The following is a 977,029-nucleotide window of genomic DNA, read 5'->3' as shown; positions in this document are numbered from 1 at the left end:
CTGTATTTTCCTGGACACTCCCTGAAAACGGTGAGTTGACACCCCCAGATGGCCTCCTCCTCTCAATCTTCTTGCGCTTTCTTTGTACAGTCCATCACTGCCCAGCAACAGCCGTCGTGCCTGCGCATCGCGGCCCACCTGGTTGCATGCGCTGTTCAGACCCGATCACACGGCTGCAAAAAAATGCAGCATGCGATCGGGACTGAATGACCCCCCATTTGCACTGCAGGTATGGCAGATATAACATGTGCAGAGAGAGTTAGATTTGGGTGGGTTATTTTGTTTCTGTGCAGGGTAAATACTGGCTGCTTTATTTTTACACTGCAATTTAGATTTCAGTTTGAACACACCCCACCCAAATCTAACTCTCTCTGCACATACTATATCTGCCCCCCCCTGCAGTGCACATGGGCCCTCATTCCGAGTTGATCGCACATAGCAACTTTTTGCTGCTCGTGCGATCAACTTGACGCCGCCTATGGGGGAGTGTATTTTAGCATAGCAGGGCTGCGATCGCTTGTGCAGCCCTGCTATACTAAAAAAGTTTCCTGCAACACAAGACCAGGGTCAGACCTACTTACCCTGTGCGAAGGATCCATCGACAAAGGTCCAAGAATTGACGTCGGACATACACCCTCCAAACACCTGGACACGCCTGCATTCACCTCACCACGCCTGGATAACGGTCAGTTGACGCCCCGGAACGCCTCCTGCCTGTCAGTCTTCTTGCGATCACCACTGCGATCACTTTTTCTGCTGGCGGCGTGGCAACGACGCACGTGCGCAATGTGGTTGCTACGCATGCGCAGTTCTGACCCGTTCGCACCGCTGCGACAAACTGCAGCGTGCGAACAGATCGGAATGACCCCCCATGGTTTTGCCCAACTGCTAACAAATTTGCTGCTGCGATCAACTCTGAATTAGGCCCCTTGTTGTTTTAGATTTTAGCAGCAAGATCTACATCCTCATACACTGTATATCTACTTCCTCGTGCTAACCTGCTAATCATTAATACAGAATATTGCCCATGTTGAAAACGGTTCAGTTTCAATATGAGAGATTGTTCTTGGTGACTACCCAGCAAAAAGTCATTTTCTATTGGCCCAGCTAACTAGATTAATTCACCTGTGCTTGATTAAAGAAATTCACAAAATAGGACCTGTTGGTGGCAATTGTGTATTGAAGTTGAGACCCCCTGACTACTCAATCTCCTAGATAGGCCACCCTCATTAAAGCATACATTAGGGTTGGTCCAGTGTTTCAAATGTTTTTTTGAATTTATGGGTCGGATGGGAATAGCATTTGGCACAAGTTCCTGTATTGTGCACATTCATATATTTCTGTGTATATCATCAGTACCTCATAGTGATGTGTAACAGCTTTATCTAGAGCAGAATTGAATAAGATGGATATATTGCCAGCTGAACTCCTGTGACCAACTGTACAAATACGAGCTTACATCTAATCCATACCAAGTATAGTAAAATGGGTACTGGAAATAAGGACTCAGTAGGCAGTGTGACGGTGAACCACAGTGTCTTTTTACCGGCAGCAGACATTGTAGAACAGCATAGCCAGACTTAGGCCTGGAAATACAGGCACATAAAATAAACAAACAGGTGAAACTTAAATGTTCCAGCACTAACGGTGCCTAATGGTCCATCTTCTGCAATACCATGTAACCACAATCTGCCATGCTCTACTGGCACAGCCAGTGTCATCAGTCCCTTGCACTATGGAGACTACGGCGTACTAACTGGCCTCGAGCAGGCATCGGTGCACCGTGCAATGGGCGTATGCAGTACTGCAAGTATGGTGGTACTGCGTACTGGTAAGACAGGTACCGGTAAGACATTGCCAGCCAGTACGCAGTACCGCCGGGCCGTCTACCATACCTGTAGCCGCTGCTATTTGAGGGGAGCACAGCGCAGCGCCTCTCCTGCCCCTCAATGCTCAGTGATGTCCAGTCTCCGGCGGCAGCGGGGTGAATCTCAAATGAGGCACTGGTTTGTTAGCCAATCAGAGCTTGCGGACCGGCAACCGCGGCTCCTGTTTGGCTGCTGATACGCGAACTCTGATTAGCTAAAGAATCATCGCCTCATTTGAGATACCCGCTGCCGGAGACTGGACTCACTTCACTCACTGAGCATTGAGGGGCAGGAGAGGCGCGTGCTGCGCTCTTCTCTCCTCACGTAGTAACAACAACAGAGGCAGCAGTGAGCAGCTGGGTGGGGGGGGGGGTGTCACTGTGGGGAATGTGTATCTGGCACTGTGGGGAAATGTGTATCTAGCACTGTGGGGGCATATCTGGCACTGCTGGGGGAATTTGTGTATTTGGTACTGTGGGGCATTTGCGTATCTGGCACTGTGGGGGCATATCAGGCACTGTAGGAGCATATCTGGCATGGTGGGGGCATATGTGTATCTAGCACTGTGGGGGCATATGTGTATCTGGCACCCACATATGTTTATCACGCCCCCATTTTCATTGGCCATGCCCCATTTGGCATTTAGCCACACCCATATTTGGCACGCACACAGTACCACTAAGACATTTTCTTCTACTTGCACTACTGGGTGCATGGGAATTTTAAACTCCTCTCCTGCTTCTGACCTCCTGCTGGTTCTGGGTGAGCTGGAAAACCCAGGAATTCCAAATTACTACTCCAGGTGCAGAATGTGTAGGTCTTGTTTTCCTCTCTCTTGGTGGGAGCTAATCCTACAGAAATATATATATATATATATATATATATATATATATATATATATAGAGAGAGAGAGAGAGATGGATGGCACTCGACGGGGAAATAACAACTTAGAAACCACCTTCAATATCGGGTCAGATCCGATATTGAAGGTGGTTTCTGAGTTATTTCCCCGTCGAGTGCCGTTCATCTACATTTTCATATCTACACCTGCTGAAGGGAAGGAAAGGCACCTGGAAAGCTGTTACATGTACTGGTGTGGTGAGTGCCGGGCATTTCTGTGTGTGTATATATATATATATATATATATATATATATATATATATAGTAGTGGGTCCGGCTCTCCCCGTAGTAAGCATAATGCACTGGGTGCCAGCATAATAGGGAAATATACACATGTGAGCAGGTGCAGCACTCCTGGCATCTTAAATAACTCAGGCTAGAACTAGCATGGATAACGGCAATGTTTCAGAGCCCTTTATTCCCGGCACTTTCGTCAGCTCCTGTTACCCATGCATGTTCTAGCCTGAGTCATTTAAGACGCCAGGAGTGCTGCACCTGCTTACATGTATAGATAAGGAGATTTATGGTAAGACTGACCATTAAATCTCTTTCTGCGAGGTACACTGGATTCCACAGGGAATAACATTGGCGTGTAGAGTTGGATCTTGAGCAAAGGCACCAACAGGCTAAAGCTTTGACTGTTCCCAAGATGCACTGCACCGCCTCTCTATATCCCCGCCTCCGGGCACTGGAGCTCAGTTTTGTTAACCAGTCCAATGCAGTAGCAGGTAAAAGACAACAGTAGTTAGTAGCCACATTCTCACGACAGGAGAAGGTACCAGTGGCTAATGCCATACAAACCCAAAGAAGATAAGTGCGTCAGGGTGGGCGCCCTGTGGAATCCAGTGTACCTCGCAGAAAGAAATTTTTAATGGTAAGTCTTACCATAAATCTCCTTTTCTGCAGCGGGGTACACTGGTATTCCACAGGGAATAACATTGGGGATGTCCTAAAGCAGTTCCTCATGGAAGGGGACGCACTGTAGCGGGCACAAAAACCCGGCGTCCAAAGGAAGCATCTTCGGAGGCGGAAGTATCAAAGGCATAGAACCTGATGAACATGTTCACTGAGGACTCCTTGCACAATTGTTCTAGGGATGCGCCACGGCGGGCCGCCCAAGAAGGTCCAACAGACCGAGTAGAATGGGCCTTGATAGTAGCAGGAACTGGAAGCCCAACCTGTACATAAGCTTATGCAATCACCATTCTAATCGACCTGGCCAGGGTCTGCTTATTTGCAGGCTAGCTACATTTGTGAAAACCAAAAAGGACAAAGAGAGAATCAGATCTCCTAAGAGAGGCAGTTCTCTTTACATATATACGGAGAGCCCATACCACATCCCAAGAACAACCAGGAGAGATAAAGGCCGGAACCACAATCTCTTGGTTAAGGTGGAAAGACGACACCACCTTAGGCAGATAACCAGGGCGAGTTCTAAGAACCGCACGGTCACAGTGAAAAATCAGAAAGGATGACCGACAGGATAAGGGACACAAGTCTGAAACCCGTCTAGCAGAGGCAATAGGCAGCAAAAATAAAACCTTAAGTGTCAGCCATTTAAGGTCCACAGACTCAAGAGGTTCAAACGGAGACACCTGTAGGGCATCCAGAACAACCAACAAATCCCAAGGAGCCACAGGAGGAACATAGGGAGGTTGAATCCATAAAACACCCTGAGTGAAAGTATGAACATCAGGCAAAGTCGCAATCTTTCTCTGAAACCATACCGACAAGGCCGAAATATGAACCTTGAGGGAGACCAGACGAAGGACGAAATCCAGGCCCTGTTGCAGAAAAGCCAAGAGTTTGGCAGTACTGAACTTGTATGCATCATAATTCTTAGCCGCACACCAGGTGAAGTAAGAATTCCAGACCCTATAATAAATCCGAGCCAAAGCTGGTTTACAGCCCGTAAACCATAGTTTGAATGACCGCCTCAGAAAATCCTTTGGCCCTCAGAACTGAAGCTTCAAGAGCCATGCCTTCAAAGCCAGTCGGGCCAGATGCTGGTAGACACAAGGGCCCTGAATGAGGAGGTCTGGGCGTTGCAGAAGTAGAAGAGGACGCTCTATCGAGAGACCCTGCAGGTCTGAGAACCAATGCCATCTGGGCCACGCTGGAGCAATTAGAAGTAGTAATCCTCCTTCTTGCTTGAACTTTCTTATTACCCTGGGCAGGAGTGAAACTGGAGGGAACACGTACGGCAGCCGAAAGTTCCATGGAATTGCCAGTGCATCCACGAACGCTGCTTGAGGATCCCTTGTCCTTGCTCCGAAGACCGGAAACCTTGTGATTGTGTTGAGACGCCATCAAGTCTACATCTGGTAGGCCCCACTTGTCCACTAGGAGATGAAAGACTTCCGGATGAAGGCTCCACTCTCCAGCGTGTACGTCCTGACGACTGAGGAAGTCCGCTTCCTGTGTTGTAGATTCCCCTCTAGAAGCATCTGCATCAGTGTCTGATGGGTCAGTATATACACCATCTTCATCGGATGAAGTAACCAAAACATGCGTGGATTGTGAGGTAGAAATGGCCTGCTTACATGACCCTTTGGTCCTAGGGGTGCGAGGGTCAGGCTTTTGTTTAACCAAAGACTGATTTAACTGCTGTAACTGAGTCGACAGAAAATCCACCCATGGTGGATTTACAACAGGGACAATATGTGATTGTACAGGCACAGGAGGTCCTACAGGGGGCACAAGTCTCGTTACTAGCGTAGTCAGTAAATTAGGGAAAGCAGCCCGAGGTGGGTCTTGGTGTGCCACCGGTGCTGCAGGCTGACCGAGGGGTACAGAAGCCCCACTACCTGGACCCTCAGCTGGAATATTTTCCGCAGACAAATCCGCGGCGTCAGCACTGCATGACGCAGGATCAGCCACAGATCTCCCGTCCTGTGACGCAGACATTATTGGAGAATGTAGCTCTAGGGCGTAACAGTACAATATAGCCAGACACAGTACCTGACAAAAAAACCCTGTGAAGTGTGATTGCAAATGCAGATCACAAACAGAGGATTTAAGTGGTATATGGTGATTGAAATACACAGAGAAAAATACCAAACTGTATATCCTGTGAAACACTATAAGACCCTGATGTACTTAGCCCCCGTCAGGGTACAGAATATAGGAATAGCAATGTGTGTGAGATACATGGAATAGGAACCACACAGCAGCTATTGGCACACACAGGCACATATACAATGCAGAAATTATTACAAACAACAATAAAACTGCACTGGACTAGCAATACTAAGTAAAGCTATATATGTATTATACAGATATAACAATGCACAGTAAAAACTGGATGTATATCACAGGATACTTGTACTAAATATCCCTATAGTTATGCACTTGTTCTTAACTAACACTGTCTAAATAACATGTAGAATACTTAAGTGTCCTGTAAATGCTAGAGATGAGCGGGTTCGGTTCCTCGGAATCCGAACCCGCCCGAACTTCAGCTTTTTTTACACGGATCCGAGCGACTCGGATCTTCCCGCCTTGCTCGGTTAACCCGAGCGCGCCCGAACGTCATCATGACGCTGTCGGATTCTCGCGAGACTCGGATTCTATATAAGGAGCCGCGCGTCGCCGCCATTTTACACGTGCATTGAGATTGATAGTGAGAGGACGTGGCTGGCGTCCTCTCCGTTTAGAGAAGAAATAGATAGGAGAGTGAGAGTGAGACAGTGACACTTCATTTACTGGAGCTTAGGAGGAGTACTCAGACAGAGAGTGCAGAATTTTGCTGATAGTATTAGTTAGTTATACTAGTGACAGAGTGAGACAGTGACACTTCATTTACTGGAGCTTAGGAGGAGTACTCAGACAGAGAGTGCAGAATTTTGCTGATAGTATTAGTTAGTTATACTCAGGGCCGGATTAACAATGGGGCGGATGGAGCTGCAGCTCCAGGCCTCCCCATGAAAATAGGCCCACATGAGATTGGCAGCTTTGACAGGAAAAAAAATTTCCTCTCACAATCTGCCAGCAGCCGGCCTTCCAGGCCCCCATGCAAACCCTGCAGAGCCACCACCTCCCCTACCTGCCCGGGAGAATACCTCCGTTCACTTGAAGCCGCGTCCCTGGCATTAAAAACAGCGGAGCTGTGAGGAGCTCCACACTCAGCCCTGCCTGCACTGTATGACGTCACATAGGGTCCACCCCGGGGGCGGAGATAGCAGGGGAAGCCAGAGTGGATGGAAGAATGTGCACAAACGGCTTAGCAGCAGTAAAGGAGTGATGAACTTTCAACTCTGCACTGTGAGCATCCGTGCAGAGAGGACACTGACACTGGACAGAGTGGAAAGAGTGATGTCATTTGTCCTCTGTGCTGCAGCTGATTTGATTATTTTATGGTTATAAAAAAAATGCTCTACGATGGGTGCAACACCGGGGACTTACAGAGGCTGTGTTACAGCACTGCACACATAGCTCCTACCTCCTCCTGGTGGCCCCCCTAATAGGATTAACATGATCTTCAACAGGTGAGGGGAATTTAATAGAAAAAAGCAGCAGTTTGTGAGCACCTGAGTGGGGGTGGCGGGAGAAGTATAATAAGGGAAATGCTATTGGGAATAATGGGGTTAGTTAGTTATGGTTAGACGCTCCCGGTATTATATGGCGTCACTGATTCTCTCTGTATTATATGGCGTCACTGACGCTCTCTGTATTATATGGCGTCACTGACGCTCTCTGTATTATATGGCGTCACTGACGCTCCCGGTATTATATGGCATCACTGACGCTCTCAGTATTATATGGCGTCACTGATTCTCTCTGTATTATATGGCGTCACTGATTCTCTCTGTATTATATGGCGTCACTGACGCTCTCTGTATTATATGGCGTCACTAATGCTCTCTGTATTATATGGCGTCACTGACGCTCTCTGTATTATGTGGCGTCACAGATGCTCTCTGTATTATATGGCGTCACTGACGCTCTCTGTATTATATGGCGTCACTAATGCGCTCTGTATTATGGCGTCACTGACGCTCTCTGTATTATATGGCGTCACTAATGCTCTGTATTATATGGCGTCACTAATGCTCTCTGTATTATATGACATCACTGACGCTCTCTGTATTATATGGCGTCACTGATGCTCTCTGTATTATATGGTGTCACTGGTGCTCTCTGTATTATATGGTGTCACAGATGCTCTCTGTATTATATGGCGTCACTGATGCTCTCTGTATTATATGGCGTCACAGATGCTCTCTATATTATATGACATCACTGACGCTCTCTGTATTATATGGCGTCACTGATGCTATCTGTATTATATGGTGTCACTGGTGCTCTCTGTATTATATGGCGTCACTGATGCTCTCTGTACTATATGGCGTCACTGACGCTCTCTGTATTATATGGCGTCACTGACGCTCTCTGTATTATATGGTGTCACAGATGCTCTCAGTATTATATGGTGTCACAGATACTCTCTATATTATATGACATCACTGACGCTCTCTGTATTATATGGCGTCACTGATGCTCTCTGTATTATATGGCGTCACTGGTGCTCTCTGTATTATATGGTGTCACAGATGCTCTCTGTATTATATGGAGTCACTGGTGCTCTCTGTATTATATGGTGTCACTGGCTCTCTCTGTATTCTATTGTGTCACTGATGCTTTCAGTATTATATGGCATCACTGTTGCTCTCTGTATTATATGGCATCACAGATACTCTCTATATTATATGGCATCACTGACGCTCTCTGTATTATAAGGCGTCACTGGTGCTCTCTGTATTATATGGCGTCACTGACGCTCTCTGTATTATGTGGCGTCACAGATGCTCTCTGTATTATATAGCATCACTGATGCTCTCGGTATTATAAGGCGTCACTGGTGCTCTCTGTATTATATGGCGTCACTGACGCTTTCGGTATATGGCGTCACTGATTCTCTCTGTACTATATGGCGTCATAGATGCTCTCTGTATTATATTGCGTCAGTGAAGCCCTCTGTATTACGTAGTGGTCACTGATGCTCTGTGTTGGGTGAGTTAGTGTAGTACAGGCAGCAATATTTACCTTTAAGTTTTGAGACGGGTGTGGTATGTTAGGTAGATTAGATTTAGGTCGACTGTGTCTAGGTCGACCACTATTGGTCGACATGGTTTCCAGGTCAACAGGGACTCTAGGTCGACGTGTACTAGGTCGACATGAGTTTTTTTTACTTTTTTGTGTCCTTTTCTCTGTACAGTGACCGGGAACCCTAATTAGTGCACCGTGTCTGTTCGCATGGCTCCCTTCGCTCGCCATGCTTCGGGCAAGGTGCCTTGCTCCGCTACCGCTGCGCTCGGCACATGTTACCATTCCCAATTGTAGGCCACGTGGATCGTAAAGTATGAAAAAGTTGTTGTTTTTTTTTAAATGAGAAAAAAAAATCAGAAACTCATGGTGACCTTTTGTCATGTCGACCTAGAGTCCCTGTCGACCTAGAAACCATGATGACCACTTACTGTCGACCAATAGTGGTCAACCTACTTACTATCGACCTAAAGACCAGATCCCCTTGAGACAGCGCTGACCGCAATGTTGCATTTAAAGAGAACACACCCTGGAACCACAGAATAAGTGCATCAGATGCTGGCACCTTCATTTAATACCCTCACTTAAAAACATCACAATGTAATTGTCTTTATGCAAGGTAACCACTATCTACAGGGAAAGGGGGGCGCAGCCCATACTTACCAGTGGCCTGAACACTGAGGACTGGGCTTTCCTCCTTTCTGCAACCACCTCACCTTAGGCTGCTGCTGCCACCAGACACTTACGTAGTTTGTTTGAAACAAGTAAGTGCGCATATAGCGCGCCAACTACATAGAACTGCTGCAACGCCCAGTCCACATGGTCTGCAGTCCAGCTACACATGATCGCCGTAACGCCAATACAGTAGTTCAGGAACAATGGTAAGAAGGGTTTTTTCCTACCTGCCACAAAAGGGACTCCATAGACTAGAAAGAACACTTGACTGGTATGTTCACGCTGCTTTCTATTTTGTTACCCAGTATGGCCAGCACTTACAGCTGCCGATGATTTAAAGCTGCTGTCCTTACTACTGCAATTTACAGTACTTCAGGAAACTGCGGTGATCTTTTTCGGGTGAATGGCTCAACCCTAGAATACTGTAAATGCAGGTTAAGCGCTTTGTATGGCATTAAACATACCAGGACCCTATATTCATTGCTTAAGATGGCTGACATTTTTTGAGATTAAAAGATCAATTTTTTACCACTTTTATGACCAAGTTTTATTTTATTTGTTTAATGCAGTATAATGTCATAGATTTGTTATTACTGTTTGCATTTAATTGTAAAATGTTATAAACATACATATGTTGTACTCATATTACTGTATCTGACATATTTCATTTTCAGTCACGTTAACAATCGGCATTTACTAGACTCACATTACACTGTTGATTTAAGGCAATTGCGGTGGCTGTAGAAAGGTACTAGCCACAGTCCTTAACTCAGACCACACCAGTGGCGTGCGGTGAGGTCAGTGGCTGGTGAGGCACTACAGCCATAATGTCATCCGAATCCTGCCGATGACCCCTACCGCCGCAGAGCCAATGCCCACTACTGCCCCTGCGCCGATGCCTGCTGCCACCGCCAATGACTTACAAACTCGCCCACCATCAACTGACCCAGCCCTCCGCCACTAATTTGCATCTCAGTCCGATGCCACCAATGCCCGCTGCCTGCCTGCTCATCATACTTGTGATATATTGTACATTTTTATAGAAAAAAATAATAATAATTAGTGTTTGGAACTGGGAAGGGAGTGGGAGGAGGACATGAATGCAATTTTGTTGTCCAGGGCTTCCATTAGTCAAATTACGCCGCATAGTAGCGCCACTTACACAAATTACGCCAGGCAGAGCTCCCTTTTACACATTACGGCAGGTATAGCCTCCTATTACACATTACGGCAGGTAGAGTTCCCTTTTACACATTACGGCAGGTATAGCCTCCTATAACACATTACGGCAGGTAGAGATCCCTTTTTTCAAATTATGCCAGGTACAGCCCCCTATTACACATTACAGCAGGTAGAGCCAGTGACGGAACTAGCGAGCGGTGGGCCCAGGTGCGACAAAATGCTTGGGACCCCCTTCCCCATCCCATCCAAGTCCACCCCCTCACCCCTGGAGAGGATATGGTGAGGGAGAACTGCTCAGGGCCAGGGAAATGGACACCTAGCAACAGTGCCGTAACTAGACATTTTAGCGCTGTGTGCAGGAAACGGCATCAGAGCCCCCCTTTATGTAAAACAGGAGCAACGTCCACCTTTTTACACGTTACGGCAGACAACGTCCCCCTTTTTACACATTACGGCGGACAGCGTCCCCTTTTTACACATTACGGCAGACAGCGTCCCCTTTTTACACATTACGGCAGACAGCGTCCACCTTTTTACACATCACGGCAGACAGCGTCCACCTTTTTACACATTACGGCGGACAGCGTCCCCTTTTTACACGTTAGGCAGACAACGTCCACCTTTTTACACGTTACGGCAGACAACGTCCACCTTTTTACACATTATGGCAGACAGCGTCCCCTTTTTACACATTACGGCAGAAAGCGTCCACCTTTTTACACATTACGGCAGACAGCGTCCTCTTTTAACACATTACAGCGGACAGATTGCCCTTTTTTACACATTATGGCAGACAGCGTCCACCTTTTTACACATTACGGCAGACAACGTCCCCCTTTTTACACATTACGGCAGACAGCAACCCCTTTTTACACATTACGGCAGACAGCAACCCCTTTTTACACATTACGGCAGACAGCGTCCCCTTTTTACACATTAAAGCAGACAGTGTCCCCTTTTTTTACACATTACGGCGGACAGCGTCCCCTTTTTACACATTACGGCAGACTGCGTCCCCTTTTTAGACATTACGGCAGACTGCGTCCCCTTTTTAGACATTACGGCAGACTGCGTCCCCTTTTTACACATTAAAGCAGACAGCGTCCCCTTTTTTTACACATTACGGCGGACAGCGTCCCCTTTTTAGGCATTACGGCAGACTGCGTCCCCTTTTTAGACATTACGGCAGACTGCGTCCCCTTTTTAGACATTACGGCAGACTGCGTCCCCTTTTTAGACATTACGGCGGACAGCGTCCCCTTTTTAGACATTACGGCAGACTGCGTCCCCTTTTTAAACATTACGGTAGACTGCGTCCACATTTTTTACACATTTTAGTAGACAGCCCTCCTTTTTTGTACACATTACGACAGGTAGAGCACTTTACACCCCCCCTTCCCCCCTCTACCCTTAGGGTGTGGTGTAGTGTAGTGTTGGTGCAGTGTAGTGTTGGTGCAGTGTAGTGTAGGTGCAGTGTAGGTGTGGTGTAGTGTAGTGTAGGTGTAGTGTCAGCCACTTACTTGATTTCTGCTTCTGGCTGCAGGCTCCTGACACGGCACTCCCCCGGTCTGTCCATTGCACTGCAGGCCAAAGGGAGTGGGGGGGGGGGGGGCAGGAGCTCAGCAGTGAGCACGGGGGTCCAGGAGAGGAGGCAGGCCATTGAGCACAGGGGGGACAGAGCGGGGGGGGCCGAGGCCGAAAACACGGGGGCTAAGGGAGCGGGGGGAGGGGGCGCGGGAGCACAGCTGAGTTTGCTGGAGTTTTAAGGGAGGGGGGGAGACAGCATCCCGCGAGGACACGCCCCTTCACGATAGGCCACGCCCCTTTTCAGCGCCATCTTCCAGCAATCCGAAAGTTGGGAGGTATGGTTAAGGGGGGGGGGGGGCGAGACAGCGCAGCACACAGCGGCTCCCACTGGTCCTGCAAGCGCGGACCGGGGACGGGAAGAGCGGCTGAAAGCAGTGTGGAGACGCAGCCACTAGGAATGGGGGAACCCGCTGCTGCTGTCCAATGATTGACAGAGGTGTGCCTTGATGTGAGCTCAAGGCACAGCCCCTGTCAATGAGGCAATTGTGATGGTGCCGCTTTCCATTCAATTTTTAATGGGTTTTTCCAGCCCGTGATTTGGCTCCGCCCCTTGCCCGCCCCCTCTTCAGACACTTTATCATTGTCACTGGGAGGCAGCGCTCTCGCTGCCTCCCATAGAGATTTAGCAGCATTGTCAGGTTAAAAATGATTAAAATAATACAAAGTATAATGTGTTATTATCTTTGTATTATTTTAATCATAATGACAGGGGAGGCACTGCCTCCCCTGACTGCACGTCCCTGGACCACACCCCCTTTTCAGACCACATCCCCACAGCACTGGTCATGTCCCCCACATCACTAGTCACACCCCCTGCGGCAGCACAAAATAGGCCCTTAAGAAATTTCAGCTCCAGGCCCATGTGGACCTTAATCTGGCACTGGTTATACTAGTGACTGACCAGTGACCACCAGTGCAGTTTTATATTATTTAATATAATCCGTTCTCTGCCTGAAAAAACAATACACAGTGACTCAGTCACATACCATATCTGTGCTCAGCCCAGTGTGCTGCTGCATCATCTATGTATAATATCTGACTGTGCTCACACAGCTTAATTGTGGGGGAGACTGGGGAGCAGTTAGGTTATAGCAGGAGCCAGGAGTACATATTAAAAAATTAAACAGTGCACACTTTTTTTCTGCAGGAGTGCCACTGCCAGTGTGACTGACCAGTGACCTGACCACCAGTATATAGTATACTATATTGTATTGTGAATGTCTGCCTGTAAAAGTTAAACACACGTCGTGTGACTTGTGTGGTGTTTTTTTATTCTATAAAATAAAAAACTCATTCTGCTGACAGACAGTGTCCAGCAGGTCCGTCATTATATAATATATACCTGTCCGGCTGCAGTAGTGATATATATATATTTTTTATATCATTATTTATCATCCAGTCGCAGCAGACACAGTACGGTAGTTCACGGCTGTAGCTACCTCTGTGTCGGCACTCGGCAGTCCATCCATAATTGTATACCACCTACCCGTGGTTTTTCTTTTCTTTCTTCTTTATACATACTACATCTCATTATCATCCAGTCTATATTAGCAGCAGACACAGTACAGTACGGTAGTCCACGGCTGTAGCTACCTCTGTGTCGGCACTCGGCAGTCCGTCCATAATTGTATACCACCTACCCGTGGTTTTTTTTTTCTTTCTTCTTTATACATACTACATCTCATTATCAACCAGTCTATATTAGCAGCAGACACAGTACGGTAGTCCACGGCTGTAGCTACCTCTGTGTCGGCACTCGGCAGTCCATCCATAATTGTATACCACCTACCCGTGGTTTTTTTTTCTTTCTTCTTTATACATACTACATCTCATTATCATCCAGTCTATATTAGCAGCAGACACAGTACAGTACAGTAGTCCACGGCTGTAGCTACCTCTGTGTCGGCACTCGGCAGTCCGTCCATAATTGTATACCACCTACCCGTGGTTTTTTTTTTCTTTCTTCTTTATACATACTACATCTCATTATCATCCAGTCTATATTAGCAGCAGACACAGTACAGTACGGTAGTCCACGGCTGTAGCTACCTCTGTGTCGGCACTCGGCAGTCCATCCATAATTGTATACCACCTACCCGTGGTTTTTTTTTCTTTCTTCTTTATACATACTACATCTCATTATCATCCAGTCTATATTAGCAGCAGACACAGTACAGTACAATAGTCCACGGCTGTAGCTACCTCTGTGTCGGCACTCGGCAGTCCGTCCATAATTGTATACCACCTACCCGTGGTTTTTTTTTCCTTCTTCTTTATACATACTACATCTCATTATCATCCAGTCTATATTAGCAGCAGACACAGTACAGTACGGTAGTCCACGGCTGTAGCTACCTCTGTGTCGGCACTCGGCAGTCCGTCCATAATTGTATACCACCTACCCGTGGTTTTTTTTTTCTTTCTTCTTTATACATACTATATCTCATTATCAACCAGTCTATATTAGCAGCAGACACAGAACGGTAGTCCACGGCTGTAGCTACCTCTGTGTCGGCACTCGGCAGTCCATCCATAATTGTATACCACCTACCCGTGGTTTTTTTTTCTTTCTTCTTTATACATACATACTACATCTCATTATCATCCAGTCTATATTAGCAGCAGACACAGTACAGTACAATAGTCCACGGCTGTAGCTACCTCTGTGTCGGCACTCGGCAGTCCATCCATAATTGTATACTAGTATCCATCCATCTCCATTGTTTACCTGAGGTGCCTTTTAGTTGTGCCTATTAAAATATGGAGAACAAAAATGTTGAGGTTCCAAAATTAGGGAAAGATCAAGGTCCACTTCCACCTCGTGCTGAAGCTGCTGCCACTAGTCATGGCCGAGACGATGAAATGCCAGCAACGTCGTCTGCCAAGGCCGATGCCCAATGTCATAGTACAGAGCATGTCAAATCCAAAACACCAAATATCAGTAAAAAAAGGACTCCAAAACCTAAAATAAAATTGTCGGAGGAGAAGCGTAAACTTGCCAATATGCCATTTACCACACGGAGTGGCAAGGAACAGCTGAGGCCCTGGCCTATGTTCATGGCTAGTGGTTCAGCTTCACATGAGGATGGAAGCACTCAGCCTCTCGCTAGAAAACTGAAAAGACTCAAGCTGGCAAAAGCACCGCAAAGAACTGTGCGTTCTTCGAAATCCCAAATCCACAAGGAGAGTCCATTTGTGTCGGTTGCGATGCCTGACCTTCCCAACACTGGACGTGAAGAGCATGCGCCTTCCACCATTTGCACGCCCCCTGCAAGTGCTGGAAGGAGCACCCGCAGTCCAGTTCCTGATAGTCAGATTGAAGATGTCAGTGTTGAAGTACACCAGGATGAGGAGGATATGGGTGTTGCTGGCGCTGGGGAGGAAATTGACCAGGAGGATTCTGATGGTGAGGTGGTTTGTTTAAGTCAGGCACCCGGGGAGACACCTGTTGTCCGTGGGAGGAATATGGCCACTGACATGCCTGGTGAAAATACCAAAAAAATCAGCTCTTCGGTGTGGAAGTATTTCAACAGAAATGCGGACAACAGGTGTCAAGCAGTGTGTTGCCTTTGTCAAGCTGTAATAAGTAGGGGTAAGGACGTTAACCACCTCGGAACATCCTCCCTTATACGTCACCTGCAGCGCATTCATAATAAGTCAGTGACAAGTTCAAAAACTTTGGGCGACAGCGGAAGCAGTCCACTGACCAGTAAATCCCTTCCTCTTGTAACCAAGCTCACGCAAACCACCCCACCAACTCCCTCAGTGTCAATTTCCTCCTTCCCCAGGAATGCCAATAGTCCTGCAGGCCATGTCACTGGCAATTCTGACGAGTCCTCTCCTGCCTGGGATTCCTCCGATGCATCCTTGCGTGTAACGCCTACTGCTGCTGGCGCTGCTGTTGTTGCTGCTGGGAGTCGATGGTCATCCCAGAGGGGAAGTCGTAAGCCCACTTGTACTACTTCCAGTAAGCAATTGACTGTTCAACAGTCCTTTGCGAGGAAGATGAAATATCACAGCAGTCATCCTGCTGCAAAGCGGATAACTGAGGCCCTGACAACTATGTTGGTGTTAGACGTGCGTCCGGTATCCGCCGTTAGTTCACAGGGAACTAGACAATTTATTGAGGCAGTGTGCCCCCGTTACCAAATACCATCTAGGTTCCACTTCTCTAGGCAGGCGATACCGAGAATGTACACGGACGTCAGAAAAAGACTCACCAGTGTCCTAAAAAATGCAGTTGTACCCAATGTCCACTTAACCACGGACATGTGGACAAGTGGAGCAGGGCAGGGTCAGGACTATATGACTGTGACAGCCCACTGGGTAGATGTATGGACTCCCGCCGCAAGAACAGCAGCGGCGGCACCAGTAGCAGCATCTCGCAAACGCCAACTCTTTCCTAGGCAGGCTACGCTTTGTATCACCGCTTTCCAGAATACGCACACAGCTGAAAACCTCTTACGGCAACTGAGGAAGATCATCGCGGAATGGCTTACCCCAATTGGACTCTCCTGTGGATTTGTGGCATCGGACAACGCCAGCAATATTGTGTGTGCATTAAATATGGGCAAATTCCAGCACGTCCCATGTTTTGCACATACCTTGAATTTGGTGGTGCAGAATTTTTTAAAAAACGACAGGGGCGTGCAAGAGATGCTGTCGGTGGCCAGAAGAATTGCGGGACACTTTCGGCGTACAGGCACCACGTACAGAAGACTGGAGCACCACCAAAAACTACTGAACCTGCCCTGCCATCATCTGAAGCAAGAAGTGGTAACGAGGTGGAATTCAACCCTCTATATGCTTCAGAGGTTGGAGGAGCAGCAAAAGGCCATTCAAGCCTATACAATTGAGCACGATATAGGAGGTGGAATGCACCTGTCTCAAGCGCAGTGGAGAATGATTTCAACGTTGTGCAAGGTTCTGATGCCCTTTGAACTTGCCACACGTGAAGTCAGTTCAGACACTGCCAGCCTGAGTCAGGTCATTCCCCTCATCAGGCTTTTGCAGAAGAAGCTGGAGACATTGAAGGAGGAGCTAACACGGAGCGATTCCGCTAGGCATGTGGGACTTGTGGATGGAGCCCTTAATTCGCTTAACAAGGATTCACGGGTGGTCAATCTGTTGAAATCAGAGCACTACATTTTGGCCACCGTGCTCGATCCTAGATTTAAAGCCTACCTTGGATCTCTCTTTCCGGCAGACACAAGTCTGCTGGGGTTGAAAGACCTGCTGGTGAGAAAATTGTCAAGTCAAGCGGAACGCGACCTGTCAACATCTCCTCCTTCACATTCTCCCGCAACTGGGGGTGCGAGGAAAAGGCTCAGAATTCCGAGCCCACCCGCTGGCGGTGATGCAGGGCAGTCTGGAGCGACTGCTGATGCTGACATCTGGTCCGGACTGAAGGACCTGACAACGATTACGGACATGTCGTCTACTGTCACTGCATATGATTCTCTCAACATTGAAAGAATGGTGGAGGATTATATGAGTGACCGCATCCAAGTAGGCACGTCACACAGTCCGTACTTATACTGGCAGGAAAAAGAGGCAATTTGGAGGCCCTTGCACAAACTGGCTTTATTCTACCTAAGTTGCCCTCCCACAAGTGTGTACTCCGAAAGAGTGTTTAGTGCCGCCGCTCACCTTGTCAGCAATCGGCGTACGAGGTTACATCCAGAAAATGTGGAGAAGATGATGTTCATTAAAATGAATTATAATCAATTCCTCCGCGGAGACATTGACCAGCAGCAATTGCCTCCACAAAGTACACAGGGAGCTGAGATGGTGGATTCCAGTGGGGACGAATTGATAATCTGTGAGGAGGGGGATGTACACGGTGATATATCGGAGGATGATGATGAGGTGGACATCTTGCCTCTGTAGAGCCAGTTTGTGCAAGGAGAGATTAATTGCTTCTTTTTTGGGGGGGGTCCAAACCAACCCGTCATATCAGTCACAGTCGTGTGGCAGACCCTGTCACTGAAATGATGGGTTGGTTAAAGTGTGCATGTCCTGTTTATACAACATAAGGGTGGGTGGGAGGGCCCAAGGACAATTCCATCTTGCACCTCTTTTTTCTTTTATTTTTCTTTGCGTCATGTGCTGTTTGGGGAAGGTTTTTTGGAAGGGCCATCCTGCGTGACACTGCTGTGCCACTCCTAGATGGGCCCGGTGTTTGTGTCGGCCACTAGGGTCGCTTATCTTACTCACACAGTCAGCTACCTCATTGCGCCTCTTTTTTTCTTTGCGTCATGTGCTGTTTGGGGAGGGTTTTTTGGAAGGGCCATCCTGCGTGACACTGCAGTGCGACTCCTAGATGGGCCCGGTGTTTGTGTCGGCCACTAGGGTCGCTTATCTTACTCACACAGTCAGCTACCTCATTGCGCCTCTTTTTTTCTTTGCGTCATGTGCTGTTTGGGGAGGGTTTTTTGGAAGGGCCATCCTGCGTGACACTGCAGTGACACTCCTAGATGGGCCCGGTGTTTGTGTCGGCCACTAGGGTCGCTTATATTACTCACACAGTCAGCTACCTCATTGCGCCTCTTTTTTTCTTTGCGTCATGTGCTGTTTGGGGAGGGTTTTTTGGAAGGGCCATCCTGCGTGACACTGCAGTGCCACTCCTAGATGGGCCCGGTGTTTGTGTCGGCCACTAGGGTCGCTTATCTTACTCACACAGCGACCTCGGTGCAAATTTTAGGACTAAAAATAATATTGTGAGGTGTGAGGTATTCAGAATAGACTGAAAATGAGTGTAAATTATGGTTTTTGAGGTTAATAATACTTTGGGATCAAAATGACCCCCAAATTCTAAGATTTAAGCTGTTTTTTAGGGTTTTTTGAAAAAAACACCCGAATCCAAAACACACCCGAATCCGACAAAAAAAATTCGGTGAGGTTTTGCCAAAACGCGGTCGAACCCAAAACACGGCCGCGGAACCGAACCCAAAACCAAAACACAAAACCCGAAAAATTTCCGGCGCTCATCTCTAGTAAATGCACAGCGCTGATGAGGCAGGCGGCTTTACAGAGGAGACAGTGCCCAGCAGTCCCACACGCTGACAGGGAGTGAGGGAGAGAGAGAGATGCCGCTCCAGGGCGGGAACATCTGCTGTACATGGCGCATGGGGGAGGGGATACAGGTCAGAGCCTTATCCCCTCTGCTGGACTTCACCACCGGGTACTATGGAGCCTATACTAAATGGATTTTAGTAAATCTGACCTGTGCTCCGTGCCCTGGTGGATATAGTGGGGTCCCTGCACGGCCACCGTGTCCACACCAGCGGTGCCTCCTCCCTATCATGCGGCCACGCGATCCTCGAGAGCAGCGGCGGTATGTGTGCCTGATGAGACCAGAGCGCCTCCGCTGTAAGTACCCGGCAACCAGGGCGTGGTATTATACAGCGTCGCTGGGGGAGGTGAGGGAGCCGCAGCACGATATGTCAGTATGACATATAGCACCAGTGCCTATGCTGCGGCCCTTTCTTTCTTGTCAGAAAAGCTCTTTTCAGGGCTGCCTAGCGCAGCCCTCCCTGTTAGCTGCCTGCATTGCAGGCACCAACTTACAAACTGAGCTCCAGTTCCTGGAGGCGGGGATATAGAGGAGGCGGTGCAGTGCATCTTGGGAACAGTCAACGCTTTAGCCTGTTGGTGCCTCGGATCAAGATCCAACTCTAAACCCCGATGTTATTCCCTGTGGAATACCAGTGTACCCCGCTATAGATAGATAGATAGATAGATAGATAGATAGATAGATAGATAGATAGATAGATAAGCAGGCTGTTGGGCCTCTGCTGCCTATCTATCTATCTATCTGCGTGGACTCGCAGCAGGCCCCATATTTCTTAGAAACGGGCACTTCGGGCGGCGGAGGGAGACAAACTACAGAGACAGAAGCTAAACACGGCCTACCCAGCTTCAGCCCATCGGCCCTTCTGGCACTATGTTAGGCACTATGGGGAGGTTTATTGTTAGCGGCTGGGATCAGCAGCGGCTCCTACCTTCTTGTAGGAGTACCGAATCATAACGATAAACCATCCACATCGCACAGCGTGTACGCACTATTGCAGTCGTATCTTCAGATCTGTTGTACATGCAGGCCAATCTGAAGTAGGGATGGCCATCAACCATCAATGATTACAACTCATCGATGGTTGATAGACAATGTTAAATAGTTTTGCCATTAATGGTAGAGAACCAATGGTTCTACAGCATTGATAGTAGATCAGGGACATGCGGTGAGGTTAGTGTCTGGAGAGGCGCACACGGGGGTGTAAAGGGGAGGGGGGTTATGCATTCACTTAACCAACTCCTCTGACATTCACTGACTTCCACTGTGTGCGGCTGTATGCTCCAGGGAAGGGTGATATCTGCTGGCCACAGCTGCATTCTCCGGTGTGTGGGGAGGGGGGTGTCGAGTCTTAGTACCTGCGGCTGCAAGCTTCGGTGTTGGGGGGGGGGGTCGGGTCTAAGTACCGGAGGCTGAAAGCTAAGGATGGGGGTCGGGTCTCAAGCTGCAAGCTCCGGCAGGGGGGAGTAGTGTCTGTAGCTCAGCAGCACTGACACTGGGGAGGAATAGAGCTGCCTCCCACCCTCATTTCAGGTCTTGTCAAAGTCAGAAAAATATCTCTATGCACACTACCATATTTGCACCTCACACAGGTCCGTGCTGCGCATGCGTACGCTCTCCCGTACGTGCGCATACTCACAGTCGCGGGCACCCGCAGGCGCACGGTATGCGTATTTACGGTAGAGTTTATGTGATCGTAGCGTGCGACTCAATCGTTACATATTTTCACTATATAATGTATTTTGTAGATCATGGTCCCTTTGATAGATTCTGAAAGTTTGGTTAATGTAGAATGTTCATGAACAGAGAAATCCCTCTTTGTTTGATACGAAGGGACAGACAGGAGTAATACAGTGGTGTTTAGTACCCATCGGAAGAGTATTTAATTAGCAATATTCCGGTGTTGGTTTGAAGCGGATTAATCGCTCGTGCGAATAGTTATGGACATAAGAAGTTTATGAACATTTACTGTATTTGCACTTACTTATCCATGCGGCGGGAAACCCAGTTTCCCTCCCACCTGAGCTGTTGAAAATAGTCACGGCCCACCTGTATGAATCAACCTATGACCTTTTGTTATAATGCGAGGAGGAATTCCTGTGTCCAATGAACAATGAGATTGTAGGGACCACTGAATTGTATTGTGTGTGGGGCATAAATAGACAAGCCGATCACATCCAGCTCTCACTCTTCAACGGTTATCATTGCTGAAAATCGGGAGCTGGATGTCCAGAGGCGCATGCGATCGTTTCCCCTTGTGCGTAAGTGTTTCTCCGCAACCATATTGTTCTTACTGTTATTGTGGGCCATTTCTCTCTCTCTCTCTCTTCTCCTCTTTCTCTCTTATTTTCCCTTAAAACGTAATTGTATTGTATTGTATTTCCTGTGTAGTTATCTGGTTAGGTAGTCTATGTTATATTGCAGTGTATGACTTGTATTGTGTTAATTCTTTTGCAAGTATATCATTCATAATATATATTTATTAGGCGTTGGACCCTAAGCCCAGGTATCTGTGTATTTCTTATAGTGTTTAGTATTCTCAGAGCGTCGGTGACGCTCGAACAGCATTTGGGTTAATAAGGTTACACTAGGTTGCATCTACACCCTATTTCTACACTAAGGCTTTACTGCATAATATACTGTTTATGGTTTAGATATAAAGGTTTAACATTGTGAGCGTCAGCGCCGCTGGTGATCTCCTCGTGGTCCCGAGCGTCCGCTACGCTATAGCGAATCATTACGTTAGACGGCAGCCAATAGCGTGCCTGCCTGTGATCTCTTGGCCGTGAGCGAACGTGGCGCTTGAGCGTCTCGACTACGGCTAAGCGATTGCTACGCAACGAGCGTACCCTTACGGTACTCCATACGTGAATAGCGTACAGTGTTCTTAGACCTCACAAAGGGTTTTATATAAGATAAATATCTAGCTTTATCAATTGGCGGCTCGCCCGTCCTTCACATATCTGCACTAGGTAATTTCAGCAGACATTATCCAGCAGCAAAGGGCGGGAGGTCATATTCCTCGTAGTGCTGTTTGGATAAGCGTCTGCTTCGCTTAGTAAAGGGTGCTGAAGGAATCCGGGACCGGAGGTAAGAACAAAACGATAGTGTCTTTTTAAAACTGTTTATTTCTGTCTTGCGTACACACGCACGCATATCTGCATTTCTTTTTCATTTGTGTATTTTCGTATATCACTCTCCTGTTTGCCAGTTTTATAGTTGATAAACGTACTAAGAGAGATTTGCCGCTATTCCATAGTTAAAGAGTAAAGGTAATACAGTTAAGGTATAGAAATACACACAGCTCTACCTAAAGGTAAAAGGAGAGATTGGTGTGGTGTGCGGTAGATGATCGAGGATCATCTACATTGATAAAACGTGTTAGTTGTGTTACGGTAGACAAAGACTGGTGTACACGTGTCTCTAACAAAGGGAGACTCGCGTACGCAAAGGCCGACGCACGCAGCGTAAATTACGCAACGGAGCGTCTGGGTACGCCCACGTAACTTAAGTCACACGATAGTGTTGATTTTTAAGTAACGCAACAGGCGATAAATAGCGCAAATCTACTTTAAATTCGAAATTTAAATTAACAGATCCTTCTCCTAATTTGTAACACATCTGGTCTAAAGAGAAATTTCTGCGCAGAAATAGAAATAGAAACAAAAGTGTACATGTGGTGAGTGAGTGTTTTTTACATACAATTTTGAGGTTGAACCAAAAGAAATCATCGAGTTCTCGTGAGGTACATACGTGTAAGTGACATGCACGGTGGCTAGGGAGGCATCCTTGGTTAAACATAAAATTTGAGCATTAGAGTATAGCAGACCAGGAGGTCATAGCAGACCAGCAGGTTCAGGTACAGCAGACAAGGAAGTCCGCTATACAGTCCACAGGCACAACACCAAAAAAAGGGTTGGTGCAACACCCATATAGGCCATACAAGCTCTTGCTGAAGGAATTCGCAGCCGCAATTTTCGATTCCGCTGGTCGCTCCGTACATAAGATTAGTTGCTTATGTGCTGAACGATTGTACCGCACGTAATTGTGTGCATTAGTAAACCTGACCGGTACTATTTGTGTACGAAGGTCATAAACGCTATTTGTACATTCTGACGTGATTTGTGTAATTTTTTATTTTTACAAAGGGAAGTTCGCTGGTCACTCAGGAATTATCCAACAACCTCACCTTTACTGGAAAGAGTAAGTGTTCTGCGGATATCCCTCGCATGTTCCAGTAAACAAAGGTTAATAGGTGCCCTGGGTCGAGTACGCCAGCACCATATCGGTGTGATCAGGTCGTATTGGTCGGCGTGGGCAGAGTGAGTAAGGTGCTCGGTAAACCTTACCGTCAACCTATCGTGAATATCTTGTTTTTTTGTAAGGGTCCGTAACACCTGCAAATTATGGGGGCCAGTTGTTCAGGAAGGGGGCGATCAACCTCGGTTCGGGTTGATTCCATAAACCGACCAGTCGGGTCGGCAAGGTACGTAATGTGTGAAAAGTACGGAAGTCACACAGAAGCTTTATGTGATGAATGGGAGAGAATGACAGTACATGACGGGGAGAAATTCCCAAGAGTAGGTAGCTTCAGCACAGAAGTGTTAACGAATTTAAGGAGAAGGATATGTCTCATTAAATCAGCAAAGAGACGAATCAAGCATTATGATTATTTGCAGTTGTGGCAACAGGAGGGTGACATACAGAGAGGATTGGCTCAGGCGGCGGGATCTGGCTCGATCAGGAAACTGATAGCCACGGCCCCACCGCCACCATACATATCAGGAGAGAAATTGGTTGCGGAGAATGACGCACTAAGGTGTAACAAACAAACACTTAGCAACTGTGTAAATGTTAAAGATAATGTTAACCAATTAACCAATGCAAGTATTAACCCGTGCAAGTTGTACCCTGTTTTGAACTTTCCTCAGGAGTGTGATCAAGAGGACGAATCGGCAACAATTTCAGCGCTCTCTCTAGCAGCCACCATAGCAGAGACCACAGTAGGCACAGCTCCACCCCCGAGATTAGTAACAAAGGCCCCTAGCGGAGGGATAGGTGAGGTCGTATCAACGGGTAAGTACGGCACCATACACTATGCTGAAACTATTTCACCACAGCCTGTAGAATCTACACAGAATGAGGTTGTTAGAGTTAATCCTGTTAAGGTAATAGTAGTTCCAAATGGGAAAACAGACACTTCAGGAGTCACTCCTGTTAGGAACATTGCCATGTATAGCCCATTTTCCCAAATGGAATTAAGGACCATAGTGTCTGAATTCCCTGACCCTAGAAAAGACTTAGTTGCCAGCCAAAAATACATCAGAGACCTAGGTAACACGTTAGAGCCCAACAACAAAGACTGGCAGATATTGCTGAGAGCATGTTTACCCTCCAATGTTGACGCAACTCAATTTTTAGCTGACTGTGGATTAGATCAGGATGTACCTCTTACAGAAGTGTACAACAAAGACAATGTAAAAAGAATAAGCTTACAGTTAAAAGAGTATTTCCCAGCGGTAGTTAAATGGAACAAGATATTCTCCATTAAACAAAAGGAGTCAGAAACAGCTACAGAGTATTTTCACAGAGCATTATTAGAGATGGCAAAATACACAGGCATAGAGGACATTAAAACAAACATAAACCATCGAGAGGTAGCAGTATCGGTACTGATGGATGGTTTAAAAGAGTCATTAAAGACTAGGGTACAGACCACACAACCATGTTGGCGAGGTCTGTCTGTGGCTACTTTGAGAGAGGCTGCTATTGATCACGATAGGAACATCTCCAGACACAGGGAACAACAAGGTGATAAGTTAATGGCAGTAAGTATACAGGCCTTGACCACAAAACAGCCTGTGTTAATATCACCAAACCCTGTGGGTAAGTCAAATGTGGTAACATGTTATTTTTGTCACAAACAGGGACACTTTGCACGAGACTGTAGATCGAGAAATATACAAAAATCTTATCAACCCCCTAGACAACGACACGACACACGACATTGGGATCAGGGTCCGCAGAAACGGAGTGTCAGGAATCGTCTTACCAGACTGGCATCCGTCCGCCGCTGCGGACTCCGTCCTGGCTCCCTGCGGTCACCTGTCACCTTTGCCCCTGCCATGGGACATCATCTGGATCCTGGGGGCACTCCTGAACCAGCGGGCGTGTGCGCGCCGCGTCCCCGCTAGGCCGCGGCGTGGGCGCCGCCATGACAGTCTCCAAACAGCTAGTATGCTGCGGCCAATCCGGTGCGTGGCCGCACCCACTTTCCTTTTCTCCATCCAATCCCTGCACACCATGGGGTATATAGGAGGCACAGTTTCACCTCACAGGCATCCTGGACTTTGTGTCATTCTGACTACCTGCATGAAAGGATCAGCTCCTGTCTCTCCTGAGTTCCTGCTAAGAACTTATACTCCTGGTGATTCTGCTTGCTCCCGTGGAACTTCAAGGCTCAGCAATACCGGCAACCTGCATTGGGCTTCACACTCATCACAACCTTGTGTGCTTCAGCCTGCGGTTGAAGACTAAACTCCAGGTGTGTTCATTCCTCCACCTGTGACACAGCTTGCTGCTGCCAGTGCCTGATCACCTGCACTGTGAGTTGGTCTCCTGCTAATGCTCAGGTTTGCAATTTCCATCAACTGCCTTAGTTCTTTGTTTTAAAACCCTGCTCTGGTTTCTAAACCAGTATCATTTCATTGACATTCATTCTGCTGTTTTATTTTCCGGATATGATTTCTCAAGTCACCTATCATTCATTGCCATAGACTATTTGTTACCATTTCAAGTATTTTCCATCTGCTATTATTTCTGCTGCATTTCTGTTATTATTTATCTGCTGAATAAATACCATTGCGCTCATGCGCAAGAACGTGATACAACCTCCTCGTCTCTTTCCTCCTACCTCCACTGACCCACTAGCGCCCCCTCCGGGGACACAGACCAAACACAATCTGACAGTAAGTCCAGGATCGATGGACTCGGATGGTGGACGGAGTGTGGGGTCAGAGGCCTTGCAAAATCTGGTCTCCCGTCTGGATGGTCAAGAGGTTGCGCAGCAGCAGATGCTTCACTTTCTACAAGGGATGTCCTCCCGATTGGATACACTGCAGCAGTCCCTGCCAAGTGTACTCTCACCTACTGTTACCCCAGCACCTGCCAGTGCTGTAAGTTCTTCTGTGTCGGCTGCATCAGCTCCAGTGTCACGTCTGCACTTGCCCGTGCCGAGCAAATATGATGGCAGTCCTAAATTATGTCGCGGGTTCCTTAACCAGTGCGAAATACAGTTCGAGTTATTGCCACATAACTTTCCTACACCAAGGTCCAAGGTTGCCTACATCATTTCCTTACTCTCTGGATCTGCTTTGAATTGGGTGTCTCCTCTGTGGGAACGTGCTGACCCCCTGATCAATAACTACTCTGACTTCGTGTCAACCTTTAGACGGATCTTTGACGAGCCTGGTCGTGCAACATCAGCTTCGGCAGACCTGATCCAAATTCATCAAGGTAACCGAAGCATGGGACAGTATGTCATCCAGTTCCAGACGTTGGCTGCAGAGGTCCAATGGAACAACCAAGCTCTGGTAGCAACCTTCTGGCACGGACTTTCGGATCGGATCAAGGACGAACTGGCAACCCGTGACATTCCTGTTCAACTGTCTGACTTGATCTCCCTGTGTATAAAGCTGGACTCTCGCATCCGCGAACGCAATAATGAACGCGCTCGGAGTGAGCCTCGCAGAATAAGGTTCATACCCCCTGTACAGTTCCAGCCTCCTTCTCCTTCTGACGAGCCTATGCAGGTAAATAGGTCCCGCCTAACCCATGAGGAACGGGCAAGAAGAATACGAGAGAGGCTCTGCCTATACTGTGCTGCTGCGGGTCATCAAATTAACTCCTGCACGATGCGTTCGGGAAACGCCAGATCCTGACTTGGAAGGGAGGAGTCAAGTTGGGATCATTCAGTCAAGCTCCTTCTCAACAAGATCTCATTATTCCAGTGACGCTAGAAACTTCCGTTGGGCTCCAGTCTGCGTCAGCATTAGTGGACTGCGGTGCTGCAGGAAATTTTATCACCCAAGCTGCGGTAAACAAATATTGCCTGTCTACCTGTGAACTTTCTTGTCCTGTTTACATTACTGCTGTGGATGGTAGTAGAATCTCCAAAGGGAACATTTCACATCAAACTACCCCAGTGGTTTTGGGAGTTGGATTTCTCCATTCAGAAATTATCAAGTTCCTGGTCATTCCTCAAGCCACCCAGGAGATTGTCTTGGGCATGCCTTGGCTCCAGCTACATAACCCACAGTTCGACTGGACAACGTTGCAGCTTACCTCATGGGGTTCACACTGTCATCATTCCTGCTTGGCCCAAGTGTGTCCTCTTAAGTCCACCGAAGTGAAGTCACAGCTAAGTCTCCCAGCAGTTTATCAAGACTTCGCAGACGTCTTCTGCGAAAAAGCTGCTGATATCCTGCCGCCCCATAGGGAATGGGATTGTCCCATTGATCTCCTTCCTGGCAAGAAGCCACCCAGGGGGCGCACCTATCCTTTGTCTGTTCCTGAAACAGAGGCGATGAGTAACTACATTAGAGAGAATCTTCAAAAAGGATTCATCCGTCCGTCATCATCACCCGCTGGCGCAGGTTTCTTCTTTGTCAAAAAGAAGGATGGAGGACTGCGTCCATGCATTGACTATCGGGGTCTCAACGACATTACCGTCAAGAATAGTTATCCTTTACCACTCATTACCGAACTGTTTGATAGAGTTAAGGGGGCTCGCATCTTCACCAAGTTAGATCTCCGCGGTGCCTATAATCTCATCAGAATCCGGAGTGGTGACGAGTGGAAGACAGCCTTCAACACTCGTGACGGCCATTATGAATACCTGGTAATGCCATTTGGGTTGAGTAATGCTCCAGCGGTATTCCAACACTTCGTGAACGAAATTTTTCGTGATGTCCTGTATAAGTACCTCGTTGTTTACTTAGATGATATTCTTATCTTTTCTCAAGACCTTCCATCTCATCGCCTACAAGTCTGTGAAGTTCTCCGACGTCTTCGTGAGAACCGTCTCTACGGGAAGTTATCCAAATGCACCTTTGAAGTTCCCTCTATACCCTTCCTGGGGTATATAATTTCCGGATCGGATCTTCAGATGGACCCGGCAAAATTGGAAGCCATTGCCAATTGGTCCATTCCAAACTCCCTCAAGTCAATCCAGCGATTCCTGGGTTTTGCCAACTATTATAGAAAATTTATTCGAGGATTCTCCACTCTCATCGCTCCCATTACCAACCTGACTCGGAAAGGGGCAGATCATTCCAACTGGTCAGAAGAAGCCTTGGCAGCCTTCCGGAAGATCAAGTTAGCCTTTATGTCTGCTCCAGTGCTGTCACAGCCAGATGTCAACAGGCCGTTCGAGTTGGAGGTAGATGCCTCTAATGTTGGGGTTGGAGCTGTTCTCTCCCAGAAGGGATCTGATGGGAAAGTCCACCCTTGTGGATTCTACTCTCGCAAGTTTCTTCCTGCAGAAGCTAACTACTCCGTGGGAGATCAAGAGTTATTAGCAATCAAACTGGCTCTCGAGGAATGGAGATATCTCCTAGAAGGGGCCAAACATCCGTTTAACATCTTCACGGATCATAAGAACTTGCTATACCTAAAAGCAGCTCAGTGCCTTAACCCTCGCCAGTCCAGGTGGGCTATGTTTTTCTCTCGTTTTAATTTTAGGCTTCATTTCCGCCCAGGTTCACAGAATGTGAAAGCCGACGCATTATCCCGGTCCATGGAATCAGAAGAGGGAACATCTGACTCTGTGCCACATTCCATCCTGAGTCCCGTGGTTTTCGCTACCTCTCAAGTCTCTCCAGCTCCACCTCCGGGTAAGACTTTTGTTTCCCCAGAACTCCGTCCCAAGTTGCTAGCTTGGGCCCACCAATCCAAGTTTACTGGTCATCCTGGTGTCCTGAAGACATTCAAGTTCCTTTCTGCGTCATATTGGTGGCCGAAGATGAAAGTGGACATCCAGGATTTCGTGGCATCCTGTCCTAAATGTGTGCAGCACAAGACTCCTCGTCAGTCTCCAGCAGGTCAGTTGCAACCCTTATCAGTCCCTAGTCGTCCTTGGTCTCATCTATCAATGGACTTTATCACTGATCTTCCACCTTCTCTGGGACATAACACTATTTGGGTTGTAGTGGACAGATTTTCCAAGATGGCTCATTTCGTTCCTCTCCAGGGTCTCCCTTCTGCCCCGAAACTAGCCCAGATCTTCCTACAGGAGATCTTCCGTTTACACGGGTTACCCTCCGAAATAATATCTGATCGGGGGGTACAGTTTGTAGCAAGGTTTTGGAGGGCCCTCTGTTCTGCCATGCAGATAAAATTGAAATTCTCGTCTTCATACCATCCTCAGACGAATGGGCAGACAGAAAGAGTCAATCAGGAACTTGAGACTTTCCTACGGCTATATGTGACATCCTCTCAGGATGATTGGTTTAATCTGCTCCCATGGGCCGAGTTTGCCCATAACTTTCGTTACCACACTGCTACAGACACGACACCGTTCTTTGCAGTCTATGGGCAACATCCCCGAGTACCTGAATTTCAAGAACTTCCTCACATAGATGTTCCTGCTGCCACTACTGCTTTGACCCAGTTTTCCTCCATCTGGAAAAGAATTCACGTTTCCCTCAAAAAAGCCTCCAGTCGATATAAGGTCTATGCCGACCGTAAAAGACGTGCGGTTCCCCATTTGAAACCGGGGGACAGGGTTTGGTTATCAACCCGCAACCTTCGTCTCAGGGTTCCATCCATGAAGTTCGCACCACGCTTCATTGGTCCTTACCCTATTGAGAGTGTCATCAACCCAGTGGCTTACAAGTTGAAATTACCACCTTCACTTCGTGTTCCTAATGCCTTTCACATTTCTCTCCTCAGACCTCTAGTCCTAAACCGCTTTCAGAATACTCTTCCAGCAGGTCCCAAGGTTCGAACTCAGCGGGGCGTGGAATTTGAGATCAACAAGATTCTGGACTCTCGTTGCCGGTATGGACGTCTCCAGTACCTGGTCGATTGGTTCGGTTATGGTCCAGAGGAGAGAAGCTGGGTGAATTCATCTGATGTCCATGCTCCTAGGTTGGTCCGTGTTTTCCACAGCACTCATCCCTCCAAACCACGTGGGTGTTCGGTGTCCACCCCTAAAGGAGGGGGTACTGTCAGGAATCGTCTTACCAGACTGGCATCCGTCCGCCGCTGCGGACTCCGTCCTGGCTCCCTGCGGTCACCTGTCACCTTTGCCCCTGCCATGGGACATCATCTGGATCCTGGGGGCACTCCTGAACCAGCGGGCGTGTGCGCGCCGCGTCCCCGCTAGGCCGCGGCGTGGGCGCCGCCATGACAGTCTCCAAACAGCTAGTATGCTGCGGCCAATCCGGTGCGTGGCCGCACCCACTTTCCTTTTCTCCATCCAATCCCTGCACACCATGGGGTATATAGGAGGCACAGTTTCACCTCACAGGCATCCTGGACTTTGTGTCATTCTGACTACCTGCATGAAAGGATCAGCTCCTGTCTCTCCTGAGTTCCTGCTAAGAACTTATACTCCTGGTGATTCTGCTTGCTCCCGTGGAACTTCAAGGCTCAGCAATACCGGCAACCTGCATTGGGCTTCACACTCATCACAACCTTGTGTGCTTCAGCCTGCAGTTGAAGACTAAACTCCAGGTGTGTTCATTCCTCCACCTGTGACACAGCTTGCTGCTGCCAGTGCCTGATCACCTGCACTGTGAGTTGGTCTCCTGCTAATGCTCAGGTTTGCAATTTCCATCAACTGCCTTAGTTCTTTGTTTTAAAACCCTGCTCTGGTTTCTAAACCAGTATCATTTCATTGACATTCATTCTGCTGTTTTATTTTCCGGATATGATTTCTCAAGTCACCTATCATTCATTGCCATAGACTATTTGTTACCATTTCAAGTATTTTCCATCTGCTATTATTTCTGCTGCATTTCTGTTATTATTTATCTGCTGAATAAATACCATTGCGCTCATGCGCAAGAACGTGATACAACCTCCTCGTCTCTTTCCTCCTACCTCCACTGACCCACTAGCGCCCCCTCCGGGGACACAGACCAAACACAATCTGACACGGAGTTATGAGCCACATGCAGGGGAAACAAAAAGATATCCCCCGAACAGAGACTGGCACGCCTCTGGTAGTTCCCAGCTAACTCCATCACAAGTAGTTGCTGCCAGCGGGATTCAGGGAGGTCACCATACCCAATAGGGGTGTGGCCATACCTGTAATCTGCAGCCAGTAAAATTGATTGCAAGTCTTGGGAGTGAACCAGAAATTGCAATCAATGTAGCTGGTAAATCATTAAACTTTCTTGTAGATACAGGGGCGGCCAAATCAGTGATAAATTCGACAGTGGGCATGAGAACCACTGGTAGGACAATTCCAGCCATGGGAGTAACAGGAGTAGTCCAGCATTACCCTGTTAGCAAACCAGCTGAGATTACAATAGGGCGTTTACATACCAAGCATTCCTTTTTGCTGGCTGCATCGGCACAGACTAATCTCCTGGGAAGAGACTTACTGTGTAAAATGGGGTGCGTCATTTATTGTACTCCTGAAGGTGTATTCTTGGACAAACCTGAGAATCACGCTCAGGAAGTGCGAGACATGTTAGACTCCCCATCAAAATTAATGTCACATACCATTATGACAAATAGGACTCCATCCCAAGTAGAAGAAATGACATCTCAGATACCAGAGTCACTTTGGACTAAAGATGGACAGGACACTGGATTAATGGCAAACGTAGCTCCGGTAGTTGTACAAGTAAAAGATGGTAGGATAGCTCCAAAAATCCCACAGTACCCTCTGAAGCCAGAGGTGGAGTTAGAAGTTTACCCAGTAATAGAGCGCTTGCTACAACAGGGCATTCTGGTAAGAACGTCCAGCACTGCCAATAGTCCCATCTTCCCTGTTAAAAAGAGTGGGGGGAGGGGTTACCGGCTAGTGCAGGATCTAAGGGGGATTAACAAAATAGTTGAGAGTCAGTTCCCCGTAGTGCCAAATCCAGCTGTCATCCTAATGCAAATCCCTCCCACTGCGAAATTTTTCACTGTTATTGACCTCTGCTCCGCTTTCTTTTCGGTACCTCTGCACCCTGACAGTCAATATTTGTTTGCATTCACATACAGAGGAGTCCAATACACATGGACTCGATTACCACAAGGATTCATAGATAGTCCAAGTATATTTTCCCAGGCTTTGCATGATTGTTTACAGTCTTTCCAACCAGAGAGTGGATCAGTATTAATACAGTACGTGGATGATCTACTGCTGTGTTCTGATTCATTGGAAGCATCCCTGAAGGATACGAAACAGCTCCTGTTTCATCTTTCAGACACAGGACACAAGGTTTCCAAAGACAAGTTGCAATTATGCCAAACTAAGGTAAAATATTTGGGACACTGTCTAACACAAGGACTGAGACACCTGACCGCTGATAGAATTCAAGCAATTAGAGACATGACTCTGCCACAAACCCAGCAACAGATCAGAACGTTTTTAGGAATGTGTGGGTATTGCCGTAACTGGATCCCAGGGTTGTCCATTCTAGCGTTACCTTTGCAGGAGATGGTCTCCTCAAACAAACCTGATCGGATTTCGCATACAGACGAGTCTGAGACAGCATTTGAGAGACTTAAACAGTGCCTAACGCAGGCACCAGCATTAGGTATGCCAGACTATGGGAAACCCTTTGAGCTATACGGAACAGAAAGTGCTGGTTGCGCGGCAGGCGTACTAACCCAAAAGCACGGTGATGCCAGCAGGCCAGTAGCATATTACAGCGCTCAGCTAGACACGGTAGCGCGATCCCTCCCCACATGCTTGCGAAGCGTTGCTGCGATAGCATTGCTAGTAACGAAAAGCGAAGATGTAGTGCTAGGTCACAACCTCACAATTCATACACCACATGCAGTGTCAGCCTTGCTGAATTCTGCCCAAACCAGGCACGTCTCATCAGCGCGGTTTACAAGATGGGAATTGGCACTAATGGCCCCCGTAAACATCACCATAAGGAGATGCAGTGCATTAAATCCTGCAACATATCTCCCAGGTGTGCCTGGACAGGCACAAAGGGTGGAGGATGAGAGTGGTGGGGAAGGAGGATTTAATACAAAGGAAGACACACATGATTGTATGGAATATTTGACCCAAAATTTTACCGCAAGGCCTGACATCAGTGACAACCCACTGGAAGATGTAGAACTTACGTTCTACACGGACGGTAGTTGTCATAGACAGTCAGACTCGGGAGACTTGTGTACTGGATACGCAGTCGTAGATGACCAAGGCACCATAGAAGCGGAACCGCTAGGCCCACCTCACTCAGCCCAGGTTGCTGAACTGGTCGCCCTAACCAGAGCATGTGAATTGGCTAAGGGCAAATCAGCCAATATCTACACCGACTCTAGATACGCATTCGGGGTAGTCCATGATTTCGGAGCCCTATGGCGCCTCAGAAATTTCATGACGGCAGCTGGTACACCGATAGCGCATGCAGCCCACATAAAAAGGCTTCTAACAGCGATACAGGAACCCGACAGAGTGGCTGTTATCAAATGTAAAGCACACACATATAGCCAAGACCCAGTATCACTTGGTAACAGCCGAGCAGACGAAGCTGCTAAGTTAGCAGCTGCTACCCCCAGACAGACAGACACCACACAACTGATGGTATTTAATACCATCAACACACAGAAGTTGTGTGAGATGCAAAATTTGTGTTCCACACAGGAAAAGGCAGTCTGGAAGGCAAAAGGATATGGCCAGGAGTCCTCAGGACTCTGGACGTATGGACACGGTAAACCAGTGGCCCCCAGAGCATACCTTCCATGTTTAGCTGAGGCAGCTCACGGGCTGACTCATCTGGGCAAGGAAGGGATGTGCAATTTGGTAAGAGCATATTGGTGTGCCCCAGGATTTTCATCTCATGCGAGTAAAAGAGCAATGTCATGCCTTACCTGTTTGAGAAAGAACATCGGAAAGGCAATACCTACAGAACCATCTCATATCCCACCTGCCGGCGGCCCTTTCCAGGTAATACAGATTGACTTTATTCAATTACCCCCTTGTCGAAATTTGAAATATGTACTTGTTTGTATAGATGTTTTCTCAAATTGGGTCGAAGCATTTCCGGCGGCCACAAATACCGCTATGTTTACTGCTAAGAAAATTGTGCAGGAATTTGTATGTAGATATGGTATCCCTAGAATTATCGAAAGTGATAGGGGTACCCATTTTACAGGTGATGTCTTTCAAGGAATGTGTAAATTGATGGGAATTGATAGCAAGCTGCACACTCCATACCGTCCACAGGCGAGTGCGAAAGTGGAAAGAGTGAACAGCACTATTAAAAATAAACTGAGTAAAGTGATGGCAGAGACAGGACTGACATGGCCAGAAGCTTTACCCATTGTACTGTACAGCATCAGAACCACTCCCAGGTCCCCTCTTAATCTGTCTCCCTTTGAAATCTTGTTTGGTCGACAACCGCATGTTATGATTAACCCTCAGGATGATTTGAAGTGTAACAATGAAGTGACTGTAAAATACTTGATTAACATGAGTAAACAGTTAAGGAATCAAAATGATAATCTGAAGCTAGTGATTCCTGATTTACCAGATAGTAATTGTCATGACATTGAACCTGGGGATTATGTAATGATACGGAATTTTCTACGCTCAGGTTGCCTTATTGACAGATGGGAAGGACCATACCAGGTCTTATTGACTAGCACTACAGCATTGAAGGTTGCTGAGAGAGAGACTTGGGTTCATTCGTCCCACTGTAAGAAGGTTGCTGATCCAGAGAGGTCCCGTGATAAGGAACAGACGGTAGAGGTTGTATCACTGGAGTGTCTGTTCCAGGAGGATTGAGGCGGCACCTGAGCATTGAAAATCACAAGACCATAAGCAGTTGTCGATCCCCTGTTCCCTTTTATTGTTTTTCTCCAACTTCCCATCCCCTCAAATTATTTTTTCCCCCTTCTCAATCTTCTCCGTTTCCTCCTACAAGATGGACTTGCCCCAAGAGACTGTGATCCGGATTTTCCTGTTGACCATGATGTTGACCAGAGCAGTCTGTTCCGGCGAGAGTACCATGGAGGTCGAGAGAGGTTCTGGAATGAGTTCTGATGATAAAGATGGAGGCGTAGTTTTCCAAGAACAACTTAACCAACAAGTAAAGGCGAGTATCAGAAAACGATCCGATAGCATTGACCATAGAAGGAATTGTGAAGGATTGTTAGCTGAAGAAAACTGTATCTGTCGGCTCTGTAACAATGTCATTGAGGATGGGTGCATAAAGAAATGCCAATCCAGTTTTAATATCCATATGGACCGGCATCCATTGAGCGACTATCACTATGGGTAGTGTGTTAAATAAAACAGATTGTTGGGTATGCTCTCAAGTACCTCAAGGTCATAGCAAATCAGGGCTAGTACCATTTCCTTTAACGTTAGGGGAGGTACTTGAGTTAAGTGGTGGGAGACCGGTGGACAGGAGGTTTAATATCTCCAGCCCTCCTAGTTTGAAGCTCCACCAATACCATGTGGATAGGTCCCTATTATGTTTTAACATCTCCAATCCCCGAAAGCCGGGAAATTGGGAAGTGTCATGGAGTAATCAAACCATGACCTTTTCGCATAGAGCAGATAGAATGCCTACAGATACAGAGCTTATACGCCACATAGCCAGTAGAGGAAAATCTTTCCGATATAGGTATACCTTAGGAAATAGGATTACGAGAGTTGGAGAGGTATCACCAGGATACTGTGCACATATCGTACAACCTGATACGTGTACTAAGCAGATGGAAGAATTAGGGTTAGGAGATTTCACATGGAAGGTGTGTAATATGGTTATGTCCTACTCCGTCCCATATGTTCTCCCCGATGATGCATATTTCATATGCGGGAGAAAGGCGTATAAGTGGCTTGCCCCAAACTCTGAAGGATTGTGTTATATTGGAAAAGTACTGCCTGAAGTAATGACTGTATCACATGACAAAATGAAAGACATACACCGTGTTGCCCAAACTCCTTATACTCACACCCATTACGAGCACGTAGTTAAACGGCACCTGATAGAAAGAACAGAGCATCCGGCCTCTGACATGATCCATGAATCCACCGGGATTCAGTTTCTAATCGCGTTAGACATCACTCGCACCGCCAGAGGAGTGTTGAATTATAAATACATATCTGCGCTTGCAAATTTGTTAGATAATATCACTGAAATGTATGATGACACGTTCAGGTATACTGGAAGAGAACTTCAAGCTTATAAAACAGAACTGGTACAGCATAGAATGGTTCTTAATTACCTCACAGCAGTGACAGGCGGATATTGTGTCACACTGGCAACACAATACGGCGTGAAATGTTGCACATATATTACGAATAGCACCGAGGACCCGGTCGAGGTCATAGACCAAAAGATGGACGATATTCTCCAACTGAAGTGGGAATTTCGCAGGAGACACAATCTCACTCTTGCTGCTGTAGGTAATGAGCTGACTGGTTGGGTGTCATGGTTGAACCCGCGAAATTGGTTCTCTGGTTTAGGAGACTGGGCTCAAGGAGTCATAATGGATGTTGGGAAGTTTCTCCTATGTATCTTAGGTGTTATCATAACGATTGGCTTGATATATAGATGCGGTCAGGCTTTAACGAAGTGTAAACGAAGTACCAGGGTGATGAGTTTAAGGAGTGAGGAAACTGTAATTCCAATGGATTTGATTTATGACCCAAATGTAGAAACAATGATGTGATGAAAATGCGATTTCTACGGTCCGTTTCTTTCACCTGTTTTTCCGTTTCCTCCAAGGTAAAAAGACCCACTTGGACGAGGAATTTGATGAGCCGATATACAGACAACAGATGGATTAAAGAAGAAGTTTTGACAACCTGATACACAGATTTTTGATGAACTTTGCCATAGATCCCCAGTTTCCCTAGAAATTTTAAAATTACGCTAGCCCAACACTTTTGTAAATCTATGGACATTGACAAAGCTTTTGCTCGCACCTTATGGGCAAAAGCACAAAGAAGACTGCATTCAACAGACACCAAACAAGACCTCAATCGACGAATGTACATTTACCTGACATAGAATACCACCGCATTTACCGTAATTATGTCTTTTCTTCATTTCTACAACCCTCAGGTAATGACACACATAGTCGATAGGGAATACAGGCACAGATATCAGCAATCACATATCTCCCCCATTCATGTATCATCAACTAAAATGTGCTCCCCCATTTTTTTTTTTACAACCAAAGCCGAAAAGAGCTCGGTAAAGTATGACAGCCCATCCACAGACCCGTACCACGGGATAAGAAGGAATTCAAATGTATACTTCGCAATGCCTCGAAGCTTGATGTACAAAACATACGGCACGATGATACATGACCCCCCCAAACATGGATTCATACACACATGCTTCTACTATCTCACTAGGTCATACCCTCTTCACACCTTCTCCACTCTCCTCCCTTACCCAACCATGGAAATGTATTAACCCCTGACATATATTTTTCTCTTTTTGAAATGTTTTAGAAGGTGGCAGTTATTGTTGACTGCCAAAGGGTGGACTGTCAAAGTCAGAAAAATATCTCTATGCACACTACCATATTTGCACCTCACACAGGTCCGTGCTGCGCATGCGTACGCTCTCCCGTACGTGCGCATACTCACAGTCGCGGGCACCCGCAGGCGCACGGTATGCGTATTTACGGTAGAGTTTATGTGATCGTAGCGTGCGACTCAATCGTTACATATTTTCACTATATAATGTATTTTGTAGATCATGGTCCCTTGGATAGATTCTGAAAGTTTGGTTAATGTAGAATGTTCATGAACAGAGAAATCCCTCTTTGTTTGATACGAAGGGACAGACAGGAGTAATACAGTGGTGTTTAGTACCCATCGGAAGAGTATTTAATTAGCAATATTCCGGTGTTGGTTTGAAGCGGATTAATCGCTCGTGCGAATAGTTATGGACATAAGAAGTTTATGAACATTTACTGTATTTGCACTTACTTATCCATGCGGCGGGAAACCCAGTTTCCCTCCCACCTGAGCTGTTGAAAATAGTCACGGCCCACCTGTATGAATCAACCTATGACCTTTTGTTATAATGCGAGGAGGAATTCCTGTGTCCAATGAACAATGAGATTGTAGGGACCACTGAATTGTATTGTGTGTGGGGCATAAATAGACAAGCCGATCACATCCAGCTCTCACTCTTCAACGGTTATCATTGCTGAAAATCGGGAGCTGGATGTCCAGAGGCGCATGCGATCGTTTCCCCTTGTGCGTAAGTGTTTCTCCGCAACCATATTGTTCTTACTGTTATTGTGGGCCATTTCTCTCTCTCTCTCTCTTCTCCTCTTTCTCTCTTATTTTCCCTTAAAACGTAATTGTATTGTATTGTATTTCCTGTGTAGTTATCTGGTTAGGTAGTCTATGTTATATTGTAGTGTATGACTTGTATTGTGTTAATTCTTTTGCAAGTATATCATTCATAATATATATTTATTAGGCGTTGGACCCTAAGCCCAGGTATCTGTGTATTTTTTATAGTGTTTAGTATTCTCAGAGCGTCGGTGACGCTCGAACAGCATTTGGGTTAATAAGGTTACACTAGGTTGCATCTACACCCTATTTCTACACTAAGGTTTTACTGCATAATATACTGTTTATGGTTTAGATATAAAGGTTTAACATTGTGAGCGTCAGCGCCGCTGGTGATCTCTTCATGGTCCCGAGCGTCCGCTACGCTATAGCGAATCATTACGTTAGACGGCAGCCAATAGCGTGCCTGCCTGTGATCTCTTGGCCGTGAGCGAACGTGACGCTTGAGCGTCTCGACTACGGCTAAGCGATTGCTACGCAACGAGCGTACCCTTACGGTACTCCATACGTGAATAGCGTACAGTGTTCTTAGACCTCACAAAGGGTTTTATATAAGATAAATATCTAGCTTTATCACTCTGTTTTCACAGCAAATAGGATTAGAAAAATAAGATATTTAGGACACAGAACATGTGTTAGAAATATCTTCTTTGTATTATATTAAACATTATGACAGGGGAGGTACTGCCTCCCCTGACTGCACGTCCCTGGACTAACATCACGATGCCCCCCCTCCCATCCCCTTCCTTGCTTAACGCCGGTACAGAGCCTAGCTCCACTCCCGCACAGACCTACGAAATCCCGCTTCCGGGTTCTGACTTGCTGCTTACTAATCTGTTGCACAGCGTGACCATTGCAGGTTAAAACCATCGATGGTCTACCTGTGAATAGTTTTATACCATCGAGGTAAACCACCAAAGTTACCATCGATAGCAACCATCAATCATTAACCTACCAATGCCCATCCCTAATCTGAAGATAGTCAATGATTTTCAGCAAATCCTGCAATGAGTACGCACTACCCGATATATATACAGTATACATATATATCATTAATGATCAAACGGCCTAATGATGCACGATACACCGTTTAGTTGTTTGTAAGATTGCACAGTGTGTATGCAGTATATTATCTTTCCGGAAATTCAAGGGAAATCGGGACATCCATTGCATCATTTTCACATAGGGGTAATTTAGACCTGGTCGCGCGCAGGCTAATTTTTGAACTGCTGTGATCAGGTAATCGCTGCCCACAGGGGAGGGGGTAAAAAAAGTTTGTGCAGTCTCTGCACAGCTCAGGACTTACCCGCTGCGATGATCCTGGACGGAGCGGAAGTCAGGATCCCTCCCTGGAAAGGGACGGGCACGCGTGCATTTTCCTCGACACTCCCAGAAAATGAGGAGTTGACACCCCCGGACGGCCTCTTCCTGGCAATCTTCTTGCGTTCACCGCTGCAAACGCTTTTTTAGTTGATTTTGACGCCACCCAGCGGCGCGCCTGCGCATTGCGGCCCCGACGTATGCGCTATTCAGACCTGATCGCACGGCTGCAAAAAACTGCAGCATGCGATCGGGTCTGAATGACCTCCGTAGGTTAGCTCTGTGAAAATCAGCTGCAGCATTAGCATAAGAGGTGACTGTGGAAAAAGACACAGCACATCTGAATAATACCCTGTACAGCAGCTCCCAAGCACGTTCTCAGTATTTAAATCTGCACTACATTGAATACTGATCACATACTGTAATACTGTGTTCTCCTATGAAAGATCTTTTATATAACAATTTACATATATTTAACTATGTAAACCCAAGTCCACATTAGACATACTGTACCAGAATCACAGGGCTTTAACAAAAGTGCATTACTATTTTAATATGCAGCATAAATTAGCAGTGTACACAGTATTATAATGTAATGTATCGGGGCAGCCACACTGGAGACGTTTCTTTTACGGTTGATTCTATTTCGGAGTGGGAGAAGGGACCTTCTGACGTATCTAGGGGAGGAGACACGTGCGAACAGGGTACCCGAAAAGTTCGCTCGCCACGCTTCGGGCTCGGTGGCTCGCTCCGCTCCGCTTCGCTCGCCACCTGATTACTAAAGGTAATAGTTGGTGGCGTGGACAGTAGAGGAATTATGCCGCTGGCCTAGCCCCTCCCCCTTGTGTCGTAACTCCTCCCCCTTACGAAAAAGGTCCCTTAGCCCACTTGATTCTAGCATCTACCTTTCTTTTTACTGTGGAGGCAACGTGACATTGCCGCTCACCAGCGCTAGAGCTCTGGCAGGCTTGCTGTGAGTCACACACGGCCAGGATTGCTATGGTGACCGGATTGTTGACATGATGGCGCCGCCGTCACAGTGAGGACAAGCAGTTAGTAGAGGATGCCAGAGAACGCCCGGGTCACCGTGCGGTTTGGCCCATATGTGACCGGCAGCGGTATAGTGGAGCACCGGGTGTCCCGGCTGCAGGGGATGCGAGGTAATTGGAGAAGGCACTGCATGCATGTATTTCACCTGTCCATTCTTTGGATAGAGCTGTCACCATTATTTTATGCAGTGCACGCCTACAGCGTTATGGATGCAACGTCTTGGAAACTAAATAGAGGCTAGATTCCAGCTACTCAATAATTAGGACATGATTGATTGATGATTGATCCCTGTATGATTAAGCTGAACTCGGTGCTTAATTAGGCGAACTCTTGTTGATTGTGACCAGATGGGATGAAGATCTAAGGCAAACGTCTCTGCAGCCCAATGAAAGCTGCTCTTATCAACTTAAAGTCTAAAGGCTCATACACACTAGGCGATTTCTGCCTAAAAAAGAAACGATAAATGATATAAATGTCGTTAATCGTCTATTTTTAGGCTTATATCGTCCAGTGCGCATGGGGGTATTATTGATGAACGATGCGCGCTCCCGTACGTCGTTCAGCGATCCCCAAAATTGAGATGACATACAGCTCAACGAGTCAATGTCGGGCTGAGCTGCAAGTCCGGGAATGCAAGCGGTGAGGTCACTGATCGTTAACGTTGAAAGATAACGTTCAGGGTGTACACGCTATATTGTTCAATGATATCATCGTTCATCGCCGGCATTTAAGCATCGCCTAGTGCAGGCCTGTCCAAACTGCGGCCCTCCAGCTGTTGAAAAACTACACATCCCAGCATGCCCTGACACAGCTTTTGCATTCTCTGACCCCAAAAGTGTGTCAAGGCATGCTGGTATATGTAGTTTCACAACAGCTGGAGGGCCGCAGTTTGGACAGTCCTGGCCTAGTGTGTACCCGGCCTTAAACAGACTTTTAGGGGTCAGTCAATCAGATGCAAGTTTGCAAATGCGAACTTGCATCATAAAACTCACATGCATTGCGTGCCTGCCCGCACCTGTGCAGTGCTACATTAAATTAGAAATGGCAATCCACAGAACTCACAGCAAGGCCTCTCGACTTTTCTAAGTAACATGGCAGAAGTGCTTGAAAAAGTGGGGAAATCATCCTGGACCCCAAAATAGTGGCAACTGAGATAGCAGGACCATACAGGCTGTTAGTTGTCATGAGGAAAGCATTGGAGGTTCTTAACTACTTACTGTAACTGGCAAAGTTTTTTTTCCAAAAACCCTTCAGAAATTGCCATTTTTTTAATGATTGAATTAGATCAACAATATTTATTTCAAATTTATCCAAAACGGTTTTATATATAAAAAAAAAAGTTTAGCATTTGTAAAATATTGTTGTTGTTTTTGTGCCAAACATCATAACATTGCGATAATCACCATGGGACCTTCAGGACCATTGTGACTTTTATTTCTCCAGCAGCTGCAGCCACCAGGTACACACCTGGGTGTTAACTTACATTTCCTGGGCAGCTGCTCCTCTGTACAGCCGCCAGGTGGGTGTCCTGCCATCCAGGTATAGTCACACCCTCTCACATTCAGGCCAAATACGTTTTATGGTCCTGATATGCAAGATCTAGAGGGAAGAAGATGTGAGCACCGTCCTTCTGACAAGTATACCGAATGCACCCCACCGAATTCAGCTTTCTTTCCAAATAGGGATATCAGGCTTAAGTGAAGGTCATCCTAGGCACTCTTGGTTTTAGAACTAGAATTTCACCTATTGGTGCTCGCACACCAGGTGGAAACTCAACAATGCACCGGAGTGCAAGGTCCACTGTCCGCCCAGAAGGAAGTTAAGATAGGTAAGAACAAACAGATGCAGATAGGGGCGAAGAGGCACAAGGTTCAAACTGGTGGTATTCTTGTACTGCATCTCGCTCACAGGTCTCTGTAGGAAGATACGAAACAACAGAACCATGCAGGGCCTAACAAAAACTTAAGTGTGTACACCACAACATCAACCTACCACTGTGTGCAGTGCGACACAAACTTTGAAAGATAAACAATACTAACAAATGTGCCCTGCTCAGCACAATAACACAACACAATAACAACCAACTGTACTGTTTATATAAACACCTGCCTATTTACAACTGTTCCTTAATGCCTACAGTACATAGAGCAGACCATCCCATTTCTAACATTGATGTTACGATACTGAGAGGAGAATTTTAGATTAGGTGGGGGCCTAACAGCCCTTTGTGGGAAGAAAAAAGGTTACAACTAAGTGTGTGGATCTGGATCGCTCCTCCACACTAGGGATATAACCGGAGGCTGGGAGCCGCAAAGCTTGCCACATCTGCAACCAATTTTCCATTTGGCCTGTTACCCAGGCCGCTGCAAAGACACAAGATTTGTCACTGTGGTCCTACTGGTCACACCTAATTTATCAGGGTGAAACTAATTTAATTATAGATTGAGCTGATGCATTCCTGATATTGTGGTAGTCTGTTGTAGCCTATGATCTACACTTCACAAATGTAGTTCTGGCAAGGTTCCCCAGCAACCCTTCATTGGAAATGGCTCCTGTGCATGGCAGTCTCTGTGACCATGCATACAGAGCCAGTGAAAGATCTCTCTGCACCCTAGGCAAATCTTCAGGCTAGTGCCCCTTAACCTGCAATCCTCCCCCCATCCCCCCCAATACCGCCACCACCTCTTGGAGGGGAGATGCAAGTGGCCACTAGGTGGGCTGTGGTGAATTTAATTATTATACATATACAGAGAAAAGGGACAATACTCAAGGACTTTTAAAGTGATAAAGTATATTGTAAACAAAGTCACAAAATGTTGTGACATTGTTCACAATATACTTTCACTTTAAAGGTCCATTCTTTCTCCTTCGTCCTAGAGGATGCTGGGGACTCCAAAAGGACCATGGGGTATAGACGGGATCCGTAGGAGACATGGGCACTTTAAGACTTTAAATGGGTGTGAACTGGCTCCTCCCTCTATGCCCCTCCTCCAGAACTCAGTTAGATTCTGTGCCCAGAGAGACTGGACACACACTAGGGGAGCTCTCCTGAGTTTCTCTGGAAAATACTTTTTTTAGGTTTATTATTTTCAGGGAGCACTGCTGGCAACAGGCTCCCTGCTTCGTGGGACTGAGGGGAGAGAAGCAGACCTACTTCTGTGAGTTAAAGGCTCTGCTTCTTAGGCTACTGGACACCATTAGCTCCAGAGGGTCTGATCACTTGGTATAGCCTAGCTGCTCGTTCCCGGAGCCGCGCCGTCGTCCCCCTCACAGAGCCAGAAGAAAGAAGCCGGGTGAGTAACCGAAGTACAGAAGACTTCACTAAAGACCGCAGAAGACTTCAGTCAGAGGTACCGTGCAGCAGTCGCGCTGCGCGCCATTGCTCCCACACACCAGCGGCACTACTTGGGTGCAGGGAGCAGGGGGGGCGCCCTGGGCAGCAATAAGACCTCAAATCAGCCTGACAACAATACATACAGTGCATAGGCACTGTATACTAACCCCCGCCAGTATAAAAAATAGCGGGACATAAGCGCGCCATTACGGGGGCGGGGCTTGGTTCTCCCAGCTCTAATCAGCGCCATTTTATCTCGCCAGTGAGCTGCAGAGACGCTGGTCCTGGCCTCCTACACTTCTGTGACAAGTAACAGGGTGCTAAACGGGGGGTGGCACAGCAAATTTGGTGTTGATTATTATTAAAAGCGCTGTCAGGTCGGGGGCATTATTATATATATATATATATATATATATATATATATATATATGTGCTTTCAGACTGGGATAGGTGCTGGGTGTGAGCTGGCAAACTCCCTCTGTGTTTCTCTAATAGGCCTTATTGTGGGTCTGTCCCCTATAGCCCAGTGTGATAGTGGTGTCGGTACGAGTGAGTCGACATGTCTGAGGCTGAAGGCTCTTCCCAGGAGGAGGCTGGAGTAGAGACAGAACAGTGTGGGGGAGTGAATCTGTCGGCACTGCCGACTGCTGATTGGGTAAATATGTTGAGTGCCTTGAATGCAAATGTGGCTTTATTAAATAAGAGATTGGATAAATCTGAGTCTCAGAACCAATCATGGAGATAATCCATGGAAGATGCTTTATCCCAAATGCAGGCTCCCTCAGGGTCACAGAAACGGCCGTTTACCCAAATAGTAGACACTGATACCGACACGGATTCGGATTCCAGTGTCGACTATGGTGATACCAGGTTGAATCCTAAACTGGCTAAGAGCATTCAGTACATGATTGTGGCAATAAAAGAAGTGTTACATATCATGAAAGACCCTGCTGTTCCTGAGACAAGGGTCTGTATGTTTAAAGGAAAGAAACCTCCAGCAACGTTTCCTTCCTCTCATGAACTGAACAATCTTTTTGAAAAGACTTGGGAAGTTCCTGACAAAAAGTTGCTGATTCCCAAGAGAATTATTATGGCATACCCGTTTCCCTCTGAGGATAGGAAAAAGTGGGAGTCGACTCCCAACGTGGACAAGGCTCTAGCACGGCTGTCCAAGAAGGTGGCGCTTCTGTCCCCTGACACGGCGGCCCTAAAGGATCCTGCAGATCGTAAGCAGGAAACTACTTTGAAATCTATTTATGTCACTACGGGTACACTGCTCAGACCTGCAGTGGCATCAGCATGGGTGAGTAGTGCAATTGAAAAGTGGGCAGATAACTTATCATCTGATTGGACACACTGGATAGGGATAGCGTTCTTTTGACCCTGGGTCATATCAGGGACGCTGCAGTCTATCTAGGGGAGGCTGCGAGAGATATTGGCCTCTTGGGTTCAAGGGCCAATGCCATGGCAATCTCGGCTAGGAGACCATTATGGACTCATCAATGGAATGGTGATGCTGACTCTAAGAGGGCTATGGAGGCTCTGCCGTATAAAGGTGGTGTTTTGTTTGGTGAGGGCCTCGTAGACCTGGTATCTACAGCTACCGCGGGTAAGTCATCTTTTCTACCGTATGTCCCTGCACAACAAAAGAAGACGCTTCCTTATCAGATACAGTCCTTTCGGTCTAATAAATTCAAAAAAGGACGAGGGTCGTCCTTCCTTGCTGCTAGAGGTAGGGGAAGGGGTAAAAATTCGCCGGCTGGGGCAAGCTCCCAAGAGCAGAAGTCCTCCCCGGCAGCTGCCAAATCCACATGACGCTTGGGCTCCGCTGCTGGAGTCCGCACCGGTGGGGGCACGTCTTCAACTCTTCAATCAGGTCTGGGCTCGTTCGGCCCTGGATCCTTGGGTGCTAGAAATAGTGGTCCAAGGGTACAAACTGGAGTTTCAAGACGTGCCCCCTCACCGATTTTTCAAATCGGCCTTACCAGCCTCTCTTCCGGAATGGTAGTATGCGCTGCGATACAAAAGCTGTGTCTGCAGAAAGTTATTGTCACAGTCCCCCCGTCACAGCGGGGAGAAGGTTTTTATTCAAGCCTGTTCGTGGTCCCAAAACCGGATGGCTCGGTCAGACCGATTCTGAACCTAAAATCCCTCAATTTCTTTCTAAAACAATTCAAATTCAAGATGGAATCTCTCCGAGCAGTGATCTCCTGTCTGGAAGGGGGGGATTTTGTGGCGTCAGTCGACATAAAAGATGCCTACTTACATGTCCCAATATTTCGGGAAAGGGGGGATGTTCCTGCACAACCTATCAGAAAATGATGACAAATATTGTAAACCAGCAATCTGGAAGACAATTAGGGAAAGTATTTCCAGAAACAGATCATCCTGCTGGCGGTGCACCCCGAGGTAAAAAAACAGCTAAATATTAGGAAAATTTGTTCCTTGAAAGAAGTCAAGAAAACAAGAAGTAAACCTCTTTGTGGGGGCACTCTTATTAAATAGTCTAATTTATTTAAAACATAACGTTTATTAAGTCAAGTAAAAAATGTTATTTATAGCCTTTCTCAAACAAAAAAAGATTTTTAACCTCTAAATATGGGTCACCCTCAGGTGAAAATATATAGTATGATGTAAGGTTATATCAAAGAACTTTTTATTTAAATAATTTAATTATAAAATAAAATAAACAAGGTCAGAAAGTAATACTCCGACCATAACGGCATATTAATATTTCTAACTGGACGATCTACCTGTAGTTAGTAGTTGATATATCACTTCTATTGAGGGAAATAAACCAATAACAGTTTTTTAACCAGAGATTATTCCTAGATACTTCTAAATAGGAAAGGCACACATCAATTTAGTTTGTAGCTGATCACTGTCCCTGCTAAGAACAAAATATATCAGAGCAGGCCTTATGGATCAGAACCTTATTTTGTTGAAATCCTGGTACATATGCAAATGGTAATAAACTTTCTTTTGTGAGTGAGTGTCTTCCTGAATGAGGCAGAAAAACCATATACTCCACAATAATTATGACAATTTGTTTATGACCACAATAAAAAGTACAAGTAACAAGAAATTTTCTCTGTGAGTAATTATTTCCCCAAACATGGAAACGAAAAAGCTCTATACTCCGCAATAGTTAGAACATTTTGTTATATGAACCCAGTTTACCCAAAGGGATGATATGTCCCCTAATATTGTACCATCAAAAGCTTTATGATAATGTGCGGTTTAAAGGTTAAATGTTTCACTGTGTTTGTAGCAATTCTATAGTTATTAAGAATAGTGCAGTATATGGCATGTATAGGGCAGTATATGGTGTCAGCAAAAGAAACTCCTCCGCAATAATTAGAACACTCAGTTATATAAACTCAGATCTAGCGGGGGATGGTGTATCTCCTGATATTGTACTGTCAATAGATTTTAATAATATATAGTTTGAAAATTAGGTACTCCACTGTGCTTATAGCAATTACTGAGGAGAAAACGGTATGTAATCTCACCAGAAGAAAAAGAAAAAACTATTGTAACAATTTCTTATGTGGACTCAGATCTCCACTATACTTGCAACAGTTTTGTTATTTTTCGAGCAGTATGTGACATCAGCAACAGAAACAAAGTTACAAAGAAATGTCAAACTTCCTGTGAATGAAATCATAGACAGAAGAAGAATTATATCAGGTTAGCTGAGTCAACTTATTAAGACTGTAAGTATAACTACAATAGACATGGTGGAGAAGATTAATTAAATTGCCAACAAAGGATATTTTTGTGGATTAAAAAATCCTCAGCTATGGACAGAAAAAGAGCCCGTCCCGTGTGTCCGGTCAACTTCTGCTGCCTTCCCATGTGTGTACAAGTACACAGTAAATGGGAGGTGAGAGAGTTGGCCAGACGGCAACAGGCTGAAGAAAGAAAGAGGTGTTTCTTGCTGTCATCCGCTATAGCGTCCCGCAGCCCTGTTGATATTTAATCAGCGCAGGGCTGGGAGGTGCCGCCAAGCGGATGATGAGAGCGCACCGAAATACCTAGCGGGGAGAGAGAGTCCCCGTATGCAGCGGTAGCGGCTGACGTCTCCGTTAGTGCCGTAGTCCGGGCCCCTGTCACGTGTCTCGGGATTCCGGAAGTAGCGTCATGTGACGCTCAAAGACAAGTACTGAACGTACGTTTCACCCTGAAAACGGGCTTGTTCACCATCTGTCATGAAGGTGTTTTCCTTCATGGGCATTTAAATGTAAAAGAACCAATCACAGTAACCATAAGGAATGAGTGACATTCAGACTAGCCAATGGAGGAATAATTGCTAACGATAAACCACTGAGGCTAAGTAGCTTGACAAAAAAAGGAAAGAAAAGAAAAAATCTCTTAGTCACATTAACTAGTTATGTGAAGATTAATGGGAAGCTTATGCCAAATATATTAATTGAATAAATCATAATAACAGTCATAATTGAAACTAATTGATGAGGAATGCAAATTAAAAAAGAGGAAGAATTAGTTTTAAAGAAATAAAATATTACATGAAAATTTATTAAGAATTTAATAATAATGATGAAGTGCACATAATAATAATTAATATATGCAGGTATATGTGTAAAAAACAATAAACAACTGATCCCCAAAGAGAGGGATTTAAATATCGGCAATAATTATTATTTGACATTTGATTAAATAAATCATGTTAATGGTCATAATTGGAACTAATTAATGAGAAATATAAAGAAAAGAAAAGAAAAATTTGGTAAAGTATGAAATAATCATATCATACATGGAATTTTGTTTGTTGAAAAATATATAATGATAATAATGATAATTAAATTATACATATATACGTGTAAACATCAAGGGTAAACGGCTGATCACCAAAGAAAGGGATTTAAATATCAACACTGATTATAATTTAGCATTTAATGTGTATGTGTATATATGCACATACAGGATGATAAGTGAAGAGTAGAAAAATTATAATACATATGTGGGGGTTAGAAAAGTGAAGTAGGTAGCACAATCTGGGTACACGTATATAGATGTGCATATCCACTATGTAATATAGATGAGTTAACATAGTTTATTGAGTGGGAGAAAAAGAAGGGAAGGTATAAGAAAATAAGAAAATAATAGAGGATTCCAAAGATAATGGTCAGATTGTAAAGAGAAAAGGCACTATGAAAATTAAAGGGTAGATAACGCTATCTGATATGTATACATGAATGTGCCCATCCACTGTATACATAAAATGAGTTATTGTCATTAGCTGTGGGAAAGGATTTAAATAGGATGGTTTAATTAAGTTGTTAAAAAAGCACTGTAATTGATATTCTCATTGAGGCCCATGGGGGAGGTTATGCCCAGTCTAAAAATCCACTGGCTCTCCCGTCTAAGGAGCTCTTTCTGAAGATCTCCCCCTCTTATTCCTAATCTAATTTTCTCAAGTCCAAAAACTTGTAGACAGTCTGAGGAATTCCCATGAACATTTAAGAAATGTGTAGCCACAGTTGTTAACGGTTTTAATTTTTTCCGGTCAGCTTCTGCATTTCTTATTGTCCCGATATGTTCCAAGATGCGATGTTTAAGCATCCTGGAGGTCATTCCGACATAGCGGATATTGCATGTACATGTGATACAATATATCACATTTTTAGTCTTACAGTTGAAAAAATCTGTGATGTTATGTTCCATGCCGTATTTATCCTGTATGGTTAATTGGGAATGAATATATTTACAGGCTTTACAGGACCCACATGGGAAACTTCCTCGTACTGATGGTTGTCTAGGGGGTTTATCCTCAAAGTGGCTTTTCACTAATCTGTCTTTAAGATTTGGTGATCTTCTCCAACTCATGGAGACTCGTTCTTTTAGCGCCTTGTTCAGATCATTATCTAGATGTAATACAGGCCAGTGCTTTTGAATAATCTGTTGTATTTCACGCCACTCAGTGCAGAAGTTACCAACGAACCTCACTTCTGTGTCTTCCTTCTGTTTTGTTTTTTCTCGGAAAATCAGAGTTTCTCTATCTGTATGTTCCACCTCCCTTCTAGCTTGCTTTATCAATCTGTGACTATATCCCCTGTTTTTGAGTCTGCTCGTAAGTTCGATACTTTGTTCCTGAAAGATACGTTGGTCCGAGCAGTTTCTTTTGAGCCTTAAAAATTCACCCTTGGGGATGGTTTTCACAGTCGATGGAAAGTGGGAGCTAGATTGATGGAGCAAAGAGTTCGTGGCTGTTGGTTTTCGAAAAAGTTCTGTGGCAATATGGCCGCATTCTGTACGGTATATAGACAGGTCTAGGAAGGAGACCCTATCTTTATTGGTCACGTATGTGAACCTCAGATTAAGGTCGTTTTTATGTAGATCTTGGACGAAATCTTCAAAAGATTTCTCGTCTCCATCCCAGATGACCAGAATATCGTCTATATACCGTAGCCACATCAAAACTCTTTGTGTGTGATGGTCATTAAGATCAGAGAAAACTCTCTCGCGTTCCCACCACCCGAGAAAAAGATTCGCATACGTGGGGGCACATGCTGCCCCCATCGCCGTGCCCCTTGTTTGCACATAGAATCTGTTGTTGAATGTGAAGTAGTTGTTATGTAAGACAAAATGTAGGAGGTCAAGAAGAAAGAGATGGAAATCACTAGTCCCCTCTATGTCTAAAAAGTATTTGACTGCATTGATTCCTTTGGCATGATCAATTGAAGTATAGAGTGATTCCACATCCATACTTATCAAGAGTTGGGTATCCTCTAATCGAACATCATGTATCTTTTTCAAGACATCCGTCGTATCTTGAACATAAGAGGGTAAAGTAATCACATGATGTCTGAGATGGATGTCAATGAATGTGCTAGCTTGTACCAAAAGGCCTCCAATCCCAGAGACAATCGGCCTACCAGGGGGATGAACCAGGTTCTTATGCGTCTTTGGGAGGAGGTAAAATGTGGGTACATTTGGGTTTGTAACTTTTAGATACTCATATTCGGTTTTGGTAATAGTACTGTCTCTAAGTGCCTTCTCCGTCAATCTGGTATATAGGATTAGAAGATTATCAGTGGGATTAAAGATGGATCTCTTATAGCAATCTGTGTCATTTAATTGCCTCATAGCTTCTTCAATATAGAGCTGCTTATCCCAGATCACTATATTGCCACCTTTATCAGATGGTTTAACAACCACATCTTCCCATGACTCAATTTCAGTAATAGCTGTCCTTTCTCTATAGTTCAGATTGCGTCGGCTGGGTCCTCTCCGTTTCTGATGTAGGCTATCAAAGTCTCGAGATACTAAACGCATAAAGACCTTGACCTCTGGACATATATTGTCCTGTGGGAAGAAATTGCTTCTTTTTTTGCATATAGGTCTATTCCTAGGTGTTTCTTCATGGGTTTCCAGATCGTCCTGGAGTTCTTCCAACATCCTAATCGCCCTCCTGTCGTCTTCCGATGTTATCTCCCATTGTCCAGCGCTATCCAGTACCGAGCTTACTGGTTGGCTCGTTTGTATTCCCTGATGTTCTCCTATTACTGGGACATCAGGACTGGTTTTATTTGCAAAAAACTTTTTTAGAAGCAGTTTTCTCCCAAACAGATTGAGGTCCTTCTCCCATTGGAAGCGATCAAATTTCTTTGTGGGTGCAAAAGTGAGGCCTTTGGATAGGACCTTTCTGTGATCATCAGTAATGGTGTGTTTTGATAAATTGATAATAGTGAGACTCATCTCTTCTCCTAGTACTTCCTCCGATTCCGTATTGGATAATGGGATGGAGGTGGGGAATCCCATCTTCGCTCTCCTCTTCCTCTTCCTACCGCCCCTCCTCGGCTTCCTTTTGGACGTCCTCTTTTGGGTCTCTGATTCTCTAAAAAAGAAGAGGAGGAGGAAGGATGTTGCACTTGATAGTTGTTAGTTCCGTCTCTGTTGTGGGGATAAGTCTCCCCTAAATCCTCATCAGTCCCTGATGAATCTATCTCCGTCGATGAGGGGTACCCTTGTAGATGTTGTGATCGTTCCACCTGAAGATTTTGCCTGAGGAGAAATCCTGTTTGTCACGTTGGAATTTTGATTTCTTCCGTTCTGTGATTACCTCCTCATATTCTTGTAAGGCTTTTTTCTCTAATTCAAATCTCGTTTGGAAGGAAAGGTCGTTCTCAAATACTTCCAATTTTTTACCTATGTTATCTATTTCTTTGCCTACTTCCTCTAGAATTAAATTATTGTGCTTGATCAGTATCAACAGCAAATCATTATAGCATTTCAGTAGACAGTTTTCCCAATCTCGTTTCAAAGTTTCACTAGCAAGTGGATAGGTCGGGAAAACCTTTGGACGTAAGCCTCGTGGAACTATCTTGTGCTTCTGATAGTTTTCTAGACTTATTAGGTCCCAATTAACCCTTGTTTGCCTTTGTCTTAACAATTTCAGTTTATGCATATCATCGTTCCAGCCAGTGGACGCAGTGGTAGATGTGGTAGGATCCGAAAAAATACCTCCAAGATCCTCAGTCCTTCGTTTATTTATTAGCTCATTCCTTAGACTAAAACTTGACACTCTATACTTCAATTGATCATGCCAAAGGAATCAATGCAGTCAAATACTTTTTAGACATAGAGGGGACTAGTGATTTCCATCTCTTTCTTCTTGACCTCCTACATTTTGTCTTACATAACAACTACTTCACATTCAACAACAGATTCTATGTGCAAACAAGGGGCACGGCGATGGGGGCAGCATGTGCCCCCACGTATGCAAATCTTTTTCTCGGATGGTGGGAACGCGAGAGAGTTTTCTCTGATCTTAATGACCATCACACACAAAGAGTTTTGATGTGGCTACGGTATATAGACGATATTCTGGTCATCTGGGATGGAGACGAGAAATCTTTTGAAGATTTCGTCCAAGATCTACATAAAAACGACCTTAATCTGAGGTTCACATACGTGACCAATAAAGATAGGGTCTCCTTCCTAGACCTGTCTATATACCGTACAGAATGCGGCCATATTGCCACAGAACTTTTTCGAAAACCAACAGCCACGAACTCTTTGCTCCATCAATCTAGCTCCCACTTTCCATCGACTGTGAAAACCATAACCAAGGGTGAATTTTTAAGGCTCAAAAGAAACTGCTCGGACCAACGTATCTTTCAGGAACAAAGTATCGAACTTACGAGCTGACTCAAAAACAGGGGATATAGTCACAGATTGATAAAGCAAGCTAGAAGGGAGGTGGAACATACAGATAGAGAAACTCTGATTTTCCGAGAAAAAACAAAACAGAAGGAAGACACAGAAGTGAGGTTCGTTGGTAACTTCTGCACTGAGTGGCGTGAAATACAACAGATTATTCAAAAGCACTGGCCTGTATTACATCTAGATAATGATCTGAACAAGGCGCTAAAAGAACGAGTCTCCATGAGTTGGAGAAGATCACCAAATCTTAAAGACAGATTAGTGAAAAGCCACTTTGAGGATAAACCCCCTAGACAACCATCAGTACGAGGAAGTTTCCCATGTGGGTCCTGTAAAGCCTGTAAATATATTCATTCCCAAATAACCATACAGGATAAATATGGCATGGAACATAACATCACGGATTTTTTCAACTGTAAGACTAAAAATGTGATATATTGTATCACATGTACATGCAATATCCGCTATGTCGGAATGACCTCCAGGATGTTTAAACATCGCATCTTGGAACATATCGGGACAATAAGAAATGCAGAAGCTGACCGGAAAAAATTCAAACCGTTAACAACTGTGGCTAGACATTTCTTAAATGTTCATGGGAATTCCTCAGACTGTCTACAAGTTTTTGGACTTGAGAAAGCACAATAATTTAATTCTAGAGGAAGTAGGCAAAGAAATAGATAACATAGGTAAAAAATTGGAAGTATTTGAGAACGACCTTTCCTTCCAAACGAGATTTGAATTAGAGAAAAAAGCCTTACAAGAATATGAGGAGGTAATCACAGAACGGAAGAAATCAAAATTCCAACGTGACAAACAGGATTTCTCCTCAGGCAAAATCTTCAGGTGGAACAGACCACCGAGGAGGGAAAGATCACAACATCTACAAGGGTACCCCTCATCGACGGAGATAGATTCATCAGGGACTGATGAGGATTTAGGGGAGACTTATCCCCACTACAGAGACGGAACTAACAACTATCAAGTGCAACATCCTTCCTCCTCCTCTTCTTTTTTAGAGAATCAGAGACCCAAAAGAGGACGTCCAAAAGGAAGCCGAGGAGGGGCGGTAGGAAGAGGAAGAGGAGAGCGAAGATGGGATTCCCCACCTCCATCCCATTATCCAATACGGAATCGGAGGAAGTACTAGGAGAAGAGATGAGTCTCACTATTATCAATTTATCAAAACACACCATTACTGATGATCACAGAAAGGTCCTATCCAAAGGCCTCACTTTTGCACCCACAAAGAAATTTGATCGCTTCCAATGGGAGAAGGACCTCAATCTGTTTGGGAGAAAACTGCTTCTAAAAAAGTTTTTTGCAAATAAAACCAGTCCTGATGTCCCAGTAATAGGAGAACATCAGGGAATACAAACGAGCCAACCAGTAAGCTCGGTACTGGATAGCGCTGGACAATGGGAGATAACATCGGAAGACGACAGGAGGGCGATTAGGATGTTGGAAGAACTCCAGGACGATCTGGAAACCCATGAAGAAACACCTAGGAATAGACCTATATGCAAAAAAAGAAGCAATTTCTTCCCACAGGACAATATATGTCCAGAGGTCAAGGTCTTTATGCGTTTAGTATCTCGAGACTTTGATAGCCTACATCAGAAACGGAGAGGACCCAGCCGACGCAATCTGAACTATAGAGAAAGGACAGCTATTACTGAAATTGAGTCATGGGAAGATGTGGTTGTTAAACCATCTGATAAAGGTGGCAATATAGTGACCTGGGATAAGCAGCTCTATATTGAAGAAGCTATGAGGCAATTAAATGACACAGATTGCTATAAGAGATCCATCTTTAATCCCACTGATAATCTTCTAATCCTATATACCAGATTGACGGAGAAGGCACTTAGAGACAGTACTATTACCAAAACCGAATATGAGTATCTAAAAGTTACAAACCCGAATGTACCCACATTTTACCTCCTCCCAAAGACGCATAAGAACCTGGTTCATCCCCCTGGTAGGCCGATTGTCTCTGGGATTGGAGGCCTTTTGGTACAAGCTAGCACATTCATTGACATCCATCTCAGACATCATGTGATTACTTTACCCTCTTATGTTCAAGATACGACGGATGTCTTGAAAAAGATACATGATGTTCGATTAGAGGATACCCAACTCTTGATAAGTATGGATGTGGAATCACTCTATACTTCAATTGATCATGCCAAAGGAATCAATGCAGTCAAATACTTTTTAGACATAGAGGGGACTAGTGATTTCCATCTCTTTCTTCTTGACCTCCTACATTTTGTCTTACATAACAACTACTTCACATTCAACAACAGATTCTATGTGCAAACAAGGGGCACGGCGATGGGGGCAGCATGTGCCCCCACGTATGCGAATCTTTTTCTCGGGTGGTGGGAACGCGAGAGAGTTTTCTCTGATCTTAATGACCATCACACACAAAGAGTTTTGATGTGGCTACGGTATATAGACGATATTCTGGTCATCTGGGATGGAGACGAGAAATCTTTTGAAGATTTCGTCCAAGATCTACATAAAAACGACCTTAATCTGAGGTTCACATACGTGACCAATAAAGATAGGGTCTCCTTCCTAGACCTGTCTGTATACCGTACAGAATGCGGCCATATTGCCACAGAACTTTTTCGAAAACCAACAGCCACGAACTCTTTGCTCCATCAATCTAGCTCCCACTTTCCATCGACTGTGAAAACCATCCCCAAGGGTGAATTTTTAAGGCTCAAAAGAAACTGCTCGGACCAACGTATCTTTCAGGAACAAAGTATCGAACTTACGAGCAGACTCAAAAACAGGGGATATAGTCACAGATTGATAAAGCAAGCTAGAAGGGAGGTGGAACATACAGATAGAGAAACTCTGATTTTCCGAGAAAAAACAAAACAGAAGGAAGACACAGAAGTGAGGTTCGTTGGTAACTTCTGCACTGAGTGGCGTGAAATACAACAGATTATTCAAAAGCACTGGCCTGTATTACATCTAGATAATGATCTGAACAAGGCGCTAAAAGAACGAGTCTCCATGAGTTGGAGAAGATCACCAAATCTTAAAGACAGATTAGTGAAAAGCCACTTTGAGGATAAACCCCCTAGACAACCATCAGTACGAGGAAGTTTCCCATGTGGGTCCTGTAAAGCCTGTAAATATATTCATTCCCAATTAACCATACAGGATAAATACGGCATGGAACATAACATCACAGATTTTTTCAACTGTAAGACTAAAAATGTGATATATTGTATCACATGTACATGCAATATCCGCTATGTCGGAATGACCTCCAGGATGCTTAAACATCGCATCTTGGAACATATCGGGACAATAAGAAATGCAGAAGCTGACCGGAAAAAATTAAAACCGTTAACAACTGTGGCTACACATTTCTTAAATGTTCATGGGAATTCCTCAGACTGTCTACAAGTTTTTGGACTTGAGAAAATTAGATTAGGAATAAGAGGGGGAGATCTTCAGAAAGAGCTCCTTAGACGGGAGAGCCAGTGGATTTTTAGACTGGGCTCAACCTCCCCCATGGGCCTCAATGAGAATATCAATTACAGTGCTTTTTTAACAACTTAATTAAACCATCCTATTTAAATCCTTTCCCACAGCTAATGACAATAACTCATTTTATGTATACAGTGGATGGGCACATTCATGTATACATATCAGATAGCGTTATCTACCCTTTAATTTTCATAGTGCCTTTTCTCTTTACAATCTGACCATTATCTTTGGAATCCTCTATTATTTTCTTATTTTCTTATACCTTCCCTTCTATTTCTCCCACTCAATAAACTATGTTAACTCATCTATATTACATAGTGGATATGCACATCTATATACGTGTACCCAGATTGTGCTACCTACTTCACTTTTCTAACCCCCACATATGTATTATAATTTTTCTACTCTTCACTTATCATCCTGTATGTGCATATATACACATACACATTAAATGCTAAATTATAATCAGTGTTGATATTTAAATCCCTTTCTTTGGTGATCAGCCGTTTACCCTTGATGTTTACACGTATATATGTATAATTTAATTATCATTATTATCATTATATATTTTTCAACAAACAAAATTCCATGTATGATATGATTATTTCATACTTTACCAAATTTTTCTTTTCTTTTCTTTATATTTCTCATTAATTAGTTCCAATTATGACCATTAACATGATTTATTTAATCAAATGTCAAATCATAATTATTGCCAATATTTAAATCCCTCTCTTTGGGGATCAGTTGTTTATTGTTTTTTACACATATACCTGCATATATTAATTATTATTATGTGCACTTCATCATTATTATTAAATTCTTAATACATTTTCATGTAATATTTTATTTCTTTAAAACTAATTCTTCCTCTTTTTTTAATTTGCATTCCTCATCAATTAGTTTCAATTATGACTGTTATTATGATTTATTCAATTAATATATTTGGCATAAGCTTCCCATAAATCTTCACATAACTAGTTAATGTGACTGAGATTTTTTCTTTTCTTTCCTTTTTTTGTCAAGCTACTTAGCCTCAGTGGTTTATCGTTAGCAATTATTCCTCCATTGGCTAGTCTGAATGTCACTCATTCCTTATGGTTACTGTGATTGGTTCTTTTACATTTAAATGCCCATGAAGGAAAACACCTTCATGACAGATGGTGAACAAGCCCGTTTTCAGGGTGAAACGTACGTTCAGTACTTGTCTTTGAGCGTCACATGACGCTACTTCCGGAATCCCGAGACACGTGACAGGGGCCCGGACTACGGCACTAACGGAGACGTCAGCCGCTACCGCTGCATACGGGGACTCTCTCTCCCCGCTAGATATTTCGGTGCGCTCTCATCATCCGCTTGGCGGCACCTCCCAGCCCTGCGCTGATTAAATATCAACAGGGCTGCGGGAAGCTATAGCGGATGACAGCAAGAAACACCTCTTTCTTTCTTCAGCCTGTTGCCGTCTGGCCAACTCTCTCACCTCCCATTTACTGTGTACTTGTACACACATGGGAAGGCAGCAGAAGTTGACCGGACACACGGGACAGGCTCTTTTTCTGTCCATAGCTGAGGATTTTTTAATCCACAAAAAATATCCTTTGTTGGCAATTTAATTAATCTTCTCCACCATGTCTATTGTAGTTATACTTACAGTCTTAATAAGTTGACTCAGCTAACCTGATATAATTCTTCTTCTGTCTATGATTTCATTCACAGGAAGTTTGACATTTCTTTGTAACTTTGTTTCTGTTGCTGATGTCACATACTGCTCGAAAAATAACAAAACTGTTGCAAGTATAGTGGAGATCTGAGTCCACATAAGAAATTGTTACAATAGTTTTTTCTTTTTCTTCTGGTGAGATTACATACCGTTTTCTCCTCAGTAATTGCTATAAGCACAGTGGAGTACCTAATTTTCAAACTATATATTATTAAAATCTATTGACAGTACAATATCAGGAGATACACCATCCCCCGCTAGATCTGAGTTTATATAACTGAGTGTTCTAATTATTGCGGAGGAGTTTCTTTTGCTGACACCATATACTGCCCTATACATGCCATATACTGCACTATTCTTAATAACTATAGAATTGCTACAAACACAGTGAAACATTTAACCTTTAAACCGCACATTATCATAAAGCTTTTGATGGTACAATATTAGGGGACATATCATCCCTTTGGGTAAACTGGGTTCATATAACAAAATGTTCTAACTATTGCGGAGTACAGAGCTTTTTCGTTTCTATGTTTGGGGAAATAATTACTCACAGAGAAAATTTATTGTTACTTGTACTTTTTATTGTGGTCATAAACAAATTGTCATAATTATTGTGGAGTATATGGTTTTTCTGCCTCATTCAGGAAGACACTCACTCACAAAAGAAAGTTTATTACCATTTGCATATGTACCAGGATTTCAACAAAATAAGGTTCTGATCCATAAGGCCTGCTCTGATATATTTTGTTCTTAGCAGGGACAGTGATCAGCTACAAACTAAATTGATGTGTGCCTTTCCTATTTAGAAGTATCTAGGAATAATCTCTGGTTAAAAAACTGTTATTGGTTTATTTCCCTCAATAAAAGTGATATATCAACTACTAACTACAGGTAGATCGTCCAGTTAGAAATATTAATATGCCGTTATGGTCGGATTATTACTTTCTGACCTTGTTTATTTTATTTTATAATTAAATTATTTAAATAAAAAGTTCTTTGATATAACCTTACATCATACTATATATTTTCACCTGAGGGTGACCCATATTTAGAGGTCAAAAATCTTTTTTGTTTGAGAAAGGCTATAAATAACATTTTTTACTTGACTTAATAAACGTTATGTTTTAAATAAATTAGACTATTTAATAAGAGTGCCCCCACAAAGAGGTTTACTTCTTGTTTTCTTGACTTCTTTCAAGGAACAAATTTTCCTAATATGTCCCAATATTTCCTCCACATCAGGCTTGCCTGAGGTTTGCTGTTCAGGATTGTCATTACCAATTTCAGACGTTGCCGTTTGGTCTTTCCACGCCTCCGAGGATTTTCACCAAGGTAATGGCGGAAATTATGGTGCTCCTGCGCAAGCAGGGTGTCACAATTATCCCGTACTTGGACGATCTCCTGATAAAGGCGAGATCAAAGGAGCAGTTACTAAGAAACGTTGCGCTCTCCCTGACAGTCCTGCAACAACATGGTTGGCTCCTAAATTTGCCAAAGTCACAGTTGGTTCCGAAAACGCGGCTGTCATTCTTGGGCATGATCCTAGACACGGAACTGCAGAGAGTCTTTCTCCCAGTAGAAAATGCTCTGGAAATCCAGTACATGGTCAAGGAGATTCTGAAACCGGCAAGAGTGTTGATTCATCAATTCACGCGGGTGCTGGGGAAGATGGTGGCAGCATACGAAGCCAGTCCATTTGGCAGGTTCCATGCCAGGGTGTTTCAGTGAGACCTGTTGGACAAGTGGTCCGGGTCTCACCTGCACATGCACCGGAAAATAAGCCAATCTTCCAGTATCTCTCCTGTGGTGGCTCCGAAGTTCTTACCTCCTAGAGGGACACAGGTTCGGGATCCAGGATTGGGTTCTGGTGACCACGGATGCAAGTCTCCGAGGCTGGGGGGCAGTCACACAGGGGGAAAATTTCCAGGGAAAATGGTCAAGCCAGGAAGCTTGTCTGCACATAAACATTCTGAAATTAAGAGCCATCTACAACGGCCTTCTACAAGCGGAACATCTTCGCGGTCTGCCCGTCCTGATTCAGTCGGACAACATAACAGCAGTGGCGTGCATAAACCGCCAGGGTGGAACAAAGAGCAGAGCGGCGAAGGCAGAGGCCACAAAAGTTCTCCGCTGGGCGGAAAAACATGCAAGCGCTCTGTCAGCGGTCTTCATTCCGGGCGTGGACAACTGGGAAGCAGACTTCCTCACCAGACACGATCTTCATCCAGGAGAGTGGGGTCTGCATCAAGAGGTCTTTGCAGAAGTGACAAGTCATTGGGGAATTCCTCAAATAGACATGATGGCGTCTCGACTCAACAAGAAGCTTCAGAGATATTGTTCCAGGTCGAGGGACCCTCAAGCCTGTGCAGTAGACACCCTGGTAACACCGTGGGTGTTTCAGTCGGTATATGTGTTCCCTCCACTTCCACTCATTCCAAAGGTGATAAGGATCATAAGAAGAACTAGGGTTCAGGCGGTACTCATTATTCCAGATTGGCCACGGAGGGCCTGGTATCCGGATCTTCAGGAATTACTCATAGGAGATCCCTGGCCTTTTCCTCTAAGAGAGGACCTATTACAGCAACGGCCGTGCATGTTCCAAGACTTACCGCGGTTGCGTTTGACGGCGTGGTGGTTGAACGCCAAATCCTAGCTCGGAAGGGTATTCCCGGTGAAGTCATCCCCACTCTGCTTAAGGCTAGAAAGGAGATAACGGCAAAGCATTATCACCGTATTTGGAGAAAATATGTGTCTTGGTGTGAATCCAAGAAGGCTCCAACGGATGAATTTCAGCTGGGTCGTTTTCTCCATTTTTTGCAAGCAGGTGTGGATGCGGGCCTAAAGTTAGGCTCCATTAAAGTGCAGATTTCAGCCTTATCGATTTTCTTTCGAAAAGAATTGGCCGCCCTTCCAGAGGTTCAGACTTTCGTGAAGGGAGTGCTGCACATCCAACCTCCATTTGTGCCCCCGGTGGCACCATGGGACCTTAACGTGGTGTTGCAGTTTCTTATGTCACACTGGTTTGAACCTTTACGAAAGGTTGAGTTAAAATTTCTCACTTGGAAAGTGGTCATGCTTTTGGCCTTGGCGTCCGCAAGGCGGGTGTCGGAGTTAGCGGCTTTGTCTCACAAGAGCCCCTATTTGATCTTTCATGAGGATAGAGCGGAATTGAGAACTCGTCAACAATTTCTGCCAAAGGTGGTTTCTTCGTTTCACATAAACCAACCTATTGCGGTGCCTGTGGCTACTGAAGCCTTGGCTGTTTCAAAGTCTCTCGATGTGGTCAGAGCTTTGAAAATTTATGTAGCCAGAATGGCTCGTATTAGCAAAACAGAAGCTCTGTTCATCCTGTATGCTCCCAACAAAATTGGGGCTCCTGCTTCTAAGCAGACTATTGCGCGCTGGATCTGTGATACGATTCTGCATGCTCATTCTACGGCAGGATTGCCGTTACCGGATTCGGTGAAGGCCCACTCTACCAGAAAGGTGGGTTCATCTTGGGCGGCTGCCCGAGGAATCTCGGCGGTTCAACTTTGCCGAGCAGCTACTTGGTCGGGTTCAAACACCTTTGCTAAGTTCTACAAGTTTGATACCCTGGCTGATGAGGACCTCATGTTTGCTTAATCGGTGCTGCAGAGTCATCCGCACTCTCCCGCCTGGTCTGGAGCTTTGGTATAAACCCCATGGTCCTTTTGGAGTCCCCAGCATCCTCTAGGACGAAGGAGAAAATAGGATTTTAATACCTACCGGTAAATCCTTTTCTCTTAGTCCATAGAGGATGCTGGGCGCCCGTCCCAGTACGGCCTCTATCTGCAGTACTTGTTCATAGTTATTGCTTTTGTAACACAAAGGTTGTGTTTTTGGTTTCGATCAGCCTGTTGCTGATTTTTTGGTTCATGCTGTTAACTGGTTTTAGTTCAATGCCATGTTGTACGGTGTGTTGTGGTGTGAGCTGGTATGTATCTCACCCTTGGTTAACAAAAATCCTTTTCCTCGAAATGTCCGTCTCCCTGGGCACATTTCCTATAACTGAGGTCTGGAGGAGGGGCATAGAGGGAGGAGCCAGTTCACAACCATTTAAAGTTTAAAAGTGCCCATGTCTCCTGTGGATCCCGTCTATACCCCATGGTCCTTTTGGAGTCCCCAGCATCCTCTACGGACTAAGAGAAAAGGATTTACCGGTAGGTATTAAAATCCTATTTCATGTATACACGCTAGCCAGCATGTTAGGAATCGTATAGAACACTGAGGCCAATTTTATATATATATATATATATATATATATATATATATATATATGCCGGTGGTCAGAATACTGACAGCAGCATTCCGACCACCATAATTAGCAACCGTGTGAGTGCTGTGTACAGTAGGGTTGGTTGTGTAATAGTGTTTGGTATATCTGTAAGGGGCATTATGTGTATAAATGCCATAATAATGTGTGGCATATGTGTAAGGGGCGCTGTGTGTGTCATTACGTGTATAAGGGCATTAATAATGTGAAGTATATGTGTAAGGGACATTATGTGTATTAGGGCATTAATAAAGGTTGGCATAATGTGTAAGGTGCATTATGTTTATAAGGACACTAAGGGGTATATGCAATTCACGGCGAATCGCTGCAATTTTTCGCCGTTTTTTAATTCGACTCAATTCGCCAGGTGAATTCCGGCAGGTGGCTGCCGAATTCACCATATTCAATGAAAAACGGATTCGCCAGAACCGCGGGCGAAAATCGGCCGATTTGGCGGATTTTGCCGCAATTTGAAAAAACGGGAAAAAACGGGAAAAATACGGGGGGAAAAATGGCGTGGGGTCCCCCCTCCAAAGCATAACCAGCCTCGGGCTCTTCGAGCTGGTCCTGGTTCTAAAAATGCGGGGAAAAATTGGGCAGGGATCCCCCGTATTTTTAAAACCAGCACCGGGCTCTGCGCCTGGTGCTGGTGCCAAAAATACGGGGGACAAAAAGAGTAGGGGTCCCCCGTATTTTTAACACCAGCATCGGGCTCCACTAGCTGGACAGATAATGCCACAGCCGGGGGTCACTTTTATGCCGTGCCCTGCGGCCGTGGCATTAAATATCCAACTAGTCACCCCTGGCCGGGGTACCCTGGGGGAGTGGGGACCCCTTCAATCAAGGGGTCCCCCCCCAGCCACCCAAGGGCCAGGGGTGAAGCCCGAGGCTGTCCCCCCCCATCCAATGGGCTGCGGATGGGGGGGCTGATAGCCTTTTGTGATAATAAAAAGATATTGTTTTTTCCAGTAGTACTACAAGTCCCAGCAAGCCTCCCCTGCAAGCTGGTACTTGGAGAACCACAAGTACCAGCATGCGGGAGAAAAACGGGCCCGCTGGTACCTGTAGTGCTACTGGGGAAAAAATACCCAAATAAAAACAGTACACACACACCTTGATAGTAAAACTTTATTACACACTACCGACACACACATACTTACCCATGTTGACACGCCGACTGCCACGGTCTCCGACGATCCGAGGTACCTGTGAAAAAATTATACTCACCTTCCAGCGTCCAGAGGTAAATCCAGGTCCAGAGATAATCCACGTACTTGGCAAAAAAAAAAAACGAACACCGATCCACCGGACTAAGAAAGGGGTCCCATGCTTTCACATCAGACCCCTTTCTCCCGAATCCCGGGACATCACGTGACTCCTGTCACTGAAGTCCCTTCAGCCAATCAGGAAGCGCTACTTCCGTGGCGCTCACCTGATTGGCTGTGCGCTGTCTGTGCTGTGACAGCGCATCGCAAAGCCGCTCCATTAGTTTCAATGGTGGGAACTTTGCAGGTAGCGGTGGGGTTAACCCGCGGTCAGCCGCTGACCGGCGGGTGACCTCACCGCTAGCCGCTAAGTTCCCACCATTGAATATAATGGACGGGGCTGTGCGATGCGCTGTCTGCTCAGACGCGCAGAGCCAATCAGATGAGCGCAACGAAGTTGCGCTTCCTGATTGGCTTTAGAGACCTTTCAGTGACAGCTGTCACTGACAGGTCTCTCTGCATTCGGGGTAAGGGGTCTCATGTGTCAGCATGGGACCCCTTTCAGTCCGTTTGGTCGGGTATTTGCGGTTTGTTTTTTTCTACAAGTTCGTGGATTTATCTCTGGACCCTGGTTGAGGTGAGTATATTGATCTTTTATTTTCAGGTACCCCTGGATTCTACATGGAGAAGAGGACCGATGTCGGCGTGTGAACATAGGTAAGTATGTGTGTGTCGACGTATGAAATAAAGTTTTACTGTCGACGGTGTGTGTGTCCTGTTTTTATTTGGGTATTTTTTTTCCAGTAGTACTACAGGTATCAGCGGGCCCGTTTTTCTCCCGCATGCTGGTATTTGTGGTTCTCCAAGTACCAGCTTGCGGGGGAGGCTTGCTGGGACTTGTAGTACTGCTGGAAAAAACAATATTCTTTTCATTATCACAAAAGGCTATCAGCCCCCCCATCCGCAGCCCATTGGATGGGGGGGGACAGCCTCGGGCTTCACCCCTGGCCCTTGGGTGGCTGGGGGGGGGGACCCCTTGATTGAAGGGGTCCCCACTCCCCCAGGGTACCCCGGCCAGGGGTGACTAGTTGGATATTTAATGCCACGACCGCAGGGCACGGCATAAAAGTGACCCCCGGCTGTGGCATTATCTGTCCAGCTAGTGGAGCCCGATGCTGGTGTTAAAAATATGGGGGACCCCTACTCTTTTTGTCCCCCGTATTTTTGGCACCAGCACCAGGCGCAGAGCCCGGTGCTGGTTTTAAAAATACGGGGGATCCCTGTCAATTTTTCCCCCGCATTTTTAGAACCAGGAACAGCTCGAAGAGCCCGAGGCTGGTTATGCTTTGGAGGGGGGACCCCACGCCATTTTTTTTAAGGATTTTACCGTTCCAGCAATAAAAAATAAAAATAAAAATATTTAAAAAATATATATAAATAATATTTGTGCCTCCCAAAAAAAAAAATAGTACCTAATCCCTTCTAATATAAATAGATATGCTATTCCTAAAAAAAAAAAAACACCAAAAAAAACATGTTTAAATTTTTTTTTATTGTTTTCACCCTCCAAAGTGTGGCGGATTGAAAATGACGAATTTGCTGTCTAAAAGCACTGCTGTCGAATTTCCAAACTTGAATTGAATATGCTTTGGTCGAATTGCAGCACTTGTATCATTGCAGAAAAGTCGAATTTGCAAAAATTCGAATTTCAAAAAGTCGAATTTTGAAAGTCCGTTTTTTGGTCGGAAAGCACTGAATTGCATAGGCAAATTTTTTTTTTTGGTCGAAAATGACCCGAAATTCGACAATTTCGGGAATTCGACCGCAATTGCATATACCCCTAATACTGTGTGTTGTATGTGTAAGGGGCATTACTGTGGTATTTTGTGTATAAAGGCATTACTAATGTGTGGCATTATGTGTATAAGGTGCTCTACTGTGTTTATGTAACGTATAGCAAGGGCACTACTGTGTGGTCTAATGCGAATAAAGAGCAATATGGTGTGGTGTAATGTAAATAAGGAGCAATTCAGTGTGATGTAATGTGAATAAGGGGCACTACTGTAAGGAGTAATGTATATAAAGTGGTGCTACTGTGTGATGTAATGTGAATAAGGCACATTATCGCATGATATAATGTGAATAAAGTTGCACTACTGTGTGGCGTAATTTGAATTGGGGGTACTATTATTGTGTGGCCATGCCCCTTGCCAGCAAGAAAACGCGCTTTTTTGGCTGTGTGCCGAATGTGCTCACTGTTCCTATTTAAAATATAGGGGGTAGGAGAACCAAAATGAGGACTGCTATGGGTGAGGGGTGATGGTGCTGGGAAAGGGGTGCAGGGTCAGAGGCGGAACTAGTGGCAGTGCTAGGGGTCACCAGCTAAAATCTTGCCTAGGGCATCATATTGGTTAGGGCCAGCTCTGCGTGTCAGTACGGAGGAAGCGGTGAGACACTATGTGGTTCAGCCTGGTAGCGGCAGCTGCACCTGATTAGACCCGCAGCAGCAGTCAGCGCAGAGTACAAGCAGGAGGCCGTATATAGAGACATTCTTCAGTTTTTCGGTAGAAGAAAATTCAGTGGCGCCTCTAGGCAGCTGCCTAAAGGTAGACCTGGCCCTAAACACATGTGCAGCAGCCCTGGCACCAGACTTAGCACATCACAGAGAGACCCTGTCCCCGCCTTTGCCAGGTGATACATACACCCAATGTGATCATATTCTGCAAAGTGATCTTGGGCGCTAATATTGCGCACAGATCGCATTGCAAATGCGATCATTGATCAACGGGTCCCATAGCCTTTTGCTGTATTAAGTGGTGATAAGCAATGAGACTTTGTGGCTAAGTACATTTTTTATTCCAGGAATGGAACTTGATGATACAAATTAGAGGAATAATCAGTAATCGTTAGAGATGAGCGCCTGAAATTTTTCGGGTTTTGTGTTTTGGTTTTGGGTTCGGTTCCGCGGCCGTGTTTTGGGTTCGAACGCGTTTTGGCAAAACCTCACCGAATTTTTTTTGTCGGATTCGGGTGTGTTTTGGATTCGGGTGTTTTTTTCAAAAAACACTAAAAAACAGCTTAAATCATAGAATTTGGGGGTCATTTTGATCCCAAAGTATTATTAACCTCAAAAACCATAATTTACACTCATTTTCAGTCTATTCTGAATACCTCACACCTCACAATATTATTTTTAGTCCTAAAATTTGCACCGAGGTCGCTGTGTGAGTAAGATAAGCGACCCTAGTGGCCGACACAAACACCGGGCCCATCTAGGAGTGGCACTGCAGTGTCACGCAGGATGTCCCTTCCAAAAAACCCTCCCCAAACAGCACATGACGCAAAGAAAAAAAGAGGCGCAATGAGGTAGCTGTGTGAGTAAGATTAGCGACCCTAGTGGCCGACACAAACACCGGGCCCATCTAGGAGTGGCACTGCAGTGTCACGCAGGATGGCCCTTCCAAAAAACCCTCCCCAAACAGCACATGACGCAAAGAAAAAAAGAGGCGCAATGAGGTAGCTGTGTGAGTAAGATTAGCGACCCTAGTGGCCGACACAAACACCGGGCCCATCTAGGAGTGGCACTGCAGTGTCACGCAGGATGTCCCTTCCAAAAAACCCTCCCCAAACAGCACATGACGCAAAGAAAAAAAGAGGCGCAATGAGGTAGCTGTGTGAGTAAGATTAGCGACCCTAGTGGCCGACACAAACACCGGGCCCATCTAGGAGTGGCACTGCAGTGTCACGCAGGATGTCCCTTCCAAAAAACCCTCCCCAATCAGCACATGATGCAAAGAAAAAGAAAAGAAAAAAGAGGTGCAAGATGGAATTGTCCTTGGGCCCTCCCACCCACCCTTATGTTGTATAAACAAAACAGGACATGCACACTTAAACCAACCCATCATTTCAGTGACAGGGTCTGCCACACGACTGTGACTGATATGACGGGTTGGTTTGGACCCCCCCCAAAAAAAGAAGCAATTAATCTCTCCTTGCACAAACTGGCTCTACAGAGGCAAGATGTCCACCTCATCTTCACCCTCCGATATATCACCGTGTACATCCCCCTCCTCACAGATTATCAATTCGTCCCCACTGGAATCCACCATCTCAGCTCCCTGTGTACTTTGTGGAGGCAATTGCTGCTGGTCAATGTCTCCGCGGAGGAATTGATTATAATTCATTTTAATGAACATCATCTTCTCCACATTTTCTGGATGTAACCTCGTACGCCGATTGCTGACAAGGTGAGCGGCGGCACTAAACACTCTTTCGGAGTACACACTTGTGGGAGGGCAACTTAGGTAGAATAAAGCCAGTTTGTGCAAGGGCCTCCAAATTGCCTCTTTTTCCTGCCAGTATAAGTACGGACTGTGTGACGTGCCTACTTGGATGCGGTCACTCATATAATCCTCCACCATTCTATCAATGTTGAGAGAATCATATGCAGTGACAGTAGACGACATGTCCGTAATCGTTGTCAGGTCCTTCAGTCCGGACCAGATGTCAGCATCAACAGTCGCTCCAGACTGCCCTGCATCACCGCCAGCGGGTGGGCTCGGAATTCTGAGCCTTTTCCTCGCACCCCCAGTTGCGGGAGAATGTGAAGGAGGAGATGTTGACAGGTCGCGTTCCGCTTGACTTGACAATTTTGTCACCAGCAGGTCTTTCAACCCCAGCAGACCTGTGTCTGCCGGAAAGAGAGATCCAAGGTAGGCTTTAAATCTAGGATCGAGCACGGTGGCCAAAATGTAGTGCTCTGATTTCAACAGATTGACCACCCGTGAATCCTTGTTAAGCGAATTAAGGGCTGCATCCACAAGTCCCACATGCCTAGCGGAATCGCTCCCTTTTAGCTCCTTCTTCAATGCCTCCAGCTTCTTCTGCAAAAGCCTGATGAGGGGAATGACCTGACTCAGGCTGGCAGTGTCTGAACTGACTTCACGTGTGGCAAGTTCAAAGGGCATCAGAACCTTGCACAACGTTGAAATCATTCTCCACTGCACTTGAGACAGGTGCATTCCACCTCCTATATCGTGCTCAATTGTATAGGCTTGAATGGCCTTTTGCTGCTCCTCCAACCTCTGAAGCATATAGAGGGTTGAATTCCACCTCGTTACCACTTCTTGCTTCAGATGATGGCAGGGCAGGTTCAGTAGTTTTTGGTGGTGCTCCAGTCTTCTGTACGTGGTGCCTGTACGCCGAAAGTGTCCCGCAATTTTTCTGGCCACCGACAGCATCTCTTGCACGCCCCTGTCGTTTTTTAAAAAATTCTGCACCACCAAATTCAAGGTATGTGCAAAACATGGGACGTGCTGGAATTTGCCCATATTTAATGCACACACAATATTGCTGGCGTTGTCCGATGCCACAAATCCACAGGAGAGTCCAATTGGGGTAAGCCATTCCGCGATGATCTTCCTCAGTTGCCGTAAGAGGTTTTCAGCTGTGTGCGTATTCTGGAAAGCGGTGATACAAAGCGTAGCCTGCCTAGGAAAGAGTTGGCGTTTGCGAGATGCTGCTACTGGTGCCGCCGCTGCTGTTCTTGCGGCGGGAGTCCATACATCTACCCAGTGGGCTGTCACAGTCATATAGTCCTGACCCTGCCCTGCTCCACTTGTCCACATGTCCGTGGTTAAGTGGACATTGGGTACAACTGCATTTTTTAGGAGACTGGTGAGTCTTTTTCTGACGTCCGTGTACATTCTCGGTATCGCCTGCCTAGAGAAGTGGAACCTAGATGGTATTTGGTAACGGGGGCACACTGCCTCAATAAATTGTCTAGTTCCCTGTGAACTAACGGCGGATACCGGACGCACGTCTAACACCAACATAGTTGTCAAGGACTCAGTTATCCGCTTTGCAGTAGGATGACTGCTGTGATATTTCATCTTCCTCGCAAAGGACTGTTGAACAGTCAATTGCTTACTGGAAGTAGTACAAGTGGGCTTACGACTTCCCCTCTGGGATGACCATCGACTCCCAGCGGCAACAACAGCAGCGCCAGCAGCAGTAGGCGTTACACGCAAGGATGCATCGGAGGAATCCCAGGCAGGAGAGGACTCGTCAGACTTGCCAGTGACATGGCCTGCAGGACTATTGGCATTCCTGGGGAAGGAGGAAATTGACACTGAGGGAGTTGGTGGGGTGGTTTGCGTGAGCTTGGTTACAAGAGGAAGGGATTTACTGGTCAGTGGACTGCTTCCGCTGTCACCCAAAGTTTTTGAACTTGTCACTGACTTATTATGAATGCGCTGCAGGTGACGTATAAGGGAGGATGTTCCGAGGTGGTTAACGTCCTTACCCCTACTTATTACAGCTTGACAAAGGGAACACACGGCTTGACACCTGTTGTCCGCATTTCTGGTGAAATACCTCCACACCGAAGAGCTGATTTTTTTGGTATTTTCACCTGGCATGTCAACGGCCATATTCCTCCCACGGACAACAGGTGTCTCCCCGGGTGCCTGACTTAAACAAACCACCTCACCATCAGAATCCTCCTGGTCAATTTCCTCCCCAGCGCCAGCAACACCCATATCCTCCTCATCCTGGTGTACTTCAACACTGACATCTTCAATCTGACTATCAGGAACTGGACTGCGGGTGCTCCTTCCAGCACTTGCAGGGGGCGTGCAAATGGTGGAAGGCGCATGCTCTTCACGTCCAGTGTTGGGAAGGTCAGGCATCGCAACCGACACAATTGGACTCTCCTTGTGGATTTGGGATTTCGAAGAATGCACAGTTCTTTGCTGTGCTGCTTTTGCCAGCTTGAGTCTTTTCATTTTTCTAGCGAGAGGCTGAGTGCTTCCATCCTCATGTGAAGCTGAACCACTAGCCATGAACATAGGCCAGGGCCTCAGCCGTTCCTTGCCACTCCGTGTGGTAAATGGCATATTGGCAAGTTTACGCTTCTCCTCCGACAATTTTATTTTAGGTTTTGGAGTCCTTTTTTTACTGATATTTGGTGTTTTGGATTTGACATGCTCTGTACTATGACATTGGGCATCGGCCTTGGCAGACGACGTTGCTGGCATTTAATCGTCTCGGCCATGACTAGTGGCAGCAGCTTCAGCACGAGGTGGAAGTGGATCTTGATCTTTCCCTAATTTTGGAACCTCAACATTTTTGTTCTCCATATTTTAATAGGCACAACTAAAAGGCACCTCAGGTAAACAATGGAGATGGATGGATTGGATACTAGTATACAATTATGGACGGGCTGCCGAGTGCCGACACAGAGGTAGCCACAGCCGTGAACTACCGCACTGTACTGTGTCTGCTGCTAATATATAGACTGGTTGATAAAGAGATAGTATACTCGTAACTAGTATGTATGTATAAAGAAAGAAAAAAAAACCACGGTTAGGTGGTATATACAATTATGGACGGGCTGCCGAGTGCCGACACAGAGGTAGCCACACCCGTGAACTACCGCACTGTACTGTGTCTGCTGCTAATATATAGACTGGTTGATAAAGAGATAGTATACTCGTAACTAGTATGTATGTATAAAGAAAGAAAAAAAAACCACGGTTAGGTGGTATATACAATTATGGACGGGCTGCCGAGTGCCGACACAGAGGTAGCCACAGCCGTGAACTACCGCACTGTACTGTGTCTGCTGCTAATATATAGACTGGTTGATAAAGAGATAGTATACTCGTAACTAGTATGTATGTATAAAGAAAGAAAAAAAAAACCACGGTTAGGTGGTATATACAATTATGGACGGGCTGCCGAGTGCCGACACAGAGGTAGCCACAGCCGTGAACTACCGCACTGTACTGTGTCTGCTGCTAATATATAGACTGGTTGATAAAGAGATAGTATACTCGTAACTAGTATGTATGTATAAAGAAAGAAAAAAAAACCACGGTTAGGTGGTATATACAATTATGGACGGGCTGCCGAGTGCCGACACAGAGGTAGCCACAGCCGTGAACTACCGCACTGTACTGTGTCTGCTGCTAATATAGACTGGTTGATAAAGAGATAGTATACTCGTAACTAGTATGTATGTATAAAGAAAGAAAAAAAAACCACGGTTAGGTGGTATATACAATTATGGACGGGCTGCCGAGTGCCGACACAGAGGTAGCCACAGCCGTGAACTACCGCACTGTACTGTGTCTGCTGCTAATATATAGACTGGTTGATAAAGAGATAGTATACTCGTAACTAGTATGTATGTATAAAGAAAGAAAAAAAAACCACGGTTAGGTGGTATATACAATTATGGACGGGCTGCCGAGTGCCGACACAGAGGTAGCCACAGCCGTGAACTACCGCACTGTACTGTGTCTGCTGCTAATATAGACTGGTTGATAAAGAGATAGTATACTCGTAACTAGTATGTATGTATAAAGAAAGAAAAAAAAACCACGGTTAGGTGGTATATACAATTATGGACGGGCTGCCGAGTGCCGACACAGAGGTAGCCACAGCCGTGAACTACCGCACTGTACTGTGTCTGCTGCTAATATATAGACTGGTTGATAAAGAGATAGTATACTCGTAACTAGTATGTATGTATAAAGAAAGAAAAAAAAACCACGGTTAGGTGGTATATACAATTATGGACGGGCTGCCGAGTGCCGACACAGAGGTAGCCACAGCCGTGAACTACCGCACTGTACTGTGTCTGCTGCTAATATAGACTGGTTGATAAAGAGATAGTATACTCGTAACTAGTATGTATGTATAAAGAAAGAAAAAAAAACCACGGTTAGGTGGTATATACAATTATGGACGGGCTGCCGAGTGCCGACACAGAGGTAGCCACAGCCGTGAACTACCGCACTGTACTGTGTCTGCTGCTAATATAGACTGGTTGATAAAGAGATAGTATACTACTAATATTATATATACTGGTGGTCAGGTCACTGGTCACTAGTCACACTGGCAGTGGCACTCCTGCAGCAAAAGTGTGCACTGTTTAATTTTAATATAATATTATGTACTCCTGGCTCCTGCTATAACCTATAACTGGCACTGCAGTAGTGCTCCCCAGTCTCCCCCACAATTATAAGCTGTGTGAGCTGAGCAGTCAGACAGATATATAATATATATAGATGATGCAGCACACTGGCCTGAGCCTGAGCAGTGCACACAGATATGGTATGTGACTGACTGAGTCACTGTGTGTATCGCTTTTTTCAGGCAGAGAACGGATATATTAAATAAACTGCACTGTGTGTCTGGTGGTCACTCACTATATAATATATTATGTACTCCTGGCTCCTGCTATAACCTATAACTGGCACTGCAGTAGTGCTCCCCAGTCTCCCCCACAATTATAAGCTGTGTGAGCTGAGCAGTCAGACAGATATATATAATATTATATATAGATAATAGATGATGCAGCACACTGGCCTGAGCCTGAGCAGTGCACACAGATATGGTATGTGACTGAGTCACTGTGTGCTGTGTATCGCTTTTTTCAGGCAGAGAACGGATTATAAAGTAAACTGCACTGTCCTCACTAGTAAACTCTCTCCACTCAGTCTCTACACTTCTACAGTAACAGTACTCCTCCTAGTCAGCTCCAGTAAATCTCTCTCAGTCTCTTATAATCTAAATGGAGAGGACGCCAGCCACGTCCTCTCCCTATCAATCTCAATGCACGTGTGAAAATGGCGGCGACGCGCGGCTCCTTATATAGAATCCGAGTCTCGCGATAGAATCCGAGCCTCGCGAGAATCCGACAGCGTCATGATGACGTTCGGGCGCGCTCGGGTTAACCGAGCAAGGCGGGAAGATCCGAGTCGCTCGGACCCGTGAAAAAAAACATGAAGTTCTGGCGGGTTCGGATTCAGAGAAACCGAACCCGCTCATCTCTAGTAATCGTGACGTAGGCTACTTGACCTAAAAGCAATTACATTTATCATTATAGTGTTTGCCTATTCCCAATTTGCTGACATTTGTGGCCAAATGAGATAGATCAGAATACAAATAGTCAGGCCTTATGGGTCATGTGAGAAAATTCTGTCCCAACCATCTCATTGGGATTACTGGTGTTTTTGCAACTAATTTAATCCAATTGGCTAGCAATGTTTGACTCCTTTGGCGATACTGTACTGTATATCCGTTTAGAGGTTACAAAACCTTTAATCAAGTTCCACTAAAGAGAAATGTTGCACTGAGAAGTAGTGCTGTAACAGAGCGGCTGAGCCGGTCCCACCCCGCTGCTCCGGGAAGTACAGCTCTGCCTGGAACGTCCTAAGGACACTCTCGGCAGCTCCACAGGCTGCAGGGTAACTGCCAGGAGCGTCCCTTGGATGCTCCAGGTGGCTTTCCAGTAGTGCTACTGGCTGCAGGGTTCCATTCCAAGCAAGCCACATCCAGGAGCCACGCAAGGGGCAGTGACAGTGCCAAACAAAGGACCCTGCACCAAACCATCTGTACACCATTGGTGTTTCTATGGGTGCAATGTGTGTGATGCACATGGGCCCCTGGGTCCAGGGGGGCCCACACCACACACACTGCACCCATTATTTTAATATTTACTTTTCCAGAGTTTTGCATCAGGCACGCAGTCGCGGTGAAAATCGCAGCCAAAATGGCTGCCGAGCATGCACAGTAGTCAAATTGGTATCCGGAACATGGTCGGCGTCATGTTTCTGCAGACCTGTGCATGCGCACTTGCGCAGTAGACTCCGACACAATGCCGGAGACTACTGCGCCGTACAGAGTAGGGGGACCACCCGGAGGTGCACACGGGCCCCCTCCTTTGTTAAAACACCCCTTCTGCACACCCCTAGCTTTAGCCCGGCTGTGAGGATTTAATTACAGACCGTTAAACATCCTGTGGTCTGCCTCAAAGGGGATTGTTTTAAAGGTTCATTTAATGCAGCAAGTAGAAAAACAATACATACAAGGTGAAAGCACTTAATTTCTACATGTAATTCAAAACTCCATTGCTGGCATTCCTCAAAACATAAGAGATAACATAATGCGTAGAGGATCATGTGCAAGAAATCTTAAGCTACATAATAAATGATAAACCTCTCATGGAGTCTCCTGTTTTGAAAGCTTATTATGCACTTATGCATTATTGATTTACACGTTGGTCAGTGAAAGTTAACCCTGTTAAAGCCAGAGGAACTGTAGCTCATGCCTACATAGGTTTGTGTCTTTACCAGTGTTAGCATATTCAGAGGGGTGCCTATAGTGAGCCAATCAGACGAGTTATCTTAAGGTCCGTACACACTGGACGATTTTGTAAGTGATATCGCTCAGTTTTACCTTACTGAGCGATATCGTTACAATATTACCCATTGTGTATGCTGCTGACGATGACTAATGCACGCTCTCAGGGCAGGCGTTAATGACCCCCCCTGCGTCGTCTGTAGATGCAGTTCAATCTGACAATATCTATTTTCACGCCGGCCGTGACATGACATTACTGTGCGACATCGCACAGTGGGTATGCACAATGTCAGCGGCCTAGACCGGAAAGAGAAACACTAAGCAATATCGCTCCTGGACCAAACTTCCTAGTGTATACGGACCTTTAGGCTGCAAATTTTAGTGCGCAATAAAATGAAGTATACGATATATATATAATTGATGAAGCACAAGAAATGGGTGACGGGAAGAAGGTGTGGGGGATGCCAGGGAGAGGGTAATGAAGAGAGGCAGTGGTTGACCAGGAGAGAGTAACGGAGAGAGGCAGTGGATGATGCCAGAAAGAGGGTGTGGGTGACGCCAGGGAGATGGTGACAGGGAGAGGTCGATGGAGATAGGCATTAGTTGATGCCAGGGAGAGGGTGATGGAGAGAGTCAGTGGGTGACAGGGAGAAGGTGACAGAAATAAGTAGAAGGAGACAAAGACATGTAGTGGGTGATGCCAGGGACAGAGTCAATAGATTCAGGTCCAGGCACCCACATAAGGCCCCGTGGGTCCCAAGGGGTCCTTGGACGGGCCCACATAGAAATCGGGCCGGTCCAAAATATTCCCAAAGTAGCACTGTGCGACTACCGTGTGACATCATGCAGACTCGCCCATACCCCCAGCGTCCAGCTGTCTGCACTGTGAATGTTATTCACTTGTAATATACGTGTAATATAAGGCAGTTCTGTCCACTTCCCACCTACCATAAAAAAATCACTCCTATAAGATGTGGGGGGCTGTGTATGCTTATACCGACATCTGTCAATTGCAGGGTTATTTAATTGGGTAGTCAGTGTCTAGCTTGTGAAATAACCCTGGCACCCCAGTAATGTCATTGTTATATTAGGCAGGTTTCATGACTGAATTGTAGGTTTTATAATACTAATTACTACTACTAATTACAATTCTACATGTTTTTCTTGTTTTTAGTGTATAATGCCCAAAACTTAGAAAATAGCTTTCTTGACTATGGTTACAAAGGAAATCTCTCTATCTTGGTACAATAAATTTCCTTTTTTTTAGTAAACAAATTATTTATGCCAATAATTAAGAAATGTGAAAAATAATGTGGCCATGTGATACGTGAAACCACTTTTACAAAAAATTGCTAATGTAGTAGTTATAATGAAAACAGGGTTGAAACAGTGCATTGCCTGGGCTCCACTCAAACTTTATTATACCACTTTCACACAGAAAAGGGTGAATATCCTGGCTTTTACCCAGCATTTGAATGCCGGGTCATTTTGCTGGTCCCAGTCTTAACCCACTTTCACACAGGAAAGCAAATTACCATGTGAAGCAGTTCTACCTGGTAATTGCCAATCAACCTGGGTATTTCTCCTGTGTGAAAGGGTCAACCCAGGTTGCACTTGCTAGGTCTTCGACCCTGGTAAAAACCAAGGTCGAAGTCCCGGGAGTTTCAACCTGGGTTGACCCTTTCACACAGAAAAAGGACTCATGATTAGAGATGAGCGGGTTCGGTTTCTCTGAATCCGAACCCGCCCGAACTTCATGGTTTTTTTCACGGGTCCGAGCAGACTCGGATCCTCCCGCCTTGCTCGGTTAACCCGAGCGCGCCCGAACGTCATCATGACGCTGTCGGATTCTCGCGAGACTCGGATTCTATATAAGGAGCCGCGCGTCGCCGCCATTTTCACACGTGCATTGAGATTGATAGGGAGAGGACGTGGCTGGCGTCCTCTCCATTTAGATTAGAAGAGAGAGAGAGAGAGATTGACCTGATTTACTGGAGCTTAGGAGTACTGTAGAAGTGTAGAGAGTGCAGAGTTTACTAGTGACTGACCACAGTGACCACCAGACAGTGCAGTTTTATTTAATATATCCGTTCTCTGCCTGAAAAAAACGATACACACAGTGACTCAGTCACATACCATATCTGTGTGCACTGCTCAGCCCAGTGTGCTGCATCATCTATGTATATATATCTGACTGTGCTCAGCTCACACAGCTTATAATTGTGGGGGAGACTGGGGAGCACTGCAGTGCCAGTTATAGGTTATAGCAGGAGCCAGGAGTACATATTATATTAAAATTAAACAGTGCACACTTTTGCTGCAGGAGTGCCACTGCCAGTGTGACTGACCAGTGACCTGACCACACTGACCACCAGTATAGTTAGTAGTATACTATATTGTGATTGCCTGAAAAAGTTAAACACTCGTCGTGTGACTTCACTTGTGTGGTGTTTTTTTTTTTATTCTATAAAAAACTCATTCTGCTGACAGACAGTGTCCAGCAGGTCCGTCATTATATAATATATACCTGTCCGGCTGCAGTAGTGATATATATATATTTTTTATATCATTATTTATCATCCAGTCGCAGCAGACACAGTACGGTAGTTCACGGCTGTAGCTACCTCTGTGTCGGCACTCGGCAGTCCATCCATAATTGTATACCACCTACCCGTGGTTTTTTTTTCTTTCTTATTTATACATACATACTACTACATCTCTTTATCAACCAGTCTATATTAGCAGCAGACACAGTACAGTACGGTAGTCCACGGCTGTAGCTACCTCTGTGTCGGCACTCGGCAGTCCGTCCATAATTGTATACCACCTACCCGTGGTTTTTTTTTCTTTCTTCTTTATACATACATACTACTACATCTCTTTATCAACCAGTCTATATTAGCAGCAGACACAGTACAGTACGGTAGTTCACGGCTGTAGCTACCTCTGTGTCGGCACTCGGCAGTCCGTCCATAATTGTATACCACCTACCCGTGGTTTTTTTTTCTTTCTTCTTTATACTTATACATACTACTACATCTCTTTATCAACCAGTCTATATTAGCAGCAGACACAGTACAGTACGGTAGTCCACGGCTGTAGCTACCTCTGTGTCGGCACTCGGCAGTCCGTCCATAATTGTATACCACCTACCCGAGGTTTTTTTTTCTTTCTTCTTTATACATACATACTACTACATCTCTTTATCAACCAGTCTATATTAGCAGCAGACACAGTACAGTACGGTAGTCCACGGCTGTAGCTACCTCTGTGTCGGCACTCGGCAGTCCGTCCATAATTGTATACCACCTACCCGTGGTTTTTTTTTCTTTCTTCTTTATACTTATACATACTACTACATCTCTTTATCAACCAGTCTATATTAGCAGCAGACACAGTACAGTACGGTAGTTCACGGCTGTAGCTACCTCTGTGTCGGCACTCGGCAGTCCGTCTATAATTGTATACTAGTATCCATCCATCTCCATTGTTTACCTGAGGTGCCTTTTAGTTGTGCCTATTAAAATATGGAGAACAAAAATGTTGAGGTTCCAAAATTAGGGAAAGATCAAGATCCACTTCCACCTCGTGCTGAAGCTGCTGCCACTAGTCATGGCCGAGACGATGAAATGCCAGCAACGTCGTCTGCCAAGGCCGATGCCCAATGTCATAGTACAGAGCATGTCAAATCCAAAACACCAAATATCAGTAAAAAAAGGACTCCAAAACCTAAAATAAAATTGTCGGAGGAGAAGCGTAAACTTGCCAATATGCCATTTACCACACGGAGTGGCAAGGAACGGCTGAGGCCCTGGCCTATGTTCATGGCTAGTGGTTCAGCTTCACATGAGGATGGAGGCACTCAGCCTCTCGCTAGAAAAATGAAAAGACTCAAGCTGGCAAAAGCAGTAGCACTGCAAAGAACTGTGCGTTCTTCGAAATCCCAAATCCACAAGGAGAGTCCAATTGTGTCGGTTGCGATGCCTGACCTTCCCAACACTGGACGTGAAGAGCATGCGCCTTCCACCATTTGCACGCCCCCTGCAAGTGCTGGAAGGAGCACCCGCAGTCCAGTTCCTGATAGTCAGATTGAAGATGTCAGTGTTGAAGTACACCAGGATGAGGAGGATATGGGTGTTGCTGGCGCTGGGGAGGAAATTGACCAGGAGGATTCTGATGGTGAGGTGGTTTGTTTAAGTCAGGCACCCGGGGAGACACCTGTTGTCCGTGGGAGGAATATGGCCGTTGACATGCCTGGTGAAAATACCAAAAAAATCAGCTCTTCGGTGTGGAGGTATTTCAACAGAAATGCGGACAACAGGTGTCAAGCCGTGTGTTCCCTTTGTCAAGCTGTAATAAGTAGGGGTAAGGACGTTAACCACCTCGGAACATCCTCCCTTATACGTCACCTGCAGCGCATTCATAATAAGTCAGTGACAAGTTCAAAAACTTTGGGTGACAGCGGAAGCAGTCCACTGACCAGTAAATCCCTTCCTCTTGTAACCAAGCTCACGCAAACCACCCCACCAACTCCCTCAGTGTCAATTTCCTCCTTCCCCAGGAATGCCAATAGTCCTGCAGGCCATGTCACTGGCAATTCTGACGAGTCCTCTCCTGCCTGGGATTCCTCCGATGCATCCTTGCGTGTAACGCCTACTGCTGCTGGCGCTGCTGTTGTTGCTGCTGGGAGTCGATGGTCATCCCAGAGGGGAAGTCGTAAGACCACTTTTACTACTTCCACCAAGCAATTGACTGTCCAACAGTCCTTTGCGAGGAAGATGAAATATCACAGCAGTCATCCTACTGCAAAGCGGATAACTGAGGCCTTGGCATCCTGGGTGGTGAGAAACGTGGTTCCGGTATCCATCATTACTGCAGAGCCAACTAGAGACTTGTTGGAGGTACTGTGTCCCCGGTACCAAATACCATCTAGGTTCCATTTCTCTAGGCAGGCGATACCGAAAATTTACACAGACCTCAGAAAAAGAGTCACCAGTGTCCTAAAAAATGCAGCTGTACCCAATGTCCACTTAACCACGGACATGTGGACAAGTGGAGCAGGGCAGGGTCAGGACTATATGACTGTGACAGCCCACTGGGTAGATGTATGGAATCCCGCCGCAAGAACAGCAGCGGCGGCACCAGTAGCAGCATCTCGCAAACGCCAACTCTTTCCTAGGCAGGCTACGCTTTGTATCACCGCCTTCCAGAATACGCACACAGCTGAAAACCTCTTACGGCAACTGAGGAAGATCATCGCGGAATGGCTTACCCCAATTGGACTCTCCTGTGGATTTGTGGCATCGGACAACGCCAGCAATATTGTGTGTGCATTAAATATGGGCAAATTCCAGCACGTCCCATGTTTTGCACATACCTTGAATTTGGTGGTGCAGAATTATTTAAAAAACGACAGGGGCGTGCAAGAGATGCTGTCGGTGGCCAGAAGAATTGCGGGACACTTTCGGCGTACAGGCACCACGTACAGAAGACTGGAGCACCACCAAAAACTACTGAACCTGCCCTGCCATCATCTGAAGCAAGAAGTGGTAACGAGGTGGAATTCAACCCTCTATATGCTTCAGAGGTTGGAGGAGCAGCAAAAGGCCATTCAAGCCTATACAACTGAGCACGATATAGGAGGTGGAATGCACCTGTCTCAAGCGCAGTGGAGAATGATTTCAACGTTGTGCAAGGTTCTGCTGCCCTTTGAACTTGCCACACGTGAAGTCAGTTCAGACACTGCCAGCCTGAGTCAGGTCATTCCCCTCATCAGGCTTTTGCAGAAGAAGCTGGAGACATTGAAGGAGGAGCTAACACGGAGCGATTCCGCTAGGCATGTGGGACTTGTGGATGGAGCCCTTAATTCGCTTAACAAGGATTCACGGGTGGTCAATCTGTTGAAATCAGAGCACTACATTTTGGCCACCATGCTCGATCCTAGATTTAAAGCCTACCTTGGATCTCTCTTTCCGGCAGACACAAGTCTGCTGGGGTTGAAAGACCTGCTGGTGAGAAAATTGTCAAGTCAAGCGGAACGCGACCTGTCAACATCTCCTCCTTCACATTCTCCCGCAACTGGGGGTGCGAGGAAAAGGCTCAGAATTCCGAGCCCACCCGCTGGCGGTGATGCAGGGCAGTCTGGAGCGACTGCTGATGCTGACATCTGGTCCGGACTGAAGGACCTGACAACGATTACGGACATGTCGTCTACTGTCACTGCATATGATTCTCTCACCATTGAAAGAATGGTGGAGGATTATATGAGTGACCGCATCCAAGTAGGCACGTCACACAGTCCATACTTATACTGGCAGGAAAAAGAGGCAATTTGGAGGCCATTGCACAAACTGGCTTTATTCTACCTAAGTTGCCCTCCCACAAGTGTGTACTCCGAAAGAGTGTTTAGTGCCGCCGCTCACCTTGTCAGCAATCGGCGTACGAGGTTACATCCAGAAAATGTGGAGAAGATGATGTTCATTAAAATGAATTATAATCAATTCCTCCGCGGAGACATTGACCAGCAGCAATTGCCTCCACAAAGTACACAGGGAGCTGAGATGGTGGATTCCAGTGGGGACGAATTGATAATCTGTGAGGAGGGGGATGTACACGGTGATATATCGGAGGATGATGATGAGGTGGACATCTTGCCTCTGTAGAGCCAGTTTGTGCAAGGAGAGATTAATTGCTTCTTTTTTGGGGGGGGTCCAAACCAACCCGTCATATCAGTCACAGTCGTGTGGCAGACCCTGTCACTGAAATGATGGGTTGGTTAAAGTGTGCATGTCCTGTTTTGTTTATACAACATAAGGGTGGGTGGGAGGGCCCAAGGACAATTCCATCTTGCACCTCTTTTTTCTTTTATTTTTCTTTGCGTCATGTGCTGTTTGGGGAGGGTTTTTTGGAAGGGACATCCTGCGTGACACTGCAGTGCCACTCCTAAATGGGCCCGGTGTTTGTGTCGGCCACTAGGGTCGCTTATCTTACTCACACAGTCAGCTACCTCATTGCGCCTCTTTTTTTCTTTGCGTCATGTGCTGTTTGGGGAGGGTTTTTTGGAAGGGCCATCCTGCGTGACACTGCAGTGCCACTCCTAGATGGGCCCGGTGTTTGTGTCGGCCACTAGGGTCGCTAATCTTACTCACACAGCTACCTCATTGCGCCTCTTTTTTTCTTTGCGTCATGTGCTGTTTGGGGAGGGTTTTTTGGAAGGGACATCCTGCGTGACACTGCAGTGCCACTCCTAAATGGGCCCGGTGTTTGTGTCGGCCACTAGGGTCGCTTATCTTACTCACACAGTCAGCTACCTCATTGCGCCTCTTTTTTTCTTTGCGTCATGTGCTGTTTGGGGAGTGTTTTTTGGAAGGGCCATCCTGCGTGACACTGCATTGCCACTCCTAGATGGGCCCGGTGTTTGTGTCGGCCACTAGGGTCGCTAATCTTACTCACACAGCTACCTCATTGCGCCTCTTTTTTTCTTTGCGTCATGTGCTGTTTGGGGAGGGTTTTTTGGAAGGGACATCCTGCGTGACACTGCAGTGCCACTCCTAAATGGGCCCGGTGTTTGTGTCGGCCACTACGGTCGCTAATCTTACACAGCTACCTCATTGCGCCTCTTTTTTTCTTTGCGTCATGTGCTGTTTGGGGAGGGTTTTTTGGAAGGGACATCCTGCGTGACACTGCAGTGCCACTCCTAAATGGGCCCGGTGTTTGTGTCGGCCACTAGGGTCGCTTATCTTACTCACACAGTCAGCTACCTCATTGCGCCTCTTTTTTTCTTTGCGTCATGTGCTGTTTGGGGAGTGTTTTTTGGAAGGGCCATCCTGCGTGACACTGCAGTGCCACTCCTAGATGGGCCCGGTGTTTGTGTCGGCCACTAGGGTCGCTAATCTTACTCACACAGCTACCTCATTGCGCCTCTTTTTTTCTTTGCGTCATGTGCTGTTTGGGGAGGGTTTTTTGGAAGGGACATCCTGCGTGACACTGCAGTGCCACTCCTAGATGGGCCCGGTGTTTGTGTCGGCCACTAGGGTCGCTTATCTTACTCACACAGCTACCTCATTGCGCCTCTTTTTTTCTTTGCGTCATGTGCTGTTTGGGGAGGGTTTTTTGGAAGGGACATCCTGCGTGACACTGCAGTGCCACTCCTAGATGGGCCAGGTGTTTGTGTCGGCCACTAGGGTCGCTTAGCTTAGTCATCCAGCGACCTCGGTGCAAATTTTAGGACTAAAAATAATATTGTGAGGTGTGAGGTATTCAGAATAGACTGAAAATGAGTGGAAATTATGGTTTTTGAGGTTAATAATAATATGGGATCAAAATGACCCCCAAATTCTATGATTTAAGCTGTTTTTTAGGTTTTTTTTAAAAAAACACCCGAATCCAAAACACACCCGAATCCGACAAAAAAAATTCGGTGAGGTTTTGCCAAAACGCGGTCGAACCCAAAACACGGCCGCGGAACCGAACCCAAAACCAAAACACAAAACCCGAAAAATTTCAGGCGCTTATCACTACTCATGATCCGCAAATTACCGGATAAAAGTGCTTTACCCGGTAATTTGGTTTTCTGTGTGAAAGAGGTGTTACTGTATGGGACTAACAACCCAGCCTCTTCCAAGATAAGCAGTCCAGCACATGCCTATTACACATGCACCACACAGAAGAGGATAATGGAGGGAGGGGGTGTTTCATGTGGAAGGACTACTAAAAAGGTTTAAGTGAAACTATCTCAACCTACAGATGTGTCCTCATGCATCTTTGTTGAAAAAGCCTGCTTGGCATGGCGTTGCCGGCATCGCGACAATGCACACCAATAGCAGTCCTTTGTTGTGCTACTAATCGTGGGTGCAAGCTTTCTACATGTAACTACAGGTAACAGGAGCATAACTTCCCGCTACCTGTGTCCATACCATGACGCAGACTCCTCCTCCCTATGTAGTGCTGCGGGAGCGTCTTACTCCCGCTGCCTGTGACCGCATACCCATTAACTGCGTACTGTATATGCACACACCCGCGAACGCCACATTTTTCCGAGACGCTGCCTGCGATGTAAATGCATCACAGGCAAAGATGTATAAGAACGCATCTACAGAACTGTTTGTGATCCAGTAGCTGTGAATCAGAAGCAATACACAGCCAGAATCAGGGGCAGAGCTGGATTAAGGCATTGATCCCCTGCATGGACCACTCCTAGATCAGAGGTGCATGTGGTATGTGACCACATTGTTAAAAAAAAAATCACAGAGGCTCACATTGTTTAAAAAAAAAATCACAGAGGCTCTGCACTCACCATAATAAAACACTGGAGTTTTGGTTCATATATTGATTTATACATTTAAGCTTACAACCCCCGTCAAGCGGCTCAAAGCTCACTGCAGATTGACTTTTAAAGGTGAGAAAGTCACCAATGCTGTCTATAGTATATGATGGTGACTAATACTGTCTGTATTATATGGTGGTCATGAATGCCGTTTGTGTGGGAGCGGTCAGGATGCTGGCAGTCAGGATCCCAGCTGTCGATGCCGGAATACCGACACTGATCAGAATGCCGGCATCGGCATCCTGATTGATGACTGCCGGGACTTTGGAGAGGTAAGCCGGGGAAGGGGGGGTAGGGCTAGGGGTTAGGTTTAGGCTGTGGGGAGAGCGTTAGGGTTAGGCACCCCCGGTGAGGATAAGGGTTAGCCTGGGGGGAAGGGGGGGATGTTGGACACCACCAGGGAGGGTTAGGATTAGGCTGCAGGAAGAGTGTCAGGATTAGGCTAGAGGGGGAGGGTTAGGGGTAGGCTCCAGTAAGTGTGGGTTAGGGGGTGAATGGTGGCTTCCTTCCCTACCCCTGTCAGGATTGTAAACAGTGGGATGCCACAGTCAGTATTCTGACTGCCGGCATCCCACCCGCCGGCATTTCAACCCCGTATTATATGGCAGTCACTAATGCTGTCAGTAGTATATGGTGTTAACTAATACTATTTGTATTATATCACAGTCACTAATGCAGTCTATAATATATGGCGGTTACTAAGGCTGTCTGTAGTATATTGCCGTCACATTCATGTATAATGCAAAATAGTCTTCAATCAAATCAGGCTTTTCAAGGGGTGCACAGAGTCCCTGATTTGGTATGGAGGGAGGGGACCAATGATGGTGGTGGTGGTGGTGTGGGGGTAAAGCATATTGTTGCACCTGAGCCCCACCACTTACTAGTTCTGCCATGAATATCCACAGACGTGAGAGGCCTAGCTATCGGCTTGATAGAAGTAAAGATGTGAGTTAGCATTCTGTATGTTTTTTTATTTTTATTTTATTTACTGAGCCCTGTGTTTTGCACCAAACATCTACTAACTAAAAAGCTTCTGCCTCCAAAGACAAACACAGGGGAGGGTTCCGGTTGCCCAGAAACCCCCCTCCTTTTGGCAAGTGGCTCAAATTCTGAAAACAATAGCAATGGTATATAATATGATTACTAGAGCTGCTGCCACATCATGCAGTTTAAGGGATAAAGCAGAGTTACTGCACATGCCCAGTGGCAGCAGCTCCTCCTACAGTACCAGGTTTGCTGTGTGTGGTGATCTGTGTGTGGGGATCTGATTCCTCAGTCAGTGCACTGGAGCAGAAAGTAGCTACCAAGAAGAAAATGACAGGAGCCTTACCATGAGGTGGGAGAAGGTCAGCGGTGCAAGTGGGTGGGTACGGCGTACCCTTAAGAATTTAGCCATGGGTACGCCGTACCCACCGCCACCGGTCCGCCGCTCCCTCCCTCCGCTGCTGCTCACCACCGCTGCTGCTTGAGGAGAGGAGAGCGCAGCATGCGCCTCTCCTCCCCACAGTGTCTACCTTCAATTCTGCGCCAGCCCGTGAGCCAGTCAGAGCTCACGGTCTGGCAGCCAAGGCTCCTGATTGGCTACCGGACTGCAAGCTTTGATTGGCTCACGGATCGGCGTGAATTAAAGGTAGACACCCGCACCGCCGCCGGAGACTGAGGGGCAGGAGAGGCACAGGCTGCGCTCTACTCCCCTCACATACAGGATCAAGACAGCAGCAGCGGTGAGCAGCAGGGGAGGGGGGGGCATGTGTACCTGGCACTGGGGGCATATCTGGCACTGGTGGGACAGGTGTATCTGGCACTGGGGGCATATCTGGTACGGTGGGCATATCTGGCACTGGGGGCATTTCTGTATCTGGCACTGGGGGCATATCTGGCACTGTGGGGGCATTTCTGTATCAGGCACTGGTGGCATATCTGGCACTGTGGGGGCATTTCTGTATCAGGCACTGGGGCATATCAGGCACTGGAGGCATATCTGACACTGTGGGGGCATTTCTGTATCTGGCACTGGGGGCATATCTGGCACTTGGGGGGATTGTGTATCTGGCACTGGGAGCATATCTGGCACTGCGGGGACATGTGTATCTGGCACTGGGGGCATATCTGGCACTGTGGGGGCATTTCTGTATCTGGCACTAGGGGCATATCTGGCACTGGGAGCATATCTGGCACTGTGGGGACATTTCTGTATCTGCCACTGGGGGCATATCTGGCACTGGGGGGACATGTGTATCTGGCACTGGGGGCAATGTATATCTGACACAGTGGGGGCATTTGTGTATCTGGCACTGTGAGGCAATGTATATCTGGCACTCTGGGGGCATTTGTGTATTTGGCACTGTAAGGCAATGTGTATCTGGCACTGGGGGCAATGTATATCTGACACAGTGGGGGCATTTGTGTATCTGGCACTGTGAGGCAATGTATATCTGGCACTCTGGGGGCATTTGTGTATTTGGCACTGTGGGGCAATGTGTATCTGGCACTGTGAGGCAATGTATATCTGGCACTCTGGGGGCATTTGTGTATCTGGCACTGTGGGGCAATGTATATCTGGCACTGTGGGGCAACATCTATCTGACACTGTTGGAGTCATATGTGTATCTGCCTCTCCCCCCATATGTGTATCACGGCCCCATTTTCATTGGCTATGCCCCATGTGGCATTTGGCCACATCCATTTTTTTGGGCACAGTACCTATAAGACATTTTTTATACTTGTACCACTGGAGAAGGTGTGCTTATAAAGTGCAGTACTGGATCTTTTATGTTTGTGTATTTATTTATTATGGTATGTTTAACCTTTTCCTGACAACTTATTTATATTATTTTAATGTTTGATACAGCCTGTACTATAGAACATCTATAATGTTAAACATTAGTACTGCATGCCATAATGATGTGCTCTATGAGCTACATCGCCTAGTGTTTCCCCTCCCGGGCCGTCGGCGGCAGTGGGTACACACTGAGCAGTATGACGACCATATCGATAGGTGAAGTCACGCTGCGGCCGGTCCGTGCATGCAGGTTTTGGACGAGTCGAAATTGAGCTGTATGCACAGCCGACAGTGAGGGTCGTTAATGACCCCTGGAGCTGCGCATCACTCAGCGGCAGCATATACACTGGCCAATATAGTAAACAACGTCACTAAGGAAGGGTGAAAATGATGCCATTTACTTTCTCGGCAAGTGTGTATGCACCTATACGGTATCCAGTGTACAAAAATACCAATGTTTACATTAATGTCCAGGGGCTTTACTAGGTTTGTCTACCTCTCCACCAGACTCCTGCACTTAAGTGCTCCAGTGTTCCTCAGAGTGGGAGATTGTGTACTGCATTTGGAAGCGCCCCTCTAGAAATCTTGCGTTTGCCACTGGCCTTGGGGCTAATCATGTTACAGTGCCCAAAGCTTTAGATGTTTTCTCTGGTGTACTTCCATCATTCTGGAGTGGCTTGTGGTTGTGGATGAAGAATATAAAAAGCAACACAAGGCTGGTAGACTGATTTAGGCTTAGCAGTGTCAATTAACAACTATATGTATGTAGGAGCCCATACTAGACATTTATACTTTTAGCCATACCCGCCATTCTTGAAAGTTCTACCATTAGCTCAGACCTGCTTAGAAACGTTAATAACTAGCAGGTATATTTATTATTGGACTATTAAAACAAAATATCTTTAACCTGTCAAACTTTTGCTTGAAGCCTATGGATAATTATCTTGTTAATTAGGATACTTGCTGAGACACGCGGTCTGCACAATTTATTTCAGAAGTTGTACTAAAATCCTGCAATCATTTTTTCACAGTAGGCTCTCATTTTCTAGAGCTAATTAAATGATAAGGAGTGGACACATGCCAATATTCCAAAAGGACAGAGTGACAAAGTAATTAGGTAAATTAGAAAGGCTTATTTATGTTTTTGTTCCATATTTATTATGTTATCATTGATTTTATTAATGATCCTTTTGTATTCCTACTTTTATAACATGGTTATATTTAATGTTAGATCTTGCTACATTGTATCTATATTTGTTTACTTGCATTATGTAACTATATCAGGATTAACGTATCTTTTATGCTAAACATACAATCCTATAATAACAGTTTCCAAAATGCTTAATCAAATGTTTCAAAGTGAACAGATATTTTCGATTTATCTTACAAGTAAGTACTACTACCACTAGAATACTAGTTTCTGTCCTTTTTTGTGTAAATCTACTATAATGCATGTAAATGGGGTGACATTAGAACCCATCGTTTCCAATGCCACCGTATACACTAACATTCATACGTTATTTGTCATGCAACTAAAAGCCACAGGTAAAACACTTTCACATTTAAAATGCAGTGTGAACTTTTTCAAAATGCCATTGGGCACCTGGCTCACACATAGAAACTAGACACAAACTGTTTTCATTGGAAAGTTGTCAAAAACTGGGGATTATTCCTTGACTCCTCCATGATGGCATACACAATGGGGTTAAATACACCTTTCCTGCAGGAGCTATGACAGTAAAGACCTCACACCTGGAAGATATATAGGGCAGCAGCTAATTCCAGCCTCTATCTTCTGACTCTCCTCAATCTTAGAAAAACAGATTAGTAATCATAAAATTTAAGGGCCCTACACACTGGCAGATAATACTGAAAGTTAATGAACGAGATACCGTTCATATCTTTGAGTGTGGAGGCACCAGTGATGAAAGATGCGCGGCCCCGCGCTCATTCATCGCTGGTGCCCCGTCGCCTGTGCATGCAGGCCAATATGGACGAGATCGCACATATTTGCCTGCACTGCTATGGAGCCGGGTGAAGTTTCTTCACTCCCCCCGTCACTGCCCCCCCACCGCCGGGCCGCACGTCGGCCGTATCCGCCGTCGGGCAGCTCGTGGCGTATCTATCAGTGTGTAGGGCCCATTAGGGTGGGTACAGTAGCATGCTCCTGTGGAGGAGTCAAGGAAACCAGATCAGTGGAGGGTAATAGTCTTACCAAACCCTCCTCTTCTATGGCACCATATACACAATATGGTGATGCCAAAGATTTATTTAGGGTGGGTCCCATAACTACTTGTAACTTGAATATTGATACGATATTGTTTAGTGCAGTACTACTCAAATCCAGGTCTCAGAACTGTTGCCTTATAGGTAATTGTCTGCACTTAGTATAATATTAGGGCAATGGATATTGTCTGAATTAAAATAATTCATTATAAATAAGTGATGTAACCATAGTGTATAGTGGATATATATAGTAAGGAATAGATATGAAATAAATTTGAATGTATGAGGTAATGTTTAGCTGATTTAAGAGATTAGGTTTGTGTATGTGTTTATATAGATATACTGTATATTTGTGTTTTACTGCAAGATGGTAAAACAGTGTAGGGAACAGGTTTATTCTGCTCTAGCCATAAATAAGGCTAGAGAGGTCACAGTAAGATCAAGAGTCATTGTAGAGAAAAGGTATTAGGCCATAAATGATAATAGGTGTGTGACAGAGCTCTGTTGGTCATTGGAATTCCCAGGTGTGAACTTGTCAATACAACAGAACTTTGGATGAAAAGACATTCCAGATTTTACAATACTATACTTGCTTAAGGCAGTGTGGACACCACACTTTTATGACACCATGCCTCTGTGAACAGGACACGACAGCCCAGTTCAATGTTTGTTTTATTACACCTTGGAATCTGACAAACCTATAATTACCTATTCCATTGGAAACTATGAGAATATGATAGTTTGAATTGGTAAAATATGGGATAAAAGGCAGCAGACTTTTTAGTTAGGAGTTAGAGGAGGAAGAAAGGAGGAGGAGAAGGAGAAGGAAGGAAGTCAGTCAGGAGGAGAAGTCATGGAGAACATGCAGAAGGAATGATTCTTGGGATGGCAATCTTTAACTTGCAAGTATAAATATGTTAGTAATTGAATTGTTTGTGAAACTTATGTCATGTTGTTTTATGTTATGTAATGAAGGAAGCATAGCATAGCTTAATATAATAATTAGTATATATATCACTACTGTGTATATCTTATTCTGTACGATTTGATCTGCCTGTAAATAAATAATCATATTAAAAGAGCGGTAATATTCAAGCTTGAACTCTCTTTAAGGAATCTTAACTTCATAATTTCATAAGTCATATATATATATATATATATAAGGACTGCATATATTTATCAGCCACTTAGTAAGCCTGACATAATATACTTGCAGATATATATGATAAATGCATATTAATTGAAATATATCAATATATTAAATACCATATATGATATATTAAATATTAATATTCATAAATATGATTCCATAAATCAATATTGGCGACCACGAAAGGGACTTGTTATTACTGAATCTGATTATCTGATTTATAATATTTATGAGGAGTAGCAAATGCTATAAGCTGGCTACCAAATCTACAGAATCACGGTGGGGATGTATCTATGAAAATTTATTACCATTGTGTAATGTCAATTTTGTATTCTGTATAACCTAGGATAAATGTGTTAGTGCAATATACATTATTCTAACTAACATAGGGGGTAATTCCAAGTTGATCGCAGCAGGAAATTTTTTAGCAGTTGGGCAAAACCATGTGCACTGCAGGGGAGGCAGATATAACTTGTGCAGAGAGAGTTAGATTTGGGTGGGTTATTTTGTTTCTGTGCAGGGTAAATACTGGCTGCTTTATTTTTACACTGCAATTTAGATTGCAGATTGAATTCACCACACCCAAATCTAACTCTCTCTGCAAATGTTATATCTGCCTCTCCTGCAGTGCACATGGTTTTGCCCAACTGCTAAAAACTTTCCTGCTGCGATCAACTCAGAATTACCCCCATAATATCTATTAGGAAGCAGCACCAATGGCTGTAAGCCTGCTGGCAAAGTACAAGATCACAGTGGAATAGGTTACAAATGAGAATAAAGAATTTAAAGGCCTAGAATAGAAAATGTGCACAGTGGAAATGAGTATTTCCAAATAAATGTATAAATGTACCAGGTATTAGAGTTTAACCTTAAGACACCGGTCAATCTTAAGGAGAGGATACCGTCAGTACAAAAACAAGGAATATAAAAATTTAGCATTGTAAAAGATTGCAATGTTAAAAATGCAAAAGTTTTCTGTAGCATTAAGAAAAATGCGCAGAACTGCGGCTTTAGAAGCCAAACAGAAATGTAAAGAAGAATCAGGTTCGCGTCTTCGTAAGGCGTGCCTGACCATTAATGCAAAAATGCATTCATTATTTAAGTCCCTTAAACAGAAAAATAAACAGAAAAAGTTTGGGGCAGAAGCAAAAAGCCTGGCAGATTGTAAGCAAACTGTCATGACCTCTCAGGAGGAGATAAAAGGAAGTACAAGGGAGAACATTGTAGATGTAGGTGAGACTCAGGACAGCATTGTCCATGTGCAGCACACAGAGTCTGCTATGGTCACACAGACCACCAGCAGAACAGCCTCTTTGGTAAAGGAAGAAAGTAGCAATGTGCAGGATGTGTCTATCATCAGACAGCACATTAATGTAAAGGAGGTAGCAGCAATAGGAGATGTCCCCTATACTGTTTCTAAGAAAGGGGAAGATCATTGTAACTCAGATTATGAGTATTCTGCTGAATACACTCTCAGAGTTCCCAATGTAAATGAAGAATTTGTTATGCCCTTAGGCAAAGGTGAATTGTCAGCAGATTTAAACACTGATAGCTGCAGTACAGTGCACACAGGGGTGGAGAAGTTCCCCATGGTGAAAACTCCCATGGCAACCAGAGTTGCAAACCTTGAAATGTATTCACCTGGAAACATGTTTAAAGGGAAAATCCATGAAATTAATTCAGGAATGCATGTTTACAAACAAAGTTCCCAAACTTTTGTAACCCCCACACAACACTCAGAGACATCTAGTGATGGTGCAAATGTTTTCAGGTCAGAGAGACCACATGCAGAGTGTCATTCTGCAAACCACACACCAATTAACAATGACAAAAAGGATCACCAGGATGAGAATGTTTTTATGCCCTGGTGCCATAACCATTTTATTACAGGTGTGGAAAGACAGAAAGCCCTGGGACCTGCAATACATATTTGGCAAAGTCTAACAAGTTTCTCTCCCCACAAGAATATTTTTCAGGAAATACAAGATGCTTCAAGACCAAGAAGCCATGCCAAGCAGCAAACGCTATGGTTGAAGACAGTCTGTGACCAGGCTGCGTCACAAGGGAGTATGGTCACAAGTGAATACGGTAGTATCATTCCTTTACTTGTTAGATCCAATGTAGCCATTGTTTGCTTTGATGTTCCAACAGCCACAGTTTCCAAATTAAACCTGCATCATATCTGCAGCGACAATTGTGCTGTCATTGACACACAATGTGACAGGAAAGATTGGCACAGGCCAGAAACAATTGTTTGTTTGTTATTCAATCTTTAAAGACACATTTGTAAATTCTGTACCTGATAACATGCAGCAGATAGGACAGAATGCATAGCACGGTATGTTAAATCACTCTATAAATATCTGTGATATTCATTGTATGTCTTTTTGTTTGATTCATAGTAATCCTGGCAACCTGTATACAGAATGGTGCAAGACTCCAAAAAGACTCCAATTTACAAGGGAAAAGGTCTTCATTAACCCTTTCATCGCTGCTATCCAGCAAAATCTACATAGCATCCCTAAAGACTGATATATGGACAAATCCTCAAGGAGTTTTCCAGTTTCACAAGAAAGGGGAAGGTTTTCATTAACCCTTTCATCACAAGTAATCATTACTTGTCTTTCAAACTACATGTACACTCCCACAACAGTGTACAGCACATCTCATCACTGTGATTATACAGAACTGTCTCATCCCTTCATATACCTTAATCAAATATATATGTAAACATTTGTCTGATAGAGATATATATATATATATATATATATATATATTATATCATGGTATTATATACCTTGTAAATATTTTATGTTTTTTTTTATATTACACAGTAGATACTACCTATGCTTCCTTCGTAAAAGCTTCAAAAGTAATTAAATATCTAATACTGGATGGAATTAGATTTAGTCAAAGCCATTCCTAAATGATATTTATTATCTGTTTGAAGCAAAATTGTATTCATTTATTGTATTGATAGGATGTTACTATATACACATCAAAAGCATTTTAAATAATTATTAGTCAAAATATAGGTAGGATAGAAAACGCCTTTATATGGGTTAAACTGGTATAGGGTTATTTAAGATTGAGATGTATAAATAGGTTCAAGGTAGAATAAGGAGACTTAAGACTGCATGGTAATTTATTCAGTGAGGAAATACAGAACAGAGTAGGTGTACTACTCACAGCCATTTGTGGTACTATTGCCCGAAGACAATTAAGACCTACTATTAACAAGAAAGAAAGAGAAGAAAAAAAAAAAAAAGACTGTTTCATATATGCCTGTTCTATTCAAAATCACAACCTGTTTGTGCAAAAGCAATATGGACACTTGTCACAACTGCGGCATTGGAAAAACATTTAAAGGACGCACAAGGCTAACGACCATTACTGAGGGTCGTCACAAGTACTGAATGTTCAAGACACAGCACTCGACGTACACAGCCCTCTGCCTCAAACAGCGAAATGGCAAGCAAAGGAGCAGCTGCTATGAAGAATTCTACTTCAACTGCCTCCATGATGCAAACGTAATACGTCTCCAATGGCAAGCAAACCACGCAGATGACATTACTCTCCCAGTAAATTGCTATAGCCAAGAACAGCAAAAATGTCCAAACGTACTGATCCAGATACAGAAAAAAAGGTCTACAATTGGGCTATGGTATTCCAAATGTCTGTAGAAATTAGTTTTCCTCATGAATACTGAATAAAAACCTCAGTCTTGTCTGCTTTAGTTAAAAGTAAAAGTAGAATAAGGTTAGGTAAGCTAAGAATTTTTAGAGATTTTTAAAATCATAATGGTTATTATTATTACACTTATGGTATATATTATGGTTACAACGAAAGTTATGTTTGAAGGAATATTTTGAAATGTATTTGGAAGCAATTACGCTAGTTTAATGTGTGGCCAATCAAAAGAATTTCTAATGGCCACAAGGGGGCGACTGTTGCCTTATAGGTAATTGTCTGCACTTAGTATAATATTAGGGCAATGGATATTGTCTGAATTAAAATAATTCATTATAAATAAGTGATGTAACCATAGTGTATAGTGGATATATATAGTAAGGAATAGATATGAAATAAATTTGAATGTATGAGGTAATGTTTAGCTGATTTAAGAGATTAGGTTTGTGTATGTGTTTATATAGATATACTGTATATTTGTGTTTTACTGCAAGATGGTAAAACAGTGTAGGGAACAGGTTTATTCTGCTCTAGCCATAAATAAGGCTAGAGAGGTCACAGTAAGATCAAGAGTCATTGTAGAGAAAAGGTATTAGGCCATAAATGATAATAGGTGTGTGACAGAGCTCTGTTGGTTATTGGAATTCCCAGGTGTGAACTTGTCAATACAACAGAACTTTGGATGAAAAGACATTCCAGATTTTACAATACTATACTTGCTTAAGGCAGTGTGGACACCACACTTTTATGACACCATGCCTCTGTGAACAGGACACGACAGCCCAGTTCAATGTTTGTTTTATTACACCTTGGAATCTGACAAACCTATAATTACCTATTCCATTGGAAACTATGAGAATATGATAGTTTGAATTGGTAAAATATGGGATAAAAGGCAGCAGACTTTTTAGTTAGGAGTTAGAGGAGGAAGAAAGGAGGAGGAGAAGGAGAAGGAAGGAAGTCAGTCAGGAGGAGAAGTCATGGAGAACATGCAGAAGGAATGATTCTTGGGATGGCAATCTTTAACTTGCAAGTATAAATATGTTAGTAATTGAATTGTTTGTGAAACTTATGTCATGTTGTTTTATGTTATGTAATGAAGGAAGCATAGCATAGCTTAATATAATAATTAGTATATATATCACTACTGTGTATATCTTATTCTGTACGATTTGATCTGCCTGTAAATAAATAATCATATAAAAAGAGCGGTAATATTCAAGCTTGAACTCTCTTTAAGATATCTTAACTTCATAATTTCATAAGTCATATATATATATATAAGGACTGCATATATTTATCAGCCACTTAGTAAGCCTGACATAATATACTTGCAGATATATATGATAAATGCATATTAATTGAAATATATCAATATATTAAATACCATATATGATATATTAAATATTAATATTCATAAATATGATTCCATAAATCAATAGAACACACTGCATGTTTTCTTTAATTACGGACATATTTTAAAAAAAACCACTTGGGATTCTGTGAGGGTACCAGGAAAATATGCAGTTAGTGTGTCTGGAGACTGTATTTGAGAAGCAATGATTTAGTAGATGTATGTATGTATGTATGTATATAGAATACCACACTGTAGGTTTGCAGATTATTTCCCTACACAAGACATTTCTTAGACTCAAATGGTTATTGTATGAAAATGTCTAAATCTAATGCCCCATACACAGGGCGATTTTTACCTATTTTGTAAGCGATCTCACTAGATCGCTTAGAAATTAAGCACAAATCGCTCCGTGTGTATGACCAATAATGATAGCAAGTCGCTATCGCCGGCTCAGATCATTCAAACATGCAGGCATGATCTAGTCAGATCGCCTAGCATATGTATACAGAACACTGGTTAGCAGAGATCGCTCAGCACACATCGCTGTGTGTATAGCGGTGTATAGCGATCTGTGACAACCTACATCGCTTAGCACACAGGCACAGGTCTCCCCGTGTGTACCTCGCATTAGTCCCAGGGTGCTTATGTGAGTGAAATGAAAGATATACAGGGATGCAGTGCAGGTAGGCGCTAGGCTGGAAGAGGCGCTCTCCCTGCTCTGCATCCCTGCTCTGCGCTTGGGCCACCTGCTGCTGCCGGCTGCTGTGCCTGTCACACAGTTTGACAGGCAGCGGTGCCGGCAGCTTGAAGCCTCCCCTTACCCCCCTGCAGTGTCCTCCGTATTCTGGCCACAAAGGGGGCAGGGCTACACGGCGCCGAGGGGCGGAGCTGCGCGGGACCAGGCTGCAGAGCCTGAGGAGCACAGAAACTGCGGCCAGCCAGATGGTATGTTGAGGGAAAGTGTGTGTATCTGTGTGTATGTGTATCTATGTGTATGTATGTGTGTGTGTGTGTATCTGTCTATGTGTATGTGTGTGTGGGTGGGGGGCATAAATTGTATAAATGGCACTTCTGAGGGCATTACAGTGGCCGAAGTGGGCCGGTATGCAACGGTATGGCATACCGGCACTTCGCCACTGACCCGGAAGTTTAAAAAAAAAAAAACCTAATAGCAGTATGCAGTGCAGACCATATGTGAGCGCATCCCCCACTCACACGCTTGCCGCCGATTAATGTCCCCCTGCTGCCGATTAGTGTGTCCCCCCCCCCTCGAAGGCGCCGATCAGGTCTCGTTCGTGTGCCGTGCAGTGTGGAGACGGAGGAGCGGGACACGGTGCCGCGGCTCCTGTGGTGAGGCTGCTGCCACCATCCACAGAGGGAGCAACGGCGGATGGGAGCTATGGAGAGCAGTGTCCACGGAGGGAACGACGGCGGCCAGGACCCAGGATCTACGGGGAGCAGGTGACATTCTTGTTTAACTTACCGAGCACCTTTCACTACCACACTGCCCCCCCTGCTCCGCACCACTGCTGCCATACTTCCCCCCCTGCTCCCCACCACTGCTGCCATACTGCACCCCTTGCTCCACACCACTGCTCCCATACCGCCCCCCCCTGCTCCGCACCACTGCTCCCCTGCTCCCATACTGCCCCCATCCTACCCTGAACTACTGCTCCCATCCTGTGCTATAATGCTATACCGTGTGCGATAATGTGAATTTTGCCTCATTCTATGTGCTATAATGTGAATTTCAGCTCATTATATGGGAGTCATTCCGACCCGATCGCTCACTGCAGTTTGTCGCAGCGATCGGGTCGGGACTGCGCATGCGCCGGCGCCACAGTGCGCCGGCGCATGCCAGCCGTTGTTGCCTAGCGATCGCCTCTGAGGCAGAGGCGCTCGCTGGGCGGGAGGGGGATGGACAACGGCGTTAAGCCGCCGTTTAGGGGGCGTGGTCCAGCCAACGCAGGCGTGGCCGGACTGTTGGGGGGCGGGCCGCGGTGGCTGCGTGTCATCACACGCAGCCGCTGCGGGCTGGGGAGCGACGAGTAGCTCCCGGCCAGCACGCTAAAGCTGCGCTGGTCAGGCGCTCCTCTTGAAGTGCAAAGGCATCGCCGCTGTGCAATGCCTTTGCACTTTTATGGGGGAGGGGGCGGCACTGACATGTGGGGCGGACTAGCCCTGTGCTGGACGTCCCCCCGCATGTCAGTGTGAATGACCGTAGCTGTGCTAAATTTAGCACAGCTACGATCAACTCGGAATGACCCCCTATGTGCTATAATGTGAATTTCATCTCATTCCGTGTGCTATAATGTGAATTTCGGCTCATACCGTGTGGCATAATGTGAATTTTGGCTCATACCGTGTGGCATAATGTGAATTACGGCTCATACCGTGTGGCATAATGTGAATTTCGGCTCATACCGGGTGGTATAATGTGAATTTTGGCTCATACCGTGTGCCATAATGTGAATTTCGGCGCATTCTGTTTGCCATAATGTGAATTTCGGCTCATTCTGTGTGCCATAATGTGAATTTTGGCTCATTCTGTGTGCTATAATGTGAATTTCAGCTCATTATGTGTGCTATAATATGAATTTCGGCTCATACCGTGTGGTATAATGTGAATTTTGTCTCATTCTGTGTGCTGTAATGTGAATTTTGGCTCATACCGTGTGCTATAATGTGAATTTCGACTCATTCTATGTGCTATAATGTCAATTTTGTCTCATTCTGTGTGCTATATTGTGAATTTTGGCTCATTCTGTGTGGTATAATGTGAATTTCGGCTCATACTGTGTGGTATAATGTGAAAGGGGCACCAATACTATATAGTATAGGGGTCCTACTATTGTGGTGCATAATGTGTATAAGGGGTATATGGTGTGGTACACTACACTTATGGACACGACCCCTTTTGAGTGGCCACGCCCCCTTTTCTGGAGCGCGCAGAATTGCAACCTTCACTTTTCCGTACTCCCACTTCAAAATTTCCACTTCGACCACTGGGGCATTATATGTAACCAGCGCTACTACAGGGGCTATTATGTGTATAACCAGAGCTACTACATGGGCTATTATGTGTATAAGCGGTACTGCTACAGGGGCTATTATATGTATAAGCGGCGCTACTAAAGGGGCTATTGTGTTTATAAGCGGCACTGCTACAGGGGCTATTATGTGTATAAGCGGTGCTACTACAGGGGGTATTATGTGTATAAGCAGCGCTACTACAGGGGGTATTATGTGTATAACCGATGCCACTACTGGGGACATTATGTGTATAAACAGCACTACTATGCGCGTGGTAATGTGAATAAGATTGTGCTTCTATGTGGCGTAATTTGAAATGGGGGTACTATTGTGTGGCCATGCCCCTTCCTTGTGAAATCACATCCCTTTTTGCCGCACGCTGTCCCTTTGTAAAATATGGGAAGGCACAAATTTATAGTTTGCAGGGGGACGCCGAACACCCTAGCACCGGCCCTGCATGTACTCATTAGCAGCGATCGTTTCAAAGCATCAATGATCTTAAGGGGGGTACACTTGTGGAGATGTGTGCTGAGCGATCTAGCACAGAACGTACAGCACACATCTCTACCCACACTCGGCACACAGCACGATGTGTGCTGAGTGAGGGGGGGGGGCTCACTTCATACAGCGGTGAAGTAAGCGATCTACTAGATTGTGACTGCATGCAGGCCAATCTATTACCGATGATAGCGACACACTGGGCCGCGTGGTACAGAAATAAGAGACAAAATAACAAGACACATAATGGGCACAATAAACATAAGTCCATGGTTGGTGCAGCTATTTTGGGTAATAACTTTCAATGGTTGCCTCGCCTGGTATACCCCCAAAAGATACCAGGTGAGGCAACCATTTCGGGCGCGCTACATAGGTTACCCTGGGTGGAATAGACAACCCTAGAAGACGTGATGCAAAATGGGGAAGTTGCAGTGTACTAATGCTAGATGCCAGGGCACTTACATAAAAATCAGTTACAAGTATTTTTTTTATCCCATCCACGGGTGTATCAGCCATTTTGGGCTCATTTCAAAGGGCCCATTGAAGTCTATGGATGCGGAAGTGCTGATTTGCTGAGAGACAGTCATTCACAGCCAATCAGCAGCCTGTTACTACGTTAGCAGCCTGTTACTATGACAGAACACATGTGGGTTCCACCAGATGCAGGAAGAAGAGTTTTATGTGTACCATGCATTTGTTTTCTTCAGTTTGTAAACCCTTTTTATACATTTTACACAGAATAACGGCACAGATCATACTGATCTGTGCAGGCTCCTCAAAACACACTGATCACAGGCACAAACACAACTGAACACGTACATTATTGCATACATCATCGGAAAACACAATTCTGTCAAACATGATTTACCCCTTGATGTTCGCAATATCCACCACAGCTGTGCAAAAATACGCAAAAGTCACAGCCACCTGGATTTGTACTGAGACGCCCACAGGGCAGTGTCGCTCGCAGATCAGTATATTATGGAGCTTCTGAGTGTCTCTGTGGTTGCGCAGCAAAGCCTCAGGAAGTGAGATGATGGCGAAACTGTTACTGCAGACGGGGTCGCAGCTGCAGGCATACCTAGAAAACAGCCATGACATGCCTGGGTTTTTGCCACCACTGCCCGTTATCTCCCTCAAAATGGTTCCTGACTGTCAATCACTTTGCAAGTGCCGTAACAAGACTATAGCAGTACATGCACAATGTGTGACTTAGATGCATGCGCAGGCCACTGATATGCGCTCAACTGCGAAAACAACATGTTTGCGTACAACTCTGAATCAGCCCTCAGCAGGGGTTAAAGTGGGCCAGAATGGGGCAGAACTGCGTTCCGTCACTTATAATTGGAGGCGGCACGCGTTCCGCCTCCGCTGGCCCACCTTGTCCAGGCACTGCAATTATCTATTAAAGGCACCGGCGGAAGCTGCGGTTGCTTGAAGGAGGAGGCCGGCGCCTCTCTGGCAGCTCTGCTGTGCACTTCCGATGCTACAGGCCGTCTCCTCCAGTCCCCCTCCTTTGCCTCCAGTAGCTGCGGAAGCGGGCATGAGACAGCACAGTGCATCTATCTACTAAGTCTGGCCACATGAAGCAGAACACAGAGCAGCTGGAGATTCAATCATGTAGGCGGACAGCCTCTACCTGTGAGTGAGTTTTGTACTGCAGCGGACTCGCTAGACACTAGGTTGTGCAGGCAATCAGTATGTGTGTGAGGCACCCAGTGTGTGTGTGTATGTGTGGCATCAAGTGTGCTTATGTGTGTGTGTATGGAACCCATTGTGTGTGTGTGTGTGTTTGTGTGTGTGTAGCACCCAGTATGTGTGTACAGTATTTGTCACCCAGTGTGTTTGTGTGTGGCAACCAGTGTGTGTGTGTGGGGGGAAAGGGGGGGCGGGGGCGCATCAAGTGTGTGTGAGGCATCCAGTGGATGTGTGTGTGGCACCCAGTGTGTGTATGTATGTGTGGCACCCAGTGTGTGTGTGGCTCCCAGTGTGTGTGTGTGTGTGTGTGTGTGTGTGTGTGTGTGTGTGTGTGTGTGTGTGTGTGTGTGTGTTAGGGCACCCAGTGTGTGTGTGTGTGTGTGTGTGTGTGTGTGTGTGTGTGTGTTGCACCCTGTGTGGGGGGTGGGGCATCCAGTGTGTGCATGTGTATGTATGTGGCATCCAGTGTGTGTGCGTGCAGGGCCGGCTCCAGGCATGTTCGACTAGAGCGGCCACGCGGGGCGCCACCCTTAATGGGCGCCGCGCGCAGGCGCCGCCATAGTCATACCTGGAGCTGGCCCTGTACGCTGCAGCTCTCCCCGCCGTCCCCGGCCTTTGACTGTGTGTGGGCTGCGCGGCGCCGGCGTCTGACTTCAGACGCCGGCGCCGCGCAGCGCGCATGTAGAGCGCTCAAGCGGCCGGGAACACTAAGACAGTCGGTGCCCTCAGACGGCAGCACTTCCCCCTCCCAGCGCCACCGCAGGTATTGTGGGGATCATCGGGCACTGTGTGGGGGCATATCTGTCACTGTGGGATCAGCTGCACTGTGGGGGCATATCTGTCAATGTGGGGGCACTGTCACTGTGTGGGGGCCTATCTGTCACTGTGGGGGCCTATCTGTCACTGTGGGGTCATATCTGCACTGTGGGGGCATATCTGGCACTGTGGGGTCATCTGCACTGTGGGGGCAAATCTGTCAATGTGGGGGCACTGGCACTGTGTGGGCATATCTGTCAATGTGAGGGCACTGGCACTGTGTGGGGGCATATCTGTCACTGTGGGGTCATATCTGCACTGTGGGGGCATATCTGGCACTGTGGGGTCATCTGCACTGTGGGGACACTGGCACTGTGTGGGGTCATATCTGTCACTGTGGGGGCACTGGCACTGTGTGGGGTCATATCTGCACTGTGGGGGCACTGGCACTGTGTGGGGGCATATCTGTCACTGTGGGGTCATATCTGTCACTGTGGGGTCATATCTGCACTGTGGGGGCATTTATGTATCTGGCACTGTGGGGGCATTTATGTATCTGGCACTGTGGGGGCATTTATGTATCTAGCACTGTGGGGGCATTTATGTATCTGGCACTGTGGGGGGCATTTATTTATCTGGCACTGGGGGCATTTATGTATCTGGCACTGTGGGGGCATATCTGCACTGTGGGGGCATATATTTATCTGGCACTGTGGGGGCATATATTTATCTGGCACTGTGGGGGCATATATTTATCTGGCACTGTGGGGGCATTTATGTATCTGGCACTGTGGGGACATTTATGTATCTGGCACTGTGGGGTCATTTATGTATCTGGCACTGTGGGGGCATTTATGTATCTGGCACTGCTGGGGGGCATATCTGCACTGTGGGGGCATATATTTATCTGGCACTGTGGGGGCATATATTTATCTGGCACCGTGGGGGCATATATTTATCTGGCACTGTGGGGGCATTTATTTATCTGGCACTGGGGGCATTTATGTATCTGGCACTGTGGGGGCATATCTGCACTGTGGGGGCATATATTTATCTGGCACTGTGGGGGCATATATTTATCTGGCACTGTGGGGGCATTTATGTATCTGGCACTGTGAGGGCATTTATGTATCTGGCACTGTGGGGGCAGCATTTATGTATCTGGCACTGTGGGGGCATTTATGTATCTGGCACTGTGGGGGCATTTATGTATCTGGCACTGTGGGGGCATTTATGTATCTGGCACTGCTGGGGGGCATATCGGCACTGTGGGGGCATTTATTTATCTTGCACTGTGGGGGCATTTATTTATCTTGCACTGTGGGGGCATTTATTTGGCACTGTAGGGGTATTTATGTATCTGGCACTGCTGGGGGGGCATGTCACGTGTATCTGGCACTGCTGGAGGGCATGTCACGTGTATCTGGCACTGCTGGGGGGCATGTCACGTGTATCTGGCACTGCTGGGGGGCATGTCACGCGTTGCTGGCACTGCTGGGGGGCATGTCACGTGTAGCTGGGGGGCATGTCACGTGTAGCTGGCACTGCTGGGGGGCATGTCACGTGTAGCTGGCACGGCTGGGGGGCATGTCACGTGTAGCTGGCACGGCTGGGGAGCATATCATGTAGTGTTCCCGCTAGGCGTCTGTGGCTAGGCAATGTGTCTCAGTGCTCTGCCTGGCGCAATGTGTCTCAGTGCTCTGCCTGGCGCAATGTGTCTCAGTGCACTGCCTGGAGCAATGTGTCTCAGTGCTCTGCCTGGCGCAATGTGTCTCAGTGCTCTGCCTGGCGCAATGTGTCTCAGTGCTCTGCCTGGCGCAATGTGTCTCAGTACTCTGCCTGGCGCAAAGTGTGTAGGAGGTTCTACCTGGTGCAATGTATATTAGCTGCACTACTGTGTGGTGTAATACGAATTGCCACTATTATGTGGCCACGCACCTTCCCCACGAAGCAACTGCTCTAAATTTTTGCGCGCACTGTCCATGCTCTAGCATATGGGTAGGTGAGCACCAAGCATTACAGTATGTACTGAATTTCGCCCTCCTAACTTAAAAATGTGCCCTCCCTGTGATCAGCACCCTGCCCTAAAAAGTGAGCACTATCATGTGTAGCTGGCACTGCTGGGGGGCATATTGTGTGTAGCTGGCACTGCTGCGGGGCATGTCATGTGTAGCTGGCACTGCTGCGGGGCATGTCATGTGTAGCTGGCACTGCTGCGGGTCATGTCATGTGTAGCTGGCATGGCAGCGGGGCATGTCATGTGTAGCTGGCACTGCTGGGGGGCATGTCATGTGTAGCTGGCACTGCTGGGGGGCATGTCATGTGTAGCTGGCACTGCTGCGGGGCATGTCATGTGTAGCTGGCACTGCTGGGGGGCATATTACGTCTATCTGGCACTGCACATTATGTGTATCTGCCACTATACTGGAGACTATGAGGTATATGCAATTGCGGGCGAATCGCGGCAAATTATCGCCGTTTATTTAATTCGACACAATTCGACAGGTGAATTCCGGCAGGTGGCTGCCGGAATTCACCATATTCAATGAAAAACGGATTCGACATTGCCGCGGGCGAAAAACGTCCGATTTGCCGGATTTTGCCGCAAATTAAAAAAAAGGGAAAAACCCGGGAAAAAATGGCGTGGGGTCCCCCTCCAAAGCATAACCAGCCTCGGGCTCTTCGAGCTGGTCCGGGTTCTAAAAATGCGGGGAAAAAATTGACAGGGGATCCTCCGTATTTTTAAAACCAGCACCGGGCTCTGCGCCTGGTGCTGGCGCAGAAAATACGGGGGACAAAAAGAGTAGGGGTCCCCGTATTTTTTACACCAGCATCGGGCTCCACTAGCTGGACAGATAATGCCACAGCCGGGGGTCACTTTTATACAGCGCCCTGCGGCCGTGTCATTAAATATCCAACTAGTCACCCCTGGCCGGGGTACCCTGGGGGAGTGGGGACCCCTTCAATCAATGGGTCCCCCCCCCAGCCACCCAAGGGCCAGGGGTGAAGCCCGAGGCTGTCCCCCCCATCCAAGGGCTGCGGATGGGAGGCTGATAGCCTTGAGGAAAATGTCAGAATATTGTTTTTTTCCAGTAGTACTACAAGTCCCAGCAAGCCTCCCCCGCAAGCTGGTACTTGGAGAACCACAAGTACCAGCATGCGGGAGAAAAACGGGCCCGCTGGTACCTGTAGTACTGCTGGGGGAAAAATACCCAAATAAAAACAGGACACACACACCGTGACAAGTACAACTTTATTACATACTGCCGACACACACATACTTACCTATGTTGACACGCCGACTGCCACAGTCTCCGACGATCAGAGGGTACCTGTGAAAAAATTATACTCACCTTCCAGCGTCCAGAGATAAATCCACGTCCAGAGTATAATCCACGTACTTGTTAAATAAACAAACCGCATACCCGACCATGCCGGATTGAAAGGGGTCCCATATTGACACATGAGACCCCTTTCCCCGAATGTGCCGGGACCCCACGTGACTCCTGTCACTGAGGTCCCTTCAGCCAATCAGGAAGCGCTACTACGTGGCGCTCACCTGATTGGCTGTGCGCTGTCTGTGCTGTGACAGCGCATCGCACAGCTCTCTCCATTACTTGCAATGGTGGGAACTTTGCCGTCAGCGGGGGGTTACCCGCGGTTAGCCGCTGACTGGTGGGTGACCCCACCGCTAGCCGCAAAGTTCCCACCATTGAATATAATGGAGAGGCTTTGCGATGCGCTGTCTGAGCTCAGACGCGCAGAGCCAATCAGCAGAGTGCAAGGACGTTGCACTCGCTGATTGGCTGAAGAGACCTTTCAGTGACAGCTGTCACGGAGAGGTCTCTGCATTCGGGGAAAGGGGTCTCATGTGTCAACATGGGACCCCTTTCAGTCCGCTGGCACGGGTTTTTGCGTTTTGTTATTTTGCCAAGTACCTGGATTATACTCTGGACGTGGATTTATCTCTGGACGCTGGAAGGTGAGTATAATTTTTTCACAGGTACCCTCGGATCGTCAGAGACTGTGGCAGTCGGCGTGTCAACATAGGTAAGTATGTGTGTGTCGGCAGTATGTAATAAAGTTGTACTTGTCACGGTGTGTGTGTCCTGTTTTTATTTGGGTATTTTTTCCCCAGTAGTACTACAGGTACCAGCGGGCCCGTTTTTCTCCCGCATGCTGGTACTTGTGGTTCTCCAAGTACCAGCTTGCGGGGGAGGCTTGCTGGGACTTGTAGTACTACTGGAAAAAAACAATATTCTGACATTTTCCTCAAGGCTATCAGCCTCCCATCCGCAGCCCTTGGATGGGGGGGACAGCCTCGGGCTTCACCCCTGGCCCTTGGGTGGCTGGGGGGGGGACCCATTGATTGAAGGGGTCCCCACTCCCCCAGGGTACCCCGGCCAGGGGTGACTAGTTGGATATTTAATGACACGGCCGCAGGGCGCTGTATAAAAGTGACCCCCGGCTGTGGCATTATCTGTCCAGCTAGTGGAGCCCGATGCTGGTGTAAAAAATACGGGGACCCCTACTCTTTTTGTCCCCCGTATTTTCTGCGCCAGCACCAGGCGCAGAGCCCGGTGCTGGTTTTAAAAATACGGGGGATCCCCTGTCAAATTTTCCCCCGCATTTTTAGAACCAGGACCAGCTCGAAGAGCCCGAGGCTGGTTATGCTTTGGAGGGGGGACCCCACGCCATTTTTTTCCTTGATTTTACCGTTCCAGCTATTTAAAAAAAAAATATATATATATATATATATATTTTTAAAAATATATAAATAATACTTGTGCCTCCAAAAAAGACAAACCAAGTACCTAATCCCTTCTAATATAAATAGATATGGTATTACCCAAAAAAAAAAACACCAAAAAAAACATGTTTTAAATTTTTTTTTATTGGTTTCACCCTCCAAAGTGTGGCGGATTGAAAATGACGAATTTACTGTCTAAAAGCACTGTTGTCGAATTTCCAAACTTGAATTGAATACACTTTGGTCGAATTGCAGCACTTGTATCATTGCAGAAAAGTCGAATTTGACAAAAGTCGAATTTCAAAAAGTCGAATTTTGAAAGTCCGTTTTTTTGACGGAAAGCACTGAATTGCATTGACGATTTTTTTTTTTGGCGAAAAATTCCCGAAATTCGACAATTTCGGGAATTCGACCGCAATTGCATATACCCCATTGTGTGTAAGGAACACTGCTGTGGCTGTTATGTGTAAGGCTGCTAATTGTGTGCATAGAGGGGGTGTGAAAATATATTTATAGTGTGATAATATGAGGCCACGCCCACTTTTCCAGGAGGCCACACCCACTTTTCATGGGGCGCGCGCATAGGGTTTGGGGGAGGGGGGGGCGCGCTTTTATATTTTCTCGCTCAGGGTGCTAGTAGGCCTGGAGCCGGCCCCGTGTGCGTGTGTGTGTGTTGCACCCTGTGGGGGGGGGGGGGGCATCCAGTGTGTGTATATGGCATCCAGTTTCTGTGTGTGTGTGTGTGTGTGTGTGTGTGTGTGTGTGTGTGTGGTACCCAGTGTGTGTTTCACACACTGAGCAAATAATCTTTTCTTATTAAAAATGCCCACCAGGTGGACATGAAGGGGTGGGCTAGGGGTGTGGCTTCAATGAGGGCGTGGCTGGGGGTGAGTTCGTGAACTCTCATGAACGGAGATTTAAAACCTAATTTGTGTGTTTTCACTAGAATGACAGAAATTACATAAAAAGCTGGAGATTCAATCATGTAGGCGGACAGTTTCTACCTGTGAGTGAGTTTTGTACTGCAGCGGACTCACTAGACACTAGGTTGTGCAGGCAATCAGTATGTGTGTGATGCACCCAGTGTGTGTGTGTGTGGCATCAAGTGTGCTTATGTGTGTGTGCGTGTGTATGTGCGTGTGTATGTGCGTGTGTGTGTGTGGCACCCATTGTGTGTGTGTGTGTGTGTGTGTGGCACCCAGTATGTGTGTACAGTATTTGGAACCCAGTGTGTTTGTGTATGTGTGTGGCACCCAGTGTGTGTGTGTGTGTGTGTGTGTGTGTGTGTGTGTGTGTGTGTGTGGGGGGGGGGGGTTACATCAAGTGTGTGTGGGCGTGGGATCCACCGTGTGTTTATATGTGGCAACCAGTGTGTGTGTGTGTGTGTGTGTATGTGGCACCCTGTGTGTGTGTGTGTGTGTATGGCACCCAATGTGTGTGTGTGTGTGTGTGTGTGTGTGTGTGTGTGTGTGCATGTGTGTGGCACCCAGTGAGTGTGCGTGTGTGTGGCACCCAGTGAGTGTGTGTGTGTGTGTGTGTGTGTGTGTGTGTGTGTGTGTGTGTGTGGCACCCACTGTATGTGTGTGGCATTCAGTGTGTGTGTGTATATGGCACCCAGTGTGTGTGTGTATATGGCACCCAGTGGGTGTGTGTATGTATATGTGTGGGGGGTGGGGCATCCAGTGTGTGTGAGCGTGTGTATGTATGTGGCATCCAGTGTGTGTGTGTGTGTGTGTGTGTGTGTGTGTTGCACCCTGTGGGGGGGAAATCAAGTGTGTGTGTATGTGGCATCCAGTGTGTGTGTGTGGTACCCAGTGTGTGTTTCACACACTGAGCGAATCATCTTTTCTTATTAAAAATGCCCACCAGGTGGACATGAAGGAGAGGGCTAGGGGTGTGGCTTCAATTAGGGCGTGGCTGAGGTGAGTTCCACCACATCCCTTGTACCACTTTAAGCACTGGCCTCAGTCATTCGTGAACTCTCATGAATGGAGATTTAAAACCTAATCTGTGTGTTTTCATTGGAACGACAGAAATGACATAAAAAGCAGGCATGGGGGATTTGGTTTAAATTGACTTTGTAACTAATGCAATTGAATGTGATGAGAGTTAAAAAGAAAGTACAGGTGTGGCCTCCTATATCCATCCTCAATATACCATGCAGTGCGAGACGCCTGAGTAAGCTGCCAGGTCCCACGCAATTCATGCTAACGTCAGGCATTTTGAAAGTGCATTTTAGATGCAACACAATGTATCTAGGGGTGTAGTATGAGTGGCCAGCGGCCGGGATCCCGACCGCTGGCATGCCGACAGCTGGGCGAGCGCTAATGAGCCCCTTGCGGGCTCGCTGTGCTCGCCATGGCATGGTGATTTATTCTCCCTCCAGGGGGGTCGTGGACCCCCAAGAGGGAGAATATGTGTCAGCGTGCCGGCGGTCGGGATCCCGGCACCGGTATACTGGTCGCCGGGATCCCTGCCGGCGGCATACTGAAGACCACCAGTATCTAGAACATACCAGGAGACAGTGCTGATTATATGACACATGTATATTGTATGTGTATATGGAGCAGAACAGAACTTGTATTGGAAAAAAGCTGCTGCTGCTACATTGTAGCACTTCATGTACAGATTCAGAGACTCAGTTGCACACAGCTATCCTGGAGCACCGAGAGGAAGTGTTTGGTGTGACTGCTGCAATAATGTATGAGGACACATCCATCTGTATGTATCATTACTATGAGTGCACTGATGTAATGTATTGCAATGATTTTCTTAACAGCTGTACTGATCTCAGATGGACACAGAGTTGTCTTGGAAGAAATCTCAGATCGGGACAGTGTGGAACTTATTGTGAATGGAGAGACTGTATTTACCTGTAATATCAAGGAACTCGACTTTGGTAAGGAAACAAAGATGTTTTGACATGTAATTTCCAGGACAGCAACTCTTCTGTCTCTCATAACTAGAGATGTGCTGCAGGCACTTTTCGTGTTTTGGTTTTGGATCTGGATCCCCGCTCGTGTTTTGGATCTAGTTTGGTTTTGCCAAAACCACCCATTCGGGTTTTGGTTTTGGATGATTTTTGAAAAAAACCACAAAAACAGCTAAAATTTGGGGGAAATTTTGATCCTTCGGTATTATTAACCTCAATAACATTAATTTCCACTCATTTCCAGTCTATTCTGAACACCTCACAATATTGTTTTTAGGCCAAAAGTTTGCATCGAGGTCGCTGGATGACTAAGCGACACAAGTGGGCGGCACAAACACCTGGCCCATCTAGGAGTGGCACTGCAGTGGCAGACAGGATGGCACTTTTAAAAACTAGGCCCCAAACACCACAAAAAAAAAAAAGAGGCGCAAGATGGAATTGTCCCACCCACCCTTATGTTGTATAAACAGGACATGCACACTTTAACAAACCAATCATTTCAGCGACAGAGTCTGCCACACGACTGTGGCTGAAATGATTGGTTTGTTTGGGCCCCCACAAAAAAAGAAGTAATTAATCCCCCCATCAAAAAAAGAATCAATTAATCTCTCCTTGCTATCCTCTGATTTCTCACCCCTTTCAGTGTGTACATCCTCCTCCTCACAGAGTATTAATTCGTCCCCACTGGAATCCACCATCACAGGTCCCTGTGTACTTTCTGGAGGCAATTGCTGGTGAATGTCTCCACGGAGGAATTGATCATTCATTTTGATGAACATCATCTTCTCCACATTTAGTGGAAGTAACCTCCTACGCCGATCGCTGACAAGGTTACAGGCTGCACTAAACACTCTTTCGGAGTACACACTGGATGGGGGGCAACTTAGGTAAAATAAAGCCAGTTTGTGCAAGGGCCTCCAATTGCCTTTTTATCCTGCCAGTATACATATGGACTGTCTGACATGCCTACTTGGATACTGTCACTGATATAATTCTCCACCATTCTTTCAATGGTGACAGTACCATGAGCAGTGACAGTAGACATGTCAGTAATCATTGGCAGGTCCTTCAGTCCGGACCAGATGTCAACACTTGCTCCAGACTGCGCTGCATCACCACCAGCGGGTGGGCTAGGAAATGTTATCCTTTTCCTCACAGCCCCAATTGCGGGAGAAAATAAAGGAGGAGCTGTTGATGCATCACGTTCCACTTGAGTTGACAATTTTCTCACCAGCAGGTCTTTGCACCTCTGCAGACTTGTGTTTGCCGGAAAGAGAGATACAATGTAGGCTTTAAACCTAGGATCAAGCATGGTGGCCAAATTGCACTGCTCTGATTTCAATAGATGGACCACCCTTGAATGACCTGACTCAAGCTGGCAGTGTCTGAACTGACTTCACGTGTGGCAAGTTCGAAGGGTTGGAGAACCTTGCACAACACGGAAATCATTCTCCACTGCGCTTGAGTCTGGTGCATTCCTCCTCCTTTGCCTATATTGTAAGTGGATGTATAGGCTTGAATGGCCTTTTGCTGCTCTTCCATCCTCTGAAGCATATAGAGTGTTGAATTCCACCTCGTTACCACCTCTTGCTTCAGGTGATGGCAGGGCAGGTCCAGGAGTGTTTGCTGGCTCTCCAGTCTTCGGCACGCAGTGGCTGCATGTCGAAAGTGGCCCACAATTTTTCGGGCCACCGACAGCATCTCCTGCATGCCCCTGTCATTTTAAAAAAAAATTCTGTACCACCAAATTAATTGTATGTGCAAAACATGGGACGTGCTGGAATTTACCCATATGTAATGCACGCACAATATTGATGGTGTTGCCCGATATCACTAATCCCCAGGAGAGTTTAAGTGGGGTAAGCCATTGTGCGATGATGTTCCTCAGTTTCTGTAAGAGGTTGTCAGCAGTGTTCCTCTTACAGAAACCGGTGATATACAGCGTAGTCTGCCTAGGAACGAGCTGGCGTTTGTGAGATGCTGCTACTGGTGCCGCTGCTGTTGTTGCTGCGGAAGGCAATACATCTACCCAGTGGGCTGTCACAGTCATGTAGTCCTTAGTTTGCCCTGCTCCACTTGTCCGTGGTTAAGTGGACATTGGGTACAACTGCATTTTTCAGGACACTGAAGACACTTTTCTTAATGTCCCTGTACAGTCCGGGAATCGCTTTCCTAGTGAAGTGGAATCTAGACGGGATTTGGTACCGGGGACACACTACCTCCATCAATTGTCTAAATCCCACTGCACTAATGGTGGATACCGGATGCACGTCTAACACCAGCATAGTTGTTATGGCCTCAGTAATCCGTTTTGCAACAAGGTGACTGCTGTCATATTTCATTTTCCTCGCAAAGGACTGTTGGACAGTCAATTGCTTAGTTGAAGTAGAACAAGTGGTCTTACGACTTCCTTTCTGGGATGATGATCGACTCCCAGCAGCAACAACAACAGCAGCAGCAGCAGTAGGCGTACCACTAAAGGATCCTCTGGAGGAATCCCGGTTAGGAGAGGACTCGTCAGTCATGCCAGTGACATGGCCTGCAGGACTACTGACGTTCCTGACTGAGGAGGAAATTGACTTTGAAGGAGTTGGTGGTGTGGCTGCAGGAGCTTGGGTACAACAGGAAGAAGGGATTTAGGTGTCAGTGGACTGCTTACACTCTTACTCAAAGTTTCTGAACTTGACAATGACTTCTGATGAATGCGCTGCAGGTTACGTATAAGGGAGGGTGTTCCTAGATGGTTAAAGTCCTTACCCCTACTTATTACGGATTGACAAAGGCAACAAACGGCTTGACACCTGTTGTCCGGATTTGTGGATAAATAATTCCACACCGAAGCAGTGGCTTTTTGGTATATTGCCCAGGCATGACAATGGGCTTTCTCATCCCACAGACAACAACTGTCTCCACTGGTGCCTTATTCAAACAAACCACATCACTATCAAAATTCTCATCGTCAACTTCCTCTTCAGCGCCAGCTACACCTATATCCTCCTCATCCTGGTGTACATCTATAGTGACATTCTCAATCTCAAGATCAGCAACTGGACTGGCGGTGCTCATCCCAGCACTTGCAGGGGGCATGCAAATGGTGGTAGGAGCCTCCTCCTTCCATACAGTCTTGGGAAGGTCAGGCCTAGACATCGCAACCGCGGACACACTTGGACTCTCCTTGGGGATTTGTGATATCTCTGCACAGTTGTATTTTCCTGTGCTTTAACAAGCATAATTTTTTTTATTTTTTCGAGAGGGAGGAGGGCTTCCATCCTCATGAGAAGCTGAGCCACCAGTCATAAACATAGGCCAAGGCCTTAGCCTTTCCTTGCCACTTTGTGTTGTGAATGGCATATTGCCAATTTTCAGTTTCTCGTTAGATAATTTCTTTTATTTTCCTGATTATTAATTTTTGCTTCTTGGATTTTACATGCCCTCTATGACATTGGGCATCGGCTTTAGCAGACGACGTTGATGGAATTGCATTGTCAATGTCATGACTGGTGGCAGCAGCAGCTTCAGCACTAGTACTAGGAACTGGAAGTGGTTCCTGATCTTCCACTATTTTATCCTCCAAATTGTTCTCCATTTCACAAGACAGCACCCCTTTATTATTACAGCACACAGAACTGTGCCCCTTTATTTTCTCAGCACCCCTGTATACTTACATGATACAGGGCCAGTGTAATGTTATTTGAACAGCATCAGCACCCCTATATTTTACAGCATACAGCAGTGTGCTTTTAATGTTTAACAACTGCACCTCTGACTTTTTACAACATAAAGGGTCAGCAGCAACCCTATATTTTACAGCATACAGCAGTGTGCTTTTAATGTTTAACAACTGCACCTCTGACTTTTTACAACATAAAGGGTCAGCAGCACCCCTATATTTTACAACATACAGGAGGACAGTGCCACTGTACCCTGTACAACACAGTGACAGCCAGGACAGCAACACTCATGTACAGCTGCAGCACATGAAACACCAGTGACAACCAGTACAGCACCCCTAACACAGCACAGGTACACCACAGTGACTGCAGCAGCACCCCTACAGAGCACACACTAACCTCACCCGATGCCACAACTCACATAGAGAGACAGAGGTCTGTCTCCCTCACTCTCCAAGTCCAGAGTGAAAATGGCAGTGACGTGCGGCTGTTTATATGGAATCCAAAACCCGTGAGATTCCAACAGCGGGATGATGATGTTTTGCCTCGTTCTGGTTTCCGAATCTGGTGGGAAGTCCCGAGCTGGACTCGTATCCGGGCTCGGGACGTGATGTTCTGGGGGGTTCGGTTCCCAGGGAACCGAATCCGCTCATCTCTACTAAAAGCACACTGCTGTATTTTGTAAAAAGTCAGAGGTGCAGTTGTTAAACATTAAAAGCACACTGCTGTATGCTGTAAATTATAGGGGTGCTGCTGGCCCTGTATGTTGTAAAAAGTCAGAGGCGCAGCTGTTAAACATTAAAAGCACACTGCTGTATGCTGTAAAATATAGGGGTGCTGCAGCTTTTTGAATAACATTACACTGGCCCTCTATGCTGTAAACATTCAGAGGCGCAGTTGTTAAAAATTAAAGCACACTGCTGTATGCTGTAAAATATAGGGGTGCTGCTGGCCCTGTATGTTGTAAAAAGTCAGAGGTGCAGTTGTTAAACATTAAAAGCATACTGCTGTATGCTGTAAAATATAGGGGTGCTGCTGCTGTTCAAATAACATTACACTGGCCCTGTATGTCATCTGCTAAGGCCGATGCCCAATGTCATAGAGGGCATGTAAAATCCAAGAAGCAAAAATTAATAATCAGAAAAAAAAAAATGATCTGACGAGAAACATAAAATTGGCAATATGCCATTCACGACACGAAGTGGCAAGGAAAGGCTAAGGCCTTGGCCTATGTTCATGACTGGTGGCTCAGGTTCTCATGAGGGTGGAAGCCCTCCTCCCTCTTGAAAAATTAAAAAAATTAAGCCTGTTAAAGCACAGGAAAATACAACTGTGCGTTCAGAGATATCACAAATCCCCAAGGAGAGTCCAAGTGTGTGCGCAGTTGTGATGTCTAGGCCTGACCTTCCCAAGACTGTATGGAAGGAGGAGGCTCCTACCACAATCTGCATGCCCCCTGCAAGTGCTGGGAAGAGCACCGCCAGTCGATTTACTGATATTGAGATTGGGGAGGTCACTGTAGACGTACACCAGGATGAGGAGGATATAGGTGTAGCTGGCGCTGAGGAGGAATTTGACGACGAGGATTCTGATGGTGATGTGGTTTGTTTGAATAAGGCACCAGTGGAGACAGTTGTTGTCCGTGGGATGAGAAAGCCCATTGTCATGCCTGGGCAATATACCAAAAAAGCCACTGCTTCGGTGTGGAATTATTTCTCCACAAATCCGGACAACAGGTGTCAAGCCGTGTGTTGCCTTTGTCAATCCATAATAAGTAGGGGTAAGGACGTTAACCACCTAGGAACATCCTCCCTTATACGTCACCTGCAGCACATTCATCAGAAATCATTGTCAACTTCAGAAACGTTGGGTAAGAGCATAAGCAGTCCACTGACCCCTAAATCCCTTCTTCCTTTTGTACCCAAGTTCCTGCAAGCTACACCACCAACTCCCTCAACGTCAATTTCCTCCTCAGTCAGGAATGTCAGTAGTCCTGCAGGCCATGTCACTGGCATGACTGACGAGTCCTCTCCTAACCGAGATTCCTCCGGAGGATCCTTCAGTGGTATGCCTACTGCTGTTGCTGCCGCTACTGTTGTTGCTGCTGGGAGTCGATCGTCATCCCAGAGGGGAAGTTGGAAGACCACTTGTTCTATTTCAACTAAGCAATCGACTGTCCAACCGTCCTTTGCGAGGAAGATAAAAATATGACAATAGTCACCCTGTTGCAAAACAGATTACTGAGGCCATAACAACTATGCTGGTGTTAGACGTGCATCCGGTATCCACCATTAGTGCAGTGGGATTTAGACAGTTGATGGATGTAATGTGTCTCTGGTACCAAATCCCGTCTAGATTCCACTTCACTAGGAAAGTGATTCCCGGACTGTACATTAAAGGTGCATTCCCGGGACATTAAGAAAAGTGTCCTCAGTGTCCTGAAAAATGCAGTTGTACCCACTGTCCACTTAACCGTGGTCATGTAGACAAGTGGAGCAGGGCAAACTAAGGACTACATGACTGTGACAGCCCACTGGGTAGATGTATTGCCTCCCGCTGCAAGAACAGCAGCGAGGGCACCAGTAGCAGCATCTCGCAAACGCCAACTCGTTCCTAGGCAGGCTACGCTGTGTATTATCGGTTTCCGTAAGAGGCACACTGCTGACAACCTCTTACGGAAACTGAGGGAAATCATTGCACAATGGCTTACCCACCCTTAGACTATCCTGGGGATTAGTGATATCGGACAACACCACCAATATTGTGCATGCATTACATTTGGGCAAATTTCAGCACGTCCCATGTTTTGCACTTACAATTAATTTGGTGGTGCAGAATTTTTTTTAAAATGACAGGGGCATGCAGGAGATGCTGTCGGTGGCCCGAAAAATTACGGCCCACTTTCGACATTCAGCCACTGCGTGCCGAGGACTGGAGCGCCAGCAAATACTCCTGAACCTGCCCTGCCATCACCTAAAGCAAGAGGTGGTAACGAGGTGGAATTCAACACTCTATATGGTTCAGAGGATAGTGGAGCAGCAATAGGCCATTCAAGCCTATACATCCACCTACGATATAGGCAAAGGAGAGGGAACGCACAAGACTCAAGTGCAGTGGAGAATGATTTCCGTGTTGTGCAAGGTTCTCCAACCCTTCGAACTTGCCACATGTGAAGTCAGTTCAGACACTGCCAGCTTGAATCAGGTCATTCCCCTCATCAGGCTTTTGCAGAAGCAGCTGGAGAAATTGAAGGAGGAGCTAAGACGGAGTGATTCCGCTAAGTATGTGGGACTTGTGGATGGAGCCCTTCATTCGCTTTGCCAGGATTCAAGGGTGGTCAATCTGTTGAAATCAGAGCACTGCAATTTGGCCACCGTGCTTGATCCTAGGTTTAAAGCCTACGTTGTATCTCTCTTTCCGGCAGAGTTGTGACTGAGGTGCAAAGACCTGCTGGTGAGAGAATTGTCAAATTAAGCGGAACGTGACCCATCAATAGCTCCTCTTTCATTTTCTCCCGCAACTGGGGCTGCAAGGAAAAGGATAACATTTCCTAGCCCACCCGCTGGTAGTGATGCAGGGCAGTCAGGAGCAAGTGTTAACATCTGGTCCGGACTGAAGGACCTGCCAATGATTACTGACATGTCTACTGTCACTGCATATGATGCTGTCACCATTGAAAGAATGGTGGAGGATTATATTGGTGACCGCATCCAAGTAGGCATGTCAGACAGTCCATATGTATACTGGTAGGATAAAGAGGCAATTTGGAGGCCTTTGCACAAACTGGCTTTATTTTACCTAAGTTGTCCCCACTCCAGTGTGTACTCCGAAAGAGTGTTTAGTGCAGCCGGTAACCTTGTCAGCGATCGGTGTAGGAGGTTACTTCCACAAAATGTGGAGAAGATGATGTTCATCAAAATGAATGATAAATTTACCAGAAATTGCCTCCAGAAAGTACACAGGGACCTGTGATGGTGGATTCCAGTGGGGACGAATTAATACTGAGGAGGAGGATGTACACACTGAAAGGGGTGAGGAATCGGATGAGGACGACATCATGCCTCTGTAGAGCCAGTTTATGCAAGGAGCAATTAATTGCTTCTTTTTTTTGGGGGGCCCAAACCAACCAATCATTTCAGCCACAGTTGTGTGGCAGACCCTGTCGCTGAAATGATTAGTTTGTTAAAGTGTGCATGTCCTGTTTATACAACATAAAGGTGGGTGGGAGGGCCCAAGGATAATTCCCTCTTGCACCTCTTATTTTTTTTCTTTGCATTATTTGCTCTTTGGCGCCTAATTTTTAAAAGTGCCATCCTGTCTGCCACTGCAGTGCCACTCCGAGATGGGCCACGTGTTTGTGCTGCCCACTTGTGTTGCTTGGCTAAGTCATCCAGCGACCTCGTTGCACCTCTTTTTCTTCTTTGCATTATGTGCTCTTTGGGGCCTAGTTTTTAAAAGTGCCATCCTGTCTGACACTGCAGTGCCACTTCTAGATGGGCCAGGTGTCTGTGCCCCTCACTTGTGTTGCATAGCTTAGTCATCCAGCGACCTCATTGCAGCTCTTTTTCTTCTTTGCATTATGTTCTCTTTGGGGCATAGTTTTTAAAAGTACCATTCTGTCTGACACTGCAGTGCCACTTCTAGATGGGCCAGGTGTTTGTGCTGCCACTTGGGTCGCTTAGTTTAGTCATCTAGCTACCTCATTGCATCTCTTTTTTTCTTTGCATTATATGCTTTTTGGGTCCTAGTTTTTAAAAGTGCCAGCCTGTGTGCCACTGCAGTGCCACTCCTAGATGGGCCAGGTGTTTGTGCCTCCCACTTGGGTGGCTTAGTTTAGTCATCCAGCGACCTTGGTGCAACCTATTGGCCTAAAAACAATATTGGGGGTGATTCTGACCTGTTCGCACGCCGACAGGCAAGAAGTGTGCATTCGCTGGTAGGCAGAGGCGGTTGCTGGGCGGGAGTGACGGAACGGCAGCGTTTGGCCGCCGTTTCGTGGGCACAGTCCGGCCAACGCAGGCGGGGGGGTGGCCCGCAGTGGCTGCGTGACATCCCACACAGCCGCTGCGAGACGAGTAGTGACGAGTAGCTCCCGGCCAGCACGCAAAAGCTGCGCTGGCCGGGAGCTACTCCTGGAGTGCAAAAGCGCTTTTGCACTTCTGCAGGGGGGGGAGGGGGGAGGGCCTGACATGCTGGGCGGACTATCCCTGTGTGGGGCGTCCCCCCGCATATCTGAGTTCCTGATCGTAGCCCTGCAGGGCTATGATCATCTCTGAATGACCCCCATTGTGAAGTGTTCAGAATAGACTGGAAATGAGTGGAAATGAATGTTGTTGAGGTCAATAATACCGTAGGATCAAAATTACCCCCAAATGTGATTTTAGCTGTATCTGTTTGTTTTTTCAAAAATCATCCTGATCCAAAACCCGAAAGGGTGATTTTGGCAAAACCAATCCAGATCCAAAACACGAGCGGGGATCCAGATACAAAACCAAAACACGAAAAGTGCCTGCCGCACATCTTCTCTACTTATAACGTTAACATATTTAAAACTAAAGTAAGATATATTTTATAGCTATGGTTTCCATTTGGGTGAGGTGGCACCCCGTGGTACCACAGGGCACTTACAGGGGTACCACGGGTTGATGGACCAAATCAAATTATTTAAAGTCAATGTTCGCTGTCAATCCTAAAATATGTAGTCAAGGAGAAGCACATCCCTGTCCATCAGCACATAACTGATAATAAGGATGACATTTAAGGACAATTTCCATAATTGAATTATGTTTGCTGATCTTCTAATTAAGAGACATTTGGACTATGGGTGCCTTCAAATTTGTGAACCACTGTGTTATAGAATTATCTGCTTTACACATAGCTATGTAAAACATAAGATTCATTTACAAATTGAAATAATGTAATCCTGCATCACTAGACTGAGTGAATGCAGCTACTGTCCACCTAGTGCATTCTAGGCTGCAACAGATGGACATTTTAGGGTGTCATTATTTCCACAGCAATCTGGTGCGAGGATACTTTGCCAGTGTAACATAAAAGCAAATGGGGAATGTTGTTTTACTTTCTCACCATAGTAATTCATGGTCAGAATGCTGCGTAAAGCTCCCATTTCACAGTAACCTTATAAATATGACTGAACCATGGTACATTGCTATTTCCTCTGTTGCAGGGGGTGATGGAAAGCTGGACCTACTTTGTGAGCAAGCAAGACAAGCTGTACTGAAAGCTTACTAATGGTTGTTATATTCACTTGTAACCTTACATTCCCTTTGTAACACATTGTTTCCAGTAAATACTGTCATAAACTGTACACTAGAATTGTGAATAAACAGGAAGTCTGACTTCTATTACAATGCAGAGGTTTGGATGGCATTTTCAGTAAGAGGTGCCTAAGAATTATTACATGATTGTGGCTGTGGTCATTAACAACTCTGTAATGTGGTATTCTGAACTATAGCAGCATTCATTAAAAAAAAAAAAGTTTCTCCACTTAATGATACACATAAGAGCTCTGTTTTTTATTACTGCAAAAAAAGCCTTTTCATTGTGAGACTATTAATATTTTCCTTCATTTATAAATGGCTGGCACATACCTCCCAACTTTGTAATCCTATGAAGAGGGAAATACGCGCGGCGAAGCTGTGCGCGCTCCCGAAAAGGGAGTATGGCCTATGAAAATGGGCGTGGCTTCGTGGAGGACCCGTCACTGAGGGGGCATGCCATCTCTCCCACTGTCTGCGCTGGATAGACGCTGTTTGCATGCGCACAGCATCTGTTCACCGCTGCTCTGCTAAGCAGGGCAGCGATGACAGGAGCCTCCCAGCTGCCCCCCCCCCCACCGCGAGACACTGCAGCCCAAAAAACGGGACTGTCCCGCGAAAATCGGGACAGTTGGGAGGTATGCTGACATATTACACAGCACTGCACATTGAGAGCTCATGACACAAAAAATATCAAATGACTAGGGCCAGATTAACAACGGAGTGGATCATGGGACTACAGTTCATACTTGCCTACTTCTAAAAAAAAGCATTTCAGGGAGATTGTGAAAGTAACACCTATCAGTGCAGACGTGTACTACTACATCTGAGAGGCGTGTCATAAACATGACTGACATCCAAATGTAAATGAGCCTCAAAGTTAGTAAGATCTACTTGATGAAGAAAAGACACTGATATTTTTCAGGAATTGTTTGTGTATTGTGTTTTACAAGAGGTTCCATATACTGTAAGTCGCCACGAGAAACCTTACTTAAAATGCATGTAGTCATAGGGATCAATGGGGCAGATGTATTAACCTGGAGAAGGCATAAGGAAGTGATAAAGCAGTGATAAGTGCAAGGTGATAAACGCACCAGCCAATCAGCTCCAATATGCAAATTGGCAGGAGCTGACTGGCTGGTGCATTTATCACCTTGCACTTATCACTTCCTTATGCCTTCTCCAGGTTAATGCATCTGCTCCATTGTGCCTTATAAACAATGCAGGGAAATGGTGCTGATGAGCCCATTTGAACTTATGTATCTCTGATTTCCCCCCCCCCCCCCCAAGAATGTAACAGTTACATAATGGGGGTAAGGTGCAATCAGGTGCGGATCTAGGCATTGGCAAGCAGGGCGGGCGCCGGGGCGCTGCGGCCAGCAGGCACGGTCGCAGTCACCCCACAGGCGCTTGCCGCCCACCCGCACCCTGCATCCCGCTGCAGCCGGCTACATTGTCAGACAGACGCTAGAGGTCATAGTTGACCTCTAGTGTCTGTGCGGCGCTGCTATGGTAGAGACGGCATGACGTCTCTCCAATAGATCCGAGGAGCGGGTGGCCGGAGACGGAGGTCTGCAGTGGTCGGGAAACAGGAGCGGGGCTGCTGAGTATTTATTCAGTTTTCATTATTATTATTTATTTATGTGTTTGAAAGCGGCGCTACAAGGCGGCATAACTACGGGGCACAGCTACGGGGGGCATAACTACAGGGGGCACAACTGTGAACACGCCCCTTCCCTATAAAGCCACGCTCCTATTTTTTATGCGCACCGAAGGCGTGCACTAACCCTATTTTACCTCTCGGGGGAGGGGGGGGGGGGTTGCCAAAGGAAACTTTCGACTTGGGCGCCACAAGGTCTAGAACCGGCCCTGGGTGAAATTACTGGTCTATTCAGGGAGTCAGGGAGATTGCTACTATTTCAGGGAGTCTCCTGCAGAACGCGGGAGGATAGGCAACTATTCTACAGTTCCAAGCCCGTACATAAAAATAAGCCCATAGTCATGATTGCAAGGTGATAACCAAATGACCAGCTTGCCACACAGTCGCCATGAATCATAATAATAAACTTGTAGTTTCTATGTTCCTGACAAATGTATGCAATTTTCTGATATTTCATAATTGGGGAGACACTGGGGCTGACGGTGCATTTTTTTTATTTATCTATCTATGGGGCTGATTTAGTCCCAGACACAATTGGTCACAATTGACTGACAGTGTTGTGTCTGCACATGGGGGGTAATTCCAAGTTGATCGCAGCAGGAATTTTGTTAGCAGTTGGGCAAAACCATGTGCACTGCAGGGGAGGCAGATATAACGTGCAGAAAGAGTTAGATTTGGGTGCGTTATTTTGTAGAGATGAGCGGGTTCGGTTTCTTTGAATCCGAACCCGCACGAACTTCACTTTTTTTTTCACGGGTCCGAGCGACTCGGATCTTCCCGCCTTGCTCGGTTAACCCGAGCGCGCCCGAACGTCATCATGACGCTGTCGGATTCTCGCGAGACTCGGATTCTATATAAGGAGCCGCGCGTCGCCGCCATTTTCACACGTGCATTGAGATTGATAGGGAGAGGACGTGGCTGGCGTCCTCTCCATTTAGATTAGATTTAGAAGAGAGAGAGAGATTGCTGTGATACTGTAGATTAGAAGAGAGTGCAGACAGAGTTTAGTGACTGACGACCACAGTGACCAGTGACCACCAGAGACAGTGCAGTTGTTTGTTTTATTTAATATATCCGTTCTCTGCCTGAAAAAAACGATACACAGTCACACAGTGACTCAGTCTGTGTGCACTGCTCAGCCCAGTGTGCTGCACATCAATGTATTGTATATAAAGCTTATAATTGTGGGGGAGACTGGGGAGCACTGCAGGTTGTTATAGCAGGAGCCAGGAGTACATGATAAATAATATTATATTAAAATTAAACAGTGCACACTTTTGCTGCAGGAGTGCCACTGCCAGTGTGACTAGTGGTGACCAGTGCCTGACCACCAGTATATTAGTAGTATTGTATACTATCTCTTTATCAACCAGTCTATATTAGCAGCAGACACAGTACAGTGCGGTAGTTCACGGCTGTGGCTACCTCTGTGTCGGCACTCGGCAGGCAGTCCGTCCATCCATAATTGTATTATAATATATACCACCTAACCGTGGTTTTTTTTTCATTCTTTATACCGTCGTCATACTAGTTGTTACGAGTATACTACTATCTCTTTATCAACCAGTGTACAGTGCGGTAGTTCACGGCTGTGGCTACCTCTGTGTCGGCACTCGGCAGGCAGTCCGTCCAACCATAATTGTATTATATACCACCTAACCGTGGTTTTTTTTTCATTCTTTATACCGTCGTCATACTAGTTGTTACGAGTATACTACTATCTCTTTATCAACCAGTGTACAGTGCGGTAGTTCACGGCTGTGGCTACCTCTGTGTCGGCACTCGGCAGGCAGTCCGTCCATCCATAATTGTATTATAATATATACCACCTAACCGTGGTTTTTTTTTCATTCTTTATACCGTCGTCATACTAGTTGTTACGAGTATACTACTATCTCTTTATCAACCAGTGTACAGTGCGGTAGTTCACGGCTGTGGCTACCTCTGTGTCGGCACTCGGCAGGCAGTCCGTCCAACCATAATTGTATTATAATATATACCACCTAACCGTGGTTTTTTTTTCATTCTTTATACCGTCGTCATACTAGTTGTTACGAGTATACTACTATCTCTTTATCAACCAGTGTACAGTGCGGTAGTTCACGGCTGTGGCTACCTCTGTGTCGGCACTCGGCAGGCAGTCCGTCCAACCATAATTGTATTATATACCACCTAACCGTGGTTTTTTTTTCATTCTTTATACCGTCGTCATACTAGTTGTTACGAGTATACTACTATCTCTTTATCAACCAGTGTACAGTGCGGTAGTTCACGGCTGTGGCTACCTCTGTGTCGGCACTCGGCAGGCAGTCCGTCCAACCATAATTGTATTATATACCACCTAACCGTGGTTTTTTTTTCATTCTTTATACCGTCGTCATACTAGTTGTTACGAGTATACTACTATCTCTTTATCAACCAGTGTACAGTGCGGTAGTTCACGGCTGTGGCTACCTCTGTGTCGGCACTCGGCAGGCAGTCCGTCCATCCATAATTGTATTATAATATATACCACCTAACCGTGGTTTTTTTTTCATTCTTTATACCGTCGTCATACTAGTTGTTACGAGTATACTACTATCTCTTTATCAACCAGTGTACAGTGCGGTAGTTCACGGCTGTGGCTACCTCTGTGTCGGCACTCGGCAGGCAGTCCGTCCAACCATAATTGTATTATAATATATACCACCTAACCGTGGTTTTTTTTTCATTCTTTATACCGTCGTCATACTAGTTGTTACGAGTATACTACTATCTCTTTATCAACCAGTGTACAGTGCGGTAGTTCACGGCTGTGGCTACCTCTGTGTCGGCACTCGGCAGGCAGTCCGTCCAACCATAATTGTATTATATACCACCTAACCGTGGTTTTTTTTTCATTCTTTATACCGTCGTCATACTAGTTGTTACGAGTATACTACTATCTCTTTATCAACCAGTGTACAGTGCGGTAGTTCACGGCTGTGGCTACCTCTGTGTCGGCACTCGGCAGGCAGTCCGTCCATCCATAATTGTATTATATACCACCTAACCGTGGTTTTTTTATACCACCTAACCGTGGCAGTCCGTCCATAATTGTATACTAGTATCCAATCCATCCATCTCCATTGTTTACCTGAGGTGCCTTTTAGTTCTGCCTATAAAATATGGAGAACAAAAAAGTTGAGGTTCCAAAATTAGGGAAAGATCAAGATCCACTTCCACCTCGTGCTGAAGCTGCTGCCACTAGTCATGGCCGAGACGATGAAATGCCAGCAACGTCGTCTGCCAAGGCCGATGCCCAATGTCATAGTACAGAGCATGTCAAATCCAAAACACCAAATATCAGAAAAAAAAGGACTCCAAAACCTAAAATAAAATTGTCGGAGGAGAAGCGTAAACTTGCCAATATGCCATTTACCACACGGAGTGGCAAGGAACGGCTGAGGCCCTGGCCTATGTTCATGGCTAGTGGTTCAGCTTCACATGAGGATGGAAGCACTCAGCCTCTCGCTAGAAAACTGAAAAGACTCAAGCTGGCAAAAGCACCGCAAAGAACTGTGCGTTCTTTGAAATCCCAAATCCACAAGGAGAGTCCAATTGTGTCGGTTGCGATGCCTGACCTTCCCAACACTGGACGTGAAGAGCATGCGCCTTCCACCATTTGCACGCCCCCTGCAAGTGCTGGAAGGAGCACCCGCAGTCCAGTTCCTGATAGTCAGATTGAAGATGTCAGTGTTGAAGTACACCAGGATGAGGAGGATATGGGTGTTGCTGGCGCTGGGGAGGAAATTGACCAGGAGGATTCTGATGGTGAGGTGGTTTGTTTAAGTCAGGCACCCGGGGAGACACCTGTTGTCCGTGGGAGGAATATGGCCGTTGACATGCCAGGTGAAAATACCAAAAAAATCAGCTCTTCGGTGTGGAGGTATTTCACCAGAAATGCGGACAACAGGTGTCAAGCCGTGTGTTCCCTTTGTCAAGCTGTAATAAGTAGGGGTAAGGACGTTAACCACCTCGGAACATCCTCCCTTATACGTCACCTGCAGCGCATTCATAATAAGTCAGTGACAAGTTCAAAAACTTTGGGTGACAGCGGAAGCAGTCCACTGACCAGTAAATCCCTTCCTCTTGTAACCAAGCTCACGCAAACCACCCCACCAACTCCCTCAGTGTCAATTTCCTCCTTCCCCAGGAATGCCAATAGTCCTGCAGGCCATGTCACTGGCAAGTCTGACGAGTCCTCTCCTGCCTGGGATTCCTCCGATGCATCCTTGCGTGTAACGCCTACTGCTGCTGGCGCTGCTGTTGTTGCCGCTGGGAGTCGATGGTCATCCCAGAGGGGAAGTCGTAAGCCCACTTGTACTACTTCCAGTAAGCAATTGACTGTTCAACAGTCCTTTGCGAGGAAGATGAAATATCACAGCAGTCATCCTACTGCAAAGCGGATAACTGAGTCCTTGACAACTATGTTGGTGTTAGACGTGCGTCCGGTATCCGCCGTTAGTTCACAGGGAACTAGACAATTTATTGAGGCAGTGTGCCCCCGTTACCAAATACCATCTAGGTTCCACTTCTCTAGGCAGGCGATACCGAGAATGTACACGGACGTCAGAAAAAGACTCACCAGTCTCCTAAAAAATGCAGTTGTACCCAATGTCCACTTAACCACGGACATGTGGACAAGTGGAGCAGGGCAGGGTCAGGACTATATGACTGTGACAGCCCACTGGGTAGATGTATGGACTCCCGCCGCAAGAACAGCAGCGGCGGCACCAGTAGCAGCATCTCGCAAACGCCAACTCTTTCCTAGGCAGGCTACGCTTTGTATCACCGCTTTCCAGAATACGCACACAGCTGAAAACCTCTTACGGCAACTGAGGAAGATCATCGCGGAATGGCTTACCCCAATTGGACTCTCCTGTGGATTTGTGGCATCGGACAACGCCAGCAATATTGTGTGTGCATTAAATATGGGCAAATTCCAGCACGTCCCATGTTTTGCACATACCTTGAATTTGGTGGTGCAGAATTTTTTTAAAAACGACAGGGGCGTGCAAGAGATGCTGTCGGTGGCCAGAAAAATTGCGGGACACTTTCGGCGTACAGGCACCACGTACAGAAGACTGGAGCACCACCAAAAACTACTGAACCTGCCCTGCCATCATCTGAAGCAAGAAGTGGTAACGAGGTGGAATTCAACCCTCTATATGCTTCAGAGGTTGGAGGAGCAGCAAAAGGCCATTCAAGCCTATACAATTGAGCACGATATAGGAGATGGAATGCACCTGTCTCAAGTGCAGTGGAGAATGATTTCAACGTTGTGCAAGGTTCTGATGCCCTTTGAACTTGCCACACGTGAAGTCAGTTCAGACACTGCCAGCCTGAGTCAGGTCATTCCCCTCATCAGGCTTTTGCAGAAGAAGCTGGAGGCATTGAAGTAGGAGCTAAAAGGGAGCGATTCCGCTAGGCATGTGGGACTTGTGGATGCAGCCCTTAATTCGCTTAACAAGGATTCACGGGTGGTCAATCTGTTGAAATCAGAGCACTACATTTTGGCCACCGTGCTCGATCCTAGATTTAAAGCCTACCTTGGATCTCTCTTTCCGGCAGACACAGGTCTGCTGGGGTTGAAAGACCTGCTGGTGACAAAATTGTCAAGTCAAGCGGAACGCGACCTGTCAACATCTCCTCCTTCACATTCTCCCGCAACTGGGGGTGCGAGGAAAAGGCTCAGAATTCCGAGCCCACCCGCTGGCGGTGATGCAGGGCAGTCTGGAGCGACTGCTGATGCTGACATCTGGTCCGGACTGAAGGACCTGACAACGATTACGGACATGTCGTCTACTGTCACTGCATATGATTCTCTCAACATTGATAGAATGGTGGAGGATTATATGAGTGACCGCATCCAAGTAGGCACGTCACACAGTCCGTACTTATACTGGCAGGAAAAAGAGGCAATTTGGAGGCCCTTGCACAAACTGGCTTTATTCTACCTAAGTTGCCCTCCCACAAGTGTGTACTCCGAAAGAGTGTTTAGTGCCGCCGCTCACCTTGTCAGCAATCGGCGTACGAGGTTACATCCAGAAAATGTGGAGAAGATGATGTTCATTAAAATGAATTATAATCAATTCCTCCGCGGAGACATTGACCAGCAGCAATTGCCTCCACAAAGTACACAGGGAGCTGAGATGGTGGATTCCAGTGGGGACGAATTGATAATCTGTGAGGAGGGGGATGTACACGGTGATATATCGGAGGGTGAAGATGAGGTGGACATCTTGCCTCTGTAGAGCCAGTTTGTGCAAGGAGAGATTAATTGCTTCTTTTTTGGGGGGGGTCCAAACCAACCCGTCATATCAGTCACAGTCGTGTGGCAGACCCTGTCACTGAAATGATGGGTTGGTTAAAGTGTGCATGTCCTGTTTTGTTTATACAACATAAGGGTGGGTGGGAGGGCCCAAGGATAATTCCATCTTGCACCTCTTTTTTCTTTTCTTTTTCTTTGCATCATGTGCTGATTGGGGAGGGTTTTTTGGAAGGGACATCCTGCGTGACACTGCAGTGCCACTCCTAGATGGGCCCGGTGTTTGTGTCGGCCACTAGGGTCGCTAATCTTACTCACACAGCTACCTCATTGCGCCTCTTTTTTTCTTTGCGTCATGTGCTGTTTGGGGAGGGTTTTTTGGAAGGGACATCCTGCGTGACACTGCAGTGCCACTCCTAGATGTGCCCGGTGTTTGTGTCGGCCACTAGGGTCGCTAATCTTACTCACACAGCTACCTCATTGCGCCTCTTTTTTTCTTTGCGTCATGTGCTGTTTGGGGAGGGTTTTTTGGAAGGGCCATCCTGCGTGACACTGCAGTGCCACTCCTAGATGGGCCCGGTGTTTGTGTCGGCAACTAGGGTCGCTAATCTTACTCACACAGCTACCTCATTGCGCCTCTTTTTTTCTTTGCGTCATGTGCTGTTTGGGGAGGGTTTTTTGGAAGGGCCATCCTGCGTGACACTGCAGTGCCACTCCTAGATGGGCCCGGTGTTTGTGTCGGCCACTAGGGTCGCTAATCTTACTCACACAGCTACCTCATTGCGCCTCTTTTTTTCTTTGCGTCATGTGCTGTTTGGGGAGGGTTTTTTGGAAGGGACATCCTGCGTGACACTGCAGTGCCACTCCTAGATGGGCCCGGTGTTTGTGTCGGCCACTAGGGTCGCTTATCTTACTCACACAGCGACCTCGGTGCAAATTTTAGGACTAAAAATAATATTGTGAGGTGTGAGGTATTCAGAATAGACTGAAAATGAGTGTAAATTATGGTTTTTGAGGTTAATAATACTTTGGGATCAAAATGACCCCCAAATTCTATGATTTAAGCTGTTTTTTAGTGTTTTTGGAAAAAAACACCCGAATCCAAAACACACCCGAATCCGACAAAAATAATTCGGTGAGGTTTTGCCAAAACGCGTTCGAACCCAAAACACGGCCGCGGAACCGAACCCAAAACCAAAACCCGAAAAATTTCAGGCGCTCATCTCTATTATTTTGTTTCTGTGCAGGGTAAATACTGGCTGCTTTATTTTTACACTGCAAATTAGCAGATTGAACACACCCCACCCAAATCTAACTCTCTCTGCACATGTTAAATCTGCCTCCCCTGCAGTGCACATGGTTTTGCCCAACTGCTAACAAAATTCCTGCTGTGATCAACTTGGAATTACCCCCATGGACCAGAGCTACAGTGCACATGTGTAGCAGTGGTGCTGCAGCGGTGCTGCAGCATGACAGACTGCAGGTGTTTTGGGGTGGTGATGGGGAGTGTTGTGAAAACTAGGGTGTAGCGACCTACAGTATGTTCTAGATGTGCTGAAGCCAGTGGCAACATCCTCATATGCAGTTTCAATAGCCCCAGCAGAGTAAATTTGGAAATGATTGTCAGCATTTTGCAGGTGTCAACATTAATTATGTTGCATAAACTCTAGATATTGGTCTTTTAATACTGTATATCCAAAAATATACAGACTAAACAAAAACATTAGCCTGCACATATCTCAGCACTTGTCCTTTTCCCGGCCCAGGAGAACCTTTACATTAAAAAATACATTTTTAAAAACCGGTATTGGATTTATTATCTGGATTATGTATTGGTGGGTTCTAGAAGAAACAAACTGTCATTTGGGCGCCATACATAAAATGTGCTAGTGTAAATAACATTCATAAAACTGGTAAGAATACAAGAAAACACTCTTAAAGGCAGTGAAAATTGTATACTACATTTTGTATCTACAGTATGATGAGCCAGTTTACTACAAAGGGAGTAATTTCCCTTTTAAAATTACATTTAAAACAATTGTTAGTATTTCACCACGAGTTAGTACTATGGGGGGAATTCAATTAGCTACTGGAATTTACTGCAGGCTAATTAGTCCCCCTGGGCTAAACAATTAGTACACGCACACATGACTGCTCTGATCACACTCACACAGCACTAGTCACAACTCCTTCCCTTCTAACTATACATATGTGTCCACGTACATCTAGCCTCCCTTCACGTTAAACAGCTCTTCTAGTCACGCCATGCCGTGGCGTGACTCGGTAGTGCTGAGCATCTTTACATGCACCTTTTTCCACTAAAATGCATCTTAATCGCAAAATGGTGACACACAAGCAGCTTATGCTGATTAATACATATGCTGTGTTTAACTAGAAAACACTGTGACATACCATTTCGTATGCAGATGCACAGAGAATATAAGCATGCTGCATATCTTTTTAATCAGTAGAGTCTGCTTGTGCGTACTATTCATATAGCAATGCAAATGAGATGCATTTTTGGCAAAAAAGACACCCGACTCTAATGGAGTTGCATGGGACCTGTCAGCTTACTCACGCCAGGCATCTCCTACTGTGTGGCGTACTGAGGCAAGATGTATCAGGACCTATCTGTAGGTTCCTTATTATTTGCAGCCCCAGCCCCATGTGTTCCTAATTCCATCTATCTATCTATCTATCTATCTATCTATCTATCATTTAGGCTAAAAAAAAACCTTACATTACATATTGACAGATATAGTTGATTGCGGCAATTAAACAGCAAGTCACATGATCAGCCTATTGAGGTTATAAATCACATCCTACCCGCATTTCACCATTGCTATCTGCCTGCTGCGTTTTCCCGGCAGTATGTTTCCCAGCCATCAGGGCTCCTGTTATGTGAGCTGCAGTCCTGGTCCTTACCAGAGGTGCTGCTCTTTGGATTTTGTTCTGCACTCAGGTGTTGGGTAATGGAGGATTTAATTACCAGCATGGACAACATCTGTCAGCTGCGTTTTTTTTTTTTTTTTTTTTTTTAAATAGAGTGTTTTTATTCAAAAAAGGATCAGTAGTACAGACATATAATTAAACATGAGAAATCAGGTAGTACAGGATAAGCATTACAGCAGTTTAGAGCACGTGTGAACCCCAGGTACATGATACAGTACATCACATGTATACTTGCTCCCGTATTGTCACCAAGCTCACGATGCTAGGAAGAACAGTTTATAGAACACATAATAGACATTTTTTATTTTTCTCCCCAATTATTTAACAGTAACATCTCCACCTAGTAGACCGTAACATATCCTACATAAACTCCTAAAACGCTAAAAAAAAAAAAACAGAAAAAGAAAGAAAAGGAAGAGAAAGAAAAAACAACAAGAGGCAGTAAAACGATAATATAAAATAAAATGTGAGATGTATAGAGTAGCGAGTAATATCACAGCCTGGTATTGCATAAACCCATAACGCACACCGCTATCATGGCGCAGTGCTTCTCATAGCGCAAGGCGGGGGAGGAGTATACAGAATTAATCCAAGGGGACCATATTTTCTCATATTTAGACATGGCATTATTTTTAATGTATATATAGTGGTCTTTAAGGAGAGTGTCATTGACCAGGGCCTTAAATGCCGATATAGAAGGGCAACGTGTGGCCATCCATGTCCATGCGATGCACACTTTGGCTAGGGCACAAATACTACGAGCATAAAGGCCTTCCCACCTGGACCCCGAGGCAGGACCCTCCATTCCCAGTATCCAAAATCTCGGAGTCAACACATTCCCAGGCATGCCCGTGTGTTCCAGAATCGACCCGACCCCAGACCAAAACACCTGAATGGACGGACATGTCAGCTGCGTATTTAGTTTGTCTAATCCCAGACCTCATGGCTGGGTCATTGTTGTTCATTGAAGTTTAATGATACCTATTCATGGTTTCTGGATCTGCCAAGCCAAGGAACTCATGTCCTGTTTGGACATTTGTTCCATGTTTTGACTTGCCAAGATTTCTGGATACCTGCACCTGTTTGCGTTCCTGTGAGTTTCTGCGGTTACCAAATTAAAGGTAATCAGTCATTAATTATGCGTTCATTCTGCTTTTTGTTTCTGGACTATTTGCTTCTGTCATTACTGCTCAAGTTTTCAGGTTCATCTGCTTTGCCAAGTTCATCAAATAGATCTGCAGTATTTATGCAGTTTCCAGTAACCTGTGTTTTCTAAGTTTGTCTGCATATCAAGGTTACCTGCACCCTCCTACCATTGTAATTTCCTACAATACACCTCATACTGTATTCACTGCTACAATCTGTAGTTTAACCAGCACCCAGGGGGTTCATAACCAGAGCCGGCCATAGGCAAACTAGGCAATAGCCTAGGGTATTTGATATGCCTAGGGGCATCAGCAGCTTCTGCTAATTAAAATGATATGCGGCATGCCTATATTCTGTGTGTAGCATTTCATATGCAGATACAGCCACAGTCTCACACAGTATATAGGCATGCCGCATATCATTTTACTCAGCAGAAGCTGCTTGTGCATCTTAGCCACATAGCAATGCAAATAAGATGCATTTTCATTAAAAAAAGGTGCCTGACGTTAGCATTGAGGCAAGATTTATGAGGACACATCTGTATCCAAGCAGAGGCAGAGTTCACAGTGTTAGTGGCAGTGTGAGTGCTGCGTGCATGTGAGTGGGTTGGTTGTGCAGTAGTGTTCGGAATATGTATAAGGAGCATTATGTGTGTCATGTAAAAATGCATTAATAATGTGCAACATATGTGAAAGGGGCACTATGCATGTCATTATGTGTATATGGGCATTAATAATGTGCAGCATATGTGTAAAAGGGTACTACTGTATGTGTGTCATTATGTTTCTAGGGGCACTAATAATGTGCAGCAAATGTGTAGGGGGCACTGTTTGTGTCATTATGTGTATAAGGGCATTAATAATGTGTGGCATATGTGTAACAGGGTACTACTGTATGTGTGTCATTATGTGTATAGGTGCACTAATAATGTGCAGCAAATGTGTAGGCGGCACTATGTGTGTCATTATGTGTATAAGGGCATTAATAATGTACAGCAAATGTGTAAGGGACAGAATGTGTAAAAGAGCATTAATAAAGGTTGTCATAATGTGTAAGGCACATTATGTTTATAAGGACATTAATAATGTGTCTCATGTGTAAGGTGCATTACTGTGTGGAATTAGGTGTATAAATGCATTACTAATGTGTGGCATTATGTGTATTATGTGCTCTACTATGTGGCGTTGCGTATAGAAAGGGCACTACTGTGTCATCTAATGTGAATAAAGAGCAATATGGTGTGGTGTAATGTGAATAAGGAGCAATTCAGTGTGATGTAATGTGAATAAGGGGCACTACTGTGAGGAGTAACGTTTAAGGTAAAGTGATACTACTGTGTGATGTAATATGAATTATGGACACTATCACATGATCAAATGTGAATGAAGTTGTAGTACTGTGTGGCGTAATTGGAATTTTGGGTACTATTGTGTGGCCATGCCTCTTGCCAGCAAAAACACACCCCTTTTTGGGCTGTGCGCCAAATGTGCAGACTGTTACTATTTAAAATATAGGGGGTACAAACACCAAAATAAGGACTGCTATGGGTGAGGGGTGATGGTGCTGGGAAAGAGGTGCAAGGTCAGAGGCGGAACGAGCGGTGGTGCTAGGGGGCACCAGCCAAAATCTTGCCTAGGGCATCATATTGGTTAGGGCCGGCTCTGTTCATAACACTATATATGTATATTCATCTAATATTATTATTTTTAATATAATACAGTAGGTTAAAATAGGCATACCTTATATTGTGAGATGTCATACCAGCAGATACAGTTGATGACTATTTTCTACACAGAGGTGGCCTTTCCATCAAAGCTGAGTGACATCACAAAGGCTGTTTATGATGTAATGAAGTCACATGGTTAGCATGCTGAGGTGAAAAAAATCTCATCCTGCCTGCATTTTTTTATTTATCCATGGGGCTGATTTAGTCCCAGACACGATTGGTCACAATTGACTGACAGTTTTGTGCCTACACATGGACCAGAGCTTCAGTGCACATGTGTAGCAGTGGTGCTGCAGCATGACAGACTGCAGGTGTTTTGGGGTGGTGATGGGGAGCGTTGTGAAAACTAGGGTGTAGCGACCTATGGTGGGGGTAATTCTGAGTTGATCGCAGCAGGAACTTTGTTAGCAGTTGGGCAAAACCATGTGCACTGCAGGGGAGGCAGATATAACATGTGCAGAGAGAGATAGATTTGGGTGTGGTAAATTCAATCTGCAATCTAAATTGCAGTGTAAAAATAAAGCAGCCAGTATTTACCCTGCACAGAAACAAAATAACCCACCCAAATCTAACTCTCTCTGCAAATGTTATATCTGCCCCCCCCCCCCCCCCCCCTGCAGTGCACATGGTTTTGCCCAACTGCTAAAAAATTTCCTGCTGCGATCAACTTGGAATTACTCCCTATGTTCTAGATGTGCTGAAGCCAGTGGCTACATCCTCATATGCAGTTTCACTAGCGTAATTTTGGCAGTGATTGTCAGCATTTTGCAGGTGTCAACATTAATTATGTTACATACGCTCTAGATATTGGTCTTTTAATGCTGTATATCCAAACATACTGTATACAGATTAAACAAAAACATTAGCCTGCACATATCTCAGCACTTGTCCTTTTCCCGGCCCAGGAGAACCTTTACATTAAAAAATACATTTTTAAAAGCAGGTATTGGATTTATTATCTGGATTATGTATTGGTGGGTTCTAGAAGAAACAATCTGTCATTTGGGCACCATACATAAAATATGCTAGTGTAAATAACATTCATAAAACTGGTAAGAATACAAGAAAACACTCTTAAGGCAGTGAACATTGTATACTACATTTTGTATCTACAGTATGATGAGCCAGTTTACTACAAAGGGAGTAATTTCCCTTTTAAAATTACATTTAAAACAATTGGTAGAGTATTTCACCACGAGATAGTAATATGGGGGGAATTCAATTAGCTACTGGAATTTACTGCAGGCTAATTAGTCCCCCTGGGCTAAACAATTAGTCCCCGAAGGTAGCCCGCAGGCTGTACTTAACATGGAATTATTTTCTGGTCTGATCAGACCTTTAAAAAAATCCCAATAAATAGCCTATTACCGGGTGCCGTGCACCCATTGACAAACAGGTATGGGAACTTATTCCGGATTCTATGTGTTAAGGTCCAAAAACAGATTAATTTAAGTGGTGAGAAAAAGGGTCTCTAATTGAATAGCCCCAGGCATTAAATCTCGAAGCAACCCCTTTTTTCATCCCTGTTAAATTTACAGGGCTAACTGAAGTTTAACATTTTGGCAGGGATGTGCAGTCAGGGGAGGCAGTGCCTCCCCTGTGATTAATTCTTAAAATAATAAAAAGAAGATACTTATGACACATATTCTGTGTCATAAGTATCTTCTTTATTTTATTCAAATAATTTTCCATGTTTAAATTAGTTTGGGAGGCACTGATAGCAGTGCCTCCAGTGGATAATGGGAACGGGGACAGAGCGGGGGGCGGGGCCAAGCACTGGGCTGTAAAAGCCCATTAAAACAGATCAGGAAAGCGGCACTGAAACAAGTGCCTCGCTGACAGGGACACCCAGGGCCGGCGCTACCACTAGGCAGCTTTAGGCAGCTGCCTATGGGCGGCAACCACTAGAGGGCGGCACCGCACAGGAGAATTCAAGGGAACACTTTCTTTATCAGCTGCCTCGCCCTCGTCTCAGCCCAGCCAAACTCCTCCTATTCTTTAAGAGAGATAGAGGAGCAGCTCGTGGGCGTCTGTACTGTATTTAATCAATGATCGAGTTGACTGTCTGTGTGAGTCCTGGCCTGATTCCTTCTTCAACCCTGCAGGAGCACATGCGGCAGGCGGCAGCAGCCTGAACATAACATTCCACTATGCGGGCTATCGCAGAGGTGAGGGGGGCGGCACGCCTCCCCCCACCTCTGCGATAGCCCGCATAGTTGAATCATGTTATGTTCAGGCTGCTGCCGCATGTGCTCCTGAGTCCCTGCAGTGCGCTATGTTATCAGTGCTGCCTGCGATGGTCTCCGGCTTCCACTCCCATCCCCCCCCCCCCCCCCCCCAATCTTTCCTGCATTTGGGCAGTGTGCTGTTTGGGCACATGACGAAGCAGTCACCCGCTGCCGCTGGCCTGGTCCGCTCCGCTGCCCGTCATGTTGCCGCTCCGGCGCCGCCTCCCCCATACGATCAACTGCATGTCATCTCATCCGCGCTCAGCCTCGACTGCAGTCCCGCGACTGGCACTGGCACTCACCAAACGCGACCTGCTGCTGCCTCCCTGAGTCCCCCCCCCCCTCCTGCATATTATTACCAGATTACCAGATCCTAGGTTCATCTCTTCTCTCTCTCTCCCCCCCCCCCCCCCATTTGGGCTCCCACATTTTGCCGCCCCCTTTCCTTCACCCTGTTACCAGCTCCCCCCCTTGATCAGGAGCACCCAGGGGCCAGGGCCAAGAAAGTACCAGGTGGGCGTTACCTTAATGTATATAATGTCAGTGAATACATATATTTCTTAACACTGACTGTTCTTCTGACATCTATCTTCTCCCTGCAATCCTGACGTGACCCCCCCCCCCCCACACACACACACACACACACATACATGGAGATTGGGCTCCTGCATGATGTTACCCGCTCCAACTCCCCCCACGATTGGGCTTCTGCATGTTACCCCCTCGCCCCCCTGCATCATTTTTCCCTCGTCCCCCTGGTGCATTTAGTCTCCAACGTGTTACCCACTGCCCCCGCATATTGTTACCTGATTCCCCCCCTACCCCCACGATTGGGCTCCCGCTTGTTTCCCACGATTGGGCTTCAGCACCATGTCACATACTCTTCCCCACCCACAATTATGCTCCTGCATGTTACCTGATCTCCCCGACGGGATTGGGCTCCCGCATGATGTTACCTGCTCCCCCTACCCCCACGATTGGGCTCCTGCATGTTACCCCCTCCCACCTCCATGATTGGGCTCCCACATCATGTTGCCCGCTCCCACCCTACCCTGCGATTGGGCTAGACATATACGGCAGTACCCAGGGCATCTTTAGGCAGCTGCCTATGGGCAGCAGCCACTAGAGGGCGGTCACGCTGCCGTTTAATGCTTCCATTCTTGTCCCTTGCAATATGTGGAATGTTACCGCGGCGCGGAGGAGAAGACAGTTGGTAGAAGCACTGTAACAATAGGCGGCAGTGCGCTGCTTATTCTATGTGCATAGAGTAGTGGAGCCGCTGCCGATGGGTTATATTCACACTGACAGCGCTGGCGGCTGATAACAGATGGGCGGCCGCGGTATCCGTGCAGCGCTGTCAGTGTGAATATAACCCATCGGCGGCGGCTCAATTACTCTATCCACATAGAATAAGCAGCGCACTGCCGCCTATTGTTACAGTGCTTCTAGCTCCTCTCCACGGAAACGATCCACATATTGCCGCCCCGCACCACAGACTCCCGCGATCTCACTCCACATGCATATGCCCACAAGATCTGCTGCGCTGCTGTACACAGGAATATTTTTTCTTCACTGTTACAGCAGCTGCCTAAGGCCCCGCCCACTGGAGCTGCAAACCCCCCTTACCCACTTTCCCGAGGTTGAAAAAGCGGACATGAGCATTTTGGTAATAGAGGCGCAGCGGAAGGTTTCACAGCCCTCCCAGTGCCGCACAGTACCTCTCTATCCAGCGGGGCAGCGCCGTGATGTCACATCAAACTCCGACATGTGACACGAAACCAAGCGCCGCCCCACCACATGTACTACAACTGCAGCAGCCATCTCAGCCTCAGCTCCGTGAAGGAGGCCTCTATGACCGAGCTACCCAGGCTGCAGCTGTCAGGGAAGGGGTATCAGCGTCCAGCAGTGCTTCCGTGAAAGGTATGTACTGCTGCTGACTGGACATGTGAATAATTATATATATATATATATATAATGTAGGTAGGTGTATATGTACATATATTATGAGTGTGTGTGGTTATATAAATATATATTTATGTATATACACTAGAGTAACAGTCCCCTCTCTGTCCGCCCCCGCTGTGGCTGGCACCATTCCCTTTCCTCTATAGCCCACTACTCCTTTCCGAGCCTTCCCCCAACTGCTTGATCCTGCATTGTCATCAAAAAGCAATGGTAACCATAGCAACCCAGCCGCACATGACGCTCCTACGTCGCCCCGAGGCTGGCGACCATACAGGGAGACACTGTGATAAAACATAAAAACACACTATGAGATAATAGACCCCACGAAAAAACATATATTAAACATGTTTAATATATATGTTTTTTTGTTGGGTCTATTTATGTAATAAGATTAATGTTGTGTGTTATGTTCATGTTTGTCTTATCTGAGCACTTGCAAAGCTTGATGAAGGGTCCCGCTGTGGCCTGAAATGCTGCATTGTGATTATGGTTGTGCTGATGTTACTACTACTTTATGCTACACATGAAATACACTCCTGAACTTGCAACCCTGGATATGTATACATGCTTTGCTGTTGTGGCTATTAAATCTGCTTATATGAAAGACCTGGAGTGCCGTGTCTGCTCTGAATGAGACATCGGAAATATATATACACACAAGGTATTGGATAAACAGCAGGCACGGGATGTAGTTATGTGACTGCTGGTCACAACACCTCCCCCTACATCCCACCCCTTGGGGGGGGGGGGGGGGCAGCAGGCTGAAGTTTTGCCTAGGGCGTCGAGAAACCTTACACCGGCCCTGGGGACACCACCCCCATGTCAGCGAGGCACCTGTGATTGGCCAGCGGATCCAGGGCTGGATCCGCTTGTCGAATCACCCACAGGCAGCGCTGGAGGCAGCGGGTCCCGGCGGTGATTGGCGTTGGAGGGCCTGCAGTATGTGCGGCTCTCCCCCGTCCTCCTCCGCCGGCTCCCGCTGACCTCACAGGCAACTGCCGTGGTCCTGCAGAGTGTGCGGCTCTCCCCCCATCCTCCCCCGCCGGCTCCGTCTTGCTGCTACCCTGACAGCCAGCAGCGGTGGGCCTGCAGTATGTGCGGCTCTCCCCCGTCCTCCGCCGGCTCCAGCAGCAGCAGGTTAGTTCTTGTGTGTGTGTCTCTCTCTCTCCTTTCCCCCTCCTATGGATGTGTAAGTGTAATGTTCATTTTTACAGGTACCCCTACCCTATTGGATTCTACTGGACAAGTGGACGCGTGATCGGCGTGGGATGTAGGTAAGTCATCTGTCTCTCATTTTTACAGGTACCCCTACTGGATTCTTCTGGACAAGTGGACGTGACCGGCGTGGGATGTAGGGAAGTATGTGTGAGTGTGTAAGTGTGTTTTAATAAAATTTTACTTTCACGGTGTATGTGTTGTGTTTTTATTTGGGTATTTTTGTTGTAGAACTACAGGTACCAGCGAGTCTGTTATTTCCCCGCATGCTGGTACTTGAGGTTCTCCAAGTACCAGCAAGCGGGGGAGGCTGGCTGGGCCTTGTAGTTCCACAACATAAAAACAATATTCTTTTTTTACACACATGGCTATCAGCCCGGCACCCACCGCCCAGGGGTGCTGTTGACAGCCTCAAGCTTGACCCCTGGCCCATGGGTGCCTGGAGGGGGGGGGGGACCCCTTGATTTAAGGGGTCCCCACTCATCCAGGGAACCCCGGCCAGAGGTGACTAGTTGGGGGGGTAATGCCACGGCCGCAGGGACCTACATAAAAGTGTCCCCCGGCTGTGGCATTATCTCTATGGCTAGTGGAGCCCGGTGCTGGTTTTAAAAATACGGGGGACCCCTACATCTTTTGTCCCCCGTATTTTTGGAACCAGGACCGGACTAAGAGCCCGGTGCTGGTTGTCTAAATACGGGGAACCCGTGTCCAATTTTCCCCCCAGTATTTAAACAACCAGGACCGGCTCAAAGAGCCCGAGGCTGGTTATGCTTAGGAGGGGGGACCTCACGCATTCTTTTTTAACCCATTCAGACCCTTCTCCATTAAGATAATGGAAGCCCTGGACAACATGTACAATATATCACAAGTATGATGAGCAGGCAGGCAGCGGGCATTGGCGGCATCGGACTGAGATGCAAATTAGTGGCGGAGGGCTGGGTCAGTTGACGGTGGGCGAGTTTGTAAGCCATTGGCGGTGGCAGCGGGCATCGGCTCAGAGGCAGTAGCGGGCATTGGCTAGGGGTCATCGGCAGGATTCGGCGGACATTGTGGCTGTAGTGCCTCACCAGCCACTGACCTCACCACACGCCACTGCATTTTGGGTATGATTTTTATGAGTGAGGCTGGAGGCAGATCTATGGTGTCATTTATAATAAGAGAGAGACCGTATACTTACGGAAAGTATTCACAGTGCTTCACTTTTTCCACATTTTGTTATCTTACAGCCTTATTTCAAAATGGAATAAATTAATTTTTCCCTCAAAATTCGACACACAATGGCCCTCATTCCGAGTTGTTCGCTCGCTAGCTGCTTTTAGCAGCATTGCAAACGCTAGGCCGCCGCCCTCTGGGAGTGTATCTTAGCTTAGCAGAAGAGCGAACGAAAGATTAGCAGAACTGCTACTAAATAATTCCTTGCAGTTTCTGAGTAGCTCCAGACCAACTCCTAGATTGCTATCACCTCAGTCCGTTTAGTTCCTGGTTTGACGTCACAAACACGCCCTGCGTTCGGCCGGCCACTCCCCCGTTTCTCCAGACACTCCTGCGTTTTTCCCTGGCACGCCTGCGTTTTTTAGCACACTCCTGGAAAACGCTCAGTTACCTTCCAGAAACGCCCCTTTCCTGTCAATCACTCACCGATCAGCAGTGTGACTGAAAAGCGCCGCACGAACACCAGCAAAATTACTAAGTTTTGTGTTAAATAACTTAGCGCATGCTCCACCTAATCGCTGCGTTGCGAAAAAAGGCAACGAGCGATCAATTGGGAATGACCACCCATACCCCATAATGACAACATGAAAAAAAAAATTTAAGATTTTTGCAAATGTATTAAAAATAAAAAACTAAGAAATCACATATACATAAGCTGGGGTGGATTGAGATAAAAAATCAGCCTGGGAAATTTATGGAAGCAGCCCTAATAGGTGTGGGGTCTGTTGAGGGGGTGGAGTATGTCAAGCGGGCAGGGTTACTGATCAAAAGGCCTGACTACATGGAGGAATAGGAAGTGCGCGTCGCAGGCGCTTCAATTTTTTAGGGTCATGGCTTCATTGGGAATGGGCGTGGCCACATAACAGTGCCAATTCACATTACATCACACAGTAGTGCCGCTTATACACATTGCACCAGGTAGAACCTCCTATACACCCTGGCCAGGTAGAGCACGGTATACTTTGCGCCAGGTAGAGCACATTATATACATTGCACCAGGTAGAGCACATTATACACATTGCACCAGGTAAAGCACATTATACACTTTGCGCCAGGCAGAGCACATTATACACATTGCACCAGGTAAAGCACATTATACACTTTGCGCCAGGTAGAGCACATTATACACATTGCACCAGGTAAAGCACATTATACACTTTGCGCCAGGCAGAGCACATTATACACATTGCACCAGGTATAGCACATTATACACTTTGTGTCAGGCAGAGCACATTATACACACTGCACCAGGTAAAGCACATTATACACATTGCACCAGGTAAAGCACATTATACACATTGCACCAGGTAACGCACGTTATACACCAGGTAGAGCATGTTATACTAATATATAAAATATATATGATGCAGCAGGCAGGCACATAGGCGTGCGCAGCACATTTTATTAGGGGGTGCACCGTCGGAGGGGGTTGTCTAGCACCACCTACTGGGCGTGTCTTGCACCGCCTGTCGGGCGTATCTAGCACCGCCTATTGACATTCCTTTTCATTCCATACGCACCTTACCTATATGGTGGCTTCTCACAACGGGGAACCTCTGAAGAAATGTCCTCCCTGGGCAGACGGTGTCTTCAGTCGGTATTCACTATTCATGTAGGATATCACATGGTACGGAAGATGCCTGATTGTGTAGGAATATAACCAATGTCACCATCATGCAACAGAGATTCAAGCAGACTTGTGTCACCTCCTGCTCCCTGCATCTCTCAGCCACACCATCATCCCCTCCCTGAGTCTCTCAGCCACAGCATCATCTCCTCCCTGCGTCTCTCAGCCACACCATCATCTCTTCCCTGCATTGTTTATCAGCCACACCATCATCTCCTCCATGCGTCTCTCAGACACACCATTATCTCTTCCCTGCATCATTTATCAGCCACACCATCATCTCCTCCCTGCATCGTTTCTCAGCCACACCATCATCTCCTCCCTGCATCGTTTCTCAGCCACACCATCATCTCCTCCCTGCATCGTTTCTCAGCCACACCATCATCTCCTGCCTGCATCTCTCATCCACAGCATCATCTCATCCCTGCATTGTTTTCAGTCACGCCATCATCTCCCGTCTGCATCTCTCACCATCCCCCTTCAATTCACACGTAACACCACATAGTAGTGGCCCTTACATTAAACTGCACAGTAGTGTCCATTGTTCACATTACACCGCAGAGTAGCATCCCTTATACATGTTACCCCTTACCAAATCCCTTCTTACTAGCCGCACTTGCAATAGGTATGGACAATGGACCGTTATAAAACATATTTGGGAAGGTGTAGGGTGCAGAGGTGGGCAGTTACAGGGTGCAGGGAGGGAAGGCGTAGGGTGCAGAGGTGGGCAGGTACAGGGTGCAGGGAGGGAAGGCGTAGGGTGCAGAGGTGGTCAGTTAGAGAGTGCAGGGAGGGAAGGCGTAAGGTGCAGAGGTGGGCAGTTAGAGGGTGCAGGGAGGAAGGCGTAGGGTGCAGAGGTGGGCAGGTAAAGGGTGCAGGGTGGGAAGGTGTAGGGTTCTGGTTGAAGGTGCATATTGTTGGTGGGTACATGTAGAGATGCAGGGGTGTCATTTGCAGGGAAGGCAGTTTCAAGGTGCAGGGGTCAGTTTCAGGGTGCAGGAGGACTGGTGCACAATAGGAGAGTGGTTAGAAGTGGGCAAAACAATACCTTAGAGGTGGTGTGTAGATAAGATAAGGGTCTGCCTGCAGCAACAGGAGCATTCCACAGCAGCAGCAAGAAGTCATAAGAAATGACCAGATGGGGGGTTTCTGCGCAGGGACCAGAAGCCAAAGTGTCCATTCACAGCAGCAGCCAGGAGATCAAAGGGGAGAGCTGCACTGAACAGACTCAGGCACAGCAGCATAGCCTGCCCTGACAGCGGGAGGTACCCGCGACCCCCCCCCCCCCTCGCGGGAAGAAGCCTCCGCATGGCAGGTACACTCACAGCTCTCCCCCCAACCACGCTGCTGTTAAGCAGGCAGGGAAAAGAGCCAATCTACCCGCCCCCCCCCCCCCATCCACTCCCTGCGCGCCAGCACCGGAGCCCGTCACCTGCTAGACTGAGGATCAGGGAGGACAGGCAATGAACGCCTGATGCTGCACCCCTTCCTCCCACTGTGAGTGCCGGCAATCACTACAGCAGGCGTGTGTGCGGGGGTGCCGGACATTAGGGGGTGCCTGTGCGCACCAGTCACCCCCCGTGCGCACGCCTATGGGCAGGCACACTATATAATTATTAAATGTAGTAGAGTAGACAGTACTTACTGACTGTCACACAACTGGTGTGTGACGCAGTCAGAATTAGCTGGTTTTTATCAGCAGCCGCTCCTTTGAACAGTTTGATGGAGGGGCTGAAGGGGAGGTGGAACACGTGATGCCGCTGGCGGGAGGCAGAGCTGTCAGTAATGTTTCCCCTCATTAGCTGGCCGTCACTCTGCAGCAAACATAGTTTTATATTTAATCCTTAATCATATATAAAATATAGCCCTCATTGGCTGGCCGTCACCCCCTATGCAGGCCGCCGCCAGCCGCTATCGTCACCCACTTAGCAGGCCGCCACCACCGCCGCTATCATCACCCCCTTAGCAGGCCGCCGCTATCATCACCCCCTAAGCAGGCCGCCGCCGGCCATCAGTCGCGATCACGGCAGCTGGGCAGCGTTTAGTGAAGCTTCTGCGCATGCGCAGAAGCTTTGTAAAGCATTTAAAAAATGTCTGCCGTCGGAGCAGCTGCGCATGCGCAGAAGCTCGGACGGTGGCCATTTTTAAAATGCTTCATTGGGCTTCTGCGCATGCGCAGAAGCCTCACTTAACACTGCCCGGCTGCCATGATCGCGGCTGCGGCTGGCGCGACTGCGGCCTGCATAGGGGGTGCGGGCAGCCAATGAGGGGACGCCGGACCAGCCAAACGGAATCCGGTCCGGCGTCCCGGCACACCAATCCACCCCTGTACATAAGTAGTCACAGCCTTTGCCATGAAGCTCAAAAGTGAGCTCAGGTGCATCCTGTTTCAACTGATCATCCTTGAGCTATTCATACAAGCTAATTGGAGTCCCCCTGTGGTAAATTCAGTTGATTGGACATGGCACACACCTGTCTATATAAGGTCCCACACTTGACAGTGCATGTCTGAGCACAAACCAAGCATTAAGTCAATGGAATTGTCTGTAGACCTCTGAGACTGGATTGTCTCGAGGCACAAATCTGGGGAAGGGTACAGAAAAATATCTGCACCTTTGAAGGTCCCAATGAGCACAGTGGCCTCCATCAATTTTAAATGGAAGTAGTTTGAAACCACCAGGACTCTTCATAGAGCTGGCTGGCTGTCTAAACTGAGCAACCGGGGGAGAAGGGCCCTAGTCAGGGAGGTGACCAAGAACACGATGGTCACTCTGTCAGAGCTACAGCATTCCTCTGTGGAGAGAGAAGAACCTTCCAGAAGGACAACCATCTCTTCAGCAATCCACCAATCTGGCCTGTATGGTAGGGTGGCCAGACGGAAGCCACTCCTTAGTAAAAAGCACATGGCAGCCCACCTGGAGATTGCCAAAATGCACCTGAAGGACTCTCAGACCATGAGAAACAAAATTCTCTGGTCTGATGAGATAAAGATTGAACTCTTTGGCATGAATGCCAGGCATCATGTTTGGAGGAAACCAGGCACCGCTCATCACCAGGCCAATACCATCCCTACAGTGAAGCATGGTGGTGGCAGCATCATGCTGTGGGGATGTTTTTCAGCGGCAGGAACTGGGAGACTAGTCAGGATAAAGGGAAAGATGAATGCAGCAATGTACAGAGACATCCTGGATGAAAACCTGCTCCAGAGCGCTCTTGATCTCAGACTGGGGCGACGGTTCATCTTTCAGCAGGACAATGACCCTAAGCACACATCCAAGATATCAAAGGAGGGGATTCAAGACAACTTTGTGACTGTCCTTGAGTGGCCCAGTCAGAGCCCAGAGTTGAATCCGATTGAACACTGACGCTTCCCATCCAACCTGATGGAGCTTGAGAGTTGCTGCACAGAGGAATGGGCAAAACTGCCCAAAGATAGGTGTGCCAAGCTTGTGGCATCATATCTCCAGCAGTATTCCGGCACTCACCCCTGCATGAATTACAAGTGCAATAAGCTCCGGCGCCCTCAGTATCACACTGCTGTAGAGGCAGTGTTACCAACACAAACTCACACTGCTGCGGCACTCAGAAATAAGAAAGACAATAGGAAGGTCTCCTGCCTATTGTCTTTCTTATTTCTGAGTGCCGCAGCAGTGTGAGTATATATATATATATATATATATATATATATATATAAATTAATATATACACACACAAACACAGAGTATACATGGAAACCGCTCTCTACCAAACTTGCGTTTGCCCCTGCTGTGCCGCCTCTATAAATGTAAGGAGGGGTTTGGTATGGTATCCCGGTCATCGGGATGCCATCGGTCACATGACCGACACTGGCATCCCGACATTGAAGATCCCGACTGCGGATGGGGGAAGTTTTTAAACCACACTCCCCTACCATAATCCTACTGGGGTGGCAGCTAGGGCTAACCCCCTTTTGTGCCTCTTCCTAACTTCCCCACCGCCCGGGCCCTAGCCCTAAAGTTCTCCCAGATACTTACCTTTGGGATGTCGGTCTTCCGGTACCGGTCTCCGGTATGGAGCAAGAGTACGATGTAACCTTCTCTGCACATAGACAGAGGAAGTGCCCATTCACAATACAGAAAATAAAAGATACAAACACCTCTACATCAGGCCCAATCGCTCTCATTCATAATTTGCATCTCTGTTGTACATATCCATAAACAGTAAGCTGCAGGATTGAGTTTTCTGTGTATCTTAATATTTATTGATTGGCTATATTGATTTTTACATGAATAAATAATAAATAGACAATATAATATTTATGTATACACTGGCTTCCCTTTTTCCTGCTGTAGTATTTGGGATATTTAGTTTATATATAGCATATTATCTCAGAGTAAGAGTAGTTTTCCTCTTTAAAAAGTGGTGTCTTATTACTAGTATAAGTATGGCTTAAGTATTTACAAGTGTAAAGGGCAGATTTATTAAGCATGGTGAAGTGATAAAGTGGAAGGTGATAATCAGCTCCTAACTGCCATGTTACAGACTGGGTTTGAAAAATGACAGTTAGGAGCTGATTGGCTGGTGTGTTATCACCTTCCACTCTATTACTTCTCCAAACTTAATAAATCTGCCCCTAAATCCCTAACTTATAGAGCTGGGGATGTTGCCAGTGAATATATATAGCCCTACTAAGGTCAGACTTATTATATGAATACTTCCCAACATTTTAAATGTAATTATTTGCTGCTTAGGGTGTGACCAAAATATTTTGGAGTTTTCTAAATCCCCAAGGGGAATGCCAAGTGCTTCTGATGTGCTATGCTGCTCCCGCTGCCCAGACCCTCTCTCTTAACATCATCCCGCAATGCTGCATCAACAGTGAGCATGACGCACTTCCCCTAATCCTGGCAATCAAGAGAGCTGGGAGGTGTGTTTTGCCGTTTGTATGCTGCTATACATTTTCCCATTTATCATTGTCAGATGTCCATGAAATAAAGCTTTATTTTATATATATATATATATATATATATATATATATATATATATATATATATATATATATTACATGGGTGCCAGAACGTTTTTAGACGTTCTGGTTTTTAGACGTTTTTTGGAGGGGGTGCACAAGATATAATTTCATTTTGGTTAGCAAAATAGCCAGCACTCCGTAGTCACCTCAAAGATATTTGCCCTGGTGTCCTCTTAGATGCCCATAAATGCCCATTTATCATGTATGCACAGTGGCACGGGTCTTCCAATAAAGAATTCATGCAACAAATTGTCTACTTGTCCAACATTTCAGTCTCCATGACTTATATCAAGAACTTGTGAGTGCCGCTCATGGTAACCCTAGATGACAGCTGTACTGCGCCCACGACCCTTTACATTGCCTGCACCTCACACATCCCCACACACACACACATTCTGACACGTGTGTGTGTGTGTGTGTGTGTGTGTGTGTGTGTGTGTGTGTGTGTGTATACACATAGTTACAGATAATCCCCCGTAGATCCTTCAATAGTATCTCTCCCAAGGGGGCAGTTGTGTGGGTTTGAAAACACAGAGGTGATCAATGTTATTGGTGGGGGCCCCCACAAACCTTAATCCGGCATACAGTACTGTGCAAAAGTTTTGGGCAGGTGTGGCAAAAAATGCTGCAAAGTAAGAATGCTTTCAAAAATAGAAGTGTTAATAGTTTATTATTATCAATTAACAAAATGCAAAGTGAATTAACAGAAGAGAAATCTAAATCGAATCAATATTTGGTGTGACTACCCTTTGCCTTCAAAACAGTATCAATTCTCCTAGGTACACTTGCACACAGTTTTCTCTAACGTCCTAAGTGAATGCTGGGACTCCGTAAGGACCATGGGGAATAGCGGCTCCACAGGAGACTGGGCACAACTATAAAGAAAGCTTTAGACTACTGGTGTGCACTGGCTCCTCCCACTATGACCCTCCTCCAGACCTCAGTTAGATTCTTGTGCCCAGCTGAGCTGGATGCACACTAGGGGGATGCACACTAGGGGCTCTCCTGAGCTCCTAGAAAGAAAGTATATTTAGGTTTTTTATTTTACAGTGAGATCTGCTGGCAACAGACTCACTGCAGCGAGGGACTAAGGGGAGAAGAAGCGAACCTACCTAACAGGCGGTAGTTTGGGCTTCTTAGGCTACTGGACACCATTAGCTCCAGAGGGATCGACCGCAGGACCCGACCTTGGTGTTCGTTCCCGGAGCCGCGCTGCCGGCCCCCTTACAGAGCCAGAAGCAAGAAGTGTTCCGGAAAATCGGCGGCAGAAGACTTCAGTCTTCAACAAGGTAGCGCACAGCACTGCAGCTGTGCGCCATTGTTCCTCATGCACACCTCACACTCCGGTCACTGATGGGTGCAGGGCGATGGGGGGGGGCGCCCTGAGGGCAATATAAGACACCTTGGCTGGCAAATATACACCATATATAGTCAGGAAGGCTATATAGGTGTAAAAATACCCCTGCCAGAATTCCAGAAAAAGCGGGAGAAGTCCGCCAGAAAAGGGGCGGGGCCATCTCCCTCAGCACACTGGCGCCATTTTTCCCTCACAGCTCCGCTGGAAGGACGCTCCCTGGCTCTCCCCTGCAGTGTACAAGCTACAGAAGGATAAAAAAGAGAGGGGGGGCACTAAATTTAGGCGCAGTATATATTATATAAGCAGCTATAAGGGAAAAACACTCATTTATAGTGGGATCCCTGTGTTATATAGCGCTCTGGTGTGTGCTGGCATACTCTCTCTGTCTCCCCAAAGGGCTTTGTGGGGTCCTGTCCTCTGTCAGAGCATTCCCTGCGTGTATGCGGGGTGTCGGTTCGACTGTGTCGACATGTTTGATGAGGAGGCTTATGTGGAGGCGGGGCAGATGCCGATAAATGTGATGTCACCCCCTGCGGGGTCGACACCTGAGTGGATGGTGCTGTGGAAGGAATTACGCGACAGTGTCGACTCCTTGCATAAAAGGTTTGACGACATACCAAATGTGGACAGCCGGCTTCTCAGCCTGTGCCTGCCCAGGCGTCTCAAAAGCCATCAGGGGCTCTAAAACGCCCGCTACCTCAGATGGCAGACACAGATGTCGACACAGATACTGACTCCAGTGTCGACGACGATGAGACTAATGTAACTTCCAGTAGGGCCACACGTTACATGATTGAGGCAATGAAAAATGTGTTGCACATTTCTGATGTTACCCCCGGTACCACAAAAAAGGGTATAATGTTTGGAGAGAAAAAACTGCCAGTAGCTTTTCCTCCATCTGAAGAGTTAAATGAAGTGTGTGAAGAAGCGTGGGCTTCCCCTGATAAGAAAATGGTAATTTCTAAGAGGTTACTAATGGCGTACCCTTTCCCGCCAGAGGATAGGTCACGTTGGGAAACATCCCCTAGGGTGGATAAAGCGCTCACACGCTTGTCAAAGAAGGTGGCACTACCGTCTCCGGATACGGCCGCCCTGAAGGAATCTGCTGATAGAAAGCAGGAGGCTATCCTGAAGTCTATATATACACACACAGGTGTTATACTGAGACCAGCTATTGCTTCAGCATGGATGTGCAGTGCTGCAGCTGTGTGGTCAGATTCCCTGTCGGAAAATATTGATACCCTAGACAGGGACACTATATTGCTAACCGTAGAGCATATTAAAGACGCACTTTTATACATGAGGGATGCACAGAGGGATATTTGCCGGCTGGCATCTAAAATAAGTGCAATGTCCATTTCTGCCAGGAGAGGGTTATGGACTCGGCAGTGGACAGGTGATGCAGATTCTAAAAGGCACATGGAAGTTCTGCCTTATAAGGGTGAGGAGTTGTTCGGGGATGGTCTCTCGGACCTCGTTTCCACAGCAACAGCTGGGAAGTCTACATTTTTACCCCATGTTCCCTCACAGCCAAAGAAAGCACCGTATTATCAGGTACAGTCCTTTCGGCCCAATAGGGGCAAGCGGGTTAGGGGCGCGTCCTTTCTGCCCAGAGGCAGAGGTAGAGGGAAAAAGCTGCAGCATACAGCCAGTTCCCAGGAGCAAAAGTCCTCCCCCGCTTCCTCTAAGTCCACAGCATGACGCTGGGGCTCCACAGGCGGAGCCAGGTACGGTGGGGGCCCGTCTCAAATATTTCAGCAATCAGTGGGCTTGCTCACGGGTGGATCCCTGGATCCTTCAAGTGGTATCTCAGGGGTACAAGCTGGAATTCGAGACGTCTCCCCCCCGCCGTTTCCTCAAATCTGCCTTACCAACCACTCCCTCAGGCAGGGAGGCAGTGTTACAGGCAATTCACAAGCTGTATTCACAACAGGTGATAGTAAAGGTGCCCCTACTTCAACAAGGACGGGGTTACTATTCCACAATGTTTGTGGTACCGAAACCGGACGGTTCGGTGAGACCCATTTTAAATTTGAAATCCTTGAACACATATATAAAAAAATTCAAGTTCAAGATGGAATCGCTCAGGGCGGTTATTGCAAGCCTGGACAAGGGGGATTACATGGTATCACTGGACATCAAGGATGCTTACCTGCATGTCCCCATTTACCATCCTCACCAGGAGTACCTCAGATTTGTGGTACAGGATTGTCATTACCAATTCCAGACGTTGCCGTTCGGTCTATCCACGGCTCCGAGGGTCTTTACCAAGGTAATGGCCAAAATGATGATACTCCTTCGAAAGAAGGGAGTTTTAATTATCCCGTACTTGGACGATCTCCTGATAAAAGCGAGGTCCAGGGAGCAGTTGTTGGTCGGGGTAGCACTATCTCGGGAGGTGCTTCAACAGCACGGCTGGATTCTAAATATTCCAAAGTCACAGCTGGTTCCTACGACACGTCTACTGTTCCTGAGGATGGTTCTAGACAGAGAACAGAAAAAAGTGTTTCTCCCGGAGGAGAAGGCCAAGGAGTTGTCATCTCTAGTCAGAGGCCTCCTAAAACCAAAACAGTTGTCGGTGCATCACTGCACGCGGATCCTGGGAAAGATGGTAGCTTCCTACGAAGCAATTCCATTCGGCAGGTTCCATGCAAGAACTTTTCAGTGGGACCTGTTGGACAAGTGGTTCGGATCGCATCTTCAGATGCATCGGCTGATAACCCTGTCTCCAAGGACCAGGGTGTCTCTGCTGTGGTGGCTGCAGAGTGCTCATCTTCAAGAGGGCCGCGGATTCGGTATACAGGACTGGGTCCTGTTGACAACGGATGCCAGCCTTCAAGGCTGGGGGGCAGTCACACAGGGAAGAAACTTCCAAGGACTATGGTCAAGTCAGGAGACTTCCCTGCACATAAATATTCTGGAGCTGAGGGCCATTTACAATGCCCTAAGTCAGGCAAAACCCCTGCTTCAAAACCAGCCGGTACTGATCCAGTCAGACAACATCACGGCGGTCGCCCATGTAAACCGACAGGGCGGCACGAGAAGCAGGACGGCGATGGCAGAAGCCACAAGGATTCTCCGATGGGCGGAAAATCACATGTTAGCACTGTCAGCAGTGTTCATTCCGGGAGTGGACAACTGGGAAGCAGACTTCCTCAGCAGGCACGACCTCCACCCGGGAGAGTGGGGACTTCATCCAGAAGTCTTCCAACTGATTGTAAACCGTTGGGAAAGGCCACAGGTGGACATGATGGCGTCCCGCCTCAACAAAAAGCTAGAAAGATATTGCGCCAGGTCAAGAGACCCGCAGGCGATAGCTGTGGACGCTCTAGTGACACCGTGGGTGTACCGGTCGGTTTATGTGTTCCCTCCTCTTCCTCTCATACCAAAGGTACTGAGGATAATAAGGAGAAGAGGAGTAAGGACTATACTCATTGTTCCGGATTGGCCAAGAAGAGCTTGGTACCCGGAACTTCAATAAATGATCTCAGAGGACCCATGGCCTCTGCCGCTCAGACAGGACCTGCTGCAGCAGGGGCCCTGTCTGTTCCAAGACTTACCGCGGCTGCGTTTGACGGCATGGCGGTTGAACACCGGATCCTGAAGGAAAAGGACATTCCGGAGGAAGTAATTCCTATGCTGATTAAAGCTAGGAAAGAAGTAACCGCAAACCATTATCACCGCATATGGCGAAAATATGTTGCGTGGTGTGAGGCCAGGAAGGCCCCAATGGAGGAATTTCAGCTGGGCCGTTTCCTGCACTTCCTACAGTCAGGGGTGACTATGGGCCTAAAATTGGGTTCCTTTAAGGTCCAGATTTCGGCTCTATCGATTTTCTTCCAGAGAGAACTGGCTTCTCTACCTGAAGTTCAAACTTTTGTTAAGGGAGTGCTGCATATTCAGCCCCCTTTTGTGCCTCCAGTGGCACCTTGGGATCTCAACGTGGTGTTGGATTTCCTAAAATCACATTGGTTTGAGCCACTGAAAACCGTGGAATTGAAATATCTCACGTGGAAAGTGGTCATGTTGTTGGCCTTGGCTTCGGCCAGGCGTGTATCAGAATTGGCGGCTTTGTCATGTAAAAGCCCTTATCTGATTTTCCATATGGATAGGGCAGAATTGAGGACTCGTCCCCAATTTCTCCCTAAGGTGGTATGAGCTTTTCATCTGAATCAACCTATCGTGGTGCCTGCGGCTACTAATGACTTGGAGGCTTCCAAGTTGTTGGACGTAGTCAGGGCCCTGAAAATTTATGTTTCCAGGACGGCGGGAGTCAGAAAGACTGACTCGCTGTTTATCCTGTATGCGCCCAACAAGTGTGGTGCACCTGCTTCAAAGCAGACTATTGCTCGCTGGATCTGTAGTACGATTCAGCTTGCACATTCTGCGGCTGGACTGCCGCATCCTAAATCAGTAAAAGCCCATTCCACGAGGAAGGTGGGCTCTTCTTGGGCGGCTGCCCGAGGGGTCTCGGCTCTACAACTTTGCCGAGCAGCTACTTGGTCGGGTACAAACACGTTTGCTAAATTCTACAAGTTTGACACCCTGGCTGAGGAGGACCTAGAGTTTGCCCATTCGGTGCTGCAGAGTCATCCGCACTCTCCCGCCCGTTTGGGAGCTTTGGTATAATCCCCATGGTCCTTACGGTAATTCTATTTCTCATAGTCCGTAGTGGATGCTGGGCGCCCATCCCAAGTGCGGATTGTCTGCAATACTTGTATATAGTTATTGCCTAACTAAAGGGTTATTGTTGAGCCATCTGTTGAGAGGCTCAGTTATTGTTCATACTGTTAACTGGGTATTGTATCACGAGTTTTACGGTGTGTTTGGTGTGGCTGGTATGAGTCTTACCCGGGATTCAAAATCCTTCCTTATTGTGTCAGCTCTTCCGGGCACAGTATCCTAACTGAGGTCTGGAGGATGGTCATAGTGGGAGGAGCCAATGCACACCAGTAGTCTAAAGCTTTCTTTATAGTTGTGCCCAGTCTCCTGCGGAGCCGCTATTCCCCATGGTCCTTACGGAGTCCCAGCATCCACTACTGACTATGAGAAATAGAATTACCGGTGAGTAAATTCTTATTTTTGAAGGCACTCGGTAGGGAGGTTGTTCCAAACATCTTTGAGAACTAACCACAGATCTTCTTTGGATGTAGGCTTGTTCAAATCCTTCTGTCTCTTCATGTAATCCCAGACAGACTCGATGATGTAGAGATCAGAGCTCTGTGGGGCCATATCATCACTTCCAGGACTCCTAAGTTCTTAATGACATTGGCTGTATGTTTGGGGTCCTTAACCTGCTGCAGAATAAATTTGGAGCTATTCAGATGCCTCCCTTATGGTACTGCATGATGGATAATTATGGGTGTGTTGGAGAAGCAGCTAAGCTATTATTTCTCTTACGTCCTAGAGGAAGCTGGGGTCCACATTAGTACCATGGGGTATAGACGGGTTCATTAGGAGCCACTGGCACTTTAAGAGTTTGAGAGTGTGGGCTGGCTCATCCCTCTATGCCCCTCCTACCAGACTCAGTTTAGAAAATGTGCCCGGAGGAGCCGTTCACAGCTAGGGGAGCTCCTAGAGCTTCTTTAGTTTTATTTTTTTCTAAGAGTTAGTTTAGGCACAGGGAGGCTGCTGGCAACAGCTTCCCTGCTTCGTGGGACTAAAGGGGGGTGAGCCACTATCTCCGCTGACAGGACACTGAGCTCCTGGGGTGCTGATCGTTAGCCGCTCCAGGCGACCGCTCACTCCCGCACCATGCCGCCACCCCCTTACAGAGCCAGAAGAATTCGGTGGCGAGTGAGTCACCGGCCCCCCTGGCAAGCGGGGAGCCGGTGTGAAGATGGCGGCAACAGGGTAGGGAGCGCAGTACTAACTGTCCTCCGGGACTCAGCGGTACATAGTGTGGCACTGTGAGCGGCGCCCTGAGCCAGCGCCTATACCCTACACTGGTCAGCAAGCCTGTCAGGGTCCCCGGATCGCTGCCAGCAGAAATCCTCAGGCCAGTATAATATAATGAAGAACGGGAAGCAGCGCCATGTTCAGGGGGCAGAGCTTCTCAGAGCGGACCCAGCAGCGTTCAGCGCCATTTTCCTGCCTGCTGTTCCTGTACAACAGATGCTGACAGGGAGAGCGGTTTCTCCAAGCAACTCCAGCTATCCTGTGTGGTACCAGGGGGTTGTAGAAGGGGAGGGGGAGGCTGTGTAAAGTCTGTGCAGTCTATTAAAGTACACAGATAGTGCTGGTAGTTTATTAGTTATACCTCAAAAAGCGCTGTGTGTGGGTTGACTCCAATCTCTGTGTCTCTCTGTGGCATACTTGGGGGCAGGCCCGGCGCTACCCGCTCAGCGAAGGGATGCAAAGCAGGTAGGCACTAGGTTAGAGAGAGGCGCTCTCCCTGCTTTGCTTCCCCGCTGCTGCGCTGCCCTCCCCCCCATGCTGCTGCTGCCGGCTACTGTGTCTGTCACTGTATGACAGGCAGCGGCGCCAGCAGCATGAAAAGCCTTCTCCCCCCAATCACCTGTGACAGCGGCTGTGTGTGTGCAGTGCGAGTCCTGAAGAGGGGGCGGAGCTACGATGGCACAAGGGGCGGAGCTACATGGGATAGAGGGGCGGAGCTACACGGTACCAGGCAGCTGAACAGTAGGAGAGTAAGCACTGCAGTGACGGCCAGCCAGACTTGGTAAGTGGAGGATGAGAAAAAAATGTTTGGGTGGGTGTGTGTGGAGTGTGTATGTGTTTGTGTGCGGTGTGTGTGGAATGTGTATGTGGTGTGTGGAGTGTGTATGTGGTGTGTGTGAGGTGTATATATGTGCGTGCATTGTGGCGGGCATTATGTATAAGGACACTACTACTGGCGGGCATTACTGGCAGGCATTACGTATAAGATGCTACTACTGGGGGGCATTACGTATAAGGACGCTACTACTGGAGGGCATTACTTATAAGGACGCTACTACTGGCAGTCATTACGTATAAGTATGCTACTACTGGGGGGTATTACGTATAAGGACGCTACTACTGGGGGGCATTACGTATAAGGACGCTACTACTGGGGGGCATTACGTATAAGGACGCTACTACTGGGGGGCATTACGTATAAGGACACTACTACTGGCGGGCATTATGCGCTGACCCTTTGTGAAGTATGGGAGGGCGCAAATTTATAGTTTGCAGGGGGACGCCAAACACCCTAGCACCGGCCCTGCTTCAGGGGAAACTGTGTCTGACATTTCCGTGTGTGTGTGTGTGTGTGTGTGTGTGTGTGTGTGTGTGTGTGTGTGTGTGTGTGTGTGTGTTTCATATCTCACATAGCCATGTCTAGGGACTCTGTGTCATATGCTGCAGAAGAGGGTTCCTCTCAGGAAAGATCCATTCCATGTACACAGGATTGTAATGCTTCGTCTCAGATCCCTATTGTTGAACCTGAGTGGTTAACTTCTATTAAAGGAATGATCTCTCAGATCTCTACTAGGGTAGCTAATACTGAGACTGAAACTCAGGTGTTAAAGAAGTCTATTGCAGTTTGGTCAGGCTCTGTCCCTATTCCTGCAAAATCCCCTAGCATGTTCCCACAGAAGCGCGCACTTGCCCAAATTATGCAAGATGACACGGATACCGATTCTGATACTGCAGATGGTGATGGGGATGTGCTGGGGGGGTGGGGGTGGCATCCCTTGCTAAGGGGCTGCAGCTCATCATTGAGGCCATTAGAGATGTGTTAAACATTGATGACACACCACCTGAGCAGGTTGAGGAGACTTACTTCACTGACAATAAGAAAGCCTCGCTAACCCTCCCTGAATTAAACGCTATATTTGAAAAATCCTGGGAAAACCCGGAGAAAGAATTCCAGAACCCAAAACGGGTTCTGGTTGCTTTTCCCTTTCCTGAGGAAGATAGGAAAAAATGGGAAAACCCACCCATTGTTGACGCATCTGTTTCCAGACTGTCTAAAAAGGTGGTTTTACCTATCCCTGGATCTACCGCGTTAAAAGTACCGGCTGATCGTAAAATTGACACTACGCTCAAATCCATTTACACTGCTTCAGGAGTGGCGTTAAGGCCCACTGTTGCCTGTGCATGGATTTCTAAAGCCATAGTAAAGTGGTCAGGCACATTACTAGAGGATTTGGATACAATGGACAGAAGTGACATTGAATTGTTTTTACTTAACATACAGGATTCTGCGGGGTTCATGGTGGAATCCATGAAGGACCTGGGTACGCTGACTGCAAGGATATCTTCCATGTCGGTCTCAGCCCGCAGGGGACTCTGGCTATGCCAATGGTCTGCAGACGTGGAATCCAGGAGAAGTGTGGAGAACCTACCCTACACAGGTAAGGCTCTATTTGGGGAGGCGGTGGATGCGTGGATTTCCACGGCAACCGCAGGTAAGTCACCTTTCCTTCCATCTGCTACACCTTCTACGAAGAAACCATTTTCTTCAGCTGTGCCGCAGTCCTTTCGGACCGCTAAGACAAAAAAGTCCAAGCCTCCTACCACTTTCTTTAGAGGTGGTCGTGCAAAATATAAAAAGCCTGCACCCGCAGGCTCCCAGGACCAGAGGCCTGCTTCTGGTTCCTCAAAATCCTCAGCATGATGGTGGACCGCAAAGCCAGGAGGACGGGCTGGTGGGTGCGAGACTCAGACGTTTCAGACACGTCTGGGTGTCGTCCAGCATGGATCCCTGGGTACAGGATATTGTGTCCCAGGGGTACAGACTGGAGTTTGAGTTTCAAGAACTCCCGCCTCACCGGCTCTTCAAATCAGGCTTACCAGCTTTGCTCACAGACAGGGGGGGAAAAAACGACTGCGCAACATAACAGGGAAAAGTAGAAGACTGAGAGCCGACGTGTATAAATAAAAGATTTATTTAAACAATAAAGTTAAAACATATATATAAAATCAATTTCTAAGGTTTGGTTAGTACCATAAATTGAATAGCTTAATACTCTAATGGTATACCTATGGATACTATGAAACCAGAATTATGACTCTACCGGCAGCAATGAAACAATGTATCCAATGTGTGTGTTTAAGTAAAAGTATCTGTTAGAATAATGTCCACAGTCACATTATACAAGCACAGATCAGCTGTCCACTAATTAGGCAATGTGCAAGTGTAGCAGTCCCAGGGTGATGGTAGGCTTGCCGTTCTGTATTATAAACTCAATGGGTTAAGCAAGAAGAAATACCTCTCTGGTGGGCTGGTCTAACCGAGCGTCCTCGGTTAAGATATCCTGCAGTGCCCACAATGTTGCTGTGCGGAGAGGAAAGTGATGTTGTACCGCCAGGCGGGTATTGGAGGCTGATAGCCGCGTGCTGAAGAACGGCAGCCTGCGGGAATGACAATGCCGGTGTGGGTCACGCTGATGTAGTGCTGATTGCTGCTGTAGCGAGTACCTGATGCAAGGTATGAACAGAGACGGGATCCTAACGCGTTTCGTCACGCCCCACGTGACTTTTTCAAAGGTGTATTCCCACATCTATGGGTGTCGGTATTTAAAGCCAAAGGCCAGAACAAACAGGTGTAAGAAATAATTAATTAATTAAAAAGTTTTTTTTATGTATACTACATGTCAGCTCTCAGGGAAATAAATATATTGGTAATCCAAAGTATATATAACCAGCAGAATATATAAACTATATTAAGAAGATGTAGCAGTATTTTTGCTAGGCAATATATAAATGCCGGGGGGAATGAATATGAATAAAAGCATTAATTCTATCAAAGAACCAGAATAGTCACATATGATCTAAAGGAGACCAGAAGTCAGAATAATATATAATATAATAATAAATGGTATAAGTATAAGTATAGAAAGGTCTATATGTACAGGTTGAGTATCCCTTATCCAAAATGCTTGGGACCAGAGGTATTTTGGATATCGGATTTTTCCGTATTTTGGAATAATTGCATACCATAATGAGATATCATGGTGATGGGACCCAAGTCTAAGCACATAATGCATTTATGTTACATATACACCTTATGCACACAGCCTGAAGGTTATTTTAGCCAATATTTTTTATAACTTTGTGCATTAAACAAAGTGTATCTACATTCACACAATTCATTTATGTTTCATATACACCTTATACACACAGCCTGAAGGTCATTTAATACAATATTTTTAATAACTTTGTGTATTAAACAAAGTTTGTGTACATTGAGCCATCAAAAAACAAAGGTTTCACTATCTCACTCTCACTCAAAAAAGTCCGTATTTCGGAATATTCCGTATTTCGGAATATTTGGATATGGGATACTCAACCTGTATATACAAAGCATCTAGACCCTATATTTTACTCAGTGTCGAATTACGTATATAGAGCTATATTATCAAAAAATAACAATAATCATATTAGCAAAAGAAAACAGAACCAGTCGAACATACTGTATAAAAAATAATAATGGTAATTAGTTGATGAAAAAACTAAGTCTACATATAGTGCCACGCTGGGGCTAGAACCTGGGGTTTCATGCGTACCTGGTTTGGCCAGTGTCCAAACCAGGTACGCCACAGGGCTTATTGCAGAGATGTATGCAGATTCAGCAGAGCAAATAGAGCAGAATGTTAGGTCTATGGTTAATGTGCACGTCACATTTACCATATAGTCGTGCAGATTAACATTCGAAAACAACTTGTCAGCAAAAAAGTGAACTAAATGTGAACAGCTTCAACAGATCAGATGAATAGAGATATTAGATCTGTGGTTAACATGTGCATTATATACTTTATTAAATCATACGGTTTAACCTTAAAAAATGGCTGATAGACAGGGTTGGACTGGCCCACAGGGGTACAGGGGAAACCACATGTGGGCTCTACTGCCTGGGGGCCAACCCCCTCCTCTAGGGATCAGGTTTCAGACTGTACTGTTACTAATCTAGTACATTATCATGCATGCACTACAGTATTTACTGTATCTATTTATCTAGGGGACCAACACTTGCAAAATGGTTAGGCAAACCAATGTGGTGACTGGGCACACCCCCTTTAGACACTGGCCACAACCCTAAACATGGGCCCCTACCACTGTATTCCCCTGGTGGGCCCTACATGCCACAGTCTGACACTGCTGATCGATAAATATGAACTAGGAGTAAACGACAAAAGATTTTATGGGGATAAACAGACACAGCTATCCTACAGGAAGCCATCCAAAAATGTGAAAAGTCACAGGTCATTGTCCCAGTTCTACCTCATATGCAAAACAAGGGTTATTATTCAAATATTTTTGTGGTTCAGAAACTGGATGGTTTGGTCAGGCCAATTTTGAACTTGAAATCGTTGAACCCTTACCTGAGGGTGTTCAAATTCAAAATGGAGTCTCTCAGAGCAGTGATTTCAGGTCTGGAGGAGGGAGAGTTTCTGGTATCCCTGGATATCAAGCATGCGTACCTCCACATTTCGATTTGGCTGCTGCACCAGGTTTATCTCAGATTTGCACTGTTAGACAGTCACTATCAATTTCAGCCACTGCCATTCGGCCCTTTCCACAGCACCGAGGGTGTTCACCAAGGTGATGACAGAGATAATGGTTCTCCGCAAAAAAGGGGTGAACATAATCCCATATCTGGACGATCTGCTGATAAAGGCATCCTCCAAGGAGACGTTGTTGCAGTCCATTGTTCTCACGACTCATCTGCTCAGGGAACACGGTTGGATCCTGAACCTTCCAAAATCACATTTGGAGCCGACAAGGAGGTTGTTTTTTCTGGGACCGATCCTCGACATGGAAGTGCAGAGGGTGTTTCTGCCAGAGGAGAAAGTGTTGGTGATTCAAACAATGGTCCGGGACGTCCTGAAGCCACCCCGGGTATCGGTTCATTAGTGCATTCGCCTTCTGGGGAAGATGGTGGCCTCTTACGTGGCCCTCACCTTCTGGAGGGCCGCAGGTTCGGGATTCAGGACTGGATCCTTCTGGATCCTTCTAACCATGGATGCAAGTCTTCGGGGCTGGGGCGCAGTCACTCAGGGGGAAACCTTCCAAGGAAGGTGGTCAAGCCTGGAATCCAGCCTTCCAATAAACATTCTGGAACTAAGAGCCATCTACAACGGTCTTCTCCAAGCGGCCCATCTTCTGCGAGATCAAGCCATTCAAGTGCAGTCGGACAATGTAATGACATAAACCGACAGGGCGGAACGAAGAGCAGAGCTGCAATGTCAGAGGTAACGAGAATCATCCTCTGGACAGAAAAACACGCGTTGGCGCTGTCAGCAATCTTCATTCCGGGAGTAGACAACTGGAAAGCGGACTTCCTCAGCAGACACGATCTCCATCTGGGAGAGTGGGGACTCCATCCGGAGGTGTTCAAGGAGGTAATAGATTTTTGGGGTGTACCTCAAATAGACATGCTGGCCTCTCATCTCAACAAGAAGCTTCGGCGGTATTGTTCCAGGTCGATGGACCCACAGGCCGTGGCGGTGGACGCCCTAGTGACTCCGTGGGTGTTCCAGTTGGTGTACATGTTTTCTCCACTTCCACTCATTGCAAGAGTTCTAAAACTCATAAGGAGAACAAGAGTTCAGGCAATCCTCATTGCTCCGGACTGGCCAAGAAGGGCTTGGTACACGGATCTTCTGGATCTACTGCTAGAAGACCCAAGGCCTCTTCCTCTTCAGGAGGACCTGCTGCAGCAGGGGCCGTTCGCTTATCAAGACTTACCGTGGCTACATTTGACGGCATGGAGGTTGAACGCCAGATCTTAGCTCGGAAGGGCATTCCGAACAAGGTTATTCCTACCCTGATACAGGCTAGGAAAGCAGTAACATCTAAACATTACCATTGCATTTGGAAAAAGGTCCAGATTTCGGCGCTATCCATTTTCTTCCAGAAACAGTTGGCTTCCTTCCCTGAGGTTCAGACTTTTTTGAAAGGGGTTCTGCACATCCAGCCTCCCTTTGTGCCCTACGGCACCCTGGGATCTTAACATGGTGTTGCAGTTCCTCCAATCGGATTGGTTCGAGCCTCTACAGGAGGTTGAGGTCAAGTTTCTCATGTAGAAGGCTGTCACTTTGTTGGCCTTAGCTTCTGCTAGACGTGTGTCAGAGTTGGGGGCTTTGTCTTGTAAGAGCCCCTACTTGATCTTCCATGAGGATAGGGCTGAGCTCCAGACACATCAGCAGTTCCTTCCAAAGGCTGTGTCGGCATTTCATATCAACCAACCTATTGTGGTGCCAGTTGCTACTGACTCCTCAAATTCTTTAAAGTCCTTGGATGTTGTAAGGGCTCTTAAAATCTATGTGAAGAGGACTGCTCATCACAGAAAATCGGACTCTCTGTTTGTCCTGTATGATCCCAAGAAACTTGGGTGTCCTGCTCCTAAGCAGACGATCTCTCGCTGGATCAGGTTCACTATCCAGCATGCGTATTCTACGGCAGGTTTGCCGTGTCCTACGTCTGTTAAGGCCCACTCTACTCGTAAGGTGGGTTCTTCCTGAGCAGCTGCCCGGGGTGTCTCGGCTTTACAGCTTTGCCGAGCGGCTACTTGGTCTGGGTCGAACCCGTTTGCAAAGTTCTACAAGTTAGATACTTTGGCCTCTGAGGCAGTGGCGTAAGTTTGACCCAGTTGCCCGGAGGCAAGAAAAATATTGGTGAACCATATATATATATATATATATATATATGCACTGCTCAAAAAAATAAAGGGAACACTAAAATAACACATCCTAGATCTGAATGAATGAAATAATAAGAATTTACTCACCGGTAATTCTATTTCTCATAGTCCGTAGTGGATGCTGGGGACTCCGTAAGGACCATGGGGATTAGCGGCTCCGCAGGAGACTGGGCACAACTACAAAGAAAGCTTTAGACTACTGGTGTGCACTGGCTCCTCCCACTAAGACCCTCCTCCAGACCTCAGTTAGGATACTGTGCCCGGAAGAGCTGACACAATTAGGAAGGATTTTGAATCCCGGGTAAGACTCATACCAGCCACACCAATCACACCGTATAACTCGTGATACAATACCCAGTTAACAGCATGATAACAACTGAGCCTCTCAACAGATAGCTCAACAATAACCCTTTAGTTAAGCAATAACTATATACAAGTATTGCAGGCAATCCGCACTTGGGATGGGCGCCCAGCATCCACTACGGACTATGAGAAATAGAATTACCGGTGAGTAAATTCTTATTTTCTCTAACGTCCTAAGTGGATGCTGGGGACTCCGTAAGGACCATGGGGATTATACGAAAGCTCCCAAACAGGCGGGAGAGTGCGGATGACTCTGCAGCACCGAATGAGAGAACTCAAGGTCCTCCTCAGCCAGGGTATCAAATTTGTAGAATTTTGCAAACTTGTTTGCCCCTGACCAAGTAGCAGCTCGGCAAAGTTGAAGAGCCGAGACCCCTCGGGCAGCCGCCCAAGAAGAGCCCACTTTCCTCGTGGAATGGGCTTTTACTGATTTAGGATGCGGCAGTCCAGCCGCAGAATGTGCAAGCTGAATCGTACTACAGATCCAGCGAGCAATAGTCTGCTTAGAAGCAGGTGCACCCAACTTGTAGGGCGCATACAGGATAAAAAGCGAGTCAGTCTTTCTGACTCCAGCTGTCCATAAATTTTCAGGGCCCTGACTACATCCAACAACTTGGAAGCCTCCAAGTCATTTGTAGTCGCAGGCACCACGATAGGTTGGTTCAGATGAAAAGCTGATACCACTTTGGGGAGAAACTGGGGACGAGTCCTCAATTCTGCCCTATCCATATGGAAAATCAGATAAGGGCTTTTACATGACAAAGCCGCCAATTCTGAAACACGCCTGGCCGACGCCAAGGCCAACAACATGACCACTTTCCACGTGAGATATTTTAAATCCACGGTTTTCAGTGGCTCAAACCAATGTGACTTTAGGAAATCCAACACCACGTTGAGATCCCAAGGTGCCACTGGAGGCACAAAAGGGGGCTGAATATGCAGCACTCCCTTAACAAAAGTCTGAACTTCAGGTAGTGAAGCCAATTCTCTCTGGAAGAAAATCGATAGAGCCGAAATCTGGACCTTAATGGAACCCAATTTAAGGCCCATAGTCACCCCTGACTGTAGGAAGTGCAGGAACCGGCCCAGCTGAAATTCTTCCGTCGGGGCCTTCCTGGCCTCACACCACGCAACATATTTTCGCCATATGCGGTGATAATGGTTCGCGGTTACTGCTTTCCTAGCTTTTATCAGCGTAGGAATGACTTCCTCCGGAATGCCCTTTTCCTTCAGGATCCGGTGTTCAACCGCCATGCCGTCAAACGCAGCCGCGGTAAGTCTTGGAACAGACAGGGTCCCTGCTGCAGCAGGTCCTGTCTGAGCGGTAGAGGCCATGGGTCCTCTGACATCATCTCTTGAAGTTCCGGATACCACGTTCTTCTTGGCCAATCCGGAACAATGAGTATAGTTCTTACTCCTCTTCTCCTTATTATCCTCAGTACCTTTGGTATGAGAGGAAGAGAAGGGAACACATAAACCGATCGGTACACCCACAGTGTTACCAGAGCGTCCACAGCTATCGCCTGCGGGTCTCTTGACCTGGCGCAATATTTTTCTAGCTTTTTGTTTAGGCGGGACGCCATCATGTCCACCTGTGGTTTTTCCCACTGGTTTACAATCATTTGAAAGACTTCTGGATGAAGTCCCCACTCTCCCGGGTGGAGGTCGTGCCTGCTGAGGAAGTCTGCTTCCCAGTTGTCCACTCCCGGAATGAACACTGCTGACAGTGCTAACACGTGATTTTCCGCCCATCGGAGAATCCTTGTGGCTTCTGCCATCGCCGTCCTGCTTCTCGTGCCGCCCTGTCGATTCACATGGGCGACTGCTGTGATGTTGTCTGACTGGATCAGTACCGGCTGGTTTTGTAGCAGGGGTTTTGCCTGACTTAGGGCATTGTAAATGGCCCTTAGTTCCAGAATATTTATGTGCAGGGAAGTCTCCTGACTTGACCATAGTCCTTGGAAGTTTCTTCCCTGTGTGACTGCTCCCCAGCCTCGAAGGCTGGCATCCGTGGGCACCAGGACCCAGTCCTGTATGCCGAATCTGCGGCCCTCTTGAAGATGAGCATTCTGCAGCCACCACAGCAGAGACACCCTTGTCCTTGGAGACAGGGTTATCAGACGATGCATCTGAAGATTCGATCCGGACCACTTGTCCAACAGGTCCCACTGAAAGGTTCTTGCATGAAACCTGCCGAATGGAATCGCTTCGTAGGAAGCTACCATTTTTCCCAGGATCCGCGTGCAGTGATGCACCGACACCTGTTTTGGTTTTAGGAGGCCTCTGACTAGAGATGACAGCTCCTTGGCCTTCTCCTCCGGGAGAAACACTTTTCTCTGTTCTGTGTCCAGAACCGTCCCTAGGAACAGCAGGCATGTCATAGGGACCAGCTGTGACTTTGGAATGTTTAGAATCCAGCCGTGCTGTTGCAGCACTTCCCGAGATAGCGCTACCCCTACCAATAACTGTTCTCTGGACCTCGCCTTTATCAGGGGATCGTCCAAGTACGGGATAATTAAAACTCCCCTCCTTCGAAGGAGTATCATCATTTCCGCCATTACCTTGGTAAAGACCCTCGGAGCCGTGGAGAGACCGAACGGCAACGTCTGGAATTGGTAATGACAATCTTGTACCACAAACCTGAGGTACTCCTGGTGAGGATGGTAAATGGGGACATGGAGGTAAGCATCCTTGATGTCCAGTGATACCATGTAATCCCCCTCGTCCAGGCTCGCAATAACCGCCCTGAGCGATTCCATCTTGAACTTGAATTTTTTGATATATGTGTTCAAGGATTTCAGATTTAAAATGGGTCTCACCGAACCGTCCGGTTTCGGTACCACAAACATTGTGGAATAGTAACCCCTTCCTTGTTGAAGTAGGGGCACCTTTACTATCACTTGTTGTGAATACAGCTTTTGAATTGCCTGTAACACTGCCTCCCTGCCTGAGGGAGTGGTTGGCAAGGCAGATTTGAGGAAACGGCGGGGGGGAGACGTCTCGAATTCCAGTTTGTACCCCTGAGATACTATTTGAAGGATCCAGGGATCCACCCGTGAGCGAGCCCACTGCTTGCTGAAATGCTTGAGACGGGCCCCCACCATACCTGGTTCCGCCTGTGGAGCCCCAGCGTCATGCTGTGGACTTTGAGGAAGCGGGGGAGGACTTTTGCTCCTGGGAACTGGCTGTATGCTGCAGCTTTTTCCCTCTACCTCTGCCTCTGGGCAGAAAGGACGCGCCTTTAACCCGCTTGCCGCTATTGGGCCGAAAGGACTGTACCTGATAATACGGTGCTTTCTTTGGTTGTGAGGGAACATGGGGCAAAAATGTAGACTTCCCAGCTGTTGCTGTGGAAACGAGGTCCGAGAGACCATCCCCGAACAATTCCTCACCCTTATAAGGCAGAACTTCCATATGTCGTTTGGAATCTGCATCACCTGTCCACTGCCGAGTCCATAACCCTCTCCTGGCAGAAATGGACATTGCACTAATTTTGGATGCCAGCCGGCAAATATCCCTCTGTGCATCCCTCATGTATAAAAGTGCGTCTTTTATATGCTCTACTTCAGCAAAATAGTGTCCCTGTCTAGGGTATCTATATTTTCTGACAGGGAATCTGACCACGCAGCAGCAGCGCTGCACATCCAGGCTGAAGCTATAGCCGGTCTCAGTATCACACCTGTGTGTGTATATATAGATTTCAGGATAGCCTCCTGCTTTCTATCAGCAGATTCCTTCAGGGCGGCCGTATCCGGAGACGGTAGTGCCACCTTCTTCGACAAGCGTGTGAGCGCTTTATCCACCCTAGGGGATGTTTCCCAGCGTGACCTATCCTCTGGCGGGAAAGGGTACGCCATTAGTAACCTCTTAGAAATTACCATCTTTTTATCAGGGGAAGCCCACGCTTCTTCACACACTTCATTTAACTCTTCAGATGGAGGAAAAGCTACTGGTAGTTTTTTCTCTCCAAACATTATACCCTTTTTTGTGGTACCGGGGGTAACATCAGAAATGTGTAACACATTTTTCATTGCCTCAATCATGTAACGTGTGGCCCTACTGGAAGTTACATTAGTCTCATCGTCGTCGACACTGGAGTCAGTATCCGTGTCGACATCTGTATCAACCATTTGAGGTAGCGGGCGTTTTAGAGCCCCTGATGGTTTTTGAGACGCCTGGGCAGGCACAGGCTGAGAAGCCGGCTGTCCCACATTAGGTATGTCGTCAAACCTTTTATGTAAGGAGTCGACACTATCACGTAATTCCTTCCACAGCACCATCCACTCAGGTGTCGACCCCGCAGGGGGTGACATCACATTTACAGGCATCTGCTCCGCCTCCACATAAGCCTCCTCATCAAACATGTCGACACAGCCGTACCGACACACCGCAAACACACAGGGAATGCTCTGACAGAGGACAGGACCCCACAAAGCCCTTTGGGGAGACAGAGAGAGAGTATGCCAGCACACACCAGAGCGCTATATAACACTGGGATCCCACTATCAATGAGTGTTTTCCCTATAGCTGCTTTTTATATATATTACATATATATATATATCTATACTGCGCCTAAATTTAGTGCCCCCCCTCTCTTTTTTACCCTTCTGTAGTTTTCTCAGACTGTAGGGGAAAGCCAGGGAGCTTCCTTCCAGCGGAACTGTGAGGGAAAAATGGCGCCAGTGTGCTGAGGGAGAAGCCCCGCCCCCTTTTCGGCGGACTTTCTCCCGCTTTTTCTGTTATACTGGCAGGGGTAATTTTACATCTATATAGCCCCTGGGACTATATATGATGTATATTTTGCCAGCCAAGGTGTTATCTATTGTCCTCAGGGCGCCCCCCCCCCCAGCGCCCTGCACCCATCAGTGACCGAAGTATGAGGTGTACATGAGGAGCAATGGCGCACAGCTGCAGTGCTGTGCGCTACCTTGGTGAAGACTGAAGTCTTCTGCCGCCGATTTTCCGGACCTTCTTCGTGCTTCTGGCTCTGTAAGGGGGACGGCGGCGCGGCTCCGGGAACGAACACCAAGGTCGGGTCCTGCGGTCGATCCCTCTGGAGCTAATGGTGTCCAGTAGCCTAAGAAGCCCAAACTACCACCTGTTGGGTAGGTTCGCTTCTTCTCCCCTTAGTCCCTCGCTGCAGTGAGTCTTGTCAAAGTCAGAAAAATGTCTTAATGCACACTGCCATATTTGCACCGCACACTGGTCCGTGCTGCGCGTGCGTACGCTCTCCCGTGGAAGCGCATACTCGCAATAGCGTGCACTCGCACGCGCAGTATGCGCATTTACGGTAGAGTTTATGTGATCGTAGCGTGCGACTCATTCGTTACAAATGTTCACAATTAATGTAGTTTATAGATCATGGTCCCTTTGATAGTTTCTGTAAGTTTGGTTAAAGTACAATGTCCCAGAGCTGAGGAATCCCTCCTTATATCGTACGAAGGGTCTAACAGGAATCATACAGCAGTGTTTGGTACCCATCGGAAGAGTATTTAATTAGCAATATTCCGGTGTTGGTTTGGAGCGTATTAATCGCTCGTGCGAATAGTTATGGACATAAGAAGTTTATGTCCATTTCTATTAATTACACATACTCAGGTATGCGGCGGGAAACCCAGTTTCCCACCCACCTGAGCTGTTGGAAATCGTCACAGCCCACCTGTATGAATCACCCTATGACCTTTTGTTATGATACAGGGCCGAATTCCTTCGGCCAATGGACAATGGGATTGTAGGACCAGGAGATTGCATTGTGTGTGGGGCATAAATAGGCAGGCCGACCACATCCAGCACTCACTCTCTCATCAACGGTTATCTGCTGATAATCGGGAGCTGGATATCGAGGCGCAGGCGATCATACCCTTTGTGCGTAAGTTCTCTCCATAATCATTGTCTTTCTGCGAGCCAATTTCTCTCTCTCTCTCTCTATCTCTCTCTCTCCTCTTTTTCTCTTAAATACTTCATAGTAGTATTGTATTGTATTGCATTTAGGTCAGTGTAGTATTGTCTTTTTGTATTTATTGTTTAGTTCTGTGGTTAGGAAGTCTCTGTTATATTGTAGTGTATCATATGTACTGTTATCCCCTTTTACAAGTATATTAGACATAATACAGTTAATAGGCTTTGGAAACCTAAACCAGTATCAGTGTATTTACTATAGTGTTAAGTGTTCACTTGAGCGTCGGTGACGCTCAAACAGCTTTGTAGGTAGTCAGGTTACACAAGGTTGCATTTACACCCTGTACTCACATTAAGGTATTCTGTGTGTTTCATCGGTATAAGGTTTAATATCAAGGTATAGTGTTGTGAGCGTCTGCATCGCTGGTGACCTCCTCGTGGTCTCGAGCGTATGCTACGCCATAGCGAATCCTTCCCCTAGACATAACCAATAACGTGTCCTGTGATCACTGGGCCGTGAGCGAACGTGACGCTTGAGCGTCTCGCCTACGGCTGAGCGATCGTTACGCAAATAGCGTATCATTACGGTATTTCTTAAGTAAACAGCGTACAGTGTTCTTAGCTTCATAAGGGTTGTTTATACGACAAGGAATTTAGCATTGTCAATTGCGGGCTCGTCCGGTCCTTTTCACATCTGCACTAGGTAGATCAGCAGACATTATCCCTCCAGCAAAGGGTGGGAGGTTGTCTCGCAGTTGCTGACGGGATAAGCGTCTGCTTCGCTTAGGTAAAGAGTGCTGAAGGAATCCGGTAACCGGAAGTAAAGAACAAAACGCTTGTGTCTTTTAAAACTGTTTATTTTTCTTTTGTCTTGCGTACGCATACATTTATCTGCATTTCTTTTTCAAATTTCGTATATCACTATTCCTGTTTGCCAATTTTTATAGTTGATAGAAAGTGCTAAAAAGAGATTTGCTGTTATTTAATAGTAGAGGTAATAGTTAAAGTATAGAACAAACACACGGTTTGTCTGAGATACAAGGCAGTCAGTGTGGATTGCGGTAGATGATCAGGGATCATTTACATTGATAAAAGTATATATATTGTGTTACGGTGGATCCTTTGCATTGCGTACACGTGTCGCTAACAAAGACTAGCGTACGCAATCCAAAAGGCAGACGCACGCAGCGTTCATTACGCAACGTAGCGTCTGGTTACGCCCACGTAGCCCAAGTCACGAAAAGTTGAATTAGCGCAAAGCGATAATTAGCGCAAAAGCGATAAGTAACGCACAGCGGTAGATAACGCGACGCGGTAAATAACGCAAATCTATTTTTGGAAAAATCTGAAATTTAGTTTAACAGATCCTGCTCCTAATTGGTAACACTCTTGGCCTGAAGACAATTTCTGCGCAGAAATAGATATAGAAACAAAAGTGTACTTGTGTTGAGTGAGTGTGTTTTGTATACAAAAGTTTATATAACTTTAAGGTGGAACCAAAAGGAAAGCCGGGTACTCGTCAAGGGACATACGTGTAAGTGACATATACGGTGGCCAGGGAGGCATCCCTGGTTAAATAATATTTGAGCATTAGAGTATAGCGGACCATAAGGTAACAAGACCAGGAGGTCATAAGGAACAAGACCAGGAGGTCGTAAGGTAAAAGGTCCGCTATAAAAGTCCAGTGGCACAACGCCTGGGGTGTTGGTGCAGAACCCATATAGGCCATAAGCTCTTGCTGAAGGAATCGCGGCCGGAAACATCGATTCCATTGGTCTTTCAGTACATGACAAGTAGTGCTCGTGTACTGAACGATTGGACCGCACGTAATTGTGTGCAGTAGTTAGTAATCTGACCTAATACCATTAGAGTAAAGTGGTCACAAACGCTATTTGTACATTCTGACGTGATTTGTGTAATTTTTTATTTTTGGAAGGGAAGTTCGCTGGTCACTCAGGAACTATCTAACAACCCCACCTTTACTGGAAAGAGTAAGTGTCCTGCGGGTAACCCTCATATGTTCCAGTAAACTGAAGGTTCCATAGGGGCCCTGTATCGAGTACGCCAGCACCACGTCGGTGTGATCAGGTCGTATTGGTCGAGGTGGGCGAGTGAGTGGGGTACTCGGTAAACCGCCACCGCCGGCCTACTGTGGAGTAATTTGGTTGTCTGAAAAGGCTTGCTGAAAACCTTGATACAGAGATCCAAGGAGGACTAAGCAACACCTGCAGACTATGGGGGCCAGTTGCTCAGGTAGGGGGCGATCAACCCTGGTTCAGGTTGATTCTGTGAACCGACCAGTTGGGTCGGCACGATATGTAATGTGTGAAAAATATGGAATTCACACCGAATCTTTATGTGATGAATGGGAGAGAATGACTGTACAAGACAGGGACAAGTTCCCAAGAATAGGTAGCTTCAGTCCAGAGGTGTTACAAAATTTAAGGAGGAGGATATGTCTCGTAAAATCAGCAAAGAGACGAATTCAGCATCATGATTATTTACAGTTATGGCACCAGGAAGGTGAGATACAGAGAGGTTTGGCTCTGGCGGCGGGATCTGGGGCAGTCAGGAAGTTGATTGCCACAGCTCCTCCTCCACCATACATTGCAGGAGAGAAGTTGATTGCGGAGAGAAACGCACTGGGTTGTAAAACACAAACTCTTAGTAACACTGTAAATGTTAATGATGTTAACCAAATAACTCATGCAAGTATTAACCCGTGCAAGATGTACCCTGTTTTGAACCTTCCTCAGGAGTGTGATCAAGAAGACGATTCAGCAACAATTTCAGCTCTCTCTCTTGCAGCCACCATAGCAGAGACCACAGTAGGCACAGCGACACCCACGAGATTAGTGAAAGCCCCTAGCGGAGGGATAGGTGAGGTCGTGTCAACGGGTAAGTACGGCACCATGCACTACACTGAAACAATTGTACCACAACAAGCTGTAGAATCTACACAGGAAGAGGCTGTTAGAATTGCTCCTGTAAGGGTAATAGCAGTTCCCAATGGAAAAACAGATGTGTCTGGAGCCACTCCCATAAGGAACATTGCCATGTACACTCCATTTTCCAGAATGGAATTAAGAACAATAGTGTCCGAATTTCCTGACCCCAGGAAGGATTTAGTTGCTAGCCAAAAATACATCAGGGATTTAGGTAACACGGTAGAACCCAACAACAAGGATTGGCAGATACTGCTAAGAGCTTGTTTACCTTCCAATGTTGATGCAACTCAGTTTTTAGCTGATTGTGCATTGGATAAAGATGTACCGCTTACAGACGTGTACAACAAGGATAATGTAAAAAGGATAAATTTACAGCTAAAAGAGTATTTCCCAGCCGTTGTTAAATGGAATAAAATATTTTCCATTAAGCAAAAGGAGTCCGAAACGGCAACAGAATATTTTCACCGGGCACTATTAGAAATGGCAAAGTACACTGGTATAGAAGACATTAAGACCAACCCAAACCATCGAGAAGTAGCAGTATCTGTACTGATGGATGGTTTGAAAGAAACATTAAAAGCTAGGGTACAGACCACGCAGCCATGTTGGCGAGGTCTGTCAGTGTCCACCTTGAGAGAGGCTGCTATTGATCACGACAGAAATATCACTAGGCACAGGGAGTCGCAAAGTGATAAGTTGATGTCCGTAAGTATACAGGCGCTGACCACAAGGCAGCCTGCGTATGTACCACCGAATCCTGTGGGTAAGGCAAGTGTAATAACATGTTTTTCTTGTAATAAACCAGGACACTTTGCACGAGACTGTAGAGTAAGAAATGTACAAAGATCTTTTCAACCCCCTAGACAACAACACAACACACGACATTGGGAGCAGGGTCCACAGAGGCGGAGTTTTGAGCCACATACAGGGGAAACAAAAAGATATCCCCCAAACAGAGATTGGCATGCCTCTGGTAGTTCCCAGCTAACTCCCTCACAAGTAGTTGCTGCCAGCGGGATTCAGGGAGGTCAGCATACCCAATAGGGGTGTGGCCATACCTGTAATCTGCAGCCAGTTAAATTGATTGCCAGTCTTGGAAGCGAACCAGAGATTGCAATCAATGTAGCCGGTAAAACTTTAAATTTTCTTGTAGACACAGGGGCGGCCAAGTCAGTGATCAATTCGACAGTGGGCATGAGAACCACTGGTAGGACAGTTCCAGCCATAGGAGTAACAGGAGTAGTCCAGCACTACCCTGTTAGCAAACCAGCCGAGATTACAATAGGGCCTTTGCATACCAAGCATTCCTTTTTGCTGGCTGCATCTGCACCAACTAATCTCCTGGGTAGGGACTTACTATGTAAAATGGGTTGCGTCATTTATTGTACTCCTGAAGGTGTATTCTTGGACATCCCTGAGAATCACGCTCAGGAAGTACGAGACATGTTAGACTCCCCATCAAAATTAATGTCACATTCCATTATGACAAATAGGAATCCATCCCAAGTAGAAGAGATGACATCTCAGATACCAGAGTCGCTTTGGACAAAAGATGGACAGGACACTGGATTAATGGCAAATGTAGCTCCAGTAGTAGTACAAGTAAAAGATGGTAGGATAGCTCCAAAAATCCCACAGTATCCTCTGAAGCCAGAGGTGGAGTTAGGAGTTTTCCCGGTAATAGAGCGCTTGCTACAACAGGGCATTCTAGTAAGAACGTCCAGCACAGCAAATAGTCCCATCTTCCCTGTTAAAAAGAGTGGGGGGAGGGGTTACAGGCTAGTGCAGGATCTAAGGGGGATTAACAAAATAGTTGAGAGTCAGTTCCCCGTAGTGCCTAATCCAGCTGTCATCCTAATGCAAATTCCTCCCACTGCCAAATTTTTCACTGTTATTGACCTCTGCTCCGCTTTCTTTTCGGTACCTCTGCACCCTGACAGCCAATATTTGTTTGCATTCACATACAGAGGAGTCCAATACACGTGGACTCGGTTACCCCAAGGTTTCATAGATAGTCCAAGTATATTTTCTCAGGCTTTGCATGATTGTTTACAGTCTTTCCAACCGGAAAGTGGATCAGTGTTGATACAGTATGTGGATGATCTACTACTGTGTTCTGATTCATTGGAGGCATCCCTGAAGGATACGAAACAGCTCCTGTTTCATCTTTCAGACACAGGTCACAAGGTCTCCAAAGACAAGTTGCAATTATGCCAAGCTAAGGTAAAATACTTGGGACACTGTCTAACACAAGGACTGAGACACCTGACCGCTGATAGAATCCAAGCCATTAGAGACATGACACTGCCACAAACCCAGCAACAGATCAGGACGTTTTTAGGAATGTGTGGGTATTGCCGTAATTGGATCCCAGGGTTTTCCATATTGGCGCTACCTTTGCAGGAAATGGTCTCTTCAAACAAACCTGATCGGATTTCGCATACAGACGAATCTGAAACAGCATTTGAGAGACTCAAACAGTGCCTAACGCAGGCACCAGCACTAGGTATGCCAGACTATGGGAAACCCTTTGAACTATACGGAACAGAAAGTGCTGGGTGCGCAGCAGGTGTACTAACACAAAAACACGGTGATGCCAGCAGGCCAATTGCATACTACAGCGCTCAGCTAGACACGGTAGCGCGATCCCTCCCCACATGCTTGCGTAGCGTTGCGGCGATAGCATTGCTAGTGACAAAAAGCGAAGATGTCGTGCTAGGCCACAACCTCACAATCCATACACCACATGCGGTATCGGCCTTATTGAATTCTGCCCAAACCAGACATGTCTCATCAGCAAGGTTTACGAGATGGGAATTGGCATTAATGGCCCCAGTAAACATCACCATAAGGAGATGCAGCGCATTAAACCCTGCAACATTTCTCCCAGGTGTGCCTGGACAGGCACAAAGGGTGGGAGGTGAGAGTGATGGGGAAGGAGGATTTAATGCAAAGGAAGATACACATGATTGTATGGAATATTTGACCCAAAATTTTACCGCAAGGCCTGACATCAGTGACAATCCACTAGAAGATGCAGAACTCACGTTCTACACGGACGGTAGTTGTCACAGACAGTCAGACTCGGGAGACTTGTGTACTGGATACGCAGTCGTAGATGACCAAGACACCATAGAAGCGGAACCGCTAGGCCCACCTCACTCAGCCCAGGTTGCTGAACTGGTCGCCCTAACCAGAGCATGTGAATTGGCTAAGGGTAAGTCTGCCAATATCTACACCGATTCTAGATACGCGTTCGGGGTAGTCCATGATTTCGGAGCCCTATGGCGGCTCAGAAATTTCATGACGGCAGCTGGTACACCGATAGCGCATGCAGCTCATATAAAAAGGCTTCTAACAGCGATACAGGAACCCGACAGAGTGGCTGTTATCAAATGTAAAGCACATACATATAGTCAAGACCCAGTATCCCTTGGTAACAGCCGAGCAGACGAAGCTGCAAAGCTTGCAGCTGCTACCCCCATACGGACAGACACCACACAACTGATGGTATTTAATACCATCAACACACAAAAGTTGTGTGAAATGCAGAATTTGTGTTCCACTCAGGAGAGAGCAGTCTGGAAGGCAAAGGGATATGGCCAGGAGTCCTCAGGGCTCTGGACGGATGGACATGGTAAACCAGTGGCCCCCAGGGCATACCTTCCGTGTCTGGCTGAAGCAGCTCACGGGCTGACTCATCTAGGCAAGGAGGGGATGTGCAAATTGGTAAGAGCATACTGGTGCGCCCCAGGATTCTCCTCTCATGCTAGTAAAAGAGCAATGTCATGCCTTACCTGTCTGAGAAAGAATATTGGAAAAGCAATACCTACAGAACCATCCCATATCCCACCTGCCGGCGGCCCTTTCCAAGTAATACAAATTGACTTCATTCAATTACCCCCATGTAGAAATTTGAAATATGTACTTGTTTGTATAGATGTTTTCTCGAATTGGGTCGAGGCTTTTCCAGCAGCTACAAATACCGCTATGTTTACAGCTAAGAAAATTGTGCAGGAATTTGTATGTAGATATGGTATCCCTAGAATCATTGAAAGTGATAGGGGTACCCATTTTACAGGTGATGTCTTTCAAGGAATGTGTAAGTTGATGGGAATTGATAGTAAGCTGCACACTCCGTACCGTCCACAGGCGAGCGCGAAGGTCGAAAGAGTGAACAGCACTATTAAAAATAAATTGAGTAAAGTAATGGCAGAGACAGGATTGACGTGGCCAGAAGCTTTACCCATTGTTTTGTATAGTATCAGAACCACTCCCAGGTCCCCTCTTAATCTGTCTCCTTTTGAAATTCTGTTTGGTCGACAACCGCATGTCATGATTAACCCTCAGGATGATTTGAAATGTAACAATGAAGTAACTGTAAAGTACTTAATTAATATGAGTAAGCAGTTGAGGAATCAAAATGATAATCTGAAGTTGGTGATTCCTGATTTACCAGATAGTAATTGTCATGACATTGAACCTGGGGATTATGTAATGATACGAAATTTTCTACGCTCAGGTTGTCTTATTGATAGATGGGAAGGACCATACCAGGTCTTATTGACTAGCACCACAGCATTGAAGGTTGCTGAGAGAGAGACTTGGGTCCATTCGTCCCACTGCAAGAAGGTTGCTGATCCAGAGAAGTCCAGTGATAAGGAACAGACGGTAGAGGTTGTATCACTGGAGTGTCTGTTCCAGGAGGACTGAGGCGGCACCTGAGCCTTGAAGACCGGAAGCAGTTGTCGACTCCCCTCTCCCTTTTATTGTTTTTCTCCACTTCCCATCCCCTCTCCCTTAAAAATTTCTTTTTCCCCCTTCTCATTCTTCTCTATTTCCTCCTCAAAGATGGACTTGCCCCAAGAGACTGTAATCCGGATTTTGATGTTAACCATGATGTTGACCAGAGCAGTCTGTTCCGGCGAGAGTACCATAGAGGTCGAGAGAGGTTCTGGAATGGGTTCCGATTATGATGATGGAGGCGTAGTTTTCCAAGATCAACCAAGCCAACAAGCAAAGGCGAGTATCAGAAAACGATCCGATAGAAGAAATTGTGATGGATTGTTAGCTGAGGAAAATTGTATCTGTAGGCTCTGTGATAATCTGGTTGAAGATGGATGCATAAAGAAATGCCAATCTAGTTTTAATATCCATATGGACCGGCATCCATTGAGTGACTATCACTCTCTAGTGGGTAACGTGTTGAACCAAACAGATTGTTGGGTATGCTCTCAAGTACCTCAGGGTCACAGCAAATCAGGGCTAGTACCATTTCCTTTAACGCTAGGGGAGGTACTTGAGCTAAGTGGTGGGAGACCGGTGGACCGGAGGTTTAACATCTCCAGCCCTCCTAGTTTGAAGCTCCACCAATACCATGTGGATAGGTCCCTCATATGTTTTAACATCTCCAATCCCAGAAAACCGGGAAATTGGGAAGTGTCATGGAGCAACCTTACCATGACCTTTTCACACAGAGCAGATAGAATGCCTACAGATACAGAGCTCGTACGCCACATAGCCAGTAGAGGAAAATCTTTCCGGTATCGATATACCTTAGGAAATAGGATTACTAGAGTTGGAGAGGTATCACCAGGATACTGTGCACATATCGTACAAACCGATACGTGCATTAGGCAGATGGAAGAATTAGGGTCAGGAGATTTCACCTGGAAGGTTTGTAACATGGTCATGTCCTTCTCCGTCCCTTATGTTCTCCCCGATGATGCATATTTCATATGCGGGAGAAAGGCGTACAAGTGGCTTGCCCCAAACTCTGAAGGATTGTGTTATATTGGAAAAGTATTGCCTGAAGTGATGACTGTTACACATGACAAAATGAAGGACATACACCGTGGTGCCCAAGCTCCTTATACTCACACTCACTACGAGCACCTTGTTAAAAGACAACTGTCAGAAAGGTTAGAGCATCCGGCCTCTGATCTTATCCATGAATCCACCGGGATTCAGGTTCTGGTGGCGTTAGATTTCACTCGCACCGCTCGAGGTGTGATGAATTATAGATACATTTCCGCACTCGCCAATTTATTAGATAATATCACTGAAATGTATGATGACACGTTTAGATACACTGGAAGAGAACTTCAAGCTTACAAAACAGAACTAGTTCAGCATAGGATGGTTCTTAATTATCTTACAGCAGTAACAGGCGGATATTGTGTTACATTGGCAACACAGTACGGCATAAAGTGTTGCACGTATATCACAAATAGCACCGAGGATCCGGTAGAGGTCATAGACCAAAAGATGGACGATATTCTCCAACTAAAGTGGGAATTTCGTCGAAAACACAATCTCACCCTTGCTGCTGTAGGTAATGAGCTGACTGGTTGGGTGTCATGGTTGAACCCGCGAAATTGGTTCTCCGGTTTAGGAGACTGGGCTCAAGGAGTCATAATGGATGTTGGAAAGTTTCTCCTATGTATTTTGGGTGTCGTTATATCTATTGGATTGATATTTAGATGCGGGCAGGCTTTGATGAGGTGCAAGCAAAGTACGAAAGTGATGAGCTTAAGGAGTGAGGAAACTGTAATTAACCTGGATTTGATTTATGACCCAATGCTAGAAACCACGACGTAATGATGTAATGAGTATACGGTCCGTCTTTCACCCATTTCTATGTTTTCCTCCGAGGTACAAAGACCCACGTAGACGAAGGATTTGATGAGCCAAGGGGCCGACAACGGAAAGATGGAAAGAAGAAGAGCAGACGACCTGATATACAAGATTTTGATGGACAATGCCATGGGTACCCCAGTTTCCCTAGGAACTTTAAAATCACGCTAGCCCAACATTTTTTGTAAATCCATGGACGTTGTTTGCTTTACTCACGATTTATGAGCAAAAGCACAAAGAAGAAGACTCCAATCAACCGACACCAATCAAGACCTCAATCGACGAACGTACATTAACCTGACATAGAATATCATTGCATTTTCCATAAGTGTTCTTTATCTTCATCTCTGCAACCCTCAGGTAATAACACACATAGTCGATAGGGAATACAGGCACAGATAGCAGCAACCACATACCCCCCCAATTCATGTATCATCAACTAAAATGTGCATCCCCATTGTGTTACAACCACAGCCGAAATGAGCTCGGTAGAGTTTGACAGCCCATCCACAGACCTGTACCACAGGATAAGAAGGAATTCAAATGTATACTTCGCAATACCTCGAAGCTTGATTTACCACACGTACGGCACGATGATACATGACCCTCCAAACATGGACTCATACACACATGCTTCTACTTTCTCACTAGGTCATACCCTCTTCACACCTACTCCATTCTTCTTCCTTTCCCCACCATGGAAATCAATTAACCCCTGACTTACATTTTTCTCCTTAAATATTTTGTGGCAGTTATTATTGACTGCCAAAGGGTGGACTGTCAAAGTCAGAAAAATGTCTTAATGCACACTGCCATATTTGCACCGCACACTGGTCCGTGCTGCGCGTGCGTACGCTCTCCCGTGGAAGCGCATACTCGCAATAGCGTGCACTCGCACGCGCAGTATGCGCATTTACGGTAGAGTTTATGTGATCGTAGCGTGCGACTCATTCGTTACAAATGTTCACAATTAATGTAGTTTATAGATCATGGTCCCTTTGATAGTTTCTGTAAGTTTGGTTAAAGTACAATGTCCCAGAGCTGAGGAATCCCTCCTTATATCGTACGAAGGGTCTAACAGGAATCATACAGCAGTGTTTGGTACCCATCGGAAGAGTATTTAATTAGCAATATTCCGGTGTTGGTTTGGAGCGTATTAATCGCTCGTGCGAATAGTTATGGACATAAGAAGTTTATGTCCATTTCTATTAATTACACATACTCAGGTATGCGGCGGGAAACCCAGTTTCCCACCCACCTGAGCTGTTGGAAATCGTCACAGCCCACCTGTATGAATCACCCTATGACCTTTTGTTATGATACAGGGCCGAATTCCTTCGGCCAATGGACAATGGGATTGTAGGACCAGGAGATTGCATTGTGTGTGGGGCATAAATAGGCAGGCCGACCACATCCAGCACTCACTCTCTCATCAACGGTTATCTGCTGATAATCGGGAGCTGGATATCGAGGCGCAGGCGATCATACCCTTTGTGCGTAAGTTCTCTCCATAATCATTGTCTTTCTGCGAGCCAATTTCTCTCTCTCTCTCTCTATCTCTCTCTCTCCTCTTTTTCTCTTAAATACTTCATAGTAGTATTGTATTGTATTGCATTTAGGTCAGTGTAGTATTGTCTTTTTGTATTTATTGTTTAGTTCTGTGGTTAGGAAGTCTCTGTTATATTGTAGTGTATCATATGTACTGTTATCCCCTTTTACAAGTATATTAGACATAATACAGTTAATAGGCTTTGGAAACCTAAACCAGTATCAGTGTATTTACTATAGTGTTAAGTGTTCACTTGAGCGTCGGTGACGCTCAAACAGCTTTGTAGGTAGTCAGGTTACACAAGGTTGCATTTACACCCTGTACTCACATTAAGGTATTCTGTGTGTTTCATCGGTATAAGGTTTAATATCAAGGTATAGTGTTGTGAGCGTCTGCATCGCTGGTGACCTCCTCGTGGTCTCGAGCGTATGCTACGCCATAGCGAATCCTTCCCCTAGACATAACCAATAACGTGTCCTGTGATCACTGGGCCGTGAGCGAACGTGACGCTTGAGCGTCTCGCCTACGGCTGAGCGATCGTTACGCAAATAGCGTATCATTACGGTATTTCTTAAGTAAACAGCGTACAGTGTTCTTAGCTTCATAAGGGTTGTTTATACGACAAGGAATTTAGCATTGTCAGTCTGTTGCCAGCAGATCTCACTGAAAATAAAAAACCTAAATATACTTTCTTTCTAGGTGCTCAGGAGAGCCCCTAGTGTGCATCCAGCTCGGCCGGGCACAAGAATCTAACTGAGGTCTGGAGGAGGGTCTTAGTGGGAGGAGCCAATGCACACCAGTAGTCTAAAGCTTTCTTTGTAGTTGTGCCCAGTCTCCTGCGGAGCCGCTAATCCCCATGGTCCATACGGAGTCCCCAGCATCCACTTAGGACGTTAGAGAAATTCTTATTAAATACTTTGTACTTTACATAGTTGAATGTGCTGACGACAAAATCACACAAAAATGATCAATGGAAATCAAATTTATTAACCCATGGAGGTCTGGATTTGGAGTCACACTCAAAATTAAAGTGGAAAAACACACTACCACAAATGTACCACAAATGTACAACCAAAATTAATCTTATTCTCATCATACAATGCCGGAAACAGGACCAAACAAATTTATAACACTATAATATTACATCATATTTTATAATGGACTGCCCATTTACTTGACGGAAGGCATCAAAGTACCACTCTGTTAAACATATACATGAATCCTCCTACTAGTTAATCAAAGAAAACACGACAGGCTCAGGGATTCATTTAAACCCCTAGGGCTGACCGTGTCCAAAGTGAAAATCCATTTTGCTTCCAGTTTCAACAACTTTTTTGCTCTGTCTCCCCTTCTCAAAGAGTTGGGGACCTGTGAAATCATCCTATATCTTAACAAGGCCATGTTATGTCTGGCCTGTGTAAAGTGCCTAGCAACTGCTTGATTACTATTCCCAGAGATCAACACACAAGCAAGGACTGTGAGTAGGGTTCAACTGCCCTGTTGGAGTGCCGGGTTGGGATTACTATAAAGCAGGCGTTTGGCACTCCAGAAATACCGTAGCTATGCTAGTTACCCGGTGCCATCCAAAGCATAGGAATGCAGGATACAGGAAAACAGGCGGCACTCACAGAATCACAGGCAGTCCTGTTGCAGTAATGGCATTGTGTTGAGCATTTATTCAGACCGCAAAGTGACGATTTTCGTGATGTGTATATATATATATATATATATATATATATATATATATATATACAGGTTGAGTATCCCATATCCATATATTCCGAAATACGGAATATTCCGAAATACGGACTTTTTTGAGTGAGAGTGAGATAGTGAAACCTTTGTTTTTTGATGTCTCAATGTACACAAACTTTGTTTAATACACAAAGTTATTACAAATATTGTATTAAATGACCTTCAGGCTGTGTGCATAAGGTATATATGAAACATAAATGAATTGTGTGAATGTAGACACACTTTGTTTAATGCACAAAGTTATAAAAAAATATTGGCTAAAATGACCTTTAGACTGTGTGTATAAGGTGTATATGTAACATAAATGCATTCTGTGCTTAGATTTAGGTCCCATCACCATGATATCTCACTATGGTATGCAATTATTCCAAAATACGGAAAAATCCCATATCCAAAATACCTCTGGTCCCAAGCATTTTGGATAAGGGAGACTCAACCTGTAGTATATACATGCAATGATACTATGCTGTATATTGAAAACTGAAGCATTTGTCAGTCATGGTTACTCCTATATATGTATAAGTTACTGTCAATGTTATCTGTATGTATGATGCATTATGATGTCATTGCTTATATAGTAATTGATCTCATCAATTCAGTGTTCATTAGGAAAATAATATGTATTTCAAGCAATTATGGGCCTAATTCAGACATGATCGCAATAGCAAAATTTTTCTCTAATGGGCAAAACCATGTGCAGTGCAGGTGGGGCAGATGCAACATCTGCAGAGAGATTTTGATTTTTGTCGCAAATAAAGCGGATGTAACGCTAGTTGTGGGACTCTGGAGAGGTAAGTATAAACAACATGGGTTCAGTGTATGCGGTGTGGGACCCAGGCGCCCGTGTGCACTGCGCACATTGTACCCATGATAGAAACGCCAAAGCTTATATTTCTATACATAAAAGCACATTGAATACAGCTTTGTGTTTTTACATGGTCACAAAACTCAGTGACTGATCATATTCACATCATGTACAGCAGGGAGCTCATTATCCCATACATAATTTAAGACAATAAGTTATTGTTATTAAAAACAGTTGTATCTCAAAACATTCTCTACAGTGTTATTTATCTAACCTTGCTCAACGCGTTTTATGGCCATATACTTGTGGTCAATGATTATAAAAATAACGTTATTTTTTCCCCATGTATTATTTTTTATTTATTTATTTAATTAGCATTTTTGGTGGTTTGGATCCACTTTAATACAAATTCTATAAAAACAAAAGCTAACGCAACAATTGCAATTCAAGAATTACTCAACATGATTTATTTACCAGACAGAAAGTTATTATTTAGCGCTACACTATGTCATGCTGCCTTATCAAGTCTGTCTTAATGCTATTGTTTCCCGGCTGAAATTTACTACTGTCAGTCTCTATTATTGATTTTCATGTTTGTTTTTCTTCTAACATTTCCAGACACACAAAACAATGTGATTCATGGACAGTAAAACAAGGGTTCTTTCAGATGAACTGAAAATAACCAACCATACTTCTAAAGCACAGTGTCGGGCTAGAAAAGACCTTGTTGTGGACAGAACGCTGGACCGATTCCAGTATATATCATGCCACCTCAAACACAGCAAGCAACCAACAGAAACACGGACCATTGTGAATCATAGACCAGCGAGAGCATATACACTCCCCTCCAGCATAATCATGAAATAAGCCCCCCTTTGCTCAGTACATCTGTCTCCCATGCTACATCATCCTCCATACCAGGGGTGGCCAACCAGTCAGAGACAAAGAGCCAAAAAATCTTGTTAGGTACGTCAAAGAGCCGACATCAATCCGAAGGCACGTGCGCAAAAATGGGGTGTGACCTTGTGCCTGCTTGGCCACACCCCTAGTATATAAGACAATGAAAATGCCAGATACACATAAAATACATTGAAAAAGACACTTCCACATAAAATAATAAAAAAATCCAGATCCACATAAAATATATTGAAAAACCCATATTCACATAATACACTTGAGCTCCTCCATGTGTCACTCCAGCCAGCCCATGTGTCACTGTGTCACTACAGCCAGCACCCTCGTGTCACTCCAGCCAGCTCCCCCATTGTGTCTCTCCTGCCAGCACCCTCCTGTGTCACTCCAGTCAGCTCTCCATTGTGTCTCTCCTGCCAGCACCCTCCTGTGTCACTCCAGCCAGCACCCTCCTGTGTCACTCCAGTCAGCTCTCCATTGTGTCTCTCCTGCCAGGATCTTTATGTGTCACTCCAGCCAGCTCCCCCTTGTGTCACTCCAGCCCACCCTCATATGTCACTACAGCCCATTATCTGGCTCCCTCAGTTTTCAGTTGCCATAGTGCTGCTGTGTGTCTGGTTGGAGTGCACCAGTTTCCAGGATCTGTTGCGGTCAGGTGACTGAGTGTCGGGAGCCACATTTGAATAAAGAAAGAGCCACAGGTTGGCCACGGCTGCTCCATACATTACATTCCGCTCAGAGCCGGCCATAGGCATAGGCAAACTAGGCAATTGCCTAGGGCATTTGATATGCCTAGGGGCATCAGCAGCTTCTGCTGATTAAAATGATATGCGGCATGCCTATATTCTGTGTGTAGAATTTCATATGCAGATACAGCCGCAGTCTCACACAGTATATAGGCATGCTGCATATCATTTTAATCAGCAGAAGCTGCTTGTGCATCCTAGCCACATATCAATGCAAATAAGATGCATTTTCATAAAAAAAGGTGCCCGACAATAGCATTGAGGCAAGATGTATGAGGACACATCTGTATCCAAGCTGAGGCAGAGGTCACAGTGTTAGTGGCAGTGTGAGTGCTGTGTGCATGTGAGTGGGTTGGTTGTGCAGTAGTGTTCGGAATATGTGTAAGGAGCATTATGTGTGTCATGTAACAAATGCATTAATAATGTGCAACATATGTGTAAAGGGGCACTATGTGTGTCATTATGGGTATAAGGGCATTAATAATGTGCGGCATATGTGTAACAGGGTACTACTGTATGTGTGTCATGTGTATATGGGCACTAAAAATGTGCAGCAAATGTGTAGGGGGCGCTATGTGTGTCATTATGTATATAAGGGCATTAATAATGTGCGGCATATGTGTAACAGGGTACTACTGTATGTGTGTCATTATGTGTATAGGGGCACTAATAATGTCCAGCAAATGTGTAGGGGGCACTATGTGTCATTATGTGTGTAAGGGCATTAATAATGTGCGTCATATGTGTAAGGGATATTATGTGTAAAAGGCCATTAATAAAGGTTATCATAATGTGTAAAGTACATTATGTTTATAAGGACATTAATAATGTGTCTCATGTGTAAAGGGCATTACTGTGTGGAATTAAGCACATAAATGCATTACTAATGTGTGTCATTTTGTGTATAAGGTGCTCTTCTGTGTGGCGTAACGTACAGAAAATGGCAATACTGTGTGGTCTAATGTGAATAAACAGCAATATGGTGTGGTGTAATGTGAATAAGGAGCAATTCAGTGTGATGTAATGTGAATAAGGGGCTCTACTGTGAGGAGTAATGTTTATAAGGTAAAGTGATACTACTGTGGGATGTATTATGAATTATTGACACTATCGCATGATAAAATTTGAATAAAGTTGCAGTACTGTGTGGTGTAATTAGAATTGGGGTTACTATTGTGTGGCCATGACCCTTGCCAGCAAAAACACCCCCCTTTTTGGGCTGTGCACCATATGTGTGAACTGTTCCTATTTAAAATATAGGGGGTACAAACACCAAAATAAGGACTGCTATGGGTGAGGGGTGATTGTGCTGGGAAAGAGGTGCAAGGTCAGAGGTGGAATCAGCGGTGGTGCTAGGGGGCACCAGCCAAAATCTTGCCTAGGGCATCATATGGGTTAGGGCCGGCTCTGATTCCGCTAATGGTTCTTTCTCTCATACCCTCACCCCTTCCATCCCTAAAATACTCCCTTGAATAGATTGTCACTGTGTGCTCCTCCAGGAATAAAACTGTCTCTCTACTCTTATTCATGGCCATGTGCTCCTGAAGCATAACAGTCCATTCTATTGTTTTTGTACCCTTTATTTCTTACTACCGGGTTGACCAGTAGATCCGGTACTCAATTACTACAGCTGTAGGTTTACTCAAAAGGTCAAGTATCATCCAATGTGCTTCCAATGGTTGTGTCTCAGTACAAATCCCGGCTGTTGCTACATTTTCATAATTTCTCATCAACAATGGGTTTGCAGCTGCAAAGGTACTTGTTTCCATTTCTGAATCAGGCCAGCAGTGCACAGGGTGTGCAGGCCAAGCCTATTCCCCTGTATTAATGTATGTAAAGTGCACCTGGAGCTAAAGACTAATTTCTGCTTGGTACTAGCAACCTTCTTATCTAACCTATGTTATGTGCAGGCTTCTTAGGGTTAAAAGTAAAGAGAGTTAAAAATGGAAACTCTTCTTAGATGGGTTTTCTGTCTTTTGAATGGGTTTGCTGTCATGTTTGAGCTTCTATTTGCTGTTGGTTGTAAACTGAAAGATAAAACAGACGGCATTTACACCTGCACAATCTGCCTGACATTGATGTCAGGTTTCAATTACCGTTGAAACCTGACAGATGATAAATACATTTATGTGGATTATGCAGAAATCCATCAATTTAAATTGATTCTAAAATTGAACTTTCAGTACATTTGCCCATCTGTTAGGATTAGCAGTGTTAGGGACCTACCTGGTGGGGTCCACTGGGCTTGGTGGATGGCCTCTTGTATTTGGCCAAATATACACTAAGAACCATTATTTATACTATGTTGTTTATCATAATTGTTTTTACAATCAGTTTTCTTAGTGCTTAGAGTGGGCACCTGCATCTTCTTTTTCCAGTGAGTTTAGACTGTACGCTCCAATGGAGTAGAGATTTATATGAATGATTACATATCCTTAGTAAAGTTTCCATCTTGTATTACATGTAGGTGCTGTCACATACATATCTGAAATCACAGGGCTTAGTGCCAACAGTCAACACGCTTGTTTACACAGTATACTTTCTTTAGTGTATACAACATATACCAAGATGATGAAATGTGATACCATCAGCAGCGACTGCTGCCCCTGGGCAAGCACATATGAACATACATGCATGTAAAGTTGTATGTAACATATGTGCTTGCTTTCTTACCTGGGATTGGCAGACGCCGCACGCATTGAAGACAGTCACACAGTGCTCAGCCTGTATATCATCAATATGCCCACACCCAGACTCCCATTGGCTGGTTTCACAGGAGTCTGAGGATGGGCTTATTGATGATAGACAGGCTGAGCAGTGTGTGTATGTCTTCCATGTCAATCCACAAGTAAGGAAGCCAGCACATACGTTACATACAACTTCTCATGTATGTTCATATGTGCGGGCCAGCTCCCCCCTGCATACTTTGGACGGCGATGCAGCCACCGCTAGATACCATAGCAGAAATTCGCTATAGAGAAGCATCATCATCATCATGATTCATAAGCTGTAATGTGAAACAGATTTAGATGAAGGAGGAGACTACATTAGTAAAGAAATAATGTTAGAATGGATTTGAAATAAGTTTTACAGTATTTGGACATTTAAGTACACACGTTTAATCTCAATTTTTGCATATTGCTGGTCAAATTAAGTATATCCAGCCTTGTAATGTTGGAAGTTATTTTTTTCAAGACTTTGGTAAATGGTGATTTTGGGGGTGATTGGGTAGGTTTAATCCGAGTTCTGAAAAGTTATTACACTTAACAGTAATTACAAGGCATATGCTCACCTAGCATTATACACCTATCAGTTTCAACATTAAAACCACCTGCCTAATATTGTAAAGGTCTTGTGCCAACAAAACAGCTCTGACCCATTGAGGCATGGACTTCTAAGAGAGCTCTGAAGGTGTCCTGTGGTATCTGGCACCATGATGTTAGCATCCGATCCTTTAAGTCCTGTAAATTGCAAGGTGAGACCTTCTTTGCTCTGACTTGTTTTTCCAGCACATCCCTTAGATGCTCCATCAGATTAAGATCTATGGAACATGAAGTCAACACCTTGAACTCTTTGTCATGTTCCTCAAACCATTCCTAAACAATTTTTGTAATGTGGCAGGGCACATTGTCCTGCTGAAAGAGACCATACCATCAGGGAATACTGTTGCCATGAAGGGGTGTACATTGTACATGGCCTGCAACAACATGTAGGTAGGTGATACGTGGCAAAGTAACATCCACACTAATGCCAGGACCCAAGGTTTCCCAGCAGAATATTGCCCAGAGCATCACACTGACCCTGCCGGCTTGCTGGCTGCCTCTCTTCCCCAAGTAAACGATGCATGCACACAATCAGCTGTCCACATGAAAATATGATTCATCAGACCAGAACACCTTCCTGCCCGTTGTTGGCAGTTTCAACAGTGGTCAGCATGGCACTCTGACAGGTTTGCGGCTATGCATCCTCATACATAGCAAGCTGTGATGCACTGTATTCTTGGTCATAACCCCATTACATGACCAGGAATATTCCTATTGCTGATTATTAGAGGGTACACCAGGAATATTACGTTGATACATGATTGATCATCTTTTATCTGGTGGACAGTACATGACTGTACATTCATGATTTAAAAGTCATATGCAGTACTAAACTATATTGCGTCTTTACAGATAAAGCTCCCAGAAACAACAGGACCTAATTTCAATCAATTTTTCATCACTTACTGGTATATATATCACTTACTGGTGTATATATATATGTATGTATATATATATATATTTTTTTTATTTTTTTTTTATTTTGGTACACACACACACTGTACATCACTGAAAACCTTAATCCACTGTTACCAGTATCTACTACACTATGAGGCACATGGTTTTTATCACCCCTTCAGAAAAGGATTACTTGGTAAGGAAAAACCTGAATCCACCTCCTCTTCGCTACCTTATCAGTTGGAGGTAGTCTTAGGTCCGTTGTTTTTCTCAATCTATACCAAAGGAGGGAGTAATGCTGCCCGAGTTCAGCCGACGTACGGGATTCTAGCTGAACTCTGACTTTTTTAAATGGGGAAATAACTTACAAGGCATTACATCCTGCCCCAAGTCTCTTGACAAACTTGATTAACTATGCTGAATTTCAGTATCATCTGTTTGGAAATAATACTCAAATCTACCCATCTTCCCCAGATTTGTCCCCATCTGCACTGATCCCCAATACTTAATGTCTTTCTCCTGTTTTACCTTGGATGTCACCTCAAATCTAATATGTCCAAAACAGAATTGATGATAATTCCACCAGCCAATGGCATTTACCAAGGGGTGTGGTTCATAGGGTCGACCACAGTAAGTCAACACCCAAAATAGGACGACATGAGCAAGGTCGACATGACAAAAGGTCGACATGAGGTTTTTTGTTTTTTTTTCCAATGTAATTTTCTTCGTAGAGTGACCGGGAACCCCAATTAGTGCATCATGTCCCCTCGCATGGCTCGCTTTGCTGCGCTCAGCACAGGTTACCGTTCCCAATTGTAGTTCACGTGGATCGTAAAGTATGAAAAAGGGGAAAAAAATCATGACGACCTAGTGACCATGTCGACCTAGAAACCCTGTCGACCAATAGTGGTCAACCTAATGACTGTCGACCTAAGTGTGGTCGACCTAGAGACCGGATACCGTTAACAAGATGATATCTCTATCACTGTTGAAAACTTGACAATCAATCCTACCTCACAAGCTAACTTCCCAGGTGTTATCCTTGACTCTAAACTAGAGATGTGCACTTGAAATTTTTCGGGTTTTGTGTTTTGGTTTTGGGTTCGGTTCCGCGGCCGTGTTTTGGGTTCGACCGCGTTTTGGCAAAACCTCACCGAATTTTTTTTTCGGATTCGGGTGTGTTTTGGATTCGGGTGTTTTTTTTAAAAAACCCTAAAAAACTGCTTAAATCATAGAATTTGGGGGTCATTTTGATCCCAAAGTATTATTAACCTCAAAAACCATAATTTCCACTCATTTTCAGTCTATTCTGAATACCTCACACCTCACAATATTATTTTTAGTCCTAAAATTTGCACCGAGGTCGCTGGATGACTAAGCTAAGCGACCCTAGTGGCCGACACAAACACCGGGCCCATCTAGGAGTGGCACTGCAGTGTCACACAAGATGGCCCTTCCAAAAAACACTCCCCAAACAGCACATGACGCAAAGAAAAAAAGAGGCGCAATGAGGTAGCTGTGTGAGTAAGATAAGCGACCCTAGTGGCCGACACAAACACCGGGCCCATCTAGGAGTGGCACTGCAGTGTCACGCAGGATGGCCCTTCCAAAAAACACTCCCCAAACAGCACATGACGCAAAGAAAAAAAGAGGCGCAATGAGGTAGCTGTGTGAGTAAGCTAAGCGACCCTAGTGGCCGACACAAACACCTGGCCCATCTAGGAGTGGCACTGCAGTGTCACGCAGGATGGCCCTTCCAAAAAACACTCCCCAAACAGCACATGACGCAAAGAAGAAAAAAAGAGGCGCAATGAGGTAGCTTTGTGAGTAAGATAAGCGACCCTAGTGGCCGACACAAACACCGGGCCCATCTAGGAGTGGCACTGCAGTGTCACGCAGGATGGCCCTTCCAAAAAACACTCCCCAAACAGCACATGACGCAAAGAAAAAAAGAGGCGCAATGAGGTAGCTGTGTGAGTAAGATAAGCGACCCTTGTGGCCGACACAAACACCGGGCCCATCTAGGAGTGGCACTGCAGTGTCACGCAGGATGGCCCTTCCAAAAATTTTTACATGCTCTGTACTATGACATTGGGCATCGGCCTTGGCAGACGACGTTGCTGGCATTTCATCGTCTCGGCCATGACTAGTGGCAGCAGCTTCAGCACGAGGTGGAAGTGGATCTTGATCTTTCCCTAATTTTGGAACCTCAACATTTTTGTTCTCCATATTTTAATAGGCACAACTAAAAGGCACCTCAGGTAAACAATGGAGATGGATGGATACTAGTATACTTATGGATGGACGAGCGACTGCCGACACAGAGGTAGCTACAGCCGTGGACTACCGTACTGTGTCTGCTGCTAATATAGACTGGATGATAATGAGATGAAATCAATATATATATATATAATATCACTAGTAATGCAGCCGGACAGGTATATATATTTATTATGTAATGACTGATGACGGACCTGCTGGACACTGTCAGCTCAGCAGCACCGCAGACTGCTACAGTAAGCTACTATAGTAGTATGTATAAAGAAGAAAGAAAAAAAAAAACCACGGGTAGGTGGTATACAATTATGGATGGACGAGCGACTGCCGACACAGAGGTAGCTACAGCCGTGGACTACCGTACTGTGTCTGCTGCTAATATAGACTGGATGATAATGAGATGAAATCAATATATATATATATATAATATCACTAGTACTGCAGCCGGACAGGTATATATATTTATTATGTAATGACTGATGACGGACCTGCTGGACACTGTCAGCTCAGCAGCACCGCAGACTGCTACAGTAAGCTACTATAGTAGTATGTATCAAGAAGAAAGAAAAAAAAAAAAAACCACGGGTAGGTGGTATACAATATTATATATATATTATATACAATTATATATATATATATATATATATATTAAACTGGTGGTGATTATTAAACTGGTGGTCAGGTCACTGGTCACACTATCAGCAACTTGCAAGTAGTACTCCTAAGCAGACAATCACAATATATATTATACTGGTGGTCAGTGTGGTCACAATGGCAGTGTGGCACTCTGGCAGCAAAAGTGTGCACTGTACGTTATATGTACTCCTGAGTCCTGCTCTCAGACTCTAACTGTTCCCCACTGTCAGTGTCTCCCCCACAAGTCAGATATACATTATACAGTCACACTATCTATCACTTCAGCAAGTAGTAGTACTCCTCCTAAAGTACTCCTCCTAATGCTCCCCAAAATTACTACTGTGTCTCTCTCTACTCTAGTCTCACTCTCTTCTCTATAAACGGAGAGGACGCCAGCCACGTCCTCTCCCTATGAATCTCAATGCACGTGTGAAAATGGCGGCGACGCGCGGCTCCTTATATAGAATCCGAGTCTCGCGAGAATCCGACAGAGGGATGATGACGTTCGGGCGCGCTCGGGTTAACCGAGCAAGGCGGGAAGATCCGAGTCGCTCGGACCCGTGTAAAAAAACCTGAAGTTCGGGCGGGTTCGGATTCCGAGGAACCGAACCCGCTCATCTCTACTCTAAACTGTTCTTATTTGCTGACAATTCAACCTGTCTCCAAATCATCTTACATTCTTCTAAACAAATAAACAGAATTTTACCATATCTTACAGAAGAAACTGCAAAAACTGTAATTCATCTGCCACATTGATCATTGCAATAGTTTCAGTGATCTTCCCAAATACTGACTCTCACCATTACAATCCATTTTGAATGCCACTGCAAGGCTTATCTTCCTCGCTAAACATTCATGGCCTGCTGCTCTGCTTTGTCAGTCCTGCCATTTATTAACTGTATTTGACCAAATTCAATATGGAAACTTTTATATACACATAAGGCTATTACACAAACATATCACTTATCTCAAAAGACAAGCTTTTCAATTTCAGAATTACTCACATACTGTAGCCTCCATAAGTTATCCTATCCAATTACATCCCCTCCACACATAAACATTACATACAGTATTTTCTTAATTTCCATTTCACATCCTCCTGACCCTAGGCCAAAATTGTTATGTGACTGGGTCATACAGCACACCGACGGACCAATATGCAGTTGGTAACAGTTATCCTTGTGTATTGATTCCTATTTCCCTATAGCTTGTAAACTTGAAAGCAGAGCCCTCTTACCTCTTTGACTGTCTAATATTACCCAGTCTCAAAGCCAGATTAAGAGGGGGACGCAGGGCATACTGTACCCCGGGCCCCCCAGCCAGAGTATATTGAAATCACTAGCTTTCCCATTTATGCAACCACAGAACCATGCAGCCAGAATGCTAGCAGGACAGTATGCAGTTCAAGCAGAGACACAGGAGTATCAGGTTTCATGAGCCACCTATTGAGCTTTACAACCAGAGGAGAGATAGGAGGGTGGAGAGAGCTGTAAGGGACTCAGGGATCACTGCTTTTCCTTCTCCCCACCTGGGTGTCTGGGCCCTGCGTAACCTGTTATTTACAAGGCTCTTGAGAAAGACCTCCTGAGTCCTGTCCCAATGTGTAAGTAGTATAGAGGCTGCTGCTATACTTGCATGTGACTAGAAAATTCTAGATTTTATTTTTCTATGTGTAATTTAAGGTTGTTTAAGTTGTCTTTGATCCACTACAAGAAAATTTTATAAAATAGTTTTCTTTCAATAAGGTGGCACTATAAACATTACCCAGGCATTATTAAAATATGAGCTTAAATCTAATATACTCCATTGGTTTAAATGTAAACATACACAATCCATACATCCCAACATGACCCATTCCAGGAGCGACAAAATGCTCTCTACCTGGACTTCCCTAAATTATGATTGCAATCACCTGTGTTGAAAAACAACAACTTTCTTTTCAGTTAGATAGTCCAACACAGGTGACTACAATCATATATTATGATGGAAGTCCAGGTAGAGAGCATTATGTACCTCCTGGAATGGGTCATGTTGGGAGGTATACACAATCTAATATACACCCCCCCTCTCCCGTCCCCTGGGCCCCCCTGTCCTAAGTGCCCCGAGTACCCACAAGGCTTAATCCAGTCCTGCCCAGTCTTGCTTTATTACTGTTTGTTCCCACTTGAAATGCGCAATAGCATATGCTGGTGCTATATAAGTATCAGTTAATAAATGGGCAGGACAGTACAAATGCCACACGCTGGTCATGAAGCAAATAAGCACTGTAATAAAACATATAAGAATGCCCAGCTGGTGAAAGTATTATTTTATGGGGAGGTTTTTGTACTATATGGCATCTAACTTCCACAGCACACAAACAAAACAAAACAAAACTAGTTAGCTGTTACTTTAAATAATGTGTCTGCTGAAGCAAATGTATCAAGGCGCATAAAAAATTACTACGTGTTTTGCTTCCGAAACTGGGGCTGTCCTGATCCCAGGGTAAAGGCATAATTAACATTGTCTCAGCAGCATAACACCATATGAAGCACATTCTCTTCAGAGTAATTTATAATTTGTCAGCAACAAAAAGTATTATTAAACATATTCTTCAAGTTTCTTTTTCTCCAGGAGGAAAATGTAACTTTAGTCCATGTAATCTTTCATGCTGGTGATTATACACAGTCTCTGCAAAGTAATTACCCTATAAAAAAAAAACAATGTTGATGTGCCAATGTTTCTCCTACTGATGGATTCAGATTACTGCCAGGCCGGAGAATTTCCAATTGAAGTTTTCTCCATAAAACTAAACAAACATATAACATGAAGTAGGTGTATAGCGGAAATTAGGCCTATAGCTATAACAATTTCTTTTTGATAATAAGTCCCAGCAAATTAGGTTCTTTCACATTTTTAGTAAATGTACTGTTATTAGTTTAATGTTTACTTAGCTAAATTATGTGATTATCATAGATCTAACCCAGATTCTACAAAATGTCATTTATGTTTGGCTCATAAAAGCACAACTTACAATGTTTATTGTTTTGTCCTGTATATGGCATGTTGTTATTACAATGGTTTATCTTCCTGTCTTAATTCTGTGTTTGTCAGTCATATAATTGTGTATCATCAGGGAAAGTTATTTCTATCCTCTTGAATCGGTTACCCATATTTAAGTTTATCCATTGCACAGGCCTGTGTTGTAACCAAGGGGGGAAAACATGTGTTGGGTGAAATGAACATATAGTTGACATTGACAAGTAGAGATTCAGTACAGATGATAGAATTATCTGTACATGTGATTACATTATTTATGTCCATACTTGTGAAAAAGTACTGAGGCAGACAATCCTCTCACGGAATTCTATCTAGATCTGTTATATGACTATCCATCCCTGATATAGTATAATATTTTAAGTGACATGGAGTCTCCTTATACAATCACGCAGAGCCTCAGAGGCCAGTAGGGAGGTGCTTTCTTGTAATACTGGGTCGTGCCGATGGATCAAGGGAATGTGTACTCCGGTGTGGGATCACCATATACACTCACACAATCGGCTTTCAAGGTCCTTTGCTTATGTACAGTATATCATATAGAAATACATTTATACTCATCAATATCAGTACTTAAATATACAGATCAAACAAAATACACAAAAATATCTCCACATCTTCGCTGTGAATAAGGTTGTGTATAATAAGTATGGTTCAAAACCCACATCAAAATAGGTATCCCAGCAGTATATGCTGCTAACACATACTGTAGCTAAATATCTAGGAACAAGCAGTATGTTTGGCAAAAGCTTACCTTGTGTATGCCCATGGTCTGCTCTTACCCTGTCTCACAGGGTTTCACGTCCAGATGTTTGTGGCTGTTGAGATCCCGGATGAGCCCCCAATTAAACAAAGCAGACTCATTCTATTGAAATGGAAACACATGGAATGTAATGAAATGAAATAAAGTTACAGTTTCAGTGATGGAAATCAAAGTTAGAATACAAAGACAATCCCTTAAGACAGTTTTTACAGCAAGTCAATAAAATAATCAGCAAACACACAGGGGTCATTCCGAGTTGATGGCTAGCTGCCGTTGTTCGCAGCGCAGCGATCAGGTTAAAAATTTGCATATCTGCGCATGCACCGCAATGTGCAGGCACGTCGTACAGGTACAATGAGCATCGTGGGTTTGCACAGAGTCTAAAGAAGATTCCTGTCGCACGGCCGAACGCTGGAAGATTGACATGTAGTGGGCGTTTTTGGGTGGCAACTGACCTTTTCAGGGAGTGGTTGGTAAAACGCAGGCGTGGCAGGGTGTTCGCAGGGCGGGTGTGTGACATCAAAAGCTGTCCCTCCATTGTTAGAATCAACGCACACGAAGAGTAACTACAGGGCTGGTTTTGTTTTGCACAAAAAGATTTTGCAGGCGCTCTGCTGCACAAGCGTTCGCACTTCTGTAAAGCGAAAATACACTCCCCAGTGGGCGGCGACAATGCGTTTGTATGGCTGCTAAAAACTGCTAGTGAGCGATCAACTCGGAATGACCCACACTATCTAGATTTGTGAAGAGATTCTGCAGTGAAGATCTACCTGCTGCTGAAGGACAATATTCTCACAGACAACACACTTTAAGAAAAAATAAAAAAGGGACACACAGCCCTCCACAGCAGCACAGCCCAATGGAGAAAAAATATAGTACTAAGAACCCTTGGTGTTGCATTTGGATCTATTTTCCTGGTTATCCTTTAAGCGGCTGATCTAGCTACCCTATCTGTGGCTCTCCTGCATATGGAGGAATATTTTTAATAATATGCAGAAAAGAGTAGTACAGTCATGCAGTTCTGCCAAAGAGTTAAACAGAGGCATTAACTGTTTGAATTACTATACAGAATTTAAGATCTTATACAAGTATATATAATCATAAGGCAATGGGGGTCATTCCGAGTTGATTGCTCGCTGACGTTTTTTGCAGCGCAGCGAACAGGTTACTACTGCGTATGCACTGCAATGCGCAGGTGCGTCGTACGGGTACAAACCAGATCGTTGCTGGGCGATGGATTTAATGAAGAATCCATTTGCACAGCCGATTGCAACTCTGCCATCCAGTGATGCTGTCATGGCTACATGGTTATATCACTTGTGCTGCCCATTTCAGGCCACTTCTACAAAATCTTACAGGACCACTTTTAGTTCCCAATCTGCCCCTGGTTCCAGACACAACTGCAGCAGAAGACGCAAAGAAGGCAGCAATTGTGCACAATCAGGCCCTATAAGGAGGGATCCTACACCCCTCAACAGACCCCACCCCCTCATCAGACCACACCCCCATTAGGGCTGCTTCCATAAATTTCCCGGGCTGGTTTTCCATCCCAATCTGCCCCTGACTATAAACCTCCCAATTTATAGAGTTTTCTAATTGGGACAGTGAATATACCCACGAGATGTGCCAGGTCTCAGGAGATGATCCTAGCACTGACAGTCACAGTCCCCTCTATTTTAAATACAGTGTTAGAGTTCTAGTAATAACATAACTCCATCGAATGAAATGGACTGCCTTTTATGGTTGCTCAATGATGACATTATCCAGCCTACAGATAATTATACCATCATTATACAGCAATTATATGGCAGTGGCTATGCAACCCAACATCTTTTAACCCACACAATTACAGAATCACATGTATCCTCTATAAAGACAGATTTGGCAGTTATTTGGTGCATAAGTATAAGAATAATTTTCTTTCTAGTGGTTTAGGATTATACTGTACACCCAAGGTTCTATATTGGCATAGTTACTCGCAATTTGACATCATTTCCAGGGACACTGCTGCTAAGCAGGTACTAGGTTAGGCTGTGCAGGGTATATGTCTGTACTTTAAAAAAAAAATTAACTGAGAGCCCACCACAGCTGTATATGCGCAATTCCTTCTGGAACCTGAGCTATGCATCCGTATTGGTGTCATTGAAAATCAGCAAATCTAGGCATCGGAGACCTTGTGTCATCACAGCCAGACATCTGACACCCTGTAAAGTGCTTTGTGTGCAAATCACCACCGGACTCTGGAGAGCTGCAGAAGTGTGACTTTACTAACTGTATGTTATGCTGAACAACCATGGCTGCAGAAACACTTTTTGATAACAAGAGGATAGCAATGGTGCCACTTTCACTATTCACAGCATACATCTACATTAGTTTCACTTTATCTAATCCATTACAGATCACCTTATTTATTTAAAATAGGCACAGTGCATCCGTAAAGTATTCACAGCGCTTCACTTTTCCACATTTTGCTTTGTTACAGCCTTATTCCAAAATGGAATAAATTCATTTTTCTCTCAAAATTCTACACACAATACCCCATAATGACAATAATGACAACATGAAAAAAGATTTTTTGAAGATTTTTGCAAATTTATTAAAAATAAAAACCTAAGAAATCACATTTACATAAGTATTCACAGCCTTTGCTCAATGCTTTGTTGATGCACCTTTGGCAGCAATTACAGCCTCAAGTCTTTTTGAATATGTTGCCAAAAGCTTGGCACACCTATCTTTGGGCAGTTTAGCCCATTCCTCTTTGCAGCACCTCTCAAGCTCCATCAGGTTGGATGGGAAGCGTCGGTAACAGCCATTTTCAGATCTCTCCAGAGATGTTCAATCGGATTCAAGTCTGGGCTCTGGCTGGGCCACTCAAGGACATTCACAGAGTTGTCCTGAAGCCACTTGTCAAAGTCGAAAAATATCGTAATCCACAATGCCTTATACTAACCCCAATGCACATGCCCGCTGCACGTGCACCCAGTCTGCGGTGCGTGTGCATATCCGCAAATTGCGTAAGATCGCTCCGGCGATCACGCGCGTGTTATGCTCATTTACGGTAGAGTTTGTGAGCGTGTAGCGGGCGACTCGATCGTAACATATTTAACCTATATAGTGTGTTTTATAGTGATTATTTCCCCTTAACAACGACAGTAAAAATGTTTAGTTTAAATGGTTTGTGGACATGGGGATTCCTCTTTGCATGATATGAAGGGTCAGACAAAGGTTGAATGGTGGTGTCTAGTGTCTAACTAAAGAGTATTTTATTAGAAACATTCCGGTGTTGGTTAGGAAGAGATTAATCGCTCCTGCGTATAGTTATGTCTATAAGAAGTTTATAGACATTCACTGTATTTGCAATTCATTACACATGCAGGGGGGAATCCAGAGGATGCCTCCCACCTGAGCAGTTTGAAATAGTCACAGCCCACCTGTTCAAATCCACCTATGACCTTTTGTTATAATGCAGAGACACATTCCTGTGTCCAATAAACAATGAGATTGTAGGGACCATTGTATTGTACTGTAGGATGTGTATATAAAGACCACCATAGCTAGACCAGCACTCACTTCTCTCTACAAAGGTTTTCATGGTGAAAAGCTGAGGGCTGGTTTCCAGATAGCGCCTGCGTGTCATTCCCACGTGTGTAAGTTTCTCTGTGGCCATTTCGTTACTCTGTGTGTATGCAATTGTTCTCTTTTTGTTATCCTCTAAGTGTTTGCCATTTACTCTCTTTCTGTTTATGTGTATTTGCGATCGTTCACTATTGTTTATGTTTCTGTTTAGTTATTCTGTTTAGTTATTAATGTTAGGTCTGTAGTGTATGAGCTGTAACTGTTTTCCCCTTTTTACGTACGAAATATCATCTATAAAGGTGTTGGAACCTTAGCAAGCAGTGTGTGTTTCACCAGTCATTATAAAGGGTTTCTGAGCATCTCAATCGCTCAAACAGCTGGCTTAAATACTAAGGTTAATCAGTGTTACATCATTACAGTATCACGGTATTAAGGTTTACAGTGTAAGCATATTCTGTTTAAGGTTTAAAAAGGTTATTGTCTGTGTGTACGCTCGCTGTGTGTATTCTGTACACCCAGCGCAGCGTGTGTACGTAACTTGCGTACCACGTGCGAGGTCTTTGTACGCAAATAGCGTACAAAGTGCGTAGCACGTGCACGTGGTTTAGCGGCCATTACGGCTACACGGTATTAGTAAATAGCTTATGTTAAAAGGTAAATATTTGACTCTATCACACTCATTTGATATCTTGGCTGTGTGCTTAGGGTCATTGTCCTGCTGAAAGATGAACCGTCGCCCCAGTCTGAGGTCAAGAGCGCTCTGGAGCAGGTTTTCATCTAGGATGTCTCTGTACATTGCTACATTCATCTTTACCTCTATCCTGACTAATCTCCCAGTTCCTGCTGCTGAAAAACATCCCCACAGCATGATGCTGCCACCACCATGCTTCACTGTAGGGATGGTATTGGCCTGGTGATGAGCGGTGCCTGGTTTCCTCAATACATGACGCCTGACATTCACACCAAAGATAATTTTGTTTCTCATGGTCTGAGAGTCCTTCAGGTACATTTTGGCAAACTCCAGGCGGGCTGCTATGTGCTTTTTACTAAGGAGTGGCTTCCGTCTGGTGGATTGTTGCAGAGATGGTTGTCCTTCTGGAAGGTTCTCCTCTCTCCACAGAGGAATGCTGTAGCTCTGACAGAGTGAACATTGGGTTCTTGGTCACTTCCCTGACTAGGGCACTTGTCCCCCGATCGCTCAGTTTAGATGGACGGACAGCTCTAGAAGGAGTACCGGTGGTTCCAAACTTCTTCCATTTACGGATGATGGAGGCCACTGTGCTCATTGGGAACTTCAAAGCAGCAGATATTTTTCTGTGCCCTTCCCCAGAATTGTGCCTCAAGACAATCCTGTCTCGGAGGTCTACAGACCATTCCTTTGACTTCATGGTTGGTTTGTGCTCATACATGCACTGTCAAGTGTGGGACATTATATAGACAAATGTGTGTGCCTTTCCAAATCATGTCCAATCAACTGGATTTACCACAGGTGGACTCCAATTAAGCTGTGGGAACTCTCAAGGATGATCAGTGGAAACAGGATGCACCTGAGCTAAATTTTGAGCTTCACGGCAAAGACTGTGAAAACTTATGTACATGTGATTTCTTGTTTTTATTTTTTATTTTTGTTTAAATTCAATAATTTTTATTTGAGTTTTTTTGATTTTGCATTAACAACTTACACAAAAAACAAACTTATTATTATTATTATTATTATTATTATCCTTTATTTATATGGTGCCTCAAGGGTTCCGCTGCGCCCAATTACAGAGTACATAAACAAATAACCAAGCAGAAAAACAGCAACTTACAGTTGACAATATAGGACAAGTACAGGGTAAATAAACATAGCTACATCAGCAGATGACACTGGAATAAGTATCAGGTGGCAGAAGACTGCTGGATTTGGTGCAGTTGAATATTATTAAAGTAAGAAAAGGATAAGGACATGAGGGAAGAGAGCCCTGCTCGTGAGAGCTTACATTCTAAAGGGGAGGGTAGACACACAGGGGTGAGACAGATGGGGTACATAGAGAGCGTGGAACAGAGGTTTAGGATGAGATTTGTCTGGGTTTGGTGAAGAAGTGGGTCTTGAGAGCTCGTTTGAAGTTTTGTAGAGAGGTGGAGAGTCTGAGGGGGAGAGGTAGGGAATTCCAGAGAAGTGGTGCAGCACGTGAAAAATCTTGGAGGTAGGAGTGAGAGGAAGTAATCCGTAGGCAGGAGAGTCGACGTGCATTAGCAGAGCGAAGAGGACAGGTGGGAGTGTAAAGGGAGATAAGGTCAGAGATGTAGATGGGAGAGGAGTGGGTGAGGGCTTTGTAAGCAAGTGTGAGAAGCTTGAAATGGATTCTGAAAGGGAAGGGGAGCCAGTGAAGGTCTAGTAAGAGAGGAGAGGTGGACGTAGTGCGTTTGGTGAGGAAGATGGGCCGGGCAGCAGCATTGAGTATAGATTGGAGTGGAGAGAGGTATTTGTCAGGAATGCCAGTTAGGAGGAGATTACAGTAGTCCCATCTGGAGATGACCAGTGAGTGGATAAGAGTCTTAGTAGCATCCTGGCTCAGAAAGGGTCTGATCCTGGAAATATTTTTTTGATGAAAACGGCAGCTTTGTGAGAGGTGCTGAATGTGTGGTTTGAAGGAGAGGGAGGAGTCCAGGATTACTCCAAGACAGCGCACTTGGGGGCTAGAGGAGATAGTAGTGCCATCAATAGATAATGAGATTGTAGGAGGTGAGGTTATGCGGGAGGGAGGGAAGATAATCAGCTCGGTCTTAGACATGTTAAGTTTAAGAAAGCGCTGGGACATCCAGGAAGAGGTAGCAGAGAGACAGTTGGAGATACGAGTGAGGAGAGCAGGGGAGAGGTCTGGAGAGGAAAGATAGATTTAAGTGTCATCAGCATAGAGATGATATTGGAAACCAAAAGAACTAATGAGCTTACCTAGTGAGGACGTGTAGAGAGAGAAGAGTAGAGGACCAATGACAGAACCTTGGGGTACCCCTGCAGTTAGTGGAAGTGAGGGGGAGGTAGAGTCACAAGAGGAGACAGAGAATGAACGGTCAGAAAGGTAGGAGGACAGCCAAGAAAGGGCAGTGTCACGCAGACCAATGGAGTGAAGGATTTGCAGTAGGAGAGGATGGTCCACAGTGTCAAAAGCAGCAGAGAGATCCAGTAGAATAAGTAGAGAGTAGTGTCCCTTAGATTTAGCAGCATGGAGGTCATTGCATACTTTTGTAAGGGCAGTTTCAGTGAAGTGGAGAGGACAGAAGCCAGACTGGAATGTGTCAAGCAGTGAGTGTGAGGAAAGAAAGGAAGTAAGGCGGTTGTAGACAATACGCTCAAGGAGTTTGGAGGCAAAAGGGAGAAGAGAGATGGGTCAGTAGTTGGAGAGAGTGTTGGGATCAAGGGTAGGTTTTTTTTTTTTTTAAATAAAGTATTTTTATTTCGAAGGAGAGTAGTTTGCATACAGACATTGCATAACAGGAACACATTAAACACGTAATGACATGTCCTCATCGGGGAACAGCATTCACTTTCGACTTATTTTCAAACTATGTAATTTGCTCATAGGCGCATAGGAATGTACAGTTATATATACCATTATTTTGCATATCCGTATACTCTAGTATTCATGAAATCACATTATACTTTGTTTTGTTCCCCCCCCCCCCCCCCCCTCAAATATAACTCTTACGGACAATCCGTCCGAGTAAAACCCTTTAAAAGAGAAGAAAACAATCAGAAACCAAACACAGAGAACCCCAGAAATAAAAAAAATTAAAAAAACAAAGAGACAAAAAACATTATGGGGAAGAGGACGCATTGGGGGATACTAGCACTCTAAATCCTACCCTGTCCAGATGGGCACAGAGCCACTCTCTCATTCACAACCCATTGGGTGAGAGGGAAGCCTATGGCCCTAGAAGATCATAACTTGGCAAATCCAGGACCTGTTAGTAACCCTATCACCATTAAGTTGTAGGGTCTGGGACGGAGTATATGGATTCCAGCCATGGAGACCAAATTCTTTCAAATTTAGCGGAGGCATTGTGTTTCATATAAATGTATCGTTCCTTAAAAACAGTGTCGTTTATTAGTGCCTTAAGAGCGGGGAGTGTAGGGCCCTTAGGGGCCATCCATAGCCTCGCAATGCTCACCTTCGCCATTGCACATATGTTGCGAGCATATAGGCCCTCTGGACCAGACACAAAGTCAGAGCTACCCATTCCCAGGATGCAAAATTGCGGAGTAAGCATGGCCTCGTCCACCCCTGTGTTCCCCAGAATCGATCCGACCCCCGCCCAGAAAGCCCGCAACACCGGACAATCCCAAATGAGGTGCCAAAAAGTACCTGCAGTCATCCCACACTTAGGGCAGTCACCCACACGACCCGTCCCGAATTTGGCCAGTCTGGCCGGGGTCATATATATTCTATGCAAAAGGAAGTATTGTATCTGTTGATACCTGATGGATTTGGTAACCGTGCACGGAGTTTCCAAAGCAAGGGCCCAGTTCTCTTCATCTATGGGGCCCAGATCCTGCTCCCATTTGACACGGAGACGTGTCAAAGGATCTATATGGAGTTTGGCGAGTAGATAACCATAAGCATGGGAAATCATCTTAACTCGACCCAGCATACTTACAAAGGTCTTAATGGGAAATGGTATAATTTTAGGGGGGGAATTGGCGAATTGGGACTGCAAGGCATGTCTGAGCTGGAGGTATCTAAAAAAATAGGAGTTAGGCAAATTAAACTCATCTTTTAGTTGTTGGAAGGATTTGAGCGTATTATCCGTATAAAGGTGATTTATGGAAATCACTGAATTAGGGGCCCAAACTTCCCTCCCCTCGAGCGCATACAGTTCAGGGAGCCATTTAGAATACCAGAGGGGGGTGTCCGGGTCCAATCCATCAAATTTCAAAAGAATTTTTAGTGCCTGCCACACCTTCATGGCTTGGTATATAAGAGGAGGGAGGAACCGGGCCAAGCTCCCACTCAGCAACACCTGCAGGGGGGATAAGTCGGGGAAGTAGCATTGGACAAATACCCAGTGTAGAGAAGTGACGCCAGTATCCTGCACCCATGCACTAATGTGAGACAGCTGAGCGGCATAGTAGTACATCTGAAAGTTTGGCAAGGCCAGACCTCCGTCGCTGCGCAGCCTGGTGAGAGTGTTCAGTTGTATTCTAGGACGTTTGCTAGCCCATATTAAAGAAGACAGGACACTATTCAATTTTCTAAAGAAGGATGGATGAATATATACAGGGGATTGCAGAACCACATATAGAATCTTAGGTAGTATTATCATTTTTACGAGGCTGACCCTGCCAGATACAGTCAATGGAAGCTTACACCAAGTCTTGGATTTACGAGTAATTTGTTGCATGATCGGATCAAGGTTCAAAGGTGTAAAGTCAGAGGGGTCATTGGTTACCTGAATCCCAAGATATTTAAATTTTGCCGTCAAACATAGCGGTAGGGAGATTTTAGGAGCAGCAGGGGGGGGGGCCAATCACAGGCATAATAGAGGACTTAGACCAGTTAATATGAAGGCCTGAATATACACCGAACTCCTCAATCAATTGCAACACTGTAGGCATAGACCCGGTGTAATCCTGCAGAAACAACAGCATGTCGTCAGCGTAAAGGGCAATCCTATCCTCACGAGGGCCGGTATGAATGCCCACCACGCCTGGGTGGGACCTTATTAGACAGGCCAAGGGTTCGATGGCCAGGGCAAACAAGGTTGGGGACAGAGGACATCCCTGCCTGGTCCCGCGAAACAGGCGGAACGAGGGAGAGATATAGCCATTCACTGAGATCCTGGCAGTCGGGTGCTGATAAAGCAATTTAATCCATTTTATAAAATTAGGCCCGAAACCCATAGCTGTCATGACCTCCCATAGATAGGACCACTCGATACTGTCAAATGCCTTGGCGGCATCCAGTGAGACCACTACCGAGTCAGAGGGGAAGTCATATGGGATTTGTAAGATGGTATATAATCTACGTAGGTTAATAGAAGTGGACATCCCTGGCATAAAGCCGGTCTGGTCGGAGTGGATAATGGAAGTAATTACGGTGTTGAGTCGAACTGCTAAAATCTTTGCCAGGATCTTAGCGTCAGTGGGAATCAATGATATCGGTCTATAGGATTCTGGGGATCTAGGGTCTTTTCCGGGCTTCGGGATCACTATAATAATCGCCTCCGCCATAGAGGGGGGAAGTTGATCATTAACAAAAATATCAGAATACAGGGCGTGAAGCCTAGGACCGAAGAAATCAATGTGGGTCTTGTATACCTCTGAGGGGATGCCGTCATAGCCCGATGCCTTGCCGCTGGGAGACAAGCCAATAGCCGCCGTTACCTCTTCCAGAGTTAAGGGTGCCTCCAGCATCTCAGAGGCCTCCGGGGGGAGTGTGGGTAGGGGAATATTACTTAAATAAGCGGAGAGGTCTGATGTCGAGTCTACCAGTTGTGAACTGTAGACCTCAGCATAGTAGGAGCGGAATAGCTGCGCAATTTCTGGCGTGGTGTTCACAAGGGCGCCATCGCTACCGGTCATCTGAGCAATTGTAGAACCTGGGCGGTCACTGTGCACCAATCGAGCCAACAGGCCACCTGGCCTATCGCCCTGCATGTAAATATTAGTAGCCTGAAATAGAAGCAAGCGCGAGTTTTTATCAGACAGATGAGCCACCCATGCCGACTGGGCCGCAAGCCAGCGTACCTTCAGCGCAGGGGTGCCATCCACCAAGTATCTAGATTCCAAATCCCTGGCGTCACTCTCAAGGGCTCGCTCTCTCTTCCTGCAGGACATTTTGAGGGCAGAAATACATCTAATATACGTTCCCCTTAGGAATGCCTTAAATGAATCCCAAACCACTGTTCCGGGGGCCGAGCCTACATTGTCAGTAAAGTATCCCTCCCACTGAGTCACCTGGTCAGAGCAGTAACCTATTTGCAGCAGCCAGGAAGGATGCAGTTTCCAATAAGATTGACCCCTCTGGCTCACCATAGCGAGAGTCAACACCATAGGGGAGTGATCAGATATACCCCGGGCCTCGTATTGGACGTCAACCACCCTAGGGAGAAGAACGGAGGAGAGTAGGGTCAGATCGATCCTGGAGAACGAACCATGCGTGCCAGAGAAGCATGAAAACTGTCTAGTCGTAGGGTGCCGAGCTCTCCACACATCCACCCACTGCAAATTATTCAGAAAATCAGCAAATTTAGTAGGACTAGAGCGGACCCCAGCAGCCTGCGGAGAGCGCCATCTGTCTAAAGCTAAATTCATGACATTGTTAAAGTCACCCAAGCAGATTACCGGGGTGTCCGGAGAGGAGGCTATGAATGAAGCGAGAATGGGGGGGGGATATAAACCGCCAGTATGTAGTAGGGTTGGGAACTTAGTCTACATTCAAGGAACACAAATCGACCGTATTTGTCAGTCTTGACCGATACCAGCTCAAATTGGACCGATTTCTTTATCAGGATTGACACACCCCTGGAGGAAGAGGAGTGAGAAGCGTGATAGGCCCAGCCCACCCAGGGTCTTCTAAGTGACAGTAACCTATTCCCCTCCAAGTGAGTCTCGCAGAGACATGCAACATCCGGGCCATATTTCCGAAGTGTAGTTAATACTAAGGAACGCTTTATCTTATTATTTAAACCTCGAACATTCCATGTCAGAAATGTCAAATTAGCCATAGATCTGGTAATATTCTATGTAGTAACCTAAAGATACAGTCCAGCGAATATTCCTGGAAATTGTTAGTGAGGGTAATAACAGTGCTATACTACTCAATCCCTGATTCTTAATCGACAGTATCCAATGCATCAGACATACTTCCCACATCAAAATTAATGTACTCCAAAACAAATTTAAGCATGAGAAAAATAACAAACTATAGAAAGAAAAAAACTTGTGTAAGGCACAGCAACAAGCTGTTCGCTGAACTCTCCCCCCCTCCCCGTATACCACCCCTAACTTCGGCATACTTAAATCCCAAACTATCGTTTCTATCTCTCAAGGGCTAAATACTAAACAAAACCCTTAACCAAAGTCAAGCGATCAAGAGAAAGAAAAGAAAAGTCCTGAGCCACCAACGCCAAGGGGGGGCTCCCTGGACAATGGGTAGATGCCTCTGGTGGTCCCAACCGATCATTAGACAGTGCAGGGCCTCAATCCGGGGCCATCTGGCGCGCTCCCGGAGCATATCTGTCCAGCCATTGGGCCGCCTCTCTAGGGGAATTGAAGAATTTGGTTTCCCCGTCCGCTACCACCCGGAGTCGGGAGGGGAATAGCATAGAGTAGGAGACGTTCAGGTCTCTGAGGCGCCTCTTGATAGGCATAAACTGGGCTCGATCCTTCTGGACTTCCGCGGCAAAATCAGGAAAAGCAGACACGGTAACGCCGTTTCTGGTAAGGGGGCCTTTTGTGCGTCCCAACCGGAGGACCGAGTCACGGTCCTTATAATGCAGAAATTTGGCGATGAAGGTGCGCGGAGGGGCGCCAGGAGGTAGAGGACGAGATGGTATCCGGTGTGCACGCTCCACCGTAAACTGTGCCGTGAAGGATTCAGCGCCGTACAGTTCCTTAAGCCATGACTCCAGGAAGACCTCAGGCTGGGAGCCCTCCTCCTTCTCCGGCAGGCCCACAAATCGCACATTATTTCTACGCAGCCGACCCTCCATGTCTAGTAATTTGGATTGAAGGGATGTTACTTGCTGGGTTACCGTGGAAATAGATTGTTTCATAGGACCGCACATATCCTCCAGATTCGAGACACGGGTTTCTGCCTCTCCCACTCTCTCTCGTATGCGCTGGACGTCCTGCCGAAGCAGTGAGAGATCACACTGCACTTTCTCCATCTTATCTGAAAGACGCTGTTCCGATCCAGCTATTGCCTCCAGCACTTGTTGAAGAGATGGAGCTGCGGGTGTGTTAGGGGATTCAGCAGCTGTTGCAGATGGGGAGTAGGAGTGGGACGGAGAGGCCCCCTGCGAAGCGGCCTGCGAGGCCCGTTGGTTTAGTGGGTTAGGTTGTCTGGCAAATTTCTCCAGCTTCGCCGCAGCCGTGCGCTGGCCGTCCCGAACCATGACGGACAATAGGTAGTAACAGACACTCCGGTATAATCTCAGGTCAAAAGCGTAGAAGGAGACTTCAGCAATGAGTGAATTTTAGGGTTGTAATAAGCAGAAACACATCCGCAGCTGGTCTCCAAAGTAGTAGGCAAATGTAAAAGAAAGTACTGGCAGCGTCCCAGAATATAGGTGAGAGCAGGAGCGATGCAGTTATTTAGTATGTAAAATAAGACAGCAACTGAAGTCAAAGTGTAATTTGATCCCAGGAGGTAGAAGTCACTCACCAGTTACATATCAGTCAGCCTTTAAGTGAGAGTGTTCCCTCTATGACTGGAAGCAGCAGTCCAGAGCAGTGGGGCCGGGAATCTCCAAAATTGAGGCCGGGGATCCGGAGGAGGTATAGGCCGCAAATCCGGAAGTATGTCTCCTCGGCCGTACAGACCCCGGGGAGAGCGGGGAAATCGCCTGCCGGTGCCCTGCAGCGTAGGGAAGAAAAGCAGGGTATTCAGGCACACCAAAGGGGCCAGGATATTACAGGAGGATGTTTAATCCAGGGAGCTCCCGGGATCTGCTTCCTACTCCTGTGCTGCCGTGGCCACGCCCCCCAAGGGTAGGTTTTTTAAGAATAGGAGAGATGAGTGCATGCTTGAAGGCAGAGGGGACAGTGCCTGATGAGAGGGAGAGATTGAGAAGGTGGGAAAGATGGGAACAAGCAGAAGAAGAGAGGTAGCGGAGGAGGCGGGAGGGGATAGGGTCAAGTGGGGAGGTGGTGAGGGGACAGGAACGAATGAGGGCCATGACTTCCTCTCCAGATGCATGGGAGAAAGATGTCAGAGTTGGTGCGAGGGATGGGGAGGGTTGGTAAGGGATGGGAGGAGGCTGGTTACTGATGGTCTGGTGTGATGTGATGTCCTGACGTATGGAGTCAATTTTGGATGTGAAGTAAGTGGCAAAGTCAAGAGCAGAGAGTGAGGAAGGGAGACGAGGTGGAGGTGGGCAGAGGAGTGAGTTGAGAGTGGTAAAGATGCTCCAGGGGTTGGAAGACTGGGAGGAGATGAGGTTCTTGAAGTATGACTGTTTAGCAAGAGAAAGGGCAGCACTGAAGGATGAGAGCATAAGTTTGAAATGGAGAAAGTCTGCCTTAGAGCGTGATTTCCTCCAGTGTCGCTCAGCAGTACGTGAGCATTTTTGCAGATATCTGGTGCATTTGGTGTGCCAGGTTGAGGTGTCAATTTGCGAGGGTGAATAGTAGTTGGTGGAGCAACAGAGTCAAGAGCAGAAGTAAGGGATGCATTGTATGTGGAAGTGGCTTGTTCAGGGCATGAGAGAGCGAGAATAGGAGAGAGAAGTGAGTCAAACAAGGAGGAAAGGAATGTGGTGTCAATAGCTTCAATGTTACTCTTAGTGATGGCAGCCTTAGGAGGTAGAGATGGGGAAGTCAAGAGAGATAGGTTAAAGGAGAGCAAGTGGTGGTCAGAGAGGGGAAATGGGGAGTTGGAAAAATCAGAAATATCACAACGGTGAGTGAAGACCAGATCCAGTGAGCTACCATTCACATGGGAGGGTGAGGAGGTCCACTGGGAGAGACCAAGTGAAGAGGTGAGGTTAAGGAGTTTAGAGGCAGGGGATTGTGTGGGGATGTCAATAGGGATGTTGAAATCACCTAGGATAATGGAGGGAATGTCAGAAGAGAGGAAGTGAGGAAACCAGGAAGCAAAGTTGTCGATGAATTTGGAAGCAGTGCCAGGGGGGGCGGTAAATGACAGCTACTCTAAGATGTACTGGTTGGAAGAGGCATATAGTATGGACCTCAAATGTAGAGAATGTAAGGGATGATTCTGGTGGTATGAGTTGGTAGGAGTAACTAGAAGGTAAAAGGACCCCAACACCACCCCCATGGCAACCCCCAGGTCGGGGTGTGTGTGTGAATGTGAGGCCCCCAGCAGAGAGAGCAGCAGGAGAAGTAGTGTCAGAGGGCGTAATACAAGTTTCAGTAATGGCTAGTATGTGTAGGGAGTTGGAAATGAAAAGGTCATGAGTGGGGACCAGTTTGTTACAAACAGATCTGGCATTCTAGAGGGCACAGGATAGGGGGTATGAGTTTGTGGGAGAGATGTGAATGAGATTTTCAGGGTTGCTGTAGCGATGAGGTGAGATTAACTTTGAGGGCAGGGATGATGAGAGAGTGGTAATGGTGCGGGTGCCTGAGCTAGGAGGGGAAACTGCAGGAGGTGGGCAGGGAGGGAGGTCAGTGTGATGTGGATGGTGGTGTGGGGAGGTGACAGGGAAGGGAGAGAGGGAGCAGGGCTGAGTTGTGGGGTAGCAGGACCATGGGGCATAGGTGAATGAAAGTGGGGTAACAGGAAAGGAGGGGGAAGGAAACAGAGGGATGGAGGGGAGATAGAGGAGGGGAGAGAGGAGGAGGTGTAGGAGACTAGGGGGGAAGGATAAAGATACATTATTAGGTAGACACTTAGTGATGTGGGGAGTATAAGAAAACCTTGACATAGTGTTAAGTAGGTAAATAGGTTGAGGAAAAGTGGAAGTAGGAGAGGAGAGTGTAAGGCAATCCGAGCAGAAGAATTGCAGAAATGCAGGTGATAAAAGCAGTGTAGGCTTAATGGGTATAGATTTCGTATGAAATGAGTCAAATGCGTAGATAAAGTGGGTGCAGAAATGTATCTGGAGTGTAAGAAATGAAAGGATTGTGAGAGGTTTAAGAAGCGATGGTAATTATGTTAGATGTTTTAAGTGTTTGCAGGTAAAATTGCATTGGTGCAGCTGTGATTAAAAAACAAAATTACAATAATACAGATACAAGCATTTGTAGGTGAAATGGACTTAAGACTACAAACATACACAAAGAACACATAAACAGCTGTACATTTATAAGACCCATGGTACAACAAGCGGATGAAATGTCTCATAAATCATACATTCGCAAAGCGTCGGCGTCTGGGAGTAACACAACCCAAACAAGCCACTTCCAATATAAGCATAAGCATAGCAGAGTAAGCACAGTATATCGAAATACAACATAGCAAGGCCGCGGGGGTATCCACCTCCAAAACATCCCAGAATAAAATAAGGAAATAAATACAAATCTAAACTTTATTTATCCTTAAAATATCTAGAGTCCATACACCTGCCCCATATTGTAAACAATTTTCTTTCCACCTTCCTAGCCAGGAACACAAATTTTTCGTGTGCAATAGTTTAGTTGACCAGAGATATCCAAGCCTTAGGTGCCGGGGCCTCACCAGCCAGCCACAGCCGAGCTATGCAGACCCTAGCCAGGGCACATAAATTGATGACATATCGCCTGCTGGGCGGATCTAAAGTTTCCTCGTCCACAATCAGCAATGTACACAGCACAGGCGTAAATATGGGAGAGGGAATACCTGTATCAATTATGGTACGTATAACTGCCTTCCAGAACAAAGATATGCTAGGGCACAACCAAAGCAGATGCCAAAAGTCGGCACCCATGGCTCCACACTTAGGGCTCCGTGAGCTATGAGACCCCCCAATATGCGCTAACCTCACCGTGGTCATATACACCCTATGCAGTATATATAATTGTATTTGCTGGTATCTAACAGAGGAAGTGGAGATCCGATGGGATCCCATAGCAGTGTTCCATGCATCATCTGATAACAGACCCACATCCGACTCCCACCTACCCCGAAGAGAAACTAGAGGGTCAGTATGGTGCATCTGGAGAATGCGACCATATATCTTAGAAACCAGGTGTCCTGAGTCCAGCGTCCGCAGCATTAATTTGACCGGGGAATCGACGAGGACCGGGGGGCCATTCGGAAACTGGGCAGCCAGAGCGTGTCTCAGCTGAAGGAACCGAAAGAAAAACCCTGAGGGGACATTGTGCGCTTGTTGAAGTTGTTGGAATGAGTTAAGGGTCCCACCACTATATAAATGGCCCAAAGAATACACTCCCCAGTGTCCCCAGACTTCCCGGACTTGAAGTTGACACAGTTCCGGCAACCTGTAAGCATTATCCAGTGGGGTATCAGGATCAAGAGTGCACCAATTTCCATATCAGGATGGACTGTTTAATCAGTGGCAGTGTGGATATTTTGACGCTACCGCAAAGGAGTAGCTGTAATGGGGAGCCACCAGGATAGTCATGGTGCATCATCAGTGAGTGCAAAGCCAGGGCATCAAGGTCGTTAACCCACTTCCAGACATGTGTCAGTTGCGCCGCATAGTAATAAAAATGGAAGTTGGGGAGAGCCAAACCCCCAATTCCCGTGACCGGGTCAGGGTATCCAGTCTCAAACGTGCCCGCTTACTAGCCCACACCAAGGAGGAAAGCAACCCATTTATTTGTTTAAAAATCTTCTGCGGAATATAAACGGGAGAGTGCTGCAAAACATATAGAAGTTTGCGCTGGAAAACCATTTTTACCATGTTAACCCTCCCCGTGACCATTAAAGGTAGCTTCCCCCAGGCCTTCACCCGGCTACGAAGATACGTTATTTGTGGAGTAATATTAAGGGAGGAAAATTTCTGAGGATCATTAGACACCCAAATGCCCAGATATTTCAAAGAGTCCACCCACCGCAGTGGGAGAGCTACGAACGGGGAGGCAGGAACTTCGCCCCGGAGTGGGGTAATAAAGGATTTCTCCCAATTAATCAGGAGCCCAGAGTATCGCCCGAACTCAGTAATAATTTCCAAAATCCTAGGCACAGACTCAGCATAGCGATCCACAAACAACAAAAAGTAATCGACATATAAGGCCACCTTGTCCTCTCGTGCACCCATCTTAAACCCAGAGATCCCCACAACCGCCCTCAGGAGCCATGCAAGGGGTTCAATGGCCATAGCAAACAGAGTAGGGGACAGTGGGCATGCCTGTCGTGTACCCCTAGATAGGGGAAAGGAGTGAGATACGAAACCATTTACCGCCACCCTCGCCGAAGGAGAATACATCAATCGAACATATTTAATAAAGTTTGGGCCTATACCAAATCTACGCATAACTTCCCACAAATAATAACACTCCACAGAATCAAAAGCCTTAGCGGCATCCAACGAAACAACTATGGAGGAGGAGGAGGAGGGGTCCTCGCGGGGGATTTGTAGGTGAGTAAACAGACGTCTAAGGTTAATGGAAGTCGATTTATTGGGCATAAATCCCGTCTGATCCGGGTGTATTATGTGAGAAATAACTGCATTTAATCTGCCAGCCAGCACCTTAGCCAAAATTTTAATATCAGTGGGTAAAAGGGATATAGGGCGATAGGACTCAACTTTCCTAAGATCCTTGTCAGGTTTAGGGAGAACCACAATCACTGCCTCCGCCATAGACGGGGGGAGAGACTCCTGTGCAAAGATTTGGCCATACAACTCAAGTAGGTGAGGGACAAAGAAATCCAAGTGTTGCTTATAGACCTCAGAAGGTATGCCATCCAAACCCGAGGCTTTACCACTAGGGGAGGCCTTAACAGCGGCCATAATTTCATCAGATGTGATAGGTGCCTCCAAAAGGTCACAAGCCTCACTGGATAAAGTGGGGAAACAAACACTGTCTAAATAATCGTTCAGTTGCGACGAAGTACAAATTCAGACGCAATTTGTGGAGTCTGTGTCAGGGGAACACCATCAGGGGTCACAAACTCAACCATAACACTAGTAGGTCTATCACCCCGGGCCAGGGAGGCCAGGTATGTCCCCGGCCTATCACCAGTAGCGTAAAAGGTATGGGAGGAGAAAAGGAGTCTATGCTGAGTCTTTTCCATTAGGTAATCTTTCCATTCTCTCTGAGCCGATAACCAGGCTAGCTTAGAACTGTTCAATGAATCCTGTAAGTATTGTAATTCTGCAGCGACACTCTGGGCCTCCAGCTCAGCCTCCCGTCGCCTATAAAAGGACTTCAAATTAGACACCCGTTAAATCAAACTCCCCCTCAGAAAGGCCTTGAATGTGTCCCATAAATTATTGATAGCTTTTTTGGCACTGTTCATTACAAAGAATTCCCGCCATGCAGCCACCAAATCAGAGCCGTCCCCCATGTGTACGAGCCAAAACGAATTAAATTTCCATACGGCCTGGCCCCTAGAGCAGTTAAAGTCTAAAGTAAAGGTCAAGGGGGAGTGATCTGAAATACCCCTAGTCTCATATCTGATACCACCAACCCGGGGAACCATGTTGCTCGAGAGGAGGGCCAGGTCAATCCTGGAGAACGAAGAATGAGAGTGAGAGAAACAGGAGTATTGTTTAAGAGACGGATGTCTCAACCTCCAAGGATCGACCAGGCCCAACCCCGACACCACATTTGCAAAGGTGAACTTCCCAGGACACGCAGCAGATGGAGATATAGAGAGCCTGTACTTCTCCGCATCTAGCACATTATTGAAGTCCCCAAGGCAAATAACAGATATCCCAGGGAATGGGACCATGAACCCATCAGCCTTCTTAAGGACATCAGGAGAGTAAGGAGGGGGCACATAAACAGCTAGAAGGAGGACAGGGACATAAAATAATCTACATTTCAAGAACACATATCTCCCCCAGGGATCCGTTTGTATAGACTCCAGCACGAAGGGGACGGTCCTCCTAATAAGGACCGAAACTCCACGAGAGGCAGACGTGTGCATGGAGTGGTACGCCCATCCCACCCAGGGTCTTTTCAAAGAGAGAATCCTACACCCACCAAGTGAGTTTCCATAAGGCAGAAAATATTAGCGGCATAATGTCTAATCTGTCGGAGTACCAGAGACCTCTTAACTTTATCATTGAGCCCTCTCACATTCCACGATAACACTTTAAGCCCAACCATAGGACGTCAGAAGTATAATAAGCACAACACCCCGCGGCCAGCCAAGTCCGCCATGCCTAAGTTCAGTTACCGGACACCATTGCTTAAGTAGTACAGCAGCAAACCATGTACATTCAAAACATAAACTTCCACACAAAAAATAAGTACAACCCAAAACCTTCCCTCGCCCCCCTCCCTGTATACCACCCCCAACATGCAGCATACTTGGATCCCAAAACTGAGTGCAAATACCTAGAAACAAAAATAAACAAAACTTCCAGCCACCAACCACAGCCCCCCCCCCCCCCCCCCCGAAAAAAATGGGGGGGGGGGAAATCATAGAGATCCACCCCCTAGGTTTATCCAATACACAAAGTGAAACATACACGGATATCATAGAACCAGATATTTCAAGCCATATATATAACCCCCCCACCCCCTAGAAAAACAAAAACATAACAGAGATATCAGAGCAGTCAAGCGAATAACTATATAACCTGTCTAAACTGCGGAAGCAGAATAGCGGGGGATGAAATAGATATCAACATCAATCAAACACTCCCGCATCCTGTCGCCGCGCAGTAAATTACTTATATAATCACAGCAGACAGAATAAATAACAAGGAAAACAAAAAAAAAGGGGAATTCTGCCTCCAGAGCTATACTGGAAAATCAAGGATCCGCAAGGGCACGCCTCGCCGGGAATCGTCTGTCTAGCCATACCATGGCCTCACGAGGAGTTGCGAAAAACTTTGTTTCCCCATCAGCCACCACCCGCAGTCTAGATGGGAAGAGCATGGCATATGGCAGGTCAAGTTCACGGAGTCTCCTCTTAACAGGCAGGAATTGAGCCCTATCTTTTTGTACATCCACCGCGAAATCCGGGAAAACCGATATGGGCGACCCATTCCATTTTAAAGGGCCTTTGGTACGAGCCAGCCTCAAAACTGTGTCACGGTCACGGAAGAGGAGGAACTTAGCAATAAAGGTGCGGGGTGGAGCCCCTGGAGGCAGCTGGCGCATCGGAACTCTATGAGCCCGTTCAACGGTGAAGTAAGGTGAAAATTCCTCAGATCCAAAGGCATCCCGGAGCCATTTTACGAGAAACTCTTCAGGAGCTGAGCCCTCTTCCTTCTCGGGCAGGCCAATGAAGCAGACGTTATTGCGCCGCAGACGTCCCTCCATATCCGTCAGCTTTTTGTGCACATCAGTCCTGTGAGATTCCAAAGCATCAGTGCGATGACCCAGCGGGCCGACAGAGTCTTCAACATTGGATATATGGGTCTCATCCTCTCCCACTCTCTCTCTCACCCGCTGAAGGTCCTGATGAATAATGGAGAGATCAGACTGCACTTGCCCGATTTTATCAGCCAGACGCGCCTCACTGGCAGTCACCGCATCCAATACTCTCTGCAGTGCAGCATCCGGAGGGTCAGAGGAGGTGGAACTATACGCGGGAGATGGGGGCGATGCCTCAGATCTTACAGTCTCTCCCCTCTGCTGCTGAGGACCAGGGTTACGGACAAACGTATCCATCGCTCCCGCCGCCGCACTATTTTGGCGGCCTCTCACCATTTTGGACAACACGGTGTCGCTCCTTCCAGCCAACAGGATATATCAAAGCAAATACAGGCAAGAGGGGGGTGCCCGCACCAACACCTTACGGAGAGGCCAACGGGTGCGAGAGAGTATATAGATATGTGTAGATAGACAACAGGACCAGAGTCTCCGGTTATAATGCAAAGTGTCCGCCTAATGGAGCAGGGGAGTAGGGAATGTCACCCTCAAACAAAGCCGTGGGGTACAGAGGATCAGTCCCCCAGCACTAACTTCCAGGCACAGCAGGGAAGCTCGCGCCACATAGGATGAGGGCAAGGTCAGCGAGCCAGAGGAGTAAAGCAGGAGGAGGGGGGAAAGGGTATATGCAGCCCAATGGCCACCCAGCCAGCTTAATTGAAGCCCCAAATATTAGTCCTCCCAGCAGCAGTGGACCTGCGCACCGTGTACCTGGGTCCCAGTCAGGATGGGGACATGCAGCAGCAGGGGGTCCGGAAAATGGCCGCTATGGCAGGCAGTAGACAATGCTCAGGGTGGCCACGCTGTGATCCCTCCAGGCTCGCTCACAGCAAGAGGGGTCGGTTGATGCAGTTACCCACTCCATTCGTCAGTGTCCCGGCCGGCTGCAGCGGGCGGCGGTAGACAGCGGGAGCCGCACTTCCGGTTTCCCGGGCAGTGTGAGTCCACGGCAGTACAGGGTGGTCCAGGCAGCCCCACACAGGACACCCCCCGGACACTCCAGCAGGCTGACGGGGCGGCAGATGAGAGCCCCGCACTCCCGTTCACCAGGGACACGGCTGGCCGTAGCGGGCGGCGGCGAGTAGCAGGAGCCGGACTTCCGGTTAGAGGAGAGCGCGAGGCAGCGGCTTCACACGCTGGCCCAGCGCAGATCAGGGCCCGCCAGGCAGATAGGGCTCCAGGAGCACAGGAGACAGCGGCAGCCGGATCAAACCTGCTCCAGGGGGGGCAGGAGACGTTTATAGAGCGATGGCCCCGGTATTAGACCCAGGGGGGGAGTACAGGATACTAAAACAGGATTAAGTGGCTGGAGAGCTGCACAGTGCAAGTGCTACTCCCTGCCCGTCCAGGCCACGCCCCCATGTTTTTATTTTTAATTAATTTGCAAAAATCTGAAGAAAAAAACATTTTTCATGTTGTTATTATGAGGTATTGTGTAGAGAATTTTGAGGGGGAAAAATGCATATATTCCATTTTGGAATAAGGCTGTAACATAACAAAATGTGGAAAAAATGAAGCGCTGAGAATACTTTCCGGATGCACTGTATGATGACCATGCTTTTCAGTATATTTTATACCTTGTTAAAAGTTTCACTGTTGATATTAGTTGCTGGTATAATTCCAGAAGCTAGGTGGTCAGTGTGCATACCACAATTATGGGTTCAGTATGGTATGCCGGCGGTCGGGCTACCGGCGACCAGCATACCGGCGCCGGGAGCCCGACCGCCAGCTTACCGACAGTGTGGCAAGCGCAAATGAGCCCCTTGCGGGCTCGCTGCGCTTGCCGCGCCACGCTATTTTATTCTCCCTCCAGGGGGGTCGTGGACCCCCACGAGGGTAAATAAGTGTCGGTATGCCGGCTGTCGGGATTCCGGCACCGGTATACTGTGCGCCGGGATCCCGTCAGTCGGCATACTGAAGACCACCCAACAATTATAACTACTGCCCAATTTTTGGAAATCATTTCTGTTAAAGTCAAGGGATACATACAGTATCTGACTCCTTATAATCTGTTAGGGATTGGATTTGACCAACTAGCTTCTAAATTCTACAGTCTATTATAAGTATAGTCAAAAATGAAACATTTACAACTACTACGGACGCAGCGCTGATTGCAAAATGGGTGTATATCACTCTTAAATAAGAAAAACGGAAAAAAAACCCACATGAAACAATAGCAGGTCTCTACCCATGGGGGTCATTTTAAGTTGATTGCATGAAGCAACCTTTTGCTGCCCGTGCGATCAACTCGACGCCGCCTTTGGGGGAGGGCTTTTTTGCATAGCAAGGCTGCGAACGCTTGTGCAGCCCTGCTATGCACAAAAAGTTGTGTGTGGAACTAGACCAGGGTAACAGTTACTTACCTTGTGTGATCGATCCAGCGATGCAGGTCCCGGAATTGACATCAAACATCCGCCCTCCAAACGCCTGGACACACCTGCGATGGACTCACCACTCCCAGAAAACGGTGAGTTGACGCCCCAGAACGCCTTCCTGCTGTCAATCTTCTTGTGATCACGCCAGTGATCGCTTTCTACGTTCTTCTGGTCGTTGCGGGCAACGGCGTGTGTGCGCATTGCGGCCGCTGCGCAGGCGCAAAACCGATACGTTCACACCGCTGCAACAACCAGCAGCGTGCGAACGGGTCAGAATGACCCCCCATATACGGAGCTGAAGATGTGTTCTCCCACCAGGAGCATATGCGTCTTTTATACTGTATTCATGGCACACATCGCAGACATATTTACTAGGGTGGCCATTCCCAGGATCGGCAGGATCCCAGGATTTAGGCCTAAAATTGGCCAGGAATTTTGGGATTAGAAAGCCCCCTTGTTTTTTCATTGCCAGCGTTGAGCATCCTCAGGAGGTTCAGGCGCTACCCAGCTCCCTTCTTCTCCTGCCCCCGGCTGTGTGCATTGCGCAGCATGAGGAGAAGTCAGAGGTCACGCTGCGCAGTCTGACGCCAGCCATCCGTGCTGCCTGGACTGCACCTCTCCGCCCACAGCCTACAGCAAGTAAACCCGCCCGCACTCTGAGGATGATGAGTAGTTCTGTGGGCTGGGCGGGTCTGGGAAAGGGGGGCACTGAAGATTTTAATTTTAAAATCTTCAACCCAATCCCGGGTATCCCAGGAAACCCTGGGATTGATCATTTTTCAATCCCAATACCCGGGTAAAAAAGGCCCGGGATTGGCCTTCCTGATATTTATTTTATCTGCTACCAATGAATTAGCTAACAGACATCAATTAAAACTATAGAAAACTTTCTAATACAGCACAAACAACCCCTCGCCTCGGATACATGGGGATAGAACACGCTCACACAAGCATAATCTATGCCCCAGTAAGGTAGCAATGAAGAAAACATCAATGTCAGCTGGTTTTTGCAAACAGCCAATCAAAAGCAGTTTTCTAGTGCTGGCAACAATCATCAACTGTCATTTGCACCTGTCCCTGAATACATGCACATAGCGCCTAATTCAGCATGGTTTGCTATGTAGAGAAATTGAAGTTGTCTGCGAGTAAAAAGGCCCGCCCCGACAGGAAGAAAAAACACTCCATGCAAAATTGCGAAAACATCGCAGATCGCTATCCACTCACAGATGCATATGCCATTCCCTGAACATCGAAGAAACTTTGCCGCCTGAGCAAATGTTAGTAGGTCTGAGGCTGCCACTAGTCTGCAACTGCGACGGCTTGGAAGTGGTATGTGCTGACGACAGAGACCCTTCCCAAATACGCCTGGCATGCCTGCGTTTATTCTGACACACCCAGAAAATGGCAGGTTTTCGCCCAGAAATGCCAGCATCCTGTCAAACAGCGACTACATTGCGATTGCGATCTGTACACATTTTCTGTCGCTATTACTCCTCGTGTATGGGCAATTGTTCGATAAACCCTCGATTTGCTATTTCTCTGAATAGCAATCCATGCTGATTTAGGCCCATAGTACAGCTTTCACATGCATAAGCATCTTTTTTCTGTACTGCAATTGATCCCCATAGGGCAGTAACTAGGGAAGTACAAGCTGTACTGCCACCTAGGTCCTATTCGGCGGTCTCACTTTTGTTGTGGTGTCATGATGTCACATGTTCGTGGACAAGTTCAGCACCAGACAGTTTATAGCAAGACTACAGCCATGGTTATCGACTGCATGCACACAATGTAACTATAATCAGCCAAAGTTAGAAAACCCACACTCCTTTCAGTCACTTTTTGAAGGCAAAAAAACCCATCTTCAAATAATTCTGGATCAGGAAAGCATGTATTGCTAACTGCATACTGAGAAGAGTAAACACACTTTTTCAGTAACAGTAGCTAAAGTTCTAGCTTTCCCTAACCAAGTTATAATAATCTTCACAGGCAAATAACGTTGGAGCTCTTTCTGAATCCTGTGGTGCCACAGCGTTGCAATGGAGGGAAACGGCACACAGATACACAAATAATCCTGGGCTGTAAGAATGTCACTGTGTCTCATTCCAAAGAAGATGTAGCTAGCAAATGGATTGTAGTGTACCTGGAGAAATGTAGCTTACTTGGCAATAACGGTTTCTTGGGTAAATAAACTCAGTCTCTGTCTCCAGATAAAGTAACTCATTTTCACTTGCATAAATAACTCAGGGGGTTATTCAGGTTTGTTAGCAAACCAAAAAAAGTTAACAATTGGGCAAAACCATGTTGCACTGAATATGGAACAGATGTAATGTACACAGAGATTTAGATTTGGATTGGTTATATTGATTCTGGGCACGGTAAATACTGGCTGCTTTATTTTTATACTTTATTTAAGGTCCTCGGTCTCTTATTTCCTTATTATGTTTAAGCATGAGGTGGTTGTCTTTGCTATTGTACAACAAGGATTAACTTGTAAAATGTTGCGCTATGCTGTCTGAGCTCTTTATACTGCACAGTGTGTGACAAATTGGATACTGGGGGCTGGGTGTTTGGTTTGCCATGTTTGGTTCATGTCAATGTACTCACTCAGAAGTCAGCGGTTTAGGTGTTCACTATCTGGACCTGTTTCAACGATTCCTCCCTGTACTAGATGACCGCGGTGTCTGCGCCTGTCACTAGGCCAGCCGGTGTCTGGTCTCAAGCTGCAACATCTCACACTCGCTCACCCGGCTCTCTGCTTCCTGGTAGCACCTCACTGCTTCTGCTCTGCAGCTCTGTTCTCACCACCCAGCGTGTCCATGCGGTTGGCATCCTGTACTTTGCTCCGCTCCTCACTCAGCATTTCCAGCACCTCTCAACAGTTCTCTTCGACTCCTCCTCCTTCTTCCAAAAAGGTTCCCCTGCTCCCAGACTGCCTTGTTCAATCCCAAATCAGCATCAGGACCATGTGATCAAACCAGGGTTTGTGCTTAACCCCTGCTGTGCCAGTGCTTCACCTTCACTGCTGCGGACGCTGTTATCAAACTTATAAAAGCGCACTTTCTGGAGTGCCATATAATATTCTCCAAACATTCTCATTGTTAGCTATATGTGACATTTTAGTTCAGCGTTCAGAATAGTTTCAGATGCTGCGGAATATAAAGTATCCTTTAAGTCAAAGGGGTGTATTTACAGAATGGCTGCATTTGCAAGCAGTAACTTCTCAGCGGGTTTGACTTTGATATTTAAAGCAGAGGTAACATTAAATGCAAAACACGCAAGGCATTGCATGTAATATTAATTTAGATTTACGCTTCAAACTCCAAACCTTTACCCCAAAATGTGTACCCTTCAGTGTCATAAGGGATCTGTGATAGAATATTAGCTGAGTCAAGAACAACAGAAACATAGAGCTCACACACAAGATAACAATGTACTTTATAAATCTCTACCCAACTGACCCCTTTACCTCATGGTTGGCTACAATAGTCATATTTATAGAGCTGGGATGATTATAGCTGAAGAGGCTGACCAACACCTATAGTGATGACAGCAATGGAGGCAGAGTTTCAGTCTTACTTCCACATTGGACATAACTCTTCGACACTCCAGGACCTGCAGAATTATCAGCATGAATTATTAGGTTATCTTGTAGGAATATAAATTTTGGTAGAATGGAAAGGAAAGCACAGTAGCAACAGATGGAATAAGTATGATATGAGTTTTACATTTCAGACATCCACTCCCAGCACACAGACAGAAAAATCGTTAGGGACTAATACAAAAATGTTAAGTCCCCAGTAACAGTATAAGGGTGGATGTATAACAGAGCGAGAGATAAAGTGCCAGCCAATGAGCTCCTAAGCATAGGCTTTTCTATAATGAGTGCAGTGTGTGCGGGGCACATGGGCCCCTAGGTCCGAGGGCCCCACACCGCACCCATATATTTTATACGTACCCTTCCAGAGTCCTGCGGCGGGCACAAAACACTTGGAAAATGGCCAACGCGACTATTTCCGAGTGATTTGCGCATGCACACTGGAGATGTCCCCGGGAACATGGCATGGGCGCCATTTTACCAGAGACCTGTGCATGCACAGTAGACTCTGGCATTATGCCAGAGTCTACTAGCTGCCAAAGAGGAGGGGCCCCTCAACGGAAATTGCACACGGGTCCCCCCTCTCTTAAAACGCCCCTGCTCCTACTTGCCATATATCAAACACAGCCTGCAACATGACAGACACTGATTGGTTGGTACTTTATCTCTCTCCAAGATTTGATACATCTCCCCCAAAGTATTCTTCCTCCCTTCTAACTATACACTCATTAACAGTCTTTATCCTAGCTCCCTCCAGGAGAACCCCTACCCTTTTCTGGATTATTATTATTTATAAACAGCAAGTATGTCTGTTGCAGTTTGCAGACATTGCCCCCCTAACCACTGTAATTGACTAGCATTTCGGATTCTTTTGTCTCATTTTGTAGCTTTCCTGTGATAATGTCGATATTATCTTAGACCGTAAAGCTATACCTCTAGATACACTTTTACCGTGAAGCCGCTATGGCCGCTAGACTGAATACACGTGCTACGCACTTTGTACGCTATTTGCGTACAGAGTCCTGCACGTGGTACGTACTAGGCGTACACACGCCGCGCTGAGTGTACAGAGTACACACAGCGTGCGCACACACAATTGATAACCTTTAAACCTTGTTAATGATATAATGCAATGATATGATTACACTTTAAACCTTATACAGCAAAGCTCTGCAATGATGTTACACCTTAAACCATAAGTAGCGCTGACGGTATAAAGTACCCGCAGTGCGTACACCTTATCAATACTTATAAACCTTATACAGTTAAATACGCTTTAAACCCTTGCAGGAAAGTGAGGACACAACACCGGTTTGTAGTTGAAACCACAGGGTTCTAAGGCCACCGTGGATTATTTCAAAAGGTAACACAGTACAAATTATACACTACAGGCTAACAAAATAAATCTACAACAGAGTAAATGGCTACAGTCAATGTACATACGTGTGAATACTCGCAATCGCTTCCCGGTTCCGGTCCTCCGCTAATCAGGTTGAAAGCGTTAAGAGTCTGTGATAGTGACCTGGCCTGCAGCTCGCTCTTTATTCAGTAGATCAAGACATAATACAATAGACACTGTGTGCTCTTCTTCCATTGGTTAGGGGGTGGGACATGTCCTGTGCACCGGGGACCATTGGTCAGTTCAAGAAGTGGGCGATGGCTAGGACTTGAGATGTGGTTTCTGTTGTTTACATCTGAGTTCCCGCCCCATGATCAGTTAAACCCATCATATTAATCATAAATCTGGTATTATTAATAACTTAATGAGGTCAATTTTAATAATGTTCTTATTCCCACCAGATTAATGTCTACGTGTCTCTAAACAATATGATCCCACACATGATATGGTTATCTATTTCAATCGTCAAGATATACATATATCCACATATTCATATATATATATATATATATATATATATATATATATATATAAAATATAAGTATAGTTGATGGGAAGATTGTTACTAGGGTTTTTTTATAAACCAACCGATCGTAATACCATCCTTATGGCTTCTAGCCACCACCCCGAAGCCCTAAAGAAGGGGCTGCCACGCTCACAGATGATGCGTGTAGCTCGCATTACTAGTGATTGCACAGTGTTGTCCGGTGAGCTTGACAATATGATTGTCAAATTTGTTAATCGAGGACATGATGCCGATATTCTGAGGAATCAAAAAGATGAGGTTCTAGCGATGTCTAGACAATCTTTATTAGATTCAGTTAGTAATAAACGAGAAAATAAGATTCCGTTGCCCCTTGACTATACTACAGCAAGTCCCGTTATTAGGAGAGCAACCAAAGCATTATGGCCGATCATATCATCTGACCCAGATCTACATTCATTTAGATACACTACACCTATGGTAGCTTTTAAGCGGGGTAAAAATATCAGGGATAGAATTGTGAGAACGGATATCTCTGGCATGGGTATTCCTAGGACCCCCAATGTGTATGTTAAACCGCCTGGCTGCTACCGATGTAGTGGATGTACGACTTGTCACTATATGTTTAATTGTAAGGCATTTAAACACCCACATAATCCCAAAAAATATGATATTAGGTTTGTTCTATCTTGCTCTACCACATATGTTGTTTACATTATAGTTTGTCCATGTGGACTCTATTATGTAGGGCAGACTATCAGGATATTTTCTGAAAGAATGGCAGCACATAGGTCAGCAATTAAATTAATTTTGGAAGGAAAAAGCGTAGACCAGCCGGTTGCTAAACATTTAAAAAAAGCTAATCATACTCTGGAAATGTTACGCTATTTTATCATTGACCATGTGCCTGTCTCTCAACGTGGAGGTGATAGAGCTAAAACGTTATTAGTGAAGGAAGCGCGATGGATCACTAGGTTAGGTACTACTAGCCTGGCAGGTTTAAATGAGAAAATCAATTGGAACTCTGTGGTTTAAGTATCTAGTTCTTTTCCTTATCTAGAGTGTGGTGTATTTGGCTACATTCCTTTTCCTTTCTCTACTTATTGCACTTTGTGCCTATCATAGATATATAGGCATTAATATTGTGTATTTCTATGAATATGTCTAGCTGCTTTTTCCATGCTTATATGTGTATATGGTTTTAAATTTTGTTATTGTTTTTAATCATGTATCTCATGTCAGTCTCTTCGTTATTCATACAGCTACCTAATGACTGCAGTACCCGCCCCCTGGTGATCATGGACCGCATGCCATTTGCTGGGTGGAACGCATGCTGTGGTCTCCCAGACAACAGGCCTAGCGACGACCGGAACCCGAGGTGCGGAAGTGACGTGGTGGCGGGGACGCTGTACAGAGCGGGAGATGCGGCGGAGATCAATCAAGGTGGGGTATTTAGTGGGGTAAGTTTCACTGTTTGCTATGTATGCTGTTTACTGTCCTGACGACGGGGGAAACCCCGAAACGTTGACTTACGGATAAAACTTTGTTTTTCACCACGTGTTGCCTCCGAGTGCCAAATTTTTGTGGACTGTATATATATATATATATATATACACATATCCTTGTTGCAAACTCCGGCACTCCTGTACTAGCCGCACATACCTTGCTCCGGTGCCTTCCACCAGGGGGGCTGCCCCAGAATATAAACGTGACACAAATGAGGCGGCACTCAGAGACTGATGAAAAAGTGATCTTTGTATTAGCAAAAGGTTAACCTTTTGCTAATACAAAGATCACTTTTTCATCAGTCTCTGAGTGCCGCCTCATTTGTGTCACGTTTATATATACACATATATATATATATATATATATATATATATATATACATATATATATACAAACGCTCGGCTCCGGCACTCCAGAATACCATAACCTGCTAAGGTGCCTTCCCTGTGGGACCAGCCCACTATGCATACAGACCGGATTAAGGCGGCACTCAGAGACTTAGTGTATTGGTGAAGCAGGCATCCAAGCTCGGATGCTGTTTTTATTAGTGTTACGTTTCGGGGACGTATCCCCTTCCTCAGACGAAAATACAGTGCATCAAACAAGTATACTTGTTTGATGCACTGTATTTTTGTCTGAGGAAGGGGATACGTCCCCGAAACGTAACACTAATAAAAACAGCATCCGAGCTTGGATGCCTGCTTCACCAATACACTAAGTCTCTGAGTGCCGCCTTAATCCGGTCTGTATACATATATATATATATATATATATATATACATAAATGTAGAAATCGGCGGCACTCACGGCTCCCAGTCAGGGAATGAAAGAAGACACAGGCGTTGTGTACCAGTCAACGTTTCAATGTTATTTAGGTAAACATTTTCCTCAGGACATAAAAAGACAATGACAGTACATACCTTTATACCTGTCTGAAGTCCTCCATGGCGCCCGCCGTCCGTTGTGTCTCAGTCAGCCAAAGATGACGTCACGGATACGCGCCGGCCGCAGCGTCACGGGGGACATCAGAACACCTGTGTTACAATGAATCAAACAAACCAGTGTAAAAATAAATTATATACAAGTGACAAGATGACCATGACTGAAATTAATGGTTCATACCACATCATTATAATCACAAATTGATGGGAGATCAAACATTATATAACACATGATTTATAACTATACAAATTTGAGCTTTAAATCATTTACTAGCATAGGACACTTTGATAGACATGGCTAAAGTATGGACCTAGTTTATAAATAGCTAATGCTGAATAAGAGCTTAAAGCTAATATACTAATGAATCACAATATGTTTAACTAGTGTCCGGCCAGTAGTTAAAAAAGTGAAAGGCAATAAAAAGGATGAGAAATCAGTAAGGCAATTTGATAAAGGGAACCTGGTAAAGGTAATAAAGAACAATTACATATTTAAATATTTACATATTTAAATTTTTATTTAAAGAAAGCAATGCAGACCAGAGTGTTCATTAAGGCCTCTAGGTGACATTGTGTCAAGCAAGAAAATCCATCTTGCTTCAGCCTTAAGTAAGATGAGTCCTCTATCACCACCCCGTTTAAGGGGGGGGACATGATCAATAATCTGATGTTTGAGTACCGCAAGTGAGTGCTTAGCATTCACAAAGTGACGTGCGACTGGTTGGTCGCTTTTCCCAGTTGTTAGCGCTGCTCTAATAGTGGTACGGTGCCCTGCCATGCGTTCCTTAAAGGTGCATTCCGTCTTGCCTACATAATGTAGGCCACACGGGCAACTAAGTAGGTATACAACAAATCTGGTGGAACATGTAAGTCTGTGACGAATTTTATAGCGCTTACCAGTATAGGGATGGCTAAAGCTACTACCCACTATCATGTGGTGCATCCTAGGCATTTCAAACATCCCGTTTTTTGGGGGTTTAAAAAAGATTTTATTACTGGTGCAGCCGGAGGAAACTGGACATTGGTCTTAACTAAATGGTCGCGTAAATTACGCCCCCGTTTATATGCGGGCATTAAACGGGAATTGGATAGTGTACTCAGTTGTTTGTCCGACTGAATTATGGGCCAAAAGTTTTTACTAATGCTATTAATTTCTTGACTTAAGGTATTGAATTTATTAACCCAAATAAATTTCTCCTGCGCTGTTTTTTTCTTAGTCTGTTGTAGTAGTTTAAAACGAGGTATTTTCATAACCTTTGTTTTTGTGGCTATCAGCTCAGAATGATGATACCCCCTATCTACAAATTTTTGTATCATGTCATCAAGTGCTAATTCAAGTCTGGCCTCATCACTTACAATGCGGCGCACCCTAAGCATTTGTGAGTACGGGAGCCCCCTGCATAGTGGTGCAGGGTGATGACTGGATGATAAGAGGATGTTATTACGATCTGTGGGTTTTACAAAGATGTCAGTAACAATCTTAGTGTCTCTAATGCTGATCTGTACATCCAAATAGTTGACACTAGTTTCATCAATACAATATGTCAATTTTATCGGGGTAGGGGAATCATTGTGTGTATCAAGTAACGCGACTAGGGCATCTTTTGTCCCTGTCCATAAGACCAATAGGTCATCGATAAACCTTAAATATAATAGCACATTGGAACGAACTTCGTTTTTGGAAAAAAACAGCTCATCCTCGATTTGGAACATGAAGCTGTTCGCAAATGAAGGAGACACATTGCTGCCCATGGAGCAGCCCTGTAGTTGGAGGAAAAATTGGTTATTAAACATAAAATAATTGCGTTGAAGAGTAAGTTGCAATAATTCCATGAATGTGTCAACATTGGGACCCCTATAATGTGTACTCTCAGTGATCAGGGTTTTTACTGCCACCAACCCCTGATCATGAGGTATACATGTATAAAGGTTACTGACATCAATGGTAACCAGCAAACAATTGGGGGGAACTGTTGCAATGTTCCCTAGTTGGACCAATAAATCTGTGGTGTCCTTTAAACAGGATTTTCTGGCTTGGATACAGGGCTGTAAATAAAAATCCAGAAAGATAGAAACACACTGGTACAGGGAACCCATTGCCGAAATAATCGGACGTGCTGGTGGATGAAGACTGTTTTTATGAATTTTTGGCACAGAATATAGGATGGGTATAACAGGGAAAGGTGTAGTTAATGCATCACACTGCTCTTTAGATAGATGTCCCTCATTTAGTGCTCTCGTCAAGATAAGGTCCAATTCTCGCTTAAATCTTGCCGTGGGATCTTGAGATAATTTACGGTAAGTGTGGCTGTCTTGTAGATGTCGGTTAAGTTCAGCCACATAATCCTCTGTGTTCTGGATCACAAGGGCTCCCCCCTTATCGGCGGGTCGGAACACGACATCAGTATAATTGCCCAGTTTGATGAGTGCATCCCACTCCTCTTTTGTGAGGTTGGAATGAATCGGGGCTTCTTGTTTAATACTGCTTTGTATCTTATGATCAATAGTTCTGCAGTATGTACGTATGGCCTGATTTTGGGATGGTGGGTCAAACCTGGATTTTTTTCGTAATGAGGGAGGGAGAGTTGCGTTGTCAATTGCTGTAAATTGGCTGGTATTGAAGTACTCCTTTAAACGTAATTGGCGTCCCAATTTATATTGTTCCACTTTCCACTCAAAGGGATCGATCCTATTGGTGGGAACAAAATTGATGGCACCGGCTGTATTTTACTATTTATGAATGAATGGAGTGCTGCTGACTACTACACTATATATATATACATACATATATATATATATATATATATATATATATATATATATATATAAGTCCAGAAATGAAGCGCACACACTTAAATGAAATCCAGGGGTGCCGTGTCAATTCCTAATAATACAATCGTTCCTAATGTTTACCCAACAGGGTCATACATAAGGAGACCAGCACACCACCAAAAACATCCTATCCTGGAATACACCTAGAAGTCCTTCACGCCTGAAACGGGGAACTTGTTGGTGTCCGCAAGAGGAGTACGAGACCATGCTTTCAATAGGACTTTAACTGTCCATAATCAAGCTTCAAAGGCTCTCCATCCACTCCGTATGGACTTTACATCTCCACAAGTGTTATATACACCCCTTGGACTGTGGCAATATTTTCCAAAGGATTCTATACAGGAGACTGTGTTTGGCCTCTACAAGTGGTAATATACCGAATGAAGTGCTGTGCTGTGTTTGCACTATTTTATATATATATTTTTTACATTTCTAATTATATTTATGGTTGCAACCAAGTATCTAATTTTGTAAAATAAAAAAGTTATATTGTCTTTATCCAGTGTATAGCGCTGTATATCTTTTCCTAGTATTTATCCTCAGGGATTAACTATCTCTGTAAACAGCTGCTTGGGCTAAACATCACATTTTGAAGCGCCGGGCTCATTACCTTGGTAATTTTTCCTTTGCATATTATCTATCAGGTTCGCTAGCGCATGGATATACCTATAATTTATAATTCCTCTGGCGGTACGGGTGATGTCTAACGCGAGTAGGAATTGAATCCCGGTGGATTCGTGGATTAAATCAGAGGCTGCGTGCTCTGTCCTATCTATGAGGTGTCTCTTAACGATGTGTTCATAGTGAGTATGAGTATAAGGAGCTTGAGCACTGCGGTGAACGTCTTTCATCTTATCATGGGTTATGGTCATTACTTCTGGCAACACTCTTCCAATGTAACACAATCCCTCTGAGTTTGGGGCAAGCCACTTATAAGCCTTCCTCCCACATATGAAATAAGCATCATCGGGGAGAACATATGGGACAGAATATGACATTACCATATTGCAAACTTTCCAAGTGAAAAATCCTATCCCTAACTCTCTCATCTGTTCAGTACACGTATCAGGCTGTATGATATGCGCACAGTACCCTGGTGATACTTCTCCAACCCGCATGGTCCTACTTCCTAGAGTATACCTGTACCGAAAATACCTTCCACCGTCGGCTATTTGGCGTATAAGTTCTGAGTCTACGGGCATTCTGTCGGCTCTGTGTGAAAATGCCATGGTTTGGTTGTTCCATGTCACTTCCCAATTTCCCGGCTTTTGGGAATTGGAAATGTTGAAACATACTAAGGATCTATCCACATGATATTGGTGGAGCTTCAAACTAGGGGGCCTAGAAATATTAAATTTCTTGTTCACCGGTCTCCCACCCCGTAATTCAAGTACCTCATCTATTGTTAAAAGATACGGTACTAGTCCAGACTTGCTGTGACCTTGAGGTACTTGTGAGCACACCCAGCATTCTGTTTGGTGTAAAACCTTACCCACTAATGAGTGATAATCACTCAATGGATGACGGTCCATGTTGATATTAAGGCTGGACTGACATCTCTGGATGCACCCGTCCTTAACTATGTTTTCACAATTTCTACAGATACAATTTTCCTCAGCCAATAACCCTTCACAGTGCCTCCTAGTTTCTTGACTACCAGATCGTTTTCTGATACTCGCCTTTGCTCGATGGATGTGTTGCTCTTGGAATTCTACAAATCCGTCCTTGTCATCAGAACCCATTCCAGATCCTTTCTCGACCTCTCTGGTACTCTCACCGAAACAGACTGCTCTGGTCAACAACAGGGTCAACAGGAAAACCTGGAACGCAGTCCCTTGGGGTAAGTCCATCTTGTTAAGGGGAGAGAAAAGGGAGCAAGAAGGGGGGGGGGGGGAAGGAGGGTAATGGGAGATGAAGAAAATACTAAAAAGGAAAAAGAAATTTGGTGCGACAACCTCCTCTGGTCTTGTTGTTTTCCGTGCTTCAGGTGCCGTGACAACAGTCCTGCCTCTCAACCTTCCCGGAACAGACACTTCAGTGAAACGATGTTCTCTCCGAGTCAGCGACCTTTCTGTAGGGAACATAAATCCTGCATTACAATGTGTTTAACTGTTGTGTGAAGTAAACCATCCATGGAAAATGAAAGAGAGAGAGAGAATAATAAAAAGAAAATTTGTCAGATTTGCTTTCACCATCAGGCTGTCACACCATCATGTCTATCGGTATCTCTGCACAGTCTCCCTTCACCAGTATTTCCACTCTCCACCCTCTGTGCATGGCCAGGCACAATGATGCTGGTGAGATATACTGGGGTTGGGCAGACCTCTGAAAAGACCGAGTAGACATGTGACGTTTGAGCTGTAAATCTGTTGGTGAACGTCAGAATGAAGAGGAAACTTTAAAAGATAAATCACAGAGTTTATCTGGCCGCCCCTGTATCTACAAGAAATGATCTACCAACTACATCAACTGTGACCTCAGGTTCACTACCAAGGCTAGCAATCAACTTCACTGGCTGCAGACTACAGGTGTGGCCCAAAATTTTTCCTATGTGATCCCTGATCCCAATTACATGTATCATAACTTTGCTCGTGTTCTTGTCTAGGGGGTCTGAATTTATGTGTGCTGTTACAATTGCTGGCATAATGCCCTTCCCTTTTACACAGATAACAAACTCTTGGCTTCCTCCACATGCCAGGGGCCTGGGGTTTTGGTCGAGTTGATGCTTCCAGTGCTTTGATGCTCATCACCATCAACCGATCTCCCTGTGCCTCTCTGGTTCTCTGGATATTACGGTCGTGCTCGATAGCGGACTCTCTTAATGCAGCCACCGAAATACCTCTCCAGTTAGGTAGAGAGGTTTGTACCCTGGTTCTTAGTGTGTCTTTTAACCCGTCCATTAATACGGACACAGCTACCTCTCTATGATGTACATTTTCCTTAATGTCCTCGATCCCAGTGTATCTAGCCATTTCCTGCAGTGCTCGATGGAAATATTCAGAAGCAGTTTCACCTTCTTTTTGTCTTATGGAAAAGATTTTATTCCATTTGACAACAGTAGGGAAATATACTCCTAATTGTAGATTGATCTGTCGTACATTCTCCTGAGTGTATTCATCAGTGAGAGGTACTTCTACATCTAATTTACAATCATTAATGAATTTCGCAGGGTCAATATTGGAGGGTAAACATGCCCGTAGCACTGTTCGCCAATCTTTGTTTGTGGGTTCGGTGGCGTTACCTAATTCTCTAATAAACCTCTGACATGCGGCTAGATACTTTCTGGGATCGGGAAATTCAGACATAATTGTCCTCAATTCTGTCCGGGACCAAGGACAATGCATAGCAATGTTCCTGATGGGAGTGATTCCCTGAGCGTCAGTCCTCCCATTGGGGACTGCAATCACCCTGACAGGATTTAGTTCAATTACACCATTTTGTGTTGACTCTACAATGTGAGGTGCTATTATCTCTGCATAATGTACAGTACCGTACTTACCTGTGGACACGACCTCACCTGTCCCTCCGCTAGGGGCCTTTGCTACTGCTCTTACCGGTTGGGCCGTGCCCACCTGGGTGTCTCGTATGGTGGCTGCAAGAGAGAGCCGATATCGTGCTAGGCTCATCTTCTTGCTCGCAGTCCTGAGGGAATTTTTAAATGGGATACAACTTGCACGGGTTAGCATTAATACATTTATCAGTTTTACTCTTATCATCATTAATACATTTATCAACTTTACTCTTATCATCTATCAGTATGCCATTGTCTGTAGCCACTTTCTTCCCTGTAATATACGGTGGTGGTGGTGCGGTTGCCATCAGTTTCCTGCTAGGTTTGGAACCGGCTGTGTAAGCTAGTTCCCTCTGCATATCGCCCACTTGCTGCCATGAATGTAAACAGTTTATGTGTCTGATCCTTTGTTTTTGGGACTTTAACAGACATATCCTAACCCTTAAATTCTGCAATACCTCTGGATTAAAACTGCCTACCTTATGGAATGGTTCCCTATCTTCCGCAGTCATACGTTCCCATTCATTGCATAAAACCTCTGCGTGTGATCCATATTTCTCACACATTATGTACCTCGCCGACCCCTTGGGCCGCAGAATATCAACCTGAACCCTGGTTGATCGTCCCTTACTTGAGCAACTGGCCCCCATCTTTTGCAGGTATTGCCTTCTCAGCTAATTCCTACAAAAAACCAAAATACTCAATTATAAGGCAACGGTCAAAGTCCTCCGAGTGCTCTCACCCACTCACGCCCAGGTTGGCCAATACACCTAAACACTGTCGTCAGCGCCGGTACGTACCCAACCTAGGGCCCCTGTGTAACCTCTATTTACTGGAAATGTGTGGGAGTGACTTACCCTTCCCAGTAAATATTGGTCGTTGGAGATTTCCTGAGTGACCAGCGAAAACTCCCTTAAAACAAAAAAATTGTTACACAAATCACGTTGCGTGTGCTACACCTAGCGCTTATGAGCCCGCGATTTTACGCAAAGGTCGTAAAAGGGTGTCACGTTGAGCTAAATTTTGCACCCACGAACGCGCGGTCCAATCGCCCAGCGTATAGGTAACTGTTACTTATCCGCCGTGCGACCAATGGAATCGTTTTTCAGGCTGCGAAACCTCAGCTGGAGCGTATCTGAACGGGCCTATATGGGTTCTACGCCAACCACCTGGGCTGCGCTCTCTAAACAAAAACCTTGCTGACCTTTGGTCTGCAGTACTCTATACCTTTGCTAACCTTTGGTCTGCGATATCTACTACTTTGCTCCTTTGTACCTTAATCAATGTTAACGTGAGCAAGCCACTCTCACGCCACCAAGTGTCCACTCACCTGGTGTGGTCTCCTACGGGATCCCGAATTCCCTGGCTCCACAAAACCTTTATTGTTTGCACACTCACGCTCGTTCACTCATATACACTTTGTTTTTTTCTGTACAGAAAATTAACTTTCATTCAGATAAAACAGCCTTAGTTCCAGAGGTAATACAGTAAAAAAGGTTTTTAAACTAAATATTGGAAACTGATCAATTTGTGCTATTATCGCGTGGTTACCGTCTCGCGCCTAAACTAAAACAATGCTATTGTGTAATTTGTACTTAGCGGTCGTACCCTTTACGCATGTTGCCTTTACGTAGCGTACGCAGTCCCGTACTTTGTCTGAGACACGTGTACAAAAGACCGTACGTCCGCAATAGTACAAATCCCACACTTCTATCAATGTAAGCGATATTTAACTATAATCGCTCACTTAACAAAACACACAGTTTCTACTGTATAAACCTTTACAACTAGGCCAGGCTGCGTGTGCGTCTTACACTTACTTCCTTAACTATTAACTCTATATTTAAACTAAATAGCAACAAATTTTTCAGTACAGGTCAAAATGAATCTAATAATCATCAATAATTCAAATGGTATGATTCAGATTGGATAGCTATCTTGCAGAACATACACTGATATAAATATACACATAATTATAATATTATATATATGTACCATTCACTGGTCTCCTGAGACTCATTTATCCATTAAGTGCTTCTAATTTGCATATGAATGCTATGTGCTATTGGTTGCCTGTAAAGGTGGTTTTTTTTCACTGTTAGGAAAAAGCAGTTACACAGGTTAATTTGCATTTCAATGGCTATCTTATAGCAAGCAGAGTTAACTGAATCTTAGAGACAAAAAAAACTTTTTTTTTATATCTGAGTGTACTTCTTACATCAAGTATTCATCTTACTATTAACTTTCATTAAGCCCCATCTGAAACTATTTGTAATTGACTATGGCATGGGTTAAATAAATGCATTGGTAACTCATAAATGGTGATTTCTTTTTGACCAAGGACAGCTGATTATTCCGGGCAGTGAAAATCAGCCATTTAGAAAAAATGACCTTCCCAACATGGCCGCTGCTCCTCCCCTTCCACATTCCTGAGGGTTACACAAAATGGTGGACAAGCCATGTGGTTAGTCCAAAATGGAGGACAGACCATGCGGCTTCCTTTGTCACAAAGAAATAACACACCATGCAAGCCCCTGAAGTTATTTTAGGCCTGAATTAAAAAAAAAAACACTTTATCAAGGCTTTTGCAGCAACTTTTAAATGTACTTTTACCCTACTTAACAGATAAGCAATCCAATCTGAATCAAACACAATATGACTCATTTGAACCTTTTTTTGCAACAATATGATCAGATATGCAGAGTACAGGTGTATGCTTGTATTGTGTGCGCATTTGGCGCCAAACAGAAATTCACAGACTTTAAAAATAGTTTTGCGTTCTTACCTTCCGGATTCCACCAGCATCCCAACAAACCATGCAGAGTAGACGCTTATCTTATCAGCACTTGAGAAAGAGTTTACCAGAGTATCCACCAACCAGGAGAAGGCTTACATGGATATCTGTCCGCCCTTTGATGATAGATAAAGTCTGCTGTACCCTGCTAGGCTGTGGGTATGAGGAAAAACAGGACGATGCCCCCAATTGATAATGTCAATATTATCTTAGACCGTAAAGCTATACCTCTAGATACACTTTTACCGTGAAGCCGCTATGGCCGCTAGACTGAATACACGTGCTACGCACTTTGTACGCTATTTGCGTAGAGTCCTGCACGTGGTACGTACTAGGCGTACACACGCCGCGCTGAGTGTAGAGTACACACAGCGTGCGCACACACAATTGATAACCTTTAAACCTTGTTAATGATATAATGCAATGATATGATTACACTTTAAACCTTATGCAGCAAAGCTCTGCAATGATGTTACACCTTAAACCATAAGTAGCGCTGACGGTATAAAGTACCCGCAGTGCGTACACCTTATCAATACTTATAAACCTTATACAGTTAAATACGCTTTAAACCCTTGCAGGAAAGTGAGGACACAACACCGGTTTGTAGTTGAAACCACAGGGTTCTAAGGCCACCGTGGATTATTTCAAAAGGTAACACAGTACAAATTATACACTACAGGCTAACAAAATAAATCTACAACAGAGTAAATGGCTACAGTCAATGTACATACGTGTGAATATTCGCAATCGCTTCCCGGTTCCAGTCCTCCGCTAATCAGGTTGAAAGCGTTAAGAGTCTGTGATAGTGACCTGGCCTGCAGCTCGCTCTTTATTCAGTAGATCAAGACATAATACAATAGACACTGTGTGCTCTTCTTCCATTGGTTAGGGGGTGGGACATGTCCTGTGCACCGGGGACCATTGGTCAGTTCAAGAAGTGGGCGATGGCTAGGACTTGAGATGTGGTTTCTGTTGTTTACATCTGAGTTCCCGCCCCATGATCAGTTAAACCCATCATATTAATCATAAATCTGGTATTATTAATAACTTAATGAGGTCAATTTTAATAATGTTCTTATTCCCACCAGATTAATGTTTACGTGTCTCTGAACAATATGATCCCACACATGATATGGTTATCTATTTCAATCTTCAAGATATACATATATCCACATATTCATATATATATATATATATATACATATATATATATACATACACATACGTACACACATACTCCTGCTATTACAATTTGTTAGGAGTTATATATTTATTCATTCATATATATATATATATATATATATGAATACCTATATTTCCATGGGTTTTAGACTAGGAATGTTAATATATTAAATTTCTATCTGTCTGGTCTTGTTGTGGTTAGCTATTGTTTCTGATCTTCCAAACAGCCTCGGCTCCTGGGCATTGTCAACCTGTTTGTCCCTTCCTTTTAGGTGAGACAATGACAACTCAGCACACATTGTTCTAAATAGAAACCTGGCCATCTTAGTAAAGAAAGGTGTTTGCCCTCTTCATAGAATCTCAAAGCTTAGTGAAAATAAGGCCATTGTATTCTAGTCTATGGGAGATTTAATTTATGTGTGACTGATTTTCATTCTCTTTCCCTCCACATACAAAACATACAGTAAACACAGTTCATATCTATATTCCACTTCTGCATCTAACTATCCTTAGGAACATGCGATCTTCCTCAAACCAACACCAGAATGTTTCCCTTAAAATACCCTACAGCTGGATACCAAACATCACCTTATAGCTTTAGTCTGTCCCCTCTTATCCTGCAAAGGTGAATCCCTTTGTTCTGGAATCATTTAAACTGTTGATACTTGCTGATGTGGTACAAGGGAGCTATATCTAAAATGTACACTATTTGGGTTAAATATGTAATGTTCTAATAACCCTCTATGCGTTCACAAACTCTACCGTAAATGCGCATACCACGCGCTAAGGCGCATGGCCATGGGGAGCTACTTTACGCAAATTGCGGATATGCGCCCTCACGGCGGAATAAGTGCACGCGCAGCGGGCATGTGTGTGGGGTTAGTACATGGGGTATGCATTACAATATTTTTCGACTTTGACACCTGTTTACTGCTTACCATGGAGAACTAACAAAGTACTGGATTATTGTATAGTACAGCCAAGGGCAGCAGCCGGCTTCACCTCATTGACCTCAGCTTTGGCGTTTGCTGAAGTACCTGGTTGAAGAGGAATTCTCCTGTCTTAGAGATCATGTACTGTGTGTACAGTTGATTGTAATAGATGCCTTACAGGTAAGATAGCTGTTACAGTCAACTGTACTGATGTCAAAATCTGAATCTCATAGGATTCCTAAAACATGATAAGACGGCAATGGGAAAAGATAAAAAAACAGTCACTGGCTTATTTTACACACCCACCATGCTGCGGTTGAAATGTTATTCCACTGAATTTTGGTCTTTAGAAGCCGTTATGGCCTCATGAATAGCCTGAAATTTAGGATATTGATTTAGGGCTGCCTGGATTAATAGCATGTTCTCCATAGAGGTTTCATCGCCAAGCAGCTCTCCATCAATGATATCACAATTTTAGCAATCTACTGTTTAGTCCTAGTCCTCTAGCATTTATCTCAAGGTATGTGTTATGATTCCAGCACTCTGGTCTGAGGAGATCTTTTGCGAGGACCGGAGCACTGGAACGAAATGCTGGGGAAGGGAGCGGGAATGGAAAATAGCCCCTGGCGCCCTAACTCCGTTGTCTCGCCCGTGCTGTCAGAAATCCCCTGCGAGACTATGGTTGCTTGAGCCCATGGCAGCCGCGTTTGAAGGGCGGATTATGTCTGCCCAACTCCGATGCCCCCTCAGGTCTTAATGGGAGACAAAGGGAAATCCGAGACAGGGTGATAACAAGGGGCCCTCTGACTAAACAACCAGGCCAGGGGCTACAAGAAACTAAAAACTAGAATATGTGCGGAAAAACCGCCAGGGAAAAGGACAACCAAAATATCCACTTGTCCACTCTCCTACCCGGCACCGCCGAGTTCCGGAGAGGACTTGTGGAAGCGGAACCCTCTGCAAATGCTCCGAAACAGAATATAAAGAAAAAGCAGCTGAGCCGCAACATACGGCAGAGCCGTAACTCACGAACACCACACGATATTCTCTGGTGATCGTTGAGGACAACAGGGGACCAAACGACTTCTTGGGATGAGATGACAACTCCAAGATACAGAACTTCTGATGACAGGAATGACCGGATACAGCAGGACAGGAACAGACGTTCAGCAAACCAAGGCAGCATGCAGGAAGCTATTACCGGCGTCTGTGTGCAGCACTGGGCAGGTATTTAGCAGGGAGTCCTCCAATCAGCTGTTCAGAGCCTGATTGGTATTAATGCCGTGCAGCTGCCTTGCTGCACGGCCAGAAGACAAGTGTGTGTGCAATTAGACCCTGCAACGGGAAACGCGGTCTGCCCGTGGCGTCCCCGTTGCTAGGGTCCGTGCGGCTCAGCGCGCCCGGCGTCTAGCGTTGCTAGGAAGCCGGCGGCTGAATGCGCACGGCGTCCCTAGTTGCTAGGCGCCGGGCCGCGCGGACATTGCGGACCCCGGCGCCTAACAGTACCCCCCCTTGAGGAGGGGTCAAGGAACCCCTAAAGCCAGGTTTCTGAGGAAATTCCCGAAAAAATGCCCTCTTGAGCCTAGGGGCATGAAGATCCTTATCTAGGACCCAAGACCTTTCCTCCGGACCATAGCCTTTCCAGTGAACTAAAAAATAAAGCCGACCCCGGGACAATTTGGAATCAAGAACTTTCTCTACCAAGAACTCCTGTTGTCCCTGTACATCCACTGGAGATCTACCCTGAGAGATCCTCCGAGGAAATCTACTGGAAGAAACGTATTGTTTCAACAGGGAACAGTGAAACATATTTCCAATCTTGAGAGATCTTGGTAAACGTAGCCGAAAGGCAACTGGGTTGACTCTTTTAATAATAAGAAATGGTCCAATAAATTTGGGTCCCAGTCTAGCCGAGGATTGTCGAAGCCTGATGTTGCGAGTTGACAACCACACCTTATCTCCCACCTTAAAAGTGCAAGGACGTCGGAGCCTGTCAGAAAATTTCTTCTCTCGAAAGGCCGCTTTTCTGAGAGCAAGGTGCACTTTTTTCCAAATTGCTCTGAGATGGGAGGTTAAAGTCAGCGAGGAGATTGGAGAATGATGAAAAAAAGAATTAGCTCTGGGGTGAAAACCAAAAACTGAAAAGAAAGGAGACTCTTTAGTGGAGGAATGACAAGAATTATTGTAAGCAAATTCAGCCAAAGGAAGAAACTCGGACCAGTCATTCTGGAGTTTGTCTGAATACAAGCGCAGATATTGTTTCAATGACTGGTTAACTCGTTCGGTTTGCCCGTTGGATTGTGGGTGGTAACCGGATGTTAACGACAGTTTCATCTTTAATGAAGCACAAAAACATTTCCAGAATTGTGCGACGAATTGTGGACCCCGATCAGAAACAATATCAGTGGGCAACCCATGAAGCCTGAACACATGGCGGAGGAACAAAACTGCCAACCCTTGAGCAGAAGGCAATCGGGGAAGAGCAATAAAATGAGCCATTTTACTAAAACGGTCCACTACCACCCATATGACTCGGAATCCGGCTGAAAGGGGAAGGTCAACCACAAAATCCATGGAAATATGAGACCATGGCCTGAGAGGGACACTTAAGGGCATAAGTTGCCCTATAGGCAAGGAACGGGGAACCTTATGCTGTGCACAAACCTGACATGAATAAACAAATTCCCTAACGTCTTTAGAAATACTAGGCCACCATACTGAGCGAGAGACTAACTCCAATGTTTTAGTGATTCCCGGATGCCCTGAAACTTTGTTGTCATGGAATTCAGTTAAAACAGTAGCTCTCAAAAATTCAGGAACGTAAAGACGACCAGCAGGAGTAAATCTAGGAGCTTGATGTTGAAGTTGGTTTAACTGGGTAAATAAATCCTGTGTGAGGCCTGCCCGGATGACCGAAGATGGAAGTATTGGGGTAACAACAGGATGGTTATTGTGAACCGGAAGAAAGCTACGTGACAGGGCATCAGCTTTAGTATTCTTGGAACCAGGCCTGAAAGTGATTATAAATTTGAAACGAGTAAAAAATAATGCCCAACGTGCCTGCCGGGCATTAAGCCGTTTAGCTGATTCAATGTATTGCAGGTTCTTATGGTCAGTCAATACCGAAATAGTATGCTTCGCTCCTTCCAGCCAATGCCTCCACTCCTCAAAAGCCCACTTTACCGCCAGTAACTCCCGATTACCAACGTCATAATTGGATTCAGCGGAGGAGAACTTCCTGGACATAAAGGCACAAGGATGTAAGTCCAAAGACACCGGATCCTTATGAGAAAGGACAGCCCCCACTCCAACCTCTGAGGCATCAACCTCCACAACAAAGGGCAATTCCGGATTAGGATGTCTGAGGACTGGAGCTGAGACAAAGGCTTGTTTCAGAGCCCGGAAGGACAACTCAGCTTCATGCGACCAGTTGGTAGGATCCGCTCCTTTCTTTGTCAGAGCCACAATGGGAGCAACCAGGTCAGAAAAAGAATGAATGAACCTCCTATAATAATTTGCAAACCCTAAAAAGCGCTGAATTGCTTTTAAATTGGTGGGTTGCGCCCAATTAAGGATGGCCTGAAGCTTCTTAGGTTCCATGGAAAATCCCTGAGGGGAAATTATGTACCCTAAAAAAGATACTTTCGTGACGTGAAATTCACACTTCTCCAGCTTGGCATATAAACGATTCTCACGTAACTTTTGAAGAACCAGACGCACCTGGGTGATATGTTGTTCCATTGATTCAGAAAAAATCAAGATGTTGTCTAAATAAACGACCACAAATTTCCCTAGGAAGTCATGGAGCACATCGTTAATGAGGTCTTGAAAAACTGCTGGAGCATTAGACAGGCCGAACGGCATCACCAGGTATTCGTAGTGACCCGACTGAGTACTGAAAGCCGTCTTCCACTCATCTCCAGATTTAATTCGGATGAGGTTGTAAGCTCCTCTCAGGTCAATTTTAGAAAAAATCACAGCAGAACGTAACTGATCAAAGAGTACAGAAATCAACGGCAAAGGATAAGTGTTTTTGACTGAGATTTTATTCAAGGCTCTAAAATCTATGCATGGTCTAAGCGAGCCATCCTTTTTCTCCACAAAGAAAAAATCAGCACTTAAAGGGGATTTTGATGGTCTAATAAAACCTTTCTGTAAGCTCTCCTGAACATAGTCATTCATAGCCGAAGTTTCTGGCCCGGACAATGCATATAATCTCCCCTTTGGCAATGCGGCACCAGGGATTAGCTCAATAGCACAATCATAAGGCCGATGGGGAGGCAGAATGTCCGCATTGCCTTTGGAGAATACATCGGCAAACTCCTGGTATTCCACAGGAATGAGTTCTGGAATGATAGCTGCTATTCTAACTGGAAACGAAATACATTCCTTAGCACAAAAAGTACCCCATTGTGAAATCTCCCCGGACCGCCAATCAATGGTGGGATTATGGAAGGCCAGCCAAGGGTGACCCAGAACAACTGGAACTGCTGGGCAATGTGTTAGATAGAACTCGATCTTTTCGGAATGTAAAGCTCCTACTGTAAGTACTACGGGAGGTGTACGGTGAGTAATAACCCCGTTGGAAAGCGGACTCCCATCTAAGCCATGCATGGTGACACACCTACCCAATGGTAACTGAGGAATGCCTAAGGCCTTAGCCCAAGTTAAATCCATAAAGTTTCCTGCAGCTCCACTGTCAACAAAAGCCGACACCAAAGAACTGAGGCTGTCAAAGGAAACCTTAACTGGAACTAAAAGAGAGTTATTCGAGGAGATAAGCTGCAGACCTAGGTCAACCCCCTCACAATTCACCTGGTCAAAGCGTTTCCCGACTTGTTCGGACAGTTACGAGCAAAATGTCCCTTACCACCACAGTACAAACAAAGACCGGAATTTTGCCTTCTGGTCCTTTCCTCAGGAGACAGCTGGGAGAGACCCATCTGCATGGGCTCCTCGACGTCTTCTGGAATGGAATAAACACAAGGACTTGACCTTACAGATGTTCCTCTTTCAGCTCTCCGCTCTCTGAGACGACGATCAATCTTAATAGAAAGCTCCATGAGTTTATCGAGAGTCTCAGGAGCGGGGTACTGGAGGAGACTGTCTTTAATAGACTCTGATAAGCCGAGGCGAAACTGACTGCGCAGGGCTGGGTCATTCCAGCCACAGTCGTTCGACCAATGGCGAAACTCAGTACAATAAACCTCTGCAGGATTTCTACCTTGTTTGAGAGCGCGCACCTGACTTTCAGCGGACGCCTCTCTATCTGGGTCATCATACAAAAGCCCTAAAGATTTAAAGAAAGCGTCTACTGACAACAACGCAGGATCCTCTGCTCTCAAACCGAATGCCCAGGTCTGAGGATCCCCCTGGAGCAAAGAAACAACAATCCCAACCCGCTGAGATTCAGTACCAGAGGAAGTAGGTCTTAAACGAAAATAAAGTTTACAGGACTCTTTAAAATTAAAAAAATCTTTTCTATCACCAGAAAAACGGTCGGGCAAATGCATCTTTGGTTCAGGGACCACCTTTGGGGAGGCTCGCAAAAGATCTTCCTGCGACCTCACCCGAAGAGAAAGATCCTGAACCATCTGAGTAAGTTCTTGAATCTGATTGACTAAGAGCTGGCCAGGATTTGGCCCTAAAGCTGTCGGATTCATGCGGCCAAAAAACTTTAACAAAAACTGAATGAGAGGAAAAGATTAAAGCCCTGTATAATTTTAATTTTTTGGTTTGGCCGGTAATAATGTTATGATTCCAGCACTCAGGTCTGAGGAGATCTTTTGCGAGGACCGGAGCACTGGAACGAAATGCTGGGGAAGGGAGCGGGAATGGAAAATAGCCCCTGGCGCCCTAACTCCGTTGTCTCGCCCGTGCTGTCAGAAATCCCCTGCGAGACTATGGTTGCTTGAGCCCATGGCAGCCGCGTTTGAAGGGCGGATTATGTCTGCCCAACTCCGATGCCCCCTCAGGTCTTAATGGGAGACAAAGGGAAATCCGAGACAGGGTGATAACAAGGGGCCCTCTGACTAAACAACCAGGCCAGGGGCTACAAGAAACTAAAAACTAGAATATGTGCGGAAAAACCGCCAGGGAAAAGGACAACCAAAATATCCACTTGTCCACTCTCCTACCCGGCACCGCCGAGTTCCGGAGAGGACTTGTGGAAGCGGAACCCTCCGCAAATGCTCCGAAACAGAATATAAAGAAAGAGCAGCTGAGCCGCAACATACGGCAGAGCCGTAACTCACGAACACCACACGATATTCTCTGGTGATCGTTGAGGACAACAGGGGACCAAACGACTTCTTGGGATGAGATGACAACTCCAAGATACAGAACTTCTGAGGACAGGAATGACCGGATACAGCAGGACAGGAACAGACGTTCAGCAAACCAAGGCAGCATGCAGGAAGCTATTACCGGCGTCTGTGTGCAGCACTGGGCAGGTATTTAGCAGGGAGTCCTCCAATCAGCTGTTCAGAGCCTGATTGGTATTAATGCCGTGCAGCTGCCTTGCTGCACGGCCAGAAGACAAGTGTGTGTGCAATTAGACCCTGCAACGGGAAACGCGGTCTGCCCGTGGCGTCCCCGTTGCTAGGGTCCGTGCGGCTCAGCGCGCCCGGCGTCTAGCGTTGCTAGGAAGCCGGCGGCTGAACGCGCACAGCGTCCCTAGTTGCTAGGCGCCGGGCTGCGCGGACATTGCGGACCCCGGCGCCTAACAGTATGTCTGGTAACCTAAGGAGTTTATTTCAGATTTAACACATAAATGGTGTATATCGTGTGCATGCAAGTCGTGGCTTTCCATTTGTTACAGAGGCCAACACACTGCTCATTACAGCTGTTGCCCCATCTAGAACTCATTTTTAGTGTTGTCTATTGTGTCCTTATTTTACTCCCACTCCCTGCAGCAGCAGCGTCCCCAGCTCCTTGTTTGCAGGCTAGTGGAGGTAGCAGTTCAGAGGACAGTCAGTGTGTATAATTGGTTAACCTGCTGTAAATCCTGTACAGAAGTTATACCATGGTTTTGTGCTGTTTAAGAACAATTTAATGTGTGACACTTTTTACAGATTCCGTTTTAAACAATGACAGTACAAGAATACATTTTTGTTTGTTTTGCAAGTTTACACTCCTCGCATTTATGCATATATGTTGAACATTTTATTAAGATCTATAAATATATTCTAGGGGCAGGCTTTATCACCAGGAGTCTTACTCTTAACAGCACGGTATATTTGGATCCCACACATTGATTGCGCAGATACCCAGATGGAGTGTGCAGACTACAACATGTCCACTCCTATCATGTTCTATGCTATTACTTCAGTTACTTAAATTTACTTGAGGTCAATTGCAATCTGCTGACCAGTCGTACCCCATGTACAACGCTCCCGAGACCTGGACTATTCCCGTGTCGCCCCATTTCACACTGCATCTCTGTGGAGTGTTTGTGTTCTGTCGGTGCTTGGAGATGACATCATCTTACAATAACCATGAAATCTTTCAACACTACAACTATAGCTATAGAGGTAATTGGCATCTAATCCATCTTTCTTAAATTGGTCTTCCCTGGTCGCCAAACCAGAGGCATCTCTCAGAGGGATGCAGTCAATTTGCCGGCGGTAGGGATCATGTCATTCGGGATACAGACGTCAAAATCCCGATTGCCAGCGATACCGACAGCCGACCAGGGCTATTCCCACTTTTGGATGTCGATGACACCCATAGAGTGGGAATAGATCCTGTGGCAATCGCAGCGAGCCACCGACCCTGCAGCATGGCAAGCGCAGCGAGCCCCCAAGAGGACTCTTAGTGCTCACCCCTCTTAGTGCTCATTTTGGTGGGTGGGATGCCGTTACCGGGATATGGACAGCCGGCATCCTGTCCGCCAGTAATACATACCGAATCCCTCTCAGAGACATTGGCAAGCCACCATGCAATACACATCCTCCTCCTCTAAAGAGATCAAGCCATACACAGACCAATACCTGTATGGTAAAAAACTCTTACCTGATTTATATGCTGTGAGAGCAGGAATAGTGGTACATCCCGAGTTCAGAGAGAGTATAAGAATCACAGCAACAAATTATGCGGGAACATTCTCCTAAAGAGGGAGAATCGCCATCTAAATTTGTATTATACCAAGTGGGTATTAAAAAGATTATATATACTCAGATGCAATGATTCTTCTCGGGAGTCTGTTTTACACTACACTACACCGATTAGTCATTACAATCTAACAAATGGAAAGCACCACATTTTCCACATAGGAATGACAGATACCCACACATTTTGAAACCCACCAAACAGCACACACAGATTATTATGCGATCCTGGCAGATGGGATGCCGGCAGTCACATACCGATGCAGGGATCCCGATGGTCCCCATCCCAACAGGGGTGAGGTAAGTATTCTACCTCCCCCCTTAGTGCCTAAACCTAACTCCCCCTATCTGTAACCTAACCCTCCTCCATTAGTGTCTAAACCTAACACCCCTCCCCCAGTGGTGCCAAATCCTATTACCCTAACCCCCGCACAGCCTAAACCTAACCCGCCCCAACCACAGTCAAATCCTAACACTCCCGGCTATACTTACTGTTAATGCATGCTGTGCATCATGGGAGATGATGTCGTGCCGAGGTGACTCACTTCCTGTTTGTCTCCTGTTACTTCCACTTGGTGTCTGACTCATGCGGAGTAAAGACCTGTATTACACAGATGCTGCAAGTGTTGTCCTGATTGTTGTTGTTACACATGTACACTTACCTTTGGGATCCTTGCATCAGGATTCTGACCTGGTCAGGATTTCACCGTCGGTGTTCTGATGGGTGTCGGTATTTAGGCTGCCAGGATCCTGCCAGCCGGGATCTTGAACATATACCGAAATGTAGTATATTACATGACAAAATGTATGGGTTATTTCTCAAACACTACACAATCCAAAAATGTGGGACCCACAAAAAGATTGAGGTTAGGGGCATTTTACGCTTGGCAAAATAGAATTTTAACTTATATATCAACAAACAGTAATATGCAATACACTTGAAACGGTATGTATCATTGTTAAGAACTGTTGCTACTACGTAGATGTAATTAGAAAGAGAAAAACAAACCAATTCCACTAATTACTGTTGTGCCCTGGTACATTAGACCCATTACACTTTCCCATCACATTGTTTGCAACAAATAATCCAATTTGAGCCAACTCTTAATAGCTTAGGTCTAAACTTTAGAAGTTCAAATTCAAAACAGTTGCACTGAAGATGTCCGTTAACCCAGAAGCCATTCATTTGCTGTATTGTCTTTCATTTCCATTTCTACAATTTCCTTCAGTAAGGTTTTGATTGCGAATAATTCTATTAAAGCAGTTACATTACATTTCTTATGCCAAATTGACAACATAAAGATGGTGTCATTATACTATGTTAGATAATTTGTAGTCAACTTATTTTATAATTCCATTAACCTAGAGCGGCATATTTATCTATCTTTTATTTTTTCTGTATGCTCCCCACATTTGCCATATCTCGGCCAAGATTTAACAAACTGTTTTCGGATCAAGTGTGCCCAGATAGCCCTTGATGTGCACCCTGCCCACGGAGACCAAATCTACAAGCTCAACCCCCCCCACTGCTGAATGAGGATACAGAGGAGTGGGTGTTTACAGCAATGGACATATCCCCTGACAGCCGCTTCCTCAAGTGCAGACCTTTCTCTCCAGGTGAGCTAGGAGCAGAGGGAGAGAGCTCAGGGATCGGTTGGTGGCCGCCGCCATCTTGCCACGCACATGTTGACCTTGCTGCTGAGGGGTCACCATCTTGCCATCCACTCCCCTGCTTAAATGCTTCCCTGCTCCTGGGCCACTTGACCTGCCCAGACACTTGCAGGTCCCCCTCTCTATTTGTGGCCCGATACCCCACATCTTCACTGCATGGGATAGTGAGTGATGCACTGGCCGTGCTGCCGGGATACATATTGATGCTGGAAGAACGCATTCCTGAGGCAGCCGCAGGCATTCCTTTTCTCTTTAATATGTTTTACTCCCCTGTCAACCATCTGGCCTCCATATATGCCCCCACTGTTTGGTTTGGACATATTGCTCGATTCACCTCTATGGCCCCCACTGTATTTTGTACGCATGGTCTGGCATACTACTGTATGCCAGTGTTTGCTCTGCCATTTGCATCATTGTTCTTTTTAATAAAAAGCTAATTTCTTCTTGTTTTCTTTTTTCTTTGCTATGTCTCTTGGGTCCTTGTACAGCTTATCTCTCCCAGTGTCACCTTCTTGGTGTGCCTGACATGACTGCCTCACCTGGTACATGCATGGATGGGATAGAAAATACATGAACCTGACTGTTGGGACCCTACTGCGATCAGCCTGTGTAAGACAGGACACAGGCTGCATGCAGAAAGAGAATAAAAAAATTCTATAACCGAAAATAAATATAACTTACCTGCATTCGGATCGGTGAGCTGTTTCAGTAAACCGATTAGCTGCTGAGGTGCAGTTAACATCCCGGCCTGCAGCTCAGCTGATTGGGTTACAGAAGTAGCTCACTGATCAGAGTACAGGTAAGTTATTTATGTTTTATTATGAGCATCTTTATTCTAGTGTCGGTCTGCAGCAGCTCTGTGACCTCCCCTCTCTGATAGCTGAGGGTGATAGGATCAGGGAGACCTGTGCCCACTGGCTCCACACATCCAGCATATGCAGCTGTCAGACTCTGAAGGATCCCGCCCCCGTTCGCCTGCTGTGTTGGGTAGGGAGACTAAGTATCTTGAACTTTGCAGATCCCTCCCTTGTTCTCCTGCTGCAGCTGTGCCCGACAGGTAAAATGAGGAGAGGGATCTTTGCAGATCCTTTCCCATTCTCTCCCTCTCCGCTGCAGAAACCATGACACAGGCACAGCTAATGACAATGCTGGGACTGTGTCACTTTGAGCAGCAGAGGTCCGTACAGCACAGGTCAGGTGCAGCCTACAGTGGTGGCGCTGGGCAGCTGGGGGGCACAGCAGGGTGCTCTGCAGACCTAATGCCGACATAGGAATACTGCAATTGTGAAAGCTGGATGCCGGCAGAGAACAAGCTTCGGAGGTGAATAGCCGGGACAGAGCTTTCTTGCAAGTTCTTTCCAGATACTCGATTATTGATACATTCATTTGATACTTAAAACTATCACACTGTCAGTCCAGGTGTTAGGGTCTCCTGCTCTGTGCTGCCACGTCGTCATGGCAACCGGGAGACAAGTGCTAGCGGAGTAACCTGAGCGTAGCTGATACTCCGGTTCAGGTCTTTTGCTGTGCAGTGGTTACAGGCTCTGTGCACGGCAGGGGATCCGGTGCTGGTTTTTGTGCTCACAGTCTGTGAGGTCTGAGTGGGGCGTGGACAGCACCTGCTATATAAACCCTCTTCTCAGGTTAGGCAGATGCTGCTGAATCTTTGTTGGTTAGTCAGTTCCTGAAAGCTAGCTAGTACTGTGTAAACTTTGTATTTGTTTGTTGCTTACTGCAAATAGGCCTTGGGATTTGGTATTACACACTGCCAATCCAGACCTAGCAGTAAGACTGGAGTCAGTCGTTTAACCTGCTGGGGTTCTTTTGCTACTCTGTGAACCTAGCAAGTTTGCGGCTGTATTCTCAGACTTGCCTGCCAAAATCCTTTCTCACTGTGCAAGGTGTTCAGGTGTCAGTTTAGTGGCAGTAAGCTGAACCAGTGCACTGCAAGTGAAGACTAGGATTGTGGAGACTCTCCTTGTGTCTATTATTCCATCTCTGACCAAGGAGTTTACTGCCACACCCGTTGGTAACCCTTTAGGGTTTTGCTGTTGCCCCTAGCAACAGCATTTCGGGTTCTCTACGTATTAAATCACAACATCTCGCTTCTTTCCATATGAGCATTCCTAATACTAGGGAGACACCCAGTTCCTTAGCCTTTGGGCATCTCTGTTCACTTTGTGTTTATTTTGTTACCCTATCACCTTCTGTGTATGTAATGTCATATTCCCCAGTCTGTCTGTGAGTTCATTTGTTTTGCATCCCTCTCCATTCAGACACCAGTACATTCCTGCTGGCACTGGTGTGCATAACATATTCAGCAGCCAATACTCCTGTTGAAATTTTGTGGGAATATGGAGCATACCCCTCAAAATACTTTGCAACAGGTGGTCGATCAGGTGCAGGTCCTGACTCGACAATTTAATGATTTGTCCATTAAAATGCACACCTCGCAGGCCGCTGGCAGAGCTCCCGCAGCAGCAGTACCTTCAGGGGTTAAGGAGCCAAAAGTAAATCTCCCGGATCGTTTTTCTGGAGATCGCTCGCAGTTCTTTTGTTTCAAGGAGAGCTGCAAGCTATATTTCCAGCTTAGGCCTCAGTCTTCTGGGTCGGAGATTCAGCGGGTGGGCATAGTGATTTCCTTGCTACAAGGAGACGCACAGGTCTGGGCATATGGGTTGCAGCCTGACTGTCCGTCGCTTAAAAGTGTTGATGTTTTTTTTACGGCACTGGGCATGTTGTATGATGACCCTGACAAGACGGCCTCAGCCGAAGCTCAGATTTCGATCCTTAAGCAAGGGCGAAGGCCAGTTGAGGTTTATTGTACGGAGTTTCGGAGGTTGGCCCATGATACCCAGTGGAATGACCCAGCCCTGAGACACCAGTACCGAAGAGGTCTTTCTAACCAGTTAAAAGACCAACTGGTACAATATCCCTTGCCTGATAGCTTGGATCAGCTCATGCAGTTATCCATTCGGGTGGATAGACGGCTGAGAGAGCGCAGGCTTGAAAGGGAGACTGAGGTTTCCTTCTTTCTCAAGGGAACCTCAGACTCTGAGGAATTTTCCGAGGAGCCTATGCAGATTGGGGCTACCCGCCTCTCCTCGCGTGAGAAGACGCGGAGGAGACAGCAGGGGTTATGTTTGTACTGTGGGAATAAAGGTCATGTGGTAGTATCATGCCCAGAAAAGCCGGAAAACTTCAGGGCCTGAGGGTGATGGGAAATATCCTGTCAGGCCAGAAGTCAGAATTTCCCAAGAAGACTTTTATCATTCCGGTAACCTTGAAGATCCTCGGTCAAACTGTCAAGACTGAGGCCTTTGTGGACAGTGGGGCCGACGGGGTTTTTATGGACCGCCAATTCGCCCTGAAACACTCTGTTCCCTTAGTACCCTTGGCATCGGAAATTGAGATTTGTGGGTTAAACGGGGAACCATTATCCTAGGGTAAAATTACCTCTTGCACTAGCCAGATTTCTTTGTTTATTGGAGCCACACACTCTGAAAAATTGTCCTTTTATGTGACTGTCTGTACTTTTGCCCCATTGGTGTTGGGGTTACCCTGGTTAAGGGCCCACAATCCTCAATTTGACTGGGTCTCTGGGGAGATTCTTAGTTGGGGTACTGATTGTTTCAGGAGTTGCTTGAGCCTTCCAGTCAGGCTTTCGCAGCTAAGTTTGCCAGGATTGCCAGGATGTTATGCAGATTTTGTGGACGTGTTCTCCAAAAGAGTTGCAGAGGTACTACCTCCCCATCGCCCCTATGACTGTGCCATTAATTTGTTGCCGAATGATAAGCTTCCCAAGAGCAGGTTGAACTCCCTGTCACGTCCTGAGACTCAGGCTATGGCAGAGTACATTCAGGAGAACTTGGCTAAGGGATTTATCAGACCTTCAGAGTCTCCAGTTGGGTCGGGGTTATTCTTCGTGGGTAAAAAGGACGGTTCGTTGCGACCCTGCATCGACTTCAGGGAATTGAACCGTATCACGATTAAAAACTCATACCCACTGCCTCTCATTTCGGTCTTGTTTGACCAGCTTCGTACTGCCACCATTTTTTCTAAGATTGACCTACGCGGTGCGTACAATCTAATCCGAATAAGAGAGGGGGATGAATGGAAGACTGCCTTTAATACCCACTCAGGGCATTATGAATATTTGGTGATGCCTTTTGGGCTCTGTAATGCCCCGGCAGTCTTCCAGGACTTCATGAACGATGTGCTCAGGGAATATTTGGATAGATTCTTAGTTGTATACTTAGATGACATCCTAATCTTCTCCCATTCCCTGGAGGAACATCGGAAGCATGTACGCTTAGTCCTCCAGAAACTCAGAGACCACCGGCTTGGGGCGAAGCTGGAGAAGTGCGAATTTGAAGTTCAGCAAATCGCATTTCTAGGATATATTATCTCTCCAGAAGGTTTCCAAATGGTGGGTTCCAAGGTACAGGCAGTCCTGGATTGGGTGCAGCCCACTAGTTTGAAGGCGCTTCAGCGTTTTCTGGGCTTTGCGAATTTTTATAGACGATTTATCGCTGGATTTTCGTCTATAGTGGCGCCCTTGGTGGCACTCACTAAGAAAGGGGCGGATGTTGCTCACTGGTCTTGTGAGGCCAAAGCGGCTTTTGCCCGTCTCAAAAGGGCATTTGTCTCGGCCAAGGTGCTGCGACACCCAGATCCAGAGCGTCCTTTTGTGGTGGAGGTGGATGCCTCTGAGATGGGTATTGGGGAAGTGCTCTCTCAGATGGGGGTGTCTGATAATCGCCTTCATCCCTGTGCTTATTTTTCCCGTAAATTTTCGCCTGCCGAGATGAATTATGACGTGGGTAACCGGGAATTGTTGGCTATTAAGGATGCACTCGAGGAATGGAGACACTGGCTTGAGGGGGCTAAGTTTGTGGTCTCAATTCTCACCGACCATAAGAATTTGGCATATTTAGAGTCAGCGAAGCGCCTCAATGCCAGGCAGGCACGATGGGCTTTGTTTTTTGCTCGCTTTAATTTTTTGATAACATATCGCCCTGGGTCAAAAAACATCAAGGCTGATGCGCTCTCGCGGAGTTTTGCTCCAATCCAGGAGACCACCAAGGAGCCATTGCCCATTGTGTCCCCATCATGTATTAAAGTGGGCATTACCCAGGACCTCTTGTCATTAGTCCTTAGAGCACAGGAGCAGGCTCCTCCAGACCTTCCGGTAGGTCTTTTGTTTGTGCCTCCTAGGTTAAGACAGCGAGTGTTCCTGGAATTCCATGCCAAGAATTCGGCAGGTCACCCGGGTATTGCCAGAACTCGGGAGTTGCTATCTAGGGCGGTGTGGTGGCCCTCGGTGGCTAGGGATGTGGATCAGTGGGTTCGGGCATGTGACATCTGTGCCCGAAATAAGACTCCTAGAGGGGTTCCTGTTGGCCCATTACATCCACTCTCTATTCCATCTAAGCCATGGACCCACATTTCAATGGATTTTGTGGTGGACTTGCCCAAATCCTCGGGGATGACAGCCATCTGGGTTGTCGTCGACAGGTTTTCGAAGATGGCGCACTTCGTTCCATTGGTTGGGCTGCCATCGGCCAGACGCCTGTCTGAATTATTTATGCTGCATGTTGTGCGCCTCCACGGGTTGCCACTTGATGTGGTCTCTGACCGCGGATCCCAGTTTGTGGCCAAATTCTGGAGGGCATTTTGTTCCGATCTCCAGATTTCTGTCAGCTTGTCGTCAGGCTACCATCCGCAGTCTAATGGGCAGACTGAAAGGGTGAACCAGTCCTTGGAGCAGTTCCTCAGGTGTTATGTCTCCAAGTGTCAGACTGACTGGGTTGCTCATCTGTCCATGGCGGAGTTTGCCTATAACAACGCGGCTCACTCTGCTACAGGGATCTCTCCCTTCCTTTGTGTGTATGGGCATCATCCTAAGGCCAATTCTTTTGACCCCCTGGACTCCACGCCTGGTGGTTCCTCTGTGGTTTCGGTCCTTAGAGGTATTTGGAGGAAAGTGAAGAAAGCCCTTGTGTCTGTGTCATTAGTGACCAAAAGGGTTTTTGATAAGCGGAAGAGACCCTGCAGCTTCAAATTAGGAGACTTCGTCTGGTTGTCTACCAAGAATTTGAAGTTGAGACAGCCATCTCATAAGTTAGGCCCCCGGTTCATCGGTCCTTATAAGATCACTAGGGTTATCAATCCGGTGGCATTTCAGTTAGATCTACCCCGTTCTTTGGGTATCAATAAAACATTTCATTGTTCCCTTTTAAAACGGGCGATTAGTAATCCTTCTTCCAGTGGAAGACCTTCCCCTCTTCTGATACGTGGCCAGAGGGAGTTTGTTGTTGAAAGGATACTTGACTCCAAGATGGTTCGGGGTCGGCTGTCATTTTTGGTGCACTGGAAGGGGTATGGCCCGGAGGAGCGGTCGTGGGTGCACAGTTGTGATCTTCATGCCCCCAGACTGTTACGCTCTTTCTTCTCACAGTTCCCCGATAAACCCGGTGGTAGGGGTTCTTTGACCCCTTGTCAGAGGGGGGGTACTGTTAGGGTCTCCTGCTCTGTGCTGCCATGTCGTCATGGCAACCGGGAGACAAGTGCTAGCGGAGTAACCTGAGCGTAGCTGATACTCCGGTTCGGGTCTTTTGCTGTGCAGTGGTTACAGGCTCTGTGCACGGCAGGGGATCCGGTGCTGGTTTTTGTGCTCACAGTCTGTGAGGTCTGAGTGGGGCGTGGACAGCACCTGCTATATAAACCCTCTTCTCAGGTTAGGCAGATGCTGCTGAATCTTTGTTGGTTAGTCAGTTCCTGAAAGCTAGCTAGTACTGTGTAAACTTTGTATTTGTTTGTTGCTTACTGCAAATAGGCCTTGGAATTTGGTATTACACACTGCCAATCCAGACCTAGCAGTAAGACTGGAGTCAGTCGTTTAACCTGCTGGGGTTCTTTTGCTACTCTGTGAACCTAGCAAGTTTGCGGCTGTATTCTCAGACTTGCCTGCCAAAATCCTTTCTCACTGTGCAAGGTGTTCAGGTGTCAGTTTAGTGGCAGTAAGCTGAACCAGTGCACTGCAAGTGAAGACTAGGATTGTGGAGACTCTCATTGTGTCTATTATTCCATCTCTGACCAAGGAGTTTACTGCCACACCCGTTGGTAACCCTTTAGGGTTTTGCTGTTGCCCCTAGCAACAGCATTTCGGGTTCTCTACGTATTAAATCACAACATCTCGCTTCTTTCCATCTGTGCATTCCTAATACTAGGGAGACACCCAGTTCTTTAGCCTTTGGGCATCTCTGTTCACTTTGTGTTTATTTTGTTACCCTATCACCTTCTGTGTATGTAATGTCATATTCCCCAGTCTGTCTGTGAGTTCATTTGTTTTGCATCCCTCTCCGTTCAGACACCAGTACATTCCTGCTGGCACTGGTGTGCATAACACCAGGTGAAACCTTCGAATCACAACTACGATTCATATGTGGAGTGTGATAAATGGTCCCCTAAGTAACTACAACTTAGACAGAGGTGATTTAATGGAGGGTCATACATGCTGTAAGAATTACCTTTTGGATGCATAGATAGCACAACAATCAAGTACACTTTTAGTGAATAGGTAGATTGATCAGCTGGATTCCAGTTGGTGCCCAAAGTAGGCTGAAGGAGGTAAGAATTGGTAGCATCTGGCATTCATAGTAAGGTATGGAGAGAGCAATGGGAAGGGAAGGTTCAGTATTGGGTTAGAGGTGCCCAGTGGAAATAAATGTAATCAGATGCCAAGGCCTTTAATGCTCACCCTGAGATTAAGGTCAGGAAAGCCAAAAAAAAACCCAACAGACCAAACAGTAGTAACTAGATCTGTAGTCTTAATGGAACAGCATAACCAGTATGAAAATAATAGATGAAGACCATGCACAGTGAAAAAAGTTGCTTCATACATTCAGAAAATGTTTAAATATCTCAAACAATGAAATAGAATGAAATTGAAATGCAGCAAGTACAATGTATCAGCCCTTTTAGTCTATAGTATACATTCCCCTCCTCACGATCCTAATACGCTGGATTTGTGATATACACCGATATTCAGTAGTAAAAAAAATGATCCCTGAACATTTTAATAAATTCTTTCCCTGTATGGACATTACTGCATTACCATTCTGACATGTTTTGTGTACGAAATAGTTTATAAAGAGAAAAAGAAGAAATTGGACTTGGAGTGGCGCACTATAAAGGATTATATAACTTATAAAATTTAACTTTTATTAGTATATTGTAAAAAGCCTATAACTGTGAAATATTAAAACCACATACAAATAGACAGACAAAGTGTAACATAAATCTTAAAACCACACACTGCGCTCTATGTGTTGTGCAATATTTTGACCTCAGGGTACACTGGTCTCAGATAAATTTGATATTTTAATCATTACTGTGCCGCGATTGGACTACCAGGTCACGTGATCGGACGAGTACTGACGCTACACCGCGTCAGATGGCAGCCGCGACGTGATAGGATCCCTGTATCACGTGAGGGAAAAATCTTCCTGTGATTGGCGCGGCTCCCTTGTTAAATTCCGGCTATCAGAGGCGCTCTGGTTAGCCTCGAAAAAACGTATCTGTGAAACGCGCGTCGGCGGTTCACATTGCGCTCATGTGTTTTAATAAGCGCATGTAATAATTGATCACTGTGTAAAAGCTGCATTACCAACTAAGATATGGGGGACATATTCTTTGGGGAGCTAAGGAGTTAGGATAAGAATCCAACCACAATATATAACAAGCCCAGGTGTCCTCCTCAACAGAATTGGTTAATAAATAGTAACAGCATAGGAATACACAGACTGTGACCTCATAGGGCTTAATTGAATCTTGAATAGCCATTTGTCATGTGTCTCTGGATAAAGAGTCTAGCAACATTATAACAGGGTATATACACAGACTGCTACTGTTGTAATGAATTGTCAGACCTTACAAACAGCTACATATATTGCAGCATCAGAAGTAATAGCTTCACAATAACAGTGAGGGGAAATGAATACTTCATAGACTAAAAACTAGATGCTGAGCACATGCAACATAATATCATTGTATGCTACATATTTATATTTTTATTTAAGAGGTAGCACATGATATTATTGAAAGGGTCAGCTGTAAATTGAGACAAATGTATTGAATGCACTAAATCTATGTTTTTACAGTTAATATATATCAGACAGGTCTCAGCCACAATATTGAATTATTTAACAGCAGTGTATAAGATATGGTTAACTGATTGAGATCAGAAAAATTAATTGAGGTTAATGTGTTTATTAATTAATCAGTCAGAAGAATATACAATTTACTCCAGCAAGATAAAATAAAATAAAATATAACATCCACTACATGAGGCGTGATAATTGTATTTAACCGTAAGGGTTTAAGGTATTCTACCTATACTAACATTTAAGATCTGAGCAATATCTTTATTATGCATTATAATGTCGTGTAAATAAATGGATAATACAATATAATCCACTGTGACAATCGCATATAGAAAATCATAGGCGATTAGGGCAGCGTGGACAGTACTGACTGAGAACGCTTGTACTCTGCTACAGCATACATTGGAGTATTTACAGGCAGATTCTGCCAATATTAGTAAATATATTAAGGGTGGTATGAACCATTAAAATTCAGTGGTATGACAATAAGTGCATAAAATCCATGTAGATATTCACATGTAATTTGGGCAGCGTTGACAGTAGTGACTGAGAGCGTTTATGCCCTGTTATAGTACTCACTGGTGTATTCATAGGCAGATTTTGCCAGCATCAGTGACAAGTGCATAAAATCCATTTTGTTAATCACATGTAGACATTCACATGTGATTTGGGCAGCGTTGACAGCAGTGACTGAGAACGTTTGTGCCCTGTTATAGTACTCACTGGTGTATTCATAGGCAGATTTTGCCAGCATCAGTGTATATATTAAAGGACTATATGAACTTACAGTTTCATTGAGCGACATTGACAGCATTGACTGAGAATGTATGCTCACTTTGAATAGATATAGTGGATGCCATGGTGATGGAACATCAATTATTACTAATATAAACACGCTGGAATTTATTACCAACCTGACCAATACTTTCTGATTAATTATAACCTTCTTTGATCTGATAAAAGCATCAATACACTATCTGATAGATATCAGTAATGATTAAAATATCAAATTTATCTGAGACCAGTGTACCCTGAGGTCAAAATATTGCACAACACATAGAGCGCAGTGTGTGGTTTTAAGATTTATGTTACACTTTGTCTGTCTATTTGTATGTGGTTTTAATATTTCAGTTATAGGCTTTTTACAATATACTAATAAAAGTTAAATTTTATAAGTTATATAATCCTTTATAGTGCGCCACTCCAAGTCCAATTTCTTCTTTATCTCTTTATAAACTAGTTCTAATTATTGGCAACAATACATCCTGTGGCAGCACCCCCATAAAAAGTCTAATTTATGACAGGTGATGCGATATGGGGTCTAAATGAATTGAAAAATACACACAAGATTACACTAGTGCAATAGCCATCCCCTTACCCTTTTTCCTATTCTTAGTTTGTGTACGAAATCACTTACTGTTTATGTATTGACTCCCAATCAGCTGATATCCATGCTTTCTGATGCTAAAAGCAACACTCAGTCTACTGTATCAATGATTCTGACCTTAAAGGGCCGGAAGGCTGCTCTTGCATATAAATAAAATGACAGGCAAGGAGCTGGAAATTAACCGCACAATTTAACAGCTGTTCAAAAACACGACTGGTCTAACAAGGTACAGTAAGTCAGATCCCACAAAGAGTGGTCTCTCTCTTTACATTGAAAAGGTTAAGTCAATTTGTAGCCTACATTAATTGTAAGCGAATATAGGCAAAATAAATCCAAAAACCTCCCAGAAAAAAATATTAGAGAAAATAAGATTTTACTCACCGGTAAATCTATTTCTCGTAGTCCGTAGTGGATGCTGGGAACTCCGTAAGGACCATGGGGAATAGACGGGCTCCGCAGGAGACTGGGCACTCTAAAAGAAAGATTAGGTACTATCTGGTGTGCACTGGCTCCTCCCACTATGACCCTCCTCCAGACCTCAGTTAGGATACTGTGCCCGGAAGAGCTGACACAATAAGGAAGGATTTTGAATCCCGGGTAAGACTCATACCAGCCACACCGTATAACTCGTGATACTACACCCAGTTAACAGTATGAAATATAACTGAGCCTCTCAACAGATGGCTCAACAATAACCCTTAGTTAGGCAATAACTACATACAAGTATTGCAGACAATCCGCACTTGGGATGGGCGCCCAGCATCCACTACGGACTACGAGAAATAGATTTACCGGTGAGTAAAATCTTATTTTCTCTGACGTCCTAGTGGATGCTGGGAACTCCGTAAGGACCATGGGGATTATACCAAAGCTCCCAAACGGGCGGGAGAGTGCGGATGACTCTGCAGCACCGAATGAGAAAACTCAAGGTCCTCCTCAGCCAGGGTATCAATTTTGTAGAATTTAGCAAACGTGTTTGCCCCTGACCAAGTTGCAGCTCGGCAAAATTGTAAAGCCGAGACCCCTCGGGCAGCCGCCCAAGATGAGCCCACTTTCCTCGTGGAATGGGCTTTTACTGATTTAGGATGCGGCAATCCAGCCGCAGAATGCTCCAGCTGAATTGTGCTACAAATTCAGCGAGCAATAGTCTGCTTAGAAGCAGGAGCACCTATTTTGTTGGGTGCCTACAGGATAAAAAGCGAGTCAGTTTTCCGGACTCCAGCCGTCCTGGAAATATAAATTTTTAAGGCCCTGACTACGTCCAGTAACTTGGAATCTTCCAAGTCCCTAGTAGCCGCAGGCACTACAATAGGTTGGTTCAAGTGAAAAGCTGATACCACCTTAGGGAGAAACTGGGGACGAGTCCTCAATTCTGCCCTATCCATATGGAAAATCAGATAAGGGCTTTTACATGACAAAGCCGCCAATTCTGACACACGCCTGGCCGAAGCCAAGGCCAATAACATGACCACTTTCCACGTGAGATATTTCAAATCCACAGTTTTAAGTGGCTCAAACCAATGTGATTTTAAGAAACTCAACACCACGTTGAGATCCCAAGGTGCCACAGGAGGCACAAAAGGGGGCTGAATATGTAGCACTCCCTTTACAAATGTCTGAACTCCAGGCAGTGAAGCCAGTTCTTTCTGGAAGAAAATCGACAGAGCCGAAATCTGGACCTTAATGGAACCCAATTTTAGGCCCATAGTCACCCCTGACTGTAGGAAGTGCAGAAAACGACCCAGCTGAAATTCCTCTGTTGGGGCCTTCCTGGCCTCACACCACGCAACATATTTTCGCCAAATACGGTGATAATGGTTTGCGGTTACTTCTTTCCTGGCTTTTATCAGCGTAGGAATGACTTCTTCCGGAATGCCCTTTTCCTTTAGGATCCGGAATTCAACCGCCATGCCGTCAAACGCAGCCACGGTAAGTCTTGGAACAGACAGGGCCCCTGCTGTAGCAGATCCTGTCTGAGCAGTAGAGGCCATGGGTCCTCTGATATCATTTCTTGAAGTTCTGGGTACCAAGCTCTTCTTGGCCCATCCGGAACCACGAGTATCGTTCTTACTCCTCGTTTTCTTATTATTCTCAGTACCTTTGGTATGAGAGGCAGAGGAGGGAATACATAAACCGACTGGTACACCCACGGTGTCACTAGAGCGTCCACAGCTATTGCCTGAGGGTCCCTTGACCTGGCGCAATATCTAGTTTTTTGTTTAGGCGGGACGCCATCATGTCCACCTGTGGCCTTTCCCAACGGTTTACCAACAGTTGGAAGACTTCTGGATGAAGTCCCCACTCTCCCGGGTGTAGGTCGTGTCTGCTGAGGAAGTCTGCTTCCCAGTTGTCCACTCCCGGAATGAACACTGCTGACAGTGCTAAGACGTGATTTTCCGCCCATCGGAGAATCCTTGTGGCTTTTGCCATCGCCATCCTGCTTCTTGTGCCGCCCTGTCGGTTTACATGGGCGACTGCCGTGATGTTGTCTGATTGGATCAGTACCGGCTGGTTTTGAAGCAGAGGCCTTGCCAGACTTAGGGCATTGTAAATGGCCCTCAGTTCCAGAATATTTATGTGTAGGGACGACTCCTGACTTGACCAAAGTCCTTGGAAATTTCTTCCCTGTGTGAATGCCCCCCAGCCTCGAAGGCTGGCATCCGTGGTTACCAGGACCCAGTCCTGTATGCCGAATCTGCGGCCCTCTTGAAGATGAGCACTCTGCAGCCACCACAGTAGAGATACCCTGGTCCTTGGAGACAGGGTTATCAGCCGATGCATCTGAAGATGCGATCCCGACCACTTGTCCAAGAGGTCCCACTGAAAGGTTCTTGCATGGAACCTGCCGAATGGAATTTTGCTTCGTAAGAAGCTACCATTTTTCCCAGGACTCGTGTGCAGTGATGCACTGATACCTGTTTTGGTTTCAGGAGGTCTCTGACTAGAGATGACAGCTCCTTGGCTTTCTCCTGCGGGAGAAACACTTTTTTCTGTTCTGTGTCCAGAACCATCCCCAGGAACAGTAGGCGTGTGGTAGGAACCAGCTGTGACTTTGGAATGTATAGAATCCATCCGTGTTGTTGTAGCACTTCCCGAGATAGTGCTACTCCGACCAACAACTGCTCCTTGGACCTCGCCTTTATAAGGAGATCGTCCAAGTACGGGATAATTAAAACTCCCTTTCTTCGAAGGAGTATCATCATTTCTGCCATTACCTTGGTAAAGACCCTCGGTGCCGTGGACAGTCCAAACGGCAGTGTTTGGAATTGGTAATGGCAATCCTGTACCACAAATCTGAGGTACTCCTGGTGAGGATGGTAAATGGGGACATGTAGGTAAGCATCCTTGATGTCCAGGGATACCATGTAATCCCCCTCCTCCAGGCTTGCAATAACCGCCCTGAGCGATTCCATCTTGAACTTGAATTTTTTTATGTATGTGTTCAAGGATTTCAAATTTAAAATGGGTCTCACCGAACCGTCCGGTTTCGGTACCACAAACAGTGTGGAATAGTAACCCCATCCTTGTTGAAGTAGGGGCACCTTGACTATCACCTGCTGGGAATACAGCTTGTGAATTGCCTCTAGCACAGCCTCCCTGCCTGAGGGAGTTGTCGGCAAGGCAGATTTGAGGAAACGGCGGGGGGGAGACGCCTCGAATTCCAGCTTGTACCCCTGAGATACTACTTGAAGGATCCAGGGATCCATCTGTGAGCGAGCCCACCGATCGCTGAAATTTTTTGAGGCGGCCCCCCACCGTACCTGGCTACGCCTGTGGAGCCCCCTCGTCATGCGGTGGACTCAGAGGAAGCGGGGGAAGAATTTTGATTCTGGGAACTGGCTGACTGGTGCAGCTTTTTCCCTCTTCCCTCGTCTCTGTGCAGAAAGGAAGCGCCTTTGACCCGCTTGCTTTTCTGAAGCCGAAAGAACTGTACCTGATAATACAGTGCTTTCTTAGGCTGTGAGGAAACCTGAGGTAAAAATTTTTCTTCCCAGCTGTTGCTGTGGATACGAGGTCCCAGAGACCATCCCCAAACAATTCCTCACCCTTATAAGGCTCTATGTGCCTTTTAAAGTCAGCATCACCTGTCCAGTGTCGGGTCTCTAATACCCTCCTGACAGAATGGACATTGCATTAATTCTGGATGCCAGCCGGCAAAATATCCCTCTGTGCATCCCTCATATATAAGACGACGTCTTACGTTCGCAAAATAGTATCCCTGTTTGACAGGGTTACAGACCACGCTGCAGCAGCACTAAGTGCAGGTCTCAGTCTAGTACCTGAGTGTGTAAATACAGACTTCAGGATAGCCTCCTGCTTTTTATCAGCAGGTACCTTCAAAGTGGCCGTATCCTAAGACGGCAGTGCCACCTTTTTTGACAAACGTGTGAGCGCCTTATCCACCCTAGGGGATATCTCCCAGCGTAACTTATCCTCTGGCGGGAAAGGGTACGCCATCAGTAACTTTTTAGAAATTACCAGTTTCTTATCGGGGGAACCCACGCTTTTTCACACTTCATTCACTCATTTGATGGGGGAACAAAACACTGCCTGCTTTTTCTCCCCAAACATAAAACCCTTTTTTTAGTGGTACTTGGGTTAATGTCAGAAATGTGTAACACATTTTTTATTGCCGGGATCATGTAACGGATGTTCCTAGTGGATTGTGTATATGTCTCAACCTCGTCGACACTGGAGTTAGACTCCGTGTCGACATCTGTGTCTGCCATCTGAGGGAGCGGGCGTTTTTGAGCCCCTGATGGCCTTTGAGACGCCTGGGCAGGCGCGGGCTGAGAAGCCGGCTGTCCCATAGCTGTTACGTCATCCAGCCTTTTATGTAAGGAGTTGACACTGTCGGTTTATACCTTCCACCTATCCATCCACTCTGGTGTCGGCCCCACAGGGGGCGACATCACATTTATCGGCATCTGCTCTGCCATCACATAAGCCTCCTCATCAAACGTGTCGACACAGCCGTACCGACACACCGCACACACACACAGGGAATGCTCTGACTGAGGACAGGAACCCACACAGCCCTTTGGGGAGACAGAGAGAGAGTATGCCAGCACACACCAGAGCGCTATATAATTTTGGGATTAACACTATATTGAGTGAATTTTTCCCAATAGCTGCTTGTATATACAATATTGCGCCTAAATTTTGTGCCCCCCCTCTCTTTTTAACCCTTTGAGCCTGAAAACTACAGGGGAGAGCCTGGGGAGCTGTCTTCCAGCTGCACTGTGAAGAGAAAATGGCGCCAGTGTGCTGAGGGAGAAGCCCCACCCCTTTTTTAACTGACTTTCTCCCGCTTTTTCTGGAATACTGGCAGGGGTAATTTTACATCTATATAGCCTCTAGGACTATATATGATGTAGATTTGCCAGCCAAGGTGTCATATATTGCCCTCAGGGCGCCCCCCCCCAGCGCCCTGCACCCTCAGTGACCGGAGTGTGAAGTGTGCATGAGGAGCAATGGCGCACAGCTGCAGTGCTGTGCGCTACCTTGGTGAAGACCGAAGTCTTCTGCCGCCGATTTTCCGGACCTCTTCTTGCTTCTGGCTCTGTAAGGGGGGCGGCGGCGCGGCTCCGGGAACGAACACCAAGGCCAGTTCCATGCGGTCGATCCCTCTGGAGCTAATGGTGTCCAGTAGCCTAAGAAGCCCAAGCTAGCTGCAAGCAGGTAGGTTCGCTTCTTCTCCCCTTAGTCCCTCGATGCAGTGAGCCTGTTGCCAGCAGGTCTCACTGTAAAATAAAAAACCTAAAATAAACTTTCTTTCTAGGAGCTCAGGAGAGCCCCCCCTAGTGTGCATCCAGCTCGGCCGGGCACAGAAATCTAACTGAGGTCTGGAGGAGGGTCATAGTGGGAGGAGCCAGTGCACACCAGATAGTACCTAATCTTTTCTTTAGAGTGCCCAGTCTCCTGCGGAGCCCGTCTATTCCCCATGGTCCTTACGGAGTTCCCAGCATCCACTAGGACGTCAGAGAAATAGAAACAAACAAATACAATAGACTACAGTATAGGACATACTCTACTACTATTATCAGCTAACTAATACAAGTAACTGATAATGGAACAAATTCCCAGCAAGAACCTGCACATGAATCAAGTAATGTATAAATCGTACTGTGCCATATAAAAACAACATGACACAAAGCTACAGTTCCTAAAATGATTTATTTAGAGGTTATGAGGTATTCTATTACTGTAATACTCTGTTATACTAATTATTCTCCTGTATCAGAAGGTTTTCCCATCAAAACACTCCAAACTGAAGGCTGTGTCCAAAAATCTCTTTAGTTCCATATGGTGAGTGTTTTTATTGCCAGTGGCTGGAGCAGCTGCCGGGTCGCGTCCAACATACCTATAATACAAACATGTAGGTCAATTACATGTATGACAATGTTCTGTCAGCAGGTGTAACAAATCCTCCAATCAACAAACTAAATGCAAAAAAGTCATTGCCCAATCAAGTGCAGCTACATGCATGGCTGCAGGGGAGCACCATTAATGGGAAAGTAGGAGCTGGTCCTAATGGCAGGTCCTGTGAGATACTTTAGTTTTATAGCAAATCAATGCACTAGAGCAGGGGTATAACGAGAACTTTGTGGTCCCCAGCCCCACTGCTCTAACACAACACCTCGCTCCCTGCTCATTTCACAAAGGCCCTGCTCATTTAAAAAAGGTTGTAATCAGGGTCAGACTGGCCCATAGGGGGATAGGAGAAATTCCTGGTGGACACCACTTCCTGGTCCTCCTCCTCCTTCCTTATAAATCTAGTTCAAGATTGCACACTCAAATAATACATTGTTAATCTACTAATGGGTCTGTTATTTGGCACAGTAGGACCTTGGACTGGTGGCTGACATGGGTCCCTATCATTGCATTATCCATACATCCCAACTGTCTGGATTTTGATGGGGCAGTCCTGTTTTTCACGATCTGTCCTGCTGTCCCACTCGCGGGTCGCAGTGTCCCACAGTGGGGGCAGTTGGGAGATGACAGGGAAAGGGGGCATAGCCAGCAGCTCACTGAGCACTGTCCACGCCCCCATAGTGGCAACAACGATCACAACGCTTGGCATGAGGCTACACCCCCTTAAAAGGTCACGCCCATTACCGCAAGGACACCCCCCAATATTAGGCGTGCGCTATTGGTGTCCCTCCTCCAGTGTCACAGAAGTTGGGAGGTATGCATTACCCACAGTGGGTCATTTGTGCCCCAGTCCAACAGTGTCTGTAATCAAGGAGAAGCCTACTTTACAACAGTACCAGAATTGCTCAGATGTGCTTGTGAAGCTGAAATGAAAGTGTCACCTAAAAGAGCACTGATGAGTCTCCCTTATCAGGCTGGGCAAAAGGCCAGACCCAATTGCTTAGCAGACATTTCCGGAATCTTGGTAAACAATGACCTCTTTAAAACACTAAAAGAAAACAACGGACCTTATTCAGGTTTGGTTGCAAAGCACAAAAAGCACACTAATGTGCAAAACCATGTGAACTGCAGGTGGGGCATGTGTAACATGTGCAGAGAGAGTTAGATTTGGGTGGGTTGTGTTCAAACTGAAATCTAAATTGCAGTGTAAAAATAAAGTAGCCAGTAACTACCCTGCACAGAAACAATATAAGCCACCCAAATCTAAATGTCTCTGCACGTGTTACATCTGCACCCCTGTAGTGCAACATGATTTTGCACATTAGTGTGGTTTTTTGGTTTTCTAACAAACCTGAAAAACTCCATAGTTCAAGGATTAAAATTAGCATTTTAAAAGTAAATATTCTATAAGCATAAAATTACCAAATTGGTCTGGTGTGGTTCAGAAGGGTGAGGAAGCGTGGTTTAACATAGTCATAGTAACCCATATTCTTGTGCTCCTCCTGGCACCACACTAATTCTGCCCTGTGATATTTCTCTACCTCTTCCTTCACCAAGTCATACGGAAATGGAGCTATCTGTAACAAACAGTGTTAGACAACATCACTAAGATACCAAAAATAACCACACGTTTACTTACAAACCATATTTCTAATGGGTCAATGTTATGGAAAATTGTACTGTCTCTAGCAATATTACAATAAAATGTGAAAGCCAACTCAGTTCTTTCTAATTTACTAAGCAGTGCGTTTCCAAACCACCACTTATTCTGCAATTTCAGGCGCTGCATTTAAAGGGACAATATTATTAAATACAAAACACGCCTGGTTTTCTATTTAATATTCTTGTCTTATTTAATCCAATGGCCGACACCACCAAAGTAGTCGTGCTTTCAAATAGTGCTGCTTAATAAATTTAGACCCAAGACTCACAGAGTGTTTGTATAAAGACAGCTAGGACTCGCTGTGATATGTTTTAGCACAGTATTAACTCACGCAGTCTGGCTCAGCATATAGAAGATGTGTTCATTTGTGCTATTGCTAAGTGCTTGCAGCATGCTAAAAGTGTGAGACCATGGTGGTCATTCCGAGTTGATCGCTAGCTGCATTTGTTCGCTGTGCAGCAATGAGGTAAAAAAACGGCACTTCTGCGCATGCGGCGCAATGCGCACAACGGCGTTCTTTTACAACGGCCAATGTAGTTTTACACAGCTCTGCATATGGGTGGTCATTCCGAGTTGTTCGCTCGCTAGCTGTTTTTAGCGGCCGTGCAAACGCTATGCCGCCTCCCACTGGGAGTGTATTTTAGCTTAGCAGAAGTGCGAACGAAAGGATCGCAGAACGGCTACAAAGTTTTTTTGTGCAGTTTCAGAGTAGCTCAATACCTACTCAGCGCTTGCGATCACTTCAGACTATTCGGTTCCTGTTTTGACGTCACAAACACGCCCTGCATTCGCCCAGTCACGCCTTCGTTTTTCCTGGTACACCTGCGTTTTTTCGAACCCTCCCTGAAAACGGTCAGTTGACACCCTGAAACGCCCACTTCATGTCAATCACTCTGCGGTCAGCAGTGCGACTGAAAAGCTTTGCTAGACCCTGTGTAAAACTACATCGCCCGTTGTAAAAGTACGCTGCGCATGTGCATTGCGCCGCATACGCATGCGCAGAAGTGCCTTTTTTTTGCCTCATCGCTGCACAGCAAACGAATGCAGCTAGTGATCAACTCGGAATGACCACCTTTATCACTTCACCAGGCTTAATAAATCTGCCCCTCAGTGCCGGGGATCTTTATTGGCGAAATTGCATTTTAGTCACAATGCAGCTAGGACACATCATGACGCTGTGCGGATTAATTTGATATGTGACACGTGTATTTCTGTGTGCGACCAAGGGCCTAATTCAGACCTGATCGCGACTGCGCATGCATGCAGATCATAATGCGCAGGCGTGAGGCCAAACTGGGTGTGGTAACTGGACGTTTTGTGGGAGTGTCAGGAAAAACGCAAGCATTCCCAAGTGTTTTCAGGGCAGATGTGACATCAGCTCCGGCCCGATCAGCCCGTTTCTTTCGCAATGTAGGAGTAAGTCCTGGGCTATGGACAGACTGGAAAAAAACATTAGATGGTGAGTGAGTTGCAAATGGATTTGCAGGTGACCGGCTTTTGCACAACTTTTCGCACAGGTACGCAGACTTGCACGGGGCGGTTTTTCACTCTGTCTGGGCGACGACTATCCAATAGCAAACCCATGCAAATTCACAGAGGAGCGGTCAGGTCTGAATTAGGCCCTGAGACTCTGAATCTGTAAATTAAGTGCTACAATGTAGCAGCCGCAGCTTTTTTCCAACAAAAGTTCCGTTGGTCTCTGTACAGACTACTTCCGACACAATATACAAGTGTTGTATATCAAATTAATGAACACAGTCTCCCGGTACATCCTAGCTGAATCTCGCTGCAACTATGACTCATCTCCGGCAAAAAACCCAAACACTGGATTATAGTGGAGTCGCACAGGACCCGACGGCTAACTTGCACCAGGCATCTTATGCTACGTGGCTGAGGCTAGATGTAGGAGGACACATCTGTACATGAGAGAGCCCTTTCACACCCCTGTTCTGACACATCCACAGTGTGAATTTGCACTACGCAAACTGCTCTGCATCAGACTCTGTGTACACTATTTTATCCACATAATACAGCCACCAAATATATTACTCTATATGTTGTTTACAAATAAAATGTAATTTTACAATGCCCCTATATCCTTGTAGTACACCAATTCAGAAGAGACTATGGTCCCCTTACTTCTTTATGCAGTGTGATGAATAACGGTGTTTAGGGATTCCCTTATAAAGCCCATCTGTTCATCCTCTCCCCTGACAGACTGACCAGTCAATGATAAATGAACTTTCTGATTGGTAGTGTGTTGCTGCCTCATCACTAATCAGGGCAGATATTTTGTCCACATTTGTATTGGTGTGACAGGAAGAATATCCCCCTTTGTGGAAGCGTTTTCTGGCCATTCATTTTGTAACAAAACCGCCTGTCAAAATAATCTGTGGCAAACAGATTAAGGCTGAGAAATATGTTACCTGCTCCAGCCTTGTGATTGCTACTTGGCTTTCCAACTGTTTTTGATGCCTTTCCTTGACAAGCTCGTAATAAACCTTCCCAGTGCAGAAAATGACCCGTCTCACATTGTGAGGATTCTGACAAGCTGCTCCACTTTCAGAAATCAGGCGGCGGAAGATGGTACCTTAAAGTTACAGAATAAGACAAATGGTTAATGTTTTAGCATAAGCAAAGCCCCAGACATGTTTTTTTTTTTTTTTTAAATGACAAATATGACAAAAATGTCATTTAGCAAAACCCGTGGCTAAAATAAAAGGTATTTTAGCCACAAACCACACTCTAGAATTAGCCATGTAAAGGACGGCAACGTAGATTTATAGGAGTGAATTGCTAGATAGTTGTAGTGTAAAATAAGCTCAAGTGATCATCACCTACCAGCCAATTAATTCCTATATTTATTTTTCCTTTTATTTTATATCTCTAAATTTTATATTTTTTATTATTTTTTTCATACCATTTGAGCTTATTTTACACTACTCTAGCACTTCATTCATATAACTCTAAATCCACATCCATTATATGGCTGCTGTTACACACTGCATAATCCGCCATACTTTATACAGCACATTTATTTATATTACTCAGTTTCATTTATTTTTCATCTACCTCCACTAGCGTTCCCATTTGTTATTTTAATCGAGTTTATTAGAGGGAAGCTGCTTACACAATACATTAGTAGCGTTCTTATTTCCATTCCGAAATTTGATGGGAATAAATAGCCCCTAATCCTTCTCATGAACTAACCCCATGTTTTTATATTTCTTTTTGTTTATTCTAAATCTAATTTCCACTGCATTTATGCAGATTTTTATGTTTTTCATATCTTATTTTTTTCCATTTATCATTATCTCGTAATGCCAGTCAGTATTTGTACCCACGTACTGTACTTTTGACGCATTAGCAATGTGGATAAAATGTATATTTTAAGAAAAGGTCTGTGGCTGGACGCCTGACGTTGGTAAATTACAAAGTATGTGGCACACCAAACTGGACTATTTGGCGCAATTTGAGTAAAGGTGTACGTGAGCCCATCTGTATCACTACACCACTGTATTTAGATTATTTAATACTTTTCGCCATTAACGACAGATGTGTCCTCATACATCTTTGCTGTAGTCACGCCAAACTCTTGGCACTCCAGGTCACGTGAGAATCTTCTAGCATCTGCATCTTTTTTGCTGACAATGTGTCATATTTACAACGCAATGCGATTAGCACCGACGAGGAGACTGTGCTGATTAATTTGATTTATGACACTTGTATATCTGTGAGCGACTGAGTCTAATCTGCACATGAAGTGCTACAATGTAACAGCCACATCTTTTTCCAATACAAGTTCTGTTCTGCTCCGCATACAGACTCAGTCACACACAATATACAAGTTATATATCAAATTAATCAGCAGAGTCTCCTGGTGCATCCTAGTTGAGACTGAGAAACACTTTCGGCAAAAAGAGACGCCTGACGCTAGCAGAGTCGCATGGGACCTAGCGGCTCACTCACGTGTGACATCTCATGTTGCATGGAGTATTGAAGCTGCATGTATGAGGACGCATCTGTATGTAAGAATCAAAATCTCCCTAGGTTAATTTATACCAATACATGATTTTTTAAATTTTTCTGTAATTTAGGCAGAAATATGTAAAACAGCAAGTCTTTAACAATTCTAAATCACATTAAGGGGCTTCTCCATATGTCTGAGGCAGGCTGCTTATTAGCATATGTGGGAAAACACCTGTGTGTGCCGCAAATCCATGTGGAAGTCCATCCCGCACACTATTTTTACAACCGCACCCATCATCATTAGTAGGGTTATTTGCACCCACCCCAAGCTGTGTGCATCTCAACTTACATCCGCATGCTACAAACGAGCATGGCAGAAGGCCCACACACCCATGCTAACTCCGTGAGACTGCCCAGTTCAGTGCATCTGCATCCTCACAGCACCAAGGGGGTAATTCAGATTAGATCGCTGCAGCGGCCGCAGTTTGAATTTCTTTGTGAAGTGCGCCCACGCACCTCGGGAGCCCAGTGAGATGCTAAAAGCAGCTCAGGGCTGCAATCGCCTCTGCCTGATTGACAAGCAGAGGAGGTAGCGGGGCAGGAGGGGCGTTAGAACGCCATTGGCGGGGCGTGGTCTGGACAACGCAGGTATATCCGGACCATTGCGGGGGCGGCCCGCGGCGGCTGCATGACGTCACACGCAGCTGCTGCAACCCAGGAAACGGCGGGTAGCTCCCTGACAGCGCGCAGGAGCTGCGCAGTCAGGGAGCTACTCGCTGGGTGCAAAAGCATCGCCGCCGTGCGATCCTTTTGCACCCATGCGGGGCGAAGGGGGGCAGAGCATGACATGCGGGGCGGACTAGCCCTGTGCTGGAGCCCGCATGTCTGAGAAACTGATCATAGATGTGCTAAATTTAGCATATCTACGATCAGATCAGAATTAGGCCCCAAGTTACTGCCCATTTCACTGACAGCGGGCATTCAAAGGAAGGATCTATCGGCATGCACTTGCTAATGCCATCCGTGTGTATATGCATTATTGCCCAGTTCATACAAAGGCATTCATTTCTTCAGCGCATTATGTTGATTTCCGTGTCCACATTTTTATTTGCATCCAACAAAATCAGCAATTAATCTTATCAACAGCCTTACCCAGTGGCCCCATATCTTTACACTCTTACCCCATTACTGCACTTAATCCCTCATCCAACTGATAGTCACCATTAACATAGATAGTATGACACATACACAACCTAATGGCCCCATACATCTATGCAGAGATTCCTGACCCTGCTGAAAACGCCAATCAGCCAACTGAATCTGCCATCAATGATCCTTGATCCATCAGAAATGTCTGATTCCCTGATCCGGAATGAAAATTGTTGGGATCGGGATTTTTAAACTTGTTTAATATCCCCAATCCTGCAATGGGGGGATTGGGGCATTGCCCCAACATACTGCATATGTATGGGGGCCTTAAGATTTACTTTTTGATATACCTGTAGATATACATTTAGGAAAATAGCCAACCGCTGGAGAAACAAATACATTTTATACCAACCTGGCTTCATTTCTTCAAAACTAGACTTTGCTTCAGGGTGCCGCAGCAATGACTTTGGTGTAAACACAATCAGCTGAAAATATAGCAAGTGACAAAGGTTATATAGTAAACCACCAACACACCATTTGCTTTTCACCATCATGAAATTCACTTTACCGGTTTGCGGAAGGGCAATAAAATCTGTCGTCTGAGAACATGGAAGTAGTTGCCTGGAGTGGAACAGTTCACTACGATCCAGTTGCAGTCATACAGCTGGGTAACGTCATAATCTTGTGTAAATTCCTGGGGATATACGATGACCCAATCATAAACCCATCCTACTACTGACCGATGCAATAACATGTTCCCACTAATGTGTAGCTTTTTCAGAGGAAAGATAAAATGGCTCAGAAGACTTAAACAGATTTTTTTTTGTTTGAGAAAAAAAATATTTTATAAAATTTAAGGGGCTATATTTACACAGTGGCGGCTTTTGTAAACTGATACTTATCAGTGGGTTGGAGTTGAAAATTTAAAGCGGCACTCATATGCAGTATAAAGTACGCCGGGAAAAAGCTTGATAATGATCTAAGTGGTGTGACAAATGAGTTAGTTGATACAATTAATTCTACTTTATTTTTGCACTAGACTTACTAGTATTTATTTTCAATTCTGTATTTTATGGTCTCACATATATGGGTGTTAAAAATCAGGTTTTTGACAGGTGTGAATGGTACCTAGAAAGTGCTCTCTGATGTCAGTGCTCCAATGATGTGCGCAAACAGACCTGTACTCTATGGAAATAGGCTCTTAGAGCACAATGGGGGGAGCTTTATCAAACCTTCTAAAGCGGACAAGAGGAGGTCTTACCCATAGCAACCAATCAAATTCTTGCAATCATTTTATAGCAAGTACAGTAAGTGTAAGCTACAATCGAATTGGTTAATATGAGCAACACGTCCATTTTAGTAGGTATGAGAAATCTCCCCATATACTGTATAAGGTGCATAGTATATTATGCTGCAGCACCACTCTGAGATCCGTTAAATGATTGCAGGCAGAATGTACTAAAGTCTAAGGTTCGGTACAAAACAAGAAAATCCAGTTTTCAGGTTTTTTTTTTTACCACATTTCCATATTTATCAAGATCCAGAATGTGATGCATTTCGAAGCTTGGACCCGATGGGTAACAACATCTTTTTTTTTTTTTTTTGCAATAGAATTTACTGCGATCAACTGAATTCCCCGTGTTTGAAAAAATGACAGGAGCTGATTGGTTGGTACTTTATCTCTTTCCAAGCTTTGATAAATCTCCCCCTTACTTTGTTTACATCTAACAACTATGTGGGAAGCTGGAATAATTATATATTTAAAACAAATATTGCTGAATAAAAAAAATCATATCATTATAATGATTCTTTAAGCAAGACATTATTTTTAGTGTTGCTCAATTGCACTAGATTGTGCCTAATAAAAACAGAAAAGTTTAAGCTTTACTTTTTGGATGGGTGAAAAAAAAAGGGACTTGCTACAGAACCTAACTTCAAAGGCAAACTATGCTCTGTTTTCCAGATACACACTGGTGTAATATGTTTGCATTAGCTTGGTTAAAATTGCATAATATAATACATCTATCTGGACACGAGTCATAACCATTATTTCATTATGTACTAACCAGAAGGAAAGCAGAAAAATAATGAGCACACAGACCAATATAAAAATGGATTCTCTAACAGGTACATTTGGAAAAGAAGGTCAAGATGGAGTAAGGCATAGTGTTAGACAAATCAACTTACAGGATAAGCATCGCAGTCATCATTGCTCATCTGCAGGAACCTTTCAGGTCTGGCTGAAGAATGCTCAGGACCCTGGTAATAACATTAGGCAGAAGAGTTTAAAAAAAATGCTTGTCTGAGAATTACATTACTGATAGCCAGGGAGAAGCAGCAGCATTAAAGGCCCCTGAGAAGCAATTTATTCTGCTGCAATAGGAAATGTCCCTCATGAAATATGAAATACCGACTGGAAAGGGCGGTCAAAGTTATCATTTAAAAGAAAGAAGAAAAGGACAAATGAAAAACTAGACCACGTTTTTCAGAGGAAACTTAGTGGACTGAATTTAACGGAGTCACATTTGGACAGACAACATGAACCGGACTTATATTGAGGTAAGCAAACTGCAACAAAGGACATGGAATACACCTTACGATAAACTATTCATTTTCTACTATCAAAGTACATGGAAAAATGGCAGTTTCCCAGGCTAAGGGTCTTACGGGAGAAGTGCTGGCCATAATTTGATCTTGTTCTAAACCAGCAAAACATGCTTAAATGACATATATTCCTCATTTAACATTGGCTGTAAAAACGCAGCACGAATGTAGGTATAAACCTATCACCACAAAACAGTGGTTTTAAGTGTTTTGAATCACATGTACTGTACAGTATCTTAATATACATGCAACTTAGAGCATATAAATGTGGCTGTGGGTAATGTACACTATTGTGGGTGAAGACTGCTTTATACTTTTCCCCCCTGAACAATGAAGATATAGGGATATATTCAATAAAAGTCAGGTCCATTCCGTCATGCAGTTGTCGGAATGGACCCAACAACCCCTATTCAAAGAGCGGCCAAATCAGACTGTCGGATTTAGCCGTTCCCTGTGTCCTGTCCTCCCGCTGGGTGTGCTGACAGCAGCGGTGGGGGGAGCAGAGAGCGGCGACCGCTGGGGGTGCAGTGTGAGGCGGCCGGCGGGGGGAGCAGCAAACCCCTTCCGACCTATTCCAGTCGGAAACTGACAGCAGTTTCCGACTCTTATTGAATATACCCAATAGATAATAATAGTAATTTGCTTCCAAATGTCAAAAACAGGCGTTCAAAGAAGTTGGTACAACGAGTTTTATGGTAAGAACTTAACTTTGTTAAAACTCTTTCTGCGAGGTACACTGGGCTCCACAAGGAATGGACCATGGGGTGTAGAGTAGGATCTTGATCCGAGGCACCAACAGGCTCAAAGCTTTGACTGTTCTCAGAATGCATAGCACCGCCTCCCATATCACCCCGCCTCCCTGCACAGGATCTCAGTTTTTAGTTAACCAGTCCAATGCAGTAGCAGGAAAAGAGACGACAACGGTTAGTAGCCACAACACCGCATTCTCACGACAGGAGACGTGTCAGCGGCTAATGCCATACCAACCCAAAGAAGCTAAGTGCATCAGGGTGGGTGCCTTGTGGAGCCCAGTGTACCTCGCAGAAAGAGTTTTAACAAAGGTAAGTTCTTACCATAAAACTTGTTTTCTGCTGCGGGGTACACTGGGCTCCACAAGAAATGGACAATGGGGATGTCCTAAAGCAGTTCCTTATGGGAGGGGACGCACTGTAGCGGGCACAAGAACCCGGCGTCCAAAGGAAGCATCCTGGGAAGTGGCAGTATCGAAGGCATAGAACCTTATGAACGTGTTCACAGAGGACCACGTAGCCGCCTTGCACAATTGTTCAAGGGTCGCACCACGTTGTGCCGCCCAAGAAGGTCCAACAGGCCGAGTAGAATGGGCCTTAATGTGATCAGGAGCAGAGAGACCAGCCTTCACATAAGCATGTGCAATCACCATTCTAATCCATCTGGCCAAAGTTTGCTTGTGAGCAGGCCAGCCACGTTTGTGAAATCCAAACAGTACAAAGAGAGAAACAGATTTCCTAATAGGAGAAGTTCTCTTCACATAGATACGGAGAGCCCGTACCACATCCAAAGACCGCTCTTTGGGAGACAGATCAGGAGAAACAAGTGCCGGAACTACAATCTTCTGATTAAGGTGGAACGAAGAAACCACCTTAGGTAGATAGCCGGGATGGGTCCTAAGAACCGTCCGGTCACGGTGAAATATCAGATATGGGGAACTACAGGGCAAGGCACCCAAATCCGACACTCTTCTAGCTGAAGCAATAGCCAGCAGAAACACCACCTTAAGGGAAAGCCACTTAAGGTCAGCTGAACCAAGAGGTTCAAACGGAGACTCTTGTAATGCATCCAAAACCACCGACAAGTCCCAAGGAGCCACAGGCGGGACATAGGGAGGTTGGATATGCAACACGCCCTGAGTAAAGGTATGCACATCAGGTAAGGTCGCAATTTTTCTCTGAAACCACACCGACAAGGCAGATATTTGAACCTTGAGGGAGGCCAGACGCAGGCCTAAGTCCAGGCCCTGCTGAAGAAAAGCCAACAACTGGGCTATACTAAACTTGGAAGCGTCATAATCGTTAGATGCGCACCAAACAAAGTAAGAATGCCAGACCCTATAGTAAATCCGAGCCGAAGCCGGTTTCCGGGCCCGCAACGTAGTTAGAATGACCGCCTCAGAAAACCCTTTAGCCCTTAAGACGGAAGCTTCAAGAGCCACGCCGTCAAAGACAGCCAGGCTAGGTCCTGAACGAGGAGGTCTGTGCGTTGTGGAAGTAGAATTGGACGCTCTGACGATAGGCCTTGCAGGTCTGATAACCAGTGCCGTCTGGGCCACGCTGGAGCTATGAGAAGCAGAATTCCTTTTTCTTGCTTGAACTTCCGAATTAACCTGGGCAGGAGTGACACCGGAGGGAACACGTACGGCAGCCGAAACCTCCACGTTACCGCCAGCACATCCACGAATGCTGCTTGAGGATCCCTTGTCCTTGCTCCGAAGACCGGAACCTTGTGATTGTGTCGAGACGCCATCAGATCTACGTCTGAAAGGCCCCACCTTTCCCCTAGGAGTTGAAATACTTCTGGATGGAGGCCCCACTCGCCGGCATGCACGTCCTGACAACTGAGAAAGTCCGCTTCCCAATTCTGGACTCCCGGAATGAATATTGCCAATATGGCCGGTAGATTGCGTTCTGCCCACTGTAGAATCCGTGAGACTTCCTTCATTGCTAGGCGGCTTCGAGTGCCGCCTTGATGATTTATATAAGCCACTGTGGTGGCGTTGTCCGACTGTACTTGAACAGGACGGTTCTGAATTAAATGCTGGGCTAGGTTCAAGGCGTTGAAGACCGCCCGCAACTCTAGAATACTGATCGAGAGGAGGGACTCCTCCTTGGTCCACCGCCCCTGAAGGGAGTGTTGCTCCAGCACCGCACCCCAACCTCTTAGACTGGCATCTGTCGTCAACAGGACCCAGTCGGATATCCAGAACGGATGGCCCCTGCACAGTTGTTGGTCCCGGAGCCACCAGAGCAGCGATAGACGGACCTCCGGAGTCAATGATATCATTTGAGACCTGATCCGGTGAGGCAGGCCGTCCCATTTGGCTAGAATCAGCCTCTGGAGAGGGCGAGAGTGAAATTGAGCGTACTCTACCATGTCAAATGCTGACACCATGAGGCCCAGCACCTGCATCGCCGAATGTATCGACACTTGCGGACGAGATAGGAAGCAACGAATCCTGTCCTGAAGTTTCAGGACTTTCTCCTGAGACAGGAACAACCTCTGGTTGTGAGTGTCCAATAGTGCTCCCAGATGCACCATGCTCTGAGCAGGGATCAGGGATGACTTCTTCCAGTTGATGAGCCACCCGTGGGCTTGCAGAAACTGGACCGTCACATCTAGATGACGCAGGAGAAGTTCTGGGGAATTTGCCAGGATTAACAAGTCGTCCAAACACGGCAGTATCCTGACCCCTTGACGGCGGAGTACCACCGTCATCATCGCCATGACTTTTGTAAAGACTCGCAGAGCCGTTGTTAAACCAAAAGGTAATGCCCGAAACTGGTAATGGCAGTTGCCAATCGCAAATCTCAGGTATTGCTGATGAGACACTGCTATAGGAATATGCAGGTAAGCATCCTGTATATTCAGGGAGACCATGAAGTCCCCAGGTTCCAAGGCCAGAACTATAGAGCGAAGGGTTTCCATCTTGTTCAATGCCTTGAAGTTGAGAATGGGCGAGGAAGATCCATTCGGTTTTGGGACTAGAAACAGCGGAGAATAGTACCCCCGGCCCCTCTGCGCAAGAGGCACCTGTACCACGACTCCTGTATTCAGGAGGGTCTGTACCACCGAATGTAGAGTTCTTGCCTTTGTCTGGTCCAACGGGACGTCTGTCCAGCAAAATCGATGAGGAGGTCGGTTTTTGAAGGCTATGGCGTAACCTTGAGTGACGACTTCCCGTACCCAGGCATCTGAAGTGGTCTTCAACCATTCCTGGGTATACCCTAGAAGCCGGCCCCCCACCCTAGGATCCCCCAGGGGGAGGCCCGCACCATCATGCGGCAGGCTTATCGGTCTTGGAAGCTGGCTGACGGGCCACCCAGGCTCTTTTGGGCTTTGGCTTACCAGGTTCGGAAGTGCGGGCCTGCTTATGGTACGCCTGACCTTTTGCTTTACCTGAAGGACGAAAGGGGCGAAAGGAAGTACCTTTAGCCTTCGACACAGAAGGAGCAGTACTTGGCAGACAGGCAGTTTTGACAGTAGCCAAGTCAGCCACAATCTTATTTAAATCCTCCCCAAACAGAATATCTCCCTTAAAGGGAGTACCTCCAGGGTTTTTCTAGAGTCCAGATCCACAGACCAGGATCTCAGCCACAATATCCGGCGAGCCAGGACTGACGTAGTAGAGGCCTTGGCTGCCAGGATACCGGCATCAGAAGCCGCCTCTTTAATATAACGAGAAGCTGTGACAATATAAGACAAGCATTGTCTAACATGGTCAGAGGAGATTTCAGCATCTAACTCCAAGGCCCATGATTCAATGGCCTCTGCAGCCCAAGTAGCTGCAATAGTGGGCCTTTGTGCAGCACCCGTGATGGTGTAAATCGCTTTCAGACAACCCTCCGCGCGTTTATCCGTAGGCTATTTCAGAGACGTGACGGTGGTGACCGGTAGAGCTGAGGAAACCACCATCCTAGCCACATGTGAGTCCACTGGAGGAGGCGTTTCCCAATTCTTAGACAGCTCCGGCACGAGGGGATAGCGAGCCATCATCTTCTTTTGAGGCACAGACTTCGTACCCGGGTTTTCCCAGGGTTCCTGACGTATATCAATTAGGTGGTCAGAGTGAGGTAAAACTTGTTTAATCACCTTCTGACGCTTGAACCTATCTGGTTTCTTAGGAGGAACGGATGGCTCGGGATCATCCGTAATCTGTAAAATTAACTTAATAGCCTCCAAAAGATCAGGAACATCCACATGTGAACCACCCTCCCCATCAGCCGTATCTGAGTCAGAACCTGTGGGGTCAGTGTAAGTGCCGTCTTCATCCGACGAGGTGTCAGTGACAGCAGTGGATTGTGAGGAGACAAGCGCTCGCTTAGAGGACCCCTTGGACGTAGGCGAGCGACGGTCAGACTTTTTAGTAGTCAGGGACTGGTTCAACTTCTTTATTTGAGCAGATAAATCGTCCGCCCACGGCGGGTTAGCTGCAGGGACCACAAACGGTTGACCCGGCATTGGGGGTCCCATAGGGGGTGTTAGTTTATGAACTAGCGTATGCAGAAGCGTGGAAAACGCGGCCCACGGCAGGTCATTATTTGCCCCCGTCCCACTGGGGGGCAAGGAGTCCCCAGAACTAGTGCCCAAAGCTGCTATATTCTCCTCATAGGTATCTGCGGCTTCAGCAACACCGGCAGTGTGTTCAGCCCCAGACCTGTTACCCTTATAAGCAGACATGATATAACTTGCAGTATCAGGTAACACAGTACAATTTGTCAGCAGCACAATAGCCCTAGCCCAAACCCCTGCGCAGTGTAGTTAGCACCAGCAGAGATAAAGGAGAGATATGGTGACTAAATCACAGAGAAAAATACGTAATACAGTCTATCTTTGTGAAAATCCTATATTAGCTAAAACCTGACGCACCAAGCCCCCTCAGGTTATAGAATATAGGGATAGCAGGTTGAGTGAAAGACACGAAATGGACACCACTCAGCTATCAAATGCACACACAAATAGTCACAGTCTGTACAATGCAGAGGTTATTACTAACAATAATACTGCACTGGACTAGCTTACACAGCTATATAACAATAGATATAACAGTACACAGTAAGAACTGGATGTATATCACAGAGTAATTGTACTAGGAAACCCTGACTAAATGCACTCTTTCTTACTAACACTGACTAAAAAAGACAGGTAGAATACTTAAGTGTCTTGTAAAGTCACAGCACTGACAACCAGGCGGCTTTACATAGGAGGATTTGCCCAAGCATTCCCAGGAACAGTGAGCTGAGGGATAATGGCGCCGCAGACACTGCCAGGGAGTGAGGGAGAGACAGATATGCAGCTCCAGGGCGGGAACATTTGCAGTAAATGGCGCCCTGGGGCTGGGGGAGGGGCTTCAGGTCCAAGCTCTATCCCCCTGCTGGCAAAACCACCGGGTACTGCGGGCTCTAATTAAACGGCTTATAGAGAAAACCTGACCTGTCCCATGCCCTGGTGATTTAGTGGGATCGCCTGTACCGCCACAGTGTCCACCGGCAGCCCGCGCGGCCCGCCTCCCACTGACCGCGCCGGATCGCGATAAAGACCGGGTCCCGCAAGCGGGACCCACTTACCACCTCCCGAAGCGCGGCCACGCGATCCCGGTGAGCCCCCGTCGTGTGTGCCTGACAAGAAGAAAACCGGAGCCTCCTGCAGTAGTTACCCGGCAACCAGGGCTCGGGAGTGTACAGCGCCGCTGGGGAGAGCCGGAGCTGCAGCCGTGAATGTCCACTGACATGTAACACAGCTGCTGCCCTTGAAGTCTTCACTTTTTTTCCTCAGAAAAAAAGCTCTTCTTAGGGCTGCCTGGAGCAGCCCCTCTGTTAAGTGCCTGCTACTGCAGCACCAACTACAAAACTGACATCCTGTGCAGGGAGGCGGGGTGATATAAGAGGCGGCGCTATGCATTCTGGGAACAGTCAAAGCTTTGAGCCTGTTAGTGCCTCGGATCAAGATCCTACTCTACACCCCATTGTCCATTCCTTGTGGAGCCCAGTGTACCCCGCAGCAGAAAATCTGTTTCACTTAACCAATTTGCCTGAATGGGTTGGTTTTGATATGCCAGCGGTCAGATTACTGACAGTGGCATCCTGATCGTGAGAATCCAGACAGGCGCAAGGTAAGTATTTTTACCTTTCCCCAATGCCCCCATAGCCATACCTTTCTGCAGCCTAAACCTAACACCCCCTTCCCCAGCCTAACCCTCTCTGTGGTGCCTAAACATAACCCCCATTCCTGCAGCCTAACCCTACCCCCACCCCCTGCGACTTACCTCTTCGGCAGCCTGGTAAACACTCGTTCGGGATCCCGGCAGCCGGGGTTCCTACAGCGGTACTGTGATCCTAGCCGGGATGCCTGAGCCAGCATTCCAGCATCGGCATTACGACTTCCGGGATCCCGACCACCGGATCCTTTCTGAACTACAGTTTTTGTCCATTTTCAAGTGTTCGGGAGCAAATAACTGATTGTTATTGCTCCCAAACACAACAAGATTTTCAATGGTTGGATGAAAGTTGAACAGGTGTATGGCCAGCTTTAATGTGTAACTATAACATTTTAAGCCAATAGCAAAATTTTTCAAGGATCCCCCATGTTACTCCCAAGAGCGAAAAGAACACATATGCCATACCTCGACAGGGGTAGTTGGCTCCTCCTCCCTCCCCCCCTTCCCAATCCAACCTGAAGTTAAAATGTCAATAAGTAATTAACATAACTGGTGACATCACCAAAGTAAATAAAAGCATCTTGTTACATTAGTTACCATAATAATAATAATAATACTAAAAAAAAAATTTGTTGAAAAAAACCTTTTAGCAATACTATAGTTAGAAGTATTTCCTGCTCCCAGTGTACTGTGAACAATGAGAGAAATGGCTGTGTATAAACACAAGAAAGCAGAAATTATGAAAGAAGTGCTGGGCTTGTAATAACATTTACAATGAGAATATTCACAATAGAAGATAACACTACTTACATACATAAAATAAGGGAGTTTTTCATATTTTGTCACATTGATTAGTCACATATATATGCATTATAAACTTTTCTCAAATATCTGAACTTAATACATTCTTGTTTATAGGCACAGCTCATTTAACTTCTTTAAGACACTGAATAATGAATGTGAGTCTGGATAAACAGTAATTCCTCATTCAGTCATTATGTATGAGTTTCCTCTCCTGGGGCACTGGATATTTCTTAACCTTCCCACTGTACAAACCAGTCAGTTACTCATTGATGAATAGCTGTGAGATTAGCATGCACTTACCATTCCTTCCATTCCATGGGGTAAGAGCAGCACAATACCATTGTGCCGGACCCACTTGGCCTGTCCAGAGCTGATAAACTGGTCAATTATGCATTGTGCTGTGTTGTGGAAATCACCAAACTGAGCTTCCCACAAAACCAAGGCATTGGGGCTTGCCATGGCAAAACCAAGCTCAAAACCTAAAAAAATCAAAACAAAAAACCCCACAGAATTACGGCAAGCAGAGGGTGCTATTATTTGTGTGCAATTCATTAATACAGTAACATGTATCTGTAGGAGTGATAGGCAAGATGTTCGTAAGCTGTGTACACACTAGACCAGTGATGGCTAACCTTGACACTCCAGCTGTTGTTGAACTACACATCCCAGCATGCCCTGCATCAGTTTTAGCATGGCCAAATAGCAAAACTGTAGCAGGGCATGCTGGGATGTGTACTTCAACAACAGCTGGAGTGTCAAGGTTAGCCATCATTGCCCTAGACCATCGTGGATCGAGGCCTACAGCAAGGAACGACGCACAGGAGTGCACAATAGTGCTACACACTAGACAATGTAGACAATTTGACGTTCCACTTTGGCTCAAAAGGACAAGTTGTCCAATATATCGTTTAATGTGTACCCAGCTATAGACAAGCAAATGATGAGATAGAAGGAACTGGGAACACACTGAATAGATGCTAAGAAAAGCAGCTGGGGGCTTGTTTGGTGGAGGAGAGACCCATATGATAAAACAGGTTATTACATATAAAAGACTAACTGGTAGCAATTAAAATATATAAAAATAATGTGTCCATGTCTAATCTTATATAAAAAAAATAATCATAAATATCTCATTTTATCAATCTCCTTGTTTCCACCTCACTATTTACTATGTAAAACCTCTCAAATATTATGAAAAATAAATTGCTCTATGGAAAAAGAATGATAATAATGGTTATTTATTGATGACTTTTTTTACAATTACACATTAGATTAACTCATAATTTAAGAAAAGGCATCTTGCTGAGAATACAGCTGTATCATTTTTAATTAGTGCCATCTTCCAACGTGTGCAGAGCGTGCTGGCTGAGGTGACAGGCAGGGTCTGAGCTCCTTGTTATTCTACACGCACAGCCGGACGCCATCAGAGGCCACCACTAAGCGCTCACTGGCAGGTGTCATGTACCTGTCATTTCTACTATTACCAGGTCACATTCCCCCTGGAAGAGAGACCTGCAAGAGTTTATCTTTACCGTCAAGACTGCAGAAGATTTATTAAGCACAAAAGGATGGATATAGAGAAGAGCAGAAATAAAGCAAATCCCTTTATTATCCAGCATACTCTAAAGTAGGCACAAAACAAGCAACGCACAATATGAAAAACAAAAAAATCACTTTAAAACGAACTGAAACATGTACAGTATATAAAGCTGCTTGGCTAAAGTAACAAACTCAATATATAGAAGTGCTGCTAAATGATTCTGCACAATGTGAGTGAGCTGGACAGGAAACACTACATGTGTAACTGACCCTACCTGTGACAATGATGTCTGCCAGTACAGTACACATGCTTGAGCCTTAAGCTGAGGTTTCAGACACTATTACATGCCTTTGAAACGGGATGCGGTCAATTTACCTACAATCAAAATCCCGACAGTCAAAATACCGACAACCATTGACCGACGGTCAAAATCCAGACTAAGGGAGCATGTTGTTATAGCAACATATGTATTTTGCCCTTGTCCTCATAAAACTGTTGGGTACTAGGTAGTGATGAGCGGGTTCGGTTCCTCAGGATCCGAACCCCCCCGAACTTCACCCATTTTTGCACGGTTCCAAGCAGACTCGGATCCTCCCGCCTTGCTCGGTTAACCTGAGCGTGCCCGAACGTAATCATCACGCTGTCGGATTCTCGCGAGATTCGTATTCTATATAAGGAGCAACGCGTCGCCGCCATTTTTCACTCGTGCATTGGAGATGATAGTGAGAGGACGTAGCTGGTGTTCTCTCAGTTTCTGTGTTCAGTGTGCTGCAAATATCTGTGCTCAGTGTGCTGCAAATATCTGTGCTCAGTGTGCTGCAAATATCTGTGCTCAGTGTGCTACAAATATCTATTTTCTCTGCCTGAAAAACGCTCCATATCGGTGCTCAGTGTGCTGCAAATATCTGTGCTCAGTGTGCTTTATTGTGGGGACTGGGGACCACCAGTATTATATAGTAGGAGGACAGTGCAGAGTTTTGCTGACCAGTGACCACCAGTATTATACGTTCTCTGCCTGAAAAACGCTCCATATCTGTGCTGCATTGTAGTATATAGTAGGAGGACAGTGCAGAATTTTGCTGACCAGTGACCACCAGAATTATATCAGTACGGTACAGTAGTCCACTTCTCTACCTACCTCTGTGTCGTCAAGTATACTATCCATCCATACCTGTGGTGCATTTAAGTTTTTGTGCGCAGTATATATATATAGTAGTAGGACAGTGCATAATTTTGCTGACCACCAGTATATAATATATAGCAGTACGGTACAGTAGGCCACTGCTCTACCTACCTCTGTGTCGTCAAGTATACTATCCATCCATACCTGTGGTGCATTTAAGTTTTTGTGCGCAGTATATATATAGTAGTAGGACAGTGCATAATTTTGCTGACCACCAGTATATAATATATAGCAGTACGGTACAGTAGGCCACTGCTCTACCTACCTCTGTGTCGTCAAGAATACTATCCATCCATACCTGTGGTGCATTTAAGTTTTTGTGTGCAGTATATATATAGTAGTAGGACAGTGCATAATTTTGCTGACCACCAGTATATAATATATAGCAGTACGGTACAGTAGGCCACTGCTCTACCTACCTCTGTGTCGTCAAGTATACTAACCATCCATACCTGTGGTGCATTTCAGTTTTTGTGCGCAGTGTATATATAGTAGTAGGAGTGCATAATTTTTCTGACCACCAGTATATAATATATAGCAGTACGGTACAGTAGGCCACAGCTCTACCTACCTCTGTGTCGTCAAGTATACTAACCATCCATACCTGTGGTGTATTTAAGATTTTGTGCGCAGTGTATATATAGTAGTAGGACAGTGCATAATTTTTCTGACCACCAGTATATAATATATAGCAGTATGGTACAGTAGGCCACTGCTCTACCTACCTCTGTGTTGTCAAGTATACTATCCATCCATACCTGTGGTGCATTTAAGTTTTTGTGCGCAGTATATATATAGTAGTAGGACAGTGCATAATTTTGCTGACCACCAGTATATAATATATAGCAGTACGGTACAGTAGGCCACTGCTCTACCTACCTCTGTGTCATTAAGTATACTATCCATCCATACCTGTGGTGCATTCAAGTTTTTGTGCGCAGTATATATAGTAGTAGGCCATTGCTATTGATATATTACTGGCATATAATTCCACACATTAAAAAATGGAGAACAAAAATGTGGAGGATAAAATTGGGAAAGATCAAGATCCACTTCCACCTCGTGCTGAAGCTGCTGCCACTAGTCATGGCCGAGATGATGAAATGCCATCAACGTCGTCTGCCAAGGCCGATGCCCAATGTAATAGTAGAGAGCATGTAAAATCCAAAAAACAAAAGTTCAGTAAAATGACCCAAAAATCTAAATTAAAAGCGTCTGAGGAGAAGCGTAAACTTGCCAATATGCCATTTACGACACGGAGTGGCAAGGAACGGCTGAGTCCCTGGCCTATGTTCATGGCTAGTGGTTCAGCTTCACATGAGGATGGAAGCACTCATCCTCCTGCTAGAAAACTTAAAAGAGTTAAGCTGGCAAAAGCACAGCAAAGAACTGTGCGTTCTTCTAAATCACAAATCCCCAAGGAGAGTCCAATTGTGTCGGTTGCGATACCTGACCTTCCCAACACTGGACGGGAAGAGGTGGCGCCTTCCACCATTTGCACGCCCCCTTCAAGTGCTGGAAGGAGCACCCGCAGTCCAGTTCCTGATAGTCAAATTGAAGATGTCACTGTTGAAGTACACCAGGATGAGGATATAGGTGTTGCTGGCGCTGGGGAGGAAATTGAAAGGAGGATTCTGATGGTGAGGTGGTTTGTTTAAGTCAGGCACCCGGAGAGACACCTGTTGTCCGTGGGACGAATATGGCCATTGACATGCCTGGTCAAATGACAAAAAAAAATCACCTCTTCGGTGTGGAATTACTTCAACAGAAATGCGGACAACTGGTGTCAAGCCGTGTGTTGCCTTTGTCAAGCTGTAATAAGTAGGGGTAAGGACGTTAACCACCTAGGAACATCCTCCCTTATATGTCACCTGGAGCGCATTCATAAGAAGTCATTGACAAGTTCAAAAACTTTGGATGACAGCGGAAGCAGTCCACTGCCAACTAAATCCCTTCCTCTTGTAACCAAGCTCCTGCAAACCACACCACCAACTCCCTCAGTGTCAATTTCCTCCTTAGACAGGAAAGCCAATAGTCCTGCAGGCCATGTCACTGTCAAGTCTGACGAGTCCTCTCCTGCCTGGGATTCCTCTGATGCATCCTTGAGTGTAACGCCTACTGCTGCTGGCGCTGCTGTTGTTGCTGCTTGGAGTCGATCGTCATCCCAGAGGGGAAGTCAGAAGACCCCTTGTACTACTTCCAGTAAGCAATTGACTGTCCAACAGTCCTTTGCGAGGAAGATGAAATATCACAGCAGTCATCCTGCTGCAAAGCGGATAACTCAGGCCTTGGCAGACTGGGTGGTGAAAAACGTGTTTCCGGTATCCACCGTTAATTCACAGGGAACTAGAGAATTGATTGAGGTACTGTGTCCCCGGTACCAAATACCATTTAGGTTCCATTTCTCTAGGCAGGCGATACCGAAAATGTGCACAGACGTCAGAAAAAGTGTCACCAGTGTCCCAAAAAATGCAGTTGTACCCAATGTCCACTTAACCACGGACATGTGGACAAGTGGAGCAGGGCAGACTCAGGACTATATGACTGTGACAGCCCACTGGGTAGATGTATTGCCTCCCGCAGCAAGAACAGCAGCGGCGGCACCAGTAGCAGCATCTCGCAAACGCCAACTCGTTCCTAGGCAGGCTACGCTTTGTATCACCGCTTTCCATAAGAGGCACACAGCTGACAACCTCTTACGGAAACTGAGGAACATCATCGCAGAATGGCTTACCCCAATTGGACTCTCCTGGGAATTTGTGACATCGGACAACGCCACCAATATTGTGCGTGCATTACATGTGGGCAAATTCCAGCACGTCCCATGTTTTGCACATACATTGAATTTGGTGGTGCAGAATTATTTAAAAAACGACAGGGGTGTGCAAGAGATGCTGTCGGTGGCCCGAAGAATTGCGGGCCACTTTCAGCATTCAGCCACCGCGTGCCGAAGACTGGAGCACCAGCAAACACTCCTAAACATGCCCTGCCATCATCTGAAGCAAGAAGTGGTAACGAGGTGGAATTCAACCCTCTATATGCTTCAGAGGATGGAGGAGCAGCAAAAGGCCATTTAAGCCTATACAGCTACCTACGATATAGGCAAAGGAGGGGGAATGCACCTGACTCAAGCGCAGTGGAGAATGATTTCAACGTTGTGCAAGGTTCTGCAACCCTTTGAACTTGCCACACGTGAAGTCAGTTCAGACACTGCCAGCCTGAGTCAGGTCATTCCCCTCATCAGGCTTTTGCAGAAGAAGCTGGAGAGATTGAAGGAGGAGCTAAAACAGAGCGATTCCACTAAGCATGTGGTACTTGTGGATGGAGCCCTTAATTTGCTTAACCAGGATTCACGGGTGGTCAATCTGTTGAAATCAGGGCACTACATTTTGGCCACCGTGCTCGATCCTAGATTTAAAACCTACGTTGTTTCTCTCTTTCCGGCAGACACAAGTCTGCAGAGGTTCAAAGACCTGCTGGTGAGAAAATTGTCAAGTCAAGCGGAACGTGACCCGTCAACAGCTCCTCCTTCACATTCTCCCGCAACTGGGGCTGCGAGGAAAAGGCTAAGAATTCTGAGCCCACCCGCTGGCGGTGATGCAGGGCAGTCTGGAGCGAGTGCTGACATCTGGTCCGGACTGAAGGACCTGCCAAAGATTACTGACATGTCGTCTACTATCACTGCATATGATTCTGTCACCATTGAAAGACTGGTGGAGGATTATATGAGTGACCGCATCCAAGTAGGCACGTCAGGCAGTCCGTACGTATACTGGCAGGAAAAAGAGGCAATTTGGAGGCCCTTGCAGAAACTGGCTTTATTTTACTTAAGTTGCCCCCCCTCCAGTGTGTACTCCGAAAGAGTGTTTAGTGCAGCCGCTCACCTTGTCAGCAATCGGCGTACGAGGTTACTTCCAGAAAATGTGGAGAAGATGATGTTCATCAAAATTAATTATAATCAATTCCTCCGTGGAGACATTCACCAGCAATTGCCTCCAGAAAGTACACAGGGACCTGAGATGGTGGATTCCAGTGGGGACAAATTAATAATCTGTGAGGAGGGGGATGTACACAGTGAAAGGGGTGAGGAATCGGACGATGAGGAGGAGGTGGACATCTTGCCTCTGTAGAGCCAGTTTGTGCAAGGAGAGATTGATTGCTTCTTTTTGGTGGGGGCCCAAACCAACCAGTCATTTCAGTCACAGTCGTGTGGCAGACCCTGTCGCTGAAATGATGGGTTTGTTAAAGTGTGCATGTCCTGTTTATACAACATAAGGGTGGGTGGGAGGGCCCAAGGACAATTCCATCTTGCACCTCTTTTTTCTTTCATTTTTCTTTGCATCATGTGCTGTTTGGCGACTATTTTTTGAAGTGCCGTCTTGTCTGACACTGCAGTGCCACTCCTAGATGGGCCAGGTGTTTGTGTCGGCCACTTGGGTCGCTTAGCTTAGTCACACAGATACCTCATTGCACCTCTTTTTTTCTTTGCATCATGTGCTGTTTGGGGACTATTTTTTGAAGTGCCATCCTGTCTGACACTGCAGTGCCACTCCTAGATGGGCCAGGTGTTTGTGTCGGCCACTTGGGTCGCTTAGCTTAGTCATCCAGCGAACTCGGTGCAAATTTTAGGACTAAAAATAACATTGTGAGGTGTTCAGAATAGACTGGAAATGAGTGGAAATTATGGTTATTGAGGTTAATAATACTATGGGATCAAAATGACCCCCAAATTCTATGATTTAAGCGGTTTTTGAGGTGTTTTTGTAAAAAACCACCCGAATCCAAAACACACCCGAATCCGACAAAAAATTTTCAGGGAGGTTTTGCCAAAATGCGTCCGAATCCAAAACACGGCCGCGGAACCGAATCCAAAACCAAAACACAAAACCCGAAAAATGTCCGATACACATCACTAGCTAGTGGTCCTGCTTACAGTGAGTTGTATGTGCATTGTTTCAAAGGGATCAGTATGAAATGCCTACATCAAAATTCATCAGGGGCCCCTGATGAAAACCAGAAAGCGTTGAAACAGCTGTTGGGCGGATCGTAGCAGTGGGTATTTCCAGATGGATTGTCAGGAATAAAAAACCCTTTTCCTTCTTTCAAACGTGAGTGCTGGTCTAATTTCTTTTTTCCATTGTGGAGGAAGTGAGTGTTTGTATATATATATATATATATATATATATATATATATATATATATATAGGGCTACAAATTCCTTTGATACAGATGTGTCCTTTTTCATCTTTCCTCTGTGCGCTATAAGGCACGTTACATGTAACGCATGAGTGCCATGTGACTCGGTAGCACTGAACGTCTTTTTTTATTTATTTTTCAGCGAAAATGCGTCTTAGACTTCTGCTGATTAATATGATCTGCAGCATACCTATATTCTGTTTGTATCTGTGGCTGTATTAGCATACAAAATGTTATGCTACAGTGTTCTCCTGGGAAACACTGTAACGTGGCATTTCAGATGCAGATAGATCCGCAATAACACATGCTGCATATAATTTTAATCAGCAGAAGCTATTCATGCATCCTATTACATTACACTGCACCTAAGCCGCATTTTTGCAAGGGAAAAAAATCACCAAAAAAGACATTCAACACTACAGAGTCTCGCCACGTCATGGTGCGACTTGAAGGGCTGTTTAGTGTGACTGCAGCAAGGATGTAAGAGGACACATCTGTATATACTTGTGAGATTATGCAAACTCCCACCAATGCCGGGTACACACGGTGCTATTTAAAGGCTACCTACGATATCAACTATACTATCTGCCCGGAGGTATTAACCTCCTATATAGTCAATATTGGCCTGCCTTCACAGTCTATATTTCCTTTCGATGCCAATCCCGCGGGACCACGCATCAGCATCGTAAGGTGCTTCCACGCAGTGCAACATGCACTATGTTTTCTACCGACATGGACTACATAGTCCATAACGGTATGTTAATATCGCACCGTGTGTACGTCCCTTCAGGGCCATCACAGACTCTCACTGAGAGATGTCCTACGTCAGTGGTATGGAAGGCTGTATTTTTTTTGGAGACAGATAATGGGGTCCAGGCTTATTATAAGCGTTCTTTCTTACTATGAAAAACACTCTCATGTTTAGTGGACATAAAAATAATAGAACTCGTAGCGTAAAGCCACCACTGCTTCTTTACCAGCATGGCATATTTTCACATAATGTAACAGTGCAGCACTCGGCTCTTGTCACTGAGCAGGAGCCGGTATTTTGGTGTCACCCCTCGGCGGGTGACACCCGTCTGCAGATCTGCACCGGAACACCCCCCCCCCTCCCCCTTCTGACGCCACTGGTGGGGTATAAGTATGGAAACTTTGGTGGCCATGATATGAAGACTATCTACGGTCTTACTATTTTCCTCAAAGGTAGTTCTGACATAGCCTGGGGGTATGTTTTGGTTCATTAACTTGTTGTAGGATAAATCCTTTGACCAACTAGGCAGAGACCAGATGGTATTACATGGTGCTGCAAAATGCTTCAGAGGCTGAAATAATAGTCTATTTCAACACTACTTTTATACAGATAAGGAGTCTGTAATCAGTATTTTTCCCTTCACCATGACCCTCACAGCCAATACTACTCTCGTCTTTGGCGCGATACAGTTTTTTTTTTGTCGCTGAAGAGATCCAGCACAGTAACTCTATTGGAAAGCATTCCTTTCCAGCTCCACACCAGGTATCACTAGTCACTGCTACTTATAAAAAGGGGAGTGTTGAAAAAACAGGGGGCGTGAACCAAAGTTGGGAATCATTAATCTCGTAGGGGTTCCAGATGCTGGTAATAACACTAAGCAAATACGCATGTTAAACACATTTGTGTTTGACGTATAATTCCACTAGCAATATTATTAGCAGCAAACAAACAAACAGAACCATAACACCAGTGGTTATTTGGCAAAATATTTTTTTTAGAAAAATCACATAAACAAAAGTGTTTCTTATTAATTTGTCAGATTTCATTTTCCATGAGTTCCATACACTACTTGCAGTGTTCTAGTCCTGTTCTTTTTCTCATTAGAAAATATTAAACAGATTTTTTTTCTATATGTGTAGATGCAGTACACAATATAGCTCATCAATTTCCCAGAGTATACAAAGTGAAATTTCCCCTGGCAGCTCTTAATCCAATTCTAATTTTAACTTCAACATTACAAACCCATTTGTGACGACTGGGAGACATGGCTCAGGAACTTTCAATATGATTCATTTGTTTAAGGCTTATCTGCACATATGTTGCTCTTCATTTAGGCACTGTGATAAATGCTAACTTTTCAAGGTGACAATTTACAATCTTTTTCTGGCATGAGGCACAATGGTAGAATAAAATGGCCTACATTTTCCTATACAATGGGTCCTCCAGACATTTTGAAGGAAACTTGATTGTGTACTATTAAAATGACTGGATGTACTGTACTGCACTGTAAAATGCAGGGAAAAAAATAACACGTCTTTAGGTATGGCCAGGGAGTGCTGGCTGACGGGGTGCCCTATTTGCTTCCCAGAAGGACATGTTAGATTAGACAACCCATTTAAGGAATGTTTTATACCCCTTTCAGATTAAAATGCCAGGATTTTGTATACGGGTCCAACCTCCCTGGGTGCAGCCTGGCTGAGACCTTTTTCAGACTCGCAGCAGGACCCGGACTATTGCTGGGTCGATGACATCACTGCTTACATGTCCAGTGCCGGCACATAACCAAGCGCCAGCTCTTCCTATAGTGTAAACGGGTCCCAGGTTTTTACTTATGAGAATGTAATTGCAGGACAAGCAGCACAGGCTCTCAGAGATTAAATGTCAGATACATCAAGTGACCTACCTCAATTTAGAGGCTGAGCACACAGAACGAGTAGGGGATGATTTTTAAGACATTGCTAATTTAAAATATGATTACACCAAACTGCAGAAATCTAAAATTTCAATTATGGAACAAAACTGATGACCTGGACAATAGATCCAGGTTGAATAACATTTGTTGGTCTGCCAGAATCTCTTATACCTCTTTCACACAGCAAAAATAACCCTGTATCGACCTGGTATATTGCCGGGTCGACGCGGGTTACTGTGCAGTGTGAAAGGAGTCACTCCCGAATTCCCAGGTCCCCTGACCCAGTAATGCAACCCAGTAATAAAGCAGGGTTATTCCAGAGTTAAATACCGGGTCAGGTGCAGTGTGAATGGGTTGCCGTGTCGATGCGACCCGGCCCGTTTACTATATAGAGAGAGGCAGTTGTTGCGACCCGTCCACTGTATAGAGAGAAGCAGCACGGAGATGATGTCATCCCCAGCGCTGCCCCTGCACCTGATGATACCGCCCCCCCCCCCCCCCCCCCGCCCCCATGGCAACCCGTCTCGGAATATTGCCGGGTCAGGGAAACCAATGTGAAAGGTCCAATGCCGGGTCCCACCCGAGAAGGACCCGTTTCGAATTCCCAGGTGGGACCCGGCATTGCGATGTGAAAGGGGTATTAAAGGTTCTGCACTCTACACTTTTATTTGCTCTACTTTGCATGATCCATTGGAGAACCATGACCATTGTGAAGACTATGTTCTAGAATGTGCTCATATGCCGGGTACTCAGAGAGCAAGGATAAATAACAGCCCCTTGGTAGACATATTTTGCTGTTTAAACTACATTAGAAAGGAAGGTATCTGGGCATTCTCCAGGAAACACTGCAATCTTTTATGAAATCACAAGGGGCCTGATTCAGTGGTGTATGCAATGCTGATTTCCTCCACTAGGGGGCACAAGGAGGATGGTGGAGATGAGAGCCTCAGCACCAAACAGTTAATTTTAATTATCCAGCAGCCCACTCTCCCCTATAACCCGCATATCTCCCAGCATGATCCTCTCCAGGAGGGACACAATGCTCTGCTCCTGGATTTCCCTATTAATTTATGATTGCCAGCACCTGTGCTGAAACACCATTCTTATCCATTAACCTGTTCAAATCAGGTGACGGCAATTATCAATTAAGAGAAAAGTCCAGGAGCAGAGCATTCTGTTCCTCCTGGAGAGGGTCATGTTGGGAGGTAAGACCCCGGCCAGCAAGTTTCAGTTTGCTTCCGGCAAGAGATGGCACCATTTTGAGGGAGGCTGCTTTTAAGTGATTCCCCATTATTTTTATTTATTGTAATCAACTTTTTAAAAGAGCAAGCAGTGAAAGGCATTCTATAGGACACCGTCACTACTGCTCCAACTACCCCAGCCCTGGTGGCAGCAGCTCTGGCGAGCAGGTCCGTGTCTTCCGTCGGATTCCAGGAGGGGACTGCACATACATCTCCCGCAGCCACACCCGGAAGCACAGGTGACAGGTAAGGTAGCTCCCCGCTTGCTGCTATACACCGCTGGTGTGGAGACCACTGTCAGTACTGGCAGTGTTGGTCCAGGGGTCCCTGCTCTATTCACTAGACCACCAAGGCATTTTGAATGGGAATACAGCTTGCAGCAGTGACAGCATTTCCTGGGGTCCAAACCAGAGGGGGAGAAAGACTCCACCTGTTAGCCCCTTTCCCACTCCTGAGCTCACTCCCTCAGTGCAGACAGCCCATCTCAGGTCTTTTCCTCCCCTTTCTCCACCTCCTAATTAAAGCTAAGTGGCCAATTTAAATCTGCCTGCCTCAGCACAGGATGTAGTTTGCATCCAGATAATCAGGATGCAGGCGGTCAGACCAGCATCAGACTCCCGAAACCGCTCAGTATAATGACACCGGAATTCCAACGGTCACAATCCCAAATGTAAGTGAACACCACCCTTCATACTTTGCCGGCGGTCGGGCTCCCGGCGACCAGCATATCGGCGCTGGAATCCCGACAGCCGGTATACCGACACTTCTTCTCCCTCTTGTGGGTCCACGACCCCCCTGGAGGGAGAATAGATAGTGTGGAGCGCAAGGGGCTCATTTGCGCTCGCCCAGCTGTAGGTATGCTGGTGGCCGAGAGCCCAACCGCCGGCATACCATACTACACCCAGTATGATGGGGAGGGTTAAGGATAGGCTGCAGGAGGGGATGTTAGGGTTAGGCACTAGGGGGAGGATTAGGGTAAGGCTCTCTGAGGGATCCCACAGCTAGGAAGCTGGAGACCTTTCTTAAGACAGCTTATAACAAAGCGGGGGCTTTGGCCTGGGTGGCTAAGGCCGTTGTCGGCAGGCCAGACTCACCTCTAGTCTCCAAACCTTCAAGCGTTCCCTGAAAACTCACCTCTTCAGAAAATCTTATCAAATTCTGGACCCACTCACAAAACCTTCAATGCCTCCCTATCTAATTACGTGTTCTCTATACAGTCCACACATAACCTCACATATTTTGGCTTTCTTCACTTTCACATCCTCCTGACCTTTGGCCAACATTGCTAGGTGACCATATCATACAGCCCAATAAGAACATTTGCAATCTGGGAGGACCATTATGCAACAATAGGTAGCCAGGGCCGGCGCTACCATTAGGCAGCTGCCTATGAGCGCCGGCCACTGGAGGGTAGCACTACACGATGAATAGAAAATGCTTTCTTTATTCCCTCCACCTAAGCTCACCCAAGCTCCTGCTCTTCCTTAAGAGATGAGGAGCAGGGATGTTGTAGCCACTCAATTGTTATCAATGGTGAGTGTAACCCATCGGGTGATAAGCCAGCTCTTTTTATGTGCAGAGTTTTTAATGCCTTGTAAGACTGGAAGTTCCTCTCCCTGCATGCAATTCTGCCGACTCCCCCCCCCCCCACCCCAGTGATAGCACCTTGCCTTGCATATTCCTGACCTGGCCCTCGCTCCATTACAACACTCTGGAATTGATCCCTGCACCCCCTACCCCACCCACCTCAATCTCGAGCATGATGCCCACACTCCCCTTGCAGGCTCGGGCATGTGTCCCCCCCGTGGCGGATTGCGGACTCAGGGGGTGCAGCAGGCTCCTGCCGCCCACATACTACTCCTAGCCCCCCCCCCCCTCCAGCTGCCCAATGGTGACAAGATGACAAGGCTGTAACAAGATGTGTACTTTGCTTGTGAGGCAGTCGCTCCATGATCACCCATGTTGAATCTACCGGGCCATGGCTGGAGCCGCATGTTCTGCCTCTCCTGCTCTGCTCGCCCCCCTTCCCTCGACCCCATGACTGGAAAGAAGAGCCACTCCCTCAGACTTGCGGGGAGCTGCTGGAGTCCAAGGAAGAGGCCATGACCGGGGGCAGCACCTTCACCTGGGGTGGCAAGGGCTTTGTGAAACACCAGATGATCCCCTCCCCCCAACCCCCCCCCCCATCCTCAGCCGTCCCTGACAGACACCGGTGACAGGGTGTCCAAGCCCGGCAGTCTCTACCCCGTGCACAAGTGCATTTTAAGGGGCACTTTGAGGCTGTCCACCCTCATCCAGAGCCACAGCATTAACCAGGAGGACAACCAGGAGGACAACCACGGTCGCCTCACACCTGAGCTGTCTGCCATTCATTTGACCAGCAAGGGATTTGCAGCGGCAGCGCCTTTCTAGTACTGTGGATGGCCAAACTAACATGGCAAAACATTAAGATGTGAATATAAATATATATTATAAGTGGCACTTATAAGACGCTGACTTCACACTTTTTCACCTGAGGGGCTGGGTACTGAGGAAGGGGGCAGCTGACAATTTGCCTAGGGTGCTGAGAAACATTGCACCGGCCCTGTAGGTAGCATCTATCCTTGTGTATCAATGCCTATTTCCCTATAGATTGTAAGTTTGTGAGCAGGGCCATTCTATCGCTATATCGGTCTGTTATTACCCAGTTTTGTTCTATATACTGCTTAAATTGTAAAGTGAAACTAAATATGCTGCGCTATATAATAAACCATTTATAAATAAATATATAAATTAGGAGGCTGGTCTTAGCTCTGGCACCAGTAGAAAGGAATTATTGCCTCTAGTGGGGCATATTAAGCAGATAGGTTCCTACCTGGGTGAGGCGGCCACTGACACTGGAGTATTAACCTCTAGGGTATCGGCATCTACTGTTATGGCCATGAGAGCCCTCTGGCTACATTCCTCGCATGCTGATACTGACTCTAAGATAGCATTAGAGGTGCTTCCAAAATTGAGCGACATCATCTTTGGGCAAGAGTTGGAAAGGATAGTTACTATAGTGGCAACATCCACAATGGCCTTACTTCCTTCAGCGACACGTTCAAGGACCAGAACATCTATCTTGTATTCATTTCGTCCATAGGGCAAGGCCAGAGGTCAGGCATCATCTAGAATCCAGAACTCATCCTCCAAGGAATCTAAGTCTTGACGTAAGCTGTTTTTGTCCACATGATAACCAGCTCCCAAGCCAGCTGACAGGCCTGCTGCATGACGGGGCTGGCCTTGTCAGGGAGCCAGTGTGGAAGGCTGTTTTTTGCTGAAGTTTGGATGGGAACATGACAGTCGCTTGAGTCAGAAGCACTGTCTCAGAGATACGCACTATTCTTTCAGATGGATCCTCCGGCGTGGTTCTTCTCCACAGGATTTCCTGCAGATCCAGGAAAAGCAAGAGCTCTCAGGGATTAGTTCGCTATCTTCTGGCTTCCAAAGTCATCATATTTGCCCCCAACTCTCTCAAAGAGGTACGGGTTTCTACGGCAACCCCTTACTGGTCCCAAAGCCGGGTGGCTCATTTTGTCCAATCCTCTATTTGAAAGCGCTGAACAGGTATCTGTGGATACCCTGATTCCGCATGGAGGGCCCGATTCAGCTTGAGCTGTAGTTTTGCAAAAAAATCACAAGACTACAACTCCGTTTTCTAGTATGCAGGGGACCGCCCAGCACAGGGCACGGCCGCCTCGCATGCCGGGTGCTTCCTCCTGCTAAAATGCAAGTGCATCGCTAAACAGCAATGCACTCGCATCTTTAGGGTAGCCCACGAAGGCAGTCACCAGGCTGCCACGATTTGGGTCACAGTGGCTTCATGTGGCATCATGCAGCCGCCGCAGCCTGTCCCGCAAACGGTTCAGACACACATCCGTGGTCTGGACTGCGGCCACCCCCTTCCCTCCCCTCAACGCTGGGATGATGCCCCATCACTGCCCCTCGCTGGGACATAGATTGCGACTGCAATCTATGCCCTCATGAGTGCATGTTTAGAAGTGCACAAATTGGCAAATAGCGTTTTCCGCACTTATGCGATCCAGCCTGAATTGGCCCATGAGTCTCGTCGCTCCATCATTCTGGCTATGGAACTGCGGAATTTTATGGCATATTTTGACATCCAGGATGCCTATTTCCTTTGTAGTACGGTCAGAACACTACCAGTTTCAGCATTACCACTTGGATTGTCCACGGCTATGCATGTGTTGACTAAGGTCAAGGCAGTCATGACAGCGCAGATTCGTCAAAGGGGCATCAGCATCTTGCCTAATCTTGACAATCTCTTTATCCTGGCCCAGTCTCTGGATGTTCTAGTGGACCACATTTATCTGACAGTGGATCTTCTAGAATCACACAGTGATTGATCATTTGGCGAAAAATTTACATTGATGCCTTCTCAGGAGATACTGCATTTGGGAGCTCTGCTGGATTCCAGGTTCAGCGGGTCTTCCTTATGGCAGAAAAGATTCATGACCTGCAATCCAAGGTTAGCACATTCCTCAGTCATCATCAGAGGTTGATCCACTCATGCATGCAGATCCTGGGATACTTACTCAATCTCCACATTTGACATGGTGGAGTATGCCCAGTTTCACTCCTGTCCTTTTCAACTGGTTCTTGATAAGTAGAACAATTCCCATCGGCACCTCAGGGCTGCCCCTTTTGGATCTAGGATTGAGTTCTGCTCACCAACGATGCAAGTGTTTGGGCGCGGGGGGCGGTGTCTTGTCAGAAGTCAATGTATGGTTTAGGAGAGCTGACTATTAATCAATGTTTTGAAACTCAGGGCGGTGTATAGAGCTCTTGGTTGCCATGAAGGAGGTCAGTTGCATCCTCCACTGGACAGAGTCCCTCCAGCTCTGTCAGCAGTCTTCATTCCCGGTGTACAAAATTGGGAAGTGGGCTTCCTAAGCTGTCAGCATGTTATTTTAGGTGAGCAATCAGGCATCTTCCTGTTACTGGTCAACCATTGATGCCTACCAGGGATCCAAGTATTAAATCCTTTTCTTCGACTCCATCGAGGGCACAGGGGACCCAACTGACACACCTGGCTTGCGGTGGTTAGTTTCTGTGATACCGGTTCTCTGTGCACCTGGCCTTCCTTCTCCCTCTCCTTGCCACGGGCTTGCTAACTTAACTGGCTGGCTGTGGTCTGGTGGAGGGGTATATGGGAGAGGAGCCCTGGGCTGCTGGGTAATTAAAATTAACTATTTGGATCCCAGGCTCGCCTCTCCAGGCTATACAAGCGTCCTCCCTGTGCCCACTATGGATTCGAAGAAAAGGATTTCACAAGGCAAGACCATAAATCCTACTTTACTCACTGTGCGCGTGTCTAAGTTGCACTGTGCATGTGCCGTGATAACTTTGCAACAGCGGTCACAGAGAGCACTTATTTGCAAAGTGAATGTTCTGAGCCACCCGGCCCATGTCTCCGGCAGGTCAAAATAGTTGCTAAGCGACCAGGACGTCACATCACTTTCACACTAGGCCTGGCGGTCTCCGCTGGTTGCTAGGCAACCAGGACACCAGGCGGCCATGAGGAATCCTGGGGCTGCTTTCACTGACAACTGGCATGTGTGTGAGACAAGCAGCGCTGCTGCTGCATGGAGTTATTCATTAAAATGCCCTTTCTCCTCCAGTGCTGCTGGTTCTTGTGTCTATGCTTCTGTGTAAGCTGCTGGTCCATGTCCCAGGTTTCTGCATCTTGTGTCTATTGTGTGGATACTCTGGCCCATCTGCCAGATTTTCTAGCCCTTGCCTAAATCCTCATTCTGTTCCAGTGTTTATTAACCTCTTATCTGCTTCTTCAGTGTTTACGTTCTGCTCAACCTACAAGATATTTGCAAACTGCACAGTGCTCTTATTCCAACTCACAGTTCCTCCTCCACCCTTGCTGAGATCCTGACCCAGTCCTGACCTTAACCCTCTGTGTTCCTGACTTATCCATTACTTGTTCCTAATCTACTACTCCAGCATATTATCTTGTGGTCACCGACCTATTGTGTAAGCCCCTACTGCTAGAAGACGTTTAAGTATTGGCAGCATCCTTAGTACTGATGTGTACATCATACACTAAGGGAACAATAGTGGGCTGTTACAAGCAGAAGATCCTCTCACTGGTTATAGGGGTCTCACAAAATAGTGCTGGAGTTTACTCACAGTGATTTACAGTTTGGGGCCCTTTGTTCTTAGTTATGTACTGCGTTATTACTTGGTTCAGTAATGTTATTCAGCTGTTGCTGAGTTTTCAAGCTAGTTAGCTTGGTTTGCCTTGTTTGTGTGAGCTGGTGTGAATCTCGCCACTACCTGTGTAAAATCCTTCTCTCGAAGTTGTCCGTCACCTCGGGCACAGTTTTCTAGAGTCTGGTAGGAGGGGCATAGAGGGAGGAGCCAGCCCACACTAGTAAACTCTTAAAGTGCCAGTGGCTCCTAGTGGACCCGTCTATACCCCGTGGTACTAATGTGGACCCCAGCATCCTCTAGGACATTCGAGAAATAAATATATATATATATATATATATATATATATATATATATATATATAGAGAGAGAGAGAGAGAGAGAGAGAGAGAGAGAGAGAGAGAGAGAGAGAGAGAGAGAGAGAAGGGGTTTCTATATACATGGAGAAATAGAGAAAGACAGACAAATGGGGTGAGAGGACAGAGAGAGAGGCCACATGAAGAACAGGCAACACTGGGCACAATTACTAGTAGTAATCAGAATAATAACATCACTCTGCAGTGCAGTAGCTAATCATGGCAATATTTGTTAACACTAAGGAAACCAGCATGAGATATTACGTACCCAGAACGCCATATTCCGATAAGGAGCTGTTACACACAGTATATGAAGCTTGGCCTTCCCAGAGGTGATTCATTGGGACACAGGTTCTGCGGTCAACATCTTGGTCATGTAAAACATGATGACGATGGCTTGTGGGGAAAAAGAAAATGATGTCACTATATACAACTTTACCTATTCCCAAGAATAATTTTCATTTTGAGAGTGTTTTTTTAAATGTTTCCAGTTGCTACCTTAGAGAAACAAAGTTGACCTTACTGTAAAAGCCAGAATTTCCAGTAATTACTATACCAGCCAGAACGACTGTTGTGTGAAGGACAATGACACTGTGGGACCCAAGCAGGAGATAACTTCAGGCTGATTTTATTAAAGTTGCTTTTAGAGTATTCACACCAGTTCAATATTCATCACTATTTGCCAGTATCATACTGGCTACATGGATCAATTTCAACACCTGCATTTACATATTTTGCATCTTTAGGTTTTCTAGGAAATGCTGCCACTTGTGATCAGCCATCCTGGTCTCCCTTAGGCGTTCTCCAATTATTTTACTAAAGCTAACACAATTGAAAAAAAAAAAAATAGTGTTTTAGAAGCTTAGTTAATACTAGTGATGTGCACCGGAAATTTTTCGCGTTTTGTGTTTTGAGTTCGGTTCCGCGGCCGTGTTTTGGATTCGGACGCGTTTTGGCAAAACCTCACCGAAATTTTTTTGTCGGATTCGGGTGTGTTTTGGATTCGGGTGTTTTTTTCAAAAAACCCTAAAAAACAGCTTAAATCATAGAATTTGGGGGTCATTTTGATCCCATAGTATTATTAACCTCAATAACCATAATTTCCACTCATTTCCAGTCTATTCTGAACACCTCACAATATTAATCTTAGTCCTAAAATTTGCACCGAGGTCGCTGGATGGCTAAGCTAAGCGACACAAGTGGCCGACACAAACACCTGGCCCATCTAGGAGTGGCACTGCAGTGTCAGGCAGGATGGCCCTTCAAAAAAATAGTCCCCAAACAGCAGATGATGCAAAGAAAAAAAGAGGCGCACCAAGGTGGCTGTGTGACTAAGCTAAGCGACACAAGTGGCCGACACAAACACCTGGCCCATCTAGGAGTGGCACTGCAGTGTCAGGCAGGATGGCCCTTCAAAAAAATACTCCCCAAACAGCACATGATGCAAAGAAAAAAAGAGGCGCACCAAGGTGGCTGTGTGACTAAGCTAAGCGACACAAGTGGCCGACACAAACACCTGGCCCATCTAGGAGTGGCACTGCAGTGTCAATCAAGACAGGATGGCACTTCCAAAAAATTGTCCCCAAACAGCACATGATGCAAAGAAAAATGAAAGAAAAAAGAGGTGCAAGATGGAATTGTCCTTGGGCCCTCCCACCCACCCTTATGTTGTATAAACAGGACATGCACACTTTAACGAACCCATCATTTCAGTGACAGGGTCTGCCACACGACTGTGACTGAAATGACTGGTTGGTTTGGGCCCCCACCAAAAAAGAAGCAATCAATCTCTCCTTGCACAAACTGGCTCTACAGAGGCAAGATGTCACTGTGTACATCCCACTCCTCACAGATTATTAATTCGTCCCCACTGGAATCCACCATCTCAGGTCCCCGTGTACTTTCTGGAGGCAATTGCTGCTGAAGAAATGTCTCCACGGAGGAATTGATTATAATTCATTTTAATGAACATCATCTTCTCCACATTTTCTGGAAGTAACCTCGTACGCCGATTGCTGACAAGGTGAGCGGCTGCACTAAACACTCTTTCGGAGTACACACTGGAGGGAGGGCAACTTAGGTAGAATAAAGCCAGTTTCTGCAAGGGCCTCCAAATTGCCTCTTTTTCCTGCCAGTATACGTACGGACTGTCTGACGTGCCTTCTTGGATGCGGTCACTCATATAATCCTCCACTACTCTTTCAATGGTGAGAGAATCATATGCAGTGACAGTAGACGACATGTCAGTAATCGTTGGCAGGTCCTTCAGTCCGGACCAGATGTCAGCACTCGCTCCAGACTGCCCTGCATCACCGCCAGCGGGTGGGCTCGGAATTCTTAGCCTTTTCCTCGCACCCCCAGTTGCGGGAGAATGTGAAGGAGGAGATGGTGATGGGTCACGTTCCGCTTGACTTGACAATTTTCTCACCAGCAGGTCTTTGAACCTCTGCAGACTCGTGTCTGCCGGAAAGAGAGATACAACGTAGGTTTTAAATCTAGGATCGAGCACGGTGGCCAAAATGTAGTGCTCTGATTTCAACAGATTGACCACCTGTGAATCCTGGTTAAGCGAATTAAGGGCTCCATCCACAAGTCCCACATGCCTAGCGGAATCGCTCTGTTTTAGCTCCTCCTTCAATGTCTCCAGCTTCTTCTGCAAAAGCCTGATGAGGGGAATGACCTGACTCAGGCTGGCAGTGTCTGAACTGACTTCACGTGTGGCAAGTTCAAAGGGTTGCAGAACCTTGCACAACGTTGCAATCATTCTCCACTGCGCTTGAGTCAGGTGCATTCCACCTCCTTTGCCTATATCGTGGCCAGATGTATAGGCTTGAATGGCCTTTTGCTGCTCCTCCATCCTCTGAAGCATATAGAGGGTTGAATTCCACCTCGTTACCACCTCTTGCTTCAGATGATGGCAGGGCAGGTTCAGGAATGTTTGGTGGTGCTCCAGTCTTCTGTACGCGGTGCCTGAATGCCGAAAGTGGCCCGCAATTCTTCGGGCCACCGACAGCATCTCTTGCACGCCCCTGTCGTTTTTTAAATAATTCTGCACCACCAAATTCAAGGTATGTGCAAAACATGGGACGTGATGGAATTTGCCCAGATGTAATGCACGCACAATATTGCTGGCGTTGTCCGATGTCACAAATCCCCAGGAGAGTCCAATTGGGGTAAGCCATTCTGCGATGATCTTCCTCAGTTGCCGTAAGAGGTTTTCAGCTGTATGCCTATTCTGGAAAGCGGTGATACAAAGCGTAGCCTGCCTAGGAACGAGTTGGCGTTTGCGAGATGCTGCTACTGGTGCCGCCGCTGCTGTTCTTGCTGCGGGAGGCAATACATCTACCCAGTGGGCTGTCACAGTCATATAGTCCTGAGTCTGCCCTGCTCCACTTGTCCACATGTCCATGGTTAAGTGGCATTGGGTACAACTGCATTTTTTAGGACACTGGTGAGTCTTTTTCTGAGGTCTGTGTACATTTTCGGTATCGCCTGCCTAGAGAAATGGAACCTAGATGGTATTTGGTACCGGGGACACAGTACCTCAATCAAGTCTCTAGTTGGCTCTGAATTAACGATGGATACCGGAACCACGTTTCTCACCGCCCAGGCTGCCAAGGCTTCAGTTATCCGCTTTGAAGCAGGATGACTGCTGTGATATTTCATCTTCCTCGCAAAGGACTGTTGGACAGTCAATTGCTTACTGGAAGTAGTACAAGTGGTCTTCCGACTTCCCCTCTGGGATGACGATCGACTCCCAGCAGCAACAACAGCAGCGCCAGCAGCAGTAGGCGTTACACTCAAGGATGCATCAGAGGAATCCCAGGCAGGAGAGGACTCGTCAGACTTGACAGTGACATGGCCTGCAGGACTATTGGCCTTCCTGGGTAAGGAGGAAATTGACACTGAGGGAGTTGGTGGTGTGGTTTGCAGGAGCTTGGTTACAAGAGGAAGGGATTTAGTGGTCAGTGGACTGCTTCCGCTGTCACCCAAAGTTTTTGAACTTGTCACTGACTTATGATGAATGCGCTGCAGGTGACGTATAAGGGAGGATGTTCCGAGGTGGTTAACGTCCTTACCCCTACTTATTACAGCTTGACAAAGGCAACACACGGCTTGACACCTGTTGTCCGCATTTGTGTTGAAATAATTCCACACCGAAGAGCTGATTTTTTTTGTATTTTGACCAGGCATGTCAAGGGCCATATTCCTCCCACGGACAACAGGTGTCTCCCCGGGTGCCTGACTTAAACAAACCACCTCACCATCAGAATCCTCCTTGTCAATTTCCTCCCCAGCGCCAGCAACACCCATATCCTCATCCTGGTGTACTTCAACAGTGACATCTTCAATTTGACTATCAGGAACTGGACTGCGGGTGCTCCTTCCAGCACTTGCAGGGGGCGTGCAAATGGTGGAAGGCGCAAGCTCTTCCCGTCCAGTGTTGGGAAGGTCAGGCATCGCAACTGACACAATTGGACTCTCCTTGGGGATTTGTGATTTTGAAGAACGCACAGTTCTTTGCTGTGCTTTTGCCAGCTTAAGTCTTTTCTTTTTTCTAGCGAGAGGATGAGTGCTTCCATCCTCATTTGAAGCTGAACCACTAGCCATGAACATAGGCCAGGGCCTCAGCCGTTCCTTGCCACTCCGTGTCGTAAATGGCATATTGGCAAGTTTACGCTTCTCCTCAGACGCTTTTAATTTTGATTTTTGGGTCATTTTACTGAACTTTTGTGTTTTGGATTTTACATGCTCTCTACTATGACATTGGGCATCGGCCGCATTTCATCGTCTCGGCCATGACTAGTGGCAGCAGCTTCAGCACGAGGTGGAAGTGGATCTTGATCTTTCCCTTTAACCTCCACATTTTTGTTCTCCATTTTTTAATGTGTGGAATTATATGCCAGTATCAATAGCAATGGCCTACTACTATATTTACTGCGCAAAACTAAAATGCACCACAGGTATAGAATGTAGATGGATAGTATACTTAATGGATGACGAGTGACGACACAGAGGTAGGTACACAGCAGTGGCCTACCGTACTGCTATATATAGTATACTGGTGGACACTGTCAGCAAACTGCAAAACTGTCTAAAATGCACCACAGGTATAGAATGTAGATGGATAGTATACTTAATGGATGACGAGTGACGACACAGAGGTAGGTACACAGCAGTGGCCTACCGTACTGCTATATATAGTATACTGGTGGACACTGTCAGCAAACTGCAAAACTGTCTAAAATGCACCACAGGTATAGAATGTAGATGGATAGTATACTTAACGGATGATGAGTGACGACACAGAGGTAGGTACACAGCAGTGGCCTACCGTACTGCTATATATAGTATACTGGTGGACACTGTCAGCAAACTGCAAAACTGTCTAAAATGCACCACAGGTATAGAATGTAGATGGATAGTATACTTAATGGATGACGAGTGACGACACAGAGGTAGGTACACAGCAGTGGCCTACCGTACTGCTATATATAGTATACTGGTGGACACTGTCAGCAAACTGCTAAACTAGTCTAAAATGCACCACAGGTATACAATGCAGATGGATAGTATACTTAATGGATGACGAGTGACGACACAGAGGTAGGTACAGCAGTGCACTCTGCACTGTACTACTCCTATATAATATTAATTATACTGGTGGTCCCCAGTCCCCACAATAAAGCAGCACACTGTGAGCACAGATATGGAGTGTTTTTCAGGCAGACAACGTATACTGGTGGTCACTGTCAGCAAAACTCTGCACTGTACTCCTGCTATAGCTGCTCCCCAGTCCCCACAATTAAGCAGTGTGAGCACTCAGCACAGATATATCATGCAGCACACTGAGCACAGATATGGTATGGAGCGTTTTTTTCAGGCAGAGAACGGATAAAAACTGGTGGTCACTTATCAGCAAAACTCTGCACTGTACTCCTCCTAACAGCTGCTCCCCAATCCTCCCCACAAATAAGAAATAAAGTAAACCAATCAACTTCTACAATAAACGGAGAGGACGCCAGCCACGTCCTCTCCCTATCATCTCCAATGCACGAGTGAAAATTGCGGCGACGCGCGGCTGCTTATATAAAATCCGAATCTCGCGAGAATCCGACAGCGGGATGATGACGTTCGGGCGCGCTCGGGTAAGCCGAGCAAGGCGGGAAGGTTCTAACCTGCCTCGGACCCGTGTGAAAAAGGTGAAGTTCGGTAGGGTTCGGTTTCGGAGAAACCGAACCCGCTCATCACTAGTTAATACTAGTATCTCATATGTATACTGCCATGATAATTCCCTAACACTGGGACAACGGGATCCGGGATCTAGGTCGACAAGACTTAGGTCGACCACTATTGGTCGACAGTATGTAGGTCGACATGACAAAAGGTCAACATGAGTTTTTCACTTTTTTCCTTAATTTTTTGACCTTTTCATACTATACGATCCACGTGGACTACAATTGGGAACGGTAACCTGTGCCGAGCACAGCGGTAGCAGAGCAAGGCACCTTGCCCGAAGCATGGCGAGCGAACCAAGCCATGCGAGGGGACACGGTGTACTAATTGGAGTTCCCCGTCACTGTACAAAGAAAACGACACCACCCAAAAAAAAACTCATGTCGACCTCTTTTCATGTCGACCTAGAGTCCCTGTCAACCTACTTACTCTCGACCTAAGTATAGTCTAGTCTAACATACCACACCCGGGACAACGCGTACAGAATGCCATAGGTGGAAATGGACCAGCTTCTAATAAGGTCTTCAAATGCACTTATTAAGTGGACAGAAACACTTTCTCTAATAAAAAGTCTGTCTTCACTGGCAATAGGGATTCTGCTTACTTATTAAAAGCTGCCACCGGCAGTGGCTATAGACAGGTATTGCCACCATATCACAACAGCTGTCCCAGCTGACTAGTGAAGGCTTCCTCGTGCAAAGCATTTGGAATCCCATTTAACAAGGACAGCAGCGCAATACTCCGATCTCTATTGCATTCTCATGATGAGGGTATAAGAAAAAATACCTTATAACTTAAGTAAAGCATATTTTCATACATTAAAATAATTGAATTACATTTTTTGAAACGTAATAATCGTATTAATGAAAGTGGAATTGGAACTGGTTTGTGTATGGGTGGCAAGTCACCCGTATACAAACTAGTCATAGAAACATAGAATTTGATGTAAGAACCACTTGGCCCGGGAGGAAGTTACATGACCGTAGAATGTCGGTCAAAATATCGATGCCCGAATCCCGCCCCCTTACTGTCCCTATAGCTTGCATGCCAATTAACAGGGACTATTTCCACTTGTGGGCGTCCACAACACCCATAGAGTGGGAATATAACCTTCGTTGCCCCCCGCCGGGCATCTAATAGGCAGAATCCCGGCGGTCACGCATACCCATCCCCTTGGCCCATCTAGTCTGCATTAATTACATGCACACGCATACATTTACAAATGGGTAAAAAAAATTTGTCAGGAGCCAATTAACCACAAGTATATTTTTGGATAGTGAGAGGAAACTGGAGTACCCGGAGGAAACCCACGCAAGTACGGTGAGAATATACAAACTCCAGTTACGGTCATGGCAGGTATCAAACTCATAACCTCAGTGCTGTGAGGCAGTAATGCTAACCATCACACCATTTGTACTGCCCATCTATAGGTTCTTAGTAGTATTTAGGTTCCAGCTTGTTGCGCTGGAAACACACCTAGGTGGCAAGTCACCCAACACAAACTAGCAATCTATAGGTTCCTGCTTGTGGTGCTGGAAACACACCTGGGTGGCAAGTCACCCATACATAAACTAGCAAGCTATAGGTTCCAGCTAGTGGCGCTGGAAACACACCTAGGTGGCAAGTCACCGATACACAAACTAGCAATCTATAGGTTCCAGCTTGTGGCGGTGGAAACACACCTACAGTAGGTGGTAAGTCACTCATACACAAACTAGCAATCTATAGGTTCCAGCTTGTGGTGCTGGAAACATATATGGGGTGGCAATAGGTGAAGCATAGGCAAGTATGTAATAGTATATATTTATTTGCAGGCAGTGCATTGTGCAGTGTTACTGGAAGTAATATACTATAATAGTACTAGACTCTTGTCAAAGTCGGAAAAATATCATGCTACACGTTGCCATATATTCACCCCATGCGCTTGCCCGCTGCACGTGCACATTCTCTCCCGTGCGTGCGCATATTCGCAGTTGCGTAATGGAGCTTCTACGGCTGTGCGCATTGGCGCGTGGTATGTGCATTTACGGTAGAGTTTGTGTGCGTCTAGCGGGCGACTCAATCGTTACATAATAAATTCAAATAGTATGTTTTATAGGTAATGTTCCCCTTAATAATAACTGTAAGTTTGTTTATTGTAACTGGTCCCTGGACAGAGGAATTCCTCTTTGCATGATACGAAGGGTCAGACAGGGTTTGAGCAGTGGTGTTTGGTACCTAACTAAAGAACATTTTATTAGAAACAATCCGGTGCTGGTTAGGTAAAGATTAATCGCTCCTGCGTATAGATATGTCTATTAGTAGTTCCTGGACATTTACTATATTTGCGGTTCATTATCCATGCGGCGGGAATCCTGAGATTCCCTCCCACCTGAGCAGTTCGATATAGTCACAGCCCACCTGTTCAAACTAACCTATGACCTTTTGTTATAATGCGGGGAGACATTCCTGTGTCCAATGAACAATGAGATTATAGGTCCCTTTGTAGTGTACTGTACGCAGTGTATATAAGAACAGCCAGCCTGGCCAGCTCAGTCTTCTCTCCACAACGGTTTTCATCATTGACTAACTAGAGAGCTGGTACCAGGACTGCGCAGCGATCGTTCCCAGTGTGTAAGTCTTTCTCTGTAACCAACTTATTCTCTGTTTGTATTTGCCATATTCTCTCTCTCTCTCTCTGTTATTGTATAGGATTAAGACGCTATTGTATATTTATGTGTAGTTATTCTGCTTAGATATTGATGTTAGTCTGTAGTGTATGAACTGTTAACTGTTTTCCCCTTTTTACATAGCTAGATATTGTTAGTAAAGGTGTTGGAACCTTAGCAAGGTATTGTGTGTTTATTACATTACTGAGGGTATTCGGAGCGTCTCAATCGCTCAAGCAGCTTTTGTATTAACAAGGTTAAGCAGCGTTATATCGCTACGGTATTTCAGTAGTAAGATTTACAGTACAAACCCAATCTTTCAGTGTGTTGCATACAAGGTTTACTGAGTGTCATCCCATGAGCGTCTGCGCCGCTCGTGTTCCCCTTGTGGTCACGAGCGTCCGCTACGCTGGTAGTGTAGCATTACGGTATTCGGCCGCCTATAGCGTGCTCGACACCAAGCGTTAAGCTGTGAGCGAGCGTGCCGCATGTGCGTCTCGACCACGGCTAAGCGTCTGCTGCACTAAGTGCGTACCCTTACGGTACCCCATACGCCAATTGCGTACTGAGTCTCTTACCCACATATAGTGAATGTTATAAGATAAATATTTAGCTTTATCACTCTAATAAAGAATAAGAGCGTTTTTACATCAGTTACTGCTAGGGAGAACAACTCAAGCACATATGTTCTAGATATAGCGATCAAATCAAGATTTGTCATGTCAGGCTGTGTCACCAGCAGCTTCCACCCACAGAACCATTTATTTATTTATATATTTATTTATCTATTGCTAATGTTAATTTATTAGCCCTCAAGTGGATTCACATTATTTTATTTTTCTATTAACGTTTAAATGACCTTTAGAAATCCCATAATATAGTTTCTAAAATGGTGTTGCAAACCCAAGAAAACTAAAAAGCAACTCCACAAACTGGGAGCATAAATAGCATAAGTAATGAGGTTATTACATTTGCAGTTTGCTTAATAAATCATAATATTGTAGTCTATGTAAGGAACTGTGTTTATCAGCAGCCTGGTGTTCAACATTATAAATAATCCTAGTTAATGAAATAAAACTCTGCCCAATTACACCGTAACATACAACAGAGAAGCTAGTATTACATTAACCAGCAGCCCAATATTACAAGCATATTGCCAGTTCTTTTACAGTGCATGGTAGGGATATATCATAGCTATGGATATTTCCCCCCACCTCCTCCCTGCAGAGCGCAGAGTGTTCATTAATCAGCATTAGAATGGGAGGCAGAGGCACATTATGAAAACAGAGATGACTGAAGCAATTACTGTAATCCATTAACTCTCTGAGTAATGAGCGAAGCTAACTGACTGAATCACACCAATATGTTCACCTCTGCAAGTGCCCAGGCAAAATGGCCTATTACACTGATAATACCTATTATGTGCATTACTTGCTCCGTAGCTGCCAGTGTCAAGCACAGTGAAGCGACGTCTCCACACCCCCTCCGCAGCTGTAATGTGTGTCAGGGAAAAATTGCTCTCTCAAACATGTGACGATTGCTAACACAATTAAAGACAGGTGAACTGGTAAAGGGGTTAAGTAAATGATAGCTATGGCTCAGTAGATTAGAAGATTGTCAACCAACAGAAATGGAGGTGTAATTCACATCATCAATGTAACATGACTTGGGAAGTTAAAATTCTACTTTTAATATTCATTTAAACTTCTGTAAGTCTGTAACAGCGCTCAACAGTTACGCAAAGAAAATTACAACAGGGGCTCTTTATGCCACAATTTCATAGGCAAGCGTAAGAATACTGTAGCTGCCTCTACTATTGTGCAGACAACGAGTTTGACTGTACTCCGTAGTATTTTATATTGGAGTATGTTGGGGTTTTTAAACATCCTCAAAGAAATAAGATTGAAACAGAAATCAAACAAGTTATATTTATACATTGCAGCACAATATTTGTTACCAGGGGAAGAAAATGCAAACAAGTTGAAAATGTGCATATTAAAGTGTTTTCTAACCTACTTGTCAAATGGACATTTCAGATGAATTCATATTAGTCCCATCTCTACCTTTTACTGATCACTACAGTAAACAGGATAAGTAGTCAAGATGAAAAAAAAAAGTAACATTAGGTCATACTTGCCTACCTGACCCTCTCCATGAGGGAGAAAATGCTCTGTTCCTGGACTTTCCTGGTAATGTATGATTGACATCACCTGTGGTGAAACACCTTTCTTATCAATTAACTAGTTCACCACAGGTGATGGCAATCATACATTACCAGGAAAGTCCAGGAACAGAGCATTTTCTCCCTCATGGAGAGGGTCAGGTAGGTAAGTATGCATTAGGTATAGGGGAACACTGTTCCTTCCCCAGTACGCCAGAGACACAGGTAAAATAACCTACTATAAGATAAAGGGGGGTATTCAATTATCTTTGGCAATTTTTAAAATTACCCTGCTGAGTATTCATTTGTGAGCCGTTTTCGCCTTTTTTAAGTGAAAAGGCAGTGGTGAAAAATGCCTCAAAATCGGTGTCTGTGTCTTCGCCAGTGCAGGTGCAAAAACATGTCGATTCATGATCCACATGTTTTTCGCTCCTGCCGAATGTTTCGCCCAGGTGAAAAAACTAACCTGATATTGCATAAGGTGAATCCCCATTTGCCCTAAAAAATAGCGAAAAGTGACGTTTATTCGCCTAGCTGAAAAACATCACTAATTTAATACCCTCCAAAGGCTCCTAGGGCTACTATGAAGTCCCAAATCCCAGACTCAGAGGAGTTGGATATGAATAAACACTTATGCCCCTACAGCTATACGAGTACTAGAGTAGGGTCCCCATACAGGGATACACAAAAGCATTTTACCCTGGTGGTACAACTGGCTGATCTTGTCTAGCCGCACATATAGTAGATTCCCTCCTTAGCCCCAGACAAGAGTCTGCTTAGCCATTCATCTGCCTGTGGCTGCCTTTCCTCTCAAACTATCAATAAAATCTGTATATAAGAGATGTGCCAAAAATATTGCTGTCTGTAAGCATTATTAGATCTACCAAGAAGGTAAATACTTCTAATTTTAACACTTTGGGCAGCAGCACCTGTATTTGCACCTTTTGCTGCAGTCGCGTCTGTGACTTTATATTAATATGCATATAAGCCCTTCCCTGGGGGCATCAGTGCAATGTTCACGAACCGGTATGCCCATTTTGTGTGTCCTTATATGCAATAATCCCGCTTGGTGCATCTTTAGATGCAACCATAGGACGCAGCCCCATGCTATTTGCAGAATCTCCGTAGAACATGGCCTCCGATGTACGTGATTAAGCATCCGAGTTCACAGCTACTTCCATAACACACCCGTAAGATAGTACATCTCTGTGCGTCTGAATAGCCACTTCCCAGTCACCACCTAACACATTTCCGACTGCATGTGAATTGGTCCTGTAACTATGTACACTCACACCACAGGACACGTGCGCTGCGCCACTTTTTCGCTACTTGCAAAACACTAACAATGTGCGTCCGACTCATAATCAGGCCCTTTACATCAAAACTGGATTTTTTGGGAAATGCCTTCACTTCAATTTACTGCAATTGCTGCCAGAGACACTTGTCTAAGGTTTCCTCAGCATAGGCACATACCAGCCCACTGAGTATCTACGGTGGCTCCCAGTAATGTACAGTTCTGGCCGACACTTTTGTTAAATCATAACTCTCCTATAAATATTTTTGTGAATTTGAGTGTTGGTCTGCGAGCAATGCTAGACGCTTCCACTGGAAAGCAATGTAGCCAGTGTTGCACTGGCCACCAAGGTGCTGAGGTAATCCTTGGTGGGCCCCACTGTCTCAGAGCTCTGCCCCCTAGCATACCCCCTATAGCTGCCTAAGTGGAGGCTGGAGAGGTTAAACATTTTGTATTGTTCAGACACATGGGGAGCTGTTCAATCAGAGATAAACACTATTTAAAGGAGCTGTGAACAAACACTGGGAGTACACAAAGCAATAAGATGTGCCCATGGCTGTAAGATATGGGTACAGATGTGTCCTCTTACATCCAGCCTCAATTTGCCATGTAGCGCGAGATGCCTGGCATGAGTGAGCCGCCAGGTCCCATGCAATTCTGCTCACATTGGGGGTCATTCCGAGTTGATCGCTAGCTGCCGTTGTTCGCAGCACAGTGATCAGTCAAAAAAATGGCTAATCTGTGCATGTGTATGCACCGCAATGCGCACGCGCGATGTACGGGTACAAAGTGCATCGTCGTTTTGCAGATGTTCTAGCGAAGCTTTCAGTCGCACGGCCGAACGCAGGAAGATTGACATGAAGTGGGTGTTTCTGGGTGTCAACCGACCGTTTTCAGGGAGTGCTTAGAAAAATTGCAGGTGTGTCGGGAAAAACGCAGGCATGGCTGGGTGAACGCTGGGCGGGTGTATGACGTCGTTAGAATCAACGCAGAGTAACTACAGGGCTGGTCTTGTTTTGCACAAAATTATTTTACAGGCGCTCTGCTGCATAAGCATTCGCACTTCTGCAAAGCGAAAATACACTTCCCGGTAGGCGGCGACAATGAATTTGCACAGCTGCTAAAAGTAGCTAGCGAGCGATCAACTCGGAATGACCCCCATTGTGCGTCTTTTTTTTGCTGAAATTGCATCTTACCTGCAATGCAATGCCCAAGGAGACACTGCTGATTAATGTGATATAGTTACATAGTTAGTAAGGTTGAAAAGAGGCAAAATGCCCATCGGTTTTATGCTGTAATCTGTCTTAAGCTGTTCATAATATAATGCGCCTGCTGAAGTAATGGTTTAGTACCAATTGACAACTATGATTCTTACCACTCCCAGATATTAATGTCAATATGTTAAATGCTATAGCCCTGGATATATTTTCCCAATCCATTTTTAAATGCATTTACAGAGTCTGCCATTATTACCTTCTCTAGTAGGGAGTTCCAAATCTTTATTGCCCTTACCATGAAGAACTCTTTCCTACGTTGTGTACGGAAATTTCTCTCCTCTAGCCTCAGCAAGTGGCCAAGGGTCCTATACAGAGTTCTTTTAATAAACAAAATCCCCTGCTAACTCCATGTAATGACCCTTTACATATTGAAGATATTAATAATGTTTCCTCTTAGACGCCTCTTTTCTAGTGTATACATATTTAACCTAGTAAGCCTTTCCTCATACTCCAGTGTCTCTAACCCTTTAATCAATTTAGTAGCTCGCCTTTGAACTCTTTCTAGTTCCCGATATCTTTTTTATAATGTGGTGCCCAAAATTAAACACAATATTCCAGGTGCGGACGTACCAATGATTTGAACAGCGGAAGGATTACATCATCGTCCCTTGTCTCAATGCCGTTTAATGCACGCAAGTACTTTACTTGCCTTCTTTGCTGAGTTTTGACATTGTGCACTGTTATTAAGCCTATTATCTATGAGCACCCCCAAATCTTTTTCCACCACAGTTACCCCTATATTTTCCCCATTTAGAGTGTAGGATGCAAGTGGGTTTTTTTTGTCCCAAAAAGCATAACTTTGCATTTGTCTATATTAAACCTCATTCTCCATTTAGATGCCCAGGTTTCAAGTTTGAATAAGTCATTATGTAGAGCAGGGGTGGGGAACCTGCGGCCCTCCAGCTGCTGCTGAACTACCAATCCCAGCATGCTCTGCAACAGTTTTAGCACGGCCAAATAGAAAAACTGTAGCAGAGCATGCTGGTATGTGTAGTTTAACAATAGCTGGAGGGCCAAAGGTTCCCCACCCCTGCTGTGGAGACTCCACATCGCTTTCTGAATTAATTACCTTACACAGTTTAGTATCATCTGCAAAGATTGACACTGTGCTTTCCAGGCATATTCCTAGATCATTGATAAATATATTGAACAGTTGCAGGCCAAGTACGGACCCTTGTGGTATTCCGCTGACTACTGGTGCCCAGCTGGTGAACATCCCATTGAACACAACTCGTTGTACTCTATTATCCAGCCAATTACTTATTCATGTACAAATGGCATATCCTAGACCAAGTTCTCTTAATTTGATGATCAGTCTCCTGTGAGGAACTGTTTTGAAGGCATTTGCAAAGTCTAAATACACCATGTCCACTGCTTTTCCCTTGTCAACATTCTGGCTCACTTCCTCGTAGAAGCTAATTAAGTTAGTTTGACATGATCTGTCCTTTACAAACCCATGCTGACTTTTACTAATAAACTTAGTAGCCCGCAGATAATCGTCTATGCTATCCCTCTAAATGCCTTCCAATATTTTACCCACTATAGAGGTTAAACTAACTGGTCTATAGTTACCAGGATTATTTTTAGTTCCCTTTTTAAATAAAGGCACTACCTCAGCTGTGCGCCAATCCTTTGGAACCATGCCTGATTTAACTGAACTATGGAAAATCAAGTATAGGGGTTTTACTAGCTGTGACCTAAGCTCCATAATAACCCTCGGATGAAAACCATTTGGGCCTAGTGATTTATTAATCTTTATGTTGCTAAGTCTCTCTAGGACTGCTTCCTCACTTAAACAAGCATCAAGCCAAGAGTCATTACCTTCACTATCATTATGCTCTACTCTCACCGTCTGATCCTCCCTGGTGAATACTGAGGGAAAATAATTGTTCAGTATTTCCGCTTTTATTTTGTCATCATTTATCAAAGCTCCCAATTCATTTTTTAATGGGCCTACATTCTCCTTCTTTAACCTTTTACTGTTTATGTATTTATAAAACTTTTTAGGATTGGTTTTACTCTCTATAGCGATTATCTTTTTGTTTACAATTTTAGCTGCTCTTATTACTTTTTTGCATCTTTTATTGCATTCCTTATAGTACACTTGTATATTGTGCGTGACTGAGACTGTATACGGAGCAGAACAGAATTTGTATTGGAAAAAAGCTGCGGCTGCTACATTGTGACACTTCGTATACAGATTCAGAGACTCAGTCGCACACAGATATACAAGTGTCATATCAAATTAATCAGCACAGTCTTCTTGAACATCCTAATCACATTGAGCTGTGACTAATAAGACATTGATTGGCTGGTACTTTATCTTCGTCCACTTTATCACCATCCAGGGTTTCTTAAATAGACCCCTAAGATGCATATTTGTAAAAAACCAGAAGCAAAAAAGATGTCCGCTGCTAGAAGATTCTCACACGACCTGGCCTGCCAAGAGGGGCTCTTTGGCGTGACTGCAGCAAAGATATATGAGAACATACAGTATCTGTACCACATTACCTGGTTGTTATTATGGGTAAACGTATAAAGGTGCGATATGGGGGAGAAGCGGTATCAGCGCACGTTATGTGCTCTATACCACTTCTCCCCCATGTAAGAAGGCTGCGGTGCGGGTATAACGACAGGGGTGCTATGTGCCCATGTCCATATCGGCGCTGCTATCTATAAGACAGCAGGCCGATATGTGAGAGCAACTATTTGAAGGTTCAGCATCGCTGACCGTTCCGACAGCGGCAGGTGGCGATGCCCATACACCACAGCAGGCACAGAGCTGTCCCTGGCTGTGGCGGGTGCCGACTCTGGAGTGCGCTGGGGATCTCGTGTGAGTAGCGAGATCCTGTGCATGCGCAGAGGATTTGTCGGGACAGGGATACACAGTGCTTCAGCACTGTGTACTCAGGGGACATCGCCAGAGGGGGGAGCGAAAGGCAGACAAAATGTTAATACATCTTGTCAATGTCCCTTCCTGCTTCACCTCGGTAGTGAGGCGAAGCAGAAAGTGTTATAGCGGCATGACCCATATAGGTGGGTGAGCAGGAAATCACACATGAGAAGTGGGCAAGTGACATGGACTGAACTAGATGAATAGCACAGTAAAGAAGAGAAAAAAAAAGATAAACACGGGGGGGGGGGGGGGGGGAGACGTAGAGAGATAGAACATACTGAAAGCAGAGATTACAGGGGTGTCTATTCATGAAGCAGTGAAAAGAGTGGTGAAATGAGACAGTGGAGAAGTTGCCCATGCTCTGAAGCTGCTCTGTGTAATTTTATAGTATGCAAATTATAAATGTTACGTCAATGCTGATTGGTTGCCATGGACAACTTCTCCACTGGCTCACTTCTCCACACTTTTCACTGCTTCATGAATAGACCCCTAAGTAGGAGAGCACAAACATGAGAGAGCTGCTATTATACAAAGAGAGTAACCATATAATACAATAGGTAGTGCACAAGGGTATCAGGGAGGTCTCATGTTTACACCGCGGATTGTCCTCTATGGGGTATTTATCAGAATGGAGGTTCCGTCACCCTGTGCAGAGTGGTCCCTGTAGTACGAAATCTTGGTAGGTTCATAAATAATGCACGTGCAGGTGACAAGCTCCAGTTACTGTATAGGCATGTCTGGTTGTATTACAGCAAAGTACAGCTATATAAAACTGCTGATGGATTCCATAATGCTCTTGTACTGGGTACACAGATTTGAGGGTCACTTTTGCTGCACATAATGTAGTGTTGTGTGTTTCTGTAGCATCATATTAATAATAACGCTCATGGTTTTAAGGTTTTGATAATGTGTGAGTGAATTATGATGTATAATAGAGGATTTCCTAGTGACTAGTCATGGCTCTTTAGCAGCCGTAAGTAGTCCCCTCAGTGGTTTGTTATATCATGGGTCACAAAAGCTGCATTCTACTGATGGGCCTGTCATGCCCCAGACCGACACTGAACATTACCCTTTCCAGCATTGCATTTGCTTTTGCTCATTTACAAAAAGAATCACTGATCACATAAACTACAGGTATACTTAATAAAATAGTTACCTAAAGGTTCCCCTTTCCACATCCTGTCCGCTTAGTCTAACATGAATTCCTTCTTTTAGCAAAGAGCCAAATGCCATGTACTCAGCCAGTGCCCAGTCTACCAGGCGATTCTTTGTCATTTCCAATCTGCCCTTCAAGATCCTAGAGAGTCCTGGAAAAGAACATTACGTTACTGACAACTGAAATAACTTTTCCTATTCCTCATGTCTCATGTCAGCTGTAAAACAACAGATTTAATTAGTCTAAAAGCTTGCCAGTTCTAGTCTTTCTGTTATCAGATCAATGTGATCACATGAGACATTAGCTTCTGTAAGGAATCTGGGGGCTGGATGGGCTTTTTATTTATTTTTTCTATACTACTATTTGAGCAGTGATATACAGTAGGCAATGGCATTTGAGAATGCTGCAGCAGATTTTCTAATCAGACTGCTGTAGATTCCACATAAAAGAATTCAACAACCCAAACCCCTGCTGTGCTGCCACCCAGAGGAATTAAAAGGCTAGCAGGATAGCAATTCCCACAGTACCTGTCACTGTGACAATAACTACATAGCAGACAGATGTGTCCTCATACATCATTGGCACGCCAAGTCACATGAGAATCTTCTAGCACTGGGCGTCTTTTTTTTGCTGAAAATGATTAATTTGGCAAATGCATATCTGTGTGCAATACAAGTTTTCCAATACAAGTTCTGTTCTGCTCCATGGTGGTCATTCCGAGTTGTTCGCTCTCTGGTAATTTTAGCAGAATTGCTAATAGGCTAAAATCCGGCAGTTCTGCGCATGAGTATGCACAGCGCACGCGCTAAGCAATTTTACACAAAACTATGCTATTTTACTCACAGGCGAACAAAGCTTTTCAATCGCTCTGCTGATAGTAGTGTGATTGACAGGAAGTGGTTGTTTCTGGGCGGAAACTGGCCATTTTCAGGGAGTGTGCTAAAAAACGCAGGCGTGCCAGCAGAAAACGCAGGAGTAGCTGGAGAAACGGGGGAGTGGCTGGCCGGACGCTGGGCGTGTTTGTGACGTCAAGCCAGGAACTAAACGGACTGAGGTGATCGCAATCTAGGAGTAGGTCTGGAGCTACTCAGAAACTGCAAAGAATTATTTAATAGCAGAATTGCTAATCTTTCATTAGCAATTCTGCTATGCTAAGATACACTCCCAGAGGGCGGCGGCTTTGTGTTTGCATTTCTGCTAAAAGTAGCTAGCGAGCGAACAACTCGGAATGACCACCCATATACAGACTCAGTCACACACAATATAATCCTATATCAAATTAGCATAGCCTCTAGCATCGTGCGTCTTAGTTTGAGTTTGAGTTTGAGTTGCGATTTAGAAGCATTTTCTGCAAAAAAAAACGCCCGACGTTAGCAGAATTGCACGGGACCTTGTGGCTAACTCATACCAGGCATCTCGCATTGCATGACGTATTGAGGGCAGATGTATGAGGACGCATCTGTATCTGTATCTTACAGCCATGGGCACATCTGATTGCTTTGTGTACTCCCAGTGTTTATTTAGAGATCCTTTAAATAGTGTTTATATCTGACTGAGCAGCTGCCCGGGTGTCTTGCAACTAAGACGCATTTTCAGCGAAAAAAAAGATGCCCAACGTTAGCAGGGATGCACAGGACCTGGCTGCTCACTCACGCCAGACATCTTGTGATGCATGGCGTATTAAGGCTGGATGTATGAGGATGCAGCTATATTACATATACCACTACTGATCTGTAAGAATCTACACCATAGGTTCTCAAACTCTGTCCTCAGGACCCCACACAGTGCATGTTTTGCAGGTCTCCTCACAGAATCACAAGTGAAATAATTAGCCCCACCTGTGGACCTTTTAAAATGGGTCAGTGAGTAATTAATACACCTGTGCACTTGCTGGGTTACCAGCAAAACATGCACTGTGTGGGGTCCTGAGGACCGAGTTTGAGAACCCCTGATCTAGAACAATGTTAGACACACACAAAGTACTGGACGGATGTGGTATATTTTGTCGAAATGATCATAATGTAAATATGCTCGCATTGCAATCATGTTTAGCATGTTGACAAAATGTCCCTGGTGGTCTAGGGGTGACTTACCGGTACAGTAGGTTCAGTGGCTCCAGCGATGTCTTCCAGGTCCAACACTCAGCTAATGAGGACTTCTGACAGATGTATTGGTGCTTCTGGCAGTATTGCTAACCCTAAATCTCCCTCTAGTGCCTACCCTTAACCTCCTTTCCCGTAGCCTAACCCTATATTCCTACCATTTCAGGTCATAAGTACAGTATTATTCTGTAATATCCTCACGTGCTTTGACAACAAAATGGTGGTATGACCTAACATAATGTTACACCTCTATCAATGTCTTCCTTTTGGAGGCCTGATCTCCTTACAGTCCCCAGCAAATCAAGTATTGAGGTGGGTGGCAATAGATTTTAAATGTATTGTTAAAAAGTTAGCATTTAACAATTTGCGAACAATGGCCGACTTTTAAAGGTACATACTATTTTTGTAGATCTGAATGGGTGCACCTTTGATTTCTAAATCCTACTATATGAAATATAAATACCAAATGTATAGCCTCTCAACATCTGGGCCTGATAAGAGGGTGTGGTCACAAGCCACAGGACGAGGCCAGCACTCCCGACATGATAGGCTGGACTTCAACCCGTTCCCTCCTTTTCAATGTGACACACACAATGGCAGTGTGAACAGGACTTACCTTCCCCAACTGCTTGGCTAATTGGGACAATGCTGTCCTGAATGGGAAGTCAGGACAGAGCCCTAAAATCTGGACTGTCTTGCTGAACTTGGGACAGTTGGGAGGATTGCAAATGCAGCAATGACTAACAAAAATATCATGCATTAATTATTATTCATTGTAATGTTTTGTTTGAACGATAAGGTTAATAAAAAAAGTTTTCTAATCCTGTACTATTTGTTGGTTCTGATATTTTGGTATAATCACATTTACATTTTATTTTGACTACAATAAACAGTTATATCTTTCCAATAAGAAAAGTCATACATGTCAAGCACTAATAAAATGTTCATATCTCGCAATGGGAATACATACTTTTTACCGGCGGCCGGGATCCTGGCTGTCATGATCCAGACACTGGAATTCCGGCCACCAGTATGCTGGTAGCGTGGCGAGTGATAGAAAGCCCTGATTCCGCGACCCCGGCAATGCCAAAAAGGGGAATTGGTGCTGTATGGGTCCCATTAATTACATATGATTATGTTTTATGATAATATCATTAAAATAGAACATTGTTTGCCAGTATGGAAAACTCCATTTAAGCATAGTACTAATTACACATCTAAATATGTAATTGTGTAATGGTGTAAGTGTGTTGAAGAACCCCAGATTATAGGAGCATCTAAACATTTTAGAAATAAAACACTGCAAAACCAAGATGAAAGTAGTGTATTCAATAACCTGTACTTCAATGTAAGCGGAGGAGAGCATACGTTTTATTTGGTTCATTTATAATCAGACTCACATGCTGTGTTATACACCCACTCTGTTTATTGTTCAAATTATACTTCATCACTAGTAAAAGGCCACAGCTGTTAAAAGGCTCATAAAACTTACATGTTTTATAATTAATAGTACACGGAAGCAGTTCTATTAAATAAACATGTATGGTGATCTCCAATCTATTACAGTACTTAATAAGCCTGAGGACATTCTCGGAAAAATGTGCTATCAGATTAGTACTGTGTAACAACTTATTTGTCCTCTTGCTACAATGTAGCAGCGGAACCTGAATTTTACTGCAACGTTACACCTCTGTAATAATTATTACTCTTCTATGATCATATACAGTAAAACGCACATTGCCAAAGCCAAGTGAGTGGACATCTAGCTGATTCCGTATACGGTCAACATGAGTAATGTGTACACAGTGACTTGTGTACCTGCTGTTTTTACAAGCATTAGCATTAAAACTATATTAAAATGCCTTGCACGTAGCTTAGTGGATGATGTATAATGCACAATACAATTAAAAAAAAATGTTTTTTGACTATATGAAAACATAAGATTAAATGCCAAGTTCTTCATACAGATTCTGAAAAAAAGAGTTATGGTAGAACCTACCTTTGGTGACTCTTTTTCTTCAAAGTCCATGAGGGACGCTAGTCGAAGACCAATCCTGCTTGAAGGAAGGCATGAACTCTTGCAACACTAAAAGTAGAAGGATTGTAGCTCCTGAGCGAGCACCACTGGAAGTACTGTAGGTGTGCCAAATCCTGCAAAAGATCCTTCCTGAAACAGGCTTGCAGGCTTTAGGCATTGCTTTTACAACCCCACCCGAGAAGCCCCTAGACCAGTGGTTCCCAAACTGTGTGCCTAGGCACCCTGGGGTGCCTCAGGACACTTGCAGGAGTGCCTTGGATTGGTGGTCCAGGATCAATCAAAATTATTTCTGGTCAATGTAATAGGCAAAACCAGTGCTGGTGGCTGTCAATCATAAAATATGTGGACAAACAGAAGCAAATCTTGTTCCTCACCACATAATGGAACCTAAAGATGACATTAAAACACAATTTTTGATTTAATATTTATTTCAAAATTTCTCGCTAATACATTTTTGGCCTAAGGGTGTCATGCATAAAATTCTGATACTCTAGGGTGCCATGATTCCAAAAAGTTTGGGAACCACTGCCCTAGACTTTAAAAAGGGATGTCACAACAGCTACGCTGTCAAAGACAGCCAAGCCAAATCCTGTTGTAGACACGGACCCTGCCTTAACAGATCTTGCCGTAGAGGGCGTCTGAGAGGAGTGTCGATTGACAGACCCTGCAGGTATGCGAATCAAGGACGCCTCCGTCGGTCTGGAGCTTGAACTTGTGAAGAACTCTTGGAAGGAGTAGAATTGGAGGGAACATATATGCCAGACTGAAGATCCACCGCACTGCCAGAGGGTCCACAAAGGTGGCTGCGGGATCCCTGGTCCTGTACCCATATACTGGAAGTTTGTGGTTGTGGAGTGTCGTTATCTTGTCTGCTGGCAGGAAAATACTCTGTACCTGCGAATCTAGGATGGCTCCCATATGTAATATACTTTGGGACGAAGACAGGGTGGACTTCTTCCAATTGAGGATCCACCCATGTGTCTACAGGAAGACGATAGACAGAGATGATGTTGCAAAACCTCCAAAGACTGAGCCAAGGTAGGTACAGATGGAGAATTGCAGGCGTGGGTGAGCGGTGAACCTAGGCGCGCCTGCACCTCGGCACACCGTAGAGCGCACAGAGACGCTCACATTCACTTTGAATGGGGGGCGTGCGCATCTACGACGCACGCACGTCCCGTTCATTTCACGGCAGTATGCTCAGCCGGAGCACCTAGTCGCAGACGGAGTCACGATTAGCGTGGCTCCATCTGAAGGTATGGGAAAATTCTGACGCCTGAGATATGTAGAGATGACTGCCATAATCTAGGTAAAAACTTGAGGGGCTGTAGACAGTTCGACAGCACCTGGAACTGATAATGCTGGTGAAGGATAGCAAACCTGAGATATCAGTGATGGTTGTCATAGAAAGGTACATGCAGGTATGCATCCTGAATGTCCAGGGAAGGCATAAATTCCCCAGGTTCCAATGCCAGCGCAATGAAATGGAGGGTCTCCATTCGAAACCTGAGCATTCGTATAAATTTGATGAGAGCCTTGTGGTTGAGTATGGGTCAAAAAGAGCCGTTTGGTTTGCAGACAAGGGACAGTGTGAAGTAAAAGCCTGTCCATTGTTGTAGTGGGGCACCGGCATTATAACACCTGATTGTAGAAGGGCATGAACGGCCTGTTGCAGAGCCAACTTCTTGATAGGATCTGCAGCAAGACCTGTACTAAAGAACTGTTGAGAAGGATGGCTCTGAAAAGAGAGCATAACCATGGGAGACCACGTCTTGTACCCAGGTGTCTGTGGTATTCTGATGCCAGATATCTGCAAACTGAAGAGAAAGAGATAGCCCAGGGGGCGGCCCGTCCCACCAGACAGAGGACTTATACTCTGTCCGGCATCCAAAGGGATGCAGACTCTTTAGAAGCCAGAACACCTGTATCCAGGGCTCCTTCACCCAGGTTGGAGGCCACTTCCTTAATATGCGAGATGTGTACCAGCGGCTCTCTAGAGGAATCTGAAGGGACGGTATTCTAAAGAGCACCTGACCAGGCCTCAATAGCCAAGCCTCAGTCATCGCTGGGCACACGTGTAATGGCACCTGCATGCAAAAAATGGACATTAAAGTCGTCTCTATTTTTCGGTCAGTAGAATCCTTGAGTGAGAATATGGGAATATGTAATGTAGAACTCCTTACCAAACGAGCCACATGCGCACATACTGATAGAGGTACCTCCCACTTAGTACATTCCTTATTTGAAGGAGGGTAAAAAGATTTAAGCCTCTTTGGTATCTAGAACGCTTGGCAGCATAATCCAGGCTTCCTGCATCCATTCGGAAAGATGATTCGATGGAGGAAATTCTATTTTAACAACTTTTTGTTGTTTAAATAGTGGATCTCTAGGTCTAGAAGCTAGCTCCTCCTCAAATTCCAAAATTGCTTTTACTGCACATACTAAAGTAGGAACATCCACTTTAGAACTGTGTTCCTCCTGAACTGAGGCAGACTCGGGATCTGAGGCATCAGTATCCTTCTCCTGATCAGATAATGATTCAGAATCCGACGCGTGCAGACTGTGATGAAGGAGCAGCACGTCTATGCGCCTTAGCCATGAACTGTCTGTCGCCCTGTAACATTTGTTGAAAAGCAACAGAGGTTTGGGCTAAACTCTGACCGGGTGGTCTTCAGTTTGCCGGCTGTTGGGATCCCGGCACACAGTATACCGGTGCCGGAATCCCGACACCCGGCATACCGACACCTTTTCTCCCTCTTGGGGCTCCACGACCCCCCTGGAGGCAGAATAGATAGCGTGTCGCGAGTAGTAAGGGGCTCATTTGCGTTCGGCCAGCTGCCAGTATGCCGGCGGTCGGTATTCCATCACCGGTATGCCGGCCGCTGGGAGCCCGGCCGCCGGCATACTATACTACACCCCTCTGAACAGAGTAAGAAAAAGTATCCATCCATGGAGGCTGTTACTGGGGGGGCAGCAAATGCAGGTTGTAATTGCTGAGGAAAACCCATAGTAGGAGGCAGAGTAGGAGTAGACAAATGATCTACTAACTGTGCCATTACCTGAGATAAGGAACACACCCACGGTGGTTCCTGAACAGGTTCTGAGGCAGTCTGTTGTTTCAGTGGAACATAACATTTTAAACTCAGACCATCCTGCACAAAATCCTGAGGAGATAACCCACGAAAACAGGATCTACACATAATCATGGTAGGAGCCTCAACCTCCTTCCCCTTGTCTGTAGCAAACATGGTGTCAAATACACAGTAAAGTTCGACAATGCAATGTGACACCCTTCAGAGATACAAGAAAATGTGTCAAAGCACAGGGATAGATAAAGAGGACAGTTGGGAAAAACAGTATATCACAAGGGCAGATACTGTATATTCACAAGTCACACACAATGCATTAATAATTTGGGCACTTAATCAACTACGTAAGCCTCAAAGGCTGGTAGGATCACATACTGTATAAACTTGGCCCAGACGTATGACTTAGATCAGCGTTTACAACACAATGGATGTATGACAACCCTAATGGCTGATAAACACAACATCACCACCCATGGTTGAGAACCTTGACGACATCACCATCACATCGAATAACATCACTAATAACCTCCCTCACCCAACAGAGGAATTAACTAATGACATCACCACAAAGTAGTACCATCTACAGTATATAGACATCACCACAAAGCAGTGGCACCTGGAAGCAAGTCTGTTCCCACAGAAGCCAAGATCGCCCCATGGAGACAAGAATACAGTGCATCCAGAAAAAGTATTCACAGCGCTTCTTTTTTTTCCCAAAATTTTGTTGTTACAGCCTTATTCCAAGATGGAATAATTAAATTTTTTCCCTCAAAATTCTATACACAATACCCCATAATAACAATGTGAAAAAAAGTTTTTTGTTTTTTTTTTAGATTTTTGCAAATGTATTAAAAACTAAGAAATCACATGTACATAAGTGTTCACAGCCTTTGCCATGAAGCTCAAAATTGAGCTCAGGTACATCCTGTTTCCACTGATCATCCTTGAGATGTTCCTAGAGCTTAATTGGAGTCCACCTGTGGTAAATTCAGATGATTGGACATGATTTGGAAAGGCATACACCTATCCTTTCTTCACAGGTAAAAACACCATCCTCATGCTTGTATATCCGAGTCTATCATCTCTCTCTGGCTTCACTTTTCACACCCCAAGAAAGTTTGTCTGCAAATGTCTGTGATCTGTCTTCAATGCGAAATCCCCTGTGTTAATTAGCTGAACTTCTGATTGCACACCTCCCCCTTTGCCAAGTGATATAAGGGGTCATTCCGACCCATTCGCACGCTGCTGTTTGTTGCAGCGGTGCGAACGGGTCAGTTCTGCGCCTGCGCGGTGGCCGCAATGCGCACGCGCGTCGTTGCCCAGTGACGGCAGTTGCTGGGCAACGACCAGAAGAATAAAGAAAGTGATCGCTGGCGTGATCGCAAAAAGACTGACAGCAGGAGGGCGTTCCGGGGCGGCAACTCACTGTTTTCTTGGAGTGGTGAGTCCAACGCAGGCGTGTCCAGGCGTTTGGAGTGTGGATGTCTGACGTCAATTCCGGGACCTGTATCGCTGGATCGGTCTAGTTCCACACAAACTTTTTTTGCATAGCAGGGCTACACAAGCGTTCGCAGCCTTGCTATTCAAAAAAGCCCTCCCCCATAGGCGGCGTTGAGTTGATCGTACAGGCTGCAAAAAGTTGCTACGTCCGATCAACTCGGAATGACCCCCATAGTGTGTAGCATTTAAGAGCAATATCATCAAGGCCTGCAGTCAGGACTTGGCCTGCTTGCATTTGTGAAGTATGCATTTGTTAAGGATGTATTTTAAGGATGAGTTAGAACCAGAGTTTAAACTGGACTTGGACTTTGGACTACGCTAGAATCTCTAATTAAACTAGTTCCCCAAACACTGCAACTCAGGACCATTATGTGGCCTCTCCTCACCTCTGCCATGAGAACACCAGGACCAATGCCTACTAGCCCTCTGTCTAAAAAACCATGACTGCCCCCGGGACTACCCCTCAAGCTGAACAGGGAACTGAGGGGCGTGCGCACGAGGATCAGACTTTGCTGGGTCTTTTCCATTGGACATTAGTGTGCTCCCCACATTCTCACACCCACCCACACTGTTCTCATAAGTCCAGGAAATGTATCATTTTCGCAAAATAATGTTAGTACAGATATCCGGCAAATGTGTTTTTCTCTTCTTTTTCTTCTTACAGCGTACTTCCACCCCACTGTGTGCTATTTCTGTAATGTTTACCCCCATTGATTGCACACCCTGCCAGCAGCAACCTATGCACTGTGCCCCACATGGCTGCCTCGGATGGTTCCTCCGTGGGCAGGGCGTGCTTCATTTGGATCTTTCCGTGCAGGGTATAGCATAATCCTACACACGTGTCAGTTTGCCCATACATGCATTTGGCCCTTGAATGGCTCATTTCCCACTGTGTAACCTTCGTAGTGCGCCCAACATGGTTGCCTCATCTGGTACGCTTGTGGGGAGAATAAAAAATACATGGACCTGATGGTTTTGTTGGAGCCCTACTCTGAACTTTAGGACTCTGCAATCTCCCTATTTTGTGTTATCTCTTCTAGGGTGGACTATTCCACCTTGGGTAATCCTACGCAGTGCGCCCAAGATGGCTGCCGCACCTGGTACCTTGTGAGGGTGGAATACACAACCCTTGGAGGTTATTACCCAAAATGCCTGCACCAATCATGCATTATGCTTTCTGTGTGCTCAATGCTTTTATTTTGTTTTTATGTCTGTGTGGTTAATCTTTTGATGTATTACTTAAATCTTCTGTATTCTGTGCATTGTTTGAGTTCAAGATGGTGCTGCGGATGGTTGCCTCAGTGCTGCTCTGCCAAGCAGCCTTCGTTTTAAGTTTTACATGTATAATATATCTAATATGTCGAGTCTATCGTACAGTTGCAATGTGCAGTATGAACTCATATGTGTAAGGTTTGTAATGTATGCTACGTTATTCCCCCTCCTTATGCTATGTATTCCCCCTTCATGTTGCTGCTTGGCAATGCATTGTACCACAAAAAATTCCTAGTGTACATGAGTACACATGGCCAATAAAGCTGATTCTGATCTATATAAGGTCCCACACTAGACAATGCATTTCTGGGTACAAATCAAGCATGAAGTCAAAGGAATTGTCTGTAGACCTCTGAGACAGGACTGTCTCAAAGAACAGATCTGGGGAAGGGTACAGAAAAATATCTGCTGCTTTGAAGGTCCGATGAGCACAGTGGCCTCCATCATCCGTAAATGGAAGAAGTTCGGAACCACCATGACTCTTCCTACAGCTGGCCATCCGTCTGAGCGATCGAGGGAGAAGGGCCCTACTGATGGAGGTGACCAAGAACCCGATGATCACTCTGTCAGAGCTACAGAATTCCTCTGTGGAGAGAGGAGAACCTTCCAGAAGGACAACCATCTCTGCAGCAAATCCACCGATCAGGCCTGTACGGTAGAATGGCCAGACGGAAGCCTTTTCTTTGTAAAAATCACATGGCATGAGAAACAAAATTCTCTAGTCTGATGAGACAAAGATTGAACTCTTTGGCGTGAATGCCAGGCGTCATGTTTGGAGGAAACCAGGCACCGCTCATCACCAGGCCAATACCATCCCTACAGTGAAGCATTGTGGTGGCAGCATCATGCTGTGGGGATGTTTTTCAGCAGCAGGAACTGGGAGACAAGTCAGGATAGAGGGACAGATGAATGCAGCAATGTACAGAGACATCCCGGATGAAAACCTGCTCCAGAGCGCTCTTGACCTCAGACTGGGGCGACTGTTCATCTTTCAGCAGCACAACGACCCTAAGCACACAGCCAAGATATCAAAGGAGTAGATTCAGGACAACTCTGTGAATGTCCTTGAGTGGCCCAACCAGTGCCCAGACTTGAATCCGATTGAACATCTCTGGAGAGATCTGAAAATGGCTGTGCACTAATGCTTCCCATCCAACCTGATGGAGCTTGAGAGGTGCTGCAAAGAGGAATGGGTGAAACAGGCCAAAGATAGGTGTGCCAAGCTTGTGGCATCATATTCAAAAAGACTTGAGGCTGTAAATGCTGCCAAAGGTGCATCAACAAAGTATTGAGCAAATGATGTGAATACTGTACATGTGATTTCTTAGTTTTTTATTTTTAATAAATTTGCTAAATTCTCCAAAACACATTTTTCACGTTGTCATTATGGGGTATTGTGTGTAGAATTTTGAGGGAAAAAAATTATTTATTCCAGTTTGGAATAAGGCTGTAACATAACAAAATGTGTAAAAAGTGAAGCGCTGTGAATACTTTCCAGATGCACTGCATCTCCCCCAAGAAAATCTTCTCCTGCTTTAACATACTGGTTATAAAATTGCACTAGGTGATAACACTTCAGAAATTACAATGTGGAATCACGATGTGGCAATATCAGTGACAACATTAAGGTCACTTAAGTAGATGACATGACATTGAATGACTAGATGACACTGCAATGAGGGACATCAATGTTGACATCGTGATGAGGACCAATAAAAATGATTACTTGTCTTGTATCCTGTCTGCCTCCTCGATATAAAACCAACTTGATTATGGTGAACCAATTGGGGTTCAAAAATTTGCATGAATAAAGCCTATTACACAATACAACATAAAGCATGAAATACTGTATGACGGGTATCTGTGTTATAGATGCTGCAATCGACAACAGAATTATGGAGCTATAGCATGAACTTCGGCAGCTCTGTACCAATACCTGACTCCACTAAATCAGAAACCTTTGAATTAGACTCACCGCCATGAATTTTAAATTTCTCCACTGGCACAGAGCTGGCTACATTGCCAATGTGGGATAGCATATCCTCAGGAATACCCGTGGGGGGGCAGGTCATGCTTTTAGGTTCTCCCTCCAGTGTAAAGAAGCCTACAAAATAAATAAGAATAAACTGTGTTATTGTATTTGGCACATGCACACATGGCCTTTCCACAGATACTCTCTTACCAGGCCAAGGAGAGTCCAACCAATGCTTTATGTTAAGGATTTTCTTGTCCTTGGATTGTGTATAGGACTCTTCACAAATCTTGTCATACATGGCAATCTCTTCCTGTAACAATGTTACATGTGATGGGACAGTGTATGGAAATAATTTCACTTACTACAGTACATAACCTGACCAACCCCCACAATATGCTCATTATTCTTTACTAATTATATTGCCTGTTGCTGCTGCACAAGCTCAATAATGTAACTTTTATGGACTAATAATTTCCAGAAGATGAATAGAATATACAATGTGATTCAACCGCTTGTTTTATGGGCTAGAAAGTTTTACTAGACAGCTGGAAATTTATTGCCAACACCCACCTTAGACAATGTCTAAATTAATACAGTTCAACTTTCAAGCAATATACAGTGTGCCTGATACTCATATGCAAATGCAACAGCAAATTCCTTCCCTTAATCTATACAAGTCACTCCAAAAATAACAATGTTCTGGGTTGTCAAATAAAATTGAAATATTGCTTCCTTTATTCACCTACATCCTCTGTTTCCCTCATTTATTAATGATAATTAATAAATGAAGCAATAGCAAACCCATGACGAATCCCTGAGTCACCATAATACAAATAGTTTTCCAGCTTGAAAACAATCAATTTATAATTACCTGGCATAATATTTTTTCAGCAATTTTCTGAAGACAGTTACAAATGAATCAGCAACAGAATGTACACTTTAATTTACAATCGTGGTCCCAAGTGACAGATACGGTTGTATACATACCTGTATATACATGTGTTTTGTCTGTGATCCATATAGAAGAGTCGGATTCTCACCTAATTTATATTTAGCAGACTACGGATACCAGCCATAACACTAGACATGCAGGTGGAGATTCCAGACAGTGTTAACAGTGAGAGGAAGCCTGTTCTGTACTTAAACACGAGTGCAAGGCTCTAGACTAAAGTGCATTGTATGAAACGTTTCATCTTTAATGTCTATTGCCCAGTATTATTCCTGCCAGGAGAGTTCCCTAAAGGATGAGGTTATTTGCATCACTGATACTGCATGCCTGAGGTATAATAATATTAGAAATATAAAAAGCACATTGATTCCTGCAGTGGAAAGACAAAGCTGGTTTATGTAACCTTTCTAAAAACATTTGCACAGGGAGTCCTATTAGCATCTCTTCAGATAAGAGATTACCTTGGTAACGGAATTCCTGGCACTGCTGGAAGCCTTTTGTTTACACGTTTGGCTGCTTAAAAAAATGGACTGGAGTTTCCCCGGGATATTGCATATCCTCCAACTGTACCTTCTTAATAGGTACAGTACCTTTTATTTATGGTCTGTACCGATTTTTAGCTCTCCAAACCTCCATTGAAAGAATAGGAAAAGAGGTGTGACCACGCCCCTTTACCCGTGGCCACGCCCCTTTTTCTAATTTGTACCGGTTTTTATGTGTAAAATGTTGGAGGGTATGATATTGCTTTGGGTTGGCTGACAGATTACTGTATGTTTATTATAGGTTATTGTATTATATCGTTTTAATTGTAATGTTAGATAAAATATTGCTCTCAGAATTATCTGCTTCTACACATTTACATGTAATAATCCCTGTGTTAAACTACGATGTGCTGTTTTTAAGGATAAGGGGTCTGTCCTTTTTGAACTCCAGGGAATATAGGCAGAGTGGCAGCAGGGTACAGGGCAATGTAGCAGTTACTGGGAGCAGGGTACAGGGCAGAGTGGCAGCAGAGGGAGCAGGGTACAGGGCACAGCAGAGGGAGCAGGGTACAAGGCACAGCAGAGGGAGCAGGGTACAAGGCACAGCAGAGGGAGCAGGGTACAAGGCACAGCAGAGGGAGCAGGGTACAGGGCACAGCAGAGGGAGCAGGGTACAGGGCACAGCAGAGGGAGCAGGGTACAAGGCACAGCAGAGGGAGCAGGGTACAAGGCACAGCAGAGGGAGCAGGGTACAAGGCACAGCAGAGGGAGCAGGGTACAGGGCACAGCAGAGGGAGCAGGGTACAAGGCACAGCAGAGGGAGCAGGGTACAAGGCACAGCAGAGGGAGCAGGGTACAAGGCACAGCAGAGGGAGCAGGGTACAGGGTAGAGTGGCAGCTGGGGGAACATGGTACAGGGCAAAGTAGCAGTTATTGAGAGCAGGGTACAGGGCAGAATGGCAGCAGAGGGAGCAGGTTATAGGGCAGAGTGGCAGCAGGGGGAGCAGGATACAGGGCAAAGTAGACGTTATTGAGAGCTGGGTACAGGGCAGAGTGGCAGTAGGGGGAGCAGGTTACAGGGTAGAATAGCAAAAGTAATAAAAGGGTACAGAGCAGAGGGACAGCTGAGGCAACAGGTTACAGGGCAAAGTGGCAGCAGGGAGAGCAGGGTACAGAGCAAAGTGGCAGCAGGGTATAGGGAAGAGTGTCAGCATAGGGAGCAGGGGGTACAGGGCAGAGTGGCAGCAGGGTACAGAGCAGAGTGGTAGTAGGGCAAGCAGGGGACAGGGCACAGTGGCAGCATGGCACAGGACAGAGAAGCAGCAGTGACAGCAGGATACAGGTCAGAATGGCACAAGGGGTTGCTGGATGGCATGCATGGGCTATGGCCACTTACCATTCATGAAGGGATACTTGTGCAGGTCCACCTGGATGAGCAGCAGGGCACAGGGAGATGAACAGAAGCATCCTCTGTCACGCTGCCACTCCTGCTTTTCCCGACTCCTGTAGGGATCACTCATGGACTTCTGACTTGGTGGCTGCTGGAGGCAGAGCCGTGAGGTAAGACTCATGAGCTCCGCAAAGGCCCATGGGAGTAGCTGCTGCAGCTGGACATGCTCAGCAACAGACCCCAACGGCCATTTTTATTTTGCCTCAATGTGCTTCTGCGTATGCGCAGAAGATGTTTGCTAAAGCTGCCCTACATGAGTTTAGATTGCAGCAGCTGGCCGGTGAAGAGGTGCCAGCCCGTGTGAGTGAAAGGCGACGGCTGCTCAGGGGACAATGGGACCGGCCCAGCTGCAAGGATGGCAGCTACCAGCAAACCTTCACTCTTCATCTCCATAGGTCTTGTGGACCTGCGTGTGGTGTGACCGCAGACTGATGTCAAATATGATTAGAATAATACAAGAAGGTATTTATATTTCAAATTCTTGTATTATTCTAATCATTTATAGTCGAAATTTGCCAAATTTGCAGCGCTTTGCTGCAAATACAGGGGGAGATGTGAGGCGATGGTTCATTTGCAGCGCTCTGCTATATATTCTCTGTGTGACTGCGACTGTATTTGCATACAACATCCTATGCAATGTTTTCCTGGAAATCACTGAAACATGGCATTTCGGACGCAGATAGAGCCACAATTACACACAGAATATATAATTTTAATTATCAGCAGCTGATCGTGCATCCTATTACATTACTTTGCATTTAGGACGCATTTCTGCAAAAAACAAAACAAAACAAAAAAAACGCTCGGCGCAACGGCATGGCGCGTCTTCAAGGGCTCTTTAGCGTGACTGCAGCAAGGATGTAAGAGAACAAATCTGTACAGGAAGAGGCGAGGCAGCTACAGTATTAGAAGGTAATCCCATATCATTGGCGAGTGACACTGGTAGGTGTATTTGTACTGGCCGGGGTGCCTGTCAAACATGTCATTGCCAGGGTGGTCTGTCAAGGTAAATATCATAGCATTTATAGTCATATTTGCAAATACAAATTGTAGAAGCTTTACCAGTGATTGTGTTATTGTATTCCCTATCCTATTAGAGAGATACAATTATGACCTTTTACATACAGTACAGTTCGACAGGCTGTAATTATCACATGCAATGTTACATTGGTGATCAAAATAACACCTAGCTTAAAAGTGCTACAAGTGCCGTCTTGGTATTTACCCTTGTTCCCCAATATTACTTTCTCCCCCTTTATATTAATACAATTACATTTACTGGATATTTTCTTGTATGTGAAGTGTTTCCATGTTCACAATACTAGGGGGAGAGCACAAGGTAACCCTATAAGCACCAACCTAGTGTGGGAGTCATTACAGTTGTCCCTGGCAGTCTCTCGGCTGAAAGTCAAGGGCAATATAGGCAAAGGCTGGCCCGGTATCATAACAACGTAAATTGTTTTCTAATTGCATCTCTAAGTAATGGGCCTCTCTCTTCTTTTAGTTTGGGAGTTACAACTGGAACAACATACTGCACCTCAAACGCCTGCAAGGACACAATCCCTTGGGAGATCAGCTTGTCAGCATACTTCTTCATGACTGGAACCTGTTTGTGGATCTGTTTGTACATCAGAGGCTGGGTAAACATCGGCTCATCCATTTCATTGTGCCCGCTGCGGCGGTAGCAAACCTGTAGAAGTACATAATAGGCTACCGTTATTATAATATTGAGTACTATATGCAGATGTTCGAACACAACACAACATTCTAAGGTGTTGGCATGTTATCCCGGCGGTTGGGATACCGGCGGTCACATCATCGACAGCGGCATCCTGACACTGATGATCCTGACAGTGGATGGGTTAAGTATTATACCTCTCCCTGTCTCCTACGCTAACCGTCCTGGGGTGGCAGCTAGGGCTAACCCCTTGGGAGTGGTGGCTACGGCTAACACTAGGGGGGTGGTAGCTAAGGCTAACCACCCCCCCGGTGTCTAACCCCAACCCCTCCCCAGTGCCTAACCCCAATCCTCATCTCACTCCAGGGCCCTAACCCTAACCTGTTCCCCGATACTCACCTTGGGGATGTCGGCTGTCTGTGTTTTGGCACCTGTCTCCTGAGTGGTGTCGGAATTCCGGCATCTGTTACATGACCGCCGGCATTCCAATTGACGAGGCACGGAACGTACAGTAATTTGCCTATAAAGAAACTTGAACCTCATCACTGCTGAGGGTTTCTCACCCCTGCGGTGAGGCTATTTTTTAGGTTTGCTCTCATCACTTTTAAACATCGATATCACAATTTCTAAATAAATTAAATGTATTTATTATTATTTAGAAACAACACGCAAATTCTTTGTCATTCTTGCTTTGGTATTACTTGTAATCAGCAGGATTCTACATGTAGATCTTCACAAGAACATCAGCACTTGAAAATGATAATACATTATTTTATTTCTTTTGCAAATTTTCAATGCTGTTCGATTATACGCTAAACATGTACAAGAATAATATCATAACCCAACAAGGTCTACCATTTTTTAATAAAAGAAACCTTGAGTACCGCATTTTTTCCCCACACAATATAGGGGAGACCTGAGCTTCAGATCCCCCTATTTGTGGATTTTTTGTGTGTGTGCTGTGTGTCATTGTCTGGTGATCCAGACAATAGATAATATGGGAGTATATTGTTTTAAAGGGGAGACATTCCGCTTTTAAAAAAAGGTGCCTCTACGTCTATACAGGGGAGTTAGGGCACAATATGCCCCCCACCCATCTATGGAAAAATACATTATTTTGTAGTGCTGGGTGATACTGTCTGGTGACTGTAGGTGAACTCCAGACAGTAGCTGCTTTGGGGGCACATCTATCCATGGGTATACTCAAAACATTTGATTCATTGCAGTAACCACATTACAATTATTGCTATCACTTATCTGTACATTTACTAAAGTATAAAATGCAAAACGCATGTTGTCTGTCCAACTACTCTACGCTTTTCCTCCAGATATCTGGTGATGTTTAGAACCACTATGGCAAACTATCATACAGTTTTTCTTTACTCTCGCTAGGTAAAGTACTGCAAAGGCCACTTTCAGACACTAGCAAGACTGCCCATGTTCAGATTGCAGAGCTGAAATAAGTCCCTATATGATATACATCATTTACTTTCATGTGTGAGGATATGTGTATCCTGCAAAGAAAAAGGCATGTTAGCATTTTAGTGAGTTTAATTTACGTCTTACAACTGTTGTACTCTATTTCTTTACAGGACACGTACCAGATCCACCACCACATCTTTATTAAAGGTGTTCCTCCACTCCGCAGCCACACTGCATACATACATTACAGCTTCAGGATCATCGGCATTCACATGGAATATGGGTGCATTAACCACACGAGCCACATCAGTAGGGTAAGGAGAAGAGCGGGCCATACGAGGATCTGTGGTAAATCCAATCTATAGAGGAACACATGGGTGTCAGAGATATTCAAAAACATAATATTACTAATTACAATTATAATATATTCAAAGATCAAACAAAAAGATTCTATTTATGACAATTACAATTTGTTTGGTGTTCATTCATTAATGTCTTGTTGTTAATTACCTGGTTATTGACTACAACGTGAATGGTTCCATTGGTGGTATAAGAAGGAAGGTCACTGAGATGGAAAGTCTCATATACGACACCTTGTCCAGCAAAGGCTGCATCCCCGTGGACAAGTATGGACATCACCTAGAGCAATGAAACAAAGTCGTATGGTTTAGTACTGTGAGCATACACTCATCACTGTTATGTTTTGTAGCTGAGAACGCACCTTTTTTCCTTCATTGTCTCCCCTATAAAACTGCTCTGCTTTGGTCTTTCCTTGAACTACGGGATCCACAGCCTCAAGATGAGAAGGATTTGCAACCAATGACAGGGTGAGTTTCTTATTGGTGGCTCGGTTAATGCGCTCATGGTACATTCCCAAATGATACTTCACATCCCCTGATCCCTGAAGATCAACACAAATAAGGGTTAAAATCTAATTTGATTTAAATTCATGTTTACTGATACAGCATATTAACCACATGTTTGGTAACAGAGATGCATACAGTACCTTGAGTTTAATTGTTACTGCAGTGTCTCCTAGCTTCTTCCAATGCTTCTATATGTTGTGTATTGTATAAGAAACTGTAAACATAATGTCCAAGCAACGGCCTACCTTTCTCTAACTGTTATCACACTAGGCAGTGCCAGTTTTATTTGTCCAACTTTACTTAAATACAAAAGTGATGGAATTGCCCTAAGGCTGGGTACACACTATACGATATATCATTTGTACAGCCGAAGACCGAAACATCGCTAAGTGCATTGGTTCGTGTGCACAGCCAACATATCACTTAGGTTGTGCAGCATGGAAAATCACAATATATCTGCCTGTGTGTAGGGGTAACCCACCGACTGACCCATATGCTGGCTGCAGGTACTGCTGGCAATGATGTCACTACCAGTTTCTGAGGCGAGCAAGTGTGTATACACACATTTTTGATGTAGACCAGTTACTAAATTGTTGGATCGGTCGGCCGACCAATCCATCATTCAGGTACCCAGTCTAAGTGATGTGAATTCTGGAAAACAAAGTATGGTGGAATTTATGTAATATGATTTGAAAGTTATCAGCAGCTGTTGGCACCTTTGAAGGTTTCCAACCAGAACGGTAGAGAAGGAAAGCATAGAAAGACCTGCAATATTACAGCCAATAACAATATGGTTTCTTTGTTGAGAAGGGATGATTTTTTGCAAAGCAGTCCTTTCTTATCCCAGGATGATATATCGGCATATTGGTAGGAGCATTTTAGCAATACGTGCCAAGACTTCGCTCATGATAATTTAGTACTCTGCCATTGTAGAGTGTGACTGTGGCGGACTCAACCAACCATGTTACACAACAAACTAAAATAAAGCAACTTCAGGCCAAGTAACTTTATAAATGTTGACATAAAAATTGCTGTTGCCAATTTGCATTCATCTCCTATAAAAATCTCCTGCACCAATGCCATCAAACGTTCAATTCTGGCAAAAAGTTATCTTCTTAACAACTTTTTGGAACTCCATTATGCTCGATTCCAAAACCGAAGTACTGGGTTACTGGTTGATCGCCATCTACTCAATCACTCTTCTGTAAGATCGATCTCACTGTGACAGAAAGTCCATTATATAATGTTGGATGTCTGATGAAACCCTTCTGCCTCTGAATGGTTTTTAATTATCAACCCAAGCCTACCATTTAAAACCTATTATACAACTAGAGTACCATAAATGTCTGGACATGATTTATACAATAGACAAGGCTTAGTTACAGTGTATAAGGCCTGGAGATAACATTGTCCCAACAACTGGTTATAAATTCCCAGCTGGTATCCTATTTCTCCACAATGGTTTCACATCTCTACCTTCATTTTGTAATTTTTCCACAGAAAATTGCTTTTTAAAAGAATTTCAACTATCCGCATCTGAAGTATCAAGCACGCTTTGCACCCCAATATTTATACACCAAACACAAGCTAAATATCCCCTTTCTTTTACTTAACTCAATGGTAGTAAATTATAGGTCTGTGTCATGCATAGGTGCCTTCCTTGCTGCACCCTTCTCCGGGAGGTGGCAGCGTGGTAGGCTAATGGGGGTGTGGCTGGCAGCAATGTGGGCGGACCGGGGGCAACGCTGGCGGGGGGTGGGGAGGGGGTGAGTGGGCAGTCCAGGGGCGTGGCATCACGGTCGCGTCATCATGGCCCCGCCTCTGCTAGACAGTGCTGAGTAAACAGGCACTGTATAGCCGGGGCGGAGCTAAGATGATGCGATTCAGTGTTCCCTGGGGGGCTGAGGGGGTGGGGGCTGCCAGCAAAAGCTGGAGACTTGCCCACCTTTACAGGTGGCCAGGAAGTTCCCGGCCAATCCGGGAGGGTAGGTAAGTATAGTGTCATGTCACCTGAGTGGTAATTTAAAACTGTAAATGTAGTAGTGATTTACAAATGCTGGGGTGCTTGTCTGGTACAACCTGCACATGTAATATTCCTTTTTTCCACCATAGTTTAATGGTTAGCTTATACAATGCCTCCTTTTAGTGTCAAGTTTCGCTACTATGTTTTCCCCAGTCTGTATACATTCAATGTCACTATTTTGATTCTACCTTTTAAGAATTGTTTTAAATATGCTGTTATAAGCTGCTATGAATATTACTGTAACAACATATACTAGCTGATGTGCCTAGTTTCAATGGGGCACAGATTTGCTGGGTGGCACATTTTACCCCAAATCCCTGCTTAGTGGGTGGCTGCAAATCACTGTCACAGTTTCCAGACCATCCAGCTAGTCACATGTTCCAGGTCATCCCACAGGTGCATAGTGACTTCACCAACTGACATTTTCCAGAGCACAATGGTGATGCATTGTAAATGGCAGGTGGACGCTTTGCCACATAACTCTGAAACAAAGCAACTAAATACGATGGAAATATGTTCTGCAAATCTATAGACCAAGACCTTTTATTTGGTATATGATGTGTCCTGCTCAGACAATGGCATCAAAGAAATATGTCACTCATAAAAGTCATCCTTCTGCTATTAATATATAGATGATGTACCGTACATGTTTGAGAACACTTTAAATAAAGCTCAGAAATAAAAGAACCATACAAAGGTCACATAAGGAAGGCTTACCTCATCTGAAGCTTCCAGTTTAGGGTCAAACTGACAAAAGATCTGTTCTAAATCTTTACGTATCACATTTGCCAAAACATTTAGTCTGCCTCTGTGAAATAAAACATAACTGTATAATGTGTCCCAAAGATAACTTGCATTAATCTATGCTATTTAGAATGTATTTTCATATTAACACTTTCATATTAACACTATCATAGTCAAAAACAATTGAAAATAAACGGTATACCATGCACTTGTAGATTATGTACTAAAACTGTGAATAGCATTTGCCATACCTTTTTTGTTAAAATTTTAAATCTGGGAGGTTTTGCTGCCTCACCCTGTATGATGTGTACTATATTATATTATTTAGCAGCACAGTATTTAGTTTCACAGCCCTGGCACTTGATTCCAAACTGTGTGTAGCGTTTATGTTCTTCCCACATTGATGTAGGTTTACTCACACAGTACAAAAACATTACGATAGCTTAAATGGTACCAAAATTGGGGGTAATTCCAAGTTGATCGCAGCAGGAAAAATTTTAGCAGTTGGGCAAAACCATGTGCACTGCAGGGGGGGGGCAGATATAACATTTGCAGAGAGAGTTAGATTTGGGTGGGTTATTTTGTTTCTGTGCAGGGTAAATACTGGATGCTTTATTTTTACACTGCAATTTAGATTGCAGATTGAACATACCACAGCCAAATCTAACTCTCTCTACACATGTTAAATCTGCCTCCCCTGCAGTGCACATGGTTTTGCCCAACTGCTAAAAAATTTCCTGATGCAATCAACTCAGAATTACCCCCATTGTGTCTGTGTGATAGGAAATTTAGATTGAAAATTCCAGTGGGGCAGGAACTGATGTGATGATTCAATATTCTATTTTAATTAATATGGTAACACTATACAAATAAACAATAAAAATAATAATAATAATAATAATTTACTTAATTATTGTTATATCGTATTTGCCAAATTTCGCAATCCACCATCTGCGGATCATGGAGGGTAAGCTCAAATGTCAAGTGCAGTAGGGATGTGATATGCATCATCATGGGCTGACACTCATGGTATAATGACTCGTAGAATCAAATCACGGGGGCAGGGCTGTGATGACACTACTTGCAGAAAATAGCGCCATCAAGCTGGCACCCACTTCGCTACATTTTGGAGTATCTCGGACATTCCAGGAGTGTAGGCAAGTATGATATCCATGCTTTATATCGCCTAACCTGTTCTTCTTAACATGGTGAGGAGTTTATCAATTTAGCTACAATACACCTACCTATGCGGCATTCCAAGTATCACATACTCCAGACCCATCTCACTGGACTTATCAATGATGGCTTTCAAAGCTGGGATCATCACTTCACAACCTTCCAAGCCAAACCTCTTCTCTGATGACCATTTGCGAGCCAGGAAGTCCTCAAACCTTTAAAAACAAATAGGGCATTATTGTATGAAAACTCTCAAATTTACCAACATGTAATACATATATTTTTAGTAATATATAAGTTGACATGGAATGCTTCCATAGATGGTGACAATTTTTTACATATCTGGAAATGATTACATCTTCCTACAATCAGAAGCAACATGGACAAACAGAAGTGCAACTGTGTCCAACAACACATAACTGACCCTAAGGAGGGTAGGGCAGCACAGTAAACCTTTGGTCATGATGTGACTGGAACAAATTGCTGTGGCACACGGGCGCTGTGATCCGAGAAAGATTGAGAACCACTAGCCTCCATGGCTTATTCACCAATAATACTTCACACTGCCAGGAGCTTGGGCAATTACCAATCATTTCACCTGCTATGCTATATTTTTCTACATTATCAACATACCAATCATTATGCAGGAGATAAGTTACAAAACCCTCATATTTGAGGAAACAAATATAGAAACTGTATCCAGTATAGATTCTGTTATGCAATCCCATGAATGTTATCCGGTCACATGGCCGACAGTAACCACGTCTACATTCAAAATGCTGATACCACGTTAGAAGGTCGACCGGGTTGATAGCAACCATGTCGCCATGTGAAATGTGGACATTCTGAAAATGTCAACGGTTAGGGTTAGACTGCAGGGGAAGGTAAGGGTTAGGCTGTGAGGCGAGGAGGTTAGATTTAGGCACTAGAGGGAGGGTTAAGGGTTATTGACTAGGGATAGTGGTGAAATACTTACAAACCAGTCCCCCAGAGGTCTGATCCGGAAGTGACGGTCACATGACCACTGGGACCCAGAAGCTGCTCTGGAGCAGCTTGTAGAAGGTAAGAGGCAACCAGGAATAGTTTGTCGACAGTTAAATCATATTGACATATCACCAGGGTACACCAGATGAATGTTGATGTCGTGCCTGTCAACATGCTGCATGTTGACAGTTCACTCTTCTTTAGTCGACCTGAATACTATTGACAAATCATGACAAACCCCCTAGAACAGGTATCCAGCAGTCTGTGGCAAAATCTAGAGATTAGCAATACTCCATAGATACATTTGTTTATATGTGTAGAGGCAATCAACCTACACAATGTAGCATTAGAATAGATTTCTTATTAATGCACATTTAGTGCTACACAGTATAGTCAAAGTTTAGTACCTGGTGGAACGCACTAATCTCGCTAGCAGTGTTCTTTTTTCATCAGCAGTAAACCTCATGATACCAGGAGTCTCAAACTTTTGTCTGATCCACTGGCACTGTTCAACATCATTGATGAACATAAACTCCAGCCCAATGTGTTGACAATATGAATTCTGAAAGGCACAAGTACAGACACAGTACACTGAGCAAGGCAATGACATCAAAACTACTCATATACAATCAATGGGAATTATACTGTACCAAAATAGTTTCAATTGAAATGCAAAGTAGTCATTGTGTATAAATCCAGTATATTACTATACAAATTGTAGGGGAGTACTGTATAACTGATGTAGACACATGAATCATCTAAGTATTTATATTATATTTATATACAGCATTTCGTTAACATGAAGGTCATATTCCTTAGCCAACTAACCTCCAGTCTGCCAATGATTTCTCGCAGAGACAGGGCGGTTTCATTACCTCCAATGTAAGTGGTTGTTGGCAGTCGGAAAACTTTATCGAGATCCCCCTCGTGCAAACCATAGAAACCTGTTTTATGAAAATAGAGCAAGTACTGTATAATAATAAAAGTGAGTAATCTGTTAAAAAGGCAGGAAAGAAACTACAGCTAGCCATGCAAATTGGGTAAAGTGATCTTATTTAGTAAATCACAAAAATGAGGAACATGCCCATTAGAAACATGCATTTTTTTATATTGTTAATAAAATATAATAGTAAAATGAGCCACCAATTTCAGTGAAGAAAGGACCTAATATAGGATTGCACAGTACGGCCGGCATCCAATCGTTTTTCGGGCAATAAAAACGGACTAATAGAGCGATTTTTGATTGATGGTCATTACTGGCTTTCCAATTATATAGCCCGTTTTTATCGCCCCAAAAATGCCTCATTTTCACGCCCATAACAAGAGATCCGGGGTAGGTATCTGCACCCATGTGTTATTTTGGAGAAAAGGGTCTCTTATCGGGGATTATGCTTCGCATATCCTCAATAAGTGCCGGCATCGGGGATAAGCGGCGCCAGCATCGGCCCAATAGGACAGCCCCGGGAGAATCCATTAGCAACAGTAAATTATCCCTGCTAACTGGATATCTTCCTAAGTATTTAGGGGAGAAAAAAGTGAACCATTTAATTCAAAGGTTGAACCTACAGTATACTGACAGCATCTTTCTCTATAAGTTATTAGTTTGGCTACTTAGATGTTGCTAGGTGCTGTTGACTATCTATGTGCTGAACATGCTTGGAATATTAATATCGGCATCTATGCAGTTATGTGCACGTGGCAGGGGGCAGAAAGGAATTTCAAAAGTACAAGAACAGGTTTCCAGCTTTATAAGTCAAGGACGAGGAGGGAGAAAAGAAGGAAACATGTAAGGTCAACGTCTAATGGAAGCGGACTGAGTTTGACAGTTTAAATACACTGTGAATTACTGTCCTCCTAAAAACCAGCACAAAACGATCAATATTTGGACGACTTCGCTCACAGCTTCTGTATTTAAAAAACGAAGATAATAAGCAGAGATGACACGGCGTGTATTAAATTACCAGAAATGTAAAGTAACATTCTGTAAAGATGATTTCACAAACTGTGATGTATTTTGGAGGCAGTGTAACTAAATGTACAAATGATGGAAACATTCAACTGACCCTGACAAGATACAACCCATCAAATAGTAACTTGTGTTTTAGCTGTGTCTTTTCATCAATTATTAATTTGCTGTGTGGCAATAGGACTTCCAAGGCCAGCCGTGCAAAATGAGTACATAAAAAAAAAAAAACTCCCATTTCTACAGTTAAAGGTGTCATGTTAAATGGAGTCAATTTAAAAGCTAAAATGTAATTTTTATTCACCTGAAATTTTAAAATACATGTCATGTTCTAGATATGTACAATGACTTACCAATCTAAGCAGTAACACTATACGGCAACTCATTTATCAAAAAAATAAATAGATTAAAAGTGGGTAAAATGAAAAACAACTAAGCTCCTTGAAGCATTGTAAACAGCTGGAGTTCATTAATCCAAGGCTTTATAATGTGCAATACCTTTCAGCTGCTGCAGATCATCCAACTCTGTATGACAGATGCAATACCTTACACTCAGAAACACAGCCATCAATCAGTCACACACACTTCTGAGAATGAGACAGTTCGTAGCCCTGAGAAATAATAGAAAGCAGCCTATGGAAGAACCGAGTATTAGGAAATATTTTAATAACCAGGAATCCCCCCCCATAAAAGAACGGTGTAGGAACATTGAGCTGCTTGGTAAAGCCCAAACACACTGAAGCACCGAGGTACAGTAAGTGTAACAATGGGCCTAATTCTGATGTGGTTGGAGTGAGCATCGCTGCTGCGTGATGCTCTGATATGGGAATGCAGCAGGAGGCGTCTAGTTAAGTAGACTCCTCCTGCACGCATTAGTCATTTATCATGCGTCCTAGGATGCATCATTGGACCACCTGCAGCACCATCGGTTGGCTGTTTGAACCATGAGGTCACGCAAGCCAGCCACCGCTGCTCTGACCAAGAGGCCAGGAGATCTCTGTTTTCTGACAGATCCTGGCCTCATCACTCCAACATGGAGGTGACACGCCTCTGTTTTGGGAATAGGAACCCGTTGCTACTCCTTCCTGCCCGCTAACAGCTGTAGACTGTCAATCTCTTGACGAATGTGATTGTAGTGTGTCCAATGATGCAGACCGGCACATGTGCAAAGTAACGAACATGGGTACTCTGCACTATGGGGCTAATTCAGATGTGGATGGAGGTCCTATCGCTGCTGCTTCCTTGAAAGCAGCAGTGATAGCGCTGTATGGTGATGCAATAGGAGGCATCTATTACAAGGAGATGCCTCCTGCTGCAGTATTGATCCGACCTGCATCTTAGAACGCAGCATCGGATCACTGCAACAAAACCGAGTGGCTTGTGGCACCCATGTGGTCACACAAACCATACGTTGCAGATCCTTGTAAGAAGCCAGCAAATCTCCGTCCAACAATGGAGATTATAGCCTCTTCCCTTCCCCTAAACTGTGGCAACACACCTCTGTTTTCAAAAATCTAGCCCCCCAAACAGCAAAAGACTGTCAATCAGACAGAGAGAGAGAAAAGAGAGGGAGAAATACGGATACTTGGCTAAAAAATTTATAATATAAATATAAAGAGAACTTGCCAACCATGTATAGATACTCTATAACCAAACATAGAAAACCTATATAGACAAGATAACTCAGTGGTTATTACCAGGACTAAGAAGAGGAAATTTGCTAAATTGTAAGGACTTTTTATAGCAATTAGTAAATGTATTTTTAAATTTACCCTAAAAATGTTTTGGAGGTAAAACAAGGTGTGTGCAAAGTAAAACATTGGAAAACAAAAGTGAAACATACTCAGCAAAGCCAGACACACCTAGAACCAAGGGAAGCCTAAATCACACCACAATACAGTAAATATTTATAAAGCCACTGGCTAGTTATACCATATACTGTAGCATTACTCAATAGTGTTGCAATCAGGGACGGACTGGTGTTCGAATTTGGCCGTGGCATGTGCGGGCAATAAAGTCAGGGGCATGCCACAAGTCGTGTGGGGGGGGGGGGGGGAGCATGTCCTTATTTCCATGGAGATGGGCGAGGCACGCGACAGCACACGGGGGCGTGCCACGAGTCATGGGGGCGTGGACTTGCGGCACGCCTCCATTTCTATGGAGACGGTGGGGGGAGGCAGGGGATCGGCCCGAGCAGAGAGCCAGAGTCTGTCTGACAGGTCAGCCCACAAGCCCATCGGCCCTCCTGGCATTTGCCAGAAGTGGCAGATAGGCAGTCCGGCCCTGGTTGCAATACACACTGTATAAGCAGAAAACACTGTACAACACTAGATGTGCTCAGTGATGAATGGTAGTGGTAAGTAGGGTTGGGCTGGTCCAGAGGGGTACAAGGGAAATCCCCGTGGGCCAAACAGCCTGAGGTCCCCAACCCTTCCTCTAATGTCAGATTCATATTATACATTGTCACTCTATCAGTGAGTCAGTTACATGGTCACTAATAGCTGGCTAAGTCTCTGCGGAGTCAGGCCACACGCCACTCTAGTAACTAACCACATCCATAAAGCATGGGCACCTACCACAGCATACTCCTGTTGGGCCCTTCATACCTCAGTCTGACATTAGCAGTAATTACTTTATTTCAGAAAAAGAGTACCTTTACAGATTTATCTTAAAATAAAATGTGCCTGTTCTTCTTTCTCTACAATTCATTTAATATTACTGTATAGATGGTGACAACCAGGGCTTTATTGTTTTCTGCTTTTCTCTAAACAATCACGTTGCTCATTTTTTCAGAATTGAGAAACTTTCAATTCTCAAATTAACAAGATAGTGAGATATAAAACTATTTCACTTTACCCAAAGACCAACATGGAAATATGGGAGGATTTTATTATATGGAAAAAAATAATATGCGGACCGCTTATCAACCTTTACAGATTTTAAAGGCTAAAAAAAACTAAAAATAAATAAATAAATCCCCCAGCACACTGCAATAGGCCAGATAAAGATACTTGCATCCTACATAATAATAGAATGCAGAGGACTCGGGGGAGGGGGGGTAATTCATATCTGATCGCTGCTGTGCATTTTCGCACAGTGGGCGATGAGATCCGAACTGCGCATGCACCGCAATGCGCAGGCGCAACGGACAGCTGCAAAGTGGATCACCGGTCAGTGACGGGTTTGTGCGAAGGATCCATTCACACAGGCATTCGTAAGGAAGGGGGCGTTTGTTGGTGGCAACTGATCATTTTCAGGGAGTGTCTGGAAAAACGCAGACGGGACCAAGTATTTGAAGGAAGGGTGTCTGACGTCAAATCCGGTGCAGAACAGCCTGATATGATTGCAGCGGCTGAGTAAGTCCTGGGCTGTGCAGAGACTGCACAAAATCAGTTTGTGCAGCTCTGCTACACATGCGTTCGCACACTTGGACAGCGAAAATACAGTCCCCCTGTAGGCGGCGACTATCTGATCGCAGGACAGCAAATATCGCTGCCTAGCGATCAGATCTGAATTACCCCCTCGGTGCCTGGATCAGATCTGCAATGTCAGACACAGTGGAGATATTTTTTGCCACTGTTAATGCGCCAAAGCTGCACTGTACAGTTCAGTGATTAATTAATGATAGTGGAAGCACAGAGACCTTATTTGCAGAGTGAGTGACAAGTAGTCAGCATTTGGGGAAACATTGGGTGGTTAGAAAGATACAAGCATGTCGGAACCATTTTCTGGTCCCTGTTCAGACACTAGAAATTAATTTGCAGTTGGAGAGGCCCCAGCATCTTAGGGGAGACACTCTGTCTGAGACAACATAGGGTTACTGATAGGTCCGATAATACAACCGATGAGTGTTCGATATTCCTGCTTACTGTATATACGTGAGCACCGGATGTGAGATGCTTGTAGTGGGCGTCTCTGTGCACAAGACAGCAGGTAAGAAATTAGCATATTTTTACAAGTTCCCTGCAAGCGTAATCGCAACTGCGCATGCAACTGAGTACACCTCTGAATCAGGTACTCCGTTACATAAATTTGGGCAAAAATATGGTTAGCCATGTCAAGGAGTCACTGCTCTGGTGGTCCTGCACTACATGATAATAGCACCAGTTTGGATTAACTATTTTTCTCTAACGTCCTAGTGGATGCTGGGGACTCCGTAAGGACCATGGGGAATAGACGGGCTCCGCAGGAGTACTGGGCACTCTAAGAAAGAATTAGGACTACTGGTGTGCACTGGCTCCTCCCTCTATGCCCCTCCTCCAGACCTCAGTTAGAATCTGTGCCTGGAAGGAGCTGGGTGCATTTTAGTGAGCTCTCCTGTGCTTGCTATTAAGAAAGTATTTTAGTTAGGTTTTTTTATTTTCAGAGAGCTTCTGCTGGCAACAGACTCTCTGCTACGTGGGACTGAGGGGAGAGAAACAAACCTACTAACTGCGGCTAGGTTGCGCTTCTTAGGCTACTGGACACCATTAGCTCCAGAGGGATCGAACACAGGAACCTAACCTTGGTCGTCCGTTCCCGGAGCCGCGCCGCCGTCCCCTCGCAGAGCCAGAAGACAGAAGCCGGCGGGTTGAAGCAAGAAAACGTCAAAATCGGCGGCAGAAGACTCCTGTCTTCATATGAGGTAGCGCACAGCACTGCAGCTGTGCGCCATTGCTCCCGCACTAACCCACACACTCCGGTCACTGTAGGGTGCAGGGCGCAGGGGGGGGGCGCCCTGGGCAGCAATTGAGTACCTCCTGGCAAAAAGCAGCATATATACAGCTGGGCACTGTAATATGCATGAGCCCCCGCCATTATTTTTACACAAAATCGCGGGACAGAAGCCCGCCGCTGAGGGGGCGGGGCTTCTTCCTCAGCGCTCACCAGCGCCATTTTCTCTCCACAGCTCCGCTGAGAGGAAGCTCCCCAGGCTCTCCCCTGCAGAAGAGGGTGAAAAGAGAGGGGGGGAGGGGCACATAAATTGGCGTAAAAACAATATATACAGCAGCTACTGGGTTAACACTAAGTTACTGTGTGATTCCTGGGTCATATAGCGCTGGGGTGTGTGCTGGCATACTCTCTCTCCGTCTCTCCAAAGGGCCTTGTGGGGGAACGGTCTTCAAATAGAGCATCCCCTGTGTGTGTGGTGTGTCGGTACGTGTGTGTCGACTTGTCTGAGGTAAAAGGCTCCCCTAAGGAGGAGATGGAGCAAATATGTGTGTGTGAGGGTGTCTCCGTCGACAACGCCGACACCTGTTTGGATATGTGTAATTAAGTGCTAAGGTGAATTTATTGCACAAAAGATTAGAGAACAGACAGGGAATCTACCCATGTCTGTCCATATGTCGCAGAGACCTTCAGTGTCTCTCAATGCTCACTATCCAAAATAATAAACACTGATGTCGACACGGAGATTGACTCCAGTGTCGACTACGATAATGCAAAGTTACAGCCAAAATGGCAGAAAAGTATTCAATATATGATTATTGCAATAAAAGATGATTTGCATATCACTGATGACTCATCTGTCCCTGACACAAGGGTACACATGTTTAAGGGGAAGAAAGCCGAGGTAAATTTCCCTCCTCTCATGAGGAAAAAGAGCGGGAATCTCCAGACAAGAAACTGCAGTTTCCAACAAAGAATTCTCAGGCAGTATCCTTTCCCCACTAGGGCCAGGATACGATGGGAATCTTCCCCTAGGGTGTCACCTTTGCCCAAAAGGTAACCTGTCGTAACAGCTATTCTCAGGGATCCTGCAGATAGCGTGCACATTCTGGTACACTACTCAGGCGGCGATTGTGTCGGCATGGGTTTATAGCGCTGTGGCAGCATGGACAGGTACCTTATCAGTAGAGATTGAGACCCTAGTATGTATATAGATATACATATGTATATATAGAGATATATATATATATTTATATATATATATATATATATATTAAAGATGCTGTCTTAAGAGATGTGTATATATGAAACATGCCCAAAGAGACATGAGTATACTGGGTCCTAGAGTCAAAGCTATGTCGATTTCTGCTTGACGTGTCCTGTAGAATATGCAATGGACAGATGATGCCGACTTAAGAGGCATATGGAAGGCTGAGGATTGTGTGGAGAAGGGTTCTTGGACCTGGTCTCCACAGCTATAGCTGGTAATTCTGTTGTTTTGCCTTATATTCCTGCACAGCCTAGGAAAGCACGACATTATCAAATGCAGCCTTTAGAACAAAGAAACAAGAAAGTCCGAGGTGCGTCCTTTCTTGCCAGAGGCAGGGGCAGAGGAAAGAAGCTGCACAACACAGCTAGGTCCCACCGCATGTCGCTGGGGCTCCACAAGGCGGAGCTAGGCCCGGTGGGGGCACGCCTGCGTAAGTTCAGCCACAAGTGGGTTCACTCCCTGTTAGATCCCTGGGCAATAGATATTGTGTCTCAGGGATGCAAGCTGGACTTTGAGAAGATGCCACCTCACCGACGGCCCTGCCGGTTTCCCCCCCACGAGAGGGAAACAGTGTTAACTGCAATTCACAAATTGTATCTTCAGCAGGTGGTGGTCAAGATTCCCCTCCTTCAACGAGGAAAGGGTTACTATTCGACCATGTTTGTAGTACCGAAACCGGACGGTTCGGTCAGACCCATATTAAATTTAAAATCCCTGAACATATACCTGAAAAGGTTCAAGTTCAAGATGGAATCGCTCAGAGCTGTCATCGCAAGCCTGGAAGGGGGGGATTTTATGGTGTCTCTGGACATAAAGGATGCATACCTTCATGTCCCCATTTATCCACCTCATCAGGCGTACCTCAGATTTGTGGTACAGGATTGTCATTACCCATTCCAGACGTTGCCGTTTTATCTGTTCACGGCACCGAGAATATTTACCAAGGTAATGGCAGAAATGATGGGCTTCTGCGAAAGCAAGGAGTCACAATTATCCCATACTGGGACGATCTCCTCATAAAGGCGAGGTCCAGAGAGCAGTTGCTGATCAGCGTAGCACACTCTCGGGAAGTGTTGCAACAGCACGGCTGGATTCTGAATATTCCATGGTCGCAGCTGATTCCTACGACGCGTCTGCCCTTCCTGGGCATGATTCTGGACACAGACAAGAAGAAGGTTTTTCTCCCGGCGGAGAAGGCTCGGAAGCTCAAGACTCTGATCAGAGGCCTCTTAAAACCAAAACAGGTGTCGGTGCATCAATGCACGCGAGTCCTGGGATAGATGGTGGCGTCTTACGAAGCCATTCCCTTCGGCAGGTTCCATGCAAGGAACTTTCAGTGGGACCTGTTGGACAAGTGGTCCGGATCGCATCTTCAGATGCATCGGCTGATCACCCTATCCCCCAGGGCCAGGGTGTCTCTTCTGTGGTGGCTGCAGAGTGCTCATCTTCTCGAGGGCCGCAGGTTCGGCATACAGGACTGGGTCCTGGTGACCACGGATACAAGCCTCCGAGGATGGGGGGCAGTCACTCAGGGAAGAAACTTCCAAGGGTTGTGGTCAAGTCAGGAAACTTGTCTGCACATCAATATCCTGCAACTAAGGGCCATATACAACGCCCTGAGTCAAGCGGAGCATCTGCTTCGCAACCAACCGGTGCTGATTCAGTAAGACAACATCACCGCAGTGGCTCATGTAAACCGCCAGGGCGGCACAAGAAGCAGGGTGGCGATGGCAGAAGCCATCAGAATTCTTCGCTGGGTGGAGAATCACGTGCAAGCACTGTCAGCAGTGTTCATTCCGGGAGTGGACAATTGGGAAGCAGACTTCTCACGTGGAAGGTGGTCATGCTATTGGCCTTAGCTCCGGCTAGGCGGGTGTCAGATTGGCGGCTTTGTCATGTAAAAGCCCCTATCTGGTTTTTCCATGTGGACAGGGCAGAATTACGGACTCGTCCGCAATTTCTGCAAAATGTGGTGTCATCCTTTCATTTGAACCAACCTATTGTGGTGCCTGCGGCTACTCATGACTTGGAGGATTCCAAGTTACTAGATGTAGTCAGGGCTTTGAAGATTTATGTAGCAAGAACGGCTGGAGTCAGGAAAACTGACTCGCTGTTTATCCTGTATGCATCCAACAAGCTGGGTGCTCCTGCTTCAAAGCAAACTATTGCTCGCTGGATCTGTAACACGATTCAGCAGGCTCATTCTGCGTCGGGATTGCCGCATCCAAAATCAGTGAAAGCCCATTCCACAAGGAAAGTGGGCTCTTCTTGGGCGGCTGCCCGAGGGGTCTCGGCATTACAACTTTGCCGAGCAGCTACTTGGTCGGGTTCAAACACTTTTGCAAAATTATACAAGTTTGATACCCTGGCTGAGGAGGACCTTGTGTTTTCCCATTCGGTGCTGCAGAGTCATCCGCACTCTCCCGCCCGTTTGGGAGCTTTGGTATAATCCCCATGGTCCTTACGGAGTCCCCAGCATCCACTAGGACGTTAGAGAAAATAAGATTTTACTTACGGGTAAAAATCTATTTCTCGTAGTCCGTAGTGGATGCTGGGCGCCCGTCCCAAGTGCGGACTTCTTCTGCAATGCTTGTATATAGTTATTGCTTACATAAGGGTTATGTTATAGTTGCATCAGGGTTGATCTGATGCTCTGTTGTTGTTCATACTGTTAACTGGGTAAGTTATCACAAGTTATACGGTGTGATTGGTGTGGCTGGTATTAGTCTTACCCGGGATTCCAAAATCCTTTCCTTGTAATGTCAGCTCTTCCGGGCACAGTTTCCTTAACTGAGGTCTGGAGGAGGGGCATAGAGGGAGGAGCCAGTGCACACCAGTAGTCCTAATTCTTTCTTAGAGTGCCCAGTCTCCTGCGGAGCCCGTCTATTCCCCATGGTCCTTACGGAGTCCCCAGCATCCACTACGGACTACGAGAAATAGATTTACCGGTAAGTAAAATCTTATTATGTATTTATAAATTGAGAGCCAACTCACCTAGAGGCATCCCAGGATCCTCTAATATGGCACTACAAGGATAAGAATAACCTACAGCTACTGATCACATTCATGTCTCTCAGAACAGTGATACGCAGAATGGAAGTTGTGCAATCATTTTTTTGATGGACCACAGTTGCATGTAAGGGAGTGGTTAAGATAGAAATAAAAATTCCCCCAGCACACTGCAATGGGCCAGTCAGGTGAGTTAGCTCTCAATTTAAAAATACATAAATATATGACCAAACGTGGTAATATCATGTAGTGTAGGACTACTGGAGCAGTAAACGTGGCTTACCGTATTTTTGTGCAAATGTATGTAACCAAGTTCTCTGCATTTTATCATCATGTAGGATGCAAGTCACTTTTGTTAGTCTATTGCAGTGTACTGGGGGAATTTGTTTTGTTTTGTTCTAGTCTAGATTAACCCCTCCATTGCATGCATTAGTGTTGGGCCAATACATTGATTGAGATTTAATGGATGTCAGTGTTCCCACAAACCATATGTTTCTAGCTACAACATATATAAACTAATACAAGCAGCCACTAGAGCACATTGAACCACAAACAGACAATACAACTTAGTATTACTTTATGACCTATAGATGCAGCTACAGTTCAAGGGAATTCAGTTTATTCGAAGACAGATTCATCTCATTTATACATATACGGGTTGATTCTGAGTGGAACACAATGCTGATGTTCACATAAGTCGCACAGGGCATTTGTCTCATGGTGTCTGCACAAAGAGTCACACAACCAATTGAGATGGCTAAACAGACGTACAAACATGCAGTTATATGGGTGCACTGAGAACCTCACTTGGTTGTTAAATGAAAACATTTACTTTTTATTTTTTTATTTAACATCATTTAAAATGATACAGACAATAAACCAGCTAATATGAAATATATGAAAAAATAAAAAGTAAAGTAAATTATTTAATATATTCGATATTGGCTGATATATTGTTTATATCATTTTAAATGACGTTAAATAAAAAGTAAATGTTTTAATTTAATAACCAAGTAAGGTTCTTAGTGCACCCACACAACGGCTTCTTTTTCTTGTGTGGATGTTATGGTCTTTTGTAGCAGTGGGTAGCACCTCTAACGTTTACGAAGTGTGTATTGAAATCAATACTTAAAATAATAAATATACATTAGAGTTGAGAACCGTTATTATAGAGGATATCTGACTGGTGCGGGATTACTTTCTGTGTACATATAAGGCGCACAAAGATATTTAGATTAATTGGTGTGTTATGGGAGTGTTGCGAGTGTGGCAGGGGTGGTTTTGGACTCAGACATTTAATCACGTACATAAGAGGCCATGCTCTGATAGGGATTCTGCGCCTGGCATGAAGCTAGTGCAAGTCCCCACTGGTGCTTCCGGTGGTTGCGACTGCAGACGCACAGAGTGTGGATTCAGACACACGGTTGTACACCAGAGGAAGGGATTATACTAGTATTAACATAAAGACAAAAACAGAAAGTGCAGTCATAGTAGTGTGTGACTTAGATTCAACCCCATAATCTGAATTTATAGACATTAGAGATATGTGGTGAAGGTTCATAAATTAACATACAGTAGCAAGTGGACATATATGTGGGCTATCTGAGATATGGCTGCATCTGTAGACATTAGCAATCAAGAAAAGTGATGTTGAAACAAAAGCACTGCAAGTGTGTGCAATCTAAAATATTATCCATATACATTAATCTATGCAAAGCACAAAAAAAGCAAGAAAAATACAAATATAGATGTGTCCTCATACATATTTGTTGCAGTTGCGCCAAGCAGCCCCTCTTGGCAAGTCAGGTCCTGTGAGACACTGCTAGCGTCGGGCAACTTTTTTGCCAAAAATGCATCTTGGTCGCAGCTAGCACGCACCAGGAGACTGCACTGATTAATTTGATATGTGACATTTTTATATCTGTGTGCAAAGGAGTCTCTGAATCTGCATACGAAGTGCTACGATGCAGCGCCCGTTGCATTTTTCCATGTCACAGACAAACAAGTGTCGCATACCAAATTAATCCGAATCTCATTGCAACTTAGATGCATTTTCTTCAAAAAAGACGCCCGACGCTAGCGGAGTTGCACAGGACCTGTCAGCTCACTGCCCCCAGGCATTTCCCAATGTGTGGCGTATTAAGGCTAGATGTAGGAGGACAAATCTGTTTAAAAAGGCACAATGACAACACATAAAGCCAGCAAATGACCACTATCTTCCAACAGGTGAAGGCAATCTAGAGCCTTGAGTTCTCACCAAGTTTATCAATAGTAGTGATAAGATCAGATGGAACAAAAGAGTCCAAATCTGCATCCAAGATTCCAAGAGGGTCCAGCTGAGCCACATGATGTCCACGGATCTGTCCGATTTGAAGTGGTAGGCCAAAGAAAAAGAAAAACCACAAGAAATAACTAAGATGTCAAATAAATTGCTCACCAATGTTTGTGTGTCCCACTGCGTCTTCATCCATGGAATCATCAAAAAAGACTTCATTAATTCCTAATGGGTCCAAACTTGCATCATGGTGCCCTCTGGTCTGCAAGTAAGGACAAGACTGCTGGCTCAAGCCACTGTGTTCTAGAGCTTTACTTACGTTGGTAAATCATTCCTTCCATAGTTCAGTACACATTTTACAAATGTCATAGTTGCTGGTATTTTTAAGTAATTAAGGTTGTTTAGCTGAGCCTATCATGAAAAATATCCAGTGTCTGTCTTGGTATTCCATAGAACACATACATCTCTCTTACCTACAGTATCATGTATTTGATGTGAGATTTTTGGGGCATTTTAAAAACTTATCTTCAACAAATTAACGTATAAAGCCTAAAAGGATGAGAATACATTTAAAACAAATCTATAAAAAGTATATTTGCTTAATGTGCACTTGGCCACTATATGGCATTGCTAAACCAATGTAGAATGTTACAGACTATGGTGTCTACTTACCCTTGGAGAGTGATAAAGTGGAGAGAGATAAAGTACCAGCCAGTCAGCTCCTTATCTGCCATGTTACAGGCTGTATTTGAAAAAATAAGAATTTACTTACCGATAATTCTATTTCTCGTAGTCCGTAGTGGATGCTGGGACTCCGTAAGGACCATGGGGAATAGCGGCTCCGCAGGAGACAGGGCACAAAAGTAAAGCTTTAGGATCAGGTGGTGTGCACTGGCTCCTCCCCCTATGACCCTCCTCCAAGCCTCAGTTAGGATACTGTGCCCGGACGAGCGTACATAATAAGGAAGGATTTTGAATCCCGGGTAAGACTCATACCAGCCACACCAATCACACCATACAACTTGTGATCTGAACCAAGTTAACAGTATGATAAAACGTAGGAGCCTCTGAAAGATGGCTCACAACAATAAACAACCCGATGTTATTGTAACAATAACTATATACAAGTATTGCAGACAATCCGCACTTGGGATGGGCGCCCAGCATCCACTACGGACTACGAGAAATAGAATTATCGGTAAGTAAATTCTTATTTTCTCTGACGTCCTAAGTGGATGCTGGGACTCCGTAAGGACCATGGGGATTATACCAAAGCTCCCAAACGGGCGGGAGAGTGCGGATGACTCTGCAGCACCGAATGAGAGAACTCCAGGTCCTCCTCAGCCAGGGTATCAAATTTGTAGAATTTAGCAAACGTGTTTGCCCCTGACCAAGTAGCTGCTCGGCAAAGTTGTAAAGCCGAGACCCCTCGGGCAGCCGCCCAAGATGAGCCCACTTTCCTTGTGGAATGGGCTTTAACAGATTTTGGCTGTGGCAGGCCTGCCACAGAATGTGCAAGATGAATTGTACTACAAATCCAACGAGCAATCGTCTGCTTAGAAGCAGGAGCACCCAGCTTGTTGGGTGCATACAGGATAAACAGAGAGTCAGATTTTCTGACTCCAGCCGTCCTGGAAACATATATTTTCCGGCCTTGACAACGTCTAGCAACTAGGAGTCCTCCAAGTCCCTAGTAGCCGCAGGCACCACAATAGGTTGGTTCAGGTGGACGCTGAAACCACCTTAGGGAGAAACTGAGGACGAGTCCTCAATTCCGCCCTGTCCGAATGGAAAATCAGATAAGGGCTTTTACAGGATAAAGCCGCCAATTCTGACACGCGCCTGGCCCAGGCCAGAGCCAACAGCATGACCACTTTTCCTGTGAGATATTTTAACTCCATAGATTTAAGTGGGTCAAACCAATGTGACTTTTGGGACCCAAAAACTACATTGAGATCCCAAAGGTGCCACTGAAGGCACCAAAGGAGACTGTATATGCAGTACCCCTTTTACAAACGTCTGAACTTCAGGGACTGAAGCTAGTTCTTTTTGGAAGAAAATTGACAGAGCCGAAATTTGAACCTTAATGGACCCCAATTTCAGGCCCATAGACACTCCTGTTTTCAGGAAATGTAGGAATCGTTGAATTTCCTCCGTCGGGCCTTACTGGCCTCGCACCACGCAACATATTTTCGCCAAATGCGGTGATAATGTTTTGCGGTTACATCCTTCCTGGCTTTGATCAGGATAGGGATGACTTCATCCGGAATGCCTTTTTCCTTCAGGATCCGGCGTTCAACCGCCATGCCGTCAAACGCAGCCGCGGTAAGTCTTGGAACAGACAGGGTCCTTGCTGGAGCAGGTCCCTTCTTAGAGGTAGAGGCTACGGATCCTCCGTGAGCATCTCTTGAAGTTCCGGTTACCAAGTCCTTATTGGCCAATACGGAGCCACGAATATAGTGCTTACTCCTCTCCATCTTATCAATCTCAGTACCTTGGGTATGAGAGGCAGAGGAGGGAACCCATACACTGATTGGTACACCCACGGTGTTACCAGAGCCTTTACAGCTATTGCCTGAGGGTCCCTTGACCTGGCGCAATACCTGTCGAGTTTTTCCCAACGGTTTATAATCATGTGGAAGACTTCTGGGTGAAGTTCCCACTCTCCCGGGTGGAGGTCGTGCTGAGGAAATCTGCTTCCCAGTTGTCCACTCCCGGAATGAATACTGCTGACAGTGCTATCACATGGTTTTCCGCCCAGCGAAGAATCCTTGCAGCTTCTGCCATTGCCCTCCTGCTTCTTGTGGCACCCTGTCTGTTTACGTGGGTGACTGCCGTAATGTTGTCCGACTGGATCAACACCGGCTGACCTTGAAGCAGAGGTCTTGCTAAGCTTAGAGCATTGTAAATGGCCCTTAGCTTCAGATATTTATGTGAAGTGATGTCTCCAGGCTTGACCATAAGCCCTGGATATTCCTTCCCTGTGTGACTGCTCCCCAGCCTCGCAGGCTGGCATCCGTGGTCACCAGGACCCAGTCCTGAATGCCGAATCTGCGGCCCTCTAGAAGATGAGCACTCTGCAACCACCACAGGAGGGATACCCCTGTCCTTGGTGACAGGGTTATCCGCTGATGCATCTGAAGATGCGACCCGGACCATTTTTCCAGTAGGTCCCACTGGAAAGTTCTTGCGTGGAATCTGCCGAATGGGATTGCTTCCTAGGAAGCCACCATTTTTACACAGAACCCTTGTGCATTGATGCACTGAGACTTGGCTCGGTTTTAGGAGGTTCCTGACTAGCTCGGATAACTCCCTGGCTTACTCCTCCGGGAGAAACACCTTCCTTCTGGACTGTATCCAGGATCATCCCTAGGAACAGAAGACAAGTCGTCGGAACCAGCTGCGATTTTGGAATATTGAGAATCCAATCGTGCTGCCGCAACACTACCTGAGATAGTGCTACACTGACCTCCAACTGTTCCCTGGATCTTACCCTTATCAGGGAATCGTCCAAGTAAAGAATAACTAAAATTCCCTTCCTTCGAAGGAATATCATCATTTCGGTCATTACTTTAGGACTGCGCCTGATAATTTGAGAGGCGACCTGGGGTACAAACGTGGATATCCCAGCTGTTGCCGTGGCCACCAGGTCTGAAAGACCGACCCCAAATGTCCCCTTTTTTAAGGCAATACTTCCAAAAGCCGTTTGGTAGAATTGGACAACGCACTTATACTTGATGCCAGTCGGCAAATATTCCGCTGTGCATCACGCATATAGAAATGCATCTTTTAAATGCTCTATAGGCAATAATATACTGTCCTTATCTAGGATATCAATATTTCCAGTCAGGGAATCCGACCACGCCAACCCAGCACTGCACATCCAGGCTGAGGCGATTGCTGGTCGCAGTATAACACCAGTATGTGTGTAAATACATTTTAGGATACCCTCCTGCTTTTTATCAGCAGGATCCTTAAGGGCGGCCATCTCAGGAGAGGGTAGAGCCCTTGTTCTTACAAGCGTGTGAGCGCCTTATCCCCCCTAGGGGGTGTTTCCCAACGCACCCTAACCTCTGGCGGGAAAAGGTATACTGCCAATAACTTTTTAGAAATTATCAATTGTTATCGGGGGGAAACCCACGCATCATCACACACCTCATTTTATTTCTCAGATTCAGGAAAACTACAGGTAGTTTTTCCTCACCAAACATAATACCCCTTTTTGGTGGTACTCATATTATCAGAAATGTGTAAACATTTTCCCTTGCCTCAATCATGTAACGTGTGGCCCTATTGGAAATCACGGTTGTCTCTTCACCGTCGACACAGGAGTCAGTATCCGTGTCGGCGTCTGTATCTGCCATCTGAGGTAACGGGCGCTTTAGAGCCCCTGACGGCCTATGAGACGTCTGGACAGGCACAAGCTGAGTAGCCGGCTGTCTCATGTCAACCACTGTCTTTTATACAGAGCTGACACTGTCACGTAATTTTCAACAGTACATCCACTCAGGTGTCGACCCCCTAGGGGGTGACATCACTATTACAGACAATCTGCTCCGTCTCCACATCATTTTTCTCCTCATACATGTCGACACAAACGTACCGACACACAGCACACACACAGGGAATGCTCTGATAGAGGACAGGACCCCACTAGCCCTTTGGGGAGACAGAGGGAGAGTTTGCCAGCACACACCAAAGCGCTATAAACTGTATAGGGACAACCTTATAATAAGTGTCTATCCCTTATAGCTGCTTATATATATTTTTTGCCAAATAAGTGCCCCCCCTCTCTGTTGTACCCTGTTTCTGTAGTGCAGTGCAGGGGAGAGTCTGGGAGCCTTCCTACCAGCGGAGCTGTGTGGGAAAATGGCGCCGTGTGCTGAGGAGATAGGACCCGCCCCCTTCTCGGCGGGCTCTTCTCCCGCTTTTATCTGGAAAACTGTCAGGGGTTAAATACATCCATATAGCCCAGGGGCTATATGTGATGTATTTTTTGCCATAGGAGGTATTTACATTGCTGCCCAGGGCGCCCCCCCCCAGCGCCCTGCACCCTCAGTGACCGCAGTGTGAAGTGTGCTGGGAGCAATGGCGCACAGCTGCAGTGCTGTGCGCTACCTTAATGAAGACAGGAACGTCTTCTGCCGCCGATTTCTGGACCTCTTCACTCTTCAGCATCTGTAAGGGGGCCGGCGGCGCGGCTCCGGGACCCATCCAGGCTGTACCTGTGATCGTCCCTCTGGAGCTAATGTCCAGTAGCCAAGAAGCCCAATCCACTCTGCACGCAGGTGAGTTCACTTCTTCTCCCCTTAGTCCCTCGATGCAGTGAGCCTGTTGCCAGCAGGTCTCACTGAAAATAAAAAACCTATTTAAACTTTACTTCTAAGCAGCTCAGGAGAGCCACCTAGCCTGCACCCTTCTCGTTCGGGCACAAAAATCTAACTGAGGCTTGGAGGAGGGTCATAGGGGGAGGAGCCAGTGCACACCACCTGATCCTAAAGCTTTACTTTTGTGCCCTGTCTCCTGCGGAGCCGCTATTCCCCATGGTCCTTACGGAGTCCCAGCATCCACTTAGGACGTCAGAGAAATGAGCGTTAGGAGCTGGTTGGCTGGTACTTCATCTCTCTCCATGGCTTAATACATAGACCCTTTAGTGTTTAAGCTTGTATGGAAACAAATTTCATGTGACTGTAGACTGTGCAGCTCTTCTAGCTCTGCTGCCTCTGCAACATACTATAATGTGTGGTATTTCATAGGCCATTATTGTGCTAGGTTGCTCTAGAGGAGTATACTCTCCTCTCTATTATGCTACTTTACTAAGCAGAGCTCAGTAGCACTGTCCCCTCATTTTCTGCATGAAACCTCTAAAAAGGGTCTACAATGACTGAAGGTTCTCATCCCAATTAAAACGTTAAGCCTCCCGCTGATAAAACATCTAATCATTATGGGCATGTCTTCTGTGGTTGGCAATCTTGAAGGACTGTATTTTATGACTATCAATCATGAGGGTCTTAGGGGGGACATTCAGACCTGGAAGCTAATTCAGCCTGCAGCGCAGTTTGCAGAAATCAGCAAACTGCTCACGCGCAGCGGCCACATGGCATGTGCGTGGGCACACAAATTGCAGTTGCATCCCCGATGAATGCGACCGCAATGTGATTGACATTGGCGGCTGGTCATCGTCGCGGCATTGCGGGGGCGGGGTGGGTCTAACAGGGGCGTGCTGGGACCACATTCAGGGCAGCTGCGTGAGATAACATGCAGGCGTTCCGATTAAATAAAATGGTGGCAGACCGCCTGAAAGCGCAGCCAGGCTGCACTGCCAGTGGTCAACCTTAGTTTCGATGCATTCGAAATTAGATTGCGAACACATTGGAAGGCAACCTTACACATGCTGGGCGTTCCTGCCCTGTGCTGGGCGGCCCTCAGCATGTGAGGAGATGGACGCAGCTCTGGGTGTGTATGCAGCGACCTGCATCCATATCTGAATAAGGCCCTTAGTACTGTACATTGTGTGTGTGGCTTGCAACATCTGCGCAGTGAGATTTATGTAATGTAACATCAATCGCCCAGGAATGAATCCAACCTTTGGATGAGGCTGTAAAAGGTCTAGGCAATGTATGGGGGTGAGGGAAATTAAGGGGCTCCCAGACATTTTATAACAGGGCCAAGTGTCATCGGTTAAAAGCATACAATTTACTGGTTATTACTGTATATTTTAAAAACAGTGTTATATGGTTCATTATTACATTATCAATTATTTAGCTTGTTACTTTCATGTTTTGCATAAAAATAATTAAAACAAAAAATGTAGTTTACTTGTATTTTACTACTGCAAGGGTCACAAAACAAACTCTGCTACTGTTTGAATATCCTCAGGCCTCCAGAGGTCTCCTTATACCTGTTTCTGGTGCTGGCTCTTTCACTGATGCCTTGGGGGTGAATTTGCTGGGGTCCAGCTGGTGTGTGCATCTCCCTGCCACTCCTGGTCCGGACACTGAGGTGGTGGTGGTGTTGTTGCCACCTCCACCGCAGTATGCGGGGGTCTCTCTTGGTGTTTATCCTCCTCTGATGGTTGACAGTTTCCTGGGACTCATTGCTGCCTGTCGGAGTTGCTCCTGGTACCCAACAGTGCCATCCCGTTGCATTTGACCCCCTGCAAGCCGTGGCTATCTTGGATCCTATCCTCCTAATTAGTGTGCTCCCTGCTGCTGTACCAGGCTCCCCTCCCTGCTAGGTTGGGGTACCTGTGCTCCGCAGCCGACCTACCCTGGCTTAAATCCCACACGGTCCTGAAGTCTACAAGACTGACTGTTCTCCCGGCTTCCCTTATCCAGACTGACCGCTTCGACCCCTGTGGGACCCCAAGAGACGAATTCTCTGCCATGTGGCACTGTCTAGATGCACTCTCCTAACCCCAGCTCCCTTCACTGCTGTAGTTCATCTTATGTAGCTGGTCTCTGCTGCTGATGTTGTTCCTCTCAGACTGCTACTTCTCCTCTGATATGCTGGACTCTCCTGGCTTTGCTGGTTAAAAGGAACCTTGCTGCTACCACTCTTGCTGTTCTAACCTACAATTCAGTGCTACCCTTTGGACTTTTTCTTTCCTGATAGATCCTTGGTCTGGGCCTTTTTGTGGAAATATGGTACGGTGCTTGTCCCTTGTGTTGCTCCCCTTGCAGCCTGATCTCCAGTTATACATTTCTATTTTATTGCAGATACTTACCTGCCGTTGATGACTTATTTTATTGCTGATATTCATCTCCTGCTCCAGTTTCTCCTGTTTCGCCAACCCCTTTAAGCCATAATCACCTCAGGACTGAGGGTGGCAGATCGGGTGTTGGTCCTGCATGCGGATTTGGCTCTTCTGCATCAGAACATGCAACGTTCATGGGTTTGGATTGCTGGGCTTGAGAACCGTATTTCCCTCTTGCGGCCTGTAAAAGCTTTTGTCGGTGCTTGGCTGGTTCCCTTGGACTTTCAGATGAGGGCACATCGGTACCAACAAGTACGAAGATGTCTCTCTAGCAGCCAGCTTTCCTGCTCCTTATTGTCTCTTAGTCAACTATGAGTGTTTCTAAGGAGCCGTAAATGTTTCCTTGATTTTTCCCAGGGGGTTTTGGTAGTTCTTGAATGGCGGACTTCAGGCTTGGATGATCCTCCTTGATTGCCATTGGTGTACCTGAATTTTTACCCATGTCTGATACTGTTTGCATGTATTCATGTTTTTATATCAGTGTATTTATTTTTTAGATTCTGTTTGATTATTGGATTATTTTCATCTCCTGTTCTTGACTTTTCCTTTATATGTTAACATTTAAAAACATTCCAGGTCTATTCATGCTTTTGAATTCTATTTGAATGCTTCCCCACTGTCATATCCTGAAAACTACAGTTTTTATACATTAGTACTTCATTGCCGTCAGGCCTACTTTGATTGTCTAGGTTTTATATTTGGTTAGGTTATTTAGTTTATTATTTTTGTGAGTCTCTTTAGTGAACCTTAGATTCTGGGATGTATACACCATGGCCCTAAGGTACATGAGAATAGTTGCCCCATGGTTTTTTTTTGTGTTGAGGGTGGAGGGGTCAGGTCTTTTAAGGGTATGGTCATACAGGGTTAAGGGACTTGGGAGGGTGGTTATTCTTTTACTTTTTAACATACAGTAGCTTGACCATGTTTTAGATATAACAGATAGTGTGTATTAGGTTTGGTTTGTTTTCTATATATTGCTCATGTGTATGCTTGCTTTAGGAATATATGATAACGACAGGTTCATATTGGACTGGTTCGATTTGGTGTTCAGTCTCCTGTTTATTCTGAATGCTATTTTTAATTGTGAGTGCTAATTTTAAAATGGCAAAAGTAAATGCAATTGAAATGGGTTTAATAGTATGATTCAAAATGTTGATATATTCATTAGGACTAAGCCTCTTATAAGTGTTCCTGGCTGCCGCAGGGCACATTTCCTCCACCACAGCATATGGTCTTTGAGTACAAAATACAGCTTTCCTAGCAGCCACATGACATAATGTAAAATATATTAGCCAGTTTTTTGTGGGATGAAAACTATAAATAGAGCATGGTAGTAGTATATAGGCCCTTGGTTTTACAGCAGGTGCACATGAAAAAGTATTTTTGAACAACTATACCTAATGCATTCAGAATTATTCACTGGAAAAGTCAGGTAAAATATTCTCTTGGAATGGTAAGTATTATGTACCACAATGCCTTCTCTTGGAATGCACTGTATTTTAAAAGTCCACTTAACCTAAAGTACAATATAGGTAAGAGATTATATATTATTTATATATATCCTTTCAGCAATTCCATTGAAAGATATTGTAGACAGTCTCGAAGACTGCTTTTCCAGAAAATAGCAGATAATGGAACAGCAAAGCAGATGTATATATAATGTCAAACATTAGTCCTGTCGAGGTATAGAAATAAACTATATACAGTACAGTATATACTAAAAGTGAAAATATGTATGTACTGTATGCATGTTTGTTCCTCATAGGCTCCTACATGGCTTGGTGGATCTGGACCAAACTTGGTACACCTGCTCATCGTTATCCAACTTAATATATTGACAGAGTTAAACAAAACAAAAAACAAAAAAAACACCCCTTTTAGGACCACGGCGACACATATATATATATATATATATATATATATATATACATACATACATACATACATACATACATACATATATGTATATATATATATATATATATATATATATATGTATATATATATATATATATCTTATGTATAAAACTAATTGGTCTGTTTGTTTGTCTGTTCGATCATGCATGCAGACACCCCTGCACTAATTGGAATTTTAAAAAAAAACGCAAGTTGGTCCCGTTGGATCATGGCCAGAATTTAGGTGGTTTAGGGTCCCAGTCGGACCTCATGGCGGAATAGGACAGGCAGAACTGTGACCCAGGAAGCCTGTTCCTGGACTTACACTGGATGGTTTTGGTAGAAAACTACACAGATTGGGATGAAACAATGTAAGGTGGTCCAGTTGAATTCTGGCCAGGTTTTAGTGGAGTAAGGATCCCAGTCGTACCTCAAGGTGGAATTGGATCCCAGAAGACATCCTATAGGTTTGGGGTCTCAGGTAGACGTTCAGTTGGTGTACACTGCCAGAACTTTGTCCTGGGGAGCCTGTTCTGGGTCGGCCAATGGATAAATTTGGAAGAAAATTTTACAGAGTGGAAACATTGCATCCCAGTAGACATACAGATGTGTCCTTTTCCATCTTGGCCTGTGATGTGTTCACATCGCGGGTTATTTGTCACGCTATAGCGTATTGTAGTGGGAGTGCGCGTACAAATGCTCCCACAATCGTAAATGGGAAGATCCGCCCGTGGTAGCGGGGAGCGATGCTGCCACTATCACCCGACAGAGATGCTATAGCAGGGTAGCGAGTTGATAAGCATTGTATAGCCAATACCGACAATGGGGCTGTGGACTTTGTGGGAGGTTGCATCGTGGCAGCACCAGGAAACACTGCCTTCCCTTGCAACAATACATGAGAACACATCTGTAATAGGGGGTTGGGGTCGGTCAGACGTTACACAGAATGCAGAACTGTGACCTAGGCAGCCTGTTCTGGGCCTTCCACAGGATGGATTTGGAAGAAAACTTCACTGAGTGGTAACACTGCATTCCAGAAGACATAGTAGGGGATTGGGGTTCCTGGTCGGACCTCCCGTTGGTGTATGCTGACCAGAACTTTGACACAGGGAGTCTGTTCTGGGCCTTTCACTGGATGGATTTGGTTGAAAACTTTAATGAACTGGAATAACTGACACAAATTATCATAAATTCAATTACCTGAAATAACTGACTGAAATAACCATAAATCAATTCATTGAGGTGAGAATGTTCTGCACCCAAAAGCCTTGGAAAAGCAACATTGATAATAGAAGGAAAATTTTAAACCGATCTTTCAATAGAAAAGTAATAAGAAAAAAATACTGGGTGTCAGGGCTACTGGCGAAACCCCAAAAACAAAAATGATACTGGGTAGCCGGCTCATGGGTGTGTTGGAAAAGCTACTAAGCAACTAATTATTTTACAATTGCATTCAACTCATCCTCCCAATCAAGTGATGGAACACATCATAACAAACAAATGGCAAAACAAAAAACAGCCATAACTTAAACAGAAGATAGCCCAGACAAAGCAGCGCAGGGAGGGCGTGTGCAGTGCCCGTGCGCCCCCCCCCCCCACCCCCCCACACACACACCCCCATCCCCAACTCCCTGAATATAATCACAGAAATGGATGTTACAAAGATCCTGTTTTATCTTACATCCACTAGGGGACACTGTAGTACATGGGAATCTCCAAAGCAGTAATCGTGACATCGTGAGAGGGAGCGCATTGTGGCTACACAAACCACCTCATTGGATGCAAAAGTGTAAAAACAGCAGAAAATAAGAATTTACTTACCGATAATTCTATTTCTCGTAGTCCGTAGTGGATGCTGGGACTCCGTAAGGACCATGGGGAATAGCGGCTCCGCAGGAGACAGGGCACAAAAGTAAAGCTTTAGGATCAGGTGGTGTGCACTGGCTCCTCCCCCTATGACCCTCCTCCAAGCCTCAGTTAGGATACTGTGCCCGGACGAGCGTACATAATAAGGAAGGATTTTGAATCCCGGGTAAGACTCATACCAGCCACACCAATCACACCATACAACTTGTGATCTGAATCCAGTTAACAGTATGATAAAACGTAGGAGCCTCTGAAAGATGGCTCACAACAATAAACAACCCGATGTTATTGTAACAATAACTATATACAAGTATTGCAGACAATCCGCACTTGGGATGGGCGCCCAGCATCCACTACGGACTACGAGAAATAGATTTACCGGTGAGTAAATTCTTATTTTCTCTGACGTCCTAAGTGGATGCTGGGACTCCGTAAGGACCATGGGGATTATACCAAAGCTCCCAAACGGGCGGGAGAGTGCGGATGACTCTGCAGCACCGAATGAGAGAACTCCAGGTCCTCCTCAGCCAGGGTATCAAATTTGTAGAATTTAGCAAACGTGTTTGCCCCTGACCAAGTAGCTGCTCGGCAAAGTTGTAAAGCCGAGACCCCTCGGGCAGCCGCCCAAGATGAGCCCACTTTCCTTGTGGAATGGGCTTTAACAGATTTTGGCTGTGGCAGGCCTGCCACAGAGTGTGCAAGCTGAATTGTACTACAAATCCAACGAGCAATCGTCTGCTTAGAAGCAGGAGCACCCAGCTTGTTGGGTGCATACAGGATGAACAGCGAGTCAGATTTTCTGACTCCAGCCGTCCTGGAAACATATATTTTCCGGCCTTGACAACGTCTAGCAACTAGGAGTCCTCCAAGTCCCTAGTAGCCGCAGGCACCACAATAGGTTGGTTCAGGTGAAAACGCTGGAAACCACCTTAGGGAGAAACTGAGGACGAGTCCTCAATTCCGTCCTGTTCGAATGGAAAATCAGATAAGGGCTTTTACAGGATAAAGCCGCCAATTCTGACACGCGCCTGGCCCAGGCCAGAGCCAACAGCATGACCACTTTTCCTGTGAGATATTTTAACTCCATAGATTTAAGTGGGTCAAACCAATGTGACTTTCGGGACCCAAAACTACATTGAGATCCCAAGGTGCCACTGAAGGCACCAAAGGAGACTGTATATGCAGTACCCCTTTTACAAACGTCTGAACTTCAGGGACTGAAGCTAGTTCTTTTTGGAAGAAAATTGACAGAGCCGAAATTTGAACCTTAATGGACCCCAATTTCAGGCCCATAGACACTCCTGTTTGCAGGAAATGTAGGAATCGTCGAATTTCCTCCGTCGGGCCTTACTGGCCTCGCACCACGCAACATATTTTCGCCAAATGCGGTGATAATGTTTTGCGGTTACATCCTTCCTGGCTTTGATCAGGATAGGGATGACTTCATCCGGAAATGCCTTTTTCCTTCAGGATCCGGTGTTCAACCACCATGCCGTCAAACGCAGCCGCGGTAAGTCTTGGAACAGACAGGGTCCTTGCTGGAGCAGGTCCCTTCTTAGAGGTAGAGGCTACGGATCCTCCGTGAGCATCTCTTGAAGTTCCGGTTACCAAGTCCTTATTGGCCAATCCGGAGCCACGAATATAGTGCTTTCTCCTCTCCATCTTATCAATCTCAGTACCTTGGGTATGAGAGGCAGAGGAGGGAACCCATACACTGATTGGTACACCCACGGTGTTACCAGAGCCTTTACAGCTATTGACTGAGGGTCCCTTGACCTGGCGCAATACCTGTCGAGTTTTTCCCAACGGTTTATAATCATGTGAAGGACTTCTGGGTGAAGTTCCCACTCTCCCGGGTGGAGGTCGTGCTGAGGAAATCTGCTTCCCAGTTGTCCACTCCCGGAATGAATACTGCTGACAGTGCTATCACATGGTTTTCCGCCCAGCGAAGAATCCTTGCAGCTTCTGCCATTGCCCTCCTGCTTCTTGTGGCACCCTGTCTGTTTACGTGGGTGACTGCCGTAATGTTGTCCGACTGGATCAACACCGGCTGACCTTGAAGCAGAGGTCTTGCTAAGCTTAGAGCATTGTAAATGGCCCTTAGCTTCAGATATTTATGTGAAGTGATGTCTCCAGGCTTGACCATAAGCCCTGGATATTCCTTCCCTGTGTGACTGCTCCCCAGCCTCGCAGGCTGGCATCCGTGGTCACCAGGACCCAGTCCTGAATGCCGAATCTGCGGCCCTCTAGAAGAAGAGCACTCTGCAACCACCACAGGAGGGATACCCCTGTCCTTGGTGACAGGGTTATCCGCTGATGCATCTGAAGATGCGACCCGGACCATTTTTCCAGTAGGTCCCACTGGAAAGTCCTTGCGTGGAATCTGCCAAATGGGATTGCTTCGTAGGAAGCCACCATTTTTACACAGAACCCTTGTGCATTGATGCACTGAGACTTGGCTCGGTTTTAGGAGGTTCCTGACTAGCTCGGATAACTCCCTGGCTTTCTCCTCCGGGAGAAACACCTTCTTTCTGGACTGTGTCCAGGATCATCCCTAGGAACAGAAGACAAGTCGTCGGAACCAGCTGCGATTTTGGAATATTGAGAATCCAATCGTGCTGCCGCAACACTACCTGAGATAGTGCTACACTGACCTCCAACTGTTCCCTGGATCTTACCCTTATCAGGGAATCGTCCAAGTAAAGCATAACTAAAATTCCCTTCCTTCGAAGGAATATCATCATTTCGGTCCGTACTTTAGTAAAGACCCGGGGTGCCGTGCACCATCCCTACGGCAGCGTCTGAACTGATAGTGACAGTTCTGTACCATAACCTGAGGTACCCTTGGTGAGAAGGGTAAAATTTTTTGACATGAAGGTAAGCATCCTTGATGTCCCGAGACATCATGTAGTCCCCTTCTTCCAGGTTCGCAATCACTGCTCTGAGTGACTCAATCTTGAATTTGAACCTCTGTATTCCAAGATTTTAGATTTAGAATCGGTCTCACCGAGCCGTCTGGCTTCGGTACCACAATAGTGTGGAATAATACCCCGTTTCCTTTTGCAGGAGGGGTACCTTGATTATCACCTGCTGGGAATACAGCTTGTGAATGGCTTCCAAAACTGCCTCCCTGTCAGAGGGAGACGTCGGTAAAACCGACTTTTGGAAACGGCGAGGGGGAGACGTCTCGAATTCCAATTTGTACCCCTGAAATATTACCTGAAGGATCCAGGGGTCTACTTGCGAGTGAGCCCACTGCGCACTGAAATTCATTGAGAACGGGCCCCCACCGTGCCTGAGCTTGTAAAGCCCTAGCATCATACTGAGGGCTTGGCAGAGGCGGGAAAGGGTTTCTGTTCCTGGGAACTGGCTCATCTCTGTAGCCTTTTTCCTCTCCCTCTGTCACGAGCAGAAAAGAGGAACCTTTTGTCCGCTTGCCAACAAAGGACTGCGCCTGATAATACTGCGTCTTATTTTGAGAGGCGACCTGGGGTACAAACGTGGATATCCCAGCTGTTGCCGTGGCCACCAGGTCTGAAAGACCGACCCCAAATGTCCCCTTTTTTAAGGCAATACTTCCAAATGCCGTTTGGAATCCGCCTCACCTGACCACTTTACTGGTAGAATTGGACAACGCACTTATACTTGATGCCAGTCGGCAATATTCCGCTGTGCATCTCGCATATATTTTAAATGCTCTATAGGCAATAATATACTGTCCTTATCTAGGATATCAATATTTCCAGTCAGGGAATCTGACCACGCCAACCCAGCACTGCACATCCAGGCTGAGGCGATTGCTGGTCGCAGTATAACACCAGTATGTGTGTAAATACATTTTAGGATACCCTCCTGCTTTCTATCAGCAGGATCCTTAAGGGCGGCCATCTCAGGAGAGGGTAGAGCCCTTGTTCTTACAAGCGTGTGAGCGCCTTATCCCCCCTAGGGGGTGTTTCCCAACGCACCCTAACCTCTGGCGGGAAAAGGTATACTGCCAATAACTTTTTAGAAATTATCAATTGTTATCGGGGGGAAACCCACGCATCATCATTTTATTTCTCAGATTCAGGAAAACTACAGGTAGTTTTTCCTCACCAAACATAATACCCCTTTTTGGTGGTACTCATATTATCAGAAATGTGTAAACATTTTCCCTTGCCTCAATCATGTAACGTGTGGCCCTATTGGAAATCACGGTTGTCTCTTCACCGTCGACACAGGAGTCAGTATTCGTGTCGGCGTCTGTATCTGCCATCTGAGGTAATGGGCGCTTTAGAGCCCCTGACAGCCTATGAGACGTTTGGACAGGCACAAGCTGAGTAGCCGGCTGTCTCATGTCAACCTTTTATACAGAGCTGACACTGTCACGTAATTTTCAACAGTACATCCACTCAGGTGTCGACCCCCTAGGGGGTGACATCACTATTACAGACAATCTGCTTCGTCTCCACATCATTTTTCTCCTCATACATGTCGACACAAACGTACCGACACACAGCACACACACAGGGAATGCTCTGATAGAGGACAGGACCCCACTAGCCCTTTGGGGAGACAGAGGGAGAGTTTGCCAGCACACACCAAAGCGCTATAAACTGTATAGGGACAACCTTATAATAAGTGTCTATCCCTTATAGCTGCTTATATATATTTTTAGCCAAATAAGTGCCCCCCCTCTCTGTTGTACCCTGTTTCTGTAGTGCAGTGCAGGGGAGAGTCTGGGAGCCTTCCTACCAGCGGAGCTGTGTGGGAAAATGGCGCAGTGTGCTGAGGAGATAGGCCCCGCCTCCTTCTCGGCGGGCTCTTCTCCCGCTTTTATCTGGAAAACTGGCAGGGGTTAAATACATCCATATAGCCCAGGGGCTATATGTGATGTATTTTTTGCCATAGGAGGTATTTACATTGCTGCCCAGGGCGCCCCCCCCCAGCGCCCTGCACCCTCAGTGACCGCAGTGTGAAGTGTGCTGGGAGCAATGGCGCACAGCTGCAGTGCTGTGCGCTACCTTAATGAAGACAGGAACGTCTTCTGCCGACGATTTCTGGACCTCTTCACTCTTCAGCATCTGTAAGGGGGCCGGCGGCGCGGCTCCGGGACCCATCCAGGCTGTACCTGTGATCGTCCCTCTGGAGCTAATGTCCAGTAGCCAAGAAGCCCAATCCACTCTGCACGCAGGTGAGTTCGCTTCTTCTCCCCTTAGTCCCTCGATGCAGTGAGCCTGTTGCCAGCAGATCTCACTGAAAATAAAAAACCTATTTAAACTTTACTTCTAAGCAGCTCAGGAGAGCCACCTAGCCTGCACCCTTCTCGTTCGGGCACAAAAATCTAACTGAGGCTTGGAGGAGGGTCATAGGGGGAGGAGCCAGTGCACACCACCTGATCCTAAAGCTTTACTTTTGTGCCCTGTCTCCTGCGGAGCCGCTATTCCCCATGGTCCTTACGGAGTCCCAGCATCCACTTAGGACGTCAGAGAAATTTACAAAACTTATACAAAACTGTGTATGGAGGCCCAGGTGTCAACCCGACGCAGCTAAGCAGCAGAGTCCCCATGCCTGCGTAGCTCAAGAGGCGTCCAGTGGAATAAGCCTAAACCTTGAAAGCTAGTTGTTGGTTATGGGTAATGTAAGCTGTTGTTGGTTATGGGCAACCCCGCTTGAGGAAATCACAGGTTTTCTATTTTGCGTAACACTGAAGTCCAGGAAACGTAAATCCGAAGGGCCCAACACCATATCCAAAGAATGACCAGAAGAACCTCATCTGAAAAGAACCAGACCTCTTCCTGGTCATCATGAAAAACCAGATAGGAAGAGCAACAGGACAGGGCACTTAGTTTAGAAACTTTTCTGGCAAAAATAATTGCTAGGAGAAATCCCTTCTTCTAAGTAAAGTATTTAAATTCCCCAGAGTCTAGAAGTTCTTACAAAGCTAAAAAAAACTGTAAGACAGATTCAAGCCCCACAGAGTCATGGGAGGAAGAATTGGGAGTTGTAGACCGAGGACCCCCTGCAAAAACTCTGCAATTAAGGAAGCTATCCAAACCAGCACTGGAAAAAGATGGATAATGCCGAAACCTGTACCGTCATGGATTCCAGGAGCAGATCTGCATCCAGACCTGCTGGTAAAAAAAAAAGACGACACGAGACACGAAAGGAAGAAGGAGGGAATGAATCTCACTCACACCAAGCCCAATATGGCCACCAGAAGAGTGGAGGGGGAGGGGCCAAGTTCAAATCGACTAAGATTTAAAGTGGCAGGTTCCACACACTAACATCTATACCCCAGTGTGTTCCAGTGTGCCCCCCCCTCCCCCAGTGGATAAAGCAGTAAATACAGTTAAAGCCACATGTCAGAATAAGTTTGACCTGTTTGTTTAAATCTGTAGACTTGTATACAGTATTAGAACATACCTGATATGCCCTGATTAACGACTGCACTGCAAGGTGGTCCTCCACCAGCTTCTCAGCTTTAGCCGGCGCCATAGCAAGACCTTGGCTTCGAAACAGCGTTACTTTGTTTTGTCTTTCAGCTATGTTAGGTAGCTGATGTGCTTCTCCAGGAGGGGACTCAGCATCAGCATTACGGAAGAAAGCATCCCAAGACTATATAAAAAAAAAAAAGGAGAAAAATATTAATGCTAGTGTAAGATCCTAAACCAGCGGCTCAGTGTACTTGGAAAAGTGGATTCATTAGCATTATAATGTTACATATATATTGTGTACATTATTTTCAGATGTTTCTTTGAATTAACAAAGTATTTCAACCAAATTACCATTTCTTGTAAATGTTAAGGGGCTACTAAAATAAGATTTTACTTACCGATAAATCTATTTCTCGGAGTCCGTAGTGGATGCTGGGGTTCCTGAAAGGACCATGGGGAATAGCGGCTCCGCAGGAGACAGGGCACAAAAAGTAAAGCTTTTTCCGATCAGGTGGTGTGCACTGGCTCCTCCCCCTATGACCCTCCTCCAGACTCCAGTTAGGTACTGTGCCCGGACGAGCGTACACAATAAGGGAGGATTTTGAATCCCGGGTAAGACTCATACCAGCCACACCAATCACACCGTACAACTTGTGATCTAAACCCAGTTAACAGTATGATAACAGCGGAGCCTCTGAAAGATGGCTTCCTTCAACAATAACCCGAATTAGTTAACAATAACTATGTACAATTTATGCAGATAATCCGCACTTGGGATGGGCGCCCAGCATCCACTACGGACTCCGAGAAATAGATTTATCGGTAAGTAAAATCTTATTTTCTCTATCGTCCTAGTGGATGCTGGGGTTCCTGAAAGGACCATGGGGATTATACCAAAGCTCCCAAACGGGCGGGAGAGTGCGGATGACTCTGCAGCACCGAATGAGAGAACTCCAGGTCCTCCTTAGCCAGAGTATCAAATTTGTAAAATTTTACAAACGTGTTCTCCCCTGACCACGTAGCTGCTCGGCAAAGTTGTAATGCCGAGACCCCTCGGGCAGCCGCCCAAGATGAGCCCACCTTCCTTGTGGAGTGGGCCTTTACAGATTTAGGCTGTGGCAGGCCTGCCACAGAATGTGCAAGTTGGATTGTGCTACAGATCCAACGAGCAATCGTCTGCTTAGACGCAGGAGCACCCATCTTGTTGGGTGCATACAATATAAACAACGAGTCAAATTTTCTGACTCCAGCTGTTCTTGCAATATATATTTTTAATGCTCTGACAACGTCCAGTAACTTGGAGTCCTCCAAGTCACTTGTAGCCGCAGGCACTACAATAGGCTGGTTCAGATGAAATGCTGACACCACCTTAGGGAGAAAATGCGGACGAGTCCGCAGTTCTGCCCTGTCCGAATGGAAAATCAGATATGGGCTTTTGTAAGATAAAGCTGCCAATTCTGACACTCTCCTGGCAGAAGCCAGGGCTAGAAGCATGGTCACTTTCCAAGTGAGATATTTCAAATCCACCTTATTTAGTGGTTCAAACCAATGAGATTTTAGAAAATCCAAAACTACATTGAGATCCCACGGTGCCACTGGAGGCACCACAGGGGGCTGTATATGCAGCACTCCCTTAACAAAAGTCTGGACTTCAGGGACTGAAGCCAATTCTTTTTGAAAGAAAATCGACAGGGCCGAAATTTGAACCTTAATAGATCCCAATTTGAGACCCATAGACAATCCTGATTGCAGGAAATGTAGGAATCGACCCAGTTGAAATTCCTCCGTCGGAGCACTCCGATCTTCGCACCACGCAACATATTTTCGCCAAATTCGGTGATAATGTTGCACGGTTACTTCTTTCCTTGCTTTAATCAAAGTAGGAATGACTTCTTCCGGCATGCCTTTTTCCATTAGGATCCGGCGTTCAACCGCCATGCCGTCAAACGCAGCCGCGGTAAGTCTTGAAACAGACAGGGACCCTGCTGAAGCAAGTCCCTCCTTAGAGGTAGAGGCCACGGATCTTCCGTGATCATCTCTTGAAGTTCCGGGTACCAAGTCCTTCTTGGCCAATCCGGAACCACTAGTATCGTTCTTACGCCTCTTTGCCGTATAATTCTCAATACTTTTGGTATGAGAGGCAGAGGAGGAAACACATACACCGACTGGTACACCCAAGGCGTTACCAGCGCGTCCACAGCTATTGCCTGCGGATCTCTTGACCTGGCGCAATACCTGTCCAGTTTTTTGTTGAGGCGAGACGCCATCATGTCCACCATTGGTCTTTCCCAACGGGTTACCAGCATGTGGAAGACTTCTGGATGAAGTCCCCACTCTCCCGGGTGAAGATCGTGTCTGCTGAGGAAGTCTGCTTCCCAGTTGTCCACTCCCGGGATGAACACTGCTGACAGTGCTATCACATGATTCTCTGCCCAGCGAAGAATCCTTGCAGCTTCTGCCATTGCACTCCTGCTTCTTGTGCCGCCCTGTCTGTTCACATGGGCGACTGCCGTGATGTTGTCCGACTGGATCAACACCGGTTTTCCCTGAAGCAGAGGTTCTGCCTGGCTTAGAGCATTGTATATTGCTCTTAGTTCCAGAATGTTTATGTGAAGAGACGTTTCCAGGCTTGTCCATACTCCCTGGAAGTTTCTTCCTTGTGTGACTGCTCCCCAGCCTCTCAGGCTGGCGTCCGTGGTCACCAGGATCCAATCCTGTATGCCGAATCTGCGGCCCTCCAATAGATGAGGACTCTGCAACCACCACAGAAGAGACACCCTTGTCCTTGGAGACAGGGTTATCCGTAGGTGCATCTGAAGATGCGACCCTGACCATTTGTCCAACAGATCCCTTTGGAAAATTCTTGCGTGGAATCTGCCAAATGGAATTGCTTCGTAAGAAGCCACCATTTTTCCCAGGACTCTTGTGCATTGATGTACAGACACCTTTCCTGGTTTTAGGAGGTTCCTGACAAGCTCGGATAACTCCTTGGCTTTTTCCTCCGGGAGAAAAACCTTTTTCTGAACCGTGTCCAGAATCATCCCTAGGAACAGCAGACGAGTTGTCGGTATTAACTGGGATTTTGGAATATTCAGAATCCACCCGTGCTGTTTTAGCACTTCTTGAGACAGTGCTAATCCCATCTCTAGCTGTTCTCTGGACCTCGCCCTTATTAGGAGATCGTCCAAGTATGGGATAATTAATACGCCTTTTCTTCGAAGAAGAATCATCATCTCGGCCATTACCTTTGTAAAGATCCGAGGTGCCGTGGACAATCCGAACGGCAGCGTCTGAAACTGATAGTGACAGTTTTGTACAACGAACCTGAGGTACCCCTGGTGTGAGGGGTAAATTGGAACGTGGAGATACGCATCCTTGATGTCCAAGGATACCATAAAGTCCCCCTCTTCCAGGTTCGCTATCACTGCTCTGAGTGACTCCATTTTGAACTTGAACTTCTTTATGTACAGGTTCAAGGACTTCAGATTTAGAATAGGCCTTACCGAGCCATCCGGCTTCGGTACCACAAAAAGAGTGGAATAATACCCCTTCCCTTGTTGTAGAAGAGGTACCTTGACTATCACCTGCTGAGAGTACAGCTTGTGAATGGCTTCCAAAACCGTCTCCCTTTCGGAGGGGGACGTTGGTAACGCAGACTTCAGGAAACGGCGAGGTGGATCTGTCTCTAATTCCAACCTGTACCCTTGAGATATTATCTGCAGGATCCAGGGATCTACCTGCGAGTGAGCCCACTGCGCGCTGTAATTTTTGAGACGACCGCCCACCGTCCCCGAGTCCGCTTGAGAAGCCCCAGCGTCATGCTGAGGCTTTTGTAGAAGCCGGGGAGGGCTTCTGTTCCTGGGAAGGAGCTGCGTGTTGCTGTCTCTTCCCTCGACCTTTGCCTCGTGGCAGATATGAATAGCCCTTTGCTCTCTTATTTTTAAAGGAACGAAAGGGCTGCGGTTGAAAAGTCGGTGCCTTTTTCTGTTGGGGAGTGACTTGAGGTAGAAAAGTGGATTTCCCAGCTGTAGCCGTGGCCACCAAATCTGATAGACCGACTCCAAATAACTCCTCCCCTTTATACGGCAAAACTTCCATATGCCGTTTTGAATCCGCATCGCCTGTCCACTGTCGCGTCCATAAAGCTCTTCTGGCCGAAATGGACATAGCACTTACCCGTGATGCCAGTGTGCAGATATCCCTCTGTGCATCACGCATATAAAGAAATGCATCCTTTATTTGTTCTAACGACAGTAAAATATTGTCCCTGTCCAGGGTATCAATATTTTCAATTTTACCCTGTTTCTGTAGTGCAGTGCAGGGGAGAGACTTGGGAGCCGTCCTGACCAGCGGAGCTGTGAGAGGAAATGGCGCCGTGTGCTGAGGAGATAGGCCCCGCCCCTTTTCTGGCGGGCTCATCTCCCGCTATTTAGAAACATTAGGCAGGGGTTAAATATCTCCATATAGCCTCTAGGGCTATATGTGAGGTATTTTTAGCCATTATAGGTAATCATTTGCCTCCCAGGGCGCCCCCCTCCCAGCGCCCTGCACCCTCAGTGACTGCCGTGTGAAGTGTGCTGAGAGGAAAATGGCGCACAGCTGCAGTGCTGTGCGCTACCTTTTGAAGACTGCAGGAGTCTTCAGCCGCCGATTCTGGACCTCTTCTGATTTCAGCATCTGCAAGGGGGCCGGCGGCGTGGCTCCGGTGACCATCCAGGCTGTACCTGTGATCGTCCCTCTGGAGCTTGATGTCCAGTAGCCAAGAAGCCAATCCATCCTGCACGCAGGTGAGCTGACTCCTTCTCCCCTCAGTCCCTCGCTGCAGTGATCCTGTTGCCAGCAGGCATCACTGTAAAATAAAAAACCTAGCTAAACTTTTTCTAAGCAGCTCTTTAGGAGAGCCACCTAGATTGCACCCTTCTCGGCCGGGCACAAAAATCTAACTGGAGTCTGGAGGAGGGTCATAGGGGGAGGAGCCAGTGCACACCACCTGATCGGAAAAAGCTTTACTTTTTGTGCCCTGTCTCCTGCGGAGCCGCTATTCCCCATGGTCCTTTCAGGAACCCCAGCATCCACTAGGACGATAGAGAAAATGTGTTTTAATGCTGACTTTTATCAGGAAGCTATAAAGTTTGTTGTAAAACTGTCCATTATAAAAATTATCCAAGGGAAAAAAATGCAAGAGCATTACTGGAGACATCTCAAAGTCAGGTCATAAAGGACTTAAATGTAATATTGTATCTGGAACTGCAATCCATTAAGATAATTAAAAGGGTTATGCACCTATACAATAGACTTGAGGAGATTTAAAGCAAAAATTGTCATTTGCAGTACTCAATTTTTTCAAGCTGGACATTTGCATTTTCATATCTATATAAATAATACAGTTCTGTAATGAAGCAATTTCATCTGACTAGATGATTTAGCCAAGACAAATTGTCATATTTGAACAATGTAAAAACAAAGAATCAATGAAATACCTCTACTCTACACTATGTGGTATATGTGATAGGGTCTGATTTTGCCTGAGGTGCGGGATGCCGGCCGATATCGGACATTTTTTTAAAAGTAGCAATCATTTACAAGGCAAAACTATGCCTCGTAAAGGGATGTAGTCAGGAGACCGCCGGTCACAATACCGACCCTGCCATCCCGCAGGTTCGGCATGCCGACTAGCAGGGACTATTCCCACTAGTGGGTGTCCACGACACCCATAGAGTGAGAATAGAACCTGTGGCGAGCGCAGCTCGCCACCGAGCCCGCAAGGGGCTTCTTTGCGCTCATCCCCCTGCCGGCATTCTGTGGCCGGGATCCCGGCGTCGGGATTCTGACCGCCAGGATCCTGCCAGCCACCGGTACAGCATACCCAACCCCTTGTAAATTATTGGCTCTTTCAAAAAATAAAACGTCCGAGATCGGCCGGTATCCCGCACCTCCGGCAAACTCAGTTGCTATTACATACAGTATGCCCCTAGATATACTTTACAATGCAACCATTTAAATTTTGTGAAAGAATGTTATTGTTGCTGAACTCATAATACCCATTCAGTCCTATTGTTACCAAGGGCAATCACACAACTTAATGGGGTTTTTCATGTTAACAAAAAAAATGTAAATAAATAATTAATAATTTAACGTAAGGGTCACAGTAAGATCTATTTATTTATTGGTGGACTGATGGTGGTGATGTTTGATAGTATGCACTACTGTATTTAATTCAATTTAATAGTCTGGTTACAGAGTGGTTTATTTATTTAAGGCTGGGCACGTCTTTCAATTCCAGTTTGTAACCTTGGGACACAATTTCCATCGCCCAAGGATCCACATCCGACTGAACCCAGACGTGGCTGAAGAGTCAAAGACGTGCCCCCACCGTAGCGGACTCCCTCCGTGGAGCCCCAGCGTCATGCGGTGGATTTAGTAGAAGCCGGGGAGGACTTCTGTTCCTGGGAACTGGCCGTAGCAGGCATTCTTTTTCCCTCTACCCTTACCTCTGGCGAGGAAGGAAAAGCCCCGACCTCTTCTGGACTTATGCGACCGAGAGGACTGCATCTGATACTGCAGCGTTTTCTTTTGCTGTGGGGGGAACATAAGGCAAAAAAGGTACATTTACCCGTGGTAGCTGTTGAAACCAGGTCCGCGAGACCTTCCCCAATTAAAAGCTCACCCTTGTAAGGCAAAATTTCCATATGACTCTTTGAGTCGGCATCACCCGTCCATTGGCGGGTCTACAGTATATATAAGACTGCGTCTTTGATGTGACCTAAGGTCAATAAACTGGTATCCCTATCTAGGGTATCAATTTCAGCTGACAAGGTATCTGTCCAAGCTGCTACCGCGCTACAAACCCAAGCCGATGTTATTGCCGGTCTGAGCAAAACCTCCGTATGTGTATAAATTGATTTTAAAGTAGTTTCATGCCTGCGATCCACAGGACCGTTTAGTGTCACCGTGTCCGGGGACGGTAGGGCCACCTTTTTGGATAAGCGTGTTAAGGCCTTGTCGACCGTGGGTGATGATTCCCACCGTAACCTGTCCTTTGAGGGGAAAGGATACGCCATAATAATTCTTTTGGGAATCTGCAGTTTTTTGTCTGGAGTTTCCCAAGCTTTTTCAAATAATGCGTTCAGCTCATAAGATGGGGGAAACGCTACCTCAGGTTTCTTTACCTTAAACCTGTGTACCCTCGTGTCAGGGACAGCGGGGTTATCTGTGATATGCAAAACATCTTTTATTTACAATAATCAAAAATGTAATACTTTTTGCCACCCTTGGGTGTAACCTTGCATTATCATAGTCGACACTGGAGTCAGAATCCGTGTCGGTATCAGTGTCTACTATTTGGGACAGGGGATGTTTTTGAGACCCTGAAGGGCCCTGTGACAAAGTCAAATCCTTGGACTCTGCGTTGTCCAATCTCTTATGTAATAAATTTACATTTGCATTTAAAACATTCCACATGTCCAACCAATCAGGTGTCGACGTTGTCGACGGAGACACCACAATCAACTGCTCCACCTCCTCCTTAGATGAGCCTTCCGCTTCAGACATGCCGACACACACGTACCGACACAACGCCACACACACACAGGGATATTTATATGTAGACAGATCCCCAATAAGGCCCTTTGGAGAGACAGAGAGAGAGTATGCCAGCACACACCCAGCGCCACTGACACCGGAAATAGAATTCCCAGATAAAACAGCGCTTTTATATAAATATATATATATAATCACATTATATACATTCACTGCTGCTAATAAGTGCCCCCCCCCCCCCCCTCTGTTTTGCCCTGTGTCTTCAGCAGGGGAGAGTCCGGGGAGCCAGCTCCATGCTGTGGAGAAAATTATGCTTTCCGTGCTGAGGGATCAAGCTCCGCCCCCTCACTGGCGGGCTTCGGTCCCGCTCATTTTTACAATACTGGCGGGGGGTTATGATATATAGTGCCTCTGTAGCCTATATATGTATGTTTGCCAGCCCTAGAGGTTTATTGCTGCCCAGGGTGCCCCCCCTGCGCCCTGCACCCATCAGTGCCTTGTGTGTTGTGTGTGGGAGCAATGGCGCGCAGCGTTACCGCTGCGCGCTTACCTCAGTGAAGATCTGAAGTCTTCTGCCGCCTTGAAGTCTTCTTTTCTTCTTATACTCACCCGGCTTCTATCTTCCGGCTCTGCGAGGAGGACGGCGGCGCGGCTCTGGGACGAACGGCAGGGTGAGACCTGCGTTTCGACTCCCTCTGGAGCTAATGGTGTCCAGTAGCCTAAGAAGCAGAGCCTATCACTTAAGTAGGTCTGCTTCTCTCTCCTCAGTCCCACGATGCAGGGAGCCTGTTGCCAGCAGTGCTCCCTGAAAATAAAAAACCTAACAAAATTATTTTTCAGAGAAACTCAGGAGAGCTCCCCTGTAATTCACAAGATCTAACTGAGGTCTGGAGGAGGGTCATAGAGGGAGGAGCCAGTGCACACCCATACTAAAAGTTCTTTGTAGTGCCCATGTCTCCTGCGGAGCCCGTCTATACCCCATGGTCCTCACGGAGTCCCCAGCATCCCCTAGGACGTAAGAGAAAAGGCCAACATCTGTAGTCTGTAGTCATGCACAACCTCTGATGGGAGCCCCAGAAAAATATTTTTCTTTACCATTTTTTTTCTGCACCAAAGACAGAAGAGAGTGGTCGGAATTACTCATTGGGGCGTGGCTCGACAGAGACATGCCTATGGCAGGCAGCCTGGCAACCAATCAAATTAGCTGCCATTTATCTGCCTTGGGGGAGCTCTCAGTCTTTATAACATAATCATTATGTATCGAGGTTGTCACCAAGCGCTTTCCCACTCACTGCTCTACTCCGACAGACAGACTAAGCCACAGCTTCTAGCCCAGGTAAGTAGATTTTTTTATGGATCTCAACATGTATTAAAGTTATGAAACGCTGCATTATTAAAAAAAAAAAGGCCAAAATGTTCAACGTGAATTTAGCATTGGTTTCTATTTGAATAAAAGTAAAGAAATTACAGAGTTAAGTAATTGCCTGCTTACTACAAATGTCTGTTTTCTGTGGCATTTGAGAGAATTTTGAAGAATTTATTTTTATTCCCATAGTCAGAGCCAGATTGGGACTTTAAAGCGTACTTTTGTATGGGAAGCACATAATCCCACATTTCTATACAGGTCTAAAGCAAATAGAAACAAAACAAACATCCCTAAATATGATGTTACAGGTAACTATTCTCTAAGAGCCTCAAGACTGCATCTGATGGCCCCACTACGAACAGTACAGTAATGGAAGCCAAATGGAGAGAGTACAGTGGCAGCGCAGGACGATGTGTTGCTATAAGGGTGATGATGTCGCTGTAAAGGTGAGCAAACGTGTTGCTACGGGGGGGAAAGGGGAATATCATGCTACATGGGATGGCCAGACTCCCGGTTGCGGCACATATTTTTTCGCTGCATTGCATTGCATTGCACACACTTCTGTCTCCATAGGGACCTTTTTTAAGCAAGAAAAGATTAATTGTGGACCTTCCACGAGTAAGATCTGCCAATGCGACGCCTGGACTAGAAAAGGTTGTGCACCGCTGATCTACAGTGATTTCCCCTTAAATGCTGGCCATGTCCACTCTCATGGCATGACATGCAAATAGTCATCTAGAAATAATGCGTTTGTCCTTATAGGGTTTCAAAAGGATCACTGCATAAAAAGAAAAATAAATCCTTCATAAACTGTATTGTAAGCCAAAAGAAATGCAAGCAGAGGTTCTACAACATAATTCAACTTTCTGTCCTAAACCTTTATGGACCAGTGTAGATTCTAAAAAGGTCCTAAAAACGTGTAGTTCTGGGCATTCGATATTCAATGACTGGGAGGAATATGGGGGGTAATTCCAAGTTGATCGCAGCAGGAAATTTTTTAGCAGTTGGCCAAAACCATGTGCACTGCAGGGGGGACAGATATAACATGTGCAGAGAGAGTTAGATTTGGGTGGGTTATTTTGTTTCTGTGCAGGGTAAATACTGGCTGCTTTATTTTTACACTGCAATTTAGATTGCAGATTGAACTCACCACACCCAAATCTCTCTCTCTCTCTGCACATGTTATATCTGTCCCCCCTGCAGTGCTCATGGTTTTGCCCAACTGCTAAAAAATATCCTGCTGCGATCAACTTGGAATTACCCCCATGGAATGTAAAAGCCCATAAGGATGAAAAGATTAAGGAGGGTATTCAATTAGTGCAGTTTTTTCGGCTTGTCGAAAAAACTGCAGTTTCCGGCAATTTGCAGGTCGAATTCACATTCGACCTATTCAAAGGCCAGCCCGATTTTTCAACTTGTCAAAAAATACCTCCAGGCGATAAGAACGTGGATCTGGCAAATTCGCAGCCGATCTACATGTTTTGTCGAAATTGCGGGCATTTTCAAAAAAAATTGGGTCGTTCTCGCCCATGCCGATTCGACAACATTTTTTATTTTTTTAAATAAAAAACGGAGCAAAAAACCTGTCGAAAACGCCCACGACTGAATAGCTGCTTTTCCGACTTTCGGAAAACTCAGCACTTACTGAATATCCCCTACTGCTCTTCACAGTTATAAAACAATCAGGCAGGCTGCCGGATGTGAAGTTACGGAAGGACAACGGCTATAGTAAGAAAAGCTGCTGGAAACACATAGCTTGTTTAACAGAAGAAGTTAATTAAATTATTATACTAAGGAAATATTGTTATTATCTGCAGCCCAGGTCGAGCAATGGAAACTTTATCAACAATATTTGGTCAGGTAAAGGTCAATAAAAAAAAAACCTATAGAGGTTAGGGGTGGTATTCAGTATGCTGGCTGTTGGGATCCCGGCGCTCAGTATACTGGCTCCGGAATCCCGACACCCAGCATATCGACAATTATTCTCCCTCTTGGGGGTCCTCGACCCCCCTGGAGTGAAAATAAATAGTGTGGCAAGCGCAGCGAGCCTGCAAGAGGCTCATTTGCACTCGCCCAGCTGTCGGTATGCCGATGGTCGGGATCCCGGCGCCGGTATGCTGGCTGCCGGCATAACCCAAAGGTTAGCTATCTTAACATTTTAAAACTAGAAATCAGAGAAAAAAAATGAGTTCTAAAGGCTGTCTCCCTGAGTTCTGCAACCAGCAGAAGGAAATGAAGAAAGTTTTGAACTGATTTTAGCAGGTAAACCTGGGTTCCACCATGAGCTGTTTTATGGTAACATTTGTAGCATGTCCCTAAGATGCCATTATGTGGAATAGGATGTTGCAGGACTAGTATATTATGCCACATAGAGAAAAACTAAGGGACACATTAGTATTAAAAATATAATTTTCTTTTTGCACATCCATGGTACACTTATGTTAATCATGCCCATAAGAACCCTCCTCTGCACCCATCTCACTCATTCTTTAATGACATGTCTCTGTCCCTTGCCTTACAATGCATTCTCTCTCCTCAGCACTTCCCTAATTATCAAACTCATTTTCTCTGTTCTCCCACCTGTTTCACTAATGAGTTCTCCCCTCCCACCTGTTCCCAAGCAACCAATGATCTGCCCCTCACTAATCAAATACTGTATCTCATTTACAGCAGTTCTAAAAGCACGACCTCTACATTTAGGCATTTTTTATTTCACTAGTAAATAGGTTGATGTACATAGAAAACACTGACTTTTTAATTTTTACCAATTTTTGTTTCATTTATATCTACCATTAACACAGACTTTTTGAGAACTTTATTAAAAGCGGAACTAAGTACTAAAACTTTATTGCTTCCTAATTTTTTGTGCTGTCATGCACAGCTTCAAATCTGGATGGCGCAATGGGAAATCTGTGGCAAGGCTCTCACAAGTCACTCGCCATGGAGGCCACACAATTTCTATACAGAACCATTGTACCTTCACGCAAATAGAATTTTCCTCTTTCATCGTCTGCTGTAGTTCACCTTTAGTTAGAGAACTTTGCTACTTTTTATCACCAGTAATCGGCCTCAAATCCTTTCCACCCAATCCCTGATGCCCTGCTGATTGCCAGTAACACCCTTTATGTAATTCATCTATTGTAGGTATACTTCAGTCACCTGTATTGGTGGCCTGCACAATAATTACAGAAAATTTCATACATTTGACTCTGTTTTTCATGCCATCAAGTCACTTTTAATTGAGAACGGCAACCTCAAACATAAACCACAAACGTCAAATGCAGTAGTATGAATAATACTTATATGTGGCTGTGGGCATTTGATGGTGGCACACCAGAAAGGACCTACACCTATATAACTGAAAGGAACTGTGAACTAAGAAAGCTCAGGACTCCTGGTCATTTTACAATATCTTGTATTCTGTACATCTGAAAGAAGTCTAGTAAAGAACTGAGAGAAGTCATTTAAGCAAAGCTCGATGTGCAACTATAGGCCAGTACTCACCAGCCCATGCGAACCGCCAATCTAGCACCAGCGATAGCGATGCTCGGGGCTGCACATCGCTATCGCTGTGGGGGCTACACACGGAGCGATCCTGCTTAGAATCTAAGCAATCTAGTCAGAGAGATAAAGGGTGGGATGCACTAAAGAAAAAATGTAGCAAGAACCCAGTTTATGGGTTTTTACCGCATTTGCACTGAGCCCTCTATTCCCAGGCTTCAGTGCAGAGGGTAAAACCAGCTGGTAATGCCATAGGAGCCTATATGCTTCTTTCTGCACTGCGCAGACGGACTCCCAGGGCCGATACCCGGAAGTACTAATTGCATATGTTAGTGCATATACTATTAGTACCACTGCGATGAAGATGCGATCGGGTGGCAGAATGCATTCCGCCTTCTTAGTGCATCCCACCCATTGTGTAGTAGTTGCCCAAAGCAACTATTCAGCTTCTGGGGGAGATGTACTAAGCCATGGCGAGTGATAAAGTACCAACCAATCAGCTCCGAACCACCATGTTACAGTCTTTGTTTGAAAAATGACAGGTAAGAACTGACTGGTACTTTATCTCTCTCCACTTTATCACTCACAAGGCTTAGTGCACCTGCCCCCTAATGAGCCAAAACATGAAGACACATTTTCTAATGTTTTAAAGAGTTCACTGATGTCATTGTTATGTCATACAAAGAAAATCTTTACGGTCTTGACATATTTAAAAGCTACTGTATAACAGGCTTGTTTTGAAGAAAGTACAATATGTACTTTTATGTCTATTTGTTGGAACTTTCTTGGAGTACAGGGGAGTATAAAGAATGTGTGTGATTCAAACATGAATTTTTATAGTTAGAAAGAGAAAATTTGTAATTATCCCTAAAATGTTTCTAAATTTGTTGCCTGAACCCTGCTCACATAAGTTACAGTACAGTAGACTACCAAGAGCCCGGCAGTTGCACTGCTTCATTGTTCACTCCAACACGTATCTACAGCTTGTACCCGGCTGCTGAAAAGCATATCTGCAACATGGCCGAATCATTAATAGGGAAAAACTGAAAGAAACCTGCCAACACTACCGCCCCCCAACCAGACTTGCTTTGATTCATCAACTGTAGTTAATAGCTTCTCTGGAATACCATCCAGAACAATCCTGTTCACAAATTTCATGTAGTCTGGGGTCCATGGTTTCAGTTTAGGGATTATCCACTTCCGGGGACACACTAAACATCTCTACTGATTCTTCTTGATTCCTAGACATATATGCAATTGCGGTCGAATTCCGGCTGGAATTCGACCGTTTTTTAATTCGACAGTCAGACACCCGGCCGCCGGGACCCGAATTCGACATATTCAATAAAAAACGGATTCGACAGTCCCGCTGTCGAAAAACGGACCAATTGACGGATAGTTTGCATCCTGGATTCGACTTTTTGGACATCCCAAAAGTGTTTAAAAAACCCAGAAAAATATTGCATGGGGTCCCCCCTCCTAAGCATAACCAGCCTCGGGCTCTTTGAGCCGGTCCTGATTGTAAAAATACGGGGAAAAAATTGACAGGGGATCCCCCGTATTTTTACAACCAGCACCGGGCTCTGCGTCCGGTCCTGGTGCAAAAAATACGGGGGACAAAAAGACATAGGGGTCGCCCGTATTTTTAACACCAGCACCGGGCTCCACTAGCTGGAGAGATAATGCCACAGCCGGAGGACACTTTTATACCGGTCCCTGCGGCCGTGGCATTAAATCCCGAACTAGTCACCCCTGGCCGGGGTACCCTGGAGGAGTGGGTACCCCTTAATCAAGGGGTCCCCCCCTCCAGCCACCCAAGGGCCAGCGGTGAAGCCCGAGGCTGTCCCCCCCATCCAAGGGCTGCAGATGGGGGGCTGATAGCCTTGTGTCAAATAAAAAAATATTGTTTTTTGTAGCAGAACTACAAGTCCCAGCAAGCCTCCCCCGCAAGCTGGTACTTGGAGAACCACAAGTACCAGCATGCGGGGTGGAAACGGGCCCGCTGGTACCTGTAGTTCTACTGCAAAAAAAATACCCAAATAAAAACAGTACACGCACACCGTGAAAGTAAAACTTTATTACATACATGCCCTTGGGTGGCTGGAGGGGGGGACCCCTTGATTTAAGGGGTCCCCGCTCTTCCAGGGTACCCCGGCCAGGGGTGACTAGTTGGGGATGTAATCCACGGCCGCAGGGACCGGTATAAAAGTGTCCCCCGGCTGTGGCATTATCTCTCCAGCTAGTGGAGCCCGGTGCTGGTGTTAAAAATACGGGCGACCCCTATGTCTTTTTGTCCCCCGTATTTTTTGCACCAGGACCGGATGCAGAGCCCGGTGCTGGTTGTAAAAATACGGGGGATCCCCTGTCACTTTTTTTCCCGTATTTTTACAACCAGGACCGGCTCAAAGAGCCCGAGGCTGGTTATGCTTAGGAGGGGGGACCCCACGCATTTTTTTTCTTGATTTTTAACCCATTCCCACCCCTTACTACTGAAAAACATGCTCTGATCTCTCCATATTATTTTAGTCAGTAAAAAAAATATATATATATATTCTTTAAAAAAATATATAAATAATACTTGTGGCTCCTAATAGACAAACCAAGTAGATAATCCCTTCTAATATAAATAGATATGCTATTAGCAACAACAAAAAACACACACAAAAACATGTTTTTAAAATTTATTATTAGATTCCTCCATCAAAATGAGGCGGACTGGAATTGACGAAATGACTGTCGAAACGCACTGTTGTCGAATCGACATTCTTCAATTGAATATACTTTTGTCGAAAAGCCGCATTTTTACCATTGCAGACATGTCGAATTTGACAACTGTCGAATTTCAAAAAGTCGAATCTGAAACGGCCGTTTTTTTGTCGAAAAGTACTGTATTGCATTGTCAAAAAAAAATTTTGTGTCGAAAATGCCCCGTTTTTCGACATTTGCAGAAATTTGACCGCAATTGCATATACCCCCTAATCTTTTGTCCTCCAGAGTCCTTTACTCTCTCTACTCTCCCTTGCAGATACCTTTTTTTTACTAGTATTATTCCACATTATTGTTGCTTGTGGTCCTCATTTGAGTGAACTGAAACAATGCAGTAAATGCGCACACACACACATAGGGTGCAAGAAGCCAGAGGTGTAGGCGTTTGTGTGAGAATGCACACATTTTTAAAGCGGCAATCATTTACAAGGCAAAACCAACCTAATTTTGCCTTGTAAATGATTTCCGCTTTAAAAATACGGGAATTTAACCCACACTGTAGGTGTAGAAGATGAACCAGGTCAGAGAGGTACTAAATCTGCCTAGCATCACTTAAGACTCCACAAACTCCTCCCTTAACAATTTCATAGGACTGGAGAAAACCACACCTACTGTAACATTCTTAATCTTAAAGGGTAAACACCTTCAACACATTAAAGAGGCAATACACAGAGAAACACCTTATGATTTAATCTTCCTCAGTCTTTTGGGGATGTCTTTAAGTGTACTTTGTAGGTTTTAATATATTTAGTCTATCTGCATATATTCAGATGTAAAAGGAATAATAAGCCGTAAAAATAGATACAGTAATTAAACAGGGTTGGAAAAAAAACTGTTTTTAAACCATTTATTTTTGCATTAATGTTTTAATGGAAAAACAAATGTTGAATCCCGCTTATTATATTAATACTGTGAAACATTGCTATGTATTAGAAACTTTGATCAACTATGTTTAATGGTTTCTAACATTAATAAGCCAAAGTTATTAGGTTTTGATATGTTTTAGTTTACTTCTTTCAATAAAAACAATATTTTATGCTATTATTGCTGTCCTAATTTAAATTTGTAAAACCCAAAAACAATCCCCCATTGTGCTTTTTGTTTATAATTGCATTACCTTTATTCCTATATTTTTGTCATGTGACCATTGTTAATCTTTCTGCTTTGTTATTTATCTGTGATTTTGCTACTTGGTCATTCTCTGTGCTTCATTGTTTTCATTTGCTGTCAAAAATAAACAGACTAAAAAATTTTTAAATATCGAAAGAAATATCAAAAGATATTTACAATACATAGATGATGTTACAACTATATGCAGGGCCCTCCATTTAAAATGGAAAATAAGTCCCAGAGCTTTGTGAGGGAACACAGACACCTGTACTGCACTCGGGCAGGACTCCCCTATGTCCTCTGTTGCAGTTTCCATGTTCTTCCCGTTCCATCTCCTCCCAGTAATGCAGCAATAGGAGGTGAAGTATCACATACTGTAGGTGGATGCTACTTGACAATCACCACAAGTGATGTGAATCCTCAGAATGCCATGTGCTGTACTCACGGAAGTAATCTGAGGTTCTGGGTCATTTTCTCGGAGATATGAAAATGCAGAATGTGTGCAGAGAAACAGGAATGACAGAAAGGAGGGTTATATAGGGGGCATGTGATGATCAGTGTTACGGACTTAACAACAAACAGCACAAAGAATTTGTACAACAAATTCACAGAAGTTATTGGTTTTTGTTACGTCACTTTTGGTTTGATATAAAATTATGGCAGCTAATTACTACGTACCATTTGTGGTCACAACAACTTTATGAGTGTTGCAGTGTGTGGTGTAGAATGTAAAGTTTGTCAGTGTAGTTGTGTGCTGCTTTAGTTTTCACCGTGTAAGGCATGAATGTAAAAAGGGGACATTGCACCTGTCGTCTCACAATGGGCCCATTACGGGATATAGTTATTATCCCAGCGGTCAGAATACAGACGCCGGGATCCCGGCCGCCAGAATGCTGACAGGGGGCCTAGCACTATTCCCACTCGTGGGTGTCCACGACACTCAGAGTGGGAAACCCATTAAACACAAACCTGCACTTAGGAGTTAGTAATAAAAGTCTCAGTTGATTAATAGTCAATCTTGACCCTGGCGTCATTATTCAAACCTAGAACTCACCATAAAGACATGGAATATTTGTGTAAACATACAGCATGTTTTAATGACACCTCCATGCAACGTTATCAGTTGAATAGTTTCAAGAGACACTGGCACAAAGTGTAGTACTATACTGAAAACCAAACAGAAATCTGAAGGCAGCATAAGGGAATAGCTACAAACTGCTGGGAATGCTAACAAGTTCAAAGTCCTTCAAAATGACTTTGCTGGGAAAAGCACATAAAAAAAACATTAAACTTAGCGGCAACCTATAAAAGCGGTTTATGATAAGCAAGCTTTTACTCAATTACACTAATTGCTGTACCCACTTCTGTGGCAAATGAGTCACAATTTATATGGCCTACTCGAAATATGGGTACTGTAATTAATGATACTTCAGAGAGATGGCATCCCTGTCCCCAAGAAATGTAACTCTGGCTTGTGACTATCCCAGACCTCTGCCCCCAGCACAAGAAGAACAAAGTCTTGTGTATATCAGTCAACTAAAGCGGATGTCAAGTTTAATATAAAACTGCTCAATGGTACTGGAGAAGGATCATTTAGCACATGTTCCTTCTCCAGGACTCCTCCTATAGCCACTCCCATTCCATGAATCAAGGAGTCACTAGTAGCTTGATCCTGAAGCAGCCCATGCCACTAGAGGCCTCAGTTCACCCAGTCCTCTTCAACAGAGCAGAAAAGAAGTTCTCTATTGGAAAGGACAGGAAAAAAGCTTGTGCTGGGTACACACTATCAGATAACATCTGCCGATTATTGGATGGGTGTGCACACGTACACACTGAGCAAATTCTAGATCACGGTGTACTTCCTTCAGATCTCTTCAACAGGATCAGGAGGTCAGGAACAAGATCGTGCAGCATACCAGATTCCGATCTAATTTTTGCAGAAGCGTTTGAAGCTGCTCATTGGCTATCACTCCTGCTTATAGACTGTCCAATTATGGGGCCGCTCAGTCAATTATCTACTGGTCGGCCCAAATGATTTGGTTGTTTGTATTCAGATTTAGTCTTCCAGCTCTGTGAGCTCAAAGTTCAACTTCAGGTAATGGAAGGGGTCCTGGTGGAGGGGCCCACCACATTCTTCGGATCAAAAAGTGAAAGTTGGACAAAAAACTGAACTTTGCTTTTACCTATAAAGACACAGAATCTGGACAATATTGCTCACTCCTCAATGGCAGAAATATATACACTGCTCAAAAAATAAAGGGAACACTTAAACAACACAATGTAACTCCAAGTCAATCACACTTCTGTGAAATCAAACTGTCCACTTAGGAAGCAACACTGATTGACAATCAATTTCACATGCCGTTGTGCAAATTGAATAGACAACAGGTGGGAGTTATAGGCAATTAGCAAGACATCCCCAATAAAAGAGTTGTTCTGCAGGTGGTGACCACAGACCACTTCTCAGCTCCTATGCTTTCTGGCTGATGTTTTGGTCACTTTTGAAAGCTGGCGGTGCTTTCACTCTAGTGGTAGCATGAGACGGAGTCTACAACCCACACAAGTGGCTCAGGTAGTGCAGCTCATCCAGGATGGCACATCAATGCGAGCTGTGGCAAGAAGGTTTGCTGTGTCTGTCAGCGTAGTGTCCAGAGCATGGTGGCGCTACCAAGAAAAAGAGGGGGAGGCTCGACATCTCCGTACTATCAAACCCGAACAAATTTGCCCGACTGGACGAGGAATCGGAGGATGATAGTGAAGAAATGACGGTGCCGGAGGAGACTGCTCCCTCTAGCATCCAGAGGAGCGGTCCCTCTGGCGCAGTTGGGATAAAAGATAATGAGGCACCTAGTCAGATGGTGGTGGTAGGGAAACAAATTTGCCCGACTGGACGAGGAATCGGAGGATGAGAGTGAAGAAATGACGGTGCCGGAGGAGACTGCTCCCTCTAGCATCCAGAGGAGCGGTCCCTCTGGCGCAGTTGGGATAAAATATAGTGAGGCACCTAGTCAGATGGTGGTGCTAGGGGATTCTATCATCAAGAAGGCAGATAGGGCAATCTGCTACCGAGAACCGTGATCGCCGTACAGTCTGTTGTCTCCCGGGTGCTCGGGTACGGCACATCGCGGACCGGGCAGATAGATTGTTGGGAGGGGCTGGGAAAGACCCGGCGGTCTTGGTGCACGTTGGCACCAATGACAAAGTTAGCGGGAGGTGGGATGTCCTTAAGAAAGACTATAGGGACTTAGGAAAGAAATTTAAGGCAAGGACATCTAAGGTGATATTCTCCGAAATATTACCCGTGCCACGCGCTAGTCCAGGGAGGCAGAGGGAGATTAGGGAGGTAAATGTGTGGCTTAGGGATTGGTGCAGGAAAGAGGGGTTTGTGTTCCTGGAACACTGGGCGGACTTCTCGGTCAGGCGCCATCTCTTTTGTCGTGACGGATTGCACCTGACTGAGGAGGGGGCAGCGGTGCTGGGGGGGGAAGAATGGTTAGAAGGTTGGAGGAGATTTTAAACTAGGAGCCTGGTGGGAGGGTTTAGCTAGAAACTACGGGGCGTGCAGTGAGAATAGTGGGTATGGCGGTGGTAAACGAAATGGGGGAGAAGTTGGGGGGAGGGTAAGAGCAGGTGGTAAGGTTACTAACATGGGTACTAAAAGAGATTTTACCAAAGCACTAACCAATGACGATTACAGGTCATCATTGCTACATAAGGTGAAAGATGTCCCTAACGCAAGGGAAAATACTTATCTTAGTTGTATGTATGTAAACGCTAGAAGCATTACTGGTAAAAAGGGCGAACTAGAAATACTTGCAGCAAGCAAACAGTATGATATTATAGGCATTACTGAAACTTGGTGGGACGAATCTCATGATTGGACAGTCAATCTAGAGGGCTATACACTGTTTAGGAGAGACAGACTAAATAAAAAAGGTGGAGGGGTGTGTCTTTACGTAAAGCCGTTTTTAAAACCTGATATACGGGAAGATATTCAGGAGGGGACTGTAGACACTGTCTAGCCATTATGGGTAGATATTGCATGCAGATGAAAGCAGGTTCTCACTGAGCACATGTGACAGAGTCTGGAGACGCCAAGGAGAACGTTCTGCTGCCTGCAACATCCTCCAGCGTAACCGGTTTGGCAGTGGGTCAGTAATGGTGTGGGGTGGCATTTGTTTGGGGGGCCGCACAGTCCTCCATGTGCTCGCCAGAGGTAGCCTGTCTGCCATTAGGTACCGAGATGAGATCCTCAGACCCATTGTGAGACCATATGCTGGTGCGGTTGGCTCTGGGTTCCTCCTAATGCAAGACAATGCCAGACCTCATGTGGCTGGAGTGTGTCAGCAGTTCCTGCAAGACAAAGGCATTGATGCTATGGACTGGCCCGCCCGTTCCCCAGACCTGAATCCAATTGAGCACATCTGGGACATCATGTCTCGCTCCATCCACCAACGCCACGTTGCACCACAGACTGTCCAGGAGTTGGCGGATGCTTTAGTCCAGGTCTGGGAGGAGATCCCTTAGGAGACCATTCGCCACCTCATCAGGAGCATGCCCAGGCGTTGTAGGGAGGTCATACAGGCATGTGGAGGCCACACACACTACTGAGCCTCATTTTGACTTGTTTTAAGTACATTACATCAAAGTTGGATCAGCCTGTAGTGTGTTTTTCCACTTTCATTTTGAGTGTGACTCCAAATCCAGACCTCCATGGGTTAATAAATTTGATTTACATTGATAATTTTTGTGTGATTTTGTTGTCAGCACATTCAACTATGTAAACAACAAAGTATTTAATAAGAATATATCATTCATTCAGATCTAGGATGTGTTATTTTAGTGTTCCCTTTATTTTTTTGAGCAGTGTATTATTTATATACAGTATTAGGAGAGACAGCAGCAGCCGCAGTCAGGTATGAGTATTAGCATAATGGTCTGCAGAATGCAGCATATTAATGATGTGATCACTGATGGGCTAAAACCAAACCTAGTAAGATGTGTGGCAGGTAGGCAAGGGGTGTACCTACAGTATATGACAAAGATCATTCCTGTTCCTCCCTGTGATGTCACACGTGTACTTGCTACTGCACACCTAGTCTCACTAATGACTCCCATTACCATTAAAAATAGTTGCCAGTGGTACACTTCCTTTAGTATCACTGCATCTCACAAAGATACTTTTACACTGCTAGTATTTACCATTACTTACCTGTCTGGGGAGGTCCAGTGGTGTCAACTCCTGTCTTGCCAGCAATGGGTTAATGTCAAATGCATATGGGCAGCTGCTGTCCACACATGTGCATAGCTTTTAAACCTGATGGAGATTCAGTAGATCCCAAAGTGCTCTCCACTGGCGGCAGGGAGGACCTGATCAGTAATGCCCTCTATAGATGGCATTACCTAGTGGCGAAAAGTGGAGCATGATAAATACAGTTAGGCTGCAATCCTCATAAGTACTAATAACTGATGGTACAGATGGAGCCTCGCTCATCTATACCGTCAATGGCATTTAATGGAGTCGCATTGTGCCTGGTCGCAGGGTGGCGCAGAGAGCTTAGTTTGCGTATGGCGTTACCAGTGAGTGTAATACTAGTGAACATACACCAGATGTCGCTTTGAAAATCACCATTGCGCATGCGTGAGTTGTCCAATAAAATACTATAGTGCAAGAATCACCGTTGCGCATGAGTGAGGTCTCCATTGAAATACACTATAGCACAAGAACTACTGTACTTTACTGTACATATCTGTGGCTATGTTGGCCTAGTGGTATTGCCGATGGTTACCATGCACTTCACCATTCTGAGTGTAATAGCGGCTCTATCTGCACTACTGTATGTATATTAATCGCTCCTGCTGGCTTTCATTGGGGGAAGGGAACACAGAGGGCACATTCATTTGTAAGGTATATTAGCATTGTGCATGCACCGAGACATCGAGAGATACCTGGCGTGAGTGAGCCGTCAGTTGCCAGACAGCTCTGCTAACGTTGGGCATCTTTTTGTCATAAATGCATCTTATACCGATTGCTATGTGAATAGGACGCACAAGCAGCTTCTGCTGATTAAAATTATATACAGCATGCCTATAGCGGCTCTATCTGCATCCAAAATGAAACGTTATAGGGTTTTCCAGGAAAACACTGTAGCCGCATTTTGTATGCAAATAGTCACACACAGAATATAGGCATGCTGCATATTATTTTATCAGCAGAAGCTGCTTGTGTGTCCTATTACATAACTTTACATCTATGAAAGAAAAAAACGTAAACAAAGATGATTGGCGCTACGGAGTCCTGCCGCGGCATGGTGTGACTGCAAGGGCTGTTTAGCATGACTGCAGCAAGGATGCAAGAGGACACATCTGTAGATTTGCTCAGCGTCTCCAATGCACACAAAGAAAAGCACAGTTCAGAGTTCTATATAGCTTGGCATAGTGGTATCACTGACGGTTGCCATGCCCATGAGCTAGGGTTCCATTCCCGTAAAGGACACACTTGTATTGTATATCTGTTTAAAAATTAGCATCCACAATTTTTTTCTAATTTTGCCAAAACAAGTCCTGTCATACTTTGTATACAGTCTCAGACATCAACACAGACATACAGTGAAAATTAGAAAAAAAAACTGTTGGTGCTACTTATTACACAAATATACGGGATCAGTACGAAATCCCGCCGGACGGATACCAACACCGGGATCCCAACTGGCACAATCCCAACAGGGGGGCGAGCGCAAAGCAGTCCCTTGCAGGCTCGCTGCGCTCGCCACGCTGTGGGCACTTATTTATTCTCCCTCTATGGGCTCGTGGACACCCACAGAAGGAGCATATGTCAGGATTGTGCCGGTAAGGATCCCGGTGTCGGTATTTCGACCGCCGGGATTCCGTCCGGCGGGATCTTGACCGCATCCCAAATATACAAGTGTAACTTTTGAAATTACAAGAACCTTATCTTTAGGAGACTGAGCAATGGACCATTGATTTAATACGTAAATTTGCGTCTGTATACACTATTTTTCTTTCTTTATTTATTTTTTTGGTCCCAACAGAGAATTAATATTTTCTACAGCGTCCCTTTATTTACAGTACACCCTATATATTTACGCTATACACTTCAAGTTCCTGATTGACTCTCTCCGTCTGACTGTTGGTCTGTGTGTATAACAGGGGTGGGGAACCTCCGGCCCGCGGGCCGTATACGGCCCGTGAAGCCGTTTGGTCCGGCCCACCAGCTTGTCTCAGTGAGACACGCTGCGTGTCTCAGCTGTCAGAACAGGGAGGAGAGCACGGCTGTCGGGTGGGAGCGGTGGCGTGTAGAACTTCAAACCAGCCGCCGGTCCGTGAGCCAATCAGAGCTCGCGGACCGGCAGCCAATCAGGAGCCGCGGCTGCCGGTCCGCGAGCTCTGATTGGCTCTCGAACCGGCGGCTGGTTTGAAGTACTACACGCCGCCGCTCCCACCCGACAGCCGCGATCTCCCCCGTGTCCCGCCGAAAGGAGCACGGTAAGCAGCACGGAGGGGAGAGGGGAGGGCATCTGTATACCTGGCACTGTGGGGGCATTTGTATACCTGGCACTGTGGGGGCATCTGTATAACTGGCACTGTGGGGGCATCTGTATAACTGGCACTGTGAGGGGCATTTGTATACCTGGCACTGTGGGGGCATCTGTATACCTGGCACTGTGGGGGCATCTGTATACCTGGCACTGTGGGGGCATCTGTATACCTGGCACTGTGAGGGGCATTTGTATACCTGGCACTGTGGGGGCATCTGTATAACTGGCACTGTGAGGGGCATTTGTATACCTGGCACTGTGGGGGCATCTGTATACCTGGCACTGTGGGGGCATCTGTATACCTGGCACTGTGGGGGCATCTGTATACCTGGCACTGTGGGGGGCATTTGTATACCTGGCACTGTGGGGGCATCTGTATACCCGTCACTGTGGGGGCATCTGTATACCTGTCACTGTGGGGGCATTTGTGGATCTGGCACTGCACTATTGGGGGCATATGTGTATCACGTCCCATTTTAACTGGCCGCACCCATTTTTTGGGCGAGCGCGCACACACAGTACCTCTAAGGGGCAGACCTACTGGGGGGCAGGGTAATTTTTTAAGTTGAGAATTTTTGTATGGCCCCCGAAGGATTTTATAAATATACAAATGGCCCTCGGTAGAAAAAAGGTTCCCCACCCCTGGTGTATAACATTGCAGTTGTCACTGGCCATTTGCCAGAGCTTGTTGAGAGTACACTATTACAGTACAATTACTGTACTGTATATCCATCTACTGCTATTCGCTACAGTACTGGATTAGTGGAGCATTAACCACCCAGTGGTGAAGATGTGTATTGCATGCTTTGTATGTTGTCGCACGTCAATGAGCCTCTCCGTGCAACACCTTAACAACCTGAGCTATAGCTAAGGCACGACAAATACTATATTAAGGCGGAGAAACTGCAACAATGAGGGAGGCTCCATCTGTAAGTGGATTAAGGCAAGATAAATCAGATTTTTCTGGTGGTAACTCTTTGATATATGGCTTATAGCAGTGAAAAGGCCAATTTTCTTCTTCATAAATAGAGTCCTAAAAGCGGGAAAGAGTATTCTCTGACTTTTTTTTTACCATCATTGGTCTGAAATACTTTATATTCCAGATATCTACAGCTGGGAGCCTTTCCTGGAGGTAATTAAATTATAAATATAAATAGATGATATATACAGTACACAACATATACTAAAGTTTATTAATATCTGGTGGGCCATTATGCAATAGGTAGCATCTATCCTTGTGTATCAATGTCTATTTCCCTATAGATTGTAAGCTTGCGAGCAGGGCATTCCTACCTCTATATCTGTCTGTTTTTACTCAGTTTTGTTCTATTACTGTTCTAATTGTAAAGTGCATGGAATATGCTGCACTATATAAGAAATTGTTAATAATAATAATAATTAATTAATTAATTAATATACCTGCTTTAAAATATGGAATCCCTGTTTGGGACAACAATTCAATAAAAATACTGTGTGTTAAAAAGTAGCCTAATGGGTACATGTCCAGCATTTCCTGAGGTAAATGCTGACCATGTACCCATTGGCAAAACTCAGTATTGCTTTGCTTTAACATATGCATGCAACATGCTTATGCTATATGCGCCATGGCTCCATGCTACCGATCAGCTTGCAGTGTCCCTGCTAGGGAACGAATCAGTCTGGAGATCTACTGTATATTAAAAGCCACCACCAATGGCTTTACAGAGACTACATAAAGAAGCAGAGAGAAAACCCCTCATTCTCATGCCATCTCCAAAAAGGAAAATTCACTTAAATTCAGAGCTTAAGTTAAAAATACAAGTATCACCCACAAGTAATAAATGTTTACATGTTTTGTGGGTAACATACAATATTTTAAGGAATGCTTAATTATCATTAACATATTGAGCAATGCTTTACATTGAATGTTTAACTCATCACATCAAAGCCCCAATGGAGCTTACAGTCTAAATGACCTAACACATAAACATACACACACACACACACACTGGTAGACTTCAACAGAACCAAATGAGTAGGGGGAAAGTAGCAATGACAGACACATTTTTGTCTGCTTCTGCTAACTTTTTCAAGCTGTATGTTAATTCATTTTAATTTTGCTCATAGACTGCTCAATATATATTATTTGACTATCTAGGTAACTACTAGCGCAGTTTATTTCTACTCTGGGATAAGTATGTGACATATAGGAACTGGATGTCAGGGAAGCAGAGGTTCCTGGTGTGAAAGCTATGGAACGGCATAGGACAGTTCAGTAGAGGAGGTACCTGGGTGTGCAGTGAAGAAAAAGAGGGAGATGGAGAAAAAAAAAGAAAAGAAGAAGAGGTGAGAGAGAGAGAAAATAGGGTCAGGTAGAGGGAGAGTTTCAGAGTGAGAGTTAAGGAGAGGGAGAAAGAGGTTGGTAAAAAAAGAAAGAGAAAGAGTGAAAAAAAAAAAAAAACAACGAGGAAACATAGAAACGGAATTTGACTCCTCATAAGAACCACTTGGCCCATCCAATCTGCCCATATTTTTAACCATATTGTTATCTCAAACCCAATTTGAAAAAAAATGGTAGCACAAGAGAGAAAAAAATAGAGAGAGCAAGATAAAAAAAGGGAGAGAGCAAGAGATAAAAAGAGGGAGAGAGCAAAAGAAAAAAAGTGGGGGAGAGCAAGAGAAAAAAGTGGGGGAGAGCAAGAGAAAAAAGTGGGGGAGAGCGAGAGGAAAAAAAAGAGGGAGAAAAAATAGGGGGAGGGGCGATTGAGAGAAGCAAAGAATCAGGGGAATGAAGGGAGGAAGGGAAATAGGTGAGAGAGATGGAGGAAAGAGTAAGTGACAAGGAAAGGAGGAGAAAGTGAGACCGGCAAAGAAAAAAAAAAGAGAGAGAGAGACAGTCGGGTTGGAAAAACTCAGAGGAGAGAGAGAGATCAAAGAGATGGAAAGGGGGGAAGGTTACAGAGATGTTGCCAGCACAACAGCTCAAGTATACATGCAGTTCATGTTTTTTATGCAGTTTGCATGCTTGTGACTCAGCAAATGATGCAATCAAAAGTTTAGCTCATAAACGACTGCAAAAAAAGGCATGAGTATCCTAAAATGCTATAAAAAATGCTGCATATTGTAATAAATATAGATCTTTCTTGCGTTGGGAGAAATTTATTCCAACACTTTGAGAGATGGCTTCTAAGTCATAAATCAGAACATACATGATGAATATGGATTTCTAAAATTGACGGAGAATAAAATGCCCCCCAAACCCCCCCCCCCCCCCCCAGACGCTAATAATGCAGTACTTCAATTTATAGCTAAAATTTACAAATCATTGTAATCACTTAATGTATCCCTAAGTGGATAGGGAGTATCAGAGGTTTATCCACTCAGAGGTGATTCCAATAGAAAACTCTGTATCTGTATCTTCAGCACCTATGGGCCAACGTATGGGACTACCCTGCTCTATTTTATACAAACATACAGTACAGTACATACTCTATATGCATGAACACTTGATTTACTATAGTTGTATATTAAATGATTATTCCTAATGCTTGACATAATGGAAAATGCTATACACTGGTACGTACATTAAATGTGTAAACTGCCTCCAATAACTAAGGCGTTAAACAATCTGCTTATGGCGGAAGGATCAAGTTGTAGAAGAAGGAGCAAATACTACAGACAAATTGAGGAGTTTACTGAGCTGCAAAGATTGATTACTGGATTGAATCATGTCTCCAAATAGAATTAATATGCCCCAGACAAAGGATCACTGGAATGAGACTGTATAAAGTCACATTGAGCAGCTCACAATACTGCAGCATCAGACAGAAATACATCACTGTCATAAATAGATTTAATGGAATATTTTGCCATTAGGCCTGAAATACTTTAAAAACAAGCTTTCAGGAAAATACCGACACTGGAAATGCCTCCAGAATATTAAAAAAAATAAATGAAAATAGTGAGAGAGGGAGAACACTGAACTTTAATCTCATTTCACAAAAGGTCAAAACAGGCTGTGATGGAAACTACTATTAAAATGGAAGCAAAAACATAAGCCCATAAATATACATAAATGCTTAGCAATGCTATGTATAAATCGAATTAAATACTTTAATTAATAGGTACCGTGTACAACGTTAGAGAAGTAGAAGACATGTTGGGTCCCGTAGTAAGTAAATTACTGGTCTGTGACCTAGTACCTTTTTGAGCTTCAGGAACCCCCTACAGAATTGATCATCAGGTAAGAACCACATTGCTAATCTAGTCTACGCATCCTTTATTTATTTTTCAACGACAACCTCAGAACCTAATTGTTCCTTAGATTTTGTTTCAAATTTAGGACTGCCTTGTGTCTAGAATTTAAATCCTCCTACCGCACTTTAAACATGCTTGAACAGACAGACTACAGAGGAAAACTCGCAAAATGATTGACGCAGTATTTACACATCATCAATATCGCCTTAATATTGATGTAAATCTTTAATATAAAATTGTATGTTCAAACCTATATACATACATACATACATACATACATACAATACATACACACACACACACACACACACACAAGGTGACACACATTGCTGAACAGGAAAAAGCGAATTTGCACTGTCCTGTCTCTTTGGGGGGAATTTAATTAGCTACGGTAACTTACCGCGGGCTGATTGACCCCATGGCTATTCAATTAGCTCCAAAGTGAGCCTGCCAGCAGTACTTAATGGTGATTTTTTTTTTTTGGACGTGTCTGAACACACACATAGAAAAATCCAAGATAATTAGGGTTTACGGGTGTCGCAACCTTGTTAACACACAAATCTGTGAACTTTTCATGGATTCTGTGTGTTACAGCCCATTAACATGTTGGCTCGTATAAAAAGTGGCTGGAATTGAATAGTCCCAGACACTAAAACCAGAGGCTACCACCCTTTTGCACCTGATTGAATTCCCTCCTATGTACATTTAAACTATAATAGTTGGTCTGGCACATAAATCTTTCACTGTATCTAAATTGTATTCAATAAAGAAATGTTAGGCAAAATTATATCAAATGTTGCAAGTAGTATGAAACACTGCTACAATTTAAGAACACATAAAAAGCAGCTACTAAGTAGTGAATATAAGAGTACGATACTCCTTGAACAGTCAACAGTCTAAAATGGTAATACGGTATTCACAAAAAATAGGTTCTCCCAATTGGAAGATTTACAGACAGTGAAATATTTATGTGCCAGACCAGAATAGCTGAAATACAGATACATGAGTTTGAGAGGCTTTGCCGTACCTCTAGGTGATTTTGCAGCAGAACTGTTTCTTGTTTATTTTCTTTTTTCTTATTTTGCTTTTATTGTATGAATTGTTTTTATTTCTTTGTAACAATTTGAGAGAGTGTGATTGGCGCAGTCAGATTCTCCCTTTTTGTGTTAGGATATATTAAAGAACAGCTATTTTACCTTTTAAACTTGCCAAACAGGTTCTAACAACCCAGGACTAGCAATTCTGTCTTACCTTAAATTGTGGTTATATGTGTACTGAAACGATAACCTTCGCTTTTAATGTGTTAACCTGTTTGCCATGTATACCAATGAAACAACCAATCCTTTATTTAAGGTAATTAAAAATACTGTATGTTTAACTATCAGACATTCCTCTCTATCGTGAGTAGGTGAATCCCTCGCATTGTCATTCTTCACTAACCCTTCTTCCTCCATCATAAATCCTGTATCCTTATATTATCCACGTGACTAACCCTCCCCGTGAGTCATCCAAGTTGCTGCTCCAGAGAGAAAATGACAATACATTACTTCCCTCTGCAGTACTTCCGCACTGAACCCTGGTCCCACCACTGCTTGACCATAGTTCTACTGATTAATTCCTCTATGAGCAATTTCAAATTTGGTGCTCTGGAATACTGGGCCAGATGCAAGGCAACCTGAGGCACTGACAGGCTATGTGTGTTGGTAGTTAGAGTAGAGTTGCTTATAATAAAGAGCTCAATTCAGTTGCTTAATTTCATTATAAAAAATTAATAAAATATTTGAAATGCTATCGTGCTGAGACTTGTAATCCCACACAGAAAAAAGAAAACTCTATACTCTATAGTACTAAGCACTGTTAATCAAAATAATTAATAAACTCTGAAATCTAACATAGAGCAAAATTTAGGTGTTTAGCATAATATTTGGGCAAAAATATATCGCCCCACCAACCGCGAGCAGGTGACCTCATCTGGTCAGTCCTTAAAAATAAGGTTCAAGTCCAAGGCACGGGACCCCCCAAGTCAGTACAGGACAACCGCCCCAAGACATCACACTAGTAAGAGGTTAAAGTACAGTATGTGTTACATAAATAAGAGACAGAAGTTACAGTAGGTGTTAGAAGTATTACATTGATGAGAAGTAATAATTAGAATTTCTAAAGGCGTTACATAGTTAGAAAATTAGCCCGGTCGCAGTTGGTGGGCCCATATATTTTTGGCCAAAAATATGCTAAGTGGCTCAGTTTTGTGCTTTGTTAGATTGCAGAATTTATTATAATTATTCAGATTAATAGTGCTTAGTACTACAAAGTGTGCATCTGCATTTTCTTTTTTTCTATTATATTTATTGCAAAGGAGGAGTCTTTTTCAATTGTTCTTGATTGTGTCACATAAGGGCAAAAAAGGTTCCTAACAGGGTTTATATGAACCTGGTTTATCAGTACTTAAAATATTGCACAAAATATTATATTAGTTAGGTTCAGCATTTACAATTGTGGTAAAGTTATGCTAGGTTATGCTAAATGGCGATTGTGAGTCACTGTTGCTGTGTTGCTAGAGGGATCCGCCCACACACAGGAAGAAAAATAAGGTGTGCTCACACCTAAATGGCCTGTATACAGAGCCTGGGTGGAGCTGAAGCAGCCAGAAGCCAAGCCAAGCTAGGAAGCCATACCTGTGGAGAGGCAGCCAGGTCTCTAAAGACTTTGAGACTTTGCAGGCAGACTAGCCGCCCATTATAGTCCGCCTATTATAGTGAGGTGTCAAGCAGTGAGTTAGAACCCTGCATGGTGGCTAGGCTTTTGTTATTTTCTGCTTATTTTGTGAAGACAACAATAAAATATGATCTTGTTTGTTTCATTGAAACCTGAGCAAGATGCAAATCCTTATTAAAAAACCTAGACATGGCACCACTGGCCTCCATAGAGCTACAAAAACCCAGATTATTACAGAATATAAAAAATGAACTAAATTAGGACACATCCTGATCCACTGATGCATTGTCAAATTTACGTAAGGTACATAGGGGGAGATCAAAGAAAGAGAGTGCTATATTGTGGTTGATGTGTGTATGATAAATTAGTGTGTAGGTAAAACCAATAAAAAAAAAAACAGAGTTAAAAAAAACCAAAACTATTTATTGAGCTGCTGAACACTACAAGCACAGATCATATTCTATATATAGGGGGAGATGTATGAAGTAGTGATAAGAGTGGAGAAGTGAGTCAGTGGAGAAGTTGCCCATGGGAACCAATCAGCATCTACCTATTATTTTAGAGTGTACTTGATAAATGTCACCTCAAAAGGATTGGGTCCTATGGGCAACTTCTCGACTCTTATCAATGCTTCATATGGGTTGGGAAGAAAGGGAGGGGGGGGGGGGGGGGGGGTGCGCTCGCAACAGGTTCTATTCCCACTCTATGGGTGTTGTGGACTAGAAGGGAATAGTCCCTTCTAGTCGGCATACCGACTGTCTGGATTTAGAGGGGGTGGGGGGGGGCAGGATGTAGCTGTCGGTAATGAGACCGGCAGTCTCCTGACCGCCGGTCACATAACTACATCCCCTCCATTCATCTCCCCTCATATTTACTATATTAACGGAATCAAGCTTATTTAACATTTAACACATAAAGCTCTGCTGTCATTATTCAGAATGTCTAGTGCTATGTGGGCTGCAGCTGTTGTTAAATGAGGTCTGCTGTAAATTCAACAAGGTGAGCTTCATTTCCCATTCAGGAAATGTCAAATTAGGCGTCTAATTACTAAGCTTTGTAGAGAGAGATAAAGAGGAGAAAGATAAAGTACCAGCCAATCAGTTCCTAACTGCCATGTTACAGGCTGTGTTTTTAAAATGACAGGAGCTGACTGGCTGGGCTTTATCTCTGTTCACTTTATGTTTCTCCAAGGCTTAGTACATATACCCGAGTGAGACCCATGGTCTCAGCTCTTCCCAAGCACACTGGACACTACTGAGGATGGGACAATGGATTTGTCCTACGGTGACGTAAATGTTGCAATGAAAAGTGTTTTATGGGCATCTTGGAAAGGACAATGATGTGCAGTTAAATTACCTTGTGGACACTTTTAGGATTCTCCAGCCATGCATAATACATTTCCTCTACATAACTGGAATTGGTTCCACTTAAGAAAGGCTCTTTGGCTCCAGAGGAATATACGCAGCATCTTGGTAGTAATGTCCTGAGGGTGGCTGTCTGCCTTACTAGCAAACCAATGCTACAAGGTTTTAGTTGAACAGCAAGTGACCAGAGGTAGCTCATCTTGTTTCATTTAGAAGCTCACCTGCAAAACAAATATAAATTATTTTGTATAGTCTAGCAAGATACTATATAAGAAAACCAAAAACCAGTTAACCATAACTATACAAAAACTTGCACATAAAAAAAATGTTTATTTACACAATATGCATTCACGTTGACTTTCTAAATAAAACTGTAAGAAATAATTTGTTAACATGTCAGGCCCCCATCAGCCACCATGGAATATATTGTCAGACTAACTTATTTTAGGATATGTTAACAGGAGTATTTTTAATTTCCTGAGAATCACAGAGGGCCGTTTACTAACATTACTGATCAAGGGTAAAATCGACACCATAACAGCAAATCATTAGCTTGTTTCCTGTCTAGTGCAAGTATACACAAAGAAAGCAAATACAGTGACTGGTTGATATTAGCGCAGATATGCTACTGAATAACATTCTCTTGAGCTAATGGCATACAGGTCCTTTAAGCTTCAGCATCTCTCATGGCCTGATTCAGAGTGGGCTGCATTGTAACCTCGGAAATAAATGCGGATCTCTGCCTCTACAAATAAATGTGTATTTTTGTTTGTCTGTCTGTTCATTCCGACATCATACAAAAGCAACTGGATGAATTTGGATGGCATTTTCACTATTGTATAGCTTAGTGACCTAGAAAGAAACTGAGGTATGTATTATCCTGATGTGCCATCAGGGAGAGGAGAAATAAAGGAAAAACCAGATGCTTGACACTCAGCGCATGCAGTGTGCAGGCAAGGGCCTGCTTCACTATGACGATCAACAAGTCACATGGACAGATGTTCAGGGCTGCAGGTGTAGATCTCAGGACCAGCTGCTTCTCCCATGGGCAGCTTTACGTGGCTTGCTTACGTGTCAGTAGCCCCAAGCCTCTTTCTGAGGTGCTCCCTGAAGGAAAAACTGTTTACAAAAAATCTTTTGATCAATGTGTACAATCTAAAATATACATCGCAATATTAGATGCCACTACTGTCTTTGGAAAATAATTTCTGCTGAGCAATAACCGACATCCACGCGAGCGAATATATATATATATATATATATATATATATATATATATATACATACACAGTAAAAGACCGGAAGGCCGGCACTCACTTAATGATCAGCATGGCGCCCCCGGTGCCCTCAGCAACGACAAAGTTAGACACATGAGAGAAGGAGAAGCGGCACTCACGGCTGGATATAAATAAGTACAGAGACCACAGCAATACGTATCAACGTTTCAATTCCAAAGAATTTTCGTCAAGATACAGATCTGTATCTTGACGAAAATTCTTTGGAATTGAAACGTTGATACGTATTGCTGTGGTCTCTGTACTTATTTAGATCCAGCCGTGAGTGCCGCTTCTCCTTCTCTCATATATATATATATATATATATATATATATATATATATATATATATATATATATATAATGGGAATAGTTGGCACTCGAAAAAACGTAAATACAGACCGGGGTGCCCTCCTAGGATGAATGCACGATGTGGGTGTTCATGATGACTGAAGCCACAATCCACTGACCCCCTCACCACAGAAACAGGCGGCACTCCACGAATTTGATGTGAGAGAAAAAATTTTATGGAACAAACTGCATGACGAGTGGCTTCAGTCATCATGAACACCCACATCGTATATATATATATATATATATATAAAAAACGACTTGGTGCATGGATTGGCACTCCCTCTCCATCTCACAAAACTGTAGCTCGTGCTCTCTGGAACTTGTAGTACAGCAGCAGAAAAGAGACAGTGGCACTCAGAGGCTTACTGTATATATGTGTATTCAAAACATCACCAAAATCAACTTTTTGGGGACGCAACACCCCTTTGTTACTCATCTTGACCCCCTTGAGTTGCAGCCCCGAAACGTCAGAGTTTGGTTGTGATGTATTGAATACACAGATATATTCTTTAAGCCTCCAAGTGCCGCTGTCTCTTTTCTGCTGATAGATAGATATATAAAATATATAAATATATAAGGTCGCACTCGCACGTCAGCAGTTAAGCAACAACTGGGGTGACTCCCAAGAAATCCAGAGTACAAGTCCGGACATCCACATATAGAAAACCAAGATAAGGGGGCACTCACCAGAAAAAAAGTTTTTTGGCACTTAAAAAAGCATTGATTTTAATTCAAACTTATCAGAACAACTGGAAAAGATAATTCAATCGACGTTTCGACCCATCTGGATCATCATCAGGATATACAGCAAAGACAGCTTTTGCAACAATGTGCATCTGTTCGCATTTACCACGGATGGATCGAAACGTCGATTGAATTATCTTTTTCAGTTGTTCTGATAAGTATGAATTAAAATCACATCACTGTATACACAATATGTTCCATTAGATATCTTTTTTTACACCTTGGTTGCATCCCATTTCTAAACCCTGCAATTCACAAGTTTCCTAAAATTTCATTTGAGATTGGAATATGTACAGTATATGGCTAGCAGATATTGTATTCTCACACTTTATCAAAGTACAAAGCACTCCCACTATCCTGCACTAGTAAAAGCAAACTTCATACCCACAAACTCAAACACATGCATCCTTTCCGTGTCTGCTGGTGAGATCTCACCAGTGGGATATATCTCATGTGGGCTTAAAACCACATGCGATCGCACTGCGATGCGAGAAATATTAAGTGCAGCACATAATATCTTGAGGCGCGATATTCGACCGGCATGCCCGCGCATCGCGTCTCAAGGTACTAAAATGTGCATACAATCCTTCGATTTCTCTCACAGATGTGGTCGAAATCGAAGGCTAGTACCGATAATCTCATAAGTGTATGGGCACCATAACTCTGTGTTCCTTATATGCTTCCACTCCTATACAACCCAAATCAATCCATCTACCTACAAGCTTATCCACATATCTCTACTAATCTTCCTCCTCTTTAATAGTGCATTTGGAAAGCATAATCGGTTTCTGAAAAACTAACTTGTAACCATCAATAATTTATTTGTTCAAGATGCATCAAACATGACATTACATCCTCTGTAGCTCTTTCCTATGTGAAGATCTTCTTCAGCCAAACACGTAGACTTGGACCCAGCCACGGCATCTTTTCTATACAGTCCTTCTCTTCCTTTGAAGTCCACACTCTCCATCTATACTGTCCTTTCAACTTTATGCTGCAGTCATTTATCCCGCTACTCCCCTACCTAGTATTCTAACTCCCAGCCAACTTTGCTGTCAGATTCATTTATTCTCCATCCTTTGACCTGCCTACTCTCATGCAAGGTGATTTAAGTGTTTAAGGGCGGGATGTACTAATGGTTACCGCCACGTTTTTTTCCCTATTTAACGCAGAGAGCTATGTACTAAACCTCAGGCACTGAGATGCCCTTCTCACTGTAATTCTGGGTAGCCGAGCCGGGCAGGGGGACAGCAAGCAGCAGCTTCCGCAACGCAGAGTTCGGGGGATGAGTGTCCTCTGCTGGATTACTGCAGCTCCGATGGTGTGGGCTCTGGAGGCTCTCAGCACTGTTGTACTGTATATCCAGATGCCTCGGGTATGTACAGCTCACACCCTCGGCTGTTCGCCGGCATGCTGCTCCTGTTGCTGCTGGCTGTCCCCCCGCCCAGTTCGGCTACCCAACATTACGGTGAGAAGGGCATCTCAGTGCCCGAGGTTAGGTACATATATCTGCGCTAAATAGCCTCTGTGGTAAATGGGAAAAACTGTGGCGGTAAGCATTAATACATCCCGCCCAAAATATTTCCACTGACAACACCGCTGCCACAAAGCTTATTTCACTTACTTATTTAGTGTTCACTCTAGGATTTTTTTAGGGCAGGGTGCTGATCACGGGGAGGGCACATTTTTCATTCGGGAGGGCACATTTTGAAGTTAGTAGGGCAAAATTAGGTACATACTATAATGCTTGGTCCTCCCATTACTACATGTGAAAGCATGGACATTGCGCGGCGAAGGCGTGCATCAAAAATTTAGGGCGTTGTTTCGTGGGGAAGGGGCGTGGCCACATAAAAGTGGCAATTCACATTACACCACACAGTAGTGCAGCTAATACCAAGTATACAACAAGTATATAACACCAAGTATAACCTCCTATACACACTGCGACAGGTATAGCACATTATACATATTGCGCCAGATAGAGCACGTTCTACACTTTGCGCCAGGCAGAGCACGTTATACACATTGCACCAGGTAGAGAGCACTGAGACACACTGCACCAGGTAGAGAGCACTGAGGCACACTGCACCAGGTAGAGAGCACTGAGACACATTGCACCAGGTAGAGAGCACTGAGACACATTGCACCAGGTAGAGAGCACTGAGACACATTGCACCAGGTAGAGAGCACAGAGAAACATTGCACCAGGTAGAGAGCACTGAGACACATTGCACCAGGTAGAGAGCACTGAGACACATTGCACCAGGTAGAGAGCACTGAGACACATTGCACCAGGTAGAGAGCACAGAGGAACATTGCACCAGGTAGAGAGCACTGAGACACATTGCACCAGGTAGAGAGCACTGAGACACATTGCACCAGGTAGAGAGCACAGAGAAACATTGCACCAGGTAGAGAGCACTGAGACACACTGCACCAGGTAGAGAGCACTGAGACACATTGCACCAGGTAGAGAGCACTGAGACACATTGCACCAGGTAGAGAGCACTGAGACACATTGCACCAGGTAGAGAGCACTGAGACACATTGCACCAGGTAGAAAGCACAGAGAAACATTGCACCAGGTAGAGAGCACGAGACACATTGCACCAGGTAGAGAGCACAGAGAAACATTGCACCAGGTAGAGAGCACTGAGACACACTGCACCAGGTAGGTCACATTTTTTATCTCCGCTTTTTGTGTGCTAACTTTACTTACTGGGGGCTGATGCTGCGGGAGTTGATCGCGCTGATTCCCCCTCACACACCGCGGAGCTTATTGAAAATGGCCGCCACACTGATCCTCCCCGGCGTCCTCTTTTATAGGGTCATGTACACAGAGGAGGGAGGGCTGGGTTTGCCTCGGCGGGAGAAGCAAACCCAGCCCTCCTCATCTTACCAGATTCCGAGCAGCCTGTACAGTCTTGCCTTCAGCGCATCAGCGCAACAAGCCTAAGGCAGCTGCTCTCGGCAGGGGGGAGTGACAGCACGGCAGGGGGACTGACAGCTCTGCGGAGAGGCATAACAGCTCGGTGGGACAGAGCGGCGGGGAGGAGTGACATTTTGGCAGGGGGGAGTGGCAGCGCGGCAGGGGGAGTGACAGCTATGCGGAGTGGCATGAGAGATCGGTGGGACAGAGCGGCGGGGAGGAGTGACATCTCGGCAGGGGGGAGTGGCAGCGCGGCAGGCAGTGTGGTGAGACAGAGCGGCGGGGAGGAGTGACATCACGGCAGGACGGCAGGGGGCAGTGACAGCCTGGCGCGGCAGTGAGTAGGCGGACCTTTAGTAATCGGCAGGGCGGGCACAAACGGGCAGGGCGCATTCTGCCACTCAGAAAAGGGGCAGGGCGCAGCGCCCCGTCAAAGAAGGCTAGAGTGAACACTACTTATTCTTTGGACAACTTGTTTTCCATCTACCATCATGTACACTAACTTGACCTCATTTTCTTCCTAATTCTGCTATATCTCTAGTTGCTCCAACTTAACCTTCCAACTCTCCAATAACAAGCACCTATCCTTCAGCTTCACCTTATGCTTCCCATACATCCTAAGGCTAACAGACACAGTAGCACGTAATACTCACCTGTCCAGCTCTCATTTCACTAGAGAAACTACTAATCTATAACCACACTATCATGGCATCATCACACTGCCGCTACTAACACACCATGGGCCTAATTCACAGTTGATCGTAGCAGCAAATATGTTAGCAGTTGGGCAAAACCATGTGCACTGCAGGGGGGGGGGGCAGATATAACATGTGCAGAGAGAGTTAGATTTGGGTGGGGTGTGTACAATCTGAAATCTGAATTGCAGTGTAAAAATAAAGCAAACAGTATTTATCCTGCACAGAAACAATATAACCCACACAAATCTGCAAATGTTATATCTGCCACACCTGCAGTGCACATGGGCCCTCATTCCGAGTTGTTCGCTCGCAAGCTGCTTTTAGCAGCTTTGCACACGCTAAGCCGCCGCCTACTGGGAGTGAATCTTAGCTTAGCAAAATTGCTAACGAAAGATTTGCAATATTGTGAAAAGACTTCTCTGTGCAGTTTCTGAGTAGCTCGAGACTTACTCTTCCAGTGCGATCAGTCCAGTGCTCGTCGTTCCTGGTTTGACGTCACAAACACACCCAGCGTTCGCTCAGACACTCCTCCGTTTCTCCAGCCACTCCCGCGTTTTTCCCAGAAACGGTAGCGTTTTTTCAAACACTCCCATAAAACGGCCAGTTTCCGCCCAGAAACACCCACTTCCTGTCAATCACATTACGACCACCAGAACGAAGAAAAAACCTCATAATGCCGTGAGTAAAATACCAAACTTCTTAGCAAATTTACTTGGCGCAGTCGCAGTGCGAACATTGCGCATGCGCAATTAGCGGAAAATCGCTGCGATGCTAAGAAAATTACCGAGCGAACAACTCGGAATGACCACCATGATTTTGCCCAACTGCTAACAAATTTGCAGCTGCGATCAACTCTAAATTACCCCCCCATAGACAATGTTGCTCTATGCACCAGTTTATGCCAATTCAAATCTAAACAAGGCTTACTAGAGACCCAACACTTGCAAAAAAATACTCCCATACTGCTGAGCGCAACTGGAGGAATTCCTGCATCATAAATTGAATATTTCAGATGAAATGTACTAGCAGGCTGTGCGGGACTTTGTGAAAGTACGCTCAGATTTTTAAAGTGGCACTCATTTACATGGCAAAACCAACCTAGTTGTCTAATTCACTTCCTACATGCTTTTATCAAAAAGTTATGTTAGTGACTCTTGGTCTACCATATGGCCTTCTTAATGCCCGCTTAGGTCCCACAAGGCTCTGTTCTCAAACTCAAACCTGTGCCCTTTAGATGCAGAAATCTAACCACATTACACATCTCAATGTTAGACCATGTTTCAGTCAACCCCGCCATCTTTCAGCCGATATTGGGACAGTATGACTGAAATGAGGTGCAGTCTAATGACCATAAGGGGAAGCAGTGGTCTACCTGCTCTGGCCCAGCAGGAAATTAGAATGAAATAGAGAACATTACACACGAGAGGTCTTGTTACCTTACTTACTGAACCACCCCCATATATTATACCAGCTAATTGATGTGTGCACTAGTAAGAGAGATCAGTCTGTTTCCCCTATATTATACACTCACCAGATAATGAGACTCTCGTTATCTCCACAGGTGGTCGCTTATCCATTATAGATATGAAGCCACTGATGGCCACTAAACTGGGTCCTTCATCCACCATTCTTGGTTATATACAGGACCCAGCCAGGCTAGAACTGGGTCAGAGATCTATCACAGCTAGTAAGTATGCACTATCTCAGATCTCCACTCAGCATCTGCATGGCTGTGTGCTGCAATACTAAGAGTGCACGTTAAAAATAGGATTTTGGTACTTACCAGGTAAATCCTTTTCTTTGAATCCATAGGGGGCACTGGAGTACTCTTGGGATATGGACGGTTTCCGTAGGAACAGGGCACTGAATATTTAAATTTAGAACACTCCACCCCTCCATATCCCCGAGTACCTCAGTGTTTTTTACTGAGCCGAACAGGAACTATAGAGAGGTTGACAATGGAGTATTACATATAACATAACGGACAACAACGAAGTTGACACATAACTTTACTGACAACTAAACAGTTGACACCATAACCGATAGAACTTGATAATTTGAACCAGTCGGTGAAAAGGTGTTACCATAAGATCCCCTGAGCTTACTACAAACCAGGTAAAACTGCTCTGGGTGGGCATCCAGTGCCCCCTATGGATTCAAAGAAAAGGATTTACCTGGTAAGTACCAAAATCCTATTTTCTTTTTCATCCACTAGGGGTCACTGGAGTACTCTTGGGACGTACCAAAGCTTCCCCCGTGGGCGGGAGAGCTGTTTGACACCTGTAACACTAGGCGGCCAAAGCTAGATGCTGATGCCGCAAAACGTATCAAACTTGTAAAAGCGCACAAACGTGTGCACTGAAGACCATGTAGCCGCACGGCAAAGCTGCGTCGTAGAAGCTCTACGACCAACTGCCCATGAAGTTCCCACAGAACGTGTGGGATGAGCTGTTACTGATGTAGGCGGCTGTAACCTAGCATTAAGGTAAGCCTGACGTATAGGCAAAGGATGTAGAACCAATCAAATTGGAAGGGGCGCTCGAGCTGTGTTTCCAAATAGTATAGTGATAAAAAATAATAATAAGCAGCTGTCTGAGTGGGCTAGTCACGCCCACTATATCATGCAAAACAGAAATAAAACAAAATAAGACAGCGCTAACTGAAGATGGATTGTGGATAATACAGTACTAATTTATTAAAATGACAATATTCAACTAAACATTTTTAAAAAATTCATAAAATCTAATTCACTGCACTTTTATATTGTGGTCACCATACGTGTACTTATTGATCATTTGTTGTTATGTCCAAAGTCCCCGTGAAGTCCGCTCATTTAATGTCCCATATCCTGGGGTTGTGGCACAATCCCTGGGCCGATAGTACGCTGGAGGAATGTCTTATCTCAATTCTTAAACAAGGCAAAAGGGAAGTGTCCTCACCAGTATTGCGTGTTGGTAATTCTCTTCGGTCCTTATTGTTGGATAGGGTGTAAAAACTTGCGTTATTCAGCGGATTCCACAGAGGTCCAGACAGTGTTGGGTGATCAGGGTAGGTGACACAGGTTACACCTGACGCGTTTCTCAGCTTGACTGCTGCTTTTTCAAAGGTGACTGTAGTCCTATCTGGCAGTGATATTTATACCTAACTCAATTACTCATTCATTACACCTGATTCTAAACAATCCATCTCTCAGTTTATGTGTAATTAATTAAAAAACATAGTTTATGTAGGATAGACTCGAAGGTACATAAGGATTCAACACAATTTATAAACCATGAAGTTTTATTCACTATAAAATACATTTTAACTTAGTCCGGTGGTGCTGGAACGCACGCGGACTCCCGAACTTCCGGTCCGTGGCACGCATTGTTTACTTTACACATGGGTTTCTTCCAATCTAATAGGTCAGGCTAACATTATATTCCGGCCTGTGACATGGTTACCATGGTGATAGCGGTAAACTTCCCGACCTAAGACCTGGTTACCATGGTAATAGGGGTAAACTTCCCTCGAATTACGGAGCAGATGCAGAGTCACATGATCGGCATCTCAAACATTCATCATTTCCGGTCTGTGACCCGCACAGATGACTATTTGGAAGCAATTTATTCTTTCTTCCTGTGATATTCTATATATGAGGCCACGTGATCGGCTTCTTTTGGAACGCATACTGAATTGACAGTTCACATAACTTATGTGAACGGACATTTCACATTAACAACATATTTATAATTTTAACATGGTGTTACATATTGTATATTATTTTCAGTACATTATTTCATTGTGCTTCTAACCTTTATTAGTCATTGGAATATCTCTTAATGAATTTAGTGGAGATCTATATAATCAATATGATTTACCTGGAATTCAGGAATATCCAGTTACTATTAGTATAATATATATGTGAAACGTGGAATAGAATTTTTTATATATATATCATTTAAACTAAACAGTCAGATAACAATCTACTTTAATATAATCATCGATATCCGTCAATTAAAGGGATTCTCACCAACTTAGATCAAAAATGGGTATCATTCTCAACAGAAGATCCATATTTAGTTTAGAAACAAAAAAAGATTTATATGAGATAATAGGGAATATTGAGGGGAAGAGGGGAGGGGGGGGGGGGGGGGAGATGAATTAACGTCAAATGTTTATAAGGCCATAAAAGAAAATAAATCTTAGTGTGTTATATCACACAATTCAGCTCAACTGACTCATTTAAGCCTGTGGGAAAAATGCTATTCATTTTTAGCATCCAAAAAACTTCTTGTTTGCAAAGAGTCTTATATCTGTCCCCTCCTCTTATTGTTTTACTAATAAATTCCAAACCTGTTATCTTCAAGCATCTAGGATTTCCTTTATGGAAATCCGCATAGTGTTTAGATACACTATGCGTTAAAACTTTATTCAAAATATTCCTACGATGCTCGAGGAATCTTATTTTTAAGGGGCGTGTAGTCCTGCCAATATATTTTAGATTGCATCCACATGTCAACATATAAATGACATGGGATGTATTACAATTAATATATGTTTTTATCTCGTAAGGAGTTTTTTCACCATCTATATTGATCATTAGGGTGTGGTCAGCTGTAAAGTCGCAGGTTATACATCTATTTCTCCCACATTTGAAGAACCCTTTTATTTTATTTCCCATTTGTGTGAGCCAGTTAATTTTTTCGGGATTTTTATTTGGGCTATTTTTCTCCTCAATTTTTTTCAAATGACTGGGAGCCAGTATGTTTTTAAGTGATCTATTTTTTCGAAAAATAAATTTAGGTGCATAAAGACGATTGCCAAACGACTTGAAAAAGATGGGGACCTCAGGGAGAAACACCAAAAGTTTATCTTGGATTCAATATCATTTATTCTAAAACACAATTATTTTTTATTTTTGGACACTTTTTTTCTTCAGGAGATGGGCACCGCCATGGGGACCAGGTTCGCGCCGAGCTACGCCAACCTCTACATGGGCGAGGTCGAGGACCAGCTCGTGTGGGGGGGCGGGTTCGACGCGCACCTGGTCCTCTATGGACGTTATATAGATGATTTATTTATCATTTGGGATGGTGATCACGCGTCAGCACTTTCTTTTTTTACACATTTGAATAGGAATCCCTTTAACCTCACCTTCACTCACTCTTTCAATACTACAAATATAAACTTCTTGGACGTTTCATTAGAAATAATAAATAATGAAATAGTTACGTGCAACCACATAAAAGAAACTGGCACAAATACTTATCTACACTTTAATAGTGCACACCATTCATCATGGAAAAAAAGCATCCCCAAAAGTCAACTACTGCGTATCAGAAGAAACTGTTCAACTATGACCTCTTTTGATAGTCAAGCAAAAATAATGCTGGATTCCTTTAGAGATAGAGGGTATCCAAATTATCTACTAGATAAATCATTAAAGGAAGTACAGAATACTGATAGAGATCAACTTTTAAATTCATCAAAAGGATTTCTCAAAAATAAAAATAAAAAAGAAAGTGAACAGAATATTTCTTCTGATATATCATTTATCTCAACTTATAATAATTGCCATAGAGAAGTAAGAGAAATTATATCAAAAAATTACAATATATTAAAACAGGATAACATATTAATAAATATTCTTCCAAAATCACCTAAATTTATTTTTCGAAAAAATAGATCACTTAAAAACATACTGGCTCCCAGTCATTTGAAAAAAATTGAGGAGAAAAATAGCCCAAATAAAAATCCCGAAAAAATTAACTGGCTCACACAAATGGGAAATAAAATAAAAGGGTTCTTCAAATGTGGGAGAAATAGATGTATAACCTGCGACTTTACAGCTGACCACACCCTAATGATCAATATAGATGGTGAAAAAACTCCTTACGAGATAAAAACATATATTAATTGTAATACATCCCATGTCATTTATATGTTGACATGTGGATGCAATCTAAAATATATTGGCAGGACTACACGCCCCTTAAAAATAAGATTCCTCGAGCATCGTAGGAATATTTTGAATAAAGTTTTAACGCATAGTGTATCTAAACACTATGCGGATTTCCATAAAGGAAATCCTAGATGCTTGAAGATAACAGGTTTGGAATTTATTAGTAAAACAATAAGAGGAGGGGACAGATATAAGACTCTTTGCAAACAAGAAGTTTTTTGGATGCTAAAAATGAATAGCATTTTTCCCACAGGCTTAAATGAGTCAGTTGAGCTGAATTGTGTGATATAACACACTAAGATTTATTTTCTTTTATGGCCTTATAAACATTTGACGTTAATTCATCTCCCCCCCCCCCCCCCCCTCCCCTCTTCCCCTCAATATTCCCTATTATCTCATATAAATCTTTTTTTGTTTCTAAACTAAATATGGATCTTCTGTTGAGAATGATACCCATTTTTGATCTAAGTTGGTGAGAATCCCTTTAATTGACGGATATCGATGATTATATTAAAGTAGATTGTTATCTGACTGTTTAGTTTAAATGATATATATATAAAAAATTCTATTCCACGTTTCACATATATATTATACTAATAGTAACTGGATATTCCTGAATTCCAGGTAAATCATATTGATTATATAGATCTCCACTAAATTCATTAAGAGATATTCCAATGACTAATAAAGGTTAGAAGCACAATGAAATAATGTACTGAAAATAATATACAATATGTAACACCATGTTAAAATTATAAATATGTTGTTAATGTGAAATGTCCGTTCACATAAGTTATGTGAACTGTCAATTCAGTATGCGTTCCAAAAGAAGCCGATCACGTGGCCTCATATATAGAATATCACAGGAAGAAAGAATAAATTGCTTCCAAATAGTCATCTGTGCGGGTCACAGACCGGAAATGATGAATGTTTGAGATGCCGATCATGTGACTCTGCATCTGCTCCGTAATTCGAGGGAAGTTTACCCCTATTACCATGGTAACCAGGTCTTAGGTCGGGAAGTTTACCGCTATCACCATGGTAACCATGTCACAGGCCGGAATATAATGTTAGCCTGACCTATTAGATTGGAAGAAACCCATGTGTAAAGTAAACAATGCGTGCCACGGACCGGAAGTTCGGGAGTCCGCGTGCGTTCCAGCACCACCGGACTAAGTTAAAATGTATTTTATAGTGAATAAAACTTCATGGTTTATAAATTGTGTTGAATCCTTATGTACCTTCGAGTCTATCCTACATAAACTATGTTTTTTAATTAATTACACATAAACTGAGAGATGGATTGTTTAGAATCAGGTGTAATGAATGAGTAATTGAGTTAGGTATAAATATCACTGCCAGATAGGACTACAGTCACCTTTGAAAAAGCAGCAGTCAAGCTGAGAAACGCGTCAGGTGTAACCTGTGTCACCTACCCTGATCACCCAACACTGTCTGGACCTCTGTGGAATCCGCTGAATAACGCAAGTTTTTACACCCTATCCAACAATAAGGACCGAAGAGAATTACCAACACGCAATACTGGTGAGGACACTTCCCTTTTGCCTTGTTTAAGAATTGAGATAAGACATTCCTCCAGCGTACTATCGGCCCAGGGATTGTGCCACAACCCCAGGATATGGGACATTAAATGAGCGGACTTCACGGGGACTTTGGACATAACAACAAATGATCAATAAGTACACGTATGGTGACCACAATATAAAAGTGCAGTGAATTAGATTTTATGAATTTTTTAAAAATGTTTAGTTGAATATTGTCATTTTAATAAATTAGTACTGTATTATCCACAATCCAAGCCTGACGTATAGTCAGTTTTATCCATCTGGATAAGGTCTGCTTAGAAGCTGGCCAACCCATCGTGGCATCATAGAAAACAAACAACGTATCCATCTTACGAACTGTAGACGTTCGGGATACATAAACGCGTAATGCGCGTACCACATCCAGAGTTTCAGAATGTGCTGTTAACACAGGAACTACTATTGGTTGATTGATGTGAAAAGATGACCCTACCTTTGGTAAGAAAACGGGATTCATCCGAAGTTCCGCTCTGTCATCATGAAACACCAAATACGGTGGCTTGCATGACAAGGCACCCAAATCTGAAACACGCCTTGCCGAAGCTAAGGCTAGAAGAAAAATTGTTTTCCAAGAGAAACTTTATATCCACTTGTTGTAAGGATTCAAAATATGAAGACTGTAAGAAATCTAAAACCAGATTCAAGTCCCATGGCGCTGTAGGTGGAAAGAATAGAGGCTGTACTCTGAGGACACCTTGCAGAAAAGTGTGTACTGACGGCAATAGAGCCAAACATTTTTGAAAATAAATTGACAACGCAGATAAACGCAGTCCTCCATCTAACCCCGTCTGTAGAAATAACAAAAGACGGGATAACTTGAAAGATGATGTCGGAAACCTCCGAACTTCACACCAACCTATATAGGCACGCCAAATTCTGTAATAATGAGCTGCCGTAACCGGCTTCCTAGCTCGTAACATGGTTGAGATAACCGATACTGGAATGCCCTCTCTTCTTAAGAGTGCGGTCTCAACAGCCACCCCGTCAAACGCAGCCGCGCTAAATCGGGGTAAAAGAACGGACCCTGTTGTAACAGGTCTGGACGTAGTAGGAGCGGGCAAGGATCTTATGCGAGTAGTCCGCGGAGATCCGAGAACCAAGCTCTCCGAGACTAATGAGGCACCACTAGTATGACTGTGACGGACTCTCTTTTGATCCGTTTTAGCAACGGAGAGAGCAGCGGAAACGGTGGAAATAGATACACGAGGCTGTACGGCCGCGCGATTGTGAGAGCATCCACCGCCACTGCCTTTGGATCTCTCGTTCTGGACACATACTGGGGCGTTTGGTAATTGTGGCGAGATGCCATCAGGTCCACCTGAGGGTAACCCCACCTGTGGACCAACATGTGAAACACCTCTGGATTTAAGGCCCAGTCTCCTGGATGAAAATCCAGACGACTGAGATAATCCGCCTCCCAGTTGTCCACTACCGGAATGAACCCTGCCGACAACATCACCTGGTGGTATTCTGGCCAATTGAGGAATCGAGCTACTTCCCGCATTGCCATGCGGCTTCTCGTTCCTCCTTGGTTGTTGATGTATGCGACTGCCGTCGCGTTGTCTGACTGCACTTGGACAGTCTGAGAGCGAAGCATGTGTACTGCTTGTCGTATTGCATTGTAAATTGCGCGGAGTTCCAGGACATTTATAGACAGCAATCTGTCGTGATCCTCTGCAGATGCGAGGCCGACCACTGTGCGAGCACATGCTGTTGAAAAGGACGCGAGTGAAATCTTCCGAACTGAAGCGCTTCGAAAGCCACCACCATTGTTCCTAATAGGCGAATACACAAATGTACCGAGAGTGTGCGTGGCTTGAGCACTAATTGTACCAGATGGCGAATAATCTGTACTTTCTGTTGCAGTAGGTAAATTCTTTGATTTACCGTATCGAGAATCATACCTAGGAATTGAAGTCGTTGAGACGGAAATAGATGCGATTTCTTGAAGTTGACACTCCAACCGTGGTGTACGTTAGCAGCGCAAGTTGGAGGAGCATCTTCTAAGTACGAAACGATTGTCACTGCCAGGGATCTGAGATGAGCTCTCATCACAGACATCACCTTGGTGAATACCCGAGGCGCTGACGAGATGCCAAACGGTAGAGCCTGAAACTGTTAATGGTTGTGGCGTATTGCAAACCACAAGAACCTCTGATGAGGCTGCCAAAACGGAATGTGTAAGTACGCATTCTTGAGATCTTGCGCAATCATGAACTCCCTTGGCTCTAAATTTGCAATCACTGAGCGCAGAGATTCCATCTTGAATCTGTAGTAAGTTACGTACCGATTGAGACCCTTTAAGTTCAATATTGGTCTGACTGAGCCATCCGGCTTCGGTACCACAAACAGACTGGAATAATAACCCTGACCCTGTTGGTGTACAGGGACCGGAATCAAAACTGCTGAATCCAGTAGGGACTGAATGGCAATTTGCAGAACCGCCCTCTTGTCGTCCGACAGAGGCAATCCTGTCTTGAAAAACCGCAGTGGCGGAAGACAATCGAACTCTATTTTGTAACCTTTTAACACTAAATTGCGGATCCACCCATCCGCGGATGTCTGGAACCACGCCAACTGGAACGTCTGAAGGCGTGCTCCCACAATCGGAGAACCGAGATGGGCTGGTAGCCCGTCATGCCACTGGCTTGTCGGTAACCTTAGCGTCCTGACGACTTGCGTTGGTTTGTTGGAAACCACGTCCACGACTACGTCTACCAGGCGTGGCTGTTGCTCTGCCACGTCCTCGAAAGGACTGAGGTCTAAAGGATTTGAACGAAGGTCCAGAGTACCTCCTTCTTGGTACCGGTGGAGGCAATTGTAAGAAAACCGACTTTCCTCCCGTAGCCTCAGAACTCCATGTGTCCAATTCAGGACCAAACAACTTCTTGCCATCGTAAGGTAACGCCTCTATACCTCGTTTGACCTCTGCCTCCGCTTGCCAAGAACGCAGCCAGAGTGCTTGTCGTGCCGTAACTAGCGACGATGAAATACGAGAAGTGAGCTGACAGACGTCCGCAGCCTCACACATTTGATTAGCAAGAAGTATAAGGTGTTCGTCATGTAGGGCAGTGTTATCCATACTATGAGCGCCTTAGTGACCCAGATACCAACCAAGCCAGGTCTCAGCAGCCATCCTGCTGCTACATACATGGACTTTAGCATAGTTTCTATTTTGCGATCTGAAGGGTCTTTAAGCGTAGTAGCTTAAACGTAGTAGCTTGACGAATCAACTATTGGTGGATTCTCCCATGTACATGTCACCGAGTCTGGAAACAGGTAACTAGACTTAAATCTGCGAGGTATAGAAAACCGTTTATCTGGAGTCTGTCGTGTTTCCACTAACATCTTATTAAGAGACTCCGACACAGGAAAACTTATTGGAGTTCTTTGTCGTTTAGTAAATACGACCTGATCATTTGTGAGAGGCTCCTCAGTTTCTGTAAACTTCAGAGACTGACGCACCGCTCGGATGAGATTATCAATACCTGAGCTGTTAAAATCCTCACTATCTGACTCCACTTCGCTCTCCTCACCCTCATCTTGTGCCGTGAGGTCTGGCATGGAATCGTCAGAATGCAACATAGCAGAAACTGGTAAATCATAAGACATATGAAATTTATCCCGTCTACCCAAAATGGATTTGGATCTTTCGCAAGGCTGAGACACCTCCGGTAGTTCTGGCGGTGTCACCCTAGACTCATATCTTGCCGTTTCCCGCTCCTGTCGAGTGGCGGTCAATTCTGATTGCAACCCAGCCAGTACATTGGCTAGCATTTCCCAAGGAGGGTCCGGGGAGGAAATTGGCTTTAAAACCGGAGCAGAATTTTTATGCGGAACCGAATCCACAAAACATACCGTACATGTGGTAGATTCATCCGGTAACACACTGCCACAGACTTTGCAATTATGCTTTTTAGTTTTTGCTGGTGCCTTACTCATTATGGCGACAGACAATACAATACACCAAAACAGACACTTGCACGACTCAGTAAAATAGTACTAAGGTGTCTCTATATATATATCTGGCCAAGTGCAGTACACGTGGCCAGTACTATGAAATGTGATCCCAAATTCCCACTAACACCCCTGCGCCTCCGGTGGAGTAGAGATGTAGTACTGGAACGTTCTGGAATCACAGCAGGAAGACACAGGAAGCATGTTTAACAATGGCTGCCATGCTCACACATATAATCACAGTGCAGGTTAAAGTGCCATTTATATGAAATCCTGTGTAAATCACCTTGCAGCCTAGCATACTGCTGTTGCTGCAGGTTTACCCTCTAATGCCGCTGTATTGCCCCCTCTGTGTAAATAACCCTGCTGTTACATAATCACCGTGCTGTAATGCCCCCCTCCCCCATGCATGCTCCGTTTCGGAAGCCGAGCGGGCGGGCAGCGCAGCGTGTGGGGCCGCCAGCGGGAGCCGTGTAGCGGGACGCGCAGGGACTGAGAGCGGGGAGCGCATCTTGAAGCGCTGTGAGCAGCGGCCGTGCAGTGGTGGGGGCCGGAGCAGCGGCGGCGGCCGGAGCCGGCGGCGGGCGTCTGCAGAGGGATCCGGCGTCAGTAACAATGTCCCCACACAGCGGGGCGGCAGCGGGAGCTGACCGCCCCGTTCAACATACCGTGACTCCTGCTGCTTCTGGTGAGGCTCCGACGGGACTTCTCTACAAGCGCCGGCCAGCCTGTGCAGGAGATCTGTGTGGCTGTGAGGGAGCTCATTCAGTGAGGACCGACACGCCACTGCTGCTATTAGCAGCTTGCACTATCCCTGACCCTGCCTTTTGGAAGGGGGAAAGGGATGTGTATGAAAAAAGAAAAGCTTAAAACAAAAATTATTCAAAAGAATCGTGGACCCAGCCACAATGACCTGTTGCTACTTCCAGCACAGAAAAAACACTGAGGTACTCGGGGATATGGAGGGGTGGAGTGTTCTAAATTTAAATATTCAGTGCCCTGTTCCTACGGAAACCGTCCATATCCCAAGAGTACTCCAGTGACCCCTAGTGGATGAAAAAGAAATGTGCATTCTCATGCTGAACCCAGCAGAGCACAGAGGCTTAGCACATGTCACTCTGCACTCAGGGGCAGAGCTGAACCTCACACAGTCACCAGTAGCACCGCAGATCTAAAAACGGAACAATCTTGAATCAATCGGGAAACAGCATTCTGCCTTAATTACAGTATGATACCATATTGTACATGACGGGTGGCAACCCTATTGTACATGACGGGTGGCAAACCTAGATGCTACTAGTGATGCCCATCTAAGCTGGGCACTGAATGTGTGCCTTTATATGCATATGGAGAATACTGTACCTCTTGCCAGATTTGGTTTAGTCTCTTTATCATGTCTAACTCTTCTATACTCCTCCTACTCCTCTTGTGTACTAATCTCCATATAACTCTGGAGGACCTATCTGGTCACAATGCGGGCCCTGGCTATTTCTATGTACTTGAGGGCATGGATTGGATTTTTTCTGACTTTGCTGCATTAGTGTTCATTCTAGCACCTGTCACAACCAGTGCAGTTCCTCTTTCATGCCTGGGGTGTTGCTCTCTGCTCTGGTGCTTCTAGCACACTCTGGTCCTGTATCTCAGTACTGAGATACAGACCACAGTGTGCTAGAAGTTCCAGAGCAGATAGTGACACCCCAGGCAGGAAAAAGGACCTGCACGGGTTGTGACCGTTGCCGGGTGCTAGAATGAACACTACTGCCTGCACCATGCTTTCCTCAACTTGTGCCCTCCATACAATAAGTAAAATAAAAAAAACAGTAGTTTCTGGTTTACTATTAAGTCATAAAAATGTACAATAGTTTTATGGGCCCACAACTTAAGGGACATTCTAAACAGGCACCAAGAAAACATTAGCAAAACTGTATATATATTTATTTAAACAACTGCAAAGTAAGTTTTGGTGTCGTTCATGTTTATAGAACCTCATATACATTGATATGTTACTTACTGAATGTCAACTTGAAAAAAGCCATATAATAAATATGTTTTACTGAGAACATAATCCATCTGCACTAATTAAAACTCTTTCATTTATATAGACAGTGCACCACTGCCAAACTAACCATTTTCATATTTTATTTCTGTTAAACAATTTTCTGGCAATGTTTTCAATTTCTCTGGAACGATGTGCTTAAAATAATAAAATGACACATATTCATTATGATAAAAAATAGAGCACAAAAATGTATTTGATTTCATTAACTAAAAGTTGCCAAGTCAGGGATCAGATAAGTGCAAGTGAATTTATTTCTTTTAGGGTAAACGGATGTTAAGTAGCGATGTCTCTTTTTCAAGGACATTTAGAAATGCCAGGAAATGTATATTGCAAGTACACTTTGCGCTCATTTCTCCACAACATGGCAAGCAACCAATTCAATAATATAATTAAAATATTCAGGTCTGTGGGACTAGGTACTAAAGCAAATCCATCTTTTGATCCACAGAGGAATTTAAAATGAAATAAAACCAAGCGATCCACTTACTTAATAAACAGTTTTATAACAGACATATTGGCCCTCATTCAGAGTTGTTCGCTCGTTATTTTCCTTCGCATCAGTGGGATTTTCCGCTAACTGCGCATGCGCAATGTTCGCACTGCGGCTGCGCCAAGTAAATTTGCTAAGAAGTTTGGTATTTTACTCACGGCATTACGAGGTTTTTTCATCGTTCTGGTGATCGGAGTGTGATTGACAGGAAGTGTGTGTTTCTGGGCGGAAACTGGACGTTTTATGGGTGTGTGTGAAAAAACGCTGCTGTTTCAGGGAAAAACGCGGGAGTGGCTGGAGAAACGGGGGAGTGTCTGGGCGAACGCTGGGTGTGTTTGTGACATCAAACCAGGAACGACAAGCACTGAACTGATCGCACTGGAAGAGTAAGTCTCGAGCTACTCAGAAACTGCAAAGAAAAGTATTTTCGCAATATTGCGAATACTTCGTTCGCAATTCTGCTAAGCTAAGATTCACTCCCAGAGGGTGGCTGCTTAGCGTGTGCACTGCTGCGAAAAGCGGCTAGCGAGCGAACAACTCGAAATGAGGGCCATTGTGAGTCTGATTTTGCAAAAATGTCAGGAACCCAACATTTTAAAGCATGTTTTTGACACAAGTCACTGTCCCTATTATTTCTCTATTCTGAACAGAAGTGAGCCAGATCTATTAAGTATAGCTTGCCGACAAGGCGGCAGATAGACTCGGCAAAAAATAGCGGTCCCTTAGGCAGAACCATCTTAACAGCATCGTAGGCCTTTTGGGAAAGCAATGCACTGGGGCCCCTACCCCATTTACGGGAATAAATAAAATCATAACTTACCTCTCCTGCTGTCTCTTGCCGTCTCTTCATATGCTTCCATACAGTTAATGGCTGTGAGCATGCTGCTTGGTGGATAGCTCCAGCCATTCATCAATCAGCATTCATTGACAGTTATTCATTGTCAGGCTGGGAAGCAGGTAGAGAATGTTGCACTCTGATTGGTGAATAGTCCCAACCATTCACCACTCAGCATGCTGACAGGTAAAAAAGTAAATAAAATTTTAAAAAAGTGTAGCCCTCTCATTCGTCAAATAGGTCTAGGCTAGCTTAAACATTGGATCTGATCCTCTAGGGAAGGGGAACTACATGAACATACTTACCCTTCCTAGAAATAACCCATTCAATGCCAAATAGATAGGTGTCAAATCAGCAAAAGACCTATTACTTATAGGATTGGGAAAAGGGGTGGGGGATCTTGGGACATGCAAACATTTGTCCTCCTTATTAGCCCTGGCCTACTCGATGAAGGGATGGGGGATGGGGGGCTGAAGCACTTATTTACTTTTTATTCCCATCATCGCAATGTCGAAGTCGGTGATGTGGGTTTTCAGCCTACAGCAAATTGCAGACAACTTGAGCTCTCACACTTCAAATCAACGGCTATGGCATCCAGTGATTTGGGGGCCAAAATTGCTGAAAATTCACTGCAAATCCAGAGTATATTGAATTTCAGTCCCTGTGTTAAATAGACCCTGGACTAGGCCATGAAAGGGTGTCTATAAAATAAAATGCTTATTTCAATATTAGTTACTTTAAAACCTTAAGATCAAAGTCATTTACCTGGGTTCATGCATTTTGTACCACCACAAAATATAGATAAACCTCTAAATTATGCCCTAGATACCTTACTATAGATGGCATTTATTTATTTAAGTCAGAACAGACTGTTTTCCCAGTTGCTGGCAGATGAAAGTGTGTAAAGGGCCCTATACACTAGAACGATAATGTATGATTTCATCCGATTTCGGGCATTTGGGACGATTAATCAGTGAAACCGGGCATTTTGGAGGTGTTTCCGATCCGAGGCGCGTTTCCGTGAGCATCGGATCAGATCCCCTAGATTGAACGTGCTGCACTAACGATCATGTCCGACCCCGCAGGCACGGCTGGGATCGCATACTATACATCGTATGCAAAAGGACTGCATACGATGTATTGCATGCGATCCTGCCACCCAGGAAGCTGCCAGGCAGTTCAAGGGAAATCTCCTCCGACTTCAGCCTCAGACATATCGTTGTAGTGTATGGGGCCCTTAAGATCTGACCAGCTACAGATCCAGTAACTTCCTTATTCTCACTGACTAATGCAGCCATACTTGAACTGATGAGTGTCATCGGCTGCTGTAACTGGATTCTCTATCCAAAAAATCTATTGCGATGTATTTGTATAAAGGCCCCCATCCACTAGTCCGATTTGGGCAGTTTTCTTCAGATTTCGACACATCTGACCGTCATATCTGAAGAAAAGTGTCACATCGGATGGCTCTTCCGATCCGATGCGCACTCCCGTGTCAGATATATCTGAACTACAGATCTCTGAGGCTGCCACAACTATTTATCTGAATCTGAAGAAAATAGGTACACATCGGATTGTTTTTTTTACTTCAGATGTATCTGATCAGATTCATCTGAAGCGTCACTTGACTGGCATCTCCCTGACCACTCCCACCCACCAAGAGTGGGAACAGCGGCAGCAGCAGCATCAGATCAATCGCATGTAGCATGTGTGCATCAGATATATCTGATGCGATCTGGCACATGATATATCGCATCAGATATATCTGAAGTGAATGTAATTAAAATTAAAGCCAGGGTCTGATCCAATTCCCGGGACTCTCCCGAGAGAGTTCAAGAGAAATCTAATGCTATCTGCAGTTCAGACAAGTCTGAGTAGTGGATGGCCACCTTAACACTTTAAATGGACGATCATCCAATTACCCGTGCACACTACAAATTTGGCATTGTTTACTTATTGTAGTTGTCTATAAAAACAAAGGTCTATCAAGTCTACTCTTTTTTATTTTTGTAGGGGGTTGCATTATTTATTTATTATTTGTGTACATTTGTCCCATACATTTCAATGTATTTTTCTTTACTGATCCCCACAACTGGTGGAAGACTTTTCCATGAATCTATAACCTTTTGTTAAGATTCCCTAATTTTACCATGTGACAGACAAGCTGTACAAGATCAGTTCAACTTATCTGATAAAGATTGTTATGCACAGTTTATACATTTCAAGAATACTGTTTGATCTAATTCAGGTGGCTGGTGCCACTGTAGTAGTGAAATCCGCAGTGTGAGAGATTACCCCGTTCCTAGTGCTAAACTTGTCCTAGGACAGACAGCACATCAGGGACCTTCCCTCACCCCTGGGCAGTGGGCATAGGGTAATAAAAGACAATTTTGTTTATTGATGTTGGCAAAACTACAGGTGAATACAGGGAATGCTGCATGGAACAAAGATACCCGTTCTCCACATAACAGCATGCCCGGGCAGCTATCAAACTTGGGCAAGATACACACACACATATATATCTATATATTACTGTATATACACCCACATACACAGATTGAGTATACCATATCCAAATATTCCAAAATACGGAATATTCCAAAATACTGAATTTTTTGAGTGAGATAGTGAAACCTTTGTTTTTCTGATGGCTCAATGTACACAATCTTTGTTTAATAGACAATGTTATTAAGAATATTGTATTAAATGACCCTCAGGCTGTGTGTATAAGGTGTATATGAAACATAAATGCATTCTGTGCTTAGACTTGGGTCCCATGAGGGACGTGCAGTCAGGGGAGGCAGTGCCTCCCCTGTCATTAATTATTAAAATAACACAAAGAAGATACTTATGACACATATTATGTGTCATAAGTATATGCTTTAGCTTTATATTATTTTAATAATTGTTATGCATAAAAAAAAAAAGTTTACATTTGTGTTTCGGAGGCACCACTCCAGGTGCCTCCCGATATCAATGAGACCGGGCCGGAAGCGGGGGGCGGGGTCGACCATTGGGCAGTAAAAGCTCATTAAAAATAGTAACGCAAGCGGCACTTAAACAAGTGCCTCTGTGACAGGGGCGTGCTTTCAGCCATGTGAAAGCACGCCCCCTGTCACTGAAACAGCTCTTATTGGGCAGTGGGCAGTTCTCATCTAGCCGAGCACTTGCTGCGCTCGGCACTTGCAGGCAGGGGGCAGATCGGCTTGTGACAAAACGGCAGCCGGTCCCAGCCTGACAGGAAACGACCCCGCTACCCGGTCCGGCTGCCACAAGCGTAAGTCACCCACCGCCGCTCAAACTATACAGCAGCGCCAGGGAGAGTACTGATTAGGGCTGCAACGGAGACAGCTTTCAGCACTGGTATAGGGGGTACTATGACCTCCGTTGCAGCCCTACTCTCCCTGCAAATGATGCAGCTTTAGCAGGAGAATGGCGGGGGGCGGGCGGGCGGCGGCCAGCAGCAGCAGAAGAGGGGTGTGGGGTTGTATGTTTCCAACATAACCTGTGTATTTTGAAAATGTGTCAGATGGTAATACATACAGCTATGCACCAGGGGATTTGTAAGGGATCCTTGACAAACCCCATTGCTGGTGCACAGGTGTACGTATTACCACCTGAAACATTTTCAAAATACACAGGTCATGTTGGAAAAATACCAACCCCCCCACTCCCCTCCACCACCATTCCCCATTGGAATATACAGCAGCGGCATTACCCCTTCTAAAGGTGCATCATATGCAGGGAGAACTGGGCTGCAACGGAGGTCATGCCCCCATCCCAGTGCCGATCATCTACAGCCCCCAACCCGATTGCAGGCCGCGTCCACCCCCGTGTCCAAGTTCCCCTGGATCACACAGGAAAAAGTCAGGTATGAGCTACCGGAGAAGAGGGACCCATCACTTCCACTCCGGATGTCCGAGTGTCTGCCGGTCCTGTGTGAGCCTGCTGTCAGTATGGAGAGAGCACCGGTGGCTGGGACCCAGGAGCTAAAGAGGAGGTAAGATCCTTGCTCAGCTTATTCTAAGTTATGCTCGCCGAGTCCCTTCCACTCTCATCCCTCCCACATCTTCCCACCACTACTCCCATCCTGCCCCCTTCTATTACTCCCTGCCTGCCCTCCTACTCTGCACTACTCTTACTCCCATCGTGTCTCCCACTTTCCACTAATACTTCCATCCTGCCCCCTGCTCCCCACCACTGCTCCTCACTACTACTACTCTCAGCCTGCTCCCTGCTCTTCACCATGACTACTCCCATCCCACCCCCTGCTCTGCACTTCTACTGCTCCCATCCTGCTTCCCACTATTCCTCCCACCCTGCCCCCCAGCAGTGGCGGAGAGTATGGAGCTTGTGCTCCATGTCTCACAGTACAGTACCCACCCAAACTAACACTCCTGCCTCTGGAACATACCCGTAATCCGCCCTCCCCCCCACATCCTCCCCCCCAGCCTCTTGAACATACAGTACACCCCCAGGCCAGCGGGTACATACAGTACACTACCCACCCTACCACCTCCTCCCCCTGACCCCAGGGACACTACCCTGTCCACTGGCCCCCTAGACACAGTACCCTCCCAAAATGGGGCAGCAGCAGTAGTCGGCATTGGCTCGGCGGCGGTAGGAGTCATCGGCGGGATTCAACAGACATTATGGCTGCAGTGCCTCACCAGCCACTAACCTCACCGCACGCCACTGGGTCCCATCACCATGATATCTCAATATGGTATGCAATTATTCCAAAATACGGAAAAATACGATATCCAAAATACTTCTGGTCCCAAGCATTTTGGATAAGGGATACTCAACCTGTATATACATATATATCTCCAAACGCCCAGACACTCCGCTGACCTATTCATGTATATCTGCACTCCGGTGCCCTCCTTAAGGGGATTGCACCCCTAAGTATGCAGAGTATGGAGAGAGGCGGCACTCTGGACACTGGACAAAGTTAAATATCACATGTCTTTTAACAAGGTGCTAGGCTATCTTGCTGGCCAGAGTAGATTTTGTTTTTTGTGGCATATATTCTTTGACTTTAAACATTTCAGCCAACTACATCTGGTGATTTTTACCTTCAACATGAAAAAAAAAACAACTTGTGGAGATACATAGGGGTATATTCAATTGGCGTCGGATCCATTCCGACATGTATTTGTCGGAATGGATCCGACAACCCCTATTCAATCTCATCTCAATTCGACTTTTTCAAGTCGAATTGAGATGAGGGACGCAGAGGAGGAGAGGGGGGGGGCAAGCTGCGAGGAGACCAGCGGGGACAGCCGGCGGGCATACAGGGAAGATCAGCGCTACAGTAGCGCTGCAGGAGGATGTCACACAGCCGCCCGACCTCATGGCAGTGTCCACCCGGCTCCAGCAAGCGTGACATCACTTGCTGGAGCCGGGTGAAAGCTGCCATGAGCGGCGCGGCTGTGTGACATCCTGCTGCAGCGCTACCGTAGCGCTGATCTCCACCGTATGCCCGCGGCTGACCCCCGTCTCCCTGTGGCGCCCCCATTCTCCTCCTCTCGGGTCCCACATCTCAGTCTGACATTTTTTTATGTCGGACAGAGATGGTCGAAAAGGGGGCCAAAACGGTTTTTGACACAAGCACGTGGATCGGCAGCTATTCCGCCGATCCACGTGCTTTTCGACAAGTCGAATTCCTCGACTTGTCAAATAGCACTGAATAGGTCAAATCACGTTTCGACCTTAAAAAGTCGAAAACTGCTGTCAGACGGACGGCAGTTTTCGACACCAATTGAATATACCCCATATTGTTTCTGGTGATTTTGTAGCTATTCATGAACCAATTACTTTTGAAAAACGGGTTGAAGACCCATGGTTTAGGATAAGTGATTCTGAACCTCCTAAAGATACTGGATATGCCAGGCAGACACATTAGGCCTCCGGGCTATCAAGTCAACTGGCACAGTAAAAGAGATTACATGGCCTGTATATTTACTTGCACAACTTGTAGAAAAATAATAAAACATTCCCATATTATTGGAGAATTACATCTGTACATACATTTTGGGTATTAATTTAATTCAGGGGCAAGTAACACGTGGCCCTCTCCAAGCTTTCATTTGTAGCCCCAAGTGCCTTCCTGTGTCATTATCATATTTATGTAAACAACTGGAATGGCAATGGTTACACTTCTACTGTGTAGGTAATGATGAGTCACCTGTCTCATAAATTGTATATTACATCAAAAGGTACCATAAGCAATTGCGCTATAACCAGTAAGAACACAGATATACATTAAACCCCGACGTCTTTTGCTGAAAGTCCACAATCCGTAAGTCCCATTGGTCACTTTTTCCAATGCGTTTTGACGCTCTTGGCATCTTTATCAATGAAAAAACTTTTTGGAAGAAGTGACAAGGGGACTAGGTACATCTGCCTTGCGAGCACGGTTTTAGTCTAGAACCATCAGGAATGTGGGATTATCCCGGGATTCCACTCTCCAGGAATTGGTGACTACGCTATAACTTGATCTAATTGAGCTGATGTGGAAAAGATGGAAATGTACCTGTTTTAATTTTTGAACTTGGTTTTAATTACTTGGCATTGGATACGTATATGTATGCATCTACCCATAAACCACTGATGGTATAGGAGTGGAAAAGATACCTTTACGTACATTTGCACAGCAGGATAAAGGGCCCTACACACAAAGATTTTACTGAAGGATATGAAATATCTCGTTCATTAATGAACGAGATACCATTCATATCTTTCAATGTGTAGGCACCAACGATGAACGGTGCGCGGTCCCGCGCTGGTTCATCGTTGGTGCCGGCTTGTTCATACCTGCAGGCCAATATGGACAATCTCGTTCATATTAGCATGCAGGGCTATGGAACCTGGAAGAAACTTCACTCCCCTGTCACCCCTCCCCCCCCCCCCCCCCCGTATCAGCCATCGGGGGCAGCTTGGCGGTCAGTTACTGAGTGTGTAGGGCACATTACAAGTAAGCGTCTATGAATGATTTTGGTACAAGTGGTGTATTTTCCTAGCGTCTGAAGGGGAGCAACAACTGGTGGAAGAAAATCTTCCATACAAGTGTTCACGATTTTTCCTCCTTTGTTCACTGACTGGTTTTCTATAATGGACAGTTTTTGATATTGGAAATACTACACTATATTGCCTTTATTGTTGTTTATTTTACATGTACCTGGGGCAACACTGTGACCAGGATTGTGGAATTTCAGCAAAAGACGGCTGGGTGAAAGTATATATGGATTTTTACTGGTTATAGCGCAATTGCTTATGGTACCTTTTTGATGAATTATCATCATATTTGTTTGTTATAGCATGTTACATTTAACATCTAATGAAGTGTCTGCTGACATGTAATTTCACATACAGTATATGTCTCTTTCTTTGTGTGCTGGCCCTATTTGTAGTTGAAATTACAAGTTTGCATAGCCTCAACTGTACAACTTTGCACTATGCATGCTCACAAACTTAATTCACACATCTGCAGACTTGCATCTCCTTTTGACTGGAGATACGGAACAGGGCAGGAAGTGGCATGCAAACGCAGGCTGAGTGCAGTAAAGTGAGGCTGCAGAAACATACATATAAAATAGGATTTTAAATACCTACCGGTAAATCCTTTTCTCGTAGTCCCTAGAGGATACTGGGGTCCACATTAGTACCATGGGGTATAGACGGGTCCGCTAGGAGCCATGGGCACTTTAAGAGTTTAATAGTGTGGGCTGGCTCCTCCCTCTATGCCCCTCCTACCAGACTCAGTCTAGAAACTGTGCACAAGGAGACGGACAATCTTAGAGAGAAGGATATACACACACAGACAGTGGTGAGATTTGAACCAGCACACACACGCACGCACACGCACACACACACACACACACACACACAACAAAAGGAAAGCCATGCTAACCAAACTTGAACATGAACAGCAACAGCTGAACCAAATACTTAACCAAGTAACGAAGCAGGAAACACGAAGCACTGGGCGGGCGCCCAATATACTCTACGGACTACGAGAAAAGGATTTACCGGTAGGTATTTAAAATCCTATTTTCTCTTATGTCCTAGAGGATACTGGGGTCCACATTAGTACCATGGGGTTGTACCAAAACTCCCAGTATGGGAGGGAGGGTGCTGAGGTTCCTGCAGAACTGATTGACCAAACTTTAGGTCCTCAGAGGCCAAAGTATCGAACTTGTAGAACTTAGCAAACGTGTTCAAACCAGACCAAGTAGCCGCTCGGTAAAGCTCTAGAGCCGAGACACCCCAGGCAGCGGCCCAGGAAGAACCCAATGAAACGAGTGGGCCTGTACAGATCTTGCAATCGGCAATCCTGCCATGGAATAAGCATGCTGGATAGTCAGCCTGATCAGGCGAGCAATTGTCTGCTTAGAAGCAGGACACCGAATCATGGGCTAAATTTACTAAGATGGGAGTTCTACTTAAGATGGGATGTTGCCCATAGCAACCAATCAGATTCCAGGGGGTTTATTTACTAAAGTCCCGATTTTGTCCAAATTTTTTTTTTCCTACGTGTCATCTCGGGAATTTACTAAGCACAAATCTCGGCAGTGTTGGGGCTATTCGTAATGGTTTTCACGGCAGAGGGCAGAAATATGAATGAATAGACCATCAGTCAAACGCAGCTGTTTGTTCATACAACACGGGAATTTACTATTCATTCGTGTTGTGGTGTTTGTCCCTGAATGTTCAATTGCGGTTGTATTTTTTTGCAAATCGTAAAAAAAAAACAGCAAAAAAAATAGACCTGCTTTTTCCTGGCGTGTTTGGATAGTCATGCACGGATCAGTGAGATCTGTGCATGCTTATCTGTGTGAAAGGGTCTGTTTAGCTTAAAAATGTAAAAAAAAATGCGTGGGGTCCCCCTCCTAAGCATAACCAGCCTCGGGCTCTTTGAGCCGGCCCTGGTTGTAAAAATAAAGGGGAAAAAAAATGCCTGGAGTCTCCCCATATTTATACAACCAGCACCGGGCTCTGCGTCCGGTCCTGGTTCCAAAAATACGAGGGACAAAAGATGTAGGGGTCCCCCGGAATTTTTTAAACCAGCACCGGGATCCACTAGCCAGAGAGAAAATGCCACAGCCGGGGGACACTTTTCTATTGGTCCCTGCGGCCAGGGCATTACCCCCCCCCCAACTAGTCACCCATGGCCGGGGTACCCTGGAGTGGGGACCCCATAAATCAAGGGGTCCCCCCCTCCAGCCACCCAAGGGCCAGCGATGAAGCCCGAGGCTGTCCCCCCCATCCCTGGGTGGTGGATGGGGGGCTGATAGCCTCTGTGTAAAAATAAGAATATTGTTTTTTGTTGAAGAACTACAAGTCCCACCAACCCTCCTCCGCAAACTGGTACTTGGAGAACCATAAGTACCAGCATGCGGGGGGGAAACAGGCCCGCTGGTACCTGCAGTTCTACAACAACAAAAAATACCCCCCCCCAAAAAAAAACACAACACACACACACACACAGTGACAGTAAAGCTTTATTTTACACACATGCACACTTACACACTCACATACTTACCTATTGTCCCACGGAGCCCCTCTGTCCCCTTGTCCAGTAGAATCCACGGGGTACCTGTCAAATAAAAATTATACTTACAAACAATCCAGTGTAGATCTGTCCTCTTCTTATCCAATGTAGTCCACGGATTTGAACAAAAAAACAAACCGGAAACCCGATCCACGCAACTAAAGGGGTTCCATGTTTACACATGGAACCCCTTTCCCCGAATGCCGGGACCCCCCGTGACTTCTGTCACTGAAGGTCCCATCAGACAATCAGGGAGCGCCACGTAATGGCACTCTCCTGATTGGCTGTGCGCTCCGAGCCAAGAGTGACCCTAATTAATTTTGCGGTTAACCGCAGACCGCAAAGTTCCCATCATTGAGTAGAATGGAGGAGCGCTCTCCTCCATACTAACCAGTGCGCTCCTCCTGACAGGCTAGGAGCGCAAAGCCGCAGGACCAGACGCAGAGCCCGGTGCTGGTTGTATAAATATGGGGGGACCCTACACAATTTTTCCTCTGTATTTCTACAACCAGGGACGGCTCAAAGAGCCCGAGGCTGGTTATGCTTAGGAGGAGGGACCCCACACAATTTTTTTCTTTTAATTTTAACTATTTCAACACTTAAAATAATGTACACAATGAAGCCGTGCACGGATCTCACTGATGGTGCTCGTCTTCCCACATTTTCTTTATTCTGGCCTGAGGCATTTTAGTGTCTGACAGCGGGTTAGAACCCGTCAGACGATTAGCCAGTGTAGGGTGTCAGCGGTGGCTCAGCGCGCCCCTCAGTAGCGTCTAACACACACACACACACGTGATTTCTGAGCCACCCGGCGCTGCGCTTCTACCCTTGTGCCGCCATACCCACCGGTGACCCACTAACTGGGACGCCGGCGCAGTACTCCCCACTCTTCATTTCTTCTGGTTCTGTTAGAGGTGGCGGCGTGCTGCGGGAGGGTACGCTCGCCGTGGTGGGGCTTGCGAATGACTCCCTCAGGAGCTCAGTGTCCTGTCACCAGAGTAACGGGACCATTAACTCTTTAGGAAGTTGGGCCGTTCTCCCCCCTAAGTCCTACGAAGCAGGCAGACTGGGGCCAACCAGCCTCCTGTAAAATAACAAACTTAAAATAATAAAACTAGAAAAACTCCTCAGTAGCTCCCCTAGCTGTGACCGGCTCCTCCGGAACACATTTTCTAAACTGAGTCTGGTAGGAGGGGCATAGAGAGAGGAGCCAGCCCACACTATTAAACTCTTAAAATGCCCATGGCTCCTAGTGGACCCCTTATAAAATGATCTATTCCTATGCATCAGCACTATTGTTTTTTAAATAAAAGGTAAACATCTGAGGGTTATATGGCCATCTAGGAGGTCCCAAAACGGGATATGACTATAATGAAAGTTTGTGACGTATTTTCTTCAGAATACAAAATCCATATTTAATATAAACTCGACTGGTAGTTCAATTTTAATAAATGTGCTAAAAAGTATCTACTGACACAATTTTCTGAAGGAAGGATAGATAAATTTCTGTTATATTGTATCTATATCATGTAACATTACACAGACTATGTGTTTTATGTATGAAGCAGTGCCCGCTTTTTGAGTTGGAGGTGAAAAAAAAGCACGCCAGGCTTCACACGGACTACGAGTGCAGTTTTAAATTTATGCAAATAAAGCCCGATGTAGCTTTTATTCCACCATACTCCCTATACAGAATATAAATTGATTATATTTATTCCAATGTATATTTTGAAGACATTCACAGTAGTCATAACACAGCCTCAACTAGGTGGGGGGGGGGGCTAAGGGGGCGCGAAATGAAAGGAGGCGCCGATGCAAGGCGATATGCAGTGCAGGACGGCGCAGGGAAGAGGTGCAGCCCCCGCTCCGCTGGGATGCTTTGGAGATCTGCTGACCAAAATTGGATACACACATAAACGGCGCAGCTACACACACATGCTATCCACTGTCAGTGTCGTGGGTGTGTATGCCGATTCAGAAACAGAGGAGGGGAGCCCTGGCTGACACTGTGGATCAACGCTGCAAGTCCGGAAAGGTAGGGGGAAGTCGGTGACAGATATACACGTACAGTAAGTGTGTGTGCAGTGTACTGTAACCCCGTGTGTGTGTGTTGGAGCAGTTCAGTGTAACCCGGTGCATGTGTGTGTACTGGAGCATTGCAGCATAACCCAGTGTATGTCTGCTGAAGCAGTGCAGTGCAACCCTGTGTGTGTGCTGGTGCAGTGTGATCCTGTGTATGGGTGTGTGCTGGAGCATTGCAGTGTAACCCAGTGTGTGTTTTCGAGCAGTTCAGTGTAACCCGGTGCATGTGTGTGTGCTGGTGCAGTGCAGTGTAACCCTGTGTATGGGCGTGTGGTTGTTCTAGAGCATTGCAGTGTAACCCATTGTGCGTGTCTGTGTGTGCTGGAGGAGTTCAGTGTAATCCGGTGCATGTGTGTGTGCTGGAGCAGTGCAGTGTAACTCAGTGTGTGTGTGTGTATGCTGGAGCAGTTCAGCGTAACCTGGTGCATGTGTGTGTGTCGGGCCAGTACAGTGTAACCTTCTATGTGAATTTGCTGGAGCAGTACCGTGTAACCCTGTGTGTATGCTGGAGCAGTGCAATGTAACCCTGTCTGTGCAGGAACAGAACAGTGCAGTGTGTGTGTGTGTGTGTGTGTGTGTGTGTGTTGGTGCACTGCAGTGTGTGTGTGTGTGTGTGTGTGTGTGTGTGTGTGTGTGTGTGTGTGTGTGTATGCACAATGCAAATATCGCTTAGACTCAGAGGTCACGAAGGGAAGGGGTTAACCATATGCTATTCCAATAGTTCTCTCAAGTAATGGTTAGCAGTTACAGCCAAGCTATCATTTAACCTTGAACAAGGAAACCCAGTAGTATTTCAAGCACTTATGCTGAATCTCTCCCGCAGCACACTAATGGGTATTAATATTAATTAATATTAGCTGCCACGTTTATCAACATAAACCTTTACAAAACCGCACACAGACACACTGATGCAAGTGGCAGGGACCAGAGTCATTCGATCATTTCCTGCCGTTTCTATGACTGGTTTTAAATAGTGAAAGCTAGAACACGGGGCATGCAAAGGGATAACGACGCTGGCCGTGCCCGGTAATATATGTCACGGTGACCCGGTTACCTGCGGTTTGCTCATGCGCTAGTGTAGCCAGGATCCCGCTGAAACGCACCGATTAGCAGCTTTGTGACGTCACAGAAACGAGCGTCTGGCGTATAGAACGGGGGGAGGAGTGCGGGAGGCGGGCGCAGCACGTTTACCTATTGGAGAGGCATGCTGCTGTCCCTGGTGCTGAAACCTTCTGCTTAGCACTGGAGCTGGATGGCTATCTCCAGACTGCCGGTCACGCAATACACACCCGGCTGGCTAATAGGATGAACATGTCCAATGAGCCAAAGGGCCTAATTCAGATCTGATCGCAGCAGCAAATTTGTTAGCTAATGGGCAAAACCGTGTGGGTCATTCCAAGTTGATCGATCGCTAGCTTTTTTTTTTGCAGCTGTGCGAACGCATAGTCGCCGCCCAGCGGGGAGTGTATATTTGCTGTGCAAGGGTGCGATCGCTTTTGCAGCTGAGAGATGCAAACACAATTTGGGCCATTTCTGAGTAGCTCAGCCCTTGCGATCACTTCAGTCTGTTCAGTCCCGGAATTGACGTCAGACACCCGCCCTGCAAACGCTTGGACACGCCTGCGTTTTTCCAAACACTCCCAGAAAATGGTCAGTTGGCACCCACAAACGCCTTCTTCCTGTCAATCTCCTTGCGATCGGCTGTGCGAATGGATTCTTTGTACAATCCATCGCACAGCAACTATCCGCTTTGTAGCCGTACGACGCGCCTGCGCATTGCGGTGCATATGCATGCGCAGTTCTGACCTGATCGCAGCAAAGCGAAAAAACCTAGCATGCGATCAGGTCGGAATGACCCCCCCATGTGCACTGCAGGTGGGGCAGATATAACATTTGCAGAGAGAGTTAGATTTGGGTGGGTTATATTGTTTCTGTGCAAGGCAGATACTGGTTGCTTTATTTTTACACTGCAATTTAGATTTCAGTTTGAGCACACTCCATTCAAATCTAACTCTCTCTGCACATGTTATATCTGCCCCCCCCCCCCCCCTGCAGTGCTCATGGTTTTGCCCATTAGCTAACAAATTTGCTGCTGCGATCAGATCTGAATTGGGCCCAAAATCCTAACAAAACTAAAATAGTGTACGTATACGTAGTAGCATAGACGGTATTAGGAGCTGCATTGCAGCATGACTGTGGATGTGCCTATACATCATTTATATTAATTTAAAATCAGAAAGAAAATGGTATCTGCGATAAAGCTTGCTTCAGACTATACCAGAGGTTCCCAAACTTTTTTGAATCACGGCGCCCTAGAGTATCAGAATTTTTTTCACGGCACCCCTAGGCCAAAAGTTTCTTATTAAGAAATTAGAAAAAAATATTAAATTAAGTACATTTTGTTTATATGTCATCCTTAGGTTCAATTATGTGGTGAGGGACAAGATGTGCTTCTGTTTGTCCATATATTTTATGATTGGCAGCCACCAGCACTGGTTTTGTCTATTACATTGACAATAAATAGTTTGAATTGGTCCTGCAACACCAACCTGAGGCACCCCTGCAAGTGTCCCGAGGCACCCCAGGGTACCACGGCACACAGTTTGAGAACCACTGGACTATACTGTAGTTTATGACATGGCCACTTTCTGTGGTGTACTTCACAGGTGTCCTAGTATTCCAAGCACGTCTTTTTTTTCCTTCACAATAATCTACAAGCAGTGTTTATTTTGTTGTTGTTTTTTGTGGCTGCGCTCATTAGTACTGTACGTGGTATCAGCTAATAAATAGGCTAATGTTTAATACTAATAACTAGTGTCAGAGATAGGAAGAAATCAATGAAATTATTTTAGAATTACAAAAATAAGTAATCTGCACATAGAGAGTGTGGAAGTTATTATACATGCTGTATCAACGTGTAACTGTAGGTGAGTACTGATACCTTTTTAGTACTGCCACCTTCTTTCATCCGCTGACAACCACGAATGTTTCTTTCCTTACAATTTAGATTCCAAATGCTTCTATATTATTGTGAATATGTTGCTATAACACTTTTACAGGATTGGTATGTTTTGTCGACAGTTTCGCAGTCAGTTAAAATGTCGACAGCATAAATGTTGAGTGCAAAATGCCATCACAGGAATAACATTATTTCAATCATTTTATTCTGTGTTGGCAATGGAAATTGAAAACATGGTGGCAAAACATAATGTTTACAGTTCTAATGTGGATGCCATAAAAAAAGCCTGAAATAACATATTCCAGACCAGTGTCCATAATCTGCACTCAACATTATACTGTTGACATTTTGACTATCGATAGCATAACTATCAACCATTTTATTACCTCCACAGGTTTACTACATTTGGAACCCAAAATTTAAGCTTGCCATACTCCAAATGGCAAACGTTCACAGACAGCTTGATCATTTAGTTTGGTTATCAAACTGTCTGATCCTACTGGCCATCATTCAGCTCACTTCATTGTGTTAAATTATAATCACCCTCATCTTGCAGTGTATTGATGCTCCACCCCAGTGGTTAGTGGGTGCATAATGTAATGTCAAGGATCATTACAGAACAGGTATATGAAAGAGATGTGGGCAAGATTTTCTTAATGTGGTGGGATTATTTTGGTTGAGGGGGGATTCTTTCTTCGCTGTCACCCCTGCCCCCTCTTAAAACTTTATATTATGCATTATACCAATGTCTTTATGCTAACTCCAATTATTGTTGTACGTTGTACCCTTTTTCCTTTGCCGTGACAATCTGAGTTAATGCCAGGTCTACCCAGGTAGTTCAGTGGAAAAAGATCCCTGAAAAATAACCCAGGCCCAATTACCTGGGAATCTGATCCAGGAAGCTACAAGGTTCAGACCCAGGAAGGATCCAAGCAAGGGTGCATCCGACGCGGGTCCCGTAAAAAACCCTATGGCGAGCAGACAAGATGATGTCATCTTCAAGTGCCTGCAGAGGGAGACCCACCACTAACTTGGGTCCAGCCTGCGGTGTGAATAGGGTTTCAAGCCATTGTGACATGGTTTGAAACCCGTATTCAGTTACCCGGGTCAAACACGGGTTTTAGGTGGCATAGGGGTAGAAGAGACATGAGCACCTCTCAGTATGTACAAGGCACACATGAACTTATAGCATTCAATAACACTGGAAAATGTAAAAAGCAGCATATCAGTTTGGAGTCGCTGGAAGTGTCACTGCTTTGAGTTTTCTAAAAATATTTAGCCCCATGTCTGTTTCTCAGGATTGTGTATAATGCAGAGAAGCACTAATGATTGTCCAGCTGACAAATCTATCATGTCATGCCACCGCACTTTGTGGCTCCTACCCTGCTCCCCCTCCTCCCTCCCATAGTACTTCACTCGGGGGGGGGGGGGGGGGGGGGGACGGAATTTTGCAGAATGACATGGTTGGGTTGTGACATCATAATGCAACTGTATAATTTCAAGAAACTCCGCCCCCGAGCTGAGTACTATGGGCGGGAAGAGGGGGAGCAGGATATTTATTTATATTTATTTATTAACAGTCTCTTATATAGTGCAGCAAATTCCGTTACGCTTTACAACTGGACACAATTAAAAGACAAAACTGGGTTAAAACAAACAGTCATAGAGGTAGGAGGGCCCTGCTCGCAAGCTTACAATCTATGGGAAATAGGCATTCATACACAAGGATACCAGATTGCGAAGGATCTTGGTGGGCTGCATGATATCACATCACAGCAGTGATGAACCAGGGTCAGAGAGAGTGAAGAAATAAAATATGTGTGGGATAGGTGTGGACTGTACTGTAAGGATATATCTATATATATATATATATATATATATATATAGGAAAGCTATGAAGGTAATGTGAGCGGTTCTGGAATTTGATAAACTTGTCTGAATAGGTGAGTTTACAGCGAACGTGGTAGGGCATTCCACAGAGTGGGTGCACCCCGAAGAAAGTCCTTTAATCGTGCATGGGCGCAAGTAATGAGTGTGGATGAGAGACGTAGATCTTGTGAAGAGTTAAGGGGCCGGGTTGGGAGATATTTTGAGATAAGCGAAGAGATGTATGGTGATGTAGTATGGTTAATAGCCTTGTGTGTAAGTAACAGTATTTTATATTGAATACAGTAGAAAACAGGTAGCCAATGGAGTGACTGACATAGCGGGTCTGCAGACGATGAACATCTAGCAAGGAATAATAGCCTCGCAGCTGCATTCAGAATGGATTGTAATGGGGAGAGTCTCTTCTTAGTAAGACCAGTAAGAAGACTATTGCAATAATCAATGCGGGAGATAATGAGAGCATGGATTACACTTTTAGCAGTGTCTTGTGTAAGGTATGATCGTATTTTAGATATGTTTCTTAAATGCACGTAACATGATTTTGAGACAGATTAATTGTGGAGAGCAAAGGACAGTTCTGAGTCAAGGATGACAACTAGGCAGCGAGCTTGTGGTGTAGGGTTGATTGTAGAGTTCTCAACAGTGAGATAAATATCAGGTTGGTAACTGCTATTGGCCGTTGTGTAAATGTAATTAACTCTGTTTTAGAACTATTAAGTTTGAGGTGGCGAAATGACATCCAAGATGAAACAGCAGAGACGCATTCAGTGACCTATCAGTATATCAGCAATCAGTATACACCAGCATGTATACATCCCTGGCAATGAGCATTATACTTGGCAATGAGCATGGAACCCAGAGCATGAAACTCCTGGCAACAAGCATGGCACCCAGCGCACGAAACCCCTGGCAATGAGCATGACACCCAGCACATGAAGCCCCTGGCAATGAGCAGGTAGTTTAAAAGTAATTAGAAGCTTTACTGTAGGGCATAATGTATCACGGGCAATATGTCTAAGGGGGTGGGGGCAATTTTTATAATGCTCGCACTGGGTGCCAAATTGTCTAGAAACAGCCCTGCAAATACACTGCTCAAAAAAATAAAGGGAACACTTAAACAACACAATGTAACTCCAAGTCAATCACACTTCTGTGAAATCAAACTGTCCACTTAGGAAGCAACACTGAGTGACAATCAATTTCACATGCTGTTGTGCAAATGGAATAGACAACAGGTGGAAATTATAGGCAATTAGCAAGACACCCCCAATAAAGGAGTTGTTCTGCAGGTGGTGACCACAGACCACTTCTTAGTTCCTATGCTTTCTGGCTGATGTTTTGGACACTTTTGAAAGCTGGCGGTGCTTTCACTCTAGTGGTAGCATGAGACGGAGTCTACAACCCACACAAATGGCTCAGGTAGTGCAGCTCACCCAGGATGGCACATCAATGCGAGCTGTGGCAAGATGGTTTGCTGTGTCTGTCAGCGTAGTGTCCAGAGCATGGAGGTGCTACCAGGAGACAGGCCAGTACATCAGGAGACGTGGAGGAGGCCGTAGGAGGGCAACAACCCAGCAGCAGGGCCGCTACCTCCGCCTATGTGCAAGGAGGAACAGAAGTAGCAATGCCAGAGCCCTGCAAAATGACCTCCAGCAAGCCACAAATGTGCATGTGTCTACTCAAACGATCAGAAACAAACTCCATAAGGGTGCTATGAGGGCCCGACGTCCACAGGTGGGTGTTGTGCTTACAGACCAACACCGTGCAGGACGTTTGGCATTTGCCAGAGAACACCAAGATTGGCAAATTCGCCACTGGCGCCCTGTGCTCTTCACAGATGAAAGCAGGTTCTCACTGAGCATGTGACAGACGTGACAGAGTCTGGAGATGCCAAGGAGAACGTTCTGCTGCCTGCAACATCCTCCAGCATGACCGGTTTGGCAGTGGGTCAGTAATGGTGTTGGGTGGCATTTCTTTGGGGGTCGCACAGCCCTCCATATACTCGCCACAGGTAGCCTGACTGCCATTAGGTACCGAGATGAGATCCTCAGACCCATTGTGAGACCATATGCTGGTGCGGTTGGCCCTGGGTTCCTCCTAATGCAAGACAATGCTAGACCTCATGTGGCTGGAGTGTGTCAGCAGTTCCTGCAAGATGAAGGCATTGATGCTATGGACTGCCCCGCCCGTTCCCAGACCTGTATCCAATTGAGCACATCTGGGACATCATGTCTCGCTCCATCCACCAACGCCACGTTGCACCACAGACTGTCCAGGAGTTGGCGGATGCTTTAGTCCTGGTCTGGGAGGAGATCCCTCAGGAGACCATCCGCCACCTCATCAGGAGCATGCCCAGGCATTGTAGGGAGGTCATACAGGCACGTGGAGGCCACACACACTACTGAGCCTCATTTTGACTTGTTTTAAGGACATTACATCAAAGTTGGATCAGCCTGTAGTGTGTTTTTCCACTTTAATTTTGAGTGTGACTCCAAATCTAGACCTCCATGGGTTAATAAATTTGATTTCCATTGATAATTTTTGTGTGATTTTTTGTTGTCAGCACATTCAACTATGTAAAGAACAAAGTATTTAATAAGAATATTTCATTCATTCAGATCTAAGATGCGTTATTTTAGTGTTCCCTTTATTTTTTTGAGCAGTGTAATACTTGTTCTGCAGTGTATTGCCCATTTACAGCACATACCTAGAATATTATGTGACTTTGTCAGTTTATTATATTATATAGCTTATCTATGGGTCTAATTCAGACTTGATCGTAGATGTGCGAGAAAATGCACATCTACGATCAATTTCTTTGACATGCGGGGGGACGCCCAGCACAGGGCAAATCTGCCCCGCATGACGGATCCACCCCCTCCCCTACAGACATGTGAGAGCATTGCATGGCGGTGATGCTTTCGCATGTTTCAAGTAGCTCTCTGTCTGCGCAGCCAAGCACATGGCTACCTGCCATGTTAAGGGTCTCATGTTTAGGGTGATGTCACACGCAGCCTCCGCAGCCTGCCCCTCCAACGCTCCGGACACGCTTCCATTGTCTGGACAGCGCCCCTTAAGGGGAGCAATGATACCCACAAAATGCTGCGTCAACACCCCGTTCCCAACCTCCCTCCAGGTCTTAAACTGCGTTCTTAAGAGAATGCAGTTTAGGACATTGTACATGTGTGTAACAGCGTATGCACTTGCGCAGATGTGCAGAAAATCGCTTCATAGCGATTTTGTCACGCTCGCCGTAAGTTGGGGTTCCGACAACCCAAGTTTTGGCTGAAGGGACAGCTACCTGTGAGGAGAGTAAACGAGGTGGCTGAATGTAATTCCTCCTCATGGGGTGGAAGCCAAACTAAGTGTTAACGTTGGCCGTAGGGCGTAAAGAAAAGGAGGACTCTGTAGGAATATAACTGTAGTGTAATGAATAATCAGGCTGTACACGAATTTTGGAGAAATAGAAGAAACTGGAATAATTAGAGTCTATGGTTAAATGACTTGAAGAGCGAAGCTGAAGAACTCCGGTAAAGAACTGAAGACTGTGTTTTATGATTGAAAGATGAGGCTGAAGAACTTGGACTTTGAAGAAATGAAGACTGTGGTTTGAAATTGAAAGATAAGGCTGAAGAACTTGGACTTTGAAGAAATGAAGACTGTGGTTTGTGATTGAAAGACGAGGCTGAAGAACTTGGACTTTGAAGAAATGAAGACGTCTGCGGGAACCGCCGTTAGCTCTTGGAGCTCCTCTATGACCTGGAACCCCGTGAGCGCTTCCACGAGCGGTCACATACTTAGACAGCAGGACTGCAGCAGCGTTTAGGTAACCGATAGATAAGAGCAACCAGGACCAGGGAACCAGAAGTAACCTGGGAGCACAGAGCTGGAGAACCTTTCACAAAGAGGTAACTTGAAGCACTGGCACTCTCCCTCTGAGCCAGCCCCCTTTTGTAAGGGGAGAACACGCAGGATTGGCTGTACACAGATTGGGAACTTCATTGGTAATACTCTGGTCTTCAACATGGCTGCCCCCAGCACAGGAGACATACTTAGCTGTTAGCACACAGCTTTAGCCAGCTTCTGTCTCTGACACACTAAACTGTGTCACCACTAGAGGACCTTACCGCAGTGATCCCCGCCGCAGCGCCCGGCTCTCCAGACCCTCAGCCCCCGGCCCTTGGCAGCCGCACATCCGTCAGGGAGATCCTGCCGCCGCAGCAGCGCCAACCAGCGGGACAGCAACCCACGGAAGCACCCGCCGGAGGTGAGGCTCCGGAGCCTGACAGATTTTTGCACATCAGCGTAAAGGTCTGAATCAGCCCCTATATTCTTTAAATAATTTATTCTTAGCTGTACTGGACAATTTGTTGTGTTTAATACGTTGGCCACAACAATTACAATACTTTCATTGCAGTGATTCATTGTAAATTAAGTACAGCCTTCAGCATAGCTATTAAATTATGCTTTATTTTTCATTTTAATGTTGAGAATATAAAACAAATTTGCTTGTCAAAAGCAGTCAGTAATAATTAGCAGAATTTTATTTCATGAAATATTATAAATGTTAAGGTCATAAATAAAACTATTTGCTTTCAGGACATGTACATTGTCTAGACAGATAAAGTTTATGAAATGATTTGTTAATGTGAAGTTACATGAAATGTGTATAAAATACCAAAACAACTAAGGAAAAGGGGAAAGGAAATATTCTGAAATGTCTAACACCTGACATACCAAACGTCTGGAACGCCTGCTGAGATGAACTATGGAAAATCTAGTATCTAATATATATAGAACCTATATTGAATTTACAGGTATAAGTGGATTGTGGCATGCCTTAAAAGGAAATTACAATGTTTGAAGCCATTTTCCTATAAATGATTTTGTTTTGGGAATCAACCTGTAATCTTAAATGTAACTATCCTTAAGGGAATATGGTTACAGTATATGTTGTTGTAAGGGACAGGATACTGCTGGGAGCAAGAGCACCTCCTAGTGCAAAATTCTGCAATCAACACCATGACATGTATTCACCTGAAAAGCGATTTAGCCCTGTACCAAAGGAAAAATAGGCTAATCTGAAACTAAAGGTCTGCCAACTCCAACAACATGTTCCAGAAAGAATTCTTCTTTTTCCACAGACAAATCTCAAAATCAGAAATATGAACAGGCAACATAATATAGTGTAATCCAGTTTGGTAAAATAATCTATGACACCATCCAGACTCAAGGAGCCAATACTGCAATCACCAAATCACCCAATCTGTTTCATCATATGTTCTGAACATCAAGGGTACCCCTGTAAGCAGGGAGCCGGCAGCCTGGATGCACACAATGGGTGCATGTGTCTGATTCTGCTGGTATATGAGCGAGGACACTGCTTCGTGATCCCTTGCTCTACGATCTTTCACATACAGCGTGCCCTGGATGTATTTTGTCACAGGGTGACAATAGATTACAACTCCCAGCAGAGTGCTCTCCAGTTGCAGCATAGAGCAGGGAGCTGGCAGCGTGATTGCCCAAAGATGTAGCAGCGTGTCTTTGAGCCTGTTCCTGACCTCTCTGCTAGTACTGGATTTGCAGAGGTTTCTGAGTTCCCCACAGCACAGGGGGGACTTTATTAAGTCATCTGCACAATGCACTACAGTACTTTCAGCTGGGCTTATGAGGCCTCAGAAGCCATCCTAGGTTTGTTTTTGTTAAGTTGGATGCCCTATAGACTAACAGTGATCTACCTTTTGGCCAGGTCTGCTGTGCAGAGTCCACAAGAAACCAATTTCCTTGACACAGAGTGAAAACCACACTTTAGTAAACATTTCTCCCTGTATCTCAGAAATATATTCTCACAATTTAAAGGCTGATACAATCACCATACACCAAACTGATCCTGATGTTCACAATCCTGACAGGGGTGAGGTACATACTGTACCTATTCCAGCTGCCGGTATCCCAGGATGCTGACCTGGTTGGGATTCCGGCATTGGTGTACTGACAGCTGTCGGGAATCAGGCGTTGGGATTTTGGCTCCCGGGATCCCGACAGCTGGGATCCTGAACGTATACCTCTTGGACTGCAAATGGCATGAGGAAATTGCTATGAAATACTATACATTAGAGAAAACTACGGGGCCTATGTAATAAGCCTTGGAGAGAGATAAAGTGGAGAGAGATAAAGTACCTACCAACCAACCAACCATCTCATATCAATTTTCAAACACACCCTGTAACATGGCAGGAGCTGATTGGATGGTACATTATCTCCGTCCACTTTATCTTTTTTTAAAGCTTAGTACATAGACCTCTGTATCTGTTGCCTTAGCTCCTGACCATCCAGCCACCAGTGGCTGAGAGATTCAAACAGAGATGTATCAAGGCCATGAGTATAGAGCTTGTGTTACTTCAGCATAACATTAATGACTTTCTGTTTATCATCGGCAACATGGTACACTCCACTGCTGGAAAATCACCCGCCATGTTGTTTCTATAGAGGAACTTGAGCCACAGTGGTGCAAGTAGAAATATTTTCTTAGTGGTAATGAGTGTTCGCAGCGGAAAATGGGCGTGGCCACATGCCATGAAGGGGCGTGCTTATTCACCACTATGGGGAGTGGCTACAAGACTGTAGGGCCATGGCCACAAGACACAGCCCCTTTTCTTTGCACCCTGAAGGCAAGGCTAGAAATATATAGTAATGCCTCCAGGATAACAGAAATATATAGTAAATCCCCCAGTATAATAGAAATATATACTGTAGTAGTGCCCCTGGTATAACAGAAGTAATGCCCCCAATTTAATAAAAACATACAGCAATGCCCCATTATAGTAGGAATTATACTGTAGTAGTGCCCCTGGTATAAGAGAAATAATAAGATTTTACACTTACCGGTAAATCTATTTCTCGTAGTCCGTAGAGGATGCTGGGGACTCCGTAAGGACCATGGGGAATAGACGGGCTCCGCAGGAGACATGGGCACTTTAAGAAAGACTTTGGATTCTGGGTGTGCACTGGCTCCTCTCTCTGTGCCCCTCCTCCAGACCTCAGTTAGGGAAACTGTGCCCAGAGGAGATAGACAGTACGAGGAAAGGATTTTGTTAATCCAAGGGCAAGATTCATACCAGCCACACCAATCACACCGTATAACTTGTGATAAACTACCCAGTTAACAGTATGAACAACAACATAGCCTCGGTTCAACCGATTAACCAACACATAACCCTTATGTCAGCAATAACTATATACAAGTCTTGCAGAAGAAGTCTGCACTTGGGACGGGCGCCCAGCATCCTCTACGGACTACGAGAAATAGATTTACCGGTAAGTGTAAAATCTTATTTTCTCTAACGTCCTAGAGGATGCTGGGGACTCCGTAAGGACCATGGGGATTATACCAAAGCTCCCAAACGGGCGGGAGAGTGCGGATGACTCTGCAGCACTGATTGAGCAAACAGGAGGTCCTCCTCAGCCAGGGTATCAAACTTATAGAACTTTGCAAAGGTGTTTGACCCCGACCAAGTAGCTGCTCGGCACAACTGTAATGTCGAGACCCCTCGGGCAGCCGCCCAAGAAGAGCCCAGCTTCCTAGTGGAATGGGCCTTAACCGATTTAGGCAATGGCAATCCTGCCGTAGAATGTGCCTGCTGAATCGTGTTACAGATCAAGCGAGCAATAGTCTGCTTTGAAGCAGGAGCGCCAACCTTGTTGGCTGCATACAGGACAAATAGTGCTTCTGTTTTTCTGACTCTAGCCGTTCTGGCCACGTAAATTTTCAAAGCCGTGACCACATCCAGGGACTCGTAATCCTCCAAGTCATGCGTAGCCACAGGCACAACAATAGGTTGATTCATATGAAAGGATGAAACCACTTTAGGTAGGAATTGAGGACGAGTCCGCAATTCCGCCCTATCCACATGAAAAAACCAGATAGGGGCTTTTATGTGATAAAGCCGCCAATTCCGAGACTCGCCTACCCGAAGCCAAGGCTAGCAACATGACCACCTTCCAAGTGAGATATTTTAACTCCACCGTTTTGAGTGGTTCAAACCAATGTGACTTAAGGAAACTTAACACCACATTAAGATCCCAAGGCGCCACCGGAGGTACAAAAGGAGGCTGAATATGCAGCACTCCCTTCACAAATGTCTGTACTTCAGGAAGAGAAGCCAATTCTTTTTGAAAGAAAATGGATAAGGCCGAAATTTGAACCTTTATGGACCCTAATTTTAGGCCCAAATTCACTCCTGTTTGAAGGAAGTGAAGGAGACGGCCCAAATGAAACTCCTCCGTAGGAGCAGTCCTGGCCTCACACCAAGAAACATATTTTCGCCATATACGGTTATAATGTTTCGATGTCACGTCCTTTCTAGCCTTGATCAGGGTAGGAATGACTTCCTCTGGAATACCTTTTTCTGCTAGGATCCGGCGTTCAACTGCCATGCCGTCAAACGCAGCCGCAGTAAGTCTTGGAACAGACAGGGCCCCTGCTGCAGCAGGTCCTGCCTTAGAGGAAGAGGCCACGGATCTTCTGTGAGCAACTCTTGCAGATCCGGATACCAAGTCCTTCGTGGCCAATCTGGAACAATGAGGATTGTTTTCACCCTTCTTTGTCTTATTATTCTCAACACCTTGGGTATGAGAGGCAGAGGAGGGAACACATAGACCGATCTGAACACCCATGGTTTCCCAAAGCGTCTACCGCTACCGCCTGAGGGTCTCTTGACCTGGCGCAATACCTCTTTAGCTTCTTGTTGAGCCGGGACGCCATCATGTATATCTGAGGCAGTCCCCACCGACCCACGATCTGTGCGAAGACTTCCTGATGAAGTCCCCACTCTCCCGGACGCAGGTCGTGTCTGCTGAGGAAGTCCGCTTCCCAGTTGTACACCCCCGGGATGAACACTGCTGACAGTGCGCTTACATGACCTTCCGCCCAGCGAAGAATCCTGGTGGCCTCTGTCATGGCCACTCTGCTCCTTGTGCCACCTTGGCGGTTTACATGAGCCACTGCCGTGACATTGTCCGACTGAATCAGAACAGGTTTGTCCCGAAGTAATGCCTCCGCTTGATGGAGGGCGTTGTATATGGCCCTCAACTCCAGGATATTGATGTGGAGACAAGTCTCTAGACTTGACCAGAGACCATGAAAATTTCTTCCCAGAGTGACTGCACCCCAACCTCGGAGGCTTGTGTCCGTGGTCACCAGGATCCAGTCCTGAATGCCGAACCTGCGACCCTCTAAGAGGTGTAGCCACCACAGGAGAGACACCCTGGCTCTGGGAGACAAGGTGATCTTTTGATACATCTGTAGATGAGACCCGGACCACTTGTCCAGTAGGTCCCATTGAAAAGTCCTCGCATGGAACCTGCCGAAGGGAATGGCCTCGTAAGATGCCACCATCTTCCCCAGGACTCGAGTACAGTGATGCACTGAAACCTTTTTTGGCTTCAACAGGTCCTTGACCAGAGTCATGAGCTCCTGAGCGTTTTCCATCGGAAGAAAAACCTTTTTCTGTTCTGTGTCCAGAATCAGGCCCAAAAAGGTCAGACGCGTTGTAGGAACCAGCTGGGACTTTGGAATATTGAGAATCCAGCCGTGTTGCTGCAACGTTCTCACAGACAGTGACACACTGTTCAGTAACTTCTCTCGGGATCTCGCCTTTATGAGGAGATCGTCCAAGTATGGGATAATTGTGACACCCTGCTTGCGCAGGAGCACCATAATTTCCGCCATCATCTTGGTGAAAATTCTCGGGGCCGTGGAAAGCCCAAATGGCAACGTCTGAAATTGGTAATGACAGTCCTGTACCGCAAATCTCAGGAACGCCTGGTGAGGAGGAAAAATCGGAACATGAAGGTATGCATCCTTTATGTCCAGGGAAACAATCCAATCCCCCCCCCTCCAGGCTGGCGATGACCGCTCTGAGCGATTCCATCTTGAACTTGAACTTTTTTAAGTACAGGTTCAGGGATTTTAGATTCAAAATGGGTCTGACCGAACCGTCCGGTTTTGGGACCACAAACAGGGTTGAGTAATACCCCTTTCCTTGCTGGAGAAGAGGAACCTTGACTATCAACTGCTGAAGATACAATTTTTGAATTGCAGATAACACCATCTCCCTCTCTGACGGAGAAGCCGGCAGAGCCGATTTGAAAAACCGGCGAGGAGGCATCTCTTCGAATTCCAGCCCGTATCCCTGAGAAACAATCTCTATTGCCCAGGGATCCACCTGTGAGCGAACCCAGATGTGGCTGAAAATTCGAAGACGTGCCCCCACCTGAGCCGACTCCCCCAGGGGAGCCCCAGCGTCATGCGGTGGATTTTGCAGACAGAGGGGAGGACTTCTGGTCCTGGGAACTAGCTGTGTGCAGCTTTTTTCCCTTGCCTTTACCTCTGGTAAGAAAGGACGATCCCCGTACCTTCTTGCTTTTATTTGAACGAAAGGACTGCATTTGATAATGAGGCGCCTTCTTAGTATGTTGCGGGGGAACATAAGGTAAAAAATTAGATTTACCAGCTGTAGCAGTAGAGACCAGGTCCGAGAGGCCTTCTCCAAACAACTCCTCCCCCTTGTACGGCAACGACTCCATATGCCGCTTTGAGTCAGCATCCCCCGTCCACTGTCGGGTCCACAAGAGTCGCCTAGCAGAAACAGACATAGCATTTATTCTGGAGCATCCTTGATATGCGCTAGGGTCATTAGAATGGTATCCTTATCTAGGGCATCAATCTCATTAGATAAGGAATCAGTCCATGCTGCGACAGCACTACAAACCCAGGCCGATGCCATCGCAGGTCTAACAATAGTACCGGAATGTGTGTAAATGTACTTTATGGTAACTTTCTGCTTACGATCAGCAGGATCTTTGAGGGTAGCCGTATCCTGGGAAGGCAGTGCCACCTTCTTGGATAAGCGTGTCAACGCCTTGTCTACTTTAGGCGAAGATTCCCATCGTATCCTATGCTTTTGTGGGAAGGGATACGCCATAAGAATCCTTTTGGGAACTTGTAATCTCCTGTCTGGAGATTCCCAAGCCCTTTCGCACAATTCACTTAGCTCAAATGAGGACGGAAAAGTGACCTCAGGTTTTTCCTCTTTATACATGTGCACCCTCGTGTCTGGGACAGGGGGTTCCTCAGTGATATGCAAAACCTCTTTAATCGCAACAATCATGTAACGAATACCTTTAGCCACATTTGGCTGTAATTTTGCATCCTCATAGTCGACACTAGAATCTGAATCTGTGTCGGTATCTGTGTCAGTGATCTGGGATAATGTGCGTTTCTGAGACCCAGAACGTCCCGGTGCCACTGGGATCTGATAACCCGACTGATCCCTAGCCTCAGTCTTGTCTAATCTCTTATGCAATAAATTTACATTAGCATTCAAGACATTCCACATATCCACCCAGTCCGGTGTCGGCAGTGCCGACTGCGACCCGACATTCATGCACTCCCCCTCCTCCTTAGGCGAGCCTTCATCGTCAAACATGTCGACACGTGCGTACCGACACACTCCCACACACACAGGGAATCTCTTTTCTGAAGACAGGAATCCCCTTAGGCCCTTTGGAGAGACAGAGAGAGAGTATGCCAGCACACACCCCAGCGCTATATGACCCAGGAGAAAAACACAGAATGTTTACCCAGTAGCGCTGTAGTATATATATTTGCCAATTATGTGCCCCCCCCTCACCCCCCCTCTACTTTAAAACCCTTCTGTCACCGTGTGTCAAGCCGGGGAGAGTCTGGGGAGCTTCCTCTCAGCGGTGCAGTGAAGAAAAAATGGCGCTGTGAGTGCTGAGGGAGAAGCCCCGCCCCCTCGGCGGCGGGCTTCTGTCCCACTCAAAGTTTGTAAAATATGGCGGGGGCTCTTTATATACATGTACAGTGCCCACCTGTACATATATATATAGGTTATTTTGCCATAGGAGAGGTATTTATTGCTGCCCAGGGCGCCCCCCCTGCGCCCTGCACCCTTACAGTGACCGGAGTGTGTGAGGTGTAGTGGAGCAATGGCGCACAGCTGCCGTGCTGTGCGTTACCTCAGTGAAGCACCCGAAGGATTCTGCCGCCTTAGACGTCTTCTTTCTTCGTTTCTTCCGGCTCTGTGAGGAGAACGGCGGCGCGGCTCTGGGATGAACGCCCAGGACGAACCTGTGTTCCACTCCCTCTGGAGCTAATGGTGTCCAGTAGCCGAGAAGCAGAGCCTATCATTTAAGTAGGTCTGTCCTCTCTCCTCAGTCCCTCGATGCAGGGAGCCTGTTGCCAGCAGTGCTCCCTGATAATAAGAAAAAATCCTAACAAAAATGCTTTCTTAGCAGGGAACTCAGGAGAGCTCCCTGCAGTGCACCCATCTTCCTCTGGGCACAGTCTAAAACTGAGGTCTGGAGGAGGGGTATAGAGGGAGGAGCCAGTGCACACCCAGAATCCAAAGTCTTTCTTAAAGTGCCCATGTCTCCTGCGGAGCCCGTCTAGTACCCAGCATCCTCTAGGACGTTAGAGAAATATAGTATGTCAACATAACAAAAGAAATATATAATATTGACCTCATGATAATAGAAATATATAGTTATATACCCCCGGTATAATAGAAATCTTTAGTAGTGTCCACATTACAATAGAAATATATAGTATTTCCCTCATAATGATAGAAATACATAAATGTGCGCAGGGGGGGTGCCTGGTGCGCACAGGCACCCCCTAATGTCTGGCAGCCCGATCTCACATGCCTGATGCAGCGATAGCCGAGCAGGCTGATTACTGTCCCCTCTGCGCTGCACCCTGTCAGGACTGCATTACTGACCGGACGCCTGGGTTAATGAAGGGTGCCACTGCCACCGGCTTTCAAACTCCCGACTCCACCTCCATGTACAAAGACAGCGTGATGTGACGTGATTACGTCATGCTGCTCGCACACCCACCCGTCACACCCGCTACATGCCCACCTCTCTCCTTCTATGCTATGCCAACGCCAGCCACTGATGAGAAGCAGCATGTAGCCAGCGTTCCTTTTAGGAAGACAAATTCAATACTGGCAGGAGGTCGGCAGCAGTATTGACACGTCACTCGTTTTTCCTGCAGCAGCAGTACTAGTCTGCGACTGTCAGTGTCAGTGAGTGACTGACTTGTAAATAAGCTGCTGCAGCTTGCAGGGGAAAGAGAGGGGGAGCCAGACCAGGCTGAGGAGGAGCACTGTAATTGCAGTGAGTGCCATCAGGGGTGTTTGTTTGGTGCACACCACAACATCTGACAATTTATCTGCTTTATTAGGATTGGTCCAAAGGTGGATATTTTATATTGCATTGACCGTCAATAGATGGTGCTAGACACGCCCAAAAGGCGGTGCTATACACACCCCTCCGACGGTGCACCCCCTAATAAAATGTGCTGCGCACGCTTATGTAGAAATATATAGTAGGGTCCACATTATATTAGAAATGAATAACCCCACACAGTAAAGTTGGAGACGCCCCAGCCTGTGAGGAACAACAGCTGCTCAGTGCCGATGCATCACACGAGCCGAGTGAAGGGAAACAGCTGCACTGAGGCGCCCAGCAGGGGACGCCGTCAAAAAGTGCACCAAGCCCAGACCCCAGGTTCTTCACGCCAGCCACAGCCGCCAGGAGAGGAAGCGTGTTGTGATGTCATGATGTCACCATCGTGCTCCCTGCAGCCCTGACAAAGTGGGAGGCACCGTCATGCTGCCGAGCACCATGGTGTTGTTGCTTGGTGGGGCAATAAAATTGCGGTAATGGCGGTTACTGGTGCAAGGTGTGCGTGCATGCATTGCACCAGAAGAACTAAAGGATGTCCTGCACAAAGAGATCATTTGAAACTCGTGGGATACAAATGTCTCAAGTCCCAGTGATGTCAACTTGTAGTGAATTGATAGGCTGCAATCTCATCCCCAAAAAATAGTACCTTGTTTTTGTGTAGGCATTGGATACTCTTTACTATAGGTTGGATGAGAAGAGATTTGTTTGGAAGTCTATAATACAAAATAAATAAAGTTATATTAGATACGATTTAGTCATCATTGTGCTGTACACATAATTTTCAGATGAACATTAATCAGAATATTCTCATATTATCTTGGTCTAAGATTCAATGTGGAAAAACAAACAGCCATTAAGTTGACTTATTTGCCAATGGAGTATTTAAGAAGGGCTCTTTGGGGGCTCTTATTAGTGAAGCTTTTGAAGTTCTTTCAGTGGCTGATTATAATTACTCAAAAGGTAGCTGTATTCACATGATTCCTTCACTAATCAACATCACGCAGTGATTAAAAGCTGATTTTCTCTCCCAGGTATTCCCCCTGACCGGGATGTCTACAATGCCTAAGGATCCACACTTGTTTACTTTCATGTTGTACAGTATTTATTTTATAGTCTTTTCAATATACTGTATGTTCTAGTTCTCCCAAGATAATATGAAAATGTAAATAATAATGGCCTATAAGCATATAACACTTTCACATTTTCCTCCCACATAACTTTGAACTGCAGCCTAATTATTGAAGAACTGACTAGAAAACTGGAGCAGTTTAAATAAGTACTTGAAAAGAATGTGTTTTCTGACTTCTCCAGTGAGGCATTAGTGGTTTAGCTTAGTACAGCGAGCGCCTCTTTGTAAATGTATTACAGAGTTTGGAGGTGTGTATCCTTAGTTTGGTTTTGTAATCTGTGATATCCAAGGCTCAATTTTGAGCTATAAAATTCAAAATAAAACAGTCTGAGTAGGAGCATTTTTAGTGAATGCTTAAATGGCTGAAGGGCTTATAATAGAGGGTTGGATACGTGATCCCAGCACTTGGGATGCCGGCTGTCTAAATACCAGCTGCATCCCGATGGTTGAGATCCCGACAGTTACAACTAACTAAGGTAACCCTGATCTCGTAATTCCCTAAACCTAACCCGCCTTTTCCGCAGACTGACCCTAACCCCCCCCCACCCCCTGCGCAGCCTAACCCTAACCCTCCCCGTTGGTGCCTAACACAAACCTCCCCTTCCCAAAGCCTAACCCTCCCTGTTAGTGTCTAACCCTTACCCCCCCTCCCCACAGCCTAATCCTAACCTTCCCACTCCCCCCCCCCCCCCCCGCATCCTTGCACTAACCCTCCCCCTGCAGCCTAACCCTAACCTTTCCCACCCACAGCCTAATTCTTTTTTTTCAACCTGGCAGTCCTTGTTCAGCATTCCGGTGGTTGGGATCCCGGCGCCAGCAATCACGGCGGCTGTCGGGATTCCGGCGTTGGTATTCTCACTGCCGGGATCTTAACCGCATCCCATAGTGGATGAGATTCTGCTATGATTACAGGTCTTCTGTAGTCCAAAATTTGTTACTGATGCGTATTTTCAAGGATCATGAAAAATATTTTCTAGAACTGGACTGAAGTGGTGATCGAGATGATTTACTTTTCTTAAGCCTAAATGGTCTTGATACCCAAGTCTGTAAAGGATCTAAAGTAGAGCCATGGGTGCTGAGAGGGAGGGAGGCGGGTACTTATTTCCAGGGCCTGGACCTGTTAGGGGTAATAGACATAAAAACACGGTTTGTTCCATGACCGGTAACTTTGTGCAAAGTGTTCCGAATTGACTAATATGCAGTGTGGGTCTGATGGAGTTCATTATTCTCCATGCCAGAAACTTGTAAATATACCATTGTGATCTTATGTTGTTGGAATGTAAAGTGGAAATCTGTTATATGGATAATGGTTTATACAGTGAGTTCAAAAAGTCCCTACTCAGTGAGCGCTGTCTTCTCTGCAGCCGTAGGAGCCCAGAGAGGAACAACCCCAGTGAGAAATTACAGAGCTCCATACACCATGCAGCACAAGTGTTTCTATTTTATTTCATGGAAAAAGTGTTTTAAAACAATTATGTTGTTATATTTCTTAGCACACATTCTCAGCTGGGACACTTGCTTAGCACACAGTCACTGCAGAGGAACTTTTTGAACTCATTGAATAATGTAGATACAGTAAAATGAATATATAGAATATGAAGATGTCTTATTTTATTCCATGATGTATCTGGTACCTTGTCATCATAAGGCAGCACATTTTCAGCAGTTAGGAAAAAAAAACATACTACAGTATATACATGGGTTGGGGATGGAATCTCGGTGGCCGGGATCCCGGCGGTCAGTATACCAACACCAGGATCCCGTCCATCAGAATGCCGGCAGCGGGGCATGCACTAGAAAGACCGTTGCGGACTTGGTGTCTCGCTGAACTCATCACAGGTTCTATTCCCACTCTATGGGTGTCGTGGACACCCACGATTGGGAATAGCCCTGGCGCAGCTGTCTGCATTCTCGGCGTCAGTCTTCTGACCACCAGGATTCCGATCGGCAAAATATTAACTACATCCATATACACATTACATTCACAGCAGAAAAGGAATATCTTAAATAACTTCATATTTCTGAAAAAATGGATGAACATCAAATATACACTGCCCCCAACACTGTCCCAACTTCTTGGTACATTCCCTCAGGCCATTTCCCTAAAAAGACATTTGCATTGCTGCAAGCACCTGGCAGCTCACCATATATATCTGCAGGCAAATCCTCTGAACCAGCCCACACACTGCAGCACAACCAGTAGCCGTTAAATGCCACATAGACCGTGATCCAGTGTACCACTCGTCCCTGCTGTCCATAGCATGAGGCAGCTCAGGATTTGGAGAAGGCGGCAGAATAGATGGAACAGCACATAGAGGGCCTGATTTCTCGGCACCACCTGTCCAGGATTGACAAGCCTCCATACTCATCCAGATGTAACCCTAATTGAGATTATTGTTGCATCAATTCTAGCTTATTATTATACAATGTATTTAATGTGAGATGATTTCAGAGTTTTCAAAGTTCATGATTGTAACTTTGCTTTAAATTTGTTCATCCATAGTTCCCATATTTAAATAATTATAAAACTTTGTATCTGTCCCTATAACTGAATACAGTATGTTGCATCAGTTACAGAGGACTGAAGGCTACCTGAAGGCTAAGGTTGTGGCAGGAAGAAATGATTCAGGAATGGTAAACAGGTTTGGGATCAGGATTATAAGCAAACAATAAGGCACAACAACCAACAGTTCTATCCGAGGGGCGACACTTGTTTGGGGGCGGCACTTGTATGCTTGTGTGTTTGTAGTGCCAGCCCAAAAAGTACTAGTAACTGCAAAATATATCCCCTGTACTCTACCATATGTCATCTTGAGTGCAAACGGGTAGGATATGCACATACTGCCCCTGTAGCTGTCCTACTAAATATGTATACATAATAAAAAATATATATATATATCATAGTAGCTTTTTTATTATTCTATTTTATTTGGTTATCATCATATGGGAGCTTATAACCAATCAATAAAAATATTAAAATTAGGCAGGTCGGGTGTGGCGGTTACTGTTGTGCCTCAGGGCACCCTCACCCCTAAATCTGACCCTAATGGCGAGTAGTTTATAGACTGTCCCTGTCACGATCCGGGTATCTGGACGCCATTTCTTACCCATCAGATGCCTCCTAAGGCTGGCTCAGCGCTCCAGGACCGGATTCCATCTGTTATCCTGATGTGTACATTCCTGTATCCTCTCCTGTCACTCTGGGACGCTGTCACAGTAAACGCCATATCACACCTGGCATGGCGTCTCCCGCGGCCTCCGCCGCCGTCCCTGAACTTCTGCATGCAGAGTGTCTGAGTGGCGATTACGTCAGCCGCGGCCTCCGCTGTGTCCGCGTGGTTGGATGTGCATCTGTCAGCCTGGCGCCTCCTGTCTCCGGTGGCCGGCGCCGCCATTACTGTTTTCATTGCCACATGGATTACAAACCAAACTTCCCTCCAAGTGTCTGCATGGGCGCAGCCATCTTGGATTCTGTCAGCTGATCATTTCCACCAATCTGTTCTCAGTATTGATAATCTGCATAATTGCCTAGCCAATCCCTTCCTTGCTGCAGGTATAAATACACTGTGCCTGAGCAAGGAAGGCGTCAGTGCTTTGGTTGTCAAACCTAGTTCCTGTTTGTCTCTCTCCTGTGATTGTCTTCCAGGTTCCAGCTCCTGTCTCAAGACTTCCACCATAGAGACCCGCACCAGCATTCCACCTGCGGTGTAGCCTGACTCTCCAATCCATTGTGGATTCATCTGTTTCCAGCTACAACATTACCTGCTTCCAGCTCAGCTTCCAGCAGAGTACAGCTTTCCTTAAAGGGCCGGTGTCCTTTCTACACTTTACCACTCTCCACCGGTATTATTATTTCTCCGCTCTCAAGTTCTACATTTCAGTTCATATTTCATCGCTCCCAAGTTCATTTATTATTTAACTGGTTCCAGCCAGTATCCACTCCGTGCTAACAACAGTCTGGTTCCAGCCAGTATCCACAGCAGCTGTTTTATCTTCAGCAACCCAGCTTTTCCTGGAACACCAGCTGGCACAATCCTGGGTTATCTCCATTGCTACAGTCGGGCCTGGTAAGGACTTTCCATCTAGAAGATCATAAGAACTATCTCACACTACCAGTGCCCTGTGGCTCCTGCCATCCTGTAGTACCCAGGAACTGTATTTATTCTTTGCTGACTTTTACGTTTTCTTTTACTGCTGCTGTGTTGCGGAGTTGTCATAATAAACATCATTGACTTTTATCCAAGTTGTCGTGGTCACGCCTTCGGGCAGTTATTATTCATGTTACTTACATGTCCAGGGGTCTGATACAACCTCCCAGGTTCCGGTACATCTCAGCCCCTACAACTGAGGCTGCCTCCCGTCAGCTCAGGCCCTCAGTTGTGACAGTAAGCACTGACCTAATGAATCCAGCCGGAGACCAGGATCAAGCGGCCAGGCCGATGCAAGAACTGGCAGCCCGACTAGAACATCAGGAGGCTGCACAGGGCCACATCATCCGCTGTCTCCAGGATCTCTCTACTCGGCTGGATGGGATTCAGACAACTCTCCGTGGATCAGGCGCGTCTGGTGCGTCAACCACAGTGACTCCAGCTATAACCCCACCCACCTTACCCATTTCTGCTCCACGTCTTCATCTTCCAACGCCAGCAAAATTTGACGGATCTCCAAGATTCTGCAGGGGATTTCTCAACCAGTGTGAGATTCAGTTTGAGCTACAACCTGGCAATTTTCCCAGTGACCGTACAAAAATTGCCTACATTATTTCTCTTCTCAGTGGCTCAGCCCTTGATTGGGCATCACCGTTATGGGAGAGGTCCGACACCCTGCTATCTTCCTACACTGCCTTCGTGTCAACATTCAGGCGCATCTTCTACGAGCCAGGCCGGGTAACCTCAGCTTCATCCGAGATTCTCCGTTTACGCCAGGGGACACGTACTGTAGGACAATATCTGATACAGTTCCAGATCCTGGCATCCGAACTGGCATGGAACGACGAGGCCCTGTATGCTGCATTCTGGCATGGCTTATCTGAGCGTATTAAAGATGAGTTAGCTACCAGAGACTTACCTTCTAAGTTAGATGAGCTAATCTCACTCTGCACGAAAGTTGATTTACGTTTCAGAGAGAGAGCAACTGAGCGTGGAAGATCATCTGCTCCAAAATCTTCTGCTCCTCCTCCTCGTCAACTGTCACCATCTAAAGATGAGCCCATGCAACTTGGCCGTTCCCGTTTAACTCCTGCTGAGCGCCGAAGACGTCTCTCCGAGTTTCTCTGTCTCTATTGTGCAGCTCCGTCTCACACCATTAATGCCTGTCCCAAACGTCCGGGAAACTCCAAATCCTAGCTCGCCAAGGAGAGGGCCGGCTAGGAGTAATGATCTCCTCTCCATCTCCTCAAGATTGTAATCTCCCAGTCTCGCTTCAAGTTGCTCAACGTTATCGGAACGTCATTGCCCTCCTTGATTCCGGAGCAGCTGGGAACTTTATTACCGAAGCCTATGTTAAACGGTGGTCCCTACCCACCGAGAGACTTCCTTCGTCCATTTCTTTAACTGCCGTGGATGGCAGCAAAATTTTTGATGCAGTTATTTCTTTAAGGACTCTACCAGTTCGTCTGAGAGTGGGAGTTCTTCATTCCGAACTTATTTCTTTTTTAGTGATTCCAAGAGCCACACATCCTGTGGTCCTGGGCCTTCCATGGCTCCGTCTTCACAATCCTACAATTGATTGGACGACTACGCAAATCCTGGCATGGGGTTCCTCCTGTGCTGAGACATGTTTGTTTAAAGTATTGCCTGTCTGTTCTTCCTCCCCCAGGTCGTCTGATGTTCCACCTCCTCCATATCAAGATTTCACGGATGTGTTCAGTAAAGCTTCTGCTGATATCCTTCCTCCTCATAGAGAATGGGACTGTCCGATTGATCTCGTTCCAGGGAAGGTTCCACCTCGAGGCCGAACTTATCTGTTGTCTCTGCCTGAGACGCATTCTATGGAGGAATATATTAAAGAGAACCTAGCAAAGGGGTTCATTCGACCTTCTTCTTCTCCAGCCGGCGCAGGCTTCTTTTTTGTAAAAAAGAAAGATGGTGGTCTGCGGCCGTGCATCGACTACAGAGGTTTGAACGACATTACCATCAAGAACCGTTATCCTTTACCCCTGATTACTGAGCTCTTTGACAGAGTTAGCGGAGCTACCATCTTTACAAAGCTGGACTTGCGAGGTGCATACAATCTCATCCGGATCCGTGAGGGTGACGAGTGGAAGACCGCCTTTAACACCCGTGACGGACATTATGAGTACCTCGTCATGCCCTTCGGATTGAGCAATGCTCCAGCTGTCTTCCAGCATTTTGTCAATGAGATCTTCAGAGACATTCTATACCGTCATGTCGTGGTCTATCTAGACGATATCCTCATTTTTGCCAACGATTTAGAGGAACATCGTTTTTGGGTTAAAGAGGTTCTGTCCCGTCTCCGTGTCAATCATCTCTATTGCAAATTAGAAAAATGCGTCTTTGAAGTCAAGTCCATTCCGTTTCTAGGGTACATTGTGTCCGGTTCCGGACTAGAGATGGATCCTGAGAAACTACAAGCAATCCAAAATTGGCCGGTACCCTTAACCCTCAAAGGGGTCCAGAGGTTCTTAGGGTTCGCCAACTATTACCGAAAGTTTATACGAGACTTTTCCACCATTGTGGCGCCTATTACTGCTTTCACTAAGAAGGGTGCTAACCCGTCCAAGTGGTCTGTAGAAGCCATGCAAGCATTTCATCTTTTAAAACAAAGGTTCATCTTTGCGCCTGTTCTGAAACAGCCTGACATCGACTCTCCTTTCATCTTAGAGGTGGATGCCTCCTCCGTTGGAGTAGGAGCGGTATTATCTCAGAGGGCTAAAGATGGCCATTTACACCCTTGCAGTTTCTTCTCCCGGAAGTTCTCCCCAGCTGAGCGCAACTATGCCATTGGCGACCAGGAGTTGCTAGCCATCAAGCTCGCTCTAGAAGAGTGGAGGTATCTGTTGGAGGGAGCTTCTCATTCAACCACCATACTTACAGACCACAAGAACCTTTTATACCTGAAGGGCGCACAATGTCTCAACCCTCGTCAGGCCAGATGGGCACTTTTCTTTTCCAGGTTCGACTTTAAACTCCAGTTCTGTCCGGGCTCTCAGAATCGCAAGGCCGATGCCCTTTCCCGCTCATGGGAGCAAGAAAATGAGTCAGAGTCTTCAGACAAGCATCCTATTATAAATCCGTTGGCATTCTCCACGGTAGGGATGGACTCTACGCCCCCATCAGGGAAAAGTTTTGTGAAGCCGATGCTAAGGAAGAAGCTCATGCATTGGGCCCATGCTTCCCGTTTTGCCGGACATACAGGTATCCAAAAAACCCTGGAGTTTATCTCTAGGTCCTATTGGTGGCCAACTCTGAAAAAGGACGTCTTGGAGTTTATTGCATCTTGCCCAAAGTGTGCCCAACATAAAGTATCCCGCCAGTCGCCTGCGGGGCAACTGGTTCCACTATCCGTTCCCCGTCGACCATGGACCCACTTGTCGATGGATTTCATTACAGACTTACCCATGTGCAACAAGTTCAATACCATCTGGGTGGTAGTTGACCGGTTCACCAAGATGGCACACTTCATTCCTCTCACCGGTCTTCCGTCAGCTTCCAAGTTGGCTCAAGTATTCATACAAGAGATCTTCCGACTCCACGGTCTTCCTGAAGAAATTATCTCAGATCGAGGAGTTCAATTCACAGCCAAATTCTGGCGAAGTTTATGTCAAGTCCTCCAAGTCAAGCTAAAGTTTTCCACGGCTTACCATCCTCAGACCAATGGTCAAACCGAGAGGGTGAATCAGGACTTGGAGGCCTTCCTCCGCATCTATGTGTCCTCCTCTCAAGATGACTGGGTTCAATTACTTCCCTGGGCCGAGTTCTGTCATAACAACCAGTATCATTCTTCATCTGCTTCAACACCATTCTTCACTAACTTTGGATTCCACCCTAAAGTCCCTGAGTTCCAACCGCTTCCAGCAACTTCTGTTCCCGCAGTGGATATCACCTTGCATCAGTTTGCCAATATCTGGAAGAGCGTACGATCAGCTCTGCTCAAGGCATCGTTCAGGTACAAGAAGTTTGCGGATAAGAAGCGTCGAGCAGTTCCTGCTCTCAAGGTGGGTGATCGGGTATGGTTATCCACGAAGAATTTGAGGTTAAGAGTTCCCAGTATGAAGTTTGCACCTCGCTATATCGGTCCTTTCAAGATTGAACAAGTCATCAATCCTGTTGCTTACAGACTCCAGTTGCCTCCCTTCTTAAAAATACCCAGGACATTCCATGTTTCCCTGTTGAAACCGCTGATCTTGAATCGGTTTCATTCCTCACTTCCTCCAACTCCGAAAGTCCAAACTCAACGAGGCGTTGAGTATGAAGTGGCCAAGATCCTGGACTCACGTCACCGTTACGGTCAACTACAATATCTTATTGACTGGAAAGGTTATGGTCCTGAGGAACGTTCATGGACCAATGCTTCTGATGTCCATGCTCCTGCCTTGGTCCGGAGATTCCATTCCAAGTTTCCTCAAAAGCCAAAGAAGTGTCCTGGGGCCACTCCTAAAGGGGGGGGTGCTGTCACGATCCGGGTATCTGGACGCCATTTCTTACCCATCAGATGCCTCCTAAGGCTGGCTCAGCGCTCCAGGACCGGATTCCATCTGTTATCCTGATGTGTACATTCCTGTATCCTCTCCTGTCACTCTGGGACGCTGTCACAGTAAACGCCATATCACACCTGGCATGGCGTCTCCCGCGGCCTCCGCCGCCGTCCCTGAACTTCTGCATGCAGAGTGTCTGAGTGGCGATTACGTCAGCCGCGGCCTCCGCTGTGTCCGCGTGGTTGGATGTGCATCTGTCAGCCTGGCGCCTCCTGTCTCCGGTGGCCGGCGCCGCCATTACTGTTTTCATTGCCACATGGATTACAAACCAAACTTCCCTCCAAGTGTCTGCATGGGCGCAGCCATCTTGGATTCTGTCAGCTGATCATTTCCACCAATCTGTTCTCAGTATTGATAATCTGCATAATTGCCTAGCCAATCCCTTCCTTGCTGCAGGTATAAATACACTGTGCCTGAGCAAGGAAGGCGTCAGTGCTTTGGTTGTCAAACCTAGTTCCTGTTTGTCTCTCTCCTGTGATTGTCTTCCAGGTTCCAGCTCCTGTCTCAAGACTTCCACCATAGAGACCCGCACCAGCATTCCACCTGCGGTGTAGCCTGACTCTCCAATCCATTGTGGATTCATCTGTTTCCAGCTACAACATTACCTGCTTCCAGCTCAGCTTCCAGCAGAGTACAGCTTCCCTTAAAGGGCCGGTGTCCTTTCTACACTTTACCACTCTCCACCGGTATTATTATTTCTCCGCTCTCAAGTTCTACATTTCAGTTCATATTTCATCGCTCCCAAGTTCATTTATTATTTAACTGGTTCCAGCCAGTATCCACTCCGTGCTAACAACAGTCTGGTTCCAGCCAGTATCCACAGCAGCTGTTTTATCTTCAGCAACCCAGCTTTTCCTGGAACACCAGCTGGCACAATCCTGGGTTATCTCCATTGCTACAGTCGGGCCTGGTAAGGACTTTCTATCTAGAAGATCATAAGAACTATCTCACACTACCAGTGCCCTGTGGCTCCTGCCATCCTGTAGTACCCAGGAACTGTATTTATTCTTTGCTGACTTTTACGTTTTCTTTTACTGCTGCTGTGTTGCGGAGTTGTCATAATAAACATCATTGACTTTTATCCAAGTTGTCGTGGTCACGCCTTCGGGCAGTTATTATTCATGTTACTTACATGTCCAGGGGTCTGATACAACCTCCCAGGTTCCGGTACATCTCAGCCCCTACAACTGAGGCTGCCTCCCGTCAGCTCAGGCCCTCAGTTGTGACAGTCCCTTTCTTACCATACCGATGTTATATGGCTGCAGGGGAGGTGGGCCACCTAAGCTTCTAAGCCCAATAGAATGGCACTCCCACTATATATAGAATAAAATAGAACCTGCAAACATATTTTAAAACCGTTTTTATGGGTTTCAAAGAACAAAATAACACTAGAATTTCGAAGAATAACAGCATGGATGCCATTTTAGGAAAACTTTGATTTGATAATAAACTATAATTTGCTAATGATAGAAATAGGAAATAAGGGACATAACCATTGTGGTAGATATTGACAACCTAGGTTCCAGATACTTAACTATGGCCCTCATTCCGAGTTGTTCGCTTGCTAGCTGCTTTTAGCAGCATTGCACACTGTCACACGCCAGAGGCGGCGTTCACCGCGCTTACCCCTGCGTGCCTGCTGGTCGGTGTTGCGGCCTCCGCCTTCGGTGGTCCACGGGCTCCAGCGTCTGGCTGGCGCGGCTCCCGGCGGTTCCCCGGGGCAGGGGCGCCGCCATGACACCCGGCATCACGTGGGCGGGGAACTGGTGATGTCATCAGACTGTTCTGCCAATCCTGCGGAGGCGGAAGATTCAAAGTCAGACACCGGGCAGAGCCTCGGCGCCTGAGGATCGTCTTTTCCTCTGAAGTGGATGCCAGTGCTCCTGTTCTCGGCGGATCTCTCTGCAGTAATATCCCAGTGTCTCCGGCATTTCCAGGTGTCAGTTGTTGCACAGCTTCCAGCGTTCCCAGCCGCGGCTGGGTTCCACTGCGCTCCAGTCACCAGTGATTCTTGGAGTCAGCGTGGGCTGCAGGTTAAACTCCGCTCTCAAGTTTTGCAAGTTACCAGTGCCTTTAAACACCGCTCTCAAGTTATACAAATCCTCAGCGTCCTTTAACCCTCGCTCTCAAGTTATACAAATCCTCAGCGTCCTTTAACCCTCGCTCTCAAGTTATACAAATCCTCAGTGTCTTTAACCATCGCTCTCAAGTTATACAAATCCTCAGTGTCCTTTAACCCTCGCTCTCAAGTTATACAAATCACCAGTGTCTTTAACCACCGCTCTCAAGTTCTTCAAATCATCAGTGTCTTTAACCAGCGCTCTCAAGTTCTTCAAATCACCAGTGTCTTTAACCACCGCTCTCAAGTTCTTCAAATCACCAGTGTCTTTAACCACCGCTCTCAAGTTCTTCAAATCATCAGTGTCTTTAACCACCACTCTCAAGTTCTTCAAATTATCAGTGTCTCTAAAACCATCACTCATAAGTTCTTCAGTCACCAGTATCTTATACCATCACTCACAAGTACTTCCTGGACATTTCTCCATACGTTCCTTCTCTGTTATGTGACATTGTGTTGTCCTTTTCCTGCAATAAAGTTCTTCAATAATTTCATCAAGCCTTACTGTCAGAGTCCTGTATGAGGAAGACCTGTATCAGGCCATCCCTGTTCCGACCCAACTGTGGTTCCTCTTCCTTACCATCGGAAAAATCCCCGAGTTCACAACACCCCCAACCTAGGTCAGTGACAGCACACGCTAAGCCACCGCCTACTGGGAGTGAATCTTAGCATAGCAGAATTGCGAACGAAAGATTAGCAGAATTGCGAATAGAAATTTATTTGCAGTTTCTGAGTAGCTCGAGACTTACTCTGCCACTGCGATCAGTTCAGTCAGTTTCGTTCCTGGTTTGACGTCACAAACACACCCAGCGTTCGCCCAGACACTCCCCCGTTTCTTCAAACACTCCCGCGTTTTTCCCAGAAACGGCTGCGTTTTTTCGCACACACCCATAAAATGGCCAGTTTCCGGCCAGAAACACCCACTTCCTGTCAATCACACTCCGATCACCAGAACGAAGAAATTTCTCCGTTTAGCAAATTTACTTGGCGCAGGCGCACTGCGAACGTTGCACATGCGCAGTGTGCGACTAATCGCACCGATGCGAGGAAAAATAACGAGCGAACAACTCGGAATGAGGGCCTATGAGTGATCAAGTACAGAGGAGAGTTAGGGATTTCTTTCTGTGATTTGTCAGGGGATTTATTCGTGATAGTGGTTCAGCTTTCAAAAAATCACATCATTTTTTTAAATTTAGTTATTCAACTCTGGCAATTGTGTGTGTATTGTTGACTATTGTGGGTAAAAGTGGTGCTTAAGCCAAAATACCACAATCTCATCCTGTGTAGGGTTAATTGAATACTTTGTTTTCACTTTAACCAAATGGATCCTAACCTATCAATCAATTGTCTGACAGAAGTGATTGAGCATCAACATCAAAACCATTAATGTATCAAGTTGATTGGATTAGAGAATCATTTATGGTGACATGCTCAATAAATCACCTCCCATTCCTACGCACTTGCAGTTTTTCTTCTCCATCGTGTTTCCGGAAAAAAAAGATACACAACCTTACTCAGTAACTAAAACACTCGCTAAGTACCTACAGTATGGGAGAGATCTAAATCATTTATAACCTTCTAATTATCTTGAGTAAACAGATCTTAGAAGAGTCTTCTCCTTGTAGATCGCTTAGGAATAAAATAATGGAGATACATCTAGTCACAGATTATTCTAAATGTTTTAATATATGTGAATTGTGCTGCAGACAAACAGGTTTCAATTCATTAGATGCACGTTATAGTCCTGTTATATCATTTAATTCATTGAGCCTGCACCGTAGAAAGCATTTTCTTGCACTGAGCACCAGTCAGTGCCTGTGGTTAGTACGCCATAGAGTAATATTAACACTATTTGACATCCAGTCTCAGCTGCATTCAGCAAGAGGGTATGGGGCGAATCCAATCTGCTGTAAATTTAAACCTAAAGGCCCGTACACACTGGTCGATATATCGGCCGTTCTCTTGAACGGCCGATATATCGCGGGTCCGTCGGCCAGTGTGTACGGCCGATACGTCTGTGAACTCCGTCGTTCACAGACGTATCGCGTTGGCCGCGCAGCACAGCCGACGGCCAATATATCTACCGATATATTGGCACGTCGCTGTGTGTGTACGGGGCGGTCGTCCGACTGCCCGTACACATGCTGCGGCGCCCGGCGGTGATTGACAGGTGAACTGGGTGGGGGGGGGCGGGGCCCGCCCAGTTCATGACGTCAGTCCCCCGACGGATCGGGCAGTGTGTATGCACAGCACACTGCCGGATCTGTACATAGATATCAGCATCTACCTATCATTTTATAGAGTGTACTTGAAAAATGCTACCTCACAGCTGATTGGTTGCTATGACCAACTCCTCCATTGGACCACGTCTCCACGTAAAAGCTAACTGCCCATTGGCCCAAAGCTAATTGCAACTTAAAGGTAAATTTACTAAAGCTTCTAAAAAAGAAAAGTATGATGTTGCCCATAGCAGCCAATCAGACTCTGTCTATCATTTTCTAGAATGCAATAGAGAAAATGATAGAATCTGATTGGTTGCTATGGACAACTTCACCACTTTTCATTTTTAGAAGCTTTAGTAAACTTGCCCCTAATTGTTTGCCTTGTTTTCCTTGAGCTAATGATCATTCACTTCTATCAGCAATGCTAGGAGATAACCATTACAGTTTAATTATTAATAGAGACCTATACTTTTACCCATACTTGTTACTTAAATGATGGTCTATTGCACATAACAGTCACTTAATAATGAAACATATTGATGTTAGCTATATGCCTGATCAGTGGAGATATGAGTGAGGGTGTGAATAATCATGGTTGTGGTCAGTGGTGCAAGTAGAAATATTTTCTTAGTGGTACTGAGTGCCGAAAATGGATGTGGTCATGTGTTGTGAGGGGGCGTGGCCACATGCCACAAGTGGGAGTGGCTGCATGACACTAGTGGTGTGGCGTCACTACAAAGCCCCTTTTCTTTGCACTCTAGAGGCAAGGCTAGAAATAATAGGATTTTGATAACCTACCGGTAAATCCTTTTCTCCTAGTCCGTAGAGGATGCTGGGGATGACATCAAGACCATGGGGTATAGACGGTATCCGCAGGAGACATGGGCACTCTAAAGACTTTTCATTGGGTGTGAACTGGCTCCTCCCTCTATGCCCCTCCTCCAGACTTCAGTTGTAGGAACTGTGCCCAGGGAGATTGACATTTTTCGAGGAAAGGAATTACTTAACTAGTGGTGAGATATCTACCAACTCACACCCTCAACCATGCCACACACATGGCATTCAACATAACACACGCCAACAGGCATGAACTAATTGCAGCAACATGTTGAAACCAAGATAACAAAACTTGTGTAACTCTAATAACTAAACTGCAGGTAAAGTACGCACTGGGACGGGCGTCCAGCATCCTCTACGGACTAGGAGAAAAGGATTTACCGGTAGGTTATCAAAATCCTATTTTCTCATACGTCCTAGAGGATGCTGGGGACGACATCAAGATCATGGGGTCTATACCAAAGCTCCAGTACGGGCGGGAGAGTGCGGATGTCCCTGCAGCACCGATTGACCAAACTTTAGGTCCTCATCGGCCAAGGTGTCAAATTTGTAGAACTTTGCAAATGTGTTTGACCCTGACAAAGTAGCTGCTCGGCAAAGTTGTAATGCCGAGACCCCCCTGGCAGCCGTCCAGGATGAGCCCACCTTCCTAGTGGAGTGGGCCTTTACCGACGTCGGTAACGGTAATCCAGCCGTAGTATGAGCTTGCTGAATCGTATTTCTAATCCAACGTGCAATAGTCTGCTTGGAAGCAGGGCAGCCAATCTTGTTGTGATCATACAGGACAAACAGAGCCTCTGTTTTTCGTATACGAGCTGTTCTAGCAACATAGATTTTCAAAGCTCTAACCACATCTAGAGACTTTGAATCAGTGAATGTGTCAGTAACTACTGGCACCACAATAGGTTGGTTTATGTGAAAAGCAGAAACCACCTTTGGAAGAAAATGTTGGCGAGTCCGCAACTCTGCCCTATCTTCATGGAAAATCAGGTAAGGGCTCTTGTAAGACAAGGCCCCCAATTCAGACACCCGCCTTGCGGATGCCAATGCCAAAAGCATCACCACTTTCCAAGTGAGAAACTTCAACTCTATCTTTTGTAGAGGCTCAAACCAATCCGATTGAAGGAATTGCAATACCACATTAAGGTCCCATGGTGCCACTGGAGGCACGAACGGAGGCTGGATATGCAGAACCCCTTTCACGAAGGTCTGAACCTCTGGAAGAGAGGCCAATTGTTTTTGGAAGAACACTGACGAGGCCGAAATTTGGACCTTGATTGATCTCAATCTTAGGCCCGCCTCCACACCATCCTGCAAAAAATTGAGAAAACGTCCTAAGTGAAACTCTTCCGTAGGAGCTTTCTTGGATTCACACCAAGACACATATTTTCTCCAAATACGGTGGTAATGTTTTGACGTTACTCCCTTTCTGGCCTGAATAAGGGTGGGGATGACCTCCTTAGGAATACCCTTCCTGGCTAGGATACGGCGCTCAACAGCCATGCCGTCAAATGTAGCCGCGGTAAGTCTTGGTACACACATGGCCTCTGCTGCAGCAGTTCCTCCCGACGAGGAAGAGGCCGAGTATCTCCTATGAGTAACTGCTGAAGATAAGGGTACCAAGCCCTTCTTGGCCAGTCTGGGGCAATGAAGATTGCTCGAACCCTTGTCTTTCTTATGATCCTGAGTACTTTTGGGATCAGCGGAAGTGGAGGGAAAACATACACTGATGGAACCACCCACTGGGTCACCAGTGCATCCACTGCTACTGCTTGAGGGTCTCTCGACCTGGAACAGTATCTCTGAAGCTTCTTGTTGAGATGAGACGCCATCATGTCTATTTGAGGAACTCCCCAAAGACTTGTCACCTCTGCAAAGACTTCTTGGTGGAGGCCCCACTCTCCTGTATGGAGATCGTGTCTGCTGAGGAAGTCTGCTTCCCAGTTGTCCACTCCCGGAATGAATATTGCCGACAGAGCTTGTAGATGTTTTTCTGCCCAGCGGAGGATTTTTGTCGCCTCTGCCATTGCCGCTCTGCTTTTCGTTCCGCCCTGCCTGTTTATGTATGCGACTACTGTTACAATGTCCGCCTGGATCTGCACGGGACGGTCTTGAAGAAGATGTACCACTTGTTGAAGGCCGTTGTAAATGGCTCTTAGCTCCAGCACGTTTATGTGAAGGCAGGCTTCCTGATGTGACCAACGTCCCTGGAAGTTTTCTCCCTGAGAGACTGCTCCCCAGCCTCGGAGACTTGCATCCGTGGTTACTAGTACCCAGTCCTGAATGCCGAACCTGCGTCCCTCTAGCAGGTGAGAGCTGTGCAACCACCACAGGAGCGAAATCCTGGTTTTTGACGACAGGATTATCTTTCTGTGCATGTGTAGGTGTGACCCCGACCACTTGTCCAACAGGTCCCACTGGAATACTCTGGCATGGAACCTGCCAAACTGTATGGCCTCGTAGGCCGCCACCATCTTCCCTAACAACCGAATGCACTGATGAATCGACACACTTGATGGTTTCAATATCTGTTTTACCATTTTCTGGATTTCCAGAACCTTTTCCAGCGGAAGAAATACTCTCTGAACTTCTGTGTCCAGAATCATCCCGAGGAAAGACAACCTTGTCGTCAGTTCCAACTGTGACTATGGGTAATTTATGATCCACCCGTGTTGTTGGAGTATTGACAGGGAGAGGGATATATTTTGTAATAACTGCTCCCTGGATTTCGCCTTTATCAGGAGGTCGTCCAGATAAGGGATTACATTGACTCCTTTTTGACGAAGGAGGACCATCATCTCCGCCATCACCTTGGTGAATACCCTCGGCGCCGTGGAGAGTTCGAAAGGTAACGTCTTGAATTGGTAATGGCAATCCTGAATTGCGAATCTCAGATAAGCCTGGTGAGGATGATAAATGGGAACATGCAGGTAAGCATCCTTTATGTCCACCGACACCAAGTAGTCCCCCTCCTCCAGACTGGCAATCACCGCCCGAAGTGATTCCATCTTGAACTTGAACCTTTTCAGGAAGAAATTCAGATTTTTTAGATTTAGGATCCGTCTGACCGAGCTGTCCGGTTTCGGAACAACAAAAAGGCTTGAATAAAAACCCTGCCCTTGTTGTGACAACGGTACCAGGACTATGACCTGGTCTTGACATAATTTTTTGATTGCCGCTGTTGCTGCTTCACTCTCTGGCGGAGAAGCTGGCAAGGTCGATTTGAAAAATCGGCATGGGGGAAAGTCTTGAAACTCTAGTTTGTATCCCTGGGATACTATTTGCAACACCCAGGGGTCCAGGCCAGACAGAATCCAATCCTTGCTGAAGAGTTTGAGATGTGCCCCCACCCGAGCGGCCTCCCGCAAGGGAGTTCCAGCGTGATGCTGGGGATTTGGCAGAATTAGGGGTAGACTTCTGCTCTTGGGAACCTGGAGCCGGTGTGGGCTTCTTTCCTCTTCCCCTTCCTGTAAAGAAGGGGGAACATCTCGTCTTTTTGTATTTATTGGGCCGAAAGGACTGCATTTGCGGGTGATAGGTCTTTTTTGCCGGTGCAGGCGCAGAGGGCAAAAATGTTGACTTACCTGCGGTAGCCGCCGAGACTAACGCACCCAGGCCATCGCCAAATAAGGCCTCACCTTTATATGGGAGAGCCTCCATGTTTCTTTTGGAATCTGCATCTGCGTTCCACTGGCGAATCCATAGCGCCCGCCTAGCCGATACTGCCATGGTAGCAGCTTGTGAACTCAAGAGTCCAATATCCTTCATTGCTTCCAGCATGTAGGCGGCAGCGTCCTTGATATTCCCTAACTTAAGGAGTATCTCATCTTTATCAATCATGTCAATTTCTGATGACACGCTTTCTGACCATTTTTCAATAGCGCGACTCACCCATGCGCATGCAATAGTGGGCCTGAGCAGTGTACCATTGGTAACATAAATGGATTTCAATGTCGTTTCCATTTTGCGGTCTGACGGCTCTTTAAGAGAAGCCGTGCCAGGAGCAGGGAGAATTGCCTTCTTTGTCAACCTGGAAAGTGCACTGTCTAACACAGGGGGTGACTCCCATTTTTTCCTGTCTTCAACCGGGAAAGGATAAGCTATGTGAATCCTTTTGGGAATACAATTTTTTTTATCAGGATTCACCCACATCCCTTCAAACAGAGCATTTAATTCGTGTGAAGGAGGGAATGTGACTTTGGATTTCTTTTCCTTACATAAATAAACTTTCTCCTGAGGTACAGGAGTGCTTTCTGTAACCTCCAACACGCCCCTTATAGCCACAATCATATATTGTATACTTTTTGCCAATTTATAATCTATCTCTCTGGATTCACTATTGTCGACACAAGAATCAGAATCCGTGTCGGTATCAGTGTTTACAACATTTGCAAATGGTCTCTTATGTGACCCAGAGGGGCCGCCCGCATAAGGAATAACAGCATCCTGAAAAATCACATCTTCCACAGATTTTCTCCAGCATGCAGCCTTAGATTCAGACTTATCCAATCTATGGTTAATCAGATGCATACTGTCACGTAGCTCTTTCACCCATGCAGACTCTTGGTGTGCCGGTAGCGCTACCACATTCCAACTCTGTGTCCCTAAAATGGCTTCCTCCGGGGGAGGAACGCCCTGCCTCAGACATGCCTCACACGTGTACACCACACTCACAGACACACTGGGACTTATTTTGGGGACAGACCAACAGTAAAATCTGTCAGAGGTACACAGGATAGGAGCAGCCAGTTCACAAACCCAGCGCCAGTATTGCCTGTGAACACAGTATGTCCACAGCCCAAAAGCGCTTTTAAATAGTAATATACACTATCAAATGCACCACAATCGCTTTGTGCCCCCCCTTTATAGCACCCTGTACTTGTCAGAAGTGGAGGAGAGGACCAGCGTGTTCTCTGCAGCCTGAGGAAAGAGAGAACATGGTGCTGAGTAGTGTGCGGGTTGCCTGAGGAAGAAGCGCCGCCCTTTTTATCTCAGAAACTTTTCATAATATTTATACTAGCGGGGGTAGGGCTGTGCCTGGGCATCTTATGCCCCCTTTTAGCCAGTTTGAGGTATTTTTCTTGCTGCCCAGGGCGCCCCCCCCCAGCGCCCTGCACCCTGCAGTGCCTGTGTGTGTGGGCAGCAATGGCGCGCTGTGCTCCCGCCAGCCGCGCCACACCTCAGCTGTCACGTACTTGACTGTAGATCATTCTTCTCATACTCACCTGTCTTCTGACTTCTGGCTCTGTGAGGGGGGTGACGGCTTGCTGTGGGAGTGAGCATCTAGACACGGCTAGCGTTCAGTTCCCTTCAGGAGCTAATGGTGTCCTGTCAGCCAGAAGCAGAGCCATGAAACTCTGAGGAAGTTGGTTCTGTTTCTGCCCCCTCAGTCCCACGAATAAGAGAGTCTGATGCCAGCAGATCTCCCTGAAAATAAAAAACCTAACATAAGTCTTTTCAGAGAAACTCAGTAGAGCTCCTCAGAGTGCATCCAGTCGACCTGGGCACATTTCTAAAACTGAGGTCTGGAGGAGGGGCATAGAGGGAGGAGCCAGTTCACAACCAATGAAAAGTCTTTAGAGTGCCCATGTCTCCTGCGGATCCCGTCTATACCCCATGGTCTTGATGTCATCCCCAGCATCCTCTAGGACGTATGAGAAATATAGTACTACCTCCAGTATAATAGAAATATATAGTGTGAAAGTCGAAATTGCATTTTACTCTCAGAATGCAATATTGCATTTATTAGCATGGGTACGTACACATTTTTGTGTACTATGGTACTTTGCGGATTACTGCATCTTACCCTTATTACGGTAGAACATACAGTTGCTAATAAAGTAAATAAACGCCATATTGTTACACATATTCATACTCCAAACTTACACATCATTTACATATAGTCTTAAGATGATTTAATAACAGACTTTAGTACCTAGCAACATTAAGGTTAGATCAGGAGAAAGCATTTCACATAGCACAGGTTTAGAAGCATAATATCACATATTATTTTATATCATCATGTTCAGCTCACCATTTGCTGCACCCCGGTATGTGCAGACAGAATATCGCATATTGAGGGCACACGCTATTGGAGAAATGTATTATAGGTGAAATATTGTGCATTGTGAGGGGCGTGTAACTAGCCTGTTTGAATTACCTTCACGGCGGTCCCGAGGGCATCAACAGTCATATTCCTGAGAACAATACCTTTGAATGGACCGATGGACCACCGAGTTATGAAAATGTTTACATCACGGACCAATAAGAACAGCGTGTTTATTATTGTATTGTGAGTGTTAGAAGCTACTGTATAAATACAGTTGCTTGGATCCATTCCAGAGAGCTCCTATCTCAGAACTATCACGGTTATCTGCTGACGACTGTTGCCTGGATCCAGGGTGGCGCTTGTGTATGTATATTTGCTGTAACTTATTCTGACGGTGTGTATAATACTTGCTGTTTACCTGTATTTCTGTACTTGTGTTATTTTACCTATTTTCTGTTAGTAATAAATCTGTATGTGCGTTGGACCACATTACAAACATAGATGTTTTGATATTGGGATTCCTTAAGGTATTTGCGTGCGCATAACCGCACTTAAGGTACGCTTCGTATTTCTACGCTAACCGCGTCTGCAACAATATACTTTGCTTTGTTATTAATATTTTTGAACTTAACAATAGTGATACCCCCAGTATAATAGAAATATATAGTAATGCCCCAGTATAATAACTATATATAGTAATGCCCACATATAGTAATTCCCATGTGTGTTTTTTGGTATGCAACCCTCTCAAGGTTGCTGTATAGGCATATACAGTATAGTAGTGCCCCTGGTATAATACACATGGAAGTTTACTTTTTTAGTTAAACTTGATCTGGAATAGTCAAAATAAGAACCAAGCCGTGTTGGCAGACAGTCTGCTTTCTAATAGAATTGGGGTTGCTATACCCCTAAAGAAAGCAATATTCTTTATATTTCTAGCCTGATCAAACAAGATCTAAGTATTAACGTGAATGTAGGTTGCTATACATGAGAATTGGAATTGCTATATTCCTCAAAGCAACTCTACCCATTGGTTGACCACTATTGGTCGACAGTAACTAGGGCGACAGGGTCTAGGTTGACAGGTGAAAAGGTCGACATGCTCCGGGCAAGGTGCCTCGCTCCGCTACCACTGCGCTCGGCACAGGTTACTATTCCCAACCATAGTCCACTTGGATCATTAAGTATGAAAAGTTCAAAAAAAAAAACAATTGTGAAAAACTCATGTCAACCTTTTGACCAGTCGACCTAGAGACCCTGTCGACCTAGTTACTGTCAACCAATAGTTGTCGACCTAGTTCATGTCGACCTAGAGACTGGATCCCGATAATCATATGTGAATAGATGATTGGACAAAAGATTCAGCAAGCCTATTACTGTATGTGACAGGGCCAGCCCAAGCTTATTTTTTTTGGTAAGTGAATGTAGATTTTGGCACCCCTTGATGGAATAAACTTTTTAAAGGGTCAGTACCTGGCAAAGGCAAAAGGGTGTGTGGCTTCACAATGAAGGGGCGTGGTCACACAATTGTAACCCCAAGGGTACAGGGAGGTAGTGGGTGACTGGGGAGTCAATGTAGCTAGCAACCAGCTTTAGGACCGACAGCGGAAGGAGTCCCAGTGGGATAGGGCCCTGGGAATTTCCTCCCAGGCCCGACACTGTTATAGTGGTAACCGGTGGCAGAAGCAGGCAGTAGTGTTCTAGCCTGCTCTGGTAGCCTCTGCTCCCAATATAACATCTCTTGCACAGTTACAGGTATCTAATATACCCCATATAACACATCACACACAGTAAACTCATACCACACAGGGGGAGAGATAGGGAGAGAACAGGCGAGAGTCACACAGTGGGAGAGATAGGGAGAGAACAGGCGAGAGTCACGCAGTGGGAGAGATAGGGAGAGAACAGGTGAGAGTCACACAGTGGGAGAGATAGGGAGAGAACAGGCGAGAGGCACACAGTGGGAGAGATAGGGAGAGAGCAGGTGAGAGGCACACAGTGGGAGAGATAGGGAGAAAACAGGCGAGAGTCACACAGTGGGAGAGATAGGGAGAGTACAGGCGAGAGGCACGCAGTGGGAGAGATAGGGAGAGAGCAGGTGGGAGAGATACAGAGAGAGCAGGTGAGAGGCAAATACGGGAGTGCAGGAGAGAGGCACACATGGGGAGAGATAGGGAGAGGCACACAGTGGGACAGATATGGAGAGAGCAGGCGAGAGGTACACAGGGGGAGTGCAGGCGAGAGGACTACGAGAAGAGATAGGGAGAGAGCAGGTGAGAGGCACACAGGAAGAGATAGGGAGAGAGCAGGTGAAAGGCACACAGGGGAGAGTTAGGGAGAGAGCAAGCAAGAGGCACACAGTGGGAGAGCTAGGGAGAGAGCAGGTGAGAGGCACACAGTGGGAGAGATAGGGAGAGAGCAAGCAAGAGGCACACAGTGGGAGAGCTAGGGAGAGAGCAGGTGAGAGGCACACAGTGGGAGAGATAGGGAGAGAGCAGGTGAAAAGCACATAGGGGAGAGCTAGGGAGAGAGCAGGTGAAAGGTACACAGGGGAGAGCTAGGGAGAGAGTAGATGAGAGGCGCACAGTGGGAGAGATAGGGAGAGAGCAGATGAGAGGCGCACAGTGGGAGAGATAGGGAGAGAGCAGGTGAGAGGCACACAGGCCCTCATTCCGAGTTGATCGCTCGCTAGCTACTTTTAGCAGCTGTGCAAATGCATAGTCGCCGCCCACGGGGGAGTGTTTTTTTGCTTTGCAGAAGTGCGAACGCATGTGCAGCCGCACGGCAGCAAACACATTTTGTGCAGAACAAGACCAGCCCTGTAGTTACTTATTCTGTGCGATGATTGCTGCGACGAGTGACACAGTAATGACGCCAGATACCCGCCCAGCAAACGCCCGGCCACGTCTGCATTTTTCCAAACAGTCCCAGAAAACGGTCAGTTGCCACCCATAAGCTCCCACTTCCTGTCAATCTCCTTGCGTTCGGCTGTGCGATTGGAATCATCGCTAGAACCAGTGCAAAACCACAAAGGACTTCGTACCCGTACAATGCACGTGCGCATTGCGGTGCATACGCAGATTAGCCGTTTTTTTCACTGATCGCTGCGCAGTCAACAACGACAGCTAGCAATCAACTAGGAATGACCCCCACAGTGGGAGAGATAGGGAGAGAGCAGGTAAGAGGCACACAGTGGGAGAGATAGGGAGAGAGCAGGTAAGAGGCACACAGTGGGAGAGCTAGGGAGAAAGCAGGTGAAAGTCACACAGGGGAGAGCTAGGGAGAGAGCAGGCGAGAGGCACACAGTGGGAGAGATAGGGAGAGAACAGGTGAGAGGCACACAGAGGGAGAGATAGGGAGAGTGCAGGTGAGAGGCACACAGTGGGAGAGATAGGGAGAGAGCAGGTGAGAGGCACACAGTGGGAGAGATAGGGAGAGAGCAGGTGAGAGGCACACAGTGGGAGAGATAGGGAGAGAGCAGGTGAGAGGCACACAGTGGGAGAGAGAGGGAGAGAGCATGTGAGAGGCACACAGTGGGAGAAATAGGGAGAGAGCAGGTGAGAGGCACACAGTGGGAGAGATATGGAGAGAGCAGGTGAGAGGCACACAGTGGGAGAGAGAGGGAGAGAGCATGTGAGAGGCACACAGTGGGAGAGATAGGGAGAGAGCAGGTGAGAGGCACACAGTGGGAGAGCTAGGGAGAGTGCAGGTGAAAGTCACACAGTGGGAGAGCTAGGAAGAGAGCAGACGAGAGGCACACAGTGGGAGAGATAGGGAGAGAGCAGGTGAGAGGCACACAGTGGGAGAGATAGGGAGAGAGCAGGTGAGAGGCACACAGTGGGAGAGATAGGGAGAGAGCAGATGAGAGGCCCACAGTGGGAGAGATATGGAGAGAGCAGGTGAGAGGCACACAGTGGGAGAGATAGGGAGAGAGCAGGTGAGAGGCACACAGTGGGAGAGAGAGGGAGAGAGCATGTGAGAGGCACACAGTGGGAGAGATAGGGAGAGAGCAGGTGAGAGGCACACAGTGGGAGAGATAGGGAGAGTGCAGGTGAAAGTCACACAGTGGGAGAGCTAGGGAGAGAGCAGACGAGAGGCACACAGTGGGAGAGATAGGGAGAGAGCAGGTGAGAGGCACACAGTGGGAGAGATAGGGAGAGAGCAGGTGAGAGGCACACAGTGGGATAGATAGGGAGAGAGCAGGTGAGAGGCACACAGTGGGATAGATAGGGAGAGAGCAGGTGAGAGGCACACAGTGGGATAGATAGGGAGAGAGCAGGTGAGAGGCACACAGTGGGATAGATAGGGAGAGAGCAGGTGAGAGGCACACAGTGGGATAGATAGGGAGAGAGCAGGTGAGAGGCACACAGTGGGAGAGATAGGGAGAGAGCAGGTGAGAGGCACACAGTGGGAGAGATAGGGAGAGAGCAGGCGAGAGGCACACAGTGGGATAGATAGGGAGAGAGCAGGTGAGAGGCACACAGCGGGAGTTGGAGACTAGGGGTTTAGGACTCATGCTGCAGCAGCCTGCCCTGGATAAAATTAGACAGTCAGACTGTAGTGTGGAGCCCAAAAGTTCATTGGCTAAGGCATCACAACCACGAAACTGAATAGTAATTAATAGGGATTAATGATTTTAATCATAAATCCTGGCTCAGCACCAGCAGCATACCTGAATAACTGGCCCCTGGGTTAAGATGACACCAGTGCGCAGGCGGGTAGGGCATGCTGACAGCTCAAACATGCTTCCTCCAGTTGAAGGTGACATCCTGCCACAGCACAGTTTCCGCATATTGTAATGAGTGACGTGACGTTATGATGCCCCATCGCTCATTACATATGCATTACAAGGAGGAGCTGCGTCCGCAGCAGCACTGATCAGTGAGTCCTTTAGTTATACAGAAGGGACACATGCTGCCGGCTCTATCACGTCTAGAGCACCCTCTATGTGCGGCGCCTTACTCAGCTGCGTAGTGTGCGTTATTATAGGGCTAGCCCTGGTATGTGCCACTTCTCATCTAGACCTCCTCCTTCGAATCTCCAGTGATCCATTTGTTGCCAATTACAGCAATAGTGCTTTGTGGAGGGTACAAAATCCCAACAAAACATAAGGAGTAACTGCCAATATTTAAAATTGCTATGGAGGGACAATTAGCACTGACATGGGCCATTTCGCTGGCTTCACTATTCACTGATGATATAATGGGGGAGATGTAACTCATGTAAGAAGAGGTTATTAGTGTCAAATGCGCTATAACCAGCGCTATTCAAGACTAACTAGGAGCCTCTGTATGTATGAAAGCAGATAATGCAAAGAAATATCACTTTTCACTACGGTATCTGCAAACATATAATGATTTTGCCGTCAGCATACTATTGTATGGTGACTGAAAATTATCCAGATGTATTGAAAAATGATGAGCGTACATTTGCTGCTTATCCTCTTTTTTACATACCGGCAGGTATTACTTGCCAGTATGTGTGCTGACCTGCGGCAGCTGCTGGGGGCCCAGGCTGCACATGGGAGATCTTGTGATGGTTGTAAAGCACAGTGGAGCTGGTCGGGAGGTGAGACACAGCGCATCAGCACAAGGCTGTGGCAGGGATCGCTGGAGAGGAGAGGTTTCACTTCCCCAGTCTGGCAGCCGATGATGTTAACACATCTCAGTGTTATAGACTCCATGATTCGTCTCAATAGGAAGCAAAGCAATAAGAGCTCTAGCGGCACAATAGTACATCTCCCCCATAGTATATACGTTGAAAGTGTCAACATTCAAAGTGTCTACACTGATAGAATGTCAACATTCACAATATCAGAAATGACATAAGGAGTGATGTTTCAAGCATTGGAGAGAGATAAAGTGGAAATGTTGCCCAAAACTGCCAATCAGCTTCCGTCATTCTAAAAATTGTGCTAGATAAATTACAGAACCTGACAGGATGCTTTGGCAACTTCTCCACTTTATCACTCTCAATGGACAGGATGTACTAATGGGAAAATATGGTAAAAAAAATTGTTTTGGGGGTTTTACTGCATTTCCCATATGTACTAAGCCCCTGGATGCAGGGCTTTGGTGCGGAGGGTAACGGCAGCTACAGAGGCCTATGTGCATCTTTCCACATCAGTGCTGTCAGAGGGATCCGATAATATCCCTCCAAGCATCATCTGCAACCACTGCAGCCTTCTGCGCATACTCAGACGGACTCCCAAGTCATAAACCTGGAAGTCCAGGGACCAGCGGCCATTGCAAAGGGCAGCTCTTATCAGGAGAGCTGCCCTTTGCGATACTAATGGCATATGTTAGTACATATGTGATTAGTATCGGCGCAGTAAGTAGTGGCATGTACCGCACAAGGTTGGTAGATCCCGCCTCAAGGCTTGATACATCTCCCCTATAATGTCAAAAATAGAATGTTGACAGACAATTTTTTTCACTATTTAAGGGTTGAGTTTAGGGTTAGGGATAGTTACTTCGCCAATACAAATTCACAGTTATTTTATTTTAACAGAGACCTATACTTTTACCTAGACTTGTTACTTAAAAAATAGTCTATTACACAGTCAATTGGGGGTAAATTTACCTAAGTTCGATTTGGTATTCGATTTTATGAATTGATAAAATCAACTGAAATCAAATAAAAATCTAACTGCAAAATCCCTTAACAAATCCCTCATTTTCTAATAATCGATTTTTGCATTTGATTTTCAAATCGAAATTCGATGTTGGTCAATTTTAAGAATTGATTTTGTGTTCAGTTTATGAAATCCCTTCTAAAATTGAATCTCAAATCCCCATTAAAGTTGAATGCAAAATTGAATTCAACTTTCTCATTACTTTCTATTGGGCCAAATATATCACATGCCACACTAATAAATGGGAAAAATCTCTCTTTATTTTGTTTTGCACATGAACACGTAGCCCTAATCTGCCTGCCTGCCTTCCACTTTCTGTGCTCATATAGTCAGCTGTTGGTAACAAAACCTCTGCCTGCTCGCTGTTTATTGCATAATCTGGGGAAAGTGGTTGATTTAATGCAAGATTATGCAAGAGACAGCAGCAGAGCACAATATTGGACACTTTTGTTGGATGATATAATAATATGCCTCCCGATTTATCAACCTTGTTTTTAATAGCCCAAAGGTTTATTCTGTCCTGGATTGTGTGGCTATATATGCCTCGTAATATTTATGTTTAGCAGGAGTTTGTGGATCTGACAATGGAGTCAGAAGCCAGGAGCAACAGACATAGCCTAAGTTACCTGTTGGGGAGGAAGGGGGGGAGGGCACACACACAAATTAAAACTATATAGTAACAAGTACTATTAACTGCTTCATTAACACATATAGGTAATTTACCCACCAATCATCCCTCTGGAATTTGACCCACCTCAAATTTTGCAGACAGTGATGAAGGCTTCATGGCACAAACCAGGATCAGTCGCAACACTCATGATTTTTAGTTTTGCATCACAGACCACCTGCACATTCAAGGAATAGGTATGATTCCTATGTCTATAGACATGTGCAGTATTCCTGGGTGGTCTCAGCCCATTGTGTGTGCAATCTAGAGATCGCAGAACATTAGGAATGTCTGAGAGACTGTAGAAAGCCACCTTAAAGGGGGGTACTCACGGTAAAGATGTGTGCTGAGCGATCTTAACACAGACCGCTCAGCACACATCTCTCACCCCGCTCAGCACAGCGCGATGTGCTGAGCGAGGGGGAAAGCCGACGGGGGGCCGCTCACTTCACACAACGGTGAAGTGAGCGACTCGCTAGATTGAGCCTGCATGCAGGCTCAATCTAGCATCGGCGATAGCGATGTGCGGGGCCGCGCATCGCTATCGCTGGAGGGCATAGACACGGCAGATCCGTGCTTAAAATCTAAGCAATCTAGCAAGATTGCTTAGATTTTAAGCACGGATCTCTCCGTGTGTACCCCCCTTAAGTTCATGCCTTATCTTGATGAGGTCATACAGCATTATTATGTTTTAATGTGACAGGCAGAACATCTGTATGACCTCACCAGCAGACAATGCATTGAGGTTTATCCAACAGTGAAAGAACCTAGGCCTGCGTAGGTTGCGGGGTAGCTTATGAAGCCGCTGATGGTGCTCTGATTGATGCTCCTGGGTTCTCTCAGTCAGGTGGTGATTTGCATACCGTAAGCAGGTGCACAGTATGGCATAACCTTGAGAAGCCATTATTCCTACAGCCACACTGCCATCCCCCACACTTTTGGGAACTTTTTAAGTCATCGCATAAATTTCCAACCAATAGAATGATGTTTAGAAGTTTAAATTGAATGTCTCTCATTATTGTATTCATTTGGGGATTTGGAGTTCGATTTTCAGTTCGTTTTGCGTTCGTTTTGCAAATCGAATGTTAGTAAATGATTGAATCCTATATTCAACTATGGGAAAACATCGATTTTTTCCAAAAATTCTATTTTAAGTGGGATTTGACATTCGATTTTGCTGTTAGTAAATCTCCAAAGTAAAAATCGAATAGAAACTGAATGGAAATCGAATGCCAAATCCCTCAAAACTGAATATCGAACATTAGTAAATATACCCCTTAATAATTAAAGAAATTCCTATCAATATGCTTGATCAGTTGATGCCTTGTGAATAATGGTATTATTATGTCAATGTTGACATTGTAAATTTCATCAATTTACTTGTCAACTTACTGTCCATGTCGATATCCTGAATGTCTGTAATTTGTACCACACCCAAATATACATATGATTTTATTTGTCACCATATTTTATGATTTGAAGTGAATGGTTAAAAACATTTCCTCAATAACAATAGCAAGGGGAGAACTGTAGTTTACCATGCCTAGAATACCAGTATAATCTCCATGGGACCTTGGATATGTCAGTTTGTTTACAGGCATAAAAAAAAAAATAGTTTTAAAGCTTGATTTGGATTGGGTTGTCTAAACTTGCTCACTCACTTGTACATGACTGCTGTAGGCAGCCCATATGCCAGATTCCAGGCTTCAGTGATCTGATATTTTTACACGATAATATAAATTATTCTCACCTCTCATTCTAACTCTTCACACTAAGCAAATATTTGAAAAGAATACTTGTTGACCTCAGAGGGAGGCAGGTCAAGCAATTATGAAAGAAAATGTCATTTTGTTTGTGTGACTCCTGTTTATGACAGAGATGAAGTTAAGAACCTCCCGTTTCTGGCATCTTATTAATTCTATTCTTTTTGAAGGCCCCTCGGGCAACCACAAGAGAAATGGCACCACAACTTCAGCAGAATAATTACCTTAGTGCATAAGCAGTTTGCTGATAAACAAGGAGTTTTGTTCTGCTAATGGAACATTTGATCAGTTTGTTTCCCTTTATGAAATAGTATGTGAGTTGTATAATTATTACCCTGATTTAATTTTAAACACAACATTTTACTTATGGCTAATCAATATCAAAATGAGCTTTATGATTTCTCACACCATTTGCAACTGAGACATATTTTAAGTATTTCTGTGTTTGTCATTCTTGCAGCATTTGGTGATATTGGTTAAAACTCATTTGCTATGTACAATAATCATGAAAATAAGCAATTGTTATGTGGTCAAAATATAATCATGCTCCAGCTCAAATAAAAACATGTTTGCTACAGCCTAAATATGAATGTTTATGAGAGTTACTTGCAGTGCAGGCAGAAAGGACACTTGTCTTGATATGCAAATGACAGCAGGTCTATATAAACTAGGACGTGTCTTGTACAGTGGTGCAAGTAGAAATATTTTCTTAGTGGTACTGAGTGCCGGAAAATGGGCGTGGTCATGTGTTGTGAGGGGTGTGGCCACTTGCTGCTAGTGGGAGTGGCTACATGACACTAGCAGCGTTGCCACACGACAGCCCCTTTTTTGGGGGGAATCTGGAGGCAAGGCTAAAAAATATATATTAATGCCTCCAGTATAATAGAAATATATAGTGATACCTCCAGTATAATAGAAATATATAGTAATGCCCCAAATTTAATAACAATATATAGTAATTAGAGATGAGCGGGTTCGGTTTCTCTGAATCCGAACCCACACGAACTTCATGTTTTTTTTCACGGGTCCGAGCGACTCGGATCTTCCCGCCTTGCTCGGTTAACCCGAGCGCGCCCGAACGTCATCTTGACGCTGTCGGATTCTCGCGAGACTCGGATTCTATATAAGGAGCCGCGCGTCGCCGCCATTTTCACACGTGCATTGAGATTGATAGGGAGAGGACGTGGCTGGCGTCCTCTCCATTTAGATTAGAAGAGAGAGAGAGAGAGAGAGATTGACCTGATTTACTGGAGCTTAGGAGTACTGTAGAAGTGTAGAGAGTGCAGAGTTTACTAGTGACTGACCACAGTGACCACCAGACAGTGCAGTTTTATTTAATATATCCGTTCTCTGCCTGAAAAAAACGATACACACAGTGACTCAGTCACATACCATATCTGTGTGCACTGCTCAGCCCAGTGTGCTGCATCATCTATGTATATATATCTGACTGTGCTCAGCTCACACAGCTTATAATTGTGGGGGAAACTGGGGAGCACTGCAGTGCCAGTTAATAGTTATAGGTTATAGCAGGAGCCAGAAGTACATATTATATTAAAATTAAACAGTGCACACTTTTGCTGCAGGAGTGCCACTGCCAGTGTGACTGACCAGTGACCTGACCACACTGACCACCAGTATAGTTAGTAGTATACTATATTGTGTGATTGCCTGAAAAAGTTAAACACTCGTCGTGTGACTTCACTTGTGTGGTGTTTTTTTTTTTATTCTATAAAAAACTCATTCTGCTGACAGACAGTGTCCAGCAGGTCCGTCATTATATAATATATACCTGTCCGGCTGCAGTAGTGATATATATATATTTTTTATATCATTATTTATCATCCAGTCGCAGCAGACACAGTACGGTAGTTCACGGCTGTAGCTACCTCTGTGTCGGCACTCGGCAGTCCGTCCATAATTGTATACCACCTACCCGAGGTTTTTTTTTCTTTCTTCTTTATACATACATACTACTACATCTCTTTATCAACCAGTCTATATTAGCAGCAGACACAGTACGGTAGTTCACGGCTGTAGCTACCTCTGTGTCGGCACTCGGCAGTCCGTCCATAATTGTATACCACCTACCCGTGGTTTTTTTTTCTTTCTTCTTTATACATACATACTACTACATCTCTTTATCAACCAGTCTATATTAGCAGCAGACACAGTACAGTACGGTAGTTCACGGCTGTAGCTACCTCTGTGTCGGCACTCGGCAGTCCGTCCATAATTGTATACCACCTACCCGTGGTTTTTTTTTCTTTCTTCTTTATACATACATACATACTACTACATCTCTTTATCAACCAGTCTATATTAGCAGCAGACACAGTACGGTAGTTCACGGCTGTAGCTACCTCTGTGTCGGCACTCGGCAGTCCGTCCATAATTGTATACCACCTACCCGTGGTTTTTTTTTTCTTTCTTCTTTATACATACATACTACTACATCTCTTTATCAACCAGTCTATATTAGCAGCAGACACAGTACAGTACGGTAGTTCACGGCTGTAGCTACCTCTGTGTCGGCACTCGGCAGTCCGTCCATAATTGTATACCACCTACCCGTGGTTTTTTTTTTCTTTCTTCTTTATACATACATACTACTACATCTCTTTATCAACCAGTCTATATTAGCAGCAGACACAGTACAGTACGGTAGTTCACGGCTGTAGCTATCTCTGTGTCGGCACTCGGCAGTCCGTCCATAATTGTATACCACCTACCCGTGGTTTTTTTTTCTTTCTTCTTTATACATACATACTACTACATCTCTTTATCAACCAGTCTATATTAGCAGCAGACACAGTACGGTAGTTCACGGCTGTAGCTACCTCTGTGTCGGCACTCGGCAGTCCGTCCATAATTGTATACCACCTACCCGTGGTTTTTTTTTCTTTCTTCTTTATACATACATACTACTACATCTCTTTATCAACCAGTCTATATTAGCAGCAGACACAGTACGGTAGTTCACGGCTGTAGCTACCTCTGTGTCGGCACTCGGCAGTCCGTCCATAATTGTATACCACCTACCCGTGGTTTTTTTTTCTTTCTTCTTTATACATACATACTACTACATCTCTTTATCAACCAGTCTATATTAGCAGCAGACACAGTACAGTACGGTAGTTCACGGCTATAGCTACCTCTGTGTCGGCACTCGGCAGTCCGTCCATAATTGTATACCACCTACCCGTGGTTTTTTTTTTCTTTCTTCTTTATACATACATACTACTACATCTCTTTATCAACCAGTCTATATTAGCAGCAGACACAGTACAGTACGGTAGTTCACGGCTGTAGCTACCTCTGTGTCGGCACTCGGCAGTCCGTCCATAATTGTATACCACCTACCCGTGGTTTTCTTTTCTTCTTTATACATACATACTACTACATCTCTTTATCAACCAGTCTATATTAGCAGCAGACACAGTACAGTACGGTAGTTCACGGCTGTAGCTACCTCTGTGTCGGCACTCGGCAGTCCGTCCATAATTGTATACTAGTATCCATCCATCTCCATTGTTTACCTGAGGTGCCTTTTAGTTGTGCCTATTAAAATATGGAGAACAAAAATGTTGAGGTTCCAAAATTAGGGAAAGATCAAGATCCACTTCCACCTCGTGCTGAAGCTGCTGCCACTAGTCATGGCCGAGACGATGAAATGCCAGCAACGTCGTCTGCCAAGGCCGATGCCCAATGTCATAGTACAGAGCATGTCAAATCCAAAACACCAAATATCAGTAAAAAAAAGGACTCCAAAACCTAAAATAAAATTGTCGGAGGAGAAGCGTAAACTTGCCAATATGCCATTTACCACACGGAGTGGCAAGGAACGGCTGAGGCCCTGGCCTATGTTCATGGCTAGTGGTTCAGCTTCACATGAGGATGGAGGCACTCAGCCTCTCGCTAGAAAAATGAAAAGACTCAAGCTGGCAAAAGCAGTAGCACCGCAAAGAACTGTGCGTTCTTCGAAATCCCAAATCCACAAGGAGAGTCCAATTGTGTCGGTTGCGATGCCTGACCTTCCCAACACTGGACGTGAAGAGCATGCGCCTTCCACCATTTGCACGCCCCCTGCAAGTGCTGGAAGGAGCACCCGCAGTCAAGTTCCTGATAGTCAGATTGAAGATGTCAGTGTTGAAGTACACCAGGATGAGGAGGATATGGGTGTTGCTGGCGCTGGGGAGGAAATTGACCAGGAGGATTCTGATGGTGAGGTGGTTTGTTTAAGTCAGGCACCCGGGGAGACACCTGTTGTCCGTGGGAGGAATATGGCCGTTGACATGCCTGGTGAAAATACCAAAAAAATCAGCTCTTCGGTGTGGAGGTATTTCAACAGAAATGCGGACAACAGGTGTCAAGCCGTGTGTTCCCTTTGTCAAGCTGTAATAAGTAGGGGTAAGGACGTTAACCACCTCGGAACATCCTCCCTTATACGTCACCTGCAGCGCATTCATAATAAGTCAGTGACAAGTTCAAAAACTTTGGGTGACAGCGGAAGCAGTCCACTGACCAGTAAATCCCTTCCTCTTGTAACCAAGCTCACGCAAAACACCCCACCAACTCCCTCAGTGTCAATTTCCTCCTTCCCCAGGAATGCCAATAGTCCTGCAGGCCATGTCACTGGCAATTCTGACGATTCCTCTCCTGCCTGGGATTCCTCCGATGCATCCTTGCGTGTAACGCCTACTGCTGCTGGCGCTGCTGTTGTTGCTGATGGGAGTCGATGGTCATCCCAGAGGGGAAGTCGTAAGACCACTTTTACTACTTCCACCAAGCAATTGACTGTCCAACAGTCCTTTGCGAGGAAGATGAAATATCACAGCAGTCATCCTACTGCAAAGCGGATAACTGAGGCCTTGGCATCCTGGGTGGTGAGAACCGTGGTTCCGGTATCCATCATTACTGCAGAGCCAACTAGAGACTTGTTGGAGGTACTGTGTCCCCGGTACCAAATACCATCTAGGTTCCATTTCTCTAGGCAGGCGATACCGAAAATTTACACAGACCTCAGAAAAAGAGTCACCAGTGTCCTAAAAAATGCAGCTGTACCCAATGTCCACTTAACCACGGACATGTGGACAAGTGGAGCAGGGCAGGGTCAGGACTATATGACTGTGACAGCCCACTGGGTAGATGTATGGACTCCCGCCGCAAGAACAGCAGCGGCGGCACCAGTAGCAGCATCTCGCAAACGCCAACTCTTTCCTAGGCAGGCTACGCTTTGTATCACCGGTTTCCAGAATACGCACACAGCTGAAAACCTCTTACGGCAACTGAGGAAGATTATCGCGGAATGGCTTACCCCAATTGGACTCTCCTGTGGATTTGTGGCATCGGACAACGCCAGCAATATTGTGTGTGCATTAAATATGGGCAAATTCCAGCACGTCCCATGTTTTGCACATACCTTGAATTTGGTGGTGCAGAATTATTTAAAAAACGACAGGGGCGTGCAAGAGATGCTGTCGGTGGCCAGAAGAATTGCGGGACACTTTCGGCGTACAGGCACCACGTACAGAAGACTGGAGCACCACCAAAAACTACTGAACCTGCCCTGCCATCATCTGAAGCAAGAAGTGGTAACGAGGTGGAATTCAACCCTCTATATGCTTCAGAGGTTGGAGGAGCAGCAAAAGGCCATTCAAGCCTATACAATTGAGCACGATATAGGAGGTGGAATGCACCTGTCTCAAGCGCAGTGGAGAATGATTTCAACGTTGTGCAAGGTTCTGCTGCCCTTTGAACTTGCCACACGTGAAGTCAGTTCAGACACTGCCAGCCTGAGTCAGGTCATTCCCCTCATCAGGCTTTTGCAGAAGAAGCTGGAGACATTGAAGGAGGAGCTAACACGGAGCGATTCCGCTAGGCATGTGGGACTTGTGGATGGAGCCCTTAATTCGCTTAACAAGGATTCACGGGTGGTCAATCTGTTGAAATCAGAGCACTACATTTTGGCCACCGTGCTCGATCCAAGATTTAAAGCCTACCTTGGATCTCTCTTTCCGGCAGACACAAGTCTGCTGGGGTTGAAAGACCTGCTGGTGAGAAAATTGTCAAGTCAAGCGGAACGCGAGCTGTCAACATCTCCTCCTTCACATTCTCCCGCAACTGGGGGTGCGAGGAAAAGGCTCAGAATTCCGAGCCCACCCGCTGGCGGTGATGCAGGGCAGTCTGGAGCGACTGCTGATGCTGACATCTGGTCCGGACTGAAGGACCTGACAACGATTACGGACATGTCGTCTACTGTCACTGCATATGATTCTCTCACCATTGAAAGAATGGTGGAGGATTATATGAGTGACCGCATCCAAGTAGGCACGTCACACAGTCCATACTTATACTGGCAGGAAAAAGAGGCAATTTGGGGGCCATTGCACAAACTGGCTTTATTCTACCTAAGTTGCCCTCCCACAAGTGTGTACTCCGAAAGAGTGTTTAGTGCCGCCGCTCACCTTGTCAGCAATCGGCGTACGAGGTTACATCCAGAAAATGTGGAGAAGATGATGTTCATTAAAATTAATTATAATCAATTCCTCCGCGGAGACATTGACCAGCAGCAATTGCCTCCACAAAGTACACAGGGAGCTGAGATGGTGGATTCCAGTGGGGACGAATTGATAATCTGTGAGGAGGGGGATGTACACGGTGATATATCGGAGGATGATGATGAGGTGGACATCTTGCCTCTGTAGAGCCAGTTTGTGCAAGGAGAGATTAATTGCTTCTTTTTTGGGGGGGGTCCAAACCAACCCGTCATATCAGTCACAGTCGTGTGGCAGACCCTGTCACTGAAATGATGGGTTGGTTAAAGTGTGCATGTCCTGTTTTGTTTATACAACATAAGGGTGGGTGGGAGGGCCCAAGGACAATTCCATCTTGCACCTCTTTTTTCTTTTATTTTTCTTTGCGTCATGTGCTGTTTGGGGAGGGTTTTTTGGAAGGGACATCCTGCGTGACACTGCAGTGACACTCCTAAATGGGCCCGGTGTTTGTGTCGGCCACTAGGGTCGCTTATCTTACTCACACAGTCAGCTACCTCATTGCGCCTCTTTTTTTCTTTGCGTCATGTGCTGTTTGAGGAGGGTTTTTTGGAAGGGCCATCCTGCGTGACACTGCAGTGCCACTCCTAGATGGGCCCGGTGTTTGTGTCGGCCACTAGGGTCGCTAATCTTACTCACACAGCTACCTCATTGCGCCTCTTTTTTTCTTTGCGTCATGTGCTGTTTGGGGAGTGTTTTTTGGAAGGGCCATCCTGCGTGACACTGCAGTGCCACTCCTAGATGGGCCCGGTGTTTGTGTCGGCCACTAGGGTCGCTAATCTTACTCACACAGCTACCTCATTGCGCCTCTTTTTTTCTTTGCGTCATGTGTGTCACAACTGAGGGCCTGAGCTGACGGGAGGCAGCCTCAGTTGTAGGGGCTGAGATGTACCGGAACCTGGGAGGTTGTATCAGACCCCTGGACATGTAAGTAACATGAATAATAACTGCCCGAAGGCGTGACCACGACAACTTGGATAAAAGTCAATGATGTTTATTATGACAACTCCGCAACACAGCAGCAGTAAAAGAAAACGTAAAAGTCAGCAAAGAATAAATACAGTTCCTGGGTACTACAGGATGGCAGGAGCCACAGGGCACTGGTAGTGTGAGATAGTTCTTATGATCTTCTAGATGGAAAGTCCTTACCAGGCCCGACTGTAGCAATGGAGATAACCCAGGATTGTGCCAGCTGGTGTTCCAGGAAAAGCTGGGTTGCTGAAGATAAAACAGCTGCTGTGGATACTGGCTGGAACCAGACTGTTGTTAGCACGGAGTGGATACTGGCTGGAACCAGTTAAATAATAAATGAACTTGGGAGCGATGAAATATGAACTGAAATGTAGAACTTGAGAGCGGAGAAATAATAATACCGGTGGAGAGTGGTAAAGTGTAGAAAGGACACCGGCCCTTTAAGGGAAGCTGTACTCTGCTGGAAGCTGAGCTGGAAGCAGGTAATGTTGTAGCTGGAAACAGATGAATCCACAATGGATTGGAGAGTCAGGCTACACCGCAGGTGGAATGCTGGTGTGGGTCTCTATGGTGGAAGTCTTGAGACAGGAGCTGGAACCTGGAAGACAATCACAGGAGAGAGACAAACAGGAACTAGGTTTGACAACCAAAGCACTGACGCCTTCCTTGCTCAGGCACAGTGTATTTATACCTGCAGCAAGGAAGGGATTGGCTAGGCAATTATGCAGATTATCAATACTGAGAACAGATTGGTGGAAATGATCAGCTGACAGAATCCAAGATGGCTGCGCCCATGCAGACACTTGGAGGGAAGTTTGGTTTGTAATCCATGTGGTAATGAAAACAGTAATGGCGGCGCCGGCCACCGGAGACAGGAGGCGCCAGGCTGACAGATGCACATCCAACCACGCGGACACAGCGGAGGCCGCGGCTGACGTAATCGCCACTCAGACACTCTGCATGCAGAAGTTCAGGGACGGCGGCGGAGGCCGCGGGAGACGCCATGCCAGGTGTAATATGGCGTTTACTGTGACAGCGTCCCAGAGTGACAGGAGAGGATACAGGAATGTACACATCAGGATAACAGATGGGATCCGGTCCTGGAGCGCTGAGCCAGCCTTATGAGGCATCTGATGGGTAAGAAATGGCGTCCAGATACCCGGATCGTGACAGCACCCCCCCTTTAGGAGTGGCCCCAGGACACTTCTTTGGCTTTTGAGGAAACTTGGAATGGAATCTCCGGACCAAGGCAGGAGCATGGACATCAGAAGCATTGGTCCATGAACGTTCCTCAGGACCATAACCCTTCCAGTCAATAAGATATTGTAGTTGACCGTAACGGTGACGTGAGTCCAGGATCTTGGCCACTTCATACTCAACGCCTCGTTGAGTTTGGACTTTCGGAGTTGGAGGAAGTGAGGAATGAAACCGATTCAAGATCAGCGGTTTCAACAGGGAAACATGGAATGTCCTGGGTATTTTTAAGAAAGGAGGCAACTGGAGTCTGTAAGCAACAGGATTGATGACTTGTTCAATCTTGAAAGGACCGATATAGCGAGGTGCAAACTTCATACTGGGAACTCTTAACCTCAAATTCTTCGTGGATAACCATACCCGATCACCCACCTTGAGAGCAGGAACTGCTCGACGCTTCTTATCCGCAAACTTCTTGTACCTGAACGATGCCTTGAGCAGAGCTGATCGTACGCTCTTCCAGATATTGGCAAACTGATGCAAGGTGATATCCACTGCGGGAACAGAAGTTGCTGGAAGCGGTTGGAACTCAGGGACTTTAGGGTGGAATCCAAAGTTAGTGAAGAATGGTGTTGAAGCAGATGAAGAATGATACTGGTTGTTATGACAGAACTCGGCCCAGGGAAGTAATTGAACCCAGTCATCTTGAGAGGAGGACACATAGATACGGAGGAAGGCCTCCAAGTCCTGATTCACCCTCTCGGTTTGACCATTGGTCTGAGGATGGTAAGCCGTGGAAAACTTTAGCTTGACTTGGAGGACTTGACATAAACTTCGCCAGAATTTGGCTGTGAATTGAACTCCTCGATCTGAGATAATTTCTTCAGGAAGACCGTGGAGTCGGAAGATCTCTTGTATGAATACTTGAGCCAACTTGGAAGCTGACGGAAGACCGGTGAGAGGAATGAAGTGTGCCATCTTGGTGAACCGGTCAACTACCACCCAGATGGTATTGAACTTGTTGCACATGGGTAAGTCTGTAATGAAATCCATCGACAAGTGGGTCCATGGTCGACGGGGAACGGATAGTGGAACCAGTTGCCCCGCAGGCGACTGGCGGGATACTTTATGTTGGGCACACTTTGGGCAAGATGCAATAAACTCCAAGACGTCCTTTTTCAGAGTTGGCCACCAATAGGACCTAGAGATAAACTCCAGGGTTTTTTGGATACCTGTATGTCCGGCAAAACGGGAAGCATGGGCCCAATGCATGAGCTTCTTCCTTAGCATCGGCTTCACAAAACTTTTCCCTGATGGGGGCGTAGAGTCCATCCCTACCGTGGAGAATGCCAACGGATTTATAATAGGATGCTTGTCTGAAGACTCTGACTCATTTTCTTGCTCCCATGAGCGGGAAAGGGCATCGGCCTTGCGATTCTGAGAGCCCGGACAGAACTGGAGTTTAAAGTCGAACCTGGAAAAGAAAAGTGCCCATCTGGCCTGACGAGGGTTGAGACATTGTGCGCCCTTCAGGTATAAAAGGTTCTTGTGGTCTGTAAGTATGGTGATTGAATGAGAAGCTCCCTCCAACAGATACCTCCACTCTTCTAGAGCGAGCTTGATGGCTAGCAACTCCTGGTCGCCAATGGCATAGTTGCGCTCAGCTGGGGAGAACTTCCGGGAGAAGAAACTGCAAGGGTGTAAATGGCCATCTTTAGCCCTCTGAGATAACACCGCTCCTACTCCAACGGAGGAGGCATCCACCTCTAAGATGAAAGGAGAGTCGATGTCAGGCTGTTTCAGAACAGGCGCAGAGATGAACCTTTGTTTTAAAAGATGAAATGCTTGCCTGGCTTCTTCAGACCACTTGGACGGGTTAGCACCCTTCTTAGTGAAAGCAGTAATAGGCGCCACAATGGTGGAAAAGTCTCGTATAAACTTTCGGTAATAGTTGGCGAACCCTAAGAACCTCTGGACCCCTTTGAGGGTTAAGGGTACCGGCCAATTTTGGATTGCTTGTAGTTTCTCAGGATCCATCTCTAGTCCGGAACCGGACACAATGTGCCCTAGAAACGGAATGGACTTGACTTCAAAGACGCATTTTTCTAATTTGCAATAGAGATGATTGACACGGAGACGGGACAGAACCTCTTTAACCCAAAAACGATGTTCCTCTAAATCGTTGGCAAAAATGAGGATATCGTCTAGATAGACCACGAAATGACGGTATAGAATGTCTCTGAAGATCTCATTGACAAAATGCTGGAAGACAGCTGGAGCATTGCTCAATCCGAAGGGCATGACGAGGTACTCATAATGTCCGTCACGGGTGTTAAAGGCGGTCTTCCACTCGTCACCCTCACGGATCCGGATGAGATTGTATGCACCTCGCAAGTCCAGCTTTGTAAAGATGGTAGCTCCGCTAACTCTGTCAAAGAGCTCAGTAATCAGGGGTAAAGGATAACGGTTCTTGATGGTAATGTCGTTCAAACCTCTGTAGTCGATGCACGGCCGCAGACCACCATCTTTCTTTTTTACAAAAAAGAAGCCTGCGCCGGCTGGAGAAGAAGAAGGTCGAATGAACCCCTTTGCTAGGTTCTCTTTAATATATTCCTCCATAGAATGCGTCTCAGGCAGAGACAACGGATAAGTTCGGCCTCGAAGTGGAACCTTCCCTGGAACGAGATCAATCGGACAGTCCCATTCTCTATGAGGAGGAAGGATATCAGCAGAAGCTTTACTGAACACATCCGTGAAATCTTGATATGGAGGAGGTGGAACATCAGACGACCTGGGGGAGGAAGAACAGACAGGCAATACTTTAAACAAACATGTCTCAGCACAGGAGGAACCCCATGCCAGGATTTGCGTAGTCGTCCAATCAATTGTAGGATTGTGAAGACGGAGCCATGGAAGGCCCAGGACCACAGGATGTGTGGCTCTTGGAATCACTAAAAGTGAAATAAGTTCGGAATGAAGAACTCCCACTCTCAGACGAACTGGTAGAGTCCTTAGAGCAATAACTGTATCAAAAATTTTACTGCCATCCACGGCAGTTAAGGAGATGGACGAAGGAAGTCTCTCGGTGGGTAGGGACCACCGTTTAACATAGGCTTCGGTAATAAAGTTCCCAGCTGCTCCGGAATCAAGGAGGGCAATGACGTTCCGATAACGTTGAGCAATTTGGAGCGACACTGGGAGATTACAATCATGAGGAGATGGAGAGGAGATCATTATTCCTAGCCGGCCCTCTCCTGGGCGAGCTAGGGTTTGGAGTTTTCCCGGACGTTCGGGACAGGCATTGATGGTGTGAGACGGAGCTGCACAGTAAAGGCAAAGAGACTCAGAGAGACGTCTTCGGCGCTCGGCAGGAGTTAAACGGGAACGGCCAAGTTGCATGGGCTCATCTTTAGATGGTGACAGTTGACGAGGAGGAGGAGCAGAAGATTTTGGAGCAGATGATCTTCCACGCTCAGTTGCTCTCTCTCTGAAACGTAAATCAACTTTCGTGCAGAGTGAGATTAGCTCATCTAACTTAGAAGGTAAGTCTCTGGTAGCTAACTCATCTTTAATACGCTCAGATAAGCCATGCCAGAATGCAGCATACAGGGCCTCGTCGTTCCATGCCAGTTCGGATGCCAGGATCTGGAACTGTATCAGATATTGTCCTACAGTACGTGACCACTGGCGTAAACGGAGAATATCGGATGAAGCTGAGGTTACCCGGCCTGGCTCGTCGAAGATGCGCCTGAATGTTGACACGAAGGCAGTGTAGGAAGATAGCAGGGTGTCGGACCTCTCCCATAACGGTGATTCCCAATCAAGGGCTGAGCCACTGAGAAGAGAAATAATGTAGGCAATTTTTGTACGGTCACTGGGAAAATTGCCAGGTTGTAGCTCAAACTGAATCTCACACTGGTTGAGAAATCCCCTGCAGAATCTTGGAGATCCGTCAAATTTTGCTGGCGTTGGAAGATGAAGACGTGGAGCAGAAATGGGTAAGGTGGGTGGGGTTATAGCTGGAGTCACTGTGGTTGACGCACCAGACGCGCCTGATCCACGGAGAGTTGTCTGAATCCCATCCAGCCGAGTAGAGAGATCCTGGAGACAGCGGATGATGTGGCCCTGTGCAGCCTCCTGATGTTCTAGTCGGGCTGCCAGTTCTTGCATCGGCCTGGCCGCTTGATCCTGGTCTCCGGCTGGATTCATTAGGTCAGTGCTTACTGTCACAACTGAGGGCCTGAGCTGACGGAAGGCAGCCTCAGTTGTAGGGGCTGAGATGTACCGGAACCTGGGAGGTTGTATCAGACCCCTGGACATGTAAGTAACATGAATAATAACTGCCCGAAGGCGTGACCACGACAACTTGGATAAAAGTCAATGATGTTTATTATGACAACTCCGCAACACAGCAGCAGTAAAAGAAAACGTAAAAGTCAGCAAAGAATAAATACAGTTCCTGGGTACTACAGGATGGCAGGAGCCACAGGGCACTGGTAGTGTGAGATAGTTCTTATGATCTTCTAGATGGAAAGTCCTTACCAGGCCCGACTGTAGCAATGGAGATAACCCAGGATTGTGCCAGCTGGTGTTCCAGGAAAAGCTGGGTTGCTGAAGATAAAACAGCTGCTGTGGATACTGGCTGGAACCAGACTGTTGTTAGCACGGAGTGGATACTGGCTGGAACCAGTTAAATAATAAATGAACTTGGGAGCGATGAAATATGAACTGAAATGTAGAACTTGAGAGCGGAGAAATAATAATACCGGTGGAGAGTGGTAAAGTGTAGAAAGGACACCGGCCCTTTAAGGGAAGCTGTACTCTGCTGGAAGCTGAGCTGGAAGCAGGTAATGTTGTAGCTGGAAACAGATGAATCCACAATGGATTGGAGAGTCAGGCTACACCGCAGGTGGAATGCTGGTGCGGGTCTCTATGGTGGAAGTCTTGAGACAGGAGCTGGAACCTGGAAGACAATCACAGGAGAGAGACAAACAGGAACTAGGTTTGACAACCAAAGCACTGACGTCTTCCTTGCTCAGGCACAGTGTATTTATACCTGCAGCAAGGAAGGGATTGGCTAGGCAATTATGCAGATTATCAATACTGAGAACAGATTGGTGGAAATGATCAGCTGACAGAATCCAAGATGGCTGCGCCCATGCAGACACTTGGAGGGAAGTTTGGTTTGTAATCCATGTGGTAATGCAAACAGTAATGGCGGCGCCGGCCACCGGAGACAGGAGGCGCCAGGCTGACAGATGCACATCCAACCACGCGGACACAGCGGAGGCCGCGGCTGACGTAATCGCCACTCAGACACTCTGCATGCAGAAGTTCAGGGACGGCGGCGGAGGCCGCGGGAGACGCCATGCCAGGTGTAATATGGCGTTTACTGTGACAGCGTCCCAGAGTGACAGGAGAGGATACAGGAATGTACACATCAGGATAACAGATGGGATCCGGTCCTGGAGCGCTGAGCCAGCCTTAGGAGGCATCTGATGGGTAAGAAATGGCGTCCAGATACCCGGATCGTGACAATGTGCTGTTTGGGGAGTGTTTTTTGGAAGGGCCATCCTGCGTGACACTGCAGTGCCACTCCTAGATGGGCCCGGTGTTTGTGTTGGCCACTAGGGTCGCTAATCTTACTCACACAGCTACCTCATTGCGCCTCTTTTTTTCTTTGCGTCATGTGCTGTTTGGGGAGGGTTTTTTGGAAGGGACATCCTGCGTGACACTGCAGTGCCACTCCTAAATGGGCCCGGTGTTTGTGTCGGCCACTAGGGTCGCTTATCTTACTCACACAGCTACCTCATTGCGCCTCTTATTTTCTTTGCGTCATGTGCTGTTTGGGGAGGGTTTTTTGGAAGGGACATCCTGCGTGACACTGCAGTGCCACTCCTAAATGGGCCCGGTGTTTGTGTCGGCCACTAGGGTCGCTAATCTTACTCACACAGCTACCTCATTGCGCCTCTTATTTTCTTTGCGTCATGTGCTGTTTGGGGAGGGTTTTTTGGAAGGGACATCCTGCGTGACACTGCAGTGACACTCCTAAATGGGCCCGGTGTTTGTGTCGGCCACTAGGGTCGCTAATCTTACTCACACAGCTACCTCATTGCGCCTCTTATTTTCTTTGCATCATGTGCTGTTTGGGGAGGGTTTTTTGGAAGGGACATCCTGCGTGACACTGCAGTGACACTCCTAAATGGGCCCGGTGTTTGTGTCGGCCACTAGGGTCGCTAATCTTACTCACACAGCTACCTCATTGCGCCTCTTTTTTTCTTTGCGTCATGTGCTGTTTGGGGAGGGTTTTTTGGAAGGGACATCCTGCGTGACACTGCAGTGCCACTCCTAGATGGGCCCGGTGTTTGTGTCGGCCACTAGGGTCGCTAATCTTACTCACACAGCTACCTCATTGCGCCTCTTATTTTCTTTGCGTCATGTGCTGTTTGGGGAGGGTTTTTTGGAAGGGACATCCTGCGTGACACTGCAGTGACACTCCTAAATGGGCCCGGTGTTTGTGTCGGCCACTAGGGTCGCTTATCTTACTCACACAGTCAGCTACCTCATTGCGCCTCTTTTTTTCTTTGCGTCATGTGCTGTTTGGGGAGGGTTTTTTGGAAGGGACATCCTGCGTGACACTGCAGTGCCACTCCTAGATGGGCCAGGTGTTTGTGTCGGCCACTAGGGTCGCTTAGCTTAGTCATCCAGCGACCTCGGTGCAAATTTTAGGACTAAAAATAATATTGTGAGGTGTGAGGTATTCAGAATAGACTGAAAATGAGTGGAAATTATGGTTTTTGAGGTTAATAATAATATGGGATCAAAATGACCCCCAAATTCTATGATTTAAGCAGTTTTTTAGGGTTTTTTGAAAAAAACACCCGAATCCAAAACACACCCGAATCCGACAAAAAAAATTCGGTGAGGTTTTGCCAAAACGCGGTCGAACCCAAAACACGGCCGCGGAACCGAACCCAAAACCAAAACACAAAACCCGAAAAATTTCAGGCGCTCATCTCTAAATTAGTAATGCCTCCATTATAACAGGAAAATACAGCCACTGTCGCACTCCCAGTAACCCTGACACAGTGGGAGTAGCCGTCATGCTACCAAGCACCATGGTCTTGTTGCTTTGTGGCACATTATAATTGCAGTAATGGCAAAGTGTGTGGCAGATGGTACTGCGTACCCGCTGCCAAATTCTTAAGGGTACTCCGTACCCGAGAGTACCCGCATACTTGCACCTCTGGTCTTGTATCATGCAAAAAAACGTGAAGTCTATTTTATAATTGTACACAGGGCTGGTTCTAGACCTTGCGGCGCCCGGGGCAAACTTTTTCTTATGCGCACCCCCCCGCCCCCATTAAAAACAGGGCCAGTGCATACTGAAGGCGTGCGCCAAAAGTATAGGGGCATGGCTTCATAGGGAAGGGGCGTGGCCACATAATAGTACCAATTTCCATTACACTTCTTCACAGTAGTGTCCGTTAGTCACATTACACTACACAGTAGTAACCCTTATATACATTATGCCATGTTAGAGCCCGTTACATGCATTACACCACAGTAGAGTAGAGCCCCTTATACACATTATGCCAGGTAAAGCCCTTACACATGTTACGCCAGGTAGAGCCTGTTATACAGAGCCGGCCCTAACCAATATGATGCCCTAGGCAAGATTTTGTCTGGTGCCCCCTAGCACCACCGCTGGTTCTGCCTCTGACCTTGCACCTCTTTCCCAGCACCATCACCCCTCACCCATAGCAGTCCTTGTACCCCCTATATTTTAAATAGGAACAGTTCACACATTTGATGCATAGCCCAAAAAGGGGCATCTTCTTGCTGGGAAGGGGCATGGCCATACAATAGTAACCCCAATTCCAATTACGCCACACAGTACTGCAACTTTATTCACATTTTATCTTGCTATAGTGTCCATAATTCATATTACATCCCACAGTAGTATCACTTTACCTTATAAACGTTACTCCTCACAGTAGAGCCCCTTATTCACATTACATCACACTGAATTGCTCCTTATTCACATTACACCACACCTTTTTGCTCTTTATTCACATTAGACGACACAGTAGTGCCCTTTCTATATGCAACGCCACATAGTAGAGCACCTTATACACATAATGCCAAACATTAGTAATGCATTTATACACAATTCCACACAGTAATGCCCCTTACACATATGAGACACATTAATGTCCTTATAAACATAATGCACCTTACACATTATGACAACCTTTATTAATGCCCTTTTACACATAATGTCCCTTACACATATGCCGCACATTATTAATGCCCTTATACACATAATGACACACATAGTGACCCCTACACATTTGCTGCACATTATTAGTGCCCCAATACACATAATGACACACATACAGTAGTACCCTGTTATACATATACCGCACATTATTAATGCCTTTATACACATAATGACACACATAGTGGCCCTTTACACATATGTTGCACATTATTAATGCATTTTTACATGACACACATAATGCTCCTTACACATATTCCGAACACTACTGCACAACCAACCCACTCACATGCACACAGCACTCACACTTCCACTAACACTGTGACCTCTGCCTCTGCTTGGATACAGATGTGTCCTCACAAATCTTGCATCAATGCTAACGTCGGGCATCTTTTTTATGAAAATGCATCTTATTTGCATTGCTATGTGGCTAGGATGCACAAGCAGCTTCTGCTGATTAAAATGATATGCAGCATGCCTATATACTGTGTGAGACTGTGGCTGTATCTGCATATGAAATGCTACACACAGAATATAGGCATGCCGCATATCATTTTAATCAGCAGAAGCTGCTGATGCCCCTAGGCATATCAAATGCCCTAGGCAATTGCCTAGTTTGCCTATGCCTATGGCCGGCTCTGCTGTTCTACACAGTGCACCAGGTAGAGCCCCTTTCACACGTTACTGCCACTGTCCCCGGCCTGTCACTCACCAGCTTTCTTGTCCAGCTGTGACACAGTGGGGGATATTTAATTTGGCCCGAAGAGACATCGGGAGTAAAAACCCCCGATGTTTCTTCGGTCGGGCTATTTAATTTGCTCGGCCGGTAAAACCTGCATTTTCATCTGTAAACACACAGGTTCAGTGAAACCTGTGTGTTTTCGTGTGAAATAGCCCCGTTTTCGGATGAAAATCGGGCTGTTATCGGGCATTTTGCTTCGCCTGCCGGAGGTCAGGGGGTAACTATGGGCAGGTGGGTATAAGGGGGGTCAAGGGGTTACTATGGATGGGGAGGTATAAGGGAGGTTAGGGGGTAACTATGGGTAGGGGGCCGGCCTGCTAGCCCACAGCAAATACCACCACTGATTGTACAGTATGAGTTAATAGCATTTAGCTAATGATTAATAATCCATGTGTTAGGTAAATATTAAATAAACTAACTTTATTCCAGTTGGCTGATCATTGGAGGCAGTTGACTAGCAGCAGCACTATTGAGATTTGTTTCACATATTTTAAGTACAGAAGCCCCTGAATGAAATACAGCGTTGGTACAGATGTCTTGTTACAGTCCACATGCACCTATCCCTTTAGTGCCATATGGCATGAGATTGCTAGCACGACAGACTATTCGCCACATGGTGCAATTTACAGACTTTCATAAATTTTTCTGAATTTAGGGGCTAATTCAGGATGGATTGCAACCTGCGGGCGAATGTGCAGGTCCCGTCCTGCGCATGCGACCGCATTTACTGCGAATGACCCGCAGTAATTACAAATGCCTCTGCCTGATTGACAGGCAGAGGTGTTTGTGGGGCGGCAATGCTCTGCTTCCAAGGCGGAGATAGAGCATTGCGGGGGTGGCGGCGGGGAAATGGAGGCGTAGCAGCACGAATGGGGGGGTGTGGTGTGGGCATGATCGGGGGTGGCTGCACCGGCAGGAGGCTTCCCTAATTTCTGCAACCACACACTAATTGCGGTGCAATCGCAAATAAGTGCGTGGTTGGAGATGGGGGGGGGGGGGGGGGAGAGCATGCTGGGCAGCATTGTCCTGCAATAGGCAGCCCCAGCATGTGAGTCAAAGGATTGCAAATTCTGATAAAAAAGGAGAATTTGCAATCTTTACTGAATGAGGTCCTTAGTGTCTTATTTGGATTGTAGCTGCATACTGTCGCTTTAACAGGAACATTTATTAACTTTTTTTTTTTTTTTTTAACTAAAATAATGAAAAAAAGGGTGTTTTCACCTTAATATATCTAAGGGTTTTTGGAGCAGTTTTCATGAAAAACTGCTCCTTTTTCATGAAAAAACTGCTCCAAACCCTTTTATTCACTTTTTTTTTTTTTTAGTAACCAGACCGCATATCCCATACTTACAATGGGAAATCTGATCTGACCAAATTTACTAAAACAAAATGTAAAAAAATACTGCAGTGAGCCCTGTGATAATTATGACATCTTCAGCGTAATCACAGGGCTCACTGCGGATTCTCTACTTCTGCAAGCTGATTACTGTGGAAAAAAACAAAAAACCTACCCATGGACCAGTGATCAGTGCTCCGCTGCGGGCTGTTGGCGGAGCTGGATTTAGACCTTATGGGGCCCTAGGCAAAATACCTGTTTGAGGCCCCCTCCTTCAAACAATCCATAGCACTATATTTTCATTCCTGATTGCGAAGGGCATCACAAAAGTACCTTGGTGCATGTGTAGTGTGACCATGGCACGCACGCAGTCTACCAATAATCGCTCAGTTGCATGATCCTGACTCATACCTAGCTCCAAATCTCACCCTAGCCATAACCCCTAACCCTAATACCCTAATGTCAGGCTCGGCTTGGAATTTGGATCCAGCGACTGAGGTTTGCCTGAGGAAGCGAACACTAGTGAGTGAAGAAGACAAGGCGGCTGGATATAGTTCCTTCTCATGGGATAGGAGCACCTAAAGAAGAGGACCTTGAGACTAGAAGAACACTGAAGATAACAAACTGAGGACTGTAAGCTGTGGTTAGAAAGACGAGGCTGAAGAACACTGAAGATAATGAACTGGAGACTGTGAGTTGTGGTTTGAAAGACGAGGCTAAAGAACACCGAAGATAATGAACTGGAGACTGTGAGCTGTGGTTGGAAAGACGAGGCTGAAGAACACCCAAGATAATGAACTGTGGGCTGTGAACTGTGGCTTGAAAGATGAGGCTAAAGAACACTCAAGATAATGAACTGGAGACTGTGAGCTGTGGTTTGCAAGACGAGGCTGAAGAACACTGAAGATAATGAACTGTGGCTTGAAAGATGAGGTTGAAGAACACGGTGACTGTCTGTGACCAGAGACCCTTTGATGGATCGGGGTTCCCGGGAGTGTCCCCACAGGTAATAGAAGGTTAGGAATGGTGGGACTACTGCAACTTGAAAAGCAAAGGCAGAGCAACACTAGAGAGTAACCAAGGTACCGGAGTAACCTGGGAGCACAGAGCTAAAGCACCTGCACTTAAGTAGTAACCTGAAGCACTGACACCCATATCATAAACCAGCTCCCTTTTATTAGGAGAGACCTCCCTGGATTGGCTGGACACAATGAGAAGACTGTGCTATTGGCCAGAACTTTGGTCTCCAACATGGCGGTCCCTGTGCAGCAGACACACCAAGTAGTGCTACAGAACCAGGCCGCCTCCCCTGGCCTCCCAGCAGTTGCATACCATGCAAGTGAGCCCACCGCAGCAGCCCTCTGCCACCGCGAACTGACCCGCTGCGGCAGCCCTTCGCCTCAGCAGCCAGGCACGGACGCTGCCCGTCAGCCACCTGATCGGCAGTCCCCGTGGCTCCAATCCCCTGGTAAGGCACCGGGTAATGACAACTAACCCCAAACCAAATCCATTAAACCCTACACAACCCTAATACCCTATTCCTAACCCAAAACCCTAAAAAGCCCTAATACCCTAACATCTAAATTAATCCTAAAACCCTAAACCAAACCACTACACCAACTCTAATACCCTATCCATATTACCTAACCCAAAACCCTAAACTAACCCTAACACCCTAATCCAAATTTGTTCCCTCTTAGCACCATAATGGTGGGTGGCCCTCTCCCCATTAGAAGGTTGCTACAAGGTGGCATCAGCAGTGGGGGCTGTGATGTGGACACAAGGAGCTGGTGGTGTGGTGGGTTAGGGTACATGCACAGTAATGTGTGCGACCGTGCCCTGCTTAGTACCTGTGACATATAACTATGGTGATAAGTCATCACCACTCACTATGTAGGACTTATCTCTCCCAGGCCACATGACACAGGGCTTTCATTTGTGTTTTCACACTGCAAGCACTGGGTGCCTGCCTAATATAACAGTGATATTACTGGGTGCCAGGGTAATTTAACAAGCTAGACACTATCTACCCAACAACCCTGCAATTGATAGATGTCGTAAAAGTATACGGGCAGACAGTCCCCCACCTGTTTTTTTTTTTAAATCTTTTTAAGTTCACTATAGGAGTTATTTTTTATGGTAGGTCTGAAGTGGACAGAACTGCCTTATATTACACGTATATTACAAGTACTTAACATACACAGTGCAGACAACGGGACTCTGGGTATATGTGAAAGTCCGCATAATGTCAAGACATTGCACGATAGTCGTGCAGTTCTACTCTGGGAACGTTTTGGACAGGCCAGATTTCTTCATGGGGCCCATCTAAGGCTCCCATGGGACCCACGGGACCCTAGGCGGGTGCCTAGGTTGCATTGTGGGAAATCCGGGCCTGGCTGTTGGTCATTGGGGCTCCCTGACTCTCCTGTGGTGTTGGTGGCACACACTCAGCACATACTCTGGGTATTTTTTGACCAAAAATATGCAGATAATGCTGCGGAGTGGCATCGCAGGGACAGAGCTTTCATGCAAGCTCTGTCCCTGCATACAATTGATACATCCATGCAATGTAATCAATAATCGCATTGCGAATTAGGGCAATTTTATCACATCACATCCACATCCTCAGAAGTGGATGGTGATAAATCGGCCCCATAGTGTCCTAAACACTTTGGATTTGTACTAATAAAGGGACCCTGGACGCATCAGTCTGTCCTCAGCCCTGCTCTGTACCCTCTCTGCCTGCTCCTCTTCCCCCTGCTCCATTGCGTTATATGTCAGCTGCTCTGTACAACTTATTTGGCCACTTTAATGAGCAAAAAGACTGATAGTATTTTCAGAAAATACAAAGCCTTCTAAAAAAAAAAAAAATCACAAACCCAACCCTATCATCCGGATACCAGAATTGTGTGGGTACCATAAAAATCAGTGATGTTAATGTTGGAATGTGATGAGCCCTAATGTTTAAAAAATGGCCTCAGAACTAGGGTGAAAAAAAGAGAAAGGGTTAATTAAAGATGAAGTTTTAGTAACATACAGTAGCCCCCTTTCCTGGTATCCTCTATCACTTAAACCCACAAATAAGTTATTCCCTGCTGCCAAACTACTTTGAAATTCCTTAGTATAGTAATGAAAACATCAGTAAAGTAAATCATGAAGGTTGGCTGCATGGTACAATGCAGTTGATCTTTCACTATGGGAGACTATTTCTATATAAATACAAAGATGATTGTGATGTGTATGAATGCCTGAACATTAATTTGAGGATCTGGGAAGAACTGTATATTTATCACTGCTGTTTCAAAACAGGCAGCCCCATGTACCCAGGCATTTTACTGTAAGAAGTAGCAATTAACTAGATTTACGGAGCTGTTCTATATTTCTGCTGTAAGATAAACTATGCAAACATCCTAATGTAAAAGCATCTGGTGGTTTGTGATATAAAATACTTTCCTTGCCTACTGTCACTTCATTTTAATCAATAAAGGTTATGTTTTCTATAAGTATAATTATATGTACATGAAAAACTGTCCACATATTAGATAAAGCGGACAATAGAAGAATAAATATGCACATGAAATGCGTGTCTCATATGACGTTGTACTAGGTATTTATCTTACTCAGTCTGTGGCATGTTTAAGACACAAGTTTTTGGTGATTTTTTATTTTTTCAAGCTTTTGCTTCATTTACCATACACGTGGTGTACGATTGAGAATAGTAACTGGTGTCGAGCGCAGCAGTATTGGAGCAAGTAACCTTGCCAGAAGCGTGGCAAACAAATCGAGCCTGTGAGGGACTACATTTGCACCAATTGTGGTTACAGACTGTTACATGGACAAATTTTGGCCAAAACGCATAAAAAAAAGTGTGTCGACCATTTCCATGTTGATATTTTATCCCTGTTGACCTTTTCTACCTGTCGTCCTTAAACACATTTGACCTGGTTACATTTTGTACCTGTTAACTTATTGTATGTCAACCATATGAGGTCAACCTATTGACTATCTAAGTTGCAAAGATCTATAAAACCACACCCCTAAAAAAAAAACCACAGAACTTTGGCTACAGTCCCATGAGATAAATCTCTTGCTTGTGCCCAAAATGTTGCTGCCCAGTTGCCACCTATGGCCCTCATTCCGAGTTGATCGGTCGGTATTTTTCATCGCATCGCAATGAAAATCCGCTTAGTACGCATGCGCAATATTCGCACTGCGACTGCGCCAAGTAATTTAACAATGAAGATAGTATTTTTACTCACGGCTTTTTCATCGCTCCGGCGATCGTAATGTGATTGACAGGAAATGGGTGTTACTGGGCGGAAACACGGCGTTTTATGGGCGTGTGGATGAAAACGCTACCGTTTCCGGAAAAAACGCAGGAGTGGCTGGAGAAACGGAGGAGTGGCTGGGCGAACGCTGGGTGTGTTTGTGACGTCAAACCAGGAACGACAAGCACTGAACTGATCGCACAGGCAGAGTAAGGTTGAAGTTACTCAGAAACTGCAAAGTAGTTTGTAATCGCAATATTGCGAATACATCGGTCGCAATTTTAAGAAGCTAAGATACACTCCCAGTAGGCGTAGGCTTAGCGTGTGTAACTTTGCTAAATTCGCCTTGCGACCGATCAACTCGGAATGAGGGCCTATGTCTCCTACTGTATGTCAAGGAAAGATATTCGGACAATAGCCATCCAATGTAGTTCATACAGAGATACTATAAAATGCTTACATTTGCATCTGCGTATGTGCAGTTTACTAATACTTGCTATTTGAGTCCGTTTACGGAATTGCATCCAACTTCACCCTTGCAAATTCTTTATTCTTTTATTTTATGGAAATACAGCTGTGTTATCCAAAACTTCAGTTGTCACATTCCTTTTCTCTAGATTATTTAGGTGTAAATAAGAATTCATTGTGGACTTAACCACGTAACTGACAAGTTTTTTTTAACAAATGGTACTGAAAAATTGTAATTTGTTTTTAACGTTAATTATGTTAAAACATATTTGTAAATTTTAATTATTAAGAGACCTTATGGAAGCACTCCGGGACTTGCAAAATACAGATGAAGCTACAAATTCCTGTGTGCCAGCATTTCAGACTCAGTAAGGATTTACTTTCATCAGGGATAAGTTTTACATACCAATAATAAACACTTATACTACTCACCACTCTGACTGCAGCTGCAACTGTTCAGTATAATCAGTGGTATATCCACCCTCCAGCTGTTAGTCAATGACAATTTAACCACTAAATTTGCCCTGCCGCAGGTACCTGGGATTCTCTATGGAAACTGACCACTGGGGCTCATGGGTAATCACATGGCCTCCACACAGTGTGTTGACATCACCTATCACCATGGAAACACAGAAACACATGAGTATTTAAAAGTGCAGCAGGTTATATCTTTAATAGTTTCAGTAAACAAGTAAAACTTTACATATCAAGGTCACTAAGGCTGATCTATGTTTATGCAGGTACAACCTTTATTGAAAATACTTAATGTAATACATAAATAAATGCATACTTGCCTACCTGACCCTCATAGAAAATTCTCTGTTCCTGGACTTTCCTAGTAATGTATGATTGCCATCACCTTTGGTGAAACACCTTTCTTATCAATTAACTAGCTCACCACAGGTGATGGCAATCATACATTACCAGGAAAGTCCAGGAACAGAGCATTTTCTTCCTCATGGAGAGGGTCAGGTAGGCAAGTATGAATAAATGTTATATCAAAACAATAGTGACAAGCATATACATACCCTCCAACATGACCCGCCCCACTAGGTACAAAATGCTCTGTTTCTGGACTTCCCTCTTAATTTATTATTGCCATTACCTGTGAAGAAACAGCTTTCTTATCATTTAACTAGTTCAACACAGGTGATGGAAATCATAAATTAAGAGGGAAGTCCAGAAACAGAGTATTTTGTACCTAGTGGGGCGGGTCATGTTGGAGGGTCTGGCATATACAGTATGTGATCACATTTAAAATAAGAATTTACTTACCGATAATTCTATTTCTCATAGTCCGTAGTGGATGCTGGGGACTCCGAAAGGACCATGGGGAATAGCGGCTCCGCAGGAGACTGGGCACAAAAGTAAAAGCTTTAGGACTACCTGGTGTGCACTGGCTCCTCCCCCTATGACCCTCCTCCAAGCCTCAGTTAGGATACTGTGCCCGGACGAGCGTACACAATAAGGAAGGATTTTGAATCCCGGGTAAGACTCATACCAGCCACACCAATCACACCGTACAACTTGTGATTTGAACCCAGTTAACAGCATGATAACAGAGGAGCCTCTGAAAAGATGGCTCACAACAATAATTACCCGATTTTTGTAACAATAACTATGTACAAGTATTGCAGACAATCCGCACTTGGGATGGGCGCCCAGCATCCACTACGGACTATGAGAAATAGAATTATCGGTAAGTAAATTCTTATTTTCTCTAACGTCCTAGTGGATGCTGGGGACTCCGAAAGGACCATGGGGATTATACCAAAGCTCCCAAACGGGCGGGAGAGTGCGGATGACTCTGCAGCACCGAATGAGAGACCTCCAGGTCTTCCTCAGCCAGGGTATCAAATTTGTAGAATTTTGCAAACGTATTTGCCCCTGACCAAGTAGCTGCTCGGCAAAGTTGTAAAGCCGAGACCCCTCGGGCAGCCGCCCAAGATGAGCCCACTTTCCGTGTGGAATGGGCTTTTACAGATTTTGGCTGTGGCAGGCCTGCCACAGAATGTGCAAGCTGAATTGTACTACAAATCCAACGAGCAATCGTCTGCTTAGAAGCAGGGGCACCCAGCTTGTTGGGTGCATACAGGATAAACAGCGAGTCAGATTTTCTGACTCCAGCCGTCCTGGAAACATATATTTTCAGGGCCCTGACTACGTCCAGCAACTTGGAATCCTCCAAGTCCCTAGTAGCCGCAGGCACCACAATAGGCTGGTTTAAGTGAAATGCTGAAACCACCTTAGGGAGAAATTGAGGACGAGTCCTCAATTCTGCCCTGTCCGTATGAAAAATTAGGTAAGGGCTTTTATAGGATAAAGCCGCCAATTCTGATACACGCCTGGCTGAAGCCAGGGCTAACAGCATTACCACTTTCTATGTGAGATATTTTAAATCCACAGTGGTGAGTGGTTCAAACCAATGTGATTTTAGGAATCCCAAAACTACATTGAGATCCCAAGGTGCCACTGGAGGCACAAAAGGAGGCTGTATATGCAGTACCCCCTTGACAAACGTCTGAACTTCAGGAACTGAAGCTAGTTCTTTTTGGAAGAATATCGACAGGGCCGAAATTTGAACCTTAATGGACCCTAATTTGAGGCCCATAGACAGTCCTGTTTGCAGGAAATGCAGGAATCGACCCAGTTGAAATTCCTCTGTAGGGGCCTTCCTGGCCTCACACCACGCAACATATTTACGCCAAATACGGTGATAATGTTGCACAGTTACATCCTTCCTGGCTTTGATCAGGGTAGGGATAACTTCATCCGGAATGCCTTTTTCCTTCAGGATCCGGCGTTCAACCGCCATGCCGTCAAACGCAGCCGCGGTAAGTCTTGGAACAGACATGGTCCCTGCTGGAGCAGGTCCTTTCTTAGAGGTAGAGGCCACGGGTCTTCCGTGAGCATCTCTTGAATTTCCGGGTACCAAGTCCTTCTTGGCCAATCCGGAGCCACGAGTATAGTCTTTACACCTCTCATTCTTATGATTCTCAGTACCTTGGGTATGAGAGGCAGAGGAGGGAACACATATACTGACTGGTACACCCACGGTGTTACCAGAGCATCCACAGCTATTGCCTGAGGGTCCCTTGACCTGGCGCAGTATCTGTCCAGTTTTTTGTTGAGGCGGGACGCCATCATGTCCACCTTTGGTTTTTCCCAACGGTTCACAATCATGTGGAAGACTTCTGGGTGAAGTCCCCACTCCCCCGGGTGAAGATCGTGTCTGCTGAGGAAGTCTGCTTCCCAGTTGTCCACTCCCGGAATGAACACTGCTGACAGTGCTATCACATGATTTTCCGCCCAGCGAAGAATCCTTGCAACTTCCGTCATTGCCCTCCTGCTTCTTGTGCCGCCCTGTCTGTTTACGTGGGCGACTGCCGTGATGTTGTCCGACTGGATCAACACCGGCTGACCCTGAAGCAGAGGCCTTGCCTGACTTAGGGCATTGTAAATGGCCCTTAGTTCCAGGATATTTATGTGAAGTGACGTTTCCATGCTTGACCACAAGCCCTGGAAATTTTTTCCCTGTGTGACTGCTCCCCAGCCTCTCAGGCTGGCATCCGTGGTCACCAGGACCCAATCCTGAATGCCGAATATGCGGCCCTCTAGGAGATGAGCACTCTGTAACCACCACAGGAGAGACACCCTTGTCCTTGGAGACAGGGTTATCCGCTGATGCATTTGAAGATGCGATCCGGACCATTTGTCCAGCAGATCCCACTGAAAAGTTCTTGCGTGGAATCTGCCGAATGGAATCGCTTCGTAAGAAGCCACCATCTTTCCCAGGACCCTTGTGCATTGATGCACTGACACTTGGCCTGGTCTTAGGAGGTTCCTGACTAGGTCGGATAACTCCCTGGCTTTCTCCTCCGGGAGAAACACCTTTTTCTGTACTGTGTCCAGAATCATCCCTAGGAACAGCAGACGTGTCGTCGGAATCAGCTGCGATTTTGGAATATTTAGAATCCATCCGTGCTGTCGTAGTACTACTTGAGATAGTGCTACTCCGACCTCTAACTGTTCTCTGGACCTTGCCCTTATCAGGAGATCGTCCAAGTAAGGGATAATTAAGACGCCTTTTCTTCGAAGAAGAATCATCATTTCGGCCATTACCTTGGTAAAGACCCGGGGTGCCGTGGACAATCCAAACGGCAGCGTCTGAAACTGATAGTGACAGTTCTGTACCACAAACCTGAGGTACCCTTGGTGAGAAGGGCAAATTGGGACATGGAGGTAAGCATCCTTGATGTCCAGAGACACCATATAGTCCCCTTCTTCCAGGTTCGCTATCACTGCTCTGAGTGACTCCATCTTGAACTTGAACCTTTTTATGTAAGTGTTCAAGGATTTCAGATTTAAAATGGGTCTCACCGAGCCGTCCGGCTTCGGTACCACAAACAGCGTGGAATAATACCCCTTTCCCTGTTGTAGGAGGGGTACCTTGATTATCACCTGCTGGGAATACAGCTTGTGAATGGCTTCCAATACCGCCTCCCTGTCGGGGGGAGACGTTGGTAAAGCAGACTTCAGGAACCGGCGAGGGGGAGACGTCTCGAATTCCAATTTGTACCCCTGAGATACTACCTGCAGGATCCATGGGTCCACTTGCGAGTGAGCCCACTGCGCGCTGAAATTCTTGAGACGGGCCCCCACCGTGCCTGAGTCCGCTTGTAAGGCCCCAGCGTCATGCTGAGGATTTGGCAGAAGCGGGGGAGGGCTTCTGTTCGTGGGAAGAGGCTGTCTGCTGCAGTCTTTTTCCCCTTCCTCTGCCCCGGGGCAGATATGAGTGGCCTTTTGCCCGCTTGCCCTTATGGGGACGAAAGGACTGAGCCTGAAAAGACGGTATCTTTTTCTGCTGAGAGGTGACCTGGGGTAAAAAGGTGGATTTCCCAGCCGTTGCCGTGGCCACCAGGTCCGATAGACCGACCCCAAATAACCCCTCCCCTTTATACGGCAATACTTCCATATGCCGTTTGGAATCCGCATCACCTGACCACTGTCGCGTCCATAACCCTCTTCTGGCAGAAATGGACATCGCACTTACTCTTGATGCCAGAGTGCAAATATCCCTCTGTGCATCTCGCATATATAGAAATGCATCCTTTAAATGCTCTATAGTCAATAATATATTGTCCCTGTCCAGGGTATCAATATTTTCAGTCAGGGAATCCGACCAAGCCACCCCAGCACTGCACATCCAGGCTGAGGCGATTGCTGGTCGCAGTATAATACCAGTATGTGTGTATATACTTTTTAGGATATTTTCCAGCTTCCTATCAGCTGGTTCCTTGAGGGCGGCCATATCAGGAGACGGTAACGCCACTTGTTTTGATAAGCGTGTGAGCGCCTTATCTACCCTAGGGGGTGTTTCCCAACGTGCCCTAACCTCTGGCGGGAAAGGGTATAATGCCAATAATTTTTTAGAAATTAGCAGTTTTTTATCGGGGGAAACCCACGCTTCATCACACACCTCATTTAATTCATCTGATTCAGGAAAAACTACTGGTAGTTTTTTCACACCCCACATAATACCCTTTTTTGTGGTACTTGTAGTATCAGAAATGTTCAAAACCTCCTTCATTGCCGTGATCATGTAACGTGTGGCCCTACTGGAAAATACGTTTGTTTCCTCACCGTCGACACTGGAGTCAGTGTCCGTGTCAGTGTCTGTATCGACCTGAGGTAACGGGCGTTTTAGAGCCCCTGACGGTGTTTGAGACGCCTGTACAGGTATTAACTGATTTGCCAGCTGTCTCATGTCGTCAACAGTCTTTTGTAAAGTGCTGACACTATCACGTAATTCTTTCCATAAGACCATCCAGTCAGGTGTCGACTCCCTAGGGGGTGACATCACTAACACAGGCAATTGCTCCGCCTCCACACCATTTTCCTCCTCATACATGTCGACACAACGTACCGACACACAGCACACACACAGGGAATGCTCTGACAGAGGACAGGACCCCACTAGCCCTTTGGGGAGACAGAGGGAGAGTTTGCCAGCACACACCAGAGCGCTATATATATATAGGGATAACCTTATCTAAGTGTTTTTCCCTGATATAGCTGCAATATATATTTATCTGCCAAATTAGTGCCCCCCCTCTCTTGTTTTACCCTGTTTCTGTAGTTCAGGACTGCAGGGGAGAGTCAGGGAGCCTTCCTCCAACGGAGCTGTGAGGAAAAAATGGCGCCAGTGTGCTGAGGAGATAGGCTCCGCCCCCTTTTCGGCTGCCTTTCTCCCGCTTTTTTATGGAAAAATTGGCAGGGGTTAAATGCATCCATATAGCCCAGGAGCTATATGTGATGTATTTTTTGCCAAAAAAGGTGTTTTTATTGCGTCTCAGGGCGCCCCCCCCCAGCGCCCTGCACCCTCAGTGACCGGAGTGTGAAGTGTGCTGAGAGCAATGGCGCACAGCTGCGGTGCTGTGTGCTACCTTATTGAAGACAGGACGTCTTCTGCCGCCGATTTTCCGGACCTCTTCAGTCTTCTGGCTCTGTAAGGGGGACGGCGGCGCGGCTCTGGGACCCATCCATGGCTGGGCCTGTGATCGTCCCTCTGGAGCTAATGTCCAGTAGCCTAAGAAGCCCAATCCACTCTGCACGCAGGTGAGTTCGCTTCTTCTCCCCTTAGTCCCTCGGTGCAGTGAGCCTGTTGCCAGCAGGTCTCACTGAAAATAAAAAACCTAAAACTAAACTTTTTTCTAAGCAGCTCAGGAGAGCCACCTAGACTGCACCCTTCTCGTTCGGGCACAAAAATCTAACTGAGGCTTGGAGGAGGGTCATAGGGGGAGGAGCCAGTGCACACCAGGTAGTCCTAAAGCTTTTACTTTTGTGCCCAGTCTCCTGCGGAGCTGCTATTCCCCATGGTCCTTTCGGAGTCCCCAGCATCCACTAGGACGTTAGAGAAAATATATCAAACATCAGACTACTAGCTGCCTGCAATCAGTTTATACTTAAAGAACTTGAGTCCTAATTTAAACCTTCAGGGCAGGGGTTCCCAACCACCATCTTTAAGGCACACTAAAACCCCTTTCAGACTGCAAGCAATAACCAGGGTTATTGCATGTGAACGCGCAGCAACCTGGGTGTGAACAGGTAAGCCGGGTCGATGTGACCCAGGACCCATTTACACTATAGGAAGAGGCAGCGCTTGGAAATCATGTCATCTCCAATTTCCCCCTCCAATGGGACACGGTGACAGCATCGACCCTGCAATATGCCGGGTCGGGGTCGCCGATCTGAAAGGGGTCTCTTCTGGGTCGCACCCGGGATGTACCCATGTGTAAATCCCAGGTGCGCCCCTGCATTTGCAGTCTAAATGGGTATAACAGTCCAGGTTTTAAGGCTAGCCATACCTGAGCACAGGTGACTGTATTAGTAGTAGTACCATCTGTGCTCAAGCATGGATACAGGGGCGGATCCAGACTTTTCTTTTAGGGGGAGCAGTTTATGAATGAATCCTGACTTCTTCCCCTCCACTCATTACTCCTCCCACTTCTCGAACCAGAGAGAGAGAGAGATGGGTCAGAGAGAGAGAGATCAGGGGTCAGTGAGAGACAGGGGTCAGAGAGAGAGAGATCAGTGAAAAGACAGACAGGGGTAAGAGAGAGAGATCAGTGGAGAGACAGACGGGTCAGAGAGAGAGAGAGAGAGAGATATAGAGATCGCTGAGTGAGAGAAAGAGAGAGAGATCAGGAGAGACAGACAGACAGGGGTCAGAGGAAGAGAGATCAGTGGAGAGACAGACAGAGGTCAGAGAGAGAGAGATCAGTGGAGAGACAGACGTGTCAGATAGAGAGAGAGAGATAGAGATCATAAGTGAGTGAGAGAGAGAACAGGAGAGAGAGAGCGAGACGGGTCAGAGAGAGAGAGAGATCAGTGGAGAGGTAGACGGGGTCAGAGAGAGACGGGTCAGAGAGAGAGAGATCGATCAAAGGAGAGACAGACTGGGGTGAGAGAGAGAGAGAGGGGTCAGCGAGAGAGAGAGAGAGAGAGAGATAAGTCTCCTGTATCTGCTGCAAAGACAGAGCTGGCAGCTACATTGTTCAGATACAGGCAGTCAGACCTAAAGATGAAATTGTATAGGCTAAATCCACCCCTACCTAAGCACATGTGCTGCTTGCCCCATGTTCCTTACCCACTGCTTCTCATATGGAGGCTTCCCGCAGCTGAGATGACATGTCTGGTAGAGACAGCAAATCCATATCCTCCAGCTCCGCAGTCACCAGCTTCTACCCCAGCAGCAGCAGTTGCCCAGAGTGCTCGCTCCACTTCTCCACTGGCAACTTACATACTGCTGAGCCTGTCACCCCCACTCTCCTGTGTGCTGGATCTGGCATCACAGACACGCTCCCCGGCGGCTGGACTGGGGTGAGCCGCCAGCGCCACATGAGCTAGGCCAGAGACAGTCGATTGGCTGCTGCTGCTGTGCAGTAGATTCGGTGGCGGCTGCACATGGGCACAGAGGAGGAGAATGAGGAGATCTGATACAGCAGCATGTGGTATGGAGCTGTAGGGGGGGGTGGGGGTGCAAATGGACTGTTAGTGTGCCTTGAGGACCGATGTTGGGAAACACTGCTTTAAGGGCTAGTATCTTCAACTTAAAAATCCATCTGGATTCACATTGTAGCAATTATTTTTTTTAAGGGGTGGGATGTGGTCAACTATTGTGTATCGTACAGATGCCAAATTATGATCCTTAAGGGCAAAATGCCGGGCCATAAGTTAATCGCTATATCCAGACACCTGGCAGATCTTTGTAATGACATCTTAAATTATTGTTCAGTTTTGCCGACAAAACGTAAGCCTCAAGGGCACCACAATACATACATTAGGATTAGCAAGTAAGATGGTGCTGAATCCGAAACGTTTTGCCTTGATATGGATGACAGAAATATGTACAAGCTGTCATGTAGTGACAAGGGGGGATGACAGAAATATGTACAAGCTGTCATGTAGTGACAAGGGGTACAACCTGGGCAATTAAAACATCACATTTTCTTTGTAAGAAAGTGGGTAGGTTATACTGTGCTTGAGGGCTAATTCAGGTTGGATCGCAAATAGCAATCCAACCTGAATGTTTACTATCGCTCCGTGGGCACATCCGAAGGGCCCATCCTGCCCATGCGCCCGCATTTACTGCAGGTGCCTCGCAGAAAATGCGAACGCCTCTGCCTGTCAATCAGGTATGGGTCGGGGGGCGGCAGCGCTTTATTACCTAGGTGGAAACGAAGCATTGATCTTGCTTGTAGTTTTCTTAATCGTGTTAATATTTCAGCATTCTCAAGTTTAGAATCAAATTTGTTTTGAAAATATTCTTTCACTGTAAATTGTCCGTGCAATCTTTATGATTCTACCTTCCACTGGAAGGTAGGTACAAAGCTCAGGTCTTTGCTTAGCAGCTGAGTTTCCATGGTGATTAATGGTGTCTATAATAAATTGATAACTAAGGGGCAGATCTAATAATGAGTGATATTCTTATCTCTCTTTAGTTGCTAAACCTAAATGGTGCCCCCTCCAATCAGCTTCTGACTGTCATTTTTCAAACACATGACAGCTAGGCGCTGATTGGACGGAGCACCATTTAAGATTAGTAACTAAAGAGAGATAACAAGAATATCACTCGTTAAATCTGTTCCGAAGTACTGTAGGATACTTTCTGCTTTCTGGCATTGCACTTTGTTTGCCCTCCTCATTGGCCTTCTATGGGATTGGTAACTTTTGCCTGGGTGCTCATTCATTAAGGGGTATGCGACTAGTGTATGATGTAGAGGTCTTATGCTAAGGTAGTTGAATAATCCTGCATTTTTGGTGTGTGGTTACTGTAAGAGTCTCTAAACACTGGACATTTTCTATTTGTAGTTTGTCCATAACACATCCAGTAAAAATTAATTGAAACAGTTTATTGGGGGGAAAAAAATATGACAGGGGTGTCTTGCACTCCCCTGTGTCCATAGCTCCACATTGTAAAATTGCATCCACCCCTAATTGTCAACAGAACCCCACCTCCCCATCCCCAAGTGGCAATAGATCTTCCATAACATTACAAGTTACAACCCACCCACTTAGTGGTAAAATATACCCCGTTGTGTAACCCCCCGGTTAATAATTACCATGGCTAATTGTATCCGGCTCTTACTACATTGAATAGAGGACTTTAAATCAGTGATGAAGCATTTGGGTTCTTCGTAATGTCTCAGATTATCACATAGTATGATTTATGGATGAGGTGGCTAAAATGCCCATTTATTTGCTGTCTTTATAAACAGTCTTTCTCATTGTACACCGATGGTTTTTAAATGGTCTGAAAATAGCCATATCATGATTATCAGACAGTATGTTTTCCGAGATCACTGCAGATGTCTTTCCTCATTAGCTTGTTGCTAACACCTGGATGCTCCAGACCAAACTGCCAAAGGTTCCACTTTTGTGTTGAGATGCTAACACTTTGTAAATATGAAATAATGAAGTGGAATTGATTAGCAGCACCTGGTAAAATTAACTTGTTTACTACTGACATTGGCGCAGTAAGATTGTAGCACGTGACTCCTTCATCTGTGATTTTTTTTTATTGCTGAATTAATAATTACAATGTAAAATATGTTATGGGTTATTTGTCACATGACATTAGATTTAAATTTGATTAGCTTAGACATTAGGAGACACCACTTGCCATTAATCAAGATGGCCAGTATTGGATCAGAGGATTCTTGGTTAAAGGAAAGTGGTATCCTCTAATGCAGTGGTTCTCAAACTCAGTCCTCAGGACCCCACACAGTGCATGTTTTGCAGGTAACCCAGCAGGTGCACAGGTGTATCAATTACTCACTGACACATTTTAAAAGGTCCACAGGTGGAGCTAATTATTTCACTTGTGATTCTGTGAGGAGACCTGCAAAACATGCACTGTGTGGGGTCCTGAGGACCGAGTTTGAGAAGCTGTGCTCTAATGGCTGGAGGTGGAAATACCAGATATTGGGGTCTATTTACTAAGCCTTGGATGGAGATAAAGTGGACGGAGATAAAGTGCCAGCCAATCCGCTCCTAACTGTCATTTTTCAAACCCAGCCTTTGACATGGTAGTTAGGAGCTGATTGGCTGGTACTTTATCTCTCTCCACTTTATCTCCATCCAAGGCTTAGTAAATAGACCCCATAATTCCTTGGTTCCTGTGACTAGTTTGGGCCTATATATAAGCAGTTCTGAATACATTTTTTTGCTTGTGTGTTTTCCTTGCTCTGCTCTTGTAATCTCAACATGCGCTGTTCGGATTTACTTCTACTGTCTATGAGGTGGCTGATAGGCCCTACACACTGGCCGATTTTCTGAAAGATATGAACGATCTCGTTTATAAATGAACGAGAACTCGTTCATATCTTTCAGTGTGGAGACTCCAGCGATGAACGATGCGCGTCCCCGCGCTCGTTCATCGCTGATCTCCCGTCGGCTGTGCATGCAGGCCAATATGGACGATCTCGTCCATATTTGCCTGCACTTCAATGCAGCCGCGTGACGGGGGGAGTGAAGAAACTTCACTCCTCCCGTCACTGCCCCCCCGCCGCCGGGTCGCTCGTCGGCCGTATCCGCCGTCGGGCAGCTCGGCGGCGGGTCGGCCAGTGAGTAGGGCCCTTTACTTTTGCCTCAAAGTTGTTTTAAGAATTTAATGATCTATTGTGCAATATTACAATCCTCCCTATAGGCATACATCTAAAAAAAAAAATAAATAATGAAAAATTGTGATGCAGCGATAGAATGGATGTCCAGCTTCGGAAACACTGACTCCCCCAGTCCCCTTGCCTCCCATCAATCACCCCTTCAATGTGCCATGCACCTGTATGAACATCTATTCTTTAAATTTAGACCATGGGTCTTGAACCTGCTGCAGAACTACACATCTCAGCATGACCTGCCTCAGTTTTAAGATGCCTTATTAGCAAAACTGTGGCAGGGCATGTGTAGTTCCACAACAGCTGGGGTGCCACAGGTTGAAGACCCATGGTATAGACTGAGGCATATAAGGGTTAAGTGTAATCAACATTTTTTCCAAAAAAAACGTTTATTTTACCTTGAGTTATCTTCTCTATTACAACCTAGAAGTTCAGCTTAGCAAATCATTTTGGAGTTAATTATCTATAATGCTGAGTATCACTTGGGAGTGCAATACCATCTGTAGTCTCTTCATCCAACTCATCTCCCTCATCTTTATCATCCCTAGTCCCTTTCTCGCACAGATAGCAGAAGAGCTGTATCATTGCACGGGAACACATGCAGGAACTCCAGCTCTTTTATTGCAGCTATAAAGGAAACAAGTGTCAAAGGGTCCACACCATGGGTGCAGGGTGAGTACATAGATCAAGGGGCTTATGCAGTCCATGTGCATTGCGCACTCTATAGAAGGTAAGCCCCTGTCCTGACTGATCATGATTGGACAAATGGCTCCATTACGAACAACAGATGTGGAAACTGCGACGCTATACCTGCCATTGATGTGAGTAGTGAACGTCGACTACGAAGGTGCGTGAGGGACAACCGACACACTACAGCGGAGCAGCTCACCATGAAAATGAACCAGGGGGCTATCAGACGTGTCTAAAATGACAGTTCAGCCTATCTAGCTGCCGTCTGTGCTGCACACAGAAGTTACTCTGGCTGTTAGCTGGTGGTCATAATACTGTGACTCGACCAGGTAAGACGATGAGCTGCTCCACTGTAGTGTGTCGGACGTCTCTCGCGCACCTTCATAGCCGACATTCACCACTCACATCAATGGCACGTGGTGCTCCGCAGTTTCCACGTCGATTATTTGCAATGGTGCCATATGTCCAGTCACGATACACCTTCACTACAGCAGCACACGAACAGTTCACAAACTGTTTCATAAACACTGCCACCCATGGCCTGAAAGCCGATAATCATCCTTTTTAGCAACTTGGATAAATCGTCCCTTTTACCCATGACAGCAACAAGTGATTTGTGCATATGGCCTATTGCACACCTTATATACTCACCAAGCCAGTGCACGACCCATGACGTACTTCATGAGCTACACAGAGGCAGAACTCTGGGAGGCAACGGAGTGAGCTGCCGCCGGGCTTCTGCTTTGAAGGGGGGCACCTCTCCTCCTGTTCCGTGTGTTCAGCGACATTAATAAATTAAGTTAAATGACAGCAGCCGGTATCTCTTCTGTAGCCGACTTCCCAACTAGCCACTACACCTTACAAATCACACCCTCTTTATTATAGATACACTGGAAGCAGACACCTTACTGATGAAGCTATTTGCTCCTATAAAGGAAGCATGAGAATTCTAACTATATGAAGTTATTTCTCTGACAATTACAAGTAACTTCATATACTGTAGTTAGAATTCTCATACTTCCCATGCAACAGCAAATATCTCCATCAGTAAGGTGCATGCTTCCAGTGTAATAGGTTGTGGGTTCTAATCCTGGTTATGACACTTGCAAACCAATTGTCGGAGAAATAATCAGCATTGTGAGTGACTGAGCAGATCTATGTAGTGTGTGGCTGGACCCCTACATAGATCTGCCTAGTTGCAACGGTTTTGTAGTAGCTTCATATAGTTAGAATTTGCAGGCTTGCTATGCAGGAGCAAATAAATATATATATATTAAATATATAAATGCACCAATATTTTTCTTGCCTCCAGGCGACTGGGACAAACTTACGCCACTGGAGCTACACACTGCCGAAGTCAAATGTAGGAGGTGGTCATAATAATGTGACTCAACTGTATGTATGTATATATATATATATATATAATATGTGTATGTATGTGTGTATACATACACACATCCACACACACACACACACACACACACACACACACACACACACACAGTGCATTTATACAAACAGAGACAGCAAGAGATATTCCTCCTCTGCATAGTTCGATCAGTGCCGAGGGATTTCACTTCAAATTTCTCATTATAGCCTAGGGACTGCCTACGTTTAGTGTGAATTGATGGTTCTGAAGTAATTGAGCAATCCCACAGAAACGCCTTTGGAATGTCTTTTAGGTCACACATACTTAAGTCATGATATATGGACAGGAGCATAAATAAGAAGGCACAGTCTATAAGGTATTTTATTTTACATTGCAATAAATTGTCATGAAGAGATGGTGCTGATGTCCAACTGCAGAACAATAATACGTAGACTATTCTTTGAAAAGGTAAAGTGGTAAATTTCCTAAGATGGGAGTTCTATTTAGTATGGGATTTTTCCCATAGCAACCAATCAGATTCTAGGTATTATCTTCTGGAATGTGATAATTAAATGAGAAGTAGAATCTGATTGCTTGCTATGGGCAAAATCCCATCTTAAATAGAACGCCCATTTTAGGAAATTTACCCCAAAATCTCTAATTAAAAAATTAACATTTGCACTATTGAATATGTCTAAACAACATTATTTTGTTATTAAGTGGCTTAGGAGGCTCACTGCAGAATTGCTCATGTGTTCGCTTTCTGTCATAATTGTGGAAAAGCTTAAGAGTAGACCGCTCAGGAACTGAGGACCAATGAACAGAAATAAGTTGTGTTGTTCTCTATGGGGGTAATTCTGAGTTGATCGCAGCAACAAGTTTGTTAGCAATTGGGCAAAACCATGTTCACTGCGTGTGAGGAAGATATAACATGTGCAGAGAGAGTTAGATTTGGGTGGGTTACTATGTTTCTGTGCAGGGTAAATACTGGCTGCTTTATTTTTACACTGCAATTTAGATTTCAGTTTGAATACACCCCACCCATATCTAACTCTCTCTGCACATGTTATATCTGCCCCACCTGCACTGCACATGGTTTTGCCCAACTGCTAACAAAATTGCTGCTGCGATCAACTCAGAATTAGGCCCTATGTATGCAATTTGACAAAAAAAAAAAAAAAACAACTCATAAAGGGAGGCTCTCCGTAGAACATGTTCATTATCAAGGAAAGCAAAGAAATGTATTGTTTAGTGGTTTCATAGTTGTGGAAAAGTTAAGAACTTACCACATGCTTTTGGAAGATATTACGCTTTTATTGCTGCTAGTGGTGCTGTAGTGAGACAAATGAAATAGAGAATCTAGGTTAATCGCCACTATTCATACAGCTGATACCAGGGTTTCCCACACCTGAAGGCACACTAACAGTCCACGTTTTTAGGATATTCACATTTAAGCACAGGTTACTTAATTAGCACCTCAGTCAGTTTGATTATATCTTCTGTGCATATATATGGATATGCTTAAAACCTGGACTGCCGTGAGGACCGAGTTTGGGAAATGCTGGTATAGGCTGTAGTGAAGTCTGAAAAAAGGAATTTTCTGTATCAAACATATTTATCTCACATACATAACATAAGAGGTAAGGAAGAGATTAAACATCCCATAATAAATATACATATGCTGTATAGACCATAAGTCTGCAAACTCAGTACTCATTACCCTACACCAGGCATTCCCAACCACGGTCCTCAAGGCACACTAACAGTGCAGGTTTTAGTGATATCCAGGCTTCAGCACAGGTGACATAATTAGTAGCTCAGTTATTTTGATTTAACCATCTGTGCTGCAGCCTGGATATCACTAAAACCTGCACTGTTGGCGTGCCTTGAGGACTGTGGTTGGGAATGCCTGCCCTACACAGTGCATGTGTTGCAGGTAACCCAGCAGGTGCACAGGTGTATTAATTACTCAGTGACACATTTTAAAAGGTCCACAGGTGGAGATAATTATTTCACTTGTGATTCTGTGAGGAGACCTACAAAACGTGCACTGTGTGGGGTAATGAGGACCGAGTTTGCAGACCTATGGTATAGACCACAGGTTCTCAAACTCGGTCCTCAGGACCCCACACAGTGCATGTTTTGCAGGTCTCCTCACAGAATCACAAGTGAAATAATTAGTTCCACCTGTGGACCTTTTAAAATGTGTCTGTGAGTAATTGATACACCTGTGCACCTGCTGGGTGACCTGCAAAACATGCACTGTGTGGGGTCCTGAGGACCGAGTTTGAGAACCCCTGGTATAGACATACCTCCCAACATGACTCTCTCCAGGAGGACAGAATGCTCTGCTCTTGGACTTTCCTCTTAATTTATGATTGCCATCACCTGTGGTGAAACACCTTTCTTATTCATTAACCTGTTAAAAATAAGTGCCAGCAATGATAAATTATATCTGCAACTTAAACACCATGGGCCGAATTCATGTTTGTACGCAATGGCTGATCATCACGCAACAGAGCGATTATCGGCAGACTGCCCATGTACTGCGATCGCAATGCGTATGCGCCAAAGTGCCGCTGTGAGTTTGCTCGCAATGAGGATTTCATGGAAAAGTGATTGACAGGAAGTGACCATTTGGAGGTGTTAACGGAATTTAGGGGGAGTGGTTGTTAAATCGCAGGCATGTCATGGCTGTTTTCGGGGCGTGTATCTGCTGTCAACTGTGAGCTCGTACGTATGTACAAAAACATGGACAAACGTGTACGTAATTGTAAATGAGTTTGAGATGGCTTCAGTGGGCGTCTCTTTTAATTTGTGGGCGGCAGCAGCACTTGCTAACATTAACAATTCCGTAGCCTAGAAAATCGCAATGGCATACAAACATGAATTAGGCCCTACGTACAGTACCATTGATATTGTTGTATATCTGGGCGAACTGGAACCTGAAGTATATACATTATTTGGATATACACAAAGATTTAGAATTTACTACCTTTACCCATTAACTCTGAGTTTATAAAGTATAAAACATTTTAGCGCAACACCAGCAATAATTAGTGGTACATTTGTAAATACTTGTACATACATACCCTATATTTTAACAAGGAGTTGAGCTGAGATTTACACTCACTGTTCCTTATGGAAGGACTGGAGATATTTTATGAGCAGTTATTGTCAAACGACATCCGCTATTGGAGTAAAAATGACTTATTGCAAGACAGCCACATTGCAACTGGAGCAGATTGATTGAAACTGGTTTTGCTAAATGCTGCAATATCTGGACAGCAGCAATGTTAAGCCAGGACCTTGAACTATATCTGGGAGTTGATTAAATGTGGAAATGCATCATGAATAGTCAAAGACAGTAGCAAATGGAAAGACTGTCAAGAAACTAAACAAATGGATCAAAGGTCCTTCCTTTAAGGTTATTTTGAAGCAACTCTCTTAAATATCATTATAATCCATTGCTACTGAACAGGACAACAGGAAATCAATTGGAGGATGAACAGATAACTGAAGATATAGTTTAGTAATGAAATTACTCTGCTACATTATTAATTTAGATTCCCCATCCCCCATCATAATTAATGGATAAGAGTGCACCTGTGTCTGAGGTGTAAATATTTAGCTGTCAGCTGAATGGGACAGGTAATATTGGTCAGGTTACTGTGCACACATAAATGTAACACTTGCTGCCCTTTACGTGCCTGACACACATCCCTGTGACTGGCTTCTGGGGAAATTACATTTCCCTTGAGCACCAAGCTCGGGCAGCGGTCAGAATCGTGGGGCTCAATACAACTGAAATTATTTCTTTCTTCTCTCCTCAAAATAATTGCTGTAAAATGAGGCCATTTGTACAGACTTAAAGGCTGGTGGTATAGCTTCAGAGAAATCCTAAAGCACACGCATATTACCTAACATATATATTATACTCATATAAAGCATAATATATAATAGATTTAAGAAATATTTGTTACATTCACATTGCACCCCATAACTCGTAATGAGGTCTGCAGTCCTCACCAATTTGGCAAGCTTTTCGAAGCTTGATACCCCAATAGCTAATGTCATCTTTTGGCTGCATCTGTTATGATTCCAGTACTCCTGACCGGAGGAGATCTTATGACAATGGCCAGAGTACTGGAAGGGAATGCTGGTTACGGGAGCAGGAAAAACTAGTTGCCCCTGGCGCCCTAACTCTATTGTCTCACCCGTGCTATCGGAAATCCCTTGCGAGACTATGGTTTCTTGAGCCCCTGGCAGCCACGTTTGAAAGGCGGATTATGTCTGCCCAACTCCGGTGCCCCCCGGTCTTAGTGAGAGACAAAGGGAAATCCGAGGCAGGATGATGACAAGAGGACCTCTGACTAACAACAGGCCAAGGGCAACAAGCTAACTAACCAAACCTGAAGTATGTGCGGAAAAACCGCCAGGTAAAAGGACAACCAAAATCCACTAGTCCATAACTCCTACCCAGCACCGCTGGATACCAGAGTGGATCTGTGGGAGCGGAATCCTCCGCAAAATGCTCCGAAACACAAATAATAAGTAATAAATAATAAAGCGGCCAAGCCGCAACACACGGCAACGCCGCGACTCACGAACACCACTGGATGTTTAAACGGTGCTCAGTCAGGACTCCAGGAACAAGATGACGACTTCCGAGTGCAGGACAACTGAGGACTGGAACGACCGGATACAGCAAGACTGGAAACACTCTCAGCAAACAGAGACAGCATGCAGGAAGCTATTACCGGCGTCTGTGTGAGGCACTGCAAGAGCATATAAACTGAAGCCCTCCAATCAACTGCTGACAGGGCTAATTGCGTGGATGCCGTGCAGCTGCCTTGCTGCACGGCCAGGAAACAGGTGCCCTACTTAATTTAAATGGACCCAGCAACGGGGAACGCGGTCCGCCAGTGGCGTCCCCGTTGCTAGGGTCCGTGCGGCTCTGTGCACCCGGCATCTAGCGTTGCCAGGGAGCTGGTGGCTGTACGCGTACGGCGTCCCTGGTTGCTAGGCGCCGGGCCGCACCGACGAGCGGACCCCGGCGCCTAACAGTACCCCCCCCTTGAGGAGGGTTCAAGGAACCCCTAAAGCCAGGTTTCTGAGGAAATTCCCGAAAAAATGCCCTCTTGAGCCTCGGGGCATGGAGATCCTTATCCAGGACCCAAGACCTTTCCTCTGGACCATAGCCTCTCCAGTGCACCAGAAAATAAAGCCGACCCCGGGACAATTTGGAATCGAGAACCTTCTCCACCAAGAACTCCTGTTGTCCCTGTACATCTACTGGAGATTTCCCCTGAGAGATCTTCCGAGGAAATCTACTGGAAGAAACGTATGGTTTCAACAGGGAACAATGGAACGTATTTCCGATCTGGAGAGCTCTTGGTAAACGTAACCGGAAAGCAACTGGGTTGATTTTTTTAATAATATGAAATGGTCCAATAAATTTGGGGCCCAATCTAGCTGAGGATTGTCGAAGTCTAATGTTACGAGTCGACAACCATACCCTATCTCCCACCTTAAAAGTGCAAGGACGTCGGAGCCTGTCAGAAAATTTTTTCTCTCGAAAGGCCGCTTTTCTGAGAGCAAGGTGCACTTTTTTCCAAATGACTCTGAGATGAGAGGTTAAGGTTAGCGAGGAAACTGAAGAATGTTGAAAAAAAGAATTAGCTCTGGGGTGAAAACCAAAAACTGAAAAGAATGGAGACACATTAGTGGAGGAATGACAAGAATTATTGTAAGCAAACTCCGCCAAAGGAAGAAACTCGGACCAATCATTCTGGAGTTTGGCTGAGTACAAACGCAAATACTGTTTCAATAATTGGTTAACTCGCTCGGTTTGCCCGTTGGACTGGGGATGGTAGCCGGATGTTAAAGACAATTTCATCTTTAATGAAGCACAAAAAGACCTCCAGAATTGTGCAATGAATTGTGGACCCCGATCAGAAACAATATCAGTGGGCAACCCATGAAGTCTGAAAACATGGCGGAGAAACAAAACAGCCAATCCCTGGGCAGATGGCAGTCGGGGAAGAGCAATGAAATGAGCCATCTTGCTAAAACGGTCCACTACCACCCATATGACTCGGAATCCGGCTGACAGAGGGAGGTCTACCACAAAATCCATGGAAATATGAGACCATGGCCTGAGAGGAACATTATTACCGGCCTATACCAAAACTTAAAATTAAAACAGAGTTTAATTTTTTCCTTATTCAGTTTTGTAAGAGTTATCGGCCTCATGAATCCCACAGGTTTAGGGCCAAATCCTGGTCAGCTCCTAGTCAGCCAGATTCAAGAACTTACTCAGATGGTTCAGGATCTTTCCCTTCGGGTGAAGTCGCAGGAAGATCTTTTACGAACATCCCCGAGGGTAGTCCCTGAACCAAAAATGCACTTGCCTGACCGTTTTTCTGGTGATAGAAAAGAGTTTTTTAATTTTAAAGAATCCTGTAAACTTTATTTTCGTTTAAGACCGATCTCCTCAGGTACTGAATCTCAGCGGGTCGGGATTATTATTTCTTTGCTCCAGGGGGATCCTCAGACCTGGGCATTTGGTTTAAAAGCAGAGGATCCGATGTTGTTGTTAGTAGACGCTTTTTTTGGGTCTTTAGGGCTTTTGTATGATGACCCTGATAGAGAGGCATCCGCTGAGAGTCAGTTGCGTGCTCTCAGACAGGGTAGAAATCCTGCAGAGGTTTATTGTACGGAGTTTCGCCGTTGGTCGAACGACTGTGGCTGGAATGACCCAGCCCTGCGCAGTCAGTTTCGCCTCGGCTTATCAGAGTCTATAAAAGACAGTCTCCTTCAGTATCCCGCTCCTGAGACTCTCGATAAACTCATGGAGCTTTCTATTAAGATTGATCGTCGTCTCAGAGAGCGGAGGGCTGAAAAAGGAGCACCTGTCAGGTCTACTCCATGTGTATATTCCATTCCTGAGGACGTAGAGGAGCCCATGCAGATGGGTCTCTCCCGGCTGTCTCCAGAAGAAAGAGCCAGAAGGCAAAACTCTGGTCTTTGTTTGTACTGTGGGGGTAAGGGACATTTTGCCCGTAATTGTCCGAACAAGTCGGGAAACGCCTCGACCAAGTGAATTGTGAGGGGGTTCACTTCGGTCTGCAGCTTATCTCCTCGAATAACTCCCTTTTAGTCCCAGCTAAAGTTTCCTTTGGCAGCCTCAGTTCTTCGGTGTCGGCTTTTGTTGACAGTGGAGCTGCAGGGAACTTTATGGACTTAACTTGGGCCAAGGCCTTAGGCATTCCTCAGTTAGCCTTGGGTAGGTGTGTCACCATGCATGGTTTAGATGGGAGTCCTTTCCTTTGTCCAATGGGGTTATTTCCCTCTGTACACCCCCTGTACTACTTACGGTAGGAGCTCTTCATTCCGAAAAGATCGAGTTCTTCCTTACCCATTGCCCAGCAGTTCCAGTGGTTCTGGGTCACCCTTGGCTGGCCTTTCATAATCCCACCATTGATTGGCGGTCGGGGGAGATTTCACAATGGGGTACCATCTGTAATAAGGAATGTTATGATTCCAGTACTCCTGACCGGAGGAGATCTTATGACAATGGCCAGAGTACTGGAAGGGAATGCTGGTTACGGGAGCAGGAAAAACTAGTTGCCCCTGGCGCCCTAACTCTATTGTCTCACCCGTGCTATCGGAAATCCCTTGCGAGACTATGGTTTCTTGAGCCCCTGGCAGCCACGTTTGAAAGGCGGATTATGTCTGCCCAACTCCGGTGCCCCCCGGTCTTAGTGAGAGACAAAGGGAAATCCGAGGCAGGATGATGACAAGAGGACCTCTGACTAACAACAGGCCAAGGGCAACAAGCTAACTAACCAAACCTGAAGTATGTGCGGAAAAACCGCCAGGTAAAAGGACAACCAAAATCCACTAGTCCATAACTCCTACCCAGCACCGCTGGATACCAGAGTGGATCTGTGGGAGCGGAATCTTCCGCAAAATGCTCCGAAACACAAATAATAAGTAATAAATAATAAAGCGGCCAAGCCGCAACACACGGCAACGCCGCAACTCACGAACACCACTGGATGTTTAAACGGTGCTCAATCAGGACTCCAGGAACAAGATGACGACTTCTGAGTGCAGGACAACTGAGGACTGGAACGACCGGATACAGCAAGACTGGAAACACTCTCAGCAAACAGAGACAGCATGCAGGAAGCTATTACCGGCGTCTGTGTGAGGCACTGCAAGAGCATATAAACTGAAGCCCTCCAATCAACTGCTGACAGGGCTAATTGCGTGGATGCCGTGCAGCTGCCTTGCTGCACGGCCAGGAAACAGGTGCCCTACTTAATTTAAATGGACCCAGCAACGGGGAACGCGGTCCGCCAGTGGCGTCCCCGTTGCTAGGGTCCGTGCAGCTCCGTGCGCCCGGCGTCTAGCGTTGCCAGGGAGCCGGCGGCTGTACGCGTACGGCGTCCCTGGTTGCTAGGCGCCGGGCCGCACCGACGAGCGGACCCCGGCGCCTAACAGCATCATTGATGAAGATGGAGCTTTGAAACTTATCTATCAATCTATACTTGTACACAGGTTGGAATGGTGCATGAAGGACCCACCAGGGGAATGCAGTGGTAGAAGTGCCTTCTAATGGGGTAGATGGGCATATCCAAACACACAGCAGCCAGGAAAACAGCGTACCAATCCAGGGTTTTTATGCAATCAAGCCGTGGCTAGGTTTATTGTGCAGTACATAAAACAAGACATCAAAATAAAACCTAGCCCATCTGGGCACTAAATAAACATAATAGATTCCATCTCTAAGGGTGGTAGTACCTAATACCCGTACTACAAACACAGCCATATGCACAGTTCTTACAGTCAGCCAATCACAGTGTCTCATAACAGGTCTATTTCCCCAGGAAGTGAGACCCTGAGGCAAGAGGTGCAGGCACTAATTTGCCTGCTTTCAGGCTGAAGGCCTAAAGACCTGAAATGGGCCTTGTGGATGGTACCTGCCTTGCTCTCTCACATCTATACCCCAGGAAGCCTTTTCCGGCTTCTACCAAAAGCCCAACAGCAGGGCCGTAACTACGTGTGTGCCAAGTGGGCTTGGCACGCAGCGCAGTTGCCCTGAGGGCGCACGGCCAGCGGCATGTAATGAGTTAAATTGACTCATTACATGCCGCCTCTGAAGTCCGCGCCGTGCGCCGCAGCCGCGCTGGAGGAGAGAGAAGCGCCGGAGGCAGCTGAGAAGGAGGAGGAGGGAGGGGGACTGGAGCCGCAGCAGCGCTATGTCATTGGTAGTAAGCGCCGCTGCAGCATCCCCCTCTCCTTCCGTATAGGCTGCCCGGCGCTGCTGTGGATGCTGGGATGCGGTTCCTCCATCCCAGCGTCCACAGCAGCGCCAGGCAACCAATACGGAAGGAGAGGGGGATGCTGCAGCGGCGCTTACTACCAATGACATAGCGCTGCTGCGGCTCCAGTCCCCCCTCCCTCCTCCTCCTTGTCCGATGCCTGCACACTGCACAGAGGGAGATGCCAGCACGAGGAGCCTGTCAGCGGGGAGAAGGTAAGTATATCCCTCTCTCTCTCTCTCTCTCTCTCTCTCTCTCTCTCTTTCTTTCTCTCTCTCTCTCTCTCTTTCTCTCTCTCTCTCTCTCTGGGGGACACCGTCTGCCATAATGTGTAAAAAGGGGTCCTTGCTGCCGCAATGTGTAAAAAGGGGGCCTGGCTGTCGCAATGTGTAAAAAGGGGGACTGGCTGCCGCAATGTGTAAAAAGGGGGCCTGGCTGCTGCAATGTGTAAAAAGGGGGACTGGCTGCCGCAATGTGTAAAAAGGGGGCCTGGCTGCTGCAATGTGTAAAAAGGGGGCCTGGCTGCCGCAATGTGTAAAAAGGGGTCCTGGCTGCCGCAATGTGTAAAAAGGGGGACTGGCTGCCGCAATGTGTGAAAAGGGGTCCTGGCTGCCGCAATGTGTAAAAAGGGGTCCTGGCTGCCGCAATGTGTAAAAAGGGGGCCTGGCTGTCGTAATGTGTAAAAAGGGGGCCTGGCTGCCGCAATGTGTAAAAAGGGGGCCTGGCTGCTGCAATGTGTAAAAAGGGGGACTGGCTGCCGCAATGTGTAAAAAGGGGGCCTGGCTGCTGCAATGTGTAAAAAGGGGTCCTGGCTGCCGCAATGTGTAAAAAGGGGGCCTGGCTGCTGCAATGTGTAAAAAGGGGGACTGGCTGCCGCAATGTGTAAAATGGGGTCCTGGCTGCCGCAATGTGTAAAAAGGGGTCCTGGCTGCCGCAATGTGTAAAAAGGGGTCCTGGCTGCCGCAATGTGTAAAAAGGGGACTGGCTGCCGCAATGTATAAAAAGGGGGACTGGCTGCCGCAATGTGTAAAAAGGGGGACTGGCTGCCGCAATGTGTAAAAAGGGGGACTGTCTGCTGTAATGTGTAAAAAGGGGGACGCTGTCTGCTGTAATGTATAAAAGGGGCTCTACCTGGTGTAGTGGCGCTACTGTGCAGCGTAATTTGAATAATGGAGACTACTGTGCACCGTAGTATGAATTGCTATTATTTTGTGGCCACGCCCCTTCCCCATGAAGCCACGCCCCTATATATTTTTCACGCGCCTACGGCGCGCACTGCCCCTATCTTGCATGGGGGGGCGCCAATGTCGTTTCTTGCACACAGCGCTAAAATGCCTAGTTACGGCACTGCCCAACAGTTCTCAGCAGACCAACCACAAACATCTTCCTGGGGTTTTAAAATACATAAGTCAGAAACCTGGAACAAGCATATCTGCCACTTACCAGTGTCTATCTATCTATCTATCTATCTATCTATCTATCTATCTATCTATCTATCTATCTATCTATCTATCTATCTATCAGCTGAAAAAGAAAGAAGGCGCATTCGGTAAGTCAAAGTATCAAGTAATTTTACTAAAGGTAACAAGCTCACGTACATCAAAAATTTAAAATCACCAGCGTGTAGATGGATTCCCTGCTGCCTCCGGAGCTGCTTGCAGCGGTTCGCCGGCGCTGCTGCCTGTCATACAGTGACCAGGGAGGCCAGGTGCAGCAGCGGGGATGCAGTGCAGGGAAAGAGCCTCTCCTCCCTGGCGCCTACCTGCACTGCATCCCTTTGCTAAGCGGGTAGCGCCGGGCCTGCCTATTTCAATATGCAGACAGCAATACAGGAACCCTAAGAGCCTCTATTATACTCTATGTTAATTTGCAGAACTTATTATAGTTATTTTGACTATCAGTACTATTAGTGCACCTGCATTTTCTTTTTCCTGTATAGTGGTGTGTGTATATTTATATAAATAATTTATGTAGTGCCACACAAAGGCACAGTAAAAAAATAAAAAATTATTTACACCTCCTCATCACATGTAAAATATAATGGTGTCAAATATACTGTTACGTTGTTACGTTTTTCTATAAAGATTCTACACAATATAATTCTTCCTACACTTTAGAGGGGTAGCACTCGATATACCGGCTGTCATGATCCCGGCGCTCAGCATGCCGGTGCCCTGAACTATTCTTCCTTTTTGGGTGTCCACGACACCCCTGGAGGGAGAATAAATAGCGTGGCACACGTAGCGCGCCACCGTGCCCACAGTGAGTGCAGCGAGCCCGCAAGGGGCTCTTTTGCGCTCGCTTAGGCAGCTGGCATTCCGGTGGTCGGGATCCCAGCACCAGTATGCTGGGCGCTGGGATTCCGACAGCCAGCCAGTCATACTACACCCCTTTAGAGTATACATTTAGTAATTTCTGAGCACATGGTGATGACATAACGTTCTATTATCTAAATGATATATATAAAAGCACTGTGCACAATGTTCATATACAGTGTTAACCACTGGGGCATGTTTTATTTATTTATTTATTGAAGAAGAACATCCCCAAAAAGGTCAGAGAGACAAAGAAGAGCATATTGCCTTATGGCCACACACAGCATCAGTGGGGAACACCCATTGTGACAAACACAGCACCACTCATTTAAAAGAGTTTGTTTTAAAGACCCCTCTCTGTTTAGCTTTCAAAGGTACAATGATTTATTCATAGAAAGCAGGAGATGCCAAACAAACTAATCATGGGAGGGGATTCCAACTGGAGGATCAATCAAATATGTTAGGTAAAACTTAGATGCAAACAACCAGCTAGTAACAATAATAATAAGCACTTAAAGGAACCTGAAATATCCCCTCCTAACTTCCACAGTCGACACAATTGATACCAACGTCAGAATCCTTACATTACTCGGAATGCCGACACCTGCATCCTGAATAGGGTCAACAGGCCGGTGCTGGAATCCTGACCGCTGTGATCCTAAACGACCACCCACCAGACCTGCGGGGGAGGGTCAGGGTTAGACTGCGCACTGGGGTGTTAGGTTTAGGCTGCAGAGAGGGGGGGAGTTAGGTTTAGGCAGCCCCAAGGGAGGGTTAGGCTGCTGGGGGGAGAGTTAGGTTTAGGCTGCGAGAAGGGGGGTTTAGGTTTAGGCACCACTGGGGAGAGTTTTGGGTTAGGCTGCGTGGTTGGGAGAGTTAGGTCTAGGCTGCTACAATGTGGGGTTAGGGAGCCGGGGGGAGGGAGGGGAGGTAAGTATACTTACCTTACCCTGTCAGGATTCTGATCATCGGGATGCCATCCGCCAGCATTTCAATCCCAACCCACACAACTGCATCAGGGTTTGCTTCAGAGAGCAGAGAGTTCTAAATATACTGTAGTGGAGTTGAGAAGACACTCATTGCTTTAGGGTACCCTGCATCTTTATGTCAAAACTGAACTCTACCAATTGGATCCAATATCAGATTATGACCCAATGATAGAAGGACTTTTAAAAAGAAATAGGATACAGGTTGAGTATCCCATATCCAAATATTTTCCGAAATACGGAATATTCCGAAATACGGACTTTTTTGAGTGAGTGTGAGATAGTGAAACCTTTGTTTTTTGATGACTCAATGGGGGAAATTTACTAAGCTCCCGATTTTGACCGAGATGCCGTTTTTTCATCAAAGTGTCATCTCGGTAATTTACTAAACACTAATCACGGCAGAGATGAGGGCATTCGTAATTTTTTGCAAGTCCAAGTAAAAAATTACGAATGAATACACCATCGGTCAAAACGCGGCTGTTTAAGTATGAATCTCGGTCATTTACTAAGAAGTGCAAAGCAAAAAAAAAACAAACACTGCCGTGAAAAATTACAACTCGTAAAAAAGTGCTAAAAAAAACCAGACCTTTTTTTTTTATTCGTGATTGGATAGGCATGCACGGATCCATGAGATCCGTGCATGTATATCAGTGGGAAGGGGTGGGAAAGTGCTTATTTTTTCAAAAAAAATTGCGTGGGGTCCCCCCTCCTAAGCATAACCAGCCTCGGGCTCTTTGAGCCGATCCTGGTTGCCGAAATATGGGGAAAAAAATGACAGGGGTTCCCCCATATTTAAGCAACCAGCATCGGGCTCTGCGCCTGGTCCTGGTCCCAAAAATACGGGGGACAAAAAGAGTAGGGGTCCCCCGTATTTTTAAAACCAGCACCGGGCTCCACTAGCTGGACAGATAATGCCACAGCCGGGGGTCACTTTTATATAGTGCCCTGCGGCCGTGGCATCAAAAATCCAACTAGTCACTCCTGGCCGGGGTACCCTGGGGGAGTGGGGACCCCTTCAATCAAGGGGTCCCCCCCCCAGCCACCCAAGGGCCAGGGGTGAAGCCCGAGGCTGTCCCCCCCCATCCAATGGGCTGCGGATGGGGAGGCTGATAGCCTTTGTTGTAAAAGAAAAGATATTGTTTTTAGTAGCAGTACTACAAGGCCCAGCAAGCCTCCCCCGCATGCTGGTACTTGGAGAACCACAAGTACCAGCATGCGACGGAAAAACGGGCCCGCTGGTACCTGTAGTACTACTACTAAAAAATACACAAAAAAAGACAAGACACACACACCGTGAAAGTATAATTTTATTACATACATACATACACACATACATACATACATACATACTTACCTTAAGTTCCCACGCAGGTCGGTCCTCTTCTCCAGTAGAATCCAAGGGGTACCTGTTGAAGAAATTATACTCACGAGATCCAGGGGTCCAGGCTCCTCGGGAAATCCAGGGGTAATCCACGTACTTGAAAAAAATAACAAAATGGTGTCCCGACCACGAACTGAAAGGGGACCCATGTTTGCACATGGGTCACCTTTCCACGAATGCCAGAAACCCACTTTGACTTCTGTCTAAGTGGGTTTCTTCAGCCAATCAGGGAGCGCCACGTTGTAGCACTCTCCTGATCAGCTGTGTGCTCCTGTCCTCACTGACAGGCAGCACACGGCAGTGTTACAATGTAGCGCCTATGCGCTACATTGTAACCAATGCTGGGAACTTTCTGCTCAGCGGTGACGTCACTTTAGGTCAACCGCAGGGCAGAAAGTTCCCATCATTGGTTACAATGTAGCGCATAGGCGCTACATTGTAACACTGCCGTGTGCTGCCTGTCAGTGAGGACAGGAGCACACAGCTGATCAGGAGAGTGCTACAACGTGGCGCTCCCTGATTGGCTGAAGAAACCCACTTAGACAGAAGTCAAAGTGGGTTTCTGGCATTCGTGGAAAGGTGACCCATGTGCAAACATGGGTCCCCTTTCAGTTCGTGGTCGGGACACCGTTTTGTTATTTTTTTCAAGTACGTGGATTACCCCTGGATTTCCCGAGGAGCCTGGACCCCTGGATCTCGTGAGTATAATTTCTTCAACAGGTACCCCTTGGATTCTACTGGAGAAGAGGACAGACCCTCGTGTGAACATAAGGTAAGTATGTATGTATGTTTGTGTGCATGTATGTAATAAATCTTTACTTTCACGGTGTGTGTGTAATGTCTTTTTTTGGGTATTTTTTTAGTAGTAGTACTACAGGTACCAGCGGGCCCGTTTTTCCGTCGCATGCTGGTACTTGTGGTTCTCCAAGTACCAGCATGCGGGGGAGGCTTGCTGGGCCTTGTAGTACTGCTACTAAAAACAATATCTTTTCTTTTACAACAAAGGCTATCAGCCTCCCCATCCGCAGCCCATTGGATGGGGGGGGACAGCCTCGGGCTTCACCCCTGGCCCTTGGGTGGCTGGGGGGGGGGACCCCTTGATTGAAGGGGTCCCCACTCCCCCAGGGTACCCCGGCCAGGGGTGACTAGTTGGATTTTTGATGCCACGGCCGCAGGGCACTATATAAAAGTGACCCCCGGCTGTGGCATTATCTGTCCAGCTAGTGGAGCCCGGTGCTGGTTTTAAAAATACGGGGGACCCCTACTCTTTTTGTCCCCCGTATTTTTGGAACCAGGACCAGGCGCAGAGCCCGATGCTGGTTGCTTAAATATGGGGGAACCCCTGTCATTTTTTTTCCCATATTTCTGCAACCAGGATCGGCTCAAAGAGCCCGAGGCTGGTTATGCTTAGGAGGGGGGACCCCACGCAATTTTTTTTTAAATATTTTGCAGTGTTTAATTTAAAAAAAAAAAAAAACCCCAGCACGGATCACACAGATCCGGCCGAGATTCATTGTAAAAAAGTCGGCAGTGTTTTGCTAATCACTGCCGTAAAAATAGAAAAGAAACCACGAATGACATCGACATCGGAACAAAAGAAAAACCCGAATACGACAGCTTAGTAAATTAGTCGTAATAAATTCAAAAAGTTGCAGTTTTACACTTTCGATGTCATTCGTGATTGAACTTTGACCTGAAACGGGAAAATACGAATCTTAGTAAATTTCCCCCAATGTACACAAACTTTGTTTAATACACAAAGTTATTAAAAAATATTGTATTAAATGACCTTCAGGCTGTGTGTATAAGGTGTATATGAAACATAAATGAATTGTGTGAATGTACACACACTTTGTTTAATGTACAAAGTTATAAAAAATATTGGCTAAAATGACCTTCAGTCTGTGTGTATAAGGTGTATATGAAACATAAATGCATTCTGTGCTTAGATTTAGGTCCCATCACCATGATATCTCATTATGGTATGCAATTATTCCAAAATACGGAAAAATCCGATATCCAAAATACCTCTGGTCAAAAGCATTTTGGATAAGGGATACTCAACCTGTACTAGAATGCATTATTTGACTGCATTCTCCTATTCAGGCACAACTATGAGCTATAGAATATGCCAGCGAGTACAGGTAAACTCATAACAATGAAAACCCACTGAATAGCTTTGATGGTGACCATCAAAGAGATCTACTCTATTACCAGTAGGAGGGTGGGGGAGATAATGCTGGGGAGTCTTTTTCCACTGGAAGGGCTATTTCTACTTCGGGGTGGGAAGTACTTTACAATGGGGGCCTATGGACACTATTTACAATGGGGCCTAAGTAAAGATTTTTTAAAGAAAATACATACTTTTTTAAAAATACTTTTTAAATACAAAAAAGCCCCCAAAATTTCAGACCATTTTTTTTCTTTAAATTGTTAGTTAAGTGGTTAAATAGTTAACACAGCTGCTTTGCAGAATGACTGTAGCTGGCCCGGTTATCACATACACGTTGCCATTCACACAAAAATAGACGTGAATAGTGCTGACTCTTGTGCTTTTAGATGTTCACTTTAAAACCTAAACATTTCGGGCAAAAAGCCAGAGTGACAATGATGATCGGAAATGTGGATGTAAATAGATACCTGTATCTGTGGTAACCAAAGGGTTTAGTTAATTTTTCAATACCTCTTAGAGCTCACCAATGTTCCAGCTAATAGGCGTAGGATTCACAGGAGTTTCAGTATAACTATTTTATGGTGTTATGACACAGGGCCAATAGGACATCAGATCACTGAGAGATGTATGGGTGAGAGTCACGCGTATACAGTACAAGTAACTTGCCCCACACATTGTTATGCTTATTCTGTCACTTATACCAGTGGTTCTCAAACTGTTTGTCGTAGCACCCTGGGGTGCCTCGGGACACTTGCAGGGGTGCCTTGGATCGGTGGTCCAGGACCAATTCTAATTATTTATGATCAATGTATTAGGCAAAACCAGTGCTGGTGGCTGTTAATCATAAAATATGTCAATGATCAAAAGCAAATCTTGTCCCTCACCACACAACTGAATCTAAGGATGGCATATAAACACAATTTACTTAATTTAATACTTCTTTCTAAATTTTTTAAAAAGAAACTTTTGCCTAGGGGTGCCGTGAAAATAAATTCTGATGCTCTAGGGTGCCGTGATTCAAAAAAGTTTGAGAACCACTGACTTATACAAATTTCTATGTGTTAAAATTAGTGATGAGCGGGTTCGGTTTCTCGGAATCCGATCCCCCCCGAACTTCACCCATTTTACACGGTTCCGAGGCAGACTCGGATCCTCCCGCCTTGCTCGGTTAACCCGAGCGCGCCCGAACATCATCATCCCGCTGTCGGATTCTCGCGAGATTCGTATTCTATATAAGGAGCCACGCGTCGCCGCATTTTCACTCGTGCATTGGAGATGATAGGGAGAGGACGTGCAGCGTTCTCTCAGTTTCTGTGTTCAGTGTGCTGCAAATATCTGTGCTCAGTGTGCTTGCAAATATCTGTGCTCAGTGTGCTGAAAATATCTACATTCTCTGCCTGAAAAACGCTCCATATCTGTGCTGCATTGTAGTATAGGAGGACAGTGCAGAATTTTGCTGACCAGTGACCACCAGTATTATATAGCAGTACGGTACAGTAGTCCACTGCTCTACCTACCTCTGTGTCGTCAAGTATACTATCATTCCATACCTGTGGTGCATTTTAGTTGTGTGCAGTATATATAGTGAGACAGTACAGAATTTTGCTGACCACCAGTATATAATATATATCAGTACGGTACAGTAGGCCACTGCTCTACCTACCTCTGTGTCATCAAGTATACTATCCATCCATACCTGTGGTGCATTTTAGTTGTGCGCAGTATATATAGTAGGAGGACAGTGCAGAATTTTGCTGACCACCAGTATATAATATATAGCAGTACGGTTCAGTAGGCCACTGCTCTACCTACCTCTGTGTCGTCAAGTATACTATCCATCCATACCTGTGGTGCATTTTAGTTGTGCGCAGTATTATATAGTAGGAGGACAGTGCAGAATTTTGCTGACCACCAGTATATAATATATAGCAGTACGGTACAGTAGGCCACTGCTCTACCTACCTCTGTGTCGTCAAGTATACTATCCATCCATACCTGTGGTGCATTTTAGTTGTGCGCAGTATATATAGTAGGAGGACAGTGCAGAATTTTGCTGACCACCAGTATATAATATATAGCAGTACGGTACAGTAGGCCATTGCTATTGATATATTACTGGCATATAATACCACACATTAAAAAATGGAGAACAAAAATGTGGAGGGTAAAATAGGGAAAGATCAAGATCCACTTCCACCTCGTGCTGAAGCTGCTGCCACTAGTCATGGCCGAGACGATGAAATGCCATCAACGTTGTCTGCCAAGGCCGATGCCCAATGTCATAGTAGAGAGCATGTAAAATCCAAAAAACAAAAGTTCAGTAAAATGACCCAAAAATCTAAATGAAAAGCGTCTTATGAGAAGCGTAAACTTGCCAATATGCCATTTACGACACGAGTGGCAAGGAACGGCTGAGGCCCTGGCCTATGTTCATGGCTAGTGGTTCAGATTCACATGAGGATGGAAGCACTGATCCTCTCGCTAGAAAAATTAAAAGACTTAAGTTGGCAAAAGCACAGCAAAGAACTGTGCGTTCTTCTAAATCACAAATCCGAAAGGAAAGTCCAATTGTGTCGGTTGCGATGCCTGACCTTCCCAACACTGGACGGGAAGAGGTGGCGCCTTCCACCATTTGCACGCCCCCTGCAAGTGCTGGAAGGAGCACCCGCAGTCCAGTTCCTGATAGTGAAATTGAAGATGTCACTGTTGAAGTACACCAGGATGAGGATATGGGTGTTGCTAGCGCTGAGGAGGAAATTGACAAGGAGGATTCTGATGGTGAGGTGGTTTGTTTAAGTTGGGCACCGGGGGAGACACCTGTTGTCCATGGGACGAATATGGCAATTGACATGCCTTGTCAAATTACAAAAAGAATCACCTCGTCGGTGTGGAATTATTTTAACAGAAATTCGGACAACATGTGTCAAGCCGTGTGTTGCCTTTGTCAAGCTGTAATAAGTAGGGGTAAGGACGTTAACCACCTAGGAACATCCTCCCTTATACGTCACCTGGAGCGCATTCATCACAAGTCATTGACAAGTTCAAAAACTTTGGGTGACAGCGGAAGCAGTCCACTGACAACTAAATCCCTTCCTCTTGTAACCAAGCTCCTGCAATCCACACCACCAACTCCCTCAGTGTCAATTTCCTCCTTAGACAGGAAAGCCAATAGTCCTGCAGGCCATGTTACTGGCAAGTCTGACGAGTCCGCTCCTGCCTGGGATTCCTCCAATGCATCCTTGAGTGTAACGCTTACTGCTGCTGGTGCTGCTTTTGTTGCTGCTGGGAGTCAATCGTCATCCCAGAGGGGAAGTCGGAAGACCACTTGTACTACTTCCAGTAAGCAATTGACTGTCCAACAGTCCTTTGCGAGGAAGATGAAATATCACAGCAGTCATCCTGCTGCAAAGCAGTTAACTCAGGCCATGGCTGCCTGGGTGGTGTTAAATGTGTGTCCGGTATCCAACGTTAATTCACAGGGAAATAGAGAATTTATTGAGTTAGTGTGCCCCCGGTACCAAATACCATCTAGGTTCCACTTCTCTAAGCAGGCGATACCGAGAATGTACACAGACCTCAGAAAAAGAGTCACCAGTGTCCTAAAAAATGCAGTTGTACCCAATGTCCACTTAACCACGGACATGTGGACAAGTGGAGCAGGCAGACTCAGGACTATATGACTGTGACAGCCCACTGGGTAGATGTATTGCCTCTCTCAGCAAGAACAGCAGCGGCGGCACCAGTAGCAGCATCTCGCAAACACCAACTCGTTCCTAGGCAGGCTACACTTTGTATCACCGCTTTCCATAAGAGGCACACAGCTGACAACCTCTTACGGAAACTGAAGAACATCATCGCAGAATGGCTTACCCCAATTGGACTCTCCTGGGTATTTGTGACATCGGACAACGCCACCAATATTTTGCGTGCATTACATGTGGGCAAATTCCAGCACGTCCCATGTTTTGCACATACATTGAATTTGGTGGTGAAGAATTTTTTTAAAAACGACAGGGGCGTGCAAGAGATGCTGTCGGTGGCCCGAAGAATTGCGGGCCACTTTCGGCATTCAGCCATTGTGTGCCAAAGACTGGAGCACCAGCAAACACTCCTGAACCTGCCCCGCCATCATCTGAAGCAAGAGGTGGTAACGAGGTGGAATTCAACCCTCTATATGCTTCAGAGGATGGAGGAGCAGCAAAAGGCCATTCAAGCCTATACAGCTACCTACGATATAGGCAAAGGAGGGGGAATGCACCTGACTCAAGCGCAGTGGAGAATGATTTCAACGTTGTGCAAGGTTCTGCAACCCTTTGAACTTGCCACACGTGAAGTCAGTTCAGACACTGCCAGCCTGAGTCAGGTCATTCCCCTCATCAGGCTTTTGCAGAAGAAGCTGGAGACATTGAAGGAGGAGCTAAAACAGAGCGATTCCGCTAGGCATGTGGGACTTGTGGATGGAGCCCTTAATTCGCTTAACCAGGATTCACGGGTGGTCAATCTGTTGAAATCAGAGCACTACATTTTGGCCACCGTGCTCGATCCTAGATTTAAAACCTACGTTGGATCTCTCTTTCCGGCAGACACAAGTCTGCAGAGGTTCAAAGACCTGCTGGTGAGAAAATTGTCAAGTCAAGCGGAACGTGACCCGTCAACAGCTCCTCCTTCACATTCTCCCGCAACTGGGGGGGCGAGGAAAAGGCTAAGAATTCCGAGCCCACCCACTGGCGGTGATGCAGGGCAGTCTGGAGCGAGTGCTGACATCTGGTCCGGACTGAAGGACCTGCCAACGATTACTGACATGTCGTCTACTGTCACTGCATATGATTCTGTTACCATTGAAAGAATGGTGGAGGATTATATGAGTGACCGCATCCAAGTAGGCAAGTCAGACAGTCCATATGTATACTGGCAGGAAAAAGAGGCAATTTGGAGGCCCTTGCACAAACTAGCTTTATTTTACCTAAGTTGCCCCCCCTCCAGTGTGTACTCCAAAAGAGTGTTTAGTGCAGCCGCTCACCTTGTCAGCAATCGGCGTTTGAGGTTACTTCCAGGAAATGTGGAGATGATGTTCATCAAAATTAATTATAATCAATTCATCCGTCGAGACATTCACCAGCAATTGCCTCCAGAAAGTACACAGGGACCTGAGATGGTGGATTCCAGTGGGTACGAATTAATAATCTGTGAGGAGGGGGATGTACACAGTGAAAGGGGTGAGGAATCGGAGGATGAGGAGGAGGTGGACATCTTGCCTCTGTAGAGCCAGTTTGTGCAAGGAGAGATTGATTGCTTCTTTTTTGGTGGGGGCCCAAACCAACCAGTCATTTCAGTCACAGTCGTGTGGCAGACCCTGTCGCTGAAATGATGGGTTTGTTAAAGTGTGCATGTCCTGTTTATACAACATAAGGGTGGGTGGGAGGGCCCAAGGACAATTCCATCTTGCACCTCTTTTTTCTTTCATTTGTCTTTGCATCATGTGCTGTTTGGGGACAATTTTTTGAAGTGCCATCCTGTCTGACACTGCAGTGCCACTCCTAGATGGGCCAGGTGTTTGTGTCGGCCACTTGGGTCGCTTAGCTTAGCCATCCAGCGACCTTGGTGCACCTCTTTTTTTCTTTGCATCATGTGCTGTTTGGGGACAATTTTTTAAATCGGCCATCCTGTCTGACACTGCAGTGCCACTCCTAGATGGGCCAGGTGTTTGTGTCGGCCACTTGGGTCGCTTAGCTTAGTCATCCAGCGACCTCGGTGCAAATTTTAGGACTAAAAATAATATTGTGAGGTGTGAGGTGTTCAGAATAGACTGGAAATGAGTGGAAATCATGGTTATTGAGGTTAATAATACTATAGGATCAAAATGACCCCCAAATTCTATGATTTAAGCTGTTTTTGAGGTTTTTTTGTAAAAAAAAAAAACGAATCCAAAACACACCCGAATCCGACAAAAAATTTTCAGGGAGGTTTTGCCAAAACGCGTCCGAATCCAAAACCAAAATCCGAAAAATTTCCGGTGCACATCACTAGTTAAAATAATGGTAATCCTAAATACAGGAGTTAGGGGGTAATTCAGAGTTGATCGCAGCAGCAAATTTGTTAGCAGTTGGGCAAAACCATGTGAACTACAGGGGGGATCAGATGTAACATGTGCAGAGAGCATTAGATTTGGGTGGGGTGTGTTCACACTGAAATCTAAATTGCAGTGTAAAAATAAAGCAGCCAGTATTTACCCTGCACAGAAACAAAATAACCCACCCAAATCTAACTCTCTCTGTAAATGTTATATCTGCCACACCTGCAGTGCACATGGGGCCTAATTCAGAGTTAATCGCAGCAACAAATTTGTTAGCAGTTGGGCAAAATCATGTGCACTGCAGGGGGGCCAGATATAACATATGCAGAGAGAGTTAGATTTGGGTGGGGTGTGTTAAAACATGAAATCTAAATTACAGTGTAAAAATAAAGCAGCCAGTATTTACCCTGCACAGAAACAAACTAACCCACCCAAATCTAACTCTCTCTGATGTTATATCTGCCACACCTGCAGTGCACATGGGGGGTCATTCCGAGTTGTTCGCTCGTTGCCGATTTTCGCTATACTGCGATTAGTCGCTTACTGCGCATGCGCAAGGTTCGCAGAGCGCATGCGCTTAGTTATTTTACACAAAAGTTAGGTATTTTACTCACGGCATAACGAAGCTTTTTCATCGCTGTGCTGATCAGAGTGTGATTGACAGGAAGTGGGTGTTTCTGGGCGGAAACTGGCCGTTTTATGGGAGTGTGCGGAAAAACGCAGGCTTTCGAGTTGTAAAACGCAGGAGTGGCTGGAGAAACGGGGGAGTGGTGGTTGGCAGGGTCGGCTCCAGGCATGTTCCAATAGAAGGGCCGCGCAGGACGCCACCCTTAATGGGCGCCGCATACTTGCGCCGCCATATTGGAACATGGCTAGAGCAAAAACCTGCAGCAGCAACACATCAGCGTCTGCCTAGAAGCAGTGGGCGGCTGTGTGTGCCTGTGCAGACGAGGGAGGGGGAGTCCTGTGGTTGGGCCGTGGACTAAATGTAAACTACTTTGTGCGCGCTATGCGGCGCCAGTGTCTGACGTCAGACGCCGGCGCCGCACAGCGCGCACTGCATAGTTTAAGAAGAGTCCGCCCGCGGCCCGGCCTCAGCACTCTCCCTCCTCACAGCAGGTACTGTGGGGGCATAGCACTCCCCACTGGCCCACTCCCTCCTTACAGCAGGTAATTTGGGGGCATTAATATATCTGGCACTGTGGGGGCATTTCTGGCATTGTGGGGGCATGTCTGGCACTGTGGGGGGCATTAATGTATCTGGCACTGTGGGGGCATATCTGGCACTGTGGGGGCCATTAATGTATCTGGCACTGTGGGGGCATATCTTGCACTGTGGGGCATTTATGTATCTGGCACTGTGGGGGGCATTAATGTATCTGGCACTGGGGGCATTAATGTATCTGGCACTGTGGGAGCATATCTGGCACTGTGGGGGGCATTAATGTATCTGGCACTGTGGGGGGGCATTAATGTACCTGGCACTGTGGGGGCCATTAATGTATCTGGCACTGTGGGGGCGTATCTGACACTGTGGGGGCATATCTGGCACTGTGGGGGCATTTCTGTATCTGGCACTGTTGGGGCATTTCTGTATCTGGCACTGTGGGGGCATTTATCTGGCACTGTGGGGGCATTTATCTGGCACTGTGGGGGCATATCTGCACTGTGGGGGCATTTATCTGGCACTGTGGAGGCATTTATCTGGCACTGTGGGGGCATATCTGCACTGTGGAGGCATATCTGCACTGTGAGGGCATTTATCTGGCACTGGGGGCATATCTGGCACTGTGGGGGCATTTGTGTATCTGGCACTGTAGGGGCATTTATGTATCTGGAACTGTGGGGACATATCTGGCACTGTGGGGGCATTTATGTATCTGGCACTGTGGGGGCATTTATGCACAGTTGGGGCATTTATCTGGCACTGGGGCATTTATCTGGCACTGTGGGGGCATTTATCTGGCACAGTGGGGGCATTTCTGTATCTGGCACTGTAGGGGCATTTATGTATCTGGAACTGTGGGGACATATCTGGCACTGTGGGGGCATTTATGTATCTGGCACTGTGGGGGCATTTATGCACAGTTGGGGCATTTATCTGGCACTGGGGCATTTATCTGGCACTGTGGGGGCATTTATCTGGCACTGTGGGGGCATTTCTGTATCTGGCACTGTGGCGGCATTTGTGTATCTGGCACTGTAGGGGCATTTATGTATCTGGAACTGTGGGGACATATCTGGCACTGTGGGGGCATTTATGTATCTGGCACTGTGGGGGCATATCTGGCACTGTGGGGGCCATTAATGTATCTGGCACTGTGGGGGCATATCTGGCACTGTGGGGGCATTTCTGTATCTGGCACTGTTGGGGCATTTCTGTATCTGGCACTGTGGCGGCATTTATCTGGCACTGTGGGGGCATATATGCACTGTGGGGGCATTTATCTGGCACTGTGGAGGCATTTATCTGGCACTGTGGAGGCATATCTGCACTGTGGGGGCATTTATCTGGCACTGGGGGCATATCTGGCACTGTGGGGGCATTTGTGTATCTGGCACTGTAGGGGCATTTATGTATCTGGAACTGTGGGGACATATCTGGCACTGTGGGGGCATTTATGTATCTGGCACTGTGGGCGCATTTATGCACAGTTGGGGCATTTATCTGGCACTGTGGGGGCATTTATCTGGCACTGTGGGGGCATTTCTGTATCTGGCACTGTAGGGGCATTTATGTATCTGGAACTGTGGGGACATATCTGGCACTGTGGGGGGCATTTATGTATCTGGCACTGTGGGGGCATTTATGCACAGTTGGGGCATTTATCTGGCACTGGGGCATTTATCTGGCACTGTGGGGGCATTTATCTGGCACTGTGGGGGCATTTCTGTATCTGGCACTGTGGGGGCATTTCTGTATCTGGCACTGCTGGGGGGCATGTCATGTGTAGCTGGCACGGTTGGGGAGCATATCATGTATTGGCTAGGCAATGAGTCTCAGTGCTCTGCCTGGCGCAAAGTGTCTAACGTGCTCTGCCTGGCGCAAAGTGTCTAATGTGCTCTGCCTGGCGCAAAGTGTCTAACGTGCTCTGCCTGGCGCAAAGTGTCTAGGAGTGTATTAACTGCACTACTGTGTGGTGTAATGCGAATTGCCACTATTATGTGGCCACGCACCTTCCCCACCTTCCCTTCCCCACGAAGCAACGCCCCTAAATTTTTGCTGCGCGACTTCGGCGCGCACTGTCCATGCTTTACCATGTAGGTAGATGAGCAACAAGCATTACAGCATTACATCATTTTGCCCTCCTAACTTAAAAATGTGCCCTCCCTGCCCTAAAAAGTGAACACTATCGTGTAGCTGGCACTGCTGGGGGGCATATTGTGTGTAGCTGGCACTGCTGGGGGGCATATCATGTCTATCTGGCACTGCACATTGTGTATCTGGCACTATACTGAAGACATTATGTGTATCTGACACTATACTGGAGACATTGTGTGTAAGGAACACTGCTGTGGCAGTTATGTGTAAGGCTGCTAATTGTGTGCGTAGAGGGGGTGTGAAAACATATTTATTTATAGTCTAATAATATGAAGTTATGAGGCCACGCCCACTTTACAAGAGGCTACGCCCACTTTTTCTGAAGCGTGAGTGCGCGCATGGGGGGGGGGGGGGGGGCGCTTTTACATGTTTTCGCTCAGGGTGCTAGTAGGCCTGGAGCCGGCCCTGGTGGTTGGGAAAACGCTGGCTGTGTTTGTGACTTCAAACCAGGAACGAAAAGGACTGAGCTGGTCGCAGTGGCTGAGTAAGTCTGGAGCTACTCAGAAACTGCTAAGAAATTTCTATTCGCAATTCTGCTAATCTTTCGTTCGCAATTCTGCTAAGCTAAGATACACTCCCAGAGGGCGGCGGCTTAGCGTGTGCATTGCCAACAACTCGGAATCACCCCCATGGTTTTGCCCAACTGCTAACAAATTTGCTGCTGTGATCAACTCTGAATTACCCCCATAGTATACCATTAGTGAATTAAGGAGGGTATTTAGAATCACACGGAATTGAGATGCGATCGCATCTCCCCATGTGCTGCTCCAGTGCGCACACGCAGAACCTGCACTGAGCGTGCTCGGGCTGGGGAGATCTGATCACTGATTGACAGGCAAAGGCATTCGTGGGGTGGTGATGCAGCGCTGGACGGGCGTGGCAACAAAAATGGGGGTGAGTTCAGGGCGGCCATGTGACCTGGAAAGTTACGCGCTGCGCTTCACAACTTGGCTGCGGAGGCAGGGGGGCTTCCACAAATCAGCCATGCAATCGTATCGCTGGAGGGTATTTGCATGCTGGGCGGCCTTGCCCTGTGCTGGGTAGTCCCCAGCATGTGATCACAGCCAGTTGCAGTTTTGCTAAAAACGTAAAACTGCAACTGAAGCTGAATGAGGGTCTTATGACCCACAATTAGGTAAAAAGTACTCAAGCACTGTCAATAACCGACAGTCTGATGCCAGATCCGTTCACGCATGCACAGTACAGTAGAATCCACACCTTCATTTTTTAAGATTTGTGCAGAAATCTTATTATTCTGGAAACTGGATAAGCTAATAAAGTGATGACACTTTTATAAAAGCGTAGCATCTAGCACTAGAAGATGTAGAGTTTAGGGTACTGTGGCTGTTTCACACAGATAATCATTCAACATTTCATATGAAGACTGAACATTATTCTTTATAGTAATGTTTTAAAACTGGACCTTCAATTCCCCTTGAGGAGGCTACGCTACTGTGGATAGTGTGACCTAGACCTGTAACCACTGTGTTGCATTGCTTGATAACCATTTCCAGTCCTTCATGGACTTCATATACCCCCACAATGATGGAATATTCCAGCAGGATAATGCACAATGTCATCCGTCCCAAGTTGTCCAGAACTGGTTTGGGGAGCATTCTGGAAAGTTATGACGAATGGTTTGGCCACCACGTTTACCTGATATGAACCCAGTTGAGCATTTATGGGATGTGGTGGAGAGGTCCATTTGCACCAAAGATCCTTCAACTACAAATATCAGGGAGCTGTGGGCAGCTATCCAGACGGCATGGGTCAACAGCTCGCCAAAAAGTCTTCCATCCACTTGTGGAATTGATGCCATGATGAGTTGCTGCACTTCGCTGGGCTAGAGGAGGCCCTACACGATACTAGGCACCTATCCCATTACTTTTTGTACTTCAGTGTAATTAGCCAATTTTGCATGCAATGTTGAAGTTATTATAACTGGCATGATATAAATACAGTGTGTGACACAATGTTATGCATTCGGAATAAAAAATATAAATCGGTGAAAGGCTACTCCTATTTATGCAATAAATTGCAAAGAAAGAACAGAAATAAAATAGGTGTTTGCAAAACCTCTTTCCCCTCAAAAATAAATCACACACTTTTATTACTGTATAGAGTTTTATTATTCATCAAGGCAGATTACACATTCTGTACCCTAAATTTAAACTCAGCGGCATGCCGTTTGCCATGCCAAGTGAGTGTCATAACTGCTTGTAATAGAGAGGTAAGCCCTGTATGTTCCAGATCACTGCCGCTATATCCACTGGAAGGATTGTACAGAAGGATGGGAAACTATAAGCACAGCTGCTTCTACTGAATGACATCACCCAATGATGGCCTGCTAGATACTGACTAGCTATTGTCAGCGATGGTATTGGCATACCTCCCAACATTGGGAGAAGTGGAAGAGGGACACTTGGCGTGGCGCAGCTGCGCCCGTCCGAAAAGGGTGCGTGACATATATAAAAGGAGGTGTGGCTTCATAGGAGTGCCACAATCGCGAGCCATGTCCCCTTTTTCGTCACTGTGGGGGCATGGCCAGCGCTCTATGAGCTGCTGGCATGCCCCCTGTCCCTCCGTCTCTAGTGAGTAGACACTGTGCACATGTGCACAGCGTCTATTCACCGCTGCTCTGATAGGCAGAGCAGTGACTGACAGGAGCCTCCAAACTGCCTTCCCCCTCCCCCACCACCACGGGACACTGTGGCCAGCGGGTAGGACAGTCCCCAAAATACGGGACTGTCTCGTGAAAATCGGGACAGTTGGGAGGTATGGTATTGGACACAGCTTGCTCTCATATGGTTTCCAACCCTGATACTGAGCCACTGCTGCATTATAGATTAGATTATACAGTGGCAGCAGCTAGGAACACACATATTGTGGACATTCAGTGGTTGGTGTGGCACAGTTATGCTCTCGTCCCTGTAAATAATCTAATAAAATAATTATGAACTCTGAAATATAAGAAAAATCAATGGGGAAAAAATATTCCAGAAAAGCGTAATATTAAATTATTAAAACACAGCCCTAATCGAAAACCACAGAAGACTAAAATGCATTGGTATCTACACCGGATATACAATCCATATCCATACGTCACTCCCAGCAGATTCAACAGGTTACTGTGGTGGATTACAGCAGTGATATTATTTCTTAATGGATACAAAAGTCTTTTGCCAGAATGCTTCAGGGATTGTTGTATATAAAGGTATACAGTTTTGGTTCTGGTCTTGTGGTAGAATATTTATTGCATACATCAGAATGGTAATTCAACAGCAACTTGTAAATGTCACCTGAAACCAAAATAAATAGGTTAAACTATACTCAGACTATACTTGTGATACATACAAAGACTAGGAGTTCCTACCCATTGTTCCCAAGTGATTATTCATTTTCTTCAATGATACATTTTTTTTCTTTCCCATTTTTTTAGTTCACTCATTTGTCTTAATATGTTCTGCAATAAAAATTATTTTTATTTTCTTACTGTTTACCAATTCCTTCAGTCTGTAAATACCTCGTTGTAAACCACATTATGGGCTAGATGCATCATCGCTTGGAGAGTGATAAAATGAAGAGAGAAAAAGCATCACCCAATCAGCTCCTAACTGCCATCTCACAGGCCCTGTTTGAAAAATGACAGCTAGGAGCTGGTTGGCTGGTACTTTCCATTTTATCACTCTCCATGCGATGATGCATCTAGCCCTATGTGTCTTATTACTGTCATCAATTATGGGTATGAGTTGATTGGTGGCATTACCGATACGGGAGAGACTCACGTATAACTGACCATGGGCGGGATGTACTAAGCCTTGAAAAGTGATAATTTCACTGTGATAAAGTACCAGCCAATCAGCTCCTAACTGCCAAGTCACAGGCTGTGTTTGAAAAATGACAGTTAGGAGCTGGTTGGCTGGCACTTTATCACAGTGAAATTATCACTTTTCAAAGCTTAGTACATAACGCCCCATGTGAGAAATTCTAACCGTCGGATGACAATAAAAAGGACTGGCCTTGTGCTTTGTTTATTGTCGTTCCAAAACATATCCTAATAGGAAATTGTAAGCACATATATTCAAACAGCAATAGGCGGATCAGTGGCGATGGGGCACCCTGGGCGTGCCTCCCCCCCCCCCCCCCCCCCCCACCTTCACCTGTCCTTTAGCAAGATTTTTATTTTACACAGTGTGCAAAGATGCACGCTGGTATGGGGGAGGGACAATGGGGTGCTTTCAACAGGAGGCACAGCCTGTCAGAACTCTGTGCAGCCAGTTGAAAGTCGCAAGATGGCTGCTACCCACCCGATTCTGCAGCTCTGCAGCCTGGGGCATGCAACGGTATTCGTTCCCTCAGCACACTGCATCCCATGACCCTAACTGGCGCACACCTTTGCACACTGTGTTTCTCAACTTAAATAACATGAAATAAAATGTTTCCTAATGACAGGGGGTGACCCATTACTAGAAATGAGCGGGTTCGGGTTTTACTCGGTTCTCAAAATGGCATCTTATTGGATATCCAAAACACGAGACATCCGTGAGCCAATAAGATGCCGTTTTTAGAACCGAGTAAATCCGAGTAAAACCTGAACCCGCTCATCTCTACCCATTACCCATGTGTGGGTCTGAACCCCGCATTACCTTCTCTGTGGCACGATAACAGAGACAATTCACTGCTTTGATGATTTTGTTAGCTAAGTAGCATGATAGCAAAATTATTTATAGTCTACATTTCCTGGAGGATCTCAAGGAACATTTCAGTGAAAACCCAATCAAAATTGGTTCAGTAGTTCTCGAGTTTACCTTGAACATACATACAAACAAAAATTGTATTAATAGTATAGATTGAGGATTTAGTACTGAATGCAGACTAGGCATACAGTTATCAGGTTGTACTCACCTATTGATTTGTCCTGCTCAGTAAGGAAGCGATGCATTTTGTAGACATCATGCATTAACTCCTTGTCCCCAAAGGTGAAATACACAACATCTCGCCCGGTTTCTGCAGCTGCCAGAAGCTGTATTAAGGCTGCAAAGTTACAAGATGACAACAAATGTTTAGCCAGTATATGATATTACCATGAGATTATCAACACAATCTAGGAAACGTCTGAAACTGGTGCACAGGGAAAAGGTGCTGTAAAACACTTCATCCAATTGAATGTTTGTAAAGTGTATTTGGAAAATGAAGGAAGCTGTAAAACTGCTATTGGTAACTGCACGTTTTCCTATTCACCAACATACCTGCCAATATTTCTCAATTGGAAATAGATCCATTTAATCCATGCCAAAGCACTTGCATGATCTTTCCAAAATACACCTGTGGCCTATATTTGGCGACAGAATTGGAGACTGCCCTGACATATAAAATATGGCGGTACTTTCACAAATATCCCCCTCAGAATCTCAACAGCACAGAGGAGGAGGTACCAGGGGAAATCAGGAAAAAGGGAGCTGGGGATGAAAATGTTTGATTTCAAGGTGGAACAAGCTTTGAGAAAGAATCAATAGCCAAAATATGACATGATGTAATACTACAGCAACATTAGTTAGGACTGATTTCAGCAATACATGTAGTTTGATTCCTATAATGAAAAGTTGCAAACGGTTATATCCCTAGAGGTAGAGACTGGTTAGTGATCTGTATGGGAAGAGTTACACTTTTTAAAAAAATTTTTTACGCAATCTGTTTTTTATTAAACAATAAAAAGGTATATACAGCAGGGATACAGAAAACAGAGAGTACAAGGCTATTGAACATCAAAATAATGAAGTGCATGGAACTCACAAATCCAGGGATATATCTGTAAATAATCCCTAGTCAGTACTCAGTACCTAGGAGGCAGTATAGTAAGTTAAAAAAAAAAGATACATTTGTGAGTGAACACACATAACCCTATACTGTAAATGCAAAGCAAGAAATAGAAAAAGAATAAGAAAAGAGGAAAGAAGTGAACAGTAGGGGGCAGGAAATGAAGAAGCCAAATAGTGACGCCAATAGATACAAGCAAATTAATTAAGCCTGAGCATTCACTGGAAGGGTGTGTATCGACACGGAGGGACAAGATGTAGGTCCCACTTTTCAGGAAGGGGTCGAAGGAATGCCCTATATCCAGCTGACTCCTTGAATCTTAACCAGTCATATCATGTGGCAGCAAAGTCTGTACTATTCACTAACACAGAAGATGTAAAATCCTACATGGTCATATAAAAGTCCACCCTCGGGAACCACTGAGAGATGGGGGTAAGGGAGATCAGGGTATAATAGCTCTTCAGAAGATGTCAACAGGGGCATATGTACCCCTTGGCCAGGATGGCTCTAGCCAGACAGGCTGCCACCTGTGGCCAGGGGGAAGATTACACCAAGGTGGTACAGACAGATGTCTAGGGACCAGCACGTGCCTGCCACCACCATAATACTTCAGGTAGCTGTTCAGGGACAAGAGGACTTGCTGTACGCTTGATGTGCTGGCTTGCTCAAGTACTTCTGAAAGTTGCTCACAGCTTAGCGGGGCCCGGCAAGTGATCTCACTCAGCCGGGGCCTTGCTTCTGCTGCTTGGATGACAACCCACACACCTGCCAACATCCAAAGCTATCCCAGCGCCCCCGAACTGCAGCAACAGCAGGTCCATGTCCTCCTCCACCTTTGCTGAATGCAGACAGGGCACAAGGTGAGGGAGCTGCAAAGGGGTGTGGTTCATCAAATCGACAGTATCTAGGTCAACAATGTTTAGGTCGACCACTATAGGTCGACAGTCACTAGGTCAACATGGATGGAAGGTCGACAGGGTTTCTAGGTCGACAGGTCTAAAGGTCGACATGAGGATTAATTTTTTTTTTGTGTGTCGTTTTCTTCGTAGAGTGACCGGGATCCCAAATTAGTGCACCGCTTCGCTCGCCATGCTTCGGGCATGGTGCCTTCGCTTCGCCCGACACAGATTACCGTTCCAATCGTAGTCCACGTGGATCGTTAAGTATGAAAAAATTAAAACAAAAGAAAAAAAATGTGAAAAACTCATGTCGACCTTTAGACCTGTCGACCTAGCACATGTCGACCTAGAAACCCTGTCGACATTCCATCCATGTCGACCTAGTGACTGTCGACCTATAGTGGTCGACCTAAACATTGTCGACCTAGATACTGTCGATCTTCAGACCGGATCCCGCTGCAAAGGGTGGTGTGGGGTTATGCCAACTGAGTAGTCACTTAATCAGGTGTAGGGGGACACAAACCGATGTAGTATGCAGCATCGCACCTGCTACTGCTGCACTGGGATCAGCTATGTCATGGGGAGAATCTCTGACCCACTCCTGGCAGTCCAGCACAGCCCAATCTGGTAATGATGAGGGAAGGGGGTGATGTGAGCTGGGTAATGATGGGGGGATGTGAGCTGGATAATTGCTAGGGGAAGCGGGGGGGGGGGGGGGGGGGGGGTGACGTGACTGTGTAAGGGGGTGCTTTTGGTGGGGTACTTGAGGAAATATAACAAGAAATGAGGTAGAATTTTTATTTTGTTCCACTGTGTGGGGTGTGGTATGCAAGGTCAACCACACTTAGCTCGACATTGTCTAGGTTGACCACTATTGGTCAACAGTAAGTAGGTCGACATGGTTTCTGTCGACAGGGACTCTAGGTCAACATGTACTAGGTCGACATGACAAAGGGCGACATGAATTTTTGCACTTTTTTTGGTGTGTCGTTTTCTCCGTACAGTGACCCCAATTAGTGAACCGTGTCCGCTCGCCAGGCTTTGGGCAAGGTCCTTCACTCCGCTACCGCTGCACTCAGCACAGGTTATCGTTCCAAATTGTAGTCCATGTGGATCGTAAAGTATGAAAAAGTGAAAAAAAAAGAAAAAAAAGTGTAAAATGCATGTCGAATTTTTGTCATGTCGACCTAGAGTCCCTGTCAACCTAGAAACCATGTCGACCTACTTACTGTGGACCAGTAGTGGCCGACCTAGACAGTGTTGACCTAAGTGTGGTCGACCTAGAGACCGGATACTGTGCGTGTGCGGGGGGGAATGTGAGACAGACAGTCCCTTATTTTTCCTGGGTCACACCCCTAGATACAGCACTGGATGTCAAATTACTGATTTCTTAAATTGGGAGAAGGTATATGATTAACAAGCCAAAAGTCAGGAATAAAAGGGAGCAGAATCCCAGTGATGTTCTCTGAAAGTCTCTGAACTGTCCACCAGTATCCAACCAGGGAAGACCATTGCCACCAAATATACAGTGGTGTACCCGGTGCCCAGTTACAATGTCAACAAAGGTATGAGACGCTCAGGTACATCAAACAGAGATTGGTAGGGCACCTATACCACCTAGACCAGAGGTTCTCAAACTCGGTCCTCGGGGGCACACACAGTGCATGTTTTGCAGGTAACCCAGCAGGTGCACATGTGTATTAATTACTCACTGACACATTTTAAAAGGTCCACAGGTGGAGCTAATTATTTCACTTGCGATTCTCTGTGAGGAGACCTGCAAAACATGCACTGTGTGTGCCCCCGAGGACCGAGTTTGAGAACCTCTGACCTAGACAGTATCTTATACTGCGTCTACAATATCTGGGGTGTGGTATGGAGGATCAACAGTAACTAGGTCGACAGTGTCTAGGTGGACCACTATTGGTCGACAGTAACTAGGTCAACAAGGATGCTAGGTCAACAGGGTCTGTAGGTCATGGTCTAGGTCGACAGGTCAAAAGGTCGACATGAGTTTTTCACGATTTTTTTGGTGTCGTTTTCTCTGTACAGTGACCGAGAACCCCAATTAGTGCACCGTTTCCCCTCGCATGGCTCGCTTTGCTCACCATGCTTCGGGCAAGGTGCCTCGCTCCGCTACCGCTGCACTCGGCACAGGTTACTAATCCCAATCATAGTCCGCGTGGATCGTTAAGTGTGAAAAAATTCAAAAAAAGAGAAAAAAATTGAAAAACTCATGTGGACCTTTTGACCGGTCGACCTAGAACATGTTGACCTAGAGACCCTGTCGGCCTAGAAACAACGTCGACCTAGTTACTGTCGCCCAATAGTGGTCGTCCTAGACACTGTCGACCTAGAGACCAGATACCCAATATCTGGATGGAAGAGGAGCTGGCTGAGATAAATTGAAAGATCTGGGACCACTGTTCTTTAGTGAGTTGAGTATTCAGATCTTTATTCCATGCCAGTGTGTAGGAAGTAGAGATGTGCAGCGGACACTTTCCGGGTTATGTGTTTTGGTTTTGGATCTAAATCTCCGTTCATGTTTTGGATCTGGATTGGTTTTGCCAAAACCACCGTTTCGGGTTTTGGTTTTGGATCTGGATTTTTCTGAAAAAAACAAAACATAAAAAACAGCTACAATCACAGAATTTGGGGGTATTTTTGATCCTAGTTTTAGTAACCTCAATTACATTCATTTCCACGCATTTCCAGTCTATTCTGAACACCTCACAATATTGTTTTTAGGCCAAAACGTTGCACCGAGGTAGCTGGATGACTAAGTTAAGCGACACAAGGGGGCGGCACAAACACGTGGCCCATCTAGGAGTGCACTGCAGTGGCAGACGGGACAGCAGTTTTAAAAACTAGGCCCCAAAGAGCACATAATGCAAAGGAAAAAAAGATGTGCAAGATGGAATTGTCCTTGAGCCTTCCCACCCACCCTTATGTTGTATAAACAGGACATGCAGACTTTAACAAACCAATCATTTCAGCGGCAGGGTCTGCCACACGACTGTGGCTGAAATTATTGGCTTGTTTGGGCCCCCACCAAAAAAGAAGCAATTAATCTCTCCTAGCACAAACTGGCTCTACAGCGGCAAGATGTCCACCTCCTCCTCAGATTCCCCAGACCCCCCATAGTGTTTATATCCTTATCCTCACAGTGAAATAATATTCAAACAAACCACATCACTTAGGTGTCAGTGGACACAAAGTTTCTGAACTTGACAATGACTTCTGATGAATGCGCTGCAGGTGACGTATAAGGAAGGATGTTCCTAGGTGGTTCCTAGGTACTTACTCCTACTTATTATGGATTGACAAAGGCAATAGATGGCTTGACACCTGTTGTCCGGATTTGTGGAGAAATAATTTCACACCGAAGAGGTGGCTTTTTTGGTATTTTGCCCAGGCATGACAATGGGCTTTCTGCTGTGGGGTACACTGGGCTCCACAAGGATAGACATAGGGGTGTAGAGTAGGATCTTGATCTGAGGCACCAACAGGCTGAAAAGCTTTGACTGTTCCCAGAATGCATAGCGCCGCCTCCTCTATAACCCCGCCTCCCTGCACAGGAGCTCAGTTTTGTAGTTGGTGCCGCAGGCACATAACAGAGGGGCTGCGCTAGGCAGCCCTGAGAAGAGCTTTTTAGAAGAAAAGTGAAGACTTCAAGGGCAGCAGCAGTGTGTATATGTCTTCTGACATTCACTGCTGCAGCTCTATCTCTCCCCAGTGGCGCTGTACACTCCCGAGCCCTGGTTGCCGGGTAACTACAGCAGGAGGCTCCGGTTTTCTTCCTTGGTCAGGCACACACAACGGGGGCTCTCCGGGATCGCGTGGCCGCGCTTCGGGAGGTGGTGAGTGGGTACCGCTTGCGGGACCCGTACTTTATCACGATCTGGCGCGGTCAGTGGGAGGCGGGCCGCGCGAGCTGGCAGTGGACACTGTGGTAGTACAGGCGATCTCACTAGATCACCAGGGCATGGGTGCAGGTCAGGTTTTCTCTTTAAACCATTTTAAAAGTAGCCCACAGTACCCGGTGGTTTTGCCAGCAGGGGGATAAGGCTTAGACCTGGAGCCACTCCCCCAGCCCCAGGGCGCCATTTCCCGCAAATGTTCCCGCCCTGGAGCTGCATATCTGTCTCTTCCTCACTCCCTGTCAGTGTCTGGGCACCATTTCTCTCAGCTACACTGTTCCTGGGACTGCTTGGGCAAATCCTCCTGTGTAAAGTCGCCTGGTTGTCAGCGATGTGCCTTTACATGACACTTAAGTATTCTACCTGCCTTTTTAGACAGTGCTAGTTAAGAAAGAGTGCATTTAGTCAGGGTTTTCATGTACAATTACCCTGTGATATACATCCAGTTCTTACGGTGTAGTGTTATATCTATTGACTATGTAGCTATATAAGCGGGTCCAGTGCAGTATTATTGTTAGTAATAACCTCTGCATTGTACAACTGTGACTATATGTGTGTGCATTAGCTTGCTGAGTGGTTTCCATTTCGTGTCTCTCACTCAACTTGCTATCCCTATATTCTATAACCTGAGGGGGCTTGGTGCGTCAGGTTTTATAATAATATAGGATATTCACAAGATATACTCTAATACGTATTTTTCTTTGTGATTTTAGTCAACATATCTCTCCTGTGTCCCTGCTTGTGCTGACTACACTGCGCAGGGGTTTGGGTAAGAGGTATTGTATTGCTGCCAATTGTACTGTGTTACCTGATACTGCAAGTTATATCATGTCTGCTTCTGACGGTAACGGTTCTGGGGCGGAACACACTGCCGGTGTTGCTGAAGCCACAGATCCATATGAGGAGAATATAGCAGCTGTGGGTTCAAGTTCTGGGGGCTCCTTGCCCCCCAGTGGGACTGTGGCAACGGTGGTCCATAATGACCCACCGTGGGCTGCTTTTTCCACGCTTCTGCATACGCTAATTAATAAAATAACACCCCTTATGGGACCCCCTGTGCCGGTGCAACCGTATGTGGTCCCTGCAGCTAATCCGCCGTGGGCGGACAATTTATCTGCTCAGTTGAAGAAGTTGAACCAGTCCCTGACTACTAAAAAGTCTGACACTCGCTCGCCTAAGCCCAAGGGGACCTCTAAGCGAGCTCTTATCTCCTCACAATCCACTGCTGTCACTGACACCTCGTCTGATGAAGATGGCACTTACACTGACCCCACCGATTCTGACTCAGATACTGCTGATGGGGAGGGTGGTTCACATGTGGATGTTCCTGATCTTTTGGAGGCTATTAAGTTGATTTTACAGATTACGGATGATCCTGAGCCATCCGTCCCTCCTAAGAAACCAGATAGGTTCAAGCGTCAGAAGGTGGTTAAACAAGTTTTACCTCACTCTGACCACCTAGTGGATATACGTCAGGAACCCTGGGAAAACCCGGGTAAGAAGTTTGTGCCTCAAAAGAAGATGCTGGCTCGCTATCCCCTCGCGCCAGAGCGGTCTAAAAATTGGGAATCGCCTCCTCCAGGAGACTCACATGTGGCTAGGATGGTGGTTTCTTCAGCTCTGTCTGTCACTACCATCACATCTCTAAAAGAGCCTACGGGTAAACGTGTGGAGGGTTGTCTGAAAGCGATTTACACCCTCACGGGTGCTGCACAAAGTCCCACTATAGCAGCAACATGGGCTGCAGAGGCTATTGAAGCATGGGCCTTGGAGTTAGAAGCTGAAATCTCTTCTGACCATGCTAGACAATGCTTGTCATACATTGTCACAGCTTCTTGCTATATTAAAGAGGCGGCTTCTGATGCCGGTATCCTAGCAGCCAAGGCCTCTACTACATCAGTCCTGGCTCGCCGGATTTTGTGGCTGAGATCCTGGTCTGTGGATCTGGACTCTAGAAAAACCCTGGAGGTACTCCCTTTCAAGGGAGATATTTTGTTTGGGGAGGACTTAAATAAGATTGTGGCTGACTTGGCTACTGCCAAAACCGCCTGTCTGCCAAATACCGCTCCTTCTGTCTCGAAGGCTAAGGGTACTTCCTTTCGCCCCTTTCATCCTTCAGGTAAAGCAAAAGGTCAGGCGTACTACAAGCAGGCCCGCACTTCCAAACCTGGTAAGCCAAAGCCCAAAAGAGCCTGGGCGGCCCGTCAGCCAGCTTCCAAGACCGATAAGCCTGCCGCATGACGGGGCGGGCCTCCCCTGGAGAATCCCAGGGTGGGGGTCCGGTTTCTAGGGTATACCCAGGAATGGTTGAAGACCACTTCAGATGCCTGGGTACGGGAAGTCGTTACTCGAGGTTACGCCATAGCCTTCGAAAACCGACCCCCTCATCGATTTTGCCGGACAGACGTCCCGTTGGACCAGACAAAGGCAAACACTCTACATTCGGTGGTACATACCCTCCTGGATACAGGAGTCGTAGTACAGGTGCCTCTTGCGCAGATGGGCCGGGGGTACTATTCTCCGCTGTTTCTAGTCCCGAAACCGAATTGGTCCTCCCGGCCCATTCTCAACCTCAAGGCATTGAACAGGTTTGTGAAGGTTTGCAAGTTCCGTATGGAAACCCTTCGCTCTATAGTTCTGGCCTTGGAACCTGGGGTCACATCAGCAATACCTGAGGTTTGCGATTGGCAACCTCCATTGCCAGTTTCGGGCGTTACCTTTTGGTTTAACTACGGTTCCGCGAGTCTTCACCAAAGTTATGGTGGTAATGACGGTGGTAATGACGGTGGTACTCCGCCGTCAAGGGGTCAGGATACTGCTGTATCTGGACGACTTGTTAATCCTGGCAAATTTCCCAGAAATTCTCCTACGTCATCTGCATATGACTGTCCAGTTTCTACAAGCCCACGGGTGGCTCATCAACTGGAAGAAATCCTCCCTGGTCCCTGCTCAGAGCATGGTGCACCTGGGAGCGCTATTGGACGCTCACAACCAGCGGTTGTTCTTGTCTCAGGAGAAAGTCCTGAAACTTCAGGACAGGATTCGTTGCTTCCTTTCTCGTCCGCAAGTGTCGATACATTCGACGATGCAGGTGCTGGGCCTCATGGTATCAGTATTCAACATGGTGGAGTATGCTCAATTCCATTCTCGCCCCCTCCAGAAGCTGATTCTAGCCAAGTGGGACGGCCTGCCTCACCAGATCAGGTCTCACATGATCTCATTGACTCCGGAGGTACGTCTGTCGCTGCTATGGTGGCTCCAGGACTGACAATTGTGCAGGGGCCGTTCATTCTGGATATCCAACTGGGTCCTGTTGATGACAGATGCCAGTCTAAGGGGTTGGGGTGCGGTGCTGGAGCAACACTCCCTTCAGGGTCGGTGGACCAAGGAGGAATCTCTCCTCTCAATCAACATTCTGGAATTGCGGGCGGTCTTCAATGCGTTGAGCCTGGCCCAGCATTTAATTCAGAACCGTCCTGTTCAAGTACTGTCGGACAATGCCACCACAGTGGCTTACATAAATCATCAAGGCGGCACTTGAAGCCGCTTGGCACTGAAGGAAGTCTCACGGATTCTACATCGGGCAGAACGCCATCTACCGGCCATATCGGCAATATTCATTCCGGGAGTCCTGAATTGGGAAGCGGACTTTCTCAGTCATCAGGACGTACATGCCGGTGAGTGGGGCCTCCATCCAGAAGTGTTTCAACTACTAGTGGAAAAGTGGGGCCTACCAGACGTGGATCTGATGGCGTCTCGACACAATCACAAGGTTCCGGTCTTCGGAGCAAGGACAAGGGATCCTCAAGCAGCATTCGTGGACGTGCTGGCGGTGCCGTGGAGGTTTCTGCTGCTGTACGTGTTCCCTCCGGTGTCACTCCTGCCCAGGGTAATTCGGAAGTTCAAGCAAGAAAAAGGAAATCTGCTTCTCATAGCTCCAGCGTGGCCCAGACGGCACTGGTTCTCAGACCTGCAGGGCCTATCGTCAGAGCGTCCAATTCTACTTCCACACCGCCCAGACCTCCTCGTTCAGGGCCCCTGTGTCTACCAGGACCTAGTCCAGCTGTCTTTGACAGCGTGGCTCTTGAAGCTTCCGTCTTAAGGGCTAAAGGGTTTTCTGAGGCGGTCATTCAAACTATGTTGCGGGCCCGGAAACCAGATTCGGGTCTGGCATTCTTACTTTGTTTGGTGCGCATCTAACGATTATGACGCTTCCAAATTTAGTATAGCCAAGTCGTTGGCTTTTCTTCAGCAGGGCCTGGACTTAGGCCTGCGTCTGGCCTCCCTCAAGGTTCAAATATCTGCCTTGTCGGTGTGGTTTCAGAGAAAAATTGCGACTTAACCCGATGTGCATACCTTTACTCAGGGTGTGTTGCGTATCCAACCTCCCTACGTCCCGCCTGTGGCTCCTTGGGACTTGTTGGTGGTTTTGGAGGAGCTACAAGAGTCTCCTTTTGAACCTCTTGGTTCAGCTGATCTTAAGTGGCTTTCCCTTAAGGTGGTGTTTCTGCTGGCTATTGCTTCAGCTAGACGAGTGTCGGATTTGGGTGCCTTGTCTTGTAGTTCCCCATATCTGATATTTCACTGTTACCGGGCGGTTCTTCGGACTCGTACATAGATACGTACGTAGATATTTACCTAAGGTGGTTTCTTCGTTCCACCTTAACCAGGAGATTGTGGTTCCGGCACTGGTTTCTCCTGATCTGTCTCCCAAAGAGCGGTCTTTGGATGTGGTACGGGCTCTCCGTATCTATGTGAAGAGAACTGCTTCTATTAGGAAATCTGATTCTCTTTTTGTGCTGTTTGGATTTCACAAACGGGGCTGGCCTGCTCACAAGAAAACTTTGGCCAGATGGATTAGAATGTTGATTGCACATGCTTATGTGAAGGCTGGTCTTTCAGCTCCTGCTCACATTACGGCCCATTCTACTCGGTCTGTTGGACCTTCTTGGGCGGCCCAACGTGGTGTGACCCTTGAACAATTGTGCAAGGCGGCTACGTGGTCCTCTGTGAACACGTTCATAAGGTTCTATGCCTTCGATACTGCCGCTTCCCAGGATGCTTCCTTTGGACACAGGGTTCTTGTGCCCGCTACAGTGCGTCCCCTCCCATAAGGAACTGCTTTAGGACATCCCCTATGTCTATCCTTGTGGAGCCCGGTGTACCCCACAGCAGAAAGCGAGTTTTATGGTAAGAACTTACCTTTGTTAAAACTCTTTCTGCAAGGTACACTGGGCTCCACAAGGCGCCCACCCTGACGCACTTAGCTTCTTTGGGTTGGTTTGGCATTAGCCGCTGACACTTCTCCTGTCGTGAGAGTGTGGTGTATGTGGCTACTAACCGTTGTCATCTCTTTTCCTGCTACTGCATTGGGCTGGTTAACTAAAAACTGAGCTCCTGTGCAGGGAGGTGGGGTTATAGAGGAGGCGGCGCTGTGCATTCTGGGAACAGTCAAAGCTTTTCAGCCTGTTGGTGCCTCAGATCAAGATCCTACTCTACACCCCTATGTCTACCCTTGTGAAACCCAGTGTACCTCACAGAAAGAGTTTTAACAAAGGTAAGTTCTTACCATAAAACTCTTTTTTTCCTCCCATGGCCAACAACTGTATCCACTGGTGCCTTATTCAAATAAACCACATCACCATCAGAAACCTCATCGTCCACATCCTCATCAGTGCCAGCTACACCAATATCCTTCTCATCCTGGTGTACTTCTACAGTGACATCCTTAATCTCAATATCAGCAACTGGACTGGTGGTGCGCCTCCCAGCACTTGCAGAGGGCATGTAAATGGTGGTAGGAGCCTCTTCTTCCCATACAGTGTTGTGAAGGTCAGGCCTAGACATCACAACTGCGGACAGTGTCAGCACCCCTGTATTTTTACAGCATACAGGACCAGTGTACTTTTATTTTAACAGCACCGCTGTATTTTTACAGCATACACGGCCAGTGTACTTTTATTTTAACAGCAGCACCACTGTATTTTTGCAGCATACAGGACCAGTGTACTTTTATTTTAACAACAGCACCCCAGAATTTTTACAGCATACAAAACAGGGCCAGTGTACATTTATTTTAAGAACAGCACCCCTGAATGTTTACTGCATACAAGACAGGACCAGTGTACATTTATTTTAACAACAGCACCCCAGAATTTTTACAGCATACAAGACAGGGCCAGTGTACATTTATTTTCACTGCACCCCAAAATTTTTACAGCATACACGACAGGACCAGTGTACAGTACATTTATTTTAACAACAGCACCCCAGATTTTTTACAGTATACAGGACAGGGCCAGTGTACATTTATTTTCCCTGCATCCCAGAATTTTTACAGGCAGCACCCCTATATTTTCACAGCATACTGGAGGACAGTGCCTCTGCCCCCTGTACAACACAGTGACAGTCAGAACAGCAACACCCATGTACAGCGGCAGCACCCCTAACAGCGCATGAAACACCAGTGACAGCCAGGACAGCACCCCTAACAGCACAGGGACACCACAGTGACAGGAACAGTACCCCTACAGAGCACACACTGACCCCACCCAACACCACCACCAAGTCCAGAGCGAAAATGGCAGCGACGCGGGGATCTTTATATGGGATGATGACGTTTTGCCTCGTTCTGGTTTCCGAGTCTGGCGGGAAGTCCCAAGCCGGACTTGGATTCTGGCTTAGAACGTGATGTTTTGGGGGGTGGGGGGTGAGGGGAGGTTCTCTGAGAACCGAACCCGCTCATCTCTAATTATTTAACTTGCAATCCTGTGAGCAGACCTGGAAAATATGAACTGTTGGGGGTACTTGAGGACCGCAGTTGGGAACCGCTGCCCTAAAGGGATGCACATGGTCAGCAACAATACTCAGGTAGGCTGTGGTATTTAGCATTAAGGAGCCTAATATGTAGCAAGAAAACATCCTCCACACCATACCTCCCCAACATGACCCTCTTACCCCACCACCAGCCTAAACCTTAGACAGATAAAGCCATAGATTTGTGTTGCTTAAGTCACATTCTGACACTACAATCTGTAAGTTGCAGCAGAAATAGAGCTTCGGCAGACCACACAACATTTTTCCAAACTTCAATTGACCAGGTAGCATCAGTTCTCAGCTGACAGGATGGGAACCCTGTGTGGTCTGCTGCTGATGTAGCCAACCACTTCAAAGTGTGTTCAGAAATGCTCCTCTGTATACCATTGAGGTAACACATGGTTTTTAATGTACTGTCATCTTCCTGTAAACTTGAGCCAGGCTTGTCATTCTCCTTATGCTCAGTTTGTTTTTTTTGAACTGTACCATAATTTGTAAACTCTAGAGATTGTTATAATTCAGTATTTTCTGAGACATTAAAAGCAACCCATCTGGCACTTCCGGGCACTTAGATCACAATTATGCCTGATCATGCTTGCTTACTCTCCCAGACGTTGCGGAAGGCTCACGGGTTTTTGGGTAGTCCCACACACCCCTGGGAGAGAAGGCACCCCTACCGCATTCCGTCCGCTTCCTAGCAAAGCATGCAGGATCAGGAGAATATCACAGAAATCGTGGATGTTGCATGGAAGCTGGACTTAAAGTTATTTGTGTGACAGTCTGGCCCTGTCCCCAGAACTGGGCTGCAGCATCTACTCTTCGGGCTTTTCCTGGAGAGGAGACCGTAAAGTAGGTATGTTCCTGATTCTGGTGTTTGGTCTAAACAGTGCAACTGAACCCCTTGACCATGTCTGCATACTTTTAGGCATTGAGTTACTGCCTCTTGATTGTTTAATTAGATATTTGTATTAAAGTTCAGGAGTACCTACTGACCACTGAATGTATGTAAGCACACAAGAGAGCCGTAAAGATCTTGATACAGGGTAAGCCTGCCAATAAGTTTCAATGTTTTATAAAATGCCATGTTACAACCAACACAACTGAACATCAGACCCTTCATTTGCAATTTGTATTGTTTTGGTTACGAAAATAAAAACTGAATGTTTTCCAGCTATTTGTTACTGTTTATGATGAAGATAAATCACCTCTAATCTCCCCCAAGATTGATATGTAATGATGATGATATTAATGGTAGTTGAAAGACGACATGTAAACAAGCTATTAATTTAGCCAAGCTTCATCACCTTCAAGTATAATCCCAATGGTGACGAACTGCATATGAATGGATGTTAAAGCCTTACATGCAATTTATCGTGATCATTTTAGCTTGTAAAATTATATAGAAACAAGGATTTCATAAAATAGTTAAGGCCCTCATACACTAGTGCGATATGACCAATTTTCATCCGATTCCGAGCTTTCTGTTTGATGGATCAGAAGAAAAGTGTCACATCACATGTCATTTTCCTCTGACTCTGATCCGAGGCGTATTCCCATGCTCCTTGGATCACAGTCGCAGATCTTCATGGCTGCCATGCTTATTTATTGCAGTTGGAGGTAAAAAGGTGCACATCGGAGTGCTTTTGTACACCTGTGATCCTACTGCAGGCGATAACTCAGAGGAGTCACTTGACTGGTACGTGGACACACCCATCCACACCAGGGACGTGCAGTCAGGGGAGGCAGTGCCTCCCCTGTCATAATGATTAAAATAACACAAAGAAGTTATTTATAACACAGATTTTGTGTCATTTATATCTTCTTTGTTTTATTCTAATAACTTCCTCTGTGTTGTTGCAGGAATAGCTGTGTGGGAGGCAGCGAGAGTGGTACTTCCCACTGACCATAGTGAACGAGCTGAGGCGGGAGGCGGTTAGGGGGAGGACGGGGGCGGGACCAAGCAATGGGCTGCAAAAGCCCAGTGAAAATGATATATAAGCGGTACTACTATAAGTGCCTCAGTGACAGGGGCGTGCATCCAGCCGACATGACAACACGCCCCTGTCACTAAGGCAGTTGTGATTGGACAGCCGGATCCAGCTCTGACTGTGACTGTATCCCGCTGTCAGCACTGTGCTGGTTGCTCACTTTCTCCCGCACTGCAGAAGTTGTGGGGATTGGCGACGGTAGCGGGTGGAGGCAGCAGCAGGTAATGGCAGCGGCGGTAGTGAGTGGCGGTGAGGGTAGCGGTATTGGTGGCGGGGGTAGCGGTATTTGTGGCGGGTTTGGAACCTAGACATTAGCTTGCGCACGGGGGGTGCCTGGTGCGCACAGGCACCACCCTCACACATGCAGCCCCGCAGATCACTAGACGCAGTCCGACTTTGTAGCAGTGCATGGCGTCAGCAAGGTTAAGCTGTGCAGCCAGCCCTTCAGCCACGACCGCTCGCCATCAATTTAAGCGGATTAGGAAGCCAGCGAGTCGCGTCGTGGATTGGTAGTGAGTGACAGAACGAGATGACACTACAGTGTGTCAGTGTCACTCACACTAGCAGCGCCTGGCCAGGCTGCCGCTACTGGCCAGAAAAGGGCTTGTTGCGGGCTCAGGACAGCGGGGAAGACCCTACTCGGCTGGTCACATACCCTCTTCTGCCGGGCCGGCCCAGCTGCCATTGCCTGTGATGGACTATTTAAAAGTGCGGTCGGCTGCCACACTCATCTGCTCCGGGTAGCACGTCAGGAGCCGTCCACGACAGGCTCCATTCCTGGCTGAGCCCTGTGATCTGTGTGTGTGTGTAGAGCACGTCGGGGAGAGAAAATACAGAAGTACAGAACATCTCGGCCGGACCAGTCCTGTAGTAGCAGATGCCTGGGAGAGGAGAAAGTGAAAGCAGGTAGACACTAGAGGCACAGTAACACAACGCAGCACAGAGAACTCCTTACCGGTAAGGGACTTTAGGAGCTGGACACTTGGGGGGTTAGACACACCTTTCTTTAATATGGGTGGACAGAGGGGTTGTCTGTATTGACACAGCGCAGTGAGAGCAGCTGCTCCAGGCACCAGGATCCTGCTGGTGACGCCTACGTTGGGACTTTGCTTGTTGATGTGAGGGGTGCAGGACCCACGCAGGCACTGACTACAATGAGGAAGATAAGCTAACTAGCCCTACCCCCTGGCCTTTCAGTTCAGTACCCACTCTAATCCCCACCCCAGCACTGGAACTTTCCCTATCCCTCTACTTCCCAGGCCTCAAGGACATACACTATCCACTCTACCCCCCACAAGTATTAGGTGTTTTGTCTAAATTTTAATATTTTCTTTACAGGCAGACTACGGGTGCCAGCGGGCCCTTTGTGTCCAGGCATGCTGGCACTTGTGGTTCACCAAGTGCCAGCATGCTGGGGCAGGCTTGCTGGGACCTGTAGGCTGCCTGTAAAGAACAATATTAACATACAATGAACCCTGCACCCACCGCCATTTCGAATGTATGCTTTCATCCTTTAGTGCTGCCCTTTACCTCGCTAAACAGTCATTCTTTAAGAACCTTATCTCCTCCAAGTCATCCAAAACTGACTCCATTACATCCCACTAGAGCATCAGCAACTAGTCACCTCCTTGCCCCTACCAACCCTCCCCATCCCTCTTAACAACTCTGACATCTTTCTCCCATGTATTTTCTGTCCCCCCTCCACCTCACCACATAACCCTATACCCTCCTACCTCTCTCCTTCAGCCTCTTCTCATCTCACCTGCCTCCTCAATCTCTCCCTCTCATCAGGCACTGTCCTCTCCACTTTCAAGCATGCACTCATCTCCCCTATTTGTTAAAAAACTTACCCTTGATCCAAACACTCTCTCCAACTACTGACCCATCAGTCTCCTCCCTTTTGCCTCCAAACTACTTGAGCATATTTGTCTACAACCACCTGCCTTTTCCTATATCCTACTCACTGGTTGATCCATTCCAGTCTGGCTTCCATCCTCTCCACGAAATCTGCCCTCACGAAAGTCTGCAATGACCTCCTTGCTGCTAAATCCAAGGGCCAATACTCTATGTTTATTCTTGACACCTTTGCTGCTTTTGACACTGTGGACCACCCTCTCCTTCTGCAAATCCTTTACTCCCTTGATCTGCATGATACTGCCTTCTCTTGGCAGTCTTCCTACCTCTCTGACCTTTCCTTCTCTGTAGCCTCTCATGACTCCACCTCCCCCCACTTCCACTAACAGTAGGTGTCCCCCAAGGTTCTGTTCTTGGTCCTCTCCTTTTATCGCTCTATAAGTTCTCTTTAGGTGAGCTAATTAGCTCTTTTGACTTACAATATCATCTCTATGTTGATGATACTCAAATCTACCTTTCCTCTGACCTCTTCCCCACTCGTATCTCCAACTGTCTCTCTGCTACCTCTTCTTGGATGTCCCAGCACTTTCTTAAACTTAATATGGCTAAGACTGAACTGATTATCTTCCCACTCTCCTGCACAACCTCACCTCCCACAATTTCACTATCTATAGATGGCACTACTGTCTCCTCTAGCCCCCAAGTGCGCTGTCTTGGAGTTATCCTTGAAACACATTCAGCACCTCTCAAAAACCTGCCATTTTAATCTCAAAAATATTTTTAGGATCAGACCCTTTCTGACCCAGGATGCTACTGAGACCCTTATCCACTCACTGGTTATCTCCAGACTGGACTACTGTAATCTCCTCCTATGTGACATCCCTGACACATGCCTCTCTCCACTCCAATCTATCCCCAATGCCGCAGCCAGGCTTCCTGGCTCCCCTTCAAGCATCTCACACTCACAAGCCCTCATTTCTGACCTTATCTCCCGGTACACTCCTACCCATCCTCTTCATGTCGCTAATGCACGCCGCCTGTCCTGGCCACAGATTACTTCCTCCCACTCCTACCTACAAGATTTTTCATGTGCTGCTCCCTATCTCTGAAATTCTCTACCTCTCCTTACCAGACTCTCCACCTCTCTACAAAACTTTAAACGGGAGGCATATGTAATAGCATCCGAGGTTAACGGAGGTGCGGAAAGCTGGCCAATCTCTGACTTTTGTTTGAAAGTGGCAATCATTTACAAGGCATGGTCTTGCCTTGTAAATGATTGGCGCTTTAAAAAAATGTCCGAGATCGGCAGGCATCCCGCACCTCCGACAAATTCGAAAACTATTACATATGCCCTGGGCTCTCAAGACACACTTCTTTGCCAAACCCAGACAACTCTCATCCGAACCCTCTGTTCCACACTCACTGTCTACCCCATCTGTGTCACCCCTGTCTGTCTGCCCTTCCTCTTTAGAATGTAAGCTCTTATGAGCAGGGACCTCTTCCATTATGTGCCTTTCCTTCTATTTCTTAAACCATCTTCTACTCCATGCTCCCTTTGATGATACCAGATCCCTCGGTTTTCTGCCACCTTAAATACTTATTTCGGTGTCGTCTGCTGATGCAGATATGTTTATATATCCTGTACTTGTCCTATATTGCCTTGAACTGTAAATCACTGTTTTCTTATTTTGCGTATTTGTTTATTTATGTACTCTCTTATGGTGACATATAAATAAAGGATATTATTAATAATAATAATAATAATAATAATAATAATAATAGTAATCAACAACTCTAAGGAAGGGACTTAAGGGTTCCATACATCAGCAATAACTAAAAACAATTCTCAGATTCTGTAATTTTTTCCACAAATTAAAGATTCCCCAATCCACCAATCTGTGTCCATATATTATATATTTTTCAGTGGTTTGCGATCATTTTCAGCAATAACAGATCTTCCAATCTTGTAAGGCTCCTAATTTTACTAGTAATGATCTGAAAACTTGCTGATTGTTACCATACACTAGCAATCTACAGCCTCAATTGATCTGTGAAATTTAACATGATGAAAAACCTGATTTTCTGTACCATTTCCATTTATTTTTTCGTCAGAATCTGAGATCTGTGAACCCCATACACTGCACATTTTTTCACACAATTATCTGCAAAACGTCAAATTGCCCCAGTTGATTACCGATGAACGTGGGCCTTTATAGGGCAATTGAACCTCTGCAGTGCTTAGGAATAATGACCTAATACACATACTGTACTTGATGATGTAAAAGAAGCATCATTATCTGACCTGGTCAGACTTTGATGATCAAAGTCACTGTAAAATCATTGTCAATTTGACAAATATAACCAAAGCCACATATTGTGGGATCACAGCATTAAAGATGAGATTACTTTTAAGACAAAGTGCAAACAATGAATCAGATGTGTTTCACCTGTATTGTTGGGATTTTTACACTTCAAACATAGAAGTTATTGAAGGTTTTTTTTTCATCTTTAAACAAACAGGAAGAAGTCAGCCTTTCCAAGAGTCATAACAAATTGTTTATAATAGATAATCCACTTCAAGATCTGAACAATGTACTGCTATGAAGGACAGAACTGCCACCCAGTGGAACCAAAGAATGTGCCAGTCTCATACAGCTATATCACTGGATTTCAAACTCTTCTTATTCTCACACCTGCTGAACTGGTTATATTTTTGGGGTAGCAGATATATTCTTTATTCTTTTCAAGATACAAATGAATAGAAAATGTACAGCACACATGTATTATATCAGTTGCAGGGCAGATAACTATGGCCCAAATGTATTAAGCCTTAACAAGAGATAAAGTGGCCACGGATAGAGTGATAAATGACCAGCCAACCAGCTTCCTAACTGTCATGTCATAGGCTGTGTTTGAAAAATGACAGTTAGGAGCTGATTGGCTGGTCAGTTATCTCTCTTTATCCGTCTACACTTTATCTCTTGTTAAGGCTTAATGGGCGGAAGTCAATTGTTTGAAAAGTCGGTTGGGTGTCTGTTTTTTCTATTAGATAGGAAAAAACAGACTCCCAACCGACTTTTCAAGCAATTGATTACCCCCCCCCCCCCCCCCCCCATGTATTTGTCCCTATATTACAGAAAAAAAGTATGAAGCTCTTGCCTCAGATTCTCACTATTTCATATTTCTAGTTACCAACAACAAGATCATTACCATGTTGATGCCTGTAATCCTCAATGCTTTATCACCAGCAATCTAGAAATAGACTCGTGTATCCCCTCTAGAGACTGTAATCATCCCTGTGGAATCGGTTTATGGTCCTCACTATGTTTGTGTCCCATGACCTTATTGAATGTTTTTACCTATAGTATAGCCTTCAGACTACATAAATACATTTTCATTTGGAATTTATTTCCATCGATTGGAAAGAAGATTGCATTACAAAACCACACAAAATTAATTTTTACTGTGCTTTAGAGACAATATATTTTGTTGAAAGCCATCCATTACCTGACCAATCTCTAGCCCCATTCTCATCACAACCTCACATGCAGCATCTCTGAGTGGCCTTAGGTACTGAATACAAAAGGTATCCAAAAACTAGTGATGTGCACCGGAAATTTTTTGGGTTTTGTGTTTTGGTTTTGGATTCGGTTCCGCGGCCGTGTTTTGGATTCGGACGCGTTTTGGCAAAACCTCCCTGAAAATTTTTTGTCGGATTCGGGTGTGTTTTGGATTTGGGTGTTTTTTTACAAAAAAACCCTCAAAAACAGCTTAAATCATAGAATTTGGGGGTAATTTTGATCCCATAGTATTATTAACCTCAATAACCATAATTTCCACTCATTTTCAGTCTATTCTGAACACCTCACAATATTATTTTTAGTCCTAAAATTTGCACCGAGGTCGCTGGATGGCTAAGCTAAGCGACACAAGTGGCCGACACAAATACCTGGCCCATCTAGGAGTGGCACTGCAGTGTCAGGGAGGATGGCACTTCAAATAAATTGTCCCCTAACAGCACATGATGCAAAGAAAAAAAGAGGCGCACCAAGGTCGCTGTGTGACTAAGCTAAGCGACACAAGTGGCCGACACAAACACCTGGCCCATCTAGGAGTGGCACTCAGGGACGGATCTAGACTTTTCTTTAGGGGGGGCGGTTTACTGTTTAATCTTGACTCCTCCCTCTACAGTCCCAACTCCTCCCATCTGCAATCCTAACTCCTCCTCTCTCAATTCTGACTGAACTTTTTGAGTGAGACTGAGATAGAGCTTTGTGATTGTTCTATGTACATGTGACTGTGCTATGGGGTAATTGTATTTATTAGCCCTAGTACCCACACACCAGAAAGTGAGGGGCACATGCTCTGTAACCCTTGCTCTCCTGGCTCCTCTGTGCTGCTGTGGTATAAGCTGCAGCACATCATTCTGCCCCAGGCTCTCTTCTGCTCAAAAGTGGGCGTGGCTATGACTGTGTTAGGGTTGGCGGTCGCCCCCTTCGTCCCCCCCCCTAGATCCGGCCCTGGTGGCACTGCAGTGTCAGGCAGGATGGCACTTCAAATAAATTGTCCCCAAACAGCACATGATGCAAAGAAAAAAAGAGGCGCACCAAGGTCGCTGTGTGACTAAGCTAAGCGACACAAGTGGCCGACACAAACACCTGGCCCATCTAGGAGTGGCACTGCAGTGTCAGGCAGGATGGCACTTCAAAAAAATTGTCCCCAAACAGCACATGATACAAAGAAAAAAAGAGGCGCACCAAGGTCGCTGTGTGACTAAGCTAAGCGACACAAGTGGCCGACACAAACACCTAGCCCATCTAGGAGTGGCACTGCAGTGTCAGGCAGGATGGCACTTCAAAGAAATTGTCCCCAAACAGCACATGATGCAAAGAAAAATGAAAGAAAAAAGAGGTGCAAGATGGAATTGTCCTTGGGCCCTCTTTAACGAACCCATCATTTCAGCGACAGGGTCTGCCACACATCTGTGACTGAAATTACTGGTTGGTTTGGGCCCCCACCAAAAAAGAAGCAATCAATCTCTCCTTGCACAAACTGGCTCTACAGAGGCAAGATGTCCACCTCCTCCTCATCGTCCGATTCCTCACCCCTTTCACTGTGTACATACCCCTCCTCACAGATTATTAATTCGTCCCCACTGGAATCCACCATCTCAGGTCCCTGTGTACTTTCTGGAGGCAATTGCTGGTGAATGTCTCCACGGAGGAATTGATTATAATTCATTTTGATGAACATCATCTTCTCCACATTTTCTGGAAGTAACCTCATACGCCGATTGCTGACAAGGTGAGCGGCTGCACTAAACACTCTTTCGGAGTACACACTGGAGGGTGGGCAACTTAGGTAAAATAAAGCCAGTTTGTGCAAGGGCCTCCAAATTGCCTTTTTTTCCTGCCAGTATACGTACGGACTGTCTGACGTGCCTACTTGGATGCGGTCACTCATATAATCCTCCACCATTCTTTCAATGGTGACAGAATCATATGCAGTGACAGTAGACGACATGTCAGTAATCGTTGCCAGGTCCTTCAGTCCGGACCAGATGTCAGCACTCGCTCCAGACTGCCCTGCATCACCGCCAGCAGGTGGGCTCGGAATTCTTAGCCTTTTCCTCACACCCCCAGTTGCGGGAGAATGTGAAGGAGGAGCTGTTGACGGGTCACGTTCCGCTTGACTTGACAATTTTCTCACCAGCAGGTCTTTGAACCTCTGCAGACTTGTGTCTGCCGGAAAGAGAGAGACAACGTAGGTTTTAAATCTAGGATCGAGCACGGTGGCCAAAATGTAGTGCTCTGATTTCAACAGATTGACCACCCGTGAATCCTGGTTAAGCGAATTAAGGGCTCCATCCACAAGTCCCACATGCCTAGCGGAATCGCTCTGTTTTAGCTCCTCCATTAATGTCTCCAGCTTCTTCTGCAAAAGCCTGATGAGGGGAATGACCTGACTCAGGCTGGCAGTGTCTGAACTGACTTTACGTGTGGCAAGTTCAAAGGGTTGCAGAACCTTGCACAACGTTGAAATCATTCCCCACTGCACTTGAGTCAGGTGCATTCCCCCTCCTTTGCCTATATCGTGGGCAGATGTATAGGCTTGAATGGCCTTTTGCTGCTCCTCCATCCTCTGAAGCATATAGAGGGTTGAATTCCACCTCGTTACCACCTCTTGCTTCAGATGATGGCAGGGCAGGTTCAGGAGTGTTTGCTGGTGCTCCAGTCTTTGGCACGCGGTGGCTGAATGCCGAATGTAGCCCGCAATTCTTCGGGCCACCGACAGCATCTCTTGCACGCCCCTGTCGTTTTTTAAATAATTCTGCACCACCAAATTCAATGTATGTGCAAAACATGGGACGTGCTGGAATTTGCCCAGATGTAATGCACGCACAATATTGCTGGTGTTGTCCGATGTCACAAATCCCCAGGAGAGTCCAATTGGGGTAAGCCATTCTGCGATGATGTTCCTCGGTTTCCGTAAGAGGTTGTCAGCTGTGTGCCTCTTATGGAAAGCGGTGATACAAAGCGAAGCCTGCCTAGGAACGAGTTGGCGTTTGCGAGATGCTGCTACTGGTGCCGCCGCTGCTGTTCTTGCTGCGGGAGGCAATACATCTACCCAGTGGGCTGTCACAGTCATAAAGTCCTGAGTCTGCTCTGCTCCACTTGTCCACATGTCCGTGGTATAGTGGACATTGGGTACAACTGCATTTTTTAGGACACTGGTGACTCTTTTTCTGAGGTCTGTTTACATTTTCGGTATCGCCTGCCTAGAGAAATGGAACCTAGATGGTATTTGGTACCGGGGACACAGTACCTCAAACAAGTCTCTAGTTGCCTCTGAATTAACGGTGGATACCGGAACCACGTTTCTCACCACCCAGGCTGACAAGACCTGAGTTATCCGCTTTGCAGCAGGATGACTGCTGTGATATTTCATCTTCCTCGCAAAGGACTGTTGGACAGTCAATTGCTTACTGGAAGTAGTACAAGTGGTCTTCCGACTTCCCCTCTGGGATGACGATCGACTCCCAGCAGCAACAACAGCAGCGCCAGCAGCAGTAGGCGTTACACTCTAGGATGCATTGGAGGAATCCCAGGCAGGAGAGGACTTGTCAGACTTGCCAGTGACATGGCCTGTAGGACTATTGGCTTTCCTGTGTAAGGTGGAAATTGACACTGAGGGAGTTGGTGGTGTGGTTTGCAGGAGCTTGGTTACAAGAGGAAGGGATTTAGTGGTCAGTGGACTGCTTCCGCTGTCATCCAAAGTTTTTGAACTTGTCACTGACTTCTGATGAATGCAGACCAGGTGACGTATAAGGGAGGATGTTCCTAGGTGGTTAACGTCCTTACCCCTACTTATTACAGCTTGACAAAGACAACACACGGCTTGACACCTGTTGTCCGCATTTGTGTTGAACTAATTCCACACCGAAGAGGTGATTTTTTTTGTATTTTGACCAGGTATACCAGATATACGTCCCACGGACAACAGGTGTCTCCCCGGGTGCCTGACTTAAACAAACCACCTCACCATCAGAATCCTCCTTGTCAATTTCCTCCCCAGCGCCAGCAACACCCATATTCTCATCCTGGTGTACTTCAACAGTGACATCTTCAATTTCACTATCAGGAACTGGACTGCGGGTGCTACTTCCAGAACTTGCAGGGGGCGTGCAAATGGTGGAAGGCGCAAGCTCTTCCCGTCCAGTGTTGGGAAGGTCAGGCATCGCAACCGACACAATTGGACTCTCCTTGGGGATTTGTGATTTAGAAGAACGCACAGTTCTTTGCTGTGCTTTTGCCAGCTTAAGTCTTTTCATTTTTCTAGCGAGAGGATGAGTGCTTCCATCCTCATGTGAATCTGAACCACTAGCCATGAACATAGGGCAGGGCCTCAGCCGTTCCTTGCCACTCTGTGTCGTAAATGGCATATTGGCAAGTTTCAGCTTCTCATCAGACGCTTTCAATTTTGATTTTTGGGTAATTTTACTGAACTTTTGTTTTTTGGATTTTACATGCTCTCTACTATGACATTGGGCATCGGCCTTGGCAGACGACGTTGATGGCATTTCATCGTCTCGGCCATGACTAGTGGCAGCAGCTTCAGCACGAGGTGGAAGTGGATCTTGATCTTTCCCTATTTTAACCTCCACATTTTTGTTCTCCATTTTTTAATGTGTGGAATTATATGCCAGTATCAATAGCAATGGCCTACTACTATATATACTGCGCACAACTGAAATGCACCACAGGTATGGATGGATAGTATACTTGACGACACAGAGGTAGGTAGAGCAGTGGCCTTCCGTACCGTACTGCTATATATACTGGTGGTCACTGTCAGCAAAACTCTGCACTGTACTCCTCCTATATAATACAGCTGCTCCCCAGTCCCCACAATTAAGCAGTGTGAGCACAGATATATGCAGCACACTGAGCACAGATATGGAGTGTTTTTCACAACGTATACTGGTGGTCACTGGTCAGCAAAACTCTGCACTGTACTCCTCCTATATAATATACTGGTGGTCCCCAGTGCCCACTATAAAGCAGTGTGAGCACAGATATATGCAGCACACTGAGCACAGATATGGAGTGTTTTTCAGGCAAACAACATATACTGGTGGTCACTGTCAGCAAAACTCTGCACTGTACTCCTCCTATATAATACAGCTGCTCCCCAGTCCCCACAATTAAGCAGTGTGAGCACAGATATATGCAGCACACTGAGCACAGATATGGAGTGTTTTTCAGGCAGACAACGTATACTGGTGGTAACTGTCAGCAAAACTCTGCACTGTACTCCTCCTATATAATACAGCTGCTCCCCAGTCCCCACAATTAAGCAGTGTGAGCACAGATATATGCAGCACACTGAGCACAGATATGGAGTGTTTTTCAGGCAGACAACGTATACTGGTGGTCACTGGTCAGCAAAACTCTGCACTGTACTCCTCCTATATAATATACTGGTGGTCCCCAGTGCCCACAATAAAGCAGTGTGAGCACAGATATATGCAGCACACTGAGCACAGATATGGAGTGTTTTTCAGGCAGACAACATATACTGGTGGTCACTGTCAGCAAAACTCTGCACTGTACTCCTCCTATATAATACAGCTGCTCCCCAGTCCCCACAATTAAGCAGTGTGAGCACAGATATATGCAGCACACTGAGCACAGATATGGAGTGTTTTTCAGGCAGACAACGTATACTGGTGGTCACTGTCATCAAAACTCTGCTGGGGCAGACTTACTGGGACCTGTAGGCTGCCTGTAATGAACAATATTAACATACCTGCACCCACCGCCATTTCGAATGTATGCTCTCATCCTTTAGTGCTGCCCTTTACCTCGCTAAACAGTCATTCTTTAAGAACCTTATCTCCTCCAAGTCATCCAAAACTGACTCCATTACATCCCACTAGAGCATCAGCAACTAGTCACCTCCTTGCCCCTACCAACCCTCCCCATCCCTCTTAACAACTCTGACATCTTTCTCCCATGTATTTTCTGTCCCCCTCCACCTCACCACATAACCCTATACCCTCCTACCTCTCTCCTTCAGCCTCTTCCCATCTCACCTGCCTCCTCAATCTCTCCCTCTCATCAGGCACTGTCCTCTCCACTTTCAAGCATGCACTCATCTCCCCTATTCTTAAAAAACTTACCCTTGATCCAAACACTCTCTCCAACTACTGACCCATCAGTCTCCTCCCTTTTGCCTCCAAACTACTTGAGCATATTTATCTACAACCACCTGCCTTTTCCTATATCCTACTCACTGGTTGATCCATTCCAGTCTGGCTTCCATCCTCTCCACGAAATCTGCCCTCACGAAAGTCTGCAATGACCTCCTTGCTGCTAAATCCAAGGGCCAATATTTTATGTTTATTCTTGACATCTTTTCTGCTTTTGACACTGTGGACCACCCTCTCCTTCTGCAAATCCTTTACTCCCTTGATCTGCATGATACTGCCTTCTCTTGGCAGTCTTCCTACCTCTCTGACCTTTCCTTCTCTGTAGCCTCTCATGACTCCACCCCCCCCCACTTCCACTAACAGTAGGTGTCCCCCAAGGTTCTGTTCTTGGTCCTCTCCTTTTATCGCTCTATAAGTTCTCTTTAGGTGAGCTAATTAGCTCTTTTGACTTACAATATCATCTCTATGTTGATGATACTCAAATCTACCTTTCCTCTGACCTCTTCCCCACTCGTATCTCCAACTGTCTCTCTGCTACCTCTTCTTGGATGTCCCAGCATTTTCTTAAACTTAATATGGCTAAGACTGAGCTGATTATCTTCCCACTCTCCTGCACAACCTCACCTCCCACAATTTCACTATCTATAGATGGCACTACTGTCTCTTCTAGCCCCCAAGTGCGCCGTCTTGGAGTTATCCTTGAAACACATTCAGCACCTCTCAAAAACCTGCCATTTTAATCTCAAAAATATTTTTAGGATCAGACCCTTTCTGACCCAGGATGCTACTGAGACCCTTATCCACTCACTGGTTATCTCCAGACTGGACTACTGTAATCTCCTCCTATGTGGCATCCCTGACACATGCCTCTCTCCACTCCAATCTACCCCCAATGCCGCAGCCAGGCTTCCTGGCTCCCCTTCAAGCATCTCAGACTCACAAGCCCTCATTTCTGACCTTATCTCCCGGTACACTCCTACCCATCCTCTTCATGTCGCTAATGCACGCCGCCTGTCCTGGCCACAGTTTCCTTCCTCCCACTGCTACCTACAAGATTTTTCATGTGCTGCTCCCTATCTCTGAAATTCTCTACCTCTCCTTACCAGACTCTCCACCTCTCTACAAAACTTTAAACGGGAGGCATATGTAATAGCATCCGAGGTTAACGGAGGTGCGGAAAGCTGGCCAATCTCTGACTTTTGTTTGAAAGTGGCAATCATTTACAAGGCATGGTCTTGCCTTGTAAATGATTGGCGCTTTGAAAAAATGTCCGAGATCGGCAGGCATCCCGCACCTCCGACAAATTCGAAAGCTATTACATATGCTATGGGCTCTCAAGACACACTTCTTTGCCAAACCCAGACAACTCTCATCCGAACCCTCTGTTCCACATTCACTGTCTACCCCATCTGTGTCACCCCTGTCTGTCTGCCCTTCCTCTTTAGGATGTAAGCTCTTATGAGCAGGGACCTCTTCCATTATGTGCCTTTCCTTCTATTTCTTAAACCATCTTCTACTCCATGGTCCCTTTGATGATACCAGATCCCTCGGTTTTCTGCCACCTTAAATACTTATTTCGGTGTCGTCTGCTGATGCAGATATGTTTATATATCCTGTACTTGTCCTATATTGCCTTGAACTGTAAATCACTGTTTTCTTATTTTGCGTATTTGTTTATTTATGTACTCTCTTATGGTGCCATATAAATAAAGGATAATAATAATAATAATAATAATAATAATAGTAATCAACAACTCTAAGGAAGGGACTTAAGGGTTCCATACATCAGCAATAACTAAAAACAATTCTCAGATTCTGTAATTTTTTTACACAAATTTAAGATTCCCCAATCCACCAATCTGTGTCCATATATTATATATTTTTCAGTGGTTTGCGATCATTTTCAGCAATAACAGATCTTCCAATCTTGTAAGGCTCCTAATTTTACTAGTAATGATCTGAAAACTTGCTGATTGTTACCATACACTAGCAATCTACAGCCTCAATTGATCTGTGAAATTTAACATGATGAAAAACCTGATTTACTGTACCATTTCCATTTAATTTTTCGTCAGAATCTGAGCTCTGTGAACCCCATACACTGCACATTTTTTCACACAATTATTTTCAAATTGCCCCAGTTGATTACCGATGAACGTGGGCCTTTATAGGGCAATTGAACCTCTGCAGTGCTTAGGAATAATGACCTAATACACATACTGTACTTGATGATGTAAAAGAAACATCATTATCTGACCTGGTCAGACTTTGATGATCAAAGTCACTGTAAAATCATTGTCAATTTGACAAATTTAACCAAAGCCACATATTGTGGGATCACAGCATTAAAGATGAGATTACTTTTAAGACAAAGTGCAAACAATGAATCAGATGTGTTTCACCTGTATTGTTGGGATTTTTACACTTCAACCATAGAAGTTATTGAAGGTTTTTTTTTCATCTTTAAACAAACAGGAAGAAGTCAGCCTTTCCAAGAGTCATAACAAATTGTTTGTAATAGATAATCCACTTCAAGATCTGAACAATGTACTGCTATGAAGGACAGAACTGCCACCCAGTGGAACCAAAGAACGTGCCAGTCTCATACAGCTATATCACTGGATTTCAAACTCTTCTTATTCTCACACCTGCTGAACTGGTTATATTTTTGGGGTAGCAGATATATTCTTTATTCTTTTCAAGATACAAATGAATAGAAAATGTACAGCACACATGTATTATATCAGTTGCAGGGCAGATAACTATGGCCCAAATGTATTAAGCCTTAACAAGAGATAAAGTGGCCACGGATAGAGTGATAAATGACCAGCCAACCAGCTTCCTAACTGTCATGTCACAGGCTGTGTTTGAAAAATGACAGTTAGGAGCTGATTGGCTGGTCAGTTATCTCTCTTTATCCGTCTCCACTTTATCTCTTGTTAAGGCTTAATGGGTGGAATTCAATTGTTTGAAAAGTCGGTTGGGTGTCTGTTTTTTCTATTAGATAGGAAAAAACATACTCCCAACCGACTTTTCAAGCAATTGATTACCCCCCCCCCCCCATGTATTTGTCCCTATATTACAGAAAAAAAGTATGAAGCTCTTGCCTCAGATTCTCACTATTTCATATTTCTAGTTACCAACAACAAGATCATTACCATATTGATGCCTGTAATCCTCAATGCTTTATCACCAGCAATCTAGAAATAGACTCGTGTATCCCCTCTAGAGACTGTAATCATCCCTGTGGAATCGGTTTATGGTCCTCACTATGTTTGTGTCCCATGACCTTATTGAATGTTTTTACCTATAGTATAGCCTTCAGACTACATAAATACATTTTCATTTGGAATTTATTTCCATCGATTGGAAAGTAGATTGCATTACAAAACCACACAAAATTAATTTTTACTGTGCTTTAGAGACAATATATTTTGTTGAAAGCCATCCATTACCTGACCAATCTCTAGCCCCATTCTCATCACAACCTCACATGCAGCATCTCTGAGTGGCCTTAGGTACTGAATACAAAAGGTATCCAAAAACTAGTGATGCGCACCGGAAATTTTTCGGGTTTTGTGTTTTGGTTTTGGATTCAGTCCAGCGGCCGTGTTTTGGATTCGGACGCGTTTTGGCAAAACCTCCCTGAAATTTTTTTGTCGGATCCGGGTGTGTTTTGGATTCGGGTGTTTTTTTACAAAAAACCCTCAAAAACAGCTTAAATCATAGAATTTGGGGTCATTTTGATCCCATAGTATTATTAACCTCAATAACCATAATTTCCACTCATTTTCAGTCTATTCTGAACACCTCACAATATTATTTTTAGTCCTAAAATTTGCACCGAGGTCGCTGGATGGCTAAGCTAAGCGACACAAGTGGCCGACACAAACACCTGGCCCACCTAGGAGTGGCACTGCAGTGTCAGACAGGATGGCACTTCAAAAAAATTGTCCCCAAACAGCACATGATGCAAAGTAAAAAAGAGGCGCACCAAGGTCGCTGTGTGACTAAGCTAAGCGACACAAGTGGCCGACACAAACACCTGGCCCATCTAGGAGTGGCACTGCAGTGTCAGACAGGATGGCACTTCAAAAAAATTGTCCCCAAACAGCACATGATGCAAAGAAAAAAAGAGGCGCACCAAGGTCGCTGTGTGACTAAGCTAAGCGACACAAGTGGCCGACACAAACACCTGGCCCATCTAGGAGTGGCACTGCAGTGTCAGGCAGGATGGCACTTCTAAAAAATTGTCCCCAAACAGCACATGATGCAAAGAAAAAAAAGAGGCGCACCAAGGTCGCTGTGTGACTAAGCTAAGCGACACAAGTGGCCGACACAAACACCTGGCCAATCTAGGAGTGGCACTGCAGTGTCAGGCAGGATGGCAATTCAAAAAAATTGTCCCCAAACAGCACATGATGCAAAGAAAAATGAAAGAAAAAAGAGGTGCAAGATGGAATTGTCCTTGGGCCCTCCCACCCACCCTTATGTTGTATAAACAGGACATGCACACTTTAACGAACCCATCATTTCAGCGACAGGGTCTGCCACACGTCTGTGACTGAAATGACTGGTTGGTTTGGGCCCCCACCAAAAAAGAAGCAATCAATCTCTCCTTGCACAAACTGGCTCTACAGAGGCAAGATGTCCACCTCCTCCTCATCATCCGATTCCTCACCCCTTTCACTGTGTACATACCCCTCCTCACAGATTATTAATTCGTCCCCACTGGAATCCACCATCTCAGGTCCCTGTGTACTTTCTGGAGGCAATTGAACATCATCTTCTCCACATTTTCTGTAAGTAACCTCGTACGCCGATTGCTGACAAGGTGAGCGGCTGCACTAAACACTCTTTCGGAGTACACACTGGAGGGTGGGCAACTTAGGTAAAATACAGCCAGTTTGTGCAAGGGCCTCCAAATTGCCTCTTTTCCTGCCAGTATACGTACGGACTGTCTGACGTGCCTACTTGGATGCGGTCACTCATATAATCCTCCACCATTCTTTCAATGGTGACAGAATCATATGCAGTGACAGTAGACGACATGTCAGTAATCGTTGCCAGGTCCTTCAGTCCGGACCAGATGTCAGCACTCGCTCCAGACTGCCCTGCATCACCGCCAACAGGTGGGCTCGGAATTCTTAGCCTTTTCCTCGCACCCCCAGTTGCGGGAGAATGTGAAGGAGGAGCTGTTGACGGGTCACGTTCCGCTTGACTTGACAATTTTCTCACCAGCAGGTCTTTGAACCTCTGCAGACTTGTGTCTGCCGGAAAGAGAGATACAACATAGGTTTTAAATCTAGGATCGAGCACGGTGGCCAAAATGTAGTGCTCTGATTTCAACAGATTGACCACCCGTGAATCCTGGTTAAGCGAATTAAGGGCTCCATCCACAAGTCCCACATGCCTAGTGGAATCGCTCTGTTTTAGCTCCTCCTTCAGTGTCTCCAGCTTCTTCTCCAAAAGCCTGATGAGGGGAATGACCTGACTCAGGCTGGCAGTGTCTGAACTGACTTCACGTGTGGCAAGTTCAAAGGGTTGCAGAACCTTGCACAACGTTGAAATCATTCTCCACTGCGCTTGAGTCAGGTGCATTCCCCCTCCTTTGCCTATATCGTGGGCAGATGTATAGGCTTGAATGGCCTTTTGCTGCTCCTCCATACTCTGAAGCATATAGAGGGTTGAATTCCACCTCGTTACCACCTCTTGCTTTAGATGATGGCAGGGCAGGTTCAGGAGTGTTTGCTGGTGCTCCAGTCTTTGGCACGCGGTGGCTGAATGCCGAAAGTGGCCCGCAATTCTTCGGGCCACCGACAGCATCTCTTGCACGCCCCTGTCGTTTTTTAAATAATTCTGCACCACCAAATTCAATGTATGTGCAAAACATGGGACGTGCTGGAATTTGCCCAGATGTAATGCACGCACAATATTGCTGGCGTTGTCCGATGTCACAAATCCCCAGGAGAGTCCAATTGGGGTAAGCCATTCTGCGATGATGTTCCTCAGTTTCCGTAAGAGGTTGTCAGCTGTGTGCCTCTTATGGAAAGCGGTGATACAAAGCGTAGCCTGCCTAGGAACGAGTTGGCGTTTGCGAGATGCTGCTACTGGTGCCACCGCTGCTGTTGTTGCTGCGGGAGGTAATACATCTACCCAGTGGGCTGTCACAGTCATATAGTCCTGAGTCTGCCCTGCTCCACTTGTCCACATGTCCGTGGTTAAGTGGACATTGGGTACAACTGCATTTTTTAGGACACTGGTGACTCTTTTTCTGAGGTCTGTGTACATTTTCGGTATCACCTGCCTAGAGAAATGGAACCTAGATGGTATTTGGTACCGGGGACACAGTACCTCAAACAAGTCTCTAGTTGCCTCTGAATTAACGGTGGATTCCGGAACCACGTTTCTCACCACCCAGGCTGACAAGACCTGAGGTATCCGCTTTGCAGCAGGATGACTGCTGTGATATTTCATCTTACTCGCAAAGGACTGTTGGACAGTCAATTGCTTACTGGAAGTAGTACAAGTGGTCTTCCGACTTCCCCTCTGGGATGACGATCGACTCCCAGCAGCAACAACAGCAGCGCCAGCAGCAGTAGGCGTTACACTCAAGGATGCATCGGAGGAATCCCAGGCAGGAGAGGACTCGTCAGACTTACCAGTGACATGGCCTGCAGGACTATTGGCTTTCCTGTGTAAGGTGGAAATTGACACTGAGGGAGTTGGTGGTGTGGTTTGCAGGAGCTTGGTTACAAGAGGAAGGGATTTAGTGGTCAGTGGACTGCTTCCGCTGTCATCCAAAGTTTTTGAACTTGTCACTGACTTCTGATGAATGCAGACCAGGTGACGTATAAGGGAGGATGTTCCTAGGTGGTTAACGTCCTTACCCCTACTTATTACAGCTTGACAAAGACAACACACGGCTTGACACCTGTTGTCCGCATTTGTGTTGAACTAATTCCACACCGAAGAGGTGATTTTTTTTGTATTTTGACCAGGCATGTCAATGGCCATATACGTCCCACGGACAACAGGTGTCTCCCTGGGTGCCTGACTTAAACAAACCACCTCACCATCAGAATCCTCCTTGTCAATTTCCTCCCCAGCGCCAGCAACACCTATATTCTCATCCTGGTGTACTTCAACAGTGACATCTTCAATTTCACTATCAGGAACTGGACTGCGGGTGCTCCTTCCAGCACTTGCAGGGGGCGTACAAATGGTCGAAGGCGCAAGTTCTAACCGTCCAGTGTTGGGAAGGTCAGGCATTGCAACCGACACAATTGGACTCTCCTTGGGGATTTGTGATTTAGAAGAACGCACAGTTCTTTGCTGTGCTTTTGCCAGCTTAAGTCTTTTCATTTTTCTAGCGAGAGGATGAGTGCTTCCATCCTCATGTGAATCTGAACCACTAGCCATGAACATAGGCTAGGGCCTCAGCCGTTCCTTGCCACTCCGTGTCGTAAATGGCATATTGGCAAGTTTCCGCTTCTCATCAGACACTTTCAATTTTGATTTTTGGGTCATTTTACTGAACTTTTGTTTTTTGGATTTTACATGCTCTCTACTATGACATTGGGCATCGGCCTTGGCAGACGACGTTGATGGCATTTCATCGTCTCGGCCATGACTAGTGGCAGCAGCTTCAGCACGAGGTGGAAGTGGATCTTGATCTTTCCCTATTTTAACCTCCACATTTTTGTTCTCCATTTTTTAATGTGTGGAATTATATGCCAGTATCAATAGCAATGGCCTACTACTATATATACTGCGCACAACTGAAATGCACCACAGGTGTGGATGGATAGTATACTTGACGACATAGAGGTAGGTAGAGCAGTGGCCTTCCGTACCGTACTGCTATATATACTGGTGGTCACTGTCAGCAAAACTCTGCACTGTACTCCTCCTATATAATACAGCTGCTCCCCAGTCCCCACAATTAAGCAGTGTGAGCACAGATATGTGCAGCACACTGAGCACAGATATGGAGTGTTTTTCAGGCAGACAACGTATACTGGTGGTCACTGGTCAGCAAAACTCTGCACTGTACTCCTCCTATATAATATACTGGTGGTCCCCAGTGCCCACAATAAAGCAGTGTGAGCACAGATATATGCAGCACACTGAGCACAGATATGGAGTGTTTTTCAGGCAGACAACGTATACTGGTGGTCACTGTCAGCAAAACTCTGCACTGTACTCCTCCTATATAATACAGCTGCTCCCCAGTCCCCACAATTAAGCAGTGTGAGCACAGATATATGCAGCACACTGAGCACAGATATGGAGTGTTTTTCAGGCAGACAACGTATACTGGTGGTCACTGTCAGCAAAACTCTGCACTGTACTCCTCCTATATAATACAGCTGCTCCCCAGTCCCCACAATTAAGCAGTGTGAGCACAGATATATGCAGCACATTGAGCACAGATATGGAGTGTTTTTCAGGCAGACAACGTATACTGGTGGTCACTGGTCAGCAAAACTCTGCACTGTACTCCTCCTATATAATATACTGGTGGTCCCCAGTGCCCACAATAAAGCAGTGTAAGCACAGATATATGCAGCACACTTAGCACAGATATGGAGTGTTTTTCAGGCAGACAACGTATACTGGTGGTCACTGGTCAGCAAAACTCTGCACTGTACTCCTCCTATATAATATACTGGTGGTCCCCAGTGCCCACAATAAAGCAGTGTGAGCACAGATATATGCAGCACACTGAGCACAGATATGGAGTGTTTTTCAGGCAGACAACGTATACTGGTGGTCACTGTCAGCAAAACTCTGCACTGTACTCCTCCTATATAATACAGCTGCTCCCCAGTCCCCACAAATAAGCAGTGTGAGCACAGATATATGCAGCACACTGAGCACAGATATGGAGTGTTTTTCAGGCAGACAACGTATACTGGTGGTCACTATCAGCAAAACGCTGCACTGTACTCCTCCTATATAATACAGCTGCTCCCCAGTCCCCACAATTAAGCAGTGTGAGCACAGATATATGCAGCACATTGAGCACAGATATGGAGTGTTTTTCAGGCAGACAACGTATACTGGTGGTCACTGGTCAGCAAAACTCTGCACTGTACTCCTCCTATATAATATACTGGTGGTCCCCAGTGCCCACAATAAAGCAGTGTAAGCACAGATATATGCAGCACACTGAGCACAGATATGGAGTGTTTTTCAGGCAGACAACGTATACTGGTGGTCACTGGTCAGCAAAACTCTGCACTGTACTCCTCATATATAATATACTGGTGGTCCCCAGTGCCCACTATAAAGCAGTGTGAGCACAGATATATGCAGCACACTGAGCACAGATATGGAGTGTTTTTCAGGCAGACAACGTATACTGGTGTTCACTGTCAGCAAAACTCTGCACTGTACTCCTCCTATATAATACAGCTGCTCCCCAGTCCCCACAATTAAGCAGTGTGAGCACAGATATATGCCGCACATTGAGCACAGATATGGAGTGTTTTTCAGGCAGACAACGTATACTGGTGGTCACTGGTCAGCAAAACTCTGCACTGTACTCCTCCTATATAATATACTGGTGGTCCCCAGTGCCCACAATAAAGCAGTGTAAGCACAGATATATGCAGCACACTGAGCACAGATATGGAGTGTTTTTCAGGCAGACAACGTATACTGGTGGTCACTGGTCATCAAAACTCTGCACTGTACTCCTCCTATATAATATACTGGTGGTCCCCAGTGCCCACAATAAAGCAGTGTGAGCACAGATATATGCAGTACGCTGAGCACAGATATGGAGTGTTTTTCAGGCAGACAACGTATACTGGTGGTCACTGTCAGCAAAACTCTGCACTGTACTCCTCCTATATAATACAGCTGCTCCCCAGTCCCCACAATTAAGCAGTGTGAGCACAAATATTTTTGCATCAAGAATTCAAGATTAATAAACAGAGAGGACGCCAGCCACGTCCTCTCCCTAACATTTCCAATGCACGAGTGAAAATGGCGGCGACGCGCGGCTGCTTATATAGAATCCGAATCTCGCGAGAATACGACAGCTGGATGATGACGTTCGGGCGCGCTCGGGTTAACCGAGCCATACGGGAGAATCCGAGTATGCCTCGGACCCGTGTAAAATGGGTGAAGTTCGGGGGGGTTCGGTTTCCGAGGAACCGAACCCGCTCATCACTACCAAAAACATAATACAAGTTTGTTTTATTTGTTCTTTTTAAAAAATGTACTTCTTGTTTGTTATGTCAGAGTAAGCATAAATTTGCAAGACATGTAAATGATCTGCTGGGTGACAATGGATAGCTTAGTTGTAGAAGGATGTTCATATTTTATAAGGAATTTTAAAGGTCATAGGATGAAAACCACAGGGGCAATATGTTACTGGTTTCTGAACAGGAAAAAACATTTCACAAAATCTTTCCCAGTCTGACAGTCATAAAGTGACTTAATGAAAATTAAGAGGAAATATAAACCCCACATTCTATTGGGAAAATCCACCATCATTTGGCATAAATGGCACAGGAGTCAATAAAACGTACAAAAATGTAGTACTATTACAAGAAAAACGACAATAATGCAGTGCATCCGGAAAGTATTCACAGTGTTTCACTTTTTCCACATTTTGTTATGTTACAGCCTTTTTCCAACCTGGAATACATTTTTTCCCTCAAAATTCTGCACACAGTACCCCATAATGACAATGTGAAAAAAGTGTTTTTGAGATTTTTGCAAATTTATTAAAAATAAAAAAAACTAAGAAATCACATGTACATAAGTATTCACAGCCTTTGCTCAATACTTTGTTGATGCACCTTTGGTAGCAATTACAGCCTCAAGTCTTTTTGAATATGATGCCACAAGCTTGGCACACCTACTGTATCTGGGCAGTTTCGCCCATTCCTCTTTGCAGCACCTCTCAGGCTCTATCAGGTTGGATGGGGCGCGTCGGTACACAGCCATTTTCAGATCTCTCCAAAGATGTTCAATCGGATTCAAGTCTGGGCTCTGGCTGGGCCACTCAAGGACATTCACAGAGTTGTCCTGAAGCCCTCATTTGATATCTTGGCTGTGTGCTTAGAGTTGTTGTCCTGCTGAAAGTAGAGATGAGCGGGTTCGGTTCCTCGGAATCCGAACCCGCCCGAACTTCAGGTTTTTTTACACGGGTCCGAGCGACTCGGATCTTCCCGCCTTGCTCGGTTAACCCGAGCGCGCCCGAACGTCATCATCCCGCTGTCGGATTCTTGCGAGGCTCGGATTCTATCGCGAGACTCGGATTCTATATAAGGAGCCGCGCGTCGCCGCCATTTTCACACGTGCATTGAGATTGATAGGGAGAGGACGTGGCTGGCGTCCTCTCCGTTTATAGAGAAGAGAGTGAGACTAGAGTAGAGAGAGACACAGTATTTACTTTAGTAATTTTGGGGAGCATTAGGAGGAGTACTACTACTTGCTGAAGTGATAGTGTGACTGTATATCTGACTTGTGGGGGAGACAGTGGGGAGCAGTTAGAGTCTGAGAGCAGGAGTACATATTTTAACGTACAGTGCACACTTTTGCTGCCAGAGTGCCACACTGCCATTGTGACCACACTGACCACCAGTATATATTGTGATTGTCTGCTTAGGAGTACTACTTGCAAGTTGCTGATAGTGTGACCAGTGACCTGACCACCAGTTTAATTAATCACCACCAGTTTAATATATATATATATATATATATATATATATATAATTGTATATAATATATATATAATTGTATACCACCTACCCGTGTTTTATTTTTCTTTCTTCTTGATACATACTACTATAGTAGCTTACTGTAGCAGCCTGCGGTGCTGCTGAGCTGACAGTGTCCAGCAGGTCCGTCATCAGTCATTACATAATAAATATATATACCTGTCCGGCTGCAGTACTAGTGATATTATATATATATATATATATTAATTTCATCTCATTATCATCCAGTCTATATTAGCAGCAGACACAGTACGGTAGTCCACGGCTGTAGCTACCTCTGTATCGGCAGTCGCTGGTCCATCCATAATTGTATACCACCTACCCGTGTTTTTTTTTTTCTTTCTTCTTGATACATACTACTATAGTAGCTTACTGTAGCAGTCTGCGGTGCTGCTGAGCTGACAGTGTCCAGCAGGTCCGTCATCAGTCATTACATAATAAATATATATACCTGTCCGGCTGCAGTACTAGTGATATTATATATATATATATATATATATATATATATTAATTTCATCTCATTATCATCCAGTCTATATTAGCAGCAGACACAGTACGGTAGTCCACGTCTGTAGCTACCTCTGTGTCGGCAGTCGCTGGTCCATCCATAATTGTATACCACCTACCCGTGTTTTTTTTTTCTTTCTTCTTGATACATACTACTATAGTAGCTTACTGTAGCAGTCTGCGGTGCTGCTGAGCTGACAGTGTCCAGCAGGTCCGTCATCAGTCATTACATAATAAATATATATACCTGTCCGGCTGCAGTACTAGTGATATTATATATATATATATTAATTTCATCTCATTATCATCCAGTCTATATTAGCAGCAGACACAGTACGGTAGTCCACGGCTGTAGCTACCTCTGTGTCGGCAGTCGCTGGTCCATCCATAATTGTATACCACCTACCCGTGTTTTTTTTTTCTTTCTTCTTGATACATACTACTATAGTAGCTTACTGTAGCAGTCTGCGGTGCTGCTGAGCTGACAGTGTCCAGCAGGTCCGTCATCAGTCATTACATAATAAATATATATACCTGTCCGGCTGCAGTACTAGTGATATTATATATATATATATATATATATATATATATTAATTTCATCTCATTATCATCCAGTCTATATTAGCAGCAGACACAGTACGGTAGTCCACGGCTGTAGCTACCTCTGTGTCGGCAGTCGCTGGTCCATCCATAATTGTATACCACCTACCCGTGGTTTTTTTTTCTTTCTTCTTGATACATACTACTATAGTAGCTTACTGTAGCAGTCTGCGGTGCTGCTGAGCTGACAGTGTCCAGCAGGTCCGTCATCAGTCATTACATAATAAATATATATACCTGTCCGGCTGCAGTACTAGTGATATTATATATATATATATATATATATATTAATTTCATCTCATTATCATCCAGTCTATATTAGCAGCAGACACAGTATGGTAGTCCACGGCTGTAGCTACCTCTGTGTCGGCAGTCGCTGGTCCATCCATAATTGTATACCACCTACCCGTGGTTTTTTTCTTTCTTTCTTCTTGATACATACTACTATAGTAGCTTACTGTAGCAGTCTGCGGTGCTGCTGAGCTGACAGTGTCCAGCAGGTACGTCATCAGTCATTACATAATAAATATATATACCTGTCCGGCTGCAGTACTAGTGATATTATATATATATATATATTAATTTCATCTCATTATCATCCAGTCTATATTAGCAGCAGACACAGTACGGTAGTCCACGGCTGTAGCTACCTCTGTGTCGGCAGTCGCTGGTCCATCCATAATTGTATACCACCTACCCGTGTTTTTTTTTTTCTTTCTTCTTGATACATACTACTATAGTAGCTTACTGTAGCAGTCTGCGGTGCTGCTGAGCTGACAGTGTCCAGCAGGTCCGTCATCAGTCATTACATAATAAATATATATACCTGTCCGGCTGCAGTACTAGTGATATTATATATATATATATTAATTTCATCTCATTATCATCCAGTCTATATTAGCAGCAGACACAGTACGGTAGTCCACGGCTGTAGCTACCTCTGTGTCGGCAGTCGCTGGTCCATCCATAATTGTATACCACCTACCCGTGGTTTTTTTTCTTCTTTCTTCTTGATACATACTACTATAGTAGCTTACTGTAGCAGTCTGCGGTGCTGCTGAGCTGACAGTGTCCAGCAGGTCCGTCATCAGTCATTACATAATAAATATATATACCTGTCCGGCTGCAGTACTAGTGATATTATATATATATATATATATATATTAATTTCATCTCATTATCATCCAGTCTATATTAGCAGCAGACACAGTACGGTAGTCCACGTCTGTAGCTACCTCTGTGTCGGCAGTCGCTGGTCCATCCATAAGTATACTAGTATCCATCCATCTCCATTGTTTACCTGAGGTGCCTTTTAGTTGTGCCTATTAAAATATGGAGAACAAAAATGTTGAGGTTCCAAAATTAGGGAAAGATCAAGATCCACTTCCACCTCGTGCTGAAGCTGCTGCCACTAGTCATGGCCGAGACGATGAAATGCCAGCAACGTCGTCTGCCAGGGCCAATGCCCAATGTCATAGTACAGAGCATGTAAAATCCAAAACACCAAATATCAGTAAAAAAAGGACTCCAAAATCTAAAATAAAATTGTCGGAGGAGAAGCGTAAACTTGCCAATATGCCATTTACCACATGGAGTGGCAAGGAACGGCTGAGGCCCTGGCCTATGTTCATGGCTAGTGGTTCAGCTTCACGAGGATGGAAGCACTCAGCCTCTCGCTAGAAAAATGAAAAGACTCAAGCTGGCAAAAGCACCGCAAAGAACTGTGCGTTCTTCGAAATCCCAAATCCACAAGGAGAGTCCAATTGTGTCGGTTGCGATGCCTGACCTTCCCAACACTGGACGTGAAGAGCATGCGCCTTCCACCATTTGCACGCCCCCTGCAAGTGCTGGAAGGAGCACCCGCAGTCCAGTTCCTGATAGTCAGATTGAAGATGTCAGTGTTGAAGTACACCAGGATGAGGAGGATATGGGTGTTGCTGGCGCTGGGGAGGAAATTGACAAGGAGGATTCTGATGGTGAGGTGGTTTGTTTAAGTCAGGCACCCGGGGAGACACCTGTTGTCCGTGGGAGGAATAGGGCCGTTGACATGCCTGGTGAAAATACCAAAAAAATCAGCTCTTCGGTGTGGAAGTATTTCAACAGAAATGCGGACAACATTTGTCAAGCCGTGTGTTGCCTTTGTCAAGCTGTAATAAGTAGGGGTAAGGACGTTAACCACCTCGGAACATCCTCCCTTATACGTCACCTGCAGCGCATTCATAATAAGTCAGTGACAAGTTAAAAAACTTTGGGCGACAGCGGAAGCAGTCCACTGACCAGTAAATCCCTTCCTCTTGTAACCAAGCTCACGCAAACCACCCCACCAACTCCCTCAGTGTCAATTTCCTCCTTCCCCAGGAATGCCAATAGTCCTGCAGGCCATGTCACTGGCAATTCTGACGAGTCCTCTCCTGCCTGGGATTCCTCCGATGCATCCTTGCGTGTAACGCCTACTGCTGCTGGCGCTGCTGTTGTTGCTGCTGGGAGTCGATGGTCATCCCAGAGGGGAAGTCGTAAGCCCACTTTTACTACTTCCACCAAGCAATTGACTGTCCAACAGTCCTTTGCGAGGAAGATGAAATATCACAGCAGTCATCCTGTTGCAAAGCGGATAACTGAGGCCTTGACAACTATGTTGGTGTTAGACGTGCGTCCGGTATCCGCCGTTAGTTCACAGGGAACTAGACAATTTCTTGAGGTAGTGTGCCCCCGTTACCAAATACCATCTAGGTTCCACTTCTCTAGGCAGGCGATACCGAGAATGTACACGGACGTCAGAAAAAGACTCACCAGTGTCCTAAAAAATGCAGTTGTACCCAATGTCCACTTAACCACGGACATGTGGACAAGTGGAGCAGGGCAGGGTCAGGACTATATGACTGTGATAGCCCACTGGGTAGATGTATGGACTCCCGCCGCAAGAACTGCAGCGGCGGCACCAGTAGCAGCATCTCGCAAACGCCAACTCTTTCCTAGGCAGGCTACGCTTTGTATCACCGGTTTCCAGAATACGCACACAGCTGAAAACCTCTTACGGCAACTGAGGAAGATCATCGCGGAATGGCTTACCCCAATTGGACTCTCCTGTGGATTTGTGGCATCGGACAACGCCAGCAATATTGTGTGTGCATTAAATATGGGCAAATTCCAGCACGTCCCATGTTTTGCACATACCTTGAATTTGGTGGTGCAGAATTTTTTAAAAAACGACAGGGAGAGATGCTGTCGGTGGCCAGAAGAATTGCGGGACACTTTCGGCGTACAGGCACCACGTACAGAAGACTGGAGCACCACCAAAAACGCCAGAACCTGCCCTGCCATCATCTGAAGCAAAAAGTGGTAACGAGGTGGAATTCAACCCTATATATGCTGCAGAGGTTGGAGGAGCAGCAAAAGGCCATTCAAGCCTATACAATTGAGCACGATATAGGAGGTGGAATGTACCTGTCTCAAGCGCAGTGGAGAATGATTTCAACGTTGTGCAAGGTTCTGCAACCTTTTGAACTTGCCACACGTGAAGTCAGTTCAGACACTGCCAGCCTGAGTCAGGTCATTCCCCTCATCAGGCTTTTGCAGAAGAAGCTGGAGGCATTGAAGGAGGAGCTAAAAGGGAGCGATTCCGCTAGGCATGTGGGACTTGTGGATGGAGCCCTTAATTCGCTTAACAAGGATTCACGGGTGGTCAATCTGTTGAAATCAGAGCACTACATTTTGGCCACCGTGCTCGATCCTAGATTTAAAACCTACCTTGGATCTCTCTTTCCGGCAGACACAAGTCTGCTGGGGTTCAAAGACCTGCTGGTGACAAAATTGTCAAGTCAAGCGGAACGCGACCTGTCAACATCTCCTCCTTCACATTCTCCCGCAACTGGGGGTGCGAGGAAAAGGCTCAGAATTCCGAGCCCACCCGCTGGCGGTGATGCAGGGCAGTCTGGAGCGACTGCTGATGCTGACATCTGGTCCGGACTGAAGGACCTGACAACGATTACGGACATGTCGTCTACTGTCACTGCATATGATTCTGTCACCATTGAAAGAATGGTGGAGGATTATATGAGTGACCGCATCCAAGTAGGCACGTCAGACAGTCCGTACTTATACTGGCAGGAAAAAGAGGCAATTTGGAGGCCCTTGCACAAACTGGCTTTATTCTACCTAAGTTGCCCTCCCACAAGTGTGTACTCCGAAAGAGTGTTTAGTGCCGCCGCTCACCTTGTCAGCAATCGGCGTACGAGGTTACTTCCAGAAAATGTGGAGAAGATGATGTTCATTAAAATGAATTATAATCAATTCCTCCGTGGAGACATTGACCAGCAGCAATTGCCTCCACTTAGTACACAGGGAGCTGAGATGGTGGATTCCAGTGGGGATGAATTGATAATCTGTGAGGAGCGGGATGTACACGGTGATATATCGGAGGATGATGATGAGGTGGACATCTTGCCTCTGTAGAGCCAGTTTGTGCAAGGAGAGATTAATTGCTTCTTTTTCTGTGGGGGTCCAAACCAACCCGTCATTTCAGTCACAGTCGTATGGCAGACCCTGTCACTGAAATGATGGGTTGGTTAAAGTGTGCATGTCCTGTTAATACAACATAAGGGTGGGTGGGAGGGCCCAAGGACAATTCCATCTTGCACCTCTTTTTTCTTTCATTTTTATTTGCGTCATGTGCTGTTTGGGGAGTGTTTTTTGGAAGGGCCATCCTGCGTGACACTGCAGTGACACTCCTAGATGGGCCAGGTGTTTGTGTCGGCCACTAGGGTCGCTTAGCTTACTCACACAGCTACCTCATTGCGCCTCTTTTTTTCTTCTTTGCGTCATGTGCTGTTTGGGGAGTGTTTTTTGGAAGGGCCATCCTGCGTGACACTGCAGTGCCACTCCTAGATGGGCCAGGTGTTTGTGTCGGCCACTAGGGTCGCTTAGCTTACTCACACAGCTACCCCATTGCGCCTCTTTTTTTCTTCTTTACGTCATGTGCTGTTTGGGGAGTGTTTTTTGGAAGGGCCATCCTGCGTGACACTGCAGTGCCACTCCTAGATGGGCCAGGTGTTTGTGTCGGCCACTAGGGTCGCTTAGCTTACTCACACAGCTACCTCATTGCGCCTCTTTTTTTCTTCTTTGCGTCATGTGCTGTTTGGGGAGTGTTTTTTGGAAGGGCCATCCTGCGTGACACTGCAGTGCCACTCCTAGATGGGCCAGGTGTTTGTGTCGGCCACTAGGGTCGCTTAGCTTACTCACACAGCTACCTCATTGCGCCTCTTTTTTTCTTCTTTGCGTCATGTGCTGTTTGGGGAGTGTTTTTTGGAAGGGCCATCCTGCGTGACACTGCAGTGCCACTCCTAGATGGGCCAGGTGTTTGTGTCGGCCACTAGGGTCGCTTATCTTACTCACACAGATACCTCATTGCGCCTCTTTTTTCTTTGCGTCATGTGCTGTTTGGGGAGTGTTTTTTGGAAGGGCCATCCTGCGTGACACTGCAGTGACACTCCTAGATGGGCCAGGTGTTTGTGTCGGCCACTAGGGTCGCTTATCTTACTCACACAGCTACCTCATTGCGCCTCTTTTTTTCTTTGCGTCATGTGCTGTTTGGGGAGTGTTTTTTGGAAGGGCCATCCTGCGTGACACTGCAGTGCCACTCCAAGATGGGCCAGGTGTTTGTGTCGGCCACTAGGGTCGCTTATCTTACTCACACAGCTACCTCATTGCGCCTCTTTTTTTCTTTGCGTCATGTGCTGTTTGGGGAGTGTTTTTTGGAAGGGCCATCCTGCGTGACACTGCAGTGCCACTCCTAGATGGGCCAGGTGTTTGTGTCGGCCACTAGGGTCGCTTATCTTACTCACACAGCTACCTCATTGCGCCTCTTTTTTTCTTTGCGTCATGTGCTGTTTGGGGAGTGTTTTTTGGAAGGGCCATCCTGCGTGACACTGCAGTGCCACTCCTAGATGGGCCAGGTGTTTGTGTCGGCCACTAGGGTCGCTTATCTTACTCACACAGCTACTTCATTGCGCCTCTTTTTTTCTTTGCGTCATGTGCTGTTTGGGGAGTGTTTTTTGGAAGGGCCATCCTGCGTGACACTGCAGTGACACTCCTAGGTGGGCCAGGTGTTTGTGTCGGCCACTAGGGTCGCTTATCTTACTCACACAGCTACCTCATTGCGACTCTTTTTTTCTTTGCGTCATGTGCTGTTTGGGGAGTGTTTTTTGGAAGGGCCATCCTGCGTGACACTGCAGTGCCACTCCTAGATGGGCCAGGTGTTTGTGTCGGCCACTAGGGTCGCTTATCTTACTCACACAGCTACCTCATTGCGCCTCTTTTTTTCTTTGCGTCATGTGCTGTTTGGGGAGTGTTTTTTGGAAGGGCCATCCTGCGTGACACTGCAATGCCACTCCTAGATGGGCCAGGTGTTTGTGTCGGCCACTAGGGTCGCTTAGCTTAGTCATCCAGCGACCTCGGTGCAAATTTTAGGACTAAAAATAATATTGTGAGGTGTGAGGTATTCAGAATAGACTGAAAATAAGTGGAAATTATGGTTTTTGAGGTTAATAATACTTTGGGATCAAAATGACCCCCAAATTCTATGATTTAAGCAGTTTTTTAGTGTTTTTTGAAAAAAACACCCGAATCCAAAACACACCCGAATCCGACAAAAAAAATTCGGTGAGGTTTTGCCAAAACGCGGTCGAACCCAAAACACGGCCGCGGAACCGAACCCAAAACCAAAACATAAAACCCGAAAAATTTCAAGTGCACATCTCTAGCTGAAAGATGAACCGTCTCCCCAGTCTGTGGTCAAGAGCACTCTGGAGCAGGTTTTCATCCAGGATGTCTCTGTCACACGCGCACGCAGGGGGGGTTTGAGTACCTAGAAACCCCCCCTGCCTGCCGATCTATCAGATCAGCTGTCCGATGTTTACTCAATTGTAAACAGTGCAGCCTGTGCGGCTGCCGGCAGCTGTCTCCTGCTCGGCCACAGAGACACAGGCTGGCCGATGGATCAGTCATGTGAATGTGGGGGCGGGAGCTAGCTGCAGAGGCAGAGAGCAGCTCCTCCCAGGCAGACCCCCATGTGACTTCAGGACAAAGCTGAAGGGACGGGAGATACTCCAGCGACTGTCCTCTGCAGCTGAGCAGCCAGGTGCTGGGGTTTTTTAGTTATTATGGTGTCTTGGTGTAGTAGTATTGATGTTTGGGGGGATGTATGCTATGTGTGTATGATATGTGTGTACAGTGTGTATGTATATACTATGTGTGTGTGTTTGTGTATATATGCTGTGTGTGTATATGGTGTGTTTTTATGCTATGTGTGTGTGTTTTGTATATGATATGGGTGTGTATGCTGTTTGTGTGCGTGTGTGTATGCTTTGTGTGTGTGTGTTTCTGTGTATGTGTGTGTGTATGCTGTTTGTGTGTGTGTATATGCTTTGTGTGTGTGTGTTTCTGTGTATGATATGTGTTTGTATGCTGTTTGTGTGTGTGTATATGCTTTGTATGTGTATATATGCTTTGTGTGTGTTTCTGTGTATTATATGTGTGTGTATGCTGTTTGTGTGTGTGTATATGCTTGTGTGTGTATATGCTTTGTGTGTGTTTCTTTGTATATGTGTGTGTATGCTTTTAGTGTGTGTGTATATATGCTGTGTGTGTTTGTGTGCTTGCATGCATATGCTGTGTATTTGTGTGTGTTTGCATGTATATGCAGTGTGTATATGCTATGTGCGGAAACTCCCCCCATGAAAATCCTGCGTTTGCCCCTACTGTATATTGCTGCATTCATCTGTCCCTCTATCCTGACTAGTCTACCAGTTCCTGCCGCTGAAAAACATCCCCACAGCATGATGCTGCCACCACCATGCTTCACTGTAAGGATGGTATTGGCCTGGTGATGAGAGGTGCGTGGGACTTTATATAGACAGGTGTGTGCCTTTCCAAATCATGTCCAATCAACTGAATTTACCACAGGTGGACTCCAATTAAGCTGTAGGAACATCTCAAGGATGATCAGTGGAAACAGGATGCACCTGAGCTCAATTTTGAGCTTCATGGCAAAAGGTTGTATGTGGTTTCTTAGTTTTTTATTTCTCTGACGTCCTAGTGGATGCTGGGAACTCCGTAAGGACCATGGGGAATAGCGGCTCCGCAGGAGACTGGGCACATCTAAAGAAAGCTTTAGGACTATCTGGTGTGCACTGGCTCCTCACCCTATGACCCTCCTCCAAGCCTCAGTTAGATTTTTGTGCCCGACCGAGCAGGGTGCAATCTAGGAGCTCTCCTGAGCTTCTTAGAAAAAGTTAGTTTTAGGTTTTTTATTTTCAGTGAGACCTGCTGGCAACAGGCTCACTGCATCGAGGGACTAAGGGGAGAAGAAGCGAACCTGCCTGCTTGCAGCCAGCTTGGGCTTCTTAGGCTACTGGACACCATTAGCTCTAGAGGGACCGAACACAGGCCCAGCCTCGGAGTCCGGTCCCAGAGCCGCGCCGCCGGCCCCCTTACAGAGCCAGAAGCAAGAAGAGGTCCGGAAAATCGGCGGCAGAAGACATCAGTCTTCACCAAGGTAGCGCACAGCACTGCAGCTGTGCGCCATTGCTCCTCATGCACACCACACACTCCGGTCACTGAGGGTGCAGGGCGCTGGGGGGGGGGCGCCCTGAGCAGCAATATAAACACCTTGGCTGGCAAAAATACATCATATATAACCCCCAGGGCTATATGGATGTATATTAACCCCTGCCAGATTCCATAAAAATGCGGGAGAAAAGTCCGCGAAAAAGGGGCGGAGCCTATCTCCTCAGCACACTGGCGCCATTTTTCCCTCACAGCTCCGTTGGAGGGAAGCTCCCTGGCTCTCCCCTGCAGTTAATACACTACAGAAAGGGTTAAAAAGAGAGGGGGGGGGGGCACAATTTAGGCGCAGTATACAACATATAGGCAGCTATAAGGGAAAACACTTTTTTATAGGTGCTATCCCTGTGATATATAGCGCCCTGGTGTGTGCTGGCATACTCTCCCTCTGTCTCCCCAAAGGGCTTTGTGGGGTCCTGTCCTCTATCAGAGCATTCCCTGTGTGTGTGCTGTGTGTCGGTACGGCTGTGTCGACAGGTATGCGGAGGATAATGAGGTGGAGGCGGAGCGAATGCCTGTAAATATTAGAGATGAGCGCCGGAAATTTTTCGGGTTTTGTGTTTTGGTTTTGGGTTCGGTTCCGCGGCCGTGTTTTGGGTTCGACCGCGTTTTGGCAAAACCTCACCGAATTTTTTTTGTCGGATTCGGGTGTGTTTTGGATTCGGGTGTTTTTTTCAAAAAACCCTAAAAAACAGCTTAAATCATAGAATTTGGGGGTAATTTTGATCCCAAAGTATTATTAACCTCAAAAAACATAATTTACACTCATTTTCAGCCTATTCTGAACACATCACACCTCACAATATTATTTTTAGTCCTAAAATTTGCACCGAGGTCGCTGTGTGAGTAAGATAAGCGACCCTAGTGGCCGACACAAACACCGGGCCCATCTAGGAGTGGCACTGCAGTGTCACGCAGGATGTCCCTTCCAAAAAACCCTCCCCAAACAGCACATGACGCAAAGAAAAAAAGAGGCGCAATGAGGTAGCTGTGTGAGTAAGATTAGCGACCCTAGTGGCCGACACAAACACCGGGCCCATCTAGGAGTGGCACTGCAGTGTCACGCAGGATGTCCCTTCCAAAAAACCCTCCCCAAACAGCACATGACGCAAAGAAAAAAAGAGGCGCAATGAGGTAGCTGACTGTGTGAGAAAGATAAGCGACCCTAGTGGCCGACACAAACACCGGGCCCATCTAGGAGTGGCACTGCAGTGTCACGCAGGATGTCCCTTCCAAAAAACCCTCCCCAAACAGCACATGACGCAAAGAAAAAAAGAGGCGCAATGAGGTAGCTGACTGTGTGAGAAAGATAAGCGACCCTAGTGGCCGACACAAACACCGGGCCCATCTAGGAGTGGCACTGCAGTGTCACGCAGGATGTCCCTTCCAAAAAACCCTCCCCAAACAGCACATGACGCAAAGAAAAAAAGAGGCGCAATGAGGTAGCTGACTGTGTGAGAAAGATAAGCGACCCTAGTGGCCGACACAAACACCGGGCCCATCTAGGAGTGGCACTGCAGTGTCACGCAGGATGTCCCTTCCAAAAAACCCTCCCCAAACAGCACATGACGCAAAGAAAAAAAGAGGCGCAATGAGGTAGCTGTGTGAGAAAGATAAGCGACCCTAGTGGCCGACACAAACACCGGGCCCATCTAGGAGTGGCACTGCAGTGTCACGCAGGATGTCCCTTCCAAAAAACCCTCCCCAAACAGCACATGACGCAAAGAAAAAAAGAGGCGCAATGAGGTAGCTGTGTGAGTAAGATTAGCGACCCTAGTGGCCGACACAAACACCGGGCCCATCTAGGAGTGGCACTGCAGTGTCACGCAGGATGTCCCTTCCAAAAAACCCTCCCCAATCAGCACATGATGCAAAGAAAAAGAAAAGAAAAAAGAGGTGCAAGATGGAATTATCCTTGGGCCCTCCCACCCACCCTTATGTTGTATAAACAAAACAGGACATGCACACTTTAACCAACCCATCATTTCAGTGACAGGGTCTGCCACACGACTGTGACTGATATGACGGGTTGGTTTGGACCCCCCCCAAAAAAGAAGCAATTAATCTCTCCTTGCACAAACTGGCTCTACAGAGGCAAGATGTCCACCTCATCTTCACCCTCCGATATATCACCGTGTACATCCCCCTCCTCACAGATTATCAATTCGTCCCCACTGGAATCCACCATCTCAGCTCCCTGTGTACTTTGTGGAGGCAATTGCTGCTGGTCAATGTCTCCGCGGAGGAATTGATTATAATTCATTTTAATGAACATCATCTTCTCCACATTTTCTGGATGTAACCTCGTACGCCGATTGCTGACAAGGTGAGCGGCGGCACTAAACACTCTTTCGGAGTACACACTTGTGGGAGGGCAACTTAGGTAGAATAAAGCCAGTTTGTGCAAGGGCCTCCAAATTGCCTCTTTTTCCTGCCAGTATAAGTACGGACTGTGTGACGTGCCTACTTGTATGCGGTCACTCATATAATCCTCCACCATTCTATCAATGTTGAGAGAATCATATGCAGTGACAGTAGACGACATGTCCGTAATCGTTGTCAGGTCCTTCAGTCCGGACCAGATGTCAGCATCAGCAGTCGCTCCAGACTGCCCTGCATCACCGCCAGCGGGTGGGCTCGGAATTCTGAGCCTTTTCCTCGCACCCCCAGTTGCGGGAGAATGTGAAGGAGGAGATGTTGACAGGTCGCGTTCCGCTTGACTTGACAATTTTGTCACCAGCAGGTCTTTCAACCCCAGCAGACCTGTGTCTGCCGGAAAGAGAGATCCAAGGTAGGCTTTAAATCTAGGATCGAGCACGGTGGCCAAAATGTAGTGCTCTGATTTCAACAGATTGACCACCCGTGAATCCTTGTTAAGCGAATTAAGGGCTGCATCCACAAGTCCCACATGCCTAGCGGAATCGCTCCGTGTTAGCTCCTTCTTCAATGCCTCCAGCTTCTTCTGCAAAAGCCTGATGAGGGGAATGACCTGACTCAGGCTGGCAGTGTCTGAACTGACTTCACGTGTGGCAAGTTCAAAGGGCATCAGAACCTTGCACAACGTTGAAATCATTCTCCACTGCACTTGAGACAGGTGCATTCCATCTCCTATATCGTGCTCAATTGTATAGGCTTGAATGGCCTTTTGCTGCTCCTCCAACCTCTGAAGCATATAGAGGGTTGAATTCCACCTCGTTACCACTTCTTGCTTCAGATGATGGCAGGGCAGGTTCAGTAGTTTTTGGTGGTGCTCCAGTCTTCTGTACGTGGTGCCTGTACGCCGAAAGTGTCCCGCAATTTTTCTGGCCACCGACAGCATCTCTTGCACGCCCCTGTCGTTTTTAAAAAAATTCTGCACCACCAAATTCAAGGTATGTGCAAAACATGGGACGTGCTGGAATTTGCCCATATTTAATGCACACACAATATTGCTGGCGTTGTCCGATGCCACAAATCCACAGGAGAGTCCAATTGGGGTAAGCCATTCCGCGATGATCTTCCTCAGTTGCCGTAAGAGGTTTTCAGCTGTGTGCGTATTCTGGAAAGCGGTGATACAAAGCGTAGCCTGCCTAGGAAAGAGTTGGCGTTTGCGAGATGCTGCTACTGGTGCCGCCGCTGCTGTTCTTGCGGCGGGAGTCCATACATCTACCCAGTGGGCTGTCACAGTCATATAGTCCTGACCCTGCCCTGCTCCACTTGTCCACATGTCCGTGGTTAAGTGGACATTGGGTACAACTGCATTTTTTAGGACACTGGTGAGTCTTTTTCTGACGTCCGTGTACATTCTCGGTATCGCCTGCCTAGAGAAGTGGAACCTAGATGGTATTTGGTAACGGGGGCACACTGCCTCAATAAATTGTCTAGTTCCCTGTGAACTAACGGCGGATACCGGACGCACGTCTAACACCAACATAGTTGTCAAGGACTCAGTTATCCGCTTTGCAGTAGGATGACTGCTGTGATATTTCATCTTCCTCGCAAAGGACTGTTGAACAGTCAATTGCTTACTGGAAGTAGTACAAGTGGGCTTACGACTTCCCCTCTGGGATGACCATCGACTCCCAGCGGCAACAACAGCAGCGCCAGCAGCAGTAGGCGTTACACGCAAGGATGCATCGGAGGAATCCCAGGCAGGAGAGGACTCGTCAGACTTGCCAGTGACATGGCCTGCAGGACTATTGGCATTCCTGGGGAAGGAGGAAATTGACACTGAGGGAGTTGGTGGGGTGGTTTGCGTGAGCTTGGTTACAAGAGGAAGGGATTTACTGGTCAGTGGACTGCTTCCGCTGTCACCCAAAGTTTTTGAACTTGTCACTGACTTATTATGAATGCGCTGCAGGTGACGTATAAGGGAGGATGTTCCGAGGTGGTTAACGTCCTTACCCCTACTTATTACAGCTTGACAAAGGGAACACACGGCTTGACACCTGTTGTCCGCATTTCTGGTGAAATACCTCCACACCGAAGAGCTGATTTTTTTGGTATTTTCACCTGGCATGTCAACGGCCATATTCCTCCCACGGACAACAGGTGTCTCCCCGGGTGCCTGACTTAAACAAACCACCTCACCATCAGAATCCTCCTGGTCAATTTCCTCCCCAGCGCCAGCAACACCCATATCCTCCTCATCCTGGTGTACTTCAACACTGACATCTTCAATCTGACTATCAGGAACTGGACTGCGGGTGCTCCTTCCAGCACTTGCAGGGGGCATGCAAATAGTGGAAGGCGCATGCTCTTCACGTCCAGTGTTGGGAAGGTCAGGCATCGCAAACGACACAATTGGACTCTCCTTGTGGATTTGGGATTTCAAAGAACGCACAGTTCTTTGCGGTGCTTTTGCCAGCTTGAGTCTTTTCAGTTTTCTAGCGAGAGGCTGAGTGCTTCCATCCTCATGTGAAGCTGAACCACTAGCCATGAACATAGGCCAGGGCCTCAGCCGTTCCTTGCCACTCCGTGTGGTAAATGGCATATTGGCAAGTTTACGCTTCTCCTCCGACAATTTTATTTTAGGTTTTGGAGTCCTTTTTTTTCTGATATTTGGTGTTTTGGATTTGACATGCTCTGTACTATGACATTGGGCATCGGCCTTGGCAGACGACGTTGCTGGCATTTCATCGTCTCGGCCATGACTAGTGGCAGCAGCTTCAGCACGAGGTGGAAGTGGATCTTGATCTTTCCCTAATTTTGGAACCTCAACTTTTTTGTTCTCCATATTTTATAGGCAGAACTAAAAGGCACCTCAGGTAAACAATGGAGATGGATGGATTGGATACTAGTATACAATTATGGACGGACTGCCACGGTTAGGTGGTATAAAAAAACCACGGTTAGGTGGTATATATTATAATAATAATACAATTATGGATGGACGGACTGCCTGCCGACTGCCGACACAGAGGTAGCCACAGCCGTGAACTACCGCACTGTACACTGGTTGATAAAGAGATAGTAGTATACTCGTAACAACTAGTATGACACTATGACGACGGTATAAAGAATGAAAAAAAAACCACGGTTAGGTGGTATATATTATAATAATAATACAATTATGGATGGACGGACTGCCTGCCGACTGCCGACACAGAGGTAGCCACAGCCGTGAACTACCGCACTGTACACTGGTTGATAAAGAGATAGTAGTATACTCGTAACAACTAGTATGACACTATGACGACGGTATAAAGAAAGAAAAAAAAATACCACAGTTAGGTGGTATATATTATAATAATAATACAATTATGGATGGACGGACTGCCTGCCGACTGCCGACACAGAGGTAGCCACAGCCGTGAACTACCGCACTGTACACTGGTTGATAAAGAGATAGTAGTATACTCGTAACAACTAGTATGACACTATGACGACGGTATAAAGAAAGAAAAAAAAATACCACAGTTAGGTGGTATATATTATAATAATAATACAATTATGGATGGACGGACTGCCTGCCGACTGCCGACACAGAGGTAGCCACAGCCGTGAACTACCGCACTGTACACTGGTTGATAAAGAGATAGTAGTATACTCGTAACAACTAGTATGACACTATGACGACGGTATAAAGAATGAAAAAAAAACCACGGTTAGGTGGTATATATTATAATAATAATACAATTATGGATGGACGGACTGCCTGCCGACTGCCGACACAGAGGTAGCCACAGCCGTGAACTACCGCACTGTACACTGGTTGATAAAGAGATAGTAGTATACTCGTAACAACTAGTATGACACTATGACGACGGTATAAAGAATGAAAAAAAAACCACGGTTAGGTGGTATATATTATAATAATAATACAATTATGGATGGACGGACTGCCTGCCGACTGCCGACACAGAGGTAGCCACAGCCGTGAACTACCGCACTGTACACTGGTTGATAAAGAGATAGTAGTATACTCGTAACAACTAGTATGACACTATGACGACGGTATAAAGAATGAAAAAAAAACCACGGTTAGGTGGTATATATTATAATAATAATACAATTATGGATGGACGGACTGCCTGCCGACTGCCGACACAGAGGTAGCCACAGCCGTGAACTACCGCACTGTACACTGGTTGATAAAGAGATAGTAGTATACTCGTAACAACTAGTATGACACTATGACGGTATAAAGAATGAAAAAAAAACCACGGTTAGGTGGTATATATTATAATAATAATACAATTATGGATGGACGGACTGCCTGCCGACTGCCGACACAGAGGTAGCCACAGCCGTGAACTACCGCACTGTACACTGGTTGATAAAGAGATAGTAGTATACTCGTAACAACTAGTATGACACTATGACGACGGTATAAAGAAAGAAAAAAAAATACCACGGTTAGGTGGTATATATTGTAATACAATTATGGATGGACGGACTGCCTGCCGAGTTCCGACTGCCGACACAGAGGTAGCCACAGCCGTGAACTACCGCACTGTACTGTGTCTGCTGCTAATATAGACTGGTTGATAAAGAGATAGTATACAATACATACAACAATATACTACTATACTGGTGGTCAGGCACTGGTCACCACTAGTCACACTGGCAGTGGCACTCCTGCAGCAAAAGTGTGCACTGTTTAATTTTAAATTAATATAATATTATGTACTCCTGGGGGCTCCTGCTATAACAACCTGCAGTGCTCCCCAGTCTCCCCCACAATTATTATAAGCTTTGCCTTTTATACATTGATGTGCAGCACACTGGGCTGAGCTGAGTGCACACAGACTGAGTCACACTGTGTGACTGGCTGCTGCTGTGTATCGTTTTTTTTCAGGCAGAGAACGGATATAGCAGAGAATGGATATATTATATTAAAATAAATAAAAGTTAACTAACAACAACTGCACTGGTCACTGTGGTAAACTCTGTCTGACTCTGCACAATCTCTCTCTCTCTTCTAATCTAATTTCTAATGGAGAGGACGCCAGCCACGTCCTCTCCCTATCAATCTCAATGCACGTGTGAAAATGGCGGCGACGCGCGGCTCCTTATATAGAATCCGAGTCTCGCGAGAATCCGACAGCGTCATGATGACGTTCGGGCGCGCTCGGGTTAACCGAGCAAGGCGGGAGGATCCGAGTCTGCTCGGACCCGTGAAAAAAACATGAAGTTCGTGCGGGTTCGGTTTCAGAGAAACCGAACCCGCTCATCTCTAGTAAATATGTTGTCACCCCCTGCGGGGTCGACACCGGTGTGGTTGAACTTATGGAAGGATTACGTGAAAGTGTCAACTCCTTACATAAAAGGCAGACGACACGGAACAGCCGGCTACTCAGCTTGTGCCTGTTCCAGCGTCTCAAATGTCATGGGGGGCTCTAAAATCGCCCGCTACCTCAGATAACAGACACAGATGTCGACACGGACACTGACTCCAGTGTCGACATCGATGAGACTGGTGTACCCTCCAAATAGGTCCACCCGTTACAGGATTGAGACAATGAAAAATGTATTACACATTTATGATTATACCCCAGGTACCACATAAAAGGGTATTGTGTTTGGTGAGAGAAAACTATTAGTAGTTTTTCCTGCATCTGAGAAATTAAATGAGGTGTGTGAGGAAGAGTGGTCTTCCCCCGGTAAGAAATTGATAATTTCTACAACGGTTATTGGCAGCGTACCCTTTCCCGCCAGAGGATAGGTCACGCGGGGAAACACCCCATAGGGTAGATACAGCGCTTACACGCTTATCAGAAAAGGTGGCACTACCATCTTCGGGTACGGCCGCCCTGAAGGAACCTGCTGATAGAAAGCAGGAGGTTACCCTATAAGATATGGTCACACACTAGGGCATTATATTGCGACCAGCCGTTGCTTCGGCATGGATGGGCAGTGCTCCCGCTGCGTGGTCAGATTCCCTGTCGGAAAATAACTATGGATAGGGACAATATTTTGCTGAAAATAGAGCATATAAAAGACGTGGTCTTATACATGCGTGATGCACAGAGGGATATTTGCCGGCTGGCATCAAAAATAAACGCTAGGTCCATTGCCGCCAGACGGGGGTTATGGACTTGGCAATGGTCAGGCGATGCCGACTCGAATCGGCACATGGAAGTTGCCCTATAAGGGGGTAAAACTGTTTGGGGATAGTTTTTCAGACCTCGTTTCCACAGCTACTGCTGGGAAATTAATTTTTTTACCACAGGCTACCCCACAACAAAAGAAAGCACCGTATCATCAAGTACAGTCCTTTCGGCCCCAGAAAAACAAGTGGGCTAGAGGCTCATCCTTTCTGCCGAGAGGCAAAGGTAGAGGAAAAAAGCTGCAACACACAGCTAGTTCCCAAGAGCAGAAGTCCTCCCTGCGTCTGGTAGGTCCACAGCATGGTGCTGGGGCTGCTCAGGCGGACCCGGGCACGGTGGGGGCCCGTCTCAGATATTTCAGCGGACAGTGGGCTCTCTCACATAGATCCCTGGGTCCTTCAAGTAGTATCTCAGGGGTACAGGCTGGAGTTCGAGACGTTCTTCCCCCCGCCGTTTCCTAAAATCTGCCTTACCGGCACCTCCCTCTGCCAGGGAGACGGTGTTGGTGGATATTCAACACTATAATCACAACAAGTGATTGTCAAGGTGCCCCTCCTTCAGCAAGGAAGGGGTTACTATTCCACAGTGGTTGTGGTACCGCAACGGTTCGGTGAGACCCATCTTGAAATTAAAATACTTGAACTTTTATATCAGAAGATTCAAGTTCAAGATGGAATCGCTCAGGGCGCTTATTACGAGCCTGGACGAGGGGGATTACAGGGTCTCCCTGGACATCAAGGATGCGTACCTGCATGTCCCCATTCCCCCCCCCCCCTCACCAGGAGTACCTCAGATATGTGGTACAGGACTGTCACTATCAGTTCCAGACGCGGCCGTTGGAGTTGTCCACGGCACCGAAGGTCTTTACCTAGGTAATGGCCGAAGTGATGATACTCCTTCACAAGAAGGAAGTTTTTATTATCCCGTACTTGGACGATCTCCTGATAAAGGCGAGGTCCAAAGAACAGTTGGTAGTGGGGGTAGCACTCTCTCGGGAAGTGCTACAACAGCACGACTGGATTCTCAATATTCCAAAGTCACAGCTGGTCCCGACGACACATCTTCTGTTCCTGGGAATGTTTCTGAACGCAGACCAGAAAAGAGTGTTTCTTCCAGTGGAAAAAGCCGAGGAGTTGTCATCTCTAGTCAGAGACATCCTAAAACCAGTACAGGTGTCGGTACATCAATGCACACGAGTCCTGGGGAAAATGGTAGCTTCGTACGAAGCATAATTCCATTCGGAAGACTCCACGCAAGGACGTTCCAGTGGGACCTGTGGGACTAATGGTCCGGGTCCCATGTACAGATACAACAGCGGATAACCCTGTCAGCAAGAAACAGGGTGTCGCTGCTATGGTGGCTGCAGAGGGCTCATCTACTAGTGGGCCGCAGATTCGGAATACAGGACTGGGTCCTGGTGACCACGGATGCCAGCCTTCGGGGCTGGGGTGCAGTCACACAGGGAAGAAATTTCCAAGGAGATTTCGCTTCACATAAATATTCTGCAGCTAAGGGCCATTTACAATGCCCTAAGACAAGCAAGGCCCCTGCTTCAGAACCAGCCGGTACTGATCCAATCAGACGACATCACGGCGGTCGCCCATGTACACAGACAGGGCGGCACAAGAAGCAGGATGACGATGGCAGAAGCCACAAGGATTCTCCGATGGGCGACCTACACCCAGGAGAATGGGGACTTCATCCAGAAGTTTTCCAAATGCGGGTAAACCGTTGGGAATGACCACGGGTGGACATGATGGCGTCCCGCCTCAACAAGAAGTTGAAAAGATATTGCGCCAGGTCAAGGGACCCTCAGGCGATCGCTGGGGACGCTCTAGTGACACCGTGGGTGTACCAGTCGGTTTATGTGTCTCCTCCTCTACCTCTCATACCCAAGGTACTGAGAATAATAAGAAGGCGAGGAGTGAAAACCATACTCGGGGTTCCGGATTGGCCATGAAGAGCTTGGTACCCGGAACTTCAAGAGATGCTGGCAGAGGACCCTTGGCCTCTGCCGCTCAGACAAGACCTGCTGCAGCAGGGACCCTGTCTGTTCCAAGACTTACCGCGGCTGCGTTTGACGGCATGGCGGTAGAACACCGGATCCTAAAGGAAAAGGGTATTCCGAAGGAAGTCATCCCTACCCTGATCATAGCCAGGAAGGATGTCACCGCAAGACATTATCGCCGCGTTTGGCGAAAATTTGTTGCTTGGTGGGAGGCCATGAAGGCCCCGACGGAGGAATTTCAACTATGTCGATTCCTGCACTTCCGGCAAGCAGGGGTGACGTTTGGGCCTCAAATTGGGGTCCATCAAGGTCCAGATTTCGGCTCTGTCGATTTTCTTCCAGAAAAAACTGGCTTCACTGCCTGAAGTTCAGACTTTGGTTAAAGGAGTACTACATATTCAACCTCCTGTTGTGCCTCCTGTGGCACTTTTTGGATCTCAACGTGGTGTTGGATTTCCTAATGTCGCATTGGTTGAGCCACTTAAAACCATGGAGCTAAAGTATCTCGCGTGGAAAGTGGTCATGCTGTTGGCCTTGGCCTTGGCCAGGCGTGTGTCAGAATTGGCGGCTTTGTCATGTAAAAGGCCTTATCTGATTTTCTGTATGGATAGGGCAGAGTTGAGGACTCGTCCTCAGTTTCTCCCGAAGGTGGTCTCAGGTTTTCACTTGAACCAACCTATTGTGGTGCCTGCGGCTACTGGGGACTTGGAGGATTCCAAGTTGCTGGACGTAGTCAGAGCCCTGTAAATTTTATTTTTCCAGGACGGCTGGAGTCAGGAAAACTGACTCGCTGTTTATCCTGATGGCACCCAACAAGCTGGGTGCTCCTGCTTCTAGGCAGTCTATTGCGCGCTGGTTTTGTAGCACTATTCAGCTGGCGCATTCTGCGGTAGGATTACCGCAGCCTAAATCAATAAAAGCCCATTCCACAAGGACGGTGGGCTCATCTTGGGCGGCTGCCCGAGGGGTCTCGGCTTTACAACTTTGCCGAGCAGCTACTTGGTCAGGGGCAAACACGTTTGCAAAATTCTACGAATTGATACCCTGGCTGAGGAGGACCTGGAGTTCTCTCATTCGGTGCTGCAGAGTCATCCGCACTCTCCCGCCCATTTGGGAGCTTTGGTATAATCCCCATGGTCCTTACGGAGTTCCCAGCATCCACTAGGACGTCAGAGAAAATAAGAATTTACTTACCGATAATTCTATTTCTCGTAGTCCGTAGTGGATGCTGGGCGCCCATCCCAAGTGCGGATTGTCTGCAATACTTGTACATAGTTATTGTTAACTAATCGGGTTCTTGTTGTGAGCCATCTATTCAGAGGCTCCTCTGTTATCATGCTGTTAACTGGGTTTCATATCACAAGTTGTACGGTGTGATTGGTGTGGCTGGTATGAGTCTTACCCGGGATTCAAAATCCTTCCTTATTGTGTACGCTCGTCCGGGCACAGTATCCTAACTGAGGCTTGGAGGAGGGTCATAGGGGGAGGAGCCAGTGCACACCAGATAGTCCTAAAGCTTTCTTTAGATGTGCCCAGTCTCCTGCGGAGCCGCTATTCCCCATGGTCCCAGCATCCACTACGGACTACGAGAAATAGAATTATCGGTAAGTAAATTCTTATTTTTTAATACATTTGCAAAAACCTAAAAGAAAAAATCTTTTTTCACGTTGTCATTATGGGGTATTACGTGTAGAATTTTGAGGGAAAACATTAATTTGTTCTTGTTTGGAATAAGGCATAACAAAATGTGGAAAAAGTGAAGCGCTGTGAATACTTTCCGGATGCACTGTATAAATAAACTGTGTAGCTGTAGCAACAATAAACAATCATAATGCACAATGAACAGTATACATAAGCAGCAGAAATATCAGCAAATCATGTGAAAAGTTTTAGTAATTTGTCCACTGTTATAGAACATACACAAATTCCAAGCAGTTAATGAGATTTGGGACTTTTAAGTGTATGATGCTTTTACGCATTTCTCCTGTGTGATCCTAGATATCTTCTTGGTGGGATATTTTGAGTGTGATCTTTTTGATTACCCTGTAAATTTCCCACACTGTCCGTGACGATGAGGAACTCCTCATTCTCACCACTACACCAATTGTGCCGGAGTCTACTGTGCATGCTCAGGTCTCTGGAAACAAGGTGCCCACCATGGTACACAGACTAATTGCCTGCTGTGCACATGCAGTGGCCATTTTGGCAGTGATTTCTGCCACGGCTGCAGCGCCCGTCGCAAGACTACGGAATGGTAAGTATTGACCCCTTCAGTGGCGCGTTTTTCGAATTTGGTCACACCTCCTAGGGCAGGTTTAATTTTTTTTTTTACCTGCGTGTTGCCAGGGGTTTCATGCACGTTGCCAGGGGTTTCACACGCTGTGTCATGCTTTTTGCCAGGGATTTTATGCTCTGGGATCCATGTCCATTGCCATGGGGAATGCCAGTTGCCTAGGGGATTCAAAATCATTGATGGTCTATGTCCGATGTCGAATACTTTTACCATCGATGGGGGAGAACCAGATGGTTTCCCACCATCGATGGTTCAGTGATACTGATTTTTTTTTTCTAAAAGTGTCAGGGCATGGAGCTTAGCTCCGTCTCCTGACACCCACTAAGCCATGCCCACCTGATCCGCCCTCATGTGTACTGTAAATGAGGGATGACCATCGATGGGTAAAACCATTGATGGATCCATTCCAGATGGTTTAACACCATGGAGGTTATCCATCAATGGATGGTGACCATCGATGGATAACCCACTGATGACCATCTCCTGGGCAGGATTTGCTGGCAGGCACAAGCCTGCCAGCACTGACATCCTCCCCCCCTCTTCCCTTGTACTCCGCTCGGCTGGTGGATGTTTGCGGAATGACGCTATCGTGTCATGATGTCACGACGCGATCATGTCATGACGCGATTGCATCATCCACCAGGTCAGCCGAGCGGAGTGTAAGGATGAGGGAAGGGGACAGGGGAAGCAGTGGCATACCCGGATTTCCAGTCTGCATAGCGCAGCTGGTCCCGGAAATTTTCCGGGCATACCACTGAAGCGGTTAAAACAACATGGGTGCACCCATGACAGAAACGCCAATGACACCAAGTCTGAATCTGGTGATACCTAATCAGTTCTATAGAATTTCAGGCTCCACATGAAGCTTCAGTGCCTATTAGAAAGGAAAGGACAACTAAAAAGTCACAGCACCCTTTTTTTTTTTTGAGAGAGTATAAACATTTAAGATTTGGATTTTACTTGCTAGTTCTATCATTAACATATGTACTGTACATAGGATTCCAAACATATATAGACGGTCTATGTCAGACCATTTAATACAGTTTATTTTAGTTTCTTTTTCCTGTACATGCTTAATTGCTAAAAAAAAATCTGGGTCGTAAATTTGCATCTTCACTACTTTAAGTACTAAGAAAACCTGACTCCCATATGTCTCAAAATTACGAACAAAAGTATAAAACAAAATACCAGTGATATAAAATAAGTAGGTCAATCCAATTAGCCGCGAAGGATGCGATGTGCGTTGCCTCCGCGTTTCAATGCCGGCAACTACACCTGATCTTGCACCCTTCGCGGACTGAAATCAGCCCTAATTCACAAAAATTGCTTGCACCGCTATGGGGTGGTGAGCACTTTTGTGTGAATTCGGGCCACCGTAAAGTGCGGCTGCTGCCGAGGCAACTCGCACCCGCAAGATCATCACGGCTAATTGGATTGACCACAAAGAGTAGATTGGATAGCAGATAGTTTTCTGAACATGACAACAGAGTAAATAATGCAATTTGCACCTGTATTCACTGTGATCAAAGTTTAAGGTCCAGCACATTTCAGTTTTGCCAAATGATTCAGGCACAAGGGGGCCCAGGAATGCATTTCCCCCATCGGTGTCATGCAATTGTTTGGGCACCTATTATTTCACCTTGCTAATCGCTCCCAGAAGTGTCAGGTTTAGACGTGAAAAATAGTTAAACCCGACTAAAGTACTGGGCGGGATGCGAAAAGTGCCATTTAGGTGTCCAAACTGGAATTTTTTTTCACATTTCTGCTCGCCAGTGCAGGGTACTGAGAGCAGAAATGTACTGTGCGCACCTGTCTGCAGATACAGCTGTGGCATGGGTGCGGGGGAGCATGAGAACAACTGAATTTCCCCAATGAAGACTAATAGAAAAGTATGATTATATAGGAGAATATCTATTCATCTTAGTCCTTACAAAGAATACACCGCAAGAGAAATTGACATTTTAAATTGTAAAATATAAAATTTCATTGATTACTCACCTTTTAACCTAGGATCTCCCCCAAGAACACCACAACCCCAATTGCCCGTTGCAACGGCTGACAGCTTCTCCGGATGGATTCCTTCACGGAAAAATCCACAATAGGCCTAATGGAAGTAATAAAAAATACAATCCTTTTGAAGTTGATAGTGTATGGTCTATGGTGCTGTCAGAAAAATGACACAAAGTTTTGTAGGTGCTTTTAAAGCAGACATACTACTAGGCTGACGTACTAGGTGGTAGATACGGCGACTGTGTGACTGGCCAGATCTGGACACATGGTAGCAGAAGTGTATTGGAGATGTTGTGTCTTATAGGAGTGTCATGGGCACGTCACCGATAGTGGTTACGGTCAGAGAAGCTGAATCATTCACATTGGAGGCCATAGTCACTCAGATGGATAATCTGCACCTGGCATAGGTATACTGCAGGTTTAGAGTTGCACCAATCGGTATAGGATATTCTAAGGATGCACGTTGGGGCACACGGATGTAAACCAGGGAAGGGCTATGTAGCGGCATTAGCAGACGTGACTGCAGCAAAAGACGTAGACACAGACACTGCTGCTTCTGACTCAGAATAAGGCCCTACGTCTCATTCAGTGGCTACAAAGTCAGTGCTAATGTGTATCATCCACACTGTATTATGTATAATCTGAAGAAAATTTCCAATTTGACCTTGATAATCTATACAAAAAATAAAAAAACAGGTGGCTACTCATAGAACAATCTGTGCCCAATAACCATTTAGCTATGCAGCTTTAGATCAATGGGGGTAGTAATTCCAAGTTGATCGCAGCAGGAATTTTGTAAGCAGTTGGGCAGAGCCATGGTGGTCTTTCCGAGTTGTTCGCTCGGTAATTTTCTTCGCATTGCAGCGATTTTCCGCTAATTGCGCATGCGCAATGTTCGCACTGCGACTGCGCCAAGTAAATTTGCTAAGAAGTTTGGTATTTTACTCACGGCATTACGAGGTTTTTTCTTCGTTCTGGTGATCGTAATGTGATTGACAGGAAGTGGGTGTTTCTGGGCGGAAACTGGCCGTTTTATGGGAGTGTGTGAAAAAACGCTGCCGTTTCTGGGAAAAACGCGGGAGTGGCTGGAGAAACGGGGGAGTTCCTGGGCGAACGCTGGGTGTGTTTGTGACGTCAAACCAGGACCGAAACTAACTGAACTGATCGCAGTGGCAGAGTAAGTCCCGAGCTACTCAGAAACTGCAAAGAAATTTCTATTCGCAATTTTGAGAATCTTTCGTACGCAATTTTGATAAGCTAAGATTCACTCCCAGTAGGCGGCGGCTTAGCGTGTGCAATGCTGCTAACAGCAGCTTGCGAGCGAACAACTCGGAATGAGGGCCCATGTGCACTGCAGGGGAGGCAGATTTAACATGTGCAGAGAGAGTTAGATTTGGGTGTGGTGTGTTAAATCTGCAATCTAATTTGCAGTGTAAAAATAATAGGGGCTGATGCAGTTAAACACAAGACCGCTTGGCAATAGTATCTTGCACTGTGCATTCACCATAACGTGGCATCAGCAAGGTACTATACAGTAAGTTCATGCTGATGGAGTGTACATATGATTACACCTGTTTTCAGGCAAGGCAGGCCTGGTGCAAGCACACAGGGATAGTGGTCATGGGTACCCAAAAAGAGTACGCATTTCGTTATGTGCACGCAAAGTGGGAGCACATATGTCCGACTTACATTCACCTCCGCATCAGCCCCAGTGAGTGTAAAAATGAGTACAACAGAACCAGAAACATTCCTGCTCCGGTATTTGTAGGCTATATCACACATAGGGCCTAATTCAAGGTTGATTGCAAAAGCAAAATCTTCCTCTAATGGGTAAAACCATGTGCACTGCAGGTGGGGCAGATGTAACATGTGCAGAGAGATAAGATTTGGGTGGGTTAAATTGTTTCTGTGCAGGGTAAGTACTGGCTGCTTTTTATTTACACTGCAATTTAGATTTCAGTTTGAGCACACCCCACCCAAATCTAACTCTCTCTGCACATGTTACATCTGCTCCATCAGCAGTGCACATGGGCCCTCATTCCGAGTTGTTCGCTCGCAAGGCGATTTTAGCAGAGTTACACACGCTAAGCCGCCGCCTACTGGGAGTGAATCTTAGCTTCTTAAAATTGCGAACGATGTATTCGCAATATTGCGATTACAAACTACTTAGCAGTTTCAGAGTAGCTTCAGACTTACTCGGCATCTGCGATCAGTTCAGTGCTTGTCGTTCCTGGTTTGACATCATAAACACACCCAGCGTTCGCCCAGACACTCCCCCGTTTCTCCAGCCACTCCCGCGTTTTTTCCGGAAACGGTAGCATTTTTATCCACACGCCCATAAAACGCCGTGTTTCCGCCCAGTAACACCCATTTCCTGTCAATCACACTACGATCGCCGGAGCGAAGAAAAAGCTGTGAGTAAAAAAACTATCTTCATAGCAAAATTACTTGGCGCAGTTGCAGTGCGAACATTGCGCATGCGTACTAAGCAGAAAAACGCTGCGATGCGAAGAAAATTACCGAGCGAACGACTCGGAATGAGGGCCATGGTTTTCTCCATTATGGCCAGTACACACTGGGAGATTTTATCCAGTGATATGAGCTGAGCGATTTAGCACAGAACGCTCAGCACACATCTCTTCCCTGCTCAGAACACAGCATGATGTGTGCTGAGCAAGGGGTTGGTAACAGGGGGGATGGCGCTCATTTCATCCAGCGGTGAAATGAGCAATGTGCGGTGAAATGAGCAATGTGCAATCTAGCACCGGCGATAGCGACGTGCGGGGCTGCGCATCGCTACCGCTGTGGGGCCTACACACGGAGAAATCCGGGGGTTAATTTCTAAGCAATCTAGTCAGATTGCATAGAATTTAAGCACGGGTCTCTCCATGTGTACCCTTTAGAGGAAGATTTTGCGATCAACCTTAAATTAGGCCCATAGTGACAATCAGTCCAATGAGCAGAACTAAGAAGATTTTTTAAGATCAATAAAATAGTTTGCTGTTTTCAGGTAATGGCTCAGTAGAAACAAGTGTTCATTTAAACAAAAGGATGTATTTGAAAGCGTGTGAGTCATACTGTATATACTCAGTACTGAGGCCAATCCATCCATTCTCTATCCTATCCTGCTCTGAATAAAGGGCCTGGTGATGACTACTATTACGTATAGAAGTTGTTAAGATGACGGAGTTCTCCTGGTCAGACCTGAAATGTAGTTACTGTCAGAGAATCTACTACTATGCCAATTAAGCTGTCACACACACTCCTAAAATGAATAAGTTGCTTGTATACCTATTTTGTTTTCCGCTATTTCTTTTAAGGACTATTTGTTGGATGACTGATGTGCTGTTATCTCCAAATTTATCTTAACCAAAGCAATAGCTGGAAAATGGAAATGTACTTCTCAGGCGCAGTTGCTGACTGATAAGAAGCCGCGCTCTACATTTTACATGGACTAATATTTTACCTGCGGAAAGGAGTAATGAAAATCAATATTTCCACACTGCACACAAAGCAGCTAGAAGACTGATTAAAAGGGGTCTTTACAACACAGTCATAAGAGTGGTTGCAGAGGAATGCCTTAGGGACATGATCAAGCTTTCAAGTTATTTAAACAATAATTAAGATGTGGGCGGAATCAATGACTTCATAGGTACAATAGTTCTAAATAAATGTAATAACAGACATGCTCCAGGGATACGGCTGCAGCAAAAAGTACACTAACTTCACTGAATGCAGTGCTTTTATTTTATCTAAAGGTGTCTCTGACATGAAGCAAAGGGCTCATTTTTGCTCCTGGTAAGCAGTGAAACACATGGGATGGGTATGTATTACACAGGATTTGACTGCATGCTATAGTTCATCCCCCATAATGCCACAGAGCTCCGTTGGAAGAACAGCAGTCTACTTGGATCCTGCTCTGAATCACACAGGTGCTGCTGTACATGCATGCAGGTACCCCTTCAGCAGTGGCGTAACTACCGAGGGTGAAGGTGGTGCACCTGCTATGGGGCCCTGGCTGCTTCCAGGGCCAAAAGCTCACCCAGCACCCTGCCACTGGGTACCTCTGAGGCCCGCCACTCCCCCTTCACCCCCGGCCGCAGGAAAGGATGTAGCGGGGCCCACACAACGGCAAACATCGTCCCAGCCTGTGCAGTCCGCTCTGCCCCGCCCCGCCCTGCCCTCTACCTGACCGTCAGCCGGATGTGCAGTGCCGCGATTTGCGGGTATTTAGGGGCGGGGCTTAATGGCATCAGAGGTCTGTGCAGTAATCAGGTAATGTCTTTCCTGCTCACTTACCCCTCCCTCTCTCTCTCCCCTGCGCACTCCCTCTTCCTCTCTCCTTTCTCTCTTTCCTGCTTCCTCCCCCTCTCTCTCCCCCACTCTCTCTCCTGCTAACTCCCCCTTTCCCTCCCTCCCCCGTCTCACTCCTGCTCACTCCCACTCCCTCTCTCTCTCCCCCTCTGTCTCTGTCTCCTGCTCACTCCCCCTCCCTCTCACCCCCTATCTCTCTCCTGCTCACTCCCCCTTCCTTTCTAACCCCTTCTCTCTCTCCTGCTCACTCTCCCCCCCTCTTTCCTGCTGACTCCCACCTTCCCTCCCTCCCCCATCTCACTCCTGCTCACTCCCACTCCCTCTCTGTCTCCTGCTCACTCCCTCTCTCTACTGCTCACTCCCCTCACTTTCCTGCTCACTCCCCCCTTCCCTCCCCCCTCTCACTCCCACTCCCTCTCTCACTCCGGCTCACTCCCACTCCCTCACCCCCTCTCACTCTCTCCTGCTCGCTCCCCCTTCCTTCTCTAACCCCTTCTCTCTCCTGCTCACTCTCCCCCCCTCCCTGACACTATCTCTCTCCCCCTCTGTCTCTCTCACTATCTCTCCCTGATGCTGCCTCTCTCGCTCTGACACTATCTCTCTCGCCCTGACACCCCTCTCTCTCTCTCGTGTTCCCCTCACTTTCGATCCCTCCCTAACACTCGGTCTCTCCAGCTCACTCACCTTCCTCTCTTTCTCTTGATTCCCCTATACTCTCTCTTCAACAATCTCTCTCTGCCCCTGGCAGTGTCTCTCCATCTTTCTCTCCCTGACTCTGTCTCTCCCTCTCTCTCCTCCTGACACTGTATTTCTCTCTTGCGCGTACTATTTCTCTCTCTCTCTGACACTGTCTCTCTCCCTTACTTTACCTGACACTGTAATTTCATCTCTCTCTCTCTCTCTCTCTCTGACACTGTATATCACTCTCTCCCTGACACTGTTTTTCTCCCTGACACCCCCTTCTCTCTCTCTCTTTCCTTGACACCCTTTATCTCTCTGTCTCTCACTGATGCTCTCATTCCCCTCTTTCTCTTGCCCCCCTCCTGACACATACACTCTCTCTCTTACTCCCCCAACCTCTCTCTCTCCCTGATGCCCTGTCTCCCCATATCAACCCTTTCTTTCTCTTTCTCCCTGACAACCTCTCTCTTGCTACTCTCATTCTCTATTTTTTCATGAAACTCTCCTCTCTCTCTTTCTTGCTCCTCTACCTCTTTTGCAGGTATTTAAGGGGCGGGGCCTAATATTGTGATGTGCCCACCAGCATCAGAGGCCTGTGCAGTAATCAGGTAATGTTTCTCTTGCTCATTTCCTCCCCCCCCCCCCCCCCCCACTCTCTCACTCCTGGTCATTCCCTCTCTCTCTCCTGCTCACTCCTCCTCACTCTCCCCCCTCTCTCACTCCTACTCACTCCCCCTCACTCTGTCCTGCTCACTCCCCCTTCTCCTCTCTCTCCTGCCCACTACCCCTCCCTATTTCTCTCTCCTGCTCACTTTCCCTCGCTCCTATCTATCTCCTGCTCACTCCACCTTACTCTCTCTCCTGCTCACCTCCTCTCCTCTCTCTCCCCCCTCTCTCTCCTGCTCACTCCCCCTCACTCTATCTCCCTGACACTGCCTCTCTCTCTCCTTATCTCTGTCTCTCTCCCTGATGCTGCCTCACTCAGACACTTTCTCTCTCTCTCTCTCTCTCCGACACTCTCTCTCCCTGCCTGATACACCCTGTCTCTCCCTGACACACTCTCTCTCTCTTGTTCCCAACTCTTTCTCTCCCTCCCTAACACTCAGTGTCTCTCTCTCCCACTCACTCCCCCCCATTCTCTCTTTCTCCCCCTTCTATCTCGCTGACACTGTCTCTCTCTCTCCCCTGACAATGTCTCTCTCTCTCTCTCTCTCTCTCTCTCTCTCAGACACTGTCTCTTTCTTTCTCTTTCTCCCTGACAACCTCTCTCTCTCTCTCTTGCTTCTATCTTTCTCTCATCCTTTATTTCTCTGACGTCCTAGTGGATGCTGGGTACTCCGTAAGGACCATGGGTATAGACGGGCTCCGCAGGAGACTGGGCACTCTTAAAAGAAAGATTAGGTACTATATCTGGTGTGCACTGGCTCCTCCCTCTATGCCCCTCCTCCAGACCTAAGTTAGTATCTGTGCCCGGCCAGAGCTGGATGCACCCTAGGGGCTCTCCTGAGCTTCCTAGAAAAGAAAGTATTTGTTAGGTTTTTTATTTTCAGTGAGATCTGCTGGCAACAGACTCACTGCTACGTGGGTCTGAGGGGAGAGAAGCGAACCTACCTGCTTGCAGCTAGCTTGCGCTTCTAAGGCTATTGGACACCATTAGCTCCAGAGGGATCGAACACAGGCCCAGTCCTCGGTCGTCCGGTCCCGGAGCCGCGCCGCCGTCCCCCTTGCAGAGCCAGAAGAACGAAGAGAAGTTGAAAATCGGCGGCTGAAGACTCCGGTCTTCATTAAGGTAGCGCACAGCACTGCAGCTGTGCGCCATTGCTCCCTTAGCACACCACACACTCCGGTCACTGATGGGTGCAGGCCGCTGGGGGGGGGCGCCCTGGGCAGCAATTAGATTACCTTACTTGGCGAAAAGCACATAATACAGTCTGATAAACTGTATATGTGCATTAACCCCCGCCATTAAAGTACATAAAAGGACAGAAGCCCGCCGCTGTGGGGGCCGGGCCTTCTTCCTCAGCACACCGGCGCCATTTTCTCTTCACAGCTCAGCTGGAAGGAAGCTCCCCAGGCTCTCCCCTGCAGTATCCTGGTACACAAAGGGTAAAAAAGAGAGGGGGGCACATAAATTTAGGCGCAAAACTGTGTATATAAGCTGCTATAGGGGAAAAATCACTCAGTATAGTGTACATCCCTGTATTATATAGCGCTGTGGTGTGTGCTGGCATACTCTCTCTCTGTCTCTCCAAAGGGCCTGGTGGGGGAACGGTCTTCAAATAGAGCATCCCCTGTGTGTGTGGTGTGTCGGTACGCGTGTGTCGACATGTCTGAGGTAAAAGGTTCCTCTAAGGAGGTGATAGAGCGGATATGTGTGTGGGAGGGTGTCTCCGTCGACAACGCCGACACCTGTTTGGATATGTGTAAGTGCTGAGGTAAAATTATTGCACAAAAGGTTAGGGAACAGAAAGGAAATCTACCCTGGTCTGTCCCTATGTCACAGAGTCCTTCAGAGTCTCTCTATGTTCACTATCCAAAATAACAAAGTATCGACACGGAGTTTAACTCCTCTGTCGACTACGATAATGCAAAGTTACAGCCAAGAGGGCTAAAAGATATTCAATATATGATTATTGGAATAAAAGATGATTTGCATATCACTGATGACTCATCTGTCCCTGACACGAGAGTACACATGTTAAGGGGAAGAATGCTGAGGTAAATTTCCCTCCTCTCATGAGGAAAAAGAGCGGGAATCTCCAGACAAGAGACGGCAGCTTCCCACAAGAGAATTCTCAGGCTGTATCCTTTCCCCACTAGGGCCAGGATGTGTTGAGAATCTTCCCCTTGGGTGTCCTGTTTGCACTAGCTATTCTCAGGGATCCTGCAGATAGTGTGCACATTCTAGTATACTACCCAGACCGGCGATTGTGTCGGCATGGGTTTATAGCGCTGTGGCAGCGTGGACAGGTACCTTATCAGCAGAGATTGAGACCCTAGTATGCATAAAAATATTTTAAGATGCTGTCTTAAGTGATAGATATATAATTATAAAGCATGTCCAAAGGGACATGAGTATACTGGGTCCTAGAGACAAAATCTATGTCGATTTCTGCTTGACGTGTACTGTAGAATATACATTGGACAGATGATGCCGACTTAAGAGGCATATGGAAGGCTGAGGATTGTGTGGAGAAAGGTTCTCGGGCCTGGTCTCCACAGCTATAGCTGGTAATTCTGATATTTTGCCTTATATTCCTGCACAGCCTAGGAAAGCACGACATTATTAAATGCAGCTTTTCGAATAAAGAAACAAGAAAGTCTGAGGTGCTTCCTTTCTTGTCAGAGCCGGGGGCAGAGGAAAGAAGCTGTACAACACAGCTAGTCCCCAGGAACAGCAGTCCTCCCCGGCCTCTACAAAAATCCACCGCATGTCGCTGGGGCTCCACAGGCGGAGCTAGGCCCGGTGGGGACACGCCTTCGTAAGTTCAGCCACAAGTGGGTTCACTCCCTGTTAGATCCCTGGGCAATAGAAATTGTATCGCAGGGATACAGGCTGGACTGTGAGAAGATGCCCCCTCACCGAGGACCCGGCGGGCTTCCCCCCAAGAGAGGGAGCCAGTGTTAAATGCAATTCGTAAATTGTATCTTCAACAGGTGGTGGTCAAGGGTCCCCTCCTTCAACAAGAGGGTGTTATTATTCGACCATGTTATAATCCCGAAACCAGACGGTTCGGTTAGACCCATATTGTATTAAAATCCCTGAACATATACCTGAAAAGGTTCAGGTTCAAGATGGAATCGCTAAGAGCGGTCATTGCAAGCCTGAAATGAATCGGGACATAAGGGATGCATACCTTCGTGTCCCCATTTATCCACCTCATCAGGCGTACCTCAGAATTGCGGTACGGGATTGTCATTACCAATTTCACCAAGGTAATGGCGGATATGATGGTGCTCCTGCGGAAGCAAGGTGTCACTATTATCACATACTTGGATGATCTCCTCATAAAAGCGAGATCAAGAGAGCAGTTGCTGGACAGCGTATCACCTTCTCTGGAAGTGAAACGGCACACGACTGGATTCTATATATTCCGAAGTCGCAGTTGGTTCCTACAGCTCATCTGCCTCGCCTAGGCATGATCCTAGACACAGACCAGAAGAGGGTTTATCTCCCGATAGAGAGAGCTCAGGAGCTCATGACACTGGTCAGGAATCCATTGAAAACCAAAACAGGTGTCAGTGCATCACTGCACTCGAGTCCTGGGAAGGATGATGGCATCATACGAGGCCATCCCCTTCGGCTGGTTCCATGCAAGGACAATGGAACTTACTGGACAAGTGGTCCGGATCACATCTTCAGATGCATCGGTTAATCACCCTATCCCCCAGGGCCAGGGTGTCTCTCCTGTGGTGGCTGCGGAGTGCTCACCTTCTCGAGGGCCGCAGATTCGGCATTCAGGACTGGGTCCTGGTGACCACGGATGCAAGCCTCCGAGGGTGGGGGGCAGTTACACAGGGAAGAAAATTCCAAGGTTTGTGGTCAAGCCAACAGACTTGCCTTCACATCAATATCCTGGAACTAAGGGCCATATACAACGCCCTAAGTCAAGCGGAGTTCCTGCTTCACGACCAACCGGTTCTGATCCAGTCAGACCGCAGGGGCTCATGTAAACCGCCAGGGTGGCACAAGGAGCAGGGTGGCGAGGGTAGAAGCCACCAGAATTCTTCGTTGGGCGGAGAATCAAGTCAGCGCACTGTCAGCAGTGTTCATTCCGGGAGTGGACACGACCTCCACTCGGGAAAGTGGTGACTTCATCAGGAAGTCTTCACGCAGTTTTGCAAATTGATGGAAACTGCCTCAGGTGGACTACATGACGTCCCACCTCAATAAAAAGATAAAAAAGGTTTTACGCTGGGTCAAGGGACTCTCAGGCGATAGCTGTGGTCGCACTAGTAACACCGTGGGTGTTCCAGTCGGTCTATATATTCCCTCCTCTTCCTCTCAGACCCAAGGGCTGAGAATTGTAATAAACGGAGGAGTGTGAACAATATTCTTTGCTCCGGATTGGCCAAGAAGGACTCGGTACCCGGAACTGCAAGAAATGCTCTCAGAGGACCCATGGCCTCTGCTTCTCAGTCAGGACATGTTGCAACAGGGACCCTGTCTGATCCAAGACTTACCGCGGCTGCGTTGGACGGCATGGCGGTTGAACGCTGGATCCTAGCGGAAAAGGGCATTCCGGATGCAGTTATTCCTACGCTGATAAAGGCTAGGAAAGACGTGACAGCAAGACTTTTTCACTGTATATGGCGAAAATAGGTTGCTTGGTGTGTGGCCGGGAAGGCCCTACAGGGGAATTCCAGGGGGGTCGATTCCTGCACTTCCTACAGTCAGGAGTGACTATGGGCCTAAAATTAGGATCCATAAAGACCAAGATTTCGGCCCTATCCCTTTTTCTCTCAAAAAGAACTGGCTTCACTGCCTGAAGTTCGGACGTTGTTACAGGGGTGCTGCATATTCAGCCCCTTTTGTGCCTCCAGTGGCACCTTGGGATCTTAACGTGTGTTGGATTCCTAAAATCCCACTGGTTTGAGCCACTTAAGATCGTGGAGCTAAAATATCTCACGTGGAAAGTGGTCATGCTTTTGGCCTTAGCTTGGACTAGGCGTGTGTCAGAATTGGCGGCTTTGTCATGTAAAACCCCATATCTGATCTTCCATATGGAAAGGGCAGAATGGAGGACTCGTTCCCAATTTCTCCCTAAGGTGGTATCATCGTTTCATTTTGAACCAACCTATTGTGGTGCCTGCGGCTACTAGGGACTTGGAGGATTCCAAGTTGCTGGACGTAGTCCGGGCCCTGAAACTTTATGTTTCCAGGACGGCTAGAGTCAGAAAAACTGACTCGCTATTTATCCTGCATGCACCCAACAAGCTGGGTGCTCCTGCTTCAAAGCAGACTATTGCTCGCTGGATCTGTAGCACGATTCAGCTTGCACATTCTGCGGCTGGACTGCCGCATCCTAAATCAGTAAAAGCCCATTCCACGAGGAAGGTGGGCTCTTCTTGGGCGGCGGCCCGAGGGGTCTCGGCTTTACAACTTTGCCGAGCTGCTACTTGGTCGGGTTCAAACACTTTTGCAAAATTCTACAAGTTTGATACCCTGGCTGAGGAGGACCTTGAGTTTGCTCATTCGGTGCTGCAGAGTCATCCGCACTCTCCCGCCCGTTTGGGAGCTTTGGTATAATCCCCATGGTCCTTACGGAGTACCCAGCATCCACTAGGACGTCAGAGAAAATAAGAATTTACTCACCGGTAATTCTATTTCTCGTAGTCCGTAGTGGATGCTGGGAGCCCGTCCCAAGTGCGGACTCTCTGCAATACATGTATATAGTTATTGCTTAACTAAAGGGTTATTGTATGAGCCATCTGTTGAGAGAGGCTCAGTTATTGTTCATACTATTAACTGGGTATAGTTATCACGAGTTGTACGGTGTGATTGGTGTGGCTGGTATGAGTCTTACCCTGGATTCCAAATCCTTTCCTAGTAATGTCAGCTCTTCCGGGCACAGTTTCCCTAACTGAGGTCTGGAGGAGGGGCATAGAGGGAGGAGCCAGTGCACACCAGATATAGTACCTAATCTTTCTTTTAAGAGTGCCCAGTCTCCTGCAGAGCCCGTCTATACCCCATGGTCCTTACAGAGTACCCAGCATCCACTACGGACTACGAGAAATAGAATTACCGGTGAGTAAATTCTTATTTTTTCCATGAAACCCTCCTCTCCCTCTCTTTCTCGCTCCTCTATCTCTTTGCGGGTATTTATGGGGCAGTGTCTAATGCCGTGAAGTTCCCACCCCCCACAGAGGCCTGTGTAGTGTGCAGTAATCAGGTAATGTCTCTCCTGCTCACATCCCCCTCCCTCTCCACCCTCTCTCTCCTGCTCATTTCCTCTCTCTCTCTCCTGCTCACTCCCCTCTCCCCCCTCTCTCACACCTTCTCACTCCCCATTCTCTTTCTCCTGCTCACTCCCCCTCCCTCTCTCCCCCTGCTCTCCCTCCTGCCCACTCCCTCTCCCCATCTCTCTCTGCTTACGCCCCCTACCTCTCCCCCCATCTCACGCCCTATCGCTCTCTCCTGCTCATTCCTCCTCCCTCCTATGTCTTGCTCACTACACCTCCCTCTCACTCTCCTGCTCACACCTTGCCCTCTCTCTTTCCTGCTCACTCCCCCTCTGTCCTGCTCACTCCCCATTTCTCTCTCCATTTCTCTTTGTCACTGTCTCTTTCTCACTGACGCTCTCTCTCACACACTCTCTCTCCCTCTCTCTCTGCCTGACACCCCCTCTGATACTCTCTCTCTTGTTCCCCTTTTGCTCTCTCGCTAACACTCTGTCACTCTCTTTCACTCCACTCCCACTCTCTCTCTCTTGCTCCCCTTGTTCTCTCTCCAACACTGTTTCTCTCTCTCTCTGACACTGCCTCTCCCTCCTCCTGACATTGTATTTCTCTCTAGTACGCACTATTTATCTCACTCTATGATATTCTCTCTCCCCCTCACTCTGCCAGACACTGTAATTTCATCTTTCTCTCTCACACACCCTCACTCTCCCTGATGCCCTGTCTCTCCCCTCTCATCCCTTTCTTTCTCTTTCTCCCTGAAAAAACTCTCTTTCTTTCTCTCATTCCCTATTCCATGAAACCCTCTTCTCTCTTTCTTTCTCGCTCCTCTATCTGTTACCCCCCTTGACACCATCTTTGTCTCTCTGTCACTCCCCTCGCACTCTTTCTTTTGCTCCCCTAAGAGGCATTGTAGTGACAAAGGGAGGGGGGGCCCTTTTAAGATTTTGCTATTGGGCCCACACAATTATAGTTACTCCCCTGCCCTTCAGGGCTTGGACCCTGGAGGTAGGCGTCTTCATTGCCTTTGAGAGTTATGCCCATGCTTGTTGGTATGAATGAGTCAACCTAGTTTATATGACTAATATATGGTAAATCATTCCTGTGTGGTGTAAATATATTAACCCCTAATTATAGTGCCTTGTTAAATGTCTTTCTGTAGTGCACAGTGAGTCCTCAACGTAGAAAATAACATCCATCTTAACACCTTCATTGCTAGATAATGAACAATATTAATTTTAGGGACATGAAGCTACTTAAATTAGGATTGTGGTTATAGATAATAAGGAAAAACAGAGGGGGTTATTCAGGTTTGTTAGCAAACCAAAAAAGCATACTAATGGGCAAAACCATGTGCACTGCAGGTGGGGTAGATATAACATGCAGAGAGAGTTAGATTTGGGTGGGTTACATTGTTTCTGTGCATGGTAAATACTGTCTGCTTTATTTTTACAGTCCAATTTTTAGATTTCAGTTAGAATACACCTGAAATCTAAATCTCTCTGCACACGTTACATCTGCCACACCTGCAGTGCACATATTTTTGCCCATTAGTGTGCTTTTTTAGTTTGCTAACAAACCTGAATACGGCCCATAGTCCTTCCACAAGTAGTACTTAGAATTCCGATAGAAAAATCAGTGATTTTTTTTTCCAAATAAAGTAGTTTTATTTAAATAAAAAATAAATAAATACCAATGTGAAGAAATAGGAATGCAGTGAAAATGAGCATTTAAACTGGGAACACACTGAAGCGACCGGCAATCGGGACGATTTCCCTTTAGCCTGATTGCCGGTACACACTACAAAATTTAATGAACGACAGAGCATCCTTCATTCGCATACACCAGGTCGCATGCCATATCGTCCGGTTGGCCATGCAGCACAGTTGACCAGACTACGATGCATGCAACGACGGGAGCATGCAAATCACCCATACACACTAGGTGATGTAAATGATTTCTCTTTACAAAACAGCAAATCATCCTGATAATGCTTCAGTAAATAAAATGTGTTGTTTTTTTTAATATACGGCAAACATTGCGTTTCAATTTCTGTACACACAAAAAACACAGAACACAAACAACAAAGTTTCCTACCTTGTTCAGCTCCCTTTTTAACATGTCTGGGGTAAATTGGTCAATAGATTGTCGGAAGTGGAAAGCGTCAATTGCAACAATTTCCGTAGTTAGTCTCCGCCAGTGGTCTCTGTGTAAGAGAAGAAGGAAAAATCTGGCTAGGTCACAGTGTAAGCAGCAGCTCTGCGAGTAACGCACAGTGGGTTGGATGCAGAGATGAATGCAATGTCAACGTTGGACGCAGTGGAGCATTTTATTGCCACTGCGTATGCTTCTAAGTCACAATGCGCATGTGCTGCAATGGTCTTGGGCTGGTGCTCACAGTGTTGATGTATTTGCAAAGTGATTGACAATCAGGAAGCATTTGCAAGCGGTAACAGGTGCGCTGGCAACTCAAACTTAGGCGCAGTTTATATGGCTCCAGTGCGCCTATCTTATGTCAGCCAAGCTGTGCTAGGGCTACTCAGAAGGTTAAATATCGCCCAATGTGCGTCTTATTGTTGCGCCTTTGCTCACAAGCGGCAGATCTCACCATTGTGCATTTCAATGCAAATCCCGCCACTGGCGACACTTGCACATTTTTGCACAACTGCTGTATACTGGATCTCAGCTGTGCAGGCTTTTGTATCCATCTCTGAATCAGGGCCAGTAACATCTACAGTTATATTTTCTAATTCGGTTTGAATATTATAAAAGAACTTGTTAACGTAAAGAAAACATAATATTTTCTTTTTGTTTTCTTTGATAAAGCTGTGAAGTAGAATACATGTAGAAACATTAGTCTGCACAAAACATAACCAAACAATCAGACAGAGCCTTCAGCTGCCGGATTTCAGCAATGTGCTGGATTACTGGCATGGAATTCCCAACCGGTAACTTATTATCTGATACAAAGGAGTAGATTTGCTTTAGTTATATGAATCTCCTTGACATGTTTAGGTTGTGGGATTTCAATTGTACTCTAAACACCATAAATATAAATTTAGAGCCTGCCAGATTTACTCCACGCGGAGAGATACACAAATAGCCACAGAAATACACAAAAATAAAATCTATAATTACAGAAAAAAAAATACTTGTGTCCACAACAGAGAGCGGTGGGAACAATAAACAGATTTCCAAAAATACATTGCTATATGCCTGTGAGGATATTAGGATAAGGGTGCCCTCTCCTGGAGTAGACGGGCATCTCCAAAAACACAGAAGCCAGGAAAACATCACACCAGTCCAGGGTTTTCGTGCAATCTAGCCATGGCTAGGTTTATTGTGCAGAACAAAACAAAACATAAAAGTAAATCCTAGCCTGTCTGGGCACTAACTATAGGTTTTCTCAGAGAGGTGGGACAAGCACAGGCATATGCACAGTACTTACAGTCAGTTAATCACAGTGTCTCTTAACATGCCTGCTGTCGGTTTCCCCAGGTAATGAGACCCCGAGTAAACACTCTGAGGCTGAAGGCCTAAAAAACCTGAAAAATGGGCTTCTCTCTCACACCTATACTCTAAACACACGTACACATGGGGAGAGTTCCCCATAGATGTAGCAAAGAACACTCAGCACACATCTCTCCCCAGCTCAGCACACTCTGTGATGTGTGCTGAGCAAGGGGGGTGGGGTGGGGTGAACGCTAATGAGTGATCTAACTAGATTTGCCCAGCGATAATGACGGGCAGGGCCGCACATCACTATCGCTATGGGGCATACACACATAGAGATACGTGCTTAATATCTAGGCAATCTAGTCAGATTTCTTAGAAATTAAGCATGGATCTCTCCGTGTGTACCCACCTTTAAGATCCCTTATTTGGCTTTTAGTAAAAGCCAACAACTCTAACCAAATCTATTTAGCAGAACAGACATTTCCTGGTGTTTAAATCACATACTGTAGGTCAAAAACCTTAGACAAACATATCTCCAGTTTATCACTTTATCAGTGCTTTTATCACAATGCCCGACACCTTTTCTCCAGCATCACAATATGCACATCTACATCATTACAATCAAATAAATATAAACTGCAAATGGTACGTCTCACTGTAAGCTACCTATTAGTGTACCACTAACAGAACAAGAAAACATATTATTAGCGTTACAGGATTAAACTTCTTTAACCACTTAGCCATACCTCCCAACATTGTTCATGGGCAAATAGGGACACATCTGCGCCCCGCAAAAAGGGGGCATGGCCTCTGGGAAAGGGGGCATGGCTTCATGGAAATGCCGGTGATCATGAGCCACGCCCCTGTTTTATATCACAATGGGGCCATGCCCAGCACTCTTCGAGCTGCTGGCCATGCTCCCAGCCTTTCTGTCTCCCATGAATAGATGCTGCACCCCCCCCCCCCCTGCCCCCACTACGACACTGCTGCCAGCGGGTGGGACAATTGGGAGGAATGACTTAGTTGCCAGTTGTTGGTTTTTTTTTTTTTTTTTTAAAACCTCTCTGAAATTGTCTGGGTTTTTTATGATTGAATTAGGTCAAGAATATATATTTAAAACATATCCAAAAATATTTTATAAAAAAATTAATTGTAAAGCAGACGTTATAGTATACTTACCATTATATAAAGGGGTTGATGCTTAGTTATGGTGCCTGTGCTTCAAGTTACAGTACTTGCTGCTGTAAGGTGCTCAAGCTCTGTGCTCTCAAGTTAACCCCTGGTATCCTAGTTCTGTTGTGGCCGCCCAGTGGTCAGTTCTGTTATTACAATCCTTTGCTCCCAGTCCACCTGCTCTTGCGGTTTAACTACTGGATCCTCTATCTGGTAGGGGGTCTCCGTTTGCTGATGGTGCTGGTGGTTTGCAGGTGGTCTACAATCCATGAGTAAAAACTACATTCAGCCACCTCGTTTCCTTCATTTGCCAATAACTGCTCCCTCAGTCAATTATCAGTCGTCAGATCCCCAACTCAAGCCAAGCGTGACAATACGAAGCCATCTAGCCAGTGTTTGTTTATTGGCAGGCCATCCCCTCTTGTGAAATCTGTACAGGACAAAAAGAGTGTCTGTTGCTTCTGATGGCACTGGTACGATCCACGTAGATCCTTAGAGCACAAACTATGTCCAATGATGCATCTCCCGCAGAGAGGTCCGGTACCTGAAAAGCTGGAACTACAATTTCTTCATTAAGGTGGAACTTAGAAGTCATCATAGGAAGATATCCAGATTTAGTTTGGAGAACTGCTCTATCTGGATGAAATACCAGAAATGGAGGACGACAGGATAGCGGCCCTAAATCTGATACTCTACTAGCTGAAACAATTGCTAGAAGAAACAACACTTTAGCTGTTAACCATTTGAGATACACACAATTCAGTGGTTCCCAGGGAGCTGTAGGGGGAACAAAGTGAAAATGAAGCAATCCTTGGAAAAAAGTGTGAACATCTTGTAGGTTTGCAATTTTCTTTTGGAACCATACAGCTAATGCCGACACTTGTACCTTCAAGGAACGGAGTATTCGTGGACAGCCTCTGCAGATCTGTGTAATCAGTTTCTTCTGGGCCACGCCAGAGCTATTAATATCACGGTGCCCCCTTCCTGTTTGAATTTTCAAATCACCCTAGTCACCAAAGAGATTGGTGGAAAACACATATGCCAGTCAAAAAATCCATCTCACTGATAGAACAGCCACAAAGCTTGCTTTGGGAGCCTTTGTTCTTGACCCTCATGCAGGTACTTTGTTGATCTGACGAGTGGTCATGAGGTCCACTTCCGGCAGTCGGCATTTGTTTACCAGAATCTGAAAGACCACTGGGTGTAAAGCCCATTCGCTTGCATGAATGTCATGCCGGCTGACAGAATCCGCTTCCCAATTTAAGTCTCCTGGTACGAATATTGCTGACACGGCTGGATGATGAAGTTCTGCCTACTTTAATGTGCGGCTTACCTCCTTCATTGCCATTCAACTTCGAGTGCCACCTTGGTGATTGAGGTACGCTACTGCTGTGGCATTGTCCGCGCGAATCTGAATAGGTTTGCCGTGTAGTATTTATTTTGCCTGAGTGAGAGCCATGTATATGTCCCGAAGCTCCAGAATGTTGGCAGATGACTTCCTTCCTTGCCACAGCATCACTGGAACGAGTACTGTTCTGTCACGGCTCCACAGCCCTGAAGGCTGGCGTCTGTTGTCAGAACCTTCCCATCTGAGATCCAAAAGGGTCGACCTATGGAACCCATATGGAATGTTTGAGCTACCAGGATAATGACCGATGCACTTCCTGAGGAAGAATTATTGTCTGAGTTCTAATCGTCTAATGCGGTCTGTTCCATTTGTAGAGATTCAGATGTTGAAGGGGTCTTGAATGGAATTAAGCATATTCTACCATATCAAATGTCGAGATCATTGACCCCAGAATTCGCATTGCTGCATGGATGGACACCCTCCGACTATGTAGCAATCCCTGAATCCTTGTCTGTATTGTGGTTATTTTGTTCAGAGGTAGAAAGATTCTCTGGTATCCAATACAGCTCCCACATGCGTCATCCATTGTAATGGGACTAAGGAGGACTTTTTCCAATTTATGAGCCAGCCGTGAGCCTGTAGGCAGGCTATTGTCACTTGAAGATGGCAGTGAAGAATTTCCTGGGACTGAGCCAGGATAAACAAGTCATCTAGATATGGGAAAATCCTTATTCCCTCATGACGCAAATGAGCCTCCAATACCACCATGATTTTGGTAAATACCCCTGTAGCCAGTCCAAAAGGTAGCACCTGAAACTGGAAATGTTGCTGGAGAATAGCAAACCTGAGATAGCGCTGATGAGAATATGCTATAGGTACACGTAGGTAAGCATCCTGAATATCCAGGGACACCATAAAATCCCCCAGCTTCATAGCCAGGATAATGGAACGCAAGGTCTCCATGTGGAATCGAGGCACCCAAATATACTTGTTCAGAGCATTGAGATTGAGAACGGGTTGGTAGGATCCATTTGGTTTCTGAACTAAAAATAGGTTGGGATAGAAACCTCATCCCCGCTGTGCTGTAGGAACCGGCACTATTAACCCTGACTGCAGTGGTTTCTGAACTGCATCTTCTAGGGCCCTGGCCTTCGATTCCACAGGAGACGGGCTGGTACAAAATAATTTTTAAGGAGGGCTGTTCTTGAGGGAAAAAGCGTAACCGTGAGACACACTGCTTCCTGAACCCAGGTATCTGTGGTGGACTGTAGCCAAACCTGTGCAAAAAGAAGAAGTCGGCCTCCCACCCTGGGATCCCCTAGGTGGAGGCCCGCGCCATCAGGCTGATGACTTGTCTTCTGGTTTAAAAGCTGGGCATCTGGTTGATAAGGCCTGTTTCATCTTAGCCCTACCCAATTTATCTGATTGAGACAGCTTGCTATAAACCTTTCGTCTTGCTTTACCTTGAGCCCGAAAGGGCTGGAAAGCAGGAAATCTGGGTTTATCCTTAGACAAAGAAGGAAATTTCACTTTTTTGGAGTCTGCTTCAGACACAAGGATGTTATCTAATTCTGTGCCGAACAGAATATTTCCAACAAAAGGCAAAGATTCCAGAATCTTCTTGGATTCTGAGTCAGCCCTCCATGCACGAAGCCAGACAGCTCTGCGAGCTACTACTGAGGAGTCTGATGCTTGAGAAGCTACTGTACCCATATTAAAAAAAAAAAAAACTTTTACCAGGCACTAGTAACATATATTTTAAAATACCTTTTGGATGATATCAATACAAATCAGCCGCAGGACGGTTTATGACCTGGGGTTAGCAAGTCAATCTATATGCACTGGAATTCTCAAGTGCAATAAACCACAAAACTCAAGCTATTACTCTCTTGCGCTATACTGAATATATGATATGGCTGACAATAATACCAAATCCTTTATTATATTAGTATATTAAAATTTTTTTATTCATATATGAAAAATCACAAATTATACAACAAGACCGTTCTTAATACCATACAAATCTTTGAAAAAGAGTAATACATATATATTTTACACTATAAGGAGGTGGACTTAAGCATAATCTATGCACAGAAGTGTGTATACTATCTCTGTAAGCAAATGACTTAGTCCATAGATAAAAGTCAATAAATATCTAATAACAGCTGCTAGTGGAACCCGTACATTAATTAGATATCCATGAATAGTTACTTTATATCACAGTTCCTTTTAAAAGTAACCATCCAGTGCAGCACAATTAGCTGTGTGAGAGCCGCTCCAAACGGAATCTTACGTGAGGCTTGAGCCAGTGATGTCAGCAGGAGAAAGTCCCGATAATTGCCAAGGTGGTTTCTGGCTGTGGGGAAACCGGCACCTGTGCTGGCGCCTGCTATAAGAAGTCCTGCTCGACTTCAATGCTCCACGGATCCACACCTCTACATGTCGTATGCAGGCACCGGTGAGCGGCTTCTCTCCTCCCAGCGATAATTCCAGCAGCAAATAAAATAAATAGCTGATATGGAGTACGGGTCCAATTCAAGCAGGGGTCCAAATGCAAAGCTTCTGACGCGTTTCGCTCCTCCCACAGGGGCTTAATCATAGCATCTATACAGGAGAAAGTTCAGTTTACAAGGCCTAATTGTGGTGCCTTATTCATGTTATATGTTGTTTTGTTTATGTGAGTTATTTGGAAGTCATATTAAAAGTTAAGTTTTTAATTTTATTAATGAGTGCCCCAACATAGAGAGTTGTCTTTCCTTCTTACTGTTACCTTATACAGAGGCAGAGTATTCAGATGCACAGCAAATAATACAGCAGTAAATGTTCACAATCGCTCATTTGCATCAGGCACTTATTCAACTACTCAGTACTGCCAAGATAGGCAGTAACTTAGGGGGTCATTCTGACCCGTTCGCACGCAGCGGTTTATCGCTGCGGTGCGAATGGGTGCGGAATGCGCATGCGCGGCAGCCGCAGTGCGCATGCGCGGTGGCCGCAGTGCACATGTGCGACATTGCCCGGCGACAGGGGTCGCCGGGTTACGTTGCAACTTACAAAGGAAGTGGTCGCAGAGCCGACCGCAAAGAAGATTGACAGGAAGGAGGCGTGCCAGGGCGGATCTGGACCGTTTGGAGACGTTTTCGGGGAGTGGTGAGTAAAACGCAGGCGTGTCCAGAAGAACGGAGGGCGGATGTCTGACGTCAAAGCCGGCTCCAGCATCGCAGGGATCGTCGCACAGGGTAAGTATGTCCAGGGCTAGTCTTCTTTTGCTTGAAATTTTTTTAGCTTAGCAGGGCTGCACAAGCGATCGCAGCCCTGCTAAGCTAAAATACACTCCCCCATAGGCGTGGACTAGTTGATCGCAGCAGCAGCAAAATGTTGCTGGCTGCGATCAACTCGGAATGACCACCATAGTGCTCAGGGCCGTTTCTTGGGGCAGGCGAGCAGTGCAACCGCACTGGGCGCCCGCCGCAGCACTAACTGTGGCTCCCTGCTTCCCCCTCCTATTTCTCCCCGAGTAACCCAGTCGGGGGGCGGAGTTTCACAGAATGACGCGGTTGCGTCGTTACGTCACGACGCAACCCCGTTACTCCGTGAAACTCCCCCCCCCCGAGCGGAGTACAGATGGGGATCCAAGTTAGGAAGAGGGAAAGGCCGGCGCGAGGAGCGACTGGTGAGGCGGGCCAAAGAGCGGTAATCGCCTCTGTAAGTATTCTCTCTCTCTCTCTCTCTCTCTCAATGTGTAAAATGGGGACACCTGCCGTAATGTGTGAAATGGGGACTTTTGCCTGCCGTAGTGTGGGGATTTAATGTATCAAGGGCATTGCGGTGTGTGGCATAATATGGTGCAGAGGGCATTACTGTGTGGGGCTTAATATGGTAGAATTTTTTTTCCTGTGGTGGTTGTAATCTGTTGGAGCAGGGTCAAAAACTAAATTGTGAGGTAGTCTTTTCAGACGAGGCCATGCCCATTTAAATGAGGCCACACCCATTTAGATGAGGCCACGCCCCCTTGCTGGGTGCGCGCACAAGGTTTTTTTTTATCTAGGTGGGGGGGGGCACATTTTTTTATGTCATGGGGGGGCGCATTTTTAAATCTCGCACTGGGAGCCAAATTGGCTAGAAACAGCCCTGATAGTGCTGTATAACCTGACTCAGGAGAGCGGGACACAGGGAAACTTAATCCCCGCTTCCATATTCGACCATGCTGCTAACAGACAGCTGAGAGAACATAGACGCACAGCGACTCTGACTGAACTGTATTGTAAAAAGGATCTCAGACGGAAGCGGAATATCAGTTTGTGGCGGGAAACTCGGATGAAACTGGTCATGAACTGGGGAGGGACAACCAGGGGAGCATGTTACTCCCCACTGCTGACATCAATCGCAGGGATTGTGGTCTCTACTGTTCCCCAGAACCTATGATCCCTGCGGCCAAGCGCTGGTGCACCTGAGGTGGCAGCCACGTCAGCGACTGTCTGGTAGTCTCCACCCGAGACAGTAAGGCTGTTATATGCATCTTAAACCGTTAACCAGAAAAGATGCCTTACCTTCTCCCCGTTCTCCAGCCACAGCCTGGGATTGTCAGTATGGACTTGCTAGCAAATCCAGCTGGCGCTCGCCGAAACAGCAGTGTACTTGGAGGTAACAGTTGTCGTGACCCGGCAGAGAGTTGTTGGAGCGACTCTTTCTATTACGCATTTAAGACGCATAGAAAGATCACTCAAAAAAGAAAAAAAGACTATATAAAATAACAAAGCTTGTGGCTGCAAAAAAATTAGCAGCCCAACCTTTCACAGTGGTCCGGCTCTTGCCGCACCAAAAAAAACCCCTGAATTTCCTGAGGCGGGGATATAGGGGGCTGACCTGTTGCATACTGGGAGTATGAAAAGCTTAACTGTTTGGTGCCCGTTCCGCTGTCCCTACCTAATATCCCAAGGTAGATCCTGTGGACTACTGTGGACCCTGATAAAGAAATATTGTTTTTTCAAGCATAGGAACATTGTGACCATCACCATTGGACCAACGCAACTTTGATTTCCCCAGTGGCTGCCAGGTACACACTGGGGGGTTGAGGGGGGTTTCATTTAAATTTCCTGGGCAGCTGCTCCTGTGAGTGTAGCTACCGGGTTGGGGGGTCCTGTTGTGGTGGCCGATCAGCAGTGATTGGCAACATAGCAGATACTGGGATAGTGCAGGTATGCAGAAGGGCCAGGGCATCCCTCTGTGATTGGCAGCTGCAAGAAGATTATCTTCTGGCAGCTGCCCACTCTGCGTTTCTGGCTGGTCACATTGTTTGCGACTATCTCAGAGAATGCACAACTTGGTGTGGTAGCAAACAATGTGACCACGCCAAGCAAATAGTTAAGAATTACACTGGGCAAATAACGGTTAACTTCTCCCACTTTTCTGACATATAGCATAGTACTGCTTAAGCGGTAAATGTAAGTGGCAAGAGGAGCATATTAATCAAGACAAGGAGATACAGTAGATTCTGTAGAGCACAACAAGAAACACCAGCACATAAATGAAAGTGCTACACGTACCGTGCAGTTTCATCTCTATGAGGACGATCCCATCTGTAGCTTTCAGCGCAACCTTTATACTCACTATACTGCTCTGCACCTACACATAGATAACCAGAAGATAAGATGTCACACATTTGTAACAAAGCTAAGAAATTTTTTTTTTCAGCATTATGTAAATATTAAATTACTGAGTGAACCTTAATTTAAACAGTTCAATAACAAAACATGTTTCTACTTGCATGATTAAGAATATTGAGTTTACACATACAGTATGTACATGGTGCCAGGAGGAACTGCAGTTTTATCTCTGAGAACAGTTTGGGAGAGAGAAGAACTCTGTAGTTGAGTGAATTCAGCGATTGAGTTTTAAGTAGAGATGAGTGGTTTGATTTCCTTGGAAACTGAACACTCCAAACTTAGAGGTTTTGAGTGTTTCTGAGCCCCGACTTGGGTCTTTCCGACAAATTTCCGATCCCAAAACGTAATCTTCCCGGCATCAGATCTTGCATGTTTTGGATTGCACATAAGTCCCTACCTTGGGTGCTCTTACACACAGGAGAGCAGAGGGAGAGTTTGGGGGACTGTGGGCTGGAGCACTGTAGAAAAAATGCATTAGCACGCCAGCAGTGTCCCATTAGGACTAGGAGGAGTAGGTAGGAGACGGATTGCAAATAGTTTTAATAATTATTATTAATAGTAGTAGCTGGAGTAGCTGTCTGGTGGAAATGGTCATTAAAGGCATCTTTATTTTCAGTGTGTTTGTTTTGTTTGTCATATAAACGGACTGCACTCTTTTTATTCCTCTAGGAAATACATCATTGCGCAGTATACTATTTTGTTTATCTGTCCAAAAAATAGCAAACATTCTGTCTACTGTGTCTGATACTGCTGCACTTCAGGATGACCTCTTTGTTTTGAATTTTTTCAGGTTAAATAATAAAAAAATAAAAAATTCCTGTTGTCTAAAACGAAATAAAATGCAGTCTTTCTTACTGAATTTAAAAATATTATTCTGTATTTCAAGTAGTGTGTGTTGAGATGAGTGACGCAGCATAAATTACTGTTCTGTGTTGTGTGCTATCCTTCCATCATCTGTAACCCAAAACAATTCTCACAAAGGAGACCTGTTCCTTTTAGTGCATGAAAACAAATTGCCAGTGTGTGTAAAAAAACTAAGGGGGACAGTTACTAAGCAGTGATAAAAGTGGAGAAGTGAGCTAGTGGAGAAGTTGTCCATGGCAACCAATCAGCTGCTCTGTATATTTTTAAAGTATGCAAATTATAAATGGTATGTCAATTCTGATTGGTTGCCATGGGCAACTTCTCCACTGGCTCATTTCTCTACTTTTATCACTGCTTAGTAAATATCCCCTTAAGAAATTAATGCCAATAAACTTGCAGTATGTTTTCTTTCCCATTATCTGCAACCCAAAAGAATTCTTAACTGTAAAAAAATAATTTCTTCAGAAGAGTATTAGCAGCAACCCAGTACTAGTGCTGCAGCCCAGTAACTGACCGTTTCCAAGAGACCCACTGGTGATGATCAGTCAACTTAGCGGTCCAGAGTGAAACACAACATTATGACATCTGGTCAGGCATAAAAGAATTAGCCACATATATTGACATTTCTACTGTGACTCAGTCTGATACAGTAAACATCATTAGAATGGCAGATGATTATTTTAATGATAATGTATAAATTAGCAAAGTACCTTTGAATACTTAGAACAGGGGTGGCCAACCAGTCAGAAACAAAGAGCCAAAAAATCTTGTTAGGCACATCAAAGAGCCGACATCAAGCCACAGGTGCACATGCAAAAATGGGGTGTGGCCTTGTGCCTGCTAGTCCACGCCTCTGGTATAAAATACATTTAAAAAGCCAAATCCACATAAAATACATTTTTAAAGCCCGATCCAACATAAAATACATTTAAAAAGCCACTTCCACATACCCTACTGTGTCACTTCAGCCAGCTACCTCATGTGTCACTCCTGCCAGCACTCTCCTGTGTCACTCCTGCAAGGACCCCTATGTGTCACTACAGCCCCCCCGAAAATACACCTCGTGCCGTTGCAGCAGCCCCTTATGTGTCCTCTGTTTGCCAGTGGGTGTCTCACCTCTAGTATCTGGCTCTCCCAGTTCTCAGTCTCCGTAGTGCTGCTGCTGCCTGTCTGGAGTGCAGCAGTTTCTGGATCTTTTGTGGTCATGTGACTTCGAGTGTTGGGAGCCACATTTGAATAAAGAAAGAGCCGCATGAGGCTCAAGAGCCACAGGTTGGCCACCACTGACTTAGAGGATCGAAAGGTAATTTAGAGCTCCTTGTACAAACTAACTTTGCTTTACTTAAGCTGCCCACCCTCCAGTGTGTGCTCAAAAAGCCAGGAACCCTGTGAGCGATCATCATAGGTGGCTACTTCCTAAATATGTGGAAAACCTGTTGTTCATTAAATTGAACTACAAATTCTATGAACAAGTCATTTGCCACCAATTACATCAAAGTACAGAGACTTGATTAATTCCAGTGAGGCTGAGCAAATATTGTGTGATGATCATGATATTAAAACTGATGAGAGTGAGGATGATAATTACATTTTACAACTGTAGAAATGATTAACAACACTGTTAGCCACCATAAGCCCTTTGGTACCTGGTTTTGTGGGGGCCCAAACAAACCAAGCACTTCAGTCACAAAAGTTGCAGTCCCTGTGATTGTCCCTTTTAATATACAACATCAGGCTGGGTGGGATAGCCCAAGGACAATTTCACTGTGCACCACCTTTCATTATAGTCTTTGCCCACCATGCTGTATTGGTTTAAAGACTACCAGCCTGTTACTCAATGTCTTTTGCGCTCTCTCTCTCCATGTCTCTCTCTTCCCCCATGTTTCTCTTCCCATATGTGTCTCACTCCCCCGTGTCTCTCTCCATGTCTCTTTCTTCCCATGCTTCTCTAACTTTCTCCCCATTCATCCTATATATATATCTCTTGCACATATTTGGAACCCCCTCCCTATAAATCCTGAGTTTGCCCCTTCCCCCATTACAGCTGCCAATAGGGTAGGAGCCCCTATGCATTGCCCAGGGGCCTACACTGCTGTGAAGATGGCCCTGTTAACAGCTGTAGCATAAATAGCACACTGGGTATGCTGAGAATCACAATCCCAGTTTATGACAAATCACAGCTTGGGGGCACATGACTCAGGCCCTGGATTAGAGTGGGCGTGCTGGTCACTTACAGCACCTGGCTGGCTGGACACATACAGCACCTGGCTGGACAGATAAGGAAAAGGAGTGGCGTAGGGTTTGTAGTTAATCTTTTACTGCTCAGACTCTGAGCAGTAAAAGATCAACTACAAATCCCATGAGGCATTGCACCCTTTCGAAGATGGCCAGCACTGGAGCTCCATGTACAGGGAGCTGTGGCCGCTGCCAGGACTAGGGCCACTCTGCTGTAGGGAATTGGAGCAAGCTGTACTCCTGAGTGAGCGACTGACGCTGATGTACCTATAACTCTCCAGTCTGATCCATGGGGAAACTGTTTGTACTGGTCACACTATAAGCACTACTACTGTGCGATTTAACATGAATATGGGGTACTTCTGTGGGTTAATGTGAATAAGGGTGTTGCGGGGGCGCCAAATTACTGCCTTTCCCTTAATGACAGAATCCTAGTTTCGGCCCTGCTGTAGCCACATGTGAGACTGCTCTGCCAGCTGTCTCAAATCTGCCTCTATTGAGACCCTCAGGGAAGGGATTCTGGCTTGCTTATGCAAAAGTCACATCACTTTCCAATTCTGTGTACATGTACTGTACACACTGGTTTACTAGGTGGTAGCTTTAACTGTGTCACTGCTAAAATGTATATCTCTGAAACAGACAATCTGCAAACACCACATAACTGGCATTAACACAATTTTTGTAGTCAATCAGCAATAGAAATGTATATAGAGCAAACTAATTAAACTTTGTACCTAAGCCCTTCAAGACAAGAAATTTGCCAGAGCTCCTGCTCAGTCATCCTGTAGCTGGAAATGTTTGAAAACCGACTCCTGTAATAACCATTACCCAGCTGATACTAAGCAGATGCAGCAAAAATCACAGGAAATGTAATCTCTTTCTAATATCTCAAGCTCTTGTGCAAATTAAAACTGCATAGTTCCATCCATTAAGCTTGAGTCACGAAGCTTCTGTCGTACAGAATGTGATTTATCGGGAAGACCAAGTGTGGCAGAAGGAGAGGATTGGCCAAAGGAGGCAGGTGGAAGCCAGCCAGCCACATAACAAGGTTGATGAAATGGCCATTTCCATTAATGGGACAGAACATTGCATCACTGTAATTCATTAACAAAACACTCTAATAAACTAAATTGAATTGAGAAAAAAAAAATAGTTTAAAGTACAAAAAACGAGCCATTTATATTACTGCAGTAGGTACAATGTCACCTAAAAATCAAAATGAAATCACAGTATCCAACTTTAGACTTAAAGGTAATGTCCGTCATTTATTTTTATTTTTTTTAGAAGATTAGACTCTCAAAGGACATTTACACATTTTTTTTTTCTCAAAATTGGTGACAATCAGAAAAACAGTATATATTACAGTACCTGAAGGTCATACAGTATCTAAACCACTCTTTCTACACAACTCATTCCGAGTTGATCGCTCGCTAGCTGCTTTAAGCAGCATTGCACGCGCTAGGCCGCCGCCCTCTGGGAGTGTATCTTAGCTTAGCAGAAGTGCGAACGAAAGATTAGCAGTTCTGCAATTAAATATTTCCCTGCAGTTTCTGAGTAGCTCCAGACCTACTCCTAGATTGCGATCACTGCAGACTGTTTGGTTCCTGGTTTGACGTCACAAACACGCCCTGCGTTCGGCCAGCCACTCCCCCGTTTCTCCAGCCACTCCTGCGTTTTTGGCTGGCACTCCTGCGTTTTTTAGCACACTCCCGGAAAACGCTCAGTTACCACCCAGAAACACCCACTTCCTGTCAATCACTCACCGATAAGCAGAGCGCCGGAAAAGCGTCGCTCGGCCCTGTGTAAAATTGCATAGCTTTGTGTGAAAGTACTTAGCGCATGCGCAGAACTGACGGTTTTTAGCCTGATCGCAATTCTGCTAAAAACGGCAGCGAGCGAACAACTCGGAATGACCCCCTAAACCAGTATACGGTATCCCTCTTTTTTCTTATGCAGATATAATTGTTCTCCCAATATGCACTGTCCTGATGTTGGGAGCCTGATATTGGGAGGACTGCACATCGTCCTGTGATAGTACTGGGCAGAGGATTTTCCATCTGTGTCTATAATCCAAGAATTTCAGAGAACCTCCAAGTTTTTGTTGTTCATGTAAGGGCATTTTATTATGTGATTGTACTTGTATATACAATATAAAACTATTGCACCTTTCTCTCAAATCCTGAGGTACATAAGACATGCTAAAGTAATTAAGAGGTGTAACCAAGAGTGTAGCTACCATAGGTGCAAGGAGGGAAGAGCTGAGAGGGGCCCACCTTCCCTGTCAAAGTTACATGTGTTATTTTTCACCATTGGTGGTACATAGGGGCCCTTACAAATGTTTGCCTTGGGGCCTACAATATATCTAGTTATGCCTCTAGACCTGCTCATTGTAATATGGTATAAAATTAACTAGAGGGCATTATAATGTTACATAATATGATCTGGGGTACAGTAATGTGGCACAGTATGATGTGGAAGCACTATAGTGTGGCATAACATGAACTGGGGGCACTGTGTTGTGACTAGAAATGTGCGGTGGGCACTTTTTTTCGTGTTTTGTATTTTGGTTTTGGTTCTAATTCCCTGCTCGTGTTTTGGTTTTGGATTGGTTTTGCCAAAACCACCCTTTCGTGTTTTGGTTTTGGATCTGGATGATTTTTGAAAAAAACATAAAAACGGCTAAAATCACAGAATTTGGGGGTAATTTTGATCCTACTGTATTATTAACCCCAATAACATTCATTTCCACTAATTTCCAGTCTATTCTGAACACCTCACACCTCACAATATTGTTTTTAGGCCAAAAGGTTGCACCGAGGTGGCTGTATGACTAAACTAAGCGACACAAGTGTGCGGCACAAACACCTGGCCCATCTAGGAGTGGCACTGCAGAGGCAGACTGGATGGCAGATTTAAAAAATAGGCCCAAAACAGCACATGATGCAAAGAAGAAAAAGAATTGCAATGAGGTTGCTGTATGACTAAGCTAAGCGACACAACCACCTGGCCCATCTAGTAGTGGCATGCAGTGGCTGAATGTCGAAAGTGGCCCGCAATTTTTCAGTCCACTGACAGCATCTCCTGCACGCCCCTGTCATTTTTAAAAAATTCTGCAATTGGTGGACTTATACAGCAGTACCCCTGGACTAACACAGCAGTACCCCTGGACTTATACGGCAGTGTCAGACAGAATGGCACTTTAAAAAATCACGCCCCAAACAGCACATCATGCAAAGATGAAAAAGAGGTGCACCAAGGTTGCTATATGACTAAGTTAAGCAACACAAGTGTGCGGCACAAACACCTGGCCCATCTAGGAGTGGCACTGCAGTGGCAGACAGGATGGCACTTAAAAAACTACGCCCCATACAGCACATCATGCAAAAAAGAAAAAGAGGTGCAATGAGGTAGCTGTATGACTAAGCTAAGCGACACAAACAATTGGCCCATCTAGGAGTGGCACTGCAGTGTCAGACAGGAGGGCAGATATAAAAAAAAGTCCCCAAACAGCACATCATGCAAAGATGAAAAAGAGGTGCAATGAGGTAGCTGTATGACTAAGCTAAGCGACATCAACAATTGGCTCATCTAGGAGTGGCATTGCAGTGGCAGACAGGATGGCACTTAAAAAAAAAAAAATAGTGCCCAAACAGCACATCATGCCAAGAAGTAAAAGAGGGCAATGAGGTAGCTGTATGAATAAGCTAAGCGACACAAGTGTGCGGCAGAAACACCTGGCCCATCTATGGCTGGCACTGCAGTCCCACTGCACTAATGGTGGATACCAGATGCACGTCTAACACCAGCATAGTTGTTACGGCCTCAGTAATCCGCTTTGCAGCAAGGTATATTTATATATATATATATATATATATATATATATATATACGCCAGTATCACTGGAATTATATGGCAGCACCACTGGACATATACGCCAGTACCACTGGAATTATACGGCAGAATCACTGGATTTATACGGCAGTACCGCTGGACATATACGGCAGTACCGCTGGACATATACGGCAGTATCACTGGACTGGACTTATACGCCAGTACCACTGGAATTATACAGCAAGACCACTGGAATTATACAGCAGGATCACTGGAATTATATCGCAGGATCACTGTATTTATACAGCAGTACCGCTGGACATATACCGCATTATCAATGGACATATACGGCAGTATCACTGGGCTGGATTTATACGCCAGTACCACTGGATTTATATGGCAGGATCACTGGGATTATACAGCAGAATCACTGGATTTATATGGCAGTACCGCTGGACATATATGGCAGTATCAATGGACATATACAGCAGTATCACTGGACATATATGGCAGTATCACTGGACATACAGTATATGGCAGTATCACTGGACATATACAGCAACACAGGGACACCACCACTGGACTGATGCAGGACAACACAGCACCACTTGACTGGACTTATACAGCAGCACTGGACATATGGCAGCAGAGGACACCACCACTGTGACTGGACTGATGCAGCACAACACACCACCACTGGATTGATGCAGCACAACACAGCACCACTGGACTGGACTTGTACAGCAGCACTGGACATACGGCAGCAGAGGACACAACCACTGTGACAGGACTGATGCAGCACAACACACCACCACTGGATTGATGCAGCACAACACAGCACCACTGGACTGGATTTGTACAGCAGCACTGGACATACGGCAGCAGAGGACAGATGCAGCACAAGACACTTCCACTGAGGACATTGAGGACGGAGACACGTCCTCTCTCTACACTCTCCAATGCTGGAGTAAAAATGGCAGGGAAGTGCGGCTCCTTATATGGAATCCAAACCCTGCGAGAATCCGACAGCAGGATGATGACGTTTTGCCTCGTTCTGGTTTCCGAGTCAGGCAGGAAAACACAAGCCTGACTCGGATCCAGGCTCGTAACGTGAAGTCCGGGGGTGGGGGGGGGGGTTCGGTTCTCTGAGAACCGAACTCGCTCATCTCTAGTTGTGACATAATATTAACTGGGGACGCTGTATGTCATATTGTGAATTGGGGGTACTGTGTTGCATAATGTGTACTGGTGTGGTACCCAGGTAAGTGTAAGAGTGATGGGATGTAGTAGATACATTTTCTTTTTCCTGGAGGTTGGGTTTCTTTATACTTTTCTGCAGGTCTCTTTGCTAATCCCTGGACAGGTGAGTAGATGAAGTCTACACCGGGAGACCTACTGCTACTTGCTAAACCTTCACTAGTTCATTAAAGTAAATTTTCAATCTTGGATAATAAATTATACAAATGTGACTAATAAATGCATTTTATTATGCCGGAACAGATGGTCTCAGGAGTCGCTCCTGCTGCAATTTAACTAAATGCGATTAGTTCAACAGTATCATCGTACTTTACTGTGACAATAAGGACTGAAATGTGGTACTCTTGTTAGGAACACTTCAATTAGCACATTGACAGGGTTGAGTGCTCAGCTCAACAATAGCAATTCAATAGTAAATTATACTAAGACTTCTTAAAAAAACAATTAACCTTTTACCATACACGGTAATGACCCTTTACCTCTCAGCCCCTTTTACCTTGCCCAATAACGTGCCTACCCCCAGTATTTGCAACCCACATAGTTAAGATGAGTAGCTTAAACTTAGTGCATGTTGGGCAGTGCCAGATTAAGGTCCACATGGGCCTGGAGATGAAATTGCTGAAAGGCCTATTGTGTTCTCCCACAGGGGTATGACCAGGGTGGCGTGACTAGTGATGTGGTGGTGCGACCTGTTCTGTGGGGTGGCATCCATGGGTGTTCTTATGTGGATATGCCTGTATGTGCTCCTCTATGTCCAAATGTGTTACACTATGTCTGTATGTGCTCCTCTATGTCCAAATGTGTTACTCTATGTCTGTATGTGACCCTGTATTTCTGTATGTACTCGTAGTATGCCTATATGTGCTCTGCTATGTCTTTATGTGCTCCTATATGTTCGTATGTGCCTATTTACGTATGTGCTTCTGTATGTCCTCTTGTGTCTATAGTATACCTATATGTGCTCTGCTATGTCTTTATGTGCCTATGTCTGAATGTGCTCCTGTATGTCCGTATGTACCTGTGTCTATATGTCCGAATGTGAATATGTCTATATGTGCCCCGCTATGGGTTGGGTATGGGATCCCAACAGTGAGGATGCCGGCGATCAAAATACACACACGTCTTGGTAAGTAAACTAACCTTACCCGTTACCCTCTCCCTAACCCTCTCCTCATGCAGTCTAACCCTAACCTTCCCCTTGCACAGCTAAATTCTAACCTCCCCCTCCCGTAGCATAACACTAACCTTCACCCTAGTGCCTAACCCTAACCTTCCCTGCCATACTTACTGTATATCAGTAAAAGGGAAGAGAGAGAGAGAGAAGGGGAGACAGAGAGAGATAGAAAGAAAGAAAGAAAGAAAGAAAGAAAGAAAAAGAAGGAAAGAAAGAAGGAAGGAAGGAAGGAAGGAAGGAAGGAAGGAAGGAAAGAAAGAAAGAAAGAAAGAAAGAAAGAAAGAAAGAAAGAAAGAGAAAGAGAAAGAAAGAAAGAAAGAAAGAGAGAGAAAGAAAGAAAGAAAGGAAAGACATGGAGAGAGAGAGATGGGGGAAGATACAGAGAGGTGAGAGAGAGAGGGATGAGGGGGAGAGGAGAGAGAGAAGGGGGAAACAGAGAGAAAGAAAAAATAAGAATTTACTTACCGATAATTCTATTTCTCGTAGTCCGTAGTGGATGCTGGGAACTCCGTAAGGACCATGGGGGATAGCGGCTCCGCAGGAGACTGGGCACAAAAAGTAAAAGCTTTAGACTAGCTGGTGTGCACTGGCTCCTCCCCCTATGACCCTCCTCCAAGCCTCAGTTAAGATACTGTGCCCGGACGAGCGTACATAATAAGGAAGGATCTTGAATCCCGGGTAAGACTCATACCAGCCACACCAATCACACCGTACAACTCGTGATCTGAACCCAGTTAACAGTATGATAACCGTAGGAGCCTCTGAAAAGATGGCTTCCAACAATAAACAACCCGATTTGTTTGTAACAATAACTATATACAAGTATTGCAGACAATCCGCACTTGGGATGGGCGCCCAGCATCCACTACGGACTACGAGAAATAGAATTATCGGTAAGTAAATTCTTATTTTCTCTGACGTCCTAGTGGATGCTGGGAACTCCGTAAGGACCATGGGGATTATACCAAAGCTCCCAAACGGGCGGGAGAGTGCGGATGACTCTGCAGCACCGAATGAGAGAACTCCAGGTCCTCCTCAGCCAGGGTATCAAATTTGTAGAATTTAGCAAACGTGTTTGCCCCTGACCAAGTAGCTGCTCGGCAAAGTTGTAAAGCCGAGACCCCTCGGGCAGCCGCCCAAGATGAGCCCACCTTCCTTGTGGAATGGGCTTTAACAGATTTTGGCTGTGGCAGGCCTGCCACAGAATGTGCAAGTTGAATTGTACTACAAATCCAACGAGCAATCGTCTGCTTAGAAGTAGAGATGAGCGGGTTCGGTTTCTCTGAATCCGAACCCGCACGAACTTCATGTTTTTTTTCACGGGTCCGAGCGACTCGGATCTTCCCGCCTTGCTCGGTTAACCCGAGCGCGCCCGAACGTCATCATGACGCTGTCGGATTCTCGCGAGACTCGGATTCTATATAAGGAGCCGCGCGTCGCCGCCATTTTCACACGTGCATTGAGATTGATAGGGAGAGGACGTGGCTGGCGTCCTCTCCATTTAGATTAGGAGAGAGAGAGAGAGATTGACCTGAGGCTGATACTGTAGAAGAGAGTGCAGAGTTTAGTGACTGACCACAGTGACCACCAGCAGTGCAGTTGTTTTATTTAATATATCCGTTCTCTGCCTGAAAAAAACGGTACACACAGTGACTCAGTCACATACCATATCTGTGTGCACTGCTCAGCCCAGTGTGCTGCATGCCTGCATCATCTATGTATATATTATATATCTGACTGTGCTCAGCTCACACAGCTTATAATTGTGGGGGAGACTGGGGAGCACTGCAGTGCCAGTTATAGGTTATAGCAGGAGCCAGGAGTACAAGACAGTCACATACCATATCTGTGTGCACTGCTCAGCCCAGTGTGCTGCATCATCTATGTATATATTATATATCTGACTGTGCTCAGCTCACACAGCTTATAATTGTGGGGGAGACTGGGGAGCACTGCAGTGCCAGTTATAGGTTATAGCAGGAGCCAGGAGTACATATTATATTAAAATTAAACAGTGCACACTTTTGCTGCAGGAGTGCCACTGCCAGTGTGACTGACCAGTGACCTGACCACACTGACCACCAGTATAGTTAGTAGTATACTATATTGTGATTGCCTGAAAAAGTTAAACACTCGTCGTGTGACTTCACTTGTGTGGTGTTTTTTTTTTTTATTCTATAAAAAACTCATTCTGCTGACAGACAGTGTCCAGCAGGTCCGTCATTATATAATATATATACCTGTCCGGCTGCAGTAGTGATATATATATATTTTTTATATCATTATTTATCATCCAGTCGCAGCAGACACAGTACGGTAGTTCACGGCTGTAGCTACCTCTGTGTCGGCACTCGGCAGTCCATCCATAATTGTATACCACCTACCCGTGGTTTTTTTTTCTTTCTTCTTTATACATACATACTACTACATCTCTTTATCAACCAGTCTATATTAGCAGCAGACACAGTACAGTACGGTAGTTCACGGCTGTGGCTACCTCTGTGTCGGCACTCGGCAGTCCGTCCATAATTGTATACCACCTACCCGTGGTTTTTTTTTCTTTCTTCTTTATACATACATACTACTACATCTCTTTATCAACCAGTCTATATTAGCAGTAGACAAAGTACAGTACGGTAGTTCACGGCTGTGGCTACCTCTGTGTCGGCACTCGGCAGTCCGTCCATAATTGTATACCACCTAACCGTGGTTTTTTTTTCTTTCTTCTTTATACATACATACATACATACTACGACATCTCTTTATCAACCAGTCTATATTAGCAGCAGACACAGTACAGTACGGTAGTTCACGGCTGTGGCTACCTCTGTGTCGGCACTCGGCAGTCCGTCCATAATTGTATACCACCTACCCATGGTTTTTTTTTCTTTCTTCTTCATACATACATACTACGACATCTCTTTATCAACCAGTCTATATTAGCAGCAGACACAGTACAGTACGGTAGTTCACGGCTGTGGCTACCTCTGTGTCGGCACTCGGCAGTCCGTCCATAATTGTATACCACCTAACCGTGGTTTTTTTTTCTTTCTTCTTCATACATACATACTACGACATCTCTTTATCAACCAGTCTATATTAGCAGCAGACACAGTACAGTACGGTAGTTCACGGCTGTGGCTACCTCTGTGTTGCTGATGTTACCTCTCTCTTGCTGATGATGTTCATTAAAATGAATTATAATCAATTCCTCCGCGGAGACATTGACCAGCAGCAATTGCCTCCACAAAGTACACAGGGAGCTGAGATGGTGGATTCCAGTGGGGACGAATTGATAATCTGTGAGGAGGGGGATGTACACGGTGATATATCGGAGGGTGATGATGAGGTGGACATCTTGCCTCTGTAGAGCCAGTTTGTGCAAGGAGAGATTAATTGCTTCTTTTTTGGGGGGGGTCCAAACCAACCCGTCATATCAGTCACAGTCGTGTGGCAGACCCTGTCACTGAAATGATGGGTTGGTTAAAGTGTGCATGTCCTGTTTTGTTTATACAACATAAGGGTGGGTGGGAGGGCCCAAGGACAATTCCATCTTGCACCTCTTTTTTCTTTTATTTTTCTTTGCGTCATGTGCTGTTTGGGGAGGGTTTTTTGGAAGGGACATCCTGCGTGACACTGCAGTGCCACTCCTAAATGGGCCCGGTGTTTGTGTCGGCCACTAGGGTCGCTAATCTTACTCACACAGTCAGCTACCTCATTGCGCCTCTTTTTTTCTTTGCGTCATGTGCTGATTGGGGAGGGTTTTTTGGAAGGGACATCCTGCGTGACACTGCAGTGCCACTCCTAAATGGGCCCGGTGTTTGTGTCGGCCACTAGGGTCGCTTATCTTACTCACACAGTCAGCTACCTCATTGCGCCTCTTTTTTTCTTTGCGTCATGTGCTGATTGGGGAGGGTTTTTTGGAAGGGACATCCTGCGTGACACTGCAGTGCCACTCCTAAATGGGCCCGGTGTTTGTGTCGGCCACTAGGGTCGCTAATCTTACTCACACAGTCAGCTACCTCATTGCGCCTCTTTTTTTCTTTGCGTCATGTGCTGATTGGGGAGGGTTTTTTGGAAGGGACATCCTGCGTGACACTGCAGTGCCACTCCTAAATGGGCCCGGTGTTTGTGTCGGCCACTAGTGTCGCTTAGCTTAGTCATCCAGCGACCTTGGTGCAAATTTTAGGACTAAAAATAATATTGTGAGGTGTGAGGTATTCAGAATAGACTGAAAATGAGTGGAAATTATGGTTTTTGAGGTTAATAATAATATGGGATCAAAATGACCCCCAAATTCTATGATTTAAGCTGTTTTTTAGTGTTTTTTTAAAAAAACACCCGAATCCAAAACACACCCGAATCCGACAAAAAAAATTCGGTGAGGTTTTGCCAAAACGCGGTCGAACCCAAAACACGGCCGCGGAACCGAACCCAAAACCAAAACACAAAACCCGAAAAATTTCAGGCGCTCATCTCTACTTAGAAGCAGGAGCACCCAGCTTGTTGGGTGCATACAGTATAAACAGCGAGTCAGATTTTCTGACTCCAGCCGTCCTGGAAACATATATTTTCAGGGCCCTGACTACGTCCAGCAACTTGGAGTCCTCCAAGTCCCTAGTAGCCACAGGTACCACAATAGGTTGATTCATGTGAAACGCTGAAACCACCTTAGGGAGAAATTGAGGACGAGTCCTCAATTCCGCCCTATCCGAATGAAATATCAGGTAAGGGCTTTTATAGGATAAAGCCGCCAATTCTGATACGCGCCTGGCTGAAGCCAGGGCCAACAGCATTACCACTTTCCATGTGAGATATTTCAAATCCACTGTGGCAAGTGGTTCAAACCAATGTGATTTTAGGAACCCTAAAACTACATTGAGATCCCAAGGTGCCACTGGAGGCACAAAAGGAGGCTGTATATGCAGTACCCCTTTGACAAACGTCTGAACTTCAGGCACTGAAGCCAGTTCTTTTTGGAAGAAGATCGACAGGGCCGAAATTTGAACCTTAATGGATCCTAATTTTAGGCCCATAGACAATCCTGCTTGCAGGAAATGTAGGAAACGACCCAGTTGAAATTCCTCCGTAGGGGCCTTCTTGGCCTCACACCACGCAACATATTTTCGCCAAATGCGATGATAATGTTTTGCAGTTACATCCTTCCTGGCCTTGATCAGGGTAGGGATGACTTCATCTGGAATGCCTTTTTCCTTCAGGATCCGGCGTTCAACCGCCATGCCGTCAAACGCAGCCGCGGTAAGTCTTGGAACAGACAAGGTCCCTGCTGGAGCAGGTCCTTCCTTAGAGGTAGAGGCCACGGGTCCTCCGTGAGCATCTCTTGCAGCTCCGGGTACCAAGTTCTTCTTGGCCAATCCGGAGCCACGAGTATCGTTCTTACTCCTCTCCTTCTTATGATTCTCAGTACTTTTGGTATGAGAGGAAGAGGAGGGTACACATATACCGACTGGAAAACCCACGGAGTTACCAGAGCGTCCACCGCTATTGCCTGAGGGTCCCTTGACCTGGCGCAATATCTGTCCAGTTTCTTGTTGAGACGGGACGCCATCATGTCCACCTTTGGTTTTTCCCAACGGTTTACAATCACTTGGAAGACTTCTGGATGAAGTCCCCACTCCCCCGGGTGGAGGTCGTGTCTGCTGAGGAAGTCTGCTTCCCAGTTGTCCACTCCCGGAATGAACACTGCTGACAGTGCTATCACATGATTTTCCGCCCAGCGGAGAATCCTTGCAGCTTCTGCCATTGCCCTCCTGCTTCTTGTGCCGCCCTGTCTGTTTACGTGGGCGACAGCCGTGATGTTGTCCGACTGGATCAATACCGGTTGACCCTGAAGCAGAGGCCTTGCTTGACTTAGGGCATTGTAAATGGCCCTTATTGCATGGAATCTTCCGAATGGAATCGCTTCGTAAGAAGCCACCATTTTTCCCAGGACTCTCGTGCACTGATGCACTGACACTTGTCCTGGTTTTAGGAGGTTCCTGACTAGCTCGGATAACTCCCTGGCCTTCTCCTCCGGGAGAAACACCTTTTTCTGGACTGTGTCCAGAATCATCCCTAGGAACAGTAGACGTGTTGTTGGAATCAGCTGTGATTTTGGGATATTTAGAATCCACCCGTGCTGACGTAGCACTACCTGAGATAGTGCTACTCCGACCTCTAACTGTTCCCTGGACCTTGCCCTTATCAGGATATCGTCCAAGTAAGGGATAATTAATACGCCTTTTCTTCGAAGAAGAATCATCATTTCGGCCATTACCTTGGTAAAGACCCGTGGTGCCGTGGACAATCCAAACGGCAGCGTCTGAAACTGATAATGACAGTTTTGTATCACAAACCTGAGGTACCCTTGGTGAGAAGGGTAGATTGGGACATGGAGATAAGCATCCTTGATGTCTAGAGATACCATATAGTCCCCTTCTTCCAGGTTCGCTATCACTGCTCTGAGTGACTCCATCTTGAATTTGAACCTTTTTATGTAAGTGTTCAAAGATTTTAGATTTAAAATTGGTCTCACCGAGCCGTCCGGGTTCGGTACCACAAACAGCGTGGAATAATACCCCTTTCCCTGTTGTAGGAGGGGTACCTTGATTATCACCTGCTGGGAATACAGCTTGTGAATAGCTTCCAATACTGCCTCCCTGTCGGAGGGAGACGTTGGTAGAGCAGACTTCAGGAACCGGCGAGGGGGAGACGTCTCGGTTGTACCCCTGTGATACTACCTGCAGGATCCAGGGGTCCACTTGCGAGTGAGCCCACTGCGCGCTGAAATTCTTGAGACGGCCCCCCCACCGTGCCCGAGTCTGCTTGCAGAGCCCCAGCGTCATGCTGAGGACTTGGCAGAAGCGGGGGAGGGCTTCTGCTCCTGGGAAGAGGCTGCATGGTGCAGTCTTTTTCCCCTTCCTCTGCCCCGGGGCAGGAATGAGCGGCCTTTTTCCCTCTTGCCCTTATAGGGACGAAAGGACTGGGTTTGAAAAGACGGTGTCTTTTTCTGCTGAGAGGTGACCTGGGGTAAAAAGGTGGATTTTCCAGCCGTTGCCGTGGCCACCAGGTCCGATAGACCGACCCCAAATAACTCCTCCCCTTTATACGGCAATACTTCCATATGTCGTTTGGAATCCGCATCACCTGACCACTGTCGCGTCCATAACATTCTTCTGGCAGAAATGGACATCGCACTTACTCTAGATGCCAGGGTGCAAATATCCCTCTGTGCATCTCGCATATATAGTAATGCATCCTTTAAATGCTCTATAGTTAATAATATACTGTCCCTATCCAGGGTATCAATATTTTCAGTCAGGGAATCCGACCAAGCCACTCCAGCGCTGCACATCCAGGCTGAGGCGATCGCTGGTCGCAGTATAACACCGGTATGTGTGTATATACCTTTTAAGATATTTTCCAGCCTTCTATCAGCTGGTTCCTTGAGAGCGGCCGTATCAGGAGACGGTAACGCCACTTGTTTTGATAAGCGTGTGAGCGCCCTATCTACCCTAGGGGGTGTTTCCCAACGTGCCCTAACCTCTGGCGGGAAAGGGTATAGTGCCAATAATTTATTAGAAATCAGCAGTTTTTTATCGGGGGAAACCCACGCTTTATCACACACCTCATTTAATTCATCTGACTCAGGAAAAACTACTGGTAGTTTTTTTACACCCCACATAATACCCTTTTTTTGTGGTACTTGTAGTGTCAGAAATGTTCAATGCCTCCTTCATTGCCGTGATCATGTAACGTGTGGCCCTACTGGACATTACGTTTGTCTCGTCACCGTCGACACTGGATTCAGTATCCGTGTCAGGGTCTGTGTCGACCATCTGAGGTAATGGGCGTTTTAGCGCCCCTGACGGTGTCTGAGACGCCTGAACAGGCACTAATTGATTTGTCGGCTGTCTCATGTCGTCAACAGTTTTTTGCAAAGTGCTGACATTGTCACGTAATTCTTTAATTACTACCATCCAGTCAGGTGTCGACTCCCTAGGGGGTGACATCACTAACACAGGCAATTGCTCTGCTTCCACATCATTTTCCTCCTCATACATGTCGACACAATCGTACCGACACCCAGCACACATAGAGATGAGCGCCTGAAATTTTTCGGGTTTTGTGTTTTGGTTTTGGGTTCGGTTCCGCGGCCGTGTTTTGGGTTCGAACGCGTTTTGGCAAAACCTCACCGAATTTTTTTTGTCGGATTCGGGTGTGTTTTGGATTCGGGTGTTTTTTTCAAAAAACACTAAAAAACAGCTTAAATCATAGAATTTGGGGGTCATTTTGATCCCAAAGTATTATTAACCTCAAAAACCATAATTTACACTCATTTTCAGTCTATTCTGAATACCTCACACCTCACAATATTATTTTTAGTCCTAAAATTTGCACCGAGGTCGCTGTGTGAGTAAGATAAGCGACCCTAGTGGCCGACACAAACACCGGGCCCATCTAGGAGTGGCACTGCAGTGTCACGCAGGATGTCCCTTCCAAAAAACCCTCCCCAAACAGCACATGACGCAAAGAAAAAAAGAGGCGCAATGAGGTAGCTGTGTGAGTAAGATTAGCGACCCTAGTGGCCGACACAAACACCGGGCCCATCTAGGAGTGGCACTGCAGTGTCACGCAGGATGTCCCTTCCAAAAAACCCTCCCCAATCAGCACATGATGCAAAGAAAAAGAAAAGAAAAAAGAGGTGCAAGATGGAATTGTCCTTGGGCCCTCCCACCCACCCTTATGTTGTATAAACAAAACAGGACATGCACACTTTAACCAACCCATCATTTCAGTGACAGGGTCTGCCACACGACTGTGACTGATATGACGGGTTGGTTTGGACCCCCCCCCAAAAAAGAAGCAATTAATCTCTCCTTGCACAAACTGGCTCTACAGAGGCAAGATGTCCACCTCATCTTCACCCTCCGATATATCACCGTGTACATCCCCCTCCTCACAGATTATCAATTCGTCCCCACTGGAATCCACCATCTCAGCTCCCTGTGTACTTTGTGGAGGCAATTGCTGCTGGTCAATGTCTCCACGGAGGAATTGATTATAATTCATTTTAATGAACATCATCTTCTCCACATTTTCTGGATGTAACCTCGTACGCCGATTGCTGACAAGGTGAGCGGCGGCACTAAACACTCTTTCGGAGTACACACTTGTGGGAGGGCAACTTAGGTAGAATAAAGCCAGTTTGTGCAAGGGCCTCCAAATTGCCTCTTTTTCCTGCCAGTATAAGTACGGACTGTGTGACGTGCCTACTTGGATGCGGTCACTCATATAATCCTCCACCATTCTATCAATGTTGAGAGAATCATATGCAGTGACAGTAGACGACATGTCCGTAATCGTTGTCAGGTCCTTCAGTCCGGACCAGATGTCAGCATCAGCAGTCGCTCCAGACTGCCCTGCATCACCGCCAGCGGGTGGGCTCGGAATTCTGAGCCTTTTCCTCGCACCCCCAGTTGCGGGAGAATGTGAAGGAGGAGATGTTGACAGGTCGCGTTCCGCTTGACTTGACAATTTTGTCACCAGCAGGTCTTTCAACCCCAGCAGACCTGTGTCTGCCGGAAAGAGAGATCCAAGGTAGGCTTTAAATCTAGGATCGAGCACGGTGGCCAAAATGTAGTGCTCTGATTTCAACAGATTGACCACCCGTGAATCCTTGTTAAGCGAATTAAGGGCTGCATCCACAAGTCCCACATGCCTAGCGGAATCGCTCCCTTTTAGCTCCTTCTTCAATGCCTCCAGCTTCTTCTGCAAAAGCCTGATGAGGGGAATGACCTGACTCAGGCTGGCAGTGTCTGAACTGACTTCACGTGTGGCAAGTTCAAAGGGCATCAGAACCTTGCACAACGTTGAAATCATTCTCCACTGCACTTGAGACAGGTGCATTCCACCTCCTATATCGTGCTCAATTGTATAGGCTTGAATGGCCTTTTGCTGCTCCTCCAACCTCTGAAGCATATAGAGGGTTGAATTCCACCTCGTTACCACTTCTTGCTTCAGATGATGGCAGGGCAGGTTCAGTAGTTTTTGGTGGTGCTCCAGTCTTCTGTACGTGGTGCCTGTACGCCGAAAGTGTCCCGCAATTTTTCTGGCCACCGACAGCATCTCTTGCACGCCCCTGTCGTTTTTTAAAAAATTCTGCACCACCAAATTCAAGGTATGTGCAAAACATGGGACGTGCTGGAATTTGCCCATATTTAATGCACACACAATATTGCTGGCGTTGTCCGATGCCACAAATCCACAGGAGAGTCCAATTGGGGTAAGCCATTCCGCGATGATCTTCCTCAGTTGCCGTAAGAGGTTTTCAGCTGTGTGCGTATTCTGGAAAGCGGTGATACAAAGCGTAGCCTGCCTAGGAAAGAGTTGGCGTTTGCGAGATGCTGCTACTGGTGCCGCCGCTGCTGTTCTTGCGGCGGGAGTCCATACATCTACCCAGTGGGCTGTCACAGTCATATAGTCCTGACCCTGCCCTGCTCCACTTGTCCACATGTCCGTGGTTAAGTGGACATTGGGTACAACTGCATTTTTTAGGACACTGGTGAGTCTTTTTCTGACGTCCGTGTACATTCTCGGTATCGCCTGCCTAGAGAAGTGGAACCTAGATGGTATTTGGTAACGGGGGCACACTGCCTCAATAAATTGTCTAGTTCCCTGTGAACTAACGGCGGATACCGGACGCACGTCTAACACCAACATAGTTGTCAAGGACTCAGTTATCCGCTTTGCAGTAGGATGACTGCTGTGATATTTCATCTTCCTCGCAAAGGACTGTTGAACAGTCAATTGCTTACTGGAAGTAGTACAAGTGGGCTTACGACTTCCCCTCTGGGATGACCATCGACTCCCAGCGGCAACAACAGCAGCGCCAGCAGCAGTAGGCGTTACACGCAAGGATGCATCGGAGGAATCCCAGGCAGGAGAGGACTCGTCAGAATTGCCAGTGACATGGCCTGCAGGACTATTGGCATTCCTGGGGAAGGAGGAAATTGACACTGAGGGAGTTGGTGGGGTGGTTTGCGTGAGCTTGGTTACAAGAGGAAGGGATTTACTGGTCAGTGGACTGCTTCCGCTGTCACCCAAAGTTTTTGAACTTGTCACTGACTTATTATGAATGCGCTGCAGGTGACGTATAAGGGAGGATGTTCCGAGGTGGTTAACGTCCTTACCCCTACTTATTACAGCTTGACAAAGGGAACACACGGCTTGACACCTGTTGTCCGCATTTCTGGTGAAATACCTCCACACCGAAGAGCTGATTTTTTTGGTATTTTCACCTGGCATGTCAACGGCCATATTCCTCCCACGGACAACAGGTGTCTCCCCGGGTGCCTGACTTAAACAAACCACCTCACCATCAGAATCCTCCTGGTCAATTTCCTCCCCAGCGCCAGCAACACCCATATCCTCCTCATCCTGGTGTACTTCAACACTGACATCTTCAATCTGACTATCAGGAACTGGACTGCGGGTGCTCCTTCCAGCACTTGCAGGGGGCGTGCAAATGGTGGAAGGCGCATGCTCTTCACGTCCAGTGTTGGGAAGGTCAGGCATCGCAACCGACACAATTGGACTCTCCTTGTGGATTTGGGATTTCGAAGAATGCACAGTTCTTTGCTGTGCTGCTTTTGCCAGCTTGAGTCTTTTCATTTTTCTAGCGAGAGGCTGAGTGCTTCCATCCTCATGTGAAGCTGAACCACTAGCCATGAACATAGGCCAGGGCCTCAGCCGTTCCTTGCCACTCCGTGTGGTAAATGGCATATTGGCAAGTTTACGCTTCTCCTCCGACAATTTTATTTTAGGTTTTGGAGTCCTTTTTTTACTGATATTTGGTGTTTTGGATTTGACATGCTCTGTACTATGACATTGGGCATCGGCCTTGGCAGACGACGTTGCTGGCATTTCATCGTCTCGGCCATGACTAGTGGCAGCAGCTTCAGCACGAGGTGGAAGTGGATCTTGATCTTTCCCTAATTTTGGAACCTCAACATTTTTGTTCTCCATATTTTAATAGGCACAACTAAAAGGCACCTCAGGTAAACAATGGAGATGGATGGATTGGATACTAGTATACAATTATGGACGGGCTGCCGAGTGCCGACACAGAGGTAGCCACAGCCGTGAACTACCGCACTGTACTGTGTCTGCTGCTAATATATAGACTGGTTGATAAAGAGATAGTATACTCGTAACTAGTATGTATGTATAAAGAAAGAAAAAAAAACCACGGTTAGGTGGTATATACAATTATGGACGGGCTGCCGAGTGCCGACACAGAGGTAGCCACAGCCGTGAACTACCGCACTGTACTGTGTCTGCTGCTAATATATAGACTGGTTGATAAAGAGATAGTATACTCGTAACTAGTATGTATGTATAAAGAAAGAAAAAAAAAACACGGTTAGGTGGTATATACAATTATGGACGGGCTGCCGAGTGCCGACACAGAGGTAGCCACAGCCGTGAACTACCGCACTGTACTGTGTCTGCTGCTAATATATAGACTGGTTGATAAAGAGATAGTATACTCGTAACTAGTATGTATGTATAAAGAAAGAAAAAAAAACCACGGTTAGGTGGTATATACAATTATGGACGGGCTGCCGAGTGCCGACACAGAGGTAGCCACAGCCGTGAACTACCGCACTGTACTGTGTCTGCTGCTAATATATAGACTGGTTGATAAAGAGATAGTATACTCGTAACTAGTATGTATGTATAAAGAAAGAAAAAAAAACCACGGTTAGGTGGTATATACAATTATGGACGGGCTGCCGAGTGCCGACACAGAGGTAGCCACAGCCGTGAACTACCGCACTGTACTGTGTCTGCTGCTAATATATAGACTGGTTGATAAAGAGATAGTATACTCGTAACTAGTATGTATGTATAAAGAAAGAAAAAAAAACCACGGTTAGGTGGTATATACAATTATGGACGGGCTGCCGAGTGCCGACACAGAGGTAGCCACAGCCGTGAACTACCGCACTGTACTGTGTCTGCTGCTAATATAGACTGGTTGATAAAGAGATAGTATACTCGTAACTAGTATGTATGTATAAAGAAAGAAAAAAAAACCACGGTTAGGTGGTATATACAATTATGGACGGGCTGCCGAGTGCCGACACAGAGGTAGCCACAGCCGTGAACTACCGCACTGTACTGTGTCTGCTGCTAATATATAGACTGGTTGATAAAGAGATAGTATACTCGTAACTAGTATGTATGTATAAAGAAAGAAAAAAAAACCACGGTTAGGTGGTATATACAATTATGGACGGGCTGCCGAGTGCCGACACAGAGGTAGCCACAGCCGTGAACTACCGCACTGTACTGTGTCTGCTGCTAATATAGACTGGTTGATAAAGAGATAGTATACTCGTAACTAGTATGTATGTATAAAGAAAGAAAAAAAAACCACGGTTAGGTGGTATATACAATTATGGACGGGCTGCCGAGTGCCGACACAGAGGTAGCCACAGCCGTGAACTACCGCACTGTACTGTGTCTGCTGCTAATATAGACTGGTTGATAAAGAGATAGTATACTCGTAACTAGTATGTATGTATAAAGAAAGAAAAAAAAACCACGGTTAGGTGGTATATACAATTATGGACGGGCTGCCGAGTGCCGACACAGAGGTAGCCACAGCCGTGAACTACCGCACTGTACTGTGTCTGCTGCTAATATAGACTGGTTGATAAAGAGATAGTATACTACTAATATTATATATACTGGTGGTCAGGTCACTGGTCACTAGTCACACTGGCAGTGGCACTCCTGCAGCAAAAGTGTGCACTGTTTAATTTTAATATAATATTATGTACTCCTGGCTCCTGCTATAACCTATAACTGGCACTGCAGTAGTGCTCCCCAGTCTCCCCCACAATTATAAGCTGTGTGAGCTGAGCAGTCAGACAGATATATAATATATATAGATGATGCAGCACACTGGCCTGAGCCTGAGCAGTGCACACAGATATGGTATGTGACTGACTGAGTCACTGTGTGTATCGCTTTTTTCAGGCAGAGAACGGATATATTAAATAAACTGCACTGTGTGTCTGGTGGTCACTCACTATATAATATATTATGTACTCCTGGCTCCTGCTATAACCTATAACTGGCACTGCAGTAGTGCTCCCCAGTCTCCCCCACAATTATAAGCTGTGTGAGCTGAGCAGTCAGACAGATATATATAATATTATATATAGATATTATGATAATAGATGATGCAGCACACTGGCCTGAGCCTGAGCAGTGCACACAGATATGGTATGTGACTGAGTCACTGTGTGCTGTGTATCGCTTTTTTCAGGCAGAGAACGGATTATAAATAAAACTGGTGGTCACTATCAGCAAAACTCTGCACTGTACTGAGTACTCCTAATGCTCCCCAAAATTAGTAAATCAAGTGTCTCTCTAATCTATTCTAAACGGAGAGGACGCCAGCCACGTCCTCTCCCTATCAATCTCAATGCACGTGTGAAAATGGCGGCGACGCGCGGCTCCTTATATAGAATCCGAGTCTCGCGATAGAATCCGAGCCTCGCGAGAATCCGACAGCGTCATGATGACGTTCGGGCGCGCTCGGGTTAACCGAGCAAGGCGGGAAGATCCGAGTCGCTCGGACCCGTGAAAAAAAACATGAAGTTCTGGCGGGTTCGGATTCAGAGAAACCGAACCCGCTCATCTCTAAGCACACACACAGGGAATGCTCTGATAGAGGACAGGACCCCACTAGCCCTTTGGGGAGACAGAGGGAGAGTTTGCCAGCACACACCAGAGCGCTATATATATACAGGGATAACCTTATATAAGTGTTACTCCCTTTATAGCTGCTGTATTATATATTAGCTGCCAATAGTGCCCCCCCTCTCTTGTTTTACCCTGTTTCTGTAGTGTAGTCTGCAGGTGAGAGTCAGGGAGCCGTCCTTCCAGCGGAGCTGTGAAAGAAAATGGCGCTTGTGTGCTGAGGAGAAAGGCTCCGCCCCCTTCACGGCGGCCTTTTCTCCCGCTTTTTTCAGGAAACTGGCAGGGGATAAATGCATCCATATAGCCCAGGAGCTATATGTGATGCATTTTTTTTAACCATATAAGGTTTTTATATCGTTTTTATTGCGTCTCAGGGCGCTCCCCCCCAGCGCCCTGCACCCTCAGTGACCGGAGTGTGAAGTGTGCTGAGAGCAATGGCGCACAGCTGCAGTGCTGTGCGCTACCTTATTTGAAGACAGGAACGTCTTCTGCCGCCGCTTTCTCCGGACCTCTTCGCTCTTCTGGCTCTGTAAGGGGGCCGGCGGCGCGGCTCCGGGACCCATCCAGGCTGAACCTGTGATCGTCCCTCTGGAGCTAATGTCCAGTAGCCAAGAAGCCCAATCCACTCTGCAGTCAGGTGAGTTCGCTTCTTCTCCCCTTAGTCCCACGATGCAGTGAGCCTGTTGCCAGCAGGACTCACTGAAAATAAAAAACCTATTTAAACTTTTACTTCTAAGCAGCTCAGGAGAGCCACCTAGCTTGCACCCTTCTCGTTCGGGCACAAAAATCTAACTGAGGCTTGGAGGAGGGTCATAGGGGGAGGAGCCAGTGCACACCAGCTAGTCTAAAGCTTTTACTTTTTGTGCCCAGTCTCCTGCGGAGCCGCTATCCCCCATGGTCCTTACGGAGTTCCCAGCATCCACTAGGACGTCAGAGAAAAGGGGGGAAACATGGAGAGAGAGAAGGGGGAGACAGAGGAGAGGGAGAAGTGGGAGACGGAGAGAGGGGGGAGAAGTGGTAGAGAGAAAGGGAGAGAGAAGTGTTGAGAGACAGAGGGAAGAGAGAAGGGGGATAGAGAGAGAGAGAGAGAGAGAGAGAGAGAAGGGGGGATACATATATAGAGAGAGACGTGGGGAGACACACGGGGAGAAGGGGGAGACAGAGAGAGAGAGAAGACAGAGAGGGGATGAGAGGGTGAGAGAAAGGGGGGACAGAGAAAATGGGAGGAGACAGAGGGAGAAGGGAGAGACACACAGAGATTAGGGAGAGAGAGAGGGAAGGGGGAAGATGCAGAGAGAGAGAGGGTGAGAGGGAGAGGAGAGAGCGAGAAGGGGGAGACACAGAAGAGGGAGAAGTGGGAGACAGAGAGAGGGGGGAGAAGTGCTAGAGATAGAAAGTGGTAGAGAGGAGTGATGAGAGAGAAGGGGGATAGACAGAGAGAGAGAAGGGGGATACAGAGCGAGAGAGAGAGAAGTGGGGAGACAGAGAGAGAGAGAGAAGTGGGGAGACAGAGAGAGAGAGAGAGAGAGAAGTGGGGAGACACACAGGGAGATAATGGGGAGACAGAAAGAAGGGGGAGACACAGAGAGAGAGAGAGAAGGGGGAGACACACACGAATAGAGAAGGGGAGACACACGCGAAGAGAGAAGGGGGAGACACACGCAAAGAGAGAAGAGGGAGACAGAGAGAGAGAGAAGGGGGAGACACACACGAAGAGAGAAGGGGGAGAAACACGCGAAGAGAGAAGGGGGAGACCCATGCGGAGAGAGAAGGGGGAGACCCATGCGGAGAGAGAAGGGGGAGACCCATGCGGAGAGAGAAGGGGGAGACCCACGCAGAGAGAGAAGGGAGAGACCCACGCAGAGAGAGAAGAGGGAGACCCACGCAGAGAGAGAAGGGGGAGACGCACGCGGAGAGAGAAGGGGGAGACCCACGCGGGGAGAGAAGGGGGAGACCCACGCGGGAGAGAAGGGGGAGACTCACGTGAAGAGAGAAGGGGGAGACCCACGCGGAGAGAGAAGGGGGAGACACACACAGAGAGAGACAGGGGCTACAAAGAGATAGAGAAAGAGAAGGGGGGATACAGAGAGAGAAGGGGAGAGGGGGAGACACAGAGAAGGGGGAGACAGAGTGAATTAAGGGGGGAGACAGAGGGAGGGACACAAAGAGAGAGGGAGAGAAAGGGGGAGACAGTGAGAGAAAGAGAGAGAAGGGGGGAGACACAGAAAGAGAAGAGGGAGGGACAGGGTAATGGGTTGAGACAGGCATCCCCTAACCCTGTACAGGTGGCACTTTGTTAGCAGGTGACCAGGCATCCCCTCCCTCTTCCTCTCCCTGTACAGGCAGCACTTTGCACCTTCGATAACAGCGAGTCCCCATCGTTGGTGGCAGCGTCTCCCCGTCATTTGCGCAGGCAGCAGCGGGTCCCGGTTATTTGCGCAGGCAGCAGCGGGTCCCGGGAATTTGCGCAGGCAGCAGCGGGTCCCGGGCATTTGCGCAGGCAGCAGCGGGTCCCGGTCATTTGCACAGGCAGCAGCGGGTCCCGGTCATTCGGATCTCGCGGCTTTGAGCAGCGTCCAAGAGGAGGGGGAAGAAACATAAGTGGAGGGGAGAGGCCGGACCGCCTCAGCCCGCGGCCAGCCTCTTAGCACTTCAGTGCATCTGCACAGAAAGGCGATTCAACTGTGCCGCACTAGTGCATGTGGAGTCGGACACCAGGAGGGGTGAGGGACATAGTGGGCGGGGCTTCGGACGGCCACTGACGGTGGTGACAGTGAGAAAATTATTTTTTGCTTGTCACCGATTTCTACCAGCACCATCTGGGTCTATTTTCATGGGGGGGGGGGAGCCCTGGAGCTGCAGCTCCACCCGCCCCATTGTTAATCCGGCCCTGATGTTGGGTACCTTATTCAGTCTGTCCCTAATAGGACTTTAGGGAATGGAACTAAGGTCCAGTGCCGTAACTAGACTTTTTGGTGCCCTGTGCCAGCGAGAGAATTGGTGCCCCCCCCCCCCATCCTTTTTCTAATAGGGACATAAGGCACATGCCTCGTGGTGAGATTGATCCCAGAGAAAACCCTTGCTATAATGCCCCTTCCCACATTTTATATACAGTATACACAAATCCTCTTTATACCACATTCATGCACTTAACTTGAGAGCTTGCTGTTATTCACTTATAATGGGTTCACTACGATATGCCGGCGGTCGGGCTCCCGGCGCTCAGAAACACCCACTTCCTGTCAATCACATTACGATCACCAGAACGAAGAAAAAACCTCGTAATGCCGTGAGTAAAATACCAAACTTCTTAGCAAATTTACTTGGCGCAGTCGCAGTGCGAACATTGCGCATGCGCAATTAGCGGAAAATCGCTGCGATGCGAAGAAAATTACAGAGCGAACAACTCGGAATGACCACCCATGTGCACTGCAGGGGGGGCAGATATAACATGTGCAGAGAGAGTTAGATTTGGGTGGGTTATTTTGTTTCTGTGCAGGGTAAATACTGGCTGCTTTATTTTTACACTGCAAATTAGATTGAAGATTGAACACACCACACCCAAATCTAACTCTCTCTGCACATGTTAAATCTGCCTCCCCTGCAGTGCACATGGTTTTGCCCAACTGCTAACAAAATTCCTGCTGCGATCAACTTGGAATTACCCCCATAGTGTCTGGCTGCAATGCCACAGACAATGGGTAACAATCCTGGGCATGTCAGCATCTTGAAATGTAATAAAGGATAGTGTGACTGAATAACAAAGAAATCTCAAGTTGAGTTCATGAATGTTGTATAGGTATTAGCAATAGAAGGGGTGGGGGTAGGAGAAAGGGGAGGTCAGGATATACTGGGCTTCAAAAAGGGGAAATCTGCAAGTGAAAGTAATTAAAACAGATGATTGACAAGTGCCAACGGCGCCCCCTATCCAGCAGCGCTATGTGCGGTGCCCCCTCCACACACACCTAGTTACGGCCCTGCAATGGTCACTAAGGGAAAAGGGGAATACTTTCTCCTGGCTGCTGCCTGTATACCTGCTCCTTTCTCTAAAGGAGGTATCCTAGCCAGGTGGTGAAGAAGTACTAAACAGCCAACGAGGCTGAGACTGTCTTTCCTTATAATTCCCTGAGAAAGAGGGGTTTACAGCGCTCTGATGTCTGGTAAGCTGAGGAGAAGTCTATCTAAATCCCTGAAGGGGAAGGCATAATGCGAAATATCCTCTTACGCTCCATCTTTATTAATGGTTCAGGTGCTGCGCTTAAATTCTCTCTCTCCCTTGCTAATGTTCAGTGTCGGCAATGCCCTACGCAGCAGCATTAGTTGACAGTCAGGCTCCACTAGGCTATGTTAACTTACTACCAGAAGAGAATTGAAATTAGCTAGTGGATGGAAGTGCTGTCTCTTTACGGTGACTGGCAGGTTAGTTAGGAGTTCATTCACATAGCCTGGACTACTACAGGCTTGAAACACTGGGTCCTCAACTCAGGTATAAGTACATGGTAGCGTCTAGATTCTCTTCGTGCAGAGGACCTTTTCCATAACCCCCTGGGTCCATGTCACAATCTATTTGGAATAGAAAAGTGTGGCGAGCGAAGCGAGACACCGAGCCCGATGCCCAATGCTGCATAGAAGAAAAAAAAATACCCCAAACGAACGGAGAACGAAGAAAACATTTAGGAGCTGTAAGGGCGGAAGTTCTCTCCTGCCCACTCGTTTTGTCACGTCCAGGTCCTTTGCACGAAGGCAACATAGACACAACCATGAGCACATACACTGTAGCTACTTTTGCAGGGAATCCTCTGATTAATATAAGGGATGGCAAATGTTCATAAAAATGCTGCCGGTACTATATGTCCCCTTATGTAGCCGGTGTCAGTTAAACTGAGGGCTCCTACATTGTGGTGGGAGCATGAGTTACCCAATACCTCTCCTGATGCTTGTGTAAGTCCTCTGAGCTGTCAGCAGCTGACAATTGCTGTCAGTATAAGTGGCTGGATATCTGGCTTTGGCTGGGGAGGTCCGTCCTGCCTCAAGGTGTTGGCCTCTGCCGGGACTCCACAACAGGCTCCACCCGCTGTTGCGTTATGTGCTGCTGCCTATGTCACTCCAACGTTGGCCGCCTCCCGGTCCTCACCTCCACTCAGGATGGACACAAGGAAGGGGCCGATTCACCACTCCCCAGGCTCCGTCTAGCACGTCTGCTTACTCCGGTGCTTTACCCGCAGCTGCCGCTTCCCCGCTCTTAACACACGCAGCCGCCGGAGCTGGGCAGAGGAACCGGTAAGCAGGGGGACAGGGCACTAGTCAAATTCCGGAGGATGGCAGTGCTTCCCTCACTCAGGGCCAGATGTACTAAGCCTTGAAAAGTGATAAATTGCACGGTGATAAAGTACCGACCAACCAGCTCCTGACTGTCATTTTTCAAACCCAGCCTGTAACATGGCAGTTAGGAGCTAATTGGCTGGTGCTTTAGCACTATGTAATTTATCACTTTTCAAGGTTTAGTACATCTCCCCCTCACAGCGCAGATCTGTCTTTTTTAGAAGTCTCCTCAGCACTCCTCCTAACGATCCCCAGCAGCCCCTTATATCAGCTCTGTTGAAGTCCCCGGATGCTTCCTGTCAGGACCACGAGCTGCCTTTCAGAGCGGGCGCGTGGGAAAGGATCCTAGTTCCCCACACGTTAGCTCTGCTCACCTTGCCACCAACGTCCTGCAGTGTAAGGCAGCAGCATAAGCTGCAGGTATTAGGCACCCAGTCAATGTCTCTCCATACAGTTTACATTCAGGGGTATATGGGGCTGTTTGGGGAGCAAGTTTACAGTGAGGCATCACACTGGCAGCCCTACAATGTGACATAACGTGAGCTAGGGCACTACTATGGTTCATAAAATAAACTAGGACACTATTGTGGGGCTTAAAATTAACAACTGCTGTGGAGAGGTGTCTCTGTAAAAGAATTTTGGACAGGGGTCCTCTAAAATGTTTTTATGGGGCCCACAAAGTTCTGACTATGCCTCTGGGTATAACCAATATTTAAGGGGTGTTTTGAGGTATTCAGAATAATTACCCACCATATTTAACCACTATGTTTTAACATATTTTATTTCTATTTTATGGAAATTACTTCTGAAAAAGAAACCACACACTGGAAAGAATATCATCTTCAAAATGTGTTTGAGAAGCACATTACTACCTACCCTGTGGTACACTTATACACAACTGATGTTTATAATTGGTTTTATTATTATTATTTTTAAATCAAGTATTTTTACTGAAGATTTTTTTGCATTACAAAATACATTAAAACCTCAAAAATAGAGCATGCATAAAGCAATGAGCATAGCAAAAGCTATGGGATACTACCAACAGAAAGTACAAGCACAATATAGTAACATTTGTATTGTAAGACACAATAATAACCACCCAAAAAATATACAGTACTTCTAGGGATAAGAGTAAATTCGAGACAGGAACAATCATGAAGAGTATAAATGATCAATAGTTGATAATTGATACAGTGCCAGCATTGAACAGGTGCAGAAAAAACATCAAAATCAGAAATATAGATCTCCGGGAGAGGTATTTTAGCAGAGGGCACCATGCGGAGATTAGGAGTGCTCAGGGGAAGGAGATTCAAAGGCATATCTAGATTCCTGCTAGAGGGTACATAATCTACCAAATTTTAGGGGGCACTTTTGCTTCTGATACATAAAGCATTCATGAGAAACTGTTACACTAACTAGGGACACCTAGGATGAAAAAGGAGGAGTATCAGGAGCAATCCATGTATGAGCAATACAAGCACGGGCTAAGGTAAATAGATTACTCACATATAAGCTAAGGACACATTAGGGTCAATTTACAAAGATGGGAGTTCTATTTAACATAGAATGTTGCCCATAGCAACCAATCAGATGCTACTTCTCATGTATCTAGCACCTTCTAGAAGAAAATACCTGGAATCTGATGGGTAACATCCCATCTTAAATAGAACTCCCATCTTAGTAAATTTACTCCACAGAGAGAATCGGCCAGGTCGAGGTTAAAGAGGCAAATACGGTGGTCTAGCTAGCAGGTATACTTGTTTTACTATTTACCACAGCTGTGTGTGGCTCCCCCTTGTCTTTTTGCATATATAAATATATGTTATAAGTAGGAACTTTCACAGAGCATATGCATTTAACTGCTGCGTGGACATCCAATGCAAGAGATATTAAACACATACAGATGTAGCCACACTCATCCAGTTTGCAGCTTGGCGTATTCACGGCAATGCAGGCGCTGCAAGTGTGCTAACGACTAGGACGCACTCGTGCGTCTAAGTACATGCGCCCTAAGGAATACTAAGTCACACCCGCGCCTAGCACGTGTACCCATGTGACCGTGTCGCTGGATGGATGAGTGTGGCTACATCTGTACATTATCAAAGAATGGTTCAGGCTATGCTAAGTGTAGTAACTCTGCTGCTATAAACATAAAACAATCTGGTTTCCCAATTATAGTATTAATACTCTGAGATGCAGCTGTAATATCCACGTAAACTTCAACAATGGTGATTGTCACTCAAATGTATTTTCTTAGACATGCTCAATTTCTATGGAACCCAGTGATGCAGACTGACCTGTTATAATAAGACACTCATTGGGCTCTAACTCTTCGGTAAAGAGGCGTGATACTATCAGCTCAGGATTGATGATGAAGCGGATCTCTTCCTGGACTAGACCTGAGTCAGTCACACCACCACCCACAAAGCGGTTGGCAAAAGCCACCTGTCCAGAAAAAAACAGAAGTAATCAGATTTAAGCTACATGTTATAAGCACAACAACCAGTGACGTAACTACCGGGGGTGCAGGGGGTGCAGCTGCTATGGGTTACCGAGGTGCTTCCAGGGCCCGCAGCTCCCCCTGCACCCAGCCAACTGTATGCCCCCCCATGAAGAAGTGTTGGGTGCTATCCATTCTCCCCACCCCACAGTGCCCCCCCCCCCCAATGCCGAAGCTGCAGTATTTCAGCTGCAGAGTGCCATGTAACCGGGGGAGAGGGCTGACCTCCATCTGCTCTCATTCTCTGCTCCCTGGCCGCCTCCAGAACACCTGCGCTACTTCCTACTTCCGGGCAGAAGAGGTGTCCACGGAGGAGTTGAGAGTGCTCCCAGTCCCTATGCAGGTACGCGGGAGGGGGGTGATCCTGGAGGGGGGGGGGGGGGGGCTTCCTCTATGCAGTAGGGAGGGGGTGCTTCCCAAGGTGGTCCCTAGCTGCACTATGGAGGTGCGGTTTGTAATGCCTCTTTGTGTCCCTACTCCCTGCTGCCTCTCTCTCTATGTCTTTGCTGCCTCTCTCTGTTACTACTTATGTCCCTGCTGCCTCTGCCCCTGCTGCCACTCTGTCCCTACTGTATGCCCCTGCTGCCTTTATCTGTCCCTACAGTCCTGCTGCCTCTCTCTCTGTCCCTACATCCCTGGTGCCTATCTCCGTACATCCTTGCTGCCCCTTTCTCAGTCCCTATGTCCCTGGTGCCTCTATCTGTTCCTATGTCCCTGCTGCATCTCTCTGTGTCCCTCCACCCCTGCTGCCTCTCTATCTGTCCCTGCTGCCTCTCTCTGTTTATACTGGCTCTATCTGTCCTTATCTCCCAGCTGGGTCTCTCTCTTTCCCTATGTCTTTGCCGGCACTCTCTCTGTCTGTCCCTGCCAGCACTCTCTTTGTCTCTATGTCCCTGCTGCCACTCTATGTGTTCCTACTGCCTCTTTCTGCCCCTAAGTCCCTGCTGCCTCTCTCTTTGTCTTTGCATCCCTGCTGCCTCTTACCTCTCTATTTGTTCATGCTGTCTCTCTCTTTGTCCCTATGTCCCTGCTGCCTCTTTATGTCCCTAAGTCTCTACTGTCTCTCTTTTTGTCCCTATGTCCTTGCTGCCTCTCTATCTGTCCCTGCTGCCTCTCTCTTTGTCCCTACTTCCTTGCTGCCTCTCTATCTGTCCCTGCTGCCACTTTCTGTCCTTAAGTCCCTACTGCCTCTCTCTTTGTCCTTAAATCCGTGCTGCCTCTTTATCTGTCCCTGCTGCCTATGATGGCGGATATTGTCAGAAAGTCACATTAAAGTTAATTCCACAAAAGGTAGAGGAATGAATATGGGAGGATGAAAGAACACCACTAAACAAGAAAGTATTCTGGGAAGTTAGGCAAGTATAGTTAACTGTAGGCTCTAAAAATCATCAGGGCTCAACCAGTGTTTTAATTTGTGCCTAGCAACAGTGAGAAGCAAAATGCAATGAGTAATTCCTGATGAGCCAGGGCAACTATGTGAGGCATTTAAATAAAAAAAAATTCTCCACAATTCCACCAAAACTTGTTTCCTCTGCTTGTCCCCACTACTGCTCCCTGCAAATGCAACCATCTTCTCTGCATAGACCGGCGCACCTCAGCGGAAATCTAGACACACAGCTGGTCCAAAGCTGCTTTTGCATTAATCAGCGGACAATTCACTCTCTGTACAATGATCTCCACTAGCAGATAACGAATATTTGGGTAGCTGGGGGAAGGAGCAATTGCTTGATGATGGCTGAGGCAGATTAAATAAACATACAGTCTGACAAAGCCAGCACCATCACCTGCAGGGCTAAATTAATGGCCACATGGGCCTTGGATTAAAAATATTCAAGGGCCTTTTGTGAGAAATGGGGGAAGAGTGGCCAGTGCTGTGTGGGTGTGGCCAGAACCATGTGGGTGTGTACACCCTCTACACCGTCAGCTCCAATGTCTCCCTAAATATGTAAAAAATATTTAAAAAAAGCAAAATTTTGTGAAAAAAATAGAAATACAATGTTAATAGTTATGATTTATCGCTGAACATGTGGCTAGCTGTTGGCTTGTGATCATCATGAGGTCATGATGATGGGCCTATTTTTATGTGGAAGCCTGGAGCTGTAGCTCCATCTGCCCCAATGTTAATCTGGCCCTGCACTTGGTAAAATCAAGGCAGTCTCTAGTACACAGCATTAATATATACTGTCCTAAAACAACAATGACTCTTATAAAGCTCATAATAAACAAAAATTAGTATTTTGGATTTCATGTTCTACATTTTTTAAAACATTTAAATCACTATAAAGTAATCTCAGCCCTTCCAACCAGAATATAATGAAGCATAACAAAACTTAGTCAGTAAATGTACCATGTTACTGAAACATCTAGGGCAGGAGTGAGATGCCACCCAAATCATATAATTCTAACAAAGGTGTCACGACATGCCAGCCAATTTCCCAGATACCTCAATCTGAAAATTGCTACCAGTGACTTATGGTTACCTTAGCATGTGAAAAACATGGTAATTGCCACCAGCAAAGGGACACAGAACCTCAATATATGGACACCAGATAGTACTTTGCAGCTATCTGCATCCAGAATTATTAATTGCAAACTCACTTAAACTTCATTAGTACCTTTAGCTCCACAGGCTCTCCGATTTACCAAGAAACACAGAGAATACACTAGAATTAATTATCTTTTAACTCGATCAAAACCGTTCAAGGTAAGAGTATACAAAAATAATTATAAATGTGGACAGAGATACAGTACATATAAATCTCAGAAAAATAAACAGGGTATGATAATGCAGATGCCTAATAATTATGCAAAAGTACTTAGGTGATTTCTGATGTGAGGGGACTTCACAATTTAGAATGCTTCATTTCCAAACTCTCGTGTCTGAATCCCCTAAGAAAATGAGTCCCGACTCTTGTGGGAGAAACCTAGTTATACCTGTTTGCAGGGCTACTCCATCCCACCTTTCTGATTTTTAACCAGCTCAATGCTGGACACTGGACATGAGCTTCCCCATGTTTTCTTGCAATAGATTGGAGAGGGGGGGGGGGGGGGGTAACATTCTATTCTCTTCAAGAGGTGAAATTCTACTTTGACTTTATGACCTAGCATGACTAGGCCTGGCTTGTTTGCCTGTGCGCGGCTGTATCGCTAATAGCCTGATCTCAGTGTTACTTTCTTTTGAACAACAGAGCTTCCGTAGTGTAGTGCTGTGACAATGCGATTATGCAGCCACAAATGCCGATGGTGACAGTTGGATCATGGCTGCATCACCCACTGAACCACCAGGGCTCTGCGGCCTGAGACACTAGCTGGCAGTGCGGCCTGAACAGCTAAATATTTACATTAGGTAACAATGTACTATAAGCAAAGTGAGTGCAACCCCCCCAGAAATATATACGTTATGGTAAGAACTTACCGTTGATAACGTGATTTCTCTTATGTCCACAGGTATCCACAGGATAACATTGGGATATTGTTGAGCGACAGCGGAAATGGCACCAACACGGTCACAAGCTTTCTGGCCTCCCAGGTGGCATCGGGGCCTTCACCATATAGTCCCGCCCACTGACTCAGTCAAATCAGTTCTTTCCACAGCGATTTTAGGCAGGAACATCAGGTAGAGACCTGTTTAGGCGATAAGAACACACATGCACACCCTTCCATACAAGAAGGAAGAGGTTTTAGTGATTGTCAAGATCCTCAAATCAGATGCGTCAGGGTGGGATCCCTGTGGATACCTGTGGACATAGGAGAAATCACGTTATCAACGGTAAGTTCTTACCATAACGTATATTTCTCTGGCTGGGTCCACAGGATTATCCACAGGATAACATTGGGATTCCCAAAGCCATTTTAGTGGTGGGGACGCTCCTGATTGCACAGGAGGACCTTTCGCCCGAAGTCTGCATCATGAGAGGCAAAAGTATCCAAGGCATAATATCTAATGAATGTGTTTATGGAAGACCATGTGGCTGCCTTACATATCTGTTCTGCTGAAGCACCCTGTTGTGCTGCCCAAGAAGGACCTACCTTACGTGTAGAGTGTGCAGAGACATTAGCTGGAGTAGGGAGATCTGCATGAGAATAAGCTTCTGATATTACCATTCGGAGCCATCTCGCGAGCGTCTGTTTACTAGCAGGCCATCCTCTTCTATGGAATCCGTAGAGGATGAAGAGAGAATCTGTTTTTCGGATGGCACTAGTACGATCTATGTAGATTCTTAAAGCTCGGACCACGTCCAGCGACGCTTCTCCCGCAGGTAGTCCCGATACCTGAAAAGCTGGGACTACAATCTCTTCATTCAGGTGAAACTTTGATACCACCTTTGGAAGATAACTAGATCTCGTTCTGAGAACTGCTCTGTCTGGAAAAAAACTTAGGAAAGGAGACTTACACGATAATGCTCCTAAATCTGACACTCTTCTGGCTGACGCCATTGCCAGTAGAAAAAGCACTTTAGCCATTAACCATTTAAGATCTGCTCTCTTAAGTGGTTCAAACGGAGGTCCCTGGAAGAACTTAAGAACTAAATTCAAATCCCAGGGAGCTGCAGGAGGAACAAATGGAGGTTGAATATGTACTATTCCCTGAAAAAAAGTACGTACATCCTGTAAATCAGCAATCTTTCGCTGAAAACATACCGTTAACGCTGATACTTGAACTCTCAAGGAAGCAACTTTCAAACCTTTATCCAATCCTACTTGAAGGAAATCCAAAATCCTGGACACTTTAAAGGATCTTGGATTCAAATTTTTTCCAGTACACCAATGAATATAGGCTTGCCATATTCTATGATACACACGGGCCGAAGAAGGCTTTCTTGCTCTAAGCATAGTTTGGATTACTTGATTCGAAAACCCTTTAGCCTCTAAGATAGAGGTTTCCACAGCCACACCGTCAAATACAGGCGATCCAGATGACTGTGACAACAAGGACCCTGCATTAGCAGATCTGGACGTTGAGGGAGCAGTATCGGTGCTTCCACGGACATTCTCAACAGATCTGTGTACCAATGCCTTCTTGGCCAAGCTGGAGCTATTAGAATTATTGCTCCTTTTGCTTGCTTTATTTTTCTTACTACTCTGGGTAACAGAGATATTGGGGGGAACAGATACGCCAGATTAAATCTCCATTCTACGGACAGTGCGTCTACAAGGACCGCTCCGGGATCCTTCGTTCTTGATCCGTACCTTGCAACTTTGTTGTTTAGGCGAGACGCCATAAGGTCTATCTCTGGTAGACCCCATCTGTTCACCAGTGTCTGAAACACTTCTGGGTGTAATGCCCATTCAGTTTCCTGAATGGTGTGTCGAATGAGAAAATCCGCTTCCCAGTTCAGTACACCCGGGACAAAAACTGCTGACAATGCTGGGAGATGGAGTTCCGCCCATCTTAGAATGGGAGTTACTTCCTCCATCAGTCTCTTGCTGTGAGTTCCTCCTTGATGATTGAGGTATGCTACTGCTGTTGCATTGTCTGAGCGAATCTGGACCGGTCTTCCTTGCAGACTGTCCTTTGCCTGAACTAGAGCCAAGTAAATGGCCCTTATTTCCAACAGATTTATTGGCAGGCGACTTTCCCTTGCGGTCCATTTTCCCTGGAACCACAGGCTTCCGAGCACCGCACCCCAGCTTTGCAGGCTGGCATCTGTTGTCAGGACTTGCCACTATTTTATCCAAAAGGGTCTCCCCTTGTTTAAATGGTCTGTCTGTAGCCACCACGCTAGAGACCTTTTTACGTTCACTGGAACCTTTATCATCTGCTTTTTTTATCGTCTGATGATTTCCATTCCATTTGGTCAGAATAAGGTGCTGCAATGGTCTGGAGTGGAATTGCGCATATTCCATCATGTCGAAGGTTGATACCATCAGACCCAACAGTCGCATTGCTGCATGGACTGACATTGTCTGGGCGTGCAACGCTTCCTGAGTCATGACCTGCACCTTGACTATCTTTTTCTCTGGTTAGAGAACTTTCTGTAGGTCTGAATCCAATATGGCCCCCAAATGAACCATCCGCTGTGACGGATTCAAGGACGACTTTTCCCAATTTATGAGCCACCCGTGTCTCTGTAAACAAACTATTTTCTGTTGAAGATGGTTCAAAAGTACATCCTGCGAATGTGCTAGGATTAACAGGTCGTCGAGGTATGGGAATATTCTTATCCCCTGTTTGCACAGACAAGCTGCCATAACCACCATGATCTTGGTAAACACCCTGGGTGCTGTAGCTAGCCCGAAGGGCAGAGCTTGGAACTGAAAATGTTCCTGGAGGATGGCAAACCTGAGGTAACACTGATGCGACAGTGCTATAGGCACATGTAGGTAAGCATCCCGTACATCCAGAGATACCATGTAATCTCCCGGTTCCATAGCCAACATTATGGTCGTAACGTCTCCATGTGGAACTTCGGGATCCATATGTATTTGTTCAACATTTTCAGAATGAGAATTGGTCGATATGACCCATTTGGCTTCTGGATTAGAAATAGATTGGAGTAAAACCCCTGTCCCCTTTGTGATGGAGGTACTGGGACAATCACACCTGACTGCTGTAATTTTTGGACTGCTTCTTGCAGTGCATTGGCCTTCGACTCTATACGAGACGGGCTGGTGCAAAAAAATCTTTGAGGAGGCTGCCTCCTGAATGGGAACCCATACCCCTGAGAAACTACCTTCTGCACCCAAGCATCTGCTGTTGACTGTTCCATATGTGTGCAAAATGAAGGAGTCGGCCCCCAACCCTGGAATCCTCCAGGCGGAGGCTCGTCTCTTCAGGCTGACGGTTTCTGTTCAGGCTTGGAAGCTGGCTTTTTGCTAGCCCACTGCTTCCTACCCCTGGATTTAAACTGGGGTTGCTTAGGCTCCTCTTTAGCTTTCGATTTGCTTTGCCAACGAGAAGAGCGAAATTTTAAACCCTTGGACTTAGGGTTATAGGTAGCCAGAAATCTGACCTTCTTTGATTCAGCCTCTGATTCTAGGATATCCAATAAAGGTTTTCCAAATAATATATTACCAACGAAAGGCAATGCTTCCAATTCTTTCTTGGATTCCGCATCTGCCTTCCAGGTACGAAGCCAAACTGCTCTGCGAGCGACTACTGTCAAGGCTGAAGCTTTAGAAGCAACTGTACCTACATGAATTGCTGCTTCTTCTAAGTACTGGCCAGATTGTCTTAAATGCCAAAAATGATCCTCTTGCTCCCTAGTAGGAGAAGGGATGTCATTCTCTAGTTCCTCTATCCATTCGCCCATTGCCTTAGCTACCCAGGCCGAAGCCATAGCAGGTCTTACCACTGCTCCTACTAGAGAAAATATATTTTTCAAAAGGCTATCTACCCTTCTGTCTGTGACACAATTTAGTGAGGTAGTGTTAGGGTCTCCTGCTCTGTGCTGCCACGTCGTCATGGCAACCGGGAGACAAGTGCTAGCGGAGTAACCTGAGCGTAGCTGATACTCCGGTTCGGGTCTTTTGCTGTGCAGTGGTTACAGGCTCTGTGCACGGCAGGGGATCCGGTGCTGGTTTTTGTGCTCACAGTCTGTGAGGTCTGAGTGGGGCGTGGACAGCACCTGCTATATAAACCCTCTTCTCAGGTTAGGCAGATGCTGCTGAATCTTTGTTGGTTAGTCAGTTCCTGAAAGCTAGCTAGTACTGTGTAAACTTTGTATTTGTTTGTTGCTTACTGCAAATAGGCCTTGGGATTTGGTATTACACTCTGCCAATCCAGACCTAGCAGTAAGACTGGAGTCAGTCGTTTAACCTGCTGAGGTTCTTTTGCTACTCTGTGATCCTAGCAAGTTTGCGGCTGTATTCTCAGACTTGCCTGCCAAAATCCTTTCTCACTGTGCAAGGTGTTCAGGTGTCAGTTTAGTGGCAGTAAGCTGAACCAGTGCACTGCAAGTGAGGACTAGGATTGTGGAGACTCTCCTTGTGTCTATTATTCCATCTCTGACCAAGGAGTTTACTGCCACACCCATTGGTAACCCTTTAGGGTTTTGCTGTTGCCCTTAGCAACAGCATTTCGGGTTCTCTACGTATTAAATCACTACACCTCGCTTCTTTCCATCTGAGCATTCCTAATACTAGGGAGACACCCAGTTTCTTAGCCTTTGGGCTTCTCTGTTCACTTTGTGTTTATTTTGTTACCCTATCACCTTCTGTGTATGTAATGTCATATTCCCCAGTCTGTCTGTGAGTTCATTTGTTTTGCATCCCTCACCGTTCAGACACCAGTACATTCCTGCTGGCACTGGTGTGCATAACAGGTAGATGACAGTGGTAAAGCAGATTTATGCACAAGTCACAGAACATGTGCATCTACTTTTGGAGGAACTTCTCTTTTCGAACAATCCACAGCTGGAAATGGATAATAAGAATCCCATCTTTTAGGAATCTTATACTTTTTACTGGGCTCCGCCCAAGACTCATCCATCATTTCCGTCAGCTCATCTGACGCTGGGAATTCAGCTTTCACTGATTTTGTTCATTTAAATACAGGTGCTTTAGCTTTTAACACTGTCTTGGCTGGCTCTTCCAAAGAGAGAACAGCCTTCACAGCATTAATAAGTTCAGTTACATCTTCTGAACTAAAACTTTGCCACTGATCATCATAACAATCTATTGTATCATCATCCGTTGTATCATCTTGTGTAGTCTGCCACATAGACGTATCTGTCTTAGTCTTACCTGTCCCTTGGTTGCTTGTAGAGGCTACTGGAACAAAGCCATAGGAAGGGAGCTGCATGTATGGGTTCATAGTGTAACCTAACCCTTGAGGTGGTGCTACCGAAGTTAACCTGTCCGCTATTGAAGATAGAGTCTTTGCGAACATATTCCATGGTGGCTCTGTTGGTGGTTGAACCAACTCCTGTTTTTTACTTCGCTGAAAAGCGAAACAGTTTGCACACAAACCCTCATAAGTGACCAATTGATTCATATCAATTACCCCTGACTTACAAGATAAGCATGTTAGGGCTGTAGGAGTGCTTGATAAATTCTCCTCGTCACTTTTGCCGCTCACAGACATGGTAATAATCTATTATTGACTACACAATTTGTGACTAAAAATCACCCTATATGTAAGTATATAGAGGCGAGATCAATCTGACCACATTGCATCTGATTTGAGGGTCAGAACAGGACTGACATTCAGAAAAGTCAGCACACATACTAGCAGTCAGTCACATGTTAAAGCATTAGACATTGTCATATGAGAATACAACCTCCATAACAACTTATACATAAGTAGGAAAATTGTACTTCTGTTTTTAACTGGTTCTTTTTTCAACATAACATGCAGAAAACACAGTAATATACAGGTCTCATATGCAATAGGTACTAAAAATTAACAATTCATACTAAGAAGTAGAGAGAATTTTTAGTACTATATACCCTGCCTCCGGAGAGCGGGATACAGGGAGACTCACCACACTTCCATATCCAAGCAAATACGCTCGTAAGACGCTGAGTGGATTCAGACGCTACTGATGTACACTACCGCTCTTGATAACTGATAACGGACACGGACGCTCACTGACGGACACGGACGCTGAGCGACTTCCACGTGTATGCAGACGCTAAGGCCTGCGACTCGGTCTGGGCGGGATCTCTAGTGTACACAACCGCAGCGTCTAAGCTGCGACCAAGTACCCTCGTGGTAGCGCCTGAGCCGGAAGTGAGGTCATTCAGTTCATGAAACGAGAGACGTGCGGAAACTGGCCATGAACTCTGAGGAGGGGTGGCCAGGAGAGCGTCTGAATTCCCCTGTTGACTTAAACTCCAAGGAGCGCGGCCTCTACCTAGTCCTGATGCCTATGATCCCCGGAGCGTAGCACTGTCGCACTCGAGATGTTCGGCGCATCAACACACTGTTTGTAGTCTCCACCAAATCAGTGTAGCTGTGTCCTGACCCCTCTAGTAAGAGGAAGTCCATAGACTCACCGTCTCCCCATGCTCCGGCCACAGCCTGGTTACGTCTGCTGGACCAGCTAGAACATCCGACACAGACGCCCGTCGAGACAGCACTAATACCCGAAGGTAAGCGTTGTTGCGACCCGGTGAGGAGTTGTTGGAGCGACTCTTTCTAGTATGCGTTTAAGGCGCTGTTAAGAGAAGTCGCTCAAAAAACCAATATAGTAAGTCTATAAAAATAAAATTATAAAAGCTTGAGGCTGCTACTCTCAGCAGCCCTACGACTATGCGGCTTCCTGCCGCACCAAGCAAAAAACTGATTTGACTGAGTCAGTGGGCGGGACTATATGGTGAAGGCCCAGATGCATCCTGGGAGGCCAGAAAGCTTGTGACCGTGTTGGTGCCATTTCCGCTGTCGCTCAACAATATCCCAATGTTATCCTGTGGATAATCCTGTGGACCCAGCCAGAGAAAAACTGAAATCTCCTCATCTAACTGACAGCAAAGTCTTTAAATTTCATAGCACAGTTCCATTCCCTGATGAACACAGTTTGCAAAGACAGATCTATCAATCTCACATCAACAACCAAACCTATTGGCCTTTAGCTGTCTATGCCATATGATTCTGTGTCATTTATAAGAAAAGGATCACTGGCCTACAACACACGGTGGGAGAAAAGGTCCCAGGGACCACTTTGCACCTGTCAAAACACTTGGAATGGGAATTTATTATTCTGTGCTGATGTACAAGGCATTACTAAATTACAGCAGCTGAGGGGAAGCATCAAATGTACAGATAGCTGCCAAGAAACTCAGATGTGAATGTGTTGTGGGCAGGGAAGATACAGGAAAAGGCTGTTCTTGACAATTACTTTTAACAACATTTTTAAAACCAAAGCATACTTTACATATTTGAGATTTATTCAGACACTGTTAGTATTGCTTCACTTCAGCAGCATTGTAGAATACAGATAGAAAACTCTTCTTAATGTGACTCAAAGACTCACCTATGGTCACTACTATTCAGTATTCAGGGGCAGATTGGCCATACCTCCCAACTGTCCCGTTTTTTGGGGTCTGTCCCGCTGTCCCTCCCGCGGGCCGCAGTGTCCCGCGGTGGGGGGAGGGCAGTTGGGAGGCTCCTGATCACTCACTGCTCTGCTCAGTTGAGAGCAGAGCAGCGGTGAATAGACGCTGTGTGCACGCGCACAGCGTCTATTCCAGTGAGTTAGAAGGAGAGGGCATGCCAGCAGCTCACAGAGCGCTGGCCATGCCCCCTCAGTGACTAAAACGGGGGCGTGACTCGCGTTCGCGGGCCCTCCTGCGAAGCCACGCCCCCTTCTACATAGGCCACATCCTCTTTTCAGTCGTGGGCGCGTTTCGCGCGCCAAGATGTCACTCCTTCTTCTACTTCAATGTTGGGAGGTATGGATTGGACATAGGGCTCACTAGGACACTGCATTTTCCCGATGCATTCTGTTATTCTATATGTGCAGTACAGCAGCTCTGCCATCCAGTGATGCTGCCATGGCTACACGGCAGGGCCGGACTGGGACTAAAAATAGGCCCTGGCATTTTTTAAGCAGACAGGCCCACCTCGGTGTCAGCATCTGACTCCTCCCCTTACTATTCCTGACTCCTCCTACTTAGTCTATGCTCTTACAAATATAATTAATATAACAACATACAAGCGTACATCGTTCTCTATTAAAATACACAGAACAAAGCTCATCTTGCAGGGGATTCCATCATGTGCCAAAGTCAGACATTTGGTTGGTTCTGTTAGGTAAAGCGGAGACTTCATTGGTGTAGATCACACAAAAAGAAAAGGGAATGCATTCCCCCCCCCCCCCCCCCCCCTCCACAAGTGCTATTAGTAAACCGACGAATCTGCGCGCGCCGCAAAAAGGGGCATGGCCTTGTTGAAATGGGTGTGGCTTTGCATAAAGAGGTGTGGTATTGCAGGGAAAGACTACCTTAAACCCCAGTTTTGAAACCTGCACGCCCAGATGTTGGCCACCACAGGAAAAAAAAATAATCCTGATTCATGCCCCTTATATTATTTGTCATTTTTCCTCCTTATAGTAATGCCCAGTATACATTATGCCACATACTGCAATGGACCTTAGACATTATGCCACACACCATAATGCCCCCGACACAATATGCCACACACCATAATGCCCCCGACACATTATGCCTCACACCATAATGCCTGTGACATATTATTCCATGATTACGCCACGCATCGCAATGCCTGTTATACATTATGCTACACACTGCAATGCCCATGATACATTATACCACTATGCCTGTGACACAGTTTACCATACAATGTCATGCCTGTGACACATTATGCCACACACCGTAATGCCTGTGACACATTATGCCACACACCCAATGCCCGTTATACATTATGCCACACACCGTAATGCCTGTGACACATTATGCCACACACCGCAATGCCCGTTATACATTATGCCACACACTGCAATGACCCTGAGACATTATACCACATACCACAATGCCCGTGATATAGTATACCACACATTGTAATGCCTGTGACACATTATGACACACACCGCAATGTCCGTGATACATTATGCCACACACCGCAATCCCCATTACACGCCACGGCGGGGTCTGCGGGGGCAGTAGTTACGCCAGTGTGGTTGACCACAGAGGAGGACACATCTGTGCATACCAAAGCAGAGCTGTAAGTATACATTTTTGTGCCCTGAGTAAATGAAGAGCATTGGTGTCCCTGTCCATACACTAGGCGGGGAGAGTGCGCGTCGTAGGAGCGCATCGAAAAATAGGGTTTGGTCTCACTAGGTAGGGGCGTGACCACACAATAGTACCCTAATTCAAATTATGCCACAGTAGTGAAGGGGGGTGGGGGGGGGGGAGAAAGAACAGAGAGAGGAAGAGAGAGGGGGTGAGGATATAGAGAGAGCGCAGAGAGGACAGACAGAGAGAGAGTGAGAGTCAACTATGATATGTCTACACCTGCACTCACCCTAGCTGGGGGGCAGCACTCTCCCTGCAGTGCTGATGCTGCAGATGTCTGTCTGCTGTGCTGCTGCCGGGATCCATGGACAGGGGCTCAGGCAGGCAGACTGGATGCTTGTGGCAGGTGAGTGGAGGAGGCAGGAGCCGGTGCACATGGTGAGCAGGATGCACGAGCACAGGCAGGCAGACACTTTCATCTGAGCATTGCACCTGCTGCTCAGCTCTCTGCCCGCGCGCGCCTTTCAATTCATACCCAGCGCGACTTAACATGGAACTCCGTCCACTCAGCTCCCCTCCTGCTCGCATGTTTCATACTCTGGCCGGCTCGCTCGCGTCATGACCACACACAGAGGCAGAACTCTGGGAGGCAACGGAGTCATCTGCCGCCGGGCTCCTGCTCTGAAGGGGGGCACCTCTCCTCCCATTCTGTGACACCAGTGAATTAAGTTAATTGATAGCTGCCGCTATCTTTTCAGTGGCCGACTTCCTCACTAGTCCCTGCACCTTACAAATCACACCCTCTTTATTATACACATTTTACAAGTGTCACACCCAGGATTAGAAACCACAACCTATTACACTGGAAGCACACACCTTACTGATGAAGCTGTTTGCGCCTGTATAGGAAATATGAGAATTTTAACTATATGAAGATACTTCTCTGACAATTACATGTAACTTCATATAGTTAGCATTCTCATGCTTCCTCTACAGGAGCAAATAGCTCCATCAGTAAAGTGTCTGCTGTGTCACACACACACACACACACACACACACACACACACACACACACACACACACACACACACACACACACTTATCTTGATATAGGAAATAGGGGGGCACCAATATTTATCTTGCCTCCGGGCAACTGGGACGAACTTACGCCACTGACCACACATGAAACTCCGTCCGCTCCGTCCCGCCCAGGACGTGGTGTTGCAGGACTCACATATGGGGTCTCACTGTGCGCTCAGCTCCCCCTACCCGCACCACTCGTACTTGACGCTCGGTCGCGTCATGACGCAGCCGCGTCATGACGTCACTATGCAAATGACGCGTCCGCTCAGCACAGTGCCGCCAAGGAGGCGGTGCTGCCAGGCCAGCCAAGACTCGAAATGGATGTATATATCGGCCCACCTGGCCATCGGCATGTGCCAGAAGTGCCAGATGGCCAGTCCGGCCCTGCTACACGGTCTTGTGTTGCCCATGTCGGGCCACTTCCACAAAATTTTACAGAGCCACTTTTAGTTCTCAATTTGCACCTGATCTCAGGCACAACTGCAGCAAATGACGCAAGGAAGACCACAATTGCATACAATCAGGACCCCGTCCCCCTCAACAGATCCCACCCCCTCATCAAACTGCACCCCCATTAGGGCTGCTTTCATTAATTTCCCAGGTTGGTTTTATATCCCAATCTGCACCTGCTATGGTTACTACTACTAGTAAATCTGGCTAATACTAGCCAGTGCCTCCCCAGCCATTCACCTCACTGCATGTCACTGCCAGGAGCTACCGATTATTTGTTACCCTCTCAGGTGCCGAATTCCCCAGCTTTAGTTAATCCAGCTGCAGAAGCAGCAGCAAGCGGGTGTTTAAATATTACAATATATTCTGGGCTACTAAAAATGCCACAACTCATTCTTAATTTAGCATGCATACTATAGAAGTCCACAGATGCATTAAAGGGACATAAGGCCTGATAATGTTTTGGAAATAAGGCATAAAAAGCAAGTAACTTAAGGCCTAATTCAGAGTTGACCGCAGCAGCAAATTTGTTAGCAGCTGGGCAAAACCATGGGGGTAATTCCAAGTTGATCGCAGCAGGATTTTTGTTAGCAATTGGGCAAAACCATGTGCACTGCAGGGGAGGCAGATATAACATGTGCAGAGAGAGTTAGATTTGGGTGTGGTGTGTTCAATCTGCAATCTAATTTGCAGTGTAAAAATAAAGCAGCCAGTATTTACCCTGCACAGAAATAAAATAACCCACCGAAATCTAACTCTTTCTGCACATGTTATATCTGCTTCCCCTGCAGTGCACATGGGGGGTCATTCCGAGTTGTTCGCTCGGTAAAAATCTTCGCATCGCAGCGATTTTCCGCTTAATGCGCATGCGCAATGTCCGCACTGCGACTGCGCCAAGTAAATTTGCTATGCACTTAGGAATTTTACTCACGGCATTTTCATCGTTCTGGCGATCGTAATGTGATTGACAGGAAATGGGTGTTACTGGGCGGAAACAGGCCGTTTTATGGGCGTGTGGGAAAAAACGCTACCGTTTCCGGAAAAAACGCAGGAGTGGCTGGAGAAACGGGGGAGTGTCTGGGCGAACGCTGGGTGTGTTTGTGACGTCAAACCAGGAACGACAAGCAGTGAAATGATCGCAGATGCCGAGTAAGTCTGAAGCTACTCAGAAACTGCTACGAGGTGTGTAATCGCAATATTGCGAATACATCGTTCGCAATTTTAAGATGCTAAGATTCACTCCCAGTAGGCGGCGGCTTAGCATGAGCAAATCTGCTAAAATTCACTTGCGAGCGAACAACTCGGAATGACCCCCATGGTTTTGCCCAATTGCTATCAAAAATCCTGCTGCGATCAACTTGGAATTACCCCCTATGTGCACTGCAGGGGGGCAGAAATAACATGTGCAGAGAGAGTTAGATTTGGTGGGGTGTGTTCAAACTGAAATCTAAATTGCAGTGTAAAAATAAAGCAGCCAGTATTTACCCTGCACAGAAACAAAATAACCCACCCAAATCTAACTGTCCCTGTAAATGTTATATCTGCCTCCCCTGCAGTGCACATGGTTTTGCCCAACTGCTAACAAATTTGCTGCTGCGATCAACTCTGAATTGCCCCCATTGTATCTAGAACATATCATGGCCCTCATTCCGAGTTGTTCGCTCGCTAGCTGCTTTTAGCAGCTTTGCACACGCTAAGCCGCCGCCTACTGGGAGTGAATCTTAGCTTTGCAGAATTGCGAACGAAAGATTCGCATAATTACGAATAGAAATTTCTTTGCAGTTTCTGAGTAGCTCGGGACTTACTCTGCCACTGCGATCAGTTCAGTCAGTTTCGTTCCTGGTTTGACGTCTCAAACACACCCAGCGTTCGCCCAGAAACTCCCCTGTTTCTCCAGCCACTCCCGCGTTTTTCCCAGAAACAGCAGCGATTTTCCTCACACACCCATAAAACGGACAGTTTCCGCCCAGAAACACCCACATCCTGTCAATCACACTGCGATCACCAGAACGAAGAAATTTCTTCGTTAAGCCGTGAGTAAAATACCTAACTTTTTGGCAAATTTACTTGGCGCAGACGCACTGCGAACATTGCGCATGCGCAGTTTGCGACAAATCGCTCCGTTGCGAAAACCACTAACGAGCGAACAACTCGGAATGAGGGCCCATGTTGCAATGCAAGTGGAGCAAATACATTTATATTTTTTCTGTACAGGGTAAATACTGGCTGCTTTTGCATGTAGACCACAAATGTTAGATTTCAGTTTGGGCACACCCTCCAGTGGCAAACACAGGATTTCTAGAGGGGGGTTTCCAAATGCAATCCACAATCTCCCACTCTGCAAGTGCGGGAGTATGGGGAAGCAGTAGAAGAACCTAGTACCAACCCTGGACATTAATGGAAACATTGGTGTTTTATACACTGGTTACTGTATGGAATACATTATTAATATCTAACACAATAGTATAGGCTGTAGCAAACATTTAAATAATACATGAATACACAAACATAATAGAACCAGTACTGCGCTTTCTAGGCACACATTCTCCCACCTCATGGTAAGGCTCCTTTCTCTTCTTCCTTGTAGCTACTCTCTGGTCCAGTGCGCTGATTGAGGACTCAGATCCACACGCAGCAAACTAGGTAGAATAAGCTGCTACCACTGGGTATATGCAGCAGCTCTGCTCTGTCCCTTAAACTGCATGATGTGGCAGCAGCTCTAGTAATCGTATTATATACTATTGCTATTGTCATAATTTGAGCCACTGGCCAAGAGGAGGGGGGTTTCTGGGCAACCGGAAACCCATCCTATGTTTGCCTATGCCCTCCCAAATGTAAATCTCTCTTACTCATGCCCCATCAGCATGGTTTTGCCCAGGTGCACAATTGCTTTTTTGCTTAACTACAATTTTTTTTTTGTTTTACTTCCAAGGGGGGTATTCAGTTAGGTGCAAAGAAACACCAAGAGCGAAAAACTGACTTTTTTTGTGAATTCTACCAATATTTTTTTTCCAGGTTATCCAATTTGGTCGCCTTGAAAAAAAAAAAAATTCTCCTGAAAACACACAGGTTCAGTGAGACCTGTGGGGTTTTTTGTTGTTGCTAGAAACAGACCCATTTTTGGACGAACATTGTGCTATTTTTGGGGATTTGGTTTCGTGGTTAATTGAATCCCACCCCCTTCCAAAATCAGAATCAGGCCCAAAGATAACTGTCAAAGAACCCCCAAGCACTCACCTGCAACATTCCATGTCCATTACCCTCAATCGTTCCTTCACATGTAATGTGGAGCTTTCTCAGCTTCTTGGGTGATCTGAATAAACATAATACAATAGGCAACAAATATTACATTTAACCGAAAAGTTCTGAAAGACAGTAAAATGAAAATAAATGTAAATAGTCGCTGCTGTTTGGTGAGAATATCTAAAGAAGCTCACACACATGGTAAGATTTTTAAATGATGAGGGCGTTTCTGACCGATTGGAATGACACATCGTTTAAAAATGGGTGGGCATGTTAACGATGCGATGCACGCACCTGTGGGTCATTCGTCGCCTCCTCAGATATTCTCAACATACAGAAAGATCAGAGGATGTTGCGTACAATGGAATGCTGCCAAATACCGTCGCTTGTTGTTGCCGGCATCGGCAACTGTGTGTATGCACTTGTCGATACCGGCTCCTCGCCAGGTCCCGTCGCTAGCAAAGTGTCGCAGGAGGACACATTACTTTGTGTGTGGGCACCCTTACACTCACATATGATCTTTAATTGCCACCAAGTGCAATCCCTGAGCGGAGTGCTGCTAAATAATCAAATCAAGAGGAGATTGTGAGAAAAGTGTGGGAAGTAGAGATGTGTGCAGACACCCAAGTGTTGATTTTGGTTTCTAAGTCATTGTCGTGTTTTGGTTTCTCAAGTGTTTTGGGTTTTTTCACTGGTATGCTACGCTGGGCTTTCTGGCTTATGCTGGTGTTTTGGGGTGCCACACCCTGCACCTAGATATAGCGCTAGGGACCCCAAATATACAGAGACGCCTTGATGCGGCTTTGGGGCTTAACCACACATTTGCGCAAATATGTGTAACGAAGATCTCTGAATTCTATTATTATGTGGAATTTATATCTGGTTACTGTTATCATTCAGGGTGCTGGGGGAAACAAAATGCCTTTTTTTCTTGCTCAGAAATACCCCTCCCTTTCGAGCACCTGAATGATATCACTAAGCTAATTGAGCATCTACCATTATATATGTCTGATCTTATAGAAAACAGGTCCCTCCCAAGCTCTGTGTATTGACCCCTTATATATTTGTAGATGTTGATCATGTCCCCTCTTAGTCTCCTCTTTTCCAATGTAAACATACCTAGCCTTGCAAGCCTTTTTTCATATTCCAGCGTCTCCATGCCCTTGATTAGTTTGGTCGCCCGCCTCTGAACCTTTTCTAGCTCCAGGATATCCTTTTTGTAATATGGTGCCCAAAATTGCACACAGTATTCAAGATGTGGCCTCACTAGTGATTTATATAATGGGAGTATAATACTCTCGTCCCTTGCATCAATTCCCCATTTTATGCATGCAAATATCTTATTAGCCTTCTTTGCTGCAATCCTACTTTGGGTACTACTGCTTAATTTGTTATCTATGTGAACCCCTAAGTCTTTTTCCAGTACATAATCCCCTAATATTACCCCATTTAGTATGTAGGTTTTATTTTTGATCTTGCCCCCACAGTGCATTACCTTCCACTTGTCTGTGTTGAGTCTCATTCTCCATTTTGCTGCCCATGCTTCCAGTTTAGTTAAGCCGTTCTGAAGAGACTCAGCATCCCCCTCCATATTTATAACCTTACACAATTTGGTATTGTCTGAGAAAATTGACACCATGCTCTCTAGACCTACTGTTAGGTCGTTGATGAAAATGTTGAACAAAAGTGGTCCGAGTACAGACCCTTGTGGAACACCACTTAGTACTTTAGTCCAATTTGAAAATGATCCATTGACCACAATGCGCTGCTCCCTATTATCTAACCAATTACTGACCCAAGTGCATATTGTGCTCCCTAGCCCTATTTCTTGTAGCTTATAGATAAGATGCATGTGTGGTACAGTGTAGAAAGCTTTGGCAAAGTCTTAAAAGATTACATCCACCTCCTTACCCTGATCAAGGTTCGCAATTACTGTTTCATAAAAGCCAAGTAAGTTGGTCTTACATGATCTGTCCTTCATAAATCCATGTTGGTTCCTTTTAATGACCTTATTTGCATCAAGGAACTTTTGAATACTGTCCCTTAGAATACCTTCTAATACTTTCCCCACTATAGATGTAAGATTAACTGGTCTATAATTACCTGGTTCAGATTTGCTCCCCTTTTTGAATATTGGCACTACCTCCGCTATACGCCAGTCTTTGGGAACCATAACCGATTTTACTGAATCCATGAAGATCAAAAATAGAGGTCTTGCTAGTTCAGCGTGCAGCTCCATAAGAACCCTTGGGTGAATTCCATCGGGACCAGGTGACTTATTAATCTTTAACTTTTTTAATCGGTCACAGACTACCTTCTCACATAAATAAGCATTTAGCAGTGGGACATTATCTTTGTTGAGATTTTGCGTTAGACCCAGCATTTGGTCCTCTCTGGTAAATACCGTTGAAAAAACTTGTTTAGTTTGTTTGCTATGTCTTTATCATATTTGATTAAGACTCCCCTCTTGTCCTTTAAAGGGCCTATACTCTCCTTCTTTAGTCTCTTGCTTTTGATGTACTTAAAAAAAATGTTGGGATTCGCTTTGCTTTCCTTTGCTACTAGTTTTTCAGTGTCTACTTTAGCCGCTCTTATTCCTTTTTTTGCATATTTTGTTACAGTCCTTATACTGTAGTGCTGAAATGACTCCGCATCCCGCTCAGATTTGTATTTTTTTAATGCTCATCTTTTTTTGTCCATTAATTCCTTTATATTTTTGTTAAACCACATTGGTTTGGGATTTTTACTCCTTTTTTTGCTGCTGGTGGGAATACATTTATGAGTATTATTAATTAGCAGTGATTTTAATACATTTCTCTGTAGTATTTTTTCTTTGAAACAGAATTTCCCATTCAATGTCCCTTAACGCTTCCTTCATCATGTCAAAGTTGACTTTGCTAAAGTTTAGAGTCCTAGTCCTCTGTGCACTCCTGTACAGAGTGTCCATGTTCTTATCCCCTTTACAAATATACAGTATATAGAAAACACTGCTAGTGCATAAATAATAATGCTCCAGAATAATAACATCAACACACTGTAGAAAATCCAGCAAAGTCGTGTGTAGCATGATGTAACATATGTTTAATGTATAATTCAAGACCACAGTCTGGACCCTGATCCCTAGAGGTGGTTTGTACAGGGGGCAGGGGCATGGTCCTCCTGTATGCTGTGAAAATACAGGGGTGCTGGCCCTGTCTTGTATGCTGTAAAAATTCAGGGGTGCTGTTGTTAAAATGAAATTACACTGGCCCTGTATGCTGTAAAAATTCAGGGGTGAAGTTAAAATAAAAGGACACTGGCCCTGTGTGCTGTAAAAATTCAGGGGTGCTGTTAAAATAAAAGTAAACTGGCCCTGTATGCTGTAAAAATTCAGGGGTGCTGTTAAAATAAAAGTACACAGGTCCTGTATGCTGTACAAATTCAGGGTTGTTGCTGTTAAAAAAAAATATTACACAGGCCCTGTATGCTGTAAAAATTCATGGGTACTGTTGTTAAAATAAAAGTACACTGGCCCTGTATGCTGTAAAATTCAGGAGTGCGGTTTTAAAATAAGAGCACATTGGTCCTGTATGCTGTAAAAATACAGGGGTGCTGCTGTGAAAATACTACTACACTGGCCTTGTATGCTGTAAAAATTCAGGGGTGCAGTTGTTAAAATAAAAGTACACTGGTCCTGTATGCTGTAAAAATTCAGGGGTGCTGTTGTTAAAATAAAAGTACACTGGCCCTGTATGCTGTAAACATTCAGGGGTGCAGTTGTTAAAATAATATTACACTGGCCCTGTATGCTGTAAAAATACAGGGGTGCTATTGTTAAAATAAAAGTACACAGGTCCTGTATGCTGTAAGAATATGAGGGGTGCTGTGAAAATAAAGGGGCACTATTCTGTGTGCTGTAATAATAAAGGGGTGCTGTCCTGTGAAATGGAGAACAACAATTTGGAGGAAAAAATAGTGAAAGATCAGAATCCACTTCCAGTTCCTAGTATTAGTGCTGAAGCTGCAGCTGCCACCAGTCATGACATTGACAATGCAATTCCATCAACGTCATCTGCTAAGGCCGATGCCCAATGTCATAGAGGGCATGTAAAATCCAAGAAGCAAATATAATCAGAAAAAAAAGAAATTCTCTGATGAGAAACGTAAAATTGGCAATATGCCATACAGGACACAAAGTGGCAATGAAAGGCTAAGGCCTTGGCCTATGTTCATGAATGGTGGCTCAGCTTCTCATGAGGATGGAAGCCCTCCTCTCTCTCAGAAAATTAAAAAAATTAAGCTTGTTAAAGCACAGGAAAAAACAACTGTGCGTTCAGAGATATCACAAATTCCCAAGGAGAGTCCAAGTGTGTCCGCGGTTGCGATGTCTACGCCTGACCTTCCCAAGACTGTATGGAAAGAGGAGGCTCCTACCACCATTTGCACACCCCCTGCATGTGCTGGGAGGCACACTGCCAGTCCAGTTGCTGATATTGAGATTGAGGATGTCATTGTAGACGTGCACCAGGATGAGGAGGATATTGGTGTAGCTGGCACTGAGGAAAAAGTTGAGGATTCTGATGGTGATGTGGTTTGTTTGAATAAGGCACCAATGGAGACAGTTGTTGTCCATGGGATAAGAAAGCCCAAGGTCACACCTGGGCAAAATACCAAAAAAGCCACCTCTTCAGTGTGGAATTATTTCTTCACAAATCCGGACAACAGGTTTCAAGCCGTGTGTTGCCTTTGTCAATCCATAATAAGTAGGGGTAAGGACATTAACCACATAGGAACATCCTCCCTTATATGTCACTTGCAGCGCATTCATCAGAAGTCATTGTCAAGTTCAGACACTTTGGGAAAGCAGTCCACTGACACCTAAATCCCTTTTTCCTGTTGTACCCAAGCTCCTGCAAGCCACACTACCAACTCCCATAAGTCAATTTTCTCCTCATTCAGGAAAGTAAGTAGTCCTGCAGGCCAAGTCACAGGCATGACTGATGAGTCCTCTCCTAACCGGGATTCCTCCGGAGGATCCTTGAGGTGGTATGCCTGCTGCTGCCGCTGCTGTTGTTTCTGCTGGGAGTCGATCATCATCCCAGAGAGGAAGTTGGAAGACCACTTGTACTACTTCAACTAAGCAATTGACTGTCCAACAGTCCTTTGCGAGGAAGATGAAATATGACAGCAGTCATCCTGTTGTGAAGCGGATTACTGAGGCCATAACAACTATGCTTGTGTTAGACGTGCATCCGGTATCAACCATTAGTGCAGTGGGATTTAGACTGCTGATGGACGTACTGTGTCCCTGGTACCAAATCCCATCTAGATTCCACTTCACTATCCATGCGATTCCCGGACTGTACAGGGACATTAAGAAAAGTGTCCTCAGTGTTCTGCAAAATGCGATTGTACCCTCTGTCCACTTAACCACGGACATGTGGACAAGTGGAGCAGGGTAAACTAAGGACTATATGACTGTGACAGCCCACTGGGTGTCACGTCTAGCAAAGTTTGAGGATCCAGCAGCTGAGACTTGCCCGAGGAGGTAGTTGGCTGTGGGTGAACAAGATGAGGGGGTCAGATATAGGGGGTAATTCTGAGTTAATCGCAGCAGGATTTTTGTTAGCAGTTGGGTAAAACCATGTGCACTGCAGGGGAGGCAGATGTAACATGTGCAGAGAGAGATTTGGGTGGGGTGTGTTTAATCTGCAATCAAAGTTGCAGTGTAAAAATAAAGCAGCCAGTATTTACCCTGCACAGAAACAATGGCCCTCATTCCGAGCTGTTCGCTCGTTCTTTTTCATCGCATCGCAGTGAAAATCCGCTTAGTACGCATGCGCAAAGTTCGCACTGCGACTGCGCCAAGTAACTTTACTATGAAGAAAGTATTTTTACTCACGGCTTTTTCTTCGCTCCGGCGATCGTAATGTGATTGACAGGAAATGGGTGTTACTGGGCGGAAACACGGCGTTTCAGGGGCGTGTGGCTGAAAACGCTACCGTTTCCGGAAAAAACGCAGGAGTGGCCGGGGAAACGGTGGGAGTGCCTGGGCGAACGCTGGGTGTGTTTGTGACGTCAACCAGGAACGACAAGCACTGAACTGTTCGCACAGGCAGAGTAAGTCTGGAGCTACTCTGAAACTGCTAAGTAGTTAGTAATCGCAATATTGCGAATACATCGGTCGCAATTTTAAGAAGCTAAGATTCACTCCCAGTAGGCGGCGGCTTAGCGTGTGTAACTCTGCTAAATTCGCCTTGCGACCGATCAACTCGGAATGAGGGCCAATATAACCCACCCAAATCTAACTCTCTGCACATGTTATATCTGCCCCCCCCCCCCCCCTGCAGTGTACATGGTTTTACCCAACTGCTAACAAAAATCCTGCTGCGATCAACTCAGAATTACCCCCATAGTTCCTTCGCATGGGATACGGAGCAATGAAGAACGTAGGCGGGGTTGAGAGTCAATGAATAGTATTTATTATGTACAGGGCTGAGGTAGAGAACTGTGGCTGGAGCACGATGGTTAAAAGACGTGGCTGGAGGCAAAGAACTGTGGACTGTAATTTGAAAGACGAGACTGTAGATAATGAACTGTGGAACTGTGGATGGTAGTTGAAGACATGGCTGGAGACAAGGACTGTGGACTGTGGTTTGGAGGATGAGGCTGAAGATAACATTGTGCAGATTGAGGTCGGTGGTATACAGACTAGAGATGAGCGGGTTCGGTTTCTCTGAATCCGAACCCGCACGAACTTCATGTTTTTTTCACGGGTCCGAGCAGACTCGGATCCTCCCGCCTTGCTCGGTTAACCCGAGCGCGCCCGAACGTCATCATGACGCTGTCGGATTCTCGCGAGACTCGGATTCTATATAAGGAGCCGCGCGTCGCCGCCATTTTCACACGTGCATTGAGATTGATAGGGAGAGGACGTGGCTGGCGTCCTCTCCATTTAGATTAGGGTTGAGAGAGAGAGAGAGAGAGAGATTGACCTGAGGCTGTGATACTGTAGAAGAGAGTGCAGAGTTTAGTGACTGACGACCACAGTGACCACCAGACAGTGCAGTTGTTTGTTTTATTTAATATATCCGTTCTCTGCCTGAAAAAAACGATACACACAGTGACTCAGTCACATACCATATCTGTGTGCACTGCTCAGCCCAGTGTGCTGCATCATCTATGTATATATTATATATCTGACTGTGCTCAGCTCACACAGCTTATAATTGTGGGGGAGACTGGGGAGCACTGCAGTGCCAGTTATAGGTTATAGCAGGAGCCAGGAGTACATAATATTATATTAAAATTAAACAGTGCACACTTTTGCTGCAGGAGTGCCACTGCCAGTGTGACTAGTGACCAGTGACCTGACCACCAGTATATATAATATTAGTAGTATACTATCTCTTTATCAACCAGTCTATATTAGCAGCAGACACAGTACAGTGCGGTAGTTCACGGCTGTGGCTACCTCTGTGTCGGCACTCGGCAGCCCGTCCATAATTGTATATACCACCTAACCGTGGTTTTTTTTTCTTTCTTTATAGTCATACTAGTTAGTTACGAGTATACTATCTCTTTATCAACCAGTCTATATTAGCAGCAGACACAGTACAGTGCGGTAGTTCACGGCTGTGGCTACCTCTGTGTCGGCACTCGGCAGCCCGTCCATAATTGTATATACCACCTAACCGTGGTTTTTTTTTCTTTCTTTATACATACATACTAGTTACGAGTATACTATCTCTTTATCAACCAGTCTATATTAGCAGCAGACACAGTACAGTGCGGTAGTTCACGGCTGTGGCTACCTCTGTGTCGGCACTCGGCAGCCCGTCCATAATTGTATATACCACCTAACCGTGGTTTTATTTTCTTTCTTTATACATACATACTAGTTACGAGTATACTATCTCTTTATCAACCAGTCTATATATTAGCAGCAGACACAGTACAGTGCGGTAGTTCACGGCTGTGGCTACCTCTGTGTCGGCACTCGGCAGCCCGTCCATAATTGTATATACCACCTAACCGTGGTTTTTTTTTCTTTCTTTATACATACATACTAGTTACGAGTATACTATCTCTTTATCAACCAGTCTATATATTAGCAGCAGACACAGTACAGTGCGGTAGTTCACGGCTGTGGCTACCTCTGTGTCGGCACTCGGCAGCCCGTCCATAATTGTATATACCACCTAACCGTGGTTTTTTTTCTTTCTTTATACATACATACTAGTTACGAGTATACTATCTCTTTATCAACCAGTCTATATTAGCAGCAGACACAGTACAGTGCGGTAGTTCACGGCTGTGGCTACCTCTGTGTCGGCACTCGGCAGCCCGTCCATAATTGTATATACCACCTAACCGTGGTTTTTTTTTCTTTCTTTATAGTCATACTAGTTACGAGTATACTATCTCTTTATCAACCAGTCTATATTAGCAGCAGACACAGTACAGTGCGGTAGTTCACGGCTGTGGCTACCTCTGTGTCGGCACTCGGCAGCCCGTCCATAATTGTATATACCACCTAACCGTGGTTTTTTTTTCTTTCTTTATAGTCATACTAGTTACGAGTATACTATCTCTTTATCAACCAGTCTATATTAGCAGCAGACACAGTACAGTGCGGTAGTTCACGGCTGTGGCTACCTCTGTGTCGGCACTCGGCAGCCCGTCCATAATTGCATATACCACCTAACCGTGGTTTTTTTTTCTTTCTTTATACATACATACTAGTTACGAGTATACTATCTCTTTATCAACCAGTCTATATTAGCAGCAGACACAGTACAGTGCGGTAGTTCACGGCTGTGGCTACCTCTGTGTCGGCACTCGGCAGCCCGTCCATAATTGTATATACCACCTAACCGTGGTTTTTTTTCTTTCTTTATACATACATACTAGTTACGAGTATACTATCTCTTTATCAACCAGTCTATATATTAGCAGCAGACACAGTACAGTGCGGTAGTTCACGGCTGTGGCTACCTCTGTGTCGGCACTCGGCAGCCCGTCCATAATTGTATATACCACCTAACCGTGGTTTTTTTTTCTTTCTTTATACATACATACTAGTTACGAGTATACTATCTCTTTATCAACCAGTCTATATTAGCAGCAGACACAGTACAGTGCGGTAGTTCACGGCTGTGGCTACCTCTGTGTCGGCACTCGGCAGCCCGTCCATAATTGTATATACCACCTAACCGTGGTTTTTTTTTCTTTCTTTATACATACATACTAGTTACGAGTATACTATCTCTTTATCAACCAGTCTATATATTAGCAGCAGACACAGTACAGTGCGGTAGTTCACGGCTGTGGCTACCTCTGTGTCGGCACTCGGCAGCCCGTCCATAATTGTATATACCACCTAACCGTGGTTTTTTTTCTTTCTTTATACATACATACTAGTTACGAGTATACTATCTCTTTATCAACCAGTCTATATATTAGCAGCAGACACAGTACAGTGCGGTAGTTCACGGCTGTGGCTACCTCTGTGTCGGCACTCGGCAGCCCGTCCATAATTGTATATACCACCTAACCGTGTTTTTTTTTTCTTTCTTTATACATACATACTAGTTACGAGTATACTATCTCTTTATCAACCAGTCTATATATTAGCAGCAGACACAGTACAGTGCGGTAGTTCACGGCTGTGGCTACCTCTGTGTCGGCACTCGGCAGCCCGTCCATAATTGTATATACCACCTAACCGTGGTTTTTTTTCTTTCTTTATACATACATACTAGTTACGAGTATACTATCTCTTTATCAACCAGTCTATATATTAGCAGCAGACACAGTACAGTGCGGTAGTTCACGGCTGTGGCTACCTCTGTGTCGGCACTCGGCAGCCCATCCATAATTGTATACTAGTATCCAATCCATCCATCTCCATTGTTTACCTGAGGTGCCTTTTAGTTGTGCCTATTAAAATATGGAGAACAAAAATGTTGAGGTTCCAAAATTAGGGAAAGATCAAGATCCACTTCCACCTCGTGCTGAAGCTGCTGCCACTAGTCATGGCCGAGACGATGAAATGCCAGCAACGTCGTCTGCCAAGGCCGATGCCCAATGTCATAGTACAGAGCATGTCAAATCCAAAACACCAAATATCAGTAAAAAAAGGACTCCAAAACCTAAAATAAAATTGTCGGAGGAGAAGCGTAAACTTGCCAATATGCCATTTACCACACGGAGTGGCAAGGAACGGCTGAGGCCCTGGCCTATGTTCATGGCTAGTGGTTCAGCTTCACATGAGGATGGAAGCACTCAGCCTCTCGCTAGAAAAATGAAAAGACTAAAGCTGGCAAAAGCAGTAGCACCGCAAAGAACTGTGCGTTCTTCGAAATCCCAAATCCACAAGGAGAGTCCGACTCCAATTGTGTCGGTTGCGATGCCTGACCTTCCCAACACTGGACGTGAAGAGCATGCACCTTCCACCATTTGCACGCCCCCTGCAAGTGATGGAAGGAGCACCCGCAGTCCAGTTCCTGATAGTCAGATTGAAGATGTCAGTGTTGAAGTACACCAGGATGAGGAGGATATGGGTGTTGCTGGCGCTGGGGAGGAAATTGACCAGGAGGATTCTGATGGTGAGGTGGTTTGTTTAAGTCAGGCACCCGGGGAGACACCTGTTGTCCGTGGTAGGAATATGGCCGTTGACATGCCTGGTGAAAATACCAAAAAAATCAGCTCTTCGGTGTGGAAGTATTTCACCAGAAATGCGGACAACAGGTGTCAAGCCGTGTGTTCCCTTTGTCAAGCTGTAATAAGTAGGGGTAAGGACGTTAACCACCTCGGAACATCCTCCCTTATACGTCACCTGCAGCGCATTCATAATAAGTCAGTGACAAGTTCAAAAACTTTGGGTGACAGCGGAAGCAGTCCACTGACCAGTAAATCCCTTCCTCTTGTAACCAAGCTCACGCAAACCACCCCACCAACTCCCTCAGTGTCAATTTCCTCCTTCCCCAGGAATGCCAATAGTTCTGCAGGCAATGTCACTGGCAATTCTGACGAGTCCTCTCCTGCCTGGGATTCCTCCGATGCATCCTTGCGTGTAACGCCTACTGCTGCTGGCGCTGCTGTTGTTGCTGCTGGGAGTCGATGGTCATCCCAGAATTGAAGTCGTAAGCACACTTTTACTACTTCCACCAAGCAATTGACTGTCCAACAGTCCTTTGCGAGGAAGATGAAATATCACAGCAGTCATCCTGTTGCAAAGCGGATAACTGAGGCCTTGACAACTATGTTGGTGTTAGACGTGCGTCCGGTATCCGCCGTTAGTTCACAGGGAACTAGACAATTTCTTGAGGTAGTGTGCCCCCGTTACCAAATACCATCTAGGTTCCACTTCTCTAGGCAGGCGATACCGAGAATGTACACGGACGTCAGAAAAAGACTCACCAGTGTCCTAAAAAATGCAGTTGTACCCAATGTCCACTTAACCACGGACATGTGGACAAGTGGAGCAGGGCAGGGTCAGGACTATATGACTGTGACAGCCCACTGGGTAGATGTATGGACTCCCGCCGCAAGAACAGCAGCGGCGGCACCAGTAGCAGCATCTCGCAAACGCCAACTCTTTCCTAGGCAGGCTACGCTTTGTATCACCGGTTTCCAGAATACGCACACAGCTGAAAACCTCTTACGGCAACTGAGGAAGATCATCGCGGAATGGCTTACCCCAATTGGACTCTTCTGTGGATTTGTGGCATCGGACAACGCCAGCAATATTGTGTGTGCATTAAATCTGGGCCAATTCCAGCACGTCCCATGTTTTGCACATACCTTGAATTTGGTGGTGCAGAATTTTTTAAAAAACGACAGGGGCGTGCAAGAGATGCTGTCGGTGGCCAGAAGAATTGCGGGACACTTTCGGCGTACAGGCACCACGTACAGAAAACTGGAGCACCACCAAAAACTACTGAACCTGCCCTGCCATCATCTGAAGCAAGAAGTGGTAACGAGGTGGAATTCAACCCTGTATATGCTTCAGAGGTTGGAGGAGCAGCAAAAGGCCATTCAAGCCTATACAATTGAGCACGATATAGGAGGTGGGATGCACCTGTCTCAAGCGCAGTGGAGAATGATTTCAACGTTGTGCAAGGTTCTGATGCCCTTTGAACTTGCCACACGTGAAGTCAGTTCAGACACTGCCAGCCTGAGTCAGGTCATTCCCCTCATCAGGCTTTTGCAGAAGAAGCTGGAGACATTGAAGGAGGAGCTAACACGGAGCGATTCCGCTAGGCATGTGGGACTTGTGGATGGAGCCCTTAATTCGCTTAGCAAGGATTCACGGGTGGTCAATCTGTTGAAATCAGAGCACTACATTTTGGCCACCGTGCTCGATCCTAGATTTAAAGCCTACCTTGGATCTCTCTTTCCGGCAGACACAAGTCTGCTGGGGTTCAAACACCTGCTGGTGAGTAAATTGTCAAGTCAAGCGGAATGCGACCTGTCAACAACATCTCCTCCTTCACATTCTCCCGCAACTGGGGGTGCGAGGAAAAGGCTCAGAATTCCGAGCCCACCCGCTGGCGGTGATGCAGGGCAGTCTGGAGCGACTGCTGATGCTGACATCTGGTCCGGACTGAAGGACCTGACAACGATTACGGACATGTCGTCTACTGTCACTGCATATGATTCTCTCCCCATTGAAAGAATGGTGGAGGATTATATGAGTGACCGCATCCAAGTAGGCACGTCACACAGTCCGTACTTATACTGGCAGGAAAAAGAGGCAATTTGGAGGCCCTTGCACAAACTGGCTTTATTCTACCTAAGTTGCCCTCCCACAAGTGTGTACTCCGAAAGAGTGTTTAGTGCCGCCGCTCACCTTGTCAGCAATCGGCGTACGAGGTTACATCCAGAAAATGTGGAGAAGATGATGTTCATTAAAATGAATTATAATCAATTCCTCCGTGGAGACATTGACCAGCAGCAATTGCCTCCACAAAGTACACAGGGAGCTGAGATGGTGGATTCCAGTGGGGACAAATTGATAATCTGTGAGGAGGGGGATGTACACGGTGATATATCGGAGGATGATGATGAGGTGGACATCTTGCCTCTGTAGAGCCAGTTTGTGCAAGGAGAGATTAATTGCTTCTTTTTTGGTGGGGGTCCAAACCAACCCGTCATATCAGTCACAGTCGTGTGGCAGACCCTGTCACTGAAATGATGGGTTGGTTAAAGTGTGCATGTCCTGTTTATACAACATAAGGGTGGGTGGGAGGGCCCAAGGACAATTCCATCTTGCACCTCTTTTTTCTTTTCTTTTTCTTTGCGTCATGTGCTGTTTGGGGAGGGTTTTTTGGAAGGGACATCCTGCGTGACACTGCAGTGCCACTCCTAGATGGGCCCGGTGTTTGTGTCGGCCACTAGGGTCGCTTATCTTACTCACACAGCTACCTCATTGCGCCTCTTTTTTTCTTTGCGTCATGTGCTGTTTGGGGAGGGTTTTTTGGAAGGGACATCCTGCGTGACACTGCAGTGCCACTCCTAGATGGGCCCGGTGTTTGTGTCGGCCACTAGGGTCGCTTATCTTACTCACACAGCTACCTCATTGCGCCTCTTTTTTTCTTTGCGTCATGTGCTGTTTGGGGAGGGTTTTTTGGAAGGGACATCCTGCGTGACACTGCAGTGCCACTCCTAGATGGGCCCGGTGTTTGTGTCGGCCACTAGGGTCGCTAATCTTACTCACACAGCTACCTCATTGCGCCTCTTTTTTTCTTTGCGTCATGTGCTGTTTGGGGAGGGTTTTTTGGAAGGGCCATCCTGCGTGACACTGCAGTGCCACTCCTAGATGGGCCCGGTGTTTGTGTCGGCCACTAGGGTCGCTTATCTTACTCACACAGCGACCTCGGTGCAAATTTTAGGACTAAAAATAATATTGTGAGGTGTGAGGTATTCAGAATAGACTGAAAATGAGTGGAAATTATGGTTTTTGAGGTTAATAATACTTTGGGATCAAAATGACCGCCAAATTCTATGATTTAAGCTGTTTTTTAGGTTTTTTGGAAAAAAACACCCGAATCCAAAACACACCCGAATCCGACAAAAAAAATTCGGTGAGGTTTTGCCAAAACGCGGTCGAACCCAAAACACGGCCGCGGAACCGAACCCAAAACCAAAACACAAAACCCGAAAAATTTCCGGCGCTCATCTCTAATACAGACGTGGCTGGTGACGTAGATCTGTGGAGTGTGGCTTGAAAGACGAGGCAGAAGACCCGGGGCCGACTGTACCCAAAGAATCTTACTGGACCGGGTTTTCCAGGAGCGCTTCCACAGGCAGTAGCAGGTTAGGAACGGCAGGACTGCAGCAGCAACAGAGAACCGACTGAGCAGGATCAGGAGTAACCAGAATACGACAAGGATCCTGGGAGCACAGGCTAAAGCACCTACAACAGGGTTGTAACTTGAAGCACTGGCGTCCCTGTCCTAAACCAGCCCCCTTTTATAGGGAGAGCTTCCCCTGGATTGGCTGGAAAAAACAGGAAACAGGAACTATGCTTAAAAATAAGAATTTACTTACCGATAATTCTATTTCTCGTAGTCCGTAGTGGATGCTGGGGACTCCGTCAGGACCATGGGGAATAGCGGCTCCGCAGGAGACAGGGCACAAAAGTAAAAGCTTTAGGATCAGGTGGTGTGCACTGGCTCCTCCCCCTATGACCCTCCTCCAAGCCTCAGTTAGGATACTGTGCCCGGACGAGCGTACACAATAAGGAAGGATTTTGAATCCCGGGTAAGACTCATACCAGCCACACCAATCACACTGTACAACCTGTGATCTGAACCCAGTTAACAGCATGATAACAGCGGAGCCTCTGAAAAGATGGCTCACAACAATAATAACCCGATTTTTGTAACAATAACTATGTACAAGTATTGCAGACAATCCGCACTTGGGATGGGCGCCCAGCATCCACTACGGACTACGAGAAATAGAATTATCGGTAAGTAAATTCTTATTTTCTCTGACGTCCTAAGTGGATGCTGGGGACTCCGTCAGGACCGTGGGGATTATACCAAAGCTCCCAAACGGGCGGGAGAGTGCGGATGACTCTGCAGCACCGAATGAGAGAACTCCAGGTCCTCCTCAGCCAGGGTATCAAATTTGTAAAACTTTTCAACGTGTTTGCCCCTGACCAAGTAGCAGCTCGGCAAAGTTGTAAAGCCGAGACCCCTCGGGCAGCCGCCCAAGATGAGCCCACCTTCCTTGTGGAATGGGCATTTACATATTTTGGCTGTGGCAGGCCTGCCACAGAATGTGCAAGCTGAATTGTACTACACATCCAACTAGCAATCGTCTGCTTAGAAGCAAGAGCACCCAGTTTGTTGGGTGCATACAGGATAACAGCAAGTCAGTTTTCCTGACTCCAGCCGTCCTGGAAACCTATATTTTCAGGGCCCTGACAACATCTAGCAACTTGGAGTCCTCCAAGTCCCTAGTAGCCGCAGGTACCACCATAAGCTGGTTCAGGTGAAACGCTGACACCACCTTAGGGAGAAACTGGGGACGAGTCCGCAGCTCTGCCCTGTCCGAATGGACAATCAGATATGGGCTTTTGTGAGACAAAGCCGCCAATTCTGACACTCGCCTGGCCAAGGCCAGGGCCAACAGCATGGTCACTTTCCATGTGAGATATTTCAAATCCACAGATTTGAGCGGTTTAAACCAATGTGATTTGAGGAATCCCAGAACTACGTTGAGATCCCACAGTGCCACTGGAGGCACAAAAGGGGGCTGTATATGCAGTACTCCCTTGACAAACTTCTGGACTTCAGGAACTGAAGCCAATTCTTTTTGGAAGAAAATCGACAGGGCCGAAATTTGAACCTTAATGGACCCCAATTTGAGGCCCATAGACACTCCTGTTTGTAGGAAATGCAGGAATCGACCGAGTTGAAATTCCTCAGTGGGGGCCTTCCTGGCCTCACACCATGCAACACATCCTCGCCACATGCGGTGATAATGTTGTGCGGTCACCTCCTTCCTGGCTTTGACCAGGGTAGGAATGACCTCTTCCGGAATGCCTTTTTCCCTTAGGATCTGGCGTTCCACCGCCATGCCGTCAAACGCAGCCGCGGTAAGTCTTGGAAACAGACATGGTACTTGCTGAAGCAAGTCCCTTCTTAGCGGCAGAGGCCATGAGTCCTCTGTGAGCATTTCTTGAAGTTCCGGGTACCAAGTCCTTCTTGGCCAATCCAGAGCCACGGGTATAGTTCTTACTCCTCTACGTCTTATAATTCTCAGTACCTTGGGTATGAGAAGCAGAGGAGGGAACACATACACCGACTGGTACACCCACGGTGTTACCAGAACGTCCACAGCTATTGCCTGAGGGTCTCTTGACCTGGCGCAATACCTGTTAAGCTTAGAGCATTGTAAATTGTCCTTAGCTCCAGTATATTTATGTGGAGAGAAGTCTCCAGACTTGATCACACTCCCTGGAATTTTTTTCCCTGTGTGACTGCTCCCCAGCCTCTCAGGCTGGCATCCGTGGTTACCAGGACCCAGTCCTGAATGCCGAATCTGCGGCCCTTTAGTAGATGAGCACTCTGCAGCCACCGCAGAAGAAACACCCTTGTCCTTGGAGACAGGGTTATCCGCTGATGCATCTGAAGATGTGATCCGGACTATTTTTCCAGCAGATCCCACTGAAAAGTTCTTGCGTGAAATCTGCCGAATGGAATCGCTTCGTAAGAAGCCACCATTTTTCCCAGGACCCTTGTGCAATGATGCACTGACACTTTTCCTGGTTTTCGGAGGTTCCTGACTAGCTCGGATAACTCCCTGGCTTTCTTCTCCGGGAGAAACACCCTTTTCTGGACTGTGTCCAGAATCATCCCTAGGAACAGTAGACGTGTCGTCGGAAACAGCTGCGATTTTGGAATATTTAGAATCCACCCGTGCTGTCGTAGAACTACTTGAGATAGTGCTACTCCGACCTCCAACTGTTCTCTGGACCTTGCCCTTATCAGGCAATCGTCCATTTTCTTTGAAGAAGAATCATCATTTCGGCCATTACCTTGGTAAAGACCCGGGGTGCCGTGGACAATCCAAACGGCAGCGTCTGAAACTGATAGTGACAGTTCTGTACCACGAACCTGAGGTACCCTTGGTGAGAAGGGCAAATTGGGACATGGAGGTAAGCATCCCTGATGTCCAGGGACACCATATAGTCCCCTTCTTCCTGGTTCGCTATCACTGCTCTGAGTGACTCCATCTTGATTTGAACCTTTGTATGTAAGTGTTCAAATATTTTAGATTTAGAATAGGTCTCACCGAGCCATCTGGCTTCAGTACCACAATATAGTGTGGAATAATACCCCTTTCCTTGTTGTAGGAGGGGTACTTTGATTATCACCTGCTGGGAATACAGCTTGTGAATTGTTTCCAATACTGCCTTCCTGTCGGAGGGAGACGTTGGTAAAGCAAACTTCAGGAACCTGCGAGGGAGAGACGTCTCGAATTTCCAATCTGTACCCCTGGGATACTACTTGTAGGATCCAGGGGTCCACTTGCGAGTGAGCCCACTGCGTGCTGAAACTCTTGAGACGACCCCCCACCGCACCTGTTTGTACGGCCCCAGCGTCATGCTGAGGACTTGGCAGAAGCGGTGGAGGGCTTCTGTTCCTGGGAATGGGCTGCCTGCTGCAGTCTTCTTCCCTTTCCTCTATCCCTGGGCAGATATGACTGGCCTTCAGATATGGACATCGCACTTACTCTTGATGCCAGAGTGCAAATATCCCTCTGTGCATCTCGCATATATAGAAATGCATCCTTTAAATGCTCTATAGTCAATAAAATACTGTCCCTGTCAAGGGTATCAATATTTTCAGTCAGGGAATCCGACCAAGCCACCCCAGCGCTGCCCATCCAGGCTGAGGTGATCGCTGGTCGCAGTATAACACCAGTATGTGTGTATATACTGTTTAGGATATTTTCCAGCCTCCTATCAGTTGGCTCTTTGAGGGCGGCCGTATCTGGAGACGGTAACGCCACTTGTTTTGATAAGCGTGTGAGCGCCTTATCCACCCTAAAGGATGTTTCCCAACGCGCCATAACTTCTGGCGGGAAAGGGTATACCGCCAATAATTTTCTATCGGGGGAAACCCACGCATCATCACACACTTCATTTAATTTATCTGATTCAGGAAAAACTACAGGTAGTTTTTTCACACCCCACATAATACCCTTTTTTGTGGTACTTGTAGTATCAGAAATATGTAACACCTCCTTCATTGCCCTTAACATGTAACGTGTGGCCCTAAAGGAAAATACATTTGTTTCTTCACCGTCGACACTGGAGTCAGTGTCCCTGTCTGTGTCTGTGTCGACCGACTGAGGTAAATGGGCGTTTTAAAGCCCCTGACGGTGTTTGAGACGCCTGGACAGGTACTAATTTGTTTGCCGGCCGTCTCATGTCGTCAACCGACCTTGCAGCGTGTTGACATTATCACGTAATTCCCTAAATACGCCATCCATTCCGGTGTCGACTCCCTAGAGAGTGACATCACCATTACAGGCAATTGCTCCGCCTCCTCACCAACATCGTCCTCATACATGTCGACACACACGTACCGACACCCAGCACACACACAGGGAATGCTCTGATAGAGGACAGGACCCCACTAGCCCTTTGGGGAGACAGAGGGAGAGTTTGCCAGCACACACCAAAACGCTATAATTATACAGGGACAACCTTTATATAAGTGTTTTCCCCTTATAGCATCTTAATATATAATCATATCGCCAAATAAGTGCCCCCCCTCTCTGTTTTAACCCTGTTTCTGTAGTGCAGTGCAGGGGAGAGCCTGGGAGCCTTCCCACCAGCAGTTCTGTGAGGGAAAATGGCGCTGTGTGCTGAGGAGAATAGGCCCCGCCCCCTTTTCGGCGGGCTTCTTCTCCCGTTTTTCTGACAACCTGGCAGGGGTTAAATACATCCATATAGCCCCAGAGGCTATATGTGATGTATTTTTAGCCAGTATAGGTATTTTCATTGCTGCCCAGGGCGCCCCCCCCAGCGCCCTGCACCCTCAGTGACCGTTGGTGTGAAGTGTGCTGAGAGCAATGGCGCACAGCTGCAGTGCTGTGCGCTACCTCATGAAGACTGAGAAGTCTTCAGCCGCCGATTTCTGGACCTCTTCTCTCTTCAGCATCTGCAAGGGGGCCGGCGGCGCGGCTCCGGTGACCCATCCAGGCTGTACCTGTGATCGTCCCTCTGGAGCTAGTGTCCAGTAGCCTAAGAAGCCAATCCATCCTGCACGCAGGTGAGTTCACTTCTTCTCCCCTAAGTCCCTCGTTGCAGTGAGCCTGTTGCCAGCAGGACTCACTGAAAATAAAAAACCTAATAAAACTTTTACTCTAAGCAGCTCTTTAGGAGAGCCACCTAGATTGCACCCTTCTCGGCCGGGCACAAAAACCTAACTGAGGCTTGGAGGAGGGTCATAGGGGGAGGAGCCAGTGCACACCACCTGATCCTAAAGCTTTTACTTTTGTGCCCTGTCTCCTGCGGAGCCGCTATTCCCCATGGTCCTGACGGAGTCCCCAGCATCCACTTAGGACGTCAGAGAAACTTGGTCTCCAACATGGCGGCACCCAGTATTGCAGACCTTTCTGCAAAGCCACATTGCTCACTGCCTCTGGTCTCCTAGCAATGGCTCAGCAAGAGCGACCCGCTGTAGCGGCATCCCGCCGCCACGAGCGAACCCCCTCACCGCCGCCACTGCGGCCCACGGACCCGGTGCAGCAGCCCACCTCCGCCTCTGCCTGCACACCGCCAGAGAAGCCAGCCCCGAAGCCCCAGCGTACCGTTAAGACTCCAGACGCTGACATTACCCCCCCCCCCCCCCTTTGCGGGTGGACTCCGGACACCTATATGGTTTAGTTGGGAACTTGGCATGAAATGTCCGAAGTAGTCTTGGAGCATGGACATCTTCTGCTTCTACCCAAAATACTCTCCTTTGGTCCATATCCCTTCCAATCAACAAGGTACTGGAGGCGACTATAACGTCTGCGAGAATCGAGGATCTTGTAAATCTCAAATTCGTCTCCTTGTGCTGATTGGATCTTGGGTGATTTAGGCAAAGCAGCTCTGAATTGATTAAGTACCAAAGATTTTAAGAGAGAAATATGAAATGCATTAGGGATTCTTAACTGCGGAGGTAATTTCACTTTATAAGCCACAGGATTCAAAACTTTTTCGATTGGGTAGGGCCCAATAAATCTGGAAGCAAACTTTTTCGTAGGAACCTCTAATCTTAGGTTACGTGTGGACTGGAAACCCAAACCCGATCTCCTTCCTTAAGGCTTGGTACAGCTTTTTGCTTTAGATCTGCATAGGTCTTATACCTCTTGGATGTCTTGAGTAAGGCCTTGTGAATTTGTTTCCAGGTTTCAGTAAATTGTCGAAGTGTTGACTCTGCGGCAGGAACCTCGAGCGTAGGCAGAGGTTGGAAGTCAGGAACTCTCGGATGGTAACCATAATTAATGAAGAATGGAGAAGATTTTGTGGCAGAGTGATAGAGATTGTTATGGGCAAATTCTGCGAATGGGAGGAAGTCCAGGCAGTCTTTCTGTGAGGAGGACATGAAAAAACGCAGAAAAGTCTCCAGATCCTGGTTCGCTCTCTCTGTTTGACCATCCGTTTGGGGATGATATCCTGAGGAGAAGTTCAATTTCACACCAAGAGCAGAACATAGGGATCTCCAAAACTTGGCCACAAACTGAGGACCTCTATCAGACACGATTTCCTGCGGTAGGCCATGAAGTCGAAAGATCTCTGCTATAAATAACAACCAACTGGGATGCTGATGGAAGATTAGCCAGAGGAACGAAGTGTGCCATTTTAGAGAATCAGTCAACTATGACCCATACGGTGTTCCGTCCACCAGACGTAGGTAAATCAGTAATAAAGTCCATAGAAATATGCGTCCATGGTCTTAGTGGCACAGGTAATGGATGAAGTAACCCGGCTGGAGGACCTTTGGGACCCTTATGCTGGGCACATTTTGGACAGGCAGCCACGAATTCCTGAACGTCAGTCCCGAGATGAGGCCACCAGTAGGAGCGCTGAATGAATTTGAGTGTTTTATGACCGCCTGCATGGCCCATGAAGGAAGAGGAGTGAGCCTATGTAAGAAGTTTTTTGCGAAGATTTGGTGCAACGAAGATCTTTCCTGGAGGAGGAAGTGGAGAGGTATTAGTTGCTGAAAAAGAGGTGGATTCCAGAATGAATTGCTCTTTTGAACGGTCAGAGGGTTCTTCAGAACTTAGGGAGCGAGATAATGCATCTGCCTTTTTGTTGAGGGAACCTGGTTGGTAACTAAGTTTAAAGTTAAAACGGGTAAAGAAGAGTGCCCATCTTGCTTGGCGTGGTTTCAGACATCGGGCTGACTGTAGATACAGGAGGTTCTTGTGATCCGTGGTTACCGAGATTGGATGCTGAGCTCCCTCCAACAAATACCTCCACTCCTCAAAGGCCAACTTAATCGCCAGTAATTCCTGTTCCCCAATAGCGTAATTCTGTTCAGCGGGGGGAAAATCTTCGCGAGAAGAACGCACAAGGATGGACCTTCTTGTCCTCGAAGAGCTGGGATAATACTGCTCCTACTCCTACAGTAGAGGCATCAACCTCCACCAAGAACGGACGGCTGAGATCAGGTTGTCGAAGAACTGGAGCGGTCATGAAGGCCTCCTTTAAAGACGAAAAGGCTTCCAAAGCCTCCGGAGACCACTTGGCAGGATCGGTTCCTTTCCTAGTTAATGTGGTTATGGGAGCTATGACAGAAGAATAATTTTGAATGAATCTTCGGTAGAAGTTAACGAACCCCAGGAAACGTTGAACTCCTTTAAGGGTAGCTGGAAGTGCCCAATCCTGAATCGCCTGGGCTTTAGCGGGGTCCATCTGTAACCTCTGCCCTGAAAGAATGTAACTGAGGAATGGAATCGTGGGTATCTTGAAGTTGCACTTCTCTAATTTACAGAATAACTGATTCCTTCGTAAACGAGTTAGCACTTCTTTGACTTATTCCCGATGGGTCTTCAGATCCCTAGAAAAAAAGAGGATGTCATCCAGATACACTACTAAGCAGTCACAGAGGAGGTCTCTGAAGATTTCGTTAACGGACTCTTGAAAGACAGCTGGGGCGTTACATAGGCCAAAAGGCATTACCAGGTATTCGGAATGGCTGTCGCGGGTATTAAATGCCGTCTTCCATCCGTCACCTGGACGAATACGTATAAGATTGTAGGCCCCCCATAAGTCCAGCTTAGTAAATACAGTAGCTCCTTTAACATTGTCGAACAGTTCTGGAATCAGGGGTAACGGATATCTGTTCTTAATTGTTATGTCATTGAGACCTCTATAGTCAATACAGGGCCGCAAACCCCCATCCTTCTTTTTGACGAAGAAAAACCCCACCCCGGCCGAAGATGTGGAAGACCTGATGAACCCTTTATCCAAGTTCTCCCGAATATACTTCGACATGGCCTGTGTCTCAGGGAAGTGAGAGAGGGTAGATTCGACCTCGGGGAGGAGTCTTACCAGGTACTAGCTCAATGGGACAATCCCAAGTACGATGCGGGGGCAAGGTGTCCACCCCATGCTTACTGAAAACATCTTGAAAGGCTTGGTATTCCACAGGAAGGCTGGAAGGACTGGAAGAACAGAGAGGTCAAACTGAAGGTAAACAGTTCTGGAAGCAGTCTTGTCCCCAAGAGAGAACATCCATAGTCTGCCAGTCTATGTTGGGATTGTGTCTGATTAACCGTGGAAACCATAGGATCAGTTTATGAGAGGCTTTAGGAATTACAAGGAAAGAGATTTTTTCTGAATGAAGAACTCCGACCTTCATCTTGAGAGGAATAGTACGAAAGGATATAATACCCTCAGGGATATAACTTCCATCCACCGCAGTAACAGAAATGGTCCGATCCAAAGGAACCGTTTGTATTACAGATCGTTTGACCAGAGCTGATGTAATGAAGCTTTCGGCGACTCCGGATTCGAGTAGTGCAGGGATGAGAAGAGAAGAAGAAGGGAGCTCCAATTGGGTTAACAAGACAGACTCTTTCTTGGTATGTAATTCTGAGAATTCTTCTAGCTTGACCTCTCCAGCACAAGCTAGGAGTGGGCGTTTCCCGGACGTAGATTGCAAGTTTTGACAAAGTGATCAGATGCACCACAATACAAGCAGAGGTTCCATTGTCGCAGTTTCTTTCGTTCTTTGTTGGAGAGGCGGGAGCGATTGATCTGCATGGGTTCTTCCGCAGTTGGTGATGATGGTGTTGGTGGAAGAACAACTCTAGGCTTAGGGCGATCTGACCGCGACCTCTCCATATAGCGTTCTCTGTACCTCAGGTCTAATTTATTGCATAAAGAAATTAATTTATCCAACTTATCAGGTACGTCCTGAGTTGCGAGGTCATCTTTGATCTTTTCGGAGAGACCGCTCCAGAAAGCTGCAATGAGAGCCTCCTCGTTCCAGTTCAGTTTTGAGGAGAGAGTACGAAACTGGATCACGTACTGACTGACCATACACGTGCCATGACGCAGGCGCAGGATCTCCAATGAGGCGGCAAAAGTCCTGCCCGGTTCGGCGAAGATTCTTCGAAAGGTGGCCACGAATTCTGAATAGTTAGACAGGAGGGGGTCCATCCTCTCCCACAAGGGTGAAGCCCATTCCAACGCTTGCCCGGTAAGTAAAGACATTATATAAGCTACTTTGGTTCATGCTGATGGGAAGTTGGCCGACTGTAGTTCGAACTGGATTTCACACTGGTTAAGAAACCCGCGGCATTTTTTTGGGGATTCCCATCGAACTTACTGGGAGATGGCAAATGCAACCGTGGAAGTGGTACTGGTACAGGAGGAAGTGGAACCGGGGGTGCTAATGTGGGAGCAGCTGTAGATTCTTGAGGGGCCGTCATGGCAACACAGAGAGAGTCGAGACGTTCGGACATATTCTGCATGAACTGCACAATTTGAGATTGTGTGGCCTCCTGCTTACTTAAGCGAGACCAGATATCTGCAGTTGAATCACCTCCTGAGGCCTGATCACCCGTCAAATCCATTGGGCCAGTGCTTACTGTCACGTCTAGCAAAGTTTGAGGATCCGGCAGCTGAGACTTGCCCGAGGAGGTAGTTGGCTGTGGGTGAACAAGATGAGGGGGTTGGATATAGTTCCTTCGCATGGGACACAGAGCAATGAAAAACGTAGGCGGGGTTGAGAGTCAATGAATAGTATTTATTATGTACACGGCTGAGGTAGAGAACTGTGGCCGGAGCACGATGGTTAAAAGACGTGGCTGGAGGCAAAGAACTGTGGACTGTAATTTGAAAGACGAGACTGTAGATAAAGAACTGTGGAACTGTGGATGGTAGTTGAAGACGTGGCTGGAGACAAGGACTGTGGACTGTGGTTTGGAGGATGATTCTGAAGATAACAATCTGCAGATTGTGGTCGGTGGTACAAAGACGTGGCTGGTGACGTAGATCTGTGGAGTGTGGCTTGAAAGACGAGGCAGAAGACCAGGGCCGACTGTGCCCAAAGAATCTTACTGGACCGGGTTTTCCAGGAGCGCTTCCACAGGCAGTAGCAGGTTAGGAACGGCAGGACTGCAGCAGCAACAGAGAACCGACCGAGCAGGATCAGGAGTAACCAGAATACGACAAGGATCCTGGGAGCACAGGCTAAAGCACCTACAACAGGGTTGTAACTTGAAGCACTGGCGTCCCTGTCCTAAACCAGCCCCCTTTTATAGGGAGAGCTTCCCCTGGATTGGCTGGAAAAAACAGGAAACAGGAACTATGCTTAAAACTTTGTCTCCAGCATGGCGGCGCCCAGTAAAGCAGACCTTTCTGCAAAGCCACATTGCTCACTGCCTCTGGTCTCCTAGCAACGGCTCAGCAAGAGCGACCCGCTGTAGTGGCGTCCCGCCGCCACGAGCGGACCCCCTCACTGCCACCACTGCTGCCCACGGACCCGGTGCAGCAGCCCACCTTCGCCGCTGCCCGCACACCACCAGAGAAGCCAGCCCCGCGGCCCCAGCGTACCGGTAAGACTCCGGACACTGACACTGGGCAGATGCATTGCCTCCCGCAGCAACAACAGCAGTATCTCACAAACGCCAACTCGTTCCTAGGCAGGCTACGCTGTGTTTCACTGGTTTCTGTAAGAGGCACACCACTGACAACCTCTTACGGAAACTGAGGGACATCATCGCACAATGGCTCTCCTGGGGATTTGTGATATCTGATAACGCCACCAATATTGAGCATGCATTACATCTGACAAATTCCAGCATGTCCCATTAATTTGGTGGTGCAGAATATTTTGAAAAATGATAGGGAGCGGCAGGAGATTCTGTCGGTGGCCCGAGAAATGTAGGGCTACTTTTGACATTCAGCCACTGCGTGCCGAAGACTGGAGTGGCAGCAAACACTCCTGAACTTGCCCTGCCATCACCTGAAGCAAGAGGTGGTAACGAGGTGGAATTCAACACTCTATATGCTTCAGAGGATGGAGGAGCAGCAAAAGGCCATTCAAGCCTATACATCCACCTACGATATAGGCAAAGAAGGGGGATTTGCACCTGACTCAAGCACAGTGGAGAATGATTTCCGCGTTGTGCATGGTTCTCCAACCCTTCGAACTTGCCACACGTGAAGTTAGTTCAGACACTGCCAGCTTGAGTCAAGTCATTCCCCTCATCAGGCTTTTGCAGAAGCAGCTGGAGAAATTGAAGGAGGAGCTAAGACGGAGCAATTCCACTAAGTATGTGGGACTTGTAGATGGGGCCCTTTATTCACTTTGGCAGGATTCAAGGGTGGTCAATCTGTTGAAATCAGAGCACTACATTTTGGCCACTATTCTCGATCCTAGGTTTAAAGCCTACGTTGTATCTCTCTTTCCAGCAGACACAAGTATGCAGCGGTTAAAAGACCTGCTGGTGAGAAAATTGTCAACTCAAGCAGAACATGACCCGTCAACAGCTCCTCCTTCATTTTCTCCCGCAACTGGGGCTGCAAGGAAAAGGATAACATTTCTTAGCCCACCCGCTGGCGGTGATGCAGGGCAGTCAGGCGCAAGTGTTGACATCTGGTTGGGACTGAAGGAGCTCCCAGCAATTACTGCCATGTCTGTCACTGCGTATGATGCTGTCACAGTTGAAAGAATGGTGGAAGATTATATGAATGATAGCAATAGGCATGTCAGACAGTCCATATGTATACTGGCAGGAAAAAGAGGCAATTTGGATGCCCTTGCACAAGCTGGCTTTATTTTACTTAAGCTGCCCCCGCTCCAGTATGTACTCCGAAAGAGCGTTTAGTGCAGCCGGTAACCTTGTCAGCGATCGGCGTAGGAGGTTACTTCCACAAAATGTGGAGAAGATGATGTTCATCAAAAAGAATAATAAATTCCTCCAGGAAGACCTTTACCAGCAATTGCCTCCAGAAAGTACACAGGGACCTGTGATGGTGGATTCCAGTGGGGACGAATTAATACTCTGAGGATGAGGATGTACACACTGAAAGGGGTGAGGAATTGGAGGATGAGGACGACTTTGCCTATGTAGAGCCAGTTTGTGCAAGGAGAGATTAATTGCTTCTTTTGTGGTGGGGGAAATGAATTTCTTCTTTGTTGGTGGGGGCCCAAACGAAGCAATAATTTCAGCCACAGTCGTGTGGCAGACCCTGTCGCTGAAATGAATGGTTTGTTAAAGTGTGCATGTCCTGTGGGTGGGAGAGCCTAAGGACAATTCCATCTTGCACTTCTTCTTTTTTCTTTGCATTATGTGCTGTTTGGGACCTAATTTTTTAAAACTGCCATCCTGTCTACCACTGCAGTACCACTCCTAGATGGGCCAGGTGCAGTGCCGTAACTAGACATTTTAGCGCTGTGTGCAAGAAACGCATCGGCGCTACCCCCATCATGTTTTGAAATTAATTTTACCTCTCGTCCAACCCCCGCCCCATCAATCACACAACACTAGTTACGGGCATCAAAAAATAGGGGTGTGGCTTCATGGAGCATCCATTAGTCACATAACACCGCATGGTAGCGCCCGTTACTCACACTACACCACACAGTAGCGTCTGGTACTCATATCACTCTGCACAGTAGCGCCCATTAGTCACATTACACAACACGGTAGCGCCCATTAGTCACATTACACCACACGGTAGCGTTCATTAGTCATGTTACGCAGCCTGGTGGCATCCATTAGTCACGTTACACAGAGCAGCGGCGTCCATTAGTCACGTTATACAGTGCGGCGGCGGCCATTAATCGCAATACACAGTGCGATAACTTCGGTCAATCACATTACACAGCGCTGTAACGTCCGTCAGTCTCATTACACAGCATGGCAGCGTCCGTCGGCCACATTACACAGCACGGCAGCGTCCGTCGGCCACATTACACAGCACGGTAGTGTCCATCGGCCACATTATACAGCACGGTAGCGTCCATTGGCCACATTATAAAGCACGGTAGCGTCTGTCGGCTACATTATACAGCATGGTAGCGTCCGTTGACCGCATTACACAGCACGGCAGCATCCGTCGGCCACATTACACAGCACGGCAGCATCCGTCGGCCACATTACACAACACGGCAGCATCAGTCGGTCACATTACACAGCACGGCAGCGTCCGTAGGCCACATTACACAGCACGGCAGCGTATGTCAGTCACATTACACAGTATGGCAGCGTCCGTCGGCCACATCACACAGCATGGTAGCGTCCATCAGTCACATTACACAGCACAGCAGCGTCCTATAGTCACAGACAGTAGTACTCCACATATAAAATTATATATATATATATACATACATACATACATACATACACACACACACACACATACAAACACATTAGATTAGTTTATGTGCAGTTTTTGGAGGGTTTTTGGGTTTTTTTTTTTACAAATCTTTACACTGTATTTTACACAGTGATTTATTTTAAAAGGCACTGAGATACAGTCCAGGATGAGCAAACACAAGGCCAGACTATCTTAATGTTATTTCGTTTACTGCCCGAAACATTAATAAACACATACTGTACAGTACCTTCATGATAAGCATGGAGTCTGCACGAGGGTAAAGAGAGGAGGTGTGGATCATTAGATCGACACTGTCTAGGTCGACAATGATTAGGTTGACAGGGTTTCTAGGTCGACATGTGCTAGGTCGACAGGTCAAAGGTCGACATGAGGTTGTTGTTTTTTGTGTCATATTCTTCGTAGAGTGACCGGGAACCCCATTTAGTGCACCGTGTCCCCTCGCATGGCGAGCGGCTTCGGGCAAGGTGCCTCGCTTTGCTCGGCACAGATTACCGTTCCAATTGTAGTCCACGTGGATCGTTAAGTATGAAAAAGTTAAAAAAAATAAAAGAATGTGAAAAACTCATGTCGACCTTTAGACCTGTCGACCTAGAACATGTCAACCTAGAAACCCTGTCGACCTTCTAACCCTGTCGACCTAGTGACTGTCGACCTATAGTGGTCGACCTAAACATTGTCGACCTAGACAGTGTCGATCTTCAGACCGGATCCCAGGGAGAGGAGAGAGAGAGAGAGACTTCACTCCTGTGAAGGCAGCACCAGAACCAGCAGCAGCAGCCGTCTATGCGTCTTCTCCAGGACCCGGAAGTGTGTGCACAGTGCTGAGAATAGCAGGAGGAGGGGGGCACACTGAACAGAGGGGGAGAGAGTCTACATTCGCAGACAGCCCAGCGCTGCGCCGCTGCCTGCTGTGACTGTAATGTAATGTATATTAGCAGCGCTGCTTCCGGCAGGGAAGGTGTCGGGCGCAGCGATACTAATATTACACTACCCTACAGCGGGCAGCGCTGCAGCTGGTGGGGAGCAATCAGTGTGGGTGCGGATGGTGCACCCACAGCTCAACTGCGCTGTGTGCAATGCCCCATCCGCCCACACCTACTTTCGGCACTGGCCAGGTGTTTGTACCGCCCACTTGTGTCACTTAGCTTAGTCATCCAGCTACCTTGGTGCAACCTTTTGGCCTAAAAACAATATTGTGAGGTGAGAGGTGTTCAGAATAGACTGGAAATTAATGTTATTGAGGTTAATAATACCGTACGATCAAAATTACCCCCAAATTCTTGATTTTTAGCTTTTTTATGTTTTTAATATTTCAAAAATCATCCAGATCCAAAACCTGAAAGGGTGGTTTTGTCAAAACCAATCCAGATCCAAAACACGAGCTGAGATCCAGATCCAAAACCAAAACCCGAAAAGTATCCGCCTCACATCTCTAGTTAAAATGCATTTCAACGAGAGAAGAACGATATTTTATTTAATTACCTATGACAAAAGCAGCCAGTAGCCAGAGTATTTTGAGTAATGGACCTCAATTAGAATTGATCTAGATTGGAATCTCAACAACTTAGTCAGACAAACATCTGGTATTTCCGTAAAATACTTGGGAAAGTGGTAATAGCACTGTAATCAAAGTTTCCTGTCTAGTCTCGTAAGACCATGCCTTTTACAGATATTAAATGTTTATAGTATGCTATATGCCTGCAGATAAAAGCAATATGTCATGGTATGAAAGCAGCCATGTATAACAGATATTGCTATGAAGAGGGGAAAAGGGTGTATAAAAAGTTTAACCTTTCTCAGATTCTGTTGAAAAATCATTACAAGCTTTGTGGTTTCCTAAACCTGAATTTGGATGAGGTCTAATCAGATTTATTTGCTAGGTTTTTTTCCAATGTAACCAGGGACGAATTTAGGGGTCAGTCCACCACTAGCTACAACATCATCAGTCGCCCCCCACCTAGGCACAACATTATCGGTTGCCCCCCCATCATGTCACAGCCCCCTTCATGTTGAGGCCTCCCAACTGCCAAAGCTGCACCAACCTTACCCCCCTCCACCACCACAATTTGCTTACCATTTCCCCTCCTCCCTCAATAATTCCAAAATAAAAAAACAGTCGTAATGACCCGTGGCGTTACTAACTTTTCTGACATCCGGTGTGGCAGCATGAATTCATACGGTAAAAGGGTGTGTGACCTTCCTGTAAGGGGTATGGCTTAGTGGAGGGGCATGTCTTTGTGTCCCGAACCTTGTTTCTGTCACTCTGGAGGTCCAGGATATGCAGGCTGCCATGGGAGACTGCGGTGGCTGCAGTGTTGGCTCCTACACTGTGACAGGAGTTGGGTGTAATGTTAAAATGCAGCACCCACCTCCTGTGACTAAGCAGGAGCCGACATTGTGGTGTCACTCCTCAACAGGTGACATCCGGGTGTAGCCCGCACCCCCCCTAGTGATGCCACTGGTAATGACAAAAACATTGATAATCGGCCTAGCAGGGCTCTCATTCAATTGAGCATGCTATGCCGCCCTCCAGCAAGTGTCACCCCTAGGCACATGCCTTACGAGGGAAATCCACCACTGAATGCGACCGAACTGTGTGTAGCCAAACTAGCCACAGATTAAATTATTAGCCATCAGGTCAAAGACATAAACATTAATTGGCCTGACTTGGCCATCTTCCATTCGACTGCAGGGTCCGCTACGTCAGTGGGGCTGGTAATGAGGAAATCCAATCTGCACAGGTGCAGAATGGATTTCCTCCTCCTGATCCAGCTCCCCGGCAGTTATGTAGCACTCTATGACTACCAACATCACTGCCAAAATGGTGCCCTAGAATGCTGACATAGTTCTTCTGTGAGCACTGATATGCTGAACTTTGAGTGTGCAGAGATCAACTGCAGCAGGAGGGACTGGTCAGTTCCCCATTCCCCGTGCTCCATTGTAAGGGGTAAGGCTATGACACGAGTAATGGTGGGGAGGGCATCTTTTGGCACTGGGAGGGAAGTGGGTTATGCCCAACAAAAAGGTTATTTGGTGGTGGGAATATATTAAAACTATACAATTGCATATACAGAGACACATGGGAAAGGATGCTCTCGGATTATCTACCAATTTAGGGGTCTGTTAACTAAGCCTTAGTACCAGCCGATCGACTCCTAACTGTCATTTTTCAAAAACAGCCTGTGACATGGCAGTTAGGAGCTGATTGGCTGGTACTTTATCTCCAGCGACTTTATCTCCATCCAAGGCTTAGTAAGTAGACCCCTTAATCTTGTGGCAAGAGACCCCGGCCCATGTCATGCGGGGGTGCAAGCTGTAAATGTAATAGCCATTGGCAAGGAGAATGCTTAGTCCAAGGCTGCAGCATAAGACTGGCCTCTGCATGATGCTGGGACATGGCATAGACAAGTGCCAGTGCTGGGGGCTGGGACTAGTGCCAACAATAATGCATATTATATATTTATATATATATATAAATAAACTCTATGCAGAATATATATTGCTGTAAAGCACTGCAGCTGCTGTGCATACCTCCCAACGTCTAGATCGGGACAAGCTGCATCGTAGGCGCGACCGGAAAGGGGTGGGGTCTCAAGTAGAGGGGTTGGGGCCTCGAGTAAAGGGGTCGGGTCCTAGAGCCCTTATCCCCATTTTTGTAATTTAGGGGGCCTGCCCAGCGCTCCACTCCCTACACTGATAGATGTATGGAGTGGAGATCACGGCATCTATTTAGTGATCCCCGTATGATTTGCATGTTTAAATGTATTTATATTCAAAATGTATTTTAAAAGTAAAAATGCACTTAGTTGACTGTACTAGATAAGGAATCACTATCCTATGTGACTAGGAAATGGGATGCTAGCAGAAGATCTGGTGAATGACAAAACTTTTGATATTGGCCAGCAGGGGCATCGGAATCTGTGTGTGTGTGTGTGTGTGTGTGTGTGTGTGTGTGTGTGTGTGTGTGTGTGTGTGTGTGTGTATGTGTGTGTGTGGGTGGGGGGGATAGGGATATGGGGGAGGGCAAGGGGGAGCATGCTCCCGTCAAACATGACAGAGGCGCAGGCGCTGGGGAGGGGGAGAACTTACCGGCAGATCACCGCCGAGACTCCAGTGTCACTTTGGAAAGTCTGCCGCTGCTGCGTGCTGCCGCACGTCCTGTGTGCTGGTCGGCTCTTCACACAAATGCATTATTGGGAGGAGGCGTGCCCTGGCTGAGCCTGCTGGGACATCTCCGCCTCCTCCCAGTAATGCATTTGTATGAAGAGCCGGCCAGGACACAGGACATGGGGCAGGACGCAGCAGCAGCAGACTTACCAAAGTGGGACTGGAGTCTCTGTGTGTGTGTGTGTGTGTGGGGGGGGGGGTTTAGGTGTAATTGTTGGGGGAGCGCCAAATGTTTTTTTCCACGCCCCCCCCCCCCCCCCCAACCATATAATGTTGTGGCACCCCTGTTGGCCAGTGTACTCAATCCAGGTGATGTGCCTGTACAGTATTTTGCAGTCTCCTGTGGTAAGATATTCATGAAGACTTAGTGATATATGGAAGGGAAGCAGGGAATTGCTTTATCCAGTTGTTTTACTCTTTTGAAATGGAATATGTATTTATTTATTTATTTATGTTTTGTAAGATACCAAGATTGGTTAAAAAGACCACACTACCCCCTGTGGTATTGTGTGTATACCTTCTGTGACATCATGAAGTGTTATTGCTGCTGTGAACATCTGTATGCTGTATTCCCCTTGCAAAAGGGGGAAAAAAAAATTAAGACTATTTGAGCAATAAATATCTTGCCATCAAGACGACTGCCTTCCATTTTGCGATCAACAGGAACGCAACAAATGCAATTCCGTTCTCCGGTTGTTCTGGGCTGAGCCAGTGTGTCTAAGCTCTGCCTTCTACCAGCTACCATGCAGGGCCTGGTCCATAGTGAGCGACCAGTGGGGAACCAGTGGTTGCCAACAAGAAGGTGTGACAGCAGTGCACCATAGCATACACAGCAGCGAGCTGTATCAGGTACCAGTGGCAGAAACATGAGTTTAAATCAATGGTTCCAGGGTGGTAGGACCTTGTGGGTGGAGTCAGCAACAGGCGGTTACTGACAGTAAGAGGGAATCCCCTATTGGCCCAGGTCCTGTGAGACCCAATTCAAATCTGTGATCGCTTGACACGGGCAGTGAGACGTGTCCAGTCACAGATCTATTACCACTAGGGTGGGGGGTTATAATGCTGGAGATCTTCTGCGATGGTGAGGGCTATATCTACTAGTGATTTTACAATCGTGGCCTATGGATATGGTGGGGAGTGTGCAAAACACCACCTTTAGGTATATTCTTTTTAAATAAAATATTGAAATATATTTAACAAAATACATTCTAAATGTATTTACATTATAAAAAAAAGAAATTTTCTGACCGTTTATCTGGGAAAAAATAGTCAGTTAAGTGGTTATTAGTACTCTACAGATGGGCATACTGAGATGTACTAACTTTAGTGACTGGATGCTGGCTGCCATGATGACAGTCCTCCAAACATTTCAACTAAGGATGGAGGCCTATATAAACACATGCAAATAGAAAAGGAAACCACTTACTTCTCCCACTCAGGAAACCGATTGAGGCTTTGCCTTGTGAATGTCACCAAACCTGTAGGCGCTGATAAAGAAAGCAATAGCAAATGTAAATATACAAAATGAAATACTTGCCAATACTTTTCTAGGATTGGAGAACCAAACTCACCTCTCTCTGTGACTCTCCGAAAGTAATAGAATAATGTTTTCAGCTTTTCTGCTTTCTTTGGACTTCTTCCTTCATACAATCTGAAATCAAAAGTATGAGTCTTATTTGTGCTAAAAAAAATTGTAGCCGGACAATGAACATATTATTCTGTTAACATTGGATGGGGTTGGGGCTGGGAGACCGGTGCTGGGGATCCCGGTGTTCAGCATACAGACCCCGACATCCCAGGCAGCAGAATGTCGGCAGGGGGGGTGAGCGCAACAAAGCCCTCGCCACGCTGTAGGCTCAGTGGCTCGCTGCGCTCCCCACAGGTTCTATCCCCACTCTATGGGTGTCCTGGACACCCATGAGAGGGAATAGTCCCTGTCAGTCGGCATGCCGACTGTCGGGCTGGTAAGCGGGCGGTATCCCAGCGTCAACATGACCGGATCCCCATTGGATGTTATCATTAAACACGGTTACATATGAAAATCCTTCCTATGAGAAAAAAGCCATAATATCAGACCCCAAATAAACATGTAATGCAGAGAGTGTGCCAATTATAGACTTACTGACAGTAGACTGCACATCCCCAGTAGGGAGAACAGACATCGTCAAATGAAAGCTATTTGTGCACTGTATTTTCTTTTAGGACCTGCAGGCCATTTGTGGGGAACAAACTAAACCAAACAGTAATGCTCCCTTGTAATAACAATATGTAGTCCACATTATGTGTTTAAGCCTAAAGCAAGATTAACCCAACACATTAATGGTGACATGCATTAGAACTAAAGTTTGCCCCAGGATTTTAGTAGGAAATAAAAGCATCATCCAAACACAGTAACATAAAAAGCCAGTATGTCTTTACAATGGTTTCAAACAATAGAGGAAAAAATCACTTTGGGCTACAGGATACAAAGCTTGTGATCAATTTACTATTACTTAATTACTCATGTACCCACAGTTCGATTGTTTGGATGGTTAAGTACAAATTAAAAGGGAAAATGATAAACAATAAAAGTCTGTACCCGTAATGAAAACTACTTGAAAGCATAAGATATAATTTAAAAATGGTGTTTGAGACCTCCATAGGAATTGCACATTTTTGGTCATGTGCAGAATGGATGGGGTAAAAAATGTGATAATGTTAATTGTAAGTGGCTGAGTGTGATTACTAAGTAAAAAGTGACTGCTCCTCATATATCTATACAAATACAACTCTCAGCTGTTTGCGGGCTTGCTGAGATATACTTTGCTGAGCAGGGGGAATTAGTAGCAGTAGGAGGCCAGAGAACGAGGAGCTGGAATGAAAGCTGTCAGAAAGAAAATCGAAACAGTTGGACAAAAAAATTGAGAACAGCATTAATCTTTAAATTGTGACCTGCAATGCTGGAAATTAGTAGTCCAAATGACAAGAATGGTATAAGCAAGCTGCTGCTTTTTGCTTGTGATGCAATTATCCTGGAGGGAAGAGGAACTAAAGGCATTCTTGTCAGCAAAGTCTACTAGCAATTGGGCCAGTGCTTTATTGTACTGCTCCCAACACATTGAATGGCTTGTATAATTTAATGCTGACTGAACCTCAACTTAATGTACTCATGGGAGCTATTTTTTTTTATTAATATGGTTTCTGGATGATAGGTCGACAGTAATAAGGTCAATAGGTTGACATGCATTAGGTCGACGGGTACAAAAGGGCGACAAGTTCAAATAGGCGACATGGCAATGATCGGCACAATAATTTTTTTTAATCAAATGTTTTTACTTTTTTATACTTTACCATCCACGAGGACTACAGTTTGGAATAGAGCAAAGCAAGACATGCAATGTCGTCCTTTTCAGGTGTCTACCTTTTCACTGTCGACCTACTGATCCTGTCGACTTTTTGACCATGTCGACCTTGTGTACTCCCTGAACTTTCTGCCAGCCCTACCTGGCTTCTAGGGGCTGCAACCGATGCAACCTGAAAAGCCAGTGTTTGTGTGCATGCGCTGGTTCCACAGTTGCTTGTGTGCATGCAGTGGGGTGGGGAGTGGATACTCTTTACCTGGGCCTGGGTATGTTGGAGGGTGGGCGATGCCAACCCCCCTTTCCCCTCTTCCCCCTCTTCAGACAGCGTACAGACAGGGAGAAAGGCTGGTTGCTTTACATCAGGCACCAAATGTGAATGAATATATCTAAATTAATTACATGGTAACTTCATACTTCAATTTCAATATTCAGCTTTAAAGAAAAATAGAGACGTAATTACCATATCTCCCAATAAGCTATTACATATAACGCCACACAAATGTATACAGGGAAATAATTCTATCCAGGAATTACTGACTTGTAAATGATAATGTTGCATGTAGGTGGCTTAAACAAAATATGCAAAGACAAAGGTGTAAATTCATCATTCTTCTGACACAGGTGTCTAACCTTATAAATGCCTGACTTTTTATTTTTTTTATTTAGATGTTTATATAGAATTTCTCCAAGGACATTGTTTTCCCATGTAATCAAAGACCCTGTTCAGCAAGTGAAGTACTTTTTGCATCTCACTTGAACTACTGTAGGCTCCACTAGACAATTTTACCAGTGTCCCCTCCATAGAACCATTGATCAAAGTTTGAATGTTCCTGTGAGTAATGGAATTTTCGGCACATACATATTGGAGGTGGTCTTATTTGGAAAAACAGCAGAAAATAAATAAAAAAAACATAATGGTGGTGCTACAATTTATTGTATCTATTTATTTGTTGAATTACTGTTTGCAGCAAGCAACATGGCAAAAACTATAGGACGCCTTTCTTACATACATTATGGATTCCGCAAGAACAGTATCTGACATAAACAATTGTTTTACCTCCCAGAACGCAGCTAGCAGCCACTGAAAATCTGCCCTGCGCTCCAGTGGTACGTGTATAATTCATATGCTGCATATGCAAGGCTTTTATGGCGCTTAAACATGGTTTTAAACATGAAATAAAAGGCACCCTGAGACCCTATCTTTGTGTGGCTACACACCCACTGCCATTAGACCAATTAGTTTAAGCCAAGGAATTGTGTAATTACAACACACTGTGACTGCATCGATGGAGAGCATGCGCCTAATTTCCACTGGAGTGTAGCTTGTGAAATGCACTTGTTCTATTTCAGTATGTTTGACACGCTTCAAAACAGTTGGACACTATAAATAACTGTTTCTACAGCACATATCAAATGAAATTAAGAATGTATACACAGTAGCCTAAAGTTATCTACTTACTGTTAGTTGTATTCTATTGGCAGAATACACTCCCCCTCCCATCCCCTGACAATTAGATGTGTGCACACATCTGCTCAGCTGGAGACGTGAATGAAGAAATTCAAATGTTCCGAATATTTCCAATTACAGGACATTGATAAATAAACTGAGCAGCAAGGCGAGGCTTTTTCTGAAATTAAGTCACTGACAAATTACTTGCAGGAGAGATTTTTCCTCCAGTGAGTCAGGTTTCTTTCATATTTATTTCTTTATTTTGTAAGAGCTACTGTCAAGCTGCCACATACCCATGCTATAATTTAACAGGAAGACAGATGCAGGCATCCCAACTGCCAGCCAAAGAAGAGACTGTTTATCCTCCGTGTTCCAACTTTTAGGGGATCAGTGCTAATCAAATCAGATCTTTTAATAGATATTTAGGCCTGCAGAATGCTGTAGTGCAGGCAGTACAAAGGTTTAGAAGCCTTCGAGTTTAGCTCAATATATATAATAACAGGCTGTGTTTTGATTCTGACGGTGGGATAACCCTTTCTCAGACAGAAGCACTGCAATAATAATCAAGATGCTCTCAGCATGCTTTACCAGCTGATCAGTGGGAGGGTGTGCTGGGGCTTGTAGTTTCACAACAACTGGAGAGCCACAAACTGGCCAGGCCTGATCTAAATCAATAGTTTTGAATCGTAATCCCCAGGTTTCCCCAACAGGTCAGGATTTCTGTCTGCAGAAGCAGTTGGGATAGAGACTGACCCTGCAATATAGATCACCTCCCCTGTGCATGATTAAAGAAATCCACAAAACATGGCATACACCCCTGCAACCCGGGAAATGCAGGCTTTATCAACCTGGCAATTTCCCGGGTCTCAGCTCTGTGACCCTGGTCGGGAGCAGGGTCGGAGACTGGGGAGTTGGTCCCGAGTAGTTTGCATTTACACTATCCAAAATCCTGTTTTGCAAGTTCAAATGCAAAAACCTGGGATTTTGAAGTTGGTGGAAAAGGGGTATTATTGGTAGTATTTGAGGAATGGAGTTTAGAACCTTTGTTCTAAAAGACACCAGCAGGGAAAACTGGCAAAAATTACAGAATGGATACAGTGATGTATCCAAGGGAAATTAAGATTATGCTGCAGCATATTATAATGTTTCTGATGATAGATTTAAGAGGTTTAGAGTAGGTATGTAAAAAATCACCATACAAAAAAAAAAAACATGGGCAGTAAATATAGAAATAGACTTCTCTTTTCAAGTTCCTTTAACCTTTAAATTAGTGGTTCTCAACTCGGTCCTCAGGACCTCAAGCAATTCACATTTCCAGGTCATCCGGCATGTTGCACAGGTGTATTCATTACTCACCAACACAATTTAAAACATCCACAGATAAAAAATAATTATTTAATTTGTGTTTTTGAGAGTCAGTGACCTATTTGGGGTCCTGAGGACTGGGTTTGAGAACCTGTGCATTAAATATTACTTCATCCACTACCAAAAAATATATGTATTTTAACATTAAAAAATGTCTGTGGATTTATTGTACAGTATTAGTAAAGAACCAAAACAGGCATCGGCATTAAATATTTCTAGATGTCCATGGGATATCAGTTGTACAGTTTCAGGTCATTAGTGAATATACTGTAGTTTCTGATGGAAATTTACAAACATGCCAAACAATCAAACACTAAAGGCTACAGTATATTTGTAAACTATTTATAAATAAATCATGTAGTGCTGAAACAATCAGTGATATGTGGACAGATATGCATTATCAAATAAGTTATATACATCATGCTGTCAATTATACCCCTTCAGACATACAGCAAAAAACAGTTTTTTTGCCCGTGAACATGCATGGACCCGTCAAAGTCCCAGGTCCACGAACCTACTCTCTACCAGGGTTTTTCCCGGGGGTGTGGATTGTTAGATCTACACTAAAAAGGTCTACAGTCAATAGGTCTACCACTAATGATAGACATGTCTTCTCATTACTACCTCCCACTCCTATCTCCAAGATTTTTCACGTGCTGCTCCCTTTCTCTGGAATTCTTTACTTCTCCCCCTCAGACTCTCCACCTCTCTACAAAACTTCAAACGGGCTCTTAAGACCCACTTCTTTACCAAACCCAGCCAAATCTCATCCTAACCCTCTGTTCCACGCTCTCTATGTACCCCATCTGTGTCACCCCTGTTTGTCCACCCCTCCCCTTAGAATGTAATGATAATGCTGTTTTATATACAGGAATGAAAAGCTATACCTTAAACACACTTTAAATACACTTTACCATGGAGCCGCTGCGGCCGCTATACTTAATACACACTCTACGTACTCTTTACGCGTAAGATGGACGATATCTTGCAGTTGAAGTGGGAGTTCAGTGTACGGACTTTGCGCACAAATGCCGCGCTGATGGTACAAAGTACACACAGCGCGTACACACCCAGAGATACACTGCAAACCCTTAACAGCTATGCAATGCAATAATAATACACTTTAAACCTTAGCAGGGAAAGGAAGACACGACACCAGATTGTAATTTAAGTGCTGGGTTCCGACACCACAGCATATTATTACTGAAAGGGGGTTACAATATATACAATACAATACAATACAATACAACAGAATAATGGCTACAGTCAATGGTAGGAGCTAGTGTGAGATAGTGCACCTGCTACCTTTTCCCTCTGTATACACTACTAAGTCTCAAGCAGAGTAGCACCTCACTACCTAATTAAGGTGTGCAAATTAGGGCCCTTTTCCCTCTGTAACTGATGTATTCATACATTTTTGAAGGTAGGAGACACCTTCACCCTAATTTAGCACCATGCCCCACCCACCCCTCTGATTTTAATTAGTCCAACACTCTAGCCTTTACATTTGGAATGAGCACACTGAGGTAAGACTCCTACATTCTGTTTAATATGGCAGTCCATAATGGGGGGAATTCTCTGGGGTGCGGGGCTCCCTGTGCCTGCCGTGGCTGGGTGTCCCTGGGGCATCGCAATTTAACACTATTTCATCACTCCATGTCACTTATAGTTTGTTTTATATATATGTAACACCTTCACATAATTTTCTTTTACTCCTCACATTATTCACACATGCAGCAGCAGCAGCTGCTCCTACCTCTTTAACCCTATATTTTTTTTATCACTCCTGCGATGCCCTGGGGTTGTCTGGCTGGGTGGCTCTGGGGTGTCCTGCCCCCCAGACCTGAACCCCTATAGTTAGTGTTAGGGACTTACCCAATGAGAGGCTACCTTGATGCGGTGGGTAAGCTCATAGCCCTGGCCAGGAATATGCTAAGTACCTCTGGTTACTACAGGTTGAGCTAGTGTGAGACAGTGCACTACTAAGTCTCAAGCAGAGTAGCACCTCACTACCTAATTAAGGTGTGCAAATTAGGGCCCTTTTCCCTTCGTACTGTACTCCCCTGTATGTAAAAGCAAAAAGGTATTGGCTGTCAGGGTGAAGAGGGACAGAAAAGAAAGCAGAACAGAGGTCAATGACAGTGAAAAATTTTGCCGTAGAGGGAATTTGCATGAGGATGACTGCTGGATTGGGAACTACGGGGAATTGGCTCTCAACTATCTTGTTTATCCCCCTTAGATCCTGCACTAGCCTATAACCCCTCCCCCCACTCTTTTTCACAGGGAAGATGGGACTATTGGCGGTGCTGGACGTCCTGACTAGGATGCCCTGCTGTAGCAGCCGCTCTATGACAGGGTACACTCCTAATTCTACCTCTGGCTTCAGAGGATACTGAGGGATTTTTTGAGCTATCCTACCATCTTTTACTTGTACTACTACTGGAGCTACATTCGCCGTCAATCCAGTGTCTTGTCCATCTTTGGTCCAAAGGGAACCCGGTATTTGTGAGATCATTTCCTCTACCTATGATGGATGCTTGTCTATAACAGTAGAATGCAACATTAGTCTTTGAGGGGTGTCTAGTATATCTTGTACTTCTTGAGTGTGGTTCCCAGGTATATCCAAGAAGACACCCTCAGGAGTACAGTATATGACACACCGCATTTTACACAATAAATCTCTGCCGAGTAGATTAGTCAGAGCTGATGCAGCCAGCAGAAAAGAATGTTTGGTTTGTAAATGCCCTATCATAATCTCTGCCGGTCTACTCAAAGGGTATTGTTGCACAGTTCCTGTTACTTCCATTGGCAAAATTGTTTTACCCTTGGTTTTTATACCTATCGTTGAATTTAACACTGACCTGGCCGCCCCTGTATCTACGAGAAAAGGTAATGGTACACCAGCTACATCAACCGTTACCTCAGGTTCACTACCAAGGCTAGCAATCAACTTCACTGACTGCAGGCTACAGGTGTGGCCTAACCCCTATTGTGTATTGGGACTCTCCCACAGCATATTGGCAGCTATGATATGTGAGGGGGGTAGCAGAGAATTTTCGGAGGTCTGCCAGTCTCTTCTTGGCGGGTACCTCCTTGTTTCCCCTGCATGTGGCTCGTAATTTCTCCTAAGTGGTCCAATTATGTGAATTGTAGTGTGGTTAATTTCCTGGTCTAGGGGGTCGGTATACATTATGTGTACCTTTATTCTTACATTCCCTCGAGTAATGTCCTACCTGGTGACAAGCATAGCATGTTACTATACGTGACTTACCATCAGGGGTCTGGGGTTTCGGTTGATATGGCTTTTTGGTAAGTGCATCTATATTCACTGTCATCAGCTTTTCCCCCTGAGACTCCCTGTGCTTACTGATGTTCCTGTCGTGCTCGATAGCGGACTCTCTCAATGCAGCCACCGAGATACCTCTCCAGTTTGGTAGAGAGGTCTGTACCCTTGCTCTTAATGCCTCTTTTAACCCGTCCATTAATACAGTAACAGCTACCTCCCTGTGATGTGCATTATCTTTTATGTCCTCGATTCCAGTGTATCTAGACATTTCCTGCAGTGCTCGATGGAAATATTCGGATGCCATTTCACCTTCCTTTTGTCTTATGGAAAAGATTTTATTCCATTTGACAACAGTAGGGAAATATACTCCTAATTGCAGATTGATTTGCAGTACATTCTCCTGATTGTATTCATCAGTGAGAGGTACTTCTGCGTCTAACTTACAATCAGTTATGAATTTTACGGGGTCAATATTTGAGGGTAAACATACCCGTAGCACTGTTCGACAATCTTTGTTTGTGGGTTCGTTGGCGTTACCTAACTCTTAAATGAACCTCTGGCATGCGACTAGATCTTTTCTGGGATCGGGAAATTCTGACATAATTGACCTTAACCCTGCTCGGGACCAGGGACCGTGCATGGCAATGTTCCTGATGGGAGTGACTCCCTGAGCGTCAGTCTTCCCATTGGGGACTGCAATCACCCTGACAGGATTTAATTCAATTACATCATTCTGGTTTGATTCTAGAATGTGGGGAGCTATTGTCTCTGCATAATGTATGGTACCGTACTTACCTGTGGACACGACCTCACTTATCCCTCCGTCAGGGGGCCTGACTACTGCTCTTGTTGGTTGGGTCGTGCCCACCTGAGTGTCCTGTATGGTGGCTGCTAGAGAGAGTGCCGATATCGTGCTGGGCTTATCTTCCTGCTCGCAGTCCTATGGAAAATTTAAAATGGGATACAACTGGCAAGGGTTAGCGTTAGTACATTTATCAATTACTCTCCTATCCTGTACCAATGTACCATTGTCTGTAGCCACTTTCTCCCCCACAATATATGGTGGTGGTCGTGCGGTCGCCATTGTTTTCCCGCTAGGTTTGGAACCTGCTGCGCGAGCTAATTCCCTTTGCACATCCCCCTACTGTTGCCATACATTTAAACAATCTGTATGTCTAATCCTTTGTTTCTTGGATTTTATCAGACATATCCTTATCCTTAAGTTCTGTAATACCTCTGGTTCAAAGCTGCCCACCCTAGGGAATGGTACCCTATCTTTGTCTGTCATACGTACCCATTCAGACAAAAAGTCTTCTGTGTGTGATCCATATTTACCACACATAACAAACCTCGCTGACCCCTTGGGCCGCGGCTCTTCAACCTGAACCCTGGCTACGAAACATCCACCGATTGTGCAACTGGATCCGATCGCAGACTTTTTCCTTTTTACGCAATCCCCAATGCACAATACGAATAGATGGTGAAAGTTCTTAGAGCACTTTCACCCACTACTTCTCTGCTGAGTACCACGACTCACTCCAATAGTGACCACCGTGAACCCAGTGAGGCCCCTATCTGGTTTCTATTCACTGGAAGTGTTTAGGAGTGACTTACCTATTCCAGTGAATATACACCGCTTGAAATTTTCCTGAGAGAGACCAGCGAAAACTCCCTATACACTTATACACAAATCACGTTTGCGTATGCTTTACACAGCGCTAATGATACTGCGATTTTACGCAAAAGTTGGTAAAGGGGTATCAAGTTGCGCTGTATATATCGCACCCACAAATGCGTGGTCCAATTGCACAGTGTATAGGTACTTGTTACCTATCTGCCGTACAACCACGGGTCAATGTACAAACTGTGGCCCTCAGCCTGGAGTGTAATACAAAAACCTTTTTACTTCAATACTTCGCAATACTTATGCACTATCACGCTCCTTTGCAAATCACCTCACGATTTGTGTATTAAACCTTATACTAACGTGAGTCAGGCACTTCACGCCACCAAGCCTCCTCTTACTTGATGTACCACACGACGGAATCCCGAATTCCCTGGGTTCAAATATCCACTCACTCCTACGTTCGCTCACTCAAATACACTTTGTTTTTCTGTAAAGAAAATTTGGATTCTTTCAGGTTGGCAGCTTTACCCCAGAGGCAATTTAAAAAAAATGTTTTTATACTAATCTGCTTTAGAAACCGGCCAGTTTTGTGCTATTGTAGCGTGGCTACTGTCCCACCTTTAAACTAAACGAACTACTGTGTGGTTTTATTAGGCGCACACAACCCCTTCGCAAGCTTGCGTAATTACGCAACCGTGCGTACCTCTATGCCACGTGTGCGGCCTTGCGCCACGTGCACGTTTTCACTTTCCGTACCACGTGTACCAATGTGCGTACGCAATAAAACAAATCACACAACTTCTATAAATGTGAGCAATACTAACTATAATCGTTCACTTAACACAACACAGTTTCTTTCTGTATAAACCTTTACAATCAGGCCAGACTGCGTTTGTGCTTTACACTTTCTTCCTTAAACATTTATTTTAGTTTTAACTATATAGCAACAAAATGTAACCGGTTTCACACAGATCTAAATGAATCTAACAGTTTGAGTCTTATGGCTACAATGTGAGAGGGTATACAAAGGGTATGGGTGCCTTTTGTTGTGTACGCTTTTGGCGCCAAAAAAATTCACAGATTTTTAAATAACTTTTTTCCTGTTTACTTTACGGGTTCTACCAGCATCTCTACAAACCAAACAGAGCAGACGTCATCTAATCAGCACACAGGGTTTTTAGTGTATCCACCGACCAAGAAAAGGTTACATAGGATACTTTCTGTCCACCCTTTTGCTGATAGATTAAGTCTGCTGTGACCTGTTACGCTGTGAGTATGTGGAATCCCTGACGGAGCCCCCAATCTGATAATGCTGATTTATATACAGGAATGAAAAGCTATACCTTAAACACACTTTAAATACACTTTACCATGGAGCCGCTGCGGCCGCTATACTTAATACACACTCTACGTACTCTTTACACTGTTAGCGTAAAGAGTCCCGTACTGCGTACGGACTTTGCGCACAAACGCTGTGCTGACGGTACAAAGTACACACAGCGCGTACACACCCAGAGATACACCGCAAACCCTTAACAGCTAGGCAATGCGATAATAATACACTTTAAACCTTGGCAGGGAAAGGAAGACACGACACCAGATTGTAATTTAACTACTGGGTTCCGACACCACAGCATATTATTACTGAAAGGGGTTACAATATATACAATACAATACAACAGAATAATGGTTACAGTCAATGGTACATACGTGATTGGATTCGCCGCGCTACCCAGCCTGGTCCTTAGTCATCTGATAGATAACTTTGTGAGTCTTGTGTCTGACCAGGCCTGCAGCAGGCTCTCTTTATACAAATCTTTCAAAACCTAACACAATGGATACTGTAATCTCTTTGTCCATTGGACACAGGGATGGTCATTTACAGTACAGGAGAGGTCATAGGTTGGTTTGAATAGGTGGGCGATGTCTGTTCCAACTGCTCTTGTTGGTGGTCTCCTCTGGATTCCCGCCGCATACATAATGTACAGTAAATACAGTTTATATCTATATTCTGCTCCTGCACATAACTATTCGCAGAAACATGCGATCTTCTTCAAACCAACACCGGAATATTACCCTTACAATACCCTATGGCTGGATACCAAACACCACCTTATAACCTTGTTCTGTCTCCTCCTATCCTGTAAAGGTGAATCCCTTTGTTCTGTTACCATTTAAACTGCTGTAACTTGCTGCTGTGGTGCAGGGAGGCTATGTGTAAAATGTGCACTATTTGGATTAAATATGTAATGTGTTTTGATGGCTTTCCATGCGTTCACAAACTCTACCGTAAATACCCATACCACGCACTAATGCGCAGGACCGCGGGAGTGACCATACACAAATTGCGGATATGTGCACGCACGGCAGAATAAGTACGCGCACGGAGGCCATCTGTGTGTAGTTTGTACTTGGTGTGTGTACTGCAATATTTTTCGACTTTGACAGTAAGCTTTCACGAGTAGGGCCCTCTTCCTTCATGTGCTTATTCTTTTCTTCCTTTAATAATCCTCAACTGCCCAAATCCCGCAGTTTTGTGGCCACCTTGGAACTTATCTCTGTCATTTACTAGTGTAGTTATGCTTAGTTACCCTGTACTTGTCCTATATTGTCTTCAACTGTAAGTCACTGTCTTCCTGTTTTGATTATGTGCATATGTACTCTGTAATTGGGCGCTGCGCAACCCTTGTGGCGCCAAATAAATAAAGGATAATAATAATAATAATAATAACATGCATGGTCAAACATTTGTTCGACATTGAACAGGTAGATAGTAGAAAAGGTCATAAGAGTCAAAAGGTTGACATGAAAATGGTCAACACAGAACAGATAAAACTATTTTTTTTTTGTTTTGCTGAGTGTTTTGTCACTCTTCTGCAACAAACAAGCTACATTGGTCTACCACGTCCCCTCCCACAGCTCGCTAACTTCGAGCAAGGTGCCTCGCTTCACTACCACTGCGCTTTGGAAACAAGTTACTATTATCAATCGTAATCCACATGGATGGTAAAGTATGGATAAGGTGAAAAAAATAAAAAAACTTGTCTACCATTTATGTGTCGACTATTGTCATGTCGATTTTTTACTCTGTCGACCTTTCAACCCGGTCAACCTTTTGAACTGTCTACCTTTTACATGTGGACCTTTTGACCCCGTCAAATTTTTTACCATGTCGGCCTAATGCATGTCTACCATTAGTGGTCTACCTACGGACTGTAGACCTTTTTTACTGTAGACCTATAGACCGGATAACTTTTCCCGGGTGCGACCCGGGTCGCCTCTAGTGTGAATGCATCCATCCTGGGTTTTTAGACCCAGGTTAGAAGAAAAGTGTCTGATTGGCTGTTTGGTCAATGACTATAACATAACCCAGCTAAGTTTACACTATTACATAGCAAACTATGCAAATACTGTATACTTACTGGAAGGTCACACATGAGAAGGACAGACCTGAAACTGAGGAATGGTAATTCTGACTGATAGCTGGGTGTGGGAGGGGGAATGTGAGTGGGAGCATCTTAGTAATAAAAAAAATGATCCTGTAAGTAGCAAAGCTTCAAAACACAATGGATTTAAGTAGGAAATAAAACCACAAATTTGCCATTAACAAATATTAAAGGCTAAATAACACACATGAAAGCGTCCCCTTTAAATACATATCAAATTCCAAGGCAGACCCAGGTTTAGTGTGAATGCATCTTTCCTGGGAATTTCCTAGGCTTTTGGTGTGGTGTGAATGGGGAACTCAGTCTGAGACCTGGGAAATTCCCGGGTTGATAGACCTGGGTCATACTCGCATATTTCCCGGGTCTTATGTCTGAAAGAATTATCAAGGAGCCTTTTCCTGTATTGTTCACCTCAGCCTCCCTCATGTTATTACCAAAGTGATGTAGAAGTTAGAAAAGTGTCACTAGCTTCTCAGATGCTATCAGAGACATTGCAAAATAATGATAACAATTAAGAAAAACATGTATATGATGAGAGAGTTCGAAAACTATACAGAAATGTGCAAAATAGAAGAATACAATTACAAACGTCCTATTGGCTCCCTGCAGTACTTTCTAATTAGCCTTCAAAACAGTAAATAGAAAGCATTGTAACTCCCATGGTAAAAACAAACACATTTCTGAATGCTATTAATAGAAGCTGTTTCCTATAAATGCACTAGAAGTCATGTAATGGGAATGCTCGTTAATAGTCTTATAAGCAGCCCTACATATATTTGCTATTTTGTAAACTTTTTTCAACTGTTTCAGTTCACAAAACTGATAAGCCAATTAGGTGTGAGGGCTTCACTTGAGCCTGCGCTCTGGTTGAATTTTTGAATTTCCTTTCAGATGATCCCTCTGAACCCAACAGAATAAAACACAACACACCATGGGTTGGGTATTCGTGACCAGCGGTCAGGAGACCGCCAGTCACCATACCGACAACAGGCTCCCAGCAGCAGCGCCGGCAAGGAAAGGGGGGGCAAGTGCAACAAGCCCCTTGTGGGTTCGCTGCACTTGCCACAGGTTATATTCCCACTCTGTGGGTGTCATGGACACCCACGAGTGGCCATAGTACCTGCTAGTCGGCATGCCGTCTGTCGGGATTGTAAGTGGTTGGGATGTAGGGGGAGGTAGAGACCACCCGTCACATAACTACATCCCCACACCATGGCTGGTGGAGAAGGTAGATTTTTTACTGATCACTTCCACAAAGTTGGTGACACAGGAACAACAATTGCAACCTACTATTCAAATTTGGTAATTAGGGTGGGTGTTCCTACCCACCCCATCCACAGGTAAACACTGATATGCCCACCCACCTTGCGGACTGGGTTCTCCAATCCTAATGATTGTGAAATCAGATCTTAGTCACTCCTCCCTCGCTAGTAGGGTGACAGTCTGAGTTTGAACCTGGGGAGACAGTCAATTGACCGCTTGTCGGGAATCCCGGCGGTCAGGATACCGACGCCAGAATTACAACACCAACTGAAATACAGGCGGTCAGGACTCTGGCTGGATACCCCTCATGGGTGGTGGTCCACACCACCACCCGGAGAGGAATAGAAACCTGTGACGACCAAAAGTCACCTCCGGGCTTGAAGTGCGGTGAGCGCAGCGAGCCCACGAGGGAACACACTGCGCTCGCCGTCAGGATCCCGGCTGTCGGACTCCTGTCCGCTGGGATCTCGTACTGATCTCTGAACCTGTTTCCCCATTAGCTTGGGGGATCAGCCTTCATAATCTAACATCTGACAATGGGGAAGTGACATTACTAGTAGCATCGCAGCCCACACCTGGCACAGATGTTATACACTGACACTAGGTGTATATTGCTCAGCATCTGGCAAACCATTCCATGAAGTGGCCCAAATCGCTACATAGCACCGGAGATCATATTATCATCCTCCCTTAACATTTGCTACAACATAATTTTATGTTTAGTTTGCAATTGCGTTTTCGTGGTGTCCAACTGCCAAAAGAAATGAATAAAAATCAAGCAAAGGGATTTTTTTTGTGTGTTAGTAGGAATTTCTCAGCAATGCTTTTTGCTCTCCCATCACCTCTCACATCTCGTCCTCTCTGCACCTTCCTTCCCCTGTGACTAACTTTTAAAACCTGTGCTGCCTGGGCTACAGTCTGCAGCCCCACATCCTCCATGTTTCAAAAGGTAAGCATCAGACTAATCTTCCATTTATAGCCCCAATACTGCATTGCTTAACTCCATCTCGCCTAGATTGCAGGCGCAAAGAAATATATTTCTCTCCACTCTTCACCCTTCACCAAAAATTGGGTGCCAATCCCGGCCCCCCGGAAAAGTTGGCAAGTCTTCCAAAGCACCACAGCCTCCCCCCCCCCCCCCCCACACACACACACACTCCTCATCTGCCCTCTTACAAGTGGGCAGGCCAGGGGGACTTGATGACGCATTTTTCCCTGAATCACATCATCATAGCCCCACTGTACAATGTTTGTAATATTGCCATTGTATAGCATGGGCATGGCAGCAATGACAAAACTGCCACTGCCATTGTGCTGCTTTCAATATGTAGCCACGCCCCCATTACGGCCCTATGCTGCACCACCCTGGCCCTCCCCACCACCTGTTGCGCCAAACGGGCTGTCCTCTCCCGGAGGGGGCAACCAGAAAGTTGGCAACCCTGCCCCAAGAATGTCCTAGCTCTGTAATAGTTGAAAAACACAGGTTACCAAAGTGAATTCTTCAGTTATTACCTGAATGAATGATTAAAGGCTTGCTTAACAATTACAATCAAAGATACATTCCCCCCAGACTTTTTGGAGCCATACAGTATATCAACTTGATCTCAACATGTTAATTATAGTCCAGTAGGATGTCACTTACAATTTTTGCTCAATCTGTGAAATCTCTTCTGTCAATTGAATTCTACAGCTCACTGGATACTGGACAAGCATGTAAATCAGACAGTCTCTCTCATCTGCATTGCAGAGCATTTCAGATGTAAAAGACTGTTGATAAATAACACTTTCCCACCCTTGGAAAAACAAATACTGTGCACAGTTTTCCAAAAATCCTTCCATAAATTTCTATTACTATTAATATGATCTAATCAAATTTACAAGTTGTTTTAGGAAGCATTACATTTGGCTGCCTGAGCCACGCCTATAAATCAATTTGACATTTTATTACCAAGTAATGCATTGTACCAGCTCCAGGAACTGTAACTGTGCGGAGCAGCAAAATCTATAACTTTATTAAATCCTCATGCTCAATACTGAATACACAAAATGGAATTAACTCCCACTGCTTTCAGCAGCATTGCAGGACATGATGTACCTGCATTTGTGTTGGAAAAGGTAAATAAGGTGTACCGAAACGTTGACCCCAGGGCCGCAACTAAGTGTGGATGGATGGTGCTTAGCACACAGCACACTTGTGCTGTGGGCACACCATCCGCATACACCCCGATTGGCCGCCGCCAGCACCGTAGAGCTGAACTGGCTCCCTCTCTGCTGGACGCTAGTTGTCAGTCTCCACCGTGTGCTCTGCCCAGAGCCGGCCCTAGCCAACAGGCAATTGCCTAGGGCATCTTGGAATCTGTGCAGGCTCCAATACATTGTGCCGGCTCCAGTTGTCTCTGGCCATGCCACTGACGAACCGCTGCCTCCTGTCACCGGCACAGCAGCTGACTAGAAGGAGACCCCCTCCCTACCTGCTGCAGTTTGGCATGTGGTCAGGACCCTCATGACACTCACCATTCAGACAGGAGGTGCTGTGCCTGAGTGGCACTAGATGGGTGGTGGAGCTGGAGTGCGGTGATCTGAGGCGGCAGGTGAACGGCTGCGGGCTGGCAGGAGGTGACGGAGCACGGCTGTAGAGCACGGCTGAGGCACAGGCTCGGGGAGGGGGAGCGGTATCGGAGCGGCCGGTGTGCTTGCTCAGGTGAGGGAGGGTGATGGCATCATGTGTCTCGTAGGCCGGGACTGGGCTGCATGGTGCCCTGTCATAGCCGAAATGTGGCCGGTCACATTGCCCCCTGCCTGTGTAGGTGCGGACTAGGCTGCATGGTTCCCAGTCATAGCCAGAACATGCCAGTACGTGGCCTGTCACAGTGCCCCCTGCCCGTGTAGGCACCTTATCCTCTCTTGTTCCCTCTCTGCTCCAGTCCCCCACCCATGGCACTCCCCTCCCCCTCCCCATCCCTTGCTCCTCTCTCATTCCCTCACTGCTCCAGCATCCCCCTCACCCCCATTTGCGGCACCCCTAGGCCGCTCCCCCGCACAGGCTCCTCTCTTGTTCCCTCACTGCTCCAGCATCCCCCTCACCGCCATTCGCGCCCTCCCCCACACAGGCTCCTCTCTCGTTCCCTCGCTGCTCCAGCATCCTCCTCACCCCCATCTGCTGCACTCCCCGGCCCACCCTACCCAGCACAGGCTCCTCTCTTGTTCCTGTACTGCTCCAGCCACCCCCATGCATGCCCCCCTCCCACACACAGGCTACTCTCTCCTCTCTGTTATTCCATCACTGCTCTAGTACCCCCCCTGCAGTCCTCTCTGTTCCCTCACTGATCCGGCACCACCCACCCCATCCGCCCCAGCCTCCACTATCTGCGGCACCCCCAATCTCACCCTCTTCCACATAGACACTTCTCTCCAGTCCTCTGTTCCCTCACTGCTCTCTCCCTGACACCCTCTATCTCCCTGACACCCTCTATCGCCCTGTCACCCAGTTTCTCCCTGTCACCCACTATCTCAGTCATCCACTATCTTCTGGTCACCCTCACCATGTCACCCACTATCTCTGTCACCCACTATCTCCCTGTCACCCCTGCTTGCCCAGTTACTCACTATCTCCCTGACACCCTCTATCTCCTTGTCAACTTTCCCATTCACCCACTATCTCCACGGGGGGCACCAGACACAATATTGCCTAGGACCCTAGGGCATCAAAATAGTCAGGGCTGACTCTGGCTCTGCCCCGCTCTACCTCTCTCCTCATCCATTCGTGCAGCAGCCCAGTGTCCTTCCAGTATATGGGCTGGTCCGGGGATGTGCCTCCTCTCAGTATGGAGCTGCCCAGGGGATGCTGGGAGGACGAGTATGAATAGTGACATCCCCCACCGCAGACAACGCCATGGTTGCCCACAGGAAGAGGAACCTATGCCACTGCCAGGTGAGTGTACTGCATGCCACCATTACATAGGTACCTGTGGCTCTCCCCCATGTGCTCAGGCTAGGCTCCGGGTACTGGAGCCTAGCTGCTGCTGCCTCCTGCCGCTCATCTCTATCCCTCTCCCACCTCTCTATCCCACTCCTCTCTCCCCCTTCCACCCCTCTCTGTCTCCTTCCCACCACACTCTGTCTCTCTACCTGCCACCTTTCTTTCTCTCTTTCTCCCTCCCTCTCTTTCTCGTGACTCCTCCTGCCATACTGTGTAAAAGGGGGCTCTACCTGCTATACTGTGTGAATGGGGACTACGTGCCGTAATGTGTAAAAGGGGACTCTGCCTGCCGTAATGTATAAAAGGGGGCTCTACATTGTGTAATGTGTAAAATTGGGCTCTACCTGGTGTAATGTGTGATAGGGGCTCTACCTGGAGTAATGTGTAAAATTGGGCTCTACCTGGTTAATGTGTGAGAGGGGCTCTACCTGAAGTAATGTGTAAAATTGGGCTCTACCTGGCGTAATATGTGACAAGGGCTCTACCTGATATAATATGTTACAGGGACTCTACCTGGTGTAATGTGTGTCAGTGGCGCCACTGTGCAGCATAATTTGAATAATGGAGACTACTGTGCAGCGTAATGTTATTATTACCAGTTATTTATATAGCGCACACATATTCCGCTGCACTTTACAGAGACTATTTGGCCATTCACATCAGTCCCTGCCCCAGTGGAGCTTGCAATCTATGGGGGTCATTCCGAGATGATTGTAGCTGTGCTAAATTTAGCACAGTTACAATAATTCAAAATGACATACGGGGGTGGGGCGCCCAGCACAGGGCTATCCCACCCAGCATGTCAGTGCCGCCCCCGCAGAAGTGCAAAGGCATCTCATAGCAGCGATGCTTTTGCACTTCAAGAGTAGCTCCCGACCAGCGCAGCTTTAGTGTGCTGGCCGGGAGCTACTTATCGCTCCCCGGTCCGCAGCGGCTGCGTATGACGTCACGCAGCCGCTGCGCCCCGCCCCCCGTTCTGTCCGACGATGACTGCTTTGGCTGGACTACGCCCACGAAATGGCCAAACGCCGCCTGTCAATCAGGCAGAGGCGACTGTAGTGGCCCAACGCCCTTCGGCCGTTTGGCATGCGCCAGCGCAATGCAGCGCCGATGCATGCACAGTTCTGACCCGATCGCACCGCTGCGATAAACTGCAGTGTGCAATTGGGTCAGAATGACCCCCTATATTCCTATCACATGTACACACACACATTCACACTAGGGTTAATTTTGTTGGGAGTCTGTAACTAGAAACATATCACAGAATACTAAATGCATGTCTGAATATCAGACAACGGGGCATATGCCTCAATGCTTAGAGAGAGATGAAGAGGAGAGAGAGTACCAACAATCAGCTCCTTTTATTTTTCAAACATAGCATGTAACATGACAGTTATGGAGCTGATTGGCTGGTCTCTCCACATTATCACTCTCCATGTGTCAGAATCGGAATTTATTTGTGGACACAGTAACTGGCACCACTGGGCTATATTGATGATGCTGATATGAGTTATGTGTAGTATATATCGAGCTTAAACTGTAATGAAGAACTGAGGAAGCAATGATTTGGTTGGCTGACTGGGAAGGATGATAGGGCCAGACTGGAACTGGTAACGTAGGCTGGACTGGAACCGGTGATGAGGCTGGACTGCAACTGAAAGTGTGAGCTGGACTGGAACCGGTTATGAGACCAGACTGAGACTTGTTATAAAGAGTACTAGGCTGGAACTGGCTATGCTGGATACCGGGACAGGACCGGCTAAGCAGGGTCCCATGCTGGGACCAGCTGAGTAAGGAACCGTCTGGGATGGGCTATGCAGGGTACCAGACTGGGGCATGCTAGGGCGGTCGGTATGGGATCCCGGAATACGCGATGCCTAATGTCACTATATCAACATCAGCATCCCAGGCGCCAGAATTGCGGCAGCAGGGCGAGCGCATCGAGGACCCTTGCGGGCACGCTGCACTCGCCATGCTGTAGGTGCGGTGGCTTGCTTCGCTCGCCACAGGTTCTATTCTCCCTCTATCAGTGTCATTGACACCCACAGAGGGAGAATCACCGACCTCGGCAGTATTCCGGAGGCAAGCGAGTACCCATCTCGGGATTACGGCATTGGTATTGTGACCGCCGGGATCCCGACGGGTGATATTTTAACCGCATACCCAGGCTATGTATTGTGGATATCAGGCTGGGACCAACAAAGCAGGGTGCCCTGCTGGGTCCGGCTAAGTAGGGTACTGGGCTGGGACTAGCCCTGCAGGTTACTGGGCTGGTACTGGCTAAGCAGTATACTTGTAAGAGTTTGAAATACTGCAGAAAATAACCAGGCTGGAACTGGTAGTTGATACACTGGCTAGGACCAGTGCTGAGGAGATTAGCCGGGCTGGAACTGGGAGTACTAGAGTAGCACTAGTTGGGACCAGTTGTGCTGGATACTAAGTACACACTAGGACACTACCAGTGTAAGTAAGTAGTGCTTGTACTATGGAAACGCTGAAGTAATGAACTCACAATTACATGTGCTTTACTGCTGAGGAGTATATGTGTAACTGAGGATATCTATGCTGATAGCACAGGGGAGATGTGAGAACAATAACCAGCTGGAATGAGTACTCTGCTGCAGTAGTGGAACTGACACAGGTTGCAGAAGATGGAACTTGCTTGTAGTAATATAGGGGCAGATTTATTAAGCTCGGTGAAGTGATAAAGTGGAAGGTGATAAAGGACCAGCCAATCAGCTCCTAACTGACATTTTTCAAATCCAGCCTGTGACATGACATTCAGGATTTGATTGGCTGGTGCGTTATCACCTTCCACTTTATCAGTTCACTGAGCTTAATAAATCTGCCCCATAATGTGTTAAACTGCGTACAAGGAATCATGGTACCACAGAATGCTGTTATGTGCTTGTCCTAAGGAGTGGAATGTGCTGGGTATATAGTCAGGCTGACACATTGCAGATCTTAAAGGCAGCAGACTGAAGCAAACTGGTGTTGATTGAAGCTGAAGCACCACACAGGTGGAAAGCACTTAAATGAGAGAGATTCTCAGCAAAGGAGAATCAAGAAATCACATGGAGACTATAGAGGAATCTAAAGCTCTCAGTAATGCTGAGGGCACAGATAAACATGTTGCTTGCAGAGAGAAATCCTAGGTAATGCGACCAGTTTATCTGGCAATCCACTGGTGAACTGGAAGGTTTTAAGTAGGCAGTTCTGGGAGTGGATAGGCTGCAGTGATCATGTGGAATAATGCAGGAACTGTATAGATGCAGTGAAAACTTGATGAGAGTCTAGATGGTTGCACCCATGCTGTGCTGGGCTTAGTCACAGAGTCAAACTGGAAATAGAGACAATCCAGGGAATGGCGTGCACAGAGTGATTCAGGAGACATGCCATGAACAGAGAACCACAGAGTACACCAGGAAAAAATATGAAGCTGGTGAGATGCTCTAGAGAAGCAGAACGTGACACCAAGCATTGATGCATATGACCCTGGAGTACCTCCCTACAGGTTCACAAAACCCACACAGTGTGTAATACCTAAAATTTATCAACCCTAGACCCAAAGATCTTTAATATAATAAAAACCTAAAGACCTCTCTGACCTAAGGGTGATTTCCCAACACTTAACTTAGCTAACACTAGGCAAAATTACTGCATGACCGGCAGGATAAGAAAGGAATCAAGAATATAAGTATGGATTCTTCCTCATTGAATTATTATAATAAGCATTTAAATTGATTACATTCCTTCAATCCATAAGAATTGTCAAAGCTATGTATGTTTTGGGGTCGAGAGTACTGGTTATATATTAGAAGCCAGTGGAATGCATAGTGGGGTCTGGCACAACACAGGACAGAAACGGATGACACTGTATTTCCAACCTGCACTGCTGGAAAGCATGCTTGTAACAGGTGGAATGCAGGACGTAAGTGCGCATCATGTGACTTCAGCCTAGTCACAGGGGATTGTTTAATGCTGCCTGACATACACGTTGATGCTGGATACAGGAAGTTACTTCTGATTATGGTGGCGGGCACAACTGATTAGATAAAGACTGACTCCTAGATTTATCAAGCCTTGGAGAGTGATAAATGGCACGGTGATAAAGTACCAACCAATAAGCTTCTAACTGTCATTTTCAAACAGCCTGTAACATGACAGTTAGGAGCTGATTGGCTGGTACTTTATCACCGTGTTATTTATCACTCTCCAAGACTTGATAAATCTGTCTCTCCGTGTGGAAAAAAAAGGCAAGATAGGAAAGGATTTAGGCTACATTTCATCTAAGGCCAGCATCTGATGTGTGACAACTACCTGTTGAAGTTTATGTCAGGGTATGTAGAGTACTCAGAATTTGTTTCTCTGGCATTCCGCCGTGGGAAAGTGCAGAAGAAAGCATTGGCCAGAAGACAAGATATCTGCTCCTGTGACATGGTGACTGAATGATTCATTCTTTTCTTCAGCAATGGAACAGGCTGCAAATATAGAAAAAAATGGTCAGTTATTATTACATTTAGCAATTTGAAAAACATGAACAGGGGACTGAACTGACCAAATAATAGTAAGAGCGGTTTGGTGTTTTTAGCCAGCCCTTAAATCCACAGCCCCATTAAAGTGGAAGTCATTTATCCTGGGTGATTGGTAAAGGGGGTTTTCTTTGACAGATTACAGATTTGCAATCAATAAAAATAATAAGAGGACCTTGGAGTTATAGATCACAGCAGACAATCAAGATCCAAGCAAATGTAGGTGCATTAATACATGAATATATTACATAGAAACATAGAATTTGACGGCAGATAAGAACCACTTGGCCCATCTAGTCTGCCCATTTTTTATTTTATCCTTTAGGTAATCTCAATCCTTTTTTAACCTTAATTCTTTGTAAGGATATTCATATGCCTGTCCCAAGCATGTTTAAATTGCCCTACAGTATTAGCCTCTACCACCTCTGATGGGAGGCTATTCCACACATCCACTACCCTTTCTGTGAAGTAATTTTTCCTTAAATTTCCCCTGAACCTCCCCCCCCTCCAGTCTCAATGTATGCCCTCGAGTTCTAATACTTCTTTTCCTTTGAAGAATGTTTCCCTCCTGAACTTTGTTAAGACCCTTGATATATTTGAAAGTTTCTATCATGTCCCCCCTTTCCCTACTCTCCTCCAAACTATACATGTTAAGATCTTTTAGCCTTTCCGGGTAAATTTTGTGATGTAGGCCATGCACTATTTTAGTTGCCCTTCTTTGTACACTCTCTAATGTATTTATATCCTTCTGGAGATATGGTCTCCAGAACTGGACACAGTATTCCAGATGGGGCCGTACCAATGACCTATACAGTGGGATTATCACTTCTTTATTCCTGCTACTGATTCCTCTCCCTATGCAACCAAGCATCTGACTTGCCTTTCTCATTGCTTTGTTGCATTGCTTTCCTGCCTTCAAGTCACTTGAAATAATGACTCCTAAATCTCTTTCCTCCTCAGTTTCCATTATAGTACCCTTGATACTATACTTAGCCTTTGGGTTTTTGAGACCCAAGTGCATGATTTTGCATTTTTTAGCATTAAACTGTAGTTGCCACGTTCTTGACCATTTCTCAAGCCTACCTAGGTCATTAATCATTTGTTTGAACCCTCCCGGTGTGTCTACCCTGTTGCATATCTTTGTATCATCTGCAAAAAGGCATACCTTCCCTTCAATACCATCTGCGATGTCACCAAGAAAGATATTAAAGAGAACTGGACCAAGTACAGATCCCTGGCGTACTCCACTGGTAACATTTCCCTCCATAGTTTGCACTCCATTAACTACGACTGTCTGTTTCCTATCCTGCAACCAGGTTCTTATCCATTTAACTGATTTATAATCCACCCCCAGGCTTTCAAGTTTATTTAGCAGTCTGCGATGTGGGACAGTGTCAAATGCCTTACTAAAGTCTAGATATGCTACATCTACAGCTCCCCCTTGATCTATTATTTTCATCACAGAGTCAAAAAAGTCAATAAGATTTGTTTGGCATGATCTCCCACCAGTAAATCCATGCTGTTTTGGATCCTGTAAGTGGTTTGATTTAAGATATTCCACTACTCTTTCTTTTAATAGTTTTTCCATTACTTTCCCTACTACTGATGTAAGGCTTACTGGTCTGTAGTTACTTGCTTCTTCCTTGCTTCCACTTTTGTGCAGTGGAACTACATTTGCTCTTTTCCAGTCCTCTGGAATAGCACCTGTATTTAGTGACTGGTTAAATAATTCTGTTAAAGGTGTAACCAGCACATCTTTTAGCTCTTTGAGTATCCTTGGGTGTATCCCATCTGGTCCCATTGATTTATCCACTTTTAGTTTTGAAAGTTCTGTTAGGACCTTCTCCTCTGTAAATGTATTTTCATCTACCTTATTTTTATGAATGTCCTTGCAACTTAACTGTGGCCCCATCCCTTCTTCTGTAGTAAATACTGAGCAAAAATAATTATTTAGGTGATCTGCTATTGCCTTGTCTCCGTCCACCAAATGCTCACTCTCTGTCTTTTTTTTTTTTTAATATTAGATTTTTATTGAAATTTTGTACAAATTATACGTACAATTGAACATGTAAGTGACAAAATAAAACAGAAATAGGGGAAAAGACAAGTACATCACATAACATAACTAATTAAGACAAGGGAAAGGAAGGTTAGGTATCAGGGACATCTGTGAATAGCAATAAAATCAGAGTGTAAACATAATGAAAGTGGGGAGATCTGAAACCCGTAATGAATTGAGTTAAATTAAGTTAGGAGCCATCTTGATTTGGGGAATTAAGCTCAGAAGGGTCTGGTGGGGCAGTCACGGTACCGGATAAACTACTTTGGCCCGATTTTTCTCTATATAGGAACCACTTATCCCATTTCCTACTCGTCCCGGGGGTCCCGGGGGGAAATCCGCCCTCCGACGTTTCAAACACATAGTGTTGATGAACTTTTTGTTCTATCATTAATAGCGTGGGAACGACTGCCGACTTCCATTTGGAGGCAATGGCGGCCTTAGTTGCTATGAGTATGTGACCTAAAAGATACCTGTCGTTGTTAGACATCTCACCGCTGTAGTAATGAAATAGTGCTATTAGGGGGTCAGGTGCAAGGGGAACTCCCAGGATAAGCGACATGAAAAGAAACACATCTCTCCACAGTGACCGGATTGTTGGGCATAACCAGAAAATGTGTAGAATATCCCCCACCATTCCACAGTTCCTCCAGCAACTGGCAGAGACCTCAGGCCAAATCTTGTGTAAGCGTTCCGGCGTAAAGTACACCCTGTGAACCAGTTTGTAATACATTTCACAGTGGTTTGTACATTTAGAGATTTTAAAGCAGGATTGAAAGATAGTTTTCCAAATATCCTCGGTGAAGACCGCAGGGAGGTCTTTTTCCCATTTGGTCTGTGAGGGGAATAGCCCACGCCGGGCCTCGGTCACGAGAAATTGGTACCATCTGGAGATACCGCCTTTATTTCTGACAGGCAATAGGAGTGACATCAGCAATTTAGAGGGGCCAGTATGGGGGACTCGGTTGGGAGAAAAACTTTGAAGCCAATGCCTCAATTGCAGATATCTGTGGAAATCTTGTTTAGGTACCTGGAATTGTTCCTGCAGTAGGGAAAATGGGACTAATACACCATCCCGCAGGACATCCTTCAAGGTGGTTAGGCCTCTATCACTCCAATGGTGTAGGTGAAGGTCTGGGATCATTGTGGCTATGGTGTGGAGAGATAATTGGGGGGAGGGAAGGGCTCCGGAGGGGAGGGATTTAGTTACGATTTTCCATGCTAACAACGTTGCCTGAACTGCCGAGCTTCCCAGCCCTTCTAGAGGGATAGAAGCTGTAGGCAGCCAAAGCAAGTCAGATAGTGCGAGGGGGGAGACAGCGCTCCGTTCCAGTAACACCCATGGTTTTGGGGCGTCTTGAGTGAACCAATCTCTGGCCTGAGCGAGTAAACAGGCATTATGGTATCTCTCTAGGTCTGGGTAGGCCACTCCCCCGTCACACTTCCGCGCAACTAGGGTGGATTTTGCTATCCTCGGTTTTGAGCCCCCCCACACATAGTTTGATAGTAAACGGTTAAATCTATTGCAAATATCTTTAGGGAAGGTCCTAGGGATGGTACGGAAAAGGTACATCAGTTTGGGTAAGAGCACCATCTTTGCAGCCGCTATTCGTCCGACCCATGAAACCTCCTGCATCATCCAGTCTTTAATGAATAGCTCGAATGTTCTAAAAAGGGGGTCATAGTTACATCCCATTAAATCTTGCCCTCTGGAGATTTGCACACCCAAATATTTAAGTGACCTGAGTTGCCATGCGTATTTGTAGGTCAACCTTAGACGCCTAAGAGCGACATCCGACATGTTCAGAGGAAGGGCCTCAGTCTTAGTGGTATTTAGCTTATAATAGGAGATCGCTGCATAGGAGTCCAAGAGAGAGTGTAAATGCGGTAATGACGATTCAGGGTCGCTGAGGCATACTAAGATATCGTCAGCAAAAAGACATATTTTATGGTGCGTCCCTTCCACCACAGGGCCAACAATGGGGTCTAGTGTCCTGATCTTCTCCGCCAAGGGCTCAATAGCCAGCACAAAAATTAGGGGTGAAAGGGGGCAACCTTGACGTGTCCCATTTGTGATATTGAATGTATATGACTTGCAACCATTGGTGAACACCGAGGCCGATGGGGAGGAGTACAAGGCCAATATGGAGTCGAGTATCCTGCCTGCAAATCCAAAGCAGTCTAGGGTAGCCCGTAGATAGTCCCAGTGCAGCCTATCAAAAGCCTTTTCCGCGTCTAGAGAGAGAAGCAAAAGAGGCTCGTCCCGGGCTTGGCAGCGTTCAATCAAATTGATAACCCTCCGTGTGTTATCGGATGCTTGCCGTCCAAGAACAAAACCTACCTGGTCAGGGTTAATTAGGTTGGGTAGGAGTGGGGATATCCTATTTGCAACTAGCTTAGCGAACAATTTAAGATCCGTGTTTAAGAGTGCTATCGGGCGGTAGTTCTGGACAACAGCAGGAGATTTACCCGCCTTAGGGATGGTAATTATACGGGCCTCCAACATCTCTTTCGGGAAGCATGTGGAGTCTGAGGCTTCGTTGAAAACTGACACTAAAAGCGGGGCAAGAGTAGATTTAAAGGTTTTATAGAAGTTGGCGGGGTATCCGTCTGGGCCCGGGGCCTTGTTTACTGGGCAGGATTCAATAGCTGCCACAACTTCCTCATGTGACCAGGGCAAACTAAGGGACTCAAGGGTTTGAGGGTCAATGGTGGGGAGGGACAACCTCTCCAAGAAGCCTGCAATATCTACCAGGGAAGGCTGGGGGGTATCGGGATCCTCTCTAAGGTTGTACAACTGTGCATAGTATTCGGCAAACGCATTTGCTATCTCTCCTGGGTCGGTTACTTTAACACCCGATGCGGTATATACAGCCTGTATGCGTTCTTTAGCTCTACGTCCCCTTAGTTTACGCGCCAGCAAGCGTCCCGCTCTGTTGCCAAGCCTATAATATTGTTGGTTGAGTCGCTGCAGGTTGCGATGAACCTCTGCTAGGGCAAATACGTTCACTTTGTCGCGGGCAGCAAGGAGTTCCTTAAAGAGGGCTTTATTATTGGGGTCACTTTTGTGTGCAGTTTCCAGGCGAGCAGCCTCCCGCTCGGCCGAGGCCTGTCTACTTTTATACTCCCGTTTAAGTCTAGCTGCTATTTGGATTGCAGAGCCTCTGACCACTGCTTTCAGAGAACACCAATGGTTGAAGACGTTTGTGTCCTTGGGGCAGTTAGTAGCTAAATATAGGTCTAAAGATTGCTGAATGGCCTGGCGGGCCTCAGGGCGGGATAGAAGGTGCGGGCCCAATCTCCAGGGGCCATGGGGGACCACTCTCTTGTCGGCTTCCCAGTTCACAACGAGTGGTGAGTGGTCTGACCAAGACATGGGTAATATATCCACCTTATTAATGGCAGCTAGTGTCCACTTATCAACTAACGCCAAGTCTATTCTAGAGTATGAACTGTGAACGTGGGAAAAGAAGGTGTAATCACGTTCTGCAGGGTGTTTGGCTCTCCATGCATCATACAGTGAATATTCAGCTAACAATTGGCCAAATCTGCCTGAAGGGTCTTGGGCCGGACTGCTACGTAAAAGTCGGGTTGGGCGAGAGCGATCTGTATTGGGGTCTAGCACCATGTTGAAATCTCCGAGGATCAACAGGGCTCCTTTCGTATGCTCTTGAAGAGTTTTACAGAAGGTTCTAAGGAATTTTATTTGTTTGGTATTGGGGGCGTAGCAAGAGACCAGAGTGGTCTCCACATTGTCTAGTCGACCTACTAAAATTAAATATCTCCCGTCAGGGTCTTCATATTTAGAGGACAGGACAAACGGGCAGTGTTGTGCTATGAGAAGGGCAACGCCGGCTTTCTTGGTGGGTCCATTTGCAGTGTAGCAAAGGGGGTAGCGTGCATTAGTGAAGAGGGGAGGATTGTGACTCTGAAAATGGGTTTCCTGAACAGCTACTACTTGTGCTCTTAGCTTATAAAAATAGTTCAAAGCTACTCTACGTTTTTGAGGAGAGTTAAGCCCCTTGGCATTAATGGAGACTATCTTCACCATTTTCAATTATAGGAGAAACTGATATCTCTGATGTCCAATATCTGTGTTGAGACCGGTATACCTGATAGGGAGGGGGAAACATATAGGAATACATGTGGGGAGACAAACATAAAATATAGGACAAAACTAAACTAAATTGATCTCTCGTGAGATCACGTCCAGTCGCCATACTAAGGCGACTGTGTAGGCTAAGGGAGGGGTTAGCGGCATAACTACCAGCCACTGCCATACTTATTCACTTTAAACCAAAGAATATAAGGACATCTTGATAACATAATAACAGATGTATGCACTTCTGTACATACGGAACCTGGAGAGCAAATACAGCGGAACACGAGTGCTCCAACATAAAAAGAAACAAGTAAAACCCAGAACTATTACTTCCAACATGAGAACTGAGCCAGCGGCTCGTGTAGCTTATCCCGCTTTAAGAACTAATCCCACAGGTCAGTATAATATAGACAGTCATATCCAGAGGCGCGCCAGGCACAGTTCCCCATAGAGAAAAAAGAGCAACTAATTTGGCCTAACAGGGCTTCAAAACACGCACATTACTTTCGCTATGTCTAGCGCCCCCCATCTCAACAGACTGTGGCCCCTTATACATGGGATAAAGTCTCTATCTGAAGAGTCACTGGGGTCGTAACATTATTACTATGATGGTAAAGTATCTGTCTCAGAGCCAGCATCCTCATTTCACCGACGACCAGTCCTGCTGAAGACGTCGGGGGGAGGAGCCCTCCGTGGGTTCCGTGATGTTCCAAGATTTAAGCAGCTTTTCTCCTTCATCTGCAGTGGAGACAGAGATAGTGGAGCCATCCCGGTGGATCAGCAGCTTGGTGGGGAAACCCCATCTGTATGGGATGTCAGCCTTTCTGAGGGCCGTAGTGATCTGGTGAAATGATCGCCGCTTATATAGAGTGGCCGCAGATAGATCCCCAAAGAGTTGAAGTCCTTGTAGGGCTGAAGATGTATCAGACGTCGGTCTGGATGCTTTCAATAAGGCCTCTTTAACATGGAAGTAGTGCATCTTCATGAGGACGTCTCTCGGTGCATCTCCTGGGGCCGCTCTGGCCTTCGGTAGACGGTGTATTCGGTCAATAATGAGGTCTGTAGATGTAAACTGAGGCATCAGGGCCTTAAAGATGGTCACCGTGTAGTCATGCAAACTACTGTGTGACACCGATTCGGGGACTCCGCGTAGCTTAAGATTGCTGCGACGCGATCTATCCTCCAGATCCGTGACCTTGTCCCGTAGAAGCTTCACCTCTGTCTCCAATGCGTCATGAGAGTCCAGTAGGTTGTTGTGGGACCCCACGACCTCTTCCATTTTAGTTTCCAAGTGGTCCGTACGACCACCCAGATCATCTATAGATTGTTGGCACGCCGTTAAGGTGGTGCGGAACTCAGCTGCAACTTCCTCTTTAAAGCGGGTCAAAAGCAACTTCATAGTGCCCACCGTAAGGGCCTCCCCGTCTCCAACCTTATCTAAGGACGTGGCTGACGGACGCACCTCCAGTGACGGAGGGGTCTGGGGAACTGTTCCTGCTGTAGAGGGCCCGGTGACTTTAGGGCCCGGCATTTTCGGGGATGATTTGAAAAAAGAAAGCTGCTGTGCCGGTTTTGACGTTTTGCTGCGCCTGGTGGGCATGGTAAAGCCCAGATGAAGATAGCTTAATGTATCCAAACACTGAGGATGGAGAAACCGGGAGGCTCCACTTTTCCAGAAGCTAATAAGACATCACATGGATAATGGCAGAGGTGGGAGAAATCTCTTGGTTTACATCGGTATGAGCGGTGCAGACAGGGCCATTACGCTAGTTGCCCTCACTTTAAGCAATGTATTCCTGGCCGTCTCAGGAGCAGGGTCAGGGGGTGTACTCCCCTCGTCTGGAAAGAATCAAACCGAGATAGGTATGAAGCGGTCGCGGTAGGGACAGGAGTCGCTCCCTTTTTATTTACCCCTTTTCTGCCTTGGTGTGTTAGGCCTTTATATTGCAGCCCCGTGGAGGCTGATGGTTGTGGGAGATCAAGCCGCTCCTCAGGCTCCTCCGGCCAGCTACCCACGGCCGTGGGAGGTCACTCTGGAAAGTGAGGGGCAAGGGTGTTCGCAGGGGGGGGGGGGAACCCTCCGCCACCCACCTAGGGCAGCACTCACTCCAGGGCCCGGACAGGTGGCGTAGGCAGGCCAGGTGCCTGCATGGAGCGCACCTGCAGCAGTTGTTGTCTCTCTCTGTGCCCCAGTCAGTCTGATGTCGGAGGGGGGAGGGCGCCCGCAGCGGCGCTAGGCAGACGCCGGGTAGAGCTTACGGGGAGGGAGGAGAGGCCCACCGTCTGCTCGTCCGAGCCGGGTCTGGGGTTCACACTCACCCGGGGGGCCGTCAGCCGTCTCCTCCTTTCTGCAGCCGGATCGCTTCTCCAGCTCCCGTCCCTCAAGATGGCCGCCGCTCGCGTAGTGGAGCTCGTCAGGCAGCTCCGATCCGGGACTCCCCTCTCCTCGTCTCCCGGCGATGGGCACTGGTAGGTTGCAGGGGATTCACCAAGGGGGTAGTGGTCGAGCGGGTCCTCCAGACGCCTCGGCGATGCAGCCGCCCAGCCGACGGATGCAATCCGAAATTGAGGTCCCGGCTTCGTGACAGGGAGTAGGCCGCAATCCGCGGGAGCCAGAAAACCGGCTCCCCGATTCCGCAGCTCTACTTCCCCGCTTGCTCACTGCTTCAGCTCACCAGCTAAATGTCCCAGGGTCTGATTTGGGAGGTTGGGGAGGTTTTATTCGGTTTTTAGCTCTCAGGTCCCTGAGAGCTCACTGAGATTGCTGCCTACTCGCTCAGCATCCAGGCCACGCCCCCCCCCCCCTCACTCTCTGTCTTAAGTCTTATTATTCCTCCATTTGATTTTCTCCTTTCACTTATATACTTAAAAAAGTTTTGCCCCCTTTATCTACTGACTGGGCCATTTTCTCCTCAGCTTCTGCCTTTGCACGTCTGATCACTTTCTTAGCATCCTTCCGTCTGTCAAGATACCCCTCTTTGTCGTTATTATTTTGAGTCTGTTTGTATTTCCTAAAAGCCATCTTTTTTGCTTTCACACTAGTTGATACTTCTTTTGTGAACCACACTGGCTTCCTTTTCCTGGTGCTTTTCCTAATCATTTTGATACAAAGGTCTGTTGCACTTAGTATTGCACTTTTCAGTTTTTTCCACCTCTCCTGCACTCCTTCCAAGTTCCTCCAGTCTGCCAATGAATCACTTAAACATCTCCCCATTTTTGCAAAGTCAGCGTTTCTAAAATCCAACACCTTTGTTTTTGTGTGACAGGAGTTGGATCCTGTCTTTAAACTAAACCATACTGCTTGATGATCACTGGATCCCAGGTGCTCCCCCATATATATATCAGATATCCTATAACCATTTGTAAGAATTACATCTAATATTGAGGGGGATATCCGATTAGACCCGGTAATTTACCGGGGCTAATTGTCCCGCCAGGGGCTATCTTATTAGCCCTGATAAGCCGCGGCACGCGCCGGCTTATCAGGGATTTTGTTTGGTATGAAATATGCAGGCATATACTGTGTGTACAGAGCATACATTATCATGATGTACTATGATACTAACAAACATAAAATGTAAATATATATATGTAAACATATATATATAGAAAAACACAGATTCCCAAGTGCGCTAGTGATGTAATGTAATTACACAATTCTTCCAGCGTTTATTTCATCAGAAAATGTGGACTGGAGGATATGTAGATCTGGGGACCTGTAACAGACACCCCTCACCAAAAAGTCACCCAAACAAGAGGCCAACAGGCCAATTAATAAAAGATTATTTTAATAACATATGATTTTTATACACAATGTAAAATTGTATCAATAAAACACAGCCACAACCAACATGTTTGTAAGATGGATTCTAGATACTCCCTCACCTTTTTCAAGGTGCGAGCTCGAAGGGAGTATCTTCACAAACTAGGGTGCGATTTTCTGACTGACAAACCCAACGCGTTTCGTCTTATCGACTTCATCAGGGGTAACGCATATAGGAAAAAGGCTAATTCACTCTCGATGGGTTTATATGGCAAAACGTAACCTCAAATGGGAATTAATACAGTCTCCTTTATCAGGATTTAATAGATGGAATTCCTATATTCAGGCTCCTAGCCAGAGTGGTAATTCTTTTTGGATATAGAAATCTTAAAACTAATTAAGCATGGTTCCTTAAAGGCCGTCTAGGAAATACTCTTGATTATAGTCCGTTGGAAATGCTGACAACTGTATGCCGGCGTTTTTACAAACTGCTAAAGTATGGTCTCCAGTTTTTATAATCAAGGTTATTATTGGTTCAAATGTTGACTTTCATGTGAGTCAACATTTGAACCAATAATAACCTTGATTATAAGAACTGGAGACCATACTTTAGCAGTTTGTAAAAACGCCGGCATACAGTTGTCAGCATTTCCAACGGACTATAATCAAGAGTATTTCCTAGACGGCCTTTAAGGAACCATGCTTAATTAGTTTTAAGATTTCTATATCCAAAAAGAATTACCACTCTGGCTAGGAGCCTGAATATAGGAATTCCATCTATTAAATCCTGATAAAGGAGACTGTATTAATTCCCATTTGAGGTTACGTTTTGCCATATAAACCCATCGAGAGTGAATTAGCCTTTTTCCTATATGCGTTACCCCTGATGAAGTCGATAAGACGAAACGCGTTGGGTTTGTCAGTCAGAAAACCGCACCCTAGTTTGTGAAGATACTCCCTTCGAGCTCGCACCTTGAAAAAGGTGAGGGAGTATCTAGAATCCATCTTACAAACATGTTGGTTGTGGCTGTGTTTTATTGATACAATTTTACATTGTGTATAAAAATCATATGTTATTAAAATAATCTTTTATTAATTGGCCTGTTGGCCTCTTGTTTGGGTGACTTTTTGGTGAGGGGTGTCTGTTACAGGTCCCCAGATCTACATATCCTCCAGTCCACATTTTCTGATGAAATAAACGCTGGAAGAATTGTGTAATTACATTACATCACTAGCGCACTTGGGAATCTGTGTTTTTCTTTGTATGTTCCTGAGGTCTCCCAACAAAGACCTCTCCCAGTGTGTCGCTCTTGAGTTGGCGCGAGATAAGGATACTTCTGTGTTTTGCTAAACATATATATATATATATATATATATATATATATATATACACAGTATATAATGACACTTCAGAAAATACATGACCAAGAAAGAATAATTGTCATCTTTTGCCCAAAGTGTCACCGAAACATCTGTATCTTTTACTTTTTTGTTTTATATTAGAGACATCACAAAATATATACTTTTATCATGATTGCCAGAGGGTCCGAAACTTTCTAGAATCATGGCACACTGGAGTACAAGTTGAGCCTCCTATATTCAAAATGCGTGGGAACAGAAGTATTTTGGATTTTTCTGTATTTTGGAATATTTGCATACCATTTTCCAGGTGATTTGTGCATGAGCACTGGAGATGTTCCCAGGAATAAGGTGTGGGCGCCATGTTCCCGGAGCCTTGCCTATACTCAGTAAGACTCTGGTACAAAGCCAGAAGAGGGGCTGGAGATAGCTGCTGCACTGCTGGAGAGAAGGGGGCTGCTGCACTGCTGTAGAGGAGGGGCCCTGCACAGAGCCCGCACATGGGCCCCCCTCTTGTCTTAAACCGCAACTGCACGTACTGTAGATCTTTTCCCAACGCATATGCGGTAACGAGCCCAAGCTGGATTATTTGTTGGGCATGAGCATTAGTGTAAGGGGATCAGATGTAATACAAAGAGATACACTGGCAAAATCTTTTTGTTTTTGTTTTTATTTGCTATGAAAACAGAACAAGCACAGAACAGCTATACTTAAAACAGTAAATGAGTAAATAACAATTCAATTAATCGCTCATAAAAATGATGTGCCCATATTGTCTGTACCAACAAGTAAACAGGATAGAAATAGGAATTAAGACCAGACCTTGTCCCTCACTGGGAATAAAACCATGAGACATTGACGGGAAGAGTGTATACATTATGATGCTGTGGCTGCAGAGCGGGTCCTACACTGTGACATGAGCTCCCGTCACTGAGCAGGAGTTGACATTTCGGTGTCATCCTTCAGCAGGCGACACCCGGGTGCATCCCACAACCCCCGCACACCTATAATGACGCCACTGGGGCATAGGTATCTTTGACACAGGGTACCGGCTTTCTATAACTGAGCTGTACATATAAAGGACAAGTTGCCACTTAAAATACCAAAATAAGAAAACAACAATATAACACAAAAATGCTAATGAAATGACTTGTGGCGGATTTGTATGTCGCACATGCTGAAGATGAGGTTGTGATTGCACTTCTGCTGTAAGACTTGTTGCAGTTATTGGCAATGGTACACTGCAGGCTTTATGCTCTTAGATGTCAAGTGTGATCTGTGTAACTATTGTAACACACAGGGCTGTACCTGGTGAATATTTTCCATGTGTCATAAGGAAAGAAATAACAAGGAAAACAGCAGACAGTAGTATATTGACAAGGCAGTAACTCCCACCAATGAAATAGTGACGTAAATCACAAGAGCCTCATGCTTCATTAGCCTGTGTCAGCCATGAGGAAAGTAATGCTGTGATCTCTGAATTAGAGCCCGTGCCAACACACTGTCAAACTTTCTAATTGTCTGTTTCCCCCCCAGTTTGACAGAAAGGAATTCAATACCGGTGAATAGTAAGAATACATTTGCATGTAGATGGTAGGAAAGAATGGAAATAATGCGCTTAAGACAGACATTTTGTTATACATACTTAAAGCTATCGCAATGGGTGGGATGAATACACTTTGTATTGATTTACTTACTGTCTAGTCATTTACTGTTATGATAATGTAGAAGAAACTAAACTATATTTTTCAAAGCTATCTTTCAATCATAAAGTGTGTGCTGAACAACTACTGTACATACAGGAATTCCTTTCTGTAACAGCATTTATCCTGATCGATTACATTATATTTCAGATATGTATGTGTGCTCTAGTGAATTATATTATTTTCTTTAATGTTGTGTGGGTTATGTTCTTATGAGATTACAATAATGCAGAATACGAAGGATATCATTGAGGAGGTGGTAGTGGAGAATCAAATATACAGAAGTAAAAATAAAAAAAAATAAAAAAATTTACTAAGAGCAAAAAATGAATAGGCATTACAAGAAAAAAATTGAAAAAAATAATAAATATCAGTAATTAATCCAAAAATGTCAGATAGGACAATAACAGTTGAGAAAACTAAGATAGACTAAATATTTACACATGGTCAGGCCTGACACACTAAATATTAACAGTGGGATATATATATATATATATATATATATATATATATATATATATATATATATAGAACAAAATGACCCGGCACTCTGTAATCCTTAGGTAAGTAACTTACTGCTCATGGTGCCATCCCACACGGCCTTTCAGCCTGAAATATACTCGAACGGAATAGGCGGCACTCGGAGACTAAGAATCAGTGTAGCAAGTGTAGTGACTTTATTGTCAGCATCAAATCTACGTTTCGGGGTCGCAGCCCCGTCGTCAGGATAAATGACAATACAAACAAATTGTGTTTAAATACCTTAGTGCAGAGTGTCACCTCCCGCCAGTCCAGACGCCGCTGCCCGGTTTCCGGCCGCATCTTCCCGGTCCTTCCGGGTATGACGCGCCGGTCCGCCCAGCTCACGCGCTGTTACTGTGGAAAGGGTTACCATAGTTACATAACAACAATCAGTGTTCAAGAGGAGGAAGCGCATCTTCCACGTCACAGTGAAATATACAACATAACTTTCTGTAACCTAATCATATAAAGTGCATCGTGCAAAACAAACATATATATTAAAAACTTCATCATACAATAAAACCGTGCTCAACTTTCGTAGGTGCTGGTTACAGGATGTTATGCATTAAGATCGTGTTAAAAAACGTCAGGGACAATCAAGAAAATAATAAGAATAAATGGACAAAACGTGTAGCCACTTCATTCATAATAGATCGCAAGCTGTGTATTAACGATGTTAGTGTCAGTGACCTGATAGGTGGACTTCAATTGTTATCTAGTTGCTAAAATTTAATTTTAAATGTTAATTTAATGGATACTTGCAAAATAATAGCAAAATAATAACAATCGGTAATTGCAACTAGGTACTAAGCTTAGAGCGTATATGCTGCTATGTTTTACATCAAAGTTAACTCATGCTTTCGCTCTATTGATAACCATAATTTTATAATGCATCCAAACACATCTTATGAGCAACAACTCATAAGAAACACCGAAGGTATAGAGACTCATTGAGCCCCTTCGGGTGGATAGTATTTAGTTTATAGATCCATCTGGATTCTAATTGTAGTAGTCTCTTGGATCTTGGATATCACGGAATGACACTATCGGACTATTTCAGGGCTAAACAAATTCCGCGAGGATTCCGCATCCATAACATGCCCACTATAGGCAGATACGATGTGGCATTCTGTAGAAAATGGATCTCTGTGCTGAACAAGTGCTCCATGGAACTCCTTTTGCTTGTCATAGAGGAGTCAGCACGAGAAATGAATAGCACTAAACAGAAGATCGAGACATTTACAACAGAACATAACATTGCAGTAACCTCGCCCCCTGAATGGTTGAGCAAGATGGAAACAGAACTTGAACAATATAAAATCAATTTAATTAAATTCAAAAAGCAGAAACTCATTCGGGTACAGCAGGACTATGCGCAACACAGAGTCTACTCCTGGTTATACAATAGTACCACGAGTCAAACCCCGGGGCGGCAGCATTACACCAAGCGCCGTGACCAACGTCCTACCTACTCAAGTACCTCAGCAAGTGAAGTGGAGGAGGCCACCCAAGGACATACCCAGCAACTAGCGGAAGTCCCTTTAGGGGTACGAACCAGGGCGGTGGTCGCAGGAAGAGGCCCACGCGCACGAGGAGAGGGGGACAGACGCGGAGGAAAGAGAGGGCCCAGAGCAAATTCCAAACCACCGAGGAGGGGACGCAATTGATATTTAACCTCTCAACAAAAGCCCTGTCCCCGATTGAACATAAAGTGCTAAGCAAAGGACTGGGATTTGTACCCACCAATTCACTCAACCCAATGCAATGGAAGATAGAGACATTCAAATTAACACGTTCTCTAAAATTAAAAGAACACTTTCACAAGTCACCATCTGACCAAGGGGTCTCATTTGTATCTGACATCCCGGCACAGGTGAGTAGACTCAGTAAATCGACTTTTGAACCTAATTCAGTGAACCCTTCGATCAGGACTTTTCATAGACTAATGGACTCATTGGACAAAGAACCATGCGAGAAACCCTACCCTAATTTGTCCAAAGAGGAGTTTAATGCCCTTAAGGCCCTGGGTAAAAGGACGGACATTATTATTAGGAATGCTGATAAAGGGGGAGGTATAGTGATATTAGATTTAGTTGATTACAAAAAGGAATGTGTAAGATTGCTATCAGACCAGAACACCTACAGTTGCCTACGATCAGACCCTACTGTAGTATTCAAACGTGAGCTTGATGTATTGTTAACTAGGGCTGTTAATAATGGCGTTATTTCCTTATCACTATCTAAAACACTATCTAGGGAACATCCAATAGTACCCATATTCTACAGTATTCCTAAACTACACAAGGATCCACGTAACCCCCCAGGCAGGCCTATTATATCGGCAAGGGGCTCCCTCTGTGAACCTTTGGCAGTTTTTTGTGATACGTTCCTACAACCGTGTATTCAGCAAACTAGTACACATCTTAAAGACACCTCAATGCTCCTGAGGAAGCTAGAGACACTGGGGATACTACCCCCACATACCATTCTGGCATCAATAGATGTAACTAGTCTTTATACCTGCATACCACACGCATCAGGACTGGCAGCAGTTAGACGGTTGATCACTAATAACCCGCTTTATAAGGGCCCCCACATTGAATTTTTTTTGGAACTATTGGAGTTTACACTCACTCATAATTTCTTCCTGTATGACAAAAAATATTATATACAGCGCACAGGATGCGCGATGGGGTCAGCGGTGGCTCCAGCGTTTGCAAATGCCTTCATGTGGGAGGTGGAGAAAGATTTATTTCTTCAAGATAATCAGATAAACTGCCATTTAGGTCTATATCTTAGATATATAGATGATGTCCTGATCTTCTGGACAGGGACGCAGACACATCTACAAAATATTTTAGACACGCACAACCAATCCATCAGCCCAGTAAAATTCACAGCCAACATTGATACTGATACCATCAATTTTTTAGATGTCAAGATTACCCCTACAAGCGGGATTAATCAGTACATCACTATATGTCAAGCCAACAGATAGAAACAATCTGCTCAAGTATGATAGCTTCCACCCTAGAGCAACCATAGCAAGTCTCCCATACTCACAATACCTAAGAGTATGTCGTATTAATAGCGATCAAGGAGTGAGGGATGAAGAATTGACCAAGATGACTAAAAAGTTCCTTGAGCGGGGTTACCCGATATCTGATCTGCAAAAAGCCAGATCCAGAGCCCTTGCCTTTACACGTGAACAACTACTTAAACCTAGTAGCACCAATAAAAAAACGTTGGTAGCTAGGCACCCTTGGGTCACTCAATTTAACTCAAGCAGTCAGCACCTCACGAGGAGAGTGCGACAACTCTGGCCCATAGTAGCCACAGATAAAGATCTGGGTGAGGTGTTTAACTCTAAACTGTTGGTTAGTCACACAAGGAACAGAAGCATCAGAGATTATGTAGTCAAGACAGACATCTCAGAGTTTGAGCATCCCAAAACACACTTTTTGAGTAAGAAAAAGGGATGTTACCGATGTAGTGGATGTACTACATGTAGTTATTTGATACAGGGTGATAACTTCAGACATCCACACACGGGTAGATTATTTACCATCCGATACCCTTTGTCTTGTGACTCCAAATTTGTGATCTATCTCTTGACATGTCCCTGTGGGCTGGCCTATGTAGGCAAAACGGATTGTGCCTTCAAAACTCGCATGGCTCAGCACAGGTACGCCATACGAGAAGCTATCAAAAAAGGCGATAGCGAACAACCAGTAGCTAGGCATTTTGCTAAAGCTAAACACAGCATGGCCACTCTTAGATATAAGATTATTGACCATGCCCCTAAGTCCCTGCGAGGAGGAGATAGATCCAAGAGACTACTACAATTAGAATCCAGATGGATCTATAAACTAAATACTATCCACCCGAAGGGGCTCAATGAGTCTCTATACCTTCGGTGTTTCTTATGAGTTGTTGCTCATAAGATGTGTTTGGATGCATTATAAAATTATGGTTATCAATAGAGCGAAAGCATGAGTTAACTTTGATGTAAAACATAGCAGCATATACGCTCTAAGCTTAGTACCTAGTTGCAATTACCGATTGTTATTATTTTGCTATTATTTTGCAAGTATCCATTAAATTAACATTTAAAATTAAATTTTAGCAACTAGATAACAATTGAAGTCCACCTATCAGGTCACTGACACTAACATCGTTAATACACAGCTTGCGATCTATTATGAATGAAGTGGCTACACGTTTTGTCCATTTATTCTTATTATTTTCTTGATTGTCCCTGACGTTTTTTAACACGATCTTAATGCATAACATCCTGTAACCAGCACCTACGAAAGTTGAGCACGGTTTTATTGTATGATGAAGTTTTTAATATATATGTTTGTTTTGCACGATGCACTTTATATGATTAGGTTACAGAAAGTTATGTTGTATATTTCACTGTGACGTGGAAGATGCGCTTCCTCCTCTTGAACACTGATTGTTGTTATGTAACTATGGTAACCCTTTCCACAGTAACAGCGCGTGAGCTGGGCGGACCGGCGCGTCATACCCGGAAGGACCGGGAAGATGCGGCCGGAAACCGGGCAGCGGCGTCTGGACTGGCGGGAGGTGACACTCTGCACTAAGGTATTTAAACACAATTTGTTTGTATTGTCATTTATCCTGACGACGGGGCTGCGACCCCGAAACGTAGATTTGATGCTGACAATAAAGTCACTACACTTGCTACACTGATTCTTAGTCTCCGAGTGCCGCCTATTCCGTTCGAGTATATATATATATATATAGTAGGAATATATATTATGACACTGAAACAATGTTTGTTATTTTAGTGGTTAACCTAAACATAATACAGTAATATAATACATATGGTTTTAAATTACACATGATCAGCTTTAATTTGAGGCTATTCCTATCCAAATAGAAGGAAGGGTTTAGAAATGACAGCTGTTTAATATGTAGGCCCCACTTTTTCAAGGGACCAAAAGTAAGTGGAAAATTGACTTAAAATCGGCTTCGTAGACAGGTCTCGGCTATAACTTTGTTGTATATTTATCAATTAAACAGGCAAAAGGTCTGGAGTTGATTGTAAGTGTAGTATTTGTATTTGGAAGCTTTTGCTGTGAATCCACAATATGTGGTCAAAGGAGCCCTCTGTGCAAGTGAAAAAGGCCGTCCTTAGGTTGCAGAAACCAAAACATCCATTAGAGAGATAGCAGAAACCTTAGGAGTGGCTAGATCAACAGTGTGATACATTCTGATAAACAAAAGAAAACGCACTGGTGAGCACAGCAACACAAAAAGGCCTGGAAGTCCGATTAGACTTTGCCAGAAAACAACTTAAAAAGCCAACCCAGTTCTGGAACAGAATTATTTGGCCATATAAAACTAGGATCAACTTACGCTAGAATTATGGGAAGAAATAAGTATGGGGGAGGCTTGGAATGGCTCATGGTCCAAAGCATACCACATTATCTATAAAACACAGAAGTAGTGTGATGGCCATGGGCATGCATGGCTTCCAATGGCTTTGGGTCACTTAATGATGTGGCAGAAGACAAAAGCAGCAGGATGAATTCTGAAGAGTATAAAGATATACTAATCCTTAAATGGTTAAGCAAGATTTGGCCATTAATTATCTAAATTCATAAAATTAATGAAAAACACTTGCTTTCTATAATGTTTTCACTGTTAGTAAAAAAGCACTCAGAAATTGTCATTTTTTTTATTATTGATTCAGGTCAAGAACAATCTAAACTTATCCACGTATACAATATTGTGTAAAAGTTTTAGGCAGGTGTTGAAAAAAATGCTGCAAAGTAAGAATGCTTTCAAAAATAGAAATGGTAATAGATTATTTTTTTCAATTAACAAAATGCAAAGTGAATGAACAGAATAGAAATCTAAATCAAATCAATATTTGGTGTGACCACCCTTTGCCTTCAAAACATCATTAATTCTTTTAGGTACACTTGCACGGGGATTTTGTAGGATTATAGGGGGTCATTCCGAGTTGATCGTAGCTGTGCTAAATTTAGCACAGCTACGATCGTAAACTCAGACATGCGGGGGGACACCCAGCACAGGACTAGTCCACCCCGCATGTCAGTGCCGGCCTTGCACAAATACAAAAGCATCGCACAGCGACGAACCCTTTGTATTTGAGGAGTAACTCCCGGCCAGCGCAGCTCCTGCGGCTGGCCGGGAGTTACTCGTCACTCCCGCTGGCCGCTGTTCAGCCCCCTCCCGCCCAGCGACCGCCTCTGTCTCAGAAGCGATCGCTGGGCACCGATGACTGTCATGCGCCGGCACACTGTGGTGCTGGCGCATGCGCAGTTCCGACCCGATCGCTGCGCTGCGACAAACTGCAGCAAGCGATCGGGTCAGAATGACCCCCATAGTCAGGTGTATGATTAACCAATCATACCATACAGGTGATAATAATCATAATTTTCATATGTAGATTGAAACACAGTCATTAACTGAAACAGAAACAGCTATGTAGAAGCTTAAAATTGAGTGAGAAACAGCTAAACTGTGCTACAAAGATGAGGTTGTGAAAGATAGTTTCATGTCACAGGTCACACCCATGGCAAGAGCAGCAAGATTTCAAAGCAGGCTGGGGTTTCAAGATGTGCTGTTCAAGCTCTTTTGAAGAAGCACAAAGACGTTGAAGACCGTAGACGCAGTGGTCAGCCAAGGAAACTTAGTGCATCAGATGAAAGACACACCATGTTTAATTAGCACAGGTTCCTACATTACTTACCATACATTAATAAGGGCTCTTTGTGAAGGTAAGACCTAGATCAAATTATACAATGTGATAGTATTAGAGATGTTAAGAAACCACAAAAAGAAGTCACCTGGTTGTGGCGCATGGGCCCACATATTTGTGCCAATGTGTGCCAAGAACTTCACTTATACTTCATGTTAATTGTGAGAGTTTATCAAAATAATTTTTACTATCATTGTTCTTAGTGTTTAGAAAGCGCATCAGCAATTTTTTCTTCAGCATAGTATTAGAAGCCTTAGCATGGTAGCACCTCTTAATATGCTTAGAATAGGGTGTGCAGCCCAGTCCCCCCCCCCACCTTCTTTTTCTTTTTGAAACCAGAAGATGTCCAGCAGTGCGATCAGCTTAGAGCTGGCAGAAACCAATGGAACCCAGTACATTCATCTACTGTTCGGAGAAGTCCGGCCAGAAGTGGTATTCATGGATGAATTGTGGACAGAAAAGCCATTCCTTCGACATGGAAACAAGGCAAAGTGACTCAACTAGCTTCAGAACGACTTAGTTAAATTAGAAGCTTGGGCAACGAAATGGAGAATGCGCTTCAGTACAGACAAGTGTAAGGTAATGCACTGTGGTAACAAGAACAAAAATAACACCTACCTACTAAATGGGGTAAAATTAGGGGATTCTGTACTGGAAAAGGACTTAGGTGTCCTCATAGATAGCAAACTAAGCAGTAGTACCCAAAGTAGGACTGCAGCAAAGGAGGCAGGGGCGGAACTGTGGGAGGCAGTGGAGTCGGCTGCCGCCGGGCTCCTGGCCACAAGGGGGCGCATCTCCTCCACTGTCTCCCGCAGCCTGAGAACTGCGCTGCTATTGCAGATGGAGGAGCTGTGTCAGTGACACGGAAGCTGCCTCCTGTAGAGAGAGATGGCACTGGCTGCAGCTAGGGGGAGCTCCAGAGCACAGCTCCTCCCGGGCCCTTAGTAAGCCAGCCGAGGGAAGCTCAGAACTCTCTGCTCCTCCATGCTCTGGATGATAGCCAAAGGTAGGCACTGTGTGGGGGGTGGGGGAGAGGTGTATTTGGGGGGGAAGTACTGTGTTTTGTGTGTGCTTGTTTTTAAGTGAGGTGTGTGTGTTTTTAAGGAAAGTTGTACATTCAAGTAAAAGAGGCATGTGTGATGTGTGTGTGAGAGTGGCATGTGTGTGAGAGGCATGTATGTGTATGTAAGTGAGAGGCATATGTGTGTGTGTGTGAGGCATGTGTATGTAAGTGGGAGGCATGTGTATGTAAGTGAGAGGCGTGTGTGTGTGTGTGTGTGTGTGTGTGTGTGTGTGTGTGTGAGAGGCATGTGTATGTAAGGGGCCCTACACACTAGGCGATGCGCCACCAAGGTGCCCGACGGCCGATACGGCCGACGAGCGACCCGGCGGCGGGGGGGCAGTGACGGGGGGAGTGAAGTTTCTTCACTCCCCCCGTCACTCGGCTCCGTAGACTTGCAGGCAAATATGGACGATCTCGTCCATATTGGCCTGCATGCACAGCCGACATGGCCCCAGCGATGAACGAGCGCGGGGCCGCACATCGTTCATCGCTGGGGACTCCACACTGCACGATATGAACGATATCTCGTTCATTAATGAACAAGATCGTTCATATCGTGCAGTGAAATCGCTATGTGTGTAGGGCCTATAAGTGAGAGGCATGTGTATGTAAGTGAGAGGCATGTGTATACGAGAGGCACGTGTATGTGAGAGGCACTTGTGTGAGAGGTGTGTGTAAGTGAGAGGCACGTGTGTGAGAGGTGTGTGTAAGTGAGAGGCATGTGTATGTAAGTGAGAGGCGTGTGTGTTTAAGTGAGACGTGTGTGAGTGTTTAAGTGAATGAGGCGTTTGTGTTTTTTTTAATATATATCTAGTGTTCACGCTAGGTGTCTGCCCCTTTTTTAGACAGCTGAATCCCGCCCTGCCCGTTTTTGTGCGCCCTGCCGCCCCGCCGTTTGCTGCCTGCCGGACCCCTCCACGTCGGCCAGCCGTGCGCCGCCAGACCCGGTACGTACATGAGAGTCCCCCTGGGCTAAATTAACCTTGTAAGTATTTTGCAGCTGTAAACATTAATCTCAGTGCTCTCTACCTGGTGCAATGTATCTCAGTGCTCTCTACCTGGTGCAGTGTGCCTCAGTGCTCCCTACCTGGTGCAGTGTTCCTGAGTGCTCTCTACCTGGTGTAGTGTGCCTCAGTGCTCTCTACCTGGTGCAGTGTGCCTCAGTGCTCTCTACCTGGTGCAGTGTGCCTCAGTGCTCCCTACCTGGTGCAGTGTGCCTCAGTGCTCCCTACCTGGTGCAGTGTGCCTGAGTGCTCTCTACCTGGTGCAGTGTGCCTCAGTGCTCTCTACCTGGTGTAGTGTGCCTCAGTGCTCTCTACCTGGTGCAGTGTGCCTCAGTGCTCCCTACCTGGTGCAGTGTGCCTCAGTGCTCCCTACCTGGTGCAGTGTGCCTCAGTGCTCCCTACCTGGTGCAGTGTGCCTCAGTGCTCTCTACCTGGTGCAGTGTGCCTCAGTGCTCTCTACCTGGTGCAGTGTGCCTCAGTGCTCTCTACCTGGTGCAGTGTGCCTCAGTGCTCTCTACCTGGTGCAGTGTGCCTCAGTGCTCTCTACCTGGTGCAGTGTGCCTCAGTGCTCTTTACCTGGTGCAGTGTGCCTCAGTGCTCTCTACCTGGTGCAGTGTGCCTCAGTGCTCTCTACCTGGTGCAGTGTGCCTCAGTGCTCTCTACCTGGTGCAGTGTGCCTCAGTGCTCTCTACCTGGTGCAGTGTGCCTCAGTGCTCTCTACCTGGTGCAGTGTGCCTCAGTGCTCTTTACCTGGTGCAGTGTGCCTCAGTGCTCTCTACCTGGTGCAGTGTGCCTCAGTGCTCTCTACCTGGTGCAATGTGTCTCAGTGCTCTCTACCTGGTGCAATGTATCTCAGTGCTCTCTACCTGGTGCATTGTGCCTCAGTGCTCTTTACCTGGTGCAATGTGTCTCAGTGCTCTCTACCTGGTGCAATGTGCCTCAGTGCTCCCTACCTGACGCAATGTGTATAATGTGCTCTATCTGACGCAATGTGTATAATGTGCTCTATCTGGCGCAATATGTATAACGTGCTCTACCTGGCGCAGTGTGTATAGGAGGTTCTAACTGGTGCAATGTGTATTAGGGGCACTACCTTCCCCACGAAACAACGCCCCTAGATTTTTGCTGCGCACCTTCGGTGCGCACTGTCCATGTTTTGGCCATAGGAATGGGAGCACCAAGCATTATAGTATGTACCTAAGTTTGCCCATCTAACTTAAAAATGTGCCCTCCCGAATGAAAAATGTGCCCTCCCCGTGATCAGCACCCTGCCCTAAAAAAAAATACCACAGTGAACACTAATTATATTGGCACACCGCTGCGCCAAAGCATCTCCATGGAGACCTGGCGGGTGAGGGAGCACTGTAGGTGTACTATAATGGTATGCTGGTGTCTGTTTTATTGTAATGACTGACTTGGAGTGCGTCCACTTTCTATGTGTATCTATATTACTATTGGGAAAGGTACCTGAGCACGCTGCTACTGTTCACCCTGGGTGCCGGATAGCTACATATGGTATGTGTGTGTATGTGTAGGGGGGCACCAAAATGTATCATGCCTCCGGGCGACTAGGACGAACTTACGCCACTGAAAGGAGGCTAATAAGATATTAGCATGCACAAAACGGGGAATTGATGCTAGGGACGAGAGTATTATACTCCCGTTATATAAATCCCTTGTGAGGCCACACCTTGAATACTGTGTACAATTCTGGGCACCTTACTACAAAAAGGATATCCTGGAACTAGAAAAGGTTCAAAGGCGGGCGACCAAACTAATTAAGGGTATGGAGACGCTGGAATATGAGGGAAGGCTTGCAAGACTAGGCATGTTTACACTGGAAAAGAGGAGATTAAGAGGGGACATGATCAACATTTACAAATATATAAGGGGACAATATACAGATCTTGCGCAGGACCTGTTTTTGGTTAGATCAACACAGAGAACTCGGGGACACTCGCTCAGGTTAGAGGAGAGGAGATTCCGCACAATATGGCGTAAAGGCTTTTTTACGGTAAGGACGATACATGTTTGAATTCCCTGCCTGAGGGAGTTGTAATGGCCGACTCAGTCAACACCTTTAAGAATGGGTTAGATAAATTCCTAATGGATAAGGATATCCAGGCTTACGTGGCATAGTCACGCCCTATGGTTATTACAAAAAAGAGGGGTAAAACGTAACGGCAGTCATCAACTTCAGTCAAAATTTTATACAAAATTATCGTGCATAGGAGACCACAAATAGGTTGAACTCGATGGACAATTGTCTTTTTTCAACCTTAGATACTATGTTACTATGTAACTATGCATGAAAACATACTGTAGGAATTGGGGTGCAGAAAATGACATCAGGTGCTCTGGACTGTGAGTCAAAATTTAAGTATATGGCTGTAACACAAAGCAGTTTGTTTGCTGAAGGGCTGGAGAGCAGTGCAATAATGAGTATCTGCAGGCAATAGTGAAGCATGGAGGAGGTTCCTTGCAAGTTTGGGGCTGCATTTCAGCAAATAGAGTTGGGGATTTGGTCAGGATTAATGGGTTCCTCAATGCTGAGAAATACAGGCAGGTACTTATTTATCATGCAATACCATCAGGGAGGCATCTGATTGGCTCTAAATTTATTCTGCAGCAGGACAACGAATGAATAGATAGAAGGATTTGATCAAGCCTACATCCACAGAAGATCTGTGGTTAGTTCACCAAGATGTTGGAAACAACCTCCCTGCTGAGTTCCTTCAAAATCTGTGTGCAAGTGTACCTAGAAGAACTGATGCTGTTTTGAAGCTAAAGGGTGGTTTAGATTTCTCTTCTGTTCATTCACTCTGTATTTTGTTATTTGTTAAAAATAATCTATTAACACTTCTAATTTTGAAAGCATTCTTACCTTGCAGCCTTTTTTCCACACCTGCCTAAAACTTTTACACCATAAACTAACTTAAATTTGATATTGTATGTTTGCAAGAAACCCATTTGGTGTCTTATGAAATACTTAAACTGAATATGTTAAATTGGTCAGTTTTATCCCCAGCACCATACACTTCTAATTAGTAATGTGCACCGGACATTTTTCGAGTTTCGGGTTTTGGTTTTGGATTCGGTTCCGCGGCCGTGTTTTGGATTCGGACGTGTTTTGGCAAAACCTCCCTGAAATTTTTTTGTTGGATTCGGTTGTTTTTTGGATTTGGGTGTTTTATTACAAAAACCCCTCAAAAACAGCTTAAATCATAAAATTTGGGGGTCATTTTGATCCCATAGTTTTATTAACCTTAATAACCATAATTTCCACTCATTTCCAGTCTATTCTGAACACCTCACAATATTATTTTTAGTCCTAAAATTTGCACCGAGGTCGTTGGATGACTAAGCTAAGCGACCCAAGTGGCCGACACAAATACCTGGCCCATCTAGAAGTGGCACTGCAGAGTCAGACAGGATGGCACTTCAAAAAATAGTCCCCAAACAGCACATGATGCAAAGAAAAAAAGAGGTGCACCAAGGTCGCTGGATGGCTAAGCTAAGCGATCCAAGTGGCCGACACAAACACCTGGCCCATCTAGGAGTGGCACTGCAGTGTCAGACAGGATGGCACTTCAAAAAATAGTCCCCAAACAGCACATGATGCAAAGAAAAATGAAAAAAAAAAGAGGTGCAAGATGGAATTGTCCTTGGGCCCTCCCACCCACCCTTATGTTGTATAAACAGGACATGCACACTTTAACAAACCCATCATTTCAGCGACAGGGTCTGCCACACGACTGTGACTGAAATGACTGGTTGGTTTGGGCCCCCACCAAAAAAGAAGCAATCAATCTCTCTTTGCACAAACTGGCTCTACAGAGGCAAGATGTCCACCTCCTCCTCATCGTCCGATTCCTCACCCCTTTCACTGTGTACATCCCCCTCCTCACAGATTATTAATTCGTCCCCACTGGAATCCACCATCTCAGGTCCCTGTGTACTTTCTGGAGGCAATTGCTGGTGAATGTCTCCACGGAGGAATTGATTATAATTCATTTTGATGAACATCATCTTCTCCACATTTTCTGGAAGTAACCTCGTACGCCGATTGCTGACAAGTTGAGCGGCTGCACTAAACACTCTTTCGGAGTACACACTGGAGGAGTGGCAATTTAGGTAGAATAAAGCCAGTTTCTGCAAGGGCCTCCAAATTGCCTCTTTTTCCTGCCAGTATACGTACGGACTGTCTGACGTGCCTACTTGGATGCGGTCACTCATATAATCCTCCACCATTCTTTCAATGGTGACAGAATCATATGCAGTGACAGTAGACGACATGTCCGTAATCGTTGGCAGGTCCTTCAGTCCTGACCAGATGTCAGCACTCACTCCAGACTGCCCTGCATCACCGCCAGCGGATGGGCTCGGAATTCTTAGCCTTTTCCTCGCAGCCCCAGTTGCGGGAGAATGTGAAGGTGGAGCTGTCGACGGGTCACGTTCTGCTTGACTTGACAAGTGTCTCACCAGCAGGTCTTTGAACCTCTGCAGACTTGTGTCTGCCGAAAAGAGAGATCCAATGTAGGCTTTAAACCTAGGATCGAGCACGGTGGCCAAAATGTAGTGCTCTGATTTCAACAGATTGACCACCCGTGAATCCTGGTTAAGCGAATTAAGGGCTCCATCCACAAGTCCCACATGCCTAGCGGAATCGCTCCGTTTTAGCTCCTCCTTCAATCCCTCCAGCTTCTTCTGCAAAAGCCTGATGAGGGGAATGACCTGACTTAGGCTGGCAGTGTCTGAACTGACTTCACGTGTGGCAAGTTCAAAAGGTTGCAGAACCTTGCACAACATTGAAATCATTCTCCACTGCGCTTGAGTCAGGTGCATTCCCCCTCCTTTGCTTATATCGTAGGTAGCTGTATAGGCTTGAATGGCCTTTTGCTGCTCCTCCATCCTCTGAAGCATATAGAGGGTTGAATTCCACCTCGTTACCACCTCTTGCTTCAGCTGATGGTGGGGCAGGTTCAGGAGTGTTTGCTGGTGCTCCAGTCTTCGGCACGCAGTGGCTGAATGCCGAAAGTGGCCCACAATTCTTCGGGCCACCGACAGCATCTCTTGCACGCCCCTGTCGTTTTTTAAATAATTCTGCACCACCAAATTCAATGTATGTGCAAAACATGGGACGTGCTGGAAATTGCCCACATGTATTGCACGCACAATATTGGTGGCGTTGTCCTATGTCACAAATCCCCAGGAGAGTCCAATTAGTGTAAGCCATTCTGCGATGATGTTCCTCAGTTTCCGTAAGAGGTTGTCAGCTTTGTGCCTCTTCTGAAAAGCGGTGATACAAAGCGTAGCCTGCCTAGGAACGAGTTGGCGTTTGCGAGATGCTGCTACTGGTGCCGCCGCTGCTGTTCTTGCTGCGGGAGGCAATACATCTACCCATTGGGCTGTCACAGTCATATAGTCCTGAGTCTGCCCTGGTCCACTTGTCCACATGTCCGTGGTTAAATGGACATTGGGTACAACTGCATTTTTTAGGACACTGGTGACTCTTTTTCTGACGTCTGTGTACATTCTCGGTATCGCCTGCCTAGAGAAGTGGAACCTAGATGGTATTTGGTACCGGGGACACAGTACCTCAAGCAATACTCTAGTTCCCTGTGAATTAACGGTGGATACCGGAAACACATTTAACACTGCCCAGGCTGCCAAGGCCATAGTGATACGCTTTGCAGCAGGATGACTGCTGTGATATTTCATCTTCCTCGCAAAGGACTGTTGGACAGTCAATTGCTTACTGGAAGTAGTACAAGTGGTCTTCCGACTTCCCCTCTGGGATGACGATCAACTCCCAGCTGCAACAACAGCAGCGCCAGTAGCAGTAGGCGTTACACTCAAGGATGCATCGGAGGAATCCCAGTCAGGAGAGGACTCGTCAGACTTGCCAGTGACATGGTCTGCAGGACTATTGGCGTTCCTGTCTAAGGAGGAAATTGACACTGAGGGAGTTGGTTGTGTGGTTTGCAGGAGCTTGGTTACAAGAGGAAGGGATTTAGTGGTCAGTGGACTGCTTCCGCTGTCACCCAAAGTTTTTGAACTTGTCAATGACTTGTGATGAATGCACTCCAGGTGACATATAAGGGAGGATGTTCCTAGGTGCTTAACGTCCTTACCCCTACTTATTACAGCTTGACAAAGGCAACACACGGCTTGACAAATGTTGTCCGCATTTCTGTTAAAATAATTCCACACCGACGAGGTGATTTTTTTTGTAATTTGACCAGGCATGTCAATGGCCATATTCGTCCCATGGACAACAGGTGTCTCCCCGGGTGCCTGACTTAAACAAACCACCTCACCATCAGAATCCTCCTTGTCAATTTCCTCCTCAGCGCTAGCAACACCCATATCCTCATCCTGGTGTACTTCAACAGTGACATCTTCAATTTGACTATCAGGAACTGGACTGCGAGTGCTCCTTCCAGCACTTGCAGGGGGCGTGCAAATGGTGGAAGGCGCAACCTCTTCCCGTCCAGTGTTGGGAAGGTCAGGCATCGCAACCGACACAATTGGACTCTCCTTGGGGATTTGTGATTTAGAAGAACGTACAGTTCTTTGCTGTGCTTTTGCCAGCTTAAGTCTTTTCATTTTTCTAGTGGGAGGATGAGTGCTTCCATCCTCATGTGAAGCTGACCCACTAGTCATGAGGAACATAGGAGAGGGCCTCAGCCGTTCCTTGCCACTCCGTGTCGTAAATGGCATATTGGCAAGTTTACTCTTCTCCTCAGACGCTTTTAATTTAGATTTTTGGGTCATTTTACTTAACTTTTGTTTTTTGGATTTTACATGCTCTCTACTATGACATTGGGCATCGGCCTTGGCAGACGACGTTGATGGCATTTCATCGTCTCGGCCATGACTAGTGGCAGCAGCTTCAGCACGAGGTGGAAGTGGATCTTGATCTTTCCCTATTTTACCCTCCACATTTTTGTTCTCCATTTTTGAATGTGTGGAATTTTATGCCAGTAATATATCAATAGCAGTGGCCTACTGTACCGTACTGCTATATATTATATACTGGTGGTCAGCAAAAGTATGCACTGTACTCCTACTATATATACTGCGCACAACAACTAAAATGCACCACAGGTATGGATGGATAGTATACTTGACGACACAGAGGAAGGTAGAGCAGTGGCCTACTGTACCGTACTGCTATATATTATATACTGGTGGTCAGCAAAATTATGCACTGTCCTCCTACTATATATACTGCGCACAACAACTAAAATGCACCACAGGTATGGATGGATAGTATACTTGACGACAAGGAGGTAGGTAGAGAAGTGGCCTACTGTACTGTACTGCTATATATTGTATACTGGTGGTCAGCAAAATTATGCACTGTCCTCCTACTATATATACTGTGCACAACAACTAAAATGCACCACAGGTATGGATGGATAGTATACTTGATGACACAGAGGTAGGTAGAGCAGTGGCCTACTGTACCGTACTGCTATATATTATATAATGGTGGTCAGCAAAATGACAGGCACAGGCAGAGAACGTATAATACTGGTGGTCACTGGTCAGCAAAACTCTGCACTGTCCTCCTACTATATAATACTGGTGGTCCCCAGTCCCCACAATAAAGCACACTGAGCACAGATATTTGCAGCACACTGAGCACAAATATGGAGCATTTTTCAGGCAGAGAACATAGATATTTTCAGGACACTGAGCACAGATATTTGCAAGCACACTGAGCACAGATATTTGCAGCACACTGAATACAACTGAGAGAACGCTGCACGTCCTCTCCCTATCATCTCCAATGCACGAGTGAAAATGGCGGCGACGCGCGGCTCCTTATATAGAATACAAATCTCGCGAGAATACGACAGTGGGATGATGACGTTCGGGCGCGCTCGGGTTAACCGAGCAAGGCGGGAGGATCCGAGTCTGCCTCGGAACCGTGTAAAATGGGTGAAGTTCATGGGGGTTCGGATTCCGAGGAACCGAACCCGCTCATCACTACTTCTAATGCCTGGGGAGTAGTGATATTGGCTAAGTGTTAATTAAATCTAGAACTTTCTTTTAAAATATTTGTTTATTAAAGGATCAAAATACAGCACAATAAAACCCTCTGCCACAATCCAGAGAGATGCAAACAGAAATAAACATTCGTAGTAGGCGAATCGGACAGAACATAATATACGATCCAATTTTAACATTTTTCATAGAGAAGTAAAAAGAAGAAGTAAAGAGAAGAAAGAGGGTGAGACAGGTGGGGTGGATCCTTGGCGAGTGAAGATGAGGTTAAGGCAGATAATAACTAAGAACATAGCAGCGCATCAGGAAGCGAATGGAGAGGTGATCTGTTGAAGGGAAATACATGGGGACCAAACTGAGTTACATTTCTTGAAGGAGTTATTTATGATGCTTGTCATATATTCCATATGGTACACATACCAAATGCGAGCTAATATAGAATGGATGGAAGGGGCAGCTGCACGTTTCCAATCCATCGTAATTTGGCAGGTAGCAGCAGAGACCACATGGCGCATCAATTATTCTGTTGTCTGGATAAAGTGGGGACATTCAAAGGCAAAAGAAAAAACTTAGGGTCAAATGGAATAAGTACAGTTTTTGTAGTAGAGTTGCTATGTAGGTGTGAACTTCCTTCCATAGAGAGGCTATTTTGGGACACAACCACCATATATGTAAAAATGAACCCTCCATATCGCAGCCCCTCCAACACCTGTCGGAAGAACCAGGGTAAATTTCACTAAGCCTAAAAGGGACGTAATACCATCTGTAGAGTAATTTGTAAGTGTTCTCTTTAATCTTGACACATATATAACTAGAAGCAGCATTGTTCCAGATCTCCGCCCACTCATCTTCATCTAAAGAAGTGTTAAGGTCAGACTCCCGGGCCGCCTCGTAAGAAGTAGGCTGGGGTGAAGGGTCATCAATGAGCAATGTATATATAAGAGAAATCAGACCTCTAGTGGAAGATCGTCTAAGCCATAATGCCACAAAGGCAGTCGGAGGCCTTCTGGTAATAACAGGGTGTATCGAGGAGTGAAAATGTCTAATTTTGAGAAACTGAAAAAAATTCTTGGTAGGGATAGAGACAGCCTCCTGAATCTGAGAAAATTGGGGAAAATGTGCTGTCATGGAGATATCATTAAGGAACAGAATACCTATGATCTTCCACGGGAGGAGTGACAAGTTGTGCATATCTGGAGGAAAAGCAGGTTTATGTAGTAAGGGCACAATTGGAGATGGGCTGGGGGCTAAGCTATATTTTTTATTTGCATAGTCCCAAATAGATAGGGAGCGAGAAATGATCGGGTGGGAATCTGCACTTTTAGGTCAGCTAGATCTCGGAATCCATAAAAGGAAGGAGGCCGATGAAAGCCCTAATTCAGCAGACTCAATATCGGTCCACACCTTCCATGCCTCAGGATTACACCATTGCATTTCAGTACATATTTGGCTGCAAAGCATCTTAGCTGCAAAGTATGTTAGTGTTAAGTATGAGGATATGACCTTTGTAGATACTCAGACATGCTTCAGCAGATGTGACCCCTATCTTCACTTTATCTTCCTCAAGTAACCTGCAACTTTTTCTCACTCCTGCTTTAATCTCATTCCTGCAACTTTCATGCTTATTTGAATTGTGATAGGTAACCTGCAACTTTGTTTATAATTAGTTATTCCTAGCCACTACTATGTTAGGAAAGCACTGTGAACTAGTGGGGGATGTACTGGTCTGTTGTTATTCACACCTAGAGCAAACCTTTTGTTGTGGGTGCAGTTTCAGTGGGTGGGTGCTGTTAGCAATCAAGCCGGTATCAATGTATGCATTTATATTTAATTAGTACATATTTGGATGCAAAGCCACTGGCTGCAAAGCATCTTAGCTGCAAAGTATGTTAGTGTTAAGTATGAGGATATGACCTTTGGAGATACTCGGACATAAACAGGAGAGAAACAGAAGGACAGCAGACAATCTTCCCCACCTCCACAAAAGAACAAAAGAACTGCAATCACCATACTACAGTGAGTTACCTAATCCACTACCACCAACGCCTGCAGCCTGCACAGCCTGGACACTGAACTACAGTACCTGTCTGATTAACTAATATGCCCTACTGCTCTCACACATTGCTCACACTCTGTTATGCACACCAGTGCCTGCAGGAATGTACTGGTGTCTGAACTGTTAGGGATGCAAAACAAATGAACTCACAGACAGACTGGGGAATATGACATTACGTACACAGAAGGTGATAGGGTAACAAAATAAACACAAAGTGAACAGAGAAGCCCAGAGGCTAAGAAACTGGGTGTCTCCCTATTATTAGGAATGCTCAGATGAAAAAAAGCAAGATGTTGTGTTTTAATACGTAGAGAACCCGAAATGCTGTTGCTAAGGGCAACAGCAAAACCCTAAAGGGTTACCAACGGGTGTGGCAGTAAACTCCTTGGTCAGAGATGGAATGATAGACACAAGGAGAGTCTCCACAATCCTAATCCTCACTTGCAGTGCACAGGTTCAGTTTACTGCCACTAAACTGAATACCTGAACACCTTGCACAGTGAGACAGGATTTAGGTAGGCAGTCTGAGAATACAGCCGCAAACCTGCTAAGTTCACAGAGTAGCAAAAGAACCCCAGCAGGTTAAACGACTGACTCCAGTCTTACTGCTAGGTCTGGATTGGCAGAGTGTAGTACCAAATCCCCAGGCCTATTTGCAGTAAGCAACAACAAATACAAAGCTACACAGTACTGGCTAACTTTCAGGAACTGACTAACCAACAAAGATTCAGCAGCATCTGCTTAACCTGAGAAGAGGCCTTATAAAGCAGGTGCTGTCCACGCCCCACTCAGACCTCACAGACTGTGAGCACAAAAACCAGCACCGGATCCCCTGCCGTGCACAGAGCCTGCAACCACTGCACAGCAAAAGACCCGAACCGGAGTATCAGCTGCGCTCAGGTTACTCCGCTAGCACTTTTCTCCCGGTTGCCATGACGATGTGGCAGCACAGGGCAGGAGACCCTAACAGTACCCCCCCTCTGACGAGGGGTCAAAGAACCCCTACCACCGGGTTTATCGGGGAACTGCGAGACGAAAGAGCGTATCAGTCTGGGGGCATGAAGATCACAACTGCGCACCCACGACCGCTCCTCCGGGCCAAACCCCTTCCAGTGCACCAAAAATGACAGCCGACCCCGAACCATCTTGGAGTCAAGAATCCTTTCAACAACAAACTCCTTCTGGCCACGTATCAGAAGAGGAGAAGGTCTTCCACTGGAAGAAGGATTACTAATCGCCCGTTTTAAAAGGGAACAATGAAATGTTTTATTGATACCCAAAGAACGGGGCAGGTCTAACTGAAATGCCACCGGATTGATTACCCTGGTGATCTTATAAGGGCCGATGAACCGGGGGCCTAACTTATGAGATGGCTGTCTCAACTTCAAATTCTTGGTAGACAACCAGACGAAGTCTCCTAATTTGAAGCTGCAGGGTCTTTTCCGCTTATCAAAAACCCTTTTGGTCACTAATGACACAGACACAAGGGCTTTCTTCACTTTCCTCCAAATACCTCTAAGGACAGAAACCACAGAGGAACCACCAGGCGTGGAGTCCAGGGGGTCAAAAGAATTGGCCTTAGGATGATGCCCATACACACAAAGGAAGGGAGAGATCCCTGTAGCAGAGTGAGCCGCGTTGTTATAGGCAAACTCCGCCATGGACAGATGAGCAACCCAGTCAGTCTGACACTTGGAGACATAACACCTGAGGAACTGCTCCAAGGACTGGTTCACCCTTTCAGTCTGCCCATTAGACTGCGGATGGTAGCCTGACGACAAGCTGACAGAAATCTGGAGATCGGAACAAAATGCCCTCCAGAATTTGGCCACAAACTGGGATCCGCGGTCAGAGACCACATCAAGTGGCAACCCGTGGAGACGCACAACATGCAGCATAAATAATTCAGACAGGCGTCTGGCCGATGGCAGCCCAACCAGTGGAACGAAGTGCGCCATCTTCGAAAACCTGTCAACGACAACCCAGATGGCTGTCATCCCCGAGGATTGGGGCAAGTCCACCACAAAATCCATTGAAATGTGGGTCCATGGCTTAGATGGGATAGAGAGTGGATGTAATGGGCCAACAGGAACCCCTCTAGGAGTCTTATTTCGGGCACAGATGTCACATGCCCGAACCCACTGATCCACATCCTTGAAAAGGGTGTGTACCAGCGCTGGCTGAATGAATTTAAATTAATATAATATCAATGGTAATACAAATAATAATGATAATAACCTTAATAATAGTTAATAATGGTAGTAATAATAAACGGATGGTTTGTTCTATATAAAGGAATGATAATTTAATAGCATATCACATATCACAACTTAAAAAGAAGGAATTCCTCTTGCCACAAGGTGGCAATAAAATCTTGAATGTATTTATCTGGATAAAATTTGATATAGTTCGCATTCTCCACTGTTTATATTGTCCATTCCTATAGGCTAGGACAGCCTCCCTTTGTATATTCACTGTACTCAGTAGATATTTACCAGATCCCCTTGTTGGTGAGCATCAGCCTTGGAGCAAGTCCTTTGTGTAGCTGTAGGGGTAGGTCGATTTGGTGGAGAGATCCAGTGATGGGAGAAGAGTCCAAATATTGCCCAGGAGGACACGGCTTTTGCGGGCCAGTGTGGAGAGCAGAGTCCAGATAAAGCAGGTGGATTCAGGTCAATCAGAAAAAAGCTCAACGCGTTTCACTGGTAAATCCAGCTTCCTCAGGAAGCTGGATTTACCAGTGAAACGCGTTGAGCTTTTTTCTGATTGACCTGAATCGACCTGCTTTATCTGGACTCTGCTCTCCACACTGGCCCGCAAAAGCCGTGTCCTCCTGGGCAATATTTGGACTCTTCTCCCATCACTGGATCTCTCCACCAAATCGACCTACCCCTACAGCTACACAAAGGACTTGCTCCAAGGCTGATGCTCACCAACAAGGGGATCTGGTAAATATCTACTGAGTACAGTGAATATACAAAGGGAGGCTGTCCTAGCCTATAGGAATGGACAATATAAACAGTGGAGAATGTGAACTATATCAAATTTTATCCAGATAAATACATTCAAGATTTTATTGTCACCTTGTGGCAAGAGGAATTCCTTCTTTTTAAGTTGTTATATGTGATATGCTATTAAATTATCATTCCTTTATATAGAACAAACCATCCGTTTATTATTACTACCATTATTAACTATTATTAAGGTTATTATCATTATTATTTGTATTACCATTGATATTATATTAATTTAAATTCATTCAGCCAGCGCTGGTACATACCCTTTTCTCTACTGTCCAGTTTTGAGGGATTGACCTTCCTCCTACCCGCTGCTGTTGGCCGCGCACTTGCATATTCTTTATTGATCCACATCCTTAGCCACCGAGGGCCACCACACCGCCCTAGATAGCAACTCCCGAGTTCTGGCAATACCCGGGTGACCTGCCGACTTCTTGGCATGGAATTCCAGGAACACTCGCTGTCTTAACCTAGGAGGCACAAACAAAAGACCTACCGGAAGGTCTGGAGGAGCCTGCTCCTGTGCTCTAAGGACTAATGACAAGAGGTCCTGGGTAATGCCCACTTTAATACATGATGGGGACACAATGGGCAACGGCTCCTCGGTGGTCTCCTGGATTGGAGCAAAACTCTGCGAAAGCGCATCAGCCTTGATGTTTTTTGACCCAGGGCGATATGTTATCAAAAAATTAAAGCGAGCAAAAAACAAAGCCCATCGTGCCTGCCTGGCATTGAGACGCTTCGCTGACTCTAAATATGCCAGATTCTTATGGTCGGTGAGAATTGAGACCACAAACTTAGCCCCCTCAAGCCAGTGTCTCCACTCCTCGAGTGCATCCTTAATAGCCAACAATTCCCGGTTACCCACGTCATAATTCATCTCGGCAGGCGAAAATTTACGAGAAAAGTAAGCACAGGGATGAAGGCGATTATCAGACACTCCCATCTGAGAGAGCACTGCCCCAATACCCATCGCAGAGGCATCCACCTCCACCACAAAAGGACGCTCTGGATCTGGGTGTCGCAGCACCTTGGCCGAGACAAATGCCCTTTTGAGACGGGCAAAAGCCGCTTTAGCCTCACAAGACCAGTGAGCAACATCCGCCCCTTTCTTAGTGAGTGCCACCAAGGGCGCCACTATAGACGAAAATCCAGCGATAAATCGTCTATAAAAATCCGCAAAGCCCAGGAAACGCTGAAGCGCCTTCAAACTAGTGGGCTGCACCCAATCCAGGACTGCCTGTACCTTGGAACCCTCCATTTGGAAACCTTCTGGGGAGATAATATATCCTAGAAATGCGATTTTCTGAACTTCAAATTCGCACTTCTCCAGCTTCGCCCCAAGCCGGTGGTCTCTGAGTTTCTGGAGGACTAAGCGTACATGCTTCCGATGTTCCTCCAGGGAATGGGAGAAGATTAGGATGTCATCTAAGTATACAACTAAGAATCTATCCAAATATTCCCTGAGTACATCGTTCATGAAATCCTGGAAGACTGCCGGGGCATTACAGAGCCCAAAAGGCATCACCAAATATTCATAATGCCCTGAGTGGGTATTAAAGGCAGTCTTCCATTCATCCCCCTCTCTTATTCGGATTAGATTGTACGCCCCGCGTAGGTCAATCTTAGAAAAAATGGTGGCAGTACGAAGCTGGTCAAACAAGACCGAAATGAGAGGCAGTGGGTATGAGTTTTTAATCGTGATACGGTTCAATTCCCTGAAGTCGATGCAGGGTCGCAACAAACCGTCCTTTTTACCCACGAAGAAGAACCCCGACCCAACTGGAGACTGTGAAGGTCTGATAAATCCCTTAGCCAAGTTCTCCTGAATGTACTCTGCCATAGCCTGAGTCTCAGGACGTGACAGGGAGTACAACCTGCTCTTGGGAAGCTTAGCATTTGGCAACAAATCAATGGCACAGTCATAGGGGCGATGGGGAGGTAGTACCTCTGCAACTTTTTTGGAGAACACGTCCGCAAAATCTGCATAACACCCTGGCAATCCTGGCAAACTTAGCTGCGAGAGCCTGACTGGAAGGCTCAAGCAACTCCTGAAACAATCAGTACCCCAACTAAGAATCTCCCCAGAGACCCAGTCAAATTGAGGATTGTGGACCCTTAACCAGGGTAACCCCAACACCAATGGGGCAAAAGTCCAGACAGTGACATAAAAGGACAATTTTTCAGAGTGTGTGGCTCCAATAAACAAAGAAATCTGGCTAGTGCAAGAGGTAATTTTACCTTGGGATAATGGTTCCCCGTTTAACCCACAAATCTCAATTTCCGATGCCAAGGGTACTAAGGGAACAGAGTGTTTCAGGGCGAATTGGCGGTCCATAAAAACCCCGTCGGCCCCACTGTCCACAAAGGCCTCAGTCTTGACAGTTTGACCACCGAGGATCTTCAAGGTCACCGGAATGATAAAAGTCTTCTTGGGAAATTCTGACTTCTGGCCTGACAGGATATTTCCCATCACCCTCAGGCCCTGAAGTTTTCCGGCTTTTCTGGGCATGATACTACCACATGACCTTTATTCCCACAGTACAAACACAACCCCTGCTGTCTCCTCCGCGTCTTCTCACGCGAGGAGAGGCGGGTAGCCCCAATCTGCATAGGCTCCTCGGAAAATTCCTCAGAGTCTGAGGTTCCCTTGGGAAAGAAGGAAACCTCGGTCTCCCTTTCAAGCCTACGCTCTCTCAGCCGTCTATCCACCCGGATGGATAACTGCATGAGCTGATCCAAGCTATCAGGCAAGGGATATTGCACCAGTTGGTCTTTTATCTGGTTAGAAAGACCTCTTCGGTACTGGTGTCTCAGGGCTGGGTCATTCCACTGGGTATCATGGGCCAACCTCCGAAACTCCGTACAGTAAACCTCAACTGGCCTTCGCCCTTGCTTAAGGATCGAAATCTGAGCCTCGGCTGAGGCCGTCTTGTCAGGGTCATCATACAACATGCCCAGTGACGTAAAAAAAGCATCAACACTTTTAAGCGACGGACAGTCAGGCTGCAACCCATATGCCCAGACCTGTGGGTCTCCTTGTAGCAAGGAAATCACTATGCCCACCCGCTGAATCTCCGACCCAGAAGACTGAGGCCTAAGCCGGAAGTACAGCTTGCAGCTCTCCTTGAAACAAAAGAACTGCGAGCGATCTCCAGAAAAACGATCCGGGAGATTTACTTTCGGCTCCTTAACCCCTGAAGGTGCTGCTGCTGCGGGAGTTCCGCCAGCGGCCTGGGAGGTGTGCATTTTAATGGACAAATCATTAAATTGTCGAGTCAGGACCTGCACCTGATCGACCACCTGTTGCAACGTATTTTGAGGGGTATGCTCCATATTCCCACAAAATTTCAACAGGAGTATTAGGCTGCTGAATATGTTATGCACACCAGTGCCTGCAAGAATGTACTGGTGTCTGAACTGTTAGGGATGCAAAACAAATGAACTCACAGACAGACTGGGGAATATGACATTACGTACACAGAAGGTGATAGGGTAACAAAATAAACACAAAGTGAACAGAGAAGCCCAGAGGCTAAGAAACTGGGTGTCTCCCTATTATTAGGAATGCTCAGATGAAAAAAAGCAAGATGTTGTGTTTTAATACGTAGAGAACCCGAAATGCTGTTGCTAAGGGCAACAGCAAAACCCTAAAGGGTTACCAACGGGTGTGGCAGTAAACTCCTTGGTCAGAGATGGAATGATAGACACAAGGAGAGTCTCCACAATCCTAATCCTCACTTGCAGTGCACAGGTTCAGCTTACTGCCACTAAACTGAATACCTGAACACCTTGCACAGTGAGACAGGATTTAGGCAGGCAGTCTGAGAATACAGCCGCAAACCTGCTAAGTTCACAGAGTAGCAAAAGAACCCCAGCAGGTTAAACGACTGACTCCAGTCTTACTGCTAGGTCTGGATTGGCAGAGTGTAGTACCAAATCCCCAGGCCTATTTGCAGTAAGCAACAACAAATACAAAGCTACACAGTACTGGCTAACTTTCAGGAACTGACTAACCAACAAAGATTCAGCAGCATCTGCTTAACCTGAGAAGAGGCCTTATAAAGCAGGTGCTGTCCACGCCCCACTCAGACCTCACAGACTGTGAGCACAAAAACCAGCACCGGATCCCCTGCCGTGCACAGAGTCTGCAACCACTGCACAGCAAAAGACCCGAACCGGAGTATCAGCTGCGCTCAGGTTACTCCGCTAGCACTTTTCTCCCGGTTGCCATGACGACGTGGCAGCACAGGGCAGGAGACCCTAACACACTCCTCACTTATACTATCTACATCCACTGTGTAACCATCTCAGTCTTTCCGTTCCTTCCATTATTTAACAAAAATCCTGTTTGCACTGTCTCTGCTTTTACTACACCCACCTTCGTATTGTTCATTCTAAATTACACCCACTCCATTCTATATTATTCCTCTGAACAACACTACTGTACTGGAGTTATGGCTCGTCAATCCTGTCCCATACCAATCCTCACTGCTAGGTCACACCCCCACCCCAATTTCCAGACCGCCCACACACATTCAGAACACAGCCAACCTGATCCCCATCTCCCCTGTCCCCTCCCTTCCTTTCTCCTGTGCACTCTGGAAAGCTATATCAATCTGCAACAAGCTGCCAACTATCCACGACCTGTTCATCTCCCACTCTTTTAACCTTCTCGCCATCACTGAAACCTGGCTCTCCTCCTCTGATACCACCTCCCCTGCTGCCCTCTCCTACAGAGGCCTCTCCTTCACCCACACGGTTAGACCTGATGGCCGCCAGGGTGGAGGCGTGGGCATCCTTCTCTCCCCAAACTGCACCTTTCGTGTCATCCCACCTGAGCCCTCTCTCACCTTCTCCACCTTCGAGGTCCACACTATTTGCCTCTTCTACCCCATTCACCTCCATGTGGCAGTGATCTACCGCCCCCCCTGGCCACTGTCCACCATTACTTGACAACTTTGCTGCCTGGCTTCCCCACTTTCTCTCCTCCGATCTCCCCTCTATCATCCTCGGTGACTTTAACATCCCTATCGACATCACTAATGCAGCTTCCACTAATCTTCTTGCCCTTTCCACCTCCTTTGGACTTTCTCAATGGTCCTCTACCCCTACTCACAATCTCGGCCACTTCCTCGACCTTGTCTTCACTCACCAATATGATCTCTCTGATTTCTCAAACTCTTCCTTCCCTCTCTCTGACCACTATCTACTTTCTTTCACCCTCTCATATTCCCCTCTCCTCTCCACGCCCAGACCCACCATCACCAGATGCAATCTAGGGTCTCTCAACCCCACTATCCTGTCCTCCCTCGAGACCTTCCTCTCTCCTCTTTCCACTATGACTTTTCCCAACCAGGCAGCCTCATTCTATAACTCATCCCTTACTGCTGCTCTTGACTCTGTGGACCCCCTCTCCTCTGTCCCCCTCCGCCGCACCAAACCCCAACCCTGGCACACCAAACTAAGATGATAACTACAAAAATGTTCACGCTCCGCAGAACGCTCCTGGAGGAGTTCTCACTCTCTGGCGGACTTTCTCCATTTCAAGTTTATTCTCTCCTTCTACAGCTCTGCTCTTTCTCTCGCCAAGCAATCCTTTTGCCAAACACTCATCTCTTCTCAGTCCTCCAGTCCACGCCATTCAACACTCTCCTTCGCCCCCCTCCTCCCTCACTGCCACTGACTATGCCTCCTTCTTCATCTCCAAAATTAAGGAAATCCAAAATGACATCTCCTCCCGTCACCCCTCTGCTGCCCCCTGCCCCCATCATCCCTCCCCTGCATCTATCCCACCCTGTCCTGCTTCCATCCCACCTCAGACAAGGAAGTCCACTCCCTCATCTTATCCTCTCCCCCCTCTATCTGCCCCTTCGACCCCCTCCCATCTTCTCCACTCCCTCTCCCCCACTGCCTGATCCCACCTTGCTCACCTCTTTAACCTATTGCTGTCTACCAGCATCTTTCCCTCACCATTGAAACATGCTCTGGTCTCACCTATTCTCAAAAAAAAACAACCTCGACCTTTCATCACTCAGTAGCTACAGCCCCATCTCTCTTCTACCATTTGCCTCCAAACTACTTGAACGACTGGTCTACGGCCGTCTCACAAGCTACCTCTCTGACAAATCCATCTTTGATCCACTACAATCTGGCTTTCGCCCACTCCACTCCACAGAGACTGCCCTGGTGAAAGTCACCAATGACCTGCTTTCAGAAAAATCCAAGGGCCACTTCTCTCTGCTCATTCTTCTGGACCTCTCTGGTGCCTTTGACACCATGGATCACCCTCTCCTCCTCTGCACACTCCAAAATATTGGCCTCTCTAGCACCGTCCTTGACTGGTTTACCTCTTACCTCACTAACTGCTCCTTCTCTGCGTCTGCCTCTGGCACCACCTGACACCCTCCCATCCTTCCTGTTGGTGTCCCTCAGGGTTCTGTCCTAGGCCCCTTCTGTTCTCCCTGTACACCTCTTCCCTGGGTGTGCTCATTAACTCCTTTGGCCTTCAATACAACCTCTATGCTGATGACACACAACTATACCTCTCATCTCCTGATCTGTCCACCTCTGTCCTCTCTCAGGTCTCCAGCTGCCTCTCTGCCATCTCCTCCTGGATGTCTGAGCGCTCTCTGAAGCTCAACATGGACAAAACTGAACTCATTATCTTTCCCCCAGCCAGAGCAACACCCCCTACAAATATCTCTATCACTGTTGACAACACAATCATCTATGGATTTTTGTTTCTTTTTATTATTCCTTTACGCTACAGATGTAATTGACATAATGATAAAGTTTGTGGGTAATCATGTTATAGTGTATTTTATTCTCATTGGTATTTGCATTCCCTTCAGATACTTTGCATTATTGATGACTATGGTGGCCAATCCCGGGATCTGGATCGGTGGGACACACATTGAAAAAAAACAATCCTGGGTATCCCGGGAATCCTGGGATTGATCATTTTTTAATCCCTATTCCTGGAATTAAAAAATGGCCCGGGATTGGCCACCCTATTAATGCCATGTATTCTGTACAACACGTTGTCAGTGTGTGTGTGTGTTTTATTTTTTTTATTTAGATTTTATTGAAGTTTTCAAAGATAACCAGATTCAAATCATCATATTAAACAGTGAGAAACACATTGCCAAAGAGAATGCAATGAAAACAGGCAAAACTAAGCTTGAATGCAAGTGTCAGACAGAAATAGAATATTAGAAGACAAAATGGACGATGACACAAATGTAAATGCTATTGCAACATAATAGGGTGGTGAAAGGTAGGAAAGCTAGAGCAAGGCAAAGAAAGGAGGGGGAAGCGTTAGTAAGGAAAAAGAGGAATAAGGGGGAGCAGAAAAACAGGGAGTCCGAAAAATGAAGTAAGAAAACAAATGAAGCAGCATCAATCATGGGGAGGAAGTCCAAGCCCAGACCAGACCACAGAAAATTTATGCTGGCATTCATGGAGACAGCTACTGATATATTCCAAGTGATAGGTGTGCCAGGTAGACCTGTGGAGTGTAGATGGGGGGAGGGGCTTCTTTTTTTCCAGCAAGCAAATGCCTTACAATTGGTTGAGTTGAGAATGTGCGTAGTGAGTGCCTGTGACAGATTATACCCATTGGGAATAATACATTGAAGGAAGAAATAAGAAGGGCAGTGCGGGAGCGAGGTCTGTAAGGGAGAGAATGAGGCGGAGGATTTTTATCCCAAAAGCACTTACCCCAAAAGCATTAACACAATTGACAAAATTAAGGAATGGAACATATTGTGACTGGGCCAGTCATGCACTGTATGTTGGCATGTTGTCACAAATATTGGGAGTCCAGCAATAGCAGTGGACACAGGATCAAGCAGCTGATGTCATGTGCAAAGGGGGACTGCCAATTGACTGAATTCGTAAAATATGCAAGGATGATTAACCGCAAACATATATAAACTATGCACAGAATAATAAATGCCTCATATAATAAAATATGTATAATATTATAGGCAAAGAGAATTTAATTCCTGCATTTTATATAATGTATATGCTCCATTATCTCATAATAAAACACTTTGCCGCATTAAGTTATCGCGCAGGGATTTTCTGCAGAATAAATGTGGAAGATTCCTCTCCAATAACAGCCAGTTGTATTGTGGAAATTGCAGTACATGGTCTTTTGAAAGTGTTATTAATGCACACTGATGACAACATCCTATAAAGGTAGAAACTTGAAATGAAAGGAAAGCCATAACTTTCATCATAGCACATAAGATTAGCCATGTCACCTGGATCTCAGGCATTATTTATCATTACCACCAATGCCTTGTTCTGGAGCAGTAAAGCACGCTTACAAGCAAAGCTTCTTACCTTTGTGCAGAGATTAGGGAGCCTGAGAGCCAATGAAACCATGTCAGGAAGAACAGAACTGAAGAGATGTGTACGCTCAGCATCATCCATCACCTGCACAAGACAGACATAAATGAAGACATAACATTCTGATCACAAATAAACCTTTTATACATTTTGGGGAAAAATGTATTTTGAAAATCAGAGAAAAAAAACTAAAGGAATGCTTTAGTGGCTAAATGGAACATAACGGCCGATTTTCTACAACAAGCCTTTCACACAGACCTCTTGTTGCCCCTCGTTCTCATAAGGAGGAAACAAAGACCAACGTTAGGCTGAACTGGCACATTAGCTAGCAGTGCACTATTGACGATCATTTACTAGCACCAATCCATGCACCTTTATCTTGGAATAGATAACACAGGCAATTGTGTTGCTCCCAAAATGATATGACATTATCTGCCTACATATGGGCAAACCACAATGTCAGGTCAGTATAGAAAGATCTCTGTACACTAGCCCTTAATTAGGAGGATGGGTGTAACAGTATAGGCAGAGAGGAGGTTATCCGGTCAAAAGATTCTTCCTATAGGATGGATGAAAACACAGAATTTAAATGCCTGCAACGGCTTGCATTCCTTTGGCTTCCTATACTTTCATTTTATAAGGAGTCATTTTCCTTTGTCTCTGTATTTCCTGGCATATTATAAATAATTATACACATACTGTATAATGAATAGCTGTTTGTTTTATTATTATCCTTTATTTATATGGCTCCGCAAGGATTCCACAGCGCCTAACAAAGTACATAAACAAAACAAATACAAGAGAAACAGTGACTTACAGTACAAGACAACAGTGCCGTAACTAGGTGTGTGCCGATGGTGCCTTGCCCACGGCGCACATGCACTGAACGCGCACCATCGCCAGCACCCTCCCCCCCGCGCGCGCGTCCGCAGTCGCTGTCTGTCAGTACTCACTCCACTTGTCCAGCGCTGCCGTCTGCCTCCCTCCAGCCGCTGGAGCCGCCGCCCCCCCCCCCCCCCCCCCCACCCACTGCTGCGATCTTAGGTCTCTGAGCAGGGCCAAAGCCGCAGCCACAGTCAGCCACTGCTCACTGTCCAGCGCTGCTGCCTGTCTCCCGCCAGCCGCTGAAGCCGACTCTGAGCGCCGCATTCCCCCATCACACTGCCGCGATCTTTGGTCTCCGAGTTCCGCTGATGCCTGCCTCCCGCTGCCACTCTGCAGAGGACTCAGGAGCATGCCGCAGCCGCCAGCTCACGGGTCTCTGCCTCCTCTGCCATTAACAGCCTGCCATTGATGCTGGATCGCAGGTGATGGTGAGTATAACTCACTCTCTCTCTCCCTCTCATAAAAGGGGGACTGCCTGCCACAATGTGTAAAAAAAAGAAAGAAAGTGGGACTGCCTGCCATGATATGTAAAAAAGGGGGACTGCCTGCCATAATGTGTCAAAAAAGGGGGGACTGTCTGCCATGATGTGTAAAAATGGGGACTGCCTGCCATGATGTGTAAAAAAGGGTGATTGTCTGCCATGATGTGTAAAAAAGGGGGACTGTCTGCCATAATGTGTAAGAAATGGGGACTGCCTGCCATAATGTGTAAAAAAAAATGGGGACTGCCTGCAATAATGTGTAAAAAAGAGGGACTGCCTGCCATGATGTGTAAAAAAGGGGGACTGCCTGCCATAATGTGTAACACAGGCGGACTGCCTGCCATAATGTGTAAAAATAGGATTTCAATACCAACCGGTAAATCCTTTTCTCTTAGTCCGTAGAGGATGCTGGGGATGCTTCAAGAACCATGGGGTATAGACGGGATCCACAGGAGACATGGGCACTTTAAGACTTTAAATGGGTGTGAACTGGCTCCTCCCTCTATGCCCCTCCTCCAGACTCCAGTTATAGGAACTGTGCCCAGGGAGACGGACATTTCGAGGAAAAGGATTTATTGTTAAACTAAGGGTGAGATACACACCAGCTCACACCACAAACACGGCGTACAACATGGCATTAGCAAAGAGTCCAGTCAACGGCATGAACAAAATAAGCAACATGCTGACCATAACAGAAACACAACCTTTGTGTAACACAAGCAATAACTATTAAACAAGTACTGCAGATAGTGTCCGCACTGGGACAGGCGCCCAGCATCCTCTACGGACTAAGAGAAAAGGATTTACCGGTAGGTATTAAAATACTATTTTCTCATACGTCCTAGAGGATGCTGGGGATGCTTCAAGAACCATGGGGTTTATACCAAAGCTCTAGAACGGGCGGGAGAGTGCAGATGACTCTGCAGCACCGATTGACCAAACAAGAGGTCCTCCTCAGCCAGGGTATTAAACTTGTAAAACTTCGCAAAGGTGTTTGAACCTGACCAAGTAGCAGCTCGGCAAAGCTGTAATGCCGAGACCCCTCGGGCAGCCGCCCAGTATGAGCCCACCTTTCTGGTAGAATGGGCTTTTACTGATTTCGGTAACGGCAATCCTGCCGTAGAATGAGCCTGCTGAATCGTATTACAGATCCAGCGCTCAATAGTCTGCGTGGAAGCAGGAGCCCTAATCTTGTTGGGAGCCCACAGGACAAACAGAGCCTCTGTTTTCCTAATCTGCACAGTTCTGGCGACTTAGATTTTCAAAGCTCTGACCACATCGAGAGACTTCGACTCCGCCAAGGCATCAGTAGCCACTGGCACCACAATAGGCTGGTTTACGTGAAATGATGAAACCACTTTTGGTAGAAATTGCTAATGAGTGCTCAACTCCGCTCTATCAGCATGAAAGATTAAATAGGGGCTTTTGTGAGACAAAGCCGTCAACTCAGAAACCCGCCTTGCGGATGCCAAGGCCAACAACATGACTACTTTCCAAGTAAGGAATTTTAACTCAACCTTACGTAAAGGTTCCAACCAATGAGATTGCAGGAACTGCAATACCACATTAAGATCCCACGGTGCCACAGGGGGCACAAACGGAGGTTGGATGTGCAGCACGCCTTTCACGAAGGTCTGAACTTCTGGAAGGGAGGCCAATTCTTTCTGAAAAAAGATTGACAAGGCCGAAATTTGCACTTTAATAGAGCCCAACTTTAGGCCCGCATCCACACCTGCTTGCAAAAATGGAGTAAACGCCCCAGCTGAAATTCTTCCGTAGGAGCCTTCTTGGATTCACACCAAGACACATATTTTCTCTAAATACGGTGATAATGTTTCGCCGTTACTTCTTTTCTAGCCTGAAGAAGTGTGGGAATGACTTCACTGGGAATACCCTTTCGGGCTAGGATTTGGCGTTCAACCGCCATGCCGTCAAACGCAGCCGCGGTAAGTCTTGATACAAGCACGGTCCTTGCTGTAACAGGTCCTCCCGTAGAGGAAGAGGCCAGGGATCTTCTATGAGTAATTCTTGAAGATCTGGATACCAGGCCCTCCTTGGCCAATCTGGACAATGAGTATCGCCTGAACCTTTGTTCTTCTTATCATCTTTATCACTTTTGGAATGAGAGGAAGTGGGGGGAACACATATACCAACGGAAAACACCCACGGCGTCACTAGGGCATCCACCACTACCGCTTGAGGGTCCCTTGACCTGGAACAATATCTCTGAAGTTTCTTGTTGAGGCGGGATGCCATCATGTCTATTTGAGGAATTCCCCAACGACTTGTCACTTCTGCAAAGACCTCTTGATGAAGACCCCACTCTCCTGGATGGAGATCGTGTCTGCTGAGGAAGTCTGCTTCCCAGTTGTCGACTCCTGGAATGAAGACCTCTGACAGAGCGCTTGCATGTCTTTCCGCCCAGCGAAGAACCTTCGTGGCCTCGGCCATTGCCACTCTGCTCTTTATTCCGCCCTGGCGGTTTATGTACGCCACTGCTGTTATGTTGTCTGACTAAATCAAGACGGGCAGAATGCGAAGATGTTCCGCTTACAGAATGCCATTGTAAATGGCCCTTAATTCCAGAATGTTTATGTGCAGACAAGCTTCCTGGCTTGACCATTTTCCCTGAAATTTTTTCCCCTGTGTGACTGCTCCCCAGCCTCGGAGACTTACATCTGTGATCACCAGGATCCAATCCTGAATCCCGAACCTGCGTCCCTCCAAAAGGTGAGAACTGTGCAGCCACCACAGAAGGGAGAGCCTGGTCCTGGAAGATAGGATTATTTTCCGGTGCATGTGCAGGTGAGACCCGGACCACTTGTCCAACAGGTCCCACTGAAACACCCTGGCATGGAACCTGCCATACTGAATGGCCTCGTAGGCCGCCACCATCTTCCCCAGCAACCGAGTGCATTGAAGAATCGATACTCTTGCCGGCTTCAGAATCTGTTTTACCATGTTCTATATTTCCAGAGCCTTTTCCACTGGAAGAAAGACCCTCTGTAATTCTGTATCCAGAATCATACCCAGGAACAAAAGCCGTGTCGTCGGAACCATATGTGATTTGGCAAGTTTAGGAGCCAACCATGTTGTTGCAGAATTGTCAGAGAGAGCGCAACGTTTTTCAGCAATTGCTCCTCGGATCTCGCCTTTATGAGGAGATCGTCCAAGTATGGGATAATTGTGATTCCCTGCTTGCGCAGGAGAATCATCATTTCCGCCATAACCTTGGTGAAAATCCTCGGTGCCGTGGACAGACCTAAGGGCAACGTCTGAAATTGGTAATGACAATCCTGAACAGCAAACCTCAGGTAAGCCTGATGTGGAGGATATATAGGAACGTGTAAGTAGGCATCCTTTATGTCGACCGACACCATAAAATCCCCTTCCTCCAGACTGGAGATCACTGCTCGGAGAGATTCCATCTTGAATTTGAATTTTTTTAGAAAGAAATTGAAGGATTTTAGGTTCAGAATCGGTCTGACTGAGCCATCCAGCTTTGGTACCACGAACAGACTCGAGTAAAAACCCTCCCCCTGTTGTGACGGGGTACCGTGACAATGACTTGATTTTGACACAGCTTTAGTATCGCAGCGCATACCACTTCCCTTCCTGGAAGAGAAGCTGGCAAGGCCGATTTGAAAAATCGGTGAGGGGGCACGTCTTGAAACTCTAATTTGTACCCTTGGGTCACGATTTCTAATATCCAAGGATCCAGGGCCGAGCGAGCCCAGACCTGACTGAAGAGTTTGAGACGTGCCCCCACTGGTGCGGACTCCCGCAGAGGAGCCCCAGCGTCATGCGGTGGATTTGGTAGAAGCAGGAGAGGACTTCTGTTCTTGGGAACTTGCCACAGCCTGTGACCTTTTTCCCTTTCCTCTTCCTCTCGCAGCAAGGAAGGAGGATCCTCGTCCTTTTTTGTATTTATTGGGCCGAAAGGACTGTATCTGGTAGTGGGCGTTTTCTTTTGTTGCGCTTGAACATAAGGTAAAAATTACGACTTTTCCGCGGTAGGCGTAGATACCAGGTCAGTGAGGCCGTCACCAAACAAGACACTACCGTTAAACGGTAGAGACTCCATAGCCTTCTTCGAGTCAGCATCAGCATTCCATTGATGAATCCACAATGCCCTTCTAGCTGAGACAGCCATGGCATTGGCCCTTGATCCCAAAAGGCCAATATCCCTTGCAGCTTCTTTTAAATATGCTGCAGCGTCTCTGATATGACCCAGAGTCAAAAGCATGCTATCCCTGTCTAGGGTATCTATCTCAGATGACAAGTTATCTGCCCATTTTTCAATAGCGCTACTCACCCATGCCGAAGCAACGGCAGGCCTGAGTAGCGAACCTGTAGTGACATAAATGGATTTAATGTATTTTCCTGCTTACGATCCGCAGGATCCTTTCAGGCTGCCGTTTCTGGAGACGGAAACTCCACCATCTTGGACAGACGCGATAGCACTTTGTCCACCGTGGGGGTTGACTCCCACTTTTCCCTGTCCCCAGAGGGGAACGGATATGCCACTGGAATTCTTTTGGGAACCTGTACCTTGTCAGGATTTTCCCAAGCCTGTTCAAAAAGAGCGTTTAGTTTCCTTTAAACATACAGAACCTAGTATCAGGAACAGTAGGGTCCTCCGTTATATGTAATACGTCTTTTATTGCCACAATCATGTACTGAATGCTCTTGGCCAGTTTAGAATTGAATCTGGCATCACTATAGTCGACACTGGAAACAGAGTCCGTGTCGGTATCTGTCTCTGCTATCTGGGTAAATGCACGTTTCTGGGACCCTGAAGGGGTCTGAGCTTGTGACAATGCATCTTCCATGGATTTCCTCCATGTCTGGTTCTTAGACTCTGATATATCTAATCTCTTAGTCAACCGAGCCACATTTGCATTCAAAACACTCAACATATTTACCCACTCAGCAGTCGGCGGTGCCGACACGGTCACTCCCACAGTCTTTTCTGTCCCCACTCCGGCCTCCTCCTGGGAAGAGCACTCAGCCTCAGACATGTCAACACACACGTACCGACACCTACAAGCACACTGGGCTATAGGGGACAGACCCATAGCAAAGTCTGTTAGAAAGACACAGAGGGAGTTTGCCAGCTCACAACCCAGTGCCCAACCCGGTATGCCTCAGGACCTGCTAGTGCTTTTATAATAAAGATAATAGCACCAAATCTACTGTGCCCCCCCCCCCCTTTTTGCACCCTGTTACTTGTACAGCAGTGTGGAGGTCAGGGCCCGCGTCTCTGCAGCTTCTGTGAAGAGAAAATGGCGCTGGTTAGAGCTGTGAGGGCTAAGCCACGCCCCCTCACCGGCGTGCTTCAGTCCTGCTCAAATCCATATATTTATACTGGCGGGGGATCTATATTTAGTGCCTAGGCACTTTTAATATACGTATTTGCCAGTTAAGACTTCAGTATTAATGCTGCTCAGGGTGCCCCCCCCCCTGCGCCCTGCACCCTGCAAGTGGCGCTGTGTGTGTGTGGGAGTATGGCTCCGCTGCACGGTACCTCAACACTGAAGTCTTCTGCCGTCACTGAAGTCTTCTTTTCTTCATTTACTCACCCGGCTTCTTTCTTCTGGCTCTGCAAGGGGTGTGCCGACGCGGCTCCGGGAATGAGCAGCTAGGCGGACCAAGTGATCAGATCCCTCTGGAGCTAATGGTGTCCAGTAGCCTAAGAAGCAGAGCCTTTGAACTCACAGAAGTAGGTCTGCTTCTCTCCCCTCAGTCCCACGATGCAGGGAACCTGTTGCCAGCAGTGCTCCCTGAACATAAAAAACCTAACATAAGTCTTTTTCAGAGAAACTCAGTAGAGCTCCCCTGTGTGTGACAAGTCTCCCTGGGCACAGAATCTAACTGGAGTCTGGAGGAGGGGCATAGAGGGAGGAGCCAGTTTAAACCCATTTAAAGTCTTAAAGTGCCCATTTCTCCTGCGGATCCCGTCTATACCCCCTGGTTCTTGAAGCATCCCCAGCATCCTCTAGGACGTATGAGAAAAAAGGGGGACTCTGCCTAGCTAATGTGTAAAAAGGGGGACTCTGCTGCTGTAAAGTGTAAAGAAAAAGGGGGGACTCTGCCTGCCGTAATGTGTAAAAGGGGGACTCTGCCTGCCGTAATGTGTAAAAGGGGGACTCTACCTGCCGTGCTGTGTTAAAGTGAGCTCTGCCTGCCGTAATGCATAAAAGTGAGCTATGCCTGCCGTAATTTGTAAAAGGTAGCTCTACCTGCCTAATGTGTAAAAGGGGGACTCTGCCTGCCGTATTGTGTAAAAGGGAGCTATGCCTGCCGGAATGTGTAAAAGGGAGCTCTGTGGCTATGCCCTTTCCCCATGAAGCCACGCCCCTATATTTTTGACACACGCCTGGTCCTTATTTGTATATGGGGGGCGCTGATGCTGTTTCTTGCACACAGCGCTAAAATGTCTAGTTACAGCACTGCAAGACAATGTAGGACAAGTACATGGTATATGAAAATTTCTGCATCAGAAGACATGACACTGAAATAAGCATCAGTGTGTCCGAAACTGAGGGCTAGGTGCTTTTGTAAGGAGTATGGTGTAGGAGGTAGCCTAGGTAAGAGAAGGAAAAGCACATGAAGGGAGAGGGCCCTGCTCGTGAGAGCCTATATTCTAAAAGGGAGGGTAGACAGTGGTGACAAAGATAGAGTAGATAGTGAGTATGGAACAGATGCTTACGATGAGAGATGGCTGGGTTTGATAAAGATTTGGGTCTTATGAGCCCATTTGAAGCTTTGTGGAAAGGTGGAAAGGGGAGGTAGAGAATTCAAGAGATAGGGAGCAGTACATGCAAAATCTTGGAGGCAGGAATGGGAGGAAGTCATTTGTTTAGCGAAGAGGATGGGCAGAAATAGAAAGGAAGATAAGGTCAGAGATGTAAATGGGAGAGGAATGGGTGAGGGCCTTATAAGTGAGTGTCAGAAGCTTGAATTGAATTCTGAGGTGGAAGGGGAGCCAGTGCAGGGCTTGCAAGAGTGGGTAGGTGAACTTAGTAAGTTGCAAATGAAGGCGATCCAGCAAGCAGCATAGAGGATAGATTGGAGTGGATATAGGTATATGTCAAGGAGGCCAGAAATGTGGAGATAACAGTAGTCAAATCTGGAGTTGACCAGTAAGTATATGAGGGTCTTAGCAGCATCCATGGTGAGAAAGGGTCTGATCCTGGAAATAATTTTGAGATGGAAACTGCAGGACTGCTAGAAGTACTGAATGTGTGGTTTAAAGGAGAGAGGTGTCAATGATTACACCAAGGAAGCATACTTGCGGGCTAGAGAAGATATTTCTACCATCAATAAAGATTGTGGGAAATTAGGTTATGTGGGAGGGTGGAAAGATGATCAGCTCAGTTTTCGACATGTTAAGTTTAAGAGAGTGCTGCGACATCCATGAAGAGATAGCAGAGGGACAGTTGTTGATATGAGTGAGGAGAGAAGGGGAGAGGTCAGGAAAGGAAAGGTAGATTTGAGTATCATCAGTATAGAGATGATAATTGAAGTCAAAACAGCTAATGAGCTTATCTAAAGAGGATATATAGAAAGAGAAGGAGAGGTCCAAGAACAGTACCTTGGGGGACACCTAGGGGCGTAGAGTCATTGGAGGAGAAAAAGGGGGAATTCAGAGAGGCAGGAGGACAGCCATGAGGGGGCAGTATCACACAGACCAAGGCAGTGAAGGATTTGTAGGAGGAGAGGATGCATAGTGTCAAAAGAAGCAGAGAGGTCAAGGAGAATAAGTAGAGAGTTGTGGCCCTTTATTTTTGTTACTACAGGTGGGTAACATCCTTATGCATCACAATTTCTTTCACAGAGATTAAAGAAACTGCAAGGAAACCAAAGACTCTTTTTGTGTGTACTTAGATGAAAACCATGAAAATGTAAATATATTAAATCAAAAGGTGCTGCTTGCTGTCATGATTTCTGATTTCCTGTATAACTGGAATTTGACATTAAGCCGATGTAAGTGACATATGAATAGGAGGCTGTCATGCTGTATTGCTAGTGTATCACACTCATCAAACATATAGTGTGACCCGAGACTTAGAGCTGTCAGCTGCCTCTGCTATTCACTTGCAAATTAAACTCCCAGTGAAAAGGACATCATATTTAAAAATTACTTATTATTTACAGCAGTCCTCAAATTCTTCTTTCTCAGAGAAAGACACAGAGCTGCACTGTTTTGTAGTCCCTGGAAGACCATTCATCATTGCTGAGTAAGCAATATGGCTGTGTCCACTTCCATTCATTAATGTAAAGTCAGTCACATCTGTAGGTGTGGATCATGAACGGCTCATGTCCTTTCTAATAGGGGTTATTCTTAACCCATTCACTGCTAGAGTGTTCTCAGTCCTGTGCTGAGATCATTTTTCAACATTTGCTTCTATTACATTCAAACATCAGTATCACCAATTATGTATGGTACCCACAGAGAGAATGCATTGTCATTAGTCTGTTTGCTCTGTTTAATACGCAAAAAGATAAATAACAGAAAAATGGCCTAAAAAGTGGCCATTTATTAATATTTAATAAAAATAACAAAAAAGCCAAATGACCTTTGCTTTTTTTTTAACCCCTTGACTAGCATGGTCACATGTGATGCAACTGGTGCTAGGTGTACGTTACCTCGCTTGGTCATATCACATGCAATGCGCTTCCTGCCGTGTGCTCCAGTGGCGTAACTAGAAATTTTTCTCCCCCAAGCCAAAAAATTCTTTGGCGCCCCCCCCCGCCGCATAATTGGGAGCAAGAAAGGGATAAATATGCGCGCGCCTTCGGCGCGCGCTGCAAAAAAGGGCGTGGTTTTGTTGGAATGGGCGTGGTTTCTCATAAAGGGGCGTGGTATTGCAGGAAAAGACTACCTTATACCCCAGTTTTGCAACCTGCACGCCCAGACGTTGGCCACCACAGGAAAGAAAAATAATCCTGATTCATGCCCCTTACATTATTTGTCATTTTTCCTCCTTATAGTAATGCCCAGTATACATTATGCCACATACTGCAATGGCCCTTAGACATTATTCCACACACAATAATGCACATGACACATTATGCCACACACCATAATGCCCCCGACACATTATGCCACACACCGTAATGCCTGTGACACATTATGCCACACACCGTAATGCCCCCGACACATTATGACAGGAATCGCAATGCCCGTTATACATTATGCTATACACTGCAATGCCCCTGATACATTATAGCACATACAATGCCTGTGACACATTATGACACACACCGCAATGACCTTGAGACATTATACCACAATGCCCGTGATATAGTATACCATACACCGTAATGCCTGTGACACATACCGCAATGCCCTGCCCGTTATACCCTATGCCACACACCGCAATGCCCGTTATGTATTATGCCACACTGCAATGACCCTGAGACATTATACCACATACCACAATGCCCGTGATATAGTATACCACACACCGTAATGCCTGACACATTATGACACACACCGCAATGTCCGTGATACATTATGCCACACACTGCAATGACCCTGAGACATTATACCACATATCACAATGCCCGCGATATAGTATACCATACACCGTAATGCCTGTGACACATTATGACACACACCGCAATGTCCGTGATACATTATGCCACACACCGTAATGCCCATTACACATTAAGTCCTACAGTAAGGCTTCTAATTACTTTTCAATTACCTTCTCGTTGTCAGGGGTTTCATGCACTGGGTGTCATGCTCGTTGCCAGGTGTTTCATGCACTGGGTGTCATGCTCGTTGTCAGGTGTTTCATGCACTGGGTGTCATGCTCGTTGCTAGGAGGTAGTCCTTGTTGCTAGGGCTGTGCTCCCAGTGCCACATATGACCCCAGTGCCAGATATTCCCCCACGGTGCCAGGTACTCACATGCCCCCGGTGCCAAATATAGCCCCCCCCATGTGCCAGGTACACATATACCCCCCCCAGTGCCACATATGCCCCCAGTGCCAGATATTCCCCCCCCAGTGCCACATATGCCCCCAGTGCCAGATATTCCCCCCGTGCCAGATATGCCGCCAGTGCCATATATTCCCCCCCAGTGCCACATATGCCCCCAGTGCCAGATATTCCCCCAGTGCCAGATATCCCCCCTAGTGCCAGACATCCCCCCCCAGTGCCAGACATCCCCCCCCCAGTGCCATATATGCCCCAGTGCCAGACATCCCCCCCCCAGTGCCAGATATCCCCCCCCCAGTGCCAGACATCCCCCCCCCAGTGCCATATATGCCCCAGTGCCAGACATCCCCCCCCCCAGTGCCAGATATCCCCCCCAGTGCCAGACATCCCCCCCCAGTGCCATATATGCCCCAGTGCCTGACATCCCCCCCCAGTGCCATATATGCCCCAGTGCCAGACACCCCCCCCCCCCAGTGCCAGATATCCCCCCCAGTGCCAGACATCCCCCCCCCCGGTGCCAGATATCCCCCCCCCCAGTGCCATATATGCCCCAGTGCCAGATATCCCCCCTAGTGCCAGACATCTCCCCCCCAGTGCCATATATGCCCCAGTGCCAGACATCCCCCCCCAGTGCCAGATATCCCCCCCAGTGCCAGACATCCCCCCCCAGTGCCATATATGCCCCAGTGCCAGACATCCCCCCCCCCCCAGTGCCAGATATCCCCCCCAGTGCCAGACATCCCCCCCCAGTGCCATATATGCCCCAGTGCCAGATATCCCCCCTAGTGCCAGACATCTCCCCCCCAGTGCCATATATGCCCCAGTGCCAGACATCCCCCCCCCCAGTGCCAGATATCCCCCCCAGTGCCAGACATCCCCCCCCAGTGCCATATATGCCCCAGTGCCAGACATCCCCCCCCCAGTGCCAGATATCCCCCCCAGTGCCAGACATCCCCCCCCAGTGCCATATATGCCCCAGTGCCAGATATCCCCCCTAGTGCCAGACATCTCCCCCCCAGTGCCATATATGCCCCAGTGCCAGACATCCCCCCCCAGTGCCAGACATCCCCCCCCCAGTGCCAGATATCCACCCCAGTGCCAGACATCCCCCCCAGTGCCATATATGCCCCAGTGCCAGATATCCCCCCTAGTGCCAGACATCTCCCCCCCAGTGCCATATATGCCCCAGTGCCAGATAATGCCCCAGTGCCAGGTATCCCCCCCCTGCCAGTTATTCCCCCCCAGTGTCATATATGCCCCCAGTGCCAGATAATGCCCCAGTGCCAGGTATCCCTCCCCTGCCAGTTATTCCCCCCAGTGCCAGATATCATCCCCCCCCGCCGCCGCTTATTGGAGGGACACGGAGGGCACAGATCGCCTCTCCTGTGTCCCTCCTGCTGCATCATCTCCGGCGGCCGCGGGTCTAATAGGGGGAAGTGCCGTCCGTGAGCCAATTAGAGCTCACGGACGGCACTTCCCCCTATTAGACCCGCGGCCGCCGGAGATGATGCAGGAGGGACACAGGAGAGGCGATCTGTGCCGTCTGTGTCCCTCCAACAAGCGGCGGCGGGAAGGAGAAAGCAGTCTGACATGCGGGCGCTCGTCCGCATGTCAGTCTGCTGTAATCAGTGGCGCCCCCGCAGCCCCTCGCCCCCAAGCCACCGCGAGGACTGCGGGGGCAGTAGTTACGCCACTGGTGTGCTCCCTGTAGAGGAGGAGGAGAAGTGCAGAACGGATCTCTTCTGGCTGCCAGGATCTCCCTGAGTAATGTGGCGGTCTCGGACCACCTACATCACTTCCAGAATCATGCCCCAGAATGCTGTGCAAATAGCATTCTGAAGCGCGTGCTCCATTAAGCTTAAGGTGTGTACACACGGTGAGATCCTTGCTATGCCCGATTTTGACTATGCGATTTCCCTTGAACTCCCCCAGAGCCCAGATAGCAGAGAGAGTACAGATTTTGACTATCTGCGCTTGAGATTTTGTCTATGTACGATTTTAAGTAAGTGCCAATTTTGACTATACTTTGTACTCGATAGTTCACTAGATAGTCAAGATTGACTTGCCTGCACAGTCTATCTTTCCTTGCGATACCGACCCCGCGGGAGTGCGCATCGGGATCCAATCGGTATAGCAAGCTGCCTAACACCTTGCGATTTCCACTAACTTTTCGTAAGAGTTTGACTATATAGTCAAAATCTTACAGATTTATCTCACCATGGAGGTGATTCCGAGTTGTTCGCTCGCTAGCTGCTTTTAGCAGCATTGCACACGCTAAGCCGCCGCCTACTGGGAGTGTATCTTAGCATAGCAGAATTGCGAACAAAAGCTTAGCTAATTTTCTCGTAACGATTACCCCGCAGTTTCTGAGTAGCTCCATACTTACTCAGCCATTGCGACCAGCTCAGTCCTTTTCATTCCTGGTTTGACGTCACAAACACACCCAGCGTTTGCCCAGCCACTCCCCCGTTTCTCCAGACACTCCCGCGTTTTGCAACTTGAACGCCTGCGTTTTTCCACACACTCCCATAAAACGTCCAGTTTCCGCCCAGAAACACCCATTTCCTGTCAATCACACTACGATCAGCAGAGCGATGAAAAAGCTTCGTTATGCCGTGAGTAAAATACCTAACTTTTGTGTAAAATAACTAAGCGCATGCGCTCTGCGATCCTTGCGCATGCGCAGTAAGTGACTAATCGCAGTATAGCGAAAATCGGCAACGAGCGAACAACTCGGAATGACCCCCATGTGTACACACCTTTAGTGCTGGAAGTTCCCCTATCCAGCACATCAATGGGAAATAAATCACTACTGGGGATGGGGGAGTAATAATATAAAGTAAAATTAGGGGTGTTAAAATAATAACAAATAGAAAAAACATTCAATGGCCATGGGGTGGGGCTGGTTTTTTAATGGGGGAGTGGTTTATGAAACATGTTTATTTTTTACTGCTAAGGGTATGTGGGGGGTACACATTTATCAAGCCTTGAAGAGTGATAACTTGCACGGTGATAAAGTACCAAACAATCAGCTCCTGTCATTTTTCAAACACAGCCTGTAACATGGCAGTTAGGAGTTGATCGGTTGGTACTTTATCACGGTGCAATTTATCATTCTCCAAGGCTTGATAAATCTGGGCCTAAGATCACTGAGGTTTTATTACTAATGTGCGGTTTGAAGTTATTTTATAATGGGGGCCTATGGATTCTGTGTGTAGGTTCTCACAATAAAATCTGAATATAAAAATGCATTTTTGTGTACTGTGTAAGTCACTGTCCAGACAGTACCTATTAAGAACAAATTGTTTAAAAAAGAAAATATTGTGCTCTCCCATCCATATACAAAAAAACTCATCATCTGGTGATTACACCTGACAATATCTATTATGGAGTAGCATCATGTTATAGAGAGGGGACTGACTCTTATGGATGCCCCTAAGTTTATAAATGACAGTTAAGGGGGCGGCACTTCCCACATTTCTGGACTCCATTGTATTTTTTTACGGCTGGGAGTTTTGCCTGATGATTAGTAAGTTCTATGGGGTGCATTGCTTGAAAGAGGGGAAGGTATTTTATTATTTTTTCAATTTTGTGAGGCCCCGCTCTGATTATTAATATATGTGCCCCACTTATTGTCTGTAGTGAAGGGGTTAAATTACATAACTGGATGGTTTAAGGGTAGTGTTTTCATCTTCAGGAGGATTTAACCCTTTGGTTTTAACAAGACTGTCTTACAAATTACGCAACCTATAGCCCCTATCTACTTGTCTTAAACATTACACAACGTATAGTCCCATTACAGAGTGCTGGAACTTGGTGCTCACTTAATGGGTCTGGCGTTGTTGGTCTCCAGCTTCCATTACGGGGCAGCAGGTGGGAGGTACCCAACACCTGCTTCTGTAGAGTCCTGGGTTGACTCTCCCGCTCCAGCATGCTGTGTTGGTGGCTGCTGCTCCCATAGGGATGCACGCACCGCTCAGTGTATGACTTAAAGTGCAAGACGTGCCTAAATGTGATGGCATGTTTGGTGCCAGAATTTGAATCCTGCTTTAAGTATAAAAGAAAGTCCCTGATTACACTTCTGTGCTGGAGTATAGACTCCCAAACCTTACTCTAGTGTCAAGCTTGTGCTATTGTGCTTTTCATGCAAACTTCAATCCTGGTTTCTGTTTCCTGTCCTCAGGGTCATAACTAAGGTGGTGCAGACAGTGCTTAGCACACAGCGCATCCACCCCAATTGGCCACTGCCGCCAGCTGCAGCACTGTCTGCTGTAATGTATGTACTGTATAATGCTAGCATTGCACCCAGCTCCTTTTCTACTGGACTCACTGCTGCTAATATACATTATATCGGGCAGGACTGGGTAGTGTATGAGTCTCCACCTGTGTGCTTAATTACCCCTCTTCCTTTCCTGCAGTGTCTGCGGAAATGGAACTTCCAAGTATTGGAGCGCAGGAGCTGACTGCTGCTGCCTGCCAGTCTCAGCACAAGTAAAAAAATATAAGCCACAGCCAAACTTTCAGGGGGGATGAGGAGGAAGGGGAATGAGATGTAGGGTCTCTACCTAGCATAATGTGTAGAATTGGTTCTACCTGGCGTAATGTGTATAGGGGGCTCTACTATGATGTAACACGTATAAGGGGCTCTACTGTGTGGAGTAATGTGTTTAAGACGTACTACTGTGTGGTGTAATGCGAATAACAGACACTACTCTGTGGTGTAATGTGACAAAGGGCACCAAAATGTATAGTTACAGCTCTGCCTGTGCTGTCCCGGATTCCTGTCATCTGTGCTCCATACCTGTTTGTCCCTGGTACACCTCTCTCTGTGCTTTACTCCTTGTTCTGCTGACTGACCTTTCTGCAGTCTGCCATTCCAGTGTCTGCAAGCCATTCAGCATATTCCAGTGTCTGATCCAAGGTATACCAGCCTCTATGCCAGGGGTGGGGAACCTTTTTTCTACCGAGGGCCATTTGGATATTTATAAAATCCTTCGGGGGCCATACAAAAATTCTCAACTTAAAAAATTACCCTGCCCCCCAGTAGGTCTGCCCCTTAGAGGTACTGTGTGTGCGCACCAGAGGCGCGCACGCACCAAAAAAATGGGTGTGGCCAGTTAAAATGGGACGTGCTACACATATGCCCCCAATAGTGCAGTGCCAGATCCACAATTGCCCCCACAGTGCCAGGTATACAGATGCCCCCACAGTGCCAGGTATACAAATGCCCCCCACAGTGCCAGGTATACAGATGCCCCCCACAGTGCCAGGTATACAGATGCCCCCACAGTGCCAGGTATACAAATGCCCCTCACAGTGCCAGGTATACAGATGTCCCCACAGTGCCAGGTATACAGATGCCCCCACAGTGCCAGGTATACAAATGCCCCCACAGTGCCAGGTATACAAATGCCCCCCACAGTGCCAGGTATACAGATGCCCCACAGTGCCAGGTATACAAATGCCCCTCACAGTGCCAGGTATAGAGATGTCCCCACAGTGCCAGATATACAGATGCCCCCACAGTGCCAGGTATACAGATGCCCCCACAGTGCCAGGTATACAGATGCCCCCACAGTGCCAGGTATACAAATGCCCCTCACAGTGCCAGGTATACAGATGTCCCCACAGTGCCAGGTATACAGATGCCCTCCCCCCTCTCCCCTCCGTGCTTCTTACCATGCTCCTTTCGGCGGGACACGGACGAGAGCGTGAATATGTTGGGCGGCGGCATGTAGGACTTGAAAGCAGCCGCCGGTTCGAGAGCCAATCAGAGCTCGCGGACCGGCAGCCGCGGCTCCTGATTGGCTGCCGGTCTGAGAGCTCTGATTGGCTCACGGACCGGCGGCTGGTTTGAAGTACTACACGCTGCCGCTCCCACCCGACAGCCGCGCTCTCCTCCCTGTCTCCCTGTTCTGACAGCTGAGACACGCTGCCGCCATCAATGACACAAGCTGGTGTGCCGGACCAAACGGCTTTGCGGGCCGTATATGGCCCGCAGGCCGGAGGGTCCCCACCCCTGCTCTATGCCATGGAACCCAGACAGAGGCCCACAACCTGCATGTTGACTGCAGCTAAGTCTTAACCTCCTTGTGGGGGTCCCTGGTGAATACCACCATCATGTTAGGCTCTGCGCCTTTGTTCCGGGTCTCTGCTATGCCCAAGGTATGGGTTGCATTCATTATCCTTCAGTCATTTTGTGACAGAATACACTGGCCCACAACATGAATGCTGCTGTTAGTCCCTCACCATGAAAACCGCTGGAGAATTTCCCAGCAAGTGTCAAGAAGCAAGTGCATGATCAGATCCAGATGATGTAGTGCCTACAGACAAGTCTGCACCATCCAGTCATCTCCAGTACAGCTGGTGCCACCTCCTATAGTGTCCATTTAAGCTGCACCACTATGGATTCCAAATCCCTCAAAGTTTGATAGTAACCCAAAAGTTGTTGGGGATTTCAAATCAGTGCTCAAGCCTTTAAAAATGTTTTTGATGAACCCAGACGGGGGTCCTAAGCAGCATCAGGTATCCTGCAACTGAGACAAGGCACGCAGTCTGTGTGACAATATGTTTAGACCTCTTGCCCCTGAGTTTGGCTGGAATAACGAAGCCCTGGTTGCTGCTTACATGCAAGGGCTTTCAGAATGAATTAAGGATGAATTTGCATCTGATGTCCTTGTGTATGAGGGTAGATCTCCGCCATAGGAAAAGAGCGCAAGAAAGGGAACAATCATGATGCTTCAGCTTCAAGCTTGCTGTTGTACCTCCTGAAGAATCCACACAAGTCAGAAAATCATGCCTTCCTGCCAAAGAGAAGGGAAGGAGGTTCAAGAATAAGCTATGCTTATACTATGGTGAACCAGGTCACCTTCGCACTAGTTGCCCCAAGCGTCCTGAAAATGAGAGTACCTAACTGATCGAAGGGTGGTCAGATTAGGTACATTTCAACACAACCCAAAAGCAAATGCTCCATCACAGTTTTCTATCAATGTGACCCTGCTATCTGAAAAGCCTTCAGAAACTCTCAATGCCTTTTTGTATCCTGGCACCAATGGCAACTTCATCATAGCCAAGAAAGTTTAGGAGTTAGGAATTCCTAATGTGCCTCTATAGATTCCACTCTCTATCATTAAAATGGGTGGGAATAAATTTCCCACAGCTACCATCAGCTCCCAGGCTACAGAAGTTACCATGCAGGTTAGCACTCTCCATAGGGAATTGATTTCCTTCTACATGCTTCAGTCAGCAGAGTCCGATTATACCGGGTCTTCCATGACTACGTAAACACAATCCCACATTAGATTAGAGTGAACCCAAAATCTTATCATGGGGGAGTCAGTGCCATCGGAGAAGCTTGACTATTCAATCTCCACATCTCCCAAGATGACTCTCTACCAACTCCATATTAGCCTTTCAGGAATGTGTTCAGCAAGAAAGCCATCGACACACTACCTGGGAATGGGACTGCTCTATTGACCTGTTACCTGGGAAAAATACCTTCTTGTGGAAGAGTGTTTCCTCTATCGCTTCCAGAAACCCAGGCAGCATTTTAATATTTCAAGGAGAACCTTGAACAAATCACCCACAGGAGTTGGCCTTTTCTTCATTAAGAGGCGTCTGAACACCATACCCATCAAGGACCAGTACCCCTTACCCCTAATCTCAAAACTTTTCAGAAAAAAAAAGAGCAAAGATTTTTATCAAGATTGAGCTTCATGGAGCCTATAATCTAATTATGATCAAGACTGGGGTTGAGTGGAAGATGGCCTTCAACGTGACAGTTACTACAAGTATTTGGTAATACCTTTTGGATTATGCAATTCTCCTGCTTTTTAAAAAAAATTAGATTTTATATAAGAATGTGGTGTTGTATTTGGATGGCACCCTGATATTCTTTGAGGATTCAGCGAGTCACCGCTAGTTAGTGTATTTGAAGTGCTGTCGCGACTCCGGGCTAACCAGCTTTTCTGCAAATTAGTGAAATGCTCTTTCAAGCAAAATAAACTTGCATTTCTGGGATACATTATCCTGGTCTGTAGTCTACAGATAAACCCAGATAAACTCTCTACCACTGTCAAATGGCCTCATCTGACTGGGCTGAAAGCAACACAATGGTTCCTTGGATTCTGCAACTCTTGGCAACAGTTCATCAGGAATTACTCAACTGTTGCGCCTCCCATCTCCAAAAAGGGCCAGGATAACAGGGTGTGGCCTCCTGAGGCAGAAGAAAGCACTCACTTGACTGAATTAGTGTTTCATCTCCGCACATATTCTAAGACAACCCATCTGTGACCAGCATTGCTTCCTGGAGGTGGATGTCCCTACAGTTGGAGTGGTGCTTTTGCAAAAAGATGAAGAGGGAAAATTGTAATCTTGTGGCTTCTTTCCCCTTAAGTTTTCAGCTCCAGGAATATTATGCTGTCGTGGATAAGTCATTTATAACCATCAAGCTGGCCCTGCAAGAGTGGCAATACCTGTTGGAGGGGGCAAAGACCCTCATTCAACTTTAGTAGCAGTTTAGCTAAAAAACAAAACTGCTACTATTTACAATTGCATGCTGGGGGCTGCCCAGCACAGAGCAAGGCTGTCCAGCATGTTAATCACTGCCCAGTGATGCATTGTGATTGCATCATCAAAATCATCAGTTAGTAGTAGCTCCTTGCATACACAGCCCAGCTGCATATGCAGGCGCACTGCCACCTTGTTCCTGTCACAGGAAATGCAGACAAGGTCATCAGGCCGCCCTGAAAATGGCCATGACATGCCTACGTTTCCTGAAACACTCGCCCCAACACTGCGTCCCCTCCCCCCCTGAACGCCCGCCACCTGTCACTCACATTGTATCCTTCTGGGGATCAGTATGATTTACCTACAATAAAAACACCAACGGTCAAAATACCAACAACAATTGACCGAGGGTCAAAATACCGACATGGTCAAAATCTCGTCATTTAAAATGTCGACATGGTCAAAATACCAACATTTAAAATGTCGAAAGGTCAAAAAGTAGACACAAGTTTTTCTAAAAAATTTGGTGTGTATGTCGACATAGACACCGTATAAGTGTACAGCATTCCCTCGCATGGCTCGCTATGCATATTATATTCCCCCTCCATGTCCACTGGGATGGTAAAGTATGAACAAGTCAGTTTCAATGAAAAAATCATGAAAAACTCATGTCGATTTTTTTGACCTGTCGACATTTTAAATGACGGTATTTTGACTATGTTCGACATTTTTAATGTTGGTATTTTGACCGTGTCGGTATCTTAACCTTGTCTGTATTTTTACCATGAGTCAGTGGTTGTTGGCATTTTGACAGTCGGATTTTGATTGTAGGTAAACTGACTGCATTCCTCTTCTGGGATGTGATTGCATTATGAATTCACATGCGATGCCGACTTTTTCTTCACTGCTCTTCCAAGGGACAATGTAAAACTGTGGACAATGGTCTTGACCTATAAGGCCATCCAGCACACCAGGTTCCACTCTCAGGAAATTCTGCTGGGTTGGTCAGTGTCCAACAGTGACCAGTAGAATTAGCTGCTGGTTCTCCTCTCCTCAAAGGCATCCTGCCACCTCCCCGCAGAACTCTTCTGTTCAAAGGGAGCAGCTGGTCTTCCGAGAGCTGCATCAGTTATTATTTAGACAAGTCTGGTTCCGGACAGCAGAGGCTGCTGTAGTTTTTATGTAGTTGGCTGCCGCACAGCACAGGTGCCCAAATATTGCCTCCAAAGTCCAGAAAGACAGGAGGCTATTCTATTTCATACTATTAGTTGTAGGACCAGGGCTGGGCCCCCTTCTCTACCTGGGCCCGGGACTCCAGTCCCTGCAGTCCCCCCACCAGACTGCGTCCCTGTTAGTTACTATGAGAGTGGAAAAACTAAACACAAAATTCTCAGCAAAACACCTGTATTAACGCTTGCAAAATTGTAAGAATCAGCACAGAGCTATAATTATCAACAATATGATAAGGATTTTTTTGTATTTCGCACCAGTCTAACATCTAAGCCATATGGACAGTTATATGGAGCATGGACTAAAAGTGGCATTTTCATCAATTCCTCAGAAATCAAATTCATAATAACACTTTTAAATATATTTTTGTCATTGTTGCACCAACTGATATTTTTAAGTTGAAGTTGAATGTCTCATAATGATTTAATAGAGGCTGAATAAACCTTTTCAGAAGTAATGTCCTTAGTCACCGTAAACTGCTCCTCTGCAGGTAATGATCCAGCCTGCTTGACAGCCTAACACGATATGGAAGATGGCACCAGCCTGTACTTAAAAATAAAATCCCTGCCTGACAGCTCATCAAATAATACAAAACAAACATATGAGGCAAGGTACTGGGCAGGCCTATCCATCACAGGACGGAATAATCAGGCTTGAAAATGCCGACCGCATGCAAAGAGTCAGAGTTTAACATTGCTCTTATGTATTGTGTCATGTTGAGATTTTCAATCCCTTCTTGATTTAGTGATAGAAATTATCATAAATAAATATTACCTTTATCCACTTGCTCTTAAAACTATGCTTTTTGTTGGTCATGGTCTTAGCTGTTGTCCTAATGTAGGCCCTTATTCTGAGTTGATCGCTCGCTGGCTACTTTTAGCAGCCGTGCAAACGCATAGTCGCCGCCCACGGGGGAGTGTATTTTTGCTTTGCAGGAGTGCGAATGCCTGTGCAGCAGAGCGGCTGCAAACACATTTTGTGCAGAACAAGACCAGCCCTGTAGTTACTTATTCTGTGCGATGATTGCTGCGACGAATGACAAGGTAATGACGTCAGATACCCGCCCAGCAAACGCCTGGCCACGCCTGCATTTTTCCAAACACTCCCAGAAAACGGTCAGTTGACACCCCAAAGCACCCACTTCCTGTCAATCTCCCTGCTTTCGCCAGTGCGACTAAAAGCGTCACTAGAACTGCAATGCTCTTTTTACCCGTATGCCGTGCGTGCGCATTGCGGTGCATACGCATTAGAGATGTGCACTTGAAATTTTTCGGGTTTTGTGTGTTGGTTTTGGGTTCGGTTCCGCGGCCGTGTTTTGGGTTCGACCGCGTTTTGGCAAAACCTCACCGAATTTTTTTTGTCGGATTCGGGTGTGTTTTGGATTCGGGTGTTTTTTTCAAAAAACCCTAAAAAACAGCTTAAATCATAGAATTTGGGGGTCATTTTGATCCCAAAGTATATTAACCTCAAAAACCATAATTTCCACTCATTTTCAGTCTATTCTGAATACCTCACACCTCACAATATTATTTTTAGTCCTAAAATTTGCACCGAGGTCGCTGGATGACTAAGATAAGCGACCCTAGTGGCCGACACAAACACCTGGCCCATCTAGGAGTGGCACTGCAGTGTCACGCAGGATGGCCCTTCCAAAAAACACTCCCCAAACAGCACATGACGCAAAGAAGAAAAAAAGAGGCGCAATGAGGTAGCTGTGTGAGTAAGATAAGCGACCCTAGTGGCCGACACAAACACCTGGCCCATCTAGGAGTGGCACTGCAGTGTCACGCAGGATGGCCCTTCCAAAAAACACTCCCCAAACAGCACATGACGCAAAGAAGAAAAAAAGAGGCGCAATGAGGTAGCTGTGTGAGTAAGATAAGCGACCCTAGTGGCCGACACAAACACCTGGCCCATCTAGGAGTGGCACTGCAGTGTCACGCAGGGTGGCCCTTCCAAAAAACACTCCCCAAACAGCACATGACGCAAAGAAAAAAAAAAGAGGCGCAATGAGGTAGCTGTGTGAGTAAGATAAGCGACCCTAGTGGCCGACACAAACACCTGGCCCATCTAGGAGTGGCACTGCAGTGTCACGCAGGATGGCCCTTCCAAAAAACACTCCCCAAACAGCACATGACGCAAAGAAGAAAAAAAGAGGCGCAATGAGGTAGCTGTGTGAGTAAGCTAAGCGACCCTAGTGGCCGACACAAACACCTGGCCCATCTAGGAGTGGCACTGCAGTGTCACGCAGGATGGCCCTTCCAAAAAACACTCCCCAAACAGCACATGACGCAAAGAAGAAAAAAGAGGCGCAATGAGGTAGCTGTGTGAGTAAGCTAAGCGACCCTAGTGGCCGACACAAACACCTGGCCCATCTAGGAGTGGCACTGCAGTGTCACGCAGGATGGCCCTTCCAAAAAACACTCCCCAAAGAGCACATGACGCAAAGAAGAAAAAAAGAGGCGCAATGAGGTAGCTGTGTGAGTAAGCTAAGCGACCCTAGTGGCCGACACAAACACCTGGCCCATCTAGGAGTGGCACTGCAGTGTCACGCAGGATGGCCCTTCCAAAAAACACTCCCCAAACAGCACATGACGCAAAGAAGAAAAAAAGAGGCGCAATGAGGTAGCTGTGTGAGTAAGATAAGCGACCCTAGTGGCCGACACAAACACCTGGCCCATCTAGGAGTGGCACTGCAGTGTCACGCAGGATGGCCCTTCCAAAAAACACTCCCCAAACAGCACATGACGCAAAGAAAAATGAAAGAAAAAAGAGGTGCAAGATGGAATTGTCCTTGGGCCCTCCCACCCACCCTTATGTTGTATAAACAGGACATGCACACTTTAACCAACCCATCATTTCAGTGACAGGGTCTGCCACACGACTGAGACTGAAATGACGGGTTGGTTTGGACCCCCACCGAAAAAGAAGCAATTAATCTCTCCTTGCACAAACTGGCTCTACAGAGGCAAGATGTCCACCTCATCATCATCCTCCGATATATCACCGTGTACATCCCGCTCCTCACAGATTATCAATTCGTCCCCACTGGAATCCACCATCTCAACTCCCTGTGTACTTTGTGGAGGCAATTGCTGCTGGTCAATGTCTCCACGGAGGAATTGATTATAATTCATTTTAATGAACATCATCTTCTCCACATTTTCTGGAAGTAACCTCGTACGCCGATTGCTGACAAGGTGAGCGGCGGCACTAAACACTCTTTCGGAGTACACACTTGTGGGAGGGCAACTTAGGTAGAATAAAGCCAGTTTGTGCAAGGGCCTCCAAATTGCCTCTTTTTCCTGCCAGTATAAGTACGGACTGTCTGACGTGCCTACTTGGATGCGGTCACTCATATAATCCTCCACCATTCTTTCAATGGTGAGAGAATCATATGCAGTGACAGTAGACGACATGTCCGTAATCGTTGTCAGGTCCTTCAGTCCGGACCAGATGTCAGCATCAGCAGTCGCTCCAGACTGCCCTGCATCACCGCCAGCGGGTGGGCTCGGAATTCTGAGCCTTTTCCTCGCACCCCCAGTTGCGGGAGAATGTGAAGGAGGAGATGTTGACAGGTCGCGTTCCGCTTGACTTGACAATTTTGTCACCAGCAGGTCTTTGAACCCCAGCAGACTTGTGTCTGCCGGAAAGAGAGATCCAAGGTAGGTTTTAAATCTAGGATCGAGCACGGTGGCCAAAATGTAGTGCTCTGATTTCAACAGATTGACCTCCCGTGAATCCTTGTTAAGCGAATTAAGGGCTCCATCCACAAGTCCCACATGCCTAGCGGAATCGCTCCCTTTTAGCTCCTCCTTCAATGCCTCCAGCTTCTTCTGCAAAAGCCTGATGAGGGGAATGACCTGACTCAGGCTGGCAGTGTCTGAACTGACTTCACGTGTGGCAAGTTCAAAGGGTTGCAGAACCTTGCACAACGTTGAAATCATTCTCCACTGCGCTTGAGACAGGTACATTCCACCTCCTATATCGTGCTCAATTGTATAGGCTTGAATGGCCTTTTGCTGCTCCTCCAACCTCTGAAGCATATAGAGGGTTGAATTCCACCTCGTTACCACTTCTTGCTTCAGATGATGGCAGGGCAGGTTCAGGCATTTTTGGTGGTGCTCCAGTCTTCTGTACGTGGTGCCTGTACGCCGAAAGTGTCCCGCAATTCTTCTGGCCACCGACAGCATCTCTTGCACGCCCCTGTCGTTTTTTAAAAAATTCTGCACCACCAAATTCAAGGTATGTGCAAAACATGGGACGTGCTGGAATTTGCCCATATTTAATGCACACACAATATTGCTGGCGTTGTCCGATGCCACAAATCCACAGGAGAGTCCAATTGGGGTAAGCCATTCCGCGATGATCTTCCTCAGTTGCCGTAAGAGGTTTTCAGCTGTGTGCGTATTCTGGAAATCGGTGATACAAAGCGTAGCCTGCCTAGGAAAGAGTTGGCGTTTGCGAGATGCTGCTACTGGTGCCGCCGCTGCTGTTCTTGCGGCGGGAGTCCATACATCTACCCAGTGGGCTGTCACAGTCATATAGTCCTGACCCTGCCCTGCTCCACTTGTCCACATGTCCGTGGTTAAGTGGACATTGGGTACAACTGCATTTTTTAGGACACTGGTGAGTCTTTTTCTGACGTCCGTGTACATTCTCGGTATCGCCTGCCTAGAGAAGTGGAACCTAGATGGTATTTGGTAACGGGGGCACACTACCTCAAGAAATTGTCTAGTTCCCTGTGAACTAACGGCGGATACCGGACGCACGTCTAATACCAACATAGTTGTCAAGGCCTCAGTTATCCGCTTTGCAACAGGATGACTGCTGTGATATTTCATCTTCCTCGCAAAGGACTGTTGGACAGTCAATTGCTTGGTGGAAGTAGTAAAAGTGGGCTTACGACTTCCCCTCTGGGATGACCATCGACTCCCAGCAGCAACAACAGCAGCGCCAGCAGCAGTAGGCGTTACACGCAAGGATGCATCGGAGGAATCCCAGGCAGGAGAGGACTCGTCAGAATTGCCAGTGACATGGCCTGCAGGACTATTGGCATTCCTGGGGAAGGAGGAAATTGACACTGAGGGAGTTGGTGGGGTGGTTTGCGTGAGCTTGGTTACAAGAGGAAGGGATTTACTGGTCAGTGGACTGCTTCCGCTGTCGCCCAAAGTTTTTGAACTTGTCACTGACTTATTATGAATGCGCTGCAGGTGACGTATAAGGGAGGATGTTCCGAGGTGGTTAACGTCCTTACCCCTACTTATTACAGCTTGACAAAGGCAACACACGGCTTGACAAATGTTGTCCGCATTTCTGGTGAAATACTTCCACACCGAAGAGCTGATTTTTTGGGTATTTTCACCAGGCATGTCAACGGCCCTATTCCTCCCACGGACAACAGGTGTCTCCCCGGGTGCCTGACTTAAACAAACCACCTCACCATCAGAATCCTCCTTGTCAATTTCCTCCCCAGCGCCAGCAACACCCATATCCTCCTCATCCTGGTGTACTTCAACACTGACATCTTCAATCTGCCTATCAGGAACTGGACTGCGGGTGCTCCTTCCAGCACTTGCAGGGGGCGTGCAAATGGTGGAAGGCGCATGCTCTTCACGTCCAGTGTTGGGAAGGTCAGGCATCGCAACCGACACAATTGGACTCTCCTTGTGGATTTGGGATTTCGAAGAACGCACAGTTCTTTGCGGTGCTTTTGCCAGCTTGAGTCTTTTCAGTTTTCTAGCGAGAGGCTGAGTGCTTCCATCCTCATGTGAAGCTGAACCACTAGCCATGAACATAGGCCAGGGCCTCAGCCGTTCCTTGCCACTCCGTGTGGTAAATGGCATATTGGCAAGTTTACGCTTCTCCTCCGACAATTTTATTTTAGATTTTGGAGTCCTTTTTTTACTGATATTTGGTGTTTTGGATTTTACATGCTCTGTACTATGACATTGGGCATCGGCCTTGGCAGACGACGTTGCTGGCATTTCATCGTCTCGGCCATGACTAGTGGCTGCAGCTTCAGCACGAGGTGGAAGTGGATCTTGATCTTTCCCTAATTTTGGAACCTCAACATTTTTGTTCTCCATATTTTAATAGGCACAACTAAAAGACACAGAGGTAGCTACAGCCATGGACTACCGTACTGTGTCTGCTGCTAATATAGACTGGATGATAATGAGATGAAATCAATATATATTATATCACACTAGTACTGCAGCCGGACAGGTAGCTATATTTATTATGTAATGACTGATGACGGACCTGCTGGACACTGTCAGCTCAGCAGCACCGCAGACTGCTACAGTAAGCTACTATAGTAGTATGTATAAAGAAGAAAAAAAAAAAAAACCACGGGTAGGTGGTATACAATTATGGATGGACGAGCGACTGCCGACACAGAGGTAGCTACAGCCGTGGACTACCGTACTGTGTCTGCTGCTAATATAGACTGGATGATAATGAGATGAAATCAATATATATATATATATATATATAATATCACTAGTACTGCAGCCGGACAGGTAGCTATATTTATTATGTAATGACTGATGATGGACCTGCTGGACACTGTCAGCTCAGCAGCACCGCAGACTGCTACAGTAAGCTACTATAGTAGTATGTATAAAGAAGAAAGAAAAAAAAAACCACGGGTAGGTGGTATACAATTATGGATGGACGAGCGACTGCCGACACAGAGGTAGCTACAGCCGTGGACTACCGTACTGTGTCTGCTGCTAATATAGACTGGATGATAATGAGATGAAATCAATATATATTATATCACACTAGTACTGCAGCCGGACAGGTAGCTATATTTATTATGTAATGACTGATGACGGACCTGCTGGACACTGTCAGCTCAGCAGCACCGCAGACTGCTACAGTAAGCTACTATAGTAGTATGTATAAAGAAGAAAGAAAAAAAAAACCACGGGTAGGTGGTATACAATTATGGATGGACGAGCGACTGCCGACACAGAGGTAGCTACAGCCGTGGACTACCGTACTGTGTCTGCTGCTAATATAGACTGGATGATAATGAGATGAAATCAATATATATTATATCACACTAGTACTGCAGCCGGACAGGTAGCTATATTTATTATGTAATGACTGATGACGGACCTGCTGGACACTGTCAGCTCAGCAGCACCGCAGACTGCTACAGTAAGCTACTATAGTAGTATGTATAAAGAAGAAAGAAAAAAAAACCCACGGGTAGGTGGTATACAATTATGGATGGACGAGCGACTGCCGACACAGAGGTAGCTACAGCCGTGGACTACCGTACTGTGTCTGCTGCTAATATAGACTGGATGATAATGAGATTAAATCAATATATATTATATCCAGAGCTGTCTTAACAGCAGTGTAGGCCCCTGGGCACAGCAATGCACTGGGGCCCCTACCCACCCATCAGCAGTAGGGGTGGGGGGTGCTATCAGCGGCAGCTTTGATGTCCCAAGGGGGGTAGGGGGGTTCCATCTTTCGCTCAGCATGTAGGACCTGGAGAAATAATTTCTGCTAATTACTCCTTTACTGCACAAATGGGGCGGGAAGGAGAACACTAAACTGTAGAAGAGGACATTGCACTGAATGATGGGGCCCTGGTACATGACTTCCAGGGTGGTAGGGGGTGTTTAATAAACAGGGGAGGGGTGGATAGTGGAGTGGACTTAATATTCATCATTTTCCGGGGGACAGGGCAGCTTGCTTTATTACAGATATCTCCGATTCCTGGAACAGATTTCTTAGCTTTAATGGGTTTTAAAAAAAACTAGAGAGTGCCACCTTTCAGGAGGTACTGGGGACTTGGGGATCAGACTTCCGGAACCAGAGCAATCCACCAACAAAAATATAAGACTGCATATTAGGCGTGTGGAGCTGGAGCAGGGACCAGCTGCTTGAAGGCTGATATCTCTGGTTCTGGGCATAGTAGAGACAAGCTGCCCATGTCCACTGAAAGGGGAGAGTCCCAGATTTTGGAGCATACCCTCAGAAAAACTCTAAATCAGACAGAACCTGAGATATCTGGCTGGGAAGAACAATTAACAGGCTTGGATGGGGACCACTGCTTTGAAGTCGGATATCTCTGGTTCCCCAGGGCCGATTTTCAAAAATCTGGTACCCCTGGAAAGAGGGAACCCTCAGCTATCAGTCTAGGGCCCTTTTACATCTGGGGCCCTTGGGCAAGAGCCCATTGAGCCCATACGAAAAGACGGCCCTGATTATATCACACTAGTACTGCAGCCGGACAGGTACTATATATATTTATTATGTAATGACTGATGACGGACCTGCTGGACACTGTCAGCTCAGCAGCACCGCAGACTGCTACAGTAAGCTACTATAGTAGTATGTATAAAGAAGAAAGAAAAAAAAAACCACGGGTAGGTGGTATACAATTATGGATGGACGAGCGACTGCCGACACAGAGGTAGCTACAGCCGTGGCTGTACTGTGTCTGCTGCTAATATAGACTGGATGATAATGAGATGAAATCAATATATATTATAACACACTAGTACTGCAGCCGGACAGGTAGATATATTTATTATGTAATGACTGATGACGGACCTGCTGGACACTGTCAGCTCAGCAGCACCGCAGACTGCTACAGTAAGCTACTATAGTAGTATGTATAAAGAAGAAAGAAAAAAAAAACCACGGGTAGGTGGTATACAATTATGGATGGACGAGCGACTGCCGACACAGAGGTAGCTACAGCCGTGGACTACCGTACTGTGTCTGCTGCTAATATAGACTGGATGATAATGAGATGAAATCAATATATATATATATATAATATCACTAGTACTGCAGCCGGACAGGTAGATATATTTATTATGTAATGACTGATGACGGACCTGCTGGACACTGTCAGCTCAGCAGCACCGCAGACTGCTACAGTAAGCTACTATAGTAGTATGTATAAAGAAGAAAGAAAAAAAAAACCACGGGTAGGTGGTATACAATATTATATATATATTATATACAATTATATATATATATATATATATATATTAAACTGGTGGTGATTATTAAACTGGTGGTCAGGTCACTGGTCACACTATCAGCAACTTGCAAGTAGTACTCCTAAGCAGACAATCACAATATATATTATACTGGTGGTCAGTGTGGTCACAATGGCAGTGTGGCACTCTGGCAGCAAAAGTGTGCACTGTACGTTATATGTACTCCTGAGTCCTGCTCTCAGACTCTAACTGCTCCCCACTGTCAGTGTCTCCCCCACAAGTCAGATAATACAGTCACACTATCTATCACTTCAGCAAGTAACTACTAGTACTCCTCCTAATGCTCCCCAAAATTACTACTGTGTCTCTCTCTACTGTCTCACTCTCTTCTCTATAAACGGAGAGGACGCCAGCCACGTCCTCTCCCTATGAATTTCAATGCACGTGTGAAAATGGCGGCGACGCGCGGCTCCTTAAATAGAATCCGAGCCTCGCGAGAATCCGACAGCGGGATGATGACGTTCGGGCGCGCTCGGGTTAACCGAGCAAGGCGGGAAGATCCGAGTCGCTCGGCCCCGTGTAAAAAAAACTGAAGTTCTGGCGGGTTCGGTTTCCGAGGAACCGAACCCGCTCATCTCTAATACGCATGCGCGGTTTTGCCATTTTTTTTTAGCTATGCAGCGAACAACGGCAGCTAGCGATCAACTCAGAATGAGGGCTGTTTTTCTAAACACATTACATTGCCTGTAATGATGATAAATGATCTACTGTATATGGACGATTGAAAGGGTACAAAATGTTCTTCTTGATTTACAGAATGAAACATATATAACAAACTGTTACAATATTGTTATAAGTAAAAAGGAACAGGATGCTAACATATAAAGTGGCTTTGTCTTATCAAAATAATTACAAGAAGTTGGAACACTGATATTATCAATCCCAAACCTATAGTAGCTGTTTGAATAAATCTGCTTCCAGAGGACAGCTGTCAACCATATTAATTAATGAATTGACCATATTGAGAAAACAAGGTAGTGAAGTAAAGTACATCTGTATGCTTACTTCAATAAAACATTGCTCTGTGCTTACAAGTAAATGATCACAGGATAAAACAGCAATGTATAAGTCTAAAATAGTTCAGGAATTTTTATGCAAATCCTAAGATTGTCTGTGAAGCTTTTGGTAATTTGTTACTGGCCAATAAAACATTCCACAACAACAAACTCATAAAACAATTAGTCCCTTAGTCACAGTTTATTACTATAATCAGTAATTCTGGTTGTTTCTTGTTTTTGCATGGAGGATTCATGATTTTATCAGTCTTTGAACCTGTCTTGTCAACAGTCTACGCATGATAATGCCAGGGATGGTCAAAGTTACTGTTTACACTTCCTTATGACTTTACAGATACTGAATTCCCTACTTAGTCATCTTCCAAGGTAAAGAAATCACTACCCAAAAAATTTCCTGTTGAACATCCCATAGATACTTATAATGTTTTATGATAATATAAGATGAATCCATTTTTGTACAAATATATATACACACACACACACACACACACACACACACACACACACACACACACACACACACACACACACACACAGAGTACAATGTGGAGGAGCAAAACATTATTACATATCCTTACTAAGCCTCAGTTTAGCAAAGGTTTTTAATATACTGTACTGTACATGTCCACAATTTAAACTACAATGAACAAAATTTAAACTGTACATTTACAGTATTTCAAAACTTTAATCCATTGTAGCAAATCCTGGGGTATACACCTAAAACCTCTGAAAAGTACGGTGTATCTCCACACTTCCGTGGAGAAAGATAGCACTCTCCAGACTTGGGTTTTTCAGCAAAAAAAGTCATTTAATTGTAAACTTGGTTCCATATTACAAGTACAAGATAATGCACATAAACCAAAAAGGGGCTCACCAACGTTTCGGTCCTATTGTTAGGACCTTTCTCAAGGTGTCTGCCGAACAGTCAATCCATCCAATAGAGGTATCAATAGTAGACAAATAAGGGATCCTGGTTCCTCCCTTATTTGTCTACTATTAAGCAGATCCTGGTTCCTCCCTTATTTGTCTACTATTGATACCTCTATTGGATGGATTGACTGTTCGGCAGACACCTTGAGAAAGGTCCTAACAATAGGACCGAAACGTTGGTGAGCCCCTTTTTGGTTTATGTGCATTATCTTGTACTTGTAATATGGAACCAAGTTTACAATTAAATGACTTTTTTTGCTGAAAAACCCAAGTCTGGAGAGTGCTATCTTTCTCCACGGAAGTGTGGAGATACACCGTACTGTACCAATGAGTCTGATCCTATGATTGGATCAGACTTTGATTTGGCACCCCAGCCGCCGCCTGAGCTGAGTGAGAGTGTGGGACCCTCTATTTGTAAAACCTCTGAAAACATTTTTTTGTCATGGAAAATTGTTTAGGAATGTCAGGAGCCTTTAATTTCTGGGGTTTTTTTATTGAACATGTGTGTGAAGTGCTTAACATCCAGGGTAATGTTAATTAAAAAGAAAAATGAAAAATTCTGTTCTTCTATACAAGACAAGCCATAGAGGCATGTTGTTATTTGAGCTTTTGTTTTATTGCTGAATAAACTAGAGATGAGCAGGTTTGGTTCTCTGAGAACCAAACCCCCCCCCCCGAACTTCACTACCAGAGCCAAAATCTGAGCCCGGCTTGGGTTTTCCCGCCTGACTCAGAAACCAGAACGAGGCAAAACATCATCGGATTCTCGCGGGATTTGGATTCCATATAAGGAGCCGCGTGTCGCCACCATTTTCACTCCTGCATTGGAGAGTGTAGCGAGAGGACTTGTCTCTGTCCTCAGTCTCTGTGCAGGAGGGAAAGTGGGGTAGCGATTCCAGTGCTGTCTTGTGCTGCTCAGTCCAGTGTAGTGTCTTATGTTGCATTTGTCCAGTCACAGTGGTGGTGTCCTCTGCTGCGATATGTCCAGTGCTGCTGTATAAGTCCAGTCCAGTGATGCTGTGTTGTGCTGCATCAGTCCAGTGGTAGTGTCTTGTGCTGCATCAGTCCAGTCACAGTGGTGTTGTCCTCCACTGCCATATGTTCAGTGCTGCTGTATAAGTCCAGTCCATTGCAGTGGTGCTGTGTTGTCATGCATCAGTCCAGTGGTAGTATCCCTGTGCTGCTGTATAAGTTCAGTGGTACTGCCATATAAATCCAGTGATACTGCCTTATATGTCCAGTGGTACTGCCATATAATTCCAGTGATACTACCGTATATGTCCAGAAGTACTGTGGTATAAATCCAGTCCAGTGATACAGCCGTATATGTCCAGTGGTACTGCCGTATTAATCCAGTGATACTGCCGTATATGTTCAGTGGTACTGCCGTATAAATCCAGTGGTACTAGCGTATAAATTCAATCCAGTGATACTGCCATATATGTCCATTGATACTGCCATATATGTCCAGTGGTAGGGCCATATAAATCCAGTCCAGTGATACTGCCATATATGTCCAGTGGTACTGCCATATAATTCCAGTGATACTGCCGTATATGTCCAGCGGTACTGCCGTATAAATCCAGTGGTACTGGCGTATAAATTCAGTCCAGTGATACTGCCATATATGTCCAGTGATACTGCCGTGTATGTCCAGTGATACTGCCGTATATGTCCAGTGGTACTGCCATATAATTCCAGTGATACTGCCGTATATATGTACAGTGGTACTGCCGTATAAGTCCAGTGGTACTGCCGTATAAATCCAGTCCAGTGATACTGCCGTATACGTCCAGTGGTACTGCCATATAATTCCAGTGATACTGCCGTATATATGTACAGTGGTACTGCCGTATAAGTCCAGTGGTACTGCCGTATAAATCTAGTGGTACTGCCGTATAAATCCAGTCCAGTGATACTGCCGTATATGTAGAGTGGTACTGCCGTATAAATCCAGTGGTACTGCCGTATAAATAAAGTCCAGTGATACTGCCGTATATGTCCAGTGGTACTGCCGTATAAGTCCAGTCCAGTGGTGCTGCCATATAAGTTCAATGGTGCTGTCCTGTGCTGTATATTATTTACCCCAAATAAAGGGGTTATTAATATTTAATCCAAATCATTTTTACAGGGTTTTCCCTGTGTGGTGTAGAGGTATGCTCTCCTTTGCTGCATTTTGTTATATAATGGCAGAAAAATAATGGAGAACAAAAATTTGGAGGATTAAATAGGGAAAGATCAAGAACCACTTCCTCCTGCTGCTGCTTTTGTTGCTGCTGAGAGTCAATCGTCATCCCAGAGGGGAAGTCGGAAGACCACTTGTACTACTTCATCTAAGCAAATTACTGTCCAACAGTCCTCTGCGAGGAAAATGAAATATGACAGCAGTCATCATGTTGCAAAGCAGATAACTGAGGCCTTGACAGCTATGTTGGTGTTAGACGTGCGTCCGGTATCCGCCATTAGTGCAGTGGGACTGCAGTGCCACTCCTAGATGGGCCAGGTGTTTGTGCCGCGCACTTGTGTCGCCAGTGGTGCAAGCAGAAATATTTTCTTAGTGGTACTGAGTGCTGAAAAATGGGCGTGGTCATGTGTTGGGAGGGGGCGTGGTCACATCCTGCTAGTGGGAGTGGCTACATGACACTAGCGGCGTGGCCACACAACAGCCCCTTTTTTGGGGGGGGGGGGAATCTGGAGGCAAGGCTAAAAATATATAGTAATGCCTCCTGTATAATAGAAATATATAGTGATACCTCCAGTATAATAGAAATATATAGTAATGCCTCCAGTATAATAGAAATATATAGTGATACCTCCAGTATAATAGAAATATATAGTAATGCCTCCAGTATAATAGAAATATATATAGTAATGCCTCCAGTATGACAGAAATATATAGTGATACCTCCAGTATAATAGAAATATATAGTGATACCTCCAGTATAATAGAAATATATAGTAATGCCTCCAGTATAATAGAAATATATAGTAATGCCCCCAATTTAATAACAATATATAGTAATGCCTCCATTATAACAGGAAAATACAGCCACTGTCGCACTCCCAGTAACCCTGACAAAGTGGGAGGAGCAGTCATGCTGCCAAGCACCATGGTCTTGTTGTTTTGTGGCACATTATAATTGTGGTGATGGCAAAGTGTGTGGCAGGTGGTACTGCGTACCCGCTGCCAAATTCTTAAGGGTACTCCGTACCCGAGCGTACCCGCATACTTGCACCGCTGTGTGTCGCTTAGCTTAGTCATACAGCTACCTCATTGCACCTCTTTTACTTCTTTGCATGATGTGCTGTTTGGGGACTATTTTTTTTAAGTCCCATCCTGTCTGCCACTGCAGTGCCACTCCTAGATGGGCCAGGTGTTTGTGCCGCACACTTGTATCGCTTAGCTTAGTCAAACAGTTACCTCATTGCACCTCTTTTACTTCTTTGCATGATGTGCTGTTTGGGAACTATTTTTTCAAGTGCCATCCTGTCTGCCACTGCAGTGCCACTCCTAGATGGGCCAGGTGTTTGTGCCACATACTTGTGTCGCTTAGCTTAGTCATACAGCCACCTTGGTGCAACTTTTTGGCTTAAAAACAATATTGTGATGTGTTCAGAATAGACTGGAAATGAGTGGAAATGAGTGTTATTGAGGTTAATAATACTGTAGGATCACAATTACCCCCAAATGATGTGATTTTAGCTGTTTTTATGTTTTTTTCAAAAATCATCCAGATCAAAAACCAAAACCAAAACACGAAAGGCAGTTTTGGCAGTTAGTTTTGGCAAAACAATCCAGATCCAAAACACGAACATGGAACCAGAACCAAAACCAAAACACAAAACACGAAAAGTGCCCGCTGCACATCTCTAGAATAAACACAGCTCAGAAGATCTGTCAGATAAACTGAGATACTATGCAGTCAGTGCCCATTTATCAAGGATATTTAATTGAGCAAGGCACATGCCAACATCATACACACAGACTAAAGACAAGGGACATTTTGCTTACAGAACATTTGTCAGATCTGAATTTTGGCTAAGAGAAGCATGTGTTCCCTGTACAGATACTAGGATATTAAACTTGCATATAAGTCTGTTCAGTGCAAACACTGCATTCATATGGCTTGTGTTTACACCAGTATGCACTTGTGCAAAGCATAATTGATTTCAACAGAAACACGAATGGTTCAGGCAAAACTAGTCTTCTAGGAAATAGCAAATCAGGAAAAGATAGAATAAAACATATTAAACATACACAATTTTAAAAACCTGTGTTGCAAGATGCAGGCCTAGATAATCTGTACACTGCATACAAGACAAACATATCACACTTGGAAATCCAGATACATTCTTGGAAATTAAGATACATTGTCATGTGAATTTAACTTAAGCACCATGCCTTTTTATGTTAGAATCTGCAATAAGCACAGTTTAATAGATAATGCTCAAGTATTTCTGTGAGCTCCAATTAGTCTCTTGATAAACAGTCAGCTATGCAGCTTGGTCTCATTGTGCTGGTCTTCGTTCTGACTCCCGATTGCTGCAGCTGGAGTTATCATCTTGCTTTATTATGCTGAATGGATGTTTTAGCCCTTATAGGGAGTCTCCTTGCACATTCTGATCATGTCTTGTCCTGATGTATACATACTGTAGATACTTTCTCCGAGCAGCTCAGCAAAGTTCATCTATCAGTATCATTTAGAAAGCAAGTACCTGCTATTTTTCTATAGTGACGGTAACCTGGTCTCTGTGAAAGACATGCTAAGTATCTTGCTAAAGTGCTAATAATTTGTGTCTATTGAAAAGAACTGTGTGGCATTTTATATGGTGCACTTAATCTAGAGTATTATGAAGTTCTACTAAATAGCTTGCTGCTGTCCCTATCCAAATTACTTGTACTGTTCAAGAAATCCATTAGCTGCTTGAAAATTTCTATTGTATATACCTGTGCTATTAAAAAAGAACTGTGCAGTACTTCTCTACGAAGCATTTTCTTAGTCATGCAGAAAACTTGTTACTTCTTATCAATTCTCTATTGTGGAAAATTATATTTGAGCAGAATTTTCCAGTAAAACACTTATGGAATAAACGTGTGCTATTTTAAAGAACTGTGCAATATTTGTATACAAGGCACTTTTCTATGCATGCAAAAAAAACACGGTTAGTTTTTATTAATTCTCTATTGTGGAAAATACTTATTATTTGAGAGAATTGTCCAGCGAAACAATTATTAGTGTTATTTGGAAAACTGGCTAGCATACTCTTCTGTTAAGATTGCACTTGTTATGCTGAAAATCTGGCATGCTATTTTCTGTAAATAGTTTTATTTCCAGTTAACTATACTGCAGGTGTCTGTGATCTTGAGCTTGCACTACTAAAGGGCCCTACTCACTTGGCGATGTGCCGCCGAGGTGCCCGACGGCCGATACGGCCGATGAGCGACCCGGCGGCGGGGGGGCAGTGACGGGGGGAGTGAAGTTTCTTCACTCCCCCCGTCACCCGGCTGCATTGAAGTGCAGGAAAATATGGACGAGATCGTCCATATTGGCCTGCATGCACAGCCGACGGGAGACCAGCGATGAACGAGCGCGGGGACGCGCATCGTTCATCGCTTAAGTCTCCACACTGAAAGATATGAACGAGTTCTCGTTCATTTATGAACGAGATCGTTCATATCTTTCAGAATATCGCCAAGTGTATAGGGCCTATAAGAGTTGAAGTCCTGGTGGCGGCCGAGAACCAGTGAACAATTATAGTTCCGGGAAAGGGGGCTGTTAAAGGTGAAACACATAGCAAGTGGGTTCTGTAAGCTCAAGGTCATTGTAGGCACTACTAACACTTTACCAATACAATCTTCTCAAATTGGTAAATTGTTGACAGAGGGTATTCCAAATGCAATCCTCAGGGTTTTAAGTATATCCATGGACTTAAGTAGTAATTAAAGTCACCTTCAGCATGGATATCCAAAAAACCTGGACGGTTAGGGTGCTTTGAGGACTGAGTTTGGGAAACACTGCATTAACTCATAAGAAACATGGCATGCCTTAATCTAACACCTTAAAATGATCAGTAAGAATTTTGCTGTGCCATGGGGAAATAGCTCAAACTTTCTAAAGAGTAGAGAAGAGGCCAGGTGGAAATGTCAATAGTAACATATTAGCTTTCACCTGTAATTTTCTAGAATGTTCTATAGAAAAGAAAGACATCTTACTATGGATATCCTCTCTACCTGTCCACTCTTTAGAAGGTTTGATACATTTTCCCCTTAGTTTGGCATAACTGAACATATAATTATGAATCTCGTGAAATAACTCATTCATTAGATAAGCATTTTTAGCACCTCCAAAGATGGTTAAAGTTATCCCACAATGCATCATGCATCTTGCATACATTGTGGCAATGCGCCCACCTGCTAAATACAACTAGAAATTCCAGTGTGCGGGATTCGTTGTGAGGAGCAAAATCACAAAGTGCATAAAAAAGTGGGGACATTATAGTGGACCCAAAAACCTGTAAAGGCCTAATTCAGACCTGATTGCTGCTGTGCATATTCGCTCCGCAGTGCACCGACGGCTGTCTCAGCCCTGCGATCGCCTCTGCCTGATTGACATGCAGAGGCAGTCGCTGGGCAGGAGGGGGCGGGCTGGAGGCGTTTAGCCACCATTTAGGGGGTGCAGTCTGGGTTGGGGGGGCAGGCCACAGTGATATCACACGCAGCCGCTGCGACCCTCACAGCGATGAGTGGCTCCTGCCAGCGCGCAGGAGCTGCGACGGCAGGGAGCTATGCCTAAAGTACAATAAAAATGGCTGCTCTGCGATGCTTTGGTACATGTGCGTGGGGGTTGGGCCTGACATGCGGGGCGGACTACCCCTGTGTTGGGTGTCCCCCCGCATGTCTGTGTGACTGATCGTAGATGTGCTAAATTTAGCACATCTATGATCAGGTCTGAATTAAGCCCTATGATAGCAGGACAGTATTCAAGACTTTTAGTGGCCAAGGAAAGTTTTGGAGGTTCTTAAAAAGGTGTTAAATGTCAAGTTGAGGGTGTTAAGGTACTTAGATGTAAAGTGTTTAGTTTAAGGTGTGAAGAGATATTAATTGGGAGGGGTATACTGTACCAAAAGTTCTGCATTGCCCCTGACATTTTTACCTTAACAAAGATTTGACCTACTTTTTCACCTGATCAGGGGGATCTGCATTAAAAAAAAATGCATTATTTGCTTGGAAAATGTAATGCAAGTCTGTAATTGAATTGCAGATGCAGTTTGTGTAACAAACTTGCTGTGAATATGGCTGCAGAACCCTGCTCCCACATAACCGAATTGACCCCAATTTGTTTATACTAGCACTAGCAACCCACCCTAACTTCACATGACTTGCTTCACTAAAATCGTCACTGCTTGGCTCCCTTTTGTCATAGATTAACGTTTCATACACCTAAACCTTGCTCAACAAATGCGCTGTAAAATTGTGAAAACCGCATCAAAATCCGTTCAGTGGTTCTGGAGATTAGCCTGAATAGACAGACAGATGTCTTCTGGGTCCTTTATTTTATACTATGTAGAGATAATTATCTCTCCCAGATTTCCAGCTTCAGTTAAAAACACCATGAGTCAAAAAGGTAACAGTTGCAAATGCAAAAGGTCCCACAACACACATGAAATTAAAACTCCTACCAAGCTGCTATTTTAAGAACTGTTTTATGATTAATGGTAACCACATTCAATGCCTTTGCAGCATGCAGTGGAATGTACTCAACACAATGTATGCATCCATATAATGTAATCATTATTGACCTCAAGCTTTTAGAATGATTGCTTCCCATTGATTTGCAGTGATCAAATAAACTGCATTAGAAGTGTATACATGTGGGGTAGAACTTTATCTAACATTGCAGAGAAGCATATCCAATGTGTTGACTAACCCTCATATCAAAACATTCCCAGTCATGTAGTATAGCAGGTGATGGTCTCTTCATTGTACTTACAGAGATATAGGCTATATACAATTTACACTTCTCACAATAAGTTGCAGTACATATGTTCCATAATTAACCCACACTGAAGGCATGGACATAACATGACATTTGTGAGCACTATAACAAAATGTTGTACAGACCCTCATATACTGTACATGAGCAGACAGTTTCTCACCTCCATTGGCTTACTGAAACTCCTGCAGCAGGTCCATCCATGGCTGTGATAACAGAAGCAGGCTAGCAGCCTACACTTTTAAACAAGGCTACCTTTTGATTTCTATTACAGGGATGGGGGCAGCAACTGCTCTGGGGCTCGTAGCTAAGAGAGTCTACTATCAAAGCCCCATGCAGTAACAGCAGTGGTGGTTCTAGGGGTAGGCAAGCAGGGCTACCACCTGGGGCACTGCGGCCTAGTGGTGCAGCTGCAGTCCCCTTGCCGGCGCCCGCCCTCTCTCACCGCCCGCCATCATTTACAAATTTGCTACACTGCCCCACCTGTAGCTAGTTGCAGCTCTAGGGAAAGGAAAGCACGGCATGCGCCCCAGGCACTGTGGCTGCAGTCATCCCACTCGCTCTCGCCTGCAACCATTACTTGCACTCTGAACAGTGGCAGGGTGCTGCTGCTGCTAATCTGTCCCTTCCACCTTCACAGAATGCCGGTGTGTGTCAACGAAGTTTCAGCGCATGACATTATGGCGCACTACATTCTGGGAATGGCCGTAGGGGAACGAAGACTCAAGCATCAGTGCACCACACCCGCTGCCATGCCTTCCAGCATAGTTGTTAGGCTCATTTTGTTTCTGTGTCACAGTAGCCTGTATAATCAACTCCCTCCAGTGGTCAGTACAGAAATATCTCAAACTTGTCTGTTCTCTTTTGTCCCTCCTAACTTGTAGTTAAGTTAGCAATGCATGCTGGGTCAAGGGAGCTGTGAGTAGCCATTTTCTATTCACACATGAACATAGACAGAATAGTTACACTCATCGTCCAGCTAGCTATCGTATTAGATGGTGAGTTAATGGCATAATTGTGTCATCATAGGCATGGTTAGTCAGTCAGGCATGCTAGCTATATTGGTAGCACTGCAATTTATGTTTGTACATGTAATACCAGTTATGTTTGTATACCCATGTCACATGTACTGTATATGCCTGTTTTCTCTTTTCACATGCACATTGTAATTGCATCTTACTGTTTTATTCCGTTTTACCACTTTCATCACAATTGTATTACATCATCTCATCGTTTCACATACTTTTATGATTCCTTTAATCTAAATAATAAATACCATTCTTCAGACATTGCTTCTGAAAGGATTATTGAAAAGTAAAATGTGGTTATACTGTAGGCTTCGAATTTGCTTCAAGTACTGTAGCTTAGTGAGAGGCTGAACACCCGCCAACCAACCAGCCAGCCGACACCCATCTGCTCCTTAAGCACCCAGCCTTCAGCCTGCCTGGCAGCCTGAGTACAAGTAAATAACTATGTGTTTTCTAGTAGAATGGCATGTGTAGTAGTTACACATATTAAAAGACCAGAATTTTTTTTTTTACAGTATGTATTTCTACTTCCACCTCTTTCAGCCTTTTGAAGATGGGTAAATGCTTATACAGTAGGTGCCCACTAGGATACTAACCTTAGATATATTTTGTATGTGCCATTATCATGTGGCCGTACATTAAGCAATTATATGACCCATAGTGGATATAATTATTATTATGCTGTGTGTGGGTTTGGGGAGTGGTACACCCCAGGTCTGGTGTGACCGGGCTACCTTGGGGTAGCACGCCATAATATTTATTTAGCACTTGTGTAACACTCTTATTTTTCCACTAATACTACTCTTTTGAGTATTTTACGAACACCCTTATTTTTGTATCACTTTCTAACACATAGCTCCTGCTTCTTTCTTATTAACACATATTAACACATTACTATTTCAATGGTATGCTGCCCTGGGGTGGTTGGGCCTGAGCTGACTATGTGGGGGTCCACGCCCTGGACTTATACTTAGTATTAGGGACCTCCAGCAATAGAGCCGATGTGAAGTGGCCTGAAGGCCTATCATATTTTTTGCAAAATATATGTAACTAAGAGCTCTAAATTTTCTATTATTATATAGTGTACAGTTCTTGTTACTAACAGCCCTCAGAGTGCGTGGGAAAAATCCTTTTGTTTTTCTTGTCTAGAGTAACCCCCTCCCACAGCACCTGAAGAATGTTACCAGTTAGATTAGAGCAGTTTGCCATTATATATTGCCCACTACTCAGCAACAAATTTCGGGGAGCTGTTTGATACTGATTCAATCTTGGCACTTAACATTTCATCCATTACTGTGAGACAAATTCAACACCACGGGTACTTTGCTATTACTCGGAGAACATATATACCCTTTTATTACAGGCTACCTATTTGGATTAAGGTGTTAGAGACTGACTGAACTTTTTCTGAGAGTCTCCTCCCAATACCATCAACAGCGGTAATTATAATGATTATATACATCAATTGCTCATAGCACTTTGGGACTTCCAGGGAATCCCTATATTCATGCAATCTGTACGCCTGTAGAGCTGTCACACACTTTTGCTATTCAGCTCATTTGAGATTCAAATGTTTTAACATTTTTTCATTGTTGTTATTATATTATATGATATTATATGATATTAAATATTGTGTTTTTACTAAGGTTGTCTCTGTGGTTTTGAGCGCCTACCTGGTATCAATTGATATTAGTGGCTATTTTGAGGAGGTTGGCTGTCCCCTCACCAGGTGGCTGCTGATCCACAGGTGTCAATCTACACTGCCCCGCACGGCGCCAACCAACCTTTTAGTTTTTTCTCAGTTTATCTGAAGTGTTTATTAAGGAATCACCCTGAAATTTGAACCCCTAGGGTAACTCATCCTCCCGAATCCAAAAATCCAAACCAAATAACTTTATCTGCTTTATATTTCGAGTTACAGTAAAAAAGCATGTTTTAGAAAATACTTAAAAAAACGCTAGGTTCAATCAACATTATATATGCCAGATTTTTTAAGTGCTTAACAAAGGGATACATTATTACCACACAAAAAATCAGCATGGTACCCTGTTTCGTAGTGGAGAAAAAAAATCATGAAGTGGACATTCAATTACTGTTGTACCGCATACATAATTAGCACAAGAAAACATGAAATTTAAAAACTTAAACATAACTTGAGTCCCTAACTTAAGTTGAGTCAACAATCACATTATCTTTCCCTTGTTTGGAACCTGTTGTAACTGTCTGTAATTTTCCTTAAAGTGTCATCAGAAAGTATATACTGCCTTCCAGTAATATGTTATGCCGGCGGTCAGGCTCCCGGCGGGCAGCATACCGGCGCCGGTATTTCGACCGCCGGCATACCGACAGCTGGGCGAGCGCAAATGAGCCCCTCGTCGCGCTGTGTGCACAGTGGTGCGCTACGTGTGCCATGCTATCTATTCTCCCTCCAGGAGGGTCCTGGACCCCAAGAGGGAGAAAAGCTGTTGGTATGCCAGCGGTCGGGATTCCGACGCTGGTATGCTGGTCATCGGTAGCCCGGCCGCCGGCAAACTGAAGACCACCCCTTCCTTGGATAGTGGGCACTTCTGTTACACAGGGGACGTGAGTAACAGGAACAAAACAGTGAAGGCCAGGGCAATCCATTTGTTGATTGGTTAAATTTCATGAAGTGTACCAGCACATCTTGTTCCTCCTCATTACATTGAATGATATGTCCAATATACCAGATGTTATACACTGCTGCTATGTATGTTCCAGGTTGCAGATAATTTTTGTCTACATTCTTTGTGACTGTGGTCATAGTGACACTAAAGGGGTTATGCAATGAGCCACAGTATATTAACGTGGCTAATTGTCCCGCCGGGGGCTATTCAATTAGCCCCGTAAAGCCTCGCCTCGCGGTGGCTTATCAGGGATTTTGTTTCACCTGCTTCAGGCAGGCGAAACCAAATCCATGGAAACGGGGCTGTTTCTACATAAAACACGCAGGTTTCACTGAACCTGTGTGTTTTTGGGAGATGATGTATTTTTTTTTACAAGCGACCAAATTGGATAGCCTGTGAAAAAAATATTGGTGAAAAATCGTCCAATGTATTTTCACCTGTAATTAGATAACCCCCAAACTGTGGTTCCTGCTGTCTTCATGTTGTCTGTTGACAATCGTAATATGTGTAGTTTATCATAACTAATAGGCCGAAATTGGAGATGAGCAAGTGTTCCTACCACAGTCTTTGCTGTTTCTAGAAGGCTATGCAGCTTGGTTTTGCAGTTTTGTATTTCATTTTGTTACACCTAGAAAAACATTATGCCATGTATCTTTTCAGCCCAGCTATACAGGTCCAAAGGTGTCAAGATCAGATGTAATGAGTTTTCACTGCTTGCAGACTGGTGCGGGTGGCTAGACGTTTGCTAGCACCATCACTAAAGTAGTGAACATACTCCACTTTTAGTAATAGTTCTGCTAAGTGTTTCATAACTACCATAAATAAGGCATGCACAGTTATGGCTACATGGTCACGGGTATTATAACACACAGATTCACACCATCATCTTGCCTATAAAACAGATGTAGCCACACTAATCATTGCCTCGCGGCAAGTGTGCCCGCAAATGCACGCCAATGAAAGCCTATGGAGTGAACGCCGGCTGTGATCAGTCGCAGCTCAGCACATTCGCACTATGCCGCGATGCGTATACCATGTGCACGCATCACAGCATAGATGAGTGTGGCTCTGTCTGTATACAGCAAATGGGTGAAGTGTTGCTTGTGAAGTGTCCCAGTGGAATCCTTGAATTGCATCCTGACACACAAATTAATAATTGTCTGCACGGAATTGTTCCACAGTACTAGTGATTGTAACCAATTTACTTTGGTCAGTGGGGACCCACTGCTTATAATCAGTTGTGTCCTCATCATCCATGTCACGATCATGAAAAAGTTTTTCAACTATTTTCTGAAGTGCTTCCAGACCTTGGCATTGATGAAGCATACAAGTTTTTGAGACTGAAGAACAAACAAGGATTTCAGTTAGGTCTTTGTAGTCCATCTTTAGTGGTAGAGCAGCAACCAATAATTTTTTACGTTTTGGTGAGTTTCTCAAACACACACAGTGTGCATATCTCTTGCAGCAACGCTAGCTAACACACTATGTAGGTCGTATGGAACAAACCTTAGGCAATCCAACTTGAATGTCTGGAAAGCGGTATTTGATAGCAAGATAAAGCTCTTTCAAGTTTACTAGGAGTAGCCTTTTCTGTTTGTGAATTCTATTTCCTCCTGGAACTTTTACAGAAACAAATTTTCTTTCCAGGGCACATCCGAGGATGTTCATCATCTTAGTAAAACTGCTGTACCTGATGAACGATTTGTACAGGAAGGGCTTTCCCTCTATATTTTTCAGGTTCTGCAAGTATGCTATGGTTTTCTCTTAAGTTTTCTTGATTGCTTTACCATGTATTCTGTGACATTAAATAAGTTAGGGACTCAAGTTAAGTTTTTAAATTTCATGATTTCTTGTGTTACTTATGTATGCAATACAACAGTAATTGAATGTCAACTTCATGATTTTTTTTCTCCACTATGAAAAAGAGTACCATGCTGATTTTTTGTGTGGTAGTTATGTATACATTTGTTAAGCACATACAAAAAATTGGTATATCTAATGTTGATTGAACCTAGCATTTTTAAGTATTTTCAAAAAACTGACGCTTTTACTGTAACTCAAAATGTAAAGTAGATAAAGTAATTTGTTTTGGATTTTTTGATTCAGGAGGACGAGTTACCTTAGGGGTTCAAATTTCATGGTGAATCCTTAATAAACACCTGTGATACTACAAATAAACTGGATAAGGAAGCCACGATTAGTAAATCATTTAATAAATTGAAAAATCAATATTTAATAAACAAATTGTCAGACAGTTGAGATATTTGGAAGAAATAGTTGTTTTAGCATCCTCTCTTAACTAAAAAAAATGAGTAAAAATCTGAGATGGGTATATATGTGCATGCAGATGTAGCCACGCTCATTGTGGCTACATCTGCATTAAACATGTACTCTCGGCGCGGCTAGGCTCACCGAGCTGCAGCAATTGCCGCTACTATTCATGCGAAAGGGGCACATGCGTGTCTAAGATGCGCGCATGCCCCAGACAAGGCGCGATCGCGGCAAGATGTAGCCAAGGTGAGTTTGGCTACATCTGTACCTCCTAACTTATAACCTGTTATGGTGAAGGTGCACCCCTAAATTTAGAGGGCATGGCTTAATGGCAAGAGGGAATGGCCTTGAATGGAATGCTGTAATGAAGGTCCACACCTGGGGGCTGGCCCAGAACTCTACCAAGAGCTGCTGGACATTCACCAGCCTCTTGCAGAGTCAACATGGTGTGTGTGGATGAGGTGCACATGTGGATGACGAGCGCAATGCAGAGCAGCAGTGTCAGAGTGTCCCCCCCCCCCCCCCCCCCAACCATGGGACACTGCGGCCTGCGGGTGAGACAGCAGGACAGTCCCTAAAAAGCAGGACTGTACCACTGGAATTAGGACAGTTGGGAGGGATTAGTGTTCCTGCAAGGATGCCAGCAGGACGCAGAGGTGCCGGGGAAGGACGCGGCGCAGCTAAACAGTGCTTCTAAAACAGCCTAGCGTGAGCACTAGGAATGTATGTGTGTATGTAAGTACCTATGTATATTGATATACAGTATGTGTGCCTATGTACAGTAAATGAGAGCATGTGTGCATTTGTAATAAAACATGCACAGAATAAATTATTAAGCAGGAGCTTGTTTTCCACTATAAAAGGGAATATATGTACAGTATATGAGTGAGTTTCAATGTATATAATTATTATATGTACAATAAAAATATATATATATATATGGATATAGAGTATGTGCAAATGCGTACGGTATATGTGGGTCCGTCTGTGTGTTTATCTACCATATGTATATGAATTAATGTATATGAGTATACTGTATGTGTAACTATGCAATAAAGCATGTACAGTATAATTAAACAAGTGTCAGCATAATTTCCACTTTGCAATACATAAATAGGGTCCTCAGCGGATATCAGTAGTGTAGCTTACAGAGGGATAAGTAATGTAGTGTGGGGTATAGAGGGGTCAATAATATAATGGAAAGTATAGTGTAGTGTAGGGTATAGAGAATTCAGTAGTGTAGGGTATAGGGTGTAATGTAGTGACAGGTATAGTGTAAGCAATGATCGTGCAATGATTGGCTAGGTACAGACATTACTGGGGGTAGATAGGGGCAATGGTAGATAGTAGCTGGGGCAGTACTGGGTGGCAAGAATAGCTAGCAGCTGGGGCAATACTTTGGGACAAGAGTAGATAGCAGCTGGGGCTGCACAAGGGTGCAAGGAGGGAGTTAGGGACAGGCAGTACTGTGAGTAGGAAGGGGACAAAGGTAGATAGCTGGGGCAGTATTGGGGGGCAAGGAGGGGGTTAGGAACAGGCAGTACTGGGGTAGGGAGGGGACAAGGGAAGGTAGCTGGGGCAGCACTGAGGGGCAAGGAAGAGGTTAGGGGCAGGCAGTACTGGGGGTAGGGTGGTCCAGAGGGCAAGGGTAGATAGCAGCTGGGACAAGGAGGAAATTAGAAGCACACAGTGCTGGGGGTAGGGCGTTGGTAAGGGTATATAGCAGCTGGGGCAGTACTGGGGGCAAGGAGGGGGTCAGTGACAGGCAGTGCTGGTCCCTCCTGGAATGGTTGGGAGGTATAACCATACTTCTCCCTCCACAGCGCAGGTGACTATGGGGTATGCTCTCTACACATCATTTATCCCTACCATGCAGGGTCACAGTTTTCCCCTTGCACAGATGCTGGCAGAGGCAGTACAGGTGCACTGGGTACCACGCTGTCTCGCTGCCCGGACACAGCACACACAGCATGGGGGCAGTGACAGAGAACAGCACTGATGCAGAAGAGGAGGGCAGTGGTAGCACTGTGCATGGTGAGCAGAACCAGTCTCTGCCAGTGCTGCAGCACAGATACATGGTGCTGGCAGCAGCTGCTAGGGTCAGCGTGTTGTGGAGATGATTCAAATAGCAGAGCGGCATGCTTCGCAGGCGGGCAGGGAGAGAGGGATGGAGACACTGCAGGCTGCTTTTGACTGGAGACTACAGGAGGTGATTGGCTGGGGAAACACTACAGGCAGCTATTGGCTGGGGTGCTGGCACACAGAGCCAGATGACCTGCTCATCTTCTAAAAGTGGGTCTAAGCAGCTGTTTCAGGGGAAAATACGTGTTAAAACATGTATTTGTGATTACTGATAAGAGCGGTCAGTGCTGTAGTGTAAGGTATAGGGGTATAGAGGGGTCAGTGATGTGGTGTAAAGTATAGACGGTCAGTGCTGTAGTGTAGGGCATAGGGGGATCAGTAATGTAGTGTAGGGTCTAAAGGGGTCATTAATGTAGAGTAGGGTACAGAGGGGTCAGTGATGTAGTGTAGGGAATAGAGGGGTCAGTTATGTAGTGTAGGGTATAGAGGAGTCTGTAATGTAGTGTAGGGTATAAAGGGGTCATTCATGTAGAGTAGGGTATAGAGGGGTCAGTAATGTAGTGTAAGGTGTAGAGGGGTAAGTAATGTAGAGTAGGGTATAGAGGGGTCAGTAATGCAGAGCAGCAGTGTCAGAGTGTCCCCCCCCCCCCCCCCCCCAACCATGGGACACTGCGGCCTGCGGGTGAGACAGCAGGACAGTCCCTAAAAAGCAGGACTGTACCACTGGAATTAGGACAGTTGGGAGGGATTAGTGTTCCTGCAAGGATGCCAGCAGGACGCAGAGGTGCCGGGGAAGGACGCGGCGCAGCTAAACAGTGCTTCTAAAACAGCCTAGCGTGAGCACTAGGAATGTATGTGTGTATGTAAGTACCTATGTATATTGATATACAGTATGTGTGCCTATGTACAGTAAATGAGAGCATGTGTGCATTTGTAATAAAACATGCACAGAATAAATTATTAAGCAGGAGCTTGTTTTCCACTATAAAAGGGAATATATGTACAGTATATGAGTGAGTTTCAATGTATATAATTATTATATGTACAATAAAAATATATATATATATATGGATATAGAGTATGTGCAAATGCGTACGGTATATGTGGGTCCGTCTGTGTGTTTATCTACCATATGTATATGAATTAATGTATATGAGTATACTGTATGTGTAACTATGCAATAAAGCATGTACAGTATAATTAAACAAGTGTCAGCATAATTTCCACTTTGCAATACATAAATAGGGTCCTCAGCGGATATCAGTAGTGTAGCTTACAGAGGGATAAGTAATGTAGTGTGGGGTATAGAGGGGTCAATAATATAATGGAAAGTATAGTGTAGTGTAGGGTATAGAGAATTCAGTAGTGTAGGGTATAGGGTGTAATGTAGTGACAGGTATAGTGTAAGCAATGATCGTGCAATGATTGGCTAGGTACAGACATTACTGGGGGTAGATAGGGGCAATGGTAGATAGTAGCTGGGGCAGTACTGGGTGGCAAGAATAGCTAGCAGCTGGGGCAATACTTTGGGACAAGAGTAGATAGCAGCTGGGGCTGCACAAGGGTGCAAGGAGGGAGTTAGGGACAGGCAGTACTGTGAGTAGGAAGGGGACAAAGGTAGATAGCTGGGGCAGTATTGGGGGGCAAGGAGGGGGTTAGGAACAGGCAGTACTGGGGTAGGGAGGGGACAAGGGAAGGTAGCTGGGGCAGCACTGAGGGGCAAGGAAGAGGTTAGGGGCAGGCAGTACTGGGGGTAGGGTGGTCCAGAGGGCAAGGGTAGATAGCAGCTGGGACAAGGAGGAAATTAGAAGCACACAGTGCTGGGGGTAGGGCGTTGGTAAGGGTATATAGCAGCTGGGGCAGTACTGGGGGCAAGGAGGGGGTCAGTGACAGGCAGTGCTGGTCCCTCCTGGAATGGTTGGGAGGTATAACCATACTTCTCCCTCCACAGCGCAGGTGACTATGGGGTATGCTCTCTACACATCATTTATCCCTACCATGCAGGGTCACAGTTTTCCCCTTGCACAGATGCTGGCAGAGGCAGTACAGGTGCACTGGGTACCACGCTGTCTCGCTGCCCGGACACAGCACACACAGCATGGGGGCAGTGACAGAGAACAGCACTGATGCAGAAGAGGAGGGCAGTGGTAGCACTGTGCATGGTGAGCAGAACCAGTCTCTGCCAGTGCTGCAGCACAGATACATGGTGCTGGCAGCAGCTGCTAGGGTCAGCGTGTTGTGGAGATGATTCAAATAGCAGAGCGGCATGCTTCGCAGGCGGGCAGGGAGAGAGGGATGGAGACACTGCAGGCTGCTTTTGACTGGAGACTACAGGAGGTGATTGGCTGGGGAAACACTACAGGCAGCTATTGGCTGGGGTGCTGGCACACAGAGCCAGATGACCTGCTCATCTTCTAAAAGTGGGTCTAAGCAGCTGTTTCAGGGGAAAATACGTGTTAAAACATGTATTTGTGATTACTGATAAGAGCGGTCAGTGCTGTAGTGTAAGGTATAGGGGTATAGAGGGGTCAGTGATGTGGTGTAAAGTATAGACGGTCAGTGCTGTAGTGTAGGGCATAGGGGGATCAGTAATGTAGTGTAGGGTCTAAAGGGGTCATTAATGTAGAGTAGGGTACAGAGGGGTCAGTGATGTAGTGTAGGGAATAGAGGGGTCAGTTATGTAGTGTAGGGTATAGAGGAGTCTGTAATGTAGTGTAGGGTATAAAGGGGTCATTCATGTAGAGTAGGGTATAGAGGGGTCAGTAATGTAGTGTAAGGTGTAGAGGGGTAAGTAATGTAGAGTAGGGTATAGAGGGGTCAGTAATCTAGTGTAGGGTATAGAGGTGCCAGTAATATAGTGTAGGGTATAGAGGAGTCAGTCATGTAGTGTAGGGTATAGATGAGTCAGTGATGTAGTGTAGGGTATAGAGGGGTCAGTAATGCAGAGTGGTGTATAGGTGGGTCAGTAAAGTAGTTTAGGGTATAGAGTGGTCAGTAATGTAGAGTAGGGTATAGAGGGGTCAGTAATATGGGGTATAGAGGAGTCAGTTATGTAGTGCAGGGTATAGAGGGGTCAGTAATGTAGTGCAGGGTATAAAGGAGTCAGTAATGTAATGTGGGGTATAGAGGTGCCAGTAATGTAGGGTATAGTGGAGTCAGTTATGTAGTGCAGGGTATAGAGGGGTCAGTAATGTAGGGTATAGAGGGGTCAGTAATGTAGAGTAGGGCTTAGAGGGGTCAATGATATAATGTAGAGTCTAGAGGGGTCAGTGATGTAATGTAGGATGTAGAGATGTAGTGTGTAGATAGGTCAGTGATGTAATGTAGGGTATAGATGAGTCTGTGGTGTAATGTAGGGTATATAGGACGCAATAATGTAGTGGCAGTTATAAAGGGGTCAGTGATGTACTGTAGCACAGGAAATATTTGCCCAGGGTTCCACTTGGCTTAGAACCGGCCTTGATTACAGCCTCCACATGTTCTTCATTCTACCTTTTCTAATTAAAGGGGAAAAAAAATCTACACCTCCCAAATCAAATATGGTTTGTTGAAAGCCCAGCATTCATTCATTTTTTTCCAGGTCTCTGAACCTGGAGGAAATTTTTCTCACTGCTCTTACTGTATATATGCAAATGACCAAATAGAAAGAAAAGTATTTATGAAGGAAATAGGGTCATGTAACTTGGATTTCTAAGAAGCTGACCTGAGTCCTCTAAAGCAATCATGAGATTGCTGTTCACTTAACAAGATTTATCACTCAGATGAGTAACTGTATTGCCGCTTTCATTATTTATCACATTTCCAATGACGCGTTACCATTGATGTCACATACTGTAAATCACAGGAAAGTGTTCTGCACATGTATTTGCATAAATGTCTCGTACAGAAGCGAAAAGATCTACAAGACATCAGACAATAGTGGTTTAGCACTGAATTAAAAAGTAGAACAGATTTAGGGCTAGTTTTTGTTGTAATAAAAATGACAATACATATATAGGTATATGATACAATCCACTGACTAACTTATTCTCAAAGTATTGTGATCAGGCTTTTTCACAGGTCAGCTCCAACGACTGACATTAGACAGACAGGGCTGGGCATGTAGAGAATATTGCATGCAATGCAACCCAGTGAACATGGAAACACTGCAGGAGATGTAAATATTGAATCCAGGACCTTATACAGGTTCAGTAGCAGATTCTTCCAGGATGCGATCATACTGTCAAGCTCCGCACGCGCAGACGGCAAGAGCACGGCCATCTGCAATTTTAGCAGTTTAACAACTGCTACTGAATCAGAGCCTTAGGGGTCTATTTACTAAGCCTTGGATGGAGATAAAGTCACTGGAGATAAAGTACCAGCCAACAGAGGCTCCTAACTGCTATGCCACAGGCTGTGTTTGAAAAATGACAGTTCGGAGCAGGTTCGGATGGTATCTCCATCCGAGGCTTAGTAAAGAGACCCCTTAATCTACTAAAGATTATCTGTCCAGTGGATAGAGATATGATAGGGATTAGGTATTTGTAAAATACATCCTGGAAAATATTTGTAAAATACATCCATCTTCCCCACTAAAAAAATAAACTAACCACAAGGTGGAATAATTATACAACATGACATACCATTATGGAATAAATCCTAAATTAGCAGCATAACATAGCAGCTATGGCTAACTGTATGCAGAAGCACAGTTCCAATGAAAAACAGAAGAATTTCATAAGTTAGCAGCTAGGCGCTGCCACCCTGCCAGTGAGTGCATCGAATGGTCTTATAAGGCCTTCTCATAGAGCTACAGTAGGCGTTAAAATAACAAAAGGCTGCAGCATGGAACAGAACCTGAACAATAAAATATATGATTAATAAAAAAGTTACAAAGTACAACTATACACCCTTATTTACATTCACAAGTTACGCCTCCCGATTTAATCACTGAGGGGGTATGCCCAGCGCAATGTGAGCTGCTGGCATGCCCCCAGCACCTTGTCTCCTGCTATGCAGAGCAGAGTGACAGGAGGACTCCCAACTGCTCCCTCTCCCACCGTGGGACACTGTGGCCCATGGATGGGATAGCAGTATGGTGCCCAAAAAATGGGACTGTCCCGGGACAGTTGATGTTTTTGGTTTAATGGTCTCTGTGATCTGGGTCACTCTCCTGATTTATGTCTGAGGTGATTAATGTTGTGATCCCTATAATGTGGAAAGACCAATTTCATTACTTTCTACAGATGTCAAAATTTTGGCCAAGGTACTAACAGGTTAAAAGGGGTAATTGGGGAAATAGTTCATCCTCAAAAGTAAGTCAACATCCGTCAGCCTTAGAAGAATTTACAACCACTGCACCAGTAGGGTCTCTTGATGCTGCCAAGGCATTAACATCATGTAAAATGTCCATACCTATATGACTTTCGACTTCATTGTTGTATTCTAACCATCTTGGGAAATTAATTGCTGCTCTCTCACTAGGCCTTTTCACTCTTGCAAACGAGCCATCGGCCTGTATCATACGGTGCCATCCATGTCAGCGGAGTAGATAATGTGATCATGTACGTGGAGGATATATTCCTGTATGATGCATCCAATTTATCTTTCTGTGGTGGATAAATTTGTTGTTTTCTCTGGAATGCATATTGGGGGTCATTCCAAGTTGGTCGGTCGTTATTTTTTTGTCGCAACGGAGCGAATAGTCGCTAATGCGCATGCGCAATGTCCGCAGTGCGACTGCGCCAAGTAAATTTGCTATGCAGTTAGGAATTTTACTCACGGCATTACGAGGTTTTTTCTTCGTTCTGGTGATCGGAGTGTGATTGACAGGAAGTGGGTGTTTCTGGGCGGAAACTGGCCGTTTTATGGGTGTGTGCGAAAAAACGCTGCCGTTTCTGGGAAAAACGTGGGAGTGGCTGGAGAAACGGAGGAGTGTCTGGGCGAACGCTGGGTGTGTTTGTGACGTCAAACCAGGAACGACAAGCACTGAACTGATCGCAGATGCCGAGTAAGTCTGGAGCTACTCAGAAACTGCTAAGAGGTGTCTATTCGCAATTCTGCTAATCTTTCGTTCGCAATTTTGATAAGCTAAAATTCACTCCCAGTAGGCGGCGGCTTAGCGTGTGCAAAGCTGCTAAAAGCAGCTTGCGAGCAAACAACTCGGAATGACCCCCATTATGTGGACTAAATAAAGTATCCTTCCGTTGAAAGGTCTGTGTCCCGCTGGTTAACCGCATATGATCTAGGGGTGTGCACCGGGCCATTTTTTGTGTTTTGTGTTTTGGTTTTGGATTTGGATGTCCTACGTGTTTTGGATCTGGATTAGTTTTGCCAAAAGCACCCTTGTGAGTTTTGGTTTTGGATCTGTATTTTTTTGAAAAATTAATCAAAACAGTTAAAATAACAGAATTTGGGGGTGTTTTTGTTCCTACAGTATTATTAACCTCAATAGCATTCATTTCCACTCATTTCCAGACTACTCTGAACACATCACAGCTCACAATATTTTCTTTAAATATCCAGTTTAGGCCAAAAGGTTGCACCGAGGTAGCTGGACGGAGCAGCAGCAGCCCTTAGATGTATATACTGGGAGGACAAAATATTAAAAAAAGATGCATTAGGCAAGGCTCAAGATTTCAGATCACAAAACGTTGATTAAGGCAAAGAATAAAAAAAGACAATATTTTAGATTTAATATATTTAATTTATTTTAATTTAAATTTATTTAAATTAATTTAGGAACAAATTCATATCCTCCAAGATATCTTCGATATGCATAAAGTTCACTATATGAGTGTGGACAGTTTGTTTATATTCATTAAATTTTAATTTATCTAATTTATAATTATTATTATTATTAATAATATTCATTTGAATTAATTACAGTGTGGTGATAAGAGTAATGAAAATAGGAAAATAAGTTATAATAAGAATATGAGCTACAGACACCACACCCTGAAATGGACGAAGCATGCTTGGATTTATTCTGGGAGGATACAGTACAAAATATATAAAAAAAAAGATGTCTTTTATTTTGGGAGGACTGACAGAACACCCCAAGATGGACGTAGCAGCTGCAGTCCCTGGATGTATACTGGGATGAAACAGCACAAAATATAAAATTTAAATCAAAATATATATATTATTTTTTATAATTAGTTAAAAATATGTTGAAGTATTTTTTATATCACACACTAGTGGTTACAGTATCGCACAAATGAATCAGAAATATTGTACATATAATAATTACACACTTCGGTTGACTACACAGACAGTGTTGCACAATGCGTTTATGAGTATAAAATAATATATTGCAGTCTGACTGGCAGTGTCACAGTACTTATGAAAATAAAATAAAAATTGTATAGTACACGGGTACAGCACAAACAAAAAAATATATATTTTCTTTATAGTTCTAATTTTAGGCTTTTTGTTTTTAGCTTTTATTATTTTAATTTTACACTGGGTCGGAGCCCCTGGATGGATGGACCGATCACCCCTTTCAAATGCATAATAGAAATATATTTTTGGCTTTGGATCACACAAAGATATAGTATAGCAGTAGTGTACGGCAGCCGCAGTACTAGTCGTCACTGAGTGATGCACCAATATAAATATATTTTTTGCTCAGGGTCACACCCAGAGGATATATAGCAGTCGTGTACGGCAGTACTGGTAGTCGTCACTGAGGGACGCATCAATAGAAATATATTTTTTGCTCTGGATCACACACACAGAATATACAGCAGTAGTGTACGGCAGCCGCTGTACTAGTTTTCAGAGTGACCCACCAATATAAATATATTTTTTGCTCAGGGTCACACCCAGAGGATATATAGCAGTCGTGTACGGCAGTACTGGTAGTCGTCGCTGAGGGACGCATCAATAGAAATATATTTTTTGCTCTGGATCACACACACAGAATATACAGCAGTAGTGTACGGCAGCCGCTGTACTAGTAGTCAGAGTGACCCACCAATAGAAATATATTTTTTGCTCTGGATCACACACAGAGGATATATAGCAGTAGTGTACAGCAGCCACTGTACTAGTAGTCAGAGTGATACACCAATAGAAATATATTTTTTGCTCTGGATCACACACAGAGGATATATAGCAGTAGTATACGGCAGCCACTGTACTAGTAGTCAGAGTGATGCACCACTAGAAATATATTTTTTGCTTTGGATCACACACCGCGGAAATATAGCAGTAACATACGGCAGCCACTGTACTAGTAGTCAGAGTGATGCACCAATAGAAATATATTTTTTCCTCTGGATCACATACAGAGGATATATAGCAGTAGTGTATGGCAGTACTGGTTGTCGTCACTGAGTGATACACCAATAGAAATATATTTTTTGCTTTGGATCACCTACAGAGGATACATAACAGTAATTTACGTACACAGTACACTGCCCCTTATGGACAGAGAACAACACCTGGTCCTATACACAGCCACAGTATGCTATATGCAGTGCACTGTCTACTATGCAGAGCCCTAACACAGTGACAGTCACAACACACCTACACAAGCAGCAACCCAGCTTAACTCAACTATCCTGCGGCAACCCGTCTGCGCTCTCCTGCCCCCCTTCCCTAACCTGCCTATCCGATTACAGCACAGAATACAGCACAGAAGGAACATGTCCTTACTATGCACTCTCCAAGTCCGGAGTGGAGATGGCGCTGATCACCGGGACTATATATAGAATCCAAAACCCGCGAGATCTGACAGCAGGAGGATGACATTTTGCCTCGTTTTTGGATCTGAGTTAGGCGTAAAAAACCAAGCCTGACTCGGATCTGGGCTCGGATCTCAAAGTTCTGCTCATCCCTAATATGATCCCAGTGGGGTGGCCTACAAACACTAAATACTGGCTATTTGGATTGGACTATGTGTATTTTTAGAACAGGCATTTAAGCAAGTAACATAATCGCTCAATATATCCTGTGGTGAAAGGGGTTGTCTCTAACCTGATTTGCCCACATTCCTGTGGGATCAGCTCCCCCCAAGGGACAGGAAAGCAAAGCCTGTGTACTCTGCAGGAGCAATGGTGGTTTGGAACTCTGGGTTTTCCAGATTGCACAGTCTTCTGGGAATCATCACCAGAGAACACGAAGCGTTTAAAACTCTCATCTGCCAGATGCTCTGGACACTGATGCTGGATAGCGGCCAGTGAGTAGTCCAGAGTGTAGTTAGTGTGAGGGACCAACTGGATAGCTGTGCTAGGAAGCATGGCAGAAGATGGCTGCATTACAGGGCAGCAGAATGAACTCTAGAAACTTTGGTGCTGGGATATTTCAGTACACTTGTTTAATTACTAGACCTGTTTGCCCAGGCTACTGTTTGTATTTTCTGATGTGCAGTGTCTGCTTCCAGTAAAAGATGCTGTTACACCAGGAACGTGCCTGTTGTGTGTTCTTATTCCCCAGCCCTGTTACAATCCTCAATGCCTTTGCTTTAGCTATGTTCTGCCTAACCAATGGGCCTACATTTCATGAATGGTGCCAATTGATCAATGATACTAAGCTATGCTAAAATATGACCAATATGACTTCTTGAATAGATCTCCTTCTAATTTTGAGAGTCAGAAGCATCTGGGGTAGGGGGGAAGGGGTAGTTTGGGGTGTTCGGCAAGAGAGACACTTAGGGAAATGTTTGTTTATTTTTAATTGAATGTAGCATCTAGTCAATCTGGCATTAATATTCTCTTAAGGTGGGTACACATTAGTAGATATATCTGCAGATCAATTGATCTGCATATATATCTATGTACGGATCGGGCAGTGTGCTGTGCATACACACTGCCCGATCCGTCGGGGGACTGACGTCATGAACTGGGCGGGCGCCCGCCCAGTTCACCTGTCAATCACCGCCGGCCGCCGCAGCATGTGTACGGGCGGTCAGATGACCGCCCTGTACACACACAGCGACGCGCCAATATATCGGTAGATATATTGGCCGTCGGCTGTGCTGCGCAGCCGACGCGATACGTCTGTGAACGACGGAGTTCACAGACGTATCGCCCGTACACACTGGCCGACGGTCCCGCGATGTATCGGCCGTTCAAGAGAACGGCCGATATATCGACCAGTGTGTACGGGCCTTAAGACACTATGCCAGAGGTTCTCAATGCCTCAACAGTCCTCAAGGCACCCCAACAGTCCAGGTTTTAGGTATATCTATGGCTCAGCACAGATGGTTAAATCAAATTGACTGAAGTGCTAATTAAGTCACCTGCGGCTAATCATGGATAAACTTAAAACCTGGACTGCTGGGGTGCCTTGAGGTGAGAACCCCTGCACTATGCTATTACAGGTTTATGATGTGTATTTGCTGCTGCTATTATATCCCATTCCGTTTTTTGCTGTTGTTTGATAATTTTTCACCTTTGCTCAGGTCACTATTGCAGAGATCAGAGTTTCCTTTTCTTGGATGTTTTGGGATTGTGTTTTGTTATATGTGTATTTAAATGAAATAAAGTGAAAAAACAAACTTGATTTTTAAAAAAATGTAGACAACTGAGTGGTCAAGAGTCTCAACAGTTTAGGAAATGGACAAAATAAACATTCATGCTCACCATCCACACTAATAAGTGAATACATATTTAACCTAAGAGGAACAAGACTGCTAAACATGAAGAACATTTCTCTGATAATTGCAGTATACATCAAGCTTCAAAGTAAACACAATACACATTCAAGTGAATAAAATTTCCTTACGTCACCCATTATGACAAACCAACCAGAAAATTCCATAAGGAAAATGTATTACCTTTACACAAAAGTTAATCAAAGCGGTGAAGTCCCATCTCTTGGCATATGACACGTTATATGCCAGAATAGCGTCCTGGAAATGACAAAATATAACAATACTTAGCACCCACAATGACAATAAAGCATAATCTGTAGAACAATATCGCCATCTGCAGGACATCAAAATTGAAGCTGATGCAAAATCCAAAACTGTACTTTGCAAAATGTAAAGCAGGGTTACTTTACATAAAACGCCATACAAGTCTTTATAGGGGCTGCTTAAAAATGTAAATGTCCACTTTATGTGTTTAAGAACTTTGACCAGATAAGGTAAATAAAGCAGCAACTACCCTTCTGCTCTGTTTACATAGTGCACACATATTCCGCAGCTCTTTACAGAGAATATTTCAGTTTTCTCTAACGTCCTAAGTGGATGCTGGGGACTCCGTAAGGACCATGGGGAATAGCGGCTCCGCAGGAGACTGGGCACAAAAGTAAAGCTTTAGAACTACCTGGTGTGCACTGGCTCCTCCCCCTATGACCCTCCTCCAAGCCTCAGTTAGGATTTTGTGCCCGAACGAGAAGGGTGCACACTAGGTGGCTCTCCTGAGCTGCTTAGTGAAAAGTTTAGTTTTAGGTTTTTTATTTTCAGTGAGACCTGCTGGCAACAGGCTCACTGCATCGAGGGACTAAGGGGAGAAGAAGCGAACTCACCTGCGTGCAGAGTGGATTGGGCTTCTTAGGCTACTGGACATTAGCTCCAGAGGGACGATCACAGGCCCAGCCATGGATGGGTCCCAGAGCCGCGCCGCCGGCCCCCTTACAGAGCAAGAAGACAGAAGAGGTCCGGAAAATCGGCGGCAGAAGACGTCCTGTCTTCAACAAGGTAGCGCACAGCACTGCAGCTGTGCGCCATTGCTCTCAGCACACTTCACACTCCGGTCACTGAGGGTGCAGGGCGCTGGGGGGGGGGGCGCCCTGAGACGCAATAAAAACACCTTGGATGGCAAAAAATGCATCACATATAGCTCCTGGGCTATATGGATGCATTTAACCCCTGCCAGAATACATAGAAAAACGGGAGATAAGGCCGCCGATAAGGGGGCGGAGCCTATCTCCTCAGCACACTGGCGCCATTTTCCCTCACAGCTCCGTTGGAGGGAAGCTCCCTGGCTCTCCCCTGCAGTCACTACACTACAGAAAGGGTTAAAAAAGAGAGGGGGGGCACTAATTACGCGCAGTATTAAAAGATACAGCAGCTATAAGGGGAAAAACACTTATATAAGGTTATCCCTGTATATATATAGCGCTCTGGTGTGTGCTGGCAAACTCTCCCTCTGTCTCCCCAAAGGGCTAGTGGGGTCCTGTCCTCTATCAGAGAATTCCCTGTGTGTGTGCTGTATGTCGGTACGTTTGTGTCGACATGTATGAGGAGAAAAATGATGTGGAGACGGAGCAGATTGCCTGTAATAGTGATGTCACCCCCTAGGGGGTCGACACCTGAGTGGATGAACTGTTGGAAGGAATTACGTGACAGTGTCAGCTCTGTATAAAAGACAGTGGTTGACATGAGACAGCCGGCTACTCAGCTTGTGCCTGTCCAGACGTCTCATAGGCCGTCAGGGGCTCTAAAGCGCCCGTTACCTCAGATGGCAGATATAGACGCCGACACGGATACTGACTCCAGTGTCGACGGTGAAGAGACAAATGTGACTTCCAGCAGGGCCACACGTTACATGATGGAGGCAATGAAAAATGTTTTACACATTTCTGATAATACGAGTACCACCAAAAAGGGGTATTATGTTCGGTGAGGAAAAAACTACCTGTAGTTTTCCTGAATCTGAGAAATTAAATGAGGTGTGTGATGATGCGTGGGTTTCCCCCGATAACAACTGATAATTTCTCAAATGTTATTGGCATTATATCCTTTCCCGCCAGAGGTTAGGGTGCGTTGGGAAACACCCCCTAGGGTGGATAAAGCGCTCACACGCTTGTAAGGGCTCTACCCTCTCCTGAGATGGCCGCCCTTAAGGATCCTGCTGATAGAAAGCAGGAGGGTATCCTAAAATGTATTTACACACATACTGGTGTTATACTGCGACCAGCAATCGCCTCAGCCTGGATGTGCAGTGCTGGGTTGGCGTGGTCAGATTCCCTGACTGAAAATATTGATACCCTAGATAGGGACAGTATATTTTTGCCTATAGAGCATTTAAAAGATGCATTTCTATATATGCGTGATGCACAGCAGAATATTTGCCGACTGGCATCAAGTCTAAGTGCGTTGTCCATTTCTACCAGTAGAGGGTTATGGACACGACAGTGGTCAGGTGATGCGGATTTCAAACGGCATTTGGAAGCAACATGAGAAGACGCCGTATTATCAGGCGCAGTCTTTTCGTGGACAAGCGGGCAAAAGGTTCCTCATTTCTGCCCCGTGACAGAGGGAGAGGAAAAAGGCTGCAGAAATCAGCCAGTTCCCAGGAACAGAAACCCTTTCCCGCCTCTGCCAAGCCCTCAGTATGACGCTGGGGCTTTACAAGCAGAATCAGGCACGGTGGGGGGCCCGTCTCAATGAATTTCAGCGCGCAGTGGGCTCACTCGCAAGTAGACCCCTGGATCCTTCAGGTGATATCTCAGGGGTACAAATTGGAATTCGAGACGTCTCCCCCTCGCCGTTTCCTAAAGTCGGCTTTACCGATGTCTCCTTCTGACAGGGAGACAGTTTTGGAAGCCATTCACAAGCTGTATTCCCAGCAGGTGATAATCAAGGTACCCCTCCTGCAACAGGGAACGGGGTATTATTCCACACTGTTGTGGTACCGAAGCCGGACGGCTCGGTGAGACCGATTCTAAATCTAAAATCTTTGAACACTTACATACAGAGGTTCAAATTCAAGATTGAGTCACTCAGAGCAGTGATTGCGAACCTGGAAGAAGGGGACTACATGATGTCTCGGGACATCGAGGATGCTTACCTTCATGTCCAAATTTACCCTTCTCACCAAGGGTACCTCAGGTTTATGGTACAGAACTGTCACTATCAGTTCAGACGCTGCCGTATGGATGGTCCACGGCACCCCGGGTCTTTACCAAGGTAATGGCCGAAATGATGATATTCCTTCGAAGGAAGGGAATTTTAGTTATCCCTTACTTGGACGATTCCCTGATAAGGGTAAGATCCAGGGAACAGTTGGAGGTCGGTGTAGCACTATCTCAGGTAGTGTTGCGGCAGCACGATTGGATTCTCAATATTCCAAAATCGCAGCTGGTTCCGACGACTCGTCTTCTGTTCCTAGGGATGATGGACACAGTCCAGAAAAAGGTGTTTCTCCCGGAGGAGAAAGCCAGGGAGTTATCCGAGCTAGTCAGGAACCTCCTAAAACCGAGCCAAGTCTCAGTGCATCAATGCACAAGGGTTCTGGGTAAAATGGTGGCTTCCTACGAAGCAATCCCATTCGGCAGATTCCACGCAAGAACTTTCCAGTGGGACCTGCTGGACAAATGGTCCGGGTCGCATCTTCAGATGCATCAGCGGATAACCCTGTCACCAAGAACAAGGGTGTCCCTCCTGTGTTGGTTGCAGAGTGCTCATCTTCTAGAGGGCCGCAGATTCGGCATTCAGGACTGGGTCCTGGTGACCACGGATGCCAGCCTGCGAGGCTGGGGAGCAGTCACACAGGGAAGGAATTTCCAGGGCTTATGGTCAAGCCTGGAGACATCACTTCACATAAATATCCTGAAGCTAAGGGCCATTTACAATGCTCTAAGCTTAGCAAGACCTCTGCTTCAAGGTCAGCCGGTGTTGATCCAGTCGGACAACATCACGGCAGTCACCCACGTAAACAGACAGGGTGGCACAAGAAGCAGGAGGGCAATGGCAGAAGCTGCAAGGATTCTTCGCTGTGCGGAAAATCATGTGCTAGCACTGTCAGCAATTCCGGGAGTGGACAACTGGGAAGCAGACTTCCTCAGCAGACACGACCTCCACCCGGGAGAGTGGGGACTTCACCCAGAAGTCTTCCACATGATTATAAACCGTTGGGAAAAACTCGACAGGTATTGCGCCAGGTCAAGGGACCCTCAGGCAATAGCTGTAGACGCTCTGGTAACACCGTGGGTGTACCAGTCAGTGTATGTGTTCCCTCATCTGCCTCTCATACCCAAGGTACTGAGATTTATAAGATGGAGAGGAGTAAGCACTATATTCGTGGCTCCGGATTGGCCAAGAAGGACTTGGTAACCGGAACTTCAAGAGATGCTCACGGAGGATCCGTGGCCTCTACCTCTAAGAAGGGACCTGCTCCAGCAAGGACCCTGTCTGTTCCAAAACTTACCGCGGCTGCGTTTGACGGCATGGCGGTTGAACGCCGGATCCTGAAGGAAAAAAGGCATTCCGGATGAAGTCATCCCTATCCTGATCAAAGCCAGGAAGGATGTAACCGCAAAACATTATCACCGCATTTGGCGAAAATATGTTGCGTGGTGCGAGGCCAGTAAGGCCCGATGGAGGAAATTCAACTGGGTCGATTCCTACATTTCCTGCAAACAGGAGTGTCTATGGGCCTGAAATTGGGGTCCATTAAGGTTCAAATTTCGGCCCTGTCAATTTTCTTCCAAAAAGAACTAGCTTCAGTCCCTGAAGTTCAGACGTTGTAAAAGGGGTACTGCATATACAGCCTCCTTTTGTGCCTCCAGTGGAACCTTGAGATCTCAATGTAGTTTTTGGGTTCCAAAAGTCACATTGGTTTGAACCACTTAAATCTGTGGAGTTAAAATATCTCACATGGAAAGTGGTCATGCTGTTGGCCCTGGCCTAGGCCAGGCGCGTGTCAGAATTGGCGGCTTTATCCTGTAAAAGCCCTTATCTGATTTTCCATTCGGACAGGGCGGAATTGAGGACTCGTCCTCAGTTTCTCCCTAAGGTGGTTTCAGCATTTCACCTGAACCAACCTATTGTGGTGCCTGAGGCTACTAGGGACTTGGAGGACTCCAAGTTGCTAGACGTTATCAGGGCCCTGAAAATATATGTTTCCAGGACGGCTGGAGTCAGAAAATCTGACTCGCTGTTTATCCTGTATGCACCCAACAAGCTGGGTGCTCCTGCTTCTAAGCAGACTATTGCTCGTTGGATTTGTAGTACAATTCAGCTTGCACATTCTGTGGCAGGCCTGCCACAGCCAAAAATCTGTAAATGCCCACTCCACAAGGAAGATGGGCTCATCTTGGGCGGCTGCCCGAGGGGTCTCGGCTTTACAACTTTGCCGAGCAGCTACTTGGTCAGGAGCAAATACGTTTGTAAAATTCTACAAAATTGATACCCTGGCTGAGGAGGACCTGGAGTTCTCTCATTTGGTGCTACAGAGTCATCCGCACTCTCCCGCCCGTTTGGGAGCTTTGGTATAATCCCCATGGTCCTTACGGAGTCCCCAGCATCCACTTAGGACGTTAGAGAAAATAAGAATTTACTTACCGATAATTCTATTTCTCGTAGTCCGTAGTGGATGCTGGGCGCCCATCCCAAGTGCGGATTGTCTGCAATACTGGTACATAGTTATTGTTACCAAAAAATCGGGTTATTGCTGTAGTGAGCCATCTTTTCTAGAGGCTCCTCTGTTATCATGCTGTTAACTGGGTTTAGATCACGAGTTGTACGGTGTGATTGGTGTGGCTGGTATGAGTCTTACCCGGGATTCAAAATCCTTCCTTATTGTGTACGCTCGTCCGGGCACAGTATCCTAACTGAGGCTTGGAGGAGGGTCATAGGGGGAGGAGCTAGTGCACACCAGGTAGTTCTAAAGCTTTACTTTTGTGCCCAGTCTCCTGCGGAGCCGCTATTCCCCATGGTCCTTACGGAGTCCCCAGCATCCACTACGGACTACGAGAAATAGAATTATCGGTAAGTAAATTCTTATTATTCACATCAGTCCCTGCTCCAGTGGAGCTTACGCTCTATGGCCCTCATTCCGAGTTGCTCGCTAGCTGCTTTCGTTCGCAGCGCAGCGATCAGGCAAAAAATCGGCAATTCTGCGCATGCGTATGGGGCGCACTGCGCGCGCGCGTCGTACTTTCACAAAAGCCAATGCTGTTTTACACAAGCTCTAGCGACGCTTTTCAGTCGCACTGCTGGCCGCAGAGTGATTGACAGGAAGTAGGTGTTTCTGGGTGGTAACTGACCATTTTCAAGGAGTGTGTGAAAAACGCAGGCGTGTCAGATTAAAACGCAGGAGTGGCTGGGGAAACGTAGGCGTGGCTGTGCGAACACAGGGCGTGTTTGTGACATCAAAACAGGAACTAAATAGCCTGAAGTCATCACAAGGTAGGAGTAGGTCTGCAGCTACTCTGAAACGGCAATTTTTTTTAGTAGCGCTGTGATCCTTTCGTTCGCACTTCTGCTAAGCTAAGATACACTCCCAGAGGGCGGCGGCTTAGTGTTTGCACTGCTGCTAAAAGCAGCTAGCGAGCGAACAACTCAGAATGAGGGCCTATATTTCCAATCACAAACTTCCTGAATTAGTTGATGTGGGGCAGCCATCAGAGCATTAAGCCTAAAGCTGTATACACACAGGGCGATGCAGGCTTTTGGTGGATAGGAGGCATGTAGTCACGATCATCCCTGCCTGCACACACTATATTTTCTTGCAATCCCGATCCCACGGGACGTCGCATCAGTATCACAAGCTTACACACACAGTGCGATATGCACTTTGTTTCCGTGCGATATGGACTATATCCAGATGTCCAGTCTCCACATGTGCCTGAGGGGGACATTTACTAAGTAGTGATAAGAGTGGAAAAGTGAGCCAGTGGAGAAGGGGCCCCATCAACCAATCAGCAGCTCTGTATCATTTTATAGTATGCAAATTATAGATGTTACTTCAGTGCTGATTGGTTGCCATGGGCAACTTCTCCACTGGCTCATTTCTCCTCTTTGATCACTGCTTAGTAAATGTCCCCCTGAGCCCTTCACTCGGCGGGGACCCAGCAATGCCCAGAAGCCTTCACTGCCGGTAATGAGAACTGTACCGCTCTTGCCAGCTATAGCTGACGAGAGCGTTACAGGGGCAAACAGCGATAAACTTAGTTTACCACTATTTGATGAACACTGAGCGGATTACATAACCTCTTTAGCGGGTGCTAAAGGGGTTAAGCATTGTTGATAAATGGGGCCCTCATTGCTGATATTAGTACCTGGGGTTTACAAGTGGCAAGCTGAATGCCTTCTGTAGAAAGTCAGGGACGTTTGGAATGATCGCTTTGGTTTGTTTTGTTTTATATTTCCACCAAACAATAATTCTCTTCCAGACTCTATAATACTGAAGAATTTTCTTTCTTGCTGGCAGAGTGTTGGTAACAGATTCTGACACTCCTTTATCTCATAGCAATTCCTACTTAATTCCGTGCCATTAAACAACTGTTCTGTATTTGCTTGAAAGACTGGATCCTGGAGCATCTCCCAGTCCTTTGCTTCTGGTGCTGCCCTGGTAACTCATTAAAGTCGTCACTGTCTTCTTGTCCAAGAACAACCTGAGGTGCATCCCCAGTAACTGAAAACATTGTACCAGCTTTTTATACTGTTCTCATTTTTCAGTACATTTATGTGACATTGTTTTCTTCCCATGACAATGTACCTTGCACTATATTTATCAGGAGGTGAGCTCTGTATGACTAGAGTCTGTGGTATTAGCTATTCTCGGTCAGGAGTGACATTCCTTTTGGCTGTAGTTTTGACACCAGATAAGAAACCCTTTGGTGGTTCTAGATAACAAGCAGGCTTCTGGTGACAATCAAGAAGCATGCTTGTGATCTCACAAGGTCAGTAATTTCAGCTGGAGACTGAAGGAGCACCTTGGCCAGATGAGCACCCTTATGGTGCCATTCCCTACTATTGTCAGCTGATGGCTTTGTAGATTATGTACCAAGGACTGTGGGGGATAGTTAATAAACATAATTATCTCAAACAAATCAGAAAAATGTGATATTTATGTTTTCTGGAGCTGGAAATAAGATGGAGCCCAAAATTCAAGTAGGGGAGCCACACCAACTGCCACCCCAAACACTGCCAAACATCACCTGCTGGTATCTACTGGCAGTTAGTGTGGCTCCTCTATTCGAATTTTGGACTGCGCTGCAACTGCCACTAGAGAGGAGACAACAACTTATCTCTATCTCCAGAAAACATAAATATCACAATTTCCTGATTTTTTTTTAGATAATTATGTTTATTAAATATTCCCCTGTATCGTAAAACTCCTTTCTTCTAACAGATTTACATTGTTTTGTATGGTATTTATTTACGCACCCATGGTATTTATTTACACACCCAGTTTATTCGCTATGATGGGATGAAATGACTTTGTTATGTTCACAATCCAGCCAAGCTCTTAAAGAAAGTTTATTACTTGCATTCATTTGTAACATAGAGCATTATATAACATTCCTATCACTAACGTTCCTCCACCACCACTTTTGTAAAGGTTCTTGGAGATGTTACAAGCTTGAAAATTAAACCAGTAAATTGGAAGTCTCATGTCCCAGAACCTGAGAAACTTCATATGCTGACTGCCACTGAGACATGAAAGTCCTGGAGATCTATGGATGTGAGAAAAGTCATGAGATATGGCCATGGTGACCGAATTCAGACTCCATGCAAAAATGTCTGCCACTGACAAACCTATCTAGCTTTATCAAATCCAGAGTAGTGCAATTAGCTGGTGAGGATTTTCTGACAAGGACTAGTCTAGAGAAAAATCTTTTACTTTCCTGATCAGAAGGAAGCAGGGAGATTGCTCGGGCAATTAAGGTCATTAGATGGTGGTGCAAAACTCTGCTGAGGATGATGGAGTCTTGTACTATTTCTCTAAGGATTGTGATGGAACTTGAATCAATTTCTTACAATATCTAAAAACCACTTATGTTTTACAGGTATGTGTCCATAGAGTATGTCTGTGTAATGTGCAATTTTGCACACTGCAGGTTTAAGAAGGAATGGACTCTGATAATAATCACTTTCAGGGTCTTTTGATTTGTCCTTTTATGGCCTATAACTTATTGCATCTTTAAATTGCTGATGAGATAAAGATGACTGCAAATACGTTATTCCAGATGACTTCCCTCAGCTGATTTTTGTAACATGCAGTCTAATCTTTCTCCAAATAGATGAGCCTAATCAAATGGGAGATTAATACATAAAAGAAAAAGGAGGGTCAGTATGTGGTGCACTTATGAACAGGAAATATCTCGATTTAAAAACTTGATTCTTTATTAGATCATTTTAAAATTGTAACAAACAGTGAAATATATGTTTTAAATGTGACATGTGAGAAAAATAAAATAAAAGGTGAGTTAAAAATCTGCTGTGTACCAGTTAGTATTAATTTTTAACTTATTTGTAGCAATCCAATTACATATCTTCTCACCCCTGGCCCCCAGAAAAAGTGGTGATTAAGTGGTGGTTACTGGTCCCAGTATTGTAATTATTAATTCACAATATTTTTTCCCCAACTTTGGGATATATTTCACTGTCTAGAGTGGCTTATTCAGTGGCGAAATAGAACTTCATTTGCAGTCCAATGCTGTATGGGGGTAATTCAGAGTTGATCGCAGCAGCAAATTTGTTAGCAGTTGGGCAAAACCATGTGCACTGCAGGGGGGGGGGGGATATAACATGTGCAGAGAGAGTTAGATTTGTGGGTTATTTTGTTTTTGTGCAGGGTAAATACTGGCTGCTTTAATTTTACACTGCAGTTTAGATTTCAGTTTGAACACACCGCACCCAAATCTAACTCTCTCTGCACATGTTATTTCTGCCCCCCCCTGCAGTGCACATGGTTTTGCCCAAATGCTAACAAATTTGCTCCTGCGATCAACTCTGAATTAAGCCCAATGTGCACTGTAGTGACTTCCAGGTCTCCCGCTTATCAGCACTGACTGGGCAGCGCAGGTACTGTAGCCTCCAATTCTCTCCCTCTGCGTTGTCCAGCCCAGGTCAGCCTGCCATTCCCACCCCTGCCCTGGCGCTATTGGTTCCCGATCCTCCGCTCCGCCCACACACTGCCCCTCCTCCAAGAGCACGGAAGCAGTGCTTTCAGCTCACTGTGACCGTGGCTGCCGCTGCCTTGCTTCCACCGGTGCGGTGCCACTCCGTCAGAAGTCAGAGAACAGCGCTCATGCAGAGCAGAGAGAGCGCCTCTCCAGCCCAGGCGCCTACCTACCTTGCATCCCTTTGCTGAGCGGGTAGCGCCGGCTCTGATTATACATATATTACATTATACTGTACAGGACTACAGTATGTTTTGTACAGTGCATTTCTGTTATTAATTTGGTATATTATCATGCATGCACTTGCAGTAATTACTAAATATATTTATCAAGGGGCCCAGATCATGCACTTTCTAATGGTTAGGCAAGGCAATGTGGTAGGCCACTTCTCTTTGGAGACTAGACACACACACCCATAAAACTAGGCCCCTACCACAGCATTCCCCGGTGGGCCCTTCATGCACCAGCCCGACACTGCTAGGGGGTATTATCTCCAGTGTCTACAGTAGAAAAATAGCTGCGAAGTATCATGTCCAATGGTAAATGACAACAGAAATAACCACTTTACTGATATCCCAGCATTTGGCTGAATAAAACATTTTTGGGACGGATATATTCTAATTACTATTAGTAAATATGAAGTAAAACTAGGAGATATTGGAGACACACAATTATGAACACTTTTCTATAGTGCCCATACATGTATAAAGCAACTACTGGGGTTTTATAGAGGCACAGCATTTGCAGCCATTTGTCTCTATGTCTGGACCAGACAGACTTGTGTGAATTTGTATCCAATGCTTATGATTAAATGGTTACACGCAACTATGCTCGACTGCAACAAATGTAACCATTATGAGGGAAGTTTTTCTCTGATGTTTATTGAAACACAATAATCTCAAGCTTCATTAATTAATATCTCCTCTGTGAGAAGAATATACAGCGTTGGACTGCAAATGAAGTTCTGTCTTGCCACTGAATAAGCCACTCTAGACAGTGAAATATATACCAAATTTGGGAACAAATATTGTGTATTAATAATTACAATACTGGGACCAGTAACTACCATTTAATCACCTCCCTTACGGTTACCACTTTTTCTGGGTGCCAGGGGTGAGAAGATATGTAATTGGATTGCTACAAATAACAAGTTAAAAATGAATATGAACTGGTCCACAGCAGATTTTTTATTCACCTTTAATTTTCTTTCGCTGTTTGTTACAATTTTAAAATGATCTAATACAGAATAGAGTTTTTAAATCGAGATATTTCCTGTTGATAAGTGCCCCACATACGGACCCTCCTTTTTCTTCTATGTATATATCTGCATTTAATGGGTCCGGGGCAGCACCCCCTTCTCATACCCACCTTTGAACCACATCAATACTAGATGAAATGGATAATAGAGGCCAAAGTATTTGATATAACAAATTAATCCTAAACTTTTTTCTGTACTTGTCAAATGGGAGATTAGCAATGTTATTTTTCAATAGGGGAGGAGGGGGGTGTATTTTCTAAGAGTCCATTTTAATTTTCTGGTGATTTTGAGTTGGTTTTCAGCCAATTTTGAAAATCGTGCATTCTTTAAAAGCAAAACTGACTGAAAATCAACTCAAAATTGATTGAAAACAGACTTTAGACTTCTATACAAATCTTTTATTGAAAACCGACTCAAAATGTACCCAAAATCACTAAAATTAAGGTCTATTCATCTTTTAAAATGTGTTATTGGCTGAAACCTCATTATGTTGCCGATAAAAGTAGAGCTGGTGGACGATATGGCAATATTTTTGCAAATGAGCAACAATCGGCAGGGGTGTATTAACCTATGGCCAGGCCTGTAGGATTTCAAGTATTTCGGGCCTCCTCTGGCACTTCAATCCTTCACCCTATACAGCTGACAATTGGGAAGCAGAGCTTATACCATCATTTAGATAGAGTTAAGGGGCCCCATACACTAGAGCGATAATGCCCGATTTCGGGCATTCAGCCCAATATACTGGATGAAATAAGGCATTTTATAGGTGTTTCCGATCCGCGTTCCCATGAGCATCGAATCGGATCCTCCAGATTGAATGCGCTGCACATTCAATCAGGTCCGACCTGGGGGCATGGCTAAGATCGCCCAGGATCGGCCAAGATACATCGTATGCAAAAGGACAGCATACGATGTATCTTGGGCGATACCGCCCTCCGGGAGGCTGCCGGGGTGATCGCCTGCATTCACCCGCGACATGTGGTCGCATAAGTGTATGGGGCTCTTTAGATTTGGGTGGAGTGTGTTCAAACTGAAATCTATAATGCAGTGTAGAAATAAAGCAGACAGTATTTACCCTGCACAGAAACAACATAACCCACCCAAATCTAACTCTCTCTGCACATGTTATATCTGCCCCACCTGCAGTGCACATGGTTTTGCCCATTAGTATGTTTTTTTTTTGTTTGCTAACAAACCTGAATAACCTCCATAGTCTGGTGATTTATTTTCTAACAGCGCAATCATTCTTCCTTTTCTCTTTTGAAATAGCACTAGTGCACTATTGGTCCTCAGGGACAGATGTATTAACCTGGAGACGGCATAAGTAAGTGATAAACCAGTGATATATGCAAGGTGATAAAAGCACCAGCCAATTGGCTCCAATATGTAAATTAACAGTTAGGATCCGATTGGCTGGTGTCTTTATCACCCTGCACATATCACTGGTTTATCACTTCCTTATGCCTTTTCCAGGTTAATACATCTGCCCCAAAGTCTCCTAACCTCCCCCATTGTCTCAAAACAAGCTGACTACGAGAGTGCCTTGTTACAGCGCAGAGTGCAAAGTGCCTTTAATCATTGGAGTGCTAGGGTACAGGTAACAGTGCCACAGCAAAAAAAAAAAAAAATTATGGGCCCCTAGTCCTTGTGGGGCCTTCTAGGCTTCAAACTAGTCAGTCTTATGGATAACATGTCCCTGATTATCTGTAAATTGTGCATGCATATGATTAGCGCTGTGCATGTGCCAAAGTCTAACAGCGATACCACTCACAGACTTTACCCTTCACGTAGAGTGATTGACAAGTCAGGCATCATTTGTAAGTGTTGACACAGGAGTGGTGTCAAAAATGTGAGCCTGTTGCAGCCATGTTTGGGGCTTGTCGTTGGCTGCGCCTGTGAATCTATATTCAAACAGCGTGGTTCTGGCATCTCTATTCAGGCTACCATGCTGCTTGACTGTTGATTTACTTGAGCTGATGATTATCAAAGGATCTGCGTGTTCTCTGCAAATATATAAACAGTTGCTGTGCCTACTATCGGACTTGTATGTAATCCAGAATTAGAGGAGAACCACAGCAGATTCTTGCATGTGGTATTATTTGTCCAATAGTAAATTGAATTTTGGTACATTTTTGATCATTTTTATGTCTATTTACAGTGGATTTTGAATGGAATTGACAAAAACTGATATTAGTTTAATAAAATATACCAAAAATCGCCTTTTTAGTAAATATGGAATTTTGTCCTTGAAACATCTTGTTGATTGATTTTAGATCGATTATTAATCAATCAAAAATCGATCTTTAATAAACTTACCCCCAATCTTTAATAAACGTTAATAAACTTACCCCAGAGTGTCTCCTGACCAGGGTCAAAGCAGAGGGCTCTTCTAGCCACTCAGATCACGCCATAGACCACACAGGAATTCTATTGCCCCCTTAGTCTGAGAACTGCATGTTTGACAAAAAACTCATTCACATTTAGCAGTCTTCACCTTATATTGCTGTACTTTGTTCTCCTTTTTCCCCCTCAACTAGCTCTATAAGCATACTGAAGAAGGCATACTGACTCCCATAATATCGGTCTGTCCACTTGTGAGATACATTTTCACAGGAGTGCTAGTCTACATACTACTCTAATATGATAGCCTATGTATTGATGTATAATTGTGTATGGATGCTGCTGTGGACACACTGTATTGCCATGTAATAACAATAACACAGGTATTATAACTATCTCAGTAATAATGCTCAATACAAAGCACCCCTAACTTTTTGGCTGTTTGGGGTTGAACTCCGTCCCATTCTGCATCTGCATCTATGTCTCCAGGCTTTTATTCCATTGGGTGCTTTCTTATGACACGGCGTGCAGAACATCTGCATCTACAGCCAGGCATGCACTACTTATGTAGCGTACTGGCATTCTCCCGGTTGCCAGACCAGTCCTTGGCTTGCCTCCACAGGTGGGGAATCACAAGGACCCAAGAGCAGGGAAGTGTCTACTCTACGGAAAACAAACAATACTGCCTGACATACCTACTCTACAAGACAGAACACTGGAAGATAATTAGCTGCATCATATATAGCCTGGGTTGTTTTTATTACTGGTACGGCTACTACGGAAAGAAAGAGTAGATTCATTTTTAACAAAAAAAAAAAAATTATAGAAAAAGCTGGTTTGCACTTAAATTAGATGGTTATCATGCATGGTTCATATTTTGCTATATATTACAATAATTTATATTACTGGTGGTCCACATCCACAACATTGATATAATCAATAAATAAAAACAACAAATAAAAACAATGGCCATAAACATGAGCATTTGGTGAACAAATATCATAAAACTTACAAGATTCAAATCATTGGAAGGATGGAAAAGTACAATGTTACAATCGAACGCTCACCTTTACATCATGTGGGTTTCTGATCCTGCTACTGAGCGAGGACTCAATAAGGTTCCACCGACTAGCAGTGATCTGTCCTCCATTCTGTATGGAATTTAAACGTACAGTTTTAAAAACACACAGTATTTACAGTATATATTAAGCTCTAAGGTGACGATGATCATAAATTTCTCACCTGGTCATTCACTGGATACAAGTTGTGTTGTGAACAGGGCATTTTAACATACGAGTTGTCCCATTTGTCAATTAATGAATTTGGGTAGGGTTTAGGCACCACCTTCTCATGTATATTGGGATACTGCAACAGATTCACAAAATATGAAGGGAAATAGTTATTTTTTGTTAATACTATAAATCATACATGCAGTACAGTTATACCTGTGCCTCTATAAATGTCACTTGCAATGTTTTAGGGATTATTTTTATTTTGATGCTTCCTGTTGCTAGTACTGTACTATTATAAGCACAATGGGGTAAATGTACTAAGATGGGAGTTCTATTTAAGATGGGATGTTGCCCATAGTAACCAATCAGATTCCAGATATTATCTTCTAGAAGGTGCTAGATAAATGAGAAGTAGAATCTGATTGGTTGCTATGGCCAACATTACATCTAAAATACTTCAATTATTCATACTTACAATTAAAGTGGACATAGACAACTAAATGGGATGGAATAGGAATGGTTTTAAGATAATTATAAGGAGGCGTTTAAAAGAAGTTCTTTTTGCAAAGTTATAATTAAACTGCAATTTTTTCACACAAGAAAAATACAGCATAGCCTGTTTCACTTTTAGGCCAGTATCCAATTAGATGCCGTAATTTACTGCAGCTAATGGATCGGCCTGGGCCTATCCAATCAGCCCGATATGTAGCACTTATCAGGGATTATGCTTCGGGTGACTCAGGCACCCGCAGCATTCTCCGCGAAAAGCAACTGCCAGAGACCCATTGTTTCTTGTTTAATGCATGGATCTGGGAACAGATCCCGAATCCACGGGCGGTGACAGGGGGGGGGGGTCAAAGTGGACACCTGCACCAGACCCCAAGGATACACCACTTTGTGCCTGTCAGGTATGTGAGCTGTCTTGTCTAAATAGGGCAGCGAGCTGTAGGCGGTGTAAGCGCAGCCTCAGTTTGATAGGAGCCTCTCGCACACAGTGACTGTGTGGTGCGATTGTGTGTCCACTCTTCTGGGTCCTGCTCCATTGCATGCAGTTACAGGACATGACCGCAGGTCCGCTGGCCAGGATTCCCGTGCCCTGTGCCGACCTCTTCTGGTGAGGTGTGAGGGGCACATGGTACCTGCTGTGTGGTGTCTGGATACTGGGGAGTGCAGCGCAGCTTAGTCTCTCCCCGTGGTAAGAGTGAATTGGATACGGCCTCAAAACTTGACTTGCACCAACTACACACAAATGCATTAGGGTCCTTTTCATCAGAAGTCAATTAAACATTACAGTATGTTTTAGACTGCAGGAGGAAACTGGATTACCCAGAGGAAACGCACACAAACACAGGGAGAACAAACAAGCCCCACACAGATAGTATACTATCTAAAACTGAATGTGTGGTCCCAGTACTCAGAGGCAGCATTACTAACCTCTTTGCAATTATGTCACATCTAGTGTGGCAGAGAAATAACTCATAGATACTGTAATCAGAAGTTGCATGTTATTAACTTTTGGAAGTTAATGTTACACATCTTTAGGTTGGAGTGATTGAATTAAGTTGGAAGTCACAGAGGCTATTATGGCCATGTTATGAAATATAAATAATCATTACCATTTTCCCTGCGAGACATTGATGGAGGCAGTACAACTGCTTGGACTCCTTACCTCTACAGTGACCGTGTGGTTGTCGGAAGGCCTCAGTGATGAATGTACCATGTTGCATGTTGGCATTCTCTTCATGTGCTCCAGTGGAGTGCCAAGCCATTTCCGACCTGATACAGAATGTTTGTCCGATTGGCTTTGATGATCTCTGTGCAGATTTTTACTGGTTTTGGGATATACGGGAGTTAGTGAACTGTACTTTACTATGTGAAGATAAACTCAAACTTTTAACACATGCTCAACTACCACGTAAGCATCAATATATTTAGAGCAAGAAAGTCACACACATAAACAAATACCACCAGTAAGATATAATAAGAAAGCAGTGGTCAATATAAGGCCCAGCAGCAATGACATCCCCATACAGTATTTACTAATTATAAAAGACTATTAGATTTGTGGCAGTTGTCAGCATTGTGCTATTTGCAAGACACTGATATTGCCCACAGACATTTTAAAAAAGATTAATCAAGTGATAACACACAGCACAACAGCAAAGAAGGGGAGAGGAGCAATGGATGCACAAAAAGATAGTGGCACAGAAATTGCTGTAACAGCGAGTTCTTGCAGAAGAAGCGAGAGAAGCCAGATTAGGAAATACTGTTTGTACATGGAATTTGTGGTTTTAGCTCGGTGGCTATGATTGACCAAATCAGTTGCTGGTCACTTAACTGCTTCAATAAAGTGATGTAAGTCTATAAGGGAACAATTCAATTGTGCCGTGCACACCCTGCTGGGCATCTTTATGAATAGGAGTCTATTGGAGCTGTTCAATTGTTTCTCTGATCAGACACCCATTAGCATTTAACGCACCTGAAAGCTCCCAGTTTAGTCAAGCAAAGCAGCTAAGCCCATCTAGAATTCTCATTTTTGCATCTTAAGTCCGGGTTTGGACGCCCAAACTACGGTCTTTTCACAATTTTTTTCTTGCAACTCCGGAGGCTGCAAGAAAAACTGTGTCTGCTGTGGCTAGTGGGCGTCTGATCAGGGCAATAATTGTATAGTTCCGATAGACAGCCATTCATATAGACGCCTTATATGAGACTATACTGTACCTGTACATCATTTCACAATTTAATAAAACACAAAACTGCTATAACAAAGCTGGGATTAATAATGCTGACCAAATGCAGATGTTTACTTAAACTGGTTTAATATATCGATGCTGTCTTTTACATTATTTTCTGTCAATTGTGGAACAAGTTATATATTTCATACAACTGTTTTAAGTATATCCCTCATCTCTATCTGGTATTACAGTTAGTATGGTTTTAAAGTATACCACAAAAGTGTAAGACTGGGAACTATTTATTTATTGCACTTTTTTCACTACATATTTTTTTTTTATTTTTGTGTGTTTACATTTGTGGGGTTTGGGCATGACCCTAATGGGCCGACCTCTTTTCAAGTCTACTGAGGTGCTCACCTTTTGGGGAGAGCTGAAGAATCCGTTCCCCAGAGAGAAGCTTCAGCCAGCCCTGGGGAGAAAGATGCAACCCCAAGCTTTGCAGTGGAGGAAAGCCTGAAGACTCTTGCTCCTAAGGGGCCTTTTGGCTTCAGGGGTCAGGGATTGAAGGGGTCCCTCTGAGTTTCATAAAGGGGACAACTAAAGATTCCATTTTACCCACAATGGTGCCTTTGGTTCCGATTTGGAGTAATATGGCCCTTCTCCTTATGAAGAGGGTGAGTCCCAAGCCCCCAGCACAATTTTGGATAAACATAACAAACCCAGGAAGAAAAAGACCAAATACATGTGGGCACACGCAATTAATGAGTAAATGAACTATGAACTGGTATATCAGGTCAGCTGGTTAGTAATGCATGCAAATGGAGAGGTCAGTTCACATGAATATGAGCTCTCCATCCATATAGAATTGCCAAAATAATGTCAAGTCAAGGCAGGTAGCTGGGGCTAATTAATGTCTGGTTGCAATGAGGGAAATCATGCAGTGTAGTGATGATTGGTATACTGCACATACTAAAAACCCATACTGTGCATGTGAGGTACGTGTCCCGTCTTTGCTTGTAAATCTGCAGTCTGCAGCCATTTGGGGACGGGGAGTGTCCCCTCCATTTTGTGGGAGTGTTGTGGCCAGGATATCCATCTTCTGACTTGATCCGATGGATCACACATGCATGCAGGGGGCGTCTACTTATACCAGACGCCTCCTGCTGCATTACCGTATGTAAACATTGCTGCTGCTTCCATACATGTAATGATCAGTGCCGTAACTAGGCATTTTAGCGCTGTGTGCAAGAAACGACATTGGCGCCCCCCCCATGCAAGATAGGGGCAGTGCGCACCGTAGGCGCGCAAAATATATATAGGGGCGTGGCTTCATGGGGAAGGGGCGTGGCCACAAAATAATAGCATTTACACTACGGTGCACAGTAGTCTCCATTATTCAAATTACGCTGCACAGTAGCGCCACTACACCAGGTAGAGCCCCTTTTATACATTACAGCAGACAGCATCCCCCTTTTTACACATTGCAGCAGACAGTCCCCCTTTTTACACATTGCGGCAGCCAGGACCCCTTTTTACACATTGCGGCAGCCAGGACCCCTTTTTACACATTGCGGCAGCCAGGCCCCCTTTTTACACATTGCGGCAGCCAGTCCCCCTTTTTACACATTGCGGCAGCCAGTCCCCCTATTTACACATTGCAGCAGCCAGGCCCCCTCTTTACACATTGCGGCAGCCAGTCCCCCTTTTTACACATTGCGGCAGCCAGTCCCCCTTTTTACATACTGCGGCAGCCAGTCCCCCTTTTTACACATTGCGGCAGCCAGTCCCCCTTTTTACACATTGCAGCAGCCAGGCCCCCTTTGCGGCAGCCAGTCCCCATTTTTACACATTGCGGCAGCCAGGCCCCCTTTTTACACATTGCGGCAGCCAGGACCCCTTTTTACACATTATGGCAGACGGTGTCCCCCAGAGAGAGAGAAAGAGAGAGAGAGATGGATATACTTACCTTCTCCCCGCTGACAGGCTCCTCGTGCTGGCATCTCCCTCTGTGCAGTGTGCAGGCATCGGACAAGGAGGAGGAGGGAGGGGGACTGGAGCCGCAGCAGCGCTATGTCATTGGTAGTAAGCGCCGCTGCAGCATCCCCTCTCCTTCCGTATTGGTTGCCTGGCGCTGCTGTGGATGCTGGGATGGAGGAACCGCATCCCAGCATCCACAGCAGCGCCGGGCAGCATATACGGAAGGAGAGGGGGATGCTGCAGCGGCGCTTACTACCAATGAAATAGCGCTGCTGCGGCTCCAGTCCCCCTCCCTCCTCCTCCTTCTCAGCTGCCTCCGGCGCTTCTCTCTCCTCCAGCGCGGCTGCGGCGCACGGCGCGGACTTCAGAGGCGGCATGTAATGAGTCAATTTGACTCATTACATGCCGCTGGCCGTGCGCCCTCAGGGCAACTGCGCTGTGTGCCAAGCCCACTTGGCACACACGTAGTTACGGCCCTCGTAATGATTATTATTCCAACCAGCTGGCTGCTAGAAACTATGTAACTGTTTAGTGTATGGCTATCTTAAGTCTCTTTCGGTGGAATGTACTAACGGAACAAAGCGATAAAAAGTCTCTTTTCGGGTTTTTACCGCATTCCCATATGTACTAAAGCCCCACTACCGGGTTTCCGATGCAGAGGGTACCCTATAAAAGCCAGTGGGCTTCTTTGTGAATTGGTGCTGTCAGAGGAATCCAATCAGATCCTTCCCAGCATACCCTGCAACCGCCACCTCACTGCACATGCACAGATGAAGTACCAGATCATAATCCTGGAATCCATGGACCAGTGGCTATCGCATGGGGCAGCTCTTATCGGGAGAGATGTCCTTTGCGGTTCTAATTGTATATGTTAGTACATATGCGATTAGTGGGGGTAATTCCAAGTTGATCGCAGCAGGACATTTTTTAGCAGTTGGGCAAAACCATGTGCACTGCAGGGTAGGCAGATATAACATGTGCAGAGAGAGTTAGATTTGGGTGTGGTGTGTTCAATCTGCAATCTAAATTGCAGTGTAAAAATAAAGCAGCCAGTATTTACCCTGCACAGAAACAAAATAACCCACCCAAATCTAACTCTCTCTGCAAATGTTATATCTGCCTCCCCTGCAGTGCACATGGTTTTGCCCAATTGCTAAGAAGAATCCTGCTGCGATCAACTCAGAATTACCCCCAGTGTTAGCGCAGTGTGTGGAGGGATGTACAGTAACATATTGCTAGATCCCGCCCTTTTCAAGAGAAACATTTAATATGGCTACTGTCTATTGAAGGTTATGTAATGACCATACAGTACATGGACAGGTTCATTGTTTATGCCAAAACTGCACATTATTTATAAGAGGTCTGAACAAGGAGTGTATTCAGTATGGACTAAGCATAATTCCAAGGCCTCCAGCCACACAACAAACTAAAGTGACATAATCTACCGACACTGGAAATCGTATGTCATTTATTTTGATTTAAATGTTTTTAGACATGTTAATTTTATTATAATTTATAGATGACATAAAACCCTTTTTCACTTGTTATTAAACACTGCTCTACTGTACCTGTTGTAAGGATAGCATCCAGGATTGAAGCTTATACCATACTATCAGGGCGTAACTACGTGTGTGCCAAGTGTGCTTGGCACACAGCGCAGTTGCCCCGAGGGCGCACGGCCAGCGGCATGTAATGAGTCAAATTGACTCATTACATGCCTCTGAAGTCTGCACCGCCGCCGCGCTGTGGAGGAGAGCTACAGCGCCGGGCAGCAGAGAAGGAGGAGGAGGGAGGGGGCTGGAGCCGCAGCAACGCTATTTCATTGGTAGTAAGCGCCGCTGCAGTAGCCCCCTCTCCTTCCGTATTGGCTGCCCGGCGCTGCTGTGGATGCTGGGATGCGGTTCCTCCATCCCAGCATCCACAGCAGCGCCGGGCAGCCAATACGGAAGGAGAGGGGGCTGCTGCAGCGGCGCTTACTACCAATGACATAGCGCTGCTGCGGCTCGTCCCCCTCCCTCCTCCTCCTCCTTCTCACCTGCCTGCACCGAGGGAGCTGCACGAGGAGCCTGTCAGCGGGGAGATGGTAAGTATCTCTCTCTCTCTCTCTCTCTCTCTCAGGGGGACACCGTCTGCCATAATGTGTAAAAAGGGGGCCTGGCTGCCGCAATGTGTAAAAAGGGGGCCTGGCTGCCGCAATGTGTAAAAATGGGGACTGGCTGCCGCAATGTGTAAAAATGGGGACTGGCTGCCGCAATGTGTAAAAATGGGGACTGGCTGCCGTAATGTGTAAAAAGGGGGACTGACTGCCGCAATGTGTAAAAAAGGGGACTGGCTGCCGCAATGTGTAAAAAATGGGGACTGGCTGCCGCAATGTGTAAAAATGGGGACTGGCTGCCGTAATGTGTAAAAAGGGGGACTGGCTGCCGCAATGTGTAAAAAGGGGGACTGGCTGCTGCAATGTGTAAAAAGGGGGACTGGCTGCCGTAATGTGTAAAAAGTGGGACTGGCTGCCGCAATGTGTATAAAGGGGGACACCTTCTGCCGTAATGTGTAAAAACGGGGACGCTGTCTGCTGTAATGTGTAAAAAGGGGACGCTGTCTGCCGTAATGTTAAAAAAGGGGACGCTGTCTGCTGTAATGTGTAAAAAAGGGGACGCTGTCTGCCGCAATGTGTAAAAAGGGGGACTGTCTGCTGTAATGTGTAAAAAGGGGGATGCTGTCTGCTGTAATGTATAAAAGGGGCTCTACCTGGTGTAGTAGCGCTACTGTGCAGCGTAATTTGAATAATGGAAACTACTGTGCACCGTAGTATGAATTGCTATTATTTTGTGGCCACGCCCCATTCCCATGAAGCAACGCCCCTATATTACATGGGGGGGGGCGCCAATCTCGTTTCTTGCACACAGCGCTAAAATGCCTAGTTACGGCACTGCATACTATATTTTGATTGGGAAAAATAAGATTTTACTTACCGATAAATCTATTTCTCATAGTCCGTAGTGGATGCTGGGGACTCCGTCAGGACCATGGGGAATAGCGGCTCCGCAGGAGACAGGGCACAAAAGCAAGCTTTTAGGATCACATGGTGTGTACTGGCTCCTCCCCCTATGACCCTCCTCCAAGCCTCAGTTAGGTACCGTGCCCGGACGAGCGTACACAATAAGGAAGGATCTTGAATCCCGGGTAAGACTCATACCAGCCACACCAATCACACCGTACAACTTGTGATTTGAACCCAGTTAACAGTATGATAACAATGAAGTAGCCTCTAAAAAAGATGGCTCACAACAATAATAACCCGATTTTTTTGTAACAATAACTATGTACAAGTAATGCAGACAATCCGCACTTGGGATGGGCGCCCAGCATCCACTACGGACTATGAGAAATAGATTTATCGGTAAGTAAAATCTTATTTTCTCTAACGTCCTAGTGGATGCTGGGGACTCCGTCAGGACCATGGGGATTATACCAAAGCTCCCAAACGGGCGGGAGAGTGCGGATGACTCTGCAGCACCGAATGAGAGAACTCCAGGTCCTCCTCAGCCAGGGTATCAAATTTGTAGAATTTAGCAAACGTGTTTGCCCCTGACCAAGTAGCTGCTCGGCAAAGTTGTAAAGCCGAGACCCCTCGGGCAGCCGCCCAAGATGAGCCCACCTTCCTTGTGGAATGGGCATTTACAGATTTTGGCTGTGGCAGGCCTGCCACAGAATGTGCAAGCTGAATTGTACTACAAATCCAACGAGCAATAGTCTGCTTAGAAGCAGGAGCACCCAGCTTTTTGGGTGCCTACAATATAAACAGCAAGTCAGACTTTCTGACTCCAGCCGTCCTGGAATTATATATATATATATATTTTCAGGGCCCTGACAACGTCTAGCAACTTGGAGTCCTCCAAGTCCCTAGTAGCCGCAGGCACCACAATAGGTTGTTTCAGGTGAAACGCTGACACCACCTTAGGAAGAAACTGGGGACGAGTCCGCAGTTCTGCCCTGTCCGAATGGAAAATCAAATATGGGCTTTTGTAAGACAAAGCCGCCAATTTTGACAATCGCCTGGCCGAGGCCAGGGCCAACAGCATGGTCACTTTCCATGTGAGATATTTCAAATCCACAGATTTGAGTGGTTCAAACCAATATGATTTGAGGAATCCCAACACTACGTTGAGATCCCACGGTGCCACTGGAGGCACACAAGGGCTGTATATGCAATACTCCCTTGACAAACGTCTGGACTTCAGGAACTGAAGCCAATTCTTTCTGGAAGAAAATCTATAGGGCCGAAACTTGAACCTTAATGGACCCCAATTTGAGGCTCATAGACACTCCTGTTTGCAGGAAGTGCAGAAATCGACCTAGTTGAAATTTTTTCGTGGGGCCCTCCTGGCCTCACCCACGCAACATATTTTTACCCCATGTGGTGATAACGTTGTGCGGTCACCTCCTTCCTGGCTTTGACCAGGGTAGGTATGACCTCTTCCGGAATGCCTTTTCCCTTAGGATCCGGCGTTCAAACCGCCATGCCGTCAAACGCAGTCGCGGTAAGTCTTGGAACAGACAAGGTCCCTGCTGGAGCAGGTCCTTTCTTAAAGGCCGATGCCACGGTTCCTCTTGGAACAGACATGGTACTTGCTGAAAGCAAATCCCTTCTTAGCTCCCGAGGCCATTAGTCCTCTGTGAGCATCTCTTGAAGTTCCGGTTACCAAGTCCCTCTTGGCCAATCCGGAGCCACGAGTTTAGTTCTTACTCCTCTATGTCTTATAATTCTCAATACCTTGGTTATGAGAAGCAGAGAAGGGAACACATACACCGACTGTTACACCCACGGTGTTACCAGGACGTCCACAGCTATCGCCTGAAGGTCTCGTGACCTGGCGCAATACCTGTCCCATTTTTTTGTTCGGGCGGGACGCCATCATGTCCACCTTTGGTCTTTCCCAACGGTTCACAATCATGCGGAAAACTTCCCGATGAAGTTCCCACTCTCCCGGGTGGAGGTCGTGCCTGCTGAGGAAGTCTGCTTCCCAGTCGTCCCCTCCCGGAATGAACACTGCTGACAGTGCTATCACATGATTTTCCGCCTAGCGAAAAATCCTTGCAGTTTTGCCACTGCCCTCCTGCTTCTTGTGCCGCCCTTTCTGTTTACGTGGGCGACTGCCGTGATGTTATCCCACTGGATCAATACCGGCTGACCTTGAAGCAGAGGTCTTGCTAAGCTTAGAGCATTATAAATTTGCTCTTAGCTCCAGTATATTTATGTGGAGAGAATTCTCCAGACTTGATCACACTCCTTGTGTGACTGCTCCCCAGCCTCTCAGGCTGGCCTCCGTGGTCACGAGCATCCAATTCTGAATGCCGAATCTGCGGCCCTCTAGAAGATGAGCACTCTGTAATCACCACAGGAGAGACACCCTTGTCCTTGGATATAGGGTTATCCACTGATGCATCTGAAGATGCGATCCGGACCATTTGTCCAGCAGATCCCACTGAAGAGTTCTTGCGTGAAATCTGCCGAATGGAAGCGCTTCGTAATAAGCCACCATTTTTACCAGGACTCTTGTGCAATGATGCACTGACACTTTTCCTGGTTTTAGGAGGATCCCGATTAGCTCGGATAACTCCCTGGCTTTCTCCTCTGGGAGAAACACCTTTTCCTGGACTGTGTCCAGAATCATCCCTAGGACCAGCAGACGTGTCGTCGGAACAACTGCGGTTTTGGAATATTTAGAATCCACCCGTGCTGTCGTAGAACTACTTGAGATAGTGCTACTCCGACCTCCAACTGTTCTCTGGACCTTGTTCTTATCAGGAGGTCGTCCATTTTCTTTGAAGACGAATCCTCCTTTCGGTCATTACCTTGGTAAGGACCCGGGGTGCCTTGGACAATCCAACGGCATCGTCTTGAAACTGATAGTGACAGTTCTGTACCACGAACCTGAGGTACCCTTGGTGAGAAAAGGCAAATTTTGGGACATGGAGGTAAGCATCCCTGATGTCCCGGGACACCATATAGTCCCCTTGTTCTTTGCTATCACTGCTCTGAGTGACTCCATCTGGATTTGAACCCTTGTAAGTGTTCAAATTTTTCAGATTTAGAATAGGTCTCACCTAGCCTTCAGTACCACCATATAGTGTGGAGTAATACCCCTTTCCTTGTTGTCGGAGGGGTAAATTTATTATCACCTGCTGGGAATACAGCTTGTGAATTGTTTTCAATACTGCCTCCCTGTCGGAGGGAGACATTGGTACAGCAGACTACAGGAACCTGCGAGGGGGGAAACCTCTCGACATTCCAATCTGTACCCCTTGGATACTACTTGTAGGATCCAGGGGTCCTGTACGGTCCCAGCGTCATGCTGAGAACTTGGTAGAAGCGGTGGAGGGCTTCTGTTCCTGGGAATGGGCTGCCTGCTGCAGTCTTCTTCCCTTTCCTCTATCCCTGGGCAGATATGACTCTTATAGGGACGAAAGGACTGAGGCTGAAAAGACGGTGTCTTTTTCTGCAGAGATGTGACTTAGGGTAAAAAACGGTGGATTTTCCAGCAGTTGCCCTGGCCACCAGGTCCCATGGACCGACCCCAAATAACTCCTCCCCTTTATACGGCAATACATCTTTGTGCCGTTTGGAATCTGCATCACCTGACCACTGTCGTGTCCATAAACATCTTCTTGCAGATATGGACATCGCATTTACTCTTGATGCCAGAGTGCAAATATCCCTCTGCGCATCTCGCATATATAGAAATGCATCCTTTAAATGCTCTATAGTCAATAAAATACTGTCCCTGTCAAAGGTATCAATATTTTTAGTCAGGGAATCCGACCAAGCCACCTCAGCTCTGCACATCCAGGCTGAGGCGATCGCTGGTCGCAGTATAACACCAGCATGTGTGTGTATACTTTTTAGGATATTTTTCAGCCTCCTATCAGCTGGCTCCTTAAGTACGGCCCTATCCGTAGATGGTACCGCCACTTGTTCTGATAAGCGTGTGAGCGCCTTATCCACCCTGAGGGGTGTTTCCCACCGCGCCTTAACTTCTGGCGGGAAAGGGTATACCGCCAATAATTTTCTATCGGGGGAAACCCACGCATCATCACACACTTCATTTAATTTATCTGATTCAGGAAAAACTACAGGTAGTTTTTTCACCTCACACATAATACCCTTTTTTGTGGTACTTGGAGTATCAGAAATATGTAACACCTCCTTCATTGCCCTTAACGTGTGGCCCTAAAAGAAAATACGTTTGTTTCTTCACCGTCGACACTGAAATCAGTGTCCGTGTCTGGGTCTGTGTCGACCGACTGAGGTAAATGGGCATTTTACAGCCCCTGACGGTGTTTGAGACGCCTGGACAGATACTAATTTGTTCGCCGGCCCTCTCATGTCGTCAACCGGCTTGCAGCGTGTTGACATTGTCACGTAATTTCCATAAATAAGCCATCCATTCCGGTGTCGACTCCCTAGAGAGTGACATCACCATTACAGGCAATTTGCTCCGCCTCCTCACCAATATTTTCCTCATACATGTCGACACACACGTACCGACATACAGCACACACATAGGGAATGCTCTGATAGAGGACAGGACCCACTAGCCCTTTGGGGAGACAGAGGGAGAGTTTGCCAGCACACACCAAAACGCTATAATTATCCAGGGACAACCTTTATATAAGTGTTCCTCCCTTATAGCATTTTAATATATATACATATCGCCAAATCAGTGCCCCCCCTCTCTGTTTTAACCCTGTTTCTGTAGTGCAGTGCAGGGGAGAGCCTGGGAGCCTTCCCACCAGCCTTTCTGTGAGGGAAAATGGCGCTGTGTGCTGAGGAGAATAGGCCCCGCCCCCTTTTCGGCGGGCTTCTTCTCCGGAGTTTTAGATATCTGGCAGGGGTTAAATACATCCATATAGCCTCAAGGGCTATATGTGATGTATTTTTCGCCATACAGGTATTATACATTGCTGCCCAGGGCGCCCCCCCCCAGCGCCCTGCACCCTCCGTGACCGCTGTGTGAAGTGTGCTGACAACAATGGCGCACAGCTGCAGTGCTGTGCGCTACCTGATGAAGACTGAGAGTCTTCTGCCGCCTGGTTCCGGACCTCTTCATCTTCAGCGTCTGCAAGGGGGGTCGGCGGCGCGGCTCCGGGACGAACCCCAGGGCGAGCCCTGTGTTCCGACTCCCTCTGGAGCTATGTCCAGTAGCCTAAGAATCCAATCCATCCTGCACGCAGGTGAGTTGAAAATCTCTCCCCTAAGTCCCTCGATGCAGTGAGCCTGTTGCCAGCAGGACTCACTGAAAATAAAGAACCTAAAAACTTTTTCTAAGTAACTCTTTAAGAGAGCCACCTAGATTGCACCCTTCTCGGCCGGGCACAAAAACCTAACTGAGGCTTGGAGGAGGGTCATAGGGGGAGGAGCCAGTACACACCATGTGATCCTAAAAGCTTGCTTTTGTGCCCTGTCTCCTGCGGAGCCGCTATTCCCCATGGTCCTGACGGAGTCCCCAGCATCCACTAGGACGTTAGAGAAATCTTAATATAGCAATTATCTCCACTTTATACAGCTGCCACTCACAATCAATTACCTTTAATATTGGTAATGGACCCTATTTAGCTTCAGTAACAGTAGCTACTACTGCTGATGATTGCATGCTGGGGACTGCCCAGCACAGGGCAAGGCCTTCCAGCATGCAAAGTCCTGCCCAGCGTTGTGATCTAATTGTGATTGCATCGCTGAACTGAAATTTGAGGATGCCCCCCTGCTTACGCTGCATGGCTGCGTATGCAGCTGCACTGCTGCCATCTTTTTCCTCGGAATGGCTCCATGTGACATCACGCAGCCGCCCTTAAAACTGTCCAGACATGCCTCAAGCGTCAAGGCCGGGCTACCGCAACGCCACGTTGATGCCCACCCGACGGCTGCAACCGCACTGTGAGGGTTTGCGCATGCGCTGTGCAGCTGCAGCGCATGCACAGACTGCCGCAAAATTTCTCCTTTGCAGTTTTCGGTAATCTGCGGGCCTTACTGATTAAGGCCCAGTATCTTTTTTGGTACTGACTTATCCACTTAGGCTCACCGAATTACGTAGTCCCTTTAATATGCATGTATCCCTTTGTTTTTAATTATTGCTTACAAGTATATCGCTTTGTGTTTTGGATCTGTATTTGTTTTTGCCTAAACCGCCCTTGCGGGTTTTGGTTTTGGTTCTTTATTTTTTACAAAAATCATAAAACCAGGTAAATCACAGAATTTGGGCCTGTTTTTGTTCCTACAGTATTTTTAACCTCAATAACATCCATTTCCATCATTTCCAGTCAATTTATATCACCTTAGAGCTCACAATATTGTTTTCATCCGTTTTAGGCCAAAGGCTGCAGTGAGCTGGCTGGTTACTAACCGACAAAGCAGCGGAACAACTTGACGCAGTTTGTACTATAGATAGAGCCACGCTCATCTGAGGCGGTGCCATTGCAGGTGTACACTCCCGGCATGACTAGGCGATCCGTCCGCCTAGTCACGCCGGGAGAGCACAGAGACGCTCCCATTCTGAGCGTCTCCATCCGAACACGCACCTAAACCTAGCCGCACCGAGCTGTATATTTAGACGCTCCTATTCATGTGAATGGGGTGAGTGTGTTTCCCAGACACGTGCATGCCCCATACGTGCTCGCAGGTCGCACCTAACAAGGCACGATCATGCTAAGATGTAGCCATGATGAGCGTGGCTACATCTGTATGAAACTTTGCCACACAGTACTGAAAAGTGGCGCAAGATGTAATTGTCATTGAGCCCTCCCTCCCACCCTTATTTTTGATATTAAAAAAAACATGCACAGTTTAATAAACCAAGCACTTCAGTGACACTTTTGTGGCTGACACTTTTGTGGCTGAAATGCTTGCTTTGTTTGGGCCACCACAAGACAATTTTTTGGAAGGACTACCTCCGATCACTAATTAGGTGGTTGATGTTAAATACATTTCATGAACTTGCCGCAAATGACGTAACATGGGAGAGGTGCCTAGATGGCTAACGCCCCAACCTCTACTAACTTTGGCCCACAAATGGAGCAGATGCCTTCACAAACATTGTCAGGATTTGGGTAAAAATAATTCCACACCCAAGAGGTGTCTATTTTAGTTTTATGCCCAGTCATCACAGTGGCTTTCTTTTTTTATCACAGGCAAGTACTGCAGCCACTGGTTGTTGACTTACATACACAAAATCATCAACATCCTCATCCTCAGTGTCAGATAGTAGTAGTACACACATAACCTCCTCATCCTGTTCCTCTTCCACACAAGCATCATCAATTTCTATTATGCCCTCATAACGATCTTTACATGTATTGCTCCCCACATGTGCTGATGGTGCAGAAATGGTGGAAGGAGGTAAAAGAGGCTTCTCTATGAGGACAGTGTGAGAAATGTCAGACTCACACATAACTAATGTGAACACCCCTAATCGTTCCACAGGAATGTGTGACAGGTCTGAACACAGAATGTGTGACAGGTCTGTTCTACTGCCTTAGTGGTTTTAATTTTTTTGATAGACTATGAGTGAAAAGTTCTTGCATCGTCATGACAGGCAGAAGAAGATGCCTCACTGACAGTTGCAGAACCATGGACTGAGTCTTTCCTTGCCACTTTGTTGATGAATAGCCTATTGCCAGTTTTATGTTTCTCTACAGCTAACTTTCCTTCTGACGTTTTTTTTCTTTACCACTGTAAAATGATATTGCTTCTTTGAGTTTATATACCTTGACTTAAACCCTCTATGCCCTTGGGCATCGGTCTTAGTAGATGACGTTGATAGACTTGTATGGTCACGACTGGTGGCAGCAGCTGCAGCACTAGTATGTGCTTCCTGCTCTCTTCTCAATTGTTCGTTCTCCATATCTATCAACAAACACGAACGAAGTGGGGTACAGCACACACCATTTCAAAAAATGTACCACCTACAGTGTCACACAATACATATATGAGTCAGAATATATATTATTCTGCAGTTTACTTCCACCTACAGTGTCACACAATAGATGTATGAGTCAGAAATAATAATATAACACTTTACTTTTACCAAGAGTGTCACACAATACGTGTATGAGTCAAATATTATATTAAAACACCGCAGTTTACTTCCACCTACAATATCCCATGATACGTGTATGAGTCAGAATATATATTACACTGCAGATCACTTCCATCTACAGTACCACACAATATGTGTATGATACACTGAGGACTGACCGGCAGTGTCACAGAAAAATAATAGTATAGTACACTGGGTTATAGCACAAAAATATATTTTATTTTTTTTCAATTATGTTTTTTGCTTTCATTTTTTTTACACTGAGGTGGCACTGGTGTCACACTGACAGACCACCCCTGGTTGGACAACACTAGCCCCTGGATGGAAACAGCATGGACAGAGCACACCTGGACAATGCAGCCCTAGCCCATTGAAGGATAACACTGCAGCACCCCTGAATTGACAACACTGCAGCACCCCTTAATGGACACAGCATGGGCAGAGCAACCCTGGACAAAGCAGCCCCAGACCCTTGATGGATAACAATGCAGCACCCTGGATGGACAACAATGCAGCACCCCTGGATGTACAACACTGCAACACCCCTTGATGGACACAGCACAGACACATTCTCTCACTACAAGCTCCACAATCGGAGTAAAATGGCACCGATCACTGTGGCCCTTATATAGAATCCAAAACCCATGAGAATCCGACAGCAGGAGGATGTGGTTTTCCCTTGTTTTGGGATCCGAGTCAGGCGAGAAAACCCAAGCTGGACTTAGAACCTGGCTCGGATAGTGAAGTTCGGGTGGGTACAGTTCTTGGAGATCCTGACCCTCTCATCTCTATTTTAATCAGATATTGCTTATCAAAGTGTTCCTTGATTAGCACACATCAGCTGACCAAACCTTTAGGCAGAGCAAATTAAATGTGATTGAATAACCAAAGTTATTGTTGTGTATAATAACAAAAAGGTTGAAAGCAAAAAATTTAAAAACCTGGATATTGTCCAAAATGTGGTTCAAATACCATGGTTGCATCATCTTTTTATTACCAACATGCACTAAACTCACCAGCCTTTAAACTTTTTCAGTGATCTTAAAAAGCTTCCATTCCAACAGAGGACAAACAAATGGACCCGAACAGCTGTAGCTTACACATTACTGAAGGAGCATTAGGACATGACAAGACTGTTCATGTTAGCTGAAACACTATAAGAAAATATAATATAGTTTGGGTAAAGTCATCTAGCATAAGGAATGCCCTAGTGTCTTTCACTGATGAGTCTGTGGAACCACTCCTTAAGGGGGGTACTCACGGAGCGATCGCTGCTTAAAATCTAAGCAATCTGACTAGATTGCTTAGATTTTAAACATGATCGCTCCGTGTGTACCCCCCACAGCGATAGCCCCGTGCATCGCTATCGCTGGTGCTAGATTGGCCTGCCAAGCAGGCCAATCTAGCAGGTCGCTCACTTCACCCGCTGGGTGAAATGAACGGCCCCTAAACTCCCCCTGCACGCTCAGCACACATCACGCTGTGCTGAGCGGTGGGAGAGATGTGTGCTGAGCGGCCCGTGATTAGGGGCCTATAGACATTGAGTCCTAATTAGACCACTGATAAAGATTCTTCTGGAATATATATGATGTAATGCAGTTTGTATGTTGATGTAAAAAAAACTTTGTACCTGATTGTCAGGGGTCTATTCATGAAGCAATGAAAAGAGTGGAGAAGTGGGCCTGTAGCAACCAGTCAGCTGCTCCGTACAATTGTATAGTATGCAAATTATAAAATTTACTTCAATTCTGATTAGTTGCCATGGGCAACCTCTCCACTGGCTCACTTCATACTTTTCACTGCTTCATGAATAGACCCCATGTATATTTGATAATATCTGTTAATATCAATAATGCACCTAGGTAACCATGTAGTAGTTTAAGGTTTGTAATAGAAAAACAGCACACACTTGTGAATTCACAAACATGAAATGATGTGAATGCATAAAGAACTATTAACCTAATATACTGTAGATTAATCTAGAGCTAGTTATTTAATTCTGGGAAAGCAAACAGCCCAAATTACATCTAACTGAGAAAAATGAAAACTGTCTCAGGGACTAGAAAAATGGGATGCAGAATAGTGAATGTCAAAGGTGGCAAGAGATGAGCCGATTGGGTACTCATCAGGCCAGATTTTCAATTTTGCAGTACAAAAATCATAATATACTGTAGTTGCCAGGATCCCCATTAGGTTATTTTAATGTGACAAAATTGGCCATGTCACACTCAGTGGGAGTAATGCAGAGTTGGGATGTAAAATTGGGGTGATTTATGTAAAAAAAACAAAAACTAAACAATAGTGCACATCTCAAAATGCATCAGCATAATATACACAAAGTTTATGTCACTAACGATTATGGTCATATTTTTATCTGTTTTGCTTGCGAAATGCGAATATTCAATTAGGCAACATTACAACTTCAAAAACCTCTCTACGGGTGGGATCTATTAAAATACATCGCCTCACCTCACCGCCTACCACAGCGATGCTAACTGCATATGTACTAACATATGCGATTAACATCGAAATGCGGTGACAGAGACCCCCGCGATACCTGTGAGAAGGATTGCAGGGGTCCCTATAGGTTCCGTCACCTCCCGGTGTGCTGTGATTCCCTCGGGCTCCTCCTCCTCCCACCTGCAGCCGGAAGCAGAAAAGGCCGTGCAGTGGGTGAAAAGGAGCTGGGGGATGTTTAGTGGCACCTGGACACAGGTGAGGGGGGGTGGGCGGGTGCGGCATTGGGCGGCGGGTGCAGCGCCCGACAGCGGCGGGTGCAAAAGAAGTCCATAGGCTCTGTAGGGTATCACCATCTTTTGATGGCGATTCCTTGGTGGTGAAAACCCGGCGGCCTGGTCTTAGTACATACAGAGGGGTCCGTGTTTATCTTGACCTTTAATAGGATTAACTGAGACTGGGCAGTCAGACTTAATCCCCTGCTGTATTGTTCTCTGTATTGTATTGCAGCTGAGAACAATAGATGAAGGGTTTATGCTAATAAATCATGTTGTGCCTAGGCGCAGCAAACTAGCCAAGATAACCGTGTATGAAAATGTGGTAAAACGCCCGAAAACAGGGGGTTTACCACATTTTCCCTTTAGTACATACCGCCCTCACACAGCAGAAACAACTCTCCACCTTATGAACAAAAAATAAATAAAATAAGGTGCAGGCAGACTTCAGTATCAGAATTGCGCAAGTCTGCATAAGAGAAAGTGTGTGCCTGCATTATCCTGGCATGTACTGGTTGATTTTACACAAGACACAGGGGTCTATTTACTAAGCCCTGGATGGAGATAAAGTGGACGGAGATAAAGTACCAGCCAACTGGCTTTCAAAAATGACAGTTATGTCATTTTTGAAAGCCAGTCTGTGACATGGCAGTAAGATGCTGATTGACTGGTACTTTATCTCCACCCACTTTATCTCCATCCAAGGCTTAGTAAATAGACCCCACAGTATGAAGACTGCCATAGAGCTCCCTCTGCAGAAGCCCCATTGTGTACTAGGCTTTAAGGATGATGTAAGATAAACAGCTATAGAAACAAAGGCAATCTAATAACAACAGCATTTCAGTATTACATACTGTATCCCAAAATATATTTTCAAATGTTTTTGTCAACTGAAGCTACACTGCTTTGTGCTGTAAATGGATAATAAATCCTCATGATGCATGTTACTGTGCACATAAAAGTATTATTTAAGAAGATCACTAACACACACAAGCAGACATATTAGGAAGCATGCATGACAATCTTTACCTCGTGTATTCTGTCCTATTTCCAGACATGTTAGAGAATCCCTGGCTTGCTGTTCTTTTTCCTGCTGCACCAGCTTCTCTATACAAATGGTGACCAGACGGTTCTCCACCCTTCTTCCTGTAGCTCTCTTTTTGTTCTTCTTTCAACTCACAATCAGGCTTTTTTTCTAGATACATAATTAGGAAATATGTCTCAGCTTCCATGGGTGACTCAGGTTCTTTTCCCCTTTCTCCAGGTCCATGTTGATATGCTGATGTTTCTCTTTCTTGAATGGTTGTTTTTATCTCTCCAACTCCTTTATCTGAAAGCGGACCTGGGCTCTGTTTTGGGCTTCCAGAATTATTCATTGCAAGGTAGTGTCGGTGATATCTGCTATTATAAATCAAGCATTAGCCATATTAGTTGACTACTTTAGTCTATTAAAACAATAAAGAATAACTTTGCTAGCTGCCAAAATAATGTTCAGTGTACCAGACCAGACCCACTCCCCTATAACAAGTCTTCCTCCCCATAGAATGGACACCAACTTTAGACAGACTGAAATTAAGTCTCCAAAATAAATGGCAAGGAACTCACATAGCTGACATGATGCAAATATTTATATATTCATAAGGACTATTATGTGTTTGAGATTACATAAATTGCATACTATGGGGTCTATTCATGAAGCAGTGAAAAGAGTGGAAAAGTTGCACATGGCAACCAATCAGCTGCTATGTATAATTTTATAGAATGCACTTGATACTGTATGTGTTACTTCAAAGCTGATGCACTTCTCCACCCTTTTCACTCCTTCATGAATATATCTAATTAAAATGAGTCTTACAATTAGGAAGTGAAGTTGTTCAATATTTGACTAGGTTCCGAGTTCTGTACGGTAAATCAAATGACCTAGGGGGTCATTCCGAGTTGATCACTCGCTAGCTATTTTTTGCAGCGATGCGAACAGAAAGTCACTGCCTATAGGGGAGTGTATGTTTTCTTTGCAAGTGTGCGAACGCATGTTCAGCCGAGCAGTACAAAAAAGTTTTGTGCAGTTTCTGAGTAGCTCAGAACTTACTCAGCCACTACGATCACTTCAGCCTGTTCTGGCCCGGAATTGACGTCAGACACCCGCCCTGCAAACGCTTGGACACTCCTGCATTTTTCCAAACACTTCCAGAAAACGGTCAGTTGACACCCACAAACGCCGTCTTCCTGTCAATCTCCTTGTGTTCGGCTGTGCGAAAGGATTCTTTGTAAAATCCTTCACTCAGCAAGGATCCGCTTTGTACCCGTACGACGCACTTATGCATTGCGGTGCATACGCTTGCACAGTTCGGACCTGATCGCAGCGCAGCAAAAAATCCTAGCGTGCAATCAGGTCGGAATGACCCCTCTAGTCCAGTGGTAAAACTAAATGTTCCTATTCAGTGCCAGCAGATTTGCTTTATATTCTTGAAAAGTTTACAGATGTTTCATTTTAGATTACATCTATGCTTTCAACAGTGAATCTGACTTGAAAATAAATGAATACAAAATAACAAACCAGACACAAGTGGTAATGACAAATTTGTATATTTATTATAAACTTTAAAGGTTGAATTTGCGGTAATTTTAGGCCATTTTTTTACCCCAAAAATGTGAATTTCCACTGAAAAAATAATCAGAGTTTGGAATTGGATTGCAAGTGCAATTTGCGGTGCAAGTTCACAGTGAAAATGGGCCCTCATTCCGAGTTGTTCGCTCTGAGATTTTCATCGCATCGCAGTGAGAATTCTCTTAGTGCGCATGCGCAATGTTCGCACTGCGACTGCGCCAAGTAACTTTACTATGAAGAAAGTAAGTTTACTCACGGCTTTTTCATCGCTCCCACGTTCGCATTGTGATTGACAGGAAATGGGTGTTACTGGGCGGATGCACGGCGTTTTAGGGGCGTGTGGCTGGAAACGCTACCGTTTCCGGAGAAAACGCAGGAGTGGCCGGGGAAACGGTGGGTGTGCCTGGGCGAACGCTGGGTGTGTTTATGACGTCAGCCAGGACCGAAAAGCACTGAACTGATCGCACAGGCAGAGTAAGTCTGAAGCTACTCAAAAACTGCTAACTCGTTTGTAATCGCAATATTGCGCATACATCGGTCGCACATTTAAGAAGCTAAGATTCACTCCCAGTAGGCGGCGGCTTAGCGTGTGTAACTCTGCTACATTCGCCTTGCGAGCGATCAACTCGGAATGAGGGCCATGATTCGCAGATCCAACTTGCACCTAATAAGAATGACCCCATAAAGTTTTGTCTCCAGGGTCTGCCATAAGTGACAGCAGCCTTGAAATGTCTGCAAAAACAGTGAAGTAAATTTAACAATTAACAAACTAATTATTTATTGTACTCACATTAGTGGTTCCCAAACTTTTTTTAATCACGGCACCCTAGAGTATCACAATTTCTTCACGGCACCCCTAGGCCAAAAGTTTCTTATTAAAAAAATGTGAAAAAAATATTCAGTTAATTAAATTAGGTGTATATGTCATCCTAAAGTTCAATTATGTGGTGAGGGACAGGATTAACTTCTTTTTATCCACATATTCTATGATTGGAAGCCACAAACATTGGTTTTGACCTATTACAGTGACCATAAATAATTTGAATTGGTCCTGGACCAGCAATCCAAGGCACCCCTGCAAATGTCCAAGGCACCCCAGGGTGCCACGACACACTGTTTGGAAACCACTGCACTAGGGTTGTGTGGTGAGGTAAATGGCTCAGGAGGCACTGGCTAGTACCAGAGCCAGATTTACACACAATATATGAGCCCAAGGGCACATGTGGGCATTATAGACAGGTGCAGCAGTATATACAGTACAGCTGGAAATTTGGTGAGTTTTTATCAGAGATGTGCGGAAAAGATAGACAGGTGATAGACTTTTTACTTCAGAGTTGTGACTATAAAAATTATTAGAATAATACAGAGAAGATATTTAATGTACTTTATATATTCAAAACTCTGGCTTATACATTAGTATGGCAGGAGAGGCTCTGCCTCACCCCACCACACTGCACTATGTGAATTTTTTCCATTTCGAATTATTGGTAATCTTGAAGACAAACTCTAAGGGGATGATTCACTTAAGCGAAAGGTCCCCTAGCATGGCAGATGATGGTAGTACAACATGCTGTAGCTTATTTTTGCTCACAGACACAAAATAAGGGATGTTTGCAGTACCATAATATCCTGACATGAACACAGGAACAAATCATATGAGACTACTAAAGAAGAAGGCTAGTGTAATTATGTTTGAACATAAGACTACTTTAATGAGAATTATGACAACAGACATAAAAATACATTTACAAATACAAAAAAAAAAGCAAAACATAACCTGAAACATTATAATAGTCATAGCCTAAAGATTACTGTGTATAGCTTAATGTAATTAAGATGTTGGGTTTTCAAACAAATGTAGATAAAAGGAAATCTTGTTGTGCACATATGGAAATAACTTACCTTTTTAAACAAATCTGCTCTTGGGCCTTTATATCCAAACCAAGAATGGTTTATGTCCAAGTATGGCAAAATGAGCTATTACAGAGAGTGTACAGCTCCGGCTCCAGTTGTGGCTGTTGCAGAAGTCTGTTACAGAGTTTCCAGGAACTGAGCTGGGAATGTACCTAGACATGAGACAGAAGGAGAAAGTCCTTGAACTAGCAATAAATAGCAATATGGTGGCAAAGGTCTGAAATACCAGGAAACTATAGATTGTTTATTCATTTATTTACTTAACAGAAAAAGAAACGTGTTGTTTTCAAAACATCAAGAAAGAAAAACGCATCCCGTGAGTTTCAGTTTCTCCCATAGACCATAGCGATCCTGACTGTACAGTGTACTGTAGATGTGTTAAATGTATCATACATTACTTACTGTACATAAAACGGAAACATAGTGAAGAGCTGCTATTGGTGGATTGTAAAGTCACTCATGTAGTGTGTTTTATAGAACACTACAGTTTCCCAGGTTCCTTTTCAGGTTACCTGTAACCATAACCGCCCTGTCTACTTCATTTACTATAGCAGCTTCCACTGATGACATATAATTAACAGCAAAACCTTACTATGCATTAACTAATCCAGCCAATGAAACATATAAAGTAATCAAGGTTTGAATGTCGGTAGCAGGGCATACTGTACTGGTGCTCATCATGGAGCATTCCCCCCATTAGTAACATATAGAGTGTCCAGTATGATGCTGGGAGAGATACACATGGCCTGCTGCCACATTTGAAGAGAGAGAGATACAGGTTGGCGGCTGGTACTAATATACACTGGCATACTGTATGATATACATATGCAGTGTTGGACTGGGGCATGAAGGGCCCACCGGCCCTCTGCAGTGGGGGTTTAGGGGTGCGGCCAGTCTGCTGAGGGGGAGTGGATAGCTGCCACATTGGTTTGCCTAACCTTTAGAGAGTGCATGGTCATGGCCCATTAATAAATATATATAGTAAGCACTACTAGTGCAAGCATGATAATGTACCAGATTAATAGCAGCAATGCACCGTAGAAAAGTCAACATAGTCCTGTGCAGTATAAGGTAATATGTATAATGTATTATTCAAGTGCATAGTCTGGAACCTAATGCCAAGAGGAGGAGTTGGGGGCCCCAGGGTAGTTGGGCCCACCAGGGGTTTCTTCTGTACCCCTGTGGGCCAGTCCACGTACACTATGCATAAGATTACTAGGACGACGACGAGATGCAGAGAAAGCGGATATCGAACATCAGATGAGCGGAAATGACGCGAGCGGGAGCTCGCGTTACCAGGACGACGGCGGGACGCAGTCGTAGCGGGAGTCATGGTAGTCATGACTACCCGCAACGTAACATTTCAACACGCCCACACTCAGCTTAACGGACAAGGGGACAATTAGTAAATGTATGTATAGGGTTCAGCTGAGAGGGAAACGTAAGGATTGGCTAAGCAGGGTTTAAATACTTCAGGAAGCAGAGCCATTGTTATACACCTTGAAAAAGACCCTAGCTAAGAGGGTAGAAACGCGTTGGTGGACTACTGGCGTTTGGACTCTTCTCCGAATAGGGGGATTTACCTGGACAGCTGCTTGCCTGTGGGGATATCCCGGGAATCTTTTCCCACTGACTTGAATGCTGAATTGAACTGTTTACAGTTCCAACATCTCCGGTAATTTCCCTATACATTGGGGGATCAGTCAAACTGCCATCTAAAGGGCTACTGCTTATGTTTTAACATATAAGGAAAATTGTTTGTGGAAAAAAATAAGATTTTACTTACCGATAAATCTATTTCTCGTAGTCCGTAGTGGATGCTGGGACTCCGTAAGGACCATGGGGAATAGCGGCTCCGCAGGAGACAGGGCACAATAATAAAAGCTTTAGGATCAGGTGGTGTGCACTGGCTCCTCCCCCTATGACCCTCCCCCAAGCCTCAGTTAGGATACTGTGCCCGGACGAGCGTACATAATAAGGAAGGATATTGAATCCCGGGTAAGACTCATACCAGCCACACCAATCACACCGTACAACTCGTGATCTGAACCCAGTTAACAGTATGATAAACGCAAAGGAGCCTCTGAAAAGATGGCTCACAACAATAATAACCCGAATTTTTGTAACAATAACTATATACAAGTATTGCAGACAATCCACACTTGGGATGGGCGCCCAGCATCCACTACGGACTACGAGAAATAGATTTATCGGTAAGTAAAATCTTATTTTCTCTGACGTCCTAGTGGATGCTGGGACTCCGTAAGGACCATGGGGATTATACCAAAGCTCCCAAACGGGCGGGAGAGTGCGGATGACTCTGCAGCACCGAATGAGAGAACTCCAGGTCCTCCTCAGCCAGGGTATCAAATTTGTAGAATTTAGCAAACGTGTTTGCCCCTGACCAAGTAGCTGCTCGGCAAAGTTGTAAAGCCGAGACCCCTCGGGCAGCCGCCCAAGATGAGCCCACTTTCCTTGTGGAATGGGCTTTTACCGATTTTGGCTGTGGCAAGCCTGCCACAGAATGTGCAAGCTGAATTGTACTACAAATCCAACGAGCAATCGTTTGCTTTGAAGCAGGAGCACCCAGTTTGTTGGGTGCATACAGGATAAACAGCGAGTCAGATTTTCTGACTCCAGCCGTCCTGGAAACATATATTTTCAAGGCCCTGACAACGTCAAGCAACTTAGAGTCCTCTAAGTCCCTAGTAGCCGCAGGTACCACAATAGGTTGGTTCATGTGAAATGCAGAAACCACCTTAGGTAGAAATTGAGGACGAGTCCTCAATTCTGCCCTGTCAGAATGAAAAATTAAGTAAGGGCTTTTATATGATAAAGCCGCCAATTCTGACACACGCCTGACTGAAGCCAAGGCTAACAGCATCGTCACCTTCCATGTGAGATATTTTAAGTCCACAGTGGTGAGTGGTTCAAACCAATGTGACTTTAGAAAACTCAACACAACATTGAGATCCCAAGGTGCCACTGGAGGCACAAAAGGAGGCTGTATATGCAGCACCCCTTTTACAAATGTCTGAACTTCAGGTACTGAAGCCAGTTCTTTCTGGAAGAAAATCGACAGGGCCGAAATTTGAACCTTAATGGACCCTAATTTTAGGCCCATAGACAGTCCTGTTTGTAGGAAATGAAGGAAACGACCCAGTTGAAATTCCTCTGTAGGGGCCTTCTTGGCCTCACACCACGCAACATATTTTCGCCAAATGCGGTGATAATGTTTTGCGGTTACGTCCTTCCTGGCTTTGACCAGGGTAGGGATGACTTCTTCTGGAATGCCTTTTTCCTTCAGGATCCGGCGTTCAACCGCCATGCCGTCAAACGCAGCCGCGGTAAGTCTTGGAACAGACAAGGCCCCTGCTGTAGCAGGTCCTTTCTTAGAGGTAGAGGCCACGGTTCGTCCGTGAGCATCTCTTGAAGTTCCGTGTACCAAGTCCTTCTTGGCCAATCCGGAACCACGAGTATAGTTCTTACTCCTCTCCTTCTTATGATTCTCAGTACTTTTGGTATGAGAGGCAGAGGAGGGAACACATACACTGACTGGTACACCCACGGCGTTACCAGAGCGTCCACCGCTATTGCCTGAGGGTCCCTTGACCTGGCGCAATATCTGTCCAGTTTTTTGTTTAGACGGGACGCCATCATGTCCACCTTTGGTTTTTCCCAACGGTTTACAATCAGGTGGAAGACTTCTGGGTGAAGTCCCCACTCTCCCGGGTGAAGATCGTGTCTGCTGAGGAAGTCTGCTTCCCAGTTGTCCACTCCCGGAATGAACACTGCTGACAGTGCTATCACATGATTTTCCGCCCAGCGAAGAATCCTTGCAGCTTCTGCCATTGCCCTCCTGCTTCTCGTGCCGCCCTGTCTGTTTACGTGGGCGACTGACGTGATGTTGTCCGATTGGATCAACACCGCCTGACCCTGAAGCAGAGGTTTTGCTTGACTTAGGGCATTGTAAATGGCCCTTAGTTCCAGAATGTTTATATGAAGAGATGTTTCCATGTTTGACCACAATCCCTGGAAATTTCTTCCCTGTGTGACTGCTCCCCAGCCTCTCAGGCTGGCATCCATGGTCACCAGGATCCAATCCTGAATGCCAAATCTGCGGCCCTCTAGTAGATGAGCACTCTGCAGCCACCACAGAAGAGACACCCTTGTCTTTGGCGACAGGGTTATCCGCTGATGCATCTGAAGATGCGATCCGGACCATTTGTCCAGTAGATCCCACTGAAACGTTCTTGCATGGAATCTTCCGAATGGAATCGCTTCGTAAGAAGCCACCATCTTTCCCAGGACCCTCGTGCACTGATGCACTGACACCTGGCCAGGCTTTAGGAGGTTCCTGACTAGCTCGGATAACTCTCTGGCCTTCTCCTCCGGGAGAAACACCTTCTTCTGGACTGTGTCCAGAATCATTCCTAAGAACAGTAGACGTGTCGTTGGAATCAGCTGCGATTTTGGAATATTTAGAATCCACCCGTGCTGACGTAACACTACCTGAGATAGTGCCACTCCGACTTCTAACTGTTCCCTGGACTTTGCCCTTATCAGGAGATCGTCCAAGTAAGGGATAATTAAGATGCCTTTTCTTCGAAGAAGAATCATCATTTCGGCCATTACCTTGGTAAAGACCCGAGGTGCCGTGGACAATCCAAACGGCAGCGTCTGAAACTGATAATGACAGTTTTGTACTACAAACCTGAGGTACCCTTGGTGAGAAGGGTAGATTGGGACGTGGAGATAAGCATCTTTGATGTCCAGAGACACCATATAGTCCCCTTCTTCCAGGTTCGCTATCACCGCTCTGAGTGACTCCATCTTGAATTTGAACCTTTTTATGTAAGTGTTCAAGGATTTCAGATTTAAAATTGGTCTCACCGAGCCGTCCGGCTTCGGTACCACAAACAGCGTGGAATAATACCCCTTTCCCTGTTGTAGGAGGGGTACCTTGATTATCACCTGCTGGGAATACAGCTTGTGAATGGCTTCCAAAACTGCCTCCCTGTCGGAGGGAGACTTTGGTAAAGCAGACTTCAGGAACCGGCGAGGGGGAAACGCCTCGAATTCCAGTTTGTACCCCTGCGATACTACCTGTAGAATCCAGGGGTCCACTTGCGAGTGAGCCCACTGCGCGTTGAAATTCTTGAGACGGGCCCCCACCATGTCTGAGTCTGCTTGTAAAGCCCCAGCGTCATGCTGAAGACTTGGCAGAAGCAGGGGAGGGCTTCTGCTCCTGGGAAGCGGCTGCATGGTGCAGTCTTTTTCCTCTTCCTCTGCCCCGAGGCAGAAAGGAGTGGCCTTTTGCTCGCTTGTACTTATGGGAACGAAAGGACTGAGTTTGAAAAGACGGTGTCTTTTTCTGCTGATGTGAAGTGACCTGGGGTAAAAAGGTGGACTTTCCAGCCGTTGCCGTGGCCACCAGGTCCGATAGACCAGCCCCAAATAACTCCTCCCCTTTATACGGCAATACTTCCATATGTCGTTTGGAATCCGCATCCCCTGACCACTGTCGCGTCCATAACGCTCTTCTGGCAGAGATGGACATAGCACTTACTCTTGATGCCAGGGTGCAAATATCCCTCTGTGCATCACGCATATATAGCAATGCATCCTTCAAATGCTCTATAGTTAACAAAACATTGTCCCTATCCAGGGTATCAATATTTTCAGTCAGGGAATCCGACCATGCGACTCCAGCACTGCACATCCAGGCTGAGGCGATTGCTGGTCGCAGTATAACACCAGTATGTGTGTATATACTTTTTAGGATATTTTCCAGCCTTCTATCAGCTGGTTCTTTGAGGGTGGCCGTATCAGGAGACGGTAACGCTACTTGTTTAGATAAACGTGTGAGCGCCTTATCTACCCTAGGGGGTGTTTCCCAACGCGCCCTAACCTCTGGCGGGAAAGGATATAGTGCTAATAATTTATTAGAAATTAGCAGTTTTTTGTCGGGAGAAACCCACGCTTTATCACACACCTCATTTAATTCATCTGACTCAGGAAAAACTATTGGTAGTTTTTTCACACCCCACATAATACCCTTCTTTGTGGTACTTGTAGTGTCAGAAATGTTCAATGCCTCCCTCATTGCCGTGATCATGTAACGTGTGGCCCTACTGGACATTACGTTTGTCTCGTCACCGTCGACACTAGACTCAGTATCTGTGTCTGGGTCTGTGTCGACCCACTGAGGTAACGGGCGTTTTAGGGCCCCTGACGGTGTCTGAGACGCCTGGACAGGCACTAATTGATTTGCCGGCTGTCTCATGTCGTCAACAGTTTTTTGCAAAGTGCTGACATTATCACTTAATTGTTTAAATACGATCATCCAGTCAGGTGTCGACTCCCTAGGGGGTGACATCACTAACGCAGGCAATTGCTCCGCCTCCACATCATTTTCCTCCTCATACATGTCGACACACGCGTACCGACACACAGCACACACACCGGGAATGCTCTGATAGAGGACAGGACCCCACTAGCCCTTTGGAGAGACAGAGGGAGAGTCTGCCAGCACACACCCAGCGCTATATATATATACAGGGATAACCTTATATAAGTGTTATTCCCTTATAGCTGCTGTTTATATTGTTATTTGCTGCCAATAGTGCCCCCCCTTCTCTTTTTTACCCTGATTCTGTAGCAGGTCTGCAGGGGAGAGTCAGGGAGCCGTCCTTCCAGCGGAGCTGTGAGGGAAAATGGCGCTTGTGTGCTGAGGAGATAGGCTCCGCCCCTTCACGACGTCCTTATCTCCCGCTCTTTTGTGTAAAAATGGCAGGGGTTAAAATACATCCATATAGCCCAGGAGCTATATGTGATGTATTCTTTTGCCACCTAAGGTATTATCTTTTATATTGCGTCTCAGGGCGCTCCCCCCCAGCGCCCTGCACCCTCAGTGACCGGAGTGTGAAGTGTGCTGAGAGCAATGGCGCACAGCTGCGGTGCTGTGCGCTACCTTAGTCTGAACACAGGATCGTCTTCTGCCGCCGATTTCACCGGACCTCTTCGTCTCTTCTGGCTCTGTAAGGGGGACGGCGGCGCGGCTCCGGTGACCCATCCAGGCTGTACCTGTGATCGTCCCTCTGGAGCTAATGTCCAGTAGCCTAAGAAGCCCAATCCACTCTGCACGCAGGTGAGTTCGCTTCTACTCCCCTTAGTCCCACGTTGCAGTGAGCCTGTTGCCAGCAGGACTCACTGAAAATAAAAAACCTAAATTAAACTTTTATTCTAAGCAGCTCAGGAGAGCCACCTAGCCTGCACCCTTCTCGTTCGGGCACAAAAATCTAACTGAGGCTTGGAGGAGGGTCATAGGGGGAGGAGCCAGTGCACACCACCTGATCCTAAAGCTTTTATTATTGTGCCCTGTCTCCTGCGGAGCCGCTATTCCCCATGGTCCTTACGGAGTCCCAGCATCCACTAGGACGTCAGAGAAATTAATGTATTAAACTTTACTTCACTATATATTCTTTTCTATTATTTGTATATTCTCCTCTGCTACAAGGTGATATTGGACAAAATCAGCAGAAAGAAATACATTGGGAGAAAGCGCTAGTTAAGTAACCTCTCCATTTATTTTGTATACACGGTTTTTGGTGAAGGGTGAAGGTACCCTCAAGGAGTTGTTATTAATAAGCAGCTTTTAATGCGCACAGTGTCTTCACTATAACTACCTGCTACTATACATAAGATAGACTGTAGAAAAGAGAAGCGCTCTTGATGATTGGGTATCTTCCTCTCTGGAGCTGCGCGTCAGCAATAGCGCTAGGACTACAGTCTATGAACTTGAATCTGCTAGGATTCAAGACAGGGATGCTTTAGAGAGGAGGAGGCCCGTGTGTTACCTCCTCCGTTCGGGCCCCCTCCTTTCTGCCAGCAGCAATGGAGAGTCTGAGCACTAGAGGGCTCAGACTCTACTGCACATGCGCAGATCACCGGGAAAATGGCATGGTGGCCGTTTTCTCAGTGATTTCTCTACTGCGCATGTGCAGAATACTGTGAAAATGCCCCCTGTGCCATTTTCACTGTAATTCCACAGCGCTGCTGATGTGGGCGTTAGACTCCAGAGGGGTAAGTATTTAAAAAATGAGTGCAGAGTGTTCAGTGGGGGCCCCCATTTGGATTCAGGGGCCAGTTTACACCGCACACACTGCACCCATAATGCCCATTATAGATATGCCAGTGATTCAAGATCATCCAATGGGATCATGGCAGTTCAAATTTGGTGCCGGTCTTGAACCAACCATAACTTACGGCCTGGCAGCCAATCACGGCTCATGGTCCAGCAGCCAATCACGAAGCAGTCACAGCGAGACAAACACAGCGAACCGCATCATAGCCATCACCGATGTCTAGTATTAGATGCGGCAGAGCGGCAGCTTTCAGAGTCTGATTATGGTGAGAGTTGTAAACTTGCCACTGTTAAGAAAGTGGTAGACACCAGGACAGGCACAGCTGGAGATGGTAATTTCTCTGCTGCAGCATTTTCAAGATGGTGGGAGAACTGGAGAGGACTACAGTGGTGGAGTAGCAAGGGAGCTATATGAAGCACCCTACTAAAGCCTCTCCAACAACACTGGTAGGTGACCTTGGACCTCCAGTACCTAACTATCATTGCCCATAGAACGCTAGGTGCCTGGCATTAGGCACATGGGTGTAATGTAGATGCACATGTAGTAAGCCTGATGTTATTAATAAAGTGATCTAAGCAATAGGACCATGTTACTTCTATAAAATAGACAGGCCAGGGGCTTGAGTCCCACAATACTGACTTTGGGTTATCGGCCCTGGTCACTCTGCATGCATAAAGTCAGAGCTATATAGTCATTCCCATCAAAGTAGTAAACCTGGGCATTAGACAACCCAGGATGCTTACATAATTTGGCCTGTGTCCCTATTTAGTTATAACAACTTGGATATTATTTTAAGCTAGCTAGGTCCTCAGTAGTTTATAATATAGACCATTGTGAAGAAAAGACAATTCTCTAGTACAGATGTGCCCATATACTGTACACCGTTTCTATTTTGCTCAATTTGGCATGCAATGCATAGCACGGCTAAGTTTTTTCTACGAGTAGGGAGTGGATGGATTTTAAAATTTTTGTTTGCCATAATAGAATATGTATAAAGTAGCATATTACAGTAGCAAATTAAGAAAAATCACAAAGCATGGCTAAATCACTGAGTCTATGGCATGCCAAACCATGACTTACATGGCAGGATATAGGAAAGGTAAATGTGGACACATCTGTATGAACGCTAGATAACTTTTGAGTGCATGCAGGGTTAAAGCTTGTCAGACTGATCCTGACTGTACAAGTGTGATACGCCGGTAAAACACTATGAATAATAGTGGGTCTCACGTTTGTAAATGGACTTACTTGCCCTAGTACTGCAGGGGTTAACAGTTCCCCTACTGGATGATGCCAGCAGCTAGCAGGGAAACACTAGGACCCAGAAGGATGACAGCCACAGCACCTGGAGAGTGGAAAGATCCAGAGCCCCAGCAACAGGCTGACCTGTGAACTGAGGAAGGGGAGGAGCCTGTGGAGAGGACAAAGAATGGTGAGTGAGGAGACAGCCAAGCTGAATAGAGCTGCCTGGGAGCTGCCTTGTACCTGAGAGTGCTGACTAGAGGAGTGGGGTGCAGCTGTGGAAGGACAGCAGGAAGCTCCAGTGACTGGAGAGATCCCCTCAGCCACCAGGAGCTGCAACACGGGGACAGAGAGTGGTGCAGACATCACAGTGTAACCAGCAAGGCACTAACACCCCAGGGTAAGCTCCTGTAAAATCAGAGGGAGGAGAGAGCCAGCAACAGACAGACCCTCAGGAAATCCCCAGCCTGATACCTGACAGCCAACCTCCTATGTGCCCAGTCAGTCAGTGTGAGCCAGAAGGAGAGAGAGGCCAGATAGAGCAGGAGCTAGAGACTCTGTGGTGAACTTTTACTAAAGGCAGCTGGGTAACCCCCACATTGGAAGAAAGGCATTCAGCCAAGTGTGATACAACAGACTGTCAGTGGGAAGTATAGTCACTCTACTACAACTGACATCCAGCTGCTATTGAGAGTAAGAAACCAACAAACCATCCCTTATCACACAAAGTGACAGACTTGGACAGTGATATAGTTATTCATACCCTCCAACATTTTACACAGAAAAATCGGTACAAATCCGAAAAAGGGGTGTGGCCGTGGGTAATGGGGGCGTGGCCACACCCCTTTTCCTATACTTTCAATGGAAGTTTGGGGAGGCAAAAATCGGTACAGACCATGAAAAAAAGGTACTGTACCTATTAAAAAGGTACAGTTGGAGGGTATGGTTATTGTCACACCCTGCAGGTTGCATTACAGACTGTAGTGAGGGGACATGAACTCACCAAACCAGGACTTGTACTACTTCCATTTGGCTTTCCTAACAAAGAGAGACATATTACTTTGCTAACTAAAAATGCAACTGCCACCTGGAGGACACTAGAAATATTGCCAAGGTTCATTTAACTAATATTGTACTACTTGCAAAAGTGAGTACTACATTTGCAAAGGTGTGCTTAACCGTGAAGTGTGATGTAACTAACTGGCGTTACCGGAAAGATATTACTGTAGCAGTTAGGATTGTCATGTGTTTTACCTGATTTGGTGCCATTGTGTATGTTAAACCATTTTCTTTCAAAAACAGCAGTGACAACATTGTTCCTTATAATAAAATACCAGTCACTGTTCTAACGCGTGGTGACATGTTTGTTGGGATGTTTGGGGGTCCTGATCTCTCTGCCTAGTCCCCGAGGAAGCCTGAAGAGAAAGTGTACAGAAGGCCAAGGAAGAAGATCAGGAAACGCAGGTACCACTCGATCCACTCATACACCGCCACTCTATCACTAGTGGCATATCACACAAGCTGCATCTCTTGTCTGTTATAGAAAAGCGTACAGTATGTAAAGTACCTGCTGAATGTGAATATTGATATGCAAGTGCTCCTTAATATCTTATTGCTATGATAAACGGCAATCCATTAAGATTATTGGGACTGATTCCATATGATTAATATGCCCCTTCTATGTTCACTTTACACATCGAGCTATCGATCCTATTACCGCAGCACTACTATTTAAAATCTGCCACTAACCGTCAGCCAATCAGGAGAGGCCGCGCAGCTGCTCCTGATTGACTGCCGGTCCACGGCAGATTTGAAATAGTAGCACCATGGTCATAGGAGCCGCAGTGCCACACCAAAGGCCGCCAACCTCAGCCTCCTCCGTTGCACCGCCGCCCTCTGACTCCTCTTCCGCTTCATCGCTGCTACCCTCAGACTTCTCTGCCTGTGGCAGCCCCGCCGCCCTCAGTCCTTCTCTGCACCTCCGCCAACTCCCACAGCCTCCTCCTCCATACCATCTCCGAGGTCCACAACCTCCTCATCCACAGCACCACAGACCACAGCATTCTCAGCACTGCCGCTGCTAAATAGGTAATCTTACCCTGCTGCCTTACTCTCTCCCTGGTCCCTACTGTATTCCCTTGCTGTCCCTCTATCTGTCACTCTCCCTGTCCCTATGTCCCTGCTCTCACTCTCCCTCTCTGTCACTCTCCCTGTCCCTATGTCCCTGCTGTCACTTTCTCTGTCACTCTCCCTATCCCTATGTCCCTGCTCTCACTTTCCCTGTCCCTCTGTCACTCTCCCTGTCCCTATGTCCCTGCGGTCACTTTCCCTGTCCCTATGTCCTGGCTGTCACTCTCCCTGAATTTTGTCTCATTCAATGTGGCATAATGTGAATTTTGTCTCATTCAATGTGGCATAATGTGAATTTTGGCTCATTCTGTGTGCTATAATGTGAATTTCGGCTCATACCGTGTGCTATAATGTGAATTTCGGCTCATAAAGTGTGGTATAATGTGAATTTCGGCTCGTACTGTGTGGTGCGTGCATAATTACAACCTTCACTTTTCCATACCCCCACTTCAAAATTTCCACTTCGAGCACTGTGTATAATGACATATACAGTACAAAGATGTGTAAATATGTTTATATGAAACAGATGTGTCCTTACACATCTTTCCTGCTGGACGCTGGTTTCTTTGGCGCTGTAGGAGTTAAAGAGCACTGCAAGGGTAAAGAAGTACTGCAGGGTTTAATTTCCCTTCAGCTTCTGGCACCTGCATGAGGAAGTAGACAGAGCGACCTGATTGTAGGAGCTTGAGAAACTGTGTGGACTGCGCATGAACAGAGCCTGAATGGATGCATCTGTCAAACTACCTTCTGTGTGGTCCCACCTTCCTTACCTCTCTGAACCATTCCTTAGAACCTGTAACAAGTGGAGAAATTTAAGTGCAGTACCAGGTAAGAACATTTCTGTTGTAAGTTACACAGGCATTGCCATAAACCACAGGTTCTCAAACTCGGTCCCCAGGACCCCACACAGTGCATGTTTTGCAGGTCTCCTCACAGAATCATAAGTGACATAATTAGCTCCACCTGTGGACCTTTTAAAATGTGTCACTAAGTAATTAATACACCTGTGCACCTGCTGGGTTACCTGCAAAACATGCACTGTGTGGGGTCCTGAGGACCGAGTTTGAGAACCACTGCCATAAACCATTAACCTGTGTATAACATTTGGCAACATCATGAACAGGAGTTCAAAGTAAACAGATTGGTAACCAAAAGGGAAGATGTCATCAGACCAAGCCGCACCAGCAGAGCTATCCAAGAGTTCAGCAGAATCAGTGAACCCAATAGTGGCGCAACTCAATCTAATTACCTAACCTCACTGCTTCGGGGCCCCATGGCTCCCAACTTACAGCAGAGAGGTTCACAGCACAGAAGGGAGTACTCTTGTAGAATTAAAAAACAAGATAAACTCAATGTTTTGACTATATCCCCTTAGTGATCAACAACAATACCAGAACTCATCCATTTGTGGCGGTTAAAAGATTGTCTTTCATTGCAAGGAAATTTGGTCTTACGGCACAGTACAGATTCAAAAACTCACCTGTCAAACAGTTGGTAGTATAGAAAAGGTTGTTTTGGGCACAATCGCCAGTAGCGCTGGGTGGTTGATACCACTGTCCATCTCCAAGAAGACTTTCTTTTATATGTGAAATGAAATTTTGTATCAAAGATTCTTCTTCGATTTACTGTTAGACTGTATAGTGTAATAATGTCTAGTACGAATTTCTCTCTCCCTCAGTTAAAGGTGATAGATCCTAATACGTACTATAGGTAATTCCGTCACACATTCCTTTAAACCGATGCCAATAAAGTTGCTTACCTTACTCACGCCAAAGTGGAGCGGATTCCTTCCATAAAGGTATCATTAATCCATTCTACTGGTATATTCCTAGAAGGTGTTAGTATCCTTTATGGGTTCACCCCTTGGTGCACGATGAAAACAACAGATAATGGGCTAACCCAACTTACAGCTACAAGTGTAGTGATATTCACATAAAGGTATATTTACATTGGAAATCCTTTTTATCTCCTATTTGCCCCTTGCGGTACTCGTACCGAAGACAGGATATAATGTGGAGAAAAAGGATGTCTAAATCAAAACAGATAAACATCCTAGTGATACTTGGTGGACCCCTTAATTCCAAGTAAAGCATTCATTACCTCTAATACCAAGAAATAAAGACACTGAGACTTGAATTTGGCAGAAAAATTGCTAGCTATTTATTTTACCCTAACCATAGCAAACCTGTAAATGAAAAAACTTTGTTAACATGCCGATTCAGCCGGCATATGGTGGCAGAAAAAAGAACGGCTCTATTGAACTAACGCTAACCTTAAAATGTTAAAATTCAAAACTGTCCTAATTTAACTACAAACTGTAAAATCGGTAATAGGTGCCCAACTCAGCCCCCACAGTGACTACCCACCCTGATGGGTTCCTGCCCCTGCCCCCGGACGGGTGGTCGAGCGGCCCTATAAGTCGATGGAGGTGAGTGCACCTAAACCACACCAAACTGTAAATCACTACAGCTAACCATACAACTACAAACTGCCGTTCTTTTCCGCCAATAAATAGCCAACGACAAAATCAGCCAACAATTCAACGCCAAGGCACTCCGTGCCAGAACCTCTACCAACAGGGCGGGAAGGCAATCAGCAGCAAGAGAGACTGAGCCGGCCTAGCATTCCCTATATATAATAACCCTCCCCTTTTTCCAAAGGCTGTACTTTCCTCACAGCTAGGTCCACCCCTCACAAGATGTTTAACTCATTCCTTTCCTATGCAGTCAATTCTCTCTCCTAAACATCCTAGTGATACTTGGTGGACCCCTTAATTCAAAGTAAAGCATTCATTACCTCTAATACCAAGAAATAAAGACACGGAGACTTGAATTTGGCAGAAAAATTGCTAGCTATTTATTTTACCCTAACCATAGCAAACCTGTAAATGAAAAAACTTTGTTAACATGCCGATTAAGCCGGCATATGGTGGCAGAAAAAAGAACGGCTCTATTGAACTAACGCTAACCTTAAAATGTTAAAATTCAAAACTGTCCTAATTTAACTACAAACTGTAAAATCGGTAATAGGTGCCCAACTCAACCCCCACAGTGACTACCCACCCTGATGGGTGCCTGCCGCTGCCCCCGGACGGGTGGTCAAGCGGCCCTATAAGTCGATGGAGGTGAGTGCACCTAAACCACACCAAACTGTAAATCACTACAGCTAACCATACAACTACAAACTGCCGTTCTTTCTTTTTCATCCACTAGGGGTCACTGGAGTACTCTTGGGATATGGACGGCTTCCGAAAGGAACAGGGCACTGAATATTCAAATTCAGTAACACTCCTCCCCTCCATACTCCCGGATTACCTCAGTGTTTTTTCTGTGCTCGTCGGAGCAACAGGGCTGGTGTGGGGGGATCCCACACTTTGTGAATATTTTTATTTTTATTTTTACTACTTATGCACACATCCCTTCCCAGTTTCTTCTAAAAACATGGGTCCGGGATGGTGCCGCTGCACGGAGCAGCGCATGGCGTGTCGGTCCTCACAAAGAGCACCCTCACAGCCACACGCAGCACACTAAATGCTGCAAGAGCTGGACGGAGCTTACAGAAAGAAGCCCCGTCGCAGCCATGAAGGAGTGATCAGCTGGACGGAGCTTACAGATAGAAGCCCCGTCGCAGCCAGGAAGGAGTGATCAGCTGAACGGAGCTTACAGGAAGAAGCCCGTCGCAGCCATGAACTGAACAGCAGGACGGAAGAAGCCTGTCGCAGCCCTCCCTACACAAGGTATGCTGGGGGGGACGGGGCGGTCAGCGCGCGCTGCCGCCCCGCTGTGTGGGGTCCGTTTTTATTACCGCCCACACCCGCCGCTAATACAGCGCCCGCACCCGCCGCTAATACAGCGCCAGCCCCAGCCGCTCCGTCCGTACTGTACGGACTTCAAAGCCAGGGAGACCGCCGCAGCACAGCGCTCTCTAGAGCCGCCGGAAACCGCTGTGCACCGCTCCAGCCAGCCGAACGGCCGCTCTCCTCACAACGTTCCCTGCCTCCCGGCAAGGTCAGCTCCCGCTCCCCGCTGAGACACACGGAGCACAGAGGGAGGGGGGGGGGGGACAAGCCACAGGCAGCGCTGCTGCAAGGGGCCCAGACATTGGGGATAAACTTATATGCATGACAGGCTGCCACATTCCTAGGTTATATTAATAACCTGACCTGTGATATCACTTTATAATAGACTATTGAGCCTATATTAACACAGGAGGCATGTATTGTACCCTGCCTGTGATTATCAGTGTAAGCATGGCATGGGGGCCATTTTAACCATGCTTCCTGTTTTTTTCCCTGCTTGTAATTCCAGAACGTTCCTGTCCTACAACACTACTCCACCGGAGGCGCAGGGGTGTTAGTGGGAATTTTTGCTTCAGGTTTTATATAGGCTGGCCAAGTGAATGCATTTCGGCCATATATATATGTATATTGCACACCTTAAGTAACACTTTTACTGAGCGTGCAAGTGTCTGTCTTTGTTTATTGTGTGGACTGTCTGCGTAATGAGTACGGCACCAGCAAAGACTCCAAAAGACGTTTTACTGCAAATGTCTGTACATGAATCTACCACAGGTTCCGTATGGTTTGTAGGTTTCCACTCGGGAACCAGGTTTCATTCCTATGCTACGCAAATGTAATGGCTGAGTTGCAATTACAATTGGCCACCGTTCAACACGAGCGGCAAGATCCGAGTCTCGGAGAAGATCGCCAAATCTAACGGAGGAGTCTCAGCCGTTGCAAAAGTCCGACTTCACGTTGGGTAACGGTATTAATTTAATTGGTCTTATACGTTAACCGTTTCTGCTATGTTGCGGTCTGACAATTCTATGCCAAACCTCACGGCGCTAAATAAGGGTGAGGAGGGCACATTAGACCAGCAGTCAGAAGTGCAGGGTTTTTTTTTTTGACAGCCCAGACATTGGTAATGACCAGTGCGTCAGTCTCTGAAGTTTACATAGACTAAGGAGCAGTGGGGTTCTTATTTAGGATATCTTAATAAGATGTTAGTAGAAATACAAAATAACCGAATAACCGGTTCTATACCTCACAAATTTAATTCTATTTACCCGTTTCCACACAGTGACATCTACATTGGAGAATCCGCCATTGGTGGATTAGTCTGTGTCAAACCTTATAAAGACCCTTCAGATAAGATAGATTTGGGTCACTAAGGCGCTCTTTGTATGGAAATAATGACGATCACGTTATACTTATCGTTAATCAAATCTGAGAAGCTGCTCAGTAGCGATATACAGCTTCTGCTGCCGGCTATTAGCACGCTTCTCGCCTCTCATCGTCGCTAGTTACAGCACGACAGGTTCTCTGGCTGCGTTCTTGGCAAGCGGAGTCAGAGGTCAAAAGAATACGGTGGCCAGAAGTTGTTTGGTCCTAAAATTGACAAATGCATTTCTCAGGCCAAGGCGGAGGGGGGGGAGAGTCTAGTTTCCTGCCATTGCCTCCACCGGTACCAAGACGGAAATACTCTAGTCCAGCGTTCACTTTAGACTTCAGTCCTGTCAAGGCTGTGGTACAGCCACGCCTTGTAACACCAGGGCGCTAAAGACAACAAGCCAGTGGCTTGACGGGCTCCCAGGCCATTTTGGATTTCCAATTGTTGGAGCGCGCCTTCAGACGTTACATTTGCCGGGATTCCAGACATCCACTGATGGATGTATCCGCAATTTAGTGTTAAAGTCTTCCGCCACTGCACTTTTTCAAAAGTGGACTGTCTCTATCGGACGACAAAAAGGCGTTTTGGCACATTGCCATTCAGTCTCTGCTGGATTCAGCAGTTTTTAATTCCAGCCTGGTACGCCAACAAGGTCAAGGTTATTATTCCCGTCTGTTTGTGGTACCGATTTCGGAGGGCTCCGTCAGTCTCAATCAGTAAGTCACTTACTACAGATTGAAGATGGAATTTCTGCGGTCAGTATTTCCAGATTTGAAGCCACAAGATTGCATGATTGCGCTTCATTTCAAGGAAGCGTACTTACACATTCCGATTTGGTCACCTCATCAGAGGTTCTTGCGTTTTGCAATACGCCACACAGGCTTTACCGTTTGGCCTCTCGTCAGCGCTTTGGGTATTCACCAGAGTGATGTCTGTGGTAATAGCTCATCTCAGATCCCTGGCAGTGACTATCGTTCCGTACTTAGACGATCTGCTCATGAAAGCTCCGTCTCAACAGATGCTTCTCCAACTTGCGCTGCTAAACATACACCCCGGTTGGAGTGTCAATTTCAAGAAATCTCATCTAATTCCGACTTCAATATGAGTCTCGTTACGGTAAATCAAAGAATTTTCCCTACTACAAAAGAAAGTACGGATTATTCATCTGGTACAATAAGTGCTCAAGCCACGCACACTCTCGGTACATTTGTGTATTCGCCTAAGTTTTCCCTCCCGTCCATTTCAACAATAGTGGTCGGCCTCGCATCTGTAGATTTCCCACAGGGTGAGGTTGTCGGCAAGGGCGAGGGTGTCTCTACTCTGGGGCTCAAGGTACACAATTTAACCGCAGGCGGCGGCTGGAATTTAATAATTCTAACGGCGAACGTGAGTCTCAGAGGTTGGGGAGCTGTAGTTTAAAATTGTCAGCGACAGGGTCTCTGGGCGGATCACGACAAATTGCTGTCTAAAAATGTACTGGAACTCCGCGCAATTTACAATGCACTACGACAAGCATTACATATGCTTCCCTCTCAGACTGTCCAAGTGCAGTCAGACAACGCGACGGCAGTCGCATACATTAACAAGCAAGGAGGAACGAGAAGCCACATGGCAATGCGGGAAGTAGCTCGAATCCTCAATTGGCCAAAATACCACCAGGTGATATTGTCGGCAGGGTTCATTCCGGAAGTGGACAACTGGGAGGCGGATTATCTCAGCCGTCTGGATTTTCATCCAAGAGAATGGGCATTAAATCCAGAGGTGTTTTAAAGGTTGGTCCACAGGGGGGGGTTATCCTCAGGTGGACCTGATGGCATCTCGCCACAATTACAAATGCCCCAGTATGTGTCCAGAACGAGAGATCCAAGGGCAGTGGCGGTGGATGCTCTCACAATCGCGTGGCCGTACAGCCTCGTGTATCTGTTTCCACCGTTTTCCGCTGCTCTCTCAGTTGCTAAAACGGATCAAAAGAGAGTCCGTCACAGACATACTAGTGATGCCTCATTGGTCTCGGAGAGCTTGGTTCTTGGATCTCCGCGGAGTACTCGCATACGATCCTGGGCCGCTCCTACTACGTACAGACCTGTTACAACAGGGTCTGTTCTTTTACACCGATTTAGCGCGGCTGCGTTTGACGGGGTGGCTGTTGAGACCGCCCTCTTAAGAAAAGAGGGCATTACAGTATCTGTTATACCAACCATGTTACGAGCTAGGAAGCCGGTTACGGCAGCTCAATTATTACAGAATTTGGCGTGCCTATATAGGTTGGTGTGAAGCTCGGGAGTTTCCGACATCATCTTTCAAGTTATGCCGTATTTTGTTATTTCTACAGACGGGGTTAGATGGAGGACTGCGTTTATCTACACTAAAGGTGCAGGTATCTGCGTTGTCAATTTATTTTCAAAGACATTGGCTCTATTGCCATCGGTACACACTTTTCTACAAGGTGTCCTCAGAGTACTGCCTCCATTCATTCCACCTACAGCGCCACGGCACTTGAATCTGGGTTTAGATTTCTTACAGTCTTCATATTTTGAACCCTTACAGCAAGTGGATTTAAAGTTTCTCACTTGGAAAACTATTTTTCTTCTAGCCTTAGCTTCGGCAAGGCGTGTTTCATATTTGGGTTCTTTGTCATGCAAGCCACCGTATTTGGTGTTTCATAATGACAGAGCGGAACTTTGAACAAATCCCGCTTTCTTACCAACTGTAGTGTCATCTTTTCACATCAATCAACCAATAGTAGTTCCTGTGTTAACAGCACATTCTGGAACTCTGGATGTGGTACGCGCATTACGCGTTTATGTTTCCCGAAAGTCTACACTTCGTAAGACGGATACGTTGTTTGCCTTCTATGATGCGGCCAAGATGGGTTGCCCAGTTTCTAGACAGACCTTATCCACATGGATAAAACTGACTATATGTCAGGCTTACCTTAATGCTAGGTTACAGCCGCATACATCAGTAACAGCTCATTCCACACGTTCTATGGGAACTTCATGGGCAGCTGGTCGTGGAGCTTCTACGACGCAGCTTTGCCGTGCGGCTACATGGTCTTCAGTGCACACATTTGTGCGCTTTTACAAGTTTGATACGTTTTGCGGCATCAGCATCTAGCTTTGGCCGCCTAGTGTTACAGGTGTCAAACAGCTCTCCCGCCCACGGGGGAAGCTTTGGTACGTCCCAAGAGTACTCCAGTGACCCCTAGTGGATGAAAAAGAAAATAGGATTTTGGTACTTACCAGGTAAATCCTTTTCTTTGAATCCATAGGGGGCACTGGACGCCCACCCAGAGCAGTTTTACCTGGGTTGTAGTAAGCTCAGGGGATCTTATGGTAACACGTTTTCACCGACTGGTTCAAATGTTCTAGTTCTATCGGTTATGGTGTCAACTGTTTAGTTGTCAGTTACGTTATGTGTCAACTTTATGGTTGTCCGTTATGTTATAGGTAATTCTCCAGTGTCAACCTCTCTATCGCTCCTGTTCGGCTCAGTAAAAAACACTGAGGTAATCGGGGAGTATGGAGGGGAGGAGTGTTACTGAATTTGAATATTCAGTGCCCTGTTCCTTTCGGAAGCCGTCCATATCCCAAGAGTACTCCAGTGCCCCCTATGGATTCAAAGAAAAGGATTTACCTGGTAAGTACCAAAATCCTATTTTTACGCCAACAGCGAAAGACTCTTCCCCAGAGTCTTCGCACCGCCACCATAACCTCACCCTAACTCCTGCAACACTAAACACAGATCCTCCAGGAAAAGCATCATCCCCTCATTGGATAGATGCACACCATCAGGCCGAAAAAGGTGACTGTCTCGGAACCGAATCCTAGGGTGGCTAACTACTTTGCCTCCGTGGGACAACACCCACTTCGCCACCGCCCCATTCACCTTCTGCCTGGCCACATCAATCACGCGACCATCCGCCACACCTCACCAACTCAACCTTGGCACCATCAAAGAGAACACCAAGACACAATTGGTCCATGCTGCGGCCACACTGGCCAGATCCTGTATCATGGCCCACCGCAGCTCCAAAGATGTCCTCTTCCTTGCCACCTAGATGGACAACCAGCACCCTAGGGACTACATGCTCGCTCGCCTGACTGACTAGTCTACTCTTCAGATCTTTCCACATCATCCCCCGCCAACCAAGCCAACGAACTCCCTGAGCCCTAGGAAACATCTGAGCCCCCTCCGAGGCCAAAAACCTGGCTGCCCAATACACATAAGAGTGGCCAACCACCCAGATAGCCAAGTCATCGTCAAACCAACCTGAAGAGAAGGAAAGGGGGTAGAATTGGTTACTAATTATCTATAGCATTGTTATTAAACGCATTAACCTGAAGGATCTGCCAAAAGAAAAAATTGAGTTTTTGTTTATTGCAGAAGTCACGGCCTAGACGATCTGCGCACGCTTCCAGCCAATTTGAAGCAGAACATAAACACAAAAATGGGAAGATCAAAATGAAATTAAAAAATTAAACGGGGGGGGGGGGGGGGGTATAAAATGGGGAAAAAACATGTAAGAACTCAGCTGGAGGTGAAAGCGTAAAAACCTGCTGAGGGACTTTGATTAGAACTGATCAGCCGAATTGTGGATTAGAATTCAGTCCGTCAAGTCAGGCAAAAAATCGCAATAGAACTCCAGACCCCCGCTGCCAGCAGCGGCGAGTGGCTAATCCCTGAGTAGGATAAGAAAGGGGGGGACAGACAGACGGACAACACAAGAACGTACTGAACTGTACAACATAACTTATCACAACTACAATTTAAACAACCGCATGCAAGCCGACATCTCATGCAACGGGGCGAATATATTGTCTGTAACTTGACGACTTCCATCGCCCCACCGCCTGGATCTCAGCCACGGAAAACCCTGCCGACGCAGCCGACGTTGCAGCCCCGATGCGGAAGGAATGCGTCCCGAAAGCAGCGGGTGGAAGGCCCAAGCTCGCCAGACAGTGACCCAGCATCCAACAAAACTGATATTTCGTCACCGGCAGACTGTCATAATGCAGCAGCCATGACCCCCCACCATCGGGCCGTACTGCCGCATATTGACCTGCCAACCTCACTGGGCAAATGCTCTCCTCGAGTGCCGGAACCAAGGTGACCCAGCGACCTCTACCAACTTGGTCCGTCTTAGAGCGACGCAATCTGCACAGCAAGGACCTCTCACCCACCACCACGTCTCCGACAAGCATGCGTGAATCTGCTCGCTTAGAAGGCGCCACCAACTCCGATACCCGAAAGGCACCTTGATAGGCCATTGAGAACGCCAAACTGAACAGCAGTGACTCAAACATGGACGACGCGATACCGCCAACCGCCCTGATGACAGCCGGAAGCAAGGCCGCATCAATGGGCCGCCTCCTATCAGGCGGCATTGGCGCCACGCGCACCCATCCCTTCATTGCCTTCAGCAGAATCCCGTTCTTCGTCACGTCAGGGACGCCCCTGATTTTGCTAAAGAACTAAATACCAGCTAAGTACCGGGAAACCACCGCTCTGGACCTACCCGTAACATATAGCTGCCAAATAAAAGAAAGCATCATCCGATGCCCGCTCTTACCTTGTTGACTTCGTCCTCGAACAAACTCCTCCCACTCGCTCCAAGCTTGCCCGTACGCCTTAAGCGTGCTCGGCGCGACTGACCGCATCGCTAGACCCTCCAGTCCGGCCCGATCACCTGCCAGACATAACCGGGACAATGAAAACCATGCTCGTCGGCCTCGGATGCCAACAAACCAAACCTTTCCCACTGCCCTCGTGACAATGCGTTGGCAATTCCGTTCTCCAGCCCAGGCACATGCTGCGCGCGGAACCACACGTTCCTACGCAGGCATGTCAACAGCAACTGCCCCAGCACCCTCAGGACCACCAGCGACTTCGCCCTCTGAATATTTATCGCATGCACCACGCCCAGATTGTCACATCTAAACAAGATGCTGCGATGAGCCAGCCGATCGCCCCAAACCTCCAGCGCAACCATAATGGGGAAAAGCTCCAGCAGCAAAAGGTCCTTAGTGAAACCCTCGCGATGCCATTCTGCCGGCCACGAGGCCGCGCACCAAGATCCCTCCAGATAGCAACCGAACCCAGAGGAACCCGCCGCGTCGGTAAACAGCTGCAGCCCGGCGCTGTCACCCGTTGGGGCTTGCCATATACACACCCCGTTGAAGTCCTCCAGGAACGAGGCCCATACGGCCAAATCCCTCTGAATCTCGGAGGACAAACGCACGAACAGATGTGGTCTGGCACAACCCGCAGTCGCCCTTTCCAGCTTCCGGCAGAAAACCCTGCCCATCGAGATCACCCGACAAGCAAAGTTCAAAATGCCCAGCAAGGACTGCGCCTGCCGCAGAGTGACCTTGCGCGACCTTCCGAACCGGCAGATAGCCTCGCGGAGCTTCGCAACCTTGTCCTGAGGCAGTCGACACGATCCCGCCACCGTGTCGATTTCAATCCCCAAAAATGACAAACAGGAGACCGGCCCCTCTGTTTTATCCTCGGCCACGGGAACGCCAAAGTGAAAAAACAGAGCTCGGATGCTGACAGCAAGTCGCCACACCGTGATGAATTTGCCAGCCCCACACACACAGGAAGTCATCAAGGTAATGGGCGACCCCGTGACCCCCTGACGAAGACTCCACGCACCAATGCAGGAATGTGCTAAACCGTTCGAAAAACGAGCAGGACACGGAACATCCCATCGGCAAACACTTGTCGATGAAATACTCCGACCCAATCCGAAAACCCATAAAACGGAATGAGTCCGGATGCAACGGCAGCAACCGAAATGCGGATTCCACATCTATCTTAGCCATAAGAGCCCCAGGCCCGTAACTACGGACCAGCTCTAGCGCCTCGTCAAACGACTGATACACCACCGAGTAATGAGTCGGCGGTATCGCATCATTGACCGACGACCCCGACGTGTAAGAAAGATGCTGAATGAGCCTAAAAGCACCTGGAGTCTTCTTGGGAACCACCCCCACTGGGGAGATGACCAAGTCATCCACCGGGGGTGAGGTAAACGGTCCCTCCATCCTACCCAACCTAACCTCTTTATCCACTTTCTCCCGCAGCACCGACGGCAAGGCACGAGCAGACTGGAGATTCCGTTGTGCCCGGACCGACACCTTGCTCGCAACAGGCAAGCGAAAACCAAAACTAAAACCGTCAAACAAAAACTGCGCGTCCGCCCTATTTGGATACCACCGCAACCACTAGCCCATTGTATCCAAACTAATTGGCGTTGGAACTCTGCGGAGCGCTCCCGCTTGCGCCAGGCCTTGGGTAATTTTGCTTACCCCGGGGACCCTGGCGACTGCCTTTAAAGCATGTAGAGGCTGGGTGGGAGCCACCGCATTGCAAGCACAAATGTCGAAACCGACACTGCTTGCCGAAGGAACAAGTCGCATTGTTAAACGCGAAGCATTTCCCTTTTGCAACGGCCTGCCCCCCTCCGCGGCCGGCCGACCTACCTGCCTTGCCCGATCCACCGTCTGCGCCGGTCCCTTGGGCGGACGACCCTGCACGGTGCCCGTCTGCCCCCGGAATCCGGGGCTCCCTAGCCTGTTGAGAAGCCCGGGTGACTTGTAGCCAGACTTCGACATCCTTGCAGCCGAAGTCTATCACTTGCAGGCAGTCCTGCTTTTCCCGGAATTTCCCGTCGTAACTCCGCCATTCTACGCCCGACGATGTGCGCTGCATGTCGTGGATTAAATGCAGGTAACGAATCACGTTCATATGCTCGTCCGGCCCGTCTTCCAGGTAACAAGCCGCGAAGACACAAAACCCGGCCAGCCAGTTATCGAAGGTACGGAAAGCCTCGGCCCCGATGCCCTTCTTGGCTGATGCCGACATATAGTCCTTCTTTGCTTCCTTCGTCAATACGAACATATCAACGTAGTCACCCCTGCATATTTTCCTACGGCAGCTGTCCCTCAGCCACCGCATCACGGCAGTGTAGTCGCAGTGGACTACCCCTGGCAAATCGCGGCGCTTCTTGGCCCTGCGAGCATTCTCGCTAAGCCGCTTGCGTCTCTTCCATCTCTCCTGCTGACCCGCCACCCTCTTGGCGTATTTTGTCGCGCGCTTCTTCGCCCTAGCCGTACTACTTACTTTGGACGCCGGCGCCCACAGAGAAGAGGAAGAGCAGCTAGAACTAGAGCGCGTGTAAAAGCCCAACCCCGATTGCTCCACCTCACCAGATGCAGTCGACTGCTCAGACACGGAATCCTCCGGCGTGGCAAATCCGACATCCTCATCCTCTGTCTCCGTCATCTCCACCTCTCCGCGCTCACCTGCAGAAGAAAACGGAGCAAAGGGCCCAGAAAGCAGTCGCGGCGCATGCCTAGCACCCCGGGGGGCAGGCGTACGCGCTACACGCCCCTGCTCGTCCCGCCCGGCACTATGCTGCAGCTGCGCCACGGGCGCCCCGAGCTCCCGGCAGGCGCGAGCAACCCGCTGCGCTGCCGACACCGCCCGCGCACCGGACCCGCCTGCCCCTGCCGGCGCGGTGGAACTGTGTGCCTCCCCCGGGGACACGGACACGGCCAGCGGCCCCAACGCTGCCACCACCATGGCCAGGGCCGATGCCAGTGTTCTGGAGGGGTCCTGACCACCCCAGAACGCGGCGTAGTCCCCCGTGGGTTCTCCAGCCAGCGGCGGCGCGCAGCGCCCCGACGCCCGGCGCCCAGTCTGGCCCAGTGGGGAACCGGCAGCGCCCCTGACCGCCAGCGGCCCGGTCCCCCACCACGTTCCGCTCTCCTCATGCGGCCGCCCATCACAGCCAGCGCCGCCGTCACTCTCCCCCTCCCCGCGGGCACCCTCCCCCCGCAGGCCGGAGCTACCTCCGCCCGCTGGGGTGGCCCCACGGAGAGAGATTCCATTGGTATGCGCAGCCCTGCTGCCTATTACCCATTCCCTGACTCTCCTCCTCCCCCGCTCCCCGCTGGACTCCGGCTGCAGGGGAGTGAGCTGGGGAGACGAGGAGACTAGCGGCGCCGCTGCGCGCACGGCGCTGCCTGCTGCGGGTGCGCGCGTCCTGCCTCTTCCCGCCGACAAGCCTCCGTCCACCGCACCTGCTGTATCCGACGGACGAGGCCCCGCGACGGGCCTCGTCCGGCTAACCGCCGCCTCCCGCCTGGTTCCCCCCCCCTCGCCAGGCACCGCCGTGCTGCCCTGACAAGGGGGAAGCGACCGGAGACTCCTGCGGCTCCATCGGCGGGCGCCCACCACTGCGCCCGCGAGCGCCCGTCACTGCTGTGTCCCTCGCCGCGGTCGGAGGTGAGGGCTGCTGCCCTTCCACCCCCGGGCGGCCTGACTGAGCCCCCGGCCCTCCCCGCCGCCCGCATCCGCCGCTCCGTGACCCCGGCAGAGCCCGTGCAGGCCCCAGGGGAAGGGACGCCGTCCCCCGGGCCAGCCAGCTCGTCCTCAGGCCCAGCTCCACCGCCCGGTATGCGGTACCTAGCGGGGGTCCCGGCGGAACGGCGAGGGCGAGAGGAAGCCATGGCCCAAGCAGGTGTAATGTAGGGAAAGCTTGAAAAATGCAATTAGATTTAGCTGACAATCAAAGGGGGAGATTCTGCTATGCAGCACTCACCCCAAGGCAATCAGCAACAAGAGAGACTGAGCTGGCCTAGCATTCCCTATATATAATAACCCTCCCCTTTTTCCAAAGGCTGTACTTTCCTCACAGCTAGGTCCACCCCTCACAAGATGTTTAACTCATTCCTTTCCTATGCAGTCAATTCTCTCTCCTTTTTGCAAAAACAGTTTCACATTTATTGCACTAATCACCCCAATTTGGGTTATGTTAAAAAATCTATAACAGCTGTGTGTACTTTATATTTTGCCAGTGTTCCATAAACCGTATATGGAGTGTGTGGGTCATCCTACCAATATACTGTTTTCCGAATCCACACATCATATAGATAATATAAGTGGGCTTACAATTTAAAAAGTCCTTGATTTTAAAAGTTTCTCTATTGGTATTTGATGTAAACTCTACAGTCTTTCTGTGAGCATGCTTGCAGGTAGCAAACCTGTTTCCTTGGCATCCAGATGTACTTAGTAGCCCTTTTTTGTTGATAATGGCTTTTAATCAAAAGCGGTTGTAAATGACTGGTTTTCTAAATATAACGGTGCAATTCAGATCTACATTATCCCTCAAAACCCCATCTAACATCAAGAGAGATTAGTTTTTACACACAATACCCCATAATGACAATGTGAAAAAAGTTTTTTTTTTTTAGATTTTTGCAAATTTATTAAAAATAAAAAACTAAGAAATCACATGTACATAAGTATTCACAGCCTTAGCTCAATACTTTGTTGATGCACCTTTGGCAGCAATTACAGCCTCAAGTCTTTCTGAATATGATGCCACAAACTTGGCATACCTAAACAGTGGCAAACGCAGGATTTAGCGAGGGGGGTTTCCGTGGGTGGGTGGGTAGGTGGGTGTGTATGTATATGTGCAGGTATGTGTAATAAATATATGTATAGATATATACACACACACACACAAACATACATACATACATATGTATGTACGGAGGCAGGACAGCACTCATTGAGACTGGTAAACCATAGAAAATCAGCACAGGACGCTGAAGCTGTTTGTCAACGTTTCAGAGTTAGACTCCTTTAAAAGAGTATAACTCTGAAACGTTGACATACAGCCACAGCGTCCTGTGCTGATTTTCTATGGTTTACCAGTCTCTATGAGTGCCGTCCTGCTTCCATACATATTATCTGATTCTGACGGGCAACGGAGCATGTTGTGCGGTACTAGTAAGGAGTGCCATTCATCATTTGCAGATAGATATATATATATATATATATATATATCTATCATTTGTGTGGTCGTCTGGCACTCTGGATGATAAAAAGATGCCAGGGTGCCCTCCTGAAATTAATATAACCGGTAATCCTCCTTGGGTCCTGTGATAGGACCTCTATTGAAGAAAAATAGGCGGCACTCCAGGGACTTAAATAAAGTCAAACTGTATTAAAAAAAAAAATGTAATGGCGCAAAAAACAACGTTTCAAGGCTCAACAGCCTTTCCATCAGGTTATGCATTATAGGTGAGGTGAAAAAAAACAGAGGTATTTTGTTTATTGTTTTTGACCTCACCTATAATGCATAACCATATGAAAAGGCCGTAGAGCCTTGAAACTTAGTTTTTTGCGCTATTAAATTATTATTTTTTAATACAGTTTGACTTTATTTAAGTCCCTGGAGTGCCGCCTAATTTTCTTCAATAGAGGTCCTATCACAGGACCTAAGGAGGATTACCGGTTTTATATATATATATATATATATATATATCTATCACACATTTATATATGTATATTCACAAACTCACACATGTAAGCACACATACATACACTCACACATGTAAACACACATACATACTGTACATACACAAGCACACACACAAACCCACATACATACATGCATTCATATCATACAAAAACACACTTAAACAATGATTTAAAACTTACATACAGAGGGGCGGCAGCGGCAGCATGAGGACAGAGGGAGCTGCTGTGGCTGAGCATGCGCAGCCAGCAGCTCCCCCGGCACCCGGGACATTCTCTAAGCAGAGAGCTGCATAGCTCTCTGCTCTTGCTACAGCTCCGTCCGCGATCGCGATCCCGGCTTTTGCTTTTGTTGAGACAGCTGTGTCTCCATCTTAAAACATTTTTGGGGGTCATCAGGGAGGGTTTCCAGGTACTCTCTGTGTGCTTAGGTTCGTTGCCCTGCTGAAAGATGAACCATCGCCCCAGTCTGAGGTCAAGAGCGCTCTGGAGCAGGTTTTCATCCAGGATGTCTCTGTACATTGCTGCATTCATCTTCCCTCCATCCTGACTAGTCTCCCAGTTTCTACCACTGAAAAACATCCCCACAGCATCAGGGCCGTAACTACGTGTGTGCCAAGTGGGCTTGGCACACAGCGCAGTTGCCCTGAGGGCGCACGGCCAGCGGCATGTAATGAGTCAAATTGACTCATTACATGCCGCCTCTGAAGTCTGCGCACCAGCCGCGCTGGAGGAGAGAGAAGCGCCGGAGGCAGCTGAGAAGGAGGAGGAGGGAGGGGGACTGGAGCCGCAGCAGCGCTATTTCATTGGTAGTAAGCGCCGCTGCAGCATCCCCCTCTCCTTCCGTATAGGTTCCTCCATTCCAGCATCCACAGCAGATCCAGGCAGCCTATACGGAAGGAGAGGGGGATGCTGCAGCGGCGCTTACGACCAATGAAATAGCGCTGCTGCGGCTCCAGTCCCCCTCCCTCCTCCTCCTTGTCCGATGCCTGCACAGAGGGAGATGCCAGCATGAGGAGCCTGTCAGCGGGGAGAAGGTAAGTATATCCCTCTCTCTCTCTCTCTCTCTCTCTCGAGGACACCGTCTGCCATAATGTGTAAAAAGTAGTGATGAGCGGGTTCGGTTTTACTCGGTTCTCAAAACGGCATCTAATTGGTTCACGGATGTCACGTGTTTTGGATAGCCAATAAGATGCCATGTTTAGAACCGAGTAAAACCGAACCCGCTCATCACTAGTAAAAAGGGGGACTGGCTGCCGCAATGTGTAAAAAGGGGGACTGGCTGTCGCAATGTGTAAAAAGGGGGCCTGGCTGCCGCAATGTGTAAAAAGGGGGACTGGCTGCCGCAATGTGTAAAAAGGGGGCCTGGCTGCCGCAATGTGTAAAAAGGGGGACTGGCTGCCGCAATGTGTAAAAAGGGGGACTGGCTGCCGCAATGTGTAAAAAGGGGGACTGGCTGCCGCAATGTGTAAAAAGGGGGACTGGCTGCCGCAATGTGTAAAAAGGGGGACTGTCTGCTGTAATGTGTAAAAAGTGAGATGCTGTAATGTATAAAAGGGGCTCTACCTGGTGTAGTGGCGCTACTGTGCAGCGTAATTTGAATAATGGAGACTACTGTGCACCGTAGTATGAATTGCTATTATTTTGTGGCCACGCCCCTTCCCCATGAAGCCACGCCCCTATATATTTTTTGCGCGCCGACGACACGCACTGCCCCTATCTTGCATGGGGGGGGCGCCAATGGCGTTTCTTGCACACAGCGCTAAGATGCCTAGTTACGGCACTACACAGCATAATGCTGCCACCGCCATGCTTCACTGTTGGGATGGTATTGGCCTGGTGATGAGCGGTACCTGGTTTCCTCCAAACATGAGACCTGGCATTCATGCCAAAGAGTTCAAACTTTGTCTCATCAGACCAGAGAATTTTGTTTTTCATGGTCTGAGAGTCCTTCAGGTGCATTTTGGCAAACTCCAGGTGGGCTGCCATGTGCTTTTTACTAAGGAGTGGCTTCCGTCTGGCCAATCTACCATGCAGCCCTTATTGGTGGATTACTGCAGAGAAGGCTGTCCTTCTGGAAGGTTTTCCTCTCTCCACAGAGGAATGCTGTAGCTCTGACAGAATGACCATTGGGTTCTTGGTCACCTTCCTCACTATTGCCCTTCTCTCCCGATCGCTCAGTTTAGATGGCCAGCCAGCTCTAGGAAGAGTCTTGGTGGTTCCGAACATCCATTTATGGATGATAGAGGCCACTGTGCTCATTGGGACCTTCAAAGCAGCAGATATTTTCCGTACCCTTCCCCAGATTTGTGCCTCGAGACAATCGTGTCTCGGAAGGTCTACAGACAATTCATTTGACTTCATGCTTGGTTTGTGCTCAGACATGCACTATCATGTGTAGGACCTTATATAGACAGGTGTGTGCCTTTCCAAATCATGTCCAATCAACTGAATTTACCACAGGTGCACTCCAATTAAGCTGTAGGAACATCTCAAGGATGATCAGTGGAAACAGGATGCACCTGAGCTCAATTTTGAGCTTCATGGCAAAGGTTGAGAATACTAATGTGCATGTGATTTCTTAGTTTTTTATTTTTAATAAATTTGCAAAAATCTCAAAAAACTTTTTTCATGTTGACATTATGGGGTATTGTGTGTAGAATTTTGAGGGGAAAAAGTGAATTTATTCCATCTTGGAATAAGGCTGTAACACAGGCATGTCCAAACTGCGGCCCTCTAGCTGTTGTGAAACTACATACACAAGCATGCCCTGACACAGTTTTGCTGTCAGAGAATGCTAAAGCTGTGTCAAGGCATGCTGGGATATGTAGTTTCTCAACAGCTGGAGGGCCGCAGTTTGGACATGCCTGCTGTAACAGAACAAAATGTGGAAAAAGTGAAGCGCTGTGAATACTTTCTGGATGCACTGTATATATGTGTATATATATATTTATATGGGGGCCCCATAGATATCACTGTACCAGGACCCTAGATTTCTGTTGCCAGCCATGCCTCCATCCAAGCACTGTTCTGTTTTACTATTTAAGGCTTGCTTGGGTAAGCCTGCTGTGCAAACATATAACTCATATAAATATCAGTTATTACATCTACAAAGAATATTCATACACATAAATTAACTTTTTTTTTTAACCTGTCTTTCATTTAAGGTACGTTGGGATATCTGAAACAACTCTCCAGAAATGTGATAAGTATTATTAGTTTAAAGACGTTGCATATACAATAACAATGTTAGAAGTTATGCCTAAGCAATTATATTAAATGCACATTTACACATTTAAATTACATACTATACCTTACAAAATTGACATACAGTATACAAAAGTTAATGCATGCAATACAAAAAGATATTCTTGCCACTTTTCCAACTACACGGATTTGATTTGTTAACAAGTCGAATCTGCATCCATGGAAAATAGTTGAAAACAGACACGTTTTCGACAAAAACACGTGGATTGGCGAGTAATTTGCCGATCCACGTGTTTACAGACAGTGCCGGATTTTTTGACAGTTGAAAAATCGTCACTTTGATTGAATCGGTCGGATGAGAATTCGAATTAAAAATGGGCGAACAGTGCCATTTTTCCGACTGTCGGAGAATTCGACAGTGATTGAATTGAGCTATTTGTTAGGATTCCCTATCCAGTAAAAGTCCAGCATCCAGAAACAAGGTCAATATTTAAAGTATTGACTCTAGCTTTCAAACGTTCTTAATTATTCCCAACACAGTTTAACAAGTTGGATACTAGTGTTTTGGGGAATTAAGTTTCCTCTTTCTGTTCCTATTAAAGCATCCTGCCCCAGAATAACTGCAGTCTGTAAATGGAAACTATCCTTGCAACCGTATCTAAAGTCCTTCCTGTTTAATTACTTTGGGAGTCATTCCGACCTGAACGCTTGCTGCAGTTCTTCGCAGCGCAGCGTTCTGGTGCCGCAGTGCCCTGGTGCATTTGAGATGGCCGACGGCCGTCATTGCCTAGCGATCACCTCTGCCTGATTGACAGGCAGAGGCAGTCGCTAGGTGGGAGGGGGCGGGACATGGTCCGGCCAACGCAGGTGTGGCTGGACCATGCAGGGGTGGGCCGAAGCGGCTGCGTGACATCACATGCAGCCGCTGCGACCCAGGGCTGCGCCGAGTAACTCCCGGCCAGCCGCAGGAGCTGCACTGGCCGGGAGTTACTCTTCAAGTACAAAAGCATCGCCGCTGTGCAATGCTTTTGTACTTGTGCGGGGGTAGGGGGTAGGTGGCCTGACATGCGGGGTGGACTGGCCCTGTGCTGGACGTCCCCCCGCATGTCAGTGTAAATGATCGTAGCTGTGCTACGATCAGGTCGGAATGACCCCCTTTGTTTCTACAAACTATCAAACTTCTGAATCTTCCCTATTTTGATAATGCAGCTAAAAGTTATTTTCTACACTGGAGAATTCGTTAGTAGCTTTCCCTGTGGTTGAGCTGCTATACAAACTCTATCAGGAATGCTGCGCACAGTGCGCTATATAATAATCTGTAAATAAATAAATAAACAGCTTAAGTGAATGAGGGTTCAGATAATACTTGCTAGTATCTGTGCCTAACGGTTTCTTCTATTTCCAGAAAGTTATATTGTCCTCAGCTAAAGTTAAAATGCAACACATCCTTCTTTTATGATAACTTCCCTGCAGACAGCTGGTATGTATATAAATAAATCCTAAAATCTTCTCACAGTATACTCAGTCACTATTTGGTATGATATATATATATATATATATATATATATATATATATATATACACACATATATACATACATATTACCAGATAGTGACTGAGTAAACTGTGAGAAGATTTTAGTATATATATGTATACATACCAGCTGTCTGCAGGGAAGTTGCATGTGTGTGTACTGTATGTGTGTGTGTATATATATATATATATATATATATGTATATATATATATATATGCATACAGTACACACACATGCAATACTTAAGGCAACCTTTACTGTCTCTTGTACATATGAGTCCCTCACTTGTTAAAAGTAAACTCTTATTACTTTTTTTTTTCATCAATAGTTTTTATTGAAAACAAGTTTTCTTTTTGCAAGGGGAAGGGGTACAGAAAGAAAGAAAGAAGGAAGGGGGGGGTGGGTACAAAGAACCAAGGGAATGGGATGTAAACATGCAAATATCAAAATTGTCAGAAGTTAAATATAGCAATTCAATATAGATACAATAGGAAAAATACAAAGTCATCTTGGAAAAAGATACAGATAAAGATAAACACGGGTAAAACATGAAAACATATCAATAAACAGATAATCAATAATAAACACAGGGCTAGTAAGGCACAGCCGGTGCACAGAGCGGAAGTATAAGCCGAGTCAGTTAGGGGGAAGGCAAAACACCCCCTCCAGCAGTGACGTAGTCATGCCATGCTCTCCATTTCACCATTGGGGAGGAGGCCGCAGAAGAGTAAGGCATGAACTCAGTTTCCATAGTAAAATGGAATTGAATTTTGTTGGTGACTAGTGATAGAGGAGGGGGAGAAGCTTGTTTACAACTTTGGGCCAATGCAGCCCTGGCAGCTATACAAATATGCCCCACCAGATATCTCTGATGAGGTGGTATCTCAGCAGGAAAAATGTGGAGCAGGGCCATGGCCGGAGAGGGGGTGAGGGACAGGTGTAAGACCGAATTAACCAAAGCAAATATCTCGCTCCAGAAATGTCGAAGGGAAGGACAGGACCAGAAAATATTGAAAATATGGCCTATTTCCCCACAGTTACGCCAGCAATATTTGGAAGACTGCCAGAATGAGTGTAGCCTATCCGGTGTTAAATATAGTCTATTAAGGAGTTTGATATGCATCTCCGTGTGATTCAAGCACTTGGACATTCGGTAAGAAGAAATAAAAATTTGTTCCCATTGGGCTTCATATAGGGGAAGATCCAAGTCTTGTTCCCATTTCAGCTGCGCATTAGACTTAGTAGTAGTAAGCAAGCTGATAAGCGTCCTGTACCAAAATGAGATGTCCCCTCTAGAGTCACACAGAGATACACGTGTTAAGACAACCTGGCATAACGGGTTCGGGGGAGCCACCTGTCTAGGCAAACCTTTGTACCAGTGGTGAATTTGGAAATAATGCAATAATTCTGCACTGGGGAGATTATATCGAGACTGGAGTTGAGAAAACGATAGCATAACATTACCATCCATAAGGTCCCCCAAGACAGTCAAACCACAAACAAACCAGGTAGAGAGATTTAAATTAGGGATTAATTTAGCTATGACTCGTAGTGAGATAGTAGAATATGGATATTGATGTCCAGGCAGGCGAGTCACCAATTTATCCCAGATTTGTAAAGATGTTCTAGTGGCGGGGAGGAGGGACAATAAGCGGGGTCTAGAGTTTGGGTGTATCTTAAAAAGGTCTTTTAAGGGAAGGTCCAAACTCCCAGTACGTTCAAGAGATACCCATCCCACTACAGGCTCCCCACCCAACCAGTATTTAAACTGGGCCAGCACACATGCCTCCTGGTAAAGGACCAGGTCGGGCATATCTAGCCCTCCCTTTCTACGAGGGAGAATCATTTTGGATCGAGCCAATCGGGGTAGCCGTGCCTTCCAGACATAGTGTAGCATTATAGCACAACATCTATCAAGGTACGTTTTAGGGAAAAGAAAAGGTATGGTTCTGTATAAGTACATGAGTTTAGGTAAGAGAGTAATTTTGAAGGCTGCTAGGCGGCCAATCCATGAAATATCATAAGATAGCCAGGACTTAGTCAGGTCTAACAAACTATTAATGAGTGGAGGTAAGTCAACATCAAAAACAGAGTTCGTAGAAGGTGGAATTTGGATTCCCAAATACTGAATTGAAGCCGAACGCCAGTTATATGGATATTGTGATTGAAGGGTGGACACTATGGGAGCTGGGATATTAATGGGGAGAGCATCTGTCTTTGTTGTATTCATTTTATAAAAGGAAGCTTCACTATACTGTCCCAAGATAGCATGCAAACAAGGAAGGGAGGTTAGCGGGTCCGTGACAAACAGAAGGACGTCGTCCGCAAAGAGGCACAACATGTGATTAGTAGTGCCAATAGTCACCCCCGGGAAGCCCCCAGGCATCCTAATCTTCTCAGCAAGGGGTTCTATGTCCAACGTAAATATTAAGGGTGATAGAGGGCAACCCTGTCGGGTTCCATTCGTAATAGGAAATGTATCGGAGAGGAAACCGTTACTAAATACCCGTGCAGAGGGGGAGCTATATAGAGATAAAACCGAATAAAGAATATGGCCACTAAAACCAAACTTGTCTAGAACCGAGGACATATATTGCCAGTTCAGTGTATCAAATGCCTTCTCTGCATCTAAAGAGAGCAGGAGAAGGCCAGTGTTAGAGGGAACGATATCAATCAAGTCAAAAACCCTACGGGTATTGTCAGATGCCTGTCTACCAGGCACAAAACCAACTTGGTCGTAGGCAATGAGAGATGGCAGAAAGACATTTAAACGGAAAGCGACAAGTTTGGCAAAAATTTTAATATCGCCGTTCAATAGTGCAATGGGCCTATAATTTTGACAATGCGCTGGGTTTTTACCTGGCTTGGGTATAGTGATAATCTGAGCCTCCAGCATTTCTGTAGGGAAAGCACCAAGAGAGGAGATTGAATTATACAAGGAGGTCAGGGTGGGCAATAGTTGATCACAGAGAGAAACATAAAATTAATTTATGAAGCCATCTGCACCGGGGGCTTTATTATGAGGGAGTGATTTCATTACTTGAATTACCTCGGAGGGGGTCCATGGGGCATTTAGTGTCTCGAGCTGTTCCGCAGAAAGGGAGGGGAGTTTGACGTCGGCTAGGAAGGATTGTATAGAATCAGGAGTGGGTTGAAAAGTAAGGGGATCAGAAGAAAGGTTGTACAGCTTGGTATAATATCTAGCGAATTGATTCGCTATGTCATATGGATTGGACACTTTACCACCCTGAGGAGAAATCAGATGTCTAATCCTATTACGAGCCTGGAGAGCACGGAGCTTGCGAGCCAGTATTCTCCCCGGCCTATTACTAGTCAGGTAGAAATTTCTGTCTCAACCTATTTAAAGCAAACTGGGTCCGTCTCATAAGGAGTTTCTGAAGTTGGCCTCGGATATCCTTTAATTCCCTACGTAGGGCCCTAGAGGGGTGGAGCTTATTCCTATCTTCAACCTCCTTAAGTTTAGATTGCAAGTTTTGTTGTTGTTAGATAGCTTGTCGTTTGAGTCTAGCACCGGCTTGGATCGCAGTGCCTCGCACAACTGCCTTAAGGGCACACCAGAAAGTCGTGACAGAAGTATCTGAGGGGGAATTAGTCTCCATATAGAGGGAGATGCAATCATCAATCGCTTTTTTAGATATAGGGTCCGACAGCAGGTGGGCAGATAGGCGTCACGGCCGAGGGGGGGTAAATTGGTGGCAAATATTCCAAGACCATAGGAGAGGAGGATGATCGGATCAGGAAATAGGCAGAACATCCACCTGTGCTGAGTGCTGCAAAGTCCACTTATCGCAAAGAATAAGATCTATGCGAGAGTAGGAATTGTGCACTGGAGAGAAATACGTATAATCTCTCGAAGTTGGGTTCTGAACTCTCCACAAGTCATACAGGTCATATTCTGCCAGCAAATTATGGAAGGCTAGTGACGGGCCAGCCGGAGCCACAAACGTCTGGGAAGAAGACCGAGGAGATCTATCTAATTTAGGATCAAGCACTAAATTATAGTCACCCAACATAAGCAGGGCACCCTGACGAACCCTCACAATAGTCAAGCAAACTTTTCTAAGGAAGGGGACTTGGTTAGAATTGGGAGCGTAGAGAGATACAATCGCAACCATCTTATCCTCTAATTTTCCAACTAGAATGAGGAAACGTCCATTCTTGTCAGCTATCTGGGACAGCAGTTCAAACGAAAGAGTTCCGAAAAAGAACAGCCACTCCATTGTGCTTGAAGGGGCCATTTGCAAAAAAGCCAACTGGGTATGTCCGGTCTCTCAGAGCCGGGGAACCTGCTGACGAAATATGCGTTTCCTGCAAAGCAACTATGTCAGCTCTGTGTTTATGAAAAGTGGTCAAGGTTAGCCTGCGTTTATTGGGGGAGTTCAACCCTTTAACATTCAATGAATATATTCGTACCATTTAAAATATAGAAAAAGCAAAAACAGTTGACATCCCAAATTGGGGGTGGGGGGGACAAACTAGGGAAAAAAGAAGAAAGGACAGGTAGGAAAAACCAAAAGGGCCCATTATATCGTTACCGCATTGCTACTGCAGGGGAAGGGTATGCAGTAGAAAAAGTATTTGGAGGTGGCGGTAGTGTCACCACCCGGGGTACAAAAGGCACATGTATACCTGGAGCAATAACGTATAGCCAAACTACAACTACCAATAAGGGTACCAACAAGCACATCAACAAATAATGTAAGTGACTAGTGAGATACCCTCATGTGTACAGCAAGAAGAAAAAGAAAGATAAAAGAGATAGAATCAGAGGAAAATGCAGGTACACATAGTAATATAAACAGCAAATGAAGGAACCAAAAGCATACACATATATAACATATAAACTCACATATCCGGTATGCATTATAAGGGGGAAAGCGTCCCCAACCAAACATGAAGATCAACCAGGAACTACATTAATTGGAACATTGAATACTCAGTCAGGTCGCAGACCAATCATGGGTAAGTGGCAGGCGAGGTTTCAATGTAGAGGGCACTTTGACCGAAACATCCCAGTCATTAAGCAGCTTAACCCCAGCGTCCAGAGTGGCAACTACGTAGGAGGAATTCTCATGTGAAATCACCAATTTCACTGGGAAGCCCCATCTGTATCTAATGTCATGAGAACGTAGTGCCTCTGTGATAGGAGCCAGAGCTCTACGTTTAGAGATGGTCTGTGCCGAGAAGTCAGGAAATATTTGTATGCCTCCAAGCGTATCCGAATCAGACGCAGATCTGGCAGCTTGCATTATCCGTTCCTTGGTCATGAAGAAGTGAACACGGAGGAGGGTATCCCGAGTTTAGGAGGCGGAAACCGACCATGGTTTCGGAAGCCGGTGAATGCGATCAATGAGAAGGTCTCTGTCGTCCGCCCCAGGTAGCAGTTTGCGGAAGAGGGACATAGCATAGTCCAGAAGTTCCGAATTGGCCACAGAGTCTGGGATACCTCTGATTTTAATATTATTTCTCTGTGACCTGTCCTCTATATCCGCCAGTTTGTCTTTATACGTCTCCATCTCAGCTTGTTGTCGGTCATGGGCCGAAATAAGGTCATTATGAGAGGACACCAGTTCCTCCATTTTACGTTCAAGGTGGTCTGTGCGATCACCTAAAGCAGTTAGCTCCACTTTAACTTCACGGATAGCCAGAGAGAGGTCTTGAGTGAGCTCAGATTTAAAAGTTGCAAGGACTTGACACAGAGTCTTGACAGTGAGAGGATCCGTAGAATTAGAGTCCACCCCAGGGATCGATAAGGAATGGCCAGAACTCTCCTTAGGACGGTCAGGTTGGCTCGATGGGATGGAGCTCCCGGCAGGAGACGAGGAGATACGAGACCCTTTTTGATTGGAGAAAGCCACCGGGGGTGGGAGTGCGTCCTTAATTTTTTTAGGGGGCATCGTTAGAGGGCTGCAGTAGAAGGAGTAGACGAGTGAAACTGCGTCACAGGCCCTGGAGGTAGAGTAGTATGCTGATTCCAAACAGAAGCTACTATGTATGCATGAGGACCCCGGGTGGAGACGTAGAGAGGACAGAGCACATCACATCCCTATTCAAACATTATTACATGCAGAGAGATGTTTGCAGGGTCGGGGAGAAGCGACAATCCAGCAGGAATCAGCAGCACTACCACCTAATGGAATATACACCGCAAGGGAGATGTAGTAGAAAAGCTGGAGGAGAGCCTCAGGCAGATATCACTGGTCCTGGTTTAGCTCAGAGTTCAGTTTCAGCCTCAGAAGGAGACAGAGCTGCAGAGATGCACAGACTGAAGAATCCAAAATGGGCGCTGGCTGTGAATGTCTCCTTCCCAGCTGGAGACAGAGGTGGATCCCAGGCACACAGGAGTAAAAGCACAAGGGCCCACGGGTCCTTGGCCTCTGGGAGCCCCCAGAGACCCCCCAGGAGCCTGGAGGGAGAGGTAGGAGCCGTCCGGCGGAGCCACGTCCCGTTTTCCTGGGTCCCGGAAGTCCGGCCCGGGTAGGCTTGAAAATTTAGTCCCCGGCTTCTGGGCAGAAGGTAGGCCGCAATCTGCAGGAGCTTCGAGGAGTGCTCCCCGATTCCGCGGACCTCACCAACCGGCCAGCGCACAGCAGCAGGAGTGGGGGAGAGGGCACCAGGCTGAAAGGAGCAGAGATGGATGTGCAGGGAGGGAGAGAAGTGCCAGAAATCCTGCAGCTCTGCGGAGACACTTCCACTCACAGCAGCAGCTAGGCCACGCCCCCCACTCATTACTTTTGATTAGCTACTACTTAGTACACCAGCCATGCTTAGTAGTCTGTGCAGTATCCTGTGCAGCTCATGTAGTGTAAATGTGAGGTTATGTGGGGCAGTAGTATATTCTCACCACCATCATCCAAGCTGCTCCATGTTCACTCCCCCAGCTCTCTGTCCCACAGTGCTGCCTTCAACTGTCACAGCTGCTGCTGGATATGAGGGTAGCCCCTCCGTGACCAGCAGCTCTACTGGCGACCATGCAGGGGATAGCTCTATAAAGTCAGCCTCTGGGCAGGGCTGTCTTTTCGTATAGGCTCAGTGGACCGAGGGCACCAGGAGTATAAGGGCCCTAGGCTGATAGCTGTGGGTCCCCTTTTTCCAGGGGTACCAGATTTTTACAAATTGGCTCTGGAGAACCGGAGATATCCGACTTCAAAGCAGTAGCCCTCATCCAAGCCTATTACTTGTTCTTCCCAGCCAGATATCTCAGATTCTATATAGTCCAAAACCTGAGACCCTCCCCTTTCAGTGGATACTGGAAGCTTGTATCTACTATGCCCAGAACCAGAGATATCAGCCTTCCAGCTGCTGGACCCTGCTCCAGCTCCACATGCCTAGTTTACAGTTTTATATATTCATTGGTGGATTGCTCTTGCTCCTGAACTCTGATCCCCAAGTCCCCAGTATCTCCTGAAAAGTGGGACTCTATAGTTTCTTTCTCCAATTGAAAGATAAGAAATATATTACCAGGAACTTGAGATATCTGCAGTCAAGCAAGCTGCCCTCCCACCGGAAAATAACGAATATTAAGCCCACTTCGCCATCCACCCCTCCCCTGCATATTAAACACCTCCTACAACCCTGGAAGTCATGTACTGGGGACCCTTCTTTCAGCCCAATGCCCCTTCGATAGTTTAGTGTTCTCCCACAATCTGTGCAGTAAAGGAGTAATTAGCAGAAATTACTGCTCCAGGTCCTACATGTTGAGCGAAAGATAGAGCACCCCCTGGCACCCGAGGGACATCAAAGCTGCCGCTGATAGCACCTCTTACTGTTAGGGTCTCCTGTCCTGTGCTGCCACGTCGTCATGGCAACCGGGAGACAAGTGCTAGCGGAGTAACCTGAGCGCAGCTGATACTCCGGTTCGGGTCTTTTGCTGTGCAGTGGTTATAGGCTCTGTGCACGGCAGGGGATCCGGTGCTGGTTTTTGTGCTCACAGTCTGTGAGGTCTGAGTGGGGCGTGGACAGCACCTGCTTTATAAGGCCTCTTTTCAGGGTAAGCAGATGCTGCTGAATCTTTGTTGGTTAGTCAGTTCATGAAAGTTAGCCAGTACTGTGTAGCTTTCTATTTGTTTGTTGCTTACTGCAAATAGGCCTGGGGATTTGGTACTACACTCTGCCAATCCAGACCTAGCAGTAAGACTGGAGTCAGTCGTTTAGCTTGCTGGGGTTCTGTTACTACTCTGTGAACTTAGCAAGTTTGCGGCTGTATTCTAAGACTTGCCTGTCTAATCCTTTCTCACTGTGCTAGGTGTCAGGGGTCAGTTTAGTGGCAGTAAGCTGAACCTGTGCACTGCAAGTGAGAATTAGGATTGTGGAGTCTCTCCTTGTGTCTATCATTCCATCTCTGACCAAGGAGTTTACTGCCACACCCGTTGGTAACCCTTTAGGGTTTTGCTGTTGCCCTTAGCAACAGCATTTCGGGTTCTCTACGTATTAAAACACAACATCTTGCTTTTCCCATCTGAGCAGTTCTAATACAAGGGAGATACCCAGTTCCTTAGCCTCTGGGCTTCTCTGTTCACTTTGTGTGTATTTTGTTACCCTATCACCTTCTGTGTACGTTATGTCATATTCCCCAGTCTGTCTGTGAATCCATTTGTTTTGCATAACAGTTCAAACACCAGTACATTCCTGCAGGCACTGGAGTGCATAACAGTTCTGACACCAATACTTTCCTGCAGGCACTGGTGTGCATAACATATTCAGCAGCCTAATACTCCTGTTGAGATTTTGTGGGAATATGGAGCATACCCCTCAAAATACGTTGCAACAGGTGGTCGATCAGGTGCAGGTCCTGACTCGACAATTTAATGATTTGTCCATTAAAATGCACACCTCCCAGGCTGCTGGCGGAGCTCCCGCAGCAGCAGCAGCACCTGCAGGGGTTAAGGAGCCGAAAGTAAATCTCCCGGATCGTTTTTCTGGAGATCGCTCGCAGTTCTTTTGTTTCAAGGAGAGCTGCAAGCTATACTTCCGGCTTAGGCCTCAGTCTTCTGGGTCGGAGATTCAGCGGGTGGGCATAGTGATTTCCTTGCTACAAGGAGACCCACAGGTCTGGGCATATGGGTTGCAGCCTGACTGTCCGTCGCTTAAAAGTGTTGATGCTTTTTTTACGGCACTGGGCATGTTGTATGATGACCCTGACAAGACGGCCTCAGCCGAGGCTCAGATTTCGATCCTTAAGCAAGGGCGAAGGCCAGTTGAGGTTTACTGTACGGAGTTTCGGAGGTTGGCCCATGATACCCAGTGGAATGACCCAGCCCTGAGACACCAGTACCGAAGAGGTCTTTCTAACCAGATAAAGGACCAACTGGTACAATATCCCTTGCCTGATAGCTTGGATCAGCTCATGCAGTTATCCATCCGGGTGGATAGACGGCTGAGAGAGCGTAGGCTTGAAAGGGAGACTGAGATTTCCTTCCTTCCCAAGGGAACCTCAGACTCTGAGGAATTTTCTGAGGAGCCTATGCAGATTGGGGCTACCCGCCTCTCCTCGCGTGAGAAGACGCGGAGGAGACAGCAGGGGTTGTGTTTGTACTGTGGGAATAAAGGTCATGTGGTAGTATCATGCCCAGAAAAGCCGGAAAACTTCAGGGCCTGAGGGTGATGGGAAATATCCTGTCAGGCCAGAAGTCAGAATTTCCCAAGAAGACTTTTATCATTCCGGTGACCTTGAAGATCCTCGGTCAAACAGTCAAGACTGAGGCCTTTGTGGACAGTGGGGCCGACGGGGTTTTTATGGACCGCCAATTCGCCCTGAAACACTCTGTTCCCTTAGTACCCTTGGCATCGGAAATTGAGATTTGTGGGTTAAACGGGGAACCATTATCCCAAGGTAAAATTACCTCTTGCACTAGCCAGATTTCTTTGTTTATTGGAGCCACACACTCTGAAAAATTGTCCTTTTATGTGACTGTCTGTACTTTTGCCCCATTGGTGTTGGGGTTACCCTGGTTAAATGCCCACAATCCTCAATTTGACTGGGTCTCTGGGGAGATTCTTAGTTGGGGTACTGATTGTTTCAGGAGTTGCTTGAGCCTTCCAGTCAGGCTCTCGCAGCTAAGTTTGCCAGGATTGCCAGGGTGTTATGCAGATTTTGCGGACGTGTTCTCCAAAAAAGTTGCAGAGGTACTACCTCCCCATCGCCCCTATGACTGTGCCATTGATTTGTTGCCAAATGCTAAGCTTCCCAAGAGCAGGTTGTACTCCCTGTCACGTCCTGAGACTCAGGCTATGGCAGAGTACATTCAGGAGAACTTGGCTAAGGGATTTATCAGACCTTCACAGTCTCCAGTTGGGTCGGGGTTCTTCTTCGTGGGTAAAAAGGACGGTTCGTTGCGACCCTGCATCGACTTCAGGGAATTGAACCGTATCACGATTAAAAACTCATACCCACTACCTCTCATTTCGGTCTTGTTTGACCAGCTTCGTACTGCCACCATTTTTTCTAAGATTGACCTACGCGGTGCGTACAATCTAATCCGAATAAGAGAGGGGGATGAATGGAAGACTGCCTTTAATACCCACTCAGGGCATTATGAATATTTGGTGATGCCTTTTGGGCTCTGTAATGCCCCGGCAGTCTTCCAGGATTTCATGAATGATGTGCTCAGGGAATATTTGGATAGATTCTTAGTTGTATACTTAGATGACATCCTAATCTTCTCCCATTCCCTGGAGGAACATCGGAAGCATGTACGCTTAGTCCTCCAGAAACTCAGAGACCACCGGCTTGGGGCGAAGCTGGAGAAGTGCGAATTTGAAGTTCAGCAAATCGCATTTCTAGGATATATTATCTTCCCAGAAGGTTTCCAAATGGAGGGTTCCAAGGTACAGGCAGTCCTGGATTGGGTGCAGCCCACTAGTTTGAAGGCGCTTCAGCGTTTCCTGGGCTTTGCGAATTTTTATAGACGATTTATCGCTGGATTTTCGTCTATAGTGGCGCCCTTGGTGGCACTCACTAAGAAAGGGGCGGATGTTGCTCACTGGTCTTGTGAGGCTAAAGCGGCTTTTGCCCGTCTCAAAAGGGTATTTGTTTCGGCCAAGGTGCTGCGACACCCAGATCCAGAGCGTCCTTTTGTGGTGGAGGTGGATGCCTCTGAGATGGGTATTGGGGCAGTGCTTTCTCAGATGGGAGTGTCTGATAATCGCCTTCATCCCTGTGCTTACTTTTCCCGTAAATTTTCGCCTGCCGAGATGAATTATGACGTGGGTAACCGGGAATTGTTGGCTATTAAGGATGCACTCGAGGAGTGGAGACACTGGCTTGAGGGGGCTAAGTTTGTGGTCTCAATTCTCACTGACCATAAGAATCTGGCATATTTAGAGTCAGCGAAGCGTCTCAATGCCAGGCAGGCACGATGGGCTTTGTTTTTTGCTCGCTTTAATTTTTTGATAACATATCGCCCTGGGTCAAAAAACATCAAGGCTGATGCGCTCTCGCGGAGTTTTGCTCCAATCCAGGAGACCACCGAGGAGCCGTTGACCATTGTTTCCCCATCATGTATTAAAGTGGGCATTACCCAGGACCTCTTATCATTAGTCCTTAGAGCACAGGAGCAGGCTCCTCCAGACCTTCCGGTAGGTCTTTTGTTTGTGCCTCCTAGGTTAAGACAGCGAGTGTTCCTGGAATTCCATGCCAAGAAGTCGGCAGGTCACCCGGGTATTGCCAGAACTCGGGAGTTGCTATCTAGGGCGGTGTGGTGGCCCTCGGTGGCTAAGGATGTGGATCAGTGGGTTCGGGCATGTGACATCTGTGCCCGAAATAAGACTCCTAGAGGGGTTCCTGTTGGCCCATTACATCCACTCTCTATCCCATCTAAGCCATGGACCCACATTTCAATGGATTTTGTGGTGGACTTGCCCAAATCCTCGGGGATGACAGCCATCTGGGTTGTCGTTGACAGGTTTTCGAAGATGGCGCACTTCGTTCCACTGGTTGGGCTGCCATCGGCCAGACGCCTGTCTGAATTATTTATGCTGCATGTTGTGCGTCTCCACGGGTTGCCACTTGATGTGGTCTCTAACCGCGGATCCCAGTTTGTGGCCAAATTCTGGAGGGCATTTTGTTCCGATCTCCAGATTTCTGTCAGCTTGTCGTCAGGCTACCATCCGCAGTCTAATGGGCAGACTGAAAGGGTGAACCAGTCCTTGGAGCAGTTCCTCAGGTGTTATGTCTCCAAGTGTCAGACTGACTGGGTTGCTCATCTGTCCATGGCGGAGTTTGCCTATAACAACGCGGCTCACTCTGCTACAGGGATCTCTCCCTTCCTTTGTGTGTATGGGCATCATCCTAAGGCCAATTCTTTTGACCCCCTGGACTCCACGCCTGGTGGTTCCTCTGTGGTTTCGGTCCTTAGAGGTATTTGGCGGAAAGTGAAGAAAGCCCTTGTGTCTGTGTCATTAGTGACCAAAAGGGTTTTTGATAAGCGGAAAAGACCCTGCAGCTTCAAATAAGGAGACTTCGTCTGGTTGTCTACCAAGAATTTGAAGTTGAGACAGCCATCTCATAAGTTAGGCCCCCGGTTCATCGGCCCTTATAAGATCACCAGGGTTATCAATCCGGTGGCATTTCAGTTAGATCTGCCCCGTTCTTTGGGTATCAATAAAACATTTCATTGTTCCCTTTTAAAACGGGCGATTAGTAATCCTTCTTCCAGTGGAAGACCTTCCCCTCTTCTGATACGTGGCCAGAGGGAGTTTGTTGTTGAAAGGATTCTTGACTCCAAGGTGGTTCGGGGTCGGCTGTCATTTTTGGTGCACTGGAAGGGGTATGGCCCGGAGGAGCGGTCGTGGGTGCGCAGTTGTGATCTTCATGCCCCCAGACTGATACGCTCTTTCTTCTCGCAGTTCCCCGATAAACCCGGTAGTAGGGGTTCTTTGACCCCTCGTCAGAGGGGGTGTACTGTTAGGGTCTCCTGTCCTGTGCTGCCACGTCGTCATGGCAACCGGGAGACAAGTGCTAGCGGAGTAACCTGAGCGCAGCTGATACTCCGGTTCGGGTCTTTTGCTGTGCAGTGGTTATAGGCTCTGTGCACGGCAGGGGATCCGGTGCTGGTTTTTGTGCTCACAGTCTGTGAGGTCTGAGTGTGGCGTGGACAGCACCTGCTTTATAAGGCCTCTTCTCAGGGTAAGCAGATGCTGCTGAATCTTTGTTGGTTAGTCAGTTCATGAAAGTTAGCCAGTACTGTGTAGCTTTGTATTTGTTTGCTGCTTACTGCAAATAGGCCTGGGGATTTGGTATTACACTCTGCCAATCCAGACCTAGCAGTAAGACTGGAGTCAGTTGTTTAGCTTGCTGGGGTTCTGTTACTACTCTGTGAACTTAGCAAGTTTGCGGCTGTATTCTAAGACTTGCCTGTCTAATCCTTTCTCACTGTGCTAGGTGTCAGGGGTCAGTTTAGTGGCAGTAAGCTGAACCTGTGCACTGCAAGTGAGAATTAGGATTGTGGAGACTCTCCTTGTGTCTATCATTCCATCTCTGACCAAGGAGTTTACTGCCACACCCGTTGGTAACCCTTTAGGGTTTTGCTGTTGCCCTTAGCAACAGCATTTCGGGTTCTCTACGTATTAAAACACAACATCTTGCTTTTCCCATCTGAGCAGTTCTAATACAAGGGAGATACCCAGTCCCTTAGCCTCTGGGCTTCTCTGTTCACTTTGTGTGTATTTTGTTACCCTATCACCTTCTGTGTACGTTATGTCATATTCCCCAGTCTGTCTGTGAATCCATTTGTTTTGCATAACAGTTCAAACACCAGTACATTCCTGCAGGCACTGGAGTGCATAACAGTTCTGACACCAGTACTTTCCTGCAGGCACTGGTGTGCATAACACTTACCTCTACCACTGGAGGATGGGTAGGATCCTTAGTCCATTGCTTTGCCCAGGAGCCTACACTGCAGTTAAGACGGCCCTGCCTCAGGGATCCTTAACTATAACCCTTCTTCGATGCACTCTCAGCTTCCTCCTGCCATTGCTGTACTGGTCTCCTGCTATTAATGGCTGGAGCATCAAGTGCGCACTGGTGAGGAGGATCAGCATTCTGCCCTCTGCTATCACTGTGCCCTATTTATCCAGCATGAGTGCCCCCTTTTTCCCGCCAAAGTCTCATGCATCACTTTTGAGTGACACTTGTGAGAGGCGTTTCAGGCTTCTAAAGCCTTTTACAGCACTGTGCACCAATGTAATGTATATAAATATTAAATAATTCTTCAACTTTAATATCTCTGCCTAACATATACATTTTGGTGTAACCCAGGGCCAGATTAACAATGGGGTGGATGAAGCTACAGCTCCAGGCCTCCACATAAAAATAGGCCCATCATCATGGCAGCATGATGATCACTAGCCACCAGCTGGCGACATGGTCTGCCCTGAAGCATAACTATTACTTTTTACATATTTAGGGAGACATTGGAGCTGATAGTGTAGGGGTGTAGAAACCAATATGGCTTTGGCCACACCCACACAGCATTGATCACACCTCCCATTTCTCACAATAGGCCCTTGAATGTTTTCAGCTCCAGGCCCATGTTGCCCTTAATCTGACCCTGGTGTAACCTATACATGCATTAGGTTATAATACTATACCATTTCTTCCCCTGTATATATATATTTCATATGATATATCTTTTAATATATTTTTACTAAATGTTTCTATGATTATCATATTAATAACTACCAGTTCATCTTAACATTTAGCTCATACTATGGCTACAGTATGACCCCCTTGTGCAGCAATAACTGCATGTAAACGTTTCCAGTAATTGTTGATTAGTCCTGAACATCGGCTTGGAGGAATTTTACCCCATTCCACTATACAAAACAGCTTCAGCTCTGTTATGTTGGTGGGTTTCCTCCCATGAACCGCTCGCTTCAGGTCCTTCCACAACATTTCGATTGGATTAACGTCAGAACTTTGACTTGGCCATTCCACAACTTTACATTTATTCTTCTTTAACCATTCTTTGGCTAAATGAATTGTGTGCTTTGGGTTATTGTCTTGCTGCATGACCCATGTTCTCTTGATATGCAGTTCATGGACAGATGTCTTGACAGTTTCCTTTAGAATAGTCTGGTATTATTCAGAAATCATTGTCCCATGAATGATGGCATGTTGGCCTGGGCCAGTTGCAGCCCAGTAGCTGGAACATCAGTGAGCTCTATCAGCAATTGAAACAAAGTTTTTCAGCAAAGGAGAAACAACTGTGATACAAATGGGTACTATGCTACTAATATTGCATTAAGGCTTGCTTACAAACCATCTCTAAAAACAAGCCTTCTTTCTTTTTTCCTCCTCATTAGAGAAAATTTTTTCTACTGTGCAACTAACATTTATGCTGCTTTTAAGATGCCTACAAATTGCCTAATTACATTCATTAAGAGATAGTAGAAGAGATCCAGAAACATAGGGCTGTATGCAATTACCCGCGGTCATTGACCACGGGTAATTGTCTCACCGGGTGCTATCCAAGTAGCCCTGATAAGCCGGTGTTAGATGTGGCTTATTGGTATATTGTTTCACCTGCCTCAGGCAGGCAAAACCAAATCCTCAAAAGCAGCCCCGTTTCCATGTGAAAATGGGGCTGTTTTTCACAAAAGCACACAGATTTCACTGAACCTACAGTATGTGTTTTTGTGAGAATTTTCTTTTTTTTTACAGACTATCTAATTGGATAACCTGTAAAAAAAATAATGGTGAACCATGTAACGTTTTTCGCACCCAATGTTTTATCGCATAGATGTCTACTTGTATACTTGCTTGCAAATTAACGATTTTTAACAAGTAAGTGCAGATTTTTACTTCTAAGCTTAATTTATTATTGTTTAATATTGTGAATATTAGAGATGAGCGGGTTCGGTTCTCAGAGAACCGAACCCTACCGGACTTCATGCTCTGAGCCCGGTTCCGAGTCAGGCTCGGGTTTTCCCGCCTGACTTGGAAACCCGAACGAGGCAAATCGTCATGGCTGTTTTCACTACAGTCTCGGAGAGTGTATTGATAGGATGTGTCCTCAGTGTCTGTGTGGGCGGGAAAGGTGGGTGGCGAGTCTTGTGCTGTGTTGTGCTGCTCAGTCCAGTCCAATGTAGTCAGTGTATTGTGCTGCATCAGTCCAGCTAGTCACAGTGTAGGTGTCCTCTGCTGCTATATGTCCCAGTGCTGCTGGCTGCTCTATAAGTCCCTTTCAGTGGTGCTGTGTTGTCCTGCATTAGACCAGGGGAAGTCTCTTGTGCATCAGTCCAGTGACCAGTCACAGTCGTGGTGTCCTCTGCTGCCATATATCCAGTGTAGCTGTAAAAGTCCCTCACAGTGGTGCTGTGTTGTGCTGCATCAGACCAGTGGTAGTGTCCTGGCCATCAGTCATTCCAGTGACGAGGCAGTCACAGTGGTATATGCTGCTGCTATATGTCCACTGCTGCCATATAATAATAATAATAATAACAACAAAAAGTCCCTTACAGTGTTGTTGTGTTGTGCTGCATGACACCAGTCGTAGTGTCCTGGCCATCAATCATTCCAGTGACCAGGCAGTCACAGTGGTATATGCTGCTGCTATATGTCCACTGCTACAGTATTATAATAATAATAACAAGTCCCTTACAATGTTGTTGTGTTGTGCTGCATCAGACCATTGGTAGTGTCCTGGCCATCAGTCATTCCAGTGACCAGGCAGTCACAGTGGTATACGCTGCTGCTATATGTCCACTGCTGCCATATAATAATAATAATAATAATAATAATAACAACAACAAGTCCCTTACAGTGTTGCTCTGTTGTGCTGCATCAGACCAGTGGTAGTGTCCTGGCCATCAGTCATTCCAGTGCCGCATATTGTCTTATATAATTCCCAAAAAATAATGGAGTAACAAAAATTTGAAGGATAAAATAGGGAAAGATAAAGAACCACTTCCTCCTAGTGCTGAAGCTGCTGCCACTCGCCATAACATAGACGATGAAATGCCATCAACGTCGTCTGCCAAGGCCGATGCCCATTGTGATAGTAGAGGGCATGTAAAATCCAAAAAGCCAAAATTCAGTAAAAAGACCCAAAAAAATAAATTTAAATGGTCTGAGGAGAAACGTAAACTTGCCAATATGCCATTTACGACACGGAGTGGCAAGGAACGGCTGAGGCCCTGGCCTATGTTCATGACTAGTGTTTCAGCTTCACATGACGATGGAAGCCCTCATAACTGAGGCCTTGACACTTATGTTGGTGTTAGACGTGCGTCCGGTATCCGCCATTAGTGCAGTGGGATTTAGACTATTGTGTCCCCAGTACCAAATCCCATCTAGATTCCACTTCACTAGGCAGGCGATAGCGAGATTTTGCCATTTAATTCCAGTGATTTGGACGTATAATTATTAATTACAGTGATCTTGCCAATTAATTCCAGTGATTTGGACGTATAATTCCAGTGATTTTTCCAATTAATTACAGTGATTTGGACATATAATTCCAGTGATTTGGACGTATAATTCCAGTTGGAATTGTTTGTATCGCTTGGCTTAGTCATACAGCTACCTCATTGCACCTCTTTGACATCTTTGGATGAGGTGTTGTTTGGGGCCAAGTTTTTGAAAAGTGCCAGCCTGTGTGACACTGCCGTATGAGTCCAGGGGTACTGCTGTATTAGTCCTGGGGTACTGCCGTATAAGTCCACCAACTGCAGATCTTTTTAAAAGTGACTGGAGCGTGCTGGAGATGCTGTCAGTGGACCGAACAATTGCAGCCCACTCACGACATTCAGCCACTGCGTGACACTACTAGATGGGCCAGGTGGTTATGTTGCTTAGCTTAGTCATACAGCAACCTCGGTGCACCTTTTTTTCTTCTTTGCATCATGTGCTGTTAGGAACCTTTTTTTTATATCTGCCCTCCTGTCTGCCACTGCTGTGCCACGCCTAGATGGGCCAATTGTTTGTGTTGCTTGGCTTATAGGCCCTACACACTGGGTGATAATATTCAAAGGTATGAACAATCTCGTTCATTAATGAATGAGATACCATTCATATCTTTGAGTGTGGAGGCACCAGCGATGAACGATGCGCGGCCCCGTGCTCGTTCATCGCTGGTGCCCTGTCGCCTGTGCATGCAGGCCAATATGGATGATCTCGTCCATATTTGCCTGCACTTCTATGAAGCCAGGTGATGGGGGAGTGAAGAAACTTCACTCCCTCCGTCACTGCCCCCCCCCCCCCTGCCGCCGGGTCGCCCGTCGGCCGTATCCGCCGTCGGGCAGCTCGGCGGCGGATCGCTCAATGTGTAGGGCCCTTAAGTCATACAACTACCTCATTGCAATTCTTTTCTTCTTTGCATGATGTGCTGTTTGGGGCCTTTTTTTTATATCTGCTCTCCTGTCTGCCACTTCAGTGCCACGCTTAGATGGGCCAATTGTTTGTGTTGCTTGGCTTAGTCATACAATTACCTCATTGCAATTCTTTTTCTTCTTTGCATGATGTGCTGTTTGGGGCCTTTTTTTTTATATCTGCCCTCCTGTCTGACACTGCAGTGCCACTCCTAGATGGGCCAGGTGTTTGTGTTGTCCACTTGTGTCGCTTAGCTTAGTCATCCAGCAACCTCGGTGCAATCTTTTGGCCTAAAAACAATTTTGTGAGGTGTGAGGTGTTCAGAATAAACTGGAAATGAGTGGAAATGATTGTTATTGAGGTTAATAATACCGTAGGATCAAAATTACCTCCAAATTCTGTGATTTTAGCTGTTTCTATGTTTTTTTCAAAAATCATCCAGAACCAAAACCAAAACCCAAAAGAGTGGTTTTGGCAAAACCAAGCCAAAACCAAAACACGAAAGTGGAATTAGAACCAAAACACAAAACACGAAAAGTGCCAGCCGCACATCTCTATAATTAATACTAAAAAAACCCCAGGGGTATATTTACTAATATTCGTGTTTTTGCCGTTTTTAAGGGTGCTTGAACTCGAATGGTATCGGGTGCATGTTACTGCAACTTTTTGAATCCTGATGCGGTCATTTACTAATCTGCCGAGTTTGCAACATTCGTCTTTTCCGATGTCGATATGATTCGTAATGTCAGGCAGTGTTTTACGGGCGTGATGAGTAAAAAAACACTGCCTTACAAAACACAAGGAATCCCGACAGGATCTGTGAGATCCGTGCAGGGCTTCATTGTGCACCTTTAAAAAAAAAATTAAAGTGTTAAAATTAAAATTATCTATGGGAAAGGGTCTGTTTACTGTAAAAACTTGAAAATAAAATTGCGTGGGGTCCCCCCTCCTAAGACAAACCAGCCTCGGGCTCTTTGAGCCAGTCCTGGTTGCAAAAATATGGGGGAAAAATTGACAGGGGTTCCCCCATATTTGAACAACCAGCACCGGGCTCTGCGCCTGGTCCTGGTGCCAAAAATACGGGGGACAAAAAGCGTAGGGGTCCCCCGTATTTTTAACACCAGCACCGGGCTCCACTAGTCAGAGAGATAATGCCACAGCCGGGGGACACTTTTATATAGGTCCCTGCGGCCCTGGCATTAAATCACTAACTAGTCACCCCTGGCCGGGGTACCCTGGAGGAGTGGGGACCCCTTAAATCAAGGGGTCCCCCCCTCCAGCCACCCAAGGGCCAGGGGTGAAGCCCAAGGCTGTCCCCTCCATCCAAGGGCTGCGGATGGGGGGCTGATAGCTATGTGTAAAAAAAAGAATATTGTTTTTTGTAGCAGTACTACAAGTCCCAGCAAGCCTCCCCGCAAGCTGGTACTTGGAGAACCACAAGTACCAGCATGCGGGGGGGGGGGGGGCCCCGCTGGTACCTGTAGTACTACAACAAAAGAATTACCCAAATAAAAACAGACCTCACACACCTTGAAAGTAAAACTTTATTACATACATGCACACCTACATTCACACATACTTACCTATGTTCACACGAGGGTCGGTCCACTTCTCCAAGTAGAATCCATGGGGTACCTGTGAATAAAATTATACTCACAAAAATCCAGTGTAGATCGGTCCTCTTCTGAGCTTGTAATCCACGTACTTGGCAAAAAACAAACCGAAAAACCCGAACCACGCACTGAAAGGGGTCCCATGTTTACACATGGGACCCCTTTCCCCGATTGCCGAGACCCCCCGTGACTCCTGTCACAGAGAGTCCCTTCAGCCAATCAGGGAGCGCCACGTCGTGGCACTCTCCTGATTGGCTTTGCGCTCCTGAGCTGTCAGTCAGGCTGCGCATGGCAGAGATACAATGTAGCGCATAGGCGCTACATTGTATCCAATGGTGGGAACTTTGCGGTCAGCGGTGAGGTTACTCGCAAAAAAATACACCCGCACTTGAGCACTCAGAGACTAACACCCAAATACGAATGAATAGTGAATACCCGTGTTGTAGGAAATAACAGCCGTGTTTGACCGATGGTCTATTCATTCGTATTTCTGAACTTTGTCATTCAAACCATTACGAATAGTCCAAACACTACCGAGATTTGTGCTTAGTGAATTCCCGTGTTGGGACTTAGAAAAAAAAACACAAATCGTACAAACTCGATTTTTTAGTAAATATTGGCCCCTGTGTTGTTTGAGACGTCATATAAAGCAGATAATATACTGTATGTCACTACAAATAGTTAATAACATAATTGGGACCTGGTTAGTTGTAAAGAATAAAAGCAAAGGAGGGGCGCATTATTTAGGAGGTGTAACATTAATGCTAATTATATGAAAATAGAGGTACAGTATATGAATATATTGCTTTATATGGACACTCAAAGGGTGATATGTTAGATGGAATTTTTTTTTTATATTATAATAAATAAATGTTCTATTCTATTATCAGATATCTTAAAGTGGTTAAATATATAAGATATAAATGAATCCCTTTTTTTTTAAACTGAAGTATTTTTATTGAAAAAAAGGAGTTTTACATAGAGATGAGCGGGTTCGGTTCGTTGAGATCCGAACCCCCCCGAACTTCACCCATTTAACACGGTACCGAGGCAGCCTCGGATCTTCCCGCCTTGCTTGGTTAACCCGAGCGCGCCCGAACGTCATCATCCCGCTGTCGGATTCTCGCGAGATTCGTATTCCATATAAGAAGCCGCGCGCCGCTGCCATTTTCACTCGTGCATTGGAGATGATAGCGAGAGGACGTGGCTGCGTTCTCTCAGTTTCTGTGTTCAGTGTGCTGCAAATATCTGTGCTCAGTGTGCTGCAAATATCTGTGCTCAGTATGCTGAAAATATCTACGTTCTCTGCCTGTATAGCGCTCCATATCTGTGCTGCATTGTAGCATATAGTAGGAGGACAGTGCAGAATTTTGCTGACCACCAGTGTAGCAGTACGGTACAGTAGTCCATTGCTCTACCTCTGTGTCGTCAAGTATACTACCCATTCATACCTGTGCTGCATTTTAGTTGTGCGTAGTATATAGTAGGAGGACAGTGCAGAATTTTGCTGACCACCAGTATATATTATATATAGCAGTATAGTACAGTAGTCCATTGCTCTACCTCTGTGTCATCAAGTATACTATCCATCCATACCTGTGCTGCATTTTAGTTGTGCGCAGTATATAGTAGGAGGACATTGCAGAATTTTGCTGACCACCAGTATATATTATATATAGCAGTATGGTACAGTAGTCCATTGCTCTACCTCAGTGTCGTCAAGTTTACTATCCATCCATACCTGTGCTGCATTTTAGTTGTGCGCAGTATATAGTAGGAGGACAGTGCAGAATTTTGCTGACCACCAGTATATATATAGCAGTACGGTACAGTAGTCCATTGCTCTACCTCTGTGTCGTCAAGTATACTATCCATTCATACCTGTGCTGCATTTTAGTTGTGCACAGTATATAGTAGGAGGACAGTGCAGAATTTTGCTGACCACCAGTTTATATTATATATATCAGTATGGTACAGAAGTCCATTGCTCTACCTCTGTGTCGTCAAGTATACTATCCATCCATACCTGTGCTGCATTTTAGTTGTGTGCAGTATATAGTAGGAGGACAGTGCAGAATTTTACTGACCACCAGTATATATATAGCAGTACAGTACAGTAGTCCATTGCTCTACCTCTGTGTCGTCAAGTATACTATCCATCCATACCTGTGCTGCATTTTAGTTGTGCGCAGTATATAGTAGGAGGACAGTGCAGAATTTTGCTGACCACCAGTATATATTATATTTAGCAGTACGGTACAGTAGGCCATTGCTCTACCTCTGTGTCGTAAAGTATACTATCCATCCATACCTGTGCGGCATTTTAGTTTTCCACAGTATATAGTAGGAGGACAGTGCAGAATTTTGCTGACCACCGGTATATATATAGCAGTACGGTACAGTAGTCCATTGCTCTACCTCTGTGTTGTAAAGTATACTATTCATCCATACCTGTGCTGTATTTTAGTTGTGCGCAGTATATAGTAGGAGGACAGTACAGAATTTTGCTGATTACCAATATATATTACATATAGCAGTACGGTACAGAAGTCCATTGCTCTTCCTTTGTGTCGTCAAGTATACTATCCATCCATACCTGTGCTGCATTTTAGTTGTGTGCAGTATATAGTAGGAGGACAGTGCAGAATTTTACTGACCACCAGTATATATATATAGCAGTACGGTACAGTAGTCCATTGCTCTACCTCTGTGTCGTCAAGTATACTATCCATCCATACCTGTGCTGCAAGTTAGTTGTGTGCAGTATATAGTAGGAGGATAGTGCAGAATTTTGCTGACCACCAGTATATATTATATATAGCAGTACGGTACAGTAAGCCATTGCTCTACCTCTGTGTCGTCAAGTATACTATCCATCCATACGTGTGCTGCATTTTAGTTGTGCGCAGTATATAGTAGGAGGACAGTGCAGAATTTTGCTGACCACCAGTATATATATAGCAGTACGGTACAGTAGGCCATTGCTATTAATATATTACTGGCATATAATTCCACACATTAAAAAATGGAGAACAAAAATGTGGAGGGTAAAATAGGGAAAGATCAAGATCCACTTCCACCTCACGCTGAAGCTGCTGCCACTAGTCATGGCCGAGACAATTAAATGCCATCAACGTCGTCTGCCAAGGCCAATGCCCAATGTCATAGTAGAGAGCATGTAAAATCCAAAAAACAAAAGTTCAGTAAAATGACCCAAAAATCAAAATTAAAAGCGTCTGATGAGAAGCGTAAACTTGCCAATATGCCATTTACGACACGGAGTGGCAAGGAACGGCTGAGGCCCTGTCCTATGTTCATGGCTAGTGGTTCAGATTCACATGAGGATGGAAGCACTCTTCCTCTCGCTAGAAAAATTAAAAGACTTAAGCTGGCAAAAGCACAGCAAAGAAATGTGCGTTCTTCTAAATCACAAATCCCCAAGGAGAGTCTAATTGTGTCGGTTGCGATGCCTGACCTTCCACACACTGGACGGGAAGAGGTGGCGCCTTCCACCATTTGCACGCCCCCTGCAGGTGCTGGAAGGAGCACCCGCAGTCCAGTTCCTGATAGTCAAATTGAAGGTGTCACTGTTGAAGTACACCAGGATGAGGATATGGGTGTTGCTGGCGCTGAGGAGGAAATTGACAAGGAGGATTCTGATGGTGTGGTGGTTTGTTTAAGTCAGGCACCCTGGGAAGACACCTGTTGTCCGTGGGACGAATATGGCCATTGACATGCCTGGTCAAATTACAAAAAAAAAAATCACCTCTTCGGTGTGGAATTATTTTAACAGAAATGCGGACAACAGGTGTCAAGCCGTGTGTTGCCTTTGTCAAGCTGTAATAAGTAGGGGTAAGGACGTTAACCACCTAGGAACATCCTCCATTATACGTCACCTGGAGCGCATTCATCAGAAGTCATTGACAAGTTCAAAAACTTTGGGTGACAACGGAAGCAGTCCACTGCCAACTAAATCCCTTCCTCTTGTAACCAAGCTCCTGCAAACCACACCACCAACTCCCTCAGTGTCAATTTCCTCCTTAGACAGGAAAGCCAATAGTCCTGCAGGCCATGTCACTGGCAAGTCTGACGAGTCCTCTCCTGACTGGGATTCCTCCGACGCATCCTTGAGTGTAACGCCTACTGCTGCTGGCGCTGCTGTTGATGCTGCTGGGAGTTGATCGTCATCCCTGAGGGAAAGTCGGAAGACCACTTGTACTACTTCCAGTAAGCAATTGACTGTCCAACAGTCCTTTGCGAGGAAGATGAAATATCACAGCAGTCATACTCCTGCAAAGCGGATAACTCAGGCCTTGGCAGCTGCGGTGGTGTTAAACGTGTGTCCAGTATCCACCATTAATTCATGGAATTAGAGAATTGATTGAGGTACTGTGTCCCCGGTACCAAATACCATCTAGGTTCCATTTCTCTAGGCAGGCGATACCGAGAATGTACACAGACCTCAGAAAAAGAGTCACCAGTGTCCTAAAAACATGCAGTTGTACCCAATGTCCACTTAACCACGGACATGTGGACAAGTGGAGCAGGGCAGACTCAGGACTATATGACTGTGACAGCCCACTGGGTAGATGTATTGCCTCCCGCAGCAAGAACAGCAGCGGCGGCGCCAGTAGCAGCATCTCGCAAATGCAAACTCGTTCCTAGGCAGGCTACACTTTGTATCACCGCTTTCCATAAGAGGCACACAGCTGCCAACCTCTTACGGAAACTGAAGAACATCATCGCAGAATGGCTTACCCCAATTGGACTCTCCTGGGGATTTGTGACATCGGACAATGCCACTAATATTGTGCGTGCATTACATGTGGGCAAATTCCAGCACGTCCCATGTTTTGCACATACATTGAATTTGGTGGTGCAGAATTTTTTTAAAAACGACATGGGCGTGCAAGAGATGCTGTCGGTGGCCTGAAGAATTGCGGGCCACTTTCGGCATTCAGCCACCGCGTGCCGAAAACTGGAGCACCAGCAAACACTCCTGAACCTGCCCCGCCATCATCTGAAGCAAGAGGTGGTAACGAGGTGGAATTCAACCCTCTATATGCTTCAGAGGATGGAGGAGCAGAAAAAGGCCATTTAAGCCTGTACATCTGTCTACGATATAGGCAAAGGAGGGGGAATGCACCTGACTCAAGCACAGTGGAGAATAATTTCAACGTTGTGCAAGGTTCTGCAACCCTTTGATCTTGCCACACGTGAAGTCAGTTCAGACACTGCCAGCCTGAGTCAGGTCATTCCCCTCATCAGGCTTTTGCAGAAGCAGCTGGAGAGATTGAAGGAGGAGCTAAAACCGAGCGATTTTTTTGGCCACCGTGCTCGATCCTAGGTTTAAAGCCTACGTTGTATCTCTCTTTCCGGCAGACACAAGTGTGCAGAGGTGCAAAGACCTGCTAGTGAGACACTTGTCAAGTCAAGCGGAACGTGACCCGTCAACAGCTCCTCCTTCACATTCTTCCGCAACTGGGGCTGCGAGGAAAAGGCTAAGAATTCCGAGCCCACCCGCTGGCGGTGATGCAGGGCAGTCTCGAGCGAGTGCTGACATCTGGTCCGGACTGAAGGACCTGCCAACGATTACTGACCTGTCGTCTACTGTCACTGCATATGATTCTGTCACCATTGAAAGAATGGTGGGGGATTATATGAGTGACCACATCCAAGTAGGCACGTCAGTCAGTCCGTACGTACGTATACTGGCAGGAAAAAGAGGCAATTTGGAGGCCCTTGCACAAACTGGCTTTATTCTTCCTAAGTTGCCCCCACTCCAGTGTGTACTCCGAAAGAGTGTTTAGTGCAGCCGGTCACCTTGTCAGCAATCGGCGTACGAGGTTACTTCCAGAAAATGTGGAGAAGATGATGTTCATCAAAATGAATTATAATCAATTCCTCCATGGAGACAGTCATCAGCAATTGCCTCCAGAAAGTACACAGGGACCTGATATGGTGGATTCCAGTGGGGACGAATTAATAATCTGTGAGGAGGGGGATGTACACAGTGAAAGGGGTGAGGAATCGGAGGATGAGGAGGAGGTGGACATCTTGCCTCTGTAGAGCCAGTTTGTGCAAGGAGAGATTGATTGCTTCTTTTTTGGTGGGGGCTCAAATCAACCAGTCATTTCAGTCACAGTCGTGTGGCAGACCCTGTCGCTGAAATGATTGGTTTGTTAAAGTGTGCATGTCCTATTTATACAACATAAGGGTGGGTGGGAGGGCCCAAGGACAATTCCATCTTGCACCTCTTTTTTCTTTACCTTATCATGTGCTGTTTGGGGACAATTTTTTGAAGTGCCATCCTGTCTGACACTGCAGTGCCACTTCTAGATGGGCCAGGTGTTTGCGTCGGCTACTTGGGTTGCTTAGCTTAGCCATCCAGCGACCTTAGTGCACCTCTTTCTTTCTTTGCATCATGTGATGTTTGGGGACTATTTTTTGAAGTGCCATCCTGTCTGACACTGCAGTGCCACTCCTAGATGGGCCAGGTGTTTGTGTCGGCGACTTGGGTCGCTTAGCTTAGCCATCCAGCGACCTTGGTGCACCTCTTTTTTTCTTTGCATCATGTGCTGTTTGGGGACTATTTTTTGAAGTGCCATCCTGTCTGACACTGCACTGCCACTCCTAGATGGGCCAGGTGTTTGTGTCGGCCACTTGGGTCGCTCAGCTTAGCCATCCAGCGACTTTGGTGCACCTCTTTTTTTCTTTGCATCATGTGCTGTTTGGGGACTATTTTTTGAAGTGTCATCCTGTCTGACACTGCAGTGCCACTCCTAGATGGACCAGGTGTTTGTGTCGGCCACTTGGGTCGCTTAGCTTAGCCATCCAGCGACCTCGGTGCAAATTTTAGGACTAAAAATAGTATTGTGAGGTGTGATGTGTTCAGAATAGACTGGAAATGAGGGAAATTGTGGTTATCGAGGTTAATAATACTATAGGATCAAAATTACCCCCAAATTCTATGATTTAAGCTGTTTTTGAGGGGTTTTTGAAAAAAACAAACACCCGAATCCAAAATACATCTGAATCCGACAAAAAAATTTCAGGGAGGTTTTGCCAAAAAACGCGTCCGAATCCAAAACACGGCCGCGGAACCGAATCCAAAACTAAAACACAAAACACAAAAAATTTCCAGTGCACATCACTAGTTTTACATTACAGATCCTTCAGAACAATGTAAACATACATGTAATAAACATATATTAATATCAAATCTGTAATGGCATGAAAGAAAACAATAGGGGGAGCGAAGAAAAAGAAAGGGAAAAACAGAAATAACAAATACAAGTTGTAAATGTATTTATCAATCAAAATATTAGTATGAGCATGCACGTGCCCTTAAGAAATTAATCCTTTTAAAATGCATTACTGCTTGCCAGCACTTCCTTTCTTGTTTTATATTTACATTTATTTTTTTCCGTGGGGGTAGGGGTATCCCCACTATTGTTGGAAGCAGCAGGCAAACAGTAGGGCGCAATAGGATTTGAATTTGTGCCAGGTACTCTTTTTGCTATATATTTTACTATTACACAGGGCCAATAGAATATCAGATCACTGAGAGATGTGTAGTGCGAGTCATTCGTATAGTACAGATGACTTGCACCACACATTGGGGGTAATTCTGAGTTGATCGCAGCAGCAAGTTTGTTAGCAATTGGGCAAAACCATGTGCACTGCAGGGGGAGCAGATATAACATTTGCAGAGAGAGTTAGATTTGGGTGGGTTATTTTGTTTCTGTGCAGGGTAAATACTGGCTGCTTTATTTTTACACTGCAATTTAGATTTCAGTTTGAATACACCCCACCCAAATCTAACTCTCTCTGCACATGTTAGATCTGCCTTCCCTGCAGTGCACATGGTTTTGCCCAATTGCTAATAAACCCTACTTACCTACGCTGCGGGAGGCTCCCGTTTTTTGGGGTAGCCCCCCGCGCCCCCGGAAGAGTGGGCAGGTCTCCCGCATCCTGCTCGCACCCTAGTGATGCGAGCAGGATGAGAGATAACCTCCCGCATTCGCGGGTCCGTCGGGTGGAGAAGGGGTTAAAATGACGCAAATCGCGTCATTTTAGCCCCGCCCCCTTCCCGCGGACCCGCAAATCGCGGCATTTCCCGATGTGGGGGTGGGGCTTGGTGATGTCACCATCCGGCCCCGCCCCCCGAAGACACTGCAGCGTCTCCTCTCCGGGCTTCTCCCGGAGAGGAGAATTAAAAGGTAGGTAAGTATGTAATAAACTTGCTGCTGCGATCAATTCAGAATTAGGCCCATTGTTACGCTTATCCTGCTTCTTATACTAATTCCTTTGTGTTAAAATAATACAAATCCTAACTACAGGATTAGGGGGTTATTCAGAGATGCTAGCAAACCAAAAAAGTTAGCACTTGGGTAAAACCATGTGCACTGCAGGTGGGGCAGATGTAACATGCAGAGAGAGTTAGATTTGGGTGGGTTATTTTGTTTCTGTGCAGGGTAAATACTGGCTGCTTAATTTTCACTCTGCAATCTAGATTTCAGTTTGAACACACCACACCCAAATCTAAATCTCTCTGCACGTTACATCTGCCCCATCTGCAGTGCAACGTGGTTTTGCCCAATTGCTAACTTTTTTGGTTGCTAACAAACCTGATTGTTGCTGTGCGATTTCGCATGATGGCCCTCATTCCGAGTTGTTCGCTCGCAAGCTGCTTTTAGCAGCTTTGCACACGCTAAGCCGCCGCCTACTGGGAGTGAATCTTAGCTTATCAAAATTGCGAACGAAAGATTAGCAAAATTGCGAATAGACACTTCTTAGCAGTTTCTGAGTAGCTCCACATTTACTCGGCAACTACGATCAGTTCAGTAAGTTTCGTTCCTGGTTTGACGTCACAAACACACCCAGCGTTCGGCCAGACACTCCTCCGTTTCTCCAGCCACTCCCGCGTTTTTCCCAGAAACGGTGGCGTTTTTTCGCACACACCCATAAAACGGCCAGTTTCCGCCCAGAAACACCCACTTCCTGTCAATCGCATTACGATCACCAGAACGAATGCGCATTAGCGACTAATCGCTCCGTTGCGACAAAAAAAAATGAGCGAACAACTCGGAATGACCACCGATGGGCGATTATCGAACAACTGCACATCGCAATGCGCAAGCCCAAACTGCGAAAGAAAGTTAAGAACATTTCGATCAGGCTCATTGACAGGAAGTGGATGTTTTTGGGTGTAACTGGCCATTTTCTGGGAGTGTCAGGAAAAACGCAGGCGTTCCTAAGCGTTTTCTGGGAGGGTGTGTGACGTCCGCTCCGGCCCCGATAAGCCAGTTTGTATGGCACTGTAGGAGTAAGTCCTGAGCTACACACAGACTGGAAAAATCATTTGATGGTGAGTGAGTTGTGAACGGATTTGCAGATGTCCACTGTCTGGCGAAGTTTTCTTATGGCGTACGCATGCATTCGCACACTTGCACGAGGCGCTTTACACTATCTATGGGTAGCGGCTATCTGATTGAAGACCTCTGCAAAAATGCTGAGGAGCGATCAGGTCTGAATTAGGTACTTGGTACACTATCAGTTACTTTGGGCCTTATTCATTAATACCCCTTTCAGACCGCCTGAGGCGGGTCACACATGGGAGCCTGACACGGGAGATCCCAGTGTGCGACCCGCCTCAGGCGCCTCGTTGCCGCTGTCTGCAACTCAGCACATTGCCGGGTCACACCGCACAGTGAGCCAGGTTGAGCACGAGTTCAACTCTGCTCGCGACCAGGGTTGAAATACCGGGTTGCTTGACCCGGTATTTTAACCCTGGCACCTTTCAGACCTCACCTGAAGACGGGTTATGCACGCTCATGAGTGTATAACCTGTGTTCATAGGTGGCAGTCTGAAAGGGGTATTACAGTTGCAAATTCTCCTTAAAAGCAGAATCTGCAACTGCTGGAGATTGAATGCTGGGGGCCACTCAGCACAGGGCAAGGCCGCCCAGCACGCTAACCACTGGCCAGCAGCTGCGACCACAATCTAACTGTGATTGCACCGCAATTACAGTGAGGTCGCAGCAATAGTGGATGACCCCTGCCTTCACACCTGGCTGTGAAGGCAGGCGTACTGCCACCATGTGCTTTGTTGGAGCGACTGCATGTGATGTCATGCAGCCGCCCCAAAAATGGAACAACTTCTGCCTCTGTTTTCGCCACCACATCCTCGCAATGCTGTAGCGTCGCCTCCCAACGCCCGCCGCTGCCATTCATATTATGTTCCCGGAAGGATGCAAGTGCAATGTGAATTGTCACACACGTGCACACCTGCTGCGGCGCATGCACATTTTAGCAAAGATTGCTTCATTATTAAAATGTCATCCAACCTGAATGAGGGACTTAGGGGTCTATTTACTAAGCCTTGGATGGAGATAAAATCGCTGGAGATAAAGTACCAGCCAATCGGCTCCTAACTGTCATTTTTCAAACACAGCCTGTGGCATGACAGATTGGCTGGTACTTTATCTCCATCCAAGGCTTAGTAAATAGGCCCCTTAGTACACTATCAGCGAATTAAGATCCAAAATTCATGGTGGACCGTCTGAATCATGCCAGGCATCAGATGGAGCAAAAAGAATGTGTGTATGAGGACACATCATCTGTATTTTTACAGTAGTCCAACATTGTGGAGAACTGTTCAGAATAATGGACACCAAATGGAGCTTTCCATAACAGAACAGAAATATATACTAAAACAAAAAAGTAAAACCATAGAGAGCGATCATCTAGCATTTGCCTGATTGGGCTCATGTAATGCTGTACAGTAGAATCCACACCTTTTATGTTTTTGCTATTCTAGATATTTACTGGTTGACTTAATAAAGAGATGGCAGTTATAAAAACTTAGCACTAAGCACTATGGGGGTCATTCCGAGTTGTTCGCTCGCTAGCAGTTTTTTGCAGCCGTTCAAACGCTATACTGCCTCCCACTGGGAGTGTATTTTAGCTTAGCAGAAGTGCGAATGAAAGGATCGCAGAGCGGCGGCAAAGTTTTTTGCGCAGTTTTAGAGTAGCTCAAAACCTACTCAGCGCTTGCGATCACTTCAGACTTTTCAGTTCCTGTTTTGACATCACGAACACGCTTGCGTTTTTCCTGGCACGCCTGCGTTTTTTCGAACACTCCCTGAAAACAGTCAGTTGACACCCAGAAACGCCCCCTTCCTGTCAATCACTCTGCGGCCAGCAGTGTGACTGAAAAGCTTTGCTAGACCTTGTGTGAAACTACATCGTTCGTTGCAATAGTAGGACACGCGTGCACATTGCGCCGCATACGCATGCGCAGAAGTGCCTTATTTTGCCTAATCGCTGCACAGAGAAAGAATACAGCTAGCGATCAACTCGGAATGACCGCCAATTTCAGGTAACAATAAATGAACCAAACTCCCTTATATTAAAACATATACCTAATATCTAATAAAGTGTCAATTAGCACACACTTCAAAACAAAAGCAGGCAATTTGGAGGGTATGCGGTTAAATTACCAGCTGTCGGGATCCCGGCATTCAGGATACTGTAGCCGGAATCCCAACATCCTGGAAAATGGGGGCGTCTCCTGACCTCCAGGATCCCGACTGCCGATATCCCATACCGATCCCATTTGGAGTACTGTACCTAATGAATTTCATATATCTGACTTTCCTGGGCCAGGTTAAAAGTATGGGATATTTGGTAAAATAATTCTAACAAGTAGACACTAAATGGCTAAGTGCCTTTACATTACATATACACAATTAAATGAAAAGTAAAACATGAATAAAAATAAAAGACTGTGTCCTAGGCCTCAGAACTTGCTAGTAGTTGAACACCAAGCCATTGAATGTTAGTTTTCTTGCATGCATAAGCCAGCTGTTAATGGCTACAAAGGGTTAGTGCATAATGAGCTCAAATTGCAAATTGAGAAAGAGAAAGGCTGGTTAGTATTTGATGGAGCCTGTTAATACTTCACCAGTAAGAGCTGATATACGGAGTGTTCGGTAATGTGGCTAGATATCATGTGAGCCAAATCCACGTCTGTCTCATGTCCATATAGCTTGCTTGGTCCACTCGCTGGCTTAGTGGCCGACCGCTCAACGGCGGTTCCCTTTGGCAGGGCCTGTTGTTGGTGGTGCAGTGTGCTGTCAGCTAGCACTAGGCCAGGGTGGGGACAGAGACAGGGAGTCCAACGTGCAAGTCCTGGGTAGCAGGGGACGCTGTGATGCCGCGTTCCGCGGCTTCCGGGTTCGGGGGTTCCGGCTGCGTTCCACAGTCGTATAAGTCACCTGACGCGTTTCTCAGCCTCCAAAGTGGGCGGTTTCATCAGAATTATGACTGGAGATGTTTGCAGTCTCTATTTATACCAGCTTGTGGCTCCTTATTGGTTACCAAAAAACGGATTGTTTTTAACCCTTTCAATGTACTGTTATTATAAAGAAAACCAGCAATAGGACAACATACGTTGTTCCTGATGACTATATAGATTTTTGGTTCAATAATATATTGAAAGGCAATCTAAAACACATATATGAATATTTAATGAATGCCTATTAGACCACAATGAGATGTTGATTACCTAATTCTACGTATTTAAGTATCCAATCCGAACTCCATAGATTAATTTGATACAATCAATTATAAAGATGAATCTAGAGGACGGATATGTATAGTATTGAGGGACTAATACTAGGTATATACAGAACAAATCTCAATATATTTGAGCTACCTAGGGTCCTGATGTCTTTAGACTTTAAGCAACCTGTTACCATATAATTATGACATCAACAGTCATTTGTAAAATAGACAAATAGAAGGAAAGGAGGATATTTAGCTGAGGGACCCCATATAGATATAGCCTGCTGTTATGTGGGGATCAGCACTCTAAAGTGAATAAGCCTAAACTGATAAATATAATAATCAAATGTTTTTTAGTTATTAGAACTAATTATTTGGACAATCCATGGATGAAATAGAGATAGGTATAGGGTATAGTAAAATAATATATACTCATAATACTAATGACCACCCCATCTCCCTCAGGCGTGTCTTCATATTAATAGAGAGGGGAGGGGGGGGGATATGTATAGAGGGGAATAGATTAGAGGAGAACAAGGGGACCATGCCAAAAATGAGTATCATGACTAGGGAAGAGAGCAATGATGTACTTTTAGGTGCGCTATATGTTGTTCAATTCGATATTTTTGTTTAGGCCAAATGGTTCTAGGGTCCTCAGACGAAAGATCCAGAAGGCCTCCCTTCTGCACAACAATGTGAACCGATCTCCACCTCTGTCGGTGATTCTAACTTGTTCCAGAGCCACTATGCGAATGTTGGCTATGGCACCATGTTCACACGAACTTGTATGTCTAGAAAGACTATGTAGGGGACACTTCTTTAGTATATTTCTTCTATGTTCAAGGAATCGCACTTTAAGCTTCCTTATTGTGCGTCCCACATACTGGATGCCACAGCCACATTCAACCAAATACACGACATAAGTGGAGTTACAGTTCAAAAACTGTGTTATGCTAAATTCTTCACCTGTGGTTTTAGATCTATAAGACTTATTTTTAGAGTTTACATTCTTACACGTTATGCATCTGGAAGAAGCACACTTAAAGAATCCATTTGGTTTCATTCTTAACCAGTCAGAAGAATTGACCCCCATATTAGCAACATTCATAGTCAGCTCACTAACGAGGCTACTTCTACCGTTCGTCTTTTTACCTGTGTTCATATTCCTATTTACGCCTAAACATGCTCGGTGCTAGTTTAGGTTGAAGTGTATCTGATTTTTTATATACTACTTTTATTTGATTACCAATTTCTGATTCTAATAGGGGATCAATTTTCAATAATTGAGTATTCTTATGAATAATTTGTCTTATTTGTGTAGCATGTGTGTTGTATTGTGTGACAAACACACAATGATCTCTAGAAGTACCCGAACCCTTCTAGAGATCACAGGTAAAAAGACGAACGGTAGAAGTAGCCTCGTTAGTGAGCTGACTATGAATGTTGCTAATATGGGGGTCAATTCTTCTGACTGGTTAAGAATGAAACCAAATGGATTCTTTAAGTGTGCTTCTTCCAGATGCATAACGTGTAAGAATGTAAACTCATAGCATAACACAGTTTTTGAACTGTAACTCCACTTATGTCGTGTATTTGGTTGAATGTGGCTGTGGCATCCAGTATGTGGGACGCACAATAAGGAAGCTTAAAGTGCGATTCCTTGAACATAGAAGAAATATACTAAAGAAGTGTCCCCTACATAGTCTTTCTAGACATACAAGTTCGTGTGAACATGGTGCTGTTAAAGTCAGAAAAATATCACGCTGCACATTGCCATATATGCACCTCATGCGTGTGCCCGCTGCACGTGCACAGGCCCTCCCGTGTGTGCGCATTTTCGCTGTCGCGTGCACGCTCAGGCGCACGGTATGTGCATTTACGGTAGAGTTTGTGCGCGTCTAGCATGCGACAGGATCGCTACATATTTAATCAAAATAATGTATTTTATAAGTTAATATTCCTCTGGGTCCAGCAGGTATCAGTGGGTCTCAAATGGCTCTTTGACCTTAGAGATTCCCCTTTGCATGTTAAAAGGGCTTCACATGTTCTTATGCATAGTTAAGCACAGAAATAGTAATTGAAGATTAATTGTATTCCGAATAAATTACACCTAAGACCAGTCAGTTTCTTTCCCGCAGACGGAATACAATAGCCTTTAATTACTCTAAGCTTTAAGATTCAATGAAGAGGGCTGGCACTTTGTTTACGAATGGGGCTGGGTTTGTCTCCAGAAGAATAATTGCTGAGATGTCATTGTCTCAACTGAAAGTGGACAGCTGAGAATACAGAACAAAACCCAGAGACAGGGGTTGTTTTGTATTCGCCAAACAATAGCTTCCCACAAGACAGGAATTTGAAATAATAACAAAGTGTTAGCCATCACCCAACGTTTTTGCATAACCAAGATCACATGGCCAGATCAGCTCACTGATACAGCTAGCCCACATGCTGTGAAAGACACACACTTCCTGTTGATCACACCCCCACAGCTGGAATGCAGGTATGATATATCCACTGGAAATCACAGGGCACACACACTCAGAACCAACCTAGCATCCAGAAGCATGGCGTGCTCGTCACCAGGACTGATCTCCTTAAAAAGGCTAAGTATTGTATACACATGGCTTAATGGCATAGAATAGTTAAATATGTGTTTGTGGTAAAGTAGTTGTGAAATGATTGGCATAGAATAGTTAGTTTGGAGATACAAATGGCTTAAGGTTAATGATGTTTGTGCAGTTATGTGATTGTTGTATGGTTGTGATGATACTCCATGAAATCTGTAATGAATTGGAACAGTAGACAATCTGTAGCATAGCATCTCTGGTATACATTTATGGATGGTGATTTATAACAGATTATAGTAGTTTTACATGATGCATCTTGCTGAAGGTTAGAAGTCAAAACATACTTCCTTTTGTTACTGTAGTCATGTGCTTGTAGCAATAGCAGGCTGATACTTGTGGGTATGGAGATACTGTGTTGGCTTGAAATTGTGAAAGGTGATTTAGATGGTTTGGAATTGTAAAATCAGCACATATGCATTATATTGAAGCTTAGACATTTTGGAATATAGTGGAGTCTTATGTCTTCTGCTATGTGATTATGGTGTAGCAAAGAATGCCATGTGTTTGGACTTGCAAATCTAAAAATGGCTGCTGGCATCCCCTTTTGAATCATATGTTACAGACTTTGGAATCCTGGGAGTTTTTCCCAAAATGGAGTCTAGCTTCTGTCCCATGCGGTATTGTAGGGACCATTGTGTTGTTGCTGTGTGTTGTGTATATAGGGACAGCCAGCCTGGGTGAGCTCAAGTTTCTCAACACAAAAGTTCTCAGCATTGACTAACTGCACAGCGATCATTCCCACATGTGTAAATTCTCTGCAGACATTTTGTCTCTTATTAATGTTGTAAGCCATTCTCTCTCTCCTTCCCCTTAAATGTAATCGTGTCGTTATTGTATTTTATGTGTAGTAATTCGGTTAGGAATTTTATGTTATTTTGGTAGTGTATAACTTGTATTGTGTATTCTTGTGCAATTGAACGTTCATTCTCTCCCTTAAAGGTGTTAGAACCTTAGACCGGTATTTGAGTGTTTATTACATTGCTAAGGGTTCTCTGAGCATCACAGCCGCTCATACAGCTTTTAAGCTAACAAGGTTACACTGCATTACATCTACACATTATCACTGCACAAAGGTTTACAGTATAAGTACATTCCTTAAGGTATAGTTATTAAAGTTTAATTCTGTAAGTGTCTGCGACGCCTGTGTTCACACCCTGTGCACAGCGTCTGCTACACTAAGGGCGTACGCTTGCGGTACTTTTTGCGCCAATTGCGTACTGTGTCTCTTAACCTTTTAAAGTGTTTTAAATAGGATGAATATATAGGCTTTGTCAGTGCCATAGCCAACATTCGCATAGTGGCTCTGGAACAAGTTAGAATCACCGACAGAGGTGGAGATCGGTTCACATTGTTGTGCAGAAGGGAGGCCTTCTGGATCTTTCGTCTGAGGACCCTAGAACCATTTGGCCTAAACAAAAATATCGAATTGAACAACATATAGCGCACCTAAAAGTACATCATTGCTCTCTTCCCTAGTCATGATACTCATTTTTGGCATGGTCCCCTTGTTCTCCTCTAATCTATTCCCCTCTATACATATCCCCCCCCCCCTCCCCTCTCTATTAATATGAAGACACGCCTGAGGGAGATGGGGTGGTCATTAGTATTATGAGTATATATTATTTTACTATACCCTATACCTATCTCTATTTCATCCATGGATTGTCCAAATAATTAGTTCTAATAACTAAAAGACATTTGATTATTATATTTATCAGTTTAGGCTTATTCACTTTAGAGTGCTGATCCCCACATAACAGCATGCTATATCTATATGGGGTCCCTCAGCTAAATATCCTCCTTTCCTTCTATTTGTCTATTTTACAAATGACTGTTGATGTCATAATTATATGGTAACAGGTTGCTTAAACTCTAAAGACATCAGGACCCTAGGTAGCTCAAATATATTGAGATTTGTTCTGTATATACCTAGTATTAGTCCCTCAATACTATACATATCCGTCCTCTAGATTCATCTTTATAATTGATTGTATCAAATTAATCTATGGAGTTCGGATTGGATACTTAAATACGTAGAATTAGGTAATCAACATCTCATTGTGGTCTAATAGGCATTCATTAAATATTCATATATGTGTTTTAGATTGCCTTTCAATATATTATTGAACCAAAAATCTATATAGTCATCATGAACAACGTATGCTGTCCTATTGCTGGTTTTCTTTATAATAACAGTACATTGAAAGGGCTAAAAACAATCCGTTTTTTGGTAACCAATAAGGAGCCACAAGCTGGTATAAATAGAGACTGCAAACATCTCCAGTCATACCTCTGATGAAACCGCCCACTTTGGAGGCTGAGAAATGCATCAGGTGACTTACACGACTATGGAACGCAGCCGGAAGCCCCGAACCCGGAAGCCGCGGAACACGGCATTACAGCGTCCCCTGCTACCCAGGACTTGCACGTTGTACTCCCTGTCTCTGTCCCCACCCTGGCCCAGTGCTAGCTGACAGCACACTGCACCACCAACATGCCCTGCCAAAGGGAACCGCCGTTGAGCGGTCGGCCACTAAGCCAGCGAGTGGACCAAGCAAGCTATATGGACATGAGACAGATGTGGATTTGGCTCACATGATATCTAGCCACATTACCGAACACTCCGTATATCAGCTCTTACTGGTGAAGTATTAACAGGCTTCATCAAATACTAACCAGCCTTTCTCTTTCTCAATTTGCAATTTAAGCTCATTATGCACTAACCCTTTGTAGCCATTAACAGCTGGCTTATGCATGCAAGAAATCTAACATACAATAGGCTTGGTGTTCAACTACTAGCAAGTTCTGAGGCCTAGGACACAGTCCTTTATTTTTATTCATATGTTTTACTTTTCATTTAATTGTGTTTATGTAATGTAAAGGCACTTAGCCATTTAGTGTCTACTTGTTAGAATTATTTTACCAATAAACATATTTATATATTTATAAAACCAGCAGCCGTTGTACTACTATCCCCTCCGAGCGCCCACATCACTTTTTCTCTCCTTCTGTTTAGTACGGTGGATACCCAGGTCTACCATTGTGGGCAGCCAGAAGGGTGATTGGTATTTTTCAGAAAATCATATAAAATATAAAAAACAATATTAATTTATTTTTCCAACTTTTGAATTAATCAGCGCCTACATCCGTCTTTGGATTCCCCCTTGTTTTTGGTATGCAATATAAATAGTCAATTTTGCCTGCAATGTTTAATCCTATATAATAAAAGGCCTTCTCACCTCTATGGGGGGAATTCAAGTGTTTTGCGCACTTGTGGCCACTAGATGGCGCCCGACATAGAAATTCAATTGTTGCTCCATTCAGGTGCGCACAGCCAGAGCTGGATTTAGACCTCATGGGGCCCTAGGCAAGATACCGGTTTGGGGCCCCCTCCTTCAAACAATACACAGCACTTTGTTTTCATTCCTGATTGCGAGTGACATCACATAAGAACCTTGGTGCATGTGTAGTGCAATCGTGATGGGTGCACAGTCTACCAATAATTGCACAGTTGCATGAACATCTGCATTGCGTACAAATCTGAATCAGGCCCCAGGTCTTTTGGAAGCAGTCTTGAAACCTGTGTCACATTTAAAGTAAACCGACCGCCAACATACAGTGGATGCAACCATTTTGTGTTATTCCTTACATACAACACACAATTCTGATCTGAAAGAGTGCTAGGGATAAGAAGGTTGCTGCGAGGTGGCATCTGCAGTGGGGGCTGTGATGCGGACACAAATAGCTGGTGGTTTGGTGGGGTAGGGTACATGCACAGTAATGTGTGTGTCTGTGCCCTGCTTATGGGTAAATTTACTAAAATGGGAGTTCTATTTAAGATCTTTCCGGTATGAATGGTCGACAATGTTAAGGTCGACACTCATTAGGTTGACCACTATTGGTCGACATTTTGACGGGCTGGTAATTAGTAGTTATAATTGGCATGATATAGATACAGTACGTAACACCTATTGTTATGCATTCAGAATATAAAAAATAAAGAATCGGTCAAAGGCTACTCTTAGTTATGCAATAAACTGCAAAGAAAGAATAAAAGTGAAATATACGTTATGGTAAGAACTTACCGTTGATAACTGTATTTCCTGGCCAGGAGGACTCTCTTTTATACAATGGGTCCAAATTCAAAACAATGGGAAATGTAAGCTCTTCTTCCATAGGTCAAGGGGCAGGTCATTTACAGTACATGAGGGGTCATAGGTTGGTTTGAATGAGTGGGCGATGCTTGGTCCAGGTGTGCTTGCAGGTCTCCACCACCGGGTTCCCACCGAATATCAAAAGTACAGTATTTACAGTATTTGTGAATATTACAAATCTGTGCATATCTATGTGCAGAAACATGCGATATACTGCACATAACAACCGGAATGTAGATCTCAAAATACTGCACATCTGGATACCAAACACTAAGTCCTAACCTCAGTGCCGTAACTAGGCATTTTAGCGCTGTGTGCAAGAAACGACATTGGCGCCCCCCCATGTAAGATAGGGGCAGTGCGCGCCGTAGGAGCGCAAAAAAATATATAGGGGCGTGGCTTCATGGGGAAGGGGCGTGGCCACAAAATAATAGCAATTCATACTACGGTGCACAGTAGTCTACATTATTCAAATTACGCTGCACAGTAGCGCCACTACACCAGGTAGAGTCCCTTTTATACATTACAGCAGACAGCGTCCCCCTTTTTACATATTACAGCAGACGGTGTCCCCCTTTATACACATTACAGCAGACAGCGTCCCCCTTTTTACACATTACAGCAGACAGCGTCCCCCTTTTCTCTGACGTCCTAAGTGGATGCTGGGGACTCCGTCAGGACCATGGGGATTAGCGGCTCCGCAGGAGACAGGGCACAAAAGTAAAAGCTTTAGGACTAGGTGGTGTGCACTGGCTCCTCCCCCTATGAACCTCCTCCAAGCCTCAGTTAGGTTTTTGTGCCCGGCCGAGAAGGGTGCAATCTAGGTGGCTCTCCTGAGCTGCTTAGAGTAAAAGTTAGACTTAGGTTTTTAATTTTCAGTGAGTCCTGCTGGCAACAGGCTCACTGCATCGAGGGACTAAGGGGAGAAGAAGCGAACTCACCTGCGTGCAGAGTGGATTGGGCTTCTTGGCTACTGGACATTAGCTCCAGAGGGACGATCACAGGCCCAGCCATGGATGGGTCCCGGAGCCGCGCCGCCGGCCCCCTTACAGAGCCAGAAGAGTGAAGAGGTCCAGAAATCGGCGGCAGAAGACATCCTCTCTTTAAGAAAGGTAGCGCACAGCACTGCAGCTGTGCGCCACTGCTCTCAGCACACTTCCCACTCCGGTCACTGAGGGTGCAGGGCGCTGGGGGGGGCGCCCTGAGACGCAATGTAAACACTATCTATGGCTAAAAATACATCACATATAGCTCCTGGGCTATATGGATGTATTTAACCCCTGCCAGTTTTCCTCATAAAAAGCGGGAGAAAGGCCGCCGAGAAGGGGGCGGAGCCTATCTCCTCAGCACACAAGCGCCATTTTCCCTCACAGCTCCGCTGGAAGGACGTCTCCCTGACTCTCCCCTGCAGTCCTGCACTACAGAAACAGGGTAAAAAAGAGAGGGGGGTGCACTGATTTGGCTAGATAAACTACAATAGCAGCTATAAGGGAGAAACACTTATTATAAGGTTGTCCCTATACATATATAGCGCTTGGTGTATGCTGGCAAACGCTCCCTCTGTCTCCCCAAAGGGCTAGTGGGGTCCTGTCCTCTATCAGAGCATTCCCTGTGTGTGTGCTGTGTGTCGGTACGCGTGTGTCGACATGTATGAGGAGGAAAATGGTGTGGAGGCGGAGCAATTGCCTGTATTAGTGATGTCACCCCCTAGGGAGTCGACACCTGACTGGATGGTCTTATTTAAGGAATTACGTGATAGTGTCAGCACTTTACAAAAAACTGTTGACGACATGAGACAGCCGGCAAATCAGTTAGTGCCTGTCCAGGCGTCTCAAACACCGTCAGGGGCTCTAAAGCGCCCATTACCTCAGTCGGTCGACACAGACACGGACACTGACTCCAGTGGCTTTGCATATTTCTGATACTACAAGTACCACAAAAAAGGGTATTATGTGGGGTGTGAAAAAACTGCCCGTAGTTTTTCCTGAATCAGATGAATTAAATGAAGTGTGTGATGATGCGAGGGTTTCCCCCGATAAAAAATTGCTAATATCTAAGAAGTTATTGGCATTATACCCTTTCCCGCCAGAAGTTAGGGCGCGTTGGGAAACACCCCCTAGGGTGGATAAGGCACTCACACGCTTATCAAAACAAGTGGCGTTACCGTCTCCAGATACGGCCGCCCTCAAGGAGCCAGCTGATAGGAAGCTGGAAAATATCCTAAAAAGTTTATACACACATACTGGTGTTATACTGCGACCAGCGATTGCCTCAGCCTGGATGTGCAGCGCTGGGGTGGCTTGGTCGGAGTCCCTGACTGAAAATATTGATACCCTTGACAGGGACAGTATTTTATTGACTATAGAGCATTTAAAGGATGCATTTCTATATATGCGAGATGCACAGAGGGATATTTGCACTCTGGCATCAAGAGTAAGTGCGATGTCCATTTCTGCCAGAAGATGTTTATGGACACGACAGTGGTCAGGTGATGCGGATTCCAAACGGCACATGGAAGTATTGCCGTATAAAGGGGAGGAGTTATTTGGGGTCGGTCTATCGGACCTGGTGGCCACGGCAACAGCTGGAAAATCCACCTTTTTACCCCAAGTCACCTCTCAGCAGAAAAAGACACCGTCTTTTCAGCCTCAGTCCTTTCGTCCCCATAAGGGCAAGCGGGCAAAAGGCCAGTCATATCTGCCCCGGGTTAGAGGAAAGGGAAAAAGACTGCAGCAGGCAGCCCCTTCCCAGGAACAGAAGCCCTCCACCGCTTCTGTCAAGTCCTCAGCATGACGCTGGGGCCTTACAAGTGGACTCAGGTGCGGTGGGGGGTCGTCTCAAGAGTTTCAGCGCGCAGTGGGCTCACTCGCAAGTGGACCCCTGGATCCTACAGGTAGTTTCCCAGGGGTACAGATTGGAATTCGAGACGTCTCCCCCTCGCAGGTTCCTGAAGTCTGCTTTACCAACGTCTCCCTCCGACAGGGAGGCAGTATTGGAAGCAATTCACAAGCTGTATTCCCAGCAGGTGATAATCAAAGTACCCCTCCTACAACAAGGGAAGGGGTATTATTCCACACTATTTGTGGTACCGAAGCCAGACGGCTCGGTGAGACCTATTCTAAATCTCAAATCTTTGAACACTTACATACAAAGGTTCAAATTCAAAATGGAGTCACTCAGAGCAGTGATAGCGAACCTGGAAGAGGGGGACTATATGGTGTCCCTGGACATCAAGGATGCTTACCTCCATGTCCCAATTTGCCCTTCTCACCAAGGGTACCTCAGGTTCGTGGTACAGAACTGTCACTATCAGTTTCAGATGCTGCCGTTTGGATTGTCCACGGCAACCCGGGTCTTTACCAAGGTAATGGCCGAAATGATGATTCTTCTTCGAAGAAAAGGCGTCTTAATTATCCCTTACTTGGACGATCTCCTGATAAGGGCAAAGTCCAGGGAACAGTTGGAGGTCGGAGTAGCACTATCTCGGGTACTGCTACAACAGCACGGGTGGATTCTAAATATTCCAAAATCACAGCTGATCCCGACGACACGTCTGCTGTTCCTAGGGATGATTCTGGACACAGTCCAGAAAAAGGTGTTTCTCCCGGAGGAGAAAGCCAGGGAGTTATCCGAGCTAGTCAGGAACCTCCTAAAACCAGGAAAAGTGTCAGTGCATCATTGCACAAGGGTCCTGGGAAAAATGTTGGCTTCCTACGAAGCGATTCCATTCGGCAGATTTCACGCAAGAACTTTTCAGTGGGATCTGCTGGACAAATGGTCCGGATCGCATCTTCAGATGCATCAGCGGATAACCCTGTCTCCAAGGACAAGGGTGTCTCTTCTGTGGTGGCTGCAGAGTGCTCATCTACTAGAGGGCCGCAGATTCGGCATTCAGGACTGGGTCCTGGTGACCACGGATGCCAGCCTGAGGGGCTGGGGAGCAGTCACACAGGGAAGAAATTTCCAGGGAGTGTGGTCAAGTCTGGAGACTTCACTTCACATAAATATACTGGAGCTAAGGGCAATTTACAATGCTCTAAGCCTAGCAAGACCTCTGCTTCAAGGTCAACCGGTGCTGATCCAGTCGGACAACATCACGGCAGTCGCCCACGTAAACAGACAGGGCGGCACAAGAAGCAGGAGGGCAATGGCAGAAGCTGCAAGGATTCTTCGCTGGGCGGAAAATCATGTGATAGCACTGTCAGCAGTGTTCATTCCGGGAGTGGACAACTGGGAAGCAGACTTCCTCAGCAGGCACGACCTCCACCCGGGAGAGTGGGGACTTCATCCGGAAGTCTTCCACATGATTGTGAACCGTTGGGAAAAACCAAAGGTGGACATGATGGCGTCCCGCCTCAACAAAAAACTGGACAGGTATTGCGCCAGGTCAAGGGACCCTCAGGCAATAGCTGTGGACGCTCTGGTAACACCGTGGGTGTACCAGTCAGTGTATGTGTTCCCTCCTCTGCCTCTCATACCCAAGGTACTGAGAATTATAAGACGGAGAGGAGTAAGAACTATACTTGTGGCTCCGGATTGGCCAAGAAGGACTTGGTACCCGGAACTTCAAGGGATGCTCAGAGGACCCATGGCCTCTGCCGCTAAGAAGGGACTTGCTTCAGCAAGGACCCTGTCTGTTCCAAGACTTACCACGGCTGCGTTTGACGGCATGGCGGTTGAACGCCGGATCCTAAAGGAAAAAGGCATTCCGGAAGAAGTCATCCCTACCCTGATCAAAGCCAGGAAGGAGGTGACCGCACAACATTATCACCGCATTTGGCGAAAATATGTTGCGTGGTGTAAGGCCAGGAGGGCCCCCACGGAGGAATTTCAACTTGGTCGATTCCTGCATTTCCTGCAAACAGGAGTGTCTATGGGCCTCAAATTGGAGTCCATTAAGGTTCAAATTTCGGCCCTGTCGATTTTCTTCCAGAAAGAATTGGCTTCAGTTCCTGAAGTCCAGACGTTTGTCAAGGGAGTACTGCATATACAACCCCCTTTTGTGCCTCCAGTGGCACCGTGGGATCTCAACGTAGTTCTGGGATTCCTCAAATCACATTGGTTTGAACCGCTCAAATCTGTGGATTTAAAATATCTCACATGGAAAGTGACCATGCTGTTGGCCCTGGCCTCGGCCAGGCGAGTGTCAGAATTGGCGGCTTTGTCTCACAAAAGCCCATATCTGATTTTCCATTCGGACAGGGCAGAACTGCGGACTCGTCCCCAGTTTCTTCCTAAGGTGGTGTCAGCGTTTCACCTGAACCAACCTATTGTGGTGCCTGCGGCTACTAGGGACTTGGAGGACTCCAAGTTGCTAGACGTTGTCAGGGCCCTGAAAATATATGTTTCCAGGACGGCTGGAGTCAGGAAAACTGACTCGCTGTTTATCCTGTATGCACCCAACAAGCTGGGTGCTCCTGCTTCTAAGCAGACGATTGCTCGTTGGATTTGTAGTACAATTCAGCTTGCACATTCTGTGGCAGGCCTGCCACAGCCAAAATCTGTAAATGCCCATTCCACAAGGAAGGTGGGCTCATCTTGGGCGGCTGCCCGAGGGGTCTCGGCTTTACAACTTTGCCGAGCTGCTACTTGGTCAGGGGCAAACACGTTTGCAAAATTCTACAAATTTGATACCCTGGCTGAGGAGGACCTGGAATTCTCTCATTCGGTGCTGCAGAGTCATCCGCACTCTCCCGCCCGTTTGGGAGCTTTGGTATAATCCCCATGGTCCTGACGGAGTCCCCAGCATCCACTTAGGACGTCAGAGAAAATAAGAATTTACTTACCGATAATTCTATTTCTCGTAGTCCGTAGTGGATGCTGGGCGCCCATCCCAAGTGCGGATTGTCTGCAATACTTGTACATAGTTATTGTTACAAAAATCGGGTTATTATTGTTGTGAGCCATCTTTTCAGAGGCTCCTCTGTTATCATGCTGTTAACTGGGTTCAGATCACAAGTTGTACAGTGTGATTGGTGTGGCTGGTATGAGTCTTACCCGGGATTCAAAATCCTTCCTTATTGTGTACGCTCGTCCGGGCACAGTATCCTAACTGAGGCTTGGAGGAGGGTCATAGGGGGAGGAGCCAGTGCACACCACCTAGTCCTAAAGCTTTTACTTTTGTGCCCTGTCTCCTGCGGAGCCGCTAATCCCCATGGTCCTGACGGAGTCCCCAGCATCCACTACAGACTACGAGAAATAGAATTATCGGTAAGTAAATTCTTATTTTTACACATTGCGGCAGCCAGTCCCCCTTTTTACACATTGCGGCAGACAGCATCCCCTTTTTTACACATTACAGCAGACAGCGTCCCCTTTTTTAACATTACGGCAGACAGTGTCCCCTTTTTACACATTACAGCAGACAGCGTCCCCATTTTTACACATTACGGTAGACGGTGTCCCTCTTTATACACATTGCGGCAGCCAGTCCCCCTTTTTACACATTACGGCAGCCAGTCCCACTTTTTACACATTGCGGCAGCCAGTCCCTTTTTTTTACACATTGCGGCAGCCAGTCCCCCTTTTTACACATTGCGGCAGCCAGGCCCCCTTTTTACACATTGCGGCAGCCAGGCCCCCTTTTTACACATTGCGGCAGCCAGTCCCCCTTTTTACACATTGCGGCAGCCAGTCCCCCTTTTTACACATTGCGGCAGCCAGGCCCCCTTTTTACACATTGCGGCAGACGGTGTCCCCCTGAGAGAGAGAGAGAGAGAGAGAGAGATACATACTTACCATCTCCCCGCTGACAGGCTCCTCGTGCAGCTCCCTCGGTGCAGGCAGGTGAGAAGGAGGAGGAGGGAGGGGGACTGGAGCTGCAGCAGCGCTATTTCATTGGTAGTAAGTGCCGCTGCAGCATCCCCCTCTCCTTCCGTATTGGCTGCCCGGCGCTGCTGTGGATGCTGGGATGGAGGAACCACATCCCAGCATCCACAGCAGCGCCGGGCAGCCAATACGGAAGGAGAGGGGGATGCTGCAGCGGCGCTTACTACGAATGAAATAGCGCTGCTGCGGCTCCAGTCCCCCTCCCTCCTCCTCCTTCTCACCTGCCCGGCGCTGTAGCTCTCCTCCACAGCGCGGCGGCGGCGCACGGCGCAGACTTCAGAGGCATGTAATGAGTCAATTTGACTCATTACATGCCGCTGGCCGTGCGCCCTCAGGGCAACTGCGCTGTGTGCCAAGCCCACTTGGCACACACGTAGTTACGGCCCTGCCTAACCTTGCTCTGTCCCCTCACATCCTGTAAAGCTGAATAACTCTATTTTTCTACCCTTTGAGTAAATGTAACTTGCTGGCAATGTGTGTGGAGACTATAACCCTCATTCCGAGTTGTTCGCTCGCTAGCTGCTTTTAGCAGCATTGCACACGCTAAGCCGCCACCCTCTGGGAGTGTATCTTAGCTTAGCAGAATTGCGAACAAAAGATTAGCAGAATTGCGAATAGAAATTTCTTAGCAGTTTCTGAGTATCTCCAGACTTACTCCTACATTGCGATCAGTTCAGTCAGTTTCATTCCTGGTTTGACGTCACAAACACACCCAGCGTTCGGCCAGACACTCCCCCGTTTCTTCAGACACTCCCGCGTTTTTCCCAGAAACGCCAGCGTTTTTTCGCACACGCACAGAAAACGGCCAGTTTCCGCCCAGAAACACCCACTTCCTGTCAATCACAGTACGATCACCAGAACGATGAAAAATCCTTGTTATGCCGTGAGTAAAATACCTAATTTTTGTGTAAAATAACTGAGCGCATGTGCTCTGCGAACCTTGCGCATGCGGAGTAAGCGACTAATCGCAATATAGCAAAAATCGGCAACGAGCGAACAACTCAGAATGACCCCCTATGTGTAAATTGTGCACTATATGAATTGAATATTGAATATGTCTTTGTATCTTTTCTGTGCGAATGCGTATGCTACCGTATATACTCATACCACACGCCAATATGCAAGGCTCGTGAACCAGTGTACGTAGCGTGCGTGTATGTGTATGCATGGTGAAAACACGCACGCACAGAGGCCACTCTGTGTGGTGTTTGCACGTGGAATGTGTGTGTAATATTTTTGACTTCAACACCATATAATCCCATGGCTCCATGTCCAAAATGATGGAACGTTACGTCTCCATGTGAAATCGAGGTACCCAAATGTATTTGTTCAGTACTTTGAGATTAAGAATGGGCTGAAATGACCCATTTGGATTCTGAACTAAAAACAGGTTGGAGTAAAAACCCCTGTCCTCATTGTGCAGGAGGAACTGGAATGACTACTCCTGAGTGAAGCAATTTCTGAACTGCTTCTAACAAAGCCCTGGCCTTCGCCTCTACCCAAGACAGGCTGGTACCAAAAAAAACCTTTGAGGAGGGTGTTTCTTAAAGGCAAACACATAACCTAGAGATACCGTTTCTTGCACCCAGGCATCTGTTGTAGACTGCTGCCAGATCTGTGCAAACTGAAGAAGTCGGGCACCAACCCTGGGATCCCCCAGGTGGAAGCCCGCATGATCAGACTGATTTATTATCTGTTTTCCCAACCGGTCCTCTAGAAGCCCAATGCTTTTTAGTCTTACCAGACTTGTTGTATTGGGGCTGCTTGCCATCACTTTTTCCTTTTAGCTTTTCCTTGAGATCGAAAGGGCCGAAAAGCTGGAACTTTAGGTTTGAAATTGTATGTGGAAGGAAACTTGAACTTCTTGGAGTCTGCTTCTGACTCCAGAATATCTGTCAATTCTTTACTGAAAAGAATATCTCCAGAATAGGGTAACGATTCCAAAACCTTCTTAGATTCTGAATCAGCTTTCCACGTACGTAGCCAAACTGCTCTGCGAGCAGCTATTGTTGAAGCTGATCCCCTGGAGGCAATAGTACCCATATCCAATGCTGCTTCTTCCAGGAACATTGCAGCCTGTTTTATATGAGCTATATGCGATTTTTGCTCTCTAGAAGCTATAGAAAAATCCCCCTCCAATGCATCAGCCCAGGCAGCCACTGCCTTTGCCATCCAAGCTGAAGCCATGGCTGGCCTCCTGACTGCCCCAGAAAGGGAAAAAATGTTTTTTTAGAAAACCATCCACTCTCTTTAATGATGTTCAAGGCAAAGGTAATGTAGATTTTCGCACTAATCGAATTACATACATATCTACTTTAGGAGCCACCTCCCTTTTTAAACAATCCCCAGCTGGAAGAGGATAATTGTAATTCCATTTCTTAGGAATTCTAAACTTCTTATTGGGCGTAGCCCAAGCCTCTTCCATAATTTCTGTCAGCTGATCTGATACTGGAAACTCAGGGGGTCATTCTGAGTTGATCGCACGTAGCGACTTTTTGCTGCTCATGCGATCAACCTGATGCCGCCTATGGGGGAGTCTATTTTAGCATAGCAGGGCTGCAAACGCTTGCGCAGCCCTGCTATGCTAAAAAAGTTTCAGTTAAATAGACCAGCCCTATACCTACTTACCATTTGCAACAGATCCAGCAATGCAGTTCCCGGATTTGACATCAGACATCTGCCCTCAGAATGTCTGGACACGCCTGTGTTCGCTGGACCACTCCCAGAAAACGGCCAGTTGACGCCCTGACATGCCTTCCTCCTGTCAATCTTCTTGCGGTCGCCGCTGCGACTGCTTTCCTCGTTCCCAGCATCGTTGCCCGGCGACAGCCGTCACCGGGCAATGACGCGCGTGCACATTTCCAACCCGATCGCACTGCTGCAAAGAAGTGCAGCGTGCAATCGGGTCAGAATGACCCCCTCAGTCTTAACTGTTTTGGGATGTTTAAACACAGGTGCCTTGGTTTTTAACACAGGATATAATGGCTTTCATTGCTTTAATTAAATCAGCTATATCCAATGATGAGACCTTCCTCGTCCTCTTCGTATGCCGAAGTAGAATTAATTGAGCTTTCATCTTCCGATGAATCCTCATCTGAATCATGTGCAGCCTGTGAGGGTGAAGATTTACTTACCATCGGTCTATCCGCTTGTTTCTTTTGAGAAGCGGCTGCTGGAAGTGGTACACCATAGGTGGGGAGCTACATGTAAGGGTTAATAGTGTAACCTATCCCTGGTACAGGAGTTGGAGGAATACGTTGGAGGAAAATGGATAGATCGGCTATACTGGATAAAGTCTGTGCAAACATAGCCCAAGGTGGATCCATCTGCATCTGAATCTGCCTTGTATTTTTCATTAACGCCTGATGAAAGCTAAAACAATTTGCACACAAACCATCCTGAACCAGTTCCAGAGAGGATAACACAGCTTTGCAAGACAAACATGATGTGAGTGTTGGTGTTGCTGTGAGTGTACCTTCCTCACCTTTGCTGCTCTCTGTATACTACACAATTTGTGACTGCTATCACTTTAGATTTATTAAAGTGATATGCAATCCGACCCTAGCCATGAACCAGCATTGAGGATCAGAATAAACAAACTGATAGAAATATAGTAAAGTCAGCAATCAAACTAGCAGTCAGTCACATGTTATACATTAGTATAATAAGCAATATGAGCACAACATCAACTACATTGTAAGTAGAGATGTACACCGGACATTTTTTGGGTTTTGTGTTTTGGATTCGGACACGTTTTGGCAAAACCTCCCTGAAATTTTTGTGTCGGATTCGGGTGTGTTTTGGATTCGGGTGTTTTAAAAAAAACAACCCTCAAAAACAGCTTAAATCATAGAATTTGGGGGTCATTTTGATCCCATAGTATTATTAACCTCAATAACCATAATTTCCACTCATTTCGAGTCTATTCTGAACACCTCACACCTCACAATATTATTTTTAGTCCTAAAATTTGCACCAAGGTCGCTGGATGACTAAGCTAAGCGACCCAAGTGGCCGGCACAAACACCTGGCCCATCTAGGAGTGACATTGCAGTGTCAGACAGGATGGCACTTAAAAAAATAGTCCTCAAACAGCACATGATGCAAAGAAAAAAAGAGGTGCACCAAGGTTGCTGGATGGCTAAGCTAAGCGACCCAAGTGGCCGGCACAAACACCTGGCCCATCTAGGAGTGGCACTGCAGTGTCAGACAGGATGGCACTTCAAAAAATAGTCCCCAAACAGCACATGATGCAAAGAAAAAAAGAGGTGCACCAAGACGCTGGATGGCTAAGCTAAGCGACCCAAGTGGCCGACACAAACACCTGGCCCATCTAGGAGTGGCACTGCAGTGTCAGACAGGATGGCACTTCATAAAATAGTCCCCAAACATCACATGATGCAGAGATAAATAAAATAAAAAAGAGGTGCAAGATGGAATTGTCCTTGGGCCCTCCCACCCACCCTTATGTTGTATAAACAGGACATGCACACTTTAACAAACCCATAATTTCAGTGACATGGCCTGCAGGACTATTGGAGTTCCTGTCTAAGGAGGAAATAGACACTGAGGGAGTTGGTGGTGTGGTTTGCAGGAGCTTGGGTACAAGAGGAAGGGATTTAGTTGTCAGTGGACTGCTTCCGCTGCCACCCAAAGTTTTTGAACTTGTCAATGACTTCTGATGAATGCGCTCCAGGTGACGTATAAGGGAGGATGTTCCTAGGTGGTTAATGTCCTTACCCCTACTTATTACAGCTTGACAAAGGCAACACACGGCTTGACACCTGTTGTCCGCATTTCTGTTAAAATAATTCCACACCAAAGAGGTGATTTTTTTTTTGTAATTTGACCAGGCATGTTAATGGCCATATTCGTCCCATGGACAACAGGTGTCTCCCCGGGTGCCTGACTTAAACAAACCACCTCACCATCAGAATCCTCCTTGTCAATTTCCTCCTCAGTGCCAGCAACACCCATATCCTCATCCTGGTGTACTTCAACAGTGACATCTTCAATTTGATTATCAGGAACTGGACTGCAGGTGCTCCTTCCAGCACTTGGAGGGGGCGTGCAAATGGTGGAAGGCGTCACCTCTTCCCGTCCAGTGTTGGGAAGGTCAGGCATCGCAACCGACACAATAGGACTCTCCTTGGGGATTTGTGATTTAGAAGAACGTACAGTGCTTTGCTGTGCTTTTGCCAGCTTAAGTCTTTTCATTTTTCTAGCGGGAGGATGAGTGCTTCCATCCTCATGTGTAGCTGAACCACTAGCCATGAACATAGGACAGGGCCTCAGCCGTTCCTTGCCACTCCCGGTCGTAAATGGCATATTGGCAAGTTTACGCTTCTCATTAGACGCTTTTAATTTTGATTTTTGGGTCATTTTACTGAACTTTTGTTTTTTGGATTTTACATGCTCTCTACTATGACATTGGGCATCGGCCTTGGCAGACGACGTTGCTAGCATTTCATCGTCCCAGCCATGACTAGTGGCAGCAGCTTCAGCACGAGGTGGAAGTGGATCTTGATCTTTCCTTATTTTACCCTCCACATTTCTGTTCTTCATCTTTTAATGTGTGGAATTATATGCCAGTAATATATCAATAGCAATGGCCTACTGTACCGTACTGCTATATATATACTGGTGGTCAGCAAAATTCTGCACTGTCCTCCTACTATATACTGCGCACATCTACAATGCAGCACAGATATGGATAGTATACTTGACGACACACAGGTAGAGCAATGTACTACTGTACCATACTGCTATATATATATATATATATATATATACTGGTGGTCAGCAAAATTCTGCACTGTCCTCCTACTATATACTGTGCACAACTACAATGCAGCATAGATATGGATAGTATACTTGATGACACACAGGTAGAGCAATGAACTACTGTTCCGTACTGCTATATATATACTGGTGGTCAGCAAAAGTCTGCACTGTCCTCTTACTATATACTGCGCACAACTAAAATGCAGCACAGATATGGATAGTATACTTGACGACACACAGGTAAAGCAATGGACTACTGTACCGTACTGCTATATATATATACTGGTGATCAGCAAAATCCTGCACTGTCCTCCTACTATATACTGTGCACAACTACAATGCAGCACAGATATGGATAGTATACTTGATGACAGAGGTAGAGCAATGGACTACTGTACCATACTGCTATATATATATATATATATATATATATATATATATATATAGGTGGTCAGCAAAATTCTGCACTGTCCTCCAACTATATACTGCGCACAACTACAATGCAGCACAGATATGGATAGTATACTTGACGACACAGGTAGAGCAATGGACTACTGTACCATACTGCTATATATATATATATATATATATATATATACTGGTGGTCAGCAAAATTCTGCACTGTCCTCCTACTATATACTGTGCACAACTACAATGCAGCACAGATATGGATAGTATACTTGACGACACACAGGTAGAGAAATGGACTACTGTACCGTACTGCTATATATATACTGGTGGTCAGCAAAATTCTGCACTGTCCTCCTACTATATACTGCGCACAACTACAATGCAGCACAGATATGGATAGTATACTTGACGACACACAGGTAGAGCAATGGACTACTGTACCGTACTGCTATATATATACTGGTGGTCAGCAAAATTCTGCACTGTCCTCCTACTATATACTGCGCACAACTACAATGCAGCACAGATATGGAGCGTTTTCAGCCCGAGAACGTAGATATTTGCAGCACACTGAGCACAGATATTTGCAGCACACTGAACATAGAAACTGAGAGAACGCAGCCACGTGCTTTCGCTATCATCTCCAATGCACGAGTGAAAATGGCAGCGACGCGCGGCTCTTTATATGCAATACGAATCTCGCAAGAATACGACAGCAGGATGATGACGTTCAGGCACATTCATGTTAACCGAGCAAGGCAGGAAGATCCGAGGCTGCCTCGGAGCTGTGTAAAATAGGTGAAGTTCGGGGGGGGTTCGGATCTCGAAGAACCGGACCCACTTATCTCTAATTTTAAGTATGTAGGAGAACATATTACTGCATCATGTTTTAAACAGATCTAACGTATTCAGACGCAAATGCAAACGAAACAACAGTAAATGTATACAGGCTCATATGCAATAGGCACTTATCTAACTATTCATACTAAAAAAATAGATAGAGACTTAGTGCTGTATAAGCCATACTCAGTAGGTCTCATACTATTCCTGGAGCTTTTGATCCCTAAGGCTAGCGCTGGTGCATCCGAGGTGGCAGCCGCGTCAGCAACTGTTTGGTGGTCTCTTCCCAAAACAGTGCCCGTATTCTCCTTCTTCTTTTTTTTTTTTTTAAACAATGGTTTTTTATTATTTTGAACACAAACAAAGCCAGATACAACAGCACAGGTGAAGTCCAACATGAATAGTAGTTGACTGAATTTAATTACCAGCAGAAATACAACAATACAATGACAGTACAACAGGGTATGCAGTTTACTAATCATGTACTGCCAAATCTGGCGACAAACAAATATAGAACTAAAATACCAACAGATAGATAAAGAGAGAAAGTAAGACAAGGAGAGAGACAACACAGTGACACACACAGGGGATCATATAGACACGGGTCATGCTCCACTAATGGGAGCGTTCCCAATACAACAAATAAAGTATAGATATAAAATACAAATTATATATATCATATATAGCAATATTACTCAGGCAGCATCAGATTGTGGAGAATGTAATTGTGACAGTTCTATAGAGCCAGTAATAACCATAGGTAGCCCCCTCCGCTCCCGAAATTCTTTCCATTTCAACCAAGAATTCAATATTGAAGGTGGCGAAGCCGAATAAATACCTCCAGCTGTTTCAAATAGGAAATGTTTATGTGTGCTGTTAACAATGGCTTGGATAGTGGGTGTATTTTGTGTTTTCCACAGCTGTCCAATTGGCGCTTTGGTGGATATGAGGTTATGGCCAGCAATGTATCTATCACAATGTAATAGGTCAGGTGATGAATAATTAAATAAAGCAAACATCTAACCGATTCCCCTGGGCCCTGACGTTTTGGGACACAATGGGCGGGCAACATAAACAGATCTCTCAAGTCAATCGAGTCTAGAAAAGACCGTTCTATGAGGACCCATGGCTTGGGGTTGTGCATGTCGAACCAATCCCGAGCCTGACTGAGAAGGCAAGCGGAGTGGTACGCCTCCAGGTTCGGGTAGGCTATACCTCCGACCGTCTTAGGCAACATCAGGACCTGTCTAGCTATGCGGGGCCTAGACCCCTTCCATATATACTGGGAGATGATCATGTTAGCTCTCACAAAAAGAGGTTTGGGGAAGCTATGAGGGATAGCCCGGAACAAATATAAAAGTTTAGGAAGTAATATCATCTTGGTCGCGGAAATGCGTCCTAACCAGGATATTTCATGAAGGGACCATTCTTTTATTAATTTTTCGAAAGCGCTAAAGAGGGGCAAACAGTTACAGTCATACAGGTCTCTGTCTAGGGAAAGGTGAATTCCTAAGTACTTAATGGATCTCACTTGCCAAGCATATCGGTATCGGTCCTTAAGTAGGGTCACAGTACGTGGCGGAATGTGAAGCGGTAGGGCTTCGGTTTTGGATGTGTTTAACTTGTAATATGAAATTCTGGAATATCGATCCAGTATGGAGCGCAGTAAGGGAGGCACCTGGGTGAGTTAAGCAGAGCAAAATGTCGTCAGCAAATAAACTGATCTTGTGAGTCAGACCACCTATCTCTGGGCCTGCAATTGTTGGCTCAGACCTGATGGTCTCAGCCAGGGGCTCAATAGCTAAGGCGAATATGAGGGGTGACAGGGGGCAGCCCTGTCTAGTTCCATTGGAAATATTAAAGTCCCCTGACAAACAACCGTTGACAAACACCCTTGCAGAGGGGGCAGAGTACAGAGCAAAAATGGAATCCAAGAACCTCCCAACAAACCCAAATTTATCTAGAACAGCTCTCAGATATCCCCAGTGGAGTCTATCAAACGCCTTTTCGGCGTCAAGTGAGAGTGTGAGAAGGGGCGTTTTATGTGCATCACAATGTTCCAATATGTTATACACTCTCCGGGTGTTATCCGGGGCCTGCCTGCCCGGGACAAAGCCAACCTGGTCAGCAGCTATGAGGGAAGGAAGCAGTGGGGAAAGGCGATTTGCGATAAGCTTGCAAAAAGCTTGACGTCTGTGTTCAAAAAAACTATAGGACGATAGTTTTGGACTGCTGTGGGGGGCTTGCCAGGTTTAGGAATAGCAACTATTTGTGCCTCAAGCATTTCTCTCGGAAACCTCCCCACGCCCGATGCCTCATTGAAAACAGACAACAGTAAGGGGCCAGGTCAGTCTTATATGATTTATAGAAATTGGAGGGGAAGCCATCAGGGCCAGGGGCCTTGTCTCTCGGAAGAGCAGAGATAGCTGCCTCTAGTTCTTCTGATGTCCATGGGGAGCTAAGGGACAGGCAAGCCGCGGAATCCAACGCCGGGAGGAAAATCTCTTTCAAAAAGGACTGAATGTCAGCCTCACTGGGTTGGGGGGTGGTCGGGTCAGACCTTAAACCGTAGAGTTGGGAGTAATACTCTGCAAAGGTGTTTGCAATATCATAGGGGTCAGAAACTCTAGATCCCGAAGAGGAACAGACATAGTGTATCCTAGCCCTAGCTCATCTACTCTGTAGCTTCCGAGCTAAGAGGCGACCCACCTTATTACCAAGTACATAAAACCTCTGGTTTAGTCGAGCAATGTTAAGTTGCACATCTCTGAGGGAGAAAACGTTAACCCTTTCCCTAGCGGCTAATAGGAGCTTGCAAGTAGATTTATTGAGAGAATTCGCTTTATGCAACAATTCCAGTCTGGCAGCTTCACTATCAGCAAGCAAACGTTCAGCCTGTTGAGAGCGGTTAAGTCTGGCAGCCATCTGGATGGCAGTGCCTCGAATCACTGCTTTAAAAGAGCACCAATTATTAAAAATCGAGGTATCTTCCGATTTGTTAGTATCAAGGTATAACTCTATAGATCGTCGAATAATGAGAAGGGCATCGGGGTGGTTGAGTAAGAACCTCCCCAGTCTCCAGGGCCCTGGGGAGATCCCACCTGCCTCCAGCTCCCATACAACCATTAATGGGGAATGGTCAGACCAAGTCATTGGCAATATGTTAATTTCTCGGATGGCCGTCAGGGTCTCTTTATTCGTCAAGGCAAGGTCTATGCTGGAGTATGAGGAGTGAACATGCGAATAGAAGGAATAGTCTCGCTCTGTGGGGTGTTTAGTTCTTCATGCGTCATATAGATCGAATTCCCCCAGTAACTGGCAGAGGTTAGGCCTCCCATCCTGAGCATTCCGATTCCCCTGACAGGGTGCTCCTAGAAGTACAAGATCTATCTAGTAGAGGGTCCACAACTAAATCAAAATCCCCCAAGATCATAACCGCCCCCTTAGTGTGCTTTTGTATCAAGGAACAGAGCTTCTTACAGAAAGTAAGCTGACCAGAATTCGGGGCATAGCATGAGACTAAAGTGACCATAACGTTTTCCAATAACCCTATCAATATGAGATATCGACCCTCAGGATCTACTATTTGGGATTTTAGTGTGAAAGTACAGTTCAGGGAAAAGAGTATCGCTACCCCAGCCTACTTTGTAGGACCATTTGCCATATAGCAAGTAGGGAAACGGTTATCATGAAATTTAGGGGGATCCAATTTTCTAAAATCGGTTTCTTGAACTGAAACCACATTCGCCTTCATTTTATAGAAGGAGGACAGAGCTAGTTTACGTTTCTGTGGGGAGTTCAATCCTTTAACATTTAGTGAGACTAACCTGACCATAACTGATTTATTAAGGGAACAAAGCAACCGCTGAAGCCAACAGCTAGGAACAAAACCCTGGGGGGGACAAGACACATAAGGGAGACAAACAGGGATAGACAAGAGAGAATTATGAAAGAAAGAAAGAAAGGAAACAGACCCCATAGAGATATGGGGCCATAGTAAGGCGCCAAAACATCCAGCGCCTCACACTATGAAATAGAGAGGTTGGTGGCCAACCTCCCCGCAACCAAACAGCCGAGGATTGTATATCTCGGCGTATGTAAACCCACACGGCATACAGCGCACATGACCTAGAGGCGCAGAACCGCAGAGACATACAATGCAGGTCCTATAATTGAGATCTAGGGCAAGTAGATTAATGAACAGGCAGTCAGTAAGAAAAAGGCATAAAACGAACTCTGTACATAACTAAGCACACCCTAGATTGTAACAGCCAACAAAAAAAAAAAAGCAGTCACAATGGGAGTAATCAACTTAAACAATAACTGTAGCAGTCTCTGCGGTTAACGTCCAGGACATGGGACGTTATTCAAGGAAAGGGCACTCAAGGCAAGTAAACGTTGGAGGTATACCTCTACTTCTCAACCGTCGACCAGTCCTGCTGGAGTCGGCGGTCAGGAGAACTGGGCCCGCGGTCTCCCCCCAGATTCCATTTACGGAGAAGCTTCATACCCTCATCCACTGAAGAGATGGCTATAGTAGAACCGTCTCTGGAGATCAACAGACGAGTGGGGAAGCCCCATCTATAAAGAATGCCAGCCTTCCGAAGAACCGTAGTAACAGGGTGGAAAGAACGTCTTTTGTTGAGAGTGTACTGCGACAAGTCTCCATATAGTTGAAGTTTACCCAAGGCTTCTGCTGAGTCAGAGGAGGGTCTAGCCGCTTTGAGCAAGGACTCTTTAATATGGAAAAAGTGAACCCACATCAGAACATCCCTAGACGATCCCTCTGGGGCACCCCGGGCCTTCGGGATTCGATGAATTCGGTCCAATAAGAGATCTGAGGAGCTGGCGGAAGGCAGCAATTTTTTGAAGCTCTCCATAGTATAATCATGGAGACTGCTATTAGAAATCGAGTCGTAGACCCCGCTGAGTTTAAGATTGTTTCTGCGCGAGCGATCTTCCAAATCCGCCACTTTATCTCGTAGAAAATTCACTTCACCCTCCAGGGTCTCATGGGAGTCTATTAGTGAGTTATGTGAACCGACTACTTCACTCATCTTCGTTTCCAACTGGCCTGTCCTCTCACCCAAGTCATCAATGGAGCTCTGGCAGGATTTCTACATGGCTCTAAACTCAGATGTCACGTCATCTTTAAACTGATGCAGCAAAAGCTTCATACTGCCCACTGTTAAAGCTTCACCATCCTCAAGACGCGATGGAGAGGGTGCGTCACTGGAAGGGGGCTCAGACGCCAAAGGAGGAGACTGCATGGTCTGGGGTGATGAGCCTGCCACAGGAGTTCCAGCCTCTGGAGGTTTATTTCGGAAAGGAGAAGGCTTAAAAAAGGCGACTTGAGTGACCGGTTTGGAGGCTTTATGCTTCTTTGGAGGCATGACTTCTGATTTCTCAGAGAAGTACCTAATACAGTAGAAGGGGGGTACAACTTGCTTCAATCCAACAGGGTAACGTCTCAGCCGCGTGTAGGTATGTATCAGCTAAAATGATTGCGGGAAGGTACTAGGAGGACATTATGAAAGAAAGATCACATCTCAGTACAGCACGGGCAGGTCAAATGCTCGGGGTCGAACAGTAATTATCACCCCCATCCGAGGGGTCTCAGTCGCAGAAAGCAGCCCCCTTAGTATCGAGTGATCAGATATTCAGGGTGATGCGGAGCTATCACTGAGAGCACAGCTGCGGGTGGTTTATTAGGCAGGTTCTTAGCAGTGGCCTGCGGCTCTAGGGCCCCCACACTGCCTCCAGATAACAGCGGCTCAGGGAGATCCGGGCAAGTGATCCAAGTGGAATCTGTATATACAGTGCAGATCCGAAGGGAGACTGAAGACCAACCCCAGGGCAAGGCTGCCAGTGTGATGGAACTGCATCCCCCCCAGCGTCTAGCTCAGGGCCGCTGGCGGCGGCCATCCGCCGATGATAATTGCGGGCTTCAGTGGAGGGGACCACCGCAGGGAGATTAGGCCAGGGGAGCAGCTCACCTCTTCAGAAGCAGGGGTCACCTGGGCCGCGTCGCTCTGTGGGTCCCGAGACCTAAGATGGCCGCTGCCTCCGGGGCTCCGGGCTTCTCGTGCTCGCGCCCAGCCCGTCTCTCCTTCTTCCCGTAACGCCGCCGGTCTCAGCAGCCAGGAGAGGGGGTCCGGTCATAGGGGTCCCGAGCAAGGGTACTCTGCAGACGCTCCAGGGGTCGGTGTCTGCGCGGCAGGCAGCGCTTGGTTCAAACTTTAGGCCCCGGCTTCAGGGTGGTGGATAGGCCGCAACCCGCGGGAGCCAGTATACCGGCTCCCCGATTCCGCAGCTCTAGTCCACCACAGTGAGGGGTCCCCACAGCTACAGGGGCTGAATTTAGAGGGCTCCTACGGAACAGGGGGAGGAAAATAGGGGTTTTATTCCCTCAGAAACAGTGGAGCTCACTGTCCGTGCTTCCTCTCAGTTCAGCCTCCAGGCCACGCCCCCCCGTATTCCCCTTCTAAGCGGAACCGATGCCTTATCTTCTCCTTGTGCTCCGGCCACAGCCTGGTGACGCCTGCTGGACCTGCTAGTATATCCGATACAGACGCCTGCCGAAACAGCACTGTACTTGTTTGTAAGCGTTGTCGCGACCCGGCGGAGAGTTGTTAGAGCGACTCTTTCTAAGGTACGTATAAGACGCTGTTTAGAAAGATCACTCAAAAAAATAGTAAGACTATAA

General features: G+C 45.8%; 3 protein-coding genes and 1 long non-coding RNA gene across 10 annotated transcripts; 2 read left to right on the top strand and 2 right to left on the bottom strand.

Moving 5' to 3' along the window:
- The first annotated feature begins 41,059 nt into the window (after window positions 1-41,059).
- Window positions 41,060-119,998, top strand: C3H10orf53 (chromosome 3 C10orf53 homolog). The gene is made up of 3 exons (XM_063963455.1): window positions 41,060-41,319; window positions 109,663-109,782; window positions 119,674-119,998. Exons 1-3 carry the CDS (start codon window positions 41,223-41,225, stop codon window positions 119,736-119,738), a joined length of 282 nt encoding a protein of 93 aa, XP_063819525.1. The 5' UTR covers window positions 41,060-41,222; the 3' UTR covers window positions 119,739-119,998.
- A 143,107-nt stretch (window positions 119,999-263,105) lies between these two features.
- On the bottom strand, window positions 263,106-508,691 carry OGDHL (oxoglutarate dehydrogenase L). 5 transcript variants are annotated; one of them, XM_063958855.1, is made up of 24 exons: window positions 508,511-508,691; window positions 454,774-454,840; window positions 403,473-403,701; window positions 371,314-371,505; window positions 353,373-353,475; window positions 341,052-341,167; window positions 340,631-340,785; window positions 339,308-339,454; window positions 338,037-338,127; window positions 335,152-335,331; window positions 334,941-335,069; window positions 334,610-334,789; window positions 332,868-333,020; window positions 328,657-328,759; window positions 328,450-328,578; window positions 316,474-316,624; window positions 299,073-299,200; window positions 280,722-280,900; window positions 272,291-272,362; window positions 270,672-270,797; window positions 270,516-270,588; window positions 267,412-267,575; window positions 264,745-264,899; window positions 263,106-263,311 (listed from the first exon to the last, which is right to left on the bottom strand). In XM_063958855.1, the coding sequence occupies exons 3-24, from the start codon at window positions 403,677-403,679 to the stop codon at window positions 263,188-263,190; spliced, it is 3,057 nt and encodes a 1,018-aa protein (XP_063814925.1). In that variant the 5' UTR covers window positions 403,680-403,701; window positions 454,774-454,840; window positions 508,511-508,691; the 3' UTR covers window positions 263,106-263,187. The 5 variants fall into 5 exon arrangements, with proteins under 5 accessions (XP_063814925.1, XP_063814926.1, XP_063814924.1 ...); XM_063958856.1 differs by lacking the exon at window positions 454,774-454,840; XM_063958854.1 differs by lacking the exons at window positions 454,774-454,840; window positions 508,511-508,691 and adding an exon at window positions 437,061-437,167.
- Window positions 508,682-581,725, top strand: LOC135055154 (uncharacterized). The gene is made up of 5 exons (XR_010243657.1): window positions 508,682-508,818; window positions 520,305-520,428; window positions 522,129-522,191; window positions 571,215-571,412; window positions 580,882-581,725. It is a non-coding gene; the product is annotated as an uncharacterized LOC135055154 (long non-coding RNA).
- On the bottom strand, window positions 549,518-893,971 carry LOC135055153 (poly(ADP-ribose) glycohydrolase-like). 3 transcript variants are annotated; one of them, XM_063958859.1, is made up of 18 exons: window positions 893,798-893,971; window positions 884,391-884,554; window positions 880,910-881,281; window positions 863,073-863,232; window positions 861,414-861,536; window positions 861,239-861,322; window positions 846,549-846,623; window positions 787,721-787,813; window positions 743,736-743,896; window positions 721,230-721,309; window positions 721,085-721,145; window positions 687,627-687,702; window positions 670,015-670,162; window positions 638,134-638,212; window positions 628,708-628,816; window positions 614,704-614,809; window positions 552,306-552,434; window positions 549,518-550,699 (listed from the first exon to the last, which is right to left on the bottom strand). In XM_063958859.1, the coding sequence occupies exons 3-18, from the start codon at window positions 881,254-881,256 to the stop codon at window positions 550,593-550,595; spliced, it is 1,938 nt and encodes a 645-aa protein (XP_063814929.1). In that variant the 5' UTR covers window positions 881,257-881,281; window positions 884,391-884,554; window positions 893,798-893,971; the 3' UTR covers window positions 549,518-550,592. The 3 variants fall into 3 exon arrangements, with proteins under 3 accessions (XP_063814929.1, XP_063814930.1, XP_063814931.1); XM_063958860.1 differs by having other exon boundaries at window positions 880,910-881,278; XM_063958861.1 differs by lacking the exons at window positions 884,391-884,554; window positions 893,798-893,971 and adding an exon at window positions 883,279-883,338.
- Window positions 893,972-977,029: the final 83,058 nt, after the last annotated feature.

Source organism: Pseudophryne corroboree, chromosome 3 (assembly GCF_028390025.1).
Source record: "Pseudophryne corroboree isolate aPseCor3 chromosome 3, aPseCor3.hap2, whole genome shotgun sequence".
Classification (NCBI taxonomy): Eukaryota; Metazoa; Chordata; class Amphibia; order Anura; family Myobatrachidae; genus Pseudophryne; species Pseudophryne corroboree.
Note: the sequence above shows the minus strand (reverse complement) of the source record. Positions and strands in the feature narration are given on the sequence as shown.

Bases quoted from the DNA above. Each gene is read 5' to 3' on its own strand.
- C3H10orf53 (XM_063963455.1), top strand. From the start codon at position 41,223: ATGCCAGAGAACGCCCGGGTCACCGTGCGGTTTGGCCCATATGTGACC. The intron at 41,320-109,662 runs GTAATTGGAGAA...TTTTCTTAACAG, and splicing joins CCGGCTGCAGGGGATGCGAG to CTGTACTGATCTCAGATGGA. The intron at 109,783-119,673 runs GTAAGGAAACAA...CCTCTGTTGCAG, and splicing joins TATCAAGGAACTCGACTTTG to GGGGTGATGGAAAGCTGGAC.
- OGDHL (XM_063958855.1), bottom strand. From the start codon at position 403,679: ATGAGCTACCTCTGGTCACTTGCTGTTCAACTAAAACCTTGTAGCATT. The intron at 340,786-341,051 runs GTTAGTTGGCTA...TGTGCCTTTCAG, and splicing joins AAATCATTGGCAGACTGGAG to AATTCATATTGTCAACACAT. The intron at 299,201-316,473 runs GTAACTATTTTA...TTTCCCCACAAG, and splicing joins GTGGAAAGGGGAACCTTTAG to CCATCGTCATCATGTTTTAC.
- LOC135055153 (XM_063958859.1), bottom strand. From the start codon at position 881,256: ATGAATAATTCTGGAAGCCCAAAACAGAGCCCAGGTCCGCTTTCAGAT. The intron at 614,810-628,707 runs GTAGGAAACTTT...TACTTCCATTAG, and splicing joins TAAAAAGGGAGCTGAACAAG to GCCTATTGTGGATTTTTCCG. The intron at 550,700-552,305 runs GTGAGTACAACC...TTTTGGTTTCAG, and splicing joins TGAGCAGGACAAATCAATAG to GTGACATTTACAAGTTGCTG.